At 37.9% G+C, this 920,179-nt stretch overlaps 53 protein-coding genes, 2 long non-coding RNA genes and 3 other non-coding genes across 81 annotated transcripts; 30 read left to right on the forward strand and 28 right to left on the reverse strand.

The window, feature by feature from the left end:
* The first annotated feature begins 9,778 nt into the window (after nt 1-9,778).
* On the forward strand, nt 9,779-36,794 carry LOC123313453 (elongation of very long chain fatty acids protein AAEL008004-like). 4 transcript variants are annotated; one of them, XM_044898339.1, is made up of 10 exons: nt 9,779-9,932; nt 23,261-23,290; nt 33,526-33,591; nt 33,930-34,012; nt 34,228-34,335; nt 34,533-34,616; nt 34,675-34,731; nt 35,264-35,369; nt 35,551-35,687; nt 35,799-36,794. In XM_044898339.1, exons 3-10 carry the CDS (start codon nt 33,534-33,536, stop codon nt 36,090-36,092), a joined length of 927 nt encoding a protein of 308 aa, XP_044754274.1. In that variant the 5' UTR covers nt 9,779-9,932; nt 23,261-23,290; nt 33,526-33,533; the 3' UTR covers nt 36,093-36,794. The 4 variants fall into 4 exon arrangements, with proteins under 4 accessions (XP_044754274.1, XP_044754277.1, XP_044754276.1 ...); XM_044898341.1 differs by lacking the exon at nt 9,779-9,932 and adding an exon at nt 21,886-21,908; XM_044898342.1 differs by lacking the exon at nt 23,261-23,290 and having other exon boundaries at nt 9,797-9,932.
* Nucleotides 36,795-37,218: 424 nt separating this feature from the next.
* LOC123313884 (elongation of very long chain fatty acids protein-like) lies at nt 37,219-53,418 on the reverse strand. Its single transcript, XM_044898978.1, has 7 exons — nt 53,200-53,418; nt 43,183-43,246; nt 42,247-42,437; nt 40,931-41,011; nt 40,282-40,444; nt 39,204-39,340; nt 37,219-39,115 (listed from the first exon to the last, which is right to left on the reverse strand). Exons 1-7 carry the CDS (start codon nt 53,272-53,274, stop codon nt 38,918-38,920), a joined length of 909 nt encoding a protein of 302 aa, XP_044754913.1. The 5' UTR covers nt 53,275-53,418; the 3' UTR covers nt 37,219-38,917.
* An 8,677-nt stretch (nt 53,419-62,095) lies between these two features.
* On the forward strand, nt 62,096-63,950 carry LOC123314542 (leucine-rich repeat-containing protein 27-like). Its single transcript, XM_044899880.1, has 5 exons — nt 62,096-62,502; nt 62,590-62,931; nt 63,033-63,312; nt 63,388-63,697; nt 63,827-63,950. The coding sequence occupies exons 1-5, from the start codon at nt 62,226-62,228 to the stop codon at nt 63,893-63,895; spliced, it is 1,278 nt and encodes a 425-aa protein (XP_044755815.1). The 5' UTR covers nt 62,096-62,225; the 3' UTR covers nt 63,896-63,950.
* Nucleotides 63,951-64,476: 526 nt separating this feature from the next.
* LOC123314541 (attractin-like protein 1) lies at nt 64,477-77,638 on the forward strand. Its single transcript, XM_044899879.1, has 10 exons — nt 64,477-64,930; nt 65,127-65,533; nt 65,713-66,000; nt 66,058-66,651; nt 68,394-68,967; nt 70,237-70,685; nt 70,793-71,158; nt 72,434-72,815; nt 76,899-77,025; nt 77,084-77,638. Exons 1-10 carry the CDS (start codon nt 64,695-64,697, stop codon nt 77,411-77,413), a joined length of 3,753 nt encoding a protein of 1,250 aa, XP_044755814.1. The 5' UTR covers nt 64,477-64,694; the 3' UTR covers nt 77,414-77,638.
* Nucleotides 74,594-75,559, reverse strand: LOC123314544 (small glutamine-rich tetratricopeptide repeat-containing protein alpha-like). The gene has a single exon (XM_044899881.1). It carries the CDS (start codon nt 75,489-75,491, stop codon nt 74,673-74,675), a length of 819 nt encoding a protein of 272 aa, XP_044755816.1. The 5' UTR covers nt 75,492-75,559; the 3' UTR covers nt 74,594-74,672.
* A 3,118-nt stretch (nt 77,639-80,756) lies between the features above and the next one.
* Nucleotides 80,757-82,852, forward strand: LOC123313411 (nascent polypeptide-associated complex subunit alpha, muscle-specific form-like). The gene is made up of 2 exons (XM_044898284.1): nt 80,757-82,465; nt 82,718-82,852. The coding sequence occupies exon 1, from the start codon at nt 80,942-80,944 to the stop codon at nt 82,460-82,462; it is 1,521 nt and encodes a 506-aa protein (XP_044754219.1). The 5' UTR covers nt 80,757-80,941; the 3' UTR covers nt 82,463-82,465; nt 82,718-82,852.
* Nucleotides 82,853-83,343: 491 nt separating this feature from the next.
* On the reverse strand, nt 83,344-84,047 carry LOC123313165. The gene is made up of 2 exons (XM_044897910.1): nt 83,888-84,047; nt 83,344-83,789 (listed from the first exon to the last, which is right to left on the reverse strand). The coding sequence occupies exons 1-2, from the start codon at nt 83,925-83,927 to the stop codon at nt 83,494-83,496; spliced, it is 336 nt and encodes a 111-aa protein (XP_044753845.1). The 5' UTR covers nt 83,928-84,047; the 3' UTR covers nt 83,344-83,493.
* A 191-nt stretch (nt 84,048-84,238) lies between these two features.
* Nucleotides 84,239-96,623, forward strand: LOC123313163. 5 transcript variants are annotated; one of them, XM_044897907.1, is made up of 17 exons: nt 84,239-84,365; nt 84,422-87,131; nt 87,516-87,825; nt 89,346-90,046; nt 90,108-90,287; nt 90,625-90,756; nt 90,809-90,964; nt 91,326-91,400; nt 91,457-91,591; nt 91,844-91,975; nt 92,011-92,166; nt 93,562-94,143; nt 94,407-94,784; nt 95,196-95,833; nt 95,907-96,132; nt 96,189-96,370; nt 96,470-96,623. In XM_044897907.1, the coding sequence occupies exons 2-17, from the start codon at nt 84,548-84,550 to the stop codon at nt 96,536-96,538; spliced, it is 6,636 nt and encodes a 2,211-aa protein (XP_044753842.1). In that variant the 5' UTR covers nt 84,239-84,365; nt 84,422-84,547; the 3' UTR covers nt 96,539-96,623. The 5 variants fall into 5 exon arrangements, with proteins under 5 accessions (XP_044753842.1, XP_044753843.1, XP_044753840.1 ...); XM_044897908.1 differs by having other exon boundaries at nt 93,802-94,143; XM_044897905.1 differs by having other exon boundaries at nt 92,011-94,143.
* Nucleotides 96,618-100,634, reverse strand: LOC123313166. Of its 2 annotated transcripts, none has more exons than XR_006537728.1 (2): nt 100,544-100,634; nt 96,618-96,933 (listed from the first exon to the last, which is right to left on the reverse strand). It is a non-coding gene; the product is annotated as an uncharacterized LOC123313166 (long non-coding RNA). The 2 variants fall into 2 exon arrangements; XR_006537727.1 differs by lacking the exon at nt 100,544-100,634 and adding an exon at nt 99,503-99,866.
* Nucleotides 100,635-103,777: 3,143 nt separating this feature from the next.
* Nucleotides 103,778-107,073, reverse strand: LOC123314176 (vacuolar protein sorting-associated protein 51 homolog). The gene is made up of 12 exons (XM_044899298.1): nt 106,893-107,073; nt 106,708-106,842; nt 106,433-106,654; nt 105,953-106,362; nt 105,662-105,859; nt 105,383-105,605; nt 105,067-105,294; nt 104,859-105,014; nt 104,523-104,704; nt 104,293-104,470; nt 104,129-104,241; nt 103,778-104,030 (listed from the first exon to the last, which is right to left on the reverse strand). Exons 1-12 carry the CDS (start codon nt 106,974-106,976, stop codon nt 103,922-103,924), a joined length of 2,238 nt encoding a protein of 745 aa, XP_044755233.1. The 5' UTR covers nt 106,977-107,073; the 3' UTR covers nt 103,778-103,921.
* A 231-nt stretch (nt 107,074-107,304) lies between these two features.
* Nucleotides 107,305-112,614, forward strand: LOC123313005 (DNA-directed RNA polymerase II subunit RPB2-like). The gene is made up of 11 exons (XM_044897658.1): nt 107,305-107,459; nt 107,520-107,948; nt 108,029-108,409; nt 109,271-109,538; nt 109,625-110,246; nt 110,350-110,608; nt 110,686-110,885; nt 110,958-111,202; nt 111,279-111,495; nt 111,560-111,778; nt 111,838-112,614. Exons 1-11 carry the CDS (start codon nt 107,441-107,443, stop codon nt 112,504-112,506), a joined length of 3,528 nt encoding a protein of 1,175 aa, XP_044753593.1. The 5' UTR covers nt 107,305-107,440; the 3' UTR covers nt 112,507-112,614.
* A 398-nt stretch (nt 112,615-113,012) lies between these two features.
* LOC123312998 (DNA-directed RNA polymerase II subunit RPB2) lies at nt 113,013-118,607 on the forward strand. Its single transcript, XM_044897652.1, has 10 exons — nt 113,013-113,289; nt 113,349-114,158; nt 114,231-114,498; nt 114,563-115,184; nt 115,288-115,546; nt 115,611-115,810; nt 115,864-116,108; nt 117,268-117,484; nt 117,551-117,769; nt 117,822-118,607. Exons 1-10 carry the CDS (start codon nt 113,271-113,273, stop codon nt 118,488-118,490), a joined length of 3,528 nt encoding a protein of 1,175 aa, XP_044753587.1. The 5' UTR covers nt 113,013-113,270; the 3' UTR covers nt 118,491-118,607.
* A 159-nt stretch (nt 118,608-118,766) lies between these two features.
* On the reverse strand, nt 118,767-124,243 carry LOC123314251. The gene is made up of 14 exons (XM_044899411.1): nt 123,975-124,243; nt 122,351-123,257; nt 122,029-122,297; nt 121,777-121,948; nt 121,385-121,718; nt 121,066-121,325; nt 120,835-121,006; nt 120,521-120,778; nt 120,232-120,357; nt 120,092-120,178; nt 119,902-120,036; nt 119,495-119,769; nt 119,044-119,327; nt 118,767-118,948 (listed from the first exon to the last, which is right to left on the reverse strand). The coding sequence occupies exons 1-14, from the start codon at nt 124,015-124,017 to the stop codon at nt 118,839-118,841; spliced, it is 3,432 nt and encodes a 1,143-aa protein (XP_044755346.1). The 5' UTR covers nt 124,018-124,243; the 3' UTR covers nt 118,767-118,838.
* Nucleotides 124,244-125,455: 1,212 nt separating this feature from the next.
* Nucleotides 125,456-128,021, forward strand: LOC123313533 (myosin regulatory light chain 2). The gene is made up of 4 exons (XM_044898458.1): nt 125,456-125,612; nt 126,959-127,175; nt 127,289-127,517; nt 127,571-128,021. Exons 1-4 carry the CDS (start codon nt 125,610-125,612, stop codon nt 127,737-127,739), a joined length of 618 nt encoding a protein of 205 aa, XP_044754393.1. The 5' UTR covers nt 125,456-125,609; the 3' UTR covers nt 127,740-128,021.
* Nucleotides 128,022-128,350: 329 nt separating this feature from the next.
* LOC123313532 (pyridoxal phosphate homeostasis protein) lies at nt 128,351-129,461 on the reverse strand. The gene is made up of 4 exons (XM_044898457.1): nt 129,289-129,461; nt 128,885-129,236; nt 128,583-128,821; nt 128,351-128,494 (listed from the first exon to the last, which is right to left on the reverse strand). The coding sequence occupies exons 1-4, from the start codon at nt 129,370-129,372 to the stop codon at nt 128,432-128,434; spliced, it is 738 nt and encodes a 245-aa protein (XP_044754392.1). The 5' UTR covers nt 129,373-129,461; the 3' UTR covers nt 128,351-128,431.
* A 17,938-nt stretch (nt 129,462-147,399) lies between these two features.
* On the forward strand, nt 147,400-147,472 carry Trnam-cau. The gene has a single exon. It is a non-coding gene; the product is annotated as a tRNA-Met (tRNA).
* A 52,632-nt stretch (nt 147,473-200,104) lies between these two features.
* Nucleotides 200,105-200,186, reverse strand: Trnas-gcu. The gene has a single exon. It is a non-coding gene; the product is annotated as a tRNA-Ser (tRNA).
* A 28,301-nt stretch (nt 200,187-228,487) lies between these two features.
* On the reverse strand, nt 228,488-253,825 carry LOC123314249 (homeobox protein EMX1-like). The gene is made up of 3 exons (XM_044899409.1): nt 252,998-253,825; nt 241,307-241,479; nt 228,488-229,235 (listed from the first exon to the last, which is right to left on the reverse strand). The coding sequence occupies exons 1-3, from the start codon at nt 253,569-253,571 to the stop codon at nt 229,005-229,007; spliced, it is 978 nt and encodes a 325-aa protein (XP_044755344.1). The 5' UTR covers nt 253,572-253,825; the 3' UTR covers nt 228,488-229,004.
* A 23,952-nt stretch (nt 253,826-277,777) lies between these two features.
* Nucleotides 277,778-280,004, forward strand: LOC123312884 (fumarylacetoacetate hydrolase domain-containing protein 2A-like). The gene is made up of 4 exons (XM_044897450.1): nt 277,778-278,251; nt 279,135-279,351; nt 279,418-279,743; nt 279,808-280,004. The coding sequence occupies exons 1-4, from the start codon at nt 277,974-277,976 to the stop codon at nt 279,956-279,958; spliced, it is 972 nt and encodes a 323-aa protein (XP_044753385.1). The 5' UTR covers nt 277,778-277,973; the 3' UTR covers nt 279,959-280,004.
* LOC123312885 (39S ribosomal protein L35, mitochondrial) lies at nt 279,956-280,757 on the reverse strand. The gene has a single exon (XM_044897451.1). The coding sequence runs from the start codon at nt 280,690-280,692 to the stop codon at nt 280,150-280,152; it is 543 nt and encodes a 180-aa protein (XP_044753386.1). The 5' UTR covers nt 280,693-280,757; the 3' UTR covers nt 279,956-280,149.
* Nucleotides 280,758-280,855: 98 nt separating this feature from the next.
* LOC123312883 (MICOS complex subunit Mic60) lies at nt 280,856-284,564 on the forward strand. Its single transcript, XM_044897448.1, has 8 exons — nt 280,856-281,148; nt 281,336-281,699; nt 281,753-281,863; nt 281,933-282,684; nt 282,916-283,144; nt 283,456-283,614; nt 283,678-283,969; nt 284,028-284,564. Exons 1-8 carry the CDS (start codon nt 281,098-281,100, stop codon nt 284,203-284,205), a joined length of 2,136 nt encoding a protein of 711 aa, XP_044753383.1. The 5' UTR covers nt 280,856-281,097; the 3' UTR covers nt 284,206-284,564.
* A 388-nt stretch (nt 284,565-284,952) lies between these two features.
* Nucleotides 284,953-285,615, forward strand: LOC123313184 (vesicle transport through interaction with t-SNAREs homolog 1B). The gene has a single exon (XM_044897934.1). It carries the CDS (start codon nt 285,136-285,138, stop codon nt 285,478-285,480), a length of 345 nt encoding a protein of 114 aa, XP_044753869.1. The 5' UTR covers nt 284,953-285,135; the 3' UTR covers nt 285,481-285,615.
* A 273-nt stretch (nt 285,616-285,888) lies between these two features.
* Nucleotides 285,889-287,613, forward strand: LOC123313182 (GDP-fucose transporter 1). Its single transcript, XM_044897932.1, has 5 exons — nt 285,889-286,119; nt 286,175-286,373; nt 286,513-286,738; nt 286,800-287,092; nt 287,208-287,613. The coding sequence occupies exons 1-5, from the start codon at nt 286,052-286,054 to the stop codon at nt 287,412-287,414; spliced, it is 993 nt and encodes a 330-aa protein (XP_044753867.1). The 5' UTR covers nt 285,889-286,051; the 3' UTR covers nt 287,415-287,613.
* On the reverse strand, nt 287,588-289,501 carry LOC123313183. Its single transcript, XM_044897933.1, has 4 exons — nt 288,949-289,501; nt 288,608-288,723; nt 288,262-288,466; nt 287,588-288,171 (listed from the first exon to the last, which is right to left on the reverse strand). The coding sequence occupies exons 1-4, from the start codon at nt 289,025-289,027 to the stop codon at nt 287,633-287,635; spliced, it is 939 nt and encodes a 312-aa protein (XP_044753868.1). The 5' UTR covers nt 289,028-289,501; the 3' UTR covers nt 287,588-287,632.
* A 786-nt stretch (nt 289,502-290,287) lies between these two features.
* Nucleotides 290,288-293,026, reverse strand: LOC123313181 (ATP-dependent RNA helicase HAS1). The gene is made up of 10 exons (XM_044897931.1): nt 292,882-293,026; nt 292,732-292,824; nt 292,601-292,675; nt 292,457-292,546; nt 292,168-292,401; nt 291,766-292,080; nt 291,406-291,707; nt 291,022-291,345; nt 290,666-290,843; nt 290,288-290,586 (listed from the first exon to the last, which is right to left on the reverse strand). Exons 1-10 carry the CDS (start codon nt 292,952-292,954, stop codon nt 290,438-290,440), a joined length of 1,833 nt encoding a protein of 610 aa, XP_044753866.1. The 5' UTR covers nt 292,955-293,026; the 3' UTR covers nt 290,288-290,437.
* A 468-nt stretch (nt 293,027-293,494) lies between these two features.
* On the forward strand, nt 293,495-328,339 carry LOC123314309 (dedicator of cytokinesis protein 3). 2 transcript variants are annotated; one of them, XM_044899493.1, is made up of 26 exons: nt 293,495-293,652; nt 297,603-297,880; nt 297,947-298,095; nt 319,435-319,546; nt 319,654-319,881; nt 319,945-320,163; nt 320,222-320,566; nt 320,646-320,808; nt 320,865-321,134; nt 321,193-321,484; nt 321,539-321,782; nt 321,836-322,022; nt 322,083-322,336; nt 322,387-322,677; nt 322,734-322,893; nt 322,976-323,210; nt 323,388-323,550; nt 323,606-323,848; nt 323,907-324,101; nt 324,164-324,305; nt 324,384-324,550; nt 324,612-325,117; nt 325,176-325,290; nt 325,370-325,563; nt 325,647-325,840; nt 326,051-328,339. In XM_044899493.1, the coding sequence occupies exons 1-26, from the start codon at nt 293,616-293,618 to the stop codon at nt 326,539-326,541; spliced, it is 5,874 nt and encodes a 1,957-aa protein (XP_044755428.1). In that variant the 5' UTR covers nt 293,495-293,615; the 3' UTR covers nt 326,542-328,339. The 2 variants fall into 2 exon arrangements, with proteins under 2 accessions (XP_044755428.1, XP_044755429.1); XM_044899494.1 differs by having other exon boundaries at nt 326,038-326,114.
* On the reverse strand, nt 298,767-304,030 carry LOC123314310 (innexin inx3). 2 transcript variants are annotated; one of them, XM_044899496.1, is made up of 6 exons: nt 301,042-301,218; nt 300,584-300,789; nt 300,309-300,527; nt 299,850-300,245; nt 299,616-299,787; nt 298,767-299,126 (listed from the first exon to the last, which is right to left on the reverse strand). In XM_044899496.1, the coding sequence occupies exons 1-6, from the start codon at nt 301,202-301,204 to the stop codon at nt 299,086-299,088; spliced, it is 1,197 nt and encodes a 398-aa protein (XP_044755431.1). In that variant the 5' UTR covers nt 301,205-301,218; the 3' UTR covers nt 298,767-299,085. The 2 variants fall into 2 exon arrangements, with proteins under 2 accessions (XP_044755431.1, XP_044755432.1); XM_044899497.1 differs by lacking the exon at nt 298,767-299,126 and adding an exon at nt 303,840-304,030 and having other exon boundaries at nt 299,276-299,787; nt 301,042-301,216.
* LOC123314311 lies at nt 313,476-316,559 on the forward strand. Its single transcript, XM_044899498.1, has 2 exons — nt 313,476-314,110; nt 315,904-316,559. Exons 1-2 carry the CDS (start codon nt 313,954-313,956, stop codon nt 316,488-316,490), a joined length of 744 nt encoding a protein of 247 aa, XP_044755433.1. The 5' UTR covers nt 313,476-313,953; the 3' UTR covers nt 316,491-316,559.
* Nucleotides 328,340-328,547: 208 nt separating the features above from the next.
* LOC123314168 (probable elongator complex protein 2) lies at nt 328,548-331,586 on the reverse strand. Its single transcript, XM_044899290.1, has 10 exons — nt 331,369-331,586; nt 330,789-331,317; nt 330,375-330,731; nt 330,124-330,314; nt 329,860-330,049; nt 329,655-329,810; nt 329,438-329,603; nt 329,073-329,329; nt 328,775-329,012; nt 328,548-328,725 (listed from the first exon to the last, which is right to left on the reverse strand). The coding sequence occupies exons 1-10, from the start codon at nt 331,498-331,500 to the stop codon at nt 328,569-328,571; spliced, it is 2,373 nt and encodes a 790-aa protein (XP_044755225.1). The 5' UTR covers nt 331,501-331,586; the 3' UTR covers nt 328,548-328,568.
* Nucleotides 331,587-334,941: 3,355 nt separating this feature from the next.
* Nucleotides 334,942-691,953, forward strand: LOC123313101 (disintegrin and metalloproteinase domain-containing protein 11). Of its 9 annotated transcripts, none has more exons than XM_044897820.1 (20): nt 334,942-335,188; nt 561,146-561,196; nt 585,130-585,299; nt 596,969-597,016; nt 625,059-625,138; nt 651,911-651,980; nt 664,035-664,181; nt 670,986-671,753; nt 672,499-672,856; nt 673,015-673,243; nt 674,053-674,242; nt 674,427-674,592; nt 676,196-676,301; nt 681,442-681,567; nt 682,235-682,309; nt 682,390-682,454; nt 682,619-683,049; nt 684,490-684,863; nt 686,435-686,702; nt 687,818-691,953. In XM_044897820.1, exons 1-19 carry the CDS (start codon nt 335,089-335,091, stop codon nt 686,685-686,687), a joined length of 3,807 nt encoding a protein of 1,268 aa, XP_044753755.1. In that variant the 5' UTR covers nt 334,942-335,088; the 3' UTR covers nt 686,688-686,702; nt 687,818-691,953. The 9 variants fall into 9 exon arrangements, with proteins under 9 accessions (XP_044753755.1, XP_044753758.1, XP_044753756.1 ...); XM_044897823.1 differs by having other exon boundaries at nt 674,065-674,242; XM_044897821.1 differs by having other exon boundaries at nt 670,989-671,753.
* On the reverse strand, nt 400,996-401,068 carry Trnav-aac. Its single transcript has one exon. It is a non-coding gene; the product is annotated as a tRNA-Val (tRNA).
* Nucleotides 654,216-656,512, forward strand: LOC123313103 (lipase member H-B-like). Its single transcript, XM_044897831.1, has 4 exons — nt 654,216-654,613; nt 655,424-655,702; nt 655,801-656,163; nt 656,220-656,512. The coding sequence occupies exons 1-4, from the start codon at nt 654,559-654,561 to the stop codon at nt 656,426-656,428; spliced, it is 906 nt and encodes a 301-aa protein (XP_044753766.1). The 5' UTR covers nt 654,216-654,558; the 3' UTR covers nt 656,429-656,512.
* On the reverse strand, nt 658,115-663,228 carry LOC123313102 (lipoprotein lipase-like). The gene is made up of 4 exons (XM_044897830.1): nt 663,124-663,228; nt 662,782-663,072; nt 662,299-662,661; nt 658,115-658,464 (listed from the first exon to the last, which is right to left on the reverse strand). The coding sequence occupies exons 1-4, from the start codon at nt 663,179-663,181 to the stop codon at nt 658,250-658,252; spliced, it is 927 nt and encodes a 308-aa protein (XP_044753765.1). The 5' UTR covers nt 663,182-663,228; the 3' UTR covers nt 658,115-658,249.
* Nucleotides 691,954-692,193: 240 nt separating the features above from the next.
* LOC123313516 (dynein axonemal assembly factor 3 homolog) lies at nt 692,194-693,848 on the reverse strand. Its single transcript, XM_044898433.1, has 2 exons — nt 693,269-693,848; nt 692,194-693,037 (listed from the first exon to the last, which is right to left on the reverse strand). Exons 1-2 carry the CDS (start codon nt 693,777-693,779, stop codon nt 692,217-692,219), a joined length of 1,332 nt encoding a protein of 443 aa, XP_044754368.1. The 5' UTR covers nt 693,780-693,848; the 3' UTR covers nt 692,194-692,216.
* Nucleotides 693,849-694,458: 610 nt separating this feature from the next.
* Nucleotides 694,459-699,370, forward strand: LOC123313511 (ribonuclease 3). Its single transcript, XM_044898426.1, has 2 exons — nt 694,459-695,273; nt 695,404-699,370. Exons 1-2 carry the CDS (start codon nt 694,515-694,517, stop codon nt 698,584-698,586), a joined length of 3,942 nt encoding a protein of 1,313 aa, XP_044754361.1. The 5' UTR covers nt 694,459-694,514; the 3' UTR covers nt 698,587-699,370.
* Nucleotides 699,371-700,002: 632 nt separating this feature from the next.
* LOC123313514 (kelch-like ECH-associated protein 1) lies at nt 700,003-706,447 on the forward strand. Of its 2 annotated transcripts, none has more exons than XM_044898430.1 (10): nt 700,003-700,290; nt 703,496-703,604; nt 703,658-703,936; nt 703,996-704,145; nt 704,199-704,474; nt 704,544-704,735; nt 704,793-705,004; nt 705,106-705,311; nt 705,372-705,548; nt 705,610-706,447. In XM_044898430.1, exons 2-10 carry the CDS (start codon nt 703,497-703,499, stop codon nt 705,762-705,764), a joined length of 1,755 nt encoding a protein of 584 aa, XP_044754365.1. In that variant the 5' UTR covers nt 700,003-700,290; nt 703,496; the 3' UTR covers nt 705,765-706,447. The 2 variants fall into 2 exon arrangements, with proteins under 2 accessions (XP_044754365.1, XP_044754366.1); XM_044898431.1 differs by lacking the exon at nt 700,003-700,290 and adding an exon at nt 702,741-702,892.
* Nucleotides 706,448-706,552: 105 nt separating this feature from the next.
* LOC123313517 (twinfilin) lies at nt 706,553-708,476 on the reverse strand. The gene is made up of 8 exons (XM_044898434.1): nt 708,317-708,476; nt 708,185-708,262; nt 708,019-708,130; nt 707,672-707,834; nt 707,381-707,618; nt 707,177-707,320; nt 706,998-707,116; nt 706,553-706,943 (listed from the first exon to the last, which is right to left on the reverse strand). The coding sequence occupies exons 1-8, from the start codon at nt 708,339-708,341 to the stop codon at nt 706,794-706,796; spliced, it is 1,029 nt and encodes a 342-aa protein (XP_044754369.1). The 5' UTR covers nt 708,342-708,476; the 3' UTR covers nt 706,553-706,793.
* An 88-nt stretch (nt 708,477-708,564) lies between these two features.
* On the forward strand, nt 708,565-712,046 carry LOC123313513 (zinc finger protein 271-like). Its single transcript, XM_044898429.1, has 9 exons — nt 708,565-709,355; nt 709,411-709,686; nt 709,741-709,993; nt 710,050-710,259; nt 710,317-710,625; nt 710,820-711,160; nt 711,213-711,363; nt 711,421-711,677; nt 711,754-712,046. The coding sequence occupies exons 1-9, from the start codon at nt 708,807-708,809 to the stop codon at nt 711,883-711,885; spliced, it is 2,478 nt and encodes an 825-aa protein (XP_044754364.1). The 5' UTR covers nt 708,565-708,806; the 3' UTR covers nt 711,886-712,046.
* A 527-nt stretch (nt 712,047-712,573) lies between these two features.
* On the forward strand, nt 712,574-715,381 carry LOC123313515. The gene is made up of 7 exons (XM_044898432.1): nt 712,574-712,709; nt 712,808-712,903; nt 713,394-713,644; nt 713,745-714,215; nt 714,464-714,733; nt 714,787-714,951; nt 715,004-715,381. Exons 1-7 carry the CDS (start codon nt 712,670-712,672, stop codon nt 715,277-715,279), a joined length of 1,569 nt encoding a protein of 522 aa, XP_044754367.1. The 5' UTR covers nt 712,574-712,669; the 3' UTR covers nt 715,280-715,381.
* LOC123313512 (integrator complex subunit 5) lies at nt 715,329-720,259 on the reverse strand. The gene is made up of 14 exons (XM_044898428.1): nt 719,857-720,259; nt 719,603-719,801; nt 719,420-719,545; nt 719,129-719,364; nt 718,254-718,386; nt 718,120-718,199; nt 717,899-718,043; nt 717,660-717,815; nt 717,325-717,586; nt 717,019-717,263; nt 716,730-716,941; nt 716,380-716,673; nt 715,781-716,092; nt 715,329-715,681 (listed from the first exon to the last, which is right to left on the reverse strand). The coding sequence occupies exons 1-14, from the start codon at nt 720,082-720,084 to the stop codon at nt 715,463-715,465; spliced, it is 2,847 nt and encodes a 948-aa protein (XP_044754363.1). The 5' UTR covers nt 720,085-720,259; the 3' UTR covers nt 715,329-715,462.
* Nucleotides 718,485-719,119, forward strand: LOC123313519 (cytochrome c oxidase subunit 5A, mitochondrial-like). Its single transcript, XM_044898435.1, has one exon. The coding sequence runs from the start codon at nt 718,567-718,569 to the stop codon at nt 719,026-719,028; it is 462 nt and encodes a 153-aa protein (XP_044754370.1). The 5' UTR covers nt 718,485-718,566; the 3' UTR covers nt 719,029-719,119.
* Nucleotides 720,260-720,377: 118 nt separating the features above from the next.
* LOC123314220 lies at nt 720,378-721,252 on the reverse strand. The gene is made up of 3 exons (XM_044899362.1): nt 720,934-721,252; nt 720,736-720,880; nt 720,378-720,573 (listed from the first exon to the last, which is right to left on the reverse strand). Exons 1-3 carry the CDS (start codon nt 721,031-721,033, stop codon nt 720,417-720,419), a joined length of 402 nt encoding a protein of 133 aa, XP_044755297.1. The 5' UTR covers nt 721,034-721,252; the 3' UTR covers nt 720,378-720,416.
* A 160-nt stretch (nt 721,253-721,412) lies between these two features.
* LOC123313055 (protein phosphatase methylesterase 1) lies at nt 721,413-722,971 on the forward strand. The gene is made up of 3 exons (XM_044897748.1): nt 721,413-721,975; nt 722,031-722,367; nt 722,426-722,971. The coding sequence occupies exons 1-3, from the start codon at nt 721,637-721,639 to the stop codon at nt 722,875-722,877; spliced, it is 1,128 nt and encodes a 375-aa protein (XP_044753683.1). The 5' UTR covers nt 721,413-721,636; the 3' UTR covers nt 722,878-722,971.
* Nucleotides 722,972-723,115: 144 nt separating this feature from the next.
* On the reverse strand, nt 723,116-727,941 carry LOC123313493. The gene is made up of 20 exons (XM_044898402.1): nt 727,627-727,941; nt 727,199-727,576; nt 727,019-727,114; nt 726,747-726,964; nt 726,596-726,695; nt 726,416-726,541; nt 726,145-726,260; nt 725,960-726,090; nt 725,783-725,888; nt 725,579-725,730; nt 725,306-725,522; nt 725,015-725,176; nt 724,769-724,957; nt 724,601-724,713; nt 724,380-724,542; nt 724,285-724,330; nt 723,852-724,226; nt 723,559-723,799; nt 723,388-723,507; nt 723,116-723,338 (listed from the first exon to the last, which is right to left on the reverse strand). Exons 1-20 carry the CDS (start codon nt 727,769-727,771, stop codon nt 723,182-723,184), a joined length of 3,351 nt encoding a protein of 1,116 aa, XP_044754337.1. The 5' UTR covers nt 727,772-727,941; the 3' UTR covers nt 723,116-723,181.
* A 105-nt stretch (nt 727,942-728,046) lies between these two features.
* On the reverse strand, nt 728,047-753,532 carry LOC123314127. The gene is made up of 40 exons (XM_044899246.1): nt 753,291-753,532; nt 753,021-753,231; nt 752,829-752,969; nt 752,593-752,761; nt 752,333-752,538; nt 752,092-752,259; nt 751,609-751,730; nt 751,411-751,531; nt 750,883-751,101; nt 750,697-750,826; nt 750,261-750,516; nt 750,050-750,200; nt 749,848-749,981; nt 749,417-749,651; nt 749,218-749,361; nt 748,718-749,164; nt 748,553-748,628; nt 748,343-748,493; nt 747,028-747,232; nt 746,608-746,786; nt 746,367-746,552; nt 745,541-745,641; nt 745,375-745,484; nt 744,984-745,270; nt 744,786-744,881; nt 744,016-744,057; nt 740,866-740,967; nt 740,164-740,363; nt 739,895-740,112; nt 739,274-739,526; nt 738,996-739,219; nt 737,598-738,938; nt 737,241-737,512; nt 736,796-737,182; nt 735,387-735,515; nt 735,202-735,325; nt 735,011-735,144; nt 733,145-733,284; nt 729,542-732,167; nt 728,047-729,205 (listed from the first exon to the last, which is right to left on the reverse strand). The coding sequence occupies exons 1-40, from the start codon at nt 753,467-753,469 to the stop codon at nt 729,076-729,078; spliced, it is 10,746 nt and encodes a 3,581-aa protein (XP_044755181.1). The 5' UTR covers nt 753,470-753,532; the 3' UTR covers nt 728,047-729,075.
* Nucleotides 741,886-742,886, forward strand: LOC123313498. The gene is made up of 2 exons (XM_044898408.1): nt 741,886-742,206; nt 742,611-742,886. Exons 1-2 carry the CDS (start codon nt 741,918-741,920, stop codon nt 742,652-742,654), a joined length of 333 nt encoding a protein of 110 aa, XP_044754343.1. The 5' UTR covers nt 741,886-741,917; the 3' UTR covers nt 742,655-742,886.
* On the reverse strand, nt 744,716-747,678 carry LOC123313496. The gene is made up of 9 exons (XM_044898405.1): nt 747,493-747,678; nt 747,249-747,432; nt 747,028-747,197; nt 746,608-746,786; nt 746,367-746,552; nt 745,541-745,641; nt 745,375-745,484; nt 744,984-745,270; nt 744,716-744,881 (listed from the first exon to the last, which is right to left on the reverse strand). Exons 1-9 carry the CDS (start codon nt 747,541-747,543, stop codon nt 744,782-744,784), a joined length of 1,368 nt encoding a protein of 455 aa, XP_044754340.1. The 5' UTR covers nt 747,544-747,678; the 3' UTR covers nt 744,716-744,781.
* Nucleotides 753,533-755,117: 1,585 nt separating the features above from the next.
* On the forward strand, nt 755,118-756,174 carry LOC123313497. Its single transcript, XM_044898406.1, has one exon. The coding sequence runs from the start codon at nt 755,276-755,278 to the stop codon at nt 755,918-755,920; it is 645 nt and encodes a 214-aa protein (XP_044754341.1). The 5' UTR covers nt 755,118-755,275; the 3' UTR covers nt 755,921-756,174.
* A 278-nt stretch (nt 756,175-756,452) lies between these two features.
* LOC123313494 (DNA primase large subunit-like) lies at nt 756,453-758,596 on the forward strand. 2 transcript variants are annotated; one of them, XM_044898404.1, is made up of 3 exons: nt 756,453-757,438; nt 757,769-758,321; nt 758,375-758,596. In XM_044898404.1, the coding sequence occupies exons 1-2, from the start codon at nt 756,719-756,721 to the stop codon at nt 758,297-758,299; spliced, it is 1,251 nt and encodes a 416-aa protein (XP_044754339.1). In that variant the 5' UTR covers nt 756,453-756,718; the 3' UTR covers nt 758,300-758,321; nt 758,375-758,596. The 2 variants fall into 2 exon arrangements, with proteins under 2 accessions (XP_044754339.1, XP_044754338.1); XM_044898403.1 differs by having other exon boundaries at nt 756,455-757,438; nt 757,769-758,288.
* A 455-nt stretch (nt 758,597-759,051) lies between these two features.
* On the forward strand, nt 759,052-785,771 carry LOC123312978 (dual specificity protein phosphatase Mpk3). The gene is made up of 5 exons (XM_044897618.1): nt 759,052-759,618; nt 773,308-773,553; nt 775,818-775,924; nt 776,162-776,297; nt 783,481-785,771. Exons 1-5 carry the CDS (start codon nt 759,234-759,236, stop codon nt 783,927-783,929), a joined length of 1,323 nt encoding a protein of 440 aa, XP_044753553.1. The 5' UTR covers nt 759,052-759,233; the 3' UTR covers nt 783,930-785,771.
* Nucleotides 760,159-761,569, reverse strand: LOC123312980. Its single transcript, XR_006537708.1, has 3 exons — nt 761,327-761,569; nt 760,319-760,609; nt 760,159-760,265 (listed from the first exon to the last, which is right to left on the reverse strand). It is a non-coding gene; the product is annotated as an uncharacterized LOC123312980 (long non-coding RNA).
* LOC123312979 (protein tilB) lies at nt 771,789-773,086 on the reverse strand. The gene has a single exon (XM_044897619.1). The coding sequence runs from the start codon at nt 773,078-773,080 to the stop codon at nt 771,872-771,874; it is 1,209 nt and encodes a 402-aa protein (XP_044753554.1). The 5' UTR covers nt 773,081-773,086; the 3' UTR covers nt 771,789-771,871.
* Nucleotides 785,772-786,375: 604 nt separating the features above from the next.
* LOC123312931 (RRP12-like protein) lies at nt 786,376-791,777 on the forward strand. The gene is made up of 14 exons (XM_044897523.1): nt 786,376-786,664; nt 786,727-787,043; nt 787,098-787,406; nt 787,493-787,738; nt 787,914-788,143; nt 788,199-788,475; nt 788,536-788,955; nt 789,037-789,273; nt 789,351-790,411; nt 790,517-790,668; nt 790,728-790,889; nt 790,951-791,071; nt 791,299-791,409; nt 791,590-791,777. The coding sequence occupies exons 1-14, from the start codon at nt 786,529-786,531 to the stop codon at nt 791,624-791,626; spliced, it is 3,816 nt and encodes a 1,271-aa protein (XP_044753458.1). The 5' UTR covers nt 786,376-786,528; the 3' UTR covers nt 791,627-791,777.
* Nucleotides 791,767-794,159, reverse strand: LOC123312932 (ADP-ribosylation factor-like protein 8B). The gene is made up of 4 exons (XM_044897524.1): nt 793,931-794,159; nt 793,704-793,858; nt 793,482-793,643; nt 791,767-793,427 (listed from the first exon to the last, which is right to left on the reverse strand). Exons 1-4 carry the CDS (start codon nt 794,051-794,053, stop codon nt 793,307-793,309), a joined length of 561 nt encoding a protein of 186 aa, XP_044753459.1. The 5' UTR covers nt 794,054-794,159; the 3' UTR covers nt 791,767-793,306.
* A 1,187-nt stretch (nt 794,160-795,346) lies between these two features.
* On the reverse strand, nt 795,347-799,685 carry LOC123313765 (mutS protein homolog 5-like). Its single transcript, XM_044898772.1, has 12 exons — nt 799,354-799,685; nt 799,078-799,300; nt 798,612-798,837; nt 798,387-798,560; nt 798,193-798,331; nt 798,080-798,142; nt 797,665-797,866; nt 797,418-797,608; nt 797,323-797,368; nt 796,996-797,134; nt 796,183-796,546; nt 795,347-795,859 (listed from the first exon to the last, which is right to left on the reverse strand). Exons 1-12 carry the CDS (start codon nt 799,519-799,521, stop codon nt 795,443-795,445), a joined length of 2,352 nt encoding a protein of 783 aa, XP_044754707.1. The 5' UTR covers nt 799,522-799,685; the 3' UTR covers nt 795,347-795,442.
* Nucleotides 799,686-800,066: 381 nt separating this feature from the next.
* On the forward strand, nt 800,067-800,805 carry LOC123313433 (splicing factor 3B subunit 6). The gene is made up of 2 exons (XM_044898318.1): nt 800,067-800,186; nt 800,244-800,805. The coding sequence occupies exons 1-2, from the start codon at nt 800,157-800,159 to the stop codon at nt 800,577-800,579; spliced, it is 366 nt and encodes a 121-aa protein (XP_044754253.1). The 5' UTR covers nt 800,067-800,156; the 3' UTR covers nt 800,580-800,805.
* Nucleotides 800,806-802,742: 1,937 nt separating this feature from the next.
* Nucleotides 802,743-914,676, reverse strand: LOC123313475 (octopamine receptor beta-2R). 4 transcript variants are annotated; one of them, XM_044898373.1, is made up of 4 exons: nt 914,316-914,676; nt 895,360-895,411; nt 831,152-831,229; nt 802,743-806,470 (listed from the first exon to the last, which is right to left on the reverse strand). In XM_044898373.1, the coding sequence occupies exon 4, from the start codon at nt 806,300-806,302 to the stop codon at nt 805,070-805,072; it is 1,233 nt and encodes a 410-aa protein (XP_044754308.1). In that variant the 5' UTR covers nt 806,303-806,470; nt 831,152-831,229; nt 895,360-895,411; nt 914,316-914,676; the 3' UTR covers nt 802,743-805,069. The 4 variants fall into 4 exon arrangements, 3 of the variants coding, with proteins under 3 accessions (XP_044754308.1, XP_044754306.1, XP_044754307.1); XM_044898371.1 differs by having other exon boundaries at nt 895,360-895,498; XM_044898372.1 differs by lacking the exon at nt 895,360-895,411.
* On the forward strand, nt 859,619-860,379 carry LOC123313476 (glutathione S-transferase 1-like). The gene has a single exon (XM_044898375.1). It carries the CDS (start codon nt 859,706-859,708, stop codon nt 860,372-860,374), a length of 669 nt encoding a protein of 222 aa, XP_044754310.1. The 5' UTR covers nt 859,619-859,705; the 3' UTR covers nt 860,375-860,379.
* Nucleotides 914,677-920,179: the final 5,503 nt, after the last annotated feature.

Raw genomic sequence — 920,179 nt, forward strand, 5'->3', positions numbered from 1 at the left:
ATATTCTCCTCTTGATTGGATAAATTTATTACAGCGAAGCTGCAACGTCTCTAGACCTTTCAAAAAAATATGTTTCTTCTTCCTCTGCAAATTAGACCTCCACAGCTTTTATTACCTCCTCGTTGGAAGAAAATTTACGACCTTTTAAACTTTTTTTCAGTTGAGGAAAGAGATGATAGTCGGATAGAGCCAAATCTGGTGGATAAGGGGGGTGTTCTAGTAATTCAAACCTTAAATCACGAATTTTTTGCATGGCAACATGAGATTTGTGTGCAGGGGCGTTGTCCTGCAGAAACAAAACACCTTAAGATAGCTTTCCGCGTTTTTTCTCTTTAATTTTTTCCGTAGAGTGATCAGTAATGTCGAAAAGTATTCTCCGGTTATTGTTCTATCCTTATCCAAAAAATCAATCATGATTACTCCATGGCAATCCCAAAAAACTTAAGCAAGAACTTTTCCAGCAGATGTTTGGACACGAAACTTCTTAGGTCTTGGAGAACCAGAGTGTCGCCATTCCATCGATTGTTGCTTTGTTTCTGGATCGTAGAAATGGACCCAAGTCTCATCCATAGTAACAATAATTCGGTTTTAGAAGTCTACATCGTTTTCAAATCGAGCACAGAGCGAACTCTATGCCTCTACCCTTGCACGCTTTTGGTCGTCAACCTTTGGGGATCCATTTTGCAGCAATTTTTCTCATGTCCAAATTGACGTAAAATATATGATGAACGCGTTAGTATGAAATATGCAGTGCTTCAGATATCCGTTTCAGCCCAATTCGACGGTCTGATAAAATCATGTCATGAACTGCATCGATATTTTCGGGGACTGACACAGAAACTGGCTTTCCCGATCGGTCATCATCTTCAATGGAAAGTTCACCTCTTTTGAAGCTTGCAGTCCAATTTTTCACGGTCGCATACGAAGGACAATGATCACCAAGGGTATTAAGCATATCTTCGTAAATCTGCTTACCTCTTAACCCTTTTAAATACAGGTAGGTACTCGATACTCCAATTTTTCGATTTTCACAATTTCAGTCGACATCTTCTGTCTTAATTTATTCGTAACTCTGGTTTACTTTTTTGACCTCAAACTTCACACTTACACTTCTAATGAGTTATTGTTCTTTTCTGAGGAAATATTTTTTTATGCATGGAACTGCTCTAGACGTACTGGATAGATATCAATACATCCTCGTATAGTACTGACGGTTTCTAAAATACTACCGGTCGCTACCCTTGATGAATCACCCTGTACAATATACAAGGCCAATCGTGTATGCCGATCAATATTTCTTGAAATTATAGTTTTTGCGTAAATCTAACCAATTTTTACTGAACTGCAAGATAAAAAAGGGAAGAATTGCCAGTAAACGCGCTGTTTCTAGTCTTGTTGATATCTTCAATACAACTTACATTCAAGCAATAATTATAAGTTTTGTCATATTTATCTGAATACAATGACGAGTGGAATAGGGAAAAAAATTATTTCTAATATGGGTCATATTTCATTTTTCCCAGGTTAGCTTGCACTACCTAAATACATCAGGATCGAAATATGGCATCACTTACTCTGTGTTTTGCTGTCCTGGTCCAGGATGCTGTATTTTGAGTTGCGGTCACTAAGATCAGTGGCTGCTATCTGACAATATTTTAGTTTGTATGACATTTTTGACCGAATATTTCGGCAATTTGTGGATGGAAAATTGGTCTTCGACTCATTTCTATAGAATGTACAAATTCACGAAACTGATACCAGTATTTTACCATTTTAATTCCACCAATTATGTAGTTGGACCCATACATCCGCCATTTTGTCATCTATTTTGCGGTTCTGCTGTTGATCAACATTTCTGACACGTAGATAAGTTTTTTGAAGTCCGAATTGCATAAAAAATTACGATTTAGCCTGGTAGAAAAATTGTAATCTACCCGAATCATCTAAATCCCACTAGATATTTGTCCTATATTTGACGCATGAAAGATTAGCTCGTTTTCTAATTGATAGAGGGTATTTTCAAGAATGAACAATCATCATCTTTCCGATTACCATTATACAAGATTAATAAATCCAAAAAATTCTTCGAAAAACATATTTGGAAGAACTTTTTGTTTGTTTTTACGTGGCTCAACCCTCATTTCATCCTCAGTTAACTATAGAACACAATTAGCATAGCAAAGTGAAGAGCAGAAATTCGCCTTAAAATTTTGATTCATATTCGATATTTAGTGGATCTAGACCATGAATATTTACCTAATTGCTATTTTCATGTCTAGAACCCCTCAGATTTCGAGTCCTTTGAAAGTCAATTGCGAAAAAAAGTGTTGTATTAATTCTAGTTATTGAAATTGAGGCCTACTTTGAACACCAAGACAAATCGAATTGAAAAAGACACAAAAAAGTTAAAAGCGCTTTGAATCTCTGTAACGCTCCCGAAGAAGAGTAAGAACACTTTTGATATATCTAGTCTATGTACTTACCCCCGAAAAGCATGCCAGGGTGTAGAAGTTTGGATCCCAAGAACTGATTTCTAATGGTGCTAGAACACAACACATCTCGACACCATAAAAAATCAGTACTCGATTCCAAAGTATCAAAACAAAAAAAAAAACGGTTTCTTCAACTTCTCACATGCACTTCAAACACCAACACCTAGACAATAACAGATTTCTAACACTTTTTATCCTTTATAAGTACAATCGAAATTTCACACAGCGTTCTTACGGACAAAATGGATATTCCCTTACATCAAGTATTCCATGGACTGAATTCAATCCACCGTAAGTTTTGATCAACGACAAGGGCCGAATTGAAAATAAAACCCGCAATACCGTTCTATATTTTCTTCTGTTTGTTTTGTTGTCTTGTAGATTAAGTTTCAACGAGGTATCGCATTTGCGGTAGGTAGCTTTCTAGTCGAAAAACTCTGCTGAGAGCGGACAAACGGTTAAGCGGGTAGAACTAAGGGTGGACTTACATTAGCGTCCTCTTTTTACCAAAGATCTGTTCTTTGAAGTGTTTTGTTCGTGTAATTGGCTACACCTAACGCCCTCTATGAGCCACATTGATGCGAGTTCATATTCCGATTTTCACTTTAACAAAGCCCCAGTTACAGTTGTCAATTTTTATGTTGCTACTGCTAATTACAGACATTAATACGTGTTTCTGTATTTGCCTTTCTTTTTGAATCCCCCTGTATATTTATAAACAGTGACCGATTCAGGTATGTCTAAAATCTCTGTCTGTTTTGATATGCCAAACGAGATCTAATAAATAAAAGGGAGAGACAAATTGCACCGATTTAATTTAGGTACAACAAACATGTGAAAATCACAAAAAAGGGCAACTCATGTTCACTCCTCATAAATAAGTACCTTGTGTTGAAAAAACCTTGCGGCAAAGACACCGCGCTCTTATCTGGTACCATAAAATGTGTCAAAAGCACCGCAAAAGTTAATTTGCAGCCTGTCGACGCATGGCGTTTAGATAAAGATAATGGATTTTAATAGGATGAAGCCATGCATGACGGTGCCTAATTTTCTTGGAATGGTTGAAGGCATGCGCTGGCCTTACGATCGTTTAAACTCAAATTGACATTAACAGCTCCTTCGGAGTGAAATACGAGCGTCCGAACAATAACAGATGGCTAAAAAGTAGAATTTTATGAGCTCTATGCAAACAGAATAGTTTCCACTGATTGCGTTTACCTTAGGTATTTATTTTCGTAATCTACCTCCGTTAATCCAATTCAGTTGGGTGATTTGAATTCTTTTGTAGTTATGAAGTGAAAAAATCTTAGTGTGTTTATCGTTTCTGTTTATACAGGGTGCTTACTAAGAGAGCGGCAAAATTCAGGATGTTATTAAGTATACGAAAATGTATTTCGTTGAAACTTTTTCTAATGAGGGTTACCCTACAGTTACCTAAAAGTGCCGCTTCGTAATGAAAGTGACAGGAAGTGTACCAGCTCATGAATGACTACTAGAATTTCAGTAGGTACTTCTACTTCATCCGATCTGTGTAGAGCGGTACCTGCATAAGTAATACTATATCTTGTCACACTATCGTGTAGTACCGGGCCTTATAGAGCAAGGAAATGCAGCTGATTGTTTTGTCATAGCCTATTTAATTCATGTCCGCGAAGCACTCACTCTACAGGGTGATCAATTCCCGAAGAAAGTTAACTTATTTTATGTAATCACACCAGTATATATAGGGTGTTAGGGAATGAGTCTGTGTAGTGATTATGTGTGGAAAAATCATGACAGATTGCTATAAAACTTTTGTCCGGAAACCCTGAAGGATTTTCATTCGTTTTCTGTGATCTTGACTCTTCAAAATTGAAGCTGTGGAAAATTCTGTCAGTAGGTTTCAAACTGAACTGAGCAGCAAAGAAATTGTCCAAGTTTAGCTAGTTGCAACCACGAGATGCCACTGGCGTCTTTCAATTATTCCTTCTTGTTGTACAGGATGTAAATGCGAAACATCCAAATTAACTAAGGATTTTGGAATAGAAGAGGACCTTAGATATAGAGCTTTTTATACTTGATGGATTGTATGATCAACTAGCGAAAATTCCAACATCGGCGAAGAAACGTCGAAGTTATAGCAAGAATTTCATGAAAAAAAAGGTGATCTCATAAAATTGCGATATTTCTATCAACGCCTTGTTTCCAAAAAGTAATTTGCTGATGCTTTGTGTATTTTATACCCGATTCTGATTGTTCATTACTGAAACTTTTGAATCCAAATGGAACTAAATGGAAAAGAGACTTAAAAAATGATGGATCAACATCTAATACGAATAAATTGCAATGCATCCCTCATTTTTCTTATGAAATAATTTTTTTCTGGCCTAAATCCATCTATTTTGAAGGATGATAACTGCTAGCATAAAATTATATCATATCTTCTACGTCAAGTGAAATTATTTGAATTGTGGTGCATATTAAAAAGAAACGAATGTTTGCGTTTTGAAATTACCTTCCAAAGTTAAGAAAAACTGGAAAAATGGGGACAAAATAGATTTAAAAATTCACATTCGGGTATAGGTTAAAAAAAGTTACTCACTGCTGAATAAATGCGATGTGCTTTAGTGAAAATTAGAAACCATATCATTGCGTGTGCTATACACAGTGACCCTTATGAATGGACAACTCATCACTCTAAAATTTCAACACAATTTCAATCTAGTGATATAGAAAGCTTTTTCGCCAAACCGTCACTTTTACTTCACAAGACATCTCTTTGACGTGATAAGCATGACTCAACCCAGCCTCAACTCGACTGTTTTTCATAGCCTGCAGTAGTGCAGTATTTGAATTGCATCAAAGAATAGGCTGCCATCCAAGCACCCCATACGAATATTGGACCATTTCACCCTACTACCCTTCGAAGCGTTCACATGGACCACCATCCCTATTTGACCATATTTAGGGGTTCCTATTGTGAGTTTTTACAGGGCCGTGAAGCCAGTCAGGGCGATCAAAGATGTATCGGTGGAGAACGCAAGGGGGAATATACCGATTGGGTGAATTGGTCCGAGACAATCGGATCTGTTGTTTTCTGGATTCCAGTCAACTTAATGGAAACGACCTCGGTGGGAGATTTTACGAGCGAGCTTGTGGAAGTTTCCATACTTCCTGCATAGTAGGCCAACAAGGATTTCCTAAGCGTGTGTATTAAACTGCTCGTCAAAAATAAGGTTATGAAATCATTCGTGTATTCTCTTCAGACAAACCAAATTTCTTTTGAAATACCCATCTCAACAATTGATGGAGATCATTGACTTATATGACTGATAAGTTTAAGTGAAAAAGCTCTCGATGCTCTCTTCTCATCATAATCCTTTATTTCCTCTCGTATGTCTCACAAATCAAAAGTGTTGGTTGTTTACTACAAACTACAACGAAAAATATTGTTATTGTATTGAAAAAAAAAGAAACCTCCAGCATCAAATCATTCTTGAATATAATCCTGTGTTCACCAGGACTATAGCTACGAGGATATATTGAAAAATTCTTAGCCTACTATAGTACCAAACAAAATTTCAATGTAAAAATATTTTATTACTCAACATATTCTCCTCTTAATTGGATTCATTTATTACAGCGAACCTGCAACGTGTCTAGACCATTCAAAACAAATTTTTCTTCTTGCTCTGCAAACCAGACCTCCACAGCTTTTATTACCTCTTCGTTGGAAGAAAATTCACGACCTTTTACACTTTTTTTCAGTTGAGGAAAGATATGATAGTCGGATGGAGACAAATCTGGTGAATAAGGGGGATGTTCTAGGAATGCAAACCCTCAATCACGAATTTTTTGCATGGCAACATGAGATTTGTGTGCAGGGGCGTTGTCCTGAAAAACAAAACACCTTTGGATAGCTTTCCGCGTCTTTTCTCTTTAATTTTTTCCCATAGAGTGGTCAGTAATGTCGAATTGTAATCTCCGGTTATTGTTCTACCCTTATCCAAAAAATCAATCATGATTACTCCATGGCAATCCGAAAAAACTGAAGCAAGAACTTTTCCAGCAGATTTTCGGACACGAAACTTCTTAGGTCTTGGAGAACCAGAGTGTCGCCATTCCATCGATTGTTGCTTTGTTTCTGGATCGTAGAAACGTACCCAAGACTCATCCATAGTAAAAATTCGGTTTAAGAAGTCTACATCGTTTTCAAATCGAGCACAGATCGAACGCGATGCTTCTACCCTTGCACGCTTTTGGTCAACATTCAAACATTTGTGGAACCATGTTGCAGCAATATTTCTCATGTCCAAATTGACGTGAACTATATGATGAACGCGTTCGTATGAATTATTCAGTGCTCCAGATATCCGTTTTAGCCCAATTCGACGTTCTGATAAAATCATGTCATGAACTGCATCCATATTTTCGGGGACTGACACAGAAACCGACCTTTTCGATCGGTCATCATCTTCTATGGAAAATTTACCTCTTTTGAAGCTTGCAGTCCAATTTTTCACGGTCGCATACGAAGGGCATTGATCACCAAGGGTATTAAGCATATCTTTGTGAATCTGCTTACCTCTTAACCCTTGATGATGGCTCGATACTCCAATTTCAGATTTTCACAATTTCGGTGGACATCTTCTTTCTTTTAATTTATTGCTCTGGTTTACTTTTTTGACCTCAAACTTCACACTGACACTTCTTATGAGTTATTGTTCGTTGCTACGGTAACACAATATTTTTTTTATGCATGGAACTGGTCTAAGCTAACTATATATCAATACATCCTCGTAAATCATTAATCACTCAGTGTTTGAATTATCTTAAACAGTTATAGTAAGAACTCCTTCAAACATACAAGACAATGAAAAACTCAAAAAGTGTATTAGGGGGTATTTTAATGGGATTTCTAATCGATGGTATTCCAAGGAGTTGGATCCACCTTCCTCTTTGATTATTCAAAATTCATTCCTTTAAATCCAGTGCCATTTCATTTCAAACTGATACGAGATCTGCGAAATTGAGAATACGAATAATGATATGTCATTATGACTTATGAATACCCACATAAAACTATACAATGATGTTTGTGAATCTGCCTCGTTTCATTCCGATATACAAACCGGACAACTTGCTGCAATTTTGACCACGCAAAAGATTGGACCTTCTCTTTAGTCCTTCATCCACCACGAAGAGAGTTCACTTTGCGAGTATCAGAGGTGAATGTACAGTCGTAAAACGTACACAAAAATTCATCCCGCAAAATCCCCGTGTTTTTCCAGCTATACCTGTTTCTTATAAGGTCGATCGAATAGCTTGTGACGTCAGAAAATTCCCGCAGTTAATGATACGTCTTATGGGCATATTTTTATCCGTCTGACAATCTCCATAATTTTACGGTTTTGGCATAGAACTGTTAGGTAGCCGATTTTGATTTCCCTGCCAAAAAAATGATGACCGAGATCGAATTTATCAATCGATCATAGTATCTGTTATAGTGAATGTTGTGGTATGAGTGGAGAGGGTAAAATGGATCACAATGATGAATCAGAGCTCTGTGGACTTCGACCAGCTTACTTTCATCTAGTGATCCGTAGATTATTCAAGTTCATTCAGAAAATTTTCTCCTAAGTATGAATTCTTCAGATTCTCAATATACTACGAAATGAAAAAGAAAAGAAAAAAGAAGACATGAGTAAACAGAGCTTCCTTATAAATTTCTTGTGCCATATACAATAAGGAAGTTTCTAATAGCTTGTAACTATACTATACTTTTTGAAAAAATTGTGTAAATATTGTGTAAATAATTTATACTATGGGAAAATTATAAATGAGTATATCCTAAATGCGATGCAGTTTCAAAATAGAGAATTATAGGGAATATTTTCTTCATGTTTAATATACAAAGTGTATCTAATTTAATAGTTGCCAACAAATTTTCAGTCTGCTACATCTTCTTACATGGCATCCTCACCTAATGAGGATGGTTCTAGCAGAAAATGACCAGTGCATATTCTGCACTGCTGATTATATGATCAAACTCCAGATCACTGCTTGACAGACTGCCTTGCCATTGCTAGCCAACCCAAAAAAATGCCAAGACAGATGCTGGAGTTCCTCAGAACTCCGATACTATATAGAAAAATTGTATATTCGAATAATTTATTGAAACTTAATTATGTGAATGAAAATCTGAACTGAAGCAGTGAAATTATTAGAAATTATCAATATGAGATGGATGATTGGAAAAATTTATAACCAAATATGATTCTACACTCATTTTTTGCAGAGAAAAAATTTATTAATAAGCCACTTTTTTATTATAGTATCATTAGGTACATGAATTACACTGAAGTGCCTTTAATTATATAAATACTGTTCTTTCCTGAAATATGGGTATCATTAATTTGTCTTGAACCATTAACTTCAATCGATGATTCCGCATCAACATAAATAATGGTTATTCCACTATAATTGCAAGGGGTTAAAAAAGCAGCCCCTAAAATTTGTGCCACATTAAATTTTTTTCCTTATTAATTGAACAAATGAGGTCTCTCGTAATTTCTTGCTGTAAGTTTTCAACGAATTTTCTCCAGTTTATACTCACCTTTCTTTTCTCATCCTTCAGGTCTCTGTTATTCCTTAAGAATCTTTTCAATTCCCTTTTGTCGAATTTATTCTTTCACACTATACATATCAGGGAATCTCTTGTTTTTCTCATTAAATTGCAGTAATCTGTCACTATATGTTTGGACGGTTTTTTTTTATAAAATAAAAAAACTGCATGATTTATATACTTATTTGAAGAATATATGAAAAATCAATGGTTTCAAGATTATTTTCCACCCCAATCAGCTGTCATATCCTCGTAGTATTCGAAATTAACGAAAACCCTGATTTTGAATATTTGGTCCTTCGAGCCGGATTATTTTCAGGAGGAGAAATGACAGATAACAACTCAATCATCGTTTTTAATTATTCATTAAGAAACATTTCGGCTGTACACCTGTACAGTGATAAGATAAATGATGCTCTGGCAGTCTAGAGAATGAGCCCACGGATATTGGGCAATCCCCGTAGATAAATAAAACGAGCCTAAGGGCAACCACAACCGATAAAGGCAGGAATATGTGAAAAGGAGTAAATTCACAAGTTTGGAAACCGAACCGAAAATCATTTTCGAACAATTTCGCCTCCAGTTTCATTAATCTACCTGTTCCAGGACTCGATACTTCCTTCCAAATCCACGCCGTTGGTCATGTGATCAATCCCACACTCCTATGTTTTAAAATCAAAGCAGGTTAGCTGCCAACTGCTTTTCACGGCATCCACCGTCAGTTCCCAACACACAGTGAATGTACGTGGAGTGTATGCTGGATCATTTTGTTCTGTGGTGATGATTCTCGTCTGTGATTAAATAGAAAATAAATTCGTTAACTTACATAATAACCGGTAAGTTCGAACGAACATAATGCAAGTGTTGCTTTTTCTGTCATGGAAAACAATAAAAAAATTTGTGTGTTTTTCTTCAGATACTATTTTCCCCCACAATCGATAAAATTCCAAACTTAAATTGTGCGTCCTGCATGCAAATAGTGTTTTGTTTCCAGTGCATGTTTGAAATTTCGAAGAATCTAACATAACCTCGAACCTGGTGAGAGGTTATGTCATTTTCCCTGTTTCCCACGAAGGGGAGGTTTAAGGGTGGGTATCTGAGGGAGAACTATAATTTGGGGATCTTGCTTCCAGGTATTCCTGTCGAGAAATAGGTCGTGAGTTTGGCCGAAATACCGTCTGAGACAGTACTCAAAAATATTGATTACCTGCCTTCCCATTGTAAACAATGAATTAGCCTGCATACCCTTGACATGGAAATTTACTGATAGGAACTGATATAAATGAACTCGACCCACAATTAAATCATGATTGATATCTGTCCTATTGCAGTTATAAAAATGTGTGAAAAACCATATTTTTCTGAGCGTCAGAGGAATGCAATTTAATTTTCAGTTTGTATTCGAAAGATTGAATTTAAACTGGAAATTCATATTATTGTACTAAAACTTTTTTCAAGATGACATTTCAGTATTACTTCCATTCATTCCAAATGAGAAATATTGGAAGTATCAGATAAAAGAGAGTTTCTATTTGATATCTATTTATTAGGCGAGTAACCATGACAAACCCAAATGTCAGAGAGGAAATAGGTGTTTTGGATCACAATACTTGATGATTTCATCGATACTATAATGATAATAAGCCATTGGGTATAATTGAATACAAAAAGATTAGGCAAAATTTTGAATATTGTCGAAAAGCTCCTTCTAAGTACGAAGTTTTCAAGATGCTGATTCACCCAACCCATAGCTTCCCACAAAAACATATCCAGCAGGCTTCGAATTTTTGACATTTAATATTTTGCCTCTGGTTTTCAAATGAGAATGTTAAATTCCAAACAATGAAGACCATTGTTTTACTCGTGTTGTATATTGATTGATGGCATCATTCGCTATCTTTAATCTCCTCAAAAAAAAAACATGAAAATTCAACTAGATTCATCATTCCCTAGATTCACCAGCAAATGGATGATTAGTTAAATGTACAATTTGTTCATGGACAAATGTAATGGATATTGCATTGATTGATTATTTTGCAATGTATTAAATGGTTTTTCTTGTCAAGCTAATGACTACATGTCATAATAAATTTTCAACTAAAATTCTTAGGATAGATGCATATGTACAAGTGCATACTTGTCCTGTGAAATTTGTCATGTTTAAGAAGAAATTTTCTACTTCGCACCTATAACAGAAATTCACAACGAGAAAAACTAAAAATGAGTCTTATATCAATCACAATTGGAAACAAAAATCCAGATCAATTTCAAAGGTTTTTATTGGAAACAAAATTTCTCCTAGAACTATCCAGGCATTTTTTCAAAAGTACAGAAGATACAATTTGCAAAAAAAGGATTCCAGAAATGTTCCCAGCATTATATCCCTTCACTCATAAATATGTCAAAAATCGAATGAATATAAAGTAATTGTTGAGGTTTTTTGCTCTTGTAGTTATCAGTTAACAACAAACAATCATTATACCGCTTAGTGAATTGAAAAAATATTCGATTTAGTGAAGACACTAACAAAAAAGTTGTTGTATCTGTCAATCTGAAGCGTTAATTAGCCATTTGACAACAAGCACCCATTGTTTACAACACTGACATCGTTCAAAATCACTTATTTCCATTTCCAATTTTGCAATTGGTATTAGAAAACATTTTACGAGCTATGATGTTTGATTACAAATGCCTAATTATTGTAATGGTGCGGTTAACATTAAACATTGAAATATCAATACGACTATGACCTAATGCAAATTTTATTCCATTCAGTTTATAATTCAGAAAAATGAATTAAAACACAAAAAATATTATTACATTGATCATCCCAGCTTCTGGCTTAAAGGACTCATTGGAAAATGAAAAAATATGCATGTAAATATGCCTAACCATGAACCATTGAAACAGATACAGGAAAACAATATTCAGCACAAGATTTTAGCTCAATTAATTTTAAATTGAAGTTTGAATCAAGTGTTGAAGATTGTAGATGTAGATTGTGTAAAATTTCCAGCATTATTCTTCTTGGCAGTTCGTCCTTTGAAAGTCAGGGTTATTCGATTGAATTTTTCGTTTCTTATATGACTTGATACATGAGGTAATCTAATGAGAGGATTAGTTAGTTGTATTCTGGGAAATCCAGTCGATCATTGGAATGTACCTATCCCAAATAAATGGAAAATTTCCAAATTTCATTATGGATTCTTCTGACAATTGATGTCTACCTCCAATAGCACTATTGCATCTTTGAAATTCCCAAGGTTGTCTGCTGAGATGAAAATATAAAAGAAGATAACTAAGTCATTGTTCATCTGACGTATTCTGAAAGAATTTCAAATTATTAACCTACACTGTACCTACCAAATTCTCGAAAGAATCTAGGAAAACCAACATCAGATTCATGATTTGCATACGATCAGTAATGAAATTTCTCAAGGATTACCTTCTTTCCGAATGTTTGATTTCCAGTAATCAGTCAACAATTGAAAATTCATTAACAATAAGATGGTATATCTCAATTGTATGTGTTAACTGTATTACAGATTTGACACTACTCCACATTGATTTATTGCCTCTTGAATGGATTCAGTGTAAATTCTATTGACCTGCAGCCTTAATTGACTTTGTGATAAATATTTCCTTTAATGGAAACTTCAGAAATAATTATGTATTCATTCCAATGAAAAATGTATCAATGTGTATGGAAACAATGAAAATGTCATTTCGAAATGTATGTATGTAGAATGAGGATTTATTGCCTGGTAAAATAGCATTCTTCCTTCCACGCAAAATTTATGTGCTTTTTTGTTCGAAGAGGAAATAATTGGATATGTTTTATGTTTACCCAAAGTTACTAAATGGATTCTGCATTGATTTATGTGCATAAGAGCTACAAATAATGAGAGTATAAAATATGCGAATTGATGTTTATAGCATAGTTCTCTGGAATTCGTCATAATCTCTCAGTTTGAAATTCATTAATTCATTTTGCTACAACTGAATGATGTTCAGGTATAACAGCAAATTTTTGAAGGTCTCTCAAATTATACTAATTTGTGAGAAAATGTTATAATATTGGATACTGGTATACCAGTATCAAAGCAGACCAGTTTTGCAGTTCTTGGACCCCAATCTCATTGAATGTAAAAGAAAGCATGGTTTCTTATGCATTCCCTATATATGTAGGATAGAGTGAAATTATAAATCTCAAATTATAAGTTCATTCCAACTGAGAGTTTTGAAAAACGCTCGTGTTTACATGTCGTCTTCAGTTGAAAGAGGAAATTTATGTCCTTATTTAATTGACTGTCGTGTTGATTCCTTCCTTAAAAGTTTTATAGGCAAAAGGGGTGTCGTCAATTTCTTTTAAAAGTTCTTTCAATTTTCAAAACACCGAAACAGGAAACACTTGAAAGGCAATCCAGTATTTCTAAAATTCATTCGAAATTCCTTGAATTTCGTAGATCCATGTAAAATTTTCGTCCATTCCTATCTTCCTGTATCTATGTCGCTCTATTTCAAACTGGTAATTATCCAATTTATCTGTGACAGCTCTCTTCGCAGTCTACGTAAGTCAATTGAAAATCGTCACTTATAGAAACAAGGTCGAATGTTGTCGATGGACACCTTTGTGGTATTGAAGAGATTTTACATGGAATTTAAATCAATTGTGTTTCGCACTTTTGTACGGGAGTACCCGTTGCATTTTTGACGGTGTTAATTTTCACTTCAGAATATGAACGATTGTTGAGTAAATACGCAAACGGTAGTTTTAACTGCTCTTATATTCAAGATAATTCAACTGGAATTATGCTTTTTTATATTTGAAATGTAGAAATGGAGAATTTCCTATATGGAATGCACTGTAATCTCCCGTACTGATTGAGTTGTGTATTCCGATGGTTCTCCTATTCTATGATTTATTGGATTTCTTTACAAAGAATGTAGGATTCCGGTTTTGGTTTCATTTACAGTGAAAACGATGCAAGTTATACAGGGTGGGACAAATTCGATGGGATTGAATGGCAGCTCTATAACCTAAGATCTAGAGAAAAATAGATAGCTCATTTTCTACTACACTACTAACCACTGAATTCTACATAAAAAAGTGAATCTGGATTGTTGTATTGGTTCATCTATATCACCAAAACTTAAAGCGTTATGACTTTTCACTTTTAACTGGAAAACAAAAAAAACACTGTAATCTATTTTTATTTCCTGAGTCCCTCTTTTTAACCATCCACTTCTCTTTTCATAAAATCACTTTTCGTAGTTTACTAGAAATACTAGACAACCAACAGTTTTTCTGAGTTATCCACTTCTATTCTATCAGAAATTTCTGAGAAATATACTAACCTAATACTGATTTTTCCACCATTGCTTGTTTCTACCGATATGTCAATAATTATTGTATCAATCAACATGCCTACATTGTTACTTTCATAATTATCGTTAAATGCATTTCAGATTTGACCCAGTTCTTAGGGAATTCTGAAACATTTCTCACTGAAAATTAATTATATAGCTTGCTTAACGAATCACTTATGCTTTATGCATGCAGTCTCAATGACAATTTCGAAATTTTCCAAGCTAAGGAAATCCTGCTCCTCAGAAGAAATACACGACGTAACAAACACGCGAGGGATTACTGGAAATACTAAGCTAAAAATTGAGAAATATCAATCAATATCAGTTGGATTAGGCTAGAGTTATCATCTATCTATGGACGAAATAATAGTGCAATTGGTCTTTGCATTATTCGTATACTTCATTCAAATTTATCTTAGCAGTCGGTTGGCCATGAAATAATTTTCTCAAGTTTTTGTAACTAGAACGAAGTAAGGTTGGCACTCATGAAATGTCGTTAATGTCATAACGCCGTTGCCACAACTAATATCAATTTTTATTACGAAAATGCCGAAAGTGATTGAAAAAAGAGACAGGGTTTCAGGTTCTATTTAGAATTCAGGTCCGCTCATTCAAATAGTTATACCCTGATATTCTAGAATTCACAATACGTCAGACGGTAGCGAACAAATTCAATGTAAGAATTTATATAATGTTTCATCTGAATCTAAACGACTTACATTTCAGCTGAATATTTCCACAATCAGAAAGATTGTGAATGAAGAGGATGACAAAGAATTTCCTTCTATTGGGAGACCCAAAAAAGTGGTGGCATTTGAGAATTTTATGTTTGAATGTTTGAGTGAATTTTCGTGTTCTACAGGATTTTCGATAAATGTCATCGTAAAATAAGTTCCCCGAAATGGATTTTTCTATTTTTCATTTGACTTGTCCTATACAATGTAAATGTCTTAATGTACCAATAAATACCTAATTATTATTATTACATCAACGTATTAAGATGAATAGCCACAAATACGCGCAAGTTGCCCTGTTGTTTATTCCTGTGAAATTTTTGTTCAAAGGTGAAGTTCATCTTAACTTGAAACTTTCTTCAATTCCTTTTACTTATATTGATGCAAAATGATTTTTGTTGAAGAATTTAACATTCTTGTAATTATCTTTTAATTCCTTCGGGAGATATCCATTCCCAACCACTGCATCATATGCATTTCATCTTCGGGTTAATATTTTTGAAATCTACAACTGATGTAACGTATTCAAACTTTAGCCAAAGAAGATAACGAACATTAACTCTCCTCAAGCTAGTGCATATTATGATATTATACTGATCTCTTGTATTTTCCATGCAAATAACTGGATTTGGTATGCCTTCAATCAGTTTGTATAAATTTCAATTTATTATGTTCGTCACATATTTTCCGAAGAGATTCGACATTGTGATAAAATACGTAGTTACAGAAACTTTTACGTAGAACGGGCAACATAGCGTTAATTCAAAACCCAAAAATGTTTTGACAAGCGTCATAACCCCACATTTTCGTACTATACAGAGTGAAATGTGTCAAATTTCCATGGCCAACCGACTGCTAAAATAAAAGTGAATGAAGTATAGTTTGGAGGAAGCATTATTGATGTCATATTATAGGGAGTATGTATTCTCTCTAGTGTTTAAGGCTAGGCTAGAATATCCACTTTTTTGGCTGATTTGCCTTAAAAACCCATAACAAAAAGAATTTCATAAATACCGACGCCAATAACACTTCTCACAGACCCCTGTCTATAATCGGTGCTAACCTCACTTTTGTCAGTAATGTAAAATTGAAGACTAACTCACTGACGTAGATTTGTTTACATTTGCGAAAAATCTAGAATTTCTGAAGCTCACACAAAGTATTTTTCAACCCTCTTAATAGTCTAAATCAGCTGATTTTTCATTCCTCTCGATCTAGTATTTTATAATGATGGATGCGTAGTACCAAAATAGACATCTCCGAAAATCAGAAAAATGCGCTGATGAATGCTAACAATTAATCACACAAGATTACAATGGTAGACCGGTATAGCATATGCTGTTGTTTTGTGCAATAGTCAAGGATATACTCGGTGTAATGTCATCTGTGAAATTGAAAGTGGGTCTAACCTAGTTGAAGCAAAAGTTTATTAATACAGCGTTCTCGGCGAATGCATTGCAAAATTGAGCTAGGCTACACTATACTTATTGTGTGCGTTTTATTGTCGAGGATTCTTTATCCTTTCAACGAATTTATTATGATAATTATAATTGTTTAATGTATTCACCTTGGTTCCAGATGATTCAATTAATTTATTGCTTTGATTGTGTGGCCCCCACAGCCAACTAGGTATACGAAATTTTTCATTCGATTATATGGATATTTTCCTTCGTAGTACGCAACAGGAGGCAATTATAAAAACGAAATAAATAAGTCTATTTCAACCTTTGCCTTCGGGAGGAAGCACTTTGGGAGAAATGACATTGTGGGGAATAAATTTATGGACGATGGAAATTTTCCAATGGTTGGATATTTTCGAAAAAATTTCCGTTCTCCTAGTCTTGCTCATGCATTATTCTTCCTAAACTCTGAGCTTGATTCATGTTCAATACGAATTTGAATTCAGAAAATAACAAGTCTGTAGGGACATTGAAATCGAATGACAAATTTCCTACCTGAAACTCCTTCGAATCTCGATTTAAACCTGTCGTTATTGAGTGATTTTGTGAACAACTGGTATGCTTGTATTTCGCCAAGATCGATCAATAAAAATTGGTTTTTAACACAAAAGTTCACTTTCCAATGTACCTGAACTATATCGTATGTTAAGGTCAGCTGTCTTCGAATTGGCCATCGTTTCATTGTCGCAATAACGCGCAAACCTTGATTTTTCAAGACTACTTTTTCATTATTCGATAATCTTCAACTTTTTATTTCCCGTACTGGAATGATTAATTAGTTTTATTTTCCACTATTTAAGAGCAGAATAATTTTTTTCAGGTGAGAAGTCCATATCAATTTCCTCATCGATTTTTCCGAGTATTCTCAATACTGTGAAAAATGGAAAAGGGAAAATTCCATCTTTCCACAGTTTTCAACCTTCAAGATTCAAAAAGCTTATCTCAAATCCTCAATAGTTGTTCTTGATGAAAAATGAGCACATGTTTCCCAGTTACTTCAAAAGGGCACAAATTGAGAATTTATTCTCCATTCACATTTATTTTAGCAGTCGGTTGGCCATGAAATAATTTTCCCAAGTTTTTGTAACTAGAACGCAGTAAGGTTGGCACTCATGAATGTCGTTAATGTCATAACGCCGTTGCCACAACTAATATCAATTTTTATTACGAAAATACCGAAAGTAATTGAAAAATGAGACAGGGTTTCAGGAAGTGCTATTTTCAGAATTCAGGTCCTCTCATTCAAATAGTTATACCCTGATATTCTAAAATCCACAGTACCTCAGACGGTAGCGAACATATTCAATGTAAGAGAATTTATATAATGTTTCATCTGAATCTACACGACGACGATATTTCAGCTGTATATTTCCACAATCAGAAAGATTGTTAATGAAGAGGATGTCAAAGATTTTCCTTCTATTGGGAGACCCAAAAAAGTGGTGGCATTTGAGAATTTTATGTTTGAGTGAATTAATGCTAAAAGTTTTCTACAGGATTTTCGATGAATGTCATCGCAGAATAAGTTCTATTTTGATTTTTCTATTTTTCATTCGACTTGTCCTATACATTGTAAATGTGTTAAGGTACCAATAAATACCTAATTATTGTTATTATTATTATTATTATTATTATATCGGTGTATTAAGATGAACAGCCACAAATACGCCAGTTGTGCTGTTAATTGTTTATTCATGTGAAATTTTTGTTCAAAGGTGAAGTTCATCTTCCTTTTAATTCCATTTACCTACTTATATTGATGCAAGATGATTTTTGTTGAAGAATTTAACATTCTTGTAATTATCTGTTGATTCCTTCGGGAGATACCCATTCCCAACCACTTCATCATATGCATTTCATCTTCGGGTTAATATTTTTGAAATCTACAACTGATGTAACGTATTCAAACTTTAGCCAAAGAAGATTACGAACATTAACTCTCCTCAAGCTAGTGCATATTATGATATTATACTGATCTCTTGTATTTTCCATGCAAATAACTGGATTTGGTATGCCTTCAATCAGTTTTTATAAACTTCAATTATGTTCGTCACATATTTTCCGAAGAGATTCGACATTGTGATAAAATAGGTAATAACAGAAACTTTTACGTAGAACGAGCAACATAGCGTTGATTTAAAACCCAAAAATGTTTTGACAAGCGTCATAACCCCACAATTTCCTACTATACAGAGTGAAATGTGTCAAATTTCAATGGCCAACCGACTGCTTAAATAAAAGTGATGGATTGAAATCGACTTTTGTATAAAGTTCATGTGAGAAATATTGATACTTCACAGCCTATATGTAAATGGTTCTTGTTGGATTTAATATGGTATATGGTGAATGGATACCACCTCATTGCATTGGTGAAATATCGATATTCATACAAGGCCGTCTTGCCAGGTAATTTTTCTCATTTTCGTGACAAAACTCCACATTCGACAATTTTAAACAACCCTGATTCGCGACCTCAAAAGCCAGAATGATAATTGTGGGCGTAGTACAAAAACGAGAAGAGTCTTCCTTGTCTTGTGTCGGCATTTGTTCAAAACAAGCTTAATAATAATAATTCCTCGATGTAAACCTGTTGTTCGGAGAAGGATTTTCGACACGAATCTAAATAATAAAACGATTGTCGTATGAATGAATCAGGAAATATACATATATCCAGGACGGCTCTAGAATAAGGTCGCTGAATTTGCATTGATGTCTCTCACCTGGGAGCACACCTGAATATTTACTGCCATATTTCGGACGGTTTATGGCTTCTAGGATTAAGGAAAACCGATTTGACAGATTGGCTAAACGGCATTGAAATGAAAACATCCATTAAGAATTTGAATATATTAATTATTGCTGTTCCTTGAGCTAAAACGATCGGAAATAAAGCAGTCACAATACTAGATCAATCCAAGAAATTATAAAAACTAGTTCAATCTTCGGAATGACGGATTTTAGACGTGCATGTCCTAAAAATTGAGCAAACAACATATATCTAAACGTTCACGCGATTTATTGAGTACATATATTGTTGACTCTTTCAGGCTTTCTCAATGGATAGCGCTAATTTTTTGCGGATTTTTAATGAGTAGCAACGGTTTTTTAACACAGGAATCACCACTTAATTTTATTTGCAACTTTTCATTTATACTACTAGTGTAGAATGTAGGGTACCTCTTCACTCTTCAAATTTTAAAGGTTTGAGTTGCTATGCAAACTTTAGAGCACTTTGGAAAAGGATGAAATAAAGTGCTTAGTTGATCCCTTTCTTATTTCATGTATTTGAAGATTTAATCTGTTTTATTTTCTAAATATCATATTTTCCTTTCAATGCATAGCATTTGTCTCAGATAGTTGAGAAATTTGCAGCAGAAAAATATCATACCGACTATTTTGGTACGCAAACTTTAAGTCGTTCCAAATAAATATTTCAGTATATTAATTAGGATAATTATCTCACTAACTTCGAGGATTTTGGCAAGTGTTTAATTGGCGGATAATGAGATGTTGATATTCAGTCCCTGTTATAGAGCTACCAGATGATATATTTGTTGATGGATACACTGTTTTAATTTCGAACATTAATGCATAGAAAATATCTCTGAAAAAATGGTTGAACCAAACTTCAATAAAGGGTGAGTATTTGACTCATACAAATATTTCAGAAGTAGATCCTTGAGGTCGAAGGAAACACTTTTTTTTAACATTTTTTCCGACATATCTGTAAGAGTCAAAGACTCACCCTGTATAGATCGCGAATTTCAATTAATTACATTTCGGTTGGTTCCTGATCACCTATATACCTATATTAATTATCTGCGGAGTTCAAGTGTAGCGTGTAGCTACATATAAAAGTTGATTTCCTACGAGAGAACCTTGTCCAGAGGATTCCACCTCCATTCCACATTCACCGTTGTTAATTCGGTCGGAACAATTCAGCAATATGATAATGACTTATCAAACATTTCGAAAATTATTATGTTGACCCTTTCCAAAAATCATACATATGCAAAAACTTTCAAATGAAGAAGTTTTCGTGAAAAATTATGTACCGAATTTGGCTTTTGGGATAATGTAAAGAATATCGATCAGTTTGGAACCAGTTTTTTCAGAGGGATGATTCATTTACCTGTTTAATTAATACAGATTGAACAACAGAAATGAGGCAAAGGAAAAAGGCTCCAAATTGAACATATTTGTTACAATTTCAGTATTCTTTCATCAATATCCAAAACTCAAAATAAATCGTTCGAAAACAGCTATGTATGTACTAGGGTTTTTACTAAATTCCATCTCCAATTATGGATTCTGCATGGTCTCTCTCTCATGTGACTCATTAACGAGGTAATTTTGTCTTCTTCTCGTCTCTGGGTCTCTGGTTTCAATTTTGAATTGCAGTAATCACCTAATACAGGCTATATTCTGTAAATTACATTCTTTGTTATAATTACCTTGAACGATGTTATAAAATATTGAAACCTAATCATGCCAATGCCCATTTCTTCATATCATTGATGCAACTTTCTGCCAGTTCTGGTCCATATGTTGAAATAACAATTATTTTTATCATTTCGAAGCTCATCATATGGATTGTTGGGAATTTAAGGCTAACTGAACAAGAAAATGTAGGTAATAATTTCGTATCATTGTATAATCATGTAGTAAAATCCTCAGATAGGCTGAACATGAAGTCATATCCTTAGGTACTGCACTGAGTAGGTAGTAGATATGATGTTATTATTTATTCATTAGGCAGGTACATTTCAACGTCAATTGGTTCGTCTTTCTATAAAATATGAAATATTGAATAGATGTGAAGCATGAAAATCCATAACTAACATAAAGACTGAAATACTGAGGTCTTTATGAAAAATAGTTGCTAGAAATGGCCTCCTCTTTGTTCCAAATACTTCTCACATCTTCTAAGAAAGAAAACATTTTCTCGTAAAGGAAACTCAACGAGTTTGCCAACTTTTCTCACACGTCCATCCATTTAATACCAAGTCGCAGGATCGTGTTCAACAAAAACAGTTCTCCTTCCAAATTGCGAAATAGCTCAAACTTGCGTCCTATCCATCCCTCTACAAATTCGATTTAGCGCTCGTTTTCAATGATCCTACATCGCCTTTTATGTGATCCCAATGCTAAACGATCCTTTTTGCCATTCCGTCTGCAAGCAGACTTGCGTTACTTCATCGGTGTCATTTCTTCGGCAACAGTGAAAGCAAGATCGTGCGTAATCAAGGTATTGTTCATGTTCTTCTTCTATATCGAATTGATCGGATGAGAGATGATTTTCACGAAGAGATTCCCGATTGATTGTGTTGTGATGGATTGTGTTGCCCCGAAATCGTGTGCTGTTACATTAGCTTGAGAATTGTTCGAATTATGTAAGAATATTCCATTAATACCTCTGGGATCGATACCATCATAATTGTACGTCAAAAAAATTTTGTTTTTGTGAAAACGTGTTCCTACCTAAATACTGTTTGAGTTTTCCTTGGCAGACTTTTCCAGTATAGTGAAACCTTTTTGACCAATATGCGTCATCGAAAAACGAAAAACATTGAGTGAAATATGGAGGAAAATTTTCAATGGCCAAATGACGTTCGTATTCATAACATTGCCTTGCAGTGGTCTGGTTTTATTCCAAGTGACGTCCGAATTTTCTTCATCAGATTTTTTTAAGCAATTTGGGGTCAAATAACGTTGTTCCCAGTAATGAGGAAATGACAGTTTCAGGGGTCGATTAAATTTACGATAAGTGGTTCATTTGTTACATTATGAATAATTTATTGGACATAATTGATGCGGTGTTTAGGTGAAAACAAATTATAGGTGTGTTTGCACAAATTAGCTGCTCCTCTGAAAAACTTCAAACAACACAAATTCGAAGGATATGGAACAAACAACGCGTTTAAAAACTAATTGCTCAGCTGTTTGAATGACAGGAATCGGAATTAACAGGATGGTCTCTTATTTATCGATCCAGGAAAATTTCTACACATACAAAGTCTAAATTTCAAGAACAACCAATTGATAAAATTCATATATCGGTAAATTTTGGCCGAGAAATGGGTGATTGTTATCAGCAAAATGATGATTGTTTAATATTTAATGGTAAAATTCATAAGCTTCCCATCGAAAAACCACAATAATTATGAATGTAAAAGAAAATTAAGAAATAAAAACCTCTACACTTTTATGAACTGCACCTACAAAATTCAATGCTATTCGATTTATTTGCCTATAGTAAACTAACAATCATAGCAAATATTAAATTTGATTCATATATTTTCAATAATGAAGTTGATATTTGGTATTTCATATTAAGTATACATAATATGCAGATGAAATAATTTCAAGAAAAAAATTGGATTTGTATCCCGCTTGTTGATCATTGGTGAAATTTGAAAGAAATCCTACGTTATATTCTCAATAAATTAATTTTCCGTTTGAGTGGGATACAACCAAAATTAATGTTTCAATAAACAAAATAGGAATATACAGAATAAAATGTACTTAGTCTTCAAGTGATAACAATAATATAATATTCAAGAAGAATTAAATATCTGATCTATTTTCATTTCATTTCAGATACTACCTTTTATACCTACGTAGACTTAGGTGAGTATGGCAAGAAATCCATAATTATTTTTAAATTGAACGTGTGAGATTATTCTTGAGAATGAACGGAATTTTTTATGCAATAATCTGCCTTCATTATATTTTTGGCGAAATATGTTGAGAATGTTTCATCAAACTCATCAAAATAATATACTTAGCTTCATAGTCGTTGAAAAATTCAATGAAATGAAGAAATAATTGGGAATGGAGAAATGAAAAGCAAAATGAAAGGAATATTTAATTCTTTAACACCATCTGCTCGCATAATGATTTTGACAGATGACTACTCTATTTTGAGTCCGAAAAAAATTTAATCATTTACCCATATCGACTTGGGTCATGGTACTCACTAATTCGAGGTCGTAGATAACGAATATGTAATTAGATTTTTTGTGGGATCAATATTTTGGGAAAAAAATTACTTTTAGTGAAAAATTTCGAAAAAATAGGTCAAATTTGAAGAGCTGTAGCAGCCAGAAAAATAGCACTGGACATAGGCTGATTTTTTGGAGTATAGATTGGTTCTTTGCGAATAGAAAAAACCAGTTCTCATTCATCTACAGCGAACACTTCAGATTTTATGATTTTTTCTGCGAAGGTTCAAAATTTCCGATTTTCTATCGACCATAACTTGAAAACTAATCCTTTCAGCAGAATTCTGTTTGCACATTCGTTATCTACGCCCTCGATTTAGTAAAAACTACAATTTTGGTGGAAATCGGAGAGATTGAAAATTTTTCGAATTTTTCCATACATATGCATTGAAAAATTGCGATTTTTTGAAAAAATTTTTTGGTCTCCGATCAAAACCAAAATTATACTGTACACTAATTCGTGGGCGTAGAACACGAATATGCAAACAGATATTTAAAAAAAAAATTATTTTTCAAGTTATGGTCGATAGAAAATCGGAAATTTTGAACCTTCGCGGAAAAAATCATAAATTCTAAAGTGTTCGGGGTAGATGAATAAAAGTTGGTTTTTTCCATCCGCAAAGAACCAATCTACCACCAAAAATCAGCTTATGACCAGTGCCTTTTTTCTGGCTGCTATAGCTCCAAAATTTCCGATCAGTTTTGGAATTTCTTTGTCCGGTTTCTTATTTTTCATTCAGTACCTCCCTGCCTCATTCCTATTTTAATGAGTGCATTTAAGAATACGAGTATTCTGAAGATCTTTTCAATATTCTTCGAAAACATTGCATAATTCAAACAGAATAATATTCAATAAAAAAAATATAAATACTATTTGCTTTTCCTTCTCTCATGTTTCTCCAATTATTCATTTGTGCAAAGCAAATAGTGAGCACCTTTTTGATATCCCATAAAATTGTTCGCGCTCGGGATAAATATATTTATTTTACGAAAATTATGTTTTTTCCGAGAGATTCTGGCGTATATGACGCTGCTGTTGAATTTTTTTGTTCGTTTTCCGGTTGAGATACAACGGAAACATCTAGTCTAGTCATGCTGACCTCAACACAGGATCTGGTCACTTTTGGGGTGGTTAACCTGATATTTATGTACGAGATGCTAATGATTTATTATTAATTCCTGTGATATCTCGATTATTTGTTGAATTTTTTGTGTGTACGACACCGAGTGCATTCGCCTTTTTGTGCACTTGTTATTATTTTATTTGCCTGTAATCTGAAGGGTATTCGTGATGTGGTACTTCTTGAAGATTATGGACATAATTATGTTTTTTTGTTGCATTGAAAAAACCAAAATATTTCCTTTCACGTCAAGAATTGCCAATCTAACCTTGATTCGAACCAGAATTCTACAAATTGTTTTATTGCTTTCTTCAAAGTTTAGTTACTCGTCAAATTGAAGTAATTGTTTATAACACACTAATTTAAGCAACTATTTATAGATTCGTATTGTTGCTTCACGTACTTTATTGACCATTTAGTATAAAACTGTTTGTAGTTGATCTCATCTGCAATAGGATTCTGTTAATGCCTTATACTGGGAATCATTTTGATTTTCTCTGAAGATTTTTTCATTTCCTCTCCTCGATTCTCAAAACTAGTAACTGTTATTAACTTTTCACCTCGTGCCTCAAATTAAGAATGGGTTCAATCTGATTTTAATATCCCATAATCTATTTCACACCAGTTCTTTTTCAAGTTCATGAGCACCTTTCTTTGTAAAGTACGAAATGAACCGAGAATTGACGTTAATTACTGATTTGATATTGGAGAGCTCGTGAGAATTACACAATGAGTAACTATTACAATAGGAATAAAAATGAGGATATGAGTTGTGACGGTGACATAATTAACCCAACTATTTTTCGAAGTCAATCCATTCGAATATTGATTCACCTTCAAGAAGAGTTTCATCGAAGTTTCGCTATTGAATTATATAGAAAATACGTATGTGGAAGCTATCATTTTTATTTATTCGTGTCAGAAGCATCATATATAATAAGTATTGTAACATAATAAGCATAGTCATATAATAAGTACAGTAATAAAGTATAGTAGGGCTAAACATTTTTTGCCCAGAATCGGGCGACGTCAATTGCGTTCGGCTTCGCTGCCACAAGGTCCTCTATGGTACATCTAGCAGGGCACAGTGGGCAAGTGTACATATGTTGCGTGGTTTGCAGTTCTCCACAATCGCACAGTCTGGAGTCCACAGGGTAGCCCCACTTATTTAGGGTATCTCTCGATCTCGCCGTGTCCGTCCGCAGTCTGTTTAGCGCCTTCCAGATCTCCCAGTTTTCACTGCCTCCCGGTGCCAGTTCTTCACTCGGCTTCATCCAATGTTGGTTTGAGGTCTTCCCCCAAAGGTCTACTCTGGTTTTAGGTTCCTCGTGATCTTCTGTCGATCTCAGGAAGCTTCGCCTTGATTTTAGTCGCTGAGGGGCCGGTTGGACACTGTGTAGGGGGTGGCGTTCAGATTCTGCTGCTTTGAATCGTTCTTTGAGTGCAGCTGCTTCCCTACGGATGGCAGGGGGAGCGATGCCAGCTAGGTGGTGGATCTTGTTCAGGGGTGTTGGCTTCAAGCATCCGGTGATGATTCTGTTTGTCTCGTTGAGGGCGACATCAACTTGTTTTGCGTGCGCTGAGCTATACCAAACCGGGCATGCGTACTCGCCGGCGGAGTAACAGAGGGCGAGTGCTGAGGTTTTGAGAACTCTGGGTTGGGCTCCCCAATTAGAGCTTGTCAGCTTGCGGACTATATTGTTTCTTCCGCAAACTTTGAGTTTGGTGTTGAGGCAGTGGCGCTTGAATGTTAAGGCTCTGTCCAGTGTTACGCCTAGGTATTTAGGGTTAGGGCAGTGCTCCAATGGTACTCCCTTCCATTCGATCTGTAGTTTCCTACCGGCGTGTTTGTTCTTAAGATGAAAGGCGCATACCTGCGTTTTTGTCGGATTTGGCTTCAGCTGGTTATCTCTATAGTACGTATCCAGCTCCACTAGGGCCGCGCTCAATCGTTGTTCCACCTCTTCGAATGTTTTCCCTTGTGCTGTGGTTGCCCTATCGTCTGCATATATATAGCTCTTTGTTCCTTCAGGGAGGGGTTGGTCGTTGGTATATATGTTGAAGAGTAGTGGTGCCAGCACGCTTCCCTGTGGCAGGCCGTTTCTCTGGTTCCTCCACCTACTCCGCTTTCCCTGGAACTCCACCAGGAACCTCCGGTTTTGAAGCATGTTCCTGATAATGTTTGTAAGGTTCATATCTTTCGTTGTGTGGTATATCTTCTGCATCAGGAGTCGGAGGTTGATGGTGTCATATGCCGCCGTGAGGTCGACGAAAATGGCACCCGTTATGTATCCTCTTTGGAAACCATCCTCAATGTTCTGGGTTAGGTTGAGCACTTGTGCCGTACAGCTTTTTTCGGGGCGAAATCCAGCCTGTTCAGGTATAAGGGTTGGTTCCACGGCCGGAGAAAGTCGGTTGTATATGAGTCTTTCAAAGATTTTATACGTGTGGCATAGCAGCGAGATCGGGCGGTAGTTCTTTGGGCTATTAGCTTCTTTGCCCGGCTTGAGGATAGCTATGATCTTGGCTTTTCGCCAGATGTTAGGAAGCTTGCACTGTTGTAAGCATGCATTGAACATGTCTAACAGCCACTGTTTTGCTTTCGGCCCGAAATGCTTGACCTGCTCAGTCAGGACATCGTCCGGTCCCGCGGCCTTCCGTGGTTTACATTTATTTATGGCGGAGTTCAGCTCTTCCATTGTGAAGGGGGTGGAGAGTTCGGTCGTTTCGTCGCCTTCTATTCGTTTGATATTGGTTGTTTTCCTGTTGGGCTTTTGGTCTGGTTTGCCATTTTGCACGAGCTGAGCGGCTATTTGATCTGCGGTTACGTTGGTATGGGCTCTTGACTGAGTTGGGTCGTTGTTTAAGCGCTTTAACAGTCTCCACGCTTTGTGGCTACTTACGCTCATATCAAGCTCCTTCATCAGTTTGATCCAGTTCTCCGTCTTGGCCTCGGAAATAGAGGTGATCAGTTGTTTGCCCGCCTCTAAAGTATCTTCTCCCAGGGGGTCGGCTTCGAAAAGAGTTAAGTAGTTTTGTAACTGGTCTTTCGACGCTCTTGTTAGGCCTTGGATATAATTGGTGTTGCAGCCTCTGGGTATGGAGAGTCGTGAACATTTTTTTACGGTATCCACAAAGATATCATAGGAGCTCGGCATAGGCGCAAGTGTATCTACTGCGCAATCCAACAGTTTCTGGAATTTGGTCCAGTTGGCTTTTTGGAAGTTATATCTGCGTCTGAATGGGATGTTATGAGGTCGGGCTATGGCCATGACTTGACACATTATTGGCCGGTGTTGTGTGTTTGGTATGGGTGGGCATACTCCCTTGACGCATTGAGAGTTTATCCGATCACTCACAAACATCAGATCTGGGTTAAATCCTCTCCGCCATCTGGCGCTATTGAAGGAGGCCGGCAGCTTATTATCGTGCAAGAGGGTTAGTTTGCTTGCATCTGCCCACTGGATCACTGCTTCCCCATTTCTATCGTCGTCATGATATCCCCATAGGCTGCTGTGGCTGTTGAAGTCCCCGACTACGAAGTGCGTCCTATCTGCATCGAGTGGACAGAAGTCGTTGGCCCTTATATCTGTGCGTGGTGGTTTGTACACAGAGGTAATGGTGCAGTTGTTCAGTTCTACTGTTAATATCTCGATTCCATTCTCGTCGGCTACATTGGTGGACTGGACGAGCATGTCAGGCTTAATAAAAATTGCGCTTCCGTATTGTCTATGGGGCCTCTCGGCAGCAAGCCGCATTCCCTGGATTCTGGGCCTCTTTTGGTTACCATCTCTGTGGGTCTCCTGTATGCATAGGACATCGCAGTTGTATTGTTGGCATATGTCCTGCAGTAGCTCTTCCTTACTTGCGGATATACCCTCGATGTTTACAGAGATAATAGTCATCTTTGGACCTGAAAAGGTCCTTGGCAAGTGCATTTTCTGTTCTTTGATGCTTCTGGAGTGAAAGGATCAGCCAGCCGGAGCTGTTGCCCAGGGGACGCCCGAATGTGCATTAACACATTCTACGAGGAGGCTCCTTTCATGTCCCCCGCTATCATTTTGAAAATTATTGATTTCTACAGGAAGGTAGATGCATATTTCACAAATAATCCCTTGGAATCGCTGTTGGAGGCAATAATTCGAATTTAAAGTATTGAATTTTGAATCCATTTTCGATGATTTATTACCAATGAATTCCTGTCAATTTCAATCGATTCCAAAGGTTTGTTATTAAAGAAAATATACCTGAATCATATCAATCAATCGTAGAAGAACTTATATCCATAGTAATAAGGCATATCTGTTGATTGAATGCATGTTCGAATCCTATACACAGGGGAGATTATTAAATTTCCCATTGCGTGCCAGAATTTTGAAATGAATAATTTACTGAACCCCAAAACATGTCCTATAGCGTGCTGCTCTGAAAATGAAAGGCACACGCGGCTTTTCAATAACTGATTACGTTATGAAATTTACATCGTAGACAGAATTGGCTGATAACAGAAGTGGAAATAGGATAGGAAATATCGGAGAAGCTTGAACGTTCAGCACATTGAAATTGTTATCACAGTTTTGAGAGGTGTACCTAGATTACCGAAAATGCTGCAAATTTCATCGAACGTAATTCGAAATTTCAAAACAACAGTGGGACACCTGAAAAATTGCCCAAGTTTGACTACTATTCCCAAATTCTTCGCCAGAAAACGATAATTTTTGCTGCCTTACATTCACACTTTGTACACCAAGAAGATATTTGAGAAAAATTACCTTGTGCTAGTGGCATTTAGGCGAAGGATAAGGCTTTACATCTCAGGGTGTAGTCAAACTTAGACAATATTTTAGATGTTATCATCAGATTCTTGTGGTGAAATAAACATGGATGCATCAAAATTTGATCACAGATTCTCTATAGTAAATTAGGAAACCACTTTTTTTATTTTTGCCAGAATACTCCCCTCTTTCTGAGTTACAGACCCTTACAAAATGTTTCTTCTTTTTATCTATGGATCTGATCATAAAAAAAATCACTGAATTTGGCACAAAACTTTTTACTGGACCACAATGTCTTTAGAACAACCGAGTATAAATAATTTTTCTTGAATAACGTAAATCGTAAAACGACAGATATAAATGTACACCTTTTATCTCACCAATCATCCAAAACAGCAATTCGTTGGATCGTAAGAGATACATCTGTTATGTCTTCATATGTAGTCCGATTCGTAGTTACGCGATGTCACAGAACAGACTTACTTTATGCGCGATGTTGAATTTGAAGCTTTCATTCTTGTACGTTTTTCAGGTTGAACCACAATCATATTTCAATACAGTTTGAAGATGCCTCAAACTCAAACACTGCACACCAAACTCTTCTGAACTTCCTGTGATATTCTTCCTCCCAAACTTCTCATATCGATGTTACCAACTCGAAATGAGCGATTATTGCCATCAAAACGTAATAACGAAGAGTAGGCATCGTCTTTTAATGTAAATATTCAATGTCACCTGAAGCGATAACGATATTTTCATTTTCACTGAAATCATCTTCTGCGATCTCTTCCTTAAATGCTTAAAATACGTTCACAAAACGATCAGATTGTGTTATAGGACACATTATGGTACATGCCCTGCATCTGTCAGTTTCCTGCTATGAGAATAAATCACTAATGAGTGAATCCATGGATATTTGAATAAATATGTGTAATAGCCTTATGGAATGAGACTTCCCTATTAAGGAACTCGTTTTTAGATCGTTAAGCCAATGCTGAAGAGATGACAAAAATTAAACTTGTTCTATCCATTTCAAATTCTAGGTTTTCATTCGAATTCCACATGCGTATACTGAATAATCTATCACCAATTGAATTTCATCAGGGTTCAACTCCGATGTCTCCATGGTTAGGTCTGATTGATCTTTTGGATTTTTTCGAGCGTCTCAAAGAGAAAAGGCCTGAAAAATCCTTAAAATCGATGCAATACTTTAGAAATTATAAGGGTTTGATTATTCCATGATTTTGTGGAAACACAAAGTATGTCAACTATAGGGCATAAGAGATGTTTGAGTGCCCATTTCTGACTCAAGATTTTCTTGTCCCAAAAATCGCTGACAAAATTGTGCATCAAATCATCAAATTCACGTAAATATCGATGTGCCAAATGAACTTTGATTCCTCGATCAAGCTTCTTCAAAACCAGGCCAAAGATTTCAAGAAATCAATGAGAAAATCTGACTATTCTTTTTTCAAGCTTTTTATCGTTGGCTGGAGAGAATCGTGCCAGTCAAGTAAGACGAAATTGAGGTATAAAACGTAAAAATAATTGGAATTGGACCGGAAATATCAATTGTCAATGGTTCTGAGTAACATGAGGATTCAGCTTCGTTAATTTTTCAGTTTGGACTTTGAATCTTCTAAGTATATCAAAGCATGAAACATTTTATATGATCTGGAATGAATAGACCAAAAAATGTATAGGAGTTTTGTTGAAGAAAGTTAGGTTATAATAAGCCTTTTATCAATTTTGCACCTTTTTTCAGTCCTTAAAAAGATCTACAATCTACAATTCGATAATTAAATTTTGGGAAGAAGCTAAAAGTGGACGAGATTCAGTTCATTTGCACTGAGCAGTTCACCTTTGTATGTTGATTTTCTATTGGAAAATATTATTTCATTTCCGTAGATTCTCAAGGTCCCCTAGGCAGAAAGTGCACGATTTTAATACGTGACAGTACCTAATACCTTTTCACGAATTCCAAAAACTGGATCTCGAAAATTCATCTCTATCAATATTCAATAGAATTTTTTCGAAAAGAGCGTATCCCACCTTGAGAACATCAGACTTCGTCGATGAATTTTAAGTAAAACTGGATTTTTAATCGTCCAACTTACGCCTCATACCTCAGTATCGATTCCGAATACATTTAGAATCGATTTCAAATTATTCTAAAACGCGTCAAATTTGCAATAATCTGCCGTATGGTTCACCTTGGTGTATATCACTTTTAGATTGCCGGAATCCCGGAAGGAATCCAAGAAAATGTGTGTTTTAACATATTTAAATGGTATTAAAGTTTAGACCATTGTATTTTCGAGTCAATTCGTTTCAGAAGCCTGCGAGGTGAGGCTTACAGGTCGCGAGTTGGTGATTGAAGACGGGCGTGCTGTTTTATTGTTAGATGGTCGTGAATTTTTCTAGTTGGACTGACGCTTCTCTTTAGTCGTGTACATTTGCTGGTGAGTGTTTTCCAGTAAAAAACAACTAAAAATTTAGAACAGTTTCGCGTACTTTTTCATTGAGTTTTCAGTCACACAATCTTTCAATCTGTGTCGAGTTTCATTGCTAAATAAGAATTGTTTCAAAGTCAGTAAAAATCTCGATTAAAATATATCCAACTGTCCCATCCCTTTGCGCTTTAGTGCACTTCGAATTTTTTCGAATTCACTTGAATTTTTAAAAATTTTGTGGATCAATTGCTTGATTCCTAATAATGCATTATTGAACCTCACTCGATTTTAACTTTTGCCATGTTTATTAGAATGGACTTTTCCAGTCGTTCATTGCAAAAACACTTGAAATATACAGGGTGGTCCAGATCGTAACCAAGAAATTTTAACCACGTATTCTACACCAAAAATAAGCCCTAGTTTGACATATAAACATAGGTCGAGAAATGTTTCCTCTTCGAGATACGGGGTGTTGAAATTATAGAAAAAAAATTGTTTTTTATTGATAACTCTCACATTGCTTAAAATATTTTTATGAAATTTGAGAAATAGGTTTTGAGCGTCAAGGAGCACTTTTTGCATAATACCATTTCTTTTTTATTCTACCAGTGACGTCCGTACTGCAGCGAGAATATTTTTAGATGAAAAAATGATACGCCACTGGTTTTTCCGACAATAAAAATCACTATTCAAATACTTATTTAATTTGTAGCAAATTCGGTTTCTTGAATTTTTGCTGTACGAGGCACCGTTTCCGGTTAAAAAAATAAAACACATTCTTATGCATGAAGAAATCGCTATAATTTCAACACCCCGTATCTCGGAGAGGAAACATTTATGGACATATGTTTATAGGACAAATTAGGGCTTATTTTTTATGTAGAATACGTGGTTAAAATTTCTTGGTCACGATCTGGACCACCCTGTATATTAATATAAAAAAATTTTTTATATAATTTGATTTGATCTTTAAGGGTATTACCAAATAAGTGCGAACATTTTGGTGGTCAAGTTGTAAAGTTGCACGCTTTCAAAAATGAGTAGTGGACAGTTGAAAGAATGGGATTAGATACCAGATTTTTTATGTTGAACAAAATGTCTGTGTAATTTACTTGTGAAATACTTACTACTATCGGAAAAGATTCAAAATAATTTCTAAAAATTGCAGACAATTAAAGGTCCCGATGAAATTTCTTATACATACATACATTCGAGTACATACTAGCTCTTAATTCTTGACTGCAATGGATTAACTTTAACTCTAAGAGATTCTGTAGGGCAAAGGCAGAAGATACCTCCAATGCACTACACACTTCAAATTTCTCGTGGAAATAAGTCTCTTTGCCTTCTCAAAACCGACTTTTTCTACTAGCCATATATAACCTTTCAATGCTTGAATAGCCGAATTTCAATAAATTTGAATGAAATATAAAAATGCGAACATCAAATCTGCCCGTGATTTTTTTCGTTATTGTATAAATTCCTCATCTAAATCGTCCTTCTTTGTTTCAGTTAACATAATGGCTGTAACTTATAATCCATTTAGCATAATCAACAACTACATGAACAAATACCAAGGTGAGTACAAAATGTTGAATTGTGATTTATCAATTCCGACAATGATACAATGGATTATTAATTTATTACGAGATATCGATAATCTGTACAGTTATATGATGTTCGATTTCCACGAAGAGGTTCATCGATTTTTTTCTTGGTATTAAATTAACCATTACTACATACCATTATTTTGTGTCTATAGTACCCAGTTATTTTGAGGATTTTGCTCAATCTCTTTAATTATGTCATTGTCAACAATCAATGGGGCTAATTTGGCCGTTCAAATCAAGTTACATGAAAGACAACTTATTCTACCTTCAAATGACAACTGAGATTGATGGTAATTTTTGTTTCAGATTCACGTACAGCGAATTGGTTGTTTATGTCAAGTCCCTTTTACACATTAGGAATATGTTTATCTTATGTTTACATAGTAAAGGTACGTAAATGCTATTCTTATGGGTGTCACTACATTTCAAATGCCACAAAGGCACTTAAAGCCTAAATTATGAATAGTTATATTATTTGTAGTAACTGTTGAACTTTTGGTTCCGTTGTGGGTGGTATGATATGAAACATCGATAGATTTTTGGTTTTTTATATTTAGAGAACCGCTTATTTTTAGGAAACTATTTAATATTTTTCACGTTTAAGGTCCTTGGTCCAAAACTCATGGAGAACAGGAAGCCTTTCCAGTTAAGAAGAGTTTTGATCGCTTATAACTTCCTACAAGTCTTGTTCAGTTTATACCTGTTTCTAGGGGTGAGTAAAATGCAGAATATTCAGTTTTTTTACATTTTACATATCAGGGAAGTAACAAATTGGTAGTACTGGAAAAAATTTAATTTCAATTGATTGACATGAATTCTGTACAACAAACAAGCTTCATTAATGATAGTCATGAAAGAAATCATCATTGTTGTCTTCAATTATAAATCTTAATTGATTACTTTTTACAGATCGGTTTCAATGGATGGTTCACTGGAGAGTACAGCTGGAAATGTCAACCGGTGGACTACAGCCTGAAACCCAGTACCGTAAGGGTGAGCAGAGTCTATCATCCCTTTTAATATTCCTATTGAATCCTTGATTTTTTTTCAGATGGTGCATCTTTCTTGGTGGTATTATTTCTCCAAATTCACGGAATTCTTTGACACCGTAAGTATTTCTTCCAGGATAAATTATTCTCGTTGTTTGATTATAAATTCCAAGCTCAGAAGTGTAACTAATTATGTTTACAAGGGTGGGAATGTAGGTATATAATCAGCAGATTTATGATGGGTTTATATGGTCCTAAAATGCCAGTTCTTTACGATGGCTCATTGTCCGAAACCTTGACATTCACGTATTCCAAATTATATAACGATTTATGTTATCTTCAACTCAAAACAGAGCTGGCCATGAATCGTTCCTTTGTAAACAAAACTTCATGGAGGTTTTCACTGCCGGATACTGCATAAATATTAGAAATTTCCGAGCTTTCAGCTATGGAAGATTTGTCTGAAGATGCCTACCGCACTTAGGGGCGAAACGTCAGGTGAAATAACTGAAAAAAAATACCAGCAGATTCTCGCCCTATCAAATTGTAGTATTAGATCAATCTAAAACATTTAAGTTTTCCAAAAACCTCGTAATAAATTTAAATTTTACAGCATTATGTGAATTTTTAACTTTTATTGTAAATTTTCAGTTTTTCTTCGTGATGAGGAAGAAGTATGATCAAGTCAGTACACTTCACGTGATTCATCATGGTGTTATGCCAATGTCTGTTTGGTTTGGAGTCAAGTTTACACCAGGTCAGTCCAAGAAAATTGATGGCAATAATTATTAATAAATCAGTTTCACTTAGTTTATATTTTAATCTCACTATAATTCAAGGAGATAGGTTATCAGCAATCACTGGTTATTTGATTTTTTATTTCTTTACCAACTTTCTCTAGTTCTGTCTTGTTTATGTTTCAACCGTTAATTTTACAGGTGGCCATAGTACATTCTTTGGTCTTTTGAACACTTTTGTCCATATAATTATGTACTTCTACTATATGCTGAGCGCTATGGGACCTCATATGCAGAAGTACTTATGGTGGAAGAAATATCTCACTACCCTTCAAATGGTAAGTCTGTCTATATAAGTTTCTATCCCTTGGAGGAAGATGTATCTGATGTTAGAAGCCTCTTGACCAGCGAGAAATATGTAGGAGAATATTAATATCATTTTTTTTCAGGCCCAATTTGTTGGAATAATGGTACATGCCTTCCAGCTTCTGTTCATCGACTGCAATTACCCACGAGCTTTCGTTTGGTGGATCGGAATGCACGCTGTTATGTTCTTCTTCCTTTTCAAGGAATTCTACAACAAGGCTTACCAGAGGAAACCAAGGGCTAAAATAGAATCGTCCGACAAAAGCGAAAAGCCCAAAGAAAACGGTCACGTGGAAGAAATGAAACCAGGGAAAACCGTCAGCGAATACTACGTTAATGGTACTGCTGACGTACATCACAGGATGAAGTCTCATTGAGAGTTTGTTAGTAAATTGTTATTTATTTAAAAGTATATGGACTCCTCATACGTAGTTGAAATGAACATGAGTCAAGTACATTGAATTTGCTCAATTAATATAAAAAGGTTCAGGCATTCTATAGGTTTTTCACAGCTGACTGCTGGACATGTCTCATTCGTATACGTAGAAATACCGAAAAGACAATTTTTCTCATCACACATCCAAGCAAATAGATACATGAATATTTAAGTTCTTGACGATCTTGAAATTAATGAACGAAACATCACAGTTGCTCAGTCAAACGCTGATTCTCTCTCTACGAGTTTTCCATCTAGACAATTTTTCATGAATAAAAAGAATTAGATTGTGATAAAACATGTCTCTGTATTGAAACAGAAGTAGGAACTGCCATACGTTCAAATCTATTGTAGGTAATTTGAAATTTTGTGACCAAATCTTCCATTCGAATCATAGTTGATTATTTATTCTGTATCATTCCATAAAATTATTCTCATTGGACGTATTTTATCAATTGGAGTGGATTTTTTTTCACACGGGTGCTAATAACTGTTTGAATTTTCCTATTTTTATTGTTTGATTAATTGAAGGCTTAGATTCGCAATTTTACTTAATGTTGAATACGAGAATAGAGTAGTTAATATTATTTGTTGTAAATATTTTTATACATATTGTGAAAATAAATTTAATGATGATTATAGACTTCATGTTTTTTCTTACACTCTTTGCATCGATACGGTGCTCATTTCTCAAGGGAGGTAATGAAAAATTTAGAAATCGACGTAATACAGGGTAGTCCAACGAAAACTCTCGATTTTCAGACTTTAAAATGAAAATGTGTTTCAGTATTTTACCCTGTCATTTCATTATCGATGGAAATTTAAAATCAGAGGTTGTGCTCACCCCCTACAGAACATCGACTTCATTACATGGTTTTACCAAATTTGTTAAGAATGTTTGAGGTTATTCCTCTAAAAACCAATTGCAATGTTGATTTAATAAGTCTTCCAGATTCTAACAAATTTTTGGTGATTCCAGTTGCATCAAAACGTTAAACATTTCAGTAACCGATGGTTTTTCAGACTAGCTCGAAAAAAAATATTGAAGGATTAAGAAAAAAACTTAATAAAATATACATATTTATTCAATGGTATAAAATTCGAAAAAACAGGTTTTGATTGAACTTACATATTGAAAACTCACATTCACCAGACATGAAAGATGTCCCAAGGAACCGTTTTTCATATGATCTGAATAAGTTGATACAACTCTACAACTTAAGAATATGTATTTTTATTAAATCAAAATTCAATTCAAAAATCAAAACGATCTTCACATGATATCATTTCTTCTGATTACTCAACAGATCCAGAATTCGATTAAACATTGAATTCATACTTGAAATTCTTTCGGTCAATTTCAAAATGTTAGGAAATTCTTCAAAATAATGAATGAGTTTTCGAAAGCTGTAGAATTGTAGGTACAAATCAATGCGGAAGTGCTCTACTAATATCAAAAAATGATAATTCAATAAATGGTTTCTGAAGTGATTGAAGTTTTTCTGATAACACACATATCATGGCTAATCGAAGAAAAAAAAATTTGAGCTTGTAAACACTAATCATTAAATTGAGCAATAAGAGAATTATGGATAGAAATATTTGCCAAAATTTTGAGTTCCATCGAATTCTTATAGTAAGGTATTTACAGGGTGTGACAGATTAATATAGCCAAAAAATGAAAATTCAAATTGTCTTCAACCCTTGGTTCATATGAACAGATTGTGGAAGTTTCATTCTATCCATAATCGGAACATTCATTTTTCAGCAATATGCGACATTTTCAAAACAATAATACAAACGGACATACGTTACGTACATGACTAGGTATAAAGATAGACTTATGATTATATTTACAAAACATAAAACTACAGTCTCTCACTTGTTGTACTTCAATGAACTATTTTGAGAGGAATCTAAGAAAAAAGGAAAAACCACCAAGTTTTCTTTTGTTCTTGAATGAAACAAAAGAGATGAACTAGAATTTCGGAAATTGCTTGATGGAAACTTGAATTCATTTCGGTTCAATTGCGATCTGCAGTGGCGTAGCTAGGACTTTTTTTGGGAGCCTAGGAAGCTCAGAGTGTTTTATGCTGGCTTGAAAATTATATAGATTTCATCGTTTGGTGTGGAGAAGTACCTAAAATGGCCTGGCCCTAACCTGTCTAGGCCGATGGTTCAAAAAAATTGTCCAGCTGTTTTATCTTCCTTCACTGATGGTGATATTGATTTCTAGGGTGAATCTGGTACTAGGAGGGTTATGATCGTGATACTTTCACCATTTTCGATTGATTTTTGGTCACCATTTTTTTAAAAGAAGCATTGTGAACTCCGCTTTTGTTATTATATCTTCTTTTCAGTTTTATGTATTTACAGTTAGAAAAATTGAAAAGCATTCTTTTTGGATGAAGCAGCTAGAGAAAATCGTCATTCTTCTGATAGAAAAACTACTTTGGAGTTGGATTTTCTTCATATCTTTCCCCCTTTTTCAAATATTACTGAGAATTTTTCAACAGAGCCCTCTCTCCTTCGTAACAGAAGTATAGGTTTCAGACTGTACACCTTTCATGGTGTAAGTAGAAACCAATAATGTTTTCAACTTGAAATTTCCCAGCAACTCCAAAGTACCTTCCTATTTCTCACTAACACCCAACTTCCACTCAAAATCATGCTTTTCTTCCTGAAAAAATTCCTATAAACTATTCCCTTTGGATATTCTGATAGATTTAAAATTATAAGAACGTCACGAAACGTAATTGGCGTAATCTAATCGATCTTATTATTATTGTTGATAGTCTTCAGGCTCTTGTCTTCTTTCTTCTTGTAAGCCTGACGATAGAAATTGGAGAAGAGTACGAAGAATATCGTGGAATGGATCAGCAGCAGAGGTCCGATGAATCTGGGGTATCCACAGTCTGACCACAGTAACTGGGCAGAGTGGATGAACACCAGGAAGAATTGGGACTGCAAAAAATTGAAAATTAGGATATAATCGAGTGAAATGGTACTTTTGTGCACCAATATTCGATTATCGAGGAGCAGAAGTACTCACCAATTGTATGGTGGTGATGTATTTCTTCCACCATAAATATTTCTGGTATTCAGGACCCATTGCAGAAACCATGTAGTAGAAGTACATCAATACATGTACTATGTTGTTGATTAGGTTCGAAAATGTACCATGCCCACCTGGTATACAGAATATGTTTAAATGACACATTACATGGCGTTTTATTTAAGGAATAAGAAATGTATTTAATTCACTGATATGATTCTTCATGATGTTAGCTACACATTCCATTCCTGATACCTTGTAAGGATTTCTACATCGTGGTCAAAAGGCTCATTAAAATATAATTTTCTCCATCAAAGCAATCATGTTTATTGAGTTATGTGGGCATTTTGTAGGCAGTGAAGAAAGGGAAATATTTCTAAAAATTCGATCCACTGTTGTGCATATCTCAGATTGATCTATTCGACTCACTTTAAATGGCGATTATATTTCATTTCGAGATGATTTCACAATGAAACAAACTTAATGTTGTTTATCCCCTTGAAGAATCAAATTGCAATAACCCGTTAGAAAGTTCATCTATCTGCGGCTGTATAGCAAGATTATTTTCAGAGGCGAGCATTGTCGCAAGAAGGAATTCATGGTTAACTCTTTGATTTCACAAACTGAACGATAAAATTCATCTTAGTTGCGTCAGTTCAAGCTCTTAGTTCTGTGGAACTGAAAGGTCGTTTGCTGCTTGCAATGATTCCGTGAAAGGTGAAATGCCTATGTGTTGTGGTGAATGCCACATTTTGGTTTTTCATTGTCGAGATTAAGTTTCAACGAGCAAGAAGGGGTGGGAATTTTCAACCTGATTTGTTGGGAACGTTGTCGTTTGTTGTAAATTATTCTTCAGTCCAAATCCACAAGAAAAATATGAATCAAATTTGAAAAAAAAATTATATTGTTCATTCCAGCGACCAACCAGACAAATAACTGGTTTCAGCACGTTGAAGAAAGTCTGAAATACCTTTACAATCAGTTCACCTTGCATAGGTTCTCGTTCGTACATAAAGGATTAGGTAATACCTACTGTAAACAAACGTTATGGGTGAATACACCAATCCACACTCACCAGCGAGGAATTTCACAAGAATCCAGGTCTCCAAGGGCGTCAGACTGTGATGATACAGGTGCAGGAACGTTATCTGACTATCCTTTTTACGCAAGACGAAAAAAAGCGTGTCCGCGAATTCAGAAAGTTTCGAAATATAATACCACCAACATAAGGTTGCCATCTGAAAAATTATACGTGAAAAATTACCTCAAATTTCGACATGAATGATTGAAACGTAGTCTTTTAGGAAGAGAAGGATTCAATTTTGAAGAACAGAAATTTCTTCGACTTCCTAAGGTTATTTTAGGGAGAGAGAGCTTGAAAGAAAAATATTTGTTTTTCATTACTCTCAAGGAAGCCCAAAACTGTAAAAATTTCAAAAAGACTGGTAAGTTCATTTGAATTTAATTCAGTTATGAATGTAGCTGAACGACTGTTGAATACAATTGATTAGATTCAATTTTAACATTTGTTTCATTGGGTGAAAGTATATTCTCCTCCTTTTCATAGAAAAGAAGGTCTTTAGTCTGGTGAATTTCATTCGAATATTCCTTCAATGTGTTCTATTAAAAGATATTAATGTCGTTATAAATGAAAAATGATATTTTTCTCTACCTAAAATGACTTCTGCTTCTTTCTTATTATATTTATACTTCGTAATCCTTACCCTTAGAGCTTTATCATTGGTAGAATAGTCCACCGGCTGACATTTGTAGCTGTAATCCCAGAACCACCCACTCATCAAGTGCTGTAATTGAAGAATTTTATAAATATTCGAACTGTGTGTCATTTACAGGGAATGTAAGAGTAATGCAAACTATTCGAGCTATCGAAAAATGATAACAAACACAAATGAAACATTGACAAAATGAATCCAATAACTGCAGTTGCAAGCCAACAAAAAGATGAGCATTATTGGTTTTATATAGTAAGTCAGTAAGTTTCACTAAATCAACATCGATACATTGATATAAATTTTAGTATCGCACCATAATACTCCATAAAAATTAAGATTTTCTGACTCCATAGTATAGCTAACCTTCCACATTGTTTCAAGAGCATCCAAAGTCAGACATAACTAACAACTACTTCCTTATATAATCTAATGACACCGAAGTCTTCCGTATACAACTTTCTACCAAGGACGATATATGGTACAGACAAGGTCAAATTCAAGGACGTCATATCATTATGAAATCGCAAATGAATGTGAAGTCCTAATTGAAGACGATGTATATTGTTGGCAGGAAATGTAGGTACAATACCGATTGTTTTTTTTTATCGATTAATGGGTAATGGTATTCACAGTTCAATAAACTGTTTCATTGTATCATCTTCGAGGAGGTGCAGATTCCAAGTTTAATGTTTAATTTCCATGTTTCTATTTCATGATCTATTAACAGTTTCTAAAATGGTCAGAGAACGCACGTTGAATACAAAGTTTCTGCAAAATTCATACCGAGAATCATTGCAATAATTACCATATCTCCGAAGACATATCGTTTCATTTCAATATTCAATCGTAATTGATTGAATATGCGTGAAATATTCATCATATCATTAATACATGCTTTTAGAAATTGGCCTCGGTAATGAGCAAGTTTTTTCTACAATTAGCAAAGTTGTTTCCTGGCTCTGCTAGTTCAAGTACGTTCTAACCTTAGCATTTGAGTTTTGAGTTAGGAGTCAATGAGTTATTACTTTGGTTTTGGCGCTACACACCAAATTAAATTGCCCGTAAAAATCATAGATGATTGAGACAAGAGCATAAACTAGGAGAACTACTTAGACAATTATGATAATTTATTCATCCTCAATGTGATACAAGATTGGAAAACAAACAATGAATAGCATAATCACAAGTAAATATTGATAAGATTGGGGTTCAATTTTCAGTTCATTGAAAGCTGTGAAAAATTTCAACCTTGTTCGAAACTTTCATTGCTGGTATCGTGCATTATTGTTCGAAAATGTTGAACTCACCTCATATAACATAAAACAACTGTAAAGGACTTGAGCTCCATTGTACAATATGAGGACTTCCCTGAGTTTGTAAGGTTTCCTATTTGCCATCATCTTTGGTCCAAGGAACAATATGACGTATATGTAGGTCAAAACCATCATGATTGTTGGAATAGGACTCTGCATCAGAGGCCAATCAGAAGTTCTTGGGTCTGTGGATGGTGAAATTACTTTAGCTCTTTTACTATAAAAATTTTTCACTAAATTATCAATAATTTATATGAATATTGTACACTAATTTCTAGTGCCCTGTTTTTTTCCTTGTTTTATTTATGTTTTATTTTGTAAATTATAATCCTCAACTCTATATCTGTGCATTTTGTGTAATTTCATTTTATTGTCAGTGGACACGTTTGTTGGGTACTTGTTTGCCTGTTAACGTCTCTAAGAGAATCAATAAATAAATTTTTTCGAAATTGGTTCAACGAAAGTATGTACAACTAAAAGCAGGAAAAATTTTCATCGGTATTCATGGTGTATTGCGGCTCATGGAAATATTTCAATCATGTATCAATATGTTGTGTTGATTGTGCACAAATAAGTGCATTGAAAAAATGAAATTCGCAGAAAATATTATACGTTAATGGTGAAATTGGTTGTGTATCAAGGTTCATCTAATAATTTCATAATTTATACTCACGAGACAACATAAATGTTTGATTTATTTTCAGTTTCATTCCGTATGTGAGTTCGTATTGCTTTTATTTTTGTAGAATTATTTTTTTCAACACTTTTTTCAACAATGCCAATCGTTATTGAATTTCTTATTGAACAGATAGTTATTGAATATATAAGAGGAACTAGATTCTTTGAGGTATTAATTTGGAATGAAATAAGGCATCGAAATTTTTCTATTGCACAGTTATATTCTTATTTTTTTTTCCAAAATGAACTTACCGCTTATCCTGTCCAAAATGGTATGGTATTTGTCAACAGCCAAATGGACGAATCCAGATATATCCTGAAAAAAAAACGCATGTATTATTTCCAGTTCTGAAATTGTTGAATTAGAGAGGAAACTGCAATTTGATATAGATCAAAATTACTGTCTTGTACAACTGGAAAAATTATCTTCGACTTTACATCGCAATCTGATATATTATGAACATGACAACTTGAATAAATCTCTTTTCCCAATGTGATAAACCTCAATATACGAAAATATCACAGTTACCCATTAGTGGTGTAGATTTCAAAGAAGGATGACGTAAAAAATGTCAAATTTCAAAGGCAAGCTATCATTTTTTAAGTGCCTCCTCCGAAAAACAAATCGCAAATTAATTATATAGCATCCTTGAAACTTCCCAACAATTCATTCACACTAATACTGAAGATCAATCTTGCAAACCCACATTCAACCTTCCCAAAAGGTGTTCCTCGAATCGCCAGGTAAATCTACTCGAATTTACCCTTAAGAAATCAAGATAATCACTGAGAATCTCACCTCCAAATTCAATTAGTCTATTTGAACTGATTGCGAAATGTTCGGACCTCGCCAAGGAAGGTTTCTTCGATTTTGGATTGAAGGATGGTTTGTCCAATAAATCCAATGTATTTACATAGATAGATCGGTTAGAATATTTGTACGGAGAGCTTCAGTTTTCGTGGTTAGGATTGGGAAAGGAGGTATCTCATGACATAACTCTGTTGTTTTATCTATTTCCGAGGTCTCGAATAATTTTGGTGTGTAATTATATGCATACGACATTGAAGAATTGAATTAATCAAATACGTGCTTGTGAAATTATGCGCTTCACCTGAAGATGCTACTGAAATAGCGAAACCCTCATTGAAGTGAAAAACCTTGTGAATTTACTCTTCATCAATTCATGTCTCAATGTTTTGGGTTGAAAAATCAATCTAAGAGTGCACATATACAAATATGGATCAACATCCTGTATATTACTTCTCTCAAAAACGATTGACGTGTAGAAATTAAAACTAGGTAATTTACTCTGAAAAAGTTAACGATATGACGATCACAAACACATCTCTTGCAAATTATCATCACAGTTTTATTTGCAACTTAATAATCAGTATGATGATTGATGTATTATTGAATGAAGCACCTATAGTATAACAGTTGTCGTTTTCCCTTTTATCTTTCAATCTTTGAAGAGAATAAGTAACTCTTTCTTCATTAATTCCATATCATAATATAGGTCGAAGTCGAAAAAATAATATCAAGAATGAGGACAAAAGCAATAAATACAGTACGACTTGGAATAAACTAATCAACCTAATCAAATAAAAAAAATTTGTTGTAAATATGGTCGAATTGTAGATTGTATTAGAGATTAAAGAAGTTTCATTGCAATCTGGGCCTATAAAAGAGTTCCTGCTCCTATCCTGGCAAGAGTTTTGGCCTTTTCCAATAGTGGTACCTACTTTCAACAATGGTTCTTGATCAATTACAGAGATTAATTATTTTAAATAATATAATTGTGAAGAAATCATCCTAATTTTAATGGAGTCCACCATTAATATATTCCTTTCGGAAATACCGTGTGAAACAAAGTGTTGAGTGTTGACGAATTGTAAATTAATAACTATAGCACCCAGTGCTGTTGCTTCTTCAAGAAGGGGATTTCCGAATAATTGAAGTTTCCCTTGCAGGTACCAAAAAACAAATAAATACATCGGTATTCGAATTAATTATACAGCCTTCTGTTGGCTTCATGTTTTTCGCGAAGAGCCGAATATGAAATTATCGTTCATTGCACGTCATGGGGTTTACCTTCAAGCGTTTCAAGATCCATAAGTTCGAGAACATCGGTAAATTACCCATCAGAATATGTACAATTGTAGTAAGGAAACAATTTGGTTGAGAATTAATAAGTTTCAAGACCCGTAAAAGCAGTTGAGATCGCAATGCGTTACGGTTTTTAATCGTTTATTCAGTTTGTAGCTACACGAAGTTATTTTGAAAGGTAATCCCAAAAAATGGGGCAATGAACTAAAAATATCAATTTGCGTTTTGTGGAAAAAAGTTGAAGGCAGTCTTTCCATGTAAACTAAATCTATTAGTCCTCCCTTCAAAAGTAACATGCTGTCAAAAATGAGGAAGACAGACACAAACTACACTGCGCAAAAAAATTAACGCACATTATGGAAATCTCAAATTTATTCTACAACTGAAGGTGTTCTCAATGATAATTATTTTTATCAGAATTATGCATGCATATGTTATCCACTTTCAACGGTTTTCTTCAATACAGATGTTTTTTTCCCAGCAGGAATAAGAAAAGATGATATCAGATTTTGAATGTATTGGCTCCATTCTAAAATCAGTTGTTCTCTATCAATTCTAGTGATCAATAGTTTTTCTTTCGTTTGATTTTCTACACTCGATCGCTATGCAACGCGAAACACGCAATTTGACCCAAGAGGAATGTGCCCAAGCGGTAGTTTTGCGAGAAGAAGGGTGGACATACACAAGAATTGCAGAAAGGTTTGGAGTTTCCCATACAAGTGTGTCCAGAATGTTGCAGCGATTCAGGGAAGGTATGAATGTCCGAAGACCAGGACAGGGTAGACCACGGGTAACAACTGCCATTCAAGAACGTTACTTGAGAGTTTCTTCGTTGAGACAACGGTTTGCAACCGCTCGCCTCCTTCAAATTCAGCTTGAGCAAACTCATGAGGTGCAAATTAGCACTCAGACAATAAGAAATCGCCTCAGAGAATATGATTTAAGGCCTCGTGTCGCGGCAAGAGGCCCAGCTCTTACCCCAGCCCATCGAAGGGCGCGTTTGGATTTTGCGAGAGAGCATATCCATTGGTAAGAGGCCGATTGGGAAAGAGTTCTCTTCACAGATGAGTCTAGATTCTGCCTCTACCATTGTGATCGACGTTCCCTTGTATACAGGCCTCCACATGAAAGACATGCTCAGTGCAATTTCCTGAATACTGGTTTCGGGGGAGGATCGATTATGGTATGGGGTGGAATATCTTTGACTGCTCGCACAGACCTCGTGGTCGTTGATAATGGAGCTATGAATGCTGATAAGTATATAAGGAACATTCTTGAAGAGCATGTAGTGCCATTTGCCCCATACATTGGTGAAAATTTCAATTTTATGGACGATAATGCCAGACCCCATCGTGCGCGCATCGTTCAGGAGTACCTTGAAGAGGTTGAAGTCTCTCGAATGGAATGGCCAGCAAGAAGTCCAGATCTCAATCCGATTGAGCGGGTTTGGGACAACCTCAATAGAAGGCTGAGAAGTTCAGAAAATCATCCAGCTACTCTTAATGACTTAGGAATCCAACTCGGAGAAATCTGGGAAGGATAAGATCAGAACATTTCAAGATCATTCATTTTGAGTATGAACCGTCGTTGCCCAGCTGTAATTAACGCAAGGGGTGGAAATACCAAGTATTGAATCACTTATCAGCATTTCAGTATTTTGAAAATTGTTGATTTCTCTTCTTTCACATAAGATTCGGTGAAATCCTGAATTTTTCTTCCATTTAATGTGTCTTGTTTCGTTCAAAACCTTCCCTAGAGAACATAAAAAATAAGTTATAAAGTCAATGTGGAGTTAACTTTCATTAACATTGAGATTTTCAGAATGTGCGTTAATTTTTTTGCGCGGTGTATATTCTTTCGATTCCATTTGTTGTAAATTTACATCAGGAAAACTGCATTTGATCGCCGAATATTATATTTTCGGACAAGGAATAATAATGGTTCACCAACAGATTATTATTATTACTCTCAGGCCTCTCATCTGATTGCGAATCAATTCCAGCATCATCGGTGAAAGTTATATCATATGCCAGAAGAGTTTGGCAAACAATCTTCTTGCGGCAAGGTCATCAACGTAAATGTATACCACTTCACTTTTCAATTATTCTGACCCAACAATCATTCTTGTCTCTTGGAGGATTTGCATATGGTCAGAACTGAATCTCTTCCCAGGATCATTATCGTATCTCACTGAACCTGATAATTTTAAAATCGTAAAGTTGAAAATATAAATTGCTAATTCCACCAAACTCCAACATTTGTCGCATATCTACATAATTTTGTGAGTTAAGCGGGTTTAGGGTGGTTCTATAAATTAATCAGTTCATTGAATAACAGGAAAAGATTTTCAAAAATGCGAAATCAGAGACGGAAAACTGGTTTGCAAAACATGGTTTCGTCGCTTAAAATAGGATCAGTTCCGTCTTATCACGACTATCACGTGATACTTGATAATATATCATAGGAAAAAATTGCAAAATCCGGAGATCATAACCAAGCAGTGAATTTATTGATTGATTAAAAATTCGGGACCTTGATTTTTTAGTGTAGGTCTAATAAATTTCTCTGAGAGGAATTCTTATTGAAGAAATTAATATCCATGATTTATAATCATATTTGAAAAAGTGGATTGGTAAAATTAGCAATACCTGTCAAATTATAAGTTGTAGAATTTGTTTTATATCTGTATACGAGAAAATGAAACAATTTATGTTGAAGTATCTATTTTTTTTCTGGAGGAAGGAAAACTATTATTTTTAAATTCAATTTCAATTACTAACTCGGTTGAAAAAATGAAATCTCGGGTACATATATTAGAGAGCTCGTTGTGACCACTGTAAAGACTCTGCGAGATACAAGGAAAAAAAATTTTGTGTTTCTGTTCTCTTCACACGGTTTTTTTGAAAAAAACTCCAGGCAGGAATGCCTGCTAATTTATTGGTTCACAAAAATTCAAGTGTCTTGAAATGTCATTTTAGATGACACACGATAGCAGAATTGAAGTTTTGTCTGGGGAGTTTTCTTCAAAAGTTGCCCTAACCAGAGTTCATTATATTTTTCATGCTTTGCCTTAACCTTATTTACGTATAGCTACTGTGAAAGATAGTTGAATGGGTAGTGAATTAATTAGAATTTCATTAAATGTCAACTGTAGCAATAACTATCGGAAATGGCCATGATATACATAGTATAATATGCTAATCCTAAATCTGTCCATGCTAATCGAATATATAATTTTTATGAAATGAGCAGGATTTGCTTCACGCCCTCATTTGAAATTATCGAAGATACAGGGTATTTCTACATTGAAGGTGCAAAAGAAAAGTCATAAACATAGGACCGCAAACGATTCGTTTTCAAGGTACAGGGTGTTAAAGTTAGAATTTTTTCGAGTTTTTCTCTCAGAGTATCTACACTTCTCAAGATATTCAACTAAAATTTGGTATGAATATTAAAATTGATAGTTCACTCAATGTGAAATTCCAATTTCGACAGCAAATTCACAAAGTGATGAAAAAATGAAAACAAGCTTTGTTTTTATACTAAATTTTATGGTCTCTTGTAGTTTTGGCGTATCTGATACCAATTTCGAGAAAAAAATTCTGAACGATTTTCTCTAAATCCTCAGAAAAATCCAAATTTTCATAAGAATTCAATCAGTGAATAAATTCATTGTTAGTTTTATCAAATTAAACTCGGTATTTCTAATAATGAATCTGTTTTGCAACTTGTTTTGATACCAATCCAAAAATTCAAGCTTTAGCACCCTGTATCTCCTATAAACTGCGTTAATAGGACTTTTTTTCTTAAAATTACTAAGGAATCTTCCTTTTTCGTTTGTACTTTCAATTTAGGAACAGCCTAAACAGAAAAAAAGGAAGGAACGAGGATTCATTGTCTTTTCTTCCCCTAATAAGCCCTCTGAAATGAATGATGGAATTGGTGGATTTTATTTCGAGTAAGTCCTTGCAACTTATGGGTTCTACTAAAGCTTGAAGTGAATTATCATCATGGGATACAAACCAACGCTATCCCCCCACAACGAATCAACGTAAGCTATTCAAATATCGTCATTGAAAACAATACCATGTAACAAATTTCTCACGATTTAAATCGTAATTCAAGCCGTGCTCCTCCATTTTGTCCAATGAGAAATAAGCAAAATCCATTGGCTTATCTCTCAACCAATCTGCTCGAAGCATTTTAGTCGTCAAGTAGATTGGCACGGTAGCAGAATTTTGAACAACACAAGCAATAGACCTCCACTGACTGTGGCAATTCATATCATGTATATTGATCTAGGTTGTCATCCTACCTGTTTGCTTGCTCTGTTGAACTAATTGTATCTATCCATATTTTTTCATTCTCTTTATTAATATCTCTAAACAAATGTTTTCAGACAAATCAAGTCACATTGATTATGTTTTTGTTGTGATGCTGCTGCTATAAATATAGTTATAATCATCAAGTCTTCGAATCAGTTTGATGAAGGCTGTATAATTCACTTTTTCTCCAAGAATAATTTCGAGATGGAGAGAAGATAAGAAATTTTTATGTCAATGGAAAGATTATTCTGTAAACAAATTTGTCATCATTACCTACACTACTCACGGGGAGACAGGGTTTTTTCACTAAGGTTCTTCCCAAAGCTCTTGTATCAATTGGAAAATGCTGCCTCAGAAGCAAAGAAACAAGTTAAAACACAGAAAATGAACCTTTAATCTTCCATAGTCTATTTGATGAAGAATTTCTTTGAACACACGTTAGTAGAAGATAGAAAAGACGAATTCTGTGGTTACTATCCCATAACATGCAGTCGAAGATCCTATCATTTCACCTAACGAACGGAAAAATGCAATTAAGATCGAAAGCAAAAACTGAATGTCAGAATAAGTGCCCGAAGACGGCGTGTAAGTTTGTCAGTGAGAATTGCAAAACGCCAATAAATTTCCACAAGTTTCCTAATCAGTTTCACAACGTTATTAGACTCTTGCCTCTCTAGAACTGGTAAAAATTATACCAAATCTTGCAACGGACAAATGTAGGTTAGGAGTTTTATTATGAATATGAGGAATAGAATAATGAATGAATCCATCGGATTGGTATTTTTCTGCGTGTTATATAATGAAAGATTGGCTCTTTAATAATTGGTTGGTTAATACGAATTAGTCTGGATATCTCGATTCTGTGGCAACTGATGACTGCAAGTCCTCGAAAAGCAATGAGTGTAAACGGTCAAGTTCAGAAACGTTATATAAGAGAGCTGTTCAGCCCAGAGGCATTGATACTTTTCTCCGACCACGCTGGGCTTGTGATTCATGTCAATTCAGTAAAGAACGTAAAATAAGTGTTCGCTTTGTTATGAAACAAGGCCGTTCAAATGTGGCGAAATATGAGTGGAGAATTTATCAGTCAACTCTGAATTTCAGAGTTCTCGAACTGTATACCCACTTAGAAAAACACAATTCACAAGTAGAATATTCGAAAGAACAAGATCAGCAGAATATTTGGTCAAAAATTCAACACAGTATCCATTCTATGATCAAAAATATTGGGGGAAGTTCAAATATTGTTTTTTGAAGAGACATCTCCGATTATAGGACTGTAGTTTTCAAAATATGCCTTTTTTAAGAGAAAAATTTAGAAACGTTGCTAATTGCCTGTAGAATCTGCCTGTTAAATTTGTCCAGGGATAACTTAGACACCCTGTATGAAATAGTTTCTTCTGATTGTTGATTTTTCGAAAAAGTTATATTAGAGGGTAAAAAATGGCCAAACCATGCAATGAAACAACAGTGATCTGAAATTCTGGTGTAATAATAAGCTTTCAGTAAGAATTTAAGTCGAAAAACTTCTTTCTAGTTGATCAAACTCCAGAATTAAAGAAAAAACAGTTAAAAAAAATTTATTATTCAGTAGATGTTGAAAATTGTCCATGAATTCACTTGATTGCTATAAAGAAACCTTCATTATCATTTGAAGACCCGATAATTCATAAACATATTATATTTTGATCGATATTTCAATCCACATATCCAAAAATCGAAGCACTGAGATCGACTCGTTCTCCAATATTCATCATAAATTTTCAATTTTAACTGAGGAGGTTTCGCGCTTAACGCTGTATTGAAGTCTCCGATAAGTAAGATGCAATACGCCGAAAATCTAAGAATGCGATCGTTCGAAATGTATGTAATAATTTGGGAACCTATAATTTGACTGTGAAATATTGTTTATTGAGGTTAGTTTAGTGACGAAACAGATCTAGCCACTAACACGCGAAAATAATGAGTTGTTTCTTATTTAAAATTGTTAATTCGATGTTTTTACATAGGAATGATCTTTGGAAATTTGGAGTTCGATAACTATTAACTGTTGAATCTTGTGAAGGAATACACATGTTCAGTTTTATCATAACATCTTTGTATTTGAAATAATTGAATTGAATTTTTGCGGACTGAAATTCTGTTGAAGTTAAGCATGGTCCCGTTTTGTTAAAAGTAGTTACAAGATATATAGACGCGGGTCATTTTATTAACTAATTCCAGATCGTAGATTACGAATATGTGATTATATTCTCTGTAGGATCAGTATTTCAGGAAATAAATCACTTTTAGTGGAAAATTTCGAAAAAATTGTTCAACTTTGAGGAGCTGTAGCAGCCAGAAAAAGAGAATTAGACTTATGTTGATTTTTTTTATGACAGATTGATCCTTTGGAAATGGAAAATTCCAATTTTCATTCATCTACCGCGAACAGTTTCGATTATATGATTTTTTCCGCGAAGGTCCAAAATTTCCAATTTTTCATCGACCATAACTCGAAAAATGAATTTTTTTAAAAATATCTTTGTGCAGATTCGTAATCTACGTCCCCGAATTAGTCAACAGTATGAATTTGGTTTCGATCGGAGACCAAAAATTTTTTTCAAAAAATCGAAATTTTTCCATACATATGTATGGAAAATTTGAAAAATTTTTGATCTCTCCGATTTCAACCAAAATTGAAGTATTTACTAAATCAACGGCGTAGATTACGAATATGCAAACAGAATTTTGCTGAAAGGATTAGTTTTCATGTTATGGTCAATAGAAAATAGGTAATTTTTTTGACTAATTCGAGGTCGTAGATTACGAATATGCGATTAGATTTTTCCTAAGATCAGTACTTTGGGAAAAAATTTTAAGTGGAAAAATGGGAAAAAATTTGAAAACTTTGAGGAGCTGTAGCAGCCTGAAAAAGGGCACTCAACATAAGCTGAATTTCTTGGTGATAGATTGGTTCGTTGTGAATAGAAAAAACCAACTTTCATAGATCTGCCGCGAACAGTTTAAATTTTGTGATTTTTCCCGCATAGGTCCAAAGTGTCCAATTTTCTATCGACCATTTTTTGAAAAATAAATTTTTAAAAAAATATCTGTATGCATATTCGTTATCTACGTCCTCGAATTAATCGACAGTATAAATTTGGTCCTGATCGGAGACCAAAAATTTTTTTCAAAAAATCGCTATTTTTCCATGCATATGTATGGAAAATTGGAAAAATTTTCGATCTCCCCGATTTTCACCAAAATTGGGGTATATACTAAATCGAGGGCGTAGATTACGAATATGCTAACAGAATTATGCTGAAAGGATTAGTTTTCAAGTTATGGTCGATGGAAAATGCCAAATTTTGGACCTTCACGGAAAAATCTTAAAATCTGCGCGGTAGGTGAATGAAAAATGGATTTTTCTATTAGCAAAGGATCAATCTATGATCAAAAAATCAGCCTATGTCTAGTGACTTTTTTCTGGCTGCTATAGCTTAAATTTTTTCGAAATTTCCCACTAAAAACGATTTTTTTCCTAAAATACTGATCCTAGGGAAAATCTAATTGCATATTCGTAATCTACGACCTCTAATACACCAATCACAAGGGCCAAGGGTTAAAAAATGACAATAACCCAACAAATCCGAACAGAAATGTTTGTTTTTTAATTTCTTTTTGTTTTGTTATGTACAAAATTAATTTTTGATTCCTTCGTTGATTCTTCTATTTTATTTCTTTCTTGGTACCTTGGACAAATCTCGATTCATCATTGGAAGAAAATCACTCGATAAACATCGAATCGAACTGAATATTTTCGAAGATTCATGATTTTTTCAAAATTCTTCCTACCGTGTTGTTCATCCTGGAGATCTCCATCCTGATCTCCCTCACAAACTCCGAATCCATGGCGATATCGAAGGCCATCACTTGAGCACAGCAGGATTATCGAGCGGGATGTGCACTCAGCAGGAACACAACTTGCACAAATTTCGTGTAGCTGAGATCAGAACCAACGACCGACCCTACTATCAGCTAGCGCGAAACTGAAATCGATCAGACGTTGCGGTTACACTAAATTGCAGAGATCCTTCTCAAATATTTTCCCAATGTAGAAAAGTCTACCTTCTGCTCTAGACCACCCCCACCATTCCCATTCGACGATGAAGAATTGCAGACATTTTCGGACTTCGCACTCAAAAATGCGTGGTTTGCACAATTGGTATACCTGGACGCGCCGTGCTTAGACAGGTTGCAGATCGAAAAAGGGGGGCGTGTGAAGAAATTTGAGGCCGCAATTTACTACTGAAAACGGGGTCACATTTGGCATTCGAGAAGAAATTGGAAATTCTTCGACGAGCCTTATGTAATTCACGAGTTTTGTTTTCGTTATAGTGTAATTGAATCATTGTGAAGATCGATACAGTCTACTTGGTTAAAGTAACGAATGCGGATGAATGGAGTGATCCAGTCGGTGCTTTCTTGCATTGCGGCAATCGGAAATTTACAGAATTCACTAATAAACTACTCCTTGTAACTTAATCACCACCTGACGAAGCTATTGCTCACATAAATGTCAAAACCAAATGCAAAAGATTTCAGGAGGCGTTTCCTTGACCAAAATCGAATTAGTTTGTTATATGGAACCTTTTCGAATTCCCATCCATATACAGTGTGTCCCCAGGGTCAATGGGAATAAATTTTGATTTCGCAAATACACTGCGCAAAAAAATTACGCACATTCTGAAAATCTCAATTTTAATGAAAGTTTACTCTACATTGACTTTATAACTTATTTTTTATGTTCTCTCGGGAAGGTTTTGAACGAAACAAGACACATTAAATGAAAGAAAAATTCAGGATTTCACCGAATCTTAGGTGAAAGAAGAGAAATGAACAATTTTCAAAATACTGAAATGCTGATAAGTGATTTAATACTTGGTATTTCCACCCCTTGCGTTAATTACAGCTCGGCAACGACGGTTCATACTCAAAATGAGTGATCTTAAAATGTTCTGATCTTATCCTTCCCAGATTTCTCCGAGTTGGATTCCTAAGTCATTAAGAGTGGCTGGATGATTTTCTGAACTTCTCCTGCTCAATCGGATTGAGATCTGGACTTCTTGTTGGCCATTCTACTCGAGAGACTTCAACCTCTTCAAGGTACTCCTGAACGATGCGCGCACGATGGGGTCTGGCATTATCGTCCATAAAAAAATGGCAAATGGCACTACATGCTCTTCAAGAAGGTTCCTTATATACTTATCAGCATTCTTAGCTCCATTATCAACGACCACTAGGTCTGTGCGAGCAGTCAAAGATATTCCACCCCATACCATAATCGATCCTCCCCCGAAACCAGAAGTATTCAGGGAATTGCACTGAGCATATCTTTCATGTGGACGTCTGTATACAAGGGAACGTCGATCAGAATGGTAGAGGCAGAATCTAGACTCATCTGTGAAGAGAACTCTTTCCCAATCGGCCTCTTCCCAATCGATATGCTCTCTCGCAAAATTCAAACGCGCCCTTCGATGGGCTGGGGTAAGAGCTGGGCCTCTTGCCGCGACTCGAGGCCTTAAATCATATTCTCTGAGGCGATTTCTTATTGTCTAAGTGCTAATTTGCACCTCATGAGTTTGCTCAAGCTGAATTTGAAGGAGGCAAGCGGTTGCAAACCGTTGTCTCAACGAAGAAACTCCCAAGTAACGTTCTTGAATAGCAGTTGTTACCCGTGGTCTACCCTGTCCTGGTCTTCGGACATTCATACCTGTCTCCCTGAATCGCTGCAACATTCTGGACACACTTGTATGGGAAACTCCAAACCTTTCTGCAATTCTTGTATATGTCCACCCTTCTTCTCGCAAAACTACCGCTTGGGCACATTCTCCCAAAAAAGGTTGTCAGCTATAAAGCTAAGTTAAAACCCTTAAAAGATCAGTGATTTCAGGTTTCAATTATTTCCTCCAAAGCTGATTAAGCTACGAAGTAAATTAATAAGACGAAAATTTACCAAAAGACAATCATAAACTTAATTTTACTCAGATTTTTCTTCGAAATCCGTTGCTACTGGCACATTTGGAAGTGCGTGATTCAGTCATGTTTGTACCGATTTAGATTATGCCATTATTTCGAGTTAGTATTTTCTCAGGTCTTTTTGGCAATCTTGGCCCAAAAGGAGCAAAAACGCCTGTATCAAAACATTTGTAAAGAACGAACTTCATTGACGTAAATACTTCAGATGTGATCGATGAGAAGACTATTAAAATTCGCGAAAAAACTCGAACAAACAATTATGAAAGAGATCAACAAACAAGCAGAGTTCGAGGACTCACTTAATAAAGAGAGTGTCTACGATGTTTTTCAGTTTAATAATCTTATTATTTGATCCCGAATGAATTATTCATTACCTCTTGCGCTTAAACTCACTCCACAATTACTTTTTACTCAGATTCGCAATTAATCTATCCCTTTTTTCGTTGTAATGACTTTGGGCGACTGAGCCTTGACGGTAAAACGGAAAAAAATACAGAAAAAGTTCCACAGCATATATGTGCTCATTACGATGTTGTTCATCTCTAGTTTTATCTACCGTCTTCAATACTAACGAATAACAATTATTCCTCGGTGAAAAAAATTGAACGCACTTCAATTTTTTAATTAGATCCTTCCATTGAACTCATAATCATGGAAGCTATTACAGCTTAAAGTATGAAAATATTTTTGCGAAGAAAAAATGGCTTGATTAGGGTAATTAGTTATTAAGAGTACCTTAGAGTAGACCATAAAGTATTGACGCATCAGTGGTTACACGTGTGTTAATCGATTTTCGGAACAAGATTAAGATAATTTTTACATGTTTTATCCAGCGTGCCTTTAGTTTCGTATTCAATCAAGAGATACGTCTGGTAAAAACATTTCAAGGCTGAAAATGAGCAAATCTCAGCACTAATGTCAAGTAGGCATTTAGGTCCCACCTAACCTAACCTTACCTAACCACAAGTGTGCTGAAAAAAATAAGTGTCAACGTATTTTAAGCAGACATGATCAAGTTCCTCAATGAAAGCATAGAAATGAAAATTAGTCCATGTATTTTAGTAGGTGATAAAAGGGCTCGAATAAAACCATCAATATAACATGATCAGTGGGTCAAATACTTTTTTTTTATCATAGAAAAGCTAATTCTAACCCATACAACTTCGATCTGCTCATAGATTGATGCCATATTTAATCTATGATTGACACACCGACCAAAATGACATAAGTCTTTCTCGAATATTTATCGAAAATTAAGTCCAAATTCCAGTAAATTCAATATGAAACGTATAATCATACCAGCTGGCACTGTGTCCGGCAAGAAAGACTACATTCTAGAAATACCGATCGATTCAAACGACCAAGATGAAAATGCCATCTACATTTTGGACGACAAGAGCTCCAGAGGAAGCATGAAAAGTCTATCCGATTACTTTTACGACAACGAGTCCAGAAGTCACCTGAACCAAGAGTACATGAAACAATATCTGTATCAGGATGAGCACAGTCCGAAAATGTATCAGAACCACTCGAGCAACGAATTACGTCAACCATATCCGTCGAATTACATGATGAAACAAGAATTTAACAACAGGAATTACCAGCAAGTCGAGAGTACGAACAATCCGGATTTTTCTCAAACTTCGAAGTACCAGTACTACAAATCTCTTGGTTTCACCGATTCGGAACTGCACAAACTGTTGGCGAGGAAAGGTGATCAGAGAAGGATGGGACAAGTCCCTTCGCAAAGGAAACAAATGAGGTTTAATAGGCTTGGTGTGTCGGACTTCACTTCACTTGGTGATGATCAATCTTCTTACCAATACCAGTATGATTCCTTTGCAAAACCTGTTAGTGCCGCCATAGGTAATACAAATGTTAACGCTTATGCTAACATGACGGTTGATGGTAGCTACTCAGATATTCCCTACACTGCAAGTACTAGTTTCGATAGGTCTCAAGGATATTATGAGGATTATCCTGTAAGAAAACAATCTGCAGTTCCTACTACGGAAGCAAGGATGTACAAACAGTACCAAACCCCTGTAAGAACTCCAGCGACAGCATCCAAAAGTAATACCACCAGAATGAATCAATCTTATACCATACAATCAAATTCCTCTACACAACCATCGAATACTCAGCAAATGCAGAATGCTTACTATCAACAGAGGTACTACGCCAAAACTGTACCTTCAGCAAAGAGTCCAATCCAGTCAAAGACTGGAATCACACAAAATACTGTACAAAGTCAAGCAAAACCTAACAATTCTGAGTCCTACGAAACTACATCGAGAACAATCTCTCCTGATGACAGTGTAATTCCTCTATCAAATTCGGAAAACTACCAAAAACCGCCTTATAACTTCCTTCGGCAGATTTCTAATCCTCAAAAAAGGATATACCGCACATTACCTGGAACATCTGTAGTCTCTAACGTGCCAAGTATTAGGATAAGGAATCAAATCGTTTCCTAATTCAGTTAACAAATACCACACATTGTAATAAAAATTGAAATTTCATAAGAACCAATAATATTGTCTGATTTACTACATATTTCTCTAAGGCTAGTGTGATCATTTAACGATAGGCTGGTGATTTCCATACGAATTCAACAAGAGATCAGACAAAGGTAATGAGTTGAAAGAAGAATAAGAAACGCATCCATTTCGTCGGCTTTCACTGATTCAAGCTTCTATGAAAACCAAAGGCCGAGTTCCTGAAAGTGACAACCATACGTCATCACCTGAAATATGGAGCCTCACTTGAAGAACGTGATGTGAATTTCGAACTTCACAATTCAAAATTCCAGTGAAAATAAATCCTCATGACTCGTCTAGTATGGGAAGTATGAGAGCAGCGGAAAATGATAAACCCTCATGTTGTAAAAAAGGAGGAAGTTTCGAAGAATTTTTCAAACCAGGGGCGAACTCTTCTTTCATAGACGCACAAACGGAGTCTAGTTTTTCTGATGATGGTCAGGACGATGATACTGGGGATGATCACGATAATACTTTCTCCTCAATAAAGAGCGTAGATACTTCTCATGCTAAATCTAGAACATTGGCAAAACCTCAGGAGAATGTACCATCTTGCTGCATGAACAAGGTTAGACCTATCGAGAGAAAACTTGTAGATGCTAGTCTTACATCGGCTCCACGATCCCCTCCCTTATCCAGAACATTAGGAAGTTCTGTTGGTGATAGATATAACACCCAGCGTGCAACTTACAATACTTCTAGCAAATATGCGAGTTCTGTGTCTGGGAGAGATTCAAGCATGCCAGATTCATCTTATTACGTTGCATCACACGTTCCAAGGCCTTCAAGAAACTATCATACCTATGATGGACAAGCATCCTCATATTTCGGCACCCCTATGCCAGCGTCTTATAGAACTCAGTTCGATCAAAGCTGGGGGAGTTCTTTGAATGATACTCTACTTAGTAGCAGATCACCTGGAATGAGATCAGGTACTTACAATGCGAGCAAGTATTCCACGCCTCTTCCAAGAAATGCTCGAATGATTCCTAGTATCAATAGGACGTACCTAAATCCAAATATGAGCAGGCAAGTGAATCCAGCTATCCAGAGCTCATACACACGTAACTACGTGCAAAATCCTTATGCTTCACCTTACAAACAAACAGGAATGAGATCCTTCAACCCTCAATCTCAAGCAAATTACAAAACTCATAGTTTACAAGATGAATCAGCGTATGCTCAACTCGCAGATACTGATATGCCATCTTTCGCTGGCAGACCACAATCCACGCCAATATATTCGCAGCGAAGATCCCCACAGACAAAGGTTAGACCTCAATCTGCTTCGGTGCCTCCTGAGCTCCCAGCATGCTGTAAAAGTGGAGATAACAAGGTTCCAGCTTGTTGTAGAGGAGGAGAAAAAAGGCCAAAAACTGCAGATGCGACTGTTGATCGCAGGAAGAGCTCATATTGTTCGGACAACTCTTGCGGAAGGAAAAAAGGGGGGAGCTTTTGCAACGACAACACTTGCAGCAAAATTGGGTTAGTTTCCGATAAGACTCAGACTTGTATTCCCCAGGCAAACGTTGGCTGCCAGTCAGGTTCTTCTCCGTCAGGTAAATGTGGGGGTGGATGTGACGATGATGAAGAAGAAGAAACTCTGGATACGTTATTGGAAATAAGAACACCTCATAGGAGCCCTGGAGGTGCAGCTGGCATGCCTTTCGTTCTATCCATCAACGTTTCTTGTGCTGATAGGTCAGTGGTGATTACGCCAGACAAAGGTTACAAAGCGATAAGCTCCAGCACATCCTCCCAAATGTGAATATTCGGGAATATTCTTCTGTTTAGAGCATAAAAATTTCATATCAAATGCTGGTGTGCACATATATTTTGAAGTATAAAAATAAAACTGTTAAAGTGTTATTTGCATCCTTCTGTTATATTTTTCGAATTCAATTTTACTCCAAGCTGTTTGACTTGCTAGTAGCAACTTGATATATCTATGCAAATTATTTGAAGCTCTTCAAGTTCAAGAAGGAAGATTTCGAATTTGTAATGGAGTCTTCCTTGTATAGATGGCTCTGGAACTTCTCACATTTTGAGGGAATAGAAAAAAAAGAAAAATTCATCTTTGCTCTTTCGACGAAGTTTCCTGTCAGAATTTTCAAAATGTCTCTGCCTTCAAAATTCCTCCAAAATTCCAGTAAGAAGCTAATGAAAAACTGACCAGCTTACCAATTAACTCTTCACCAAGGAGAGAGTAACATGTCACAGCCTTGTAACTTCTCTGGCGTGTGCAATCCAGATGGTACCTTCAATTATAACACAGGACCGACCTCAAGGCCTGCAGATTATCCTGCACCAAATAGAACATTCGATGCGAATGCTTTTCCAATGGCTAATGAGGAAGAGGGCGTACCCACTTGTTGTAGGCCACGTGATTTGCCCATTTATAAAGCGATGAAGGATCGTACTATTACAGCAGCTCCTATCATGAATACGACATTTCCAGCCATCAAATCAAATTGCGCGTGCAATGCTGGGGAGTACCCAGAGCAAAGAAACATTCAGCCACCGCAAGATCCTAGAAGACTGATGGTCCCTCAAGGTCCACTTCCGATGCAACAAGGAAATGTTACTTACAAACCAGGTGGGCAACAGAGTTTACGTCAACGGGGAAATATTCCACAACCTGTTGGACTCAACACCACAAGAACCGCTATTCAACCTACCTTCAATGCCACCAGAAATGTCATAAGAGCTGTTCAAACCATGAAAGATCGGAGGGACAACACATACATCAATAGACCCTTGGGGTTCGAGCAATACACACAACCACCAGCCAATCAGACTTCGGCACCTACGCAAACAACAATGGGATCGGACTGGTCTTCTGACTACTCAGATGTAGGACCGTGGAGGAATTTTGAAATACCCAAAACGCTCAAAAGGGTCAATATTGCACCAAGTGCCTATAAGACTTATCCAAGGATGACTGTTCCTCTTCCTTCGAGAAACTACTCGACTTACGATGACCCCCAACCGATTGTGAACGTTAGGGAGGTGGCAGAGCATCGCAAGAAGGCGCCTAGGTTTTATAGCACCCCAACATCGATAGGTTTCGCCAATCAGGGTACCAGCGTTAGCTCGGTGTGGGGCCAGGACACTGGACGATCCGACAGTTCGGTCGGATGGTCTAAAGGTGTCAGGATGGACTCATTCAACGTCTACGGAGAAATGACGCCGTCTCCAAGAAATGTTAAAGTACCCCAACGGGGCTATGCTTCTCATATGCCCCCTGCAATGAAGGCGAATAGGATACCCACCCCTCACAGAACCCATACTTACCTGCCGAACCCATACGCTGTTAATATACCACCTAATATACTGCTTAATCCATCCGCTGAAGGTTCTAAAGTTAGGGGTGGTACAGTTAACCTTGGGAATAGGACAGGTGGAACGAGGGGTGTACAACCTAGGCAAAATGCAGTTAACAGGACGTACCAAGCTCCTCCGCCAGCTGCAAATGATAATAACTGCCCCTGCGCTCCAAACGAAACATATTCCGTTGAAAAAGTTGAGGAAGCACCAGTAAATAAGACTGAAATTGTGGAGAAGAATGACGAGGCAGAGGAAAAAGGAAAAGATTTCTGTACAGTGTTGGAAATAAGAACGCCTTGCTCTGAAAACCCTTGTAAACCTAATAAGCCACTGCAACTGTCCATAAACGTTACATGTGCTGATCCCAGCATGCTTGTAACGCCAGATAAAAGATTCAATGTTATGAAACACATCCCTGATCCCCCACCGCCAGCTGTATCCCGTAAAATGGATGATGTACCGTCAGATTGCGAATGTGAATAAAGATATTTCCATGAAATTACCGTTTTTTTTTTCGTCATATTAAGGGTAGTTACCTCCACATCATTCGATGTCAAAACACAAACATCAACATCATGGGAAACGATAAGAAAATTATCGTTACTTCGAAAATCATCGAAATATCAACTCAGTGTTTGGCTTATCCACAAACCCTAGCCAAATTTTCACATAATACGTGTTTGAGGAGGTAAATGAAGATGCTCAAATTCCCCAACGGTATTTTAGGACATAGGTATGTATTTCGACCTCTCTAGAATGATATCCTACTTTAGTTTCAACGTCGAATTCAGATATCCTGTATACTGAAAGCCCGCCAAGTTTGATCGATACTACAATCGGTATCCATAGCAAACAAATCATACTTCCTGCCAGACAGAGGCACATATGACATTAAAGGCACGAAAATATCAAACCATAATCAAAATTTCTCATAAAAATCTGCCAGCAAAATATCAATGTTCCCAGTGAAAAACCATGACTGAATACGATATCATCGCCGATCATTCTAAGCAGGAATTGACTGAAATCCCGAAAAATGTCCTCGGTATGTTCAATTTGAAGATGCTTTATCTTCAGGGCAATTCCATAGAATACCTCCCAGACGATTTCTTCACCGTTTTGAGCAAACTGAACTGGCTGGACCTGAGGAACAACAAGTTGAGGTTTATACCGAAGAGTATCGCGCATCACGAGCACCTCGAGAATTTGCTGGTATCCAACAACTACCTGGAAAAACTACCAAACGAACTCGGTAAGTCTATTTGGAAAAACCAACATGAAATTTAATAATATAGTGTAGGTTCAACCTCATATGGAGTCTAATCGATCATCCCAATAGGTTTGGCGCCAAAACTGAAAGTTCTTCACATCTCCATGAACCCTTTGATCTACCCAAGCCGATCCATCGTCAATGAGGGAATCCAGGCAATCTGCGCGTATCTAAGGGACCGCTATTTGATAGAGAATTCCAAAGAAGGGGAGGCCGACACTATTTCAAGACCTGACGCCGATTGCTTGAATACCAGGAGATCTTCAGATTCGTCTCTGTATACAGACGCTAGTAATGAAGATCAAGAACTTGAATCACAGGCGATTAACTGTAGAGCTGTTAGCAAAAACACAAGAAAGCCTAAAATCAGACGGAGGTTCCCAGAACGAACACCAATTATAACGATAACGAGTGAGTAATGTCGAATCAAATAGATTTCGCGAGTGGATATTACAAAAAAGAATAAATATCAGTGCTCGATTAAGATTTGGAGTAACTACACATATTTCCAGGTCTTTCTAAGCCAGTCGATGTATCATCGAGTGTATCAAATCTAGAAATCGCAACCACTGTACAGTCCTCCCAAGAAATCCCAGATGACAAGCATATAGTACATGAAATAACCAGAGGTCCATCCCAGATCAGCCTGAAATCTTATTATAAGAAGAACAGTGATAAAGAAAAGAAAGAAAACGCACAGTACACAATTTCGGACGCTCAACTCAAACAGCATTGGCTGGAGAAGCTGCAGATGATTTTGAGTGAACAAGAAAGGATTCTACAACAAGAAAAGTGAGCACAATTTCATTGAAAACATAAGTTTCAACTGCTGAAAGCTTGGGCTCAACGAACGTCATTTATTTTCAGAAATCTGATGTCGTTGAAGAATTGGCGTGAGGAGAAGAGATTAGAGAGTCCACGTAGAGTGAATCTGGAAGATCTCCCCAAGCCTCCATACGACGTTCAAGAGGAATACATGGTGATGGACTCCAGGGCTGATCTGCTGAACCGGGAGCTAGAGAGATTTATCCAAAAGGGGACGAACACCCCTAGGGAAATCAATATTCCCAATTTGATTGGAGAATTGGTAAATCAATTGAAGGAGCTGGAAGTGCAGTGCGAAAAGGAACAATCGCCAAGGACAGACATTCAGGAAGCAGCTAAGCAGATCAAAACGGTAAAAACATGTGCAATCGAACAAGTAAAAAACTTGAGACCCATTGGAATTTTCGGAGTACATGTTTTTATACTTAAAGTTTACGAAGAACTAATGGTAGAAATCAAGTATTATATTTTTTCTTTACAGATCATAGGATTGCAACAAAGAATCCAAAACCTTCAAGAAGCGAACGATAAATCCGTTTCAAACCTTTGAAAACTCCTTGCAACTGTATGTTTTTATATTATTCACAATAAATTTCGTATATTTATGCATTTTTCATTTAAATTCTGGATGCTTTCGAATCGAGGTCAAAAACAAATCTTAAATCATCCTGGGCTTTCCTGGGGTCACTTTCGGGGGGCAAAATTTTATAAAAATCTGTAGGTAATGTTTGTTGCTACTGGAATCACCCTTGATTCATGCTCTTCTACTACACTTGTCTTTCCTTTATTCACAATTCGAATATTATTGGTGTAGCAATCGCAAGGTAGTCTACCCTACATACTTCTAGGCTGGAAGCCGGGGGATCCACCAGTTTTCTCTGTCAAGTGAAATGTGAGTTTAGGGCATCCACCATTTTGCCTCTCTCAAATTGAAGTCGCCCAGAATCCTGTTAGCAATTCCCAAGATTCACGATAATATAGATAAGGATTTTATTTTCGATTTGGGAGGCCTGAATGACTAAGTTAAGAAAAACCAACCTTCAAGTTTCTCTTTTCAGTAGTTGCAAAATATTTTTACTTGAACCTGGACCTATCCCTACAATGTCATTAACGTCACTTCGTTGTATTGACTGTCAAAAAAGTATGGAAAGTGGAAAATAGATAAACTCTTGTTTCAACTTGATAAAACTCAATACTCAACTAAACTCAAATAAAACGAACTAATCTGACCTAATGATTTTTCTTTCCTACTGAACATCGGTCAATAAAGATCGAACCTTGGACTAATGACTATATGTGAATTTACAGTTATTTGTCGTCGTATTTCGACCTGTAATGGTAACTGAAAAATGTTAGAAGTCTTACAAATGTTTTTATTCTTATTCAAGTCGAAATATCGACGAAAATTTTTCGAATGGCCGTTTATATGCTGTGTAATACTAGTCCTCATAGAAGTTGGTAATTCGGTCCATGGTAAATGTCTAGAGAGTAACTGTAATGGCAATGGGGTATGCAGAAATGATACCTGTGTTTGTTATGATGGGTGGCAAGGACCGCAGTGTCAGTTTTGTGGAGGTAAAGTAAGGTAGGTTTAATTTATCCCATTGGAACAGTCCCCAATTTTTTGTGCAGGAAGTACTTTCTCCTCAGTATCTTATCTAAAATTTTCCTAATTACCCCCCGATAAGTATGTGGTATCCAAGTAGATTGCTCCTGGAACTTGCTATAAAATGAAATCAACTAAAAACAGACAGCATTAACATATAAATAATGTTTTTCAGACTTGGAGCCTCTACAGGGGTAATATATGACGGCCTAGGAAACTACTCCATAAATGTTAAATGTAGCTGGTTAATCGATGCTCCAAACTCGTCTATCACTCTCCATTTACAAGAATTTGCCACTGAATGCGGTTGGGATCATCTTTACATATTTGATGGAGATAGTGTTGCTTCTCCTCTTCTTGGTGTATTCAGTGGCCTCATGTACAAAGATGGTTACAGTATCCGGAGGATTCCAGAAGTAGTCGCCACTAGTGGATCTGCTTTGGTGCATTTCTTCAGTGATGACGCTTTCAATATGTCGGGCTTCAATATAAGTTACAGACTCAACGCTTGTCCTTCGAATGTAGCTGGCGTTGACTGTTCTGGGAATGGTGCTTGCATTGACGGACAGTGTACTTGTGATGGTAAGTTACATTTCACTAGAATTGATTGTAATTGAAATGCATTTGAATTCTTTCATGCTTTTGCTTTCGATCTGGAGTTAAAAAAGGTATTGTGTTATTCAGTCAATATTGACTGAATATATTGGGTATCATGAGTTAATATGATCCAAATATCCTGTATATGCATTCTTTACTTTCAGGTTACTGGGGAGGAGTAGCTTGCCATTTAGAAAAGTGTCCAAATAACTGCGGTAAATCCAAAGATAGAGGTAGATGCGACCAAAATGGCTGCATCTGTAACCCAGATTATAAAGGTTACGATTGCAGTCAACTGAGGGTCAATGGTTACTGGGAAATGGTATCTGTTCCGAGTTTTGTTCCACCGGGATCGGCCTCCCATGGTGCTGTTGTTTGGAAAGATTCAATGTATGTGACTACGGGAGAGAGTTATGGTAGAGGAACGATTCTGTATGTGTACGACTTCAATGGTATGTATAATTATATTTCTAATAAATTTTGAGTATTGTCCTTCATTTAATTTTCAGGTAATGTGTGGGAAAAACCTCATGTAACGCCAAATCCATCACCTCGATATGGCCACTCTACAGTTATCTATGGTGATAAGATATTTTTGTATGGAGGAATTCTTGGAAATAGAGGGGCTACTTCTGAAATTTGGGCCTTCGATATAAGTGCCAAAACATGGGAGAACATAACGGTCAAATCTTTATCTTGCAACGACAGTTACCTGATGTGCGGCCCCCTCAAATTAGCGGGCCACACCGCCACTGTCGTAACGAATATCGACAATAAAAAAGCCGACAGGATGATCGTCATATTCGGATACTCCTCCAGTTTCGGATATCTGAATACGGTTCAAGAGTATTATTTCGGAGAACGGGAGTGGTACATAGTGAACACCAGGGGATTTCCGGTGAAAGGGGGCTACGGTCATTCCGCAGCTTGGGATCCTTTGACCTCGAAAATATACGTTTATGGGGGTATCGTGTCGGAGAGTGACACTACGCAGACCTTGAGCAGACATATATATTCTTACGAGCCGAACTCTAGGACTTGGACCCTCTTGACTGATTCACCCTCATCGAGGTTTTTACACAGTGCTTCTTTCATCACTCCTGGTGAGTTATTCATTTAGATCCAAAACAAAAATTATATTTCTATGAACCTAACCTAACCTAGCCTTTGATCTGTAATGTGTCACAATTACTGTCTCTATGGGCTGTCCGCTTGTCAAAGAAGAAAGATACGAGTAGAACGTATCTTTTCCTGTCTATAATATCTGGAAAAATTCTGTTTTAAAGAAAAGCTTCCTATAGACCATATTAGTGAGGTTAGAATCACTCAATTGGCGGGAGATCCATATTCAAATTTTTTTACATAGGAATCGACTTTAAGATGGAATATCGCTAGCTAGAAGTAAATGTTAATATAAAGACATGCAAAATTGGGTACCGCAATCATTAGAGGTTGTTTCCAAGTACATTTTACATCACAAAATACTTTTATATGTCCTAAAATCAAAATTGAACACATTATTATACGGAATATATCCGTATGTCGTAGATCATTTCTGCTATACGTCAATCATGAACCGTAACAAAGAAAAAGACATGCTACGCTTGCGCGTTAGAATGATGTCAGCTTCAGAGGTTAGAAACGAAATGAAGCTACGACAAACTTCCATGGATCTTGCTGACCAATTTTATATTGATCCATTATTAAAAAAATATACCATTTTATTACGAAATTTTGTTTTCAACTTGTTAAGAAAGGATCATAGAACACATTCCAACAGAAATAAATCTTAAGAAATTCGCTAAAATATCCAAAAACAGGCGAGAAGTACGCGGCATTTTTAGTCCCATAAGAAATGCATAGGGAATTCAGGGACCAGATCCACGGATGGATCGCGATTCAAATTTCCCGCCTAACCTCACTAATATGGTCTATATAGGCGGACAGGATGTTGAATATAAACAGCCATCACCCCTTAGAACATAGAATATTGTATAAGTGACAGCTAGATGTTGACAATCAGATTCTTTTATATTTCTATGAACCTAACCCAACCTAGCCTTTGATCTGTAAAGTGTCACAATTACTTTCTTTATGGGCTGTCCACTTGTTAAAGAAGAAAGATATGAGTAGAACGTATCTTTTCCTGTCTATAATATCTGGAAAAATTCTGTGTGAAAGAAAAGCTTCCTATATAGGCGGACAGGATGTTGAATATAAACAGCCATCACCCCTTAGAACATAGAATATTGTATAAGTGACAGCCAGATGTTGACAATCAGATTCTTTTATATTTCTATGAACCTAACCCAACCTAGCCTTTGATCTGTAAAGTGTCACAATTACTGTCTTTATGGGCTGTCCACTTGTCAAAGAAGAAAGATATGAGTAGAACGTATCTTTTCCTGTCTATAATATCTGGAAAAATTCTGTTTTAAAGAAAAGCTTCCTATATAGGCGGACAGGATGTTGAATATAAACAGCCATCACCCCTTAGAACATAGAATATTGTAAAAGTGACAGCCAGATGTTGACAATCAGATTCTTTTATATTTCTATGAACCTAACCCAACCTAGCCTTTGATCTGTAAAGTGTCACAATTACTGTCTTTATGGGCTGTCCACTTGTCAAAGAAGAAAGATATGAGTAGAACGTATCTTTTCCTGTCTATAATATCTGAAAAAATTCTGTTTTAAAGAAAAGCTTCCTATATAGGCGGACAGGATGTTGAACATAAACAGCCATCATCCCTTAGAACATAGAATATTGTATAAGTGACAGCCAGATGTTGACAATCATATTCTTTTATATTACTATGAACCGACGAAAGCGAATTTTTTGCAGGATTGATGCTAGTTTTTGGCGGAAACACCCACAACGACACCGCGCACAGTTTCGGCGCCAAATGCTACAGCGCCGAGCTGCTGTCTTACGACGTCACCTGCGACTCCTGGCACGTCCTGGACGTACCGCCCGACATCCAGGGCGACCTGCCGCGGTTCGGGCATTCGGCGGTCGTCTTCGAGAATTCCCTCTACATCTACGGCGGCTTCGACGGCCAGATGTTGTCCGACATGATCAGGTACACCCCGGGGGATTGCTCGCATTTCCACCCGTCGGACGCATGTCTGAACGCCAGGATCGGCGTGAAGTGCGTGTGGGACCTGACGACCAGCAGATGCGTCGACATGGAGACGATGATGACGGAGGTCGAATCGCTGGGCGAGAGCGAGAGGTGTCCCGTCATGAACCGATCCACGATGACCCAACGCATATTCCAAAATACGGAAAGGTGCAACAGGTTCGACGATTGCGCGAGTTGCACGCAGACGACCAGCGATTGCATCTGGTGCGGCAACGTTTGTAGTTACAAGGAGTGCAGGAACACGTCGAATACTAAGACGCTGACTGCGGCAAGGTAAGTCCTTTCCTTGAATTATCACATGTGCTATTGGATCTTAAATTTTACCTTAACTCGCCTGAAGATGCTTCTATGATTGCGAAACACGTGTCGAGGTTAAATAAGTCATGTTATTAAAAATCACCCAGTTCAAATGATACAAAGTACGAGGATATATTGAAAAATTATTAGCCTACTATAGAACCAAACAAAATTTCAATGTCAAAATGTTTTACTGGTCAACTTATTCTCCTCTTAATTGGATACATTTATTACAACGAACCTGCAACGTTTCTAGACCTTTCAAAAACAAGAATTTTCTCCTTGCTCTTGCAAACCAGACCTCCACAGCTTCTATTACCTCCTCGTCGGAAGAAGATTTACGACTTTTCTTCAGTTGAGGAAAGAGGTGATAGTCGTATGGAGCCAAATCTGGTGAATAAGGGGAGTGTTCTAGTAATTCAAACCCTAAATCAGGACTTTTTTGCATGGCAACATGAGATTTGTGTGCAGGGGCGTTGTCCTGCAAAAACGAAACACCTCTGGATAGCTTTCCGCTTCTTTTCTCTTAAATTTTTTCCCGTAGAGTGGTCAGCAATGTCGAATAGTAATCTCCGGTTATTTTTCTACCCTTATCCAAAAAATCAATCATGATTACTCCATGGCAATCCCAAAAAACTGAAGCAAGAACTTTTCCATCAGATTTTTAGACATGAAACTTCTTAGGTCGTGTATCTGGATCGTAGAAATGTACCCAAGTCCCATCCATAGCAACAATTCGGTTTAAGAAGTCTACATTGCACGCTTTTGGTCGACATTCAAACATTTGGGGATCCATTTTCGTATGAAATATGCAGTGCTTCAGATATCCGTTTTAGCCCAATTCGACGGTCTGAAAAAATCATGTCATGAACTGCATCGATAATTTCGGGGACTGACACAGAAACTGGCCTTTCCGATCGGTCATCATCTTCAATTGAAAATTTATCTCTTTTGAAGCTTCCAGTCCAATTTTTCACTGTCGCATACGAAGGACATTGATCGCCAAGGGTATTAAGTATATCTTCGTAAATCTGCTTACATCTTAACCCTTTTGAATACAGGTACTTGATGATGGCTCGATACTCCAATTTTTCGATTTTCACAATTTCGGTCATAAGTTCATGTTTATAAGTTGAATGATCTCAACGGCTCAGATGTGAAAGCAATATTGATGTAAAGGACTATTTCACCACTGATTTCGAATATGAGAACGTTCAAAATTGGCACAGTCCATCTTTTCCGTAGGTCCATCGAGGATTGTCCGAGCGAGAACGGTCTGCAGTGTCATCGTCTGCACACATGCTCTGCCTGCAATACCAGATCCGAGTGCCGGTTCACCAACAAATGCGTGCCAAAACCTTCGAACACGTCCGCCGACATATTCATACCGAGCAGCCAGTGCAAGGTGTGCTCGGAGTTCAACTCGTGCATGAACTGCACGATAGCGGAGTGCATATGGTGTCAGAACGAGGGCAGATGCGTGGATAAGAACGCCTACACCGCCAGCTTCCCCTACGGTCAGTGCAGGGAATGGACGACCGTTCAGAATAAGTGTAGGAGCAAGGGCAGCAACGAAAAGTCGCAATGCAGCTTTTATTCCACCTGCGCCCAGTGCAGGGACGATCCCGCTTGCGGTTGGTGCGATGATGGGTCGAGGACTGGTTTGGGAAAATGCATGCCCGGAGGTTTCGGTGGTAAGTCTCGAATGTGGTTTGTAAGGTGAAGGAACAACGTATTATTGATTCTACCTCTTTTACCGCTCTTATGTATCAGAAAGGAATTGCTAATAATTTATTTCCAGGCCCCATACTGCACATGGAGTCTTTGCCGTCGACTACATGTTTGCCAGAGCAGTGGCACTTCACGACGTGCCCCAAATGTCAGTGTAACGGTCACGCAGTGTGCGTGGCGAATACAAGCATCTGCGAACCCTGCGGTAATCTGACTGTTGGTGATCACTGCGAGCACTGCGTCAAGGGCTATTGGGGCAATCCGATAAACGGCGGGAAATGCCTACCGTGCGAATGCAACAATCACGCAACGCATTGCCATCCGGAGACCGGGGAGTGCTTTTGCACCATCAAAGGGTTAAAAGGGGAACATTGTGATAACTGTGACAATAACAATCATTACTACAAGGACGAATATAATAATGGATCTTGTTTTTGTGAGTTGACCCTGAAAAATTAATGATTATATATACTCCGTTCACTTTTATTTCAGCATTGGGTTGGCCATGGAAATTTGACACATTTTACTCTGGATTCTACGAAAATGTGGGGTTATGACGCTTGTCAAAACATTTTTGGGTTTTAAATCAACGCTATGTCGCCTGTTCTACGTAAAAATCTCTGTTATTACGTATTTTATCACAGTGTCGAATCTCTTCAGAAAATCTGTGACGAACATAGTTGAAGTTTATACAAACTGATTGAAGGCATACCAAATCCAGTTATTCGCATGGAAAATACAAGAGATCAGTATAATATCGTAATATGCACTAGCTTGAGGAGAGTTAATGTTCGTTATCTCCTTTGGTTAAAGTTTGAATACGTTACATCAGTTGTAGATTTCAAAAATATTAACCCGAAGATGAAATGCAAATGATGCAGTGGTTGAGGATGAGTATCTCCCGAAGGAATTAGCAGATAATTACAAGAATGTTAAATTCTTCAACAAAACTCTTCTTGCATCAATATAAGTGAAAGGAATTAAAGGAAGTTTCAAGTCAAGATGAACTTCACCTTTGAACAAAAATTTCACAAGAATAAACAATTAACAGGACAACTGGCGCGTATTTGTGGCTGTTCATCTTAATACATTGATATATTGATAATAATTAGGTATTTATTGGTACCTTAAGACATTCACAATGTATAGGACAAGTCGAATGAAAAATAGAAAAATCAATTTTCGGGAACTTATTCTACAATGACATTCATCGAAAATGCTGTAGTAAACTTTTCGCATTAATTCACTCAAACATAAAATCCTCAAATGCCACCACTTTTTTGGGTCTCCCAATAGAAGGAAATTCTTTGTCATCCTCTTCATTCACAATCTTTCTGATTGTGGAAATATTCAGCTGAAATATAAGTCGTTTAGATTCAGATGAAACATTATATAAATTCTCTTACATTGAATATGTTCGCTACCGTCTGACGTATTGTGGATTTTGGAATATCAGTGTATAACTATTCGAATGAGTGGACCTGAATTCTAAATAGCACTTTCTGAAACCCTGTCTCTTTTTTCAATCACTTTCGGCATTTTCGTAATGAAAATTGATATTAGTTGTATCAACGGCGTTATGACATTAACGACATTTCATGAGTGCCAACCTTACTCCGTTCTAGTTACAAAAACTCGAGAAAATTATTTCATGGCCAACCGACTGCTAAAATAAATGTGAATGGAGTATAAAATAATAAACGTTTTACAGATGATTTGGCTGTGGATTACCAATTCACTTTCAATCTCTCCAAGAAAGAAGAAAGACACTACACGCAGATAAATTTCCGAAACACCCCAAGCAAACCTGACATCGACGCCGATTTTTCCATCCAATGCTCCGTGTTGGCGAAGATGAACATCACAGTGAGGAAGGGCACTTCGAAAGAGGAGACTCCGATCTTCAGCAGTTACAATTGCACCACGTTTCACTATCGGTTCTCGAAGTCGGAATATAACTTTGGTCTGGAGAATAACACCCACACCATATTTTATGTTTACGTGTACGACTTCCAACCGCCGCTGTGGATTCAGATCTCCTTTTCGCAATATCCCAAACTCAACCTCCAGCAGTTCTTCATCACCTTCTCTTCGTAAGTATTACACATTGAAATACACTGCGCAAAAAAATTAACGCACATTATGGAAATCTCAAATTTATTCTACAACTGAAGGTGTTCACAATGATAATTATTTTTATCAGAATTATGCATGCATATGTTATCCACTTTCAACGGTTTTCTTCAATACAGATGTTTTTTCCCAGCAGGAATAAAAAAAGATGATATTATCAGATTTTGAATGTATTGGCTCCATTCTAAAATCAGTTCTCGATCAATTCTAGTGATCAATAGTTTTTCTTTCGTTTGATTTTCTACACTCGATCGCTATGCAACGCGAAACACGCAATTTGACCCAACAGGAATGTGCCCAAGCGGTAGTTTTGCGAGAAGAAGGGTGGACATACACAAGAATTGCAGAAAGGTTTGGAGTTTTCCATACAAGTGTGTCCAGAATGTTGCAGCGATTCAGGGAGACAGGTATGAATGTCCGAAGACCAGGACAGGGTAGACCACGGGTAACAACTGCCATTCAAGAACGTTACTTGAGAGCTTCTTCGTTGAGACAACGGTTTGCAACCGCTCGCCTCCTTCAAATTCAGCTTGAGCACCAGCTCTTACCCCAGCCCATTGAAGGGCGCGTTTGGATTTTTGCGAAAGAGCATATCCATTGGGAAGAGGCCGATTGGGAAAGAGTTCTCTTCACAGATGAGTCTAGATTCTGCCTCTACCATTGTGATCGACGTTCCCTTGTATACAGACGTTCACATGAAAGATATGCTCAGTGCAATTTCCTGAATACTACTGGTTTCGGGGGAGGATCGATTATGGTATGGGGTGGAATATCTTTGACTGCTCGCACAGACCTAGTGGTCGTTGATAATGGAGCTATGAATGCTGATAAGTATATAAGGAACATTCTTGAAGAGGATGTAGTGCCATTTGCCCCATACATTGGTGAAAATTTCATTTTTATGGACGATAATGCTAGACCCCATCGTGCGCGCATCGTTCAGGAGTACCTTGAAGAGGTTGAAGTCTCTTGAATGGAATGGCCAGCAAGAAGTCCAGATCTCAATCCGATTGAGCAGGTTTGGGACATCCTCAATAGAAGGCTGAGAAGTTCAGAAAATTATCCAGCTACTCTTAATGACTTAGGAATCCAACTCGGAGAAATCTGGGATGGATTAGATCAGAACATTTTAAGATCACTCATTTTGAGTATGAACCGTCGTTGCCGAGCTGTAATTAACGCAAGGGGTGCAAATACCAAGTATTAAATCACTTATCAGCATTTCAGTATTTTGAAAATTGTTCATTTCTCTTCTTTCACATAAAATTCGGTGAAATCCTGAATTTTTCTTCCATTTAATGTGTCTTGTTTCGTTCAAAACCTTCCCGAGAGAACATAAAAAATAAGTTATAAAGTCAATGTAGAGTTGACCTTCATTAAAATTGAGATTTTCAGAATGTGCGTTAATTTTTTTGCGCAGTGTATAAATGGAAACAACAATTCGGAAGGAATTGTTGCTCCAATAATGTGAGTTGGTCACGAACTACCATAGGAGGTCCCAGAGGTCCCTGACGAGGAAAAATGATCCCGAAACCGGTCTACAGTTGCACTTGAATGTTTCGATTTCTCTGGGACCTCCTATGGTAGTTCATGACTAACTCACATTATTGGAGCGACAATTCCTTCGGAATTGTTGTTCCCATTTATATTTCATTCTACCGATGCGCCCGGTTAGGCGCTTAAACTGGATAGCAGTACACACAGTACTCCTTCCTTTTCGTTTTGTATTACACATTGATCTGGGAAAGCATTTTTATTGATTCTAATGGTTACAAAGATTGACAAACTAAAATTCGGAATGATCTAGTTGATGCCGTTCAGTTTCGTTGCAACTGTTGCAGAGTTTCGGCGCCTTGAAGTCTGTTCACCAGCACCTGTCCCATCTGTAGGAGGTTATTGATGTACGGTGAATCGGCCTCGTTGGTCGTCAGCTTCTCCAGGACTTCCCTGAAGGAATCGTTCTCCATCAACTGGAGAATTATCTTGAACAGGGCGGAATTGTTGAACAATCCCGCGTTCTGGACGTCTGATCCTTGGCCCACGTCCAGATATTTCAGATTTTCCTGATACATCTCGTTGCTCGGGTCGTATTTCAAGGCGTTTAGGTACGCCTCGTGGGCCTCTTTGGTCAGTCCTATCTCCGAGTAAGCCTTGCCCATCCTCCCGTACGCTTTGCTGTATTTAGGGTCCAGCTTGATCGCCGTCTTGCAGTCTAAGATCGCGTTCAAGGGCTGTTCGGCTTTGTTATAGGCCGCCGCGCGGTTGCAAAAGTACACTGGGTTCTTAGGGTTCAGAGCTATAGCTTTCGTGTACTCCTCCACCGCCGTCTTGAAGTCGTTGTCGGTCATCAAGGCGTTTCCACGATTTTTGAATTCTTCCGCCTTCCGTTCGTCCTCTTCCGATACGGTTACGTCTTCCGACGGGAAGAATTCCCGCAAATCGAGCGTTTCGTCCTCGAGGATCTCCCTGGCATCGTTGTCTATCTTGTAGATGTCCTCCAGGCACTGGATGGCCACGTCCAAGGAGTCTCTGTCGTTGGTCTCTAGATCGGCGTTCGACTTTTCGTCCCTCAGGAATCTCGTAATGCTCAAGATTATCCTCTTCTTGTCCTTGTCCGGAATTTGTCCGTTTTGCATTGTGACGGTCGTAATGGGAAGGTTTCGATTTTGACAGGTGTCAAGGTCGGATTCTCTATGGTCGGTTTTCGGTTGCCAAAGAAAAAATGATTGTATACTTCGTAACGATGGCAACGTTTTCTGGTTCTTCGTGAAGCAAACTGAATTGTCACTGGTTTTTCTATACAGGGTGACAATTTGAAAAATTGCCAGTCCAATTAGGTCACTTCAAGGATGATTTCAGAGAAAATGCAGGAACAGGTTAGTTTCTATTCGTAGGGGGACATATTTCGAGCAGAATTGTAAGCCGAAATCTCCTCAATCCTTGGTGTAGGAGCTATCACCCCTAAATTCTTCATAGGGAATAGGGGGTGAGCTATACCTCTATTGAAAGATCACTTGATCCTCTAAATGAATACTATGGTTTGCAAATTTTTATTGAGTTCTTGAAGTAGTTACAGGGGCTGACAATTTGAAAATTTGCCAGGCCAATTTTGTCTTGACAAGGATGATTTCAGAGAAAATGCCGGAACGGTTCAATTTCTACTCGTAGGGGGACATATTTCTAGCAGAATTGTAAGCCGAAATCTCCTCAATCCTTGGTGTAGGAGCTATCAGCCCTAAATTCTCAATAGGGAATAAAGGGTGAGCTATACCTCAATTGGAAGACAATAGTATTATGTAGAGGGACATATTGTCTTCCAATTGAGGTTTAGCTTACCTTCTATTCCCTTTGAAGAATTTAGGGGTGATAGCCCCTATACCTAGGTTTGAGGAGATTTCAGCTTACAATTCCGCTCAAAATATGTCCCCCCTCCCTTTAAAAATTGACCTGTTCCAGCATTTTCTCTGAAAACATCCTTGTCGAGACATAATTGGCCTGGCAAGTTTTCAAATTGTCACCTCCTGTAACTACTTCAAGGAATCGATAAAAACTTGCTAGCCATAGTATTCATGTAGAGGAACAAGTGATCTTTCAATGAGGTAAATCACACCCCCTATTCCCTATTGAAAATTTAGCGGTGATAGCCCCTACACCTAGGTTTGAGGAGATTTCGGCTTACAATTCTGCTCAAAATATGTCCCCCTCCGAATAAAAATTGACCTGTTTCGGCATTTTCTCTGAAAACATCCTTGTCGCGACATAATTGGCCTGGCAAGTTTTTAAATTGTCACCCTGTATAGATAATCATGCACTGTCACGTAGGCACAAGGCGATCAATGCTAGAGAAAACCGGGAAATTCTACATCTAATGAGCTTTGAGGTTCCAGAAGGGCATCAGCGATGATTCTCTTGAAACCTGGGAAAATCAGTTGGAGAAACCATCTAGAGAAAAAAAAATTCCTGTGGTTCTTGTCTTAATTTTTCCGTTTGGGGCTTGGTATATAAGTCGGTAAAACTATCTTAATAACTGAAAAAAATTTCAGCTGCTTCCTACTGCTCCTCCTGGTAGCTGCGCTCCTGTGGAAGATCAAACAAAGATACGACATCTACCGGAGGCGACAGAGGTTGTTCGTCGAGATGGAACAGATGGCGTCCCGTCCATTTTCACAGGTGAGCGCCGCAATAGTACCATTCCAGCGAGAAAACCCATATCGTTAATTTCCGGCAGGTTTTCGTCGAGATAGAGAAGAAGGAGAACCTCGAGCCCGAAAACAAGGCCATCGTAGCGGCTGACTGGAAACGTCGCAAAAGGGACTCTCCCAGCCCGATCTCCCTGGAACCTTGCTTCGGCAACAGGGCTGCGGTACTTAGCCTGTTGATTCGTTTGCCGACAGGCGGGGAACCCTACACCGTCAAGGGTCAGTCTGCCGGCCTGGCCATAGCCAGCGCCCTCGTCACTCTCGGCAATCCGAGGAAACTTAGCGTCGACCAGGTGAAGACGGAAACGAAGACGGGGAAGTCACGTAAGTCCCAGAGCCAGCATCCTGACACCTTGTAAGATGATCTATCGAGTGATCAAAAAGTTTTTTAAATGTTTTATCTTCTTGAGAATGAAGAGCTTTCAATATAGTACCAAAAACTCACCCGGCTAGGTAATGAATTAAAAGAGTTCGATTTATTTTCGAAAATATTCAGTTTACTTGTGGATATTCAATGTTGATACCCTAATTATCACTCAAAAAATTCGTTAATCAAACACCTCGTAAATATAGAAGCATGATTCGAATAATTCTGGCTCTAGTTCCATTCCTGATCAGATTTGATTCAACTAAGAAGAACCCTTGAGTTATCTGTTTGCATAACCACAGTGATATTTACGTCTGTAAATCGAGATTCAGCTTCAGAAATACCTTCGAGTCGGTGTGGAATTAGTGACATTACTGTTATTACTTTTCGGGTTAAAAAATCGGTACATTGAAACGCCTCCTGGTATCCATATGACTGAACAAAATAATTTCATAGGTACATAGTGGTATATCCGTCTCGTAAGTGGAAAATTATTTAGATAACCTCAATTTTTATTTTTCGATTGTGATAATCATTCTAGATAAGAATTTACAGAAAATGAAATTGAATAGTATAAAAAAGCACGTACAAAAAATTCCATTATTTTCGCGTTAATTTAGGCGATTCACGAATCTCATCTTGTTGAGAAAGAAGCGGTTTTTTAGAATACTGAAAGATGTGAGATCTGAATATTATAGTCAAATAAGATTTTTCACTTCCTCATTTAGTTTCGTCGTCGTTTAGGAGTTTGGTTATTTATGCATTACCCTCCATTATTGACCTTTAATGATATCCCAATACTCAGTTACTCTACTCATGTTCATGTATATATTTTACTCATGTACATATTTTCGTTGAATGATATATAAAACTACTTTTCGTTTTTTCACTCAGTTATTTCTGAAAAAATACTTTTTTGCTCGAAATCGACGAAGCGTTCTAAAATTAATCAAAGGATATCTCAACGTCCGCTGAAAATCGAAAGAAAATTATACAAATATTATATCGGAATAGAATTTTACTGAATCCCAATTCCTTAATACCTATGATTGAAAAATAATTTACGAAGGCCTTAGTACAGATTTGTCTTGTTTAGCTTTCAGAAATGCTTTTATCTGTACCTTTAATCGGTTGTAGATAATTTCTTCAACGACATTTTGTATGGTGCATTATTTGACGGTCAAATAAGGAATATAGTGAATGTTTTGCGTTATGTAAATGTTTACATCTCACGGCAAATGGTCGAAAATACAAAATTACCTGATCGAAACTGAAGATGCTTTAAATGTAAGACGATAAACTTGGGAATTTAGGTCCATTAGAAAAATTATTGTGTAAAATATGATCTGCACAGCAATCAATTTTCGAACATCTCTGTGTATCTCATTGATAATTCGTACAAAGCAATATTAGATGTCTAGTTATAACCTGAGTTCAGCAATACTGATCATGAATAACGTTATAAATACAATGTTTCGTATTGATGATAGATATTCGATGTTCATGAAGTATTAATTTTTTTTTCAAATTTAATGGTGATGATGTGAAATTTGCTGTTGAGTTATAGGAAAGGTCTACTTTTTATGAACCATCTATTGAATACAAAATGTGCAGAGAAAAATTAAACTCCCGAATTTCTTTTAAAAGAACGAGTATTTTTGTCCTGAAAGCAAAATAGTCCTAAGAAAATTAAGCCAAGTTCACTTATTCATTGTAAATCTTTGTATATCAAGTTGAGATAGAAAAAATAATTCGTGATAAAATAAGTCCAACATTCCGGAAAAAAAATCACTCATTTCTAATTAATATAATATTCGTTACTGTAAAATATAAAATGTAGTTGAAATTTTTGAAGATACTATTTCTGTTATTTGAGTGAGTTCCAATAGGGACACTTCTTATTTATCCATTTTTTATGAGTTAGTGTCATATATCCATGATATTTATTGTAAATACAATCTAAGTTTTAATTGTGTATTTTCATTTCCGCACTAAGATAAAACCGTGGCTCTAACTCAGGGAAACTATGTGCTCCATATGCTTTTTGCTCCAGTTTTTTCCAGATATTCTACATCTACTCCATTCAAATTTACTCTACACCACTCTTCTTTCCTTTTTTTGGAGTCTAAAGCCTCCCTTGAAGAGTCTCCCTTTCCAACAGTGAAAATGAAAATTCCTATTCTACTCTACTTCTCACTACTTTACTCTACACCACTCTACTCTACTGTAATTTACTTTTTTGGTAGTCTAAAAGACTCCTCTTTCCAACAGTATAAATCAGGTGAAAATCGGTTGGGCTAATCCAATACAAACAGATAGACACAAAAATTTCCTAAAAAGTTTGAATAATGTGCAAATAACCCGAAAAAGTGACAGAAAATTCCCGAAATATTCGGGTAGGCAACATTTCATGACTAAAATTTTTATTCTGTGAAAAATCCCGCTCCTGTCAGATCAATTTTCAAACAATCCAAATACATCCTTCATCAAGCCTTTAGAACATAAGTAAACCGATCGAATTTTCGGATATGGTGTTATCAAAATCGTTCAGTAAAACGTCCTTCCCAAGTAAGAGCAAACTGATGATCCAAAAGGTGGTCATTCCAAAGGGATCCGTGGATCCTGAAGACACGATTGTGATCGAAATACCATCGAGAATGCAGTCTGTGCCCGTTTTGTTGGCCAAGAGGCAATCGGCGAGGTTGCAAGAGATGCTAAACTCTAGATGGAATATCCACACTTTGATCGACTTTGACGAGAACAAGGTAAAAATGAGCACCGATTCAGCACTCTAAAATGGTTTATACAATTTCCTCAATCCATTTATTTGGGATCAAAGTCACAGTTTTATATTTCAGAGCTCGGTGGATACTGAAAAACAACTATTCGTCGATGTTTGTATGCAGACTTCTGCCACTGAAGTGGATAAAACCAGGTGATGCCCCTGTATGATCACCTTTTTATATGCAGTCATGCATTCTAGCATTCTCACCCATATACTGCTTATATGCGCTACTTTAGTCTCTCTTCTATATCTATATTGATCATATTTTGAGACTATTGTGCAGTTATTTTCTTTTACTTATTTCTCTGTCATCTTTTACTTTTTCACAACGAACAAACTAATCCTTTTTGGCCACTCCAGGTGTTTCAATTAGGTAGCCTCAATTTTCTCCGAACATTTGGACTCATTGAAATCAACTTGAAAAGGCCAATATTCTTCCTAGCAAGAACTCCAGGTGATATTCCAATTTTCGCGAATATCTGTTCTACATGAGTTGTTGCTTGAACAAGAGAAAAAATTCCATAAATATCAATTGATTGAGCAAAATGCCAAAATCTATGACATTTTTGTCAATATCACACCAAAATTCTAATTTGCATCAACAAAAGTCCCGATTTTTTCGACAAAATTCCCGTTAGCATCAACAAATCCTCTTGATAATCAACCCACAATGTGAATAATTCCAAAATCGATCGAACCACATTTTGCATTCTGTATTTAACCAAACCGAACAAAATGGATGACTGTGCTTGCGGTAACAGCGAACCTATGGTTGCTGGTGGAGGCCAGCAAGGTTATTTAATGGACGAGTCCTGTCCATCCTTTGTCATAAGTCCAGAAGCGGCAAGATATCCTGGAGCGAATCAAACTTATCGGGCTTCCTCCCCAGGAAGCCCCAGAGGGTATATAATGAACGAAACTTATACTGGTCTCGTTTCTGGAAGTCCGGTAGGTTCAGGTTATCCTGGAGACCAAACTTATAACATATACGGTTCGGGAAGTCCTAATTTTCCTGGAGATGTAATTAACGAAACCTGTCCAAGTCTGGCATTCGGAAGCCCTAGTCCAATGGGAGCAAGATATAATGTGGCAACACCTCCAAAACGACTTGGACCTAAGTATCTCGGTTATATAATGGATGAAAGTTCCCCAGGTCTCGTTGGAGATAGTCCAGTAGATTCAAGATACCACAGCTATTTGATGAACGAAACTCCTCCAAGTCTTGTTGGTAGTAGTCAAATGGGTCCAAGGTACCATAGCCATTTGATGAACGAAACGCCCCCAAGTTACTTAGCTAGTAGTCCTGTGGGTGCAAGGTACCACAGCCATTTGATGAACGAAACGCCTCCAAGTCTCATAGCTAGTAGTCCAGAGGGCCCAAGGTACCACAGCCATTTGATGAACGAAACGCCTCCAAACCTCGTAGCTAGTAGTCCTGGAGGTCCAAGATACCACAGCCATTTGATGAACGAAACGCCCCCAAGTCTCATAGATAGTAGTCCTGGGGGCCCAAGATACCACAGTCATTTGATGAAAGAGACGCCACCGAGTCTCGCACCTGGAAGTCAAATATACCCCAGTTATTTGATCAATGAAAGCTGTCCAACTTTCGCGTCTGGTGGACCTGCTGATTTTTCCTCAAATGCCGGTCAGAGAAGTCCTGCCAGATATGGTGTAAATCTTCAACGTAGCGCTCTACCCCCTGGAACTCCAGATTTATTTGGCGCTTCAGGTGGAAGTGACTTCCTTGTATCTGCAGGCTTTGATATCCAGTCCTGGCCACAAATATCCGGCGGGCCTATGTCAACACCTACCGATTCCTTCTTGGTATCTGGAAGCGGTACACCATCGCCACAAAGAGCAGCAAAAGTCAGACGTGAAACCCCAACTTCAAGCCCACAGGCACATTCTCGAAACCAGATTGCTCTACCTTCCGATGTAGAGCCTCCTTGTCCTTGCCCCGATGAGAAGATAAAATCGATAGCAAAAAGGAGTTTCACTCCGGCTTCTATTAAAGAGGCCCGCAACAACATAACGGAATCTATAGAGTCGCATTTGAAGAAAGAGGAACCGTTGGAGTTCAACGCTGTCGTCAATTCGGTCAAGAATTATCAGGCGTTGAGGAGGCAAGTGATTTCTGGGCATGGGCCACCGAAGGATGTGGAAGATGTTGGCCCTTACGCGTCGTTCCATGGTGGTATGAGCAGTAAGAAGGCTTCGTCCCCACAGGGATGCCCTGCTAGTCGACATCGATGATTGATTACTCTTTTTCTGTTTTGGAATCTTGAAATTATTCTAGCCCATTGTGAATTAAAAGGTCAACTAAGCATACTGATGTTAATAAAAGTTTGAAGTTACTATCTTATTTGTCTTTCCTTTCGAACTAGCTGTCTCTAAACCTTTGAAAACACTTCGGCAAGTTGCCTTAGGTTACATAGCATAACAACCACTTCACTTAGGTTTAGCTTAACGATATGTCTTTCACCAAAATTGATTCTTATGATATTTTAGTCAGGTGGAACCTATAATCTCGCCACTAGAAATGAACTACCCTGATATGCTTCGTAACTCCCTTGCTAATATCCATGAGAGAAGGGCAAAAAGTGCCGAAATGTATCAGACAAGCAGGCATAACTTCTTATTGGATGAGAAACCTTCTACCTCTCCTTTCAATGGCGCATCCAGTCACATCCACTCAAGGTTCAGCAAAGAGGATGGATATGAGTATGGTATTTCTAGATCATCTTCTCCATACTCGTCTTCAAGGTCCTACGAATGGACCAAGCATGATTGTAATATTCAGGAGGAAATAGCCAGCCTTTTGGAAGAAGTGGAAGATACGGACCAAGTTGAAAAAGATGACGCTTTGATGTACATATAAAAAACAATAAATGAGCACAAGAAAGTCTAGTACAAACTTCCGCAAGTTTGAATTGTGGTTTTAGATTATCGAATTTTCACCAAAAATCCGGATGCATGAAAAAAATTCCACGAAATCGGTTCACAACTTTCATTAGAGGAATCCGCCATTTTTAACCATTCGTAACCAACCGACTGTTAGTTTTCACAGCCGTCTAAGACTTTTAAGAAAGCAGTGACTATTCTCGATCAAAATGCACATATGATATTGAAAAAGCTGTGACAATAATCATTATATTGAGTGGTTTTGGTGGAATTCGAACATTTCACAAGATACGAATTTTTATTGAACTGAATATTATGCTTTTATTCTACGTGGTAAGTATTTATACATCAATATCTGCTTTCTCAATTATTCATCGTCTTGATTATTCGCCTCTCTTCTTGACGAAACTAACTCCAGCTTTCCTCTTCTGTATGTTCACTTTGTTATGTTTGTCTTCTCCAACTCTTGGTGAGGTTTCATAAAGAGACTTGTAAATGTTGGCTTTTCCTGTCAACTCGGCTCTAGTGACCTCTACAGTCCTTGCAGAAACTTGAGGGTTAGAGGAGGCTCCAACGTGCTTTGGGGGTTTCATTGAAAACCAAACGTTTTCATGCAAGTCTTGACCAGTGTAATCCTTGACTATTCCTTCCACATAACAAAGCCCCTTGTTGTCGCTATCTTGAGAAATATTATATTAATCAAATGTTAAACTTGACCAAGACTTTATATCCATGAAAAAAGCAAGTTACAGACAATATTATTGATTTTCAACTAACCTTGTGTCTCACATCCACAACCATGTCCGGAAAAGTCCATGATTGTTATTTTTACAGAGGATTTTGATAATTAAATTAGCATGAAATCTGCTTTTTTTTTCGAAAATCACAATTTGATTGACATTTTATCATAAAATTCAATTTACTGTTGGAAAAATTGTGATTAAATACATATTAACATGAAGTATTATGGATTAGGTACTTATAAATCCCCAAAAATCTGAACTAGCTCAAAAAATAAATAAAATTTCTAGTAAGGAAAGGAAAGTTTTGGGACCGCTGTATTCAAATATTCAAAAGGTACGGTACCGCTGTGAAAGAATGGAAGAAACAGATATCAGTTATCTATGGTGGAATTATCTGTTTCTGTGGGGATTTAAATTTTTTGACAGTTAGCTTTTCAAACAAAATTTCTGCTTTACATCAAAACAAGGGGCTCGATTTCAATTGGAATCTTTTATATATCTATTCATTTAAGGTAAGACACAGTCCTAAGGCTTTTGTGATTGTGATTCTTATAATATTAATTTCAAGGCCAGACAAAATCTTCAAGGAATTACTTCATACAAATTTGATTCGAAATGATATGCAACATTGGAGGTTTGATTTCTCATTGAAAACATTCTATATTGTGAAACTATTCACAAGTTTAGATTCTTGATGGATCATAAAAGAGAGACTGATGAAGAAATTGAGGCCAATAGAGTGATAGAGTATTATAAGAAATATTGTCAAAATCCAGATCTGATCAAATATTTTACTGGCCCTGAAGCTTCATGTGTAGAGAAAAAAGTTTTTAATGTCGACATCCATAAAAAAGTTCCACTGCGAAACCCCCAACCTGTTATATTATCAGAAAATGTGGACGTTCAAGCAAATCAAGAGTGTGTGAATGAAGAGCAATGTAATTCTTCAAGGACTATAAAGTCCCCAACATCACTAGACATAGTTAGTGAGCATGAAGATACAGAGGAAAAGAATCATTCTCGTTCAAGTAGTGTGGCATCCAATAAAATAGAATGGGATAATGGAGCAGACATAGGTTATAAAAATTCTTACCAGTTTTTATCTGCAAGGAAAAGTGCTTCATTTCCAAGTTTACTGACACAAAACGTGTCTGTGAATAGCAGAGTACTTCCAAAAGAGGCTGCTGAAAAATCCATTTCTGAAAATATTCAAGAATTAAGAAAAATGTACCATCAATTAACGTTTTCTTCTGAAACTTCAAGTAGTGTGAACAAAGGATATACTGCATCATCAGAGTCAAAAGGACAAAGTTCTTCTTCTCCTCAGGAGAATAAAAATATGAAAATTAGTACAAAATCTAGCTCCAGCAGTGATTCATATTTACATAGGAAAATTGGACATCCTGTTGCATATTCAACTCCTCATGAAGAATCTACCTCAAAAGAATCTATACCAGGAAGTTCAAAAGATGTTAAAAGCTCGGAGAAACATTTTTCCGAAAGCTCAAGAGAATCTACATCTAAAAGTTCTACTAAACCAGGTGTTTACAGTGTCACACCAATGCTAACATTATCTGCGAAACCTAAGAGAAATTTAAATAATGATGAGCTCTTTATTCCAACAGAAAAAGAGAGCATTGTGGATCATAATGTGATTTCTTCTGCAGAACAGGTAAAGGAATCAAATTTGAATGTTATTAAACCAGAGACTGCGAAGAATTCTAATCATTATCGAAAAAAAATTAATCTTTGTCTTACGAAGCCTATTTCGGTTGAATGCATATCCCTTGAAAATAAAAATAACGTTCACAAAGATGTTCAGACCAGTTTTTCATCTGATAAATCGTCAAAGTGTATTCAAACTGAAGAAGCAGATTTCAAAAGTGGGGTATTTGACAGTAAAATTAGATGTTCCCCGCAAACTCAAAATATTGAATATATAAGATTTGGTGAAGAGACTTTCAAAGGGGCAAGCAGTAAATTGTACCCTACACGAGATTCTGCAAGAAATCCTTATATAAGCAGTGAAGAAAAAAATTGTAGAGCAACTCAGACTGAAAATGTCTGTTCAAAAAACAGAAAAACCAAACGTGTTCCAAAAGAAGCAATTGATGAGAAAATGACAGAGTTCACACAAGTAAAGAGAGTACCTTATGAGAAAATGTATAATGTTAGTTCAGAAACAAGTAGTGTGAATACAATGTCACAAGAGAAAGAATCATCTAATGAAAACCTCGAGTCTAAAGAAGGTTGTTATAAAAGTGCTGATAATACAAACGAGTTTCAAGCAGAAGAAATGCTCCTAGCAGAAATGATATCATTAAATTATTCTAAGAATTTGAATACTGACATAAAAAGAAGTATCAATATTCTTCAAAAGTTGCTGAAATCGAGAAAATATGATAATTCTACTAAAAAATATTACATAAAGAAAATTGTGCAGAAAATAGTTGAATCAAAATACTCAGACGACAGTACCAGTTCTGATCTATTTATGCCGAAAAAAAAAACTGTAGAGCCAAGGCCTGTAAAGGAAACAAAGTCAGAAACGGAAAAACCTAAAAGTTCAACGAACTTGATGGACAATTTACCTTGGTACCCCATTTCGGAACCAATATATTCAGTGCCAAAAAATAACACTAAGAAATCCGTATCAAGTGGTGATAAAAAATTCACAGATGATAATAATTTGAAGCCTAGGAAAAGTGAGAAGAAAACTATAGCTCCAAATGTAACAAATGAAAATCAGAGGTTTATTCCACCAGTTCAGAAAGATAAAATGAAAATCCCTGAAGCAAAAGTTGATCAATTAAAAGTACCATTGATATCACCTGAAGACATACACAGATCTAATAATTCAGCAACAACAACTGAGGATTTGAAGATCAACCAAAAATATCCGAGACCAGACAAAACTGCCAAACTTGCCTCAAAATCTTCTAGTAAATTGATATATAATCCTGTCCCTCAAAAAGATTACAGACCTATTTCTTCTGAAGGGAAAATTGGCGAGACAAATTGGAGAACAGCCAAAACTTTATCGGAGAAATTGTTAGAGAATAGGGATTTAATTGACTTCAAGAACGGACAGGGGGATTATTTGTTGCATGTGGTTAAAAATGAACGTAATCATCAGCTGTCATGGATAAATAATGAGATAGAACACTTGGTGAAACTTAAGGAGTTGTTGGAGAAAAAACCTGAGAAGACGAGACCTGATTCTAAGCTCAAGGATGTTATTTCTTCCTTGTTGAAGATGAAGGAGAATGATATGAAAGGTTAGTGTCTTTTTCTGTATTTAAAAATAGATTTTGATTCAGAATCTCATCTACAACTATTGAATTTATTGTAATTTGAGTTTTTTTTTGTTTTATTATCCACAAAATCAAATTTTCTTGAAATTTTTTTGTTGGGGAAACGCTGAATTCTTTATAATCTTGGGTAAATGGACAATCAGACCAAGTTATCAAATATTCTTCTTAGAATTTCTGCCAAAACTTCTGACGAATGGGTAATCTTAAAGTCAGAAGAAGACTTTCATCGGAGATAAAATCTCTGAGGTCGCATTTGTTGTAGATCCTTTGTGTGGATCCCTAGGGAGGTTTTCTAAGGACATTGAGTGTCTGGGTTCCTTCACCACTAATTCCACCCTGGGATTTTAGGTTTGCCGAGAAATTTCGAAGTTTTCATTTGCAAGTGTAAGGCTCCGAAAGGAAAATGCGACCGGCATTGTCGGGGACCGAAAGATAATCGAAAGACGCAGAAGAAGACCGCCTGCCTGACCCCTGGCTACTACACCATCGAAACCCAGTTGGATCCCGATGGAAACCTTCTGGATCTGACGGTATTTGATGGGAGCGGCAGTAAAAAATACAACTACAAGAGAGACGGCGTTGTGGACGACGTCTCGATCAGCTCCAAGAATCACAACACCGAAGTTAAGCTCAAGCCTAAAGCCGGGGAATATCCAGGGTAATATACACTGCTCAAAAAAATTAATGCACATTCTGAAAATGTCAATTTTAATGAAAGTTAACTCTACATTGACTTTATAACTTATTTTTTATGTTCTCTCGGGAAGGTTTTGAACGAAACAAGACACAAGAAAAATTCAGGATTTCACCGGATCCTATGTGAAAGAAGAGAAATGAACAATTTTCAAAATACTGAAATGCTGATAAGTGATTTAATACTTGGTATTTCCACCCCTTGCGTTAATTACAGCTCGGCAACGACGGTTCATACTCAAAATGAGTGATCTTAAAATGTTCTGATCAAATCCTTCCCAGATTTCTCCGAGTTGGATTCCTAAGTCATTAAGAGTAGCTGGATGATTTTCTGAACTTCTCAGCCTTCTATTGAGGTTGTCCCAAACCTGCTCAATCGGATTGAGATCTGGACTTCTTGCTGGCCTTTCCGTTCGAGAGACTTCAACCTCTTCAAGGTACTCCTGAACGATGCGCGCACGATGGGGTCTGGCATTATCGTCCATAAAAATAAAATTTTCACCAATGTATGGGGCAAATGGCACTACATGCTTTTCAAGAATGTTCCTTATATACTAATCAGCATTCATAGCTCCATTATCAACGACCAGTAGTATTCAGGAAATTGCACTGAGCATATCTTTCATGTGGACGTCTGTATACAAGGGAACGTCGATCACAATGGTAGAGGCAGAATCTAGACTCATCTGTGAAGAGAACTCTTTCCCAATCGGCCTCTTCCCAATGGATATGCTCTCTCGCAAAATCCAAACGCGCCCTTCGATGGGCTGGGGTAAGAGCTGGGCCTCTTGCCGCGACACGAGGCCTCAAATCATATTCTCTGAGGCGATTTCTTATTGTCTGAGTGCTAATTTGCATCTCATGAGTTCGCTCAAGCTGAATTTGAAGGAGGCGAGCGGTTGCAAACCGTTGTTTCAACGAAGAAACTCTCAAGTAACGTTCTTGAATGGCAGTTGTTACCCGTGGTCTACCCTGTCCTGGTCTTCGGACATTCATACCTGTCTCCCTGAATCGCTGCAACATTCTGGACACACTTGTATGGGAAACTCCAAGCCTTTCTGCAATTCTTGTGTATGTCCACCCTTCTTCTCGCAAAACTACCGCTTGGGCACATTCCTCTTGGGTCAAATTGCGTGTTTCGCGTTGCATAGCGATCGAGTGTAGAAAATCAAACGAAAGAAAAATTATTGATCACTAGAATTGATCGAGAACAACTGATTTTAGAATAGGGCCAATACATTCAAAATCTGATAATATCATCTTTTTTATTCCTGCTGGGAAAAAACATCTGTATTGAAGAAAACCGTTGAAAGTGGGTAACATATGCATGCATAATTCTGATTAAAAATAAGTATCATTGAGAACACCTTCAGTTGTAGAATAAATTTGAGATTTCCATAATGTGCGTAAATTTTTTTGCGCAGTGTATTTTCAGTGAACGAACGTATAGAGGGGAAAATTCACATTTCCTTGTCCCTTCAACAGTCGGATCTTGTCTGATGCATGCAAGGAATGTTGCGCGTGTGGAAGGATGTTCGTACCGCCTTCGAACGATTCAGAAATGTCAATTTGCGAGGTATGCGCTGAAGATTTGTCTGTGAGAGACGTAGCTATGCCCATGAGGAATGGGTACAAAATCTGTAAGGATTGCGGTAAGATGTTCATACCCCCGAGAGAGAATCCGAACATTTGCATATGTCAAGAATGCTACGACGATAAACCTGTGTCCGATCAAAGACCTGGACTACAATCGGAATTATGCGAAGCCTGTGGTAGGTTGTTCGTTCGTAGAGAAGACGATTCCGAACTTTGTCTTTGCAAGAGATGCAAAAAAGAATTGATTCAAGTAGAAAGGTTATCGTGCCATCCAACACCGCCCTGCAACGTATGTAGAGATTGCGGAAGGAAATTCCTAGCATCTGTCCAAGATCCTGAGCAATGCGTCTGCAACGAATGCTCGGAGTTCAAACGGCAAGAAGAGAAGAGGTGCTCTTGCCAGAAAGTCAAGTTCAGTAACCCCCTAGAGGCGGGGGTTTGTAAATGCGTCACCAGGGATTTCCCCAATGCCGTGAACGATTCTTGTTGCTCTGCCTGCGGGCGCGAATCAAGTCAGTGCGTTTGTGGCCCGAAATTCGTGCCTAAAAAGCCCAAATTGATTGGTAGCAAAGATGGAGAAGATTCGTATGGTGAGTGATCGCTCCCGTTTTGATATTCCATACCCGGTCTTTCTCCGTACATTGTTTCTAGCCAGGAAGGGGTCTCCTTGCTCCCATTGTATCGGCGTGCAAGCTAATGCGCCGGGCAAAAGTAATTTGACCAAATGTTCGAGTCCACGTGATAGCTCCAAGGATTGGGAGTCGAAATATTGCGGTTCAGAGTGTCCGAAATCGAGACATTCGATTACATTCGACGACGAGTGCTCGAAGTGTGAGTAAAGGATTGATTATTACCACAAATACTTATATCTGATCTAATTTCTTCTATCTGGTTAACCTCATCTTTTTGGGGATTTTTCTCATTGCAAAAGAGCAATTCTTCTAGTAATAAATCTCGAAATTTCATGGAGCTCGGTACAACCGTTCGGTCTTGACGACTTTTTAATTGACCTCATCATTTTTGGGATTTTTCGAAGAAGGCATGGCCCTCCACTGGTACCGCCCTTGGTTGGCAGCAATCTAAAAATGGCTTACATAAAACGTTTCGTTGAATTTTCCAATCCAACTTTATTTGGAACAAATTCGATTCCCCTAATCTATTTGTCCAGATTGTCCTGGGGAAATAAGAAAAATAAGCCAGCTATCCTTGTCATGTCCTGGTAGCACCCAATCTTCCACGGAATCCCTCCAATCCATACCAAACAGGGCGCAGTATCAATCTCCATCGCAGCAATCAGCAAGTATGAAAGAATTCCAATATTTTCCTCGATACTACATTTAATCTGTTGACAGAGAAAGAGAAACAGTCTCGGAAAAAAGCACCTCCTTCTTCTTCCAGAATTGCCAATCGCAGTAAACTTGAGACGGGAGAACAGCGGGCTTATTCTTTGCAAGCGAAAAAAAGTTGCCAGTGCTGCACTTGTAACAATTGCAGTGTCCAAACGAAGAGTAAATATTTTTCAACTACGTTATAGGTTTTTTGTTCAATATGATCCCTACTTGAACTTCCTCAGGGATAGAAAAATTAGATAATAATACTTGAACTGTATTCAATCAATAATTTCATTATTTCACCTCGTGGCCTTCACAAATATCAATAATTGAAACCAATTACCTTGTTTGAAGAGCCGAGGATCAATTTACGGCTACAAATTCTGTATATAAATGAAACGAACCTTGACGTTACAAATTGGTTCTCAAATTTCCCTTTGCCAGTGGTTTTGAATTGTTCACCAAAAAAAGTTCAGCAGCCTAACAATATATTTAAGACCTTAAGTATCTGCTGCCAAGTTTCTCAACTGTTTTTCAGGACCTGGAGATAAGAACGCACGGTGCCAATGTTGTGTTTGCGAAAATTGCGGTATACAAGTTTCTCTGGACGAAAGTAAGATTCTGCACCAAAAGAAAAAACTGAATTATTTCAAGTCCAATCGTTTTCAGACGGCAGACCTAGAAAGATTATCAGGTCCAAATGGTGCCTCAAACATACTGATACAAAAACGAATAAAAAAAATTCGAACAGTAAATCGAATCGAACCTATGTAGAGTGCGAAAAGAAAAAGAGACGCAAAAAAGGTACGTTTATTTCTATTCCTGACGTCGGTAGTTATCGAATGTCAGTCGCGTCTTTCATCAAGACATTTCGGTAAATTGAAAATTCATCACCATTTCTTGCGATTAATTGAAGATATAGCAGCACAATGAGGACCGAGATCATTTGTGAGTGTACAGAAACGTACAGTGGATCGGAAAAACTCTTATGACATTACTGGGATATTTTTTATTATGAATGATACGCGTTTCAGTTCATTACCAATTTCATTCCAGATGAACTCGATTGTACGGATGAATCATTACAGAGCATATCGTCAGGAAATATCATTTGCATCACGCCGACGAAGTATAAGAATATGAATAGACAAAAATCAGATTCGACGTGTCAATGTACAGCACCCAGGAGTAAGCTCAAATTGTGGCCCTCGTCATTAAGTCAGTTCGACAAAATCTGTACTTTTCAGGAAGGTGCGAACTCGAGCAACACAAGTCCCTTCAAATTTGCCCTTCGGTATTGAAAGCGATATGCAAATCGGTCAACACGTCTGCTCATCAAGAACGAATCTGTTCGCCCAATTGCCAACAAGCCACTCCAGGTACGTCCGATTCGTTCATGCGCATTCGGATTCCACAAGGAGTTCAGTGCTCGGACATAGAGATCGATTACGAAGCAAAGCCGTCCTCCAAGTCGTTCTATCCTCAGATTTGTTTCTTTTCGCCTACTCCTCCACCGCCTTGTCCTCCCTGCAGACAACCTTGTCAACCTCCTCCGTGTCCCCCACCCTGTATACCTCCACCGTGTCCACCGCCTTGCAGTCCTCCATATCCTCCAGCTCCATGTCCTTCGACTTGCAGACCCCCGAGTCAACCGTGCCCCCCTCCTTGTTCACCCCCTCCTCCATGCAGACCTTGTCCATCTTTCTATTCACCGCCACCGTGTAGACCGCCCCCTTGCCCGCCTCCGCCATGCAGACCGTGTCCTTCCTTTTATTCACCACCCCCTTGCGCACCTCCACCATGCAGACCTTGTCCACCCCCACCTTGCAGGCCTTGCCCACCTCCTTGTACACCGCCACCTTGCAGACCTTGTCCACCACCTTGCTCACCGCCACCTTGCAGACCTTGTCCACCACCCTGCTCACCGCCACCATGCAGACCTTGTCAACCCCCACCCTGCAGGCCCTGCCCACCTCCTTGTGCACCGCCACCCTGTAGACCTTGTCCGCCACCTTGTTCACCGCCACCCTGTAGACCTTGTCCGCCACCTTGTTCACCGCCACCCTGCAGACCTTGTCCACCTCCCTGTCCACCACCACCCTGCAATCCTTGTCCACCTCCTTGTTCACCACCACCTTGCAGATCTTGTCCATCGCAATGCCGACCATGTCCTCCTCCATGCAGACCTTGTCCACCCCCTTGTTCACCACCACCTTGCCAGCCGTGTCCATCACAATGCCAACTACCGTGCCGACCTTGTACACCCCCTTGTCCACCCCCATGTCCTCCCCCGAAGAGATGCTGTAGTCCATGTCCTTCTCCTTGTCCTCCGCCGCGTTGCAGGTCCTGCGGCCCTTGTCCACCCCAGCCATGTAGGCGTAAAAGTTGCAAACCTCCGTCTTGCAAGATCTTCCCACCGTGCACGAGGAATCGCCCGCCTAGGCGCTCCTGCAAGCCTTTTCCCCTGCTGCCCCGGTGTAAGACCTCTTGCAGGACGGTGTGTTGCGCCCCCGTCCCCTGTTGCCCGTCGGAGTGCACTCCGCCGCCATCTTGTCGTCCTTCCGGGTGCGGCATTTCGGACTGCCCTTTTCAGAGTGAGAAGCCTCCATCCGCACCTCCGGGTTGTCGGTGCAAAACTCCCCCACCAGAGGCAAAAGAGACCCTGTCTGTTCTACTACACGTTCCCTGTAAACTGTGCGGAATCCCACCTTGTGCTGCTATATCTTCAATGAGTTGCCCCATATGCAGCAAGTGCAAGCGTAAATCTCCCGTAGACGATTCCGACTCCCTCAAACCCAAGAAGTCCCGTTCGGACTCGGATCACCCCAAACGAAACAGTCAAAACAGGCCCAAGACCAAATCGAACAGCCCCAACCCCAATTCTAACTCTCGCGAAACGTCCAAGTCGATCTGCGAACCCTGCGACGATGACAACTCCTCAACCGCGCCCGACGACGTTTCCGCAGAGTCTTCCCCTTCCTCCTCTTCCCTCCCTTCACGTTCTGTTCCCCCAGATGAATCGAGATCCTGCGAATCTCTGGATTACCCCTGCAAGCCGCTGAAACCGAAGACGGCGAGGGTGAGGGATAACTCCTCGGAGGCGTCGTTGACCTGTCCCTCGAAGAAGGCTGTTTGTCCGGCGAAACCGCCGCCTTGTCCGGGCGCGGGCGACAAACCCTGCCCCTCTTTCCCACCCAGACCTTGTCCGAATAGGAGGGGGAGAGATCGCGAGGAAGATTACAAAATGAGGTCCTCCAAGTCGGAAAGGAGGGAGAGTCAGGACTCTGGTAGACGGCGATCCAGGGAGGAACGTAAGAGTATCCAGGAGAACGACTCGATACTGCTGCCACTTTCAAGTAAATCGATTTGAATCTCGTCAGAAACGTTGGGCTTGTTCAATGAACTCTTGGTATTGATGTGTGGATGAGTAAATATCTTAACGATGGGCTCCTAGCCCTAACAAATTGTGTTTCCCAATGCCAAATTCATTTAGGATCTACTCAAACGATCTGAGTGATCCCTGTGCCAAGAATTTATTGCAAAATTAATCTTCTTTTCATTCTTTTTTGAATTCAACCCTTACAGCGTTAGATTGATCCATATATTCTCCCTATTTCAGTACAGTCCCGATCGCCTCTCCAAGAACTCCAGGACGCCAAGAGAGAGTACAAGAGATCTGAGGGTTCCAGCAGGGACTTACAAACCCAAGACGAGGTACCCTCGATGCCTTCCACCTCTCCTCCCAAATCCGCCCAGCCCTTCCCCGGGAACAACAAACCAAACGTCCAAGTGTACTCTTGTACAACCGAAAACCAAGCTTATCCGAATCAAGACCAAGAATACTCGGAGCAGAAGAAGTGCACTTGTGGTCCGGGCACGTGCAAATGCTGCCAAACCGCCACGCACGAAGAGAAGGTCATCCAGTGTCCGGCTTTCAGGCAGTGCACCTGTCAAACTGAACCGAAGGAAGACGCAAATATCCAGTGCAACTGCAAAGGTAGGAAATGAAACGTATTGTTTTGGTGTTGGCGGAGGAATAGTTGATCTTGAAAGAATTACTGCGGCTTTGAAACGAAGATTTCATGCAATGTAAAGATAATAGAAGTCCCAATAAAAATTCGATGCCCACTTGTCGTTTTCGCACTTTGTTTATTCAGGTGAAAAGGAAAAATTCTCATTATATGTCACTAAGTATATTCCGATGGATATTGCCTCAAAATCTTCACGCTTTCCATTCATAGCGGTGCAATTTCAATGCTATTTTTCCATTTCGGAATTGAACGTTACTTCATGCGTCATTTCCTTATAACCGAAGTGGATGTTAAATTGAATAATGGCCTTTAAAATCGTTCCTCTTGCACTGGCCTCGTTCCAAGACTTTTTGTTATGTTTTTTCATTTTTTTCTAGAGCACGCGGGCGTGTCTTGTAACTGCGACGAAGTCTACCAGGACAAAGATAATGCCTGCAAGTGCAAAACATCCAGTTCGAGTTCTTCCTCGAACTCGGGCTCTGATAGTCACATGTCTTGCATTTGCTGTAAGAAGGAGAAAATCCTGAAAAATCTCATCAGCAAAATACCCTTATGCGGACCGTGCCAAGAGGTGCATAGAACGAATTTCTATCCGCACAATTATTGCGATCCGAACCACTCGTGCATATGCTATAACCTGGTGAATCGAGACTTGCTTTGCCAGTTCAAGCAGACCCTGACCGAGCTCGAACGCTTGGATATCTATCAGCAGTATTGCGAGGTGTTGAAAAACTGCAAGTGCTGCAAGAAATGCGGATGTAAGTGTAAGTTACCCACGAAGTTCAAAAACGGATGCGCGTACTTTTTGAAACTGGAAGACGCCTGTCCCAACAAGCATTGCGAAGAGGAGGAGTGCGATTCGGATTTTTTCAATTGCGAAGAAGAGGAAGAGGAAGATCGAGAAAATTACCTTCCAGAGGTCACCGTCAAGGTCCCCAACCCTAGATGTTCTTGTGGTAGAAAGAAGAAGAATGGACACGAAGCCAAGAAATACACGAGTTGTCCTTCAATACAGGTGAGAACGTTTTTTAGTGAGGATTGTGTTGAATAATAATGGGATTATATTGTTTATTTCATCTTCTTTTCAGAATTATTTATGTACATTGAAGCCTGATTTCATAGCGCGTGCTGAACGTAGGAGGCGAATTTTAAGGGATGCAACAACGCAAAGGGAGGAAAACTCTGAAAAGAGGAAGTTGAATTTTATCGAAAAAGTTAATTATTTGAATCAAAGGAAAAGAAACGATAAAGTGTCTAGTGAAAGTAACATTTATAAACAGAACGGGTACCAGACTAACACATATTGTGTTTTTGGTGAGTGTTGGAGTTTAGGAATTTAATTTAATGATTATTGTGCTATATTATTGCAGATATTGAATTGAACGATTCGCCAAAGAGAGTTCAACCGAGGGTGTTCAAGAGTTTTAGGGAAATGAAGGATTTAACTAGACGGCGATATCTTCATCTGACTGAGGTTAAAAGTAAAAAGAAGTTAAACAGAGAAAAAAGACTTAGAGAAGCCAATAGGCTGCTCGCAAATACTTTCACAAGGGTAAATATATATCTTGACGAGGAGATTCCTTGTCAGTACTTTTTTTTATTCGAATAGATTCTGTTAAAAATTAAACTATAACAAGTGTTTTTTTTTCAGAGATTACAGAGGAGTACTCTCAGAGGAAATGTGGATATTCCTCTGAATGTGAAAGTAGTAGCATATTGACTATAATTTTTGGATATTTATACAATATATGATTTTGAATTGTAATTTAACAAAAGTTCGAAAAATAAAACAACTCGTATTGTAAGTCTTTGTATTTATTCAAGAATTTAACCTGATGAAGAAAAACACATAGAAACAAAAGAAAATCAAAACAAATTTCAATTTTTTCATCGAAACCAGTTCGATGAATATTTTCCAGTACAGTATTCCTGCATTTCGGTAAAAAATCGGGTTTTGTGGGGATTGAATCTGCTCTACTGGGGTTCGTTGTGGGATAAACTGTTCCCATTGATAAGCACTTGAGCAGCAGGAGGTCCAATGTACTCCTGCGGCACTAGTACTTAGTAACAGGACAGATCATTGTTTATGTGATCCATTTTCCGGATGTTGGAGACCTGAAAAAGATCCATACGTTATTATATGAAAAGTATTCTTTAAAATTCAGAACCAGAATATCACAGAAGATTGAAATAAGTGGCGTCGTTATAAAAAAACTAAATAAATCTGCGGAAAAAACTGTCTATTGTTTGAGGATGATTAATTTTGTACTCTTTTCGAGGCTATTACGAAATTATTTTATTAGTTCTTAAATTTATTCTGGAATAACGTACTCCGATCACGTACAGAAGTATGTGATTGTATAATAATCCTGATTATTTTCACCCATGATTATGGTTTTCCGTTTTGAGCCTTATAAAACAGAAATAGACACTCCTAATGACATTATTTTTTTGGAAGGAATATCAGAAGGATTTCATTCACACGCTGTAGAACCTAAATCATTTGAATGGGTCCTTGAGCTTCATCGAAAATAATTTTTTTTGAGCTGACCCTGCTTTATATACAGCTTCTTAAAGATGGCACCTGAAAAGCGATTTTTAATTGTTTTTTAGAAACCTTGACAGAAATGAAATTGAAAAGACATTCTATTGGAGCGAGATGGCAATAAAAAAATTGAAAATTGCTGGTGTTCCTTATGATTACTTTAAAGCCATCTCTAAAATTTGTTTTGCAAGAAACAATTCTTGTTTTTTTTTCATATTATGCCATTAAAAAATTAACTTTTGGTGGCTTGATTCATTTTGAGCAAATAAGGTCTCCTATTATTTTCTGCTAAAATTAAAGGAGAAAATAGGTTGAGTCGCATATAGGCTGGAATTATCTTCGAACTTATGTAGATTCACCAACCATGCTGATATTATAGGGTAACATCACCAAAATATATTTTAGATTGACTTCTGGCTCCCATAGAATGTGCTCAATTCAATTCCTATCAGTTTTCTGGTTTCTAAGAAAAAAATTACGAATTGCTTTTTGGTTTCCACCTTAGGAGGCTGTACCTAAGCTGGGGCTGCTCAAAACATTCTTATATGAAAGACCCACGCTATTTTCTTACAAGATATCATCCTGATTGTGTTCACTCACTCACTGACATTGAGTTCGGCGCATGAATTTCCTTCATTTTCATCACTGATTGTTGAATTCAGTTGGTGGATTTACACCTTGAAGATATAGCTATATTTCTAAACTCGAGCGACCGAAATCACATTTTTTTATATTCGTTATTTCAGTTACTTGCGAATAAACAGACCGCTTCATCCAAATCTACAGGCTTCACCAGTAAAATTGTTTACAACACGTTATACACCAAACACTAATCGATCTATCCAAATGAACCGAAAAACCTCGTCATCTCCTCCATAACCAAATCGTCGCTTCCCTAAACCAATTAGCAAAACACAACCAGGACCGTGATAAATATCTCACCTCTTATAAAACTCTAATACCTACTGAATTCAATGTTCATTCACTGATACTTCGGAGGGTTAAGTGATTCGACCTCTGGTGAATTAAGCGTCTGTCTGCCAATTGTCGATTCTGCTCCATAAACTCAACGAAATTCCTCTCATAATACGTTTTTTCGAGTATTAAAATTTCTGTAGGCCACTTGTTCGGCGAGATTATGTTTATTTTACTACCTTGTGCGTTGATCTTGAATATGCCATTACTCTGGACACCCAGATGATCATCAGATGGTTAACTATTATGTAATTGGACGAAAAGGGGTCAAAGGGTGGTTGAATGAAACATTACTTTGAATTTAATTCATATAGCAGGTACTTTATATGTTGTCAATAAATAGTGATACTCTATCCATTGTATGTATAAAGGGGTCATTGAGACAATATCTAGCTGACTCCCAACGTTTCTACCCCAATTTAGTGAGAACAACCTACTACACAAGCGTTTCGTTGTGAAATTCCTGTAAAGATCGAGAATACCAGAATTTTCGCCACAAGTCACTTATGAGGACCACCACCCTGATGACAGCAAGCGAATGCTTGCCGAAACAGGTGAAAGTAACGGCCCGACAGATCAGAAAACCGATTTGAGGCTGTACCCCAGAATCCCAGCTTTTAACCGAAATTTTTTAAAGAGAACCCGATGCTATCGGAAAATTGGACTTCTAAGATGAAACTCTGCCGATTCCACTCAATTATTTGATCAATGCTGACACATCATTAATTAAAGACTCAATTTAAAGGGAATGTGAGTCATGACCTGTTTCACTTATGAGTTGTACGAAGTAATAATTAGTAAGAAGAACCCCTATAAAAATCAACCCCTCATCTCTCTAAGGCCATTCATACAGCTATAAATTTGATACGTTCATAAATAATGCCCCTATGTAGCTATAAAAATAAGTAGCCATATTGAGCATTCCTCGAAATGAAAAACTTTGGAATGTTGATGAGATGAATTATTAAATTCCAACTTTTCAGTTCACCTACTAAAAAATTATTTGAAATGAATTTATGTCTTGAATTCCCACCCTATATTCCTGCGTCGGTAGTTTTTTCTCACTAGCTTGATGAATTAAGTTGGAATACATGATTAACTAACACTGACTTGAGAGTTGATGCAGAATATTCATAAATTTCTCGAAACCCCTCACAAACTCACCCATTCAGAACAAAATTCTTGAGAATAATTCCCCAACGAATGCAAACATCTTTCACTTATTTCCAGAGTCACCTACCACTGACATCCCTGCCTATTTCTTTCATTACGTTGACGGTATAATTTTATCTCTTGGGCCATAGGTCGCAGCAGATTAAATTGAATGAGAAACTTAATAATAAATCTTCGAGTGACTCCGTATCTCAAAGGAAAAATAAGACATATCGTTCGTTAGATAAATTTTGAACTCGCTTCTGGCATATCTCTATCGATGATGAATCAGATACAAACATTGATTCTCGAAAATGCTACTACCAATATTGGGAGTTTATGGTATTAGCATTAAAAATAACTGCAAGAGATAGGATCATTTCGGCCCAGTTTTGGCCAAATCATTACTATTGATGCAAATCCAAGAATTTTACTATCACAAACAAAATTATTGAGACAAAAAAAATTGGTATATCTCTTTCAGGTTTTGATGAATGACCTGAAAGGTAGAAAGTATGAAATTATTTCAAAGACAATTAACGCCCTTCCTGAGAATTTTTGGGAAATTTTTGTGGCACCTTATGAACCATAAAATTTATTGCAAAAATCAAGTATCACAAGGGAGGTTAATTATGAAAATAAGTATACCTGTACAATTCCTCTAAATTTCGCGGCTTAGATGATCTTCCCTAGCAGTTATTTCAACATGAAACATCTAGGTTTTCTTAAATCTGCTACGATTTTTTGAAAGAGCCTACTCCTCGCCGATGTTTTAAGGGAATCACATAAGGATCAATCCATAACCTTCAGTACTTAATTGAGTAAGTGAAAAAATCTTTTAAAATAAAATGTGGGAATCAATTCGAAGTATTTTCTATGCAGACTATACAGTTTTCAAATATAGAAGATTTCGAAAAGTTCTTCGATGAATCTGGCATTTTAGTTATCGAAACTTTCTTCGTTATGAACAAATTATTAAAACGAGGCTTGGGAATCAGATAATTTCCGTTTTATGGCTTCTACTTCACATTTTAAAATCAGTGCTACACTTACATCAATCCACTAGCTCCAATCCACCTTAGCACAATTCATTCAAAAATTAGAACACGTATCTCTTGCACGTTACAGCGCGTCTATCGTCATGTAACTGTCGGTTAATAAGAGTCAATTGAGTTTATATGTGAAGCCCACATCCCTACGTTAATTTAAGTTAAATTATTAAGAGATTATTTCCTTTGTATACGTTATTATTCTATTGTAGCATCATGCCAGAAATACTCCTTGCAATGTGTATATCTCTGATATGTTATATTTTGTTTTTGGTATATTCTCTCAGATACCTCACGATTATAAATCAGCGAGGATGGATTTCCAGATAGAAAATTCACAAGAATTTTTGTTGGATTAGACGGAATCCAGATGCTGAGGGGCAGTGATGAATATCAATGCATGCAAACTTGGGGTATTATCAATTCATGCTACTTTTTCAATTGTCTCTGTAGTGCAAGTTATCCAATTGGGTCTATTTCTTGCCATCGACCATCATGAGATAATCATTTCGTAATATATTCACCTAAAGACGGTTTTCGTAGACACATAATATTTTTTTCATCACTTGTAACATGTCAATGAGTCAATGGAGTTTTCAGAGTTGTTTCTCTGAGATTTAATAATCATCCATTTAATTAACTACAGATACAGATAGTCAAAGGGCCTACCTTGCATGTTTTCATTCTTCTAAAAATATTTACTTGTCCAGTTTAGTATATATGTATATATATTCTTTTGAGAAAGAGCATTACAGTTTTTAACATTAAACAATAATTATAGCATACGTATGATATACAGTTTTAGCAGAGGTTGGCGTAATGACCATACAATTTTGCGTATGATACAAGAGCTCAAGGAAAAACTCCAGTAAAAACCCTCTCTCCCCGCGAGTAGTAAGAGAAACTGTTTTAAAAATAAGCTGAAATAATTCCTATTGAAGGGCATCTCGCACAGCAAAATTGATCCTCTCCTCGAAGAAAAAGAAAATCCAGGTAATTCCTATTTTTGGCATGAAGAATTGGAGTTTACAATTGGAGACATTCTTGCATACACACCTACTCGTGATCAAAACGTTGACGTATTCGAAAAACTCTCCTCAGCGTCCAATCGGCGTTAAAAAGATTTTTTAAATAAGACTTCCTCATTAAGAATATTTCCGGTGGGGAGACAAGTGATCGTTAAGAATTTCCCGCATAACAAGACGTATTTTTCACCGATTCATGAATATAGTGGCTACACCGTAATTTCATTGATCAATTGACCCCTGTAAGTTGCCAGGTTCGGCTTTGGGCAAGAGAGAGATCATTCAAAGATCGCAAAGATAATCTTACTTACTCAATTCAAACTTGTAGGAATATCACAGCGATTATTTTAAAGGATGGGTGTGAAATAAATAATATGACGAAATAGGCAAATGAATTTCAAGATTTTATTAACATATTTTCGAAAGTTCATTATACAAGAATATGTGGAGAGAAAAAAATCACTTTGTAAGATACCTTGGAAGTAGCTGCTGAGTGAATTCCCAGAATAATAAGTAGTCGATCTCGGGAAGTGGTATGTCGGTACATTTCCCAAGAAATACTACTTAACATTCGGGAAATTCCCTGGAAAACTCCGGGGGTAACACAAAAATCTTCACCGAATGGTACAAAACACACTTCGAAAGTGAGAGACACTAAAATAACTTCCATGTTTATATAGTCTTCAGCTTTATTTCTCGTTTAATGTTTCCGTAGACGAATCAAGTCTAACGTGCAACTAGTGAAAAGGTGTTTACTTCTTGATAATATAGTTTGGGTACCACAAATGAATCAGAATCAATACTCAATATCGCTAAAATGTAGTCTGAACAATTATGTTATCGAGTGAAACAATGTTAATTGTGTTCTTTTCTCTATCGAGCAATTTATTCTTCCGCAAATGGCTGAATAGACGGAGAAGTTGAACGGTTGGCTTAATTCTTGAGACCATTTTCATACACGTTAGTACGGTAAGTTGGTAAAATTTTTTGAGAGGATAACAGTAACAAATACTCATGTGGAAATTGCAGTGCATCCTTGAAGTATCTTATCCGCTTTAAGGAACTTCAAGTATCTGTTTTGTAAATTCACTTCTGTATAAAAATTGGAAAGTTTCAATGGTACCTCTAGAATTTAAGTCAACGTCCACATCTAGAAACTCGAACACATTGACAATAAAAAATTAATCTTTTCAAACTAACTGAAGAAGTGATCGAAATAGCCTAATAAATCCTACAATAAAGATGTAATCTTTTGAATTTAAACTATCAATCAGCTAATGTAATGGTTCTCTCGTTGTAGTGCGATTGTTTTTTAGTATTTAGGAGTGACCGTTTTAACACTGGAGTAAGTTGAATATCCTGTGTATAATATTATATTTAGAAGCAAGGGGAAATCCCAACCATATATTTTTTTCGAAATTTTTTCACAACCATATACTCGTTTTTCAAATAAAAATTGTAAACGTCAGTTTGTTACTCCCAAAGTGCATTTTTCAGAATGTTTCCTTCCATTTATCAACATACTCCAGATTGTTCAATGGGAAATATAACGCTCAAGAGTACAAGGATCATTAAATAATTATTATAAATTATAGTTTCTTTCGTAAAAATTCAGATATCTTGTCTGTCGCTGCTGTTAGCAGCATCTTGCATAAATTTTGTGTATTGGTTGAATTATGATTAGAATGCAAATCATTTTGATGATTCATTGGAAAGCCCCAACAATGAATAACGTTCTTATCATTAATCTAACAATTCGTAACAGACTCAGATAAGTAGAATATCTTCTTTTCTTTTTTAGACCTGGGTATTCTGAGGAATTGGCATAAATTCATCCTCATTATACAGGGTGGAATGAATAGTTGCGAAAAAATATTGTGTGGCTCTTTCATACAATTTTTTTTAGCAGGCAGGAAAGAAGTTTCTTGTGAAAAAACTTTAGGAATGGCTTTTTCTACCCCTTGCTAAAGGAACACCACCAAATTTTTTTGATTGCCTTTCCTCAGCTCTCATAGAATGTCTGTTCTATTTCATTGCTATCAGTTTTCTGGTTTCTGAGAAAAAAAACTAAAAATTGCATCATCTTTAGGGGGCTACATACTATTTTTTGATTGGAAACTTCCTAAATTTTTTCGCTATTCACTTATACCCTGTGTATACCTTGAGTTCCCATTTCGTTTTCAATAAAAATAAGGAATGAAAATATACAAAAATTAGTCAACAAATAAATACTTTATTTATAACCTCCAATAAACAGATCATTTTATTAAATTACAGTGAAAAAACAATTAAATAATAAATTACAATTAAAATTAATCAGAATTGCTAATACTTCAATTTCATTGAATAGGAAAAAATTATCCTCTTTCACAGATAATATCGACAACACTAGGTTCCATGAGCACAGGTTGCAAGCAACGATGAACAGCAGAGCCCAAAATTTCATCCAGCAAAAAGTACAAAATGCTGAAAAAAGTGGAAATTGTTTTCATTATCTCCCTGCTGATACATTAAAATAAAACACTATTCACACAGTTTAAAAAAAAAAGTGCAAAATGGCTCACTTTTCATCTGCAACAAATCTCCATAAATACAGCTGCAAATAATGAGTGTCCACTTGTATTTGCTGCAGCCCATATTTACTGAAAGTCTTCAAACGCACACACTCCATGAAGGTCTGCAAAAACAGTTTTTGAATTCGTTCTCAAACAATACACATCAGTATTACCTTCAAACTTATTTTTATGATCCCAGTCAAAATTGAAATTTTGTTGAACTCAACCGTGGAGAATATTTCGATCTTCTCGCTGAAGATTCTGTGCATGTTAGAAACAAGAGTGGAATCCAAGTGACTAGGGGTATAATTTGACCAATTCGAACGAGTCTGATGTCTACTGATGGAGAGGCTGCAATTTTTTAAGTTTTATTTTGTTTCAATTCTTGTTTTGTTATACCAACCCTTGTTGTTTCCTACTAGAATCGCTGCTATGCTCTGTGCTTGTTCCTTGGTCTTCGTAAAATAAGGCTATGGTGGATTCGATTGCAGCTATATCTTCCACAACCCTTTTCATGACAGCCCTAACTGTCCTAGGTTCTATTGTATGCAGCCAATCTCGTGTTTCCACACTCTTTCGTAGCATCTAAAACATAATTATTTCTTTTTCATTATTATTACTACCCAAACAACAGCTGGTATAAAGAACCTATAAAAGCTCAGAAAAAGAAATAGAAGTACATTACAAGTGTAGTACAACTGATATGTCAATGTCAAAAATCTTCAAATGTGCCACTCACTTGAGATACATTAAGTCCCTGAATCCTCACATAATGATTGAGCAATTCTTGAGCAGATTCCTGCATAGATGTCTCTATCTCATTTTCGTTTGTCAAAGCGGGGTTAGGTTTCAGATGCATCAAATTAATATGGAATAATTCATCGGTCAACGTGAGCTGCAAGAAATGAAACTCAGTTTTTCATTCCTCAAATCGCAGAAAAATTTACCAGATGCTGGACATGTCCGTTCCTAAATTCCACACATAATTTCGAGAGTAGTAGAAGCAGAGTAGGCGGAAATTTCGGGTCTGTGTGAACAGTAGTACAGAAAACTCTCGCGGTTGCTGTCAAGTGATGCAGAAAGCAGATGATTAAACCTTCTCTCACATTGTCAACACAGAAACTGTCTTTGAAATTGTTTTTCTGTGAAAACGCTATATCGGGATGTATGAAAGCCTGAAAACAAAAGTTACCCTTAATATACTGACCTAACAAGGGAATAAATAATCATTGGTGGTCAATAATCTAATGCAGCTCAACTTACACAAAGATCCTGCAATACCCCCTTCACTTTTTCTACGATAGTTTGAATGACAGAGTTCAATAACTCGGTTAAATTTTTAGAAACATCTTCTTCGTTTACTAGTTTGGGAGTCGTAAGACACTGTCTGACTTTGGTGAGAGAATCATTGAAATGCATCTTCAACACTTGCAAATGAGCTTTGCATTGCTTTCTACCCGCATTAACAACAACATCAGTAGCTCGTCTGCAGAAATTAATTTATATATAAAACCACATACGCCCAACTCCTTAAATACTCACTCAATAAAATCAACGTTAGGATACAGCATATGACCTTCAACACCCCTGTAAAATTTGTCAAGTGCCTGGACTAAAATTGTTGTATCATTTGCATCTTGCTCCGAATCAACTTTATGTTGAACTAGCTGAAAATACTTTTCCATATTTTCCTTCACAAAAGACCTCAATTCTTTAGCAGCAAAATTTTCAAATACTTCACTAAAAGAAGAAATCACATTTTTTCAAACAACTTAGTATAGATTAACTCAATTTGAATAGGAACCAATTCAATACAATTCTTTTTTGGAATACCTGTTTTCTATATTATCCAATTTCCGACTGCTGTTAATGAACATATCATAAAATGAGGCAACAACCAGGCACAAATCGTTGAAGAATCCATTGCATCCTAAATCCATGAACTCACTAATGTCCTTCTGCTCGCTCTGATCTTTGAGCATGACTAGTTGCTCACTCAATCTCTGTTCTGAACATTTCAAAAAATCCTCACAGAGTTGTTCTGCTGGCTCGTCTAATTGCAGGAGAAGATCTACAGAATCTGCCATTTCTTTTGTTGTTGTGTTTGGATAACAGAACTGCTGGCGTAGTTCATCTCTCAATTCTTTGAGAATTACATCGCAGTCTGATTTAATTCCTTGGATCGAAGGTAAATCTCCATACTGTTTGAGAACTCTCTGTGCATGCGTGTAGTCTTGGACTGCCTTAAAAACACTGATAGTTGAGGTACATATACTCAAAAATAAGATCAAATAGAAATAGTGTAAAAGGTACCTGATTGTAATTTTTTTCCTCCATTCTACTTTTCAGTGTAGCAGGTAGTTTGAATAGGAACTGTAAACGTTGTAAAAGTGTGTGAATTCCCGATAATTTACTGATTTTTTGTCTACTTCCTTGAAGTGTTGAATTTATTTTTTCCGCATAAGAAGTAATTGAGTCCATATTTTCTGCAAGTAAATCCATTTCAGTTTCCATATCTTTGAAATCATTCTTCATCTGAAAAATATCTTATGAATAAATAACGAATGGCAGAAAGACAAAATGAATACTTTTTTGATGGTATCTGTTGCTGATATGAACTTGTTGTAATTTTCATAGACTAAAGTTTGCATGTCAGAATGTAAAGTCTGGGTATCTCTGATTATCTCATTTTCGTGATCCATTATTTGTTTTAAGTTACATTCCTGAAAATTCTCTTTTTAATATCACAGGCATTCGGCAAATATAAAATTACCTTGAATAATTTATCTAAATACATATTTGCATTAAAATTGGAACCATTTAAATCTAAAGGATTTGAATTCTTAGTTTCTTCCATCGTTGCGTTTTGCGTTTATATTTTTCAGACTTTTTATCCTAAAATTGTATGTTGAAGGAGAAATAAACAATTTTTGTTATGACGTCTGTCAAAAATCAGCTGACCATACGTGATAATAATAACTGTCATTGTATGATAATAACTGTCACAATCCAAACATTCCAACTAATAATTATAGTTATACAGTTATAACCCATGTTGAAGAAAAATAAATTTCTATTAGTAAAATCAACAGATCTTTTTCGATTGGATGGGATATAAAAATTTCAATCTGAAAAATTCAGATCATGAAAGGAAATTTGCCTACAATCGAAATCTATGTTGCATGTCAATGTCAAAGTTTTCTGTGATCATCAAGGTTTGCTTGTTTTCATTTCTTGTGAGTTCGTTAACAAGGAGAAGTGTTGCACATTTTTCAAATAAATAACTACGGAGAAAATCAAAATAATCACACAGATATCACGATGTATGAGCTAGAAGAAGGTAAATATTTCTTGAAAAATAGTAGGCAATTAACGATTAATCATGTGGCTCACATTCCAGATCAATATGAAGAAGATGAGACTGAGGAAATCAGTTCAGAATTGTGGCAAGAAGCTTGTTGGATCGTTATTAATTCATATTTCGATGAAAAGGGTTTGGTTCGTCAGCAGTTGGACAGTTTTGATGAATTCATACAGATGTCTGTTCAACGGGTTGTGGGAGATTCTCCTCAAATAGAACTACAGGCTGAACCTCGACATATTTCGGGAGAAATCGAAAATCCTACTCGCTATACTTTAAAATTCGAACAAATCTATTTATCGAAACCCACCCATTGGGAAAAAGATGGTGCACCTTCTCCTATGATGCCCAACGAGGCTCGTTTGAGAAACTTGACATATTCTGCACCATTGTATGTAGATATTACAAAAACTGTGATAAGAGATGGTGAAGATCCTGTTGTAACACAACATCAAAAAACATTTATTGGTAAATGCAAATTTCATATTTCCATTTGCGTCTCGAGCAAATTAGAATTTCTAAAACTCAAACGGATATGATTTTTTCAGGAAAAATTCCCATTATGTTGCGTTCCACATTTTGTTTGTTAAATGGACTGACCGATCGTGATTTAACTGAGTTGAACGAATGCCCTCTGGATCCAGGTGGATATTTCATCATCAACGGTTCAGAAAAAGTACTTATAGCTCAAGAAAAGATGGCAACAAATACTGTTTATGTGTTCTCTATGAAAGATGGAAAATATGCCTATAAGTGTGAAATACGTTCATGCTTAGAACACAGTTCAAGACCAACTTCTACATTATGGGTGAACATGATGGCCAGAGGTGGTCAGGCCACAAAAAAAGCAGCTATTGGTCAAAGGATTATTGCAGTCTTACCTTACATTAAGCAAGAAATTCCAATTATTGTTGTCTTCAGAGCCCTTGGTAAGTACCCATCAATATTTATCACTATTTTTGCACAGTTCTTTTGTGGAATATTCTCATCATATTGATCCACAACTTATTTCTGAGAAGACATCTTTTCAATGATGAATTGTTGAATATTCATACAGGTAGGGCGTAGGTCCCTTTGAAAAGCACCAGTAATTTCAAATAAATATTTTATTATCATTTTGAGGTGCTTCATGGATGGATTGTGAAATGAACCTATAGCATTGAAATAAATCCAAGTTGAGGAATGGTTAATGAACTTTTATAAAATCGGCTGTTGAAATGCATGTTCAATTTCTCTTGTGTGAAACCTTATGTAAGGCGATGAAATGGAAAATTATAATAAAATCGGTAATCTCTGAATTTATTTGCTTGAATTTGCAACACTATTCAAAGATGTCATGCTTAAAGCTTGGGAATATTTGTTAACCTATTATGAATACACATATTTTACTTGAAGCAACAAATCAACATTTGCTACATAATTTCTCACGACATTATCATCATGTGGTTGAACCTTATGCATTCACTCCTGTAGTACATTGTTTTTGCATTTTTTTTTTTAAATACTGATTAAAGGAAATGGTTGTGTGTTTTGCAGTTCGCAACTTTTATATTTATTGACTTCAGTGTGTCAGCTGAACTGAAATAGGGGTATTTATGAATCATTCCAGAAGAGAATGATGGTATAAGTTCTTTTGATCCAGCTATTTTCCTGAATTGTGTTGTGTGTATCAATTTACATTGGGTGTTCATGTTTTTTTTTTCCCAAATATTCCAATGGTGAATAATACTTATATTCGAGATCTGAATCCCTCATTGCTTATTCATAATTTTGGTTAACACTTTTTTCAGGATTTGTGGCAGATCGTGATATTCTAGAACACATAATTTATGATTTCGAGGATCCCGAGATGATGGAAATGGTGAAACCGTCACTCGATGAAGCCTTCGTCATACAAGAACAAAATGTCGCTTTAAATTTCATAGGTTCGAGAGGTGCCCGACCTGGTGTCACAAAAGAAAAACGTATCAAATACGCCAGAGAAATCTTACAGAAAGAAATGTTGCCTCATGTTGGTGTTTCAGATTTTTGTGAAACAAAGAAGGCGTACTTTTTGGGGTTAGTACAAAGTCGATATTGGAGAATGAATATTTTTGCTTTTCTGGTTATTGTTTTTTATTTTTTTTTTATTTGATCTCTTATAGGTATATGGTTCATCGACTGCTTTTAGCAGCTCTTGGAAGGAGAGAATTGGATGATCGTGATCATTATGGAAATAAGAGATTGGATTTAGCTGGTCCCTTACTTTCATTTTTGTTCAGGGGTTTATTCAGAAATTTAATTAAAGAAGTAAGAATGTACGCGCAGAAGTTTATAGACAAGGGAAAAGATTTCAATATCGACTTGGCCATCAAACCGAAATTAATCACCGATGGTTTACGTTACTCTTTGGCCACTGGTAACTGGGGAGATCAGAAAAAAGCCCACGAAGCTCGTGCCGGTGTATCGCAGGTGTTGAACAGATTAACCTTCGCATCAACGTTATCTCATTTACGTCGTGTCAACTCTCCGATTGGAAGAGATGGTAAATTGGCCAAACCACGTCAGTTACACAACACCCTATGGGGGATGATCTGTCCTGCTGAGACTCCCGAGGGAGCCGCTGTAGGTTTAGTAAAAAATCTGGCTTTAATGGCTTACATATCTGTCGGTTCGCAACCGTCGCCAATTCTCGAGTTCTTGGAAGAGTGGTCAATGGAAAATCTGGAAGAAATCGCACCTTCCGCCATCGCGAATGCCACTAAAATCTTTGTGAATGGATGTTGGGTGAGTTTTATCAGCAATTTTTCCGAATTGAATTTTTTTGAATAATCTATTCGGTTATTTGGAAATATCTTAATGTTCCAGTTGACAATCTCAATGTTTTCAGGTTGGTATACACAGAGATCCCGAACAATTGATGTCCACTTTGAGGAAGCTCAGACGTCAGATGGACATCATCGTATCTGAAGTTTCTATGATTCGTGATATTAGGGATAGGGAGATAAGAATTTACACAGACGCGGGAAGAATCTGTAGGCCGCTTCTAATCGTAGAAAATGGAAGTTTGTTGTTGAAAAAGAAACATATTGACATGTTGAAACAAAGGGATTACAATAATTATGGATGGCAAGATCTTGTATCTTACGGTGAGTTTTTATCAGTCGATTAAGTTCACATTTTGCTTTATTCTATCCTCTGAATTTATTTGAAACGTTTATTTTAGGTGCTGTTGAATATATCGATACGTTGGAGGAAGAAACGGTCATGATTGCTATGTCTCCTGACGACTTGAGACAAGAAAAAGAATATGCTTATTGTACGACTTATACACATTGTGAAATTCATCCGGCCATGATTTTGGGCGTTTGCGCTTCGATTATTCCGTTCCCTGATCACAACCAGAGTCCTAGAAATACATATCAGGTAACAAACACTCCGGAAAAATAATTTATTTCCTTGGGCAACGATCGACATATTTTCAATTTTTTTTTTCAGAGTGCTATGGGTAAGCAGGCTATGGGCGTTTACATCACAAACTACCATATTCGGATGGACACCTTGGCCCATGTACTCTATTATCCGCACAAGCCTTTGGTTACCACGAGATCCATGGAGTACTTACGTTTCAGGGATCTACCAGCCGGAATTAACAGTATTGTGGCTATTGCTTGTTACACTGGTTACAATCAAGAAGATTCTGTCATCTTAAACGCGTCGGCGGTGGAAAGAGGATTTTTCAGGTAGAAAAATAACGAAAATCTGCAATTATCATGTCATTTGATATTCGAACATTGCTCTGATAATTTATGTTTTCAGGTCAGTGTTCTACCGATCTTATAAGGACTCTGAATCGAAAAGTGTGAGAGATCAGGAGGAACAATTCGAGAAACCAACGCGACAAACGTGTCAAGGAATGAGAAACGCCCTATACGACAAACTGGACGATGACGGTCTAATTGCACCGGGTATTCGTGTGTCAGGGGAAGATGTGATAATAGGAAAAACGATGATCCTTCCTGAAAGGGATGACGAGGTGAGTAGCCAGAAAATTTGTTTGGATAAATTGTGAATATATGGAAATTTTGATTCGTTTGTAGCTGGATGGTACCACTAAGAAATATTCGAAAAGAGACGCTTCGACATTCCTAAGAAACAGTGAAACGGGAGTCATAGATCAGGTTATGGTTACCCTAAACGCGGATGGTCATAAATTTTGTAAGATCAAGGTTAGATCTGTTCGGATCCCACAAATTGGAGACAAATTCGCCTCTCGGCACGGTCAAAAAGGAACTTGCGGTATTCAATACAGACAAGAGGTGAATTTAAATTGTTACTATTGATCTTGATTAAGTATTAATGGTTATACTGTTTTTAGGATATGCCTTTCACGTGTGAAGGACTCACCCCTGATATTATCATCAACCCCCACGCTATCCCCTCCCGTATGACAATTGGTCACTTGATCGAGTGCATCCAAGGGAAAGTATCAGCGTTGAAAGGGGAAATTGGTGACGCGACGCCTTTCAACGACGCTGTCAACGTACAAAAGATTTCCACCCTTCTTCAAGAATACGGTTACCAACTGAGAGGGAATGAGGTTATGTACAATGGTCACACCGGGCGTAAGATCAACGCCCAAATTTTCTTCGGGCCCACGTACTATCAACGTCTTAAGCATATGGTGGACGATAAGATCCATTCTAGAGCAAGAGGACCGTTGCAGGTGCTAGTCAGGCAGCCAACGGAAGGAAGGGGTAGGGACGGTGGATTGCGTTTTGGGGAGATGGAGAGAGATTGTCAGATCTCCCATGGGGCCGCGCAATTTTTGAGGGAGAGATTGTTCGAAGTTTCAGATCCGTACAGAATACACGTTTGTAATTTCTGCGGTCTGATTGCAATAGCGAACTTGAGGAATCACACGTTTGAATGTAAGGGATGCAAGAATAAGACGCAAATTTCACAGGTGAGGTTGCCGTATGCGGCAAAGTTGCTGTTCCAGGAGCTTATGTCCATGAATATCGCCCCCAGACTAATGGTTACATAAGAATTATATAAATTTATGCTGAGTTTTAAAACTTTTAATGTAATTTTATTAGCCTTTTATTATATTGTATGCAGTTTTTTTTTTACAGTAAATTATACATTTTTCAAAGTTTATTTATTTTCCCCCCAAAAGGCTGTGTGCTGCGTGCCCAGAAAATGATCTAGACCCGAGTCTTATAGGAAAAGTCCGAGGAAATTGTGACTTTGGACGTTTACCAAAGTAAAATGTCCTACGTCAGTTTGACAATTTTGATAGATGTGATTTTTCTCGGACAGGGGTGGGTACTGCCGATTCAACTCATCGATATCGAAGTGTAGCGTTTTTGGCCTGGGTATTCATGGAATTTGTTTCAGTATGGTCTTTTAAAGCAAATTGGCCGTAAGCGTAAAGAGGGATCTTTTATATAACTAGTTATCTGAGTAGGAAGACGGAAAATGAAGGAAATAAGATCCTTGTGATATGACAGTTAGAGGTTAGAAAACACAAAATAGTCGTGTTGAAAATTGAAAACCGAACATACGTTTACTTTATGGTTGGAAATAGAAAACAAATTTTGAACAATTTTCGTTGATAAATTTATCAACACCAACGTTTTTCATTCAAAATCAAATAATTGCAGCATTTATTTCCCCATAGTAGAGAAAAATATCACACCTATCTGCTGCAGTTCCAAGAAATATGTGAATTTGAGGTTATCTCCGACCGAAATACATTTAAATTTGGGTCTTCATTTCATTGTTCATTTATAATCCTGAGCTTTCACTATGTATGAACAAGATGACGGTAATTAGAATACAATCAATTTAACTTGGAAACCATCTAAAAGTTCATTGAATTTCTAGACCGTTATGAAGAGGAAGAAACTGAGGAAATCAGTTCGGAGTTATGGCAAGAGGCCTGTTGGATTGTTATCAATTCCTACTTTGACGAGAAGGGTTTGGTTCGACAACAATTGGATAGTTTTGACGAATTTATACAGATGTCTGTTCAACGTATCGTTGAGGACTCCCCAGTGATTGATTTACAAGCTGAAGCCCAGCATACCTCTGGGGAAATTGAGAATACTACCCACTATTTGCTTAAATTTGAGCAGATTTATCTTTCAAAGCCTACACATTGGGAGAAAGATGGGGCTCCATCCCCTATGATGCCAAATGAAGCTCGTTTGAGGAATTTGACTTATTCTGCTCCTTTGTATGTTGACATTACCAAAACTATAGTGAGGGAGGGTGAAGACCCTATCGAAACACAGCATCAGAAAACATTTATAGGTAAAATTCCAATAATGTTGCGTTCCACATTCTGTCTATTGAATGGACTCACTGATCGTGATTTAACTGAATTGAATGAATGTCCTTTGGATCCTGGTGGCTATTTCATCATAAATGGTTCTGAAAAAGTACTAATTGCTCAAGAAAAGATGGCCACTAATACTGTTTACGTGTTTGCCATGAAAGATGGAAAGTATGCTTATAAATCAGAAATTCGTTCGTGTTTGGAACATAGCTCAAGACCCACGTCGACTTTGTGGGTCAATATGATGGCTAGAGGTGGCCAGGCGATTAAAAAGGCAGCTATTGGTCAAAGAATTATCGCAATTTTGCCTTATATCAAACAAGAAATTCCAATAATGATTGTATTCAGGGCTCTTGGTAAGTATGAATTCAATAAACGCAGCTATAGATAGATATTCTGTGCATAGTGAATGGTTATTTCCTTTAAAGGTTTTGTGGCGGATCGTGATATTCTTGAGCACATCATTTATGATTTTGAAGATCCAGAGATGATGGAAATGGTGAAACCATCACTGGACGAAGCCTTTGTCATACAAGAACAAAATGTTGCTTTAAATTTCATAGGTTCGAGAGGTGCCCGACCTGGTGTCACAAAAGAAAAGCGTATCAAATACGCCAGAGAAATTTTACAGAAAGAAATGTTGCCTCATGTTGGTGTTTCTGATTTTTGTGAAACAAAGAAGGCATACTTTTTGGGGTGAGCTGAAATTTTTTGATATTTCTAGGTTGTTTACGTTTTTGGAACAATCTTTTTGTTCTAGTTACATGGTTCACCGACTTCTTCTAGCCGCTCTTGGTAGAAGAGAGTTAGATGATCGTGATCATTACGGAAATAAAAGATTAGATTTGGCTGGTCCATTACTGGCCTTTTTATTCAGGGGGTTATTTAAAAATTTGATAAAGGAAGTGAGAATGTACGCGCAGAAGTTTATTGACAAGGGAAAAGACTTCAATCTTGATCTAGCCATTAAAACGAAATTAATAACTGACGGTTTGCGGTACTCTTTGGCCACTGGTAACTGGGGCGATCAGAAAAAGGCCCATCAAGCTCGTGCTGGAGTATCACAGGTGTTGAATAGGTTAACTTTTGCGTCAACGTTGTCTCATCTTCGTCGTGTCAACTCTCCAATTGGAAGAGATGGTAAATTGGCCAAACCACGTCAGTTACACAACACCCTATGGGGGATGATCTGTCCTGCTGAGACTCCTGAGGGAGCCGCTGTAGGTTTAGTAAAAAATCTGGCTTTAATGGCTTACATATCTGTCGGTTCGCAACCGTCGCCAATTCTCGAGTTCTTGGAGGAGTGGTCGATGGAAAATCTGGAAGAAATCGCACCTTCCGCCATCGCGAATGCCACTAAAATCTTTGTCAATGGATGTTGGGTGAGTTTTATCAGCAATTTTTCCGAATTGATTTTTTTGAGTAATCTATTCGGTTATTTGGAAATATCTTGATGTTCCAGTTGGCAATCTCAATTTTTTTCAGGTTGGTATACACAGAGATCCCGAACAATTGATGTCCACTTTGAGGAAGCTCAGACGTCAGATGGACATCATCGTATCTGAAGTTTCTATGATTCGTGATATTAGGGATAGGGAGATAAGAATCTACACAGACGCTGGTAGAATCTGTAGGCCGCTTCTAATCGTGGAAAATGGAAGTTTGTTGTTGAAAAAGAAACATATTGACATGTTGAAAGAAAGAGATTACAATCATTACGGTTGGCAGAACCTTGTTTCTTATGGTGAGTTGCAACATATTCTCGAAGGAACTTATTAGGTTCAAATCCTTGATGAAATGAATTACAGGTGTTGTTGAATATATCGATACGTTGGAAGAAGAAACGGTCATGATTGCGATGTCCCCTGATGATTTGAGACAAGAAAAAGAATACGCTTATTGTACGACTTATACACATTGTGAAATTCATCCAGCCATGATTTTGGGAGTTTGCGCTTCGATTATACCTTTCCCAGATCACAATCAGAGCCCCAGAAATACCTATCAGGTAGAGTCATGATTCATTCAATTGTTCCCGATTTTTAACTCTTTTTTTCTCAGAGTGCTATGGGAAAACAAGCCATGGGCGTTTATATCACGAATTTCCACGTGCGTATGGACACTTTGGCCCATGTCCTCTACTATCCACATAAACCGTTGGTTACAACCCGGTCTATGGAGTATCTACGTTTCAGAGAGTTGCCTGCAGGAATCAATAGTATTGTAGCTATCGCTTGTTACACTGGTTACAATCAAGAAGATTCTGTCATCTTGAACGCATCCGCAGTCGAAAGGGGATTTTTCAGGTAGATGCATGTTTTTATTCACCATTTGCATGGCCTTTGATATTTTTTTTATATTTCAAAGTTAACTCATGTTTCAACGCCCCCCCCTCACAAATTTTCTGTTCAATTGGTGTTGCCGAACACCATAAAACAATATCGGTGAAGACAACTGTTAAAATTCGGAGTAATTCTTAAAATCGGCAGATTTTTTTAGATTTCGTCGAATTCGTCTCAAAATCGGTAGGTTCGGCAACACTGTTGAAATGTGTAGGCCACCCTCTTTTATCCCTGACGCCATATTTTCCAATTATTCCCGAGGGTGAAGCCTCAGATCTGTGACTGAATTTCTCTATTTTCATCTTCATCTGCCTAATGAATCCATTCTAGTCTTCCTTCACCTAGAACTCTTCAAAACTTAATTTTGTCAACCTCCAATTCTATTCTATATAATTCGAATGTTATTTTTACGTTTCTGTTTTACTTTTCCTTTTTGCAATTAAACAAGAACACGCTTTCAACCGAAGAAGTAACAAAAATAATAAATCATAGTACTTACACATAACAAATCTTGATGAAATAACTTTTTAACACATTGAAACATGTTGTGAAAATTTCTCAGAATTATTTGAATGTTTCAAATCATTAAAAACATCTTGAGTTTGAAGAAAATATTTCAGTTAACGCACTTTCTTGAATTTGTAGTTGAATTAATGAGGTAAGTTACATACTGTGGATTGTTATTATTCCAGATGAGGGAATTGTAGCTTTTTATAAATTTTCACTTTTGAATTTCAAGATACTTCACGATGTTAGTACAGCCTAGGCATTTTCCCTCGATTCTCATTGATTATTCGAATACAGTTGTTGCAATAAAAATAAAAAAGAAGTTTTAGATCATTACCCAAAATTTCGAAATGTAGGGGCCTTAAATACTTCTCTGTGGAACCCCGACAAGTATATGACTATAGTGATAGAGGAAACTTAGGTAAGAAAATACAAAACATTGTTAAAAACCTGTAGAGGCATGGATTATTCATGCATGCATCGTAGATACCCGTTGTTCCTTGATCGAAACATTTTAACACCCTTAATAGGTATATAATAACACACTACTACGGACATTCATACAAGCGGGGATGATCTGCGAAAAAGCTAGTGGTACTACATTGCCAATTTTCAGATCTGTGTTCTATCGATCTTACAAAGATTCTGAATCGAAAAGAATATCAGAACAGGAAGAACAGTTTGAGAAACCCACAAGACAGACGTGTCAGGGTATGAGGAACGCTATATATGATAAGTTGGACGATGATGGTATCATAGCACCTGGTGTTCGTGTATCTGGCGATGATGTGATAATAGGAAAGACTATGACCTTACCCGAAAGAGACGATGAGGCAAGAAAGATAACCTAACTTTATCATTCAGATTGTTTTCTGGTGTTATAAAAACTCTTGTTTCAGTTGGAGGGTGCCACGAAGAAATATTCAAAACGAGACGCTTCGACGTTCCTTCGTAACAGTGAAACGGGGGTGGTTGATCAGGTCATGTTGACCTTGAACGCGGATGGGTATAAATTTTGCAAGATCAGGGTGCGATCTGTGCGTATCCCGCAAATTGGTGACAAATTCGCATCCAGGCACGGACAAAAAGGGACATGCGGTATCCAATATAGACAAGAGGTAGGCGTATCAGGTTTGTCAGACGAATTACGTGACCGAAACTTACTTGCAGGATATGCCATTCACGTGTGAAGGACTGACACCCGATATCATCATCAACCCCCACGCTATCCCTTCCCGTATGACAATTGGTCACTTGATCGAGTGTATTCAGGGAAAAGTATCAGCGAATAAAGGGGAAATAGGTGATGCGACACCTTTCAACGACGCGGTGAACGTACAAAAGATTTCCACCCTTCTTCAAGAATACGGTTATCAACTTAGAGGAAATGAGGTTATGTATAATGGTCACACCGGTCGTAAGATCAACGCGCAAATTTTCTTGGGGCCTACTTATTACCAACGTCTTAAGCATATGGTGGACGATAAGATCCACTCTAGAGCCAGGGGTCCGTTGCAGATTCTAGTGCGACAGCCCATGGAGGGTAGGGCACGTGATGGTGGGTTACGTTTTGGGGAGATGGAGAGAGATTGTCAGATCTCCCATGGGGCTGCGCAATTTTTGAGGGAGAGGTTGTTCGAAGTTTCAGATCCGTACAGAATACACGTTTGTAATTTATGCGGTCTGATTGCTATAGCGAATTTGAGGAATAATACTTTCGAATGTAAGGGATGCAAGAACAAGACGCAAATTTCACAGGTGAGGTTGCCGTATGCGGCAAAGTTGCTGTTCCAGGAGCTCATGTCGATGAATATTGCCCCCAGACTTATGGTAACGTAAAAAGTAGTTCATATGTATTTAGTTAGTTAGAATGTTGAAATTGGTTTTGTTTTCATAGTTTAATTGATTATCCAGTGATTGGAGTTGATATTTTATTCAATAAAACGTTGATTTTAAGAAGTTGTATGATTTATCTCCCTACATCCTGAGTGATCCTCAAGTGAATCAACATGTGTTAGTTGGTGTTCTTCATATTGATCATATGATCTCAAATTCTTTCAAAAAGTGGTGTGGAATTTTTTTGTTTACGTTTCCGGGCGAGAAAAAAACTATTGGTATTATTCATTTACAAAAGTTTTAATTACAAGATTTACAGAAGGAACTTCAATAATTTACAGTTTTTTAAAATCAAATATACAATAAATACAGTGAAATTAAACCGAAAAGTGTGCATCTCCAAGATAACATGACGGACTCTGAAGATCCACTACTTCCAAAGAAAAATGGCCGCTTAGATTCTGCAAAAAAAAATTCGATTTACAACAATGAATCAGATTTCAATAAATTTAAATTTAGAACTACAGTAATTTCTGGTACAAGCCGGAAAACTTACTTTTCTTATCATTTGGATCGCGTACTCCGCACTGCTTGTATGAAATTTTGGTCTTCCTTTTTTCCTTGATGTACCCGGGGATATAAAGGGAAGGTGCTTCCAATTTTCCTATCGATAATAGACGGTTGAAGTCTTGCTCTAACTTATTAGCGATGGGACCCTTAAAATGCAATAGAAGTTGAACGCAGGCGTTGTTGTGAAGAAGTTTGGTCCTTCTTGAATCGACAGTGATAAACCACTCTGGGATTCCCATAACTTCCCTTATGTCATCGATAAATTGTGCTCTAAAAAAAATCATAATTCACTCGTATAAATCTCTTCGAATGATGCACAAAAACAAAATGTAATCATTAGAATTACCTAAGTGGGCAATGGAATTTTCACAGTTGACGTTTTTGGTGTTATTTTAAATTAAAAAAAGGACGTTTAGTAAACAAGTTTTTTGACTCACAGTACGAATCTGGGGGGCTTCTCTATATTGGCATATTTGACGATGTCATAGTCCGGTTCGATGTTAGCACAGGCGAATCTTTCTGGCCTTCTGTTAGGGCTTAAAATGACAATAGATCTACCCACAGCAGTCACGTCTCCTTCCAGTGGAAGATTGGAGTCGGTAAAAACTTTTCGTTGGACTCCAATATCGACCGTACCAAGTCGAGCAGATAGGTCGCCAACATGGCATCTGAGTGGGTTTTCTGGGCCACATTCTTGATCATACAACTCTGTCTGAAAATGAGAGCACAAGATGCATTTTTACGTGATATTTTTTCCCATAATTCATTGTTATCTCAGGTTTTCGATTGGACAATTTCACTAAGAGAAGTGAAAGAGTATTTTTATTTGATGCTGATGACTTACGTTCAAAGGATCGGCCAGTTGTGTGAAATATGGGTTCCATATGTATCCACCAGCAACGCATCTTGTGTTCTGAGTTTTAACGGCCGCATCAACACCCACAGGATTAACATAAATCGCCCATTTGTGGTCCCTTGTCTGAGGAAAGAATTGTTTAAGATTTCTTAATGTTATGTTTTTATGGTATACTCACGACGTTCCTATCATTTTTCCCAGGGTATCTTAACTTTACTTCTATGGTTGTATCACTTTTGCTTCCATCCCTGTGAATCAGTTGTCTCTGAAATGTTCGCGAATTATTTGGATGCCTTTAATTGGTGTTAAATTCCTCACCATTTTCATATAGCCGTATGCGTAACCTGAAGGGTGGTGGAATGAAGCTATAGCTCGCAGTTCTCTAGCTTCTGAAGGGCTATAACCACGCTCTATGGTCGAACAAGCCCATCTATCCCCTGTAACCTAAAAAACCATGAATTCATCTAAATAAGGCTATCAATACTAACGCAAAACTTATCCAGAAACCCTCAAAAATCAATTGGACTTTTTGCTAATTCAAAAAATGAAGTCTACTCTGACTAAAATAGCCACAGCTATTTTTCCTATTGCATGTAAAGATTCTTACCCTTTTGTGGATCACCACGGATCTACCAAGGATGCTTCGTGGTCCAAATATAGGCAACATGGTGTCGTTATAAGAAACTTTGAATATGGTCTGATTATCGAGCGAGCCAAATTTACCACTGAGGTCGCCCATTTCATATTGATCCGGAGTTCCTTGGTACAATCTGGGTGACGAGGAAGGATCGACGTTCAAAGGGTTCCAGTGGCCGTACAACGTTGTCTCTTCGCAGGGGAATTCAAGATTTTCCTCCACTGGTACCTTGGAAGCAGAACGAATGTCATTGAAGTTGAACTAAGTTTTTTATTACCACTTACAACATGGATGTGGTACCCGCTATTATCCACAAGACCTTCCAGTGATACCTCAACGTTTGTCACATCATATTCTGTCTGCTGAATGAATTCTATTCTTCCTTTAACACTTAGGTCGTTTCCGTTCGGGAACCAATCCCTTACCACCGCTTTTCTTCTATAAACTCCGCCAATTCTGCAAAACGAAACAGTTTATGTTGGTAAACGTACCATGAAGTGTTTTCGAAAACTCACCTCGAGCAAGCAAGACGTTCCCCTCTGGCTTTAGGACCAAAATCGTCGTACAAGACCAAGGATTTTCCCAGTATTGCGTGATAACCAGATAGGGGTAAGGATGGATCTGTCCACATCTTCCTCGATATTTTGTCTGCTTCCGAAATCCTTCCTGCGATGTCTAAAGGTCCATGCCTGGATGATAAGTCGCCTAATCTGCATATTCCTATGCTCCTGAGGTTGCAAGTTTCTATCGGATCTGTTTTATTGTCGAAATCTACCTGAAATATTAACCGAAATGAACTCTCGATATCCATACCTTTGGAACTTTGGAAATCACCTTATATGGATTGTATATTCCTGCAGAACTCTTGCATCTTTCTTGCCAATCATAAAAGTCTTTTCCTGGAGGCAACTCGTGAATAGCCCATCTATGATTGAAGGAGTTATTGAGTGAAGCCCCATCGGCATGCACCAAATACTCTATCAAGATAGAGGTATCCGCCCACGGTTCTTCCTTAGCTTGTCTGAACAACATCCTGCCCACTGTTGGGTATCGGAAAAGTACTTCAGCTGTGAATACTGGTTTCTGATATTTGAAATTATTCTCGTAAAGACTGATCCCGCCACATATCCACGGTTCTTGTGATATCTTGTTAGGGTATTGAGTGTTCCTGAGTAGAAATCGTAGTTCTTTTAAAATTCAAGGTTACAAATGGTTTGGGGACATACTTATATATTACTAGGGATCGGTGAACGATTGAATGAGGTCCTCTGAGGGGTAAATAAACATCCCAGTACGATCCTGTCAGTTCCTCACCTTCAACCAGCCTAGAGGCGTTGTTGCGACGTAACAACTTTCCTGATAGGTCTCCAATGGCGTATTGGTCCTGGGTACCATAACCTGCAAATCGAAAACTGCTTAATCGAATACCAACAGCTTTGGTTTTGGCTTTTACGTCTGTATTTCGATTTAGGGCTTACCATTCGGCGGTTGGGCAGCTATATTGGTCTTCAGAGGATTGTAAATGTACTTGGTGGTGATGCAAGTGTTCTCATTTTGACCCACCGTCTTGGAGGGTTTTATTGGAAGTTCGTGAATCTTGTAACCCGCCACGGAGGAGCTGTAGACCAGTCTGGTTTCCAAGTCTCCGCGGGAAGTTGTGAGGTTGAAATTTAGAAATGTGGGCTCGAATTTGGTGTTTTGAGTGAATGTTATTTCACCTTTAACTCCTCCTGATTGAATTATGGACCTGAAATGTATTGGAACTAGAGTGTGAGGATTATTTCATTATTTCTTACTTACATGGCATTTATCGGATGCTCGTATCGGATATTGGCACAAGCTAAGAACACATCCTCGTGATTCTTCTCGAATATAACGAGATACAGCCTCCTTTGAGGCCCAGATAGATCGTTTGGCAACAGGCTCAACTGGTCGTCTCTGAACAACGTCTTGAACTTCCTCTTGTTGTGATCCAGGGCGATTTTGACCTTTCCCAGCCGCTGGTCGATGTCCCCCATGGATTTTCCTTTGCCCCTGTTGTCAGGATCGAAGACCAACTGAAGGATGTCGCAGTTCTGTTCCGATCTATCGTGTTCTGAGTCTAAGATGTCTGTCGCGTATATCTTCCATTTGTGTTGGGTGAAATCCAGAGCTCTCTTGTTGTGGTTCTCCTTGTTCCTCACGTGGTACAGATCGGTGGTTATCAGCATGTCGCTTTGGTTGTCCTTGGTCGAGAACCACCTGAAGTAGACATCGCCTGATATGGGGGAGTTGAACCTAGCCACCGCTGTCTTCTCTTTGGTTTTGTCTGTCATGGTGATCGAAGCGCAAATTCTACGATTGGTATCGACATTTCTGAGCAGGATGGATTTTCCGTATATTCCAGAATCTCCCCCGAGGGTCAAATTGTTGGTTACGTGTTCGAATGATTTGTTGTCGGGTAGAATGAGGTAGCCGAGGACATCGTCGAGATTGACCAGAGGTTTGCCGAGGATCTCATTCTCGCACCTGTTTTCCGTTATGGTGTAATCTACGGGAAATTCGTTCAGGCTCCAGGACCATACTTGACTAGGGTATTGGAGGGTTGTTTCTAGGTTTGCTTCAATCCGGATTTCATTATTCTCTTCTTTGGTGAATGTTAGGGTGCCGTGGAGGCCTTCGTCAGAAAGGTAGGCCTTGAGTTCTACGGTTCCACCAAGCTGCAGACCTTGAAAGCGAAGGTAAGCTTCATTATTTTTGCGTACTTTAGAATTACAGTTCAAGAAAAGGCCATATAATTATACGAAAACAATTGAGGTGGCGTAAGGATACACTAACGAAGCCTACACAGAACCATTGAGTATAAATGACAGAACAACACTTGTTTTCCAAACACGTGCAAGCTCTTTTGAGCTTAGTACCTAGAGTTTCTAGATAAATTTCAGGCCTAAAAGACTGAAATATCGATTTCGTTTCAAAACACGAAAAAAATTGAGGTTTACAATTATTTAACGGCTCCGTTTGTTCCCTAAATGTGAGAAAGAGAACTCTGTTATGTTTTCATCAAGACTTTAATCATCATAATGAGCGTCCATTTGGGAATTCTGCGACATTTGGTTCAAAACTTTTTAGTGAGGATGTTACAATCATTTACAAAGTTCCTGTTTTCCCTTTATCAAAGTTTTCTTCGTTGATAGTTACCTCTCCATTAAATTTAACCCATTTTTGAATACTTTAAGTAACATATGCTGCAAAACGAAAGTTAGAGAGTGATTAAACTAGATGGGACAGCTAATTATCGGACTGAACGTTAGTTAGAAAGTGAAACTAGATTTATAGGTCACCAACATTTCGCACCAGCAAAACAATAAGCCAATTCTACTCGGGCAGAGGCCAAAAACGATGTATGTGCACATTCCTTCGAACCTGTCAAAGGGTTACTCACCAACAATCGTGAACCAAACAACACCACAAAAATATTTCCACATTTCAACTCGTTACGCAGAAAAACCGAACAAATGGCACATTATCATTACCGATTTCTGGCAAAATTCACTCACTTCACTATCACCGAACTGGCAGATGGTAATCGTAACGAAATTCGGCAGAAAAGGAGCATTATTTGGTAATGTCCGTTCTTCAGGAAGTCCACGGAATGAACCAAGTCTTGTGTGTGCGGTTAAAAACCTCCACATTCGCCTTCAACGGTTCTTGTATTTCTTACCTGTTGCTTTTTAATGAATAGGTTACTAGTCTTTAGGAGAGAGATGGAGTATTATACCAGATCCGGATTGCCTTTGAATGAAAACTGTCATTAAAGGAATTCCAGTTGCTATTGTTTGGTTTTGGCATCAACAAACGGAGGTTCTTGATGTTTGTATACGGAATGTTCAATGGAGCATGAGTATATTGAGGCATTCTTGGGGTGCTGGGTTTCTCATGAGAAAACATTCCGAACATATTGGGATTTCGTGAATCTATTTAAATTGTCTGTTATCGTTTTATTCATCAATAGTTTCAAGTTCACTCTAGAAATTGGTGGGAAATGGAAAATTCTCTCCTTATTTGAGTTATTTTATGATAATTGAAGTGGTGAATTTTTGAAAATTAGTAGCTGTACTTTTTTCCAATTATAATCATTTTAGTATTTTTCATAGTAGGAATTTTTAAGAACCCAGCAGATACATTCAAATATTTGTTTCAAAAGAGATGAATAAAAGAAAACATAACAGTTTTGTGGTTTTTCAAAGTATGAATTCCTACAATAGCAATGGTTGAGTTCCATTGGCGTAGACAGGTAGGTATCGGCAACTTTTCAACTCTCCTACTTCTTAAGTGATAAAACGTTTATTCTTCATCGTTGAAATGAATCAGTTTTTCAAAAATCATCAATGGAGAAAATTCCCTTAAAATAGTCTAGGAAATAACCCTTTTAATTTTTGCCGCATGTCCACCAAACACCCAGTGCAACAATTTCACTTAAACTTGATAACTTTGAATGGAAGCCAATGATCTTAATATTTTTGTACTGTAGATCCTCTTTCATAGAGACCTCCTACTTAATTCATTCAGTGAAATAATGGCCCTTCGTAAAAATTCAAATGGAATCTGGTGATTGCCATTCGAATTCAATTCCCCAAGTGTGAAAAAACAATTATTCAAATCGTTATCACATTGGGTGAAATTCAGTTAAATATTCCTAGTTTAAATGATCTAAAATAACATCCAGCCTCACAAAAACGAAAAATGCATCTGGCTTTTAACCCTATCAAGTGACGTATATCTATTTCGGCCATTTCCGAAACTCATCTCCCGAGTAATGGCCTAATTTGGGGGAAAATCCCAAATTTTCAGCTTGTTCGAAACAACAATCGAAACTGCTCTCGTCCTGAGTCACCTATTGAGTTTCAGCGACTGGAAAAGTTAGAGTCTATTCTGAGTCAGGAGCTATATAAGGTTTGCGCGAAACTCGCCGTTTTTAGAGCAGTGGCGTTCAGGCTCAAACTTATTTAAGATCGCTCATATTTTTAACTCACTCAGTCGAGGGTGTCTCATAGAGAGTTGAACATCACACGACAAAATGGTAAGTTGAAAAAAAATTACCTATCTACACAACGTGCCACACCAGCCACACAAAAACAGTGTTCCAGTGTCAGTGAAAATTCGGTGAAAAATTCGTATTGTGCTTGTGTTAAACCATTGTTGGATCTGTTTAAACGAAAGTTTAGTTTTCCCGAATTTCACCGCTGGTAGATAACACTTCTGGGTATCAACAAGGCAAAAGTTCATCGAAATCGAATTATTTGAGATTGAAGTAAACATTTTTGAGTTTTGTCTTCATTTGAACCTGTTCTAGTCAAAATCTAAATGAAAATAAACTTAAAGAAAGTTTTCACGAAGTATAACTACCAATTATATAAAGAAACAAACCACAACACACTGTATGTATATTAATATTTAGAATTATGTCATTGTATTGGTCTTAAATTGCAGAAGTTAATCTTATTTCGAACAGGAACTTACTATACCTCAGTAGAAATTTCTATATGCATTATTAATATCATTCTGTAGGACAAGAGCAAAGCAAAAAAAATGATACTATGAAGCTCATTACCAAAAATGTACACACAGAAAGAGTAAAGTAAGCAGCAACTAAAGCAAAAAGTATTTTTCACAGGCTTTATTCAAATAAATGAATATACTAAACTTAATTATCAGTATTCAAAATCGAAGGAACACATTTACCAGAGTGAAATTTCCAACTTTCAAAGTAATTGGAGGTTTTTCACAGGGAGACAAAATATTTATTACTGGTCAAGTTAAGGTCGTTTGAAGACAATTAATAATTAATTGTCTATAAACTCGCATATATTTCGAAATTTCATCGTCATGGTAAAACATAAAACCAGACTTCATCCGTAAGTTGTAGCATAATTTGGAATCCGAGGCTGCATCTTGAGCAATCAGTTCCAAAAATAAAATCCATACCAATGACCAAAAGAAAATAGGTCGACGTCAATATCTGTTGCGTTACATTCCCGTTGTTATTTTTATCTTTGATAGAAGCGCCGTAGGATTGTTGAACTTGAGCCAAGAATTGCAAATAGGAGCGTCAAACTCTGAACTAACGCCAACGGACAATTTGAAGTATTAGATAATAATTGGGCGCTCGTTAGTATCAGGAAATTTTTGAATTGCTTTTTCCTTGAATGAATTACACTATAAAAAATTGAAAAAACACGGACATTTGGCGTGGAATAGCCACTTCATTTCGTTTGTTATCCGTCTACTGAATCATGTGGCACTGATGAAGATTAACAAGTCAGAAACCGACTCTATCAATCGATAGCAGCACGTTGCGTGGCAATTCATGTCTTAGTTCAGATTTTCATCTGAAGTGAGTTTACTGATCGATCTGATTGATTAAAGGCGGACAAGGAGAAGAAGGTTAAGAAGAAGAAGAAGGAAGAAGGAGCAGCAGATGCTCCTGCTGCTGCCCCAGCACCTGCCGCCGAATCTAGAGCTTCATCCAAGAGTTCATCGAAGAAGGCCAAACGCTCTGGTTCCAATGTGTTCTCTATGTTCTCCCAGGCTCAAGTTGCAGAGTTCAAGGAAGCTTTCCAACTTATGGACCACGACAAAGATGGTGAGTTTGAGCTGCAACAAATTCTGGCTTCGTTTTCAGGCCCTTTAAATCGATTTGAACCCTGTAAAGCAATAACAGAAACCCTCCTAACAGCTACCCTTCTTTTTTCAAAGGTATCATCACCAAGCCCGACCTCAGGGCCACCTTTGACGCAGTCGGAAAACTCTCGACAGAAAAAGAGTTGGACGAGATGCTGAACGAGGCCCCTGGTCCACTCAACTTCACCCAACTGTTGGGTCTCTTTGGTAACCGCATGGCCGATTCCGGCGGTACCGATGACGACGAAGTTGTCGTAGCCGCCTTCAAATCATTCGACGAGGGTGGTACCATCGACAGTGAAAAGTAAGAATGGAAGAAAACAACCGATAGGACATCTAACAAAACTTTTTTTACAGATTCAGGCACGCCTTGATGACTTGGGGAGACAAATTCTCCGCCAAGGAAGTCGACGACGCTTTCGACGCCATGGAGATCGACGACAACGGCAGGATCGACACCCAAGCCCTTATCACCCTCTTGACCGCCGCCCAAGAGGAAGGCGAAGAGGGAGGTGAAGCCGCCTAAGACTAAGACCACAATTAGAATTAAAAAAATCATTTTAATCTTTAAGTTCATCGTTGTAGATGGTACGGCTCTGCCAATCCATGTTTTGTCAACTCTCCTATAACGCGCACTCTCTTCTCTCTTGTGTAATGGAAAACTTGAACTTGTTATTCACATAGTTTCTTAAGAGAAATCTCGAATTGAATGGATGTAATTTTGAGCATACATATAATGACAACAAACTTGGAAAGTCGCTAAGACCAAATAACATCGTTCGCGACAGCAAATAAATCATATTTTGTATATTTTCGTTTCATTTTGAATTCACTTTGTTAAGTTAACCAGAAAATAAATAAAAGAAGGAATTCGTTTATTTCATTTCATAAATATGGACTTCAGCTATAAATTCGATCCTGAATCTCTAATTCAAGGGAAAACTTGGAACTTTGAAGATAAATCCCAATTAATAATTATCTGAATGCTTGATTCAGCAAAAAATCTAACAGCCAGTTTTATAATCAAATTCAGAGTCCCTTTAAGCACAATGCTTTCTATAGTATCATTTTCGGTAGGGCAAAAGGAAGCTTTAAAATTAAAGGCACTTTTTGCTGGTTTGAAAATAAATTCTCTTATAAATTCAATACATATATTTAAAAAAACTACAAAGCAAAACAACAAGAAAATATTTGATTTAAACAATGTTCAATATTCACTTACTTTGACCTTTCCCCAAAAATAGCTGATCCTACACGGACATTGGTACTTCCCATTTCAATCTAGAGAATAGAATCATAATTAGAAATAGAGCAAGGAAAGTGTGCCAATATACACACAATGTTAATTTCTCTGAACGATGATACTTACAGCTTGCACATAATCTGCCGACATGCCCATAGACAGTTCAAAGTCTTTTTCTGGAATACCAAATTCTCGACATACTTCTTTCTTGCATTCTATGAGTTTGACGAAATCTGGATTTTGAGATTCTTTTGAGTGCTCTGCACTACCAATGGTCATCAAACCATCAACTTGTAGCTTAGGGCATTTATCCTTGATGAATTTCATCAAATTTATAATCTCATCTGGGGAGCATCCACTTTTTTCTGCGAAATGAATAATTACGAGCAATGAAAAGATTGACCAATTTCCATTAGGTTTGAAGTTACCTTTTTCCCCACTCGTATTAACTTGTATGAATATCCTCAGTTTCCTGTCATCCCCTGTGTCCCAACTATTATTCAGCTTTTCGGCTAACTGTTGAGAATGTACAGTCTCGATCATGTACAAATATGGTATATGGAGTAATTCCTTCACTTTGTTTCCTTGAAGGTGCCCAATAAAATGCCACTTTATTTCCTTACATTTTTCCAATATGCGTTCATCTCGTGCTTTTGTCTCCAGTTCCTTAACATAGTTTTCACCAAAATGCCTTTGCCCTGCCTGATATGCTTGTATAATATCTGAAGAATCACGCTTTTTCGATACGGCTACTAACCTTGGAATAACCCCTTCGAATTCCTGAAAAACCTATGGTATAAAGATAATCCCATTAATGTATAGTAATACAAACTTTGGATCGACGTTTACATGCGTCATTAATTTGGGATAAAACAAATTTTAATCTTTGTTGCATGTCCGTTTCAAGCTCTGACATTATTTATTGTGTTTTTGCTGAGTAAATTTTTTCCAAAAATTGAATCCTTTATTTTTTTTTAATTTCCACGATCAATCTGATAAAGTAGATATCTATCTACGTCTGATACTCGAACTAGTGCGCCCTCTATGGGTTAATTTTCAAAGTACGAACATAAAATTACTTGCGCCATCTCTTGACGTACACTTCAACTATATAGTTGCGCGATAGGATTCTTGCATTGGAGAACTCCTAAATGAAACTCATTTTCATAGATGTCAGCACAAGGACTATTTCTTCGTGCTTCCAAATTTGAAAAAGAGATGGCGCATTCATTGAGATTATCATCCGTGAATTTGTAATTTGAGGTTTTACTCAAATTAAGAGAAACAGATGGAGCAACATCAAAATATTTTCAGTTTAGTATTGATACTCAATGGTCAATAGCAAAAATCTAAGACACACAGATTTCTATTCAAATACTTACTGCCTTTTTCTGTTTTTGAAAAAAGTCGAATAATACCTATGCATGCCTAAAAGATATAAGATAATATAATATCAGTAAAATTTCTCTTCATCGAATTCAACACTTCTAAATCATGCCTCGGCAGATCCTTTCACTTTCATCAAGTAAACAATAAAAATCCAGGTCTCACTGTCTTTCTTCTCGTGATCAGAAATTCTTGTATGATAACTAATGGGTGTTTATTGGAAATATTTGTCATCATTCACTTTCACATGAAAAATTATTACAAGTACAGTAAACTACATCCAGATAAGATTACTGAATGGATACATTTTCATTTTGAAGTAAACTAGCGAAGCAACTCCTTTATTGACCAAATAAAATTCCCTTGCCAATCCCAGCAAACAACCGCGGTTTTGAACATCGCCACTTTATTCCCGATTTCCTGCGGGAACTCTGACCATATACAGCCTGATTAAGTTGTAACGATAGCTACCGCATTTAATGAGCTTTTTATGCAGAAATGACAGTCTTTTGTTACAATAATGAGTTTAGGGCTGTCAATTGTCAGGGGTACCCTAACGCTTTGTCATGCCTGCGACCTCATATATACGACCAACCATGTTACAACGTCACGACATCCCTATTTTTCTCCCATTTAGGGTTGATTCTCTCCCGCTTGTGTATGGGAATAATGGCTAGTCCTTTGTGAGTTCATGGACGTTGTTAACCTCTCTTTGTATTTCACTACATGATCGAATGTTCCAGGATTTCCATTTACGCTGAAATGACTGTGTGATTACTCTTGACTTTTATTGGATGGATCGTTATCCTGCATGATTTTTCCATGTGCTGTGTGCCTCTCGATTTTTTTATTCAGCCATTGAGTATTAAACCTCAATGGCTGATATAAGAATAAGAACTTACTCAGACTTACCTTATTTTTCCCTATAAATTATTGACTTTTTCTACAAACCAATGCTCGATTAAGTAAACCAACACAAAAAGACAAATTTCGTTTTAAGTTCCACTGTTTGCTGTTGTGCCTTCAATCTGATTGACCATTTGAATCAACACATCTTCAATAAAAAATTTCAAAATAATTCAATATTTCAGAAGCAGGGGTATCAATTTTATTTTCCCATTTAAAAACTCGTTTCTCCTTCTTGTTTACACCTAGTCCAACAACAATGAAGTTTCAAACCATTCAAATGATCGTTGAGATTTGACCATTATTGTTCAGGTATTTGTTGAACACGACACACATATCCTTTTCTTCGAATAACGAATTATACTCCTGCTTTTCGTGGCGCCAACACGGCTGATCGATGTATTTTCGCAAAAATAGAATGATCCTTGAGGGAAAAGGCCCTAAAACGAAGCCTCATTCAGAGCCTTTGTGACCCTTGAAATATAACAGGGCCAGAAGCTATTGGAAGCCATTTGGACAATAATAACAAGAACATTATTCGGCAATTTCTGCATTCTATGCCGTTCACTGGATATTGTTGGTCAGTTGCATCTCTTTGTATCGAGTGGCTTTTGTGAATTTGTATTGAAAATTGGTCATGCATTCACTAATCGTTATGTATCGGGTATTATTGTGCGAGTGAAGTGTCAGGCCTTATTGGAAGTTAATTTTGCTATTAACCACTTCGGGTTGCTCTCTATTATGTGATTTTGAATTGAATTTATACATCACGACTAACGGCATATTCTCCCTAATACTTTCCCACTCATATTTACTTCATCTAATGTGTTAATCTATTTCTCTATAAATATTTCATTGATCTGATGAAAATCCACAACAAAACTACAGAAACTGATTAACATTACTCATTAGAATGAGTTTCAGGTGTCAGAGTTCTCAAATAATTAAAGAAATTGCTCCAAACACTTCTCGGATGATATGTTGGGGACATCTCATCCAACAAAAACCTATAAAAATTGTTATAGACTGAGAATAAATGAGGATGATAACCACTCTCTCCCCCAATCAGGTGTGAAGTTCTTCACGCGCCAAGAGGCCATGTGTCATTCAATAAAACCCCCCAATTCCCAACATCTAACTGGATAACAGATTGGCCCTTATCTCCAATATATCACCATCCACATTAACATTTTCTTGGAAAAAACCGGGAAGACTGTTTATCTTCTTCGGATACTCTCAGCCTCTACCCAACTTTTAAATTAAGGAAATTTCCATAAAAATTCATCACCGCTTTAGCGTTTTTTCATTAATCTCTTGTGAAGGAACGCGTTCCGCATTTTCTAGTCTAGTCCCGATTTAACACGGGAACATCTGCGGTTTTGGCAGTAAATAACTATGGCTCGTGTTAAATCTCGAGTGCTCTTCAGAAATTGATAAGATTACGGCTAAAAACGGGAGTTGAGAGGTGCGTGTGGTCTCTTCGAAACTCCGAGAAAACACTTAGCAAGAGGATAAGATTGCCTTTTGTGGTTTTACGCTTCCAGATAGGTGTCAAATCGTAAAACTCGATGGTTTTCCGAAAAAGAAGAAGAGCCGAAAGATTATTCTCATATTCTTGGTTTTTATAGGGCTGCAAAAGAAAAATCATTGAAAATGAAGCATATTCCTTAAAGCAAAATCTTTTTGATTCATTATTAAGAAGCTACGGGGACTACTTCAATATGAAAAATATGGTTAATGAAAGTCCCTTGTATAATAAAACTATCTACAATCTTCAAAGTCACAAATTACAACATATCGAGATAAGATGACATATTTATAACAAAAACATCCTGTCCCCTTTTCACATAAAAAATCTTCGTCCTCAAAAACGCAAACTACTCTTTTTAATTGACGTTTTCATTGAAACTGAATGAATTCATCATTGAATTCATTTATTAGCAATAAAATGATAAGATGATTACAAATTGACTTCGACTTATTCACATCACAAATATGTTTATGTTTAGGAATATAATCTCAATTGGTATAATTTGTATAATTATAATATCATCACTTTTAGCGTAAAAGTGATGAGGTTGCGTCATTACGTCGGGTATACTTGGCAAATAACACGTCGATAGTTAATTGGCTGATGAAAACAAGTGAATCAAAGTCGAAGAATTTGATTCGTCGGAGAAGATTCGGAAATAGAACACATTTTTTAGAAGAAAATCTGTGTCATCCTTGTCAAGATTCTCCAAGCTAAGCACTATGTTGTAGAAGAGAATATTCTAAAGCCTACTTGATCACGAATCTATTGTTAAATACGGCTTCACGAAAGTTAAGAAAATTTCGAAATTTTGAGACTTTTTCAAAATATTCCATTTTTTTTCACCAATTTTTTAAATAAAGGAAAACTATATGAAGTTTACTCTCCTAGGCGTTATTGCAAAACAAGTTATCAGATTTTGAACCAAAGTTGTAAGAACGTGAAACAAAACTGATCCAAAACTCTTAGTTTAGTAACTGAAAAAGTTATCAAATGAGGAGCGAAAAGACTATTCAGATCTAAGAGAGTAGACATTTGATTTATCATAAATGAACATTTGGTGGACAAGAATCGGTGAAATTTATGAACTTGCCAACTTTTGTGGAGTAGTAAGTATGAATAATATTCATCTCAAAATAGGATTGCTCCATTCAACACCTACTAACACTTTCGAGTGTATACGGACAGTCTCGTATCATGTTTTTTTGGTCTGTCTAACATTTGGACCCATATCGAATTTCAATTGGCATTTCTCCGGACCCAGAAAATTGGTGGAATTTACAGGGCATGACGACGAGGCGTTTCAAAGATCCCACCCACCAGTCTGGGACATTTATCAACATTAACAATGCGATATATGGTTAATTAACCGACATTTTGGTCAGATCGTAAAAGCTCTTAAGAAGTCGTAAATCAGAGAGCTCTGCCACATGATTAGGACCTGTTAGAATTTTTAAGCGAATTTATGTTCTTCGAACTCTCGCTGTCTCTTCCCATGCGAAGAGTAATAAAATTAAATTTATATTTTTTCAAATAACCAGCGGAGTCCTACGTCAATCAAAAATTGAAATGGAGGACTGAAATCAACCCAAAATCGACGACCATTTTCGTTGTGATTTCGACTTCAATTTCTTGAATTCATTTCGTTGGTTTTCAGCTTGCGAACGGCTCGTAGTTCACTCGATTCACAGAACGGGCGATATCGAATTTTCCGGTGTGGATTTTACGAATTCCCGATGCAGAACATGTCCCACGCTCGAGGCAGGTCGAAGTTCATAAAATACGGACAATTCTCCAAAGCCCAGTGCAATTTCCAAGATTTAGCGCTATATTGATCGTCATTTGGATCTAAGGGGGCCATTTTAAAAAGCTGAAAGCGTACTTTGCGATGTTCAACTGTTCGTTCTATGGTCCCCAGTGGATCCCCCATAAAATCATTGCCCTCTGGAGTTATTTCTCGATTTTCCGATGAACCGTGATTTCGGCAAGAAAGAGAAAAGGGGAAATGTAAGATAAATCTTTTCGATTGGCTGAATTTCTGATACTGACATCATCTTCGCTCATCTTCGGGTTATATACTTTTCTCAAAGGATCCAGAATCATGGTTTAACAAAATGAAAATTTCCTTTTAAAGCTTATTCGATTAACTTTTCTAAACTGCCATACACCTTTTTCGTAATAACTTTCAAATAATATGTATTTAAATTTATGAAACAATATGGGGAATATTCTGAAAGAGCAACTCTTCTATACTCCATTCACTTTTATTTTAGCACTCGGTTGGCCATGGAAATTTGGCACATTTCACTCTGTATCGTACGAAAATGTGGGGTTATGAAGCTTGTCAAAACATTTTTGGGTTTTAAATCAACGCTATGTTGCCCGTTCTACGTAAAAGTTTCTGTTATTACGTATTTTATCACAATGTCGAATTTCTTCGGAAAATATGTGACGAATATAATTGAAGTTTATACAAACTGATTGAAGGCATACCAAATCCAGTTATTTGCATGGAAAATACAAGAGATTAGTATAATATCATAATATGCACTAGCTTGAGGAGAGTTTATGTTCGTTATATTCTTTGGCCAAAGTTTGAATACGTTACATCAGTTGTAGATTTCAAAAATGTTAACCAGAAGATGAAATGCATATGATGCAGTGGTTGGGAATGGGTATCTCCCGAAGGAATTAACAGATAATTACAAGAATGTTAAATTCTTCAACAAAAATCATCTTGCATCAATATAAGTGAAAAGAATTAAAGGAAGTTTCAAGTCAAGATGAACTTCACCTTTGAACAAAAATTCCACATGAATAAACAATTAACAGGACAACGGGCGCGTACTTGTGGCTGTTCATCTTAATACATCGATATAATAATAATTATTAGGTATTTATTGGTAACTTAAGACATTCACAATGTATGGGACAAGTCAAATGAAAAATAGAAAAATCAATTTTCGGGAACTTATTCTACGACGACATTCATCGAAAATCCTGTAGTAAACTTTTCGCATTTATTCAGTCAAACATAAAATTCTCAAATGCCACCACTTTTTTGGGTCTCCCAATAGAAAGAAATTCTTTGTCATCCTCTTCATTCAAAATCTTTCTGATTGTGGAAACATTCAGCTAAAATATAAGTCGTTTAGATTCAGATGAAACATTATATAAATTCTCTTAGGTACATTGAATATGTTCGCTACCATCTGACGTATTGTGAATTTTAGAATATCAGGGTATAACTATTTAAATGAGCGGACCTGAATTCTAAATGGCACTTACTGAAACCCTGTCTCTTTTTTCAATCACTTTCGGCATTTTCGTTATCTGTGATAAAAATTGATATTAGTTGTGGCAACGGCGTTATGACATTAACGACATTTCATGAGTGCCAACCTTACTCCGTTCTAGTTACAAAAACATGAGAAAATAATTTCATGGCCAACCGACTGCTAAAATAAATGTGAAGGGAGTATAGTTTTTTCCCCAATTTTAAAGTTTACAAGAATCGATTAAGTACTTCATTCTACTACGATTCGAGTGGTCACCCCATTCTTAACAAATACAAATCTATCTTTCCCATTTTTCATCCAACTGATCGCCGATAATGAAATCATTCCTATCCTGTCAAACTCGGTCCGCTTAATCGAATAATAACATAGTGTGCATCCCGAACGAAACTTCCCCGTACCTATTAAATAAATTTCAGCATTTCACAAACAATTAATTCCGAACCGTACAATATTCCAGATAATGGCAGTGCATTATCCACTCTATTATATGGCAGGGGCTGCATTGTGTCACTAGTTGCCTATAATTGTTAACAACACATGACTCCGCATGGTCTGTTGATTTCGTTTCGAATATATCACTTCTGGCGCTCCACCACCGTTCGATTGCCTTGTGTTGGCCATCCTGGCTCGTATTGTGGGGTTCTCTCACGAACCCTTAGGAAAATATTATGAGAGCGGGCTTAGCGGAGTAGCCCGTCAAATGGGGCGTTGTTCTGATCTGTTACCAGAGGGATAGTTTACACGAGAACCATTGGAAACTTCACTGAGAACTTGGTAGACTACTCAGTCTATTTTGGATCTTGATATTCTTCAAAATATCATATTTTCTATTGTGCAGCTCATTCGACAGGGATCTGCAGAAGCCATATGCGGCCTAGGTAGCACATTCACCTACCCAACGGTAGATGGCGCACTTGTATGTGCAGGGTGGGGAAAATTAGTTGTCGACAGAGGGGATCTCGAAAACTATAAGAGCTAGAAGAAAACGGATGACATATTTCCGAGCTCTTTTTAGAGAAACAAAGAATGGTAAAACCGTAGCCTCCTACGATTCTTCGTTTTTGAGTTATTAGCAAAAACTGAGATTTTGGCGATTTCGAAAAACTCTCATAACTTTTTTGTCTTTGAAGTTACAGATTTGAAACTTGAACTTTTTTACGTAGAATCCACTGACGAGCTCAAAATAATTTTTCAGTTCGAATCATTAGGCGAACTTTGGCTTTTTTAAATGCAAATGTTTGTTGAATTTGTTATTTTTGAATTGAAAATGAATCTTTTGTCAGTAGATTCTATGTACAAAAGTGCCTTAGAAGGTTAAAGTTTCAGATCTGTAACTTCAAAGACAAAAAAGTTATGAGAACCTTTCAAAATCGTCAAATCTCATTTTTTGCTAATAACTCAAAAACGAAGAATCGTAGGAGGCTACGGTTTTCACCATTCCTTGTATCTCTGAAACAGAGCTAGGAGCTAGGAAATTTTCCGTCTGTCATCCGTTTTCTTGTAGCACTTATAGTTCTCGAGATCCCCTCAATAGACAACGAATTTTGCCCATCCTGTACATATTTATCTCAAGGGAGACTTTCCATTTCAAATATCAGGTTGCACTTAAAATATTGTCTCTGGAGGTTTCACGCATTTTTCTTCCTAGAAGTTGGCTCTAAAGCCCGAGAATTCTCTACCAAATTTTGGTAAGAAAACGGCAGAGATTATTTTGTATGCAATTTAACATTAAATTCTACCGAAAGTGCGTGTGTAACGGTAAAGAATTCTCGGGTAAATTCTCCACAGAATTCTCTGCTGTTGCAAACAGGCTTTAAAAAAGACAAAACTTCAAGAACATAATTTCAATTATCTAAAAGTATCCCGTTTAAAAATTGAATAAAGAAGACATTTTTTAATCAAATATCAGTTTGTGATATACTTTAATGATAACGAAATTAAGATTCTTTTTTCGAGAAAAGATTCATAAGGGGATAAAACGACACAGATTTAACACCATGGCAAAGTAAATCACTTACAGAATTTTCGAAATATTACTCTACAGTCCTTTTCGTAACACATTGACGGACAACGACTGCTATAGACGTCCAGGACACTGTGCATGATGTGACGGCACAGTTTTTAGACGTTTATAGACGTCTTCCTATAAACTCGTCTAACATCGACATGACGTTCCTGGACGTAGGGAAAGCGTGATATTATGAAAAAGCATCAAATCGTTCACACATTTTGAAATTTGTGAATCCGACAGATGACGATCATGATCGAATCATTCGCTTTGCCATACCGAGTATTCAGCCGCGACACAGCCATTCAGCGTGTTCAGTATTGGTTCAAATGTGAGAGTGTTACACTCGAAAATTACGTAGTTTTCGTGTTAATCTTTCATTATAACTTTCTTACCAAATCTAATGAAGAGAAATTCTACTTTTTCTGTTGAAAAAATGAGAACGCCTTTGGACGTCCATGTCATAAAAAAATGAAGAAAAATGTTCATATTATGACAATGGCGTCTAAAGACGTCTGTTGTTTATTTTTTTCCGTATTCACGTCCTCTAAATCACTTCTAATATTTTGATGTATATCACTCCAATTTTGAACCATATTAAATCAGTATACATGCGCGTCATATCACAAGCAACTGCCGAATAGGTACTGTCCGTCAATGTGTTAAAAGATATGTATTTACTTGGTTAATTCTTGATTCCAACCCTGTATCCTTAGAAAAATGTTCACCTAATTGGTTGCACACTTTTTTAAAGACTTTTATGTCCGAGTTGAGCTGCTCCGAAAGGGCCAGTACGCATCTGGGCGAAATCCCAGAATGCCCACCCTGTCGTGTCAGCTCGATTTCGATGGGGCCATCCGTCTTGGTTTCGGTTACAAAGTCGTTTCACGAGAATAATCTCGTAAGGGTAGTTTCACGATAACATTTCAGCGACGAGGAACGCTAGATGAGGGTATTTGTCCCCTGCAGGTTAGGGATATTATATTTTGACACCTTGTTATTAGCGCTAGTTTTCCGGTTTGTATCCTAGATTAAATGCGTTTAAATATGACAATTGTTACAAATGTCTTTATCCGAATACCTGGAACGGTCGCATTTGATCTCTATCGTTCCCGATGCCTTTTGTGAGATCTCGAGTGGTTTCTTCAGGGAAATTATACCTTTTGACGTTTATGAAAAACAAATTATTTCTGGTTTGGTCCACGATGATATTTTACGGTCGTTATATGTTTGTGGGATGGGGGATACGATATTTTTCGGTTATTTACCTGCTAGACGGATTGGTGGTGTGTTGGAATAATAATTGTTAAGATGTAACTGATACTTGGAAATTGGAATTTTAATGATCAGATCAAGAACTGTTGTCACAAAAGATTGATCTGGATTACCAATCCAGTGACCATTTTCTTAAGCATGATAAATCTAGATGTATTTTTTGTACAAAATCAGTCCACTCAAAAAATCGAACAGTTCAGTTCAGTTAAGAGTAGAGCCTCATCGAACAACTACAGCCTGACGATACTAGCATACTTTCGATCGGATTTTTTAACAAGCGTTGATCAATTTCTCCCCGTTTGTTGTTATAATAAAATAGGTATACCTTTATGATTGTGATATAAGCTTTATTATGTGTTTGGAAGAAAACTACTTTGAACATTTCATCCATTTCGGCACAACCGTTCGGTCTTGAGGAAGTTTTTAACTGTCCCCATCTTTTTGGGAATTTTTCGATGGTCAAGTTGCGAGTAGTTTTTCATCCAGGAAAATTATCGCAGATCTAAATGTGATACATATTCTGAAAGAGCAACTCTTCTAGTGAAAAATCTGAGAATTCCATCCATTTCAGTACAACAGTTCGGTCTTGAGGAAGTTTCAACTGGCCCCATATTTTTGGGAATTTTTCAATGGTCAACTTTCGAGTCGTGTATCTTTCAGGAAAATTATCGCAGATCTAAATGTGATGAATATTCTGAAAGGGCAACTCTTCTAGTAAAAAATCTGAGAATTTTATCCATTTCACCACAACCGTTCGGTCTTGAGAAAGTTTTAACTGGTACCATCTTTTTGGGAATTTTTCAATGGTCAACTTTCGAGTCGTGTATCTTCCAGGAAAATTATCGCAGATTTAAATGTGATACATATTCTGAAAGGGCAACTCTTCTAGTAAAAAATCTGAGAATTTTATCCATTTCAGCACAACCGTTCGGTCTTGAGAAAGTTTTAACTGGTCCCATCTTTTTGGGAATTTTTCAATGGTCAACTTTCGAGTCGTGTATCTTCCAGGAAAATTATCGCAGATTTAAATGTGATACATATTCTGAAAGGGCAACCCTTCTAGTAAAAAATCTGAGAATTTTATCCATTTCACCACAACCGTTCGGTCTTGAGAAAGTTTTAACTGGTACCATCTTTTTGGGAATTTTTCAATGGTCAACTTTCGAGTCGTGTATCTTCCAGGAAAATTATCGCAGATTTAAATGTGATACATATTCTGAAAGGGCAACTCTTCTAGTAAAAAATCTGAGAATTTCATCCATTTCGGCACAACTGTTCGGTCTTGAGGAAGTTTTAACTGACCCCATCTTTTTGACGATGTTTTGAACATTTCTCTCTATACAAACGCTTTTATTTATAAATCTCCGCCTATAATTTCATCTTCAGGAAGCCTTTGTTGATGGAAGGACTACAAATCACTAAAACGTTCCATTTCGCTTGATTGCTTTCGCTGATCATCGAAAATTGTATCAAATAAACCTCAAATTATTTTACACCTCTATTAAAAGCGCCATACACAAAATCCATCGCGAGATATTTCTGTTCTCGTCTATTCGCGAAGCCGTTAAGAGCTAAGAACATAAAACAATATTTCTCCTCGTCTCTCCCTCAATATCCATCGACACCAAACCATCGCCGCATAAAATTTAATATATCACCCCGTGTTTATGGAGAGAAACTCGTGCACTTAAGTCTAAGTGGAAAGTACTCAATAATAATCTCTCTAAATTTATCTTTAGCGGGCTAGTCGATGGGGAGTTAATTTAAATTTTATTTTGGAAAGTGTTAAGAATTTTAATCGACTCGTGGTTATTCAGCCATTATTTTAATGAATTTCGCCTTTGCCCCCGCTGAGTAGAGCGCTCGCCCAGTGTTTCTTTCGGACGGAAATACGTAGTGCAATAATAGTTGATTCGACCGGATATAAGTTATGTGGCACACGTGAGACCTTAGTTATTTCGAAATAGAACAGATTAACGGTCTTTATATCGCGAAAAGTACAGACAGATTGGACTGATCGACATATTTAGGTGTGACACTCTTTGGTTGTTGATTTTCTTCGGTTTCAGTCATTCTAAAGGCAAAAAATTGTACTATTCCACTCAACTAAGGACTCAAATTAATATATTTCAAAAGATAGTTCGTGAAAACTCCTAATCATCGCTAATAGTGACTCCTTTTTTTAGCTTTCCACAAATGCCCCAAATAGTATCCGAAACCTTCCACGGTTATTGATGGAACTCTAACAGCGGGTTTCATGAAATTTTGATTATCCGATCAACGATTTGATACTCACTTGATTTATAAATCGAACTCACTGAAACCTTTTCATTTCTGAAAATATTGAAGAAGTATAAATTGAGAATAAACGAATGGACGTATGAACATCATTATTTGATGCGAAAATGATATTCTGAATGATCATGACTGAATTATCGATTGAAAACAAATTGACGTCTATTCGTCAATCAAGCGTTGATTCCCCGATCAAGTTTTATGAAACCCGGGGTAATTCTATTGAAGAAACTGCCAATGATGGTTGAATATCTTCAGTTCTTGAATCAGCATGATCTGCAACCCCAAATATTGTCGAAAATGGGCTCGAACAACATTCTTGAAAAGTCTCCTTGAGGAGAATATACTTGCATCTTCTATAACACATTTTATTATATCCTCGTCTCATCTGTCAGGTGTTTCGTGTAGTGGAGTTTTTCAACCGTTCATAATGAGCTAGGCTCGTCCCTGGATAAACAAAATTTCCTTCAGAAAAACAAGCTAAATCTGTGACACTACACATCTGAGCAGAGTTGTTTTCAGCAAAAGTATACCCAATTTCTCGAATTTCACAGATATTTTTCATTTTTGAATAGTCAATTACTCAAAACACAGCATTATACGAGAAAATATGAGTACTTTTATTTTCCAATATATTCAATATACAGGGTGAGTCTTTGACTCGTAAAAATATTTTATCAGTAGATTCTTAAGGTCAAGAGAAACACTTTTTTTCTTTACCATTTCTTCCGAATCCGCTCGGTTTAAAAAATAAATATAGTCTGTTGAAAAACCATAAAAAAATATTATTTTTAGTTCTATCTCACAAACGACTTTATCTAATGCAATGAACCTTTTTCGAACACAAGATATCACCCACGTCTTCCAGTTTTCTCATTATGACCATTACGTACCATAAAAATACCAAAAATTCTTGAAACTAAGTTGGACGCTATCTAATGAATATTAAAACGTTTTGTAAAATAAAAGTATTCTTCATATTTCCTCGTATAATGCGCCGTTTTCGAGTAATTTGATGTTCAAAATTCAAAAAGTATCTGTGAAATTAAAAAAATTGTGTACTTTGGCTGAATACAACTCTGCTTAAAAGATCCATAGATGTGTAGTGTCACAGATTTAGTTAGTTATTCTGAAGCTAATTCTGTTTTTTCAGGGGTGGCCCAGCTCATTATGAAAACTTAAAATGGCTATATTTTTTATTAGGGCTGAATTGGAAAAAAAGGTATAGGAAAAAAGTGTTTATTTTGACCTCGAAAATCTACTGTTGAAATATTCGTACAAGTCAAAGACTCACCCTGTATAGGTGAGCGATTTTCTTTCAAACCAAAGATCAATGTTAGGCGCAATGTACCAAAAAGACCCGGATAGTTTCTAATCTCGAAGTAAACTACCCTTTGAAGCCCCAACTCCTTCTCCCCCTAACGGTCGATCTAACCGATTTCCCTTCCCCTAAATTAATTGTATGTTAGAATCGACTGAGGGGATTGTGGGTTCCATCCATCCATGAAAGGAGGAAGGTATATATGGCTGATGAGACAAATCGATTTAGAAGAGTAAGTGGCGTTGCGATTTGGGGGATTGTCACACCGCATCATTTCTCCGCCGGGGATTCCTCCATAAAGTTTGATTGCTCCCCCCGATAATGATGCACCCTCCGACATTACGAAATGAGGAGTAATCGGATCTGGGGGCACGGATTTGCAGGCAATTTAGAAGAATTCTCTGGGGGTTTCAACGCAGGATATTACGCCTACATCATATTCCGTATATACGAGGATGTATTGATATCTAGTTAGCCTAGACTAGTTCCATATTTAAAAAAAATATTGCGTTACCATAGCAACGAACAATAACTCTTTAGGAGTGTCAGTGTGAAGTTTGAGGTCAAAAAAGTAAACTAGAGTCACGCAATGAATTAAAAGAAAGAAGATGTCCAACGAAATTGTGCAAATCGAAAAATTGGGGTATCGAGCCATCATCAACCTGTATTTAAAAGGGTCAAGAGGTAAGCGGATTTACGAAGATATGCTTAATACCCTTGGTGATCAATGTCCTTGGTATGCGACCGTGAAAAATTGGACTGCAAGCTACAAAAGAGGTAAATTTTTCATTGAAGATGATGACCGATCGGGAAGGCCAGTTTCTGTGTCAGTCCCCGAAAATATCGATGCAGTTCATGACATGATTTTATCAGAACGTCGAATTGGACTAAAACGAATATCTGAAGCACTGAATATTTCATACGAATGCGTTCATCATATAGTTCACGTCAATTTGGACATGAGAAAAATTGCTGCAAAATGGATCGTTAAAAGTTTGAATGTTGACCAAAAGCGTGCAAGGGTAGGAGCATCGCGTTCGATCTGTGCTCGATTTTAAAACGATGTAGACCTCTTAAACCGAATTGTTACTATGGATGAGACTTCGGTACATTGCTACGATCCAGAAAGAAAGCTACAATCGATGGAATGACGACACCCTGGTTCTTCTACCTAAGACCTAAGAAGTTTCGTGTCCAAAAATCTGCTGGAAAAGTTCTTGCTTCAGTTTTTTGGGATTGCCATGGGGTAATCATCATTGATTTTTATATAAGGGTAGAACAATAACCGGAGATTAGTATTCGACATTACTGACCACTCTGCGGGAAAAAATTAAAGAGAAAAGACGCGGAAAGCTATCTAAAGGTGTTTTGTTTTTTCAGGACAACGCCCCTGCACATAATCTCATGTTGCTATGCAAAAAATTCGTGATTTAAGGTTTGAATTACTAGAAGACCCCCTTATTCACCAGATTTTGCTCCATCCGACTATCATCTCTTTCCTCAACTGAAAAAAAGTTTAAAAGGTCGTAAATTTTCTTCCAACGAGGAGGTAATAAGAGCTGTGGAGGTCTGGTTTGCAGAGCAAGAAGAAAAATGTTTTTTGAAAGGTCTAGGGACGTTGCAGGTTCGCTGTAATAACTGTATCCAATTAAGAGGAGAATGTGTTGAGTAATAAAATATTTTGACATTGAAATTTTGTTTGGTTCTATAGTAGCCTAAGAATTTTTCAATATATCCTCGTATTTCTAGGTTTGTATTTCGATTCATAGTCAGAAAATAAGAGTGCTTCGTTTCAGAATTGTGGATCCTGAAGTTACAATTCGAAAAATGTTTTTCCCCGTCTGTCCTACCTGCCTTATTACATTCAACGCATTTTTTTTTCTGTCCACCTTTGCGGACAGATTCCCTTGAACAAAATCATATAAATATAATTCAAACATAGTATCCTATGTATCCGATCGATGTAAAACACAACGGTGCCATTTTTCTCTGATCATTTATGGTCATATAGATGACACTTGCGCTGAATCGCACAGATGACACTTGTGGGTCGTCGCATAAGTGACACTTGTGAATTAATTGATGTTCGATGGATGGTTTTCCTTCTAGACCGAATGGAAAAAGGATTGTATTATTGTAAGAATACAACCATTTAAACCCAGTAGCACCGCAGTAACGAAGCAACTGGAAAAATGTACACATTTCCGGGATTTCCACATAGACCACCCACCTAACAATTTTCCAGGAAAATCGTATACAATACGACGACAACGTGGGGCGGTAAAAACGTCAAATGTATCCTGAAATATTGTCTCGTACGACTCGAGATAAATGATATGCATAATAAGCAAACCAAACGGAACCGCCCTTGGGAAATATATTTTCCGGATCTTTCCCCATTTCTTCCGAATTTGCTGTGTAACGTGCGAAATTGACTTCAATATAAAACGGAATGGCTCGAATATGAATAGAGGTCGACTTATGCTGGGAAAAAGTTTCAGAATAACAGCTTGTCACGTGAAATATGGGCTAGTAGAGAAGGAAAAATTCGGAATTAGGATCTAGAATCCAAACATTTCTTTTGTCTTTTAATTTCAAATCACGCTCTATTTGATGTAAGATAACGTTAAACATTGCTACCCAAACTTCAGATATGATCAAGGATTCAGGTGATTTAAAAAAAATAGTTTTCTTGACTATTTCGCACTTCTTATAGGGTAGGTATTATTTTTTTGCGGTTCTGAACTTCTTGATTCCTCTGAAAAGTTGAAAAATCTCTTTTGTACCAGACTGGATCAACTGAGAATGGGCTAAAATCGATGATGGCGTTTTATGTTCCATTACATCATAAAGATAAGATTAATGAAACATGAGGTCAGGTCCCTACATCCGGTGCTAATTACCTACAAACATGATCCCTATATTTATAAGTACTCAATTTCCAAATCTGCGCAACCTTCAACCAAACTACGAATCAAGAATTATCTCTCACAAAAATATTTCATAGTAAGATATCATTCAATAATTCGATGTGCAATCGTCTATCCCGATTTTTCCATGTTTTTGATTCGCATTGACCCCCCGTGACCTGGGATTGTTTAGGAATAATAATATTCTAAATACGTAATTAAGAATAATGATGCTCATTCATGGATTTTGTTTGTCAATTAAGGGATCAGACGAAATTGGAATGGTTTTTGAAAGAGTCGCTTATCGTCAGCTTGACATGTTTTCCATTTCATGAATTATCGCGATATACCGGAGGAAGTAATTAAAATTATGTCCTTTGGAATTTATCGGTGGATTTTTCGTCAAACAAATATTATATAATCGAAGATCCACACCAAGAGTATCAGCTTGTAAAAAAATACGGTGGGTCTTTCATATGAATTTCTCTTTTTTTATACAGGGTGTCTGTAAGTAAACAAGTAAGTAAAAATTTTGGTTTCCCCATGTGTGATTGCAAGGGTAGGAAAAGTTACCCAAAAATTCGTTTCGCAAGAAAGTTTTTCCTTATTCATATTATACCACTGAAAAATTTACTTTTGAAGGTTATTTTGTCAAATCTTTTTCTGTGTTCCATTTTGAATTGTTGTCACATTTCTAGGAAATTTCCTAGAAGCCCGGATATAATTCTAAGGCTACTCATTCTCATAGGATAGAGTGATATAATGAGAAGTATCGATTTATTGGTGAATGATGATCGCAGAAGTCCGGTATCGGAAGAAGATATATGGGATCCTAATAAGAAACGGCCGAAGTGAGAAATGTTTGAGGCGAAATGAATTGCTCACAGCACTTTTTGATCCGTTCCGAAATTATGAGCACATCGAGAGGCCTGAAAAATCTAACATATGCCCATTAGACAGATAATTAACGTCAAAGCAGCGGCTGGAATGATTTCTTCTTTGTTGAATTCAACGATGCGAGATGACAAAACAAAAGACGGACGCTCGGCCCCGATCCACGGCCGTTTTGATTGATATAAAACAGACGACAGTGTAAAAAAGTGAACGTCGAAACAAACGAATACCGCAAGAATGCTGAATTTCGTTTTGTTTTTCTGCGACTCGGTTTTGTTCCATCTTTTTTTTTTTCGATCCGATACTATTGTATTCGGACCGAAGGTTTTGCGGAATTATAAGTATTGGGTATTTAGGATTCCGCTGCTATGTCGCATTTTTATTCACTCGAGACCATTACAAGAGCATTTTCCTGGGACGACAACATAATAACGAGTGTTTTTGGAAATTTATCGCCCCATTATGATAAATCCGAATACTTACATCTTGACAGGGTTGCCGAAGCTGGTGAGGTTTTTCAATGGTAAAACTGACTCTGAAATTTTTGGCTCACCCTGCATACCATAATTTCCAAATATACCTAAGATGAGAAGAGCTCTATAAGACCTTTTAAATGAGGTATAACATAACATACCTTCGAATTTAAAAAGGCCAATGTTGTGTTGTTGACCTTAACTTTATTTCGCGAGAATTTTTTCTCCTTATTCGTATTGTACTATTGAAAAACTGATATTTGATAGCTTGATTCATTTTGAACAAATGAGGTATCTTGAAATTGCTTGAAATAAAGATTTTTGAGAACACCAACAATAATTTTTTATTGCTTTGTCGCTATCATAGAATTTTTGTTCAATTTCGTTACTGTCAGTTTTTGGTATCTGGTATCTATGAGGAAAAAAATTGATTTTCTTGTTCCATATCTTCAGAGGGCTGCATATTGAAGTATGGGCTCCTCATGAAAAATTCTTTATGAAAGATCCACATTATTTTTTGGCAAGGAATTATCCATCAAATTACTATTCATTTACTTCTTGTATTTCAAAAGATTTTTCATGATTTATCCAATTATTTCAAAGAATCTATCTGTCTATATACTGTGTTTAATTATATTCTAACGTAGCCTCGGTAGCGCAGTAGGCAGCGCGTAAGTCTCATAATCTTAAGGTCGTGAGTTCGATCCTCACCCGGGGCAAATTTTTTGAATTTCTTCAGGGACGATTGAAAAATGCCATTGAAAAATATCATTTTGTGTTATGTTTTTCTAGAAACATAACATTTTCATCACGCATATCGATCGAAATCCTGATCCGACTGGGTAAATTCCCTTTCACACCGGGATAACCAACAAAATTAGTTATAAATTGCACCCTCATTGTACGTTAATTGGGCAAACAAATTTCACCGTTAATCTCGTTGTAATGGAACTATAAGTGACAGATTAGCGAGCGAGGCGTCCGTAAACGAAACGTTAATACAGCTGGATAAGGTCTATTGTTGATTGAGGCAGTATTTCAAATTTCAAACCATCCTATTAATTAAACAATGAGCCCCATTCGCACAGGATCAATATAGCTACACGTGGCTTCAGCGATTTCGGGTAAACAACCCTATGAGGGTGGGAATTATTTTGTCAATGCGAACATCGGATTCGAGATAGTTTTTTCCATCGAGATTGTTTAATGCTGAGTTTTGGTTACTTAAAGAGTTTAGCTCTTTCCAAAAAAGAACGACACATTAAATGGAAGAAAAATTCAGGATTTCACCGAATCTTATGTGAATGAAGAGAAATGAACAATTTTCAAAATACTGAAATGCTGATAAGTGATTTCCACCCCTTGCGTTAATTACAGCTCGGCAACGACGGTTGATACTCAAAATGAGTGATCTTAAAATGTTCTGATCTAATCCTTCCCAGATTTCTCCGAGTTGGATTCCTAAGTCATTAAGAGTAGCTGGATGATTTTCTGAACTTCTCAGCCTTCTATTGAGGTTGTCCCAAACCTGCTCAATCGGATTGAGATCTGGACTTCTTGCTGGCCATTCCATTCGAGAGACAACCTCTTCAAGGTACTCCTGAAATGCGCGCACAATGGGGTCTGGCATTATCATCCATAAAAATGAAATTTTCACCAATGTATGGGGCAAATGGCACTACATGCCCTTCAAGAATGTTCCTTATATACTTATCAGCATTCATAGCTCCATTATCAACGACCACTAGGTCTGTGCGAGCAGTCAAAGATATTCCACCCCATACCATAATCGATCCTCCCCCGGAACCAGTAGTATTCAGGAAATTGCACTGAGCATATCTTTCATGTGGACGTCTGTACCTATACAAGGGAACGTCGATCACAATGGTAGAGGCAGAATCTAGACTCATATGTGAAGAGAACTCTTTCCCAATCGGCCTCTTCCCAATGGATATGCTCTCTCGCAAAATCCAAACGCGCCCTTCGATGGGCTGGGGTAAGAGCTGGGCCTCTTGCCGCGACACGAGGCCTTAAATCAAATTCTCTGAGGCGATTTCTTATTGTCTGAGTTCTAATTTGCCCCTCATGAGTTTGCTCAAGCTGAATTTGAAGGAGGCGAGCGGTTGCAAACCGTTGTCTCAACGAAGAAACTCTCAAGTAACGTTCTTGAATGGCAGTTGTTACCCGTGTTCTACCCTGTCCTGGTCTTCGGACATTCATACCTGTCTCCCTGAATTGCTGCAACATTCTGGACACTTGTATGGGAAACTCCAAACCTTTCTGCAATTCTTGTGTATGTCCACCCTTCTTCTCGCAAAACTACCGCTTGGGCACATTTCTCTTGGGTCAAATTGCGTGTTTCGCGTTGCAAAGCGATCGAGTGTAGAAAATCAAACGAACGGAAAACTATTGATCACTAGAATTGATCGATTTTAGAATGGAGCCAATTCAAAATCTGATAATATCATCTTTTTTTATTCCTGCTGGGAAAAAACATCTGCATTGAAGAAAACCGTTGAAAGTGGATAACATATGCATGCATAATTCTGATAAAAATAATTATCATTAAGAACACCTTCAGTTGTAGAATAAATTTGAGATTTCCATAATGTGCGTTAATTTTTTGCGCAGTGTAGTTAAATTAATTAAATAAATTGAACAAATTCAGTCCTTCAATTAAAGAAAGGTTGATAAAATATGCCATCAATATGAGCAAATTATCCTCAGCAACAAAAGGTTGATCATTACTGGCAAAAATACTACCGTACTACACCTTCAAGATGGTGAACGATCAGCTCCTCAATTTTACATGAAAAGTTGATTAGTTTAAAATGAAAATTTCCCTATTCGAGCATTTCCTAAAATCTATAGATAAAAACATCCAAAGATATTCTTTTTCTGTCTTACTTTTTATCCACTTTGTATATTTTATGTTTTCTTTTTAAGTTTTTAGTTGTTTTCCATAAACGAAAATATACCTAACCTATTTCTTCAATCATGAAACCAACCTTGGTGTTATTAATGCACTATTTCATTGAAATGCTGCAAATTTTTTTAACACGCAATGAGACATCATTTCCGTCCAAAGTCTCCGGAACGCGGCCGCCTTTTAATTAGGCCCATTTCATCGGAACAATTTCCAACCCCATCAATTAGCGAGGCGGCAGTTTATGGGGCCAATCGCAGACGGCGGGGTGGGCCGTAAAGAGAGCCGCATTTATGATAATCTGCTACCATTTTAAGTCCCTTCGCGGTCCTATCGATTACCCCCGTGTTGCTAAGAGACGCGAAGAGCAGTTGCTAGGCTACGACACAGCATCCCCGTGTATGCAGATTCGCGGATCGGGCGTTTAGGAGTGGGGGGTGTTAGCGGGGTGTTCGGGTAATCCGCTGCGACGTCACGCACACCGGGGGTTTTGGCTGTTATGGAAATAACGAGATGAGTTGTTTTCATTAGCGGAAAAATGCGTCGATATCGTGAGAGATGCTGAAGGTTTCACACTGAGGTCAATTATTGGCAAAATTTTTGAAAAATCCCGATCCAAACCATTCCGAATGAGAATTGAAAGAAAAAATTAAAGAACTCAAACATATATGAGTTGAAAACAATTTTCTACACTTTTTGGTGCTTTCAAATATGTATACGTGTGGTTTTTAGGAAGTTAGATACTATTTTTGACAGAACTTGGCCGCCAAATTGATGCCGCCATTTTGAATTCTCAATTTTGACAGAAGAAACATTAGCCCAAACCCCGATAACCTCCAAATACCCATTTTGATAGAATTGGATCAAAATAACGAAGCTCGTCGGACATACTGAAGCCGCCATCTTGATTTTCTCAATTTTGACCAGAGAATCATAATCTCAGACCCCAAAAATCCTCAGATACCAATGTGGATAAGAATCGGTTAATTATTATAGAATTGGTCCTCCACATTGGAGTCCTCATTTTGAATTTTGCAATTTTGACAGAAAAATCACAAGTTCCACCTGCGGTTACACTCCTATACCGATTTTGAAAAGAATCGGATCATAGTTACGAAACTCGTCCGCCATGTTGCAGCCGCCATCTTGATTTTCTCAATTTTGACCAGAGAATCATAATCTCAGACACCAAAAATCCTCAGATACCAATGTGGATAAGAATCGGTTGATGATTATGAAATTGGCCCGCCTCATTGGAATCGCCATCTTGAATCCTGCAATTTTGACAGAAAAATCACAATCTCCACCTCCGGTTACACGCCGATACCGATTTTGAAAGGAATCGGATCATAGTTACGAAACTCGTCCGCCATGTTGCAGCCGCCATCTTGATTTTCTCAATTTTGACCAGAGAATCATAATCTCAGACCCCAAAACTCCTCAGATACCAATGTTGATAAGAATCGGTTGATGATTATAAAATTGGCCCGCCACATTGGAATCGCCAACTTGAATTCTGCAATTTTGACAGAAAAATCACAAGCTCCACCTCCGGTTACACTCCGATACCGATTTTGAAAAGAATCGGATCATAGTTACGAAACTCGTCCGCCATGTTGCAGCCGCCATCTTGATTTTCTCAATTTTGACCAGAGAATCATAATCTCAGACCCCAAAACTCCTCAGATAACAATGTTGATAAGAATCGGTTGATGATTATAAAATTCGCCCGCCACACTGGTATCTCCATCTTGAATTCTGCAATTTTGACAGAAAAATCACAAACTCCATCTCCGGTTACGCTCCGATACCGATTTTGAAAAGAATCGGATCATACGGATCATAGTTACGAAACTCGTCCGCCATCTTGCAGCCGCCATCTTGCAGCCGCCATCTTGATTTTTTCAATATCGTCCAGAGAATCATGATCTTCTACTCCAAAAATCCACAGATACCAATGTTGATAAGAATCGGTTGATGATTATAAAATTCGCCACATTGGAATCGCCATCTTGAATTCTGCAATTTTGACAGAAAAATCACAAGCTCCACACCTCCGGTTACACTCCGATACGGATCATAGTTACGAAACTCGTCCGCCATCTTGATTTTTTCAATTTCGTCCAGAGAATCATAATCTTCTACTCCAAAAATCCTCAGATACCAATTTTGATAAGAATCAGATAATACCACATTGGAGTCGCCATCTTGAATTCTACAATAATTTTGACAGAAGAATCACAAGCTCAGTATTCTTACTCTAGTTCTTGATAATGAAGCTAGAGTCGTGAGGCAAGAAAGGTTATACAGGGAGGCCCACATCCATATAGCAGAGTATTTCCTAATGAAAATGTATAAAAAAAACTTTCCCAGAGAATTCTTTTCAGCGGATTATGCCGTAAAAGATTCGCGCGATAGAAACGGAAAAAAATCCGACAGGTATCCCAACTCCGGGCAATTTTCAAATCAGAACAAGATACGATAGCCAGATAACGGAGGAGTGTTATTTAAATTTCGTATGTCGGATGTAAAGTGCTGCATTTCGTTTGTTTTTGCCGCCATTTTGTCTGCCAGCGAGCGTTCGCTCCTTTTGAGTTAAAAACGACGTATTGTCACAGTCAGAGCTATGCCAGATTTCTGTCAATCTCGGACTGTCCGCAGACATAAATTCGTGTCACCACCGAATCCGATAAAAAGCGATTTATTTGTTAAGCCGAACTGGTTTTCCGGTAGAATGTTACTTTTTGGCAGGAGATGCGCGCGTTTCGACTGCCGGGATCGGAAGTCCATCACATCCTGATTGCCAAAGGGATATTAGTAGCATTTTGCACTTTTATATAAAATAGAGGACAAAAACGACTGAGGTGCCGCTTACATTTGTTTTTACGCGATCTTCGGATGTTTCGGTGGATGTTGTCCATCCCGCTCGCCTTTTGTTTCCACCATCATCAATTGCTTCACGCAGGTGTCTTGATATGATCTAATTTATGGCCGGTGGACGGCCAACTATAACTCAGCAGTGTCATAATTGTGTGCTGGATTTTTAGGAAACTGATTTCTATCTGCCACTTTTTCGACGTATAAAGCCCGTATAATGAACCGTACCACTGTTTTAGATCCTTAACAATACTGCCCTGGACGACCACTGACATGTATTATATTCCAAGATACATTAATTTGAAGTGAAAGACCTGCTCATCACATGGAGATCCTTTATCGGGCCAAAATCTGGTATTTGATGGGGCTACACATTCTGTGTTACACGTAGGATTGTTTGCGCCTTCCTGGAATTTTTAGATCCCTTTTGTTCGCTTGATTAAGTGTGAATAGTTTATGTCCATGATTCGTGTTCTATTTGGCTATTTTACAACTTCATCGATCCCTTGGGTTTGATGGTTGGGGGAAACAATAACTCCTTCTGACTTAAGGGGATTGAAAAAAGCCTCTTCTCCAGTAGGTACTTTACAGATCTCTGGTTATGATCATCTACAGCCACCTTTCCTCCCTTTCAAGAATTTATGAGGTTAGATAAGGTTAGGTTCGGTAACTCGCTCAAAAATATGTTGGGTTTGGTAAGCTCTTTTTCTTCTTTTTGGTTAGATTCGATTGGATTTGTTTAGGTTAGGTTGAGTCGAGTCAGGTTAGGTTAGGTGAGGCTGAATTAGGTTTGGTATTTTGGGTTAGACAAAGTGTGCATTGGGTTTTTCAGGTTAGCTCTATTTGTGGTCACAAATTTACCTTTATGTTAACTGAGCTAACATCTGGATTCAATTTTCAGGTGGATTAGCAAGACAACATGGCTTAGCTATTTCGGAAAGACAACAACCAATTAATTTTCGATTCCATCTCAATGGTCCTCATGTATGAAGTTTACCTAAAATTGAGGTATGTTCTCCGAAAATATATTCATGTGAAGAAGAATTGAGAGTACTCACGAAATTTTTCCCTGTCAAAGTACAATTATTGATTGATAAGATTGAGCGAGTATATAACTAATGGTGGCACCTTTGAAAAAATTTATGAATAATTCAAACCAGTATTACTTCTGAGTTTTCAACTTCTCTCCAAATTCTTCTTCATAGCGCTGTTAATTCATAAAATGAACTTCCCTCTGAACAATCAAGAATATTCGATTTTACCAAGTTCCTACTTCACAAGCCATTCGTGGAAGAAAAATGACTCATGCAGAAGAGAAGCTGATTACATCCATTCTCTAACATAACATCTCCATCGGAGTATCATTGTGTAATTTTATTACTGCATCGATAACAGCCCTGTTCCGAAATCACCCCTTAATTCAGAGCATCCCGTTCAACCCCAGAATGTGATCGTTTCCTCCGACTCAGCACCATCTCTGTCTCACATTCTAACTGACCATTAAACACATCGTTATCAACCCCTTTGTTAAACCCCGCTAAGCGTTACCTTAGACTGTGAGATTTTTTAGTCGGATAGGGTTGCTATGACGCATCCTCAGCGACGCTGGAGTTGGATGTTTGTTCGTGATTTTCCCCCTAGGAAATAAGATCCGGTAGCCATTTTCCAGCGGGTTGCTATTATTTAAGTAATTGTTCTAGGTTATTAGCTTCGTCGTTTATCCCTTTAGCCTTATAGCATCCTCGAAATTTTACTACCCCTTTTGTATGGCAGGCATTCCAAGTCTGAATTATCTCTGGCGCAGTTTTTTTTAACTCATTATGAGTTGGAAATGCTATCTGGAAATAGGACTATTTCCATTGTTCAGAACGAAACACTTTTTTCCACTCAGCTCGGTTCAAAAAATACAGGCTCTTGAAAAATCATATAAAAATGTTATTTTCAGTTCTATTTCACAATCGGTTTTATCGATTGAAATGAATTTCGGAATACAGTTCTTCATTTATTTAACGAATCTTTTTCGAACACAAGATATCACCCACGTCTTCCAGTTTTCTCATTATGACCATTACGTACCATAAAAATACCAAAAATTCAAATAATCCAACTCTTGAAACTAGGCTGGACGCAATCTAATGAATATTTGAACGTTTTGTAAAATAAAAGTATTCTTCATATTTTCTCGTATAATGCGCCGTTTTCGAGTAATTTGATGTTCAAAAATTGAAAAATATCTGTGGAATTTGACAAATTGGGTACTTTGGCTGAATACAACTCTTTTTGAAGGATCCACAGATGCGTAGTGTCACAGATTTATCTAGTTATTCTGAAGGTATTTTGTTCCAGGAGTGGCACAGCTCATGAAAATTTAAAACGGCTATATCATTTTATCAGGGTCGAATCGAAAAAAATGGTATAGTAGCAAAGTGTTTCTTTTCACCTCAAGAATCAACTGTTAAATATTTGTACGAGTCAAAGACTCACGCTGTTTACCATCGAATATATACTCGTGTAATATTCACAAGCGTTTAACCTCCATTTACACCTGGTATCTTGAAATTAACAAGTTTAGATACCGAATACACACCTCAAGAATAAAATTCGCGTATTCAAAATGATCCTGACGCCTGTGGGCAATTCCAAAGAGCAATAAAATGGATACTAACCCAAGTCCATTCCGAGCACATCCTATTTTTATACGGCCCTAAGATTATGGACAAATGTTAATTTAAAGGGGTCGTAAAAATTATATGGCATGTTACAGCGCCGTTAACTGTTTGTCAAGAGGTTTTCCGAATTCCATACGTACAGCTCTATCCGATCGGTGTCCATGTAAAAAAACTATAAAATCGAAAGTAATGATTAATAAAATTGGGATCAGACGGAGAAAGAACTGCCTGGCTATTAATTCGACTATGGCTCGTAAATGCTAATGATCCCAATTGTGGTTAATATATCGATTAAGGAGACTCATACACCCGCTGAATTTCCTAAGAAATAATAGCAGTTAACACTCCACGAATAAAAGAATTACAAAGTATAAAAAACAAAAGCCACCTCGAATTGAAAAACTATACTTCATTCAAATTTATTTTAGCAATCGGTTGGCCATGAAATAATTTTCTCAAGTTTTTGTAACTAGAACGAAGTTAGGTTGGCACTCATGAAATGTCGTTAATGTCATAACGCCGTTGCCACAACTAATATCAATTTTTATTACGAAAATCCCGAAAGTGATTGAAAAATGAGACAGGGTTTCAGGAAGTGCTATTTAGAATTCAGGTCCGCTCATTCAAATAATTATGATATTCTGAAATCCACAATAAGTCAGACGCTAGCGAACATATTCAATGTAAGAGAATTTATATAATATTTCATCTGATTCTAAACGACTTATATTTCAGCTGAATATTTCCACAATCAGAAAGATTGTGATGAAGAGGATGACAAAGAATTTCCTTCTATTGGGAGACCCAAAAAAGTGGTGGCATTTGAGGATTTTATGTCTGAGTAAATTAATCCGAAAAGTTTACTACAGGATTTTCGATAAATGTCATCGGAGAATAGGTTCCCTAAAATGGATTTTTCAATTTTTCATTTGACTTGTCCTATACAATGTAAATGTCTTAAGGTACTAATAAATACCTAATTATTATTATTACATCAATTTATTAAGATGAATAGCCACAAATACGCGCAAGTTGCCCTGTTACTTGTTTATTCATGTGAAATTTTTGTTCAAAGGTGAAGTTGCATCTTAACTTTAAACTTCCTTCAATTCCTTTTACTTATATTGATGCAAGATGATTTTTGTTGAAGAATTTAACATTCTTGTAATTATCTGTTAATTCCTTCGGGACATACCCATTTCCAACCACTGCATCATATGCATTTCATCTTCGGGTTAATATTTTTGAAATCTACAAATGATGTAAGCCAAAGAAGATAACGAACATCTACTCTCCTCAAGCTAGTGCATATTATGGTATTATACTGATCTCTTGTATTTTCCATGCAAAATAACTGGATTTGGTATGCCTTCAATCAGTTTGTATAAACTTCAATAGCGTTCGTCACATATTTTCCGAAGAGATTGGACATAAATACGTAATAACAGAAACTTTTACGTAGAACGGGCAACATAGCGTTGATTTAAAACCCAAAAATGTTTTGACAAGCTTCATAACCCCACATTTTCGTACTATACAGAGTGAAATGTGTCAAATTTCCATGGCCAACCGACTGCTAAAATAAAATTGAATGAAGTATAGATCAATAATCTGTAGAATTTAGTTTGGGGAGACTCCATACACTATAAGATAATGAGATTGTTTCTGAGTTTAATCACCTCTTTTTACACTTTCGTGTGTGGAGCCCCTTAAAAAATAACCTGGAGAAAATAATGTAATTTTCACCGGAATATATAAATAACGACTTAACAGGCGATATTTAATTACGCATCTCGAATTAAATTAAAACCTGTGGTCTTAAGCAGCCTTATTTATGTAAGATCGCGCAGGTTTGAAGCATAGAATTGTGTTCACCAGATGTCAAATTAGTATCTTTATAGAGTACGAGAATACCAAAACGAGAGCTATTTAAAATACTAATCGACCTGTCCGAGTATAGAATTCTCTTCACAGATGAGTCTAGATTCTGCCTCTACCACTGTGATCGACGTTCCCTTGTATACAGACGTCCACATGAAAGATATGCACAGTGTAATTTCCTGAATACTACTGGTTTCGGGGGAGGATCGATTATGGTATGGGGTGGAATATCTTTGACTGCTCGCACAGACCTAGTGGTCGTTGATAATGGAGCTATGAATGCTGATAAGTATATAAGGAACATTCTTGAAGAGCATGTAGTGCCATTTGCCCCATAGATTGGTGAAAATTTCATTTTTATGGACGATAATGCCAGACCCCATCGTGCACGGATCGTTCAGGAGTACCTTGAAGAGGTTGAAGTCTCTCGAATGGAATGGCCAGCAAGAAGTCCAGATCTCAGTCCGATTGAGCAGGTTTAGGACAACCTCAATAGAAGGCTGAGAAGTTCAGAAAATCATCCAGCTACTCTTAAAGACTTAAGAATCCAACTCGGAGAAATCTGGGAAGGATTAGATCAGAACATTTTAAGAACACTCATTTTGAGTATGAACCGTCGTTGCCGAGCTGTAATTAACGCAAGGGGTGGAAATACCAAGTATTAAATCACTTATCAGCATTTCAGTATTTTGAAAATTGTTCATTTCTCTACTTTCACATAAGATTCGGTGAAATCCTGAATTTTTCTTCCATTTAATGTGTCTTGTTTCGTTCAAAACCTTCCCTGGAGAACATAAAAAATAAGTTATAAAGTCAATGTAGAGTTAACTCTCATTAAAATTGAGATTTTCAGAATGTGCGTTAATTTTTTTGCGCAGTGTATGTCATTTTCACATAGAGTTTATGTAAAGCTTTGATACTTTCACAGAACAGCTGAGTAGTTGAGGTGTTCTGTGATGAAGCCACAGATGTAAGAACAACACCAGTAAAAACTATCAAATAATGTCAGTAGAAACAGAAATGATGCGACGATCAAGTAACATAGTGAAAACAATTTTTGAGATAATAAGCAGATATATCTGCCAACGAAACTTCGGCGGTGACCTTTTCACCTTGTTACAACTTCGTTATTCCATAATCGTGTCACAGCCAGAAATTGATCCTCGAAATGTCAACACAGCGGCTTATTCCCCTTATCTCACGATTCTTCCTCCTTAATCAAACGATGATAGTACTACATCATGTAAGATAATTGTAGATTTATCTCGAACAGTTGTGTCTCTAATTGTACAATAGTCAACAGTAGATAAGATAAGCAATAATCGTACCGATAATTGACTAATTTATTAATTAGGATGACACTGCCCAGGAAAGATGTCACGCTGGATTTATGGCCGCTGGAGATGATATGGGGGGAAACTTTACACGGGTTATTCGATAACTTTATCGTTGGGAAAAACGGGTCTTGTCGGGGGTATTCAGGAGAATAGATTGGGATCTTTGTTCGAGATATGATTGATTTTTTGAGGATTAGATAGAAAACTCGTCTGTTGGTTATATTAATGATTAAGCCAAACTAAGGGCGGTAAAAACAATCAGGGGAAGAGAATATTTTTTTTGTGATAGCTGCACGAATTAGATCGATAACTTATACAGAGTGCGAATGAATAGGTTTTTCATATAATTTTTTTTATCAGCCCCTGCTTAGATAGGTTCAGGTAAAGATGGCACCTGAAAAGGAATATTTTTCTTAGAAAACACAGATCTGACTGAAACTGAACAGACTTTCTATTGGACCGAGAAGGAAACCGAAAAAAATTGTTGGTGTATTCTGTTTGAATGTGGCTTCTTTCTAAATTGTGGATGATCATGAGAATTTTCGGATATTTTGGAGTGATTTGATCAGTAATTGTCTTAAGAAGCCAGGGTGCCTCATATAATCAAGTTCCTTGTATATGTTACATACATTTTTTCAATATTCAAGATCGTTAGATCTTGGCGCATTCGGCAATTTGCAACTTTTGGCACAAATAAGGCATTTTTCTTTTTTCCATTTCGAAGATTGTGTTAATATAATTACAATTCAACTAAATCTCGCCAATCTGAAAAGAGATATACATGGTGAGTCTTTCACTCCTACAAAGGTTACATTAGATTCTTGAGGTCAAAAGAAACACTTTTTCCTTTACCATTTTTGCCGAATCTTCAAGGTTTGAAAGATACAGGCTGCTGAAAAACGGTCTTATCGAATGAAATGAATTTCGAAATATAGTTTTTCATTTATTTGATGAATCTTTTTCGAACACCCACGTCTTCCAGTTTTGTCATTATGACCATATGGTACCATGAAAATACCAAAAAATCGAAGAATCCAAGTCTTGAAACTAAATTGGACGCCATCTAATGAATATTTGAATTTGATGTTCGAAAATTAAAAAGTATCTGTGAAATTCGAAAAATTGGGTACTTTGGCTGAATACAACTCTGTTTGAAAGATCCACAGATGTGTAGTGTCACAGATTTAGCTAGTTGTTCTGACAGTAATTTTATTTCCCCAGGGGTGGCACAGCTCATTAGGAAAACTTAAAATGCCTTTATCTTTTTATCAGGGTGGAATAAAAAAAAATGGCATGAGAAAAAAGTGATTCTTTTGATTCCAAGAATCTACTGTTAAAATATCCTTCATAATAAAATAGTGCAATGATTTCATTTCCATTTGGAACTGCTAATAAATTATCATCTTTTAGTTTTAGGCAAATGTTCATTGAATATTATACTTTCTGAGATGTTCAAACTGTATTACTTGTTATGTTAAAATTGTCAGATGTGATATCGGAATTTGTTAACATCATAATCTTGAAGTATCTATAGTCGAAATATTCTGATTTTGCAGATTTCAATAATTATTTATTTATTCATTCATTTATTTATTTATTTATTTATTTATCACGTCTTTGTGACAGAATATTCACGAAATTCAATAAAAACTTGTACGACTACCAAACCGCTCCTGACAAAACACCCAGAATCCTTCTTTTCCCCTCCCTATCAACGCCTCCTTCGAAATAATCGAAAACCAATAAACAAATAGGCTCGATCCCGAACAACAATTTATTTCGGATAATCCAATTAATACAAGAGTGTACGTCGTCGTTGACGGCGACAGCCGTGTCCAAGATAACCGGTCGATGGAACAACCTGACACCGGTGTACTGCGCCTAATTAATGCCCCAATTGGGTGCGTGGTAAATTAGGGACATGGGATAAACAAGCGCATTCGGTGTCAGTTTCGAATCGAGCTTGACGATCTCTCGAATTTGGTAGATGGCGAGGAAAGGATAAGGAAATCCGAGATTTTATTAGTCTCTGTTTCTTTTCGATCAACACCAGTCACGTCGCCTTTGAGGAACAATTGATGGGTAGGGTGGAGAGAGGCTTGTTTAATTGATAGTACAGGTTTTCTGAAGATGGTTAGCGGTTTCTCGATTCAAATGATGATTGAAATTTTTCTTCAATACATTTTGGGATGATGCGACTTCTAACGCGTTGCTGCTATCCATTTGACAGGAATCTACATAAGGCACGAGAGGCCTAGGAAGCATATTCTCCTACCAGGCGATAGGTGGCGTATCCGTCTGTATATCGCTCACAGAAGTCTCTCCGTTTGTAGTAGAAAAGGTCTATGGTTGGAGGATTCGCAGCGGTTTTCAATAAACCTATCTATCCATCATTTCACTTACTGACGATTAGTAACCATGGTAACCACTCTAAAATATATCTACAGATAGATCATAGAAACGAAATCACATGCATTTTCTATCATCAGTAACTGAAACCTTAGAACATAGATACATGGAATGGACATTCAGTGCTACGAATGAATGATTTGTAATACACACATTCGATGTTTCTCTGTCTAGCGCGACACTAAGGCAGTGGCGATTTATTGGAAAATTTACATATTTCGTATCTATTCGTACTGAAAATTGATGTGACAATGATCTCCGACACAAATGTCTCAATTGTGATTGGAGACACTAAGCAACTCTCTCTCTCCAGTCTTTGGAATGTTTATTTTCCATTTTATGTATCTAAGTTCTAAAGCCCGTTTGCAACAGCCGAGAATTCTCTAGAGAATTTACTCGAAAATTCATGCGCAGTGAATTATTTACCGTTGCATACGCACTTTCGGTAGAATTCTCTGTTCACTTCACTTGCATACAAAATGATCTCTCTTCTCCAGAGAATTCTCAGCTGTTGCAAACGGGCTTAAGACTGAAACAATGGATAGATAGGATTATTGAAAACGGCAGTTAGTTATAAAACGAGTGTTATTAAACCTGCCTTATCAAAACAGGGCGAGTCTTTGATTCGTACAAATATTTGAAAAGTAGACTCTTGAGGTCAAAAGAAACCCCTTTTTCCTATAAAATTTTTCACGATTCGGCCCTGATAAAAGGATATAGCTATTTTGAGTTTTCATAACGAATTGTGCCACCCCTGGAAATACAAAATCACCTTCAGAAAAACTAGCTAAATCTGTGACACTGCACATCTATGGATCTTTTAAAGAGAGTTGTATTCGGCCAAAGTACCCAATTTTTCGAATTTCACAGAATTTTTTTAATTTTTCAACATCAAATTACTCGAAAACGGTGCATTATACGAGAAAATATGAAGAATACTTTTATTTTACAAAACGTTCAAATATTCATTACATGGCTCCCAATTTAGTTTCCAGGGTTGGGTTTTTTGAATTTTGGTATTTTTATGGTACGTAATGTTCATAATGAGAAAACTGGAAGACGTGGGTGATATCTTGAGTTCGAAAAAGATTCATCAAATAAATAAAAAACTATATTTCTAAATTAGTTTCATTCGATAAAACCGTTTGTGAGATACAACTAAAAATAACATTTTCTTATGGTTTTTCAACAGCTTATATCTTTCAAACCAAGCGGATTCTGAAAAAATGGTAAAGGAAAAAAGTGTTCCTTTCGACCTGAAGAATCTACTGTGAAAATATTTTCACGAGTCAAAGACTCACCCTGTATAGTCTGGCAATAATTGCCTGACCCAGTTCCCACGTCACTGCCTCGTTAAAATAAATAGACTATATCTTGAAAAGGGTGTTACATCAGAAACCTTCCCGTCTTCACCGTTCAGGACCATATAACCGAGACATAAAACCCAATAACAAAATGGGGTTAATTATCGAAAATCCTCTGTATGAGCACACTTCCGGCGATTTCAAATGGATAAAAATAATACTGGTACGTGATTCCGTCTAGAATCCTCAGATTCACTGTTTAAATCCATCGTGTTTCATCGGAACACAGCCACCTCGTCCAAACCGGACAAAATGAGATTTCCAATTGGCTGATCGGCTTTACGATTTGCTGCCAATTTATTTCGATATATACCGGCGTAGGAAATTCGACCAAGTTAAATTAATTTCGCGTCGCGCCCTATAACGTTTCGCGTTTCAATTTCGACCTAATCTCATTAAAAGCGGCCCCGTATATGCCTCCGACAAATTGTTCTACAAACGTTGTAATTCGAATTGGCCGCGAGCTGTGTCAAATTGCCGTAATAGAAATTTTAAGTCGCGAAATTGAAATGTGTATTAATAGATGATTTACGCGAGAAGTTAGTGGGGAATTTGTAGCCATCGTAATACGATCCGCAGTGTGACTCTGACCCCTACTCTCCTACCAATGGTACAGAGGAGGCTTATCCATAAAGTACAAAATTTCACCCTTCACATATCAGAAGAGGCTATTCTGCATTTGGTTCAGCTGACAGCGTAAGGGTTGTAAGGGGGAAGGATACGTTTTATAGCCTCTCCGCTCAAATGCCAACCTCATCTACTCTATTTCCCTTGATGTTGGCTTGAGCAGGAAATGGCTCTCTGCGTTGCTTAAGTTACGTCTTAGACCTTGTCTTCTCAGGATACCTATGCCACAAGATATTCTAGTAGAAACCGCAACCAAAGTTGCACTGACAGCGTTAACAGTGCAGCTTTTGAACACCTTCTAACGCAGCTCCTACAAGACGATGGATCAGTCGAACAGGACAAAATTTGTATCCGGAGGTAAAATACCCTCCTATTCGGATCTCCGGGGGAGGGTGCCTGAGCTAGTGAATCATCGTACAACCACCAATGAAAAGCACATAGCTTTTGCAGCATGGAACGTCAGAACCTTGCTAGACAACCCCAAGGCCGACCGACCAGAGAGGCGTACTACCCTAATCGATAAGGAACTACAACGAACATCCATTGCAATAGTTGCCTTAAGCTAGACACGCTTTTCGAACGAAGGTAGCTTGGTAGAACAAGCGTATTCTTTTTTCTGGAAGGGCTTGCAAACAGATATCAGCCTGGAGAATGAAACTCTAGAACAGGTCGAGCAGTTCAGATACTTGGGAAGCTTCATAAATACTAGGGCTAACCTAGACACGGAAATACACAATCGTATCAATTAGGCATCACTGGTATCCTAGAAGCTACAGGACAGAGTGTTCCAAAATCACGACCTCAATCTGAAGACCAAGACAGCTGTTGACAAAGCAGTGGTCCTCCCATCACTTCTTTACGGAAGCGAAAGCTGGACGCCCTACAGGCGACATATTAAACAGCTTGAACAAACGCAACAACGTCTTCTAAGACAAATAATGCACATCAGATGGTTCCACAAAGTTTCGAATGCAGAGGTTTTGCAACGCGCGAGTTGTACAACAATTGAGACTCAAATAACGAGAGCCCGACTCAGATGGAGCGGCCACATTCTGAGGATGCAAGACACAAGACTTCCCGAAATAGCTCCTATATGGCGAATACACAGAGGGAGCTCGGAAACCAGTAGGCCAGTATAAGCAGATATACTACATCAATCCCGAAAATCAGTTAATTCCAATCATATCTGGGAACAACTAGCGTTAGACAGGTCACAGTGGAGGTCTTCGGTACACAGTTATAATGGAGAGAGAAATGAAAAACTATTTTCCGAAATTCATTTCATTCGATAAAACCGATAACGTTTTTTATGGCTTTTCAAAAGCCTGTATCTTTTAAACCGAGCCGATTCGGAAAAAATGGTAAACGAAAAAAAGTGTTTCTTTTGACATCCTGGATCCACTGTTGAAATATTTGTAGGAGTCAAAGACTCACCCCGTATACTTACATACATTACTATAAAGTAGGAGTTATATCCGATGTTGAGGAATATGAAGTTATTTATGCTTATTTAATATTTAATAACCACTTTCATTATAATATTGCTAGTTTAACACAAACATCTTGTCATTATCGAGAGAATTATCACAGTGTGGGTTGTCAAACGACTGTTGTTTATGTCTTCTCTGAAGATTTACTCGCGTGTCTTTTGAATGCGAATTTCTTCAAGTTCCCCCATGCCCATTCCTCAGAGGAATATAAACATATTCCCTGAAGTGTTTTATGGTTAATTTTGATTTTTTTTCACGAAGATCCGATAGTATCATTGAATTTCATTCTACATAGTCTTGTGAAAATTTCCTGCTGTTTTATGTGTGAAGGGTTTCAATAAGCAATTCAGTTTGTTCGTCTATATTAAATATTCTATATTATATATTTGAAGGTGTGAATAATCTGAAAAAGTCATTAGAGGAGGTGTCTTTTAGTGAGACACCCTATAAGTGTACAGCTAGTGCAATGGATCTATTGCGTTTTCGATCTACATTCAAAGCGAATCCAGTAAGTAGATCTTCTGGCTTGTATTGTTGGGCAGCAAGCAGCTGCCTCGTTTTGAGGTATCTATGGATATTCCATTGAATATCTCCTCCAATAAAGAGTTAATCTTTAAAGAACCATGTTATCCATTGGAACTCGTGTAGACGTAATCAACGTATCAATTTTCATGGTCCCATCTTATCAGATATTACCAGTTTAATGATCTCGTTGTCTGTATATTTCTTACATATTTTAAAGGTATTTATGGAACTGGTTTCGAAGATTCGGTAGTACTGAAAATTGCCGCCTCTTATGTATCCGAGATAACCCAGTCAACATATCCGGATACCTATTCTGGAACGCTCGCTCTTGGAATCTTTAAGAAGTCCACAATTATCTTAGACGATTCCTAATTAGTTGGAAACATGTCGGCAGATAAGGCCACAAAGCTTTATTGGGTCGAAAGGCTGCTTTTTCTGACCGGCTGACAATTAAAATTCAAATTTCTCGGTTCGGACATTAGTCTTGACTTTTGATATTATCTTCCTGACAACTCAATTTTGTTGCCGTTGTATAGGTTTTCGTCGAATGGGCCATATCATGCGTTGTTGATCTTTATTTCTCGGTTGAACAATAGAGTGTTGCATTCCCACCTGTTTATATTTGAATTTGGAAAATTTTGATTTTGGTGCATTAGGTTCGATGATGGGCCTTGAGATTTTAGGTCTTCTTCACTGAGATGACCGTTCTGAAAGACCAAAGATGACCTGGTTTGGTCTACGGTTCAGGGACTATTAACAGATTTACTAGGAGAAGGAATAAGTAAGCGTTATTGGGAGAATATGGCCCCAGTAGAAGTTTATGTTGAATTTGTGAGATATGCATATACTTATTGTCATTCTAAGAACATATCATTATAATCTCATCAACTTATCTTTAGAATGAAAAGACGTTTCTCTAGAAACATTGTTGAATCTCATGAATGTATGCATCCTCAGGGAGTAAAAGGAAATGCAGGTGAAAAAAAATGACGAATTTCAAGAGCAGAAAAAGATCACTATGAAAAAGAATGCTTTTACCAAGCATTTCAAGAAAATCCTTTTGTGCCTGATATTGTTGTCAAGCATTCCTCATCCTTTGGGATTTATCAACAAGACAATCGATATATTTATGATGTAGATAGACGAGAAAGTTTTCTCCGAAAAAAATGCATTTTTTGCCATGGTAAAACGATACCTTTTAATGAGAAAAGTACCATTCGATATGATAATATCCGACAAAACCAGCCATTCTAGTTTTCGACCAATTTTTACGACATCAAATTAATTTTACTACTAAAATAAATTGATTATACCCAGCTATCAGAATCTAAATGAGTTGCTATCGTTTCCAAAGCCATTCATTATGATTTTATTGTCCTATTAAAATCAGAGACTGATTAACGAATTTTTGATATTTATTCATCCGTGCCGTTCGTTGTTTTTTGTTTAGAAAACGAATGAATTAATTTTTTGTGCCGTTAATAACGAAAATCACAAGAAAAAAGGATGGAGAGGGAATGCAAATTTTGTTGAGAGTCTTAGGTATATACTTTATCCCTTTATTTTTTTTATATCTACATATAATATAATAAGAAATGGAATAATTTTCGAAGATGGAGGATTCATTAGGCCTATTTTTCTGGAAACTTTTTTGTACTAATGAGTGTCAGAGAATTGCTGCGACTTGTTCGAACCAATTGGTCGTTCAACATCCTAAAACCACTCAATCCTTCTCCCATTACCATAACGTCCCAGACTTCAGCGAAACGACAAGAATATCCAGCCTTAATGTATGCGTAAAGTATTAATTGATACTTAAAAGTTGTTCATTAAAAATCGTGAAAAGTTGGAGTGTTAAAGATCATCTAATTAAAAGCGTAAAAGGAAACGCGACGACCATAAAATAAAACAACGACTTTATTAAATCGCCTGGTTAGCTGGTCTTAAACAGATGTCTGCATTTGTACCTGTTTAGAGGCATCCCAAAAATTCGTTCTACGAATTCTACCGAAAAAAGCGTGAAGCAGGCACGAATCCGAGGTGTAGTCGAGTTTACAATCTTTATTATTCCTTCGTTGTTATTTTATGGGACATTTCATTGTTCTGGTAACCGATACATCATGGTCGTTTGGCGATATGACAGATAAAGTGGAGGGACCGCAACTGTTTTGACCAATTAATCAGGCTGGGAAAACCACAAAATTTCGACCACTCTCATCGGAAGATACACAGGGAGACCGTTATCCTAAAACCTTAATAACGTACGTTCAAGTAAGCTACAAAACTTCGAAGGTTAATAGGTCTGAAATGGATAATTTTTTAAATTTATTTTAGGCCTAAAATGTGAGCATCCAAAGCATGTCATTTGAAAAAATGGAGTTACTGATTTTTTTTCAAGGTGATTTTCGAAAAATTGCAGTGTCTTTCGGGCCAACTTTAGAGTGATTCGAAAAACTGCAGATTTGAGAACTCTTCGGGAATTCAATAAAAAAAATTGTACATTTATCTCAAACGGTTTTCTAGATATACACATTTTGAAAAAGCAGGCTAGTATCGTGTTTCACCACTTTCTGACCACCCTATGAAGTAAAAAATAATTTTAGAGCAAATTACAGTCGATTCTGCCAAAGTTTGAATGATTCTCCTGGTTCAAAATCGAGTTGACTGTTGGGAGCTTTCTCCTGATAAAATTCAAACTTTTCGGAATGTTTTCCCTGAGCGATCAGAACCTTCAAAACAGGATTATATTATGAGGACGAAGCCAACTGGTGACGTCTCAACCACAGCCGGAGAACGTTTACCTTAAATGGTGAGGTTTTTCTCGGAATCAGATGTAATCTGATATAAAAGAACTAAGACCGAGCTGTTAGGTTAAAATTAATGTTTATGCCTAAGTGGGATCGTCCATCTTGCCATAGAAATGTTACCTTTATCAAGATGTTCACTTGTTTAATGGTTCCCTCGGACTTCATTTGTTGGGACGTTCTTAGGGTTTGACTTATTCATTGCTAATTGTGGCTTCTTGATGGTGTGAAGTTATTTCGGAATTTTTTTGTTCGAAAAAAAATCACTCTTGCCAGACTGAAATGTGGAGTGGCTATTGCTTGAATAATCCTTGATGTAACAATTGTAACATTTTCAAGGTATAGATTCTGCAAGTCATACCTCATTTTCTTGAGGATCTCATGAATCAAAGAAATAGGCAAGAATTTTTCTCCTTTGGTTTCTTCCTTCTATAGAAACTCTTTCTTATAGGTGCATTTTCCTATACCACAGAAAGTTTTGTGGTCCCTTTCTGGCAAGTGTGTTGGATTTCTCGTTTCCTTTGATGAGACTTTGTTGTTCTTGCCTTTTTCATTGAGTTTCCTTCGGCACTCCTATATCAGCTTTGATGGCATATAGATTCAGCGCTTTGATAGCGTCTTGACTATCAGAATGGATCCCTATGTCACATCCCTGATATACTACATTCACTTTTATTTTAGCACTTGGTTGGCCATGGAAATTTGATACATTTCACTCTGTATAGTACGAAAATGTGGGGTTATGACGCTTGTCTAAATATTTTTGGGTTTTAAATCAACGCTATGGTGCCCGTTCTACGTAAAAGTTTCTGTTATTACGTATTTTATCACAATGTCAAATCTCTTCGGAAAATATGTGACGAACATAATTGAAGTTTATACAAACTGATTGAAGGCATACCAAATCCAGTTATTTGCATGGAAAATACAAGAGATCAGTATAATATCATAATATGCACTAGCTCGAGGAGAGTTAATGTTCGTTATCTTCTTTCGCTAAAGTTTGAATACGTTACAACAGTTGTAGATTTCAAAAATATAAACCCGAAGATGAAATGCATATGATACAGTGGTTGGGAATGGGTATCTCCCGAAGGAATTAACAGATAATTACAAGAATGTTAAATTCTTCAACAAAAATCATCTTGCATCAATATAAATGAAAAGAATTAAAGGAAGTCACTAGGTAGGTTCTCTGATGAGATGTACCTACTTGTTTATCAATTAGAGAGTGCCCTAAACAAAAAGTGGCAGCTCATATTGAGTATAAGAAATTGAAACTGGTCGTAATTAAACGGAATAGGAAAGCAATAATGGCGGAACAATCCCCAATAAACCAACCATTCACGAAGGTAAAAGGAGAAATAAATCTAGATCGATTTCAACAACGGGCAACACCTTGAAACTGGCCATTTTACGCTTGTCCTGAGCAGTTCCAAAGAAGTCGTAAATATCTAATTAAACCCAACTCAGCGGGCACACTTATCAAGACGTTTGTGCTCTGAAATGCATAAAACCTATTTTCGAACAACAAAAGGCAAATAGACTCCAGAAGTCAGCTGCCCGTTCGCAATAATTGAATGAAGTCAACAATCGTAGCAGATATTTATTTCTCCATTTGGACTGTCGCTTGTGCCCCGTACCTTTGTGGACGAACAACCGGGTTCATTATTCCTGAATGGAAGGTGATTCTTTGTGGACCATTCTCGGGCCACTCGAGATCACAAAGCGGTCATTTTTCTGAAAAGCGAGTGGAAAGAAGGCGCAAATAAGAGATCCACGGGAGATTGACGCGATCCGTATTATTCGGTCTTGGTTCCACAATGAACGTGGCTTTCGGTTTATTGCTGACGCTAGTTTAACAAATTATTCCGGGTACCTGATCTTGGTTTTGTCGTTCTACGCGACAGAAAAAGTGCGATTTCGTGAAAATGTGCGCTGGCAAGATAAATCACCTTCAGTTGTTCGTATGAGGGATGAAGATTGAATTGTTAACACCCAAGATCCAAGATTGAGTACCCTGGTATCTTCAGTATCTTCAGTGAACGTGATTAAAGTTACTATACTTCATTCACTTTTATTTTAGCAGTCGGTTGGCCATGGAAATTTGACACATTTCACTCTGTATAGTACGAAAATGTGGGGTTATGAGGCTTGTCTAAACATTTTTGGGTTTTAAATCAACGCTATGTTGCCCGTTCTATGTAAAAGTTTCTGTTATTACGTATTTTATCACAATGTAGAATCTCTTCGGAAAATATGTGACGAACATAATTGAAGTTTATATACAAACTAATTAAAGGTATACCAAATCCAGTTATTTGCATGGATAATACAAGAGATCGGTATAATATCATAATATGCACTAGCTTGAGAAGAGTTAATGTTCGTTATCTTCTTTGGCTAAAGTTTGAATACGTTATATCAGTTGTAGATTTCAAAAATATTAACCCGAAGATGAAATGCATATGATGCAGTGGTTGGGAATGGATATCTCCCGAAAGAATTAACAGATAATTACAAGAATGTTGAATTCTTCAACAAAAATCATCTTGCATCAATATAAGTCATAAGAATGGAAGGAAGTTTCAAGTTAAGATGAACTTTACCTCTGAACAAAAATTTTACATAAATAAAAAAGTAACAGGGCAATTTGCGTGTATTTGTGGCTATTCATCTTAATACATTGATATAATAATAAAAATTAGGTACCTTAATACATTTACAATGTATAGGACAAGTCAAATGAAAAATAGAAAAATCCATTTTAGGGAACTTATTCTCCAATGACATTTATCGAAAATCCTGTAGTGAACTTTTCGCATTAATTCACTCAAACATGAAATTCTCAAATGCCACCACTTTTTTGGGTCTCCCAATAGAAGGAAATTCTTTGTCATCCTCTTCATTCACAATCTTTCTGATTGTGGAAATATCCAGCTGAAATATAAGTCGTTTAGATTCAGATGAAACATTAGGTATATAAATTCTCTTACATTGAATGTGTTCGCTACCGTCTGACGTATTGTGGATTTTAGAATATCAGGGTATAACTATTTGAATGAGCGGACCTGAATTCTTAATAGTACCTCCTGAAACCCTGTCTCTTTTTTCAATCACTTTCGGCATTTTCGTAATAAAAATTGATATTAGTTGTGGCAACGGCGTTATGACATAAACGACATTTCATGAGTGCCAATCTAACTTCGTTCTAGTTACAAAAACTTGAGAAAATTATTTCATGGCCAACCGACTGCTAAAATAAATTTGAATGAAGTATAATTTCTATGAGGTTACTCCATATCAACAGCTCAAGCTTTGCTCTTGATATTATTTAGACTTGGAATAAACTTATTCAGAGGAAACCCCTGATTTTCCAATATATATCTCATATAACCTTCCAATTCCAGCGTAACCAATTCTCCGAACTCTCAAATTACTCCCATCCACCTCCGCCAAGAAATGAGACATAAAACGAAATTGAAAAATGTTTTTGAATCGGCCGAGATTTATCTAACAGCGTCAAACTGTCCCAGAAGCGTAGTTTGCGCGCGTTCGAAATTGGAAACTTGATCTTTTGTCGAAAAAAAAGGGAAACGGCCATATCACCGATTGAAAATAATTGTCTCCGTGTTTTGTACCACCTTCTGTTGTTTCAACGATAGGCTATCGGCCCCATGTCGCTCGTTCTGCTGATGCATTCAATTTATATCATTCGATTTTACGCCAAGTATTGCTGCGGGAGGTATAAACTAGAGGGAAACTTGGGTTTTCCGTGAAATTTGAGCTTTTCCACCTTATCGCCTTGCAGGGTTGTAATCTGGAGGAGGTAGATGGAAAACACGTTGTGAAGAACTGCTTTGATTTGTTTAAGTTTTCACAATGAGGTTTCAAAGTTGTGAATAGAGGTTTTCAGGCTACAAGGATATAATGAAAAATTCTTAGCCTACTATAGAACCAAACAAAATTTCAATGTCAAAATATTTTATAACTCAACATATTTTAATCTTAATTTGATACATTCATTACAGCGAACCTGCAACGTCTCTAGACCTTTCAAAAAAAATGTTTCTTCTTGCTCTGCAAACCAGACCTTCACAGCTTTTATTACCTCCTCGTTGGAAGAAAATTTACTACCTTTTAAACTTTTTTTCAGTTGAGGAAAGAGATGATACTCGGATGGAGCCAAATCTGGGGAACAAGGAGAGTGTTCTAGTAATTCGAACCCTAAATCACGAATTTCTTGCTTGGCAACATGAGATTTGTGAGCAGGGGCATTGTCCTACAAAAACAAAACACCTTCGGATAGCGTTCCGCGTCTTTTCTCTTTAATTTTTTCCCGTAGAGTGGTCAGTAATGTCGAATAGTAATCTCCGGTTGTTTATCTACCCTTATTCAAAAAATCAATCATGATTACTCCATGGCAATTCCAAAATACTGGAGCAAGAACTTTTCCAGCAGATTTTTGGACACGAAACTTCTTAGGTCTTGGAGAACAAGAGTGTCGCCATTCCATCGATTGTTGCTCTGTTTCTGGATCGTAGAAATGTACCCAAGTCTCATCCATAGTAACAATTCGGTTTGAGAGGTCTACATCGTTTTCAAATCGAGCACAGATCGAGCGCTATGCTTCTACCCTTGCATGCTTCTGGTCAACATTCAAACATTTGGGGATCCATTTTGCAGCAATTTTTCTCATGCCCATATTGACGTGAACTATATGATGAACGCGTTCGTATGACACAGAAACTGGCCTTTTCGATCGGTTATCATCTTCAATGGAAAATTTATCTCTTTTGAAGCTTGCAGTCCAATTTTTCACGGTCGCATACGAAGGACCTTAATCACCAAGGGTATTAAGCATATCTTCGTAAATCTGCTCACCTCTTAACCCTTTTAAATACAGTTACTTGATGATGGCTCGATACTCAAATTTTTCGATTTTTACAATTTCGGTGGACATCTTCTTTCTTTTAATTCATTGCGTAACTCTGATTTACTTTTTTGACCTCATACTTCACACCGACACTTCTAATGAGCTATTGTTCGATGCTATGGTAACGCAATATTTTTATCATGCATGAAACTTGCCTAGGCTAACTAGATATCAATACATCCTCGTAATTGGGAAATATCTAGCATATATACCCCATGATGAACTTTCCCAGAGGGCTTCGTGGACACCGGAAACAATATGATAGAATCCGTCACTGTTCCGGAAACTAAAGAAGCGGAGTCATATCTCAGAGAGCGGGGGTGATTTTTTCGATATATGGTGAAAGACAACTTTTCTGTTTAGTTTATCTCGCCCTTTATGACGATATATTGCGCGAAAACTTTCCAGGGGGGTTCGGTTTTGGTTTATATGATATTGGCACTGGGTATGAAAATACCACTGGACATGCAGTGGTTCCCTGAGCGAATGTAATAAATTTCGAGTCCCTATTTATGTTCCCCTAACTGGAAAAACATAATGTTGGAATGGGGGCGCTTAAGAAGACAATCACGCTGGAAGGTTTAGAACCATATTTTATGGAATTCAAGTCGTATCTACATTTTCTGGAATATTTCAATATTAAACCTGGAAAAATGGAAGTTACAGAATGAGCCATTGAAGTGTTACAATCCCAACCCCTATATTTTGAATAGGGAAAATACCTCATTTGAAAGGCCTTTCTATTCTGAGATACCCCATCCCCTAATTCGACATGAGGTACAAATTTGTCTAGGATGAGATCCCTCAATTGAAGATGGCCCATCTTATTAGGAGTATGCCCGACGTATTTCTTGACGCACACTATGGTTGGCTTACTCTCAAATTCTGATTGAATACTCACCTAAACCTAAAGCACATAAGTACAAAAAATTGTACCAATAAATTCATTAATACTGGTTGTTTTCTGTTGTTAATAAGGGGGGTGTTTTAGTAATTTAAACCCTAAATAACGAATTTTTTGCATGGCAACATGAGATTTGTGTGCAGGGGCGTTGTCATGCAAAAACAAAACACCTTTGGATAGCTTTCCGCGCCTTTTCTCTTTAAATTTTTTCCTGAAGTGGTCATTAATGTCGAATAGTAATCTCCGGTTATTTATCTACCCTTATCTAGAAAATCAATCATGATTACTCCATGGCAATCCCAAAAAACTGAAGCAAAAACTTTTCCAGCAGATTTTCGGACACGAGACTTCTTAGGTCTTGGAGAACTAGAGTGTCGCAATTCCATCGATTGTTGCTTTGTTTCTGGATCGTAGAAATGTACCCAAGTCTCATCCATAGTAACAATTCGGTTTAAGAGGTCTACATCGTTTTCAAATCGAGCACAGATCGGACGCGATGCTTCTACCCTTGCACGCTTTTGGTCAACGTTCAAACATTTGGGGATCCATTTTGCAGCAATTTTTCTCATGTCCAGATTGATGTGAACTATATGTTGAACGTGTTCGTATGGAATATTCGGTGCTTCAGATATCCATTTTCGCCCAATTCGACGGTCTGATAAAATCATGTCATGAACTGCATCGATATTTTCGGGGTCTGACACAGAAACTGGCCTTTTCGATCAGTCATCATCTTCAATGGAAAATTTACCTCATTTGAAGCTTGCAGTCCAATTTTTCACGGTCGCATACGAAGCACATTCATCACCAAGGGTATTAAGCATATCTTCGTGAATCTGCTCACCTCTTAACCCTTTTAAATACTTAAATACAGGTACTTGATCATGGCTCGATACTCCAATCTTTCGATTTTCACAATTTCCATGGACATCTTCTTTCTTTTAATTTATTGCGTAACTCTGCTTTACTTTTTTGACCAGGGGGGTGAAACTCCCTCAGTAATGACGTGAACCGAATGAACTGCTGCCATCTCTGAAAGGTCAGCGAATTAATATGAAAAAATGTTAGTTTCCTACGCTGATAATTCTGCGCATAAACTAGAGTGACTTTGTAGCATAGACCAAGTTAATCTTTGATTCTGCGCTTGTGTGTGAAATTGATATGTCAAATGATCAACATTCGATTTCAAGTTTGTTTGTTAATTTTATTACAAGTTTTCGTTGGGAAGAAATATTGTTGTGTACCTAAATTCAAGAGCAACGAGTAAAAGTGAAAGAAGAGAGAAAAAATTGCCTGTTCTTATGGTTCCTTATAGAGTTATGGTTGGCATAATTCTTCAGAAGCCGGACTATTAGGAATTCGAAGAATAAATGTTTTCTGATTACGTAGGATGTAGTACCAAAGAAGAGGTATGATTTTCTCATGAAGCGCTTGAAATCTTGTCCAAATTTGAGGTATTTCAGCTCATAAAAGATAGATAAGTTTCATTTAACTGATTTTTGTTTGTTTATCAATCATATATTCTATTGTTTTTCAATTATCATATGTGAACATTTCATCTAATAAATTGTATGTATGAACTCAGAGTATTATTTGTTACATAGTTGTCTCCAAATAAAATAAAATAAAATTACCTTATCAAAGCGTAAAGAGCGCTCTCGACAAATTAATCGAGATTAGTTTGCTGACGTTTAAGAGATGGCGCTTTTCTTCGTAACAAAATTTTATCTGAGAGTTTCCCATCTATAGTGTTTATCTATGTTTTTTGACCTCAAACTTCACACTGTCACTTCTAATGAGTTATTGTTCGTTGTTATGGTAACGCAATATTTTTTTATGCATGGAACTGGATATCAATACATCCACATACTCGAGGCTAATCCAGCCCTTCAAGAAAATAGCCAGAAGGATACATAGCAGAATATTAATATGGTGGTGCAATTTTGACACCAAACTGACAAACTAACAGAAATTTGGAAAAATACAGGTTTTTCTGTATAATTGAAGAACATCTCTAGGCTGCAGGTAGGTAACTTATTTGGAGGTAGGTATCTGGGAGCCCTGAACGAGCACGATTTTATTGCATCAAGTGTAACTGGCTGTCAAGTGGAAACCTCGCAACCTTATCCTGCAGAAAGTATCCATGTCCCATCCAGGTCCGCACCGATAATAATTGACCTGTCACGGTGTCATGTCGACCACCGGCGTTCATTTCCCATAAATCACCTGCGAGTTTTGCATCATTTGCTGCGTAAACATACCTACGAACACCACTTTAAAACTCGTGGTACGAAACAATTTCACGGATGGGAGGAGGTCGCCACCCTTGGCGCGCACTGCGACAACCACCCATAAAACATAATTCGAATTTTTTTAAAGAACAATAAAGTGGTCCCGGTCTGGTGCAACGTGAATGTCTTTGGAGCGCGGCCTGGTGAAGCGTGCCAACGGGGACTGCCCCTCTGGAAATTGAGAAAAATGACCGGTCGGTCGAAAAAATGCACCACAGGGTGGGAATATGTAGCACTTTTAGCTCTACGATTATTTTTCTGGGAGATACGCTTGTCGAAAAATTCCCAAAAAATTGGGTTCAGTTTAAACTTCCTCAAGACCGAACGGTTGTGCCGAAATGGATGGAATTCTCAGATTTATTACTAGAAAAGTTGTTTTTTCAGAATGTGTATCACGTTTGAATCTACTATGATTTTTCTGCTAGATACAACCCTCGATACAACCCAACTCGAAAGTTGAGTAATGGAAAAATTAAAAATTTAATTTTCTGGTAAACAGTGTTAGATATATGAAAGTTTGCTATCTATTGCGAGCGATTTCGAAAGCCTATTTCTCTTCGTTTAGATTTTCATCTTGGAAAGGGCATTTTTCAAAAATCGCAATTTTCAATCTGCGATATCTCCTGTTATATTTTATAATCAGCATTGCCAAGGCTTCCACCCTAGCATGAAAACTCGATTTTGAAAATCTCAATTTTTTGGGTAAAAAATGAGCAAGGGGTTAGACCCCCCTAAAATGACCTATTTGCTACTCTGTCTGAAAATCAGGATGTTCTATCACTGTCTTAGGATATGGAGTGCATAGAATTTGTTTTGAGGATTCTAGAAAACCAAACAGTTTATGATTCGATAGAGAATTGTACTCTAAAGAGCTCTTCGAAGTCAACTCGAAAATGAAAAGTGGAAAAACAAAAAAAGTTATTTTCTCCTGAACAGGGCCAGATATTTGAAATTTTGGTATGGAAATATAGGTTTTCGAACACGCTGAATCTATTGCGAGCAATTTCGAAAGCCTATCTCCTTTCGTTTAGATTTTCATCTTGGAAATGGCAATTTTTCAAAAATCGCAATTTTCAATCTGCGATATCTCCTGTTATATTTGTCTGATCCAATTGGGATTTCCAGTTTTATAATCAGCATTGCCAAGGCTTCCACCCTAACATAAAAACTCGATTTCGAAAATCTCAATTTTTTGGGTCAAAAATGAGCAAGGGGTTAGACCCCCCTAAAATGACCTATTTGCTACTCTGTCTGAAAATCAGGATGTTCTATCACTGTCTTAGGATATGGAGTGCATAGAATTTGTTTTGAGGATTCTAGAGAACCAAACAGTTGATGATTCGATAGAGAATTGTACTCTAAGGAGCTCTTCAAAGTCAACTCGAAAATGAAAAGTGGAAAAACAAAAAAAATTATTTTCTCCTAAACTGGGCTGAATATTTAAAATTTTGGTATGATAATATAGGTTTTCGAATACGCTGAATCTATTGACAGCAATTTCGAAAGCCTATCTCCGTTCGTTTAGATTTTCATCTTGGAAATGGCAATTTTTCAAAAATCGCAATTTTCAATCTGCGATATCTCCTGTTATATTCGCCTGATCCAATTGGGATTTCCAGTTTTATAATCAGCATTGCCAAGGCTTCCACCCTAGCATAAAAACTCGATTTCGAAAATCTCAATTTTTTGGGTCAAAAATGAGCAAGGGGTTAGGCCCCCCTAAAATGACCTATTTTATACTCTGTCTGAAAATCAGGATGTTCTTTCACTGTCTTAGGATATGGAGTGCATAGAATTTGTTTTGAGGATTCTAGAAAACCAAACAGTTTATGATTCGATAGAGAATTGTACTCTAAAGAGCTCTTCGAAGTCAACTCGAAAATGAAAAGTGGAAAAACAAAAAAAGTTATTTTCTCCTAAACAGGGCCAGATATTTGAAATTTTGGTATGGAAATATAGGTTTTCGAACACGCTGAATCTATTGCGAGCAATTTCGAAAGCCTATCTCCCTTCGTTTAGATTTTCACCTTGGAAATGGCAATTTTTAAAAAATCGCAATTTTCAATCTGCGATATCTCCTGTTATATTCGTCTGATCCAATTGGGATTTCCAGTTTTATAATCAGCATTACCAAGGCTTCCACCCTAGCATAAAAACTCGATTTCGAAAATCTCAATTTTTTGGGTCAAAAATGAGCAAGGGGTTAGACCCCCCTAAAATGACCTATTTGCTACTCTGCCTGAAAATCAGGATGTTCTATCACTGTCTAAGGATATGGAGTGCATAGAATTTGTTTTGAGGATTATAGAAAACCAAACAGTTTATGATTCGATAGAGAATTGTACTCTAAAGAGCTCTTCGAAGTCAACTCGAAAATGAAAAGTGGAAAAACAAAAAAAGTTATTTTCTCCTAAACAGGGCCCGATATTTGAAATTTTGGTATGGAAATATAGGTTTTCGAACACGCTGAATCTATTGCGGGCAATTTCGAAAGCCTATCTCCCTTCGTTTAGATTTTCATCCTGGAAATGGCAATTTTTCAAAAATCGCAATTTTCAATCTGCGATATCTCCTGTTATATTCGTCTGATCCAATTGGGATTTCCAGTTTTATAATCAGCATTACCAAGGCTTCCACCCTAGCATAAAAACTCGATTTCGAAAATCTCAATTTTTTGGGTCAAAAATGAGCCCCCCTAAAATGACCTATTTGCTACTCTGTCTGAAAATCAGGATGTTCTATCACTGTCTTAGGATATGGAGTGCATAGAATTTGTTCTGAGGATTCTAGAAAACCAAACAGTTTATGATTCGATAGAGAATTGTACTCTAAAGAGCTCTTCGAAGTCAACTCGAAAATGAAAAGTGGAAAAACAAAAAAAGTTATTTTCTCCTAAACAGGGCCAGATATTTGAAATTTTGGTAAGGAAATATAGGTTTTCGAACACGCTGAATCTATTGCGAGCAATTTCGAAAGCCTATCTCTCTTCGTTTAGATTTTCATCTTGGAAATGGCAATTTTTCAAAAATCGCAATTTTCAATCTGCGATATCTACTGTTATATTCGTCTGATCATTAGCATTACCAAGGCTTCCACCCTAGCATAAAAACTCGATTTCGAAAATCTCAATTTTTTGGGTCAAAAATGAGCAAGGGGTTAGACCCCCTTAAAATGACCTATTTGCTACTCTGCCTGAAAATCAGGATGTTCTATCACTGTCTAAGGATATGGAGTGCATAGAATTTGTTTTGAGGATTCTAGAGAACCAAACAGTTGATGATTCGATAGAGAATTGTACTCTAAGGAGCTCTTCAAAGTCAACTCGAAAATGAAAAGTGGAAAAACAAAAAAAATTATTTTCTCCTAAACTGGGCTGAATATTTAAAATTTTAGTATGAAAATATGGGTTTTCGAATACGCCGAATCTATTGCCAGCAATTTCGAAAGCCCATCTCCGTTCGTTTAGATTTTCATCTTGGAAATGGCAATTTTTCAAAAATCGCAATTTTCAATCTGCGATATCTCCTGTTATATTCGCCTGATCCAATTGGGATTTCCAGTTTTATAATCAGCATTACCAAGGCTTCCACCCTAGCATAAAAACTCGATTTCGAAAATCTCAATTTTTTGGGTCAAAAATGAGCAAGGGGTTAGACCCCCCTAAAATGACCTATTTGCTACTCTGTCTGAAAATCAGGATGTTCTATCACTGTCTTAGGATATGGAGTGCATAGAATTTGTTTTGATGATTTTGGATAACCAAACAGTTGATGATTCGATAGAGAATTGTACTCTAAAGAGCTCTTCGAAGTCAACTCGAAAATGAAAAGTGGAAAAATATAAAAAATTATTTTCTCCTTAACAGTGTCAGATATTGGGAAGTTTGTTATGAAAATATAGGTTTTCGAACACGCTGAATCTATTGCGAGCAATTTCGAAAGCCTATCTCCCTTCTTTTAGATTTTCATCCTGGAAATGGCATATTTCAAAAATTGCGAATTTCACTTGAGATTTCGTCAGGACCGAATGGTTGTGCCGATATGGATGGAATTCTCAGATTTATTACTTAAAGAGTTGCTTTTTCAAAATATGTATCCAGTTGAGATCTTCGATAATTTTCCTGGACAAAAGCTACTCGAAAGTTGACCCGAAAAGATGGGGTCAGTTAAAACTTCCTCAAGATCGAACGGTTGCACTGAGGTGAATGAAATTTCGAGTTTCATTACTAGAAGTGTTGCCACACCACTTCAGGAATCCTGGGCCCACAACCTATTGGCCTTTCGGTCAAATTTCATATCACTTTCAAGTGAAAAAGAACTTGCTGACGAATATCAGTTGAGAACAGCCACTTCCATCTGCAGCTGCCACCGTGAAACTTGAATATTTCCAAAGGTCATGATAATTTCAGTAGAGCTTGTGGGCCTTCCGTAATCTCAACTAATAGCAATAAAAACGATGATACATTCCACGAATAACGAGCAGCACGCGTTTCTGCTTCTTCTTTTTAATGTAACTAGTTGTTCTACATGCATGCACTTATCTGTATAACAGCAATTTATTCTTGGAATAGACCCGGTAATAACGATGATAAAATCGTGATGTTACGAGAATTCTTTTCGAGAAGATTTTGAATTTCACTAAATTATAATACAGAAGCACTTTGGGGAGAATTTTTTAGCGTAACAAGGATTTTATTGTTATATCTTGGATGGAGGTAAGTACCTACTTGTTTGAATTACAGGAAAAATCATAAAATAAGACTGTTGAAAGTGCCCCGTGTTAAGTAAAATGGCATTTTATTGTAATATGCTGGAGGTAACAGCAAGAAGTACAGTTAACACCTCGTGTTTAAAGGAACACGACATCAATTCGAAGTTTTCAACTTCAGAATAATTCAAATTTCTGTCTAGTGGATGAGACTCATTTTATTCCGACAATCTTTAGCAATTTTCGACAATGTGTTATTTTTAGATTTACTAACTTATTCATAATTCATTCGTTCATAAAATCGAGATGTTTGATCCATTTTTCCCATTGTTGAAAGAGAGGTTTATAAAAAAAAATGGAGTTTGGCTCAACTTCCTGCATGAGCTAAAGTAACTGAAGATACCTTAGTTGAGTAAAACCCGCTTATGCATAATGATTAACAATTTTTCATAAAAAAATCCTCTTATGGACACCCTGTATATCGTATTGAAAATACTGTGCCTAGAAGATTCAGGATGAGAGGAGTATTGTTCCATCAAAGATTCCTGATAAGACGAGTTGTGTATCTTGAGCTTCCATCCAAGATAGGAGCTCATTTAACACAACAGTTACACAGAGTGTTGTACGTGAGTAGAAGGAGAGAAAACTGAATAAAATACCTTGCATTTACGAGATTTATAATTGTTATTAAGATCAAGTGAGAGATAAGACGGGGTAGTTGGGCGAAAATATAAATATCAATTTGACCAGTAATTATTAATATATGTAAGCGATTCCATCTTGGCCAGGGGCTTGTAAAGTGTTGTGCCAACAATGCTGTATGTGTTGGAGCCTGGGCATAAACTAAGGTCTCTGTCTGGCTGTCCAATATATCAGACCTGGGGCAGGCTATCATTATAGAACATAAATACGCCGAGCGCAACTCGGATGGACTTACTTGTCTTTCGTAGAATACACCTCGTGTTCTGGCTCTACCCAACAATTTCAAATCATAATACCGCAGACACCTCCTCGTTTCGGACGTTTTTAGAGTACGGTAAACACTTGATTATCAAGATTCCCCCAGCCGAAATGTACTTAGTGTTATAATATATGGCTGCCAGGAGTATTTGGTTTGCTGCTGCTTGCTGGTCTTCATTCGTTCAATGATTCATCGGCCGATGATGGTCTGACCTCGGGTTAAACGGACTGAGCATGAAGGATAAATTTTTTTTTTCGGATTGCTGTCATCATAGAAGGTTCGTATGTTTTCTTGGTGATGCTGACACCTCCTTGGATCAGGAGAATTAATATTTTCTGAAGTTATGGAATAATCAAGAATGGTATTCAATTTGAAACTGAATTTGTATATCGAAATATTTTCAGCAACAGAACTGAATCAGATGATGGGTTTTTATAGTGATTAAAACTCATGTTTTTTGTTTTGCTATCACAATAATTTCTTCAGGAAGGTGACCATAACCTCCAAAGTAAACCTAATATAAAAGATGCTTTGAAGGATCAATAAACATTATTTTTGTAGTAAAGCAACGAAATATGTGTATAGAAAAGAGGCAAAAGTAAGACGTTTATTTTCTCCACTAATTCCTCTTGTGGATGATAATCATAACATGATTTCACTTTATTAACTCAATTTTCGTGTACGTCAATGTTCTTCGGAGCAATCATAACGAAAATGAAGCATCGAGATGACCAAAATCATCGAGCTCTAAGCAGATGCAACAAGGAATAATTTATTCATCTCGAACACACCTGTCCCTTAAAAATAATGTTAATCAGACATCATCAACTCAAATAATATATAGTTTCTAACCTTATGGAATACCTGCATTATTACTTTTTGAACACGCATCCTGAATATCCATATTAAAGAAGACCTGAGGCGAAATTTTTCTCAGACAGTGACAGAACGTATTCCGTAGGTAAGAAGTATGGAGTTTTTTATAAACATATTCATCTGGCGCTAAGTCTAAGACGCACAGGAAGTGGTTAATGTAAGTATTATTTATGACAGAGACCGCAATCAACTTTCAATTCTACGTTAATAGAAGGTTGAGATGGTTAGATGTTTTTCGTTTCGAAATGTTGATGAAATGATTTTTCTTGATAGTGTCGATAGTTATCATCAATTACAAAGTGGAAAATTGCTGTGGGAAAATTGTTGAAAAGGTGGAATTGTAACATAGGAAAATTGTCGGAGAATAATATCTTGCCACAAAACCGAATTTCCTTAAAAAACATCTCGCTTTCACATACTCCCAACGAGCACATCATAATATATTTCAAGGTAATAAAGATTTACATTTTATTGTCGGTTTTGTGTCGTTAAAAGTTTATATGAGCGTTTGTTGAGTGTCCCAACTTGAATCCTCAAACTGAGGTCGATTTAACACACAGCATTAAGAGTTGTTCAACTCCTAATATGGGTCCCAATAAATGTCTTCGATAAATACTATCAGTGTTGTTGATTATTCTGTCTTTATCGTTCATTTATCTTCTCCGTTTTGTGTTCCAGCGGACATCAGGATAATGTGGACCGATTCTTAAACTCAACACCTGGCCACTAGGATCGTCTTGGATTTCTGACATAAGTAGAATTGATTGTCTACCGAGTCCGTGTCTGTAGGACCAGAATCTGAAGAAGAGATCTCAAGGCTGGAAAAGTTAATTTCCGAGAAGAATCTTTCCGAATGTGTTATGAATAAAAATTGAATGCATTAGATGTGATATACAGGGTGAGCCTTTGACTCGTACAAATATTTTAACAGTAGATTTTTGAGGTGAAAAGAAACACTTTTTTCCTGTAGCATTTTTTCCGAATCGGCTCGGTTTAAAAGATACAGGCTGTTGAAAAACCATAAAAAATGTCATTTTCAGATCCATCTCGCAAACGGTTTCATCGAATGAAATGAATTTCGGTATAAAAAAGTGTTCCTTTTGACCTCAAGAATCTACCCTTAAAATATTCTTACGAGTCAGAGACTCACTCTATATACAATGCAATACAGCAACAATAATTTTGTTAAACAACAAATAAAAGTGAAAAAATAACACAGGCCAACACACATTTTGGTGCCTGCGATTTGTTAACTGTTCCTGAGTAATTTTTGGATGCAGAATGTAAAAAAGTTCTCAGATTTTGTCTATCAGATCTAGTTTTTGAGATTTTTAAAAAAAATTGTGTATATAATTTACGTTATAACTGTTATAATATATAATATTACTATTGACAGTTAAAAAAAACAAAGACACATGGATTTAAGTATTTATTGCAAAAACTTAATTTACATACTTACATTAGTCACTAATCACATAAAAATTTTCTTTTATACGATTTTCTAGAATGGAGTTTACTAGGGCAGTCTCGCTGAAGGCTCCAGCAGTAGTTCGCCATCATGTTGCTATCCCATCGTCCTTGATAACGATCTTCCATAGTTTTAATATCCTGATGGAATCTTTCCCCCTGTTCTTCACTACAATCAGCTAAGTTTTCTGGAAAACGATCTAGGTGACTGTGGAGGTAGTGAACTTTTATACTCATGTTACAGCCGAGAATATTAAAATTTGAAAGCATAGTTTCCACTAATTCTACGTAATTCTCTGCTTTATGATTGCCAAGAAAATTTTGTACTACTTGAACAAATGAACTCCAAGCGTTAGATTCAGTCTCATTCATTGATGTGGTGAATTGTGGATCTTTAACAAGTTGCCTTATTTGAGGACCATCAAATATACCAGCTTTTAGTTTTTCCGTGCTAATGCCAGGAAATTTACGTGACAAATACATAAAACAATTTCCATCTCGATTCAAAACCTTCACAAATTGCTTCATTAGGACTAGCTTGATATGCAAGGGCGGAAGTAAGATTTTTTCTCCTGAAACCAAAGGTTCGTTGATCACGTTTTGTATTCCTTGAATCATGACATCTCTTGAAGGCCAATTTTTGTTAACCCAGTGCTCATTTTTAGCTCTGCTGTCCCAAAGGCACAAAAAACAAGGATATTTTGTATAACCACTCTGCTGTCCAAGGAGGAAGTTAATCATTTTTAAATCAACACAAATTGACCACTGATGTTCTTCGTATTTAATTTTTCTCAAAACTAATGCTATTGTTTCATATTCTTCCTTCATGGTAGTAGAATGACCAATAGGAATTGAGCCATATTTGTTACCGTTATGTAAAAGAACACATTTTAAACTACGTTTTGAACTGTCAATATACCATTTAACCTGTAACGTGTATCTCAGAAACTAAAGCTGATAGAAAAAATCTGGTGGCATTTTTGGAATCAGCACATTAAAAACATCTAAAATCAGATGATTTCCGGCACCAAATTTTTTTTTCATTTTGTTGGCCTGTGAATCAGTAAATAAATTGAAAAGGACTTGAAATATTTTTTTGAATATTCAGGCTTCTTGCTCAGGAATATTTACAACATTACCTACTGTATTTTTGGAGATCAAAAATCAGATTCAATTCACATAGAAAATTACAAACCAAAAAATTAAAGATATTTTTAGAGTAAGACGTAGTACTTACAAGTTTTCATGTATGCATGGTCAATCTCTCTCGATTTTTAAAAATGTCAATAAAATTCTAAACAAAAAGCATGACAATTGGAGAGAATATTTAAAAAGAAATATTTTATAAACGTGAATCTTGCTTTCTTGAGTTGGGAGCCCTGTTTCAACCGGAGGCTTCCAAAGAATTCTTATCCTAAACTATTAAACCATCAAACAGCCCATTGGCTACAGACCCAACAATAGCATTAATCTCAACACGTGGGTAACGTGATATGAATTTTCTACCCAGTCCGAAAATTAATGAAATCTTAAATACCAAAGCTAATCAGATAAGATCTGATGGCCGCCGTTGGTTATATCAAGATGTCAAACGGGAAGAAAAATACGATCCGGTATGGCCAACCCCAAAACGTAAAAAACCCCGTCTGCGTTCTCAGACGTCCCAAGGAAGATGTATTATGCATGTGCCCCCCAGGGGGGCAAACCATGAATAAATAAACGCGTGAATTTTACACAATTAACAGGTAAAATAAACAAAAAATCCTATTAATTTCCCGGCAAACAACCAATCAAAAAGGTATTTGACGGGCGCCGTCGTTTTTTTCGACCGTCCTGATTGATGCGCTAACTGATTGTTGGCTTATTAACTTGTTAAACAAGCTGGTCCTCGGAAAAAAGAACTGTCGATTCATCACGGGAGTCTGACGAGTCGAACGTAGGACTCTTATGGTCAGTCTGCTACTACCTAACCTAACTCTCCTTCAATAAGACCCAGTATTGTTGCTTCAATTCCAAATGATCTCTAATACTCCTGATTTAACTCGGTCTCATTCTTCTCGATTTAATAGCTCTTAATTATCACCAAGTATCTCGAGAATTCCTCTCGGGATAACTGGTTTTTTATTATGATATGCGCCTACCTGATCAGGAGAAGAATAGTGGAAATTAACGATGTATGGATGCTTAATCATCTTTACGAGGGAATTATAAAGTTGTTGAAGATAGCGTTGGTCACTGACTTATTCATGATTCCTGGCGAGGTGAGAAATATTGTATCAATTCAATTAAAAAGGCTTGATTTGGTAGGATGCACTTTATAAAGAATAGATCCTTCAGTTTATCAAAAAATCCGATCTGTTTCTTGTTCAATGAATGCGCATCAATGCTCCAGATACAAAGGAACTACAATTCTGAATCTTCGCAGTCTAGATTTTCAAGAAAAAAAACGGCAGAAGGGCAGAAAGCAATCGAACATCATAAACAGGTTATGCACGTCCATGTTTATAACGCCAATAAGTAAATCAGGATAGAAACAGTGGGCAGAATCGTAGATATCGGTCGATATAAATATTATTGTAATGGTGGTTCGTTGGATGTGTAAACCGTACATGCTGGGCTTCTTACGAATTCGAATTGCCCATAAAGTATAACACAAGGAACAAATAACGCTGTTACCTGTATTATGCCGTTTGCTGGCTACTTCTCATGCCGTGTTTCCGACGCGTTTTGATCTACAAGAAGAATACTTACTGAAAGGACATTTCTCACCAAAACTCTGCAAATGTAAGATTCAAAGTCTATATCTTAATAACCATAATAGGAAACATCTGAATCAACCAAAGTTATCTTTTGAACTCAGTTTTGTTATTATTGATTTTCCTTTCGACTGGATCATGGTGCGTAGACCCAGCGATTACGAGGATATATTGAAAAATTCTTAGTCTACTACAGAACCAGACTGAATTTCAACGTCAAAATATTTTATTACTCAAGATATTCTTCTCTCAATTGGATACATTCATTACAGCGAACCTGCAACGTCTCTAGACCTTTCAAAAAAACTGTTTCTCCTTGCTCTGCAAACCAGACCTCCACAGCTTTTATTACCTCCTCGTTGGAAGAAAGTTTACGACCTTTTAAACTTTTTTTCAGGTGAGGAAAAAGATGATAGTCGGATGGAGCCAAATGTGGTGAATAAGGGGGGTGTTTTAGCAATTCAAACCCTAAATCACGAATTTTTTGCATGTCAACATGAGATTTGTGTGCATGGGCGTTGTCCTGCAACAACAAAACACCTTTGGATAGCTTTCCGCGTCTTTTCTCTTTAATTTTCACCCGTAGAGTGGTCAGTAATGTCGAATAGTAATCTCCGGTTATTGTTCTACCTTTATCCAAAAACTCAATCATGATTACTCCATGGCAATCCCAAAAAACTGAAGAAAGAACTTTTCCAGCAGGATTTTCAATCCAGAATATCAAGCTAGATTCCTAGGTTTCTTTACTTAAGCTCTTTGTATCATAATTGTGTGATGTTAAAAATAGTTTTGCTCTTTATAAGAAGAAAATATTCTATCCTCGATCATTTCGGAGGTCGTTTTTGATTCGAAACGAATTCGGTAATTTCTATTCCGTGAACAATTGTCGTTATTTCTTCGTGGGCACGAGTTGAAATTTTTTATTTGATTATTGGGTACGACTGTGCTCACATAAAAATATTCCACCCGTTGTTCGTGGATTATTTTCGTCACTTTTATGGTTCCTTATTGCTACACGTTATTTTAAATGGTTAAACGCCTGGGGAATACCAAATCATCAAGGATCCTGCATAGAAAATGGTTCCCCATTTATATAGGGAATACAGTTGAATTTCATATTTCGATTTGTTTGGATGAATCAAAAAATAATGATGTTCATGCGATATTCATTTAATCACGTTTTTGTAAATTTGTTTTCCAACCAGTGAAACATACACGTAATTCTCAAACCCAGTTTCTAAAGAGGAAGAATACGACTTCAAAAAATTTTTGAATTATTCTAAGCTATCACAGACTACGGGCACATCAACAACAATATTATTATTATCATTTAAACTATAGTACATTATTTTGGTTCTCTATGTGAGAAGATCTACAGTACAACCTTGCACTTATGCTGCAACCATCATCATCATGGGAAATGAATTGTTATCCCAATTATTCTAAAAATTCTCTCCGATACACTGACGAGAAAGTGGTGAAAGATCCCACCAGAGATATGAAAAAGAAGACACCTTTTCAAAGTATCCCTTTCAATCGGCATCAAAGAATCTGATTTGCCAGGGGTCCACTTAAATAAATATTTACCGAGGCCATTTCACATTCATAAAAGAACACTTGACTCTCAATGTGGCGCGGGAAAGATCAATTTCGCGATATCTTGTTAAAGGCCCCAAAACCTATTTTAATTTTTCGCCAGATTAACTTTTCGAAAGTTATCCCAGGTGCTTCCATTTCGTTCTGACGCTTTCTCTCGTCTCGAACAAGGGACCACCCACAATACAGGGTGCCCTGGATTAAAGCGTGTGGTTATTAAAGGTTTAATAGGCCACGTTGGGTTCGTATGGACCCAGGACTCTGAGACAGCCCTTTTCGAGCACGGAATTATATCCACTTGAGAAGGTGCTTTCAGATTGTTCTCGGAATGAAGGATGCTGCATTCAAACCCTTGAAGTTCCATGATTGGATTAGGATCTAAAATTCCGTATTTTACAGGTTTAAACAGACCCAGTATCTAAGTGTTGACTCCCCATTGGATAACTTTGTATGCAGCCAATTTTTCCCATTTATATTCAAGCAAAATCCAGCCAAACTTCATCGTCGTGATGCATTGAAAATTAAGTCATATGGAAAGTTGAACAGAGGTTGAAACATCTAATATACCTATACTAAATAATAAACACCAATGTGATTATCCCCATTATTCACCAGATTTGGCACCATCCGACTATCATCTCTTTCCTCAACTGAAAAAAAGTTTAAGAGGACGTAAATTTTCTACCAACGAGAAGGTAATAAAAGCTGTGGAGGTCTGGTTTGCAGAGCAAGAAGAAACATTTTTTTTGAAAGGTCTAGAGACATTGCAGGTTTGCAATAAATGTATCCAATTAAGTGGAGAATATGTTGAGTAATAAAATATTTTGATATTGAAATTTTGTTTGGTTCTATAGTAGGCTAAAAATTTTCAATATATTTTCGTGTTTCATTAGCTATCAAACTGGGGGCACATTTATTTATTGATTATTGCTCCACATCTTCATCGTGCAACTCAGTTATACAAGAAGAGACAGTTTTTACGGGTGTGGCGAATTCAGAAACTGCATTTTTTTTTTGATCGTCGTTCGTAATTTAGATTCTTTCGGCCATCGAATGAATGTCAATGAGATACCAAAATTGCAACCGACTTATCCACAGCAAATAATTACAGCCGCATCCCCAAAAACGTAGATAAAAGGATGTAATTATCAAAATTAAAAAAAAAACGGACACATGCAAGTATACCGAGCGGCGTTCTGAACCGAAACGATTTCTCCCCATTATATTTGAATAAAAAGCATCTTATTAACACCTGAATATCCACATAAGACTATCCGTTCCCATAATTTATTGGAACGTTTATTACAACAAACAACTTGATATATTCCAAATATATTCATCGGTACAAAATAAATACCCGCTTTATTTTTACCATTTTCACAGCTCCGAAACACCTATTGAGCCTGAAAATTTATTTAATGAGGTAAAAAAACTATATTTCAACCGGCTGTATTGGTTAGTGATAATTTACGACTTCTAAAACAGAGACGGAGGATGGAGGGTGGGCCGGGATTAGAGCAGGACGGAGCAGTCGAGGAATGCCCATGATTCATGAACGACGAAAGGCGATGTTTAAAGTGTTTTTTGTTTCGTTATGTTTTGTTCTGTTTCGACACGAACAAATGAACGTTACACTTCTCGTATTCCCGATGTTTTCTTGTTTATGGACCGGGTTTCAATATTTTAAAGCCGACTCGGAATTTGTGGTCTCTGCGAGGCCTGGGTACCTTCTTAAATGGTATCGAATTATAATATTTAATTGCGATTGATCTGTTAGAATTTCTGGCCTTGGTCCTGATCGAACCACGAAAAATCTGGATTTGTGTAATTGGACTCAAGATCAGAACACACTTGATTTTTGCAAATATTGTTTTGTCATTACTTTTGCTCATTTTCCTCTGAATTCTGGTTTTCCCATTTTAATTGGTTATGGTTATGAAATATGGAATCAACTCAGGAGGCTGATATACACTGCGCAAAAAAATTAACGCACATTCTGAAAATCTCAATTTTAATGGAAGTTAACTCTACATTGACTTCATAACTTATTTTTTATGTTCTCTCGGGAAGGTTTTGAACGAAACAAGACACATTAAATGGAAGAAAAATTCAGGATTTCACCGAATCTTATGTGACAGAAGAGAAATGAACAATTTTAAAAAAACTGAAATGCTGATAAGTGATTTAATACTTGGTATTTCCACCCCTTGCGTTAATTACAGCTCGGCAACGACGGTTCATACTCAAAATGAGTGATCTTAAAATGTTCTGATCTAATCCTTCTCAGATTTCTCCGAGTTGGATTCCTAAGTCATTAAGAGTAGCTGGATGATTTTCTGAACTTCTCAGCCTTCTATTGAGGTTGTCCCAAACCTGCTCAATCGGATTGAAATCTGGACTTCTTGCTGGCTATTCCATTCGAGAGACTTCAACCTCTTGAACGATGCGCGCACGATGGGGTCTGGCATTATCGTCCATAAAAATGAAATTTTCACCAATGTATGGGGCAAATGGCACTACATGCTCTTCAAGATTGTTCCTTATATACTTATCAGCATTCATAGCTCCATTATCAACGACCACTAGGTCTGTGCGCGCAGTCAAAGATATTCCACCCCATACCATAATCGATCCTCCCCCGAAACCAGTAGTATTCAGGAAATTGCACTGAGCATATCTTTCATGTGGACGTCTGTATACAAGAGAACGTCGATCACAATGGTAGAGGAAGAATCTAGACTCATCTGTGAAGAGAACTCTTTCCCAATCGGCCTATTCCCAATGGATATGCCCTCTAGCAAAATCCAAACGCGCCCTTCGATGGGCTGGGGTAAGAGCTGGATCTTTTGCCGCGGCACGAGGCCTTAAATCATATTCTCTGAGGCGATTTCTTGTTGTCTGAGTGCTAATTTGCACCTCATGAGTTTGCTCAAGCTGAATTTGAAGGAGGCGAGCGGTTGCAAACCGTTGTCTCAACGAAGAAACTCTCAAGTAACGTTCTTGAATGGCAGTTGTTACCCGTGGTCTACCCTGTCCTGGTCTTCGGACATTCATATCTGTCTCCATGAATCGTTGCTACATTCTGGACACACTTGTATGGGAAACTCCAAACTTTTCTGCAATTCTTGTGTATGTCCACCCTTCTTCTCGCAAAACCACCGCTTGGGCACATTCCTCTTGGGTCAAATTGCGTGATTCGCGTTGCATAGCGATCGAGTGTAGAAAATCAAACGAAAGAAAAACTATTGATCACTAGAATTCATCGAGAACAACTGATTTTAGAATGGAGCCAATACATTCAAAATCTGATAATATCATCTTTTTTTATTCCTGCTGGGAAAAAACATCTGTATTGAAGAAAACCGTTGAAAGTGAATAACATATGCATGAATAATTTTGATAACAATAATTATCATTGAGAACACCTTCAGTTGTAGAATAAATTTGAGATTTCCATAATGTGCGTTAATTTTTTTGCGCAGTGTAAATGAAAAACTGTATTCTGATATTCAGTTCATTCGATAAAACCGTTTGATAGATAGAACTAAAAATAATGTTTTTTAAAGTTTTTCAACAGTCTGTATCTTCTAAACCGAGCCGATTCGGAAAAAATGGTTAAGGAAAAAGTGTTTCTTTTGACCTCAAGAATCTACTGTGAAAATATTCGTATATACGAGTCAAAGACTTGCCTTGTTTATCTACCACATACCAAGAAAAGGAAGAATATTTTGGGGATTCAGATCCAGATGTTGATAGATGGTTACTAACTGCTCTAGCTAGAGCTCATCATGATGAAGAACATACAGGAGCTTTAATGAGCTACGAATATCTAAAAACTGTAGATCCTAAAAGATCGAGTGTGTTGTTGAGCAGAACCTGAAGATTCCCAACAAAACCAAAGATATCCTGCCCAACCAGAGCAGCTCATTCACCATAACCTGGCGAGAAATGTTGTCTTTCCATTCAGGCGTTCCACGATTTCTCAGAAAGGCTCGTCGACGATAATTCCCAACCTCTTCTCCATAATATAAATTACCCATAAAGTGAATACCAATGGATTAGGTTGAATAACTCTTTTCCCCCATTCGATACACCCACTACCAGGTTGCTCAGTCTATAAATACGCAAAGCGTCACATAAGTCTGTTGGCGACCATCGACCGGGCGATAATCGTAATAATTCATTGAAAACGGCACGGTTAATTTAATTAATATCGCCGGGTAGAGGTGAAATCGCCATTTTCTTGCAGGCATGAACCGCCCGCTAATTGGACAGAGTGAAAGCTCCCATGGGTTGGAGGTGCGGTGAACGAAAATTGTTGGAAATTGATTTCGCGCCAATTAACTGGTTGCAGTGGGCTCATATGAGCTAACCCAGCTTGAAAGATGTCCAGAAATTTACGAGAGATTTATTTTCCCAGTATTTCCAAAAATACAGAAACGATCGAGATGAAAACTATACTCTATTCATTTTTATTTCAGCAATCGGTTGGCCATGGAAATTTGACACATTTCACTCTGTATAGTACGAAAATGTGGGGTTATGACGCTTGTCAAAACATTTTTGGGTTTTAAATCAACGCTATGTTGCCTGTTCTACGTAAAAGTTTCTGTTATTACGTATTTTATCACAATGTCGAATCTCTTCGGAAAATATGTGACGAACATAATTGAAGTTTATACAAACTGATTGAAGGCATACCAAATCCAGTTATTTGCATGGAAAATACAAGAGGTCAGTATAATATCATAATATGCACTAGCTTGAGGAGAGTTAATGTTCGTTATCTTCTTTGGCTGAAGTTTGAATACGTTATATCAGTTGTAAATTTCAAAAATATTAACCCGAAGATGAAATGCATATGATGCAATGGTTGGGAATGGGTATCTCCCGAAGGAATTAACAGATAATTACAAGAATGTCAAATTCTTCAACAAAAATCATCTTGCATCATTATAAGTAAAAGGAATTAAAGCAAGTTTCGAGTCAAGATGAACCTTTGAACAAAAATTTCACATGAATAAACAATTAACAGCACAACTGGCTCGTATATGGCTGTTCATCTATATTGATATAATAATAATAATTAGGTATTTATTGATACCTTAAGACATTTATAATGTATAGGACAAGTCAAATGAAAAATAGAAAAATCAATTTTCGGGAACTTATTCTACGATGACATTCATCGAAAATCTTGTAGTGAACTTTTCGCATTAATTCACTCAAACATAAAATTCTCAAATTCCACCACTTTTTTGGGTCTCCCAATATGGGAAAATTCTTTGTCATCCTCTTCATTCACAATCTTTCTGATTGTGGCAATATTCAGCTGAAAGATAAGTCGTTTAGATTCAGATGAAACATTATAAATTCAATCACATTGAAAATACTCGCTACCGTCTGACGATTTTAGAATATCAGGGTATAACTATTCGAATGAGCGGGCCTGAATTCTAAATAGCACTTCCTGAAACCCTGTTTCTTTTCTCAACCACTTTCGGCATTTTCGTAATGAAAATTGATATTGTTGTGGCAACGGCGTTATGATATCAACGACATTTCATGAGTGCCAACCTCACTCCGTTCTAGTTACAAAAACTTGAGAAAATTATTTCATGGCCAACCGACTGCTAAAATAAATGTGAATGGAGTATAGTCCTAGGCTCTGAAAATTTAGTCAAATTTTGAGTGGCATCTGGCAAGAGAAAAAAAATTTATGTTGTCACTTCACTACTCTTCAGCTATTAAAATTAAAATTTCAATTCAACTGGATCAGTACTTTCTTGTAAAATTTCGGAAAATCGTATCACTACTTGAACTGTGAAAAAATCTTCTTATCCTAGAGACTTCTGTCTCTAGGACAGATATTTCAAGCTTCAAGTCCTCAAAAATGTATAGATGTTCTTTAAATTCAAGAATCCTGTTTCTGATCATCGAAACTTGAGCCTGGGTGTACCCCAGGGTTCTGTTCTTGGATCTCACAAACAGTTTTATCGAATGTAATGAATCTCGGAATATAGTTTCTCAATTATTTGATGAATCTCGTTAGAACACAAGATATCATTCATGTCCACCAGTTTTCTCATTATTTGACCATTACGTACCATAAAAATACCAAAAATTCAAAGAACCCAGCTCTTGAAACTAAGTTGGACGCTAATTAATGGATATTTGAACGTGTTGTAAAATAAAAGTATTCTTCATATTTTCTCGTATAATGAGCCGTTTTCGAGTAATTTGATGTCCAAAATTTAAAGGTGCCTGTGAATTTTGAAAAATTGGGTAGTTTGGCCGAATACAACTCTGAAAGATCTAAGCATGTGTAGATTCAGCTGGTTATTCCCACCCACAGATTATCTGTGGTTACTCCTAAGGTAATTTTGTTTTTCCAGGGGTGGCACAGCCCATTATGAAAATTCGAAATGGATATATGTGTTTATCAGGACCGAATCGGAAAAAATGTTACAAGAATCTACTGTTGAAATATTTGTACGTTTCGAAGACTCACCCTGAATACAGGGTGTAAATGAATAGTTACAAGGGGTAAAAAAAGCCACCCCTAAAGTTTGTTTCGCATATATGTACTTTCTTCCTTTCACATATTTTAAAATTGAAAAATTAATTTTTATAGCTTGATGCATTTCGAACAAATAAGTCCTATAACCACCCTTACTGACGACAAAAAAAATAAATCGACTAGATTTAGTCCTCAATGGGCCGTAAAATACCAACACTGCACAAACATGCTACCTTTCGCTTATCTATTGTCGAAAATAATCGAAGAAAAACATTAATTTTTCAGCCCCTTCTTTCACGCCAACCGATCTTTATCGGTCGCTGTATGGTACATGTGTGTAGGTTTCGTTTTAGTAGTCAAGCGCCAATTGTTTGCCATTTTCTGTCACCGCTATATGTTCTTTTGTCCTATTGTCACTGTATCAGGTAAACCAAGATAATCATCTGTTTTGTGAGACGGCACTTTGGCGTTTTCAATCTGGTATAAGCGGGATATGTGGTGGACTCGATAGGTACTATTCTCCAACACAATGCTGCATGGGTAATGCTTAAAAAATTACATTCGAGAATTAGAATAAATATAGACACTTAGATTGTGAAGTGTTGATTGACCTTTGTACAATGGATTTTCCTGTAATATAAAAATATTAATTTGAGAATAGGTGGCAACATTAGATTAATCTATGGTGGCAACTTTGTAAATGCGGGCCCATCTTCTAGGAAAATTATCGTAGATCTAAATATATTCTGAAAGAGCAACTCTTCTTGTAATAAATCTGGAAACTTCATCCATTTCGGCACAACCGTTCGTTCTTTAGAAAGTTTTAACTGGCTCGATGTAATGGATAGGTATAATTCATATGTTCGTATTCTGAAGACCTTCAAGTGTATTGATGAGCTTCATCTTTGTACACTCCATTGATCAGTTCCTTTTAATGAGGTCTAGTTTGCGTGGATCTATTTAGTGAAAAAAGGACTAAGTAATTTTTTGTTGTCACTCTTTTTTGTCTTTTGGCTTAAACCATGTAATTAATTTTCTGTTGTATCATATTATCATTCAAAATGAGGTCTCATTGACCCTCATTGAATAGAGTATAGATTAATAGTATACAGTTTCCGAGAAATATAGCAACATAAGACATCGTTTGATCTTACCGCTCATCTATTCCAGAGCAAACTATACCCGAAATGATCGACAGCATGATTGCTATTGACAAATAATCAATGACTGGTCGTCATTACAGTGCCATTCTCGGCAATCAGGACCCGATTACGATGAAATATGACGAGTAGATGCAGACATCCTGCAGACATCATCCACCGATTATATTTTCATTACATCTGACAAAATATCCAGACAAGGCATCCAACGCCTTTAAGGTCATTATCTAGTAAATAATAAAAATGATCGGACGTATCGTTAGCTATAAAACGCTACAAATTACAGTGAAGAATCGACCACTCATGAATAAGGCATGAATCTGCGGAATATGACCGTACGATTAACAGTTGAATACTAAAGACTGGCAGGAAAAATGTCCTCTGACGTGACTGTCTTGAAGAAAACGTAGAGGGTGGTTAATTTATTGGTATTGACACTATTGTTAACTACGCCTATATTATGCATACTGATACGGACCCCACGTAGGACAGGTAATAATTTATAATTTGATAAAGATTTCATCCTGTATATCCTGCCATCTTCCTTCTTGATATTCTGTTAACAATCTCGAATTGTCGCTGGAATTATGCCCAAATTGAAATATTGTTCTGTCTTCCACCTACCTGGAGTCACACCTCAGTGAAGTTTCCAGGCATACAGTTATTTATATTGTTTTTCTCGAGAAATTTAAAGCGAAGATGCTTGGCGATAATTTCCCTTGTATATTAATATTGATAAAAAATTTCACTTACTTCATGTATTCCATGCTTGTAAGTTCGGAATTTGGGAAAGTATGAAACATGTATGTAACTCCCTTTGATTATATGAGGATATATTGGAAAATTCTTAGCCTACTATAGAACCAAACTAAATTACAACGTCAAAATATTTTATTACTCAACATATTCTCCACTTAATTGGATACATTTATTACAGCGAACCTGCAACGTCTCTAGATCTTTCAAAAGAAATGTTTCTTCTTGCTCTGCAAACCAGACCTCCACAGCTTTTATTACCTCCTAGTTGGAAGAAAGTTTACGACCTTTTAAACTTTTTTTCAGTTGAGGAAAGAGATGATAGTCGTATGAAACTAAATCTGGTGAATAAGGGGGGTGTTCTAGTAATTCAAACCCTAAATCACGAATTTTTTGCATGTCAACATGAGGTTTTTGTGCAGGGGCGTTGTCCTGCAAAAACAAAACACCCTTGGATAGCTTTCCGCGTCTTTTCTCCTTAATTCCTTTCAGTAGAGTGGTCAGTTATGTCGAATAGTGATCTCCGGTTACTGTTCTACCCTTATCCAAAAAATCAATGATGATGACTCCATGGAAATCCCAAAAAACTGAAGCAAGAACTTTTCCAGCAGATTTTTGGACACGAAACTTCTTAGGTCTTGGAAAACCAGAGTGTCGCCATTCCATCGATTGTTGCTTTGTTTCTGGATCGTAGAAATGTACCCAAGTCTCATCCATACTAACAATTAGGTTTAAAAAGTCTACATCGTTTTCAAATCGAGCACAGATCGAACGCGATGCTTCTACCCTTGCACGCTTTTCGTCAACATTCTAACATTTGGGGAACCATTTTGCAGCAATTTTTTTCATGTCCAAATTGACGTGATCTATATGATGAACGCGTATGTATAAAATATTCAGTGCTTCAGATTTCCGTTTCAGCCCAATTCGACGGTCTGATAAAATCATGTCGTGAACTGCATCGATATTTTCGGGGATTGACACAGAAACTGGCCTTCCCGATCGGTCATCATCTTCAATGGTAAATTTACCTCTTTTGAAGCTTGCAGTCCAATTTTTCACGGTAACATACGAAGGACCTTAATCACCAAGGGTATTAAGTATATCTTCGTAAATCTGCTCACCTCTTAACCCTTAACAGGTACTTGATGATGGCTCGATACTCCAAGTTTTCGATTTTCACAATTTCGGTGGACATCTTCTTTCTTTCAATTTATTGCGTATCTCTGGTTTAATTTTTTGACTTCAAACTTCACACTGACACTTCTAATGAGTTATTGTTCGTTGCTATGGTAACGCAATATATTTTTTTTATGCATGGAACTGGTCTAGGCTAACTAGATATCAATACATCTTCGTACGTGAAGGTATCGGAATCTTCCTTGCCTAGTTTCCCAAAATACAGAATGAAAACTTGATATTTCTCTTGGGAACTCTCTTCATTACAATGATTCTCGACTATCGATAAATGGGCATTCATAAGTTTGATCATTTTCAATTCAGTAATGAAAAACTGACTTCGTTGTTTATATCCCATATTTCGCCTTTGAAGATTGTGAACATAATGAATTCCATACGGAATTGAGTGATTTCTTCATCTCTCCCATGAAAATACCTAGAATACCTCCAGAAACCGAACGTTCCAAATTTCGAAGAAAAAAATTTAGGTGTCCATTTAAGAAGATCAGGTAGAATTCCAATCGACACCAAACAAGGCTGTCAAAAACGCCGAAGAAACCGAGCTATTACAGTAATCTCCGAATTAACATGAAGTTAAATTAGATTTTCGACGGATTATACATTACTCAAAAGTCAACTTTAAACGAAACCGGCTACTTGTGAAGTATGAAATCCATCCCGTGCTGTTTTACAGCACTAGTGGCCAGACGCTTTGTCTTCTATCGATCTATCTAAGGCTGAGAACCCACTAATAGGTCTTCAACCATTTATTTCTGTTGGCATTCAGTATAAACGCGTCAATCAATGCTAACTCCTACTCTCTTTATCGGTTATTTCTCTAGAAGCAGATAATTCATTAGAGAGAAATGTACCAACCTGTCCACCTAACAAAGTTTTGAAAAAATCAAATAGGTGACTAGTTTTAAAAATGGATTGATTTTTTCTATGATATGATTGATCATTCCGAGCTTCAAATAGGCGCAAACTGAATCAGTCACGTTTCTAGAAAGCTTTTTTCTGTCGTCATATCACACAAATTCAGGCAAAAAAACATAGTGACCAAGGTATGGTTGGAGTCTGTCCTTATCCTTTTTATATGGGTACTAGAATCATAGATGAGGGTTCCAACCCAAGAACATTATTTATCTTCATCTGTCACCGATGGATTGGCGATACCCTATGTATAACATGAACAGACCTTATAGAATATCTGCAGGAGGTGCTCCTTATAAATTCACTCATATAAGAAAACGTAGGTATGCACCGATGAAACAGTGCTGATATTCTTGGGTTCAGAAATCAGCCTAGAAGGTTTACTAACTTGAATCAATGGAGTCAACGTTCAACTTCAAGAAAATCTTTTTTGAGCTGGGCTTGGTTTCCAGATATATCTTGTAGTCCAGTCCCAGCTTTAAGTTTCTGAGGACGCAAACGAAGAAAGATGGAACGTTTGGGATTAACTCGTCCTTTTTGATCTTTAATATGGTATTTAGTTATTTGATTTATTGCACAGTTTAGTATTTTCTTTGTGGGCTTAAATACTTCTAATAAATCCAGATTAGTGGAACTCCAATAAGGGATTTTATGTGGCTGTTATTTAGAGGCCAAAAGATGCTGTGAAGTCCTCTATGCATAATAATAATAATAATGGTCCATTCTGTGTGTTTACAGGTTTTTAATAACTTTTTAAATTGAAATATGTTCGCGTTTCCGAGAAGTTTTGAATCATTGCCATTGGGGTTGTAATTGAGAAGGATGTTTTATGTTTTTTCTTCAGTTGATGGCGCTGATATGAAAAAAATGTTGAAATTCTAAGAAGATTGGAAAAATATTCAGTCCAGTCTACCCATAAATATGCTAAGACTCATCATTATTATTTATGGCTAGATACTGAGAAGAAATAGAAGAACTACTGTTATTAGTACTTAAAATTTGAAACCACCTTTTGAAATGAGCTGCCCACTCACTCATGTTGTCATGAAATTATCTCCTAAAAGACGTTAGAAAAATGAAGTAAGTAAAACATTACAAACTTCACTTTGAATTCTGAAAATATTAATTTATTTTTGTATATCGACACATTTAGGAAGATTGACTTATTATTGTGTAGTGTATGATGTGCGGTAGAGGGTAAGGTAATCTTTGATATTTTTAACATTTTTTGCAGTGGTATGTACTTATATAAAGTTTATACCCCCGGAAAAAACAAGTAAAATTCGATCTTCAAATTGAAACAGTATTTTTCCTCAAGTTTATAATGATTTGTATTGAAAAATTATGAATAATTTATATAAGAATGCTCTGTTGACGGCAATTCCGAATTAAAAAAGAAACGACGAGGATGGGATTCGAACCCACGCGGGCAGAGCCCATTGGATTAGCAGTCCAACGCCTTAACCACTCGGCCACCTCGTCTTACATAAGAAAGTAGAGTTTTAGCATCACAATAACAGAATTTTCTTCATCTACACTAATAAAATAATATAAATATATTGAAATGATTTAAACCGCGTCCCAAAATTCTGGAACAAAGTGTAATTTTTCATCATTTTAATACCGTTTCCCTTCCCGAGAAGTAGCACTATACCAGTTTTTTTCGTATTTCTTTAGATTTCAATATGAAATTGCAAAAAATTTAAAGTCTCATATCAAATATGCTCATTATTCTCTATACTAAATACTTAATACTAAATTTTCACTAATCATTTTCCAGATGACCTAAATGAAATAAGCTAACACAAAACATGAAGCCGAAGTGGCACTTACCCATTCATTTCCTTATTTCATACTACAACAATGGAAGTCTTCGGAATCTGCCCCTATTATTGTTATTTAGGGATAGAATAGATACACTAAACAGTTAACACCTAGTGGCTTCAGGCACACACAAACTTAAAACAGAAATATTGATTTATTATCCCAAATCTGTTGCTATAAATAGCTCGAATTCTGAATGGGAAGAGTCCATCCTAAATTAGAGGTAATTAGTGTTAAAATGAAAGGTATCCAATAAATAACCAGAACTTGTTAACATCGTCACAGCCTCATTGGATCTGTTTGTTCCCGAACAGGTAGATTATTAACTTTTTTAATCTACTGTTTTATCATGCTTTCGTTTGACAGGGGGACTACAGACTTCTTGGGATTATTTCGGACCTCACAGAAAAAAAAACATGGAATTGAATTGAAACACAGAACAGCTATTTGCATTCGAAAGAAACAGTTTATTATTTGTACTGGTAGAGATCATATTTTTTCAAATTCAAGAATTGAAAGAACAAGGGAGGTAAATGAGAGAAATCTTCATGCTGAAACTAATCGTAAAAAACAGAGACTGCAAGAAGTAAATACATAATAACAATAGGAAAATTCTTTCTAGAGAATTGCCGGAAGATGGTACCTGTACTACAGAGGGTGCCACAAAATCCATAATGAACCAATGACTTCTGCCTTAATCCCATCTATTGCATACCATGCGACCCATTATACTGATACGAACAGAAGCCAACTGAGACAACATTTCAGAAAAAAATCCTTTAAAATTCTAAGGGCTGCTTTAACAGTAGTTAAACGTTAACTGATCACCAACCCTTCGGTAATCCGTCGAAGATAAGGTAGGTAACTACTGAAGAGATTGTTTATGATATTGAGAAAGATTCGTAAGGATGAGTTTTTGAAAAGTTAAGTTTTGGGAATGTCCCCTCACTCCCCTTATTGTTATTTCTGGATATCAACAAACAATTTGGTGAATTTAGCTCATTCAAAATCCCCTACATATAAAATTTCATTTGTGTTCGACAAAACTTGATAGAGCAAGAGTGTTAGGTTAATAAATGAAGTTTCCTCATATTTTGAGCTTTATAATCATGTTCTGAAGAAAATCCGAGTTAAATTTAAACACCTTATATAAAATAGACGATAAAAAATTTCAAATTGACATAGTAAATGAATCCCACATTGAATGTGTTCTAGATTATGCAGATAACTATTAAAATTTCTTTATCTTCAGTAAATCATTTGTTTTTGAGTTTTTTTATTTTTACCTTTAATATTGGAGGGAAAAATGAAGCCCATCAATGTCTTTCTTCGAATATATTCATGAGAGAGTCCAGAAAAACTTAACGACATTGAAATTTATGTACAGTTAGAGCAGGTGTTCAAGGAACGAATTAATACATTCAAAGTAATTACGAGGCCCAAACACTTAATTACATTCCAGAGAAATAACATATTTTACGTCCCATATTGCAATAAAACAGCCATTGTTGAAGTACTCATATATGTCAATTAAAATCGTTCACAACACGGCGATCGTTCCCTTAATTAAAGAACAACCAACATAGCTCCTAACCCCCACGGAAAATAAAGCAGTTAATTAAAGAATAACACAAAAACCGCATCCCCATCAGGTCCGGTAATTATCGCGGCCAAGAAAACACTTAAAACTCCAATATATGGTTAATTCGAGAGACAACTTTACGAGAGTAATAATTATTTCTGAAACAAATGCGTTATAAAATGGCGCCCAGGTGATAATAGGCCTCATCAAAAACACACTCCGATTTTCGTGAGCATCCACTTCAAAATTGTATTTGTTTAATGCCCATCTTCGCTGCGCCAGACTGTGATGATCAGAGTTGGGATACCTCAGCTCCTTCACATTCAAAGGGGACTTTGAATTATTATGGTAATTCTCCAGGCCTACTCTGTTTGAAGATGTAAATTGATAGGAGAAGTGGAGGAGAGAGAGAGAAGAAAATATTGTTTATTGGCTTGGCCCTGGCACAACCAACTATACAGGGTGGTGCAACGTAAAACACCTCGACTTTCCGACTTTAAAATGAAACCCCAACCCCTTTATTTTGAATAGGGATGAGGGGTGTTGCGATGACCAATTTTGAAGATCGTATCGAGTACAGTCTGATCCTAAAATTTCGCTTCGAAATATCCATCGATAATGAAGTGACAGGTGAAATACTGGAAGAGTACTTACTAAAAAATTTCACAGTCGAGTTGGTTCAATTCTTGATTTTCTCCTGCGTCGATTTCACGTGGTCACCCTGTATAACCGAAGGCCTGTTTAATATGTATAATGGGAATTCGGGAATGCATTGTCGAATGGGGTGTTTAGAGTTTATTTACCTGGCGTTTTTCACTCGGATTGAAATTACCCCTTTTGGGTATTTATTTTATGCCTCATAAAATATGCATGATGGTTCCAAATTGGAAAAGAAGGAATGGAAGGATGGTGTTTATGGAGTGGCATATCCCTGTTATTTATTGCCAGCCTATAATAAGCTGTATTTAGTTGACCGAGATCTCTCTGTACGCAGCCACTTAAAATTTTTTTAATATGATGTTTAAGTGGTAAAAGCTGGTTCGTGAAAGTTGACGAGAGGTACGTATAACCAAAAAAGGTTGAATTATTCCTTTCGTCGCATCGATGATGCTGGGAAATCCTATCTTGAATAATGACACATTTTGAAATGCCATATTTCGGTTTTTTATTTCATTATTCTCTTTTCAATTTTCAAATTCATGGAATTACTATATTTACATAAAGAATAGAGACATTAGATCACTGGTGAATTATACTGGATATATAATAATATATTTCCGTCAACTGTCATTAAGAAATCTTTTCTTTTACCTTCTTCTTATATTTTTCTCCTGAAAAAACTCTAGGGGTCAAATTACATGGTGGATGCTAAATTCCTCACTGTTAATTTCGGTATCTGAACATTCAATCATAATTAGCCCTAGTTGGAATTGGGCGAAAAGGATAGTTCTAATAAAGTCAAACAAGTTGTATTTAATAACCATTTAGGTAAAAAGGGGCCAAATAGATATATATTATAAAACCATTAAAAACCTAATATATTATGGCCTGCTTAACAACAGGCTATGTTCCTTAGTTATTAAAATTATTTTGAAATACGACTAACGAAACGCCTGCTCGTAAATATAGTTTTTTGGTGTTCCAGTGGCGTACAGAATTTTTTTCGGGTAACATTTCATTCTTCCATCTGCCCTAAGACGAAGCTCATTATAATAAGATGTATAATTTGATTGAAAAGATTAAAATTAAGTTTTTTCAGTCGAATAATACTGGATTCTTGCGATGTACAGGCTGTCCCAAATACCATGCCCAGTGAGTGGATCTCGGAAACTCGGAAAAAATGAAATTTTGACGATTTCGGAAAGTTTTCATACTTTTTTTGTCTTTGAAGTTACTAATCTGAAACACGAACCTTCTACAGGCACTTTTTACGTAGAATCCACTGACCGGCTCAAAAAATGTTTTCCTCTTCTAGATTTCGAATTATTAGGCAAACTTTTGGTTTTTAAATGCGAACATTTATTGAATTTGTCATTTCTGAATTGGAAAAAATCGTTTGTCGCTTGATAAAACAGCCTGTAAAAGGTTCAAGTTTGAGATCTGTGACTTCAAAGACAGAAAGATTATGAGAATAATGAATAATCAAAAATTCTAGTGAAGAAATTAACTGTATCTTCATTTCTTGCTTCGTTTTTCATTACCTCTTCAATGATATCTGAAAGAATAATTTTGACAAAAATCATCAGACTTTTACTGGTTGATTTGAGCTCTGTGAGATGAAGACACATCAAACATTTCGGCTACTCAAGCTTTGAAATAAAATAAATCAATTCTAGTTAACTGAATCAATCTGACAATTGAGGGAAAGCTGATAAAAAGAATAGAAAGACTTGAAAGAGAATAAAAACACTAACTTCTTTGTCCTCTGTATATATATATGATATAATCAGAATCTTGGGTGTGTAGACCACTTTATTTCTCAGCAAACCAAGATCTGACGTGTCGAACTAACTATAGTTCTTCATCAGGGCTACAATTAAAAACAAAAAACAATGAGAGACACGCCAAAAGTAGTGAACCACAACAAAGTAGATGTATACATGTATAAACAAAATAGAATTACAATAAAGCAATAAGAAAAAAAATACGAAAAATTTACCTTGATCTAAAATCTAAAATATCTAAAATATTCACAAAACCATAGGTCATCATGTGATGACCTATGATCCTTAAAGGCTCCATTAAACCATTCAATGTCAGACGAGAGAATATTATTATCACAATTACTGAACAAACGAATAATTCTCCAGACAAACAGCAACAAATGATATCTGTGTTCTGTGTTCGCGTTTTTATCGTTGTTGTTGTTCTGTGTTTTACTTGTTTGACTAAACCTTGTTGTTGACACATATCGGTATCATTTGTTGCTGTTTGTCCGGAGAATTATTCGTTTGTTCAGTAATTGTGATAATAATATTCTCGTGTTTGGCATTGAATGGTTTAATGGGGCGTTTAAGGATTGCCATCACATGATGAACTATGGTTTTGTGAATATTTTGGTGATTCTTAGATCAAGGTAAATTCTCGTATTTTTTTCGCCTTCTCCTATATATGTTTGCTTCATTGTAGTTCTATCTTGTTTATACATGTATATATCAACTTTACTGTAGTTATATTTTAGTGTTTTAGACCTTTCATCACTTTTGGCGTGTCTCTCATCGTTTTTTGGTTTTAATTGTAGCCCTAATGAAGAACTATAGTTAGTTCGTAACGTCAGATCTTGGTTTGCTGAGAAATAAAGTGGTCTACACACCCAAGATTCTTATTATATCATATTAAATGAGAATATATTATCACAATTATAGTTTGTCTCGGGATTTATGTTGGATACTGGTTTTATGACTGATATTGTACTAGTCTGTGCTAATCATTAACGATATAAGAATCATTTAGGTGAATTTTTTTGTCATACTTCAGAAAATAAATGTAAATATCAAAATTCCATAGCCTACTAGAAGAAGGCTAGATAGAGCACTACATGCCATATGATTCGTTTAAGCCGAGTAAGTTAAGGGTAGTTTTATATGTTGTGAACGATTCGTACGTTAAGAAATTGTGAATTCTGCAACCATCCTGTGTAGGACCATTGTGAAATCCGTATAATATAAGCAGTTTCGTGATAAAAATTCGGAGAAGCATGAAAGTGTGGATTTCAATTACGTATGTGTCAAAATTGTGGCAAATCTCCCCTGAAGTACTCGCATCAGTGTCAGACTACAGTGGATTCTTGTGATTTCGATAAAACGTGGACACGGATGCTGCGCCACTGTGATGGGCCTCGAGCCAAGGAAGAGAAGGCCCTGAAAAGGAGGCAAAAGCAGGACAGGTAGATGAAGTTCCGAGAGATAAGTATGGGCGGTAGGTGTGTCGGATCCCCACAATTTGCAGTAAAAGGGGGTTCTTGGAAGCGCCAGGGAACCGGCGTGGTCTATACAGAAATGCACTCCGCGTGGCCTCTAGAGTCCCTGGCTATTGATAAGGCCACAATAATGTCATCATCATTAGGGGACACCGTGTGAAATGCCCCTGTCCGATTCCACAATTGTCACCAGCTTGCGTTGCGGTCGCCAACGGTTATAATGAAGTCTCAATGGCATTGACGTACCGGTGACGTTTTTATGACGTTTCTACCTTTTCCGAGTTGCGACCGACACGATTTTTTTCTTTAGTAACCGGAATATTCGAGTATTTTCATTTCGTGGATGTTACAAACAAATCTAGGTATAAGGAATCAGCCAGTTCATTACAGAAACGTTTGATCACTGAAAAAAAGTTAAATCATTTCATGTAACGTTGATTTTAGGATTCAAAAAGTAACACTGCAGATTTTATTGTTGTTTCAAGCTGCTCAGCATGTATTGTATATTTGTATGACAGGAAAACCAACTACCTAATTCACTAGTTCACCTGGCATTGACTCTGAGGACTTTGCTTTATTGCTGCTCCGACTTCAGAAACCCCTGAAGAAATAGCCAAATCTCACGCATAGCCAATTCACCTTACTCTATTAGAGATTACCATAAACCATAACATCAAATTACCTATACAAAAAAGAGTTTCCTAGAGAGAGAAAACACCGAGAGAAAATCACTCTGGTAAAACTTCAATTTACATACAAATCACAAGCCAACTAAAAAAATGCTATGGACGAGAAACTTGGAGGAGGCTGAAGGTAACATCCTTGAAGCCATACCAGATACTGGAGATCATTAGAATTCTGGTACTGTAGGCCGAGCAGCTCAGATAGAAGGTGCAATAGATCGCAGTGCAATGCAACCCCCCTCAAAATCTACAATCTACTCATGCAAAAGTCCATATTGTGTTCACTATGTTGCTCCTAGCTTCATCTTGATGGCGTCATATGATTCCACTTCTACATCGTTCAACGATTACTATACGCAGTCAGGAACCATTGATCTATAGCTTTTGATGGTGATGGCTTTGGCCTTTTAGATATCAAAATGTAACTTCTTGTGGATGCATTGTTACCTGTTTTATCTCAGTAGGGTTAATGACAGACAGCCACCCATTCAAAACAGCACCTCGTTGGTAAAGACCATTATTTGACCAAAATAAGTATCTTCTCCTAAACGAAGCCTTACGAATGCCCACAGTCATTGACTTTAAGCTTCTGGTTGCAATCCTGAGGCTAAGTCTGCCAAGTTGAAGTATGTGAATTTGGTAACTGAAGGCCATTTAACATGAGTCACCAAATAGATACAACATATTTGACAGACGACGACAAGAAAACCTGGCTGCCACAGCCTCCAAGGATTGCCACAATGAAGTGTTCTTCATTTGGAAGTGCTGCCTAATAATGTTAGTTACCATTTAACATCAGCGACTAAATAGGTAACAACATATTTGACAGACGACGTCAATGAAACATGGCTGCCTCAGCCTGCCAACCATAGGTTCTTATAGAAAAGAAGAATGGAAGAATACTATGCAAGTTTTGAATATTGACCAAGAGAGTGTAGCAGAGTGTAGTATTAACAAAATGTCGCCTTTCTTTCAGAACTGTGGTCGAGTTGAAAGGTGCTTATCAGCATCGACAGGAATATTTCATGCGAATTGCTGCGGAGCCCGAAGAAGAAACTAATCCCACCTATTAAATCTGATTAGCCAGTTCCTTCACCTTTCTCGCCAACGAAATAGATGAGGCAGAACAGAACGGAGCTGGCAATTTTCACTTTGGTTCTTCTAGTTCGTGATGGATGATAGAGTTGACATGGAAATTGTTAAAACGCCTGTCTGGTTTGCTCTCCAAATTACAGCACTTAGCTCTCATGAAACGTAATCATCCTTCAGCCGACCCCGATAATTTGCTATTGAGAAATTTCAGAATAAATAGTCCTAAATTAGGCGTAGTGCGAGAGAGAGAACGGGAGATATACGATAACCTGGAAACGATGATGATGGCAGTAAATAATAAATTATTTTATTTCGAATGTACACCTCTATTTGGATAAGCAACGGGCAGGATATAATTAAAAGCGATAAATCTCGGCCGTGTGAAAAACAAATAAAAATCGTGACCTGTGAGTTCTCCTTTAAATGGGATCGTAATTATTGGGCAACTGACTATACACATCTACTTCATTATCGTATCATTTGAATGTGGGTATGGCGCATTATGGCACTCAATTTTCAAAGTAATACCCTTCTTTTTCAGTGAAGGAGAATAATTGTATAAGGTCATTATGATTTCCAATTCTAGAATAGAATGGAAAACCATAATACTCTTTATAAGCATGAAAATGCTGGCCAAAATTTGAAATATACCTTACAATAAAATATACACAAGATAGGTTTTAGCTATCTTTTATCTTTTATGCAGACAGGAATTGAATTCTGAAAAAAGTACCACCCGGAGCAGGATTCGAACCTACGACCCCCTGATTACCGGTCAGGTACTCTGAGGATAGTGGTTTCCAGACAATGCAGAATGATCCTCACGTCATCCTAGGTAGCTCAGTTGGGAGAGTACCTGACCGGTAATCAGGGGGTCGTAGGTTCGAATCCTGCTCTGAGTGGTGCTTTTTTCAGAATTCAATTCCTGTCTGCATGCTGCTAAAACCTTCCTTACAATAAAATATACGAAAGAAGTTGGAGCACTTGCATAGCTACATACCATCATCTTTGTTCTGGAAGAGGAACTAGCTGCTATAGATATTGAAGCATCCTAGCGCGTGCTAGCATTTAGTTTAGCGTTCTTTCTGCATCGAGGTGAAAGTTCTGTTGCTCTGATAAGGAACAAGAAGTATAACCTTATAGTCAGCAATAAAAAATTGCAAGAACCCTCAGCGCACATGAAAAATCAGAATGCTTTTCCTTCGCACTTTCTTTGTAGCCACGAAGTGACCTCGTCTGTCATCATCGCCCACGACACAGAAATAGAAACTTATTATGCAGGAACGTACATTAAAATGATAATGGGTTAATTTACGTTCAGCAAAAAACGAGACACATTATGAACACCAACGACAGCGCCGCACCAACAGTTTGGTACGAATAAAGTTGTTACACGTTATAATCTGTAAGCCGTGACAAACGCGACAACGAGATAAGATCTTGAAGTCGTATTTAAATCGCAGTGACTGTTTTCGAGTCTCCTTTATACCTCCAAAACCATGCGGACGATGTATTGGTTCTGCAGGGCTTGCGAGTATCGTATTCCGAGGCGACATGCTGCAAACCTTCTTGATAGTCGTACCTACAATTGGATATAAAAAAGTACACACAGGGTGTTTACCACAAGTCTGGAGAATACAGCGGTTGTGGTAAAATGTTTCACTTGAGCCTTCCTAAACATTTTACCATGAACTTTTTGCTTTCGAATGATTCTCTTGGATTTCAATTATACATAAACCCTACTTGTTGAGTTACCCCATGTGATTCAGGAAGCGCTTCTTGCATTTGACTCGAGTAATGCCTTAAATTCTTTATCTTCGAGTTTTTTTGGCTGTCCGGAGAACTAAAATCTCCCCAAATGCTATTGAGTTAACACATACAGGATGAGTCTTTGACTCGTACAGATATTTCAACAGTAGATTCTTGAGGTCGAAAGAAACACTTTTTCCCTATATGATTTTTTCCGAATCGGCTCGGTTTAAAAGATACAGGCTGTTGAAAAACCATAAAAAATATTATTTTCACTTCTATCTCGCAAACTACTTCATGGAATGAAATGAATTTCGGAATATAGTTTTTCATTCATTTGATGAATTTTTCTCGAACACAAGATATCACCCACGTCTTCCAGTTTTCTCAATTTGTTCATTACGTACCATAAAAATACCGAAAATTCATGAACCCAACTCTTAAAACTAAGTAATTTCAAAATGATTTGATCCAAAAGATTGAAAGTCTTCCAGTATCAAGTACCTATCAAAGCAGGGATGACTTCCTTCGTTAACCCTCTAATACCCAAGTCCGCCTTGAGACTGGTTGCATATAAGTGGATACAAAATTATTCTGCCCATGTCCGCCTTCAGTATAGGTTCATTTTGTGAGAACAGGTGTTAATGTAAATCAGTTAACTATTTGCGAAAAAAAGATGTAGATTACATAAGCTAATTTGAAACTATACGGAAATAATTATAAATTATAAAAAAGGAAAAAAAACTTGGGCATTAGAGGGTTAAAGTTTGAAACGGTTTATTATACCACGTGTCAATCCTCTCGCCTAGACAAATCCCAATTCTAATTCATTAATCCAACGTACACAAAGACCTAACACCGCCCACAGACCGCAGGATATTTTTTCGAATCTGATAGGATAAAAAGTCAAATTCAATTAATCTTTTACCTCCATACCACACCCCTTCCCTGTTGGGTATGGCCACAAAGAGTAATCAATTACGTTTATTATCTACGTCTTGCTGTTGTGGTTATTGTACACTTAAACGCCATTTAGATCGATTGGCGATTGTATTCATAGGACTAGATTCAGTTGCTGCAATTAAGATTTGGATTAGCCGACTTCCTTATCTTACACCCAAGAGGGAACGGTTTCAAATTACGCCCATCTATTCGTGAAAAGTGACATAAAATGTGCCTGAGAGTCATCAAAGTATCAGTTTCCGCGATACAGTGGGTATTTTCTTGAAGCACTTTGAATTGCACGACAAATCCTGAAACACGACAATTGCCATTGTTAACAGTCAACTAACTTCCAAATTTCATTCTTCTGAATTGCTCCATATAGAAGATAACAATAACAACATTTTCCTTAAGTTGAAAAAGATAAGAACGAAAGACTTCCCTTGAATTTGGTTGAGGCCAGCTGCATCATTTCAGAAACACACTAAATACAAGAAATAATTCAACTATGACGAGGTGTTCATATTTTAAAGTCACTCAGTTGTTATACGTTATACATCTGATATATAACTCGTCAAATTTCCTTCTTGGAATCGAAAGGGATGATGTCTCAATCAACGAAATCTTTGTGCGACAGTCAAAATATACATTTCATTAGGTGGAATTTTGTGATTTCCATAACAATAAGATCGTTCGTCCTCGGATTGTATACGGCCAGTTAAACGTCCATAATTCAGCCGTGTAATGGACACTTTTCCTGCGAACCATCCTCATGAGCAAAGAAAGGAACTCGTGACAACTCTATTCCACATCTCATATCGTCCTTAAATATCTCGCATAATATTTTATCCGGCCATATTGTGTTCACTGTCCTATCTCGGCTATTTATCTCCACACCTACGTATGCGTAAGTGGCACCAGGTCCCTGAAAATTAATTTTCAAAATCCGTTCCTTCCATTTGTGCCTCTTTGTGGGCAACCATTCACGTTTCTCTCGTAATATTCATATAAATATCCCATTATGGTCACACTATTTCTCTTGATTATGATGTATATTTTATTTGTTCCCTCTGTTGGGATATATTGCCACCGCTTATTCACCACCGACTGTGGTGAATACTCACACACAGTTACAACAATTATGACAACTGCTTTAAGTTTTAATCAGCCGTATTCAAACACACGAGGTTTAATATTGAATGAAATGAAGAGACGAGGCATCAAGTGAGCAACATAGTACAGTATAGTGTTGGGGTTCCGCAAGGTTCTGTTCTCGTCCCACTATAATTCTACGGTCACATGAGAACATGCACACATTTTATTGTATTATTCGCAATAATAGATAATCCTATGAAATCGAGACGTCGAGAACAATAATTTACTTAAAATAACTCCGAATTTATGTCGGATTAAATAGAAACCTTGTCATGCTTTAACCTTTGAACGGCTTGTTATAGGCTGTTCAGTATGTTTAGCTTTAGCATCATCATCATCATTCCAGTATTCTCGAGATAACTTCTGTTCAACGACTTGTTTTATACTTGTGTGCTACAATTTACTCAACCTTTAACTGTCAGATGTCAAACTATGTTTTTGGTTGGCAACACTTTTCATTCATTGTTCTATTCCGTTACCGGGAATAAGTCTACAAAAAGACTCAAAAACAAAACTATCGGTGCGATCAAACCTATAATTTCTTAGGGCTACTTGCGACTGTGTGCTCTCCTGTGACTGAAGAGACCTTCCCGTGACCTACAGATCCTTCCACACTCCGGGCAGGGATAGTCACCAACCAGATCTGGCCGCCGCTGTATCCTTCTCGAGTCTCCATTAAAACTGTGGGGACCAAAGACCTCCACTGTGATCTGTCTAACGCTAGTTGTTCCCAGTTATGAATGGCATTAACTGATTTGAGAGATTGATGCAGTATATCCTCAAACCGCTTATACTGACCTTCTGGTTTCAGAGCTCCCTCTGTGAATTCGCCATACAGAGCTATTTCGGGAAGTCTTGTGTCTTGCATCCTCAGAATGTGGCCGCTCTGAGTCTGGCCCTCGTTACTTGAGTCTCAGTTGTTGTATAACTCGCGCGTTGCAAGACTTCTGCATTCGAAACTTTGTGGAACCATCTGATGTGCATTATTTGTCTTAGATGACGTTGTTGCGTTTGTCCAAGCTGTTTGATATGTCACCTGTAGGGCGTCCAGCTTTCGCTTCCAAAAAGAAGCGTTGGGAGGACCAGTGCTTTGTAAACAGCTGTCTTGGTCTTCAGATTGAGGTGGTGATTTTGAAACACTCTGTACTTTAGCTACCAGAATGCCCGTGATGCCAAATTGATACGGTTATGTATTTCCGTGTCCAGGTTAGCCCTAGTATTTATGAAGCTGTCCAAGTATTTGAACTGCTCGACCTGTTCTAGCGTTTGATTCTAGAGGCTGATTTCTGTTTGAAGGCTTTCTGGCAGACTTACCAGGATTTTGGTTTTGTCAATATTGAGTCTAAGGCCTAAAGCTTCGTAAATATGTTTATAGGTGTCCAACATGTTGGGCAACACTTAAGCACTTAAGCGTCAGCCACTGATCAGGCTCAAATCTTGAGGCAGCCTTCATTTGTGGAGCCTGTTGATGAATAACCTCTTCCAGATTGATACGTTTCGCTTGCAAAAGACTGAAGATGTTGACTACACAGGGCGTAGCCTCTCACGTCGATATAAACATTTAAATCGTATGCGAAACGGCCTTAAACCCAATAACATACAATAAAATCGGTCTCCTCATTCCAAGTGGACCGTTTCGAACATGTTAATAAGAATCGATCTCTTTCATCTTCTCTCGATATTGAGAGTCGAAACGAGATAGCCAGGGCGCTAATGGTGGGAGAATAGCACTAAATCCAATCCGGTTATGAGCAATAAAGTCAACCGTGGTGTAAATTGTAGTGTTGCATGACTTAAACATAAATTACCAATAGTTATTCCTTTGCGAGGTGAGTATTTGTGGGATAATAACAAACATTTTATAAATCACGGTCCCTTGTTTGATGGCCAGATTTCGTTATAGCTTTAAGGGTTATAATGAAGTCGCACGCATGAAGTTTCGAGAGTTTGTTCGATCCCTCTGGAAGATAGGACCCAAATGTTATAGTTTCCTACAGATTTAGTCATTAGATTATTTGTAACTTTTGTTGGTTATGAGGATACGTCATAAAAATTATCTTCTATGGTCATATGTCATCAAAAGATTTGACATTTGCCATGACGTTTGACAGAACTTGAATGGGAAGCTCATTTTCCTAGAGAAGTTAATCAGTACCAGATCGTTTCCTTCATCCGTGATCATTCAATAATCGATCCAACTAATACGTGACCTCCTGCTTGCTCTTCGAGCCGAGGAACAACGACCATCCCTACACGCCACGTTCTTATCAGGGCCGGATCCCTAATGCATGGGCGCTTAGGTTGACAGCCCCGGCCAGCGGGCATCCCACATAACGAACGCCTGCCGAGCACCAAACAGCTGTCGCTATAGTAACCTGCTTATTCCGCAGACATCTTCATCAGAACCGTGGCAGGAGAATTATAAATAACTGAATAAGACGGGCATTATGCTTGTTAGTTCAAGAGTTGGGTTGGAATTGTGTGGGCGAGGATGGACCGTGGCCTATGGCGGAGAAATGCAAGACGATCAATTGGTTTTATCAGACACGTATAGGTACAGTCGAAAAACTGTTGCCTCATGTGATCTGACCACCTTTTGAGCTTGCAAAGTCACTCCTGAGGCTGGGCCAATCAGTTCCTAAGGATTTTGAAGAAAAATGTTGGCAATACTGCTACTTGCAGCAAATACATTTTTCGGCAGTTCTGTGAATCACAGAAATTCATAGCTGTGGCTTCAAATCAAGTCAAGATCTTGAATAATCATGCCAACTGTGAGTTTTTGGAAGACCTAACGAATATGCATCAGGAAAAGAGCGCTTAGCTACCAGTCATCGATAAGATGAAATTGAAACCAATGCGAGGAAGAGATCATAATGAGCAACTCGATCTTTCACCAGCAAAACATTTCTGGTTCGAAAGAAATCATAGTCCGAGTCATAAGCCATTAGAATTTCGCATTCCTGCAGGTATATTGCATTTATTCAATTCAAATTAACAAGCACCGAGTGACATATACAAGGTGAGTTTTCGACTATATGCATACATTTAAACAGTAGATTATTGTGGTCAAAAGAAACACTCTTCTTGACCATTTTGTTCTATTCGGCCTAGATAAAAAGGTAAAATATTTATAATGAGCCATGCCACCCCTGGAAAAACAAAATTGCCTTCAGTAAAACAAGCTAATTCTATGACATCATTCATCTGTGGATCTTTTTAACAGAATTGCATTCAGCCAAAGTGTCCACAGTCACCAGAACAGCGCATTATACGAGAAAATATGAAGAATACCTTCATTTTCAAAAACGTCAAGTACTCATTAATGAGTCCAATTTATTTTTAAGATTATACAACCTACATTCCGAAAACCATGCCATTCCATAAAACCGCTTATGAGATATAACTGAAAATTACAATTTTCAACAGCCTGTATCTTCTCAATCCAGTCAAAATAGAAAAAATACTAAAGAGAGAAAGTGTTTTTTCTGATCTCAGGAAAATGTTAAGATATATGTACCTACAAGTCAAAAATTCACCCTGTAGACGAGCATTGACTGTCATTTATGTTCAAGACATGTTTGGAATCAATTTTTTCTTTTTAATTCTCATATGGACTGGGTCAGGTTCAAATATTTCGATCACTTGGAGGATAATGAATTGTATGCAAAATCTTCGCAGTTTTTGGATGATGTATCCCAAGTCTAGTGGTCGTGTTCGAGATCCAAATTGTGTTTTATTACGAGTAGCCATTCCCCGAAGTTTCTCTGGCAAATCTACCTGCCCGGGAAAGATTATAATAAATGTAACTTAACGCTTTGAATATGTTAATAATATCCATAAAAACTTCCAGGTTAGTTCCAACAAACCTACCTACATATATCAAAACAATTTATGCGTTTTTTATTGATGTAAAATCTCGATTATATCGAAATTAAATATTTTAATGGTTGCACAACCGCGTTCGCCACTCCCTGGACGTCGGACGATGCTGTAAAAACTATATTATCACTTCACAGAGACCAGCAGGGGGCTCTACAAAATATTATGCCAGGTACATGAAGCCAACGCAACAAAGACACGGTAACATGTACACGGGAATCAGATGCGTCTTTATCAAACGATGTATTATGGCCGGTGTATTGAGGCATCAATAGAACTCGAAAATATTCACGCGTCTTCTATAAAAGCGATTGCTATTTACTGCCTAGCTTAATCCGACAACTGTGAAACTCCATTTGAATCTTATGATTTGGGAGATTTCATCGCTTGTTAATAGATGTGATGAAGCTATGCAAATTTTACACATTGTTCGAACGACCACCTCTCGTTTTTCTCTGAGATAGAGACAGATTCGCCTATAGGGACAGATTCACCTATGAGGACATATTCACCTCCGGGGACAATTTCGCCTATGGGGACATTTTTGCCTATGAGGACAATTTCGCCTATGAGGACAATATCGCCTATGGGGAAAATTTCGCCTATGGGGACAATTTCGCCTATGGGGACAATTTCGCCTATGGGGACAATTTCGCCTATGGGGACGGATTCACCTATTGGGAAAATTCGCCTGTGGGGACAGATTCACCTATGGGGACAAATCCAAAAGTTACAATTCTCATGGAAAGATTGAACCGTGTATAATTTTTCTGCACATGAGCACTATTAACCCAAACGGAAAAACAATATTCAGAAGCCGAAAAATCAAAGCTATAGGAAAACCGTTCGAAGAGTACTTGGCATCAGCACCAGTTAGTTTATGTAGGATATTATTCCTAGTTTTTAGGTCCGAACGGGCTTTGAAATTCAGGTCTCCTATAGTCGATTCAACCCTGAAAAGAATCAGCTTCTCTAAAATTTTAAATAAACCAATGGATCGATATCTTATTGATACCTGATAATTCAGTATGTTTCCCATCATATCCATCTACATTTTCTCTAAATTATTTTAACGTTAGTGCGCAATTATTATTAGCCCAGCATTTTCATTCGAAAGTTTCCAACGAACTCAAATCACGATTGTACAGGTAATTATATAGACTCACATTCGTATGGGCTTAATAGATTTATATCATTATTTGGGCAGTCCGTATCATTAAATGCGAATTGAATGCTAATGACTGTTGTGCGAAACGAATATGAACTGAAAATTATATTATTCAGATAGAAAATAATAGAGTTTTCAACTTCCTGCGCTAATTTCGAAATAGCAAACCGACACGCAGTCGTGTGATGATATTCATCAGAGAATTTCATTCGAATTATCGACTGGATGATGCAAATTGAATTATTTCACTCTGATTTATGTCAAAAGTGAAATGTATCCCTGTTATCATGGTCACCTGCGGGGGCTATGTTAGAATACTTAATTTAAGGCTGTGTTAAAGTCTTGTGTGCAACTTTATGGAACAGTACATGAATCACTCAGTACATATTTTATACGGAAGGTTTACAATGTATCAGGAGAACTGATGGTTTTCTTTTCATTCTTCAATTTTATACATAGATGAAAGTTGGTCATCTGGAGCAGATTCTTCAGTTTTCAGCAGCTTTCAAATATTAATCTTCAAGATTGAAAATGATATTCTAACCTGAAAATTTCTACATATTTCAGAAGAAAATTGGTTTCTCTGAAAAGAAAACACAAATTAATTCTTAATCCAGTCTATAATTTCATTGTTATTAATGACGTTTTCATTGATCTCCCCATTTCAAACTATGAATCGCTGTTAACTAGGATATTATTTCCTAAATCGAATCTCATTGTTGGACTGTAGATACAAATTTATATGCGAACGTTTTGACAAGGCCTTGTCCGTTTCGATCCGTTTAAATACGCCAACAACATAATAAAAAGACAATTAACAGTTAGTTAAAAACGTCTTCGGATTATTGATGGATTAGCGAAGATTGCTTTGAAAAACGATGCTCGGAAAAAATACCAGCATATTGAAACGGACAAATGGCCTGGAGTCATACAGGTCAACATTCCTCTTAACCAATATTGATATTAATATTTCTTCAATTATACATTAGAAGTGATTTATCATATCTAGAAGCGACAGCTGAGCTATTATAAACTTTTGCTCTCTCTGCTAACATAATTAATATCTGTGGATTAGAGCTGAATGAGACTAATAACTATTAACTATATTGTTAAGTTAATCTTGTACTGGAAGCAGCCAGTTTATTATAATACTTGAATAACTCGCTACAGGGGGCGACACTTACATGGCCTGCCCAGACATGGGTATAGTGAGATATCATCAGGATGGCTTTGAAATTTTGACGTTTGAACCATGGCCAGGCTCGATGTAATCTGTTATAAGTTTATAAGATGATATTTTGGATCCACTTTGTTTTAACGTCTCATTCTGTTCGAAAGCACGCTCTTATTGATACTCAACAGGAGTTGTACACAGTGATTTATTGAAAAAATTCTAATTGAGAACAGATTGAGTCATATGTGTTTTGCTTTTTATCATGAAGCTACTTGGTAAACAATTTTAGGCAATGGGTCATTTTGGGGCATTACCCTAATCTATATCTATGGCATATTTTCCAAATGAACCCTTTTTTATCATTCGTATTAATTCTGATAAAAATGGATATGAACGTGGGAAGATCAATCAAGAAGAATCTATGTGGATTAATTTCTACTCGAGGAAGTATTGAGGTTTCCACATACGACTTCAACTGAAAGGCAAACTCAAAATATGGCATTTCGATGAAAAGCCTTCCTTGAAGCAGGAAATGAGGTTGGATATAAAAATTGCCCTATACAATCTATTGTATAGAAAGGGAGAGGAACTGAAAAGTGGTTTAAATTTATTTCGATTTGCACCTGATGGTATTCATTGTCACATGTACCTATAGAATAAGCATGAGATACTCTAGAGCTCACAACACTGGAATACGCTGAATTTTTCTGAAGAATGCGGAATCCTCATACATTGAATAAGTTGATAACGTTCGGAAATAGCCAATAACATCTGTAATTTACTGGAGATACTATTTGCTGGTATATTTCCGATCTGTCGTAAATACAGCAAATGACAAAGAAGTTAAATTGTACAATTATAAGGACATATTCTCCACAAAGTCCTTTATTTATGGGCCTTCGTTTCATGTGGATATATGTTAGTATATTTACATATTAATTATTACTTTTTTAGCCTATGAATGAGGAGAGAAGGTTCGTGTAAAGTCCTTAGCTGGTAGAAGCAGTAGAACCAAGAAGATCTTTGCATTGATCAGGATGTGAGCAGATAACAATGCAGAACCATGTGAAACTGCCTATATAGGGGTAGAATCACATCCAGACAAACACCAAGTTCAAGGTAAACCATATAAGTCAGATAATTCAGAAAAGCATGATGTCGAAAGATAGGAAAAAGTGATCTTGTTCGATGGACGAATGCTATCATCAAAGTGACAAGCATTTGGATCATTCTCTATGGCATTTTCATACATCATCACCGGCGAGATTTTCCACACATAAAGAAAGAAGGAATTAGCTATAAAGAACCGTAAATCTGGCGGGGCAAGAAAGGAGATATAAAGACAGCGTTAATGAATAAACCATCGAGAACTGAAAGGAATTAGCTAGAATTGCCGACCCATGGCTCCTACGATCAGATAACCGAGCAGTCGTTTGTTTCTGACAATTGACACAAACTATGTGCAAATGTTTGATAACCTGTATTTCAACTTCCATTATTGTCGGGGCTCATTTATTTTTATATGTGCCGTGGAAATAAGTGTACTCGAGAGCTAAAAGCACGGCGTTTCCAGTAAAATTAAACGATATGGGTTCCGTTTTTTATGGTCGCGGTCTTGTTTCGTAATTGACGTGGATCTTCACGGGGAGTTTTCAGATGTTCGAGGAAAATTACGTCGGTAAACGGCAAATGTTTTTTATTCGGATCAGTTTTAGCCTAGTGTCTGAATTCCATGAAGATCAAGCAAAATAATAAAGAGTATATCACGAGGAAAGAATAAAAATAAGATAAGAGCTGAGAATTGAAAGAATACTAGTTCATCTCAAACAAGAGAGAGAGAGAATTTGAATTGACATGAATTCTGGCTGTCATACTGACATTGCTTGTGTGGTATCTTTGACTCATACAAATATTTTAACAGTTGATTTTTGAGGTCATAAGAGACACTTTTTTCATTTGTCATTTTTTCTGAATCGGCTCGGTTTAAGAGTTACAGGCTGCTGAAAAACCATAAAAAGTGTTATTTTCAGTTCTATCTCACGAATTATCAGATTATCAGATTGTTGTAGGTATGCAGGAAGCATCCCTTGCAAGAAATGACCATTTAGGGGAAATGATTACCTTTATACTTCCATTCAATGATTCTCAATTGCCACTTCCCCAAAATATTCGGAAATGCAAAAGTTTAATTGATTTCTTTTTGGGAATCGATTCAAATTGTTGATTGTACAGTCAAAATTTCATGAAACCTGCTGTGAGTGTTTAGTGTTCTGTTCATTCATTACTCAATTTGTATTTAGTGTCATAAAGAGAGGATATCATAAAGGAATCATAAAAATCAGATTTGTTGCATCTTTAGTAAACAATGAACACCCTACTGATATATCAGAGATGTTACTAAAATTCATTCAAGTAGAGATAATTCTCATCGAAACAAATCAGGAACAAGCATTGGATCCTCGACATCAGCATCATAAACTAAATATAATAATTATAACTACAGATTAAGAAACAAATGAGTTACTCCAGATAGGGGCCCCGATCCAATTATCGAAAGTTTCACCTTCACTGAACCGCACTCCTCAGAGTTCAACGATACCACAAAGATGAACGATATGATAGTGGGCAGATCCTATGGTTACACTTCGTACGAAATCGAAACAGGATCAATATCTGTATCACCGGCCGCAGACCGAGAAACCAAACGCAAGAACAAAAAGACATTAACAAAAGAGCGTCGAAAGGCAGCGCCTACTCCTCGTCTGGCTCATAATTGTTATGGATCAGTAATTAAACAAATAAATTACTAAACGGTCTCTCTTTCCGTTATTAATGATCCCATAACAGTTGCTCGTTCTACGAACGTGGTTATTATGTAATTATCAGTTAGTTTTAATCTCGGGTTAAGTAAACCTTTCAGAATATCCAACAAATTACTCTCTGCTATATGTTGAACACACCTCGTAACCGCCCCTCTGAACGGGTCGAGTTTCTACAATTCCTCCGCGAGCTAATGAGAGTATTGGATGTGGGGTCAATTCTAGACGGCCGCACCCTCTGCCATAACCAGAATACGGCTTGAAACATGTATTACCCCATTAACCCCATAGTATCTTCAAGAGATCTAATTCTTCCATCATAACGCCAAATATGAGACATATACATTGAAAGGTGAGATCTTTTTTCCCGAAATATTGAAATCTAACCACTTTGCTCCAGTCCAGTTCAGAGGTCCAAGCTTTGCATGGTGGCCCAATGGCTAGAGGTAAATGTGTACCTACTGAAAGACTGCTTTGTGAAGTATTTTGTAGCCAGCTTCACAATCATTTTTCCCTTTCTTACGTAGAAATTCTACATGGTTTATCGATAATTGCTGACATGAGTATGCCTGTAAGAAATGTTGCAATAAGATTCAGATTTGATGGAGGCCTGTTTAACCTCATAGCAAAAAACCCGTACACAGTTTATCACGGAACTTCAATATGCAGACGACTGCGCTCTTATCGCTAGCAGCCCAGAGGATCTACAGATGATGTTGGACACCTATAAACATATATATGAAGCTTTAGGTCTTACACTCAATATTGACAAAACAAAAATCCTGGAAAGTCCGCCAGAAAACCCTTCAAACAGATATCAGACTGGAGGATGATTCTCTAGAACAGGTCGAGCAGTTCAAATACTTGAAAAGCTTCATAAATACTAGGGCTAACCTAGACACGGAAATACTCAACCACATCAATTCGGCATCACGGGCATTATGGAAGCTAAAGGACAGAGTGTTTCAAAATCACGACCTCAATCTGAAGACCAAGTCAGCTGTTCACAAAGCAGTGGTCCTCCCAACCCTTCTTTATGGATGCGAAAGCTGGACTCCCTACAGGCGACTCATTGCAGCTTGAACAAACGCAACAATGTCAAATAATACACATCAGATGGTTCCAGAAAGTTTCAAATGCAGAAGTCTTGCAGCGCGCGAGTTGTATATCAATTGAGACGCAAGTTACGAGGGTCCGACTCAGATGGATCGGCCACATTCTGAGGATGCAAGACACAAGACTCCCCAAAAATAGCTTTGTACGGCGAATTCACAGAGGGAGCTCGGAAACCAGGAGGACATTATAAGCGGTTTGAGGATATATTGATTCAATCCCTAAAATCAGTTAATGCCAATCATAACTGGAAACAACTAGCTTTAGACAGATCACAGTTGAGGTCTTTGGTTCACAGCTATGATGGAGACTCGAGGAGAATACAGCGATGGCCAGATCTGGTTGGTGACTATCCATGCCCAGAGTGTGGAAGGATCTGTAGATCACTCTTCAGTCACAGGAGGGCAAACAGTCGCAAGTAGCCATAAGAAATTATAAGTTATGAGTTTGATCGCACCGATTGTCTTTTTGCAGATTTATTCTCTGTAAGGAGATTCAGCAATGACATGATTAATTCATGTTGTACGTTGGGCTTCCCACAAATAAATCAGAGACAGCAGATGAGAAGTACGTCTGGACCATTGAACGATGTTCCTAATACATTTCTAGGGAGGACAGCTGTCTAGAGTTGATGAAACTTGAGCTGGCCATTCCATCCTTTCAATAGCATGGGCTTTCATCGTGATATATCCAACACACAAATGGGCTTCAAATTGTTTTCGCATTCATTATAAAAGTTGTAGGGCATAAAATTGTCTACAAATTTTGTCCGAAGCAATTGTTTCTACGTCTGAACGTTTTCGAGATATATGCGGATGAATGTACATAAGACTGGGTGTCTACATTGACCTTGGCCTTCCGCATGTGTGGCTAAGCTCATCACCCTCTAGCTCGAAAACGGTTGAGAGTATGTAAAATTGCTTCAGACAAAAGTTGTATACAATTTTATTATCTACAACTTTCATAACGAATACAGCAAGGATTAGAGATACAGGAAGGCAGATATAGAAAAAAACAAATACCACATGGTATTTTATGCACACTACAAGAGTAGCGTAAAGATTTTTGCGAATCCCCGCATCTACTGGTAAGACAATGCCTCGAGAGTTGGTTTCACTCAAGTTATTCCAGTAACGACGCAAACCGGAATGAAGTACCACATCTCGACAAGAGATCAAGCATAATTCGTAAGCGCTAAGTTAACTGGTCATTATTCATCATCAGTCATATTCGTTCTCATTATATCCACACTGTTATCCCTAATTGCTGAATTCAACCCAGTTCAATCAATTATAATTCGAAAGGAATGCACAATCACACGGGTCCGCTATGCGAGAACGATTAACAAAGTGAAAAACACAAATTACCGTATATGGTTTCTCTACGACTATAAATCAACCGATGGATTTATGAAGGAACGCTTAACCCTTAGACGCTTCCCTAGAAATTACAAGTCCATTTAGCGCGGGAACATGATAATTAATTCCTAAAAGGTGAAAATATATCTTCCGTCAATGGTTCGCCAGCCTAGCATTGATGCAATGCAATCATTAATTCATTAAAAGACCATTACGGAGAGAATATCATTTGATACTTGGAGTGGATATCGGATAACAGGTTGAGGAGGAGAGAACGGAGATGGATTAGGAAGATTAGATCCGATTGCTTTTACGCAACGAATTTTTAACGCGGCAGGAAATTCATCATGAACGGATTGATATCGATTTAAATCCATTTCCTACGTTGGTTTATTTTTCAAACGCTTGTTGAATAGATTAGTTTTTGACTCGTACAAATATTTTAACAGTAGATTCTTGAGGTTAGAGGAAACACTTTTTTCCTACACCATTTTTTCCAATTCGGCCCTCATAAAAAGATATGGCCATTTTAATTTTAAATACTGAGCTGTGCCAGCCCTGGAAAAACAAAATAACCTTCAGAATAACTATCTAAATCTGCGACTTCACACATCTGAGGGTCTTTTAAACAGAGTTGCATTCAGCCAAAGCACCCAATTTTCCGAATATCACTGATATTTTTGAACATCAAATTACTCGAAAACGGCGCATTATACGAGAAAATATGAAGAATACTTTTATTTTGCAAAACGTTCAAATATTCATTAGTCAGCGTCCAACTTAGTTTCAAGAGTTGGGTTCTTTGAATTTTTGGTATTTCAATGGTACGTAATGGTCAGTATGAGAAAACTGGATAGCGCAGTTGATGTCTTGTGTTGGAAGAAGATTAATCAAATAAATGGAAAACTATATACCGAAATTCATTTGATTCGATAAAACCGTTTGTGAAATAGAACTAAAAATAGTATTTTCATGGTTTTTCAACAGCCTGTATCTTTCAAACCGAGCCTGTTGGTGAAAAGTGGTAAAGGAAAAAAGTGTTTCTTTTGAGCTCAAGAATCTACTGCTATTTGTATAGGGTTAACCATACTTCGATTGACGGATACTCAATATCAGATCAAAGTTTATTCTTGTACTTGTAAAAACACTGCGCGTTTTTGACTTGGATGTAGGAATTTATTGAAAGATGCCCTTAGTTATAAAATATTTGTGTTTGCTTAAAAATCTTCTTATGTAATGAAGAGCGAAGATGAACTGAGAAATGGAAAGTGATCTTTGATGAACACAGTTTTTGCTGAGGGCCAAGGCTGTTCTGACTTCGAACACTCATTGTTAATAATTTAGAATAATTCTGTTGGTGAGTTACCTATGGATTAATCTTCAGTTTTTTACAGTGGTGTCTTGGTGAGTAGAACATATCACCCTGTATGAAATGGGTACCTACTCATGAGCATTTTCAAGTTTATTATTGGAAATAACGAACCAAAACGCTAGTCATTCTCGTCAGTCGAGTTTAAATGGAAAATGACAAATATCTCTGCGGATCACCGTGATCAGCCGGAGGTTATCTAAATAATGGCCTCAAATTATGATGTTTTCGTAATTATTGAAAATGGCGATATAAATCCCCCGTCAAACGTCTTCGGGCAGACTTCATTCCACTGGCAAAAACCACTTACTTGTCCGCTGGAATAAGTAAACCGGCAAAATTGACGGCGTCTGTACACAAGCAGCCATAAAGTATAAAAAAGTGATTAATGGATACTCACCTCTCTCTTCAATCTGTGACACCTTCCAGGTAACAAGAGTACCAGGGATCTCACTTTATGAGATAATACGCATGTCTACCAATATTCAACTGAACCGGTTTTCAGCCATAACATTGAATCATTGATGAATATTAATGTTTTTAACGACGCGCGGTTTATATATTAAAAATTCGTTGAGTGCGCCAGCAGCTGGTTAATCTCCTGAATACAACTGAATGTTCAAAAATGAGGGCTTAATTTTTTTATGGTCATTTCGGTCGACAGCAGTTTGCGTGGTTCTTCTGATCTCTCCATTTCTTAGGTAGTCTTCCCAATGGTCATCGGCTTTCTGGTTTTCCCTCCTTATCCATGTTTTCTTCCCTCGTCGAACTATATCCTTTACTGAATGTTGCCCTTATGTCATTGTTTCTTACCTTGTCTCTAAGTTTTTTCCCTGAAATGGTTCTCAATATAAGTTTTGTTTAATTTGTTTCGATACCATAAAGGTAAGCAGCCTTTTGGGAGTAATTGTGCAGGCTGTGATGTGGACAGGTAGGTGCGGAAGGACTCTTTGTGTTCCTTAGGGTCTGTAGTTTTTAGGCAGCACCAAAATTTGGACCGGAATGCGTTGGTTCATTTCCGTTTGTACGTTTTACGAAAATAATCGTTCTATGATCGAAACCTTCCTACAGGCAGGCTAAATTAGAAAAACTTGATTAAGAACACGATTTAGGTGACATCTGGTTCCAGCAGTATGGAAATGTTCCACTTCTACGAAATAACCAAGAAAATTTTCACGGTTTTTCGAGATTACTTTAAAAAATTTTGATCACTCACATAAGTCATTTTCAGACCACCAAATCGCTGTGGAAAATTTCTCCTACTTGTTGTATTCACATTTTCGTCAAAGGATACGAAGAAGGAGATGAAATCTGTGATACCAGTTCTCGTTCCCCTGAAATTTCAATTGGAACAGCGAAGGCCACTTCGAAAACACAAAATGAGCAGCCCACTGATAACTTCCCATAAATCTATAAGATGCATCGGATATATTTATTCATTCACTAATAAGGTAGCGAACCAATCTCAACACCGAGCAACGTATTTTTAAAATAAACATACATACGTTCGTACATCTCCGCTCCGTAAAGATACCGTGGCCTACTATGAAGTCCACGTTTAAATTCTCATAAATAACCCGCTAACAATCTACTAGTGACAGCTTGTTAAGTCCTAACCACAGGTTAGGTTATAATTAATGGCTTACGTCACATTGTAATTGTTGACTCGTCGCTATTAAATCCACTCGGCTACGTGTACGGCTATTTGTTAACGATATTGGGGAATTTCAAGTGTTTATGTTGGTATCACCCTTCTACATGGCGGCGGAAAATGTTGGATCGCCGTTTTTCGTATTTTGTACTATTGGAATGCCTGAAAACACCCACACACGAGACATTTTCCCAAATGATGAAACATCTTTGATGGTTAGTTTTTCTGTTGGGTTGGGATTGACTTATACATAGGGGAATTTCAAATGTTTATGTTGGTATCACCCCTTTCACATGGCTTTGAAAAATATCGAATTGGCCTTATTCGTATATCATAATTTGAGCAAATTCAATTATACCAAACATCTCAGATATCAACGCACTTCTTGTCGAAATGGATGGTGTTTTTTTCCATGTTTTTCTGCACTTCCCATGTACTTTTGTACTGTTGTCGTCGTCCCTAGCAGTACAGGTTTCTGTACGACTCTGTGGTTTCAGTGATATGACAATAGGGATGTTCTGGATATCTGTCAACTACCATTGTCTTTTGGTTTGTTCTTTGAGAAATCCATTAATTCCCAAATCCTTTCAATGAACCTATCTAGAAGGTATTGGTATTTGGAAAAACTGAAAAACAGTTCTCATCCCTATTCAGCATCATGAGGTCTAGTTTATTGTGAGTTATTTTCCAGTCTGTGATAACCTTGCGATCACAGAAGAGCTTATGATGATGCATTTTCTATGTGGTAAGTGCAATGAGCTTTTTTGACCTAAGAAGTTGGTATTTAATTGTCAATTCTTGGCAACAAGATCATGTCTACTCTTGTATTCCTTACCCGCAATTTTCTGGCATCCCCTGATGATGTGCTGGATGATTTCATGTGTCACACATCCATAACGACAGCTATCGTCTTTGAGACATCCTTGGCGAGATATTCCATATTGTTCCTTCTTGGAATCACTTGATCCTGGATGGATTTTGTCTCGGGAAACAAAAATTTGTTCAATGTATCAGATATGTGGACGTAATCGTGGTCTCATTCTAGTGTCTTCGATACGAAGGTTTGTCAATCAGTTTCTGCATTTTGCTTTCTGCAGAGTGTTCGTGGATTTCTAAGTGATCCTGTTTCAGCTTTAACGTAGAAAAACTGTCAGCATTACACACTACTCGATGAAGTTATGATTTAGCAGCCTGGTGAGCAGTTGGACAAATGATGTCGTGGTAGTTCTGTTGGTTGATGTTTGAAATTTTTCGACAATATTGTTCTTAATTTTCTCTGTAGGACTATTAAATCCAGAATGGTCCAAGAGATGAAACCGAATATGTATGTCAGTGATCAGCAAGCGCAGTTATTAATCATTGTTACTACCAAACTGAGATGAAGTCTGCCTCACAGGAATAGGACTAATGTAAATGAAGCGAGAAGCGACCAACTTGAACTAAACGGATGTTTCGTCTGGATATTCAAACTTTGGCAAGGTTAAAGAGAAAATGAAAATGTGAATCAGTCATAGCACAATAAATATGTGTAAATAAAATGACAACATAGTGAAAGTCATCAAATCAATCGAATATAGTTGTAGATACCTTACAGAGAGTGTATAAATTGAACAATTACACTTTACTGAACGATGGCCGCTTTATTGGATATCAGTAGTCGGTATAGGGAAGAAATACACCCTAACGCCATCTGGCAGGAAATTGAATTAAGTTGGACCTGTATTCCTGTAAGATGGCGCTATAGGGGGTATTCTTCTGCTACACCGATTACTGACGTATAATACAAGGGCTACACTCCATCCTATTCTCGTCGAGGTTTTGTTTTTGTTGTTCTGCTCTGATGAAGTCGAATGAGACCGAAACAATGGTCAATGTCGACGAAATTTATTACTTATTTGAGTGATGCTGGATTTTTAGTTCATTTCAGATCATACCATTTGTTGTTTTTTTATCAGCGGATGTTATGTGTGTCTAAATTAATTTCGTTTATTCTTCACCTAAAAACAGGCTAGATACATTTTTGCTTAGATATATTTTTACTCCAGTTCATAATTATCAATCCTCAAAATGAAACGACCAAAGAACGTACTTTGTATACGATTTTATCGATTTATTTCCAGTGTTTTTCGAGCTGGAAAGATTTCATTTGTTATTATTTCGATTATTTCATCTTTCACTATATGAAATAAGAAAATTTTAGTGGGGATTGAGATCGTTTATAATTGCTTATTGTTCAGAAGAACAAGCAACAACAGCCATCGAAAGATGACTCTATAAACTCTTCTCAACATCGAATAAAACAACCATCACATTCGAGACTTTTATTTTTCTCATATTTATGTTTTCAAATAGAATCCATTTAAGTACAATCTTTTCAATATAATCTTCTTCTATGTTCAACTACATACGTACAATCTTACTCAACTTCAACAACAAATATACAAAAGACACCGCAAACGATTAAGCTACAATGAATCGAGAAGGATTATTCGTAAATTCACAGGATAATAACAATTTAAAAACCTATAATTTTTCACAGAGTGAGGTGAGAATAAAAATGCTTCTTTTGTGACAAAAAGGTCATAAAATTCATTGTATGTACGCCAGGCAAATACAGTCAACTGAATATTTACAGAAATAAATACAAATTTCGAAAAAAATAAATAATATATACACTGGTACTAAATTTCTAGTTTGTATATCGAGATTGGCACTAGAAAGTTTTTTGGCACATCGTTGGCACTACCTCTTCAATGTACATATTGCCACTTGTATGAATTTGTACAATTTATTTACAATTTACATATGTCGCTCGAGGATTCCTCAAGTATCACTTTCGACGTCACTGCTACACTCTTCGTCCATATCCATATCGATATATTCGCCATATTGGTCATCCTCGCCAGTCTCTTGTTTCCACTTGTTCACGTGGTGAGAGTTCTGTTGGGAATTTTGTGAATTCTGCTGACCTTTACCGCCCTGACTCGTTTTGGCCTCTTCCTCCTGCTGCATTCTTTTGTGTTTCGTTCTCCTGTTTTGAAACCACACTTTGACCTGCAACAACAAAGAAATTCGTTAGTTTAACTACATAATGAAGAAGAAGAGTCTTTGGACATTGGTAATGAACAACGTTTCGAACATCCCTGGGCAAATACATGCTTTGCTCCAATTGGAATTACAGAATAAAGGATTTTAACTTATGCCAAGACAATCTTTTATGTCTTGAGCCTTAGAACAGTACAGAACGCTAAATATATTCATCTTTCGAATGTATTTGAAGACATAACTGTCGATATACAAAATATCAATTACAAATTACATTTTCAAGAAGTGTTTGAAATGCAAACTCAAAATTCGTATGTGTATTTCAAATTGAAGTAATTGAGACCCTAACCCTGGATTCGAACAAAGAAGAGACATCATCAAACGGTGGTGTTCCTCTGGTGATTCACGGTACCCATAAATCATGCCAATGGCAGATTTATCCTCAGAAATTTATTTGGCTAATTGTGCTTTCATCCCTCCCCACCCCTGATCTGATAAAAAGGGGAGCTAACTCCCGAATCATGACCGAGTTAACTGATGTATAAAATGCACTATCAATTTCACACCCTATATAATACCATTTTGTCATAATAACAGGGGAACATACGCACAGAGGCCAATTGGGGTGCTATTGTTAAGTGTGAAAAGGCCATGCGGATCGTACGATTTGATTGGCCGGAATCGGAATGAGTTCCGGGGGATCACCGTGCGCCATTTTGCGGGGTGAGGTTTTTATATCAACCGTCTTTGACGCATCTGCCGTGGCGAAATGGTAATGGATTCGATAAAGCCCTTATTCAACGGTTTTGATTCTATATAGCTTGGGTTAGAGTTCAAATTACTCTATTATAAATCGTTTTTTTACCCACCCCTTCTCATAATCATAACCGAATGTGTCGTGTAGATCCCTTTTAATTTTTTCTAAATCGAACCAAATAGGAAAAAGGGGTGAATTAATATAATGTGTTGGATCTCCGTGATGTCTCGTACACTCGCTGTTTCAGAGAAAGTATATATCACATTCATATCTGCTGTAGGTATGCTTTTCTGGGAGATATGTACGCGTTCCCCAAAAAGATGGAGTCAGTTAAAAAATCGTCAAGACCGAACTGTTGTGCCGAAATGAATGAAATTCTCAGATTTATTACTACAAGAGTTGCTAATTCATAATATGTATCACGTTTAGATCCACGTTATTTTTTCTGGAAGAAAAGCGACTCGAAAGTTGACCTTCGAAAAATTCCCAAAAAATTGGGTTCAGTTAAAACTTCCTCAAGAACGAACGGTTACGCTTGAGTGGATGAAATGTCAAGACTTATCACTAAAAAGGATGCTCTTTTAGAGTATGTATCAAGTTTAAATCTATTAAGATTTTTCTGCCAGATACAATCTAACACGAAGGTTGCCAAATGAAAAAATGAAAAATTTGATTTTCTGGTAAACATAGTGTTAGATATTCCAAAGTTTGGTGAGAAAATATAGGTTTTCGAACATGCTAAATCTATTGCGAGCAATTTCGGAAGCCTATCTCCCTTCGTTTAGATTTTCATCTTGGAAATGGCATTTTTCAAAAATTGCAATTTTCAATCTGCGATATCTCCTGTTATATTCGTCTGATCCAATTGGGATTTCCGGTTATATAATCAGCGTTGCCTAGGCTTCCATCCTAGCACAAAAACTCGATTTCGAAAATTTCTATTTTTTGGGTCAAAAATGAGCAAGGGGTTAGACCCCCCTAAAATGACCTATTTGCTACTCTGTCTAGAAATCAGGATGTTCTATTACTGTCCTCGGCTATGGAGTGCATAGAATTTGTTTTGAAGATTGTAGAAAATCAAACAGTTGATGATTCGATAGAGAATTGCACTCCAGAGAGCTCTTCGAAGTCAACTCGGAAATGAAAAGTGGAAAAACAAAAAAAATTATTTTCTCCTAAACTGGGCCAGATATTTGAAATTTGGGTATGAAAATATAGGTTTTCGAACACGCTGAATCTATTGCGAGCAATTTCGGAAGCCTATCTCCCTTCGTTCAGATTTTCATCTTGGAAATGGCATTTTTCAAAAATTGCAATTTTCAATCTGCGATATCTCCTGTTATATTCGTCTGATCCAATTGGGATTTCCGGTTATATAATCAGCGTTGCCTAGGCTTCCATCCTAGCACAAAAACTCGATTTCGAAAATTTCGATTTTTTGGGTCAAAAATGAGCAAGGGGTTAGACCCCCCTAAAATGACCTATTTGCTACTCTGTCTAGAAATCAGGATGTTCTATTACTGTCCTCGGCTATGGAGTGCATAGAATTTGTTTTGAAGATTGTAGAAAATCAAACAGTTGATGATTCCATAGAGAATTGCACTCCAGAGAGCTCTTCGAAGTCAACTCGGAAATGAAAAGTGGAAAAACAAAAAAAATTATTTTCTCCTAAACTGGGCCAGATATTTGAAATTTCGGTATGAAAATATAGGTTTTCGAACACGCTGAATCTATTGCGAGCAATTTCGGAAGCCTATCTCCCTTCGTTCAGATTTTCATCTTGGAAATGGCATTTTTCAAAAATTGCAATTTTCAATCTGCGATATCTCCTGTTATATTCGTCTGATCCAATTGGGATTTCCGGTTATATAATCAGCGTTGCCTAGGCTTCCATCCTAGCACAAAAACTCGATTTCGAAAATTTCGATTTTTTGGGTCAAAAATGAGCAAGGGGTTAGACCCCCCTAAAATGACCTATTTGCTACTCTGTCTAGAAATCAGGATGTTCTATTACTTTCCTCGGCTATGGAGTGCATAGAATTTGTTTTGAAGATTCTAGAAAATCCAACAGTTGATGATTCGATAGAGAATTGCACTCCAGAGAGCTCTTCGAAGTCAACTCGGAAATGAAAAGTGGAAAAGCAAAAAAAATTATTTTCTCCTAAACTGGGCCAGATATTTGAAATTTCGGTATGAAAATATAGGTTTTCGAACACGCTGAATCTATTGCGAGCAATTTCGGAAGCCTATCTCACTTCGTTCAGATTTTCATCTTGGAAATGGCATTTTTCAAAAATTGCTAATTTCACTTGAGGATTCGTCAAGACCGAACGGTTGTGCCGAAATAGATGAAATTTTTAGATTTATTACTAAGAGAGTTGCTCTCTCAGAATATGTATCACTTTTAGATCTACGATAATTTTCCTGGAATATAAATTACTCTAAAGATGACCTTCGAAAAATCCTCAAAAAGTTGGGTTCAGTTAAAACTTTCTCAAGACCGAACGGTTATGCCGAAATGGATGAAATTCTGAGATTTATTACAAGAAGAGTTGCTCTTTCAGAATATGTATCATGTTTAGATCTGCGATAATTTTCCTGGGAGATAATCGACTCGAAAGATGACCTTCGAAAAATTCCCAAAAAGTTGGGTTCAGTTAAAACGTCCCCAAGACGGCAAGACCGAACGGTTGCGCCGAAATGGATGAAATTTTCAGATTTATCACTAAAAGAATTGCTCTTCCAGAATATGTATCACGCTCAGATCTACGATAATTTTCCTGAAAGATACGCGACTCGAAAGTTGTCCTTCGAACTCCAAACTCACTCCTGGAACCGCCACTGATACCACTCGGTAGATACGCTCAAAAAACTGATTGAATCTTATCCCGACCCAAACGCGAACCCATATAAAGGTCGGCGTCAAAACACCGAGTTTCTCGAGCCAAAATATACAGATCGACCGTCAGACGCCGTAAAATCCCGTACTACGGATCCGGCGTTTACTTCAAATGGAGCCTAAACTCGGAACAAATGGCCGAATTCCCGGATCCCGGAAGCGAACGATACGTTAGCCGTCCGCCGTCGTAAACGAAACGGGAACGCGAAAAAAAAACACGAATAAAAAGCTTATTGTCGTCTCCATCATCGGTAATTTTTGTGTTCGGTCCGCACAAAAGAACGTTCTATGGGGCTGGCATAGTTTGTCAAGTGGTTAATGGTTTGTGAATTCTACTGATCCTCTATGTCCGGGCCACCCCATCCCGACTTGTCGAACTTTACGTTAGATTGATCGAAATGCGCCGGATGATTGTGCTCGATACAAGATGGCCGCCGCGTATGGCTGTAACGGCTGGAAAATGATGGGTTTTTCAAAGTGGAATGGAGTAGCGAGGAAACTCTTTTTACTTTAAACCCTTGCGGTATAAATTTACTATATGACACCGGAATTTATTCACCATCTTATTGAGGTTTTTTGAAAAAATGAAAAAGCACATAACATTTGCGATTTGAAGGTTATAAACGCTTTACGTCAAAATCTAACGTCCACCATAACTCTACTAATAATCAGAAACCTTATACAACCAGAGTTTGTTTGTCTTTACATAACTCTCGAACTAACAGTCCGATTTTCATGGGAATCTCACTATAGTGCAGAGAATTTATCAGATTAGGTTCTCGTGTAACACTCATTTCTATATAATTAAAAGCTGATGAAATATATCGATTTTTATGATGAAGCTGTTAATATCAGGTTTTATGGAAGACGCTGGATGAACTCTTCACAAATCTTTTAGGGCTTTCACTCCCAATCTCTGAAACAAAATCAATTAAAAATGAAATCAACGATTTGCTCCTGCGTAAATTCTTGCACTAATTTGTCAGGAGCAAATTAACTAGAAAAAATTGTTGCCTGACAATGAACTCAAAATAAATAACGTCGAAATTATAATTCTTCGTAACGTTTCGGAGTCTATATCAGACTCCTTCATCAGACGAAAAAATCTACTTTTGAAAATCTTCTGGAATTGTCGCTTTTTGTCTGACATTAATTGTCAACACACAGAAACAGAGACTGCACAGAAACGTTGATTCATTTAATTTTGAAATTACCGGATGACAGTTCCTTCTTTAATAAATTGATCCAAATAGGATCTATTCCTACCGAACAATTTGCCAAATTATTATCCTGATCTAATAGAATACACGTAGACTCTTTAATTTTTCGTTTATAATGGTCTGGTTCTGTCATTAAAATTTTAGTGTTGTCCCAATCCATCATGTGGTCTCCCGTATTAGAACAAATGTGATCTGCGATTTGCGATCGATTAATTTCTCTATTTTTAATATTATTTTTATGTTCGCGTTTTCTTATTTCTAGAGGTCTGGACGTTTCACCTGTATAAGTTTTACCACAAATACAGGGTATGTTGTAAATACAATTTTTTGATTTTTGTTTTTCGTTCAAAGGTTTAGTTTTTGTTAATATAGATCTTAAATCATTTTGCGTTTTAAAAACAGTTCGTATGTTGAACTTCGAACCGATTCTTCTTATTTTTTCTGAAAGGCCATTAACATAAGGAATTACATTCAACAAATTTGGATGAACTATTACAGATAGAGGACAATGATCCAGTACAGTTTTGTAGAGCTGCAAAAGTTCTATAAGATGGTCTACAGGGTCATTGTCTCGTACAAATATTTCAATATTAGATTCCTGAGGTCAAAAGAAGCACTTTTTACCTATACCATTTTCTCCGATTAGGCACTGATAAAAAGATATAGCCATTTTGAGTTTTCATAATGAGCTATACCACCCCTGGAGAAACTTAATTCCCTTCAGAATAACAAGCTAAATCTATGACACTACACATCTGTGGATCTTTTGAACAGAGTTTTATTCAGCCAAAAGCCAAAGTACCCAATTTTCCGAATATCACAGAAATTTTTCATTTTCGAGCATCAAATTACTCGAAAACGGCGCATTATGCTAGTATACTTTTATTTTACAAAACGTTCAAATAACTATTCATTAGATAAGTTCTGACTCAGTTTCAGAAGTTGGGTTCTTAGAATTTTCAGTATTTTCATAGTACGTAATGGTCATAATGAGAAAACTGGAAGACGTGGGTGATATCTTGTGTTCGAAAAAGATTCATCACATAAATGAAGAACTAAATTCCGAAATTCATTTCATTCGATAGAACCGTTTGTGAAAATAACATTTTTTCATGGTTTTTCAACAGTCTCTGTCTTTTAAACCGAGCCGATTCAGAAGAAATGGTAAAGGAAAAAAGTGTTTCCTTTGATCTCAAGAATCTACTGTTAAAATACATATTTGTACGAGTCAAACACTCAACCTGTATATAACTTTCGAGAATAACCAACATTTTTAATTAAATCCGAAATAATTTTCCATTCGAAGAAGGTTCTTGACTGGCATGAAATGAATCAATATGAAATGAATATGACCCTTATCTGCGCCATTTATTTCTGATGAAAAATGCACTTTACAGCATAGCTTTCAAACCGATATTTCGCGAGATATGGGAGGTTGAAGAAATACGAATTTAGGCAAGAAACGTGACGAGGTGATAGAAGGGGCACACTCATTTCGATTTAGCATAGTAATAAGTAATACCTAAGATCGTAGGCCGTACGGGCCTTGTAGAGTGTTTTCTTCATAAAGGTTTTCGGTTTTTGGAGTTTGTTTTTAGTTTTCTTTATCGTCAGTCTTATTGACTGTCTATTCTTCATTATGAAATATTGAGCCGCGGGTTAAAGCTAGTAGCTAATATAAAAAAGCAATTAGGTATAGTTGTTGTTGTTGTAGTTTTGGCAAACTGCATTTGATTTTTTGGCAGTTGGTAGCAAATAATACAGCGGTCTTTATTTGGAAACGTCGATTCCATCGAAACGCTCCTCAAAATAACGCCTAGCGACAAGTGACGTTTCTAATTTCCTCACTGTCAATGTCAACCATAGAACAAAATTCATCGAACTGATTCGTCGAATCCTAAGCTGTAGGACCATTCTCGTCAGTGACGAAATAAGATGAGAGAGTTCACTGGCACATTCCCCGATGGCCAAAACACATCCGAGGTGTGTTCGGCAAGTTTGCATAAATAATCGCGCGAGTGCAAGAGTCGAGGCCGGGGCACACCAATTCAGCCCGCGATTTTTACGCCATAAAAGCGAAATTAATAATTTAATAACACGTTACGGGATCGGAACACACCGGGTAACCATTACTGCGGACCGTTCGTTGCTGGGCAGGCAAGTTAAACAACCAGTCGACACCACTCCTCGATGCCGTGGCTTCACCTGGATCGTCCCCGCCTCTGATTAATCATGCCATTAATAATGCAAATCAAAATCTATTTATCAGGACGATTGAAACGAAAGATCTACGGGTTAATTCATAGCCGGCTGTCAGTTTAACCGAGATTATTCGTTGATATTCTCGACCGTTATCGGGTTCGAGATCAGTAATCAAGTTTATGTGGCTGATTGGGCCTATGGGGGACCACAAATAATGACTGGGACGTTTTCTTCTCTGTGCTCTTTCCTTGTTATGGTTCTCGAGGCGGGGTGATGTGGGTAGGTGGCAAGCACCGTTTCTCATGAGATAAAGGGTCGTGCAGACGCCAGTAGTCGATAATTTGCTTCTTTGTAGATCGAGCAGAGGTACTCTCAATAGCAGTCAAGTAGTCCTCAGACTTATATCGTGTCACGACAAGATTGGTACCATTATATTTGGTTACTTCCAGTAGTAGGCCTAAAGTGGTTCAGCCATAAACTTCATTCGTTACTCCACTGGCCGATTGTATGAGATACTGGTCCACTACATTTCAAATGGCTTCCCAGCGTTGCCAGATTTTGCAACACGACAAAAACCCACGAGATTTCTGCAATAAGACTTTCCAAAGAGCCCGTCAACACTACCATTCTTATGAATGTTCATAAACTAACAAGAACACTTCTTGAATACTAGTTAAGATTATTTCCATCTAACAACGGGAAACTATATCTTGTTTTTTTTATCAATATTTCAATCAAAAAGTATGGAAGGAATCGTTAAATAGTCAACGGAAATCTTGAATACATGTGAGTTTTTGACTCGTACAAATATTTCAACACTAGATTCTTCAGGTCAAAAGAAACCCATTTTTCCTTTGCCATTTTTTCCGAATCGGCTTGGTTTGAAAGATACAGGCTGTTGAAAAACCGTGAAAAAATGATATTTTTAGGGTTGTATCAAATGAAATGAATGTATTTTCGAATACAAGATTCCTCAGGTTCCTCATTATGACCATTACGTACCATAAAAATGGGTACAAAAAATTCTAAGAACCCAATTCCTGAAATTAAGTCAGACGCTATCCAACGAATACTTTGAACGTTCTATAAAATAAAAGTATTCTTTATATTTTCTCGTATAATGCGTCGTTTTCGAGTTATTTGATGTTTAAAAATAAAAGTTTCTGTGATATTCGGAAAATTGGGTACTTTGGCTGAATACAACTCTATTTAAAAGATCCACAGATGTGTACTGTCATAGATTTAGCTTGTTATTTTGAAAGGAATTTTGTTCATCCAGGGGTGGCATAGCTCAGTATGAAAAATTGAAATGGCCATATCTTTTCATCAGGGCCGAATCGGAAAAAATGCTATAGGAAAAAAGTGTTTCTTTTAACCTCAAGTATCTACTGTCGAAATATTTGTTCGAGTCAAAGACTCACCCTGAATATTTGAAAATTAATTTGAGGTTGTTTGTGCTTATATAACCTATTTGAGCCACCATTTATGAGGAGAACGATGAACCTTTATTATAGTTGGCCTTGATTTGTAGAAGATTTGAGCATTATCAGGTGTTGTACTATATAACGATGGTTCTTCATGGGTTCATCGATTGTAGCGCGAATCAAAAGGCCACTATACAGTCATCCCAATGACATTCTAAAAATACAAACGCTCCGTCGTAATCCAAGAACGTGTAAACCGAGAGCGCGAAATCAATTTCTGGAAAAAGCCCGTAAAATCCAAGAACAAATCGCTTTCGGTTAAACACCATTGTTGACATTAAAATTTTACGTTTATTATTGAACCTTTGTTTTCCGTCCAGTAAAATTTTCACCGGTGGGCGTCGTTTTACTGGCGATACGCGTCGGAAATAATTTTATTAATAGATTTTAGTGAGTTTATTGAACGAGATAAAATTAATTGATATTTCGAAACTATTAGAATTTAATTGGAATAGTGATTGATGTTTGTCAAAATCAAATACGTATTTTATATTGCTAATAATCTATTGTTCATTTACTTTGAATAATGAGACGTGTTATTCGATTTGAGGGAATCGTTATTTTGGTAATTGGTTTGTGACGTTGGTATCCGATCTCGGTATACTTGGAGATGTCTCATTCATTTCATCCGAATCTTTATTCGACTGATTCAGATTAAATTTGATCATAATTCGAAAAGCTACCATTTTTGATCATAGATTCCCTTTGAACATCGATTCACAGCATCCTAAATGATGCCCGATATTTTTTATGTTGATCACACTTGTCACAAAACCCGATGTGATTTCCTGAATTTCATTCGGACGTAGCACGTAGCAGAGCTTTAATTTTGTATACCTTCTTTAACCCTAACAGCGAACAGCTGAAATGTCAACTGATTTTTATATAGTCAACCAACAATCAACCCTACAAGCTACAAGACATCCATTTTGTGAACACCAGGTGTCTTAAATTAGTTCAGTAGGGAACCTAACCGTATTTCTCTGGAACAATGAGTTAATTGAAACTTGATTTTTCCGCATATGACTCTCCATCTATAAAATTGTTGCATACAATATTGAATTTTTGTTCAAGACGCTTTATTATCGTTTGTAACAGGAAGCCCTTCCTCCAATCCAAAAAAAATTTTAACCACTAGATTGTTCACATCCGCTAGCTGTTTACCTATACTTGGTAACTACCTGAGGATGTTAATTAACCAAGTTCTTGAAGAGGAAAGTAGATGTCTTTGAACATGATGGCATTCCTGAGAGCAGATGGCTGAATAGTTGATTTGGTCTAATTTATAAGTCAAATCGTCAAATGTAATCTCTTGCTTGAATACTTGATAAAAATTTGGGGTTCCACAGGGTAAAGTTCTGGGTCATCCATTTTTAGAAAAACTTTTATTTAGTAACGCATTCAACATCAGATTCTTCATCAGTGTTGCAATCAGCTTGGTACCACATCAGTATGGGTGCGAATTTACTATACTTCATTACTTTCTCAAGAGTCGGCCTTTCGTTTAAATTTTCCAAACGGACATTTATAGCCATAGAATTAGTCAGTTCAGGTGTGCTAAAGGAACTTCGTGCAGTTTAATACCGCGCAGTCTTTATCAAAGCTGCAATAAATCCAGTATGTACAGAAAATTCCCCAGAAGTTCCCATTTAGCATTTTGCTCGCTTTCTGTCACGCAAGTTACCACATGAGTCACGTACGTTTGAATTGGTTGATTTGAGGAAGGGTCCAGACCACCAGGTTTTGCCGAAACCTATGTTTCATATTTGTTAACAGAATATAGTTGGAAATAACGAATAAAATGCTCATAAGTTGGCGGTTGCGGCAGTTTGAATCAGCAACTATATGAATTTGTAGGTCCCTACTTCTCAATAAATGATTTTATCGAGGTTGTTTTCAATTTTGTGGCAGAAACGAAGACGTTTCTGCTAGGCTTCCTCATATGAAATTTTCAGAAATATTAGGTCTATAAAAACAATATCGTTACAGTCAATTCCCGAATGGAATTAGGTGTTCATTCAACAGAAATGAAGGGTTGAGTTTTGACATTGACAGTGACATGAAATTTTTTGACAGATGTCAAAGGCAGGCTTACCAACCAAAAATAAATTCAGGGTGGGGAACCGTATAGATAATCCCCTGTTCGGTATACCGGCAAAAACCTTTTCCCCATAACGAATTAAAACACCTAAAAGTTTATACGGGTCGCTGAAATAACATCTTTACCCGGATCAGTTTTACCCCGTATAATGCCCGGGCCAAACATCATCCGACGCCTCCTATCTCGTTAACGGGAGAAAAGTTGCGTCCTTCTAGCGAAACGAATTATTATTTTTCATTATTTGCAGCCCCGTTTAAATGTTTGTATTGCTAATTGAAAACGTGTGTGGTAGAATTTTCTACGCGTTATTCGATCAAATGTAAACAGAAAGGGGAGAAGCCGGGGTGGCGTTTCGCACTTTTTGGGCCCTCCTCACGTGTTCTCTCGATCGAACGGGTGTTTTTCGAAAAGATTCAGCGTTAGCGAGAGTGGGAGGAGATGGAATTTATGGATGCAAATTTGGGACAACAACTGGTTATTTTCTACGGAAATACCGTCAGCGATTTGATTGTTTTGGCGTTTTATTCACTCGGATATACCGGATTAGATTGTGGTATTGTTTGAGGCTGATTCTCGTTAACCTTTGCTATTTTTCCCAATATTTTTCTTCAGTTTTACCACGAGCCTTAATCCCTATGCAATTTTTTAGGAATGATCATTTGCTCTAAAGAAGAAACAGATGTTTTTGTTATTTAAACCCATCTCCTCTCTGATCACCCCAAAACTTCTATGGTCCAAAAATGACATTACATATTCAATAAAAGAAGCAGCATCAATAAAACGAAGATCCCGAACAAAACTAACAATAACCTTTAACGAATTAACATAAAATAAAACACGACGGCTGACGAATTCGCTTAATATTTCATCGAACGTTGTCCGATCCACTGATGATGAATCAATCACGGAAACATGAGAAAATTGCGATTGTGTATAGAGCGGAATCGTTCAGCAGTGCATCCTCCAGCATTCCTTCATAACCGCTGATACTATCAGCAACTAATGATTATTAATGGCAAGTAAACGGCATGCCAACGTTCTGTCTTGGAGATGATTCATCTCTGTGTCGCAAGGCTCTTTTATCCATCGGGAAATTCTATCTGATGAGATGACAGCCGATCATGGCAGTAGTTTCAGCCATCAGTATCTAATAGTCGGAATTCCGATTTTTCGACTTATTCTCCAAAGATTTGCATTATCATCCAAAGGTTTTTGAAAGGTATAGAAGGAAAGAGTAGGGAACCACTCCCTAACCTTTAAATGTCATTTTTTGACATCAATCGTTTATTTGACAGTTCAATCTATGTACGTGCCATAGAATATTCGTCCGAAAGTCGATAAAACAGAGCTCTTTTCACGAATATTCATTACCAAAATCAATTTATCATTATTAGGTGTTCGTTGTAAGTGAACCTACCTGAGTTTCTGTGAGTGATAGGGACTGCGCTAATTGTTTCCTTTCGGCGCCAACTACGTAGTGGTTTTTTTCGAAAGCGTGTTCTAGCTTGAGCAACTGCGACGGGCTGAAAGCCGTCCGTATTCTCTTCGGTTTTCTGAAGGGCTGTAGAAGGAAGCCTGGTATGTCCGGTCCTGAAATGATATAAATTAATTACCATAGGAACAAACACTATATGATAATTCAAAAAAAAGTGGCGCCTACAGGGATCTACAGACTGCACTCGCGGTCTAGGCAGAACATTTGTTTACCTGGCGATAGATGGCGCAGCTGTTAAAATCTTTCTATTTGGAAATTTATGAGCGCCGGAAAAATAAGTCATCAAATTTGATTCTACAGCTTTGTCTGCATGGGGGAGTAAGTTGAAACTATCTTATTCAACCTCATAGCTGATTTCTGCACGAAACACACCCCTAAATGCTCGCTATTTTCAAAATGGCGAACTCATCGGCAATAAAAAACCTGAACCAAAATCAGTAAGGACCTTTTAACTCAGTGTTACTTGCGCAAGAAGAATCAGTTAAAAAAATTCCTCGAATTCTAACTTTCAACATCGGCAAGATGATGAGATAGCGGCCCAAGATTCGTTCGCATGACTTATATATAAGTCATGCGATCTATTGGCAGTTATATATAACTGCCAATAGATCTCCTGACACGGACAATTAATCGCAAAGATTAGCGAACCACAAAATTAAAAAAATTTCGATGATTTCATTATGTCCCGATAAACAATGTAATAATTACACCACAGCCCAAACATCGGCCGTATGTATAATTGACGGACAATCATAATTAACGGCCGATAATTAATTCAAAAATTCATTGTGGTCGGACCATTATGAATAACAAATTTCCTATCAACGTAATTGACAGTTAATTTGGGGACATATACGGATTATTATCTACGTATAGACGAGCACGTCTGCTGATTAATTGGATTCCGTTTGATGCTTCGGTTAGGTAGGGCTGTTTGAAATTCGGAGGACGCATTTGCATGCGCCAAAAACAGTACGACCACCTGAAATTGCAGTGACGTAACCTGGCGACCAGAAACGCCGAAAAATAAGGAAATTTCACCGTATCTGGACCAAGCTAACTCAACCTATACGTTCAGTCATTGAGAGTCTCAAAATATTCGTTTCACTGGGCTCAAATAGTAGTTATATGGTAATTCCAGTAATAAGAGGAAAGAGGATACTTTTGACAATTTGACAACGATGTTTTCCAAGCCATCTCTGGCTTTATCATATATAAAATGAACGGACTAAACCGCAATTCATAGAATAAGGCCAAATGGATCTTTCAAACTTATACCGAGTTCATAGACTTAGAATATACATGTTATTATAAGTCTATGACCGAGTTTCAATAAGTTTCGATGATTCAATGAAGAAAAACAACAACTGAAAAACTCTTCCTTTGGCTGTAAGAACTTGGATAACGATTTTTCTGGTGTACAAGCGTTTTGGCCTTCCTGGCTCGCTGCTGCGTTCTTTTGCCAAGTGTGCACGCGGCTTCAAAAGAAACGCTGCCTCACATCTGTCTAATGCACGAAATGCGTGAAAGAAATATAATCGCCACACGCCTCTCAGACCACTAAATAGTCGAAAAGTGAATATAAACTTGTTATTATGCAGATAAAAGTTGGCCAAGCTACACCTTGTACGGTAAGAACTAATGAATAATTATGAATTTCCTGTTATCAAGAGACAATCATACCCAATAAAATTATTGTGCTAGGGTTATACACCATATAATTCATTTTTAATTACGGCTATTCGCGGCTAATTTAATAGATTCCTGGCGAGATTATAAATTGAATGATTAGGTTAGGTTATGTCATGTTTCCAATTGGGCACGGACAAAGTACACATGAATATTCAAAAAATGCGATTATAACATTGTAAAGATACTTCCAACCGGGTAAATTAAATTTTAATTGATGACAGCAACACATCAATTAATTACAGCTATTTACTCCTTCCCACAACGTTTCTGTCCACATTTACTTCACAAACACATAAGCTGGACTGCTGCAATGAACGTAAAAAAAATTATTTTTTCATTTTTTCATAAATATACTTCTCAACCCATTGTTTTATCGGACAAGAAGGCGAAAAGAGTGTCCAACCCACATTTTCAAAGAGTTGAATCAAGATTACAGCATTTCTACAACCATCAATTAAATTCCTTCAAATGGTGGAATTCAACTCCTGAATGCAATCCTTCATATTCCGCAATATAGAGATAATTAACCTCCATGGAACATTAGAGGCTCGTACAGACACGAAAATGACCACTTATCATATTTCTATTGGAAACCTCATGAAATTTTTCTATTTCCTCGTTTATAGGTTAATAATCGGTTTTGCTGCAATTCCCGGATCAAGACAAGGATAATTAGCTAACCGTTCACTTAGCTTAAACGACAGCTGATGGGAGATTCGAGGACACTCCTAAAATGTATAAAACTAATTGGCTCTTATTAACTTATTACCTTGGTAATTGCGATGGGAACAATCTCGAAGATTTATCTTGAAATGTCCGATTCACACGTGGAGAAACAGTTCCTGCGCCTTGCAGATATTTTTACTCTGCAGAATTAGCCTAATTTAACACTTCCAGTACATATCGATGACAGCAATAAACGAAAGCATACATAAATTCTCAATAAACCCGCGTTAACTTGAAAAAAATTACCAAATCAATCGTGGAACCATAGAAGTGTTGATTATGAGTCTATAATATGGAAATACACATGTCACAATTGAAACATATGTGAATATGTGGTCCTGCTAAGCTGGGGGTGGGTAAGTCGATATACGATGAATTCACAGACAAGTTATATGTCACTATGTAGGAGAGTCTGTCCACATGAGTGAAATATGCAGGTTTTACTATAAAACGAATACTGAATGACTTGTGAAACCATAGAAAATCTGAGTTCCGATCAAATATGTCGTATAGTCCTTGGAAAGGCAGCCATGGCCAAGAATCACCAGACCAGCAGTAACAGATCTATACGTCCAATCTCTCTTAATGTGAATTAAGACCCATTAAAGGGGTATAATATTTCACATAGTCCCGCGGCCACAGAATTGAAACGTAAAGAACAAAAGCGTGATCTCGGATCAAATTTAATTCCACGATTATTTATCGTAGCAACGGGTTTCTTCGGGTTCGAAATGAGGTTATGATCTACGAGGTCCGTAATGGGATCCACAGAGAAGGGCGGCCATAGAGTTGCCTCGCTGTAAGTTTGAAAACAATGAACATATTTCAGCGGGTGTTGGTTCGAGTGTTGGCGATTTCACAAGTCAATTAGGCATTCGCGTGATAAGACGCCATTAGGAACGATGTGGGGAATGGTAGAGATCCAGGCGGCGTTGCCGTTTTGGTTTGTTTCGAATCGAGAAAAGAAATGAATATCGCCCTGGATTGTCCACCCCTGAACAATGCAAATACATCGAAATTTGGTAAGAATCTCGAGTGTCATCATAGACATAGTCTCTATGTCTATGAGTGTCATATCCGATCACCGATGTTTTGATTCATAAAGTTGTAAATTCAAGATGAAGAACCTTTAGATTTATCTTTTCTTACTTTTGAAAAGACTTTATTTTTCTGCGATCCCTATCGTATGCAGACTTGAATAAATCCAGTCACCTTTTAAGGAATAATTCAAATTGGAAGGAGGGCGAAAAAAACGCATTACCTCCGGTCTGAATATCAATAATTCTACATTAATTCATTCTAACTTCCCATTTACAAGTTTTTAGCGTCGCAATTAAGACATTGGAATATATTAGTGCGAAGCAAATCTGTCAATTATACACACTTTTTGCGATGTCTTTATTAAATAAATAAGGTTAAATTAATTGTCGACCGTTAAAATTATGACGTTTAGTACATGGATCCAGAGAAATAGTGTTGATGCGAAGGTTTACAAGTTGGACTCTAGAACGACATTGATGTTTACACACAGAGTCTTCGACTTTAACATGAATTCTGAAACTATTCGCATAAAATGTAGTTCTCCGAATTTTCTTAAGGTTTTATCGTGAAAAATGGACATTGAAAATGTCCTTCTTGCCATAAAATAATTATACAGGGTAAGTGTTTAATTCGTACAAATATTTCAACAGTAGATTATTGAGGTCAAAAGAACCACTTTTTCCTTTACCAGAAGGTAATCAATCTCTTCATTCTAATTGATTTTATTTGATTCAAAAAATCAGTGCCTTAAGGTAGAATCCGCGAACTGCAATAAAACGCAGTAATGTAGTACTCCCAAAGTCAACCTACCATTTGAGCAACAGCATAATATTGTTATATTAGGTATACGATTCGATAAAGCCTTTGTATGCAAAGTAGCTTGCAGTAAACGCGAAATAACTACAAATAGTTACAAATTGTATGAATCTACTTCATCCCGCTATGTCTCCATTCTCTTATTCGAGAAGCAATAGCTCTGGAACCTTATATATAAACGTTTTCTTAAATTTCGAGAGAACTTGTTACTATATCAATAAGAAGTCATACTCTGTTTGGCCTTTTGGCTATACAAACTTCCACAAATATACTGCCTGATATTCTAAGGGGTGGTTATCAACTTGAAAAGTCTTGTATTCACCGTATAATCGTCCACCAATTTTCCTTGATTGCTCCGCTCGTTGTTAAATTGAAAATATTGTAATTTGTAGGTAATTTCTATTATTTTTGCCTTAAGTTGTACACCATGGGACTTCTGGGGAAGAAAAACCTTGATGGCTGTTTCGACCATCAGAGTATCCTTCGTTTTATCAGGGATCGATCCACTTTTAACATTTTTTCTCTTCTATATTGATGCGTAGAAGTGATATCGAGTCGTTCTGATGCCTACTAGGTGATTGCTGATTGTTCTTCTGTTATATAAATTTTAAGCCTGCTATAATTTTGTTGTAAGCGTCTTTTCCAAGGATCTAAATTGTACTTAGAAAGGTTAATTCTTCTCTTAATGAGTCTTTCGTTGGTTTTTAATGTGAAGAATATCCACAGATGAATTCCATGCCATCGTTTTCTCTTTTTATCTTTCGAATTCAGATGAAAGTTGTTATCATTGTTTTTTTTTTGAGTTTTTGATAAGGTTAACCTCATTTCCTCTTTCCAGTTGTTCTCCCACTAGGACATACGCGAAAAATATCCGTTATAAACACACAAAAGATTTTATATACGTCCGATTTAGGCGTCCATAAAACGAACCGCCATTGTAGAGGGTGCCCCTGATAAAAAAGCCCCGTAGTTGATCTATTTTTTGACGTCTCATTCACGCTCAGATGACCCGATAACAAGGGACTCTTTATAAGGGCGTGAAAGTAGATTAAGGCTATTGTGAACTGCGCATTATTAAATTAAACAATTCAGAAGTCAATCATACACGGCAGAGGGGTCCTACACGTGACGTTCCCATCGGTCGACTCTGAATACTTGAAAAATCACGTTGATTCAGCATTCACAATGGAAAAAGACTTGAAAATATTCTTCTTCGATCAAAAATAAAACATCGAGTTAGTGACTAATGACAACAGTATCTATACTTCGAGACCAAGAAGGATTGTTCATTATTCCAACAACCATTTATTCAGAAGTAAATGTTTCTTCTCACTTAAAATTCTACGGGTGTCCTCATGAATCCTAATCTTCATTTAATAATAATTTAAATTCCTGTAAGGTAGGGACGTTAACATACTCATATGCTTATATTTTTTGCATTGTAAAATTAGCGATTGTTTTAATACCAAATGCGTCCATTCTTCGAATACAAATCGACGTCTATCTGGTTATTTATCTGTTTTATCGGAATAATTGCACATTTTAATTACCAAAAGCGACACAGGTGGCCTTAAATAACGGCAATAAATTTGAACATTTAGAGAAATACAAGACTGAATGTAGAAATATGGCGCGTATGGAAAGTCAATCAGTAGAAAATTTGTTTGTGTTGCGGGATTCTCGATTTCATATTCAAAGAACGTCGTTTCGATGATGGTTACCAGGAAGAATGGTGTAAAAAGGTTATAAGAGTTGGTTTCATTCGTTTAATTATTGTATGAATCATGGATCAATAACATTTCTGTCAGCTTTCCAAATCGATGAATGATAAAATCTAGGAAACGTTTTTTTGGAATTTTAATCTCTTTACTCCCTGGTCTAGAAACGAATGAATAATAAGTGGGAGACTATCAAAGTACAATTCATCCATACTGTATTCAATAATAAACCAAAATTGTGTTCAATACAGAGGTTCCCAACCTTTTTATTGACAGAGGTGTAATTTGGGGAGTGTAATCTACGTGATGTCCAAAAAATTTTCCATTGATTTCGTTATATGTCAAGAAATATTCCATAGAAAAGGGTTTCAGTTCCTAATCATCCACTTCCCAGCTACTTTCGAAGAAACTTTCAGCAAAACCAACAATGAAACAAATATTTTACGATTAATCTGAAAATTAGTCAAATTTTGACTTTTTCAAAACACACATAGTCTGATTCAATGCAGAATTATATGAGTGTTCCACAACTGTAAAGTAGCTGAGTCGGTATTGGGTTTTCTTGGAGAGATAAACGGAAAACTAAAAGAACATCGTTTCTGAGAGCACATTTTTGGCCACCAAAAGTTGGTCTCAACTTCTGAGTAGTTCTAAAGGGTGAAAATGAAGCTACTGAAACAACAAAACATCTGGTAGAGATAAAATCCTTAATGAATCTCAATTTGACCGGATAGTCCTTTTCTAGATATGGAAAATACTGGCAAGGGCTCATTCTACAGCTTACAACCTTTATTTGGGATTTTTTGATTGTACTCTAACCATTTTCGAATTGCAGCACAAAATCAATTGCAAGTTGAAGCTGCTCGAAGTCGGAGCCGCTCATTTCAATGTGTTTATGCACCTTTATCTTTATGTTCCCTCGTATTACAGTTGTTGGTTGTTGTAAGCCATATATCTCATTGTGAAATCCCAGTGGGCCCTCAAGAAAGTCGTAAAAACATAGAGATTTATATCAGGTTCTGTTGAAATTCGGTTGATAATTACCGCCGGCTCCGTTAATGACTCTATAATTCGTTGAGAATTTTATAACAGCCGTCTATGAATTAATTTTCAAAACGATTCGTTTTCTTTCTGTCGGTTGGAAATCGAGCTGTAACCAGCAATTACATTCAATTATTTCCATCAAGGGACATTAGGAAGAGGTGTTTTTAAAAACTACTTAAGACTTCTCTAATTGTTAAATAAATGCAGTATTGAAACGCGTTATGTTGCTTGGGGTATTGTTCGAAGAGATTTCATACGGAATAATTAGCTCAAGATATCACTTCACACTCATCCTGGATACTACTGTTGGATTTTTTTACGATGCTTTATCGCGCTGAATCGTGATCATTATCCTTATGGGGAAAGAGAAACGGGTCATTTGGGAAAAACACGCATATCATTATCAAGATTCACACATCGATAACCAGAGGGAAATCTAATGACATAACCATATACGAAAAGGTGTATAACCTCATCAAAACTTCCTCTATCAATTTTAACACCGGTCCACTAAATGCATTACCGATATGTAATCATTAACTATCGTTTTTTATTTCGTTTCACACAAGAGTTGCCAGATTCCAACATAACCCATTCATCTGAAGATGCCATAGGAAGTTCTGATTCCAGATTAGTACTACTCAGGAAAAAGGAGCTCAAAAATGTGTCTGTAATTTTGCCCACCCTGTACATACAAGTATACAGGGTGAGTCTTTGACTCGTACATATATTTTAACAGTAGATTCTTGAGGTAAAAAGAAACACTTTTCCCCTTTACTATTTTTTCCGATTCGGCTCTGATAAAAATATATATCCATTTTAAATTTTCACAATGAGCTATGCCACCCCTGGAGAAACAAAATTACCTTCAGAATAACTAGCTAAATTTGTGACACTTGACATCTGTGGATCTTTTAAACAGGGTTGTATTCAGGCAAAGTATCCAATTGTTCACAGATATTTTTCATTTTTGAAAATCAATTACTCGAAAACGGCGCATTATACGAGGAAATATGAAGAATACTTTCATTCTACAAAACGTTCAAATATCCATTATATAACATCCAACTTAGTTTCAATTGTTCGGTTCTTTGAATTTTTGGTATTTTTATGGTACGTAATGGTCATAATGAGAAAACTGGAAGACGTGGGTGATATCTTGTGTTCGAAAAAGATTCATTAAATAGATGAAAAACTATATTCCGAAATTCATTTCATTCGATAAAACCGTTTGTGAGATAAAACTAAAAATAACTTTTTTTATGATTTTTCAACACTCTGTATCTTTCAAACCGAGCTGATTTGGAAAAAATGGTATAGGAAAAAAGCGTTCCTTTTAACCTCAAGAATCTACTGTTAAAATATTTGTACGAGTCAAAGACTCATATGAGTCTTCAAGGAATGCTGACAGTGCTAGAGATAATTCTCAAAAACGCCTTCCAAATGGGGTAAAGCCGGGAAATCGATGGCAATTAGACTGTAACAAACGACTGTAATGTACGATAAAAGGTGCCTTATGTTGACCGCCTCGGGGCTCCTTCAACGAGGCTATGAATCGATGATACCCACCTGTGGAAATCGCTGCCTAAGATCCAGATGCTTTCCGCTAATTTATTCCTAGACAAATCGTCGACTTTGATAGGCGGCCGAAGACTGCCAAAAAGGTATGAAACAAATTACCGCGGCATAATTACCGCCCGAATTACCGCTCCTCACATGCGAGAGAGCAATCTATGATGTAAATGGGCGCTGAGTAAAAGGAGTTAAACAACGCCCGAATTATGATAATTCTTGGAGGTATTAAGAACGGCTGATTATAGGCCTTTTTGGTAGATACTGATCGTGAAATACCTTGAACCGCGGTAATTATTTACACATTAGCAATGGAGCTAATTATATCTAGGAGCCGTACACGGTTATTAGATGTTATACTCCTGAAATTAATACTTGGCAGTGTAATCGGTATACGCGGTTAAAAAGGGCATTAATTGGTCGCTCGGCTGGTACCCTAGGCGACATGCAAATGGGCAGACACCGCAACTTTCGTTGTATCCACCGATGTTACTGTTATTACACCTACGGACTGCCGTCAAATGGGTAATTTTGTATATCAATTTGCTCGGCGGTTTTCCTTATCTACGCGTATATCGAAACTGAGGTGTTCGGAAGTTGTTGGGACTGCTCCCTTGGTGTGAAATGGTGAAAATAATGATACAGATGAGGAAATTTGAAATTAACGCTTTTTTACACCGGAAATCAATATGCATAATTAGGAAGTGTGAAAAATTACAGTATCAACTGGGCGTCTAATCGGTTGGCGTCTGACAGTCCGTAAGAAATGAAAACCATTCCATTCAGCTTATATATTCCTCAGAATTTTTCAATTCATTTTCATTGTTAAATTAACTTCTGAACGGAAAAACTGATGCAGTTAAAAACCACCAGAGGAATTTTGCGTAGTCTCAAGCATAGGTAAGTAGTCTTTGACTTGTACATACTTATATTATTTCAACAGATGATTCTGAGTTCAAAAGAAACACTTTTTCCCTTTACTATTTTTTCCAGTTTGGCTCGGTTCAAAAGATACAAGCTGTTGAAAATCCATAAAAAATGTTATTTTCAGTTATATCCCACAAACGGTATTATCGAAGGGGATGATTTTCGAAAAAATGTTTTGCTTTGACGTGATGAATCTTCCATGAACACAAAATTCCAGTTTCTTCATTATATGACCATTACATACCAGAAAAATACAAAAAAATGTGGGAAATTCCAAAAATTGGGTGGCTGAATACAACCCTGTTTAAATCCACAGATGTGTAACGTCATAGATTTAGCTTGTTATTCTGGAGGGAATTTTCTTTATCCAGGGGTGGCATAAGGAAATTAAAACTCAAAATGGCTATATACAGGTCGCACCGGAAAATATGCTAAAGGAAAAAATTGTTTCTCTTCACCTCAACAATCTCCTGTTGAAATGTATGTACAACTCTAACACTCATCCTGTATTCACGAAATTTATTGCAATCGACATGAACTGTGTTGGTTAAGTTAACTGTTAATTCGTTTTAATGAAGATTTTTCTAGAAAATTGTGAAAAAATCAATTCACAAACGTATTTACGAACCTTATTTGCTATTGCACACGTTTAATTTAAAAAAAAAATATGTGAAATTGATGCCATAACTTCGTATTATATTATGTTATCTGATATACATTACAAATCTCACTTCTGATTGCACAAATGGTTTAATGTTTCCCTTCATATTTCATTGCGCTTCCATGGAATTAATAGAGGAAGGTTAATAATATATTCCTATGGAACAACTGTGCCTTTATTACCTGCTGAAGGAAATGAAATCATGTTAAAACGTCCATGTATGATAAAACTTTAAATAGAAGTTGTAATTGATCGAGAATGATATAATATATTTTGATGCTCAAGCTCAAGAATACATTTATAATTGAACCTCAACGTGCATATGATCTTGTCTAGTCTTTAGTTAGAACTATTTACATACTTCATTTTATAGCTGTATAAGTTCCGGTCAAGCAATAATTATCACGTTTAAAGACTGTGATTACCCTATTAGCTAATGAATAAATTAAACATATTACATCGAATTTCCAACATTCCAATTCGGGTTTGTAATTGGAATCGTATTTATGTTAGAAAGTTGAGAACGTTCAAGAAACTTCAATTAGGTTTAGTGCTAGATGAACAAATGCGCGCAAAGCAAACCTCCTGAGTCGAAGTAAAATTGAAACTCATCGAAACTAGTGAAATGAGGTCATAAGAATCCTTTGACTCATCAAATGTTCTTTAACTCCTTGATGAAGTTGAGCAAATATTTTGTCATTGGACATTAACTAAAGGGTCTTATACGAAAGAACCATTTGACAACTAGGTTCAAGATCTTTTTCAGCCCAATATAGTCAGAATTTTCCTCCGTTTACAGTACATGAAAGTAAACAGAAACTCTAAACTTCATTTCTCCGAGGATCTTCTTCCTTGCGGATAAGCATAAAATGACACCAATGGCGTAATGGTGGTGTGAGTAGCTAGGGAGCTGCAAAGCCTTCAACTTCTATTCATATAGGTTCAAAAATAAGGTAGGTATGTACCTGGACCCTAAGGACTCAAAGGAAACGAAAAAACATTTCTACTAGCTACTAGAGATTGTGCTCAACCATCCGTATAGGAACAAGACCCTTTTGAGCTAAAAGGAAAAGCATCTAGAAGATTTAAATCACTCAAATATTCCTCCAGAAATCGAAAACCTGTGTGAATCAGATTGTGCTCAACTACCCTTATAGAAACAAGACCTTTTTGAGCTAAAAAGCACTCAAAACTCCTCCAGAAATCAAAAACCAAGGAACAAAGCGTGATATCAGTTATAGAGGACGAGGGGTTTACCCATCAGGCACTCATATGAGCTAGTGGAGAAAACAACATCAAAACCAGGAGCTGCAAGGTCTGTAGAATGAGCGCATTGAGCAAAGAAGCAGGAAAACATAATAAAGATCAAACGACGGTGAGTATATCCCTAATTTCTACTTGGAAAACTTCTCTTACCTCCTGGAAACCGATGTGGGAATATCCTGCCGTGCCTGGATAAGAGCCACGGGTAAAGGGGATAACTGTCTCTTGGTGGAGTGTGAGGATTCAAGGGTGACGGCTGATTGAACTGGTGCTGCCCCGAGCTAAGAGCCGCTGCCAGAGCAGCGCCTTGAAAATGAGCAGCCAAGGCGAAAGGATGCTGACCAGGGTGATTATGCATGAGCTCAGGCTGCATGAAGCCACCTTTGGACATCATGTTGCCCTCATACGTCGGGCTCGGCCTAACCAAGGTATGCGCCGGAATCCCAGGCACCATGATCGGGGGTTTTGGAGAGCCTATGGGCGATCTTTGAGGTGAACCGTTCAGCCTATTGTCCGTGTCACTGGAAGGGCTCAAAGGCGCCGAGCTCTCCGAGAAATGAACCGGCGACGAGTGCGGACTGGATGGCTGATTCGCACCACCCACTATAGAGTCTATTGAGAACCCGATTTTTGGCTTGGACGGCACTGCCACTATTGGTGTAGGTGCCAGAGGCATCATGTTTGTCTTCACCAAACTGTCTCGGAAGTAATCTAGCTGCGCCAACATCGGGAGATCTTCAGAGAGGCGCGATTCCGAAGTTGGTCATCGTTGAGCACAATCCGTCGGAAGTAGACCACTCAAACACAATTCACTGCACTCTGCGCCCAAACGATGATCTCTATCAGAAGCTGTCCTTGCTCGACCAACGTCACAAACCGACGTGCATCAATTAACGTTGAAAAAAATCAAAACGCGACGTTTACGTTTTTAACATTCCTTAACCATGCTACCGTAAGCAAATCTCTTTAGCTAATAAACTGATCAACCTATCTTCTTACGGTGGCTAACTGGAGGGGACGTTTGGGCGCGAGTGGGGGACATTAAGGACCCGCCGCTTTGCTATTGGCCGTCGCGAAGAGCCTGCTCTAACTGCGACGATCGCCGATTGGCCGGCAGCCTCTATTTGGCAGTTAATAGCTGGTATGTTCCTCCCCCTTCCACGGCTCCGGTTTCGGAACGGGTTTATAGAAATAAATGTTCAATTATCACACTTACGACTCACCCTTTGGTTTGTTTTAAAACAAACAGGTTGTTAGTTCTTTTTCCGAAGCGAGATGATCAGTTGACATTTCATCGTTTTTCTGGCTCTATGTTCGTGCTGCGGAACGCCTCGATTTGCGCGCGCATTCCTAGAGGTGGAGTTAGGATAGGCTGGAGTTAACGCTGATAGCGTTTCGGAGTGGAGTTAATAAACTGGCACTCGTGGTGATTAAGAATTAAATTATATCGGCTGGATGCGAAGAAGTCGGAACTTCGGAATTGGGATTATGCCGCTATCGGCAGGAGGTCTAACATAAAAATTTATGAGATATCCCGAAAGTGCCTGTTTGAATTTTTTTTAGATACTTGAAAATTAGAAATGAAATGAGGTAAGGAAATGTAAAGTTTTCCAGTTGAGCGCTGCCTCTGCTTACAGACTCACAGAATCTCCTTAATAAAAACAATTCTTTCCTAGAACTAGAACCCACATAACTATTCGAAATCATTTAAACTTTTTTTTCTATTAGCTTCACCAGATCACAGGGATGAGGCTCAAGGTAATTCATAATCATAATCGTCTTCATTCTTAGGTGATTACATTATCTTTAGGTATCCATAAGAACATAATGCCTTTTTGTTTTTCATTTAACTGATTTATTTTTTCATTTATTAACTCTCTTTGATATACACAAAAGGAGTTAATTGATATATGTAATTAACTGTCACAGAAATCGAAAAATTAATTTTTTTTAGTACACTATACTTCTGAATATTTTTATTCTTTGGTATTGAAAGTATAATTTTTATAGGCTGAAATAAACGTTTTATGTGGGGGGGCACCCCTTAGGGAGGTCTGAGGTGACCGCCCCCGAGGTATAAAGATGTTGGATAAAGAAGAAGTACAAAAATTCTAGAAATGGCTAAAAACCACGAAGAATCTCCAGAATAGCTGCTTTTTACTGTTATTTTACTATTTCTCTATTTTCCTGGGGGGGGGGCACCATGGGTATCTGGGAGGGACATAGCCCCCCTGCCCCCCGTCTATTTCTACCTATGACAAAAATTATTGAATAAACAAAAAAATCATTTTAATGCACTTCATTTTTTTATTCTATGAACTTATATATTATATGATACAATAGGTAGGTATCTACCTACTATACCTATATACTAAATGAAAATCATCATAACACTTGTTGAACATTTTGAAGTTGCTTTCATAAACTGTCAACCAAACCTAAAAGCCAGAAAATTCAACATCTAGATTAATTTATAATGTAAACATATAAATTTAATAAATTCTTGCACGGTTTAATTGTATTTTGTATTTCAAACTTTATTTCAAACTTTATTTCAATGTATAGAAAAGGAAAAAACATTTATATTGGAATATACAGGGTGAGTCTTCGACTTATAATGAGCTATATGCCACCCCTAGAAAAACAACACTAACTTCAGAATAACTAGCTGAATCTATAAGACTACACGTCTGTTGATCTTTTAAACAGAGTTGTATTCAGCCAAAGAACCCAATTTTTTAAAATTTCACAGATACATTTTAATTTTTTAACATCAAATCACTCGAAAACGGCGCATTATACGAAAAAATATGAAGAATACTTTAATTTTAAAAACGTCCAAATATTCATAAGATAACGTCCAACTCAGTTGGGTTCTTTAAATTTTTGGTATTTTTATGATGCGTAATGTTCATAATGAAGAAAGTAGAAGACGTGGGTGATATCTTGTGTTCGAAAAAGATTAATCTCATAAATATAAAACTACATTTCTGATATAAAACTAAAAATAACAATTTGTATGGTTTTTCAACAGCCTGTATCTTTTGAACCTTGCCAATTCTGAAAAAATGGTAAAGGAAAAAAGTGTTTCTTTCGTCCTCAAGAATCTACTGTTGAAATATGTTCGTAGGAAAATATTAAAAGTTTAAGAAATTCAAAGTTTCCAGGATTTCAAATATGCGGCATGTTTAGTGGTTTCAAAGACATTTTGGCTCAGTAAAAAGTGTCCATCGCCAAAATAGGAAGCACTTTGATATTTCGCATAGGTATCATAAAATCCCTGTGTACCTACCATACTTTTTGTTGCCTTATTCCCACTGTGCAACACACATCCTATGAACTCTACACGCGTTTCGCGTTGTTGCGTGTTTTACCAAATATTGATCGAAATGTGGTCGATCTTTAAAAAAGAAAATTAAGCCTAAAGCCCTCTCCACTGAACCGCAATCATCACGTCTTCATTGAATGCGGTGAGCCGATTCAAAAAACGTAAAACGAAGTGTCTACCCATCGCTACAAGTCACCGTCATAAATAACTGCCAGTTAAATTAGTACCTCAGCTTTTCAAGGTAAGATTTGTGAGGGAACAACAAGAATATAATGAATGCGACTCCCGTTGTTACCCCCTGCGTACGGGGAGGCAAATTAATGTGAAAAAACAACCCCGCATCTCACGAGGTGTCCCATCTGGTGATAGTGTCTCTTTGGACTGTATCACGTAGATTCTTTCCCGAGCTAGAATAACTCCATCTGGTATCTTTGAGACTTTTTCAAATCTTAATTGAGGAATCATTTAAAGGATCAACAAATCTTACTGTGGTGGTTATTACAGTCTTATCCGACGTAAAAATAAGGTAGCACTTTGTCAACTGTCAGTGTCTCAATTTTTCTACAGTGTTTTAACTTTACCTTGCATACTATGGCTAGCTAATATGTATTTTTCACTCGCGATGTGGAAAAAACGAAATAATGAAAACCCCAGTTCACATTTCCATCCCTAAATCAAAAAATCTATTAAAAGTGCGTGCATGTTATCGCGCAACATGCAAATCACGACTTCTTCATAAAAAATGCAGCAATAATTTCTCGATTTTCGCATAACCGAGGTGTCGGGGTTTACAGGCCACTTTAAAACGTAACCCAACAGGCTGGCACCCATTAGATGGCCATATTTCAACCGCAAAATAGAGAATTAGCCGAGGATAGATCAATAAATAAAAGTTTATTGGGTAGCAACGATATAATTAATTCCACTCTATGGCCCCGAAAATGTCTAGCTATTACGGATCAAATTAGTTTCTGGAGGTAAAATTCCAAATTGCCCCGGTGAATTTATGATAAACGGGAAAATTTAGAAAGCGTATAAGTATCGGCTGTTATAACATAATGATGGGGTTGTTAATGGCCCCTGTGGAATGGGCCTTAACCGTTCGTTCGCGTGGTGACGGGCATTCAGATTCGTCGGAATGGGTTTTGTTTTTTTTTCACATCTTGGGTAGCTGCTGTCGTCTGAGAGAAGTGTTCTTTTACGGGAAAAAGATTCGTTCCTTCATAAATTCAATACATAATTAATTTTTTCAGTTCAATGTACGCCATACAACGAGGAAATACAATTTTCTATTTTCTAGTTTGTTTATCTGTATGTTTGTTCCTCCATAACTCCAGAACCAGATGTCCGATTGTTATGGGAATTTCAGTTTAGTGTAGAGAATTTATCAGGTTAGGTTTTCGTGTGAAATTCGTAAATAATAATAAAGAGATGACGAACATATCGATTTTTTTTCAATGAGTCATGCATGAAGGCTTTTATGGACGACGCAGGGTGAACTATACGAGATAGAGGAAAATGTTTGAGTACAATTCTATAGAGCTCCAAAAGGTTTTTAAAAGGTTCCCGATGGTATATATCTAACTTTGCAGGATAACCGACTATAACCAATTTTAACATTAACGAGTTTTCTGAAAAGGCCAAGACGTAAATTAACAAACGCTGAGGCTAATAGGGCTATCGGAATGCTACAGGGTGGCCTAACTCAGGTTGTTGTAGCGGAAAGCCTCCAAGTCAGCCAAAGTGTGATATCTCGACTTTGGAATAGGTTCAGGGAGACAAGTTCCGTGTTGGAAAGACCAAGGCTTGGTGGGCGACGAAAAACAACACCTGCTCAGGATCGTTTCATCACCGTTTCGGCGAGAAGAAACCCTACATCTACGTGTAGAATGCTACGGAATACTCTTCAAAATGCAGTTGGGTCCAAGTTTCCATCGAAACCATCAGACGACGTTTGAGAGAGGTGAATCTAGGTCCTAGACGTCCATTAAGAGGAGTTCCATTAACACGGGACCATAAACGTCAAAGACTGGAATGGGCAAGGAAACATATCAATTAGAACAATCAATGGCGTAGTGTCCTTTTCACTGATGAATCCAGATATGGACGATTTTCAGATTCTCGAAGAATAACAATCCCACGCATACCCCGTAATCGTCGCTATGTCCAAGAAGTGCATCCATTCCGAGGGGGTAGTGTTATGGTATGGGCCGGGATATGTTTCAAAGGGCGCACAGATCAATACATTTGTCCTGGGAATATGACTGCCTTACACTATAGGGAGCATGTCATTGACAATATTGTGCCAAATTTTCACTCTGCTATTGGTGAAACTTTTCAATTTCTAGACGATAACGCTAGACCGCACCGTGCAGCCATAGTTGAGAATGCGCGCGAGGAGCTTGGTATTCCATTTACTAATACCTCCGCACTCACCAGATTTGAATTGCATATAACATGCAGGGGATATGCTCCAAAGAAGATTAGATAATCATCAACCTACCCCATAATCCTCAAATGATCTGAGAGAGCTTCTGCCCCGTTTATGGAACCAAATTCCTCAAGAAATGTTCAACAACCTCGTGTGTAGTATGCAAAGAAGATGTCAAGCTGTTATTGATGCCCGTGGAGGCCATACATTGTATTGATAGTCTTAAAATGCTTGAATTCTCCGGGAATAAAATTACGTTATTTTATTCGATTTTTCTTAACGAGCCTGTATACGTTGCCGACCTACAGGCTAAAATTAATTTGCGACTTGAAATCATATTAATATGAATTTTCATCACAAATATCTTATATTAACTATATTTTTTTGAAATATCCTTAACTCATGTGGAGCAGTTTATTTGTACGGGACAAAGATTCTGTATAATCTGGAAAATGTTTCACTGGATTGGGAATTGAAATGATCATTTGAGTTTGACAGGGGTCATGTCCATCAAGTCAACAAATAACCCAGGCGTTATAACCGATGTAAAAAAGGCGGATCCTCACTGATCTATCGCGTGTTCAGGTGAACCGTATAAATTGCAAAGTTAACAATTAAACAATGCCAAACCCGGACAGTCTTCAGTGCATGTAGGAAGCGGACTACGGGTCAAATAACTACCTGTCAGTTGAGTGAAAACCGTAGCTCTCTCCTCTAATTAGCGCTAAACGGAGTTTTAACAGAGCCAAATGCAACCCCAGTCGCATGCAAGGACTAATTTCGGTATGACCTGATTGGAGGCATGCATCTCACCTTCCTCGGAAAGTGTGATTAATAATTGTAATTTGCCATTCTGAGAATTACTCCAGAACGGTTTTGATTTAGATGGTTGTGCCTCCTACGCCACTGATCCTGAATTGACAGTGAGTTTCCGCCTTCAAAAGTATACACCATTCACTTTTATTTTAGCACTCAGTTGGCCATGGAAATTTGACACATTTCCCTCTGTATAGTACGAAAATGTGAGGTTATGACGCTTGTCAAATAACTGATTGAAGGCATACAAAATCCAGTTATTTGCATGGAAAATCCAAAAGATCAGTATAATATGATAATATGCACTAGCTTGAGGAGAGTTAATGTTCGTTATCTTCTTTAGCTGAAGTTTGAATACGATACATCAGTTGTAGATTTCAAAAATATTAACCCGAAGATGAAATGCATATGATGCAGTGGTTGGGAATATAGGCATCTCTCGAAGGAATTAACAGATAATTACAAGAATGTTGAATTCTTCAACAAAAATCATCTTGCATCAATATAAGTAAAAAGAATTAAAGGAAATTTCAAGTCAAGGTGAACTACATCTTGGAACAAAAATTTCACATGAATAAACAGGTAGAACTTGTGGCTGTTCATCTTAATACATTGATATAATAACAATAATTAGGTATTTATTGGTACCTAAAGACATTTACAATGTATAGGACAATTCAACTAAAAATAGAAACTTATTCTACGATGACATTCATCGAATTGATATTAGTTGTGGCAACGGCGTTATGACATAAACGGCATTTCATTAGTGGCAACCTTACTCCGTTCTAATTACAAAAACTCGAGAAAATTATTTCATGACCAACCGACTGCTAAAATAAATGTGAATGGAGTATTGTATGTATACATGAATTATTTCTTGAGGTTCCTTTAGAATCTGTTTTGGAGAGATATCAGGTATTTGTTTCCTTCCTACTGTCCAGAAATGAATAGTGATCGACTAGGACAATAAACATCATCCTGTAGCCTCTAGCATCGTTTTCACATCCAAACCATGACACTGCATCTATTGTTATGTCATCTCTTCCTGGTTACTTAATTAGTAGAATCTGTGCCTCCCATAGCGCCACTGACAGTCCATAATCGCTCATGCTTCCGTGGGATATGTTCTGTATTTGGAGACCATATCGACCCATTACCAATCGCTTTGTCATGTTGCCAGTTTTGTCTGGATGAATATAATGTGTCATCAGTCATCGTTTTGATTATGGCAGAGATTGTCGTTGGCTAGAGTGAGTTGCTGGAATCTTATCGTGAGAATGAGGAGAAGAATGCTGTATGGATATGTTTCTTTCTTGCTGAGCTTCTGGATTCGTATCTCCATACATCAGAGAAGTTTGTTCTTCTTCGAATAAATATGAGGAGGCACAGAAATAACCGATTAAGAGGTGATTTCTACAGGGGCTTCATCACACTAGTATACCTTTGGTTTTGGCAGGGTGTAACCTTTGGCAAGGAAGAAGCTACAACCATCCTAGTTTCATCACCAACGTGGTTAGTTTGTGAAGAAAATAAAAATGAAGAAATGGAGACTTCGTTGAAATTCCGTTATACTACCTATGAGAGAAGAAATTCCATCTTGATATTTGAAGAAATCAAGATCAAATGTATACTCCTATAGCATTATACGATTTCTTTTCCTGTCTGTGTGTCTGTTATTGAGTTATTCAAATTTTTGAGACCCATATTACCCTGAATGCCCGATAAAGCTTATCTTCAGTAATCTCTGCCGTATCTAGTAATGAAGCCCAACTAGTGGCGCTGTTTCATAGATTCGAAACTATATGCTAATTATATGAATTAAATAATGTCGAGGAAACTACCTAACTAATGTTGTTCAATGAGGGGGTATGATCAGACTGTTCCTATTCACTGCCTGATGTGTTTTGTAAGCTCACAGTCATCCACTTCGATAATAAGCAAGGGAGCCGTATCTGATATTTTGAGTAATAATTACACGTTTTCATGTTGTAATGAACTACTCCAGATGGTGTTATGCTCCGAGGGAATTTTTTCAGGTCTTTTAATAATCTCTCTCTGGAATGGATAATCGATCAAATGATCAGGAGTATATCGAGGAACTAAGATACAGAAAGTTGAGCGTTAATAGTAATACCTACGCCTTTCTCATGAAAGATATATCTTTTTACCCTCAGATTCAGAATACAAGTAGGTATAGATTCGGCATTCATTGATTGAGTTTTCCTCGATACAATAGATGGAGTCCCTGATTAGTGAAATGGAAATTACCAATTTCGAAAATCTCGTCAAAAGTGAGCACGGGGTCTGAACAACCTAAAATGGCCTATTTGCTCCACTGTCTGCATATATAATGTTCTGTAGATTCCAGAAGACCAAATAGCTGATGTTAAATGGAAATTGCATTCCAGAGAGCTTTCCGAAGTGAACTCGAAAATAAAGTGGCAAAACGATAAATTAAATTTTCTCGTAAATAGTGTTAGATATCCGAAAGTTTGGTATGAAAATATAGGTTTTCGAGTACGCTGAGTCTATTGCCAGCAATTTCGAAAGCATATCTCCCTTCGTTTAGATTTTCATCTTGGAAATGGCATTTTTCAAAAATTGCAATTTTCAATCTGCGATATCTCCTTTTATATTCGTCTGATCCAATTGGGATTTCCGGTTATATAAACAGCGTTGCCTAGGCTTCCATCCTAGCATAAAAACTCGATTTCGAAAATCTCGATTTTTTGGGTCAAAAATGAGCAAGGGGTTAGACCCCCCTAAAATGACCTATTTGCTACTCTGTCTAAAAATCAGGATGTCCTATGACTGTCCCCGGATATGGAGTGCATAGAATTTGTTTCGAAGATTCTAGAAAACCAAACAAATGATGATTCAATAGAGAATTGCAGTCCAGAGAGCTCTTCAAAGTCAACTCGAAAATGAAAAGTGGAAAAACAAAAAAAATTATTTTCTCCTAAACAGTGTCAGATATTCGAAAGTTTGGTATGAAAATATAGGTTTTCGAATACGCTGAATCTATTGCCAGCATTTTCGAAAGCCTATCTCCCTTCGTTTAGATTTTCATCTTGGAAATGGCATTTTTCAAAAATTGCAATTTTCAATCTGCGATATTTCCTGTTATATTCGCTGATCCAATTGGGATTTCCGGTTATAAAATCAGCGTTGCCTAGGCTTTCATCCTAGCATAAAAACTCGATTTCGAAAATCTCGATTTTTTGGGTCAAAAATGAGCAAGGGGTTAGACCCCCCTAAAATGACCTATTTGCTACTCTCTCTCAAAATCAGGATGTCCTATGACTGTCCCCGGATATGGGGTGCATAGAATATGTTTTGAAGATTCTAGAAAACCAAACAAATGATGATTGAATAGAGAATTGCAGTCCAGAGAGCTCTTCGAAGTCAACTCGAAAATGAAAAGTGGAAAAACAAAAAAAATGATTTTCTCCTAAACTGGGCCGAATATTTAAAATTTTGGTATGAAAATATAGGTTTTCGAATACGCTGAATCTATTGCCAGCAATTTCGAAAGCCTATCTCCCTTCGTTTAGATTTTCATCTTGGAAATGGCATTTTTCAAAAATTGCAATTTTCAATCTGCGATATCTCCTGTTATATTCGCTGATCCAATTGGGATTTCCGGTTATATAATCAGCGTTGCCTAGGCTTCCATCCTAGCATAAAAACTCGATTTCGAAAATCTCGATTTTTTGGGTCAAAAATGAGCAAGGGGTTAGACCCCCCTAAAATGACCTATTTGCTTCTCTGTCTAAAAATCAGGATGTCCTATGACTGTCCCCGGATATGGAGTGCATAGAATTTGTTTCGAAGATTCTAGAAAACCAAACAAATGATGATTCAATAGAGAATTGCAGTCCAGAGAGCTCTTCAAAGTCAACTCGAAAATGAAAAGTGGAAAAACAAAAAAAATTATTTTCTCCTAAACAGTGTCAGATATTCGAAAGTTTGGTATGAAAATATAAGTTTTCGAATACGCTGAATCTATTGCCAGCAATTTCGAAAGCCTATCTCCCTTCGTTTAGATTTTCATCTTGGAAATGGCATTTTTCAAAAATTGCAATTTTCAATCTGCGATATCTCCTGTTATATTCGTCTGATCCAATTGGGATTACCGGTTATATAATCAGCGTTGCCTAGGCTTCCATCCTAGCATAAAAACCCGATTTCGAAAATCTCGATTTTTTGGGTCAAAAATGAGCAAGGGGTTAGACCCCCCTAAAATGACCTATTTGCTACTCTGTCTAAAAATCAGGATGTCCTATGACTGTCCCCGGATATGGAGTGCATAGAATTTGTTTCGAAGATTCTAGAAAACCAAACAAATGATGATTCAATAGAGAATTGCAGTCCAGAGAGCTCTTCAAAGTCAACTCGAAAATGAAAAGTGGAAAAACAAAAAAAAATATTTTCTCCTAAACAGTGTCAGATATTCGAAAGTTTGGTATGAAAATATAGGTTTTCGAATACGCTGAATCTATTGCCAGCAATTTCGAAAGCCTATCTCCCTTCGTTTAGATTTTCATCTTGGAAATGGCATTTTTCAAAAATTGCAATTTTCAATCTGCGATATCTCCTGTTATATTCGTCTGATCCAATTGGGATTTCCGATTATATAATCAGCGTTGCCTAGGCTTCCATCCTAGCATAAAAACTCGATTTCGAAAATCTCGATTTTTTGGGTAAAAAATGAGCAAGGGGTTAGACCCCCCTAAAATGACCTATTTGCTACTCTGTCTAAAAATCAGGATGTCCTATGACTGTCCCCGGATATGGAGTGCATGGAATTTGTTTCGAAGATTCTAGAAAACCAAACAAATGATGATTCAATAGAGAATTGCAGTCCAGAGAGCTCTTCAAAGTCAACTCGAAAATGAAAAGTGGAAAAACAAAAAAAATTATTTACTCCTAAACAGTGTCAGATATTCGAAAGTTTGGTATGAAAATATAGGTTTTCGAATACGCTGAATCTATTGCCAGCAATTTCGAAAGCCTATCTCCCTTCGTTTAGATTTTCATCTTGGAAATGGCATTTTTCAAAAATTGCAATTTTCAATTTGCGATATCTCCTGTTATATTCGTCTGATCCAATTGGGATTTCCGGTTATAAAATCAGCGTTGCCTAGGCTTTCATCCTAGCATAAAAACTTGATTTCGAAAATCTCGATTTTTTGGGTCAAAAATGAGCAAGGGGTTAGACCCCCCTAAAATGACCTATTTGCTACTCTGTCTAAAAATCAGGATGTCCTATGACTGTCCCCGGATATGGAGTGCATGAAATTTGTTTCGAAGATTCTAGAAAACCAAACAAATGATGATTCAATATAGAATTGCAGTCCAGAGAGCTCTTCAAAGTCAACTCGAAAATGAAAAGTGGAAAAACAAAAAAAATTATTTTCTCCTAAACAGTGTCAGATATTCGAAAGTTTGGTATGAAAATATAGGTTTTCGAATACGCTGAATCTATTGCCAGCAATTTCGAAAGCCTATCTCCCTTCGTTTAGATTTTCATCTTGGAAATGGCATTTTTCAAAAATTGCAATTTTCAATCTGCGATATCTCCTGTTATATTCGTCTGATCCAATTGGGATTTCCGGTTATAAAATCAGCGTTGCCTAGGCTTTCATCCTAGCATAAAAACTCGATTTCGAAAATCTCGATTTTTTGGGTCAAAAATGAGCAAGGGGTTAGACCCCCCTAAAATGACCTATTTGCTACTCTGTCTAAAAATCAGGATGTCCTATGACTGTCCCCGGATATGGAGTGCATGGAATTTGTTTCGAAGATTCTAGAAAACCAAACAAATGATGATTCAATAGAGAATTGCAGTCCAGAGAGCTGTTCAAAGTCAACTCGAAAATGAAAAGTGGAAAAACAAAAAAAATTATTTTCTCCTAAACAGTGTCAGATATTCGAAAGTTTGGTATGAAAGTATAGGTTTTCGAATACGCTGAATCTATTGCCAGCATTTTCGAAAGCCTATCTCCCTTCGTTTAGATTTTCATCTTGGAAATGGCATTTTTCAAAAATTGCAATTTTCAATCTGCGATATCTCCTGTTATATTCGCTGATCCAATTGGGATTTCCGGTTATAAAATCAGCGTTGCCTAGGCTTTCATCCTAGCATAAAAACTCGATTTCGAAAATCTCGATTTTTTGGGTCAAAAATGAGCAAGGGGTTAGACCCCCCTAAAATGACCTATTTGCTACTCTCTCTCAAAATCAGGATGTCCTATGACTGTCCCCGGATATGGGGTGCATAGAATATGTTTTGAAGATTCTAGAAAACCAAACAAATGATGATTGAATAGAGAATTGCAGTCCAGAGAGCTCTTCGAAGTCAACTCGAAAATGAAAAGTGGAAAAACAAAAAAAATGATTTTCTCCTAAACTGGGTCGAATATTTAAAATTTTGGTATGAAAATATAGGTTTTCGAATACGCTGAATCTATTGCCAGCAATTTCGAAAGCCTATCTCCCTTCGTTTAGATTTTCATTTTGGAAATGGCATTTTTCAAAAATTGCAATTTTCAATCTGCGATATCTCCTGTTATATTCGCTGATCCAATTGGGATTTCCGGTTATAAAATTAGCGTTGCCTAGGCTTTCATCCTAGCATAAAAACTCGATTTCGAAAATCTCGATTTTTTGGGTCAAAAATGAGCAAGGGGTTAGACCCCCCTAAAATGACCTATTTGCTACTCTGTCTAAAAATCAGGATGTCCTATGACTGTCCCCGGATATGGAGTGCATAGAATTTGTTTCGAAGATTCTAGAAAACCAAACAAATGATGATTCAATAGAGAATTGCAGTCCAGAGAGCTCTTCAAAGTCAACTCGAAAATGAAAAGTGGAAAAACAAAAAAAATTATTTTCTCCTAAACAGTGTCAGATATTCGAAAGTTTGGTATGAAAATATAGGTTTTCGAATACGCTGAATCTATTGCCAGCAATTTCGAAAGCCTATCTCCCTTCGTTTAGATTTTCATCTTGGAAATGGCATTTTTCAAAAATTGCAATTTTCAATCTGCGATATCTCCTGTTATATTCGTCTGATCCAATTGGGATTTCCGGTTATATAATCAGCGTTGCCTAGGCTTCCATCCTAGCATAAAAACCCGATTTCGAAAATCTCGATTTTTTGGGTCAAAAATGAGCAAGGGGTTAGACCCCCCTAAAATGACCTATTTGCTACTCTGTCTAAAAATCAGGATGTCCTATGACTGTCCCCGGATATGGAGTGCATAGAATTTGTTTCGAAGATTCTAGAAAACCAAACAAATGATGATTCAATAGAGAATTGCAGTCCAGAGAGCTCTTCGAAGTCAACTCGAAAATGAAAAGTGGAAAAACAAAAAAAATGATTTTCTCCTAAACTGGGCCAAATATTTGAAATTATGGTACGAAAATATAGGTTTTCGAATACGCTGAATCTATTGCCAGCAATTCCGAAAGCCTATCGCCCTTCGTTTAGATTTTCATCTCGGAAATGGCATTTTTCAAAAATTGCAAATTTCACTTGAGAATTCATCAAGACCGAACAGCTGCATGGAGCTCAATAAAATTTTCAGATTTTCAACTAGAAGAGTTGCTCTTTCAGAATATTCATCACATTTCCATCTACGGTTATTTATATTGAGAGAAAAACTGCTTCAACGGTGACTATCGAAAAATTTCCAAAAAGATGGAATCACTTAAATAATCGTCAAGACCGAACGGCTTCATCGAGCCCGATAAAATTTTCAGATTTTTAGAAGAGTTGATTTAGTTAGTTAGTAGTTGTGGTACCTTCTACTTCTACACCCATGCGCATCGGAAGACGACGCCATTCTCCAGTCCCCCATCGACGTCAGTATATTCAAACATCACGAATCGAACCTTAGCACTAATGATAGGAATTAGTCGGCCGGTCGATCCGCTGCTAATACGTAGTTTAGTTACAAATTCTGCCTTCAGGGAGATAATTTACCAAATTACCCTCCATAACACTTCAAAATAAACAAGAAAATAAGTAACAACCGCTTCACTTCATGATCGTGTACTGTTTATTTAAATAAGTGCGCCTTCGCTGTTCTCCCGTCATTTTTTCACCGTTTTCTCCGATACCATACAGTTATCCCTCGCTCTTATAGAGTAGCCTATCTTATTAGCGCCTCATTCAATCTTTGTTTTGTGGGAACGACCAGCTTTAATGATGCATCTCGGTAATAATCGAGGAGAGAAAGAGCTAATTCCCTTTTATAGCCTTAGTTGAATTGTCCAACTGAAACTTTCGAAGCTGGATTTTAATCTTTATTAATATGGAGCCGTACAATTGACCTGCATGAGATCAATTGATCGGTGTGACGATAATGATGTGATTTGCCTCCATCAAGTTGTAGCTATGCTCGTTATCTTTTTCTTCATGATGCAATAGCATCAGAGGCTGGAGAAGGACCATTATCAGTGATCAGCACACACTCAGCCACAGTTGTGGGCTCTGGATTCACACAGCCATCTCTGCTGATATTGGAATGCCGTAATACCTTAAGTGGGGGCATCAAGACATTGGGTAATCAATTAAATGAAAATACCAATAAATTTACGAAAAAAGCGTTAAACTACCACCTGCCTTCCTCAGAATATCTAGGGAAGTTACAGGCAATGAGAAAATTAAAAGTCACAGAGATTTGTCCTCTCTACACAAGAACCAACATCTCATCAGCTAACCTACCTAGTGATGTTATTCTCAAAAAAGTAAACGTTAAGTAGGACTTCAACACGATGCTATGTAAAGCAAGAATGGCAGAGGGGATACACCACTCCAATTCTTACAGCAAATTCCATAAAATGTTATATAGATGGGGAGTTGTCTCTGAGATCTTGGTTCCTGGCCAGTGGAGAACCAAAGAAAACGAAGAGGAAAACACACTTGCCAGAATAGGAGCAGCCCTGAACCTACCTGCGATATAAAATAGAGCACCTATAAGATTTTTTGGAGAAGGAGGAAAAAAAATTTGGCGATAGCTTCCAGTAAAACTCCGATACACCCCATCTTTTTGGAAATTTTTCAAGGGTTAACTCTCAAGTCACTTTTCTTTCAGGAAAATTATCGTAGAACTAAACGTGACACATATTCTGAAAGAGCAACTCTTCTAGTACTAAATCTGAGAATTTCATCCATTTCGGCACAACCGTTTTAACTAAACCCAACTTTTTGGGAATTTTTCGATGGTCCATTTTCGTGTGGCGTATATTCCAGAAAAATCATCGTAGATCCGAATGTTATACATATTCTGAATGAGCAACTCTTCTAGTTGAAAATTTGAAGATTTTACAGAGCTCGATGAAGCCGTTCGGTCTTGACGATCATTTAAGTGATTCCATCTTTTTGGAAATTTTTCGATAGTCACCGTTACAGTAGTTTTTCTCTCAATAAAAATAACCGTAGATGAAAATGTTGTACATATTCTGAAAGAGCAACTCTTCTAGTAATAAATCTGAGAATTTCATCCATCTCGGCACAATCGTTCGTTCTTGAGGAAGTTTCAACTGACCCCATCTTTTTGGGAATTTTTCAAAGATCAACTTTCGTGTCGTGTATCTTGCAGGAAAATCATCGTAGATCAGAATGCGGTACATATTCTAAAAGAGCAATTGCTCTGGTAATAAATCTCGATATTTCATGTAGCTCGGTACAACCGTTCGGTCCTGACGATTTCTGCTATCGAATTATATACGTCAATGGGAAATTACCTGAACCTCAGTAAAGACTACCTCATCTATTGTGGAACCTTCTATAAGGATTCTAATACCATCTGCAGAAAACGTGAAGATTGAATGCAGCTAATCTATAATTGTATGTAAATCACGGAATTACGGTTTGATTTCCCTCAATCATAACGTCAGTTCAACCAATCGATCTGTGCTCAAAATCACCCTAATGACATGGAATTAGGTATGCATTCTGCGTATATTCAGCTACATCGGGATCCTACGGAGGCCGTAATAATTGATAAAACTTCAATTCTAAAACCGACCGTGTATGCCACTTTTATATCATCATCTTCTTATGACCGTCATTAGCTCGATTTGAATGTGAGCTTGAATAAAACATCCTTGAACTGGTATATAAAGAAGTATTTACGTATAATTGGGAGAAAATTGCTATAATTCGTTATAGCGCTATAAGCTATAATGGACATTTAATTCTTGGGAGCACGAAGAATTTAAAAATATTTACCTGCTTAGTTAACGAAATGAATCGTTTGGGCCGCACCTTATCATTATCTCTGAACATTCTCTAAAATGTGTCTATTTTTTTGGCTCTATGGTTGAATTACCGCTAACGGAAGGTCAATAATGATCCCCGTTCCATACAAGAAACGTGTCAACTCGGAAACTAAAAATCTTCCAGGTTCGTTCATTAAAAATGTAAAGCCAAATTTCAATGACAACTTCGATTATGTCTATGCTATTCTTCTGAATCTATCTTGGTTTTCCTGAGAGTCCTAACTAAGAAGTGTGGAACACGCTGATGTGTGAGAATCGTGGAAAAAATTCAGGGAGCTGTCTGAACTTTTATCATCCGGATACAGCTTCTGCACACCTAATTACCATCCAGTTGACATAAGCTACTTAAATAATTTACCTTTTCCTCCCTTCCCTTCGATTCAAATTGGAATAACTAATTTCAGATCGAGTTTAAGTAACCAACTGTCAGTCAGATTATATTTATTGCGGCACAATAAATTGCGATTTTTGATACGCAGTTGCGATCCTGAAGGAGAACGCAGCTTCAACAACGCAACATGAAGGGAAAGCCTGATTTATCACTACATCTCATTAATTACAGCTGAATATATAGCTGTGAATAGCTCGTGGTATAATTGATCATTAAAATATAATTCAGGTGGTTTAGGGTTATTGCAAGAAGAGACGGGGAGTCGTAGAAGGGAAAATCGTTGAAAATGATTCACATGCTTTTATTTTTTCTCATTTTAACTTTTGTTATCATCGAGTTTCATTCAACATTCGACTTAGTTGTTGACTTGTTCGAAATTCGAATATCAATATACGAAGATATATTGAAAAGTTCTTAGCCTACTATAGAACCAAACAAAATTTCAATGTCAAAATATTTTATTACTCAACATATTCTCCTCTTAATTGGATACATTTATTACAGCGAACCTGCAACGTCTCTAGATCTTTCAAAAACAATGTTTCTTCTTGCTCTGCAAACCAGACCTCCACAGCTTTTATTATCTCCTCGTTGGAAGAAAATTTGCAACCTTTTAAACTTTTTTTCAGTTGAGGAAAGAGATGATAATCGGATGGAGCCAAATTTAGTGAATAAGAGGGGTGTTCTAGTAATTTTAACCCTAAAACACGAATTTTGTGCATGGCAACATGAGATTTGTGTGCAGGGGCGTTGTCCTGCAAAAACAAAACACCTTTGATTAGCTTTCCGCGACTTTTCTCTTCAATTTTTTCCCGTAGAGTGGTCAGTAATGTCGAATAGTAATCTCCGGTTATTGTTCTACCCTTATCCAAAAAATCAATCATGATTACTCCATGGCAATCCCAAAAAACTGAAGCAAGAACTTTTCCAGCAGATTTTTGGACACGAAACTTCTTAGGTCTTGGAGAACCAGAGTGTCGCCATTCCATCGATTTTTGCTTTGTTTCTGGATCGTAGAAATGTACCCAAGTCTCATCCATAGTAAAAATTCGGTTTAAGAAGTCTACATAATTTTCAAATCGATCACAGATCGAACGCGATGCTTCTTCCCTTGCACGCTTTCGGTCAACATTCAAACATTTGGGGATGCATTTTGCAGCAATTTTTCTCATGTCCAAATTGACGTGAACAGAAACTGGCCTTTCCGATTGGTCATATCTTCAATGGAAAATTTACCTCTTTTGAAGCTTGAAGTCCAATTTTTCACGGTCGCATACGAATCACATTGATCACCAAGGATATTAAGCATCTTCGTAAACCTGCTTACCTCTTAACCCTTTTAAATACAGGTACTTGATTAAGACTCGATACTTCAATTTTTCGATTTTCACAATTTCGGTGGACATCTTCTTTCTTTATTATTATTTATTTATTGCGTAACTCTGGATTACTTTTTTGACCTCAAACTCCACACTGACACTTCTAATAGATACCATATAAGAAGAACGGAAGTTGAAAGGACGATAACACTGAAAAATTAAAATTTCATGAGAATCGTTCGTAAAAGAGAAGCAATTTTCAAATTTCAAATATTATAAATTTAGAACAATGTTGAGAGAAGATCAGGCTTCAAAGCCTCATTTAAATACCCATCATTGCGTCACTAAGTACCTCCACAGGGTGTTCAGAAATTTAGAGGAAACTACAACTTTCAGTTCTACCCTGTATACCATCAAATTCAATTGAAATTTCTGCAGACCCTGGCATCAGCTGATGAACTACATGAAATAAGCTACAAATAGACGACGCAAAATGATCAAAATTGATGCACACCTTAAAAAATTAGTTTTAAATGGGTTTTTTTATCCAGGTGTGTATTAATTTTATTCCAAACTTATGGCCAATCCTTAATGTGATAATTTCGTTGAAAATATTTGGTGTTATAGTGTGGACTAACCCTAATAAGAATAAATTATTACTTGATGTTGATCCACTGCCTTCTTTAGGGGATAGCTGAAGTGATAATATGCTAGAATTATAATTCCCATAGACTGCGTACATAATTATCTAAAAATGATATTTATTATTGTCGAACCGTCTGATTGAACAACATAAAATGCTATTCAGGAGCGGTTTAGAGCGGCTGATCCTGGGAGGAAATAGCCTCATTCTCTCCAGACCAAATTAATTGCCCAATTTCTTATTCAAATCATCGAAATTACCGCCTTTGTCAATCAGTTGTCGCTTTTTATAACAGTACGGTAATTTACATGCTATTATACGTAATATTTAACGGATAATTTGGTTTAATGTGTTCTGCTTATGCAAAAATTCGGATAATTACACATAATTTATGAAAAATTATCGGTTATCTGGTATTCTCGTAGGGTAAGAGCGGAATAATGACCACACAAATCATCCTATAATGTTATTGTAGCTGCGGGCTGCGCTCCGATGTGATGAAATTCATTTATTATCCATATTTCTTACGCAGCTTATTGAGGTTCGTATCCTGATCCTAAGGAGCGAAACTAATGGAACCTGTTCTAATCAATCAGATAACTCGTGGAGTTTTTCAATAGCTAATTCAGCAGCAGTTAGCAGGCGCTTCGAGAAGAAGAAAAAATGGGAGAGATCCTGTTGGGTGTGAGCGGACTCAAAATCCGAGGAAAAATTCAGTTTCAGATGGTATCTGAGATCCAAATTATACCCGCTACTGCAGTATGGTTATTTTTTGAATAATGAATAAAAATCAGGTCGATACATCGATACCATGAGATAAGAAAGTTATTCAAGCAGCTCTGATCAAGATAAACTACACGGTGTTTGCAAAAGTGAGGCTTTCTTCGACAGAAGAAGTCATTTCACCAAAAATTGTCTATATAGAAGATGACTGAGCTACAAGCCCTATAGAAGTTCCACGAAATTTCATCAAATTTCAAGTGCTGGACTGTGGAAGGTGACTCCAGCATCGGAGAGAAGATGAAAACGTGAATCAAGATTGCAAAAATCCACATATTTCCTGAGAATTAGGTACCTATAACATTATAGTGGAATTTTTAAATCGTTTTACCCATCACATTTCGAGAATCTTTCAGACTTACCTTTTTGCGGTTTATTTTCATTCGTCAGTTGAAGTCTATTTATGGTTCTCTTAAGCTATTAGTTTCACCTGACCAATTCCCATTGAGACTTAGACCGAAAGTCATTTTGCGGTTAAGAAGTACCTATTCCCGAAAATTTGAGGCTCAACTTGTAAACGAGTTAAGTTAAAGGATTATCTGCATACTTTGTCGGTGAAAAATTGAACAACACCATGTTTAATTTTACGACAGTAGCCACAGATTATTGTAATCCCATCTATTGCACACTGGGTTTTGAAACTTTTGGTCAGAAGAGAGAGACGTCTGGTTTAAACCGTTCAAAGTTGCTGGATTAAGACAGAGTCTGTCATTTGGTACATGACTATACTGATTTGCACCCTTTGTTGTCGTATAAATGATATATTTCAAAGGGTTTAGCATAAACTGATTGTATGGAATTAGGTAGGTTTGAAAGGGCTTTTGTATTGACAACATACCACGGAGGCATGGGTTAAGATGAGCACTTTCAGTGAAGGAAGAACTATTTTCAAGAAGGCAATTACCTTGCTGATAATTTCAAACATGGAATGCTGCTATCGAGGAGTTTTTACTATTTACTTATGTAGGGTCACTACTGAAGTACTGTCCCAATCAATTCAATGTTTTGAAGGGTTGAAAATTAAGAGATAGTACAACCGAACAAAAGTACCTTCGAATAATTGCCTGAAGACGTATCACCTGTCTTTTCTGGTCGATAAATTGCTAGGTTTTATGATCTAAAATTACAATAATCCATATCCCTCGTTAACATAAAATCGCAGAAAGAAATCTCCAGATGTAGGTTGACATTACGGTTCACAACGCGTCCGAATCCACTTTGGTTGTTAGAAAACACAGGATAACAGGCAAATTGAGGAGAAATCCGAGTCTAAATAACAATGTTCTATCTCTATTATCAATTTATTTAATCAGCAAGAAGTTGTTATAGAATGCTCACGAATCGATAGTAACAAATAGCAATTCACGTAATTTCTGTGAATTATTTTCCAGCCATCGTGAATGATGATCGTTATGGGGAAATTGCCTTTTTGAATTGATGTAGGAGATGTACCTGGTATATGGCGAATTATTCATCTAGGAGTGAATGTTTTTAGTTCAGGAGACATTAAAATGATCAACCACGTCGAAAATACTCTCGTGAACTTTTTACACTTATGAAGTTCACTCACCTTTGGGTTGACATGTGTAAAACGGATTGAAATTCGAGAATTATACAGAAATTCACCTACTAGAAGGAAACAGGAACAATACATATAAGGACGCCTTCATTCGAGTCCAGTAATCGGTGTGGTGAAGTAATACACAATAGCGCCATCTGACAGGAAACGATAACCAACACAATTCACTTACTACAACTATCAGAATGAAGATGGCAGCATGTATCCATTTGTCCAAACTGGATAAGGAGGGAGGACGCTGGAAACGTTCGAACTCATGGCAGTAACCATTGCCCAGGACAGAGCCTTGGAGATCTAAATCATAAATGGATTGAGGCATCTGGCAGGTAAATAATAAACGAAATTAATTCAGATAAAACTCCCATTGACATGAAATCAACAATGTTACGATCTAAATTGAACTAGCAAACGACCACCACTCGAAATATTGACAGAAATACTAATTCGTCGTGAAAGAATAGATGCTGACCATGATTTTGGTCTCATTCGACTTCGTCAGAGGGTGTTTTGTCGTTTATTATTCACCTGCCAGATGAAGGAACTACAAAATTCATTGTACATTCAGTTTTAGTGAAATGCTGATTTTTTTTTTGAAATCATTCACAAATCTACTTATTACTTTTCCTAAGAACCTTCAAGTAACCATGTTACAAATTTCTTTTCAATAATTACAAAGCCATCGATGTTTTACCACCGAAAAATTGTTCTTTATTTTGAATTCGTTGGCCCCAAATGGAATCAGCACCCGCAGAAGAAAGCACTGTGGGCCCATCTGAAAATTCACAATAACGAAACCCATGCAGTTTGGGTCGAGTTATTATCTAGACCCAATCATTATGGCTAATTAATATCCTAGCGTTTTAGCCAGCCTCATAAAACTGGTCCCTTTTTCTCGAGGATCGATGAATATACATTTAAATATAAATTGTTGTTATTAGAAGCACCTATGTGTGTTTTTGAGCCGATGCCCGAGTGGGGATAATTAATACGGCTAAATTGTTATGTTGTTTGACCGGGGGCCCTCATTTACGATACTTTAAAACGCGCCTAATTATACTTCCACATAATTATTTAAATATCCACTACACGTTACAAAATATTTCAGATGGATTTAACATCGTTTTATTATGTTCATCTACTGAGGCGATGGTAATTAGGCGCTTCGTTCGCATCGGATCCACGAAGACGGCTAATGAAAAAATCACATAATTTCTCGGGGTACTGGGCTGGTTTCCAGGCAGCTAATTGATGGAGAAATGGGCGACTGCATGCGGCATCCAAAGCTGCCTTTTAGTAAAAAGTTCTTGTGGTTCTTACCCATTTGACAGGAATCTACAGATGCTACGAGCGGTCTAGCTGGCACATTTGTCTACCCGGCGATAGATGGCGTACCCGTCAGTTCCATGATCATGGGTCTAGATGTCCAACGATTCTCTACAAAACTTTAGATATTTCTACAATATGGTATTCTGATTCTGTTTTGCAAACTGAGATAGAGGACACATTTCATCCTGGTGATTTGGGTTGATATTTTGAGCTCAGGATACTACGGTTGAAATATTTCCTAATAGTAATAGTATACTCTGTATATGCAGATAAATATTGATCGAAATGTGTAAAAATAAAAAATCTTTTCGTCTATAGTAAGTCTGATGTAGAATCGATTAAAAAGTCCTTCAGTTGTGAAGATACAGCAATAATATACCTACTCTCTGCCGCTTGACTGCGATAGTTTTAATGGTATGTGACTGCCATTTTAGTTAACATCTGATAAGGTTGTGAGGCAACATTTCATAAAAAAGGGTTCAACTTGTTGGTCGTTTGACATATACGACGCTGCTCTTCACTTTTATATTTCTTGGGAATCAAGTTTGAATAATGAGACCGAACAGTGTTGTACTAGGAGACATAAAATTATATTTCTCTGTCGAATCCTACTCAAAAGATTCCTAAAGTCCTTATATTTCACTCCTTCATAAGATATTTCTGCTTCCTTGAAAATTAGACGTTTATCTCATACATCTTTCCATCCCCTTTTTCAGAACATAAATGCAAAAATTAGGATTGTAGTAGCACTGAAAAAAATTCATAGAAGCCCGAATTCACAGAGTTAGTTGTTTTCAAATATGATTTTGATGCTTTTGACCGAAATCGAGGAATGAATAGAAGAATTGCTGAGCAGTGTGTGTTAGTTAGACAAGTCATGTATCAATTGATTCCATATGAAGTGTCAAATGTCCTGTTATTGGTTTTCTGTGACAACACTCGCGTAATCATATTAATTTATCATTAACTGAATGAAATTTCTATAATAACCACCAAACTGTCTTTGAGAATTTGTTGGTGATGCCGATAGCTTTCCAAGGGGGCTAACCCGTCCCTGTCCATTTGTCATTTTTGTGTTATTGATGACCGCAAGCTCAACTGAATAGAGATCATATCGGAAGCCTTTTGTTTCGACAATCAATTATCTCTAAACTTGACTGCGGTATTTTAATTCAATTAGGGTATATTATGTGCCGCGTCCTCTTCGAATAGGCACTCTTAACGTTTAGTTATCCCAGATTGCATCATTTCGGTTATAAGCTACTGTCAACTCCTTCATGTCACCATTTGAACCGGTTCCAGCCTCGTTAGGGATGCAAATGTTACCCGTGCTTATCAACGATGAAATTTCGTCGTCAAAGTTGTTTAGCGATACCAGAGGACTGATAATGATACAGATGTTCAAATTAAAATGCTAATTTTATATGTCTGGATTTTGGAAGGTACCAGTTCTCATATAAGCCTGGGGTGGGCTCTGCTTCAAACGGTAAGCATAAAAATGATCAGATCAAGCTTCAATTGTTCCTTGGTTTTTATGTTGAATTTGAAACCTATGTAAACCGTGTTATTCATTAAATTCATAATTCTTATATTTTATATGCCTCAAGATAAAATCCAGAAATGTTGGAATATATGCTGCCATCTCTCAGTACCTACGAAAACTAAACTCTGTAGTAACTTTGATAATTTACAGATTTCTAGCGGCAGAACTGTAACCGACGACAGCGATCTATTTGAATTACAGGGCTACAGTGCGGACATCTATGAATATAATTGTTCACCACGCGGAATAATAACCTCAAACTTTAATTTGCGGGTCATTGAAATAATTTTAAAAATTTAAATAAACAAGTTTAATTGCGCAATATGTATGCACTGACATTATCATGTAGCACACCTTCTTTCTCTCCAATATATTCCTGAATTATGAAATAAGTTGTACCTATATGATACGAGTCATGTGAGGTTACCCCAGGTAGAGGTGTATTTATTTTCTTGTCCACTTTTATCTTTCCAACGATCCGAACAACACCTATTCTGGTTCTGTCCTTTTCTTAGATATACATTTCAACTGCGAACTTGTTGTTTACAAAATTACAAAGTTTACTACTTTTGGTTCCTTTATGCTTTAACAATCTCGAAATAAATATTAGAATTCGGTGTGTCGCGTCCTGATAAGTACGTATTTTCAGATTTGTATTACTCCGATTGTAAAAAAAAATGAATTCGAATTTGTTTTGCAATTCTTTTATCGGATGTTTGATAAGGAACCAATTGAAAAGTTTAAATTTAGTCAGTTCGCGGAAATTTAGTGTGAGTAAAGGAAAACCAATGCGTTATGTGCAATTTAGATACAAGACAGGTGGAGTTCAACACCTGGGGGCACAAATTGCACCAGAAGGCGACATTTTCGACCTGAGTGCTGTTGACTCCACGATTCCGAATTCTTTGGTCAAGTTTCTGAAAGGAGGTAGTGATGTTCAACAAAAAGCAAAAAGGTAAGGATAAAGCGTCATATTTTACAGGAAAATACGTAGGTATTATTTTTCCTTTCCGTTCGATTTTGCCAGTTATCACTAGATGCGTCCCGACAATTTTTTCAGAATTTACATATAGGTACTTTAGATATTTTTTACTGCACAAAACGATATATTTGCAGAACTGCTTCTTTTGATGAGTTTTGTTTTACGAAATAATTAAAATGGTGTAATTTTTTCGAATTGTCTCCTTCAATCATGATATTCATAACAGTCGTAAAAGTATCCTGAATCATTAATTTCTGCTAAATGCATTTTTTTGGTCTAATTCTTCAAACGAACTGCGCAGACTTGGTTATTGAAACACGGTACTCTCTACAGTTGGCTGTGGTTGAACCAACTTGAGACGATTTAAAGCTTTTCATATTTCAAGTACTTTGATGGAAGTTATTTTTTTAAATTTGACTGTAAACACCCTGAATTGGCCTTAATAATTAATATCGAGTAGATGTCGAAAGTTTAACTATATCGAATATGTAGGATCGCATGTTCAATTATCCTTCATTTTGGTCTGCGTGACAAAAAAAATTACACCAAAGCTATCCACTTTACTATATACCTACTTTGACGGCTGAGTAACTGCGAAATAATTCAGGATAATAGGAGGTCCACGAATTTGATTATTTATTACTATCTGAATACTCAGTGTATTGCGTGAGACCGAGATTTTTTAATGAAGTTGAATATTTTGGTATACCAAAATTGGTACTGGTTATTTGAGCTTAGAATAAAAATCCTTCAATTCATCGGTGATTTGAAGAGCCTATTTTTGGGCTAATCCATTTGGGTTTCAATCATGCCCTTCCTGAATTGTTAAAGTTTTATTAAAAAAACTTCTTTGCAGAATAATCGCGGACGGTAAATCGATTGTTCATTTGGAAGACGTCGTCTTATTGCCCCCAATAACCAACCCTGACAAAGTAGCATGTGTAGGTTTAAATTATAAAGGGCATTGTGATGAACAGAATAAACCATATCCAAAAGAGCCTATGATATTCAGCAAATTTTCTTCTGTTATCACTGGACCTTATGATAACATTGAATTACCAAAAATTTCTCAGGTACAGAGTTAACCATCAACTTTATTGATTCATTAAACTAATGTATTCTGATTGTTATTAATGCAGAAAGTTGATTGGGAAGTAGAATTGGCTATCATCATTGGAAAAAAAGGCAAAAACCTCAAACCAGACCAAGCACAAGACGTAATATTTGGATTCACTGTAGCACAAGATATAAGTGCAAGGGACTGGCAGAAAAGGAATAACGGGCAATTTTTACTTGGAAAAACAATGGATACATTTTGTCCCCTTGGACCAGCTGTTGTAACTAAGGACAAAGTTGATGTTAATAATTTAGCAATTAAATGTTGGGTGAATGGCGTTCTGAAGCAGAGTGGAAATACCAATGATTTAGTTTTCAAGACTGACTTTCTGGTTTCCCATTTATCTCAGTAAGAAATCATCCCATAATTAGAATATTTTAGGAATTTTACACTAATATTTATTTTATTGTAGATTTGTAACATTATACCCAGGTGATGTTATACTGACAGGTACACCAGGAGGAGTAGGGATGTATAGAAACCCACCAGAATACTTGACCAAAGGGGATGTGGTGGAAAGTGAAATAGAAGGTATTGGAAGACTGAAGAATACATGCATATAAATATCTTTTGTACTGTATTATATAACACATAAAAGTATAATGAGGAGCTATCTACTTTATCCAACACAACCTCAATTCCCTTGAGCTATCTTAATAGGGCATTCAAATCGTCAAAGTTAGTCTAGAATTGTGAAACTGAAACAACAGTATGGAGTAAATTCATTATTTAACTTTCAAAAGTACATTTCACGCTAATTTTGCTTTTCGGGGGGAAAATAAGGTCGTGGCTTCACTGATGTAATAGAAAATTCATCTCTCGTATGGTAAGGCTCGTAAGGATCATCTACATAATATTTCGGTTTACGCCAATAGCTTCCTACCATTTTATCGAGTAAATAGCTTTGTGTGGCGTTACAGAATACATGTTGCCTCAATCTTCTCTTTCTTGGCGGACTCTTTCTCCACAGACGTTTATGTCTTCCACATTTGGTACGGATCCAGCCTCCCCAGTCTAAGCGATAAAATCTTCGCAAAACAGCTTTCACAGACTTTCTCTTTCCTTTTCTGTAAGAGTATTTGGTTACTGTTCTAACAGGAGTAATATTGATTGCCAGTGCTTTAACAAGAGGATTTGAACAGAGAATTGGTTTATAGGTTGTAACATTTCCCACTAATGTGCTTGAAAAATTATGAGCAGTGGGTTTTAGACAAACTACATTTTTCGCCGGTGATAGTACTTTACTCGTAGCTGCTCGTAAAATACGACTTGTATTAAAAAATACTCTACTCAACATTTTCACTAAATGAAAATACTCCAAATAATTTTATAGGTTATGTTACTAATGACAAATGACAAAAATTTTCATCAGGCAGGTGGACCAATTTGACCAAAATCTTTGCCAACTTGGACAAATTGACACTAAAAACTAACCTTCAAATTTGAATTAAATGTAGGGAACAAATGAAATTTCATCAAAAAATAGTCTGTGACACGCAATTAATTAGCCTCTGAGCCTTTAATATTCCCATTTTAACATTTGCGAACTAAAACGTCAAAATCCCTCTTGATCTGCCAAAAAAGACGTAACCACCAACCAAAAATCCGATCATTAGGTTCATAAAGTTATGACTTCTGTAACATTACCCTCTTCCCCCAAAACAAGGTGAATTTATTCGTATCCCCTCATTTCATAGCCAAAATGTTTAAAATTATATCAAGAAAATTCAGTCCTCAGAAAATTCCAATTCTGGTGAGTACTCAAAGAAAAATTGGATTAACATGAGTGGAGGTGTTATGTCATCTCTTCAAATATGAATTCATTTGAATTTCCAATTAGAGATTGATATAAAACTTTCAGTTTTTTGACTTCATAAAGAATTTGTGGTATTCAATATTTTCATATAGTTTCCCATATTAATATAGTTTCTCATTTTCAGAAATTCAAGTGTGAACCCTCAAACAGGATATACACAAGATCTTACAGCAACAGTAATCGTGATTTATGTCCGCCACCAAAGAAAAAACAGAAACCAGCTACTGGAACACTTTATACCATAGGAGCCGTTGCTCTCATAGGTGGGGGTACATTAACATACGCAAAATATAATGATGAATTCAGGGATGCTCTGGTGTGTAGTGCACCATTTTTGGATGACGTCTTGAAAGTTATATATTTAGAAGAAGATTTGAGTGAAGCGATGGGTAAGGCATATCGGAGTATCAAGCAAGGTATAGGTAATGTAATATCTGGCAAAAAGGATAAGAATTCTGCTGAAATATCTGTGAAAGAGGAATTCAAAGGTTTGTAAATGACTCTTATCCAACTTGGGCATTCTTAAAAGTGGAACTTTCAGCTCCTCCAACAATATTGCCACGTTTGGAAGAAGGTAAAGTTCCAGATGATAACTTCCAAGAATTAAGGATTGAGAATCAAACTGACACTGGTGAAACTGAAGTCGAAATAGGTACGATTATATTTCAAAATTTTCCACATGCTTAAGAATTGCTCTACTCACATACAATGACCATTTTAGGTGGTGTAGTGAAACCAAAGGTAGAAGATTTACCAGAAACTGATACACGAAATTTACGTCAGTTGGAGCAAGATTTGACTGAAGCTTGTGCAGATGCTGTGAATTCATACAATAGAGCTTTGTACAACTTGAAAAAATTCAATCAAGAAGTTGAATGTCTGGTAGAAGAATCCATAGATAAAATAACTGTTGATACTTGGTCATCTATTAAGTCTAAATCCCGAGAAAAAGATAAATCATTGAAAGAAGCCCAGGAGAAAGCAGATGAAGCTATGGCTAAAGCAAATAAAATGGAAAAGTTAGTTCAAGAACCAGAATTCGAAGCTAGAGATGTCAGTAGGGAAATTCTCTTAACCAACATCAAACAAATCAAGAAAAACATCGAAGACTCTAAAAAGGAATTGTACAGAGAAACAAAGATGGGAAGTATAGCTTATAAATACTGGGAACAAGTTCAGAAGGCTAGACAGCATTTCAGTGAGGAATTGGAATCTTTGTTCCCTACAGTTGACCTGCAGAGTAGAGAATTGAAGATACATGGAGAAGATTTGGACTTATTCTTGATGCATGCATACTCTCATGTGCTGTACTACCAAAAAGAGTTGGCCAAGGCAGAAACTCTGGCTCAAGATAAGTTGCAGAGGGCAGTGGATGCTGCGCAAAAGGGAGGTGGGGAGGCACTCACAACGGCTCAGATTTGTGAGGCTTTGGAACAAGAGAAGAGAAAAATAACTTTGTGTTATCAAAAACAGGTGAGATTCTTTGAGAACTGAATTTTTATTTCCATGAAAGTAAGTTTTTCCACTTAACCTCTTCTGTCATTGTCAAATGCCAGCCAATCCTAATCTAAGAAATAGGTCATGTGACCAACCCATCAGAGGCTGCCAAATTAATGTCAAAATGTTTGTTGGATATTCCTGACTTAAAATGTTGTAGATGATATTGCTAATGTCAAAAGCAATTGACTTCTTGATTTTTTCAAGTGCTTGAAATTGAGAAAAGAATCCGAGTGCTATCTGAGGGAACAGTTGAAACGTCAATCCCAGGCATTTGCTGATCACTTAGAAGAAGCTTTGCGGCAGAAAGAAAAAGAAATCGATCGAAACTTAGCTAGAAAATTCGATGAGAAATTAGAAGAAGAGAAATGCAGGTTTAAGATGCAACTCGCTGCCATGATCGGAAGGCTCAGAGGTTTAGATCGTACCATGAAAAGTGAGTAATCATTTGCGTTATTTTCAGACTTTTCTGAATGTAGAACTGCAATGTAGGTGTTAATTCCATTTAGTGAAAATTGTTGAAAATATTTCTTTCGTTTCAAAGCCTCGGATGGAAAATCAGGTACATTGTTTTCTTGTATGTTACAACTTTGAAAGTTTTAAGGAATAATTGAATAATTAAAACAAATTTGTCTACTTTGAAACGGAACAATGTCCTGTTTGTCCTATATAAAGATTTCATTATAAGAGTAAACTGCAAAATAATCTTATCTGCTTGTCTCCAAACATTTTTCATGAATTTTTCAGTAAGAGAAATGGCTGATGAGGAAGCTAAGAAATCCCAAGTTTTGTGGGCGGCTTGTCAGGCTCTTCTGAGAGCGTTAAGATCGACCTGTCCCGGCTTACCTTGGCAAACCCAGCTTAGACCGCTTACACCTGAGTTGAATGCGGTAGAAAAATCAGCAGGTAAGCACCTTGATTCCAAGAGAGCACTTTCCTTAATTTGAAGATGCTCCTGCTTATTTTCAGCCGAACAAGACGAACTAGTCAAGGCAGTTCTGCAAGCCATTCCTTTCGAAGCAAGAGAAAGGGGTATTTTTCCCGAAGATGCTTTAAGAGAGCGTTTCCTCAAGGTAGAAAAAGTTTGTCGGATGGTAGCTTTGGTGCCAGCTGAAGGTGCTGCTTTGCCGATCTATATATTGTCCTATATCCAGTCGCTTCTCCTATTGAAAGCCCCTAGTCCAATACCCCAAGCAGAATTGAACAATGAGGAGACCGATTTTTCAGAGTTGTCAACTAACGATATCCTTCAGAGAGCTAGGTGAGTAATATCGATGTTTAGTGTAGTCGTTGCAAATCAGCATATTTAATTCTGGCAGATATTGGTTGGACAGAGGCAACTTTCTGCAAACTTTGAAGTATATGAATCTTCTAAAAGGTGCTTCGCGCAGTGTAGCTAGGCAATGGATGAACGAAGCTAGAATCCTTCTAGAAACTCAACAGGCTGCCAACACTTTGATGGCTCACGCTGCATCCAGTGGTCTGATGTATTTATAGATTGAGTGTATAAAATTTCAATTAAAAATTGGCAATTGGAATATTTCTTTGTGAATCGTAAGATCCTATTTACTATAATTTTTCATAGATTTACACTATCGATATTTTACATTTTACCATAAATTCTTGGTTTTTACTGTGCTTTTTTTTGTTGAATCAATTTTAGGAAATTTTTCTAACAATTATATTATTAAGAATTTTTCAAGACTGCTTATGGTAGTAGCAACAGTTGTGTAAATTTATCCAGTTAATAAATCAGTGAATTAAATATTTTTCTTTATAATTTAGGAAAGAATTCCCTAGCAATAATGTTCTTTTTTTAAGGCTGCTAAAAAGTGAGTACACATAATAAATACTTCGAAAAAATATTATTTCTTTTCAACCTTCTACAGCCCATAACATAACCATTTCATTTGGTAGGCTATGCATGACCTTATGGTGAGTTTTTGTGGTTATTTAGACCTAAGAAAGGAATGCTTGATTGGTTCCTCTCTTAAGCCTTAAGGCTGCATGAACCCACCGTGTTGTCAGATGGAGATCATAGACAAACTAGATGGAGATGAGATTCTTTCTGTCTTAGTTCTTTGGAAGCCTTCGATTATCTCCTGCTGAAGCCCTTTTTTCATCCACAAAACACGAATATTCATTTTTACCTCAGAACAATGATGAACAGGTAAATATGTTTTTGAATAATCAGCCAGTGCTAAAAACGACGTATCAGCTGTTTTTTGGACATCCCTGAATGTGACCTAACCTAAGCATGACATATTTGTCAATTAATCAGGCTGATTGTTTATTTTTTGTTTTTTTTTCACGTGGAATGAAAATAACGAAGGGGATAGTTAGTTCCTGAACCTGAATGTTCCAACACAAATTTAATTCTTACACCTTGGTTCCAGCACTGCTGAGTAAAATCAAATTCGTGCAATAATGGTTGATAACAATAGGGACTGGGATGATTATAATCGTCAGATAGCTGTACAAGGGCGTCAAATATTGGAAAGAACTGGAGAAAGCATTCAAAGATCAAATCAAATAGCTATTGAAACCGAAGCTATAGGCACAGAAGTGATATCAGAGCTAAATGACCAAAGAGAAGCTTTGCTTAGGACTAAAAGCAGACTTGAAAATGCAGATGAACAATTGGATAGTGCAAAAGCCATTCTTCGAAGGATGGGCAGGAATATCGTGTATAATAGACTGATATTGATTTTAATAATTATAATGGAAGTTGGTATACTCATTGGCATTTCATACATAAAGTTCATCAAGTGAGGCATTTGTTTCTTGTATTCTATCACATGATTCTGAGATTTTCAATTTATTCATATTCTTTAAAGTTTTACGTATCAACTTAATCCTGATTATATTTGTACCAAATAAACCGTAAAATAAATTTGCGCTAATGTAGCTTGCCTTGATGGCTTAAATTTGGAATTCCCAGGAGCAACCTTTGTTGTCTTGTTGTAGGACTAACTTTGTCGAATTCGCGCAGATTCCAATAAAATGTATCCTATGAAATATACTCCGGATGCAAAATTTTGAAATTTTATTCATCTAATAAAATTATTTCAATTTGAAATATTGAAATGATGAAATAGATTGACTAGCTGGCCACAGAGGGAAGATGATCAAATTCATGTGATCTGTGTTGTAGTTCTAAAAGCCCACCAACTGTCATCTGAACAAGGATTTTCTATGGAAATATGTTTGTTTACGTGTATTTGATACGAAAAATATAAAATTTTCTCGGTATAGATATGGAAAATGTTCATTTTACCACCGGCAAACGCTCCTTTTTGGGAGGGGCTTAGTTTTTGTTGTTAGTGCTATAAATTCAAGCAATATGGGTCTACAACAAGAGAGTTTATTGAAAAAGTATATAACAATTTTCGCTATTGTAAGCTCTTATTGGTAAGAATGAGTAATAATCATTTACAAATTGAGAGCTTAAAATAATGACTTCTAGGACGGTATCCATTTTCACCGTATTCGTGAATAAAGGTCTTCTTAGTGGAATTGAATTGGATGCTCCTATGTTCATAGCTTGTTATCAAACACTTGTAACTGCCCTAATATGTTATATTAAACAACTTCTCAACAAAAGGTGGCCAACAAAAGTTTCTTTCCCTGATACAGATGTGTGGAATATACAAACTATCTCTTCTGTAAGTTCCTTCGTTTAGTCATATTGATGATTATTGGCTTAAAGCAAATAATTTTCATTTATGTTCATTTTGCCCTCATATATTGAAACAGAAGCATTTTGTACCAACTGTTTCTTTATACCACAATATTTAATTTTAGGTTCTGCCTGTTTCATTTATGTTCACAATGATGATAGCCACCAATAATTTATGCCTTCAAAATGTTTCTCTTGCTTTCTACTATGTTGGTAGATCACTCACAACGATGTTCAATGTTGTATTTACCTTTTTGATATTGAATGAAAAAACTTCAACAAGGTGTTTAGTCTGCTGTGCTTTCATTATATTTGGTTTTTATTTAGGAGTCGATCAAGAACAATTGGCAGGTTTGTTTTTTAGTAAAATACTCTGTTAATGAAAGTATGAATACAGTTACTGTATTTCTAGGGAGTTTTTCTGTGAGTGGAACGATTTTTGGAGTTCTAGCTTCTCTGTCTTTATCATTATTTTCCATATTGACCAAAAAAGTGTTACCAAAGCTGAATAGTGATGTTTGGGTTCTATCATATTATAATAATATATATGCTACAATTCTCTTCATACCACTGATTGTATTTAATGGAGAATTGGGCACTATTCTTAATTTCGAGGGACTTTGGGATATCAGTTTCTGGTTTCCGATGACAATTGGTGGCCTATGTGGATTTTCTGTAGGATTTTTAACTTCATTACAAATTAAGGTGAGAAAATTGATAGGATTTCTTGTTAAGAAGTACCAGCTCCTGCTGACCTTGTGCTTGTTATGCAACCCATAACATTTTGAAATGGCTTTATTTTATCTCCTCCTTTTTTTAGTATACTTCAGCTTTAACCCATAATATTTCTGGAACTGCAAAAGCTTGTGCACAGACAGTTTTAGCCACATATTGGTACAAAGAAACCAAAACTTTTTTGTGGTGGACCTCAAATATAATAGTTTTATTGGCAAGCGCAGCATATGCTAGAATAAAACAACTGGATATGGAAGCAAAACAAGCATTGCCTTCTTATCAAAAAGTCTGAATGTGTGTTACCTTTTTCGAATTTCCATTGTGATATAGATGAATTCCTAAAATGACAATGTAGTAGTGATGAAGACAAAGTTTTTTATTTAAATAAGCAGAAAGTATATAAGTGAGTTCAAATTTCCTAGCTTTCTGGTTGTAGAAACCTCAGCTTTGTAAATAAAGACGAAATTACACCTGTAATTTTTTAATAATTATTGTTTTTTATTCAACTTATCACATGCTGGTACATTTTAAATATTGCAATTGTTCGGGACTATCGCGTTTTCGTCTCTTACTGACACAGAAAACGTATGAAACTATGTATAATAGTATGAAAATTAACGGAATCAACAATAAACACGTGTAAGATTCGAAATTATAACTGTGTTGCCTCTGAAAATCAACAATTATAGTAACATTTTTATGATCCTTTCCATCAGATGAAAGGGCAGAACATACATAGGTACCCCCATCCCACACGTGGGTGTTGAAAATATGCAATTTACTAACATATAAATTTTCCCAATTGTAAGTGCTATCACTTGTATTGTTAATGAGACACAGACAGTTGAAGTTCCCCTCGATTTCTATTTCATAAGCGGCAAAATCTAGTTCGCACAAATTTGTCCAGCACACTTTGAACCACAAAATTTTCGGTGGTGTCCTACTGGAAACACTGCAGTTTATGGTTAGATGACCGTTGAGGCGGACCACTTTTTGATTCGGTATCACCGACATCACTCTTGGTGGGGGCCATTCGAAAGTCACTGCATCTTAAGAAAAAAAGTTTTAACAAAAAAAAATAGTATTTGTTTTTCTCTAGCGTTTGTGTTTTTTTTTACAAAATTTCTTTATTTACTCACCTATTTCTAAAATGAAAATTTTGCGTATTATATTTCCCGATATACACCTATAAATTCCAACATCATCCAGACTTGTATTTTCAATTTTAAGCATCCTATTTCCATTGTAGTGATGGAGCAATTTCCAAGGGATACCTTGATTTGTGTTTAAATCTCCTTCCCCAGCGGTTTCGCAGTTCATGCCTTTATAATTCATCCCACAGGACTGGAAAAAATTATACTGTATTATGTAGCCAGAAAAAATTTAGGTTGATACTCCGAAACAGCGAATACATAAAACAAAATAGAAGATCATCTTAGCTTTTCATGTTTTTCGTTACTTTGTTACCACATTAGGCCGTTTTACCTTGAATTGCCAAGTGACATCGCTTTTGGCTTTATTACAACTCAAAGAAATTGATGAGCCAGATTTTATTCTGTATCTCTTCGTTCTTGGTAACAGAGTTACAGAGTCCAGAGATTCTGAAAGAATAAAAAATAAATAGATATAAGTTTATTCAACATGTACAATTTTTTTTTTGACGACAAGAATGTAGTAGTCTTTATTAGGTGATCTACTCTACTGTCTATGATTTGATCATTCTACTCCCTTGTGATGAATAAAGGTCTGCCAGTGTTAAGAATGGGGTAATTTGATTAAGAAGATTTAAAGAACTGATCTCATACATTTGAAGATTTTCTGCCTACCAGTTTCAGCAGGAATTGAGTGATGTTGCGGCAAGTGAATCAGCAGGAGAAAACTGACGATCCTCAGAACAATACACATTTCACATGAGCACTTCGCATGCACTATTCAACTGCCGAATTACACCCGCTAGGTACCAACAAGAATTGTATGGGGCCAATTTATTTTGAATTAAAAGTCTGCTGCACATCAGCCAATCCAAACATTTAGAGAAAACGTCACAACAGCGAATATTTTGGGTGGAATCCGAGATCTTACCGAATGTTTATGTTCTTAGCAGTTCAACCCGATTATAATTAGACAAAACAATTGTTCATCGATCGCGAAACGCGTAGAAAATTCCTCGGAGGATCTATCCGCGGTTTACCTATGAATAGTGCTAATTGTTGTCAACTAGCACCTTCAGATACTACAATAATCTAATCTTCCCAATATTTGCTCGACCGTTACTTGCCTGGGCAAATATAGAACGGGTATTGGAATAAATATTTTGGATTTATTTTCTGGCGAATTTATTACTTGCGGTAAACATAATAAAATACTACCGTATATTGTCGTTCCGTACACCTCGTTATCAGATAGAAAAGGGGGAATCGATTTACGTTTTATCGACTTATCTGATTATTAGGAATTGGACCATTATTATTCAGCCCAGCTCTTCACAGCGACTCTTGGCTGCGGGGAGTCAACTTTCAGTTTTCGAAAGGCGTGAGCGAAAATATTGAAGCGGGTTATCTCTAGTGGATTTTACTCATTCACGATCTCAACCGGCTAGTCATCGTGCTCGGCGAGCTCCACACAACATAGTTGTACTGTGTCACACAAATCCGCTGCCAATGATGAATGAGCCCACACTAGAAACATTGGCATGCTACGGCCGACCTTTCACTATTCTGTAGATACGTCCATGGCCAATATCCTTTGGAGCTAACCTCCTGTCAGAAGAACTCACTGAACTGCTGAATCTAACCGGTATACAGCCGAGCTTCGGACGTCTAGAACAGCTTAATACGACCTAGAGCACCCAGATTTTGCAACTCTCTGCCTCCGGACTCTGAAACCTGCCAGATTGAGGCCTAATCCGCGTAGCTCGTGTTAGTACAAATAAAAGTTAGGATCTGCCTCGAAAATTACAAGTCCTTATTTTTTTCTATCATCGTTATCTATGTCGGGATATTGAAATTAACCACTACTTTTTTATCGAAGAATCCAACCCAATCATTTGAGACCATTCTGAGCTCAAAATTATTCATAAACGACCATCAAATCATTTATTCAAGGATGGGCAGTTTCTTAGGTTAGGATGGATGTGACAATTGTAATTCAGAAATAAAACATAGCTTAACAATTTACTCTTTATTCATCGAGAATAATTTGAATTTTTCTTGAATTTCCTGATGATGCGTATAAATATAAATATGTACAAGAGAATTCAAATGCAAGCATTAGTTTCATCAGGATCAACTCCATCCTTATCCACTGTATCGAAATCTACCTCGCGAACTGTCTGCTATCGTTCCTATTTTTATTTTTTTGCGGTTGTCTGTACGTGAATTTTTTGTCTTCGAATGTGTTCAGTTTCTTATATGCTCCAAATCCACCGCCTCCTCTTCTTTTTTCTGGTCTGTGGCCTTTAACATCTGCAGAAAACATTTGGTTGAAACGATTATTGTTGCAAACTAAATTTATATGGAGAGGAAATTGAATGGGATAACTCACTTAAATCCACAGCTGGAGGTGTTGTGAATCCAAAAGATTTTCCAACTTGCATCAGATCCAAAGTGTTCACATCAAAAATGGTCTTGAGCTGATGGGAGTCATACGCTCTTACATATGACTTGAAGGCTTCTTTCGCAGACATATGCAGGAAATAATTTTTACTTATCAAAGCCTCCAACTGAAAACGAAAATATATTTAATCACACAACTTTAGCTTTTTGGGACAAAAACACTATTCTATGGGTCCTGCTCATGTCTGTGATTGGTTCTAACCTCAGTTTTGTCAAACTAACATGGATTCGTTTACGTAAATGTCAAAAAGCTAAATTTTCCCTCTTCAATGTAAGTGGACTTACCTGTAATTGAATATTTGAAACCTTGTTCCAAACGAACTCGTATTCGTTGAGGGGCACTTTGGCTTGTTTCAAATACCAAAGGAATCCCAGCTCCTCAGGCCTCAATATCAAGAGGGCATGACCCTTGCTACCTTCACCTCTGGCTGTTCGCCCCACACGATGAATATACTCCTTAGGATCGTCTGGAGGATCATATTGTACGATCCAGTCAACGGCCGGTATATCCAGACCTCTAGCCGCTACATCTGTGCACAGAAGTATACCAGATTCTGCATTGCAAAAATCAAAGAATGTTGTTGACCTCTTCATTTGCTTCTGTTTTCCCTGCGAACAAAAAGGTGGAGATAAAATTAAAAAAATTAATGATGTTGAAATTCAACTTACATGTATACACATCACTGGCAGGTCAATATAATTAAATAGCTCGTGGTGGTATTTGACAGACATACAAGAACTGAAAAATACCATCACCTTCTTCTTACGGTTCCTTTTCAAAAACGTGAAAAGAACAAGTAATCTTTTTTCTGAAGGACACACTACATAACCTTGTTCTAAGCCTGTTACAGTAGCTGTGTCTTTGTTATCGTCTACACCCACATATACAGGCTCCTTCTTCAGTGCCAACCTTGCCAAAGACTCAGTTTTTTTAGTCTGGGTAGCACTGAACAGCATTGTTTGACGATTTTCTATAAATGAGAAAAGTTATTCATTATTGCCTTCACCTATTGATATGAATATACTTACTGGGAATGAGCTTGAGAATCGTATTCATATCCTCTTCAAACCCGATATCCAGAATCCTATCAGCTTCATCAATAATCAAGCAATTTAAATTCCTATATAAGAAGTCAGGAGTGTTCTGCATGTGATCCAACAATCTGCCAGGTGTTGCAACAAGTATGTTGATACCTTTGGATAGTTTTTGAGCTTCCATTGTCCTGTTTGCTCCACCCATAACCAGACCATAGGTTAAAGAATGGTATTTCAATAGCTCTTTCAGTACACCAAACGTTTGCATTGACAATTCCCTGGTTGGAGAAATAATAACTACCACAGTACCTAGAAAAAAAGAGCGTAATTTCTTTCCGAAACACTAGAATTCCAAAACAAAAGAAACAGGGTGAAAATATTCCATTCTTCACTTACCATGTCTTGGCGAAACTTTCATTTTAAAAATCATTTCTATAGCAGGAATAAGGAAAGCCAAAGTTTTCCCAGATCCTGTTTTCGCTGCCCCAAGCAAATCTTTACCCTCTAACAAAGGAGGTATACTTTTAGCTTGAATCTCTGTCATTTTTGTGAAACCCATGTCAGAGATTGCCTTTTTAGTATCTTCACAAATATCAAGTGAATCGAAGTTGGTTTCATAAGTGATTGGAACTGAAAGAAAAATACATTGGTTACTAAATACAACTGAGAGAATTATTTTACTTACTGTTATAATTTATTTCTTCCTTTGCATCTGTGTTAGATTCTCCACCTTCTATTATGGTTGAATCTGTGTCACCAGAAGATTTATTAATCTCTGAAAAATATATTGATAATGTGCTACAATTACCCAAGATTATAGACAACTTACTCTTTTTAGGTACTTCTTCATTGTTTTCTTTTGATATCTCTTCACTTCCACAACCATTTGTTATTTTCCTTTTCTCTATAAAAAATCAGGTAATGATAATATTAACTAAACTTATGCCTTTAACTACTTACTCTTCTTAGGCTGTTTAACTTCTGATTTTTCTTCTACATTTTTCTCAATGATGTCCTCTTTTCTCTTTTTTATTCCATTTGATTTCGGTTGGTCTGACAACAAATTGCTTGAGTATAGATATGTTTATAGAAATAAAATATACTACTTACCTTTTTTTTTCTCAGCATCTTGAATCATTTTCAACTTGCGCTTCTTGCTTTTTTTAATTTCTGAATTAGCCATGATTTCTCCCAAAATAAATACGCAACTTTTCAAAATTCCAATCACACGTGTTGACCAGATAACAGGCGACGTTTGTCTATGGTTGTGATGAAAAAATTTATAGGTTAATTTTGAGTTTTGACACATAGAAACTTAAAATTTCTCTTTTTCTTGAAGAATTCTTTTTCTTCTATCTTTTGATATGTGTTTGGCTGGCGCCATCTACGTAATTTTTGTTGGATTGAAAAATGGAATCTGTGTTCGAAAGAGAAATCTGTAGCGCCCGGCTGGCGCTATCTACACAATTTTTGTCGAATTGAAAGATGCTCGAAACATGGAAACTGTAGTTCGATAGCGAAATCTGTAGTACCTGACTGGCGCCATCTATACAATTTTCGGCAAATTGAAACATGTTCGAGATATAGAAACTGTAGTTCGAAAGAGAAATCTGTAGCGCGGTTTCAGACTTCTAATATAATGCTATCTATTGGACGATATTATGACTAAGCCACTATAATCAGATTTTTGCGCGCGGTCTGTATTGGATTTCCTACTATCATTTTGACATACCAAAATTACACAAACAATGGCTCTCGAACAGATGAAGGAGCTATTGATTTGAAGTCCAACGAAGTTGCTTGTGTTTTCGAAAATGTGATAAGTGTTGTGAAATTGTTGAAAAATGTGGATAGCTACGAAAACAAAAAAATACGGCGTTGGTAAGTCATTTCAGTTGTTATGTCATACAAATTATAGCAAAAACAAATTGTTGTCTGACGTTTTGTAAATAGCAATTTATACCGATTTCCACTGTGATTTCCCTCACAAAAAAGTATTGTTTTATTCTGTCATTATCATGGAAAATTGTTATTTTTATATTGCGTTAAATTTTTGTATTTCATACCTTGTTTTTGTGTTAATTTCTTTATCGACAATTAAGGTTATTTTATACAAATAGATGATAATATGAAGGTAACTTGGTCGATTTCGATTAATAATTTCTGTTTTATTTGCAAAGTGAATTATCTTAGTTTATGTTGCGCGATATATTCTATCTATCGTTGCATAAAACAACGTTGAAGTTGAAAGCGGTCTCGGGCAATTTAAAACATCTTCGAACTGTCGGGATTTGATAGGCCCTACAGACTTGACTTCCGGTCTCAAGAGCTGCACAGCATCATAAGTACAGTTTTTAAATATTATTTCCTCCGCAATCATGACTGGAATTTTTAATTGTTGTGCACAGGCAGATTCGAATTATGTTCTCCATCAAATGATTCAGGATCATTCATGTTCTACAGTACTTTGATTCGGCGGTTTTCTCCTTAAACCAAAAATATGCAGGAATAAAGAATTAACCATTCACCTATTTGAATCACCAAAAAAAAAGTAATATAATATGAATGATTTCAGATACTTGCCTTACATTTCCTGTTTTTTTGTCGGGTTTGTAAGTGATACTTTTTCCTTCAGCTCGTTACTAGATAATAGAAAAGCTATCTTGAAACATTAGTAATTCTACAGTAGATTAGAGCGGACGATGAATGAAGTTGGCTAGTCGTCATTTCTAGGCATTTCACGAATCATTCGGTTTTGGACACAAATTGAGATGACCACTCGGATGACCACCAATAAATATGATTTTTTGTTAGGAGTCCATCAGAAATAGATGGTCAATTTTCTCCGACAATATAAAGCTCTCTGGAGTTATACGAATTGAATTAATAAAATTGCCAGAACGATCCTTATCTTTAAGAAGTTTTGTCCTGAGTGTTACAGGATAAATAATGGTCGTAAAAACGTGTATCTTTGCACAATCTCCAAGAGAACTGAGGTCAACAGATATATTCAGCCCTTTCAATGTGCCACACTATAGATATGAAAATAATTCTCATGGAATTTCTACAGAAAGACCTATATTTAACTGTTTTGCTATTCCCTTTCAAAACCTGGGTTCCTCTTGCATCTTAACATAAGGCTCCGTTAATTTGCTATTCAGGATTTGGTCATGCACAGAGCATCCATTTTTTCAGCATAACCAAGGACCAAAAGCAATTGTTCCTTCTTCACTGGCTCATTAATAAGTTCAATGAATCCTACCACAAGATTTTTCACGTGCTGAATAATAATTTTATGGAGGAGATTCCTTTACGTACATAGCAGCTTCGTTAAAGCAACTTCGATAGTCTCGATTTTCTTCTTCAGTATAATATTAACGAGGCATAACGCATACCTGGCATTTCCGATTTTACTACTTTTAATTTTCGAGGAATGCTTTGGTCGATTTACGATCCCCAATGGAAATTCATCAGTAAACTTTTGGCCTATAGGAATGCCAATAAAATTCGTTCGATTATACATATTCACTCCAACCAACAGTTTATCATTTTATTATATAGAAACTGGTATCTTTAGGTATGATTCTGAGGAATATCAATTTTATTCGAGTAATCTGCTGTTGATGCTGCGACGTGGAGAAACGAAGATCTTATTATTATTTAGAATCGTTTTTCTGTCTCTCTGTTGTCTTTTACTAATTTAGTCCTTGAGGTTAACTTCTGTGATGACCATTGTATGACGAATAAGTGAAAAATATTTCGTTATTCCTGTCCTGCCTTTTTATATTGTTCTTCAAGTCAATATGGGAAGAAGAAATCGACCAATCGTTTGTTTCCACAGCTTTAATCAGTTTCATTACCCAGATTAGAGCATTCCAAATGTTAGACCGACGTTATTGTTGTTTTCAACAAAATACCCGCTTAGGAATGTCTGCGAAAACGTTTTAAATGGTTCACCTATTGAAACAAAACGTCGTTCTGGTGATTCATTGAAATCGGTTCAAATACCTAATAAGTAATGCTAATCTCAGCAAATTACTGCCGGTTTTTCTGGTGTGCTGCAACGAAATGGATCTCCATTTGCTACCGGTTTTCATGCCTTATCTTTGCTTACCATTTCCAATCTGCCATGTCCGAAAATGCTTCGATAATGGTTGTTGAAGAGGCACGTTGTTCATTCTTAATCAGATCAGATTCTATATTGGTGATATTTCAAATATATCCATCCAATCATGAATAATACACGCCCAAGAATTAGAGAAATTGTATAATGCAAATGTTAATTATTCCTAGAACAGCACAACCTGAAAATATATTCGAATATAAGGGGGTCCTACAAAACCACGGGAATTCATTTTTTCAAGTCCCTATGGCATTTTTTCTCTTTCTCAGGGACATCCTGTATTTTTCTGTATATTCCTCACAATTTTTCGTTCAACAGTTTCTGAAATATTTATGATTTCGATAAATAGCTCACACTAGCAAAGACTTACAGCAAAAAATCCCAACATGCAGATTTTCTGTACAAAATTGTGACTAGTTCTCTATAAACGTTCAAAAGATGGCGACCCCTCCCGATTTCATTTCAGTGCTTTCCTCATTTTTTTTTTACTATGACCTCATCTTCGATAAAATCGTAAAGGCAAAATATCCCAATTATCTGATATTTCGCGAACAAAGTTCACGTCACTGTTAGAACCGTAGTTTCCCCTTTTTAATCGGTTATCACTTCTATCCAAGGCTTGTATGCATCATCTATCCTCCAATTCGTTGGGAATTTGGATCTGAATTATGTTGATTTTCGCATTAGAAACGTTAAACTGGGTTTCGCTTTTCGTTCGTCTAATCTCTGACAATGATAAGGTCATTTCAAGCCTGATTTACCTGTGTGAGACTAATATCGATACATTCGATAATAATATCTTATAAATAATAAAAATTTGCTGAAGGTGAACTTTTCTCACAGTTTCTCTGTCGTCATTTACAAATTTCAATGATTTGGTCTGAATTTCCTAGAGCTACTAGGAGGTCTAATGTAATCTTTAAAACAGATGGCAAAAATATCCTGACACTTAGCAAATGACCAAACACATCTTGTGAGGAATTATGGATGTTCAAAGAAGGCATGCCAGTGAGCAGTAAATCTTTCAGGTAGTAAGTCATCAAACAATGAAATTCACACCCTCTGGGTGGGAAATTTTCACCACCCGAAAATGGCGTAATTTCTCTAAGAATTGAGGTATTCTATAACTGCCCTGCAAAGGGCGAAGTTTCTTCTCCTATTGGTTGATTTATAATGATCATTGCTGATGCTTCTTTTTTTTTTCGTGCTCACATTTCAAAGTAGTTGTGGCGATTTACGTGGTTCAAAACCACAATAACAATACAAATAAATATCTTATAGTTCAAGTTAAGGAAGCTCATTTTTTTAAATTAATTGTCCTGATTCTCATAGATTTGCTGCTAACTGCAATACTTCTATTTTCGTTTCTATCATAATATGAGAGCTAGAATGTGAAATAAAGACAAACACTCTTGATTATTCACCTGGTTCTATCTGAATACTAAGGATGTATCATAAACAACAATAATAACATAATGAAATGATTATAATTGGATTATAGGAGCGCCCTCATGAATTATTTGCACAGGGAAAAAATAATTTAGCTAATGAACACAACTCATGGGGTTGATTTCAAAGTATATATGATATTACTTCATTTATAATGAACCTGAGGAATCCAGATTTAAAAAAATACTCTCCTAATCGGAGAGCCTAAATATTGAATGAAAAACGAACAATTTTGCACCACTATTTCTTTTTTTTTCAGCGATATATAACTGGAAAGGCGAAACACGTCTTGGCCTGTCCCTGGAAATAGGGGAAACTGTACAAATCCTTGAGGAATATCCAGGCTGGTACAGAGGGTTCTCAACTAAAAACAGATCGGTCAAAGGCATATTTCCACAGTCGTACATCCACTTGAAACCTTGCAAAGTCGATAACGAAGGTCTCTTTGAAAGCGTTGTACCTATCGAGGATCCTGTAATCAGGGAAGTCACCCTAGTTCTTAGAGAATGGGGCGATATATGGAAAAAACTGTTTGTGGTAAGTGATGTCTCTTATTCGAATTCAGAGACTACATTTTAAATTCGCCGAATTGTCCACTTTCAGAACAAAGAGAACTACAAGTTCGAAACTGTTGGGAAGGTTATGAGGGACTTGTTAGAATGGCGGAGGCAACTGGTATCTGGCACTCTTACCCACGATCAAACGAACGAGCTGAAACTGAAGATAATTGGAAAAATCGACTGGGGAAATCGGTAAGTTTGAATTACATGCTAGTCTCAGGAATTTTCTAAACAATGAATGGTGAGGATTCAGCAACTTTGTCAGATGATCAATTTGGAGAATGCGCTACATGAGTTCACGCTAATTTTAATGACATATGAAAATTCGAAATAGCTCGTTTTTTCTTCAGATTATTACATTTTCATTGCAAAATATTGGAATATGGGCATTTCATTTCACTTTTCGAAAAAATTCGCTTTTTGATTTGGATAATGGATACAAACTATTAGGATCACTTCAATATGTAGATGTTTATATTGCTTGTCACTTATTAAATACAGGAAATAGTGGAAATCAACACTTAGAGGTTACTGATTTGAATTTCTAAACTTTTTTTCAATCTTCTGAAGAGAATACTGCTGGCAAATGTCTGTCATTGCCTTGTAGAAAATGAACCACACATATATATATCTGTTAACTGCTTCTAGTAGAAGTAATCAAGGTTTGTATGATTGTTATTTCTTTTCCTGTTTTTTTATTCCGGTATTTGTGTGAATGAACATCATACTACAAAAAAAAAACTCGTTTCATCCATTATCTACTCACTTCCTGTTGAATTGAATTGGTAATGGCGAAGAAATAAAAATAACCGTGAGGCATAAAACGATTATTTTGATGAGAAGGTAATAAATACAAAACGAAGTAGTTCCTTTAATTTTATTACATTAGAAAAATACTTCTTAATTATAAAAAAATAATATCTAATATATGAATTAAGGCACAGTAGGTTACCTTTTACCTAAACCTATTTCGGAAGTCTTATTGTGTGATAATAAATTTATGTGTCACTTCTTTAAAAAAAAATCTATACAAAAATATATCGAAATATAAATCAATCACATTCAGTAGGGATTCAAATATCCCTAAAATTTTAAAGGGAGTTTGTCACAGTCCTTATTTTCAAAATCTCCTAGTTACAAAGTTTTAGGATGGCAGTGAGGTTACTTCATAGAAGAAAATATCTACCATATTGTAGTAGTTGTACCCTCTGAACCCGAATCGCCTAAAAGAATATGACAATTAATGTTGTATACAGAAAAATATAACATATAGCTCACTTAAAAAATTAGCATCACATCAAATTCTAAATCATCCACAGAATTGTCTCTACCCTATACTAAACTTAAAAAATATATAATAAAAACACAAAAGAAAAATTAACTAAAATTTATTCATTTAAAATCTTATCATCGAATGAGATAGATACAGCATTTAGGTGGAGCAGTCTAAATAAATCTGTATAAAAACCTATACAACTGGGCAAAAGCGGAAAAGAACTAATATTTATAATTGAAAAAATATAACCTATTTCGAAATAATCACAAGATACATCATTCAAACCAGGAATCTTGGAAATTTGTCGAGATCCTAGTTAACATGGCATTTAAACAAACTTATCAATTAGGGCATTCACATTTCTTGGAATAAACGAAATTCAGGAATTGATTTGTCATTTGTTTGGAAACTAAATCTTATGTTTCAGTCTCTTTACCGTATTGCTCGATTTCGGGGTAAATGGGGCTCATCTCTAGGGTGCTGGGGGCCGATGGGAGGTTGCTATTGCTGCCAAAGTTCAATCTTCTGACCAACTCTTCCAAAATTTCCCCGAATACCATCAGGTTCATATTTTGACCCAAGAAGTGCAAAAGTAGAAAGTCGCCAACCTGAAACAAAAAATTGTTTCAATTATTTCATGGACACCTACGATTTAATGGCGGAAGCATACCTGTGTTTTTCTGATGATAGTGTCAACAGCGTTATGGGCTCCAAATCTGAACCTCCTTCTCAAAATGGTTTCTCTGGTGTTCGGAAGCAGGACCACGGCAGCAGAATAGCAGATGGCCAAACCGGATAGAATAGCCACGATGATGAACCAGAACCAGAGGAAGATGTAGATCTTCTCATTCAAAATGTTCAGGGCTAACACACAGAGTGCGTCGTGTTTTTGGATGGACCCTGAAGGACCAAATTTGTTGAAGGTACACTTGGTCACTCTGGGGAAGATGGAAACCATAGGATCCGTACGATTCTCTTGGTCCATATTCGAAAAACTAATGACGTCAGTTCCGTATGACAAGAAGGCTCCGCCCAAGAATTTGTCGGTCATAATAATGTTGACTATCTGTTGGGGAAACAAGGGGATTGTAGACTTCAAAGAAATGAATACTTTGATGATTTCACTTACCACATTGACGAAATTCAAAATTTCACAGAAGAAGTAGCCGAAGGCGTAGGTGTTGTGTAAATGCATAGTTTCGATGAGATATTGCACGAGTCTGTTTTGTCGGGCTTCCCTTTCTTCCCTGTTTCCTACGAAGGAACCACGGAGACCCTCGGTTATCTGTCTGACCTTTCCCTCTTCCCAGTTTTTCCAGATCCAATGTGGGACGTAGAACATCACACCCTGAAAGAACGAAAAGTTTTACTTGTTGTTCTTCTTTGTCAAACCACCTCGTTTACCTGGAAGAATAGAACAAATGGAACCCATTGGTAGTAGCTGTGATAGGTCTTCTCTTGGTTTTCATTACCCAATCCAGGATGGGCCACTTCTGTTCCAACTATTTTTCCTTGCTCATGGGGCAAGGTGAAGGTGTAGGTGATCCAGCAGAACGTATTTATCACATGGGGGTGGTTCACCCTGTCGTGGATACATTGAATTGGATAACCTAGAAGATGAGTGTTATAAATGTGTATTTATCGATTCGTGAATCGTTTCAAAACAAATCTCGATAGGTTATCAGAGTTTGAATATATGAATTGACCTTTCTGTTTGGTTTTCATGCCACAATTGCTCAGTTTGGAGATGGAACTGATTTCGAACGCGTGTTGTGAAGTTTATCGATTCATTCTGTTTATGAATGTTGAATATCATTTGTAATTTCTGGGAGAAATAATACCGCATACTGTATGAACCTTACCTATTAAATTATTGGCAGTCACGATTATACAACAGACAAATAGTATTGCTGAGGTTAACCTATAGTGAGCTCTAAAAACCATGTTGTCTATCATGGCCTTGTCCACCAGATACCTGATTTTGATCAGGCCGGCAACGGCCGACACCATTCCGAAGACTGTCATCTTGAATTATTTCTGGAAAAGAGAAATAAAAAAATGGTTATAGGAGTTTATCACTGTTGTTCATGGATTGCTCAAAAAATCTTCATCTCTGTTTGTTTTGAGCGTATACAAAAAACTATTGAACAGTTTTGCTCTCCTCTGTCAGTATAAGTATCGATATCTTGGTGTAGGAGCATCTGCTTGTATGGTTCAAATGCAGGAATTTAAAGCCACATCCTCTGTTGCGAGTATTTTCTTTGAAGACCTTGATGTTCCTCTTTGTATAGGCAATTAACATGTGTTTTCTGTATATTTATTCTGACGCTCATTACAAACATTTAATGGTAACAGTAACTACTCTGAAATAAACCTTTATGCAGCATATCTTCAGGTCAAGATAGCACAATAAAAGATAACATTCAAATGAATATAATGATTTCCGATACTCATGATATCTTGCTGAATATGAGCAATCTCCACGAACTCAATTATAGTATGATTCACTCGAGTGAAATCACCGAATCTTCAAATGGCATTCTATAATAATTAATGTGTCCATAACAAAGGGTGATTTTACGCATTTTCTCACGCCAATTGAAGCCAATTTTGAGTTAAATGTGAACGAGATACATAGATAAGTCATTTATGGACTAGTTCACATAGCAATTGTTGCCTTCAATCTGGTGTGTCACCTGACTCTTAATTCCTAGCTCAATTATGAAGATTTTCATGTCTCACTCCCCAAATATTTATGTTAGTGTTGGGTAAACTATTCCAAATCGTATATTAAACAAACGAGCATCAAATGATGCTCATATTTGAATATAATGAAGATAAATAGAGAAAGGTTGATACAACTGTTTGACAAGAACTATTTGTATTAAGGTAATTGTGTAAGAATGAAAAGAATGTTGGAGATATTTATGAATTTGCCTGTATCGAGGGAAATATACCATTTGAACTTTTAATTCCAATGGTACCAGATTAAAAAAGTGCTGCAGCGGAAAGTAATGGTCCGTTTTATTGGATATAATGTGTCAAATTGTCAGCGACCTCGCTAGAAGACAATTATTAATTATTACAAAATCCGTTACACGTGCATGTTGCATACGTCAAACGTTTCGTTCATTCTGTTATCATTATTCAAGGCTGTCCCACGAACGAATATCGAAAAGGATTATCTTATTCGAAGAGACTCGTCTATCCGTCAATTCTGGTTAACGCGAACAACAATAACCGTTAGATTTTACCGAGGATTTTACATCGATTCCACGGTTGCACCGCTGATGTATAGTTGCATCGTCAAAGACTCATGGTTGCCTCGAAGTGCAACTTTTTAAATTACGCAAGTTCACGTGGATCGTAGCTTCAAGTTGCAGGAAACCAGGTCACATTGAATAGAAGTACCGGTCATTTTATGCCCATTACAATTTTATCGGTTTGAGGTGTGTATAGATAGAGAATATACAATCAACGTTTTGGTACGATGTTGATTGTAAGGATTCGTGTTAAATAGGTGGATTTAGAATAGTGGTAATTTATCATGCGGCACGATCAATGAGGTACTCTTTTCTTGGATAGTGTTCATTTTTCAATGATTCCGGTTTTAGTTTACAGCTCATTCTTATGAGCTTCTACCTGTATTATCCATCCTGAATACCAGGTACATTTTATGGGACAGAAATGCCTGGTTACCAGTCTTGTAAAAATGTCCTTAAACGTTTATATCCCTTCTAACCTTCAACGTTCGTTTTCACGTGTTTTTTATGGGATGTTGGGACTGAAGGAATACCTATTATGGTCTTGATTGCCAAGATGTGATCATAATGGATGGGAATTCGTACATTAATCATTTTAAATTATGTAAACTTCAGAGCTCTATCTGCTGGAAGTAACGTAACTGACAACACGATAAAAATTTGTTTGAACATCTCGATTCGTTTGGTTCGAGATAAATAATTCTGCAACGGTGGATGTTAAGGCTGTTCCTGTCCATATCAACATCCGTTAAATAATGTACGTGAACGTTTTTCATCATTTGTATTTATTGTGATCTTCGCAACCGCAAATGATGATTTTACTGCTTGATCTCGGCTTCAATAATGGCTAGAAAATTTCCCGGAAAACTTTTTACGCTACACGATTGAAATAAGTATCCGCATAGATTATGTAATGAAGGATTATAAATATTAATTTGTGGAAGGTGGACGACTACGCCATTTTGTGTACAACGTCTTCGGTTTTGGCTTTGAGACTTTGTGATCAATCCAAGGAGTTTGAGTTAAAAATTTTTTTCGTTTTGAGCTTCGATTACAAAAGAAGAAAAACTGGTGAAGCTATGTTATAGTTTTTCAACTCGGTTGTGACTTAAATTGGAATGGAAAGTTGTAAATTTGCAAGGATTTATCATTTTCTCGAGAATAGCATCAATTTCTCCTTCAGCGAAGCGCAATGTACTCTGCCACATGTTGATATGTCATTGTTCTTCGAATCGTTCATAATAGTTCATAATAGGTGCTAAGTGAGGCGAATTATCTAATAATAGAACATAATTCGTGGTCAAATGAGCGGTCAAATATTTATTCTTGTCTAAGTTTGGAAACTCCGATCGAGAGACAATATACTCGCGATTCGAATTGAAGTCCTTTGTGTTTACCTTTTTTTGCTGTAGCAACGGTAATCCAAGTAAGCGTCCGATGTAAATCCAAACTTAAACGGTCTCCTACACCTAAGTTAAGGCCACTTAATCACATAAATTAACTTAATTCACTAAAAGTCTTGGAAGGCACTGTATTTTTCATAACATTTTGTTCGTACTGTTCCTATCCTACATCAGGCTGCCTCACAGCATAACTGACAAACTAGCTTTCTTCGTCCTCTTCTCAGTACACAAGAGAAGGGAGAGCTTTATCTCTGTTCTACCCGCAGGCCGCGGTTGGCCGTCCTTGTCTAGAAGCACTTTAACTCGGGCCCCGTTGAAAGAATGCATATCTCCCAGTCCGGTCTTTTTGGCCTTTATTGTTCGGTGAGACTTGACATATTTCGATAAAAGTGTTGGAGTTGTTGCTAGACTGGTGAACTGATAATCTCTGAGAATCCTCGATTTTGTACGAGGAAGTGGATTTTCACGAAGGAGAAGAACAATGGACATCTGCCGTTTTGGCCTTGCGGGGTTGCCATGGTTCGATGGAGTTGAAATGGAAATAACGAGTCGGAAAACCCACACCTGGGTGGTTATTTCACGAAGACCTCCTGGATTGGAATGAATCAGACGTTGATCATTGTGTTCTCTTAGATTGAACGTTTGCCTAATCACTAGAAGTCTTTTTTTCTTCCTAATCTTCACAACAGAGACAGTTCTCAATATCATAAAGTCTGCTTTCTTTGAAACATCAACTCTTTTCAATCCAGGGTCCAGATCATCATTTTTCTTGAAATTATCGAACACCCCCTGTAATATACACGTATTGCAGAATGATCAGAAACTCACCAAATTTGTCCTAATTGCCTAAATTCGTTGAAAAACCAGTAATCATTTGAATCGAAATTTTGAAGGCTTGTTCTGTGGAAAATTCATCTTCAGTTAGAAGGTTTTTCATAAATCTGATGTACTTGAATTCAGGAGTGTTTTCCCTTGTCAAGAAAAGTCTGGAGGGTCTCTGAAAAACTGTTAATACGCCCACCACCCTTGTAGATATCACACTGTCTCAATTAACAACAGCGCTTATCATAAATTTCTTATTCAAAAATTATGGTTCATCCCTTCACCTCATTTCATTAGGAAGTGGTTGGAATAGAGAAGGCTACACATATCTAGCTCGTATAGCATGTAGACGTCTTAACTGACCACGCCATTCTATAAATCATGGGCAGCAGACCCTGAGGGTATGGGAATCACCACTTTTTCCTTTCAGTAACTAGAATTCTCAGTCTGGGTCCGAGAAAACATGGGATTGTTGATGTGTCTTTAGGAAGGCTGTATAATTAGTGGAAAAGAGATAATGCACAATTAGAAATCTTTCAGGAGAACTGTGTATGTGTATATGTAAATATAAAGTTTTTGCAGGTCGTGCTCGATTTGTGAAAAATTCAAATAGTCATAAATAAAGATGGAGAAACTCTAGAAATAATTGTATACCAAAGTTACGAACAGATATTTTTCTGAAATTGCTCAAGTCTGGAATATGCAACTGAATTCTGCATTTCAAATGAAGTTGAAGTGAATGGGAAATTTGAATTAATCCATCGAACTCATTTGTGTACCATTGAGTAGAATATTATCGACTCTTGATATTATCTAAACCAGTATCAGTTACTGTATCAATAACCTAATGATATTATGAATGGTGAGTAGTATTGAATTACGATGAAACACTTCCAATAGCAAATTATTATAAGATATCAGAAGAATGGTTGGTTAGTAATCAGCTATAACCAAAAAGATTTTTGCTTCCTACTTTTGTCTATAGGGCATATTTTGTTTTTTCAATCAGATCAATTGAATGTCTCATGGCTTTATCGATAAAATACTTGTTTTCAATGATTATACAAATCTCCATTGACTAAAACAAGAATTGCATTCAATACAACAATTATATAACAAAAGAGTAAACTTAACAAAACAAACCAACAAGTAAGGCCACATTATTACAACTAAGTGCCCAATTTTTTAGCCAGGTTGAGCTACTCCGACCAAAAAACCAAAAGGATCAGAAATAAGAAAAAACTTTTGGTTCGTACTTTTAATTGGGTATTACAACATTATACAGTTCATATTTTTTCTGAAAGGGAAAGTCTATATGGCCATTTATTTTATGAACCGTTTTCCAATTTGAACCTGTTCCTTGCCAAAAAATTGGCATATAACAACACCATCTATAGCCTATGTCCTAATGAATCATTACTGCTCTCTCATTGTGTCAGTCACTCGGATCATGCTCTAAATCGACAGATCGCGTGTTCATTATTCGTAATATTGTACTGATGCTGTGAGAAATGCACCATGGGCTACCGTTGAAAGCTTGTTGAATGAAGGTAAAGAGTAGAGCACATGCCCCCTTTATCACATGGGCGTAACCACTAGCTAGGTTCAACTACCGCTATTTGCTTTCGAAGAAACTCCACTTTCATTCTTCAACAGAAGCTGGCAGGAATATTGGAGTAACAATCTTAGTCCTATCTCTGTCGGTTCACAGAAACCCCATTATTCCTCAGCTATAAGACTATTTTTTTGTTGACGAGCTACAAAACTATTAAGATGATAAACTGATGGTTCCATTCGTTAATTTCTTGACCCACCAAAGGGGCCCTAAGTTTCATAATCAGACTTGAAGTTCCTTCAATTTTAAAGTTTCCTTTAGTCCTACTAAAAATTGCACCAAAGGAAGATATAGGCCCGGTTGTTCAGTGCAGGATTAAGCTGATATTTAAGTTGATCCTAGATTAACGTGACAGAATTGAAAGAAAATGTCAAATTTAATCTAGGATTGAATTTAATTCTGCACTGAACATCCGTGCCTTGAGCTTAAAGGGAATTTGATTATGAAACTGTCTGTAAACTGTCTGTCATTAAGTTTCAGGGCCTTCTTAGATCAGAGACGTCCCTGAGTAGACAGTGTTACCACAATGACTTTACTAAACGAAAAATTCTGTAAGTTTATTGTTTCGCGTAATGGAACTATACTGAAGCCCTAATTTAGTGTCATATGTGCTACATTGTTGAGGAATTCCATCGTAAAGCTATAACTTTTGTCTATTCTCGTCCAGAAGCATTGGCGTAGCCGGGATTTTTTTTTGGAGGGGTGTTTGGAAGCTCAAAGTAGTTTTATGCTGGCTCCTACCAATCTACGCACATGTCCAGTGGTACTTTTGTTCGAAAACGGGAAATCCCGGACTGGATGTACAATTTCGGCATTTTTCGAAACGCTTAGCGTGAGTACTTCTACAACCGCTTCGTCTTGCGTGAAATTTCATCACCATCGTCGACCCGGTGTGGTCCTGTTCAATATTCAGCGATTCCCCCCGAAGAGTGAAGACAGACCGTTAGTTTCTGGCGAACCTCATAAAAATGACGGATAAGATACACAAGAACATCACGTCTCGTCCGGAGTTTGCATTCCAAAACCAAACAATGAAGAAGTCACTTTCGTAGGCGATACGAGACACCTCACCAACGGGTGACCGGTGACGAGGGACCGAGCTCGCAAGAGAGATGGAAGAGGTGGTGCAGGAGGCGACTTGTTCGTGTGAAAGGAATTTAACCCGGCTTACACAGCTCAAAACCCGACGAACGCAAATATGTATCGGATCTATAACCTATAACTTTTATTCGTAGGTAAATGATATCATTCGTGGTCGAATGACTTGTCATTATCCCATACTTAAATTACCTTTGGGGTGGTGCCGTAGATTACTTCGCTTGATAAAAGTTTATTCGTCCATAAAAAACAAGATGACTCCTTTAAATGGCTTGATCTTATGGGTATTGTAGTATAAGAGCACGACTTTTCGATGTTTCTCCCTCGAATTTGTGTCTCAAAGATTTAACTTTCGAAATACACCTGAATAAGTCGTTAGGGGATTTTAGTGTACAAGAATTTTGAGAATTCTCTAACCCAAGAGGAAGAGAAATTTCATTGTTCATCGTGCCAAGGATGCCAATGTTCATAAATATCCATAAACAGCGCCTCCAGGTAGTTGGGACCAAATATCGATATTTTCGAAGAGTCAGGATCAGGATCTGACTGACTCAAAGTTGTGTTGGATTTTCTGACTTCACGTCAAAAAGGTCTCCTGACATAGGGATTACCTTATTGGGTAATGCGGATTGACGTTACGTAGGGGCACAAAAACCATCTATGACATTTACGATCGGGTCGATATTGTAAATGAAAGTCAGTTTTCTATCAAACCCTACTTTCACTTTACCATTAAGAGTCACTGAACACCTTTTGTAAACAGAAAATCTATAGTTTATACGAATTATTAAAATAGGAAGTAAAACAACACTTCGTTATGTGATATTTTATAGCCTTTACGACCAAAATGGCGATCCTGTCAAAGTCAGCTGATCCGAAATGCCCTATTAAAAAAATCTATGATCACACATCTATAAAAAATATCTTTTGATTTGGGGGGAAAATTCAACTTTTGGCCATCATATTTCAGAATCACGTTGTTAAAATATGCAGCTCATTCGAAGAATGACTACCGACAAAACTAGAAATTTGGCAGGTACCAATGACTAACCACTGAAGAGAATGGGTCGTATTCAAGGAATGTGGGAATCGCAATTTGGTTGTTGTTCTTAGAAACAAGCTGTGAATGGACCGCTATCCCTTTTATTGATTTCATGGTGTAGTTAACTGTTCCAATTATTATCTGTTCATTCTGTCCATGACCAGAAACGTGGGATGTGGATGTGATGCCTAGCGTTGGAATGATAATTGTTGTCTTCGTTTGGACAATTAACCTCATAAAATTTCATCAAGTGGTATAGATTATGAATATCATTGAGGGATCCATAACTCAACATGATATCTTGTGGAAGATTATCTTTGTGTTTGAGGTAGAAAAGGAATTTTAGAGGGAGCTACAGTGCAAATGCATATAATGCTTATGACAAAAATGAATTCACTTCTTCATTTTGTTATTTTGACTCCATTCTATATATAATCGAGTCTATTGGAGCTGCAATGAAGCAATAAATGGCTTCAATTTCTTTTTAATTTTTATTCAACAGAATATCAGTTGGCTACATGGGGCAAGTTTAGATGAAACAGGATCAGAGTTTTTCTTCTGAAACAAAAAAAAAAGAATTCAAGCAATTAAAAATGTACGTTAGAACGATTAATGCAAACCGACAAAACTGGTCCAATGGCTCAAGTCTAATCGATCATATCGGCATTCTAATTTTATAGCTTCTCATATATGAAACATATTATTCATAGATTCTTCGAACAACCTTCGAGGAGATGAGTCACTCAATCAAGAACGAGACTTAAGAACACTTTTACTAGCCCCTGCCTGTTGTACCTGGAATCTGCGCCATCCTGTTCCCAAACCGCATGACTAGTTGATGAAAACCACTTGTTGACATTTTGATAGGATAATACGCGAAAAAGTCTACTTGAACAAAGACCGAACGGTTGTGCCGAAATGGATAAAAAAAGTAGTTATTTTTAATTGATCAAGTAAACATCCGTTTTCCTTTCTGAATAGGTTATGACAGAGACCAAGCGTGTACTACTGCAGCCCTGAGGTCCGCGCGACCAGTAGCGAACTGAGAATGGGCAGCCCTCTCAAGGGTATCATTAGATATTTCATTAAACCGCCTTGATTCGAACACAGCACAGGTAGAGACTGTCACCACCCTTCCGAATTACGCCGGTGACTAACCGCGTTCTCGTATACCTGCCCCTTGTCAACCGCGAGCCGGGGACGAAGGGGGACAGGTCTGGAAGGCGAGGCGGACATGGCCCAACCTGTTCTCGTTTCGAGAACACGGAGTGCGATAATGACAATTATTCTAGCAGGGCCATATGAGAAGACCTCAGTACACTCCACCCTATTTTGTCACCGGTCTTCAAGAGACAAGATATGGATCAGCACTTAGCAGGGACCTCAACAGGGAATCCATGAACCTTGTAAGGAAAACGCAGTTGCTCTATTCATCTAACGAAATTCACGATAATATGCTGCCAGTATGAATGAGGAGACACTGGAGCATAGGGACTCCTTGAAACTTGTTGGAGTCTGTAATCAGCAGGACCTTATCTGGCCCAACAGCTTGGTGGGCTTGACAATTTATTGCTGCTTGAAAGAATTGGGATTTTTGATCAAAGCTCGCATATAATCTTCATCCAACAACTTCGAGATAAGTCCTGGATTAAGATATTGTCTTTAGCTTGTTGTGCTGCAGCACCAACTTTGCTCGCACTGCTTGACTTCGTTCAGTATCACTCTGTGTGGTCCATCTTTCATTGATTTTTAGATACTACCATGGGAAATATTCTTTGGAGGTGGCTATCATCGAGCCATGGTTGAGGAATCTGTTAGAAGAACACTTCGAACAGCAAACAGCTTCAAACGGCTCTATGCGTGTACCGTTTCAGCGAAAGGAGACTACCAAACAAGGCCTGGAAAAGGAAACCAAGAAGAAGAAGGACCAAGGGGACAGTGAATGAAAGATGCCTTAGAAGAAGACGTGGACCAAAACATGTACTTGAAAAGACGACCAAATGAACACTAAAAACGCAATTTTATCCACTGTGTCTTCACGAATGATTGTAACTATGCAAAGTACATCAATATTCGCCAAACTTCGATCATTCCGTGGCTAAAATTGGCTCGAAATGAAATGACCCATCAAAGTCAGTACGGCGTTGTTAAAAACATCGCAGAGATTAATTCGGCAATTTGTTCCTAAGTCTAACACCTCAGTCGTTTCCACGCCGCTATTATTTGCTTTATTAATGAGACAAAGGAACCTGTCGGCCGGTTCCCACGATTCGCCGTTTCTTCTTCTTCTCCTTCTTCTACCCATCCTCGTCGAGTCATGGTACGATTACACCGCAATAACTTCCATGGGCACGTTCAAATTTAAATACGAGATTGTCCGTAATTGTTTCGAGATTTTTTTGTGAATGTGTGTGCACCTACACGAGACGGTCCTCTCGCTCGCGCATCCCCCTTCAAACCATCCGATTTTCCCGTATGTGTGTTCGGAATTTTCATTTGGCCTCTACCTGCGCTCGAGGTAACCGGTCTTCGTAGTTTCTTACTTTTCGGGCACAGCGTTGCCAACTGAGGCGGAGGCTTTGGCCTTTGTGTCGATGAAGGTTGGGAAACTCCTGATTTGACGGGTTTTGGTTGATGATTTGAGGTGTACCTGGTGTAGTAGGGAAGTAACTCAAAGATCTAAACAAGGTTCGTGGGATTCTCCTAATTTTTCTGCCAATCAACCCCCAAATAGTGCCTACCTCAATGGGTTCATGGTGAGGTCGACCCGAACCCTCCTGTTTACCCCTAACCCAGGAGGTAAATTCTCAGGAACATGTGGAAAGGCTTGAACATCTTTGTCACAAATTCCAGATGGTTTAATAAAGGGTTTTAACTCGACTATTCTGTTGGAATTGCTGAAATTGTCACTGAATTAGCTGTAGGTACTAGTATTTTTTCCTAGCTTCCCTATATGTATGGCTTTTGGGCCTGCCAGTTGTGGACACTTGGATGCTGTTTCTTTTTCTGATCCACAGAGCCTGCATGTCTCATCTGCTGATATTTGTACCGACAGTGCCCCTCAGGCTGAGGTCCTGCTAGCTCCGGGAGCTTTTGTTGTAGGTCGGTTGAGAGAACCGTGCATCTTATTTCCTGTGCAAGTCCAGGAAGTTTTCCTCTATGAGTTGTTTTATTGATGGAAAGCTACCCTATATTGGTCTTTCCCAATCCCAGAGAAGAGTCCAGGAAGTAGATGTTAACCTTCGGAGAGCTTTTCGCAAGTTCATCGGCCTTTCAATTTCCTTCAGTACCAACCAGAGGGGAGTCACTTCATACATTGCCTCTAGCGAATATCTTCGTGATATTACAGCATTCCCTGTTGGAAGAAACGCCCTCAGCATGGTCAGCAAATACGAATTATTGTAGACTGCTTGTATTTTTGACTATGAGGGCATGTCCATTCAAATGGACACTACTTTTTCCTGTCTTTCTAGGATCAATACGGAAATAATCTTCATTTGAAGTTATCCAGGGACTAATCATATGTTTAATATCTTTATATGAGCGCTGTTCTATACTCACCCTGCACATTGACTTGTATCTAATCAACATAATCTTCCATCAGCACTCAGCCCCTACACTGTTCGAGAAAAATGTTATAGAATCCTTTGGTGCTTGCTCTTTTGCAAAGTACCCCTTGTTTTTGATCTTTAGATCAAGCTTGATGTCAATAGAAAAATTATGGTCCTCACACGTTGCCCTGTGGAAGGCCATAGCTTCGAGTTCATATGATCCTGTTCACGAGGAACTTTTCGAAGGTTATGAGGGTAACCTTCGGTTCTCTAGCGCGTTAAGAGTCTCCTCGGCCTCGCTGGCAACGTCGCCCGTCTGGACGTGGACCCCCAGCTCCTCCGCATCGTCTCCACGAGGCCGGTTTCTCTTGTAGCCGGTCCTGAAAAGGAATTCTTCGGCTACCATGTCACGCAGTGACTGTGGGGCCGGTAGCCGTGCGGTTTTAATTACATCTTTTAGAACTCAATTTGGAAATAGCCCCAGAGTATAATAACCTCATTTGCGACTGTTCATTTGTCAGTATTTGGGCCTTTTTTTCCGAGCCTCTCGAAGGTGGCAGGGCGTAGTTTTATCCTCTCGCGTACGGGGATTCGCTGGCGGTTTGTTTCTGTTTGAAAATAGGTGACTAGGAGGCTATTTATTGCAACACTGTTGGTGGCTTCTAGGCTGTGGAATTATGTCGAAATTTACGGTATGAATCGTTGGTAACGAGAACTAGATGAAAAAGTCTCCTGAATTTTTAATTTTCGTTTTGAGTCACGTGGAATTCAAAATATGAATGAAAAATGACAAGAAAAATCTTTCCTTTCTTCGTAAAGGCATTTTCTTGGAAACTACACTCAATGAAATTTGGTTCAAAATCTACGAAAAAATTCTCTCTTATCAACCCCTTCGGAGGGTAGAAAACTCATATTCACGAACATGCTGATGCTTGACTCTTGAAATTCGTATGATTAGAGGATAAAAGTGAAATTTTCAACTATTGCGACTTATTCATCAGGTAAATCGCCTCTTCAGTCTATTAATCGCCTTTTTTGAAAGAGGGCTTCTCACGAAACATTTCGACGTTGAAATCTATTCAAAATCACCCGCGCTTAGGTACGTTCTTATATCAGTTTCGTCAGTCCTATAATGCACTCTCATTGGTTGACAGAAATCCTTCTACTGTCATAAACGGTGTGACATATGACCATAGAATAAAATGATTATTCTTCTTAAGGGTTTTCTGCACAAACTTTCCTTTTCTTCCATATACTACCGAGAAATCTTTAGATCTTAGTAAATTAATCGTTGTTTCTGTTGAATGGCCATGATCATCAGTATACCGGGTGAAATTTTGATCGGAAAATGTGATAGTAGGCATTCTTGCATTCTGGATCAGAAATTATTTCTCTCTCCTTGTCATTATTTCAGAAATAGGCACCTTATTCAGCTTTAGATCCCCGTTGTGATCGGGTTCTCAATTTGAGTACCCATTCATCGTAGGAACGAAGTAGGTGGACTTTCTGAACGTATTCCCAACTGAGGGACAACCAGATTATGTTATCAATCAAAATAACAACAACTCAAAACCACAATAACACCCAACTATTGCGGGTATCCGATCTGATACGCCGTTTTTCGTAGATAAGACGCTGTCTGACAATCGTCAACAAGGCAGCACCGAAATCCATCCGTTCCCTAGCGTGTCCCCATCGCACGTTATCGTGTAATTTCATTCGCGTCTCCCTCGTGCACATAGAATCGAACCGATCGCTGGCGCGGCTGGTGCTGTGACCTCGAAGACCGCGAGCACACATGCATAACTGTGCGTTCGACAGACGTCATCGTCGTACAATCGTGCAGCTTCGTGTTCAATACGGGTCACATGCCGTGACGCTTGCCACGCAATCCGAGATGCGATATCCGCTTCCACGGCTCGCCTGCCAGACAGTGCTGCACGGTTCAAAGGGGGGACCGCTTCGTAGTATCCGTGCAAAATGGAGAGGTTCGGCGATGACATGTCACTCAACAAGCTGTTCGTCAAGGAGGTGGAAAAGAGGAGATGTCTGTACGATTACACCTTCCAAGATTACTCGAACAAGGACCTGCAAGACAGGAGCTGGCAGGAGATTGCTGACGTCGTCGGTAGCACGGGTAAGTTTCAATTGTTTATTAGCCGCGTTGTCGAACGTCAACATCCAGGTTTTGGTGTTGTTGCTTTAACCACACTTGTGGAAATGTCTGTCAAGATGGGATCTGCACCGAGATCTTGCTCTGTGTTATCCAAGCTTCTGTCCATCCAGTTCCAGAGTTCTGATAAACGTCATCAACTGAGATAGTTTCAAAGAGTGTCTTCTCAACTCCTTACTGTTTAATTGCCCAAACTTTTTCTGCAATGGATCCCAGTAGCAAGGCATTCGGTTGGTAGATGCCTCATTCCCACAGAATCTGCATTTATCATGCTTCTTGGTAAAGCAAACGGTCAAGATGAGACTAATGCTAGAAAGATTTCTGCTCTTTCTGTATAGAAGTTATTAAGGAATGTTCCAAACCTAGGATACTACTATAATGCCCTAAACAGTTGAGTAAAAATGCAAAATCCCCTCCAAGAACCAGAGACCCTATAATACTCCATTGTGTCACCTTTCTTGGTGCTCGAATGCTCTCCAGACAGTTCCAGAGTTCTGGCAAACCGCAGCAACTGAGATGGTCGATGAGTAGTTTTTCTCAACTCCTCGTTGTTTCAGGCCCAAACATTCTCTGCATCTGATCCCAGCAGCTAACAGTAGATGCCTCATTCTCACATAATTAACATTTGTCATTTTCTGCTGGATCTAATCTCAAGCTCCTGAAGCAAAAAAAACTGCCAAGATATACCAAAGACATCCCATGGTTCTTAACTTGGCACTGCTATACATTCTTTGTCTTTCAAGAATTTGATCTACACCGAGATCTTGCTCGGTGTTATCCCAGCTTCTGTCCATCCAGTTCCAGATTTCTGATAAACGTCAGGAACTGAGATAGTTTCAAGGAGTGTTTTTCCCAACTCCTTACTGTTCAATTGCCCAAACATTCTCTGCATTGGATCCCAGTAGCTAGGCATTCGGTTGGTAGATGCCTCATTCCCACAGAATCTGCATTTATCATGCTTCCTGGTAAAGAAAACTGTAAAGATGAGTAGCATATTATTATCTGAATATCTTATCTTCTTAGCACTAATGCTAGAAAGATTTCTGCTCTCTCTATATGGAAGTTCCTAAGGAACGTTCCAAACTTAGGATACTACGATGATGCCCTAACCAGTTGGGTAAAAATGCAAAATCCCCTCCAAGAACCAGAGACCTTATAATACTTTATTGTGTCACCTTTCTTGGTGTTTTGTCGCATGCTTTCCAGTCAGTTCCAGATTTCTGGTAAACCTCAGAAACTTAGATGGTCGATGAGTAGTTTTTCTCAACTCCCCAGGCCCAAACATCCTCTGCATTTGATCCAAGCAGCTAACAATAGATGCCTCAATCTCACAGAATTTAACTTTGGCATTTTCTGCTGGATTTAATCTCATTAGGCGCTCTTAAAGCGAGAAAAACTGCTAAGATATTCCAAAGGCATCGCTTGGTTCTTACCTTGGCACTCCTATACATTTTTTTTGAGCTCAATTCTCCAAGGCCTACCAAAGGGTATTGCCATTTGTGGAAGAGAAGTCAAGGATGAAGCTTCTGAGGCTTTGTAGATTCTGCCAGGCCAGCATTGCTGTTCCTGCTTGAACACTTCTGCTTGGAGTCGAAGACCTTTCGAGTGTTGTAGTTTATTTTCTACCAGATCTTCGACAGTTGGCTGCGGATCATTATCTTCCTATCTTATCTAATTTTTCGATAACTCTAATTGTGTTTACTGCTTCAGGCTATGTTACATATTGTGGAATTCCTGAATTTTCGTTCGATTTTCAGTGCACGAATGTAAGTCGAGATGGAAGAACCTGAGAGCTGGACTGACGCGATACCTAAGCAGGCCGTTAACGTTGTCCGGTGCCAGATACGTAAAGAAATATTACCTTTTCGATGATCTGCAGTTCATATTGCCCTTCATCCGAGCTCGCCACCGCACGGCTATGAACGATGGGGCTGATCTGGACCAATCGGACGGCAATCCGCACGTTGCTGAGAACGACGAAGAGGTTTCCCAAGACGTGGACATGGACATCAAACCGCACATACTGTTGGACGATCTCGAGAGTAACTCCGACGATTATACGCACTTTTTCGAGCAGAATCTCAGACAGAAGAAACGTAAACCAGTCCATAATAATCACCATATGGAAGAAGTGCCGAGAGTGAAAGTACCAAGGAAGACTGTACAGAACGATGATGTGTTGGACTTGTTGAAGAACTGTGTTTCGGAGAGTCCGAGAGAATCCAATCCAGATTTGGATTTTTTCAGAAGTATCTTACCCGATATAGCCGATTTCACTCCTGTGCAAAAGAGATTGTTCAAGAGGAAAGTTTTACAGGTTATCGATGAAATAGCTTGTACGTAGTTTAAGTGTTATGTTGTTGATGTTTATGGATGCATGTGTGATGGATTAAATTATATACTTTTTTATCGAGATGCTATTCATTCCATCCACCTTCCCAACATTCCTATAGATTCTGAACTAGAGTCTTATACAAGGCTTAAAAAATTAGCAAATTGAGCAAGAGGGTACTGTCAAACCATTGAAGAGTGTTTTGATTAAATACTCAGTTATTCAACTAGTATAAGAAACAAAAAAGGTTTGTTTTCCTGACAATAATTAACAGAAATATTCTGCATTTTATATTTCAAAATCCGACCAACGAAATATGGTATCATGAAGGCGGTCATAGTCTGCGCATTGTCTATGAAGCAAGGTTTCAGTTCAAGCACCTTGTGAATACATTCTGACGTCGACTGTTTTCTCTCAATTTGACCGATTTTTAATTGCAGTATCACGTAACACAGTGACCTATGTCCGGCATGGTACACCTTGAGGGGTCATTGAATTGTATGTGACATTATCATCAACTTTATTGTTTCGAAATAGGTATCGTTATCTTCCGTGTGATAAGGAAAGAATGTCGGTTAGATTTGTTCAGATTTATTGCCGAGATGAATTTTTTGACGAGAACGTCACTCAATATTGAGACCAAGACGAATCACTTGTGAAATGAGAGAACTTCATATTATGTTACAAAAAATGAAAGCGAATGAAATGATCGATGATATAATAGTTATTCCAGACATGGTTGAAGGAAATTCTGCTCTTCAGTTAGAAATGAGCTCTGGAGCAGAGTGTAGTTCTGACACACGCCACCCTAGACTTGCGCAAGTATTTCACTAGGCTTGTGGTGGGCATCATCAGCACATCAGATCACCATGGGGAGTTAATAAGGTTGTGTACATTTTGTAGTCAACATTTTTCTGTGGAATGTGGAATTTCACCGAAAACTGCTACGGTTCTCGGTAGACAGTGCCCTTTCAAGGCATCCGTTTAATAATCTGGACAAATTGGCTGTTGCCATTCAAGGAGTAACTTCCAGCGTGGACCTCTGATGCTAATGACCAGCTAGAGCTGCTGTCCGTTATTCCACCTTCAGCAATATTTCATTACGAAAATTAAGAGTGTGTCTCTAAAGGAAATATAAGTCGCTTCATTATCGGCAGCCGTAGATTTAACCAGTGCCCCGGGCTAGTTGTACGTAACAGACCGAATTTCTGCGCGCCACTGTGGGCCGAGACGCTGGATTCAAACGCTGGTCTTGGCCAGTTTTGCAGGCGGATATCACTTTTAGTAAGAGAAGAGGTACCCGCTTAGGTACCTACCAACCGGCTGGCTACTTGGCTTACAGTGAGCGATTCGCATAGTCAACGGCCAATAACCTCCTTAGCAAGGTTAAAAGCGGACGACTTGCTGGTGCATGTCAACTGCATATATTATCATCAGCGAGAGGAGAACATCGAGGTGGATCTCTGCTTCTTTCCACGGGGGTCGGCTGAAAACATTCGAGCCGGATATGATGGGAATACGCAGTAAACAGAGTCAGAAGAAATCGTAATCTTTGAGCAATTGTTATTATATCAAAGTCCTTAGCTTTTTACTTCTGATATTAGTGCAAGTTATACTTGCGTTTGACATGAATGGTCAAGGTCTATGTCTTTGCACCCTTTTGACCTCCCATTACCTTTGTTCTCTTCCACATAAAATTCACGTTCTCTCTCTTAACTTGGCTTCATCACAGTATGCCTGCTTGATGAGCCTCATCGAAAACTTCTACTATTTCTTCACGAGAAAACAGCCAAACCCTCAGTAGGAATAAAAGAACAACCTTCTAAAAACCCTTCCAGGAAGTTGTTGCAATGCTCTTCAATGTCTCTTGATAGAAGTTTGTGTCTCTGCCTGAGGAAATCTGAAAAATCCTTCGTTGAGAAAACATCTCTCATAGATATAAAATGGTTATTCTTAAAAAAGTAGAAGAAATCAAAGTACATTCCAAAACTTCTGATATTATACAACTAAATTACAAATTGAGGATGGAAACAAGGAAAAACTTGTGGTTATTTCTGAATGTCAACAAGAACACTCCAGATCCCATGGGATACCACATCTGTGTACCTGGAAAGGGTGAAATGGACCACGAAGCTATCATAAATACCTATGGAAGGTTCATGCTGTGTCCTAAGAACTGAGACCTAAAGAAGGAACCAAATAGGCAGATGGTGATCACGTGAATCCCAGGTAAACCACATAACTCACCATTTGACTATGCCAAGTTCTGGAAACGGGGTAATTCAGGGTCAAGTAGTCCGAATTACTCAGAAACCCTCCTAGGGTTTTCTTATCAAAGAGAAGAACATGTTCCAGTTAGTCTTTTTTCTTCACCTAAGAGTCTGTTACTTTCTGGAAACACGCCGTATCATCAGAAATTTCTTGTTCACCTAGCACCGTCACTAGGAGAGAACTCTGGCCCTGAACTTTAAATTGGCTGTGTCCAGCTGCTAAATAAGTGTAGACGACACTCTTGGCATGTGCCACACTATCGGAATTCAGGGGTTTTTGCTTTATTAGGCACTTGCGGTCCAGAAAGATTGCGCGAAAAGAAGAATACGATGAAAGATTACACACGCTGTTCTCCTCTCCCATCTTGCTCTTTTCTCTTAATAAATTGTACCTGCGTGAGTCATACGCCCCTGTCTAAATTTATCACTATGGAATGGTGGATATGTTGGACAGTTTCAGAGGAAAAATGTATTTTAATTTATGTGTATAAACCAACTATTCGCTTTTTGGCATTATGCATTGAGTTGAAGAAACTGAATTTCTATAAAACAATGAGAGTGTATTACTGACTAGAGCGTGGACTTTTTTCAATGAGTCCTCACCACTTCAATGAAAAATTATTCCTCACTCTTTATAATTCATTAAATTCGTTCATCTTTTTCTAAATAACAATTTTTCAATGCAGAAAACTGGGATTGGACTTGGTACCTCGACAAGGAGCTGAGATGGTCAATTCTGACTGCATGTCAGTGGTGGAGCTTTATCATGTCCACGTTTCCAGTGCAGAAAATACTACGGTAAGAAATCACAGCAACTATTGTCCCATATTCTAAACATCTCATGCTTAGGTTTACCTTTCGACCCACCATAGTTCGTGGTTATAAATAGGTCTGTTCATTTTCAGGCTAGAGGAACGCTGAAGAAAAAAGAAACCAAAAAAGTACTGACCCACCATCTGTATTTCTGTATGCGTGACTTTGGGCATCACATCGGTGAAGATACTGAGATATATTTTTCCCTGTACGACGCTGCCAAGTGCAAATATATCACAGAAAGGTTTCTGGTCAAGATATCCAAAGAGGGTTTTTCCAATTATGTGGAGAAGCTTCATAGTAACTGCACCTTTTTCACGGTAAATCATTAGTGTTGAAATAAAACTTTATATCGATCAATATATCCTATTCTTTCATTCCAGGACTTAGGTAACTCTGATTTAAATAGTGATATTTTTATAATTGCTCACATAATAAGGATCGGTAAAATGATCTACTCTGATACCTCCAAAAAGACTGAAAAATACGCGCCCCTGCAACAGCAAGTATACAAAAGACCGTACGGCGTAGGGGTGCAACCTTTGGGCAAATTTTTGGCCAGTAAGGATAAGGATTCCGATGAAAAAGAGTTTAATATGAAGGTACCCTTCATTAATCACCAAAAAGTTTACGTCATTCCCAAACTTGTGCTTCTTGTAGGTTTTCCAAGGGGAAGAGAAAGATTTCCACCAATTGCACGAGTTCATAATCAAGCAGATCGGGAAATTCAACGCTCTCACTTGTCCTCCTAATTACGGAATAATGATATCGCTCAAGATACTCCACGGCGAACTCAGACAAATCAAGGAAGACAACCAGTTGCTGTTTAAGAACGTCAGCCTGACGAAAAAACTGGGATTTCCTGATGTTATCATGCCTGGAGATGTCAGGAACGATTTGTACATTTCTTTGGAACGCGGAGATTTCGAGAGAGGTGGGAAGTCCACTGGCAAGAATATAGAAGTTACAATAGTGGTTCTGGATAGTGAAAAGAACAGAATTCAGGTAGGTTTATTTTTATGGTTATTAAGTGTCTAATGGCTTCCTTTTATATGAAGATCCTTTGATAATATTTGCATTGCAGGATTGTTTGTGGGGAGCTTCTGGTATGGAAGGATCCGCAGTTTACAATTCCATGATTATATATCACCATAACTCCCCAGCTTGGGCAGAATTAGCCAGGTTAACATTGCCAATAGACAAATTCGCAGGTGCTCATGTAAGATTCGAATTCAGGCATTGCTCCAGTAAGTCGCCTAAAAATCTCTCAAAAACCCGGAATAAGAATGATCTGTTTTTCCAGCTAGGGAAAAGAACGATAAAAAGCTATTTGGTTTCTCATTCATACGCCTAATGGACAAAGATGGTGCTGCCATTCAGGACGGTTCCCATGAGTTGTACATATACAAATGCGAAGATCTGCAGAAGCTAGAAAATTGCGGCTATTTGTCCCTTCCAGCGTTCAGCAAAGACTACGAAGGTAATCACGAGGCTAGCGGGCAGTTTTCTCGAAGCCAAAAAGAAGCGGTCTACATAAAAACTCTGTTATGTTCCACGAAGCTGACTCAGAATGGTTGGTCTGTTAAAACCCCGACAGTTTCAAAGTTCTACTTGATGATATTTGTTTCCAGTCGACCTTTTGGCTCTTTTGCGATGGAAGTCGCATCCAGAAAAGATACAGGATTCTTTGCAGAGGGTTCTGAAACTGGGTGATGAAGAGTTGGTTAAATTTCTGCAAGACGTGCTGGACGCCCTGTTCGCTCTATTTTCGACGGAAGATGGAAATTCAACCCAGTACAGCGGATTGGTTTTTCACGTACTGGTTTCAATTTTCATCTTGTTGGACGAGTCCAAATTTCAACATTTCAAACCTGTTTTGGACGCTTACATCAAGAATCACTTTTCTGCGGCTTTGGTTTACAAGTGAGTTTTGGCTTTTCGTCGGGAATACAATATTGTTATTCCGATTATTTTCAGGGGATTGCTCACAAGTGTGCAGCATTGCGCTGATTGGATTTTATCCTTCGAGAAGCAGGAACCTATTCAGAAGTGCTACAAAAGTTTGGAGTATATTTTCAAACTAATCATTCAGAGCAGGTTATTGTTTTCGAGGGCCACTTGTGGACAATTTGAAGATAGTTTCAAGAGGGACCTGTATGCTGTGTTCAATTCGCTGAATAAAATGCTGATCATGACGGAACCAAATATCACCAACACACAGGTCAGCACTCGAAAGCATGAATTATATCCAATATTTTCAGAAATATCTTACAGGTGGCCTTACTTCTATCTATTAGCTCAGTTTACGAACAGCTCGTTGAGGTTTTACCGATATCAGAAGTCTCGAAGATAGCTGCTACCATGTTGGATACAATACCAAAAGAGTTACCTCTATTGCTAGTTCAAGCCAAGTTAGTTTGTATAAAAAATTTAGTGTCCAGCAAGCTGTTCCAAGATGACGGTACGTTTCCAATTATTTGTACCAACGAAATCGATGGTTGAGTTCGAAATTTATTTTCAGAATCCAGAAGTTTGTTGTTAGGCTGTGTTTGCAAACATTTAAGGTTTCATATTATACATAGGGATGAATTAACGATATGCACCGAGGTCTTGTCTGAAATACTGGGTTATCTTTTCAAACAACGTAAGATTTGTGACGAACAAGGAAAAATAAATAACTGTATCCATCATGACGTGGATACCTTGTGTATAAGTATCTTAGAAGTTTTGCTCCAAACCGTCTTGATGTTGCTAGATAAGGATACGAAGATAATCGTGAGTTACAGTGACAAAAATTGTACCGAATATTGAGGCGTTCGTTTTAGGGCTGCTTGGTTGCATGCATGCTTGGAATCTTGCAACTCTTGGACGAGTATCATTATAAACGGTTATGGGAAGTACTCATGGGACCTAGTCACGATCGGAAACTATTGAAGGACTTCCTGTTAAGGGTGTTCTTGGTGTTCCGTAATCTGGTTGTGCAAGAAGTTTACTCCAAGGATTGGTTAGTGATCAAAATGGTTATGAACAACATCATCTTGAAGTCTCTTCAAGAATTGGCGCAGCCTTTGGCTTTCAAGTTTCTCGACACGCACACTGGTTACATTGATAAAGAAGTAAGTTGTTCAAATCCACGTTGATTCTGTTTTTAACTCCGAGAAATCACTTCCAGCTTTGGACAAATTATTTCAATTTGGCCGTTCATTATTTAACGCAAGAATCGCTACAGTTAGAACAATTTTCGGACGTGAAGAGAGAAAAGATAATCGAGAAATATGGGGATATGAGGGTTTTGATGGGATTTCAAATTCTGTCTATGTGGTCACAACTTGGTGAGTCAACAATGAGATGTTGAGCTTATTCTTGATTTTTTCAACTTAAATGATCTATTTACCAGTTTTGATTAATTTTCAGGGGAGTGTAAACTGGCTTTCATCCCTTCCATGGTTGGACCATTCTTAGAAGTTACTTTAGTACCAGAAATCGAACTAAGAAAAGCCACCCTTCATATCTTTTTCGATATGATGGAGTGTGAGCAGAGAGCTAGGGGTAATTTTAGACAAGTGGAAACTGAACTGATAGATAAATTAGACACGCTAATATCGGAAAATAAAGGGGATGATGAATATAGGAGACTGTTCAACACCATGTAAGTACCATTACTTAATTTTAGTTTTTTTGAGTTGAATGAAGGAATTCATCAATGTAATGAGAGAATTTTTACATGCAACTTAAGGGAGCATCTGAGTAATGTGTAAGTATATGATGTGAGGGTTTTGTTCTTGTGTGGAGCTTTTGTTCGAATTCTCTATACTTTTTTTCACAGGCTTCTGGGTAGAGTACAAAGTGAAGATCCGACTTGGAAAGAAAGTGGAGCAGCTTTCATCACATCGGTCAGCCGCTTATTAGAAAGACTTTTGGATTATAGGAGTGTGATTCAAGGCGATGAAAATAGAGATAAAAGGATGTCTTGCACATTCAATCTTCTCGTGAGTTAAATCTTTTTTTTTGTAGTTTTTCAACTAAGCCTTAATTTTTTTACAGAATTTCTACAAGAATGAATTCGACCGTAAAGAGATGTATCTCAGGTATATATACAAGTTGCACGATCTGCATTTTTCTGCTGAGAATTACACGGAGGCTGGTTTCACCATGAAACTTCACGCAGATCAGCTGAGTTGGACCAACCATACGCCAGTATCCGATCTCAATAACGCCAACCTGACGGAAAGTCAACTGAAGGAGAAACTTTACTTGCAGATGATTCATTATTTCGACAAGGGAAAGGTGAATACGATGGTAGATGCATAAAATGATTGATGTTAATTTTACTTCCGATTTTCAGTGTTGGGAAGAGGGCATCCCTTTGTTGAAAGAGCTGGCAGCTGTTTACGAAGAACAATCATTCGATTACAAAGCTCTAAGTGATATTTTGAAATATCGTGCCAAATTCTACGATAATATACTGACTCAACTCCGTCCCGAACCCGAGTATTTTAGGGTTGGTTACTATGGTCTCAGTTTCCCACTCTTCGTCAGGGTGAGTTACATAAATTTGATTTTTTTGTTTTGTTATGAATTTATCAACTATATGTGTTGTAGAACAAGCAATTCATCTATAGAGGTTTAGAATATGAGAGGATAGGTGCCTTTACGCAGCGATTACAAACGGAATTTCCCGCCGCCCAAATTTTGATGAAGAACACACCACCGGATGATTCTATTATTAATTCTGACGGTCAATGTATCCTTTGTGAGAAGATCAACTGAAAAAATTTCCACAGTTGCACTGAAATATAATTCTTCCTTAACACCACGATAGATATTCAAATTTGTAATGTCAAACCCATTCCAGAGCCGAATCCTATAATTTCAGCGAATGGAGTCTCGGAAAAAGTTTCTAGGTATTATCTTTACAATAACGTTAAAAGATTTCAATGTGATAGACCAGTACATAAAGGGATGATCGATAAAGATAACGAAATCAAGGTGAGAACTTACACCGGAAATCAAATTTTACCAATCCAACCTAAATCTTGTACAATTACAGAGTTTATGGATCGAAAGGATGACTATAGAAATCGAACATCCCTTGCCTGGTATCCTTCGGTGGTTCGAGGTTGTAAACAGGCACACCGAAGAAATACCCCCGGTAAAATTCGCTTGCGAAACGATGCAGAACGTAGAAAAGGAACTGAGACAACTGATCGTCCTGTATTCTAAGGAACCCAAGAGGAATTTGAACCCGTTCACCATGCGTCTTCAGGGTATCATAGACGCGAACGTCCAAGGGGGCATCAGCAAATACCAACAAGCGTTCTTCACGCAGGAATTCCAGAAGCTGTACCCCGAACACATGACCTACGTGTTCACCCTGAAGAATCTGATTTTGGACGCCACGCAGGTTATGGAGGAGGGGTTGGATCTGCATGGTAAATTGGCATCTGCGGGGGTTCAACCGTTGCACCAGAGGTTGCTCGAGAGGTTCGCTCAGCTGAGGGAAAGTCTGGGATCGATTTGTAGGCCTAAACGACAAAAATCTGATAGTATTGTCAAGTGAGTGTGATGTGTAGTCCGTCAGTTTTTGGATGTTAAAAAATCGATTTTATTTCAGTACTCCACTGCCGCCAGTTCCCCTCGAAAAGAAGTATTCAGAAAATGGTTCCCAATTATCATACGGATATTTGGGGGATTATAGTGAACCCGATGTGATTTACACCAAACCTACGGTAGGTAGTTCTCTGGTTGAGGAATTGCACGAGGAGTGTTTAGGGATTCGAATTTTGAAGGATTGTTTGTACTTTCCAGGAGAATGAAAAAATGATGCCTAGTAGAGAGGCTTTAGGATTATCCTTGCCAAGCACAATTGGCGCCCCACCAATTCCACAACGGGAAAACAGGCCAAAGTCGCAAGGTTTTAGTAACTTGTTTTGCGAAGTGCACACACCTACTAGAGGGCCCTTCGAGTATAACAGCTCCAGTTTGCCATCTTTCAAAAGCAGGTTAGTTCACTTTTTCGGCCGATGAACTAAGGCAATAATGAAATTAACTTCATGAATATCGTGTACTTATTGATACTTTACAGGGAATCCGACTTGTGTGATATTCCACTGCCACCAAAACCTACACATTCCAGGGAAAGATCTCTCACAAAACCGCCATCTCCCAGGTTGCTGAGACACAGTTCCATGACACCTACTGATGGTATTGCACCATTGAGAAATTCATGGTCAGATTCAGGAACAGAAGAAGCACCCCCTCTGCCTCCTAGGTCTCATAGTAAGTAAAAAATATTTAAAAGAAATTCAACGGTCGTAACCCCCTAAAAAAGCCTGAAACATTTTTCTATTGCTTGAAACTATTCCCTCATTATCCTTCGTTTTATAAAAAATATTTGTTTCAATATTTATTTCACTTCGTTCAACTTATGAACATTCCGCGTATATTGTTTCCTACGTCGTAAGTTTTAGTTGAAGACCTAATTTTCAGCTCCTGACAAACGGGTGAATAGCTTCTCCAGCGACACGCCGCCTCACGTACCCAAAAGGGGTGCCAAAAAATCCACCCCCTCGATGTGCAGCATGGAATACGTGGCCGTGGACGAGGGTTCTCAGGAACCGATCTCCAACTCTTCCTCCAATTGTTTGTTGGCAGCTCAAAGCGACGATTCCCACGATCTGAGGGATTCGGGGATCAGCATATCCGAACACGCTCATCTGAACAATTTCAACAATAGCAGTTACGAAGAATTCGATCTGAGGGCGCATCAGCAGGAGATGAACATCGTTCAGAGTCCCCCGAAGGACGGGGGAAAGGGGAATCCTCCGCCTATCCCTCCTAAGTGTAGCTACGCAGGTAGTTCAGTCGTCTTCGACGCCGAGATCAAGAAGGATAATTTCGGGAATGTCGTTAGTCCAGAAAATTATTCCATTCCGAAGATGCAAGCGGACGCTAAAGTGTCCAATTTGGAGAATTCGTGAAGAGACTGGTTAGGTTCGAAATGGTAGATGAAATAGTGTATATTACTTTCTTTATCTCGGTTAAGATTTACGAGTCATAATTTTGAATTTTATATCGCGCAAACGAATTCATTAGTTTCGATGATAGCACAATTTTAAGTGATGTAAATATTAGATACATTCATATCGTTTTATGAACAATTTATGATAACTTTTTAGATTTTTTTGGTCCTATTTTATTATTTAATTTTTTCAAAGGTATTCTTCTTTAATATTTGTACTTGGGAATTCTCAAATCATATATTGAATTTTTCATGTGGACTAAAGTTTTGACCAATAACCTATAATAATTCTTCATCGGTTTCACACGATTCAGAACCAGCTTCATGATCAATAATGCTCAATATAATCAACATCAGGCGTTTGCATGGTTGACCCTCAAAAATAAAGTACGAAATGCAGTTTGTTATTGACTCAATCAAATTAAGCGTAGGTACAATAAATAATGTGCTTTCAGCATAAATTTAAAAGAGGGCTGACCGCAATTTTTCAACCTCGCGTGTACAATATAGTTATTTATTTACCAAGGACGAAAACTGGCCATCATTGTCGAAACAATAGGCAGTTTTTGCGGAGGTGCATATTACATTTTTTGTCGACCTCACATACCTTCATGAAAGTTTCCTGGCCTCGGCTACGTCGACGTAGTTGCCACTTCCTAGACTAGTCATCCAAGTAATTCATTGAAAAATGCAGTGATAACAAGATCTGCTGTGAAGCAACTTTGTTTTGTGTTGCAATCAAATAATTAATTTTTTAAATTAACTACTACACAACCAGTTGATCTGAATCGCTGGGTTTGGGAACATAAGTTTTATAATCAAACTCGTAAAGTTTCAAACTTTCCATGATGACCTTTTTTTTTTGTAAAAGAGGACTTTAATAGTGGAACATTAGGCTGGCTTCAAGCCTTCAGTGCCACCTATTGGTTTCATCGATGTTTCCTCAACTAATAACTCGCTAACCTCAGTTATTGTTATATATCCATGCTTGCAGAAATTAGTTCTTTGCCGAGCACTATTAATAATTCAAATTGAACGCAACAATAATCATCGAGGATCATTGTAATTTAATATAGAATAGAATTGATGTTCAAATAGTTCATTCGATCGTTGCTGAGCCGGTGATGTATGAGGGAAAAAAAGAATTGTTTTCGTCAGGTTATCGACATTTTTTTTATTGATTTTTCAATTCAATTTGTTCTGAGTAGTGCCAAAGCCAAACGGTATGGTTTATCTCTCAGGGACAGTGAACAAGAAAAGAAAGAATTTGATCACTCTGATAGTGCCAAATCTTGATTCTTCAATCGCCGTTTTGAAATTTTTCCTTCAAAGCTTTAATTCATATCAAGATCGTGCAATATCTATCTAAGGAATTTTTTTCCACCTCGTACAGACATCCTGGCCGCAAGTGTACATATGTATTTTTGGCATTTTAGATGAGAAACTTGAATGAACGAAACTATTTTTTCTACTAAGGGCCAAAAAATGAATTAGGTATCGTCTTGCTGCTATGAAAATTTAAGTTGTCCATCTGCACATCGAAGTTTGTATATATCGGTGCTATTTTATTTCCACAGGAAAAATATTTTTAATATTGATTATTGTCATACTGTAATTGTGTTGATTTAGCCATTATACTAGTCATAAAGATATTATATTCTATTTTGTATTACGAGTACCTACCTATTGTATTTTCTTATGAATAATTATAACATTGTATTTTACTTAGATGTAGGTAATAAATTTATTCCAGGTGACTTTTTTTTTTAATTATGGATTATTCAGTTTATTTTTGGCGGTATATTCTTCAATTGATATATCAGGACCATGTAGAGAGATTTGAAATTTTAGTGAAATTACTCTTGTCTCTTTCGCCAAATATCGGAATATTTAGTCCTTTAAACCCTTCATTAATCTAAACAGTTTGTCATGATTTTAACGATAAGGAAATGGAATTATTCAAAAAAGAAATAAAAAACTTTATTCTCATCTCATCTTACCTAAGTTTAAATTAAAAACTTTGAGTGAAGTATCTGTACTACAAGTTGCAACTTGCAAAATATTTTCATCCTTCTCCGTCTGACCAGCTTCACCAAGAATTGGTCTGAATTGAATCCTCTTCACAGTTAAATGATGGGCCACGCTATAAAAATGAAGACAATAAAAACGCCAAACACAAAAAAAGTTCCTACCTTTCATTGAGTTCCAAAACAGATTGCCACAAATCATCCACTGTCCATTTGTAAAAGAAGATAATCCCTGACTCGAAACCAATCGCAAATAAATATTTATCTTGTACTAAACATGGCGCTGCTGAAACCGCAGTTACTGAATCCTTAGGGAATGATAAATGGTTTGAAGCCAGTTCGTACTGCCCAAGAACGTTTTCAGCACTTTTATTAACATTCTTCGTCCAAACTGCCAATTTTCCTGCGATAAAAAATGTTAAAGAAAGTCGATAGAAAACCAGGAAACAAGATGACAACTCACCATCTCTAGAACCCGTTGCGAAAAATTTGGAATCGTGGGTCCAACTACAACACCAAATTATCCTAGTATGTACACCGTTAGCCTTATTGGTAGTGGCGGCTAGTGTAAATTGCCCCTCGTTGTTTTTCTCGAAAACGGTCCATCTTCTATCTCTCGAAACCGTTAGAAGTTTCTGTGAATCTGGCGAGAACGAAATCTGCGTAACTGTTAAGTTATGCGATACCAATTTCTGGGTATTCTTCCAATTCGATGTGTCCCTGAAATATTGAAATTTGCATTTTAAAATCGATGTTTTGCGTTTGATTTTGTGAAATTTTTTTTCTGAGTCTCTCTCTGTAAGTCATGATCAAAATAATAATACTCACCATAGCAATACCGCTGCATGCTCTTGAGCTGTTGATTTGCAAGCCGATGCCAAGTATTTTCCGTCAGGCGATGAGGCCAAGCAATAAACCTCATACCCATGTCCGTAAAGCTTACACATTTCTGGCCAAAGTGTATTCTGCAGTAAATTTTCTTCAGTTGGGGGTTCTAAAAATGGAAAATTGACAGGTCAAATCGAATCAGAAGTAAAAGACTCACCGTACAATTCTGTAGCGCTGAAATGGGACTCTTCCGGGTACATTTCTTTGCTGTTGCGGACAAGAGACTGCTCGCTGTTATCTGCTGAATAAACTGCCTTGTTGGATAGACCCAGTGAAGGAACCGATGCTCCTTTTGCTCCGCCACTAGTTTCACCTGAGAAAAAACTGATGAATTTGCCTCAACCTATACTTCTTCCACTTACTTTTTATATCCTCATCATCTTCCTCCACTTTACATATTCTTTTATAGTTTTCAATGAAATTTTGAGGTGCCGAAAATGTTCTTATCACCTTTTCTTCGGATGCTGATGCATATTGATATTTTGTGAAGACTGCAATCGAATTCATGTCGTAGCCATGTACTTGAGGTCGAGCTATTTCGTGCCAAGTAATCTTAAAATGAATAAATACTGCAAGCTTTCATTCAAAAAGATTTCCACGAATATTTCAGGTAAATATATACTAACAGGTTGCTTCTCAGTAGGCCAAGGAGCGTGAATTCTGCAGGTTTGGTCTGCAGATGCTGAGAATATGTAAGATCCTTTAGGATCCCAAGCCAGATCAACTACTTCTCTAAAATGACCTCCAACAGTTACCAAAGGGTTCCAATCTATATCGTCATTCTTCCAGACATGAAAGGCTCCATGATATCCATAACCTTAAGAATTTATTTTGGAATATAACCACTAAGATGGATAGACTTATGAAAGTTACCTACCAACCATAGTGTCTCCATCAGGACCAAACATTCCCCCATAAAATCCTAGAGTGTTACCTCCAACTTCTCCCACTCTCACATTGTCCATCCACAAGTTGTTGTCCTTGTCGTATTCCCATATCACCATTGTTTTATCCCAAGAAGCTGACAATAAAGTTTTGTCTATTGGATTCCAAGCCACTGAATAAACCCATCCTTCATGCCCAATCAGAACCGATTCTATGTTGATTTCATAATCACATTTCTGAGCTCTCAGTAGAGTTCTGTTTGGGTTTACTGTGCCTTTTTCTTTTTTGATAAATCTCCAAATACGCACATAATTATCCTGGCCTGAAGATGCAAGAAGTAAATCCTCTCCTAAAAAAAGAGTAACTTTAGATTTCAGTTGAGAGAATGAGAATGTTTTAACAATACCATCTTTCATCAGATCTAGACCACACACCCAATCTTCATGACCTACTAATTTTACTGAAGGCATAAACTTTATTTCATTCTCATCCTCTAAGAACAACCTAATAGAACAGTCATCTAGCGTTAGAGCCAACAAGAGCCGATCATCAACTGTGTCCAAAGTGAATAATCTCAATGAAATACATAAATTGTAACCAAGTTCAATTGTTTGAATTAGACTAAAATTATCTGAAGGATTTTCACGTAGCCATACTTTAACTGTACTATCCATGGAAGCACTAACAACAATGGCATTTTTTTTGTTTTCTTTCTTATATATACCATCCACTACAGTGACGTTAGATGTATGACCCTTTAAAATCTCATTTTTATTATTTTCCCCATCTAATGTCCAAACAATAACATCTCCATCAGTACTCCCAGACACAATTTCATTTTCATCGGGAATGTCTGATCCTTTCAACCATCTAACAGAATTCACTTGGCCTTTATGTTTGGCTAACGTTTTGGTTACTCTGCCTCCTGAACCAATCTAAAAACTATGGCAATAACGATTTGTTTTCATAAATATTTTTTCGCTCACCCCTAGATCGTATATGCAAATGCTGTTAGAGGACCCATAACAAATTAAATTATTATTTCCCCAATGCAGACAATTTGTACATTGATTACAATTAGTGGAGATATAAACACTTTTGAGGTGATCATTCTCCATGATGGAAGTCTTGAAAATATGAATAAAACCTTTGAAATCTACAAATTTAACAATTGGATATTTGAATTCGTCGTGTTTTGGTTTTGACAACTAAAGTTTTGAGGTTAGAAATTTAAAGTAAATTTTGACAAAGAGGTTAATCTTTGATTTTGACGTCTTCATAGAACTCTGAATTCTTCTTTGATAACTCTCCCGCGATGTTTGACTGCGCGATACAGAATTTGAGGTATGGATTATAATATTAGGCTACGGACGAGTTATTCTTTAGCAGAAGCTCTTTTAAAATAACAGTAATAGGTTCCCCAATTTTTTTTTCTTACTGATCAAAAAATTCACGCTGGGGGAAATTTTGAAGGTGTATGAGAGTCACGACTAACTTTTAAGGTAGCCTTTAATTGATAGTTTTCTCTCAAATTGGATAAAATTCTATTGTACTTTATTCTGTTTGGAGAAACAAAAAATAAGTTTATCTTTGCTGTTGGTATTTTTTGGGAAAAAATTCGATCAGGAAAGAGTCAAGGTGCAAGCTGAACGCTACGTTCAGACACCAAATATTTATCTTCAATATTCTGTTTATCTGAACAAAGAATTTTTATTTTCTATCTGGATTTCATTACTCCACGAGAGCAAACTCATTCGTCGACTTCGATCGAATTTTCGATACACGTGTATTATATCGTTGGAATTTCATAAGGCAGCCTTGGAATGTTTGCCTCCACTTCCTCGTACTTACTTCAGCAAGGATCCTCACATGTTTCGGTGTAATATAGCTGCTTGTTATGAGACGTCAGTTCAAGCCTACTTCGTTACTTCCCACAAGTCTGGCTCTGGTATGATGGACAGCCAATTTCCGAAGTTGAAGGGAGATAAGGCTTCATGAAAATGATTTACGAATTATTTCTCGATTTTTCCAGGAGAGAATAAATTAGAATGGGCGTCGAACTAACTGAAGAGACCAATATTCTTCGTATTTTTAAGGAAGAATGCTCAGTTTGTTGAAAGATTCCTGCTGATTCTTTTCTCCTCAAATATAACATAATATAATCTTGAAAATATAGAGATTTATTTCCTGCTAAAAACGTCGGTCGTCAACCTCGAACTTCAAGCTATCAACTTTCAGAACATAGTTCACCTCTTTCAATTGGATGGAGATATCGATAGAAATTGAGGAAAATACTGACCCGAAATCCACCTAGAGGTCTCATCTTTTGTGAGATTTCTCTGTTGCTTTTTATATAGGTCGCAGGAATTCAAGTATCTTGGTCCATTATTTCTCATAACTTCGGAAAAATTTTAATGAATGAATACTTTAATCTTAAGAGTTTAAAAAAAAATGCAAATTTCGTTCCTATTGTTCTTGTTCAAGCCTTGCAGTGTATAATATACCGACATGTGGGGACCTTCCAACCCTAACAATTCTATTTGGAGCTATTCATGCAGGAATGCTGCATTACCCAGGAAAAACCCCCTAAAACGCCCCATATTCGATAATAAAATTGCGCGGTCTCCGAAAATCTATAAAAATCACACAACCATGGAAGTAATGAAGAATAGATGAGCAAAACAAATTATATTTCGCATGACATCTCTGATTAATGTTTTCGCGGTTGAAATAATTTTCGAATATTTCTGATCGACGAAAACGCTCTGGGGTTTCATTAAAATATGTATATAAATGAAATTTACGACCCCGCGTATTTTATGTTCGCATTTTATTTGATGAAATATTCGGAGAAATGTCCGAAACATACTGGTCAATATATGGACTTTTTTTTTGTTGGAAGATTTGATGTTTCATTTCGATTTAAACCATTCGATAAGCGAATGGAAAAAATTGGATTCTAGAACTGAATATTCAACAATCATTGTATATGTACATCCTACTTTTTACCTAAGTTTGCATGCTTTTATTTATGTGTAGGGCTATCATACACGTAAATAAAACACCAAAAAATTATTCCATTACTCGAAGACAAGTATTTAAATTGAAATTCCTTTTCCTATGCAACTAATGATTTTGCGGAAAAAACATTCATTCTATTCACAAATAATTTCAGTTGAATTACTTCGAATTTACCAACTGGTTGCAAATTGCCGAATGCGCCAGGAATAGATTATATTATTATATTTTGAGAAAGAATCTGTTTTTTACAAGTAATTTGATGAGAATTTTCGATTGCATTATGTCATAGAAAGGATATTGATGTCATTTATATTTTGGTCATAAAATATAATATTAATTCACTCATAGATCTGAAGAAGATTAGTTGCAAATTGCCGAATGCGCCTGGAATAGATTATATTATTTTGAGAGAGAATCTGTTTTTTACAAGTAATTTGATGAGAATTTTCGATTGCATTATGTCATAGAAAGGATATTGATGTCATTTATATTTTGGCCATAAAATATAATAATAATTCACTCATAGATCTGAAGAAGATTAGTTGCAAATTGGCGAATGCGAAGATTTTTATTGACGTTGAATTGGCAACCATAGAAATATGGAGCTAAAATTGGGGGTGGGTGAATCGTGAACAGTCTAGTTGCGATTGATGAATCAGGGTATTTCATCTCTGACAGAGATGGTGGGTGATGATTATTCGAACAGAAAGATGAAATACATATTCCAAGCTTGGATTATATTGATAATCTATTTCCTATCACTATAATACACTATAATACACATAATACCAATACCATACATGATTTGATATAAAAGTTTCCGATTCACATCATATTTTGGCCATAAAATATAATAATAATTCACACATGGACCTATAGAAAATTAGTTGCAAATTGGCGAATGCGTAATTATCAGGTTGGTAGGTTTTTTATGGATGTTCTTGGAGAATTGGCAATCATAGAAATGTGGGGTGGCGATGAAATAATCTAGAGGTGAATCTTCTTGTTGGCGAACCGACGAACTATGGTATTTGCGATACTTTCTGGGACTTTGATGATAATTCATCTCACATGATGATGATAGGATGATTTATATAAGAAGGGAAAGATGAAATATAGATTTCAAACTGAATCTAAAAGAAACGATCGAAGGTGAAGACAGTAATCCACTTTCCAGTTATCCCAACTTTCTAAACCTGCAAGGATACGTCTGAATATTCGGGATTAATTTTTCAGGGATAGGAGGAAAACAAATGTTGCGTCGCAGAACGACAGGCAGCAGCAGTTGCCCGAGCAACTCCGTGGAGCTGCAGCAGATTGCCGATTCCCATCCGAACACTCAAAATGGACACCTTTCGCATATAGGTGAGAGGCCATCCTGGCAGGCAGATCCTCGCCGAGAGTAGGTCGTCTCGACCCAGCTTCTCTGCTATGTCCGGGAGCCTGAGACGGGGTGTGAGCTGAGAGCGAGCACAAACAGCAAGGGTAGGGCACAGGGGCGGCGGATGCGCCTGCGCGGCCTCCTCTCAGGCCCCAGCGCACGCACTCTAAGTCGGGCTGCTGCACCGTGCACACCGTGTGACAGGCTAAACGAGCGCGCGATCGTGCCTCTTCAGGTGCTCTGGAGCCGTGCAGGAGCGTTGTTTTTGACTATGGCCGTGCACCATGCGCTTTTCACGTGAACAATGTGGTGGTTTTTATGTGGACTGGTCATTCTCGTCGCCCCCAGGCACCACGATGTCCATGGAGGGGGAGTGCTGGCGTCCAAAGTCAACTCTAAGAGAGGTAAACAAATCAGCAATATCGTACCTTCGACTCGCGAGCGGAATTTTTTCCCACCAAGATCTGTCTCTCTGACAGCGTCTTGACGATCATAATATGACTTTTTCCTCGAATTTCCTACAGTAGCGTGCGTGATACAAATTGGCGAATGCGATAGGTCGAATTACCTTCAATTTCAATGCCGAAAAATTCTGAATTTGAAAAACATTTCAGATAACAATACGAAGCCATTGAGATTCTTTTCAATCTTGTTTCAGTACGGAAACATTAATTTTCTCATGAATTGTACAGGTTTAACTTTCTTTTCTACTTTTCTGATGTGAAATTCTGCATGGAGTTTGAAACTTTCTATCCATCGCTACTGCTACTGAAGATCGTATAATTTATCTGCAGGTATGTCAGAAAAAAGATCCGAAACAAAAAGATGGTTTTCTCTTTATTCTAAAACTGTAGATAGCTAGATAACTGAAAACTGCCCTTAGGTAATTGAAGGGCATCTTTGTGATTTGTGAGTTATCATTGGTTTTATTCAAGTTTTTTCGTCCAAAATTCAAATCGTAACCTTGCGACGGTAAGAGTTGTTCTTTGGCAGGACTGACTGAAGTTCATTTTGTATGATATTTTTGCATATCTCTTTGGAAATATTTGAATTATATGATGCTCCTGTTTCTTCAGATACCTGTAATTATACGAGATTTTGCATTCCCACTAGATTTCAGCTAAAGTCACTCCTACCAGATATTTTCTGAGATGAACAGTTCCCAATTTTCCATCGAAATTATTTATTTAAATGTGAATAATTGCACTTATACTGAATCATCTAATTCTGAAGAGCAATGTTCAAATAAGAAAAGTTAGTAAACGACCTATTAAAGTGAAACGTTTGCGTTGCAAATTGGGGAATGCACATATCAGAAAGTTAACGTCAATGGCTACTCTACTTTCGATTATTATAAAGTTCAACTGTTAGAAGAAATTGATTTCCGAAATGTAAGTACTTCAATTTTCTCTGTTCTGTTTTTACATATTGAATTCCATCGGATTGATTTGGATAATGAGGTTCGCATAAACGAAGTCTATTCGTGCTGTGAATGAGAAACGTCTATCAAAACATATTATATGTATAAGCGACCTTTTGTGCTGCATGTATGTATTGTAGTGCAGATTATCGGTTTACGTTCTCATTGTACAGGAACACCATAATGTATCTATGTCTGTCGCATATGACGTTGATTTACGCTTTCCTGATAACGTACGTTAAATGGGAAATTTCAGGCAAGAAACGGCTTGCCGATGTTTATTTAAGTGGGAAACTTGCGACTATTAATTCTTCACGTTATTGAATATTTGTATATTTCGAGCTCCACTTATTCATTAATTAAGATCTTCATAAACAATGAATTTGCCTTAGACATTCGATCAAGATTTAGTATTATTTCTATATATCAAGAGGCTTACTGCAATGGATTTTTAAATTCTCTCATAATTTTCTTCTTCATGTGCAGAAAATATAGTATCCAAAGACGTCTCAAATTGAAATAGCCCAAACCTTGTGATTTCCCTCGATATTCGATGGAGAAACACGAAAATAAAAATTTTGCGTGTGTTTTCAGTAGTTCAGACGACCTTCTCACTATGTTTATCGACTGCGAGCTCAAATAAGACTTCAACAATGTTACGACTTCTGATGGCTGCCATTCTGGCATAATTCATCATGTTAAAACACGAAACATAAAACTTCTCCGTCCGGTCCCTGCCGGCTGGAAGGGAAACAAACAATCGTAGTAACTCGGAGAAATTTACGATCCTTAAATCAAAACTGCATTACACATGAATAATTCACATATTTTGGAATCCTACCTCGCGCAGTATAAGGATCTCGCTGATGTCCTACCAGGAACAACATTTGAGCGTTCGTTTATCGAAAAAAGTTTGAATTAAGTAAACCGTATGAATTCTTGTAAACGGTATACGAATTATTATACGAACTATCCTAAGTACGCTCCTGTCGTATTTGGTAAATTTGTGAATATCTATGATATTAGGACGCTTCGGCCCAGTACTTTCACTTGCGAATAAATAAATTTATTCGATAGATGAGTAAAAATGTTGTCTTTTCACTTTCAGATAGTGTTTTTCATCGAATAAATCTGTCATAGAAACTTAAAAATAAGAGTTTATTTGTCATAGGTCGAATGTTGGTACGTCATTATTGGTAGAATATTTTAGATTCTGAATGTATGGTTATTCTTTACGAAATATTTGCTTTCTAGTTGGAATTATGACAATTTCTACAATGCGGTGTCTTATTTTACATTAATCAGTGAAAAGTATAATAGTATACCGTGCATTCATAGAATTGTTATTCGTCAAATAATGGGGTATTTTCCTAAATTTCAAAATATATGTCATAAAAATCCTTATAACTCAAATATCTCGAAATATATTTTTTTCGAATTTTATCATATTGCACTTTGTCTGAATTCGCTTACGAAAATTCTGATTTCAGAAGTGCTCTCTTATGAACATTCTACGTCATTTTTACAATCCGGCAACGTCCATTTGTGTCAGTAATGGTCATGAAAGTTTTCTGATCACCATAGACGTAATCAATCAATTTTGGTGATCACATTTGACAAGAAAAACAAACAATGACACAGAATGCCATCGGTTTTAAGAAGGTATAGACACAGATTACAGAAATAATTTTTTGTAATCTGTGGATATCTTCTTGATCGGTTCCAGTGTTGTCAAAGTAAGAAAAATTACTATACCTTAATAAAGGCATTCTACGTCACAAGCTTTCACATAGTCGAAGTTTCGAAGGGTGTATTTCTGAAATGTCTGAATTTTGAAGCGAATATTTTACGTGTTGTATAACTAGTGGAAAAGGCTTTCCATAAATAATCTCAAATTCGGTTTTGGAGTTTTAGGAAACTTGCCCATTTCATCTGAAAGCACCGAAATAAGGTATTCTTCAGACATAGACAAAGTCTATATGTCTATGCCTTTAGATAGGAAATTATTTGACAGATACTTATTCACACTGAATAAAATTTATTATTTATTTATCTATGGTTGAAAGTACCAGGCCTTTTCATTAAATATACGCTGCTCAAAATTGAAGCGGATATTCGAAAAACTTACATTTTGCAATTGAATCAAATATGGTATGTTTTTTGGAATATTTTCGTCAGAATTGAATTGAAAAATATACAATATGGATTTTCTGGACATCTAGAGAAACACGAAAATAAATGGCGAGGAATAAATGAAGAATTAATATTCAACAGAGATATTGTTTGCGAATGTCTTTTCTTAACAGTTCCCTCATGCCATATGGAAATCTTCAAACCCTCATTTGCTTTCATCATCCATAAAATGTTTATACATTTACATTTCGAATGCAAATACCCCCTTATAATAATCTACAATTTCGTTTATGCCCCTCGAATATGTAGATATGAATTTCCGAACAACTTTCCAAGTCTTCTCTTTCCCCTTCATCCGCAATGATTCACTATAACATTCCGCGAATTTTCCAAAAGTTCGAACTTCACTTACCAGATTTCCTCTACCGTTTTCCACTCGGAAAAATGTGTTTCAAGTCATTATCGTTCCTTCTTCACCGGCCCACTCCCATTTACCCTGAAAACTCAATGTTGGAAACTGGAAGCACTTGTAAACTTCTGATTGATAATCTGGTTTGGAAGTTCCAGCGCCAATGGCAAATCGATGTCGAAATGTAACTCGTAAATATCTGATTCGATTTTTATCGTGCCCTAACTCGTAACACGTCCCTTATTTAGCCACCTGGTCGTCAATTATTCCGATGGGTGTTACAATGCGGTCGCAGTGTTTGATTTGGACCACATTTTGGCACTCAGGATTTGACAGGGCACTGATGAGAGCATAGCGATTTCACACTCTCTTTTCTTGCATGCTCTTAGGAAAAAAACGTTATCATTTTGCCTAAATCCCTGTAGTTTTTGAATTTTGGGCCAAAAAGGTCTCTAATGATTAGTCGAAGTGAATTCTATCTCTTCGTCCACGATTGAAGACTTGAAATTTAGATCTAACTGGGAAACATATTCTGAAAGAGTAACTAATCTGGTAATATATCTCCGTTCACTCTTGATGAATTTTCAACTGAACCCAGTTTTTTCAGGATTTTTCGAAGGTCAGATTTCGAGTCGTTTATCTCTGAATAAAAGTAACCGTAGTTGGAACTGTGATACATGTTCTGAAAGAGCAACTCTTCTAGTAATAAATCTGAGAATTTCATCTATCTAGGTGCAACCGTTCGGTCTTGACGAATTTTTAATTGAACCCATATTTTTCAGGATTTTTCGAAGGTCAGCTTTCGAGTCGTTTATCTCTCAATAAAAGTAACCGTAGATGGAAATGTGATACATATTCTGAAAGAGCAACTCTTCTAGTAATTAATCTGAGAATTTCATCCATCTCAGCGCAACTGTTCGGTCTTGACGAATTTTTAATTGAACCCAGCTTTTTCAGGATTTTTAGAAGGTCAGCTTTCGAGTCGTTTATCTCTCAATAAAAGAAACCGTAGATGAAATTGTGATACATATTCTGAAAGAGCAACTTTTCTAGTAATTAATCTGAGAATTTCATCCATCTCAGCGCAACTGTTCGGTCTTGACGAATTTTTAATTGAACCCAGCTTTTTCAGGATTTTTCGAAGGTCAGCTTTCGAGTGGTTTATCTCTCAATAAATGTAACCGTAGATAGAAATGTGATACATATTCTGAAAGAGCAACTCTTCAAGTGATACATCTGAGAATTTCATCTATCTAGGCGCAACCGTTTGGTCTTGACGAATTTTTAACTAAACCCATCTTTTTCAAGATTTTTCAAAGGTCAGCTTTCGAGTCGTTTATCTCTCAATAAATGTAAACGTAGATAGAAATGTGATACATATTCTGAAAGAGCAACTCTTCAAGTGATACATCTGAGAATTTCATCTATCTAGGCGCAACCGTTTGGTCTTGACGAATTTTTAACTAAACCCATCTTTTTCAAGATTTTTCGAAGGTCAGCTTTCGAGTCGTTTATCTCTCAATAAATGTGAACGTAGATAGAAATGTGATACATATTCTGAAAGAGCAACTCTTCAAGTGATACATCTGAGAATTTCATCTATCTAGGCGCAACCGTTTGGTCTTGACGAATTTTTAACTAAACCCATCTTTTTAAAGATTTTTCGAAGGTCAGCTTTCGAGTCGTTTATCTCTCAATAAAAGTAACCGTAGATGGAAATGTGATACATATTCTGAAGGAGCAACTCTACTTGTAATAAATCTGAGAATTTCATCCATCTCGGCGCAACCGTTCGGTCTTGACGAATTTTTAAGTATAATGTTTCGGTCAGTAAGGTCAACATAAAGTTATAGGCCTCTGAATTTTTCGGAGGAAATACCGATTCAATTAAATTGAAGTTCGTATTTGTAAAGTACTTCTTGGGGATTAACAGAGTAATATTTTTCTTAGAACTTTTCTGATCCATTTTCAGTATTTCCCAAATTATTCAAAACATTTGATGAACTCCGTGACTGTTCCTCAGTTTTCACCGACAGATTTTGTTAGGTCTTTCCGAATCTTCAAGTCCCATGACTCTACCACATACATATTTTCAACGATCGATTTCGTTGAAGATTCAATTCAGCTGTGGATGAGCAGAAATAGTACTCACTACTCAATAAGCATGATAACAACTAATTGGCTTTCAAATGTATAATGATACGTAAACAATTTAGCCATTGAGATGTTGTCTAGGACCCCTCATCTAACAATTGTTATCGAATTAGGAATGAACTGCGTCGTTTGAAGATGATCACATTTTCGAGCTCCATAGAGTGTAATATTGAAAACACTATCACTTGAAATGTAGGTGCTCTGCTCACAGTTTAATTGATCAAAACTCAGAATTAGAGTGATATAATATATATTAAAAATAATATCTGTGTGAACTTGATCCACTCTTCAGGATATTGCAGTAGGTAGCAGCAGGGTATATGTATATAGAGAGACTATCATATAAAATTTCAATATTTTGGGCAGCTCTTGCTTTATTTTTAGTGCAGCTTTGGACATTTCAGATTGGTACTAAGTTTATTGATCAGTACCTCAGAGGAAGTGTTTTAACGAGCGATGATTGTAACAAACTGAAAATCCTACATCCAGTATATATACCTATTATTTTTTTTAATGCAGCTCTCTAGAGTTTCGGCCGTATTGAAACCGCCATCAGCTCGGCGGTTCTCATTCATTTCCCCCTCGAGAATAACATATAAAAGAATACTCCATAACAGTGTGCATTCTGAAAAGCGGAATGGAAAGATTTAGCCACCACGAAATACTTTCCTGATATACATGCGAATCGGTTGCTTGCACAATGGACCGTTTTCGCCGCACTTAATATTCATTATTTCGCCGAACCCTTTCTGCGCGATTCCACGTCATATTACGGTTTATAAAATTCGCCTTCATAATGAAACAATACGCCCGAATTTTAGGCGCTTCAACGTCACCGAGCTGTGTATAGCGTTCATTCGTACACGTTGATTTCGACAAACCGAAAACATGTTGGAAAACACAGAACGCAGAGTTCTTTCTGACATCCGAACGGAATGGAGATACAAAGGTCTGTCGCACGATTGGGTAATTCGATCGCAACTGATTTTCACGTGATGCAGAATCAGTACAGAACGTTTACTGGGGTTTGCTGGATGGGTCGTGATTTTATTACAGAGCAAAGTAACTGTTATTTGGATCGAGATCAATGTGACTCTGTTCTGTTAATAAACTGCTCAAAAATAGAAGTGGATACTCTTACTTTTTGCTCTTGAATAAAATTATCAGCATTGCTGTATACAGGGTGAGTATTTGACTCGTACAAATATTTTAACAGTCGATTCTTTAGGTCAAAAGAAACACTTTTTTCCTTTACCATTTTTTCCGAATCGGTTCGGTTTAAGAGATACAGGCTGTTGAAAAACCATAAAAAATGTTATTTTTAGTTCTATCTCACAAACGGTTTCATCGAATGGAATGAATTTCGAAATATAGTTCTTCATTTGTTTGATGAATCTTTTTCGAACACAAGATATCACCCACGACTTTCAGTTTTCTCATTATGACCATGACGCAGCATAAAAATAACAAAAATTCAAAGAATCCAACCCTTGAAACTAAGTTGATCGCTATTTGATGAATATTTGAACGTTTTGAAGGATAAAACTATTCTTCATAACTCCTCGTATAATGCGCCGTTTTCGAGTAATTGGATGTTGAAAAATTGAAAAGTACCTGTGAAATTTGAAAAATAGGGTACTTTGGCGGAATACAACTCTGTTTAAAAGATCCACAGATGTGTAGTGTCACAGATTCAGCTAGTTGTTCTGAAGGTTATTTTGTTTTTCCTGGGATGGCACAGCTCAGTATGAAAACTTAAAATGGCTATATCTTTTTATCAGGCTCTAATTGGACAAATTGGTATGGGAAAAAAGTGTTTTTTGATCTCAAGAAGCTAGTTTTAGAATATTTGTACATTTAATACATGGCCTGATCAAACATGGGAAGATCGGGATTCTCTGGTGTTCTCTGCAAGGCTCACGATATAGCAGAGCCAAGGAAATGTTTTGTATGGATCAGAAAGAGCCAATAGAAAAAAGTTACTGACCTCCTTGGTACTTTGAAAAGAGATGACGCAAAAAGCGTTAGCGAAAGTAAAAATTTGAAGGGGGACGTCAATAATTATTCATGATCAGATTTGTGAAGTTTACTCATGTTTTTTCAGGAGTAATTCCACAAATAGTTGTTGCATATATGAGATGGAAAAACTGCAATATCAAGTAGACCATTAATCCTAGGGAATTTACTACAATTTCGGAGAGAGCAATGTTATCTAACTCGTATAGCCGTTTGCTTATTCATATTCAGGGTGTCTGTAAAGAAATGCGAAAGACTCAGGGTGATGATTCCTCCATGGAAATAAGCAGGGGTAGTTCCTATAAATTTTTTTCGAAATCGACCTCCCTTCCAAGATACATCCTTTGGAAGGCGATGACGAATTGACAGTTTTTAATTTTTTTTACGGGTTCTAAGAAACACTGAGTCATAAAACTATACAAAATATAAAGCACTAAGCAGATGTCACTCACACAATTTTTTGATTTCATAACTTTATTGTTAGGGATTGAAAATAAAAACCCCTTATGATTTTCCTTCGAAAATTGTTTTCGTGGGATAGATTTTCGAAAAAAAAATTCTCTTATGGTTTCCCATTCAATTCTAGAGAAAAAAAGTCTCTTGCAAAATTTCGACACAGTCGATACTTATCTCGAAATAAATATAAACTTACAAGCAGTGTACGAAGGTCTATGAGGCAGAGAGTTGATGCAGGTATTTTAGCAGGATGTAGGATCAGAACTGCTTGTAAGTTTTTATTTATTCCGAGGAAAGTATCGACTGTATCGAAGTTTTTCAAGAGATTTTTTTCTCCAGAATTGAATGGGAAACCATAAGAGAATTTTATTTCACGAAAACCATTTTTGAAGGAAAATCATAAGAGGTTATTATTTTCAACCCCTAATAATAAAGTTATGAGATCTAAAAAAATTGTGTGAATAACATCTACTTAGTGCTTCATATTATGTATAGTTTTATGACTCAGTGTTCATTAGAACCCGTAAAAAAAATTAAAAACTGTCAACTCGTCATCGCCTTCCAAAGGCTGTATCTTGGAAGGGAGGTCGATTTCGAAAAAAAATTATAGGAACTAACCTTGCCTATTTTCATCGAGGAATCATCTCCCTAAGTAATTCGCATTGGTTTACAGACACCCTGTATAACGTCACAAAAAAATTGCTCTACTTCTTTGGAATGAAATCGACGGGTGAATCTGAAGGCAGCTCTGTCTCCGGCAAACCGTGCTTGAACTCCCCCATTCTTCCCGATACGTCATGAATCGGCATAAATAAATGACGCACGCCGAATTTCGCAGATACTCCGGTTCGTCCGGATCGGAATTTTGAGGCCGCGCATTTTTTCCATCGGGATTTATGTCGATTTAACCGGTAACAGAGAGGGGGGCCCGCGCTTTTTCCTTTCAACGTTACAACGGCTGGCCATGATCTCATGGATTTGGTTTGATATATTTCCATATGCGCCCGAACCGGCAAACTCCTCGAGGGGCATAAATGACATGAGAAGTAGCTGAAAAAGCGTGTCTGTGCCGTTTGCCTGGATGCATTCGCTCAACTTCTCTGATCCCGGCTGAATTTATTCAGTTCTCATAGACGTGCCACTCCGATGCTGGATCAGCTGAAGGGGAGATGGGAGACAGAGCCTGATAACGCTCGGGGTTAGGCCACGAGACAATGGGTCAACGAATATTATTCGAATAAGGGACTTTTCATACACAAATGTACGACGATATATTGAAGAATTCTTAGTCGACCAAAATGTCAAAATATTTCATTACTCAACATATTCTTCTATTATTTGGATACATTTATTACAGCGAACCTGCAACGTCTCTAGACCTTTCAAAAAAAAAAGTTTCTTGTTGCTCTGCAATCCAGACCTCCGCAGCTTTTATTAACTCCTAGTTGGAAGGAAATTTATGACCTTTTAAACTTTTTTTCAGTTGAGGAAAGAGATGATAGTCGGCTGGAGCCAAATCTGGTGAATAAGGGGGGTATACTAGTAATTCAAACTCTAAATCACGAATTTTTTGCATGGCAATATGAGATTTGTGTGCAGGGGTGTTATCCTCTAAAAACAAAACACCTTTGGATAGCTTTCAGCGTCTTTTCTCTTTAATTTTTTCCCGTAGGGTGGTCAGTAATGTCGAATAGTAATCTCCGGTTATTGTTCTACCCTTATCCAAAAAATCAATCATGATTATTCCATGGAAATCCCAAAAAACTGAAGCAAGATTTTTTCCAGCAGATTTTGGTCATCGAAAATTCTTAGGGCTTGGAGAACCAGAGTGTCGCCATTCCATCGATTGTTGCTTTGTTTCTGGATCGTAGAAATGTACCCAAGTCTCATCCATAGTAACAATTCGGTTTAAGAAGTCTACATCGTTTTCAAATCGAGCACAGATCGAACGCGATGCTTCTACCCTTGCACGCTTTTGGTCAACATTCAAACATTTGGGGATCCATTTTGCAACAATTTTTCTCATGTCCAAATTGACGTGAACTATATGATGAACGCTTTCGTATGAAATATAGCAGTGCTTCAGATATCCGTTCTAGCCCAATTCGACGGTGTGATAAAATCATGTCATGAACTGATCGATATTTTCGGGGACTGACACAGAAACTAGCCTTCCTGATCGGTCATAATCTTCAATGGAAAATTCACCTCTTTTGAAGCTTGCAGTCCAATTTTTCATGGTCGCATACGAAGGACATTGCTCACCAAGGGTATTAAGCATATCTTCGTAAATCTGCTTACCTCTTAACCCTTCTAAATGCAGGTACTTGATGATGGCTCGATACTCTTACTTTTCGATTTTCACAATTTCGGTGGTCATCTTCTTTCTTTCAATTTATTGCGTAACTCTGGTTTACTTTTTTGACTTCAAACTTCACACTGACACTTCTAATGAGTTGCTATGGTAACGCAATATTTTTTTTATGCATGGGACTGGTCTAGGCTAACTAGATATCAATACATTCTCGTATTTTTCCATTAAAGCTATATGATCGCGCGTGCCCGCACAGCTTTTGCATTTATAATTGGAAGGCGAAAATTTCCAAATTGCTCCCTGCAACAGCGCCTACCTCCAAGCTGCCAGATCTCGCCTCGACAGCAACGAAATGAATATTTCGATGGCGCTCTTCTGCAGCTTTATCCCTCCGGGGATGCGGACCGAAAAACCATCAAATGAGCCACGGATTTGTAGACATTCAGGAAGTAGGATGCATGAAAGGAGCCCCGGCGAACCAACAACTGTAGGGAGCGAGTGCTGATCCGTAAATTTGCATGGTTCGGTCCCTACGTAATATGAGGTCGACTCAAATATAGATGAGGCTGTTTTTATTGCCTTTTCGATCCGGGAGGCCGCCGAGCGCCCTTCTAGCTCTGGCACATTCCCGTTACTCCCCATCAAAGACGACAACGAAATGTAAAAAGTGCACAGAGTGCATAAACTATGCGTTTCTTCAAACATAATGACCTCCGTGAATCACTTGTGATTACGACCCATTATTCACTGATTGTCTTTCGAACATTCATTTATATCACAAGGACAGATGCTTATTGAGCATGTCAAATTCTGACACGTACAGTAGAGTATTGAATACAGTGAGTCTATCCACCTTCAGTCAGAAGAGGTAAATTAGTAGAATTTTTCTGAAATAAAAGTGATTCACACTACGAGGATGTATTGATATCTAGTTAGCCTAGACCAGTTCAATGCATAAAACGTTACCATAGCAACGAACAATAACTCATTAGAAATGTCAGTGTGAAGTTTGAGATACAAGAAGTAAACCAGAGTTACGCAATAAATTGAAGGAAAGAAGATGTCCACCGAAATTGTGAAAATCGAAAAATTGGAGTATCAAGCCATCATCAAGTACCTGTATTTGAAAGGGTTAAGAGGTAAGCAGATTTACGAAGATATGCTTAATACCCTTGGTGATCAATGTTCTTCGTATGCGACCGTGAAAAATTGGAGTGCAAGCTTCAGATGAGGCAAATTTTCCATTGAAGATGATGACCGATCGGTAATGCCAGTTTCTGAGTCAGTCCCCGAAAATATCGATGCAGTTCATGACATGATTTCATCGGACCGTCGAATTGGGCTAAAACGGATATCTGAAGCACTGAATATTTCATACGAACGCGTTCATTATATAGTTCACGTCAATTTGGACATGAGGAAAATTGCTGCAAAATGGATCCCCAAATGTTTGAATGTTGACCGAAAGCGTGCAAGGGTAGAAACATCGCGTTCGATCTGTGCTCAATTTGAAAACGATTTAGACTTTTTAAACCGAATTGTTAGTGTGGGTACATTTCTAAGAGCCAGAAATAAAGCTAAAGAAATAAGCAATCGATGGAATGGCGACACTCTGGTTCTCCAAGATCTAAGAAGTTTCGTGTCCAAAAATCTGTGGAGGTCTGGTTTGCAGAGCAAGAAGAACCTTTTTTTTTCGAAAGGTCTATAGAGGTTGCAGGTTCGCTGTAATAAATGTATCCAATTAACAGGAGAATATGTTGAGTAATAGAATATTTTGACATTGAAATTTTGTTTGGTTCTATAGTAGGCTAAGAACTTTTCAATATATCCTCGTACCACCCCAGAATTAATGGAACCCGTAACACTTTATCGTGCTTATTTCGCCACGTCAAAGTCAATAAAAGAGAACACTATTCTTTAAACGCCCGATGTTGCAGATATCGCGGAATATCAAACGGGATACGCGATAACGACCAACATTTGTCTGGGTTCTCCGTGCTGAAATCCTGACAATTTCGTGGAATAACCGCCCATCTTGCCGGATGAAAACGGGGGTTTGCGGCACACGGCGATACTGTAAATCTTTTTATAGATATGTGCGAAGAAAGGGCAGGTATAAACGTCTACCGTTCGACACGTTCATCGGAAGATGTACCTGATGCATCCAGACTAGACGCCTTGGGCGATAAGGGGATATTGGTCCTGCGTCACAACGCATAAATTTGTAACGCCGTTTTTACAGCCCCTACAAGGGCAGTTTCGGCAGAGTACAACTGGCTAGGAGATTTCTTTCGAGAATTTTCTTGTAGATTCGATGCTTATGGCGGTTTTATATAGCTAACAGAGGAGGATTAGGAGGTTATCTGTCTGGAAAATAGTGTCCGATGGAAGTTTTATGTTGGTCCTGAAGATTTACCGACATTAAAATTTTTACTGCTGATATTTGAGACGAAGTAACCTCTGAAGGGGGCAATCAGAAATAAATACATATCAAGGTTTATTTATGGTTTCTTGATCGTTATAGACTTGTCCATATCTTTGAAATCTTTCAAAAGCAATGGAAAATTAGTAGGTGAACCAACATTTCCCGAGACTACTTCTAAATAGTGCTAAATTTGAACAACTACCAAGTTTGTCAAACTATCGATGTGTCATTCCGGCAGCCAAAATGGCGCCAAATTGAATCTTGCGGTCTTATTGATCCACCCCTGTATCGTGGACTGCGAATCGAGACCCGATACGTCTCTTTCGGTGAAACTTTGAAATCGAATTTCTCGTTTCACCGATTCCATCATAGCGAAATTGAAGTGGAGTTTTGGAGCGTGAAATATCCTCGCAATGGCTGATTAAAATATGTACACGAAACAAGAACGCTAACTTTGAACGTTCCCGACCCACAGTCGCGTTGTTGCAGTTCTTTCAACACGACCCGATTGAGTGGAAAAAGTCGATCAGGAAGTCAAAAAAATTGTCCACCATATACTACAATATGGCTTCAACATTTTTCGTTTCATTCGAGATTTGAGTAGCTTCAATTTTTTTGTCTTTTTGGGAGGCTCAGTTTGAGCGTTCAATCAATTTAACGTTTACGTGTTTCAATTCGAATCTGTCCAATATTCCCGAAGACAAACCTTTCGCTCTGGGATTACCGCGCCAGTAAGTCCGTTACTGCACCGCACAATCAAAAATGTATTACCCCAGGCACTTCATGAATGCGCAGCGAATACCAAATTCGTGCCGGAGGTCGCATTATAAAGTTCTATCGATGTGGAACAGCATGAAAGGTAAAAAAATTCATCCGATTCTTCCCCCTTTTTGCGCAGTTTTGGAGGCCGAACGATTGGATGCATGTAAATTCGACAAACGTATGACGGTAATGTTGTTTCCATATTGCGATGTTCGATACATACCTGACATTGTTCGATGTGTAATGTGTCACTGTGCTCATTTCTGGACAACAGCGCTGTCCCCGACGGTTTGAATGCACGTTTAGTTGATACCTCTCCAACACCAAGGACGGTCAAATTGGCATTGGCAAGCTTCATCATTCTAAAACTATTCATAGTGGAATGTGTTGCGAATATGGCACACTGCTAGGGCTTTTTATGTGATGAGGTTCATGATGGTTTGATAGTTACATCCGTGAAATATGTATTTAATACTTTGGTGAATGTGGAATGGAAAAATTAGAGCTGCCCACTGAAATTTTAACAGTTTTATTCGAAAAAATAAAGTTTTCTTTGTTACATCAAAAAGGCGCAAAATGGTGAATGCGCAGGTTTCCTAAGTGAGAAATGTGCAGTCTCAGTATTATTGAGAGAGGCTTCAGCAGTGAGCAGACATTAAACAGCAGGCTACCATTTTAAAGTTTTGCTGGAAAGCTCCTGACTTCACGTCCATGTTTATCCATGTTTTAAGTTTTCCTCTCAGTTCTTAATCTTTTCAATTAGTTGATTGCAAGTCGAAGCAACCAAAACATTTATCGAATAGCCACTCCAATCAATTAATCTTCAGCAGTTTCTAAGAAAAGTCTGGATGGCATCAACACATGCAGTTTCGGTGAAAACACCCACACCAAAAGCTACAACTTTTACTGGACCGACTAGTTCCTCTTCATTGGAAATCTTCCCCCGGTGCAATTTAGTTGAGCGCTGAAAGATATCTGGATTCCGACAAACGGTATGGGGAACAACACTTCCGAGTAATGAGACCATTCCACACTTGACCAGTTTCGAATAATCATGTTCGGAGCATTTATTTTCTACCCCCCATCCTGTCGGGGAAATCGGAAACAGCCAATGTCCAATTTAAGGTATGGATGGTTCGCATTTGCGGATCCTATAGGACTTTGAGAGCGTCATATTTCAAACTGCAGCCCCGTGTATGGGGGTGGAATAGGTATTGGTTTGGCGTTGGACGCCAAATAGGATTCGATTGAAAATGGCGTGAATGTTGATGCTCAAAAGTCGGCGAACATTATCCAATTTATAATTTATCCATAAAAAATTCCCATGGATATCTTGGCGCTAGATTATGAAGGTTTGATTTGGAGAATAAAAGACGATAGAAATATATAGGTTAATGTCATCAATGTTAATCATAGATCAGACCTCAATCTATGATGTTAATGAAGTAATTCAGTCAAAGAATCAGGTTCAGACATAGAATATCAACGAATAGTTTTGAACGCCCCTTATTTCTGTGCTTGATACACTATTGGACCCAGATGTTGACAAACAATTCATTTTCGCGACTAAACAAATACTAATCACCGCTCCCACGCTACATTGGAGCGCGTTTTTCAACGGGGATAAACTACAGCCTCATTTACGACCTGCAACAAATAGCAATGACCATTTCATTATTCCACGATCGAGGCATAACATATTAAATTTCTATGTGATTCTCCTATTCACTGTTCCCATTGTTGAAGCTAGATTAACGCTTTGTTCTATAAATTACGTGGCAATTGTATTGGGGGGCGGTAAATAGAATAGAAAGGCTCAAAGGTATTCTGATTAGAAATTTCATCGAATGCATGTTGGAGACCTCTTTTCTGAACGACCCGGAGTTTTGGATGGAATATCTAACCGATTGAACTGATGCGGTTGAAGAGAAGAGCAGTTTGCGAGCGGTTGCTGAATTTCTCCCTCAAGTTAAGTGGGTATCAGCTATTAGGTAAGTGTATAGATTAATCATACCAGCAGTTGCAAACTGGCGAATGCGCTAACCGATACATACCCTTTTAATTTGATCAACAGGATAGCTGACTAGATTTTCAACAGGGTTTAACAATCAATCCCTCATGTCCATATTTCGATATTTCGAGAATTTTCTAAAGAGGAAGACCTATATCTGTAAAATGATTACTAATACTCATAAGAAGTCAATAATATTAATACAATAAATAAACACCTATTATCTATCATGAGCAAATGAACCATACTTACATGACTACACTGAGTTTTCCTGATACTCAAGTTTGAATTATGTTTAACTCACAATCTTATTCATAGACGAAGAGAAATAGTTAATAAATCAGTTCATTTCAATATTTATCAAAACTTATATAAAATCCAAGAATTCTCAATTGAAAAATATTTCAATAGCATATTTTAATATGAATGAATCTGACAGCGAAATTAATAAAGGTTATCTATGATGTATTATATCTTTCGTCTGTGGAATTCAGAGAATATCATCATGGAAAAATAAAACGATATCATTGAAGTATCTTACTTCTTTGGTTAGGACACAGATCTTCTATCGAAGATCTATATTCCTCGGATGAATTATCAGTTGTGAAAATGTGCTTGAGGAAAACCCTATCCTATTGTTATAGCGAAGCAAGTGTAGTGGTTGATTACTTCAGTGGAAATCAGGTAATTCAGTTTTTAATTTTGTTCTGAAAATATTTTCAATTGCAATTATCAGTTTATGTAATATAATAAACACCTTTTATCTATTATGAGCAAATGAACCATACTTACACGACTACACTGAGTTTTCCTGATACTCACGTTTGAATTATGTTTAACTCACAATTTTATTCGTAGAAGAAGAGAAAAAGTTAATAAATCAGTTCATTTCAAAATTTATCAGAACTTCTATATTAATAAAAGAGGATCTGTGGTTTACTTCAAAATGCTTTATGCTTTATTGTTCAAAAGATCGCACCAAATTGGACAATTCTTTTTTCGTTGTGTTAATTATTGTTAGGGCAAGGTTTATATAACAAAATATTCCCAAAAAAAATTGTACAGAAGAGAAAAAAAGGCATTCCTTTTTCTTACGACCAATCGAGCAATCACGATGAGTTAGTTATTATTATCTACCCTAGAAATAATTTAAATGGCAAAACTAGGTTTGACGGGTCAGCTAGTATTATATAAAATCCAGGAATTCTCAATTGAAAAATATTTCAAGAGCTTATTTTAATATGGATGAATCTGACAGCGAAATTCATTATGGTTATTTATGATGTATTATATCTTTCGTCTGTGGAATTCAGAGAATATTTTCATAGAAATATAAAACGATATCATTGAAGTATGTTACTTCTTTGGTTAGGACACAGATCTTCTATCGAAGATCTATATTCCTCGGATGAATTATCAGTTGTGAAAATGTGCTTGAGGAAAACCCTATCCTATTGTTATAGCGAAGCAAGTGTAGTAATTCAGTTTTTAGTTTTGTTTTGAAGATATTTTCAATTGCAATTATCAGTTTATGTATAAATGGCTTGCTATATTTCAAGTTCGTGGAATGATATTGACAGTTACGTTTTGTTCACTAGTGTTTGTGATTTGCAACTCCGAATTTCCTTCGAATATGCATTTCGGTTGAGGGAAATGGTTGGTAAGCGATCTTCCTGCATCAGTCACATTAAATACACAATTCTAATTTGGGAAATTCGATCATGCTAACTTTTCTTTTCAATTCATACGTCCTGATCTAGATAGTCTGTGATCCAAGCTTTTCTGAACACATTTCAAACTTGCACTTCAGTTATTTGGAAGGTGATTCCTAGTGAAAATATAGTTTGATAGTCTGGGGGTTCAATAAAAATTTTTTGAGCCGCTACTTTTATACAGACACCTAAATATGGCACACATCATCTATAACTTGATAACGTGTTGCTTCTTGTTTCCCCAATCTGAAAAACAGTTGGTCCATCTTCACCCTGAAAATAGGAAAGGGTAAAAATGGATCCATTGGTGCATGAAACCATATCAGATCGTGATCCGATGAGGGAAAATGGAAGAAGCAGCAGCGAATTACGATCCACTCCACCGTCCATTCTTTCACCGAAGCCGATTTCGACGAAAGGAAAAAAAAAAGGTCACCTTTTATAACATTGATTTATCCTGGCGCCGCGTCCCGTCGGCCCGGTTCTTGGGGGGTTGAAAACGAAATCTAATTATTGTAAAAGTAGGCGAGGCAATATCCTCAAGACTAATAGAGCGCACTCAGTTTTAGAACGCAATAAATCCCATTCAAATCACCTCAACCTCTTTCGGCGAATTTTTTCTCCGCATTTAAGAAATTGGTTTCTGGAGTGTTATGTTTGGCCTGGAGGCAGAATTGCTTCGTATAGCAATTTTGACACTAGATTTTCATTAGGGATTTTTATCGAATGAATGTTACTGCGAAATGTAACGTTTTGTTGCTACTTCGTGTATCATCTTTTTTGTGGGGGTTAAACCTAAACCTAAACCTAAAATGACCTATTTGCTACTCTGTCTGAAAATCAGGATATTCTATTACTGTCCTCGGATATGGGGTGCATAGAATTTGTTTTGAAGATTCTAGAAAACCAAACAGTTGATGATTCAATAGAGAATTGCACCCCAGAGAGCTCTTCGAAATCAACTCGAAAATGAAAAGTGGAAAAACAAAAAAAAAAAAAATGATTTTCTCTTAAACTGGGACAGATATTCGGAATTTTGGTTTGAAAATATAGGTTTGCGAACACGCTGATTCTATTGCGAGCAATTTCGAAAGCCTCTCTCTCTTCGTTTAGATTTTCATCTCGGAAATGGCATTTTTCGAAAATTGCAATTTTCAATCTGCGATATCTCCTGTTATATTCGTCTGATCCAATTGGGATTTCTGGTATTATAATCAGCGTTGCCTAGGCTTCCACGCTAGCACAAAAACTCGATTTCGAAAATCTCGATTTTTTTGGTCAAAAATGAGCAAGGGGTTAGACCCCCCTAAAACTACTTATTTGCTACTCTGTCTGAAAATCAGGGTTTTCTATTACTGTCTTAGGATATGGAGTGCATAGAATTTGTTTCGAAGATTATAGAAATCCAAACAGTTGATGATTCAATAGAGAATTGCACTTCAGAGAGCTCTTCGAAGTCAACTCGAAAATGAAAAGTGGAAAAACAAAAAAAATTATTTTCTCATAAACTGGACCATATATTCGAAATGTTGGTACGGAAATATGGGTTTTCGAACACGCTGAATCTATTGCGAGCAATTTCGAAAGCCGATCTCTCTTCGTTTAGATTTTCATCTTGGAAATGGCATTTTTCAAAAATTGCAATTTTCAATCTTCGATATCTCCTGTTATATTCGTCTGATCCAATTGGGATTTCCGGTCTTATAATCAGCGTTGCCTAGGCTTCCACTCTAGCACAAAAACTCGATTTCGAAAATCTCGATTTTTTTGGTCAAAAATGAGCAAGGGGGTAGACCCCCCTAAAGTTACCTATTTGCTTCTCTGTCTGAAAATCAGGGTTTTCTATTACTGTCTTAGGATATAGAGTGCATAGAATATGTTTCGAAGATTCTAGAAAACCAAACAGTTGATGATTCAATAGGGAATTGCACCCAAGAGAGCTCTTCGAAGTCAACTCGAAAATGAAACGTGGAAAAATAAAAACAAAAATTTTCTCCCGAACTGGGCCGAATATTGGAAATTTTGGTATGAAAATATAGGTTTTCGAACACGCTGATTCTATTGCGAGCATTTTCGAAAGCCTATCTCCCTTCGTTTAGATTTTCATCTTGGAAATGGCATTTTTCAAAAATTGCAAATTTCACTTGAGAATTCGTCAAGACCGAACGGTTGTGCCGAAATTGATGAAATTCCCAGATTTATTACTAGAAGAGTCGCTCTTTTAGAATATGTATCACTTTTTCATCTACAATGAATTTCTTGGAAGATAATAGACTCGAAAGATGACCTTCGAAAAATTCCCAAAATTTTGGGTTCAGTTAAAACTTCCTCAAGATCGAACGCTTGCGCCAGGGTGGATGAAATGTCGAGATTTATCACTAGAAAGGTTGCTCTTTCAGACTATGTGTCATTATGTTCAAATCTATCATGATTTTTCTGCTAGATACAACTTTTGAATGAAATTTTCAGTATTGTTATACTTTTCTCAATTGACGAGTTGTTTTATGAACTGTTATATCCATTTTTGGTCTGGCGCAGGCGTTTCCTCGTGATGTTTCGCGTTCGGAAAATTCTCGTCTGTTGCGGTAGTCAAAACGAGGCATTAATAAATGAAATTTTCCGACAAAAGCAGGAAAATTTCGCGAACATCGTAATTTATACCGCGAATCGGATTATGCCCCGCTTGAGTCGGGGCGTGCCCGGATGAAAATTAAACCTCATTTTCTCCCTGATATTCGCATTGCGATTTTTCAGGTTCGGCGAGATCATGAAAATAGGGAGTGATTAGCCTGCTGCAGAGGGCTCGGAGGGACAGAAAGTTCCGCTATTCGTGCCTTATCGGGACTGCTTATTGTGTGTAGTATGTAACTTGGTATCTGAAGACACATTGTCGCATTGTTAAATCCGGATACGAGCAATGGGGATATTATTTATAAGACTTCATTTCACTGCTGTCCACCCTAATATCGGATAACCTCAAAATTTGTAATAATAATTATTTAATTCTTAAATATGTTGGGTACACAGGGTAAGTCTTTGACTCGTACAAATATTTCAACGGTAGATTCTTGAGGTCAAAAAAAAACACTTCTATCCTATACCATTTTTCCGATTCGGCCCTGATAAAAAAATATAGCAATTTTAAGTTTTCATAGTGAGCTGTGCCACTCCTGGAGGAACAAAATTACCTTCAGAATAACAAGCTCAATCTATGACAACACACATCTGTGGATCTTTTAAACACAGTTGTGTTCAGTCAAAGTACTTGTTTCGAATTTCACACATATTTTTTAATCTTTGAACAGTTTCCGAATTAAGAAAAAAAAAACTGAAATTACGTCGCAACGGCAGTATTTCATATAAAATTAATTTCATGGCTTCCCTTTTCAATTGGGGTATTTGTAGGAAAACGAATGTTATTTACCATCAATCAATTTCCATCATATGTATTTATAGTTCTTATCTACACATAGAGACATTACGTGACAAAAGAATAACGATTTATTTTACGTTGTGCATTTTGTGTGGAAAAATAGGGTAATGCATCACAATTATCGACATATAGCTTGCGTGTTAGTCCTTTAACTGATATAATTCATTTTCAGCTCAGTGGATTATCATTATTGTAATCTGTTGATCAAACATCAGGGAAAGAAAAGTTCGAGGGAAATTGAATGATTTCAGTGATACATAGGCGTGTGTAATAACGGTAATCAAAACGAAACAAGTCTATAAAATTGGTGACTTAAAGACCCAATATCTTATTCAGGGTTTTCTTTTTCAATTCTGTCGGTTTGTCAACAGGATAAAGAAAAAAACTATATGTGCTCTACACTGATGATACTGGTTGAATAATTTTCGAAGGAGAGGTTTATTTTAGGTTATATGATAATGGTACTACCCTAGGCAGATCAAAACGCAAGGAAAAGTGTGAAAACTTGAAGGTGGTCCAGTAAAAACTGTCTTTACAGGTCCGTCGCCTAAATGGGTAGCTCTATCATAAAACATCTGTTATCTTATCTGATCTGGGGATATGTTGATTTCTCACTAGTATCAAACGATGAACTATTCACACATATTAGGTATCTATCCTCTACTATACCCTCTAACTTTTCAACCTTTCGATCTCTATCCAGTTTTTTACCATCTGGCACTTCTGAAATAAAGCGGGATACATCCGGTTGGAGACAATGAATCAGGAAAATCTGAAAGTACTTTTCCGTCCCCCCAGATCTCACTGAATACGCTATCGACTTTACGATACTCCGTAAAAGTTGAGAGGGCATATGGAGTTTACATGTTTTATTCTTAACAACACGCAATATAATTTAGGGTGTTATACTGCCTTTTTACGGGCCATCGGAAATCAAGTTGGGCCTATTTCCGAATCTCATAGGTCTCAATCTGACGTAAAAACGAGATTTTATTTGCACTTCATCTGGGTCCCTTTTTCGCAACATTGGAGATTTATTATCGCCCGGAATGATAGGGATTTCTTTACTGGATCACATTTCGAAAAATCATCGCTTTTTCACAGTCGTCACACCAGGGAATAGTTGGTTATGCACAAGAAATGCTATCCAGCTTTCCGCGTCTTTTTTCTTTAATTTTTTCCCCTAGAGTGGTCAGTAATGTCGAATAGTAATCTCTGGTTATTGTTCTACCCTTATTCAGAAAATCAATCATGATTACTCCATGGCAATCCCAAAAAACTGAAGCAAGTACTTTTCCAACAGATTTTTGGACACGAAACTTCTTATGTCTTGGAGAACCAGAGTGTTGTCATTCCATCGATTGTTGCTCTGTTTCTGGATCGTAGAAATGTACCCAAGTCTCATCCATAGCAACAATTCGGTTTAAGAAGTCTACATCGTTTTCAAATCGAGCACAGATCGATGCTTCTACCCTTACACGCTTTTGGTCAACATTCAAACATTTGGGGATCCATTTTGCAGCCATTTTTCTCATGTCGAAATTGACGTGAATTATGATGAACGTGTTCGTATGCAATATTCACTGCTTCAGATATCCGTTTTAGCCCAATTCGACGGTCTGATAAAATCATGTCGTGAACTGCATCGATATTTTCGGGGACTGACACAGAAACTGGCCTTCCCGATCGGTCATCATTTTCAATGGAAAATTTATCTCTTTTGAAGATTGCAGTCCAATTTTTCACGATCGCATACGAAGGACATTGATCACCAAGGGTATTACGCATATCTTCGTAAATCTGCTTACCTCTTAACCCTCTTATATACAGGTACTTAATGATGGCTCGATACCCCAATGTTCTTTCTTTTAATTCATTGCGTAACTCTGGTTTACTTTTTCTACCTCAAACTTCACACTGACACTTCTAATGAGTTATTGTTCGTTGCTATGGTAACGCAATATTTTTTTTATGCATGGAACTGGTCTAGACTAACTAGATACATCCTCGAATCTTTGAAATGAATTTAACTGTGATATAAGTATTCTCACACGTGATGGGTTTGAAATAGGAACGCTTTTTTCACTCTCGTCCTCATCAATGTCCATTATCACCCCCAGCATCGAACGTCGTACATCATACTCTACGTCCGAGCCTAAAAGAAACTTCCACGACCCTCCTGGATTTGGCGAAAATTAATGCCTTCATGTCTCCTGTCGAGTACAAAGTCACTTTTCTTATATCTCGGCTAACAAAGTGGTCTGCTCGTGTTTGTGGGTCTTAAGCAAATGAAGACAAATGAAAGACATTATTACCTTAGTTTGCCCGAGCATCTGTCAACGGATATGCCGACGCAGCCCCCGTCCCATCGACGGAGGTCTCATTGGATTCTGCCTTCTGCTGACGTGTCAGATTGTCAAATTAACGTAACGCGTGTCAGAGCCGCATTTCGGAGATCGGAAACTTGCCATTCAGATTTTCCCGACGCTGTTGCGGAATTTGAAATGATCCATTCTAATCGATGATGGGGGTACGCTTCTTTTTTTCGAGAATGACAGGAAACTTCTCTTGCCAAACACTTTTGGTTTTCACCTATGGAATGAGGCTCTGTTTTGCGGAGGGGCTTCTAATCCTCTGGAAGTCTAATTCGAAACAGTCGATTACGACTATGCAATTGTATTTTTTTGTACGATCAGTATGTTAGGAAATAACTCATTTTTAGTGGAAAATTCCGAAAAAAATTGGTTAATTTTGAGGAGCTGTATCATCCAGAAAAAGTTAATAAGACGTATGCTGATTTTTTTTATGATAGATTGATCCTTTACGAATAGAAAATCCCAACTTTAATTCTACTACCGCGAACAGTTTAGATTTTATGATTTTTCCCGCAAAGGTCCAAATTTTCCAATTTTTCATCGACCATAACTTGAAAAATAAATTTTTTAAAAAATATCTGTTTGCATATTCGTTATCTACGTCCTCGAATTAGTCGACAGTATGAATTTGGTTTTGATCGGAGACCTAAAATTTTTTTCAAAAAATCGCAATTTTTCCATGCATATGTATGGAAAATTTGAAAAATTTTCGATCTCTTTGATTTCCACCAAAGTTGGAGTTTTTACTAAATCGAGGGCGTAGATTACGAATATGCAAACAGATTTTTGCTGAAAGGATTAGTTTTCTAGTTATGGTCGGTGGAAAATTCGAAATTTTGAACCTTCGGGGAAAAATCATAATAGACAATACTGAACTAGTTATTACAGAAATACGCGAAATACGAAATGGAAAATCGTAATTAAAAATAAAAGTCCTTAATCTCCCCATAATTCTAATGAAGGGTTGCATTAAAATTTTGTGAAGGGTAAGGACTTTTATTTTTAATCATGATTTTCCATTTTGTATTTCGTGTATTTCTGTAATAACTAGTTCAGTATTGTCTTCAACGATGAAACACCATTCTTGTCGAAAATATTCCGTAAATTAGTAAATGAGTTGAAGCATTTTCACCATAAACTTCTACATCTACAAACATTCGAAGTATTTCCGCTGTATTTTTCTTCTTATTGAAGCAGAAAAATAAAACGTCAGAATCAGCTGACACGATAGACATTCATAACAGTCAGAGCCATCTTTTCGAAACGGATCGAATCAATGTAATAATACATGGATTTCTCCATTTCCCATATACAATAATTTTTTTCATTAACACAAACTTCAATTTTTTTGCGAATGGTTGTTCATTGATGATATTGATAAATGAAGGAAGTTTTAAATAACCCAATATACTCGAGTATTACGAGGATGTATTGATGTTCCATGCATAAAAAAAATATTGCGCAACTAACGATAACTCATTAGTAGTTTCAGTGTGAAGTTTGAGGTCAAAAAGTGAACCAAAGTTACGCAATAAATTGAAAGAAAGAAGATGTTCACCGAAATTGTGAAAATAGAAAAATTGGAGTATCGAGCCATCATCAAGTACCTGTATTTAAAAGGGTTGAGAGGTAAGCAGATTTACGGAGATATGCTTAATACCCTTGGTGATCAATGACCTTCGTATGCGACCGTGAAAAATTGGACTGCAAGCTTCAAAAGAGGCAAATTTTCCATTAAAGATGATGACCGATCAGGAAGGCCAGTTTCTGTGTCAGTCCCCGAAAATATCGATGCAGTTCATGACATGATTTCATCAGACCGTCGAATTGAGCTTAAACGGATATATAGAAGCACTGAATATTTCATACGAACGCGTTCATCATACAGTTCACGTCAATTTAGACATGATGAAAATTGCTACAAAATGGATCCTCAAATGTTTGAATGTTGACCAAAAGCGTGCAAGGGTAGAAGCATTGCGTTCGATCTGTGCTCGATTTGAAAACGACGTAGACTTCTCAAACCGAATTGTTATTATGGATGAGACTTGGGTACATTTCTACGATCCAGAAACAAAGCAACAATCGATGGAATGGCGGTTCTCCAAGACCTAAGAAGTTTCGTGTCCAAAAATCTGCTGGAAAAGTTCTTGCTTCAGTTTTTTGGGTTGAGTAATCATGATTGATTTTTTAGATAAGGGTAGAACAATAACCGGAGATTACTATTCGACATTGCTGACCACTCTACGGGAAAAAATTAAATGGAAAAGACGCGGAAAGCTATTTAAATGTGTTCTGTTTTTGCAGGACAACGCTCCTGCACACAAATCTCATGTTGCCCCATGCAAAAACTTCCTGATTTAGGGTTTGAATTAGTAGAATACCCCCCTTATTCACCAGATTTGGCTCCATAGGACTATCATCTCTTTCGTCAACTGAAAAAAAGTTTAAAATGTCGTAAATTTTCTTCCAAGTAGGAGGTAAAAAAAGCTGTGGAGTTCTGGTTTGAAGAGCAAGTAGAAACACTTATTTCGAAAGGTCTAGAGACGTTGCAGGTTCGCTTTAATAAATGTATCCAATTAGAAGAGAATATGTTGAGTAATAAAATATTTTGACCTTGAACTTTTGTTTGGTTCTAGTAGTAGGTTAAGAATTTTTCAATATATCTTCGTAGGCTTAATCGTTGTCAGCTGACCCATGGGAAACGAAATAGATTTTCATCGTCTGCAAATGCAGCAGACGTTCCCCCTCATATCCTAATCTCTTCACGCTTCATTTTGTCACCGATATCCAGGAGTAGTTAAAGTTGATCATGCTGTTTCCCAGCCGTTCGAACCCGAATATACTCCTGAGTGCGGAATAATAATTACCTCCCTATACCGCTCACTCCCGTTAGATAGTGGCGGTTAAATTGAACGTCCTCCAAAGTGTTTCAGTGAAATATGTTGGCGGACTCATATCCGGAAATGCCTTTTCGACTGATTCACCTGCAGACTCCCCTATCTCGACCTCCTCCCATCTATCCGACTCGGTGAAAATTATTTCAGTGGTTTGATTTCCTGCTTTCGAAGGAATTAACTTGTCCCCGATGGGGTGGGAGGGTGCGGGAGTGAATCATTTCGGATATCGAACGGGCTCGAATCTGGGAGTTGGGGATTGTACAGTGTGGGCAATCTTATATGCATGATATGATATGGTGGCCATTGAAACCCTGCAGAAGCTGAGACTTGGATCGACGTACAAGATTGGTTCTGTGTAGGCTTTGATACTGTATCCTTACGCCATCTTAGTTGATTAACGTAGATGAACGAATTGAAACATTTTTTTCTTATACCATTTTGTATGTAGCAATATTTGTACGAGTCAAAGACTCACCCTGTATAAAAATGTATGAAAAGAATGAGTTTCAACACTGAACTGTTCGATCAAGTTAAATTCCTCTTCAATGTCAAAATATCTTACTACCCAACAAATTCTCCTCTTAATTGAATACATTTATTACAGCGAACCTGCAACGTCTCTAGACCTTTCAGAAAAAATTTTTCTTCTTGCTCTGCAAACCAGACATACACAGCTTTCATTACCTCCTCGTTGGAAGAAAAATTTACGACCTTTTGAACTTTTTTTTCAGTTGAGGAAAGAGATGATAGTCGAATTGGAGCCAAATCTGGTGAATAAAGCGGGTGTTCTAGTAAATCGAACCCTAAATCACAAATTTTTTGCATGGCAACATGAGATTTGTGTGCAGGGGTGTTATCCTGCAAAAACAAAATACTTTTGAATAGCTTTCCGCGTCTTTTCTCTTTAATTTTTTCCCGTAGAGTGGTCAGTAATGTCAAATAGTAATCTCCGGTTATTGTTCTACCCTTATCCAAGAAATCAATCATGATTACTCCATGAAAATCCCAAAAAAAACTGAAGCAAGAACTTTTCCAGCAGATTTTTTGACACGAAATTTCTTAGGTCTTGGAGAACCAGCCATTCCATCGATTGTTGCTTTGTTTCTGGATCGTAGAAATGTACCCAAGTCTCATCCACAGATTCAATTCGGTTCAAGAACTGCATCGATATTTTCGGGGACTGACACAGAAACTGGCCTTCCTGATCGGTCATCATCTTCAATGGAAAATTTACCTCTTTTGAAGCTTGCAGTCCAATTTTTCACGGTCGCATACGTAGAACATTGATCACCAAGGGTATTAAGCATATCTTCGTAAATCTGCTTACCTCTCAACACTTGATGATGACTCGATACTCCAATTTTTCCGATTTTCACAATTTCGGTGGACATCTTCTTTCTTTCAATTTATCGCGTAACTCTGGTTTACTTTTTTGACCTCAAACTTCACACTGACACTTCTAATGAATTCGTTGCTATGGTAACGAAATTTTTTTTATGCATAGAACTGGTCTACTCTAACTAGATATCAATACATCCTCGTATATTTACAGAAGACAAAAGTCCTAAAAGATGGGCGAGCCAGCTATCGCCGGGTAGTTGAATATATCACCTTCACCTTGCGTGTCCTCTGTAGATCCCTATTAAACGGATTGCTCCACAATTATATGCGTATTTTTTATACCCTTATAATATACAGAATTGTTCATTTTCTTGTAACGTATTTTTCTGGTCCACTTCAACGGATGCTGATCGATCGAAGGCCCCGACGGAAAAACTGGAGCGTTCTTGCTTCATCGATCTGACGCGGTTTCGTCCAAGTGCCGTTTTACCTATATAATTCAATTTTCTGCTACCCGGAGAAAATGGAATTACCTCACCCCGAATTTGAACTTTTAAAGCGCTATGACGCTTTTTCATTCGAAACCTTTTATCAATTGGTGGGGGAGTTAAGATGGAGGAAGGAGCCGTTTTTCGTTGGGGTAAATATTATTTTAAATTTAGGTTATTATTCCTCTTCCTGATGGCATCTAGCGTGGAGGCTGGAGAACCCTTTCGTTCGTCTTGTTTGTGCTCGAAAAAAAGAATTTGGGGGATGGTTTTGGTCAATGCGATGAAACATCCTGTATTCTATCTACGCCCAGAAGAAGATCGGTGAGATTTGTAATGGTCTCCAGTGGCCTGGTCCAGAAGCAGCGAATTTCCCAAACGAATTCCATGTAATTAATTTTTAAAGCTCAGTTTCAGGTATCTGAATGAATATCTCGCACAAAGATCCTATTTATCTTTTTACCATTTGTCTGTTCGTGATAACTCAATGGTTTGGCAACGCTAACGGTCTAATTTTAGAGGGAGATTCTTGTTAAAAACTCCCGTAATCGTTGAGGTTAAAAAGAATTTTCCCGATTTCGCTAAAACGCCAGAGGTAAGGGTAGATTTCTGATGGAATTTTCCGAAAAAAACATCAACCAACCATCCCTTTCACTCGGGTTCCCTAATGAAAACATAACGGAGGTAGATTTTCCTTCCTAATAAATGGATTATTTAAATGAAATGGGGTCCGGGAGATTTCTGCACGACCGAATCCTTCTAATTCACCTGGCGGGTTAGAAGCCACATGACGCGGAACACGAAATCTGACAACCCGGATTCCTCCCCTTCTGGATTTCAATTTCATATGCAGCAGATCTGGAAGACAAAGATTAGGGACGGGATTTAGTGAAACGTGTGAGAAAAAAAATGGAATGAAATATTTCGATTTTATTCCACTTTCAATTATCCACTTATTCTATTCTGTTACCTCACAATCGAGGACTGGCTTTCTCATACGTGTAGTAGGCTAACCAGTTCTGCAGATTCTGCTTTCAGCTGTTTTTTTTTCGATCCACAGGGCTTGTACGTACCTGCTGACTACCCATCTTTTAGTCTATGCTAGTATTCCTTCAGAGTGTTGGCTCACTGCCTCTTATTGGTTTTTACCAAGCCTACAAAAGAGCTCAGGTCTAGCAGCTGTTAACCTCCATGCCCTTCCCAGAAGATAATCAGCATTTTTATTTCCTTCAATTTTCCCTGGCACTCACAGGGAAGTCCTTACCTGTAAGATGGTGGTCTCATGCTCAAGGAAAATAGAAATCCTCAATTTTGGGCCATGAACACCAAGCCTGTACCTCTTTTCGGTTTGTACTCCAAGTACCCCAAGTACACCAAATCGAGGGTTTTGCCAAGTCGTGTGGAGCAGGTTAATTCAATATTCTCCTAGTATATAGGTAGGAGTTTCTGGATGATGAATATTTTCTTCCAGTAGACCCCATTTCGTTACAGGTACGCATAATGGAGGCGCTATTTTGGGAATTGCAAAGCTAGATTCTGTATTACAAATACAGGCCAGACTTTGAAATTTCTGCAACCAACTGGGTGTAGTGGATTCTTCTGTTTTCGTCCACCATGATAGGGCGTATTGGTGACAATAGAGCGTCATACCAATACGTATGACCACAGTACCATGCGCAGCTTCAGCCTTATGTCTTTCATAGAGTCTTTTACAGGCTTACTTCGCCGAAGTAGCTTTGAGAAAGTTAGATTTCAGTTGAGCCTTTAATAGGAAGAAGAAGCCACATGTCGAAAGAGACAAAATTGAAGATAATCAAAGCCGTTGCTAGGCCTCAACTGACTTATGGATCAGTTTCCTGGGGCTTCGCGGCAAAGAGCCACATCAAAAGAATTCAGGCCACTGAAAACAAGCTGTTACGATGTGCAATAGATGCACCTTGGTTTGTCAGGAATAGACAGATTTATAGGGACCTAAAATGGGAAACCATAACGGAATTCATGAACAGAAAAGCAGAGAAATTATTCGAAACAGCGAAAAACCATCCGAATCAAGAACTCAGGAGACTAGTGGACTACGACCCAGAGGAAGACAAGAGCAGAATGCGAATTTACCGAAGGAGACCAAGAGATCAATTAAAAAGAGATTAAAATAACAACAGAAACTTATTGAAAAATTCAATAAAGTGTTAATCCAATAAAGGATAAACACATAAATCCCAGCAAGATAATGTGCTAGAAGAAAACCGACTAAGAGACGAACGGTTTATAGGCAAATGCCCGGAACCAAAATTCAAGAAGCAGTTAAGGGTTTTTAGTGGGTCTCGAGCTCAGAAGAGTGAAAAACCCCACACTTGTTCCCCCTCAGGAGAGGGTGGTTCGTCTGATTTGCAGATTTTCCCCCTGCTACACAAAAAAAAAAAATAAATCAGTTGAGTTTGCTATGCAGAATGAGCTCTCATTGGAACTATTGAAAATGTGGCTATTAAGGAATAGTGATTTAAGTATTAAATTCCTCCTTTCCTTGAAGAAAAACAGGGTTTATTTTGAGGGATTTCTCACACTATATTTCAATGATCTTTGGAAATTTCTATTCCGCTACTCAGTGAGCACTCATGCTAAACTATACCTCTTAAAGTTAGCACCAGTCATAGGATTGCCGAAGCCTTTCCAGAAGAACTTATGTGACCAAGCTTTACAGCAATTACCCCTCTTTGAGGTCATCTCTATTGCTTGGAGGGAATAAGAGGAAGGGCTGTTTGGAGAAGCCAAATTTTTTTGCGACAACCAAAACACAGACTTGAGTGGGCATTTAAATAACTAACCATAGTTTTCGGGTTTCTCCGGGAAACTCCTAGGAAGAAACATGATCTCCTGCATTAATTGAGCGGAGATCGTATAATTCCATGAACTTTTATGCATGAAATTTCCTGTGGTGCATTAACATTCATTATACACCGTCAGAACGGTTCGGATGAACCCCTGTTTTTCAATCCGGTTAGTTGGCGATGTTTCGCGCGAAGTCAGGGATTATAAAATTCAATATCGAGAAGATGTCTCGGGAACTTTCGTTCAATCAAACTTATAGCGCCCCCGAACTATAATTTGAAATGTTGGAAAATCCGCCGCGAAGTTCGCTGGAAGTGGATGAATAAATGTAACTTTTCCGGGGGTATATTCGGCGATAAGTTGGAAATTTCTGCATCGTTGGTGGGCGCGATAAGGGACTTCGTTTCTCTAGATGCTCGGGGTACCATGATTTCGTTCTGGAAAATCTGGAAATTCGATCTGGATTCGGAGATCGTTCATAATTGGGTTTTTCGGATTAATAATATTCTTTAATATTTGATAATGGTGTCTGAATATGGGGAAGCACATGAAATTGTTGTTGGGGGTTAGACCCCCCTAAAATGACCTATATGCTCCTCTGCCTGAAAATCAGGGTGTTCAACAACTGTTTTAGGATATGGAGTGTATAATACCTACTTTGTTGATTCCACCAAACCAAACAGTTGATGATTCCATAGAGAATTGCACTCCAGAGAGCACTTCAAAGTGAACTGGAAAAAGAAAAATTGAAAAATAATAAAGTCTTTTTTTTTCAAAACAGTGTCTGATATCTGAAAGTTTGGTATGAAAATATAGGTTTTCGAATACGCTGAATCCACTGCAAGTATTCTCGAGAGCCTATCTCCCTTCGTTTAGATTTTCACCTTGAAAATGGCATTTTTCCAAAAATTGCAAATTTCAATCTGCGATATCTCCTGTTATATTCGTCTGATCCAATTGGGATTTCCGGTTTCGTAATCAGCGTTGATGAGGCTTTGATCCTAGCATAAAAACTCAATTTCGAAAATCTCGATTTTTTTGGTCAAAAATGAGCAAGGGGTTAGACCCCCCTAAAATGACCTATTTGCTCCTCTGCCTGAAAATGAGGGTGTCCTACTGCTGTCTTAGGATATGGAGTGTATAATACCTACTTTGTTGATTCCACCAAACCAAACAGTTGATGATTCCAAAGAGAATTGCATTCCAGAGAGCACTTCAAAGTGAACTGGAAAATGAAAAATGGAAAAATAATAAAGTCTTTATTTTTCAAAACAGTGTCTGATATCTGAAAGTTTGGTATGAAAATATAGGTTTTCGAATACGCTGAATCTATTGCAAGTATTCCCGAGAGCCTATCTGCCTTCGTTTAGAGTTTCATCTTGAAAATGGCATTTTTCCAAAAATTGCAAATTTCAATCTGCGATATCTTCTGTTATATTCGTCTGATCCAATTGGGATTTCCGGTTTCGTAATAAGCGTTGATAAGGCTTTGATCCTAACATAAAAACTCAATTTCGAAAATCTCGATTTTTTTGGTCAAAAATGAGCAAGGGGTTAGACCCCCCTAAAATGACCTATTTGCTCCTCTGCCTGAAAATGAGGGTGTCCTACTGCTGTCTTAAGATATGGAGTGTATAATACCTACTTTGTTGATTCCACCAAACCAAACAGTTGATGATTCCATAGAGAATTGCATTCCAGAGAGCACTTCAAAGTGAACTGGAAAATGAAAAATGGAAAAATAATAAATTCTTTTTTTTTCAAAACAGTGTCTGATATCTGAAAGTTTGGTATGAAAATATAGGTTTTCGAATACGCTGAATCTATTGCAAGAATTCTCGAGAGCCTATCTCCCTTCGTTTAGATTTTCACCTTCAAAATGGCATTTTTCCGAAAATTGCAAATTTCAATCTGCGATATCTCCTGTTATATTCGTCTGATCCAATTGGGATTTCCGGTTTCGTAATCAGCGTTGATGAGGATTTGATCCTAGCATAAAAACTCAATTTCGAAAATCTCGATTTTTTTGGTCAAAAATGAGCAAAGGGTTAGACCCCCCTAAAATGACCTATTTGCTCCTCTGCCTGAAAATGAGGGTGTCCTATTGCTGTCTTAGGATATGGAGTGTATAATACCTACTTTGTTGATTCCACCAAACCAAACAGTTGATGATTCCAAAGAGAATTGCATTCCAGAGAGCACTTCAAATTGAACTGGAAAATGAAAAATGGAAAAATAATAAAGTCTTTTTTTTTCAAAACATTGTCTGATATCTGAAAGTTTGGTATGAAAATATAGGTTTTCGAATACGCTGAATCTATTGCAAGTATTCTCGAGAGCCTATCTCCCTTCGTTTAGATTTTCATCTTGAAAATGGCATTTTTCCAAAAATTGCAAATTTCAATCTGCGATATCTCCTGTTATATTCGTCTGATCCAATTGGGATTTCCGGTTTCGTAATCAGCGTTGATAAGGCTTTGATACTAGCATAAAAACTCAATTTCGAAAATCTCGATTTTTTTGGTCAAAAATGAGCAAGGGGTTAGACCCCCCTAAAATGACCTATTTGCTCCTCTGCCTGAAAATGAGGGTGTCCTACTGCTGTCTTAGGATATGCAGTGTATGAAACTTACTTTGTTGATTCCACCAAACCAAACAGTTAATGATTCCATAGAGAATTGCACTCCAGAGAGCCCTTCAAAGTGAACTGGAAAATGAAAAATGGAAAAACAATAAAGTCTTTTTTTTTCAAAACAGTGTCTGATATCTGAAAGTTTGGTATGAAAATATAGGTTTTCGAATACGGTGAATCTATTGCAAGTATTCCCGAAAGCCTATCTCCCTTCGTTTAGATTTTCATCTCGAAAATGGCATTTTTCTAAAAATTGCAAATTTCAATCTGCGATATCTCCTGTTATATTCGTCTGATCCAATTGGGATTTCCGGTTTCGTAATCAGTGTTAATGAGGCTTTCATCCTAGCACAAAAACTCAATTTCGAAAATCTCGATTTTTTTGGTCAAAAATGAGCAAGGGGTTAGACCCCCCAAAATGACCTATTTGCTTCTCTGCCTGAAAATGAGGGTGTCCTACTGCTGTCTTAGGATATGCAGAGTATAATACTTACTTTGTTGATTCCACCAAACCAAACAGTTAATGATTCCATAGAGAATTGCACTCCAGAGAGCACTTCAAACTTAACTGGAAAATGAAAAATGGAAAAACAATAACTTCGAATTTTTTTCTAAACAGTGCCAGATATCTGAAAGTTTGGTATGAAAATATAGGTTTTCGAATACGCTGAATCTATTGCAAGTATTCCCGAAAGCCTATCTCCCTCCGTTTAGATTTTCATCTTGGAAATGGCATTTTTCAAAAAATTGCAAATTTCAATCTGCGATATCCCCAGTTATATTCGTCTGATCCAATTGGGATTTCCGGTTTCGTAATCAGCGTTGATAAGGCTTTTATCCTAGCATAATAACTCGATTTCGAAAATCTCGATTTTTTTGGTCAAAAATGAGCAAGGGGGTAGACCCCCCAAAAATGACCTATTTGCTCCTCTGCCTGAAAATGAGGGTGTCCTACTGCTGTCTTAGGATATGGAGTGTATAATACTCACTTTGTTGATTCCACCAAACCAAACAATTGATGATTCCATAGAGAATTGCAGTCCAGAGAGCACTTCAAAGTGAACTGGAAAATGAAAAATGGAAAAATAATAAATTCGATTTTTTTCTGAACAGTGTCAGATATCTTAAAGTTTGGTACGAAAATATAGGTTTTCGAACACGCTCAATTCATTGCAAGCATTCCCGAAAGCCTGTCTCCCTCCGTTTAGATTTTCATCTCGGAAATGGCATTTTTCCAAAAATTGCAAATTTCAATCTCCGATATCTCCTGTTATATTTGTCTGATCCAATTGGGATTTTTGGTTTCGTAATCAGCGTTGATGAGGCTTTCATCCTAGCATAAAAACTCGATTTCGAAAATCTCGATTTTTTTGGGTAAAAAATGAGCAAGGGGTTAGACCCCCAAAAATGACCTATTTGCTCCTCTGCCTGAAAATGAGGGTGTCCTACTGCCGTCTTAGGGTATGGAGTGTATAATACTCACTTTGTTGATTCCACCAAACCAAACAATTGACGTTTCCTCAGAGAATTGCACTCCAGAGAGCACTTCAAAGTGAACTGGAAAATGAAAAATGGAAAAACAATAAATTCGATATTTTTCTAAACAGTGTCAGATATCTGAAGGTTTGGTATGAAAATATAGGTTTTCGAATACGCTGAATCTATTGCAAGTATTTCCGAAAGCCTATCTCCCTTCGTTTAGATTTTCATCTTGAAAATGGCATTTTTCCAAAAAATGCAAATTTCAATCTGCGATATCTCCTGTTATATTCGTCTGATCCAATTGGGATTTCCGGTTTCGTAATCAGCGTTGATAAGGCTTTCATCCCAGAACAAAAACTCAATATCGAAAATCTCGATTTTTTGGGTCAAAAATGAGCAAGGGGTTGACCCCCCCTAAAATGGCCTATTTGCTACTCTGTCTGAAAATCAGGAAGTTCTATTACTGTTTTAGGATATGGGGTGCATGGAATATGTTAAGAAGATTCTAGAAAACCAAACAGTTGATGATGCAATAGAAAATTGCACTCCAGAGAGCTCTTAGAAGTCAACTCGAAAATGAAAAGTGGAAAAATAAAAAGAATTATTTTCTCCAAAACTGGGCCCGATATTTCGAATTTTGGTATGAGAATATAGGTTTTCGAACACGCTGAATCTATTGCGAGCAATTTCGAAAGCCTATTTCTCTTCGTTTAGATTTTCATTTCAGAAATGGCATTTTTCAAAAATTGCTAATTTCACTTGGGAATTTGTCAAGACCGAACGGTTGTGCCGAGATGGATGAAATTCTCAGACTTAATACTAGAAGAATTGCTCTTTCAGAATATGTATCACATTTAGATCCACGATAATTTTCCTGGAAGAAAAACTACTCAAAAGCTGACCTTCGAAAAATTCCCAAAAAGATGAGTTCAGTTAAAACTTCCTCAAGATCGAAGGGTTATACCGAGATGGATAAAATCCTCAGATTTGTTACTAGAAGAGTTGCTGAATCTATTTGGAAAGCCTATTTGTCGTAGTTTAGATTTTCATCTTGGAAATGGCATTTTTCAAAAATTGCAATTTTCACAACTATTCATTTACATTCTGTATAAACTTGGAATTTCCTGGAAGAGTATCTATTATTGTGGATGCTGGATGATCTTCGGATGTAGTCTTTCGTCGAGGAAATTTCGAGGACATTTCCGATAAAAATGGCACCTGCGTGATATACTCCTGGGAATCCAGGGACGAACGAAAAGAAAGGGCTGTACATAGCTCAGGTTATCTCGTGTCCTAATCACCCTTTTTCTCCTCGGAAGAAGAACAATTCGCCACTCAATAAATCTATCACGACCGTCGAAAAACCCACCACCTCCAGAAATTCCTCACGAAACTTTTTCCCGATCACGGACGATCAGTATTCGGGAACTGTCTGAAAAAGATTCACAACTCGGCGAAATCCTGCGGAACTATTAACATATCAGGTGAGCAAAAGAGCAGAAGCGGAAAGAAATCGCCTGCAAAGTCCCAACTTTACATAAACTTAATTTGGGAACTTGTTCCCGGTTTTTTATTGCGTCGGGGAAAATTAACTGTGTTCCAGAAGCCCGCGGGCCTCCGACTGCCCGCGTACTAGATCTCTCTCGACCTGGGAGATATTTCTATGTGACGCAATAATTTATTTCGCTGTCGGTCGCAGATTTCGTCGTCAAGTTTTTCCTTCTTCCTTATCGTCGCCCAGGAATATAAGAATAGTTCGAGCGGATGGCGGCGATTTTCCAGAACGGAAAAGGAAGAAACGTCGCTTGGATATGAAATTTGAATGGAATTGTCCCGACGTCGCCGTTTTCCCTGTATCTGCGGGATTCCGGGACGGTTTCGTGAAATGACTTCGAGATTTCCCTGTCATGCATGCGTTTCTTCCTCGTTTCCCGTTCGTTTGTCGAATATCGGGCGTTTTGGAATTTTGTACAGTGTGTTCCGAATGGCCACCGAAAGGAACTAAAAGAAGTGTGAATGGGGTGTTTTCTGCCCTTTTGGGAAAAGAGCACCAGAAAGTTATTCTGCTATCGTGACGGATGAAACGTGACTTCGTGAGTTTAGACCTCTGGTGATAACATGAAATTGATGAATTGAGACATTCCCAATGGACAAATTAGTTGGGTCCGTTTTTGAAAAAATTGTTTCGACTTAGTAAAATATCGCAGGAATTTGGACAGGTTGAAGAACAATCTCTTATGAATTCGCCAACGTTTCGGAAGTATTTTGTTCCTTTCTCGAGGCTAAAAAGAAGGCATTTATTAATCATATACAAAACACAAAACAAATTTTACCTCATCATACAACTAATAAAAGTAACACTTCAAAATTGGTCATAGGAAGTTAAGGATAAACCAATAAACAGTCCGACGTGTGACAGTCAATGAAATAAAAACAATGAAACCGAATCGGAATTACATACGTTGTTATCGATGACAGATATTCTCATATTCGGTCTCGGCTAATTTGATTTATCCCAACCAACAAATATACAGTGTGAGACAAACATACAAAAGGCGCGCAAACAATTTTTAGTTATTATCAATGGATAATGATCCATTCTTATTCTTGTTATCATGTGGTCATAAAAAGCAAAAGCAAAGTTGTTGGTATCCTCTCTATAATTCACTGTGTCGTTTCTTCTTATATGTATCATTTCACTCCAAATTCCTGCGATATTTTACTTATTTGAAACATGGACGTGAATACTGCAGAATTGTTTTGACTGTTACCAATGTCTCACAGAGGGAGATTATTTGGATTGATTTGATTTTGTTAGTAGATTCTTGAGGTCAAAAGGAACACTTTTTTCCTTCACCATTTTTCCCGAATCAGCTTGGTTCGAAATATACAGACTGTTGAAAACTATAAAAAAAATTTTGTTTTATCTCACAAACGGTTTCATCGAATGAAATGAATTTCGGAATATAGTTTTTTATTTATTTGATGAATCTTTTTCGAACACAAGATATCACCCACGTCTTCCAGTTTCATTCATTATGACCATTACGTACCATAAAAATAACAAAAATTCAAAGAATCCAACTCTTGAAACTAAGTTGGACGCCATCTGATAAATATTTGAACGTTTTGTAAAATAAAAGTATTCTTCATATTTTCTCGTATAATGCGTCGTTTTCGAGTAATTTGATGTTCAAAAATAGAAAATATCTGTGAAATTCGAAAAATTGGGTAATTTGGCTGAATACAACTCCGTTTAAAAGATCCACAGATTTGCAGTATCACAGATTTAGCTACTTATTCTGAAGGTCTGAAGGCGCACTTATCGCTAGCAGCTCAGAGGATCTACAGATTATGTTGGACAACTATAAACACATATACGAAGCTTTAGGCCTTAGACTCAATATCGACAAAACCAAAATCCTAGTTAGTCCTCCAGAAAGCCTTCAAACAGATATCAGCCTGGAGAATGAAACTCTAGAACAGGTCGAGCAGTTCAAATACTTGGGAAGCATCATAAATACTAGGGCTAACCTAGACATGGAAATACACAATCGTATCACGGGCATTCTGGAAGCTAAAGGACAGAGTATTTCAAAATCACGACTTCAATCAAGACCAAAACGGCAGTTTACAAAACAATAGTTCTCCCAACGCTTCTCCCTACATGCGACATATTAAACAGCTTGAACAAACGCAACAACGTCATCTAAGACAGATAATGCACATCAGATGGTTGCACAAAGTTCGAATGCAGAAGTCTTGCAACGCGCGAGTTGTACAGCAATTGAGACTCAATTAACGAGGGCCAGACTCAGATGGAGCGGCCACATTCTGAGGATGCAAGACACAAGACTCCCCAAAATAGCTCTGTACAGCGAATTGACAGAGGGAGCCCGGAAACCAGGAGGCCAGTATAAGCGGTTTAAGGGTACACTACATCAATCCAGTTAATGCCAAGCATAACTGGGAACAACTAGCGTTAGACAGGTCACAGTGGAGTTTTTTTTGGTGTTCACAGATATATTGGAGACTCGAGAAAGATACAGCGGCGGCCAGATCTGGTTGGTGACTATCCATGCCCGGAGTGTGGAAGGATCTGTGGAGGGCACACAGTCGCAATTAGCCCTAAGAAATTATAAGTCTGTTCTTTTTTTTGTGTCTTTTTGTATATTTTTCCGGTAACGGGATACACCAATGAATGAAATAATGAAAAAACTTATGGTCAAGTCTCTCTCGCCTCCTGTTCGACTTTCTCCATCATTAGGGAGACATGAGCCAATTTTCGACTCCTAAAAAACGAATTTCTGTACTCAAAATATTCATTTCACTATCACCCTACTCTTATCTCATTACCTATTTGGGCACGATGTTTTTACGCGAAACAAAGAGTTGCTACTATTCACAGATACAACTTAAGTGTCTTCAGAGTGCACATATCTTTTTAACAGGGGCGAATCGGACAAATTGGTACAGGAAAAAGTGTTTCTTTCAATCTCAAGACTCTATTGTCAAAATATTTGTAAAATTCAAAGACTCATCCTGTATGCATAGTCTGGGAAACTCGTTTGCCAAACCTAAACATTATAGAATCCCGACTGAAATCACAGCATATTTTCCTTCGAAACATCTTCCTGTTTAACGAACTATGAGGTAACAAATTTGATTGACATCTCCTTTCCGGTTCCGCCGTCCCACTCGTTAGCCGATGCAGCAACGTTATTTCTATCAATGCCATTATGAATCGATCGAAACGGGGCGTAGTCTGCAAATGTTAACACAACCTATTTGCATTTCCAAGTACCCACTCCGATCCTCTCGCTACCCCTGCTCGTTTGCTGCTGACAATGTGTCAAATGCGACGAGCTTGTCCAAGCCACAGATTCAGAAGATAAATATTGTCGTCCTCTGCAATTTAGAGCAGAGCATCGCTTACCCGACTCCGTTTGAGCGGTATGTATCCAGTCTGAATATGTTGTGGCTGGAAAGGTTCGGGGAAGACTTCAGATAGGTATGTGAGGGGCATCAGCAATTCGACCATCTACATTCTGTGTAGTAGTGCTTAGATTACTCCACAGCATTAGGAACTGACAGAAATATGTGCTAAGAAATGCTATGTCATAGGCATATGAAATATTTCTTATAATATTCGAAAAAACACCGAGCTGTGCTAGGGGGAAGTTGATTGGAGGTTACTCCTTGAACTTTGTAACATGTTTTTCATAACCTTAATTCAGCCATACGTTGATTTCACCTATAATCAACGTATATGATCCATCTCGTTACTCTGGACAACAAAACGAAACGTTTCCTCATCGTGATTTCCCAACGCTTCTTCAATAAGAAGTGAGAAACATGACATTAACGTTGAACAAGGAACCATTCAACCATACGTTACTGTAACCACCAATAAAAAACGTTTCTTCATCGTTCATCCTCAACGTGAAGAAATAAGACTCAGAAAACGTTATATAAGCGTTTAATTCGAAACTATTCATCAACCCCCAACTTCAAACGTCAATATGAAACGTTTTCTCATGCTGCCTTCTCAACGTTTACATAATCAGATGTTAAACACGTTGAATCAACGATGAAGTTGCAGAACACTTGACTTGAATCTTCGTAGATCCAACCAATAAAGTCAACGTTGATTTCACCTATATTCAACGTATATGATCCATCTCGTTACTCTGCCCAACAAAACGAAACGTTTCCTCATCGTGATTTCCCAATGCTTCTTCAATAAGGAGTGAGAAACATTACATTAACGTTGAACAAGGAACCATTCAACCATACGTTACTGTAACCACCAATAAAAAACGTTTCTTTATCGTTCATCCTCAACGTATAATCAATAAGACCCAGTAAACGTTATGTAAGCGTTTAATTCGAAACTATTCATCAACCCCCAACTTCAAACGTCAATATGAAACGTTTTCTCACACTGCCTTCTCAATGTTTACACAATCAGATGTTAAACACGTTGAATCAACGATGAAGTTGCAGAACACTTGACTTGAATCTTCGTCGATCCAACCAATAAAGTCAACGTTTTCTAATTTCTGATATTCAACGTTTAATTCTGGGGTATTTCAGGATCAAGTTAGAAGTTAATGATTCGTTTTTCAGCAACGTAATTTAGAACCAGAATTGGAACGTTTTATTTCCGTATAATTTTCGTTTAAAAATGGTTGCCACGTGTAGGAAACCTAGATTGAACGTGAGAAGGTAACGTTATTATGAAACTATGATGAAACGATTTTCCAACGGGACAATGCTTTTAAGAAGCCTAGTATCAGCTTGATCGTATTTTTACTCCTCGAAATATTACGAGGTCAGGGAAATTTTGGGCTAGTTCAGTGCCTGGAATTAAAATATTCCTAAGACTTCGGAAGTAATGAACCTTTGTGCAGAGTTTTCAACGTTCTTTCATCGTCAGTCCAATAACCTGCGACACCTCCCCAATCAATATCCATTGTAACGTTGAAACTTAAGACCTTCAGATCAGAACTTCCATAAGTTCATCAGCGGGGGGTGAAAAACGGCGACAGAGATATTTTCGGAAGTGAGTTACGCCCCCTGTCATAGTCCGGAATCCTGAAGGAAGATACCTCCCTAATTAGCCCGACAGGAAGCTTTTAAGCATGGATATTCCCGGTTCCGGGGGAAATATAGGATTTCGTCAAATAAAGAGAAATTCGGTAAACTTTCCTGGTAATTAAAGGGAAATTGTGCGCCCTGCCCGATTCATTAGCGTCGCGGCTGGGAGGGGCCAGTCATCCTATCCTTCTTTTGTCCCAATTGACAGCCGATATCTGAGGGAAGACCCTGGTGGTGCAAGCAGACATACGTTCTCATTAATTTCCTACATCTGGGTTCTTTCGTCACTTATGGTTTCTCTCCCTCAGAAAGAGGGTAAGTAGTCAGCATAGAAAAGTGCTGACTTTAAATATTAGGAAAAAAGATCTATAATTTCTCTGCACTATAAATGGGATCTACAAAAAATGGTGAAAACCGGAGCCTTCTATGATTCTTCCTTTTGGAGTTATTAGAAAAAAAATAGATTTTGACGATTTCGAAAAGTCCTCATAACTTTTTTTGTCATTCTGCGAAAAACTGGATGAATTCGTAGATGAGAATCAGACATGTAGGTTCATTCATTCATTCATGTCTATTTTCTCATTTTGTTTGACCTGTCCCATACAAGTATGAACTTGTCAGAGGGGATCAATAAATTATTATGACTTTAGCCTTGCGGCTTTCACACTCCTCTCCAGAGGAAAATTCACTTATCCCAGATATCTCAGATATCAAAAGGATTAAGCTCTGTTGGAGCCCTTTCCAGGTTTTCGGGCTCGTGGTGGTGGTCGGGTCCGGGTCGCTCCTCGCCTCCCTGCTGTAGGTTGGATTCCTGCTCCACCCGCACTTCCTGTCGGAGCAGACGGTGTTCCTCTGCATTCCCCATGTACTTGCGTACAGTTCTCGCCGTTCCGAGCAGTACCGCCTTCTGCATGACTCTATAGATATTTTCGTCCAACTGAAGTTTCCTCAAGTTCTCTAGTAGTTTCTTCGGTATCAGGCCTGTAGATGAAATGACAATAGGGATGGTCTTGATATCTTTCAGCTTCCACAGTCTTCTGGTTTGTTCCTCGAGATCTCTGTATATTGAAATTTTTTCAGTGTGCCTATCTAGAAGATTGGTATTATTTGGAATTGCCACGTCTATGAATAGTGCTCTGTCCTCATTCTTATTGAGCAATATGAGGTGGGTTATTTTTCGGTCTGTGAGAACCATGCGATCCCAGTAGAGCTTGTGATGTTCGTTTTCCAGCACAGCATCCGGATGGTAATTGTAATAAGGAACCTTTTTCGAAGTTAGAAGTTGGTGTTTTAGTGCCAATTCTTGGTGAAGAATCTTGGCAACAGCATCATGTCTATTTTTGTACTCCGTGCCCGCGAACTTCTGACATCCGCCGGTGATGTGCTGGATAGTTTCATGTGTCGCACAGCCATAACGACAGCTATCGTCCGCCACTGAGGCATCCTTGGCGATGTACTTCATGTAATTTCTTATTGGAATCACCTGATCCTGGATGGCGAGCATGAAGCCCTCTGTCTCAGGAAACAACCTTCCGGAAGTCAACCAGTAGTTCGACGCAGATATGTCGACGTAATCATGGTTGACCTCATTCTGGTGCCTCCCATGCAAAGGTTTGCCAATCAGTTTCTGCATTTTACTTTCTGCAGAGTGTTCGACGGTTTCCAAGTGATCCTGTTGTAGCTTTAATGGTGTAGAACTATCAGCAACACAAACTACTCGATGGAGTTCTGACGAAGCTGCCTTGCTCAAGAAATATTTTCGAAGTCCTTCAATTTCCTGGGACATACGGTTGGACAAATCAACAATTCCTCTACCCCCAAGATGTCGTGGCAGCTCTGTCCGTTCTATTGAGCTTTTGGGATGATGTTTATTGTGTTTAGTCAGCATCGTCCTTATTTTTCTCTGTAAAGCTGCTATTATTATTATCATATTGAGTTTTTTTTTTTCATTATTCGATGTAGAAGTTCATCCAGGATGCCATAAAGGTCATGTTCGAATTCTTCGCGGATTTAAGAGATGATTTTGTGCAGCGCAGCCATAATGACAGCCCTCAAAGAAGCTTTCCCATTAAGCACACTTTAGGATATGATGTCGGCGTGGCAATTCCCAAGAATCCATCATTTACCTAACCAAACATCCAGCTCGGGGAAATTATCAATCTAAATTCACGGTATCATTCCCGAAGGAATAATCACACAAGGATTCAATTAACTTTTTTCAACTCATCCATTAAATCCGTTACTTCGCATCTCACGAACCAGAGTACACAACATCCCGCCATGCCTCGATAATAATACCACGAGTTCATAATTAGAGTGGCGCAAAATCACGAAATAAACCCTTTTTCGATTAATTACAACTTTCCCTAATCCATAAAATGCGTGCGGAGCGGCGGGCGAACTGGCGTCCTCGCCAACTAAACCGGAATGGCATTTTTCAGTGGGGCAGGCTGAATTGATTCGGCCTAGTGGATAAGTTTACCAACTTTCGAGTTCTTTCTCCTATGTTATATTTGTTCTTGCGAGCGGTGGACGACATTCTTGCGGAGAAAAATGCACCGTTTCAATTTGGCGATCTTCGGTTTCGTCGGATCGTTCGGCATTACGATTGGATTGAACCGTATGTGGTAGTTGGGGAGCCCAAGATGCTAAATCGGGATTTACTCGGGAGTCGTGGAGACCTAGGGGATTTTGAGGATCAGATGGTAGAAAAAAAAAAAGTTATATGAAGCATGCACTTTCAGCGATGGGAAAAGCGTCTGCAGGTTCTCAAAGATTTAAAAAAATCATCAGGTGTACGTACTACTCGAGAGTGTCAGATTAAGATAATGTATATGCCCTATGTGTCTCTGATAATAAGTTCATGTTAATCTGACAGTTTGCGTGGTGGTGCTGGCCGTACGGAAAAGTTGAAAATGATTATAAAAGGAAGCTACTTTTCAAAAGACTAACAATGCGGACGTCATGCAAGGTCACATCGGTTCTTGTACAAACCCGAGAGTGTCAGATTTTCATACAGAAGTGTAATGTTGGTGTTGCAGCAGTGTTGGCCCATTAATCTGTCACTAATCAGGATCTACTCGAGACTTCTATTCGCTACCCCAAGGGCTACGCTCCATGACTGATAGCAAAGAAAAGGTCTATTTTGAGCGCAACAACGGGATTTCGCTGACGACGAGCTGTATCTCTTATTGTCTACCCCAAAGACTTCGCACCATGACTGATAGAAAAGAAGAGATTTCGATTTCAACTCTTATGACGCGGGAACGCAAACAGGGGTTTGACGGGACTTTCTCTTCACTACCCCAAGGGCTTACGCACCATGACTGATAGCGTGTCGATTAAGATAATGTATATGCCCTACGTGTCCCTGATAATAAGTTCATGTTGATGTTCATGTTCATGATTATAAAAGGAAGCTACTTTTCAAAAGACTAACAATGCGGACGTCATGCAAGGTCACAGCGGTTCTTGTACAAACCCGAGAGTGTTAGATTTTCATACAGAAGTGTAATGTTGGTGTTGCAGCAGTGTTGGCCCATTAATCTGTGATTTATCAGGGGGGTTTTCTTAATACGAAGTTTATATCTACCTTTTGCGCAGTCTCATATAGGTATTACATTAGTAGTTGAGGCGTTCTGTGACGAAACCATAAATATAATGCACGAAAAACGAACAAAACGCCTTGAAAATACAATATGAATTTTCTTCCATATCACTTAGATTTGAAAGCCGGTTACATTCCAAGGATTGTAAAATGATTAAAGAAACCGAAAGGCTCAAATATAATTTAAAAGCAATACGTTTTCTTTGTAACTGTTTGGTCGAGTATTTGCAAGGTTGGCAAACGTTTCTGAACTTGTCCTCAGCTATAAAAGGCCTAATATAGCCTGCTGATTATTTCAATATAACAATTCAGAACGTTAAATTGACAGTTTACCTGGAAAATGGTGCAGCAGAAGCTAAGAAACGTTACAATTTTATTGCAATCGATGTTTTTGACATAACATAACATTGATGCTTTTCAGGACACGCATGAAAGATAATATTTTCTGCAAATTAAGAGCAGTCTTTGAGTTGGTATAAAACGCGGCCAAAACCTTCACTTTACGGGAGAAAACATGCAGTTATGGGTTAATTCATCAGAATAGCAAAGCGTCATTACCAACTCCGCAGCATTAGGAGCGAAGCGTAACAAGCACGCTAACGTCAAAAGGAAACATCCCCAAATTTTATTAGACAACCCAATTTTCCGGCGGCAACCCGGGGTTCTCCACCTTTCAGTATTAATAATTCGCAACAAAATCTCTCCCAAGTATCTGTTGAATACCGCCCTCCTCCACCTAATCGCTGACCCCGAACTCAAGCGGCAGACAGACAAAATTCGCAGGAGAGGACGAGAGCAAACTTACTTCTGAGCCTTTCCCCATCAGGATCTCCGCTCAAAGTGGCCCGAATCTCCGACGTTGGACCCGGAGGGGGCGCGGGGGTGGACGGGGCCGTCGTCGGTCGTCTTTGACGCCACCAGACGGGGCAAGAACTTCAGAAATTATTTTCTTCATAAACAATTAGATTGGAGCGACCTAATCGGTTTTCCTACGCAGAGCTCCCCCAATTTTGCGGAAAGAGGTTTATTTCCCGAAATTAAAACTTCATTCGGTCGACGGTGAGGTTTCCGGTTTGTTTGTTCAGCCTTCGGCGCTGATGAGAGTTCGGGGAAGTGCATTTTATGGACGGTTGAACGTTATAACGTCTTGTATTACGTCCCTTTTCGGTCCAAAGTTCCTAATAATATATTACTGGAGGAGGTTGTTACGACAACATTATATCGAAGAGCAACAACGAGAGGTTTCATTCTGTTTCATTTAGAATTGTCGCTATTCGGGCAGCTGTCACTTTTGAAGCTGTCTTTTTTTGACATTTGACAAGTAAAAACTACGCCATTACAAAAAATAGAACGACACACGCTCCAACCAAAGATTATAGAGTATAAAGATAGGAAACGCCCTCATATCGCTAGTGCTAAAAACCGACTACATTTTGGCCAGTGAAAACACATTTGACAATGAGATGGCGCTGAAAACGTATCGTCAATACAGAAAAACTGTTTGATAACAGTTTTCTGTTTTATAATTGAGGGGCGCGAAATTCGAATTCTATTCCTTGTATTGAATTTCAATATTGACCTTGTTGAGACCAGAAAACAAACATCCTGAGCGACAAAACAGAAGGATGGTTTTGTTTTGTGATCAGGATGTAAATTTTCATCTAAAGATTGTTTGGAATCAATTGGTATCAATGGAATACGCTGTTGGATGTGATGAATTTTTATTTGCAATCTATAAAAAATTTACAAAAATTTGAAATTATGGACAGCGAATAGAGCTTTGCCTAGGACACAAGAGTGTATGGTTATCTGGTGTTTTTTCTGTGCAAAACGTTTTGAATTAATAAACTTAGTTGAATTTGTACAATTTATATCAGAAATTAATATGTACCAATATTCAATTTACCGTCATAGGATACATATTTCCGTTATTTTCATATGATTTACAAAATTTTTAGAACCACAATTGAAAAAACCTTACAGAGGTATACAAGACCTGTATTCAAGCCGGTCAGTATAATTTTTTCATGCTTTTTATGATTTTTTCATGGTATGGTCTCTTCATGAAACAAAATATACAAATTGATTGACGAATGAACAAAACACTCACAGAAGGTTTCATAAAACTTTGACTTTTCAAACAACAATTTGACAGTCACCCGATTCCCAAATCGAAATCAATAAAACTTTTGCATTTCTGAATATATGGAAGGCAATTGAAAATCTTTGAATGGACGAATAAAAGTCATAATTTCCTCTAAATGGGCCATTCATGCGAGGGATGCTTCCTGCATACAACAATTTACGTGGATGAACAGTTCTCAATTGAATTGAAGTAAAATATTCATTGCACATGGTGTAGTCAGTAGTGTTTGTAGGCCTTTACGCCCTCAAAAATCCACTTCGTAGTTCGTAGCACTGAAAATAAAAATCAATGAATGACCGAGTCACATGTTACCAGTTTTAATACTTACATTCCCATTTTCATCAGTGAAATTCGTCTTATTTGATTCACAGTTCTTCACCATACAATAATTTTCGAACGATATTTTGAGGTTTTCGCCAAGAAATTAGACAAAATTTCAATAATCAGCAACGAGCTTGATAAACAAAAGGCGATACGAGGTTGTCTATGGATACGAGAATCAAAACATTCAAAACGTGTTTGATCGAAACGGCCATCTGACTCTGACATTTCGCAATATTTCGTATGTCCCTCGAATTGATATTTTAACCAGTCTTAAGGCCTTAAAAACACATTTGAAACACAGATGGCGCTCACATCACTTTAGTCGCTTCGTTTCCTATCTTTCTACTCTATAATCTTTGGCTCCAACAACGCATTCAAATTGTTATAATTCACTACTGAAATCGTGAAAATCTTGCAATCACTGAGGCACTTTTGGGTCGTTGTGAAGCACCTTCTCGGCTATCAATAGTGAAACTGATGGAAATATTTGAGCTGTTAGGACTTGTTAGTGATATGAAGAGTCGAAATTGTATGCGTCGCTTAAGAACAACTGAGAATATTGCTGCTGTAGCCCGTAGTGTTGATGGAAACCCAGGCTTGTCGATTCCTCGTCGTCTTTGGAATTAGGCATTCTACAAACGACGTTACATCGTATTTTTTGCATGAAGACTTAAAGTTCAGTGTTAACTGAAGAGACGCTCTGATAGAGAGGCTCTTCAAGAATCATTCTAGGATTCCGAGGTAAAAATGCCTCATCACTGCTGCATTGTTTTTCGATGCATCATCATCAGCAGTGATGAGGCCCATTTTTACCTCGGAGGCTACGATAATAAGCAGAATTGTCGAATTCGGCTGAAGAGAGCCTCCTTATCCTCAAACTGTCACTGTTTGGTTCGGTTTTTGGGCTGGCGGTGTGATTGGACCTTACTTATTCGAAAATGAGGCTGGTGCAACTGTTAAGGTGAAAAGATTGCACTACCAAGCTATGATTAATATTTTCTATTGTTGGAACTATTTTCAACAAGATGGTGCTACGTGCCAAACCTTGTTGTAATGAGAACTAGCCCTGACAGGGCCTTCATTGCTCTGCTACCCAGCAGAGATGACTGGCTTTACCACAAGGAACATTACTTAGGACCTTGTAAGTTAACTCACGAATCCAGAACCAAACATAGCTCTGGAGCACTGGCCGAGCTCAGTGCCAGCCTGGACAGGCTAACGACAGCATTTCAGGTACCTGGACACTCAGAGGTAACGAGTTATCGGAAGCTTAAGCCAGAGAAAGATCGACTGCAGCGAATCAACTATCGGAGTTTCCACTACCTCAGTTATGGAATGAAATAACAGCTGTATGTACCTGTCAAAAAGCATACTAACCACTTGTACGCATTCTCTAAAACCAATCTGGGATCTCGGGATCTGGCTGTCTTTACGGGTCACTGCAGGACTCAGACCTCCGCAGGCTTTGTCTGCAGGAATAAAAAGCCATTGAGTATAACTAGAGTGACTGCCCGGTGGCAAATAGAGAGTCAGAAAACCTTCGATTCTCTCATGCTGAATCTAGAGGAGCTCAAGAATAACTCGCCATCTGACACTATTTCTTTTCTCAAGAAGATGGGGCTCGAGGCAAAAGTCTAGATGAGCTTGTTAGTGTTCCACAATAGACCTCACTGATCGCCCAACTGATCTGTAATCTGTAATATATTCGAAGCTCTCATGAGCACAGATAAGTCGTCTCCATCCTGGACGTATAAGAATAAAAGATGAAGAAACTGACTAAATATCGCATAACAATTTAGCCGTTATAATAACCCCATTCCCGGAGTAATCCAGTGTTCTGAATAAAATTATAGTCGAGAATAGCCCCGAAATCTCGTTCCTCGGGAACGATTCGAAATAATTACGTCTGGATCCATGAAAATAACTCAGCGCCTTGTCCGCGGCAACGAACGGTGCCCGCCGCAAAGTGCGCGTAATTTTTAAAGGTTTTCGCCCGGAGCTGGAACTTTCGGTCGCAAAGTTAAGTATCAGCTTTTTCGAGTGATTCATGTTCATTATGAGCGCCCGGCGTTAAACTAAGTTGGACTCCCATTCGAAAGAAGGAAGGAGTAATGATTAAAACATCAAGTTTTTCATGCGGGACTAAATTACATCGTTCACGGTCCGGAGGGTTCATCACCGGGATAAAATCCTGCAGGACGTCGTTGTGACGTCGCTGGAGGAAATTGCGTACGATCGTTCCGGAGGGCGCTTCTTTTATTGATTTTATCCGGAGTTTGTGCCTTGATAAAAGCCGTAGAACATGAGATTTTTTTCGAAGTGTGAGGAGAAAAGGGTACTCACCCAATAGTCTTTGAGGGCAAGCACCTGCATTGAATCTTGAGGATTTGAAATTGTTGTGCTGGCTAGGGTGATTTCTCAGATTTAGAAGCGTTTCCTATTTTCTCCATCAACTGAATTTACTGAACTCGTGGTCATTCCTCTGTAGAAATTACCCATCTTGAATCGTAAGACGTCTGAACCTCGTCATATCAAAACAACAGTAGATATAGCCAAGTAGAAGCAACGACATAGGGTGCACAAAAAGTGTAACACTTTTCTACACTCGATTTTAGTATTCGTTTGCTGATTGGATTTACACCTCCTCTACACTGGTGTAGTCAAAAGGAGGTTTAGATAAACTACACCTCCTCTACACTGGTGTTAATCAAATCGAGTGTAGAAAAGTGCTACACTTGTTTTGCAAACAACTATAGACGTGTAGTTGGGTAGCTGACGATTCTAAATCGGGATTTACTCGAGCGTTGTGGAGACCTAGTGGATTTTGAAGATTAGACGGTAGAAAAAAAAAGATTCTATGATGTATGTATTCAGCGGTGGGGAGAACGTCTGCAGGTACTCAAATATGTAAAAAAAATGTCAGGTGTACATACTCGAGAGTGTCAGATTTTCATGCAGATGGTTAATCTTGGTGTTGCGAACGTGTTGACCCATTAATTTGGCACTAATCAGTTGAGGTTTTTTTAATCTGACAGTTTGAAGATGTTAACAAGGCATTTTTTCAAATATCTTCTTTTCTGTACCTCAAATCGTTTCTGTATTCATTATGAAAGTTGTAGCTAATAAAATTCTATCAAAATTTTGTCTGAAGCAATTTTACATACTCTTAACCGTTTTTGAGTTAGAGGGCGATAAGAGTAAGGAGTTTAGCCACACATGCGAAAGGCCAAGGTCAATACAGAATCACAGTCTAATGTACATTCATCGCCATATATCTCAAAAACGTTCGAAAGTGGAGAAAATTGCTTCGGACAAACTTTGTAGAAAATGTTATGTTCTATAACTTTTATAATGAATGCGAAAACAATTTGAAGCCCAGAAGTGGAGATAATTAAAGAAAACTGATTTTTTTATCCTTTATACCCTATTTTTATTGTTTCAGCTTGCTGAAAGAGTCAGATAGTATTTTTTCCGTTATTCTTGCATCATTTGGCGGCCTCCCACACATTTTGGTCGAGCTCAAATTCCCAGATTGAGAGAATATATACTTTTCAACATGTAATTAACCACTTATATCTTAATCTGACACTCTCGAGTATGTACAATGATCGTTTGTTCTTTACTATTTTGACAGGTTGTCCCAGACAATTCCCCCATTATACAGGTCTAATTTTTGATAGAGGTACTCTACAGGGTCCAAGGTATCTCCCCTTATATTAATCTGACACGCTCGAGCAAATCTCGAATTTTCCTCTTGGGCTCACCAACTATAAAGGATGACAAGGAGATGAAGACTTGGGTTAAAAATAAATCCAGAGATTCTCTGGAATTTTATATCAAGACGCCTGACCAAATGGCCAAGAAGACAGGTCATAGAGAATTGAAAGAAGATTCTCTGTTTACATGGAGCTCTTCGGGGGTTTCTCTTTGGTGTCTTTACTCCTTACTCAGGCCTGTGTTACCACTTTCAGATAGCTCATCGACAAGAATTCTTTAATTTGTTATCTCATACTTTCAACACTTCTCTAGTGGAGTTTGCGATGATCCAAGTTCTTTAAACAATTGATTTTTCCCAGTAACGAATTGTTCAATCATCACAGATCTCCATCCCTGCATCTTGGAATAGATAGATTAGCCCACCAATAGGATAAAAAGGAATCAGAGAGGTTAGTATTCTCCGACTTCTAGAGTTTGAAATGTGGAGAAACGTCATTTTCTGAAGAACTTAATGTTTTTCAATTACATTCCAATCCTACGAGTGATTATACAATTTTTTAAGGAGGAAGATGGTCACTTGCCACTTCAGATAATCATTATTTTCATGATATGGAGCAGGATCCGTAAAACATTGAATTCTAATCATGATGCATCCGACAACTCACTGAATATATCCCCGACAAAACTTCTTGACCTTCCTGGAAGCTTTCAGCATTTTCTGGGTTTAAAAGCGACGGGATCTACATACATATTTAATCACAACAGTCGGCGCTTTTACGTCAACTAATAATGTTTACCCTTCTGCAATATAGATGTACAAGTTTCATCCTAGAGCCGCTCCTAATTCTTGAAACCCGGGCATAGTTAGTTGTTTCACGAGACCGAATCCGTTTAGAAAGTTTAGCAGTGACGTTCTGCAAATGTTTACGTAGTAAAGTGAGGCAAACGAAGGGGATATATGCAGAAAATCCAATCCGCGTAGAAAATGGTAACGTCGTTACCCAGGTTCGTCCCCAAAGAACTATTTGACTTTGAACGTATAGTCGTCTTCGGCGATGTGATGATGCATCGGAGATGAATCGAATTCTGGGAAGGCTTATATGTACGAATCCCAGGATCCGAAGAATAGGGTCATCCCGCTTTGTGCTCGAATAAGTGGGTCAGGACGAAGGTACAGCGGACTTTCTGCCATTATGAGGGATGTATGTGAAATGGCTGAGTCTGGAGGATGAGGAAATAGCTTGAAGGCTAATTCGATATACGTTTTTTCTCTGTCATGTCGATGGAAGCAATTCGCCATTCGGACAATATTCCGATACTTGTCGGTCAATGATATGAAGTTGAAGCTTAGAATTTGAAATGTACAGGGTTAGCAAAATTCGTTGTCTACTGAGGGGATTTCTAATACGAGTTCAAATAAGCTATTTATTCAGCTTTATTGAAAATGACAATTTCTCAATTTTCGTTCATAACTCAAAATCTATGACCGTTAGGCTGGATCTGTTTTAAGATTTGGAATAGTAAGGAAAAAAGAGCTCGAGAATGTGTCATCCGTTTTTTTCTAGCTGCTATAGTTCTCGAGATATAGTAGACTACGAATTTTGCCCACCTGTACATGAAGAACTGATCCTCTAATACGACACATATACCTAGTAGAAGAGCTCTCCTCATTTGAGGAACACAAAAAACATAATACCTCGATCAATTCAAAATGAAGAATGAGAAAGATTGAAGGACAATTCGTTCATTATTTTCGGTATCAATTGTCTTATCATCTACGAGTAAGATTCCGGTAAATTTCGCAGAATCCTGCGAGAACGTTGTGCAGCATGAAATCGGGTCCATTTCTTAGCGAATTCAAAGAAATATTACTCCGATTCGGAACTTTATAATGATCGTTATAACTACATCGGTTTCCCCAGATAGGAGGGAAACTGAAATGGGCTTCATTTAGCACAAATTATTCGGGGAAAATCAAGGATTTGATCGGCTTAATATCTGGATGCTAATAGGTCAGCGTGTCCTCATTATATTCTGGATAGCAAGGAATAATCTGAGATAATAGGAGTCGTTCTGGAAGTAGTTATATTGGCGTGTAACAATTCGGTTGATTTAAATATGAGCACTTTATGGCACAGCTATGTTACGATATCTTCCACACTTAATTTTAAAGTGATTCGAGGATGTATTGATATCTAGTTAGCCTAGACCAGTTCCATGCATAAAAAAATATTGCGTTACCATAGCAACGAACAATAACTTATTAGAAGTGTCAGTGTGAAGTTTTAGGTCAAAAAGTAAAGCAGAGTTACGAAATATAAATTAAAAGAAAAAAGATGTAAACCGAAATTGTGAAAATCGAAAAATTGGAGTATCGAGCCATCATCAAGTACCTGTATTTAAAAGGATTAAGAGGTAAGCAGATTTACGAAGATATGCTCAATACTCTTGGTGATCAATGTCCTTCGTATGCGACCGTGAAAAATTGGACTGCAAGCTTCAAAAGAGGTTAATTTTCCTTCGAAGATGATGACCGATCGGGTAGGCCACTTTCTGTGACAGTCCCCGAAAATATAGATACAGTTCATGACATGATTTTATCAGACCGTCGAATTGGGCTAAAACGGATATCTGAAGCACTGAATATTTGATGCGAATGCGTTCATCATAGAGTTCACGTCAATTTGGACATGAGAAAAATTGCTGCAAAATGGAACCCCAAATGTTTAAATACTGACCAAAAGCGTGCAAGGGTAGAAACATTGCATTTGATCTGTGCTCGATTTGAAAGCGATGTAGACTTCTTAAACCGAATTGTTACTATGGATGATACTTTGGTACATTTCTACGATCCAGAAACAAAGCAACAATCGATGGAATGGCGACACTCTGATTCTCCAAGATCTAAGTTTCGTGTCCAAAAATCTGATGGAAAAGTGCTTGCTTCAGTTTTTTGGCATTGCCATGAAGGAATCATGATTAATTTTTCGGATAAAGGTAGAACAGCAACCGGAGATTACTATTCGACATTACTGACCACTCTACGGGAAAAAATTAAAGAGAAAAGATGCGGAAAGCTATCCAAAGGTGTTTTGTTTTTGCAGGACAACGACCCTGCACACAAGTCTCATGTTGCCATGCAAAAAATTCGTGATTTAGGGTTTGAATTACTAGAACACCCCCCTTATTCCCAGATTTGGCTCCATCCGACTATTATCTCTTTCCTCAACTGAAAAAAAGTTTAAAAGGTCTTAAATTTTCTTCCAACGAGAAGGTTATGAAAGCTGTGGAATTCTGGTTTGCAGAGCAAGAAGAAACATTTTTTTTTGAAGGTCTAGAGACGATGCAGGTTGTCTGTAATAAATGTATTCCATTAAGAGGAGAATATTTTATATTTTGACATTAAAATTTTTTTTTATTCTATAGTAGGCTAAGAATTTTTCAATATATCCTCGTAATAGCAATAGTGGAAAAAGCACCAGATATCGATAATCAATATGAAATTCATGTATTCTTTTTTTGCAGGTATGTTCCATGTTAGATTGACTTGTATTTCCAAACATTTCGCAAATAAGTAAGTACCTGATAACTAATTACGTAATTTTCAACTAATGGATAATTTACTCATGAGATTTGCCTTATGAAGTGGAGCTCACTATGAAATAAACGCTTTATTGAAATATCGACAAAAAAATACTAAGCGGCAATATAATTTGTTGATATATTTTGTCACCGAACTATTTTTTTCAAGAGCTCTTTCTGCTCGATGTTTCAAGTGAACCTCCTCCTAGGTGGTAACATTCTGGACCAAAATCTCCCCAGTGCAGAACAATGAGCATCTTCGCCTCTAAACAATAACTAATTGAAATTTGGGGTTGATCGATAGCAGGCGTGAAAAACTGCACTCCGACATTGTTCGCAGGGTGACTTGCTTACAATTTTTTCCGACGAATTCCCCTTTGGCAGGGTGACTTCGAACAAAGGCGATCCTGAATGCAGCGTTCGATATTTCTTCGCCAATATTCATTTTTTGCGTCGGCACGGAACAGTGAAATGTGCTCGACGGTACAAAAGGGACAACTCTCTCTAAAAATAGGACACCATCAATCAACCGAGGCCCGGAGGTTTCGATTTCTGTTTGGTAACGGAATATCCATTTCACTTTCTTGATATATTGTTATATTCCTTCAATAATAGTTTATTTATGGGCGGGCCCGAGGGTTGAAATTTATGTGTTTTTTATTCATTTCGCGGATGTGGCCCTGTAGACCTCGGATAGTACATTGGATTATTTATTTCTCTTTATTTATTTATACAGAAATCTCTTATTCAACTGACCTGAATGGTTATTCGTTGGAAAGTTTGATTTGTAGTCCTGAATGTTATCAAGGGGTGGTAAACATAATCCGAAAAATAACGGAAGCTTTGAAGATTGTACGATGGTTAGTTTGAGAAAAATTCATATATGAGGGAAATATGGCAATGCTATCGTTTCTAGGAACAAGTTTGCAAAAAATTCCAACGTTTTCCAACAAGCTGAATAAGTTTTCCTGAGATAAAATGATGAATCGAGGATGTACTTTACAATTTTGCTGCAGGACCTCGTGGAAGCTTTGCAGCTCAACGTGTAAACCATCGAGCTCGATTACAGCTTCAGCGGCGAAAAAAAAAAAACTATCAAGTTTTGAATCGAAATTAATTAGGGCCTCAAATTACTAGGCGAATGAAAGAGCTTTATTTAATCTTGCAGCCACTCGGGAGCTTATAATTAAATTTCAATTATGAAATAGAGAGGGCGCAGAGTCCGAACGAAACACCCTCACAACGTGGCTAGAGTAGCCTTCAACTACTTCCTCGACTGTTGCGTTTATAGTGCCCGCGGCTCGGAGAATTAAATATAATTTCGGAGTTCATGGAGAGGCTGCTCCTCAGTCGGAAATTCAGTGCACCGTTTTGCATTTCCTTCGGTGAAGTACGCAAGTGGGTTCGCCTTGAGAAGAGAGGGTGTAGTAAGGTTTTGAGATGGGGGAAGCTTTTAAGCTTTCACATAAATTCCCTGTGTACGATTCCGTGTTTTGAATTAAAACGGGGATAAAGGCGGACTAAGAATGCTCTGCAGGAAGAACAACATGTATATTTCCTGCATGCACGGGCCACTCTATCCGTTTGTCTGTGGAAACGAGCAGAGTATTTCTTCCGAGGTCACACGCTGCGAAATGGCGAATGCGCATATAATTCCTTCCATATATTTTTTTATTTTTTTGCTAATCTTCCGTTCGTGGAAAGTTGGAGATGTTGATGTTTTGCGAAGATGCACATTTTCTGTATCCTCCGAATATTTTCTTCAAATCACAGAGTGTTGTGGTGCATCGGGAAGCAAGCATCAAGTTTAATCAGTTCTTGTTTATGTATATCAGAATTGCACAATTGAATGACTTTTTTTTCAATCGTTTTTGATTCCAGGTAAGATTGAACTGTCCTACGGAATAAAATATCGATCTTTTTATATACCAAGGCAAGTTTTATTCGATAATGATGCCAACAGAGCTCTGGGGATGTCCCAGGATGATCGTACACAAATGCAAGAAGTCCATTCATTCAGTGTTAGCCAAATTTTGATATCACTTTTACTCTCACGGTACTTTGCTGCCAGCAACTCAACATCCAGGCACTTTAGAAGAGTAGAACTCATTCGCGAACAAAAGCGTCAAAGATTATAGTGGGTAATGGTCATTTTGCTACTGTGAGAACATCATTTCTTTGGAATCTTATTATTCCAATTTGAAAAACTCTACATATACATATTTTAAAAAGTTTCTGAAGGAAAAACACTTATTTCTTAAATATCCTAAACTTTTGATGAGCAGTTCTTTTATATCATACAAAATGTATTTTGTTGCGAGTTGATAGGTACTTCTGTATGTTGGCTTTCACTAGCCACATACTAATTTTGGGTTAACGCTGATAGAATGCCATTTCTATGTCAACCTTGGCCCCTAGAAAATAAATTGGTACACGCTGTACATAAAACGACTGAAAATATGACCATTTAGAAATCGGAGACACCCAGCCAGGCTCCATTTTTCTCCGATAATTTATTGTATCGTTATAAAACGTACGACTCTCGAGACAATACAGATCATTAATCATTTTTTGCCCCTAACCACCACCGTCACAACGGTCCTGCATATACCTGCCCCGACTGCGGACCGATTTATATTCTGAATGCAAAATAGATTTTAAAATTCACCGAAGCATGAGCACCGACCATTATTCATCTATCGGTAACGCATGTAGAATTTTCATTTATGGCAATTCGAGATATTCCCGCGTTGCATTCCATTTGATTTCTGGCGCCTGGGATGCTGCGAACGATATCGATGTACGTACAAGCTTGTGGGGTGGAACCACCAAGATAACCTTCTGCTCAGAGTGAATTTTTATACTGACACAATATGTATGAACGGTGTAAGTAAATTTGAAACAAGAAAACTCAATCATAGTTGAAAGGTTTGATGATTATTTGTGTAGGTGGTTCCCAGGCTGAGGCAAGAAAACAACAAAAACTGGTCACCTGACCGGTAATCCCTATACGATTCTACATCGTCTCTGGTCATTCGAATCCCCAAGAAATACTATGTCTGGTTCTGAATATTAGTTTGCCCTACTCGGGTTTGTCAGGCGTTTTTGTCCCAGTTGCTGGCGACGCCTTGCGGGCAGGATGATCCGAGAGTTTTTTTTCAAATGCAAAGTAATCCTCTGTAATATCGACGCAGTTATCGCACCATTCGTCATCCCTTTTGTTGTGAAATCTATTTTAAGTAAACAAGAATGATATTGAGCAACTTTGAGTGGGGTGCCTTCTGTTATCATTATCAGAGAGGCGATAGCCACGAGGCTTGTAGGAAAGAAAGGGCTGTTCCCTGTTTCCTTTCCCTTTGAAACCTGCTTTTTGCTACCAGACCAGTGGAGAATCGCCTATCCACTTATCCACCTTATCTTGTATGCAGCTGAAATGTTGAATATTACATGGCCCATCTCGACTATTTAATAGTTCGTAAAATGCACTTCGTGAGCTATAGACTTACTAGCTACGTATCCATCTAAGAACCCATTCGAGTTTAGCCTAGACAACTTCAAAATTTTACGGTCTCACTTTTACATGAATATCAATCGACTGCAGGGAAATTAACGCATTTTCCTCGTCATAAACGGCACGCTAGTTCTTTTCTGGAGAACGTCGAGCTCGGTATAAACGTTATCCACTATAGTTTTATTACGTACGGGACAGTGAAACGACTGTTTTACGTATTTCGATATTACGAGCTTCGCTATTATCGACCATAATGTACACCTTGACAATATTAAACTTACGCCCTGGAGATGTGAGTTATGACCGATGAAACACCTCAGTGCTTTATGACACGGAATGACCAGGATATTGGTCCTTTTACATTTCAATTTTACTGGATTCATTCGATATTTTCCGCTACATTCTTCACGAGGATAATCTATAATTATCGGGACATTTTCCTGTTTCTCGAGACGATTCATTTGTTTCTTCTTTGACTACTTCAGCAATGAGCTTCGAAATTTAAAAGTTTTAGAATTTTTTTCAGTTAAGGAAAGATATGATATGAGCCAAATCTGGTGAATAAGGGGGGTGTTCCAGTAATTCAAACCCTAAATCACGAATTTTTTGCATGGCAACATGAGATTTGTGTGCAGGGGCGTTGTCCTGCAAAAACAGAACAACTTTAGACAGCTTTCCGCGTCTTTTCTCTTCCATTTTTTCCCGTAGAGTGGTCAGTATTGTCGAATAGTAATGTCCGGTTGTTTTTTTACCCTTATCCAAACAATCAATCATGATTACTCCATGGCAATTCCAAAAAACTGAAGCAAGAACTTTTCCAGCAGATTTTTGGACACGAAACTTCTTAGGTCATAGAGAACCAGAGTGTCGCCATTCCATCGATTGTTGCTTTGTTTCTGGATCATAGAAATGTACCCAACTCTCATCCATAGTAAATAGGTTTGAGAAGTCAACATCGTTTTCAAATCGAGCACAGATCGAACGCGATGCTTCTGCAATAATGTCATGAACTGCATCGATTTTTTCGGGGACTGACACAGAAACTGGCCTTTCTGATCGGTCATCAGCTTCAATGGAAAATTTACCTCTTTCGAAGCTTGCAGTCGAATTTTTCAAGGTCGCATACGAAGAACATTGATCAACAAGGGTATTGAGCATATCTTCGTAAATCTGCTTACCTCTCAACCCTTTCAAATACATGTGCTTGATGACGGCTCGATATTCCAATTTTTCGATTTTCACAATTTCGCTGGACGTCTTCTTTCTTTTAATTTATTGCGTAACTATGGTTTACTCTTTTGACCTCAAACTTCACACTGACATATCTAATGAGTTATTGTTCGTTGCTATGGTAATGCAATATATGTTTATGCATGGAATTGGTTTAGGCTAACTAGATATCAGTACATCCACGTATTCTAGGTTTTGTCCAAAAACTTGTTAATATCAGTTTTTTTACTGTCGGATTCCAGTGAAATACTCATTGTTTTTCTCAATAATTTTTTGCGTTTTCTTGAACGAAAAGAGTTTGCTCTTCACTGAACTAACTGAATCCGAGTGAAAATTTCCTGTTCTATATTTTATCAAAAGAGGAGGATACCATGTTGAGTGAGAAATTTTCAAACGAATCTCTCCCCGCCGTCTACAATCTCGTCGCGAAGAAAATCTAGTCGATACCTGCAGGGAAATATCCTTTGCTCAATTATAGCCGACGAAAGAACAAATCCCCAATCAGCCACTAGCAAAAACTCCGGACAATTTTCCGCCTCAACAGGCAGGAACTTGTTCCAACATTTCATTCAAATTGAATCTTCTTCTGAAGACAATCACCGAAATTAATTACATCAAATCTCGCAGTATCAAACTGGAAATTGGCAGGGAATCTGGAAAACAGGAAAGTGCGGAAAAGTGAATAATTCATCATTCGCGATTTTTCCCCGGGACCCGGGATGGTCTTTTACTTTTACTCCTTTCTTTCACGGCCAATTATCGCATTCCCGCTCACGGTAGACTGACTACAAAGAGCAAGAACTGAAATTAAAAAGTTGCTCCGACGAAATTCGGGGAAAAAAATTAATTAGACGTCATTGAATCAGATACGACGGACGAGGAGGGGACATTTTGATAATTACATCACGTGAAAGCAGAAACGTCAATGGGTGTTTTTTTTTTTTTGAACGGAGTTATTTGATCCTGCTTATTTATATGTCTGCTCGACAGCCAGGTTTTTACTGGGCAAATACTGAAGGAAAATTCCTGAAATTTGGTACTAAAATAGAGCGCTATTCTCTACAACTCTACAACCGACCATTTCTTAACCAACTCTGGAATAAAAGAACAAGAAGACGGGTTAGCGCCTTTACTGTTCAATATTTTCGTCATAGCTGAAGATCTGAAGACCAAGACAGCTGTTTACAAAGCAGTGGTCCTCCCAACGCTTCTTTACGGAAGCGAAAGCTGGACGCCCTACAGGCGACATATTAAACAGCTTGAACAAACGCAACAACGTCATCTAAGACAGATAATGCACATCAGATGGTTCCACAAAGTTTCGAATGCGAAGTCTTGCAGTTGGATGCATGACACAAGACTCCCAAAAATAGCTCTGTACGACGAATTCACAGAGAGAGCTCGGAAACCAGGAGGCCAGTATAAGCGGTTCAAGGATTAACTGCATCAATCCCTAAAATCAGTTAATGCCAATCATAACTGGGAACAACTAGCGTTAGACAGGTCACAGTGGAGGTCTTTGGTTCACAGCTATAATGGAGACTCGAGAAGAATACAGCGGCGGCCAGATCTGGTTGGTGACTATCCATGCCCGGAGTGTGGAAGGATCTGTAGGTCACGGTTGGGTCTCTTCAGTCACAGGAGGGCACACACTCGCAAGTAGCCCTAAGAAATTATAAGTTTGATGGCACCGATAGTCTTTTTGTAGATTTATTCTCAGTAACGAGATTCAACAATGAATGAATGAGTATTCTCTAGTCTAATACAATTATTTTCAGGGATGAAAGTTGAAAAGTAATACGCAAGTCACAGTTAATCGCAATGTTGAAAAAATTTTGAGAAAACCTTCCTTACAGAAATATTACGAGAAGTGTGGCCTCTATTTTCACAATTTTTTCCTTAGATTCCCAATAACTCATAAACCATTGAGTTTTTGACCAAGGTATGGCATACTATTGAAATTGCCATAAAATTAGCTATCCAACGATGCAAAGATATACTTCGTGTGCCATTTGAAATAAGGAAGTGGTCGTCTGAAAATATTTTTGGGAGAAATTGTGATTTCCATAAACGTCTAATAGGCCATCGCCGTGAATCACCCTGTATACAAATTGCTTGACTCGTAAAAAATGTTTAACAGTAGATTCTTGAGGTCAAAAGAAACACATTTTTCCTTTATCGTTTTTTCCGAATCCGCTCGGCTTTTGAATAACCATAAAAAAAGTTATTTGTAGTTCTATTTCATTTATGGTTTCATCGAATGAAAAGAATCTTGAAATAAAGTTGAATCTTTTTCGAATACAAGATATCACCCACGTCTTCCAGTTTTCTCATTATGACCATAACGTACCATAAAAATACCAGAAAATCAAAGAACCCAACTTATGAATCTAAGTTGGACGCTATTTAGGTGATATTTGAACGTTTTGTAAAATAAAAGTAATCTTCATATTTTCTCGTATAATGCGCCGTTTTCGAGTAATTCGACGTTCAAAAATTAAAAAGTATCTGTGAAATTTTGACAAATTGGTTTCTTTGGCTGAATGCAACTCTGTTTAAACGATCCACAGTTGTGTAGTGTCACAGATTTAGCTTGTTGTTCTCAAGGGAATTTGGTTTCTCCAGAGGTGGCATAGCTCATTATGAAAACTTAAAATGGCTGTATCTTTTTATCACCGCCGAATCGGAAAAAATGTTGAAGGAAAAAAGTGTTTCTTTTGACCTCAAGAATCTACTGCTAAAATCTTTGTACGAGTCAAATACTCAGCCTGTATACTTGGCCATTTCTCCAATCGTCGCGAATAAACCGGCAGAAGAATTCCGTAATCGGACCCAATTTTTTTTCCATATTCATATTCTCCCGTTTCCCGCGATGCATAATTCATTCGGATGAGAACGATCCTCATGAAACTTCCGAATGACGCGATATATCTTCTCTACCGAACACTGAGGCTGTGTCACACGTTCCGTCAAAATATTTTATTACGCATTTTGATAGGGACCCTAGGGCGTCGACACAAAGTCACGCACCAAAGTGAGAAAGTTTCATAACAGCGTGGTCGCGCGGATATATATCTCGAAGTTGGAGATTGTGACGCGGGGGAATTAGCAGTTGATGGCGGCCGTAATGAGTTTCCTTGAAGTCCTCCTTGACCTTCCCCGGAGTATAGGGGTGAAAAATACGGTTCTCGCCAAGAATATCGCCGTCCGAGTTCCGGCGGCAATCTGCATCTCCTACGGGGAATTCGGCGTGGCAAACCCTCATGGAAATCCCGGATAGTGGAGTGAAATGGAGAGTGTGTGTGTCAATCGATTTCTCGTTCGGGATGACGAGGGAGGTTATTTTGAACTTTCATTCCAATATGTCATGGGTGTTACAAATGATCTACCCGAATCTGAACTGAAATCTTTCTTATTTCGTTTTGAATTTTTCGTCGAATTTTATCACACGTTCTTTGAACTAGGTAAGCTGCTAAACTCCGTTGATGAAAGAGATGATAGTCGGATGAAGCCAAATCTGGTGATAAGGGGGGTGTTCTAGTAATTCAAACCCTAAATCACGAATTTTTCGGATGGCAACATGAGATTGGTGCACAGGGACGTTGTCCTGCAGAAACAAAACACCTTTGGATAGCTTTCCGCGTTTTTTTTCTTTGATTTTTTTTCCGTAGAGTGATCAGTAACGTCGAATAGTAATCTCTGGTTATTGTTCTACCCTTATCCAAAAAATCAATCACGATTACTCCATGGGAAACCCAAAAAACTGAAGCAAGAACTTTTCCAGCAGATTTTTGGACACGAAACATCTTAGGTCTTGGAGAATCAGAGTGTCGCCATTCCATCGATTGTTGCTTTGTTTCTGGATCGTAGAAATGTACCCAAGTCTCATCCATAGTAACAATTCGGTTTAAGAAGTCTACATCGTTTTCAAATCGAGCACAGATCGAACGCGATGCTTCTACCCTTGCACGCTTTTGGTCAACATTCAAACATTTGGGGATCCATTTTGCAGCAATTTTTCTCATGTCCAAATTGACGTGAACTATATGACGAACCTGTTCGTATGTAATATTCGGTGATTCAGATATCCGTTTCAGCCCAATTCCACGGTCTGATAAAATCATGTCATAAACTGCATCGATATTTTCGGGGACTGACACAGAAACCGGCCTTCCCGATCGGTCATCATCTTCAATGGAAAATTTACCTCTTTTGAAGCTTGCAGTCCAATTTTTCACGGTCGCATACGAAGGACATTGATCACCAAGGGTATTAAGCATATCTTCGTAAATCTGCTTACCTCTTAACCCTTTTAAATACAGGTACTTGATGATGGCTTGATACTCCAATTTTTCGATTTTCACAATTTCGGTGGACATCTTCTTTCTTTCTATTTATTGCTTAACTCTGGTTTACTTTTTTGACCTCAAGCTCCACACTGACACTTCTAATGAGTTATTGTTCGTTGCTGTGGTAACGAAATATTTTTTTCTATGCATGGAACTGATCTAGGCTAACTAGATATCAATACATCCTCGTATTATTATATCTACGTAAATCGTACCGTTAATTTTTGAACTATTCAATCTATGACTCTATCTACTGGAAGTGATCGCTTTTAGCTCTCGTTTACAAGTTACACGGTAAAAATGGCGTAGATAGCTCGGGAATTATGTTCCAACCCTTTACGGTATATCCTCGGGGATACAATATCCCAAAGTAGGAAAGCAGGAGTTTGAAGTGTCTTCCCATTTGGAGAAACTGAGCTGCTGTTTCTATTTGTGGTGGGATTCAGAATGACATTGTTATTGGGGGAAGTTAGGGATTGTTAGAAACTGAAATGAATACTGTTTTGAAGGGGGAATTAATTCACCCTTATTTTCTACGGAATGGTTCCTAAAGTTGTTTTTCTTCCTGATAATATGAACATGTTTATTCCTAGAATTCTTATTTTAGCTTCTACTCCTCAACAGTAATGTGTTCTGATTTTTCTTTCACTCTCCTTTGAAATTTATGTCCTTTTGGTTAATACTTCAGATCTTTTAAACAGAATTGTTGAATGTTCTGGAAATAATCTGCCGTCCTAGATCTCCGAAACTCATCTGTTTGTTATAGTATACTGTATTCTGGCAAATTTCTCAAGCCGTGGTGGTAATTTTACCCAAAAGAACAATGGCCAAGGAAGCTTCTGTGAAATAGCAAAAGATCTCAAGCCACATAACTAAGTGAAAGTTCTGCTAAAAGATCATTTTGTTTTTGACATGTAGTCTGGAAAATCATCCAAATCAACTTCGTTCGCCATTCATATAGCAATATCTAGCTCTTCGTGTTTCATAACTGTCAACAGTTTTCTATGGATTTGACAAACTATACACTCATGTGGCATAATGACAGCCAAAATGGCTGTCTTGTAACACCTTCCATTGCTTTTTGCGATAAGGTACTCACGCATATCCAAAAGAAAGCTCCAAAAATCCTTCTCTGTATTTGAACATAGCTACAGCTGCTTCCTTGCCCCACCCTGTATGGCGCCATAAATACTCTATCCCGGCTAGCACGTGAGGCGACCGGAGTAGTCGGAACAAGTTAAGCAAAACGTACACTTCTTGCGTTTACGTGCCCTAATTGGTATGCACTATAACTATTATTGAATAGAAAGTTTCCAGGCGTAGCGCGAAGTTGGGGCCAGGAAATTCGGCAAACTTCGCGAAATGTTTAAATTCCGAATTAGGCAAAGCGTCTCGGACTGGAGCCGTAGTCATCATCGCCCCATTCAGGATCAGACCACCCTAATCAAATTTGGCGAATATCGACGAATACAGGAGACCTTCTTGCCCGGCAGGCCCGACTACGTCAATTTAACATTCGTCAAATCGTTTAACCTTCAACTTCTGCGTCTGAGGTCCTCAACCCATCGAGACGAAGGGAAGAAGATCTAAAAAAGTTGTGATGACTCTCTTTCACTGTGCTCATACCCATTTTACAGGAATCTAGAAGGGGCACGCGCTACTTAGGTAACATATCCGCCTACCTGACGGTAGGTGGCGCAACCATTTGGGTATATCTCAGTGGGGATTTTCGGTTTTCAATGATATGAGCACTCTGTGTCGCTGATCGCCAGTAAGAACCACCGCCGTCTATAGAGACACTTCAGTACTAGGCTGTGTGAGAACCGATTATGACTTATGTGTAAGAATTAAAAAAGTGTTTCCGCCCGGGATCGAACCGGGGACCTTCCGCGTGTTAGGCGGATGTGATAACCACTACACCACGGAAACAGCTATACTAGTGTGGTTCGATGAATCAGTATTCAGCAAGCTTTCGAGGGATCTTATAGCAGTTATAGCAAAAAGATGACTCGACAAGGTAAAAAAAAATGCGGAATGTGTTCAAATTCTAGTTTAGATATAAATTGATCAATAAATCCTATCGTTTGTCAATAGGACGAATAGCTAAGGCACATATTACAGTCTACTTTACTTTTCTGCAAAACTCTTTCGTCTCCCTGAGGGAAGAGAGAAAACAGGATAGAGCACCACATGTCAAATCAGCAGCTGCGACCCGAGCCTTCGTAAAAACAAGCCGAGATCAGATGCACCCCTGACTTATGAATATATATCGACCGGAAGCTAAAGACGTCCTTTCCATGATTGGAATCGTTCTGTCGCCAGCAGAGAATCCCTTAATTGGAGCCCTGGAGACCCTTTACGTCCCCATAGTCGTTCCGAATGTCCGCCGAATGTTTTGTTTATGGCCTACAAGTATCGACTAACAACGACAGACCTGCCATCTTGATACTGTTAAGCCAAAATCGAAGGGCGATATTGCGACTGATGATCGTATAAGTGATAGGACTCGAAAATCTGTTGTTTTCAACGTGGAAATGACGAGGGTGCTAGCAATTCCGAAACGAACGGGGCTAGATATCGGTTTTTTCGATGGGATATTAGGGTGGGATTTGGGGGAGATGAGAGCGATCTTGGAGGGGTGATGTTGCATCGCGGCTTCTTGGAGCATGACAAGTCTCCACCCAATCAAGGACAATTCTGTTAGTTGACGAGATAGGACAATGTTCATAAGGGTTGTATTGGGAGCTTCTTCTGATGAAATAAATCAACGAACTTGACTGTTAATTATATAATAAATCAACGCACATTCTGAAAATCTCAATTTTAATGAAAGTTAACTCTGCATTGACTTTATAACTTATTTTTTATGTTCTCTCGGGAAGGTTTTGAACGAAACAAGACACATTAAATGGAAGAAAAATTCAGGATTTCACCGAATCTTATGTGAAAGAAGAGAAATGAACAATTTTCAAAATACTGAAATGCTGATAAGTGATTTAGTACTTCGTATTTCCACCCCTTGCGTTAATTACAGCTCGGCAACGACGGTTCATAATCAAAATGAGTGATTTTAAAATGTTCTGATCTAATCCTTCCCAGATTTCTACGAGTTGGATTCCTAAGTCATTAAGAATAGCTGGATGATTTTCTGAACTTTTCAGCCTTCTATTGAGGTTGTCCCAAACCTGCTCAATCGGATTGAGATCTGGACTTCTTGCTGGCCATTCCATTCGAGAGACTTCAACCTCTTCAAGGTACTCCTGAACGATGCGCGCACGATGTGGTCTGGCATTACCGTCCATAAAAATGAAATTTTCACCAATGTATGGGGCAAATGGCACTACATGCTCTTCAAGAATGTTCCTTATATACTTATCAGCATTCATGGCTCCATTATCAACGACCACTAGTTCTGTGCGAGCAGTCAAAGATATTCCACCCCATACCATAATCGATCCTCCCCCGAAACCAGTAGTATTCAGGAAATTGCACTGAGCATATCTTTCATGTGGACGTCTGTATACAAGGGAACGTCGATCACAATGGTAGAGGCAGAATCTAGACTCATCTGTGAAGAGAACTCTTTCCCAATCGGCCTCTTACCAATGGATATGCTCTCTCGCAAAATCCAAACGCGCCCTTCGATGGGATGGGGTAAGAGCTGGGCCTCTTGCCGCGACACGAGGCCTTAAATCATATTCTCTGAGGCGATTTCTTATTGTCTGAGTGCTAATTTGCACCTCATGAGTTTGCTCAAGCTGAATTTGAAGGAGGCGAGCGTTTGCAAACCGTTGTCTCAACGAAGAAACTCTCAAGTAACGTTCTTGAATGGCAGTTGGTCGACCCTGTCCTTGTCTTCGGACATTCATACCTGTCTCCCTGAATCGCTGCAACATTCTGGACACACCTGTATGGGAACCTCCAAACCTTTCTGCAATTCTTGTGTATGTCCACCCTTCTTCTCGCAAAACTACCGCCTGGGCACATTCCTCTTGGGTCAAATTGCGTGTTTCGCGTTGTATAGCGATCGAGTGTAAAAAATCAAACGAAAGAAAAACTATTGATCACTAGAATGGATCGAGAACAACTGATTTTAAAATGGAGCCAATACATTCAAAATCTGATAATATCATCTTTTTTTATTCCTGCTGGGAGAAAACATCTGTATTGAAGAAAACCGTTGAAAGTGGATTGTAGAATAAATTTGAGATTTCCATAATGTGCGTTGATTTTTTTGCGCAGTTTACATCATTAACCTAAGAAAATGGCGAGGTTTTTCGAACTATTGGACTATGAACGACTGAAAAAGTTTTTCGAATACCTAGAAGCAGAAGTGAATTTTCGAATGCTGTTCTCCAAGAGGTGCCAGGAGAATTCAATGGATGTACAGATCTTCTTCGAGACATCTCCTCACGCGCTGGGGAGAATTTGCTAACAACCCCCCTAAGTCAACACGGTTCGTAGACGTAATGACTTTATTCCTCCGTAGCCGAATCTTCTGATTTGTTTAACGAGACCCTCTTATTATAAAGTTCGCGAGTTTACGGATTTTTCGCTCGAATGAAAATGAACTCCATGTTTCCACGGCTGGAACTTCGAAAAACAAACAAGGCCACTTTACAGACGAGGAGGAATTCGAACTTTTTCGCAAACAGGATCCTTCAAACTTTCAAAGTTCATAATCATTTCTGTTTCCTTCTGGTTCTGGATTTTTTCGAATGATTTTCGATTGGAAGGATGATCAAAGGTATCGGATGGGCCTGTAACTTTCTTTACTCTCTCCGAGCGGGGGTGGAACGTATATATCAAATATTGACTTTTCATCTCTGCTAGAGAATCTAAGGAGCTATCCAACAGTGCCCAAAAAAATCACTGGGGAATGAAGGCATCAGCGTAATGTCATCCGCAAAGATGGAAATTCTTCCATAAAAATATCTAGATAATTCTGACTAAAAAAACTTTTTCGTGCGAGATCTCTGGTCTCGAGTTCTGCTGGTGACTGAAGGTTGGAAAAATAAAAAACAGGGGGCCATCAAACACAAGGGAAGGGCACCGCATCCATTCCTCGAGTTCACATGAAAATTAGAATTCTCGAAAGCTATCCATCAATCAATTGACACGTCGGATACAATGGACGAAAACGTGAAAGCTTTGTTTTTCTCTTATTTCACGACCCGAGTCAACATGTGTCCGAGGCAAAATGCTCCCTGTAGATTCAATATATCAGCATCTCGTCACTCTGTTTCATCTCGTTGACACCTATCGTCTCCCGCTGGATATTCAGTCGATGCATCAGGTAAAAAATTTGCGAGCTCGAGGGAAATGCCGAAGAGATAGGTGTCGAAATTTCGAACATTCTGAGACGAGGCAGTGATGGAGAAGGAGCGAGAGGTTTTTATATATTTTTTTAAGTGTCGATCTGTTGTGGAAGAATATTTAGAATATCCAACAAAGCCTTGTTCCTGGATCAGAAAACACCTAGTACATAGTTTTAAGTTTGAAAAGGGGGTTACATTTCACTCTTCCCTTTAGGTATTTTGTGCCTTCCAGTATCTGGAAGGGATTCAAGCTCAGTCCTTGTTTCTCCTTATATTTCCACATCCAAGGAATTCCTTGCCTTCCAGCGTCAGCTCTTCTCGTGGTTCTTGAACCATATTTGCACCATTTTATGATATTTGCTTTGAGATTTCGGGTTGTGTATTCCCTTTCGCATATATTCTCCTTTTTTACATAGCACCCTGTTCAAAATCTTGTCAATGCTAACTTTTTATCGCCAGGTATCAATCGTTTAGGGAGGACCAGGCTCTCGACTACAGTAGAAAATTTCAATGATTTTCACTCGATTTGAAAATAAAAGATTCGACAGGGGTTGTTAGGTACCTGAAAATATTCATGGTCGAGCACAAAGCCTTTCTGGGAATGATAATATGTGCTTCAATCTGTCTGGGATAACGTAACTGACTGAACCCTCATATCACCCAAGTGATCAATTATACAATATTCTATCGAATCATATGTATATGTGGTCCGGATTGGTTATCAATAATGAATAGTTGTAGTGGTCTGCATCTGACAGACACGCAGCTCATCGTTTGATCAACCAGGGCCGCGTGGAAGCAGGGTAGTTACGAAGGAGATTCAATGAATGATTGAAATCCTCATAATCCCAAATGTGTCTCTTCTTGAAACGACAGTTATTGTCAGTGTTGGAGAGTTTTACAAATTTAATTGCGTCATTAGTTATAAAGAGTGGCTTCTTTGAGTTGGGATATTCAGTATCACTAATTTTGTTTCGTGAAAAGATAGACTGTTATGTGAGCTAGATCTCCTTTCAGGCATATTTGAAAGACAGAATAAAGAAAGCAACTTTTGAACATCGAGCTATTTATATGGTGAATTGGAGATTTGCAAGTGAGTCCAAACAATTACACCACTGGCACTTCTCTTGTGCCATATTTTTTTGCAAACGTGAAAAAACTAATAAAATGGTTGTCCATAAAGACAAATCGAAGAATTTCAATAGTCTTTTTTTCTGTTCTGCCAACATCTGATCCAGAACTGTATGAGATAGTAGACGATATATTCAGCATGAATAATTCTGGCCCTTGGCAACGACTTTTTTCACCATGGCAGACAACCAGGTTTTTTCTCACAGTTTTCATTAAATTTCAACAGGACCTCCATTCTTTTGCCTCTCTAAGCTCCCGAACGTTAGCCTGTTTGTTATATCTGCAATTTCAGCGTATACCTGAACCAGCTGTATCTTCTGTAAACACATCTTGAACGGCTGCTCGTAGTTTGAGGCGATGATAATTAAGGAAGCCCTGCACAGTGAAGTTATTCGAGTATCTTCATGGGTAAACAATATCGCGAAAGGAAACTATCCAGGAAACCTTGCTCCTTCGGGATATAAGGAGAACTGTTTGGTTTTCTATCGGGAAAACAGATCAAAATGAATGGGAAGAAGTATAATGAGGAAAATACACCAGAATTTCTGATCGTTATCGAGAAAACTAAGGGTGATTTTCTTATTAAATTTTTACTGAAAGATTAATTTTGTTTGCGAGTAATTGTCTTGTTACATAATGTCAATATCGATGAAATTTTGTATTGTTGGTGTAAATATAGACAATTCAGCACTTTTTTCAGACTGGAGAATTCAAATAACGAATGATCCTGAGCCTCGATAATTTCCCAGATCAGATGTAAAGCTCCCAATCGAGATATTTGCTTAATTTCCAAAGGAAGCGAGCACAATAATGGCGAAGACAAAATTGTCCCCCTGATTTCAGTTCATCCTGATTGAATTCATCTTAACAAAACGCGATATAATTGAATGGCGCTATACAATGGGAATTATTCCATCAAGGTTTCAGCTTTTTCGTGATTACTCCTTCTTTTGTGCCCTACCCTCAGCTGCGGTAGTCACAAAGCCAAAATATCCCCTCACAAAGAAACGGATAAAATAAATATTTGTTTGATGCGCTCTGGTTTCGATTGATATTGTTTTCCTTTGGGACCGGGTCTCGGCAAGTTCGATGTTTATTTTTTCTCATATTGTCGTCAGTTACTCGAATCAATAGTCGTTTTGAAACACAACGGCATGGTGGAAGCAGTTCTTTATGGAAAGGAATACCAGAGAAAGATTCGACGATAAAGAAGTTGTCAGATATCTTGTCGACCTAAACGGAACTATTCTGTCACATATTATGAAACGTATACTTCATTCACTTTTATTTTAGCAGTCGGTTGGCCATGGAAATTTGACACATTTCACTCTGTATAGTACGAAAATGTGGGGTTATGAAGCTTGTCAAAACATTTTTGGGTTTTAAATCAACGCTATGTTGCCCGTTCTACGTTAAAGTTTCTGTTATTACGTATTTTATCGCAATGTCGAATCTCTTCGGAAAATATGTGACGAATATAATTGAAGTTTATACAAACTGATTGAAGGCACACCAAATCCAGTTATTTGCTTGCATGGAAAATACAAGAGATCAGTATAATATCATAATATGCACTAGCTTGACGAGAGTTAATGTTCGTTATCTTTTTTGGCTACATCATTTGTAGATTTCAAAAATATTAACCCGAAGATGAAATGCATATGATGCAGTGGTTGGGAATGGGTATCTCCCGAAGGAATTAACAGATAATTACAAGAATGTAAAATTCTTCAACAAAAATCATCTTGCATCGATATAAGTGAAAGGAATTGAAGGAAATTTCAAGTTAAGATGAAATTCACCTTTGAACAAAAATTTCACATGAATAAACAAGTAACAGGGCAACTTGCGCGTATTTGTGGCTATTCATCTTAATACATTGATGTAATAATAATAATCAGGTATTTATTAGTACCTTAAGACATTTACATTGTATAGGACAAGTCAAATGAAAAATAGGAAAATCCATTTTAGGGAACTTATTCTCCGATGACATTTATCGAAAATCCTGTAGTAAACTTTTCGCATTAATTCACTCATACATAAAATTCTCAAATGCCACCACTTTTTTGGGTCTCCCAATAGAAAGAAATTCTTTGACATAGTCTTCATTCACAATCTTTCTGATTGTGGAAATATTCAGCTGAAATATAAGTCGTTTAGAATCAGATGAAACATAATATAAATTCTCTTACATTGAATATGTTCTCTACCGTCTGACGTATTGTGGATTTTAGAATATCAGAGTATAACTATTTGAATGAGCGGACCTGAATTCTAAATAGCACTTCCTGAAACCCTGTCTCTTTTTTCAATCACTTTCGGCATTTTCGTAATAAAAATTGATATTAGTTGTGGCAACGGCGTTATGACATTAAAGACATTTCATGAGTGCCAACCTAACTTCGTTCTAGTTACAAAAACTTGAGAAAATTATATCATGGCCAACCGACTGCTAAAATAAATTTGAATGAAGTATATTTTATGATGTTGTAAGTTGAAGTGAGATAGTTTTACGTCAACCATCGATTCTGCATATAAAGCAGAAAATTAATATTCATTAGGTACAGATTCGAAGAAACGTATTTGAAAAATCATCAGAGGATACTACAGTGACACTCAACCTAGAATAAAATGAAGGCATTTCAAATTGACGCTAAAATTCCCACCATTATTGATTCTCCTAGCGATGGCAGCGACCCTTATTTTCCACGTTATTGGAGGCACATTTTTAGTACGGTGATCGTTCCCCTTTCCTCTACTTTCCATAGCAATGACATTGATAAACAAACCTAAAATTGAAAACTGAGGATTTACTTGATTTTTTTTCTTATATTACCAGAAGTAACTATTGAAAAATTCAACGGATCAAAGGGAAACAGGCGCAGATGTGGCGTATTTCAATTTTTCGCGAGAAACAAGGAGCTCCTTTCAAGTTTTAATTACCTTTTACCAGGCGGGGATATCCAATTAAAACTAAAATCGTAAACACGACGGAAGGCGACGCAGATTCCGCTGATTCCTACTCGAATTTGAATAAAATCCTTTATCTTCGGCATTAATTCTCCGATTTTGCATTCCGGTCTGCTTTAATTCCGCGATGCAGCGGGGAAGTTTGATTGTTAACCAAGAACCGGAGTCCGGGCTGTCTGAATAAATAAACGATGTTTTTGAAGGTTTCATAGTTGTCGGATACGACGATTTTGAGGGTGTACATGATGACGAGCATTACGTTCTCGATTCTGTTGAGCGCCAATGTTACACAGAAGCTCTAGAATTTTGTCTAGAAGTTTTATAGCTCAAAAAGTGGAGTGAACAATACGCGTATACGAGGATGTATTGATATCTAGTTTGCCTAGACCAGTTCCATGCAACGAACAACTCATTAGAAGTGTCATTGAGAAGTTTGAGGTCAAAAAAGTAAACCAGAGCTACGCAATAAATTAAAAGTAAGCAGATTTACGAAGATATGCTTTATACCCAAGGTGATCAAGGTCCTTCGTATGTGACCGTGAAAAATTAGACTGCAAGCTTCAAAAGAAGTAAATTTTCCATTGAAGATGATGACCGATCGGGAAGGCCAGTTTCTGTGTCAGTCCCCGAAAATATCGATGCACTTCATGACATGATTTTATCAGACCGTCGAATTTAGCTGAAACGTATCAATTTGGACATGAGAAAAATTGGTGCAAAACGAATGTTTGAATGTTGACCAAAAGCGTGCTAGGGTAGAAGCATCGCATTCGATCTTTGCTCGATTTGAAAACGATGTAGACTTCTCAAACCGAATTGTTAGTATGGATGAGACTTGGGTACATTTCTACGATCCAGAAACAAAGCAACAATAGATGGATTGGCGACACTCTGGTTCTCCAAGACTTAAGAAGTTTCGTGTCCAAAAATCTGCTGAAAAAGTTCTTGCTCCAGTTTTTTGGGATTGCCATGGAGTAATCATGATTGATTTTTTGAATAAGGGTAGAACAATGATCGGAGATCACTATTCGACATTACTGACCACTCTGGAGTAAAAAATTAAAGAGAAAAGACGCGGAAAGCTATCTAAAGTTGTTTTCTTTTGCAGGACAACGCACCTACTTACAAATCTCATGTTTCCATGCAAAAAATTCGTAATTTAGGGTTTGAATTACTAGAATACCCCACTTATTCGACAAATTTGGCTCCATCCGACTATCATCTCTTTTCTCAACTGAAAAAAAGTTTGAAAGGTCGTGAATTTTCTTCCAACGAGGAGATCTGGTTTGCAGAGCAAGCAGAAAAATTTTTTTTTGAAAGGTTTAGAGACGTTGCAGGTTCACTGTAATAAACGTATGCAATTAAGAGGAGAATATGTTGAGTAATAAAATATTTTGTCATTGAAATTTTGTTTGGTTCTATAGTAGGCTAATAATTTTTCAATATATCCTCGTATGTAATGAAGGAAAATTGTATATCATGTGATGCAATCAACCGGCTTTAACAATGAGCTCGATGAAATTTCAAGATGCACTTTTACAAGAGTTGCTCTTTGAGAATATGTATCACTTTTAGATCTACGATGATTTTTCTGGGAGATACTTGATTCGAAAGTTGTCCTTAGAAGAGTTACTCTTCTGTTCTGTCTTAACACCTTGAATTCAAGGTGTAATTTCGGGAGATCAACCTTCGATTTCCCAAAAAGCAATACCATCCACTTCAAAACGAAACAAACCAGATATCCTTTCGAAAATTCCTTTCTTGGCAACCCAATCCTCTCATTCCGAAGCAATTTCCCTGTGAACTCAGAGCACTAGCCGAGACGAATTTTCGCATAGACTTGTAACAAATATTCGTTATATTCCGGCAGACATTCTCTCGATCCTGGCATGTCGGCTTCGAGAACCGAGCAAGGCCGGATTTGTTGCGTATAAAATAGGAAAACCGTTGCTTTTGTACGAAAAGGACTCTCGCAGACCTTATTTATAACGATTTAGTATTCCAATAACGAAATCCTCGGGGGGAAAATGTGAAAACGATGGACGGAGCGCCGAGATTTCCGCAACATTGAAATTTACGACGAGTACGTCTTTGCGAAATGTAAATATTACCTCAATTTGCTACACCTGCTGCCCAGTTGTCTGCCTCTTTCCGCTCCACTTTGATCAACGTGTACCTACATAAACGGCGAACCTTTCAGACTTATATTACGTGAATCGGGAGTAAAACGACACTCTGGAACTTGCATCGGGGCGAAACGAAAATTTGACGTATTGATTCTACATTTTCCCGGCAGACATGCGAATATTTTCCGGCTTCACATATACTCGCTTTTCCATGCCATTAAGGTCTATGTTTCAAATTTGAAATGACAATGGATATTTTCTTTCGGATTGTCTCGAGAATAAGATCATTTATCTCTAGTTCCATGTGAGGGTTCGGAAATTTACAGAGTTCGTAGAGGGGAATTTGAGATTTTAGGTTGTTAGATCTTGATGAGGGAATTCACATTGCTGACATGGTTTTGATATCATTTATTCTCTTCAGAGCAAAGCGACTTCCACCTTCATTCCTGACTACTAGGATATATTCTTAGCCTACTATAGAAACAAACTAAATTTCAATGTCAAAATATTTTATTACTCAACATATTTCCCTCTTAATTGGATACATTCATTACAGCGAACCTGCAACGTCTCTATTCCTTAAAAAAAAAATGTTTCTACTTGCTCTGCAAACCAGACCACCACAGCTTTTATTACCTCCTCGTTGGAAGAGAATTTAAGACCTTTTAAACTTTTTTTCAGTTGAGGAATGAGATGATAGTCGGATGAAGCCGAATCTGGTGAATAAGGGGGGTGTCCTTGTGGTTCAAACCCTAAATCACGAATTTTTTGCATGGCTACATGAAATTTGTGTTCAGGGGCGTTGTCCTGCGAAAATAAAACACCTTTGGATAGCTTTCCGCGTTTTGTTTTCTTTGATTTTTTTTCCGTAGAGTGATCAGTAATGTCGAATAGTATTCTCCGGTTATTGTTCTACCCTTATCCAAAAAATCAATCATGATTATTCCATGGCAATCCCAAAAAACTGAAGCAAGAACTTTTCCAGCAGATTTTTGGACACGAAACTTCTTGGGTCTTGGAGAACCAGAGTGTCGCCATTCCATCGATTGTTGCTTTGTTTCTGGATCGTAGAAATGTACCCAAGTCGCATCTATAGTAACAATTCGGTTTAAGAAGTCTACATCGTTTTCAAATCGAGCACAGATCGAATGCGATGCTTCTACCCTTGCACGCTTTTGGTTAACATTTGAGGATCCATTTTGCAGCAATTTTTCTCATGTCCAAATTGACGTGAACTATAGGTTGAACGCGTTCGTATGAAATATTCAGTGCTTCAGATATCCGTTTTAGCCCAATTCGACGGTCTGATAAAATCATGTCATGAACTGCATCGATATTTTCGGGGACTGACACAGAAACTGGCCTTTCTGATCGGTCACCATCTTCAATGGAAAATTTACCTCTTTCGAAGCTTGCAGTCCAATTTTTCACGGTCGCATACGAGGGACATTGATCACCAAGGGTATTAAGCATATCTTCGTAAATCTGCTTACCTCTTAACCCTTTCAAATACAGGTACTTCATGATCGCTCGATACTCCAATTTTTCGATTGTGTGTACATGATCACAACACCCGAAATAGAAATAAAATTGTGACTCCCATCCACCGCATAAAAAGAACACAAAATATGTACGTTTTTAATGGTATAAAGATGTACAATAGACTTCCTGATCACGTGATTTCCCTTCGTGGAGTAGCTTTCAAAAAGATTGTGAAGAGTCTGCTTCTAGAAGGCGCCTTTTATTCCATTGATGAATCACCAGTTCTAGTTCTCAAAAGTTTCGTATTTTAATTTATGTGAATAATTTACTTAGGTGTGTATGATTATGTTGTTATCGTGTCTATACAGTTAAGATATTTTATATTATATAGATTTTTATTGACTCACCCTGTAAATTTTTGAGGGAAATAAAAGAGTATGAGTATGAGATTTTCATTCATTCATTCATTCATTCATTCATTCATTCATTCATTCATTCATTGCTGTATCCCGTTACCGGGAATAAATCTACAAAAAGAAGAAGAAAAAAAAAAAAAAAATTCGAACAGACTTGTAACTTCTTAGTGCTAGTTGCGACTGTGTGCCCTCCTGTGACTAAAGAGACCCAACCGTGACCTGCAGATCCTTCCACACTCAGGGCATGGATAGTCACAATTTCGATGGACATCTTCTTTCTGTCGATTTATTGCTTAACTCTGATTCACTTTTTTGACCTCAAACTTCACGCGGACACTTCTAATGAGTTATTGTTCGTTGCTATGGTAACGCAATATTTTTTTTTATGCATGGAACTGGTCTAGCCTAACTAGATATCAATACATCCTCGTATTTAAAAATTACATTTTTATGGTTATTCAACAGCCTGTATCTTTTAAACCGAGCTCTTTCGGAAAAAATGTTACAGGGAAAAACTATTTCTTTTGACCTCAATAATCTACTGCTAAAATATTCGTACGAGTCAAAGACTCACCCTGTACATGTGCCCTGGGCACATAAAATCCAATCGATGCGCTTCCAAATCGACGATTTAAATCAATAGAAGCTTCTGTCGTCCCGCTCGCTAAAAATAAAGCGATACAAATCGGAAACAAACCGTCTGAAAATCGAACAATATTTCAGCGAACGCCGCCGCGAGAAACATCCCTCCGAATTCTTTCAAAAGAGGCGTCGCGTCGATCGAAAATTTAATTTCCCCTTCAAAGACGCCCGGGTTCCCTCAATTTATCAAAACATCCATTAAGACGGTGAAATATCCCGACCTGCCGATTAAAAACTTGTGAAGGAGATGGAAACTCACAGATACCCCCAGGAAATAATTGCTCGCTATAAGTAAACAGACTGCGAACGTTCGATCGATCCGAGAAATTGTGGTCGAGATACTTTCGAGCCCTGAGCATCTTTTCCGAGGGACCGCGTCCCGAAAATATGGGTGGCATGGGAGGCATCGTCGTCGTGGCTCTTATTTACCCTGGTTCCCGATATTTGTAACTAGTTCTTCGGGCAGGAGTGGCTCGGGGGTTGATCTGAAAATGTTATGCACTTTTCATCTCTTGCAAGCTGGTTATCGGGTATCAGGACTGTCTTTCTGTATGTCAGGAATCTCTTTCAGAGTACGTAGAAGCAATATGTGTTGTTATGTGCGTTTTCCTTATGTACCTACATTCTCTGTTGACTTATGTAAATATTTCAGCATATCTGAAGCACTGAATATTTTATACGAACGCGTTCATCATATAGTTCAAGTCAACTTAAACATGAGAAAAATTGCTGCAAAATGGATCCCCAAATGTTTGAATGTTGACCAAAAACGTGCAAGGGTAGAAGCATCGCGTTCGATCTGTGCTCGATTTGAAAACGATGTAGACTTCTTAAACCGAATTGTTACTATGAATGAGACTTGGGTACATTTCTACGATCCAGAAACAAAGCAACAATCGATGTAATGGCGATACTCTGGTTCTCCAAGACCTAAGAAGTTTCGTGTCCAAAAATCTGCTGGAAAAGTTCTTGCTTCAGTTTTTTGGGATTGCCATGGAGTAATCATGATTAATTTTTCGAATAAGGGTAGAAGAATGACCGGAGATTACTATTCGACATTACTGACCACTCTACGGGAAAAAATTATAAAGAAAAGACGCGGAAAGCTATCCAAAGGTGTTTTGTTTTTGCAGGACAACGCCCCTGCACACAAATCTCATGTTGCCATTCAAAAAATTCGTGATTTAGGGTTTGAATTACTCCCTCCTTATTCACCAGATTTGGCTCCATACCACTATCATCTCTTTCCTCGACTGAAAAAAGTTTAAAACGTCTTAAATTTTCTTCCCACGAGGAGGTAATTGAAGCTGATAACGTCTGGTTTGCAGAGCAAGAAAAAACATTTTTTTTTGAGAGATCTAGAGACGTTGCAGGTTTGCTGTAATAAATGTATCCAATTAAGAGGAGAATATGTTGAGTAAAAAAATATTTTGACATTGAAATTTTGTTTGGTTCTATAGTAGGCTAAGAATTTTTCAATATATCCTGGTATGTAATAAATATTGTAACTAGTTCTTTGCTGGCAGGAGTGGCTCGGGGGTTGATCTGAAAATGTTATGCACTTTTCATCTCTTGCAAGCTAGTGATCGGGTATCAGGACTGTCGTTCTGTATGTCAGGAATCTCTTTCAGAGTACGTAGAAGCAAAATGTGTGTTGTTATGTGCGTTTTCCTTATGTACCTACATTCTCTGTTGACTCATGCAAATATTTCAGCAGTGGATTCTTGAGGTCGAAAGAAACACTTTCTTCCTATACCATTTTTTCCGATTCGGCCCTTATAAAGAGTTATAGCCATTTTAAGTTCTCATAATGAGCTGTGCCACCCCTGGAAAAGCAAAATTACCCGCAGAATAACCACCTAAATCTGTGACACTACACATCTGTGGATCTTTCAAACTAAGTTGTACTCTGGTACCCAATTTTTCAAAATTCACTTTTTAAGTGAATTAGATTACGAGAAAATATGAAAAATACTTTCATTTTACAAAACGTTCAAAGATTCATCAGCTAGCGTTCAACTGAGTTTCAAGATTTGGTATGTTCAGAAAAGATTCAGCAATTAAATGAGAATTTATAATCCGAAATTCACTCAGCCGGTGAAACCGTTTATTAGATAGAACTAAAAATAAAATTTTTTCATGGTTTTTCTACAGCCTGTACCTTTTGAATCGAACCCATTCGGAAAAACTGGTTGAAGAAAAATGTGTTTATTATGACCTCAAGAATCTACTTTTAAAATATTTTTACGAGTCAAAGAGTCACCCTGTATATTTTTTATATGCAAGGTCAATTTAAGTGTTAGGGTGTGTGCGTGTGAAAGTTTGTATAATTTTCAGTGGACATGTTATTGTTAGCGAGTTGAAGCTATGAATGTCACCTAAAATTTATTAGCTATACTTCATTCAGATTTATTTTAGCAGTCCGTTGGCCATGAGATAATTTTCTCAAGTTTTTGTAACTAGAACGAAGTAAGGTTGGCACTCATGAAATGTCGTTAATGTCATAACGCCGTTGCCACAACTTATATCAATTAATATTATTATACGAAAATGCCGAAAGTGATTGAAAAAAGAGACAGGATTTCAGAAAGTGCTAGAATTCAGGTCCGCTCATTCAAATAGTCATACCCTGATATTCTAAAATCCACAATACGTCAGAGAATTTATATAATGTTTCATCTGAATCTAAACGACTTATATTTCAGCTGAATATTTCCACAATCAGGAAGATTGTGAATGAAGAGGATGACAAAGAATTTTCTTCTATTGGGAAACCCAAAAATGTGGTGGCATTTGAGAATTGTATGTTAGAGTGAATTAATGCGAAAAGTTTATTACAGGATTTTCGAGGAAATAAGTTCCCTGAAATGGATTTTTCTATTTTTCATTTGATTTGTCCTATACAATGTAAATGTACTAATAAATACCTAATTATTATTATTACATCAATGTATTAAGATGAATAGCCACAAATACGCGCAAGTTGCCCAGTTACTTGTCTATACATGTGAAATTTTTGTTCAACGGTTGCATCTTAACTTGAAACTTTCTTCAATTCCTTTTACTTATATTGATGCAAGATGATTTTTGTTGAAGAATTTAACATTCTTGTAATTATCTGTTAATTCCTTCGGGAGATACCCATTCCCAACCACTGCATCATATGCATTTCGTCTTCGGGTTAATATTTTTGAAATCTACAAATGATGTAAGCCAAAGAAGATAACGAACATTAACTCTCCTCAAGCTAGTGCATATTATGATATTATACTGATCTTGTGTATTTTCCATGCAAACAACTGGATTTGGTATGCCTTCAAACAGTTTGTATAAACTTCAATTATGTTCGTCACATATTTTCCGAAGAGATTCGACATTGTGATAAAATACGTAATAACAGAAACTTTTACATAGAACGGGCAACATAGCGTTGATTTAAAACCCAAAAATGTTTTGACAAGCTCCATAACCCCACATTTTCGCACTATACAGGGTGAAATGTGTCAAATTTCCATGGCCAACCGACTGCTAAAATAAAATTAAATGAAGTATACTGGTCGCAAATTGGCGAATGCGCCTTAGAAACTTTACCAAGTCAAGAATCAAGTCACCCTAGAATTTCGCGTGTTTTCTTTCCAGGTTATTTGGGATTCATAGGAGTCAAGATGTCTGCCTGAGGCTAGAATGGTTTCCTGAGTTATTTCATGTCGAATACAGTGGTTGTCAGAAACGAAAATAGTTTTTGAGTTTCCTTAATTTCCCAGTTGCATATCAGGCATAAATTTCACTAGTCCATCCCTGAAGTGCCACGAACATTCAAATTTGTAGAAACTGAAGATGCACACTGATATCTCGAAGACTTTCAATAATTTTGGTCCGTTTTTGGAGGATATCATATCGAAACCATGGTCTGCGTTGATTGTATTGTATGGAAAATGACTGACTTTCCGGATGCCGGTCCTGAAAAACCACTTTATCACTGCCAATACGGCAGCCTCTCCCAGAAATTTCGCAAGGTGTTCTCGGCGAATTTTAATGTAGCTAAATGATGGATTACATCAACTCAAAATTCGAAATCAATCGCGTCTCAGGCGTCAGCCACCGACAGAAAAATGATGCAAATCATTGCTCGCGAAAAACGACGATCAAACCGCCTATATTTTACAGATTACCAGTCAATCAGAATTCGGCAGGTGTCGCTCTTGGTGATTAGGACCCGAGCTTGCGGGTAGGGTAGATTGTTTACAGATTTTTGACAGTTGGATTGGCGATTTTGGCCTGCAGGAATCTTTTTCATTTGGCCTTCAGGTTTGACGTCGAAAAGAGAGCCAGATACTTGAAGTTTTGGTATGAAAATGGTTTTCTAACGAGCTGAATCTATTGCGAGCAATTTCGAAAGCCTATTTCCCGTTCAGATTTTTATCTTGAAAATTGCATTTTTCAAAAATTGCAATTTTCAATCTGCGATATCTCCTGATATATTCGACTGATCGAATTGAGATTTCCGGTTATATAATCAGCGATGCCTCGGCTTTCACTCTAGCACAAAAACTCGATTTCGAAAATCTCGATTTTTTGGGTCAAAAATGAGCAAGGGGTTAGACCCCCCTTAAATGACCTATTTGCTACTCTGTCTGAAAATCAGGATGTTCTATTACTGCCTTAGGATAAGGAGTGCATAGAATTTGTTTTGAAGATTCTAGAAAACCAAACAGTTGATGATTCAATTGAGAATTGTGCTCCAGAAAGCTCTTCGAAGTCAACTCGAAAATGAAAAGTGGAAAAACGAAAAAACTTATTTTCTCTTAAACAGTGCTAGATATTCGAAAGTTTGGTACGAAAATATAGGTTTTCGAACACGCTGAATCTATTGCGAGCAATTTCAGGAGCCTATCTCCCTTCGTTCAGATTTTCATTTTGGAAATGGCATTTTTCAAAAATTGTAATTTTCAATCGGCGATATCTCCTGTTATATTCGTCTGATCCAATTGGGATTTCCCGTTTCATAATCAGCATTCCCAGGGCTTCCACCGTAGCACGAAAACTCGATTTTGAAAATCTCGATTTTTTGGGTCAAAAATGAGCAAGGGGTTAGACCCCCCTAAAATGGCCTATTTGCTACTCTGTCTGAAAATCAGGATGTTCTATTACTGCCTTAGGATATGGAGTGCATAGAATTTGTTTTGAAGATTCTGGAAAACCAAACAGTTGATGATTCAATTGAGAATTGTGCTCCAGAGAGCTCTTCGAAGTCAACTCGAAAATGAAAAGTGGAAAAACGAAAAAACTTATTTTCTCTCAAACAGTGCTAGATATTCGAAAGTTTGGTATGAAAATAGAGGTTTTCGAACACGCTGAATCTATTGCGAGCAATTTCGGAAGCCTATCTCCCTTCTTTTAGATTTTCGTCTTCGAAATGGCATATTTGAAAAATTGCGAATTTCACTTGAGATTTCGTCAGGATCGAACGGTTATGCCGAGATGGATGGAATTCTCAGATTTGTTACTAGAAAAGTTGCTGTTTCAAAATATGTATGACGTTTAGATCTACTATAATTTTCCTGAAAGATAATCGACTCGAAAGATGACCTTCGAAAAATTCCCAAAAAGGTGGGTTCAGTTAAAACTTTCTCAAGACCGAACGGTTGTGCCGCAATGGATGAAGTTCTCAGATTTATTAAAAGAAGAGTTGTTCTTTCAGAATATGTATTACGTTCAGATCTACGATGATTTTTTTGGAAGATAAATCACTCGAAATAAGACCTTCGAAAAATTCCCAAAAATTTTGGGTCAGTTCAATTTCCGAAAGAATTGATCTTTATTACATTGAGAGATTGAGATAATGTGCGAACCATGACCACGCTAAGCCAGTATTTCAGCGAATGAAGCTTTCAGAGTGAAATTCCAGGTTTACGAGCAGCTTCCACGTCTAACCTTCAACCTGGTCGGTTAAAATACCACCCTAGACACCGAAATTTCCCTAAAGAACATCGATTCGTAGCCGCAGAGTCAGACCAAATTGCGAACTAACGACGGAATGCATAACTAAGGTAACTTTTTACACATTTCGCGAATAGCAACTCCAAACAAACGAATGCCGGGCATTCCACGAAGAGTTCGCGAATACTTAATGGGAATCAGTAACTGCCAAGGTATGCCGAATTAGTGGAAAAGTTTCCGTTGATTCGGTAACTGGAAGCCGACCCGGACTCTCTGACTTCTTACCTGTTAAATTCGCAGAAGGCTTTGATGATCGACAAACCCTTAAATCGCGTTTCGGCAGCCTCCTATCCGCTCACTTGCTGCTAATTAACGATATTTTGATGCTTGATAACCGGCGCACGAAAGTTCTGGATGTTGGAAAGTTTTATGAGGATGTAGATGCTTGTCGAACATCAGCATCGCGCTATCTCAGATTGAACATTTCAGATAAAAACTTCCCTATGAACACGGTTCATTTTTTTGCCACAATTAGATGGGTAGATTTCAGAGCATAAGCAGTAATCTTCAAAAACTCCGGGCCCTTGAGAAGACTATTTATTTACACCCTGTATAACCGAAACACACGTAACGTACGAGGATATATTGAAAAATTCTTAGCCTACTATAGAACCAAACGAAATTTCAATATCAAAATATTTTATTACTCAGCATATTCTCCTCTCAATTGGATACCTTTTTTACAGCGAACCTGCAAAGTCTCTAGACCTTTCAAAATAAATGTTTCTACTTGCTCTGCAAACCAGACCTCCACAGCTTTTTTTACCTCCTTCTTGGAAAAACATTTACGACCTTTTAAACTTTTTTTAGTTGAGGAAAGAGTTGATAGTCGGATGGAGCCAAATCTAATGAATAAGGGGGGTGATCTCGTAATTCAAACCCTAAATCACGAATTTTTTGCATGGCAACGTGAAATTTGTGTGCAGGGGCATTGTCCTGCGATAACAAAACACCTTTGGATAGCTTTCCGTGTCTTTTCTCTTTAATTTTTTCTCGTAAAGTTGTCAGTAAGGTCGAATAGTAATCTCCGGTTATTGTTCTCTCCTTATCCAAAAAATCAACCATGATTACTCCATGCCAATCCCAAAAAACTGAAGCAAGAACTTTTCTAGCAGATTTTTGGACACGAAACTTCTTGGGTCTTGGAGAACCAGAGTGTCGCCATTCCATCGATTGTTGCGTTGTTTCTGGATCGTAGAAATGTACTCAAATCTTATCCATAGTAACAATTCGATTTAAGAAGTCTACATCGTTTTCAAATCGAGCACTGATCGAACGCGCTGCTTCTACCCTTGCACGCTTTTGGTTAACATTCAAACATTTGGGGATCCATTTTGCAGCAATGTTTTTCATGTCCAAATTGACGTGAACTATGTGATGAACGCGTTAGAAGGAAATATTCAGTGCTTCAGATATTCGTTTTAGCCCAACGGTCTGATAAAATCATGTCATGAACAGCATCGATATTTTCGGGGACTGACACAGAAACTGGCCTTCTCGATCGGTCATCATCTTCAATGGAAAATTTACCTCTTCTGAAGCTTGCAGTCCAATTTTTCACGGTCGCATACGAAGGACATTGATCACATCTTCGTAAATCTGCTTACCACTTAACCCTTCCAAATACAGGTTCTCGATGATGGCTCGATGCTCCAATTTCTCGATTTTCACAATTTCGGTGGACATCTTCTATTTTTCAATTTATTGCTTAGCTCTGGTTTACTTCTTTGATCTCAATCTTCACACTGACACTTCTAATGAGTTATTGTTCGTTGCTATGGTAACGCAATACTTTTTTATGCATGGAACTGGTCTAGGCTAACTAGATATCAATACCTCGTAATTCTCAACACTGGAAGCTCAAAGTTGATAAGAATTGAGTTGAGAAACTGATAGAAATTCAACCGAATCGACATCCAAGTCGACAAAATGAATAAACCGGATATTTCTTTTCCTGTTATTTCCAACCAAACGTGACCAGGTTGCTGGAAATATCGGCAAAGAACAAATTACTTTCTGCCCTCGCCCCCTAACCTAAACCCCCGGAATCATCTACGGAATTACAGCTCCAAAAATCTAATTTGTTTCGCCATCACTCGAAGAGTGAAATGACGCGTGGAATTACCGAAGAAAAGTAGCATCCAGTTTATTCATGAATCTTGTTCGTGGTAGGATTATCCGTCGGTTTTTTCTGCTTGGCGGAGGAAGTTCTCTAAAGACCCTCCGCATCAAAGATCGATTTTTCAAGGGAGCAGGTGAAATATTAAATTTCGTATGTACGCTGACATCGAGAACGGCTTTCCAACCTGAAGGCTTCTAAACAGTTGGGAATATTCCAATTCCAAGTTTCATAAGTCAGAAGGAAGTCCCCTTGTTTATTATGTTGGGAAAAGGAGTTGCATGTTGAGTATAGGAAATTAAAAGTGGCACAGACGTGGTACAATTTTACTTAAGGCTTTAACAGAGTGCAATTATCTTCTAGTAGTATAATAACTGCCAAATCTTGAAAAATGAATAAGTAGCATCCGGATCCTTTTTCCATAAACTATTTTCATTATAACAAGGCTACATCCAGGATAACGTTTCACTATACTGATATACCCTGTAATAAATACTGCTATTCTCGAATTTATGATAGTCAATCCGAATTTTATAATTGGTTCGAGATTGAGAATGTACTCTCAATCAATCTTCTCGTATTTATTTCCTTCAAACTGTTTCGCCGTTTAGGAGTTGTGTTTTATAGTGGCATTAAACTCAGAATACAATTAACTTCAGATGAAAGCTTCAACTCTCGAGGATGATCGATGCCTTAAGTACCCATAAAAGTCAGGTGAATTTTGTACATTCGTCATATTTTTATTATTGTGGTGTTCAATCAATCAATTTTTAACAATATACAGTATAACCATTATTTAGGGAGAAAGCCCTTGGCAGAAAGGGTTGAACTTGATCAGTTTGATGCTCCTAAATGGACTCCAAGGACCTCAAAAAATATTCATAATTCTCTGTATTCTACCTTTTGAAAAGGCAAGCAGCAGAGCTCAAGCAGCTAATCTATGAGCCAAAATATCCTTGGTGAAGCCAAAGGGAAAAATCAAGGGGTATGGAGGTTGTAAAAGGCTAGCTAATCAGTGGAGACAACGTTCCAAAGATTCCGCATGTTGTTGTTTCTTGCCGAAGTTCAACTTAAATGAAAAATATCCGAGCTAAAGGGAACTTTCGGGTTGTTGAACTTTTTAGCTACAATAACTTCATAGAAAGCAAACTGAAAACGTTGTCCGTGGACTGAATAGTAATTTTGTTTATCCACGTCTGGCCTAGGTCGAATTTCATCATCTTTTTCGATGAGGTGGCTGTTATTTCGTTAAGGGATGCTTTGAAAGGGCGGCTAGTTCATTAATGTTTGTTAGTTGTTAGCCTGCCCGGACGTTGCATGCGTCAGCATCAGCATTCATCATTGGAATAATATGATTTTAGCTGATGGAATTTCAGTCCACCGAGTTCAATCGAGAATTGAAATTTCATCGATGCGAAAGTAATATTGAGTTGTTTGCCTGCCAAATTATTCATTCAAGTTTTTGTAATTCGATGTTCAAAGTTTGAGGATTGTTTTGTCAAATGGCTGTCAAATCATTGGCGAGCTTTTGTTATGTGTACAGTGAGTCAAAACTTCTCTAATGCTGAATGTCAATATAAGGGTGATTGTGGACTTGTAGGCAAAAACCCTAGGATTGAAATAACTTCAAAGAATAGATTTCTCCTTGAAAGGAAAATTGAAAAATCTCAATGTTCTAAAAAAAAAAAAATCACAGGCTCTTTCCCGGCGGAATCTTGAACATTCTGAGGCCTACCTGTCATCTCGATCAAACCCCGCGGCGCAAACTAAAAATGAACCGCCTGCGGAAATTTCAAGCATCCCTTTTATAAGCAACCTCAAGTGTTATAAGCCTGAAGTGTCTTGCAGAAACCCCATTTCATCAAGTGAGCGGCCCCGAACGTAGCACGAAGGACAAAGTGAAGCGGCCAACTCCGATCAATAGCCTCCTCTTCTACGTGAAGCTCATCTGTCCCATCTGAATGCGGTTCACTTCATTTGTGCGGTCCGTTGCCAATATCGGCTTGTTGGCTTGACAAATTATCAAAACCTAGGCCCCGGTAATGATTACGGAAGATTTGGCGCGCATACGTCACGGGAAAGCTCCTCTGATGAGATGCTACGCGTTCATTTGTTCGATGTCTTCGAAGAGACTGTTTGGGGGGATGGTTTAGGAGGGATTTTCCGTATGGATTGTCAAAAGGTGACATTTCGAAAGGTGTTAGTTAAGGAAGTTGATTCTGTCTTTCGATTAATCTGGTAGAGTTCATTTGATAGCATCTACAGGAGCATCTACAACTCCTAAGGCTCTATCTGCGAAAGATTTGGAGATTACAGTTACTTAGTTTCATTGCCTATCATTGGTTCGTAGAATCTTCCAGACTTTGGAAGAACTGTAGAGTTGGAAGTTTCAGCTGCTGAAGAAATGAAAAGAAGTTTTAGTACCTCGAACATAATAGATATACGAGGATATGTTGAAAAATTCTCAGCCTACTGTAGAACCAAACAAAATTTCAATGGCAAAATATTTAATTACTCAACATATTCTCCTCATAATTGAATACATTTATTACGGTGAACCTGCAACGTCTCTAGACCTTTCAAAAAAAACTATTTCTTGCTCTGCAAACCAGACCTCCACAGCTTTCATTACCTCCTCGTTGGAAGAAAATTTACGACCTTTTAAACTTTTTTTCAGTTGAGGACCGAGATGATAGTCACATGGAGCCAAAACTGGTGAATAAGGGAGGTGTTCTAGTAATTCAAACCCTAAATCACGAATTTTTTGCATGGCAACATGAGATTTGTCTGCAGGGGTGTTGTCCTGCAAACACAAAACACTTTTGGATAGCTTTCCGCGTCATTTCTCTTTAATTTTTTTCCCGTAGAGTGGTCAGTAATGTCGAGTAGTAATCTCCGGTTATGGTTCTACCCTTATCCAAAAAATCAATCATGATTACTCCATGGTAATCCCAAAAAACTGAATCAAGAACTTTTCCAGCAGATTTTCGGACACGAAACTTCTTAGGTCTTGGAGAACCAGAGTGTCGCCATTCCATCGATTGTTGCTTTATTTCTAGATCGTAGAAATGTACCCAAGTCTCATCCATAGTAACAATTCGTTTTAAGAAGTCTACATCGTTTTCAAATCGAGCACAGATCGAATGCGATGATGCTTCTACCCTTGCACGCTTTTGGTCAACATTCAAACATTTGAGGATCCATTTTGCAGCAATTCTTCTCAAGTCTCAAGTCCAAATTGACGTGAACTATAGGATAAACGCGTTCGTATGAAATATTCAGTGCTTCAGATATCCGTTTTAGCCCAATTCGACGGTCGGATAAAATCATGTCATGAACTGCATCGATATTTTCGGGGACTGACACAGAAACTGGCCTTTCTGATCGATCATCTTCAATGAAAAATTTACCTCTTTTGAAGCTTGCAGTCCAATTTTTCACGGTCGCATACGAAGGACATTGATCACCAAGGGTATTAAGCATATCTTCGTAAATCTGCTTACCTCTTAACCTTTTTGAATGCAGGTACTCGATGATACTCCAATTTTTCGATTCTCACAAAAATGTCTATTTGATGAATGTATTCGTTCAATCTATACGGTTGTTTTTGTTATCTTGTTAATCTACCTTTTGAGGATGTTGCATTTTTATGTCTATAATGATGTTGTATCAAAAATATGACTCTAGAGTGGAAAAATTTTCATGTTAAATCGACTTAAATCTCTAGGGAGGCTGCAGTTAGAGAACTGAACTCATGGTGATGTTCGATTAGTTCCGCGGTTGGTTATTTTACAGAAATCGAGAGAATAATTGAGCTGTAGTAGCTGCACTACCAACCCCGCCGGGAAAAATTCATAAATCAATACCCCGGAGGAATTATTGTATCATAAATAAAATAGAGGAGAATTTATGCGGAGAAATGAAAGGTTACGGCCACTTCATCGAATCTGAGGTGTAGCTAGAGCTCGAGAACCAATATGGAACGGAAGCCTGCTCTTCCCTGATAAATGATAGAGCCGAGAGAAATGGCCGGTGATTTTTCCCACGAGGTGGCTATGCAATATACATTCTATTCGTTTTCCTTTATTACTTCCCTTCGTCTATCTGTCCGGAGACGTTGGCCGCGCCCAGCCCTAGGACCCGCTGCATAAATCCGAAAAATATTTAACGTCACAATATCCTTTCAGCGAAAACAATTCGAATCGAACCCGCAAATGCGCCATAAATTATCGAGGAGATGTGAACTTCCCCCTTATACTGGTCCATTTTTCACTTTGTACTTTCTTTATTTCCCGAGGAAGCTATTCCGAGGAGCGTCGGATTGATGAAAAGGCCAATGGATAGCTCCTATTCTCTATTCTTTCGATTTCAACGGCTACGAAATGATGAACGTGGCCTGCGGATTTCGTACCATTCTCCTGGAATATTCCCGCAACAACTGCAAGAGATTTAGAGGCATGAGACGTGGCACAGATAAGCTGCAAGAATGATTGAGCGTTCAGAGCCCGACTCGATTCCAAGAATAAAGGCAGTTGAGCATCAAGAGATCGCTGAAATAAATATTTCTTCTCCAAATCTCTCCGTCTCCAGTCCAATGAACCTTGAATTATATCAAATTATTACTGCTTAAATAGTGGACGTATCAGCCAAGCAAAACAGAAAGAACCTGCTAAATCCTTCAAGAGTTGGAAAGAGCAGCAGCCTTGGCTCATTCTTTTCATCTGTCAGCTGACAGAATCGATACAATAGCATCAAGTGTCGTAGGACTTATAGACATCAGTGGAGGACATGATGAAGACCCATTTCATGGGCGGTGATAACCTGATAAATAAGGATTATGATTAATAAACCCTATAAAAGATGGATAGACATAAACGGAAAATACTGGTGCAGAGGTTGATGTACAAATGAGATAACTTATGAATATTTGGCTGAAGGAGTCGTCAGAAGATTGACTAGAGGACCGCCGCCGCTAAGAAGATTTTTATAATACACGATATTCTGGTTAGAACGGAATTCACATCTTTGCTATAATTCGGGATGTCATTTTCGTTCGAACTGGAAAATCTTGTGTTGCCCAGCGATTTGGACTTCATGAACCACCTTCAACTGTACAGGAAAGGATTAGACCATCATCTTATCATCTCTGAAGCTCACAGATCACCTTTGGATAGCTTTCCGCGTCTTTTCTCTTCAATTTTTTCCCGTAGAGTTGTCAGTAATGTCGAATAGTAATTGCCGGTTATTGTTCTACCTTTATCCAAAAAATCAATCATGATTACTTCATGGCAATCCCAAAAAACTGAAACAAGAACTTTTCCAGCAGATTTTTGGAGACGAAACTTCTTAGGTCTTGGAGAACCAGATTGTCGCCATTCCATCGATTGTTGCTTTGTTTCTGGATCGTAGAAATGAACCCAAGTCTCATCCATAGTAACAATTCAGTTTAAGAAGTCTACGACGTTTTCAAATCGAGCACAGATCGAACGCGATGCTTCAACCCTTGCACGCTTTTGGTCAACATTCAAACATTTGGGGATCCATTTTGCAGCAATTTTTCTTATGTCCAAATTGATGTGAACTATATGATGAACGCGTTCGTATGAAATATTCAGTGTTTCAGATATCCGTTTCAGCCCAATTCGAAGGTCTGATAAAATCATGTCATAAACTGCATCGATATTTTCGGGGACTGACACAGAAACTGGCCTTCCCGATAGGTCATCATCTTCAATGGAAAATTTACCTCTTTTAAAGGTTACAGGTCGCATACGAAGGACATTGATCACCAAGGGTATTAAGCATATCTTCGTAAATCTGCTTACCTCTCAACCCTTTTAAATACAGGTACTTGTTGATGGCTCGATACTCCAATTTTTCGATTTTCACAATTTCGGTGAACGTCTTCTTTCTTTTGATTTCTTGCGTACCTCTGGCTTACTTTTTTGACCTCAAACTTCACACTGACACTTCTTATGAGTTATTGTTCGTTGCTATGGTAACGCAATATATTTCTTTTGCATGGAACTGGTTTAGACTAACTAGATATCAATACATCCTCGTATTTAGCTAGCAGTACATTATAAGTATACAGATTATAAATGGATAGTTGGGAAAAATTCTACAATTTTAACTAATCAGAGTTAGGAAAACTCGATAAATTCAAGTATGATAATTATACTGGCCATACCGATTCTTCTCGAAAAACTGAAAAATTTTCTGGAACCTCACGTTCCATATACCCAAATCGAATAGTTTTTAAGTTGTTCAAGTTAATCGGAAAAGTTCACCTCTTTTGAAATGCTTTTCCAGTCGAAATTTTCGAACTGTTAGAAAATATTCATTTCCTCACTTCAGAGAAATCCCTGAAATAAGTGAGTTTGCCTTGAATTAAATCCAGCCTTGATACAAACGTCAATCAGAGTCAAATTATGCACTCTGTCGATGAATATTTTGAAAATTGAGAATCAAAAGGGCACAATTTGAAATTCTGAGGGAGGAATCTCCATTACAAAATTATTATATTGAACGGACCTTCTTCCTTCAATCTTGCACTATAGCAGCGCTATTCTAAGCATTTGATTATGCGAATGACTTCTTCCCCTATTCCTCCGCAGCTTCCATCCTTAATCCAGCCGATGACTTGGCAATCTCGGACGGAAACCAATTATTTCTTCCATTTTATCCCATCAGAATCGACGCCCAAATTAATGATTCCAGTTTTTGTTAGGGTCCATTAGGAGCGTCATGGAATTAAGACCTATTCGGATGATGCGATTTATATAATAGACGATTTTGGGCCGAAAAAATTTCTGACGTCCCATAATATATCAGTCTCGGTTGGAAGGCTCTTAACGGCTGGGCTTTTGAATTGGCAGTCGCTAAGGGAAAATCGGAAAACTTTTAGGGAACTGCTAGTTCACAGCTCACTTCGGCCTTGTAACGCGCTAAAATTTTTTGTTAGGCCCTATCTTGGATAATGGATATGATTTCCAGATTGTGTAGTTAATCGGAAGGAAACACAATGAAAAAGTTTCCTAGGGACGCAATCGATGTGGTTTGAAAACCGGTACACAAATCGCGACGTCCAGTACACAAAAATTATATACTCCATTCACATTTATTTTAGCAGACGGTTGGCCATGAAATAATTTTCTGGAGAATTTTCGACGTTGCCACAAATAATATCAATTTTTATTACTAAAATGCCGAAAGTGATTGAAAAAAAGAGAAGACAGGGTTTCAGGAGTGCTATTTAGAATTCAGGTCCGCTCATTCAAATAGTTATACCCTGATATTCTGAAATCCACAATACGTCCGACGGTAGCGAACATATTCAATGTAAAAGAATTTATATAATGTTTCATCTGAATCTACACGACATATTTCAGCTGGATGTTTCCACAATCAGAAAGATTGTGAATGAAGAGGATGACAAAGAATTTCCTTCCATTGGGAGACCCAAAAAAATGGTGGCATTTGAGAATTTTATGTTAGAGTGAATTAATGCGAAAAGTTTAACAGGATTTTCGATGAATGTCATCATAGAATAATTTCCCGAAAATTGATTTTTCTATTTCTCATTTGACTTGTCCTATCCATTGTAAATGTCTTAAGGTACCAACAAATACCTAATTATTTTTATTATATCAATGTATTAAGATGAACACCCATAAATACGCGCCAGTTGTCCTGATAAGTGTTTATTCATGTGAAATTTTTGTTCAAAGGTGACATCTTGACTTGAAACTTCCTTTAATTCCTTTCACTTATATTGATGCAAGATGATTTTTGTTGAAGAATTTAACATTCTTGTAATTATCTGTTAATTCCATCGGGAGATACCCATTCCCAACCACTGCATCATATGCATTTCATCTTCGGGTTAATATTTTTGAAATCTACAACTGATGTAACGTATTCAAACTTTAGCCAAAGAAGATAACGATCATGAACTCTCCTCAAGCTAGTGCATATTATGACATTATACTGATCTCTTGTATTTTCCATGCAAATAACTGGATTTGGTATGCCTTCAATCAGTTTATATAAACTTCAATTATGTTCGTCACATATTTTCCGAAGAGATTCGACATTGTGATAAAATACGTGATAACAGAAACTTTCACGTAGAACGAGCAACATAGCGTTGATTTAAAACCCAAAATGTTTTGACAAGCGTCATAATCCCACATTTTCGTACTATACAGAGTGGAATGTGTCAAATTTTCATGGCCCACCTACTTGTTAAAATAAAGGTGAATGGAGTATACGTTTATATTCACATTTTCCACCAACATGCATCGACAGTGAATCCAGAAACCGCGCTGCCATTGGGACAAACGTAATCCAAAATCGGCCGTTCGAAAATGAAAAACACCGGATGAAACGGAGGCAATCATTTCATACTCCGAATCCGTTCATTCGTCAATACTTCAATCGCAATTTTTTTCGAACAAAAGCGACCATTTTTCGTTTCATCCTCACAGCAATTTGAAAATGAGTCGCAGAGTTATTTCGGGATTTATTTGAATTCGTACCGTTTTACAGTCATCAGTCATTCATGACAGCGTTCGAAACCTCATATTTGCATCACAGAGCCCTTCGACGCATACCGTTTCCAATTAATTTTCATTTTTCGTTTGGTGTTTGTTTTTGGCGATGCAGTAAGGTGGTGTAAATGTGAAAATTCGGATCGGTAATTTTTCAGATTCCATCGTGGAAACAGTCGTTATCGATCAATTTCATTCTCAATGCAATATCGTAAGATAATCTCATTTTTTGGGATAGTTTTGTAGGTATATACGGTATACGAATATTTTAACAGTGGATTCTTGAGGTCAAGAGAAACAGTTTTTTCCTTTACCATTTTTTCCAAATCGACTCTGTTTAAAAGATACAGGCTGTTGAAAAACTATAAAAAAAAGTTATTTTTAGTTATATCTCACAAACGGTTTCATCGAATGAGATGAATTTCGGAATACAGATTTTCATTTATTTGATGAATCTTTTTCGAACACAAGATATCACCCACGTCCTCCAGTTCTCTCATTATGACCATTACGTACCATAAAAATACCAAAAATTCAAAGAACCCAAATCTTGAATCTGAGTTGGACGTTATCTGATGAATCTTTGAATATTTTGTAAAATAAAAGTATTCTTCATATTTTCTCGTATAATGCGCCGTTTTCGATTAATTTGATGTTCAAAAATTAAAAAGTATTTGTGAAATTTGAAAATTGGGTACTTTTGCTGAATACAACTCTATCTAGAAGATACACAGACGTGTAGTGTCGAAGATTCAGTGTTTCTTTTGGCCTCAAGAATCTACTATTGAAATATTTGTACCAGTCAAGAGTCACCCTGTATACACTGCTCAAAAAATAAGGCGCACCTCAGGACATCCATCTACTAAATTTCGTTTTTCAATTCTTAGGTAATGATTTATTTTTCCATTTATGTAAAAGCTTTGTAATTTTTATCTGTATGAATTCCTGCGTGGAGTTGAGTACATGCAGAGGTACTCAGATTGTCCCAAACGGAAATGAATCTTCTGCAACAAAAACCTCCATTTTTCCCCGCATTTACATAAACATGCCAAATTTCGCCCATAAATCCCTGGATGGGCGATATGGAAATTTATTGATAGTATATTTCATGTTATCATGTTAATGTTGCACCTAGTTTGGAAGCGACAATGAAAAATGGCTACATATTCAGCGAGAGATTCGAATTTTTAGGAGGAAGGAGTTGTGCAGGATACATATTTCGCTCTTTACAGCCTGCAGTTCAGCTCGGAACGCTGATTCGGTTCACCGAGTCGTTTTATGAAAATTGGCTAACAAGTCCATTTGCAGATACTGCCAACTGCACAATTACATGGTCCTGCAATTTATTCGTTTAACGGGTGCGTTGCTGTATGACTTGTATGGAAGAAAAGAAACGATAATGAATATAACCTTGTAATCAGAATAACCAAGGAAGATTTTTCTGAAAAGGTTTTTTGTTATTTAATGCAACTTCAAGCACAGAGGTTTTCCTGAAACTAATAAGGATACTGATGGTTTTAGGGTTGACTTTTTTGGTCTGTTCGGTTCAATAATCTCAATTTTCATTGGTCGAAGAAATGAATTCTTTTCCAGGGTTAATTTTTCTGATCTATTTATATCATTTTCTCTGTCATGTTCAATGTTCTTCGAATTAGATATTCAGACATTTTTCATCTAGATTTCGAAATAAATCCTATTAAAAGCCATTGATGCCCTGGAAATAATGATTCTTTGTGCTTATGAATACAAGAAATCAGCGATTATTTAAACAACAATTCATTTGGAAAATGATATGAGAAGGAGCCATCGTTATTGAAGAAAATATATGGGCTCTGATGTTTATATGAATACTATGAGTTGAAAAAAGGTGGATCAATGCAGTTTTACATCTAGCTTGAAGATGTTAGGTTGAGAGTAAGAGTTATATGGCAACTTTTCTTAATTAAAGAGATATTTTGAGTTTCTAGAGCTTCTTTGGTCAACTACATGGGCCATTCTGACTATTATTCCTCCTCAGGATGTTTATAACATTGTTTTCATCGAAGTGATCTCGTAGTCCTTATTTGCATAAAAATTCGATGCATATTCGTCGTGTCTGAAATTGTCCAGGAGCAAACTGCGAAAAATTCACACCCTTGAGTCTCGCTCTAATAAAGTTTTCATCTCATCCCTTGCTGTAAAACTGGCTGTTGGGATTATAACTCATTTCGTACCCTCCGAGACCCCAGGTTGCCTCTATTAATTTCGAAATATTCCACCAAGAACCTCAGAAATCACGTCAGAAATGAATCACTTCGCCTTCCCACCCAGAGTCGTCCTATGCAGAGCAGAAAGTTCGCGCGTAAAAAACTTTCAGGGGCGATGAGTTATTATTGTACCTAGCGCCCTTTTCCGAGCTGGAAGATCGGGCTGAATTAGCTAATGTTCCAGCCGACGTACCGACAGACAACGAGTTCGTAAAAAACATAATTTTAGGAGATATGGGGGAGAACCTCCGCGTCCATAAAACTCCCTCCACTATCCACTTTTATTGCCAGTCTACCACCGCCCCCCAACTACCTTATTTTTATATTCTCAAGTTGCGCCCGTTCTGGAGTTTTACTGTTCGCTGTCCATCAAAATATGACACCACTGCAGTGATTCTAAGAGGGAGGACTCTCGTTTGATTTTTACGAGCTGGAAAATTCGGCCGATTTGTTTGATTTCCGAGGGTTGTAACTGCTGATGTCGTGGTTGTCAAAGATGGGCGTTTTGGGGATGTGGGATTTGTGGTGCCTTCGATTTTTACGATAATTGGAGGAATAGTTTTTCCCCGGTGATGCTCTAAACAGAAGGTGGCAGTCCTTAAGAGCATAAGAAGTATTTTTATCTCTAACTAGCTGACCCGGCAAACCTAGTTTTGCCATTTAAATTATTTCTAGGGTAGATAATAGGTTTGTTCGTAGAGTGGTTCACAACGGTTTTGAACTGTACAGAGCAAGCGCAATTCCATTTTAGGGGGACGAAAATCCATTTGCGCTTGCTCTGTACAGTTCACAACCGTTTTGAACCACTCTACGAACAAGCCTAATAATAACTAACTCATCGTGATTGCTCGATTGATCGTAAGAAAAAGGAATGCCTTTTTTTCTGTTCTGTTCAATTTTTTTTGGGAATATTTTGTTATATAAACCTTGCCCTAACAATAATAAACACAACAAAAAAAGAATTGTCCAATTTGGTGCGATCGTTTGAACAATAAAGCCTTTTGAAGTAAACCATAGATCCTCTTTTATTAATATAGATAGTTGGGGAGCCGACGATGCTGAATCGGGATTAACTTGAGTGTCGTGGATACCTAGTGGATTCTGAAGATTAGATGGTAAAAAGAAAGTCAGTGTGTCAGATTTTTAGACAATATATTAATTGGACTCAAAGGAAGCTACTTTTCAAGAGACTGACAATTCGAACGTGACGCAAGGTCACAACGGTCCTTTGAAAATTAAAAAAAAAATCGTTACTTGTACATATTCGAGAGTGTCAGATGTCAGATTTTCATACATATGGTTAATCTCGGTGTTGCAGACGTTTTGACTCATTTATCTGACTGATCAGGGGGGATTTCTTAATCTGACAGTTAGTAGATGATAACAAGGCATTTTTTCAAGATATTTCTCTTCCAGTACCTTTGATCGTTTCTGTATTCATTATGAAAGTTGTAGATAATAAAATTCTATACAACTTTTGTCTGAAGCAATTTTTCATACCCTTGTGTTAGAGGGTGATAAAGGCGAGGAGCTTAGCCACACATGCGAAAGGCCAAGCTCAATGTAGAAACCCAGTCTAAGTAACATTCATCGCCATATATCTCAGAATCGATCAAACGAAGAAAAAATTGCTTCGGACAAAATTTGTAGAAAATATTATGCTCTACAACTTTTATAATGAAGGCGAAAACAATTTGAAGCCCAGGAGAGGAGATAATTCAAATAAACTTTTATTTGTGACCTTTATGACCAATTTTTCTTGTTTCGGCTTGCAGAAACTGTCAGATTATATTTTTTCCGTTATTCTTGAACCAGTAGCTCCAAAATGAGAAAAGAAAGCCACCGCGCTCGAGAATGTACACGTGACGTTTTTTTTGCCAGTTTGTCGCCAACCTAAACATTTTCGTCACGCTCAAATTGTCAGATTAAGAGAATATATACATTTCAACATGTGATTGACCACATATATCTCAATTTGACACACTCGAGTATGCACAATGACCGGTTTTTTTTACTATTCTCACAGGCTGTCTTAGACAAATCCCCCTATATAGAGGTCTAATTTTTGGTAGAGGTACTCTACAGTGTCCAAGGTATCTCCTCTTGTATTAATCTGGCAAGCTAGCTCGAGTAAATCCCGAATTTCCCCACTTGGGCTCCCCAATTATAATGAAGGGTAGTTCCCCTTGTATGACTTTATCCAGAGTTTAGTGGCTCCAGTCCCAACCTACTCATCTCACTTGAACATTGAATTTTGTGAAATGGATGGGGCACCCCAGAATCGAGGAGAAAAAACGGTTTAGGTCAGATTTTATCAGACCCGGGCTCGCGTATGTCACACGGCCCATCGGGTATACAAATCAATCATTCCGTACCTCAACATTTGCAAAGCCTCGAACGCGTTCCTCCATTTCCAATTAGGACGGATGAAGATATTAATGACGCACAAAGCAGTGCTTACCTATCTGTCCTTTTGATCAGCCCCTATGCCGGAATGACGGATGACAAGTATGACATATTAATCCGCGCGTCCCGAGCGTTACCATCCACCGACTAGGAGGGCTTCGGGCCGTGAAAAATGGAATGAGAGATTATCTCGGCAAATGAATTTGAGGACCAGATATATAATAATTAGGGCTGGGAGAGGATTGCAGCGCAGGTAGAGCCCGAGAGACGAGATTTCCGGGACGCCAGGTCTACGTCACTAGTAGGGTTTCTTCAGGGAGAGTCTTCTTCATCTCTGTTTCATGGAGGGAGAATGGAAGAGTCACATCGCCTGGTTTTTCTTAATATGGCATATCCGATTATCCGGTGGGATATCATGAGTAGGATCCATTGTTGTAGGTCTCTTTATCCTTCATCTTAATATGGGTTATGCAGCAACAGCAGATTAGATTGGAGATTGTCCTATGGATTCCAAGGGAAACCTTAGATGACATGACATTAGGAAACTGTCCATTTCCATAGTTTCCTGGCTTGTTCTTCTTCAAGATCTGAATGTGATACATATTCTGAAAGAGCTGCCTTTCTAGTAATAAATTTCGAAATTTCATCGAGCAACCGTTTGGTCTTGACGAACTTTGTGACCCCATCGGAATTTTCAGAGGTTTTGACACGCATATCTCCCAGAAAAATTATCGTGGATCTGAATGTGATACATATTCTAAAAGAGCATTTATTCTATTAATAAATTTCTAAATTTCATTAAGCTCGGTGCAACCGTTTAGTCTTGACGATGTTTCAACTGATCACCTCTTTTTGGGACGTCAATTTTCGAGTATTTCCAAGAAAAATCATCGTAGATCTTGACAATGTGATAAATATTCCGAAAGCTTGAGGTTTTGACTGGAGGTGAAAAGTTTAGGAAATATATATGTAGATAAGATTGTTTTTTCGGCACTATTTCAGCTATACCAGTAAACCTGAAAAAGAGACTTGAAATTGGCAGTGTCTTCTGTACCCTTTCTGAAAATTCAGTAGAAAATAAAGATTCAAGGAGAACCTTAGTACGAGATACGGATTTCTAAACTATTCTAGAGGACATTCAATGTTTTCTTTCGAAGAAAATAACAATTTTGACGAATAATGCAAAATGTAAATAAGAAAGGGCAAAAATATTTCATTTCTCTTTGAAATTGAAGCATAAACCGGTTCATTAGAAGCGGACAACTATATCAGGGTAATGGAATGACAACGAACTTATTTATCCGCCGAATTTTCATCACGGCCTCATAACGGAACACCGCAGTAAAGCACCTACAAACCGCCTGTTTAAACGACATCTCACAAAGGGAACTGACTACCTCACCCACAATCACCAAAACCCGAATGGATATTCATTATAACAATTTCCTCTCTGTTCTGGGGCGTCGTTTGTTTCGTTGCCCAACAAGCGTCGTTTTCACGAAAAAGGACCACGTACAGAATAACATGCGTGTTTGTTTGACTAATTTAGATTTTCACAAAAGGCTGACACCAACAAAATATACTGGTCTGAGTTCCATCCACTCCCAAATAATCTGGCACCATGTCCTGTTAACATGGCGGTAATATTACAGAGAAATTCTTGCCCAAAATATGATTGGATATGTGGGATAATTTGATCTGAGGAAACTGGTTAGGAGATTACAGTTTTGAAACTGTTCAGAGTCACAGAACAACTTGCCTATAGTTGTGAGTTCATGCAGATTTACTAAGAAAAAAAAACCTAAAAAAGGAACCAGTTGGCAATTTGTCCTTTCTTAGGAACTATAGACCCATCTTTAGATTGATCACTTTATTAGGTCTCAGTTTTTAGGAGCGCTGCATGGACATAGCTTACCTTGGAGTGATATTGCGAGGTTTTCAAACCAAAGTTCTCTATTTTTCCGACAGGAATTACCACTAGCAAACGCGCCAACGTTGACTGAAGCGTATCAAAATTTCACGGGGAAAAATATGAAACTCAAACAGAATGATTACGGTACTTTCACCCAGTACATGAAAAATTCAGGGTGTTCGTGTTATTTTAGGTATTCCCGGAGGCTTTCGCATAATTTCGGTCTGCGTTGTACTGCCCTATACGGGCAATAATTCCGAAAAGTTTCACCTTCCTGATTCCATTGTGCGTTGATGCTTAATTCAGCATCAGGGCAAGAACGATATTCTGTTGAAACAACACAAGGGACTGGGGGATTTTATCGAGGAAAGTGCTAACTCACGAGCCAAAAAAAAACTCGAATTCAAGTGAACCAAATATTGGGTTTTTTGCTCGTATCTCTCAGGCTTTCTCTCCGGAGAGTGTGTTACTCTGACGAGGTCAAATAAGACCTTAACTATGGTCAGAAATGTCAGCATCTACTCTCTTCGATGGAATGCCCTTTCTGTTGATACTCTGAGGAAATGTGATTGGCTAGTTCGGTTTAGATCGTATTGGAATATAAAATCTGTCTGATAGATTTAATACCCGAAAATTCCATCTCAAACCTCTATATTTTCATCTGAGAAATAAAAAGCAGTTGTTACATCAAGACTACCGAATTATCGAACGAGAGGATGAAATATTTGGACCTGCCATTCGAGCATCATCATTTTATTGTACCCCAGAAGCTATAAACTTTATTGAATCAGGAAGGAGGCTGTTAATAAAGTCCCGCGTCCCAAGAATACCGAAACGTCGGCGCGTGGATACGGTAAAAAATTCATGACCACCCTCAGCTGCACTGTCTATAAACCATGCCCCTAAAGTTCCCAATAAAATCTTCATTCCATGAATGATAATGAAAATCCACAATAAAATGCGACCCTAAAAAATGAATCTAGTGATTTTGAGAAAGTATGATCGCTTATTTTGGTGAAACATAAATATGTCAGCAGATATATGAATGAAATTCAGCGAAATCACCAAGGGTCACCAAAAAATCTGCAATTACTGATTTAAGCTTACGACTGTTAAAGTTAGTTCGTCAAGAATTCGATGAGTCGATTTGAAAATGCTACTTTATAATCATTGAATAATCGGACTCAGCTGAACTGTCTGTGAACTAACGATAGTTCATAACTCTTCGATCTCCAACAATGGTCTTTTTGCGAAAAGTTCCGTTGACTTATAGGATTAAACGACAACATAACTCTCCTCGAGAAATCAATAAGATAACATAAATCTCCCCTTCCTACCTTTATATCATCCAATACCATTATGAGCGCAGCATCAAAGAAGTTTCTAATAAACTTCCATATCTGTATTCTCGGATAGAAATCTTTATAACTGACGAAGTTATCGAGGGGTGGGTATATACCGAAATGCCATCAAAAACATGAATACATTTAATCTGCTAATGTAGATTCTGAGGAGATTACGAGAATCGAGATCTGGCATAGAATTTAATATCGGGAGTTTCTAGAGGAGGTTCATTTTCATTCGACGGTAAAACTTGGAAAATTATAGGCTTCGGAGTGAAGTCTTCAAGTGGGCTTTGTTCTGATGAATGGAGAGCAGATATTGATCTATTGAACTTCGCTAATGCTCATTTAAGGCAACTGCGATTGGTACAATGAGGGTTCTGACATCTTACTCCACATTTTGTGCAGGGTGAAACTTCCGAACCATGGTGAACTCCAACTTGAAATTGATCTGGTTGTCTGTTACGTAATTTGACAATAGATGACTGAGACTTTCTTAATTTGAATATCCAGAGATAAAATAATGTAGAATCCTGAAGACATGAATTTAATATGCCACTATCAGATATAGCACACGTCATTGAATCTTGGGAAATTTTATTACTTGATTTTTATAATCTTCAGAGGTCTTAGTTAGCCCTTAAGGCTTGTAAAACCTTGATTTTACTTTTTACTAGGAGGAGGAAATCACAAATTACTCCTCCAAGTGTCTACAGCTTATTTTTCCTAGAAGAAGCCATATATCTAGCTGTGACATGATGCAAAGATTAATGAGCCCACTTTATACTGTTTAACCTGCGAATTTTTCTATTAATGGAAACAATGGAACCTGTGGCGACTTTCCAACATGGTGCTCACATACACTTGACAGAAACCTGTAGACTCCACGTGCTGCCTAGGCAGCACATACGTCCACCTGGCGATAGATGGCGTACATGCCTGTATATTGCTCACTCATTCGCATCGACAAAGTAGGATACTCTGTCTTTAAAATCGGTAATTTCGTGACAAATCTGCCTGTCGCGGAGCTAAATCCACATCTCCATAACATCCAAACGCCGCCGTTTATGGATCCGTAAATTTTAAACGCCGAGAGACGTGATTTCGGCATTTTTCCTTCCATGCAAATTCGCTTTCGCTCGGCGGACCTGAGTATCTGCCTCTAAAATTCAAATTGATTGCGATGTGAATAGAAAATGAACCCATTCCATAATCCTCATAAAATATTAATGGAACTTTGTTGTTACAGGTAAGACGCAGCATAATGTTCGATTGGGAATGGAAATCCGGGCCGGGTAAGGACAGGTCCATTTTTATCGAACAACGCCGAATAAATTCGCGCCATGTGATTCAATCCTGGGGAGGTGCAGTAAGGGACCTGGGGGTGGGTTAATGAGGAATGTGGGAAAAAATCGATTTTTTTCATATCCACAAGCCTGTGTAGGTTCAACTCTGAACGTGTGTCATTATCGATCGTATTCCCTGTGAAATTTTCCAGAAACCAGAATCCGGATTAAATTCGGACGGTTGAATAGATGACCGCAGTCCGACGTAAGTGATTAACTCGTCAATTTGTTTCGATTTTGAGGTTCCTAATTGAATGATCCGGACGCAGATTGAAAACCCGGAGAAATTAGGTTGGGCCAAACAAAAACGCACGCTGCAAGAGCTGGCGAGATTATTGGTTTTGGGAAGAGATCTAATTTGCTAACGGTTACTTTGGGGACAGTCTGTCTGCGGATGTTTTGTGTTCAATAATTACAGTCCTGATTTTACGACTTGATGAGACATAATTCGTTCGATGGTTTGGAATGGAGTTTGACACAGGCACAGAAAGCTAGATTTGCCTGGAATGATTTTTTTAACTATTAAAACTGACAGAATCCCCGGATAAGTTGTGACAAAATAATTCCTGATGAATTGTTATGAGGGGAAGGTATACATAACTGCGATAAAACGAGTAGGGTGTACCATAATGACCCTAGTGGTTGATCTTAGGGAGAGATCAAAATCATGGAGTCATAAAACCTTTTGTTGGTTCATTATATAATGTTCTTCATGATGGCGGAACAGTAAACAAAGGGCCCTACTCCTCATTTCATAACGGAAGATCGTAATAACGATAAAATAAAATATATGCCCATCCTTGATATCATTAAAATTCATTTTCGTCGAGAATGCCTCTTTTACGGTTCTCATCATTGCTGACTCAGATTGATCATATTATATTCGACCCTTCGCGAGGGTTTATTCATATTTTTATTTCAGATATGGCTACTCTGCGGTCGTTCTGGATCTATCTCACATACTACACCTGAAAAGTTTTCACAAATACATTTTTTGGTTCTCCAGTTGACGTTTACCTCTGATAATGATGACTAAATGAAAGTGTTTGTAATGTATAAATGAAACCTCTTTTTGTTAGGTCTATTGTGAGCCACCCTTATCTGGAACAGTTGAAAGGATGAGTGTATATACGTATACCTATATCTCCTGGGAGTTTACACATTTCCCCGCCATATGCGACACCTAATAAGCTTATGTTGAATATGTGTTGCGTGCTATTATTCATGTCCCACGAGGTTAGGTTAGGTGAAACACTAATTATGCAGCCCTAGAGGATGATTTGATAAAGGGAAGGATTTGGAGGATACCAGAGAGACTTGTCATGCGTCGCGATGATTCAAGTTTCTACGTTTTGGGATATTTCACTTGGAAAATTGGATTTTTCGGAATCAGTCGATACTAGAAGTGAACAACGAAAAATAGTATCGGAGGAAATTTGAGTTTTTGCTTATAACTTGTCTATTGTTGTTCTGAATTCGATAAATATATGTTGTGGGTCAATGCTTTTAGGTTTTTTATTCTTAATTTCAGTTAAAAGTGTTTGGCATTGTAAATGTTTCTAGATTTCTGGATTTTAAAAGTGTCTATTCTTATTTGAGATCTTTTGTGCTACCGTTCACAGCCGTTGTCATCTACAGCTCGCTTTCCAATTCCAGAGTTCCAATGAACTCCAGTATTTGAGATGGATTCAAGGTGGTCAACTCCTCGCTCCTTCAAGTTTCTTGTCTGAAGCATTTTTTGCATTGGTCAGAAATCGTGGGGCATTCTGCCACCAGCGACAGAATCTACACTCATCAGTTGACTGCTAGACTTTTTCTCATTAGGTACTTCATGAGGCGGCAGTGCTCTGTAGGAAATCCAGTATGTAGGTGTAGCATATCCATATTAAGATCCAGAAAACTAGAAAGCTAGATCTTGAAGTATTTAAGGTTTCAAGAAATTTTTGGAGTGTTTTTTCTTTCTCCTGAAACCCTTCATGGTAAGTACATTTTCTTATACCATAGAGAGGTTCCAGGCCGATGAAAGAAGTTGACATTACGAAGGGTAATTTTAGGAAATCGATCACATATCAAAATACTCGTCCAAATTAAATTGTCTGATCTCAAAGGATCTGGTAACATCAATATTGTGGCCTTCCAGGGCTGCATTCAAAGGGTCTTGTGTCTACTGAGCTGACTGTTAAATTGAGAACAGCTATTATGTCGCGATCCTTTTCACTCCGAGCCCCTGTCATCTAGGTTGAATCACAGAACATCATTTCTACCACCTAGGCCAGCCATCATCTGGGAATTCCCCACTCCGAGCGAGCATTTTTGAGCGTTCATCCTATATGCAAATGATCGATGCGAAGATTGCGATGGAATCCTTGTTACGTGCAGCCTGGGCCAGGCGCCACAACAACTGACGCTGCACAACCCCATTTCCAGTGTTGCCAATGGTAATTTACGGAATAATCCGAAATATCTGACAAAAAATCCGAAAAAATCCAATGCTTCCGTAACTTAATCCGAAAAAAATCCGCTCGTTCATCGAACGATTAAATAATTAAGAAAACAGATAACACAATTTTCTATTCTCAATATTCCAATCATTTTTTCAATTTGAAAAATCTTCACTACCCTTTTTGAGCTGCGAATATGATGCCCCTAGTGGTAGCTGAATTTTGTACCAGGTCTAAATACCGAATGCGTTATTTATTTCGTTACCTAAACATAAACAAATACTTTTTCAAAAATCCAGATCGATCCCGATTGTACAGTTTTTTATTTGAGGTCAACCTCAAGAAACTTTGCAGATCGTACAAAAAAATATTCTATTCGTGAGAAAGTCGTATTTCAAATTACATGCACACATTTTCGCTCCACTCCCTAAGTAGTGTTCTTGGCGTTTTTTTAACGTGGTTTCTTCAGTTCCCAATAGGAATATTCCACGAAGCCTCTACTATTGATTTGAATTATTCAATCATCTAGTGGCAAGAGCCTCAATAATTGATTTGAATAACTCAATTCCTTTAGAAATTCTTTAAAACTGTATAACATAAAAAATCCGAAAATATCCGAAATATTTTTAAATCCGAAAAAAATCCGCGAGAGCTAAAAAAATCCGCAATTCGGATAAAAATCCGCCGATTGGCAACACTGCCCATTTCCCCCGATGGGGGTAGCGACGGAAAAGAGGTAAAAAGGGATTCGAGCATTATCATTGGCATGGGAAATATTTTTTCTCCATTCTTCTCGTTCGGTCTTCCGTGCACGCGGAACCAGACGGGGGAGCATTTCGAACTTTTTCGCGATGAAAAAGCAAAAACTGAACGTGCCGCCAAGTATATTCGGATTGCGGAAAAGTCCCGTGTTGTTGTTTTGAATCCAGGTCGAGACGTTCGCCGTGTTTTTGCTTTTTTCCGCTGGGTTGAACCGCGAACGATTGCGTTGGGGAAAGGGGGGGTTTTGGAGATGTGTCAGCGTAAAACCCACTCGTAAAATTGTGGTTTGAGTCGAGGTTGTTCGTGGAGAAAACGATCGAAAAAAACGTTGAATTTTTCTCTTCTACAGGGTGAGTCTTTGACTCGTACATATTTTAACAGTAGATTCTTGAGGTCGAGAGAAACACTTTTTTCCTACATCACGTCCTCAATGGGACGTTCTTCCTTCCGGCATTCTCAATACTGGTTGGCCAGTCCTATTCAAAACCTCACATTTGCGTAGATTTGAATCGGCGGTTGCTATTATATCTTTCTGAATCCCAGTGCGGCTTTCGACCAAATCGAGGTACGGTGGCCTATTTAACCTGAAGCACCTCATAGCAAAAACCCGTACAAAGTTTATCACGGAACTTCAATATGCAGACGACTGCGCACTTATCGCTAGCAGCACAGAGGATCTGAAGGTAATGCTGGACACATATAAACATATATCTATAGGAAGTTTTAGGCCTTAGACTCAATATCGACAAAACCAAAACCCTGGTAAGTCCGACAGAAAGCCTTCAAACAGATATCAGCCTGGAGAATGAAATTCTAGAACAGGTCGAGCAGTTCAAATACTTGGGAAGCTTCATAAATACTAGGGCTAACCTAGACACGGAAATACACAACCGTATCAATTCGGCATCACGGGCATTCTGGAAGCTGAAGGGCGGAGTGTTTCAAAATCACGAGCTCAATCTGAAGACCAAGACAGCTGTTTACAAAGCGGTGGTGCTCCCAACGCGAAAGCTGGACGCCCTGCAGGCGACATATTAAACAGCTTGAACAAACGCAACAACGTCATCTAAGATAAATAATGCACATCAGATGGTTTCACAAAGTTTCGAATGCAGAAGTCTTGCAACGCGCGAGTTGTACAGCAATTGAGACTCAAGTAACGAGGGCCCGACTCAGATGGAGCGGCCACATCCTGTGGATGCAAGACACAAGACTTCCCAAAATAGCTCTGTTTGGTGAATTGACAGAGGGAGCTCGGAAACCAGGAGGCCGGTACAAGTGGTTTAAGGATACACTACATCAATCTCTAAAATCAATTAATGCCGATCATAACTGGGAACAACTAGCGTTAGTCAGGTCACAGTGGAGGTCTTTGGCCCACAGGTATAATGCAGACTCGAAAAGAATACAGCGGCGGCCAGATCTGGTTGGTGACTATCTATGTCCGGAGTGTGGAAGGATCTGTATTTCACGGTTGGGTCTCTTCTTCAAATTATGAATCTGTTCGCACCTTTTTTTTTGTCTTTTTGTAGATTAATTCCCGCAAACAGGATACAGCAATGAATAAATGAATGAATATCTTTGTTTTACAATTCTAGGATGTCGTTAACCCTGATCAGTCACATCATACGCGTGCTCGAAATCGAACCACTCAGCAAGAACCGTTAAATGCGGTTGAGCTATAAACCGTCATCAATTCGTTTTGATGCCTTGCAAATTTCGGATCGGTTAGAAACGTGGTCGACAGTTGACCGAAAGCCTACAGTACATTCTTCTACCTATTTGCTAACCTCAAACGTCGATAATCAGCTTCTGTCCCTATGCGAAATGCACCCCAACATGGCTGTGCGCTGAAATTCTCGCCCTAGAATTTAACGAACGTGTAATCTCCATTTTTTTTTACGCGGCTCTGAATGCCCGGTAAATTGCCACTATGAAGCGGCCAGTGATAGCGTTTATGCGGATGGAACGGAGCGATCATACGGTTCGTTTTGCATAATGCCGCCGATGAATTATTAAATTGTTACAACGGGAGTTTGGTCGCTAATGTACCACATCGACGTATAGCAAACTTGAATCGCTAAACCTTTTAATCATCGATCATGAAATAGTCGATCTGAAATGTTTCGAATTCAGGCGACTTTTCGGCGACCACTGAGATTAGAAATTAATAACACTATACGTCCATGAGATATGCGCCTCGCAATACAAATTGACGTATTTTTTTTGCGTTTCTGTATACGGATATCCGGAATAATCGTTTACGTGATGCAGCACGTATGCATGTGCTGAGAATAGGAAAACCATTGTTATATTAACCTATGCTCTAAAATGCCACTTGGAGAATGGGGGCTTCTTCACCTCTCTTCTTCTTCCGGGCCTTGTCAGTGGTATTGCCAATCAGACAACAATAATAGGAGCCTTGGATGATATCTCGTGAGGATCCAGGACTGTCTTGTGACCGAAGAGACCCAACCGTGACCTACAGATCCTTCCACACTGCGGGCAAAAAAAACTCAACATACTCTGAAGGGAAAACAACCCATAGATTCCTTAATCTACTCCAGATCACCTCCTTTGGTCCTGAAAATTTACAATCTTGTCTTTCTTCTAGATGCAAGGTTAAGCAATTACTTCGCTTGAGTTCACTCCATCACTAAGAATGTAATGAATATTCTTTTTATTTTATGGTAGGTATTCATAATACAGTTAGTGTCTGCTTTATGGGATGAAGTTTTGGGTTCTAAGCGTCCAATTTTGACTTGAAGACTGGAAATTCATTTCATTTATTGCAGTATCCCGTTACCGGGAATAAATCTACAAAAAGACAGAAAAAACTGTGCGATCAGACAATTTTTTAGGATTCATTGCAACTGTGTGCCCTTCTGTGACTAACGAGACCCAACCGTGATCTACAGATCCTTCCACACTGCGGGCATGGATAGTCACCAACCAGATCTGGCCGCCGCTGTATTCTTCTCGAGTCTCCATTATAACTGTGAACCAAAGACCTCCACTGTGACCTGTTTAACGCTAGTTGTTCCCAGTTATGATTGGCATTAATTGATTTTAGGCTTTGATGCAGTGTATCCTTAAACCGCTTATACTGGCCTCCTGGTTTCCGGGCTCCCTCTGTCAATTCACCATACAGAGCTATTTTGGGGAGTCTTGTGTGTTGCATTCTCAGAATGTGGCCGCTCTATCTGAGTCTGGCCCTCGTTACTTGAGTACAACTCGCGCGTTGCAACACTTCTGCATTCGAAACTTTGTGGAACCATCTGATGTGCATTATCTGTCTTAGATGACGTTGTTGCGTTTGTTCAAGCTGTTTATATGTCGCCTGTAGGGCGTCCAGCTTTCGCTTCCATAAAGAAGCGTTGGGAGGACGACTGCTTTGTAAACAGCTGTCTTGGTCTTCAGATTGAGGTCGTGATTTTGAAACACTCTGAACTTTAGCTTCCAGAATGCCCGTGATGCTGAATTGATACGGTTGTGTATTGGCTTGTCCATCAGTTCTAGCATCACACGAAACTTAGTTTGTAGCAGCTTCAGTTGCTTTCTGGTCTAGGTCGATGAAGGTACCACGAATTTTCGCAAGTTTGAGGGTGTTACCTCCAGAAGCTATTTCTATTGTTGACCTGGCATTTTTGGACTGCTGCTTCTTATTGGCTTTTCCAAAATCCACATAACGTTCAATGTCCAGCTGGTGTTAAGCTTGATGACCTTTTAGCAAGTTCATAAGCTTCTTAATTTCTTCCCATACCATGATGCCCTAGCCCTCATAGGAATTCACGAGAAGAAGGAAATATAATTATGTTTTGGCAAAAAAGAGAGAGATGAAAGTTTGATGAAGGCTTTAAGTATCGGCCTTCAGTTGAAAGAATCATTACATTTTCGTGTACAGTCATAATGGAGCGGATTATATATTTCCAAGAAGAACGTGAATATATTTCCAACCCTTCCTGGCGATTCGAGTCGAATATGAACAGCGAATACAAATCCCCTAATCTACGCGGCCGTTTCATTCAAGGCCCTATAGTGCCCGATTCTTTGCCGTGAAACGAGCTTCGGAAACGACACAAAACAATACCCCTTTCACTCAACTAAGATACGGAGGAAATAAGGTAGCACTTAAACGATAATGGGAACCAAACTCGGGTCCATCATTTCATTCTGAGCAGAACAATAACTGAAAATGACATCCGTATACAAGTTCACAATGGGACGACCTTTGCCCCCCTCCCCCCAACCCCAACGTTTTCGATTTTGGGAACAGCGGATCTACACGGCGTTCCATTATCGGGAAACACCGACTATAACCAATAATGGATGGGAGGTCCCAACACTTTAGATCCAGATTCGACAACAATAGACAGAATTTACACATCTACGGCTTAAAACAAATAAAAGCCGAATAATGGTCCTTCGAATGAGGAATGGGGGCTTTTGTTTCAGGTTGATTATAGGATAGGGGTCCTCCTAAATGCATATTGCAAGCCACGATGAATTCTTTTCGTTTACTCCGTCACAGTTCACTGCTGTTACTCATCCTTATACCTAGCCTAACCTAACCTATAATGGACGAGTTTGAAGAGGGATTGACGAGTTTCAGGTTGGTGAATTTCTATAACCATAGTCATAAAAACGCATGCTCGTTGTCCCCCACCGCATTACACAATAGGTGAACTAGATCGCAACTATGAATTGAAACTTGGGAAGTTTGAATTTCCATAAGTGAGGACTCGGAGAAGAAAGAGCCGAACGGAGAAGAATGTAAAAGGATAAAGAACCGAATTTGCATCACCTGTCCCAGAGACCCCGGAGGATACAATGAGAGCTATATTCCGAGCCGAAGATGAATGAGTTCAAGAAGTTCGGAATAATCAAATGAGGACTGATTTATATCTTCTCCCGCGAAAGGAATCCCCCAGTGGGGGGAACAGATATCTGGCTGCTAGAAAGTGGTCCAGATCGAGGCGACTTTGATTAGTGTTATTGTTGTAACCCGTGGCAATCTGAAAAGATGGGATTGCAGATTTAGGAATTCATGGGGACGCTGAGGGTTGCTAGGCGAGGATGCAGTGCTGGAGTTGTTGCAATATTCGTAGCTCGTGGGTGCTTTTCTGATCTACAAGTGATGGGAGTTCACATTTGGAAAGAGAACATTCTGAGAAGTATATCTGTCTATTATTTCTAGTCTTCAAGGCAAAACTGAAGGCTCAGAACCAGAAGCTCTCACCCCATGCAGCAGACACTGACTGTATTGTAAATTACTACCATATAATAAAAAGAATGTTCATTATATTCTCAGTGATGGAGTGGAATCAAGCGAAATAAACGTCTTAACCTTGCATCTAGAAGAATCAGAAGAGATTGTAGATTTTCAGGACCAAAGGAGGTGATCTGGAGTAGATTAAGGAGTTTATTTTCTTTTCAGAGTATGTAGAATGTGTTGTGCCTCCTTCAGAAAAGAGCTTCTCACTTGAAGATGGGGTTTTCTCCCTCCGTATTACACACTCTTTCAATATGCATCTTGTGCATGTGTCTTTTTAAATTACCAGTTACTGCTCTGATTTGTTCTCTTCTAGGCTTTAAAAGGTTTTTACTTTGGGCGTTTGAACGAGGATGTATTGATATCTAGTTAGCCTAGACCAATTCCATGCATAAAAAAATACTGCGTTACCATAGCAACCCATAGCAACGAACATTAACTCATTAGAAGTGTCAATTTGAAGTTTAAGGTAGACCAGGGTTACGTAATGAGTTAAAAGAAAGAAGATTTCCACCGGAATTGTGAAAATCGAGAATTTGGAGTATCGAGATATCATCAAGTACCTGCAGGTAAGGTAATACATGTATTTAAGAGGGTTAAGAGGTAAGCAGAATTACGAAGATATGCTCGTTACCCTTGGTGATCAAAAAAATTGGACTGCAAGCTTCAAAAGACGTAAATTTTCCATTGAAGATGATGACCGATCGGGAAGGCCAGTTTCTGTGTCAGTCCCCGAAAATATCGATGCAGTTCATGACATGATTTTATCCGACCGTCGAATTCTGCTAAAACGGATATCTGAAGTACTGAATATTTCATATGAACCCATTCATCATATAGTTCACGTCAATTTGGACATGAGAAAAATTGCTGCAAAATGGACCCCCAAATGTTTGAATGTTGACCAAAAGCGTGGAAGGGTAGAAGCATCGCGTTCGATCTGTGCTCGATTTGAAAACGATGTAGACTGCTTGAACCGAATTGTTACTATGGATGAGACTTGGGTACATTTCTACGATCCAGGAACGAAGCAACAATCGATGGAATGGTGACACTCTGGTTCTCCAAGACCTGAGAAGTTTTGTGTCCAAAAATCTGCTGGAAAAGTTCTTGCTTCAGTTTTTCGGGATTGCCATGGAGTAATCATGATTGATTTGAGGAGGTAATGAAAGCTGTGGAGGTTTGGTTTGCAGAGCAAGAAGAAACATTTCGTTTGAAAGGTCTAGAGACGTTGCAGGTTCGCTGTAATAAATGTATCGAATTAAGAGGAGAATATGTTGAGTAATAAAATATTTTGACATTGAAAGTTTGTTTGGTTCTGTAGTAGGCTAAGAATTTGTCAATATATCCTCGTATTACTCCCCTCAGTAACGGATATCTCTACCTAAAATTTGACTCCATATAATTGACGATAGTGATTGGAGCTGAAATGTGTGGGCGCCAACACTGAGCCTTGTGGAATCCCTATGTTCATATTGAAATTGCCGAAATTGTCTACATCCAATTACACATAATCCAGTTGCACCATAAGGGTTCAGCTAATTCAGAGATATAAGAAAACTCAACTCCGTCAAACGAAATTTTTGTCGTAAGGATTTTAAGACAATTCTTCCAGATTGATCCAGTTGGGGCCCTTGAAAGGATGGGTCCTTTGAAAGTATAAGGTAATCTGCGAGTACATCCAGAAACTTCCCGCAATCCGATAAAAAGACCTCTCGCTTCAGCCCAGAGCAGAGCGCGTCCCGAAGAAACTCATCAGAAAATTTAAAAACTTAGATCCGAGTTTCCGGTAAGAAAACGAACGGCATTTGCGCGCGCGTAACTCTTCCATTCGCCCCCGCCAACGTGGATTTGTTTCGCGAATGTTATTTCCGGAATTAATCCGGAACACCTGCGAATGACACCGCCGTAGGAGGGGAAGAATCGATGCGATTTGGGGCAAAAAGAGAGGCCGCCTACCCCCGGCTTATGAGCGGGACCAACACGGTAATAAATAATAGCGGGGCAGAATTTATTCTGCGGTCCGCTCCGGTTTCCGTTATTGCAGTCTTCCTGAACGTTCGTTCGTTCGTCGCGCGAATCAATGCAAATGTATTGCGAATCTGACAGTTTGTTAGATTTGTAAAAGGAACGCTCCGGAGTGCCGATTAAGTTTTCGTAAACGCGGTCTCGCTCGAATTAGATCCGGTATATCTGAATCGTTTGCCATGGAAAAAGGCGACGAGAAACAATTTCCAGTTTGGTCCTGCGTTTCCCTAAATCCGAGCTGGATCACTGAGAAAGCGTTGGAACTATTGGGATAAATTGAAAAGAGTAACTTTGTTCGTCAGCCTAGTCTTGTGAATAGTGGATCAGAATCCCTATCTTCTTCTTCTTGTGCTTGTGTGGCGGCGATTCTAGGCTGAGCGAAAGCCATACGGCTCATTGGTACACCATAGGTGTGATTTGACAGGTCAAGAGGGTCAGTTGCTTCCTTCTAAGGACCAGGAACTTTTTGACCTCAGGAAGCGCCAGTTCCGGTGTGAAAAGAGCATAAATAGCCACCCACTCAGCTGATGCATCTACCTCCAAACTCCACCGAATCTCCGGCACTGAAAAACTCACAAAAATGAATAGAGACTAGCTTAGGCAGAGCTTTCTTGCATTATCCTCCTAGGTAGGAGTTAACCTAGACATCAGAGAAGGTTTTCAGTGTTCCTTGACTATCATAACATATTTAAATGTCTTTGCTGGAAAGTTCCTCACTAATTGTCTCTATCGTGTACACATGAATTCTTTCTGCACTATGTCACAGTCTTTTCCTAGGAGAGATGAGATATTTGAGTCAGATGCAACAATCCCATCACCAGTGCCTGTGAAGAATCCCATTGATCTCTGCCAGGAACCATCAACCTGCTGGGAATTGTGATACGAGGAAATATTGAAAAATTCTTAACCTACTATGGAACCAAACAAAGTTTCAATGTCAAAATATTTTATTACTCAAAATATTCTCCTCTTGATTGGATACATTTATTACAGCAAACCTGCAACGTCTCTAGATCTTTCAGAGAAAATGTTTCTTCTTGCTCTGCGAACCAGACCTCCACAGCTTTTATTACCCCCTCGTTGGAAGAAAATTTACGACCTTTTAAACTTCTTTTCAGTTGAGAGAGATGATAGTCGGATGGAGCCAAATCTGGTGAATAAGGGGGGTGTTCTAGTAATTCAAACCCTAAACCACGAATATTTTGCAAGGCAACATGAGATTTGTGTGCAGGGGAGTTGTCCTGCAAAAACAAAACACCTTTGGATAGCTTTCCGCGTCTTTTCTCTTTAATTTTTTCCCGTAGAGTGGTCAGTAATGTCGAATAGTAATCTCCAGTTATTGTTCTACCCTTTTCCAAAAAATCGATCATGATTACCCCATGGCAATCCCAAAAAACTGAAGCAAGAACTTTTCCAGCAGATTTTTAGACACGAAACTTCTTAGGTCTTGGAGAACCTAACCCTTGGAGTTTATCTACAATCTGCAGCATCACTCTTACTTGCCTGGGTGTCCAAAACTCTTTTGTTTGTTTTGGATCTCTTCTTCACGTTATATAAACTCACTTACTAAAGTTCTGCTTAATATTTTCAATCTAACACTTTCCGGCAGATGCATTTTCCTCTACCATTCGCAGCTCCATATTTATTTGCAAAACTCCAATTGTATGAAATCCCTGAAATACTCCCAAGTTTCCCAATTTATCAAATCCCCTCCTACTTCAACCTTGCAGATATTCATTGAATTAAACTCGGTCCATTCCCAAATGGAGCACCCATCAATAAATTCGAATCATTCAGGGAAAGAAAGGGTTTTGGACCGTTTTCAATCAAGATGGTAATAAAGACGCTTGGCCTAAGGCCTTTTCTCAGAAACTGTGATCGTATCTTGCACTTTCTTCTCTGAATTAATTCGAAAGAGCAGGTCCTTCTTCCTATGGGCCCAAATTGAACTTCCGAACTAGCAACGATTCTCTTCAATTGCGCCTGTCTGGTGCAAACTATTCACCGGATTAAGTTTGGCAAACTTTAATGAGCTTTCATTCCTGTCAAGGGAAATTAATCACTTCCCGGAATACGGAATTTTCGGGAAGAACAATCCTGAGGAGGGTCACCTGAAAAATGCGGAGACTGACGATTCTAACTTCAAGTAATTGTTTCTTTCGTATTGTTTTTCTCATTTCATCTGTAACAACGGTGTAGCCTTCAATCGATAATTGAAATCACAGTTTCAGAACTGATTTTTCCATTCAATTATGCATGTTTTTTCGATTCTATCAATTAGCTGTCCAACGAATGTCGCAAACTGAAAAATACATCAGTTCCACTCGTTATTTCCCATTGCGTGCGAACGGTGAAAAACAGACGGAATAAAGCTCGAACAAATGAGATTTCCTGCATTGCGAGCATTTCGAGGCCTGTGCTAGCCTCACTGACAGACATTAAAGTTATCTTTATATATCTATTCCACTGAATAATCTCCCGGTACGGACAACAATGCAGCGGACAATACCCCGCTTATTACTCCCTATGCTCGGACAATCTACCCTTCCTGGCTATCACGGTGGCTCAAAAATTCGCTGGCCGTTTCAAATCTTCTCATCGACCTCTCCAATCCGCTTTGTCCAAGAAAGATCCTATCTGGCTATGTTGCGTTTTATTCTTGTCGAATCCGTCCATCATACGAATTATGTTCACTTTGTATTTGACCATCAGACGGGTTGCAAAATGCCATTACGTTGGGTTATCCCTTCAGAGGATCGCTGATGGGGTCCTTGACTCCTTCGTTAGCGTTTGACTGCGATCTTGGTGGAGAAGCGTGCTTTTGAACTTATCGAACTCATATATGCAAAAAAAAAACTTGAAATCTCAGCTTTTATCTGTTCCAAAATCCGATCACACCTTAAATCCAGGGAATATTGATAGAATATCAATTGAACTGCACGAAATATACGAGGATGTATTGATATCTAGTTTACCTAGACCAGTTACATGCATAAAAAATATTGCGTTACCATAGCTACGAACAATAACTCATTAGAAGTGTCAACCGAAATTGTGAAAATCGAAAAAATTGTAGTATCGAGCCATCATCAAGTACCTGTATTTAAAAGGGTTAAGAGGTAAGCAGATTTTCGAAGATATGCTCAATACCCTTGGTGATCGATGTCCTTCGTATGCGACCGTGAACAAATGGACTACAAGCTTCAAAAGAGGTAAATTTTCTATTGAAGATGATGACCGATCGGGAAGGCCAGTTTCTGTGTCAGTCCTCGGAAATATCAATGCAGTTCATGACATGATTTTATCAGACCATCGAATTGGCTAAAACGGATATCTGAAGCACTGAATATTTCATACGAACGCGTTCATCATATAATTCACGTCAATTTGGACATGAGAAAAATGGCTACAAAATGGATCCCCAAATGTTCGAATGTTGACCACAAGCGTACAAGGATAGAAGCATCGCGTTCGATCTGTGCTCGATTTGAAAACGATATAGACTTCTCAAACCGAATTGTTACAATGGATGAGACTTTGATACATTTCTAGGATCCAAAAACAAAGCAACAATCGATGAAATGGCGACACTCTGGTTCTCCAAGACCTAAGAAGTTTCGCGTCCAAAAATCTGCTGGAAAAGTTCTTCCTTCAGTTTTTTGGGATTGCCATGGAGTAATCATGATTGATTTTTTGGATAAGTGTGGACCAATAACCGGAGATTACTATTCGACCTTACTGACCACTCTATGGGAAAAAATTGAAAAGAAAAGACTCGGAAAGCTATCCAAAGGTGTTTTGTTTTTGCTGGACAACGCCTCTGCACACAAATCTCATGTTGCCATAAAAAAAATTCGTGATTTCACTCATCCCAGATACCCTAGACATCACAAGGATTAGCTTTGTTGAGTCTGTTGGAGCTCACACCTTGAAATAAAGCTCCAATATCAGGTATGGAGCCTCCTCTAGATCTTTCTTACTCTATTTGCGTTGTGCCAATGAGGTTAACATTGAAAGTTTGAGGAATATCCGTCAATGCATCGCCTAGCTATTGTAATGTCTGTGGTGGATCAGGTGAGCTGTGTAATTGTTCTCTAAAAAAAACCCATTACTAGTTTCGCTTTTATTCCATTCGTTGATGAGATGGCCGCACTCTAATATTCCCTGAGTTATATAGACGAGCTATAAAGAGGAATGCATATAATTATCAATAATACGAAGTTGAAGGGTTCTTTAGCGACCCCAAATGGATTTTAAATTAGATTTCGAGCTGGTACAGAGCCGGGACTCGTCTTCATTATTATACATCTAATAGATTAAGATAAGGGCCGAATTCGGCCGGAAGCATGGCATGATAAATATATCCAGCTCACATAATTTTCAGCTTTTCCTTTGGACGTACAAAAAAGTTCTGATCCAAATTGAGTTTCGCTGGCTGAAATGGCAGCTGAGTGATAATTTTGACGTTCCCGTTGGGGATGAGTATAATTGAAGTGTCCTCGGTAGGGCGTCTGGCCTGGATTTTGGTTTAAATTTGAATTAGAAGTTCGAAATGCACTGCAAAATTGGAGGATTTTCGTTTTGTTGTTTTTGCTGAGCGATGTATGAATTATTGATTCTTTTTCGAGATATAAGTTCAGAGATGGCGACAAGATAAATATGAAACCAAAATCTGAGAATTAGAGAAGGAAATGTATACAGAGTGAGTGAATAGAAAAGCACAATATTCATATCTTCGATATTTACTATTTAAATTATAAATTTCCATTTATAAATGAGGAGTTTGTCATTTAGCCTCTTTGGGATGGAGCATAGTTGGGTTTTTTCTTGATGGCAAACCTTTTTTTGTGCTTCAAATAACGAAGATATGATTCTTGTGCTTTACTTTTTACTAACACTGTATACACTTGCTTCTCTAGTTCAGAGATTTGGGACCCATATTGATGTTGTTCACCATCTTCATGTTGAAAAAACTGCAGCATCTGCTCGTCAAACATTAAGTTAATGTATATCTTCCATCCAATCAACTCCTCTCCAATTCGGAGGTGAATGGAGGGAAAAACTCCCTATTATTCTCTCCAATTTTTTTTCCACTCCCATCAACCATAATCGTATCGGCGCAGTCGATATAATTAATGGAATTGGTTAATTAAATTCCACGAGAAAGCAGCAGCAGCTACTGAATATCGAACTTTTTTCGTGCCAATTTCAGAACGCTCCTAGGAAATCCAGGGGGAGTGCCAAATCAAATTATTTACTAATTAGAAAGGGGGTAGAGGGTGACGTGACACTTTTATGCTTCGCTTCATTCTTGTAGGAGTTGTCGAGTTCGAAAGGTTAAGGGGGTCCCTTCACGGTTCGTGATTACGCACAAATTTGAATTGTCGGAATAATTGGTCCAATTACACGTTTGTTCCACGATGTGGAATTGTTTTTGAAGCGATTTTTTGAGCATATTTTTTCGCTAGTTGCAAATGAGATTGACCTTTGCAATTGGTTATCGGTTTCAATCGCAGGAAAAAACAATGAAAATTTACTCTTGGTTGATCAATTTCACATCTCTCACTGAAACAAATGATTTTCATCGTTTGTATCCATATATACGTGCTTTTGATAAAGATAGCCCAGACTGCAAAATGTCCTTGTTCCTTACATTCGAATTAAGGAAGGCGTTGGACCATAAGTGTTTACGCAACTTCAGTCTTGGAATCGGATTTTGTGAAGTATAGGACATATATACATAAAATTTCATGACTATTGAGTATTGTTTTGTGATTTTTTCCTATGCTAGTAGCTACGTGAGTTTCTAACCCTCAAATGCAAAACACATATTTTTATTAACGTTGGTACTACACTGCGCAAAAAAATTAACGCACATTATGAAAATCTCAAATTTATTCTACAACTGAAGGTGTTCCCAATCATAATTATTCTTATCAGAATTATGCATGCATATGTTATCCACTTTCATCGGTTTTCTTCAATACAGATGTTTTTTTCCAGCAGGAATAAAAAAAGATGATATTATCAGATTTTGAATGTATTGGCTCCATTCTAAAATCAGTTGTTCTCGAACAATTCTAGTGATCAATAGTTTTTCTTTCGTTTGATTTTCTACACTCGATCGCTATGCAACGCGGAACACGCAATTTGACCCAAGAGGAATGTGCCCAAGCAGTAGTTTTGCGAGAAGAAGGGTGGACATACACAAGAATTGCAGAAAGGTTTGGAGTTTCCCATACAAGTGTGTCCAGAATGTTGCAGCGATTCAGGGAGACAGGTATGAATGTCCGAAGACCAGGACAGGGTAGACCACGGGTAACAACTGCCATTCAAGAACGTTACTAGAGAGTTTCTTCGTTGAGACAACAGTTTGCAACCGCTCGCCTCCTTCAAATTCAGCTTGAGCAAACTCATGAGGTGCAAATTAGCACTCAGACAATAAGAAATCGCCTCAGAGAATATGATTTAAGGCCTCGTGTCGCGGTAAGAGGCCCAGCTCTTACCCCAGCCCATCGAAGGGCGCGTTTGGATTTTGCAAGAGAGCATATCCATTGGGAAGAGGCCGATTGGAAAAGAGTTCTCTTCACAGATGAGTCTAGATTCTGCCTCTACCATTGTGAACGACGTTCCCTTGTATACAGACGTCCACATGAAAGATATGCTCAGTGCAATTTCCTGAATACTACTGGTTTCGGGGGAGGATCGATTATGGTATGGGGTGGAATATCTTTGACTGCTCGCACAGACCTAGTGGTCGTTGATAATGGAGCTATGAATGCTGATAAGTATATAAGGAACATTCTTGAAGAACAGGTAGTGCCATTTGCCCCATACATTGGTGAAAATTTCATTTTTATGGACGATAATGCCAGACCCCATCGTGCGCGCATCGTTCAGAAGTACCTTGAAGAGGTTGAAGTCTCTCGAATGGAATGGCCAGCAAGAAGTCCAGATTGAGCAGGTTTGGAACAACCTCAATAGAAGGCTGCGAAGTTCAGAAAATCATCCAGCTACCCTTAATGACTTAGGAATCCAACTCGGACAAATCTGGGAAGGATTAGATCAGAACATTTTAAGATCACTCATTTTGAGTATGAACCGTCGTTGCCGAGCTGTAATTAACGCAAGGGGTGGAAATACCAAGTATTAAACCACTTATCATCATTTCAGTATTTTGAAAATTTCTCATTTCTCTCCTTTGACATAAGATTCGGTGAAATCCTGAATTTTTCTCCCATTTAATGTGTCTTGTTTCGTTCAAAACCTTCCCGAGAGAACATAAAAAGTAAGTTATAAAGTCAATGTAGAGTTAACTTTCATTAAAATGAGATTTTCAGAATGTGCGTTAATTTTTTTGCGCAGTGTATATGCCTCATTCAAACTTATGAGATGAAAGTCATTCTTTCGTCTATTTCATCGATCGACTATGTGAAGTAAATACCATAGATACAAATCTGATTGATCCACTCAGAGAAACAATTAACACAAGATGATTTAATCCCAAATAGGCCCTTGAAGTGACCGATAGTCCGAACGTTAAACGTGTTTGAATTATTCCTAGGCCATTACTCCATTTTAGATGAGTTTGTAGGCAATTTCCAGAGGTCAGATATTCGATTGTCTGGGGCAGTTTCATCGGTGATTAAGATAAGCTTCTTTCGCATACCCCTCGTGGAGAAAACAGGACAAAGAAGTTTGAACTAAGTTTTTATTCTGTATGATGTTGTTCTGGCTGTGTCGATTAATCAGTTTATGCTCTGTTTTTATTATTCCATTATCGCTAAAAGTCCTCAGAACATTTCTAGGTCCCTGTCCAGATTTGGAGTACCACATCATTCGCTTAGCTGCTGTTCTCAGCCTGTCTGCTTTTTGTCATGGTCCTGTCCTGCTACATTTTCATGGTCCACCTGATTCCTACATCACTACTCGTAGATTCCAGTAGATAGTTACTCTGGAACATCCAGAAGTACTGATACTTCAAAGCGGTATTCACTTCATATTCAATTTTTTCCATCGATCACAAAAATAAAAGTAGTTAGAGTGTCCTATCGTACTCTGGTGAATTCCTGAAGTCTTCCATCAGCTTAGAATGAATCCGTCAAGGTCGCGACCTGCATCATCCTTTTCGGGTACCCAGAAACAGAGCAATATTTCCGTCGACCGCAACAGAAACTCTTTATTGGGACATTCGTTCTCATTATCGGGATTTTGGAAGGGCTGGCTGAGCAGTGTGTGTCTAACGAACCTGTCACCTGCAAGATATAGAAGTTACCGGCATTCTCTAATCGGGTCTCGCCTTAATGAAGACGCTCTCAAAGATACACTCGTCGCTCTTTCCTTCCTTTTTGCGCCCTTAGGCGCGTCTGCATCACTTCCGTATTACGGGAAATTACAATAATGAAATTCCCCTGCGGAATGCGGAACGTTAAGACAATTTGGTCCTGCGGCTCGGATGGAAAAAATCTCTTCGATTTTAAGCGACGGCCGAAGGAGGCTCGGCTCTCTAGAAGCACTGATTTAATGGAATAATCTTCAATACGTGATGGTTCATGACATTGGTTATAGCTATATAAAGCTTTGTCGCATCAACAACCATCGAGAGCTCTCTAGATGACAAGGTAATTGTTCTAGCAGTTCTAGCTCTTCCTAATTTCCATTTGATGGAATGATCCAGTTGTTTCTGCAGCGTTCGATGGACCACTTGTGAAATTTCCAGATTTCATGGTAGTTTAGTCTGCTTTTCTTCCGAAATTTCCTAGAAATGAAGCTTTACTCCAGCTAGATCTTGCAGATCTGAGATGTACTGCCCACAATCGATGGAGAAAATATCATAGAATACAACCTTTCTTTTCCACTTTTTGTTTTTGTACAAAACCACACTACACTGCCAAAAAAATTCGTCTTCTTTGATTTAATTCGAAAACTCACTTATTAATTGAAAGCTTCGTATTCCTAATGAAGGTACTATCATCCAATTATTGTCATCTTTGCTTAAAAAATTCCTCAATTCCCAAAATATCCCCCATTCGATCACTATAGTCATACATCTGGTAGTTTCATCAAAAACAAAGTTTATCAAAATAAATAGAATAGGGCAGAATCGACAGAAACAAATTTTTCTAGACCGATTGACAAAAAGACCTGATGGTCAGGAAATAAAGGTTTCTCTGAAGCAGTACAATAAATCGCTCCTTCCGGTCACGTGGTGCCCTGTTCTTATTCTTCGATCCCCGCTTTTTATCGAAAGTTTCAGGAAGAATTCTGGACGTCAAGGAAGGCGGTGTCCCTATCGCTCCTCCTGGCGTATAAAAAAAGATTTCCATCAATGAATTATTACCCTAACGCGAAGAAAGGATCGTCATTAAATTTTTTGCTATACGTAATTCTTGCGAAAAGAATAGGGGTATATTTCGATGGCTTCAGAAGCAGGCTTGTCGATTTACATTCCGTGCTCGTAAAATGACTGGGGGATCTTCTATACTTTCACTTTTATACAGGAAGATGAAGGATTCTATCAACCTGAATGGGTATCCTATATCAATTGGTGGATCGTAGACCTATTGGCTGAATTTTCCATTTTTCCTCCTTTCCATACAACCCTGGATGGTTTGTATTCACTAAGGATGAGCAGAGTTCCCAAAAAAATTAAAAACCTTCTTGAAAGTTGGAGAATTTATCCTATACATGTTCCTAAGACCAAGTAAATGACATCATATCTCGCCTTTCTGGATCCACTCAAAGGAGTAGTCCTTAGTTGAGCCATTTTTGTGATCAGAAGTTTTTTAGCGTGTTTATTATTCAACCTGGATTAGTCTCTTTTACTCTGACTCACTTCAAAACCCCACTTTTCTTCAATAAAAAAGAAAAAAAACGGGATAAACGTGAATTCAATCATCTGGATATATATTGCACCTCCAATTCATCTTTCAATGGATAACCTGAAGTCTCAACCGAGGTATCCATTCATTCGTGTCGGGATATAATGAGAAAAGACGAGAAAATATGAAATCGATAGCATGATATAGATGCGATTGAATAATTTTTCTTCGGATAAAAGATACCCTATGTTTCGAGCGAGATAAATTGTTATATATGGGGAGGATTTTTCTTCTATTTTCTGGTCTGGTAATGCATTTCCTCAAGGAGTTGGATGCTCAGTTGTTCAATAATCTATTCAATTTATCTGAGGAAATCATCATAATGTGTCCTCGATGCAAAAAATTTCAGCTATAGACCTATGGAACTAACAGAAAGTTTGAGGATTTGTCAACGAGTTCTCACACAGGTGTTCTCGAAAAAATTCGAATATGATTCGTATATCCCAAAACTGATGAAAATTGCAGCTATTTCTCATGATTATCTCCTTTTAGGACCATCTCCTCACTGTGAAATATCTCAGTTTCATTTTCCCTTCCCAACACCATATTTTAAATCCACAAGAAGTGCTTTCGCCAAGCCGCAATACATACTCAACTAATTAATATTCTGGAAGCTCCTGAGGGGGTTTGCAAAGCGTAAGATATTACCCTGGGTGAATCTTATGAATGCCTGTTATTTATGGAATTTTTCCTAGGGTTCAAAGAATGGCCCTGAGATTATATACCAAGTGGTCGTGACTTGGGTTACGCGTCATTTCAGATGAAAGTGGATGTGAATAAAGCGAAATTAATTGAAGGAATTCTTAGGAAATCTTCAAACAAACCTTATTTTGATTTTAATGGACGGTCTTCCCTACAGATTCAAAAGAGCAGTTGGTGAATCTCTTTGATATATTTAGGAATGAAACTCACACCACTAGATTGCAGGGCTATTTTGATTTTTATATTTCCGTTCTTTCCAATTCAATTTCGCTAGATGCATCTAGAATGTTAGCACACAGGAATTTCGGCTTATCTCGATAAGGAAGTTTTCTCCAGAACTCCCATTAGTCATCCCCCCTTTCGTTAAAGCACACAGCAGACGCACCCCTCCTTGTAAGAACGTTTGGGGAGCGGTCATTCACCCAAAACATTTTCAGAGTGTATAAAATCAATAGGAAGCTGCGTATCCATATGACGATGTTTGTTGCACTTAGATGCCTTATACTTTCGTAGAATTCTTCAGTTCAGATCGAGATATCAGCGATATTTTTCTACGGAGGTTACTTTGGAAATAAACAGTTTTAATCCATTTTTTTTTTGTTATTCGCTTCTGATGAGAACGATTACTCAGAAGTGAACTTTTGACGTATGAAATGATCATTTATTTGTTCTTTGTTGAGGGCTGTTCATTCGTAGTAGATCTGATTTATCCTCGTCATCACATCCTGTAGATGTCCTTGGTAAATTGAGGCATGTGATGGTTCAAAAAGTTTTTGATGCAAGGGTTTAACTTGCAACAATATCGTGATCGATATATCCTTTGCATACCAAGCTATCTTCAATGAGGGTAATAATTGGTCATTCTTGCTCAATTCACTGTAAAGAACAATGAACCAAAATGACCAAAAACGCAAGTTTCGATTCGAATTTGGAAGCTGCCCAACCTGCAAACTCTCCCTGTCTCACCCCTCGAAAGAATAACAAACTCTGGCGAAATCCAATCAATGATATACGGCAGCTCGAATTGAAATTCATTGATTTTCAATATTCAGCCCTTCCACATGTCCCCATCAGAACATCTCTATCTGCGTAGATAATTCCGAACCGATTTCCAAATCCGACACACGTCGCCCAAATTACTTCGGGACAAATATTTAAATTCGAATTTTTAATGCAGTTAGCGTGTTTGTCGACTGGGCCGAAGTATTGGGCAAATACTGGGAAAGCGCTTGTGTTTTGGACGGCCGGAGTTTAATTCAGGTTCTGGGAAATGGCTTTGTCGAACTGCATCAGGCTCCGTTTCAATGATTTGGATTCGTTACTCTGATTTTTTTGGAATAGGTTGTGTAGAAAGTGTCGCTTTTTCAATAGAACCTCCTGAGGGAAAAGAAAAACTGCTCAATGATTGAAGTGATTATTCCTGAGAAAATTTATCTTTGTAGAAGGAAGACTCCTGCTGAAGGGAATTTTCATGAAAGGAACCAACCAAAATGTACAAATCAAACACAGCTCTCTGACCAACTGCCTTTTTCATCTTCATCATCAACAATTCAATATTTAACCTTGCCACACGATTCGTGCTGGAATCTGTTTCATTCTCTCCCCGTGCATCCTATTCATCCCCTTGTGCTACTGGAAATGGAAGGTCACGTTTCTGACAACAACCAATAACTGGTGTCTTGTGGTCGCCACGCAACGATCTAGCACTTAATTATCAGCTAATAACCTAACGCAGTTAATTAATTCATTGGCGCATAGTTGGAGGAATAGTTGTCGTATTGTTCGTTTGGCGTCCTCTGTGATCGGGTCGTGGAATTAAATACCTAACCGGGTATTTCCGGGTAATATCAGCACCAATATCGAAGGGGATATTTCCTGCATTACGAACATTGTCAATTTCCGAATAATAATAGGTTTTGAGAATTTTCTTGTAGGAATGAAGGAAATGTATTGTTTTGACTCATGTTCTTAACCTCTAGATTTTGACGCTAACCCATATAAAGAATTCTGATTCTCTATGACTTTTTTCTTGGGTTTTAATTCGAGGATTCAAATATTTCTCATGCACTTGCTGACACGAGTCCATTGATATTTAAATCCCTATCAAGAAGGATAAGAATGAAAGTTGGACGAAAATCAAACATTGAAATGACGATAGATATCCCAAAACCCTCAATGAGAAAAAGTTGTGAGATCATCTTACACTTTTCACCCATTTTTCTGAAAATAAAGAAGAGGCGACGTTGATATGAAAGGATGAGTTTTTTTGGCTCACGGTCCCCGTTACAGAAGGGATAATCTGTTATTAGTTTCCTTATCCAGCCTCGTGAGATGCTATATATATTTTCCGTCGTGTTTTTCCCAGCAAAACGTATTTTCGCAACACCAACAAACTGTTATTCGATTACATACACGAGAGTCTATACAGAACCGTCACCAGAGGGCATTCTAGAAAAGTACTCGAGAAATATGGGGTAATTCATATGGTAGATGATGCGGAAAATTCTCATTTCGGGTTCTCATCGCCGTGTATTCAATATACTCGTGATCCAACGGATGAAACGAGGGGTAATCTGGGGACGTATCAAGTTCTTTACATTACATGATTGAGGTCTTTATTTTCGATTAAGGTCGTTCAAATTTGACCCATCGAATTTCTATATGGATTCTCAGCGATTTTAATTTTATTGTTCATGATTGAACGGCATCGGAATCAGTTATAACCAGCCATTTAATAGACCGATAAAGTATGGAAGTTCCTTCACGACAGATTTCATTCGGTACCATATTTAATCAGTACCCTGTATGCAATATCCACGTTGCAAACCAGGTACATTTCAAGAAACTTCTGAAGGAAGTCTTTTCACCTAAATACTGGCAGTATGCCGATGAAATTTCTTTAAAAACCCAATGCCATATGAAAAAGATCTTCCTAGATCTGTTTGACTCATTTTTTGATACACAATGGGGAGTGAAACATGAGTGTTAAGACTAGCTGTATCTGATTTCTTGTTACTCAGGTTTATTTCTGACTGTCTCCCACACATAGGGATCAGATAGCAATTAGAACCTCTGGAATAATTGTCTGATGTCAAAAAAGAATTACCGGGCAAACTTTTCATAGAGGGACGTCTGAAGAAGCCTTGTACTACTTTCGGTTCTCCACAACAAATCCCATACTCTCATCGCACAGACTTTTCAATAATGGACATCATCTCATCGCCGATCCGAACGACCCCATTATTGCTTGGCATGATCGGGGCTCAGGGGGAGCGAAAACGATCAGGGACAAGGGGTCAAGGGTTCAAAACCACGAAGTAGAGGCCATTTTCCTGAAATATTCATCGGATGTGGGAATATTTTGTGCCTGGCTTTATTATGCAGGGAACCTTCTGTTGGGATTTTAAATGGAAGTAGAGGAAGTAGAGTGAAAGAGGAAATTAACTTGCTCTAGGTCCTCCAACTGCATACATATTGCATACTTAGCTCGCAATATTCAATTATGTACCCAATGATCAATATGCAAATGGTATTACTTGTATCAAGACATTACCAAAGTAATCCATACCACCATTAAAGACAATTCGATAATGAATGAACTTTAGGGGTGGAAACACCCCTGATGCCAATTCGTTCAGTTTAGTGTCAGAGTGAAGAACTTTGATGGATTCTACGTTCTTGATCACCTGAAGATCGAAAGACCAAATATAAAAGTTAACCTGCCCCTGCGTTTATCCCAAAAATGTCTTCGATAGAAATCATTCCAGTTGAATACTCGAATGCGTTCCACCCTGTAGAGCAGTGTTATGGACAACACTTACATGCGGCTATCCGCAGATTAATTCCTCCATCAATAACTGGTTTCTGTTTCCAGTTAACGAAACAATGCACTGTTAATTGTTATACGTGGTCAAGCATTTCCATTGGTAATGGAGCAAACACTAATAAAGCTACGCAACTGGATTGCACGTAGACGGGCGAAGTGGATGGAATTAATCGATTTTGGATTGCTGAGAGTCGTACAAAAAGACATGCGAGGGACTGGAGTAGTAACAGAAGATGAAATCTTTCACTAGTACACTAATTTGATCATTTTTTGTTTGATCTTCTTACTTAGGCCTGCATATTTTTTATGCTTTCACGGTTTATGAAGTAGGCTTCTGCTTCTGAAGGTAAACAGTTTATCTTCACCCACCTGAAGATGCTATTCTGATAGCGATAGCGAAACACGTGACGTGGTTCAAAAAATCATTTTTGTGATAATCATGTTATCTGTTTTAAGTTCATTCAATTACGTATAATGAGTATGTTGAGTTATGATACTCCTAATGGATACAGTCGAGAAAAATCTTACTCTATCTCGTACGCTAATAGAACTCAATTTGTCACAGTAACAATGATAGGATAAAACTGATATGTTCATTTCATCTCCCTCCTTCCAAAATAAATTTCAATCAAGTTGAGGATTTCTGTATAAGTAGCAGTTGAAATGCAGAAGAGGCTTCCTGCTTTGATTAGGGCAGTTTCAGGGAGTTTCCCATCATTCTGTACATCCCTGCTGCCATTCTGTCGCTCGATAAAGTTAACGTTACTACCAGGTTGAGGAAATCGAGAAAATGTCCCTGGATAGAGTTGCTACTCCACCCTAATATTTACGTGACAACCCTCATGAGATTCACTTTGAATCTGTGTTACGTTATAACAGAGATGCAGTTTCAAAGAATCAAGAGACTGCTTCTTAGAAAATCCATAAGGATTTTAGGTTTATGTCAATTTATGGTCGGAAAAAATAAAAGTCTTGTACCTTCTCATTTCACAGTAATTTTTTTTTCATATTTTGTCGGGATGTCACTGTCCAGGGTGTTTTAGGAGTTCGTTTTAAATGATTATGCAGTTTCTTGAAGTATGGGATTCTCTGTCCTCCATAACCACTACATAAAGCTCGAAATGTTGTTCAAAAAATTCATTTCTGTTCCAAATGCTAGCCACTAGCAGAACTGGGTGAAATAAAAGTCCGTCAGAACTTTCAAACTGCCACAAAACTTTTCATACCTTCCGCGGTTTATCTCGCAAGTAAGATTTATCACTGACCTAAACAGAGCTAATTCTCATTCAGCAGGGTTTCATGTCACAGGATATGGTACTAACTGAGTCATTGCCCTGCATAATATTCAGCAAATGTGCGGTAACATGGTCGACCCAAATCGTAAATGGACTCTGCCCAAAGTAATGAAATAATAGTAACTAGACAGTTGGATATCTACGGCTTCATTAGCACTAAACATAAAATTTGATATAGTGGAAACAGAGCAGCAAATCTGGTTCTGTCCCGTGCCAATCTCCTGGGTCATGATGTATTCGGATGCCAATGAAGTTTGATGCGTCCAGCTCCAGTCAACTCCACGAAATTTATAATTCTGCAACTACAGGGGAGGCATATCATGTTGAGTAGAGTGGTTTTGAATTTTTTTCGGGATAATGACGAATATGGACTAGCTCAACATTATGAGAATGAAGGAATCATCATTGAGTTTGACCCAGCTATCACTCGGGCCAAATGTGAAGTCTCTGACCATTATACGCTCATATAATTGCAAAAGAGAGACTCCATCGAGATCTGTACAGACCGGTGAGCCACCTATCGTCAAGAAGTCCAATGCTCTACCTAGGCAGCTCGTATCGTCTGTCAAATGGTAATGGAGAGCCACCACAGGGTATGCCAAGTGAAGAGTGCTGAGTGACACTTTCTGAGTGACTATTTTTGAATTCGGAACCTTTTTCGAAAAACAACGAAGAATTTCAGACAGATACGTGAATGTTTTACCTAATTGTTTGAAAAATACGCGTATTGAAAACTTCCCAGCCTGCCATAGAAGAATGCATTTTATAGTAAAACCAATTTTCCACGTGATTGGATATATTTGCAACTACCAGTAGCAATTTTCATCTTGCAGGCGTTCTCAGCTTTCATAACCTCCAACTAGATATTACTACATCCTCGTGGATCGAGTTTTGGAAGGAAAAAAAGAAATAAATTAGTTTTCCGGTTCAGCTTGCAGCTTCCATTGTATCGATCCGTCGGAAAATGAGTTATAGTAGAACTTTGACCAGTCATTTCCAACAGGCTCGATTCTCCTGATCAAGCGATTATCTGAATATCTCTTCATCTATTGGAGATATCTGCATCTAATCCCTTAGGGCTCATCCGCATTGCTTTCGCAGTATAATAAGGAATAATAGTGCCGTCTGCTAACCTCCTTAACCTCGGAAGCAATTAATCCGGACGACTTTTGCATGCATCCGGTAAAACTTTCTGCTTAAATCAAACAAGTAACTTGGCTTTGTCTCGAAGTTTGTTCAGGTGTCTGCTTTTATATATGGATATTTTGCATTTCTGTTGCTGACTCCAATCACTTTGGTCTATTCCCTAGAGAATAACGATGACTCTTTTTATTTCTACTGCATATTTCTATTATCAGTTTCAATTTATGACATAATTGGTTTTTTTCAGGTAAGAGAACCACAGATAACCAGCAATTATGGTAAGATTTATCATCCACATGTATATGCATTTTTATTAATCTGATTTGAATTGTGATATACAGGGTTGAGCATTCAAAACACCTCGATTTTCCTCAGTGGAAAAAGTCCATCCCGACTATTTTTTTTACTGAAAATTTGGCGTCTATATAAACATATATAATGAGTATTGGAACAACGAATCCAAAGTTTTCAAACGAATTTTTAGATGCCAAAATCCTGAAATATGTTCAAAAGTACTTTCAACATTTCCTTCACGAGATGCCCCTATTGGTCTTCGACAAATTACCATCTAGAAGAAAACGGTTGAAACATTTTCATATAACCTATAAAAAATTGTTCATTGTTGTTGATATTTGAGATCTTGCAGATCTCTCAACAAGTCTTTTCAGACAAAGCATTTTGGATCAACATTTGCTCTTAGATTGGGTTGCTTATCCCTTCTGCACATACTTATTTGAGGCAGACTGTGAAAATCAGGAAAATAAGTGAGGCTCAACGTTGGGTCTGTGCAAACAGTCATTAGAGGTGTTCCATCAAATGGCACTCAAGTTGCCCAGACCAAACGCCAATGGCCTTGCCAGCTTTTTCAAGAATTGATGAATTCACAATCAAAAGATGTTACATTCAGGAAGGAAGTTTTCAGGAAAAACTCCATTCACTCAGAATTTTTTTTGGAATTACTCCAGTTCAACTCACGCTCTATTAATCCACTCTTGGCCTGAAGTTCCCAAAAGACCTAGCTCAAATTTCCGACCATGATTTCTGGCGAACGGCAAACGCTGGAGATGCAACGCAATGATTATCAATCTGGCTGGAAATCCACGAAAATCATTAACGCGAACAAACATCGCATTTATGAGCTGACATCATGGTGACCATAGCGGCCCACTTCCAGTTCAATTTACCATTTCGTTTCAGAATGGGAAGCTTCCAGCTCGACAAATCGCCCACGGGCATCCATCCCAGTTATGAAAGAACAGGGAGTGACGTGCAGAAAAACGTTGAGACTCGAGGCAACAGATATTTTTCTGACCACGTCGTGTCGTCCTCTATGAGAACCACAATATCACGTTTTACAGCATTCTTTTCGATTAGATCTGAAGGGAGCTTCAATAGGGGACAAAAGTTTGGTATAGCAATGCTGTATCATATTTGAAAAAAGCAACACGTTTTGTAGACACTTCCTGAATCCTTCAGGTAAAATAGGATCTCTCTTCAAAGTAGTATACCTAAATCTTAAGGGGCAACCAATTCCTTCACTGATGTCGATCTCTGAGATCCTCTTTCTTCCAGCGGTTCATCTGATGTTTCCCCCAATGATATTGAAAGAAAGCGACTGTGCAAGATGAGAAGCGTACTGAATTTCTGATATTGGAAATCGTAACACTCACGCGGAAAATAATTCATCGAATTTCGTTATTTCCTTGAATTCGGTAACTTTATAGGAAATATTAGGAGGAGCATAAAAGAATTCAATTTTCGGGATAATTCAATTCCCGTCGGCGACGCAAGTTTCTCCTGTAGCAGTTGTATAACAAGTTTCCGAGTGAAATTCGAATTGTTATCCCTTGTGTTCCCTTGAAGTTGTATGTGAATGTACTGTACCGGTTGCGTATGAAAATTTTGTAGTGAGTTTCCTGACACCAAATAGAGTTTCACATTTTATATGGACATTTTTAGGCAACAGCACAAAAAGAATGGATAGCAAACTACCCTAACTCTTTCCTGCGTTCGAGCATTATTTATTATTCGATACAACGTTGAGGTAACTTACTGCAATGATTTCTATTGCACCTCGAGATAAAGTAACAGAAATAAGTGAGCTTGCCTAAAATCTGTCTATTCAAAAGGGCCTTAATCTATAAAAATGCACAAGCTGATATAAGAAAGACTTTTATGGCCTATACGTCGACTGTTTTCCTTATGAAACATGTCCATATTCAGTCATTTAGTATATCAAGCAATGAAACAACCTCCATACGATGCGCGCTCTTTTGTACATGTGAATTTTCGAGAACACAAAATGGCGCAGTTCAATTTCGAAATTAATTTTTGTTAATTTCGCCGCATCTCTTCCGGACAAGTGTAGCCGTTGCCACGGGGATTCATTAGAAGTTTTTAATTAAATAAAGATTGCCTCAAATGCACGTGACCGCTTCATCCAAAGATTAAGTGCGCCGCGAGACTAATTATAAAATGTGCGAAATGGGGCCTTATTAAGGGGGGCTAACAAGGGCGTGTTCATCTGTTTATAACGATGAAATATCAGGCCAGAATGTACCGTAACGGGGGCTCAAGTCGTTATCTCGAAAAAATACCATATTTTCTACGTTTTCCCCGCTTTTTCCTCCGCCTCGTTGCGGGGATGAGACCAATAATTAATTCATTTGTTTTTCGAATGCCAGGTATGAGTGTTACGGCGTGAAAAAATTCATTAACTGCTCTTTATTTTATCGCCGAGTGCGGGGTCTTGCGAAAGGGGTTGATATCACGTTCTGGACTGGATTATTGCCTGTATCAGATGAAAAGGGCGATTGGAAAATGATAGCGAAAGTTACCTGTATATTCGTTAACGCCAATTCTCAAGTCTGTCGCCATACGGTTAACTACTAAGTGTGTAGATCTTTATCTTCAGTGTAAATTAACGATTTTCAAAAATTGCAAATTTCAATCTGCGATATCTCCTGTTATATTCGTCTGATCCAATTGGGATTTCCGGTTTCGTAATCAGCGTTGATAAGGCTTTTATCCTAGCACAAAAACTCGATTTCGAAAATCTCGATTTTTTGGGTCAAAAATGAGCAAGGGGTTAGACCCCCCAAAAATGACCTATTTGCTCCTCTGCCTGAAAATGAGGGTGTCCTACTGCTGTCTTAGGATATGGAGTGTATAATACACACTTTGTTGATTCCACCAAACCGAACAATTGATGATTCCATAGAGAATTGCACTCCAGGGAGCACTTCAAAGTGAACTGGAAAATGAAAAATGGAAAAACAATAAATTCGATTTTCTTCTAAACAGTGTCAGATATCCGAAAGTTTGGTATGAAAATATAGGTTTTCGAACACGCTGAATTCATTGCAAGCATTCCCGAAAGCCTATCTCCCTCCGTTTAGATTTTCATCTTGAAAATGGCATTTTTCCAAAAATTGCAAATTTCAATCTGCGATATCTCCTGTTATATTCGTCTGATCCAATTGGGATTTCCGGTTTCGTAATCAGCGTTGATAAGGCTTTTATCCTAGCACAAAAACTCTATTTCGAAAATCTCGATTTTTTGGGTCAAAAATGAGCAAGGGGTTAGACCCCCCAAAAATGACCTATTTGCTCCTCTGCCTGAAAATGAATGTGTCCTACTGCTGTCTTAGGATATGGAGTGTATAATACTCACTTTGTTGATTCCACCAAACCAAACAATTGATGATTCCACAGAGAACTGCACTCCAGAGAGCACTTCAAAGTGAACTGGAAAATGAAAAATGGAAAAAAAATAAATTCGATTTTTTTCTAAACAGTGTCAGATATCTGAAAGTTTGGTATGATAATATAGGTTTTCGAATACGCTGAATCTATTGCGAGCATTTTCGGAAGCCTATCTCCCTCCGTTTAGATTTTTATCTTGGAAATGGCATTTTTCCAAAAATTGCTAATTTTAATCTGCGATATCTCCTGTTATATTCGTCTGATCCAATTGGGATTTTCGGTTTCGTAATCAGCGTTGATGAAGCTTTCATCCTAGTACAAAAACTCGATTTGGAAAATCTCGATTTTTTGGGTCAAAAATGAGCAAGGGGTTAGACCCCCCAAAAATGACCTATTTGCTCCTCTGCCTGATAATGAGGGTGTCCTACTGCTGTCTTAGAATATGGAGTGTATAATACTCACTTTGTTGATTCGACCAAACCAAACAATTGATGATTCCATAGAGAATTGCACTCCAGAGAGCACTTCAAAGTGAACTGGAAAATGAAAAATGGAAAAACGATAAAGTCAATTTTTTTCTAAACAGTGTCAGATATCTGGAAGTTTGGTATGATAATAAAGGTTTTCGAATACGCTGAATCTATTGCGAGCATTTTCGGAAGCCTATCTCCCTCCGTTTAGTTTTTCATCTTGGAAATGGCATCTTTCCAAAAATTGCAAATTTCAATCTGCGATATCTCCTGTTATATTCGTCTGATCCAATTGGGATTTTCGGTTTCGTAATCAGCGTTGATAAGGCTTCCATCCTAGTACAAAAACTCGATTTGGAAAATCTCGATTTTTTGGGTCAAAAATGAGCAAGGGGTTAGACCCCCCAAAAATGACCCATTTGCTCCTCTGCCTGAAAATGAGGGTGTCCTACTGCTGTCTTAGGATATGGAGTGTATAATACTCACTTTGTTGATTCGACCAAACCAAACAATTGATGATTCCATAGAGAATTGCACTCCAGAGAGCACTTCAAAGTGAACTGGAAAATGAAAAATGGAAAAACGATAAATTCAATTTTTTTCTAAACAATGTCAGATATCTGAAAGTTTGGTATGAAAATATAGGTTTTCGAATACGCTGAATCTATTGCAAGCATTTTCGGAAGCCTATCTCGCTCCGTTTAGATTTTCATCTTGGAAATGGCATTTTTCCAAAAATTGCAAATTTCAATCTGCGATATCTCCTGTTATATTCGTCTGATCCAATTGGGATTTTCGGTTTCTTAATCAGCGTTGATAAGGCTTTCATCCTAGCGCAAAAACTCGATTTCGAAAATCTCGATTTTTTGGGTCAAAAATGAGCAAGGGGTTAGACCCCCCTAAAATGACGTATTTGCTCCTCTGCCTGAAAATGAGGGTGTCCTACTGCTGTCTTAGGATATGGAGTGTATAATACTCACTTTTTTGATTCCACCAAACCAAACAGTTGATGATTCCATAGAGAATTGCACTCCAGAGAGCACTTCAAAGTGAACTGGAAAATGAAAAATGGAAAAATAATAAATTCGATTTTTTTCTAAACAGTGTCAGATATCTGAAAGTTTGGTATGAAAATATAAGTTTTCGAACACGCTGAATTTATTGCAAGCATTCCCGAAAGCCTAACTCCCTCCGTTTAGATTTTCATCTTGGAAATGGCATTTTTCCAAAAATTGCAAATTTCAATCTGCGATATCTCCTGTTATATTCGTCTGATCCAATTGGGATTTCCGGTTTCGTAATCAGCGTTGATAAGGCTTTCATCCTAGCGCAAAAACTCGATTTCGAAAATCCCGATTTTTTGGGTCAAAAATGAGCAAGGGGTTAGACCCCCCAAAAATGACCTATTTGCTCCTCTGCCTGAAAATGAGGGTGTCCTACTGCTGTCTTAGGATATGGAGTGTATAATACTCACTTTGTTGATTCGACCAAACTAAACAATTGATGATTCCATAGAGAATTGCACTCCAGAGAGCACTTCAAAGTGAACTGGAAAATGAAAAATGGAAAAAAATTAATTCAATTTTTTTCTAAACAGTGTCAGATATCTGAATGTTTGGTATGAAAATATAGGTTTTCGAACACGCTGAATTTATTGCAAGCATTCTCGAAAGCCTAACTCCCTCCGTTTAGATTTTCATCTTGAAAATGGCATTTTTCCAAAAATTGCAAATTTCAATCTGCGATATCTCCTGTTATATTCGTCTGATCCAATTGGGATTTTCGGTTTCGTAATCAGCGTTGATAAGGCTTCCATCCTAGTACAAAAACTCGATTTGGAAAATCTCGATTTTTTGGGTCAAAAATGAGCAAGGGGTTAGACCCCCCAAAAATGACCCATTTGCTCCTCTGCCTGAAAATGAGGGTGTCCTACTGCTGTCTTAGGATATGGAGTGTATAATACTCACTTTGTTGATTCGACCAAACCAAACAATTGATGATTCCATAGAGAATTGCACTCCAGAGAGCACTTCAAAGTGAACTGGAAAATGAAAAATGGAAAAACGATAAATTCAATTTTTTTCTAAACAGTGTCAGATATCTGAAAGTTTGGTATGAAAATATAGGTTTTCGAATACGCTGAATCTATTGCGAGCATTTTCGGAAGCCTATCTCCCTCCGTTTAGATTTTCATCTTGGAAATGGCATTTTTCCAAAAATTGCAAATTTCAATCTGCGATATCTCCTGTTATATTCGTCTGATCCAATTGGGATTTTCGGTTTCTTAATCAGCGTTGATAAGGCTTTCATCCTAGCGCAAAAACTCGATTTCGAAAATCTCGATTGTTTGGGTCAAAAATGAGCAAGGGGTTAGACCCCCCTAAAATGACGTATTTGCTCCTCTGCCTGAAAATGAGGGTGTCCTTCTGCTGTCTTAGGATATGGAGTGTATAATACTCACTTTGTTGATTCCACCAAACCAAACAGTTGATGATTCCATAGAGAATTGCACTCCAGAGAGCACTTCAAAGTGAACTGGAAAATGAAAAATGGAAAAACAATAAATTCGATTTTTTTCTAAACAGTGTCAGATATCTGAAAGTTTGGTATGATAATATAGGTTTTCGAACACGCTGAATTTATTGCAAGTATTCTCGAAAGCCTATCTCCCTCCGTTTAGATTTTCATCTTGAAAATGGCATTTTTCCAAAAATTGCAAATTTCAATCTGCGATATCTCCTGTTATATTCGTCTGATCCAATTGGGATTTTCGGTTTCGTAATCAGCGTTGATAAGGCTTCCATCCTAGTACAAAAACTCGATTTCAAAAATCTCGATTTTTTGGGTCAAAAATGAGCAAGGGGTTAGACCCCCCAAAAATGACCTATTTGATCCTCTGCCTGAAAATGAGGGTGTCCTACTGCTGTCTTAGGATATGGAGTGTATAATACTCACTTTGTTGATTCGACCAAACTAAACAATTGATGATTCCATAGAGAATTGCACTCCAGAGAGCACTTCAAAGTGAACTGGAAAATGAAAAATGGAAAAACGATAAATTCAATTTTTTTTTAAACAGTGTCAGATATCTGAAAGTTTGGTATGAAAATATAGGTTTTCGAATAAGCTGAATCTATTGCGAGCATTTTCGGAAGCCTATCTCCCTCCGTTTAGATTTTCATCTTGGAAATGGCATTTTTCCAAAAATTGCAAATTTCAATCTGCGATATCTCCTGTTATATTCGTCTGATCCAATTGGGATTTTCGGTTTCTTAATCAGCGTAGATAAGGCTTTCATCCTAGCGCAAAAACTCGATTTCGAAAATCTCGATTTTTTGGGTCAAAAATGAGCAAGGGGTTAGACCCCCCTAAAATGACGTATTTGCTCCTCTGCCTGAAAATGAGGGTGTCCTACTGCTGTCTTAGGATATGGAGTGTATAATACTCACTTTGTTGATTCCACCAAACCAAACAGTTGATGATTCCATAGAGAATTGCACTCCAGAGAGCACTTCAAAGTGAACTGGAAAATGAAAAATGGAAAAACAATAAATTCGATTTTTTTCTAAACAGTGTCAGATATCTGAAAGTTTGGTATGAAAATATAAGTTTTCGAACACGCTGAATTTATTGCAAGCATTCCCGAAAGCCTAACTCCCTCCGTTTAGATTTTCATCTTGGAAATGGCATTTTTCCAAAAATTGCAAATTTCAATCTGCGATATCTCCTGTTATATTCGTCTGATCCAATTGAGATTTCCGGTTTCGTAATCAGCGTTGATAAGGCTTTCATCCTAGCGCAAAAACTCGATTTCGAAAATCTCGATTTTTTGGGTCAAAAATGAGCAAGGGGTTAGACCCCCCAAAAATGACCTATTTGCTCCTCTGCTTGAAAATCAGGGTGTTCTACTGCTGTCTTAGGGTATGGAGTGTATAATACTCACTTTGTTGATTCCACCAAACCAAACAATTGATGATTCCATAGAGAATTCCAGAGAGCACTTCAAAGTGAACTGGAAAATGAAAAATGGAAAAACAATAAATTCAATTTTTTTCTAAACAGTGTCAGATATCTGAAAGTTTGGTATGAAAATATAGGTTTTCGAACACGCTGAATTCATTGCAAGCATTCTCGAAAGCCTATCTCCCTTCGTTTAGATTTTCATTTTGGAAATGGCATTTTTCCAAAAATTGCAAATTTCAATCTGCGATATCTCCTGTTATATTCGTCTGATCCAATTGGGATTTTCGGTTTCGTAATCAGCGTTGATGAGGCCTTTATCCTTGTACAAAAACTCGATTTCGAAAATCTCGATTTTTTGGGTCAAAAATGAGCAAGGGGTTAGACCCCCCAAAAATGACCTATTTGCTCCTCTGCCCAAAAATGAGGGTGTCCTACTGGTGTCTTAGGATATGGAGTGTATAATACTCACTTTGTTGATTCCACCAAACCAAACAATTGATGATTCCATAAAGAATTGCACTCCAGAGAGCACTTCAAAGTGAACTGGAAAATGAAAAATAAAAAAACAATAAATTCAATTTTTTTCTAAACAGTGTCAGATATTTGAAAGTTTGGTTTGAAAATATAGGTTTTCGAATACGCTGAATCTATTTCAAGCATTCCCGAAAGTCTATCTCCCTCCGTTTAGATTTTCATCTTGGAATCGGCATTTTTCAAAAATTGCAAATTTCAATCTGCGATATCTCCTGTTATATTCGTCTGATCCAATTGGGATTTCCGGTTTCGTAATCAGCGTTGATAAGGCTTTTATCCTAGCACAAAAACTCGATTTCGAAAATCTCGATTTTTTGGGTCAAAAATGAGCAAGGGGTTAGACCCCCCAAAAATGACCTATTTGATCCTCTGCCTGAAAATGAGGGTGTCCTACTGCTGTCTTAGGATATGGAGTGTATAATACTCACTTTGTTGATTCGACCAAACTAAACAATTGATGATTCCATAGAGAATTGCACTCCAGAGAGCACTTCAAAGTGAACTGGAAAATGAAAAATGGAAAAACGATAAATTCAATTTTTTTTTAAACAGTGTCAGATATCTGAAAGTTTGGTATGAAAATATAGGTTTTCGAATAAGCTGAATCTATTGCGAGCATTTTCGGAAGCCTATCTCCCTCCGTTTAGATTTTCATCTTGGAAATGGCATTTTTCCAAAAATTGCAAATTTCAATCTGCGATATCTCCTGTTATATTCGTCTGATCCAATTGGGATTTTCGGTTTCTTAATCAGCGTAGATAAGGCTTTCATCCTAGCGCAAAAACTCGATTTCGAAAATCTCGATTTTTTGGGTCAAAAATGAGCAAGGGGTTAGACCCCCCTAAAATGACGTATTTGCTCCTCTGCCTGAAAATGAGGGTGTCCTACTGCTGTCTTAGGATATGGAGTGTATAATACTCACTTTGTTGATTCCACCAAACCAAACAGTTGATGATTCCATAGAGAATTGCACTCCAGAGAGCACTTCAAAGTGAACTGGAAAATGAAAAATGGAAAAACAATAAATTCGATTTTTTTCTAAACAGTGTCAGATATCTGAAAGTTTGGTATGAAAATATAAGTTTTCGAACACGCTGAATTTATTGCAAGCATTCCCGAAAGCCTAACTCCCTCCGTTTAGATTTTCATCTTGGAAATGGCATTTTTCCAAAAATTGCAAATTTCAATCTGCGATATCTCCTGTTATATTCGTCTGATCCAATTGAGATTTCCGGTTTCGTAATCAGCGTTGATAAGGCTTTCATCCTAGCGCAAAAACTCGATTTCGAAAATCTCGATTTTTTGGGTCAAAAATGAGCAAGGGGTTAGACCCCCCAAAAATGACCTATTTGCTCCTCTGCTTGAAAATCAGGGTGTTCTACTGCTGTCTTAGGGTATGGAGTGTATAATACTCACTTTGTTGATTCCACCAAACCAAACAATTGATGATTCCATAGAGAATTGCATTCCAGAGAGCACTTCAAAGTGAACTGGAAAATGAAAAATGGAAAAACAATAAATTCAATTTTTTTCTAAACAGTGTCAGATATCTGAAAGTTTGGTATGAAAATATAGGTTTTCGAACACGCTGAATTCATTGCAAGCATTCTCGAAAGCCTATCTCCCTTCGTTTAGATTTTCATTTTGGAAATGGCATTTTTCCAAAAATTGCAAATTTCAATCTGCGATATCTCCTGTTATATTCGTCTGATCCAATTGGGATTTTCGGTTTCGTAATCAGCGTTGATGAGGCCTTTATCCTTGTACAAAAACTCGATTTCGAAAATCTCGATTTTTTGGGTCAAAAATGAGCAAGGGGTTAGACCCCCCAAAAATGACCTATTTGCTCCTCTGCCCAAAAATGAGGGTGTCCTACTGGTGTCTTAGGATATGGAGTGTATAATACTCACTTTGTTGATTCCACCAAACCAAACAATTGATGATTCCATAAAGAATTGCACTCCAGAGAGCACTTCAAAGTGAACTGGAAAATGAAAAATAAAAAAACAATAAATTCAATTTTTTTCTAAACAGTGTCAGATATTTGAAAGTTTGGTTTGAAAATATAGGTTTTCGAATACGCTGAATCTATTTCAAGCATTCCCGAAAGTCTATCTCCCTCCGTTTAGATTTTCATCTTGGAATCGGCATTTTTCAAAAATTGCAAATTTCAATCTGCGATATCTCCTGTTATATTCGTCTGATCCAATTGGGATTTCCGGTTTCGTAATCAGCGTTGATAAGGCTTTTATCCTAGCACAAAAACTCGATTTCGAAAATCTCGATTTTTTGGGTCAAAAATGAGCAAGGGGTTAGACCCCCCTAAAATGACCTATTTGCTCCTCTGCCTGAAAAGGAGAGTGTCCTACTGCTGTCTTAGGATATGGAGTGTATAATACTCATTTTGTTGATTCCACCAAACCAAATAGTTGATGATTCCATAAAGAATTGCACTCCAGAGAGCACTTCAAAGTGAACTGGAAAATGAAAAATGGAAAAACAATAAATTCGATTTTTTTCTAAACAGTGTCAGATATCTGAAAGTTTGGTATGAAAATATAGGTTTTCGAATACGCTGAATCTACTGCAAGTATTCCTGAAAGCCTATCTCCCTCCGTTTAGATTTTCATCTTAAAACTGGCATTTTTCAAAAATTGCAAATTTCAATCTGCGATATCTGTGGGTTTTAGTTTGTTTTACTAATAATTCGATTCATTATTTTCAACGAAGGGTAAGAACCCTTCGACTACGAAAAAAATCGAAATGAAAGAATATGCTCCAAATGCTCCATAGAGCGAGAAAGATACGTTTACGATGAATAAGTCCGAATTCAAACCTCGGCACTGCCACGCCTAAACTGGTCCATTCGTTTCGCAGCCAGGCCGATGCGAACGAACGATCAGATAACTCCATTCATTAAAACCGTATAATTCTCGAACAATCAACCTTCATCCATCCGACGAAATGAGATTCGCGACGTTGAAAATGAATAATCTCTTCATGTTTGACCATCGTTACTTCGGCAGAGCCCTCTGAGCGATTCACCCCGCCGTCGTTAGCCCGATCATTCGGTTTCCATAACAATCAACTCGTGGGGGGCTAATTAGACCACCTGACGCGGAACGGGAGTCCTTGATTGACCCCACGCGAATCATACAGTGCATAGTTCCAGGCAGCAACTCGTTAGATGTATCTCCTGGAAATTGGAAAGCAGCGTGCAAGTGCTCTCTGAGTTCGAGCATATTCTGTTCTTTTTTTTTTTCGATAACAAAACTGGCTAATTGGACACCAGAGAAGGCATAACTCCATTCGCGTTCTCAGACATATGCAAGGTCTTTGACTCGTACGAATATTCCAATAGAGGTCAAAAGAAACACTTTTTTCCCATACCATTTTTTCCAATTCGGCCCTGATAAAAAGATATAACAATTTTAAGTTTTCATGATGAGCTGTGCCACCCCTGGAAAAACAACATACAGGGTCTTTGACTCGTACGAATATTTTGTAATGAATCCCAGTTTTCTGAGGAAAATTGGAGTTCATTTTAGTGCATTCATTTCATTTCATATTTCCGCCTTTGAAAATATTTAATTCTCAAATATTCAGTACATTCATTCCGATAGGCAGAGTAAATGTAAAAAACCGTTTATCTGTGGTTAACGTTGTTTTTCTTGCATGCCGTTGAAGATTTCGACGTTTTTCTCATGTTGATATGCGATAAGCCGGAGCTGACGACGTTTTTCATTCTTGTCGCATTCTGGAATTTTCAGATTTTTAGCGTGTGGGGAGATTTGCCTATAAAAGCAGATTTTCCCCCGCGACGGTCACTTTTGACTTTTGATTCTCTGTTACTTCAGTCTCTTTTACTTTTTGATTTCTGCTCTTTTACGCTCCGTACATTTCTGCGATTCGACGTTAATTGTGTGCACGACAAGCCGTTCAACAATTTTAAAAATAATTTTGTGTTGCGAGTATCAGTGCTATCAGGAATTAATGTTTAGTTTTTTGTTTCTTTTCCGCTAGTGCCTGAAATAAAGGAGGTAGGTCCCCGTCTTTACTGTTCAGTTTCTTAATTAGACCTACACCGGTTACTTCTTTGACACTGCTGTACTGTATCGCTTTCTGTTATATTTTATCGTACTTTACCCTGTTTCGCGAGTCTGACTTTTTCCTTCGCTATCAGTCATGGCGCGTAAGCCCTTGGGGTACTGAAGGGAAAGTCCCGTCAACCCCCCTGTCCGCGTTCCGCGTCATAAGTGTTGAATCCGAAATCTCTTCTTTTCTATCAGTCATGGCGCGTAAGCCGTTGGGTAAAGAATAAGAGATACCGCTCGTCGTCAGTGAAATCCTGTAGTTGCGCTAAAAATAGACCTTTTCTTCGCTATCAGTCATGGAGCGTTATAGCCCTTGGGGTAGCGAATAAAAGTCTCGAATAGATCCGCCCTGGTTGTGTTTCTTTTCATTGGAGAAATACAATTAATTACATCCCGATACCGTAAAGCAAGTCATTTCACTTCGCGAGGTCATCCTTAGTATTCATTTCGTCAGTTCTGGTTGGCGCATTTTTTTGAACAACCTTTAATTTTTCACTGTACCCGGTACAAACTTTATAAAGTGCTCGTGACCGGATAGAATTTCCCGAATATATGTTTGCTGATAGATTCGCTCATATTTCATACCTACACATATCTCCGTTGTACATATAATCAGTTTCCGAAGGTGGGAATAAACTAGTACATAATTTGATTTTGACTACTTCGTTATCGCTATCACCCTAGATAACAGCGAACTCTGTCTCCTGTATCCAATTTCTCAAATGTCACAGATACTTTTTAATTTTCGAATTACTCGAAAACGGCGCATTATACGAGAAAATATGAAGAATACTTTTATTTTACAAAACGTTCAAATATTCATCAGATAGCTTCCAACTCAGTTTCAAGAGTTGGCTTCTTTGAATTTTTGGTTCTTTTATAGTACGTAATAGTCATAATGAGAAAACTGGAAGACGTGGGTGATATCTTGTATTCGAAAAAGATTCAACAAATAAATGAAAAACGATATTCCGGAATTCATTGCATTCAATAAAACCGTTCGTGAGATAAAACTAAAAATAACATTTTTTATGGGTTTTCAACAGTCTGTATATTTTCAACGGAGCCGATTCGGACAAAAAGTGTTTCTTGTGACCTCAAGAAATTTGATTGAGTCGCTTGATTGAAATGAACAACAAAGCCAGCCTACTTTATGACCACACCCTAATCGCACAAATCCCCTCCATAATGATCCCTGTTAATTATCACCATGATGTTAATACCGAGGATAAATTTATCAGAATGAGATAACCCAGCCTATCTGAGAGTAAGGCAGGAAATTGAAGTTTTCAGTTTATTTCACTTATGGGAAAACTGGAACTTTATCGTGAACGATCTATCCCAAGGGAACAATGGGCTCATAAACACTTTATTAGCCTATACTTTGATACTACTGAATTTCGAGCAGAGATTGCTGTTTGGACGACAGTTGAGAAGGATTTGTATGTTTATGTCGAATTTCTTCGAGTGCTTCGAAGGTCCTCAAGAATTAAAAGTCCCTATAGTGTTCAGATGTGTTCGAAATGTTTTCTTCTTGGGTTCGTTCTGGGAACTTTGCGTCTTGAATGACTTGCTCCAGTTTAATATACATCGAAATTCTTTTTTCTGAATGAAATGATGATTGAAATCAAATCTGAAACGAAATTTGTTTCTATTAGTACCATAGAGTTATTCATACCTTGAGTCCTGATCAGCCATCGAAGAAATATCGATCAGCATGATGGGAAATTGGCGCTATTCGATAAAAATTAACAGTTCTTTGAATAAGGTGGCGTTGGACACAGAAACAGAGAATACACAGGACACATCAGCTGTTCTAAGTTCGTACAAGCTATTTAAAGAGCTCCTGAGAGGTATTCTTCTGGTGTCTAGGAGAATAATGATACATATTAATGTGAAAAAAACTAGAAGTCACTTCCATCTAGTGAATCCCTCAGGCTGTAGCTCACTTCGAATGGAAAATGAGCGATAGTGAGAGTTTTCCCACGCGAAATTGAAAATTCCGAGAAATATTCACATGCATATTTCAGAAGGCAGATACCTTCCAATATAACTTTCGAAGACGTTTTCCATCTTCTGCTGCCTTGAATATCGTAAACCGGAATTCGTTTGGTTATTTTCGATCCAAAGCCTCGATTATAGCCAGAACATGCGCTCAAGTGTACTTTCTTATCGTTTTATTACATCGCGAGGCATCCTACCTATCTCTCTCTCTCCAATATATCTATTGACACTTTTAGGTCGGGCGAGACTTAATGACATTTTTAGTCGTTTGGCGAAGCATCCAGAAAATCGTTCCAGTCGAGGTGAATTGCGACTGGTATTTTCGGGAGGCTTTTGAAGTGCAAATGGAATATACAAGCTAAATCTCAATTCGGCGCTGATGGCATTTCCTGATTAGGTCTTCATATTTTGCTGCTTCGTTTCACTCGCTCCAATTCTTCAAAGAAATTGGATGTTGGAGAGAAACCGACCGCGGGCATTGCAACAGCTCGCCAAAGCTTCGACTGACATTTGGCAAAACGTTCCCCAGACATACGAGGATATATTGAAAAATTCTTAGCCTACTATAGAACCAAACAAAATTTCAATGTCCAAATATTTTATTACTCAACATAATCCCCTCTCAAGTGGTTACATTTATTACAGCAAACCTGCAACGTCTCTAGACCTTTCAAAAAAAAATGTTTCTTCTTGCTCTGCAAACCAGATCTCCACAGCTTTTATTACCTCCTCGTTGGAAGAAAATTCACGACCTTTTAAACTTTTTTTCAGTTGAGAAAAGAGATGATAGTCGGATGGAGCCAAATCTGCTGAATAAAGGGGGTGTTCTAGTAATTCAAACCCTAAATCACGAATTTTTTGTATGGCAACATGAGATTTCTGTGCAGGGGCGTTGTCCTGTAAAAACAAAATACCTTTGGAAAGCTTTCCGCGTCTTTTCTCTTTAATTTTTCCTAGTAGAGTGGTCAGTAATGTTGAATGAATTGTTCTACCTTTACCAAAAAAATCAATCATGATTACTCCATGGCAATCCCAAAAAACTGATGCAAGAACTTTTCCAGTAGATTTTTGGGCACAAAATTTCTTAGGTCTTGGAGAACCAGAGTGTCGCCATTCCATCGATTGTTGCTTTGTTTCTGGATCGTAGAAATGTACCCAAGTCTCATGCATAGTAACAATTCGGTTTAAGAAGTCTACATCGTTTTCAAATCGAGCAGAGATCGAACGCGATGCTTCTACCCTTGCACGCTTTTGGTCAACATTCAAACATTTGGAGATCCATTTTGCAGCAATTTTTCTCATGTCCAAATTGACGTGAACTATATGATGAACGCGTTCGTATGAAATATTAAGAGCTTCAGATATCCGTTTTAGCCCAATTCCACGGTCTGGTAAAATCATGTCATGAACTGCATCGATATTTTCGGGGACTGAAACAGAAAATGGCACTAGGAAGAACTAGGAAAGGAACCACCTGGTATCAAATTTTGATTTCAGAGTGGAAGGAAGGGTAGGGGAAGGAAACATTTTCAGACCTACAGACTTCACCAGATAGATAATAATTTTATTCATTTCTCTACTACATATGTTGTCGCTGTAAAGCAGGCAACATATAACTGTTGCCATTTCAGGAAAATAAACCGTATGTAGACACCTAACTTGAGACGTTAGAATGTTTGTAGGTATATATACAAAATCCCTTTTGAATTATTCAAGTTGTCGAAGAGATATTGCTAGATCGCAGAACTTTGAGATTTTGTGGCCCAAAATTTGTATTGCCTACGTATTGTTAATAATTGAGCAGCATAGCGATGTGCAGGTCTGTCTTATGTAGGCCATCTGTATATTCATCGATGGGGTACATCAAAACGGTTATTTCCATATGATCAAAAGATCTGATAGACCCCAACCCGAGTAATAAAATACGGCTTTTCTGCGAGAAAACGGTCGGAGGAACAAACTCTCGGGAAAACCCATATTTCGACCTGGAAATTTCCAGTGTTCCTCGGGAATCCGACCAGCCGCAGGCAGAGCGAAATCTCGGCGAGCAACAAAGGAAAGAAGATCCAAAAATAGACGCCCTACCCCCTCAGACTACCTATGTTATCGAAATATTGAATGACATCCACTCCGCCAGACCTTCGTCCCTTGTTTTCGTTCTATCCAGGAAAATGGAATAGCAGATTTCGGAGAGGATGTCACCGAGAGCAGAAACTTATGTCGGTGGAATCCGATACGAGGAGCTGTTCTCGATGATTCGATAAAAAAATTGCTAAGGGATGTGATTCCCGTGTAATCTTTATCGATTCAGTCGCAGTAGTTATAGAGGCCGATAATTGAAATATTGTATCGAGCACGAGGATGAAATTGGACAAACTATGTCATAGGTCATTTGATATTGAAGTGAAAATTTTGATGGACTCATTCGAACAGAAAGTTTTGGAATGAATATAAGCCATCGATATTTTCGCAAACGATATTACCTTCCACTGCCTCAAAGGAAGTCATGAATTGATATGACCTCGATGCTACGTCGAAATATTGTTGGATACATCAAACGTTGATAACTGAGTTAAGGGTAATGGAGTCAATAATGCATTACCATCCAAGGGTTGGACTTTGAATGGATGCGAGTGTTTCAAACTACCGTTAGTTAACCGGAAATATCAACCTATCGACTATGAAATTTTCACAAACTTCAACAGTCGATGAGGCATTATGGATCTGGAGAAATGTTGAGTTTGTAGTTCAATTCTGTCTCTTTTTCAAAGAAGGCCTTTCAAATCACACACATAGAGTAATGTTCTTTCACCTCTTCTCCACATAAACATTCTCCTCCTTCTGTAACTGACTACAACTGGTTTCCAGCAAATAAACCTGATGAAAACAACCGTAACCGGTTGAAGTATCGAAAGGAATTCTCCCTGAAACCCTCCCCTCCCTCCCCCATAGCCCTGAAATGCGCACAAAATTATTTCCTGTCTGGCAAACGGGAGATGAACAAGATTCAAATTATGGCACGTTGTCTGCTCCTGTATCCAACAAGCTGTAACTAATAATTCCGTTACCTTAGTAACTATATTGAGTTGCCCCAAGTAATCCAATTCACGATGTGAAATATTACGAGATTAGCACAGTTTTGAACCGTTTTTAATTTCATCCAATATGTTTTTGAAGTAGGTACTCTTGAGACTAGGGGTTATATATTGTTCTATTTGTTTGTTGGATACTGTGAAGTTGTTGTTACCTTCGCTCATTGTTGTTCTCTTTCAGTTCTTCCCTCAGTTAGTTTTGGATTCTTCCACAATCACGTTATATCTACATTTATGTTTGAAAATTGGTTAATCGATGTTTCTCCATTTTGGTCCTTAGAAAGCACCCCTAGAAAGTATTGAAAAACCCCTCATCATATACACTTTCATAACTGAACGAATAATACTCTCTTGCAGACCATCCGAAAGCCAAAACTACCTCGGAAATTCTCCCAAACAACGAAGCAATCGGAATTTCCGCGACCCCGTTCAGATTTTGGGACCCAATGACGTTCATTTTCAATTTTCCGGCAGACTCACCCCCGACTGCACGTACACAGGGGATCGATATCGGCATTCGGTTCATTCCCGATTAAAATCTGATTGTTATGCCATTCCATTCTTCATTTTCCGTTAGCCTGGTTCCAGAAAATGCCAATTAAACGTTTTTATCGATTCTGTGTTCGTTGACACGTGAACAGGTAAAGTGAAAACGCTCGAGGTACCGATAATTAATGTTTAATTATTGGGATTCAAAGATTAACTGCGCTGTTTACGCCGTGGGCTGCGTGCAGAGGCTTGGAATTCTTTATTTTCAGTAAATATCGATTGAAAAAGATTTGGAGTGTACAAGCTTCAATTTTAGCCATTTATATAGGATGACCTGTACGAATATTTCAACAGTAGGTTCTTGAGGTCAAAAGAAACACTCTTCCCAAACTATTTTTTCGATTCTGCACGGTTTAACTCCTTTCAAAAGATTGTAGTGCCACAGATTCACCTGGTTATTCTGACGGTTATTTTGTTTTTCTAGAGGTTGCGCAGCTCATTTTGACAACTCAAAATGGCTATTTCCTTTTATCAGGGATGAGTCGAAAAAAATGGTGAAGAAAAAAGTGTTTCTTTTGGCCTACTGTTGAAATATTTGTACAAGTCAAAGGGCCACCCTGTAGATCGCCCCTTTGAACCGAAATACAGGCGTTCTCCCGATCAAAAAACGTATCTATTCCTTTATGAACGCGATGACGAATCTTAACGGTCTGAAAATTCCTCCCACTATCATTATTCCGAAGGAATGCCGGTCAACAGCAATGTTGTTCCTTCGGAGTGGCTAGGAGGCGTCCCAAAAGCGACCGAACTACCTCGTTTGGCTTTCGTGAATTGCGCCATAGACTTTTTTCGAATGGAATGATAGGGTAATTCAGCCCCCCGTTTCGTCAGGGTTCGTCCTCATTCTTTCCCTAGATATTTTCGTGGGGTCGAAGGGAATCCCTTTTGGGGATTGATTCTTTTCAATTTTCCTTCGAGATCCAGAAGCGTGTTGAGTTTTGAATATCGGGCTACAATCACTGATTATGAAGGATAACTTTGTAGGGAAAAAAGGAGTCATCATGGTGATATTTTCATGGGAAATCATGTTGATATTCAAGGACAGTGATCAGGAGATTTTCCATCCTCTTTGCAGACTTCACTCTCTCCATTTTCTTGTGAAATCTGGACCGTATACCAGCATAGCTTAGATTGCATCTAGTTTTTGAGAGGACAATTTGGATTTATCTGGAAGACTTCCTCAAAAAGTCCTGTGTGACCAAACTCAATAGCAAAAGTGACAGCTTTCTTTGTGAACTAAGGAGAACATTCAATGATATCAGGAAGAAGGAGGTAACAAAACTGAGTCCTGTGGAACACCTGTCCTGGACATAAAATTGGTAGTGATGACCACGACCAGGTGAATGTTCAACAAGCTTGAAAACTATCCACTCGGTGAATTCCATTCTGAGGCAGTTGTTCAAAGGAAATCCATTCTTTTCCAATGAGTGGGATCACAAAAAAAGTATCATTACAGCAGTGGAAATAGGTCACCTTGAAACAATGAGAGAACCATCTCTATTTAGTACCATAAATCCTTCAACGTCGACCGTTTCTGGCCACGAGGGTCATGTAGGTGGAATACGAAATATCGACAGTGTCTATAGGAAACCCATCCAGCATATTGTTGGGGCATATTTCTCCGGACTACTTCCATTTGCATCCAGAATGGCCTCATTCAACACCGAGATTTTCCATATGCGCGCCAGATATATTATTCCTATTCGGATGCGAATCACGGTTGCAAAATCACATATAACTTCGACATATGCTCGACGACAGGGAGAGAAAGTATGAGTTTATCCAATGGGCACCTTTCCAGAATACACTTCTTGCGAGGCGTGAGGAAAAAAAACGGCGTATTCGAATATTCGTCCGGTCCGGCTGCTTCTAGACCAGAAGTCGCAGATATTGGAGTTTTTTTCGGAATTGGATAGGTATTGTTGACGTGGTGAGTTGAATTCTTGCTTGGATACTTGAAAGGTTTCACTCCTGGCGGAATGTTTTATATATATTCTTTTGATAGAGAGCATAACAATTTTTAACATCTGACAATGATCATAGCATGCGTATGAGATACAGTTTTAGTACCAAACAATTTTTCGTATGATACAAGAGCTTAGGGAAAAACCCTTGTAAAAAACCCTGTATCCTCGTGAGTGTAGTGGATTGTAAGAGATGAAACTGCAAAAATTGATCCTTTCTCCGAAGGAAAAAAAATCCAGGGAGTCTTTTTAACAGAAAATTTCATCCTAAATTCAAAGAAACAAAAGCAGAAAAGTGTGCGACAATAAAATTTTGTTATATATGCCAAATTGACATAAATTTTCTTGGGAAGATCAAAACCAGGAACTCTATTCGAGGTATCACTAACTAATTCTTGGTTGAAAATAGTGCACATATTCTATTCAGACTGCCAAATGTCCTTGTTCCTTACATTCGAATAGAGGGAAGATTTGGACCATAAGGGTTTACGCGACTTCAGTGTGGAAATCCTATTTTGTGGAATTTGGGACAGAATTGGAAATGAGTCGGGAAAGAAGAAGAAATTTATTCCTGATGACCGTTGATTTGGCTGTGCATCAACGGAGCAAAAATATTCAGCAGTCGAAAAAACCAAAGCCTAACTATATAAATTGAAAAGAAGAGGTGCTGAAACCGATCCTTGTGGGAGACCTTCAAATTCATATCTTCGGTACCCATGCACTATTCTAAAAAATTGCTAACCTAACCTAACTATATAAATTGAGAAGAAGAGATGCTGAAACTACTCCTTGTGGAAGACCTTCAAATTCATATCTTCGGTATCCACTATTCTAGAAACTTGCTCCAATAGGTTTTTCTATTGAATCAATCGGAATAGCAGAAATCTACACGACTCATTTATGCTTGGTACAAAAATTCTGTGATGTCGAGATGTCATAGACGTACCTAAGCCTCCCAATTGTTGAATAATAATAATTGAATTGGACAAAGCAGAGGCTAGATTATACGCCAGTGTATAGTATTAAATTGGATTTTGGAGGAAGAAAGACATCGATTAGAATGGGATTCGCCGTTTCAGTTGCAGAATCCGAAGGTAGAATAAACGTCCTGTATCACAGGCGACATCTGAATTAATCTGACAGGGAAGCCCTTAAACAATGCTGGAACTGTTCCCTGGACCCACAGCTCAAGGTGATAAGGGATGCAGAACGCGGAGTCATCAATAAATTATCAAAATCCCGGTGGCTTACTGACTTTTCGGGGATTTATCGGAGGTTATCAAAAGCCGGCATACCTTTTTACTTAATAAAATGGATCGAAGGTTGTTCATGCCCCACGACCGTATTAACACCCGCTTCTATAGTCGCCACTAGGGGGAGTCTGCTTTTTTCTCGTGGCTATTCTGATGTAAATTGTCAATTTAACTTCGTGGCAAGCTTCGAGTAATCGGGAAACGTTTGAGGTTGGTTTCACGATGTATAAAGTATAATAGGGAGGGTAGATTTTGGGACAAGAATTTGAAAAGTTCGAGTAAACTCATGATCTTGGTGGAAGAAATTTCTTCACGTGTATACGACAGTATTTTTATGGAACCTTTGTATTCTTGCACGATTAATCAACTTTTGTTCTTATGTTTTTTACAATACAAGCAATGAATGCAATTGTTTTTATCCGAAATTCCATTGATGAATCGAATTTCCAAGAGCCTGAATACCAAACTGCCGTTGTTATCAGTTCACTAGGAAATTCATCATTATTCATGGTAAATCTATATGACGCAAAGCCCTCCAACACATATTGGCATATGGATTTATGTCGGATTTCACCTATCCACGAATGAGTCCATTCCGCGTAATGAAAATGCCGTGGCAATTCATTAGAGCAGCCAAAACATTAGTAAAACTATAAACCTGTCCATTAAATTTTACCCAAGGGTTGGATTTCAGTATAGCAATAAAGTGGTTTTGCAAATAATAACCTTGGGGTTTCGCTTGATATTATGACTGCGAATGAAGTGATGCATACAATTCCCTTCTTCCAAGAAGGCATTTATATGAAAATGACGTCGCTGTTATGCCTTTGCAGCTTATTAGCTGAATTGGGTGCTGGCGTTACGCTGGTTTCTCTTAGCGATATTAAATTCTGCATATCAATTATTCGCGCTGGTGGATGACTAGCTGAGAAGGGTTATTTTTTGAGCCACTGCAAATACTAACTCGTGAATGTCACGATTCTGCGCGAAATTCGGAACTATGAACATCGAAAATTGAAGAAGAAAATATCATAGTTGAATATAATAATGATATAATGAATTACGAGGATGTATTGATATCTAGTTAGCCTAGACCAGTTCCATGCATAAAAAAAATATTGCGTTTCCATAACAACGAACAATAACTCCTTAGAATTGTCGGTGTGAAGTTTGAGGTCAAAAAAGTAAACCAGAGTTATGCAATAAATTGAAAAATAGAAGATGTCCACCGGAATTGTGAAAATCAAAAATTGGAGTATCGAGCCATCATCAAGTACCTGTATTTGAAAGGGTTAAGAGGTAAGAGATTTACGAAGATATGCTCAATACCCTTGGTGATCAATGTCCTTCGTATATGACCGTGAAAAATTGGACTGCAAACTTCAAAAGAGGTAAATTTTCCATTGAAGATGATGACCGTTCGGGAAGGCCAGTTTCTGTGTCCGTCCCCGAAAATATCCATGCAGTTCGTAACATGATTTTATCAGACCGTCGAATTGGGCTGAAACGGATATCTGAAGCACTGAATATTTCATACGAACTCGTTCATCATATAGTTCACGTCAATGAACATGAGAAAAATTACTGCAAAATGGATACCCAAATGCTTGAATGTTGATCAAAAGCGTGCAAGGGTAGAAGCATCGAATTCGATCTGTGCTCGATTTGAAAACGATGTAGACTTCTTAAACCGAATTGTTACTATGGATGAGATTTGGGTACATTTTTACGATCCAGAATCGAAGCAACAATCGATGGAATGGCAACACTCTGGTTCTCCAAGACCTAAGAACTTTCGTGTCCATAAATCTGCTGGAAAAGTTCTTGCTTCAGTTTTTTTTGGATTGTCATGGAGTAATCATGATTAATTTTTTGGATAAGGGTAGAACAATAACTGGATATTACTATTCGACATAATTGACCACTCTACGGGAAAAAATGAAAGAGAAAAGACGGGGAAAGCTATCCAAAGGTGTTTTATTTTTGCAGGACAACGCCCCTGCACACAAATCTCATGTTGTCATGCAAAAAAATTCGTGATTTAGGGTTTGAATTACTAGAACACCCCCCCTTCCTATTCATCAGATTTGGCTCCGTCCGACTATCATCTCTTTCCTCAACTGAAAATTTTTTTAAAAGGTCGTAAATTTTCTTCCAACGGGGAGTTAATGAAAGCTGTGAAGGTCTGGTTTGCAGAGCAAGAACGAGCATTTTTTTTTAAGGTCTAGAGACGTTGCAGGTTCGCTATAATAAATGTATCCAATGAAGAGGAGAATATGTTGAATAATAACATAATTTGACATTGTTTGGTTCTATAGTAGGCTAAGAATTTTTCATTATATCCTCGTACCTCATTCGAAGGAGGTATAAAAACCATAAATATTCACTTGTATGTAGGTATTGTTGAAGCGTGTGATTTTTCCGAAAACTTCATGCGTAAAATAATTGGGAAAAGAGGAAGAATCTCCCTTCAGATGAAAGTTTCCCACCTCCCCTTTCCATCACATTAGCTGTCCTGGCGAACATGCACTAAAACACTCGTCAGGAGTTATTGGAGCGATCAGACATAAACGTGTCCGTCTCCAGGACCAGAAATAAATTTCTCAGATCGCTCCTGGATGATAAAAAGCCCCGAATGAAAAGTTGAAAACGCCCGAACGGCGCAAAAGTTCGATGTTACTGTAGTAAATTAGGCGGGCAACCGCCAAACACATTAATCTGAGGTCGGGACCTCCCATGCGTCAGTCAAATCGCTGGCCCATTCGAAAGCGCCGAGTTTGGGGCTCAGAAAAACATTTACCGCGGCATTTTTCGACCGCGGGTCGACTGCGATGCCCCAGGTTATGGCTCGAACAGGAATTAATCGTTGATTCGGTCTGAAAGTCTCAATTCTTCCGCCCCTGCTGTGTTTCGTCCGCATGAGCCGCCTTGGTACAGAAAAATTGGATTTAGAGGATGAGGTACTACTGTTCACCTGATCATAGTGCCTTGGCATTGTCCTTCTGTCAGGTTATCCTGTGTGGGTCAATAAATAATTACCAATTATTGAGTTTTTCATCATAATCAACGTTGAAGTAGATGAAATATGGAGATTTACTACTAGAAGAGTTGCTCTTTGAGAATATGTATCACTTTCAGCTCTACGATGATCTATTGTGCGCCTAAAGCATAATCTGTTAATGCTTATACGAGGATATATTGGGAAATTCTTAGCCTACTATAGAACCAAGCAAAATTTCAATGTCAAAATATTTTATTACTCAACATATTCTCCTCTTAATTGGATACATTCATTACAGCGAACCTGCAACGTCCCTAGACCTTTAAAAAAAAATGTTTCTTCTTGCTCTGCAAACCAGACCTCCACAGCTTTTATTAACCTCCTCGTTGAAAGAAAATTTACGACCTTTTACACTTTTTTCAGTTGAGGAAAGAGATGATAGTCGAATGGAGTCAAATTTTGTGAATAAGGGGGGTTTTCTAGTAATTCAAACACTAAATCACGGTTTTTTTTTAATGGCAACATGAGATTTGTGTGCAGGGGCGTTGTCCTGCAAAAACAAAACACCTTTGGCTAGCTTTCCGCGTCTTTCCTCTTTAATTTTTTCCCGTAGAGTGGTCAGTAATGTCGAATACTAATCTCTGGTTATTGTTCTACCCTTTTCCAAAAAATCAATCATGATTACCTCATGGCAATCCCAAATCACTGAAGCAAGAACTTTTCCAGCAGATTTTTGGACACGAAACTTCTTAGGTCTTGGAGAACCAGAGTGTCGCCATTTCATCGAATGTTGCTTTGTTTCTGGATCCTAGAAATGTACTCAAGTCTCATCCATAGTAACAATTCTGTTTAAGAAGTCTACATCGTTTTCAAATCGAGCACAGATCGAACGCGATGCTTCTACCCTTGCACGCTTCTGGTCAACATTCAAACATTTAGGGATCCATTTTGCAGCAATTTTTCTCAGGTCCAAATTGACGTGAACTATATAATGAACGCGTTCGTATGAAACATTGAGTGCTTCAGATATCCGTTTTAGCTCAATTCGACGATCTGATAAAATCATGTCATGAACTGCATCGATATTTTCGGGGACTGACACAGAAACTGCCCTTCCCGATCGATCATCATCTTCAATGGAAAATTTATCCCTTTTGAAGCTTGCAGTCCAATTTTTCAGGGTCGCATACGAAGGACATTGGTCACCTAGAGTAGCATATCTTCGTAAATCTGGCTACCTCTTCACCCTTTCAAATACAGGTACTTGATGATGGCTCGATACTCCAATTTGTCGATTTTCACAATTTCGGTGGACATCTTCCTTTTATTTTATTGCTTAACTCTGGTTTACTTTTATGACCTCAAACTTCACACTGACACTTCTAATGAGTTATTGTTCGTTGCTATGCTAACGCAATATTTCTTTTATGCATGGAACTGGTCTAGGCTAACTAGATATCAATACATCCTCGTACCTATTGGAGTAATCCAACAGTTGTATCAACGCATCGTTCGAGTACTTCCAATACCCACTTCCCATAACTGAAGATTTTACGATCGATTTTCGAGCACTGCATGATGGCGGAAATCGTTTTCACGGGACGTTACGACTACCGTTTTCGATAACAAAATGGAATTAGCCGGTAATTTGTAAATGCAATTTCCATGTTCGATATGAAATAACCCGTCTCTCGTAATGGCCCAAAACTGATGATTCCGCAGTTTGCGGAAGACGCCTGAAAAAAAAATCCATCGTTTCGAACGGATTATAAATGGACTGGACGAATTGTTTTCGTTCGATTCGCGGACAGCGAAAAATACGCTGTCTGACCATAAACAGAAACAATGTGATATCCAGTATGGATGAAATGGAAGAAGCATACAACGATGCGTTCAGATAACTGAGGATATGGACTGTTGAAATGATCACTCTTGTCGTGGTTTCACCAGGAAATGATACTGGATTCAAGAGGATGTCTTCGAAGGACTGGAATACATCTATATCTATGAAAAAATTTTAGTATCAATTGAAATACTTTCAGTAATCTTAAGGGCTTTCATAATCTAGCAGCCATCGAAGTAGTGATCTCCCAAATGAAACGGAAAAAGTACAAATCACACAACTAAGTGCAGGTTGATGATATGTTGATGATATATAACGTCTCACGCTATATCTACTCCCGAGAATGTAGTGTTTAAAGAGCTACACAGATCTCTATTCTTGCCTAATTAGTTGAGCATCTTTCAGCACTTCCATATCATCTTAGACTAGAATAATCTTTAAGTTAGCTTTAAAATTGACAGAACTCTAAAATTCATTATGAAACTGGCCGAGTACTTCCATAAATTGATCATCAAATGTTAAACTTTTCAATAGTCTCGATTCAACAGTACACGAGACTAAAGACAACTGTAGGTTTGTCCATTTTTTATACGGCATAGATGGATAAACTTTGGAAAAGAGAAAAGATTCTAATGTGATCAAAAAGAGTCTTGGAGTATATATATCCAGCTACAGGGAATATTCAAACTAAAAATTCCCTTTGTAATCCACATATTACCGAAAGAAACAAAATACAAAACTTTCCAACGCATTTTCGCATCTTGAAACGAAATTTCCACGAAAATTATTCCGCTGATGAATAAGACAATGTGAATAATTTATAAGTCCGGAGCTATAATTCAGAAAGCTCAGTCAAAATAGGTCTTAACTTCGGCTTCAGCATATTTCTTTGACTCGGCAAAGTCTGCTAACTTTCCCGAAATATTTTATGGCCTGTTAATATTTTATTTGGGAAAGACGAATATTCCCCATATTACAGGCATCACAATTTCGGTAATGGCCCCATGAAGTATTCAGAATTTATGCTCAACATTTGCAGATATTAAAGGAAACGAGAAAGTGGTAAAAACACGGAAACTTTTCGACTTCTTAGCCACGCTACTCATTCATCAACGTTTAACGCTTTATCGGGAGCTTCAAAGTTCTCGCGAAATCCGCAGATACATATTCGGCATCTTTTATTTATTCTTCCATCGCATCGTCCAATTCGTAGAGGATGCTCCCTTGGGAAGGCCGGGTTTCTGCGATTCTCAATTACGAGAACAATATTTCAGGTTTCAAATGAAGAATGAAATGGGATGGTACAGGAGCATCTTGTTGGTTTCTCCTTCTCATCATTCATGGCTGATGGATCTCGTTCCCTTCTATTGAAAAGGATAGCCAATACAAGTCCAATTTTTTCATTCCTGTTTCGGATTAGGCACCTCAAAAATGAAACGAAAACTCATTATATTGAGTTTCTTATTTTTTTTTCAAGGAAGCCATGAACGGTCATGAGGACCATATTTTGTCTGCAAATATACCTCACTCCGCATGGTATGTACAGCAATACTGAAAATTTGATTCAAGCGCAATATACACCTGGATTTTTGAGTAGAGTCTTTCGTCATATGAAAGCTGAAGCAAAGAATTGTTGCTCCTGTTATTTGAAAACAATGCAAGACAGGAGCAAACGGACTATGGTATAAGATTTTTCTAGTAAAATACTACTCATATTATATGCATGCTCTGAACATTAATCAATCCATAAAAAATTCGCTGAATTTTCCATACACGTTGATAGATATTCCCCATAGTGCTCTCACTTCTCAGATAGCTTTTAAATTGACATATTTTGCTACACACTTTCTCGTCACTCGATATCAAATAATGTATAGAAGTCGGTGTTGAAACGTTTGGACGTTTTTATTGTCTGAAAAAAGGGGAGCATGGATAAATATTTGATTTACGAGCAGTCTCCCAACTAATAATCCAAGTTTTGGCGAAATTTACTGTGGCGGAAGGAAATTCTAGAAGGGTGCTTTTAGTTTACGGTTTCATAGTAGCGTCGTGCTCATAATCAAAGTGAACATATTGAAAATTTCGTTATCATCAGGGTGATATTGAAAGAAACTGGAAAATAGTTAAAATGCATTTTACGAAAAGTTGAGTTTCAACTTTTACAACAATCCCCTTGTTTTTATTGCTGTATCCTATGAATAAACTTCCTTAGTCATCACAGAGACGCTTCAATTCGTGCAATAGGAACTTAATCGCTTCGAAACTTTCTCTTATTTTCACTTCATCAAACCGCTCCCGGAAAATACAACCATCACCTCCAAAAATTCGTCATGCACAAAAAACCATATATTCAACCAGGAAAAAGTCCGTGGGACTTCTGGCGGAAGACCATTTATCAAGCCCGAAGTCGAAGAAGAAGAAGTAGTTGGATGGAGTATAATCTACACATGGACGGGCGAAACGTTTAGCCGGTTCTGTATGATAGTCGAGTGTATTTGTGCCGGAAAGTTGGGTTTCGTTTTCATGACGCGGAAATTCTGCGAAACTTCGCTTTCCTTGTTTCTGCATTCACGGTTTAGGTGGTGCACAAAGTTTCAAGGGTGGAACACCATTAGATGTTTTCCCAGAACTTGGTGTTATGCAGTTCCGAAGCCCTTCTGGGGATCGATCTCAAATTATGTTGTATTACGGTCTCAAACTGCTTGTTTTGTTATTGGTAGAGTATAATGTAGGGTGCATGCAACCGAAGTCAAAATATGTAGTCAGCTAATATTATACAGATAGCAAGTAGGTACTGACGATTAAAATTTCATCTGATATCGAAGTATGGTTATTTCGATATCGAATGAACTTTTGAAGGGTATCAGAGGTGGAGTAGGTTATTTAATTCTATTTAAAAATAAGAGTTCGGTCAATATAAGGTAGGTACGAGGATATATTGAAAAATTCTTAGCCTACTATAGAACCCAACAAAATTTCAATGTCAAAATATTTTATTACTCAACATATTCTCCTCTTAATTGGATACATTTATTACAGCGAACCTGCAACGTCTCTAGACTTTTCAAAAAAATGTTTCTTCTTGCTCTGCAAACCAGACCTCCACAGCTTTTATTATCTCTTCGTTGAAAGAAAATTTACGACCTTTTAAACTTTTTTTCAGTTGAGGAAAGAGATGATAGTCGGATGGAAGCAAATCTGATGAATAAGGGGGGTGTTCGAGTAATTCAAACTCGAAATCACGAATTTTTTGCATGGCAACATGAGATTTGTGTGCAGGGGCGTTGTTCTGCAAATACAAAACATGGATAACTCTCCGTGTGTTTTTTTTTCCCGTAGAGTGGTCAGTAATGTCGAATAGTAATCTCTGGTTATTGATCTACCCTTATCCAAAAAATCAATCATGATTACTTCATGGCAATCTTAAAAAAACTGAAGCAAGAACTTTTCCAGCAGATTTTTGATAGTAGAAATGTACCCAAGTTTCATCCATAGTAACAATTCTACACCGTTTTCAAATCGAGCACAGATCGAACGCGATGCTTCCACCCTTGCACGCTTTTGGTCAACATTCGAACATTTGAGGATCCATTTTGCAGCAATTTTTCTCTTGTCCAAATTGACTGTCAGAATCAGAGCCAAATGGCTCAGCAGACTTTCTGTTTACTGAAGAGTCATTGTCACTAATGGTAAAATAAGACTACCACTTTGTGATAATCAAGAATGTGTAGAAAAAAGTTGCAATTCACTTCAAACCGTTTGGAAGGTAGATGACGTAGAAGGTGGCAGAGCCAAGTTCGATTGACAGATCTGGGACCGTTAGCAGTGGCGTGTCGATAGACAATAGTAATAGGTAAAGTTTCAAAGAAGATAATTTAAGATAACTTTTACTTTTGTGCCTTTTTCGAGTTTTGAATTACCCTGTAGTATAATAACTCAAACAAGAACTAGCTTGGTTATGTCAGGTTTTCACTAACTCTATGAATTTTTCTCGATAATCTATTTTCACTACAGTTTTCTCGAAAATCTACTTTATCCACAGTTTTCTCGAAATGTGAGACATGAATACGGGCTTGATTATTACAAACACGCCAACTGTACACGTACTAATAACTCGAGGTGTAATAACTTGTCGAATTCGATTTGCGAATCCATTTCCCTTCCGACCGAACCGATGGGGTTTTAGGATAAATCAAATCGTCGGTGAGGGACTAAACCGGGATGGAGTTTTACATGTCGGGATTGGGGCCAGGTCAATCCATAACAATAACAGAAATTACATTCGTAATGCGGTAGATATTCCCCGGCCCGTCTTACTCCGGGAATAAACGAAACTAATTCGGGATCGGTTAGGTTAGGCCCGGAGTTTCTGCCTCGTCATTATCCAGCATCCCTCATCGTTGTGGTGGCGAGATGAAACGTCATATCCGAGTTTTTTTATTTCGGATACGCACTGAAAAAGAATCATTTTTAACGGATGAGTGAAACCTAGTGTCATCAGGGTTTTCTTGAGATAAGGTTGAGCGTGGAATATTCAATATTCCTTTTTTTATATTCATCTCGATGAACCTCTGAAACCTAGCATGGGGAAATAGAATTATAACGCTACACGCCAATTCCTAGACTGCTCACTGTTTTTCTGCTAGTTGAAGAGACAGACACTAGGAGACCACCGAGCAAATATTTCACTTTTCATCCTATTTCTGCAAAAAATTTGGTGCCGGAAATCTAACATCTGATTTCAGATGTTTTCAATGTGCTGATTCCAAAAATGTCACCAGATTTTTTCTATCAGCTCTATTTTCTGAGATACACGTTACAGGTTAAATGGTATTATATATTTTATTTTTATTGACAGTTCAAAACGTAGTTTAAAATGTGTTCTTTTACATAACGGTAACAAATATGGCTCAATTCCTATTGGTCATTTTACTACCATGAAGGAAGAATATGAAACAATAGCATTAGTTTTGAGAAAAATTAAATACGAAGAACATCAGTGGTCAATTTGTGTTGATTTAAAAATGATTAACTTCCTCCTTGGACAGCAGAGTGGTTATACAAAATATCCTTGTTTTTTGTGCCTTTCGGACAGCAGAGCTAAAAATGAGCACTGGGTTAACAAAAATTGGCCTTCAAGAGATGTCATGATTCAAGGAATACAAAACGTGATCAACGAACCTTTGGTTTCAAGAGAAAAAATCTTACTTCTGCCCTTGCATATCAAGCTAGGCCTAATGAAGCAATTTGTGAAGGCTTTAAATCGAGATGGAAATTGTTTTGGGTATTTGTCACGTAAATTTCCTGGCATTAGCACGGAAAAACTAAAAGCTGGTATATTTGATGGTCCTCAAATAAGGCAACTTGTTAAAGATCCACAATTCACCACATCAATGAACGAGACTGAATCTAACAAAATGAATGAATACAAAATTTTCTTGGCAATCATAAAGCAGAGAATTACGTAGAATTAGTGGAAACTATGCTTTCAAATTTTAATATTCTCGGCTGTAACATGAGTATAAAAGTTCACTACCTCCACAGCCACCTAGATCGTTTTCCAGAAAACAGATTCTAGTGAAGAACAGGGGGAAAGATTCCATCAGGATATTAAAACTATGGAAGATCGTTATCAAGGACGATGGGATAGCCACATGATGGCGGACTACTGCTGGAGCCTTCAGCGAGACTGCCCTAGTAAATTCCATTCTAGGAAATCGTATAAAAGAAAATTTTTATGTGATTAGTGACTAATGTAATTATGTAAATTAAGTTTTTGCAATAAATACTTAAATCCATGTGTCTTTGTTTTTTTTAACTGTCAATAGTAATATTATATATTATAACAGTTATAACGTAAATTATATACACAATTTTTTTTTAATCTCCAAAAACTAGATCTGATAGACAAAATCTGAGAACTTTTTTGCATTCTGCATCCAAAAATTACTCAGGAACAGTTAACAAATCGCAGGCACCAAAATGTGTGTTGGCCTGTGAATAGATGACATCACAGTACAAAATTCATAAGCCTTTGAAGTTCCTCTTATCGTATATTCCAAAATTATACAGGGTGTCTGTAAACAAATGCGAAGGACTCAGGAAGATGATTCTTAGATGAAAATAAGCAGGGGTAAATTTTTTTCGAAATCGAATATAATGTATAGTTTTATGACTCAGTGTTTTTTAGAACCCGTAAAATCTTAAAAACTCTCAACTAGTCATCGCCCTCCAAAGGCTGTATCTTGGAAATGAGGTCGATTTCGAAAACAATTTATAGGAACTACCCCTGCTTATTTTAATCCAGAAATCATCTCCTTGTCTTAACTGACACCCTGCATAAGGTACAATCACCAACATGATTGCATATTAAGATCCTAAAGTCAAATTGCCCATTCGACATATACCTACCTTTGATCTCTTTCGCTGTTGACTGAATAGATGAATAAGGACAACACCAACGTATATCAACATAAACCCATACCATCCACGACGAAAATCCCAACAATCCAACAAGAATCCGCGAACTTATTTCATCAGAACGGCTGGCGGCGTATACCGTAGGTATATTGCGTCATGTTTCCTACAAACTTTGACAGTGTCAGGCGTCTCCTTTTTGCATAATCCGACTGAGATCCCCAGTCGCCTTGTCGTGGCTCTAACAACGATCCATGCACCAATTTTGGCTTCGAGGAAGCCCCCGTCGAAAGCCGTATTGTTAACACGGTGTTTGTATCGAAAAAAGCAATCTGTGTCATCTCTGTCTTGTAGGAGAAAGAAGGGTGAAGCTGGCGCCGATGCTGACGGAAATTGAATTCGGGAAGACCTCTTTCTTGGCATAAATGAAAAATTGATACTATATCCTCAAATATAATCGCAGAAATTAGGAATGTCCTCCATTTTTACAACATGATTTGAGGGGGGATGGAGAGCTATGGTCAATTTCTTATTCTTTATTGCAGTTTTCACAAGAAGAGGTGTCATTGGGTTTGCTATTGGAAATAATGGCCACAAGACAATCAGATTATTGCTTATGGTAGCATATCCTCACTCTCTGGACAGTTAACCTAGTGTGTTGTTGACAAACCACTTTACGTCTTACATGCGATGGTCGTAAACTCTTCTTGAGGCACATTATAGAGTAGGAACCTTATACTCTTTAAGTACACGCAACCATAACTGAAAATTCAATTCCCCAAACTGCAAAATTTCAGGTGTTAATCGATCTTTCGAATTTACTCCGCCTGAAAATCCATTAATTCCAAGACGATTATAACGAACCGGAGAGGCGCAAATGATACCAAAGGCGGTTGATTTTGAGGTTATATCAATCTTTCCACATTACTTCCTCCGTTGACATTCTTCCCGGGGAGTTTTCCAGATGGTGCGGAGAACTAATCAAGTAATCGCAATCCCATCCGGCCTCTCTCTCTCCTTTCTCCACGCCAACCGCCATATTATCTGTCACAGATCCATTCGCATATCCGGAATCCACCTAAACAGATGTCCATTAGAATATGAATAGATTGGAGCCGTCTGAAAACTCGACTGCGAAATAATCCGCTCTCAAGACTAAATTCGTAAAAGTTAATTAAGCCGTTGTGGCTGGAGATGGGAAACCAAAAAGCTATGTTTAAATTAATTTATGATATTGCAGAGCGCGAGTGGATGTTGAGTGGATGAGAATTGTTTCAGTTACGATTGTCTTACCTCATCTGGCATCAACAGAAATGAGATATTATTTTTTTTAGAGATGCCAGGACATCATGGGGGCTTAGGAATTGTTGATTTGTGCAATCTTATGTCTCAGGAAATCGAAGGACTTCGAGAATATCTCCTGGAGAAAGCTGCTTTATCAGAACTTCCAAACGACATCAAAGAGTCGAGGAACAGCTCGGGTCCGACCACCATGACCCAAATAACCAAGAAAGGGCTCAAATATTTTGGTGTATGAGATATCTGGGATGATTGAATGTTTCTTTGGAAAGGAGTGCCAAACCTAATGGGCTAAAGTCAAAGATTATTTGAAAACGAAGTAATGAACGTTTTCCGTTTGGTTTCCTCTAGAACAAAACATCCAAAAACAGGAGATTATCCTCTTTTTCATCTTCGACATTGAGCTTGATGGTTTGGTCTCTAATAGAGATGTTTCAGGAAGACCTTGAGGAGTTTGTCACCTTAAACTCCAATTGACTTTTCTCGTATATATCACAATTATGTTGATGGTTCAAAGGCATTCAGAAATTTCTTCATTATGATCCTAGGTATTCTCCATTTGATCATGGTACAAGATGACATAGATCCACTGTCTTACGAAATAGGTATATAAACTACATATTCTGCAGGAGAAACTGAAATTCGATGAATAATCTAGTCACTAAGACATTAGAGCAATGTTTTAGGCTCATTCCGAAACCTCTAACTCTTCGAGAAGAATATAAGCCAGCCATAACTGACTTTCAGGGCGTCAACTGTGTGCCATGAGGCACATCCTACTTAAAAAAACCTTCACACCTGGAAAGATCAAAATTGGATGTGTCAGCAAACCGGCGTTAAAGGCGACAAAAGAGGCTACCGGAATTATGTCATTAATTCTCATTCAGCCACAGGTTCCGTAGAATCACGAAATACAGACCTCTCCCGGCTGAAACTACGTCCAATTAAGGCCATTCTGGCTGCTCGTTAGTTCTACCTCGAACCGCATTAATCCGTGTCCTCATTTTCACACGTGATTATGAAAAATGCCAGAATATAAAAACGAATTGACGTGCGAAGTGAGAGACCACTCGAGATACGGATCCGGAGGTTTTGGGTCAGGAGCTGAATGAATTTCGCTGCGCGTCATTGAGGTATTGATGTGTGCCAGTGGCGTGGGCTGCCTAGGTTATGACAGGGCCTTCTAGGAGAAAAAGTTTCGAAGTTACGAGAGCAGGAGTAGTTCCTGTGTCTTGCAATGTAAGTTCATCAGAAATTACTTATTCCTCATCTTGAATGGAGCTTGAAAGTCCACTGCTTGATCTTAGCACATTCACAGATCAGAAGGAAAATCAATGGTGTGTCTTAATTTCCATCTCAAGGTGTCTCAACAGACCGATTCTTCAATGAAGACCTTGTTGGTGTTTTGATAAAACATTACTTAGAGCTCTGCCTTCGTTCTGATGAGGCTGTTTAAACTTCAACACTATCTACAATAGTAATTCTCTTGGGGCATCAACAAGGTTGACCCTTGAGCTGGTTACACTTGAAAAACGTTGGGACTACCTACATCGAAAAGAACAGTTAGATCATCCTACCCTCGAACAGCAGATATCTCGAGAGGAAACACAGCTTTTAGCCTGCAGAAATACAAGTATCGAGCAATAACTTCCTCCTCCTCGTTCGTGCAACAGAAACAGAGAGAAGCAATTTGTCTTCTCCTCAGGAGAAATCCCAAATGGAATTCCCTACATGTGCACCCGGTTACTACGTCTTTGCAAATGGAATTCTTCATATTCCGACTGACACCGTTTCCCGCGGTGACGTCACGGTTATTCCCGCACCCCTTCCCCTCAGGCCAAATCCCGTCAACGCTCATTGTACCACAAAGTGTTGCATCCAGAATGGTTTCCTTTTGTATCGTACGTGCGAACTATTATTGGAATAGAGAGCTTTGATGCTTGTTCCTGAAATGGAATTGAAATGGATCCCGGATTTCTCCAGCGTGGGATGGAAATATCTAACACTTTTCCGGGAATGAGTGACTTTCATGGAAACGTTTGCACCGAAACGGGGTCGGCATTGTGGAAGACTGCGGGGATATTTTCGTGTTTGGGGCCGAATGGATTTGGAGGAAATTTGGTATGCGGAGTCATGAAGCTTTCATATATTCACCTTCTGGGTTGAACCTTATTTTTTGAACAGACTTGGTCTATAATAATCAATCCTTATGCTGATATACGAATCTGGATAACATCAAAGACCATCGGAGAAAACACATCGCAGCTTAAGCTGACTGGTCATGTCTACTGTTTAAACTATACCCAATCAAAATCAATCAAATCAAATCAAATAATGTTTATTTCACGAATAAACAGTTTAAATCACAGAGGTATATAATTTATATCCTGTTATATCCAATAAACACATACTTCGTGTGTTTTAATGTGATATGGAACGTTAAATCTCTTAACGTGTTTTTCGAAACCTATATTCAACTACTCGATGATTTCACCTACAATCAACGTGAAGGATTAAACTCGTTACTATAGACACTAATAAGAAACGTTTCTTTATCGTGCTTTTACAACGTATATTCAATGTGGAGTAAGAAACGTTAAAACAACGTTGAATGCAAAACGATTCAATAACATCATAACATGTGACTGTAGCCACCAATATGAAACATGACCTTATCGTGTCTCCTCAACGTTTAATCACTGTGATGTAAGAAACGTTTCAAAAACGTTGAATTTCTTCTTTACCCGTCCCTTACGGTATATGTGTTTGTATTGTCTTAAAAGTAGTCATACTTTTAAGACAATACAAACACAAACTATAATTTATGTTCAATATCTACGATTGTATGAGGATGAGGATGAATGAGAAACATGATTAAATGGCATATCTCAACAACGTTATTTCGAAACGAATTTGCATCGTTATTTCTCCGTAGAATTTCGGTTACTAAGACTATAGTGTTCATTGTGTAACTTATACGAATGCAAATCATCCTTTAAAAATATAAACAGGATTCTTGTTCTCTTTTCCTTCCCCGTTATGGATATACGCGATGAAAAAAAATCAATCGAACGTTTTTTCCACCCGGATTCTCAAAACCCCATAAATCCTCATCCCCCGACCCTCCCACAATCCATTTATTGAAACACATCATCGATACATTCGACCAAAAACCAACAATACAAGCCGTGCTCCCTCTGGGCTCAACCATAACTTCCAGATGAGAAATTACAGGGAGCAGTTTGCACAAGAATCCGATATAGACGGACAAATCTATACTGGCGTGGATTTTGAAAAGCAGAAGCAAATATTATTCCTGCCTCGTATTTTCCGGGAGTTCAGGAGAGCTCCGGCATAATTAATAACACTCTGGGTTGGCTTGTATTTACAAGGAGGCATTCACGTTTATGCCGTTGCCAAGGAGATGTACGAGGCTTCCACAGATGACGTCATTAGGATGCAGTGGGATCGGTATACCCCTGTTCCCGTTGGAATACGTCATTCCCGTGGGAAATGTTTGTTTTGGACTTCGCATTGAGGTCGGGACTTTTTTCACTGGCGAATAACCGTGGTACAGAGTAAAAATTCTTTAGATCAGAACAATCATCGTCCTATAAGTTTATTGAGTGTCTCATTCAGTATTTTGGAGAGATTGAAACCTATGTTGAAGATCATGATCCACAAAAACATGCATTTTCGGGATTATCCTTCAAAATTTGGCACCCACCAAGACATATCCCTGTATAGTTCTCAGAAGAACTGAAAATTTTCATGATACAGTTCGGATATTCGGTGAAATGAATCCCCAGCATCTCTCTGTTTTCCGGTTAATCAAACAGCTACCCTCCAATTCGGCAAGCGCTAAATATTTATGTAAAGCAGGCTTCAGATTAATGTCAGCGTGCTCGGCGGGCAATATTTCAGCAATAACATGACAGAAGATGGCGAATTTGTCAACGCCTACCCACCGTTGCCTATTGGACAATACGCAGAAAATGTTTATGGGGCTATTACTTCCCGGCTCCAGCAGGAAAACTGATGTCTTAAGGCTGAGCGGCGTTGTACCCTACTTAATGGGGTTGTTGGGGGGTGGTTATTTATATCTCTCCAGCTGAACAAGTAGCGGTTCATCGTTGCAACTCAGAAACCGGCCTTTCAGTTGGTTTGTATGGAATGATTTGGCGGTGATTTCGTCCAACAACTTCCAAAATTTGTGTTATGCCTTCGGAATACTCGAAACTGTTGATTGGAATGAGCAGAGAAGTTCATGAATGTGTCTTGCAGCGCGCGAGTTGTATAACAATTGAGAGTAACGAGGGCCCGACTCAGATGGAACGGCCACATTCTGAGGATGCAAGACACAAGTCTCCCCAAAATAACTCTGTATGGCGAATTCACAGAGGGAGCTCGGAAACCAGGAGGCCAGTATAAGCGGTTTAAGGATACACTGCATCAATCCCTACAATCAGTTAATGCCAATCATAACTGGGAACAACTAGCGTTAGACAGGTCACAGTGGAGGTCTTCGAGAAGAGTACACAGCCTCAAGTAGCCTTAAGAAATTATAATCATGGACGTCCTTATTGTCACTATTGGCGAAAAACTCTTGTGATCGCTTTTCACAATGCTCCTCACATACCAATTTCTTGTCACTAGGGGAGTTTCGTAATAGAAGAAAAACATGGTAGTCGCTTGGTGCAAGTGCCAGGTGGATTTATCAAAACTTCCTCCAAACTCCTGGTCTGGTGTTGTCCAAATCGTTGACAGTAGAGATCTGAATTGAGTGAAATGGACAGCAGGATTCTCCTGGTCTTGTAAGTTCCGTTTTGGCCATCTTTTGAGCTGCCTTCTCATCCCCAAGTCACCATCCGTTCAAGAAATAGGCCGAAGATTAGCAGATTCAAATTCGATCCATTATATTTTTTGTGTCCACGGGTGTATCACCCAAACGCCGAGCCCTTTTTTGAATAAGGCTTTGTGCAAATGGTTTAAAAACGTTTAATGTTCGATATAAAGCCAAGGGCCATGCTATATCACTGCTAACATGTCGGTCATACTCATGAGGGCTGTGCATTCAGGGAAGAAGGTGTATATTCATGGTGCGTAAGCCCTTGGGGTAGAGAATAAGAGGTACCGCTTGTCGTCAGTGAAATCCCGTAGTTGCGCTCGAAATAGACCTTTTGTTCGCTATCAGTCATGGAGCCCTTGGGGTAGCGAAGTAGATCCGCCCTGGTCCATATTTTACCTATAAAATATTTCTGAAATATATTCACGCAAATTCCAGACATTCTGTATACAGTTTTTCATTCCAAAGTTGTCGAAACCTATAAATACCAATTACGAGAGATGGAGAAAACCCAAAGCTACATGAAAGCATCGAAAACGCCCGATACAACGGTCCTGTTCACAAAGGGAAATAAATGATTTATCCTCCTCATCAATTTTTTTCCAGGGACCGAATTTTGCTCGCTAACCCAGGTGCCCCCAGACAATATTTCAATATTCATCGCAGATCCCGTGCCTTTCATACCGAATTTGAATTTTCATAGCCTACTTTATTATCGAAACAGGTCGGAATCCCGCGAAGTTCGAATAATAAACACGTTTCGGCCTTTCTGGCCCTCTCCTTTCACCCGGTAATCGACTCGGAACGTAGAGAGATGACTTTTTTTTTATTTTTTGCACGTTATCGGAATTCGCTCCAGGTTTATTGTGGTGATCGGTGTGCGGTCTGGAAACGGCCCGAATTTATCGACGCGTCTAATTCGGAATTAATTGTCCGTTAGCTTTGTACATTTAGATTTTTGGGATTTGGAGTTCGTCGAATGAATTTCTTCATCCGATCGATTCCTTTATTTGGCCGTCGACTGGTCGAGTAACGCGTAAACGATATACCCTCATTTACTGATACACTGGCCAATAATATTATTGGCCAACACACATTTTGGTGCCTGCGATTTGTTAACTGTTCCTGAGTAATTTTTGGATGCAGAATGTAAAAAAGTTCTCAGATTTTGTCTATCAGATCTAGTTTTTGAGATTTTTAAAAAAAATTGTGTATATAATTTACGTTATAACTGTTATAATATATAATATTACTATTGACAGTTAAAAAAAACAAAGACACATGGATTTAAGTATTTATTGCAAAAACTTAATTTTCATAATTTTGTAAAATTTTGTACTACTTGAGCAAATGAACTCCAACCGTTAGATTCAGTCTCGTTCATTGATGTGGTGAATTGTGGATCTTTAACAAGTTGCCTTATTTGAGGACCATCAAATATACCAGCTTTTAGTTTTTCCGTGCTAATGCCAGGAAATTTACGTGACAAATACCCAAAACAATTTCCATCTCGATTTAAAGCCTTCACAAATTGCTTCATTAGGCCAAGCTTGATATGCAAGGGCGAAAGTAAGATTTTTTCTCTTGAAATCAAAGGTTCGTTGATCACGTTTTGTATTCCTTGAATCATGACATCTCTTGAAGGCCAATTTTTGTTAACCCAGTGCTCATTTTTAGCTCTGCTGCCCCAAAGGCACAAAAAACAAGGATATTTTGTATAACCACTCTGCTGTCCAAGGAGGAAGTTAATCATTTTTAAATCAACACAAATTGACCACTGATGTTCTTCGTATTTAATTTTTCTCAAAACTAATGCTATTGTTTCATATTCTTCCTTCATGGTAGTAGAATGACCAATAGGAATTGAGCCATATTTGTTACCGTTATGTAAAAGAACACATTTTAAACTACGTTTTGAACTGTCAATATACCATTTAACCTGTAACGTGTATCTCAGAAACTAGAGCTGATAGAAAAAATCTGGTGGCATTTTTGGAATCAGCACATTAAAAACATCTAAAATCAGATGTTAGATTTGCGGTGAATTGAAGTGGATGATTTGCGTTTGTAAAGGGTTTACAAAATTGTCTGTCTAGTGAGGGGATCTCGAGAACTATAAAAGCTAGAACGAAAGACACATTTCCCATATCTATTTCAGAGAAACAAAGAATGCTGAAAACTGAGAATTTCAGTTTTCAGAACTTTTTTTGTCTTTCAAGTTACAGATTTGAAACTTGAAACCTTCTTGGGCACTTTAATGAGTATAATCTGAGGACAAGAGGTTCTTTTTCAATTCATAAATAACAAAGTCAACAAAAGTTTGCATTTGAAAAGAATGAAAGTTAGAAGTGGATTCAACGTAAAAAAGGGTATGTAAAGGTTCAAGTTTCAGATCTGTAACTTCAAAAACAATAATGTTCTGAGACTTTTTCGAAATCGTCAAAATGTGTTATTCGTTTTCTTCAAGCTCTTATAATTCTCGAGATCCCCTCAGGAGACAACGAATTTTGCACAAAGGTTCTTTGAATTTTTGGTAAAAGTGTTTCTTTTGACCTAAAGAATCTACAGTTGAAATATTCGTACGAGTCAAAGACTCACCTTGTATATGTAAAAGTCATATTTCTAAAGGCCTTCTGGTAGTCGCGTGATGGTTTTCCATTAATGAACAGAAGCGAGATGGGAAAAACTGAAAATGTTCTAAATAAAATAGGGGAAACAACGATCTCTCCTGTGCGAAGCAAGCGAGGCGTGAGAGTAGAGAAAGTTTTCACGGAATTTGGAGGCAGATGTTGGAGGTAATAAATATGAGTCAGTTTTTACTCCAATGAATTCCATCCATTCGTCATGGACGATTTAAATCGGGAGGAGGAGATATTTCTGCCGACCTCCAGAGCGAGGGGTTTTTTCCGGAACAGCCCCCGGATCCGTTGGAGGAATTTCATATACCAGATGATTTTCAATCAGTGAGCGCTCCGGAAATTCTTGGAGGAATTTTCGAAGACGACTGTCATATGGAAATTTTCGATGTGTGTTGGGAGTAGGTGCGGATATTTGATCGGGGAATATTTAATCTTTCTGCTCGATCATTTTCGGCGATGAACGCTTCGAAAAAAGCCACCTTTTGTACTTTCGTCAGTGACATAGCCATCCAGCGTGACATTCAAACTAAGGGGGATCATCACTCATCAGCTTCATAGTTTGCAATTATTACGATGTATTGATATCTAGTTAGCTTACAGCAGTTCCATGCTTAAAAAAAATATTACGTTACCATAGCAACGAACAATAATTGAAAAAAAGAAGATATCCACTGAAATTGTGAAAATCGAAAAATTGGAATATCGAGCCATCATCAAGTACCTGTATTCAAAAGGGATAAAAGAGTAAGCAGATTTACGAAGATATGCTTAATATCCTTGGTGATCAATGTACTTCGTATGCGACCGTGAAAAATTGGACTACAAGCTTCAAAAGAGGTAAATTTTCTATTGAAGATGATGACCGATCGGGAAGGCCAGTTTCTGTGTCAGTCCCCGAAAATATCGATGCAGTTCATGACATAATTTTATCAGAGCGTCGAATTGGGCTAAAACGGATATCTGAAGCACTGAATATTTCATGCGAACGCGTTAATCATATAGTTCACGTCAATTTGGACATGAGAAAAATTGCTGCAAAATGGATCCCCAAATGTTTCAATGTTGACCAAAAGCGTGCAAGTGTAGAAGCATCGCGTTCGATCTGTGCTCGATTTGAAAACGATGTAGACTTCTTAAACCGAATTGTTACCATGGATGAGACTTGGGTACATTTCTACGATCCAGAAACAAAGCAACAATCGATGAAATGGCGACACTCCTGGTTCTCCAAGACCTAAGAAGTTTCGTGTCCAAAAATCTGCTGAAAAAGTTCTTGCTTCAGTTTTTTGGTATTGCCATGGAGTAATTATTATTGATTTTTTGAATGAGGATAGAACAATAACCGGAGATTACTATTCGACATTACTGACCACTCCACGGGAAAAATTAAAGAGAAAATACGCGGAAAGCTATCCAAAGGTGTTATGTTTTTGCAGGACAACGCCCCTGCATACAAATCTCATGTTGTCATGCAAAAAATTCGTGATTCAGGGTTTGAATTACTAGAACCACAGTTATTCACTAGATTTGGCTCCATCTGACTATCATCTCTTTTCTTAACTGAGAAAAAGTTTAAAAGGTCGTAAATTATCTTGCAACGGGGAGGTAATAAAAGCTGTGGAGGTCTGGTTTGCAAAGCAAGAAGAAACATTTTTTTGTAAGGTCTAGAGACGTTGTAGGTTCGCTGTAACATAGACATAGAGACATGGACTGAGCAATGTCAGCATGAAATAGGCTTTTTTATAGAAAGAGAGAAATGATCGTCGGGAATTTACCTGTCTCTTTTTTGTTCACATAGAGGTGAGTGTAGACCGATCAAAATTCTAGAAAGAGACAACTGCATTCCCGACGTGCGTTTCTCTCTGTCACTTTTTGACCGTATTTCATGCATAGATAGAAAGGGAAGGCACAGTCCATGTCTATATGTCTATGCGCTGTAATAAACTATTTTGACATTGAAATTTTGTTTGGTTCTATAGTAGGCTAAGAAATGTTCAATATATCCTAGTAAAAGTAAATATACTTTCAAACGATGATTGGCACATTAATCAGATCGAAAAAAAAGTTAGTTACTGTGGTGATGAAGGCGCAATCCCGAAAATTTTTCACCGCTGATATAAATTCCGCTCAGGAATTAACCGGACCGGGACAATGGCATTAAAAGAGAACGCGTCCGTCGAACCGCTTCCGCTCTGCCCCAAATCGAATTCTGAATTTTCGCGCTGCTAAACGTGACGTCGGTACGCGACCGTCGCGACGCTTTATCCAGCGGATCGGACCGAGAGACCACAGCGGTTATTTCGCCTACGTTAATATCATTGCTGATTGTCTGCGTGCCCTCTGGAAGACGGAAAACCCGCTACGTGGACGTAATGGACGTTCTGTACGGTTCTGGTTGTCTAATTGGCCAAATTTACGTGCCTGGGAGCTGGAGATTCCGACGCTTTCTTCGGGAGGTGGTCCAGGAAAGGAATAAGCCGAGATAAGGGATATTTCGATGGGTGAGTCGATTCGGAAATTGAAAATTGGTGGATTAGAGTCGGTCAGGATCGAGAAGAATCTTCCTCCACCTACAGACAACTAAATGTGGCGAGTACTTCAGCAGCAAGACTGGGATCATTCAAGGGAAATGAAGCGACGCATTGAGAAGGCCAGAGCATCATTCTGCAACATGTCGAAGATCTTCAGAAGCCATGATTTAACAACTTAACGCTTATTGCGATGCCGTATTTCTATACGGTGTTGAATCATGGACAATGACTGAACTTGAAGCTTTCAAAATGTGGTGCTGTAGGAGATTACCCTAGGTGAATCACGTACCAAATGAGGAGGAATGGCGAAAGCGAGAACTGTCATCTAGAATCAAACAGCGAAAGCTGTAATATCTACGATATATAAATAGTGATAAACATAGATATGGCATGTTGTAGCTGATTTTACAGAGCAAGATTTACGGAAAGCGAGGCTCAGGAAAAAAGGAAACACTTGGCTGTAGAATCTTAGACAGTGGTTCTCTTCAACAGCAACCGGACTCTTTCGAGAAGCATCAGATGAAGTGAAAGCCACGAAAAGCCACTCGAGAAGAAGCAGAAGGTCAAACCAATCAAATATTGAAATCTTTTATTGAAGCTGAACCCTGATTGGATCCCAATATGACTGGACCATTTTTGAAGCGATAAAATAATAATTATCCACACACAAATGACTGGTGTATTAAATGGAAAATAAAGCTCAACGGATAAAAGAGCCAAGCGATATTACTGCAGAAGAGGAGACTAAGAACTACAACAAATCTAGAGGTAGATGGAGAAGAAATCGAATGGAAAAACGAAGCGAAATATTTAGGTATCACCCTAGACAAAGGTCTAACTTGGAGAAGCCATATCAAACAAGCCGTTGACAAAACCAAGGCAGCGATGAATATGCTCTACCCTCTGATAGGTAGAAAGAGCCACATGTCAAATGAGACAAAATTGAAAATAATCAAAGACCGCAACTGACTTATGGATCAGGTGCTTGGGGATTCGCGGCAAAGAGCCATATACAAAGAATTCAGCCAACAGAAAACAAGCTACTACGATGTGCCATAGATGCGCCTTGGTTTGTCAGGAACAAACAGATATATCGAGATTTGAAGTGGGAAACCATCACCGAATTTATGAAGAGGAAAGCTGAAAAGTTATTCGAAACAGCGAAGGAACATCCAAACGAAGAACTCAGGAGACTAGTGGACTACGATCCGGAGGAAGACAGAAGAAGAATGAGAATCTACAAAAGGAGACCGCGAGATCAACTGAGGAGAGATTAAAATGAGTACGGAAACTTATTAGAACTATACTATACTATACTATATTGAGTTTGTTTTTTTTTTTTTTGATCGGTACAAATGTTGAATTTTCAAACAATCAATCTCCAAATATTGTGCAATCTCACATTTCATTATTATAAACTTACCTGGCTGTAGGACTAATACTGTCGATGGCCATTTGGCCTTTTGGTCAATAAATTGCGTTTATTATTATTATTATTATTAGAACTATACTAAGAAGAGATATCCGAAATGGACGAACATGAAAACCCTAGCACGATAATGTGCAAGAAGAAATTAACCGATTAAGGGATAAATGGTTTATAGGCAAATGCCCGGAACCAATAAAAAGCAGGTTAGGTTTAGTGGGTCGCGAACTCGGAAGAGTGAGTAACCCCACAGTGTTCCCTAGAAATGGGTGCCTCTGGGCGAGAGATAGAGCCTCGTGTTTTCACGGTCGCAAATTCCCCCTGCTATAAAAAAAAAAAAATATCCACATTTGGCGATCGGTATTTTACCTGATCGTTGAACCGAAAGTTCGCCAGATATCAACCCCTAGATAATCTGCTTCGTTAATCAGGACCATACAACGCTTCATATATCTGAATATTGCACGTTATTATTCCGTATATATACACAGGCCCGGTACTCGTTCATTTATATTCATGTCCAGGGAGGCAGGACGCGGCGTTAATTTTCCGTTTGGGGTTATTGCGTAACCTGTGATGAACCGACAGAAATGATGTCATGAAATCAATCCAATAAAACCCCAATCAACCGCCTCTCGGTGACCCTATTAAGAATTTAATTGCATCAAACGGTAGACTTGGCTGTCACCCCCAAAAGCGTCGTGTCATATACAAGCGGAACCGGTGAAAGTTTCCAACACGCCGCGGGGTTGCTCCACAATCCAAAACCTCCGGTTACTTTGGCTCTGTCGCAGGGAGGGGCTCGAACATAACTTGTGGGATCAAGTTCAGCCAGCGATTCCATAGCGTCTTGTTCGGAAGTCAAGTCAAGATTTTTCCAGATTCTTGTCTCACCATATTGCAGTGAATTTTAGACGGCTTGTTGTGGAATTTGAATAGTTTAGTAGGACCAGAAGAAAGTGTATACTCAGCAATGTTGATGAAAACAATAGGTGTCCTGCATTTCTATAATATGCTGAAGGGGCTCCTATGACAACAGAATCCTGCATCAATTAATTCAGTACACAGATATTAACCACAGCCACAATACTTGAATCTTCTTCTTCTTCTTCTTCTACGTGCGGTGCCCCACCGGGCTGAACTGAGGCCTCGTGACCCATTGTTCGTCCGCTTGTAGTTGGAGAGACTTGAACTCTGTGACATGCTGACAAAAATGCCACAAGTCGACAGAGAGGTGTCCCTCTCACCATAGGAGCTGTGGGTGTTCTGTTTCCTAGATGTGTCATCCTTAAGTCCTCAAGGTTGATACAGAAGAACAAAATGTGTTCAACCGTTTCCTCCGTGCTCCTGCACCAGCGGCACAGGGAACGGCTAGTCAGTCCCATTCTATTTAAGTGTTTGTTAAACAAATGGCCAGTCATTGCTCCAGTCACTAGACTCAGTTGTTTCCTCTCAAGAGCTAAGAGTTTTTTGACCTCAGGTACAGAGGATGGTCTCTCAATGAGAAGCCTCGACTGTCTGAGACCACCTCTTATGCTCCATCCAGAGGAAAATTTCCTGTCCAGCCAACTATTAAAGAAGTTCTTGACAGATGTACGACAGATAGGCAGCGCCGGTCCCGGACCTACAAAAGCTGAGCGGGCTCCCTGCTTTGCAAGTATGTCTGCCTTCTCGTTCCCCGGAAGTCCTGCGTGAGACGGGCACCAGATAACTTTCACAATGTTATCAGAACCTAGCTCCCGCAGAGCCTTTCTGCATTCCTTCACTAGGTGTGAGTTAACCCTTTCCTCAGAAAGGGATTTCAGGGTTCCCTGACTGTCACAACAAATATAGATGTGTTTTCCGGAGTACCCTCTGCGGATATTCTCCAGTGTGCAGGCTAGAACAGCATACAGTTCCGCTTGCACTATGGAACAGTCCCTCCCTAGGGGGATGGAAAGATTGAAACGAGGTCCCACAATTCCCACTCCAGTCCCTGTGGGCATCACAGAGCCATCGGTGAACCAAGTGTGACCTTCGGGCTCAAGAAGCCTGTTTGATGTAGACCATAGGTCTCTGTCAGGGACAATTACCCTGTAGGGTTCGGCAAAATAGAAGCTGGTGCCCGCGCGGTCCCCTCTATGGAGAAGGGATGCGTTGGCATCCCTCACCATCTTGAGAGCCCTCGCATGCCCCCTGAATAGTCCTCTATCGCGCCATTGTCCCTGTTCCCAAACTCTAAGAGCTGTCTTCATGGCCACCTGTGTAACTACAAGGTCCAAAGGTGGTAGGCCCAGCAGACACTCCATAGCTGCCGTAGGGGTGGTCAAGATTTTTCCAGATTCTCGTCTCACCATATTGCAGTGAATTTCAGACGGCTTGTTGTGGAATTTGAATAGTTTAGTGGGACCAGAAGGAAGTGTATACTCAGCAATGTTGATGAAAACAATAGGTGTCCTGCATTTCTATAATATGCTAAAGGGGCTCCTATGACAACAGAATCCTGCATCAATTAATTCAGTACACAGATATTGATCACAGTCACAATACTTGAATCTTTCTAGAGTGAAGAACGTCGAGTCGAAGACTCACCCTGTATAGCTGATACCTGTATTGAAACAATTTGATGACACAGCTCAACCCCTATCTATCGTTGCTTCTGAAGGAATAGAAGCAAGCCGTGAATAGATGTGACAAGTCCTTTCAAGTTAGGTTACGGTCACATTAACTTGCACCGTATTATTCCATGCATCCCATTTTCTTCCCTTTCCCGAACAGAGGCTCATAAACCATTTCTCCCTCCACCCCAAAACGTATCCCTCCCGATCCCACACACATCGCCCGAAAAATCCCGAATCTACGAATACAAATATCTACTCGCTAACGTAATGTTTGGACTCGTGGTCCCCAACCCGACATTTCTGCGTGTCACGACTCGCCGGGTAGGCAGTAAAGTGCCGCGCTCTGCGTCGTTTGATGGCACCCATTTCCGCCACGCAACGAATGCACGTTAACACCTAGACCCGGCCTCGCGTGAAGAATGTATACTGGTGAAAGGTTAAAATAAGCCATTTTTATTCGGTATTTGAATATGACGAATCGCTGCCAGGGCTCTGTTCTTTTTCGGCGGAAAAACAGGGACGGTGGAGAGATATCCGGCTAACTGACGAGCTGGGCCGGACGATTTGCCCGTGTCTCTTCTTGTTGTATGTTTATAAAGGATCTGCAATACAGAGATGGCCTGCGGAATATTCATCGTGTCGAGCTCTTTATCTCCGTGGCTTGGTGGTTAAAGCGTCGGCTTAGTATACCGCAAGGTCCTGGGTTCGATCCCGGGCTAGGGAAGAAATTTTCAAGTCGATACGGGTACGGGCCACCATTCACTGTTGGGTTAGATTTAACAGTTTTGTGCCTACGGTGACGTAAGGATAAAGTAACAAAGTCTTCACTGAACACAAGTGGTTCTCCGAACTCGTACAAGTTCACAGAGCTTCTGAGGGATATGATATTTTTGATATTTTCAAAAATGTGAAACGAAGAGAAGAGCAAAACCTCCACAGTCTTGGGACTTCTTGAAAGCCGACCAAGCGCTTTGCCATCTGAGCTGCCGAGAAAACAGGAGTTTGATACGTAGCAGAATACCCTTTCCCTAATAATTTGCTACAAGAGTAGTATCACCTCGAAGCTCTTGGCCTTAGACTCAATATTGACAAAACCAGAATCCTGGTAAGTCCGCCAGAAAGCCTTCAAACACCTATCAGCCTGGAGAATGAAACTCTAGAACAGGTCGAGCAGTTCAAATACTAGGGCTAACCTAGACACGGACAACCGTGTCAATTCGGCATCACGGGCATTCTGGAAGCTAAAGGACACAGTGTTTCAAAATCTCGACCTCAATCTGAAGACCAAGACAGCTGTTTACAAAGCAGTGGTCCTCCCAACGCTTCTTTACGGAAACGAAAGCTGGACGCCCTACAGGCGACATATTAAACAGCTTGAACAAACGCAACAATGTCATCTAAGATAATGCACATCAGATGGTTCCACAAAGTTTCGAATGCAGAAGTCTTGCAACGCGCGAGTTGTACAATTGAGACTCAAGTAACGTGGGCCCGACTCAAATGGAACGGACACATTCTGAGGATGCAAGACACAAGACTCCCCAAAATAGCTCTGTTTGACGAAATGACAGAGGGAGCCTGGAAACCAGGAGGCCAGTATATAAGCGGTTTAAGGATACACTACATAAATCCCTGAAATCAGTTAATGTCAATCATAACTGGAAACAATTAGCGTTAGACAGGTCACAGTGGAGGTCTTTGGTACACAGTTATAATGGAGACTCGAGAAGAATTCAGCGGTGGCCAGATCTGGTTGGTGACTATCCATGCCCGGAGTGTGGGTGGATGTGTAGGTCACGGTTTGCTCTTTTCAGTCACAGGAGGGCACACAGTCGCAATTAGCACTAAGAAATTATGAGTCCTTTTTTTTGTCTTTTTGTAGATTTATTCCCGGTAACGTGATACAGCAATGAATGAATGAGTATCATGAGTAAATTCCATCTTTCTAATTTGTAGGATTCACATTGAAATACATAATGCATATAAATATCGAACTGAGAGTAGAATGGAGAAGGAAGTTTTGTGTCAGGAGTAGCTCTTAGAAGTAAGAAGTTAATACAGTAATGCTTAGGAATCAACCTTTTCCATGCGGGCCAAAGATTTCCCACTGGTATAACTTTCATGAGTTATTACTGTGGGAGTATGTTTCTATGGTGGTCTATTAAGGAATTTCATGTACCAGAATAATCGAATGTCGCATAATATCAACCCCAATACGCTGACTTCATATTCCTGATGAAAAAAATCGATGTTGCCAAAAATACTCAAACCATATCAAGTGTGAAGCAGTATCACCTCATCCTTTTGAGTCACCCTACATCGTTAGCCAAAGTTCCGTTATCTCATTACACCCACGCCTCGCGAAACTGAGTTGTTAATCAGGTGAATTAAAGGGTTCGAAATCCATATCCGGATCTGCCGTTCCATCCATTTTCGTCGGAAAGAACAACATGGACGGCGAACAACGTCCCCATAATCATATAATCAAACCCTGAACTCCGTCTCGGGGTTAATATCAAACGATCTCTTTCCCCTACCGATATTAAGTCGAAACTCTAACAAAATAACCCAAAGTTAGGCGTACTTACATGCACTTGGTAACACACAAAGCTGCCGGTGCATACAAGTTGGGGTCTCGGCATTCTAAGCTAAATCATTAGAGTGCACGAACTGACTATTTCGCAGTATAAACCGGAAAGTTGGGAGTGCCAATCCTGTGAAATTAAATAGTCACCTTCTCTGCACCATTTGCGACATTCGGCTGCAATTAAGTTATCCGGTTTAGTGCCAGTTTTACCCCTGATGTAATTTTAAAATCGTAAAGCTGAAGGGGGATCAAAGGTGCAATTCGAGAGACAACATTCGTGAGAGCCTTGAAGGCGTAGGATTTGGACTAATTGTTTAGGGAATTTCGATAATTAGACGTCCTAAGCTTTGTGAGTAGGTTGATGTAAACTTCTCAATCTTCATTCGGTGCTCAGAGAATTATTTCAGTTCTTGTTTGAAGCTGGAACCTAATAGAAGATTAACAGCGGGTTTCATAAAACTTCGATTTTCCGATCAACGATTTGACAGTCACTCGATTTCTGAAACAAAAACACTAAAACCTTTTCATTTTTGCATATATTGAGGAAGTAGCAATTGAGAATAATTGAATGGACATATAAACATCATGATTTGATGCGAGAATGATATTCTGAATGATCACAATTGAATTATCGATTGAAAACAAATTGACGTCTAATCGTCAATCAAGTGTTGTTTCCCCGATCAAGCTTTATGAAACCGGGGGTAAGTGATGTAGTGAACGTTTTTCAGGTTTAACCAGGCTACAACTGTCAATTCAAACGAGGTTGAAAAGTTTCTTGAAACTTCTATCTGTTTATGTGCAATGAAGCTTAAAAGACAACAAGTTTACGTTACAAAGATGATTGTATGAAAATGTAGAAAGCAAAATTCGTTTGGTAAATAGAAACTTAATTCTTAGTCGTGTTAACAAACCGTACTGCTGAAGTTGAATTAGAATAAATTCTTTCCTGCCATCATGGTTCTCTCCACTCCAACGCCTTGTTTGAACCTTATCCTTCTTGTCGTCTTCATGTCCTCCCAAGATGAATAATTCCCAATCGCAAGATACACTTGAGTGTTACGAAGCAGCTGGTTTCAATAGCATATATATCACAGAAATGGGGATCGTTCGTTAGATTAGCACGATGAAATAGATTACGTGCAAAGACTGTATGAGGGATAGTTAGATACTCGGCATAGCGAACAAAGACCGATTTCATTTATCACGTAGGTAATAGCAGGAATCGAATCGAAACCACTTAGTTCTTCCTGTTATCCTTCCTGATATTCTAGGGACTTAAATACGAACGGCAGCCGTGAAAAATGTGAAATCAAAAATGATTCATAAGGATTCTGTTCTGGCACCAGATGCTCACCATCAGTAGGCGTCTTTCTGGCAGAAATATTTGCAATAGAAAGATGTGTGGAAATAGACCAGACACTCCTTTCATTGAACCAGAATCTTTCTGTGCCATAGGAGAATGTACCTATGAGAAAGAGTTTCAGGAATAGGATAAAACTAAAAGAGAATTTCAAGTAGGCATCTGACTGCCTGAACCCCCTTAATAATTAGTTTTTTCTGGTGTGCAAGATGTGAAATTCTCGAGATTCCCACCTACCCGTAAACTTCCTACAACCTCATTGATTAAAACCTGTTGAGCGGGGGCTAAACGATTGATATTAAGGGCGGAGCAATAAAAGTTTTATGCGAGCCGGAGGTTGCGTCGAATACTTACCCTGTCGGGGTAAACTTGAGCAATTCTTAACGCATTTGTAGGGTAAAGTTGGGCCTCATCAAGGCAGGTGAAATTCCATTTCCCCAGCTCATGGGGGGATAAGAAATTTAATCAATTAATCAATCCTAGGAGAAACAATAAATTATTCAACTTTCAAGAGGAATTTGCACATTTCGGATGAGTTTGCGATTAGATTCAGGTCGCTGAGATAAATCTACGTCTCATTTCATATTACATTATCAATTCTTATCTATTTGCGCCAAACAATAACGAAGAAAATAAGGATTATTATGCAAAAAATTATCTGACTGCTCTACCTTTCGAAAAATCATTCTTTTCTCGCAACAGATCCGCACAAGCCCAATATCGATTACTGGCCGTGGAAAACGACAAGCATTTTCCATATCGTTGGAAACTTTCTGTTTGGAAGAAAAAACGTCACTACTTTAGGGCGGCAGGAGTAGGGGCCGTTTGTCTATTAAAGCGAGAGTGAGGCGGAAGTTGACAGTCCACTTCCGAAGATGTACTGCCAACAGGGCCAGAAAAGTGCTACACACACAAAAACTGCTGGGTCCGTCGGATTTAAACGACCGGTTGCAATTCCTGTTTTACGATTGCTCGTTTTCCTTTAAGGGGAAAAACAACCCAATAAGATCAACCTTAAAAGATCTACGGGATCGAAGTTTTTCCGAGTTCGAGAGTATATTCGGAGGGTGATATCAATTTTTTGAATTGGATCCTCCGCTTCTCTATCTTTAATTGAGTACGGTGCAAATTCATGGTATGAGCCTATCTCTATTCGTTTAGATTTTCATCTTGGAAATAGCATTTTTCAAAAATTGTAAATTTCAATCTGCGATATCTCCTGTTATATCCTTCTGATCGAATTGGGATTTCCGGTTATATAATCAGCAATGCTAAGGCTTCCACCCTAGCAGAAAAACTCGATTACGAAAATCTCGATTATTTGGGTCAAAAATGAGCAATTTGCTGCTCCGTCTGAAAATCGGGATGTTCTATCACTGTCTTAGGATATGGAGTGCATAGAATTTGTTTTGAAGATTCTATAAAACCAAACAGTTGATGATTCAATAGAGAATTGCACTCCTGAGAGCTCTTCGAAGTCAACTCGAAAATGAGGAGTGGAAAAACAAAAAAAGTTATTTTCTCCTGAACTAGGCCAGATATTAGAAATTTTGGTATAAAAATATAGGTTTTCGAACACGCTGAACCTATGGCGGGCAATTTCGAAAGCCTATCTGCCTTCGTTTAGATTCTGATCTTGGAAATGGCATTTTTCAAAAGTTGCTCATTTCACTTGAAAATTCGTCAAAACCAAACGGTTGCGCCCAGATGGATGAAATCTTGAAATTTATCACTAGAAGAGTTGCTCTTTCAGAATATGTGTAACATTCGGATTTACGATCATTATCCTAGAAGATAAACGACTCGAAAGATGACCTTCGAAAAATTCCCAAAAAGTTGGGTTCACTTAAAACTTAAAATTCTCAAGACCAAACGGTTGTGCTGAAATGGATGAAATTCTCAGATTTATCACTGGAAGAGTTGCTCTTTCAGAATGTGTATCACATTCAGATCTATGATAATTTTCCTGGAAGATGCGCGACTCCAAAGTTCCCAAAAACTTAACAATTTTCTAGCTCAAATTTCATATTATAACGCTTTTTTCTATCGTTTTTCACGTACTGTTCCTATCAGAAATTAAGGAACTATCTCGAAATGAAAAATGCCAGTCTGTTGGATACGTTCCTGAAATATAGCCTGGCTCAACGCACAGTTTATTATATCAAGTTATCCCAACATTGAACTAGGTACAGCAACCGAATTATTCTTCATTTTTCAGTTTCCCCCCTTCCGAAAAACAGGAGGAACCGCCCTTACGTGCATTACCGTTACATATTTTCTCGAAAATCTGTCCGACGGACTGAGTTATAAACGCAGTTAGCTGCAGGCACGAAATAATACGGAGGGCATGAAACAGAAATGGATGTAAAGAAGGAAGCCGGAGTAAATTTACTTTATGGAATAGGAAATTGTTCATCTGGGGTAAACGTGATCTATACGCGTTCCGCGAAAAAGCTACAACCCAGTGGCTTTGGTCGGGAATGTGAGAATACACTCGAAGCTGCTCCCTGGAATTTTCAGCGTAACTTTCTTCTGAATGCGAAACGCGTGGATTTTCCTCAATAGGGTTGAACGAAATGAGCTCTATAAAAGCTGCGCGAATGTTTAGAGTATAATTTCTGCTCAGAATCTACGATTAATTCTTGAAGTACCTACATTATTTCCATTCTTCCTTAATCAGTATCACAGAAAATCGCTTTTCACGTGCCATCTTCAGGGAGCTCTACCTAAGCCGCAGCTACTCACAAAAAAATAAAAATTATATGGATACCAACACTTAACAAGGAATTACTTCTTGAATTTTTCCGAAACTACTCATTTACACCCTGCATATACGAGGATGTATTGATATCTACATAGTTGGCCTAGACCAGTTCCATGCATAAAAAAATATTGCCTTACAATAGCGGAGATAACTATTCGACAATACTGACCACTCTACGGGAAAAAATTAAAGAGAAAAGACGCGGAAAGCTATCCAAAGATGTTTTGTTTTTGCAGGAGAACGCCCCTGCACACAAATCTCATGTTGCCATGAAAAAAATTCGTGATTTAGGGTTTGAATTACTAGAACACCCTCCTTTTTCACCAGATTTGGCTCCATCCTACTATCATCTCTTTCCTCAACTGAAAAAAAGTTTAAAAGGTCGTAAATTTTCTTTCAACGAGGAGGTAATGAAAGATGTGGAGGTCTGCTTTGCAGAGCAAGAAGAAACATTTTTTTAAAGGTCTAGAGACGTTGCAGGTTCGCTGTAATGAATGTATCCAATTAAGAGGAGAATACGTTGAGTATTAAAATATTTTGACGTTGAAAATTTGTTTGGTTCTATAGTAGGCTAAGAATTTTTTAATATATCCTTGTAATTCTGAAAGTAAAACGTAGCACATTTTAACTTCATGCAGTGATTGCCTTTTTCAAGGATTAATATTTGTATCAGATACGGGGACTGATTAAGACATTCTCTAGATCTTTGTCTTATGTCTAGGACGAAAGGGATAACAATCCAATAGATTCTTTCAAGTCCACTAGGGCGGACGAAGCCTATACCCAAAATGTAGGTTTCAGACATTCAAACCAGACGTGTTTATCCGCAAATCGATCTCCTGCGCTCGTCGATTCCAAGAAACCCAGGGATTAGCATGAAACTGATAGGAAACTCCTATCCGCGTTGAACGGAAGTACATCTATCCAGATCTACCGGCGCATAATCCTCGGAGTTAGTCGAATTTATCTCTTAGGAACAAATTGAGTAATCACCAGACGTCTCATCAACACCCTCCTTATCAGTTCCAACGGAATGGATTTCAATTATTCCGCAGTGTTTTGGATCAAAGCACGTATCTAGCGCGATCTGCAAACGGCTCGGTGCAAATCCCATTGCAATAGGCGAATACTGCCTGATTCGATAAGGTGTACGTTCCCCTTTAATTCGAGCAACTATATGCGAACAAATTATACCACGTAGACGGCACATAACCGATCCTGCTCTCCTAAATTGGGATCCAAACTCCCACCTATAGAAACCACTTCTTTTTGGATCGATATGCCTACCTGGCAAACTGTTCTTAATGGAACATTCATTCATTCATTGCTGTATCCCGTTACCGGGAATAAACCTACAAAAAGACATAAAAAAAGGAACAGACTTATAATTTCTTAGGCCTAATTGCGACTGTGTGCTCTCCTGTGACTGAAGGGACCCAACCGTGGCCTGCAGATCCTTCCACACTCAAGGCATGGATAGTCACCAACCAGATCTGGCCGCCGCTGTATTCTTCTCGAGTCTTCATTATAACTGTGCACCATAGACCTTCACTGCGACCTGTCTAACGCTAGTTGTTCCCAGTTATGATTGGCATTGACTGATTTCAGGGATTGATGTAGTGTATCCTTAAACCGCTTATATACTGGCCTCCTGGTTTCCGAGCTCCCTCTGTCAATTCGCCATACAGAGCTATTTTGGGGAGTCTTGTGTCTTGCATCCTCAGAATGTGGCCGCTCCATCTGAGTCGGGCCCTCGTTACTTGAGTCTCAATTGTTGTACAACTCGCGCGTTGCAAGACTTCTGCACTCGAAACTTTGTGGAACCATGTGATGTGCATTTTTTGTCTCAGATGACGTTGTTGCGTTTGTTCAAGCTGTTTAATATGTCGCCTGTAGGGCGTCCAGCTTTCGCTTCCGTAAAGAAGCGTTGGGAGGACGGCTGCTTTGTAAACAGCTGTCTTGGTCTTCAGATTGAGGTTGTGATTTTGAATTGCGGTCATTTTTCAGCAGAAAAACACAGAGTGGACCAAGTTGTATCAATATTCCGACCATATTTCGTACTGAACCAACTGCGTCGCCAAATTTTAATTATCTTCTGGATAAAAACCCTCTCTTTTGTGTAGCTCTATATGTTGCACAATTGCAAACTGTTGACAGCCAATTCAAGTAATGAACGAATTTATTCCAAGCTCTTTCGCAAATTCTGAACGTCTATCGATTTGCATTCGGAAACCCGCGGCTTGGTTAACGAATGTCCTATACTGATTTCACAGCTGTCGTTTATATCATGCGTAATTGTTTTACATCTGTCAAATTACGCGGAGAGTAATGGCTTTCTGCGTTTCCATTATACAAATGCCTCCGGCGATATTATCTGGAAATGAGCTCATTTAATTGTGGATATCCATTGATTACTTTTTGTTCGCGAATATATCGAATAATATCAGGTTTAGTTCATTAACATTGGGAATCTATCTCGTAATCATGGGGAAACAATGGGAAAAATGACGTTTTTCAGTTAGTTTAGGTGTGCCTTCCATGAACTCACATACATAACTATGTCTGGAGTATGAACGTTAACCAAATCAAGACCAGGGAAGGAACGGGTGATGAGGAATTAGGAATCACTCAGCCTGGCTCCTCTGATTAAGTACATCCCATCAGCGATTCTTTCTAGTGACGAGGCGATAAAGAAAAGATTGGAAAGGGAACCAGTCAGGCTGTGATCATCGTACTACTAACTTAAAGAAGGTTTTAGGTTGAAGGTATTCCAAATTGATTATGATACCTATTTTGAATAAATAGTGAACTACTTTTCAAATTGGAAATTTTGATTTGAATATTCTCCATTTGAATCAGCTGACTGAGCAGCTTCTGCTTCGATACACCTCCCTGAAGATGGTACTTCAAAAGCATTCTTTAATTTTTTTCTGAGAAACCAGAAAAGTGGCAGACATGGCTTTTGACCTGTGTTACTTGAGTCACTTGGTCAAGATGAAAATGAATGCTTTCCCCGGGAAAGAAATGAAGTCACTAGAACTTCTTGGAAAGTAGTGGAAGTAAGAAACCGAACAATCATCCCATAATTCGACCAAAGAAAATCAGCAACTGGTCAAATATTTCTTAAAGAAATACCTTTATGGTGGAGAAGAGACCACAACCATCATTATAATATGCGTCATATGACCCCGAATATGCGGTTATCGAATTCTTAGACCCCGCAATATCAACGCTCGGACTCCGGTAGATTCATAACGAATTAGCCCATCGAGGTGTACAAATCGACAATGAATTTCCAGCAGAGGAGTTCCTCAATTAGACCATTGCTAATTGGCCAATCATTGCGATGGTTTCCAGTGGACCGAACTAACTCCAAGACTGTCCCGGTTAGATGCGTTTTCTGAATGACAATCGGTAGCAGGGCTTTCAAATTGCGGTTGGAATCGTGCTGTTGGTCGTTTTTCTTCGGGTATACTTCATTGAATCGACCCCATGTTCTGAAATATAAATTGAGAACGCTGGTTCATAGAAAAATCATTCGAAATCAACCACAAGCAGATTGTTTCATCAAAAGACGTTTAGTCTTCCTACTTCCAACCCCTGGAGAACTCTTCAGAGGTAGAAGTATAACACAGGCCAACAAAATGAAAAAAAAAAATTTGGTGCCGGAAATCTAACATCTGATTTTAGATGTTTTTAATGTGCTGATTCCAAAAATGCCACTAGATTTTTTCTATCAGCTCTAGTTTCTGAGATACACGTTACAGGTTAAATGGTATATTTTTTTCTGATAAAGGACAACAAATAAAGAGATAAATATGTACTTAATCGTCAAAATAGAAATTTCCCAGAATCTAATTAGCCAAATGGATACCTGGAATATGGCTCAATTCCTATTGGTCATTCTACTACCATGAAGGAAGAATATGAAACAATAGCATTAGTTTTGAGAAAAATTAAATACGAAGAACATCAGTGGTCAATTTGTGTTGATTTAAAAATGATTAACTTCCTCCTTGGACAGCAGAGTGGTTATACAAAATATCCTTGTTTTTTGTGCCTTTGGGACAGCAGAGCTAAAAATGAGTACTGGGTTAACAAAAATTGGCCTTCAAGAGATGTCATGATTCGAGGAATACAAAACGTGATCAACGAACCTTTGGTTTCAAGAGAAGAAATCTTACTTCCGCCCTTGCATATCAAGCTAGGCCTAATGAAGCAATTTGTGAAGGCTTTAAATCGAGATGGAAATTGTTTTGGGTATTTGTCACGTAAATTTCCTGGCATTAGCACGGAAAAACTGAAAGCTGGTGTATTTGATGGTCTTCAAATAAGGCAACTTGTTAAAGATCCACAATTCACCACATCAATGAACGAGACTGAATCTAACGCTTGGAGTTCATTTGTTCAAGTAGTACAAAATTTTCTTGGCAATCATAAAGCAGAGAATTACGTAGAATTAGTGGAAACTATGCTTTCAAATTTTAATATTCTCGGCTGTAACATGAGTATAAAAGTTCACTACCTCCACAGCCACCTAGATCGTTTTCCAGAAAACTAAGGTGATTGTAGTGAAGAACAGGGGGAAAGATTCCATCAGGATATAAAAACTATGGAAGATCGTTATCAAGGACGATGGGATAGCCACATGATGGCGGACTACTGATGGAGCCTTCAGCGAGACTGCCCTAGTAAACTCCATTCTAGAAAATCGTATAAAAGAAAATTTTTATGTGATTAGTGACTAATGTAAATATGTAAATTAAGTTTTTGCAATAAATACTTAAATCCATGTGTCTTTGTTTTTTTTTAACTGTCAATAGTAATATTATATATTATAACAGTTATAACGTTATATACACAATTTTTTTTAAAAATCTCAAAAACTAGATCTGATAGACAAAATTTGAGAACTTTTTCACATTCTGCATCCAAAAATTACTCAGGAACAGTTAAAAAATCGCAGGCACCAAAATGTGTGTTAGCCTGTGTAATAGACCTGTGTGATCTGTAAGTATTCCCAATTCCAGGAAATTTCGATCCAACTCGCTGAAATCCAGGTAAACACGAACTAAACCTGCAGCACCACGGGTAGTATCAGATTATAACCCCCATCAGGTGGCATCGATTACTTAAAGCACCCTAGCGTATTCCACACTGAAAAAAAAATGGAAGAACCAGGATACCATCCCATATTTCACAGCGTTCAAGATCTCCCACCAAGAAACTCATTTGATCCCCTTCCAGCTTTATTAGAGCAATCAAACATCGATATTCCGTAGGTTCAGTCCCATCTAACCTAAAAGGAATCGCATGAAACGATATCAAATCATCCCGATTACGATCTGATAACCCCAGACGAAGTCGTCTCCGGGTTGATTACAAGATCCCCGGTCGCGTTTCATTTAATTTCATTCCTCATAAAGCGTCAAATAAAGTATCATTCACCTAATTACGCTACTCTATGATCTACCCGGGTATGGCCCATTTTCCATCGGGTGCTCGGCGAAAGGCAAAAGAGGCACGCAGTCTCTCGCATCCAATTGAGGCAAATTTGCCGCATAAATCTCGTCCTAATGTTAATAACATTTTAACGGCAGTTCTCGCCAAGTAAACTTGGAGGATTATGCGCCTAAATTCTCCCACGTGTAGTGCGTTAATTCCCCCCAGTTTGGGTTGGCAGGCGTCTAATAACAAAATGCCACAATTATTTTAATAAGGGGAGTTAATCGTCACGGTCTACTATCTTGTAAAACGGTTGAAGTAGGGACGTTTGTGAGGCTTTACTATGGCGAATGCATATGTCGCCTTTGAAGATCTTCTGCGAATGAAGAAGACGTTTTAGAGGGAACTTAAGAGAATGAATTGTACAGATTTGCCGAGAAATTATTGATTCGTTTATAAAAATTAACACCCTCATAAGATTTCCCCATGTGGGACTATTTCATGTGAATTTTCATGCGAATGCAGCCACCTCCAGCTATACGCCAAGCGTAGCAGCTTTTCCTAGTTTCGTTTCTAATGTTCTGTGTATTATGGCTGTGGATTTCGGAAGCTGGTGGGATTTCCTAAATATTCATGAGGCTCTCAATATTATTTCAACGTACAGTAAACGAAAACAAACGTTTGAAAAGACCACGCTGCGGAACGTGGTTTCAGATTGTTCTCTATTTTATGAGCATTGCGAGCACTTGTTTATATTGTGGAATTGTTATTCTGTGTATGAGCGTTTCCTTTACTGACAATATCGACCTGTTTTCATTACAATCCACCGCTATTTTCCGTTTATCTTGCGGGATAATGACAATATTTGGTAAGGATAAATCGTAGATGATTCATCAAGACACATCAATACTCAGTAACAATGGAAAGATGAAATTTTCAAGGGTCATGCTACCTCCTTTTCAGAAACAATAATCGAATAATTGTGATTATTCTCTTCAAATATAAATGAGTTTCAAAGTAGTTTTCTTTCGAATATATAACATATATTACAATTATGAAGATTTATTTATTATATATTTTATTCATTATTTTCATTAACGATCTGTGTACATTGGAGAGGGATTATTTCGATGCAATAACATGTTTTGCAGATGACACTAATGTCATTCTGGGGGATAGAGAGTTTAAATATCTGGAAACTAGAGCAGAATTGGCTTTCAAACAGTTAAAATCTTGGTTCACTGCTAACAAGTTAATAATTAATGATGAAAAAACTAAAGTAGTTTTATTCAGCACTCAGAGGTCTGTTAAGAGTAGAAATGATACTGTTCATATTGATGGATTGAATATTAAACTTGAAGAGTCAACAAAATTTTTGGGAGTTTATATAGATCAGTACTTGAAGTGGACTTGTCATATTGATTATTTATCAGGAAAGCTCTATAGAATTGGATATGGCTTTCGTTTACTGTCAGATTATTTAGATTATAAGACCTTGAAGATAGTATATTATGCAAACTTTGAGTCAGTGTTAAGATATGGTATTGTTTGCTGGGGTTCTAGTTCAGAGGTGCAAAAATTATTTGTCATACAAAGGAGAATTTTGAGATTGTTGTCTAAATTAGGAGTTCTTGATTCATGTAGAGGAGTGTTTAAAAAAATTGTATCTTGACAGTTTACGGTATTTATTTGTATGAATGCCTGATTTATTTCTTCAGAAACAAGGCCAGTTTTGCGATACATATGCCAGACCATAAATATGAGACAAGAACTCTAAATTTCAATTACCCTAAGCATAGGTTGACACTGACAGAAAAACATCCTTCATACATGTGTATTAGAGTTTATAATAGATTACCTAATGAAATGAAGAGAATTGATAATTTTAATTCATTTAAAAAGAAAGTAAAAGAAATGCTTATTAACTTAGAACCCTACTCTCTGCTAGAGTATTTTGATGTTCAGTAGGGGTAGGGAGTATTTTTATTTGCGGTTTTTGTTGACGCTATTTAGTTGTGTGTGTAGCATAAATGTATTTGTGCTGTACATGCTTCGAAATAAAGACTGTTATCTATCTATCTATCTATCTATTTATTTCATATCAACAAACACGTTACAGAATTTCAAATATAAGAATATGCCTCCACCCCAACATCAATACTGGGACCGCCACTGCAACGAGGTCGATGAAATTTCGAGATTTATTATTTGAAGAGTTGCTCTTTTAGAATATCTATGTATGACATTTGAATCTGCGATTATTTTTGTTGGAGAAACTAGAATTCATCAAGACCGAACGGTTTTACCGAGATCGATGATATTTCGAGATTCATTACTAGAAGAGTTGCTCTTTTAGGATATGCATCACATTTAGATCTTTCATGATTTTTCTGGGAGTTACTCGTGTCAAAATTTATCCTTCGAAGAATCCCGAAAAAGATGAGGTCAGTTGAAGATTTGTCAAGATCGAACGGTTGCACTGAGCTCTGTGAAATTGCGAGATTTATTACCAGAGATCGCCACTAATTTGTAATCAGAATTAAGCTTCGACAAAATAAAATTTTCGATTTCTGCTTGTGTAACCTCCATCCAAGCAACCTTCTCTTCGTGTGCCACTATAGAACACCTTGCAAATTACGCCGAGTTCGATGTTACTTGAATATCACCTGGAAAAACTTTTCGTAAAGTTGAACAATCTCGACCCACCCCCAAGATGAAGGGTTTCGATTCGAATTCTTAATTTAAAACAACCATATTTCACGCAGCTGCGACCGAGTTAACATGGCTCCACTACCGGATCAATATTCGCCATTTAGCAGATAAGGAGTGTTAAATCGTCCCGAGGAGTTTTTTCCAAAGGTCCCGATATCCCAGAAAAACTTCTATCCGATTAAAAAGTTTGGCGCTTTCCGTTGATTTAACGGCGATCGGGTAGAGATGCTAATTCGGTTAGGACGAGGGGGGGACGTAAAATCGAGTTTTCGAAATAACAATAGGTGATAAATTAGAGATCCGGAGATGGGGGCGATCTGAATTCTCCTTAATTGATGACGAGGGCAGGAAGATCCTCGTTTCAAGTCGACGCTGTCAAATTTCGCCCCTGAAAATTTCGGTTATTCCACTGTGAGATTTGATTTCGAAGATCTGGCAACAAATTACGGTATACACACCTTTCCTCGTTCTCAAATTACACAGGCCAACAAAATGAAAAAAAAAATTTGGTGCCGGAAATATAACATCTGATTTTAGATGTTTTTAATGTGCTGATTCCAAAAATGCCACCAGATTTTTTCTATCAGCTCTAGTTTCTGAGATACACGTTACAGGTTAAATGGTATATTGACAGTTCAAAACGTAGTTTAAAATGTGCTCTTTTACATAACGGTAACAAATATGGCTCAATTCCTATTGGTCATTCTACTTTCATGAAGGAAGAATATGAAACAATAGCATTAGTTTTGAGAAAAATTAAATACGAAGAACATCAGTGGTCAATTTGTGTTGATTTAAAAATGATTAACTTCCTCCTTGGACAGCAGAGTGGTTATACAAAATATCCTTGTTTTTTGTGCCTTTGGGACAGCAGAGCTAAAAATGAGCACTGGGTTAACAAAAATTCGCCTTCAAGAGATGTCATGATTCAAGGAATACAAAACGTGATCAACGAACCTTTGGTTTCAAGAGAAAAAATCTTACTTCCGCCCTTACATATCAAGCTAGGCCTAATGAAGCAATTTGTGAAGGCTTTAAATCGAGATGGAAATTGTTTCGGGTATTTGTCACGTAAATTTCCTGGCATTAGCACGAAAAAACTAAAAGCTGGTATATTTGATGGTCCTGAAATAAGGCAACTTGTTAAAGATCCACAATTCACCACATCAATGAACGAGACTGAATCTAACGCTTGGAGTTCATTTGTTCAAGTAGTACAAAATTTTCTTGTCAATCATAAAGCAGAGAATTACGTAGAATTAGTGGAAACTATGCTTTCAAATTTTAATATTCTCGGCTGTAACATGAGTATAAAAGTTCACTACCTCCACAGCCACCTAGATCGTTTTCCAGAAAACTTAGGTGATTATAGTGAAAAACAGAGGGAAAGATTTCATCAGGATATTAAAACTATGGAAGATCGTTATCAAGGACGATGGGATAGCCACATGATGGCGGACTACTGCTGGAGCCTTCAGCGAGACTGCCCTAGTAAACTCCATTCTAGAAAATCGTATAAAAGAAAATTTTTATGTGATTAGTGAATTATGTAATTATGTAAATTAAGTTTTTGCAATAAATACTTTAATCCATGTGTCTTTGTTTTTTTTAACTGTCAATAGTAATATTATAATATTATAACAGTTATAACGTAAATTATAAACACAATTTTTTCAAAAAATCTCAAAAACTAGATCTGATAGACAAAATCTGAGAACTTTTTTACATTCTGCATCCAAAAATTACTCAGGAACAGTTAAAAAATCGCAGGCACCAAAATGTGTGTTGGCCTGTGTTATATTCAGAATGCTAGAATCTACGGCGTGATCTCAGTTTCAGAGAATAAGTTATCCTCAAACACCATTACAATGAGTTTGACATTTTTGTTTTTGTTTCAGGTGAGTGAAGCCAACCATACAGATATCCAGCTTGTGAGTTATCAACTCAACTGTTGAAAACCCTAAGTCACATTCTTTGAAATTCTCTATAAACAAAGGGTACTCGATTTGAGTTGTCAAATGTAGAGGGTATTTTCAAAGGTGAGTCTCTTTTCCAATAGAAAGTGACGTAATAAAACTTTTTAGCCAATACCAGAACTTTCAAACTGGCGAAATCATACACAGATCAATAGATCCGATAGGACCATCGTCAAAACTTGGGAATCATTAAACAGAAATTGGTATCTGCGGAGTATTTACCCAGCCCACGTATGAAAGCAGCTTCCTAGAATAAATGAATATTAAACAAACTTCCGTGCTACAAAGCAAGGGGGTAACTACACCTTAATTGACGTTTATTAACAATAAGACCGAGCAAATTAAGTTAATTTTCCCTCGTGCACCTACAGCATGAACTTGGCGAACTATTTCTGGTGGTTCGCCCCTTCCTCTTTACCCTTGTAACTCCCCCTTTCGAAGATTCTGGGTCGAATTTTATCGAGAAAATGTTAACAAGCTGCGAGACGAAGTCTAGTACCGATACCATTATGATATTACAACAGAATCAGTTTCCCTACATACTGTTTGAAATTTACTGAGAATTCCTCTCGTTTCTAGGTTCGTTTTCTGAAAAATTTCTTCGAGTCTTGCCAATTATAGCCTACTTTTTTTGCTTTTGATGATTATCATATATATGGAAAACGGAATACGCCATAATACGAAGGTATATTGAAAAATTCTTAGCCTACTATAGAACCAAACAAAATTTCAATGTCAAAATATTTTATTACTCAACATATACTCATCTTAATCGGATACATTTGTTACAGCTAACCTACGACCTCCACAACTTTCATTACCTCCTCGTTGGAAGAAAATTTACTTTTAAACTTTTTTCCAAGGAAGGAAAAAGATGATAGTCGGATGGAGCCAAATCTCCTGAATAAGGGGGGTGTTCTAGTAATTCACACCATAAAACACGAATTTTTTGCATGACAACATGAGACGCTTTCCGCGTCTTTTCTCTTTAATTTTTTCCCGTACAGTGGTCAGTTATGTCGAATAGTAATCTCCGTTTATTGTTCTACCCTTATCTAAAAAATAAATCATGATTACTCCATGGCAATCCCAAAAAACTGAAGCAAGAACTTTTCTAGTAGATTTTTGGACTCGAAACTTCTTAGGTCTTGGAGAACCAGAGTGGCGCCATTCCATTGATTGTTGCTTTGTTTCTGGATCGTAGAAATGTACCCAAGTCTCATCCATAGTAACAATTCGGTTTAAGAAGTCTACATCGTTTTCAAATCGAGCACAGATCGAACGCGATGCTTCTACCCTTGCACGCTTTTGGTCAACATTCAAACATTTGGGGATCCATTTTGCATCAATTTTTCTCATGTCCAAATTGACGTGAACTATATGATGAACGCGTTCGTATGGAATATTCAGTGCTTCGGATATCCGTTTCAGCCCAATTCGACGGTCTGATGAAATCATGTCGTGAACTGCATCGATATTTTCGGGGACTGACGCAGAAACTGGCCTTCCCGATCGGTCATCATCTTCAATGGAAAATTTACCTCTTTTGAAGCTTGCAGTCCAATTTTTCACGGTCGCATACGAAGGACATTGATCACCAAGGGTATTAAGCATATCTTCGTAAATCTGCTTACCTCTTAACCCTTTTAAATACATGTACTTGATGATGGCTCGATACTCCAATTTTTCGATTTTCACAATTTCGGTGTACATCTTCTTTCTTTCAACTTATTGCGTAACTCTGGTTTACTTTTTTGACCTCAAACTTCACACTGACACTTCTAATGAGTTACTTTTCGTTTCTATGTTAACGCAATATTGTTTTTTGTGCATGGAATTGGTCTAGGCTTACTAGATATCAATACATCCTCGTATTTTACATCTTTAAGGTGATAATTCTCAGTACTATGGAAGAATGTACTAATAGACAATGTGTATTGAAGCTCAACCTGCGCTTTCGCCATTCTGCAATAGTCTTTCAATGGGTATATTTTCGACTCACAGGTTTTTAGTACCCGATCCAATCATCGCATTCTGAATAGAATTCTTCTGTGAACCACTGTGCCTTCTTGAAATGGTAGAAACGTATCAGGAACTCGAACGAGATCCACTCTCAAATATACCAACTTTACTGGAGACATAGCACGTCGTGATATTCCACTTTGAACCAGTTCCTTTGACTACAAAGCCACCGTGAAATCTCTTCTTCATCACCGGCTTCAAAATCGAACATCCGACGTTTATTACCTAATTTTCAACACTCCCATCTTCCAAGGACAACGATACAGAGAGGGAATCTTCGGGGCGGAACCACGACTCGGAAGTTTCTCAATAGGGAATTCTTCATGTGCAGAAAACATCAGAAATTTTCATTAAGCTGATTACCCCGGCTCGAAATGCAAACTTCAACCCGTTCCTTTTCATCCGTTCACATTTGTGAGACTTTCAACTATTTCAATTACGTGGGGGGAAGTTAGGGAGTTAATTCAATTACTTAGCGGTGAAAAGATTCCCAGATTGGCGGACCACACGTGGATGCCGAACCGATAAAGTGTGAGGGCTCACGAGAAAATTAATTGAATACATCGGAGTGCCCATTCCGTTCAAGTTGAAAAAATGTTTCTTTGTTTCTGTGCCCTGATCGATCGATTCTATTAATACTGCAAGATTTACGAAAATATCCCATTGTTGCACGAATTTATTGGTTCAATTTCGGATCTATACGTTTGTAGTATCGTTTATGTATGCATACTGTCAGTTATTCTAATTATAGGGACGCAAACAAACAGTTTTGTCAACCAGTATATCTCAACGTTAACATCTCTGTTATATATGATAAATGAAGAAGTTTACTACAGGATTTTCGATAAATTTCATCGGAGAATAAGTTCCCTAAAATGGATTTTTCTATTTTTCATTTGACTTGTCCTATACAATGTAAATGTCTTAAGGTACTAATAAATACCTATAATTATTATTATTACATCAATGTATTAAGATGAATAGCCACAAATACGTGCAAGTTGCCCTGTTACTCGTTTATTCATGTGAAATTTTTGTTCAAAGGTGAAGTTAATCTTAACTTGAAACTTCCTTCAATTCATTTTACTTATATTGATGCAAGATGATTTTTGTTGAAGAATTTAACATTCTTGTAATTATCTGTTAATTCCTTCGAGATATGCCCATTCCCAACCACTGCATCATATGCATTTCATCTTCGGGTTAATATTTTTTCAATCTACAACTAATGTAACGTATTCAAATTTTAGCCAAAGAAGTTAACGAACATCAACTCTCCTCAAGCTAGTACATATTATACTGATCTCTTATATTTTCCATGCAAATAAATGGATTTTGTATGCCTTCATTCAATTTGTATAAACTTCAATTATGTTCGTCACATATTTTCCGAAGGTATTCGACATTGTGATAAAATACGTAATAACAGAAACTTTTACGTAGAACGGGCAACATGATTTAAAACGCAAAAATGTTTTGACAAGCGTCATAACCCCACATTTTGACATTTTCGTACTATACAGAGTGAAATGTGTCAAATTGCCATGGCCAACCGAGTGCTAAAATAAAAGTGAATGGAGTATATAGAGATTAATCTATCTATAGATTCAGAAATTTCGTGGAATTACTTTTTCGATTGACGTCTGCGTCCTAACCCAAATGAAACCGAGGTTTCGTGTTTCCACTTAAATAACCATCAAAAATTTAGAAAATTGAGCGTAGTTTTCGGTAATTTTTTTTGAAAACATATCTCCAATCCAAAATATCTAGGAGTTAAGTTGGATTCCTCGATGAATTTCAAAGCGCATTTGGAAAATATGAGTCTTAAGTTGAAAACTAGGAGTAATATTCTGCATAACTGGTACTTCATGGCTTGCTGATGCAATAATTAGTGCTCATGTGCGAACAACATACCACAAATACACATACTATGATAATCGTTTGATGTCAAAAATTCTAATATGCTCTTGGTTAAAAGAGCATGTTTACAAATATATTTCTCATTTCCAAAACGAGGCCTATAATGAGCTCATGTTTAAATCGGCACGCTCATTCCATTTATGGATTCCAAATCCCCAAGGGCACTGGAGAAAAGTCCAAAACTTGTGAAATTTCCCCGTCTAACTCCACCTCCAATCACTCCTGGTGCTCTTATAAATTTCCTACACTTAATTACCAAGTTATAAACTGAAAGGTTGTTAGTGTAATTACTCGTCTTTAATTTTGAGCAATATAATACATTTTAACTCTTACAGCACGCTAATTGTCTGGAGTTCTAATTACTTTTACACGTTCCGTCTTAGTGGAGTTCATATTTCGGACGATTTTCACCAAATTAGACTCTCTCTGCCAGGCAAATTGCTACTAGTTATTGAATCGAGAGAATTCTAAATTTAACGACGCTACATGTAAAGGGGAGCCAGAAGGCTGTAGTGAAAACGAAAACGAAAACTTATGAATGAAGGGATTTTAACCCTTGCCCAGAAATTGAAAGCAGTTTTACAATACTCAAATGGACAATCTAATGAAGATGTTCATCCTCAACAGGTTCATTCACGAATGTATTCATAAAGAATACGTATTTTTTCGTACGTATTTTTCAGTTTCAAATTTCAGAGGGCCTTAAACGAAATATTCCTATCTGTGGACTGAAATAGCCAAGCCTCGTTTTTCTTCGAGAAGATGCTAAACGATCATCGAGAAAAATTTTCCTCGAACCCCCTACTCGATGGCTTTATTGTGAAAGGGCCTAGACATTGACTAATGGCGACGATAAATAATCGCATAAAGAGCCGATAAAACCAATATACTGTTGAGCTTGATAGATAACCCATTTGAATTTGTCGGGTGGCTTTGAACGCAGAGATAAGTTATGCTCGGAGCACATGCTACAGATAGCCCTCATCTGATATGCAAACATGCCACTGCCTCTGCATATCTCCGCTCTACATGCAACACATACATATAGATGTTACGCGGTTGTCAGAGCAGTCTCCCTTAGGAAGTGAGAGAAAAAGTTTTCTTCTTAATGAAAAATTTATATTCAGGTCATGGGAGGTGCGTTTTCAGATACTTCCATGCCTACCAATTCAGCGAGCATGTTCGTATATCGGTCTATATACTACGAAAAATGATCTTTTTAGATACATTAAAAAAATTCTTACTCTATACTCCATTCACTTTTATTTTAGCACTCGGTTGGCCTTTCACTCTGTATAGTACGAAAATTTTGGGTTATGACGCTTGTCAAAACATTTTTGGGTTTTAAATACACGCTATGTTGCCCGTTCTACGTAAAAGCTTCTGTTATTATGTATTTTATCACAATATTCTATCTCTGCGGAAAATATGTGACGAACATAATTGAAGTTTATACAAACCGATTGAAGGCATACCAAATCCAGTTATTCGCATTGAAAATACAAGAGATCAGTATAATATCATAATATGCACTAGCTTTAGGAGAAATCAATTTTCGCCAACTTATTCTACGATGACATCTATCGAAAATCCGGAAAATTGGCAGAATTTAGAAAGTTATCGTAGAAAGATAATAACCAAGACAAGGGCCTTTGCCTAAATGCTTGATCATCTCAGGACAGATTCAGACGAAACTAGTAGTATATGAGGTGGATGTTCCTCGTCCAAAGCATTTTCTGCTACAGCTAGCAATGGCGAGACTTTACCACAGAATCTGCACTCGTCAGTTTCGCTAGACGGAAATTGAACTTTCCAAAAACGAAGAAAACAAAGTATCGTATATTGCGAGGACTAAATCAATTTATCGATAACTTTATCGTGGAATTTTCATGACCGACATCGCGGACAGCGTTAACCGAAACCGATCCGTAATCCCTCTCCGTTACATATTATCCACAACACGACACTTTTACCTCGTTCCAACAAATATAATCTTATTTGTCTTGCCCCGGAATTCGAGTCCTCCTATATGGAGGAATTGCTCTCTCGGATTTATCGATCTCGTGTCGGATAAGGTTGGGCTTAAGTTTCAATTCAGGCCCGAATTATTTTGTGTCGTCTGCTACGGCTCCTCCACCTCGTTCAATCTGGAGGATCCTTCTCGAGTTATTGGAAACCATATAAGGGCTTTAACTGACATTTCAATATAACCGCTGAAAAGAAACCGGAAAATGGAAGTTGCCGACTCCGTCGCTGTGGCTGATCGTTGCAATCACTCGTGTGACCGCCGTGGATCTTTGATTCGGTCCCAGCCAAGATCGAATAGGGAGAAAAAGTCCGGCACTTTTTGAAATTTTGGACGCTTGTTCCTCGGAACTAGGCTTTATCGTTCTGCCCAGTTTTGGCTTAAGCTCAACTTCACTCCATGATTGTATTTCATATAGATACAAAATGATGACCCTTCGTTATTTTCTTTTTCGTCCTTGTCAGAAGAAAAACTTTTTAAAGGCAAACTATGAGAGATATCTCTCTCTCAGGAATGTGAAACTTCAAGCTGACCTTTGAGTACTCACTAAAAAACCTCTAACACATTATTCTTGCTTTCCTTACACCGTACTTTGCTCAAATTCGAGTGATCCTGGGTACGTATGTTCAAATTTTGTGTAAAACACAATTGTATAGGAAAATCCACCCTTAACTGGATCAGATACACCTCAAATATGGATTCAAAGCATTCTGCCATTTCTACACATCCAGAAACACCAAGTATCCAAATGGCCACATCCCCCACAAGCTGGGTAACATCAGGAGACGTATGTCAGTGAAGCTTAACACATCTTGGTAATTAATTGGGGCAATGATCATTATTTATCTCCCACATCGCATACTTCATTCGTAGATTGTTTGGCAGCAAACTGTATTCCCCCTCGCAGGTTTGAACCCCTCTGACAAGAACTAGATAAGATGAAATATTATCTAAGAAAAACCATTAGCAATGATTACACCCTATAAATCTGCAGGATATGCTCTGTATCGGGCAGCGGCGTGCTCCAAGATAAAATATAAGGGGTTAGCATAAGCTCGGCCAGAGAAACACAATTATTTCTTGTGCTCGTGGTGAATGATTGTGAGCGAGCACAATTTACTATCAGTAACTTCACTAATCGCCGGAAATTCTGTAATTGTTACTATTCCTCAGGTTTTTCAGCAATATCAACTCAAGGTACTGTGTGATATATACAAAATGTAGATTCTCTTGAGTAGAAAAAAATGAAATGGTTTTATATCGACCTTTATATTGAAGTTTTGTATAGAATTATATGGATCATAAATAGCGTAGGCGATAATATTGAGCACTGCAGAATACCAGGGCTCCAACTGGAATTATCATAGCTGTCCTCGTGAAAGCTTCATCCATTCACAGAAACCTTGAAGTAAAGCAAGAGAAGACAGATTATTCAGAATTAGAGTTCAAATCCCTTATTTGGACCGAAAGTTATATTTTGATGAAGGATTCAGATTCGAGAATACGTTGCAGAAAAGAATCTGATTTTCTGTTAATGATGATTATTCTGTATAATGTTCTGACAAATTGGCTGCATGAAAAGTAATTTCCTTTTCCTGCACTTTAAACCCAATTTAGTGCGTTTTCAATTTTGTGAATGCGAAAAAATCATCAGAAAAGAAAGTCATCGTTCTTTTACCGAATCAATCGGTAGGAAACAGTGGGGTGCGTCAAGGGGGGGGCGACAAAGTACGCGTCGTATATAAAGAATGGGAACCGGCGTGAAATTGATTTTTTGTTTAGCGTGGGCGTGGGATTTGGCAAACAAAACCGTGAAAGCATAATTCAGTCATTCGAAAGTAACCGACATCGTGAGAGACGCAATTCCTCATACGAAAGGGCGAAAATATGGGCCCTTCGGACATATTTCACGGCAAACCAACCTGAAAACACATTTTCTGGGTCTGGCGAAAAAAAGGCATTTCAGCGATTTCCGCCAACTTTTCCTATTAGGCGGAACTTTTCTAATCTGAGTGCGGGAATTATGAATGTTTCAGATATGGAATGGTCCATTTATCTAGCCGCCATCCGGAACCCCGGACTGGCTTCTGTTCGATCCGGGTCATTCGAGACGGTGTTAACATTTCTACCAGACTTTTACATTGAAGGCAACTTTTGTCAGCGAATAAAATTGAGAGAGGTATCATTGTAATGTTACTACATGAGCAATGGTTCTGGCCAGTGGCTCTAAACCGGCTAAACATTAACCCTACAAAAACCACAATTACTGGAGGCTCAATTGATCTTAAGGGTCGCAGTGCAAGCTTACCCTCTTCAAAATATAGAATCTATACTTCATTCACTTTTATTTTAGCAGTCGGTTGGCCATGGAAATTTGACACATTTCACTATGTATCAAGGGCGGATTTAGGGGGGGGGGGGCACGGGGGCACGTGCCCCCCCCAGACGGACGGATCTCTCTATACATAGTTGAACTCTCAAAAATAAACTTGAAGTTCATTTCTCACATTTACTGTTGATTTTTTTGCTTATCTGCCCGTTGTGCCCCTCCCAGAAAAAAATCCTGGATCCGCCCTTGCTATGTATAGTACGAAAATGTGGGGTTATGAAGCTTGTCAAAAAATTTTTGGGTTTTAAATCAACGCTATGTTGCCCGTTCTACGTAAAAGTTTCTGTTATTACGTATTTTATCACAATGTCGAATCTCTTCGGAAAATATGTGACGAACTTAATTGAAGTTTATACGAACTGATCGAAGTCATACCAAATCCAGTTATTTGCATGGAAAATACAAGAGATCAGTATAATATCATAATATACACTAGCTTGAGGAGAGTTAATATTCGCTATCTTCTTTGGCTTACATCAGTTGTAGATTTCAAAAATATTAACTCGAAGATGAAATGCATATGATGCAGTGGTTGGGAATGGGTATCTCCCGAAGAAATTAACAGATAATTACAAGAATGTTAAATTCTTCAACAAAAATCATCTTGCATCAATATAAGTAAAATGAATTGAAGGAAGTTTCAAGTTAAGATGAACTTCACCTTTGAACAAAAATTTCACATGAATAAACAAGTAACAGGGCAACTTGCGCGTATTTGTGGCTATTCATCTTAATACATTGATGTAATAATAATAATTATAGGTATTAAGGTATTTATTAGTACCTTAAGACATTTACAATGTATAGGACAAGTCAAATGAAAAATAGAAAAATCTATTTTAGGGAACTTAAACATAAAATTCTCAAATGCCACCACTTTTTTGGGTCTACCAATAGAAGGAAATTCTTTGTCATCCTCTTCATTCACAATCTTTCTGATTGTGGAAATATCCAGCTGAAATATAAGTCGTTTAGATTCAGATGAAACATTATATAAATTCTCTTACATTGAATATGTTCTCTACCGTCTGACGTATTGTGGATTTTAGAATATCAGGATCAGGGTATAACTATTTGAATGAGCGGACCTGAATTCTAAATAGCACTTTCTGAAACCCTGTCTCCTTTTTCAATCACTTTCGGCATTTTCGTAATAAAAATTGATATTAGTTGTGGCAACGGCGTTATGACATTAACGACATTTCATAAGTGCCAACCTAACTTCGTCCTAGTTACAAAAACTTGAGAAAATTATTTCATGGCCAACCGACTGCTAAAATAAATTTGAATGAAGTATAGAGAGAAGGGTGGCCCCCAAAGATGTCTATTGGAAGCTTGGTCCTTCTTTAGGTCTCACCAAGTCTGAAATAATCAATTTGATCAAGAGTGAAGAATAGGGAAACAAAGCATTTTCAGAAGAACTTTTCGCCAACTAAATACAGCTAAACCATCCTGAACTGAACTCCAAATTGAAACAGCTCCCGCAAAAGTTGAGAGGAGAATTTCATGGCTATTTTCCCGACATGAAAATAACCTTTCGTTAAATTTCCTACCCTCAGAACTATATACCGCAGGCCCTTGCCCCCTGAGTGTACAAAATTTAATCAGAAACTCGTATGTTGTACATATCATATTTTGGTGAGGACCGAACAGAGCGCAGTTCTTCATAATTAAAATGGAATGCAGTCCGTAGAATTAATTCAATAGTGGAACGCTCGACATAATGAAGAGTATTATTAAATTTGTACGTTTCGCAATGTAAAAGCCTGATTTCGTACATTTCTGTTCGGCAGAAGGACGTGTGAGACGATTGTTTAGATTTGAGTTCGCAAAGCTTGGGGAATAATTAATTTTCAGGAGTGGGTGCAGTAAACCAGGCCGACTCGGATGGAGAGTGTATGAATTCCGGTTGTCAGATTACGGATATTATTCGAAGAAGTCATTAAACGGAAGTGTCTTTCACATTTAAACAGATACACAAGTGGTAGGAGGTCATTATTGTGGAAAAGTTCGTGAGGAAGGTATATCTTAACATAAACAAGAATTCGCAAACGTGAAATTAAATAGCAATATGTTTGTTGAGACATGTAGGATGTTTCAAGCGATTTTCATGTGAAGATATTTTATAATTATTTTTATAAATTAATTATATATCTCCAATTGGAGAGTGGCAATAAGAAGTTTGAAGTAGAGATGGGGAAATCGTTGTTTTCAAATTAGATCAGCAATCTGTCCGGATTTATTTCGTTGAATTCATTGTCCATCCATTGGGCGTTTCTTTTTAGACTTGGAAAGGGAAAAGAACCCTACGCCCTATCGACATAACCGGATATGAGCCGGGGATATTTCAACAATACCGAAGTAGGGTTAAAAATAGCGTACTCCCGGAATCGGCAATTAATTAAATCCCGTCCATGGGATGGGAACCGGAGAAGGAAGAAGGAATTCTCATTATCCCGACCGGCGAAGAAGAAATAGAGGATTCAATCGGCGGAAAAATATGGGTAAACAGTATGATTGTTTGGGCAGAGACTTAATTGGAAACTGAGAACGGAAGTTGATCCTTTCCGATATAATTCGAGACGATATTAATTCCGTTTCCGTTAAATGAACAACAGAATGTTTCGACCAAACGTCATTCTCTGAGGTTTGAACTCGAGAATCAGGATCACTACAATTATGCCCTCCTTCATTTGCTCAATTTCAACCCTAAATTGGTATAGAAACCGCTTCAAAACCCCATTTTGAATACATAATTTCACTGGGGTCGGCACATTTTAGAAATATTCTGAAAATCCGTCAAATATCATGCAGATAACTTGTATCAAGACAGCGGAAGCTTTGAGCTAATTGAATAAAAATACCCCTTGAACAGATTCAGCATAAAGAGACAAATGTATATTCTGTGGCGTGGACAACACTTCTGAGCACCTAGTTGGAGAATACCTCCCTATTGAGAGCCAACCCAAGGACCCTTTTGGGCATAAAAGTGTAAGATGATAGAGAAGTTTGCTGAGGTTCGTCTGGAACTGGATATGGGCAGCTATAGCCTAAGCAGCTAAGTAAGGCAAGGCGCACAATAGATTAAGGTCTCGTTGCTTCTTCTTTCATGATACAAAATCTCAAATCCTTCCTCCCAGCACCTACCACCAGCCCAAATCCTCCATCTTCCAGCTAAATCATCTCTAAATCAATTTGTTCGCATCTTCCAGACCTCGTCCGTCGAATCGTCGTCAATACCAAAAAAATTTGTCGAACAGATAAAATCTCTCACGGTCTCGTTTCGAAAGGGCTTTACTCCTCCATTCAGGTTTCCGGTAGATTGCTTCAGGTCTAAACATTTCGTCATAGGCGAGCTAAATGATGTGTGAAGTAAGCTGCGCGGAAAGTGTTATTATACAGGCCATTTCGGAGAGTTTTAATATCCGAACCGCGCCAATCTGTACCGGTCGATTTCTTTCAGACTTGAACGTCGGACAAATCGTCCGTTTGTGCCAGAATTAGCGATCTTTCAACCAGCAATGGGACTGAAAAGGTGAGAAGGGCGCGGAAATTTCGGATGTCAGCAGGCTTTTGAGTGAGATCGATGTATGAGAGATACGAGAATGTATTGATATCTAGTTACCCTAGACCTGTTCCATGCATAAAAAATAATGCCATAGCAACGAACAACAACTCATAAGAAGTGTCAGTGTGAAGTTTCAGGTCAAAAAAGTAAACCAGAGTTACACAAAATTAAAAGAAAGGAGATGTCCACCGAAATTGTGAAAATCGAAAAATTGGAGTACCGAGCCATCATCAAGTACCTGTATTTAAAAGGGTTAAGAGGTAAGCAGATTTACGAAGATATGCTTAATACCCTTGATGATCAATGTCCTTCGTATGCGACCGTGAAAAATTGGACTGCTAGCTTCAAAAGAGGTAAATTTTTCATTGAAGGTGATGACCGATCGGGAAGGCCAGTTTCTGTGTCAGTCCCCGAAAATATCGATGCATGATTTTATCAGACCGTCAAATTGCTAAATGGATCCCCAAATGTTTGAATGTTGACCAAAAGCGTGCAAGGGTAGAAGCATCGCGTTCGATCTGTGCTCGATTTTAATACCATGTAGACTTCTCAAACCGAATTGTTACTGTCGATGAGACTTGGGTACATTTCTACGATCCAGAAACAAAGCAACAATCGATGGAATGGCTACACTCTGGTTCTCCAAGACCTAAGAAGTTTCATGTCCAAAAATCTGCTGGATATGTTCTTGATTCAGTTTTCTGGGATTGCATGGAGTAATCATGATTGATTTTTTGGATAAGGGTAGAACAATAACCGGAGATTCGACATCACTGACCACTCTACGGAAAAGAATTGAAGAGAAAAGACGCGAAAAGCTATCCAAAGGTGTTTTGTTTTTGCAGGACAACGCCCCTGTACACAAATCTTATGTTGCCATGCAAAAAAATTGTGATTTAGGGTTTGAATGACTAGAAGACCATCTCTATTCATCAGATTTGGCTCCATTCGACTATTATCTCTTTCCTCAACTGAAAAAAAAAGTTTGAAAGGTCGTCAATTTTCTCCTAACAAGGAGGTAATAAAAGCTGTGGAAATCTGGTTTGCAAAGCAAGAAGAAACATTTTTTTTAAAGGTCTAGAGACGTTGCAGGTTCGCTGTAATAAATGTATCCAATTAAGAGGAGAATATTTTGAGTAATAAAATATTTTGCCATTGAAATTTTGTTTGGTTCTATAGTAGACTAAGAGTTTCTCAATATATCCTCGTACAGATCCACCTAACTCTTCTCCTTTTTGATCTATCAGCGAGAGATTCAGGCCTAAATATCCTATGGCTGACTGAGTCATGAAAACCCAGGACTAATGAGGACGCTGCAGAAATCATCGGATGTCGACATCCAAGTCAGTGAGCTATCACGAAGCCCATCAGTTCGAGCAGCTGTATAATTCAATCCCCCGAAAAACCAATTCGGAATTACCTACGGAGTTCTCACGGAAAATTAAGTGGAATACGCGAACTGCCTCCGCCATCAGGCAAAACTGCCGGAGATCCCTTTGTTTCGATCCGACATTCGTGACATTTGTTTGCCCTAAACAAATTAAGATTTTAATTGGCTCCGCTCCTTCATCAATATTGTTCCCAAATTTAAGTTTTAATTGAATTTTTCGCGCGCGGCACCATCGGACGGTCGTTAGAAGTTGCAGAAAAGGTTATTGGATGTTGATTGTTCGGAAGGGAGGGTATGTTTTCGATTATGATTGCCTATAGTTAGTGGGGAAACTTTGACAGGTGACGAGGGGGTGAGAAATGTTGATTCCACAAAGTTTTCTATGTTTGAATGGATATTTTGATTCATTTATTTATTTATTAATTTATTCACAAGGGGATACAAACAGTTACAAAAATCCACTAATGTATACTCAGATAAAACGAACAAAATTACAGAAATTATAAGTACATAGATCAATTCGATACAAGATTACTAACTTAACTAATGATCATGACTACAACTGACAAAAATCAACAAAAAAAAGAGAAAAAAGCGAGAAACCCAGAATGACATGAGAAGAAATTGAGTAATGTAGGTATAGTAGAAACAGAAGAAAATAACAGAAATCTCTCAGTGTTTTTCAGTCACTACAAAAGTGCCATTGATGCAACTTCTATTCACGAAAACTATGATTGATCATGTCATGGGGTAAAATGGTATGTTGTTTGCGATTTTAGATTGTTTCTCAGAAGTTTCTCAGAGGTCATCGTATGTTCTAAAAAAAATTGTGAAAATGTAGAAAACTACAGCGTTTTATTGGGTGTTGGTGTTTCGGTTTCACTGAAAACCTTGCTCTGAGTGAGCCACCTTTGGTGGCTCTTCTAACTAATATAACCTAGAAGTTCTGGTGTCAATAAGATATCCTAGAGGTTCCGATCATAGTTCAATCTTGTAGGTATCGATTGCTGTCTACATCTACACGAGGATCATCAATTATTGTACAGTTTCAGGATTATTGAAACATCCTCAAAGCAAGGTGAGCCGCATAGACAACTGTGAATATCGGATTCCGTAACATTATCCGCAAACTTCTCTGAGGACAACTGACTAAACCTGAAGCAATGTTATCTGATGTTTTCTTGGGAGAAATATGAAATCTTTCATCATATTGAACCTCATTTCTTCGAACAGTTGTATCATCAAAAGAGGGAATTTTTCCAGAGGTTTAGAGGATTCTTAGAAATGTAAAAATATATCCTATTAGAGCCTCATTTGTCCCAACTCCATAGATCAATGAAAAGCCTCTACAATTATTTACTTCATCCAGTTGGATACTTAAAAATTTCTTCTCAGAGGGCTACCCAATAAAATCATATGAAATCCACGCACTACTATTTGACAAGGGCTCATCCCCTAAATGTTTTCGCAACTATTCAGTTGTATTGTAACTTCATAGTTACAATTAGTGAATAATTCTTCATGATCCGTGTGAGCGACAGAAATGCACCCTATAAGCAAGACTCGACAATCTTTCCTGGCGGAATGAAAACAGACGTACCTATCACAACTTCATAAGAGTCAAGTCGACAAAACTCTCCCCCATTTAAACTGCCACGGAATCGCCAGGTATTCGCATTTCAAACCGCGAACAAAGGCCACGAAATAACGCATTGTGCTCGGACGAAATTCGAATTAACTGTCTCTTCTCATTTCGTACCTGTACCTCACCGCATTGTAATTGTTTTCAAACTTTCGGGATTATGCAGAGCACAATGGCTTGACGCTCTGGAACTTCGGCCCAAGTTTTTCATATGTTGCTTTGCGGCAATCCTGCGGGAGTTTGTCTACGAACTGGTAAGAAGCGCTATACAGGTTGTCAATTCGGAAAACATTGCTTGAAGCATTGTCCGGGAGATGCGCCTGTAAATTTGACGTTCGAAAAATCCCGAAAAAGATGGTGTCAGTTAAAAAATCGTCAAAACCGAACGGTTGTACTGAGGTTGATGATATTGCGAGATTTATTCCTAGAAGAGTTGCTCTTTTAGAATATGTATTTCTTTTGGATCTACGATGATTTTTCTGGAAGATACACATGTCGAAAAAAATTCTTAAACTTCTATGAAAATACTCTCGGAATGTGTCTGGAAACGATTCCTTTAGCATTTTATTATATGGATTTTAGTTCTCCACTTCCACCCCCTATCTTAACTGCTCGAATTCCCCTTACGAAATTCATTTCCTCCAGCAGCCCACCCCAGCTATCTTGCGAGAGCAAAGCGCAAATCAAGATATAACCCCGCCACTATTAGACTAACCTCATTTGCAACATCGGATTTTAATGGGCCGACGTATAATATTTACCTGTAATAACTCTAATCAGCACATCTTCCTAATTTTCCACTGTTTGTTCCACTAGCCCCTCTCTCATTTGGAGTATCTTCACGATCTTTGTGATTCCGGTGCGTGTTATTAGAAAAGCTTCCACGTTGAACGTTCAGCCCTAGGGAAATTTGGCGAATCAGCTGAAAGCAGTAATTTACCCCGTTGTGTAGTTTACGAGTGTACCCATTGCCTAAGTGCTCGTTTTCATTACGTTGGAGTCTGAGGTCAGGTTTGTTCACCTATCGGTAAGGCTACCTGACACGCTCTGCCAAATCTGCACCACCAGATGCGAATTTCGATAGCGGAAATTCAGGATAGTTTGTCCATTGTTTGTCCACCCATTTTACTGTTCATTTTTCTAGGCACCGTTTACTTGGAAGAACAAAATGTTTCGTGCATTTACTGAGCAGCCCTGAAAAAGTAGTTTTCCAGACTATAAAATGAAAATGCGCGAACAACAGTGGCTTTATTTTACGAACGACTTCCAGGACAACATAAATTCCAACATTAAAAACTTTTTCTCAGTTGAGAAAATAGATGATAATCGGATGGAGCCAAATCTGGTGAATAAGGGGGGTGTTCTAGTAATTAAAACCCTAAATCACGAATTTTTGCATGGCAACATGAGATTTGTGTGCAGGGGCGTTGTCCTGCAAAAACAAATCACCTTTGGATAACTTTCTACGTCTTTTCTCTTCAATTTTTTCCCGTAGATTGGTCAGTAATGTCGAATAGTAACCTTCGGTTATTGTTCTACCCTTATCCAAAAATCAATCATGATTACTCCGTGGCAATCCGAAAAAACTGAAGTAAGAACTTTTCCAGCAGATGTTTGGACACGAAACTTCTTAGGTCTTGAAGAACCAGAGTGTCGCCATTCAATCGATTGTTGCTTTGTTTCTGGATCATCCACAGTGACAATTCGGTTTAAGAAGTCTACATCGTTTTCAAATCGAGCACAGATCGAACGCGATGCTTCTTCTCTCGCACGCTTTTGGTCAACATTCAAACATTTGGGGATCCATTTCGCAGCAATTTTTCTCATGTTCATATTGACTTGAATTATATGATGAACGCTTTCGTATGAAATATTCAGTGCTTCAGATATCCGTTTTAGCCCAATTCGACGGTCTGATAAAATCATGTCATGAACTGATGGACTTTCTTTTAATTTATTGCGTAACTCTGGTTAAATTTTTTGACCTCAAATTTCACACTGACACTTCTGATGAGTTATTGTTCGTTGCTATGGTAACGCAATATTTTTTTTATGCTTGGAACTAGTCTAGGCTAACCAGATATCAATATATCCTCGTATATTGTTCGATATTATAACAACGAACGACTTCATGCAATGTTGAATCACTTCACAGCTAGAAGAATATTTGATGAGGTCGTATTCCTTCCGCGATCATTTCCATGTTCCCGTCAATCATCACCTTCCGGCCCTTTCGGCGTGTGACAAGCGAAACCTGTTCCCATCTGAACGACTGCAACGCGAAAACATAATTTCTCCGATTCCCAGCCGGTACGTCACTCAAAAACTAGCAATTACCCGAAAAAAAATTGCAACAAACTCGCACATGTCGCTCGGTCGAAATACCCTCGACAGCGGCTGAAATGAGTTTCTGATATCTGGATTGAAAATACGGTTAGGTGCTCTCCCATAGAAACGGCTCGGATATATTCTTCGCCTCTATATATCGAGGAATTTTCGGTAAAAGGTTTCTATTTATCCATCAGATATGTTGTGGATCAAATCGAGGAAAGCAATCAGTCAGACCTGATTCGCCAAAGTAGGGGGTTTACTACCCCCGGGGATGGGGATGGAGCTGGGGCCGCGGCTGGTTTGGGGGTGGCAGCGCGTTCCCGGAGGTCTCGGGAAACGGGTCAGAGGCGAGAATATCGAAATTCGGCGCCAAATAACCGAACAGATGATAATTGTCCGGCAACAACAGGAAATTATCGAACGACGGGGATTAATTTCAATTCACCCCTTGCTGCGAATTTAAATTTTGTGAGGTCAGACGGAAATATGAAACGAATGGGGATTAATTGAAAAATCTGCCCTTCTGAGTTAATGCGAGTGTTGCAGCTCATCCACTACAAAGCTCATCAGAAGGTTAATCTCCCAATATATGTTCCCCAAGTGACTTCAAATAGTTTATATTTCGATAAGGGGTGTGCATTCCACTACTTAAAGTCTATTGTGCCCTCTATCAAAGCTGATCTCACAACTGCGCCATATTCAACGCATCTTCCAGCTCCAGAATTCTAATGAACTTCAGCAAGAAGCTCAAGTCCTCATTCCTCGTCCAAGACATTCCTTGCACAGGTTTGCAATGGCGAGGCACTCTGTAACCAAGCGAATACGAGTCTCCTCCTCTTCCTTAAAGAATCTACACTCATTTCTTATGAGCCCAATCACATCATATGCATCCTGAGGCGATAATGTTCTGCCAGGAAGCCATTGAGGAGGCGTAACTTGTTCTTAACGGGATCGGAATACTTCTTGAATCTTTTGTGAGGTCAGACGGAAATATGAAACGAATGGGGATTAATTGAAAAATCTGCCCTTCTGAGTTCATGCGAGTTACAAATGTGTGGCAGCTCATCCACTACAAAGCTCCCCAGAAGTTTAATCTCCCAATATATGTTCCCCAAGTGACTTCAAATAGTTTATAGTTCGATAAGGGGTGTGCATTCCACTACTTAAAGTCTATTGTGCTCTCTATCAAAGCTGATCTCACAACTGCGCCATATTCAAAGCATCTTCCAGCTCCAGAATTCTAATGAGCTCCCCCAAGAAGTTCAAGTCCTCATTCCTTGTTCAAGACATTCCTGTCGCAGGTTTGCAATGGCAAGGCACTCTGTAACCAAGCGAATAGGAGTCTCCTCCTCTTCCTTACAGAATCTACACTCGTTTCTAATGAGCCCAATCTCATCATGTGCTTCCTAAGGTGACAAAGTTCTGCCAGGAAGCCATTGGGGGACGTAACTTGTTCTTAACGGGATCAGAATACTTCTTGAATCTTATTGTTTCGAAATCCCGAAGGAACTTTTTGGAATTATAAGTGTTTCTCTTTTGGTTTCTTTTTTCTCCAGGAACTCTTTCTTATTGGTGCATTTTCCTATACCACAGAAAGGTTCTACCCAGTAATTGACGTTTGTGCTCCGTTTCTAGGGAGTGTGTTGGCCTCTTCGTTTTGTTTAATTCCAGAGTGACCAGGAACCCAGATTTAAGAGACTTGTTGGCTGCTGGATGGCGCTCGAGTATGTTGATACTTGGTAGAACTTGCCAGCATTTAATTTACTCGGGAAATTCCGTAACTGTTCTCATCAGGGATGGGGTTGTGTTGCTCTGGCGAGATCAAACAAGATCAAAACCATAGTCAGCATCTACTTTTCCTTGATGAGACGGTCTTTCTTTCGGCACCCTTAGTAGTGGTGGATAGTGACTGACTATCATTTACTTCATCATCATCATCATTGCTGAATCACGTTGCCGGGAATGAATCTACAAAAAGACCAAAAAAGGGAAAAAACAAAAAGAAAAGAAAAAAAAAGTGCGAACAGACTTATAATTTTTCAGGGCTAATTGCGACTTTGTGCTCTCTTGTGACTGTAGAGACCCAAAGGTGACCTACAAATCCTACCACATTCCGGGCATGGATAGTCACCAACTGGCCGCCGCTGTATCCTTCTCGAGTCTCCATTATAACTGTGTACCAAGGACCTCCACTGTAACCTGTCTAACGCTAGTTGTTATTTATGAGTTATTTAGAGTTTCATTCTCCAGGCTGATATCTGTTTGAAGGCTTTCTGGCGGACTTACCAGGATTTTGGTTTTGTCGATATCGAGTCTAAGGCCTAAAGCTTCGTATATGTGTTTATAGGTGTCCAACATTATCTGTAGATCCTCTGAGCTGCTAGCGATCAGTGAACAGTCGTCTGCATATTGAAGTTCAGTGATAAACTTGTTAAGGACCATATACGTTAAGGACCTTGTTGTTCTTACCTCTTTCATTCAGTTTCCTTCGACACTCCCATATCAGTTTTGAGAGGCTTTAGAAGACGTAGTTTGGTGTCACAGCTACTCTTGTGTTTGTACATCCATTCAATGAGGACAACGACAAACACAACATACAACTGTGACATGAAACTCTGAATTCGAGTAGGAATCGTTTATTCCCAAGTCGTAAATCCTTGTGAATTCTATCGATTAAGCCGCGGAAATAGACAAATATCATTCCTTCATTCGAAGAAAAATGCATTAGTATTCCACTGCGCGGCCAACTATAATGCATTCAGTTCTCGGTGGCACACTCATGGTTACCTCCGGAAACATCTCTATTTGCCCAGATACTCCGGACCATTAGCGGGGCTGAGCATTTTCGAATATTGAAAGGTTCTTCGCGAGGGTCATGCCCGTGCATAAAATGTCGGGCTTATGACATAAACCGCAATTACGTTACGCTAAGAATTAATGGATGGTTTCGGGGTCTGGTACCCGGATTATCAACTATCTTTTCTGAATTCGAACGCGAAATGAAAACGCTTAAGAGAATTTGCGGTATCCTATCGGATCTCTGTACGTGTGACTGGAATATCTGAGCAAGGGATAATCGTCACTCCACATATTTCATATCTACAATGGTCTGGGCTAGATTGGGGGAATAACAGGAGGTCATGGCCAGGAAATCAGATAGAAAGGATGAAACAATCAGCATCAAACGAAATTGTGTATAGATTTAGTTACAGAAGAATGTATGTCAATACCGGAGCAATGAGTTAGATTTGTGCTTGGTTTGAAAAAAGATGCAGAAGAGTTCTTCTGAAAATTGTTGGGATTTCTATTGGGCAACTTGTATTAAAGTTGTTTTTCCTTAAGGATAACTTCGTGTTGTAAAAATCACATGTTATCATGCAAACAATTCCTTATTCAAAGCAAGTCTGATGATGATATTGTCAGTTTGTTTTCTGTTCGCGAGGCGTCGCCACCAACTAGGACAAAATCGGCCCGACCAAACCGAGTCAGGGAGCCTAACGTGTTCACGATGTAACAAAGGCTTTTTTGCCTCCCTGCAGCCCTCAATCGCCAATATCAAATATTAACTGTAACGATTCACAGCGTGATTGGAAATTTGCGGTATCGCTCGTCGCCATGTCCATCTCCGAAAGGGCATACATAAATATTTTCCCGTTTCGATACTGCCGCACAACATGACAGCGGCGTGCAATCTGCGAGAATGTGCACAGATAAAAAACGTACAATGCAGCGGACGCACGAAATCAATTCCGAATTATTTGAACGTTGTCAGTGCCATAAATAACAGAACTATCCCCGGGAAAGGCCCAGGTGCACAACTGTTACAATGGGACGGAACAGCGAAAACCGAAATCGTTATTCAAATATATGTATTTTGGCCAACGACCGACCTCGCTTTTTTTTTCAGAATTAATGACTGTTGCTTTCGCAATACGGACGTGATTAAACCAGATGGTCGAAATGGGGGGAATGTACAATGGTATTCTTCATAAATTCGGACACAAATTCTAGTGGATGAATTAATGTAACATTTTGTAATCTGCTAATTTATCGCGTGTCGACCAACGGTTGCAGCGCGTTCATCCGAAATTTAAATAGGTCCTCTTGTTTAACTCTCTGTTGAGTTGACAGGACGACATCATCGGGAACCTTCATTTCTACCACTCTATTCTTACTTTATGAACAGGTTGTTCGGAACGGAGGTTCTGGAGAAGAAAATATCCTTGTATAGAAACTGGATGGATCGTTCAATGAAGTAAGATGAAAAACACAGTGTTTAATACTGGCGAGTGAAAAAAATTTAATATGCTGAACTCAGAATAGAATAGAAAGGCCTTTCAAATTATTATCAGTTACCCCATCTTCCCTATTCAAAAAAGAGGGATTGGGGTTGAAGCCGTACGGTTTTGAATTTGATCTCAGAAATTGTCTCCCTATAGTTGGGGAGCCGACGATGCTAAATCAGGATTCACTGGAGGGTCGTGGAGACCTTGTGGATTTTGAGGATTAGATGGTAAAAATAAAAAAGATCCTATGATGTATGCACTTTCAGCGGTGGGGAAAGCGTCTGCAGATTTTCAAAAATGTAAAACGAAATCGTCAGGTGTATATACTCGAGCGTGTCAGATTAATATACAGTATATGCCCTACGTGTCTCTGATAATGAATTCATGTTAATCTGACAGTTTGCGTGGTAAGACTGGCCGTACGGAAGAGCTGAAAATGGAAAAAAAATTTCGAGCTTGTCAGGTTTTTAGAGGATATGTTAATTGAACCGAAAGGAAGCTACTTTTCAAGAGACTGACAATTCGGACGTGACGCAAGGTCGTGGTTCTTTGAAAATGCAAAAAATCGTTACTTAAACCTGTCACATATTCATACAGATGGTTAATCTCGGTGCTGCAAAACATGTTGACCCATTAATCTAACTCTAATCAGGGGGGTTTTCTTAATTTGACAGTTTAAAGATGATAACAAGGCATTTTTTCAAAATATCTCCCTTCCCGTACCTCCAATCCTTTCTGTATTCATTATGGAAGTTGTAGATAATGAAATTCTGTACAACTTTTGTCTGCAACAGATTTACATTCTTAACTGTTTTCGAGTTAGAGGACGATAAGAGTCAGGAGCTTATCCGCACAAGCGAAAGGCCAAGGTCAATCTAGGAACCCAGTCTAATGTACCTACATTCATCGCCATATATCTCAAAAACATTCAGATGTACAAAAAATTGCTTCGGACAAAATTTGTAGAAAATGTTACGCCCTACAACTTTTATTATGAATGCGAAAACAATTTGAAGCTCAGGAGAGGAGATAATTCGAAAAAACTGATTTTGTGTCCTTGGGTTTTCATTTAATTGGGTTCTACCGATCTACAGTCAGAGCCTCTGTTTCATTCTCAATGGGCCTCTCTGTATTAAAGAATGTTAGGTATCTGCATGTCATTTAAAAACATCAACCCACATCAATTCCTGTAGCCCATTCACAGAATATCGCTGCATCCTTAACGGATTGAAATCAATGAAATGTTGGAGTATGAGGACAAATGTCAATTGGAGGAAGGGGATTTTCTCGCTGGAGGTTTTGTTGATTGGTGTAGACGGAAATCGATTCCGTGCGAGCCACAATAGTACGAATTCGGCGAGAGCAGAAAGGACCCGATCATGCAAACGAGAAGAATGAATAAAAGAATAATATTTCGAGTGGCGCATCTCCGTCCTTCCGAAAAACGAATTCGTCCCCTAATAAACGGAAGGAACCGAACGTCGAGCGCTGGGGGGGACGGGGAGAGGTTGGCGGAATTCAAATCCCTCCAATTAGAGACGCGGCCAAAGGACAACGAAAAATAAAAAACAAATTTTAATCATTTCGGTCCGCCATCTCCGAAAGTTGGTGCTTCACATAACTCGAATTTCATTATACTTTCAAATTCAAAGTATCGAATTATGAAACGCGCGCAAATAAAAGCCTCGCGGTTCGTAAATAACTTTGAGATTGAAAAATCGGGAAAGGACGGGGTTTTGCCGCAGCCCACTTCGGGAAGATTTCACAATGGGTTATCGAATTGATGGTGAGCGAATACAGGCTGTTTTCGGAGGTGATTCTTTTTCAACAGAAGGTAAAACTTGGAATAAATCTTCTTTATACAGGGTGAGACTTTGACTCGTACAGATATTTCAACAGAAGATTCTTGAGGTCAAAAGAAACACTTTTCTCAACACTATTTTTTCTGATTCGGCTCTGATAAAAAGATATAGCCATTTTAAGTTCTCATAATGAGCTGCGCCACCCCTGTAAAACAAAATCACCTGAGATCTGGTAGATCTTTTGAACTGATTTGTATTCGGGGAAAGTAAACTTTTATTTTACAAATCGTTAAAATATTCATTAGACAGCGTCCAACTTAGTTTCAAGAGCTTGGTTCTTTGAATTTTTTATACTTTTATGGTACCTAATAGTCATAATGAGAAAACTGGAAGACGTGGGTGATATCTTGTATTCGGAAAAGATGCATCAAATAAATGAAAAACTTTATTCCGAAATTCATTGCCAGCAATTACGAAAGCATATATTCGTTTAGATTTTCATTTTGAAAATGGCAATTTTCAAAAATTTTCAAAAATGGTGTGCATAGAATTTGTTTTGAAGAATCTAGAAAACCAAAAAGTTGATGATTAAATAGAGAATTGCACTCCAGAGAGCTCTTCGAAGTCAACTCGAAAATGAAAAGTGAAATAACAAAAAAAATTATTTTCTACTAAACAGTGTCAGGTATTGGAAAGTTTGGTATGAAAATATAGGTTTTCAAACACGCTGAATATATTTCGAGCAATTTCGAAAGCCTATCTCCCTTCGTTTAGATTTTCATCTTGGAAATGGCATTTTTCAAAAATTGCAATTTTCAATCTGCGATATCTCCTGGTATATTCGTCTGATCCAATTGGGATTTCCGTTTATATAATCAGCGTTGCTTAGGCTTCCAACCTAGCGCAAAAACTTGATTTCGAAAATCTCGATTTTTTGGGTCAAAAATGAGCAAGGGGTTAGACCCCCCTAAAATGACCTATTTGCTACTCTGTCTCAAAATCAGGATGTTTTATTACTGTTCTAGGATATGAAGTGCATAGAATTTGTTTTGAAGATTCTAGAAAACTAAACAGTTGATGATTCAATTGAGAATTGTGCTCCAGAGAGCTCTTCGAAGTCAAATCGAAAATGAAAAGTGGAAAAATGAAAAAACCTATTTTTTCTTGAACAGTGCTAGATATTCGAAAGTTTGGTATGAAAATATAGGTTTTCGAACACGCTGAATCTATAGCGAGCAATTTCGAAAGCCTATCTCCCTTCGTTTAGATTTTCATTTTGGAAATGGCATTTTTCAAAAATTGCAATTTTCAATCTGCGATATCTCCTGGTATATTCGTCTGATCCAATTGGGATTTCCGTTTATATAATCAGCGTTGCTTAGGCTTCCAACCTAGCACAAAAACTTGATTTCGAAAATCTCGATTTTTTGGGTCAAAAATGAGGAAAGGGGTTAGACCCCCCTAAAATGACCTATTTGCTACTCTGTCTCAAAATCAGGATGTTTTATTACTGTTCTAGGATATGGAGTGCATTGAATTTGTTTTGAAGATTCTAGAGAACCAAACAGTTGATGATTCAATTGAGAATTGTGCTCCAGAGAGCTCTTCGAAGTCAACTCGAAAATGAAAAGTGGAAAAATGAAAAAACCTATTTTCTCTTGAACAGTGCTAGATATTCGAAAGTTTGGTATGAAAATATAGGTTTTCGAACACGCTGAATCTATAGCGAGCAATTTCGAAAGCCTATCTCCCTTCGTTTAGATTTTCATCTTGGAAATGGCATTTTTCAAAAATTGCAATTTTCAATCTGCGATATCTCCTGGTATATTCGTCTGATCCAATTGGGATTTCCGTTTATATAATCAGCGTTGCTTAGGCTTCCAACCTAGCACAAAAACTTGATTTCGAAAATCTCGATTTTTTGGGTCAAAAATGAGCAAGGGGTTAGACCCCCCTAAAATGACCTATTTGCTACTCTGTCTCAAAATCAGGATGTTTTATAACTGTTCTAGGATATGGAGTGCATTGAATTTGTTTTGAAGATTCTAAAAAACCAAACAGTTGATGATTCAATTGAGAATTGTGCTCCAGAGAGCTCTTCGAAGTAAACTAGAAAATGAAAAGTGGAAAAATGAAAAAACCTATTTTCTCTTAAACAGTGCTAGATATTCGAAAGTTTGGTATGAAAATATAGGTTTTCGAACACGCTGAATATATTTCGAGCAATTTCGAAAGCCTATCTCCCTTCGTTTAGATTTTCATTTGGGAAATGGTATTTTTCGAAAATTGCAAATTTCACTTGAGAATTCGTCAAGACCGAACGGCTGCATCGAGATCAATAAAATCTGCAGATTTATAATTAGAAGAGTTGCTCTTTCAGAAAATGTATCACATTTTCATCAATGGTTACTTTTATTCAGAGAAAAATTACACGAACAGTGATCATTCGATAAAACCGTTTGAGAGATCTTCTAAACCAAGCCGATTCGGAAAAAATGGGTATGAAAAAAAGTATTTCTTTCGACCTCAAGAATCCACTGTTTAAATATTTGTACCAATCAAAGACGTGTTGTGTAAATAGTATCAAATATTCTTTTCCATATGACTGAATTGCTTGCAGTCAGAATCATCTAATATCAAACCTCCCAATTCAATGATATCTGCCTCATTAACGGAACTCCGTTCCACATACGTCATAACGTCAGAATCCCAGTTTTCCCCCCAGAACTCGATCAACTTCCGCCGACAGATTTCAACAGCTCCAAGTGCGAATCCCAGAAGTGCGGAAAGTGGAGTTTGCAGCAGAAGTTTGCACCTAGTTGGATGGAGTCGGTCTAGAGGCCAGATCTACATGTAATCACCACCAAAGTCGCATCGGAAACTCTGGAAGGGGGCACTTGGCGACAGGATATTATACCGTGTGGTTCGGTTTAGAATTCCTACGCTTTACCGTTGTTCATCGTCCTGGCAAAGCGTTTGGATTCTGAATCCTGCTACACGGTGAGAGCAACAAGGAAGAACCTGAAGACTGTGCCATGAAGAAGCGAGAGGAAACATCTATATTCAACACAAAATTCTTGAAAATGGAAGCAGCATAAACCTATTGTCCTTTAAACAATCTAAAATGAATTCACTGGTAATGATGGGTTTATGCAGTCTTCTTTAGAATGAGAGAATCAATCTGCTGATCACAGTTGATCCCTCCTGCTGTAAAAACCTACCATAACTAAAATATGAAACAGTCTCTAGGGTAAGTTCTGCAAACTCTCTAACTAGACAAATAATCCATCACAAAATCAGATTCAGAGGTAATGATAGGTCTATGCAGGCTACCTAAGAATTAAAACCCATAAAAGGAACTATTGAAGATTGTATCCTTTCTGCTGCAAATTAACTAAAGTATGAAACTGCCATTAGAGTGAATTCTGCATACTCCCTACATCCTTTTCAAAATATCGTTCTGCAAGTTACTACAAAAATGATCTGTACTTTTTTTTAATGAAAGACGAACATCGCACTCTGAAATTCTGTCTTTTTTTCACGACAAATTCGAAGGATAATCAAAAAATTTTTCTCCTTCAAAATCATTCCCATCCTCAATGAACGTCGTAGTAGACTTATCACAAAAACTTCATTATCAGATGCTGGAAAATGTTCACGTATATTGACGTAATCAGCCCACTTTCCCATCTGCCAAGTAAAGCAACCGTCAGCAGTGTGGGTTGCGGTCTGTTGAAGAGAGAGGGTTAATGGTAACCCATCATTTAACAAGCGAAATTTAGGTGTAGGAAGCTAACCATTAGCCAAACCTCTCATCAACAACCTAATTACAGTGAACAATATATGATACATCCCGAATGCGCGCAAGTTTTCTAGAAGATCATGGTTATATTGTTCATCCGAATAAAACATGCCAATCCTTGAACTTGATCAAACAATATTTGTTTCGTCAAGCCCTACATCCAGAAAACTCATATGAAACTGTTTTTCTACAGAAAACCTCGAATGCAGATAGTTTTCCTGTCATTTCTGAATAATGCTTTCATCTCATTCGATGTTGATTCCTGCACAAAATACCTCTGTGTCCAAAAAGTTGGGATACACTTATATGAAAAAATAAATTCAGAATCGATTATTTTCTATCGTCTATATTTCAAGTTCACCTAACTGAAAGAAACTGCAAGCTCACCCATACCATCATTGGAATCAATCTTGAACCAATAGGAACTCGAAAATCTCCCCTCCCATTGATCGTTCTGTTATGGCCCCTAATTTATATCCGATGTTAAATTGAATTCCGTTAGGAGGGAACAGGTTCTAACATGATTCTGTAAAATCCCCTGCATTCAATAAAATGCGTTCGAGAGATATTGAGGTCCTGGCATGAGCATTGTAACCTTTTCATTCTCGTTTTATTTACTATCCTGGTTATTAGAGCTGCAGAAGGAAGCGGCTATAATAGGACCAAAAAATGATGTATGTATGCCAAATACTTGTGAAATGAAAATTCTATGTATGTACAAGATCTCATTCAGAAGAAGCTAACAGAAAAAAGTTGAAATTCATTTTCCTTAAGCACATTTACTGTCACACCTATGAAACAATCAGTGTCTTCTATAAACCACTATATACCTCTTCATTTTCGATGCACCATAAATTCCAATGAAGTACCTGGTCCGCGTCTGTTTCCCACTCAATTTTTCAAGAACCAGGATAATTCAATGGACGCATCACTGCCATTACATGCAATTTGTCCGCTTGGGTAACGATCGTTTACTCTCAAATTGAAATTTACGTTCGGTATTTCCTTAAAGAAGTCATGAAACGGATCCTTAACACTGAACGCTCGAATTTGTTTTCCGTTTTTACGGCATTTACGCCAGTTGAACAGAATCAAGCTGGAAATTCAGTTAGGCAAAGCGAAAATATCGAATTATACCAGGGATTGGATGCGAGAAGAGAATTTTCAGAGGTCCATGATGGATCTTCTTGAGTACTCTTCATAACTCACTTCGGAATTATGCCGTTGTGCTCGAGAATTCATTTGAATAATTGACCAAAAATTCTTTCATCGTTAAAATTGTGCTACAGGAACAGGGAGGCATAACGCTTCATAAAATTCGAGTTTTATTTGAAAGCAAGGTAATTATGCCATTTAAGGTATCCTTTCAGGAGGCTACCTTCTTACCTGGATAGTCTGCTTAGTTACATAAAAAAGACATGGTTGAAATATGTAAGAGAATAACCTCATTGAGTTGAGAGTATTAAAAAATTATTTTCATGCCATAGAGAGGAGTGCACCACTCCCCTGAAGTCACATAATATCACAGTTTTTGGAGTAATAGGTCCTTGATGCAGATGATCCAATGACACAATCGCCAATAAATTGAAATGGAACGAAAAACTTCCTCGTCGTTCTACAAACTACGATCCCCTTAGGAAATGAGGCTAAACCCCATCCAGAGAACCGAATGAAGGGGTCAAGTATTCATTCATTGCCGAAAGCTTCATCTTGTTTCCATCCAATTTCGGTCCTCCACCCCAAAACCCTTCAGTCCAATCTTCCGGAATAGAATAATGGCCATCAAGAGTAAAAGCTCCATCGGAGAAGCTATCGTCGATGCTATAGCGTCAACGTGACTAGATTATAACTCTGGCCAAAAATTCCGCACGAAAAAGCGACGAGATAGTGAAAAATAACAGAACGTCTTGGGAATGGGTGGCGTTCACACATAGAAGAGGACGAAGCCTATTAGAACGGGGGTTGGTCTAAATGAGGAAAGAAATGGAGGCACTTCGATGTGTAACGTGATGCTGCGTAGGATTACGTATTCAGATGGAACGGGAGGTTTACTTTTTCATTGTTTAAATTCGCTCTGGAGTGGCTCGTATTTTGATGCGTCTAAAACTAACCTCTCCTCGAACTTTTGATAAGAAATGTGAATGGAGTATTATGAAAAACCCATAACTTTTTTATGATAACATCAAAATATTAAAAAAAGATTCTTCGTGGTCCTATCCGAATCCACGATCATCATGATGTCGAAGAAAATTCGTTCAAGGGAAATGGAAAGAGAAAAATTACTTAATTCTGAAAAATTGTGCACATCAGGAAAGGACTAACGGTCACACCGATTTCATTCACGTTTTCGATAAATCGAATATTAATTTTTAATGTTTTTTTTTTGCAGAAACCGACTACACACTTGATGACTCATTTTGGATCGACGAAACACCAGCCGGTAAGTACTTTTTATATAGCTACATGGCTACAGCTGCAATAAGTTTTTTTTTTTGAGTAGGTTCTTTGTATGCTGTCGATAAATAGTCCTGTTTCGTTAAACAGTACAACATATATCGACCCCGGTCATAACATTGAGTGAATCGAGATCGTAGATTACGAATATGCAATTAGATTTTTGTAGGATCAGTATTTTAGGAAAAAAATCACTTTTAGTGGAATATTTCGAAAAAATTTGTCAATTTTAATGGGCTGTAGCAGCCAGAAAAAGACGATCAGACATATGCTGATTTTTTTGATGATAGGTGGATTTTTTGCGAATAGAAAATTCTAATTTTTATTCACCTACTGCGAACAGTTTAGATTTCATGATTTTTTTCGCGAAGGTCCAAATTTTCCAATTTTTCATCGATCATAAATCGAAAAATAAATTTTTAAAAAAATATCTGTTTGCATATTCGTTATCTACGCCCTCTAATTAGTCGACAGTATAAATTTGGTTTCGATCGGAGACCAAAAAATTTTTTTCAAAAAATCGCAATTTTTCCATACATATGTATGGAAAATTTGAAAAATTTTCGATCTCCCCGATTTCTATCAAAATTGGAGTATTTACTGAATCGAGGGCGTAGATTACGAATACGCAAACATTATTTTGCTGAAAGGTTCAGTTTTCAAGTTATGATCCATGTAAAGTCGGAAATTTTGGACCTTAGCGGAAAAAAAATCATAAAATCTAAAGTACAAAAAAAATTATCCAACTAGCTATACCGACCCAGATCATTTTACTGATTAACTCGAGGTCGTAGATCACGAATATGCAATTGGAATTTTTGTAGGATCATAATTTTGGGAAAAAAATCACTTTTAATGGAAAAATTCGTAAAAATTGGACAACTTTGAGCAGCTGTAGCAGACAGAAAGAAAGCACTGGACATATGATGATCTTTTTTTGGGATCGATTGATCCTTTGCAAATAGAAAAAACCACATTTCATCGATCTGCCTGTAACAGTTTAGATTTTATGATTTTTACCGCGAAGGTCCAAAATCTCGAATTCTCCATCGACCATAACTTGAAAAGTAAATTTTTTTAAAAATATCTAATTGCATATTCGTTATCTACGCCCCCGAATCAGTCGACAGTATTAATTTGGTTTCGATCGGAGACCAAAAATTTTTTTCGAAAAATCGCAATTTTTCCATGCATATGTATGGAAAATTTGAAAAATTTTCGATCTCTCCGATTTCTATCAAAATTGGAGTATTAACTGAATCGAGGGCGTTGATTACGAATACGCAAACATAATTTTGCTGAAAGGATTAGTTTTCAAGTTATGATCCATGTAAAGTCGGAATTTTTGGACCTTGCGGAAAAAAACATAAAATCTAAACTGTTCGCGGTAGGTGAATGAAAGATAGATTTTTCTATTCGCAAAGGATCAATCAATCACTTAAAAGAATAAGCATATATCTATTGCCTCTTTTCTGACTGCTACAGCTTCTCAAAGTTGAACAATTTATTCGAAATTTTTCACTAAAAGTGATTTATTTCCTGAAATACTAATCATAGGAAAAATCTAATTCTATGAACAGGTGAACATAAATGCTGGGTCACCAGTCACCATAATCAACTGGTGAAAAACATCACCAATTTTTCCCAATTTCATTTTTGATATTCGCAAATTTTAGTTATTAAAATCTGTCAAAATTCACCCGTGTTCAAATAACACTGCTAACAGCATAGAAAATGACTGTAGAGTTGAAATTTGCTTCAACTAAGTATTATACTTCCATAAAATGGGTTTTAGAGAAATTTTCCTTGAACTATTCCAAATTTTAACGATTCCATCCATCATAAACACTTTAGCAGCTTCTCGTATGATTGCGGTTGAACATCCCCGAGCTTCCGCATCTCCCAAAACTGCGGAGATCCGTTTAAGGCGTATCATTCTCCCGGCTCGTTACGATCCTGCGAACCCCTTCGCTGGGACGGGATAAGATTCCCACAGGACCGCCTGAAAGACGGTTGTTTAGACGGGAATAATACAGCGCGAACCCTTGGACGAATTCCGTCCAGGAGCGGATGACAGCTTGACTAATGGAAGGAAACGTCCAAACAATAAGATGGCGATTTGAAAAACTCGCACGAGTCCGATGGGGCCCCGGCCCCCCGGCTTTCCCAAGATTATCCCCCATTTCGGGAAGAAAACGATGTAAGAATGTCCAACTAATAGAACGTCATAACTGAGATATCGAATGATTTATCTTTCAGTCGTTTCTATGCGTTTGTCTCGGTGAATTGTATTGGAAATCGGGTTGACAGATGTATTTTCTCATTAATGATAACTATCGTTGAAAATAAAGTAGTTGAAATACTTCCCCCTTGGACTGAAAACTCAAGAAACAGAACAAACTGCCATCCAGAAGGGTGTATCCTTCTATTTATCAAAATAAGAGTAGAAAGATGGGAAACGAATCGACTAAAATGATGTGAGCGCCATCTCGTGTTTCAAATGTGTTACTAAGACCCTCAGACTTCTTAAAATATTAATTTGAGGGGCCATTTGCGGAAACATATGAAATTTTGTAAGATTTCAGATGGCCATTCATTTGCTCTATTTCTTAATCATAATTTTGAATACATATTTGTAAATGATATTGAAATTCAATAAAAGGAATAGACTTCGAATTTCGCGCCCCTCAATTATAAAACAGAAAACTGTTAGTGAACAGTTCTTTGTAGTGACAATTACAGTGACTCTAACGAGACAGTGGCGAGAATATGCCGGATTTGGTCACGTGACGTGACGTGAGCCGATCCGCAATCCGAATTAGAGATCATAGCATTGAAATCTGGGCTTCTAAGCCGCCATATTCTTGCTAAATTTCCAATTGTCGCCACTGTGTTTGATAGAGTCACTGTATTGACAAAACGTTTTCAGCGCCATCAAAGATTATAGATTAGAAAGATAGGAAACGAAGCGACTAGAGTGATGTGAGCGCCATCTGTGTTTCAAATGTGTTTTTAAGGCTCTAAGACTGGTTGAAATTTTAATTCGAGGGACATATGAAATTTTGCGAGATGTCAGAGTCAGATGGCCATTTCGATCAAACCGGTTTTGAATGTTTTGATTCTCGTATCCATGGACAACCTCGTATCGCCTTTTGTTTTTCGAGCCCGTTCTAGTTGCTGATTATTGAAATTGTTGTCTAATTTCTTGGCGAAAACCTCAGAATATCGTTCTAAAATTATTGTATGGTGAAGAACTGTGGATCAAATAAAACGAATTTTACTAAGGAAAATTGGAATGTAAGTATTAACTGGTAACATGTGACTCGGTCATTCATTGATTTTTGTTTTCAGTGCTACGAAGTGGATAAAATTTTCAGGGCGTAAAGTCCTGCAAACACTACTGACTACAGCATGTGTAATGAACATTTTACTGCAAGTCGATTGAGAACTGTTTATCCACGTGAATTGTTGTATGCAGGAAGCATCCCTTACATGAAGGGCTCATTTAGGGGAAATTATGACTTTTACATGTCCATTCAAAGATTCTCAATTGCCTTCAATATATTCAGAAATGCAAAAGTTTTATGGATTTCGATTCGGGAATCGGGTGACTATCAAATTGTTGTTTGGAAAGTCAAAGTTTTATGAAACCTTCTGTGAGTGTTCATTCGTCAATCAATTTGTATATTGTGTCATAAAGAGGCCATACCATGAAGAAATCATGAAAAAGCATGAAGAAGTTATACTGACGGGCTTGAATACAAGGCTTGTAAGGCTCTGTAAGGATTTTTTCAATTGTGGTTCTGAAAATTTTGTAAATAATATGTAAGTAACGGAAATATGTATCATATGACGGTAAATTGAATATTGGTTCATATCAATTTCTGATATAAATTGTAAAAATTCAACTCAATTTATTAATTCGAAACTTTTTCACAGAAAAAACACCTTTCACGTAACTATAGCAGATAACCAAGTACTCTTGTATCTTAGTCAAAGCTCTATTCGTTGTCCATAATTTCAAATTTTTGTGAATTTTTTATAGATTTCAAATAAAAATTTATCACATCCAACAGCGTATTTCATTGATACCAATCGATTTCAAACAATGTTCAGGTGAAAACTAACATCCTGGTCACAAAACAAAACCATCCTTTCGTTTTGTCGCTCAGGAATACGAGGAATAGAATTCGAATTTCGCGCCCATCAATTATAAAAGAGAAAACTGTTATTAAGCAGTTTTTCTGTATTGATAATACGTTTTCAGCGCCATCTCATTGTCAAATGTGTTTTCACTGGCCAAAATGTAGTCGGTTTTTAGTACTAGCGATATGAGGGCGTTTCCTATCTTTCTACTCTATAATCTTTGAGCGCCATCTCATCATCAAATAAATGTGTTTTTACTGGCCAAAATGTAGTCGGTTGTTGGTACTAGAGATATGAGGGTGTTTCCTATCTTCCTACTCTATAATCTTTGATTACTGGTTATAATTCGGAAATTGTTTCATCGAAATATTTTGCATAATCAGCATCCTCTTGTAGAAATTTCGACATTTCTGACGTGAGATTTTAGCTTCGCTCGAGAAATGTCATGATTAACTCCATGAAACTCCAAATTGTAGATGGGACGGGTCGAGATGACCCATAAGACTTCAAATGACGATAACCCCCGCTAAATTTTACGATATCCACATAAAGATTTGGATTCCTGCCTCGGTCGCTCATCTCTCAGATGTCGGGCGTTTTTTTCCGTCTGTACCGCCGGCATAAAATGAAGAATTTTAATTCCGTACCTTCGGAATCGAGTGGTTATACTCGTAAATTTATTATATACTGTCATAAATTCGGGACGGATGCGAATGTTCCTAGTGGCACTGATGCCCCTTCTCATTTCTATGATTAATGCCTTCCGAGGGGATGGTCGGAGGGATGCTATTGTGTTTTCGGATGGGGGCGATGGTCTCCTTGTTTTCATTGTTGGATCACTCTCTGATTTCGAATTCACCATGGATCATCCCTCATCCTCGTTCCTCGACTGATTTTTATTGCTTGTCATTCCAAAGGTATCCGGATTGGAGATTCTGTTGATTAAATATTGATTTGGACAATCGGTAGCAGAGGATGTTCCATTAAAAACGTAGGTTTCTATGAAAAGTGCCAATAGGGGGGGTGAACAGCCTTCTTTACAACTTTCATAATTTTTTTATACCTGTATATAGAAATCAAATGAGATATACGAGGATATATTGAAAAATTCTCAGCCTACTATAGAACCAAACAAAATGTCAATGTCAAAATGTTTTATTACTCAACAAATTCTCCTCTTAATTGGATACATTTATTACAGCGAAACTGCAACGTCTCTAGACCTTTGAAAAAAAACTGTTTCTTCTTGCTCTGCAAACCAGACCTCCACAGCTTTTATTACCTCCTCGTTGGAAGAAAATTTACGACCTTTTAAACTTTTTTCCAGTTGAGGAAAGGGATGAAAGTCGAGTGGAGCCAAATCTGGTGAATAAGGGGGGTGTTCTAGTAATTCAAACCCTGAATCACGAAGTGTTTCCATGGCAACATTTAATTTGTGTGCGGGGGCTTTGTCCTGCAAAACCAAACACCTTTGGATAGCTTTCCGCGTCTTTTCTCTTTAATTTTTTGCCGTAGAGTGGTCAGTAATGTCGACTAGTCATCTCCGGTTATTGTTCTACCCTTAACCAAAAAATCAATCATGACTACTCCATGGCAATCCCAAAAAACTGAAGCATGAACTTTTCCAGCAGATTTTTGGACACGAAATTTCTTAGGTCTTGGAGAGCCAGAGTGTCGCCATTCCATCGATTGTTGCTTTGTTTCTGGATCGTAGAAATGTACCCAAGTCTCATCCAAAGTAGCAATTCGGTTTAAAAAGTCTACATCGTTTTCAAATCGAGCACAGATCGAACGCGATGCTTCTACCCTTGCACGCTTCTGGTCAACATTCAAACATTTGGGGATCCATTTTGCAGCAATTTTTCTCATGTCCAAATTGACGTGAACTATATGATGAACGCCTTCGAATGAAATATTCAGTGCTTCAGATATTCGTTTTAGCCCAATTCGACGGTCTGATAAAATCATGTCATGAACTGCATCGATATTTTTGTGGACTGACACAGAAACTGGCCTTCCCGATCGGTCATCATCTTCAATGGAAAATTTACCTCTTTTGAAGCTTGCAGTCCAATTTTTCACGGTCGCATACGAAGGACATTAATCACCAAGGGTATAAGCATATCTTCGTAAATCTGCTTACCTCTCAACCCTTTTAAATACTCCAATTTTTCAATTTTCACAATTTCGGTGGACATCTTTTTTCTTTTAATTTATTGCATAACTCTGGTTTACTTTTTGACCTCAAACTCTACTCTGACACTTCTGATGAGTTGTTGCTATAGTAACGCAATATTTTTTTTATGCATGGAACTGGTCTAGGCTAACTAGATATCAATACATCCTCGTATATAATTGTTTCATTGTGAATCAACTTCACACTGCATTCTACAGACAATTCATCACGAATATCCTCAAATCAATATCGAACAAACTGTTGAGTTTTCCCCAGAGCCTCTGTGTCTTACTCGCGAAAATTTTTCATGAACTACGACGACAAAACAACAAGGGAAAAACCTCAAAGTAGGATTCTTAGCATTCTCTTCATGGCAGCCGCATAATTATGATCGAAACGAAACCTTTCGCGCTTATGATTAGTGAACATTCGAGTTACTCTGTAGCCACCTTCTGAGTGGGACGACAAGGTGTCTGACGTTTTCTTTCACCGCCTCCTCACCGTCTTAATTAGGACTCGACACTCCGGACGGATCCATAATGGCGAAAATTTTTACGAAGCATCCTTTGAACATCGAATTGCCGCTGCTACGGCAATAATGAAGTTGTCGAGGCAAAGTTCACCTTATGTAATAAACAGAAGAGAGTACTTCTTTGTTGTTTGCATAACGCCAAAGTTTCCATCTAATCAGTTTCAGAGACGTCTCGAAGTTTGCTAGGAGAGGGAGAGAGAGGAAGAAAAAGGAGTTTTCAATTTTTCCGATGGATAGATACGTTCGGTTGGTTCTAGAGGCAGAAAGAAAAATGATGGTGGGACGCAATTTCAAGTTTTCACGTGGGTATGAACTGAGCAGAATCCAGAATGAGATCATACCTGTCACGTCGAAAATAATACAAGGTGAGTCTTTGATTAGTACAAATATTTCAACAGTGGATTCTTGAAGTCAAAAAAGACACTTTTTTCCTATACTATAATATTTTTTCAGATCGGGCCTGATGAAAAGATATTGCCATTTTAAGATTTTCTAATGAGCTGTGCCAGCCATGGAAAAACAAAGTTATCTTCAGAATAATTACCTAAATCTGTGACACTACGCATCTGTGGATCTTTTAAAAGGAGTTGCATTCGGTCAGAGTACCCAATTTTTCAAGTTTCACAGATACTTTGTAATTTTTTAAGTCGCATATCTCGAAAACGGCGCATTATAGATAAGAGAAAATATGAAGAATGATATTATTATACAAAACGCTCAAATATTTTTTAGATAGGGTTGAACTCATTTTCAAGAGTTCGGTTCTTTGAATTTTTGGCATTTTTATGGTAGGTAATGGCCATAATGAGAAAACTGGGAGACGTGGGTGATATCTTGTGTTTGGAAAAGATTAATCGAATAAATGAAAAACTATATTCCGAAATTCATTTCATTCGATAAAACCTTTTGTGAGATAGAACTAAAAATTACATTTTTTATGGTTTTTCAACAGCCTGTATAATTTAAACCGAGCAGATTCGTAAAAAATATTAAAGAAAAAAGGGTTTCTTTTGACTTCAAGAATCTATTGTTAAAATATTTGTACGAGTCAAAGAGTCATCCTGTTTACTATGTGAAACTCATGAATATGTAAGAAAACATTGTGTACGAGCATCTAATGACATGAATATACTGGGTGTTTACTGAAGATGCGACAAAAATGCAGGAGGCATCTTGAGAGAAGCTACAGTGGTGAGTTTTGGTGTGATTACTTCTAAAAATACCACTCAAACGAATTTTAAGCGCATGAGCTTATTTTTATGTTCAGAATAGTGAAAGCCCATTAATACATAGAGAATTTCATGGAAATATCTTTTGTCCTATTGATTATATCGACGAAAGCGTGAAAAACCTTCTCATTTTTGACACTCCATATCTAAAAGGGGATGCTTGCACAGTAAGTGCTCAGTAGCCAAGAAATGTCTTAGAAAAGTTTTCTCCGGAAAATTTTCAGAGTAGGCACGAACAACGAAATTTCAAGGTACTGAGCTGTGAGAAGTGGAAAAAATACCTCAATTGATTGGCGACTGCATAACGTATTAATATTTTCGAGATGAACACTAAAATTTTCAAGAAACGTAAATGAACCCATCCCCGGCAGATCTGAAGAATTTCCTGTTCGAAAATTGAATTCATGGCCCGATAAAATTCCCGATTCACGTCTGCAGATCGAAACGCTTAAGTGAGGATCGACATAAATCAGACGTTCGAGACGTTGGTGTGTGGTTTTTGTGCATTTTGATTCACGACTTTATTTCTCTCCGTTCGAGGTACACCGGGGTATATTTCATCGGAGTTTGCCTTCTCGCAACTGCTGAAGAACCAATTTTCATTATAAAATATGAGTTTACGGGACGCGGTGCAAGCGGTATGTGATTCGTACGAAATCTTATTGTTGTCGGAATTGAATGGGATCATGTGGAAATGAATGTTTCTTCGAGAGTTCCATGGGGAATATGAAGCTCATATATACTGCCCCACAAAAGTTGAAGAAGTTCAGAAATTTCGGACTGTTTTAGTTTTTCCCATCAAATTTTTAAATATGGAAAATCTGAATCACAAAATCAGTTCTCTCAAAAATTCGAACAATAAACTTCAGTGAAGAGTTCTTGAAGTGTTTCTGTCAGCTTTTTTAACTGATTCCAAGTGTGCTCAATAGAATTAAGGTCTGTAAACCAAGGGGGCAGGGCTAAATGCGCATTACTATGAATTTCCAGAGCTTCATCGACATTTTTCTCACGTTGGCGTGGCGTATTATCGTCTAAAATATGAAATTTTGCCCAATAGCAGCATGAAAGGGAGGAATGGCTTCTTCTGTGTAGATTTGTGCATTCATGGTAGCATTAAGCGCCACAATGCTTGACTCTAGCCTCACACTCAGTGTAGAAGAAAAAAAATGGTACCATAAGGTATGCTTTTCATCGATGAGGCGAGTGTCTACAGGAGGTCAAAAATACAATAAGAAGTGTAGTCAAATGGAAATACTTGAGCCTTTCAGATTTTGATACTGCTTATATCAGATTTTTAAATATGGAAAATCTGAATCACAAAATCAGTTCTCTCAAAAATTCAAACAAAAAACTTCAGTGAAGAGTTCTTGAATTGTTTCTGTCAGGTTTTTTAACTGATTCCAAGTGTGCTCAATAGCCGAGTGTCTACAGGAGGTCAAAAATACAATAAAAAGTGTAGTCAAATGGAAATACTTGAGCCTTTCAGATTTTGATACTGCTTATATCCTACACTTCTTATTTGAGGTAGGTTTAACATTAATTCATAATCATTTCAGTGATTGCTAGGGTAACTACTATAGAAATCAGAGCAATAAGCAGGTCAGCCTCAAAAGGCAAACGGCTATTTAAAGACACTCAAATGACTAAATCGCAGAATATATTGTAGACTAGCTTTGGCATGAAAAGCTGAGCTCCTCGTATTCATCGCTCTCTATCTCAAAAACGGTTGAAAGTATCAAAAATTGTTTCGAACAAAACTTATAGAAAATATCACGATGTACAACTTTCATGATTGACGCAAAATAATTTGAGGCTTACAAAGAAGGTTTTTCAAGAAAATCTGATTTTTTTTACTTTTCCTGACGGCTTTTCGGGATATGCTGACACTTTTGAGTATATTTGGTGATATTTTTGTTTCTCATCTTCACGCAGATCAAAAACACTTCATATAGTGCTGAAATAATCTGATATAAGATAATTCTGCATATTGTACGAAGGAGCATCATTTCTCTTCCCACAAAAACACAGCGCGTATCAGCCAGAGGTTCTTAGGACACAATTTCCTCAAAGGCATAATTGAAGGAGGAAATTACATTACGTTCACTAAGCCACGCGCGACAAGAACCACTTGGGTAGTCGCAGTCCGAACAAGACGACGCGGGGACTGCTAGAATTAATATCTTGACCCGGCTCAAAAATGCATTAGCAAGTAATTGCTTTATAACTAACACAGCCAGCAGCTGAAATTACGGCGTCTAGGGAGCGCCATCGGCGAACAACGGTACCGAATTTGGCTGCGTCCTTCCCGCTTCCATACAATTTAAATTGAGTTAGCAGATCAAGACAATAAACTACCGGGGTCTCCAATTAACATGAAAATGGCATAAAATAATGGCCGGGCGTAAATAATACCCTTCAGCGGCGACAAACAGCAAATGATTTCGGCGGGTTTGTCATCTGAATGGACGCCATGCCACTTCCATCTCCGGGTCCTGAATGCTGCGCCACCTAACCCGCTTCTGGAACTCTACCCGGTTTTACTTGTGGTAATCTGAACTCTGCTGAATGCTTCGATGATTTGTAGCATCATTTTCAATTCGTTGAAACCAACACGACAATGTTTCAATCGCTATCTCCTGCTATCTCTCATTTTATCTCTGAATCATTCTATCTCTGAATTATTTCATCTCTGTATGAATTTACTTTTTTTTTCTTTTTCTGTGCTCGATTTTAAAACGATGTAGACTTCTTAAACCGAATTGTTACTATGGATGAGACTTGGGTATATTTCTACGATCCGGAAACAAAGCAACAATCGATGAAATGGCTACACTCTGATTCTCCAAGACCTAAGTTTCGTATGCAAAAATCTGCTGGAAAAGTTCTTGCTTCAGTTTTTTGGGATTGCCATGGAATAATCATGATTGATTTTTTGAATAAGGGTAAAACCATAACCGTAGATTACTATTCGACATTACTGACCACTATACGGAAAAAAATTTGAAAGAAAAGACGCAGAAAGCTATCCAAAGGTGTTTTGTTTTTGCAGAACAACGGCCCTGCACACAGAGCTTATGTTGCTATGCAAAAAATCATGGTTTGGGGTTTAAATTATTAGAAAACCCCCTTTTTCACCAGATTTGGTTCCATCCGACTATTATCTCTTTCCCCAACTGAAAAAAAAGTTTAAAAGGTCGTAAATTGTCTTCCAACGAGGAGGTAATAAAAGCTGGGAAGGTCTGGTTTGCAGAGCTAGAAGAAACATTTTTTTGAAAGATCTAAAGACGTTGCAGGTTCGCTGTAATTAATATATCCAATTAATAGGAGAATATGTTGAGTCATAAAATGTTTTGACATTGAAATTTCGTTTGGTTCTATAGTAGGCTAAGAATTTTTCAATATATCCTTGTATAATGAACTGTATGGTCTGTAGGTTATCTCAATTAATCATTAGAAATGTAGCTTCTTGGTTTCAGTATTCGCACGACTCCTATTCCTATTCGAATGATTTGGTCCCTGAGTAAAATACTGCATTTCCAATTTTCTTCTCAGCAAAAGCCTGGCCATCGGTTCAACTTTTGCGCCAGCACGTTCCGGCATAATCAATCCGCCTCTTCATCAAAATACTATCAATGTGCGGTATAAACAATATTTCATCCGGGTATCCGAATGTTCCAAATCAAGCCGTTCGCCGATCCGCCCGCTATTTCAATCACAAACTCCGTTGGTCGCTTTTGAGTCGACACTAACGACACATCGTTAGTCCTCGGCCATTGTTCCAGGCCAAATTACACGTTCTGTCCTGTTTGTGTACTGGTAAAATGAGATTTGGCCGTTCGAAAAGCTCGTTGGAATAGCCATCGGAGAGACATCGCTCGCCCAAGGCTGGAATCAATCTGGACTGGCGCATTTCTGGGATCGAGAAGCCCAAATTGTGAAGAGCAGATGGAGTATGAGTTATTTTTACGAGTCGTGGTCAGCGAGGGAACATATCGTTAGCTTCTGAGGAGGTGGAGCCTACACAAAAGAAAATTAACAACCTGTTAAACTTTTTTTCAGTTGAGGAAAGAGATGATGGAGCCAAATCTGGTGAATATGGGGGGTGTTTTAGTAATTCCAACCCTAAATCACGACTTTTTTGCTTGGCAACATCAGTTTGTCTGCATGGGCGTGGTCCTGTAGAAACAAAACACCTTTGGATGGCTTTTCTCTTTATTTTTTTCTCGTAAAGTGGTCAGTAATGTTGAATAGTAATCTCCGGTTATTGTAATACATCCTCGTACACCTATTGGTTAATTGCGATTACATACAGACCATACAGTTCTTTATATCCTAAAAAAAAGAGAAATTGGACGCACCGGAAAGTTCGTTAGATATTGTTGGATATAGTTATTCCACAATATAACAAGGAATTGCTCCAGTTTTCCCAACTAGTTTTTCTGGAACGATGAGCAGCGTACACTTCCGTTCCAACTTCTCCATTTCCTCGCAACTATATAGAGCCTCCAGTTCCCGAACTGAATCGAAAACTCCGTTCAAAATTAAACCCACCATTGTAGTTTTATCTGCCTAGCCGTTTTTGAACTATGCAAAATTGAGGGAAGCAAGTGATTCGAGTAATTCGTTCGTTTGTCTTATACGTAACAACTCGTGAAACTTCTGGATGAATGCGGTGCAGTTGGGGGAGACGTTCTGCGTGGTGGAATCTAGATTCCACGTCTCCGGTTTGGTAGACAAAATAACACAGGAAGCCCTGTTGACTGCGTCAGCCGTAATATGAAGTTCGTTGAACAGTGAATTCTACATAGTAGTGGATTACAAGTCATGTAGAACAACGTTGTGTAAATGGCCTCATATGGCGCATAGAGAAGATACCAGACGAGGAAAATGTTGTGGTTGTTACGTTCACATCGTTGAACCATCGGAAGAAGTGCACTGGAAGGCAACAGGGAGACGAGGAGGCCAACCAAGTCTCGTCAATGGCTTCGCACATTCTCGATGCTCCAAAGGACAAAATATACAGCAGAGCACTGTGTCTAATGCTCGTAATCGTACTTGAAACACTGCTGCTATAATGGGCATAAAGTTCTCATTTTCAGCAGTTTAAATTATCCATTTATTAACAAGATCCTCTATTTTTTCAAAAATATACTATTCCATCAAATATAATAATGATTCATGATCTCAGGCCCCGTTTCTGTTAATCCAGAATCTCACGAAGGCCACCAAATTGACATCTCCCTCGCATCAACCCCATTTCTCCCCAGAAGACATTTTTAGAAATCAAGCAAACATCTAAGGATCGTTATAATTCCTCCCCTTAACCGTTATGAAACCTCTTCTCAGAAATTTATTGCACATATCCAGGAACAGCCACTTATATTAGTCAAGCGCAAGAAGGCACACATATTGGATGTTCCAGGTTATTAAGGATCAAAGGAAATTACGACTTGGTGGAAAAGCTAGACTCGCACGAATACCAATATCTCCAAAATAACTTCGAGCTATCCCCATAACTTAGCTGCATCGTTTGCGTTAGACGGTGTGAGCTTTGATGTTACAGCTACCAAATTATTATCAGCGCGAAACATTTTTAACATCTTGATTGGTTCCTGACGGAATGAGGGACCAAAATATCAACATTTACATATGTGCATTTTTGGAAATTCGATTTAATAAATCAATGTGGCTTTCCACTCTCTCCCCATTACTCTCGAAATTATTTCTTTCGACGTTAACCACAAATATCGATCACCCCCTAGAAATTCCCATTTATCCTCCGACAGAATCATTCATAACGTATCGCCGCAGCCTCCCCTCGGCCGAACTCTCATTAAATCTCAATCAGAGGCTTCGTTCCCAATCCTCCGGCCCCTGAAACATCATCAGAAATACGCCTTTCATTCAATTTGCAGTGAAATATGTTTCTATCAAGCTCATCGCTGGGACACGATCGTCCACACTGTCTGGTAATCTATCACGAGCCTTTATTCCGGGAAATAGTTTTTCTTTCATCGCTGAAAATCCTTTTTTCTCCGGGCCCTCTTTTGTGCGCGTTGTTATTCTGGCTGTAATGAAAATTTTCATTCTTGCGTTGGGAACGACCTGGATTTCGCGGCTAATTGGTGGGATGTTATCACTTTGTAAGATTTGGAGAATTGCGGAGCTGATTTGTGGCTATTGTGAGCGTTATAATGGAGCTGGGAGCTGGATGAGCTTCGTGAGAAGTAATCAATCACGGCTCATTTTCCTCTCAAGTGTTACTACAGGAGGAATGGAGATTGAATAAATTTAGACTGAAAAAAATACAAATTTCAGGAAGCCTCACGAGGATATATTGAAAAATTCTTAGGCTACTATAGAACCAAACAAAATTTCAATTCAAAATATTTTATTACTCAACATATTCTCCTCTCAATTGGATACATTTATTACAGCGAACCTGCAACGTCTCTAGACCTTTCAGAAAAAATGTTTCTTCTTGCTCTGTAAACCAGACCTCCACAGCTTCTATTACCTCCTCTTTGGAAGAAAATTTACGACCCCTTAAACTTTTTTTCAGTTGAGGAAAGAGATGGAGAGAGTCGGATGGAGCCAAATCTTTTGAAAAAGGGAGGTGTTGTAGCAATTCAAACCCTAAATTACGAATTTTTTGCATGGCAGCATGAAATTTGTGTGCAGGGGCGTTGTCCTGCAAAAACAAAACATCTTTGGATAGCTTTCCGCGTCTTTTCTCTTTAATTTAATACCTTAGAGTGGTCAGTAATGTCGAATAGTAATCTCCGGTTATTGTTCTACCTTTATTCAAAAAATCAATCATGATTACTCCATGGCAATTCCAAGAAACTGAAGCAAGAACTTTTCCAGCAGATTTTTGGACACAAAACTTCTTAAGTTTTGGAGAACAAGAGTGTCGCCATTCCATCGATTGTTGCTTTGTTTCTGGATCGTTGAAATGTACCCAAGTCTCATCCATAGTAACAATTCGGTTTAAGAAGTCTACATCGTTTTCAAATCGAGCACAGATCGAACGCGATGCTTCTACCCTTGCACGCTTCTAGTCAACATTCAAACATTTGGGGATCCATTTTGCAGCAATTTTTCTCACGTCCAAATTGACGTGAACTATATGATGAACGCCTCCGAATGAAATATTAAGTGCTTCAGATATCCGTTTTAGCCCAATTCGACAGTCTGATAAAATCATGTCATGAACTGCATCGATATTTTTGGTGACTGACACAGAAGACCAGAAGCTGGCCTTCCCGATCGGTCATCATCTTCAATGGAAAATTTACCTCTTTTGAAGCTTGCAGTCCAATTTTACACGGTCGCATACGAATGACATTGCTCACCAAGGGTATTAAGCATATCTTCGTAAATCTGCTTACCTCTTAACCCTTTTAAATACGGTTACTTGATGATGGCTCGATACTCCAATTTTTCGATTTTCACAATTTCGGTGGACGTCTTCTTTCTTTCAATTTATTGCGTAACTCTGATTTACTTTTTCGACCTCAAACTTCACACTGACACTTCTAATGAGTTATTGGTCGTTGCTAGGATAACGCAATATTTTTTTTATGCATGGAACTGGTCTAGCCTAACTAGATATCAATACATCCTCGTATTTCCAGGTATTTTCCAACCAGTTTATGCATTTTTACATCCCCGGAAACCATCATCGGACCATTTTCACCAGTTTTCTGCCTGTAGTTTGTTCATTCGATTTTTGAATAACGAATAGAAGTAGAATGTGGTGAAATAACCGCAACGCTGTATATGTATCGCAAAATGCGACGCTCTTCCCGTATTTTTCTGCGGGCAGATTGGTTTCGCATGAGAATTGATCGGAGCACAAAGGACCAAAGATTACAAGGGTCCACGCTAAGCAGGGCTGTGCGGACCTGCTGATAGAGCGTGATATCCTCATAAACTATGTATGATTACCGGCTACACCGTACATTATCCCTTTCAACTATGTAGGCCCAGGGATGATAAATCTCCATTTATAGGTTCGATGAATAGATGACTTCGGCCTATGTGAAAAAACTTGGAAAATTAAATTGGAAAGGGTGGGATTTATTATTCACCTCAAAGAACGATAACATCACAGAGATATGGCTTTGTCCGTCTGAAAAATCACAATATCACAAAGCAAGTGAAACTGAGGACCTAAATCATTACTTGGTTTTTGAAAGAATCCAATTTTGGTACTCCTACACATAAATGGAGTTAACAGAATATCACAGAAAAGCAATACTCTTCAATTTTCCTAATTTGCCTCATCGAAAGTATGCCCAGAAGAGTGGGACCAACCCAGTACTAGATTTACCATCTTTTATTCCTTCAACTTTCTTCACTGTGATATTTTTTCGAGGAAACTCTTCTTTCATTCATTATTTTATGAAGAAAACGCAGGAACATCAACTGAACATACTTCATTCAGTATCTGATCAAAACAAATATCTTGAAGCTAATATCAATTGTTGAGCAATGTATCTCAAGATTTAGAGATATACACTCGAGATTTCGTAAATCTTTCTAGTCAACATTCTCGTTACTTGGCTTCAATGAAAGCTCCAGGAATCTTCGAACATCATCCATCACAATAGAACTCATTTCCTGTGCACACAATTTCAGCCCCAATAACCTATGCAATACTTCTTTCTTCATCTGCATATATACGTCTACTCGAATTGATCCGGCGTGGGGATAAAAACAATTTGAATTTATTCCGATCTGCGGAATACTATAACAGCAATAAATAGGGTTATTTCAGCGGGCTTTACGTGATTCCCAAGTTCACATCCAATTCATTTTCAGGAAATTACCCTCGAAGTGACAATTGTGTGTCTGAAAAGGTTGAACTCATGAAGCATGAGTAGGAGATCCGACGTGTTCATTCGACTGGAAAGAGATTTATGGTGTTGGAATGGGAATTTTTCGTTCTGTAGAATGCAGAACTTAGTGATCGGATCATACGAGTTGAGTGAATCCCTCATTATAATACAATAGTAATGCAAACTAGCAGAGATTGATAAAAATCGATCTGAACTCTGGGGACATTGCCCAGGACATATTTTGGCGCCATTATTACTGCTACCCATCTCAGCCCCTGCCTGTCTAATCACACCTCGTGAATATCGCCCAATTTATCAATGTCAAAAAATGGATCCCGTTCATTTTTGAACACCGCCCGACGTTCTAGAGTCACTTCATGGGGAAAATTAAGCTTTTTCACATCGTGTTATCGTCAATAAGCCGATCTGAATACTTTGAAAAGGATGAAGAAGGGCAGTCATGCGAGAAGGGGTTTATAGCACGCTGAAGTTATTGGTTAATCGTTGACAATAATTCGTCGGGGTTTGTATCAGATTTTGGGAATGGACCTGAGGGGATTTCTATTGGAGATTACGCTTCTATACAGGGTGATTCTTGAGGTCAAAAGAAACACGTTTTTCCTTTAGCATTTTTTCCGAATGGGCTCGGTTTAAAAGATACAGGCTGTTGAAAAACCGTGAATTTTTTTTTAATTTTTAGTCTTATCTCACAAACGGTTTCATCGAGTGAAATGAATTTCGGAATATGGTTTTTCATTTATTTGATGAATCTTTTTAGAACACAAGATATCACCCACGTCTTCTAGTTTTCTCATTATGACCATTACGTCATGACTCTTGAAACTATGTTGGACGCTATCTTATGAATATGTTCAAAAATTGAAAAGTATCGGTGAAATTCGAAAAATTTTAGGATGAATAACCCTCTATTTGAAAGATCCACAGATGTGAAGTACCACAGATTTAGCTAGTTATTCTGAAAGTCATTGAATTTTTCCAGGGGTGGCACAGCTCATAATGGAAACTTAAAATGGCTATAGCTTTTTATCAGGGCCGAATTGGAAAAAAATGGTATAGGAAAAAAGTGTTTCTTTTGACCTAAAGAATCTACCGTTAAAATACGGTACGAGTAGTTGGAAGATAGTGGAACTAGGCAAACATAAACTCTAGAATCCTGTTCGCTTCGTTTTGAATCATGCCATATTGGCCCTCGTATCTTGGAGATTTACGTCGCCTGTATCTGTGCCCAATGACAATTTAGCGGTGGTTCGATATGATTGAGACCCCCGACAAAAAAAAACTACCCCGTATGAGTATCGGCGATCCCGAAACAAGCATAAATCCAACGGCATCATAATGGCTTTGCATAGCGATCCAATTTAGAGAGAGCTATCGCTGATGTGTACGCCCGACCGGCATCGTCCAAAATAGAAAACTGTGCAATTGTGCATTGGCCCATTGTACAGTTACGTCACAGTGTATGCCGCGACCCGAAATGGGGTGCAGGAGGTTAACTGGGCGTGAATCAATGCGAGACAATTTTATCTGCTGGAAGAGTATTGTCCGTAATTTTTGGAGGATGAAATCTTTTCCTTACGAGATAGCTCCGTGATCCTATTATTCTTGTCTGGGTAAATGGGTGGAAGAGTTCCTTCCTCGAATTTCCTGTATTACTTCACGTTGGAAAAACTAAATGGGGTGTGTTTGGAGATACGCGTCAGCAGTGATACGGTTCAAAGATCAACATTCGTAGATTCTAGGTCTGCTTGGAACTCACCACTTAGGGATGTCCTACACCTTTGACATTTTTAATCTAGGACAAACATTTCTTGTTGCTTTAGAGCCTTCAGTTTTTCCTCTTTTCAGAAAGGAAGTTTTGTCAGCTTCAGTTTCTGTGAGACAAGTGGATAGAATGTGAAATCGAGTAACATAACTGAAAGGTTCATTATACGAGTTGGTTCATCCCTTAGCTCCTCCAAATATTCAACAAAAGTGGTCGAAAATTCATAAAAATCCGTATTTGGATTGTATGGACTGACTCTCATAATCAAACATAAAAAAATACCTTTCTAGACAAATATAAAATATTGGTGGATGCTGATGGCTTTATTGGTTCATGAAACTCTTTTCAATTTATATTGTTGCATCTACTACAAGTCAAGAGATTCTTTGGGTTCGAAACCTCATCTCGAAAACGGCTATTTTTGGTTATGATTCTTGGAAAAATAGGGGTTTTACAGAGTTTTTCATCAACATAACTTCTGAAAAGCGTACTCTGGCTCAAAGTAAAGGTAACCTCTTGATATATTCCTTCACAGTGTGTGAAAGAGCTTTTCAATACTTTTATTATTACCTTTCGATAGAGTCTTATTGAATTCAAAAGTTGCGAATTGGTGGATTTTCTTCAATCAATGCTTTACTGACAGGATTATCGCTGCAAATTAAAAGATAAATGTAGTAAGTCATTTTCCTTGTTTTTCCTCATAAAATTTTTCAGGGCGTCTTTAAAAAATTGTAGTACTCCTTAAACTCATGATCACTAAAATATTCTCTCTCATTTTCAACTGGGAAACGACACGTCATACAGAAAAAACTGAATAGTCCTTCCCCTGATAAATGACAGTTAGAGAATGTTTAACAATGTGAACAGGGGCGTGTTACTTTGAAACATTCACCCTTTTAATAGATTAGGTTTGTTTCGTTCCTAGGAAACAACATGTATGAGATACATATTGACCGTCAGAACTAGTTCCTGATTGTCACTCTAAATTATTTCATTTAAGAGATTACTCCTTCTAATAATGAGTAGTTTGACATCCTAATCCAATAATGCCAGTTAGTCAAGAATAAGCGCAGCAATTCGTAGAGAGGCTGAAACCCGTAAATACAAAGTGTAAATTGATTTCGACATTACTGTCCCTCATTAGTAAAGTGAAGTGATACACATTTCAACCGGAGGATGGTGTCTTAATTAGAGGACGCGCCACCTGTTCTACCAAGACTGAACCAAGCCTCACTTACTCTGTAGAATCCTACACCCATCCATGACTGCCATACACCTGCAGTAGTCGACGAAGGTAAAACTATTCAATTATAGCTCAATGAGTTCTTGTTTACTTCTTGTAGGTGAATTTTCCATGAATCGCGGAAATATCAATCTTTTTTAACAATCGAGCAGTATAAATACATCTAACCCAAGCTGCACGCAACCAGGAATATTTCAAGGTCTGCCATTTCCAATACCAATTACCCGCACATCAAAAGCAACCAGCAAATCGAAAATCCCCAGTCCGTTTCCTCTTTCATGGGATTCCCCGAAATCATAACGATGAAAACGGCATAAATCCGGAGAATCGTCTTTCCAGTCCGCAATTTGACTATACAATCCTGTCGACCGCCCCCACTTTCCCCACCCTAACAACACCGAAACTATCCGAGGAAAAATATAACTTTCACAGTTAAACGTAGCCCGAAACAAAAAATAACGACGCGGAGACAAGTTGTTGGTCGTTAGAGCCGGCCGAGAACAAAGCAAACAGGACCTTTGGGAACCCCAGATAGCGTCGATGCAGTCGCTAATGAAATCGCCGATGGATAAAACAATGTGCCATGTGGAGAGAAAGTCGTCGTAATGTGCAACGTTTCCATTTCCTTCCGCACGAAGGGAAATTGTTTCCCGGATATTCGGCTGGGACGGAAGCCATGCTCCAGAAGTCGAGTAATTTCGAAGTTTTGACTAGATTTTGAATGGGGATGTTACTGGGTGTCTTTGAGAAGAAGCATTATTTTGTGCGATGTGTAATAATAGGGATTTTTACAGTCAGGTTTCGATCAGAGCACGAAATGTGATACATATTCTGGAAGAGCAACTTTTCTAGTAATGAATCTGAGAATTTCATCCATCTCGGCGCAACCGTTCGGTCTTGACGAATTTTTAACTGAACCCAGCTTTTTCAGGATTTTTCGAAGGTCAGCTCTCAAGTCGTTTATCTCTCGATAAAAATAACCGTAGATGGAAATGTGATACATATTCTGAAAGAGCAACTCTTCTATTAATTAATCTGAGAATTTCATCCATCTAGCTGCAACCGTTCGGTCTTGACGAATTTTTAACTGAACCCAGCTTTTTCAGGATTTCTCAGAGGTCAGCTTTCGAATGGATTATCTCTCAATAAAAGTAACCGTAGATGGAAATTTGATACATATTCTAAAAGAGCAACTCTTCTATTAATTAATCTGAGAATTTCACCCATCTAGCTGCAACCATTCGGTCTTGACGAATTTTTAACTGAACCCATCTTTTTCAGGATTTTTCGAAGGTCAGCTTTCGAGTCGTTCATCTCTCACAAAAAGTAACCATAGATGGAAATGTGAAACATATTATGAAAGAGCAACTCTTTCAGTAATAAATTTAATAATTTCATCCATCTCGACATAACCGTTCGGTCTTGAGGGATTTTTAACTGAACCCTTCTTTTTCGGGATTTTTCGAAGGTCAGATATCGTGTCGTTTATCTCTCAATAAAAATAACCGTAGATGGACAAACGACCCTGAAATTTTTTTTCGAAATTCGCATTTGGGGGTGCCAGCTTCACATAGCTTTGCAACACGTAAGTCACTTCTTCGTGTGGAATTTTATGAGAAAGTTACAAATAAGAATTACTCAAACCGCTGGCAATCCTCAATTTTGCATAGTCCCAAACTAACTAGCTTCGTAGATGAAACTACTGAACAGAGCTTCACGTTGAGTTCGTGAAAGTAAAGCTGTAGATGCGAGGATATAGAGAAGATGGAATGAAAGTGTATGCTACTCACGCTTCACGAAAAACTAGTTTGGAAAACTAAAACAATTCCTGGTGATATTGTGGGCCAGACTGGGAAATAATTATTCATGAGACTCCAATTCCACTTATTTTCTTCAGATATAACTTCGCTCTCGGAGTAATGCGTTCTCTCTGTTAGTTTGATTAATTGTTGACATTTGTTTGGGTTGACAAACAACGCAAAAAGACCGCTTAGGGCTTTCGCACCAGATTGGCTCCGTTTGTTATTGTTTGGGATCAATTTGGAGATGCTCGAAGGTGAACGAAGGCATCAGCGTACTGTCATCCGCGTAACTAACGCTTGTGGATCTTAGCTGAATGGCCTATGACGATTTGGTGGTAATTGTTACTTATATGATCAATTCTGGACTGTTTGAAGTTCAACAGGATCCAAAATCTGTGAGGAAGGTGGGTGTATGACTTCTGAAAACAGGCCATATAGAAATACGCGCAGACAAAAAACGAATATGACGTGGGATGACTGCTAATTTCGTCCGAGCGCATTCGTTTCGACAGATAATGCCAGATTAAAGTTCAGCCGGCTAACAAACCCAGCAAATAGGGGCGATTCTCTCCCATTGTATCAGGCAACAACAAACGGGTTAATATCGCCTGAAATAGGGGTAGTCTTGCGGCCTTATTACCTTCGCACGGTCACTGCAGTTTACGAGGCGAGACCACGAATGTACGCTGTCAAATTGCGTTACTTGCGTTGTCTCCGAGAAGACAAATATGCAGGAGATTAGGATGCATTCAGGAGCGCTGCTTAGTCGCTTGACTCCGAGCTAGTTTAGGGGCCGGGATATAAGCTAATAAATGCTGTGAAAGCTTTTCGTTGTTTATCGACGACGATGGCGCTACGTAACCCGTTGCTATTTCTAGTTTTCGCGAAGCTTTCAGTTTGCGAATCCCGGATTCTGTAGTCTTATTTTGCCAATTACCGACTCAGGTACAAAGGAAGGCAATTTCGATGTTTCGGAGTACAATTTGTTGGGTACAATATCGGTCTATAATAGGATTATTACTTTTTCGGGCTTTTCGAAATTAAAATTTCTATCTTATGTCTCAATACAAGAACGAACATAAGGTTGTGTTGACTAACTGCTTATTTAATGCTGTATCCCGTTACCGAGAATAAATCTACAAAAAGACTCAAAAACAAAACTATCGGTGCGATCAAACTTATAATTTCTTAGGGCTACTCCTGTAACTGAAGAGACCCAACCGTGACTTGCAGATTCTTCCACACTCTGGGCATGGATAGTCACCAGTACAGTACAGTAGCCGCTGTATCCTTCTCGAGTCTCCATTATAACTGTGCACCATAGACCTCCACTGTGATCTATCTAACGCTAGTTGTTCCCAGTTATGATTGGCATTAACTGCTTTTAGGTATTGATGCTGTATATCCTTAAACCGCTTATACTGGCCTCCTGTGGTTTCCGAGCTCCCTCTGTGAATTCACCATACAGAGCTATTTTGGGGAGTCTTGTGTCTTGCATCCTCAGAATGTGGCCGTTCCATCTGAGTCGGGTCCTCGTTACTTGAGTCTAAATTGTTATACAACTCGCGCGCTGCAAGACTTCTGTATTTGAAACTTTGTGTTAGATGACGTTGTTGAGTTTGTTCAAGCTGTTTGATATGTCGCCTGTAGGGCGTCCAGCTTTCGCTTCCGTAAAGAAGCGTTGGGAGGACCACTACTTTGTAGACAGCTGTCTTGGTCTTCAGATTGAGGTCGTGATTTTGAAACACTTTTGGTGGGGTTTGCGAGAGAATATGTGGAATGCCAAAGACAAACTGGTGGGGATCTATATCGTAGCACTCATACCCATATATTTCTTAATGGAGCCTCTGCATTTGTAGAGCATCCGAAGAAAAGAGACTTCACAAATGCTCCAGAATACTGTACTAGCGCCAGAAGCACAGGACTGGGCGTATATCAGGCCTGAAACTTCTAGTAACCCCAGATACTTCTGCAAATATACATACAAAGAAGTACATCAAAGCAGAAGCTGATTTGCTTCCTTATGAATTCGTTGTATATGTACATTTATATAGGATACATTTGTCTAATCACTTTTTTTTAACCTGGTAACGTGAATGTAGTACTTGTGTTTTATCCATGTATATAAATTTGTCGTATTTTTCAATATTTCCTTATTTTTTCAGGGGAAGTGGAGAGGCTTCTCCGGGAATACACCCAGAACCAAGATCTGGTACGAAACATCGGCTCCCATTATTACCAGATCATCTACCCGGTCCAACTACGCCAGCACAAGAAGATGGGCATATCGACACGGGAGATAGGGTCGTCTAAGGTACGCACAAAGCGGAGTTCGGTATGTCACTGCACATCTTCTCACCTCATTATCACCAGGCTCTTATAGTGCATGCAGAACGAAGAAAAAATAATCAAAACATTCATCTTTTCGCCATTAACGAAAACTATAACTAACTATACTAAGTGATGATAAAAAAAATGAGAACAACAAGTATTCGTTGAACTATTTTAACCAAATGGCTAGATTCTGTTCAGTGAAACTTCATATTCCGATGATTACAAGATGTTTTCGTTTCATTATCACTCAGCATAGATTGGACGGTTCCTGATCTGAAAAAAATCCTTCCTCTTAAGAAAATAGCTGAGGTAATACAAAAACAAATAAACTAACACAATGCATCATGCAAGGGGGAGTCTCAGATGACGATATTTTCAAAATGTTAACACTCAAACTTGCTCACTCCAATAAGTAAAGGAGGTTTCATGAACCAAAATTGAATTTTACTTGGTACTGATTCATTAATTATGAACCCCCTTCGGAAACAATTGTAGTAAGATGAAAAAAATTTGATTTCAATATGTTCTGAATTTTGTTCCTGAGAAAACTGTGCTAATAGCCACTCAGTGAGACTTAATTTTTCAAAATTATCCAGTTTCTATCAATTCGATCAACAATAAATTCGAATTGAAACTTCAAAACAACACAGTGTCCAACTTCTCTATTCGGTATCTCGATAAAAATACGAGAACTTGAAGAACAATATTTCGTTCTGTGTCCACGTTAAGAGCCCTTTGCTGTTGAATCCATTACCTCATTCCATTGTCGTCGTTTTTCGTCTAGGTACTTTGAAATTCTAAATCCGTTTAATCTCTTTAATGTCATTATGCCCTAAATGAGTTTCGAAGTAGAACTTTTTGATTCCAAGAAATTGTTTGTACTTTCGTAATTCGAAGTCGAAATAGATCGCCAAGGAAGGGAGATCAGCGTTTTTCTGATCTTTTTCGAAACGATTTCCATATATTCTAATGAAGTAAAACATTACTTTTCTAGTCGAATTCCTTTACGGAAATGTTCGTGCTATAGGGGTTCATGAATGCATGAAAGTCTACACGTGGCAGTTTACACATTATAAGGTTTCACTATGGAACTGGAACCTATTGTTTACTATCTTATAGGTGGAGAAGTCTAGACAATAGTTCATTAAACATGTTTCACGAAGTAATTACCAACAATTCAGTGGTGACTTTGATGAGTGTTGGGTTAATGAACGTGTTCTTCTATTATTTAGGGTTATTACGTCGAATGAGCTAGATTCGATATAAGTTCGTTCGCAATTTCGAAAATGGGAAGCATCAAAACGGAATATGATAAATGAAGATTTCGATTTGGTCCCTAGGGACCGCTGAAACTGGAGGAATATCACTCATATCCCCACACAATTCTGTCGTAGGTCGAAAAACAAGTAATAAAAAATTTTAGCCATTATAAACTGAATCTAATCACACCCCATAGTATACATGAAACGATTCAAAGTAAACACTGGATACAAATAGGAAATGTACGAATTATTTTTCACTACCAACTTCTCACTAGGCGTTTGTGTCAACCAATGGGACTCTAAGAAGCTTTACGTTTTTTTGAACATGGAAAACTGTTTTGTGACAGCGCTGTTGGGGGGTTTAGAAAAACAAATCACCAGAACAATAGAAGTTTTACAAACTGCAACATCCCGAGAGCAACCCTCGCCCTTCTAGGCTCAACACAGAGCAATTTTCCCGCTGGATTCAGATGGAAAACAGGAAAATTCGTTCTGCTGGTCCGTCAGAACCATAGGAACGTGCGAATCATACCATGCTATGCGGCTTGATCGAGTTATTTACGACTAATTGAATTCGTTCAGTACACATAATAAATCTTGTACGGCTTATGATATTCACTAGATTAATGACCTGCCTACTATACGAGTGACTGACGCTTGATGTCTTTGTTTCAGTCCAGCGCCAGTATGGGTTGTTTGACTTTGTCCTAGTTCACATCGCGTCGTGTTTGCCTCGCCCTGACAAGTTCCTTAACGAATTATGATGATGCAATGAGGATTTGATTGAGGAAAAATAATTCGAATGTTGAAGGGATTGAAAATTAATGCTATATATTCAAATTTACAATATGCAAATTCACACTCTCATTATTGAAACTCAGTAAGAGTTATAATTTCAACAATTTTCTATGAAGAACGAAAACAATCACTTGTCGAATGAACACTTTCTTATATGTTGTCCTAATTTAGTTTTGAAGATGCTAGCTAGCAAAAAACCCAGTACAAATTTGAAAATTCACGTCCCATAACTTGAAAAATATAAAACCACTACGAATTCTTGGTAATGTACAATTTTTTGTGCTTCTCAATCCATACGAGTTAATTTTGAAATTCTCCACTAGGAAATTCTAGGTTGTTCTGTTGCCAAATTTGATCCAGCATCCTTGGCCAGCCTCTTGATACGAAACCACTTCGAAATTAACAATCATATGAACTGCCAGAGGGGCTTGTAAATGGCTATTCCTTTACCAGTGCCATCAGACATCAGATTGGTTCTCATTTACTTCCAGCATCTCATGTCCAGCTCGCTGAAGAGACAACACTTTCCCAAGTAGACTGAAATTCTGATGGACTTCCATATTCTTGACAGAGAACAACATGAGAGAGTGGTGCATATCCTTTCTGTATTCTCTCAATTCCCAAAGCGAAAAAAATCAACTATGCCAGATAATACAGCACGCTCGTCCTTCAGAGCGAACAGAGGAAATTGTCCTTCACATTTTTCACGTTGAAAACTATCGAGACGTCGGCGTAAGAGCTATCTTTCCCATTCAAAGAGCCATCCCGGATAGGTCCGAGACCCTTCTGGCATTACTCTCCCGCTAGAGCTGCAGAACAATGGAAGTGAGGGCTCCGTGACGGTATAATTCCCAGCCAAGGACGCTGAGGCCATTAAATGTGGTCCTCTTCACTTAGAATACGATAATTTCTGTGCTCCTCCTAACCAAACTGGAATCGAGCCAACCCATGTGAGTCCCGCGACCGACGCTGAAGACTGCATAATTGAAGACGAAGTTCAGGTTATCAACTGGGGCATAAACCTGGAGTTAAAGATCCACTAATTACTTGATTTATAACTCGGGAATTTTCTTCGTGTTTTTATCGCATCTTGGTCTTAGTGGTGTGAATCGCGGGTAATAAACTTCGCGAGATGGCAATTGAGGAGCTTAAAATGGGGCATCATGAACATGAGTCTGCGGTAAGGAGGAGAATCAGCATTTACTCCAGTGAGAGCAATTTCTGTTGTACATTGAGAAATGTTTCGATGATCTCTCAGAGACTGCATGAGACTGCCCTTGAAATAACAGTAACTTGACTCTGTCGTGAATTTCAGACCCAACTCAAGTGAAATCACATCGAACAGCTTGAACCAAGTAGTCATGCGATTGAGGTATAACTGTAAGAATATATGAGTCTTTGACTAATTCAACTATTTTAACAGTAGATTCTTGAGGTCAAGAGAAGCACTTTTTTCCTATACCATTTTTTCTGATTCGGCCCAGATGAAAAGATATAGCCATTTCAAGTTTTCATAGTGAGCTATGCCCTGGAGAAAGAGAATTCCCTTCAGAATAACAAGCTAAATCTGTGACACTACGCATCTGTGGATGTTTTGAACAGAGTTGCATTCAGCCAAAAGTACCTAATTTTGGAAATTTCACAGATATTTTTTATTTTTGAACATCAAATTACTCGAAAACGGCGCATTATACGAGAAAATATAAAGAATACTTTTATTTTACAAAACTTTCAAGTATTCATTCGATAGCGTCCAACTTAGTTTCAGGAACTGGTTTCCTAGAATTATTGGTATTTTTATGGTAAGTAATGGTCATAATGAAAGAACTGGAAGACGTGGGTGATATCTTGTGTTCGGAAAAGATTCATCAAATAAATGAAAATCTATCTTCCGAAATTCATCTCATTCGATAAAACCGTTCATGAGATTGAACCAAAAAAAAAATTTTTTTTATGGTTTTTCAACAGCCTGTATCTTTCAAACCGAGCCGATTCGGAAAAAATGGCAGAGGAAAAAAGTGTTTCTTTTGACCTCAAGAATCTACTGCTGAAATGTCAAAGTCAAAGACTCACCCTGTATAGTGTCTACTGAAACTTCCAAACCGCGCCCAGGTACTAATTACCCACCGTTCCGAAATACCGAAAACATCGAATTCCCATCCTCCGTCCGGACCTACGAAATTAATAGCGTTCGGGACCTGCAAACCGTAAACAATCCCGAGCGAATTGATTGAGACATTCTCATAAAACGGCAAAATCCTCTTCATCCGAACTCGGCGCGGTCTCATAAATTTCCTATCGATTCCGCGCTTTTCGCAGCTCTGCATCGGAGCCCCGTACCGAATTAGAGAACTCGTCTCTCCAATCTACTCGCCACACGAGGTGTAAGGGAGCTGGCCTCGATAAAGAACTCGTTCAGTCCATATAATGAGTTTAATAAAGACGTGAATGAAAAGCGATTAATGTACGAGGATATATTGAAACATTCTTAGCCTACTATGGAATCAAACAAAATTTCAATGTCAAAATATTTTATTACTCAACATATTACCTCTTAATTGGGTACATTTATTACAGCGAACCTGCAACCTCTCTAGACCTTTCAAAAAAATTTTTCTTCTTGCTCTGCAAACCAGACCTCCACAGCTTTTATTTCCTCCTCGTTGGAAGAAAATTTACGACCTTTTAAACTTTTCTTCAGTTGAGGAAAGAGATGATAGTCGGATGGAGCCACATCTGGTGATAAGGGGGGTGTTCTAGTAATTCAAACCCTAAATCACGAATTTTTTGCATGGCAACATGAGATTTGTGTGCAGGGGCGTTATCCTGCAAAAACAAAACACCTTTGGATAGCTTTCTACGTCTTTTCTCTTCAATTTTTTCCCGTAGAGTGGTCTTCGGTTATTGTTCTACCCTTATCCAAAAAATCAATCATGAGTATTCCATGGCAATCCTAAAAACCTGAAGCAAGAACTTTTCCAGCAGATTCTTGGGCACGAAACTTCTTAGGTCTTGGAGAACCAGAGTGTCGCCAATCCATCTATTGTTGCTCTGTTTCTGGATCGTAGAAATGTACCCAAGTCTCATCCGTAGTAACAATTAGGTTTAAGAAGTCTACATCGTTTTCAAATCGAGCACAGATCGAACGCGATGCTTCTACCCTTGCACGCTTTTGGTCAACATTCAAACATTTGGCGATCCATTTTGCAGCAATTTTTCTCATGTCCAAATTGACGTGTACTATATGATGGACTCGTTCGTATGAAATATTCAATGCTTCAGATTTTCGTTTCAGCCCAATTCGACGGTCTGATAAAATCATGTCATGAACTGCATCGGTATGTTCGGAGATTGACACAGAAACTGGCCTTCCCGATCATCATCTTCAATGTAAAATTTACCCCTTTTGAAGCTTGCAGTCTACGGTCGCATACGAAGGACATTGATCGCCAAGGATATTAAGCATATCTTCGTAAATCTGCGTACCTCTCACCTCAATTTTTTATTTAGCATGAAACTGGTCTAGGCTAACTAGATATCAATACATCATCGTTAGTTGGATTTGAATCTTATGGTGGATTTACGCAGAGTTCCTGAGAAAGGATAAATCTCTTGGGAGGGGGTATCCACGTACTCGTCGTAATTGGTTCATTTTTCAGGTCTTAGTCCTCAGTGTGAATTCTTCAATTAACTTCAGCAATAAAGTGCAATTTTTGCACTCTGTAATCATAATTTACTAGAAAACAGTGTGAATACAACTAGAGTAGTGCCTCATTTGTTTTGGTCACTCCAGGACTAGGAACTTATGATCTATGACCAGGGCTTTATGATCTACATATATGCCTGTAAGCTGAGTCGAGAAAAGTATCAAGGATATTGGATTGACAAGCAAGCAAATCTACGCTCTGAACTCTGAGACATATAATGATTGAATTTTAGCTCAGGAAGCACCAAAGAAGAACCTACCTTTCTTCACTGTTTAGGTGGGACTTTTTTTGATTATCAGGGAGAGTATAAACAAGAATCCTGGTGGCATTCTAACTGCAAGATTCGTTCTAAACCAAATCATACTTCAGAGTCTCGATCCAGACAAAGGATGAGAACGCCCACATAAGTGATATTCTCTCGACGAACTGACACAGTAATTTTTCCGTCAGCTCCCTACCCGACAAAGAACTCTTTCTGCAATCTACCCACTCCGAGACGGTAATGGCGAATTTCACGTATGCGGATACGTTCAGATATTGAGAATCTTCGGGGCGAAATTGCCAGAGTGTGTATATTTAATTTGCATTAGAGAGAATGCCACACGATATCGCGGTCGATGTAGGTTTTCGCTCACGGTTACGTTTTCGCCGTATTTGCATGAGGAATTCTGCGCCTGTATCTCTACAAGTATTTACTCACAAAGGTGAGACCTGGAGGCGAACGTTTTCGAATCAGCATGACAGGCTGTTTGACGAAGGCAGGTTCGGTAACACTCCAAAGCAAGAGAGAACCGACAAGAGTACTTTCTTCTGGTCGCGTTGATAATTCATGGGAGATAGGATTTTATTCTCGCGATAATGCTCCAATATGCAAAGGGGTTTGTATGATGAATAGCTGTATTCCAGGGGAAATCGCTAAGTGTGAAGTCACGATCTCATTGGCGTCGTATTTTTCGAAAGACAGAGCTTTTTGTGACATCTGGGAATATTCAAGTGGGTAGTAATGTGATAGTAGAAGTGATAAGCGATTCAGTTGGGTCTGACGTTGACAGTAAGAGAGCTGAAGAAACATCTACATATAGGTACCATTGATACCAATTCAGAAGTAAATGGAGGACTTTAGTAGGATTAGTAAAATCATCCTGTATAAAATGAAAATGAACCTAGATAAATGATCAACAGAATCGCAATCTGACTGATTTCGAGGGCAGTTATATACAAAATCTTTCAGATATTGAAATCAGACGGAACAACAGTACTTCTGGTCGAAGTAAACAGTGTTACTAAGTGATCCTGTTGCAGCTTTAACGGAGTAACACTATCAGCATCACGAACCACTCTATGAAGTTCTGATGAAATAGTCTTCTTCGGGAAATATGAATTTCCTGAGACATGCGATTAGAGAAATCCACAATTCCCAAGATGTTGTTGCAACACTGTTCGTTCTTCTGAGATTTAAGGGTGCTTTTTATGATATTTCATCAGGATTGTTCTTATTCTAATCTGTAGGGCTGATGAATCGGTGGAGGCCCAAGAGATGATACTGAATGAGTAGCTCAGGGCTGAGCAAGTGTAGGTTTCGATCAGATTCTTGCTGTTTGAACTATACTCCATTCACTTTTATTTTAGCACTCGGCTGGCCATGGAATTTTGACACATTTTACTCTATATAGTACGAAAATGTGGGGTTATGACGCTTGTCAAAACATTTTTTGGTTTTAAATCAACGCTATGTTGCCCGTTCTACGTAAAAGTTTCTGATATTACCCTTCTATATCTCTGGTTATTACGTATTTTATCACAATGTCGAATCTCTTCGGAAAATATGTGACGATCATAATTGAAGTTGATACAAACTGATTGAAGCTATACCAAATCCAGTTGTTTGCATGGAAAATACAAGAGATCAGTATAATATCATAATATGCACTAGCTTGAGGAGAGTTAATGTTCGTTATCTTCTTTGGCTAGAGTTTGAGTACGTTACATCAGTTGTAGATTCCAAAAATATTAACCCGAAGATGAAATACATATGATGCATATGGGCATCTCTCGAGGGAATTAATAGATAATTACAAGAATGTTGAATTCTTCAACAAAAATCATCTTACATCAATATAAGTAAAAGAAATTAAAGGAAGTTTCAAGTCAAGATGAACTTCACCTTTGAACAAAAATTTAACCTGAATAAACAATTAACAGGACAACTGGAGCGTATTTGTGGCTGTTCATTTAATACATTGATATAATAATAATAATTAGGTATTTATTGGTACCTTAAGACTTAAGACATTTACAATGTATAGGACAAGTCAAATGAAAAAGAGGAGAATCAATTTTCGGGAACTTATTCTACGATGACATTCATCGAAAATCCTGTAGTAAACTTTTCGCATTTTTTCACGCAAATATAAAATTTTCAAATGCCTCCACTTTTTTGGGTCTTTCAATAAAGGAAAATTCTTTGTCATCCTCTTCATTCACAATCTTTCTGATTGTGGAAATATTCAGCTGAAATATAAGTCGTTTAGATTCAGATGAAACATTATATGAATTCTCTTACATTGAATTTTTTCGCTACCGTCTGACGTATTGTGGATTTTAGAATATCAGGGTATAACTATTTGAATGAGCAGACCTGAATTCTTAATAGCACTTCCTGAAACCCTGTCTCTTTTTTTCAATCACTTTCGGCATTTTCGTAATAAAAATTGATATTAGTTGTGGCAACGGCGTTATGACATTAACGACATTTCATGAGTGACAACCTTACTCAGTTCTAGTTACAAAAACTTGAGAAAATTATTTCATGGCCAACCGACTGCTAAAATAAATTTGAATGGAGTATAATTCCCATCATTCAGCTGAATCTTCCAATGAACCCAATCTTAAATTCTTACAATATTCATTGAGTTGAAGGTATGTTGACCAAAGTAATTGACAAAATAAATAACACCAAACGCAATTCTCGCCAAAATAATCATAATATTCGTGTCAAATTGTACCTTTCACAAGGAAATATCCGATATAGATAACCATTTGTTCCGTAAACAAAGAGCCGAGCCGGATGCAAGATTACCTATCGAACCCACAGCAACATTGTTGTTTTCTAATTTGGCCGTATACGATCGACACTGAGGCTCCTCGATACCGGGCAAGATCGACATCAAACAGATAAAAATTGATGGAAAGTAAACCTCTCAACGAAAAGATAAGTCCGAATCCTAATATCGGATGCTGCGAAGTAAGATTGTGTCGTTGAAACAACGGGATCCTGAAACAATGGGACTGGTGGTGCGTCCATTGTCATCAACAGAGCCCTATGTACAGCCTTTGAATCCTTCTATTGTACTCACTTTTAGTTTCATGCCTCCACTTCCATCTCGATGCACAGAGTCATAATGTCCCGCTGTATAACGGCATAAGTCACTTATCAGACTAGTTTTGATGGTGTTCGTTACAGTAGTAATTGCGAGTTTCTTTAACGTCTTCGGACGAGACAGCGATCCTTGAAATATGGGACATTTTTATGCCACGCCATTACTGGTTGATTGAGTGTCAGAGTATAGGAGGATATATTGAAAAATTCTTAGCCTACTATAGAACCAAAAAAATTTCAATGTCAAAATATTGCACGTCTGCAACGTCTCTAGACCTTCTTTTTATCTTTCTCTGCAAACCAGAGCTCCACAGCTTTTATTGCCTCCTCGTTGGAAGAAAATTTACAACCTTTTAAACTTTTTTTCAGTTGAGGAAAGAGATGATAGTCGGATGGAGCCAAATCTAGTGAAAAAAGGGGGTTTTCTAGTTATTCAAACCCTAAATCACGAATTTTTTGCATGGCAACATGAGATTTGTGTGCAGGGGCGTTATCCTGCAAAAACAAAACACTTTTCGATAGCTTTCCGCGTCTTTTCTCTTTGATTTTTTCCCGTATCAGTAATGTCGAATAGTAATCTCCGGTTATTGTTCTACCCTTATCCAAAAAATCAATCATAATTACTCCATGGCAATTCCAAAAAACTGAAGCAAGAACTTTTCCAGCAGATTTTTGGACACGAAACTTCTTAGGTCTTGGAGAGCCAGAGTGTCGCCATTCCATCGAATGTTGCTCTGTTTCTGGATCGTAGAAATGTACCCAAGTCTTACCATAGTAACAATTCAGTTTAAGAAGTCTACATCCTTTTCAAATCGAGCACAGATCGAACGCGATGCTTCTACCCTTGCAAGCTTTTGGTCAACATTCAAACATTTGGGGATCCATCTTGCAGCAATTCTTCTCACGTCCAAATTGACGTGTACTATATGATGAACGCGTTCGTATGAAATATTCAGTGCTTCAGATATTCGTTTCAGCCCTATTCGACGGTCTGATAAAATCATGTCAAGAACTGCAACGATATTTTCGGGGACTGACACAGAAACTGGCCTTCCCAATCGGTCATCATCTTCAATGGAACATTTTGAAGCTTGTAGTCCAATTTTTCAAGATCGCATGCTGAGGAAATTGATCACCAGGGGTATTAAGCATATCTTCGTAAATCTGCTTACCTTTCAAACTTTTTGAATACAGCTACTTGATGATGGCTCGATACTCCAATTTTTCGATTTTCACAATTTCGGTGGACATCTTCTTTCTTTTAATTTAGTGCGTAATTCTGGTTTACTCTTTTGATTTCAAACTTCACACTGACACTTCTAACGAGTTATTGTTCGTTGCTATGGTAACGCAATATTTTTTTCGTGCATGGAACTGGTCTAGGCTAATTAGATTTCAATACATCCTCGTATTATAGGCCTTAAAGGTTTTAATTTATGTCAACGTCAAGCGCGGATGTGTTTTGCATCTTTCTTCTGTTCAAGCACGAGTTACAATCTCAATATTTTCCATCAATTACCCCAAATTGATCCATGCACCGAGCGTACATTCGCAAAAAGAAATGAAGCAATCAACTGGAAATTAATAAACTTCGATTTCATTTCATTACGAAGCGAGGCAGCTCGCGACCGACGCCTTAACGAATCCCGGTGTATTTTCAAATCCGAAACTTAATTGAAACGTATTTTTAAATAAGCGTATTCCTGGTTCTGGCGTAACCAGGTTAATGAAAACATGTTTTAGCTTGTTTTAGGAACAACTGAACGCTAATGAAGTGTAGCGGGTTCCGTATTAATTGAGTTACGGGTATGTATACAGGAAGCGAACCAATTATTATATATTATTCACTATTAACCGCGGAATTAGTGTTCGTAAACACTTTTTTTCAAATCCGCCGAGTTCATTCCGGCCTCGTGTAATCGAGTGAAAGGATTAATTTAATCGGAAACGTTTAATCAAAGTCTCCTGGAAAAATATACAGCGGGGTATGTGGGTATTGAAGTAGAGGGAAGATACCTGGCGAATGAGGCACGAAATATATTCTTTAGCCTTGGAATTCATTCAAGGGCTAAGAAGGCCAGTCTTTTTTTCATAACAAAGGCATTCCAACATTTTGACGAATCAACCACCTGAAAGAAACTTAGTTCAACCAAATTTTTTCCTCCAATTTGCGATAAAAGTTGCTTCATTTATTCTTAAATATTCTGTGGCTACTTTTCGTGTTCTCGTTGATCAGCATGTTACATTTGAATGTATAAATTCATCCAGCTTCAATGGGCGATGAAAGATACAGTGTCTGCTATGGTAACACCCATGATCTGAATCGTTTTTACTGACTATCTCTTGCGCTTCTTCTTCAGAAGAGATAATCCTTATAAAAATCTCCCAAACGTGGATTATTCTTAAACACATCAACATCTCACAATAATTCATACAAACAAATCACCTGCTAACATACTGATGCACATGCATGTCAGTCACACGTCCAGAGGAAACCTAATATTGATCGATATTATTTTTTCAGAGGGGTCAAGGGGATGGTTTTGCACCTGGAAGGACTCGCCCAGCTAAAGTGAGTAGTAAATATTTTTTGTAGGACTGATTCGCATCGCTTTTTCAGTTTTTTCAAAGCTTCACGACCAGTGATCAATTTTGAAGCCCCTTTAATTTCAAAGCTTAGTTTAATTTTAGTATGACCTTTGAGTATTCAACCCCAAACAACACTCATATGGTAGCACTGAGGATACTACAGAAAAAGCATTCAAACTTTGATCGTATAAGAATAAGAGCATCATAAGAAGGATAAAATAATAATAACCTTATTCATTTCAATTCCCCAAATGTCTTTATCGCATCATGATAAAATATTATGATTTTATTCAGTTCTCCAAAATAAGAAAGTCCCCATGGAAAATATCATTATACGTTTCCGCAGACCGAAAATTTGTCTGTATGCATACATATTCGATGTGGGGAGTCTCGGATATGAAACCTTAGATATATATATTACATCATTTCGCCGAAGCTGGGAATCAAATTTACATGTCAATACGGTTATGTATAAATTTAGATTGGTGGTAGACCGGAGGGCCAGTATTCCTGTATTTTGATTACCCCATCTCGGGGATACGAAAACTAACCATTCGATAAAAGTATTAAAATTGGTTCTTTCTTATTTATTCGACTTTTTTGCCTCTAATTTTACTACTACTTGAATTGGAATCCCGATCAATAAAGCTTGCTGAGAATTTGGCATTTGATATTTTTATAACCCATCAATATTTATTCGATGTTCTCTTGTAAAAATGATAGAACTCTACTATGGTTTAAATAAACTGATCTTGATGTATGGAATTCCATAAAATGTCAGCACCAGCCATGAAATTAAGTTAAAGGTTCGTGGAATTTCATATATATTGGGTTTTAATGAAATTAACGGAGATAAATTCGGTTCGAAAAACCTCGCCTAAATTTTTTTCATGCACTTGTCATTGTTTCAAATATTCTAACATTCGAAATTAAATTGCTTCGGCACCACTAAACATTTAATATATTTCCAATAACAATAAAATGTTTCGTTTTTAACAAGATATGAATTCATCGATTTCCACTTGTTTAATCAGGGGGAAAATTCGTGAAAAACATGAAAATCGTTTTATTACTCTGCAGCTGCAATGAAAAATATTGAATTGAAAAATCTTTACTTTTTCGTTATTTATCTAACTCTCGAAAATGGATCATTCGGGTCTTTTGTATTCATGAGTTTTACTGTACTCATAATACCCCAGTTTTTCATTCTTGTAGAAGCGCCGTTACTACAGTGTGAGCGTCGTTATAGGAGACATCAGCTTACAATATTAAACACACCGCGTGTAAAAAGATACATAGCATGAAATATGAATGAGTCAGGTTGGAAATGGTTGGAAAACCTCCCATAAAATTGAAAGATTACACCAGAATGGCCGCCTGTACTATAACTGTAATAAGTAGTGTATAGGCATCGTAAATTTCAATTGCAGTTGAGCTTCAGTTCTTAGTTGTAAATTGGTGAATGCGCAGAACAATTGATAAATTAGATTCCTTCTGATCAGTGCCATGAATGCTGAAGAAGAACAATGATGACAATAATAAATCGCTTTCACTCTTCTTCACACTTCTCACTCGAAGATTCAGAAGCAAACCAGTTCAAGTCGCAAGAATTAATGATTAATACCTCAGTACTGAACTTCGATAGCATCTCTTGGACCATCATCATGACCCCGAAAACTGAGAAATAGCTGAATTCCTTTGACAGAAGATTGTGAAAGCCACAAGGCTCTAGTTATACAGATATTCACGACAAATGTAGTTAAACGCTCAATGCCTGGATGTACAAAAAACTCTCTACTCCACCTCAGGTTAATGGTCCTGTAAGAAAAGCAAATTTTGGAGTTTATGCCATCGCACATCGAGCTAACCTCTCTCCCCACCTTCATAAACAGCCACATAAGCCCGTATTTCCCATTCAGGGATAAAACCACATCCATCTATTATTTATCTCAGCGGAAACATCCATACGTTCCACATTGCTTACCTCAGTATAGAGAGTATGAAATATATGGAGAATAGGATGAATGGCCTTATTTTTCATAAGGTAGCATAGGCAGAGAATGGGAGCAGTCGTTAAGTAGCGTCCTTATCGTCAGAACACGGGATATATCCCCTCGGAGCTTACACGATTCAGTCGAAATGAAAGAGGTACCCTGCTAATATGCATCTAGGAGGAAACTGTGCATCATTCTTCGGTCTAGGAGGATCCGAAGACTGAAAGCGCTCATGGATGCTCGCGATATTCCACATAATAATTTCGTTATATTCCCGACGACAGGCTAGATGACGTCGTTACTGAAAATGTCGCGTTTTATTAAAACTATCATTGAAGTGTGAAAGGAGCGTGAGTGTTTATGCGCTTGATCTATCGTAACAATCTCAAAATTGATATGCAGGCTGTTCATTGAGTGATACAGAGGGTTCAAAAGGGTTTATCTGCATTCTCCTTCGAAGATTTTCAGAGTATCTAATAGTGATACAATCAGATGGCATAAATTCATTGAATACGGAGATATATTGAAAAATTCTTAGCCTACTATAGAACATGCAACATCTCTAGACCTTTCAGAAAAAAAATGTTTCTTCTTGCTCTGCAAACCAGACCTCCACAGCTTTTATAAGCTCCTCGTTGAAAGAAAATTAACGACATCTTAAACTTTTTTTCTGTTGAGGAAAGAGATGATAGTCGGATGGAGCCAAATCTGGTGAATAAAGGGGGTGTTCTAGTAATTCAAATCCTAAATCACGAATTTTTTGCATGGCAACATGAGATTCGTGTGCAGGGGCGTTGTCCTGCAAAAACAAAACGACTTTTCTCTTTAATTTTTTCCCGTAGAGTGGTCAGTAATGTCGAATAGTATTCTCCGGTTATTGTTCTACTCTTATCTAAAAAATCAATCATGATTACTTCATGGCAATCCCAAAATACTGAAGCAAGAACTTTTCCAGCAGATTTTTGGTCACGAAACTTCTTAGGTCTTGGAGAACCAGAGTGTCGCCATTCCATCGATTGTTGCATTGTTTCCGGATCGTCAAAATGTATCCAAGTCCCATCCATAGTAACAATTCGGTTCAAAAGTCTACATCATTTTCAAATCGAGCACAGATCGAACGCGATGCTTCTACCCTTGCACGCTTTTGATCAACATTCAAACATTTGGGGATTCCATTTAAAATTTTTCAGTTATGGAAAGAGATGATAGTCGGATGGAGCCAAATCTGGTGAATAAGGGGGGTGTTCTAGTAATTCAAACCCTAAATCACGAATTTTTTGCATGGCAACATGAGATTTGTGTGCAGGGGCGTTGTCCTGCACAAACAAAACACCTTTGGATAGCTTTCCGCGTCTTTTCCCCTTAATTATTTCCCGTAGAGTGGTCCGTAATGTAGAATAGTAATCTCCGGTTATTGTTCTACCCTTATCCAAAAAATCAATCATGATTACTCCATGGCAATCCCAAAAAACTGAAGCAAGAACTTTTCCAGCAGATTTTTGGTCACGAAACTTCTTAGGTCTTGGAGAACCAGAGTGTCGCCATTCCATCGATTGTTGCTTTGTTTCTGGATCGTAGAAATGTACCCAAGTCTCATCCATAGTAACAATTCAGTTGACGAAGTCTACATCGTATTCAAATCGAGCACCGATCGAACGCGATGCTTCTACTCTCGCACGCTTTTGGTCAACATTCAAACATTTGGGGATCCATCTTGCAGCAATTCTTCTCATGTCCAAATTGACTTGAACAATATGATGAACGCGTTCGTATGAAATATTCAGTGCTTCAGATATCCGTTTTAGCCCAATTCGATGGTCTGATAAAATCATGCCATGAACTGCATCGATATTTTCGGGGACTGACACAGAAACTGGCCTTCCCAATCGGTCATCATCTTCAATGGAAAATTTACCTCTTTTGAAGCTAAAAGTTTGCAGTCCAATATGCGGTCGCATACGAAGGACATTGATCACCAAGGGTAATAAGCATATCTTCGTAAATCTGCTCACCCCTTAACCCTTTTAAATTCAGGTATTTGATGATGGCTCGATAATCCAATTTTTCGATTTTCACAATTTCGTTGGACTTCTGCTTTCTTTTGATTTATTGCTTAATTCTGGTTTACTTTTTTGACCTCAAACTTCATACTAACACTTCTAATGAGTTATCGTTCGTTGCTATGGTAACGCAATATTTTTTTTATGCATGGAGCTGGTCTAGGCTAACTAGATATCAATACATTCTACATTCATTTCTTCTATACGTAGAATCAAGAAGCCTAGTGTCGTTTTGACTCTTTATTTATCGCTCTCATATTTTCTTATATCTAGAGAAGTTTTCATCGAATTAATCAGTTTTCCCTAGCTGGAGGTTCCTCAAGAATCTAATCTTAGTAATTTCCATTTGCGCGAAACCGCACCACATAAACATACCGAGATGGCAAGGCAAACGAACCACTTCTGTCGCTACCGAGGGTCCACTTCAATGTGCAAAATTTACATGTGGAAATATTCCAGGGATAGCGACGCCGTCTTCTGCATCCGCATCTATTTGCTTATATCAGACTACACATGCATCTAAATATGAAATTCGATGCAGATAGAGCTGTCCCGAAAAAATTATCGCAGAATCCCGGGTACCCAGTGAATATCAATTCTCCCAATTGGATTCGTTTCCTTAGAGAATTTTTATCGTTTATTATTCACGAACCGGTTATCGATCCTTGTATTTTTCCACTGCCGAAGGAGTTTAAGGTTTTTATTGGGAGGAATGTCACACAATTCGGCATCGGCTGAATGTATCAAATCACAGGCCAACACACATTTTGGTGCCTGCGATTTTTTAACTGTTCCTGAGTAATTTTTGGATGCAGAATGTAAAAAGGTTCTCAGATTTTGTCTATCAGATCTAGTTTTTGAGATTTTTAAAAAAAATTGTGTATATAATTTACGTTATAACTGTTATAATATATAATATTACTATTGACAGTTAAAAAAAACAAAGACACATGGATTTAAGTATTTATTGCAAAAACTTAATTTACATAATTACATTAGTCACTAATCACATAAAAATTTTCTTTTATACGATTTTCTAGAATGGAGTTTACTAGGGCAGTCTCGCTGAAGGCTCCAGCAGTAGTCCGCCATCATGTGGCTATCCCATCGTCCTTGATAACGATCTTCCATAGTTTTAATATCCTGATGGAATCTTTTCCCCTGTTCTTCACTACAATCACCTAAGTTTTCTGGAAAACGATCTAGGTGGCTGTGGAGGTAGTGAACTTTTATACTCATGTTACAGCCAAGAATATTAAATTTTGAAAGCATAGTGTCCACTAATTCTACGTAATTCTCTGCTTTATGATTGCCAAGAAAATTTTGTACTACTTGAACAAATGAACTCCAAGTGTTAGATTCAGTCTCGTTCATTTATGTGGTGAATTGTGGATCTTTAACAAGTTGCCTTATTTAAAGACCATCAAATATACCATCTTTTAGTTTTTCCGTGCTAATGCCAGGAAATTTACGTGACAAATATCCAAAACAATTTCCATCTCGATTTAAAGCCTTCACAAGTTGCTTCATTATTATTAGGCCTAGCTTGATATGCAAGGGCGGAAGTAAGATTTTTTCTCTTGAAACCAAAGGTTTGTTGATCACGTTTTGTATTTCTTGAATCATGACATCTCTTGAAGGCCAATTTTTGTTAACCCAGTGCTCATTTTTAGCTCTGCTGTCCCAAAGGCACAAAAAACAAGGATATTTCGTATAACCACTCTGCTGTCCAAGGAGGAATTTAATCATTTTTAAATCAACACAAATTGACCACTAATGTTCTTCGTATTTAATTTTTCTCAAAACTAATGCTATTGTTTCATATTCTTCCTTCATGGTAGTAGAATGACCAATAGGAATTGAGCCATATTTGTTACCGTTATGTAAAAGAACACATTTGTTGTCCTTCATCAGAAAAAAATATACCATTTAACCTGTAATGTGTATCTCATAAACTAGAGCTGATAGAAAAAATCTGGTGGCATTTTTGGAATCAGCACATTAAAAACATCTAAAATCAGATGTTAGATTTCCGGCACCAAATTATTTTTTTTTCATTTTGTTGGCCTGTGATATTACATTCATACTCGGTGAGAATCCATGATTGAACTCAAAACAGATTATATGATTTCAACAAAAATGAGTTTCTGAACCTCGTGAAGGTAAACTGTTCACCTTCAACCACCTGAAGGTCCTATTGTGATTAAAAGCTCATTTTTGCGAAGATCTTACGATCTGTTTTAAGTTGTCAGGCAATATCGTAGTGTATTTCTCTTCTTCTCTTTTCATATCCGAAAAATTGGAAGGAGTAAGGCTGGAGAAAAAATATTGTACGTTAGACGTTCCAAAATTGATTTTACAGGATTCTAGTTCCTATTCCTCCCGTAAAATATTACTTTCAGAGTTTGTTACGTAAATTACTATTCTACCTGCTATCAATTTCAGTGATGAAATGAAAGATTGACAATATACACGAAACGAATTCCACACAGTCGCTGTACGAACAGAAAAGTGGAAATAAATGACAATTCCATCTCGAAATGAATTCATACACTTCCAATTAGTCCTCAATTTCAAGACGTTGCCTACTTCATCTCCTGCTTATTAACCCTTAATTTGGCAAGAGCATTTATAAAAAACCAACTTTACTTACTATAATGACACTGTATTTTCAACAAACATGCATGGCGAAAATAGTTGTGGGTTTGAATGAAATGAGATCTATATATATAATATAGGTACTACATGATGCAACCTGATGCAGCCCTCTACACAGAAGAATAATTGCGTGAATATGGCGTATCTCATAGGATACGGAATCAAATTAAGGGTTAAGCAGCCAGTATAAAAAGGGACAATACAGCCAGATGTGGAAGTCGACTGCTGCAAAATTGAAATTCTGAGGTGTTCTGATGTTGTTTCCCCGTCACACTGTGCCGTCGGAAACGTCATTAATGAAAACGATCGTTTGACGTTCACTCAGCCATATATTATTCAGTCAGTTTGCTGAAATATACAAGAAAATGAATTTCATGACCGGTGCTCATGCAAAATGCATTCTGTCGACTGTGCCGAGTTATGTACAGAGAAGTTGGGTATAAAAACCGTGTCATTCATTACTGGGATATTAATATTTTAGGTAGTTTATGGATCTTTGACTGGCCTTCATTAACTCGTTCGCTATTCATCCCTTTTCATACTTACAGCATCTCCGGAAAGTCATTTGAGGGAGTGGAGAATGAAATTTCATATTCGGGAAAGGGTGTCAAAGGAGAGTCCAGTAAACCTTTGATCAAACATTTTAAGTAATACATAAATATTGGGAAAAACGATTTCCTGGGAAATACGCGTGTCAAACGTTGACCCAATAAAAATCCCAAAAAACATGAGGTTGGTTAAAAATTCGTCAGGACCGAACGGTTGCACTAAGATCGATGAAATTTCGAAATGTATCACTGGAGAAGAAAATGCTCTTCCAGAATATGTATAACATTTAGATTTACGATGATTTTTCTGAGAGACACGTCAAAATTTGCCCTTCGAAAAATTTTTTTCCACCGTGGTGGAATCAAATAGAACGGTATGGAATTCTCAATAATTCGAAAAGCGAGAGCCATACCAATTCTAGTAAAGTATCTATGAATATTATACTGTTTTGATGTTGAATGGCCCAATACTCCTCAGGTATTTCATCATTCCAAACTATGGAATTCGGGGAACCCTGTAGGATGCTTGTCGCGATCCTATTGATCAATTATACCTTCAAATGAGTTGCGTCATTACCAGTTTATTCGATCGATAATCCTCGTTTGTGTCTGCTGCACTGACAACTAACAATACACAAACGCACGGCATAATCCTCTCAGCCTCTGAACAGTGCAGCTTTGCCTCAACTGAAGCAATAGACTAGATCTAGTCGTTTCAGCTGAATCCCACAAATCGACAACCATCGTGGGAAATGGCTCGAGCAAATCCACATTCGAGAAATGATTCCCCGCTATTCGTTTCAGCGCTGCATCGATCTTGAGGTTCATCGAATCGGTTTCTTCATTAATCCAGGTTGTTCAGCTACAATTAATCCGGTTGGTTGCGCAACATCAGTTTCCATCGAGTTCCTGTAATTTGGCAGTTACAAATCGCTCAAATCCACTAAATTGTTGAAGAGTATCGTTTTACTAGGATGTATTGATATCTAGTTAGCCTAGACCAGTTCCATGCATAAAAAAAATATCGCGTTACCATAGCAACGAACAATAACTCATTAGAAGTGTCAGTGTGAAGTTTGAGGTCAAAAAAGTAAACCAGAGTTACGGAATAAATCAAAAGAAAGAAGATGTCCACCGAAATTATGAAAATCGAAAAGTTGGAGTATCGAGCCATCATCAAGTATCTGTATTTAAAAGGGTTCAGAGGTGAGCAGATTTACGAAGATATGCTTAATACCCTTGGTGATCAATGTCCTTCGTATGCGACCGTGAAAAATTGGACTGCAAGCTTCAAAAGAGGTGAATTTCTCATTGAAGATGACGACCGATCGGAAAGGCCAATTTCTGTGTCAGTCCCCGAAAATATCGATGCAGTTCATGACATGATTTTATCAGACCGTCGAATCTGAAGCACTGAATATTTCATACGAACGCGTTCATCATATAGTTCACGTCAATTTGGACATGAGAAAAATTGCTGCAAAATGGATCCCGAAATGTTTGAATGTTGACCAAAAGCATGCAAGGGTAGAAGCATCGCGATCGATCTGTGCTCGATTTGAAAACGATGCTACCATGGATGAGACTTGGGTACATTTCTACGATCCAGAAACGAAGCAACAATCGATGGAATGGCGACACTCTGGTTCCCCAAGACCTAAGAAGTTTCGTGTCCAAAAACCTGCTGAAAAAGTTCTTGCTTCATTTTTTTGGGATTGCCATGAAGTAATCATGATTGATTTTCTGGATGAGGGTAGAACAATAACCCGAGATTACTATTCGACATTACTGACCACTCTACGGGAAAAAATTAAAGAGAAAAGACGGGGAAAGTTATCCAAAGGTGTTTTGTTTTTGCAGGATAACGCACCTGCACACAAATCTCATGTTGTCATGCAAAAAATTCGTGGTTAGGGTTTGAATTACTAGAACATTCCCCTTATTCACCAGATTTGGCTCCATCTGACTATAATCTCATTCCTCAACCGAAAAAGTTTAAAAGGTCGTAAATTTTCTTTCAACGAGGAGGTAATAAAAGCTGGAGGTCTGGATTGCAGAGCAAGAAAAAACAATTTTTTTGTCTAGAGACGTTGCAGGTTCGCTGGAATAAATGTATCCAATTAAGAGGAGAGTTGTTTGTTTCTATAGAAGCCTAAGAGTATTTCAATATATCCTCGTATTCAGTATTTTTCACCAGAGAACACGGAAGCTACATGAGGTGAATCGTAATAATATTTATCGTTGAATAAACGGCAAAATATCGTTAGGAAATACGTTTCATCGTAGGTTTATAGCAACGTTACTACCTCACGTTGATTTTAGGTTTATTACACGTAGAAACTATTCTCTTTTTAACCAAAATACTACGGAGAGAACATTTTTTGGCTCTTGAGTTTCGTAAAGTTTCATTGATATCGAAAAATTGTTCTTCCAATAAAAAAACTACTACTACTATGATAATGAACTTTATACTTCTTTGCTGTGTCACTCTCATTAACGAGTTGACATTTACCTATTTCTTCACCCTCAATTTATATTTTCGTGAGCGTTCAAAATCTGAAAACCAGTAAATCTCGGTCTTAAAAGCTGCAATGCCAGTCCTGTTCCGATCCAAAGAAACTGCGGCATCCCCAGGTTCGACCCCGTTTTCGAAGACGTCTGCTTTCAAACGGAAGTGGCTGTTAATTCTGGAAGATGCCGTACGAGCTGTATAGTGAGAGGCGTGTGTAAACTCTATAACTTTCCGGACGGGAAAAAAGAAGGAACGAACGGTGGTACAACGGCAAACCGGGCCAGGTCCGCCATTATAGTGACAGAGTGCTACTGGCGCTCTTAGTATAAATGTTTTCACTTATTATCTCAGCATTCTCCTCTATTCAAGCCAAATCCGCCCTTTATAGGCTGGGAAAAACAGGTGATGCTTCGTCCGGAGTGGGAGATTCATCTTCAGCCAGAATGCGCGAAATGAAATGGAAAAGCGGCAGCTTGAAGATATTTCAGGACCGACGAAACGGGTACCTGTCACGGTTTGGAGTGAAACGAGGTGATGAATTCGGCAACATCCGTCATCGAATCGGGGACGAAAAAATGGGACTTTTTCAGAAAGGAAAACGCTGGGGTTTATCAAAATCGTTTTTTGGGGGTGATGATAAAAAGCTGCAACTTGAACCTAATCCCAATTAGCCATATTCATGTCCTGCAAGAGCTGAAAAACTGTTTGAACAAGAATTCCGTAAAGAATAGAAGTGTCCAAAACTCCATTCTCCCATTTTACACTCTTTTACCACATTCAACTGAACAATTTCAAGTCCAACTCAAAGGGAAGTCAATGGTCCGCCTCTTCAAGACAATGAAACCCCATGATGGCTTAATTCCTTTAATTACATTCGTTTCATTATTTCCAACATTACGTTATCAAAAGAAATTTTCTGGAGAAAACTTCACAAGGATGTAATATTTATGCAAATGTTGGGAGTTTTTCACGAATTTAGATTATTCCTTGTACCATTCGGACTGCTTTGTCTTCTTTGTAATAAAAGAATTAATTCAACGTGGTTTACTCCCTTTTCCGGTTTTATAATTTGGAGTACTCTTATCTTTGCGGTTCTGAATAAACTCAACTGACGTTTCATCTTGAATATTATAGTTACGACCTATTTTTCCTGAATTTCGAGGTATTTCAACTTGGAATGTAACTTTTCAAGGTAAACTCAAAACTTCAGCTATAACATCATTCGAATCTTCAGAATGAGTATATTGGTACCAAGGCTAGGAAGATTGTTGTCAATTTTCGTCACAATTTACCTAGAGTAGTTTCTGAAGAAAAGTTAGACCGATGGGCAATCACAATTAGTTTTCTATTCCTATACTACACCAAGAAATGTTAAAATATTTGTACGATTCAAAGACTCACCCTGTATAACTTGATTTTAACTAATCACTTCGAATTTGAGTCAAAAGATCATTATTTCTGAGATTTTAAATATTCTCGAAATGAGTGAAAAGCTGAGACACCCATCGGATGAGTTTTTATCAACCCTTATAGAGTTGTTTCTGGTAGTTTTCGAAAAAAATTCTGGACAGCAGATGGGCAGCTTTAATTCATTTTCCATTAATTTGTTGAAATTTTAGGCAAGGTTCTAATTTTTCACGCCTGATGCCAGACTAAATAAAATAATGGGTAATTGAATAGTTTGCTCGAATGAAAATGTTAACATAAACTTGATACTTATGAATTTGACGTGGATGATCGTGAATAAAACAGACAGGGTTGAAATAAGCCCGATCATTTTCTCGCCATTCCTCTCGAATTCAAATTAACACAGGCTTCTTTTCCGCTCACATTTTTAATCAAACCCATTTCCTCGAAACGTCTCAATAAAAATCCGTTTCGCTTGATTGGTTGTTTGTTTATTCTGCTCACGGTCGCATTGATAATCCGGGTCTGTTCGAATGATCCCCCTATATAGCCTATATTGAATCGCGTGCTACAGTTCATTTGCGAAATTGGCATCCACCTTACGCTCGACGGCGACGTCTATAATTACTCCCAACAGGTGGCGCTAAAAATTCCATTTATCATGGAAACACTTCCAATCCCGGATTTAAGTGATTGATGACGATAGTTGAACGGGGACTGGTTTAACGTGGAAGCATAAAACGGTTCAATCACGCGAACCTGATTCGATTCCTAAATGGCTGATGCATACTGTAGCCAGATCTGCGAATTTGGAATCTGAAAATGTAATTCAAGCATTAGTGCTAGTGTTCGTGTAAACGAAGGCGCTGGGCTAGAAATCTGAGATGATACTTACAGAAACCTAGCATAAACAGAACAACTAGCATCTTGGTACAGATCAGAGGATACTGGTTCATACACAAGGTTATCTATCTACAAGGAACACGGTTCTGGGGCTAACCTAGCTATACATCTGCCAAGGCAGATCTATAACTGTGCCTCGATACATTTAGTGCACAAACTTACTGTAAAACAGCTCAAAAAGGACTTTTCCTTCTTTTTCTCATTCTTTAAGAGGTTGAGACTCATGTGTAGTTCACAGAGCATCTTCGTAGGCTACAACAGATGTTACTGATAGCTTTAGCTAGTCTGACTGTTGAACCAAACCCAATACTCTATCCCTCTACCTGGTCCAATATTCAATCATTCATGAGCAGGTCACTTCTTCTATTAAAACGTTATGTGGTGCGCTGACAGTAAAAACCAAAATGTCTGCTCGTATCATACTCAATTTGTGACACTTTTTGTCATTGCTAGCTTAAGCAAAAAATGATTTGTACAAGAGACTTGTAGAGGTCTCTTTGAAACCATCCTAGATCCTAGTTACACCTCTAGAACTGGAGGACTAGCAGTAGACTACGTAGACCCAGCTGAAATCTACATCAACATCAACAAGAGGCCTCACTCTGTCAATTAACAGCTCTCGTCTTGTCCCATAGCAATATCCAGAAAACCCTCAAGGTCATTGAAACACACCTGGCTAAAATGACAGAGTGTATCCTCATTTCGAAGATATTCACTTCGAATCATATCTTGATAATAATCAGATATTCTAAGTGAAAGCACCATTCGGTGATCTCATTAGGATGAACTTCCTGGGGAATTCAAACGAGTCGTATCCGTCGTGTACTGCCGAAAGATGGTGCGTCATTTGTAAATTTCCTTCTCGAATTCAAACTTTCTCGCATCCCACTTCCAGAGGAACATTCGTCCTCCATTCTTGTACATTACGCGCCAAATATGTTTAACAGCCTTCCTTATCTATTATTCGCATGAAAGGGACGTTCTCAACAACCTCCCATTGTTGTCTGATTCCCAAATTCATCGTGAAGTGCTTGCTCGGAAGAGGAACTGCTTGATTCGAAATAACATTATATTAAACGTGGGGATGCGAGACCTGGTTCCAGCAAAAAACTTGAGGGCCACTTCAGAGACTCCCTTTCGTCGATGTTCAGGTTCGAAAAATAGGTTGGAGTGGTCGCAAATAAAAGGAGATTCCGGGGGTAGATGGATTATCTCGGTTCTTGAAGACAGTGCCGTCATCTAAAAAACAAAAAGGACAAATCAAGATCCTGTCTCCTCTCCTCACTCTATTGCAAGAGATGATGCAGTATTTTGCATTACATTACGAGGATGTTTTGATATCTAGTTAGCCTAGGCCAGTTCCATGCATAAAAAAATATTGCATTACTACAGCAACGAACAATAACTCATTAGAAGTGTGAAGTTTGAGGTCAAAAAAGTAAACCAGAGTTACGCAATAAAGTAAAAGAAAGAAGATGTCCAACGAAATTGTGAAAATCGAAAAATTGGAGTATCGAGCCATCATCAAGTACCTGTATTTAAAAGGGTTAAGAGGTAAGCAGATTTATGAGGATATGCTCAATACTCTTGGTGATCAATGTCCTTCGTATGTGACCGTGAAAAATTGGACTGCAAGCTTCGAAAGAGGTAGATTTTTCATTGAAGATGATGACCGATCGAGAAGGCCAGTTCCTGTGTCAGTCCCCGAAAATATCGATGCAGTTCATGACATGATTTTATCAGACCGTCGAATTGGGCTAGAACGGATATCTGAAGCACTGAATGTTTCATAAGAACGCGTTCATCATATAGTTCAAGTCAATTTGGACATGAGAAAAATAGCTGCAAAATGGATCCCCAAATGTTTGAATGTTGACCAAAAGCGTGCAAGGGTAGAAGCATCGCGTTCGATCTGTGCTCGATTTGAAAACGATGTAGACTTCTTAAACCGAATTGTTACTATGGATGAGACTTGGGTATATTTGAATGATCCAGAAACAAAGCAACAATCGACTGAATGGCGACACTCTGGATCTCCAAGACCTAAGAAGTTTCGTGTCCAAAAATCTGCTGGAAAAGTTCTTGCTTCAGTTTTTTGGGATTGCCATGGAGTAATCATATCGGCGGATACTTTCTCTTCACTACTCGACCGAACTCAAGTTTTGATTGTGTTTATAGACGAAATGTCGAGATGGCGTTTCAAATTCATCTGTATCACATTGGCCTGTCAGCAAATATGCCATAGAACAAATTGTCTTTTTTTCATTTCGAATATCAGCAGAATTATATGCAGTAATAACCCAGAGCTATTTTCGAACAATTCCGATTGAATCGGCAAATACTGCCAACAAAATACGTTCGCGTTATCCAGGCGATAGAATAATAGACGGCTGTTTTCGTCATATCGCGTTAATTTACAATGAATTTACATAGTTATGATTCAATCAGCGTTGTATTTTCGTTAGAATTGCAGATGGAACTATTTTCCCAACAACTCGACGAGAAATCACAATATCGGCAACCAATCCGTTAAACGAGGAACATTTTTCGCTCGAGAGAGCGGACGCTGCCAACCGAGCGCATCAATTGCTCGACTTCAGGGTGGCCAACATTAGCCATGTCGCAGTGGCCGTCGGGGAGATTAGTGCGTGACGAAATTTATAACATGGGGGACGGAATAAACGAAATTCACTTTTGATGCCGCGGTATATCCAACGAGGCCGACTCTGACGAATCCGTGAGGGGTTTTAAGTGCCTTCTCGTTCTACATGTGTCCTCATTAGGCTCGAACATTAAACGTCGAGTTCATCCAGGAAATTGGCCTACTTGATGGGGCGGTTTCGGACGGGATTTTAAAGGAAGGCTCCGAAATTAATTTTGGACGCTGGAAGGTTCCAGAACTCTCAAAAATATCAACTGCGGAGGGAAGCTGGGGGGAAATTATCACAATTTTACCAAGGGCTGATCCCGGTGTACTTGCCAATCAGAACTTTGTTGGATCTAAATATACATTTGAAGAAAATGTGAATTAAGGGTTGTTCTTTGTGCTGCTGGTGCAGGAGCTCTGATTAAACTGTATCCCTTTACCGAGAATAAATCTACAAAAAGACACAAAAACAAAGCTATCGGTGCAATCTAACTTATGATTTCTTAGGGCTACTTGCGACTGTGTGCCCTCCTGTGACTGGAGAGACCCAACCGTGACCTACAGATCCTTCTATACTCCGGGCATGGGTAGTCACCAACCAGATCTTGACGCCGCTGTATTCTTCTCGAGTCTCCATTATAACTGTGGACCAAAGACCTCTACTGTTATCTGTCTAACGCTAGTTGTTCCCAGTTGTGATTGGCATCAACTGATTTTAGGGATTGGTGCAGTATATCCTTAAACCGCTTATACTGGTCTCCTTTTCTTGCGTCTTACATCCTCAGAAAACAAAAATCCTGGTTAGTCCGCCAGAAAGCATTCAAACAGATATCAGCCTGGAGGATGAAACTCTAGAACAGGTCGAGTACTTCCAATACTTGGGAAACTTCATAAATACTAGGGCTAACCTGAAGGCGGAAATACACAACCGTATCAATTCGGCATCACGGGCATTCTGGAAGCTAAAGGACAGAGTGTTCCAAAATCACGACCTCAATCTGAAGACCAAGACAGCTGTTTACAAAGCAGTCGTCCTACCAACGCTTCTTTACGGAAGCGCAAGTTGGACGCCCTACAGGCGACATATTGAACAGCTTGAACAAACGCAACAACGTCATCTAAGACAGATAATGCACATCAGATGGTTCCACAAAGTTTCGAATGCAGAAGTCTTGCAACGCGCGAGTTGTACAACAATTGAGACTCAATTAACCAGGACCCGACTCAGATGGAGCGGCCACATTCTGAGGATGCAAGACACAAGACTCCCCAAAAAAGCTCTGTATGGCGAATTCACAGAGGGAGCTCGGAGACCAGGAGGCCAGTTTAAGCGGTTCAAGGATTTACTGCATCAATCCCTAAAATCAGTTAATGCCAATCACAACTGGGAACAACCAGCGTTAGACAGGTCACAGTGGAGGTCTATGGTACACAGTTATAATGGAGACTCTAGAAGGATACAGCGACGGCCAGATCTGGTTAATGACTATTTATGCCCGGAGTGTGGAAGGATCTGTAGATCGAGTCTGGGTCTCTTCAGTCACAGGAGGGCACACAGTCGCAATCATCTATTGATGATTGGTAATATTGCTGGAACCCTATTTACCTTCCACATATCCACCATATTCGTAACATCCCATTTGACGCTCGCTTTCCCCGATTCCAATATCATAATTTTATTTGTGTATTTTGGCGCGAATCCACGAAAGCTTAACCCGAGGCGAAGGCGTATCTTCGAGCAGATGAACCAAGGAACCTGGCTGCGAACCCCAGTCATCGCCTCCATCCACCCCCCAATAAACGGCGGACCGCGCCTACTCCCAGAAAAAAAAATCCGATAGATAAATTCGGGACGGAGTTTGCTAGCCGTCCGTAGATGGTCGGCAGCATCAGGCAAAGTTCCCGAAACGGCCGATGGGTTATTTGTGTAAATTCCAGGGTCCCCCCAGGGACCGTACCGTGTACTCGCACGGAGAAATGTAGCCACCTGTTTGGGGGGATGGCAGATCCGCAACGTCTGCGGAATAATGCCCGGATCGCGAGTCCGCAGATCGAGAGATACGGGTCGGTTTAATTCGTCCGGGAATACGGAATTACCTGATCCTTTCAGGACACGCGATAAATATTTAAGTGGAAGAATGCGAACGGGCGCATCCACTACGAATTTTCTAGTAGTGGATGTAGTGGATGAAAACTTTTTTGTATGCGGGACTGGTTGTCGAATGGTAGAGATTTCTCTGTAGTCGTATCTGGATCCCAATCCTGGTTCAAAATTAGCTATTTGTTGCTCGAAAATCACTCGATTAGCATCAAATAAACGAAATCTTTATGAGGCATGAGTGAATGTATTTTCTTTCATTTATTCCTGAACATTATTTCTAAGAATCGAGATAAAGAGCTCCTTCAAGCCGAAAAAATTATGAGAAAATCCGTTATGATTGAATTTCCCTCACAGTGGAACTCTTCCTACTATTCCCTCTTTTATGAACGCCACACTATCATTGCTACAACCAAAAAAAAAACTTTTTCATCCAACGCCCCACAAAGCTATCCTATGCAATCAAAGCGATGCACGTACAGTGTCAACTAATTTCATCAGAGTGCTTTCAACAGAAGGCGCACACATCATCTAATCAATCCAGAAAAAAGTTGCGTTTTCAGAGCTCAGATGTGAGAGTGAAGTAAAAGAGAAATAGAGAAATGGTTATAGGTAGTCATAACAGGGATTGTTCTTACCTACCATGTGCAATCAGCTAATTGGATACTGTATACATTACGAACTGTATCAACTTCGAGTTTGATAGAGCATATTTTTCTTGAAATTGCTGACATCAAAGGGTTATCAACTCAGTTTAATTATTGTGACTGAATGTGTCAGCTAACAGATGTTTTTGATCTGGAGAGGGTTGAGGACTACCAAAGACACCTCATCAATTTGGTATAAAGAAGGTGACGGTTTTGAAACAATCTGTGAATGTGGATAAAGATTTTTTTATGATTGTCCCTGTAGTCGTATCTCGATCCCAATCCTGGTTCAAAATTAGCTATTTGTTGCTCGAAAATCACTCGATTAGCATTGTTCATGATGCCTCGCCTGTCTTCGAATCTTCAGAGGTCACGAAATATCAGTAAAGCTCTCGGTGGACCTTAAGACTCGCAAACAATTGGACTACGAATAACTTCAGAGTTACCTATTTATCGCTCGACTATCACTTGATTATATTATCAATGCTCATGATGCCTCGGATCTTCACAGATCACGGAATACGAGGATATATTGAATAATTTTTAGCCTACTATAGAACCAAACAAAATTTCAATGTCAAAATATTTTATTACTTCACATATTCTCCTCTTAATTGGGTACATTTATTACAGCGAACCTGCAACGTGTCTAGACCTTCCAAAAAAAATGTTTTTTTTTGCCCTGCAAATCAGACCTCCACAGCTTTTATTACCTCCTCGTTGGAAGAAAATTCACGACCATTTAAACTTTTTTTCAGTTGAGGACAAATATGATAGTCGGATGGAGCCTAATTTGGTGAATAAGGGGGGTGTTCTAGTAATTCAAACCCTAAATCACGAATTTTTTGCATGGCAACATGAGGTTTGTGTACATAGGCGTTGTCCTGCAAAAACTAAACACCTTTGGATAGCTTTCCTCGTCTTTTCTTTTTAATTTTTTCCCGTAGAGTGGTCTTCGGTTATTGTTCTACCCTTATCCAAAAAATCAATCATGAGTATTCCATGGCAATCCTAAAAAACTGAAGCAACAACTTTTCCAGCAGATTTTTGGACACGAAACTTCTTAGGTCTTGGGGAACCAGAGTGTAGCCAATCAATCGATTGTTGCTTTGTTTCTGGATCGTAGGAATGTACCCAAGTCTCATCCATAGTAACAATTCGGTTTAAGAAGTCTACATCGTTTTCAAATCGAGCACAGATCGAACGCGATGCTTCTACCCTTGCACGCTTTTGGTCAACATTCAAACATTTGGTGATCCATTTTTCTCATGTCCAAATTGACGTAACTATATGATGAACGCGTTTGTATGAAATATTCAGTGCTTTAGATATCCCAATTCGACAATTCGTCTGATAAAATCTAAATAAAATGTTTTTTATGGCTTTTCAACAGTCTCAAAGACTCACCCTGCATGTCTAACCTTTATCTATTCCAAATGCTCATAGCTGGAAAAAATGAAAATAAAATGAACGGAGATGAACAAAGATTCCCTTCAACGGTTCAAGAGATTTACGTTTTTATTTCCTAAACTAGAACATCCCTCTCTCTGGGTGTTGCAAAATGGCGAAAGCGCAAGTTTCTAACAGTCTCGTACCAAGAAAGAAACCACTTCCTATTACCGAATCTCACTCGAAAAATGCACAGTCCAAAGCTTAACTACTGCAATATTTATTTCGATGAATTCCGTGCCCGAAATCCCATCGCAAAACTGAACTGAAACTGCGAAGCTACGTCCGAGCAAGTTTCGTTAGATGGAAATTTCGTAGTTTCTCTGGTTCGCCAGAAAAACTTCATTACACAAGTCAAATAGTTAGGCCATCCATTTCGCGGAACAATGAATACCGAAAAATTATTCCCCCATCTCTCATATTACATGAATAGCACGTGTCCGAGGAAATGCATTATATTATATTAATAGCCGAATGGGTTGGGATTCTTCCCCATTTATCTCTTTCTATTATACATTCTGGACTGTAATAAAGGAATAATTCATTTTCTATTACTGGGCTTCATTAACTATTTTTGTCGTTTTAATGATGAATGAGGCGGTCAGACCATGGATGGAAGAGGCGAGTTTCATCGAAAAACATCTATAGAAGATGAAATGGTAATGTTTCCATGGATTCAATGTCTATCCTGTTACTGCACCAAGGGCCCGGTACTTTCAAGTACGAATAAATGAATTTATTCGATAAATAAGTCTTATTTTTAGGATAAGTAAAAATGCTGTATTTTCACTTTCAAATAGGGTTATTCATCGAATAAATCTGTCATAGAAACTTAATAATAAGAGTTTATTTGTCATAGATCGAATGTCGGTACGTCATTATTGGTAGAATTTTTTAGATTCTTGATGTATGGTTATTCTTCGTGTGATTTTCACGAAATATTTAGTTTCTAGTTGAAATTACGACAATTTCTACAATGCGGTGTCTTATTTTACATTAATCAGTGAAAAGTAGTATACCGTGCTTTCATAGAATTGTTATTCGTCAAATAATTTCATCTGAAACATAGACATATAGACATCTCTATGTCTATGATCTGAAAGCACCGAAATAAGGTGATGGGAAATTATTTGACAGATACTTATTCACATTTAATAAAATTTATTCGAAGGTGAAAGTACCGGGCCTAAATGGCCTCAGCTTTCAGATTAGTATTCCGAATATTAATAAATGAGTAACTGATTGAGATCAAATCGATAGAAATTCATAGTTTTCTGACTATGTTGTTTAAAAATCAAAGCTTACTGATATAAGGAATACATGGAAGAAAGGAGCAAAACTCTGGTTTCTTTGGACTATATCAGATCAGCCTACTTTTTCCAAATATTCATTATTATAATTCCCCACATGGTCACGTTCACTTTCCATTCTCCTTCCACTCCAATACCAACAATGGCCCATCCTCTCAACAGATCCGAATCAGAGTCAGAGTCGATGGCGGATTTTTAATGGATACTCCAGTTCAACGAGTCGACCTGAAGTCAGATCATTAATTCCGAGTATAGAGGAGTTGACGTGAGCCGGGCATAATGAAAACCCGAGATTTATCGTGCGAAGAACGGAAAACATTTATATTTTCTCCAATTATACGGCTACTTTTCTACGTCGGCTAAAAATGGAATCCGAATCATTTTTCATTAGAAGGATCTATCGCCCCGTCGCCGAGAGATGTTTTCCCAGAGATTACTCGATCCAGGACTGTTTCTACAGACTTGTTGTCTCGGAAAATGAAGAATTATGCCCACTGAGCCCCTCAGTTCGAGGGCGATTTTTTCTCGGTGGAAATTTCCAAACTAGGAGTTCATTTCGCATTTATATATAGGGGTATTTCGAGCGGAGAGAATTTTTCATGAAAATTGGATAAAATTCTTTTCGCTTCGAATTATGTCCAATCACGAGCACTGCAGTTTAATTCGCTTTGCTCCGGTGGATCGCACAAAGGTCAAATTGAAATATTATGATTAACCATCATACTTGAGTAATTTGATAGGTACAGATGTTTACAGTTCTCGCATGTGGCCCTTTTGATTCATTATTTCCAATTAAACCTCAGTAATCCAGAGAGAAAGAGTTTCTACCCCTCCTAAAATTTTCACCGTTCATAACATATCGATTTCACCTAAAAAACCGATCTTCCTACCGTTCAGAATTTTACTCTGAAAACTCTGAAAAATTGCCTTAAATACTCATTTATGGAAACCCAATTTGTAGACTTTGTAGACACTTTAAAAATTATTCTTGTAGCTCATCTCACTCTAAATCATACTCGTATAAAAAAGGCAATGTAAAAAAGTTGGTAGTATATTCGGAAACTTATCCGCATGAATTTTGCAGCTTATTCCATCGCAAGTTTTCAACTCCATGATATTATACCGAACTTTTTAGTGTGTAAGACTCGGAACTGCATTTCATTTGCATTTTCAACGAAAGACTCAATTTTCCTCTTAAAAACACACGAAAAGTTCAGAATTGGATAGCTATTGAACGAAGAACGGCAACATTGAATGAGTGGGATGAATATTTGAGCGATAGATACTTAGATGAGGGAGATATTTGTTCTATGAAGCTTCTTTCAGAACTTAAGCTAGTCAAAATTTCAAATTTGCTTTATAGATTGATCATGATAAGAAATTCATTGAAAATCCAGGCGTTTGCAGAGCTTATTCATGGGTTCTGTTGTCAGAGAACTGAAATCCTTTTTTTCTCAGCTGTAATTATATGCACTAATTGTTATGAAACATGGTCGATGAAAAAAAATCAAATTCAGCAAGAATCAAGCAGTGTGTGAGTCAAAATATGAAAGTTTCCCAGAAAAAAATGGGAAAACCTGATTCGAAATCAATTTCAAATACAAACTAGTATTTTCGCCAGTGAAATACAATATCCGATCAATTAGTCATGTAACCTGGTTAACGGCATGTATGAGTACAAAAAACTCTATTGACTGCGTCATAAATCTCCAAAAACAACCCTATTTTCAATGGTTGCAGAATGGCGAATGCGCCACATTCGGAGATCCTAGTAGTTCACCATTTTCCGAGATAAACCAACCTTTCCCGGCGCGCAGAGATATTTTGTTCGTGAGAATAATCAACATGCATTCTAATCATCTCAAAAATGTGGTCGATACAGGAAATCGCCCCAAAAATTGATGGGAAATCGAGGTCTAGATTGACAGATCCGAAGAAAGGTATGCAAAGCATGCGTCTGTTTCGCGCACTAACCGCCAGCCGGCAGCACTGTTCTCGCGCTTCCAGCATCGCTCGTTACCCTGGCAACCACTTGGTCTTAATTGAAAACCAACCTGATGACGAATCAATAACAAGAACCACGCCCATGTGATGGCATGCTCTTGGCACTGATCATGAACTATATTTAGATTTCGGAAATGCTTTTTTATGTGGTATTGGAGCAGGACATTTTAGGGTTTGTCGGTCACAAGGGAAATAGATAAATTTGTAGAAGTCCAGATGTTGGAGAATTTTATCGATGTTAATAGGTTGTGATTGAAGAATTCTATCCAGAGGGCAGTGTGTCTAATTGACTTGCATTGCCAGTCTACACAGAGTTTAAGATTTATACCTTTTCTATCGATAATTCATTTGAAAAATCCAAGAATTTCAGATTACTAAAAATACTTCTTTAACTGAATTGAAAAATTGTTCAACTCACTACCAACTGATGAGTACTCATCGGAGTATGATCTCCAACTGTTAAAAAGAAAAATAAACAGTTTACTACCATTTCTCTCAGTTTTTCCTTGATTTCAATCTCAGACGCTCAACGATTCCTCTCGAAAAATATTCTGGCGATATTTCAAACAGGATGAAATTCCCCCATTTCAGTTTTCTGTTATAGGGTTCAATATTTTTCTAGATTGTGACACTGCAACATCCCCCACGGTAGCAGAGAAACGATCTAGCGATTTAAAATTTTAACGAGGCAAACAGTTCACTTGGGGGGAGTCGATGTTCTTTTCTAGAAATGGGGTCCCGGCGACAATGTGAAATTTTCTCCCGAATGCTTAATAACCTGTCTCGTCTGACTTCGAAGCTCTTTGGCTAAAATACATCGTTATACTGTGAATGTAGTAGGTCTTTGAAGATATCCGTTTTGTATTTCTCAGACAGGAAGGGTATTTTACGGCAGGCAATTGGTTGCGAGATGAGGAGACGCTTAGCTGCTCACGTGACCAATTTTTCCGAATTTCGCAGATAATTAACAACGATAAAGAGTCGTTATTCCAAGAAAAACTACTGAAAATTTCTTCTGTGCCATGTTAAGAATCAAATAAACGAAATCTTTATGTATGAATGTGTTTTGCTTCATTTATCCCTGAACATTCTTTCTAAGAATTGAGATAAAGAGCTCCTTCAAGCCGAAAAAATTATGAGAAAATCCGTTATGATTGAATTTCCCTCACAGTGGAACTCTTCCTACTATTCCCTCTTTTATGAACACCACACTATCATTGCTACAACCAAAAAAAAAACTTTTTCATCCAACGCCCCACAAAGCTATCCTATGCAATCACAGCGATGCACGTACAGTGTCAACTAATTTCATCAGAGTGCTTCCAACAGAAGGCGCACACATCATCTAATCAATCCAGAAAAAAGTTGCGTTTTCAGAGCTCAGATGTGAGAGAGTGAAGTAAAAGAGAAATAGAGAAATGGTTATAGGTAGTCATAACAGGGATTGTTCTTACCTACCATGTGCAATCAGCTAATTGGATACTGTATACATTACGAACTGTATCAACTTCGAGTTTGATAGAGCATATTTTTCTTGAAATTGCTGGCATCAAAGGGTTATCAACTCAGTTTAATTATTGTGACTGAATGTGTCAGCTAACAGATGTTTTTGATCTGGAGAGGGTTGAGAACTACCAAAGACACCTCATTAATTTGGTACAAAGAATGTGGCAGTATTGAAACAATCTGTGAATGTGGATAACGATATTTTTGTGATTGTGTATATGAAAAATATTGTTGATACTATTCTTTAAGTAAGAGAGTGTTGTGTTTTGTTTGTTCTTACATAACTACTCAACCAGATGTAAAATTTTGATGAGGGTTTCAATGTAATGTAGAGAAGGTTGTCATGGAAAATGTATTCAATGAAAAGATGCTAATAAATATCAATTTATCATAAATAAGCCCTGACTGAGGCCGTTTAGAGGGATAGTATCGCACATCCCTGTATCTCTCATGCACCAGATATTGAGCTGATACTTGGGGCTATTCATTAAACGTCTAGAAATCGATCTGCCGTCTAGAATCAGATCGCCGAATCAGAATAGGCCATTCACATTTCATTTTCGTCATCCGTCGATTCTTGAAGGGAAGTTCAATAATTCCAAAGGAGTCGTTCGGATCCGAGAGGGACGTTGCTCGCTGACCTGAAGGCACAAAATACCCATTCATGCATAATGAAAGGGATTCTTCGCGACGTCTCAGATGGGAATGCAGGCAGGGGATCTGCAGAGATGGAATATCGTATGTTCACGTGTGGACACTCCGTTAGACATGCAATTTCGTCGTGGGAATTTTTTTCACGTGGATCTCCACGACCGGCTGGGTTTTTTGCGAGGACGATTCGTCGGTATTCATTCGAAGGGATATCTGCGAAGCTTCCTTCTTCACAAAGATTGGAAATTGGAGCATGGCTAGCTTTACGCCTCCGAAATTCTATGTGCGAATGCCAATGTCCAATTTTCACAGTTCCATTCGTTCATTGTCTAATTTTTCTATGAGGAAGTCATTGAATTTTTATTCAAGGATCGCTGCAGAAATTCATCAGTAATATTGGTCGAAAAAATCTTATAGAATGCCTTAAACTGCACATTCATTCTGAGTTTCAGAACATTTGTACTGTCAGTTTCATTTTAAAGTTGAGTCTATTTTGCACAAAAAGTAAAACTCATTACATCAACGTTGAATAAGAAACCATTCAGCAGCATGTTACTGTAGCCACCAATATGAAACGTTGTTTCATCGTATTTCCTGAACGTATCTTCAGTATCAAATGAGAAATATTAGATCAACGTATGTAAGACCGATTACCTTAGTTATCAATATAAAACGTTTCTTCATGGTGTTTCCTCAACTTATGTTCATTAAGAAGTAAGGAACGTCACATTAACGTTGTATTAGAAACTATGTAATAACCCTTTACCAGTATGTATTTATATCTAGTTAGCCCAGACCAGTTCCATGCATAAAAAAAAGTATTGCGTTACCATAGCAACGAACAATAACGCATTAGAAGTGTCGGTGTGAAGTTTGAGGTTAAAAAGTAAACCAGAGTTACGCAATAAATTAAAAGAAAGGAGATGTCCACCAAAATTGTAAAAATAGAAAAATTGGAGTATCGAGCCATCATCAAGTACCTCTATTTAAAAGGGTTAAGAGGTAAGCAGATTTACGAAGATGCTTATACCATTGGTGATCAATGCCCTTCTTATGCGACCGTGAAAAATTGGACTGCAAGCTTCAAAATTTTTCATTGAAGATGATGACCTATCGGAAAGGCCAGTTTCTGTGTCAGTCCCTGAAAATATCGATGCAGTTCATGACATGATTTTATCAGACCGTCGAATTGGGCTAAAACGGATGTCTGAAGCTCTGAATATTTCATAGGAACGCGTTCATTTATAGTTCACGTCAATTTGGACTTGAGAAAAATTGCTGCGAAATGGATCCCCAAATGTTTGAATGTTGACCAAAATTCGTGGAAGTGTAGAAGCATCGCGATCGATCTGTGCTCGATTTGAAAACAAAGTAGACTTCTTAAACCGAATTGTTACTATGGATGGGACTTGGGTACATTTCTACGATCCAGAAACAAAGCAACAATCGATGGAATGGTGACACTCTGGTTCTCGCAGATCTAAGAAGTTTCGTGTCCATAAATCTGGTGGGAAAGTTCTTGCTTCAGTTTTTTGGGATTGCCAACAATAACCGGAGAGTACTATTCAACATTACTGACCACTACACGCGAAAAAATTGAAGAGAAAGCTATCCAAAGGTATTTTGTTTTTGCAGGACAACGACCCTGCACACAAATCTCATGTGGCCATGCAGATAATTCGTGATTTAGGGTTTGAATTACTAGAACACCCCTCTTACTCTCTTATTCACCAAATTTGCCTCCATCCGACTATCATCTCTTTTCTCAACTGAAAAAAAGTTGAAAAGGTCGTAAATTTTCTTCCAACGAGAAGGTAATAAAAACTGTGGAGGTCTGGTTTGCAGAGCAAGAAGAAACATTTTTTTTTTAAAGCTCTAGAGACGTTGAAGGTGCGCTGTAATGAATGTATCCGATCAAGAGGAGGATATGTTGAGTAATAAAATATTTTGACATTGAAATTTTACTTGGTTCTATAGTAGGCTAAGAATTTTTCAATATATCCTTCTAGTTGTAAATAGAGGAAACCTATGGATGCTTAATAAACCGAAAACGTTGCAATATTTCACAGTTCTTTCATGCCGATTGGACCGTTCTTTCAGTCAGCATACCGTCTCCTCTCTTTTCATGCATTTCTCCAAGATCCGAAGCGTTGGACGCCCCTTAATGAAAGGATTAAGCCTTCAGCTTAATCCTTCAATAAGGAAAAGAACGAACCCGACGAAACGGGACCGAACCAATTTATCAGCGTGGCTGCGGTTCTTCCACGTCGAATTTTTAATGGAGACCGGTCGGTGTCGTGAGATCTGTTAATTGGCTTTTGGCTTATCTGACTTCACTCAACCGCCCCCGAGTCGGATAGGATTTCACAGCCCGGCTCAATCCGGAGATTCTGTCACTGCTCCTGATATCTCACCGTCTCGTACGGATGTGAATTGCGCGCCGGTAGATTTCAGAATAAGGACACATTTAATGGCTGGTGTTAAGGGTTGTTCGATAGTTTCGTTTTCAACTCTTATGACGTAACGTTTCTCATAGTCTCACGCTATAGCACGAGGATGAAACTGTAGAACAGGTCGAGCAGTTCAAATACTTGGGAAGCTTCATAAATACTAGGGCTAACATAGACACGGAAATACACAACCGTATCAATTCGGCATCACGGGCATTCTGGAAGCTAAAGGGCAGAGTGTTTCAAAATCACGACCTCAATCTGAAGACCAAGACAGCTGTTTACAAAGCAGTCGTCCTCCCAACGCTTTTTTACGGAAGCGAAACCTGGACGCCCTACAGGCGACATATTAAACAGCTTGGACAAACGCAACAACGTCATCTAAGACAGATAATGCACATCAGATGGTTCCACAAAGTTTCGAATGCAGAAGTCTTGCAACGCGCAAGTTGTACAACAATTGAGACTCAAGTAACGAGGGCCCGACTCAGATGGAGCGGCCACATTCTGAGGATACAAGACACAAGACTCCCCAAAATAGCTCTATATGGCGAATTCACTGAGGGAGCCCGGAAACCAGGAGGCCAGTATAAGCAGTTTAAGGATACACTACATCAATCCCTAAAATCAGTTAATGCCAATCTTAACTGGGAACAACTAGCGTTAGACAGGTCACAGTGGAGGTCTCTGGTCCACAGTTATAATGGAGACTCGAGAAGGATACAGCGGCGGCCAGATCTGGTTGGTGACTATCTATGCCCAGAGTGTGGAAGGATCTGTAGGCTACGGTTGGGTCTCTTCAGTCACAGGAGAGCACACAGTCGCAATTAGCCCTGTTCGCGCTTTTTTTCTTTTTTTTTTTTTTCTTTTCTTCTTCTTTTTTTTTGTGGACGAGGATATATTGAAAAATTCTTAGCCTACTATAGAGTGTTCGATTGACGTTGAATCACTGAAGGCAGTTTCGATACAAGATCCAAGAATGATGATGAAAACAGAACGCGGAACAGCTGATTCATCCCTTTTCTCCAAATCGCCTCTCCGCGTCTCCCCCATTCATATCGCGTATTCCGGGCGCAATTAAGCCTAAACCTGCTGCAATCCTTCAAGCCCAAACTAAACAGAACGCAGCTCACGTTCATCGCCGATAATTAAAACTCTAACCAGATGTGTTTTCTTTTCAGACCGGCAAGCACTTCCACAGAACCTCGCTGCTCATCAAGGCTTTCAACCACAAGTTCCGTCTCGATCTGGAGCTTAACACGTAAGTAAAACAGACTTTGTATTCATTAACCCCTTCCTTTTCGACGACATATAACCGCCGTATAACTTCAATCTCGGCTAATCTGTTCCGCCAGAAGACGGTCGTCTCACAGACAGAGTGACAGGATGATCTTCCGCAGTTTCATTAGGGGCGACAGAGCAGCACCGGATCTGGATCTCGACGCTAATGTATGGGAAAATGGAAAATGTTTGACGGCTGAGCCGGTTTCGACCTGTTGATGGGTGGGGTGGGGTGAGATGGCATGTGGTTGCTAACCACACGAAGCAGTGACGGTGGTTTTTGAGGCTGTAGGATAAATATTCAAAAAAGTGTTTAAATATGAACATTGAAGATGAGTTTCTGGCTTCTGGCAGCTGTTATTCGATCGACATTTCCAGTAGATAAGGAGATCGAACGATACATGTATTCAAGGCACACTGTATTGAAGCTGGAAAGACTGATTCTTCCAGCTGCACTGATTTTAATTTTCTGATCGAAAAGTGTACCAGAAAAACTTATTCTCTCCTTCACCAAACTGAATATTCGGTAGACCAACTCACTGAAAGATCTCGAAGATTATTCCTTAGTATGACGAAATTCCACCCAACCCCCACGTCTTTGATGATAATCAGTGAAACGCCTAGAAGCGAAACTGCTCCCAGCTTGAAACCCCAAATGCCAGCGCCAAATTCGCATTAATTCGAGCTGAAATCAAATCGCAATTCCAATCCACCCAAGTCTCTCAAACATTGACACCCCATGAAAAAGTCATGACGTCAATCCGGAACGTACTCCAAAACCGGCAACATTTCTGTGTCCCATTTCGCATAATCGAAAACGCTGAGGTGTGTGTGTGTAGTCCTTTGTGAGCGTACTATATCACTTCGCGCACTAAATTGAGAAATGTAATTACGCGGTAAACTTTCCCGAGGGCTGGTTTGAGATGGTGTAGTGTTCCTTATGCGTATGTTTGAAACTCGATTTCATTGAAACCATGAGATGGCACTATTCGGTTGGGTAAAAACTGAACGCACAAATGAGAAAATACGAAGAGGAACAAATTTGATTCTTTCTAATCAACGAACTGGCATCGATAGGCTCGAGTGGCTTTCAGGTAGAAATGCTTGCAACCCAAAGGTGTGAAGATATGGTATCAAGGATGCGATACAGTGATCCACTATGATAGTGATACGGTGCTATCAAAGCATTGAACTCCGATGTCATCGACTCAGCGTAAGAGCAACCACATCATACTTGTAAGTAGGAGGCCAACAGACTCGCCAGAAAAGTACAAAAGCCCAGAGCATTTCTGTGGTATAGGAAAATGCACCTATAAGAAAGGGTTTCTGTAGAAGAAATAAACCAAAAGAGTAACACTCTGGAGGAAGCTTCCAGGAATGGGTCATTTCTTTGGGATTTTGAAACTGCAAGATCCAAGAAGTATTCGGGGCTGAGTAAGAACAAGTTAAGCATTCTCACTGGCTTCCTCATAGGACATTGTCTTCTTAGGAAACATATGATGAAAATGGGTTTACCAGAAACTGAAGAGTGTAGGTTCTGTGGAGAAGGGGAGTAATGAGGTTTTAGTCTCCTTGAAGCCCCCTCAGATACTGGAGTCTATTGGAACTCTGCAGCTGGAGGCAAGAGGTAGATGTTGCGCAGTTGGCAGAACAGCTCTTATAAGGGTACAATAGACCTTAAGGTCGCAGTGGAATGTAACTCCTTTACAGAACGAAGACTTCCTTGGGTTCCTATGAAGAGTAGGGTAGAGAATAAAAGATCTAGATGGTGGCAGTTTCCGAAGGCTAACTGAGAATCTGGCCCAGAACCTTTCTGTGGTATAGTAAATGCACCTATCCGAAAAAGTTTCCTGAGAAGAAGGAAGTCGAAACAGAAATATTCTATGGTGGAATCTTCCAGGGATGGATCCCTCAGAATCTTCAAGTTGCAAGGTCCGAAATGTATCTGGATATCAGTAAAAACAAGTTACAATCTCCTCACCTGCTTTCTTACAGGACATTATCTCCTCAGGAAGCATCTGTTGAGGAAGGATTCATCAGAAACTGACGTATGTACAATCTGTGGTGAAGAGTTGGAAACTCATTTGGTTTCCTGAGAAGAAGGAAGTTGAAACAGAAATATTCTATGGTGGAATCTTCCAGGGATGGATCCCTCAGAATCTTCAAGTTGCAAGGTCCGAAATGTATCTGGATATCAGTAAAAACAAGTTACAATCTCCTCACCTGCTTTCTTACAGGACATTATCTCCTCAGGAAGCATCTGTTGAGGAAGGATTCATCAGAAACTGACGTATGTACAATCTGTGGTGAAGAGTTGGAAACTCATTTGGTTTCCTGAGAAGAAGGAAGTTGAAACAGAAATATTCTATGGTGGAATCTTCCAGGGATGGATCCCTCAGAATCTTCAAGTTGCAAGGTCCGAAATGTATCTGGATATCAGTAAAAACAAGTTACAATCTCCTCACCTGCTTTCTTACAGGACATTATCTCCTCAGGAAGCATCTGTTGAGGAAGGATTCATCAGAAACTGACGTATGTACAATCTGTGGTGAAGAGTTGGAAACTCATTTGGTTTCCTGAGAAGAAGGAAGTTGAAACAGAAATATTCTATGGTGGAATCTTCCAGGGATGGATCCCTCAGAATCTTCAAGTTGCAAGGTCCGAAATGTATCTGGATATCAGTAAAAACAAGTTACAATCTCCTCACCTGCTTTCTTACAGGACATTATCTCCTCAGGAAGCATCTGTTGAGGAAGGATTCATCAGAAACTGACGTATGTACAATCTGTGGTGAAGAGTTGGAAACTCATTTGGTTTCCTGAGAAGAAGGAAGTTGAAACAGAAATATTCTATGGTGGAATCTTCCAGGGATGGATCCCTCAGAATCTTCAAGTTGCAAGGTCCGAAATGTATCTGGATATCAGTAAAAACAAGTTACAATCTCCTCACCTGCTTTCTTACAGGACATTATCTCCTCAGGAAGCATCTGTTGAGGAAGGATTCATCAGAAACTGACGTATGTACAATCTGTGGTGAAGAGTTGGAAACTCATTTGGTTTCCTGAGAAGAAGGAAGTCGAAACAGAAATATTCTATGGTGGAATCTTCCAGGGATGGATCCCTCAGAATCTTCAAGTTGCAAGGTCCGAAATGTATCTGGATATCAGTAAAAACAAGTTACAATCTCCTCACCTGCTTTCTTACAGGACATTATCTCCTCAGGAAGCATCTGTTGAGGAAGGATTCATCAGAAACTGACGTATGTACAATCTGTGGTGAAGAGTTGGAAACTCATTTGGTTTCCTGAGAAGAAGGAAGTCGAAACAGAAATATTCTATGGTGGAATCTTCCAGGGATGGATCCCTCAGAATCTTCAAGTTGCAAGGTCCGAAATGTATCTGGATATCAGTAAAAACAAGTTACAATCTCCTCACCTGCTTTCTTACAGGACATTATCTCCTCAGGAAGCATCTGTTGAGGAAGGATTCATCAGAAACTGACGTATGTACAATCTGTGGTGAAGAGTTGGAAACTCATTTGGTTTCCTGAGAAGAAGGAAGTTGAAACAGAAATATTCTATGGTGGAATCTTCCAGGGATGGATCCCTCAGAATCTTCAAGTTGCAAGGTCCGAAATGTATCTGGATATCAGTAAAAACAAGTTACAATCTCCTCACCTGCTTTCTTACAGGACATTATCTCCTCAGGAAGCATCTGTTGAGGAAGGATTCATCAGAAACTGACGTATGTACAATCTGTGGTGAAGAGTTGGAAACTCATTTGGTTTCCTGAGAAGAAGGAAGTCGAAACAGAAATATTCTATGGTGGAATCTTCCAGGGATGGATCCCTCAGAATCTTCAAGTTGCAAGGTCCGAAATGTATCTGGATATCAGTAAAAACAAGTTACAATCTCCTCACCTGCTTTCTTACAGGACATTATCTCCTCAGGAAGCATCTGTTGAGGAAGGATTCATCAGAAACTGACGTATGTACAATCTGTGGTGAAGAGTTGGAAACTCATTTGGTTTCCTGAGAAGAAGGAAGTCGAAACAGAAATATTCTATGGTGGAATCTTCCAGGGATGGATCCCTCAGAATCTTCAAGTTGCAAGGTCCGAAATGTATCTGGATATCAGTAAAAACAAGTTACAATCTCCTCACCTGCTTTCTTACAGGACATTATCTCCTCAGGAAGCATCTGTTGAGGAAGGATTCATCAGAAACTGACGTATGTACAATCTGTGGTGAAGAGTTGGAAACTCATTTGGTTTCCTGAGAAGAAGGAAGTCGAAACAGAAATATTCTATGGTGGAATCTTCCAGGGATGGATCCCTCAGAATCTTCAAGTTGCAAGGTCCGAAATGTATCTGGATATCAGTAAAAACAAGTTACAATCTCCTCACCTGCTTTCTTACAGGACATTATCTCCTCAGGAAGCATCTGTTGAGGAAGGATTCATCAGAAACTGACGTATGTACAATCTGTGGTGAAGAGTTGGAAACTCATTTGGTTTCCTGAGAAGAAGGAAGTCGAAACAGAAATATTCTATGGTGGAATCTTCCAGGGATGGATCCCTCAGAATCTTCAAGTTGCAAGGTCCGAAATGTATCTGGATATCAGTAAAAACAAGTTACAATCTCCTCACCTGCTTTCTTACAGGACATTATCTCCTCAGGAAGCATCTGTTGAGGAAGGATTCATCAGAAACTGACGTATGTACAATCTGTGGTGAAGAGTTGGAAACTCATTTGGTTTCCTGAGAAGAAGGAAGTTGAAACAGAAATATTCTATGGTGGAATCTTCCAGGGATGGATCCCTCAGAATCTTCAAGTTGCAAGGTCCGAAATGTATCTGGATATCAGTAAAAACAAGTTACAATCTCCTCACCTGCTTTCTTACAGGACATTATCTCCTCAGGAAGCATCTGTTGAGGAAGGATTCATCAGAAACTGACGTATGTACAATCTGTGGTGAAGAGTTGGAAACTCATTTGGTTTCCTGAGAAGAAGGAAGTCGAAACAGAAATATTCTATGGTGGAATCTTCCAGGGATGGATCCCTCAGAATCTTCAAGTTGCAAGGTCCGAAATGTATCTGGATATCAGTAAAAACAAGTTACAATCTCCTCACCTGCTTTCTTACAGGACATTATCTCCTCAGGAAGCATCTGTTGAGGAAGGATTCATCAGAAACTGACGTATGTACAATCTGTGGTGAAGAGTTGGAAACTCATTTGGTTTCCTGAGAAGAAGGAAGTTGAAACAGAAATATTCTATGGTGGAATCTTCCAGGGATGGATCCCTCAGAATCTTCAAGTTGCAAGGTCCGAAATGTATCTGGATATCAGTAAAAACAAGTTACAATCTCCTCACCTGCTTTCTTACAGGACATTATCTCCTCAGGAAGCATCTGTTGAGGAAGGATTCATCAGAAACTGACGTATGTACAATCTGTGGTGAAGAGTTGGAAACTCATTTGGTTTCCTGAGAAGAAGGAAGTCGAAACAGAAATATTCTATGGTGGAATCTTCCAGGGATGGATCCCTCAGAATCTTCAAGTTGCAAGGTCCGAAATGTATCTGGATATCAGTAAAAACAAGTTACAATCTCCTCACCTGCTTTCTTACAGGACATTATCTCCTCAGGAAGCATCTGTTGAGGAAGGATTCATCAGAAACTGACGTATGTACAATCTGTGGTGAAGAGTTGGAAACTCATTTGGTTTCCTGAGAAGAAGGAAGTCGAAACAGAAATATTCTATGGTGGAATCTTCCAGGGATGGATCCCTCAGAATCTTCAAGTTGCAAGGTCCGAAATGTATCTGGATATCAGTAAAAACAAGTTACAATCTCCTCACCTGCTTTCTTACAGGACATTATCTCCTCAGGAAGCATCTGTTGAGGAAGGATTCATCAGAAACTGACGTATGTACAATCTGTGGTGAAGAGTTGGAAACTCATTTGGTTTCCTGAGAAGAAGGAAGTCGAAACAGAAATATTCTATGGTGGAATCTTCCAGGGATGGATCCCTCAGAATCTTCAAGTTGCAAGGTCCGAAATGTATCTGGATATCAGTAAAAACAAGTTACAATCTCCTCACCTGCTTTCTTACAGGACATTATCTCCTCAGGAAGCATCTGTTGAGGAAGGATTCATCAGAAACTGACGTATGTACAATCTGTGGTGAAGAGTTGGAAACTCATTTGGTTTCCTGAGAAGAAGGAAGTCGAAACAGAAATATTCTATGGTGGAATCTTCCAGGGATGGATCCCTCAGAATCTTCAAGTTGCAAGGTCCGAAATGTATCTGGATATCAGTAAAAACAAGTTACAATCTCCTCACCTGCTTTCTTACAGGACATTATCTCCTCAGGAAGCATCTGTTGAGGAAGGATTCATCAGAAACTGACGTATGTACAATCTGTGGTGAAGAGTTGGAAACTCATTTGGTTTCCTGAGAAGAAGGAAGTCGAAACAGAAATATTCTATGGTGGAATCTTCCAGGGATGGATCCCTCAGAATCTTCAAGTTGCAAGGTCCGAAATGTATCTGGATATCAGTAAAAACAAGTTACAATCTCCTCACCTGCTTTCTTACAGGACATTATCTCCTCAGGAAGCATCTGTTGAGGAAGGATTCATCAGAAACTGACGTATGTACAATCTGTGGTGAAGAGTTGGAAACTCATTTGGTTTCCTGAGAAGAAGGAAGTCGAAACAGAAATATTCTATGGTGGAATCTTCCAGGGATGGATCCCTCAGAATCTTCAAGTTGCAAGGTCCGAAATGTATCTGGATATCAGTAAAAACAAGTTACAATCTCCTCACCTGCTTTCTTACAGGACATTATCTCCTCAGGAAGCATCTGTTGAGGAAGGATTCATCAGAAACTGACGTATGTACAATCTGTGGTGAAGAGTTGGAAACTCATTTGGTTTCCTGAGAAGAAGGAAGTCGAAACAGAAATATTCTATGGTGGAATCTTCCAGGGATGGATCCCTCAGAATCTTCAAGTTGCAAGGTCCGAAATGTATCTGGATATCAGTAAAAACAAGTTACAATCTCCTCACCTGCTTTCTTACAGGACATTATCTCCTCAGGAAGCATCTGTTGAGGAAGGATTCATCAGAAACTGACGTATGTACAATCTGTGGTGAAGAGTTGGAAACTCATTTGGTTTCCTGAGAAGAAGGAAGTCGAAACAGAAATATTCTATGGTGGAATCTTCCAGGGATGGATCCCTCAGAATCTTCAAGTTGCAAGGTCCGAAATGTATCTGGATATCAGTAAAAACAAGTTACAATCTCCTCACCTGCTTTCTTACAGGACATTATCTCCTCAGGAAGCATCTGTTGAGGAAGGATTCATCAGAAACTGACGTATGTACAATCTGTGGTGAAGAGTTGGAAACTCATTTGGTTTCCTGAGAAGAAGGAAGTCGAAACAGAAATATTCTATGGTGGAATCTTCCAGGGATGGATCCCTCAGAATCTTCAAGTTGCAAGGTCCGAAATGTATCTGGATATCAGTAAAAACAAGTTACAATCTCCTCACCTGCTTTCTTACAGGACATTATCTCCTCAGGAAGCATCTGTTGAGGAAGGATTCATCAGAAACTGACGTATGTACAATCTGTGGTGAAGAGTTGGAAACTCATTTGGTTTCCTGAGAAGAAGGAAGTTGAAACAGAAATATTCTATGGTGGAATCTTCCAGGGATGGATCCCTCAGAATCTTCAAGTTGCAAGGTCCGAAATGTATCTGGATATCAGTAAAAACAAGTTACAATCTCCTCACCTGCTTTCTTACAGGACATTATCTCCTCAGGAAGCATCTGTTGAGGAAGGATTCATCAGAAACTGACGTATGTACAATCTGTGGTGAAGAGTTGGAAACTCATTTGGTTTCCTGAGAAGAAGGAAGTCGAAACAGAAATATTCTATGGTGGAATCTTCCAGGGATGGATCCCTCAGAATCTTCAAGTTGCAAGGTCCGAAATGTATCTGGATATCAGTAAAAACAAGTTACAATCTCCTCACCTGCTTTCTTACAGGACATTATCTCCTCAGGAAGCATCTGTTGAGGAAGGATTCATCAGAAACTGACGTATGTACAATCTGTGGTGAAGAGTTGGAAACTCATTTGGTTTCCTGAGAAGAAGGAAGTTGAAACAGAAATATTCTATGGTGGAATCTTCCAGGGATGGATCCCTCAGAATCTTCAAGTTGCAAGGTCCGAAATGTATCTGGATATCAGTAAAAACAAGTTACAATCTCCTCACCTGCTTTCTTACAGGACATTATCTCCTCAGGAAGCATCTGTTGAGGAAGGATTCATCAGAAACTGACGTATGTACAATCTGTGGTGAAGAGTTGGAAACTCATTTGGTTTCCTGAGAAGAAGGAAGTCGAAACAGAAATATTCTATGGTGGAATCTTCCAGGGATGGATCCCTCAGAATCTTCAAGTTGCAAGGTCCGAAATGTATCTGGATATCAGTAAAAACAAGTTACAATCTCCTCACCTGCTTTCTTACAGGACATTATCTCCTCAGGAAGCATCTGTTGAGGAAGGATTCATCAGAAACTGACGTATGTACAATCTGTGGTGAAGAGTTGGAAACTCATTTGGTTTCCTGAGAAGAAGGAAGTCGAAACAGAAATATTCTATGGTGGAATCTTCCAGGGATGGATCCCTCAGAATCTTCAAGTTGCAAGGTCCGAAATGTATCTGGATATCAGTAAAAACAAGTTACAATCTCCTCACCTGCTTTCTTACAGGACATTATCTCCTCAGGAAGCATCTGTTGAGGAAGGATTCATCAGAAACTGACGTATGTACAATCTGTGGTGAAGAGTTGGAAACTCATTTGGTTTCCTGAGAAGAAGGAAGTCGAAACAGAAATATTCTATGGTGGAATCTTCCAGGGATGGATCCCTCAGAATCTTCAAGTTGCAAGGTCCGAAATGTATCTGGATATCAGTAAAAACAAGTTACAATCTCCTCACCTGCTTTCTTACAGGACATTATCTCCTCAGGAAGCATCTGTTGAGGAAGGATTCATCAGAAACTGACGTATGTACAATCTGTGGTGAAGAGTTGGAAACTCATTTGGTTTCCTGAGAAGAAGGAAGTTGAAACAGAAATATTCTATGGTGGAATCTTCCAGGGATGGATCCCTCAGAATCTTCAAGTTGCAAGGTCCGAAATGTATCTGGATATCAGTAAAAACAAGTTACAATCTCCTCACCTGCTTTCTTACAGGACATTATCTCCTCAGGAAGCATCTGTTGAGGAAGGATTCATCAGAAACTGACGTATGTACAATCTGTGGTGAAGAGTTGGAAACTCATTTGGTTTCCTGAGAAGAAGGAAGTCGAAACAGAAATATTCTATGGTGGAATCTTCCAGGGATGGATCCCTCAGAATCTTCAAGTTGCAAGGTCCGAAATGTATCTGGATATCAGTAAAAACAAGTTACAATCTCCTCACCTGCTTTCTTACAGGACATTATCTCCTCAGGAAGCATCTGTTGAGGAAGGATTCATCAGAAACTGACGTATGTACAATCTGTGGTGAAGAGTTGGAAACTCATTTGGTTTCCTGAGAAGAAGGAAGTTGAAACAGAAATATTCTATGGTGGAATCTTCCAGGGATGGATCCCTCAGAATCTTCAAGTTGCAAGGTCCGAAATGTATCTGGATATCAGTAAAAACAAGTTACAATCTCCTCACCTGCTTTCTTACAGGACATTATCTCCTCAGGAAGCATCTGTTGAGGAAGGATTCATCAGAAACTGACGTATGTACAATCTGTGGTGAAGAGTTGGAAACTCATTTGGTTTCCTGAGAAGAAGGAAGTCGAAACAGAAATATTCTATGGTGGAATCTTCCAGGGATGGATCCCTCAGAATCTTCAAGTTGCAAGGTCCGAAATGTATCTGGATATCAGTAAAAACAAGTTACAATCTCCTCACCTGCTTTCTTACAGGACATTATCTCCTCAGGAAGCATCTGTTGAGGAAGGATTCATCAGAAACTGACGTATGTACAATCTGTGGTGAAGAGTTGGAAACTCATTTGGTTTCCTGAGAAGAAGGAAGTTGAAACAGAAATATTCTATGGTGGAATCTTCCAGGGATGGATCCCTCAGAATCTTCAAGTTGCAAGGTCCGAAATGTATCTGGATATCAGTAAAAACAAGTTACAATCTCCTCACCTGCTTTCTTACAGGACATTATCTCCTCAGGAAGCATCTGTTGAGGAAGGATTCATCAGAAACTGACGTATGTACAATCTGTGGTGAAGAGTTGGAAACTCATTTGGTTTCCTGAGAAGAAGGAAGTCGAAACAGAAATATTCTATGGTGGAATCTTCCAGGGATGGATCCCTCAGAATCTTCAAGTTGCAAGGTCCGAAATGTATCTGGATATCAGTAAAAACAAGTTACAATCTCCTCACCTGCTTTCTTACAGGACATTATCTCCTCAGGAAGCATCTGTTGAGGAAGGATTCATCAGAAACTGACGTATGTACAATCTGTGGTGAAGAGTTGGAAACTCATTTGGTTTCCTGAGAAGAAGGAAGTTGAAACAGAAATATTCTATGGTGGAATCTTCCAGGGATGGATCCCTCAGAATCTTCAAGTTGCAAGGTCCGAAATGTATCTGGATATCAGTAAAAACAAGTTACAATCTCCTCACCTGCTTTCTTACAGGACATTATCTCCTCAGGAAGCATCTGTTGAGGAAGGATTCATCAGAAACTGACGTATGTACAATCTGTGGTGAAGAGTTGGAAACTCATTTGGTTTCCTGAGAAGAAGGAAGTCGAAACAGAAATATTCTATGGTGGAATCTTCCAGGGATGGATCCCTCAGAATCTTCAAGTTGCAAGGTCCGAAATGTATCTGGATATCAGTAAAAACAAGTTACAATCTCCTCACCTGCTTTCTTACAGGACATTATCTCCTCAGGAAGCATCTGTTGAGGAAGGATTCATCAGAAACTGACGTATGTACAATCTGTGGTGAAGAGTTGGAAACTCATTTGGTTTCCTGAGAAGAAGGAAGTCGAAACAGAAATATTCTATGGTGGAATCTTCCAGGGATGGATCCCTCAGAATCTTCAAGTTGCAAGGTCCGAAATGTATCTGGATATCAGTAAAAACAAGTTACAATCTCCTCACCTGCTTTCTTACAGGACATTATCTCCTCAGGAAGCATCTGTTGAGGAAGGATTCATCAGAAACTGACGTATGTACAATCTGTGGTGAAGAGTTGGAAACTCATTTGGTTTCCTGAGAAGAAGGAAGTCGAAACAGAAATATTCTATGGTGGAATCTTCCAGGGATGGATCCCTCAGAATCTTCAAGTTGCAAGGTCCGAAATGTATCTGGATATCAGTAAAAACAAGTTACAATCTCCTCACCTGCTTTCTTACAGGACATTATCTCCTCAGGAAGCATCTGTTGAGGAAGGATTCATCAGAAACTGACGTATGTACAATCTGTGGTGAAGAGTTGGAAACTCATTTGGTTTCCTGAGAAGAAGGAAGTCGAAACAGAAATATTCTATGGTGGAATCTTCCAGGGATGGATCCCTCAGAATCTTCAAGTTGCAAGGTCCGAAATGTATCTGGATATCAGTAAAAACAAGTTACAATCTCCTCACCTGCTTTCTTACAGGACATTATCTCCTCAGGAAGCATCTGTTGAGGAAGGATTCATCAGAAACTGACGTATGTACAATCTGTGGTGAAGAGTTGGAAACTCATTTGGTTTCCTGAGAAGAAGGAAGTCGAAACAGAAATATTCTATGGTGGAATCTTCCAGGGATGGATCCCTCAGAATCTTCAAGTTGCAAGGTCCGAAATGTATCTGGATATCAGTAAAAACAAGTTACAATCTCCTCACCTGCTTTCTTACAGGACATTATCTCCTCAGGAAGCATCTGTTGAGGAAGGATTCATCAGAAACTGACGTATGTACAATCTGTGGTGAAGAGTTGGAAACTCATTTGGTTTCCTGAGAAGAAGGAAGTCGAAACAGAAATATTCTATGGTGGAATCTTCCAGGGATGGATCCCTCAGAATCTTCAAGTTGCAAGGTCCGAAATGTATCTGGATATCAGTAAAAACAAGTTACAATCTCCTCACCTGCTTTCTTACAGGACATTATCTCCTCAGGAAGCATCTGTTGAGGAAGGATTCATCAGAAACTGACGTATGTACAATCTGTGGTGAAGAGTTGGAAACTCATTTGGTTTCCTGAGAAGAAGGAAGTCGAAACAGAAATATTCTATGGTGGAATCTTCCAGGGATGGATCCCTCAGAATCTTCAAGTTGCAAGGTCCGAAATGTATCTGGATATCAGTAAAAACAAGTTACAATCTCCTCACCTGCTTTCTTACAGGACATTATCTCCTCAGGAAGCATCTGTTGAGGAAGGATTCATCAGAAACTGACGTATGTACAATCTGTGGTGAAGAGTTGGAAACTCATTTGGTTTCCTGAGAAGAAGGAAGTCGAAACAGAAATATTCTATGGTGGAATCTTCCAGGGATGGATCCCTCAGAATCTTCAAGTTGCAAGGTCCGAAATGTATCTGGATATCAGTAAAAACAAGTTACAATCTCCTCACCTGCTTTCTTACAGGACATTATCTCCTCAGGAAGCATCTGTTGAGGAAGGATTCATCAGAAACTGACGTATGTACAATCTGTGGTGAAGAGTTGGAAACTCATTTGGTTTCCTGAGAAGAAGGAAGTCGAAACAGAAATATTCTATGGTGGAATCTTCCAGGGATGGATCCCTCAGAATCTTCAAGTTGCAAGGTCCGAAATGTATCTGGATATCAGTAAAAACAAGTTACAATCTCCTCACCTGCTTTCTTACAGGACATTATCTCCTCAGGAAGCATCTGTTGAGGAAGGATTCATCAGAAACTGACGTATGTACAATCTGTGGTGAAGAGTTGGAAACTCATTTGGTTTCCTGAGAAGAAGGAAGTCGAAACAGAAATATTCTATGGTGGAATCTTCCAGGGATGGATCCCTCAGAATCTTCAAGTTGCAAGGTCCGAAATGTATCTGGATATCAGTAAAAACAAGTTACAATCTCCTCACCTGCTTTCTTACAGGACATTATCTCCTCAGGAAGCATCTGTTGAGGAAGGATTCATCAGAAACTGACGTATGTACAATCTGTGGTGAAGAGTTGGAAACTCATTTGGTTTCCTGAGAAGAAGGAAGTCGAAACAGAAATATTCTATGGTGGAATCTTCCAGGGATGGATCCCTCAGAATCTTCAAGTTGCAAGGTCCGAAATGTATCTGGATATCAGTAAAAACAAGTTACAATCTCCTCACCTGCTTTCTTACAGGACATTATCTCCTCAGGAAGCATCTGTTGAGGAAGGATTCATCAGAAACTGACGTATGTACAATCTGTGGTGAAGAGTTGGAAACTCATTTGGTTTCCTGAGAAGAAGGAAGTCGAAACAGAAATATTCTATGGTGGAATCTTCCAGGGATGGATCCCTCAGAATCTTCAAGTTGCAAGGTCCGAAATGTATCTGGATATCAGTAAAAACAAGTTACAATCTCCTCACCTGCTTTCTTACAGGACATTATCTCCTCAGGAAGCATCTGTTGAGGAAGGATTCATCAGAAACTGACGTATGTACAATCTGTGGTGAAGAGTTGGAAACTCATTTGGTTTCCTGAGAAGAAGGAAGTCGAAACAGAAATATTCTATGGTGGAATCTTCCAGGGATGGATCCCTCAGAATCTTCAAGTTGCAAGGTCCGAAATGTATCTGGATATCAGTAAAAACAAGTTACAATCTCCTCACCTGCTTTCTTACAGGACATTATCTCCTCAGGAAGCATCTGTTGAGGAAGGATTCATCAGAAACTGACGTATGTACAATCTGTGGTGAAGAGTTGGAAACTCATTTGGTTTCCTGAGAAGAAGGAAGTTGAAACAGAAATATTCTATGGTGGAATCTTCCAGGGATGGATCCCTCAGAATCTTCAAGTTGCAAGGTCCGAAATGTATCTGGATATCAGTAAAAACAAGTTACAATCTCCTCACCTGCTTTCTTACAGGACATTATCTCCTCAGGAAGCATCTGTTGAGGAAGGATTCATCAGAAACTGACGTATGTACAATCTGTGGTGAAGAGTTGGAAACTCATTTGGTTTCCTGAGAAGAAGGAAGTCGAAACAGAAATATTCTATGGTGGAATCTTCCAGGGATGGATCCCTCAGAATCTTCAAGTTGCAAGGTCCGAAATGTATCTGGATATCAGTAAAAACAAGTTACAATCTCCTCACCTGCTTTCTTACAGGACATTATCTCCTCAGGAAGCATCTGTTGAGGAAGGATTCATCAGAAACTGACGTATGTACAATCTGTGGTGAAGAGTTGGAAACTCATTTGGTTTCCTGAGAAGAAGGAAGTTGAAACAGAAATATTCTATGGTGGAATCTTCCAGGGATGGATCCCTCAGAATCTTCAAGTTGCAAGGTCCGAAATGTATCTGGATATCAGTAAAAACAAGTTACAATCTCCTCACCTGCTTTCTTACAGGACATTATCTCCTCAGGAAGCATCTGTTGAGGAAGGATTCATCAGAAACTGACGTATGTACAATCTGTGGTGAAGAGTTGGAAACTCATTTGGTTTCCTGAGAAGAAGGAAGTCGAAACAGAAATATTCTATGGTGGAATCTTCCAGGGATGGATCCCTCAGAATCTTCAAGTTGCAAGGTCCGAAATGTATCTGGATATCAGTAAAAACAAGTTACAATCTCCTCACCTGCTTTCTTACAGGACATTATCTCCTCAGGAAGCATCTGTTGAGGAAGGATTCATCAGAAACTGACGTATGTACAATCTGTGGTGAAGAGTTGGAAACTCATTTGGTTTCCTGAGAAGAAGGAAGTTGAAACAGAAATATTCTATGGTGGAATCTTCCAGGGATGGATCCTTCAGAATCTTCAAGTTGCAAGGTCCGAAATGTATCTGGATATCAGTAAAAACAAGTTACAATCTCCTCACCTGCTTTCTTACAGGACATTATCTCCTCAGGAAGCATCTGTTGAGGAAGGATTCATCAGAAACTGACGTATGTACAATCTGTGGTGAAGAGTTGGAAACTCATTTGGTTTCCTGAGAAGAAGGAAGTTGAAACAGAAATATTCTATGGTGGAATCTTCCAGGGATGGATCCCTCAGAATCTTCAAGTTGCAAGGTCCGAAATGTATCTGGATATCAGTAAAAACAAGTTACAATCTCCTCACCTGCTTTCTTACAGGACATTATCTCCTCAGGAAGCATCTGTTGAGGAAGGATTCATCAGAAACTGACGTATGTACAATCTGTGGTGAAGAGTTGGAAACTCATTTGGTTTCCTGAGAAGAAGGAAGTCGAAACAGAAATATTCTATGGTGGAATCTTCCAGGGATGGATCCCTCAGAATCTTCAAGTTGCAAGGTCCGAAATGTATCTGGATATCAGTAAAAACAAGTTACAATCTCCTCACCTGCTTTCTTACAGGACATTATCTCCTCAGGAAGCATCTGTTGAGGAAGGATTCATCAGAAACTGACGTATGTACAATCTGTGGTGAAGAGTTGGAAACTCATTTGGTTTCCTGAGAAGAAGGAAGTTGAAACAGAAATATTCTATGGTGGAATCTTCCAGGGATGGATCCCTCAGAATCTTCAAGTTGCAAGGTCCGAAATGTATCTGGATATCAGTAAAAACAAGTTACAATCTCCTCACCTGCTTTCTTACAGGACATTATCTCCTCAGGAAGCATCTGTTGAGGAAGGATTCATCAGAAACTGACGTATGTACAATCTGTGGTGAAGAGTTGGAAACTCATTTGGTTTCCTGAGAAGAAGGAAGTCGAAACAGAAATATTCTATGGTGGAATCTTCCAGGGATGGATCCCTCAGAATCTTCAAGTTGCAAGGTCCGAAATGTATCTGGATATCAGTAAAAACAAGTTACAATCTCCTCACCTGCTTTCTTACAGGACATTATCTCCTCAGGAAGCATCTGTTGAGGAAGGATTCATCAGAAACTGACGTATGTACAATCTGTGGTGAAGAGTTGGAAACTCATTTGGTTTCCTGAGAAGAAGGAAGTTGAAACAGAAATATTCTATGGTGGAATCTTCCAGGGATGGATCCTTCAGAATCTTCAAGTTGCAAGGTCCGAAATGTATCTGGATATCAGTAAAAACAAGTTACAATCTCCTCACCTGCTTTCTTACAGGACATTATCTCCTCAGGAAGCATCTGTTGAGGAAGGATTCATCAGAAACTGACGTATGTACAATCTGTGGTGAAGAGTTGGAAACTCATTTGGTTTCCTGAGAAGAAGGAAGTTGAAACAGAAATATTCTATGGTGGAATCTTCCAGGGATGGATCCCTCAGAATCTTCAAGTTGCAAGGTCCGAAATGTATCTGGATATCAGTAAAAACAAGTTACAATCTCCTCACCTGCTTTCTTACAGGACATTATCTCCTCAGGAAGCATCTGTTGAGGAAGGATTCATCAGAAACTGACGTATGTACAATCTGTGGTGAAGAGTTGGAAACTCATTTGGTTACGAAGCGTCTTACCATTTCAATCCAAGGCAAAGAAAGCTTCGGACCAGAGAGTTGGTAAGGAGCGATGGAGACCTTCAAATTTTTGGAGTTCATTGGAGCTCTGGAGCTGGAAGGCGAGCTATAGACGACATAGCTCTTATGGGGGGTACAATATACCTAGAGATCGTGTTGCGCCTTTTAAGCTGTAAAACTATCGATCATTCTTCTTCTTCTTCTTCTACGTGCGGTTCCCCACCGGGCTGAACTGAGGCCTCGTGACCCATTGTTCGTCCGCTTGTAGTTGGAGAGACTTACACTCTGTGACATGCTGACAAAAATGCCACAAGTCGACAGAGAGGTGTCCCTCTCACCATAGGAGCTGTGGGTGTTCTGTTTCCTAGATGTGTCATCCTTAAGTCCTCAAGGTTGATACAGAAGAACAAAATGTGTTCAACCGTTTCCTGCGTGCTCCTGCACCAGCGGCACAGGGAACGGCTAGTCAGTCCCATTCTATTTAAGTGTTTGTAAAAAAAATGGCCAGTCATTGCTCCAGTCACTAGGCTCAGTTGTTTCCTCTCAAGAGCTAAGAGTTTTTTGACCTCAGGCACAGAGGATGGTCTCTCAATGAGAAGCCTCGACTGTCTGAGACCACTTCTTATGCTCCATCCAGAGGAAAATTTCCTGTCCAGCCAACTATTAAAGAAGTTCTTGACAGATGTACGACAGATAGGCAGCGCCGGTCCTGGACCTACAAAAGCTGAGCGGGCTCCCTGCTTTGCAAGTTTGTCTGCCTTCTCGTTCCCCGGAAGTCCTGCGTGAGCCGGGCACCAGATAACTTTCACAAAGTTATCAGAACCTAGCTCCCGCAGAGCCTCTCTGCATTCCTTTACTAGGTGTGAGTTAACCCTTTCCTCAGAAAGGGATTTCAGGGTTCCCTGACTGTCACAGCAAATATAGATGTGTTTTCCGGAGCACCCTCTGCGGATATTCTCCAGTGTGCAGGCTAGAACAGCATACAGTTCCGCTTGCACTATGGAACAGTCCTTCCCTAGGGGGATGGAAAGATTGAAACGAGGTCCCACAATTCCCACTCCAGTCCCTGTGGGCATCACAGAGCCATCGGTGAACCAAGTGGGACCTTCGGGCTCAAGAAGCCTGTTTGATGTAGACCATAGGTCTCTGTCAGGGACAATTACCCTGTAGGGTTGGGCAAAATAGAAGCTGGTGCCCGCGCGGTCCCCTCTATGGAGAAGGGATGCGTTGGCATCCCTCACCATCTTGAGAGCCCTCGCATGCCCCCTGAATAGTCCTCTATCGCGCCATTGTCCCTGTTCCCAAACTCTAAGAGCTGTCTTCATGGCCACCTGTGTAACTGCAAGGTCCAAAGATGGTAGTCCCAGCAGACACTCCATAGCTGCCGTAGGGGTGGATCTCAGAGCACCTGAGATGGCTAAACATGCGTTCCTCTGACATCTAGTCTAGTCGATCATTAAGTGGGAGAAGTGAACCTCAGGCAACATGTTGTTTCGCAGTTGAACTGCAAAATCCTGAACTCTGCAACAGACACTCATGGGCGTACGCAACTCCGTTCCAGGTTCGGGAATCCTGATGCGATTACGGGGTAAACTCGCCTGGAAGCAAGTACGACGTGTGTCGGTAATTAGATCCCGTCGAAACTATCATATTCCAATTCGGCCGAGACGGAATTAAAGGATGGCCGTGTAATCTCGTTTAGGTTGACGCTCGCATAATCGCGAGCGTTTCGATGGTCGCAACGAAATACGTCAATTATTTCGGCACGCATTCGTCGGATCAATTATCGAGAACCGGCCTTCGCTTGCGGGCGAAAAATCACGCGCGGCATGACGTCGATTTGATCGGCCAATAGGATTTGGGGTCCTCTGGACCAGACGACACGGATTCGATCGTATCTCATGTTGGATGTAGGCTGTTTCGCAATGAAAAATATCGTTTCCAATAAGGTTCAATAAATACAGGGTGAGTCTTTGAGTCGTACAGATATTTTGACAGTAGATTCTTGAGGTCAAAAGAAATACTTTTTTCCTATGCCATTTTTTCGGATTCAGCCTCGATAAAAAGATACATACAGTCGTTTTAAGTTTTCATGATGAGCTATATCTACCACCCCTGGGCAAGCACAATTCCCTTCAGCATAACAAGCTGAAGAATACTTTCATTTTACAAAACGATCATTGCTGTATCCCATTACCGGGAATAAATCTACAAAAAGACATAACAAAAAAGAAAAAAGAACAGACTTATAGTTTCTTAGGGATAATTGCGACTGTGTGCCCTCCTGTGACTGAAGAGACCCAACCGTGCCCTACAGATCCTTCCACACTCCGGGCATAGATAGTCACCAACCAGATCTGGCCGCCGCTGTATTCTTCTCGAGTCTCCATTATAACTGAACATCAAAGACCTCCACTGTGACCTGTCTAACTCTAGTTGTTGCCAGTTATGATTGGCATTAACTGATTTTAGGGATAGATGTAGTGTATCCTTAAACCGCTTATACTGACCTCCTGGTTTCCGGGCTCCCTCAGTGAATTCGCCATATAGAGCTATTTTGGGGAGTCTTGTGTCTTGCATCCTCAGAATATGGCCGCTCCATCTGAGTCGGGCCCTGAGTCTCAATTGTTGTACAACTCGCGCGTTGCAAGACTTCTGCATTCGAAACTTTGTGGAACCATCTGATGTGCATTATCTGTCTTAGATGACGTTTGTTCAAGCTGTTCAATATGTCGCCTGTAGGGCGTCCAGCTTTCGCTTCCGTAAAGAAGCGTTGGGAGGACCCCTGCTCTGTAAACAGCTGTCTATGTCTTCCATCCTTTAGCTTCCAGAATGCCCGTGATGCCGACTTGATACGGTTGTGTATTTCCGTGTCTACGTTAGCCTTGTATTTATGAAGCTTCCCAAGTATTTCAACTGCTCGACCTGTTCTGGAGTTTCATTTTCGTTATATAGCTTCCAACCTAGTTTCAAGAATTCGTTTCTTGTGTTCGGAAGAGATTCATCAAGTGAATTGAAAACTATATTCAAAAATTCATTTCATTCGATAAAACCGTTTGTGAGAGAACTAAAATAACATTTTTAATGGTTTTTCAACAGCCTGTATCTTTCAAACCGACCCGAATCGGAAGAAATGGTAAAGAAAAAAGTGTTTCTTTTAGCCCCAAGAATCTACCCTTGAAATATTTGTAACTTCACTGGAAAGCATCACTTGATAAAGTTAGGCATAAAAATTCATATATTCGGTATTTACTATATCGTAGGAAAATGCTGAAACAGTCAAAGGGTAGTTTAGATTTGTGACAGTTCTACAGAATTCCTGCAATCATAACTTTCGACCTATCCGAATAGGGCATTCGACGGCCGTTCAGTGCACAACAAAGTGAAGAAAACGAACCGACAGAAAGTAACTCGAAACAATTTATCGGTGAGATTGGTTAATTTCCGTCCACGGCAAACGCAATCAGCAGTTAACTTATCATCGCATCTGCGGATCGTCCAATCGCAGCCCGAAATTGCTGTGTATAATTCGGGAATTAATAATTATGAAATGAGCGCGGTAATTTCAGGCCAAACTAATTCTGCAGCTGTATAAACATCGATTTTAGATTTATGAGACCTAATCTCCGACATTAAATAAAATCCATATTCCCCAGGCGATAATTCCGTTATTGATGGGACATCGCGGGAATATGCGTATCTACGGTGCGTTTACGCAACGTGGCCATCCATGTTTGCAGGGTGTTCCGCACAAGGGAATCGCGGGTTTCAGTTTAATTCCTTCGGCGAAACATTTGTCACTTGCTCTGGAAACGCTCCTGGTCCGTTCGGGACCATCGGCGAAAGGGTGAGAGCAAACCCATCGATTTGTCATGTGGAGACACTTTCAGAGCACCATCATCACCACCACTCGCATAGGGTGGTATAGGAAATTCAAATACATACATAAAGAATTCCAGGAGAAAGAAAAAACGAGAGAACCACTAAATCAAGCCCCTTACAACACAAGAACATCCTAGGGACATCCCAGGGATGTCTCTCACAAAATAGGAGGATGTCTCTATCGGGACATACTAAGTATGGTCCATGGACATCCCTTGGCTGCACATATTTCGACATATATTAGGATGTACCTTTCGCTACATCCTAGTTATATACCGGATACACCTACAACATCTCAAAGATAGCCCATGATATACTCTTACCAAATGGTGAATCCCCTAGACATCCCTTGGATGTTCCACGGAATTTTCCCAATATTATAAGGACATCTGTGGGACGGCAACCCATCTCTCGGTAACCTGCGGTCATCTGCGGTTCAAAATGATGACTTTGATGGTCTAGTTCATGGGGATGACAGGGACATGAATGGGACAACTCAGGAATGAACCAGTGGGGATATCCCTAGGAAATACTGAGCAGGATACCTATCCAAAGGATATCCCAATCGTATCCTTGTACCGACGGTACTCAATGGGACATTGGGACATAAAAGGAACGTGCCTAGGATATTCCTGTGTTGTTAGGGACAATTTCTACAGAGAAGTGTCTGGGGACTGAAACACTACAAAAAGTTCCTTGAGAACTTTAACACTGCGAGATCTGAGAAGTATCTGTCTGTTCTTCAGACTCATTCTCGCCGAAGTCATCGACTTTTTCGGAAGCTTCCATGTAGGAACCCTCATTATCTAAGGTCTCCGACATGGCTAAACGTTTTTAGTTTTTTACAAAGGTGGTAAATATCAATGAGAGAGAAAAGAACAAAAACCACCAATTATTATATAGAAAAAGGCTCACCTGATGTGATTTGCACAACCAACGATCTTTTGATCTGGACTCTATACAAAACAACACAACAAAACTCATTCACAAAACTCTCTCGAATCAGTATTCAATCAAATTCCTTTGTCGTGTGCTCGAAAAATCTGGATTCCCGAGTTTAGATTATGGAGGATGAAACTCCAGATAAACTGGTGACAGAATGACTAACCAACGTAAAAATGCCTTGGATGAGAATTTTACAGAAGCAGCCCCTTTAAATAGAATCTATTTATGACTAGCCCTAGTCTGGACATCATAAGATCTCAGTAAATATCCCAATAGGAGATCATCATCATGAGATTTTGCATATTGTAAATTTTATCCACTCTTTGAAAAGTTTAAGGTTGAGAAAACTGACAACAAATTTAGCCAGTTCGGCTGAAACATATCTGCTGGAATTCTCAAAGATATTCTTCAATATTCTTATTTTTGTCAAATCATAATGTTCCATTGTTCTATCCAGCCAGTCGCTGAGAATATTCCATTTCTCGTGACAGGAAATCATCAGGGATAGGTTTCATTTCCGCAGATGAAAAAACTCGGTCCTGACCGTTCGAAAATCCGGGTCGGATTCCTCCATCTAAAAATTCGCCTATTCAGCGTTATCGATCCGTACGAGAGATAAAGACTGCTGCAAAAACTCGACTTTCATTTAACATATTAGACATAACGGCCCTGCGCTGGTCCCCTAATTGATTCTAGCCGTTATAAAAATAACGCAAACAAGAGTTTTGTTTCTGGTCCTGGACTTCCGGATCTCGTCTCTCCTCTGGATTTATCACTTTCCAGGACAATGCCGACCGCCGTTAGAGTGACTAGTCATATTGATGTCGGGGGAGCCGATGCCCCTCAGCCATTAATTTTCGAGGGGCATTTCAAATTCAGAACGCGGTGACAAATGGAATATTTCAATTCCGTGATGGGTTGATTGATCGCGGTCAGCGGCCTATGGCGGTTGCGAAAAATTGCCCCATCGAGTTTCGAACGAGTTTTCCAGTGAAAAATGGGCATCTGTTGCTTGGGAGTCATTGTGGATGAATCAAGCCCAAGGAATTCCCACATTGAACACAGGAAAAACCAAGATTCCTTCATACTTTCCCAGTTCGTGCTTCCAAATCGGTAGGCAGATGTCATCTGCTGGATTTATTCATATTACCCTGAGATTCATAGAATTTGATCGGGGAATCAACGCTTGATTGACGAATAGACGTCAATTTGTTTTCAATCACTAATTCAGTCATGATCATTCAGAATATCATTCTCGCATCAAATTATGATGTTCATAGGTCCATTCAATTATTCTCAACTGCTAATTTTTCGATATATTCAGAAATAAGGTTTCAGTGATTTCGTTTAAGAAATTGAGTGACCGTCAAATCGTTGATCGGACAGTCAAAGTTCTATGAAACCCGCTGTTAGACAATTAGCCAGAAATAAAAGGCCAATCAGAAGTTTGGGTATTTAATGACATTAATTTATTTGAAGCAGACCTAAAGTTGAGGATTACTGATTTTTATGATTTCTATAACAATTATCACAGCAATCACTGACGATATTATGACCTAAGCTTATAGTTGGGGAGCCGACGATGCTAATTCGAGATTTATTCGAGCGTAATGGAGACCTAGTGAATTTTGAAGATGAGATGGTAGACAGAAAAAAAGGTTCTATGATATATGCACGCAAGGTCACAGCGGTCCTTTTAAAATGCCAAAAAAATCGTAATTTGTAAATACTCGAGCGTGTCAAATTTCCATACAGATGGTTATTCTCGGTGTTACAGACGTGTTGACCCGTTAATCTGACACTAATCAGGGGGGTTTTCTTAATCTGGCAGTTTGAAGATAATAACAAGGCAATTTTTGAAATATCTCCCTTCCTGAACCTCAAATCGTTTCCGTATTCATCATGAAAGTTGTAGATAATAAAATTCTATACAACTTTTGTCTGAAGCAATTTTACATACTCTCAACCGTTTTCGAGTTAGAGGACGATAAGGGCGTGGAGCTTAGCCACACATGCGAAACGCCAAGGTCAAGAAACCCAGTCTAATGTACATTCATCACTATATATCTCAAAAACGTTCAGACGTAGAAAAAATTGCTTCGGACAAAATTTGTAGAAAATGTGATGCTCTACAACTTTTATAATGAACGCGACAACAATTTGAAGCCCAGAAGATGAGATAATTCAAAAAAACTGATTTTTGTGACCTTTATGGCCAATTTTTATTGTTTCGGCTTGCTCAAACTGTCAGATTATATTCTTCCCGTTATTCTTAAATCATTAGCTTCAAAATAAGAAAAAAGCCACCGCGCTCGAGAATGTACACGTGACGTTTTTGTTTGCAAGTTTGGCGCCCTCCCACACATTTTCGTCACGCTTGAATTGTCAGATTAAGAGATTATATACTTTTCAACATGTGATTAACCAAATATATCTTAATCTGACACGCTCAAGTATGTACAATGATCGTTTTTTTTTACTATTCTGACAAGCTGTCCTAGACACGTCTTCCTATATACATATAATATATGTTTAATTTTTGTTAGAGGTACTCTACAGGGTCCAAGGTATCTCCCCTTATATTATTCTGACTAGCTCGAGTAACACCCTTTTTGGGCTCCCCAATTATTAAGCCTCGTTTACCCTGGTAGAAGTGTATAGAAAATTTCTATATTGGGCTGAATACGCAGCAAAACGCCGTTGAACATCCTGGCTAGTCCTGCGGTGGGGAAAGTATCAACCGGAGGACATCGGGGTAAAAAAAGATCACGGAGAGGGTTGAACGTCACTCCGACCGTCGAGACAGTGATTGATCGTGAGTCCCCCCTCGTTATCCTCTTTAATACATGAATATCTTGCTGGCCACTTTTTCCGAGTGCTTTTTCTCTTATTGGAGTGTTTATCCCGAACCCGGCGTCTTTTGTTCTTCCCCCGCGTTTTTCGTTCCTTCACCTCGCCGTGAATGAGATCTGGAGATAGTGAAAATATAAAAACGATTCAGCGAAGTGTGTCACTACTCGAGTATTTTGTGGCTTTCGGAATACGAGATGAGGTCGGGGACATTTATCAATTTTTCATTTCTTCGGATTGCTCTTAAACCGGGGGCCGCTGGCTCCTCGAGAACACAACATATTTGTGTCGCAAAGTGGGGTGTTTTCCGGATTGCTGCAGATACATTAGTTTGCGTTTCGGTTTTATTGTCGTTTCCGCTGAAAAGATGGGGGGTTTGTGCGCTGAGATCGTGGGTTTCATTCGGTCGATCTGGTAAATTAATCTTTCGAATGTAGAGTCTATCTGTTCTTTATTTAGTGATTGTAGTTTGGTCGTCTTGGTAGGTGTTGCATCATGGCAACCCTTAGTAGTTGGGGATCCAAAGAGGTAAATTCGGGATTTTCCTACTCGAGCTAGTCAGATTAATATAAGGGGAAATACCTTGGACCCTGTAGAGTATATCTTTTAAAAATTGGACCTGTATATAGGGGGAATTGTCTGGGACAGCCTCTGTCAGAATAGTAAAAAAAAGATCATTGTGCATACTCGAGCGTGTCAGATTGAGATAAATGTGGTTAATGACATGTTGATATACTTAACATTCTCTTAATTTAACAATTTGAGCTTGACGAAAAGCTGTGGGAGGACGCCAAACTTAATGATTCAAGAATAACGCAAAATAATATAATCTGACAGTTTCAGCAAGCCGAAACAATAAAAATTGGCCATAAAGGCCACGAGAATGACATTTTTTTACATCTTTGAGAACCTACAGACGCTTTCCCCACCGCTGAAAGTGCATACATCATAAAACATTTTCTTCTTTCTATCATCTGATCTTCAAAATCCTCTAAGGCTCCACGACTCTCGAGTAAATCCCGATTTCAGCATCGTGGGCTAAAGAGAACAAACTCATCAACCACTACGTTGGGAAACTGTTCCCCACGTTTGCAATAGACCACCTACGATCGATAATTATTGTCGTTGAAGGTGGAATTGATATATCTGTCTACAAGTGGTTTCCCGAAACTGTAATCACCAATAATTGCTCCGCAGGCCATGAACACGATAGATAATTAGTTGCTCATGCATCGTTGCCACTTCCCATGCCTGATTCTTGTGTATGATGTGTTTAATCCATAACTCAGGGCAGGTTGCAGGCTATCGAAATTTCGATCGTGGAAAAAATGTCCGAAGAAGAATGTATGAGGATATGAACCCTGAATAAAAAATTTCTCTGTGTATGAAGGGATCTCCTAATAAATCAACTCCCAAATGTCTACGAAGTGTTGGAAAATTCAAATAAGCGATCAAGAAGAAAGCCAGTTCAGCAGGGAGGATCATCTAAATCGATATTCACTCGTTTCAAAAGAGTTAATCTGTTTGTGCTTCATTGAACCTTTTGTTACAACATGGGATGAAGAATGAATGACAATCCTGAACATTCCATGGAAATTGGATGTGTTCAATGTGTCGAAATCTATGTTGAAAACATTAATAAAAATCAATATTCTGTTTTCATTCACAGCGGTTTTTGTGTCATATACCTACGTATGTCTTATGAGCAATTATTCATCAGACAAAAGGGTGAAATCCATGTTGAATTTTCGTCTTGGAAAAGTTTCTCCTAAATATGCGTTTCTGAGTTAGAGAACACCTAATTGGATAAACTTGAGACCATTATCAAGTTAACAAGCTTGTTGATCAAACAACCATTTCAGGCATCTTCATCGCAATGAACTGATTTCAAGTTCACCAAGATTTTGGTTGCTCTCAGTCTAGTAAATCAAGCATAGTCATCGGAGGATATCAACAAGAACCCTATAACAAGCAGGGCTGCTACTCATGTTATTGATACAACTATTACACTGAGACAATCGATAAAATGAAACGGAGTTTCTCTGAAATTTATGAAGGACATGGAATTTCTGCTGAGCGAATAGTTTCTCCAGAATCGTTCGATGATCCTCCACAAATTGTTTTTTGGCCAATCTGATAAATGTAAAAATGTAGATCGATAAGTGTGGTTGTGTTACTCTGAATGCATAGAATGGGACTTTAACACACGTCAAAAACTGTTTTTACACTGGGTAGTGAATATTACAGGGATATTCACATTATGAATTAATTTCTAATGATATTGAGTAGTAATTGTATACTAATAAAAATTGTGTATTCATATGGCTACTAACTATTCAATTCACTCTTCTGAAACTCATTAGTATTTTATTGTAACGTGTCAAAGCCAATTCTTCGAGTTCTTCTAGAATGTTTAATGGTTCATTATCTCACTTCTTATTCTTGTTTCAGGCAACTCATAGCACCAAATATCATGCAGAAACACTTCCTTGCCAACGGCGCCGAACAAGTATCAAAGCAGGTGAGCAATTCCGAAAAGCATTTTCAGATCCTCCAAATATCTAATTACTGGTGCGAAAAGTTTCATCAGATAGAAGGATAATAATGTTCGGAATATATTACGAGGAGCCGTCTCCGGGGACGTTTCCCCATAAAATTCAACTTATAAAACGATATCCTCGTCAATATAGGCCTCCTCGTAAAAACCGAATTAATAAATTCCCTCTCAAGAGGGTTAGGTAGTTTAATAACGTCTCCACCTCGCCTCCAATTTCTTATCGGGCTTCGAAACTCGAGCGAAAAATTATCGAAATACGTGCACCAATATTGTGGAGTTGGCGGAGATGTGAGGATTAATGAAGGAGTTACTGCAGATTGATCCACACGAAATTTGAACCGAAGAAAATATTCGTATTCTTCCCTCTGGAGGATATTTCAGATTTCGGAATGAGATAAACAGAATTGTGAAGAGATTAAAATGATTATGGCTCTGTTGATAAATATACACTGCGCAAAAAAATTAACGCACATTCTGAAAATCTCAATTTTAATGAAAGTTAACTCTACATTGACTTTATAACTTATTTTTTATGTTCTCTCGGGAAGGTTTTGAACGAAAAAAGACATATTAAATGGAAGAAAAATTCAGGATTTCACCGAATCTTATGTGAAAAAAGAGAAACGAACAATTTTCGAAATACTGAAATGCTGATAAGTGATATAATACTTCCACTCCTTGCGTTAATTACAGCTCGGCAACGACGGTTCATACTCAAAATGAGTGATCTTAAAATGTTCTGATCTAATCCTTCCCAGATTTCTCCGAGTTTGATTCCTGAGTCATTAAGAGTAGCTGGATGATTTTCTGAACTTCTCAGCCTTCTATTGAGGTTGTCCCAAACCTACTCAATCGGATTGAGATCTGGACTTGATGGCCATTCCATTCGAGAGACTTCAACCTCTTCGAGGTACTTCTGAACGATGCGCGCACGATGGGGTCTGGCATTATCGTCCATAAAAATAAAATTTTCACCAATGTATGGGGCAAATGGCACTACATGCTCTTCAAGAATGTTCCTTATATACTTATCAGCATTCATAGCTCCATTATCAACGACCACTAGGTCTGTGCGAGCAGTCAAAGATATTCCACCCCATACCATAATCGATCCTCCCCCGAAACCAGTAGTATTCAGGAAATTGCACTGAGCATATCTTTCATGTGGACGTCTGTATACAAGGAAATGTCGATCACAATGGTAGAGGCAGAATCTAGACTCATCTGTGAAGAGAACTCTTTCCCAATCGGCCTCTTCCCAATGGATATGCTCTCTCGCAAAATTCAAACGCGCCCTTCGATGGGCTGGGATAAGAGCTGTGCCTCTTGCCGCGACACGAGGCCTTAAATCATTCTCTGAGGCGATTTCTTACTGTCTGAGTGCTAATTTGCAACTCATGAGTTTGCTCAAGCTTAATTTGGAGGAGGCGAGCGGTTGCAAACCGTTGTCTCAACGAAGAAACTCTCAAGTAACATTCTTGAATGGCAGTTGTTACCCGTGGTCTACCGTGTCCTGGTCTTCGGACATTCATACCTGTCTCCCTGAATCGCTGCAACATTCTGGACACACTTGTCTGGGAAACTCCAAACCTTTCTGTAATTCTTGTGTATGTCCGCCCTTCTTCTCGCAAAACTACCGCTTGGGCTCATTTCTCTTGGGTCAAATTGCGTGTTTCGCGTTGCATAGCGATCGAATGTAGAAAATCAAACGAAAGAAAAACTATTGATCACTAGAATTGATCGAGGACAACTGATCTTAGAATGAAGCCAACACATTCAAAATTTGATAATATCATCTTTTTTTATTCCTGCTGGGAAAAAACATCTGTATTGAAGAAAACCGTTGAAAGTGGATAACATATGAATGCATAATTCTGATAAAAATAATTATCATTGAGAACACCTTCAGTTGTAGAATAAATTTGAGATTTCTATAATGTGCGTTAATTTTTTTTGCGCAGTGTATATGTTATGAGTACCTTACATTCCCTGGAACAAATACTCGTATTCTGTTATTTTTATAATTTTGCAATGAAAAGATCGGATGATTGGGTCCTCCCAGTCCAGTGTCAAAGTCTTGACGTATTTTGTTGTGAACCGTATTTTATGATAATTTTTAAGCATCAGCAATATTTGGAGGTCGTTGTACGCCAAGCAGACTACCTGTAAAATTGTTAGTGCATTCTTTTAGTTTCTTATCGCCGGATTACAGGCTTGCTTCTCAAAGGTGATCATCATTGAATTGCAGTAATGAAACATTTCGTTTTTACCTACCAGCAATCAGTTCTCCTAGACGCAATAGCAATTAAAAAGATAAAATGGTGAATACATATACGACGACCTCCTCTTTCGCGAAGAAGTGTATTGAGAATCTTTCCACCAACGAAATCTTCCAATTCAGATCGAATTCTGTTCAATCGGTGTGGTTTTTTCCAAGAGCAAGGTCGGGAATTTTTATTCTACGAATTGAAACCAGTAGAGGCGATTCGCAATGTTCGTATGGTTATAATAGTTCATAAGAAATATTTGCGGTGTGTGCACAATGAATATCGGAGCCTATTTCAACATCATATCGGCTCTTCTGACCGGTGAACATGGTAAGTACCATAATTTCTTATTGAGTTTATAGAAATATTCCAAATTGAAATGTTTCGATCGCAGAGTTCAAAAAAAAATCTTCCAATAGACTGTGTTGATTGAAGGTTGAAATTTCGATCTTCTAAATCAAACGTAATGATTTACTTTTACTGTAACATTTTGTGGTCAGTTTCCTGAAGCTATGAGATCTACTTAGAGTTAAGAAAATTTTCTAATACTGTATCCTCAAGAACTCATTAATTTCGAGAGAAAGCTAGATTCATTCAACTGCTAAAAATACAAACACTAATATCGTTTTTCGAGGTTAATGTCATTGACATGTTTACATATTTTTAATCTAGTTTCCTGCCTATAATATTAACCTGAAAAATGAATGATTTATCAATTACCTGATAAGTATTATTTGGTTAGTCCACTTGATAAATTTCTCCATGAAATAATTTTTATTCTTGATCAGTCATTCCAAACTTTCCGTAGAACATCGTTAGTTAGAAGACATTGGAATAACGCTAGTCTAGAGCAGATAACTACGTTAGTAGAGATAAGGTCCTAAAAGTTTTTCCATGTCTAAGACTTACGTAAAGATCATTAGTATATATCAGCAAATTATGAACACATTAAGCAATACCTTGGTACTATCTTTATAGTACGATAAAATTACGAAATAACTTTTCCTCCTTTACAGTTGGAAAAAAACAAACCGAATATATGATGAATGGAGCTCAAATAATCATGTATTCATTTGCCTGATAGTATTCCATAAGCAATGTATAGTATTTTTTTGGAATTCGAATCATTTCAATTTTCAGCAATTCAACCGTCAGACGTCACAGGTGTCATTTTCAAAAATAACCAACCCGAACAATTCGTTAGGTTAGATTCTGAAAATTTCTCCTTGTCAGTCGATCCATCAGATACAATAATATTCATCATCCACGGATGGATGGAGAGTAGAAGTGTTGCATGGTACAAAGAATTGACAGATGCTCTATTGAAGCAAAATGAGAAGAACGTCGTTGTTCAAGTTGACTGGTCCAAGGGATCTAAGATGCAACGAGACGCCGCTGTAAAAAATAATAAGCCAACAGGTAGTACCATCAAAAGAACAGTTTGTAAATACAATTGGAGCATTTTCATTCACGAACAACAGAGACTCAATGATATTGAGTAATTCAATTTTTTTTAGGTGAAATCATAGGAACTTTCATAAGCAATCTGATGAAAAACAATCAGTTGCTGCACTCCCAAATACATTTGATCGGGTTTTCCATGGGTGGACAAGTATCTGGCTTTGCCGGAAAAACGGTACAGTCCCTCACCAACGAAAAAATCGGAAGAATAACAGCCCTAGATCCTTCTGGGAGGAGTTACAACGAAAAACCACCCGATCAAAGGCTCAACCCTGAGGATGCAGAAGTGGTAGCTGTCATTCACACCGACACTGTCCATATCGGTTTCCATGACTCCTGCGGTACAGTTGATCTCTTTGTGAACGGCAGGGTTTATCCACAACCAGGTTGCCCAGATGAAATCGATCTCATCGAATTGAGTGAGTTGACCAGTGTGCGGGTTTCGAATAATACGTTAAATTTTTTTCGTTTTCAGTGTATTGCAGCCATTTCAGAGCTTACAGATATCTGATAGAGGCTGTGAATAAGAACAGACTGATAGGAACCAAATGTGAATCATACCAGAAGTACGAACAGGGTCAGTGTTCTGGGAATGAAACGCTCGATTTTGTGGGTGCCATCTCGCCAGAAGTCAGAGGTGTTTACTACGTCAAAACAAGACCCAAGCCGCCATTTTTTGAATGAATTCGATGAAATCGTCCTTGATCACTTGTTTTTTCATTATTATCGAAAAATAATTTATTTCTAATAAAATTTGTGGAGTTTTCACCTTCCCTTTTCACTATTCTGCTTTCTACCTATCCTACGATTTCAGTCACAATCTTGTTTGTTCCGTTCTTCATAGTGTTCATACTGAATTGTTATTTCTGACGAACAAACAAACGCCTTGTATGTACACTGATGAAGCTATGCATTTCGTGAATGTGTTTATGTAAATTGGCATTCGATGCACGCCTTTGTATTGACAGCTGTTTGAGTAACAAGTGTCTCAACATATGAACCCCAAATTGCATTTCGCTCATGAATTAATGTGGCATATATTAACCCCGATTAGTTTGTGCTCATATACTGAGAATTTCCAAATTTTCCTCGAGAGAATAATATCAAAACTCTCTTGCTGAAATTATTTCACTCACTCAATCAATTTTTTCTCCAACATCTCACTCTTAAGTTTCATAGAATACATCATAACTAAATGTATATAATTCTGAAAGTCTTCTACTGATTCCTTTATAATATAACACCAATTCTCAGTACCTTTCATATTGTATAATTTTCAGTGAAACCCCATATTCCTTCTGACCGGAGTAGTAGTTTAGGTCTCATCTGAAATTCATGAAGCCGGCAAAATCGCTAGGACACGACAAAGGATCAAACCCCTAAATCTAAATGCTATCATCCAGTACTTAACAGCAATAAGCACACCTCAAACTGAATTAGCACTCTATGGAGTATTAACCGCATTCCAACAAGCTTTTGGAATTCTCGTGTTGGAACAATACAAGGAAATAGATTTTTTAATTCTTTCAATATATAGTCAGTAAAAAGTTAATGAATCTATCTGTTCTCTACCCTCAGATTTCATTAGAATATGAGTATAATTTTCTATCTGGAAAAAGTTTCATGAATATTCCGATTGGTGTAGGTAACGTATTATTTCTCTTCACAATTTTTATGATAGAAGTAAGAGTATGAAGAAATACTATTGGCAAGGGTGTGTGTTTCCAGGAGACAATTTTCGAATTGCGGTAGTGAATCTTTGGTAAACTTTCAAAATATTGCACATTTTTGCCTTCTTTTCTTTCAGTCTCCTGCAACATTATTTGCATCTGCTTTAAATTCAATAAAATTAGTCGTCATAGCCTACGAGCACTCAATGTGCTCAATGCTTGTGGTTCTTATCCAGGACAAGTGTACCAATCGACACACCAGCTGCCTGGGATTATTCCCTGTGCCCATTGAATCAATTAATACTGGAAAACAGGGCAATAATCATTAGAATAATTATGGGCGTTTGATCATACGGCGAATTTTCCGCATATTTGATATGCGAATCGATAATTACGAATAACGTCCAGGACTGCCTCTCATCGGGGGTCAAATGTTAGCTCGATGTGGCATTATTGAATTCATACGTACATACCAATGGATTACAACTGCAGATTCATCTGGTGGAGTCGTAATTTTATTACGAAGGTTCGTTATCTGGATGCAGAGCAGAATATTTGCTTCTATCACAAGTTTTGAGGCTCCAGTTTCGTCATTTCTTTTTCCATAATTTCGGAATTCACTACTTTGTCGAAAAATGCTCGGACAAATTCCCAAAATATACATGAAAAGTGGTGAAATTGTGCGTTAATTTTTAACGATGATGTGCCTTACAAAACTTTCATGGAAAAATGGATCCCCCAACGTATAACATTCTTAATAATAAATATATTACTCATGATAACACTATATTAACATTGGTATTCGTACCAGAACATCTTGCCCCTCGACAATGTTTCATTTTTTACGCAGAAATGGTTTCCTCGAATTGGTAGAATAAAAGTAGGTTCCAGAGTGATCTGCCTTGAGAACACTCGCAAAATTCAATTTTGAGTTGGAGCTGCATAGGCCACTTTTGTAGTCCCTATAGCTGGGGCATTTGATGCCGTAAAAGACTGGATCATCCAGAGATTCCACGTATAGCTCTATGCTCCTCTGATGGCTACACAGATCTGGAAAAAAAGTGTCAAGTACTCAATTGTCTGTGTTTTAATACCTTTGGAGGAGACTAAAATTGAGTTAGATAGTAATAATTAACAGTAGAATTTTTGTTTCAATTCTCAACCATGATATTTGTTCGACTCGAAAACAGGTCTGGCTTTCATCTGTATCAACAAACACTTCATTTACCCCGAGCTAAATCCCAATTAGCGATCCTTCGCGAAAGAAATAAATATTTACGTAGGCCTCCTCTCGTCCCTTATCTGCTTCATCCAGGATACCAGTAATAAGCAGCCTCTGGGGATGTCCAAATTCAGAAATACATCGATATATCGCCATCGATGAATTCCACAGGACAGCAGCAGTAGTTGGAAGGGTCTAGTCTACACTCACACTCAGAATAAGTGGAAGGAATTCTTTTGGATTTGATTTATGGAGTGTCAAGTGCTCCCAGAACCACTTGACAGGATCTGATAAACTTCGGGGTATCCGAAGTATGAAGTATATAGGGAGTGCAAATTCTCCCTGGCCAAATTGCACAGAGTTAGGAGTTTCCAGTAATGCGAGGATATATTAAAAAATTCTTAGCCTACTATAGAACCAAACAAAATTTAAAGGTCAAAATATTTCTTTACTCAATATATTCTCCTCTTAATTGGATACATTTGTTACAGCGAAATTGCTACGTCTCTAGACCTTTCAAAAAAAATGTTTCTCCTTGCCCTGCAAACCAGACCTCCACAGCTTTTATAACCTCCTCGTTGGAAGAAAATTTACGATCTTTTGAAGTTTTTTTCAATTGAGGAAAGAGATGATAGTCGGATGGAGCCAAATCTGGTGTATAAGGGGGGTGTTCTAGTAATTCAAACCCTAAATCACGAATTTTTTACACGGCAACATGAGATTTGTGTGCAGGGGCGTTGTCCTGCAAAAACAAAACACCTTTGGATAGCTTTCCGCGTCTTTTCTCTTTAATTTTTTCCCGTAGAGTGGTCAGTAATGTCGAATAGTAATCTCCTGTTATTGTTCTACCCTTATCCAAAAAATCAGTCATGATTACTCCATGGCAATCCCAAAAAAATGAAGCAAGAACTTTTCCAGCAGATTTTTGGACACGAAACTTCTTAGGTCTTGGAGAACCAGAGTGTCGCCATTCCATCGATTGTTGCTTTGTTTCTGGATCGTAGAAATGTACTCAAGTCTCATCCATAGTAACAATTCGGTTTAAGAAACTGGACTTCCCGATCGGTTATCATCTTCAATGGAAAATTTACCTTTTTTGAAGCTTGCAGTCCAATTTTTCACGGTCGCATACGAAGGACATTGATCACCAAGGGTATTAAGCATATCTTCGTAAATCTGCTCAATTCACAACCCTTTTAAATACAGGTACTTGATGATGGCTCGATATTCTGATTTTTCGATTTTCACAATTCCGGTGGACATCTTCTTTCTTTTAGTTTATTGCGTAACTCTGGTTTACTTTTCAGACCTCAAACTTCACACCGACATTTCTAATGAGTTATTGTTCGTTGCTATGGTATCGCAATATTTTTTTCATGCATGGAACTAGTCTAGGCTAACTAGATATCGATACATCCCCGAAGACAAGGAACTACTATTACCAAATAGGGGACCAAGGTTTTCCATTTCCCGGGCGTACTAAACATAAAAAACGTCGATTGAATCGACCCAACTTATCGTTCCACTTTTCCACCCCTGTCATGGCTCCCTCGCGGGCGCTCCTCCGCCCGCGTGGACCGGTTTACGCCCTCCGATTCCGAGATCAAAAGGAATATTTCCGATAAGGACGAGACTTGAGATCCTTTGCGATACATTTTCGTTTCGGATTCCCTTTTATTCGTCGAGCTGCGGAAAATTCGCGCTCGCTGAAATAAAATTACGAGAGACGTCTCAAACTGACCGTGTCTTGTCAGCCTACCGAGGCGGCCATCCGATATGCGAGAAGAGCAGTTGTCTTGGGGCCGAGACGATCAGCGACGCTGTTTACCATGTCGGACGCTCCTACATCTGCGGAGATAATGGCACTAGATTTTCGGGTTCATTTCGAAAAGGAACGTGAGAAGTGAACGTTTCCAGAGAATTTTTCTCCCGTCTTGGTATTTCCAGTCCAGCATAACAGATTGTGGATTATTGGAGTCACGAGAAGGGTGAGGTTTGCACTCAACACTCTGCAGTATGTTCTGGGAATCTGTTATGTAGAAAGCTTGTTACTTTTAATGAGATTTAATTGCCTTTTCATTAGGTTCTGGTTGGACATCCTTTTTTCCTATACGAGGATGTATTAATATCTAGTTAGCTTAGACCAGTTCCATGCATAAAAAAAATATTGCGTTACCATATCAACGAACAATAACTCATTAGAACTGTCAGTGTGAAGTTGGAGGTCAAAAAAGTAAACCAGAATTGAGCAATAAATTAAAAGAAAGAAGATGTCCACCGAAATTGTGAAAATCGAGCCATCATCAAGTACCTGCATTTAAAAGGTTTAAGAGGTAAGCAGATTTACGAAGATATGCCTCTCTTGATAATCAATGTCCTTCGTATGCGGCCATGAAAAATTGTACTTCAAGCTTCAAAAGAGGTAAATTTTCCATTGAAGATGATGACCGATCGGGAAGGCCAGTTTTTGTGTCAGTCCCCGAAAATATCGATGCAGTTCATGACATGATTTTATCAGACCGTCGAATTGGGCTAAAACGGATATCTGAAGCACTAAATATTTCATACGAACGCTTTCATCAAATAGTTCACGTCAATTTGGACATGAAAAAATTCCTGCAAAATGGATCCCCAAATGTTTGAATGTTGACCAAAAGCGTGCAAGGGTAGAAGCATCGCGTTCGATCTGTGCTCGATTTGAAAACGATGTAGACTTCTTAAACCGAATTGTTACTATCGATGAGACTGGGGTACATTTCTACGATCCAGAAACAAAGCAACAATCGATGGAATGGCGACACTATGGTTCTCCAAGACCTAAGTTTCGTGTCCGCAAATTTGCTGGAACAGTTGTTGCTTCAGTTTTTGGATAAGAGTAGAACAATAACCGGAGATCACTATTCGACATTACTGACCACTCTACGAGAAAAAATCAGAGAGAAAAGGCGCGGAAAGCTATCGAAAAGTGTTTTGTTTTTGCAGGACAACGCCCCTGCACACAAGTCTCATGTTGCCATTCAAAAAATTCGCGATTTAGGGTTTGAATTACTAGAACACTCCCCTTATTCACCAGATTTGGCTCCATCTGACTAACATCTCTTTCCTAAACTGAAAAAAAGTTTAAAAGGTCGTAAATTTTCTTCCAACGAAAGGTTATAAAAGCTGTGGAGGTCTGGTTTGCAGAGCAAGAAGAGACATTTTTTTGAAAGGCCGAGAGACGTTGCAGGTTCGCTGTAATGAATGTATCCAATTAAGAGGAGAAAATGTTGAGTAATAAAATATTTTAACATTGAAATTTTGTTTGTTTCTATAATAGGCTATGAATTTTTCAATATATCCTCGTATGACCATATTTTTCAAATTCTTTCCAATTAACAGTGGTTCACCAAAAAAAGTTTTGGACTAAAACAGGGGATAGAGTTCCAGAAAAAATATCACCCTGTAGATTTGCTATCGAAATTGGCATGTCACATGGTATAAACTATCAATATATAATATTCATGACAAATTTTTGTTGAGTATCTCATGAGGTGTAGATACTATAAGAGAAAAAATTGGAAAAAAATCTAACTTCAACACCCCACATCTGTAATCTTCTTACGAACTACTTTCAAATGTCATTCATGTACACTTCCTTCGAAAAATCATAAGAAACCACTTACTATAATCGATAATTCCGGTGAAATTCAAACAACCAGGCTGTGGAAACCTTCCCCCATTGGGGTAGAAATCTATGGTGCCACATCTCTCGCCGAACCCGAACCTGAAAGCGTCCGTGTGTATCACGAAAACTACGGAGGCATCTTCTGCACCAAGTCTCTCCAACGGCCTGGAACTGTAGTATCCTGGACCTGCCGGATCCAGAGCTGTTATCCTGCCGATTTTCTTCCTGCTTGTAGGAAACAAATTTTTACACGCCATGCCAGCTATGTGGCACCCCATACAGTGGCAAATGATTTCTGTATTGTCAGGTTTCAGTTTTCTCCAACCCAGAAAAGAAGAAAGTACGTCACTGGTGGCATTGGCTACAAAAAGGATAATTCATACCAAAAGCTCGTTGAATTTGGAAGCTCTGATGTTAGTAAAATGGAAGAGGAAGATTATTCAAAGAACCTTCAGGAATTGTACTCCAAAAATATCCTTACCCACAACAGAATTGTACCTCCTAGCAACATCGTATTCTCTTCCTGCGTATGCAGACCAGTCGGCAGATATAAAGACTACATCCTTCTTCAATGCGCGAAAAATTAGATTTCTTATGTCGCTTATGTAAAACTCACGGCTTGACTGTAACCAACCGTGGATGATGAGGAAAACTTTGGTGGATCTGTCAAAAGGATAAAGCTCGTGACAGAAAGATCCAGGTCTGATGGTTATCACTTCTTCACTATTCCGAGCATTGTGCAGCGAGAATCTAACTTTTCCCGCTAGTGAAGCTGTGGAAAAAAACTCAATGGGTGAAAATTCCAGATGAGAAATTTCACTACCTGTCGAATAGACAAAATATGTCAAGAATAATACGAAAAATTTTGATGAAATGATCATTTTTGCACGTCAGAAATGACAAATTTTCATTTTATGCCATTGGTGAAACTTGTTCGTTTCAAACCAAGTGAAGTAATTGAAAGGATTTGGATCTGGTGGAACAGTTTCACCAATTGAATTCGCAATTATAGTATACCTTAAGAACAGGAGGTGTTGCAAGAAGGACTAGACATTTCTGAGTAGTATTATTATCAATATATGACGAAAAATAATAGAGATCCTCATAATAGAAGAAACATGTCTTCAAATAAAAGTAATATTTCGATCTTGTTATAACTTCTTTCCAGTACGGTTCATGACGTTCAAATTTTTTATTCGATGCAAACAAAACACATATACCTACCTGCTTTTCGTAGTTTTTCCCTGAATAAATAAAGCCTTATTTCCAGCATCATACGATGAAGCCATCCATTAAACATATACAAAATATGTAGATTACCAGCAAATAATACATTTATTGCAGAAATTATATTTATCAGGCTCGAATCAACGTGATTAATATTCATACAACGAAATATCTATTTCGATATCAAACTGCACCATATTGTTTATATTGACTCCATCAGTAACCCTTTTCGCTATAATTTGTATCGAGAGTATGTGTTCCGTCTACCAATCATGATGCTTTGGCGTTTTGAACAGAAATATTCTTCAGTGTTCCATGAAATGAACATCGGTTATTCTCTATATTGAAGCATCGCAAAAATACAGCAAATACAGTTCCCCTACACTAGCCAAACGAATAAAATATTTTGTGTTAAACTAATGTCTAAATTATTAACGAATTATTCTGTTGAGAAAAGATCACTTGAATAGCTACATAATTTGATATTAATTCAATGTTTTATTGCAGGATATCGAACACTGCTACTACCATGGAACCGTTCAGGACTACCCAGGAGGCACTGCTGCCTTCCACACTTGCAACGGAGTCAGTGGAGTCATACATGTCGGAAATGAAACCTTCGTCTTGCATCCCTTCTACGGTGGAGATCTTTCGGTCAGTGAATATCTTCTTCTTCTTTTGAAGTCTCATGGCTGCTCATATTGCAGTGTTCAAGTGATTAATGAAGCTTCAATACAGAAGTTTATACGTAGTTCCTAGAAGCCAAACGAATACAGACTTCTTGAGAATTCAATCCGTGAAGAACGCCTTGTTATTTCAAGGAATCTTAAATACCTATACACTCATAAATTGGTTTTTAGTATGGATCCAGTTAAACTTCGAATCCATAATGACGAAATATTTCGTAAAGTTTCAATTAGGATAAGAGATGACAATGCTGAATATCCACGAATGCTACTGAGCTTTTCTCTTGATATTGAAGAGCCCCAAGTCGCCTGATACTCCTCTACATCATCATTTCCCCTGATATTTACGAGTGCATCGAAAATGAGGGGCTTAATTAAAGCTGGAAAGTGGAAGAAGTAACGTTTATTTTGTGCATTTAATCATGACTAGCTACGTCTGTTTTTATCGACCTGCAGATCTGAAACAGCATCTGTTTCTCCTTCAGACAGACTGTTATTACCCGGGAGATATGCTCGGAGGAATTTGCAGGATGGGGACATCCATAAAAATTAATGACAATGGCTAGAGCAGCTCGGAGCATACAGCGCAAATTTCATACCGTTTTTTGAATCGGGAATGGAAGAGGTTTTTCATTCCTCGGCTGTTTTCATCTTGTTATGGTCGCGAGTTACAACTCGAGAATTATGAAGTGTTTATCGAAAATACTGAACTGAATATTCACGAATCATCTGGAACATGTAAATCGATTCCATAGGCTTATGGCAGCAAGCCTACAAGCACTTTCTCATTGGATATCAACGATATTCAGCCAAATTTAGGCAAAGAGGCCGTTTTCCCGATTTGATTTTCCATGCCATCCTATGAACTTCGTGTTTCGATGAATAAATCTCACCCTTCCATATTTTAATTGAAACGTTGGTGTTGTCGGACACCTTACCCCCGCCGCAGCTCTGCATTCCTCCCCACACAACATTTCTCTGCTGTATTAAACTGTCAGGCTTGACGTCCAACGAACTTATCGTACGATTTTTCCGCTCGTTTTCCCAGCTACGGATTTGTTGTGAATAAATTGTGCTGCAGATAAAGCTCCCTCACGTCCCATGTTTTATATAATGTCCAACTATCTCGCGGAGAGATGCGTTGCAAAAATTTAAATGAAATTTATATTTCCCAGGCGTATCGCGATAAAATCGTTCGCGAAGGCATGCCCTCGGATGAAGAGTAGAATTGGGGTGTGATCCTCGAATTGCCAACGATAGACTGGGCTATTCAGGCTTACCGTAGATGGAAATGTGATACATATTCTGAAAGAACAACTCTTCTAGTAATGAATCTGAGAATATCATCCATCTAGGTGCAACCGACGAATTTTTAACTGAACACAGGTTTTTCAGGAATTTTCGAAGGTCAGCTCGGCTTTCGAGTCGTTTATCACTTAGTAAAAGTAACCGTAGATGGAAATGTGATACATATTCTGAAAGAGCAACTCTTCTTGTAATGAATCTGAGAATATTATTTATCTAGGTGCAACCGTTTGGTCTTGACAAATGTTTAACTGAACCCAGCTTTTTCAGGATTTTTCGAAGGTCAGCTTTCGAGTCGTTTATCTCTCGATAAAAGTAACCGTAGATCGCAATGTGATACATATTCTGAAAGGGCAACTCTTTTAGTGATAAATCTGAGAATTTCATCCATTTGGGTGCAACCGTTCGGTCTTGACGAACCTTAACTGAACCCATCTTTTTCAGGATTTTTCGAAGGTCAGCTTTCGAGTCGTTTATCTCCCAATAAAAATATCCGTAGATGGAAATGTGATACATATTCTGAAAAAGCAATTCTTCTAGTAATAAATCTGAGAATTCCATCCATCAGATTGCCATATATCGACCCAAGATGATCCAGATTGATCTGAATCACCAAGTGTAATAGCGTTCTCTGAAGATAGAACCTTTGTGTTTCCCCTATTGGAATAAAATTAATCAATTAAACGCTCCTCTCTGCACCTTCTACGGGATCTATTTCAACATGGCGGCAGTCGCCCTAAGCCCTGAAAATTCCAGGTGATCCGCCATATAAATAGTCCCACCCTAATCAATTACGTAAGCGTAATTGACTGCTTAGATTCGGGTATCTCCGAACATCTTCAAATCCCGCTCCGAGGGCTCGAGAGCTTCGGTGGCGAAAAAATAGGACCTCGATAAAGGTTTTATCGCGACAAGGACCGGAATAAAAGACAATCGGGGGGCGATGAAGAGATAGTCGCTCTTGCATAAAACTGGGACATTCGATATATGTATATATATATCGGCTCCAGTTCTCGATATTTCCGGAAGAGTGAACCTTCGGGTTTGTCTCGGTAACGGAGGAAATTTGAGGGGGAATACTGCCGTGCTCGCCCTCAATAATCGTCATGATAACCTCAATAATGTGCCTGTTGAGGCGAATAGAAACGACTCTCATGTGGTGCGGTATTTGTCCAAATTAAATTGGTTAATCTTACACTAGAATTGAGTACATACGAGAATGTATTGATATCTAGTTAGCCTAGACCACTTTCATGCATAAAAAAAATATTGCGTTACCATAGCAACGAACAATGACTCATTTGAAGTGTCAGTGTGAAGTTTGAGATCAAAAAAGTAAACCAGAGTTACGCAATGAATTAAAAGAAAGAAGATGTCCACCGAAATTGTGAAAATCGAAAAATTGGAGTAACGAGCCATCATCAAGTACCTGTATTTAAAAGGGTTTAGAGGTAAGCAGATTTACGAAGATATGCTTAACAACCTTGGTGACCAATGTCCTTCGTATGCGAACGTTAAAAATTGGACTGCAAGCTTCAAAAGAGGTAAATGTTCCATTGAAGATGATGACCGATCGGGAAGTCCAGTTTCTGTGTCAGTCCCCGAAAATATCGATGCAGTTCATGACATGATTTTATCAGACCGTCGAATTGTGCCTAAATCGGATATCTGAAGCACTGAATATTGCATACGAACGCTTTCATCAAATAGTTCACATCAATATGGACATGAGAAAATTGCTGCAAAATGGATCCCCAAATGTTTGAATGTTAACCAAAAGTGTGCAAGGGTCTTAAACCGAATTGTTACTATGGACGAGACTTGGGTACATTTCTACGATCCAGAAACAAAGCAGCAATCGATGGAATGGCGACACTCTGGTTCTCCAAGACCTAAGAAGTTTGGTGTCCAGAAATCTGCTGGAAAAGTTCTTGCTTTAGTTTTTTGGGATTGCCAACAATAACTGTAGATTACTATTCTACATTACTGACCATTATACGCGAAAAAATTGAAGAGAAAAGACGCGGAAAGCTATCCAAAGGTGTTTTGTTTTTGCAGGTGAAACTTGGATACATTTCTACGATCCAGAAGATCCACAGATGGGTAGTCTCACAGATTTAACTAGCTATTCTGAGGGCAATTTTGTATTTCCAGGGGTTAAACTGTATATCTCATTATGAAAACTTAAAATGGCTATATATTTTTATGAGGGCCGAATAGGAAGAAATGGTATAAGAAAAAAGTGTTTCTTTCGACCTCAAAAATTAAAATATTCATATCAAAGACTCACCCTATACACTTATATTCATATTATAAACACTGACGCGAACAATTGTGGAAATTCGATATTTTTCCTCGCATTCATTAGCATCCTATTCATTCCGAACATTCCCTTTCGGCATTCCATCGGCATCAATCAAAAAATATTCATAATTGAATATCCATCGCGGAATTGGACAAACGTGATTTCAATCCCGCCTGAATCCATAAAACACTGGCGTTCGTTATTCATCTAATTAATTAGGCATGTTCGAATTGATAAAATTCATCAGATTTGGCACTGGGAGAATTAGGTGGATTGTTGGGACGGGGCTTTAATCGGACGCTATTCTGATTATCATTCGATCGAAAACGTATCCACGTGCCGACCATGCAAATTCCATATTTGTTGTTGAATTGTGTTCGCTTCGACTCAGATGCTGAAAGAATGGACCTTTGGAAAAGATCGTTCAGTCTAGATATAGCAACATTGAAAGGATATAATGAAAATGGAGTGAGATATCTTAGAAATAATCTTTTTACAATCGTGGATATAGAAAAATATTCTACCCTCATATTATGGCTATTATTCACTCGGATGATTTACCATATTCGATGGTAATCGTCATCCGTGGAATAATAACCAGCATAATAACAGTTCCTACGAGATTATTCCACATTTCTCTGGGGCCAACGAGCAAAAAATACCCACAAAACAACGCCAAACACCATGTTAGCAGCTACAACTTTCTGAACAGTGAGAAACCAAATGAATATATATGTTTCCAGCCCGACCACGTCGTCATAAAGTGACAAATTCGAGATTGTACAACTCGCAGACGGTTCGGGCCAAGTCTTCGGACGTCAAAGCGGTTTAATCCGGGCTTGTTATCGACAGAGAATGAGGGGGTGTGCGGAGACGGCCCAAGGGGTTGAGGGATGCGCGCCACTGTTCGGTTAATTGGCTGTCAACCGTCACAGACGCTGCGACATATGTAGCTACGTGTTCATTAAAACTTATTCCAATTAATTTTAATTAATCTGGATGGATAGGAGAACGATTCTGAGGATGGACGTCAGATGTGTATGCATATTCTGAGTGCCGGTGAATTGTTTGTGCCGAGGCAGAGGCATAATCGAATAACGAACCTGCAACGGCCATCTCTGCCGGTCGGATCCTGAATAGAAATCCAATTCTTACTCTATTCCATTGCAACGGCTTTGTGTTAATTGCGGACTAATAGCTCTGTCGGCTTATTCTGGATAAATGCTCCGTGGAATTATACAAAGCGGGATTATGCTGAACAAAAACTGTAGATATCCACACTTCCACAATTTTCATTAATGGGTTAAAACAGCGAGAAAAATATTCATTTTCCTATTCAGTGGAACTTGGTTCATTTGCAGAGATGTTCTATACAGGAAATACGATAAAGGTTCGATTATATTTGTTGACCTCAAAATTGGTTAAAAGTGATAGACTCTCTACACGTGTATCTCCCAGAAAAATCATTGTAGATCTGAAATTGTACATTTACCCCATTCACTTTTATCTTAGCAGTCGGTTGGCCATAGAAATTTGACACATTTCACTCTGTATAGTGCGAAAATGTGGGGTTATGACGGTTGTCAAAACATTTTTGGGTTTCAAATCAACGCTATGTTGCCCGTTCTACGTACAAGTTTCTGTTATTACGTATTTTATCACAATGTCGAATCTCTTCGGAAAATATGTGACGAAAATAATTGAAGTTTATACAAACTGATTGAAGGCATACCAAATCCAGTTATTTGCATGGAGAATACAAGAGATCAGTATAATATCATGATATGCACTAGCTTGAGGAAAGTAAATGTTCGTTATCTTCTTTGGCTAAAGTTTTAATACGCTACATCAGTTGTAGATTTCAAAAATATTAACCCGAAGATGAAATGCATATGATGCAGTGATTGGGAATGGGTATCTCTCGAAGGAATTGACAGATAATCACAAGAATGTTAAATTCTTCAACAATCATCATGCATCAATATAAGTAAAAGGAATTAAAGGAAGTTTGAACTCACCTTTGAAAAATTTCACATGAATAAACGATTAACAGGACAATTGGCGCGTATTTGTGGCTGTTCATCTAAATGCACTGATATAATAATAATAATTAGGTATTTATTGGTACCTTAAGACATTTACAATGTATAGGACAAGTCAAATGAAAAATAGAAAAATCAATTTTCGGGAACTTATTCTACGATTCATCGAAAATTCTGTAGTGAACTTTTCGCAATAATTCACTCATACTAAAATTCTCAAATGCCACCACATTTTTGGGTCTCCCAATAGAAGGAAATTCTTTGTCATCCTATTCATTCACAATCTTTCTGATGGTGGAAATATTCAGCTCAAATATAAGTCCTTTAGATTCAGATGAAACATTATATAAATTCTCTTACATTGAATATGTTCGCTACCGTCTGACGTATTGTGGATTTTAGAATACCAGGGTATAACTATTTGAATGAGCTGAGCTGAATTCTAAATAGCACTTCCTGAAACCCTGCCTCTTTTTTCAATCACTTTCGGTATTTTCGTGATAAAATTGATATTAGTTGTGGCAACGTCGTTGTGACATTAACGACATTTCAAAAGTGCCAATCTTACTCCGTTCTAGTTACAGAAACTTGAGAAAACTATTTCATGGCCAACCGACTGCTAAAATAAATATGAATGCAGAATACATATTCAAAAGGAGCAACTCTTCTACTGGTGAATCTACAAATTTCATCTTAAATGATGCATACTTTGAAAAAGCAACTCTTCTAGTGTTAAATTTTAAAATTTCATCGACTTCAGTGCACTATTTGATCTTGACGAACATTAAGTGACCACATATTTTTTTGAAATTTTCGAAGTTCAACTTTCGACACGCTTATCTCATAGAAAAATCATCGTAGTTGTGGTAGTAAATCTCGAAATTTGATCTACCTCAGTGAGAGGAGTTCAGTGCTTTGATAGCAGCTTGACTATCTGAATGGATCACTGCGTCACATCCTTGATAGTTTCAAGGATGTGACAGTATACTCCCTATTTTTTTGGTCGATTTTCAAGTTTTCTTTTCCTCAGAAATAAGCATTCTTATCAAGATATTGTACATTTCACCCTCATTCGCGTAGATTCAGGTCAAAATCGACTGCACAGCTTTCATCTTTTCAGCAGAAGCATCCTCACGTGATATTTGAAGCCCGCACCAAAGCCAACAGAGGATGCGCCAACTCCGGCAACATGGAGTGGAGGCACAACACCCACACCGGCTTCCTGCCAACCAGGGTGCGCAGGGACGTGCGAGAGGCCACCAAATACATAGAAACGGCCCTGGTCATCGACAAGGCGATGTTCGAGAGGAGGAACGGCAGCACCAGGATCGACGTGGTCCACGACGCCATCCAAGTGGCCAACATCGCCGACCTGTACTTCAGGACCTTGAACACTAGGGTGTCGGTAGTGTATATCGAGACGTGGCAGGGCGGCAACCAAGCTCAAATAGATCGTAACCAAGATATCGGAAAGGCCTTAACTAATTTTAATGACTATACGTCGCGCAACCTCTTCAAGGTCGACAGGGACACCACGCAGCTACTGACGGGCGAGATGTTTATCGGTGGCGAGGCCGGCATGGCTGTCCCTGCCACCGTTTGTACAAATAAAGCCGTAGGGATAAGTGTAGATATCAATACGTACGAACCACACCTGGTCGCTGGTACGATGGCCCATATGATCGGCCATAACATCGGTATGGCTCACGATGACGGGAGGGAGGAGTGCTCTTGCAGGAACTGGCACGGGTGCATCATGGCCCAGGCCATAGTGGGGCTGGACAACGTGCAGCCTTACGAGTTCTCCGAATGCAGCCAGAAGGATTACATCGACAAGCTGAGGACTGGCAAGGCCCTGTGTCTCCTGAACAAACCCAACGAACTGATGGTAAGTTATCTTGGTGATCTGAAGGGATTCAAGCCTCAGGCAGCCATATTTGAGATGTTAGAAGCTATTCCTCCCTCTTTTTAAATCGAAAACATCCTATTTCTTCATAAAAAAAGCTAGACGTGTGGGAGATTGTTATTGAACGTTCAGATGATTCAAATTGTTGGAACATCCTTCCCAAACCGCGTTAAATGGGGTGAAGATGTTAGTAAATCATTTTGGGGCGGGCGTTTTCGGCCCAACTTTTTTCTCTCGGCGAATTTCGAACCGATGGAGCGCGGAAACGAATCTCGTAATATCGATGTTTTCGCATTGGCTGAAATCCGACGTCCCTCGCCGAATTGGGGCGCGTGTAGAATCTGATTGAATTCGCGAGATTTCATGATGAATATAACATGACAAGGACCGGGACGCTACCTTGGGAAGACGCGGCAAAATCAATTCTTTCATATCTGATTTCTGGGACATCAAAGGGCTCCAAGTCTGCACCGAGTTGGGGTGGGAGGTTTCATATCGAAAAACATTCAATTCATCTTCAGGGACTCACTACAGTGGAATGCTTGGATTGCTTGTGGATGTAGGTCACTTTTGCTCTCTCTGAGAGGCAAGGGTTTGGCAGACCTTTGGCATAGGGTACAGGTAGACCATGATAACTCATTTCTGAAGTTAATTTTGGATTTCGACACCCCAATTTTCGATGGTTGCAAAAATGAACTAAATATTTCAACTAATGCTTGTTGCCCAGGTGCGTAAGAAGTGCGGTAACCGCATCGTGGAAGACGGAGAGGACTGCGATTGTGGCACGTTCGAGGAGTGTCCAAAGGTGGACCCATGCTGCGACCCCTTCACCTGCAAGCTGACAACGGAGGCGGAGTGCGCCTCTGGACCCTGCTGCGAGAATTGCAGGCTGAAGGATAAAGGTACGGTCTGCCGTGAATCAGCCAACGAATGCGATCTTCCAGAACATTGCACAGGGGATACCGGCGATTGTCCCAACGACCTGTACAAGAAGAACGGCAGTCCATGTGGTGACAACTCGGGGCACTGCTTCAACGGCTACTGCAATACGGTTTCGCAGCAGTGTGAGAAGATATGGGGCTACGGTGAGTAGAATTTTCGTTCTTCAGATCGAACAGTGGTTCTACCAATAGCTGTTCTTAAAATTATCAATTGTGATTCATGTTCTCCTCTTGGTTAAGTCGTGTAACCTTGATCAACTGAGCTCACTCCTCCAAACGAGGCTCATGGTACTTTTTTCCAGGTGGAAAAGCTGCGGACAACCAGTGCTTCGAACAGTTCAACTCGAAAGGATCTATAAACGGTCACTGCGGCAGTGACTCGAGTGGAAGGTTCATCAAGTGCGCTCCCGAAAACCTGAAGTGCGGCTCTCTGCAGTGCCAGCTAGGCGCTCGTTCGCCGGTGATCAAGGGACTGGATCAGTTATTCTCGAGAACGATTATATCGATCAAGGGTGTCGAATACGAATGCAAGTAAGTTGAATTCTCGTTCGATAAGATGTGTTTTTTCCTCTTCATACTTCACGGGCTTGTGTCATGTACTGGTGGTGATTTTTTCATTTTGACGCGTTTTGCTTTTTCATTCTTCGATGACATGAGTGATAAGACTCGAAAGTTTTAGATGAACTTCACAAAGAGCGAAGTTTTTGACCAAAAGAGCCTCTGGATATCACTAGAGTGTTCTAGAAGGTTCTTCATCCCAGATAAAGACAGAGTAGAAATGCATGCATGGACTCTTTGTCGTTCCTATACATTGCAAACTCAATAAACACGTAGTATCTACATGCAGTATCAGTCTGGCGGTAATAAGGCTCTGGATGAAGGATAAACCTTTCACCACATCATCTGACAGATCATTGAATTTCCCCTCGAAGACCTTCAAATGCAGAAAACTACAAGAAATAATCTGTCTCATGCAGATGAAGCACTGTATCTTAATGGTAAAGCTGTCACAATGGATCAGGAGATGTCAAGTTGAAACTACATCCAACAAATATCTTTACTTGATTATCATATCCTTCGGCAAGACAAGGCGAAAGTTTTCGACTCCAAAATCAAGAAGCTTCCTACTTCAGAGTCAAAACATTCAAATATTCGGTAAATTTCGGTATCTTTCCATCAAGATCAGACCACCTTCATTGTAAATACTCAATTCCCCACCGACAGTTCTTGTTTCCGTCCTCTGCGAAAATTCTATACACCTTGCTGACTCTTTTCCCCTCTGTTGCTATCGGTGTGTTGATGTGAAACGTAGAAGGGCGCCTAATAGTTATAAGAAGTAGACTTGTTTACAGAACAACGACGGGAAATGGCGAAAAATCGGACCTTCCTCAGCATGGACTTGTCAGAGATGGTACGCCATGTGGAGATAACCTCATATGCCTTAACCAAACGTGCACTAGTATTTTTCCGTATATCGATCAGCTCAAGTGCCCTACTAACAACAATAACCAAGAGTGTTCAGGGAGAGGGGTGAGTGCACAAAGCTGTATGCATGCTTAATTCACGAACCATAACACAATTCGAACTAAAGCCAGAGTTCGAAAGTGGCCCCACCCAAACCAGCACAAACCGAAGGGAGTTCCCCACGGTTCAGTTTCAGTCCCCACGAAATTAACTTTGTGTTTCGACACGAATGTACGTATTTGTGTTTCAGTTCTGTACCAACACGAACCGTTGCTATTGTAACCCAGGATGGACTGGATCAGATTGTTCTATAGAAGATGAAATAGTTCCGTCCCCACCCCTTCCAACTAGACCGTCGTTGGAAAGACCTAGTACGAATTTATCCAGCGTCATGAAGAAGAAAGAAACCCCCTACGGTAGGTACAAGGATCATATTCAATCGAAATGTATCTTCATCCGTTTAAATTTATCGGATAATTTTATATCTGCAATCAACATTGATCATTTACTCTTCGAGTTCTCGAGATCTGCAGCCATTTTCAGTTGAAATTTCATCAATTACTAATTAAGTATATTCCCTTCCGGAAAGAAATCGCATTACTGGGACAACCGTATTACTTCAGACTACCTTCGTGATATTGATTATTTATGAGCGAGCGATGCTTTAGAAAATAGAATTTCTACTCCAATTAATCCAGCTTCAGCGAATAATGTGCTTCTTAACGAGATGTAATAAAACCTGACATTAAAGACCCACTCGCTGATGTTGTTAGGAGTTTCTTGATTATAGGGAAGTGACTATTTATACACTGGAGTAACTGAAATCTATATCAGTGGGATATACCTGAAATCACATCTCGAAAGAATGATCTCTCTGGAATAAATTCAGTAAATCAACAGTATACAAGTCTTTACTCGCACTGTACAAACTCTCGGTGTTTTCTTATGATCCTATTATTAATTTCCCCTCTTCACAATGAAGGTTTAGACTTTTTCATATGGTTTCCAGCGAATCTACTCTGGAGAGTATCCTTTGCCCTCTAAATGGGTTCTAGGCACGTAAAATTTCGAATTCAAATGGGTACAACTGCTCTCGCTGAATATATAAAAGATCCTTTCCTTTCGGATGGGTTAGGGAAATGGTCATTTAAGAGATTACAATTGAAAGTTTACAGGCCGAAGCTTAGGGATCCGTTAAATTACCCTCGATACGATCTTGGTTCTTACTTCTTTCAGAATTTTGGACGTTGGAGGTTGAGCCCTCTTCGAACCTATGGAAGAAAACAGTGGAGTACGAAAATATCACTTATTTCGTAAGCACCGAGTGGGAGAGGTAAAAGGGCAAAATCAGTTGATTTAGAGTGTTGAGAAAGACGGATAACCGAATTCAAAAATAAACACATTTATTACATACTGAAAATTCAAACATATGATTTTAATTCTTGATTTTCGAACGTTTCAATAAAACCGTGGCATTTAAACGATTCGTCCGCTGATTCGCAAAACGATAATAGTAAAATATCCATTGAATTTGAGCAGGTCCGCATAAAGTATGAATGTACCGAGTTTTATGGTGAATATTCAATTTTACAGTCCAGTAGTTTGCATCTGTGCGAGTTTTGTTGTATTGAATAATAAAAATATTATTATGGTCCGATGGGAAAATGCCGTATTTCAATTTGGCCTTCCATCATTCCACACGAATCAGGAAATATTAAGGTCACGTTATATTTTTATGATGGTTAGTTATTGAGAAGAGAGAATAGCACTAATCGGTGAAAATTATCCATTTTCTCTTCTCTGTTGTCACTTATCTTGTGCTTTTTCGAAAACTAGCATCAAAGTACAGGGAGTCCTGAAATTAATGATATACATCATACTTGTAATCTGAATGTTCCCGAAGGAATATCAAAATGGCAAAAGGACTGAGAATACGAATGATCAATATTGAGTGCAATGCCGTTGAATGTACGTACACAGAGCGAAATAACCAAAAGGGTATACAAATTCAATTTCCAGGGGACAAGAACATTGATAACTTAAGCACCTTATCCCTGGTATTCATCTTGGTAGGCGCGGTCCTCGGTGTCTTCATTTGTTTTACTTTTATGGCAGTTTGCTACAGGTAGAAAGTGAACCTTCGTGGTCGTGTTTTTTCATTGGACGTAAATGTGTCGCATTGTCCTGTACATAGGCTTTCGTAATTCGTACTAACCGTGAATCTCGTATGATGTTATGCCCTAAACTAACAAACCTCAGAGCTTAATCGGTAGGCAATGTACCACTTGCAACGCAGATTCTTAATGCAGCTGTCGAAAGCTGCTGATCTGATGATTCTTTGCATGCAACTTCACAATTTCGCCTATGTCAAAGTCAAATCTACCCAATGACCATGCTGAAAATTTCTGTCCTCTCTGATAGTTTCATTGTCAGAAACAAATGTTTCTGACACCTTCCTCTTTTCTTCTTTTCTTGTAAAGTTATTAGAACAAAACAACCTTCTCTATCTCCCAAATAATCCCTGGTGGTTCAGTACTTCAGTATAGGAATAGTGGTATGCGATCAAATTAGTAATTGGAAAAACTGAACTTAATTTCCAGTAAAAGGATAAGAGAAATACCACGAGCCTTCAAGAAAATTTTGAGGATTGATGTTATATGTCTAAATTTGATGCTCACCAAATACTTGTATTGAAAATGGTGTTTCATGAGTTGTTGACCATAGCCTTATGGCGAATGCAGGTCATCCAGGCCTTTCAGAAGAGTTGCTTGTTTTGTATCCTTAGGCTGTTAGTTTCGTAGATACGGGGTGATTCATGAACATTGGCCTAAATTTGCGACAGCTATACCTTTGTAATTCGATATAGCTTTGTATAGGTATAGCTATCGTAGATTTAGGCCAATGTTCATGAATCACCCCGTATCTCCGAAACTAACAGCCTAAGGATACAAAACAAGCAACTTTCCTGAAAGGCCTGGATGACCTGCATTCACCATGAGCCTATGGCCAACGACTGATGAAACACCCTGTTGAATCAGAAAATAAACAACAACATGGAATTGCAGAAATCTAAGCTCACGTTCAATGATAACATAAATCTTTTATGTTCCATAGTCTACTTGAGAACTATTGAGAAACTTGTCTCCCTGTATTATTCTTTATGGGGAAAAATATAGTGGGATCTTGTGTGAAGAAGCAGTGCATTTCACTGGTTTCACTCTTTTTTTGAGCAAACTGATTTACTGAATCATGTGTCCTTGATGTGGTTTTCTTCTAACCCTCATGATGAGTTTATGAAGCATGATTTTCTTTCTATCTTCTTCCTCTATCTTCTCACAATCTTACAGAGACTGCTACGACAGGGTAGCCATCAAGTGAACTTTGATTAACGAAGATGAATCCTAGTTGCAAGTAGTACATTGCCGGTTTAGGTTCTGAAGTAACGTAATTTGTGTACTGTACATATACATACATATACTTCGATATTGTAAAATTGTCTCATTGGTGCTTTCCTTCTCTCTTTTCGCCTGTGTATTGCTGTTGATGCATGATGACGTCACGGTGCCGTCGCTTCCCACATCCACCACGACGCAGAGGACTATCACGGTTCCAACACTGTATTTCTCGTTGGTACACTCATGTCGGTGGTAGGGGGTGTGTTTTTAGTGTTCACAACCATGGCCCTATGCTACAGGTCAGTCGTAGTTCACAAAAACTTCTCGCTCTGTCTCAGGTTAGTGATCGAGCAGATCTCAGGTAGCGATCCACGTATTCAGCATCCGCTCGTGCTTCTACGTTTGTTCGATTTTGATGCGATGCCATCTTTATCTTTTTTACGACTGGTGACTTGGTATATTGTCCACGCCCCAAAGTGAGCGACGCCTCTGGCCGATCCTGAGGACGCACGGACTTCAAATACGCAGATATGATCAGCTTTGGGGAGACAGCTCATGATAATTTTGGATGCAAATTGGGCTTTGTCTCCTGGATATACCTGAATATCGCAAATTGGCAAGGTATAACAATGTGGTGCTTCAGAAACGATCAAGTCGTGGATATTCACTAGTTTTTCTTATAGCTCCAACATGAATTAGTTTATTTATCTGAAAAATATCATTTCAGGAACTGAAATAGAATCATCGATACATTCTCTATAAGTTTCCTTGCTTTGCTGATGCCACATGAAAAAAATATATATTCCAATTGAATTGGCAATTTTATCGCTAGAATGACTCGGTCAAAACAGAAAAATAATGGGAATATCCACAAGAAGATTTATCATCAATATCACCTTATTCGTTTCATCAGAGTCCAAAGGACCAAAAGCACTAACTTGATTGTTATATTGAAGAATCTTGCAAGCGTTATCAGATCAGAGAGATTGAATAAGAACTTTCTTGTCTTGTGACTCTCAATTTTGGCAGTTTTTGAAGTCCGATCGGTGTTTTCAGTGGACCTTACGGTTGTCGCTAATTTTGGGGTGATTCGGGATGAAGCTTTACATGTTTTGCCTTTCTCTTCCTCTTTTTTTAGAAACTGTAGCCAATGTTTGCTTTCAATATCACATATAATAGAAATCGTGCATGATGAGGAAAGTTTTACCCCATTATCACAACGCTGAGGCTGATTTTCCGAAATTCCATGCAACCCGCAAATCACAAAATCACCAACTACAATCCGATACACGCCTCTATTTCAAGAAAGTTCTTTGACCCCGCATAACCCTCCAACATGAAACAGTTTTTTTTTTCGCGAGAATAGTTTGCTTCAACCAACCAAAGATATGAGTTTTTAGAATTTTATCTTGGAGAATGTTCTTTGATAGTTTTTTAGTTTTTTGAAGGTGAAGTTCGTGGTTCTAGGTAAGTAAAATTACTCTAGAGGTTTCCAAGATAGTTTTATCATCATCAAAGATCCTTAAATTCGGTGTCGAAATAACAGGAATTTTCCCAGGGTTGAAATTTATTGCAAAAAAGGATTCTGCATAAAAATAGATTAACCCCACTGATTTATAACCTCATAGTTTTAGAATGAAATACAAGAACTGTGCAAGTCCCCCTTTTTCCCTTTAGAATTTAGCAAATATTGGCTACAAACTTTCAAATTTGAGAGGCTGCGACTATACTCTCATAGAGATACCGAATATTTCAATAAAAATATCCAAAAAAGCTAAGTCATGAACCTTATTCTCGGAAAACCAACCCTCTGAAATATCAAGGACATAGGGACTAGCTACCTCCTTCAATTAAAATTCACGATTCAAAAATTAATTCAACGTCGGATCACAAAACGTTTCCCCTTTTGCAAATCAGGACTCAGAGCGAGCTGGATAAAACCTTTGATTAAATAATGCCCCTCCCCCCTCCCTGTACTTCGAATTAACCTTACTCCCCCATCTTTCATACACCGTGGTTGAACACATGAAAAGATCTCCAATAAGCCTTGCGATCTCATTATTATAGCTTCGTGCACCCTCTCTTACTGAATGCGAACTCAAATTTCATATACCGGCGTTATTGAATTCAATTTTTTTCATGCCGTGGTTCTTTTTGCTCAGTTCATTCCAAAACATTTAATAGTTTTGCGAGGATTTGGCATCCTAGTTGTTGCAGAGCGAAAGTTGATTTTTTGCATTTGCTTTTAACGAAAAATTCGAAATGTTCCTCTAAGGAAAAAGAATTGAAGTTCTCTGTTATGGTCGAAAAAAATATGGGAAAAAACAGATTCATTATTCTGCAGACATGCTAGAGAGTCAAGAATTTTGCAGTCTTTTCAAATTCTGTAATTATTACCACTTTATTTTTCCATCATTGGTCAAGTAACTCAGTAACTCATACAACTAAAGTCTTTTCTTTCAAAAATGAATTATAAAAATAGTAACTATTTCAGTATCGAATAAAATGAATTCAAATTTGGAGATAATCATCACTGAGATTAGATCCTTTCAATTCTTCGAGAACTTCATGGGTTACAACTCCCAATTCAAATCAATTTGAGTTCGCACAAATTTTGAGAGTATAGGTAATTCATTATTATCAATTTGAACAATAAGATTCCAATTGAAACCCCCTCCCACCGTTTACGAATACTGGGATGCTACGGTAATATTTAAAAGTAAAAAAAAAAAACACTTTCAAGCATGTGCATGTTTGTTGTAATGTATGAAGTAGTAATAGGTAGAATGAGTATTTGGTGATCCTGCATCATCACCGGAATTTGATGATTAACATCATCCACTTCAGATTATTAGAATTGTAACTGATTTCTAGAAGCAGCTGAAATTTTGCTTGTGAGCTTGTTCGCAGCTGCAAAATTAAAATCGAACATTTTCGCTGAATAACAAGGTCAGGCTCTCCTTCAATTTCGAGTAATGATATTCTGTGTAAAGATGCAAGGTCACAAGTTGTGCTTTTAGATGTGTATATGATTAGAAACGTGTGCTCACACAACAATTTCCACCTAACACACGCACTGATTGTACATTATCAACCACTAATCCAATTCACCAATTCAGTCCATAATAGAGGAGCACGAATCAGTAGAACATTTTTAATTAAACATGAGATGCCGATCAATAATTGAGCTTAAACTTCCTCCGAATAATCAAGCAGCAAATACAGGCTGCATTGTCCATTCTCGGCTGTACTATATCGGACAGTTTGCTGAGCATTACCACGCGGATACATCGTCAAATTACACATTTGATCGAAGATTCCACCACACACCTTTTAGAAACAGAGAAAGAGAATCGAATCATTCCAATTGAAGTCACTCAAAACCTCTCACCTGATTTTAACAGAAAACATGTTTTCAATGAAAAATTTTCTTTCCTCAGGCATAAGCTGTTGATTCACATAAAAATCAGAAAAAATCGTACCCATATTTCACTAGTCCTCTTTCTCTTGTTTCCAGTGAACGGTTCTTGAATCGGTTTATAAACGGGATTGCTAAATCTTTCCAAATGTCGTCTGAAAATAGCCAACTAAAACCGTTTCAAAATTTCCTCGCGATGTTCATTTCACTGCAAGTGTTGCTGTGTTTAAATTCTATTTTGATGGGCATGATACTTATCAGTATTTGTGGAGAAAACTAACTTGATGTCCAGAAGCTTTATTCATGTCTACTTCATCTATAAATTCGACATTCTGTTCATATGAGGAAAATTTATAATCTGGACATGAATAAACCTTCCAAAATCTTGAGTGACACCTAATAATGAGCTTTGCTTTCGTGTCGTGTCTTTTTTTTTTAATCGCGCTTGGAAGGAGGACCACTGTTAGCAAATACGAACGTGCTTACAAAAAACCCACGACCAAAAATTACGTGCTGGCAGGAAATCATGCCCAAGACGGCTCTAACAAGATGATACATCTAAGTGGACAGACGCTGGGGTAAGTCACATCTTCATATGCAATCAGTACAATCGTGTCCATGACAGAATATCGAAGCTGAATAAGAAACACACTTCACAAACCTCATTTTATCATCACATCTTTTCGAGCGATTGTCTACTTAGGATGAATGTGTGAAAAAATGGGTATATAGTGCTTTCTGCATTATGACATTAGTTGGTATTAACTGCTGAGTGTTAGTGATCTCTTAAAGATACTTTCACGATTGGCATGAAAGTGCAAGTGCAAAATATATCCACTCTAGCAATTTGCTAGTGACGATATTATCTAAATCTGATTCAATTCAAAATTTAACGATTTTCGAGCTATGGTGAAGAGTTTTTTCCAAATTAAGTTTCGAGGGAAACTCAGCTTACCTTCATCCACATGAAGGTGCTTCTGTTCCTCAACCATTTCAACAAAAATTAGTCTGATACAGAAACTCATAAGCTAGTAGACTTCATTTTCTGTCTACGATTAACATGATTTTAAATTCTAACATTCTCAGTAACAGTTTACTTACCAGATCAGCTCAGATTATCTCTCTTATCATGAAATGACACGAAAAGCCCATTTTTCTCGCAGATGCTCGGTAATTTCAGACCGCTAGCGAATTGCTGGAAGCCCAACGTGAAATGATGCGTTTTGAGTGTGTAACTTTTTTCAGCCGTGCGGATTCCCAACGGGTTCTTTTTCGATCAGCCAATCATATGGGCCCAGGACAAGCACAACAGCAATTTCAGTTAGTAGCTCAATATGCAATCGAAATATTCGCAAAACGCTCAACTGTATCGAAAATAATACATTTACGATCATTTCCAGGGATATGAAAATTCAACAACAGCTCAAAAGGATTGGAGTGGGGGCGGCCAAGAACGACGAACAAGGTTTGTATTTTACGCCCTGACATCACAGCTTCAAGTCTTAAAAGACTGTAATGTCATGGAAAGATATCCAGGTAGTAGTGTCCTCATTAAATGGGACGCATTGTATCAAAAACTTCCATAGATCTAAGTGTTCGTCTACAGCACGAAATAATGACACGTTTCAGGAGAGGAAGAGACAGTTTCATTCATAGACCTCCAACACAACAACCTGAAGATGCCTGAGAAGAAGGGAATCCTGAAGAAGCACGATTATGGAATCATGTTAACGACCGACGGTAAGGGTAACTGGAACGAGGACGTCCAGAACGAGGAGCTGATGATGCAGGCGGAAGCCAACCTAGCCCAGCTGATGAGCAACTCCGGGGCCTCGGATGTGGAGAGGACCTTGAAGACTCTGAACGGCTACCACGAGGACATCATCAAGGCTCTGAGGAACGCTGCGTCGCACCGGGGAGGTACTTCGTTGCCGTCTGGTAGCACCACGGAACTCAGCGAAGAGCGATTGAGGCGGAGCCTGGAGCAATGTAGTGAAAACTATGGACAGTACAAAAGTAGATCGCGGTCTGCCAGTAGCGAGAAAATATGCGAACCACAGGTGAGACCTTTATCGTTGTTAGAAATTTCTGTTACAGTGGGTATTAGACTTATTGTTAGGGAAGCACCTGCTTATATGTGAGCTCTGACAGCTACAGAGGATCCAGCAGTTAGATTAAAGGTGCTCCATTTGGCCTCTAAGAGGATCTTTCAGAATCGCCACCTCATATGTGGTTACAGAACAGAAAGAAGCAACAACAATTGATTACAGTCATCCAGGGTACCCTGAATAACAAAGAAATGAGCAATGGGCGCCTTCCTTGGCAACTAGAGAAAGTCTGAAGTCAAATATCTGGGGATAACCTTCTGTGGAACAAGCATATTGAGGCTACTAAAGCAAATCAACGAAGGCCTTGATGGCGTAAAGAAGTTCTGGCTGGTAGGACCTGGGCATTTAACCAAAGGACGTAAGTCATGATTGTGAGATCTATAATAACTTATGGGGCAATAGTCTAGTATGCCAAAGCGAGTCAAAACAGTACGACGAGAGTCCTCGATAGAATACAAAGGTTAGAATGTGTTTTCACTGGATCCATGAGAGCCTGCCCAACTATGTCGTTGGAAATCACTACAGATCTCATACCTCCTCATCTTATGATAGATAGATTATCCAATAGGATAATCCAATGACAGATATTCCTGTCATTTTTCTTGGTTTATTAACCAAGAAAAGTATCGGGAATGTGATATGGCGATACATTCTGACAGTCAGCCTACGATTACAGCACTGAGCTCTCATATCATCGATTCTGAGATAGTATGGGAGTGCTGAAGAAAACTCAACGAAATGGGCAAGAACAAGGTGTCTTCACTGAATTCCTGTTCAATCGGGAATCAAAAGAAATGAAGAGACCAATACACTTGCCAGTTGCCAGGAAAGAAGCACAAACTCTTTTCGTTGTTCTAGATTCTAGATCCTTCCTGTGGTATAGGTAAAGAGAGCCTATAGAAGAGAATTTCAGGAGAAGAAAAAAATCAAAAGAGTAGAACCCTGGCGGAGACTTCTTGGGTTGGATCATTCCAAAAAGAACATTGCGAGACCTAAGAAGTATCTAGATCTTAGCAAGAATATGCTACACCTCCTCAATGAGGGCATTGCTACCTCAGGAAGCACTTAATGAGAATGTGTCTGAACATGTCGAGTGCAGAATCTGACAGGAGCAGCAGGATTTTCCAGAGCACCTGGCGACGGGTTGCTTGACAAGCAAAGAAGCAACCTCTTTGCTGCCATCCCAGACACTCTCGTTTGTTGCTATCTGCAAGTTGTACGACAGTTTTTCATCATTCCAGATGGTACTCGTCCAACAGTCTTAGGTGTTCGAATTCCCCAAAACCACATAAAACTATCCTAGTTCCTAATAGTGCCTTCTCTTTGCCAGGTTTAGATGAGCCTTCGTCCAAGGCAAGTCTTGGTCCTCCTACTGATTTTTCCCTTTTCCAGACCGTCATAGAAGTGGAAGATGAAGAAGAAGACGAAGTGCCGCCCTGCGGGCCCATCCGCATACGTAACCTCGAAGACCTGATCCGTCAGCTCGAGCACCATTCCCGTCACATGAGCCCCAGCGGCTCGGAAGACATCAGGATGTCGGAGACGGAGGCCGATCGCCATTACAGGCAGGAATCGTCGTCTGCCTGCAGCGAGAGCTCCCACCAGAGCCACAGGGACTCGCGGTTCGTGTACGGGCGTTATCGACAACCCTCCGCCAGGATGCCGTATCCACCTCACCACATTCACCCCGCCGAAGAGGAGAGCATCTACGAAAGTGCCGACCACGACAGAGGGGAGCCTTGCGGAGAGACGCCGGATAGTGAAAGGTGAAACTTCTGACGAGATTCTTTGAGATGGATTGAGAGTTTGCATGGAAACTATTCCAGTTTCAATAACCAGTTTTTGTAAGCTTCACGTAACTTAGTTTTGTAGAAAGAATCTTAATAAAAAACCTCGTGGAACCTCGTATTTTTCTGTAGTTCGCTCGGAAACGAAACTCTCGTGGAAAAGGGTGTCCTAAATTTCTCGCAAGATTCGAATTCGAGGCCATTTGTGGGGTAAAACTTTGCCACCAGCTGGCAGCTGACAGATTAGGGTTAAGAAACTGGAATAACATCTCAATTTGATCAATTGGTGATGCTAAACATGCTGGCCTTCTAGTAAGAGTAGACTCCAATCGGTCGGATGTAAATATCGAAGCAGTGCATGAGATTGGAGGTCCAGAAACGTCAATTCCATATATTGGCCTACTCCAGCGTATATTAACCAAAGATGCTAGTCTCCAGCTACAAGAATGCGAGTTTAGGGATCAAGCACAGCGAAATATCCATATAACAGGAAAAAAAACCTTCTTAATTGCATCATTGATCGTGAAAATCACATCTGCGACTGGTCAAACAGGGCTGATGCCTCAGATCAAATGATTCAACGGCACCAGTTTCTTTTGGGCAGGATTTCTTGAAGTCTAAAACTTATGCCAACAATCCCACAACCGATGGGATAGCTGCACCATCAAAATACATCAACATTTATGTAAAATGAGATGGAAAATTTCGACTCAAACTTGCCCATGCTCCAGTAAAGCCTCTGAGACCTCTCGTCAGATGTGCTATGCCATACAAAACCCTATCCATCAATTTTATGGTTCAATAAGTAAAATTTAAATTCGAAAACGAAGCTTGCGTACATTTTAAGACACCCTTTAGTTATCATTCAGATATCCTGGTCCAAGTGAACATTGATGTAATGTTGAATTCAGGTAAGCCTTATCAGTTCGTTCATCATTCGTGATCAACAGATCACGATTCATCCAGTACAACATTCAGAGGAATTCCTAACTCTCCTGTTGAGTATTATTTGCGTTCTTATCTACTTTCATCAGTTTTTCATAAGTTTAGCTACACGGAATCTGCAGTCTTTTTATCCAAGACAATATTATTCGGGGAAAAGTCTGGCTGGATACTAGGCCTACTTCCTGAACATTAACTGGTGCTGGGCATGATTTCATGGTCAAAAATTCCAAGATATGTCTTCCTTGAAAGCTGCTACTTAAATGCTGCTCTCTAAGATTACCATGTTTAAGTATTCGTGTGCTCTATACGAAACCCTTTTACTTTTATTTATTGAATTCCCATTTTTATGTGTTTTAGTATCTTTGTTTCTTCACTGAAATCGTGGAGTTATCTCATTTCAAATTCCCTCAGAAATCCCACTTTCTGTAGAGATATCCCAACTGCGGTGTCTAGACGTATTTCTTATCTTCATCGTGTCTCTAGGCCTCGAACTGCAACGCCAAATTCGTAAGTATCTGGATGGTGATTACTCTGCTATAGCGGTAGTTGTTTTGGTGTCCTTCAGTTACTCTTCCAAATGCTCCACGATTGTTATTTCTTAATAGTGATGAATTCATGCAAGCGCAGCAACAGTTAGCCAGGTGGGCCAGTGAAGATGGAATGGGTCAGCCGGGTCCTAGTGGGAGTGTTGGTAGCGTACCTAGGGAATATTTCCCATCACCTAGCAGTTCTACCAGCGAAGAGCCCCCTAGTATCGCGAGGGCACCCGTTCCTACCCCTGGAATACCAACTGGTCCGCCTCATCCTGAACATGCCACCATCCATCGACCTAAGAGATATCCCGAATATAAGCACTGATAGTGGCTAAAACAGGTATGTAAACCTTCGGTAGAATATCTCGCTTCCACCACGGCTTATGATAACTATCCATTCCAATTTCAAATACGACCCTTATCCTTGAAGGGAAGATCAGGAGATCAAGTTTTTCCATGTGGAAGAACAGCCCTTTGTCTTTGTCCTGGCAGTTTTGATCGATGTTAACAGATCTATTGATCTATTGAAGACTGAGCCTTCAAACTACGCTGCAATCAAATCAAATAATTATTTTTTCATATAACAAATTCAGAAATCGGTGCGGGCAAAACTATTTCCGCAAGAGTTAAGGACAATATTTTTTCTACAAGCGCTTGAAAGATACAGGGTGACTCTTTGACTCGTACAAATATTTTGAAATTAGATTATTGATGTCAAAAGAAAAACTTTTTTCCTTTATCATTTTTACCGAATCAGCTCGGTTTAAAAGATACAGGCTGTTGAAAATCCATAAAAAAAATTATTTTTAGTTCTATCTCACAAACGGTTTTATCGAATGAAATGAATTTCGGAATATAGTTTTTCATTTATTTGATGAATCTTCTTCGATAACAAGATATCACCTACGTCTTCCAGTTTTCTCATTATGTTCATTACGTACCATAAAAATACCAAAAATTCATGAACCCAACTCTTGAAACTAAGTTGGACGCTATCTAATGAACATTTGAACGTTTTGTAAAATAAAAGTATTCTTCATATTTTCTCGTATAATGCGCTGTTTTCGAATCTGACGTTCAAAAATTAGAAAGTATCTGTGAAATTTGAAAAATGGAGTACTTTGACTGAATACAACTCTGTTTAGAAAATCCACAGATATGTAGTATCACTTTATTTTTCCAGGGATGGCACAGCTCATTATGAAAACTGCCTTTGTATGCAATTAAGTGTATGAATAGTTATCATAAGATACGTTGTATATATCTTAGGTTGGTGGAGATGGCTGCATGATTAAGGAATTAAACAATGCTCTTTCTCACTTTGAGTAAGATCGATGTAACCATAGTTGAATGTCGTAGAAAAGTCTTACGCGTGCACTGCTATAACTGTAACTTATCTTAGGATATACATACCCGCAAACTCTCCATGCAATTGATACAGACAATCTTTTACAGGGTGGCTCCGTATCGTCAACGACAGCGAACCCTGGTCTCTACCAAAGAACGCGTTATCAAGATAATAAAGAATTAACAGTGGCAAACGAACAATTTAGTGACTATTAAAATAACGTTTTCGAATGACCGGCGCAGGTGCTGATCGATGCTTCAGATATACATATTGTTTCACGTATTTGTAAATATAGCTGTACATAAGGGATGATAAATGACACATTGACAGGACATTCTAAAAAAACACTGTTAACTAGGTGCATGTTCTGAAATTTATTATACTTTGAAGATGCCGCAGGTCTTATCCTGTTGATATAAGGATCTCCCGTAAGTTGTGCCGAATCGAAACTAGCCAAACATTTCGAAAGATAAGATAGTATCAAGAAAGATGAAAGTTATTTTCGATGGTGTGATTTTTTTCAAGCAAATCGACTACGTGTGAAACAATATTACGAAACGACGAACAAATCGATGAACAATGAATTGAACTCGGTTACAATATGCAGTAGAGGCCTTATCAAAAAAAAATCGAGAATAAAGAAAAAATTTATAAAGAAAGAAAAAATTTTCCGCAAAATCTACCTAAACTACTTGAATAAGAAAAATCATTATGCTCTCCATAGGTCCAGATTCACCAAATATCCAATTTTATGTTCCTGTTCTGTTCTTGATTTCTAATTGTCCTTTCATCGTTATTTGCGGAATTTTATAATAGGTCGAGTGTAAACAATTAATTAAAAATACTCAACCACTCATAATCACAATTTCATCCATTAAATAAAGATTTCAAAATTCAACGAAAAATAAAAAGAATGCGTAAAGAAAATCAATCTCATTGAAGAGGCATGAGATGCACATCCTTTCTGGGCACTGCTTATATATAATCCGAGTTCAATTCAACTGCTCATTTGATAAAGGCTAAAGATACTGGCAAACGCTGAAATTATATCAACGAAGGGTATTTTCCTGAGAGGAACATATTAATAGATACTCTTTAAAATGGACGAAATTCAAGCACAGACAATTACCTGTAAATAACAATGCATCGAAAACTGTTTCTATATTTTCGCAACATCGTCAGCACCCTGCCCAATACGAACAAAGGTTAGGTGATAATGTTTCTAATCGACGAATTTAAAGGACCCGGTGTGTGTATGACGTAAATGGTACTCAAAATCGCGTTTTAAAAAAAAAATAGGAAAATGAAGCAAATGTGTTAAGTGTTACAGCCGTTCGTTCCGACTGACTTTTATAGTTGTTGACAATTATTAACAAGAACAAATTGACTGTGCAAAGCTGCTCATACGCATGCATAATTCTAAACCTGTAGTGTGCGATGTTTGGGGAATTCAGATTTTGCCTTAGTTGTGGGCAGACTCGCTTGAGAGCTGAATAGAAAAAATACAGCCCTTCAAAATGTTTTCAGTAACACACGATCCATCCAAGAATACAAGATCATCCGTAGAAACGTACAAATTCTTCAATTACGATGATAATAGTTCCTTATGTGCCCAACCACATCCAAATTCACATTTTTTTCGTTTTTACGATCTTGAATAGATATGATATAACTTAGAGCTCTTATAAGTGACATCTGCCCGCATGTTAAGTCTGTGAAACACTATGATGCCATTTTGAACTACATAAAGTAGATACAAAATAGCGAAAAAGTGCATTATCCAGAATGGAGTATTTAGAGGAAGTAATTTTTATGAATGGCAGCATTGTGTGAGTACACTTTCATTTGCATTGTATTGTAAGGTAGCTAATACAATTCTCTGGCCTAAGTTAGACATGAATTATCATTTCAGGTAATTCTATTTATACTGCTTTGTATATTGACACAGCAATAGTGGACGGTAAACCTTAAACAGGGTATAAATATTAAATCTCCGTCAATCTAGATGTTGAACTTTGCTCAGGTAATTTCAAGCCATGCTGGTGAAAGTATGTACCTGTTTGATATGCCCATCGGTCAGACTAATTGAATAAATGTCACATTCGATACTTATATCTTTTATTATGGGTGTTATTTTCGCAAATATCATTTTTTCTCATTATATGCCGATTTAACTTTTCTCTGGTTCATCTAACATAAAAATCATAAAAATTTCATCAAACATAACAGTTCCTTTTCATCTCAGAATCTGATCTAAATCTATGGTATCATTATGATGTGTTGAAACGAAAAAAGCCATGAAAACATATTCACAAAACTAAGATAGCATCATAAGGGAAAAACTCGTTTTTTAACGATAAAAAACTTAGGAATCGAATACTCAATTGAAGCTCATTTCCGACAAATTTAAGACTGGTTTATTTCTCTGATTTCTATATAGAAATCACTGAAATAAGTGTGACTAAATGGCCTTGAAAATGGGTGGAAACGAGCAAAAATCTATTGAGAAAATTAATCCAATACCAAGACTAACAGAGAAAAAATTCAATCAAAAATAGAATGTGAATTTTGATTTCGCGTGTTCATCCAAACATATCTTACAATGCATCCGATCACGTGTCGCAATGGCTTATACTAAGAACGCGAAAAAAAAATGTACGTATAAATAGAGTTACAGTGAGAGTCTCGAGGGTAATTATTCGGAATTTGTTGTAACATTGAACTGTTATATATTATATATATGAAGTACTCAATTCTATGTCCATCCGCATCAAGAAAAATTTGTACAGCAAAATTTTCATTATAATCTGTTTGAAACATAAACTGTAGTTATTACTGAACTGAAAACGACACACATAAAACTCGTTTTTCATGAGAATTGGCTCCTACGATTAAGTGATGATTTACAATAAGTGAATCGACTTGCTTTCCCGAGAAAATTGATTTCCTCAAAAAAAGGTTCGGTTTGAAATTCAGTCCAAATTCCATAATTTTCCTGAACAAATATCGAGAGTTATAATATTGTTGATTATTTTCTACTGCAGTACCTATAATAGGGTTATTGATAACTTAATCGAAGGGTTGAATCTGATTCTCAGAAGGACTAAAACAATTCTAAATGCTCATGTAGAAAGTTAAACAGAATTTAAAAAAGACATATGAATTAGTCCAGGCGTATGTAGTGTGTATGTGTATATAATGGTGTGTGAAAACTTATGATACCAAAATTTATAGGAAAATTGTTCAACACTACCTTCATCCGAAATATATCAGCTGTGTTTTCTCATTTGTACGACTGATGTTAAAAAAAAATCCTGATCCATCACTCAGTTTTCACTAAGCATTTACACTGATTAATTCATGAGTTTAAGCCCTAATCGCTGAAAAATTCGGTAATCCACAGGGTAGGGGGGATGAAAAACAACAGCCGATATATTTCTGTTGATTCGGAAAATTTTATAGATCTGACTTTATTTATAAACCAAAATTGAAAAAATATTCCCACATAATTTATGTTGAGATTACATAAATGTCAATTAAAGGTTATATGTTCAGCGAAAACCCATCGGCTAATAATGATTTCGACCCAATATTCAATTATTTATTATATTGATATAAATGTACCTAGTCTTCCTTGTAATTTTGACGATGGAATGAGGGTCGAAAAGAAATACACATCAAATTGAGTAGAGCTCAAAGTAGAGGCTAAATTCCATTCAAATCTTTTTTGGGAGGTCCAGTATTTGATTTAATTTTATATGGTTGACGATCAGACAATTGACAACCGAAACATATATAACATTTTATACGATTCCATAAGGAAGTGGAGGGCATTTCAGAGAAGTTGGTGTGTATTGCTTTTCAAATGTTTCGATGAACCCATTGTAATATACAGTTTGCCTGTTTTGCAATTCAGATGAATCTTTACCAGTTTTACCACACTACTAGTCGAAAGAGTTATATTGCAGCACCAAAACGTTGATTTACGCACCGGCACTTGTAAGTTTTAATTTCGACAATTGCTCATTGTTACTATTTTCTAAAATTTTGTACTGCTCCTCGACCATCTGGTGAATTAGGAAGAGAAATTTGGCTGAAGCAGGAGAGTACCGAATTTGGAAGATATAGATAATACAAATCTTGAGAGTATATAAAAATACGTCATTTTCTAAAGAGTCAGATACTTGTAAATATAGTGTTATGGACGATATACACTGCCTAAAATAAATTACTTATTACCGAAGCATTTTTTTGAAACCTGTCCCCCCAAAAAAATAATCAAAACGATAAAAAAAATACTTTCCTCAGCTTCGTCTTCAGTTTATAGTTGCAGTCCCAGCTTTTCCACAGAGGCTAGCATTAAAGTCGTTTTCCTCAGGTAACGGAAGCAAAGGAACAAAAGGAATTTGATCCTGATATGGTAAGTGTTGATCATCGAACTTGAATCATTACATTTTATTATATCGCACTCTCTTAGATCATACATCGTACAAATTCACATTTTCTTCAGGTAGCATTCAATATGAATTCAAAATAGTCATCCCCGAGACAGTCGAATTTACCCTCAACAGCATTCACCCCATCCAACTTCTCCTTCACCTTATCAGCGTAACCCTTCAACTCTTTATCTCTATAACTCAAAACGTATCTCTGATTTTCCACGAGAAGAACGGCGTTTTGGGCCGCCACATTATTAATGACCTCTTTCTCGAAGAACTGCAAATGGGTACTACAGAAGTAGATCAGATTGAAAAACGCCTTAAAATCTTCCTTGTACGCCATTTGTTTCAGCTGGGAGATGGACATGAATGTGACGCTGACATCATCGATATCCACCGATTTGTAATCCTTCGGCCTGGATATCATCTGATCCGCGCTGATGTCGATCATCTGGTTGGCTTCCTGCATCCTCAAGGCGCCCATAAGGTAATCGTTCATGACGCTGTGCTGGTACTCCTCGCCGAACTCGATCTCGTGGAATATCTGCCTCAGATTCCTCTCAATCACGTCAGTCGCTCTGAATCTGTTCTGGCCGTTTGTGGACCTCAGAAATTCCTCGTCCTCGCATTCCAGGCCGTAGGTGACGAAAGGGCCGGTCTGTATGTCTCCCAGATACCCGTAATGGATGAATTTTTCTCCGTTGGGCACGGTAGCGCAGATTAATGACCGGTTTGGTTTCGATACCTCGGATTCTAGCCACGTGAATGAGACACCGTTTTTTCTGAAACTCTTGTATTCTTGAGGAGAGACCTGTTTGCCTCCGATTGAGTGGAGACGCATGTGTAGGTCCCAGTCGAATGCTCCGAATTTTGCGTCGTACCTCATACCTGCCAGAAAGCCATACTTAATAGAAATAAGCGTATCAAGAGAAGCACCAGAGAAAATTGGTAATCCATAGACATATTTATGTCTGAGAAGTGACAGGGAATATTGGAAATCTCAGATGACACTTGAGAAAGAAGAGGATAAGTTATGGAACAACAAACAAAGCAAATTAAAGAAAATATGATCTCCAAATCAACATTCGGAATAAGAAGAATTACATTCAATAAACTCACCAAGCATTTTTCTGACCCTCCTGTCCCAACTGTGGAGTATATCAAACTCGTCAGAGCTGCACCAGAACTTAATCAAATTCTCCAGATAATCCCTATCCTTGTATTTCACATTTAGATTTACGAAAGGCATGATTTTTTTCAGATGCTCATAATCGGTAATCGCCGATAACAATTCTTTGGCGGTGGATGCCAAAAATTTTCCAACATATGGTCTCACTACAGTGTTTCCGTAGATCTCCATGAAAATCCGTGTTTTCTGCACTTCCCCCAATTCTCTTTGTTGCATGAAGGCTAGTAAGAGAAATAATAATTCTCTGGCTACGAGTTCCATGCAACCTTCCATGATGTAGAAATTCAATTGCACTTTTTCATGCCTGTATTTTCTTGCTATGGTTTTCAACACATGCCTGCAATCAGCTCCACCCACAATGAGGAAATTAAGCTTTTTGTTATCATTATTTTTACAACAGAACGACTGTAAATCTAACGCTGGTGTCAAGCCCCAAAACATTCTGTAGTTTCAAAGTATAGAGCTGAAATTGAATTATTTGCAGCTCAATTGACACTGATGTTGTATTGATAAAACACTTCCATGACAACAAAGTTATTTTTATGTTCCCAAGATGAATTGATATTGGATTGTGTTCGAGCAGAAAATTCCATATCAACCTAAGTCCTATTTCCTATTATTTGCAGAACTAAAACGAATCCGAATTATACCCAAAAAGTAGAGGGAAAGTTGATAAGTTTCCATAAAGAAACACACAAACTCATTTTGAAATACCTTCACATATGTGAAGTGTACAAGGTACCAAATATCCTTAACCATTTGATTTTTCTAATCTATTACTTCTGCTTGTTCATAATGACTAGGATCCTTGAATATTCAGACATTTGATATTTGATTCAAACAAAGATAATCTTTGGATTCAAATATGCTTTGAACATTATCACTATATTAGCCATCTAGGGGCCAAATTTCGAAACAAGGGCAAAATAAGAAGCGCCATCTATTGACCGAAAGTAGAAAATTCTGAACAAGAAGGTTTCTGTCTGGAGAAGGAGAAACCTGTCAAAAAAGCTCTAAACGACGGTACAAGGCAATAGATGGCCGATTCCTGAAATTATAAAAGATAGAAATCTTTCTGTTTGACTTTAAATGAAATCTAACCCTAATTTTCGTAGTTGTTATTTCAGAATTAGTTGACAAACAACAGTATCAATAATCAATGAAAAACGCTAGAAGATGAACCACCAATGGAATCCCAATCTGCATTATCCTCCTCCTGTGCCACCTGGGAATTACAATGTTTATCAAAACCTCCCTCCGCCACATTATTATGCTACCCCTTATTCAATACCACCTCCAAATTTCAACCTACCCCCTCCGAATTTTCTGCCGAATGCAGGAACTCCACAATATAATCTTCCACCACCAACTGCTAATCCCAATTATATACCCCAAACACCATATTTGAATACAAATAATAGGAGTGTGAGTACATGTTATAACGGTTACAGTGGTCCTAAATCTAAGGAAGTGTATGATGATGTTCATGTTAAAAGAAATGAGAAACTCTATTCCGACGACCACCGACATAGAAGTACATCTGGATTTAGGAAAGAGAGTCCAAGCAGGTCAAAAACTCGGAGTCCCATCTATAGATCTAACTCCCCCTCGAAAAGCCTAAGTTATCGAGATGATAAGTATAGTTATAGAGATAGAAGTAGAACAAGATACCGAAGCAGGTCACCAAAATGTAGAAGTAGGAACTATTCTCCAAAATCAGTTCATGGGGATTCACAGAATTCATTAACTGATGAAAGAAAGCTGATTCTTCAGAAATGGAGAAAAAATTATTGTTCCACTAAGGAAGAAGTGTCAAATAAACTTGAAGAACTCAATTCCTTCAATCAAGATGAAGCTATTGAGAAGGAGAAGAATATTTGGACCAGAAGCACCCCAGCTGATTTATATTACGAGAGAGATGATACTAATCCTAAGGTAATATTTTCTTATATCTAGCGTTTTAATACCATTTACAATTACTATGTATATATATTATTTCATCGGTTATTCTTTCTTCTTGAATATATGTTCCACAATCTATCATATAACTTTTTCATTTTTCAAGGTTATTAGAGGTACACAAAAACTGACACAACTCTGTGACCATTTTAACGAGAAACTTGTGCTACGTGCAAAGAAGGTTAATGCCTTGAAGCCTCCTTATGAACCACCACCAAGAAAAAATAGAGCCAGAATGTGCAAACATAAAACTGAAGTTAGTAGTGGAAGTAGCTGTTCAGATGAGGATCTAACAGATGAGGAAGATTGTACTATGGAGGAACTGCAAAGAAAACAAACCCATCCAGATTGTCTGCATCCTGAAATGTGGTATAACGATCCTGGTGAAATGAATGATGGTCCGCTATGTCGCTGCTCAAATAAATCAAGGAAATCTGGGATAAGACACGGTATTTATCCAGGCGAGACACTTCTGAAGCAATGCGAGCTTCAGTCGAATAATGCAGATAAGTTATATCATTATAAAATCACAATTTCTCCCCCAACAAACTTTCTCATTAAGACTCCGACAATTATTCATTTCGATGAACATGAATTTATTTTCGAAGGTTTTTCTATGCTCTCCCATTCTCCTTTAGAAAAACTACCCACCTGCAAAGTTATCAGATTCAACATTGAATACACTATTCTCTATATTGAAGAAAAAATTCCAGAAAATTTCACTGTCTGTGAACTGAATTTATTTTATGATTATTTATTCAAAGAGATTCTAGAATTGGTCGATCTTGACGTTGGTGTATCGGAGGGTTGTACGCAGTTTCATTTCATGCCACGGTTTGTGAGAGAACTACCCGACAATGGCAAAGAAATTTTAGCTATGAAAGAAGTGTTGAATTATTTGTTATATAGCTCGATGCCTCTGATAGAAAAGATCGATTTAGAAAAAATGGTGAATATGTCGCAATATGAATGGCAAGCATATGCAGATGAAATAAAAGGGATGGTTGTGACATATCCTGGCAAAAAACCTTGTTCGGTGAGAGTCGATCAGTTAGACAGAAATATCGACTTGCAGAAAAAAGGAGAGTATATGTTCCCTGAAATCGTTCATTTCGGTATAAGACCCCCCCAGTTGAGTTATGCCGGTAATCCCGAGTATCAGAAAGCCTGGAGGGACTACGTAAAGTTCAGACATCTTCTAGCCAACATGTCAAAACCTACTTTTGAGGACAAAAGGAAACTGGAAGCTAAGGAAAATCGATTGCAAGAAATGAGAACACAAGGGAAAATGAAACGGGACGTTACTGTTGCTATAAGTGCAGAGGGTTTCTACAGGACAGGCATAATGTGTGATATCATACAACACGCAATGCTTTTACCAGTTTTGGTGTGCCATTTACGATTTCATAATTCTCTAAACGTATTGGAGAATTCTATCGGGTATAAATTCAGCAACCGAGCATTGTTACAACTAGCACTCACCCATCCCTCTTATAGAGAGAATTTCGGTACTAATCCTGATCATGCCAGAAATAGTTTAACCAACTGCGGAATCAGACAACCAGAATACGGGGACAGAAGAATTCACTATATGAACACTAGAAAAAGAGGCATCAATACCTTGATCAACATAATGTCCAGATTTGGAAAACAGCAAGAAACTGAATCGAATATAACCCATAACGAACGACTAGAATTCTTGGGAGACGCAGTGGTCGAATTCTTGTCCTCGATCCATTTATTCTTCACCTTTCCAGAACTGGAAGAAGGAGGATTGGCCACTTATAGAGCCGCTATAGTACAGAACCAACATCTTGCAGTTTTAGCGAAAACATTGAAACTCGACCAATTCATGCTGTACGCCCATGGATCTGACCTGTGCCATGACTTGGAGCTTCGGCACGCCATGGCTAACTGTTTTGAAGCCGTTATGGGAGCGCTTTTTCTGGATGGCGGCATAGAGGTGGCCGACAAAGTGTTTTCCGATACCCTATTCAAAGATTCGGAACTGTTAGAAGTGTGGATCAACCTTCCTCTACACCCTTTACAAGAACAAGAACCAGAAGGTGATAGGGAATGGATTCCTAAATTTGAACTCTTGCAAAAATTGACCAAGTTCGAGGAATCCATTGGTGTGGAATTCAATCACATACGCTTGTTAGCTAGAGCGTTCACTGATAGGAGCGTGGGGTATACTAACCTCACAATGGGTTCCAACCAAAGATTAGAATTCCTTGGGGATACCGTTCTACAACTTATCGCTTCCGAATACCTCTACAAATTTTTTCCCGAACATCACGAAGGCCATTTGTCTCTCCTAAGGAGTTCGTTAGTTAATAATAGAACTCAGGCTGTCGTTTGTGACGATTTAGGAATGGCGAATTACGCAGTCTATAACAACCCAAAGGCTGAATTGAAAACCAAGGATCGGGCCGATTTACTTGAAGCATTTATTGGAGCACTTTATGTCGATCAAGGCTTGGAACACTGTGAAGTTTTTTGCCAAGTGACTTTATTCCCGAGGTTGCAAGATTTTATAATGAACCAAGACTGGAACGATCCAAAATCGAAGTTACAACAGTGCTGTCTAACTTTAAGGACGATGGATGGTTCAGAACCTGATATCCCTGTCTACAAAGTGATAGAATGTAAAGGGCCGACAAATACTAGGGTTTACACAGTAGCAGTTTATTTCAGAGGAAAACGTTTAGCTCACGCCGTGGGGCACAGTATCCAGCAAGCCGAAATGAATGCAGCCAAGAAGGCTTTGAAAATATCAGAAAACCTATTTCCTCAACTTGATCACCAGAAGAGGGTCATTGCTAAAAGCTTGAAGAAACAAAAAACCAAAAAACATGAAAGTAGGTCCAGGAGTGTGAAATCGCCTGAGCAGTATTCGAAGAAGAAATGTCGATCTAGGAGTATTTCTTCTGGCAGGTCGAGAAGTAGATCGCGCGCGTCAGGTACCTCATCCGTCAGATCGAAACATAAATATTCGGGTGTTGATTCGCCCAACCGATCCAGATCATCGATCAGATCGGAAAAAAGTAAAACCAGCAAATCTAGCAGCAGTTCTAGCGATGAAAGATCGAATCCTAGATCTTCGAAAATGTCTTCTGATTCGGAAGATTCTCATAAAAGGTTCTCATATGCCAAAATTAGACGCAGGATGAAAAGAAAGAGATATAGTTCCACATCTTCATCAAGTAGTAGTGATATTTCTAAAACCTCGAATTCATCTGATGATGATACTGTGATATCAAGTTTTAAAAATTATTTGGGCCTCTAGAGGGACTCTTGAGCTTATACCTCAGAGTAACAAAGTTACTCTGTTACTCTGAGGCTTATACCACTTGGAAATCAAATGCTGCCAACTGCATCATGAAAATAACTGCTCATTCTTCAGCTGTATAGGTTAATGTAGCATGTACACAGCAATCCAAAATGATTAATAATGTTTTTGTTGCAACTAAAATAGTGCGACTTTGAATTCATTGGTATTAATATGTATATATAATGATTATTATTAATTATTACATTTGCGAAGTATCTGCCAGGTTTTTGTTATAATTCTGTCTCCAAATTCATTTATCTCTAGTCAGTAAGGTTTTGTAAGAATGTTCGATTGTTATTTTTATGGAATTCATTACTTAAAATATTAATGTGAACAATATTTATCGTTTAAGCCGAGAATACACAAGTCCTCAAATTGTAAACAGTACCTTGCATGCCACCAGATGTTATGTCCAGACAACAAGGATATATTGTTTAGTTGAACTGGTTAGTGTTATGCCAATAACTTACATAAAGTATAACGTTGAGGGGAACAAATTTTTGAGATAGTTACTTACTTAGCAGTTTCCCTAGTTCAAGCTGCAGACATGCTAGCATCAAGTCACTGGTATGTGTATTGCCGGTTCAAATGAGGAATTAAATAATTGAAAGTGTCAATTTAAAAAAATACTATATCTGAAGATGTCAGCAATATTTTTACAAAATACGAGTGGTAAAGGCTCAGATGATGTCCGATTATGTAATTATATATGTGATGTAAATAAATGAATTTTATCATGTTTCCCTTTTTGATAGTTCCTTTTTTCCCGTCGTGTCAAACAAATCAATGCTCTACACAATTTTGTAGAAAGTAACATATGTATCAATAATGTGAAAGAAATATAAAGTATCAGCGCAAAAATAGCAGTCAAAAGCGTCATGTACAATCAAAACTATGTATTTGCCACATGTATTGTATTTGTTGTTGATTATCCAATAGTTGATGATAAATTTTTTGGTTTTGGACTTTTGATGTTATACAACTGGAATTAAATTATAAAAACTCATCCATGTGTTAATATTAAATCATGGGTGACCTCAAATATGCGCAGTGGGGAACGAGGGTTCGACCCTCTTTAATATATAACAGCGTTGTTTTATCCCTTTTTCCCAACGGCTTGTCACGCCCTTGTGTTGAATGCATATACTAATTCATCTATTAACAGTACATAATTCGGAATTATAACCTCTGGATATCAAATAAGTTATAAAAATTAAATAACAATTGAGCCTACAACAGTGCCATCGAAAAAACCTTCAAGGGGATTTCCTCGGATTCATAGAAGAATTCCAGTTCTTCCAAAAGTTTCTTTACCTTTCTCAATCCTGTGATGGTAACACTGTATGTCAAACAGCTGATTTTACATGACAGACGACACGACCAGTCCTTTAGTTGACTTGACGTTTAGTGTGTTTTCCCGATAATGCATGTGGAAAGCTGAAGGAAATTTGTTATTCACATATTACTTGGGAATTCGTGATGATTGTTGAATACAGTATAGAAATTACTGGAAATATAGTTTTCCGATCGGCATTTTTCTCTTCTGCTTCAAATTAATTCACAATGCTCCAACATGGTTTTAAATTTTATATTGCGAGTTGAAAAATTATAAAGTGGCTGTGAAAATATTCTTCTAATTATAATTACATCATTTAATTGGTAAGTATAAAAACAATGTTTATTAAAAGTTTCGTACCAGGTATAATTATTGTACCTCTATCAACTATATGCTTAATAGATTCCCCAGTCCACTCTTTGAAAATTGGTCTCCAAAATATTTGCTGGGAATCCCCTTTGGTGAAGAAAAATCTCATTCCCTAACTTTCCCGCATTCAAAACAATCTATTAACACGTTGAGCGCCACAGCGGTCCATAGGGACCGCTGATAGTCTTACTTGTAGGACCACGGCGGTCCGTAGGGACCGCTGTTTTGGAATTTACGACTACTTTTAAGTAGTATTTTTTTTCGAATTTTTATTCGAAAAAAATTGAACAGGTGTTGTTATGGTTATAATAAGGAGATTGGACTCGACAAATTTCACCTGTACAGCATCTGCTGTGCGTTTCTAAATTTCTGGGGAGCAGAGCGGTCCCGTGGGATCGCTCATCAATATTCTTGATATCAGGCGATATTGCACTTTTAGGGAAAATCTGATCAAAGGGATTATCTATATGATATAAGAGCAAAACAAAATATCGACACAAAATATTTGGCCCCACAAGAAAATATATCGATATTTTGATGGCGCTCAACGTGTTAACTATCTAAATTATACGGATACACTTAGCGAAGTTCATTATCTTTGTTGATAAAAGTTTCCAGAAGTATTTGGGTAAACAAAAATTTAAGTGTGTTTGCATAAGCAAAAGTGTCTGAGATAAGGAATTTTCTTGGGATTCCAAATTTTTGCGCTTCGCTCTGATCGATTCCAAATTTGCGAAAAAATTTAAACACGCGTGTTATTAATTTGATCATTTTTCCGTTAGCGAATCGTACATGGAAAATCGATAAAATTCCAAAAAAATAGTTTCGCATCACCTCAGATCATTGTTCACTTCTAAATATACCGGCAAGTTCAGTGAGTACACGAAAATTGCTATTTCGCAAATAATTTAAATGTGCGCGCCCCTATGTCATTCACCTATGCACATTTTATCAACTTTTTATTCTCAGCAAGTTCCATCTTTCACAAAATGGTAATGGACCTAATGTACACACTTTTTATACAAAAACTAAGTTATTTTTCGTACCAGTGGAAATTTGGTGTGTGAAAAATCAACATACACTTGACAACTATTGCGCACGTAAACTCTTGTTTATTTAAGTATTATTATTATTGATGGAATGAGATAAGATTGAAAAATGCATTGTCATATTTTATTAGACGCAAATCGCGTGAATGATTTTTACGCAGTGTCATGCACGTGAAAATAAGCTGCCTCCTCACGCTTATTTGACTGGATAACATTACAGAGAAATAAATTCTTATTATTTGTACGAATTCTTTACTTTTTGTCGATCTTGTATGCGAAGTGTCTCGTGACATGTTATTTCGCCCCTCTTTTGTTACGGTTCCGTATTTTTTTCGATCATTTTATTTATGATACATATTATTTCCCAATAAAATTATCACTGCTTGATATAGTTGAATGGCCGTGGATAATATTTATATTTTGAAACATTTTGTGTTGAGTTCAACTTGAATCCATGGAAACATCATTCGATTATATCATTCGGTCTATACTCTCGATGGAAATTGCATTATCTTGACCTTCAAATTTGGGCTAAATTGGTTGTTAGTGGATGCCATAACTAACATAACTAGACCCATATCATTCGAACTGGAGAATGACTTGCGAAATATGGGATGACTATGCTCTTTTCAAACAAGAACCCAAACTTTTCAAGCTCGTCGCACCTTGACTGTAACTATCGCCAGTCATCGAACTTGATTGGGAAAGAAAGAGTAACCACAAGTTGCGTGAAATTCATATGACTGTAGATAAACGAAATGTATTTTCAATTTCTATCATAACAAATATGCAGAGGTCTTTATGAATGATTGTAACATTGTGGCGTTCTTCTAAGTTTCCAAAAAATCATTGGAATCTGCCAAATGCGATGATATATTTCAACGCCCACTGCTATATTACATTCACTCATAAAGATCGGCTGCAAGGATTTCAAATTTTCTTATTTTTCATATGGAGGACCGTCTACACTAAATAGTAACAAGGGTCCAAGTTTTAAGTTTGGCTACAAAGTTTTGATTGAAGTTGTGATTTATTCTTTTATCTCCTTTCCTATTTGAATATGGCTTATAGTCGATAAGTTGAAGGAGAAAACTATATAGAAAATCTTGTCTAGGACTGATGGAGTCGATATATAAAGTTTTGCAGCATTTATCAATAGACTGTTTATTCTGTTCGCCAAATATTTGCACTCAAAGTGTCTTGTCATGGAGTTTACTTACACTTGGAAACCGAAAAATATCTCATGATAGGAAAAATGAAGTAGGCCTCTCCTACGATCGATTTTTTTACATCATCAGTCGGATTAGAGAAATTTACATATCTAATATGTACCACCACGCGTTGCGCTGTTTCGTGAATCATTATTTTGGTGATTTCATGATGAGTGCTGTTTATTATCAAAATTATTATTAGTGCATTGAAACTTCATCTATTAGTCAGGTATCGCGAAGGAGGTTCACCTCAATAATTCTCCGCAAATCTATCGATTATCTACCGATCCTTTGAAGTGAGTGAAAAGTTTCTTATTTACGTAGCATTTTCTGGGAATAATGTATCCAATTTTATTAGTTTAAATTCGAGTGGTTTTTTGTTAATGTCGAACCTTGACCTTCTATTTGGCTCTGTGTTTATTTTATAATACGTCGATTTAAAGGTATAATCAGAAATTTACATTACGCATTTAGGGCTTAACCACAATCTTCACATAAAATTATGTTTTATCAGTCTCTGACGAAGAATGATATTGATATTACTTGTTCTTAAATAAATTTTTTATTTGGAATGATGGACAAAATTTCCAGAAAATTTTTTCGGACTATGGAAATCTTTACCAAGAAAAAAAAAGATTTATTGCGTAATTTTAGGCAATGGGCAAGGTCAGGGTACACTAAAAACTTTAAGTAGAGTGCTGATTAAAAATTGAGACAAATCTACAGTAAATGAACGTTACCTTTTCCTCCAGAACATGAAATTCCATTAGATTTGATCATATTTTTGGAAAAGGATTCAAATTATGATTACTCTTGAATCGCTCACCGACCTTGAAATGCAATTATGAAAATTTTTACCAAAAAAACTTGTATGATTGAGCCTGTCGCTTTTTCCTCAGAATGAAAATGGACAAGGAAGATAAATTTTTGGTACAGTGTACATCTGGCCAATGCGACAATGCAGAACTGGAGTTCCAAATGATAGGATACATCAAAGAGGCCATGAAAGTGAGCAAAAACCTAAAATTTTTCGCAATAATATAAAATGAAGCTTTTTTTAGGCTATGGAACTGATGCGGTTCCATCAGATGCTCACGGACGTTGTCCTAGAAGTGGGAACTGAAAAATTCCACGCACACAGGGTTGTATTAGCCGCAGCCAGTCCGTATTTCAAAGCAATGTTCACCGGAGGCCTGAAAGAATGCGATAATAAAACTGTGAAACTGGAAGGGGTGTCCCCTACAGCCATGAAGATATTGATACATTTCATATACACGGGGAAAATGAAAGTTACAGAGAACATTGTGTGTCAGTTGCTACCAGCCGCAGCGATGTTTCAAGTAAGTTTATAAAATAGGACTTTCAGGATCATGTACAATGTTGATCTGTGTCTTTCTAGGTGACCAATGTCATTGAAGCGTGCTGTGATTTCCTCGAAAAGCAACTGGACCCAAGCAACGCAATTGGAATAGCGAACTTCGCTGAAAATCACGGTTGTTTGAGTCTCTACAGAAAAGCCAACACGTATATCGAAAGACATTTTCGTGAGGTTTGTCGCAATGCTTATACCCAATACCACAGTCTATGACCATTTCTTAGTAGGTAGCACAGGAAGAAGAATTTTTTCAATTGAATTCTTCAGAATTAATTAGGCTGATAAGGAAAGACGAGCTGAATGTCCAGGAGGAGAAAGAAGTGTACAACGCAGTTTTGAAATGGGTCGAGTATAACCCGAATAGACAGAACGAGATGGAGATCATTCTAAGTGCAGTTCGTTGCCAATTCTTGCCTCCTAAGTTTCTGAACGACCAAATGAAAAATTGCGAATTCATAAAGAAGGCTCCTGCTTGCAAGGAATATCTAGCAAAAATATTCAAGGTGACTGAAGTTCGCTAGTTTTTCATTTCATTCAGTTTCCGTTGTTACTTTATTAATATTATTTTCAAGGACCTCACGCTACATAAACGCACAAAAGAAAAAGAGAGAACACCATGTATTCCAAGGGTGATATATGTGACAGGAGGTTACTTGAGGCAGTCTTTAGATATCGTGGAAGGCTTCAATGTAGATAACAAGACTTGGAAGAAGATGGATTCGTTGACCATACCGAGATCAGGTCTTGGTGGAGCTTTCCTGAAAGTAAAAACCCTTTCAGTACAAGTTTTATATAGAATTTTGAATTCATTCCTTTCTCAGGGTATGTTCTACGCTGTTGGAGGAAGAAATACATCCCCTACTCAGAGTTACGACTCTGATTGGGTAGAAAGATACAACCCGGTTAAAGACCAATGGAGAGTTTGTAGCCCAATGTCGGTACCAAGGAATAGGGTAGGCGTGGCTGTCATGGATGGACTACTTTATGCTGTAGGAGGAAGTGAAGGATCCAAATATCTCAACTCAGTTGAATGGTAAGATAATCCGAAATGTCATTTGTCAAACTTATGTCATGTGTCATAGATGTCATTCCGTGAGGCGAATTTTTAGAAAAATTGTCTTATTTTGATTGCAGTTATGACCCTGATACAGACAAATGGGCTCCTGTTAAGTCTATGCATTACAACAGGCTAGCCTTGGGTGTAGCCGTAGTCAACAGGCTCTTATATGCCATAGGGGGCTACGACGGTACCAACAGGCATAATTCAGCGGAATGCTATCATCCAGAAAATGATGAGTGGACAATGATCAATCCGATGCACATTCCCAGAAGTGGAGCAGGTACAAATAATTGTCGAGATAACTTAATAGTTATGAATATATTGTGTGCTTTCCTTACAGGTGTAGCAGCTATTAACCAATACATTTTTGTGATTGGTGGTTATGACGGAACGAGACAACTGAATCAGGTTGAAAGATATGATACAGAAAAAGGAGAATGGATGTTTGTAGCACCAATGAAAAAAGCGAGGAGCGCATTGAGTGTAACCGTTCTAGACTGCAAGATTTATGCTATAGGTAAACTATTGAATTCCCGTCTAATAAGGAAGTTTTAATTTGTCTGGTTTCATTGTTTCAGGAGGATACGACGGTTCGAATTTCTCGAATAGTGTTGAAATTTACGACCCCATCAAAAACGAATGGACTGATGGTGTATGCTTAACAGCTGGAAGATCTGGTCACGCCAGCGCTGTCTGTTACCAACCTCCGAGTACCTTACCTGGCTGTCGTTAAGATATGAGCTTAATTTGAAGAACAGAGATCTTAATTGAAAGATATTTTGGACTCCGAACTGTTATCGTGAGAAAAGTGGAGATATGTCTTTTGATGTGAATTCATCTCAAATAATTCATGTTTGTTTATTCCTCACTGTGATAAATGTGCATTTGATGCTATTAACCAGGGGTTTCCAAAAAACATTCCTCCAAAATTCGTATTACATTCAACTTGACTCATTCATGTTTCAACATGATGTATTTGCATGATGCATCCAATCCAAAAAGAGAGCTTATAGTTAGGATAGAAATCCTGTTTCTCACCTATGAAAACTTGAAAATGTGATATTCACTGAGAATCAACATATTTAAGTTGGTTTGAAATGGTTGGTGAAGAAATTGGTTATTTTTGAAGTATTTATTCATGTTGTCTTAAGCTTTGTGTATATTTTTTTCTTCATATTGTAGAAGTAGGGTAGGAAAATGTGATTCTTGAATTTTCAGGATTTCCTCAAGTATAAATTGGTAATGACTTATGTGGTGAAGTCATCATACTTATTTTTGAATGTTATGAATTAGTTATGTTATCTTCTTTATTTATCCTTCATCTCTTACATTCCACCAATGAATATATGATTTAAAATCATGAATAATGAATTGTTGATTGTGATAAAGTATGATTAAATACATGACAAAGTTTAACCTTCTTTTCATTTGTGATTTTCGGCCAATTTTCAAGAACCAAAATAGTTTAAAAATCGACCAATTATGTTGAAGTAATAACACACTCATTCTCACAAAAACACATAATGAATACTGATTTATTTGTTTTGAGCAATTTTTTCCAAAATATTGTATAAAAATAATTCTTCAGATATTTAAAAATCAAAAAGCTTTATATATATATGAGAACCCAAGTATAACGAACATTGATTTAGTGAACTGGCAACACAATTTTCGATTCAAAGTAAATCAGACGAGTCGGGACATAAAATTGATCATAAACACACATTTCTAAACGATTTGCTTTCGGCTGACTGGGATTTGTTCAAGACTGTTGCGGTTTAGTCATCCTTCTGGGACCGCGGTTAGGTGGCCCTTTCGGTTTTGCAAACTTGGGAAGATGATGGCTCTTAGTAGGATGAATTTCATCATATAGGAAGTTTCCTGCAAGCTCGGCACCAGAATCTATTTCGATCTGCAGAAACAATAATTAATATAAGATGAAAAGCAAACTCATATTTTAAATTACCTTTTTAACTATATCTAGACCTATGTTGCTTATTGTTTGGATCAGTGGATTTTTACAACTAGAATATAACATTCTTTCTCTGATTGGGCAATTATATCCAGGCATAGAATAAATAAATACTGAAAAAGAAAGAGTAACAATAATATTCTCAAAATTCTTCAAAATCCTAAAATTAATACCTGTTGATACTAAACGTTCCCCTTCGTGGGAGTGATCAAAATTGAATAAATGATAGCGAGCACTATCCTCAGGAACTTTTGACGGCAATTTTTCAATAGAAACAGTGTCTGTAGAACTTACATCTATTTCCTCATTATCCATATCTAAAATAAAAAAATATCATCAATACAGATTATATAAAAGTTGATCATATGGATACAGACCAATTTTGAATTGCACATAATTATGCTGTCCATTTAGCAACTCCTCGATAGCATTTTTCGCAGATTTTGTTAAGGGAAATGCCACTCCGCCCAATGTTTGCTGTTTACTATCGACGCTATAGTCTGTGTGGACTTCAGACTTTTTCAATTCCTGCAATTCTTCTTCCCTCGAAGTTAGTGGTGCAGGAGCAATGGCATTTTTATTATGCTTGTGGTACCCCTCCAATGTTATTTCACTCTAAAATAGAAATTGATTTAGTTCAATATTTTCTCCCTTTCACTCTAGAATACCTTGACAGTACCGTGTAAATCTTCCTTAATTTGTGCCGAACCAAATTCTTGCTTTAAAGTAGCCTTTGTTGATGCATAAAGCATTTTTTGCCTAATGGGGGCAGTGTCTGGTGACCAACTAATAAAAAGCCATTCATAGTTCTTATCAACTTTGGAATCAAACCTTTAAAGTGAAGAGTAAGTGTTAATTGATTAAATCAATTAAAGATGCACTTTTTTTCATCAGCTGTATATTTACATATATGCAATGTTATCTATGTTATTGTTTTTTTGGCGTAACATATTGAAATACTTTTATGTTAGGTTTACTCCTATTTTCGAGAGTAAAGTTGCGGGTTATATATTACCTATATAAAATATAGCAAGGTTGATCATCTTCAATTAGAGGCAAAACGAATTTATCATAATCGTTCTCCCAATTACTTTTCACAGAGTGGTGCCCATCAAGGGTTAACTCCTCTAAAATTCATATCATTTAAATACTACAATTTAAAATTTGTATTTTTGACTAACCGTTCTTTATCGAAACTTTTATAACCCGAACGTTGGCGTTTCTAGATTTGGCAAAGTACTTCTTTAATTCTTCATTTGCTGCAATTAAATTATCATTTGAACATTTTCGATATAAAATTTTCATTAACATACCATGTATTCCTGTTTGATGAGACATGATTTAAGGTTGATTTTTTCCCAATTTGACCGTCTTGAAAACACCCATTAACAATTTCCCAACCTCTGATTAGCTGTCACATTGACAATCCCCTCCACTGGAGTTTTTCCGAGGAAGACTTTTCCGAACTAACTTACAATGTTGCCAACTCAACAAAATTATAAACACTCAATTTTAATTTCAAAAAGTATTATCATTTTCTTTCAATTCAGTAATTCTACATTGAATGTTTCATAATAATTGTTCCATTTTCATAAAAAGAATCGCAGGGAGGAAAAAGGGCTCCTTCATTTCATGTGACAGTTCATAATGGACATAGATGTTGGAAAATTTCGGGAAATTGGGAAAATTTCCAAGGTGTACAGTTAAGAAAATGTAAATATGTGGTCGAAGATTTCAACACCGAACGTCTTCTAGGAATTGCTGTTAAGGATGAATCACTAAAATCAAAAATTTACATTGAAAATGGAGGAAAACTGCACAATGAATTTTGTGTGTTCAGAGTTATCATCTACATTATTTCAAAAACTGTATGACCAAAAGAAATCTAGTCGTTTTTGCGATATAACGTTATATGTAAACAATAAGATTATTAAAGCTCATCGTATTGTCTTAGCATGTAGCTCACCTTACTTCAATTCCATATTGAAGCATCATAAAATAATGAGGGAACAGTTAACGATAAACTGTTTGAATAGTGAAATATTTAATTCGATAGTGAATTACATGTATACTGGAGAAATAATGGTGGAGCATTCAAATGTGGAAGAACTCCTTAAGTTAGCTGATCATTTTGTATTAAACAAAGTTATAGAATACTGCATTGAGTTCTTAGGAACAAAATTGAATATAGATAATTGTCTCTTCACATACTTTTTGACAAAAAGGTTCAAATTGAAACATCTTGGAAATATAGTGGAAAACTGGATCGTTACGCATATTGATGAAGTTTGTAAAGGTGAAGAGATTATGCAGTTAGCGTCCTTCCAACTAAAAGACTTTTTCGAAACTAAGGTAATTTGTAAATATTCTAATTTGTCTGAACAACCTCATGGTAATATATTTACAGTGTTTTATGTTATCAACTACAAAAGCCCTTACAGTACTTTCACAATGGGTGTTAGTAGATGTGGAGAAGAGAGAAAAGGAATTTGACAGGCTTATCAAATGCTTCCCAACCCATGTTCTAGAACCTGTAGAAGTCTTCAAACATTTAGACACCTGCATTTTATATAACAGAAGTGATCTATGTACTTATCGATTTTTAGATTATTTGTTTCAGAATAATTGGATGTTGTCCAATTTCAAGACTAGATACGATGCTTTACACCCCAGATTCGGTCAAGTGAGAGAGAGTTTCCAGTGATAGAATTTTCCTTTTTTATTTGTTATTTTTCAGACACCTCCAGAAAAGGGAAATGAACCGAACTCGAAATCGGAAAAAGTTAACGTTAGTGAAAAACCAGAAGCTCTTCCTCAAAATCAAATAATGCCGGTTAGAGTGAAACTGAGGTTGAAGAATAGAAAACAATTAATACTCAAGAAGTTGATGCTTTTTGGATTAAGGCCAAGTTTACGAATAGCAGCGTTGAAAATGCTCAGCTGCAAGAAAAATAAATATATTTTGAAAGAATTGGAGGAAGAGGCAGAAGGTAAATATTTATAATACATATGATTCCAATAAAAAATTTTGCTTTGATTATTTTAGAAAATACTGAGGAAAAAATTGGAATTAAGTGTCCGATTTGTTTCGCTTCAATAAACGATAGTTTGTTGTTGGAACAACACTTAGCCTTGAGCCACTCTAAAGATGTGACATATAAATGTGGAATTTGTTCTTTTGTTTGTCAGTATCACGGGGACTATTTGAACCACATGAAGACACATTTCAGTGGACCACCTTTCAAATGTGATTATTGTGAGTAATTTTTCAAAACATAAGTTTGTTCAGTAGAAGATCATCTGATTTTTCAAGGTGAAACAACTACGGACCAAATATCGAAACTGATAGCGCATCGTTCTCAACATCTTGAGGAATCGATATTTCAATGCACCTTTTGCTCTTTCAAATGCCGTCAGAAACAGAACTTCGTGTCGCACCTCAAAGTTCACACTCCAGAAAAGTCCTATAAATGTGACAGCTGCACTAAAACTTTCCGTTTCAAACAGAGTCTTGAGACCCATATGTTGACTCACACCAATGAGAAAACACTGACTTGTGATAGCTGTGGCTTCCATACGAAATTTTTAAGCCATATGATCGCACATAAAAGAATTCACGCAGGTATTTCTTGACTGATTGTTCACATTTGTTGTATGTGTTTTTTTTTTGTATTAAATTTTTCATTTTCTTCTTTTTTATTTTATTTTTCAGAGAACGGCTTTCCTTTCATTTGGAATGTGTTTTAAGTAAGCTTTTTAGTAATTTCTATAAACAAAATATCCATTTGACTTTTAAATTGTATTAAATCGTTTTAGGAGACTTATATCGTTGTTCTTATCTTCATTGTAAGTATTCAACGTCGAAAAAAAATCAGTTAGCTAGTCATGTTAAGAGCCATAACGGTGTTAGGCCTCATTCTTGCGGTATTTGTGGACGTGGTTTCATGGAAAAATCGCATCTTGTTCGCCATGAAAGAATCCATCTGGAGGAGAAGCCGTTTAAGTGCTCTAACTGCGACTATGCAAGTTCGAGAAGGGACAAACTGAAAGAGCATTTCACAAGACATCATGGAGAGAATGCCTCAGCTAAAGTTCCTTACAAGGCTCGTCCAATGAGGAATAACAACAATATCAGCTCTACTAGGCCTAAATCACAGGTATATCGAAGCATGAAACCTCTTTCATTCGATTCAAAACTGAATATTTCAGGCCAATTCCGATTCCCCCACTTCTACGAATTCCAACGGCATAAATTTCTCACAGTCAACGAACACAACTTCTTCGAATGGATCCCAACCTTTGAATAGCGAAATTCAGGATCTCATAATGCACCATCAGAGCCATCCTTCGTCTTCAGCAGGTGCAAACGTTTTTATAATTCGAATGAAATAAAAGAATGCTTGATTTTTTCTTTCAGGAAATAATCTTCCAACCTTGAACTCCAACTACCACCACTTCGCTGATCCGGCCGATTTCCATCACCACAATCACTCCCACAATTTGCATAACCAAATCTTGAACACGGGACATAATCAACGGGGATCTCAGCATCACAATAATAATCTTGTGAATCACCATATGCTTTCCAGGGCCAATCACTCGACGGCAACTTCAACTGCAGCAGCTGTTGCAGCAGCCATGATGCTGGATCCACGATTTCATCATAATTCTTCTGTAAGTATCCATCAAATACGTAGATAATAAATCTTCCAGCAGAATTTTCCTCTTGTAATTGGTAAAAAATGTTTAGGTACCCTATCATCCATCCAGCACTCCAGTGTCTATGGCAATGGCTGCTGTACAATCTTCCCAACAAATTCAGTCTTCAGGACAGCATGGAGAATATCCTCCCTCCCTCCAGAACTGCATGACCTTATTCTAATCATGATAAAATTTAAATCAATTTTATGTTATATGTATTCTGGTAGATACAGATAATAATGATGTGTTTGTTGAATATTTTCTATAGATATCTCTTACCTTTGTTGATGTTCTCGATATGAAAATTCGTTTAAAATTTATGTTAATAAAGTATAAAATTTTCTCAATCGGGTTTTTTTTATACAACAACCAACAATATGCACCCACCCCCTTAATAAGACAATAGATACTCCCAAAATACAAGCTATGCAACCTATTCCGGATTGTTTGACCAGAACTGTTTAGCCGATCTTGTGCGACGATTGTAGCTCTTGCTTTTCGACCCAACATGAGTATATGCAACACTTCCACTTAAATGATAACGATTCCAGACTCTACTAACTACACTTTGCGAAACTAGGAGACAATTAGCAACTTTATTTAAGAGTAGAACCTTATCATAAATAGGTCTTTCTAGAATCTAGATGGAAGATTCAGAAAAGTTTCATAGTTTCGTGTTAGATTTGTAGTAATAATAGTTGAGTTTATATACCTACTCAAAGTAAAGAGAAATTTGAGATTTGTTTGGTGCTTATCAAAAAAGAAAAAAATGAGAGAGTTTTTTTTCATAAAAATATCAATCGACTGCAAAACAGAAGCGAGAGATGGTTTCCATGAAAATTCTCGGCAAAACAAATGCGAAAGGGTTTATTTATAACCGCGGACCAAACTATAATTAGGACTTGCTCCTTACATAATGTTTTCATATTCAATTACGTTTTTACCGGTATCAACACAAAGAAAAAATGCATCAGGGATGCTGGAAAGTTGACGAGAACGACGAAGGTACTGAAGAAGTAGTTTTGGAGTTTTGGCCTGTTGTGGTGTCGATATAACAGTATTCGAAGGTATTTCGACCGTTATTAATGCATCTGAATTCGCAGGTCCTACTAACACTTTTTACAAACGTGAGAAGCACCACCATTTCTCGCACGAGTTATGGACGCAGTTGTACAAATCAAAAGATACCGGAACTAAAGGTATTTTTTGTGTATGAATCACAACTTGCACTCTATCATGTTGAATTAACAAAACACCCATTAAACTTTCATTTTGTGGTGAGACAGAGTAGATGATAGTGCATGTTACATTCAGAGAAGGTTGAGTATCAACCAACATTTCATAAAAAAATCGTGAAATTTTACAACTGTTGATGATACTTCACAACTTCAGTGGAAAACATCATTTACTTTATTCAACTAGAGAAAATAGATGAAAACAGTGATTTGATTACATAATAAATTTTGAAACTAGCGCAAAGATTTTTTTGATATGCCTACATTAATGAATATTGCGACAATAGTACTATTGTCCAAGTTGCTTTTTAGGACTGAAACCTGCAAAAAGGCTTACTGAGATATTTCATCAACTTAGATAGGTAGACTCAATAACTGAAAAAAGGTAGACATCTACTACTCCCTGTGGCATGGCCTGTACCAAAAAAAATCTAGAACGTTTATTTATTTCCAGCGGTTTATATAGATATTGAAGAAGACAACCAAGAAACTGATGCCAATCACGAGTACTCCAAATGGAACGAACTTCCCGATCTATTACTAGAAGAAATTTTCTCATATCTTTCTATAAGAGAAAAGTACTACGCCAGTCTGGTATGCAGATCATGGTACAGAGCCTTCCACCTGCCACGTGCCTGGTCCGAATTTGTTTTGGAAGACAACACGCTAACAAGAGGAAGGTTTAATTATTACTCAGGATGGCAGGTGAAAAATTCATCAACAATTCGATAAAAATGAAATTCAGCAGTATAATTAGTTTTTCGATCATCTTCCTCGCTTCAAATCGTCTAACACACATTTTCAGTATGTTTTAGATCACGTAAGGACCCAAATGTGCCTGTGTGCAGTGGGGAAGAATTTCAGGAGATTGAAAATTGAACCGATGATGAATTTCTTCAACCTTTACGAATTCATAAACATGGTATCTTGGTACTTGGAAAATAGCGAAAACAAAGCGGAAAACATTAAGAAGGGAATTGGAAGTAACATAAGGTCGCTGAAGTATACATTTCCCTGCAACATGATTAGCAGGGATGAAACAAAAAGTTTTGGGACGGGGGGAAAGCAATTAGCTGCTTTGAAAAGATTGATGAACAACCTTACAAGACTAACAAGTCTTGAACTCATCGATTTGATGCTGGACCCGAGAGAAGCGCAATATTTATTGGATGAAGTGTGTCAGAACTGCTATGATAAACTCGAATATTTGACCGTTGTTAATGCTACAAAAGTGCAATACCCTCTGTTGCATATAGGAGTATTCATCAACTTGAAAGTAAGTTGCGCTTTTTGGATAACTTTCCATTTCTCTTTTTTACATAGAAATGTGTTTCTCCGGAACGTTTTAATGATGGGTTTATATAGAGGACAGATGGAGATCACGTGAGATCCATCTGCCAATTAGATTGGTCCCTTACAGAGATCTCAGTTACCCTGCATAAACCCACCATAACCTACTGCAAGATATATAATATCTTATGATTAATTCTCGTACTCATAGGTAAGTACCCTTCAAACTTCTAGGTTCTCAAAATAAGTCCCCAAAATCTGGGTGAAGACAGTGTTGAACTATTGGGCTACACGAATTTGAAACATCTCCACATAATTCAGAACCGATACACCCCAAACGATGGTAGTATGAAATCCGTATCACAAAAAGTCTGGAAAATTGCCAGCCAGAACAATCCCTCGCTGAGAGTACATTTGAGGTTAGAATCTATGAAGGCAAAGCCACTGATTTGGCAACACGGCGCTCCAGTTCAAACGGTGCTCTACAATTCGCCTCATATTGGGGTGAGATTTTTTCTACCTCAGGTTGACTATTACCTCTGAGCAATGTGTTTCAGGTCGACATCAATCAGTTAGTATTAGCAATAGAATTGTATAAAAATACCTTGACCACATACGGACACATGAATATTCCTAGGTTTTGGTCGGAAAAGTCTTTCTTCCACAGAATCGACGCCAGTTTGATGCTGTTGCTGAGAGAATGTCCATATATCGCGACTCTAGTGAGTTGAACATATATCATTCTTGAAAATTGCTGAAACACTATTTTTTAAGGTGGTTACAGAGAGAATATCCACGTCGACTGTACTCCTTCTGGCATTCACCGGAAAGAACTTGAGGCACCTCTACATCAGGGGTAAAGCAGTCATAATCCGAAACGACTGGCCAAGGAATCAAGAATGGACCGACGAATTCTGCGGTTGGTTGAAAATGAACAGTCGATCTTACAAGCTGGTCGAGCAAGAAGTTTCACAAATATTGGGGTATCAGTGGCACTTCTTGACCGACAAGGAATTCATGAATTTGAAGATTAATTTTCACAATCCTTGAAATTCAATGGGTGAAAATATGCTTGTATAAAGAACAAGACAATGAAATATAAGTTTATCATTAAATATTTATAAAATTTTCAATTAATAAAATACATATTTACAAAAAACTTGAATTCTCAAAAAAACCTACCTCGAGTGCTTCTAAAAAACAGATTTTATATTAAATTTGTACAATTGATCCTTATTTCGCTATATTGATGAACATTTTCGAATACACATTCCCTAGAGACTTGATATTCCTCTGTAAAATGATTCGGAGAGAGTTTGTATAAATATCCTGAGGTCTAGCTATCGATGGATCTCTCCAATGTATTCCGTTACTATCCACGGTGAACAGAGCAGGAGATGGAACATGATCTCTCATATAAAACCATATTCCATCTTTCAAAATCGCCACAATCTAAACAGATACAAATTATATGGAAAATTAGGTTATTCATACTTTAAAAGGCAATCTGAATGAAAAATGGTATATGTTGTTAGGTACATCAAAACTTACTTCAAAAGATTTCAAATGCGGAAAGACTTCTCTGATGCTCGACAGCGGCGGGGGAAGTAACTGTCCGAGGGCCATTATGTCAACAACCCTAATCGTATTTTCCAAGAGATTATTATAATGGTGGGTGGCATTAGTTTTGCTTTTATCGCCCATGCTACGCCACTGATGAATCAGAATAGCAGTGAGCGCTCTGAGCAAGACGGAACAGTAACATAGGGCTGGGCGGTACACTCCCACGAAATTCAGGAGTTCCCACAGTAACGGCATCATTTTGAAGAATTTCGTGATAATCAGGTCTCGTTCAACGGTGACCTAAAAAACACGACCTGAAGAACTAAAACTGAAATGATCCACGCAGGTTGAACCTAAATACTTTGCAATTGAGTAGTATCCCTAGAGATATTTCAGGATTTCAGAGTTGAGAACTTCGCTGACCTGGTGAGACTTAATCTTCCTCTGAAGATGCCTAACACAGTTATAAGCGAAACGTGAAGTGAAATAACGTAAAAACCACGGCTAAGAGACCCATAAACTCCTAATAATCGAGTAATATCCATTCGTAAAATCCTTCCTCGATATATAAGTGAATATTGACTAACCTTTGAAAACTCTTCTTCTGGCCATGGAAGTCCATTGTACATCACGTCTGGGCTGACAAATTGTACGAGTAAAAGTGAAACTAATGTCACACTCTCCAAGGATAAATCACAATACTTGGCGTCTGCCTCATTTGGAAGCGTGCAGCATGCCCTAATCGTATTAATCAGTTCGGAAATATTAGAAGACACCACTTCGGCAGGCAATTCTTCCGGCTGTTCGAATTTCCTCTTTCCACCCCCAATAATGCCACCATTGAACACGGATGAATGCTTGGTTAAAGGAATAGTTTTACTCTAAAAAATAAAAATATTTTTTTGGTTGTGATAACATTAGAATTGACATTACATACAATTTTTTTGTTTTGCTTCAGTAATAACTTTTTCGAGTTCTCGCTAGTGTAATTTTCAGTATTCACAGCTCCAAACAGAACGTTATCGCTTCGGAATAGAGCTCGTTCCAACAGTTCCCTCAGAGCCAAGACTTTGGCAACTTTGGAGAAAACGCAGAGTCTTTTCAATATGGAGCAGACTTTCCTGAATCCTCTTATTTTATTTCCACCATCTGGAAAATGTAATTGTTTTTTAATCAGGTTAAGTATTTAATGCTAGACAAAATTTTGAACTCAAAATGCTACTTACCATGACTGGCGCAGCAGGCAAAGAAATAGTTGACAGTAGATTGGGTCAAATTTAAAATAACCGGAGTGTTCAACGTGAGAGGAGTATTAGTTGATGGTATCTCTAATTTATCAAGCAATTCCGCAATTACATGCATGTGATGTATTTCACTGCCAAACACCGATGTTATAGTTTCTAAATTCGCATAGATTGCTCTCGATATCATTTGCCCCTTGAGCATCATTACCTTCTCACTTTTTTCCCACCTGAAAAAAAAATTATTTAAAGCATTCAAGAAAGGCTTAAAAAAATTTCAAGTCCACTCACTTCAGCAGCAATAACAAATTTTCCCACATTTGAGACAAATCGATGGTTTCCTGATTCGATATGAAAAATTTCTGAATGTCTTTACTGAGTATTTGGTTCAATACTATCCCTAAATACCCTCCATCGTCGCAATACGGTGACTTCGTCTTATCAACAAACTCGTGTGTTAAAATCTTGATGAGGAGGGCCAAATGTTCAGGGACTTGGGAATTCAGCATGATGAAAGTAACTGAATTTATTAGAATTGAGGGATCATTCCTTCCTGAAATCATTATGTGTCAGAAAATTCATTCAAATTCAGAGTATAAATTGAGTCGATATTGAAAGAGTGTTACCTAAGAATACTACAAGTCGAGATGCTGTCATATATTCGATTTTGTGTTTACTCAACAATAACCTATTGATTTCATTCAAATCTTGACTGAACGAATTCACCAAGTTGATAGGGTTCTTAAATCTTAGTGACATGTCTATTTCTACCAAGAGAGTAGCTGAAAATTGAAAAATAGAAATATTCAACAGATGATAAAAATTTTTTGGACTGATCAAAAAAAATAAAGCTAAAAGTATTTACATAATAGTTTTCCACATTTTTCCTTGATACCACTCACAATACTACCAGCTAATGTCCAGTTTTCATTAGTTATACATTCCAGAAGTAATCTAACAATCTGTACTCCCCCTGTATTGCATTGTAAAATGAGTGTCATAACAAGATCCTAAAAGTATGAAGAAAATAATTATCAAACTCTCAAATACCTGAAGATGAACATGAATACTGTAAGAAACACCAACCTCAATTGTTTCTGCTGTTCCAAAGTACTTACACCAATCTTCAGTGAAAACATAAAAGCTTTCAATAACGTTAATACTGACTAGAACAAAAATTGGCATGAATTTGTAAACTCAAAGATAACTGGAATACCTACTTATTTCTTTTAAGTTACTGCAAATCGATGATAATAGTGTGGAAGATAAATAAGATAACTGCAAAATGAAAGGTACAGTACTCTTTTTTAGCGACTTCTCAGGATCGCCTATTTGATAAGGCTCCAAACTCCACTGAAAAAAAAGTCAAATAATTCACACAGCTTCAAGACCAAATTAAAACAAAAATTAAAATCATAGTAACATAAACTTAATTCAATCAAGAAATATCCAGGGAAACCAGGAGTGACATTTTGCCTCTAGTCAAATTGACTACAATTAGAATTGCGAAGTCTTTATTGCCAAAAAATCACGATGTCTCTTCTCAATTCATCGAGAAGAATCTTAAATACATTCACTCAAATCCTCTTACCCAAAAAAAGGAATATATATCATGGAGTCGCCATGAGCGAAACTCCAGAAGAGTATATTTGTAAGTACGTCTGTTTTTTCAATAGAATTGATATCGATGGCTGGGATATCAGACAAGGCATGAATGATTTAGCCGGTTATGATGCAGTTCCCGATCCCAAGATTATTATTGCTGCACTGATGGCATGTAGGCGAATAAATGATTACGCGCTGACAGTCAGATTCTTGGAAATGGTGAAAGATAAATGTGGTGATAAGGTTAAAGAATTTTATCCCTATATATGCCAGGAAGTAGGACCAGTCGTTCTAGAACTGGGGTGCGATTTTCCAGAAGATCTAGGTTATGATAAACCAGAGTTATGGATGAAATCAATTTATGACATTCATTCTAAGGATGATGATTGATGATATTTATGTTTAATGTTCATTATTGAATTACTACCATATATTTGTTATTTATCAATAAAAAATACTTTTCTTGCACAATTTAAATCAATTTTTTTACCTGAAACATTTCCACAATTGCAGCTCTAATATCATTTGCATGACTTCCTGCCAAATGGCCTAATATACCAACTACAGACTTAAGTTTAGGAGAATTACAGCCCTGCTCGTAGAATTTATTTTTGCAAAAATCTTTGAGGCCACATGACAGCACCCTCGTTATCACAGTATTTGGAAAACAACTGCCTACATGCGCCACAACCCAGTCAAAATTTGGAGAATGTTTCACTGAAGTTTCTACAAGAAAATATACGTATAATTCATTTCAGATCAATTAATCAACAACAGTTACCTAACAAAGCATTGATGCATGCCTCTGTATCAGAGTACATCAAACTAGAAAGACATTTTGTGTTAATATCAACTAAGGTTCTTGTTGCTCTGCATCCCATCCAAAGTTGTAATGTTTCATTGAGAACTAAAAACATAAGTAAAGATCAGCTGTCTTTCTTGGTTGCTTCTATAAAAGAATTACCTGCACCAGAACTAATATGAGTTCTAGTAGAAAAATTTGAGGATATTTCTCCCAATAACTCTAAGGACCATGTACTTATAATAGGAGACCAAGATTCCGGAGAATCACAAATCAAATTGACCATAAATGAATGTATTTCAGAAACAATTGTTTCATCAGTTTCTGACGGTGTTGGTACTTGTCCAGTTTTGATTTCATTCTAAAAACAAAAAGCGTGAATGATGAGACAATGATTTGGTTGCAAGTGAACTCACTTCTATTCCCACAATGTATCTCGATGATGCCAAAGTGAATATTTTACTGAAGTATTCGAACACAGATCCACGAATTGATGGTAAAGTCTTCAATAAACACAAAGCAGTTTTTGTTAATTCAATTAAATTACATTGGTCTAATTTCTGAGCATTAATCAAGAAAGAATGCACCTCTTTTATAGTATCTTGTTGGGCAGAACCCTTAACTATCGGTTGTTGGGATATCATGATATGGTCAATAATATCGAATCCAATGAAAAATTATTTACAAGCACATAATTAGTCACATCATGGGGAGTAAATCTTCAAATGTATCCAATAAATAAATTGAAATTGAATAATTATTATCGATTCTTCAAAACAAATAAAATAAGGTTAACTTCACAATCACAGATCCACACAGAAATCCATTCCACAACACCACAGATAACAGAGTGCACAACACATATCAGGGAACCGCTTTTGGCGTTTTTTTCGAATATTAACTAATACCTTATATTAATTAATTAATATTTATTAATGAAATGACGATATTCCTCTTGAAATAATATAAAAAATTTTTAAAGCTTCAACGAAGTGGACCCGACAACTCTCTTACTACAAACATCATTCTTGATTCTAATTTCTTGCGTTATGAATGGAGCTTGCCTACAAGGGAAATAAAATCTAGAATCTTTTCTATCGAAGGGGACAAGGGGTTCTGAAAACCATCCATAACTGAAAAACGAAATACATTTCTTCATTACTGATATCCCTTAACTTAACTTGTTCTTTTAAATAAAAAATAATTTTTCCGAATATCTCAAAAACGACGGCATCTTTTCAACCAAGGCAAAATAAAAGAAATGAAACGGAGAGGAATAATTTTGCTTTGCACACCTTTGATTAACAGTTTCTGGATAAGGTTTTCTATCCTTGGGTTTACTCTCCTTAGCTTTATAAATATTCGATACAATATCTGGATTAGCTCGAGACAAATCAATTACTTCATATTTGGAGTAGAATTTATTCGTTATAATTTGCTCTGAAATGATCAGATTTCAAATTTATCCATTATCAAGCATCTCTAGAACTCACTGTTGTAGTTTGGTGTATAAGTATCATATACTTGGAATAATTCGTCTTCTTTAGTGTAACGTTCTTTAAGAAATCTTTCATATCCCACGCTTTTCATCATCTTGCTAATCGAATGTGTAGTGCATTAGTTATGAAATTTGAATTTGTTTCAGAAAATTTATACAGCGAAAATTTAAATTTGAAAAAAATTACGTCTACCAAGAAATTTGACATACAATTAAAAACTTTTATCGATGAGATGGAATATAGACTTGTTTTTTCATTCTTTTGCAAGCAAGAGTTCCTAATTTTGTTTTTAAATCAAACTGGATAGTGTAAGGGAGAGTTGGGAGCCGGAAAAATAATTTACAATGATCAAGGATTTCCCAAAGACTTTATTTGGTTTCTGAAACATAAAAAAGCCTTTGGATCGCGATCGCTTTCGTCTGCGGAAATGAGAAACCGCAGTAATTAGCGTTCTGTGGTGATTAGTCTAGTGACAGACAGTCTACTCTGTAATCTGTGCATCTTATTTGATGCTCTGTGGTGGTTGCTCTCGATTAAATTATAAACAAATTCATAAACAATAATCCAGTAGTACAGCAAAGCAAAGTATCTTAAATTGAGGGAATTGATATTCCGAGCAATGGTTGATGACCAACCTTCAATTATTTCTTATTCAGCAAACACTGTTTTTCCATAATTATCCTTTTAACCCATCAATATGTCCAATTTAAGAAAATCAGTATTAAATAAAAATCCCAGTGGTTTTGGTTTGGTGAGGAGTCCCACCGACTTCACACCTTTACCCCCTTCAGACTACTTTGATACTGAGGAAGATATTGTAACAGGTAATGGAAGTTTTCATGTATATAAAAAAGGGAATACTGGCCCAATTTTATGTTGTCTTCATGGAGGTGGTTATTCTGGGCTGACCTGGGCCCTTTTTGCTGTTGAAATTTGTAAAAATATAGAATGTCAGGTTATAGCTATAGATTTAAGAGGACATGGATCATCATCAACAAATGACGATTCAAACTTGGCTCTCGCTACACTATCAAGAGTAATAACAGTTTCAATGGTAATTGGTGGCATTACTTTATTTTGAATTATTTTAGGATGTTGTGGATGTATTAGCAAAAATATGTGAGAATAATGAGGTACCTATTATTCTAATTGGTCATAGTATGGGAGGAGCTGTAGCAGTAGATGCTGCTCATTACATAGATTCCATCGCAGGTCTTTGTGTTATTGATGTTGTTGAAGGTACTGCCTTAGAGGCTTTGTCATCTATGCAGAATATATTACGGGGAAGGCCATCAAGTTTCAAAAGTATAGAAAATGCTATACAGTGGTGTTTCAAAAGTGGTCAGACCAGGAATATTGAAGCAGCAAGGATATCCATGCCTGGCCAAATAATTGAAGTTGATAATAAAGAACTTTTGGCCAGTAGTGGTGAGTTTGAGAACTTAATGTGATCGTGATGGTATGCAAGACGCTTTATTCATTTTAGATTCATCAAATAATTTCGCAATTCAAGAGGAAACTGAAGGTTTTGACGAAACTAAAGAAGAAAATTTTGGCAAACCCCCTTTACCTCCAAAAGCTTCATCTATTCCCATAGTCAAATCAACGACATCCACTCCAACAGTTGCTTATGCTTGGAGGATCGATCTTAAAAAGACTGAATCTTTTTGGACTGGCTGGTTCCAAGGACTATCTCAGAAGTTTTTAGATGTACCTGTCCCTAAAATTCTACTCTTGGCAAACGTGAACGGCTTAGATACTGCTCTTACTGTTGGTCAAATGCAGGGTAAATTTCAATTTAGAGTTCTGTCCAAATCAGGTCATGCTATTCATGAAGATCAGCCACATCAGGTGGCTGAAATCATTTCTATTTATCTGGTGAAGCATAAGTTGGCCAATCCTAAAGACGGTTTCGAAATACCGAAAATGTTCGCCTAATGTTGAAGGTGATCATTTCCGAAAGAGAAAACTTTAAATATATGGTGAATGTTTTGAAATCTTTAATGTGTAAATAATAAAGATGTGAATAATTGATATTTTTCAATTTGAAACCAGATTTAAATTAGATTCAAATCCTTTAAAACATCAGCTATTGATGAGAAGAGTGATTTTCGAAAAAAAATATTTTTGTGGCTTCAAATTCAGAGTTCGGGGGATAAAATAGAGAAAATAGAGCTGATATTGAAAAATTATAATCATACAGTAAAAAAATTTAGCTTTCAAACAAAATTAAATTTTAAAGCTACATGCTATCATGGTCATCCTCCCAAGCTAATATCTTATTCATATTAGCGATTTTTCTTGTGCTCCATGGTTCTAGTGGATCTGGAGATTCAGATCTGTCTGAATTCAACTTATCGCAAGCAGATTTTGGGGTCCTCTTATCTACAGGAGTGACTCTGAAAAATTTTTCAATGACAACGATACCTTCTAATGTACCTCACTTACTTGTTATGTTTGACTCCGGTTTTTGGTCTTTTCTTCTTTGTTAGTGTCACATTTCCTGATTGTGACGGATGCCCTTCACCTAATTCCTGGATTAGTCCTGTTTGGCAGATTACTGGAGACCTGAAATTTTAATTATGGGGCACAAGAAATCTCGAATAATTTTAATCTAACATTGGTTCTTCACATAGTGCTGCTTCTGGGGACAGTGGTCTAGATTCATCAATATCATCGATTTTTTGTTCAACGTAGTCAGAATCCAAAACTTTGCTATCTTCTATATTCAATGTGTCAACTGAACTTGAATCGGAGCTGGTTACTAATTTCTGTTTGTCTTCTTTCAATTTGGCTGAAAGCCTCTTCGTCGATGATTTAGCTCTTCTATTTCTGGATATTTGTCCGAGGATTTTTGTTCCTAAAATTGCATAATTTTTTTTTCGGCAAATATTCATGAATCAAATATCTACCTCCGATACCATCACTGTCGCTTGGGTCAAGAATAGAATATGTCTTTTTCATTGTTTGCTCCACTTTCTTGACAAATTCCTCCGTTCCCGCAAAAATTCCTGCTAATACTTTAACACCTGCTTCACGCTTTGCAGACACCTTTTCGATATCTTTTAAGTTTGCTGCTGCGAATGCCAACTGCTTGAGTATTTCAGGATCACACTTTGAATCTTCTGAATATATCACTAGTAGTCTGAGGGGGTCGTTGTCTTTATCAGGTAGAATTGGCTGATTGTATTTTATTTCGGGAATTCCTTGAAGTTTACTTTTTTCAAAGTGTTCTGGGGTTAGTTTGAAATCTTGTGGTGGATCAAGGGTTTGCAAAATCGTTGCACCTAAAAGAAATGATTCAAAAATTTCACATTATTTTATTCATCACCTGGAATAACCTACCTGTTGACTGCAATGAATTATCCACATTAATCCTGTTACTCTTCGTCTGAAAAAATATCGCTATTATGTCGACTCTAACTAAAACTGGACATTACCTGTTGTTCATTTTGAATGGTCAAAGCCTGGACGATATTTGGCTCTGTCCCTCCATCAATATTCAAATCATTTGTGAATGCCATCACATCTAAAGCTGACGACAAAGCTTCCCCAAAAGCTCCAAAATTAGCAGCGCGATTAGTTTTAACTGCCTGCTTAGTGCTTAAAATCGATTCAATGTCGATATTTACAGTTTTATCGTGCATAATTCAAAACTTACTTTTTCAATTTGATCGGTGTGTTTATGGATTCCCTACCCCACATCAGATTCCGCATTTCCTCTCCTGTTAGTCCCTTTTTCTTCAGAGCATTGATTGTCACCTTGCCAACCCTCTATTAGAAAAATATTTCTCAGTTCTTCATAAACCCAAAAATTATTTTTAAATACCTTCCAATTCGCCACAGCGCCTTTTCTCTGTTTTGCCCTGGTTTTACTCTTTGATTTTATTACCATTACACCCCTTTGTTCAGTACCTGGTATTTCGCTGGGCCCTAAGGAGATGCTGTACTCTTGTAAATAATGGTGGGCGTCTGCTTGTGGTATAGCTCTTTCCAAAGCTATCACTATTTTGGCCCACTAAAAAACAAATATGACAGAAAATAACGTAGGGATAATTATAATAAGATCACTCACTTGTTTCATCCATTCTTTTTCACTTTGTTCAATGACATGGGCGTATGTGTTTCCCATCATTGCAATCAACATGTTTAGGAGTAAAATAGGGACAAATACCATGAATAAAGCAAATACGGTTTTGCTTATGCCTGGATATGTTGTTAATGACAACTCTTGATACTGAAAAAGGGTTTTTGTATTGATGAATGGGAAAAACAGTTGCTGTTTTGCAGTAAATGAAAGAATGTGTATATTGTAATCTATAGAGGCGGCCAAAATTACTGGAAAGTCGCTGTCTAAACCACTCACATCATAATTTCCCAGTGTTATTTGAAAAAGAGCCATCCATGTCGTGGCATACGTCTCATAAAGAGTGGATTTCACACCTGGAAAACCCTTGTACAAAAAATAGAACGATTGAGAAAATCCAAATAAAACGATGCTGTAAATAATTCCAAATGTTAACATGTCTCCAGTGATCATACTGTAAATCATGGTAACGAAGGGTCCAGTTAAACGAACTGCACTGAAAACACGTATAATTCATAAGACTGAAATATAAATTATAAAGGCAAAACTAACCCAGCAAAAAACATGAGCAAGAACCATGATCCTGGTACAGCAAAACCAAGTATTGCTTCTTCCGTGTTTTTATCCCCATATATTCGCAGTGGAATGCATGCCAAAATTGCAAGATTCGATATCAAAAATATTATTTTCGGAGGGGAATTCGACTAGAATGCGAAATTTTCTGTTTTTATCGCTTAGGAATTTGAAATTACTCACTTGTTGTTTCAAGAATGTCCAGAATCCTTGATTTCTAATCTCGTCACCCTGCTGTAAAATTACATAGCTCAACACGCCCAGAATTGTACCCACTTCACAGACGTATCTGAAAAAAGAACAAAAGACCATTTAAAATGAGGTACACTTTCTGAAAATTCACAAATCACTTTGGATCACCTTGAGATTATTTGGGGTTCATCGCTCCAAACCAATAAAGGTTCATCAGGATCTTCAGGTCTTAAATAAACCGCCAACGATAATAGTACTAGATGGAGAATGAGAATAAGTAATCTTTTCAAGAACTGGTTCTGAAAATGACTCAAGTAAGTTAATGTTTTTTTCTGAGAAAAACAGTGTCGTACTCTAGCAAATGTCTTCCATTTTTCCTCTAACAATCTTTGTATTATGCCACCATCCAACATATCTAAATGCTCCTCCTTTGTTCCATTCAGAATAATGAAAAGTGCAGAATTCCAATCTGAAAAGTCGGTACTGATATGTGATTACGAATCTCGGTTTTCTATACCAAATTTTTCACCAGAGAGAGGTTGAAGAAGAGAATGCAGAGCTTCAAGCATAACTTTTCCAAAAAAAATTGAGAAAAACTGACAAACTTATCATTATGTTACTCACTTGTAGAGCCATCAGGAAGTAGGGTATCTAAAGCATTCAATGTGTAGGCTGAGCAAGTAATATTACTGTACCTCCAAAATTCCTTAGCACTCAGTTCTAACATTTCCCTAAACACTTCTGCTCGACCTAAAATGAGCTAGGTTAATAGTTACAATTAATTATGGTGCTTGATCTTCTCACCTAGTTTACAGGCCAAAGTCAATGGTGTCAATCCTGCAATATTAACAATGCCATTACTAGCAGGTAGCTTAGGGTGTCGTAGTGCATATCCAAACATATCCTACAAAGGAAGTTTTTGAGATAAAATCTTAGATTGTCTCCTGCAACTGACCAACTTATCACACACCACCACCATGTGCAAAATCATGTTTCCAAAGTTGTCTTGTAAGTCAGGGTTAGCACCATTATCCAAAAGAAGATTATATACACTTTCGTTGGCACAGCAAGCTGCCCAGGCTAAAGGGTACTCTCCAAGATAGGCTAGGCCTTCATACTCTGTGTTTTTGGCAGGTTTAGATTTCTGCTGGTCCCTAGGTAGGAAAAAACTACCTGAAAAAAGTGTGGTGGTGGGATTGTCCAATGTTTTTTAAATCCACAACAAACCTATAGCTCTCTGATTCACATTGGCACCAGCCTCCACCAAATCTTGTACCAACTCGTTATTGCTGTAAGCTATAGCCAGATGGAGTGCACTAGCACCTGCATAATCGAAAATAATCTATGAATTCCAGATGTGTTTTATCTCGTGGTTGGAAAAATGGGTTTTAGTCGGAGGTTACTTACCTAAATACTCTTCCCCTTCCACCACATCAACAGCTAGTTTAGGAAAACACCTAATCAGAGTTCTCGCAAGTCTGGTGTGAATTTTAGTGTCGCAAATGATCAGAACATGCAATAAAGTTTCACCTAGAGATCCCCTGTATTGCATTTGCCAGCAGGCATCATGGTCATTCCATTTACCTAAAGGATCGAAACGACTCAAAGACGCTTCGATTGGCAAGGTGACTTGATCGTAATCTCTGAATTTCCATCTCAGATATTCGGATCTGTTGATAATCTGCCCCTTTCCATCTTGATACATCAACTGGCCAAACTGATCGCGTATCAATTTTTCAACCTCTACCAAACCTCCAATATTATAGGCGTCTATGAGTTCACCACCTAAAATTGTTTATTCAGTTTACGCTGACGTCGACCTCGAGTTACTTTACCCTTTTTGTAATTAGCTAATTTGTATAACAAGCACTGGTCTTCATTGGACGATTGACTGATCACTCTATCTAGGGTTGATCCTACTTGCTCATTGCTCTTTTTTTTCCTGCATCTGTATTTTACTTTGCAGTTACATGCTCCCATGTTATTTTACATCTTCATGAACTGAGCAGATTGAATCAATAGCAGGTCAGGGTAGTTTGGGAAATGTGTCAAGGTTTGGTGCCTGGTACCAAACGATATTGAATGCGGGCAAGACCTGTTGCTCTGTCTTCAATTAAATCAGGGAATTTTTAGGCTCAATGGGAGCGAATTCACTACGAATACTAAAAATAGTAATCGCAAAACGCAGCGATAGGCTGAAATAAGCGGCTTTGTGTGCTGTTTCTCTGTTGTATGGAAAAAATAAAAGTTTTAAGTTAAAATATATATTTTATTTTCTATAAAATCTCAAATTCAACATACAGGATTCTAACAATTCACACAAACTCAACTCAAACATTTTCTAAAACATGGAGGTGTCGTTGTGAGAAGATCCTCGAGTTCAACTGATTATTAAAATATCAAATATTCAACAGTATTTTAATATGAAGGTATTTATTTTCGTATTATATTTCGACTTCAATCCAAAAAATATCCATAAATAAGTACTTGAAATAAATAAATAAAACCGCAAACAAGATAAAACTTAATAAATAAAATTCTTTAGGTTAAAAAAAGCAAACAACATTTACATACACTTTACTAACAGAAAAGGGTCACTCTGTAAGGATAAAGCATAAATACTATATATATATTCTTGAAATAAATCTCAATTTAGATGAGTATCAGTAGAGTTTAATTGAAATGTGAAACATCGCACGGTTTGTTCACTCAAATGAAGAAAAATATTTATAATAAACAATTTTTCATCAAATAATAGTTTGAGGTGAAGTATAGCCACAATATTTGTAAAAAAAATTATTTCACCTTCGAGAATGGATACTTACTGTTTGAAATAAACAACGATGAAACCCTTCTAAAATATAAAGAACTTGACAAAATTAATGAGCTCTTGATTAGTTATCAACCAAATACTAAAGATGGCAGTGATGAAATATAATTTTTCAATAACAGAAGTATACATCCCGACTTATTAAATATACAACATAATTTTTCGATAATCACATCAAAAAAGAAAAGTATAGGAACGAAATTGGAGTCAATCAAGAATATCAAGATACAAATTCTCTTTGTAACTGAAGATAATAACTGATAATAAATACTACCTAAAAATAAATTTAATATCATATATCGTTCATTGAATATAATACATTTGGCACTACAAAGAATCCAATTTAATTCAATGATTCGGATAGTGAACGTAGAAAAAAATTATATAGGAAAAAATAGTGTTAAATGAAAAAATATACTTTTGATAATTGCTCATAGTCGTAAAGAGATTATAATCAGTGAAGTCTAGTGAAGTTAGTAGGAGGAACTACGGAAGTTGTGGGCGACTCGACGAGTACACGCTCACTGCTTGGGGACTTGGATGTCATTCTGTGAATTGATGAAGGCTTCAACAGAGAACTGTTCCTGCAAAATAAACAGATGATACGATGCAAGTAATCCGAGAAATCAAACTACCAAGCTCAATTTTGAGAGGATTATGCGGATCGACGATGGAAATCGAAAAAACGGTTTTTGAGTTATTCGAATTTTGCATGAAAGTTTGTGGGCACCAGACAGTTCGCAATTTTTGATCTATCGATGTGAAATTTTGCACGTTGGTGCTCATCTGCAGAGTTAAGAAGTCTATCAATTTTGGTCCAGCCGTTTTTGAAATTGGGGGTTACCAGTAGAAGTATAATTTTTGCCTTGAATTTTTCCCAAGTACCAAATAAAAATTATAAATGTTCATTTCCAACTCACCTCAGTTTTGCAGCTGAATTGTCCTCATCCAAAGTACTTTCAGAATCCGAATATAAACTCGATGTATAGTTCGATTTGGTGTTATACGGTTGGTATTGACCGACAAGATTGACATAATCATTCAACACGGAAGCACTTCTGTTGTAAGGTCTGTATTCCTTCCTTGTCTGAGGGTTAGACGAGGTACTATTCATACGATCGAACTTATCGTAGTTGTAAGATTTACGATCTAAAGATCCGTAGCTATTAGGCGCCCTCAGCCCTAAATCTTTGTACAAGTCCAAATCCCTGTAACTTTTCATGTAGGTCTTCGTATGCGGCTTTTTCTTCTCGTTGAATCTCGTATAGAAACTCTTACGTCTTATCCTGTCGATCACAGATTCACTTTCGTCTCCTGAATAAATTTGGCCATTTGGCGACATTGGCGAGTGCGCATCCGAACAAATTGACCAAGAATCACAGCTCACGTCATCCGAAGGTGAGAGGTATTGGGAACTTTGTCCAGTGCCGAATGAATTTCTCTTATGTTCTAGACCTCTACCGTAGTCGTAACTAGTTGATGGCATGTGCTCTGATATTCCGGGCTCCGTCTTACTTCCACGTATCTTCGAGAAATCCAATCTCAAACTCTCCTTATCCGGTTTATCACTGTCTTTTTTCTCTCTTTCAATATCAGTTTCCGCACCGAGCTTTGGCGGATCTTGAATCACGTTCTCCAGGTTCAAACTTCTTCTGAAAGACGTAACCGGTAGTTTGGATTGTCTTGATTTCAGATCCTTACTCGAACTCGTAACCTTCGTTTCAATTTTTCCAGGTTGGACGATATTATCAGATATATTAGACTTGTCGATTTCACTCGCCGATTCATTTTCGTTTACACCTTTAGCTTTTATATCTCCTTCGATTTCGGACGACTTAGATTTCAGTTCAGTTTTCGTCTCAATTTTTTTCTTCTTCACCAATTTCTCGTTCTTTTTGTTTTCCGTTTCTTCGTATTTTTTAAACAGGCCCAAGATCTTCGTTACGGACTTTCTCGAAGCCTGTAGGGGTTTATCCCGAAGTTGTACGTTGGATAGATCTTCGACCGACACAGCTCTTTTTATCAGTCCAGATTCGGTGCAATGTTCGAGGTTTTTCGGCAGACTTTGCTCCCTCAATTTCCTGATCGTGTTTTCAACCGCCGAATTTTCTTTTATTTTATCCGGAGACGAACGGAATTTCTCTAATTTCTTCTCGATGGATTGTAGTAGTTTATTCTTGTGCGCTTTCTCTTCTTCGTTTATATTTTTATTCGTTTCGTTTTTATTCTCTTTGGTCTTTTCCTTCGAGTCTTTTCTCACGAATCCCTTTCTGAATTTACTCAATTTAGACTCTTTCTCCGGTGATATTTTAGCCTTTTCCGGTATCCTGGATACAGGTTTAACCGATGAAGACTCAGCCGGGTAACTCTTGGGACGTGCCAATTTAGATATCCTCGTTTTTTTACTCGCATCGGTATTGGCCGGAACATTTACGTACTCTGGGAGATTGGTCGTTTTTTCGAGAACTTTATTGTCTAAAAATTTAACCTCGTTTCTCGTTTTATCCAACGCAGAACTCGATTCCGTTTCCTTGAAGCTGCTGGTAGTACTGTTAGAATTTTCACAGTTCGAAAAATCCGAATCCAAGTTCTTCTCCATACCAGGCGATCGTTTCCTGACCGCCAGTCTTTCCTTTCTCTTATCGCGTATTTCCTTCAGAACCTTTTGCGTTTCAATCTCTCTTTCTTTCTTTTCCTTGACAACGACGTCTTCGTGTTTGGGAGGATCGAAAAAGTCCGGTCTTAAAAATCTAGAAATGCGTTTAGTGGAAGAGGACGGTTTTTTAATATCAGTCTTGGAGGAATTGCTCGAATTGGTAACCGTGGATTGGGAACTTTCGTAAGATCTAACAGGTCTGGAATATCGAAGAGGGACGTCGTCGGTTTTCGACGAAGAAGAAGGACGGCACAAGGAAGAATAACTATCTGTGGAGAACCCTCTAGAGCTCAGTTCGCTATCGGGATCTCTAGCGCAAGAGGATAGACTCTCCGATAAGCTTGAATCTGGACTATATATCACATTTGCGTCTGTTCTCGTCCTGAAATAAGGTCGGATCTCGCGATTTGGTGTTTTCAAACCTCGCACTGTGACATCGTCGTTCATTTGGTTATCTCTGAAAGGAGACTTCCTCTCGCTTCTGACGTACGACTTCACTGGTAAGAAAGATTTCGTTTTGTCCAAATCAGATTCCTTGTTGTTCGCTTCCATCGGGTGTTTCTCGTCTACATTAGACGTTTTTGTTGTGCCATCGTTGGAATATTTCCTCGGCAACGTGGACGACAGTCGGTCCACCGATCTACGATTAAGCGTGCTACTTGTATTTCTACGGGGTTCATAGGGATTGTTATCGGATGAATTTCTAGACGATAGGGTGCGATGCAACTTTCGAACTTCCGAGGGAGCAAGCTGCGCTAGCAATTGCTTCTGCATTCTTCTGGTTAGTGCAGGGGTTAGATAAGATAAAGCCATGGATTCTTCCTCGGAAAGGTTCAATTTTTTGAGATCCAAATCCGCTAAATTGAGATTTTCTTTCTTCGTGTTTTTATCTGAAAAAAATTCGCTATGAAGTTCGTGTGGCGGAGTTCGAGCAACTGGTTTTCAAACACAAAACACCAACGGAAAAAGAAAAGGTTCCTAACCTACCTTACAGAGTTAGTGGATTTTTGGCACAAAACATCTGCAGCTGCTTGAAAACAAAAACCAGTAACGAAAATTAGTGAACATGCCAGAAAAACAACGAAACTCAAACAAGTGATGTGCTGGGTATTAATCGACTTGATAAACAAGTAACAAAATACATTTTACATGTAGGTATCAAATTGGTGCGTGAACTTTTTATACTCAAAATATGAACACGTTAAAATCAAAGTTCAAAATGGTTTTTTTAGATGATAAATTTCATGGAAACATAAATAGTCATGGTGAACAGTGTTGAACTGAAAAAAATTAGTGAATACATGCAGCCTACCGAGTCTGTGTTGCAGCAGGTAGCCAGGCAGAGTTAGTCGGTGCCCTTCCGAATGGCAGGTCCACAGGGGGGCACATGCACCTTAACACGCACTCGCGCTGCAATACACACAACACTGTCACGGCCATGCTTTTATAGATGCCACCGGCATATTCTGATGTCGTTTGCCTTTTTTCACAACATGGCCATAAACTGTGTTGTCATTTTGTGTCCACTTTGTTAAAAGACTACAAACATTCTTCTAAGGTGCCAAAAAAATTTCGACTATTCAATTTCAATTTTCGAATAAAAAAATGCAAATATCTGATCAGATTACATCAAAATATCCCATGACATGTGTACGAACTATAATGGAGAGGTTTACTAAGTTGAAATTATGGTGAATTTTCTAAAATAAAATTAATCGAGAAGAAAATCAAAAGTATCCAATGCAAAAACTTAGTCAACCACTATGGGGACAAAAATAGGGTGACACAAAAAGGTTATAAAAAAAAAACGGTTGAATTTTCTTCCACAACACAACTATGTGGTACAACTAGGGATGTGTAAGCTCACCTCCGCGTGGCACCTCTCTATCGGTCATGACTGCATCTATGTCGGTTGCTAGATCTCGGCTGGCACTCCTACGCCAGGGCGTGTTGTATGTACGATCAGCTGACCTTTCACGGCTGAAGGTTCTCCCTAGCGTTGTATGTCTGTAAAAATTGTCCTACTGCAATTCCGGTATACAGAATAAAAGCGAAAATGGACCGGATGAAATGTGGAAAACTGAATTGAAAAGTGCAGAAGGAGGAATAATAATTGAGTGACATAATTTGCATTACACTACCTTTCCTAGATTGATTATTATGAAATAATTGATATACAGGGTGAGTCTTTGACTCGTACAAATAATTTAACAGTAGATTCTTAAGTTGAAAAGAAACACCTTTTTCCTCTACCATTTTTTCCGAATCAGCTGTGTTCAAAAGATACAGGCTGTTGAAAAACCATAAAAAGAATGTTATTTTTGGTTCTATCTCACAAACTGTTTCATCGAATGAAATGAATTTCGGAATATAGGTCTTCATTTATTTGATGAATCTTTTTCGATCACAAGATATCACCCACGTCTTCCAGTTTTCTCATTGTGACCATTATGTGCCATAAAAATACCAAAAATTCTAAGGACCCAACTCTTGAAACTAAGTTGGATGCTATTTAATGAATATTTGAACGTTTTGTAAAATAAGAGTATTCTTCATATTTGCTCGTATAATGCGCCGTTTTCGAGTAATTTGATGTTCAAAAATTAAAAAATATCTGTGGAATTGGGTACTTTGGCTGAATACAACTCTGTTTGAAAAATCCACAGATGTGTAGTGTCACAGATTTAGCTAGTTTTTCCAGGGGTGGCACAGCTCATTATGAAAACTCAAAATGGGTATATATTTTTATGAGGGACGACTCGGAAAAAAAGTTATAGGAAGAAAGTGTTTCTTTTGACCTCAATCTACTGTTAAAATATTTGTACGAGCCAAAGATTCACCCTGTATTAAAATAATATGATCTTCACCATGCGGGTTTCATACTTGGAATAAATTCAGTAAATCAAAGATTTCGTACAAACCATAAGAATAAATTTTCACCTGAAACTGTGAAAATCATGAAGAAATGGGAAAATGTTAAGTGAGTAAACAAACTTGATGAAAAATATGGAAACATTTGAAACAGTCTCAAAATTTATGAACTCCCTCAACTCTTATGGAGCAAAATTGAGATACTAATCGAACTATCCAAAAATATCAACAAAAATATCGTTCATTTACTGAATTTAATCGTATTCAGAGACTCGCTGTATTTGAAATGTAAAAAATAAACACATTCATCTGAACTCATTCTAGAGTAACGATAATATCGAAAAATGGGATCAATTCCTATCGACTACATGCGTAATGCTGTTGGTTGACAACGAAGAGAAATATTCTGATCGATTCAAGAGTTTTTCAGAGACTAAAATGAAACTTTGCTTGTATTTGATCACAAACTGAAAGTATCTCCCAATTCAACCATTTTTAAAGCAGTTTTAAGATGTCAATGAACAGCACCTTGATATCTATACTTCCAACGATTAAGTATAAAAAGTAACTTCGAAAACAGTGACAATCTAAAGAAACCTTGCGCATATGATGAAGTGAAAACAACCATCAAACTTACTTAATTGTCTTTACCTCTCTTGTATAAACAACTCTATAGTGAGAGCTTGAAAAATACGAGAATTGAAGAATTCACAATCCAAACAATGAATTCTTACGGTGGGTTCAAGCAGACCTCCTAAGAAATTGACCAATCTAATGACCGGATGGCAAACACAGATCGGTCCCCTTCTTAGTAAAGCTGTACGAACCCAACCTCACAAACATAAATGAAAAACTGACCTACCTCGAGAAGGGATCGATTCTGTTATGCATGTTCCAAAAATTGGTACCATGATCGAAGTGGCTCAACAGTCTGCCGCTCGGAAAACCGGGCCTTCCTCCGTCCTCTACATTCAGCCTTTGCGTCAAATCTCTCACCTGAGATCGAAGAGATTCGTCAATAAAAATACACGCGATTTTTTTTCTTCGTCTTACCCTCGAGAGCAACGTCGAGAACAGATTTTCCGCCGTTAAAATATCGAAACCGTCATCGTCGTCGTCTTCTCCAGAGCTGATAGAATCGGCGTGTTCAACGCTGGCCTTTTTCGGTCTTGTACTCCTGAAACACACCGGTAATATTAAATGCACGGTTTTTTTTTCAAGTCGTCGGGATATCGCACCTCAGCCTGTGCATATGGAATGCGTCCCTCCTGGAGTCCTCTGTGTCGCTGTCCTTACCGAAGGAACTGTGTCTGTGGAGGTTCGTAAAGGGCGATTCGTCTTCAGAGTCCTTATCACTTAGCCTGGAGCTGGAAGGAATTTATCTGATGTCATGAGGATAACACTAATGGAATTTTTGGGAACGTGTTAATCCATGCCTCAACATGGAAACGAAAATACGCTTTATTAGTGGTCCGTTTTTTGTAAAAAAACATCCTTAACATTTTGCCTGCCAAACAAGTAGAAAGTTTGTCTTCAATTGTCAATTACGATGAATTTTGAGTTTGAATAATTAGAACTGGCTCTAAATTAAATCCAGCTCGAAGGACCAAATGTTTTACTATTGAAAAACGAAACAATTGAGTATAGAGAATGAATCTTTGACTCGTACAAATGTTTTAACAGTAGATTCTTGAGGTAAAAAAAAAACACTTTTTCCTGATAAAAAGATATAGCCATTTTAAGTTTTCATAATGAGATGTTCCGCCCCTGGAGAAACAAAATTACCTTCAGAATAATAACTAGCTAAATATGTGATACTACACCTTTGTGGATCTTTTAAACAGAGTTTTATTCAGCCAAAGCACCCAATTTTTCGAATTTCACAGTTATTTTTTATTTTTGAACATCAAATTACTCAAAAACGGCGCATTATACGAGAAAATATGAAGAATACTTTAATTTTACAAAACGTTCAAATATTCATTAAAACTCAGTTCCAAGAGTTGGGTTCTTTGAATTTTTGGTATTTTTATGATACCTAATGTTCATAATGGGAAAACTGAAAGACGTTGGTGATATCTTATGTTCGAAGAAGATTCATCAAATAAATGAAAAACTATGTTCCAAAATTCATTCCATTCGACAAAACCGTTCTTGAGATAGAACTAAAAATAACATTTTTTATAGTTTTTCGACAGCCTGTATCTTTTAAACCGAGCCAATTCGGAAAAAAATAGTAAAGGCAAAAAGGTTTTATTCGACCTCAAGAATCTACTGATAAAATATTTGTACGAGTCAAAGACTCACCCTGTATATTGAATATTAATGTGAATCACTTGGGTTTCACAAGTTATTAGAATTTGAATAACTAGATTTACCTCTTTATTAAATCCAGCTCGTAGGACCAGATGAGTTACTACATATTCAAAAATAACTTCCATAAAACTGCGATAGTTCGAATAATGCGAATATAATTTTTTTTTTTAATCCAGCTCATAGGACCAAATGAGTTACGAACGAATTAAAAACTTCGATCTCTTGGGTTTCACAAAACTGAAGAAGCCCAAATAATGAGAACTGATTTTTTTTAATCCAGCTCAAAGGACCAAATTTTTTTGAACTATTCAAAAATATATCAGTTACTAACTTGAATCTCTTGGGTTTCACAAAGCTACTCTTGATCCTCGTCGATGAACTATTCGCCGATTCGCTTGGTTCCAAACTGCCTGCTCTAGGGGTAACGTAACCACCTCCCTCTATGGCAATCGGAATAATATATTCCCTGGGGGACTTTTTGATAGGTTCCCCGGATGTGATGGTTTCGGTGTCCGATTCTTGCGTCGACTGTCGGGAAAGACTACTGGACCTCTGAGAGATGTTCGATCTCTGGGACTGGAAAGGTTTGGGGACTGAAGGCTTAACAGGAGGCGACTGCGGGCTTTTACATTCCTTATTGTTATCGATTCTCTCGAAGGAGATCGGTATTATCCTCTCCCTCGCTTTCGACATGCTTTCCGGTTCTAACGATGAAGCTCTGGAAGAAAAATTGGAAATGTCATTACGGTATTGGAGTTAATCAATTAAAAACTTGCCTAAAATTGACGGTAGGGCGTCCAGTGATTGGCACAATGACTTCGCTTCGTTGCGTCGAATATTTATGGGGAGCTTCCACTGGATGCGCCATCTCAGTCTTGAATTCCATCGTGGCTGGCTTGGGAGAGGGGTAGTTCAACTGGATCTCGGCCTTCGTTGTCTTGCGACGGGGTAACGTGGCCGACTTCAGGGTGATCTCAGCGGAAGACACCTTCTCGTCCGGCATTTCACGCGGGGGCTCTTGCACCTGGTGAGGTTCCACCTTATCAAACTGAAGTGAGAATACCCTATTTATAAATCCACCCTCGAAATAGATTTCCTTCTTCAAACTAAAAAAAACACTTTAATCCACCTACCTGCGGTCTTACAAACGGCTTGGGGGCAACAGGAGCCATAAGATTACTCGAGATCGTCCCAATATTTCCCGAGGCCGATCTTCCACTGACCCCGAAAGGCACAGGGGGTTTCCTCACCATACAGGGCCTGGATTTCGATTTTCTCGCCCCCTCCTTATCTAAGGCACTTGAAATTATACTCACAGCATTTCGTACTTTTTCCTTTCGATCATCTACAATCACAGCTTCAGTATTATCATCGTTTTTCATTTCAGTTTCGATTTTTTCTCGTTTATCCTCAACCTTCTTCTCGGGCAAAGTTTCAGCTGGAACAGGCGATTCCACCGATTTCTGTTTGTCCATACCGAAGGACTTTTTGGATGGATCAGTCTTCAGTTTCGGAACAGAAGACGAAGTCAAACTGGCTTTCCTTTCGAATTCCTTCTTGAAACCATCCACACTCACACCGGGGATTATGATTTTCTTTGGTTTTTCAATCGGTGCCTTGGGGGTTTCTGTTGGGCTCATCATGTTCTGGAATTTTTCCGCGGCTTCGAATATTCTCGATCGTCGCCTTTCTACTGGTTTGGCAGGAGTTTCTGTCGGTTCATCGTTAGTCTCTTTACTAACAGGCATTTCGACTTTCTCTTCTTTTTCGGGAGTTTCTTTAGGTTGAGCAAAAGATTTCGTTTCTTCTTTATCGTTGGCATTCTCGTTTTTATCCGCCAACACTTTCTTCTTCACAATTTTTTTCTTCGTGGTCTTGTTACCAGATTTTTCTTCGTCCTTCTCTTCATACGGTTTGGCAGACACTTTTTCCTCTAATTTTTCATTTTCCTTATTCACATTATTTACAATATTTTCTTGACTAGGGGTTTCGTTAATATCTTCTAATTTGGTACTTAGGGTAGTTGTTAAATTTCTCTTCAACCTTGTGGGTTCTTTTATCGCTTTCCTATTCGCTTCTTCGATAATTTCCGAACATGCGGCGCCTTCCAAAGATGGATCCTCAAGTTGATCGACTTCCATATCACGAGAAAGAGTCTGGGTTAGGGATTTGTTCAAAGGAATAGCTTCTGACATGTCTTCATCGTCCATTCCACCTACTTCATGCATTCCACCATGAACCGTTATGTCTGCTATTGTATTCTCTTTTATTATTTTGTCCTTTCTTTTCAGTCCCCTGTCGATATTGGCACGATCAGTGCTAACCGTGGATTCCAACTTTCTTTTTGGAGATTTCTCCTCCAGTAACATTTCTTTGATCCTTCGCTCAGCTGGATGTGAGAGTTCCATCAAGCTGCCAACTGACTGAGATCTTGTAGGTACCGTGGCTTCGTTCTTGGCTGAATCTTCTGCAACCTAATATTTTCCCAATTGGTCAAACCGATTTTTTTCTCGATCATTTGAAATACTTACATCTTCTGTCACCACTAGTTTATCACTCTCTAGTTGTGGAGGAGGCGGTGCCAGAGACAACAGGAGATCTAACCTAACCGGAGTCTGATTTGCCAAGTCTTCCGATATTTCCAAGCAATTCTCCTCGTAATTTTCGTTAACCCACCAGTGACTACAAATTTTCTCGATGTCAGCTCTGTGCTTTGGATTCACAGTGAGCATATCTCTGATTAAGGGTGACGCGGCTGAAATGAATTGAACTGTGAAAACCCGTTTTTGGTTTCATCAACAAAACTTACGACTAGGCTTTGCAGGTTCGAAATAATCCCCTTGAGATATCTGCTTTACCAGTCTCTTGAAATTACTGCCATCAAAGGGCATAGCTCCATAAACGAGGGTATAAAGTAATACACCCAAAGACCAACAGTCTACTTCTGGACCGTGGTAAGGTGTTCCCTTGACTATTTCTGGAGAAGCATAAAGGGGGGAACCACAAAAGGTGTTGAGAAGCCTTTGGTCGTCAAATACATTGGACAGACCAAAATCTGCAATCTGAATTGAAAAGGAAAGTTATGTATGTACTCTAAATCACAAGGTATGCTTTGTTAAATGCAATGACATGAAACATAATAACAATGAGGTTTCCTCAGTTCTGATGCCAAAACCAAATGGATAACTCGATAGGTGCCAAAGCAATTATTACAAGTCGTAGAAACAAGATAATGGAGTACTAGATAAATTCGAAGAAAGATCAATGGAAGACCAATATTATTTATCTTAAGAATAATGGATTTATTGATATAGAGTACTTCAGTAGGTTGAAGTGAATTGTTGGTATGTTTACAAGTTCTAGAAACTCATCTAGTGGAGTACTATGAAGAAATTTTTTCTATGTAGTTTGCAAAAAAAGATAACAGTACCTTTGCGTTGTTGTTTTCATCCAAAAGAATATTTTCGAGTTTCAAATCTCTGTGACAAATTTTATGCTTATGGCAATAGTAACAAGCGGTGGCAATCTGTCTGAATATCCTCCTTGCTTCCTCCTCAGAAAGCACCTTTCTTTCCGAAAGGTAATCATAGAGTTCTCCCCCAGCAGCATATTCCATTACCAGAACCATTTTTTCCCTATTCTCGAAAACTGCAAGCGGAACTTCTTAATACAGCTCATAAGGAAAAAGTAACGTTTTACCTTCGTATATGTGGATTATGTTGGGGTGCTGAACCGACGACATAATTTGAATTTCTCTCCTTATCCTTACCAGATCTGCTTCCGATTCTATTTTCGACTTTTTTATCGTTTTTATAGCCACCTCTTGTCCAGTCTCTTTGTTTATACCTAGTTGTACTTTACCGAATGTGCCTTGTCCTAGTTTCTTTATAAGATCAAACCTGGAAACAGAATTTTAACTGTACCAGAAATCTATTGTTTTTGAGTTCATATTATTTTGTTATTATGAGCACTTGTTCTTTACAGTGACTCTATACCCCCAATGGGGGTATAACTATATACCCCCAATGGGGGTATAACTACTTATAGTAGTAGCGCCATCTGCCGAGGGAAGGATACATGTTGGAGGACATGTTTCAACTGAAATTTTCAATCTGCTTGAGAAATGAGCTGAAATCTGGAATTGCGGACATATCAAATCTTGCAAACTGTAGTTAAATAAATGAATTAGGCAGACATACTAAATGGTTTTATTGAAACGAAAATATTTTTATGTTTATATAAAATTTTATGTGATAATAATTAGTATCTGGACAGTAGCCAGGAGGAAACGCCATTTGATGCAGAGCAACAAGTACCCAAAACTTCTGATTATTTCACAGGAAAAGATGTTATAAGAACAAATCGGTCTGGACTTAGCGAGAATGAAAAATTGAAACAAACCTTTGTTTCAGCTTTTTTCTGTGATTGTGCTGTTTGATGCCACTGTTATTCTCCAGGCCGCTCATGATGTTGTTGATATTCGGCTCCCCCACAACCATTTTGCTGTAAAAAAAAATTAATATGATGCAAATTAATAAGAGTATTGTAACCAAGGTGGGCTCGAAGTCGCTATTAGCGATGAATAAAGATTTGTTTGTAATAGATACCAGATATTGACATTTTATAGCTCTGAGATCATTTAGAGCAAACCTTCACGATATAAAATATAGGATCGTCCGATTTAAAGGTTCAAATCATATCTCGAGCACTTTCCACATCTCCATTCTACCAAGAAGAACCTTACAACGTTTTAATTATCTTTCATTCACGTGGATTCCCACACAGCAGGATTTTATTTCCACCCACATTTGGCGAATGCAGAAACGGAGACAGTTCTTCGTAATGAATGGAGTATTTTCGGTCAACAGGACATAAATAGGAACGTGGTATGCGAAAATTTTTCCTGTTACAGACTTGGTAATCCTTGGGAAAACAAGCATGGGATGCGTTCTCTACGCGCCTTTGTTTGGTGGGCGTTTGTAGTCTACAATCGTGTTTCATATGACCTGGTCCGATTGTTTATCGGAATTAATATGGGAATTTCTATCAGAACGATTGGATTAAACATTCTCGGTATGTCGGTTCAGGCAGTGTGTAGTGTTGACTGATTTAGGCTTTGGAGCAGAGATAGTCAACGCTAGGAGCTACTGAATTTCAAAAGATCTGATTGAACATATTTTTACGTTAACAATGACTAAAATGGAATTCAAATTTCACTCGCACCATAAATCAGATGTGTTTGTAGCCCTTGTGAAAATAAGAATGGGGATTGCTGGTACTCAATAGGTTTAAGAACGCAACCTTCTACGAGAGGGCGCTACATCTACAAAAATTTGAGTAGGGACCAGGGGAGGGGCCGATTGGCAACACATATGAAGGATCTACGAATCAGAAATTTCCAATTTGAGGTTCTCTTCTATCAAAGATCAGACATTCCTTTGTCGAGTAGTGGAATGGCAATAACGGAAGTGGAGAATGAACCGGAAACGGTCGATACAAGAAAGAAAAGCAACGTCGGAAGTGTTTCTCAGCCAAAACTCAAAGACCATGACCGATGCCGGCACAAGCGTAACTATGATGGTCACGTGGTCGTTTATTCGTTCTCCTCTAGACGGAAAAACATCGGGCAACAGAAAAAGATACTAGAAGATTCGATGTGCCGATGTAAAAATAGTCGACAACTATCCCAAACTTACCATTTGATGCGAACGAAAATAGAATCGGATATCGCTGTCATTAGAGGTAATGAAAGTGGTCTACGGTAGGTGCACTACTTTCAAATTGGAGGTTTTCGCCTATGGGCTATTGTCCGCCGTGGATTATGGATTTATTGAAAATTGCGAGGCCTAATTGAAAAATCTCGGTGCAGAATGACAAGTACAGGTTCCGAGAACAGTTAAACAAAGAATATTATGTTACTAATACATTAAAAATCCTTCTGCTCATCTTCCATCTGGTTCCAATCAAAATAATGTTGCATATCTCATTTGTAGCTCTTGCTCGGAATCAATGAGACCTTTTCTTTTAATTTATTTATCTAAATATGTTATGGAAATATTCTTTGAAATAATCGTGATATCAAATGAGAACAACATCCAACGATATTGGAATGTTTTGACAATTTCTGATATACCTAAATGTTTCAGGCACTCAAAATCAAAGGAAAATGAATTATATGTTGAACTTCTGATGCGATCTTCCCCATAGCTGTAGCCAGAATCCTGATTCTGGGATACTGTTGTATACCAGGATACTAACATGAGTTGCCAGGTGCTACTGCTTCTCACCTGAGCGGTCAATCTTTATGAAAAAATAGGATATGCAGAAAGGCAAAATCTTTCCACTGTCTCTAGCATAGGGATCCTAACAACATAAACAACACACCTTTACTCCAACAAGGGTCATACGGTCATTTTGTTTCACAAAATGAAATCATCCCCAAAAAAACTGTTCTTGAAACTGCATTTCAAGGGCTTCCTTTTTTTCCTTCGTGGGAAATTCCTAGCTTGGGTGCATCAGTGCAACTGAAAATTTTGATAAAAATCCGGAATATCATCAGATCCAATAAGATGACAATAAACCCCAAAAATTCTCCACCAATCATATTTTAGGTGGATTGATAATTTCTATCAACATGTATGAGTGGGGATCAAGTTTTCCCTGAATCTTTATTCTACAGTTTCTCTAGTGTTTACCTTGATTTTACAGAAGATTAATCGAATCTGCAGAAAATCACATATACCTTTACCATAACAGAACCTTTGTACACTGGATAATGAGATAAATATCATACTGAAATCACTCGAAAAATCATTGAATGATTGCATTACCAAATGGATGGTTTAATTCAATTTGTAAGGTTTGGGGAATAGGAGTCAATTGAGTTCACTTTTATTTAGTTTTGTGTGGGTGTATATATGATTCAATAGCTTTTTTCAGCTGTTCCTTGACACCAACCACAGTACCAATGAATCACACACACCTTTTTGTTTCATTTCTGTTTTTCATTGTTCAGGGAACACATATTGATCGAAAAAATGTTACACACAAGCTATCGAAGAATTATACAGAATAAAAATGTAAAAGGTATGATTGTGCAACAGATGAAACTATTTATATTTATAAGGAATGTAGGTACCTCTGAAAATGGAAAAATTGACCATATGATTGAATCTGAATGATCAGAAGTTTATTCAAACAATCCATTTTTTGGAATCAGTAAATTCCTTCACGATTAGGTTCTTAGTTACAAATTGGTATTGGGTATTGAATTCCAATTTTGTTTAGAATATGGAAAAACACAAGATCAATAAAATGATTTGTACTCATAAGAATTATTTATAAAAATTGGAATGTGAGGATTGCCAAGAGTTTAAGTAATCAAAAATTTATAAAACATAAATCCGATGAAATCAAGGGCTCGTACACAGATGTCACCTAACCTAATTATAAAATAATCATCTAAAAATATCTACTTTTGACATATAATACGACAACAATCAATTGGATTTCCAAATCAAATCTTATCATATTAATGCACAATGCGCTTACCCGCTATGGTATTTTAAATCAAAGCAGAATTTTAAATCGCACCTACTCCGTCACAGTCACTGAACTCACAAAATAACTTCAATTAGCGAATATTCCACTCATCTATAAGATTGAGCACAACTTTATAACATGTACCCACAACATTTTCGTATTTTTACTTGAATTCATCGTATTATTTCACGAATTATTCAAAATCGCGATATATGACTGCCCACCGTAGCCGCCATATTTTCCCAGTTTAAAAATAGACCACTGAAAACTCGATGGAATGTGGTCGATTTGAATTCGAGCGCGAACCAAAATGTGAAAAGACGAGACACGCTGGAAATCAAAAATTCCTTCCTAAAATTGTCATTGTTTCATATACGGTTATTCTCAGGTAGCTAATTAAGGTTAATGAATTGGTGTTAGTCATCATTAAAATCGAAATTCATTCGCTTTCTATGTACTTGCTCTTGTCTGTGATGAATAGGACAGTAACGGACTTAGCACTTTAGCCCTTAATTTGAGTAACTGGAAAACGGAAAGCTACATTCTGTATGAATGAAAACGAAACGTTTTACTTTTATTACGAACCCTTAACAACCTCGTAATGCGAGAACGAAAACTTAGAACTGCAGTTACCAGATATCTCTTAATTTCAATTCCATTACATCCTTTGGTTGGGGGGTAACATTGAAAAAATCAAATGAAGGCAAAGTAATCAAAAACCAATACTCAGTATGTATATTGAAAACATATAAAGAATAATAATACTAAGAATATTCTACTTGTTATATTGCTCTTGGAATAGTTCCTTATAGAATTTTCCCATATCTGGCATCTGTTCACAAGTACATTGTGTGGTGTGGTATTGTTCACAGTCCCTGAAAAATTTAAGAGAGATCATGTAAACTTCTGCATGAATCTTTTAAAGATCTCATGATAACTTTTTTTTCACATTTTATATCTGTGAGTATCAGCCTTACCCAATCTCATGACACATTTCTTTCATTTCATCAAAATATCTAGGTATACTCTGCAATGTTCTAGATATCCTCTGATGTAGTTTCTTGGAAAGGTTGCCCTTTGACTCTGGTATTTCATGAGCTGTTGCACAAACTGACTGTCCTATATGGGCCTTGCATTGAGAACAGTTTTTTTGGGCCTTATGAACCTCTGGACGTAATTCCCCAAGTTTTCCATCATTCCTACGCGCCTGATTCATCAGTTGATTATAGAAAGTTTTGTCTGGGTTAGCCGTTGAATAGAAAACCTATAACCGTCGATAAATTTTCATTTTATTAAAAAAAAATAGTTTAATGCATATACATAATTATTGATTTATAAATTCAAAGTATAAGGAATATTGATGTATACCTGTTTATCGTCATTCTGCTCGGTTATTTTGCTGCTAAAAATTCCACTGTACTTCTGACAAACAGCACATGCAGCCTCAGCATGTCCACGTCCGCATTCGCATATACGATCTGTAAAAGCATTTTTTTCAGTCAACTAGAATTTGAAAATTGTTATCGTCTTGTACCTCCTGGTTGGCAAGGACCTGTTGTAACAGGCTGTCCTAAAGCCTTCCTCAAGCTTTCCTTCAGTATTTTACGTATTTCCATGCCTCTGTCTGGGTGTGTTCTTGAAAAATACATTTATAGGTGTAATAATCAAATTTGAGAAAAATTTTTTACTTGGAAGATGGTTAGTTGCACATTAGAATAGATGAAAGTTGAGTGCTATTGCAGTTGCATTCAGATGGAATGGATCGAATGAAATCAACATGATAATTTTTTCTAATCCAACAGAACACACCTGCTCTGAAAAATACTGCAAGCTCTATCAAACAAGTTTGGTAGAGAGTGACTTCTGCTGTTATCTTCCAGGGTGCTAAATAATAAACAAATTTATTCCTATCACACTAATATTGCTCAAAAAAATATATATTAAGAAGTTGTCAAAGTATCAACTCTAGTAGTTAGTACCTATGGAGGGTTGTTAGGTACCCTAACCTTATCCACTCTTAGTTGCCATTGGTTTCCGCGATGCATACAAAACGTTTCTTAGAAACGGTGTGTGAAAGATTGCCTATCGCTCGGTAACTAATGACAATAAACGATTTTGACAATTCTTTATAGTACCCTTTAGTCATATTGGGCTTTGCACATGGGTCAATACTTAAGTGATCTGTGAAGAAGTTCCTGAGCGTTTGCTATGTTCAAGTATACGAAAAACAAAAATACTATATATCAAACATCTAACCATCAGCTTATTGATCTTCAGTAGTAAATAATTTTTGACATAGGAGTCTAACTAAACAGGATCCTGAAATGACCTATTAATTTTTATTAAACCAGTAGTATTACCTCCTAGGTCCACCATAGGGGCCTCCATCTTGCCCACCATCCAACTCCAACTGGGGAGTGGGCTTAAGTGGCAAATCCAATACTCGCTGGCGCTGCAGAAAGCCATCCTCCACCTTTCTGTACCTCCACGGGGGTCTTTCGTAGACTCTACACCTCATCAGACACGTGGGTCTACATTTTTTATTCCTAAAACATCGTTAGAGGTGATTCGTGATCAGCTACATTGTAAACGATTTTCAACCTGTGTTGTTTACTGTATGAGTGGCACACAGCCCTGTGGCCTTTGGGACGTCCCCTACAGGACAAGATGGTTTTTGGGTTCAATACGGTGTTGATGTTTGGTTTTCGTTGGATGCAGGAACAAATTGTTTCTTCGATCGTGGTTTTGGTGCACACTTCCAACTTTGGTGCTAGTGTACCCTGAAAAACGAATAAACCAAACTAAAATTCTTTTAAAACGTCGTTTACTTTCATACAATAACAAACAGTAAAGATAATCGAAATACGATAGCGTAAATATAATAATTTGAGGGTCAAAGACCATGTGCAAACTGTCAGAGTCAGATTTTCTCATTTACATGGAAAGCTATCAGGTATGAGGTAGATTTATCTCACTTTTTGGGAATTGAAGTACATGTAGGTATGAACAGGGTGAACTTACAGGAAAAGCTGGTGTAGTTTCCATCAATAAATCTACTTCTGAACCACTGGGCACTCCTCCACAAACATTAGGGTAGAGGAATTCATTCAATGGTATTTGAAAGTATGCCAAAACATTTCCACATTCACAATTTTCCCACTGAATTAGCTCAACATACAGCCATTCTCTACCTAAAGCCTGAATAGTCAAATGCATCACCAAATTGCTTTTAAAAAACTTACTGAGTTGTTTACTGAGGTCTTCTAGATGATACTTGGTTGGAAGAGTTTTTGTGAATAAAAACTGTTCATGGAACAACATTGGAAAAGATGGTCGGAAGCTTGACGTTTGTACACATGAATCTAGCATGTATATTTGAAGAGATACTTGACCATTGGAACAGAGCCATACTCCAGGACAAGTGACCTGTATGAAATTTTTTTGACTGAATAAATTAACTGTTATGGATTTAGTGTTTCTACTTACTGCTTGGACGTCCAATTCTACTTTTACAATGAAAGCTTTCCGCCCTGCCATTATAACAAAGTATCCTCCATAATTTTTGTTGCGAAATTCAACCAAAAAATTTAAAAAACATTTCACATAGTTAAACGAAAGAATTGAGCTTTTGTCAAAGAGACATCAAATGAAGCGAAAGTTATTACCACTGTTGGCATAGTAACATTATTGATTGTTGTGAAAGTCTAAAAATATATGAATATCCACATTTTTAGAACGAATTCTAGTTTCGGCGCTTACAATTCGGTCAATATTGTAGGGAAAATTGTTTCTTCGGATTTCTAGTTGTTGTCTGAAACTCATAAGTAACATCCATCTTTTTTGGAACTTTTCGAAGATCAACTTTCGACACGCGTATCTCAGTGCAACCGTTCGGTCTTTTTTTAACTGACCCCATTCGGAAATTTCGGAATTTTTTAAAGCTCCACGCGTATCTTCGAGGAAAACCATAAAAGTGATATCTATATTTTTCACAATTTCAGTTTTGAAACTAGTTTTTTTTTTCTTCCCGATCAAAAAACTGTAAAATATAGATCCGATTTTCGAAGATAGGATTACATACATGCAATGAAACGACTTGCCAGAATCCATATTTCATTTATTGAAGTGCTTTCATCACAAATTCCAAATCTTTTGAATCGCAAATCTATTTATTTCACAAATATGCCAAATAAAATATCAGGAACTGTTCCCATATCTTTAATTGGGTTTTCAAGATTGATAATTTGTCGTTGTAAAATATCACTCTTAAAAATAGGATAAATAGACAAATCACAGTAGATAGTGAATGGTGCGAGTAAAAATGCTGAAAAATCACTTCAGTTGGTTAGAAGACGGTGGATAATATTCCATTTTTTTCCTAAATTCTTTCATATCACAGATGAAGTATTCCTCTGGGTGTCTTATTTTATCAATAGATGATAAGAAAGTTATCACAGGCTTCTCCTGCTCTGAGCAAATAGAACCACCTAAAAAATATATATAATTAAAACAAACTTCACAAGGTGAAAAAAAAAGAAAAACTCACCATTTTCCTTTCCGTTAATGACTTCATTAGTTTTTTGAGGACTTCCTTCCTCACTGTTGATATTGAAACCCACAACCTGAAAGAAAGATTTAACATTTAAAAACAAACATTATAAATGAAAGAAAATCACAAGCATATAATTAAATATGTAATTTATGATCTTACCTGAACAGTGAGCTTTTTATAATTCTGCTGGTTGCCTAAAATATTGGTATTCTCCCAAAACTTCCTAAGGTCTGTAATTCTAACAGTTTCAATTATAGCTATTTCTTTTTTCAGCCTATCAAACATATAGTCATCCCCTGTAATTTCCACCCAATTTCTGTTCACCTCTTCTTGTAGCACAACATCTGTGCATTGCTTCATTTTGATCAAATCCCTCTTCACTTGATTGAATTTCTTTTCGCTCATTTTCTTCAATGTCTTGTTCATCGTTCTGATGAAGTTTTCGATACGCTGATCAACATAACCCGTGGTATTTTTAGTAGCCTGAGCATTGACAGTGATCGTGTAACCAAGAATACCGAAAGTATCGCGCAAAGTGCAAAACACGTGGTATCCTAACTGTTCTTTAGTTCGTAAAATATCGAACAGGGGTTCTTCAATTATCATCTGAAATGAAGAACTGATTAATTGTATACTGGGTTTCACTCACTGAATTTTACCATTATCAATTCAAGAATCACGCTATCTTTCAAATTGAACGGCCCAGATTGATAATAATTGGTGACAATAGAATTGGAGTCGTTCTGGTTGAAAGACTGCACTCTGCAGCATTTTTCTCCTTTAGGTAATTCCCAAACTTTGAACTGCGAAAGAATGCACAATAAGGTCGGAATCTTAGAGCGGGAGGTCAATAAATACCTGGGGATACAATTTTTTGTCCAATGGTGCATAATTCAGATCTGCAATAAATTTCTCGGTCACCCTCAAAGCGGTATCTTTGTCAACATTGCCTTGCACTAAGGCTTTCACATATAGTTTATCGAGAAACTGAATGCAGAACTTTTTCATTTCTTCGTAGGTTATTTGTGAAATTATAGAAAACTTTTCAGTGGGTGTGAAATATTTATCCATGAGAAGGCTGAGTCGTAAATCTCTGTGAAATTATTACTCATCTTATGTAAGATAAAACAATGTTTTCTGTGAAAATATTCACTACACGGAAAATATGAGAATTTGAAGTTTTCAATAAATTCTTCAAGCAACAATTTGAAATGCACTTATTTTTTGATATTTTTTTAACCTTTTTACATGTTGAAGATATACCCAAAAGTATACAAAAGCTCACTTACTTTGTGAGAGTTGAAGGCTTGATAATTTTATTGTAGTAACTGTTAGCTAATTTTTCTTTCACCGCCTCAAACATAACCGATGTCAATTGTGATTCCACCAACTTCAAATGTTCGCTGATAACATCGATTAATATCTGAAATTTTTTTAAGCGAAGGGTTTTTTTTTCTATTTTTTTCAGTGTAGGTTTTTCATCGGACTCACCGGTAGCTTCTGATTGAACCCGTAAATCTTGAAAACGATTCCACGATCATTGGTACTGATCGAATAGAGAAGTTCAGCAACCTGAGCCGGATAAATATTCTCCGCGATTTGAATCATGAACAAGTTCATGAACATCTCCATTTTGCACACACTGGAAGAAAACCACAACTATCTCAATATCCTCCCGTTTAATCGCTTCAAAAATTCTTACCTGAGGGCCGATTCAACGGCTAGTGGACTTATGAGATAAAAGTGGTAATGTGCCGTTGGCAGTTTGAATTTCTGATCCTTCCTGTACCACAATTCTACTAACGATGTTTCCAGGATTTTTTCTGGGTACTCCGGGATATCTGCTTCTTCAGGTAATATTTCGAAATCCGTAGTTAGGAACGGATTGGGTGGAGGTAGGTCCATTTCGGGATCAGGCTTTGCTTCTTTCCACGTTTTCAGCCATTCAGGAGGTATTTCTGAAATTGTTATTATTTTATCAACACAATCATGGTACCTATTCTGAAAACCCATAAAATTAGCCATAATCCATTAAACACAGCATAAAATAAAAAAAATTAAAATATGAATATATCAACAGAAATGGAGTAAAATAAATAAAGAACAGTTCAACTTTCATCCACAACTATCTGCCTCACCTTTATCAGTGTATAATGTGCCAAACCATTTCTCTTTCTTATTGTAATCGATATCTTCATCATGGTTTTTACTCATAACGATCACATTCATTTTTTCAGGTACAAGATGTTCAACAACAGATTGAATTCCCTGCAAAACAACATTTGGAAATAACTCTAAAATGAAATACTGGAAAGTGTTGTTACCTCTGGGTCGTATTCGAAATATAAATCTGAACCGGTGATATAATCTTCAGATTTATAGAAATGCATCGCTTCAGATATTTCCTCCACATAATCCATCGGACTTTCTTCTACCGAGAATTTGAAAGAGATCTCCTCAATTGTTTGGAGCTCTTTGAACAACCGTTCTTGTGGACCCATTTCTCTCAACATATTAATGTAAGAAAATACAGCAGATATAACCTGTGAATAAATTCCAAGTAACAATCACATCTTGTGTGCGTGTAACGCTTTCTTCTGAACACTCTACAAGTCGCAATTTTGAAAATATCTAGCTCAGTTTCAACGAGATTACATTTATCCACAGTGTTGAAAAGCCTATTGATTTTGGTGAGAATCGGAAAAAACGTGTTGTGTTTTGAGTTGTTCGAATTTTCCTAAAAAATTGTTGTGGGCACACTCTAGTTCTCAATTTTGAATCTATCGATTGAAATCTTGCATGTCGGTGCTCATTAGAAGATGAGGTACTGTAGGTACTAAAAATTAACTTACATCTGCCATATGCTTAAGTCCTTCAGCAGTCAAGACCAGATTGATGGAGAATAAGGAGTACATAGAGTTATGTTCCATGCCTGTTTCACCGTTACCTGTGTAAATCGCGAGAGCCCACACCCTGAAAAACGATTCAATTTTGTGTCAAAGTATTCGGTTATGTTAAGGACCTTCATTTTCATCCTCCAACACACTTACCTTTTCTTCAAGAATGACAGCAGACTTCCCTTACCCTCATCCCCAATCAGCCATGATACATACTGATGAGGTTTTGTTCTATATTTGTCCAGTAAGGATGGCAGACACCATGTTAAATCTAGCTGATATAGAAATGGTCAAATCGAAAAAAAATTGTTAGTGGAACTAGACTAGGAGCTGTGAAAGGCGACTCCGGTCGCGGGAAAGTGAAACAGATGACTGAACTGTCATTGTTCACAATAATTCACTACATTCCAGGATATCAGAGTAATTTTCTGATATCATACAAAGAAATGTGAAGACAGTGTAGAAAATTTTTTTGTCAACAAAGTGCTATTGAAGCTATCAGATTTTTAAGTCAGGTAACATTGAATGAAGAAGACTGTGGTGTAAACTTTGAATAAATTTTGTGAATAAATAAGACAAATTTACCATGAGATAAAAAACTTAATGAAAATTTGATTGATTTATATGTATACAGACCTGACAAACATCCTTTTGGGGTTTCATATAATATATCCTGGAAAACTGTTCTGTATCATACACATTACTTCTATAGGACTCAAAATTATCTGCTGGTAATTTGTTGCAAGGAACACCAGAAAAGCATTCCAGAACGACATTCTGCAGTTCCTCCATAGGTAAACGGGCCTAAAATTTCAGAAAAAATTGATTAGACTTCTGCATGATGCATTTGACTGAAGTTACTCCTAATTTCATTTACCTGTATGGCAACAGTCATACGATGAGCTGAATAATGCCTCAGTCTGAACTCATGGGCATCATGGTATAATTTATCATCCGAAACATTGTCTCTCAATGTTATAAGGTTACCCCACGCAAAAGAATTGACAGGAGACTCCGGATTTGCAAGGCTACATAGCAGTTGCTCTTTCCTGAAAGTGTCTTTAGGCATAGCCATCTGGAATTCTACGAAGAATTAAAATTGTATTTGAATGAAGAATAATTGTGTTTTCTAAAAACCTGATTCTATAGCTTCTCTTTCCCTAGTCATTGCGGATTTATTCATTAAAGGTTCAATGAAAAATTGGGCAAATCTATCCAAGGCTTTATAAAGATGTTTTTCAAGACACTCAAAATAAAAAACAGTTGTTTCACAGTCTGTTGAAGCATTGTCAGATCCTCCTCGTTTCTAAAAATTAAGGTTCAATTGAGTACATACCTGGGCTACTTAAAATTACTCCGAGAATTACTCCTACCTTGATGAAGGAATCGAAATCATTTTCAGCAGGATATTTAGAACTTCCCATGAATACCATATGTTCGAGAAAATGAGCTAAGCCTGGAATATCTTTAGGATCGCTGAAACTTCCAACTCCAATACACAGAGCTGCTGCTGCCTGTATAAAAACTATTTAATCGAATGATGACATTATATTAGTGAGTTTTACCATTTTGTTTTCAATCTCGGATACTTTTTTCATAGGGGCATCATCATTTTCACTTTCACTTATTTGATTATCTGTATCAGAGCTTCCTGATTCTTCTTCAGAAGATTCTTCAATATCACTCTCCTCTTCGCTTGAACTATCTCCAGAATTATCTAATGGAGCTGAATCAGCTATCAGACAAGCGACAAGTCCATTTTCCAATTTAATAACCCTATGAACGAATATATATGCGATAACAGACAAAAAATAAAAATATTTCATGATCCTCACCTGTACTCTTTTTTATCGCTGCAGCTTTTTACAGGGCATGGGAGTACTTGGAAAGAAAATTTGGGAGAAATTTTCTCTGGTATCTGTTTTAGTGGTGTCACTTCATTCATGATTCTTCTTGGCAGTTTCTTGCTATTAATTTTCAATATATACCGAATATTCCTTGTGACAACCAACATGAAATTTATAACCTCATTTTTAACATCCCATCAAGATCAAAAAATGAATCAAAAACATAGATATACTAACCTAACCTAAGTTATAATTTCTATGATCAAAAATAATGAGAATCAATATTTGAGAGCGATTCACCACACGACATGCGCGTTGCGCGGGCGCAAGCGGGGGATCCCCCTAACGTTCCCGAAATCGATTTTGACTCAGAGACAGAGTTGTCTCTGATTTTGCTAGTCTATCGGACGAGTGTCTACAAAAACGAAACACATACCTAGACGAAACATTGCTGGTGTCGAATCGAACTCCCATCCAGCACAGTCAATGCTGTGATAGTGCCGTGAGTAAAAATGTCTTCCAGGAATACTCAATATAACGAACACTTCTATCCTCATGCGGAAGAAATCCGACTTTTAAGTGAGAATGATTGGGATTTTCAGCTAGAGTCAACACCAGAATGGCTTGGATTCAAACACGAGAACAAACCCTTCAAGCTGGAAGACGAACCACATCGATTATCAAGTTATTGTTGCTACGCAGCGAAGAAGGTAATCAATCCTTACTTGAAAAGAGCGTTCGATTTAAAAAAATCCCAGTGTGTCGGTTCACGAATAATTGTTGGTTATCATGCGACGGAACCTGAAAACTTAGAATCAATTGTTGAAAACAATTTCAACTGGAGATTGGCTGGCCGCAATATGGGCTCCAAACATGGAAAAGGTGTCTGCTTCTCCGAGAAGGCATCATTTGCCGAGCAGTTTTGCAAGACTTTGGAAAAACGAATTATAAAAGCTGAATTTCTGTGTTGTTCTGCTCAGATTGGATATAAGGGAGATATTTTACCACGTTTGAATAGTGATACGTCGAAGTCACCAAATGGTAATGTGTGGGTGAAATTTGAAGACTCCGATTTTTTACCTTTATATGTGTACCATTGGGATGGTTTAGCCTACCGTCATGGTAAGATCGATGTCGACTATTCCTCTGACGATTCGTTTTAAGGAATATATAATTGAATATTTCTGAATGTATAAAAACAAATATGTATAAACACTTCATTGTTATCTAACAGTCTGAATAACTTTATCTTTCATAACATTCATTTGTGTGTACCATTCCCAAAGTTCTACGGTTCCTGATTATTATTATTTTTATGTTCCAGGAATATGCAAATTGGTTTCATTATACAATGCTAGACAAAACCATTTATGTTATTATTATTCGTATAGTTTTATATTTTAGTTCCTCATTGTATGTGTTATAATTACATATCCAGCTTTACCTGTATTATATTATAATACTAAAGTGTATGGTTATTTTCCTAATAAATGCGGAAAGTTATATACTTTTCCGCACCCCACTTGCACTCACATTGATTTGAACGAGGTGAATAGGAGTTTGTGTTTTTCTACCCCTGTGCGTTTTTACCTACTTTTCCTGCCCTCGTTCCAGTTTTGAAAGCATCATTACCTCGCACCAGAGTCGGAAAGGGAAATCAGTGAAGGAAGATTGGAGATTGGTAAAAAGGGCGTAGAAAATAGTTAAGTGCGCTGGTAACAGCTCTGGTAACTTTCGGTTACGGTTGTCAATGGTTACCAAATGTGTATATACGAACCATACGCATGCTCAGGAGCTCGGGTGATGTCTAATATTTTTCAATTCGGGGGATTCCCCCAACGCTGTCCAGAACGGTTCATGCGGCTCATGTGATATGATTGAATAAGGTTTGTTTGATGATTCATAAAGCGCATTGCTGCTGTGAAACACCCATCTATCACCATTGTTATACTGTGCATGTGCCGTGAGTAAAAATGTTCTGCAGTAATCCTCGATACGACCAACGCTATTATCCTCTTGCGGACAATGTGCGATTGTTAAGTGAAAATGAATGGAATATTCCATATGCGCCAAGACCAGCATGGCTAGGATTCAATCACGAAAACAAACCGTTCAAATTGGAAAATGTTCCTTATCTCAGAACTTCAAAATACCCAAGAGTGGAGAAGGTAATCAATCCTTACTTAAAAAGAGCGTTCGAATTAAAAAAAGCTCAGTGTTTGGGTTCACAAATTATGGTTGGTTTCCATGCGACGAGAGGGGAGAACATAAAATCAATTGTTGAAAACAATTTCAACTGGAGATTGGCTGGCAGAAACAGAGGTTTCAAACATGGAAAGGGTGTCTGTTTCAGTAAAAATGATAATTTTGCTCTGCAGTTTTGTAAGAGTCAAGATAAACGAATCATACAGGCAGAATTTCTCTGTGGTTCTGTCGAGATCGGGTATACTGGAGATACTTTACCACGTTTTGGCAGTGATACTTCTAAGTCACCAAATGGCAATGTGTGGGTGAAATTTGATGACAACGAATTTCTACCCTCATATGTATACTATTGTAACATTGATACATATTCTGTTCATCTGCTTGGTGATGACTTCCTTCGTCTATGGATTTGAGGATTGAGGAATACATGCATATACATACGTGTGCAATATGTTATGCGTAAAACATATATTTTGCTGTCGACTACCTGGATTTTAAGTAACTTTTATTTTTTGTAATACTTATGAATTGTTTTCTGTTCTGTCTATCATTTTCTAGGGATAAGATTTTTCGTAGTAGTTTTTCGATTATTTTCTGTTTCGGAAAAATATTGTTTTTTGAGTGTACAATACAATGTTATTGATTAATTTGTATCCATATTTTATTATTCTGATTTAGTTTTTTCATATCATTTTTGAAAACTCCACAGTTATTTTCTTACCTTAATTATATAACACTAGAGTATGGTATAATAGCTTTGTTTTGGTTCGCAGTTTAGGCGGTTCTGAATCGGTTCAAAGCAGTGGAGCAGCAATGGTGTGGGAAGCTACACGCATGCTACGCGCGAGCTTACGCTGAATAAATAAATATGCCACTGTTTTGAACCGTTCTGGAACCATCCTAAAAGCGAACCAAAACAGGCCTATTATATATTAGTGTTCTGTGATGGTGAACGAGACCAAAGAACACCAAAGAGCTGTCACTCTTTGGTTCAACCTAATTTCAAATTTCTATAGAATTCTATGGTTGTAATTTGGCGGTAAAAGTTAACAAACAAATAAACAAACCGAAATTTTTCATAGCCGCAGTCTGCCATTGTTTATTAAAATTGGTAAACATCTGGAAAAAGCACTACTTTCAAGTAATAATTATCTCCCAATTAATTACATACCTTATACATTTTAACATCTATTTCTATATTACGAATTGAAATGGACTTTACTGCAAGGAAAAGAAAGAGTCTGAGGCTGATTCCCAACAATTCAAATTCACAGTATTCTCTCGATTTAAGTATGTACAACATTCCACCGATCGGTGAAACAAGTTTGGAAGAATTCGAAACGCTTGCTATCGAAAGATTACAATTAATGCGAGTTCTTGAACAAGCTGCTTCAAAAGGTCATAAAATAAATAGTGAAGAGTGGAAGAAGTGTATCAAGGAAGATTTGAACAAATTAGATCTGAAAAAATTTGTTAGGTTGATGAATGGATTGGATGGTCAGACCGAGTTGGATATCAATGCACGTAGAGCAGATCATTTGTCTCATTTTATATTGAGATTAGCTTACTGTCGTTCTGAAGAATTGAGAAGATGGTTTATCAATAGGGAGTTAGAATGGTTCAGATTACGTTTCATGGTTCAAAACCAAACTACTCTAAACAGGTTTTTCGAAAGCAATAAATTGATTTATAGTCCCATTTCTGATCCAGAGAAAAATGCCATATTCAATGAACTTTTGATGTCGACATTCAACATGTCTGATGTTAATATTAAATCTAGTAATTTTTTCAAAGTTCCTTTCTCTGAAGTCTGTTCACTGATTAGAAGTAGAAGGGTGTTTGTCAAGTTGGGTTATGCTTATATACCTACTAACGAACTGATTGTTTGTGTTCAGGCAAAATTCAGAGCTAACTTAAGTGAAGCATTGAATGTGAGTAATCCAGAATTTTTATATTATGATGGTCTATATTATAAAGAGTTGATCCACGGATTTAGACAACTTTTTAAGATCATCGATTCAATATTTGTCTTTCATTAATTGTCTGAGTAACACCTTATACCTCATTTTTGAAAGAAATCATTCTATTTTGTGTTGATTCTGTTGAAATCTGACATGTCATGATAAAAATAATTGTTTCATAATTTTCAACCATGATCAAATGCTTTTGAATTTTTTTCAATGCCCTTTGAAAGACAAATAAGTTTATAAATCTCTGCTATTGGGTTTTCCTTGTTGAGATCTAAAGAAATACTTTGTTAGGTTGCTAATCACCGTTTGCCATCCTTGGATGATGATAGAATCAACACATTTTTGCTCAATCTGAACCACTCCTACACAGGAAAAGATTACACATCACCAAGTTCCGAGAGGAAAGAAATGGATATTGCTGATTTGGATCTTCATTCGAAGAAACATTACCCATTATGTATGAGACATATTCATGAAACATTGAGAGCTACCCATCACTTGAAACACAAATGCCGACTTCAATATGGACTGTTCTTGAAAGGCATTGGTTTGACGTTGGAAGATGCAATGGATTTTTGGAGGGAAGAATTTACAAAACTTATGGATCATAACAAATTCGAAAAAGATTATGCTTACAACATCAAGCATGCATATGGCAAAGCTGGAGGAATGGTTAATTACAGTCCTTACAGCTGCATGAAGATAATAATGGACTCTGTTGGGGCAGGAGATCATCATGGTTGCCCCTTTAAGCATTGGGATTCTCATTTGATGAAGCAGAAGTTGATGGATTATGGAGTTTCTACAGAAGGTTCGATCTAGTTTGAAAATTTTCTTGAATTAGGTCAATATTCTCAGTCAAATATGATTTTGATTATTATATTTATCATGTTTCAGGAATTGACGCAGTTTTGGAATTGGTTAAAGGTGGCCATTTTCAAATAGCATGTACAAAATATTTTGAATATACCCATTCTATGCAGCCACCCTCTTCAGTTATAAATCATCCAAATCAATTTTTTGAAGAGAGCATACAAATGTCTGGAGAGAAGAAAAAAGCATGATTTATTTATTGGAAGAAAAAAGTTACTATGTTTGTAAATATACTTGTCATTTTAACTTTTATTTCTTTTGAGTGCCTTTCCAGCCAAACATTTCAGAACTCTTGAAGAAATGAAATTGAAATTCACGGTACCAAAGAAGTATGGATTTCTTTTAAATTTGATTTTAAAGCTTGGAGAATGAGTGTGGATGACAGATTCAAGTGGGTGTTCTTCGTTCTTCCACCCACGCTTCTAGTCGAATTTGTCTATGCTTCCAGTAAAAGCGGGAAACATATTGAATCGAAAGAAACGATGCTCGACATACGTAGAAGTTGATAACTTGAAAAACTTGAGAGAGAAGCTGAAAATGTTGCCTTTTCTTGATCACTAGTAGGCTTTTCATCAATGAAGTGACGTTCGCTCATCTCATTGGATACGGCTTGAGAGAGCACGTGATCTCCTGCCAATAACTCTGCCTGTACGATCTTTCAAAGACTGCCCACCCTCGCACAATATCCGGAAATCTGACAACGTCGCCGAAATTTACACCATTCAATTCCTAACATCATTCGAAGTCCAGTGCTCGTTCGGAGCAGGTAGCAATCTGAAATTGAACTTTTTTGTGCATTTTGTATCATGTTTTTGAGTTTCGAAGAAGCGCGAGTTCGTCAGTGATTCTTCAACGTTCCAGTTCGCAGACTGAGTGACCAGGGATGACTAAAATGCCAACGACACCTGAATGTGACTATGATTTGGTTTCGAACGAGGGTTTATTATCGCTCTTGCGAAATGAATCGAAAAACATAGTGATATTGGATTGTAGGAGCTCAAACGAATATACGGAATGTCACATAAGGGATTCCGTGAATTTTTCCATTCCCTCTATTATGCTGAGGAGATTGGCGGCTGGAAAAATCGAACTGGCCTCGACAATCAAATGTAGAGATTTAAAACAGAAGATTTGTAAAACGTACAAGGAAAATTTGTTCATTTTGTATAACGATGTACCTGGAGTTCAACAGCATCAGACCGATTCGGTCCTCAATGTTTTGTTACGAAGATTAACGCAAGATGGATGCCGTGTTGCTTGTTTGGAAGGTAGGTTCAATTCGATACGAATCTCATAGTACCGTGATCCGAATCGTTTGCAGTTTTTCATTTGTAACATGTTATTTTCGCTTTTCTATAATTCGACACACGTTCGATTCAATAAATCCGGATATTTGTCGATTTATGTTTGGATCTACAGGTACGAGTATCTAAACAACTCATAACTGCGATGTTGTGACATTTCCTTGGATTTCCGTCGCTACCACATTTCCTGTCAGGTTCGGGAATTTCATTCATTTTGAAATTAGCGACCAATTAAACCTCACGTTAGTCATTCAGAACCGATTCATGAGGTGAATTGCTATCTATTGGATATTTATCGCCTCCATGAATGAGTCTAATGAATGAGGTGGGTTCAGGTTTGTCGACGAAGGTCGTACTTCAGTTAGTTTTTGAAACAACTGATAGGATTGTAGTAATAAGAAATTAATTAGTTGATAATAATGAAATTAGGTGATTTATTAGAGATAATGGTGACTAAATACCATTATTCCAAACCTAAAATATACAAAGTGCATAGGTAGTAGTTATTGCTTGAGGGCTGTCTTCAGTTCTATTCAAAAACTTTCATCTACAGAAGTTACAACTTACAGCAGTCTATAGAGTCTTTAGGAGGCTGTGCAGAACCATAGCTCCTGAAAGTCTTGATGCTGGATTCTCGAAATCTTATGTATCAATGTATACATACACTTTTTTGACACAAGGTGTGAATAATATGTCCTCTATTATCTACCTGGGATTGCGTAGGTGAATCTTCACCGATAAGAAGTGCTCACCATTCAAGAAAGTCGGCTTGTGAAAGAACTGGTTACGCAAGCTGTTCGAAATGGCCATATTTACATAGTCAAACGAGATATGCGTGGGCGAAGACCATCGTCGGTGGTTTTCGTATCATTGATCGTTTATCTCGTTTCGAAATATTCTCTCGGCATTCGAAACGTGCGTAGTCTTTTTCTTTCCAGCGACGGAAATGAGCTTCCTGCAAGGCATTCCTTTCCATTGCTTTCAATTTTAAAATACATACGTAATTATTTATATTTGAAATCTGTGGTTCAAGGCGTACTAAGCCTGGAAAATATATTTTTCTATGGCTAGTGTTATGGCACTTTGTGGTTATCTTCAAGATTTTTTACAAATCTTTGAGTTTGCAGTCATGTTCTCGAAAATTATGCTTAAGTTCAATCGCGTGACATGTTTACATATTTTTGATCTGGGAAGCAGGTACAAGAGCAAGTTGAGCAGCACTACGTTCAGTCACAGAACATCAATCTACAGAACTCCAAAAATTGCATACGATTTTTTCTCATTCTAAAGAAGATCTTTTTCGAACTCGTTATGTTTGAATTATTGGGATGAGTCCGTTATTTTAAAATCTTCCGTATACATCTTCTGCGAAAAAAAATGAAGAAATCTGTAATTATACATAGAATTAATCGTGTGTTTTTCTTCTTCGCACTAGATAGTATTTTTTATCTGCGCGTTACGTTCTTCGAGTAATTGCTCCTTTTTCCAGTTATAACTTCCGACGTTTCTTCCCGATATTATATTCTTAACGCGTTTCCTGTTTCTGAAACAAAAGACTTTGCGGGTATGAAACTGTACTCGGTCGATCTAGAATTCTAGAAGAATGAGAGCCATTGTGCGTTAATCTCAAGGATGTGGAACTATTGAAATTCATGAGAGCGGTTGTGATTACCTTACGAATAATCTCATCGGGCTCTGGGGTCGATTGGGAAATCTAGGTGAAGATTTTCCGGTATTAGAATCTTGGTTCGTTATTTCCAACGTCGATGAATATCGAATTTCATACTGCCTTGAATTAAAATCTGGGATTTTGAGGTGGATGCTAATCTAGAACCTCACGAAGCCTGAAAATGTTGGAAATAGGCATAATTTTGGTCCCGAGTGAGGTTTTCAGATCATTGTTGCTAATGATGAAGTTTCAGGTATTTTGCAAAATTTTGACGTTGCCATTCAGACTTCCAGCTCAGAAACGCGCGGAATTTGAATATTTCTCCACAATTCCACATTTTCCTCTGGAAAAAAGTATAATATTTCTGTCAATTTATTTCTTTGTTGTACGAGACTTGAAACATATGTTATGGATAATTCACATTTAAAAGCCAAATATTTAATTAATTTATTCTTTCATTGGACGACGAAAAATCATCAATTTTCCTTGAATCAGCGGCAATTGTCATTCATACAACTGGAATATATCTATTGACGACTGAATTGACGCCCACAGATCACCTCAGTTAATTGAAAATATCAAAGACAGCCTTCCAGAATGAAAACACGATCTTTGCTCATGTGGAGGAAGTTACAATGACTATATCGGGCGATCGTGGTGGGCGTTTGGGTTTTTCAAATGTCAATTGTCAATTGATCTTTGAACTTTTCAATTTGCGCGTAATGGGTCTATTCGAAAAGATGATTTTCTACCAGTTTCGCATCTCATGGAATGCGACAAGGAGGAAAAACGCTGAATGGCGAATAAGCTTCTTAGGAAGAAATGAAAAAATCGGCTTCTTTTTGACGTGATACATTGTACAGGGTCTTTAAATATTCGAGCAAGTTCCGAAGTGGGAAGTTGCCTGTAAATTTGTTTTAAACGCTCGTTTGGATAAGTTTGCAGAAATCATCCGACAATGATTCGAAACGTCAACTCAAATAAAACTGGATTTATGCGGGTGAAAGCAGACTCTGTCCATCCGTTCAAATCGAGATTTCCGCGAAAAGCAAGAGCGGTTTGTTCGATGTCTGAGAAAACTCGACGTCGTATAAATATGGCGTCGTTTCGGCGTATCGGACATAAATTTTCGCGTCGGCCAAACCGGAAAGACTTCCGAGAACAAATGGGGGAGATTTCCCAGCAAAAAAAATTACGAAACGCTTCCTAGAAAGTGAGTCGTCGGTTGGGTCGAAAATAAAACTGTGTACTTGTTATTGTTTTCGTAATGTCTTCTCGAATCTGCAAAATTGAAACGCTGCGGAATATACGAGTTGATTTATTGTACCTGTTAATCTCAGTTAATCTGTCGTGTCTTTGGGTGTAGTTTTTTTCAGAATCATTATTCGCCATCCCTGATCGATATTGAAGAATTTCCCATTATCGTCAGTGCGTTCAAACGACAAATTACAGTTCTCTTTTTTCAACTAAACTATGACAAGAGGTTATCTATGATGGAAACATAGACATATAGACTCTATGTCTATATGTCTATGTCTCTACGTCTATGGATGGAAAGTACCGTCAAGCATAGACTTGAACGAAGTTTGTCTATGGCATTGAGGTTTTTCATAGAATGACATCAACATAGAATCGAATGAAATTATGATTTTTCATTTGAACCACAGACATGTGGTCATAGAAGATTTTCTACGCCTGTATGGCGTTTGTAATCTGTGCCTTCCCCATTTTTTGTTCAACCACGGCTTGGCAACCCGGGGGTGCCCTGGATGCATCCGCCGAATGAAATTCCCACGCCTCGCCGCGTCCTCCCGTCTTTCCTCTCCCTGGATGCCGTCGACAACGTCGTCATTCATGCTCCGGAAGCCGGTCCCCATCCATCAAAGTCGCTTCCGGCCTGCACCTTATACCTAGCCGGAGCCTCTGTCAAGCTTGTGTTTCAACGTCTTGGCTGCTATTTTGCGGGATCAGTATCGGGCATCAATCACATGGAATGCCGAGACTAATTGGGGCAACACTATGTTTTTTTTAGTGCGTTTTCCTCCGGGGAAAAGGAAACTTACATCGGCCATTTGGTGCTCCCTTGACGGAAGGGGAAGAAGGATTTCTGGTGAACAGGGTGGGCAAAATTCGTTGCCTACTGAGAGGATCTCGAGAAGTATAAGAGCTAGAAGGAAACGGATGGTAGATTATTCAGCTCTTTTTCAGAGAAACAAAGAATGGTGAAAACCGTAGCTTCCTACTATTCTTCATTTTTGAGTTATTAGCAAAAAATGAGATCTAAAGATTTGGTAAAGTTCTCATAACTTTTTTGTCTTCGAAGTTCCAGATCTGAAACTTGAAATTTCTTAGGCACTTCTATACGTAGAATCTACTGAATACTTGATAAATCTACCAATTCGAAAATAACAAATTCAGGAAAAGTTTGCATTGGAAAACTATTTTGAGCTCGTCGGTGGATTCTACGTGAAAAAGTGCCTGTAAGAGGTTCAAGTTTCAGATCTGTTAAGTCAAAGACAGAAAAACTATGAGGACTTTTTGAAATCGTCAAAATCACTTTATTTTTGCTAATAACTCAAAAACAAAGAATCCTAGGAGGGTACGGTCTTCACTATTCTTTGTTTCTCTGAAAAAGAGCTGGCAAATATGTCATCCGTTTTCTTCTAGCTCTTATAGTTCTCGAGATCCCCTCAGTAGACAACGAATTTTGCCCACAGAAGCTGTGAGAATTTGGCAGCAGGTGGCATCATTAGCTGAGAGAAACATTCTCAGTCCTGGGCTGATCTAGGCCTTCAAATTCATCCCTTTTGTTTTGGGACACTTCAGTAAATTGAATTTATCGACAAGCTGCATTTGCGTATCATTACCTTCAATTCTACATCTCAGGGCTGTCTATAAACAAACGACTTTGAATGTCCCCATAGGAAAAAATCTAAAGGAATCCTGGTGGCCAATCAATCGTCTTTTTACCAATCTATTTAGAAATGATGTGCCTCACTAAATTTAAGATCATGGATGGAGCTCCACCTCATCACTTTCATCCAGTGAGGCAGCGACTCAGACTGATCATTTCCTAGATTCTTCTTCTGATGAGTGTTTTTTGAACTGAAGGAGTAATCGTAGTAGGATGTTGTAATATTCGTATATAACCAATCTACCCAGAAATTGTCAACTTGCGTTCCCAAATCAACAACAAGCCCTGACTGACTCATTTCATATCTCGATTTAATCGAAACTCCCAAAGCAAACGTACAAATCGGCAATGAATCACAAACGGGAGCACTGCAACTTCTCGCCTACGTCAACGTTTATAATTCAACCTGAAAAAGACCCTCGATATTACACGCGGACTTGTTAAACAGGCGTTATTTTTAGCAGGAGAAATAAACTATTATTCATTAAATACACAGATAAAATGAGCGCGCTGCTTTGAGGCCGACATTCGTTAATTCTAATTAACATTTCCTCAAATTGTTTATATTGCGTTCGGAACCTCCGTAATAACACGGCTCTGCACCTTCAAATTCTGCGGAAATTTAACAGCAATGAAGCAGAGTGATCGACGTGGTCCACAGTCCACTCTAGGAAAGACTGTACAGAGGGAAAACCGGGTCGAATTTTACACAATAAAATTCGTCGATTCCTCGCGTTTTCAGCGGTCCACTCTGTATACGAGAGTCGAATTCGTTCGAGATGGACGGAATGCGAGTGGCTATCACAAAAACGCATCTGGGTGACATTCCTGAGGTGCTCAATCCGTCTTGACTTCGGACGTGGAGGAATTCCGTGTTCTCCGGGACCTGGAGGTGTCTAGAGGACGGTATTGGCCCGCCCTGGTTCACCTACGGTTGTCGATCCTTTCCGATATCCGAGTATCTCACGACGAAGTTTTTTCTTGAGCCTTTCAGATTTAAGTGACGCCTTCGAAGCACTAGGTCGGTTTGGGGTTATTCTTTCCGATAACACAGGCCAACACACATTTTGGTGCCTGCGATTTGTTAACTGTTCCTGAGTAATTTTTGGATACAGAATGTAAAAAAGTTCTCAGATTTTGTCTATCAGATCTAGTTTTTGAGATTTTTAAAAAAAAATTGTGTATATAATTTACGTTATAACTGTTATAATATATAATATTACTATTGACAGTTAAAAAAAACAAAGACACATGGATTTAAATATTTATTGCAAAAACTCGATTTACATTATAACATTAGTCACTAATCACATAAAAATTTTCTTTTATACGATTTTCTAGAATGGAGTTTACTAGGGCAGTCTCGCTGAAGGCTCCATCAGTAGTCCGCCATCATGTGGCTATCCCATCGTCCTTGATAACGATCTTCCATAGTTTTGATATCCTGATGGAATCTTTCCCCCTGTTCTTCACTACAATCACCTAAGTTTTCTGGAAAACGATCTAGGTGGCTGTGGAGGTAGTGAACTTTTATACTCATGTGACAGCCGAGAATATTAAAATTTGAAAGCATAGTTTCCACTAATTCTACGTAATTCTCTGCTTTATGATTGCCAAGAAAATTTTGTACTACTTGAACAAATGAACTCCAAGCGTTAGATTCAGTCTCGTTCATTGATGTGGTGAATTGTGGATCTTTAACAAGTTGCCTCATTTGAGGACCATCAAATATACCAGCTTTTAGTTTTTCCGTGCTAATGCCAGGAAATTTACGTGACAAATACCCAAAACAATTTCTATCTCGATTTAAAGCCTTCACAAATTGCTTCATTAGGCCTAGCTTGATATGCAAGGGCGGAAGTAAGATTTTTTCTCTTGAAACCAAAGGTTCGTTGATCACGTTTTGTATTCCTTGAATCATGACATCTCTTGAAGGCCAATTTTTGTTAACCCAGTGCTCAGGATATTTTGTATAACCACGCTGCTGTCCAAGGAGGAAGTTAATCATTTTTAAATAAACACAAACTGACCACTGATGTTCTTCGTATTTAATTTTTCTCAAAACTAATGCTATTGTTTCATATTCTTCCTTCATGGTAGTAGAATGACCAATAGGAATTGAGTATATATTTATCACTTCATTTGTTGTCCTTTATCAGAAAAAAATATACCATTTAACCTGTAACGTGTATCTCAGAAACTAGAGCTGATAGAAAAAATCTGGTGGCATTTTTGGAATCAGCACATTAAAAACATCTAAAATCAGATGTTAGATTTCCGGCACCAAATTTTTTTTTTTCATTTTGTTGGCCTGTGAATAAATGTTGGATATTGATCAAACTGTGAATGCGAATAACGAGAAAGGAATAACGAGCTTCCTGAAGCAATCGACAGCTCGAAAATATCATTGCTCTTCGATGAAAACTCGATTCGAAATTAGGCGTGTTTCTGTGGACACCCCGTAGAATTTTCTCGACTTTTTCAGCGCATTTAAAATTCTAAAATGACGTGGAGTTACGCCAGATTTCCTTAAGGAAAAGGCCTAAAAAAATTCCTGTTTCTCTCGATGTAGTTTCCTAACTATGAACGAGGAAAATTTCTCAAACTCAATCTGATAAATCGTCTTTTCCCTGTTCGAAACGTTATCGGACCATCTCGAATGTGAATCAGATAACAAGTTCCTTATCGATACATTTCTCTGTCTCTAATCAGGATAAATTCATCCCTAATATGCGATTTTTTCCTCTTTTCCACTGGTTTCGAGTGCATTTTCAACCTCATCACTATAAATACGTTAACGAGTTTCCTTCTGGCAACTTCCTGGCCACAATTCGTTGTATCCGGCACCTTACCGATGTTATCCCTGTGTAAAATAGAGGATATCCTCTCTTTTCGACGATTATTACTCTTATTATGGAGATCCTACTACAATGGCGCGCATTTCCTCTCTTGAACATTTTTTTTAAGACGATATACATGCTGAATTTTAATCAAGGATGAATTTGTGATAATTAGCCAGCATTGACGAGTGGCTGATGTTTAATCACAGATTTTTTCATTGAGTTTGAATGGTACACTCTCCTACTTACAATTTTTTTGAAAATTTCATGAATATATCGAAGTATTTGGGAAAACCTAGCAGGAATAATTCAATACGGAGGTATATTCTAGAAGTTGACCACCGATGTATTCATAAATAGTATTTAAAAGGTGTAATATTTCGAAAAATTCGTTTCAATGAATATCGATAGATTTCATTTGAAATAGCTCCAATAGAAAAAACCTGAGTAATACCGAGTGGTGTGAATATGGATCGTCGAAGCAACTCTATTTCTTCTATTACTTGATACAGATATCCACAGAAGCTGGATGATTCATCCGAAACCACTGATGATTAAGCCATAAAATCGTTCATGACCAATTTTTCTCGATCTTTGCAAATTATACGGTTATCGAAGACTGCCACGCCGTATAAGTATCCCTAAAATTCGTAATGAATCCCTCTCACGTTTAATCAGAAAGGTCAGAGCGGCCCATAAAGCCCTCTTTCTATTAGGTCATTAAATACGTAACCTTTCGACGCCATAAAACAATACCGTAATATTACAGCTGATTTTATTGTGAAGTCACGACTATAGTTACGTTATTATGTGCCGGGGGTTAGGGTCAGGCGTCCTGGTGACCCCCGAACATTCCTGATCGATCTGGACAAGGACCTGCTCGTGAGGTCTTTGCAGGGCTGGATTTGCGGGATGAATATCCGAAAAAACGCTTGGTCTTGGAATTATTTCGACTTCCAATTCAAGGTTGATAGGTCAGTGAATAATGGCCCATAAATCACTTGTGATTTACGAATGTCATAATGCTCAAGGAAATGGTTTATAACCACTTTATTCATCGAAGGCGCATAAAGCTTGTTTTATATTTTCATCAAGAGACAAGAACTCTTGTTTTCTCTTCAATGTATGACGCGTTTCCGATAATTCGAATTGCGTCTAATTCGAATAACAAAATCTTAAAAGGGCAACGAACAATTGTCGTTTCGTAATGTCATAACCAACAGCTGCTTAACGATAGCTTTACTGCTGATAATAATTGCATTATCATTTCCTAGACTTCATTGTTGCAATGATGATAGAATGTTACGATTTATAATTACATAAAATGGAAGATCAGACTTTTCCTGGAATCCGCCGATTACATTATCAATTATTGACTGTTAATTTTGTACATTGCCAGTTGGTTTCTGCCTGAAATGATTAATACACATCAGTTCTAATCGACAAATGCGAGAATGCAACAACAGCTCTAACTTTTTAGTCGAATGAGATCAAAATGAACGTCTAACACCAGCTATCTGGGATGTTTTTCAAAAACTACTAGGAATCCTTCATAATTACCCTAAAACCTGTCCTGTATATAGTTTCTCCCAATCGTTGAACTTTTTATATAATGAAAAACCTTAAAGTTTGTTTCAATTTCATCATGAAACAAATCACAGGTTGACTGAAGCAATTTTCAGGTACGGCGCTGCAAAAAAATTCGTGACTTCCAGGTCCTGTAAAAACATGGGCTCGGGGCTAGGCCTCCTTGAAAGCAGAATGAACCCCATTGTTTCCCTGTTAAGTCAGTATTTTTACCTCTTCTTTCACAATTATCTGTGAATATGACAAGACTAAAGTCCTTCAGTTTCCTTTGTCCTTTTTCGAAACGAACTTGTTGAGCTTGCAAAAGAGGTTGAAGTGCCATTTCAGAATAATCCCCTAGAAATACAATACTGTTTGTTACCTGACCTGAAGACCAATTTTGCGTGAAGTACACGCACAGGGATGGGGTTTGTTCATTTCATGTTGTTTCCATACAATCCATCCGTTCAGAAAATGGAATTCTTTCAACTGCTTGTGTCGAATTTCATCCAGTCATCTCCTTTAGTTTCAGAGGAGAAAATTACCTGATGATATTTTGCGTTTTTGTCTCGAAAATCTGTTAAATTCTAAGGGGGATATAATTTGACTCGAATTTTTTTCCCTAGAGTAGCTTTTTCCTGTTGAAACGTTCGACCAGCAACATTGAGGGTGGAGAAATGCTTTGACGTCATCAGGGGTAATGGAGGTGTTTTCCCAACGGCCTATATGAATATTTATGGAGTCTATTTATGATATTTTTGACGTAGAGAAAGAACTAGGTACGGTTATATTTAGAAATATTATCACCGCTGGAATTATTCTGGATTCAGTCACGAATCGGACTGAAAACTGAAATAAACTCCTACTTTAATCGATGAAAAAATTACCGTATTAACGTAAGTGAAGTCGGTGATTAAATACCGGCGAGAATCACCCCCTGGGTGATTTTTGTATGCGAGCCGACTGTAAATAAGGGCGGTTTTGATCTCTTGACCTCGTCCGTTCGTTTTTCGTTCGTTTTTTTGTTCCCCTGCGTGGGATTTAACGGGCTATTCGAACGCTTGAATTCAATTACGAGAATTGACTGTAAATGTAGACAGAAACGGCCGAAATCTCATGGGATGAAATTTCACCCTCAAAATTGTGTTTTTGATTAGAAATTTTAAGTTCCCGTTCGTTTAAAGCCGGAAAAAAGAGAGAACTTCCACACTTGACGTCGTAATAGTTCACTTATTCCTCATTCGATCGAAAACTGTTTTCTCAAAAACGCAGGATCATGGTTCGTCGAAAAAATGATGGGAGTTGAAAGGAAACCGACCTCATGAGGCTCCAAGAAAAAGATGAATCACTTGAGCTGCAAGGTTTGAAGTCAAGTACATAATTACGTATTATGACGCTCCACTAATATGTGCAGCTGGCTGTTCTGAATAATCGTTGACCTTTCAACTATTGCAGTGCAGTCTTTCAACGTCGATATCCGCCTTTATGTTTAGAGAATCGGCACGTAGAGAATCTATACAAGGCCCGAGGCCTGTCATCTTTGATTTCTAAACTTCAAAACTCGAATTATTCATTCATCAGGCCGTGTTTTCGCTTGAACACTCTGTGTCACGCTCGGAATGGAGGTACATATGTTTTTCCACACTTTCCAGCTTCTATTTTTTCCCTGACAACGAGAATTTGCAGCATCAATCTTTGCAGGGCGAACACTAATTAAAAAAATCCGCATTCAATAAAAAATGACCTTCTCGAAATCTATAAAATCGTTGAAATTCCTCGTCCAACTGTGGTCGATAATCTTCGAAATTGAATGAAGAATAATTCGGACCTTGGTCAGGTATTCCCGTCTCTGTCCTACAAACATCTGAAAAATTCCCATAAAACTCCATTGGTGATATATTAATAGACGGTGCCGAGTGAAGGAAGACCTTCTGGTCATTTCAATTAGCCTGTCGGCGAATATCAAAAAGAACCGAAGAACTAATTTCATTTTAAGTATTCTTTTAATTGGAGCGTTCTCATCTCGAACGGAAGCATCCTAGATTTACGCAGCTCCAACTGGTTCGTAGCAGTGACGAACAGCGTTTTTAATTGGTGGAAAAACTCCGGAATTTTCCAGTCTACTACCGGCATAAACATGACACCTTGAAAAATGGCGATTTTTCTCGATATTCCACATTTCATGGCCTCAAAAAATGGAAATTCAGAATATTTTTCGGTTCCAGAAAAAATACCCAATAACTGTGTGGAGCTTAAGTCTGGAACGGGCATTAGAAATAGCCTCGGTAGTACTGAAACTGATCTGAAGCGAATTTATAATGTAATAACCGCACGATATGAAATTATAACCTTTTTTCCCAAATATCGATTACTCCACAAGGGGTCGCAAGGGTGTATCTAGACTCTGCTGGAGTTCTGTGGTAAACAATATCGAAAATGGAATACATTGAAATGTGCGAATACATTATGTCGTTTACGGGTATTACACGACGGCATATCGAACATTTTCTGCATAAAATAACCGTATTTTCCTCTCGATAAGCCCACAGTGAACTCTTGTTTCGAAGAAAAATAGTTCTTTCCTTTATGTATTATGGGTATTTTATCTTTTGTATGTAGTCAGTGGCGGTTGCAGAAGTAATTTAGGGAGGGGGATTATTTGAAATAGGTATACATATCTTTATAATTGTTATACGAGCTATATGTTTGAAAAAAAAACTACTTATTCTTATTTGAAGGGCGAAATAAAATTTGTCGAAGGTCAACTTTAGACACGTGTATCTCCCACAAAAATCAACGTAGATTCAAATGTGATACATATTCTAGAAGAACCACTTTTCTACTAATAAATCTCGAAATTTCAACAAGCTCGGTGCAACCGTTCGGTCTTGACGATTTTTTGACTGACCCCATCTTTTTGGGAATTTTCCGAAGGTCAACTTTAAATATTTCCCTCAAGTTCTCACTGTTCCCCACTGGAGCCGCCCTTGTTTGTAGTTGAGAGGAATATTCCATTCGGAGGAGAAATTTAACTGGATATTATACCAAGCCTTCCATCAGGATTCGAAAGAGAAAGCTTCCTCCTTTAAAGAAAAAACCTAAGCAGTCGAAGAAAGGTTTATTTTATTCCCTTTCTGGAAACATTTCGTATTGTAAACAAACATCAGAAGAATCAACAAAGGGTATATCCTTTTCTTCCACTTATTATATCTAGGAATTATCTTTGTTCTAGTAGCCATACTCTAAAGGCGGGACCTCACTGATCATCGATGCCAACTCTTCACCCTTTTCTACTATTTTACTGAAGTCCATCGACGAATCTACTCCTTCTACCTCCAAATATTCTCTAGTCTGTTTCTTCCTATCACCGTGCTGTTCTTCAGTATGTTCACGTTTGTCTTCTTCGTTTATATTTTCAAGCAATAATGAGGAAGGTCTAGGTTTATAATTTGCACGTGGCATCCTGAGGACGAGATGACCAGTAGTAGTAGACCTTCTGCAAGTGCTCCTATCTGTTAAAATTTCATCGGGGAACACTATCTGGAAAATCTTTTCCTTTATGGAAATTCTAGCGTATATGGGTTGAAGATCGACGTTTATCAGTTCGGTATCCAGATATTTGTAGACGTGTATGGTTAATTGATATTCCTGAGGGTTTTCGTCGCTGAAAGTAAAGGGAATTTTGGCTTGGTTGACGTTCAATGGTCTTCCGTCCTTGGAGAATAACCTGACTTCTTGCTTCATTTTCTGAACGGTCTCGTCTTGTTTCCTAGCTCTTCTGGATCTTTGAGCCATTTCAACCCTGGTTTCTGGAGCATGTTCGCTGGAGGATTTCCAATACTGTTCATCGTCCAACTCAGACGAAGTACTCTGCGACAATCTCAGTTTTTGTTCCTCTCTGAATCTCCCATATTTCAACTGTTCCTTCCTTATCTTACCTTCAATGTTGGGAAGGTTTTGTTGCGCTTTAATTCTTTCACTTCTCGAGATGTCTCTCGAATCCAGCCTCTCTATTTGTGGTAATTTGGCCACTACGTACTCCCTGTATCCCTCGTATTCAGCGCAAGGATTCCCCGTCAAATTCAAACTCCTCAAAAGGTGATTGTTTTGGAGGGTGCACACGCTTTCGAGGTCACCGATAAAGTTCAACGTCAAATCCAGTTTTTCCAACGATTCGCATCTTTCCAAGTTCTCTATACGCTCGATGTTGTTGATGGCTAGGTTCAGATACTGCAGTTTCTTCAGTTTGTTCAGGTTTTCTATCTTCGAGATGATGTTGGCTTGGAGGTAGAGTATCTGAAGGTCCCTGCACCAGTTGTTCAGGTGTTCTATCTTTTCTATGTCCTCCTGATGGAGGCTGAGTTCTTCCAGGGTGCCTATCAGCCCTTCGTTGTGTTCGGAACGTTTTCTGACTAATTCTTCCGTTATTCGAACCATGTTGCTGAGAATGTTGACAGTTGGGAAAAAGCGTTTGAGGTTAAAGTTGCTATTCTATGGTTGCTATGTGACGGCTGACGGGTTGTTTGATCGATGTTCCACATAGATGACGCTAAAAATAGCCATACTCTGTGATTTGATGTCTTTGGAACATCGAATTTTTCGATATTTCATAAGTTTTCAGCCGCATCATAGATTTTCCGTTCACGTTAACTTTTTTTTTCCAGATGGTTTTCCGAAATTCCGTGCGACGTTTCCGGAGTGGTGCAAGAGTTGCACGGAGAGCGTCGATTTTCCAGGGGGCGTCCCTACGGCCGCAGGACCGGACCCGCTGCCCCTGATGGGTTTGAGGTCGCTCAGGATATCGGCCACTCCAATACATCGACCTCACAGAAGTTGTGACAGCTTGTCTTCCACCGCGAACAGCTCTACAGAAAGTTCCGATACCGATGAACGGTGTGATAGTTCATTAGGTGAGTATCTTCCTCTCAAAATTCATTAGCTAATAAGAGGATTGAGATTTAGTCGAGAATAATCAATAACCTCAGCACGTTTGACTATTTGACTATTAGACAATGACCGAATATTCCGTCGTAAACGTCGTATGTTGACTAGTAGCTGACTCAACAGGTTATGGGCTCATAAAATTAATTCTGCCAGGTGTTTTGAACGGAGAATCACTCCAAGTGACGATAGTTTCCAGAGGAAACATGCTCCTTTGCGCCAAGGTTTGACTTCGAATCAACGTATCAAATAAGGCGAATAAGTCATCGCCTCATCGGGATCATTGTTTCCTTCTTATTCTATTGTATCAACTCTTGATTAGTAACTAATGGCATATAAATCATATCCGATGCGATTTAGGCTGCTTGTTCTTTTGTTCAAGAGATAAAGCAATCAGTTCTATACCTTCTGGTAAATACGATATATTGAGATGATAAACTCGGTGGCTTCTGCTGTCTGAGACCTAATCTTTTCCCATTACTCGTGGAATTTGATTCGATGTAGAGGTGAGCTGTTGTTTGGTTGGTTTTTTGTAAGCCCAAACAAAATTGGATCGATATTTTCCAATATAATCTTAAATCACTCGAATAAGATAGCCTAGTCCTGTCTAAACAATTACATTGCATCAGCGAACCTACCTGGTGATGTCAAAAAAGCAAGCATTTTGAAGAACTTCAACACGACGCTGGAAAAGGGAATAAGCATCTAGAAAAATACCATAAAATGTCCTTTGTCATCGACTGAAAGCCAATATGGCAGTGTCGAAGAAGTCTCAACGAAATAGGCAAGCAAAACAAGGTCTGATCTTGGTTCCTGATCACTCGGGAAGAGTGAGAGGCCAAAACAGTCGTCAGAAAGATAGCACAAACGCCTCTTTCTGGCCCAGAGCTTTCCTTGGGAAAATGCAACTGTAAGAAAGAGTTCTTGGTGAAGGAGGAAACCGAAAAAGAAATACACAGGCTGAATCTTCCAGGATCACTCAATCGAGTTTGACACTGTGAGAACCAAAAAGCGTTTGGACCCTACTGATGTAGGTACGAGAAACTCTTACAGATGGCGCAGTGGTAAGAACAGCTCTGATAGGGGTTGCACACTAGACCTTATGGTCGATGCGTAAACCCTCCATGAAAGAAATCAAATTAATTAACGTGATTGGTTCTTTTCCTAAGTCTTAGTTCTCAGTAACGCTGCATAAACTCACTCTAATTCGATCGTTCACTGCATGTTCTTCCAACGCAAAAGATTTATAAGCTGGCTAATTGACATACGCCTTCCTCAAATGAATAAATTAATCGAAAATGAGATGCACGGAATTTATCGATGAAATAGGCATAGCGAATTACCCACACGACTTTTCCCTATTTGTCTATCCCATTCCTACCCCACAGCATTCCGAAGTTTTTGCCAGCCGCCCAAAACCGCCGAGTCTGTTGAAGCCGCCTACCTTTTCGAGCTCGACCTAATTGATATTAGAAATAAGGCATGCCACCGCGTGTTTACGCCGATGAATGAAAGATAATGAATGAAAAAACCTGTTTGCCATTCAGATAAGCTTCGTATCCTCATCAATTGGATGTGTTATTTATCGAATTAATGATCGTTTATAATGTATGATTCAGCGTTATTTTTAGAACGGATGTTTAATCTGGAATTGGGATAAGTCTTTGTTTTTTTTTTCGTGCGTTTACGATAATATTATGAATTATGATTGTTATTGAAAGGCGGGTATCCAGAAAATCATATCGATACTGTAATGCTTGTTACTGTACGGAGTTCTCGTTGATGGAGTTTTGAAAATGCTGATTTCACTAGAAAATGAAACACGAGTATTTTGGAACTTGATAGTTTATTATTATGGGGCTTCAACTAATGGGATGGAAATGTTTTGTCCCAACTTGTGTATGTCGTTCGTATTGATTCCGCTTCTGAAAATTCGCCAACATTATGGTTTAGGGGTGGAGTACTTAATGTCAGCCTAATGCTAATGAAGCAGTGCATAATTCTGGTAGAATGTGTATTTCCAGCCAATTTTCTGTAATTTAGAATTGTTGAACATCGTAGTTAAGGGAATATGTCTCCCTTGATTTCCAAACGACGTCGAACTACCAGCGTATGAGTTCATAAGTTCGAATATTCAAATCGGCCCTGAAAGTTGGATATCCTGGCCAGCTAGATTTTTTACGTCTGCCAAACCTAAATGTCTTTTATGTGACCGGAAAATGTTTGTTTTCAGGATTAGAAGATGATCGAGAGTTTCCTGTCGAGATACTTCCCTACCTCTTTCTAGGCAATGCAAATAATAGTGAGGATAGTCAGGCATTAGCAAGACATAGTATCCAGGTATGGTTGAATAATATGTTATTTTCGTACTTTTTTTAAGTTAATGCGCCACCCTGAAGAAAATTCTACTTCAGAGCATCCACCATTTCGCTTTTATTCAATGTAAATAATAATTTTTTCAATCTTCTCATCTTCTGAATTTTTCAACGATCAGTTTACTTATTTTACTTAACCCATTTCATAATACCGATTGTGTGACCTCAGTTTTTTTTTTCATGAAGTTTGTTTTTCTTTCAGTATATACTGAATGTCACATCGGATTTACCAAATGTGTTCGAAGATCAAGGAAGTATAAAATATATGCAAATTCCGATTACTGATCATTGGTCCCAAAATCTGGCGAGTCACTTCCCTAAGGCCATAGAATTCATCGGTAAGTAAAAAGACATTTTCAACCAGGAAACAAAATTCTAGATATTTTTCATCGGCTATTACCGCCAACGAATCAACATCAAACATTTCAATGGAATATGCATTAGGAAGAATAAATAATGTATCAAAATGTCAAAATCCGTCTGTCAAATGTCAGAATTTTGACATCCTTGAATTTAAATGTGATTTCAATCAATTTTTATTGGATTGTGTCTGTGTCACATCTTTCTGCAGCTGAAAACTAATGAATTAATACAAGAGTCACTCTAAATATTTCGAAAACTTGAGAAACAGTGTCTCGGTATCCGATCGCCCTTACAAAAAAGTGCCCTCGTCAAGAATTGACGCTTCAACATCAGGATAACCTAAAATATTCACCATGCCGTTGACGTCTGCCGTATATCACTGCAAATTATTCAGCGGACGTGAAAACTGTGACTGCTGGGGTGTCAGGGTTGAACGGGCATAACGAGATGTTGATTTTGTGCCGTTGGAGGTCACAAGGTGTTATGAAACGATTAATTATGGTGGGTGAAGATGTCGGAGGATGTTACGTTTTGATATATCGATACCATTGTTCATTGTTGGAAGAGAGAATTAAATCAAGGTGGTTGCATACAGATTGGATGGGGTATGCGTCGTTGCGTGTAACGGACAAAGAGCATTTGCTTCTCGGTGTATCTGAGAGAGATGGATAAAAAGTTGGTATACCTTATACACTGGCTTCTTACCAGAGGGGTTAGTTTGGTGAGGGGGTTACATTCCACTGAGACCTCAAGGTCTATTTTGCCCCCCATCAGAGCTGTTGTGACAACTGCGCCATCTATGGCTCGCCCTCCACCTCCAAAAATCCAAGGAACTCCACCACCTGAGGGGGCTTCAAGTAGGCTAAGTCATTATTCCTCCTATAATTGTCTCTACCAATGCATTATTTGCGCAGACTTGCAATGGCAAGGCACTCTGAGATCAGGCAAACAGGTTTCCTCCTCTTCCTCGCAAAATCTACATTCGTCAGTTTCTGATAAGCCTATTTCCATCATCAGCCAGTAATGGTAACTTCTTGGATCTTACAGCTTCAAAATCCCGAAGGAACTTTTTGGAAAGATTCCTTGCTGAAAGATTCTTCCACTTTCAGAGTGTTTCTCCATCGATTTCTTCCTTCTTCTTATAATTGGGTTTCTGTCACTTCACCCTGAATTCTTTTTTTTTCTATTCCCAACGATTATCATTTTTGGTTATTTTTTGTTTGTTCAGAGTTTTTCTTTTTATTTTCTCCTCTCAATAGCTGATGGTATTCTTGCACCAATCCGTTAAGCGTCAAGAGCACAATAGCGTCATTCTGTCATTCTGCGGTCATGCATAGCGGATCTCTTTTCTATTTAGATTCGCTTTGAATGGCCGTTAGATGGCACTGGCATCTACACGATGACCAATGACTCCTCGAGAACATCTCTACCAGACCCATCGCGAACAGCGACGCCCTCTATAAACCTCGACTTTTAATTTCTCTGATTTTTAAGAACTAACAGAAGACTCGTGAATTTAAAACGACTTGATCCTTTTGCGACACGTTGGTGAAACATTTCAAAGGTGTTGTAATAAATTGTCATAATACATCCAAAAAGGCTTGTTTTCCTTGGAATTTATTTTTAGTGAGCCATATTCACAGCGAGGTACTGTGGTGTGAACGTTGTTGCCTAATTTCCAAAACACCGCATCCTCGCCGATCCTACCAGCCTGCCCACGTCCTACCGAAATAACGTCGCCCCCCAAGGCTGAATAAACGGGAGAGCACTCCAACCTTCCAGGGGTCGTAAGGCCCCATTGATGAGGTCGTGTGAAGACGCCCACGCTAGCGTGGCAGTTGCTGAATTGGATAACTTTTCCATTGAGAGAGAGGGGAGTATCAGGATAATCGGAAGCTGAAAGTTATCGTGCCGTATCTTCGAGGTAGGGTGTTCATGACAGCGGATGAGGGGGCGGTATTGAAGTAGCTCTCGTAATTGGATGTTTCGCATTCAACGCCCGCGAAAATAAGGACGCTCTTCAGTTGATCACTTCTAATAATGAACTTTTGGGATGAAGAGTGTGGATGATTCATTCATTCATTCGTTTGCTGTATCCCGTTAGCGGGAATAAATCTACAAAAAGACAAAAAAAATATTGCGACTGTGTGCCCTCCTGTGACTGAAGAGACCCAACCGTGACCTGCAGATCCTTCCACACTCAGGGCATGGATAGTCACCAACCAGATCTAGCCGCCGCTGTATCCTTCTCGAGTCTTCATTATAACTGTGGACCAAAGACCTCCACTGTGATCTATCTAACGCTAGTTGTTCTCAGTTAAGATTGGCATTAACTGCTTTTAGGTATTGATGCTGTATATCCTTAAACCGCTTATACTGGCCTCTTGTGGTTTCCGAGCTCCCTCTGTGAATTCGCCATACAGAGCTATTTTGGGGAGTCTTGTGTCTTGCATCTTCAGAATGTGGCTGCTCCATCTGAGTCGGGCCCTCGTTACTTGAGTCTCAATTGTTGTACAACTCGCGCGTTGCAAGACTTCTGCATTCGAAACTTTGTGGAACCATCTGATGTGCAATATTTGTCTTAGAAGACGTTGTTGCGTTTGTTCAAGATGTTTAATATGTCGCCTGTAGGGCGTCCAGCTTTCGCTTCCGTAAAGAAGCGTTGGGAGGACGACTGCTTTGTAAACAGCTGTCTTGGTCTTCAGATTGGGGTCGTGATTCTGAAACACTCTGACCTTTAGCTTCCAGAATGCCCGTGATGCCGTATTGATACGGTTGTGTATTTCCGTGTCTAGGTTAGCCCTAGTATTAGAACTGCTCGACCTGTTCTAGAGTTTCATTCTTCAGGCTGATGTGTGTTTGCAGGCTTTCTGGCGGACTTACCAGGATTTTGTTTTTGTCGATATTGAGTGGATGAACATTTTTAACCCAAGGAATCTTTATAGTTAACGTTATCTCTTTCCGATAGTGTACAACCTAAGGCATGCCCAAATTTATTTAACCCATTTTATCGGCGTGTTAACTCCGCTGCGGATGCATAACGTCAAATTAAGTCATAACTCCACCGGGTAGGGGAGACTAGGGAGCATTGATACATGGGGAGGCTTGATCTGTATCAAGCCTCAAGCTTATATCCGCGATCTGTAGCCGTTTTCAAAAGTATTATACTAGTGAACACTATTCTTCGGCAGAGGGCATTGCGTGACGTTAATCTGTAAGGCTAACAGTAGTTTGTTTGTGAAATATTCAACGAAGAGTGTTTCGAGGTGAGAAATTGTAAGTTTTTACTCAAGTTACCTAAGGGTTTTATGATCATGCATTAATTTTTCGGCATAAACAAACATTTCACTGGGAAATATGCATAAAACTACTCAATTTACAGTTTTATTCGCTTTTAAAAATATATGAGTATAAGATGAAAACATAAATCACTTTAAAAATTGCTTTCAGGGAGGTTTGAGACATGTGTCGTGGATAGGCCTGATACATGTATCATCTTCAAAAAATATTCCGTAGCTAGTTGGATAGGCCTACATGAAGGCGTTTTCACCATCCAACATAACAAAGGGATTTTTAAAAACTGGAATTTATCCGTACAATCCCCATGTATTTAACGAGGCCGACTTTTCTTGTATGGAAGTGGCTAACTGACCATTTCCTGATTTTTCTACACCTATGGGACCAAAGCAAGCCAGTATCATTGCTGACCTACCTACTGAGCTAAATAATCCTCTCGATTACTCTCCCAGTACATCGTATTAATCCTCCCATATGTGGGGAGGCTTGAGACAGTTTGCATGTTTTTGTGTTCAACGTTCTGTACAGAATAAGATGTTTATGTTTTGAGACTTCTATATTTATTTTGTTGAACGATTAATTGAAGAATTATATAATATAAGAAAAGTCCTGCTTCTTCATATAATTCAGTTTCCAGAATAAAAATTCCAAAAAACGTATCAACCCTCCCCAGTCTCCCCTATACATGGATACCGCCAAGTGAGAAGTGGTAACTCCACCCTGACCTTTTTTTTTCCCAAACTGTTTTTACTGCCGCGTCGCCGCCCAACTTGAATCGCGTGGGTCGCCCAAAACTATCCATCTTTCAACGTCAACCCAGCCGATAACCCCGCGCAATCCATTCATAAATCCTGCCCCTTTCATAAACATGAGCTCATAAATGCAACAACGTTTATTTACATAGTTAAGTTACAACCCGTGCGGAACGGAGCGCCTCGCGTTTTTCGAGGGAGATTGGACGCTCCGGGGATGTTGGAGCGGGTAGGGGGTGGCGGGATGAAACGCTGCGCCCCATCCCCCGTCGACTCCTCCGCTGGCGTAACTTCCCCCCCGAAATCGATAACCCGGTGCTGGTGCGCCGCTCTTGGATAGGGCAGGCACGAGTTTCTGGTAACGAGGTCATACGGGCACTGTTACGCCGGGACGCTTATTGAGATTAATAAGTTTTGGGGGCCTGTGGGGGCGGAAAAATTATGACTCCCCCATGCTTCTGCTCTTCTACCAACAAATTGGAATGATTCTGTGGCGCTTTGCCACCCAATGACCGAAAATTTGAAAATTTCGTCGGCTCCGACTGTTAAATGATTTTAAGCATACCATTATCGACGTCTCCTCATAATTCATTCCATTTCCGCCGCAAAACTATAGTCCTCAGGACTGGAAGAACTGCCAGTACTCAATCAGGACCTTCTCCTACGTATCTGTTGAGAGTGCCCCAGCAAAATTAAGTGAATTCAGTAATTTCGTACCATACAAAGTAAAGTGGAAAATGCTCCTACCTAGCACCTTCTTATTTCTAAGAGGAGTGCTCCTACAACATTTATCGTTATTGCCTAAGTTGAGTTAAGCCTTGCGTATGGAAAGCCTTCACCAAAGAGTATCAACTCTTTGCCTTAACCCTCCACAGCATTCCGCAAAATGCGAAATTAGCAATTAAAATAACCACTGGACTAGGCGGAGTGCTATTGTAACCCTGATAATTAATGACTGGAAGGTGGGGCGTGTGATGGCTCATTTGGAAGGTTTTTCCATTCGGCGTCGATGAATTTGAAAATTTATTGCGAAAAAGAGTCGGCACCATGATGGAAATACGTAATTTACACCATTTGGCCGATACACTCTGTATGTTACTGGACGCTAGTGACAAGCGAACGTGGAAATGACGGGTCTGGTCGCTAAATCAATATGAATTGATACCGCTGCTGGTTGTAACAAAGAGAGGTGCACCACCAGGCTGCTGCCGGTTCAGCCATTGTCCATTGTTCTGCTGCTCGGATATCGAGGTTGACAACTGTAAGCCGCCATGTTGTAACAGAATGTGTAATTAGATTTTGCGTGAAGCTGGATGGATGGTATCTGGAAATTGGATCGGTCGGTTTGGAAATACCTATATTTATTACGCACTAGATCACGGCTTTCATGAAAAATTGTCTGCTTAAGCGTTGTAAATTCCCTAGTTGACACTTGCCAGTTCTGTGGTTCTGTGACCACCTTCTGTACCAAAGTATTCTGCGTTTCGTCCATTTTTTCAAAGAAAAACATGCCCTCACACCTACCATTCCGACTTCTTAACAAACTAAACGAGTTGGGCATGATGAACAGCTCAATTATATCCTTTTTGACGTTTAGTATTCAAAATGGAGAAAGCTCTCCATCTCTGTGTTGACGATTAGAGAAGACAGGTACGGTTGGTTCTTAAATGGAACGTTCAACTGCATGAAAGTGCATCATTCAACAAATCCTTGAAGATTATTCACTACCGAATGTTTATCGCATTGCACAATCACTACGTACACCAGGAAACGTGGTAAAGTGGTTCGCAAATGCGACAATAGAATACTAAATAGGTTCATTGTATGCGTTATTCAAAACCGATGTTATCGGGATTTTTTCAGCGATTTTATCTGCTACATCGTTTTCGAAGTCCACTATCCTCGTCTACTCTACCTCAAATTGTCATTGATAATCTGTGGTTTTGATTGATATAACCTAGAAAAGATCATCGAACTGTCAAAATATATTGGAAACCTGCAATTTTCAAAAATTAATATCTCCTAAAGTACGAGCTTGCTGGAGTTGAGACTGGTACCAATTGATTCCTTATGAAAAACTGCTTGTATAAAAAAATTACGAACAAAATCAATCATCGTCCGTCAAGTAAAGTCTAGCCTGGTTAATACCAAGCCAGAAAATAATATTCTATGTTAATCGCCAACGATTTATTCCATGTATTTTCTTAGGGCTTTTGGGTGCTGTATTCCATTTCCTATTTTTTCCTTCTACTCAGCATCGTGTTGAAGTTCTTCTCAATGCTAACTTTTCATGATATCATGGCCATGCGACTTTCAATTCTCTCAACTAAGACTTAAGAAAGTAACCAAATGGCCTCAGGGCGATCACTTTAAGGCGATGTGCCAATGAGATTGTTCCTTTTTTAGATCTTGGTTATTATTTAAACCCACCATAACGATCCCAAAACGCCACAGCAAGGTAACAGTTACACAATGATCCCCCGAACGGATCTGGGGGTTGGAGGGACGGCGGGGGCGGGGGCGGCGGCTCTCCGAAATCCGGCGTGGGCGTTGGGACGGCTGAGAGCACGTGAATGGAAGTGCCGCCGCCGACGTCGATCTGTACTCTCTCTCACCGCTGACCCAGATCCAGGCGCCATTCATGCCGGTTCTGAATGAAAGCGTGCGGGGGCGTAGGAGGATGCGGGGGTGAGGGAGGATCCGGGACAAAGCCTGGAGTCCGAGGGGTGCCTACGACGTCCAATTAAGGCTTGGCGAGGGAAGGATTCCGAGGTAGCGGCTTATAGAGTTAGGAAAAGTAGGAAAGGGTGCTGAAGTATCAATATTGGCTCTATTCCCTTTCATAAAATGCTACAATTTGATTAAGGATGCGACATCTCACCTCCATAGATGCCAGCATATCGATTCCTTAGACGAAGATCCCAGAAAATACCATTATTGGCACCATTTTTGGTGCTTGTTTTTTCCCAATCTCCCCCTCTCGGTAAATAGTTGATGTTACATTTTAAAGTTTTCGTTGGCTGACCATCATACCTCTGGAGGAAAATTCAGACGTATATAATGTATTTTTTCCAGAAATATCCAAATTTCCATTTTTTTTCCTTTCTAGAGGAAGCAAGGTCTCGCCAAAAGGGAGTGCTCGTTCATTGTCTGGCCGGCATCTCGAGATCCGTGACGATAACGGTGGCTTATCTCATGTACAAGTGCTCGCTGAACCTGAACGACGCCTTCAACTTGGTCCGTTCCAGAAAGTCGAACATCGCCCCCAACTTCCACTTCATGGAGCAGCTCCTCACCTTCGAGAGGGAACTGAAACTTGACGTTTCCTCCCAGAGCGTCCAGTCGCTACAGGAGAAGATCAGACAGGAGCAGAAGAGCCAGGGCAGCAAGCCGGAGAAGCAGAAGTCGAAGGGTCCATGTAAATATTGCAACCTGACAACTGACTGTAAATGCCAGCAGCACACTGATTTCTTGAGCCCACTGGCCCACATCGGCGTCAGTCCGGATTCGGGAATAGAATTCGATAGGTGGGGGTCCGGCACCCCCGGGAGTAAATGAAACGAACAGGGGGGGTCGCAGTGGCACTTTTAGTAAGCTTGTAACGGTTTTGTTACTGCCATCCTCCCTCCAGGAAAAGCATTTTTTACGTTTGCATTTAGGTGTATTCCGGCGTAAATATTGGATTCATGCGAGTTATTCTGTTGAAATATATTTTCGGGGTGGATTATCGATGAATTGGGGAGGAATCGAATATCATTCAGTCCATCAGTTTTTTGTGCCTTGTACCGAGAAATTTTCTATGCCGTTGCGGTGTAATCGTTTGAATTCTTAAGATTAAAAATTTAATGGAAGCTTAAAAGGATAACTCCCCCGTTTACGTGATCTGGATATACAGCACAAGTGTTTCATTATATTTTAAAATGCCAGTATTCATCGCTTTATTTATACTTGGATGGATAGATTGTTCGTTTAATGTTGCTATTATAATTAGAATTTAACTAAAAATTTTTAATGAACTGTTATGAAAATATTACAAGTAGTTTTCAAATACATAAAAATAATGCACAAAGTGGAGATTTATGAACTGCAATACTTTGAATGGTTTCTACTTGATGATTCCATTGAAAGAAGAAAAATTCTAAAATATTCAATAACTTTTGATGGGTTCTAAAATTTAGGTTTATAGTATATGTTATTGAATGTACTTAATCATGTGAATAAATTTTCTTTCGACTTTTTTTCTAAATACTAATCTTTCAATCAGGTGTAAATTATTGAAAAACCTGAGAGTTTCTCTATATCCTATCGAAGCCTTAGATCAGATATCCTGCAGTAAAAATATCCAACTGGACTTGAGATTTGTGCCATATTTAGTTTATTTTTGTGCATCTTGCCATGAAAAAATAGAATACATATTTCGGTTGCGTTTTCCGATTAGGGAGCGCAACCTTATTGTTGATGTTACAAATAAATATTCTATGTACGAATAAATGTTGAATGAAGTATATATTTTCATGATGAAATGTATCGTCAATGTGGCGAAATTTTGAGTACCTTCACCGAAACCGTTTTCCAAAGTAACGTTAATCTTTAAAGGATAAATGCTTAGGAATAAGGGATTATAATGTATGATTCGGACTGTTGAAAATGCTGTTGTTTTAAGACTGAACTTGGTATTTAGGATTGGATTCCCGAGATTTTGTGGGAATGATTAGTTTAATCCAAAGAATTTCGAGAAGGAAAATGCAGCACTCTCAAAAATTTTAATATGATAACTTTATATGAAATTCCACGATGGCTCTACAGAATTCCAAGTGGTGCGAAAAGTAAAATCAGGAAAATTCACTATGAACCACAATTAGCAAAGTGGAAAATCATGCAATTTTTTGATGATGTTAAATATTACTGAATTTTTGGAAGGAGAGCTGTTGGGATTTTTCGCGTTCATTGAGGTTTAAATCAATTATTATATTGAATAAAATATTTAACTGTTGTAAGGATGATAGCAACAATTAGCAAGTTATTGTATGAATGAATAGTCTTAACAACTTGATGTTCGGATCACCTTTTCAAATCTGATGATGTAGTAAACAAGATTTTTTAATTGAGTAAATGTATTTTATATGTTTACAATTTTCTATTGTGACATTCCCATACAGAAAAATTTTTCACATTTGTTATAATATAATGTAGGTATTTATTCTTCCAAATGTTCTACTTATTCTTAGTAATATGGTAGTAACAAGAATCCTGTAGAATAATACTGAATTTACTACCTATTTCCTTATGTATTTACTTATTGATGTTATTTTATATTGTGTATAATAATACTATTTATAAATTATAAATTCATGTTTCTTCATATCAATTTTTTTGTAATAAAATTTTATTGTAATTCTATATCGAATTTTAATCACACACCCAACTACACATATTTTCATGAAAATAGAAAACCAATAGTCAGCAATGAAATTTTTCAAAAATAAATGTTTTTTTCGGATCTGAGGCAGGACCTCTACCCAACTGAGAGTGAATAATCTTATAAATATGTTACAAATTGAAAACGAACATTTAACATTTTATTGTTTACATTAAGCTAAGGCTAGCTGAAAGCTGAAGAGTTAAGGCTGATTCATGCTAGTTAGAGCTGAACTGGGTTTTTGAATGTTCGTTTTCTAAAATCGGGACTATGTGAGGAAGGGAGAGAAAGAAAATCAACTTCTATGTTTTGAAGTGAAAGCATAGATAAAGCACAAAAAAAGGTTAGGTTAGGTTCAAGAGGTTAGCTCAGTAAAAAAAAGTTCTTTATAAAAAATTTATATATAAAATCCGATTGAGTATTGGAATGACCAAGATCTGCTTAGCACATTGAACTCTAAAAGAGTTCAATGGCTTAGCAGCAGGCTCATTCGGTTGATCTGGAAATTTGGCTGAATGGCCTTAGTAGTCGTGGACATAATTAAAGGAAGAAGAAGAAGGTTCAGTAATCTGTGGTTCAGTTCACGTTAACCTAGCTTTAAAACGTGTTTGTCTTTAAAGTAAAATAATATAATCCATAGTTGATATATCTGCTGATTTTGTGCCTTTGTGTTTTTTTGAATTATTATATCCTGTTGTTACTAAGATATTTGTCTTGTGCCTTAATTAAAGGAACGTAATGGCGAAGTTTCGAACTAAATTGAAGGGTAGCAGCAAAGGCAAAAGATGGGCAAAAGGAATGAGTTCGAGTTCCAATCCAACAACACGTAAATTTCGGGATAATGCAAAACCTCTGTGTTTCCAGAGAAAAACAGGTTAGCCCTTCTCCATTTAAATAATATAAGAATATAACAAAAACCATTCATTTGAATTTTAGGTCCTAGTAATTTGACAATCGAGGCAATACAGAAACATGATAATGGACTTCTTTCATTGTCTATACCTCCAAAGAATGAGGAAGGAATGGATATGGATGATTCTTACAGTTCTGCAGATTCTTACAGTTCTGCGGATTCATTCGCTTCTGCTTGGTCAGGATGCACTTCTATGTCATTCAATAGGTTCCTCAATGTTTACCGATCAGACTCACAATTACATAAAGAAATGCTGGCAATATTAGCAGCAGCAAGAGAAGTAGCCTTAGAAAATGGAAGTAAAGATGAACCTACTTCTACTGAATATTTTAGCACATTGGTAAACATGATGAAATAATAAAGTACCAACTATTAAGTTTTGTTATTCTTTCAGATGATAACTCTAGAAGAAATTTATAAAAACGAAGATCAAGTACAAGTGGCAGCTGTTCTATCATTATTGAGTATGGGTATCAGAACAGTGCCTGATGTAGTTCTTAAGGTCAACTTGGATGAAATCACACAAAAAATGCTGATAATTTTGAAAGATTATGTAGTTTCAGAGAACAATGTTGTGATTAAATCTATTCTTAATATATTGGGTTATATCTTGAAAATCTTAGAACCTGCAGCTTGGAATTCAAAAATAACTGAGATTTTCAACACACTTTTAGATCCATTCTGCATTCATTCAAAGCCAAAGGTGAGTCATCTTTTTCAGAGTTGAGGATTTTTACAATTATATAATTAAACCTCATACATTTTACATGGTCTATACTTTCATTTTAGTGGAGAAAAGGTGCTCAAAAAGCTGTGACAGCCATTGTACGTGATGGTGGTTTCAAGGATGTTGTTCCAAATATACCAGCAGTTGAAGTTGCTAAATTTTGCGAAAAAACATTCAATGCTGCGTTAGGTCAAAGTGAAGATAATACAGTGCTTTTATCATCATTGAAAAATGGACAAACTACCATATTACATACTTTGGGACTTATGAAAGATGTCATCTGTTATTTCCCCAAGAAGTATATTAAGGTAAATTTAAATTCTATTTAAATTTGATCACATTTAAATGTTATTCAAGCAGTTGATATATTTCTCCATCAGTGTGTAGCGTAAGTATATAGTATACAATAGAATGAAAACCAGTGTGTGATTTTACTCTGTATACTATATTCAAGCAGGTCATTCATTTTTACTTTTTTTTCAGACATCTTGTGAAATCATTCTAAAGCTCATAACTTTGAATTATGAAATTGTAACTTATAATGGCTTCGAAGTTTTGCATTCCTTGTTTTCTGCTCAAAGAGCTGTTATGCCAGCACAACTGAACGGTCAGCTGATAACAGCACTTTATGACTATCAACCTTCTTCTCTAGATGCACAAGCTACTCATGCTTGGCTAACTGTTATGCAAAAAGCACATATCCATTTAGCAGAGTAAGTTTGTTTTCGAAGCAAATCAGTTACAGATTTTATGAAAAATTTTTTTTAGCGTTGATTTGTCACTGGCATGCGAAGCTTTTCCTAAAATATTTTCAAAATTCACACAACTCTGGTCTTCAGAGAACACAAGCATCCAAACAAATATCACATATGGTTTGGAGATCCTTCTTAAAGATGCTGTAGCCTCAGCCTGTGCTACCAAGGAGCTAGTTGAACAGTATAAATCTAAACTGAACAAAGTGTTCAATATAATAGAGAGCTGTCTCAGTTATCAATACCATAATGTATGGCATCATGCTCTTCATGTTATAAGCACCATGTTCGAAGTGAGTATATTATCATTGTTATCTGATATGCATTAATTCTACTGTATTGTTAATTTTAAGGTTGGTGGTGTGAATTGTAAAGAAATGTTCCTAACGACTTTGAATGCACTCACTGAATTGAGGGATTCCTACAAATTCATTTACAATAACGAATTAGAACATGCTGTTGGTTCTGCGATAAGAGCGCTTGGTCCAGAAGTAGTTCTTGAGGTGATTCCCCTCATGAGAGAAAACGGAGATTTGAACATCGACAGGTCTTGGCTGCTGCCAGTGCTCAAGGAAAACGTTAAAAATTCCACTTTGGATTTCTTCACTAAGAATATTTTGTCATTGGCCATGTTCTGTCAAAAGAAATCTCTTCAGATGGCAGCAGCCAATGATAGGATAGGAGCCCACAGCGCAGAATTGTTGTATTTCCAGTTGTGGAGTTTGCTCCCAAGCTTTTGCAATGGCCCAAGTGATATCAAGGAAAGCTTCAAGGTAATGTTCAAATTTTTGTGTTCAATTTCAAAATTTGATGTATAAATTGGTCGAATGGGAGTTAACTCTGTTTTCTTTCAGAGTCTTGCAAGAATTTTAGGAACTGCAATTTCTGATCAGAAAGATTTGAGGTTGCCTGTCTTGACGTCTCTGAGAAGACTGATCAATTTCGCTAAAAATAACGAAGATAAAAGTGATCTTGAGGAAATAGCTAGGTTTGATAAGAATTACTTACCAATTTTGTTCAATATTTACACCACCAAGCCCATAGGTACAGATGAAGAAGGTCATAGGCTTGCTGCTTTAGAAACTCTCAAAGTGAGTACTCAATTTTACTACTTTTATGAATATTGCATTATATTGTTGGTATATTATGATATTACTGATTATTTCAGCTTTTCCTGACAATATCCAAACCGGAATTGAACGAGCAACTATTCAATAATTGCTTGGAACGTCTCAATAGTTCATCAGAAGACCCAGAAGATATGTTCATTAAAGAAAGTATTCTAGATTTGATACGAGCCCTGGTACCATATCTGTCCATTCAAAACCTAGAGATTCTATACAATCAGACTGTGAAAAATCTGCCTAGTATTCAAAATCGAAAAGAGCAGAAAAAAGCATACAGAATTTTTGAGGAAATTTGCGCCAACGAAGCGGAAAATTGCAAAGCGTTTTTGAAGAAACATAGGAAAGAAATGCAGAGATTGCTCAAGGCCTCTATGGAGACGGCTGCTGTTTCTAGCAAAGGGGCCAGGTTGAGGTGTTTCCACTATCTGCTGAAGGCTCAGCCGCAGTTGGATCATGACAGCAAGTTGATAAAGACCGTGATGCCCGAAGTCATCCTAGGCTGCAAAGATATCAATGAAAAATCTCGCGCAACTGCTTACCAAGTACTTCACACAATTGGCGAACAATTGATTTACCAAGATAATATCGAAGAATTTATGACCCTTCTCGCAGCCGGTTTAGGAGGAACCACCCAGATGATCAGCTGTACCATACTGGCCTTGGCTTCAATTTTACACGAGTTCTCTGGGTCCATTGGACAAGAAAATATCAAAAAATTGCTCGACGGCGTTTTGACGCTGCTGGCATCGCCTACAAGAGAAATAGTCGGCTCCTGCTTCGCCTTTTTGAAAACATATGTTAAAACTCTGCCGACTCCTATAGTGGGCTGTTCCTTACCATCCATAATGAAATCCTTGAGTACAATGACAGAAGATTGTAAACGTCACTTTAGGCTGAAGATACGAGACATGGTTGTTGTGCTAGTGAGGAAGTTCGGAGCTGATGGGATTTCCCCTTATGTTCCCCAAGAGGACACTGTGATGTTCAAAAGGCTGAGAAATTTGAGGAAGAAGGAGGCTAGAAAGAAACGTGGGGCAGTGAACAATAATGAATCAAACGATGAAGAAGAGGACGAATTTATGGTGAACACCAAACATAAGAGGTAAGCTTGGAATTATCGCATGAATAAGCTGGGTGAATTTCATTTCATATAACGACAGGTTCAAAGTTAATTTCGTTGTCATAATCCTTATAATTGTTTTTCCAGTGTCGAAGAAATTCTGGCAGATTCAGATTCCGACGATATGGATACGGAAGAACCTGTATCGAAAAAAATCAGGAAGAATGACAAATATATCCAAGAGGATCCAGATTCAATTGTTGATTTCGCTGATCCCACTGTGATTAGCAAAGTTACAGGTGGGTGTTTCGATGGTTATCACTCGATACAGATTTGTAACATAATCTTCTCTTTGCAGCTGCTAGACCAAGTCAAAAAGGCGTTTCACAGGAAGTGGCCAAAGACAAGAATAGAGGGTTCAAAACTGGATCTGATGGACGGTTGGTGATAAAGGACGATTCGTCAGATAGTGAGACTGATGAAACGAAGAAGAAAATTAGTTTTGACGACTCTGCGTCAGGTATTACCGCTTCTTCAATTTTGATAGTGATATCATACCAATAATTTTCTATTTATTATAGACGACGAGAGTGTGGTGACAAGACCATTAACCACCAGAAAAAGGAAACTTTCAGATGTTGCCAGTGTGGCGAGTGGCCATAGTGGGACGAAATATAGACCTGGTGGTAAAGGTATTCATAGGTGAGTTATTGAAATGTATAATTTGAGTGTTAAATTTCAAATTCAACAAATCTGAATGTCGATTTTCATTATTCAACTAGCTGCGCCCGCGGAAATTCTCGTCAAAACTTGTTTTTATAAAAAAAATCAGATATTCGAAAATTAGACTTATTCCCATTTTATTCGTTATTATAGATTAAATTATCTGATTTTCTTCCATGGCTGGAATTAACATGTTTATCTTTCAGATCTGTGGATACAGCTTCTGATAAAAAGAAATCAAAGGGGGATAAAAAGAAAAAAGGCGAAGTTGAGCCTTATGAGTATCTACCTTTAAAAAGATCTTCATGTAATAAAAGGTAAGGATTATCTTACATCTGGTTTGTATTCTAGAAAGTTACCTACTGAATTCATTGACTAAACATTTTCAATGGGTTATTTTCTGACCTGAATTTTCAGTTTGTTTCAAAAATTATCTCTAATATATTAATCAGTAACAATGGAAACAAATTAATGAACTCGATAATATTTTTTTCCAGGAATAAGAATAAGAACAAGACGAACTACTTCTTGTAAAGGCTCATAATAACAAAAGGGGTTTCAGAATAATGGAACATATTCAAACATAGTTTCAATCTATAATATAAGATAAATTGTTAAATTATTTTGTTGCTATATATTAATTTGTGTGTAGTAAGTTATAAAATAAAAACGAATAATATTCTTATCTCTTTATTTTTTCAGATCTAAAAATTAACCTTACAAAGTATATTGAAATTGTTCAATAGTTATTACATAATTTAGACCATCACAAATCTGTTGATTTTGAAGAAAAAGTGCTTTTCAATTAAAATAATTTTATCCACAGCAGTTCAGATCTATTTGCACCATTATAAGTTACAGTGAACATGCTTATGTTGGGTTTTCTAGAAAGAAGTCGGAATTAAATTGATATTTATCAAGAAATGCTGTTTGAAAGTCACAAAAGCATATCCTGCAAACCAAATCATAAAAGTGATAGTTGTGTGATATAATTTTTTTGGCCACACGCCCGAAGATAAAGACTATCAAATAATAACAAAATCAGTAACACAAATAAATAGTATCCAATTTGTAATCTCTTGACCTTAATCTACAATATACAACTTATCCAATAACTATCAATTATATTTTAGCAGGTGATTACATCTATGAAGATTTAATTGATTTCTATTTTTATTTCAAAACTGTTTCGAATTTATGTTAATCGTAAAGATCACAATTTTCAGTCATGGGTTGACATGCATTGAATACCTTGTTGTTGAATTTGGCCAGCTGGAAAATATGGCCATAGGTACAACTTTATGTCTGGATCCTCTCTAATTCCAAAATGAGTATTCTGTTTCAGGACAATTTGAATGATTCGCACTTACTACCATCACTCAAATTGAAATTTCTATTAGATAGAATGGCAAGACCTAAATGTAAAGTATAAAAAAGCTTTTGGGGTTGTTATTATGTGTATTTTATAATCAGCCGAATGAAATCTGAAATTTCACCACTCTCTCAAGGGCACAACAATTTTTGAAACAAAATCTAAAATGCTGTTGCTGTGTCTTCTTTGTAAAGCTAAAAAAATAACCAAATAAAAGTATCACTCCAAGTACTATTGCTCACACTTGAAAACTGATAAGTAAATGGTCCACTCTCACTTTGAAATATAAAATAGAAATTTAGCAGATAATATCAAAGTAATCACATTTTTTCAACATACTCAAAATGATTGATGGAAAGATTTGGTGAACAGCCCTATAATATATGCTCAAATTAAGTAGCAGCATATAAAATAAAAATTTTCAGTAAATGGTTGAAATTTGATTAATTGTGAAAATAAAAATCTCACATCTGCAAACCTGATAGCTAAGGAAATCAAATACTGGGCATAAGTTGACATAATCAATAAATGAATTACTATACTGCAATGAGTCACCAAATTCTCACATTCAACATATTCAAGATTTTAAGTCCTTAAATTAGAATTAATCATCATTAACCCAGACATTAGGGTTTGGTTGTTAATTTTTATCAGTCAATCTGGTAAATAAGAGTTAAGGTTAATAACTTTCCTTCATACCCTACAATCCTATCAAATGAAGAACAATTTAAAATATCTTATCAGTTCATAATGGAAGAAAAGTTTGAACCTTTTGAAAAAATAGCAAGATAAAACATGATTACTAAGATACATATTGATTTTCAAATTGTTCTTCACTCATCCTAGTGCATACCAGATTTGGAATGTGCGATGAGCCATTGAAGAGTGATATCTATGTTATCCTTTTCCTTACAAGAGATAGAGTAGCAGCAAATTTCACGATCTTGTATGGCAGACAAATTCCTAAAAATTACATATAAATAAACAAAATAATATGGACATTTTGTATATACTTACATTCTTTCAATAAGGCCATTCTCATCTAAAGCATTTGGTTTGTCCCTTTTATTACCTAAGACTAACACAGGAATTCCAGCTAATTGGGGCTTATCCAATAAACTATGAAGTTCATTTCTTGATGCTTCAATCTTATCAGGATCAGCTGCATCGACCATGTACCTGAAAAACCAAACCCAAATTCACACTCTATCAAAAAGTTAAAAATAAGGTGAAATTTACACGATAGCATTGACTCCTCTGCAGTATCTTTCCCACATTGATCTGAATCGAGGTTGACCACCAATATCCCAAACTTTGATTGTCACATTTCCTTTAGTGATTTTCCTCATATTGAAACCCACAGTAGGAATCATATCTTCACTGAATTGACCGGACTAAAAAAAAATTATAATAAATCAATAAATCATTAGTCAGAACGATAAAACTTAGCAGACATTTCAACTTACAGCAATAACATTCACAAAGGTGGTTTTTCCTGAATATTGTAAGCCGACAAGAGTTAATTCCATTTCCTCCTTCCAGAAGAGACTTCTGAACCAATCCAATAATCTATTCATAAGGGCTAACATTTTGGTTTGTCTTTAAAAAAGTTGGGAAAATGCAAACTGGATATTTAGTGGAAAATTTATACAATAATCAACAACCCAGCCCGATTGACTTAAGGAATGACATTTGACAAGCCATGACAATCAGCAAACATAGAAATTTCTATCTAGTTTTTGATTTTATCAAAGAGTTACTCTGTTACTCTCTGATTCTATAGGCGAATCCAACTACCGATGAGGGCGCTGCGACTTGTCAACAAACATGGCGGAAAATGAGTAATCATCGTGAAAACTCTATTGTGAAAGCAATGTTATCGTAGATTTTATTCGATTATAGAGATATTTGTAAAGGTAGTGAATAATTATGGGATTATTGATTGTGCTCGGGTTCCTCCAGAACTTTCCTGAACATGTTGGTGTCGTTTGATGGAAGATTTTACAAGAACTTATATCCAGAAGATTTCATTCTATCATCACACCCACATGAATTATGTAATTTGTGGAAATAAATGAATGTAAATATTTGAGATAATTTATTTGGATGAAAACATATTATGCAGTTCAAAATGCCAACACAGAAATTATTTTCCAGTAATTACAACCAACTCAACAAGACCGCCTGAAAATTAATTCTACAGTTGTAATTTCATTAATGAAATTTGAAATTCTTGTCGAACGGTTTAATTATTGATCACTTTCAACTGCTTGCAAAATTCCAAGTCAAATCACTACTTTTCATTTAAAATGTTCCCAACGTATCATCCCTTGAAGATTGCAAGTCCAGTAATGCATGTACAACTTCAGGTATGTCAGAAATTTAATCTCATATACTTTCTTCTGCTCAGGTTTCTCGGCACTATTGAAATCATGGAAATGAAAATTCGCATTGCCTTTCTTAATCGTCCAACACTAGAAAATTCATCTAGAACAAAGATATCTCCTAACCTAAAATTATAGTGAAAATTGGTAAATAGTTTCTCAACTGAATGACACTGATATAAATACTCACTAAATTATTTTAATACCTATTTTTCTAGTCAGACATCCAAAAAGTTTTGTGAATATAGTTCACTGGTAACCGAATATGTTATGAAAATATCTAACCCAAAGAAGTAAAACACAAGTTATTACTCACTTTCTAGGTTTGTGATTTGGCCGCTAGGCGGCGTTTAGATTTTTGGATTCGCCAATTCGGGGACAAACTAGTTAATCTATGTTCCGGACTTCCAAAATCTCTATGAAGCAACTCGAAAGCAACTATTTTTCCATAGATATATTCCAAAATATATTATGAACATTTTTTTTAATTAACTGCGTTTATTCCAAAAAACCATAATTGATGAAGTGATGAGTAGAAACAAAAAGACAACAAAGAAATGTTTTCTTTTACTACAATTGATCGGGATCACGAGGTTAGCAAGGATGATTTCTCAGCATTAAAGGTTTAATAGTAGAACCATTTTTCAAAGCATCGAAAATTTCTCTCGCTCTCCGTATTATGCGGGGATCCAAACCAACTTCTTCAGCTATATCAAATGCGAAGCTTTCCGAAACGCCGCTCTCGAGTTTGTAAAGCAGCACCATCGGTTCTTCTGCGTTACGAGTGTAACCCATCTTTTGGTACTCCAAAAGTGGCGATTCCGACAGATATTTCATGACTTGTTGATAATGCGTGGAGACTAAGATATGGCAACAGTTTTCATTCTCTTTGAGAAATTTTCGGAGAACACCCACCATCAGAATTAACCCATCATCATCGGAAGTACCTTTTCCAAATTCGTCCATTATCACCAAAGAAGACGGTGTCGCGTTGTAGATCGCCTGAGTTATCTGGAAAATATGAAAAAATATGCGCTGTGTATTTCATCGTGGTCTCGCTATCATTCATCCCCCACAAACTGCAGCTTATTTTATCCTTCTTATACGTCTATGGTTATATCTCTCATAGACCTGCTACCTCATAGAGAAAGTCTCTGACCTACCTATATAACACTATTCTGTATAATCTGTGATCTCAAACAAAAAAACAAAGTTTTATTTTATTATTCTTTCCTTCATCTAACTATATGTCTGAGAAAATCATACTTATGACAAAATAAGCTTTCATGGACTGACTGAGGGACGATTTGATTAATTCGAAGAAAAGAAATCACCTGTGTTACATCAATCATAAACGCCGACAGTCTGACAGATACGGATTCCGTGGCGGTCCTGAAATGCAAACTGTGGGTTACCCCTATGTTGGCCTTTTTGGCCGGCACGTAAGATCCCACGTGCGCCAGATAAGTGATGATTCCAATTTGCTTCAAATAAATGCTTTTTCCACTTCCGTTCGGACCAGTTATTATCTTAACGTGGCTGTGTTTCCCTCCCGAATAGAAATTGTTAGGCACGAAACCGGCAAACATCTCCTCCATCAATGGATGCCTCCCGTCTTCTATTTCGTGAACCCTATCGTCGTTCAAAGTTGGTTTCACGAAGTTTTTTTCTGCAGCAACTCTAGCCATCGCTATAAGACTGCAAACATCCCACAAAGATAGACTTGTATAGAAACCTACTTCAGTCGAACTAGTAAACTCAGATAACAAAAGAAAAAAGTGAAATGATGAAATTTGTCTTAGAGCACATAAAATAAATAATAGCCAATCTCAAAAATGGAATTTATTTGAAATTGCCCGCGGTAAGATATATTAATTTCGTCACGCAAACAAAGCCATCCCATTGGCTAACAGAAATCAGCTGGCGTTTCTTCAAATGTCATTGTCACTAACTAATTTTCCCGATGACAGCTGATCATAGAATTTTTTGTGTAACGTTTTTGCCAGAAAATTCTTTATCCTGAATTTTAACTGCAAATGTATCTTCCGAATTTGAGAAAAAACAATTAAATGAAAATTTTAATCAATTATGTCGAGGGCACTTTTCTTCCCTTTTATTTAAAATGAAACAGAGCTGCAGGCGGTTACCTGTCAATAAGTGAAATGAATTTCAAAGGTTCCCTTATATCCTTGTTGTATTTCAGGACAAAACCGGACAGCCTTTGAATAATCCTATTTTCGTGTGCCACAATTTCTGCGTTTATATCTCCTAGGCCTTTGTCTAACTCTGAAAGAAATATAATGAGATTGTGTTCGGGACTGCATCATTTCCTTTATGCGTGATAAGGGTCATGTACGCTGAATGTTTTCCACCTGTTTTCATGTGAATTATGGAGTGGATTTATCGTGCTATACTACAGGAGATTAAAAAAACTCTATCTCTTATCGAAATCGAAAATATGCGACAATACTCACCCACGCAGAGTGGACTCTTGTAGTGGATAGAGCCGCCAACTGTGAACTGAAATGATTTTCAGGATTGGTGATTACTAAAATTCATTTAATCTCACCATAAACTTGTAGCCGATTGTGCCAAGTTCTTCAGGATTACAATTAGGTTCCCATTCTTTGACTGCTACTAGATGCCCCATCTCTGGAAGGTAAACCACCGCACATTCTGTGAGAAAATCTGGCAATTCCTCCACAGCTATTCTAGCAGCTGCTGTCACATGCTTGGCTATATCTTGACGTTGCAGTTTTTCTGAAATGGAATCAGTAATCCACAAAACCAAGAAAATTGATGTTTCTTGAACTTACTAGCATCTAGATCAGCATCGATACCAAACTTTATTATAGGCCTTCCTGCCTTGAATTTCGTTGAAAAATCGAAAGCACTCTGAATAGACTGGTGCAATCCAATGAGTTCGGAACTTATTGCGTTATTTAGGTCGGTCAAAAGTTTACATTTGCTTCTCAGAGGACCGCTGAGCTCATTTATCAAAATCGTATGGTATATTGTCTGAAAATTGATCACAGTATGTATTATTGTTAATTTTTGAGAAGCGCTGGTCTAGTAATTGAAGAGATCTCTGTCGTGCCATAATCTCCGCGACTTTGACCAGACAAATCTTTAGGTGTGTACAACGCTTTACAAATATATAGGATGTTTTTGAATGTCAGTATTTTTTCAAAGAAGGATATTTCGATTAAGTGATTGGGTGTGTTTGTTTACTTTGTTCAAGTTCTGCCAGCTGCCACTTTTTGCTTTGGAGTTTCCAATTTCTTGCAGAATTAGCTGAAAACGAATTGATACAATAAAATTCAAAACATGAAATGGAAGCTCACGTTCACTTCAACGAGGTTCTTAATGTTATCTTGTATACTCTCGATGAATTCTTTATGACACGGCTGTAGTGCGAATTGGATGAAATCTAGCCTTTTATTCAGCTCCTCTTTATCGAAAATCGGATTTAAGAGAAGATTCCTAAAAAATATTTTCATCCGATATTATAATAAATTAATTTTATCTGAAATTATACCTCAAATGAAGTTGACCCATTCTAGACTTGCAGTGCGACGAATATAATTTATAAATGCTCAATCCTTCTCTACTATTCGATTGCACACCTCTTTTGAAACCAGCTTCATGTGGTTTTTGATTGAATATTTGAAGAGCATTGAAACTAGTCCAATCAATAAGCACATGATTTTTTCTACGAGAAGAATTTTCAGAAACGAACACCAGCAAGATATTCAAAGTTTACATGGTTACTTGGTATATGTAAAGTATTTGCAGTTCTTTATCCGGTGAGAAAAATGCCCAGTTTTTATCTAGATATTTTATCAGGGCCCCAGCAGCGTATATGGACATTTTACAGTCGAAATTGATGAGGGACTGAATGTACATTTCTTTCAAAATGTCACTCGTTCCTTCTCCTGGGAAAGAAGCTATTTCTACTTGTTGCAATATTGCCTTGCATATTTCATAAGCTGAGAAGGGAAAAATTCATTGGATAATGCGAGAACAGTAACATGAATGGTAATGCTTAGAAAACAAAAGAATTATTCAAGTGTCGTTGTTCAAAAAAATTTGGTGGAAGCGCTTTGTATCTTGCTTACCCCTTGAGGCTAGCCCGACCTTTATCTGTCATAGAAAATCTGACAATTTTTCTTGATGATTTTTCCAATGTTACTAAGAGATGAAATTACAAATAATTAAACAAGACTTACGGTATTCTTTCATGGACAATATATAGAAATTGGGGGGAAGACTCCTTATGTCCGATGTTGTTGTATTTGGAGCTTGATCGTTAATTGTATCAATCAGTGATTTAACGAACGCATCGGTAGAAGATCCAATACATATGGTGTATTTAGGTGAAACTTCTTGAAATATACGTTTGAGAATTGAAAAATGAGGACTGACATCGATGTATTCTTCATAAACGTAAAACTGAGAAAAGTACTTCAAATAGAAAAAATCTGAGGATATTTGAATATACTCACCAAACTATCGCTTAAACTATAATATGCTGCTCCTAATTTGTTGCTTTTCCAAAGAATGCACATGATATGTACTTTTTCATCAAATTCATTCCGGTTTTCATTCGATGAACTTGTTTCGATTCTATTGGAATCAGTTCCTTTTAACTGAAAGATGTGTTCAAGATCCATTATGAAATAAAAACACCAGGTGAGAATGTTTCAGTGAAAATTTTTGCTTATTATTTATTGAAATCTGTGCTCTGAATCGACAGCATTGATGAAATCTTTTGTTTTTTGAGAAAAATTTGAGCAAGACTTATTTGAAAATTACATAGCTCGTTTTTATCTGTTAAATGAGATATAGAGTCGAAGTTGTAACTAACTCTTCAATCTTTCGACAATAATTATACAATGTCCGATCATATAATATAATTTGAAATATTTACCAATAGCTATGATGTCGCCCTCTAGCGGGAAAAAACTGAAACTTTACCAAGAAATAACATGAAGGCAGCCGTCTAATATCAAAAACTCTAATTTCCCTTTTTTTAAATTTCATTTCCATATTTCGAAAATCCGCATGAATTTAAGGGTTAAATTTCTCCATAGGTCAATCTTTGAAGACAAAATCTTTGATTACAACTCTTTGTGGACAGCTAAAAGAAGGAAAAGATGAGAATACCTTTGTTCTGTGACTGCTTCCAAGAGTCAGGTTAAATTTCGCATGACATTTTGTCGTGATTTTGTCATTAAACAAATCGTTCGTTACGTTTGTTTGTTTTTCTACTTCGTTTATTGTGCTAAAGAGATTCGAATACCTCAAAATGGCTTTGGCTATGCAAAGGAAAGCAAACGTAAGTAGTTTCCTGCTATCTGGTGAATTTGTATTTTTTATTTTACTTTATTCGTAGGTACGTTTACCCCCAGAAATCAACAGGATACTCTATATTAGGAATTTACCTTACAAGATAACTGCTGAAGAAATGTATGACATATTTGGAAAATACGGAGCCATAAGACAAATAAGAGTGGGAAACACACCTGAAACTCGTGGAACAGCTTTCGTTGTTTATGAAGACATTTTCGATGCCAAAAATGCCTGTGATCATCTATCCGGATTCAATGTTTGTAATCGTTATCTTGTTGTGCTGTACTATCAAGCCAGCAAAGCTTTCAAGAAAACTGATATTGAGAAGAAACAGGAAGAAATTGATAAAATGAAAACCAAATATGGAATCAATACATAAACCTTATGTATGACTGATCTAAGAAATGTATATAAACAGCGGAGTATTTCTTGTTTGGACGTACTCGCACAAACTAATCAAGATGTACTCATTAAGGAATCCTTCATATTCTTACTGATTGTTGTTATCAAATTTTCCCGAGTATGAATGATCATTTATGTAGTATTGAAGTGTATTTTTGGAATTATATTCTAAAAGAGGAAAATAAATGACTGTGGAAAAATTAGTTCTCAATTTCATTTCGCTCACATCCTAAGATGAATAATGGGTCTGTTCCGATATTGCTGGTTTTACTGGCCAGTAATCGAATAACAATAGAATTCGAACGACTGGGCCAATAGGCATCTTCTCTGAAATACTGACAGTACTGTTCAGGAATATCGGAACAGGTGGAATAACTAAATGTATGGGGATTCAAAGTTTTGGTCATTATCCATATTTAAAAAAAATTCAAAAGAGTGACATTGAAAAAAAATAGACTGAAATCGAGGAAATGGTAGCAAATATAGATTTAATTAATCCTATATCTCTCGTTTAGATATACATTTTCAAAATTTCAATCTGTGATATCTCCTGTTAAATTTTTTTGATCTGATTGAAACCTTCTAGTAAATTATCAGTATTCATAAGGCTTTCCTAAGAATATTTGAGGGGTCAGATCCCCTGTAAAACGTATTGGAATCTCTCTATGAAAATAATGCTAGGACTGTCCTAGGATATGGAAAGTATAGTATAATATAGTTGTTTCGAGGATTCCCAAAAACAAAAAAGGTTATGATTCAATGCTCAACTTAAATGTTACTCTAGAGGGCCTTCTCTAACAAACTGAAAATTCGATTTCTGGGTTTTTGGTTTTGAAACAAGCTGAATCCAGTGCACCTAAAATCAAGTGTCTACCTCTCTTCGTTAACATTGTCGACGTCTCTATGGCAGTAGATATTAGGTACTATATTCATTTGGAAAATTTCGAACTTTTGGGTTGAAAATGAGCAAGGGGTTGGACAACATTGAAACGGCATTCTAAAAATTGGGGCATTCTATTACTATCCTAGGATATAGGAGTTGTTTTGAGGGTTAATTCTCTCAAACAAAAAAGTTCATGCTTAACTGAACTCCAGAGGGCCATTGGAGAAATGAAAAATCTAAAAAAAAAATTCGGTTTTCTAGTTCATATCTTTTCCTTCGGAAGTTGGAGTGCTTATTTTATTTTTCCATTCGGCAAATGTATTTGACGTGTGCCAGAAATCCAGAATCAGAATATCATCCATGTATGATATCAAAAAAATTATTTCTGAAGATTGAGCAGAAGTGTATGTCTAATAATAACTCTGCTTTCTCGCTTACCAAATTAGAAGTCTCCACTCTGAAAACTTGGGGGAAGTTGGCATATATTTGTCCAAGGAAGGTAAACCACGAAATACTGGAAACCGAGGAAAGTTTGTTCAATATTTGCGTGGGCTCGATGGTGGTATGATTTACGCGAGATTATTCGATTTTGCTTGTGCAAATGCAGATTGTGAGGTATGGTAGGTTCAAAATTTGCCAAACAATCCTAGGACGTTGGAGCTATAACTAGGCAGTAACGCTTGGGAATTGCCATGATAATTTTCGATGGAATTAATCGGTTGGTTGATTTATACCGAAGCAACATTTGCGTATGAAATTTGAACATGTGGAATCAGACTCGAGTCGAGCTGAATATTTTGATATGTTTGAAATGCTCAGATTGCATAGTAAATGCAAAAACCTTTATTTCAGTCATATCAATTTTTGTGAACACGCCAACTGGTATATAGTGAACTGGGTTCACTACCACCCACCTGAAGATGCTACACTGATAGCGAAAGACATTGTTGAATAACTTATGTAAGTGAAAATCATATATACAATTCGGTTTTTCAGTTTAATTAAGGATTTTCATCAAGTATCGGCCACATCAGTTCAATATTTTGCTCCACGATAATCTTTCCTCATTTAAATTCAGTTAAAAATCACCTTCAATCTGAGAATGTCACTGGGAATATTATTCAAAGGAATCAGAGCAGGTTCCATAAGTTCTACTATTTGCAGCAATTACAAATTGGCGAATGCAACAAAAGTTGCAGAATGGCGAATGCGCATATGACGGGTTCTGGATTAGGGCAAAAAAATATAAAGCCTCAGTCAGTCACACAATTATTTTTCAACCATAACACAATGATAACAAATGAACAAATAAAAGTCTTCATAATCTAAAAACTAATATTATAATTTGTATATTTGGTTTGTCATTTCGATAAAGAGAACTTATAATCAACTCAGATATCACGTAATAATTTTTTTCATGGACATGTAACATTTAATCAACATCGACATTTCTGATGATTTTTGGATATTTGAATCCGTTTCACAACGCTTCAAAAATCATTTCCTGATTCTCAACATCGACACATTGAGGGAAGACAATACATAATGATATTCATTATAACATCTTTGATATAATACCTCCTTTTTCATGGAGGATTATGAGAACACTAGCTGCGAAACTTTTCATTTCTTTAAATGCCCGTATTACAGGGTTTCTACAAATAATTTATGCAACTTGATGGCCTTTGATTTTTTATCTGATTTGCCGTTTTCAGTAAATTTCATAACTAATGATGATGATTATTTTTCCAAGGCTCTATCAATGGTGAAACTATATTATAAACGAGATATGTTGAAAAAATGTTCATTCCTCATGAGAAAAATTTAAATTACTATTTTCAGCATATCTCTGAAAATTGCTGAATTGATTGGAAACTGAAAATCGGTTTTTTTTTCTAATATGTGAACAGCAAAAAGAAGGCCACTATAATGCAATAAATATTTATAAAAACCCTGTACGAAAATGATAAGTAGTCGAATTCGATATTGCATTGGTTTTTCATACATAAATTAACCTTGCGAAGAATAAAATTAATGCTTTCTGATTTTTAGGTGAATGAATATTTACTCAGAAAAACTCTTTATGATTATGGCACACCAGTTTCACCTACTAATATGTTCTTATAAATTCTGATTGTTTCATAAATGAAACTCAATACCCTTACAGAATATTTTTTATACATAGGTACATTGAATATAAACGTTCTCAAACTCCCTCTCTAGTAGGTTTAAAGTTGATTTAGAAAACAAAACATTTCGATGTATTCAGTGCTGTAATTTTATAATATTCATTTTGATAATATTATTGCTTCATTGATTCATTTATTTATAAATGCATTGGTCGAATCTTTTCCTAGTCTCACAAACTCAATTTCATAATTGCACACTCGCTAGAATTATGATTGTATATCGCTACAATTTGAAAATGGATGAATTTGAGGATAATGTACACTAGAGATGAAAATATAAAGAGTTTACACATGAAACATTCATCTAGGCCAGAGTTTATACAGATTTATACTAAAAATAATATCGAAATTGTAAAAATTGTATTAGAGGACAATAATCTTCCTAGAGATCATTATTTTTTCAACGATAAATTTGTTGTTGTGATTAAATGTATGTATATAAACATGTTTCCGTTTTTCTATCAATTTAATATAACAATATTCGCGTTCGAATGCTTCGAGGATCAGCATGTGGCAATAAATCAATTTTTCTTGAAGAGGTTGAGGAAATCAAATTGAGTTGTTTCCTTTTGAATTACATCCGATCTAGTTGCCATCAATATATTGCATTTATATAGTTCAATGATGATACGAACAATATGATGTTATAAGTTTTTCATCTACTTTAGGAGTAATTATTGATTTATTTCAGTGTTTCTTCGAAAAGGGATGAACCAGTTGGAAACATAAAAATGAATGTTTATAATTACCCAAGATGAAGGGTTGATTTGTCAAGTTGAAGGAAAATTGAATCCTTCATTTCAAAAAATAAAGTTTCAATCTATTATTACGAAAGGAATATCTGGCGGCTCAAAAAATATTTCATGCTCAGCGAATTGATTATCAAAGAAAACATGTCGAGATTCTAGTTAATATCTTAGGCTAGGTAACTCAAAACTCAAGTTTAAGTTTTTTTTTTGGCATTCTAATTCATCTAAGGAGTTTCAGTGATAATATAATTATCAAATTCCTATTTATCACACACTATCACTTTCGAGAAAGTTGTTACACACTTTTACAGAAAAATAGCACCATAGTTTCGAATATTTACAAGAAGAGATTTTTGGACACACGGTTAGTAGAGTTCTTGGGGTTGTAGACTACCTGATTAATCTTTCTGCTGAAAAATTGTTTCTTTTGTTTCTTTTCAGTTGAAGTATGTTGTATGAGTCAAGTCAACGTATCTAGCTGATCTGGATTGGGAAAATTCATAAAAAAATTTGAGAGGACGTACGAGACACAATTCTTCAGCAGAGCAGAGGAGTATATTTGTGGGATTTAGAGGTTCATTGTAACTAGCAGCATACAACAAACTTAGAAGCTTGTTGTGGTGAACTTGCTGCTAGTTAAGTCTACTCAGAGACTCGATCCGAATTCTGAACTCCTCCGCCTATCTACATGCTTCAGGTAGGTTTCTGAGTAAACGCTTCTGGTACGATCGTCATACCTCCTTACGTCAAAACGATCCAGGTCGGATGGAGGTCTACGACAAAGACTGCAGAAGGCGCACTGCAGGGTATTCTTGAACGCCTCCCTGAAGTCCCTGTTGAAGTAGGCGTAAATCAGAGGGTTGAGGGTGGAGTTGAAGTAGCCGAACCAAAATACTAAGGTGACCACGAAATGGGGACAATCACAGCTGGTACAGAGGGAGACGCTGACGTACCACACGAAAAATGGAAGCCAGCAAATTATGAAGGTGCCCATTATGATGCCGAGGGTGCGAGCAGCCTTATGTTCACGTTTCATCTTACTTATGTTCCTATCTTTAGTCGGGGTCTCTTGGTTCATCTCGTGGAGTGTGAGGGTTTTGGAGGAATTCGACATCATATCGCCGTTGGAGTTGTTCTGGTGGAGCAGTAAAGCCGTCCCGTGTCTGTTGTACATCTCTTTCTCTTGCCTGTTAGCCTCTCTAAATATTGCTGAGTACATATAGATCATTATTGCACAGGGTATCCAGAAGGATATACTACTACTTATGACACTGTAAGGTTTGTTGACGACGAACTCGCAGGTATCTGGGTTTTCTTCACGGAATATTTGGTTATCCTCAGTCGTGTACCACCCCTGGTAAATTGGCACCATGAGCAGAGAGGGACAAGTCCAGGTGGCGCCTATCATCATGGCCACAACCTTCTTCGTCATGTGGATGTTGTACTTCAACGGTTTCACTATCGCGTAATATCGATCCACGCTTATGCAACAAAGATGGAGGATGGACACGGTGGACAGGTAAACGTCTATGGAGTTCCAAAAGTCGCACATGAAGTACCCGAATTTCCACTCCTCGAAAAACTGCACACTGAAGTTGAACGTCATCACGAACATCGCGATAAACATGTCGGCCAGCGCCAAACTTATCACATAGTAATTCGTTATCACTCTCAGTTTCCTATGCCGCATCACAGCGACTATAATAAGGAGGTTTCCGAAAATGGAAACAACGATGATGGATACCATCACGGTGGACTTCAGGTAGTGGAGGAGGGTGTCCAGCCATCGCCTCTGGTAGGCCCCACCGTCCGCCAGCAATGGGTCGGTGATGTTGTTGAGGAAGTCAGTGAAATTGAGGGGCTTGATGTCAGCGGCCATTGATTCAGAATCGCTCTTCAGGTCCTTTTCGAATTAATGCAGGGGCGTTTGTCGTATATCAGGATGCGATGTTGTCGCGGATGGGGAAGCATTGTTCATGTTGTGGTGGATGCGGTCGAAATCGAATCTGGTTCCGGCTGAATGCTTGATGAGGCGTCTACGTGGACCCTGAAACGGAATGAAATATGAATTATCTCTACGTCAGTCGGATGGAATTGATGGAAAGATCTTATTATCAATTTTCCTTCAATTTAATGACGAAACAATGCACATACAATCGTGGAGATTCAGCGAAATTCAATGGAAACGTGAAAGTTGTTCTACGCGCATTCGCCAATTTGCAACTGAAAACCCAACCAAATCAATACGAAAAAAATACAGTAAACGGATTATTTTATTATGAATAGATAGATTATCTCCACTCCTCTTGTATACAAATATCTCTAGGGTTAGAAAGCGGATGATTACACCGAAGAATTATCTTCAAATCATTCGTTAGCGTGTACCAAAATAGACGATATTTTTGAAATCTAGGAACTGAAGATACTACCTCTACACTCAATTATATGCCAAACTTGCCTTATACCAATGTTAGCAGTTTCCGAAATACTGGGTGTGACAGTAAAATTCAATGTATTGTATTGAAAACAGGGAAATACTTTCATATGACACAAGCCTACTTATCATGAAGAATTTGGAGAAGTATTTTAGATGTATAGATTGCAATTCTAATATATGCAGTAAAGCTTCGATCACAAATATCTAGAAAACTGTAAAGAAAAATGATATTGTATGATATTGCTCAAAAATTCATTTCTTACAGAAAAGGTCTATTCTTTGAGTTCATTTATTTAGTTTTGAGTCGAAAACCTGCTATGTTTGGTTCATGTAATTGGTACAGTGCCTCAATCAAACACAGTGGCGACAATTGGAAATTTAGCAAGAATATGGCGGCTTAGAAGCAAAGATATTACACAATATGGAATATCTTTGCTTAGAAGCACAGATTTCAATGCTATGATCTCTAATTCGGAATGCGGATTGGCTCACGTCACGTCACGTGACCAAATCCGCCATATTCTTGCTAAAACGATGAAAAACGAGACCACAATTGTCGCCACTGTCTCTTTAGAGTCACTGTAGTAATTGGCTATACCTATCGCCCTCTATGAATTACTGTGAAACCTGATATACATTCCGATTTCTCACCTTAAGAAGCACCGATTGTCAATTTTTATGTTTTGAAGAAAGCTTCCACACCTTGTATCTCATAAACTAGCAACATTTGTACAAGGCTTTTTCAGATCAATCGTCATATAATACAGGGTTAGAACTATTTAGAGGGGGACTACACGGATATCGAAAACCGTTAGAAATACAGGGTAGCTTAAATTAAAAAAAAACTTGATTTATTTAAGGATGAGTGGGTTGGTATAAACAGTTCCAAAATATCTCTGATGGTTCCTGAGATATCTTGAGAAAACTGAAAATCAAGATTATAATTTTTTCTTCTTAACTCATTTATTTTTGGAGATAACTACACGAAATTCGGTGTGTAATCATAATTCAATATAGCGATTATACTGGTGTACTACTTTTCTGTAATTCAAGCCATCCTTTATTTTTAACGGTTTTCGATATTCCTATAGTCAGCCTCTAAATAGTTCTAACCCTGTATATTCTTCATTGATTTCATATGATCCGCGAAAATATGGTGTTCAATTCCCACGGACCGTTAAATTCCGGGAAAAAACAATATACGCTTTCCGGAAACTATCGCGAATCAGCCTTTCCGCAAAAGCCTTCTCCCATTAGCCTTTTCGCATAAGCCTTCTCTTTTAAGCCTTTTCGCATAAGCCTTCTCTTATGAGCCTTTTCGCATAAGCCTTCTCTTATGAGCCTTTTTGCATAAGCCTTCTCTTAATAATATTTTCGCCTTTTATTAGCCTTTTCACATAAGCCTTCTCTTTTAAGCCTTTTCGCACAAGCCTTCTCTTATTAGCCTTTTCGCATAAGCCTTCTCTTATTAGCCTTTTCGCATAAGCCTTCTCTTATGAGCCTTCGCGTGTAAGACCTTTCTGAACAGCGCTTTCGTATATGCCGGTTAGTATAATCTCTCTACAATAAGCCTTCTCGAATGAGAACGTTCTTTTCCGTCTCATACCCGGACGAGCTCGAAAACTGACATCAATAGGGTCGCAGAGGACATCACCAGCAGCGGTGAAATTCGTCATAATTCGTCGGCGACAGCTCGACCCCCAAAAAGACCGATTTGACCGCGAAACGCGACGCGTGAAAATCAGTTCGACAACCGTGGGCTAATAACCGTTAGTTCGAATAACAAAGTTAGGTTCCCGATCGGTATTAGCGCATTGCGCCACCTCGTTATTACCCCCGGATGCGGTCGTTGCCGTGCGTCGACCGGGCGGAGGCATTCAATATTGTACGGCTCGCAGTAATTTTGCTTTCGAATAATACGGTTCGACAAATTATGTGGGGGCTTTCCGCATATGTAAATATGCATTTCTATGCAAAATTCGCGGCTGAAATTTCCACGGCGGAAGGATGTAATGGAAAAACGCCGGCTGAATGTAAACAGAAACGTTCGACGGGGCTCTGGATGTCGCGTAAGATATATGGGGGTTGTCCAAGGGGTTGACGGATGCATAATTGTCACGAATCCTTCTCCACCACTCTATATTCGATACTTATCGCAACTTCAACTTCGAGGTACTTTCATGGAGCTTCTTTATCGCCTCTATCTACCCTCCACAGAAGGTTCATACATACAGGACAACAGTTCATAGGGATCACGCATAAATTTCACTTTATCAGCGGCTTTTGTTAGGTTATTCGAAAGACCTGTTATACATGTGTTCTTCTGTGAAAAATGGGGTATTTCAAGTTGTTTCTATCTATTTTCTTTACTTCATCAAGCTTGAAAACTAATCGAGTTATTTTTAAATGTTCGCTTAGCGCATACACCAATTTGCAACTCTAATTCCCGTGTGCTAAGACTCATTTAACGAAGTAATACTTATTTCAGTAATTGCCATGGTTTCTGCTAAATTTTTTTTGATAAAGAGCATTACAATTTTCAACATCAAACAATAATTATAGCATGTGTATGAGATACAGTTTTAGCAGAGGTTAGCGTAACAGGGCACCATACAATTTTGCGTATGATATAAGAGCTTAGGGAAAAACCCCAGTAAAAAACCCTTTCTCTAGGTGAATGTAGTGAATTGTAAGAGATAAAACTGTTTACAAAATGAGCTGGAATATTTAAAATTGAAGGATATCTCGTACTGCAAAGATTGATCCTTTCCTCGAAGAAAAAGAAAATTTCCAAGTTACTAGAAAATTTTATCTGAAATTAAATAAAAGCATAAAAACGTGAGACAGTGAAGTTCTATATGAATGAATGATTAGGTTATCTATGTGAATGATTGAATGAATATGTCAGATAGACTTGAAATTCACAACCCAATAAAAAAAGATTCGGAAACTGCATGAATAGACCTAAACCATCCTGAAATTTATAAATGGGACAATGATTAACGAGATGATTTAGGGTTTCTTCTGATTCCCCGCATTCACAACTAGGGCTATCAACTGAATTACATCGGAAAAGCATACTATTGCAACGTCCATGACCTGTTCTTAAACGATTCAGAATACACCATATTTTCCGTGAAAGATCAAAATCAGGAACTCTATTCGAGGGATTACTAACTAATTCTTGACAATAGTGCACGTATTCCATTGAGACTGCCAAATGTCCTTGTCCCTTACATTCGAATTAAAGAAAGAGTTGGACCATAAGGGCCAATATAGGACAGAATTGGAAATGAGTACAGAAAGGAGTAAAATTGATTCCAAGAATTTATAACTGCAGTCTGTCTACAAATATGAGGCGATACAATGTTTGAAAGAACTGGTAACCATTGAATACGTGAAGATTTAATAGTTCTAGTAATGATTCTTCTAGAAAGATCTAGCTGTGCATCAAGTTTTTTCACATAGGTACTATTAACACAAACGGGGCTATAATATTCAGCAGCTGAAAAAACCAATGCTAGGTCTGCCGTTGGAAAAGTATTTGCATCAGCACCCTTTGAAGTACCAGATAGTTTATGCAGGTTATTATTCGTAGTTTTCAACTCCAGAAGTGAATTTTCCAAATGAGCTTTGAAATTAAGCTAGAAATCCAGCATAACTCCTAGATATTTTGGATTGAAGTTATGGTTCAAAAAAGAATGACCGAAAACTACGCTCCATTTTCTATATTTTTGATGATTATTCAAATGCAAACGCCAAATGAGTAAATGAACTCCACTTCTTTTAAAATTCATAAGAGGCATCTCAGTTGTTTTTGCGTGATATTCCAACAAAAACAACCAAGTGCTTTACTGTTTTATCCGTATAAAATAAAAGTGTAACAACCAAATCCCATGAAAAATTCCCAGTACATCGAATAAGCCGATAAAGAGCGTCACAAACTGAATTGGAGGAAGTTTCATTGACACCAATTTCTCCTATTAATCTGCCCCGGCTATACCAATCGCCGTTGGAAGCTCTCGATAAGGCTTCACTGATTAAAATCAATTAAGCCCTTCGATACTGGCCAATTACGTAATTCATCGAACTCGATTAGAAGGGATAGAGATATCTTGCTTTGGCGGAACCAGCGGTGTGTCAATTTCCGAGTTTGCCACAAAGAAAGGCTGCCTTGAGAAGTGTTCACCAATTATTGAAACCCAATTCTAATAAGGACAAATAAATCCTAAAACATGGTCAGCTTCCTTCAATGAAAATTGGTATTATTTGATGTAAAATATTCGAATTGTGTTTGTCTCCATAATACCACATGAACTGGCGAGACACGATTCGAATCTTTTGAAATTTCCTTATATAACGTTCCTTCCAAAATAAGCTCGCCCCCCTTCTGTTTACACATGCAAATAGAGTCCCTCAAAAACCCATATTATTCATGCTACAAAGATCCATGACTGAACTCTGCAGATTCCCCTGTCCTAAGTACACATTTCCCAGAGGAATGTGTCATAATATTTGATAAAACGCCTAAAATTGGCCGCCTCCACCCTGCAACCAAAGCCCTGAATAATTCTGGCTTGATTTGAATAACCTCCACGATTTTGGCGCCGATCTAAGTGTAACCATAACCATTTTACGATTTGGCAGTCCTCATCAATATCTTCTATAGCCGACAGACAGATATAACGATACAGATAACCTTTTTCGGCTTTTATCCTTCATATTAATCCGAAGTTTATGGATGTTTATTTCCTTGGAAAAGCGTCTGCTCAGGACGTCATGGCAACAGTTCAAAAACTTCTACAATAAATTTCAATGTAACGGATTATTCAGAGACAGTTTCTTCTGAACCATTGAAGACTGATTAGGCTTCACAGACACGAATTTTTGACGTTTTTCTTGGAATGCATCCTATTTTTTAGTTGTGAAACCAAATTGATACTGCAGTATTATAAAATCTCCAGATTTGTAGATAATCCCATAAAAAATAGTTCAGTGATTATGCGCCAGAAATATTTCAATGACAGTTAAAGGAACTACTGGATTTCCGAACATAGAAGAGACTAAAAATGTCTTTGTCATTCGAGAATGAAAAATTTTCACCCACATCAGCTGTAGAATGAGACACAAGGATAACAAATCATTAAAATTTATCCCAATTGTCAATGAAAAATTGCCATTTCTTAGCTTATTTCGATTTTGATTTTTTTCGGTGACCTCAGAAATATTTTCATCGCATGTGTGAAATTTTTTCGATATCGTTAAGGAACTTCGAGACTCGAATATTCCAAAAATACCTCGCTAATGCACCAGGAGGCATTGGATGCAGTTGTTGAAATAAATTTCCCGCACTTTATGAAGGACATCACTGATAATTCCTGCGAAAATAAACCATCCACAAATTACGCTTGTGCGACACCGAATGCTAACTAATGTATTATGTACGGTGTCGGTATAAATAGAAGTGGAAATTATGCCAGGATATTATTTTAGCGGGAACACGTTTGACATGTGTACTGCGTCCAACATTTTGCCTGTATCAAAGAGCGCGAAAGGCAGAATGACAATAAAGTCTCACCAAAAGTGCTGTTTTTTTTACAGCGTCGTGAACAGCGAATTCCAATTTTTATTTTCATGGATTTCGAGATTCAGGTTGATTTATTGTCCAAGAATCCTCGAAGCACTGTCAGAATCGTGGCAATCAAACTTTCACCATTTTGATTATAATGTTTGAGCATCAGAACGAGTTGTTTTATGGTTTTTTCACTCCCATAAGTGACCTATAAATGTGCCATGAGGTAATCGATGTATTTTTAACGCCTAATCTAAATCTTTCCTCTTATTGAAATGAATTATCGAAACACCATTCACAATAAGTATTATATAGTACTTTGAAGTGTGTCAACTTACAGTGTTCTACAAACAGCTCGTGCGGACTAGGTAGCACATTTCCTATACCTGGCGATGGATGGCGCACTTGTCTGTTTATATCTGAATGGAGCCCATCAATCTTAGAGTCCAGCTAACAATATCCTCAAATTTTCATTGGCAGATGCGGGCTTATGAGTAAGGAACTGCCTGAGTTATCCCTACTGATGATTTCTTGAGCTAGTTCCGTGAAAAATGCACTTATTTATTCTTGAAACGATGCTAACTCGCTCAGCGCTCAACAACCAACCCTTTTTTTTCAGCTAATTACTATTCATTCATGACGCATCGAATTAGTGTTCTGATTTTCAGAAAATAAACCTGCTGAAGGCAAAGTTCGAATGGTCGCTAACGAAATAAGTTTAAATGAAACGATTCAGTTTCCATTAACGTCAGTTTGTGTTTCGCTCCGAGCTGAAAATCTCGTACTCCACTGGAAGAAAATTCGAAAAGTTGGGGGGTATAAGAAGTTTTCGATGTTTTTAATCGTTTTTCAGTGAAAGAAAATTTGTTAGGAACTGAAAACTAATTGGAAGATTGAAGTTGATTCTCAGTTAGAGTTATGATTGAAACATTATTTTTGAGCTGTTGGTATACCAACAGAGATGTACCTAATGTTCTCTCAATGGGAATGAACGAAATGCACAATTTATTTTTAACAAAGTTACGTTGATCAGTCAGTAATGGTGGCCTGGACGAAAATCCCTTGGTACAGGAATTGCACCAATGTGTCATGAGAGCCAATTGGGGTGCATACCAATGAAGCATCCCTGGACCTCTGAAAATGTGTTGATTTACTATCATAGCATACGGCAATTCGGTTCGTGTTTCAATTTCGGACACAATGCGGAATTCCACTTGTATGCACGCTTTTCGTGTGTAGATGTGCGATATTTATCGTTCATGTTATCATATAGGCCATGGTTTATTTTGCGCAATTCCTATCTACACCCTTTGTGAACGAAAGATAATTTAGAATGCGACCGGAATACAACAGGCATCCGATGCTTTGATGATTTATGTTTTTCTGCTGTTGAAACGGAAAACTGTTCTTCATCAACTACTTGTGATTCCATGATAAGACTAAAATGCTTTTCACTAAAATGAGTCCAGGAAAAACTCGCTGTCTAAATGAAAAACTAATTAGTTCACGTTTCAGACAGCTAAGATCCATCATACAGGTATCACCTATCCACCAGCCAACACAGATTTAACCGTTCAATTATTGGTCTGTTTGTATTTCGCTGAGAATCAAACATGTTGTTGCTTCGGAGGATTTAAGTGAAGATTCATGTAAGCCAGTCTTGATTCGGTTGACTAGTGAAGCTAAAGAGGTATATCTGTGTAAACATGGCGAGGAGCAATAATTATCGTGCCCATGTTTGTGCAAGTTTAATCGTATGGTAATCACACAGGATCGATTCTCTAGGATTGGTCTCAAGAGTCCCACCCCTTCGCGCAATCTATACAGTGTGTGCGACTAAAGAGATAAAAGAAGAGGAAAAATTCTTAGCCTACTATAGAACCAAACAAATGTTCAATGTCAAAATATTTTATAACTCAACATATCCTCCTCTTAATTGGATACATGTATTACAGCGAACCTGCAACGTCTCTAGACCTTTCAAAAATAATGTTTTCCTGCTCTGCAAACCAGACCTCCACAGCTTTTATTACCTCTTTTCTGGAAGAAAATTTACTACTTTTTAACTTCATTATCCAAAATATCAATCATGATTACTCTATGGCAATCCCAAAAAACAGAAGCAAAAACTTTTTCAGCAGATTTTTGGACACGAAACTTCTTAGGTCTTGGAGAACTAGAGTGTCGCCATTCCATCGATTGTTGCTGGATCGTAGAAATGTACCCAAGTCTCATCCATAGTAACAATTCGGTTTAAGAAGTCTACATCGTTTTCAAATCGAGCACAGATCGAACACGATGCTTCTACCCTTGCACGCTTTTGGTCAACATTCAAACATTTGGGGATCCATTTCGCACCAATTTTTCTCATGTCCAAATTGACGTGAACTATATGATGAACGCGTTCGTATGAAAATTCAGTGCTTCAGATATCCGTTTCAGCCCAATTCGACGGTCTGATGAAATCATGTCATGAACTGCAACGATATTTTAGGGGACTGACACAGAAACTGGCCTTCCCGATCAGTCATCATCTTCAATAGAAAATTCAGCTCTTTTGAAACTTGCAGTCCAATTTTTCACGGTCGCATACGAAGGACATTGATCACCAAGGGTATTAAGTATATCTTCGTGAATCTGCTTACCTCTTAACCCTTTTAAATACAGGTACTTGATGATGGCTCGGTACTCCAATTTTTCGATTTTCACAACTTCGGTGAACATCTTCTTTCTTTTAATTTATTGCGTAACTCTGGTTTACTTTTTTGACCTCAAACTTCACACTGACACTTCTAATGAGTAATTGTTCGTTGCTATGGTAATGGAATATTTTTTTTATGCATGGAACTGGTCTAGGCTAAATCGATATCAATACATCCTCGTATATGCCATTTATTTAATGAGCTAACATGTTTGGTAATATCTCTTATTCCTTAAACACTCAAACAGTATACACCTAATACAAAACTATGTAATCTTTCAAATGCACTGTATTCTCAAGTTGAAATATTACATTTTTTTTCGTTTTACTCATTCAGAAGAGAATATTTAATTTAAATTGCAATATCCGTTTCCTCGCTCAAATTTCACGGCTGTGAATATCACTTCATTCGATTTCTGCAACGTATTTCGTACCTCTAGCAGAGATTTTTCCGTTGCTCTCTCCTTATACGTTTGATATTTTATATCGAGTTACCTCCTGTCCGAAGTGAAGGCACATAATGTTGTTGGAAATGGGACCGAACCAACCGGTTTCCACGTGCAAATTGAATTTGTCATTGTCTCAGATGCCAGAAAATATAATAAATGTGCTCTATGAGGGGCAGAGGTAGGTTTGAGGACACGAACGTATGGGGATTTATAAAATTTCGAAGTAATGACGCGGCATGATGAAGTTTAGTCTTTGAGGATCTAGTTTCGTATGAAAAGTTTCAGGAAATTGATACCGCGGATGTCAGACCCTCCGCAGTGAAATAAATGAAAGGAATAAGGATTGACAGCAGGGGCGTCCACAGATATAAATATCTACAAAAACAACAATACGATAATAATAGTTGATTTCAAAATTATCGTGAAAATATGATGTGGTAATCAAGGTATTTTCTTACAGAATGGAATTATAGAAAAGGACACGAAAAAATGATCAGATAGGTGCTCAAAGGAGAGAAAAAGAGATCTCGGATTCTGAACAGTCCTCGCTTTCTAGCATTTTCTGGTATTGGCCGATATGCCCTGGCATAATTAAATTTTCCTAACGTTTGAACGCAATGCCGACGTACAAAATCTAGATGTCGCACGCGAATATTTTCGAATTCAATTAATGAGCAGGCAGATGCACTCTATGAATAGAAACTGCATTTAATTCTGGATTATTCGGAAATTTTGGCATGACAGGCAATCTCACAAAACACTTGCAATGCAAGAAACGAATCTCAAAATTTTAATCCTGCGTTAAACGTTGTTTTGATAAAAATAAATGGAGTATAGTACTTCGTATACTTCAAGGTAAGGTTAAGAAAGAATGAATTCCTCCAAAACGTCTTCCAGTCCAACGGCAGAACCTCTGCTTCAAGTTCAACTGAAACACATTCGTATTGAATGATGAAAAAACGAATTGGACGAATTCAAAGGACGTGTCTGTCAATATGAAATTCCCATTCCTCAGTAATGGTCTTTTTCATTCACGGAAATGATGTATTGCACGAAAGGCCAAAAACCCTCCCGAAGAATTCTGTTTCACTCCATTATTCAGACGCGGGCACCCCAGAAATTCCTCGGATCACCAAATAAAAGAGCAGTCCATATTTTGGCATTCCTAATGTCTTCTCCGATATTCCCCATCAATATTTGAAGTTATCGGAACTGGAGGCAGCGAGTATATTGCAATAAGTACGAATCTTTCCGAGCCATTGCGTCAAGTTTACACTCAAGAAGTTTCGCCGCTCGGGTTCGTTTATTATCAAAGGAGAATGCATGGAGGAAGGCAGGGTAGAACTCCATTTTAATGAAGATATATTTTGATGTATTGCCTCGGGCTTTCAAGAAGAAATGAGCTCCATCGATTGATTGAAGTAATTTTATTGCTTTTGTTGCCGATCTATATTCGGCGTGTTCGCCATGTTCTGGTGTTTATTGGGTTATGAAAAAATTTGGGGAACGGCTGCCTCTCATCATCTGTCAGGCTTCGAAATTGATGAATTTCTCATACCGCCGAATTGCTACGTCTTCTTAATCCATTCAGGGAACATGTGTCTGGTAACACTCGATCCATATTATATTCGAGGCTTACAGTTTGGAGCATAAACATTCTGTTGAAGATGGAGGTAATACCGTTTTATCTTAATCTACCTGAAGATGAATATTTGAGGGAGAAATAAGTGAAATTCTTTCCAGCGAAAATTATACAATTTAGGCTATGAATATAACCTACTTCTATCATTTTTTTTGGTCGAGTTTGGGCACTATACTAGAATGAGGTTAGGGATTTGGTTCTTTTTCTTCATGAGATGCCTCGTCTGGGCTGAATTGAGGCCTTGTGGACCATTGTTCATCCTCATCCAGTTGGATAGAGTCACGCCTTTAGTCCTTTCGTTGTTCATACAGCGTTACTGTGAATTAAGATCTAAGAAAAAGGCCAAGCTGAGATGGAGTTCACGTGTTTACCATACGCCCGTTAGATTCGTCAACTTCTTCGGTCTTTGTTTGTAGTAGGTGTGTTATAACTTCTGAAAATCCACCAAAATCACCTACCACCAGTATTAAAAACAAATAAATGAAGGAATACGTGCATGAAACTACCACAACGATCACATAGATCGAGAAAAGGGACATAACTGCTAAGATTTATTTTCACAGGAATTTCGAAATGCATACTAAATTTCCGCCTGCATCCCTTATACCGGGTTTCCCTATTCTGTTCTTGAGGGCAACTCCAACTTCTATCCGATTTGAATATCTGCGTACCGCTGTCCTGAATGGAAAGAATCATGAGGATATATGCAAGGGACCGGAAAATAAGGATGAGATTGGTTTTCCCCATTATACTATGTCGCAGTTGCTTGCCATGTACCGATTCTAAGGTTACGATGTGGGATATATACCGAGCGACAACGTAAAAGAAGCACCCAAAACGAATTATTCGAATATTTCTATTTTTGGCATGGGGAAGTTTGAAAAAAATTGATGGCAGTATTTATGGTCATGGATTACTGTTTTCCGTCCTGGAATGGGCATTTTGATATACGTGACCAGAGAGATTAACCCGCACTTTATGTGAAATATGCTAGCAAGGGGGTCATTGAAGTTTTATTTTGTTCGTTTGGATACGTGAGTGGAGTACAGGGTAGGCAAAACTCGTTGTGTACTGGGGGGATCAGCCTATCATTTCTAGATCGAGAAATTACCATTTTTAATAATGCTGAATTACTCGCTTGTTTCAACTGGTACTCGAAAAGCATTATGACATTCTAAAGGCACTTTTTATGAGTTCGACATTTTCAAAATATAATAGGGATTTCTGATTATTCAAATGTAAACTATATTTGGAAGTTTTTTCATTTTGCTACACCTCCTTAAAAGGAATTGTCCCCTCAGGATGTACCTTATGAGAATAGGTCTTGCAGAAACTGCAGATTCTGTGGAAAGGAGGATACAACTCCAGATCTCCTGGTGACAGATTGCCGCACCATTGCTAGCCAACTGAAAAAATGCTTATAAACTTACAGAAGCGAGGAGGTAATCTCTCTGAGATCATCTCAGATGAGCACAATATCTTGCAGTGCAAAGAAACCACCCTTAAAATCCACAATCTAGAATCTAGACGTAATATTTCATTGAAAGTAATGGTGACAGTATACTCTGTAGCTTTCTTCATAACCTCCATATCACCCTATTGAGAAAGATTATCTTAAACTTCGAATCTTGCAGCAGCGACAAACAAAGGAATTACGCCATAACTTTCGCCTAAAGTTCAGGTTCTGCGACGATATCGAACAGATAACAGATCTACCCCTCCCAATCTGGAACACATTCAAACAAATAAGACGCACGTCAAATAGCATTCCTCGACACTGGAAGCTCTAAAAACATTCACGAACCAATTCAGCCCTGACGCACAACAACATTTAGAAAGGATATAGCCCCACGTGAATTTCACGAGATGACTTGTAAAACTGACGTAAAAACGCTGTTCGCGTAAAAGGGTGACAGGGATATATCATCGCAGTGAAAACGGAGGTACACCGAAACGAGGAGTATCGAAGAACGTCAACTTTTATCTGTTCTGACTTTTGAACGCGAGAGCCGTTTAGACAAGTCGACTGCGGAATTTTGACAGATGAGTATCTGTGCCTGGAAAAAATCTTACAGTTTTCACCTCGAAATGTCAATATTTAGTGAATTGGTTCAGAAGAAATTGATAAATATACGTTCAAAACTAGAAAAATTGAAAGATTCTTACGTTCAGTTCTGGATTGAAATTGGACGATGAAGAAGACTACGATTTTACACACTTAGCACATCTAACACCAACACGAAATTTTCTAGACTTACTTGATATTTGCTGACGTCGTTTCTCTGAGAATGGCCACCCCTGGCTGCCTTGGGGGTAGGCAAAATCATGGCGAAAATAACCTTGCCGGGAGACATCGACGTTTAGTTCGTCCTTAATAAGGGAGGAAGAATTATGCTCTACCACTTTGAAATATATTCGCCTCCCGGACTGCTACCAGGCCTCGTCCCAATCTCCATAAATTTGAACGTGCGATGTGTATGGGAGCGTGCATTCCTCGTGGAATTTGGCGATGAAAAATGCCGATCATTTTCATAAGCGCAAAAATGTGGACGAGAGTGATTCTAAGTCATTTATCCGCGCGATGTTCAGTTAGAAATATTCGCAGAATGGCGATCACAAATTGGGTCAAGTGTGATTGAATCTCGGCCATCTTTGATCGGCTTGCGATTCTCGAATCAACGATTGTTGTTTGAAAAATCACAGGCCATCATACGCCGGAGTGATTGGGTCGAGGATTACCGCAATTGAACAATTCAAGATTGGAGTCTGTGTTTATTCACAGATTTTGTTTAGATTTTGTATGGTCAACATTCTTGTTTAGAAGGAAAGAGGTTGGAGATATTCAGAATGGTTAATAGTTCCTAGAGCTGCTTTTGGAGGAGGTTTCATATGTGCTTTCGGTGGCATTTGCTTGAACCGTCGCGTTGCACAGAGTTGGTTGTTTGCAGGAAGCAAGTTCGACCAGCCATATACAGGGTCTTTGACTGGTATAAATATTTTTACAGTGGATTCTTGAAGTCGAAAGAATCACTTTTTTCCTTTACGATTTTTTCCGAATCGCCTCAGTTTAAAAGATACAGGCTGTTGAAAAACCATAGAAAATGTCATTTTAGCTCTATCTCACAAACGGTTTTATCTAATGGAAGGAATTTCGGAATATAGTTTTTCATTTACTTGAAGAAACTTTTTCGAACACAAGATATCACCCACGTCTTCCAGTTTTCTCATTATGACCACAACGTACTATAAAAATACCAAAAATTCAAAGAACCCAACTGTTATATGTTAATATTGATGAAATAAAAGTGTTTTTCATATTTTCTCGTATAATGCGCCGTTTTCGAGCAAATTGATGTTCAAAAATGAAAATATCTGTGATATTCGAAAAATTGGGTTGGGCTGAATACAACTCTTTTTAAATGATCCATAGATATGTAGTGTCATAGATATAGCTTGTTATTCTGAAGGGAATTTTGTTCCTCCAGAAGTGGCAAAGTTCATTATGAAAACTTAAAATGGCTATAACTTTTTATCAGGGCCGAATTGAAAAATAATGGTATAGGAAAAATAGTTTCTTTTCACCTCAAGAATCAACTGTTGAAATATTTGTACGAGTCAAAAACTCTCCCTGTATACCATGATGTGATACTTGAGGCAGCTATTAGAGGAAATTTCATTATAATTGATGATAATGCCTGTAATGAAGCGATGGGAGTTCATACTATTGAAAGGATGGACTGGCCAGCTCGCTTTCCAGACTTGAATTGCATATTGCATGTCTGGGTAGCCTGTCCAGACAACTGTCCACCCTAGAACAACCGATGAACAATCTGGAGCAGCTTTTTTCTTTCTACTCTTCGCTGGATGTTTGGTCCAAAGTGACCCAAAGTAAATTGATGCAACTGATCCCTATGAATTGTTGAGCGGTGTATTTCTGCCTGAAAAACACTCGAGTAGAAGCCTACTAAGAGTGTGAAAGTTTGTTTGATATGAACTTGCACTCAATTGAAGAAATTATAAGTAATGAAACACCAAATAACGTAACGTTAGGTTAGGTCAGTATCGCCATCTGTGGTTACCAAGATTTGGTTGCAAACTTGCCTTCAAGAGCTATGGAATGTTATTTTCCACAACTATGGACCTTAATTCCATTATTACTAGTTAGTTGAAACATCAGGGATTCATTGGAACGTTAGAATAAACGGCCCAAGATAAATACGCCGAATTCTTCAAAATTCAATTTCGTCATTTCCAGCAGGTACGTAACCGCCGCTAATAGGTGTATAATAACCAATTTGCGGCTCGAAACTGCAACTACGGAACATCATAAACGTAGGTATTCCATCCGGCGCGCCGTAAACTTCTCATTTTACAACCCGAATAAAACAAGCTCGAAGAGCCACTATCTTACCCAATTGCGAAACCTTCAAATAATGAAAATTGGAGCGATCGATGAAACAACCCGAAGGGAACGTATACACCGAAATGATCCTTCAGTCGGGAAATATTCGGGAATTGGGGAAACACGACGGCATTCTTGGGATGTCTGCCGTTTTTGTCGAGTGGGGCTGAAGCCTTCCGCGCCCCCGAATAACTCGCGAATTTGGGTTTGCCGTGCAGGAGATGAGTGGCGAGGATGTTTTCTGTGTTAATTAATGCCGTTCGACGGGAAACTCGGTGGTTTTTGACGTCTGCGGACGGTTGCAGGCTGCCGAAATCTGTCTTCTTCCAATCTGAATTGAAAACGACGATAATCTGTATTTTATACGGGGATGTATCGATATCTATTATTATTATTATTAATAGTTAGCCTAGATCAGTTCCATACATACAAAGAAATATTTCGTTACCATAGCAACGAACAATGACTCATTACAAGTGTCAGTGTGAAGTTCGAGGTCGAAAAAGTACACCAGACGCAATAAATTAAAAGAAAGAAGATGTCCACTGAAATTGTGAAAATCCAAAAATTGGAATATCGAGCCATCATCAAGTACCTGTATTTAAAAGAGTTAAGAGGTAAGCAGATTTACGAAGATATGCTTAATACCCTTGGTGATCAATGTCCTTCGTATGCGACCGTGAAAAATTGGACTGCAAGCTTCAAAAGAGGTAAATTTTCCATTGACGATGATGATCGATCGGGAAGGACAGTTTCTGTGTCAGTCCCCGAAAATATCGATGCAGTTCATGACATGATTTTATCAGACCGTCGAATTGGGCTATCTGGAGCACTGAATATTTCATACGAACACGTTCATCATATAGTTCACTTCAATTGGGACATGAGAAAAATTGCTGCAAAATGGATCCCCAAATGTTTGAATGTGGACCAAAAGCGTGCAAGGGTAGAAGCATCGCATTCGATCTGTGCTCGATTTGAAAACGATGTTGACTTCTTGAACCGAATTGTTACTATGGATGGAACTTGGGTACATTTCTACGATCCAGAAACAAAGCAACAATAGATGGAATGGCGACACTCTGGTTCTCCAAGACCTAAGAAGTTTCGTGTCCAAAAATCTGCTGGAAAAGTTCTTGCTTCAGTTTTTTGGGATTGCCATGGAGTAATTATGATTGATTTTTCGGATAAGGGTAGAATAATAACCGGAGATCACTATTCGACATTACTGACCACTCTACGGGAAAAACTTAAAGAGAAAAGACGCGGAAAGCTATCCAAAGATGTCTTCTTTTTGCAGGACAACGCCCCTGCACACAAATCTCATGTTGGCAAGCAAAAAATTCGTGATTTAGGGTTCGCATTACTAGAACAGCCCCCTCATTCACCAGATTTGGCTCCATCCGTCTATCATCCCTTTCCTCAACTGAAAAAAATGTTAAAAGGCCGTAAATTTTTTTCCAGCGAGGAGATAATAAAAGCTGTGATACATGAATACAAAAAATCGTTACCATAAATTCACTAATACCAGGTGTTTCGTTTTCCATGATACATTCTTCAGTTTCCTTCAAAAAACCACTGTAAAAAAGTCAAACCATCACCGCCATATACCAAACTTCCCAAGTAGGAAATAAACTGAAGAGGTCCCCGGTAATCCTTGAGCTCTCAAACTTTCCAAATTGTTAGGTGGTTCCCCCTCGTATTATACTTACTATGGATGAGACTTCGGTACATTTCTGCGATCCAAAAACCACAAATCTCATGTTGCCATTCAAAAAATTCGTGATTTAGGGTTTGAATTACTAGAACACCCCCCTTACTTACTGGATTTGGCTGCATCCGACTATCATCTCTTTCCTCGACTGAAAAAAAGTTTAAAAGGTAGTGAATTTTCTTCCAACGAGGAGGTAATAAAAGCTGTGGAGGTCTGGTTTGCAGAGCAAGAAGAAACATTTTTTTTGAAAGGTCTAGAGACGTTACAGGTTCGCTGTAATAAATGTATCCAATTGAAAGGAGAATATGTTGAAAAATAAAATATTTTGATATTGAAATTTTGTTTGGTTCTATATAGGCTGAAAATTTTTCAATATATCCTCGTATATTAATCTGACACGCTTGAGTATGTAAAATGATCGTTTTTTTTACTATTCTGCCAGGCTCTCCTAGACAATTCCTCCTATATACAGGTCTAATTTTTGGTAGAGGTACTCTAAAGGGTCCAAGGTATCTCCCCTTATATTAATCTGTCACCCTCGAGAAAATTTCCTTCTTGGGTTCCCCAACCATAATTCAGACCTTATACTTTGAGAATAAAGCCATTGTTCCAACATTTCTTATTGTTTTCTTTCCATTCAACAATCCCTAAAATAAACCGAACCGAAATCTCTGCCAAAACGTCTCTGCCGAATAAAACTTCTCAGAGGAACTCGGACGTTATGTCTCCGTAAACTTCCGAAATCGCAATAAATATTCAGCATTTTCGTACTGCAACCGAACAATTGGAAGGATGTCCAGACATTTCGAGGGAACTTTGCGAATAATCATCCCGCTGGAAGTTTCGGTCCATTCTCGATATGGATTCGCCGTTTTCTGATAGTTCGACGAAGTTTTCGATTGTGAGATTTTTCCTGGCCGTCCCAAGACGTGATCGTTGAGAGTTTCGAGGTCCCGACGTGTCTTCTATATGAGGAAAAATAGGATCGAAGGAAATCAAGGCCCAGAAATAGTTTTTCGGGAACACCAAAAAGATTGGTTCCCGAATATTCGAGTGGAACTTCAATTTCGTCGACAATGAAACCTACAACAATTGGTACGAATATTACACGAGAAATTTTATTGAAAAAACTTCCAATCTTACGAAAGCGCTGAAGAGCCACACAAAAAAAATGATCCAAATGTAAAATTCCGACTTGCTAAGTCAGAATTCTGAGTAACAAGTCGGAATACCGAATTGCGAGTCAGAATTCTGAGTTACAAGACGGAATACCGAATTGCAAGTCAGAATTCTGAGTAACAAGTCGGAATTCTGAGTTACAGGTCGGAATTCTGAGTTACAGGTCGGAATTCTGAGATACAAGTCGGAATTCTGAGATACAAGTCGGAATTTCGACTTGCAAGTCGGAATTCTGAGATACAAGTCAGAATTTCGACTTGCAAGTCGGAATTCTGAGTTACAAGTCGGAATTCTGAGATACAAGTCGGAATTTCGACTTGCAAGTCGGAATTCTGAGATACAAGTCAGAATTTCGACTTGCAAGTCGGAATTCTGTGTTACAGGTCGGAATACCGAATTGCAAGTCAGAATTCTGAGTAACAAGTCGGAATTCTGAGATACAAGTCGGAATTCCGCCTTGCAAGTCGGAATTCTGAGTTACAGGTCGGAATTCTGAGATACAAGTCGGAATTCTGAGATACAAGTCGGAATTCTGAGATACAAGTCGGAATTTCGACTTGCAAGTCGGAATTCTGAGATACAAGTCAGAATTTCGACTTGCAAGTCGGAATTCTGAGTTACAGGTCAGAATTCTGAGATACAAGTCGGAATTCTGAGATACAAGTCGGAATTCTGAGTTACAAGTCGGAATTCTGAGTTACAAGTCGGAATTCTTATATACAAGTTAGAATTGGTCGAATGCTTTGTTGCATTCGATTGTTGCCGAGTCATGTGAGCAAAATGCCCTCCGCAGAGCAGGTTTGTCTCATTTAAGACATGTATAGGCACATTTGGACCCTTAACCTACGCCTACCCTATCTCTTATCTTTCAAAAGTTTTAACGAATATTATTGATTCTGACAAGCGCATAGAACTTCTGAGGGGTTCGTCGTAACCTACGGGGAATCAGGATAATATGATAATATATAATATATCTGTATCTATATATGCTCGTAGGATGTAGGGTGACAATAAGTCGATCGCTTCTTCGTGTTTTGACACGATTTCCGAAGGCCTCTCGCGAGCCCTTATAGGGATTACTAAGGACAAACAGCCAGTTTCATAATCAAACTTCAAGCCCCTTCAATTTCAAAGCTTTTCTTTAACTCTACCGAAACTGACACTAAACGAAACTCAAAGTGACTTTGCACTTGATTATAAAACTGGATGTAGGAATTTCGATAAAGTGCTCGAATCACTAAGCAGTAAGGAAGGTTTTGAAAAGTTCCCAGGAGCATAATTCTCGGGAGTACAAAAATACTCCAAGTGCTTTTAGAAGCACTGAGCACGAAGCTTTGGGGCAGCTCAGCTATGGTGCAACCGAAGAGAAAAATTGAATATCATTTCATTCATCCAAAACTCCTCCAAGAAGCCAAAAACACATTCACGGATCGAATGAAAAAAAAAACAAAAGTCATCAGACATATTTTAGCCCTCCTCCTGCCTTGCATCTCAAAATTCCGACTTGTATCTCGGAATTCCGACTTGTATCTCGGAATTCCGACTTGTATCTCAGAATTCCGACTTGTATCTCAGAATTCCAAATGTACAATTCCGACTTGCAAGTTTTTTGGTGTGGCACTTCAGCGCTTTCGTACAATATACTTCGAGAAAGAATTTTTTCGTACCCACCAACAAACTCCATGGAAATCGAATTTTAATTAACGTTGAGAACTTCCGAAATCAAACACCCCTAATTAAAATACCCCGACGAGGAGTTGAATTCACTTCGAGTCTTGTCGGATGAACCGGGAGAATTATAGCTATCATTATCTCTGTTATCAGGGGTCTCCACTGCCACAAGAACAATATATTTTCTTACATGCTGCCTCAAGTTCCTACCTCGCTTCCTGCGATGTAGCGGAAGCTAAGGAGGTCTAAAAGTTCTTGCTCCGGCCAATATATTATACCTACGCCAGTGAGAGAAGGCGGACTATTTATCAAGCTTACGGTAATGAACTATGAATGTAAAAAATTCAACAACCGCTGACGCTTGCTTCCCGATTAAGCTGTTAACGACTATTCTTCTTGAAGCCCTCGCATCCCAGAGTATCAAACGAAATATTTTCCTCAACCATAGATAGATTCTCCTGAATATAATTTACGGAAGGGACGATGAAGGCAGCACCTCTGATATGTAATAAGGGAAAACAGGGTATTTTCGGCATGAGTCGATAGTCATCAATAGGTTTCGGCCATATATTGAGAACCCACTAAGCTCGATACTGATAGACCTACGTGTGCCGCATCCATTACAAGCATAAAATGCGTGATCGGAATTTATCGACAAGAATCCAGAGAAAGAAGTTCGATTTGAGCAGAAAAGACGCACTTACTGACTTTGCCAAGGGAAACGGGTTTCCCAAGTTTGAAGGAATAATGGAAAAATATCCCCAGAATCGAAATCACCAAATTTACCCAAGAAAGATTGTTATTCGTCATACGCGATTGAACTTAGAAGTTAGTTGATGTAACTTAGTTATACCCATTTATATTTGAGGTGATGAACTTGACGGACTCTAACTAAAACTAGAAGAAGCTTCTGAGTATTATTAAGTACTCGAGCGCCATCTAGTAAGCAACTAGATCCAATTCAATTACTCCTGAATCGGGACTCAAACGAAGGTAATGGAGTATGCCCCATATTCTCCTGATTCAATATCTACGCTAGATTTTTTATCCCGATCAGCGAAATGCGAAAGGAAAAATCTGTACTTATGTCATTTTCGAATTCTGAAATCGTGGGGTCAGTTTGTATCACTATGGATCATAGCAAAGAGATGCAGAAGCTTGTGGAGCTAAACTATAATTAGTCAGCCTGAAGTACATCAGTGTTAGGCAAGCTGTTGCAATTACCAATAACAATATCCATCGCAGAATCTGTTTAGGTTAGCTGTTTCCTTTGCCACTGACCTGATGCCTCTGACAGTTCACGAAATATTAATGGTAATGCCGAATAAAAAGCGACGCTCTACGTCAAACAACTAATTTAGGGGCGTGCAACAATGCAGACCCTAAATTTGGTCACCAATGTGTCGGATAATGGCCCTAGCATATGCTTTTGTTCAGCCGTCTAGTATTTTGATGGATTGATTTTGATTGTCTTTATTTCACAATGAAAAAACCGTATTTTCATCCAAGTGACTAGAAATGACACACTGGGGGAGGAAATTGTATTACCATACTGTAGATTGACACCAAAACTTTAATATTTTCGGGTGAAATATCACAAATTATCGATCTACAGGGTGTTTCAGGAAAGGATTTGAGATAGTTTCTTCCAAATTCTACAAATTCACCATATCCCGAGACAGTAATAGAACATCCTGATTTTCAGACAGCGTAGCAAATCATTTTAGTGGGGTCTAACCCCTTGCTCGTTTTTGACCCAAAAAATCCATCTTCATCCATCTCGGCATAACTGTTCGATCTTGAGGAAGTTTTAACTGAACCCAAGGTCAACTTGCGAATAATTCATCTTTCAGGAAAATTACCGTAGATGAAAACGTTATACAGATTCTGAAAGAACAACTCTTCTAGAAATAAATATGAGAACTTCATCCGTTTCGACACAACCGTTCGGTCTTGAGGAAGTTTTAACTGAACCCTATTTTTTGGGAATTTTTTGAAGGTCAACTTGCGAGTAATGTATCTTCCAGGAAAATTATCGTAGATGTAAATGTGATACAGATTCTGAAAGAATAACTCTTCTAGTGATAAATCTGAGAAGTTCATCCATTTCGGCACAACCGTTCGGTCTTGAGGAAGTTTTAACTGAACCCAATTTTTTGGGAATTTTTCGAAGGTCAACTTGTGAGTAATTTATCTTCCAGGAAGATTATCGTAGATGTAAGTAGATGTAAACGTGATACATATTCTGAAAGAGCAACTCTTCTAGTAAAAAATCAGAGAATTTCATTCATCTCGGCATAACCGTTCGATCTTGAGGGAGTTTTTACTGAAACCAACTTTTTGGGAATTTTCAAGTCGCGTATCTTCCAGGAAAATCATTGTAGATCCGAATGTTATACATATTCTGAAAGAGAAACTTCTTGTTATAAATCTCAAGATTTAATTCATCCCGGCGCAACCGTAGCGCCGTTTCTTGACGAATTCTCAAATGAAATTCGTAATTTTTGAAAAATGCAGAAAGGAGATTTTTGGCTGATGCCTGATATTATATTCGATCACTCTGGGGATCCAAAATTGGATTACGACTAGCTCGCTGTAACAGAAGATAATTCTTTGGATTTATCGTTTCTGAATGTCGAGCCAGACTGAAATATTACAAAACGAGGGCGTGCTCGAGTGTGAATCCATGAGAGAAAAATCTCCGGTTAACGTAGTAACGCCCACGATCTGAAAACAAAAAGTGCCGCCCAAACTTCCACCTGAATATTTATCAGCGGAACGAACTAATTCACGGAACAGTGGAAGAAAAATTAATTTCCGTTTCAATCACGGTATATGAATATTCATTAAATAATCGCAATGCCTAAGCTTTCGAGCCGGGTTCGCTTTTAAATTGTGTAAAATATATATATTCCATTTAACTTACAGTTATTCGAGAGGATCGGGGTTTTGGGGGTTGAACTTTCGTGTTTGTAGGCGAAATGACATGTAAATTGGGTTTCGGACTGAGGTGATCTGTTGGAATATTGATCAGAGGGTACTTCGCTCTTTGCCTTTTCATCTCCAACATCTGCGGTCGCCTCTGATTTTTTTAATACTGGTGAGAATCGTTCATTCCGTTTGAAATCTGTCGCAGTGTTAGTTTGGCAGGAGGTTTCGGACTGTCAGTCCTTCGAAATGGTAGATTTCGGTCCGAAAACGTTCAGAATTTGGGAATCATTGAGAAAAGAGAATTTTGTAACGAATTTGAACGAAACTGCATGAATCTAGGGTCTTCAATCCAGGTTATTCAGTCCTAATATTGATATTTGTTAAGATCATGTCTGATTTGTTGAAATTTTCGTTGGATATCCTTGTTTTAAGTCAAAAATACCTCCTGACAAAGAAAGACTTTCATTTATGGTTCATATTTTCATGATTACTCCATGGTAATCAAAAAACTGAAGCAAAAACTTTTTCAGCAGATTTTTGGACACGAAATTTCTTAGGTCCTGAAGAACCAGAGTGTCGCCATTCCATCGATTGTTGCTTTGTCTCTGGATCGTAGAAATGTACCCAAGTCTCATCCATAGTAACAATTCGGTTCAAGCAGTCTACATCGTTTTTAAATCGAGCACAGATCGAACGCGATGCTTCTACCCTTGCACGCTTTTGGTTAACATTCAAACATTTGGGGATCCATTTTGCAGCAATTTTTCTCATGTCAAAATTGATGTGAACTATATGATAAACGCGTTCGTATGAAATATTCAGTGCTTCAGATATCCGTTTTAGAGCAATTCGACGGTCTGATAAAATCATGTCATGAACTGCATCGATATTTTCGGGGACTGACACAGAAACTGGCCTTCCCGATCGGTCATCATCTTCAATGGAAAATTTACCTCCTTTGAAGCTTGCAGTCCAATTTTTCATGGTCGCATAAGGACATTTATAACCAAGGGTATTAAGCATATCTTCGTAAATCTGCTTAATTCTTAACCCTTTTAAATACAGGTACTTGATGATGGCTTGATAGTCCAATTTTTCGATTTTCACAATTTCGGTGGACATCTTCTTTCTTTTAATTTATTGCGTAACTTTGGTTTACTTTTTTAACCTGAAACTGCACACTGACACTTCTAATGAGTTGTTGTTCGTTGCTATGGTAACGCAATATTTTTTATGCATGGAACTGGTCTAGGCTAACCAGATATCAATACATCCTCGTGTATTCATCTTCTCTATTCGTAAATATAACGATAGTCTCACTGATATAATTTCCGTCGAATTATGGCAGTCAAAATGACCCCTCAGGTCTAATAGTCCATCAGTTTCAAATCACAATTCAACTGGGAATGCTCGGGGTAGACACAGTCAGTCGGTTCAATCAAGTTGTAACCTTTGTTGCGGCTCGAGGTACTGCAGTGCATAATCTTATTTCGGCAACTGCGGAGATTTCACAGTCCGAGAGAATGGAATACATAAACCTATCAATCAGAGGGTACAACCGACGGCTTACTGAATGACTTGCTATATAAGCCCCTTTCGAACTGGAATGCAATTGGGGTTTATCTGTATTCGGGACTTGATGGAGTTCAAGCCGCGTGAGGTCGGGACTATAATTTAGGAGACGACTCAGAGAGATGAGAGCATTCGCCAATTTGTGTCACCCACGACACTCATGAAGAATCACAGAAACCAACGATTGGTGCCATAATCTGGAAATTGTGTCCTCAGATTCATACAGAATTGAGCTCTAATATTCGATCTACAGTTATTGGAGGACTGTACCATCATCGTAAGATACCGTAATCGATAATATTCTACAACGCATTCGCCATTTTGCACACAGTCTAGTAAGTCATTCAAACTGGGAATTCATTATCTCAATCAACATGAAGATGTTATCTTTATAACATGTGTATTGGTCTGTTAAATTGTGTTTCGTGTAAAACTTATGTATTATTATACGAACTTACCCTTGATACAAATCGATTATGATGCAGTCTCAAGGTTGGCAGCAATCAATCAACTCAAAACTCATTAGGACCACAGAGCTGCAATAGAAATAAGGTTATTAGTAGTTGTAGATCGCTATTCGCGAATCCAATTACCGTTGAGGGCGCTGCGAAATGAAAACAAACTTTGACGTTTGTCAGTACTCTTTTCGAGATTTCTACGGCCTAACAGAATTTTTCTAGTAAATCAAGATATTTATCGGAAGTGAATTGATTAATTCAGTTTCGTAAAGAAAAGAAAGATCAACATTCTTTGGAAATATGTACTTCATTTGAAAGGGATGAATTGTGGAATAAAATCGAGCGATGATATTGGTGATCCTCTGTACTTAGGCACAAAATCCTATTATTTCACAGATTCTTTCTTGAATTAAACCTAGCTAATAATGTTGAGGTAGCATATACTGAGTTTGTGAAGTTTCTATTTGAAATATTTCAATTCCATGTTGTGGTATAGGTAGTCCTCATACTGAAATCTCAAGAGACATAAATATGATTCAGCTCATGGAACAAGTTCTACAGATGAGAAAATGCAATAAATGCATTCATTTGGAAGTATGAAAATTATGAAATTGTATTTCTAAATCGTCAATTGAATTTAGCAGAAAACTCTCGCAAAGAAAAATCGTTTAACCTAACTCTTGCCAGTTGAAAGCCCTGGTATAAATACCTTTTCCAATATTTTTTCGGAATCAATATTTCTATTCAGAAACCCAGACAATAATCCCAATATAACTTCTGCAAATAATAATTATAATATTATACTTTGTTGGACAACGTGAGATAAGAAAAAACATAAGGAACAAAACTTGTTTTGACTTTGCAGTACTGACAAAGTAGTTTCGTAATTCAGTCGGCAGAGGGCGTCTAGATTTTTGGATTCGCCAATTCCTGTTGGTAGATATATGGATTTTATTGAAGATTTCCAAACATCCTAGCATTTCTTTTGTGTACCGAAATATGTCACTTATTTCACTGTACGTGTGTCAGCTTTTTAGATTTTGTTGGTTCAAGGAATTGCGAGATATTCAGGTGAGATGGTTTCGAGTGAGGAAAGTTCAAAATTCCAAAGATTTATTCATCTTTTTTCATACTCCACAATAAATTAGGTATAGAATTATTAACTTCGATATTTTCAACTTTAGCACCCTCAATGAAATCAACAGGGATGATGTTGGTTCAATAAATATATGGAAAAAACTTCATTTGAAGCTCACTGAAGATTCTCTTCTGAAGCTGCCGCTCTAATGGAGCACTTAACATAACTTCTAATGGACTAAATAGAAGTTTTCTAGTAGGTACCCTATAATTGATAATAATCTGTAGCGGAAAATTAACATTCGTTATCTTGGGATTCAAAGAGCTTCTCAATACATCAATGATTTAACCGAAAGTGTTCTTCGATATCGTAAAATTTTTTTAGCTAATAATTGGACCATTTTTCTCTGAGATTCAGAGATAGATATGAGGAAAAAAAAAGGGTCCACAATTTAAAATTAAATACTGGCTATACAGTCAACCAAAACTCCAGAAATCTACATTTTCTTTTGAATTTTAGATCGTCTAGGCACCAGTAATGCGAGAGGTCATGGCCTCATATGCAGCACCCTGAAGGCGGCAATTTTACGCCTTAAATATTTCAGAACAACAGTCAAATGATTCACCCTTGACGCTTATTATCAAGATCCTGCGACAGCACGCTGAAATAAATATCCTTAATTGAAAGCAGACTGTCGTCAGCTCAGATGCGCTACCGAGCGGAGGAAATAAGAAGATATGGAGATATGGTTTAGGAATTTTTAATATGGCGATGTCTGTCACTGAGAGTTCGCAATATATATGCACAGGGTCGAAAGGAAGTTGTTATTTCAACCCGCTGAATGTGCATTTGTAGATATTGACTCGGGAATTCCTGAACCACAGCTGGTATGATCGTATAATTCCTTTTCGTTCAATGAAAATTCCTTTTACGTGGTAGACTACAGAATAAAAATGACATTTCGAGTTGAAGAATGTATAAGCATCGAAAAGAAATATAAGTGAAAATAATGACGAACAAAACATGAAATATCCTGTTTTTTATAAGAAGACTAAGAAGTTCTTCTGAATTCATGTTGCTGAACAAATGCTCGCTGTAATTGACTGCTCTATCGCATTCGAATGACAACATCACCGTTGGGGGTATTATTACCGCAGGAGTTTCATCTATTTGTCACGAAATGAATCTATTTAAATGGGATCCCGATGTCATAAATCACCCGGTGAACGCAAATAGCTTTTTGACGGGCAACAATTCGGTCATATGATTCGCACAATCGGTAGCTCACCGAAAATGCTTTCATACCGGTAAAGTTTCCGATCACACGCAATGAAAATTGCTCCATTGATAGATCGTAACTGATAAGTAGTTAGTTATGTCGCTGATCTCGATTTCAGCAGGTTTCTGAATAGATGGCGGTTTCATATTGTAATTGGACGAACCCAACAAAGCTAATGAGTGAATTGAAATGTTTGATTCACTTTGATCATCTATTTATATCAGGAATCATTGAATTAATGTAGAATGTAGATAAACAGGGAGGTCTTTGAGCATACCAATAGACGTAGATAAATTTCGAGAATTTTTTGTGTGGAAATGAACATAGAACATAACGATACATTCTGACAATCAGGCTACGACCAAAGAAGGCAGCTGTCTTTATCAATTCTAAGATTATATGGAGGATACTCAACGAAATAGCCAAGATCTGTTTAGCCTGGGTTCCTGGTTACAAAGGAAATGATGAGGATAATGCAATTACCAGTAAAGGAACTCCTTCTATTGGCTCATAACCTTCATGTGGCATACGAAAATGTACCTACAAGAAATAGTTTTAGGAGAAGCAAAAATCGAAAGAAAATTGCTCTGGAGGAAACCTGCGATACTTTGACTCCAAAAGGTCCCTTGGGAACTTAACCACTGCGAGATCTAAGAAGTATCTCCTTATGTGTCACAATGAATTCATGAGAATCAATTCAGACAATCACCTTGTGGAAATTTATTTCCTCGATCTCTGATAACAAACCACTTGCACTCAAACCCCTAGCTACTCATATTCCCAAGCAAATGAGTGGAATTTTTCACACAATATTGTATACAGCACGCGTTTCATTACAAATTTCCTCATGCATAAAATCTCCACGTTCACATATTCACCAGGAATTTTTTAATTCACATGAACGCTCACGACTGTCGTACACCCTATTGTACATTTTACACTGAAAACGAAATGGAGCTCATGTTTTACATGTAACGTAAGACATGCAGCCGGAATTCATTCCAAAAAGATCAACGGACAACACTTTATACGCGTTTCAACTGGTAAACGGGCGTTTAACATTTTTGCTCGCTAAAATTCAGAAGTAACATCAAACCAACCGGTGTATTCAGAAAGTATAATCATGGTAAATATGGAAATGAAACAGACGCCAATTCAATTCATCTCATACTTTATTGAGATTTTTTCGTGAATGATTTTGAAGCTTACAATGCAAACTAGGATATCTATTCTATAGATACAAAGTTTCCGTCTCGTGTTCATCTTTAGGTTTCGTATTTTCATTAATGAAATGAACGTATGTGCGCGTAATTCAATAATGTGCCTCCTCACCAAGGATCTCCCCAATCCAATCATGACTGCTATAGGTATAATTAATTAGGTAATCATTTACTTTTACTGTTACGCTCTCAGAGAAGAAACAGCTTTGGAACATCTTCAATCATACAACGATCGAGAAGCACTTAATTTTCCCCCTTAATATCGAATATGAAAGACTCCCTCATCGCGTTAACCAAATTAATATCTGCTACAATATTAGCTTGAACTTTGTACAATTAGCCTTCATCTTGATACTTCAAAGTGGGTCTTTAATCAGGACGCGTTAAGGAATCAATCTTCTTCTTGGAGAGGAGTCTGTGCGTATTAAACAAGTGATGCTACAATGATTTATGGACCGGGCTGATTGTTTTACTGATAGCAGGGGATTTTTTACAAGAAGAGGGTTCCAGCTTTTAGAGTAGATATAATATGGATATTGCTCCATCTGAACCATGATTCCAACCATATTCTTTCTATAAAGAGCCTTCATGTTTTAGGTGAACTTGGGAGTGATTGGTAATTGGAAGATTTTTTGAGATTTGGAACATTCCTCCATAAAGTTATGAGAATAATCGATCTGGTACATCTGACAAAGTCATAATAAGTTTCTCAAATACTTCCCGTCTCTGTCTGGACAGTGGAACAATACGGCTTATTCATTTCCAAATTTATTTGCATGGCAGCTATTCCAGTCACCCTGATAATTAGGGTCTCCGAGAAGGGGCATTCTTCTTCCTCAAATATTTATCCTTCCTCTCCAAATGCCACGGGAGGCATTTGTGTAATCCCTCCCTAAAGAAAAGTTCAGATCGATGGCGGAACGTCCCTATTACTGATTACGACCGGCAAATAAGGATCCATTCTTCTTCGGAGAATGCCAGTTCCTTGTTGCTGGGTTAGTGGGGGATTATTCGAGTTTGCGGGACGGGGTGGATATTTGTGATCATCTCTATTAATCGGAGAGGTCCTTTGGAGCGGGATTTTACTGGAACGTCCTAGATTCATCGTCGGAGATGCCTACCCCAAATTGCTCGAGGAAGATATGAAAGTTGAATTTGTAGGTTTATATTCTAGGATATATACGAGGATGTATTGATATCTAGTTAGCCTAGACCAGTTCCATGCGTGAAAAAAATATTGCGTTAACATAGCAACGAACAATAACTCATTAGAAGTGTCAGTGTGAAGTTTGAGGTCGAAAAAGTAAACCAGAGTTACGCAATCAATTAAAAGAAAGAAGATGTCCATCGAAATTGTGAAAATCGAAAAATTGGAGTATCGAGCCATCATCAGGTACCTGTATTTAAAAGGGTTAAGAGATAAGCAGATTCACGAAGATATGCTTAATACCCTTGGTGATCAATGTCCTTCGTTTGCGACCGTGAAAAATTGGACTTTAAGCTTCAAAAGAGGGAAATTTTCCATTGAATATGATGCCCAATTGGGAAGGCCAGTTTCTGTGTCAGTCCCCGAAAATATCGTTGCAGTTCATAACATGATTTTATCAGACCGTCGAATTGGGCTAAAACGGATATCTGAAGCACTGAATATTTCATACGAACGCGTTCATCATATAGTTCACGTCAATTTGGACATGAGAAAAACTGCTGCAAAATGGATCCCCAACTGTTTGAATGTTGACCAAAAGCGTGCAAGGGTAAAGCAGATAAGCTCGAAGATTCCCAAACATTTCCTGTGTAGATTCAACGCATACTTCCACAACGTGTTAAAAGTTGACCAAGATCTTAGATTAAATAAATTCCACCATTGATCCAGGCTATTTCTCGCAAGCTACTAGTAGTGACTCGATGAAACTTCTCACAAAAATCGAGAATCATCCGGTAATCCACTTTGTTTTTCATGAGTCCCACAGTGTGGACTTTTTAATGCGGAAAGTTTACCCTAATCATCCTCTAACACTTGAGGAACCTTGGAAAAAGACTGGGAGATTAATTTGGAATGGTTTATGGTCAATTCTAGAATCACTCTGCAGTTTTGTATGTAGACGATGGCGATGGTGATTCAAGTGATTTCATCCTTGAACACTAAAGTGTTATAAGAATAATTTTCAAGTTTTTATAATGCTCAGTACAAATATATTCTTTGCTTTCAAGTGTGGCCTAATGGCATTCTTTGCAATTTTGAAGGAATTGGATTGGCCTTTCAAAATTGGAAATATCCTGAAAAGAAGGGAGCATCATATTTCAACGAAATGATTCTCTGGAAAAGCCCACCAAATGAACGAACAGGCTCATATGACCTAACTAAATCAAGAATTGGACAAATACATAAGTTCTTCTGAATTGATACGAATACCCCATAGATTCAGGTTGAAGGCATCCAAGCTCGCCGCACAATTTATAGCGGACCTTTCCCTGAAAAATCTAATGGTTTTTGCGAATTTTCCTCTGATTGCAGAGAATTACGGCCCTTCTCCAACATTTTCCCTCTTCCTTTCATCCGAGTGTGGGATGACGAATCAATACTCCGCGATTTCCTTTGTAGAAAACGTACCTCGAACAATTGGGAAAAACTTTGACTTTTCTTCTCTTGAGATGGCTCTAGTCGTGACGTGTTCATTGATGGAAACTCGTTTTATTTTGATTTTTCTGCTCTTTCTGTCTCTTTGTGGAAAATATGATTTATAGATCATAGAGGTTCGGATGGAGTATTTGAGAAAGGTATTGTGGCAATAGTGGGCTGAAATTTGTCTCAGAATATGCTTAAAATCTGAACCATAGAAAGCCTAAAGTAAGTATGGGATATAGCATGTCAGGCAGATGACCACTGAGTTCGTTTCGGGAAGTAGAAAACATTCTTCGGCTGTAGAATGACTCACCAACGAAATTTGAAAGGATGATGATCTAATAGAGCTCAAGAAAAAAACAATACGAAAACTTAACACCTCGATTTTCCGACTAAAAATGAAAATGTGGAAAATCGCATTTTAAAGCCGGAAAATCGAGGTATTTACTTTTCCTTGGACCACACTGCATAAATTGGTATACGTGCACACATTATGTGGAGTGTACCCACAATTCCATGTGGTGAAATTTAACATTTTGAAATCGAAACGTTGATAAGTAAACCCGACATGAAGTACATAAATATATCGAATTTATCGACGTGGAAAACTTCACTTTTCCCGGATAATTTATCGCCGCAGCGTATACATTTAATACATTTTCCCGAAACGGCCTATACAATAAAACACACCTCATCAAACCGTTTCATGTTCGGTTTCCTAAAATACTACAATTTGGGCTTGCAATAAATCAAAATCCTGGCATTATCCCAGTACGGCGTTCGTGAGGGAAACCATGAAAAACGGACTAGGCATTCGGGCATGGTAGGCAGCATGAAAATTGATTGGAATTTTCTTGCGGGGTGGCCCGAGACGGCTTCAATGATTTGTCGGTTCGGCTCAGGTTAATCCATTTCCAACTTCGTATTCGTGACCGAAATGTGGGCGGTGAAGGATATGCACACCGAAAATTTTTTCATGATTTATTTCAATATATTCCATTCACTTTTATTTAAACTCTCGGTTGGCCATGGAAATTTGACACATTTCACTCTGTATAAGTCGAAAATGTGGGGTTATGACGCTTGTCAAAACATTTTTGGGTTTTAAATCAACGCTATGTTGCCCGTTCTACGTAAAAGTTTCTGTTATTACGTATTTTATCACAATGTCGAATCTCTTCGGAAAATATGTGACGAACATAATTGAAGCTCATACAGACTGATTGAAGGCATACCAAATCCAGTTATTTGCATGGAAAATACAAGAAGTCAGTATAATATCATAATATGCACAAGCTTGAGGAGAGTTAATGTTCGTTATCTTCTTTGGCTCAAGTTTGAATACGTTACATCAGTTGTAGATTTAAAAAATATCAACCCGAAGATGAAATGCATATGATGCAGTGGTTGGGAATGGGTATCTCTCGAAGGAATTAACAGTTAATTACAAGAATGTTAAATTCTTCAACACAAATCCTCTTGCATCAATGTAAGTAAAAGGAATTGAAGGAAGTTTCAAGGCAAGATGAACTTCACCTTTGAACGAAAATTTCACATGAATAAACAATTAATAGGACAACTGCCGCGTATTTGTGGCTGTTCATTTTAATACATTGATATAATAATAATAATTAGGTATTTATTGGTACCTTAAGACATTTACAATGTAAAGGACAAGTCAAATGAAGAATAGAAAAATCAATTTTCGAGAACTTTATTCTACGATGACATTTATCGAAAATCCTGTAGTGAAATTTTCGCATTAATTCACTCAAACATAAAATTCTCCAATATCACCACTTTTTTTGGGTCTCCCAATAGAAGGAAATTCTTTGTCATCCTCTTCATTCACAATCTTTCTGATTGTGGAAACATTAAGCTAAAATATAAGTCGTTCAGTAAGATGACATTATATGAATTCTCTTACATTGAATATGTTCGCTACTGTCTGACGTATTGTGTATTTTAGAATATCAGGGTATAACTATTTGAATGAGCGGACCTGTATTCTAAATAGCACTTCCTGAAACCCTGTCTCTTTTTTCAATCACTTTCGGCATTTTCGTAATAAAAATTGATATTAGTTGTGGCAACGGCGTTATGACATTAACGACATTTCATGAGTGCCAACCTTACCCCGTTGTAGTTACAAAAACTTGAGAAAATTATTTCATGGCCAACCGACTGCTAAAATAAATGTGAATGGAGTATAGTTGAATCGAAATGAATTGTTTTATTGTGTCATATAGGAGTTAAACTAACTGAAATTCAATCCAAAAATCTTTGCACCCTGTAATTGAACGCCAAGGTTTGCGGAGTTTCCGAGCATTCTCAATAACTCCGCAAGAACGGACATATCAACATTAAATATGTCCGGATAAATCATTTCCCTCTCAGAGCAAACGCTCTCTCAATGCAGATTACCGTGATATATCGTCCGTTCCATCATAGTTGAAAGGGAGGTTAGGACGCCCATTTTTTCCAGAAGGGATGACGGAACTAGATTGTTTTCCTCTGGAAATGACCTGTCAGATGTATGGTGACGAACGTATGCGGACGCTGTTAATGTAGGATCTGAATGACGTTTTGATTGACGGCATTATGGCACAAGTTCTCTGCGATGGTTTGGTGGAATTTAAATGGCCAACGAGAGAATTTTTTTCCTCGCTGAACGCAGTCAGTCATTTCTGATCGTTTGACATTAAGGCTGCTTAAATCTATCCTGAGTGATACTGAAGCGGGAAAAACTAGTGATGCTTGGGAAATTGAAGATTTAGGAGACTGAAATCAGTAAATTCTCAGAAATGAACATTCCACAATACGACAATGATCCAAGAGCATGACCACATTCTCAGCGATTAATTTTACGTCTTCTGTAAGCCACTGATTCGCTGTGTGGTTCTGTGGTCATATTCTCTGCTTTTTTTCGTTTTTAAACTTTCTCATAACCATTCATCACGAGTTCATTCAGAGGATACGCAAAATATGAATGGAAAATTCGTATACTGAGTACAAAAAATCGTATGACTATTTTTCTTCGACTGAAATGGCGGTTTTTACAACATAATAGATTCCGTCCCACTCTGGTAAATATACTAAACTCCAAACGAAAAGCTTTTCGACGCAAAAAGTTATTCGATTTTCGCCCACAATGCGGAAATTTCCCCAACGAAATGCTATTTATACAAATCCAGAAACTTCACCCAATAGGAATCAAAATTGAATAGACCTACGACGAGATTTTCACCCTATAAAACTGCATCGATTTTCGTCAATTCAAAACTTCGGATGAATACGCAGAACACATTTGAATTTCGTTGACTTCTCGTCCATTTGCAGGTCACAGGCATCCCCCAAATCAGATCATTATATTTACCAATCTCAATTCAATATTGATTGAGTTATGATAATATTATGATTATTTTTTGGGTACAAAGACGATGTACGAAGTACAATATAACGCGTTCATCATATGGTTCACGTCAATTTGGACATGAGAAAAATTGCTGCAAAATGGATACCCAAATGTTTGAATGTTGACCAAAAGCGTGCAAGGGTAGAAGCATCGCGTTCGATCTCTGCTCGGTTTGGAAACGATGTAGACTTTTAAACCGAATTGTTACTATGGATGAGACTTGGGTACATTTCTACGATCCAGGAACAAAGAAACAATCGATGGAATGGCGACACTCTGGTTCTCCAAGACCTAAGAAGTTTCGTGTCCAAAAATCTGCTGGAAAAGTTCTTGCTTCAGTTCTTTGGGATTGCCATGAACTAATCATGATTGATTTTTTGGATGAGGGTAGAACAATAACCGGAGATTACTATTCGACATTACTGAATACTCTATGGGAAAAAATTGAAGAGAAAAGATGCGGAAAACTATCCAAAGGTATTTTGTTCTTGCAGGACAACGCCCCTCCACACAAATCTCATGTTGCCATGCAAAAAATTCGTGATTTAGGGTTTGAAATACTATAACACCCTCCTTATTCACCAGATTATGCTACATCCGACTATACTCTCTTTCCTCAACTGAAAAAAAGTTCAAAAGGTCGTAAATTTTCTTCCAACGAGGAGGTAATAAAAGCTGTGGGGGTCTGGTTTGCAGAGCAAGAAGGAACATTTTTTTTGAAAGGTCTAGACACGTTGCAGGTTCGCTGTAATAAATGCATCCAATTAAGAGGGGAATATGTTGAGTAATAAAATATTTTGACATTGAAATTTTGTTTGGTTCTATAGTAGGCTTCGAATTTTTCAATATATCCTCGTAACGAACTGAACCAAATGAAGCTATCATTTCATAGATTATTCATTAGGTTGAACGCATTTGAATTACCATCGCTGAACTGTGATTACCATTTGTTAGCAATATTGCCCCGATGTAAAATCCGATTATGTGATTGTGTAATACCACAGTTCTACGGTACGATAAGAGCCTTTATTATCTCATTACACCGTGAGATTGAGCACAGGTTGATTAACAAACAATTCTGCTTCAATTTGGAAAATGCCACGACTACGCCATAATGATTTCGCTGGTGAATTTTGGTAAAAACCGAAAACTGGGATGACATGCTCATCTAGATTGATTTTCTGCCAACTCTGATCACCTGCCTTGAACATTATACTGCACCCACACGGTTTTAAGCATCTGAATATTGATATTCTGTGGAGAAACTCCCAAACACTCGTTTGGGAGTTGGGGTGTCAAAAATTTCTTACGTTGTCTTGTTAAAATTTTCGATTCATTCTCCTGCTCGAATTTCTCTAATCTGAGAGGGGTTAAAATTGATATTTCGGGATACAGAATCACCCCCTTTAATTCCCGTAATACTATCCAAATTTTTCGGCCTAACCGATTAAATACAGAGATCGCTTCCTAGGAATCAGCACAATTAAATTCACTGGCGCAAATCTGGAGTTTTAGGGTCACGAGGCACGAAGGGTAGATTCATTTCCGGAATTTATCACAGGATAAACGGGTCGGTTGAATTTGAAACAACGGGTTCAGCGCTGTGTCGGAGCTTGGGTCTTTAGAGGTGCGGGATTAAACTGCGTTGTCCCACGGAAAAAATCGATCTAAGCTCTCTGCATTGATCGAAGATTAGTGTGGGGGTTGAAACGTGTAGTACGAGTCACGATAATCCTAATGAGGTCTGTTCGGATGATCCAGAGAGGTTCAGATGGAGAAAGGGTCGTATCGTCAGTTCTTGATTCAGAACTATGTGTTTCGAAGTTGTTGTGAACCTATGTATGATAACACAGGCCAACACACATTTTGGTGCCTGCGATTTTTTAACTGTTCCTGAGTAATTTTTGGATGCAGAATGTAAAAAAGTCCTCAGATTTTGTCTATCAGATCTAGTTTTTGGGATTTTTAAAAAAAATTGTGTATATAATTTACGTTATAACTGTTATAATATATAATATTACTATTGACAGTTAAAAAAAACAAAGACACATGGATTTTAGTATTTATTGCAAAAACTTAATTTACATAATTACATTAGTCACTAATCACATAAAAATTTTCTTTTATACGATTTTCTAGAATGGAGTTTACTAGGGCAGTCTCGCTGAAGGCTCCAGCAGTAGTCCGCCATCATGTGGCTATCCCATCGTCCTTGATAACGATCTTCCATAGTTTTAATATCCTGATGGAATCTTTCCCCCTGTTCTTCACTACAATCACCTAAGTTTTCTGGAAAACGATCTAGGAGGCTGTGGAGGTAGTGAACTTTTATACTCATGTTACAGCCGAGAATATTAAAATTTGAAAGCATAGTTTCTACTAATTCTACGTAATTCTCTGCTTTATGATTGCCAAGAAAATTTTGTACTACTTGAACAAATGAACTCCAAGCGTTAGATTCAGTCTCGTTCATTGATGTGGTGAATTGTGGATCTTTAACAAGTTGCCTTATTTGAGGACCATCAAATATACCAGCTTTTAGTTTTTCCGTGCTAATGCCAGGAAATTTACGTGACAAATACCCAAAACAATTTCCATCTCGATTTAAAGCCTTCACAAATTGCTTCATTAGGCCTAGCTTGATATGCAAGGGCGGAAGTAAGATTTTTTTCTCTTGAAACCAAAGGTTCGTTGATCACGTTTTGTATTCCTTGAATCATGACATCTCTTGAAGACCAATTTTTGTTAACCCAGTGCTCATTTTTAGCTCTGCTGTCCCAAAGGCACAAAAAACAAGGATATTTTGTATAACCAATCTGCTGTCCAAGGAGGAAGTTAATCATTTTTAAATCAACACAAATTGACCACTGATGTTCTTCGTATTTAATTTTTCTCAAAACTAATGCTATTGTTTCATATTCTTCCTTCATGGTAGTAGAATGACCAATAGGAATTGAGCCATATTCCAGGTATCCATTTGGCTAATTAGAGTCTGGGAAATTTGTATTTTGACGATTAAGTACATATTTATCTCTTTATTTGTTGTCCTTTATCAGAAAAAAATATACCATTCAACCTGTAACGTGTATCTCAGAAACAAGAGCTGATAGAAAAAATCTAGTGGCATTTTTGGAATCAGCACATTAAAAACATCTAAAATCAGATGTTAGATTTCCGGCACCAAATTTTTTTTTTCATTTTGTTGGCCTGTGTAATGATTACGTAAGTATATTGTGAAGTACATAACTATCGTCAAAATTTAGTGTTCTGATTTGCCAGAGCAACTTAGATGGCTACAAGAAGAGTAATTATTCTTCCTCTGATGCTTTCATGACTTCCGATGGCTCAAAAGTATCATGCTTCAACTCACATAATCTGAGTCGTCTTTTTCGAGGAAATAAATGAATAATTCTTCAATTGACTGTTCAAACTTGAAGACACAGGGAATATCGATGTTGAAAACTAACCTCTAGGGGTTCTGGAGAGAAGCGATGGTTAGCGCTCAAACCTAAACCGGAAAATGTATACTCCTCTTCAATGCACTCTCGGAAGTTTTTCCCAGCAATTTCTGTTCATCTCGAGGATCGAAAGAAGGAAAATTCGGGAAAGTTTCTTCAGTCGGAATAGGCGAAGCCAAATGACTCGAATAAGTGAGGATTACTGTAGAAAACACCCACGCTTTCTCTGAAGACTTGCGAGATTTATTGTGAGGTTCCTTTTAACGGAGGAAGATTCTGTTTATCCTCTGGTTGAAATAATTCTCTCTTTTTCCATATCTGTTGGCACAGATGTGGCATATGAATAGAACGGACGTTGGGGAAGTAGAAATTAATCGATTCTTGATATTTTCACGAGGAAATGATCATTTTTCTTCGGTTCTGATCCGGAAAATGATTTTTTTTATTCCTTCGAATATTCTTTCATGAAATTGTCGGGCCTATTTGATAGTGTGGAAGAATATACAGAGTGTCAGGATTTTACGTACATATACGCCGAAATGACACAACAAAATCAAGATTCTCAGAAATATCCCTCAAAACTATAATCTTTCGTATTTCTCAATTCATCCATATCCTCTGCGAGATCTCTCGTATATCTCGATTCACGTTGAAGAGAAGGAAAACAATCAAGTTGCTTTCCAGGTAATTTCATCGGATCACATCGATACTCGTATAAAAAAATCTCCTGAAATCGTTTCAGATCGGAATTTCCACCTGAAACGAAGCTACAGATGCGGATCCATTTCTGATCGAACCGAAAGATAAAAGAATGAAGCGAATCGAAAAGTAATACATACATCTCGAATTGCTTCTCTTCCGAATAGAGGCGTCACCAACTAGGTTGCCTCATTTGATTCCAGTCTTCGATGAGAAAAAATATGTCTACTTTTTTAACGTTAGATTTTTTATTGCGAAGTGAAAACTGCATTGGGATTATTCGTTTAAATTTCAAAGTGGCGGAGAGAGGAAATCGAATAGATGTTTATCGAGCTGTCTGAGAAAGACACGGTAAATTTTATATTAATTTCTATTAAATTTTTCATTCTTCTAATAGGAATAGAATGAAGAAATTCAGATTTTATAGGTGGAATACGAGGATATATTGAAAAATTCTTATCCTACTATAGAACCAAACAAAATTTCAATGTCAAAATATTTTAAAACTCAACATATTCTCCTCTTAATTGCATACATTCGTTACAGCGAACCTGCAACGTCTCTAGACCTTTCAAAAAAAATGTTTCTTTTTGCTCTGCAAACCAGAGCTCCACATATTTTATTACCTCCTCGTTGGGAGAAAATTTATGACCTTTTAAACTTTTTTTCAGTTGAGGAGAGAGATGATAGTCGGATGAAGCCAAATCTGGTGAATAAGGGGGGGTGTTCTAGTAATTCAAACCCTAAATTACGAATTTTTTGCATGACAACATGAGATTTGTGTGCAGGGGCATTGTCCTGCAGAAACTAAATACCTTTGGATAGCTTTCCGCGGCTTTTCTCTTTAATTTTTTCCCGTAGAGTGGTCAGTAATGTCGAATAATAATCTCCGGTTATTTTTCTAACCTTATCTGAAAAATCAATCATGATTACTCCAAGGCAATCCCAAAAAAACTGAAGCAAGAACTTTTCCAGCAGATTTTTGGACACGAAACTTCTTAGGTCTTGGAGAACCAGAGTGTAGCCATTCTATCGACTGTTCCTTTGTTTCTGAATCGTAGGAATGAACCCAAGTCTCATCTATAGTAACAATTCGGATTAAGAAGTCTACATCGTTTTCAAATCGAGCACAGATCTAACGGGATGCTTCTACCCTTGTATGCTTGCTTTTGGTCAACATTCAAGCATTTGGGCATCCATTTTGTAGCAATTTCTCTCAAGTCCAAATTGACGTGAACTATATGATGAACGCGTTCGTATGAAATATTCAGTGCTACAGATATCCATTTTAGCCCAATTCGACGGTCTGATAAAATCATGTCATGAACTGCATCGATATTTTCGGGGAATGACACACAGAAACTGGCCTTCCCAATTGGTCATCATATTCAATGGAAAATTTACCTCTTTTGAAGCTTGCAGTCCAATTTTTCACGGTTGAATACGAAGGACATTGATCACCAAGGGAATTAAGCATATCGTCGTAAATCTCTTAACCTCTAACTTCACACTGAAACTTCTAATGAGTTATTGTTCGTTGCTATGGTAACGCAATAGTTTTTGTATCCATGGAACTGGTCTAGGCTAACTAGATATTAATACATCCTCGTATATAGCCAGTGACTGAAAAATGAAAGAATTAATTTGTTCTCTTGTTCAGAAGACTTTGTCAAGTAGTAGTTAGCTGCGTGACAAATTGGCGAATGCACTGTATACACAGGGGATGAAAAATTTTGATCTTCTCACTTTCACTCCAAAGTTAGGCTCTTTCCGGTGGATATTTAAGCACTTCAGTTGAATACTTGAGTTGAAGGGGAAATTGTTATGGCCTATCAGATAAAATTTTAAGTATTTTTTGACAACAAACATTGAAATTAACATTTTTTAGTCTAGAAGAGCGAAACAAAAAAATTTTCTTCGCCCCTCAATTAACAAATGGAAGCAAACCTCAGCGAATTCGAATCAGATCGTAGATGCCGAGGGAAAAATAGAAACACATAGACTTGCACGAGGATCCGTCGGAACTATATGTCTAATGGAACTCGCCAACATCAAAGAAAACAAACCGGCAAGACCGATTTCTTTCCGCGCGGCACGATCTCGTCAGCTGTTTCCATCCATATTTTCAACATTATCCGGGATAAAACACACACGTATATTCCCGTCCATGACGTGGGGGAGGGGAGGCGGAGTAACGACATTTTAATGTGTTTTGAATCGGAATCGCGGGGCCCGGAAATTCCGGATCGATATTTCGGTTTTTATCGGGATTCCGAGTATCTGGAGAGGGGCGGCGATTTGCCGTTGGGTCTCGGGGTTCGTTCTGTTGTTTTTTCCCTCGGATTTGGCCCCGACGAAGCGGGTGGAATGAAAATACACCAAACCGAAAAAAAATCATCGAAAAATACCCTGGGGCTTCAAAGAGGGCGAAAGGGTTTGTGGCTTTTTGTCCCCCAAACGCTGTTGTAAATAAAATATTTAACACCCTGGACACAAGGTTTTTTTTTATGCAATTCAAACCTATATGAACTGAATATTATGTCTTACCTCTCTGAAACCACAAAAATCAGCTATTTTTTAATGTGAACAGGGTGAGTCTTTGAACAATACAATTATTTTAACAGTAGATTCTTGAGGTCAAAAGAACCACTTTTTTCTTATACCTTTTCTTCCGATTCAGCCCTGAGAAAAAGATATAGCCATTTTAAGTTGTCATAATGAGCTGTGCCACCCTTGGTAAAACAAAATTTCCTTCAGAATAACTAGCTGAATCTATGACATTACACATCTGTGGATCTTTTAACAGAGTTGATTTCACAGATCCAAATTTGGCGTGTGAAAGTTATTGATGGAATACTGAGTCACTCTGTATAATAATAAAGCGATGAAAAAAAGTACACTCATGCAGGAAATTGAATTACTTTTCCAACAAAGTGCTGCTCGACCCCTTTTCCCTATTCAAAAATGAGAGCTGTTTGGGGTTGCGGCTAGAGGGACAGTGATAACAAACTCATTTGAACACCCTTTTTGGTCCCCCTTTCGACAAAATTTGACCTGTCTGAGCGTTTTTTCGTTATTCCATCCCAAAGCTCAAAATTCGGAAGGGAAAGTTATGGATGGCCAACCCTGTATATCTCACAAACGGTTGTATCGAATGAAATGAATTTTGGAATATAGTTTTTCATTTATTTGATGAATCTTTTCCAAAAACAAACAAGATATCACCCACGTCTTCTAGTATTCTCATCATCAAAAATTAAAAAGTATCTGTGAAATTGGCTGAAATCAACTCTGTTAAAAGATCCACAGATGTGTAATGTCATAGATTCAGCTAGTTATTCTGAAGGAAATTATGTTTTTCCAAGGGAGGCACAGCTCATAATGACAACTTAAAATGGCTATAACTTTCTATCAGGGATGAATCGAAAAAAATGGTATGGGAAAAAAGTAGTTCTTTTGATTTGATCTCAAGAATCTACTATTAAAATATTCGTATCTAATATTCGCCCAGCATCGTCTTCCTTACTACAAAAAAATTCGAAATGTCCTTCTCATAAACGAAAACGTAAGGATGAAAATATTTTTTACCAGTCCCTCGATAAATTCTGCGAGAAAAACGACGTGAAGGTGTGGGAGAAAGTGAAAAATCCCGCATCTTCGAATTCCATGTACGAAACTCCCACTGTTTCTTTTTTACGACTACAGAAAAGCGGATATAAGGATAACATCACGTGACTTCTCCATCTTTCATCCTGAATTTTCTAGAGGCAGAGTTTTGAGAACGCGGGCAAGGTGAACGCTTGAAGTGCAAGGAAACACGGCTTATTGTTGTGGGTTTTAGAGGGCCTGGGGTTAGCGAGGGTGAGAAATGTAGCTGGGAAAATGGCCCTGGAAGGAGATTCAGGTATTTCGGACAGGGTGGCGATGAATATTTTATGGATTGTGTGCTGTTTCGAACTGGTTGAAGGTATTTCGTCTGTTTTACGTTCGGCAATTGAAAAATTTACTACTATATGGAAAATTACATTTTTGGGTATGATTCTCGTTGAAAAATTCGAAACAGCAGGAAGGAAAATGATCACTTCCTTTCACAGCTGGTTTTGAAGTTTCTGAATGAACTTTTTGTATGTATATTTACAGAGTTGAAGTTTGGTTCATGTTTGCCAAGACAGCCTAGCTTCTGTTAGTAATGCAACTCATAATAATCTATACTGTCAAGTGGGTTGTTAATGCTGAGATGTATCTCTCATTTCGCATTTCACTTACCCCTGGAGCGAACAGTTTGCGACGCTAACTGGTAATACAACAATAGTTTTAATTAAATCAGATAGAAGTTATTCCAAGTTCGAAAGAATGCTGCCAGCCTCCAAACAACAATACAATACACCCTCATATCTACAAAGTTCGCAACAAACAATGAGAAGATTCGAAGATCTTCGTGAAATAACAATGGCGCAAACTGTTACAGAATTTAGGCGGAGGAGTTACCAGATAAGTTCATTCATTTTTCTCCATTTAGTCGATGGAGCTTTGAAATCGAGTAGACGGTGATCAAAGGATGCTCTCTTCTCGGAAAAATTAACGTTATTGAGGGAAAATCACGGACTGATAACGTCGAATACCTCAAGTTCGCGTTGAACGAAGAAGAGAGATTCTCAATTTTCTAATTACTTTCAGTCGGAAAACGTCCCCTAATTCGGTTCAATTGAATTTCGCAACCGTGTTTTCAGTTACAGAAACGGACGAGTCGTTTCGTGGCATAATATTTATTACTTCGGGAAATACCTATTAATTTTCACATCATTTGAGTCCTGAGGAATGCTTCAAAGCTGAATAGTTCCAGCACTTTGAGTGGATCATGATAATTTGTACGAATTTGAAGTTCTTCCTCTTCGTTAGCGATTGTGAATTCGTTCCATGGCTATTTCGAAGTTTTAGAAGATTCGAGTTGTACGGAATTCGGTCGTAATTTAGTAAAACGGCTTATTTTCGAGTTTGGTTGATGTTTCGAGATACGTTCATTGCAAAAACGGCATGAAGTTTCAGAAGTTTTAGCGATATGACATCGATAAGCTTTTGAATAACGATCTAAACGATGCACATCAAAAGATATGAATCTGTTACTAATAAACCTGAAAACAATTAATTTCAGGTAATACCGCTAAAAATGTATAGCAATAGTATTTTTATTATGATATTTAAACCACGATAAATCTCACAACATTTGAAATACTCCATAGTTTCGAAGTGTTGTAGGGAAAATTTTACTTGAGAATTCGTCAATACGATGATTTTACTGGAAGATGAATAACTCGCAAGTTGACCATCAAAAAATTCCCAAAAAGTTGGGTTCAGTTAAAACTTCCTCAAGACCGAACGGTTGTGTCGAAATGAATGAAATTCTCAGATTTATCACTATAAGAGTTGGTCTTTCAGAAAATGTATAACGTTTAGATCTACTATAATTTTTCTGGAAGATACAATTTAACTCGAAAGTTGAATAATGGAAAAATTAAAAATTTGATTTTCTGGTAAACAGTGTTAGATAGGTTTTCGAACATGCCAAATCTATTGCGAGCAATTTCGAAAGCCCATTTCTCTTAGTTTGGGTTTTCATCTTGGAAATGGCATTTTTCATAAATTGCAATTTTCAATCTGCGATATCTCCTGTTATCTTCGTCTGATCGAATTGGGATTTTCGGTTATATAATCAGCGTTGCCTAGCACAAACTCTCTATTTCGAAAATCTTGATTTGTTGAGTCAAAAATGAGCAAAAAAAGCCCCACAATGATGTAGGGTCTCTACCTTGTCGCTTGTCTCTACTACACAGTGCTTGCAAAATAAGTAAATAATAATAACGTTTCAAATTTTATTTGATCATATTTTGGAATCATTTAGACGTCTGTGTTCTCAGCAGGAACTCGAAATTGGCTGTTAAATTTACCAGAAGTTTTGCATTCGCCCCCATGAAAAATTTCACAGAGAATAATTGAAGGTTATCCCCGAAGTTTTAATGAAGAAGTCGCCAGATATGGAATCGAGATAGAGAAAGAGGCAACGAATCATACTCGTTCATAGAATCAAACTTTGAAACAAACTTCCATTCCGAAAGTCCATAATGAACTTAACGACTTCCATCACTTCGTGCACGAGGGACAAAGTGAAATATTTCATGTTTCCATTCCTGGGCGAACTTTGACGAAGGGGCGCCCGTCCCGGGGGCCCGAGCTGCCAGATTTTTGCGATACAAACAGAATTGCTTCGTTATTCCGCACCGACATAATACACTGCGCAAAAAAATCAACGCACATTCTGAAAATCTCAATCCTTCCCAAATTTCTCTGAGTTGGATTCCTAAGTCATTAACAGTGGCTGGATGATTTACTGAACTTCTCAGCCTTCTACTGAGGTTGTCCCAAACCTGCTCAATCGGATTGAGATCTGAACTTCTTGCTGGCCATTCCATTCGAGAGACTTCAACCTCTTCAAGGTACTCCTGAACGATGCGCGCACGATGGGGTCTGGCATTACCGTCCATAAAAATGAAATTTTTACCAATGTATGGGGCAAATGGCACTACATGTTCTTCAAGAATGTTACTTATATACTTATCAGCATTCATAGCTCCATTATCAACGACCATTAGGTCTGTGCGAGCAGTCGAAGATATTCCACCCCATACCATAATCGATCCTTCCCCGAAACCAGAAGTATTCAGGAAATTGCACTGAGCATATCTTTCATGTGGACGTCTGTATACAAAGGAACGTCGATCACAATGGTAGAGGCAGAATCTAGACTCATCTGTGAAGAGAATTCTTTCCCAATCGGCCTCCTCCCAATGGATATGCTCTCTCGCAAAATCCAAACGCGCCCTTCGATGGGCTGGGGTAAGAGCTGGGCCTCTTGCCGCGACACGAGGCCTTAAATCTTATTGTCTGAGTGCTAATTTGCACCTCATGAGTTTGCTTAAGCTGAATTTGAAGGAGGCAAGCGGTGGCAAACCGTTGTCTCAACGAAGAAACTCTCAAGTAACGTTCTTGAATGGCAGTTGTTACCCGTGGTCTACCCTGTCCTGGTCTTCGGACATTCATACCTGTCTCCCTGAATCGCTGCAATATTCTGGACACACTTGTATGGGAAAATCCAAACCTTTCTGCAATTTTTGTGTATGTCCATCCTTCTTCTCGCAAAACTACCGCTTGGGCACATTCCTGTTGGGTCAAATTGCGTGTTTCGCGTTGCATAGCGATCGAGTGTAGAAAATCAAACGAAAGAAAAACTATTGATCACTAGAATTGATCGAGAACAACTGATTTTAGAATGGAGCTAATACATTCAAAATCTGATAATATCATCTTTTTTTATTCCTGCTGGGAAAAAACATCTGTATTGAAGGAAACCGTTGAAAGTGGATAACATATGAATGCATAATTCTGATGAAAATAATCATCATTGAGAACACCAGTTGTAGAATAAATTCGAGATTTCCATAATGTGCGTTAATTTTTTTGCGCAGTATAAATCCCAACTTTCGCCGATCGCTAAGGTTCAAGATAACGATTGACCCCGTCTCTCCTGGGCACCGAGGAAATCTGGAAGGCCGCCTAATTGAGAAACTTAATTTCCGTCATAAATTGGAATTTGTTTTCACCGCAACCGGGATTTCCGAACGATGCCACGGGGATTTATGCCCCCTGTGAGTTCGATAATTTCAGGCAGAACTGGATGTTCCGATAGGGTGGAAGGTGCCAGCTATGGAACTCAATTTGTGCGAGAGTTTTCGGAAATATGGAAAAATAGATTTTTATCTCTGGGAGGTACGAAGCGTCGGACGAGTTCAGTACCTGGATGGGTGACCACACCGGTCATGATTGTGGACAAGCGCGCAGAAGGTCTTGACTGAAATTTATAAAGTTTAATACTCATCAGGCTCTCTCCTTTTCTTGATAATATTATTAGATATCACTTAACATCCAGATTTCTATCACAAATGTGTTCGGAAGATCAGACGGTCGTGTAGACGCAGCGACTGTTCATCAACGCCTTCGAATCCCCGATCTACGCGTATGTTAATCAACTGAAACTGGTAAATTGATTGAATTTCGCCTGGTAATACGTCTCCCCTGAACTCAATCAATTAGTTTTCTGATAACACATGCACCACTGTCGAAGAACATAAATCTCAGGAGCGGGCTGGGTCGGAATGACTTATGAACCGGGACTCACATATCCGATAATTCCCATCGAAAAAAAGTTGTGAGTTAAACCCAAATCCATAAACGCGCAATCTTTTTCGAAGCTTGTAGGTTGAAGTACTATATTTGGATAGTGCTGTTGCAATCTACTCGCGCAAGAATAGAAGAAGAAATTAATGATATCATGATATACAGGGTGAGTCTCTGACTCGTACAAAAACACTGCGCGAAAAAATTAACGCACATTATGGAAATCTCAAATTTATTCTACAACTGAAGGTGTTCTCAATGATAATTATTTTTATCATCAGAATTATTCATGCATATGTTATCCACCTTCAACGATTTTCTTCAATACAGATGTTTTTTCCCAGCAGGAATAAAAAAAGATGATACTATCAGATTTTGAATGTATTGGCTCCATTCTAAAATCAGTTGTTACCGATCAATTCTAGTGATCAATAGTTTTTCTTTCGTTTGATTTTCTACACTCGATCGCTATGCAACGCGAAACACGCAATTTAACCCAAGAGGAATGTGAGCAAGCGGTAGTTTTGCGAGAAGAAGGGTGAACAAACACAAGAATTGCAGAAAGGTTTGGAGTTTCCCATACAAGTGTGTCCAGAATGTTGCAGCGATTCAGGGAGACAGGTATGAATGTCCGAAGACCAGGACAGGGTAGACCACGGGTAACAACTGTCATTCAAGAACGTTACTTGAGAGTTTCTTCGTTGAGACAACGGTTTGCAACCACTCGCCTCCTTAAAAACTCATGAGGTGCAAATTAGCACTCAGACCATAAGAAATCGAGAATATGATTTAAGGCCTCGTGTCGCGTCAAGAGGCCCAGCTCTTACCCCAGCCCATCCAAGGGCGCGTTTGGATTTTGCGAGAGAGCATATCCATTGGGAAGAGGCCGATTGGAAGAGAGTTCTCTGCACAGATGAGTCTAGATTCTGCCTCTACCATTGTGATCGATGTTCCCTTGTATACAGACGTCCACATGAAAGATATGCTCAGTGGAATTTTCTGAATACTACTGGTTTCGGGGGAGGATCGATTATGGTATGGGGTGGAATATCTTTGACTGCTCGCACAGACCTAGTGGTCGTTGATAATGGAGCCATGAATGCTGATAACTATATAAGGAACATTCTTGAAGAGCATGTAGTGCTATTTGCCCCATACATTGGTGAAAATTGCATTTTTATGGACGATAATGCCAGACCCCATCGTGCGCGCATCGTTCAGGAGTACCTTGAAGAGGTTGAAGTCTCTCGAATGGAATGGCCAGCAAGAAGTCCAGATCTCAATCCGATTGAGCAGGTTTGGGACAACCTCAATAGAAGGCTGAGAAGTTCAGAAAATCATCCAGCTACTCTTAATGACTTAGGAATCCAACTCGGGGAAATCTGGGAAGGATTAGATCAGAACATTTTAAGATCACTCATTTTGAGTATGAACCGTCGTTGCCGAGCTGTAATTAACGCAAGGGGTGGAAATACCAAGTATTAAATCACTTATCAGCATTTCAGTATTTTGAAAATTGTTCATTTCTCTTCTTTCACATAAATTTCGGTGAAATCCTGAATTTTTCTTCCATTTAATGTTGTCTTCTTTCATTCAAAACCTTCCCGAGAGAACATAAAAAATAAGTTATAAAGTCAATGTAGAGTTAAATAAATATAAAAATTGAGATTTGAAGACTGTGCGTTAATTTTTTTGCGCAGTGTAGATCTACAGGGAAGTCACATTTAATAATAGCGAACATAAAATGAAGGTAGAGAATATTTGATAAAAATTCTTGTAACAAACTCAATATTTCTTTAAATAAACATAGGTTCTCGAAATGATCTGAATCCACTACATTCACCACCCCCAAAATAAGCCGAAATAGAGACCATTACTCTGAATCACTATCGAAAATACGTTCGGTGCAGTCGTATCCGCACCAGGCCGATTCATTCCCGTAATTGAGAGCTCCGACATTCATAAATCGAATAATTTTTCGCAATTGGATAGAGCGTAGATCGCCGATTGAAACGGTGCAAAATTCGCCAATCGAATTTCCCGTTTATTCGTTTAATGAGGACCTCCCATTCGCAGTGAGCAAATCAGTTTACTCGCCAAATAAAATTACAACCGAAACACAGTCCGAAAGCGAATCCTGTCGGCAAATGGAGTTAGAATTTGACCGAATAGTTTTAATGAAGCTGCGACGTTGGCCGGCTCCGAATCCCTCACCCGCTATATATCACTTCTTCCTTGGCTGCAGTTTAACTACTTAACAAGTCCTGAGCTGCAATGCGGCTATTATGTAGGCACAAGGCAGGACTAACTGACCATACAGACAATTTGCTATTCTCCTAGTGCTGTGATTAATCTAGCTCGAAATAAATCCCGACAGAGGCGTTAAAACTTGGACTGTGCTATTCTTCGATCATTTCTCTGAAGAGAATAAAGGATTTTCAACAGATTGGACGAAAATTCAGACAGGTTTCTCGAGGTGGTTGTGAGAAAGCGTTCTATGAAAAATATCAAAGTTAATTGATGGTTTTTAGACTGGTTTTCGAGGATATATTAAAAAATTCTAGGCCTACTTTAGAACCAAACTAAATTTCAATGTCAAAATATTTTATTATTCAACAAATTTTATTCTTAATTGTATACATTTATTATAGCGAAACTGCAACGTCCCTAGACCTTTCAAAAAAAATGTTTCTTGCTCTGCAAACCAGACCCCCCACTGCTTTTATTACCTCCTCGTTGGAAGAAAATTTACGACTTTTTAAACTTTTTTTCAGTTGAGGAAAGAGATGATAGTCGGATGGAGCCAAATCTGGTGAATAAGGGGGGTGTTGTAGTAATTTAAACCCTAAATCACGAATTTTTTGCATGGCAACATGAGATTTGGGTGCAGAGGCATTGTGCTGCAAAAACAAATCAGCTTTAGGTAGCTTTCCGCGTCTTTTCTCTTCAATTTTTTCCCGTAGAGTGGTCAGTAATGTCAAATAGTAATCTCCGGTTATTGTTCTACCCTTATCCACAAAATCAATCATGATTACTGCATGGCAATCCCAAAAACCTGAAGCAAGAACTTTTCCAGCAGATTTTTGGACACGAAACTTCTTAGGTCTTGAAGAACCAGAGTGTCACCATTCCATCGATTGTTGCTTTGCTTCTGGATCGTAGAAATGTACTCAAATCTCATCCATAGTAACAATTCGGTTTAAAAAGTCTACATCGTTTTCAAATCGAGATCGAACGCGATGCTTCTACCCTTGTTCACTCTAAAAATACATATTGAGCTTCTTCATAGCATATATTTCGACGGAATTTGACCTGAGTTCATCAAGCATTTAGCCAAAAGGGCCTTGTCTTGGTTGTTATCTTTTTATGATAACATTCTAAACTCTGGTAATTTTCTGGCCCAGCTTCGAAAGTCATTGAAATTTTAAAATGTGGAAAAAATTCTTTTAATTCTAGTAGTTTTGGACCCATTGGTTTATTGAGTGTTTCTTTCAAAATTTTAAAGAGGGGTTTCAGGAAGAAAATTGTGTTACAGGAGTAGAGAACTCCTGTTGATTTTCGTTAAAGAGCCTACCTTGTGAAGAAGTTGAAAAGTAGGCTTAGAATGCGAGTAGATATAGAAAATAATAATTGATTTGAGAAAAGGAAATATAGAAAATGTGTACATATTCAATTCGAGGTTTTTTATATCTGATACAAGTACTTCTAGATGAAGCTGTATCACGTATTAATTAACCATCAATTTATAGCGAGATATGGCATGGATACTGGTAATGATAGCATGTATTTACTGATCAACGATCCTTTTATTGCTCTCCATTAATCAGACCTAAGTATTTGTATATACATTGTTCAATTTAAAGTCCATTAAATTGACGGGCATGAATATACCCGTGGCGTTTATGACTTTTGAAATGGTTACTGAGGGTTAATAGAGTTGCATCATCTTTTATTGCCGTTTCAATAATATACAACGAATGCTGATCAGAACAATGGCAGCAGTTTCCTGCCGGATAAAAATATGAAGTTGAAATTTCTTCACTCTGGTTCGAAAACATTCAGGATGTTCATATTGTATCGAATACTATCCGTCAGAAATAAATGATGATTAGAATTATGAAAAATGCTATCAGAATTTAAGCACAAAAATGAACTGAGTTGCTATAAATAGATGGAGCAGGCTGCTGCATAATACTAAGGGGGAGAACTTCTTATGTTTCTGCAAACGCTATAGAACGACTATTTTCTTCACCCTGAGTGGTCTAAGTACCAGAGACTTGCTGAAAGAGCCAGACTGAGAGCAGCATCTCTCATGATGGAATATATATAATCTTTCCAAAGATCGTATAGATCGTATATCAAATAATTTTTTTGATACTATAGGATATACCCCCAGAAAAGCTATGGGTCACACCATGTAAACAACATAATGGAAATATACGACTTCTCTCTTTAATTATGGCCTATAACTCTTTCAAACAATCCACTATATTCGTGATTTTATTGAGGCAATTCAGTTATATGTTACTGGACATTACGGTTGAATCACAATCACAAGGAACTGATTTCAAGGCCAACTGAACGATTTTAACCGAATGTTTCTTTATATTTGTTGATATTATATTCGTGAGAACATGGAACATCGCAATCATTCGAAAACTGCCTTTTTGGATTTTGCTAAATGAATAAACAAATAGATAAAATAAATTGAAAGAAAATCAAAGGTTTATGCCTTCTTGAAATATTGTCCTTGAATCTGATTCGCAAAGGAGATTATATCATGTTTTCTTGGACCAAATATTTTTTTAAACAAACAAACTTAAATATTTCGAATTCGTGAACATTTTTTCAGTCCTCTCCAGCATAGCACACGGCAGATTTCAACTCAAATAAGAGCAAGCGCCAGTTTGGTAATTAATTAATATCACAACCAAATATCCCACAAAATCTAGAACAAGCGAACTGCCAATCCACGAAACCAGAACTGAAACAATATCCGTTAAAGAGACTACGTCTACTCTTGGAAGACTCAATAATTGAAATATCTGCAGTTGACTCAGTGAAATCCATTAAAACTGAGGGCAAACAGAGAGCGCAGATATTAAACAGAATTAATTGCTCTTCGTAGCATTCATAATGTCGAACAGACAAATAAATTGAATACTCAATCAGATGATTTTTCGAATAGAGATCGTTTGATCTGGGAACGAGGCAGTCCATTGGTCCACTGATGAGAACCCTTCAGAGGAATCTTTTCCTCTGAAAAACGATATTGGAGAGATAAGTTCTCTTTCGTTCTGAGTAGGGATTGAATGGGAGGATGACGACAAAAGGATTTCACCCCCTTAGGGGTATTTCTCGGTTAATCCTCTGCACCCGTAGAAGAGGTCTTTTCGAAGATATAGGGTGACTGCTCACAACAGATAAGCGTCGGAAAATACTCTAAATTTGAATTATTTTTCCTTGTTGGGCACTTTCTCTTTTCGATTCCACTCACCAGCAGCTCACGATATTTTCATACATCCTTTGCAACTCCAGGAAGTTTGTATTGTCCCCCAAAAGATTAATCCTTGTGTAATCTTCAACGATTGAACTCCCGCAGGACCCCCAGAGCGAAATCCTGAATATTTCATATCACAGCATTCGGCAGAAAAACTCGCATTTCCTCAAACTTTTCGTGAAACCTGTCGACCATCGTTTCCAAGCTCTCCACTTCAGCGCTGCCTGAAAAACTACCTTGAAGGATGTTTCGAAGTGTAAGATGATGGGATTTGATGAGATTTTCATTGGGAAACATTTCCCCTTTCGACTTTGCAGAAGTTAGGAAGCCTGGAAACCCACATCTAATTATGTCTGGAGTGGAATTTTTTATTCGTGATTTTTTCTTGTGGAACGAACAAGCGCAGTGAGCTTCAACTTTAATTAGTTTGAGTGGGCGCTGACGTGGGAGAAATACTTCATTACATTGTTTCAGTAGACTGCAGCTGATTGAAAAACAATTCTGAAGACGTTTTTTTGTTCAAGTAATCTTGGCACTGAATAAATAATGGGAATGAGAAACTAGGAGATGTTTCAGACAACATCGGCTAGGTTTTTTGTCAGTACTAGGAATTCATCATTTATTTGTAATACATTCAATATTGATCTTTGAAAAGAAGCATTCCCGGAAAAAGATCTAAAGGACCTTTCCGAGCCCAAATGATTCAGAAAACAATATCCTGAATTGGTTTGCAAAATTTATGAAACACTTTCTATACGGTGATGTGCAATCCTATTAACACAAAATTCAAAGAATTCCTAGTTTAATACGATAAGGTTTTAAATTGAATCAAGGACAAAAAAAAACATTGCCCAGTAATGCCATCTAGCTTATAGGGGTCGCCAAAAGTTTCTGACCAAAAAGCGTTCCACTTCTAGGTTTTCACCAAAGATTATATCTTTGGGTTTTCACCATATACTCATTGAAAGTGAAGGGAAATGTCAGCGATAAGTCAGAGAGCATCAATTTGATGCTGTCATAATACGTTATCCAAAATTCATGTGATATTTAATGACTATAACTCTATTTTATTCGCACTTCTGTCCTCCAGCCAGATCGGCCTTGCTCATAGCCAAAGCACTCAAGCTCAAACTGAAGATAGAAGAGGTGGACCTTTTATCTGAAAGTTACAAATTAACGCCCTTCAAAAGGCAGCATCCGGAAAAGACTGTACCATGTTTGAAAGATGGGAATAATTTCGTTTGGGACAGTCACGCCATCGCTGGATATCTAGTGAATCAATACGGAGTGAAAAGTAACCTAATACCTAGGAATATAATACAAAAAGCCGAAGTTGATAGATTACTTCACTTTGATAGCGAGTATCTCACTCCTTTAGCGTGTGATGCTCTCGTTCCTGTTCTGTTTCAGAGGAATCATCTGATTTCGAAGTCCCTGAAGAAATCAGTAGGTGATGTCTATTCTATTCTGGATAAGCAATTGCATAATTCCAAATGGTTGATTGGAAATGACATAACAATAGCTGATTTATGTTGTATCTCATCCATAAGTACTTTAGACTTGGTCATCCCCATTGAAGAAAACTCGACGTTGTTTGGTTATGTGAAAAATTTCAAGGAACTACCATATTACCAGGAAGGTAACCAGGAGGGTTTGAACATCATGGCCGAGCTTGTTTTGAACAAGATTATATCATACAAATATGGTTATATCTTATGAGGCAATGCAAATTAAAGTTTTAAACTAAAAACATAAGATTTCTTGAAACTTATAGTGTATTGAAGTAGGCTTCACAAATTCTAATCAATAAAAATCCTAAAATTGAAGAATAAAACCACTCGACATTGGTATTTAAAAAATTCGAGAATCCTATTCGATGAGTTATTTCAATAGTCTCATGTTTTATTCCATGAGATTAATAAAATATTAATGTGCAGGTCATAGACTCGATAATATTCTCATGAATGAACTCATCCTCATAAATTCTTTACATCGTAGCGTATCTGCTTATCGCCAAATCGTACAGTTCCGTCTGTGGAACAATCATTTATGTTAATTTATTCAATCTCTTGTAAGTTATATCATCGGATTGAGTCACTGGGTTAATTTTAAGTGAGGTGTTGTTTGTTGTTATCCGAGCCTGAAATAAAGTTGATCCTTCATCCTTACCGGGGAATCATGCACCTTGTTAAGTTTATGAATGAAATGCTGCCCGTTGTGCTTCAGCGAGCTCTGACCTCGTACTCGGATAATTTACAGAGTGAATTCTTGTGAATAAATGTAAGCCAGGCGAATAGGGTTTCAAAAACGCACATAGGACGTCCTGCAACACTTGTAAACTCCATTGATCAAAGGTATTTTGGTTCAACCTTCGTGGATCAGTCTGAAGAAAGTTGGATTGACATCTCTGTTTCCCTCGAATCATCCTGTAGGACGTTTCCCTAATGGAAATAACCCCTGTTAATTCAAAAGCCGTAAGTACACCCTTAGCTTGGCAATTTCAACGAAAGGGCAAATGGAACATGAATAGGTTTTATATGCGGTTGGGATGTAGGTATTTGTTTCGGAAATGGGATTGAAATATACGAGTGCGAAAGGTAATGTGCCTTTGCTCGTTTGGTGGAAATATTATCTCAAATTGAAACCCTGTTTGGGATGTTGGTCTCTCTGAAAACGACTCATATACCCCTGATAACGAGAGGATGGGTCGCTAATTAGTTTTGGGGTGAAAAGATTTGAATATGCTATGTACACACTAATAGGCTAGCTTTTCAGTACTATATAGGTGTAAAGATTTGTAGAATCTGATAAGGGTAATGTGGATGTATACAATTGGATGAAATCATCTGCATTATGAAAGTATCAGTGCGAAAGGGAGTATTTGATACTTAGTGACTGCTCTAATAGTTCTATATTCAGAAAGGATTCATTCAATCTGTACCTGTACTCTTCCTGAAGATGAACTCATGTACTTAACTCTGGATGTCGATTTTCTGTTAACAGCTATAGAAATGGTTCCTTTGATCTTCGGAATTCTCAAATCTGTATGTGTATACGAACATCTATGTGCCTGATATTATTGCCCAATGATTAAAAAAATTTCAAATCCTATTCATCCGAATTCAAGTAGGATAAAAGTATAAAAACGCCCATCCTTTCACACAAGAAACGATCGGTAATTTCCCTCACAGCTATACCGCTTCTTTGGTGGAAAATGCAGCTAGCTACATTCTTTATTCATGTCTAGGCGGCACACATTTATCCCGTTCATTCATTTCAATAATCCCACTACAGAAAACGCCCGTTTCGTTCTTTTCAAGAGGCAGGAGACCTGGGGGATATAGAACATGTTTTTCTGTCGGCGAAGATGTGGATGGGTATAATAAGAATCTACCTCCAGTCGCTCGAAAGCGAAGTGGTGGTTTTTGTGGATTCGAACAAGGTGGATTTGGAGATTACAAAACGCGCACGGGACTTTCAAAGTGAATCCGACGACTTTATTGAAGTTTTTTCATTCGGTGCTTGGAATCTTTAGACGCATAATGTGAGGTAACATAGGTATGAAACTCTCGTCTGGTTCAAACCTCCTATCTATATGTGAAGGTATCCACACGTTTAGGTTGTTCGAAATAAAGGACAACACCAAGTATACCATCAGATCTGAAGGAACTTTATACAATGGTACAACCTTGGAAGATTCCTCCAGAGTAATTATCTTGCAGTTTTTTCCTTCTGCTGAAACTATTTTTCTGAACAATTCAGTGAGATGAAGTTGGGAGGTTATGACAAATGTAGATCCTATACAGCCTACATCGATTTAAGTAAAGCCTTCGACTCGGTGAATCGGAGAGCGCTATAGAAAATCATAGGACGCCTTGGAGTACCCGAAAAATTCTTAGCAGAGTGTAAAAGCCTTCATACCAACAACACCGCTAGAATACAGCATAATGGCTCTACAACCGACCATTTCTTAACCAACTCTGGAATAAAACAAGGCTGCGTGTTAGCGCCTTTACTGTTCAATACTTTCGCCATAGCTGTCTCGATAATTGCTGACATGAGTATGCCTGTAAGAGGTGTTGGAATAAGATTCAGATTTGATGGAGGCCTATTTAACCTGAAGCGCCTCAGAGCAAAAACCCGTTCAAAGGTTATCACGGAACTTCAATATGCAGAAGACTGCGCACTTATCGCTAGCAGCCCAGAGGATCTACAGATAATACTGGACGCCTATAAATATATATACGAAGCTTTAGGCCTCAGACTCAATATCGACAAAACCAAAATCCTGGTAAGTCCCCCAGAAAGCCTTCAAACACATATCAGCCTGGAGAATGAAACCCTAGAACAGGTCGACAAGTTCAAATACTTGGGAAGCTTCATTAATACTAGGGCTATCCTAGACACGGAAATACACAACTGTATCAATTCGGCATCACGGGCATTCTGGAAGCTAAAGGTCAGAGTGCTTCAAAATCACGACCTCAATCTGAAGACCAAGACAGCTGTTTACAAATCAGTCGTCCTCCCAACGCTTCTTTACGGAAGCGAATGCTGGACGCCATACAGGCGACATATTAAACAGCTTGAACAAACGCAACAATGTCATCTAAGACGAATACTGCTCATCAGATGGTTCCACAAAGTTTCGAATGCAGAAGTCTTGCAACGCGCGAGTTGTACAACAATTGAGACTCAAGTAACGAGGGCCCGACTCAGATGAAGCGGCCACATTCTGAAGATGCAAGACACAAGACTCCCCAAAATAGCTCTGTATGGCGAATTGACAGAGGGAGATCGGAAACCAGGAGGCCAGTATAAGCGGTTTAAGGATACACTACATCAATCCCTGAAATCAGTTAATGCCAATCATAACTGGGAACAACTAGCGTTTGACAGGTCACAGTGAAGGTCTTTGGTACACAGTTACAATGGAGACTCGAGAAGGATACAGCGGCGGCCAGATCTGGTTATCGACTATCCATGCCCGGAGTGAGGAAGGATCTGTTGGTTACGGTTGGGTCTCTTCAGTCACAGGAGAGCACACAGTCGCAATTAGCCCTAAGAAACTATAAGTCTGTTCTTTTTTTTATGTCTATTTGTAGATTTATTCCCGGTAACGGGATACAGCAATGAATGAATGAATGTTCCCGATGTTTTCGAGTTACGGCAGAGGCGTATGCAGGTGATTCGGACGTTACATTGTGAGCTATCTGTAGATAGGTTTAAGGATGGTTGTCTTTATTGCCAGTTACTGAAACCATTGTTAGATAGTTTATTGAGAACGGTCGTAAGAGAGTAAAAAGGACGATAGATTCATATTCACCTTTTTACCTAACCTTACCTCCAACCACAATGATTTGTCGGTGGCTCTTCGCTTGTACATATTAGCAAAATATTCAGTAACTCCATAAAAGTCCAGGTTAAAAATCCCTCATCATACTTAGAAACTCTTTGGAGTCTTTGGGATTCACTGACAGAAACATCAGCTCCACCAAATCTAGCATCAACTCCACTTTAAACTCCGCCAACTCCAACAACTTAACCCAGCACCAACTCCGAAATGAGATAAATCGCAGTAGATACATCTTCATCGAGCCTGACTCCGTAATTTTCGAACGGAAGAATATCCACTTCTCGCCAGATATTCCATTTATCTTTCCGTCAATTTCGAAGAGTGCTCCAGGAGGCCTATACACGAATCGAATACTGGAATCGGCCCGCCATTCCGAATGCACCAATATCTTCTTCTTTATACGTGCCCAAACTCGATTTTCGTCTGGCTTTCATCCCATCCGGCCCCCATATATCATCCGGAGTTCCGGCGCTCCCTATGACACTTTCCAATCTCAAATGACACGGTTGACAGTCGAATATATTTGCGCAAATAATTCAGCGCTCCAGGGGAGGATGTACGAATCCGAATATCTGGATCCTTCCAGCCTGGGGTTTAATTGACTCCTTTCAAGGGGCTCTGAAGATTACTTTTATATTCATGGCCCTGCTTGAGCTGATGATTGGGCCATTCCGAGTGAGCTATCCCCGTTTGCCCATAATCGAGAAATGTCTAATCATCTGGAAATTCCTCGAAAATCCTCACTACTACCATAAATGCATGTCTGTGTTCGCTTGTTTGTTTGTTTGTTTGTCCTCATATAACTCCAGAACCAGATGTCATATTTTGTTGGGAATTTAATTTTTTCGTAGAGAATCTAAGCGAGCAGGTTTTCGTGTAGAACACAGGTGTTCAACGAGTGGTTCACCATAGACTAGTGGTGAATCTAGGCCTTTCAGGAAAGTTGCTTCTTTTGTACTTAAGGCCATTAGTTTCGTAGATACAGGGTGATTTATGAATTGTGTCCTTGATTTTCAATATCTATAACGTGAGAAGAACTGGTCCGATATGAATGAAATTTTGTGGGCTCCTGACTTCCAATAACCCTTCAAGATGGCAGATGCTATTTCGAGATAATCAGAACATTCCTCGCAATATTGAGATTTATCTTTCGTGGTCCAAGAACTTTCTTAATTTTTCATAGATTTCAATCGTTTCTACGCCAAATTGTAGATAAATTCATTAGTATTGGAACAAACTCCAGGAAAATGTTTCAAAATTTATTTATACAGGGTGAAAAAACCATCCTTAGTAGTTTCATATCTTAACACCCTGTGGAACATTTCGAGAAATTTGCTCAGTTGATTACAAAGACCACCCTTTTCGCCATCTTTCAGTTTTTATTACACCTCGATATCTTGATTTCTTTCGAAGATACACGAATCCAAATAAAACCCACCCTTTGAACAGAAACCTTTTGAATTCAAAAGTTGACAGAATGAAAATTGTTTTCCAGCCCACACCATTCTCCCCCAAGAGAATTCGATGTTTTCCATAGATCGGACTTATTCGCGTCTCTGAAATTTCGAGGGGAACATAATTCTGGATATATCCAAATTTACAACCCGAGGTCCTGTGTAGAGTTACCTTCGCTAGGGAACGATAAGGTTTCACATCGTAAGTTCTGGCGACGTTGTCGTGAATAGGCAAATATCACCCTCACAGCCAATATCTCATTGAAGGTTACACGTAAATCTTGCTCAGGGGCTCAGTAAAAAATGAAAAGCGTAAATATCTGGTTGGTGGCTATTCTGCGAATATCTTACACTAAGCAGAGTGCTTCCTCCATCTTATATCCGATGAGCTTCACTTCATTTTCATTCCATCGTTATTATAGATAAAACTGTCTATATAGGAATCATTATCACAGTTTGAGTGGATACAGAAGTAACTATCCAAAGCAGATTTACTGAACTATTTGCGAACCCTTCAAGAGAACTTATATCATTATCACCTCTGACCTGATTTGGAAGTGAAAGCACGCCCTAATAGCTTTCTAAAGCGCACCCATGAAACTGAACTCAAGATATCATAAGTTCAACTTCACACTGATGCTGAATGTGAATGTATCCAAAGCCATGCATTCACGGATTAGGATGAGACAGGAAATAGGGTTCCATTTCAATTCCTGAGTCGCACTCGGTGATCATGAAAGATCAGAGATAAGACGAAGGTAAGATATGTTCAAATGGACCTGAATACGTAGGGATTCTTTGAGACCACTTATAGGGAACGCGCAGAGACTGCCAAATGGCCAAAGACAACTGCAGACCAGCTGAAAAGCAGTATTGCAAGAAGTAAATCAAGGATAGATGCAGCATCAGTACCACCAATACTCAAAAGAGGTTCGAATTACGAGGATGTTGAACAAAAGCGTGCAAGGGTAGAAGAAGATCTGAGCTCGATTTGAAAACGATGTAGACTTTTTAAACCAAATTGTTACTATGGATGAGACTTGGGTACATTTCTACCATACAGAAACAGAACAACAATCGATGGAATGATGACACTCTGGTTCTCCAAAACCTAAGAAGTTTCGTGCCAAAAATCTGCTGGAAAAGTTTTTGCTTCAGTTTTTTGGGATTGCCATGGAGTAATCATGATTGATTTTTCGGATAATGGTAGAACAATAACTGGAGATTACTATTCGACATTACTGACCACTCTACGGGAAAAAATTGAAAAGAAAGGACGCGGGAAGCTATCCAAAGGTGTTTTGTTTTTGCACGACAACGCCCCTGCACACAAGTCTCATGTTGCCATGCAAAAAATTGTGATTTAGGGTTTGAATTACTAGAATTATTCACCAGATTTGGCTCCATCTGATTATTATCATCTCTCTCCTCAACTGAAAAAAAGTTAAAAAGGTCCTGAATTTTCTTCCAACGAGAAGGTAATAGAAGCTGTGGAGGTCTGGTTTGCAGAGCAAGAAGAAACCCTTTTTTTTTGAAAGGTCTAGAGACGTTGCAGGTTCGCTTCAATAAATGTATCCAATTAAGAGGAGAATATGTTGAGTAATAAAATATTTTGACATTGAAAATTTTTTTGATTCTATAGTAGGCTAAGAATTTTTCAATATATCCTCGTAGTGTTTTGGTGGAAACAAAGCTGTGGAGCATTGAAATCAAAAGGTGCTCTTCTCTTCTTCTTCTTCAAGCAAGGCTATATAAGAAGCAATAATGAATGCATAGTGCCCTCCTAATTAGTCCTCTACATCCTATTTCAGACAGAATGAGTGCCTCGAGGATTTCCAATTCCAATTCTCCCGTCTGAGCTCCAAAACCGGCCACCTCTTCGGCTCATCCTGCCTCGGCAATAGTCCATAGTTTTTATCAGAGAAGACTATGCAATTCGTTATGTAGCGTGTCTGGCGCATTTTTCTCCGATGTGGCCTTGCTCCGTGTTATTGTTGTCGTGGGTAGTTAACATTGTGCTTGAGAACCATTAATAAACGGAACGATAATTTTCCGCTTGGGAAACTTCGTTCGCGTAATGGAGGTTCGGATTAAAATAATAACTCTTTCGGCCGTATTTCGGACAGTTTCCGCAGAACGGAAAAACCCGTCCGATGCATTTCCATTCCGAATTAGGATATGGGTTTAATCCGTTCGAAATTGGAAATTGGGTCGTTTTCTAGCACGGAAAATTGGGATAATGGATTAACCGGTGCTTCTTTTTTCAAGTGATATCGATTCCGATTCGTGCGGGATGTTTTATGACCATCTCAAATGGAGTATATGGAAATTGAAAATCCCTACAACCTTCCTACATATTATGTAAGTCATTGGGATTAGCGCAAAAATGGGTCCCTCATAGCCCTATGTATCGCTGGGGCTTTCGACATTCTGCTTCCAGGAGACAAACTCCTGGACAACCACACGATAGTGCAAACTTTGTGCTTGCCCTGTATATTGCAACACCATCTCCTGTTGTGGGTTGTGAACCATCTGTGTGCCATTTTATGGTTTTTGCTTTGAGATTTTAATGGTGTTTACCCTGAATCTGAAGACCAAGACAGCTTTTTATAAAGTAGTCGTCCTTCCAACGCTCCTTTACGGAAGCGAATGCTGGACGCCATACAGGCGACATATCAAACAGCTTGAACAAACGCAACAACGTCATCTTAGACAAATAATGCACATCAGATGGTTCCACAAAGTTTCGAATGCAGAAGTCTTGCAACGCGCGAGTTGCACAACAATTGGGACTCAAGTAACGAGGGCCCGACTCAGATGGAGCTGCCACATTCTGAGGATGCTAGACACAAGACTCCCTACAATAGCTCTGTTTGGCGAATTCACAGAGGGAGCCCGAAAACCAGTATATATAAGCGATTCAAGGATTTACTGCATCAATCCCTAAAATCAGTTAATGCCAATCATAACTAGGAGCAACTAGCGTTAGACAGATCACAGTGGAGGTCTTTGGTCCACACCTATAATGGAGACTCGAGAAGAATACAGTGGCGGCCAGATCTGGTTGGTGACTATCCATGCCCGGAGTGTGGAAGGATCTATAGGTCACGGTTGGGTCTCTTCAGTCAAAGGAGGGCACACAGTCGCTTTTAGCCCTAAGAAATTATAAGTCTGTTTTTACCCTTTTTTTTTGTAGATTTATTCCTGGTAACGGGATGCAGTAATGAATGAATGAAGGAATATCCGTGATATAAAAGTTCTTCTCAATGCTCACTTGTTTACCATAAGATAACTTAACAGGTATTTTTGTGTGAATGATTACCATGTTACAGAGTTTAGGAAAATTTATTACAGAATTGTTTTTCCGGTTTTCTTCGCTCAGATTTCACATCTGAGAACATTTATTTCACGACCTGAAAGAGCAAAAGGAATCTCCCCCTACCTGGTCACGCAATATCTCACCGAATGCACGTTGACAAGTTTCCCAACTTCCATTGTAGCTCATGAAAGGTCACATACGACCATTTTCCCATTACGGCCGTCATCTATCATTCGACTTCAATCTTTTTCACTTCCGCAATTCCCTAAAATTGGCCTGGATGCCAAAAAACCACCGGTCGATCGGATATACGAAAAATAAGTTGATTTATTAGCGAGCCCGTCCTAAAACTTTTCGGCTATATTTCGCCTATCTCCTGTCAGGAGGATCCATTTTTTATGCGTAGCCTCCCCCCACCCTGACGCTCGACCGTCAGGAATCGTAAATATTTATTGGAAGTGTCCGAAATGGGTTTTCATTCCGTACTACGGCCCTGAATTGGGTTATCAGTTAGTCCTGATGGTTTTGGGACATGGTAACAGAATACGAGATACATTTTTATGGAAATATTTTACGTGTTTCGTGTTTTATGGTCACTGCTCGTGACATACCAAAATCGTGGAAGTGCTTCGGTTTTAGATAAGCTTACTCGGGAACGTGAATTCACGGTGAAACATCGTCTTTATTGAAATCGTTCTGACTATAAAATCACTGTTGATCGAGACGAGTCATTCACGTATACATTCAGACATTTTCTGAAAAATACCGAAAAAAGAATTCTCCATCAGTCTATGTTTTCTTTCTCTTCCTGAATTCTATGAATTCAATGATCTAACAATTGTCATTATTGATTTATTATTCGATATAAATGAGTATGAAACAGCACCCTTACTTGTTCCACAAATCCATCACTTATCATCTCTTCAATTCATTTCATTCAATGCTTTCCCACACATCAATTGACAGGATGCTTTGAACCAATGACATACGTCGTTGCTTTGAACTTTCGTTCCAATAGACAACTCAGGCGTATTAGATTTTTCTACATTCGTTACTCTGTTTTGATATTTATTTTGCAGCATACTCCACAAGGTATAGAGAGTCTCACTTTTGAACTAGAAAAGTTGTGTGGGGGTTAGAGCAAGCTATACATTAATTAGGATCGTTGAAGTATACATCAGAGAGGGAATTTCATTACTGAAAATGGATGTACCATTCAACTCTAAAAATAGGAAGTATCTCTACTTCTACGATCTTTGATATAAATTTTCAAGCTTTGAGGCAAATATCAGGTAGTAATAAATTCGATCTTGCCATGTGAAGTTTCTCGTTTTCACGTATTTCATAAAAATCAGTCTCGGTATTGTTTCCTGATTAATTTTCCAACTACGTCATGTTCCTTGGGGTATAACGATAGCATTGAATTTCATGAGAAAAATAATTCAGTAGAAAAAGAATCGTGAGAGATAGATAGTGCAGTGCCTATAGAATCAACTTCAATTCGATACATGGATAGTGTTTCGTAGGAATGCTGGTACCATTCGATATACAGGGTGAGTCTTTGACTCGTACAAATATTTCAACAGTAGATTCTTGTGATCAAAAGAAACTTTTTTTCCTATAACATTTTTTTCGGCCCTGATAAAAAGATATAGCCATTTAAAGTTTCCATAATGAGCTGTACCAGCCTTGAAAAACAAAAATTCAGTATAACTAATTAAATCTGACACAACATATCTGTGGATCTTCTAAAAAAGAGTTGCATTCAGCCAAAGTACCCAATTTTTCAAATTTCAATGAAACCGTTTGTGAGTCAGAGCTGAAAATATTTTTTTTTATGGTTTTTCAACAGCCTGCATCTTTTAAACCGAGCCGATTCGGAAAAAATGGTAAGGAAACAAATTATTTCTTTTTGCCACAAGAATCTACTGTGAAAATACTGTACGAGTCGAAGACTCACCCTGTATAGTTATGTTTGAAACACGCCGCAAAGAGAGTCATAAAATGAAATTGTGTTCGAATAATAAATGAATAATTAACAATGCGTGTTAAACATGAATGATTCGATCGGGTCGATTGGAGGAAATTCATTATTCTGAAAATGGGAATTGAATGAATCACCTGCCCCACAATCAACGAGCAAAATTTTGTTGCTTCGTTTGTGTCCCCTGATGCAAATCGTTCAGAATATTGAATTGAACTTAATTGAGTTGGACACTAGGACGCAAAAAAGTGTAATGGTTAGTGGACTCTATCAGCTTTTTCTGATATCGGAAGAGACAAAAACAACGGAATAAATTAACGAGAATCGCCAATTCATAATAATCGCATCATGAATATTAAAAACTATTCTTCAATTTCGTAGTTCGTTGTTTTGTTTACTTTTTTCACGGTGCATACGGAAAAAATGGCAATAAAGTTAGTCAATGGGATTTTCCAAATTCGGCTAATTCTATTACGCTGTTTGAGTCTAATTGAGGAAACTGTTGCGGCGTACAAAAAAACCCCAATTATACCGAAAATTCCGGTCGCCAAAACGCGAATAACAGAGTTGATGTATTAAAAATAATTTAATTTTAGGACAAAAAATTGGCGGATATCCGGTTTCATTTCATTGAACAAGCACAATAGCCTCTGGAGTGAAATATACGTTTTCATTTGGAACGGGGTTCAATATTCGTTGAATAATAATAATCATTCAATTGTAGGAACGAATTCAAGTGGACAAAAGATAGATTGGGAACGCAATTGGGGGAATCTACCAGTCGGCATGGAGACGATGATTTAGCAGTTGGAGTATGGTTGTGAAATTGATCCAATGAGTATTAATGAAGTCATATACGTCGATCAGTTTCTTATTGATAGCAAAATTATTCCTTTCTTTTCGGTGAACAGTGATCCAACTAGTATTTCAGGTCAAAATATACGAGGATATATGAGAAAATTCTTAGCCTACTAAAGAACCAAACAAAATTTGTCAAAATATTTTTTTACTCAACATATTCTCCTCTTAATTGGATATATTTATTACAGCGAACCTGCAACGTCTCTAGACCTTTAAAAAAAATGTTCCTTCTTGCTCTGCAAACCAGACCTCCACAACTTTTATTACCTCCTCGTTGGAAGAAAATTTACGACCTTTTAAACTTTTTTTTAGTTGTGGAAAGAGATGATATTCGGATGGAGCCAAATCTGGTGAATAAGGGTGGTGTTCTAGTAATTCAAACCCTAAATCACGAATTTTCTGCATGGCAACATGAGATTTGTGTGCAGGAGCGTTGTCGTGCAAAAACAAAACACCTTTGCATAGCTTAACGCGTCTTCCCTCTTAAATTTTTTCTCGTAGAGTGGTCAGTAATGTCGAATAGTAATCTTCGGTTATTGTTCTACCCTTATCCAAAAAATCAATCACGATTACTCCATGGCAATTCCAAAAAACTGAAGCGAGAACTTTTCCAGCAGATTTTTGGACACGAAACTTCTTAGGTCTTGGAGAACCAGAGTGTCGCCATCTTATCGATTGTTGCTTTGTTTCTGGATCGTAGAAATGCACCCAAGTCTCATCCATGGTAACAATTCGGTTAAAGAAGTCTACATCGTTTTCAAATCGAGCACAGATCGAACGCGATGCTTCTACTCTTGCACGCTCGAAAACTACGCATCATACGAGAAAATATGAAGAATACTTTTATTTCACAAAACCTTCAAGTATTCATTAGAAAGCGTCCAAATTAGTTTCAAGAGTTTCCTTCTTTCAAGTTTTGGCATTTTTATGGTACGTAATGGTCATAATGAGAAAACTGGAATATGTGGTTGATATCTTGTGTTCGAAAAAGATTCATCAAATAATTGAAAAACTATATTCCAAAATTCATTCCATTTGATAAAACCGTTTATTGGATTAAACTAAAAATGTAATTATTTATGGTTTCTCAACAGCCTGTTTCTTTTAAACCGAGCTGAATCGGAAAAGGAGGTAAAAGAAAAAGGTGGTTTTTTTGACCTCAAGAATCTACTGTTAAAATATTTGTACGAGTAGAAGACTCACCCTGTACAGGGTGGGCAAATTTCGATGTTTTAGTACTACAGCTTTTAAACCAGAGGAGATAGACAAAATCTGATACCCCATTCTCGTTCTCTTTTTCTGAGAAACTTACAATTGTAGTAGTCATTTTTGGCCACTTTCTTTTGTTTTCGAGTTATAAGCAAATATTGGAAAAATGGCGATATCGAAATAAATTTATATCTCCGCTAATACTGATGATAGAGCTCCGAAATTGAAACATTATACAGGCACTTTTTTACGTAGAATCCAGTGGCGTGCTCGCCTTTTTAGCAGGATTTTTAATTACGAAGCTATTACCCAAAGCTATGTTTTTTTAAATGGGAACACTAGATTTCTGTGCAATTTTTTAAAAGCTTAATTTTTACTGATTTCAAAAATATATAACATCATATGGTTTGTGTCAATATAAATAATAGAAAATGGTCAAAAACCTTTTTTCTCAATATTTCTATGGTTTCAACTTTAGACGAGCACAGAAAAATAGAGTTTCCTATAACAAAAGCAGTCTCCTTCCGGCAATGTCATTCTTTCTATGCTCTTTACCAATTTTCACTAAATTTGAATCTTGGAGAAATTGAGTAAGAAGCATAGAAATGAAAAGACTAATAGAAGGAGACTGTGGTATTCATAAGATGCTACATTTTTCTATTCTCATCAAAAGTAGAAACCATAGAAATATTGAGAAAAAAGGTTTTTGACCATTTTCTATCATTTATATTGATACAAACCATATGAAGTTATATATTTTTGAAATCAGTAAAAATTAAGCTTTCAAAAAATTGTACAGAAAACTAGTGTTCCCATTTAAAAAAACATAACTTTGGGTCATAGCTTACTAATTAAAAATTCTGCTAAAAAGGCGAGCACGCCACTGGATTTTACGTAAAAAAGTGCCTGTATAATGTTTCAATTTCAGAGCTCTGTCATCAGTATTAGCGGAGATATAAATTTATTTCGATATCGCCATTTTTCCAATTTTTGCTTATAACTCGAAAACAAAAGAAAGTGGCCAAAAATGACTATTACAATTGTTATTTTCTCAAAAAAAGAGAACGAGAATGGAGTATCAGATTTTGTCTATTTCCTCTGGTTTAAAAGCTGTAGTGCTAAAACATCGAAATTTGCCCACCCTGTACATATTTATTATAGAGTGAATGGTTGTTCATTTCGAGATTTCGACTCACAAATTTTCAGGGAAAAATAAAACTATTATTCTGTTTCATTGGCAAATACCACATAAAGTGGCATATTCAATTTCGAGCGACAATATTAGTTTCCCTCAAATAGACAACTTTCGCAGTGTTTCAATGCGCCAGACTATCATCATCCGTCGTTCAAATAACCCAAACGTGCACAGGAAACTTCGAACGTCTTCAGATTCCTCTACCATTTACAATTCTCACGCCCTAAATGTGAGAAATGAGCTGCGCCTCAACTCCCTTCGCATAACTCCTCATGCTGAAGAAGAACAGCCTCCCCTTCTACCTCTCACGATGGTGAAAAAGAGGGAATAATGGCATTATTATGTGACAAGAACAACAGCGAGAGGAAAGACAAATATATGTAGTGAGAAGAAAACTTCCATTCTCCAAGGGATGAAGTGAAGATGGAATGCATGCATCATGAATCTCGGTGTTTGAATACCTTCCGACTCAAAGTTTAGAGCGAATCTCAACGTTTTAAATTAATTTCGTTAATTCTTAGTAATACTGCTTAACTGTAGATTAAGTAATGACTCTGATGGGGGACACAGTAAAGTGTAAATCCCCAAAACACTCACATTGGGGAAAGTTGTTCTCTTTCAATGTCACACTTCTAATGTCACTGAGTATACCACGTTTTTTCAATAAATCTCTTCAGCGTGCCTCCTCATAGTTATCTTGTTCTTCGAAATAATTATGCTGCAACATCGGGGCATCGTGGATGAGATTACAGCATCCTCCGGAAAGTAAATCTAGGATTTATTAGCGACACTTTTTTCCGTATCCGAAGAAATTTATCCCCTGGAAGTTCGAGCACGCGGCGTAAACCGTAATTTTCCGAGCAGATAAATTCGATTTAATTACATCTGACCTATTTCATCGCGTATAATACGAGGGGGAACCACCTAACAATTTGGAAAGTTTGAGAGCTCAAGGATTACCGGGGACCTCTTCAGTTTATTACCTACTTGGGAAGTTTGGTATATGGCGGTGATGGTTTGACTTTTTTACAGTGGTTTTTTGAAGGAAACTGAAGAATGTGACATGGAAAACGAAACACCTAGTATCAGTGAATTTATCGCAACGCTTTTTTGTATTCATGTATCACAGCTTTTATTACCTCCCCGTTGGAAGAAAATTTACGACCTTTCAAACTTTTTTTCAGTTGAGGAAAGAGATGGTGGTCGGATGGAGCCAAATCTGGTGAATAAGGGGGGTGTTCTAGTAATTCAAACCCTAAATCACGAATTTTTTGCATGGCAACATGAGATTTATGTGCAGGGGCGTTGTCCTGCAAAAACTAAACATCTTTAGATAGCTTTCCGCGTATTTTCTCTTCAATTTTTTCACGTAGAGTGGTCAGTAATGTCGAATAGTAACCTCCGGTTATTGTTCTACCCTTATCCAAAAAATCAATCATGATTACTCCATGACAATCCCAAAACCCTGAAGCAAGAACTTTTTCAGCAGATTTTTGGACACGAAACTTCTTAGGTCTTGGAGAACCAGAGTATCGCCATTCCATCGATTGTTGCTTTGTTTCTGGATCGTAGAAATGTACCCAAGTCTCATACATGGTAACAATTCGGTTTAAGAAGTCTACATCGTTTTCAAATCGAGCACAGATCGAACGCGATGCTTCTACCCTTGCATGCTTTTGGTCAACATTCAAACATTTGGGGATCCATTTTGCAGCAATTTTTTTCATCTCCCAATTGACGTGAACTATAATGATGAACGCGTTCGTATGAAATATTCAGTGCTTCAGATATCCGTTTCAGCCCAATTCGACGGTCTGATAAAATCATGTCATGAACTGCATCGATATTTTCGGGGACTGACACAGAAACTGGCCTTCCCAATCGGTCATCATCTTCAATGGAAAATTTACCTCTTTTGAAGCTTGCAGTCCAATTTTTCACTGTCGCATACGAAGAACATTGATCACCAAGGGTATCTTCGTAAATCTGCTTACCTCTTAACCCTTTTAAATACAGGCTTGATGATGGGTCGATACTCCAATTTTTGTAATTTCACAATTTCGGTGGACATCTTCTTTCTTTTAATTTATTGCGTAACTCTGGTTTACTTTTTTAATTTTAATGAGTTATTGTTCGTTGCTATTGTAACGCAATATTTTTTCATGCATAGAACTGGTCCAGGCTAACTAGATATCAATACATCCTCGTATTTGCAAGAAAGAAGTCGTTGTTCTCATGAAGTTTACCAAAGACGAAATATTGAAATTATCACCATGAAATGCTTCGAAGTTATTAAAGTAATAATTCTGGAATCTGATGGGTATATACTCCTCATATCACCGAGTTTTATTGAGGCTTGTTTTCATATGCAATATCAAATCTCTCATCCAGCGTGAAATATTCAGCCGCTTCCAGTTGCATCTGAAGCGGACGCAAAGTGATTACGGTCAAAAGCAACGAGTCGTGAAAAAGCCGTTAAAACACATCAAACCAACCTCACAAGCTTCTTAACAACAAAACCTACACCCCCGCATTTGTCGAAATAATGGCGTAATCCTAACTTGATATGTCCGTGCTACGAATAAACGAGTAATGCTTTATTTTCGTTCAGAAATAAAACCACCCGCTTATGCATTCTGTTTATCCGAGAATTTTCGCATGAGCCGTCTGAAAAACACTACGCGGAATTTCATTCGACTCCAGGCGTTGCAGGGAGATCGGTTAAAAAAATGAAGCGACTCTCGACGCCCTCATCTCTCGGCAGCCTCCAAGCCAACTTTTTCCTCATTATTTTCGATGCCGGCGGCTGTATTTCACATCTCCAAGATTTCGATTTCGAGCGTTTCATTCTTGCGCCTTCCCGTGTGACCCGTGAATGTTTTGAGGGATGCAGTTATTTATAGCGTTCATTAAAAGATCCCCAAGTTGGATAATGCTCCTTTATGAAGAAACTACAAACGAATCCTTGAAGAACAAGAAATTTTGGGGTATTACGTTCATGGGTATCATCGAAACAATTGATGAAGATGAAAACATAGTTTATGTTGTTGCAGAGACCTGTTTTGGTTATAAATGGTATCTTGCCGAATTGATACTGTTCTCTCTCTGGTGATTCTGGTTTGTTATACTTGCCCAATGGGTTCATAGACCTGCGCCAGACAAGGTTTCTTGTTTTTTTTTCTACCTGAAGGGTAAACTTAGTCTCCGATGGTTTTAGACCATATCTTTCGGAGCCTAGAGAAAGTTGAGGGTCAAATCATGGGTGACAAACTCAAACTTGATGTCCAATTGCTTTTGTAATCACAAAATCTTCGATAGTTTCGCCAACATTTAAGATTTTGGAATCAGGAAAGCTCAGTGACGTGACTTTCATCAAGAAATCTAATCAAGTTCGCATTTCAAATTTTTTGTGCTGACTGACATTGTTCACTCAATTATCTCCTATATCTTTCCCTTGTCTTTTGGTTTGATCCTGGTTCTCTCACATATCCATATAGATTTCAATCATTTTCTCTCATCGTTTATTCAGCGCTGAACTTATGAGATCTGCAACCTTTTGTCTATTCTGGCCCCAAATTAAAGATTTCAATCTAGTTGGTTAGTATGGTAGTAAAGGTAGTATTTACTACCATTTAAAACTTCATGGCCCTAGCTTTCCTCCTCCCAATAGCAAAACATCCTATTTCTTATAGGTGTGTTTCTTCCTCCTCCCCATAGGATCTCATTCATTCATTGCTGTATCCCGTTACCGGAAATTATTCTACAAAAAGACATAGAAAAAGAACGGACTCATAATTTCTTGGGGCTAATTGCGACTGTGTGCCCTCCTGTGACTGAAGAGACCCAACCGTAACCAACAGATCCTTCCTCACTCCGGGCATGGATAGTCAATAACCAGATCTGGCCGCCGCTGTATCCTTCTCGAGTCTCCATTGTAACTGTGTACCAAAGACCTTCACTGTGACCTGTCAAACGCTAGTTGTTCCCAGTTATGATTGGCATTAACTGATTTCAGGGATTGATGTAGTGTATCCTTGAACCGCTTATACTGGCCTCCTGGTTTCCGATCTCCCTCTGTCAATTCGCCATACCGAGCTATTTTGGGGAGTCTTGTGTCTTGCATCTTCAGAATGTGGCCGCTTCATCTGAGTCGGGCCCTCGTTACTTGAGTCTCAATTGTTGTACAACTCGCGCGTTGCAAGACTTCTGCATTCGAAACTTTGTGGAACCATCTGATGTGCATTATTCGTCTCAGATGACATTGTTGCGTTTGTTCAAGCTGTTTAATATGTCGCCAGTAGGGCGTCCAGCTTTCGCTTCCGTAAAGAAGCGTTGGGAGGACGACTGCTTTGTAAACAGCTGTCTTGGTCTTCAGATTGAGGTCGTGATTTTTAAACACTCTGTCCTTTAGCTTCCAGAATGCCCGTGATGCCGAATTGATACGGTCGTGTATTTCCGTGTCTAGGTTAGCCCTAGTATTTATGAAGCTTCCCAAGTATTTGAACCGCTCGACGTGTTCTAGAGTTTCATTCTATAATAAAATATGTGTTTGAAGGCTTTCTGGCGGACTTACCAGGATTTTGGTTTTGTTGAAGCTGGGGGACAACGCGTATATCACCCTCGGAGCTGCGAGAATACTCTCGAACACGGGCGTATCGATATAAAAGACGCGCGGTGGGCTCGTGGGAAGTTAGTCTTCCGAATAACCGAGAGAACAGTGAAGAATTACAAAGTGCAAAGTAGTGAAAGTAATCTTCACTCACTGAAACGATGGGTAGATAGGTTAATTCAAAGTCGGTCGAATTTTACACACCCCGTACACTAACCGGTTTAATGTTACCAACAAATATTCCGAGTAGAGTCTTTCAATCGACCATTCTGCCCAGAAAGTGCTGTGTAGCTTTCCATTGAAAAGTCCCGGGAGTACAAAAAACCTTCCTGTTTTTCCAGTCATTTGCCACGGCAGGGAAATGGATTTTCTCCGTTCATATCGGTACGTACCTACATTTGGTCACCGGGGACATCGGAGAGAGGCTATATTTCAGATTTTAACGCTTCAAATATTCTATCACCGAAACGCTGGGCGCGCCATGACAATCGCATCGCTTCTCCGTGATATGTGGACTTTCTCCGTTTTTTTTTCCACTCGCATTCTTCATAAGAGTATGGGGAATAGGAAATTCACAGTTGGGTTGCGATGCGGCCGTGGCCCGGGAATTGGGTTCGGAATGATGCTCGCTGAAAGATTCGCGAAGGGCTTTTATGCTTATGAAACGATATGCCACGTCGAAAATTCAGGTGAGGATGTTTATTGTTGATTTTAATGAAAAAATGATGCTATGTTCTAACTATTTCGGAATGTAACGATCAAAAATTACTCGTATGATGACGGAAGATTAAAATTCAGGGAAGAAAATCAACCATAGATTGACATAGATTGTGTCAAAAATGTGACAGCTGGAATACAGACGAAAAACTTTGGTGCTTTTCTTCTGGGAAGTTTTCTGAGAAACGGAAAGCTTAGAGTACATCCAGAGGAAGATTTCATATGAAGTTGCATTGAAATTAACAATATATTCTGATATATAGGGTGAATCTTTGACATGTAGGTACATATATTTCAACAGAAGAATCCTGAGGTCAAGACAAACACCTTTCAGGCAATTAAAAATCCATAAAAAAATATACTTTTGAGTTAAATCTCGAATGATTTTCGGAATAGGGTTTTTCATTGATGTGATGAATCCTCTCCGAACACTAAATTCCAATGACATCTTCCAGTTTCCTCATTATGATCATCAAATATCTTAAAAATTGTGTACTTTGGCTGGATGCAACTCTGTTGCAAAGATCCACAGATGTAGTGTCATAGGTTTAGCTTGTTATTCTGAAGAGAATTTTGGTTTTACAGGGGAGGCATAGCTCATTATGAAAACTTAAAATACCTATGTATAACTTCTTATCTAAGCCTAATCGGAAGAATGGTAAAGTAAAAAGTGTTTCACCTTGTATAGTGTCTTCCATTCAAGCTATAGATTGAAATAGTCTTGAAAGAGAGTCGGCCCATTTGTCGATAATGATAAATATCAGCTCCCGAATGGATGAGTCAAGATCAAGTCTCTTTGCACAATAAATCAACGTTATCCTCTAAATCTAAGGGACATTATGCCACCGACTGTACGCAACGGCTTTCAGACAATGAATGATGCAAAGTTTCTTGAAACACATATATCACATCGTCCGCAGCACTGCGAAATGAATGAACAATGCTCTGAATACACCATCCAGGTCTAGTTTGCCCTAGGTTTGCCTCGTATAACCGACTGCCTGTTATCGCTTCTATTATTCCTCCTGCGGGATTGCATGGAAACAAACGATTTCTAAAAAAGAGCGATGAAAGATTGAAACGATTTTTTTAACCTTTATCACCAACAATCCTTGATTTCAAAAGGAGGAATCCACTCATCGTAGGGAATGTTCATTTCCTGTATAGGAATATCATTCAAAGACCTTATTGTAATTGTCATCCACGTGGACGACCTTTACCATACGAGACAAATAAAAGTCGAGTAATTGCACATATTCAGTCTTGATTGTAGATTATACCCATAGACATAGAGACATGGACTGTGCCTTCCCTTTATATCTATGCATGAAATACGGTCAAAAAAAGTGACAGAGAGAAAAACACGTCGGGAATGCAGTTGTCTTTTTCAAGAATTTTGATTGGTGTACACTCACCTCTATGTGAACAAAAAAGAGAAAGGTATATCCCGACGAGCTTTTCTCTCTTTCTAATAAATAGCCTATTTCATGCTGGCATTGCTCAGTCCATGTCTCTATGTCTATGATTATACCCAGCTGAGCTACGAAAACATTGTTTTTATGGCGAAACATCAATTTAGAGTTTCATGAAGTTTTCCAGTCTTCACAGAATAAAAATTAGGATATAGGTTATGGCAGGATACCCGGGAGCAAATCCAGCTCCTTCCCATTTCATCCTCCGATGAATTTAAATGAACTTAGCGCCTCTGCCGAATCATCAACCTATAAAACTTTAAATATAGCGAAAATCTCCTTAAGCTGTCCATTTTCCGTTCCAACGGAGGACTGCCTGAATGGCTCGTGCTCAACTGTATAAAATACGGTAATATTCAGTTAAAGTTCAGTTTTATTGCCTCGTAAAAACACATCTAAGTCGGTCGTAAAATTGTTACAAAATACCTTGCTGTCTATTCTCGGCAACAATTGGCCAGCACGATAGTTTTCTGTGGGTTCCGCAGAAGCACAGTTGGCAGTTTTTTGACGTGTGTCAACTTGGAGAGTTTCTTCTTTTTGTCAAACGATTTTATGACTGGCATATACAATTATTGTTATATGAATTGATGGGAGTTGTTTCTCAATAAAGAAGTAAGACTCTTTCTTATGGTTCCTTGTTTTAAACCCCATTTTTTTGCATGTTGCAAACCCTTGAAGTTAGGAAAAAATACTGAGAATTTGGCAGGCAGCTGAATATTATAAAAACAGATTCTTAGGGTTTTTGCTACCATGAAACTCAGGGGAGTCGAAATATCTACGTTCATAATATTCTGCGAAACTTTTTTATGGCCTGACCTTCCCAGATGAATTCACAGAGGGATTATTTTTGTACGAAAATCTATTAAGTTGATGCCAAATGAAGTAGGAAAGACTAATCTTCATAGCTTCAACAAAACTCATCAACTGAATAAAAAGGGCTTTTTCCAAGTGAAGTATTTCCTCGAAATTTCATTATTTTTAACAAATCTCAAGAAGGCTGCTTTTTCCTCAATTCCGCAGGTTTGAGAGGAAATTATTTCGAATAAAAAATCATATAAAAGACAACTTTCAGTTTCTGCTGAGATTGTTGCACTCATAATTTTCCCATATATTATGTGGTGTTATTGGTAACAAGAGGAAAGGAAAATGGAATGGAACATTCATTTCGACCTCAATTTTCCGGATGATATCACTTGCTCGAAATATATTCAGCTATTCGTAGGTACTTGCCTGAGACGTAGATGTTGACAAAATTATTTTTACTCTGCAGTTAAAGAGCGGACTATCCGTTTCATTTCACCGTGTTTTTCGGAAATCCTACATCCCAGCTGTTTCAGTCACTCACCCTGAGGAAAAGAAAATAAAAATAAAATGGGATTTATGCTTGTCGCCTCAATTCGATGACGTTTATTATGAATGAACTGCTCGTCGAGAGAATTTTGAAGTGATTTGAGTTTTCTTCACAGAAGAACCAAACTTCCTTCTGAAATATGTATCTGTTTTTCAGGTTTGAATGATAACATTGCAAGGAAATGGTCTATTCAATGATTTTCTTGATCATAAGATTGTACCCTTTTCACAAATCTCCTTATTTAATCTCGAGAGGCTCCTCCATTATTTTTATGCATCCCACATGCTCGTGTGAACGACTCCAACCACAAAAACTGATGGAGAAGACCCGATTTTCATTTCCGTAATAATTTCGTGCGCTCTGAAAAGTTAATTTTGCCCCTGCCTACAATAGACAGCCTCTCAATCATCTGGCCGATGGACAGATCCAAACGGAGAGAGCTTTTCAGTCATCCCGTGCTATAACAGACCCCGACAGTGAAGAGTGTTCAAACCGCTATCAGTAAGTGGTCCGGGTTGAAATATCGAACCAGGTCTGCAGAAGGTTCTGGATCAAGAGCTCCATCCAGGTAATCTTTGATTTCGACCCGTCAATCTAACAGAGATTTATGGGGTAAGTTGGGCGGAAAAGACACAAATGAACTACGGTAAATCGGCATTCAGGTGGAGCGTGTAAAGGGTAGTTTGATCCCTGGCGGATGAAGGGGAGACAGGAGGTCTTGTTGTCCATTGGGGAAGATCTCTTGTGATGGAATACTCGGAAATTCAGTGCGAGAGACATTTATATATCCATATCCAACTTGTGCCTGTTCTATATCTTTAGAACAGGCACCTGTAAGGACAGGAGAATTTTTGCACTGTTTATGTCTGGATAGAATTCAAGTGTGTTGAGCTACATACACAGAAGCAGTCAGTCCTGATCTGATCTGGTCCTTTTCAACGAAAAGAATCTGATATAGCTATAAATGTTTGCTAGCTTTTAGCTTTTCAATTCAGTTTAATCACCAATTCACCAGGTCATCTGTCATTGGGATAGGATGAAGTACCATCAGAGGCAGCATGAGTAATTTTTGAGGGACCTTTGGCACTGAACATAAGATACTTCTAGCTCTGGTTGGAAGCTGACCTACCTATATAATTTTTTATGAGTGGAAGCCTTCCTATAAGTAAAGGATTAAAGAAGACGTTGTTCCAGTTTCCCCTATGGAGGTCTTGTTGTCCTTTGGGGAAGATCTCTTGTGATGGAATACTCGGAAATTCAGTGCGAGAGACATTTATATATCCATATCCAATTCTATATCTATGGATAAAGAACAGGCACCTGTAAGGACAGGAGAATTTTTGCACTGTTTATGTATGGATAGAATTCAAGTGTGTTGAGCTACATACATAGAAGCAGTCAGTCCTGATCTGATCGAGTCCTTTTCAACGAGAAGGATCTGATATAGCTATAAATGTTTGCTAGCTTTTAGCTTTTTAATTCACTTTAATCACCAATTCACCATGTCATCTGTCATTGGGATAGGATGAAGTACCATCAGAGGCAGCACGAGTAATTTTTGAGGGACCTTTGGCACTGAACATAAGATACTTCTAGCTCTGGTTGGAAGCTGACCTACCTACATAATTTTATATGAGATGGAAGCCTTCCTATAAGTAAAGGATTAAAGAAGACGTTGTTCCAGTTTCCCCTATGGAGGTCTTGTTGTCCTTTGGGGAAGATCTCTTGTGATGGAATACTCGGAAATTCAGTGCGAGAGACATTTATATATCCATATCCAATTCTATATCTATAGATATAGAACAGGCACCTGTAAGGACAGGAGAATTTTTGCACTGTTTATGTCTGGATAGAATTCAAGTGTGTTGAGCTACATACACAGAAGCAGTCAGTCCTGATCTGATCGGGTCCTTTTCAACGACAAGAATCTGATATAGCTATAAATGTTTGCTAGCTTTTAGCTTTTTAATTCAGTTTAATCACCAATTCACCATGTCATCTGTCATTGGGATAGGATGAAGTACCATCAGAGGCAGCACGAGTAATTTTTGAGGGACCTTTGGCACTGAACATAAGATACTTCTAGCTCTGGTTGGAAGCTGACCTACCTACATAATTTTATATGAGATGGAAGCCTTCCTATAAGTAAAGGATTAAAGAAGACGTTGTTCCAGTTTCCCCTATGGAGGTCTTGTCGTCCTTTGGGGAAGATCTCTTGTGATGGAATACTCGGAAATTCAGTGCGAGAGACATTTATATATCTATATCCAATTCTATATCTATAGATATAGAACAGGCACCTGTAAGGACAGGAGAATTTTTGCACTGTTTATGTCTGGATAGAATTCAAGTGTGTTGAGCTACATACACAGAAGCAGTCAGTCCTGATCTGATCTGGTTCTTTTCAACGAGAAGAATCTGATATAGCTATAAATGTTTGCTAGCTTTTAGCTTTTTAATTCAGTTTAATCACCAATTCACCATGTCATCTGTCATTGGGATAGGATGAAGTACCATCAGAGGCAGCATGAGTAATTTTTGAGGGACCTTTGGCACTGAACATAAGATACTTCTAGCTCTGGTTGGAAGCTCACCTACCTATATAATTTTATATGAGATGAAAGTCTTCCTATAAGTAAAGGATTAAAGAAGACGTTGTTCCAGTGTCCCCTATGGGGGCTGTTCAACAATACAAATTCAGAGCGAAGAACATTCTGGCTGTAGGTGGTGAGTTAAAATTTTATTTTGAGCTTTATTAGCCTCACCCATTTTGAATGGTGTATATTCCCACAGTTTACTGTATTCAAAGCAATTCAACGGCATGCATGACGAAGTATAATGATTGTTTCTCATCTAATGGCGTTATTTATATTGTTATGCGCTATTTGACCTTAGCAGCGCTTCAATTCAGGAAGGATGTAATTCAAATACAATCGCTCTGTTCTAAAAATATATGAACATATGGTTATTTATATAATGACAATCTAGGAACGTTGTTGGTTTCATGCACGTTAATTAATCCAATAAATGTTTATTTACATCTGATATGGCGGACGTTGGTTTTCTAAAGCGATTGCGATGAAATCGCATAGAAACCTCACAAGAGCTTCGAATGGCGAATTTATACAGCTATTTCCGTACTAATTATTTCGATGGATTTCAAGAGCAAGACAGCCAGAAATGAATTGTTCATGAGCATTGGATGCAGAAATAGCAACGATCGAAGCTAATTTACTCGGCGAATAGTAGAGTTCTATTTTAGTGGAATTTTGTGCTTTTTTCGTGGTATTCTCTAAAAGCTTCATCAATTATAAAACTGATCCTCACTACTTCTCCTCACGTTACTGATGCCTGTAAGATTTGTTATATTTATATACGTTGACTATCCTGAATTAAGAACTGGAGTTTCCAGATATGTCCACGTCATGAGAATGATACTTTTTAGACGAACACTTGTCGTAATATACAAAAGGAAAGAAGGAACGATTTTGTATATAAACTGATGTATCTATTATGTTAGGTACCTTACATACCCTTGAACTGATTCAGAACCACAAGATAGTAGAGGAATGAACAAAATAAAGATCCTATATGGTGGAGTCTGCAGGCTATAAAAAGGTTTCTTCTCTTACAAGCCATTGAAATCAAGGTTTGTTATATGGTAGGGCATCCTCTAGAAAAGGCTGTCTTCTTGAAGAAGAGTAGATGCTGGACATGGTTTCGATCTTATTTGACTTTATCAGAGCAAAACAACTCTCACCTCAATGAGAGATATGAAAGATACTCACTTCAGACAGATCCAAGGACAGATCTATGTAGATGCATGCATGCACATTTGTTCGGATAACATAATTTAAGCACCCTGATACCAGGAATCGGTATTTCTGTTGGAATATCCAAAATCACCCGGAAAACCATGGAAATTCAGTTGTTTCGCCGCAAGAATCCGTTTGTATACAGTTCGGCGAGCCCACAACCAATTTCCAACACCATTTCCGCCGTGTGAAAAATAAATGACACTGTGGGTTGCAATGCATTTCCACCAACTGTAATATAATTTAATTACGCCACGTTGGCGTACAGTCCCTGTAAATTTCATGGAACAGAAAATATTCCCCCGCTTTTAATAAATTCGAGGCGGCCGCAAAGAATATTCCTTCTAATGAACAGCTGCGATGGAAATTAACGTGATCTTGTGCAAGATATTACCGGTCCCAGATTGCTCAGCTTCTCGGTAAACTCCTATGAGTATCTCGAGCACGTAGTTTTTGGGGAGAAATGGATAGTAAGGCTATCTTAGTGCTTATATGCAAAATAAATGCATTGATTGAAATTCCTCTTCGCCATGTGATACCGCCACATTAAATGTAATGATATTACTTCACACTGAAAGCAGAATTATCAATACAGTTTGGAAACTTTAGCTTTCTCCATATTTGTACCAGATAAGTTATTGTTATACGTTCTTAAAGTCAGCATTGATTTATAATCTGAAAATTTGACCATATTGTTCACAGATGAGAGTAGGGGATGTTCAGACTGTGTTTGGAGACTGTTTTCTTTTATTTACCGTCACTATATCCACGAAAAAAAATGAGCTATTAGCTGCTAAATGAACGATCTGTAAAATAATAAATGGACGATATGTAAACGAATGAAATTGATTTACGATCTAGAACTACGAATCTTCAGACATAGATATTTTTTATTTATTACGTTAAACATTGAAATTAGTGGCGAAATTTGGCAAACCGTCAACTGCGACAAAATTAGATATGGAGATTGGCCAGAAACACGAGGTGGCTTTGACACCAACCCGTTTTGTTTTCCAACAAGCTGGCAAGAGCTCAGAAGGCTGAACTTGTCCTGCTGATCTGAATCAGTTTCGGACCGGTCCAACCTTTCTGTTTTATTATTTTGTCCTTGGAAGGTTCTTTGCTCTATTAGAAAAATATTTTCGAAGGAGGGGGACTAGATCAAAGAAGAGAATTACGTAAAAATACAACACAAATATTTGCTAGAGGTGTAGAAGCAAAAACTTTGAATGGACAATCTGTATTTGACAGGAAGAAAGTTAAGATGATGAACTCTAGAAGTAGAGGAAGGAGTTTAGTATGTTATTCTTAAACTGCTATACTCCGTTCACTTTTATTTCAGCAGTCGGTTGGCCATGGAAATTTGACGCATTTCACTCTGTATAGAACGAAAAAGTGAGGTTACGACGCTTGTCAAAACATTTTTGGGTTTCAAATCAGCGCTATGTTGCCCGTTCCATGTAAAAGTTTCTGTAATTACGTATTTTATCACAATGTCGAATCTCTTCGGGAAATATGTGACGAACATAATTGAAGTTTATACGAACTGATTGAAGGCATACCAAATCCAGTTATTTGCATGAAAAATACAAGAGATCAGTATAATATCATAATATGCACTAGCTTGAGGAGAGTTAATGTTCGTTTCTTCACAAACCTTTTAGGGCTTTCACTCCCAATCTCTGAAACAAAATCAATTAAAAATGAAATCAACGATTTGCTCCCGCAATCGATATCTTAATGTTCGTTATCTCCTTTGGCTAAAGTTTGAATACGTTACAGTTGTAGATTTCAAAAATATTAACCCGAAGATGAAATGTATATGAAGCAGTGGTTGGGAATGGGTATCTCCCGAAGGAATTAACAGATAATTACAAGAATGTTAAATTCTTCAACAAAAATCATCTTGCACCAATATAAGTAAATGGAATTGAAGGAAGTTTCAAGTCAAGATGAACTTCACCTTTGTACAAAAATTTCACATGAATAAACAATTAACAGGACAACTGGCGCGTTCATCTTAATACATTCATATAATAATAATAATCAGGTATTTATTGGTACCTTAAGACATTTACAATGTTTAGGACAAGTCAAATGAAAAATAGAAAAATCAATGTTTGGGAACTTATTCTACGATGAGATTCATCGAAAATCCTGTAGTAAACTTTTCGCATTAATTCACTCAAACATAAAATTCTCAAATGCCACCACTTTTTTGGGTCTCCCAATAGAAGGAAATTCTTTGCCATCCTCTTCATTCACAATCTTTCTGATTATGGAAATATTCAGCTGAAATATAGATATTTGGTTTAGATTCAGATGAAGCATTATATAAATTCTCTTAAATTGAATATGTTCGCTACATTCTGACGTATTGTGGATTTTAGAATATAAGGTATAACTATTTGAATGAGCAGACCTTAATTCTAAATAGCACTTGCTAAAACCCTGTCTCTTTTTTCAATCACTTTCGGCATTTTCGTTATATTAATTGATATAAGTTGTGGCAACGGCGTTGTGACATTAACGACATTTCATGCGTGCCAACCTTACTCCCTCCGTTCTAGTAACAAAAACTTGAGAAAATTATTTCATGGCCAACCGACTGCTAAAATAAATATGAATGGAGTGTATACAATAATTCATCGTAGTTTAGCAGGAAACTGTTCAAATCCACGTGAAGCTAAAAATGGGAAAATAACAAATTTTTTCAATGTATAAACGCTTCAAAAGGTTCTTGAACGTCGAAAGAAACGTCCGACTCCATTCCCGGTTGATTACACCCGACTCGCTGGCAGAAAAACCTTTATCAGGACCTGCATTCACAAGCACTTCTCCATTCTATCGCCACATAGGGCTGGAATAATGAATTCATTCTCTAATTGGGGATGGAATAAGCCATTAGTGAACTTTCTTTCTCGCGACGCCTAGTCGTTTCAATTCCATTCAAATTATGCCTGAATGGGGAAATTCTGGAGAGCAGCCATCTCCTTTTTCGGGTCTGGGCAGTTTCAATCTCAATAAGGCCGGGGAAAATATGAATTTTTCCGTGAATTCAGCGTTCGTGACTGGAGGAGCGGAATAATTAAGGGGTAGCGTGATCTATGGCTGAAAAAATTACTGCCAAGGAATGCAAATTCGTTTTTGGATCATTTTTAAGGTTGTATTTTTGGCATTTCGATTTTTTCACGAAAATATGGTATTATTCATTTTTTTAGGAGTCTTTAAACGTTTAACTCTGGCTAATCCTTGTCCGTTTGCCTGTGGATGAGGACTACCCAACGAAAAAAAGTTCAGGTCATGCCCTTTGACGAAATTGACTTGGCATTTCTTTAGGTCATTGTCGAAAAATCGCACTGATTTTCTGACGACCTGTCAAAAACATCAGAAGACTTGAAAACTGTTCGGGTATTTAATTAAAAAAAATTTATCCCGAACAGTTTTCGAGATATGATCTCTAGATTTTCGATGAATGTTATTTTTCGAAAATTACTTACGAGGATGTATTGATATCTAGTTACCCTGACCAGTTCCTGCATACAAAAAATATTGCGTTACCATAGCAACGAACAATTACTCATTAGAAGTGTCAGTGTAATGTTTGAGGTCAAAAAAGTAAACCAGAGTTACGCAATAAATTGAAAGAAAGAAAATGTCCACCGAAATTGTCAAAATCGAAAAATTGGAGTATCAAGCCATCATCAAGTACCTGCATTTAGAAGGGTTAAGAGGTGAGCCGATTTACGAAGATATGCTTAATAACCTTGGTGATCAATGTCCTTCGTATGCGACCGTGAAGAATTGGACTGCAAGCTTCAAAAAAGGTAAATTTTCCATTGAAGATGGTGACCGATTGGGAAGGCCAGTTTCTGTGTCAGTCCCCAAAAATATCGATCCAATTCATGACATTATTTCATCAGACCGTCGAATTGGGCTGAAACGGATATCTGAAGCACTGAATATTGCATACGAACGCGTTCATCATATAGTTCACGTCAATTTGGACATGAGAAAAATTGCTGCAAAATGGATTCCCAAATCTTTGAATGTTGACCAAGAGCGTGCAAGGGTAGAAGCATCGCGTTCGATCTGTGCTCGATTTGAAAGCGATGTAAATTTCTTAAATCGAATTGTTTCTATGGTTGAGACTTAGGTACACTTCTACGATCCAGAAATTAATGGAATGGCGACACTTTGGTTCTCCAAGACCTAATAAGAAGTTTCGTGTCCAAAAATCTGCTGGAAAAGTTCTTGCGTCAGTTTTTTGGGATTGCCATGGAGTAATCATGATTGATTTGTTGCATAAAGGTAGAACAATAACCGGAGATTACTATTCGACAATACTGACCACTCTACGGGAAAAAAATGAAGAGAAAAGACGCGGAATGCGAATATTTTAATATATCCTCGGATTTCAATATGTCATCCACGTTGATTGCTGGATCGGATTGGACCTTTCTGATTCATCATGAGTAAACGTTGCTAAGACTCTCATAGAAAACTGATAACGGGTTCTTCTTCACAGACATGAATTTGATATTCTTCCAATCATTTCATCCCGTCCGATATAAAATATTACTCCGGTTACTAATCACTCTGTATGGTACAGAAAGGACTCCCACGATTGGATACCAAATTATGATTCTGTCTGCAAGCCACGAATTATTACAGCAATGGGATCAATGTAGGTTTTGCCAAATCCAGCGGAATAATAGAATTCCCGATCAGACTGTTTCATGATAATTATGGAGCAGGAATAGTCTATTAATTGGTCTCAATATAGAATCTATAGAACGAGTTCATGCGTTTCAGGGTTGTCTAAATGGAACAAGATATGAGGTGTTACGATCAATTATAGCCGTCATATTATTTGATCTCAGAAGATATTCACTTGCTCAACCATATTCCAAGCAGAATTCACACAATAAATGACCACAGCTTGAACACGATGCGTGAATGGGCAAGAATCAAGACGTACATAGCAGCTCAAAACCAGATGTAAAATTAGCTTAGCCTGCGAATAAAGGCCTGATTTGGTGATCACTGAAGCTGATTTTGACCCAGTACGCTTCCCAGAATACCAGCAGAACAGTTCAGATAACATTAGAGGAAAGCTTTCGCCACTTTGTATCATATTGATTTCTATGTTTATACAAAACTTGTCCAATAGTTTTTCCCACATATCTTACTAATTAACATTTTATTGACTTCTGAATGATAACTCCCATTGTATAATATATTTCCATCGTAATCATTGTAGTGCAGTGGGCGATCGATCACTTTTTTAGTTAATCAGATAATATTTGAACGCTCGTATTATCGGAAACAGTGGCAGAGTTCTGTTTACTTTGAAAGTAATCAAGTAATAAAGCATAATGCATGTGTAGGTGGATCGACATTCATTCTAAAACGTCGAGTGAACATTTATTTGCCAATCTTCCGTCATATATATCAAATGCCATTCCCTTCCCTCTCTGTAAAACTGCAACAAACCGTGAATAAAGGTCATAAGGACTCTCGGTTCATTGCCACTCAGCCTACCTGCTGAACTTTGTATTCTATTTTCTTCATTTTTCGTAGACCCCTCCTTCGTTTTATAACTACCTGGCTCTTGCCAGGAAGAACATTATGAAATACTGCACACTCATACCTATCCTGGGATCGACATGTAATATTATATTTAGATGGGTAGTTTATATTCTTCGTATTTGAAGGATGGTATAGTTATACCATCCATCGATTGGTGCCTTTTGGCATTCAATTCTCTTCATCTTGTACTGATCAATACACAGGCTTTCCGGTGTGTGATGGTTTTGCTGGAAGATACGAAACTTTCATCTTCGAAATGGAATTTTTCGAAAATTTCAGTCTGTGATATCTCCTGTTATACTTGTCCGATCCAATTGAGATTTGGGGTTTCGTAATCAGCACTAGTCAGGCTTCAATACTAGATCAAAAACTCGAATTCGAAAATCCCAAATTTTTGGGTCAAAAATGAGCAAGGGGTTAGACCCCCCCCTAAAATCACATATTTGCTCCTCTCTCTGAGAAGAACGGTGTATGATTCCTTCAGTGAGGGAAATTCATACTAGTCGTTTTGAAGATTGTTACCTTTAACTTCCTCAGAAGAATTTCCTAGCATATTCAATAATGACTTCTTCCAACATGCGAAATGCTTTTTTTCCTTGTGTTAGATTACAAAAATCCAAAGACTCTGAAGAGATTGGAAAAATTTCTGATGGAAATTCATGAATCTCCATATGTTTAATAATTCTCTTCGAATGTTGAATCGTTATGGCCAATACTTGATTAAAATCCAAAGTTACTAAATCACCTCTACATAACCTAACCTAACTTACAAGCATTCTCTTCATTTCGAACTTTTCCACTAGAGATCCTCAGATCTACCCAATAGGCTCTCTTGACTCGAACAAGATCTGATACAACAGATAAAATCACCGCCGAAGGTGATAGCAGAATGGGCCAATCGCAACCTTACACGACTAGAGCCTCACCAGTCCTTTGTTCCTACCTAAAACTTGCTGGTGGAGTCTCTTGTCCCCTCTCAGCACACCCCTAATATGGACGCAAAATTGCTATCCCAACTTGCAAATGGCCAACCTCCGAACATATCGGATTGTCCCTCGTAAGCTTGTTAGGCCTTAAGGTCCGCACTCTTGGACGATATCGCTACCCGATTGCAACCATTTAAGTTTAACGGAACGCTGGGATCGGGACCTTGAAGATTCCATCGACGAAATTTAACTGGGAAGTTTCCCGCATTTCCTATTTCTCCGCCATTATCGTAAATTGGTGGCGAGCGATATTTCACTGGGATTGATGCGGTCCATTATATTGGGGGTCGGGAAATGGATGTCGTGGACGTGGACGTTATAACGACGTCGATGTTAATGGAAGATCTCATGAGCCTTTCCACGGAGGTAGTTTTACAAGTGTCTTGTCAGGAAGGACATTTCTGGAGTAGTTGGATAGACGATAGAGTTTCCTTGAGATCTGAGTAGGGGATGATGGAAATGAGGAAAGGTATATGAGATGAGAACTGGACTGTCCGTATAAAGCAGCAGTATAACATGAGAGCGATTTTAATGAGCAAATTCTGAGGTACAATTGCACCCTTCACAGCTGTTCTCGCTATACCATCTATAGCTTGCAATCCTGATCCCAGTTGCAAGGAGGCTACATCCTTTTCTCTACAAGTGTCCAAAGCATTTTTAGGATTACGAGGCATACTGTAACCACGCAATCCAGTGATTCAGATTCTTCTTAGATCTCCTAGTTTTTCGGAATAGTTCAGCCCTGGGATTCTGCCAGAGTGTTACAACAATTGTCATTTTCACCTTAGTTATTGACTGAAATAACCGAGGATATATGAGGACATATTGAAAAATTCTTAGTCTACTATAGAACCTAACAAAATTTCAATGTTAAAATATTTTATTACCCAACATATTCTCCTCTTAATTGGATACATTTATTACAGCTAACCTGCAACGTCTCTAGACCTTTCAAAGATAATGTTTTCTTGCTCTGCAAACCAGACCTCCACAGATTTTATTTCCTCTTCTTTGGAAGAAAATTTACTACTTTTTAACTTCATTTACCCTTATCCAAAATATCAATCATGACTGAAGCAAGAACTTTTCCAGCAGATTTTTGGACATGAAACTTCTTAGGTCTTGGAGAACTAGAGTGTCGCCATTCCATCGATTGTTGCTGGATCGTAGAAATGTACCCAAGTCTCATTCATAGTAACAATTCGGTTTAAGAAGTCTACATCGTTTTCAAATCGAGCACAGATCGAACACGATGCTTCTACCCTTGCACGCTTTTGGTCAACATTAAAACATTTGGGGATCCATTTTGCAGCAATTTTTTTCATGTCCAAATTGACGTGAACTATATGATGAACGCGTTCGTATGAAATATTCAGCGCTTCAGATATCCGTTTTAGCCCAATTCGACGGTCTGATGAAATCATGTTATGAACTGCAACGATATTTTAGGGGACTGACACAGAAACTGGCCTTCCCGATCAGTCATCATCTTCAATAGAAAATTTAGCGCTTTTGAAGCTTGCAGTCCAATTTTTCACGGTCGCATACGAAGGACATTGATCACCAAGGGTATTAAGCATATCTTCGTAAATCTGCTTACCTCTTAACCCTTTTAAATACAGGTACTTGATGATGGCTCGATACTCCAATTTTTCCATTTTCACAATTTCGGTGGACATTTCCTTTCTTTTAACTTATTGCGTAACTCTGGTTTACTTTTTTGACCTCAAACTTCACACTGACACTTCTAATGATTTATTGTTAGTTGCTATGGTAACACAATATTTGTTTTAGGCATGGAACTGGTCTAGGCTAACTAGATATCAATACATCCTCGTAAAGTTATCGTAACAAATATATTTTCTTGCTTGTATTGAATGCAAACAAGTTCCTACCCCAGTATCGTCCCAAACTTATCCGACATTGTCGTCGAATCAACTCTAAAATCAAAAACCCTTCGATCCACAACAAAAACAACCTTCCATTATAAACTGCCAATTAACTCCATTAATCTAAAACCGTCAATACACCGTATCAATGGAAACGTACGCACACGTGAATTACAAGAAATACGATATGTTGAAATGTTTAGATAAGAACTCGAAAGCGATTGAGTTTCCCAAACAGGTTCCTTGAGCGATGAGCTTAGACCAGGTTATCCGAACCATTCAACTCCCCAGAGGCTAATTCCTGTGTTGGGAGGCGTTAATTTGGTAGTTTCTGCTCCTTAATATGAACAGGTTGTCGGCCAGAACTTGCACTGTAGGAGTTGCAGAGGTAATTGCCCAATGAAAATTGTTCTGGTTGAATCAGTCTTCAATAATTTGATGAATACAATACGGCCAACTGATTTGTATACAGAGTGGCAATATAACGTTCCTTTTCTAGAATGTATCACTCAATATTTCATCGGACATTTAAGTAGTTTCATGTGTCGAAGACTGTTCGTTTTTTCGTTACTTCCACAGTTTCGTAGATAAAGTATAAGGTCTTTTTCTGGATACCACAGTGCGTTCTGTCGCATTCGGGAGATTTAAAGACTAGAAAACGGTTGAAATTGAATCTGCTATGCACCCCAACCCGGCAGGATACCCCCAAACAAAACTCTCCACTGGGAAAGTAGGCCAAACTCTCGACGTATCCCATTTCTCACCGCAATATCCACCTAACGGTAGAATTCAAACAAGAAGTGGGGCTTCGTGATGCACGTAAATGTGGCATTTTTCCAAGTTCACAAAACTACATACAACTTGAACGTGCTCGCATTCGAAATAAACAACTTACCCTGATTAAAGTCGGCGGAAAATTCCGAAAATGAAACGCTCCAGTTTGTTATCTGCGAAGAGGGACTAGGACTGGCTTCAATTAATGTTATTTGAAGTGGGGATGCAGAGGTGCAGGCACTCTTCGAAATAGGTCTTACCTGCAAAAAATAATCGGTATGACGGTAAACGCAATACACAATATTGGGATCAAAGTGTCATTCATTTAGTCTATGGAACAGACTTCTTTAGTCGACCTCAACAAAATGACGTTTTACGTACTAATTCCTGAACCAAACTTCGACTTTTTGCGGTGGGAACTATTATTCGTCCGCATCAGATACTTTTCGTCCGTAAACACTTTTCGTCCGCTCTGTTTGATGCTAAGTGTGGCGATTAAACACTTGCAAGGGCCAATATTTGATAAAAGCATGAGTACCTGTGACAATAACGATCATTAGCTCTTGTCAGATTAATTCTTCACGGAATCTGCTACTTTTTGAATCCTTAAGATCATTTTAAAAGTTTAGGCCTGAAGTTGAAAGTGAGGTATGTCGCCTATGTCACCACCTTTAGCACTGCAGTTTTGGCCTGTTGATAGATGTATTTAGTTTGTTGAAATTGATACACTTCACCTTGAAAATTAGTCAATTGAATGGATCTCTCATTTTCCTCCTAGTTTGTTCATAATTTTCGCCACATATACAGGGAGGGCTCACGGACAGGTTGACTACGATTAAAAAAAGTGATGGAACACTATGCAATAACTCAGCACATCCACACTCGTGTGATAATCAAATATCTAATTGAACCCATAAAGAAAGTGATTAAGGTATGCGAACCTATCATTAATGGTCATTTAAGTGCACAAAAAATCAATCATTCCATTACTTGCACTTTAATAAACTCTCCTGTTGATAAATCAACGGTGTATGTATGGAATTTTCCCCGCTCAACAACTATTGATGGATGTCATCGTACAAATTGTGGATTCATCGCTTGGAGGAATTTGACATTAAAAATCTGACTTTTGTTTATTTCATCCGAAGGACGGTATATAAGTATATCTGCTATTTCGTATCTTGTTTTATTCCATTTCAATATTGAGCCACACTGGATGACAAACTCTGCAGCTAAGGCTCGAAGAAGGCACTCACACAAAAATGGAAGTTGTTCCAAATTATCTTCTTTATAACTTATCCCAATGTCTATGTTACGCCACTGCTTACGATCCGAGTTCAATTGAGCTTGACCTTGCCACCTTCCAATCGGCTTTCAACTGAATTGCGCCTCCTTTCTATATCATCTTGCTTCGAGCCTCGATATTAAAATTGTATACTTATTTTTTTTCAGAAAATTTTTACGCTTGTTTAGTTTTGATGGTCGCCAAGTTGGATAATATTCAAAATGCTATTAACCATACATGAAGAGGCAGAAGGCAAATATAAAACGGTTATTACCCGAATGATATGCTGCGGCAATTACTGTTCGAGTTGGTGTGTACGTAATAATATGAAAATAGTTATCAGACATTAAGCATTCAAGCGACCTACCATTAAAAATAGCCTTGCCATGACTTGTGTCACCCAATTATACCGCTAAGCGCTATTTTCTCATCGTTTGGTGTGGTGTGGTTTCTGTTCGGATTAGTAGCTAGATACTTAATGCAGTTTTTTATTGAATATGAGAATTCTCGAAATAGAGAATAAACTTTCGAACCTACGTTGTATCAATGAAAATTCAATTCGAATTGAAATTTCTAACAGCCCCTATGCTAGATTTGTACTTTGTGTTCTGAATGGTTGAAGATGGCTTAGAATCAGATTATTTTCAAAGAAACCTTCTCCTCTAAAACAACTAAATCAACCCAGAATGAAATAAAATATCTATCTATCTATTTATAGTGGAATGTGATGAAAAAACATGAATTGGTTATTAATTTTTCAATAGTTGTAGAATAGTGAACATCTGATATACAATTTTCAATTACAGTTCCTGGAAATTAGAATGATGTTGAGATGATACCCAGGTAACTAGTTATTACAGTTCCAGTATAGGATATTTGATGTTATTGGCGTATCCTTCAAGGTCTATCATATTGTTCGAGGCTTGGAGGATAAAGATTTTATTGCTTTGATTGTCCATTAAGATTATACAGGTCCACAATATGGTCAATATCCTATATTTTTATGATTGTTTCTAGAATTGAAAGGTACGATAAGTTAACGTCATCATATGGGTAAAAATACGTGTTGAATTTCGATATTCTTTTATCAGTACCTACCTGTGATTCATGAAATAACAAATAAGTGAAGATCCGTCTTTTCATCTTTCACTTCTTACCGAGATCATCACAATTGGACTGCTCAGATCCAGCGACATGATCGTGAATTGAAATTTAAAAACGTCGATAAAAAAATCGACCTAGAAGTTTTTGCCCTGTTGCATACAGTTCTGCAGATTGGTATTGGATTGTGTTTCCTCATTCCGACCATGAATATTCAAAACCCATAACCATAGACACGTTGATTAGCGTTTCAGCTATGAAATATACGAGGCCTATCTTTACGCCAAATCTAATAGAAGATGAAACGGCTTACCGCTTAATACCCTGCTCTATTTGCTCTTGAAGGTCTTCCACATTCGCGGGGTATTATTAGAATTTAATGACTGAATACCGTGTCCGTTGGCTCGATCTTTTTATCATCACAAATAATACACACATTGTCACGAGTGGTAAGTTCGGGTATGAAATCGGTTATTTTACGCATGCAATCGTTGGCTTTGAAGAATTCACACAGGAGTCTGCCCCAAGATTGTTTAGGATAGGGATCAAAGTGAGAAATGGTGCGATTGGCGTGTAGAGAGAAAAACAACTGTTCTGAAAACATCAAATTCTTTCGATGTCCCCCCTGAGGTGAGGAGTGTCAAACGATATTTTGGGAGATTGTAATTGGTATTTCAGGAATTCCGATGAATTTCATTTCCTTATAAGGAAAGTTATTTACATATCGAATATCTATACTGTGTTCCGAGCATTTCGTTCAAAGAACTGTTTTCTTCAGTGACATCTCATCAAATTCTCGAATTCGATCGGTGAGTTTATGTGACATTCATCAGAGCCAGGGCCGTATTTAATCTCTAATTTGAAAGATTTTCAACTGGTACCATCTTTTTCGGGTTTCAACTGAACCCAACTTTTTGGGAATTTTTCGAACGTCATTTTTAGAGTGATTTATCATTCAGAAAAATTATGGTAGATCTAAACGTGATACATATTCTGAAAGAGTAACTCTTCTAGTAATGAATCTGAGAATTTCATTCATTTCGGCATAACCGTTCGATCTTGAGAAAGTTTTAACTGAACCCAACTTTTTGGGAACTTTTCGAAGGTCAACTTGCTAGTGATTTATCTTCCAGGAAAATTATCGTAGATCTGAACGTGATACATATTCTGAAAGAGCAACTCTTCTAGTAATGAACCTGAGAATTTCATCCATCTCGGCATAACCGTTCGATCTTGAGGAAGTTTTAACTGAACCCAACTTTTTGGGAATTTTTCGAAGGTCATCTTTAGAGTAATTTATCTTCCAGGAAAATCATCGTAGATCTAAACGTGATACATATTCTGAAAGAGCAACTCTTCTAGTGATAAATCTGAGAATTTCATCCATCTCGGCATAACCGTTCGATCTTGAGGAAGTTTTAACTGAACCCAACTTTTTGGGAATTTTTCGAAGGTCATCTTTAGAGTAATTTATCTTCCAGGAAAATTATGTGATACATATTCTGCAAGTGCGACTCTTCCAGTAATAAATCTGAATATTTCATCAATCTCGGTGCAGCCGTTCGGTCTTGACAATTTTTTAACTCACCCCATCTTTTTCGGGATTTCTAGATCTGAATGTGATACCTATTTCAGTAGTCAATAGATCGCTGGAGGATGAAACGAGTAAATAGGGGACAATAACCGGAAAACATTAGATCGAATTACCCAATACCAATCCGTTTTTTCCGCCTATTTCTTTCCTTGAGAAATCCCATCTAGCCCATGCCGAGTGTGCCACGCTGTAACGAAACAAGCGACAAATCCGATTTGAGTGCATCATTATTCCGTATTCAGATTTTTTCGAGGATCTCTCATTATGATTCAGCCATTTTCATTTTCCGGACACGTCTCCCGCTGGATTTCATTAATTTTTAATGAATTATGCCAAATGGAGGGTAAAAATTCCTTTCGTTCATATTCGGATCTCCCCAGGAACCGCATCCAATATTCAGAAGATCGAGTAAGAGGTTCCTTAATCCCTCATTGCGGCTGTAGGATTTGAATAAACGGATATTTTCAATATATTCCTCCCTATTGAAGTTGGAGGGATGAAGCGAAAGGGATTTTGCAAACCGTTTCTACTCAACCACCAAGATCTGTGTTTACATTGCATACTTAAGTGATATTGGAACTATTGGAAATATTCCTTTTCTGGCTCTCACTCTAAAAATAATACCCAAACGTACCTCAATCTGAAGACCAAGACAGCTGTTTACAAAGCAGTGGTCCTCCCAACGCTTCTTTACGAAGCGAAAGCTGGACGCCCTACAGGCGACATATTAAACAGCTTGAACAAACGCAACAACGTCATCTAAGACAGATAATGCACATCAGATGGTTCCACAAAGTTTCGAATGCAGAAGTCTTGCAACGCGCGAGTTGTACAACAATTGAGACTCAAGTAACGAGGGCCCGACTCAGATGTAGCGGCCACATTCTGAGGATGCAAGACACAAGACTCCCCAAAATAGCTCTGTATGGCGAATTGGCAGAGGGAGTCCGGAAACCAGGAGGCCAGTATAAGCGGTTTAAGGATACACTACATCAATCCCTAAAATCAGTTAATGCCAATCATAACTGGGAACAACTAGCGTTAAACAGGTCACAGTGAAGGTCTTTGGTACACAGTTATAATGGAGACTCAAGAAGGATACAGCGGCGGCCAGATCTGGTTGATGACTATCCATGCCCGGAGTGTGGAAGGATCTGTTGGTCATGGTTGGGTCTCTTCATTCACAGGAGTGCACACAGTCGCAATTAGCCCCAAGAAATTATAAGTCTGTTCTTTTTATGTCTTTTTGTAGATAATTCCCGGTAACGGGATACAGAAATGAATGATTTCGAGTAATTTGATGTTCAAATGTAGGTATCTGTGAAATTTGAGAAATTGGGTACTTTGGCTGAATACAACTCTGTTTGGAAGATTCACAAATTTAGCTAGTTATTCTGGAGGTAATTCTGTTTTTTCAGGGATGACACAGTTCATTATGAAAATTTAAAATGGCTATATTTTTTTATCAGGGATGAATCGGAAAAAATGGAAGAGAAAAAAAGTGTTTCTTTTGACCTCGATAATCTACTGTTAAAATATTTGTACGAGTCAAAGACTCGCTGTATTTTGTCAATATTTAGACAATCAACAACCAAAATTGACAGAAATAATGTCTTAGATACATTTTTTCTCTTGAAATAAATAAAACCTGTAGTTTCGCTCTAGCTCTCAAATATTCTTTCGTGAATCTCTTCTCTTCTTCTGGTATTTACCAGAAAAAGAAGCTTCATCAATGGTTATCTTATTGCACACCCACGCCAATAATTTCAAACGCTTCAGAAGGAGTTGAAGCATCTCCAGCAAGGCCTATAATCATCTTAAGCATATTTGCTTCGCGCTCAGAACTATCCGCAGGACCAATTACAAATCAACTCCGAGCGCAGAGGGAGGATCAAAACAGAACGAACTCCACACGGATGAGTTCTTCCTTTGAGGAAACGGAATGTAAATATTTCCATAAACGAAGTGTTAGCGATGTTTCTCCGGAGTCTGGAGCAAAAGTCCCGGCTATCCCAGGACCCCTGCCCCACGCCATGGGACCAATCAGCTCCACGTCAATTCCTCGGGCGGAATGCAAGATTTGATTGAATCGGAAACGGCTCCAGAACAAACAGCGGAATTGATTTAATCGAAAAAAGACACGGAGGTGACGGGGAGGGAGATGTATTTTCGCGAGGAAGGAATTCAGGGAAATTGCAGGATTATTTTGTTGTTTTCCATAATATGGACCAATTTCGGTACAGATTCCAATCGCCTACCATCACCAAAATTGTCCATACGGTTCACATGCGTCTCTCTCTCTTACGTGTACGAGATCACGTGATTTTCGTTTCGATCTTCCGAGCAATATACATCATCGTAATGGCCCTCCACAGAAATAAATTGTTTCCAATTCGCCATTCCAGCAAATTGTTCGTTCTGTGCGATGGCTTTCGTGAGCTAAGAACTTCATTCATCCCTTATTGTGTACAGGAAAATATATATCGGGATCCGGATAAGCATTTATAAGGGAAAATACGGTGATGGAAGAGGAAATGATCGTAAAAAAAACGGGATGAACGCCAGATTGTAGGTGTATCCTCAAAGGAATGATCCAGATTCGGAGTTTGTATAAAAGGTAGTTTCATCCCTTCAGAGGGCCTTGAAGATGCCAAAGCTTTCATTGGTAATCTCAGGTTGAGTTGAACCGTAATTGAATGATAGACTGGATCAGATGTCTACTTGGAAGGAGAACAAACAAGGTAGGGCAAACAAAATACAAATATCAAACTGATTTAAAGGTTTCGAGTAATTTGGGGAGAATTGTTAACTGATTTATACTAGGGTGATCAATAACTTCAGTTTTCTGATAACACGTCAGTCGATATGGATACAAATGGATGACAAATCGTTTGACCTGCCCAACAGTGACTCCAGCAGGGTGTCCAGGAGGTTATGTCATTACATCTTCAACATTGTTGATTAACTATGGAGTTCTCTTCTTAAGAGGACTAGCTTACATATCGGGAAACACTGCGTTGAAAAGATCGATAATCTACAACAAAATATTCATACCAAAACAAAATATTCATACTCTATCCAGAAGAATAATAATTTTTTTTGCAGTCGACTGAATGAATCTCTTTAATTTTCTGATAATTACCTGGTGATGGATATAGCACAAACTGAGGAAAACGTTTAGACATGGAATTTTTTTGAATGCATCAAAGAAATACTTGAGATCTGACATCTAGATGATAAAATATACAGGATGAGTCTTTGACTCGTACAAATATTTCAACAGTAGATTCTTGAGGTCGAAAGAAACACTTTATTCCTAAACCATTTTTTTGATTAGTATTCTTCAAACACAAAATGACACCCACGTCCAGTTTTCTCATTATGACCATTACATTTCAAAGAACCGAACTCTTGTTGCGTCCAACTAAGTTGGAATTTTGTTTTTTCAGGGATGGCATAGCTCATTATGAAAATTTAAAATGGCTATTCCTTTTTATCAGGACCGAATCGAAAAAAATTTTATAGGAAGAAAGTGTTTCTTTTGACCTCAAGAATCTACTGTTGAAATATTTGTATAACGCACCCTGTATACTCCTACTTTTCCCCTTTATTTTCTTTTATCTCCACCAAAAATGAAAAAAAAAATTCTTGCCATCAAAATTGCCTCGTAATTTCTATTCTGAATGGCTGCAATACTATCGTAGCAAAGTGAAACAATTTTTTTTTTGTTATCGGTCGACAACATGACAGTGGGATCGGACAGTAAGTCGATCGTTCAGCGTGGTGCATGCCAATGCTCGTCCGCTTTTACATCGACGCTAATTGTATCGACAACTATATCATAACTTACTTGATAACAGGGACCTTGAGTGATGCGTTTTAAAATGACGGATGAAACTGCGACCCTTTCGTGCTGTTTAACCGAACCGCGATAGGGATCTCGATCGCTTTTCCGAAGGACAGAGGAAATTGACTGTGATTGTTGGGGTACATTAAAGTTTCGGATTTCTATAGATGAAGGACAAGAGGCAATGATAACAGATATTTTTACTGGTATAAATTTAGAAATATCTGCATTTGAAGGCCTCTCAGGAACCTTGTCGCACATTTTTTCAACGACAGATCAATCGAATTGACGCAATCTTCGAATGGAATACAAAACGACTTCTTTTCATCCTGATTTGTTCGATGACATAGGTGACAGGTTCATTGAGAGGACTACGTAATGCACATCTATAAAATATGCACATACTCCATGTTCTGGGCAAGATTTTGCATGTTTGTACCTCAATTTCATTGATGAAATGTTGATTATCTTTCAATGCACACTTGGAGTACTTGTTTTCATTCTTGTTCTCCACCTAAAATATGGTTAACATGATCAAAAATCAAAATATTACAGAAAATTTTCATCTACTTCACAATCTTCAAAAAAACCTAGTTTTTATCGTGAATTAGGTAGCGATGTTCCTTGGGCTCATATCATAAAAGCAATTATCGTTATCGGTGTTGAAATAGCAATAACATATATCAAGTCCACCGATTTCCTGAATCATACAACATAAAGCCACGAACAGTCATGAATGCAGCTATAAAAGCAATATTTCCAAACGTAGAAATTAATTCTGTTGTACAATCTACCTAAAAGACATAAAAAACGCTTATCGATTTGATGGCTTTTCCAATCGATATTCGCGAACGTTTTAAATGTTCCGTTTTCAATTTAGTCAATGGTGGATTCATCGGATCGAACAGGTAATGTCAAGATGGACATTTTGATGGAAACTTGCTCATCGATGAAGCAGAAGGTGAATATTGAAAAAATGATATTAAGATGATACGGAAAATATATATCTTCGAAACACATCAATAATTGCAATAATTGGCAGCATCATACATAGCCTACTGAAAGGATTTCTCTCAGGGAGTTGCTGTGTGGTGGGTTTCTTGAAGAAGGATCAGCTAAACGTCGAGAAATTTATGTTATTTTTCTGAGCCACCAACTGATACCAACAATACCGCTAGAATACAGCATAGTGGCTCTACAATCGACCATTTCTTAACCAACTCTGGAATGAAACAAGGCTGTCTGTTAGCGCCTTTATTCTTCAATATTTTCGCTAAAGCTGTGTATGTCTGCAGGAGGTGTTGGAATTAGATTCAGATTTTATGGAGGCCTCAGAGTAAAAACCCGTACAAAGTTAATGATGTTAATGTTGTACACATATTAACACATATACGAAGCTTCAGGCCTTAGACTCAATATCGACAAAACCAAAATCCTGGTAGTCTACCAGAAAGCCTTCAAACAGATATCAGCCTGGAGAATGAAACTCTAGAATAGGTCGAGCAGTTCAAATACTTGAGAAGCTTGATAAATACTAGGGCTAACCTAGACACGGAAATACACAATTGTATCAATTCGGCATCACGGGCATTCTGGAAGCTGAAGGTCAGAGTGTTTCAAAATCACGCCCTCAATCTGAAGACCAAGACAGATGTTTACAAAGCAGTGGTCCTCCCAACGCTTCTTTACGGAAGCGAAAGCTGGACGCCCTACAGGCGACATATTAAACAGTTTGAACAAACGCAACAACGTCATCTGAGACAAAAAATGCACATCAGGTGGTTCCACAAAGTTTCGAATACAGAAGAGCAGAAGTCTTGCAACGCGCGAGCTGTCCAGCAATTGAGACTCAAGTAACGAGGGCCCGACTCAGATGGGGCGGCCACATTCTGAGGATGCAAGACACAAGACTCCCCAAAATAGCTTTGTACGGCGAATTCACAGAGGGAGCTCGGAAACCAGGAGGCCAGTATGAGCGGTTTAAGGATACACTGCATCAATCCCTAAAATCAGTTAATGCCAATCATAACTGGGAACAACTAGCGTTAGACAGGTCACAGTGGAGGTCTTTGGTTCACCAGATATGGTTGGTGATCCATATCCGAAGTGTGAAAGATTTTGTAGGTCACGGTTGGATCCCTTCAGTCACAGGAGGGCACACAGTCGCAATTAGCCCTAAAAAATCATAAGTTTGTTCGCACCGTTTTTTTTTTTTTTTTGTAGATTTATTCCCGGTAATAGGATAGAGCAATGAAGATGATGACTTCTGAGCTTAGAAATCCCTCAACTAAATTACGATTTGAATCATCTTCGAACTACCTAATTGCCATTGGGTACACTATAATTGTTGTCAATCATTTTTCAATATCTCGTTTCCGGAAAAACTCCGCTAACTCAGTATTTCGCGACGTTTTCAGTAGTTTTCCTCGACACAATCGCCGGATTCAGTTTAGAAATTGTCGATTTCGCCCTAATCCGATTCCGATCGACAGAAATAAGACCGTATTCCTCTAACAATTCCACCAATCTGCTTGGAAATTGAAGTCAGCACAATAATTAAGATTTTAATGGATAGGAAATTGAACGTCTGCCGGCCAGATTCTCCTTTCTCGAACTTCCAGCTCGTTAGATGGACGAAGCGTGTCCAAGTCCTGAAAATCGGCAGGCCGGACTGGGGTTGTTGCATTTAACACTTAAAGTTCCGATATTTCTTGACGGGCGGTTGCTACGTAAAAGCTTCGCTGAAGAACAAAGACGAGGCTGATGGAGTCTGAAGAAAGTTTCGCGTGGTGTTGGGAGGTTCGGTAATGAACTTCTGTATCGATATATTGTACATCGAGTTGAAATTCGAAAACTGTGAAACAATATTTCTGGCTAGAAGCAACTTTATTTCCGAAAGTTTTCACTGTGAAGGGAGAGAAGGCTTGAATCTGCTGCAGATATAGGTAGTCGTTAATCGGCAGAGCCTAAGGGTTATTGCTCGGGCTGTGGTGGGGACAAGTAGATGGGAAAGGGCTCTTTGTGTCTCTTAGGGCTGCCACAGACATGCAATTTTTAGTTTTGCAACTGTTTAGTTGCAGAAGTGAGTACAATGCATTTATATAGGGCCGCGCAGACATGCAACTGAAAAGTTGCAGCGATTGCCTTTGTGTGCGCCCTCGAACCGCTTGCAATCAAACTGTTGCGCAACTGAAAACTTGCATGTCTGCGGCAGGCCTTAGAGTCAATAGTTTTCAGTCGGTATCAAGATTTGGACCGGAATGCATCAGGGCTTTGTCGTTCGTACGTTTTACGAGAATAAACATTCTGTGATTGCGACATGGTGGAAGTTTTGGCATAATTTTGACATTCCTGTCGACGTTTCTGTCTGTCTGGAGGCCCTTCAGGCGACATATTGAACAGCTTGAACAAACGCAACAACGTCATCTAAGACAGATAATGCACATCAGATGGTTCCACAAAGTTTCGAATGCAGAAGTCTTGCAAGGCGCGAGTTGTACAACAATTGAGACTCAAGTAACGAGGACCCGACTCAGATGGAGCGGCCACATTCTGAGGATGCAAGACACAAGACTCTCCAAGATAGCTCTTTAAGGTAAATCCCACTTGCCGAAGGACACGACCTCGGGGACATTTGGTTACAGCAGGATGGTGCAACTGCCCACACAGCTCGAAGAGAGCATCTATGATCTCTCTCTTTGGGGCTTCCTTGAAGATAAAGTCTTTAACCATTGTCTATACCCAGCCTCAAGCAGCGAATAACCGAAGAGGCCTTGCCTATCGAAACAGACATCCAGTGGATGTCTTAATTGTTGAAAAATTCAATTTTTCCTGGTGGAAAGTCCACTAAGACTAGTCTGAGGTATCATCGTTCCAGCTTGTCTCCCAATTAACGACTATATTCAGACAGGTCTTCAGAATCAATCCGAAGCTCCCATGAAGTTCAATCTATTGTGATTTTCAATCGATACAAATTCTTCCTTCCACGCGATTTTTTATGTTAATTAATTGGTTCACTGTCGTGTTGCTGATAAACACGTTGGATCACGCCAGATATAATTGTGCGACAAGTTCAAGGACGTGCTCTGTCGAAAAATTAATGGTGAGATTGCCTGTGGAACAACCTGTGTAGGTGGGTGGAAAACGATTTCGGTGCATAAATGAAATGAGGTCAAGTGGTGCGTTTGGTGGCGAAAGATAAATGAGAGTGATTTATTGTGGCAGCAAGGTTAGCGGGGTGAAAAATTGAAAGATTCGGCGTTTTGAAGGCTTATTTGGAGGAAAATTCGTTAGGAAAACACATTTTGACGAGGTCGCAGATTGTAGATCTCTAGGGTAAGTATACAGTTAGGATCTGAACAGCTGATACAGGTTCTTGTGCTGATCTACGCTTGATGCCATGGCAGAAGGAGCATCTCCACCAGCATTCAAGGTTTACAAAAATTGTATCCTCTGTAATATTTCAGAAAAATCTCATAATGTCTAGAACATAAAGAAAATTCGAAAGCTCTCGAGATTAACAGACACTTTCATAATTCATTTCAAACTTGATGAAGAATCTGCCCTTTCTATAATAAATGTTGAGATAAAAATTCACCATATTCTCTAGATTTGTATCCCATTTTACTTTTTTTCGAGTGATCCAGGATTTGAAGCAATAGCTGTTTAAGAAAACATAAAAACGACACTCAAAAAATTGTTTTTCTCTACAAATTACAGTTTGATACTTCTTAGATACATATTGTGTTTTCAGTGTCTGTTTTTTTCGACTCGTATAATTTCACACATAGCTATAGCGTTGAGTGAAATTTGTAAATTTCGGGAGGGGTTATGTTCCCCATGCATACAGATGAAATTGCCAATATACCTATTGGGAAATCAATGATTTTTGCGCTTCCAGTTACCGTTTCGATTCCCCATATTTTTTTCATCAATCCCAAATAAAGCATGGAACTGCAAATAGGTATTGTTCCCAATTAACTGTTAACTTCCGTCGTATCAAACTTGAATGGCAAACTGAAATTCAATCGAAATTACATGGGGAGCAAACATGCATCTGTTTCAGAACTCTGTAAACTACATGTATGAAATTCGACTGACCTCTAATTATTGCACGTTAGGATTATCGATAACGTCTAATGAATTCGAGTTGATACGAACGTTTATTGTTAAGTTTCCGTTCATCAAGGGATTTATGGAATAAAATCAAATTTTCGTAATGAATACTTTTTCTACTTTATGTAATGTGTCAATAATTATTTGAGGCTGTTCTCGAATCTGTATTGAAATGGGTTTTGAATTTTAGGCCAATCTGACATATAGAACTAGTATATTATGATCAGGATCAGCATCTATCCTAGCATTACTTACAAATGTTGTTGTTTTGTTTTGGGGTCTAAAAGATATTGATTATTTTTTTAAGAATCCTAATCTTCTGATTATCCAAAGTAGCAAGTCGATGATAGGCTTCTATTCGATTATTGATGACTCAATAAGTGAAGTTTGCCAGAGTTTTTGTATATCCTAGACTTACTTTGACGTGGCATGTGGTGCAAACCAGAGCACCTATAATAATAGCTAATAGCGATATTAATCAATGGAAAATTGTCAAACAACAAACTGTGGACCGTGTGGTTAGGGAAATGTTGAAAATGATGCTGCAAAATTACCCACAAATCGTTAAATAAACTCCAAAGTAAACTATCCAGAATATAGATCCTCTGGAAATACATATTTCATTCAAAAACATGAATCGTTGAATGGTGTAGGAAACTGAACAAAAATGTTGAGTGATCTCTCACACATTTCAATTATTCATGAATGAACTATTACTTCAGCGTTTCAAGATGAACTGTCGAAGGTTCAGTTCATATCTGACTCTGACAAGGAAGTAGGTAAGTACTCAACATTTTGTAGGGATGGAATTGCCAAGCCGTTGTAGATTTGGGTTGGTAGACCTGAACAAATGTCGAATTGTATGATGGATAGTAATTTTCACTCAGAATTACAAGTACTGCTTTTGAGAATCGATCACGTATGCAATTTTCAATATCCTGCGCTGTCCCATATTCGTTTCGGTATTTATTGGACCCTTTCAGAGGCACTCAACCTGGAAATATTTAATTTCATGTTTGGACGTGTCATATTGTATCACACCCTAGGGACTGCAGGAAATATATCTACGGTCGAATCTTTGTCCTTCTACTGGTTCAATTTCGAAATATATTGGACGTTTTGCAGGCCAGGAATAATTGATGGGGGCAGAAACATTCAGATTCCAGTTTCGAAGTTGATGAATGATGGAATCTATTTTACCAGCAGCTGAGAGGGAGAATTTTCAACATTTTGTATGCCGAAAAAAAGAGAAACATCATTGTTTTTCACGAAACGTACATGTTCATTGAAAAAATAAATGTTATTGGCGTATACGAAGTGTCTCGTGGGAAACAACTCTATCTCTGATAAGAGTATGTACAGTTACTCCCCGGACACCCTATATAACTAATGAATATTACGCACTCAACTAATAAAATGAAAGTACGAACGTTCAAACGTTCAGGAAAGGTTCTCGTGGATTGATAAAACTCTGGGCGTTTTTTGGCAGGATCGAATCCAGAATCACCATCAAGAGGGTCATTTCGAGAAGCCTTGAAGTATCGTTATGGGTCACATTTAGACTGTCTAGAAACTTCCGCCCTTGCACAATTTCGGAAGATAAAGAGGTTCATTTATTGATGCCCAAGAATGGCTTTGTTTATGATAGGCGAGGTTTCCGGATCAGCGAACTTGTGCCACAGAAAGCTAAGCTTTTGAATCCTCCCTAATTATAGAAAGAAGAGTCGCAGGAGAGCTTTAATTTGTTGTTATTATCACTGAATAAGCGCTGAAATTCTGACTGAAGCTACACAGCAATTGAAAGTTTTTTTCGATATTTAAAGAAAGGTTCTGATGGCGATCACTTGAAGAATATAAAAAATTTAAAAGAGAAACACTTGGAAATCTATGTCTACATTAGGGCGTCCAAAAATGTACGCGCTTTACTCGACAACGAAGGTGAGAAATTTGAATCTTTATGAGATTATTCCAGCTCCAACAACAATCAAATCCGCTTTCTCTACCTATAGGCTTACCTACAGGCCAATGTCAAAGTGGAGAGCTTCCTATCGCTTCGGAAATAACAATTATTCTGACAGGAAATGCGGATGTTGTCCTTGTTTATGCAATTATCGAATGAGAGTTTGGATATTTCATAGTACAATAGGATTTGAATTGGTCGAATCTGGGGCGAACACATCGCATGATAGGAATTTGGGTATAATCGAATCAATTTCCGCTTCTTTCATTTGTGGCATTGGGGTGGTCACTCATAATTTTCACATTTCACATTCGGAGCAGTTTGCCTATACTTTATTCACATTTATTTTAGCAGTCTGTTGGCCATCTGTATTCTAAAATCCACAATACGTCAGACGGTAGCGAACATATTCAATGTAAGAGAATTTATATAATATTTCATCTGAATCTAAAGGACTTATATTTCAACTGAATATTTCCACAATCAGATTGTGAATGAAGAGGATGACAAAGAATTTCCTTCTATTGGGAGACCCAAAAAAGTGGTGGCATTTGAGAATTTTATGTTTGAGTGAGTAATGCGAAAAGTTTACAACAGGATTTTCGATAAATGTCATCGTAGAATAAGTTCCCGATGATTTTTCTATTTTTCATTTGACTTGTCCTATACATTGTAAATGTCTTAAGGTACCAATAAATACCTAATTATAATTATTATATCAATGTATTAAGATGAACAGCCACAAATACGCGCAAGTTGTCCTGTCAATTATTTATTCATGTGAAATTTTTGTTTAAAGGTGAAGTCTCGGGTGAAGTTCATCTTGACTTGAAACTTCCTTTAATTCCTTTCCCTTATATTGATGCAAGATGATTTTTGTTGAAGAATTTAACATTCTTGTAATTATCTGTTAATTCCTTCGGGAGATACCCATTACCAATCACTGCATCATATGCATTTCATCTTCGGGTTAATATTTTTGAAATCTACAACTGATGTAACGTATTCAAACTTTAGCCAAAGAAGATAACGAACATTAACTCTCCTCAAGCTAGTGCATATTATGATATTATACTGATTTCTTGTATTTTCCATACAAATAACTGGATTTGGTTTGCCTTCAGTCAGTTTGTATAAACTTCAATTACGTTCGACCGAGCGTTCGACACATATTTTCCGAAGAGATTCGACATTGCGATAAAATACGTAATAACAGAAACTTTTACGTAGAACGGGCAACATAGCGTTGATTTCAAACCCAAAAATGTTTTGACAAGCGTCATAACCCCACATTTTCGTACTATACAGAGTGAAATGTGTCAAATTTCCATGGCCAACCTGCTAACCTGCAACCCAAACTGCTAAAATAAAAGTGAATGGAGTATACTTGTGAAAGATTCTATACTCAACAACGATCCTTTCAGTAAACTTTGTGCAAATTTGATTGATTTTTTCCACTGCTCTCATCTCTGAGGGCAAACTCCTGCCCTGAGCAATCATGCATTTCTGAGTCATCTCGAAACACTTTCAAATTTTGTTTCCACGTCACACAGAAACAGTAAATGTTACACCAAACACAGTTGCACTACAAAGAAACCAATTTCTACAAAAAAACAAAATAATCCAGGAAATCTATGCAAATTTTTCATTCGAGTTATAATTTCAAATCTCTAATTGTCCAATTGAAAAAATCGAAGGTGAAATCCGAACCTAGCAAACTTGGTTCCGATCTGAAATAAATAAACGAACGGTTGGCGCTCCATAGTTGAACGAAATCTTGAACAAACAAATTTTGTTACCTCATAAAATATTTGTGGCAATTTTCCCAACGATAGAATTTGCACAGGTATTACCGATTCTCCGTCGACTATCATTTGCATACCTGCATAGATAATTTACATAATGAATTGTTCCAAACAACCCCAGGTCAGGTTTGTCGCAGTGTATGCGGAAATAGCAGCAGCAACCAGTGGTTCAGGTAAACAATTATACACCCTGCGATAACAGACATTATTCCTTGACGCAACGATAAAAAATAGTGAACAAATCACCAATCGTTTCCTGATTTTTTTTGGGCCATAAAATCCTACAGAACATTGCGATGACGTATTTGTCTACAACCATCAATCACCACTAGATTAGAGGTTCATGATCATGGATATAATGTGGAGATGGAACAACTGATGGATATATCGAGTTCCAATCCATTAAGCGGTATAGAAAACTATTCTTACGATGGCAATAAAATTAAATATTTCGTTATTAGATTTATCATTACCAGTGGTACCATACGTGACATTTTATAGTGTTTTGGCGAGCAGAGTAGAAAGGTTGAAAGCATCATGACTAATTTACAGTGTGTTCCATTGAATTCGCAGTAAATATTCTATGGGTATTGAGTGTCTAGCTTTTACTGAACCCCGTATCTGCCAACTCGTAAATTGAGGTTGGAATGTTGAAAACTGAACACTCTTTGAAATGGAATTGGATGGGAGCTGGTTCATCCATCTGGTGTTCGTAAGAAAAGCTCTCTTCCTTCGGGAGAATTAGGTTTGGCCATTATTAGATACTTGGGGACAAAGTGAGAGCCTTCATTTAATTCTCAATTTCAAACCTTTGAAATCGTTAACGAAATAAAATTAAAAGCAGTCTAGAAACTTTCCTCAGGATTTTTCTAGTGAGGGTGACAAAATTCCCTATTTACCACCGTCAAACCTCAGATCAACTTGGAAATATTATTGAAAAAATTGGAGTGTTAAATCATACTTCGAATTATGTTAAGAGTCCCAGTTTGCCCAATACACAGATGATCCGAATTGTGTCCCCCCCTAATAATTTCGCATTAAAAATAACGAAGCTGTCATATTAATCGTATATTTTCCTAATGGGTTAATCAACCTCTTGTAGTTGCTCAAGCGCCAATTTCTAGCTATGACAACACAATTTGGCAACAAAAGAGTGGCCCACGCTTGTTTTACAATTAATTATAGAATGTTCCTGAGGAATATGTTCAGTATCCGAGAATATACATGGTGGCATGAGATAAGTCTCTGGACATTATGATAAGACAACAAAACTTTGAAGGGTTCTTCATCCTGTACAACAAATCGGATTCTGAATTTATTAATTTAAAAGGGAAAATTAGGACTTTATGAGGAACGTTTTTGTAGCTCGATGATTTCGGTTGCGTTAGAATCCTATGGTACGTTCGTTGCCAGGTTGCAATGGTATATTATTTCATTACCCATGAAGGTCCATAGTTTCAGGCGATCGAGGAGTAGTCGGAAGTTTTTTAAATTGGAGTTGAAATTTAAGTGGAATTTAAATAATGGTAATTGTGTGAAATTCACAACATTTTCTGCATTGAATTCACTGCAGGTTGTAGTACCTGAAGCCAAGATTCTAGGCATATCCCTTTTCAAACACTTTGTTTGACATTTTTGAACTATTTGAAATAGTTGAGGAGAAGGGCTTAGCTTAGATAAAGTTTCAGGAAGACTAGATTCCACAACTATCACTATTACGAGTTTCCAATGATGCATTCGAGTACAAAATGTATATAGTGGTTTAGTTTCCTTTCAGTCTTATCAGTCTATCTTCTGTGGCAAATATTCGTTTATTATTGAGGTCTATTAGTAATCATTGAAAAGCATGATGAGGTGAATGATCGGGAACACCTTCTGATTTGCGTTTTCTAACGTCATATATTGCCTGAATTTTCGATAGAGGATTATCAAAATTGAAAGGGGGTATAACCCCATCGTGATTCATCACTCAAAATTCCTTATCCTTGTATTGAAATTTGCAATTTTGAAAAATGCTATATTGACAATGAAGATCCTAACGGGAGTTAGGCGTTAGGTTAGGAGTTAAATGAGGTGATTTCCAAGAATATTCATCCCAAGAAACCACAAAATGGAGTGCCTCGGAGCTGAAAACCATATAATATTTAGACTTGATGACTTTTAATAAAAATTACGACATAAGCGAACTATCAGAATTGTAATCTTTATGTCCCATGTTACGGCACACAAATAATTTCAGTATTACGATACATCAACCAGAGTATTTGAACTATAATTATCGTGCAAGTGTCCTGGATGGAAAAATATACGATGCCGACGATAAAAGACGAATTTCGAAGGAACAGTTCAGTCAACGTATCCTGAACTCACCGGAATTATGCAGTTTATCGCGAAACCATCCAAGAACAAACCACTGCACACTGATCAAATCCAACTGAGCACCCAGAGGAAACTCCAACGACCGTTGGAAAATCTTCGCACGTTCCAAATACCGGACGAGAACTAGAAAATTTTCACATTGCGTTTTTGCATTCGAAAAACGGCGCGAAACGGCCTCGACGGAGATGCGCGTGCCACTTACGGAAGGCGAGTATACGACTGGCCCGACATCGGCAGCAGCGGGCGTCGTAACCGCTAGGACATATGGCGACGCGCCGGCCGTCGCGGTGCTCTCTTGCGGTCGCTCCGGGTTGCACGATCAGAGAGGCTGCATGACGCCCCCCAACTGCACCTACACTGATCATTTGACTTCGGACATCATTATGGTCCTTCGATTCGGATTCGCGATCTTGACCTTGGCTGGTGGGGGAACGCCCGAGGTCGGGACGGAGGAACTAATCATGATGATGATTCCATTAACTTTATTCATGAATTCATATCTGAGGGGCAATGAAATGAAAGTCGCGATTTTTTTTTGCATAGCTGAATCAGAAGGAGACGTTTTTTCGGTTCTACTCGATTGAAATCGAAGGTGATGAATGATTTCAACGTCTACAGTTTTCGTGAACTGTTCGGAGCATCTGCTGTCTTCACGTAAACAATAACTATATTGGAGAGGATGAACAACAAGACTTTACGACCCTTTTTCCACAGAGATTAAAGATGAAAATCTGCATCAGATGTTAATAGCTGTCAGAAACGTCCTAAATTCTATATGTAGAGGGTGACAATTTGAGAACTTCCCAGTCTAATTATGTCACGACAAAGATGATATCAGACAAAATGCCGTAACAGGTCAATTTTTATTCGTAAGGGGACATATTTTGAGCAGAAGTGTAAGCCGAAATCTCCTCAACCCTAGCTGTAGGAGCTATCACCCCTAAATTCTCAATAGGGAATAGGGGGTGAGCTATACCACAATTGAAAGATCACTTGACCCTCTACATGAATACTATGGTTTGCAAATTTTTATTGAGTCCTTGAAGTAGCTGACAATTTGAAAACTTGCCAGACCAATTATGTCTCGACAAGGATGTTTTCAGAGAACAGGTCAATTTTTATTCGGAGGGGGACAAGTTTCTAGCAGAATTATAAGCCAAAATCTCCTCAATCTTAGGTGTATGGATTGTCAACCCTAAATTATTAATATATAATAATATATAAATTCCATATATGTAACATGGAATAGAGGATGAGCTATATCTACCTCAATTGGAAGACAATAGTATCAGGTAGAGAGACATATTGTCTTCCAATTGAGGTTCAGCTCACCCTCTATTCCCCATAAAGAATTAAGGGGTGATAGCCACTACATCTAGGTTCGAGGAGATTTTGGCTTACAATTCTGCTCAAAATATGTCCCCCTACGGATATAAATTGACCTGTTCCGGCTATTTCTCTGAAAACATCCTTGTCGAGACATAATTGGCCTGGCAAGTTTTCGAATTGTCACCTCCTGTAACTACTTCAAGCAATCAATAAAAATTTGCAAACCATAGTATTCATATAGAGGAACAAATGATCTTTCAATTGAGGTAAATCGCACACCCTATTCCCTATTAGGAATTGAGGGGTGATAGCTCCTACATCTAGGGTTGAGGAGATATCGTCTTACAATTCTACTCAAAATATGTCCCCCTACGGATATAAATTGACCTGTTCCGGCATTTTCTCTGAAAACATCCTTGTCGCGATATAATTGGCCTGGCAAGTTTTTAAATTGTCACCCTGTAGATGTTATGAATACTATGAAAGCTCCAAATTCATCACTATAATGATCAGATGCAGGTAAAAATTATTTATAAGTAGTATATTAATCTCTTCTTTGCATGATACCTACTTTTGTCTTTGGAGTATCTTCACCTTCAAGCAAAACTGTTGCTGTAGGATCAGGAGCTGATCCTATTTACGATACTTCATAAAATATTGTAGCTCTCGTAATTAGATTTCTCACATTTCGATTATTTGCGTTCATCTCGTTGATTGGTTTCTGTATAACTATGTACAAATTTCGAACAGGAATCGGTTATCAAATACGCTAAAGATAGACTCCTTCAGGCATTTCATGCAAAAGATTCCCTTTACTAAGATATATCAATTTATCTTGTGAGAATCCAAGCGAATTACTTGATTATACTTTCGAAGTTTGTTGGGTTGAGTGTGGCTTCCCCAATATTCATTGGAAAGCTATCTGGAACACCGAGAAAGATGTTTTATTCCAAGTGAAATGGATCATGAAGGCCATGCCACCCCTCCACATCTGATAACAGGAGAGAAATATTCTTTTGAATATCAAAGAATGATTTTATTTTCTTCTTCCAATTAGAGTAACACCTTACTGAAAGTAAAATATAAATGAATCAATGAAATAATCGTCAAGACCGAACGGCTGCATCGAGCTTCATGAAATTATCGGATTTATTACTAGAAGAGTTGCTCTTTCAGAATATGTATCACATTTCCATCTACGGTTACTTTTATTGAGAGATAAACGACTCGAAAGTTCACCTTCGAAAAATCCTGAAAAAGATGGGTTCAGTTAAAAATTCGTCAAGACCGAACGGTTGCGCCGAGATGGATGAAATTCTCAGATTTATTACTAGCAGTGCTGCTCTTTGAGGATATGTATCACATTTCCATCTACGGTTACTTTTATTGAGGGATAAACGACTCGAAAACTGACCTTCGAAAAATCCTGAAAAAGATGGGGTCAGTTAAAAATTCATTAAGACCGAACCGTTCTGTCGAAATGCATGAAACTCTCAGATTTATCACTAGAAAAGTTGCTCTTTCAGAATATGAATCACATTTCCATCTACGGTTATTTTTATTGAGAGATAAACGACTCGAAAGTTCACCTTCGAAAAATCCTGAAAAAGATGGGTTCAGTTAAAAATTCGTCAAGACCGAACGGTTGCACAGAGATGGATGAAATTCTCAGATTCAATACTAGAAGAGTTGCTCTTTCAGAATATGTATCACATTTCCATCTACGGTTACTTTTATTGAGAGATAAACGACTCTAATGTTGACTATCGAATCAATGAAATAATCGTCAAGACCGAACGGCTGCATCATGATCTACGATGATTTTTCTGGTAGATACCCCTGAAAAAGAACTACTCCAAAACTATCCACCCCTGCAGAACTACCCGCCTTCCGAATGAAGCTTTCATAGATTTCGTTGACCGATTCACCTTTCCATTATAATCGCTCCAGTTCTAAATATAGATCGCGCCACAGTAACCATGCTTCTGGGATTTTTATCGCCATTCAATTCTCCATTCACAATAGGTTTCAATCAATGTCTCCCCCGCAAAGTACACACCTCAACCTACCCCAACACGTCCTGACCTATGTATACACTCCAATCTCCAATTCGGATAGATTTCTGTGTGTATCCGTTCTACTTGGAGTGGGGATCTGAACTGTACAAACTAGCTGTTCAGTGGGAGAACCCTGTTTAACTATCCGTTAAGTATTGATCTAATTTCGTCGGGAGTCGGTTTTATATCCCATTTGAATCGCCCAGAAAGGAGGAGATATAATAGAAGCTTGCCATCCGCGGAAGCACATGGGTATACGGAGGTAATCAAGCCTAAAGGCCACTTCTGTAGGTACCTATGTGATTTCTGATTGTTGAACACGACTACCTAAGTGACTCTCTCAGTGCAGCTTGATGTTGTATTGAAAATATTCAGGATGTGGCCTTTGAAATATAGCTCCTCTCATTAAACTTCATGCCCTAGTTGGAACTGACCGTTGATAATAATCATCCCCGTGTTGGTTTTTATTCTAGAACAGTTGAGTAAATGTTACATTCGAAATAAACTATACTTTCGGTCATATTTTCAGGAAAGAGATGATGGTTTAACATGATAATATGGTGGGCATACCTTATAAAGGATGAGTCTTTGACTCGTACAAATATTTTAACAGTAGATTCTTGAGGTCAAAAGAAACACTTTTTTCCTATACCATTTTTTTCGAATCAGCTCGGTTTGAAAGATACAGGCTGTTGAAAAACCATAATTTTGTTTTTCCAGTCGACCTCATTATGAAAACTGAAAATAGCTATATCTAGGAAAAAATGGTTGCTATAGGAAAAAGTGTTTCTTTTGACCTCAAGAATCTACTCTCAAAATATTTGTACGAGTCGAAAACAACACTAAGAACCATTATGCTCCCAAAATTTTCGTGAGACATTGCAATAAATTTGTCAGCTTGCCAGTGCTCTAGCAAAACACGACTCTAATTGTTTTTTTTTCAAATTACTCCTTATTCGTCAACGCAAATCCAAACTCAAATGAGTTTTCAGGTGAGGGAGACCAACCTCGCATATATAAGAACTATTCTTCCAGATCTGAACTGCCTCGAATCTAAGCTTTTAACTATTGTACCTTCGTCGTTTTCATACCTAGATCCTATTCAACTGACATCTGTAGGATTCTCTATCAGCACTGTAACACAAAAGATGATTTTACTGATGTATTACTTCAGATAGCAATTATTTATGCCTTTTCAAATTTTTCCCCATTTATTCCAATCTCAACTTTTACCCTACGGACTTCAGCCAAACCTCCGAAGGCCAGAAAAGTCTTCCTCATCGAGACTGGCATTCAACTCGGACGTCCCTTCTTTACGCTTCGTATTTTCCCAACTTCGAACTTTCTTCCCAAGCGACATATGCTGCGGTAATTCTAATGCCGCAGATGATTCCTTCGGGTATGGAAATTTCAGGCGAAGTTGGTATTCCACTATCCTCGATTCCAATACATTATTAATCCGGCGGAACTTTGTTGGATAAATGATGTTCCAACTAATGGGATTACCTCTGTAAGAACTTAATTCTGGCCTAGCGACATTTATCAGTCTTCCATCACCTGAAATAGGTATCGGTGAAGAGGGGATTTAAGTTTGAATTAAGCTAATTCGTTCACGAATGTGGCACCTGAATGAAGTACCTATACTTCATTCACATTTATTTTAGCAGTCGGTTGGCCATGAAATAATTTTCTCAAGTTTTTGTAACTAGAACGGAGTAAGGTTAGCACTCATGAAATGTCCTTAATGTCATAACGCCGTTGCCACAACTAATATCAATTTTTATTACGAAAATGCCGAAAGTGATTGAAAAAAGAGACAGGATTTCAGGAAGTGCTATTTAAAATTCAGGTCCGCTCATTCAAATAGTTATACCCTGATATTCTTAAATCCACAATACGTCAGACGGTAGCGAACATATTTCAATGTAAGAGAATTTATATAATGTTTCATCTGAATCTAAACGACTTATATTTCAGTTGAATATATACACAATCAGAAAGATTGTGAATGAAGAGGATGACAAAGAATTTCCTTCTATAGAGAGACCCAAAAAAAGTGGTGGCATTTGAGAATTTTATGTTTGAGTGAATTAATGCGAAAACTTTACAACAGGATTTTCGATGAATGTCATCGTGGAATAAGTTCTCGCAAATTGATTTTTCACTCAAAATTTTCGTGAGACAATGCAATAGTCAATGCAGTGTCAGCTGGCCAGTGCCCTAGTTTAACATAACTCTGATTGTTTTTTTTTTCAATTTTTTCTTATTCGTCAACGTAAATCCAAACTCAAATGAGTTTTTAGGTGGGGCAGACCAACCTCGCCTATAAAAGCTTGTGAGTGTGTGGGGGGCGTTTGTGTGTGGGGGGTGTGTGTGTGTGCGCGTGTGTGTGTGCGCGTGTGTGTGTGCGTGTGTGTGCGTGTGTGTGTGTGTGCGCGTGTGTGTGTGTAAGGGGGTGCAGGGTGTGCG

Source organism: Coccinella septempunctata, chromosome 5, assembly GCF_907165205.1.
Source record: "Coccinella septempunctata chromosome 5, icCocSept1.1, whole genome shotgun sequence".
NCBI lineage: Eukaryota > Metazoa > Arthropoda > Insecta > Coleoptera > Coccinellidae > Coccinella > Coccinella septempunctata.

Coding starts and splice junctions, on each gene's coding strand:
- LOC123313453 (XM_044898339.1), top strand. CDS start 33,534: ATGGCTGTAACTTATAATCCATTTAGCATAATCAACAACTACATGAAC. Junction 34,013..34,227: donor CTTATGTTTACATAGTAAAG/GTACGTAAATGC, acceptor TTCACGTTTAAG/GTCCTTGGTCCAAAACTCAT. Junction 35,688..35,798: donor ATCTCACTACCCTTCAAATG/GTAAGTCTGTCT, acceptor ATTTTTTTTCAG/GCCCAATTTGTTGGAATAAT.
- LOC123313884 (XM_044898978.1), bottom strand. CDS start 53,274: ATGGCCTTCGATATCGCCATGGATTCGGAGTTTGTGAGGGAGATCAGG. Junction 41,012..42,246: donor GTTGTTTTATGTTATATGAG/GTGAGTTCAACA, acceptor CTTCAATTACAG/CACTTGATGAGTGGGTGGTT. Junction 40,445..40,930: donor CCAATGATAAAGCTCTAAGG/GTAAGGATTACG, acceptor ATAATTTTTCAG/ATGGCAACCTTATGTTGGTG.
- LOC123314542 (XM_044899880.1), top strand. CDS start 62,226: ATGACTGAATACGATATCATCGCCGATCATTCTAAGCAGGAATTGACT. Junction 62,503..62,589: donor AAAACTACCAAACGAACTCG/GTAAGTCTATTT, acceptor TCATCCCAATAG/GTTTGGCGCCAAAACTGAAA. Junction 63,698..63,826: donor CAGCTAAGCAGATCAAAACG/GTAAAAACATGT, acceptor TTTTCTTTACAG/ATCATAGGATTGCAACAAAG.
- LOC123314541 (XM_044899879.1), top strand. CDS start 64,695: ATGTTAGAAGTCTTACAAATGTTTTTATTCTTATTCAAGTCGAAATAT. Junction 64,931..65,126: donor TTTTGTGGAGGTAAAGTAAG/GTAGGTTTAATT, acceptor AATGTTTTTCAG/ACTTGGAGCCTCTACAGGGG. Junction 66,001..66,057: donor GTATGTGTACGACTTCAATG/GTATGTATAATT, acceptor TTTAATTTTCAG/GTAATGTGTGGGAAAAACCT.
- LOC123314544 (XM_044899881.1), bottom strand. CDS start 75,491: ATGCAAAACGGACAAATTCCGGACAAGGACAAGAAGAGGATAATCTTG.
- LOC123313411 (XM_044898284.1), top strand. CDS start 80,942: ATGGATGACTGTGCTTGCGGTAACAGCGAACCTATGGTTGCTGGTGGA.
- LOC123313165 (XM_044897910.1), bottom strand. CDS start 83,927: ATGGACTTTTCCGGACATGGTTGTGGATGTGAGACACAAG. Junction 83,790..83,887: donor TTGTGGATGTGAGACACAAG/GTTAGTTGAAAA, acceptor ATATTTCTCAAG/ATAGCGACAACAAGGGGCTT.
- LOC123313163 (XM_044897905.1), top strand. CDS start 84,548: ATGGATCATAAAAGAGAGACTGATGAAGAAATTGAGGCCAATAGAGTG. Junction 94,785..95,195: donor TATCCAGTGCAACTGCAAAG/GTAGGAAATGAA, acceptor ATTTTTTTCTAG/AGCACGCGGGCGTGTCTTGT. Junction 95,834..95,906: donor CGAGTTGTCCTTCAATACAG/GTGAGAACGTTT, acceptor TCTTCTTTTCAG/AATTATTTATGTACATTGAA.
- LOC123314176 (XM_044899298.1), bottom strand. CDS start 106,976: ATGGAAGAAACTAAGAATTCAAATCCTTTAGATTTAAATGGTTCCAAT. Junction 104,705..104,858: donor AGGGACTTAATGTATCTCAA/GTGAGTGGCACA, acceptor ATTATGTTTTAG/ATGCTACGAAAGAGTGTGGA. Junction 104,242..104,292: donor TCATAAAAATAAGTTTGAAG/GTAATACTGATG, acceptor CTGTTTTTGCAG/ACCTTCATGGAGTGTGTGCG.
- LOC123313005 (XM_044897658.1), top strand. Junction 107,949..108,028: donor ACATCAAAAAACATTTATTG/GTAAATGCAAAT, acceptor TGATTTTTTCAG/GAAAAATTCCCATTATGTTG. Junction 108,410..109,270: donor TGTTGTCTTCAGAGCCCTTG/GTAAGTACCCAT, acceptor CACTTTTTTCAG/GATTTGTGGCAGATCGTGAT.
- LOC123312998 (XM_044897652.1), top strand. Junction 114,499..114,562: donor AAGAAGGCATACTTTTTGGG/GTGAGCTGAAAT, acceptor TTTTTGTTCTAG/TTACATGGTTCACCGACTTC. Junction 115,547..115,610: donor GCAGAACCTTGTTTCTTATG/GTGAGTTGCAAC, acceptor AATGAATTACAG/GTGTTGTTGAATATATCGAT.
- LOC123314251 (XM_044899411.1), bottom strand. CDS start 124,017: ATGTGGAAATATTTTTGTGGTGTTGTTTGGTTCACGATTGTTG. Junction 123,258..123,974: donor TGTTTGGTTCACGATTGTTG/GTGAGTAACCCT, acceptor TTCGCTTTCAAG/GTCTGCAGCTTGGTGGAACC. Junction 120,179..120,231: donor CATACGGCTATATGAAAATG/GTGAGGAATTTA, acceptor CGAACATTTCAG/AGACAACTGATTCACAGGGA.
- LOC123313533 (XM_044898458.1), top strand. Junction 127,176..127,288: donor TATGGACCACGACAAAGATG/GTGAGTTTGAGC, acceptor CTTTTTTCAAAG/GTATCATCACCAAGCCCGAC. Junction 127,518..127,570: donor GGTACCATCGACAGTGAAAA/GTAAGAATGGAA, acceptor CTTTTTTTACAG/ATTCAGGCACGCCTTGATGA.
- LOC123313532 (XM_044898457.1), bottom strand. CDS start 129,372: ATGTCAGAGCTTGAAACGGACATGCAACAAAGATTAAAATTTGTTTTA. Junction 128,822..128,884: donor TAATACGAGTGGGGAAAAAG/GTAACTTCAAAC, acceptor TTCATTTCGCAG/AAAAAAGTGGATGCTCCCCA. Junction 128,495..128,582: donor CGGCAGATTATGTGCAAGCT/GTAAGTATCATC, acceptor TCTATTCTCTAG/ATTGAAATGGGAAGTACCAA.
- LOC123314249 (XM_044899409.1), bottom strand. CDS start 253,571: ATGTTGGCGCAGCTAGATTACTTCCGAGACAGTTTGGTGAAGACAAAC. Junction 241,480..252,997: donor CCCACATCGGTTTCCAGGAG/GTAAGAGAAGTT, acceptor ATATCATTTCAG/GACCGGACATACCAGGCTTC. Junction 229,236..241,306: donor TATCACTCACAGAAACTCAG/GTAGGTTCACTT, acceptor TTGTTGTTGCAG/GTCAAAGTGTGGTTTCAAAA.
- LOC123312884 (XM_044897450.1), top strand. CDS start 277,974: ATGAATTCGAATTTGTTTTGCAATTCTTTTATCGGATGTTTGATAAGG. Junction 278,252..279,134: donor GTTCAACAAAAAGCAAAAAG/GTAAGGATAAAG, acceptor ACTTCTTTGCAG/AATAATCGCGGACGGTAAAT. Junction 279,352..279,417: donor AATTACCAAAAATTTCTCAG/GTACAGAGTTAA, acceptor TTATTAATGCAG/AAAGTTGATTGGGAAGTAGA.
- LOC123312885 (XM_044897451.1), bottom strand. CDS start 280,692: ATGTTGAGTAGAGTATTTTTTAATACAAGTCGTATTTTACGAGCAGCT.
- LOC123312883 (XM_044897448.1), top strand. CDS start 281,098: ATGTTTAAAATTATATCAAGAAAATTCAGTCCTCAGAAAATTCCAATT. Junction 283,615..283,677: donor TGCGGTAGAAAAATCAGCAG/GTAAGCACCTTG, acceptor GCTTATTTTCAG/CCGAACAAGACGAACTAGTC. Junction 283,970..284,027: donor GATATCCTTCAGAGAGCTAG/GTGAGTAATATC, acceptor TAATTCTGGCAG/ATATTGGTTGGACAGAGGCA.
- LOC123313184 (XM_044897934.1), top strand. CDS start 285,136: ATGGTTGATAACAATAGGGACTGGGATGATTATAATCGTCAGATAGCT.
- LOC123313182 (XM_044897932.1), top strand. CDS start 286,052: ATGGGTCTACAACAAGAGAGTTTATTGAAAAAGTATATAACAATTTTC. Junction 286,739..286,799: donor CGATCAAGAACAATTGGCAG/GTTTGTTTTTTA, acceptor CTGTATTTCTAG/GGAGTTTTTCTGTGAGTGGA. Junction 287,093..287,207: donor TAACTTCATTACAAATTAAG/GTGAGAAAATTG, acceptor TCCTTTTTTTAG/TATACTTCAGCTTTAACCCA.
- LOC123313183 (XM_044897933.1), bottom strand. CDS start 289,027: ATGTGTATTGTTCTGAGGATCGTCAGTTTTCTCCTGCTGATTCACTTG. Junction 288,724..288,948: donor CTCAATTCCTGCTGAAACTG/GTAGGCAGAAAA, acceptor TTATTCTTTCAG/AATCTCTGGACTCTGTAACT. Junction 288,467..288,607: donor ATGTCACTTGGCAATTCAAG/GTAAAACGGCCT, acceptor AATTTTTTCCAG/TCCTGTGGGATGAATTATAA.
- LOC123313181 (XM_044897931.1), bottom strand. CDS start 292,954: ATGGCTAATTCAGAAATTAAAAAAAGCAAGAAGCGCAAGTTGAAAATG. Junction 292,547..292,600: donor TGAAGAAGTACCTAAAAAGA/GTAAGTTGTCTA, acceptor TATATTTTTCAG/AGATTAATAAATCTTCTGGT. Junction 290,844..291,021: donor TTTCAAATATTCAATTACAG/GTAAGTCCACTT, acceptor TTTCGTTTTCAG/TTGGAGGCTTTGATAAGTAA.
- LOC123314309 (XM_044899493.1), top strand. CDS start 293,616: ATGTGGATAGCTACGAAAACAAAAAAATACGGCGTTG. Junction 298,096..319,434: donor AAAATCGACTGGGGAAATCG/GTAAGTTTGAAT, acceptor TTTTCAATGCAG/AAAACTGGGATTGGACTTGG. Junction 322,337..322,386: donor ATAAGGATACGAAGATAATC/GTGAGTTACAGT, acceptor CGTTCGTTTTAG/GGCTGCTTGGTTGCATGCAT.
- LOC123314310 (XM_044899496.1), bottom strand. CDS start 301,204: ATGACAGTCTTCGGAATGGTGTCGGCCGTTGCCGGCCTGATCAAAATC. Junction 300,790..301,041: donor GACTGCCAATAATTTAATAG/GTAAGGTTCATA, acceptor CTCATCTTCTAG/GTTATCCAATTCAATGTATC. Junction 300,528..300,583: donor CATTTGTTCTATTCTTCCAG/GTAAACGAGGTG, acceptor TCGTTCTTTCAG/GGTGTGATGTTCTACGTCCC.
- LOC123314311 (XM_044899498.1), top strand. CDS start 313,954: ATGGAGAGGTTCGGCGATGACATGTCACTCAACAAGCTGTTCGTCAAG. Junction 314,111..315,903: donor TGACGTCGTCGGTAGCACGG/GTAAGTTTCAAT, acceptor TTCGATTTTCAG/TGCACGAATGTAAGTCGAGA.
- LOC123314168 (XM_044899290.1), bottom strand. CDS start 331,500: ATGGAGAATGATCACCTCAAAAGTGTTTATATCTCCACTAATTGTAAT. Junction 330,315..330,374: donor TGATGGAGACACTATGGTTG/GTAGGTAACTTT, acceptor TAAATTCTTAAG/GTTATGGATATCATGGAGCC. Junction 329,604..329,654: donor CAGCGCTACAGAATTGTACG/GTGAGTCTTTTA, acceptor TTCCATTTTTAG/AACCCCCAACTGAAGAAAAT.
- LOC123313101 (XM_044897820.1), top strand. CDS start 335,089: ATGTGGTGGTTTTTATGTGGACTGGTCATTCTCGTCGCCCCCAGGCAC. Junction 671,754..672,498: donor ACAAACCCAACGAACTGATG/GTAAGTTATCTT, acceptor CTTGTTGCCCAG/GTGCGTAAGAAGTGCGGTAA. Junction 672,857..673,014: donor TGAGAAGATATGGGGCTACG/GTGAGTAGAATT, acceptor ACTTTTTTCCAG/GTGGAAAAGCTGCGGACAAC.
- LOC123313103 (XM_044897831.1), top strand. CDS start 654,559: ATGAATATCGGAGCCTATTTCAACATCATATCGGCTCTTCTGACCGGT. Junction 655,703..655,800: donor AAAAAATAATAAGCCAACAG/GTAGTACCATCA, acceptor AATTTTTTTTAG/GTGAAATCATAGGAACTTTC. Junction 656,164..656,219: donor AATCGATCTCATCGAATTGA/GTGAGTTGACCA, acceptor TTTCGTTTTCAG/TGTATTGCAGCCATTTCAGA.
- LOC123313102 (XM_044897830.1), bottom strand. CDS start 663,181: ATGATCATTTCATCAAAATTTTTCGTATTATTCTTGACATATTTTGTC. Junction 662,662..662,781: donor GAGGTACAATTCTGTTGTGG/GTAAGGATATTT, acceptor TCCTTTTTGTAG/CCAATGCCACCAGTGACGTA. Junction 658,465..662,298: donor CACCGGAATTATCGATTATA/GTAAGTGGTTTC, acceptor CTTTTTTTCCAG/ATCTGTGTAGCCATCAGAGG.
- LOC123313516 (XM_044898433.1), bottom strand. CDS start 693,779: ATGTTTTGGGGCTTGACACCAGCGTTAGATTTACAGTCGTTCTGTTGT. Junction 693,038..693,268: donor GAGGGTCAGAAAAATGCTTG/GTGAGTTTATTG, acceptor GCTTTCTGGCAG/GTATGAGGTACGACGCAAAA.
- LOC123313511 (XM_044898426.1), top strand. CDS start 694,515: ATGAACCACCAATGGAATCCCAATCTGCATTATCCTCCTCCTGTGCCA. Junction 695,274..695,403: donor GAGATGATACTAATCCTAAG/GTAATATTTTCT, acceptor TCATTTTTCAAG/GTTATTAGAGGTACACAAAA.
- LOC123313514 (XM_044898430.1), top strand. CDS start 703,497: ATGAAAATGGACAAGGAAGATAAATTTTTGGTACAGTGTACATCTGGC. Junction 703,605..703,657: donor ACATCAAAGAGGCCATGAAA/GTGAGCAAAAAC, acceptor AGCTTTTTTTAG/GCTATGGAACTGATGCGGTT. Junction 705,549..705,609: donor CTGCAAGATTTATGCTATAG/GTAAACTATTGA, acceptor TCATTGTTTCAG/GAGGATACGACGGTTCGAAT.
- LOC123313517 (XM_044898434.1), bottom strand. CDS start 708,341: ATGTCTCATCAAACAGGAATACATG. Junction 707,321..707,380: donor TTATGTGCAATTCAAAATTG/GTCTGTATCCAT, acceptor TTTTTATTTTAG/ATATGGATAATGAGGAAATA. Junction 707,117..707,176: donor GGAACGTTTAGTATCAACAG/GTATTAATTTTA, acceptor TTTCTTTTTCAG/TATTTATTTATTCTATGCCT.
- LOC123313513 (XM_044898429.1), top strand. CDS start 708,807: ATGGAGGAAAACTGCACAATGAATTTTGTGTGTTCAGAGTTATCATCT. Junction 711,161..711,212: donor CTACTAGGCCTAAATCACAG/GTATATCGAAGC, acceptor TGAATATTTCAG/GCCAATTCCGATTCCCCCAC. Junction 711,678..711,753: donor GATTTCATCATAATTCTTCT/GTAAGTATCCAT, acceptor AAAAATGTTTAG/GTACCCTATCATCCATCCAG.
- LOC123313515 (XM_044898432.1), top strand. CDS start 712,670: ATGCATCAGGGATGCTGGAAAGTTGACGAGAACGACGAAG. Junction 714,734..714,786: donor ACAATTCGCCTCATATTGGG/GTGAGATTTTTT, acceptor AATGTGTTTCAG/GTCGACATCAATCAGTTAGT. Junction 714,952..715,003: donor GTCCATATATCGCGACTCTA/GTGAGTTGAACA, acceptor CTATTTTTTAAG/GTGGTTACAGAGAGAATATC.
- LOC123313519 (XM_044898435.1), top strand. CDS start 718,567: ATGTCTCTTCTCAATTCATCGAGAAGAATCTTAAATACATTCACTCAA.
- LOC123313512 (XM_044898428.1), bottom strand. CDS start 720,084: ATGATATCCCAACAACCGATAGTTAAGGGTTCTGCCCAACAAGATACT. Junction 718,200..718,253: donor CAGTAACTTAAAAGAAATAA/GTAGGTATTCCA, acceptor TTTTTGTTCTAG/TCAGTATTAACGTTATTGAA. Junction 716,093..716,379: donor CAGAAGAAGAGTTTTCAAAG/GTTAGTCAATAT, acceptor CGTGTTTTTTAG/GTCACCGTTGAACGAGACCT.
- LOC123314220 (XM_044899362.1), bottom strand. CDS start 721,033: ATGATGAAAAGCGTGGGATATGAAAGATTTCTTAAAGAACGTTACACT. Junction 720,881..720,933: donor TTATACACCAAACTACAACA/GTGAGTTCTAGA, acceptor TGATCATTTCAG/AGCAAATTATAACGAATAAA. Junction 720,574..720,735: donor CCAGAAACTGTTAATCAAAG/GTGTGCAAAGCA, acceptor TTCGTTTTTCAG/TTATGGATGGTTTTCAGAAC.
- LOC123313055 (XM_044897748.1), top strand. CDS start 721,637: ATGTCCAATTTAAGAAAATCAGTATTAAATAAAAATCCCAGTGGTTTT. Junction 721,976..722,030: donor CTCTCGCTACACTATCAAGA/GTAATAACAGTT, acceptor GAATTATTTTAG/GATGTTGTGGATGTATTAGC. Junction 722,368..722,425: donor AGAACTTTTGGCCAGTAGTG/GTGAGTTTGAGA, acceptor TATTCATTTTAG/ATTCATCAAATAATTTCGCA.
- LOC123313493 (XM_044898402.1), bottom strand. CDS start 727,771: ATGGGAGCATGTAACTGCAAAGTAAAATACAGATGCAGGAAAAAAAAG. Junction 727,577..727,626: donor ATTAGCTAATTACAAAAAGG/GTAAAGTAACTC, acceptor AAACAATTTTAG/GTGGTGAACTCATAGACGCC. Junction 726,091..726,144: donor AATGGAAGACATTTGCTAGA/GTACGACACTGT, acceptor AGTCATTTTCAG/AACCAGTTCTTGAAAAGATT.
- LOC123313498 (XM_044898408.1), top strand. CDS start 741,918: ATGGCAATAACGGAAGTGGAGAATGAACCGGAAACGGTCGATACAAGA. Junction 742,207..742,610: donor GGATATCGCTGTCATTAGAG/GTAATGAAAGTG, acceptor TAAATGTTTCAG/GCACTCAAAATCAAAGGAAA.
- LOC123313496 (XM_044898405.1), bottom strand. CDS start 747,543: ATGGCAGGGCGGAAAGCTTTCATTGTAAAAGTAGAATTGGACGTCCAA. Junction 747,433..747,492: donor TAGAATTGGACGTCCAAGCA/GTAAGTAGAAAC, acceptor AATTTCATACAG/GTCACTTGTCCTGGAGTATG. Junction 747,198..747,248: donor AGACCTCAGTAAACAACTCA/GTAAGTTTTTTA, acceptor TTCAGGCTTTAG/GTAGAGAATGGCTGTATGTT.
- LOC123314127 (XM_044899246.1), bottom strand. CDS start 753,469: ATGTTGGTTGTCACAAGGAATATTCGGTATATATTGAAAATTAATAGC. Junction 739,527..739,894: donor ATGAAAACAACAACGCAAAG/GTACTGTTATCT, acceptor TTTTCAATTCAG/ATTGCAGATTTTGGTCTGTC. Junction 733,285..735,010: donor AGAATCGATCCCTTCTCGAG/GTAGGTCAGTTT, acceptor CAATTTTTACAG/ACATACAACGCTAGGGAGAA.
- LOC123313497 (XM_044898406.1), top strand. CDS start 755,276: ATGTTCTGCAGTAATCCTCGATACGACCAACGCTATTATCCTCTTGCG.
- LOC123313494 (XM_044898403.1), top strand. CDS start 756,719: ATGGACTTTACTGCAAGGAAAAGAAAGAGTCTGAGGCTGATTCCCAAC. Junction 757,439..757,768: donor ACTTAAGTGAAGCATTGAAT/GTGAGTAATCCA, acceptor ATACTTTGTTAG/GTTGCTAATCACCGTTTGCC. Junction 758,289..758,374: donor TTATGGAGTTTCTACAGAAG/GTTCGATCTAGT, acceptor ATCATGTTTCAG/GAATTGACGCAGTTTTGGAA.
- LOC123312978 (XM_044897618.1), top strand. CDS start 759,234: ATGACTAAAATGCCAACGACACCTGAATGTGACTATGATTTGGTTTCG. Junction 759,619..773,307: donor CCGTGTTGCTTGTTTGGAAG/GTAGGTTCAATT, acceptor TTTTTTTTCCAG/ATGGTTTTCCGAAATTCCGT. Junction 776,298..783,480: donor TAAGGCCATAGAATTCATCG/GTAAGTAAAAAG, acceptor TTTCCTTTCTAG/AGGAAGCAAGGTCTCGCCAA.
- LOC123312979 (XM_044897619.1), bottom strand. CDS start 773,080: ATGGTTCGAATAACGGAAGAATTAGTCAGAAAACGTTCCGAACACAAC.
- LOC123312931 (XM_044897523.1), top strand. CDS start 786,529: ATGGCGAAGTTTCGAACTAAATTGAAGGGTAGCAGCAAAGGCAAAAGA. Junction 786,665..786,726: donor GTGTTTCCAGAGAAAAACAG/GTTAGCCCTTCT, acceptor TTTGAATTTTAG/GTCCTAGTAATTTGACAATC. Junction 788,144..788,198: donor GCACATATCCATTTAGCAGA/GTAAGTTTGTTT, acceptor AATTTTTTTTAG/CGTTGATTTGTCACTGGCAT.
- LOC123312932 (XM_044897524.1), bottom strand. CDS start 794,053: ATGTTAGCCCTTATGAATAGATTATTGGATTGGTTCAGAAGTCTCTTC. Junction 793,859..793,930: donor CCTTTGTGAATGTTATTGCT/GTAAGTTGAAAT, acceptor ATTTTTTTTTAG/TCCGGTCAATTCAGTGAAGA. Junction 793,428..793,481: donor AATGGCCTTATTGAAAGAAT/GTAAGTATATAC, acceptor TGTAATTTTTAG/GAATTTGTCTGCCATACAAG.
- LOC123313765 (XM_044898772.1), bottom strand. CDS start 799,521: ATGGATCTTGAACACATCTTTCAGTTAAAAGGAACTGATTCCAATAGA. Junction 799,301..799,353: donor ATAGTTTAAGCGATAGTTTG/GTGAGTATATTC, acceptor TACTTTTCTCAG/TTTTACGTTTATGAAGAATA. Junction 798,143..798,192: donor AGAACCTCGTTGAAGTGAAC/GTGAGCTTCCAT, acceptor ATTCGTTTTCAG/CTAATTCTGCAAGAAATTGG.
- LOC123313433 (XM_044898318.1), top strand. CDS start 800,157: ATGGCTTTGGCTATGCAAAGGAAAGCAAAC. Junction 800,187..800,243: donor CTATGCAAAGGAAAGCAAAC/GTAAGTAGTTTC, acceptor CTTTATTCGTAG/GTACGTTTACCCCCAGAAAT.
- LOC123313475 (XM_044898372.1), bottom strand. CDS start 806,302: ATGGCCGCTGACATCAAGCCCCTCAATTTCACTGACTTCCTCAACAAC.
- LOC123313476 (XM_044898375.1), top strand. CDS start 859,706: ATGACTATAACTCTATTTTATTCGCACTTCTGTCCTCCAGCCAGATCG.